This window comes from Elephas maximus, chromosome 4, assembly GCF_024166365.1.
Source record: "Elephas maximus indicus isolate mEleMax1 chromosome 4, mEleMax1 primary haplotype, whole genome shotgun sequence".
NCBI classification, from domain to species: domain Eukaryota; kingdom Metazoa; phylum Chordata; class Mammalia; order Proboscidea; family Elephantidae; genus Elephas; species Elephas maximus.
The window spans coordinates 139,495,097-140,648,529 of record NC_064822.1 but is presented as its reverse complement, the minus strand read 5'-3'; the positions used below and the strand labels follow the sequence as shown (position 1 = coordinate 140,648,529).

At 37.4% G+C, this 1,153,433-nt stretch overlaps 1 protein-coding gene across 13 annotated transcripts; it reads right to left on the bottom strand.

The window, feature by feature from the left end:
* Window positions 1-194,934: 194,934 nt before the first annotated feature.
* On the bottom strand, window positions 194,935-1,132,496 carry NAV3 (neuron navigator 3). Of its 13 annotated transcripts, none has more exons than XM_049883940.1 (39): window positions 1,132,274-1,132,496; window positions 860,046-860,447; window positions 499,665-499,782; window positions 498,984-499,036; window positions 471,978-472,050; window positions 468,591-468,774; window positions 438,359-438,427; window positions 434,921-435,060; window positions 421,641-422,667; window positions 405,763-405,878; window positions 383,043-383,151; window positions 381,941-382,324; window positions 361,541-361,660; window positions 290,368-290,500; window positions 289,177-289,447; window positions 287,275-287,983; window positions 284,633-285,121; window positions 279,502-279,543; window positions 277,902-278,062; window positions 270,604-270,792; window positions 267,554-267,606; window positions 261,996-262,019; window positions 258,590-258,667; window positions 251,482-251,565; window positions 242,265-242,376; window positions 235,496-235,617; window positions 233,659-233,831; window positions 231,991-232,144; window positions 230,467-230,641; window positions 222,117-222,214; window positions 219,730-219,825; window positions 219,282-219,450; window positions 217,893-218,128; window positions 210,577-210,731; window positions 209,451-209,522; window positions 208,692-208,888; window positions 207,419-207,537; window positions 203,335-203,538; window positions 194,935-197,555 (listed from the first exon to the last, which is right to left on the bottom strand). In XM_049883940.1, exons 2-39 carry the CDS (start codon window positions 860,115-860,117, stop codon window positions 197,436-197,438), a joined length of 6,900 nt encoding a protein of 2,299 aa, XP_049739897.1. In that variant the 5' UTR covers window positions 860,118-860,447; window positions 1,132,274-1,132,496; the 3' UTR covers window positions 194,935-197,435. The 13 variants fall into 13 exon arrangements, 12 of the variants coding, with proteins under 12 accessions (XP_049739897.1, XP_049739896.1, XP_049739894.1 ...); XM_049883939.1 differs by lacking the exons at window positions 860,046-860,447; window positions 1,132,274-1,132,496 and adding exons at window positions 826,041-826,099; window positions 827,935-828,224; XM_049883937.1 differs by lacking the exons at window positions 860,046-860,447; window positions 1,132,274-1,132,496 and adding exons at window positions 609,040-609,675; window positions 665,684-665,891.
* Window positions 1,132,497-1,153,433: the final 20,937 nt, after the last annotated feature.

Sequence of the window (1,153,433 nt, the reverse complement as noted above, 5' to 3'; positions counted from 1 at the left end):
TATTTTCTCTGTGTTTTCTGTCCCCCCTCCCTGTTCTGGGACTCCAATCACTCGCGGGTTATCCTTCTTGATAGAGTCCCACATAATTCTTAGGGTTTCTTCATTTTTTTTAATTCTTTTATCTGATTTTTTTTCAGCTATGTTGGTGTCGATTCCCTGGTCCTCCAGATGTCCCAGTCTGCATTCTAATTGCTCGAGTCTGCTCCTCTGACTTCCTAGTGCGTTGTCTAATTCTGTTATTTTATTGTTAATCTTTTGGATTTCTACATGTTGTCTCTCTATGGATTCTTGCAACTTATTAATTTTTCCAGTATGTTCTTGAATAATCTTTTTGAGTTCTTCAACAGTTTTATTGGTGTGTTCCTTGGCTTTTTCTGCAGTTATCCTAATTTCATTTGTGATATCATTAAGCATTCTGTAAATTAGTTTTTTATATTCTGTATCTGATAATTCCAAGATTGTATCTTCATTTGGGAAAGATTTTGATTCTTTTGTTTGGGGGGTTGGAGAAGCTGTCATGGTCTGCTTCTTTAAGTGGTTTGATATGGATTGTTGTCTCCGAGCCATCACTGGGAAACTAGTTTTTCCAGAAAATCCGCTAAAAAAAAAATGCAGTCAGATCCCTATCAGAGTTCTCCCTCTGGCTCAGGCTATTCAGATGTTAATGAAGCCGCCTGGGGAGGGTGGGGGAGGGAACAGAGAGATAGGAGAGTATCACCTCAGAATATAGCCAGAGTTGCTTGTCTTGCTTGGAATGACTATTATATCTGAGATTCCTGCGGGCGCCTCGCCTTTGTGTGCTGGCTGTGTGGAGATTGCCCCCGGGGGGTCTGGCCCGCTGGAGTCACGGTCAGATCCTCCGCTTCCAGCCCCACGGCCAGCGTCAAGGCTCCCCTACTGGGACGGTGCACTCTCGACCTCAAAATCAGTCGCTGCCTCCCGGGGACTTCTCGTCCCTCCAGCCACGTGGCCGTGCCGCTCCCGAGAACCAGTTGGGCCTCCTCCCGGGGTTAGTTCAGATGGGTGGAGCAGCTCCCCGTGCTTGTGCCGTGACCGAGTGTCCCGGCTGGGACGCTGTTCTCCCCACTCCAATACCAGTCTCTGCCTCCTGGGGACTTCTCCTATCGGCTGTGTCCCACGCCGCCCGCGCGACCCGGCTGGTCCCCTTCCCGGGGTTAGTTCAGGGGGGTGGAGCAACTCTCCGTGTTTATGCCGTACCTGCGTCCAGTCCAAATCCTGCGGGATGGTTCCCGGGCTTGGACGCTGCTCTTTCTGCTCCAAGACCAGTCACTGCCTCCCGGGGACTTCTCCTACCGGCTGCGTCCCACGCCGCCCGTGGAACCGGCTGGTCCCCCCCCAGGGTTAGTTCAGGGGGGTGGAGCAGCTCTCTGTGCTTGTGCCGTACGTGACTGGTACGCTGGCTCCAGGCTCTGGAAACAATCCTTGCTTCCCCGTATTAGTTCGTTCTCCGTCTCTAAATCTGTGTTTGTTGTTCAGGGTTCGTAGATTGTTATGTATGTGATCGATTCACTGGTTTTTCCATGTCTTTGTTGTAAGAGGGATCCGAGGTAGCGTCTGCCTAGTCTGCCATCTTGGCTCCGGCCCCCGATATTTCATTCTTTATGCCACAAAATGTTGCCTATGTCTGGCACAACGTAAGTATTCAATAAATATTGTTTTTCTGAAAGTTCAAGTGTGTAAAAATTGTAGGCTGCAAACACTTTATAAACTACAGAGTGACTTTCACTTGCCTTTGTTTTAAGTTTTAGTGACCCAACTTAAAAACAATTGAAGAGCACAACTATCAAAAGCCTATCAGCATATTAATTTACGTGTGTCACTCAACGTTCATATATACTTAGAAATAGTATATGAAAATATATATTACTTGAGGTCATTCATTCTTAAAAACAGAAAAATTCCTTGCATGTGAAAAGGAGAGACAATTAATTAAGAAATTAAATTTTATATCTGGGTGAAGATGTGAAAAAATCGTAAGTTGATCAATTTGCAACCATCTAGAAGGAGTAGAACATTACATACAAATCAGTGTATAAATAATTAAAATACCAGAGTAGTTTATGTTTCTTCATATGATAGAGAGGCAGGTATTGCTGATGAGAAGAAAACCCTCAATTATCTAGTGTTAGGTCTTCAGTTAGACTTTTTTTTTTTAATTGTATGTATTTTTTAGCACAATTCAACATCTTGTTGCAAGGTACTGGGCCATAATGTGGAAGAAACAGAGCACCAGCCAACTTCTAGCATCTTGGTGTCGCCTAGGCCCCGTGAGGTCTCACTGGACGCTGCTGTCACTCCATCAGGTAGGTGGTATAGGATAGCCCAAGGGGGGCTCTTTGTATCCCTCTTCAGTTATATTTTTTGTTTTTAGTTATTCCTTTATAATGGGAATAATATATTTTTATATGTAAATGGGCTTTTCTCTTTCATGTTTAGATGTGTTCAGCCCTCTCCCAAATCAGAATGAAACATGTACTGTATTTATCTATGGGTGATGTGGGCAGGGCAAGGTGGGATACTTACCTCAGGAATATAAAGAGATAAGTGTTAATATTTAGTTTCTGATCACTTTGCCCGCTGCCCTTGGACTAAACTGGAAGGGATCACATTCATCTGTTCATTTATTCATTTATCCAACCAATAAATATTTTCTGAATGTCTGTTGCATTCAAAACACTATTATAGACCCCGGGAATACATTGTTAGCAAATCCTCTGTCCTCACGGAGCTTATATTCTAGTTTATAACTGAAAAGAAGATAGATAATACTTAAAAAAAAAAAAAATTTGCCGTCAAGTTGATTTTGCCTCATACCAAACTGGATAGAACTGCCCCATAGAGTTTCCAAGGAGCGCCTGGTGGATTTGAACTGCCAACCTTTTAGCCAGCAGCCATAGCACTTAACCACTATGCCACCAGGGTTTCCAGGTAATACTTCAGATAGAGATAAATTCTAGGGGAAAACAACATGAAGCAGATTAAGACAAAACAAGGATGTCAAGTCAAGGTGGAGGAAAGTAAAGAGAAGGTGCTATTTTTAAAGGGAAATCAGTGAAGGCCTTGTTGATAAGATGACATTTGAGCAAGTCCTGAAGGAAATGAAAGATTAAACCATGTGAATATCTGTGGAAAGAGAATTCCAGGCAAAGGAAAGAGCAAGACAAAGGTCTTGAGAAGGGAGTATTCTTAGTGCATTCGAAAAACAGTGTATCAAACTAGTATACAGTGGCTAACCCCAGAAAAAAAACACTGGGGTTAGTATACAGTGGCTAGAGGGGAGTAAATGAGAGAAGAGTGGTAGAATATGTGGACCGAAAAGTAACATGGGCCATGTGATTGATATAGATGTCTGTAGGTCATTGGAAGATTTTTGGATTTTCTCTAGGGGATACGAGAAAGCAGTTGGAGAGTTTTGAGCAAAGTAGTGATATCTTATGACTCACATTTTAAAGGATCACTGTGAATGTTGTGCTATTGTGGTAGAACAGGTTGGGGGAAGGGAAGAAAGCATCAATAGGTTTTTGACTTAAGTTTGATATGTCCTTTAGAAATCCATGTAAAGATGTGGAAGGAGTCCTGGTGGTACAGTGGTTAAGAGCTTGGCTACTAACCAAAAGGTCAGCTGTTGGAATCCACCAACCATTCCTTGGATACCCTATGGGGCAGTTCTACTCTGTCCTGTAGGGTCACGATGAGTCAGAGTAAAGTAGGATATATAAAGTAGGACTTAGGCAAGAGATCTGAGCTACAGTTATGGATTTGGAAATCTTTGGTGTATTTAAGATGGTGTTTAAAGCCATAAAACTAGATGAAGTCCATCTAGAGAGTGAGCATAGGTAGAGAAGAGGTAGGATGACCGAGCTCTGAGAGTTCGGGATAATGAAAGAATTCAACACAAGAGACTCAGGATGAGTAGTCAGTGAGAGGAGAGAAGAACCAAAAATAGATTGGAAACTAAACTGAAAAACATATTTTGAGAAGAAAGGAATAACCAACAGTGCCAAATGTGGCTGATAGTTTTAGGAAGATCAGGTTTGTGAATCGACTGGATTTGATCAATTTGGAGGTCTTTGATAACATTGACAAGGTTTGTGTTCATTGAGTGGTACAGGTGAAAGACTAATTGGAGAGGGTTCAGAGAAAATGGGGAGGGAGATATTTGAGACAGAGTATAGACCACCCTTTGGAACAGCTTTGTACATATGAGCACAGAAATGGGAAGCAGTAGGAGATAAATATTAGGTTAAGGAAGTTGTTTCATTTTGTTTTGTTTTTAGGATGGTAGATGTTACCGCATGTTTTTATGCCTGCAGAAATGAGACAGTAAAACGGGAAATAATAAAGATGCTGGATAGAGAGGGAGAAACTAATGGGTAAAAATGTTCTTAAGAAAGGATAAGATGAAGTACAGTGGGAGTGTTTTATGCATAGTAACAACAGAGATTCCAGAGTATAGGGATACAGATGCAGATAGATACAGGTATGTAAAGGTAGGTGCAAAACAATTATTTCCTGATTGCCTTCTGTTTCCCTTAGTGAAACTGGAAGGTGAAATTGGAGAGGGGGGAGTAGATCTTGAATGTTTTCCAGTTCACATACCTGAGGCATATGCCATCTTCCCATCACTGACAAATGATAACTCTCCTAAAGCAGGGTCCCCATTCACCGGGTCATATTTCTGGAGGAGGGCATATCAGAATATGCAATAGCTGCAGGTAGCAGATATAGCTTCAAAAAAAAAAAAAAAACCACCTTGGAGAAGTATCACCCCTCCCCAAAATACTCTCTGCTCCTTAAAAAATATGTTGCTACTGGACTTGTCCTTATTATTTATGTCCAGGCTTTTATGGTTACTAGAAACAGGTTCAGCCTTAGTTCCAAAGGAGAAAGATATTGAGAAGTAAACTGTACAAATATGTAATTACCAATTCAAATAAGTACCATGAAAGGAGGAGGTGAAATTTAGTTGAGTTCTGAAGGATAAGGAGAAATCTGAGTTGAGTTCTGAATGAGAAGTTTTAGAGAAGGGAAAAGCCAAGTAGAAAGAGAAGATAGAGCATGCACAAAGAGCCTGAAGTAGGCAGTGTCAAAACTGAAAAGTGAGGCAGCAGCACAGAAAGTGAAGGGGAGAAAGGCAATGGAGACAGGAAGTGACAAAGTTGGGGAGGTAGGCCAGAGCTCAAGCAGAGCTTTGTAGGTCATTTTATGAGTTTTGACTTACAAGGAAATATGTGGAAATCTGTTACCGGTGTCAGACTTACCATGTTTCACCTGTTTTTCATTTGAATTCTTCATAAAGTTTGATACTGGGTCGGATCTCCGAATCTTATGAATGTGATTTAACAATTCAGCCTGCCTTACTCATCTAGTGCTGCTATAATAGAAATACAAGTGGGTGGCTTTTAACAAGGAGAAATTTATTTCCTCACAGTAAAGTAGGCTAGAAGTCCAAATTCAGGGCATCAGCTTTAGGGGAAGTCTTTCTGTTTCTGTCTGCTCTGGAGAAGGGTCTTCTTATCAATCTTGCCCTGGACTAGGAGCTTCTCCATGCAGGAACCCTGGGTCCAAATGGCACGCTCTGCTCTTGGCACTGCTTTCTTGGTGGTATATAAAGTCCCCATATCTCTCTGCTCACTACTCTCTTTTATATCTCCAAAGAGACTGACTTAAGACAAAATTTAATCTTGTAGATCTCATCAGCATAACTGCCACTAATCCATCTCATTAACATCGTAGTAATAGGATTTATAACACATAGGAAAATAACATCAGCTGACGAAATGATGGACAATCACAAAATACTGGGAATCATGGCTTAGCCAAAGTGATACACATATCTTGGGGGGACACAGTTCAATCCATGACACAGCCCTTAGTGTTATCTCACTGCAACTACTTATATTTTTCATTTTCTAATGAGCAACATAAAACAGTAACTCAAGGAGGAAATAGTTTCAGAAAATGCAAAAAGATCAAGACTTAATGTCTTCTTCCCTCTAACTCTGTATGGGCTCTTCCTAGCAAAATGCCAGACTCTGAGACTAGCCACAGGTAAAGAAATTTTAAACCATGATTTGAGATCCAAAGAGGAAGATTATACTTCCTCCAGAAATTCTGGCTTTTGAGCTGAGTGCCATAAGTGGTTGTCTCCTCTGAGGAGGAGAGGAACATGGTTAAGGCAGAGGGAGAAGTGTGTGCCTGAATATTGAGTGGCTTACGGTACCAAACACCAAACCAAGCCCATTGCCATAAAGTCAATTCCGACTCATAGCAACTGTCTTAGTCATCTAGTGTTGCTATAACAGAAATACCACAAGTGAATAGCTTTAACAAAGAGATATATATTATCTCACAACCCAGTAGGCTACAAGTCCAAATTTAGGGCTCTAGCTCCAGGGAAAGGCTTTCTTTCTCTGAAGGCTCTGGAGGAATGTCCTTGTGATGCATCAGTCTTCCCTTGGTCTGGGAGCATCTCAGCACAGGAACCTCAGGTCCAAAGGAAGCGCTCTGCTTCTGGCACTGCTTTCTTGGTGGTATGATGTCCCCAACTTCCTGCTTGCTTCCCTTTCCTTTGATCTTTTGTAGGCCACACCCCAAGGAAATGCCTTTACACTGGATCAAGGAGGTGACCTGAGTAAGGGTGGTGTTACAATCCCACCCTACTCCCCTTTACATAAAATTACAATCACAAAATGTAGGACAACCACACAGTACTGGGACTCATCGCCTAACCAAGTTGATACACACATTTTTGGGGGTTCATAATTCAATCCACGACAGCAACCCTAGAGGACAGAGTAGAACTACCCTGCAGGGTTTCCAAGGATAGCTGGTGAATTTGAACTGCTAACCTTTTAGTTAGCAGCCAAGCTCTTAACCATTGCACCACCAGAACTCCAACCTACAGTAAAGACTACTATTTGTCCTCTCAAATTCACTCTGTCCTTCTTACATAGTAATATAATTTTTCATTGGGCGCAAAGCTGCCCAACTAAACACATTTTCCAACTTCCCTTGCAGCTTTGTATGACCTTGAGCCTAAATTCTGATCAGTGGACTGTGAATAGGTATATCATGTGCAACTTCCAACACATGGCCATTACAGAATGAAAGGTACTCTCTGTTTTCTGTTTTTATCCTCCTTTCTTCTGACTGGCACAGCCACATTGTACTATGAAATGGAAACTATTTGTTAAAGATGAAAGGGCAACAAAATAGAAGGAGCCTAAAAAAAAAAAAAATTTTTTTTTTTAATATTTAATAATTAGGTGAATTACCATGGTAGCTTGCACCAACTTCTTAGACTTTCAAATAAAAGAGAAATAAAGCCCTTTACTAATCAAGCCACTATTACCTTTGCTCTCTACTATTGATCTGAACTAATATTCAAACTAATATGTTCACCCCCAAAATCAGATGATACTGTATTCTTTCTACATCTATCATACTTGGTTGTTTATATATATTAAGCTTTCATTTATTTTCTTTCTGTTCCCTCTTAAAGTATATACCCAGCTAAAAACGTTATTACTATTCAAGAAAGAGTAGATATAAGGGGACATCTAAGAGTCTCTATCACCCTGGATTATTTTAGTAAATGAACAAAATGCAATTTCAGTAGGTACATTATTTAACAAATGTATTCCTTATTTCTCACCATCCGCAGATTTTCCTCACCTGTTATTTTAAGCGTAGTTAACATTTGCTAGAAGTTCTTAATATAAACTCTTTTTTGCAGCATGCACCTTCCCAAAATAATCAGGTAGTTTTAAACATGTTCCTAGAAAATCATTTTGGTTAGAAGGATGTTAATACTGAAGCTCCTACATTTAAGAACTTTTAAATTAAGACTTTTTTGCAGGTAAACAAAGCTGCACTCCAGTAAAGCACCTTTACTCTCTCCTTTACAAGCATATGGAAAACTGTCACATACGGTCATTTTATTTTTTCACCTGGTTTTTCCTTTTGGCATTTCTTTTACACACTACTGTTTGTAGCTCATTTTGATGTGTTTTTTGTTCACAATCACCTGATAAATTCAAAGCAGTGAGAATGGAAAAAGTGTCTTGAAAAGAAGGAATTAAAATAGTAATAACAAAATAAGGCAATTTGTTTTGTAAGAAAATAACGTTGCGCTTATATAAAGAAATAATGGTAGGAATTGTTATCTTAAAGGACAAGAGTAAATCAGGCAATGTGTGTAAAGAGCTGTGTGCCATAATCATCAGGTGATGAGAAAAATGAGAATAATGGGAACAAACGGGAATACTGGGTCTGTGTGGCTAGATCCATGGTTCTCGAACGTGTCCAGATGTTGGAGGGCTTAAAAATACTGATGTCTGGTTGACTCTTCCCAGACAGTCTAATTAAATTGGTCTGTGATGCAGCATATGGCCTGAATATCTGGATTTTTAGAATTTCTCCAACGGTTAATGAAGGATCCCTGGTAGTGCAGTGGTTAAGCATTCAGCTGCTAACCGGGAAGTCGGTGGTTCGAACTCACCAGCCACTCCACGGGAGGAAGATGTGGCATTCTGCCTCCATAAAGATTACAGCCTTGGAAACCATGTGGGGCAGTTCTACTCTGTCTTACAGGGTAGCCAGGAGTTGGAAATTGACTCAAAAGCAGAGGAGTTTGGGGGTTTGGAATGCCTAATGAATGTGAGTGTTTTTTCGTAAGTTTGTTGGCCGCTTGGATGTCTTCTTTGGTGAAGGTTCTGTCCATGTTCTTTGCCCATTTTATAAGTGGGTTGTTTGTCTTTTTACTGTTGAGTTTTTAAAGTTTTCTATTAATTTTGGAGATTAGACCCTTTTCTGATATGTTATTTCCCAAGATTTTTTCCCAGTTTGTAGGTTCTCTTTTTACTCTTTTAATAACATCTTCTGATGAACAAAAGTATTTAATTTTTATGATATCCCATTTATCTATTTTGTCTTCTTCTATTCGTGCATTTGTTGTAATGTTTGTTGTTTATTTTCATAAAAGATTGAGTTCCATAGTTCTCATGTTTTTCTCCAGAAATTTTATGGTTTCAGGCTTAACATTTAGGTCTTTGATCCATTTTGATTTAGTTTTTGTGTTTGGTGGGAGGTATGGGTCCTGTTTCAATATTCTGCAGGCAGGTATCTAGCTTTGCCAGTACCATTTATTAAAGAGGCTGTCTCTGCCCCACTGAATGGATTTTGATCCCTTGTCGAAAATCAGTTGTCCATAGATGTCTGGGTTTAGTTCTGAGTTCTTAATGTGTCTGTCATTGAACAAGCACCAGGCTGTTTTTGATTAGAGTGGCTGTATAGTATATTTTGATATCAGTGAAGCCTCCTACTTTGTTCTTTTTAATAAACAGAATTTCTGTGATGATAAAAATGCTTTTCCTGAGCTGAGAAGCTCCTAGACCACGGGAAGATCGATAACAAGGACCTTTCCCCAGAGCTGACAGAAAGAGAAAGACTTCCCCTGAAGCCGACTGAATTCAGACTTCTAGCCTTCTAAACTGTGGGAAAATAAATCTCTGTTAAAGTCACTGACTTCTGGTGTCTCTGTTATAGCAGCACTAGATAACTAAGACACTCCTCCTGTCCTCCTGAACTGTGAGAGAATACATTTTCATTGTTTTAAGCTACTCAGTTTGAGGTAATTTTTTATGAAAGCCCTAGGAAACTGATATGATAATCTTGACACTAAAGACTGAAAGGGCGCTTTTTAATTTTCTTCATTTTATAGATGAAGACCTTCTAATGAAGAGAGAGAAAATGACTTGCCTAAAGTCACAAAAAGAAATCTCATTATTTGATATTGCAATGTCTCTTTCTTACTTGGAGTTTTGGAAATGTTTGGGGACTAATTCTATATCATATCACTGAGATGCCCTATTGAATTAACTACTCTTTTTTCGTAAAAAAAAAAAAAAAAAAAACGGCTTTATATGTGCGTAGTTCAATATAAAAAAAAAATTTATATTGAGGACTTGAAATGTAACTAGCGTGACTGAGGAACTGAGTTTCTAATGTTATTCAATTTTAATTAATTTAGTTTTAAATTTATATAGCCACAAAGGAAAAGAAGACAGCACAGATTTAAGATAATATCAGAGAACAACAATTTGGGACACTACCCAATTAAACAGATTTCCAGTGTTGATAAAGCAGGTAATCCGTTTTAGATAAAGATACCAGATGGAGCACATATTTGCAAGGCAAAGAGAGTATGATTTTTTTTTTTTTTTAAACTATGAAGAATATACACTGTCGTAGTCACAGAAGGGACTATAAGCTTAATTTACCCTTTGTAAATCTTGAACTCCTGAACAAATAGAACAAGTTTTCAGATCAAAAATCAGGTTGTAAAGATGAGCTTATGCATTGTTTTCATTTTGACATTAATTTTGTTTGAAGTAACCACTTAATCTATAAATATAAAAGGATGACAGTAGACTTTGTGTCTGAAATAAATTCATAGGAGGACACATAAATAAAAAGATATAACAAAAATCTCTGCAATTAAGATAATCGTGTTATTTTTTTCTATCTTTAATTGTGTGCTTACTGTGGACTACACACTGCGATAACAGCTTTCTAAAGCATTCTTTCCTGTCACCCTCACCATCATCTTACAAAGTAGCTACTATTATCCACATTTTACAGATGACGAAAATGAGATTCACAACAGTTTAATAATTTCTTTTAAATTCACGTAATTCATGAGTGTTAGAGCTGAATGCTGCAGCCTGTGTTTAGAACAAATAGTAATAATTAACACACTTCCTTATAACTAAAAAGGAATATTTAGCAATATTATTTTTATTTCTATTCAGTATTTTAAGATCAACATTGAAATAAATGCTCCATCACCAGGAAATAACTAGTCACTTTCTGGGTAAGGTGTTACCTATAGGTGCACTTGTGAATACGTTTTTACTTTGTTTTGAAACCATTTATATTTCTGTAGGTCTCCAACAATAGTTTGAACAAAGCCAAGTTCTAGAAGCCATGGTAGTAAAAATTCATTACTATTCATAAATTAGAACAATTGATTGCTTTCAGTTGTCTCCTGTAGTTTTGCCAAGGTAGCAAGAAAAAAAGTAGGATAACAATTATCACCCATGTCTTTTATTTTGGAACTACTCATTAAGTAAAGATAATTTAGCCAAAATGGACTTGAAAAAAAAAAAAAACCTGCTGGTTTGCACATTTCTTACAAATACATTCACTAAAAGACAATGGCATTTAAAATCTGAGTTTACAGTAAAGAGATATCAGAGGATTTGAGGCAGCAAAGCCATTTCTAGCAGCTGAAGTACAAGAATGAAGAGACAAAATAATGAGACCTTGGGAACATGTCTAAAAATGTGACACACACACTGAACATCCATCTAAAGCTGTCTCCAAAAAGCTCAATGTGCGCTTAAAATGCACGACACTGCCTCACCAAGGACTTTTTTCAAAATTTTTGTTCTAGACTCCTCTAGAAAGATGTTTGAGCTAACCAAATTACTGTTTCTGAAGCCAGCCACTGAAGTTGTTACAGAGTGACTCTCCAAATACTATGAGCAAAATTTACAAGTGAATAAGGAGGCCTCCTTTTATAGATCAAATTAGCCATTTTCAGGCAATACATTTGAAGATTCACGTTATCATATGCTTCAGTGCTGCTTCCATTTTTGGTAACAGAAATGTATATACTTTAATATTTTAAAATATGGATTTATCTAAGTAAAATACAACTTCCAAAAAAAAAACCAAACCCAGTGCAGTCGAGTCGGTTCCGACTCATAGTGACCCTATAGGGCAGAGTAGAACTGCCCCATAGAGTTTCCAAGGAGCACCTGCAGTATTCGAACTGCGGACCCTTTGGTTAGCAGCTGTGGCACTTAACCACTATGCCACCAGCGTTTCCAAATACAACTTCAGTTACTAATAACACCTACTTTTTTGAGTTTTACTACGTGCCAGGCACTGTGCTTAGCACTTTGTTTTGTCACATTTAATCGTATTTAATCCTCTCAACCATATAAAAAAAAACATTGTTTTCTGTAGTTTACCCACAAGGAAACTAAGGAATAAAGGTAAATAACTTCCTCTACGTAGCACAGGTGGAGCCCTTGTGGTGCAGTGGTTAAGAGCTCAGCTGCTAATAAAAGATTTGCAGTTTGAATCCACCAGCTGCTCCTTGGAAACCCTATAGGGCAGTTCTACTCTCTCCTGTAGGGTCGCTACGAGTCAGAATCGACTTGACCGCAACGGGTTTGATTTTTGGTTTTATATAACACAGGTAGTAGCCTTGCCTAGTAACAAAGTCCATACTCTTAACCACTCTCCTCTATGCCTAGTAGGACTATACGTTGTTATTGAGAAGATCCTGGCTCATGGGAATCCCATGTGCTCCACAGTAGGACTATGTTCCAAGATCCCTTGGTGGTGCAGTACTTAAGAGTTCAGCTGCTAACCTAAAGGCTGGCAGTTCAAATCTACCAGCTGCTCCTTGGAAACCCTATGGGGCACTTCTACTCTGTCCTATAGAGTCACTATGAGTCAGAATTGACTCAACAGCAACAGGTTTGGTTCTTGGATTCTGGTGATCTTTCAGAAGCAGAACACTGGGCCTTTCTTCTGGGCTGCCTCTGGGTGGATTCCAACAGACAACCTTTTGCTCAGTAGCAAACTGCACCACCCAGAAGCTCCCAAGAATATGCCTAGAGGTTATTAAAAGTTTCCTAGTCCTTTCTTATTGCTTATTGGCCCAGTTTCTTCTTCTTCTTATGTTCAGGTGCAACCCATACTGAATGCTGTGGTCTTTGATTTTCATCAGTGAGTGATTCAAGTCCTCTTCATTTTCAGCAAGCAAGGTTGTGACGTCTGTATAATACAGGCTGTAAATAAGTCTTCCTCCAATCCTGATGACCCATTTTTCTTCATATAGTCCAGCTTCTCAGATTATTTGCTCAGCATACAGATTGAATAAGTATGATGAAAGAATACAACCCTAACACACACTTTTCCTGACTTTAAACCACGCAGTATCCTTTTGTTCTGTTGGAAAAACTGCATCTTGATCCATATATAGATTCCTCCTGAGCACAGTTAAGTGTTCCAGAATCCCCATTCTACCCACAGTGTCATGCATAATTTGTTATGATCCACACAGTCGAATGCCTTAGCATAGTCAACAAAACACAGGTAAACAGTTTTCTGGTATTCTCTGCCTTCAGCCAGGATCCATCTGATATCAGCAATGATATCCCTGTTTGCACATCCTCTTCTAAATCCAGCTTGATTTTCTGACAGTTCTCCGTTGATATGCTGCTGCAGCCACTTTTGAATGGCCTTCAGCAAAATTTTACTTGCATGTGGTATTAATGATACTGTTTGATAATTTCCGCATTCTGTTTGATCACCTTCTTGGGAATAGGCATAAATATATATATCTCTTCCAGTTGGTTGGCTAGGTAGCTGTCTTCCAAATTTCTTGGCATAGATGAGTGAGCTCTTCCAGCACTGCATCCATTTGTTGAAACATGTCAATTGGTATTCCGTCAATTCCTGGAGCCTTGTTTTTCACCAATGCCTTCAGTGCAGTTTGGACTTCTTCCTTCAGTGCCATCAGTTCCTGAGGATATGTTACCTCTTGAAATGGTTGAACATCGACCAATTCTTTTTGCTATAATGACTCTGTGTATTCTTTCCATCTTCTCTTCATGTTTCCTGCGCCATTTAATATTTTCCCGGTAGAATCCTTCAGTATTGCACCTTGAAGCCTGAATTTTTCTTCGGTTCTTTCAGCTTGAGGAATGCTGACCATGTTCTTCCCTTTTGGTTTTCTATCTCAGGGTCTTTACACATGTCATCATAATACATTATTTTGTCTTCTCAAGCTGCCCTTTGAAATCTTCTGTTCAGCTCTTTGATTTCATTATTTTTCCTTTGGCTTTAGCTACTCAATGTTCAAAAGCAAGTTTCAGAGTCTCTTCTGACATCCATTTAGGTCTTTTCTTTCTCTCCTATTTTTTAATAACCTCTTGCTTTCTTCATGTACGATATCCTTGATATCATTCCACAACTCATCTGGTCTTCGGTCATTAGTGTTCAATGTATCAAATCTATCCTCAAGATGGTCTCTAAATTCAGGTGGGATATACTCAAGGTCATACTTTGGCTCTTGTAGACTTGTTCTAATATTCTTCAGTTTCAACCTGAACTTGCACATGAGTAATTGATGATCCGATCTGCAACTGGCCCCTGGCCTTGTTCTGACTGATGATATTGAGATTTTCCACAGTCTCTTTCCAAAAATGTAGTCAATTTCATTCCTGTGTATTCAATCTGGTGAGGTCTATGTGTATGGTCACTGTTTATGTTGTTGAAAAAAGGTATTTGCTATGAAGAAGTTGTTGGTCTTGCAAAATTCCGTCATGTGATCTCCAGCATCATTTCTATCACCAACACCGTACTTTCCAACGACCGATCCTTCTTTTTTGTTTCCAGCTTTTGCATTTCAATCACCAGTAATTATCAGTGCATCCTGACTGCATGTTTGATCCATTTCAGACTGCAGAAGTTGGTAAATCTCTTCAGTTTCTTCACCTTTGGCCTTAGTAGTTGGTGCATAAGTTTGAATAATAGTTGTATTAACTGGACTTCCTTGTAGGCATATGGATATTATCCTATCACTGACAGCATTGTACTTCAGGATACATCTGAAATCTTCTTTTTGACGATGAATGCAACACCATTTCTCTTCAAGTTGTTGTTCCCAGCACAGTAGACCATATGATTGTCCAATTCAAAATGATCAATACCAGTCCATTTCAGCTCACTATTGCCTAGGATATCGATCTTTATGCTTTCCATTTCATTTTTGACTATTTTCAATTTTCCTAGATTCATATTTCATACATTCCAGGTTCCAATTATTACTGATGTTTTTTCTCATTTCAAGTCATGCCGCATCAGCAGACGACAGTACTGAAAGCTTGATTCCATCCATATCATTAAAGTTGACTCGACTTTGAAGAGGCAGCTCTTCCCAATCATATTTTGAGTGCCTTCCAACCTAAGGGACTCATCTTCTGGCACTATGTCAGACAATATTTTGCTGCTATTCATAGGTTTTCACCAACTAATTCTTTTAAGAAGTAGACCACCAGGCCCAATAAGCAACATCATGACAAACAGAGAAAAGATTGAGGTTGTCAATGATTTCATTTTACTTGGATCCACAATCAACATCCATGGAAGCAGCAGTCAAGAAATCAAAAGACACATTGCATTGGGCAAACAGGCTGCAAAAGACTTCTTTAAAGTATCGAGAAGCAAAATGTCACCTTGAGGCCTAAGGTGTTCATGACCCAAGCCATGGTGTTTTCAATCACCTCATATGCATGTGAAAGCTGGACAATGACTAAGGAAGACTGAAGAAGAATTGATACCTTTGAATTGTGGTGTTGGCGAAGAATATTGACTATATCATGGACTGCCAAAAGAACGAACAAATCTGTCTTGGAGGAAGTACAGCCAGAATGCTCCTTTGAAGCAAGAATGGTGAGACTATGTCTTACATACTTAGAACATGTTATCAGGAAGGATCAGCCAGTGGAGAAAGACATCATGCTTGGTAAAATAGAGGATCAGTGAAAAAAAGGAAGACCCTCAAGGAGATGGATTGACACAGTGGCTGCAACAATGCGCATACCAACAATTATGAGGATGGCACAGGGCGAGTCAGTGTTTCATTCTGTTGTGTGTAGGGTCTCTCTGAGTCGGAACCAACTCAACAGCACCTAACAATAACAAGAGGTCCTTTCTTGTCTCAAATTGATAGCCATGACTGAAACAAAAAATGGCTACTTTGAAAATAGCATCCTATCTACCCTTACTTTGCTATGAATTGTTTAGAAATGATAAACAAGAAATCATTTCTTTCATTTTTGTAACATGTTAGAGTCTTTCTTCAGTCCTTCGATATTAAGAATAAATTTTAAATTACAAATCTATGAACTTAAATGCATTTTATTTTGGCTATATTCTACATTGTGAACTCACTCCTTGCTTATTGAGGACCCAGAGTCAGAAGGAAAATGTCACATTGTTACAGAATAACAGAAGAGGTGGTAAACTAAGCTAAGAAGGAAAAACAAGACCATTAAAATAGTAGGAAAAAATAGTTACATTTCTTTATAGTCTTGCAGTAGGAAAGGCCTTCCAAGTTATGGCCAAAATTTCTAAAGTTATTAAAAAGATTTATAAATTCAACACATATATAGGTATACACACACATGTATATGCATGTGTTTATATATATACATATATACACACATATGTAAAACTTTTGCATAACTAAAAACATCATAAGCAAAAGCAAATTAAAAATGAAAAACTTCAAATCATATATATCACAGACAGAATATTTAAAAAGCTCCTGTAAATTAAGAATTGAGACCAACTGCCCAATAGAAAAATGAACAAAGAATATAAACCTACTGTTTATGGGTTTAAAAAAATGCAAAAATCCTTAAACATGTGAAAGATAATCAACTTTCCGCAGTATAAAAAAAGTGCAAACTAAAAACTACACTGATATACAATTACCAGATATGGCAAAAATCTAAAACTTACAATCAACCCTGGTAGCAAGTTTGTGAGGAAATAATTCCTCTAATATAGTGGGAGTAAAATTGTACAACTACTGCGAAGGCAACTTGACAATGACCATTAAAACAAAAATACATTTACCATTCAACACATCAGCTGCTACTTCTGAAAATTTATTCTGCCAATTTACACACATGTGTACAATATATGATGTGTATAAGGTTTATTTATTACAACAATTTTTTGTAATAACAAAGGACTTGGGGGGACAACAAACATCTATCAATAGAATATGCTATAATTGATTTAATTCATTTCCTGTAGTTGAATTTTTTTTTTTTCCTATTGTCTTTTTCCCTTCCCCCAAAATATTTTAAGTCCCAACTTGGTCCTGGAAGGGAAATGACATAAACTGGACTGTGACCACATAGCCTTCAGGAGTTAGTGAGACCCAGATGGAGGCACTTTAAACGTTGCCAGAGAAACATAAAAACAAAACTCTCACGACCTCCACAAACTACAGAAATTTGACAGAGCACACTCATCAAGATGGAGTGAAGCAAGCAAACTTGAGTTCAGTTTCAGGTAATAATTAGTGTTCAAGGGAGGTATAACTCTAAGGAAGAGAAATGAGGTCATGGCATTAGATGAAGTAGACAGATGGACGAATCATTTGAACCATGTCCAGGTATTTTGGAGGTGGTGAGAGAGAAGAGAAAGCACTGCCAGCCTCAGATAGGTTTGTTGGCAACAGCAAGGAGAGAAGACTCCGTTTTCTCCAAATGTCAAAGATCTGAGGAGACAAGAAAGATTCCATGCTGTGGTTGGTAAAAGAAATAATAATCAACGCAACCTTCCTTTCAATCCCCAACCTTGCTGGGATAAATTTACTAAGATTCTTCCTGACTTCAGTGAATATTTTTGGTTTAAGGTTTAAAGATTATCTCAGGGGTAGTCTAGTTTCAGAGGTTCACCCAGCCTCCATGGCTCAAGAAAATTCGGAGTCTGTGAGAATTTGAAATTCTTTTCTGCGTTTCACTCCCTTTGATCAGGATTCTTCTATAGAATCTTTGATCAAAATGTTTTGTAATGGTAGCCAGGCACCATCCAGTTCTTCTGGTATCATGGCAAAGAAGACAGGTGTTCATGTTGTTCATTCCATTTCTTCCTCCTATTCCTGACTCTCCTTCTTCCTCTGTTCTCCAGGTGAAATGAGATCAATTGCTGTGCTTTGAATGGCTGTTTACAAGCTTTTAAAAGCCCAGGAACTATTCAAGGAGCTAAGGGGTAGAACATCACTAAACATGTTATTAGGACTATTAACCGTGATGTCCCGTGAAAACCCACCGTCCGTCTGTCAGTTTGTCATACTGAGATGGCTCCCATGTTGCTGTGATACTGGAAGTTTTGTCACTGGTATTTCAAAAACCAGCAACGTCACCCTTGGTGGACAGGTTTCAGTGGAGCTTCCAGACTAAGAAGACTAGGCAGAAAGACCTGATAGTGTACTTCTGAAAAAATTAGTCAGTGGAAACCTTATGAATAGCAGTGGAACATTGTCTGATATAGTGCCAGAAGATGAGCCCCTCAGGTTGGAAGGCACTCAAAATACAACAGGGGAAGAGCTGCCTCCTCAAAGGGAGTTGACCATGATGACATGGATGGAGTCAAGCTTTCGAGAACTTCATTTCCTGAGGTGGCATGAATCAAAATGAAAAGAAACTGCTGCAAACATACATTGACCAATGACTGATTCACTGAAAATACCTTTTTTCTACAACATAAATAACGACTATACACATGGACCTCATGAGATGGAAAACACAAGAATCAAATCTACTACAATCTATGGAAAGAGATGATGGAAAAGCTCAATATCATCTGTCAAAACATGGCCAAAGTCCAACTGTAGAAAAGACCATCAGTTGCTCATATGTAAGTTCAAATTGAAGCTGAAGAAAATTAAAACAAGTCCACAAGAGCTAAAATACAACCTTGAGTATATCCCACCTAAATGTGGAGAACATCATAAGAATACACAAAGTCACTATACCAAAAAGAATGGGTCAATGTTCAACCATCTCAAGGGGTAGCATATGATCAAGAACAGATGATACTGAAGGGGAAGTCCAAGCTGTGCTGAAAGCACTGGTGAAAAACAAGGTTCCGGGAACTGATGAAATACCAACTGAGATGTTTCAAGAAAAGAAAGCAGTGGTGGAGGTGCTCTTTTGTCTATGCAAGAAATCTGGAAGATAGCTACCTGGCCAACTGACTGGAAGAGATCCATATTTATGCCCATTCCAAAGAAAAGGTGATCCGACAGAATGTGGAATTTATCAAACAATATCATTAACATCACACACTAGAAAAATTTTGCTGAAGATCATTCAAAAGAGATTGCAGCAATACATTGACAGGGAACTGCCAGACATTCAAGCTGGTTTTCAGAAGAAGACATGGAATAAGGGATACTGCTGATGTCAGATGGATCTTGGCTAAAAGCAGAGAATACCAGAAAGATGTTTACCTGTGTTTTATTGACTATGCAAAGGCATTCAACTGTGTGAATCATAACAAATTATGGATAACATTGTAAAAAATGGAAATTCCTTAACACTTAATTGTGATCATGCAAAACCTGTACATAGAACAACAGACACTTGTTCCAACAGAGCAAGAGGATACTTCATGGCTTAAAATCAAGAAAGGTACAACTGAAGAAGCTGGACTATATGAAGAAGAATGTGGCGTCAGAATTGGTATAAGACTCATTAACAATCTGAGATATGTAGATGACCCAACCTTGCTTTCGGAAAGTGAAGAGGGCTTGAAGTATTTTCTGGTGAAAATCAAAGACTATAGCTTTCATTACAGATTATACCTCAACATGAAGAAAACAAAAATCTTTCACAACTGGCCCAATAAGCAAATCACGATAAACAGAGAAAAGATTGAAATTGTCAAGGATTTCCTTTTACTTGGATCCACAATCAACAGCCATGGAAGCAGCAGTCAAGAAATCAAATAGCATATTACATTGAGCGAATATGCTGCAAAGGACCTATTTAAAGTGTTAAAAGCAAAGATGTCACTTTAAGGAGTAAGATGCACTTGACCCAAGCCATGATATTTTTTTTTTTTTTTTTTAAGTTTTTTTATTTATTTATTTATTTATTTATTTATTTTTTATAATAACTTTTATTAAGCTTCAAGTGAACGTTTACAAATCCAATCAGTCTGTCACATATAAGTTTACATACATCTCACTCCCTACTCCCACTTACTCTCCCCGTCTTGAGTCAGCCCTTTCAGTCTCTCCTTTCTTGACAATTTTGCCGGCTTCCCTCTCTCTCTATCCTCCCATCCCCCCTCCAGACAAGAGTTGCCAACACAATCTCAAGTGTACACCTGATATAATTAGCTCACTCTTCATCAGCGTCTCTCTCCCACCCGCTGACCAGTCCCTTTCATGTCTGATGAGTTGTCTTCAGGGATGGTTCCTGTCCTGTGTCAACAGAAGGTCTGGAGAGCATGGCCGCCGGGATTCCTCCAGTCTCAGTCAGACCATTAAGTTTGGTCTTCTTATGAGAATTTGGGGTCTGCATCCCACTGCTCTCCTGCTCCCTCAGGGGTCCTCTGCTGAGCTCCCTGTCAGGGCAGTCATCGATTGTGGCCGGGCACCAACTAGTTCTTCTGGTCTCAGGATGATGTAGGTCTCTTGTTCATGTGGCCCTTTCTGTCTCTTGGGCTCTTAGTTGTCATGTGGGCTTGGTGTTCTTCATTTTCCTTTGCTCCAGGTGGGTTGAGACCAATTGCTGCATCTTAGATGGCTGCTTGTTAGCATTTAAGACCCCAGACGCCACATTTCAAAGTGGGATGCAGAATGATTTCATAATAGAATTATTTTGCCAATTGACTTAGAAGTCCCCGCAAACCATGTTCCCCAGACCCCCGCGCTTGCTCCGCTGAGCTTTGAAGCATTCATTTTATCCCGGAAACTTCTTTGCTTTTGGTCCAGTCCAATTGAGCTGACCTTCCCTGTATTGAGTGTTGTCTTTCCCTTCACCTAAAGCAGTTCTTATCTACTGATTAATCAATAAAAAAACCCTCTCCCACCCTCCCTCCCTCCCCCCCTCGTAACCACAAAAGTATGTGTTCTTCTCAGGTTTACTATTTCTCAAGATCTTATAATAATGGTCTTATACAGTATTTGTCCTTTTGCCTCTGACTCATTTTGCTCAGCATAATGCCTTCCAGGTTCCTCCATGTTATGAAATGTTTCAGAGATTCGTCACTGTTCTTTATCGATGCGTAGTATTCCATTGTGTGAATATACCACAATTTATTTACCCATTCATCCGTTGATGGACACCTTGGTTGCTTCCAACTTTTTGCTATTGTAAACAGAGCTGCAATAAACATGGGTGTGCATATATCTGTTTGTATGAAGGCTCTTGTATCTCTAGGGTATATTCCGAGGAGTGGGATTTCTGGGTTGTATGGTAGTTCTATTTCTAACTGTTTAAGATAACGCCAGATAGATTTCCAAAGTGGTTGTACCATTTTACATTCCCACCGGCAGTGTATGAGAGTTCCAATCTCTCCGCAGCCTCTCCAACATTTATTATTTTGTGTTTTTTGGATTAATGCCAGCCTTGCTGGTGTGAGATGGAATCTCATCGTAGTTTTAATTTGCATTTCTCTAATGGCTAATGATCGAGAGCATTTTCTCATGTATCTGTTGGCTGCCTGAATATCTTCTTTAGAGAAATGTGTGTTCATATCCTTTGCCCACTTCTTGATTGGGTTGTTTGTCTTTTTGTGGTTGAGTTTTGACAGAATCATGTAGATTTTAGAGATCAGGCGCTGGTCGGAGATGTCATAGCTGAAAATTCTTTCCCAATCTGTAGGTGGTCTTTTTACTCTTTTGGTGAAGTCTTTAGATGAGCATAGGTGTTTGATTTTTAGGAGCTCCCAGTTATCGGGTTTCTCTTCATCATTTTTGGTAATGTTTTGTATTCTGTTTATACCTTGTATTAGGGCTCCTAGGGTTGTCCCAATTTTTTCTTCCATGATCTTTATCGTTTTAGTCTTTATGTTTAGGTCTTTGATCCACTTGGAGTTAGTTTTTGTGCATGGTGTGAGGTATGGGTCCTGTTTCATTTTTTTGCAAATGGATATCCAGTTATGCCAGCACCATTTGTTAAAAAGGCTGTCTTTTCCCCAGTTAATTGACACTGGTCCTTTGTCAAATATCAGCTGCTCATACGTGGATGGATCTATGTCTGGGTTCTCAATTCTGTTCCATTGGTCTATGTGTCTGTTGTTGTACCAATACCAGGCTGTTTTGACTACTGTGGCTGTATAATAGGTTCTGAAGTCAGGTAAGGTGAGGCCTCCCACTTTCTTCTTCTTTTTCAGTAGTGCTTTGCTTATCCGGGGCTTCTTTCCCTTCCATATGAAATTGGTGATTTGTTTCTCTATCCCCTTAAAATATGACATTGGAATTTGGATCGGAAGTGCGTTAAATGTATAGATGGCTTTTGGTAGAATAGACATTTTTACTATGTTAAGTCTTCCTATCCATGAGCAAGGTATGTTTTTCCACTTAAGTATGTCCTTTTGAATTTCTTGTAGTAGAGCTTTGTAGTTTTCTTTGTATAGGTCTTTTACATCCTTGGTAAGATTTATTCCTAAGTATCTTATCTTCTTGGGGGCTACCGTGAATGGTATTGATTTGGTTATTTCCTCTTCGGTGTTCTTTTTGTTGATGTAGAGGAATCCAAGTGATTTTTGTATGTTTATTTTATAACCTGAGACTCTGCCAAACTCTTCTATTAGTTTCAGTAGTTTTCTGGAGGATTCCTTAGGGTTTTCTGTGTATATAATCATGTCATCTGCAAATAGTGATAACTTTACTTCTTCCTTGCCAATCCGGATACCTTTTATTTCTTTGTCTAGCCTGATTGCCCTGGCTAAGACTTCCAACACGATGTTGAATAAGAGCGGTGATAAAGGGCATCCTTGTCTGGTTCCCGTTCTCAAGGGAAATGCTTTCAGGTTCTCTCCATTTAGAGTGATATTGGCTGTTGGCTTTGCATAGATGCCCTTTATTATGTTGAGGAATTTTCCTTCAATTCCTATTTTGGTAAGAGTTTTTATCATAAATGGGTGTTGGACTTTGTCAAATGCCTTTTCTGCATCAATTGATAAGATCATGTGGTTTTTGTCTTTTGTTTTATTTATGTGATGGATTACATTAATGGTTTTTCTGATATTAAACCAGCCTTGCATACCTGGTATAAATCCCACTTGATCAGGGTGAATTATTTTTTTGATGTGTTGTTGGATTCTATTGGCTAGAATTTTGTTGAGGATTTTTGCATCAATGTTCATGAGGGATATAGGTCTATAATTTTCTTTTTTTGTAATGTCTTTACCTGGTTTTGGTATCAGGGAGATGGTGGCTTCATAGAATGAGTTGGGTAGTATTCCGTCATTTTCTATGCTTTGGAATACCTTTAGTAGTAGTGGTGTTAACTCTTCTCTGAAAATTTGGTAGAACTCTGCAGTGAAGCCGTCCGGGCCAGGACTTTTTTTTGTTGGGAGTTTTTTGATTACCGTTTCAATCTCTTTTTTTGTTATGGGTCTATTTAGTTGTTCTGCTTCTGAATGTGTTAGTTTAGGTAGGTAGTGTTTTTCAAGGAATTCATCCATTTCTTCTAGGTTTTCAAATTTGTTAGAGTACAATTTTTCATAATAATCTGAAATGATTCTTTTAATTTCATTTGGTTCTGTTGTGATGTGGTCCTTCTCATTTCTTATTCGGGTTATTTGTTTCCTTTCCTGTATTTCTTTAGTCAGTCTAGCCAATGGTTTATCAATTTTGTTAATTTTTTCAAAGAACCAGCTTTTGGCTTTGTTAATTCTTTCAATTGTTTTTCTGTTCTCTAATTCATTTAGTTCAGCTCTAATTTTTATTATTTGTTTTCTTCTGGTGCCTGATGGATTCTTTTGTTGCTCACTTTCTATTTGTTCAAGTTGTAGGGACAGTTCTCTGATTTTGGCTCTTTCTTCTTTTTGTATGTGTGCATTTATTGATATAAATTGGCCTCTGAGCACTGCTTTTGCTGTGTCCCAGAGGTTTTGATAGGAAGTATTTTCATTCTCGTTGCTTTCTATGAATTTCCTTATTCCCTCCTTGATGTCTTCTATAACCCAGTCTTTTTTCAGGAGGGTATTGTTCATTTTCCAAGTATTTGATTTCTTTTCCCTCGTTCTTCTGTTATTGATCTCTAGTTTTATTGCCTTGTGGTCTGAGAAGATGCTTTGTAATATTTCGATGTTTTGGACTCTGCAAAGGTTTGTTTTATGACCTAATATGTGGTCTATTCTAGAGAATGTTCCATGTGCGCTAGAAAAAAAAGTATATTTTGCAGCAGTTGGGTGGAGAGTTCTGTATAAGTCAATGAGGTCAAGTTGGTTGATTGTTGTAATTAGATCTTCCGTGTCTCTGTTGAGCTTCTTACTGGATGTCCTGTCCTTCTCCGAAAGGGGTGTGTTGAAGTCTCCTACTATAATTGTGGAGGTATCTATCTCGCTTTTCAGTTCTGTTAAAATTTGATTTATATATCTTGCAGCCCTGTCATTGGGTGCGTAAATATTTAATATGGTTATGTCTTCCTGATCAATTGTCCCTTTTATCATTATATAGTGTCCTTCTTTATCCTTTGTGGTGGATTTAAGTCTAAAGTCTATTTTGTCAGAAATTAATATTGCTACTCCTCTTCTTTTTTGCTTATTGTTTGCTTGATATACTTTTTTCCATCCTTTGAGTTTTAGTTTGTTTGTGTCTCTAAGTCTAAGGTGTGTCTCTTGTAGGCAGCATATAGATGGATCGTGTTTCTTTATCCAGTCTGTGACTCTCTGTCTCTTTATTGGTGCATTTAGTCCATTTACATTCAGGGTAATTATAGATAAATAAGTTTTTAGTGCTGTCATTTTGATGCCTTTTTATGTGTGTTGTTGACAATTTCATTTTTCCACATACTTTTTTGTGCTGAGGCGTTTTTCTTAGTAAATTGTGAGATCCTCACTTTCATAGTGTTTGACTTTATGTTAGTTGAGTCGTTACGTTTTTCTTGGTTTTTGTCTTGAGTTATAGAGTTGTTATACCTTTTTGTGGTTACCTCATTATATACCCCTATTTTTCTAAGTAAAAACCTATCTTGTATTGTTCTATATCGCCTTGTATCACTCTCCATATGGCAGTTCAATGCCTCCTGTATTTAGTCCCTCTTTTTGATTATTGTGATCTTTTACCTATTGACTTCCATGATTCCCTGTTATGTGTATTTTTTTTTTAATTAATCTTAATTTGTTTGTTTTTGTGATTTCCCTATTTGAGTTGATATCAGGACGTTCTGTTTTGTGACCTTGTGTTGTGCTGATATCTGATATTATTGGTTCTCTGACCAAACAATATCCTTTAGTATTTCTTGTAGCTTTGGTTTGGTTTTTGCAAATTCTCTAAACTTGTGTTTGTCTGTAAATATCTTAATTTCGCCTTCATATTTCAGAGAGAGTTTTGCTGGATATATGATCCTTGGTTGGCAGTTCTTCTCCTTCAGTGTTCCGTATATGTCGTCCCATTCCCTTCTTGCCTGCATGGTTTCTGCTGAGTAGTCAGAACATATTCTTATTGATTCTCCCTTGAAGGAAACCTTTCTTTTCTCCCTGGCTGCTTTTAAAATTTTCTGTTTATCTTTGGTTTTGGTGAGTTTGATGATAATATGTCTTGGTGTTTTTCTTTTTGGATCAATCTTAAATGGGGTTCGATGAGCATCTTGGATAGATATCCTTTCGTCTTTCATGATGTCAGGGAAGTTTTCTGTCAGAAGTTCTTCAACTATTTTCTCTGTGTTTTCTGTCCCCCCTCCCTGTTCTGGGACTCCAATCACCCGCAGGTTATCCTTCTTGATAGAGTCCCACATAATTCTTAGGGTTTCTTCATTTTTTTTAATTCTTTTATCTGATTTTTTTTCAGCTATGTTGGTGTTGATTCCCTGGTCCTCCAGATGTCCCAGTCTGCATTCTAATTGCTCGAGTCTGCTCCTCTGACTTCCTAGTGTGTTGTCTAATTCTGTTATTTTATTGTTAATCTTTTGGATTTCTACATGTTGTCTCTCTATGGATTCTTGCAACTTATTAATTTTTCCAGTATGTTCTTGAATAATCTTTTTGAGTTCTTCAACAGTTTTATCAGTGTGTTCCTTGGCTTTTTCTGCAGATATCCTAATTTCATTTGTGATATCATTAAGCATTCTGTAAATTAGTTTTTTATATTCTGTATCTGATAATTCCAAAATTGTATCTTCATTTGGGAAAGATTTTGATTCTTTTGTTTGGGGAGTTGGAGAAGCTGTCACGGTCTGCTTCTTTAAGTGGTTTGATATGGATTGTTGTCTCCGAGCCATCACTGGGAAACTAGTTTTTCCAGAAAATCCGCTAAAAAAAAACTGCAGTCAGATCCCTATCAGAGTTCTCCCTCTGGCTCAGGCTATTCAGATGTTAATGAAGCCGCCTGGGGAGGGTGGGGGAGGGAACAGAGAGATAGGAGAGTAGCACCTCAGAATATAGCCAGAGTTGCTTGTCTTGCTTGGAATGACTCTTATATCTGAGATTCCCGTGGGCGCGTCGCCTATGTGTGCTGTCTGTGTGGAGATTGCCCCCGGGGGGTCTGGCCCGCTGGAGTCACGGTCAGATCCTCCGCTTCCAGCCCCACGCCCAGCGTCAAGGCTCCCCTACTGGGACGGTGCACTCTCGACTCCAAAATCAGTCGCTGCCTCCCGGGGACTTCTCGTCCCTCCAGCCGCGTGGCCGTGCCGCCCCCGTGAACCAGGTGGGCCCCCTCCCGGGGTTAGTTCAGATGGGTGGAGTAGCTCCCCGTGCTTGTGCCGCGACCGAGTGTCCCGGCTGGAACGCTGTTCTCCCCGCTCCAATACCAGTCGCTGCCTCCCGGGGACTTCTCCTACCGGCTGCGTCCCACGCCGCCCGCGCGACCCGGATGGTCACCTTCCCGGGGTTAGTTCAGGGGGTGGAGCAACTCTCCGTGTTTATGGCGTACCTGCGTGCAGTCCAAATCCCTGTGGGACGGTTCCCCGGCTCGGATGCTACTCTTTCTGCTCCAAGATCAGTCACTGCCTCCCGGGGACTTCTCCTAACGGCTGCGTCCCACGCCGCCCGTGGAACTGGCTAGTCCCCCTCCCGGGGTTAGTTCAGGGGGGTGGAGCAGGTCTCTGTGCTTGTGCCGTACCTGACTGGTATGCTGGCTCCAGGCTCTGGAAACAATCGCTGCTTCCCCGTATTAGTTCGTTCTCCGTCTCTAAATCTGTGTTTGTTGTTCAGGGTTCGTAGATTGTTATGTATGTGATCGATTCACTTGTTTTTCCGTGTCTTTGTTGTAAGAGGGATCCGAGGTAGCGTCTGCCTAGTCCGCCATCTTGGCTCCGCCTCCGCCATGATATTTTTTTTTTTTTTTTTTTTTTTTTAGTAATGAAACAGTTCATTTTTATTTTATTTTTATTTTTTTTTTTTTTATAATAACTTTTATTAAGCTTCAAGTGAACGTTTACAAATCCAATCAGTCTGTCACATATAAGTTTACATACATCTCACTCCCTACTCCCACTTACTCTCCCCGTCTTGAGTCAGCCCTTTCAGTCTCTCCTTTCTTGACAATTTTGCCGGCTTCCCTCTCTCTCTATCCTCCCATCCCCCCTCCAGACAAGAGTTGCCAACACAATCTCAAGTGTACACCTGATATAATTAGCTCACTCTTCATCAGCGTCTCTCTCCCACCCGCTGACCAGTCCCTTTCATGTCTGATGAGTTGTCTTCAGGGATGGTTCCTGTCCTGTGTCAACAGAAGGTCTGGAGAGCATGGCCGCCGGAATTCCTCCAGTCTCAGTCAGACCATTAAGTTTGGTCTTCTTATGAGAATTTGGGGTCTGCATCCCACTGCTCTCCTGCTCCCTCAGGGGTCCTCTGCTGAGCTCCCTGTCAGGGCAGTCATCGATTGTGGCCGGGCACCAACTAGTTCTTCTGGTCTCAGGATGATGTAGGTCTCTGGTTCATGTGGCCCTTTCTGTCTCTTGGGCTCTTAGTTGTCATGTGGGCTTGGTGTTCTTCATTTTCCTTTGCTCCAGGTGGGTTGAGACCAATTGCTGCATCTTAGATGGCTGCTTGTTAGCATTTAAGACCCCAGACGCCACATTTCAAAGTGGGATGCAGAATGATTTCATAATAGAATTATTTTGCCAATTGACTTAGAAGTCCCCGCAAACCATGTTCCCCAGACCCCCGCGCTTGCTCCGCTGAGCTTTGAAGCATTCATTTTATCCCGGAAACTTCTTTGCTTTTGGTCCAGTCCAATTGAGCTGACCTTCCCTGTATTGAGTGTTGTCTTTCCCTTCACCTAAAGCAGTTCTTATCTACTGATTAATCAATAAAAAAACCCTCTCCCACCCTCCCTCCCTCCCCCCCTCGTAACCACAAAAGTATGTGTTCTTCTCAGGTTTACTATTTCTCAAGATCTTATAATAGTGGTCTTATACAGTATTTGTCCTTTTGCCTCTGACTCATTTCGCTCAGCATAATGCCTTCCAGGTTCCTCCATGTTATGAAATGTTTCAGAGATTCGTCACTGTTCTTTATCGATGCGTAGTATTCCATTGTGTGAATATACCACAATTTATTTACCCATTCATCCGTTGATGGATACCTTGGTTGCTTCCAACTTTTTGCTATTGTAAACAGAGCTGCAATAAACATGGGTGTGCATATATCTGTTTGTATGAAGGCTCTTGTATCTCTAGGGTATATTCCGAGGAGTGGGATTTCTGGGTTGTATGGTAGTTCTATTTCTAACTGTTTAAGATAACGCCAGATAGATTTCCAAAGTGGTTGTACCATTTTACATTCCCACCAGCAGTGTATGAGAGTTCCAATCTCTCCGCAGCCTCTCCAACATTTATTATTTTGTGTTTTTTGGATTAATGCCAGCCTTGCTGGTGTGAGATGGAATCTCATCGTAGTTTTAATTTGCATTTCTCTAATGGCTAATGATCGAGAGCATTTTCTCATGTATCTGTTGGCTGCCTGAATATCTTCTTTAGAGAAATGTGTGTTCATATCCTTTGCCCACTTCTTGATTGGGTTGTTTGTCTTTTTGTGGTTGAGTTTTGACAGAATCATGTAGATTTTAGAGATCAGGCGCTGGTCGGAGATGTCATAGCTGAAAATTCTTTCCCAATCTGTAGGTGGTCTTTTTACTCTTTTGGTGAAGTCTTTAGATGAGCATAGGTGTTTGATTTTTAGGAGCTCCCAGTTATCGGGTTTCTCTTCATCATTTTTGGTAATGTTTTGTATTCTGTTTATACCTTGTATTAGGGCTCCTAGGGTTGTCCCAATTTTTTCTTCCATGATCTTTATCGTTTTAGTCTTTATGTTTAGGTCTTTGATCCACTTGGAGTTAGTTTTTGTGCATGGTGTGAGGTATGGGTCCTGTTTCATTTTTTGGCAAATGGATATCCAGTTATGCCAGCACCATTTGTTAAAAAGGCTGTCCTTTCCCCAGTTAATTGACACTGGTCCTTTGTCAAATATCAGCTGCTCATACGTGGATGGATCTATGTCTGGGTTCTCAATTCTGTTCCATTGGTCTATGTGTCTGTTGTTGTACCAATACCAGGCTGTTTTGACTACTGTGGCTGTATAATAGGTTCTGAAGTCAGGTAAGGTGAGGCCTCCCACTTTCTTCTTCTTTTTCAGTAGTGCTTTGCTTATCCGGGGCTTTTTTCCCTTCCATATGAAATTGGTGATTTGTTTCTCTATCCCCTTAAAATATGACATTGGAATTTGGATCGGAAGTGCGTTAAATGTATAGATGGCTTTTGGTAGAATAGACATTTTTACTATGTTAAGTCTTCCTATCCATGAGCAGGGTATGTTTTTCCACTTAAGTATGTCCTTTTGAATTTCTTGTAGTAGAGCTTTGTAGTTTTCTTTGTATAGGTCTTTTACATCCTTGGTAAGATTTATTCCTAAGTATCTTATCTTCTTGGGGGCTACTGTGAATGGTATTGATTTGGTTATTTCCTCTTCGGTGTTCTTTTTGTTGATGTAGAGGAATCCAAGTGATTTTTGTATGTTTATTTTATAACCTGAGACTCTGCCAAACTCTTCTATTAGTTTCAGTAGTTTTCTGCAGGATTCCTTAGGGTTTTCTGTGTATATAATCATGTCATCTGCAAATAGTGATAACTTTACTTCTTCCTTGCCAATCCGGATACCTTTTATTTCTTTGTCTAGCCTAATTGCCCTGGCTAGGACTTCCAGCACGATGTTGAATAAGAGCGGTGATAAAGGGCATCCTTGTCTGGTTCCCGTTCTCAAGGGAAATGCTTTCAGGTTCTCTCCATTTAGAGTGATATTGGCTGTTGGCTTTGCATAGATGCCCTTTATTATGTTGAGGAATTTTCCTTCAATTCCTATTTTGGTAAGAGTTTTTATCATAAATGGGTGTTGGACTTTGTCAAATGCCTTTTCTGCATCAATTGATAAGATCATGTGGTTTTTGTCTTTTGTTTTATTTATGTGATGGATTACATTAATGGTTTTTCTGATATTAAACCAGCCTTGCATACCTGGTATAAATCCCACTTGATCAGGGTGAATTATTTTTTTGATGTGTTGTTGGATTCTATTGGCTAGAATTTTGTTGAGGATTTTTGCATCAATGTTCATGAGGGATATAGGTCTATAATTTTCTTTTTTTGTAATGTCTTTACCTGGTTTTGGTATCAGGGAGATGGTGGCTTCATAGAATGAGTTGGGTAGTATTCCGTCATTTTCTATGCTTTGGAATACCTTTAGTAGTAGTGGTGTTAACTCTTCTCTGAAAATTTGGTAGAACTCTGCAGTGAAGCCGTCCGGGCCAGGACTTTTTTTTGTTGGGAGTTTTTTGATTACCGTTTCAATCTCTTTTTTTGTTATGGGTCTATTTAGTTGTTCTGCTTCTGAATGTGTTAGTTTAGGTAGGTAGTGTTTTTCAAGGAATTCATCCATTTCTTCTAGGTTTTCAAATTTGTTAGAGTACAATTTTTCATAATAATCTGAAATGATTCTTTTAATTTCATTTGGTTCTGTTGTGATGTGGTCCTTCTCATTTCTTATTCGGGTTATTTGTTTCCTTTCCTGTATTTCTTTAGTCAGTCTAGCCAATGGTTTATCAATTTTGTTAATTTTTTCAAAGAACCAGCTTTTGGCTTTGTTAATTCTTTCAATTGTTTTTCTGTTCTCTAATTCATTTAGTTCAGCTCTAATTTTTATTATTTGTTTTCTTCTGGTGCCTGATGGATTCTTTTGTTGCTCACTTTCTATTTGTTCAAGTTGTAGGGACAGTTCTCTGATTTTGGCTCTTTCTTCTTTTTGTATGTGTGCATTTATTGATATAAATTGACCTCTGAGCACTGCTTTTGCTGTGTCCCAGAGGTTTTGATAGGAAGTATTTTCATTCTCGTTGCTGTCTATGAATTTCCTTATTCCCTCCTTGATGTCTTCTATAACCCAGTCTTTTTTCAGGAGGGTATTGTTCATTTTCCAAGTATTTGATTTCTTTTCCCTCGTTCTTCTGTTATTGATCTCTAGTTTTATTGCCTTGTGGTCTGAGAAGATGCTTTGTAATATTTCGATGTTTTGGACTCTGCAAAGGTTTGTTTTATGACCTAATATGTGGTCTATTCTAGAGAATGTTCCATGTGCGCTAGAAAAAAAAGTATATTTTGCAGCAGTTGGGTGGAGAGTTCTGTATAAGTCAATGAGGTCAAGTTGGTTGATTGTTGTAATTAGATCTTCCGTGTCTCTGTTGAGCTTCTTACTGGATGTCCTGTCCTTCTCCGAAAGGGGTGTGTTGAAGTCTCCTACTATAATTGTGGAGGTATCTATCTCGCTTTTCAGTTCTGTTAAAATTTGATTTATATATCTTGCAGCCCTGTCATTGGGTGCGTAAATATTTAATATGGTTATGTCTTCCTGATCAATTGTCCCTTTTATCATTATATAGTGTCCTTCTTTATCCTTTGTGGTGGATTTAAGTCTAAAGTCTATTTTGTCAGAAATTAATATTGCTACTCCTCTTCTTTTTTGCTTATTGTTTGCTTGATATACTTTTTTCCATCCTTTGAGTTTTAGTTTGTTTGTGTCTCTAAGTCTAAGGTGTGTCTCTTGTAGGCAGCATATAGATGGATCGTGTTTCTTTATCCAGTCTGTGACTCTCTGTCTCTTTATTGGTGCATTTAGTCCATTTACATTCAGGGTAATTATAGATAAATAAGTTTTTAGTGCTGTCATTTTGATGCCTTTTTATGTGTGTTGTTGACAATTTCATTTTTCCACATACTTTTTTGTGCTGAGGCGTTTTTCTTAGTAAATTGTGAGATCCTCACTTTCATAGTGTTTGACTTTATGTTAGTTGAGTCGTTACGTTTTTCTTGGTTTTTGTCTTGAGTTATAGAGTTGTTATACCTTTTTGTGGTTACCTCATTATATACCCCTATTTTTCTAAGTAAAAACCTATCTTGTATTGTTCTATATCGCCTTGTATCACTCTCCATATGGCAGTTCAATGCCTCCTGTATTTAGTCCCTCTTTTTGATTATTGTGATCTTTTACCTATTGACTTCCATGATTCCCTGTTATGTGTATTTTTTTTTTAATTAATCTTAATTTGTTTGTTTTTGTGATTTCCCTATTTGAGTTGATATCAGGACGTTCTGTTTTGTGACCTTGTGTTGTGCTGATATCTGATATTATTGGTTCTCTGACCAAACAATATCCTTTAGTATTTCTTGTAGCTTTGGTTTGGTTTTTGCAAATTCTCTAAACTTGTGTTTGTCTGTAAATATCTTAATTTCGCCTTCATATTTCAGAGAGAGTTTTGCTGGATATATGATCCTTGGTTGGCAGTTCTTCTCCTTCAGTGTTCCGTATATGTCGTCCCATTCCCTTCTTGCCTGCATGGTTTCTGCTGAGTAGTCAGAACATATTCTTATTGATTCTCCCTTGAAGGAAACCTTTCTTTTCTCCCTGGCTGCTTTTAAAATTTTCTGTTTATCTTTGGTTTTGGTGAGTTTGATGATAATATGTCTTGGTGTTTTTCTTTTTGGATCAATCTTAAATGGGGTTCGATGAGCATCTTGGATAGATATCCTTTCGTCTTTCATGATGTCAGGGAAGTTTTCTGTCAGAAGTTCTTCAACTATTTTCTCTGTGTTTTCTGTCCCCCCTCCCTGTTCTGGGACTCCAATCACCCGCAGGTTATCCTTCTTGATAGAGTCCCACATAATTCTTAGGGTTTCTTCATTTTTTTTAATTCTTTTATCTGATTTTTTTTCAGCTATGTTGGTGTTGATTCCCTGGTCCTCCAGATGTCCCAGTCTGCATTCTAATTGCTCGAGTCTGCTCCTCTGACTTCCTAGTGTGTTGTCTAATTCTGTTATTTTATTGTTAATCTTTTGGATTTCTACATGTTGTCTCTCTATGGATTCTTGCAACTTATTAATTTTTCCAGTATGTTCTTGAATAATCTTTTTGAGTTCTTCAACAGTTTTATCAGTGTGTTCCTTGGCTTTTTCTGCAGATATCCTAATTTCATTTGTGATATCATTAAGCATTCTGTAAATTAGTTTTTTATATTCTGTATCTGATAATTCCAAAATTGTATCTTCATTTGGGAAAGATTTTGATTCTTTTGTTTGGGGAGTTGGAGAAGCTGTCACGGTCTGCTTCTTTAAGTGGTTTGATATGGATTGTTGTCTCCGAGCCATCACTGGGAAACTAGTTTTTCCAGAAAATCCGCTAAAAAAAAACTGCAGTCAGATCCCTATCAGAGTTCTCCCTCTGGCTCAGGCTATTCAGATGTTAACGAAGCCGCCTGGGGAGGGTGGGGGAGGGAACAGAGAGATAGGAGAGTAGCACCTCAGAATATAGCCAGAGTTGCTTGTCTTGCTTGGAATGACTCTTATATCTGAGATTCCCGTGGGCGCGTCGCCTATGTGTGCTGTCTGTGTGGAGATTGCCCCCGGGGGGTCTGGCCCGCTGGAGTCACGGTCAGATCCTCCGCTTCCAGCCCCACGCCCAGCGTCAAGGCTCCCCTACTGGGACGGTGCACTCTCGACTCCAAAATCAGTCGCTGCCTCCCGGGGACTTCTCGTCCCTCCAGCCGCGTGGCCGTGCCGCCCCCGTGAACCAGGTGGGCCCCCTCCCGGGGTTAGTTCAGATGGGTGGAGTAGCTCCCCGTGCTTGTGCCGCGACCGAGTGTCCCGGCTGGAACGCTGTTCTCCCCGCTCCAATACCAGTCGCTGCCTCCCGGGGACTTCTCCTACCGGCTGCGTCCCACGCCGCCCGCGCGACCCGGATGGTCACCTTCCCGGGGTTAGTTCAGGGGGTGGAGCAACTCTCCGTGTTTATGGCGTACCTGCGTGCAGTCCAAATCCCTGTGGGACGGTTCCCCGGCTCGGATGCTACTCTTTCTGCTCCAAGATCAGTCACTGCCTCCCGGGGACTTCTCCTAACGGCTGCGTCCCACGCCGCCCGTGGAACTGGCTAGTCCCCCTCCCGGGGTTAGTTCAGGGGGGTGGAGCAGGTCTCTGTGCTTGTGCCGTACCTGACTGGTATGCTGGCTCCAGGCTCTGGAAACAATCGCTGCTTCCCCGTATTAGTTCGTTCTCCGTCTCTAAATCTGTGTTTGTTGTTCAGGGTTCGTAGATTGTTATGTATGTGATCGATTCACTTGTTTTTCCGTGTCTTTGTTGTAAGAGGGATCCGAGGTAGCGTCTGCCTAGTCCGCCATCTTGGCTCCGCCTCCGCCATGATATTTTTAATTGCTTCATATGTATGCTAAACCTTGTTGTTGTTGTTAGGTGTCGTCGAGTTGGTTCCAACTCATAGCGACCCCATGCACAACAGAACGAAACACCACCCGGTCCTGTGCCATCCTTACAATCGTTGTTATGCTTGAGCTCATTGTTGCAGCCACTGTGTCAATCCATCTCATTGAGGGTCTTCCTCTTTTCCGCTGACCCTGTACTCTGCCAAGCATGATGTCCTTCTCTAGAGACTGATCCCTCCTGACAACATGTCCAAAGTATGTAAGACGCAGTCTCGCCATCCTTGCTTTTAAGGAGCATTCTGGTTGTACCTCTTCCAAGACAGCTTTATTCGTTCTCTGGCAGTCCATGGTATATTCAATATTCTTCACCAACACCACAAATCAAAGGTATCAATTCTTCTTCAGTCTTCCTTATTCACTGTCAAACTTTCACATGCATATGATGTGATTGAAAATACCATAGCTTGGGTCAGGCACACCTTAGTCTTCAAGGTGACATCTTTGCTCTTCAACACTTTGAAGAGGTCCTTTGCAGCAGATTTGCCCAATGCAATGGGTCTTTTGGTTTCTTGACTGCTGCTTCCATGCCTGTTGATTGTGGATCCAAGTAAAATGAAATCCTGGACAACTTCAATCTTTTCTCCGTTTATCATGATGTTGCTTATTGGTCCAGTTGTGAGGATTTTTGTTTTCTTTATGTTGAGGTGTAATCCAGACTGGAGGCTGTGGTCTTTGATCTTCATTAGTAGGTGCTTCAAGTCCTCTTCACTTTCAGCAAGCAAGGTTGTGTCATCTGCATAACACAGGTTGTTAATGAGTCTTCCTCCAATCCTGATGTCCCGTTCTTTTTCATATAGTCCAGCTTCTTGGATTATTTGCTCAGCATACAGATTGAATAGGTATGGTGAAAGGATATGACCCTGGCGCACACCTTTCCTGACTTTAAACCAATCAGCATCCCCTTGTTCTGTCTGAACAACTGCCTCTTGATCTATGTAAAGATTCCTCATGAGCACAATTAAGTGCTCTGGAATTCCCATTCTTCACGATGTTATCCATAATTTGTTATGATCCACACAGTCGAATGCCTTTGCATAGTCAATAAAACACAGGTAAACACCCTTCTAGTTTTCTCTGCTTTCAGCCAGGATCCATTTAACATCAGCAATGATATCCCTGGTTCCACATCCTCTTCTGAAACTGGCCTGAATTTCTGGCAGTTCCCTGTCGATATACTGCTGCAGCCATTTTTGAATGATCTTCAGCAGAATTTTGCTTGCATGTGATATTAATGATATTGTTCTACAATTTCCACATTCAGTTGGATCACCTTTCTTGGGAATAGGCGTAAATATGGATCTCTTCCAGTCAGTTGGCCAGGAAGCTGTCTTCCATATTTCTTGGCATAGACAAGTGAGCACCTCCAGCACTGCATCCGTTTGTTGAAACATCTCAATTGATATTCCATCAGCTCCTGGAGCCTTGTTTTTCTGCAATGCCTTCAAAGCAGCTTGGACTTCTTCCTTCAGTACCATCGTTTCCTGATCATATGCCACCTCTTGAAATGGTTGAACATTGACCTATTCTTTTTGGTATAATGACTCTGTGTATTCCTTCTTTTGATGCTTCCTGCGTCATTTAATATTTTCCCCATAGAATCCTATAATGTTAAACCTGGACAATGAACAAGGAAGACTGAAGAATTGATGACTTTGAATTATGGTGTTGGTGAAGAATATTGGACATACCACCAACTGCCAGAAGAATGAAGATGTACAGACAGAGCACTCCTTCAAAGCAAGGTAGGGGAGATTTCATCTCATAACTTTGGACATATTATCAGGAAGGGCCAGTTCCAGGAGAAGGAGACCATGCTTGGTAAAGTTAAGGATCAGACAGAAAGAGAAAGACCCTCAATGGAATGGATTGACACAGTGGCTGCAACAATAGGCTCAAATAGCAATGATTGTGAGGATGGTGCAGGACTGGCAGTGTTTCACTCTATTGTACATAGTGTCGCTATGAGTTTGAAGTGACTGGACAGCACCTAACAATAATAACAACAACCCATGAAACCATGACCCGAAACTTTCATACCAAGGGACCAAATCCCATGAGTTATTTGGTTGTATACTTTTTTTTTTGCAAGTGTGTTTATCACATAACTTTTAGCAATCCATCTTTTTACAGGTGTACAACTTATTGACAACACTTTCAGTAACTGACTGTGCAATGCTACCTTTAATCGGTTTGATTTTTCCAACACCATACACTGAAATTCAGCGCTCCATAGCAATTTTTTTTTTATAGCAATAATCCCCCCTTTCCACCTCCTTCCAACCCATGTTGTTGTTGTTCGGTGCCGTCGAGTCCATTCCGACTCATAGCGAGCCTATGTACCACAGACCAACACACTTCCCAGTCCTGCACCATCCTTACAACACTTATTATGCTTAAACCCATTGTCCAGCCCCTGGTAACCACTAATAAGCTTTGGTACCTGTACATTTGCCTTTTCTTGTCTTTTTACATAAGTGAGGTCATACAGTATTTGTCCTTTTGTGATGGACTTATTTCACTCAGCATAATGTCTTCCAGGTCCATCCATATTGTAACATGTACCAAGACTTCATATCTTCTACTTGTTGAGTAATATTCCACTAAAATCAAATGATAGTTCAGCTTAACTAGTAAAAAATATCTGCCTTGAGAATTATACTCTTTTAAGAACTATCTATATGGAATCAAACTGACAACAATAACTCAAAAGATTAGAGAGAAACCTTGGGGCACAGTGAGTTTATTTTAATGGGGGAGGAACAACTCAGAAAAGGAAGATGAGAATGGCTGCACAACTTAAAGAATGAAATCTATGTCACTGAATTGTACATGCAGGAAGCTGTCCTGCATCTAAGAAGGGAGGGATGTACTCTCTACCTTGGGAGTGCTTTCCAAACCTCAACTATGTCCTTTCTAATCCTGATCCCAAATTGTTTCTGTTACTTTCAAGTAGATTCTGATCCCAAGTTGTAGCCTGTTACTTTCCTAATAAACCACAAAATTTTGAGTATGGTCTGTGAGTTCTGTGTGGCCATTGCAACAAATTATCGAAACCAGCACAGAAGTAGAGAGTGCTTTGGGGTGGGGGTGGGGGTGGATATTTGGTGTCGGAAATGGTAAAGAAGTTGGAGAATGGTGGTATGTCTGAACTCTACCTCATAGTAACCAGATTTGTGCTGATGCTGATTTTTGTTCCTCAGGAATTTAGGAAATTCCTGACACTAGATTATACCAGACAATTCCCTTTTTATTAGCAACAGTTATAATTTTTTTTATCATTTTCCTGTGTTACCTGACTTTAGAGACTATCTCAAGAATAGATTTGATGCATTGAGCACTAATGACTGAAGACCAGATGAGTTATGGAATGACATCAAGGGCATCATACATGAAGAAAGCAAGAGGTCATTAAAAAGATAGGAAAGAAAGAAAAGACCAAAATGGATGTCAGAAGAGACTCTGAAATTTGCTCTTGAATGTCAAGTAGCTAAAACAAATGGAAGAAATTATGAAGTAAAAGAGCTGAACAGGAGATTAAAAAGGTTAGCTCGGGAAAACAAAGCAAAGTATTATAATGACATGTGCAAAGACCTGGAGTTAGAAAACCAAAAGGGAAGAACACATTCAGCATTTCTCAAGCTAAAAGAACTGAAGAAAAAATTCAAGCCTCGAGTTGCAATAGTGAAGGATTCTACGGGTAAAACACTGAATGGTACAGGAAGCATCAAAAGAAGGTGGAAGGAATACACAGAGTCACTGTACCAAAAAGAATTGGTTGAGGTTCAATCATTTCAGAAGGTATCATATGATCAAAAGCCCATGATACTGAAGTAAGAAGTCTAAGCTGCACTGAAAGTACTGGTAAAAAACAAGGCTCCAGCAATTGATGGAATACCAATTGAGATGTTTCAACAAATGGATGCAATGCTGGAAATGCTTTCTAGATCAAGAAATTTGGAAGACAGCTACCTGGCCCACCAACTGGAAGAGATCCATATTTATGCCTATTCCAAAGAAAGGTGATCCACGTGAATGTGGAAGTTACCAAACAATATCATTAACATTGCACGCAAGTAAGATTTTGCTGGTTATAATTCAAAAGTGGTTGCAGCAGTACATCTACAGGGAACTGACAGAAATTCAAGCAGGGTTCTGAAGAAGAAGTGAAACAAGGGATATCATTGCTAACGTCAGATAGATCTTGGCTGAAAGCAGAGAATACCAGAAAGATATTTACCTGTGTTTTATTGACAATGCAAAGTCATTTGACTGTGTGGATCATTACAAATTATGTACAATATTGCAGAGAAGGGGAATTCCAGAACACTTAAATGTGCTCATGAGGAACATGTACATATACTAAGAGGCAGTCATTGGAACAGAACAAAGGAACACTGAATGGTTTAAAGTCAAGAAAACTGTGCATCAGGGTTGTATCCTTTCACGGTATTTAGTCTGTATATTGAGCAAATAATTAGAGAAGCTGGACTATATTTATTTATATTTATAAATATTTATATTTATTTATATTTACCAGTACAATGGGGACTGGAGGAAGACTCATTAACAACCTACATTATGCAGATGACACAACCTTGCTTGCTGAAGGTGAAGAGGACTTGAAGCACGTATGATGAAGATCAAAGATCACAGCCATCAGTATGGATTACACCTCAACATAAAGAAAACAAAAACTCTCACAACTGATCCAATAAGCAACATTATGATAAATGGAGAAAAGATTGACATTGTGAAGGATTTCATTTTACTTGGATCCACAATCAACACTCATTGAAGCAGCAATCAAGAAATCAAAGGATGCATTGCATTAGGCAAATCTGCTGCAAAAGGCATCTTTAAAGATGTCACTTTGAGGACTAAGGTGCACCTGACCCAAGCCAGGGGGTTCTCAATCACTTCATATGCATGCAAAAGCTGGGCAATGAATAAAGAAGAGGGAAGACACAGTGGCTACAACAATGGCTCCAGCATAACAACAATCATGAGAATGGCACAGGACTGGGTAGTGTTTCCTTCTGTTGTACGTAGAGTCACTATGAATCGGGCCAATTTGACAGCATAATACAACAACAAACAACAACATGTTAACTCTTATTTTGGCAGCTACTCACAGCTTAGAGATGATATTTTCATGAGAGATCTTACATGTCTTCTTGTAGCCCAAATGTGCTAGCTTTTCCACAGTACCACAGGTACAAGAAAGCAGTTACAAATAACATTAACTGTGAAGCCCAGCACTAAAATGCTAATTTTCATTCCAATCATATTGGTATTAATCTAGGCAATTGTCAATCAAAAAAAATGAGAACAAAATTGAATGGCAATCAGATGTTCTTGATATTGAAGTAACAGATCTGAGTAAATTACTTAGAAATTTGTTATAGCTGTATTAAAAGTAAGTAGATAAATTTGAAAGAATCACTTCAGTTGTGCATAAAAGCCCAGTCCACAAAAGACAGGTTGAATTTTTCTGTATGCATAGTTCCAGTTATATCCAGAACATTAAACTTTCTTCTCCTTCATAATTATTTTAAATAGTCTTGCAAGTGCTAAGGCTATAATTTCTGAATATGTAAAGCTTTCTAAAGGCCATATTTTAGACACAGAAATCTGATTGACTAAATTGTTATGTAATATACGATTGGGTTCTTTATACCTTAAAACTATATAAATGACGACTTTTTAAAAAAGAAGTTAGTAGAACTGGGACATTAAGATACACACAGGTGTTAATTAGAAACACAATAAAAATATCTTGACTCAGATGACTTTACCAACTAGTCAATTAGCACAAAAAGCATTCAAACTAAGAATTTACTGGAACTTTTTTGTTTTTTTAAATAATATTACTTAGCTAAATTAACTGGTCATTTCATGCAAAAGAGACTAACTTTCACAGCCTTTATCTCTCCATGTTAGAGACGGAGAAAAAGAATGATAGTAATTCAATCTAATAGATTGACAATGAACAAATAATAAGTATTTGTTAATTTATCTAATATAATAAGTATTTGTGAATTATTTCAAAGAATTTCTGTCTTTATTAAGGTATAGGCAGTCTGCAAAAATTCAACACTTACATTTGATACAGAATGTGATTTATTCTGTCTAACAGCATATCTACTCATGAATAAATTATAAGCAATTTTATTAGAAGACCTTTTGAGAGCCTGGATTTTGGCTTGATTATTTTAATAGTCTTGCCATATATTATAAATTATTTGTTACAATGCTTGTGGAATTTGAACTGTAAAAATTGAAGTAAATTCATTCTGAGTTTGACAAGTTATGAAATCATATGAGACCTTGCCAATAAGCTGGTGATGATATCAAGATTAGATAGGATTATCTAGAAAATACTAATTTAAACAAATTATAAAAATATGTAAATAAAGATTATCCATTGTAACAAGACTTCAATAAAATATGCTTGAGCTTTATTAGATGCTAAAAGAGAACATGGTGATTCAAGTGTTTTGCCTACAAAAATTGAAGAGTGGAATCATAATATTGTTCAGATATTGTCGTTATTAGTTGCTGTTGAGTTGCTTCCAACTCATGGCGACCCCATACATGCAGAGTAGATTTGCTCTATGGGGTTTTCGAGTCTGTGACAAACAGACAGCTGTTCTTCAATGGTTGGGGGGTACCTAATATCAAGCAGATAAAAACAGAGGCTCCAGACCAACTTCAGTCTGTTATCAAATCTCTCACTTACAGAACTTAAGAAATTTTAGGTATTCTCTACATTTTCACAGGTATAAATCCTCATAGGCCAAAAAGATTTTAAAAACAAATTGTTAGAAATGGCCCAAACTACCCCAAACTTTTATACCATTGTACTAGATATTGTATAGACAGGACTATAAAACAAAAATAATTCACGTGAGGAATGTGCTTTTTAGTTTAATCAGGTATAAAAGACCAAATGGGCAGTGCCTGTCCAAAAGCAGGATGAGAAGGCAGGCAAGGACAGGAACTGGTCGAATAGACACAGGGAATCTTTGGGAGAAAGGGGAGTGTGCTGTCACCTTGTGGGGATTGCAACTAATGTCACAAAACAATATGTATATAAATTTTTGTATGAGAAATTAACTTGAGCTGTAAACTTTCACTTAAACCATGATTAAAAAAAAAAAAAACTGAAATTCTTAAGGAAAGAACAATGACTTACTTACCTATCCCAAGGCCTGGCTCATAGTAAGCATTCAAACATACATACTGAATAAGTGGGCAAGAATTCTCTCTGAAGACTTAACAAAACTTTTTTTTTTTTTTCAGTCTACCAGTGTCACACAAAAAATACTTCATATATTTGAGGACAGTAATCATGTCACTCCTCTCCAGTCTAAATGCCAATTCTTTTAACCTTTCCTCGTAAGACTTAATTTTCGGCCCTTTAATCATTACGTCACTGTCACTCTTCTCTTGGTTCTGTTCAGTTTCTCAGCATTTCTTTAGAATGTAATGATCAAATCCATACACAGACAATTCCAGAAGTATCTGACTAATGCAAATTAGAATGGTGGCTTATCTACCAGTCCCTACCTGTGACATTCAGGCAGATTTAATTCAGTAGATTGGTGAGAATGATAAGTTGTTTACCACAGAATCACAATATTTATATGTTTATAGTTAATATGTTTACTTCATGGTCTATAAAAATGACTTACTCTTTCTCGAGATATTTGTCACTGTGAGTTTATTATCTTTGTTATGAATATGTACCTTTTGATAGTTCCCCTTTTGTGTTACATTATGTTTTTGTGGGCTATATCAATTTTATTTTCTATAAATATAGTGATTGGATTTGATTCATTTGATCAGTTCATAGGTAAAAATATCAAATAAGATAGAAAAGTGCACTGCAGATTTTTACCTTAAATATTACCCAGGTTGATCCAGAGCCACTGATAATTATCTTTAAACTGATTTTGGGGGGCGTGTGTTGTATTAATGTGTGACTCACTTAGGAATTGTGCTCGACTCTATATAATAAAACTTGCTTTCATCAAATGGGATTTATTTTTCCTACCTAATCATAAGCCTGGGAAGGGAATAAATCAAGATTGACATAGCCACTCCACAATGCTGGACTCCTATTTTTTCTTTGCCATCCCTTGTGTGGTTCTATGATACTAATGGTTGCAGGGTAGTTGTCATGCACATAGACAAGGTTAAAAGGCACAGACCAGTTTTGTCTACCCCTTTTAAACAGGAAAACAACTATTTTCCCACTAGTGGCACCTAGTAGATGTCTGCTGACATTTCATTGTCCAGGATGGCATCAAATGGCTACCTGTAGCTAAAGGGAATTCTAGGAGGCAAATATTTGAACTGGGCACATTGTTACCTGGTACAAATTTGCAGTATGTTAGTAAAGAAAAAGGGTAAGTTAGCAATGGCAATGGGTAGCTATGGGTAGATAATTTGCCATACCTGCAATGTCTTATACAGGTACAGCTCAGATTATAATTCCTAGATTATAGATGGGGATTGATCATTGGGCAGAATAAAAACTAAAATCAGTAATTTTTTTTTTTTCTTTTAGCATTGACATAACTGTGTTTTTACTATCCATCTTAGTGTACCTAGCACTCATCTAGGTTATGGCATGCTGAATCTTTGATGATTTAATATTTATGTTAAACTGGAATTTCTGGTTTCATATAAAAAAGGCTTCAATATTTCCCCTAAACTAGCTCTTGGGGAGTGTGAGGCTCAAGCTGCTATGGAAAATTGAGAAATAGATAAAATCAATGTTTTTAAACTGTTCAAGTCACCTTCCCTTCCCCCAGTAGGAAAGTTTTGAGAAGAGGAGAGACATGGATTTATTGAGTCTCCAATAAAACCTATTTTAAAAAAACCCTTGCCCTTGAGTTGATTCTGACTCATAGCTACCCTATAGGACAGCGTAGAGCTGCCCCATAGTGTTCCAAAGAGTGGCTGATAGATTCAACCTGCTGACCTTTTGGTTAGCAGGCGTAGCTCTTAACCACTGCACCGCTGGGGTAGGTTAGAACTGCCCGTTATCAAGCATTTTCAGTATATAAAAGTTTTTAGAGGTACATTATTTATATTTGGTTTTTTTTGCAGGTGGTTTACATAACTACACAGTTTTTCTTCAAGAAAGAACAATAAGCTTTTTTGGCGAATATCTTCTATCTTTTGTTGTGGCTGTTTAATCTACTCCTAAAAAGAAAAAAATTTTTTTTTTTTTTAAATCTAGTAGAGCACGAGAGCAATCTCTATATCTGCTGCACATTTTTCATTTAGAAGCCCTTTGACAATTTAACAACCCTTAAGAAGTATCAGAACATTCTTGCCATATAGCAGGTATAGTGGCAAAATGCCCTTGCTTTGAGATTAGACATGCCTGGTCCTGAATTCTCTCTTTCCTGTTATTGGGTGACCTTCATCAAGTCATTTAAACTCTCAGACCCTATTTCCTTCTCTGGAAATTAAGTTTATACTACCTTCTTGAAAGATAGGGATTACAATGATTTCTCTCCTTTATTTTCAAACTTCACATTCTATACCAAAATAATTTGCCAGAACTAGGATTTCATAGCAATTATGCTAACTGCGACAAAACTTTACAGCAAGGAACTCTGTAAAGTGCGTCTTCAGTATGCTTTGCCCTTCTGAAAGTTGACAACCTTTAGGGATGGTACACATAAGGTATTACTATTTTCTACTCTGCTAGTGTCTAAAATGGGTTAGTCTCTAGAATTACAGATCTGTAGGTAAACAGTAGCTTTTGTCATTTTTGAAATTTGTATTGTTTTGCTAAAAATAACACACTAAGTGTTGAAACATTGACAGCTAAAGATATACAAGCGCAGCACCTACTTATTGTGATTCCATTCTGATCTCTTTGTGTCAGCCATGGGTTCCTGTCTTCCACTTTACCTCTTTGTTTATAATGCATTTCAGGTCTTTACCGCCTCCACTTCTGTTATATAAGCTTATAACACTTGGATGTTTTACCTAAGTATACCCATTGAGAGAAGTTATTATTTAAAAATTCTGTAAGGTTTCTATTGTAGGAATAATACAATTCAGTTGTATTACCTAGTGGCTATTTTTGAAAGTTTTTACTTCATATTGTAACACTAAAATTTTGACTCCAAAAACCAAACCTGCTGCCGTTGTGTTGATTCCGACTCATAGTGACCCTATAGGGCAGAGCAGAACTGCCCCATAAGGCTTCCAAGGAGCGCTTGGTGGATTTGAACTGCCAACCTTTTGGTTAGCAGCTGAGTTCTTAACCCCTATGCCACCAGGGTTTTCAAAATTTTGACATCATTATTTTAAAAAAAAAAAAAAAAACTGAAAAAATTTTCTTCAGTTGGAGTAGATCACAAACACTTATGTGCTCAGTTATTTATTTAATATAGTGTGGTACAGAAGTTTATCCTAGGATGCACTTAAATTAGCTCTTTTTTAAAATGAAAAACAAGTTTTAATAATTTATTGCATTATTTTCCTTTTAATTCATATGCAATAATGGAGTAGCAGAGAGGAAAACTTATGATCTTACTAGTGAGAAACACAAGGGCTAGTTCAAAAATCTGTTGGTAGGCTGAACATTGAGGCTGCATCCTGAATATTTCTAGCCATACAAGGAAGCCATAATGAATCCCAGACATGGGGAAATGCAGCTTTCCAGAATGTCTTTGGAAAAGGAATCACTGCCATTCTCCTCTGATATAGTCTCAGGTTTATGTCTGTGCTGGCCAAAGCAAGAAGTAGGAAAGGAAAACTTTCCTCTAAATCTGTCTTCTTGGTAGTTCTCAACTCCCAAATCCCAACAAAGTTTCATTAGTGAAAGAACAAGAAATTTATGTTCCTGGTAACTATTGATGCAAGGGAAAGTAGGGAGTAATTTGTTTCCTCATACACTACAGGAGAGAAGCTCTTTTCCACTTATGGTTTCAGTAGAGGATATCCTTCCAGAGACTTGTAAAAGTGTCTTTTGTTATCCATAGTGAAGATCAGTCAAGCACAGAACAAATATATGTATACAACAAATATTCTTTTAGTGCCACTGCAATGGGCTAATTACTACAGATATAACTATAATTAGATCAGAGTCAATTTGTGCCTTCATGGAGTTTACATTCCAGTATCTCTTAAATATCTGTTAATATCTTGAAGAAGAGGGAAGATAAATATATATATATATATTTTAATTTTGTATAATATGAAAAAGAGACTGAAGGAGTAAGGGTGACTGTAGAATGATTGCTAATGGGACAGGGTTTCTTCCGGGAGTGATAAAAATGTTCTGAAATTAGATTATGGTGATGGTTGCACATCTCTGTAGGAAAAAAAAAACACTGTTTATAAGGGTGAATTTTATAGTATGTGAATTATATCTCAATAAAGCTGTTATTTAAAAAAAAAATACCTAAAAGGATCTCATATCTTTGCCTTCTTTTCATGGATGTTATTGTTTTTCGGTGCCATCTAGTTGGTTCCGACTCATAGCAACCCTACGTGCAACAGACTGAAACACCGCCCAGTCCTGCACCATCCTCACAATCATTGCTATGCTTGAGCCTATTGTTGCAGCCACTGTGTCGATCCAACTTGTTGAGGGTCTTCTTTTTTGTTGAGCCTCTACTTTACCAAGCACGATGTTCTTCTCCAGAGATTGATCCCTCCTGACAACATGTCCAAAGTATGTGAGATGAAAAGTCTCGCCACCCATGTTTCTAAGAAGCATTCTGGTTGTACTTCTTCCAAGACAGGTTTGTTTGTTCTTTTGGCAGTCCACGCTATATTCAATATTCTTCACCAACACCACAATTCAAAGGCATCAATTCTTCTTTAGGTTTCCTTATTCATCATCCAGGTTTTGCATACATATGAGGCAATAGAAAACACAATGGCCTGCGTCAGACACACCTTAGTCTTCAAGGTGTCATCTTTGCTTTTCAACACTTTAAAGAGGTCCTTTGCAGCTGATTTGCCCAATGCAAGGCATATTTTGATTTCTTGACTGGTGCTTGTGTGAGTGTTGATTGTAGATCCAAGTAAAATGAAATCATTGACAACTTCAACCTTTTCTCTGTTTATCATGATGTTGCTTATTGTTCCAGTTGTGTGGATTTTTGAATTCTTTATATGAGGTGTAATTCATACTGAAGGCTGTGGTCTTTGAACTTCATCAGTAAATGCTTCCAGTCCTCTTCACTTTCAGCAAGCAAATTTCTGTCATCTGCATAACACAGGTTGTTAAAGAGTCTTCCTCCAATCCTGATGACCCATTCTTCTTCACATAGTCCAGTTCCTTGGATTCTTTGCTCAGCGTAAGGATTGAACAGTTGTGGTGAAAGGATACAACACTGACGCACACCTTTCATGACTTTAAACCATGCAGTATCCCCTTGTTCTGTTCCAACAACTGCGTCTTGATGTATGTACAGGTTCCTCATGAGCACAATTAAGTGTTCTGAAATTCTCACTCTTCCCAATGTTATCCATACTTTGTTATGATCCACAGTCTAATGCCTTTGCATAGTCATGTCTTTCTGGTATTCTCTGCTTTCAGCCAGGATCCATCGGACATCAGCTATGATATCCCTGGCTCATTGTCCTCTTCTGAATCCAGCTTCAATTTCTGGCAGTTCTCTGCCGATATATTGCTGCAGCCACTTTTGAATGATCTTCAGCAGAATTTTACCTGCGTTTGATCTTAATGATATTGTTTGAAAATTTCTGCATTTGGTTGGACCACCTTTCTTGGGAACAGTCGTAAATATGAATCTCTTCCAGTTGATAGGCCAGGTAGCTATCTTCCAAATTTCTTGGCATAGACAAGTGAGCACTTTCAGTACTGCATCCATTTGTTGAAACATCTCAGTTGGTATTGTGTCAATTCCTGGAGCCTTGTTTTTTTGCGAATGCCCTCAGCACAGCTTGGACTTCTTCCTTCAGTATCATAGGTTTCTGATTATATGCTACCTTCTTAAATTGTTGAAGGCCAACCATTTCTTTTTGGTATGGTGACTGTGCATTCCTTCCACCTTCTTTTGATGCTTTCTGTGTAGTTTAATATTTTCGCCATAGAATCTTTTAACGTTGCAACTCAAGGCTTGAATTTTTTCTTCAGTTCTCTCAATCTGAGCAATACTGAGCATGTTTTTCCGTTTTGGTTTTCTATCTCCAGGTTTTTTCACATGTCATTATAATACTTTGTTTTCTCAAGTCATCCTCTGAAATCTTCTGTTCAGTTCTTTTTCTTCATTATTTCTTTCTTTTGCTTTAGCTACTCAATGTTCATGAGCAGAGTCTCTTCCAACATCCATTTTGGTCTTTTCTTTCCTGCATTTTTAATGACCTCTTGCATTCTTCATGTATGATGTCCTTGATGTCATTCCACAACTTATCTGGTTTTTGGTCATTATTGTTCAATGTGTCAAATCTATTCTTGAGATTGTGTCTAAATCCAGGTGGGATATCTCAAAGTCATACTTTGGATCTTGTGGACTTGTTCTCATTTTCTTCAGTTTCAATTTGGACTTCCATATGAGCAACTGATGGTCTGTTCCGCAGTTGGCCACTTGCCTTGTTCTCACTGATCATATTGAGCTTTTCCATTGTCTCTTTCCTCAGATGTAGTCGATTTGATTCCTGTGTATTCCATTTGATGAGGTCCATGTGTATAGTCACTGTTTATGTTGATTGAAAAAAGATATTTGCAATGAAGAAGCCATTGGTCTTGCAAAATTCTATCATGTAATCTCCGGCATCGTTTCTATCACCAAGCCCATGTTTTCCAACTACTGATCCTTCTTTGTTTCCACCTTTCACCTTCCAATCACCAGTAATTAGCAATGCATCCTGATTGCATGTTTGATCAATTTCAGACTGCAGAAATTGATAAAAATCTTCAATTTCTTCATCTTTTGCCTTAGCGGTTTGTTCATAAATTTGGATAATAGCCGTATTAACTGGTCTTCCTTGTAGGCATATGGATTTTATCATATCACGGACAGCATTGTACTTCAGGATAGATCTTGAAATGTTCTTTTTGTTGATGAATGCAATGTCACTCCTCTGCAAGTTGTCATTCCCAGCATTATGGACCATATGGTTGTCCAATTCAAAATGGCCAATTCCAGTCCATTTCAGCTCACTAACACCTAGGATATTGATATTTATGCATTCCATTTCATTTTGATGGATGGTTAAACATTTCTCGACAACTACTCTAAGAGTTTTCTCTGAATTTCACCTCGCTATTAGTAGAAACTGGGCCCCTGGCGGTGCAGTGGTTAAGAGCTTAGCTGCTAACCAAAAGGTCAGTAGTTTGAATCCACCAGCCACTCCTTAGAAACCTTATGGGACACTTCTACTCTTTTCATAGGGTCACTATGAGTTGGAATCAACTCACCTGCGATGGGTTTGGGTTTTTTATTTGGTTAATAGAAACAGTGAGGATGACTGAAAAGATGCTCTCATTCAAAAAGGGAAGTGATAGGAGGCACGGAACACTCACTGGCTCACAGCATTCATTAACTCCCTCCAAAGTTGGCTTACATTCCTCACTTACACACTCACATTAAAAAAAAAAAAAAAAATCCATTGCCATCTAGTCAATTCCAACTCACAGCGACACTATTGGACAAAATAGAACTGCCCCTAGAGTTTCGAAGGCTGTAATCTTTACAGAAGCAGACTGCTACATCTTTCTCCCATTGAGCAGCTGATGGGCTTGAACCACAGACCTTTTGGTTAGCAGGTGAGCGCTTAACTGCTGCACCAACAGGGCTAGTTTCAGACTCATAACCCATAAACAAAAAAAAAACAAACCACTGCCATCGAGTCAATTCCAACTCATAGCGACCCTATAAAGCACCATTAAAAAAAATGAATAAATAGAAAATGGTTGCCATCAAGTCGATTCTGACTCTTGGCAACCGCATGTGTGTCAGAGTAGAACTATGTTCCACAGGGTTTTCAATGGCTGATTTTTCAGAAGTAGAATGCCAGGTATTTCTTCTGAGGTGCCTCTGCATGGACTCAAACCTCCATCCTTTTGGTTAGGAGCTGAGTCCTTAACTGTTTGTACCACACAGGGATGCCTATACAACACCACAGGCTTGTCTTTATCATAATAACCTTACCATTTGTATGTAATTACGTGTTTTCTTATCTAGCTTTCCCATTAGATGGCAAACGTTTCAAGCAAGACATGTCTTATTCTTCATCATATCCTACTGTCTAGCACTTAATAAATGGTTACTTAGTATTGGTTGATTAAATTAAGGCTAGAAACATGAAGATGTCACTTTCTGCTAATGTGTGACCTTGTATTAGTTACAATTTCTCCATGACTACATTTTCTAATCTGAAAAGTGAACCGTTTGGGCTAGAACAATTAATTAATTTTTTTTTTTTTAAAAAGACACCCATTAATTTCATAATTCTATTCTACCTCTTCCACTTTGACATCCAATGAGCTCCAGCACCGAGATTGTAGTCTTTTTCTTCTTCTCAGATGCTACCACTAATTAGCTTTCATTTCAAAGCCCCCTACTTCCTGATGGGTACTGGTTGATGGATATTAGGAGACTTTGAACAATGTTTTTACAAAGCAATGGGTACTATGGCTCTGATTCACAGATCCACTGGGCAAATGAACAAAGAAAAGCTGAAGACAATCAAACCCAATGTTTGCAATCCCCCTTAGACATCTTACAAATCCATCACAAGGTTAGAGGTCACTCCTCAGGAACACAGTCTAGATAACAATTACCTCAAACACCCCAGCAGTAGTGGTGAGAGTTTTGCCTCTGAGTTCCTCTGCAATGAGTAGCTGAGAAGACAAATGCTCTGAGCGTTGATTGTGTTTCTAGATAATTTCTTACAGTTTTTTTTTATTGTGTTTCTAGATTATTTCTTACAGTTTTTTTTTTTTTTAAGATGGTATTTTTCTATGTTTTTCTTCGCTGTTACATGTTCTTCCCTGGGAAGAGAAATCCTTGAAAATGGATTTTTCGGTTTCTCCCTCCCTCATTCCCTTTATTTAATCTCTTTTTGGTGGCACAGTGGTTAAGAGCAAGGTATGCTACACGTGCTAACCATAAGGTTGACAGTTTGAATCCACCAGCTGCTCCTTGAAACCCCTATGGAGCAGTTCTACTATAGGACTCCATCCTATAGGGTCACTTTGAGTTGGAATTGACTCTAGGGTGATGTGTTTTGTTTGGTGTTGGCAAACTGTAGGAAGGTAGTTTTCAAACTTTTTAACATGCATTAGAATCACCTGGGAGGTGTGTTAAAGCTCAGATTGCTGGGCACCACCAGCAGAGTTTCTGATTCTGGGGACAAGCCTGATAATTTGCATTTCTAACAAGTTCCCAAGTGATGCTGATGCTGCTGGTATGGGACCACACTTTCAGAACCCAGTCCTTTAGAGCATATATCAAAGATCAAGTTTAAAATTACTTGCTTCAGCCTGAAGTATTTTTTTCAAAGGCAAAATATTTCTGCCTTCTAAATAAGGTAACTTTTGCTAACAGCAAAAATTTTTAAGCCTGGAATTTCTTGCTACATATGAAAACAAAACCTATTATTCTAAATTCCTGAATTTCTGAGTTGTACAAATTAATAGAATATATACATGAACTGAGATCAGAAATGGGCCTTGGTGAGGTAAAGTCCTATTCACTTTGGGTTATTCTCCTAGGGACTTTAATCCAAGGGAGGAAAGACAAGAGCTGCTGCTCATCTTTCTGTCTCTGGTAAAGCATATACTCTGTTAGTTCTCTCCACGATAACTCCATCTGAGACACTTATAAATAAAATCATGAAGATAACCAAACTCAGGGCATGGAAGGCCAGTTCTATCAGGTGAAACTGTTCCTAGGATTTCCTATTCATTGATTACCATCAATATAACCTTCAACTACAGTCATGTGGCCAAGCACTTTTTCCCCATAGCAATCCTTAAAATTCTCTTCATTATCCTTTCTTTTTTCCCTCTTCATTCTTCTATCTAAGATTATTTCCATGTTTCATAAAAATAAAAATTAAAACAAAAAGTACAGATAAAGGTGGTCATGCTTCACCATACTTATGTTTTATCTTGGCTTAGAGTATAATTCTTGTAAGTACAGGGACTCTGTTGATTCAATTTTCTTCCAGGCTATTAGCTTTCTAACTTGACTTTAATTCGTTATATGTTTTTTATTTATTAGAGCTTAAATTAGTTGTCACTCCATAAAGTCATCCTCATTTCCTTTGACAACTTGACCAATCCCTTTCTCAGAGTTTATTGAGTTCCTAAATTATTATTGACTTTTTTTTTTTTGAAACTAGGGCATATAATGCTTAACTCACTTTAATTTATATGTTTGTTTTCAGCTCTGGGTTTTTACTCTGGGCTTTTACTAGGAAGTATAATTTTCAGGATTTCCAGGGTTTGGTGTAGGGAAATAAAACACATTTATTGAGCACTTATTATGTGACAGCCATTGTTCTAAGTGTTTTTATGCACAGCCTTTTTTAATCTTCACAACTTACCATCCAATGATAATGTGGAAACTAAGGCACAAATAAATAATAATCCAGATGACACACAGGCAGAGGTTGCAGAGCAAGGATTTGAATCCTGTCTATCCAATTCCAGTGACCAGATTAACCATTACAGAGATTCCTGTTTAAATTTAATGAATAGCCTTGGGCTAATTAATACAATTTCCAACTAGTATGTAAAAGAGCAGTTCCACAAGAACTGCATCTTTGAATGATGTGCACCATGTCTTTTTTAGCACCCTGTGATAGTTAATGTTGTGTGTCAACTTGGCTGGGCCATGATTCCCAAGGTTTTGCAGTTATGACGTAGTTTGGTAGCTATGAAGTGGTGTAATCACCTCCTTAACAAGATACGATATAATGTAATGACCTCTATGATGAGATCTGTTATAAGCAGCCAATCAGTTGAAAGGAAGTTTCCTTGCAAGCGTGGCTTGCATCCAATATAGGTAGGCTTTCTGGCAAAGCTTGCTGACTTTTGCTCACTCTGGATCCTGCAGCTGGCTCCTGCTCATCTGACCTCCAGTTCTTGAACTTGAGCTAGCAGCTTAACTGCCGATCTTGGGATTCATTGGTCCCCACAGCCTGTGAACGAGAGGTCTGCTGTCTGACCTGGCTATCTTGGGATCACCATCACTTGCAGCTACGTGAGTCAGGAGAAGCCACCAGCCTGACCCAAAGACTTGGGACTTTCTAACTTCTACAACCCCATAAGCAATGTCCTTGATATAAATCTCTCTCTCTCTCTCTCTTTATATATACATATATATGTATAATTTATATACATATATACATATACATATATATTTGCTTTTTCTATATATATGCGTGTGTATGTTCATGTATGTATGTGTGTACCTTACTGCTTTTGCTTCTCTAGAGACCCCAGACAAAAACATTTTATACCAAGAGTGATTCTGTTTCTGTTGTTGTTAGGTGTTGTCTAGTTGGTTCCAACTCCTGTGTACAACAGAATGAAACACTACCCAAGCCTGCACCACCCTCATAACTGTTGTTGTTATGCTTGAGCCCATTGTTACAACCACTGTGTCAGTCCATCTCATTGAGGGTCTTCCTCTTTTTTGCTGACCCTCAACTTTATCAAGCCTGATGTCCTTCTCTGGGGAATGGTCCCTCCTGATAACACGTCCAAAGTAAGAGGGACAAAGTCTTACCATCCTTGCTTCTAAAGAACATTCTGGCTGTACTACTTCAAGACAGATTTGTTCATTCTTCTGGCAGTCCATGGTATAGCCAATATTCTTCACCAACACCATAACTGAAAGGCATCAATTCTCTCTGGTCTTCCTTACTCATTGTCCAGCTTTCACATGCATATGGGGTTATTGAAAAAATACCATGGCTTGGGTCAGGTGCACCTTAGTCCTCAAAGTGATATCTTTGCTTTTGAACACTTTAAAGGGGTCTTTTGCAGCAGATTTGCCAAAAGCAACAAGCCTTTTGATTTCTTGACTGCTGCTTACTTGGGTGTTCATTGCAGACTCAAGTAAAATGAAATCCATGACAACTTCGATCATTTCTCAGTTTATCATAATGTCGCTTATTGATCCAGTTTGTAAGGATTTTTGTTTTCTTTATGTTGAGGTGTAATCCATACTGAAGGGTGTAGTCTTTGATCTTCATCAACAAGTCCTTCAAATCCTCTTTACTTTCAGCAAGCAGGTTGTGTCATCTGCATAACACAGGTTGTTAATAAGTCTTCCTGCAATCCTGATGCCCTGTTCTTTATATAGTCCAGCTTCTAGGAATATTTGCTCAGCATACAGATAGAACCCATGAAAGGATACAATCCCGACGCACACCTTTCCTGACTTTAAACCATGCACTATCCCGTAGTTATATTCCAACAACTTCCTCTCGATCCACACAGGTTCCTCGTAAGTACAGTTTAGAGTTCTGGAATCCCATTTTTTGCAACTTTATCCATAATTTGTCATGACCCACAATAAAAAACAGGTAAATATCTTTCTTGTAGTCTCTGCTTTCAGCCAGGATTCATCTGACATCAGCTATGATATCCCTGGTTCCTTGTCCTCTTCGGAATCCAGCTTGAATTTCTGGCAGTTCTCTGTCAATATACTGCTGCAGCTGCTTTTGAATGATCTCCAGCAAAATTTTACTTGCCTCTGATATTATTCCAAAATTTCTGCATTTGGTTGGGTCACCTTTCTTGGGAATAGGCGTAAATATGGAACACTTCCAGTTGGTTGGCCAGGTAACTGTCTTCCAAATTTATTGGCATAGATGAGTGAGCAATTTCAGCACTGCATATGTTTGTTGAAACATCTTGACTGGTATTGCGTCAATTCCTGGAGCCCTGTTTTTCACCAATGTCTTCAATGCAGCTTGGACTTCTTCCTTCAGTAGCATCAGTTCTTGATCATATGCTACCTCCTGAAATGGTTGAATGTTTGCCAGTTCTTTTTGGTATAGTGACTTTATTTATTCCTTCCATCTACTTTTCATGCTTTCTGCCTTGTTCAATACTTTGCCCATAGAATCCTTCAATATTGCAACTCGAGACTTGAATTTTTTCTTCAGCTCTTTCAGTGTGTTCTTCCCTTTTGGTTTTCTAACTCCCTCCAGGTCTTTGCACATTTTATTATTTTACTTTGTCTTCTCAAGCCACCGTTTGCAAACTTCTGCTCAGTTCTTTTACTTCATCATTTCTTCCATTTGCTTTAGATACTCTACATTCAAGAGCAAATTTCAGAGTCTCTTCTGACATCTATTTTGGTCTTTTCTCTCTTTCCTGCCTTTTTAATGATGTCTTGCTTTCTTAATGTACAATGTCCTTGATGTCATTCCACAACTAGTCTCGTGTTCAGTCATTAGTGTTTAATATGTCAAATCTGTTCTTGAGATAGCCTCCAAATTCAGGTGATATATATTCAAGTTCATACTTGGACTCTTGAGGACTTGTTCCAGTTTTCCTCAGCTTCAACTTGAACTTACATATCAGCAATTGATGGTCTATTCAGCAGTTGGGCCCTAGCCTTCTTCTGACAGATGATATTGAGCTTTTCCATTGCCTCTTTCCACAGATTTAATAGATATGATTCCTGTGTATTCCATGGTGAGGTCCATGTGTATAGTCACTGTTTATATTGGTGAAAAAAGGTATTTGTGTTGAAGAAGTCATTGGTCTTGCAAAATTCTATCATGTAATCTCTGGCATCATTTCTATCACCAAGGCAATAGTTTCCAACTACTGATCCTTCTTGTTTCCAACTTTCACATTCCAATTACCAGTAATTATCAATGCATCATGATTACGTGTTTGATCAATTTCAGACTGCAGAAGTTGGTAAAATCTTCAATTTCTTCATCTTTGGCCTTAGTGGTTGGTGTGTAAATTTGAATAACATCGTACTGAATGATCATCCTTGTTGGGGAATGTATATTATTCTATCACAGTGTTGTAAAAAAAAAAAAAAAACTGTAGTTCAGGACAAATCGTGAAATGTTCTTTTTGACAATGAATGCAACACCATTCCTCTTCAATTTGTCATCAGTATCATAGTAGACTATAATAACTCAGTCTAAAACATTTGGTACTATGACTGGTTCTAGAGAAAAAAATTGTAAGGATTAGTTTTCTAAATTAGTTCAAGTCTGGTTAGTGTCAAAGATGTTGATGACTCCACTTCCATTAGTAAGGAGGACACTACTAATCCATGGTGTGAGGCAGCAATAAAAATATGTATAGTATGACCACCAACAGATCAGGAATTGGTGAGAGGCAAGGCTCTAGGTGATCTCATGTCTGATATTTTCTGCAATTTTGTCAGAATGAGAAGTATAAGGAAGCTGGTTGGTTAGGCCTACTTTTTCTAGACAAAGTGGTGAAAGAAAGAGATGATCTCAGGGCTTCGGAGTCTCACCTCAAATGTCACATAAATGACCTCAAACTTTCCATATGTACCTCGAAAGAAAGTCCTATTTCTTGTAGTAACAGAGCCAATATCACCAAAAACCAAACCCAGAGTCTTATCATAAAAAATAAGAGTGGCTGAATTAGAATACCAATTGAATTCCCAACCTTAAATGGTATCTGAAGTTAAAGTAAAGATATTGATTTGGAAGAAATGGGATCCTGAAACTTGGGATGGGGACATGTAGGCAGATAATCAGGAAGCTGAGAACACTGAGCCCCTAAATTCCATTGAATAACTCCTCTCAACAGTACCAGCCCTCTCACTTCCTATTTGAAGAGATTACTCCATCTTTGTCTGCTAAGCCACCCTCCCCAGTAAAATCATTAGCCCGTCTACCCCCACCTGATGAGATTAGCCCAGCTGTGTCCGAAGAGCCTTTGTCTGAATTATCCCTTGGGGAGGCTTCTGGGTTATTATCTGGGGCATCACCTGAGGCAGATGCCTTATAAGACATTGCTGAATGTTCTCAGAGCACAACCCCACCACCGATTTTTTATTCTAGACCTATAAATAAACTTAAATTCAGTGAACCCTAAAAGGTAAAGTGCAAACCATGACCCTGGAGGAGATGTGCTACACTATAAAAAAACTACTTCAGTTTTCTAATATGCACACACAGAAACCTGGGGTATATGTGTGGGAATGGCTATTAAGAATGTGGGATAATGGTGCAAGGAATGTAATGTTGAATCACTTTAAGTTTATTGATATAGATCCACTAAGCACAGATTCTTCATCCAATGTTTCTGCTCAAGACATTAGGAAAGGATCTAATAGTTCATTTGTTTGTTTTGCTGAAGCATGGATTATACATTGGCTTACACTAAATTAGTTAAAATGCCAGAACTGGCTTGGTGTACTGTTGAAGAAGTGAAGATATTTGTGTCTTCTGTGAATTCTCACCAAAAGGTAACCTCAGTAGAGGAGGATTTTAATAGTCAAGTGGCTAGATGACATGTTCTGTGGAAATCAGTCATTCTCTTTCCCCAGCCACTCCCGTCATTGCTCAATGGGCTCATGAATAAAGTGGCCATGGTAGCAGGGATGGAGATTATCCATGGGGCTCAGGCACATGGACTTCCACTCACCAAGGCTGGCTTGGCTACAGCCATTGCTGAGTGCCCAATCTGCCAGTAGCAGAGACCAGCACTGAGTCCCCAATACTGTACCTTTCCTCAAGGTGATCAGCCAGCAAACTGATGTTGGATAGAGTACGCTGGACCACTTCCATCATGGAAAGGGCAGTGTTTTGTTCTTACTGAAATAAGTACATACTCTGGATATGGATTTGCCTTCCCTGCATGCAATGAATGCTTCTGCCAAAACTACCATCCATGGACTCACAGAATGCCTTATCCATCATGATGGTGTCCCACACAGCATTGCCTCAGATCAAGGGGCTTACTTCACAGCAAATAAAATATAACAATGGGCCTATGTTCATGGAATTCACTGGTCTTATCATGTTTCCCAAGATCCTGGAGCAGCTGGCTTGATAGAACAATGGAGTGATCTCCTAAAGACACAATTATGGTATCAGCTAGGTGGCAATACCTTGCAAAGTTGGGGCAACGTATATACAGGAGAATGTATATGCTCTAAACTAGCATCCATATGAGGTGCTATATTTCCCATAGTCAAGATTCATGGGTTCAGGACTGAAGAGGTGGAAATGGGAATGGCACCACTCACTATCAAGCAAAATTTTGTGTGCTGTCCCCAGAACCCTATACTCTGAGGGTCTAGGGGTCTTAGTTCCAAAGGCAGGACTGATCGCACCAGGAGACACAACACTGATTCCACTGAACTGGAAGTTAAGAATGCCACCTGACCACTTCGAGCTCCTCATTCCTCTGGATCAAGAGGCAAGGAAGGGAGTTACTGTATTGGCTGGTGTGATGGATCCTGATTACCAAGAGGAAATAGGATTGATATTATATAATGGAGGTAAGGAAGAGTATGTTTAGAATACAGGGGATCCCTTAGGACATCTCTTAGTACTACCATGCCCTGGAAAACTACAAAAACCCAATCCTGACAGGACTACTAATTGCCCAAAACCTTAGGAATGAAAATTTGGGTCACCTTGCCAGGCAAAGAACCATGACCAGCTGAGGTGCTTGCTGAAGGCAAAGGGAATATGGAATGGGTGGTGGGAGAAAGTAGTTCTAAATACCAGCTATGACCACATGACCATTTGCAGAAATGAGGACTGTAATTGTTGTATTTCTTCTTTGTATGTGTGTATCACTTATAAAATATATGATGTAAATGGGGTTAGTGCATTTCCAGTTCTATGAATGTCAGTTGTATCGTGTTAGGTACAAGTATGACTTTATAATTGTCTTTATTTAGAAATGTGTACAGGTGCCAAGTTGACAAGGAGTGAACTGTGGTGGTTCAGGTTGAGTGTCAGCTTGGCTGGGCTATGATTCTAAGTGGTTTGGCAGTTATGATGTAGTTTGGCAGCTATGTAATGACATAATCTCCTCCATAATGCGATCTGATATAATGTAACCACCTCCATGATGAGATCGGTTATGAACAGCCAATCAGTTGAAACCGAATTTTCGTGGGAGTGTGGCCTGCATCCAGTATAGGTGGACTTTCTGACAAACCCTGCTGGCTTTCGCTTGCTCTGAGTCCTGCAGCTGGCTCCTGTTCATCTGACCTCTGGTTCTTGGGACTTGAGCTAGCAGCCTACCTGCCAATCTTGGGATTTGTTGGTCTCCCCTCTGCAGCATGTGAGCCCGAGGCCTGTTGTCTGATCTGCCAATCTTGGGTTTGCCAGCCCCTGCAGCTACATGAGTCAGGAGAAGCCACCAGCCTGACGCAAGGACTTGGGACTTTACAGCCTCTGCAACCTCTTAAGCCATTTCCTTGATTTAAATCTCTCTTTATATATATTTACACACTTTACTGGTTTTGTTTCTCTAGAGAACATAGCCTAAGACAGATACCCCATGTATGTATATACTGAAACAAATAATTGGTGATGGAAAAAAATTACACATGGTAAAACAATCTTCCCTTATTATAGCTGTAGTTGTTTTAATCTGCATATGCCTTGCCTTTTTGTTCAGTATTAATACCCTCACAGAGTGCCTTCTCTATTTCACATTCATTCCATAACCCTCATCTGCATGCCTCTTTAAAGACAAAGCTAATTTACAAGAACAATTTGCTTCACTGGAAGAAAAAATACAGTGCATATTGATATAGGAAATTTCCACCTCTAACTCTAAGGGTTAAAAATTGCAACAACAACAATACCAAGTAATCATTCATCATTCTCTCTCCTTCCCACTCTCTCTTTCCCCTCCTCCTCTTTCATCTCCTCACTCTCTCCTTCTCGCCCTTTGTGGTTTCCACTCCCCTGGCTCTCTGTTCCCCAGTTCCAAACAGAACCCAGCTGTCAGCATTGTGCTGTCATGCAAAGAGTGTCAAGGACGTTCCACTAAGCAATGAGCAGGACCATTGATCATTGTTTTCCTTCACTGTTTACAGAGAATCTCTTGACAAGAGAAGTGCCTTTGTCAGGAAAAAAGAATCGAGAGTGCTGCAAGGCTTTGGCTTTTTTTGAACAACACGTAAATCTTATTGTTGTTGTTAGGTGCTGTCGAGTCGGTTCCGACTCATAGCGACCCTATGCACTACAGAATGAAATACTGCCCGGTCCTGCGCCATCCTTACAATCATTGTTATCCTTGAGCTCATTGTTGCAGCCACTGTGTCAAGCCACCTCGTTGAGGGTCTTCCTCTTTTCCGCTGACCCTGTACGCTGCCAAGCATGATGTCCTTCGCCAGGGACTGATCCCTCCTGACAACATGTCCAAAGTATGTGAGACACAGTCTCGCCATCCTTGCCTCTAAGGAGCATTAAAGCTTATTAGGTTCTGAATATTCAGTCAGTTAAAATAGCTGTTTGCTTTTCATCTTTATTGCCTTTGATAAAATATATGTGTTTATAGTCAAAAACATAAATCCAGAGGCTCTGCATAGTAAATGTAGGGAAAAAATCTTTACTCCCATAGTTCTATATTGAAGCCATGTAAGTGACAAAACAAAACACTCAGGCTAACCATTTTAGTCTTATAACTGCACAGTTTGGAGGCAAAAGAATAAAACTAAAGAACACTCAAATTACCATTTGTGAAATAACCATGAATTTTTAGCATACGGCCTGAACCATGGAAGCAATACAAGTTGTTCGTTAAAAGCTTTGGATAAGCTTTTAAAATTATGAATCTTCAACACAAACAAATTTAAACCTAAGAAGACATCCTGTTGCCATGACAATATGATACACCAGCTCCTTGTCATGATGGATCGCGGGCTTCAGGAATATGATCGCACAGTCATACTTCAGGGTTCTCTGATAACAATGTGCTGTTTTTAACTCTTATTGGTCCCTTACTCAGAACTTTGATTGGTTTTAGCCTTAAAAAAAGCAAATTTAATGCCACAGACAAATAACCTAACAAAAACAAAAACTATTCAAATATATTCCTTACAAAATGCGTTTTTATCTAATGTTAGTAACAGCTGTGAATTTACCCACAAGACATTTAAATTAGAGTGATAAAGTCTATCGTTCAAAAATAAGAAGTATGCTTGTTTAACAGAATCATCAGTTATTAATGCTTCCATGGAAAAATAAGGTCACTTACCAATCTGAAACCTCAGAAAAACTTATTGCTACATACAATTCATTACACAATAATGTCTACAAATATGCTTTAAAAACAAAATAACAGTGGACTGGTCCCAGCTTGTCACAAACAACATGAGTCAAAAAGGATATCTTTTAAGGTGCAGAACAAACAGGGTAAGAGGTTTCTTTCTGTCAAGGAAGATGGCAGCTTATTATCACCAGTCTCTCACCTTCTTCCTCTTTTCTGAGATTTTCCTTGCCTTCTCTGTGTCTTATTATTCTTGAGGTGAACAGAAATGAAACTACATTACCATTAACACATTCTCTCAGTAAATATGAATTGTGATTTATTATTGTTATTATTTTCTGGTAGGAAAAAGACCAGAGAAGAAAAAGCTCAGCCTTGTGAGGAAGGCAAACATGAGAAAAATAACTATAATGGAATCTTACAGGCTGTAGTTCTAAAATGTAAAGGATTTCTTGAGATCACGAAAAGCTCCTAGGCACCGGTAAGACTCAAATGAGGAAGGAGTTATGTTTGAGGTGAACATTTTCACAGGCAACAAGGGTGAAAAGGAAAAGTAACATTTCAAGTGAAGGACATATACAAAGGCACAGAGATATGATGTAGATCCTGCTCTATTTTGAGAACTTTAACTAGGTCTGTATGCCTGGAGTGAAGTGCATATGGGAAAACAGCATGAAATTTGCTTGCCATAATATGGAGTTTGTACTTTGTCCTGTAAAATACAGGAACCCATCAAAAATTACAAGCCCTGGAAAATAACATCCAAAATTTATTTTAGGAAGGTCACACTAACAGAATGGTAGAGGATGTATTGGTGTTGTGGTGAGATTGACGACAGGGAAATCAAGAAGAGAGAGACTTGAATAAAGACAGTGGCTATAGAGAGATTTGGAACTCTGGTGGTGCAGCGGTTAAGAGCTCAGCTGCTAACTAAAAGATAGCCAGTCCAAATCTATCAGCGCTCTATGGAAACCTTATGGCGCAGTTATACTTTGTCCTATAGGGTTGTTATGAGTTGGAATTGACTTGATGCAATGGGTTTTTTTTAATAGAGCTGACAGAGAAAGCCTTCCTCCGGAACTGACTCCCTGAATTTGGACCTGTAGCCTACTAGACTGAGAGAAAATAAATTTATCTTTGTTAAAGCCATCCACCTGTGGTATTTCTGTTACAGCAGCACTACATGACTAAGAATTTGGTACCAGGAGTGGGGTGCTGCTCTAACAGATACCTAAAATGTGGAAGTGGTTTTGAAACTGAATGGATAGAGGACTCAAAAGGAAGTGAAGAGAACTGTTAACACTGGAGACAATGCAGATGGCCAGAACCAGCACTGGCAGAACCAGGAAGCCAGCACCAGACAGCACTGGAGCCAACTCACAGAGAGAGGGAACTGAGTTCCTTCTGGCTGAAGTTTACTGGTGGAGTGGGGTGCCTCCAGGCACTTGTTGGTGTAGCTACAGAGCTTTGGAACACTTGCCCCAGCAGGGCAGATGTAGGCATGATGCTCGAGGGCTGAGAGGCCAAGGAGCCAGGAAGCAGAAGCTGAAGAGACAAGAAACACAGTAAGCTGAGTTGCCTCAGTCTCAAAAGGTATGGCTAGGACCTCTGGGGTATCAAAGAGTGGAGCCATGGCCTCTGGTACTTCTAAGGGTGGAGCCACCACTCGGATGGACTAGGAGAATGGTGCACCTGAAACCAAGGGAGCAGAGTTGTGTCCCAGTGTGCCTGGAAGGCAGAGCTAAAGCCCAGAGCCTAGGGACCTCCACTCAGAATTCAGACAATGTGACCAATACCTAATGTCTGGATGGCAAGGCCATTGCGTAAATGGTCTCAGAGAACAGAGGATTAATTTCAAAGCCTTGAGGGCTAATGTAATGTGTTCTGCTGACTTGCTTGGTGCCTGTTAGGTCGTCTTTCCCTTCAATTTCTCCCATTTGTAACGGAAATATCTAGTTTGTGCCTGTTGTGTCATTGTGCTTTGGAAGCAGATAACTTGTATTCTAGATTTCACAGATGAAGAGGAATTTTTGGATTTTGGACTTGGAAATGATTTAAGACTTTTGCTATGATAATGGGGTAAATGTGTCTTATATGTAGTGAGGATGTGAATTTGGGGAGGCAAAAGGGTAAAATGTCAGATTGAATTGTATTCCCCCAAAATATATGTCAACTTGGTTAGGCCATGATTCCCAGAATTGTGTGGTTGTCCTCCATTTTGTGATTGTAATTTTATGCTAAAGAGGATTAGGGAGAGATTGTAACACCCTTACTAAGGTCACATCCCTGATCCAATGTAAAGGGAGTTTCCCTGAGGGGTGGCCTTACCACCTTTTATTCTTATAAGAGATAAAAGGAAAGGGAAGCTAGCAGAGTGTGGGGGACCTCATACCACCAAGAAAGCAGTGTCAGGAACAGAGCATGTCCTTTGGACACAGGGTTCCTGCACGGAGAAGCATCTAGTCCAGGGGATGATTGATGACAAGGACCTTCCTCCAGAGCTGACAGAGAAAGCTTTCCCCTGGAGCTGATGCCCTGAGTTTGGACTTCTAGCCTGCTAGACTCTGAGAAAATAAATTTCTCTTTGGTAAGGCCATCCACGTGTGGTATTTCTGTATAGCAGCATTAGATGACTAAGAGAGAGATTTGAGATATCTTTGAGTGGTAAATTTAACAAATCTCAGTGACCTATTGAATGTAGGAGTTAAAGAAGAGGGGATATTTCTGGCATGGATGATTGGGTGAATGCTATTACAATTTTTCACGGTGGAGAACATGATTCTGGAGATGGGTGTAGGCATGAGACATGGGTCAGCAATTTAAGAAAATCCCTTACAACCAGTAAGACTATAAGGAGAGAGAAGAGAAGAAAAACAAGAACAAATACTGGTAACTGCTATATTCAAGAGATATACAGAGGAAGAGGACACAGCAAGAAACAAAAGGGATAACCAGAAATTGGTTACCCTTTCTTCAACAAAAGCATCTCAAAAACAAGAGAGCCTGCCTTATTGAAATGTACACCCACTCCTCACTTATCAACATGGTTAGGTTCCAAAGACCAAGTTGTTATGTGAAAATCAGCATTACGTCAAAATGGAGGACCACATCAGATCACAAAATATTATGTGGGAGAAATATCTCCCTCCAAACCCGAGAGGAAGAAAATGTAATTGGGCACTGTATGTCCCATTGGTCATGAAAGGGCTGCTTCCAGACATACATCATTAATGTGCAAAATAGTTGGATAGCAGATTTTTTACTATTGTTGTAAATGTAAATTGTCAGATAATGAGATAGTTGATAAGTGAGGAGTTGTCAAGTTTGTTCCAACTCATAGCGACACTATGTATAACAGAACAAAACTCTGTCAGGCCCTGCGCCATCCTCATAATCATTACTAAGTGTGAGCCCATTGTTGCGGCCACTGTGTCAAACCATTTCACTGAGGGTCTTCCTGTTTTTTCAGTGATCGTCTATTTTATCAAACATAACATCCTTCTCCAAGGACTGTTCCCTCCTGATGATATGTCCAAAGTATGTGAGATGATGTCTCACCATCCTTTCTTCTAAGAAGCATTCTGCCTGTACTTCTTCCAAGAAGTTCATTCTTCTTGCAGTCCATGGTACATTCAATATTCTGCTCCAACACCATAATCCAAAGACATCAATTCTTCAGTCTTCTTTATTCATTGTCCAGCTTTCACATGCAAATGAGGCAATTGAAAACACTATGGCCTGGATCAGGCCCACCTTAGTCCTTAAAATGACATTTTTGCTTTTTAACACTTTAAAGAGGTCTTTTGCAGCAGATAGCCCAACATGAAAGAAAAGTGAAGAGTAGGTGTATTTATATGATGTTTCTAATTAAGAGCTACAGCTGCTAACCGATAGGTCAGCAGCTCAAACCCACCAGACGCTCCTTGGAAACCTATGGGGGCAATTCTACTCTGTCCTATAGGGTCATTATGAGTCAGAATCGACTCAAAGGCAATGGGTTAACGGGTTAATGTGGTAAAAGTATTCATTGTATATAAAAAAAGTGTATAATATTTAACACTTTATAGTACATCTTTGCACAATAAGCAAACATTGTTTGATCCCCACCACAAATTTGTGTGACCCATATTAGGTATTACTATCCCTCTTCTTGGATCCTTGATGGAGTAATGGTTAAGAGCTCAGCTCCTCACCAAAAAGTTGGCAGTTCAAATCCACTAGCCACTACTTGGAAACGCTACGGGGCAGTTCAACTCTGATTCCATGAGTCGGAATCAACTCAACGGCAATGGGTTTTTTTTTGGTTTATCCCTCTTCTTATTTTATGAAAAGAGGTCAGAGAGTTTTATAATTCCCCCCAGTGTTACACAGCTGGTAGCCCAGGGTTGCTGACTCCATTTTCTCTGTATATATTATTATACAACCTAGTCATGCCTGTACCACATATAGAGATTTATTTTTCATTTAAAATATAGAAGTTTTTTTGTTAATGAAAAGCATTCCACATCTTAAGTACAGAAATGATTTAAATAACTAAACAAATATATGGGGATAAAGGTATTAGATACACCTACAAACTCATTTTTATCCTTAATTTGTGGAACTGAGATGTGATGGTTATGCAGGGGAAAAAAAAGAGTAGAAAAAATATATTAAACATTTTTTGCCAAAGATATTTTTACTCAAGTCAGAGGACCAATGTAATTTTCACTCTCAAGTGAATACTGCCAGCCTCAAGGTGATAATTATTATCTATTACCTGGTTCAGATATTCAAACAGGATACTCGATTTGAGACTTGCCAAGTAAAATGACAACCTCTTAACTGAGCCAAAAAAAATAATCAATAAACAGGATAAAATTATTCCAAAGATTTTCTTTAAAATCATTCAAAAGAGCTCACATAAGTCTTTTGCATTGATACATAAAAGGCAAATGGTAAAATGCTTGGAAAACCTGCCTGGTCCCAGTTAAACTGATGTGAAAAATTAATGAAAACATCCTATTGAGAACTGAAACTAAAGCCACATTGGCACATCTTTCACAACCATGATGGATCCTGTAAGAATCATACAGACATCAGCACATATCTAAAGGACCATCTTCACTTCAGCCTCGTGGATGAGAATATTTCACCCTTATTGATTCTTTACAATAATAAAAGTTGTTGCTTTTGAAACTGAAGTAGCATTTTATGTCACTTTACAGTTTTTTGTTTTAATTTCGTCTAAAAGACTTCTGTGTGATAGGTTGGCATATGTTGTTCTCACTGTTTCAAGACAGAAAAATGGTGGCTAAAGAAGGTTAATGTTTACCCAATTTTATCAGAAGAGGAAGGCAGAAAGCAAGAACTTGAATCTGTGTATTCTGATTTTAAATCCCATATACCAGTCTAGGTCTCTTTGTACAATCCTCTGCTTTACCATTCATGTGATAAAGCTCATGAAATACTGCTTTGCTAGATAGAAGAAATCAAATCATATTGAGATGCCAATTGTCTAACAATAATTATGAGTTATGAGACTACTTTTCTGATACATACATAGACAACTGATTCCTCTATCTTCTCAAAATATAAAGTATATTTCCAAATAGCCAAGGGTGTGTCCTTGGCTGTGTTAAGCCCACTAGTGCATTACTACAGGACTCAAAGACTCTGCATTTTAATTATGTGCAGTGATTTCATAACTCAGCCCCATAGCAAATCATTATAATAAACACTTCAAAAGAAGTCTCATCTCTTTATGCATAATGCAAGTATCAAATACAATGACCTTTCCCATATTTGCACATTAGTAATTTTATTTTAATAACGGTAATAAATTCCTTTGCTTCTCCATTTGATCTTTGTTTCCGTAAAATTTTAATCATCTGGTATTCAGGGCCCTTCTTTATAAGTCAAATTTGAAAGTCTCTTTGCTATAACCAAAAATATAAACATAAAGTTCTCAGATAATAATTATGGACTCCCTAAGCTTCTTAACAGTATTTCAAGTAGGCCAGTTAAAACATGACTGCAAACAGAAAAGAATGTTTACTAAGGTTTTGTTCTTGGGACATTCTCAGGGAGCAAAGCAATTCTGAAAAGGACCTTAGGGTTCTTTAGAGAGCCATATGGATTCGTGCAGTGTTATCAATATTAGGCTTTCAGAGAGAAGCAAGTATTTGAATTATTGGTTAAATTAGGTTTGGGGTTTGTTTGTGGGGTATGTACGTGTGTGTTTCTACCCGTAAGTCTCCCAGAATTAGAGATCTGGTTTTGAACATTGCCAGCAGCTATATTACCCCCAAAAGGAGTACAGATGCACATACCACAATGAACTACTTTTTCATTTATTCTTTTCAATAAAAATTTTAAGCATTTTCTATGTGCCAGTCACTGTGCTACATGCTGGAAAAACAGGAGGAAAGCCATAAGGAAGTAACATCATAAAATGAGTCTACCAGCAACTCATCATTATGGAAAGTATAAAAAATCTTGGATTTACAGAAATTTGGGGTTATGAGAGTGCTTCCACTTGTTTTCATCCTAGTCCTATTGAAAATTAAATGCTGAATTAATTAGCATTTTGGTGGGGGAGAGTCAATCTAGAGCCTTATATGAGAGAACCCTTTCCTGAACATGCTCTTAAATGCAGCGTTAGAACCAACTCTGAGATAAAAGAGAGAGAGAGGGAAAATAAAGGACAATTGCTGGATACGTTGAAGAAAAATATGAAGAGAGGGAGAAAGAGAGAGAGTGAGTAACAGGGGCCACAAAGTGAGCGTGTGAAGAAAAAATATAGATAACTAAAGCTATTAGAGAGTAAAGAGATAATCAAGACTTGTCAGAGACACCACCACCTTGGTTTGTCACATCATTGGTAATCAGTAATTGGTGAGATGGATTGGCTGAACTCTGCTTACACTACATTACTTTTATTTGAAATAAAATCTATGCATACCTAAGAAATGATTAACCCTAAATCATTTCTTGGAAAAATCCAGAAGTAAAAAAGACAGTAACATTTATTGACTACATAGCAGGTATGGTCAACGTGGTATCCTGAATATATTATTTATTCTTTTGCAAAACTCCATGGGATATATGCTACAATTATCCCAGTTTATAGATGAAGAAATTGTAAAACACAGGGCTTAATTCATAATAATATTTCCCTTTTGTCCCTTCCCTGTGTCCAAAAAGCTTTATATAAGTGCTGGGGTCTGAAGGTAGGCTATGGATAGTTAACTGTTCAATTTTGGTTAAGGTGTTTTATTTCTCTAAGCTACAAATCTTCATCTAAAAAAATGGGCATAATAAAATTGAGTTTATAATAAAACAGTATCATTGAGAGAATTAACTAAGATAACTCAGATAACTTTATTGCTGGAGCAAAGTAAGCACTCAAAGTTAAAAAATATTATTATTATTATCATCATCATCTATTTTAGAACGGTTGGTTGGTTATAGAGAGTAATGCTGAACACCAAGATCTGAAGAGTTCCACCCATGGTTAGCTGACAAATATTTCATAATACACCAGGGACTGGTATTGGTTTAAAAATGAAACACTACAGTGCCATATCTGAATATAGATTTCTGAGAAAAATTCTTTAACAGTGTCTGGAATATTAGCCAAGAACAAATAGTACTGTGCTTAATGTAATTAGATGGAAATACATAAGTATGGTTAATATTTGACCTTATTGTAAATGCCATGGGGCCTCTCTACATTGCTGCACTTGCCATTCATGCCCACTGCAAGGTAGACCCACAGACTGTGAAAAGTGTTTTGGTAACATAGTAGTGTCATAACTCCTGCTACGGTATACAGGGGACAGCATATGGTTAAATCTCAAATGTCTATCATGCATTATAAATAAGGGGTAGAATATTTTTGAAATGTTAAATAATTTTCCCCTTGCTGACTCCCTCTTTTGTCCTCTGCTAAGCTCCTGCTCTTTCTTTCCACACTGCTCTCCAGCCTCTATTTATACAACCAGGCTATTCAATACTCACGGAGAGAGTGGAAAACAAAGAAAAAAAGGAGACACTTTTTGATTACAAGGGTCTAGTAGCCATTTTAAGAGAAGGGAGAGAATTTTAAGCATAAAAAAATTTTTTTTTTTTTTTTGAGAGAGAGGTAAGTTGAAGAGAATAGGAATACCCCAGAACTAGGAGTAATAAACAGAAAACAGAGGACTTCAAGACCAGACCTGAGATGGCCAGGTAAATAGGAATGACACATTTTAACAGAAAACTCTGTGGAACAGACAGGATGATGGTCAACTTAGTGACTGCCTGTGTGTTCACGTCATGCAAAACCAAATGCCCTCCCTCTGCTAGGACAGTACGGAAGCTGCCAGAATTTTGTCACAACCCTAGTGAATAGGGGTTAAGTCAAAATTCTTATTTAATTTCTGTCATGTGAGCAGAATGATGACAGATTGGACATTAAATTTTTATATAAAACGCAGTTATTTTCTTACAAACCTGAGTTAATGGTTTCAGGTTTATAGCCACTCTATATACCCTAGCTATATCTATGTGACTTTATAATATGTGTATATTTTAAAATACACACATAGATATTGACATATAAATAGGGTGATGAAATTAAATTATACATTTAACTTCTAGAAAATTCTATATAGTAAATACTATATAACTTTTCCCCTGTTGTGATTCTTAGGTGCCATCAAGTTGGCTACATCTCATAGCAACTATGTACAACAGAATGAAACACTGCCTGGTCCTTCACCATCCTGGCAACCACTGCTATATTTGGGCCCATTGTTGCAGCCACTGTATCAATCCCTTTTGTGGAGAATCTTCCTCTTTTTTTGCTGACCCTTTAACTTTACCAAGCATGATGTTCTTTTCCAGAGACAGGTCTCTCCTAATATGTCCAAAGCACAAGAGATGAAGTCTCACCATCCTCACTTCTAAGGAGTGTTCTGGCTGTATTTTTCTAATGAAATAGGTCATTGGTCTTGCAGAATTCTATCATGCAATCTCCATAGCTATCACCAAGGCCATAACTCCAACTATGTTGCTTCCAACTTTCGCATTCCAATCACCAGTAATTATCAATGCATCTTGATTGCATGTTTGATCAATTTCAGACTGCAGAAGTTGGTAAAAGTCTTCAGTTTCCTCATCTTTGGCATTAGTGGTTGGTGCACCACTTAATAACTTGGTGCACCAGTTAATAACAATAGTTGTTATTAACTGGTCTTCCTTCCTTGTAGGCATATGGATATTATTCTATCATTGAAAACATTGAAGCTTCAGAATAGATCTTAAAATGTTCTTTTTGATGATGAACATAATGCGGTTCTTCAATTTGTCATTTCCAGCATAGTAGATCCTATGTTTGTCTGATTCAAAATGGATAGTATCAGTCCATTTCAGCTCACTAATACCTAGGATATCGATGTTTATGTGTTCCGTTTTTGATGACTTCCAATTTTTCTAGATTCATACTTTGTACATTCCATGTTCCAATTATTAATGGATATTTGCAGCTGTTTCTTCTCATTTGGAGTCATGCCACATCAGCAAATGAAGGTTACAAAAGCTTGACTCCATCCACGTAGTTAAGTTTAAGAGTTCGGCTGCTAGACAGAAGCTTGGCAGTTTGAATCCACCAGCTGATCCTTAGAAACCCTACGGGGCAGCTCTACCCTGTCCTATAGGGTCGTTATGAGTCAGAATCGACTTGACAGCAACAGGATTTTGGCTTTTGGTTTCTACTTTGAGGAGGCAGTTCTTCCCAGTCGTATTTTGAGTGCCTTCCAACCTGAGGAGCTCATCTTCCAGCACTATATCAGACAATGTTCTGCTGCTATTTATAAGGTTTTCACTGGCTAATTCTTTTCAGAAGTAGACTGCAAGGTCCTTCATCCTAGTCTATCTTAGTCTGGAAGCTCCACTGAAACCTGTGCACTATGGGTCACGCTGCTGGTATTTGAAATACTGGTAGCATAGCTTCCAGCATCACAGCAACATGCAAGCCACCACAGTAAGGCAAATTGATAGATGAGTGACATCCCCTAGGAGTCTGTAAATGTCTCAAAGGCAAGAATTCTGTTTTATTTATCTTCTTAGTAGCAGGACCTTGTACAGTTTTAGAAATTAGTAAGTACCGTATAATATCTGTTCAACTATTTAGTAATCATTTAATGTTCCTGTGCAAAAAAAGTGACATGATCAGAAATTGTGCCTTGAAGAACATTAATTTAGAACTGGGAGTAAGATAGTTTGGATACAATAGTTCAGTTAGGAGCCTATTTAAATGCCAAGGGAAAAAGAGTGTGAGGTTCTGAACAAGGTTGGTGACTTTGGGAACAGAAAGGAGGGCATGAATGAGATCACCAAGTGGGTATTGATAGAACTTGGCAATGGTTTCCTTTTTTAAGAACTATAACTCTTGTGGGGCTGAGCCTAGAATGGTTTCTATCCCCTGGCCAAGTGCTTGACGATATAAAGTAAATGTTAGCTGTCAGTGACAATGAAAAATTAGTAGAGACAGCATCTTAGAAAGAATAGTATTCAAGTACCTGGCACATTTTAATTGTCTGCATTTAAATATTCTGTCTAGTGAAAATACAAAATATATCTATTAAGACTTTGAAAATACCATTTTTATGTTCAAAGTCAAATTGTTGATATGGTTCCAAGCACTCATCTTTAAAATAACAATAATAATAGAGAAATTATTATCTATTGTCTGTGAGCAATCACAGTAGAAGATGCATAAGCATTGCAGCTTGCCCTTTAAGAAACATTTCTCTCTCTCTCTCCTTTTCACTTCAAACTGGAATTGGAATTGTTGCCAATTCCACACTTAAAGAAATAGGTTAGTAAGTACTGCAAGGCCTGGGGTCCTTATTATCTTTGAGCTGCAGTGAAATAGAAGCTGTCTTAAAGCAGAAATACAAAGAAGAGATTCATGTCTCCATAGACATAGCAAGGTCAAGGGTAAAAAACATATCATCATGGAGCATAAAGAAATTGCCAATATACCATTTAAATAAAAACATACACAAATACATCCTTAGCATTAGAAATTTAATTATGAGTAAAAGAAAAGCTATCCCAAAATACTTGGAGTGTATATAGTTTTATAAGATTAGATTTGTCTTTAAGTTTTATGCTTTATTTTACAGAACATAATTTAGATGGAATTGGTAGAGAATTACAACTTCTGGTCTTTCTTTTTTGAGTTCCTTTCAAATTTCCTATTTGGTTTTGGTGTTCCTTGATATAAATTTTGAGGGAAACCAATCTCTATTATAAGGAACTTTTTTTTAGAAGGCAGATTTGTACAACCCAGTTTAATACAATCTCAAAATGCATAACTATAATAATGGGGTGGAACATTTTTTGTCATTTTTATATTCTTAATTAAAACATCAATATAAATTCCTCTAATGCACACCAAACAGTATTAGTCACACCGGCAACCAGACGCACTCAAACTCAGACTAAAAGAAGGGCATGAAATCAAAGAAAAATTTGCAATTACAAAAATAGTTGTTTAATAATTAATGAAACTAACTGATAAAAATAAACCACAGTGCCATTTTTAGAAGCCATTAGGCTTTTTGGGAAATTGGCCAGGTCTTAAGGGAGACCAGTGCCAAGAAAGATGTGAATGAAAAGCATTCGATTGAAGAACAGGTTTAAAAACAAATTCAGCTTGAGAGGAAGAGAGAAAGCTACGTGCCTCTTACAGGCTGTTCCTGTCCAGCCCTACCTATCTCCTATGCCCAGAGAGCCCTTCAGCCATGCTGACACAACAGTTTTCCTAGGGATACGTAGTTGCCGTGTTTCCTGTACGCCTATAACAAAACCCCCTTGTGGGCATACCTAGGTCCTTATTCTTAACAAAATTTATAATCATTGCATTATTGCAATATTTCTAGTCTAGAAGGAATGGTTAAGAGTATGCTAAACCAAAAAACCAAATCTACTGAAACAAAAACACAATGCCTGCCATGCCCACAGGCCATTCTGAGGAAAATGGCCATGTCCGCTCTGCCTGAGGGCATTGGTCTAGGTAAATTGTTTCCAGAAGTATAGACCATCATGCCCTCTGCCTTAACTACAGTTGACTACATCTAAGAGACCCCTTCCTTTTCTGACCCAGCTTACTTTTTTGACCCACAGCGTTCCTCTAAAGAGTCTCTGAAATGGGCATGATTCAATTCTGAAATTTCTTTAGCCTCATCATTTTGTTTGGGTACCCCTCAGTATCCAGTTTTCTACCACAAGCATGTTGGCTATGTTCATTGACCTTATCAAGCTATTGGCTGACCACTGGTCTGTTGTTAGGTGTTACTGAGTTGGTTCCAACTCATAGTGACTCTGTGTACAACAGAAAGAAACACAGTGAGGTCCTGTGTTATCCTCACAATCGTTATGCTTGATCCCATTGTTGTAGTCACTGTGTCAAACCATCACATTAAAGGTCTTCCTTTTTTTCACTGACCCTCTACTTTACCGAGCATGATGTTCTTCTCCAGGGACGCATCCCTCCTGATAATATATCCAAAGTACCTAAGACAAACTCTTGCCATCCTTGCTTCCAAGGAACATTCCTGCTGTACTTTCAAGACAGATTTGCTCGTTCTTCTGGCAGTCCATAGTATATACAATATTCTTCACCAACACCATAATTCAAAGTCATAAATTCTTCTTTGATCTTCCTTATTTATTGTTCGGTTTTCACATCCATGTGAGGTGATTGAAAATACAGCGGCTTGAGTCAGGGACACCTTAGTGCTCAAAGTGATATCTTTGCTTCCGAACACTTTAAATAAGTCTTTTGCAGCAGATTTACTCAATTCAGTACATCATTTGATTTCTTAACTGCTGCTTCTATGAGTACTGATTGTGGATCTAAGTAAAATGAAATCCTTGAGAACTTCAATATTTTCTCCATTTATCATGATGTTTCTTGCTGGTCCAGAGTTGGGGTCCACTGTGGTGTAAATGCCCAACAAGTACTCCTTGAGTGAAAGTTCAACTCAGATTGTCTTTCATGATATAGCTATGTTATGCATTGAGATTCTAATGGTAGTTGCAAAAGCCTTGAGAAAGCAGAAGCTACAAAGCACATCATAAGCTAGAGTAGCTGTTGTGTGCCCTTGAGTCAATTCCAACACATAGTGACCCTATAGGGCAGAGTAGAACTGCCTCATTAGGTTTCCTAGGCTGAAATCTTTATGGGAGCAGATCGCTAGATTTTCTCCTGTAGAGCAGCTCATGGGTTCAAACTGTCAATCTTTCAGTTAGCATCTGACTTCTTAACCATTGCACCACCAGGGCTCCTTGTAAGTATGAGAAGAGAAAGAGTAAATATAGTTGCAAGGATCTTAGAGGCAGAAAGAGAACAAAAAATCTCCAAAGAGATATAGCTCCAGAGCACCACGTAAAAATTCCTGCCTCGGAAGAATCAGTGAGTTTTCCTGAACAAACTTCCAGCTTTTGCGTGGCATTCCAGTTGTCCTTAAGGCCTAGATGGAAGGCAATCACTGGTGTTCATAAGTTCTAGCTGCCCTTTTTTTCTGTATATCCTTACAATAAGCTACTATTATATAACTCTTTTCTTTGCAACCTAAAAGAACCAAACACAAAAGAGACACCTAGGTCTCTGAGTGAAAGACAGAGGAAATTCAACAGATTATATAAAAGTTGAACATCTATATCTCTTTCCCCAACTGCCACCTACAAGCCACGTCCCACTGTCAGCCTGCTGGGCAGGAGTGCTGAATCAGCACCATGCTGGTCTGATGGCTGACTGCCTGCATTGCCAAGTGTTTCCATGTCCTTGGGTGTGTAGAACAGGCTTTGGGTGAGTGTTGTTTTCTTCATATTCAGTTCAGTTTTTATTGTTAGAGTGATAGGTACGTGCTGCCATTTAACTGATCAAGGACACTTTTGAGATATTAATAAAAGGAAATGAAGTATTATTTTAGTGTTCTTTTTTTTTTTCTCCCTCACAGAGAAAATGTAACTTGTCTGAGAGGCCCCTTTGTTTCTGACCAACAAAGTGTCTCTCTCCTTGGAGAAACAGGAATAAATTTGTGATATCTTAAGTTGCATCAATTTGAGGAGAGGGAACTCACGGTCCTTTAATACTTACGGTTGTTCATTCAATTGCGCCCCCCACAAAGAAATGTGGAGGTTGTAATACCCGTACTTGTAATATGACCCTGTCTTGAAATAGAGGTTCTCTTTTGTTATGTTAATGAGCTCATATCAGAGAGAAGTAGGGCCTAAACCCAATCACTTCTAAGTGGTGTCTTGTAAAGAGCAGAATAGACACAGACCTGACTTTGAGTTCTTGCCTCTCAATCTCCACAGCATTTTTTTTTTTCTGAAAGTAAGAGTTTAAATTCTAAATGATTACTTTTATAAACCAGCCAAAGAAGACTGGTTTACGTTACTTTTTAGAATGTAGAAGTGTCAGTTGGCAACTTCTACAGAGATGGCAAATATGTTTTTGTGCACCCCTGTGGTGCACATAGCAGTTATCAATAACAGATTTTAGTACTCTGCTGGTTAATGTGGCCCTCAAAGTCCTTTCCATCACAGTTTCAGCAGCCTCTATTAACTAGTAAATGTGGCCATCCTTGTGTAGAATTTTTTTGCAACATAGTTCTAAAAAGATGATCAAATGTATATCTAAGTTCACAAAGATCTGATAAAGGCAAGTAAGGATTTTTGATTCCCATTTAAAGTATACATGATGAGTGGAGAAGCCAGTCTCAAAACAGAAATCCTTCGGATCAAGTCAAAATTTGAGACGGTTCTCACTCCCTGGATTAAGAGTGGGTGATTCAGACCACACATTTATTCTCCCCTCACTGTTAAAATGACTTTTCTCAACACAGAGATTAAAGAGCTTTACTGACCCAAGTCCTGAGGTCAGGAAGTCGAAGTTATGACTTTCTTCAATTTTATTTATGTCCCCCTTTTTCTAGTCCCTGGCATTGATATAATAGACAACATTTGGTAATATACCGTACCATGCCAGTAAGAGATTCTATTTGCTTATATCAAGAATGGGCGCCATCTTCATCACAGGCAACCAAACACCACACGTGAGGATTTGCCGATGTTTCTGCTGGATAGAAGTTTAGAAGTTCTTTCCCAGACTCAAAGATCCAGAGTGAATCAAACTTCAGGAAATCTGAATTACATGAACCAAGGCATTAAATAAACAGATTATCTCCTTTTCTGCACTCATTTCAGACAAAGCAAAGCTAGGATTTTTGTACCCTAAGATCGGGTTTCAGAAAGTGAAAGTAGACTGTATCCTCCGAGATGGAGTTTAGGAATAATTGCTTGGCTATGGAAAACTTCTACCTGTAAAGAAATATAAACTATTTAAACTGCAAATCAAAAACCTTAAAAGAAGTTTTAGCATGGCCTGGTATTGGTTTAAAGCAGAAACTTTTTATCCCTTTCAGGAATTTTTTATTATGAGAATCTAACCACAATAGGAAAATATAATGTGGTCCATGGAAAAACCAAATTCAAATAAAAGAGTGATACCAATATTGCCTTTGAACATTCAAAATGTATGCAATAATCTAAAAGATTCCGGTGGACTACTTCAGATGATGAAATAATCAGAAAAAAAAAAAAACAAGGCAATACATGCAGAAGGTCCTACATGTTCAAATCATAAATATCCGTGACTTACTTTAGCAATGAACTTCCGTGTAAGAAATATTCTATGAAGAGTTTTTAAATTTTTTATCTTAAATGAATTTTTTTATTCAAAATAGTATTATCTTAATCATAAAATTAAAAAAAAAAATCCAAGCCCACTGCAGTCGAGTCGGTTCTGGCTCACAGAGACCCTATAGGGCAGAGTAGAACTGCCGCATAGGCTTTCCAAGGAGCACCTGGTGGATTCTAACGGCCAACCTTTTGTTTAGCAGCCATAGCTCTTAACCACTAGGCCATCGAGGTTTCCAATCATGAAATAGAACACGCTTATTGCAAAAAGTGAAAAAAATATAAAATGCATGAAAACAATGCAAAAGCAAATAGAAATCTAGCAATTTAGAGACAACTGGTAACATTTTAGCTCATATTTTTCAGATAATCCTCCATGCTTGTACACTAATACTACATAAATTTGGTAAAACAACAGATAAGTTCTCCAACTTGTTTATTAATAAGTTCTCCAACTTGTTTATTAAAAATAATAATATGTTATGGCAGCTTCTATATCTATAACTATTGATCAACATAACTATTTAAAGTAATATTCCCTTGTGTGATTACATTGTAATATATTTAATCCTGTCGAATCCCAGTGCCATAGTGGTTAAGAGCTCTGCTGCTAACCAAAAAGGTCAGTAGTTTGAATCCACCACCCGTTCCTTGGAATCTCTATGGGGCAGTTCTACTCTGTCCTATAGGATCACTATGAGCCAGAATCCACTCAAAGGCAACAGTCTTTTTTTGTTTGTTTGTTTGTTTGTTTTTTATACTGATGATCGGGGAGCCTTGGTGATGTAGTGGTTAAGAGCTTGGCTGCTAACCAAAAGGTCAGCAGTTTGAATCTACCAGCTGTTTTTCGGGAACCCTATCGGGCAGTTCTACTCTGTCCTATAGGGTCACTACGAGTTGGAATAGACTCAATGGCAATGGGTTTTTGGTTTATACTGATGAACATACATACTTATTCTAATTTTTGTTACTATAAACTGTTCTGAGTAGAATACCCAGTATGCATCTTTGTGTGTATGTTTGATAGCCTTTTATAATAAATTTCTGGAAGTGACATTTTGGATCAAATATATTCATTTTAAACTTGAATGTCCAATGCTCAACCAGCCAATTTGGTGGCTAGATGTAAGTGTTAAAGGAAAATGCTTAACCATATTTTGTTAGACAGTAAATTTCTCAAACTCAAGATTTGCTACTATCTTAGTTTTTACCCTATTCTTAATGTCAGAAATATGCCTGGCACACAATCAGCACACCATTAATATTAATTCAACAAATTAATATTGATTAATGGGTTTCAGACTCAAATTTGAATCTAATTAGTTTTACATTTAAAACTAAATACAACCTTTCTTAGACCATTCTCTTCAAGATAACCACAAAGAAAATTTTCATTAGGAAATAAGGACAGATTCTCTCTCTCCACACTGCACATAAAATATGTGCCCATTGGGCTCTGCCATTTTCCAGCTTGTATGACCATAGGCTAACTGCTTAATATTTTTGAGTCTCTAATTTTCCATCTATGGGATGAGTATAACAAAAACCCATTCTGCCTGCCCATCAGGATTACTCTGAGATTTAAAAAATATAATGTGAGATAAAAGTGCTTTGTACACAATAAAGTGGTCTACAAATACAAGAGATTAATAACTAAAGGCAGGTTTAATGCTCTGGAATGCATTATACTCAACTCATATTAACCTGGAAAGATTTCTGCAAACATCTTAAAGCTCCAGGCTCAGAGGCTACCATCCATCTCTAATGTCTATCTGTGAATGATGCATAGGAATGGTGATTTCTTGCAAGTTTGAGAAATGGTATTTGTTTTCACTTTTATCTGTTATATTTAGCCAAGCAATGTTTCCTATTGATTTGTGGCATCAAAGTCACTTCGTTTTCCCAAGCATGAGATTTGCTATTATCTCTTCGCAAGCACAGAAATCTTAAGGCAATGACATAAAATATAAAAAATCCACAGCTAAAGTATTGATTAAAAAAAAAAAAAACTTAGTTCGTTAAAAGCACTGCTGGGATTTGAAGCACTTAAAGGTAATCTTTTCTTTACTTCAGCATTAAAAAAATATAGTGATTTATAGGTTTGTGTGGAATGGAGAAAGAGTTAGTTGTTATTTAAATGCACTTTGGAATAAAAAAATATTTTGCGTAGAGTCTAAATTTCTTCTGACTATATTTGATATCTATATATGGTTGTTGCTGCTGTTGTTGAGGTTGTTCCAACTCATAGCAACCTTATGTACAATAGAACGAAACACTGCCAGGTCCTGTACCAGCCTCAATCATTGCTATGCTTGAGCCCATCATTGTAGCCACTGTATCAATCCAACTCAATGAGGATCTTCTTTTCTTTTACTGACCACCTACTTTACCAAACATGATGTCCTTCTCCAAGGACTGGTCCCTCCTGATAACATGTCCAAAGTACGTAAGACGAAGTCTTGCCATCCTTGCTTCTAAGGAGCATTCTGGATATACTTTTTCCTAGACAGATTTGTTCCTTCTTTTGGTAGTCCATGGTATATTCAATATTCTTTGCCAATACCATGATTCATAAGCATCAACTCTTCTTTGATCTTCCTTATTCATTGTCCAGTTTTTGCACTCATATGAAGTGATTAAAAATACCATGGCTTGGGTCAGGTGCACCTTAGTCTTCAAAGTGACATCTTTGCTTCTTAGCACTTGAAAGAAGTCTTTTACAGCAGATTTGCCCAATGCAATTAGATTTCTTGAATGCTGCTTCCAGGGCATTGATTGTAGATCCAAGCAAAATGAAATGGTTGACAACTTCAATGTTTTCTCTGTTTGTCATGATGTTGCTTATTTGTCCAGTTGTGAGAGTTTTTGCTTTATTTACGATGCCATGTAACCCACTCTACAGGGTCTCTATGAGTTAGAATCAACTTGACAACAACAGGTTTGGTTTTCCTTTTTGGAGGGTTTTTTAACCCATACTGAAGACTGTAGCCTTTGATCTTCATCAGTAAGTTCTTCAAGTACTCTTCCCTTTCAGCAAGCAAGGTTTCTTATCTGCATATCATAGGCTGTTAATGAGTCTTCCTTCAATCCTGATGCCCTGTTTTTCTCCATATACTTCAGTTTCTGGGATTATTTGCTCAGAATACCGATTGAATAAGTACGGTGAAAGGATACAACCCTGATGCACACCTTTTCTGATTTTAAGCCACACAGTATCCACTTGTTCTGTTCAAAAGACTGTCTTTTGGTCTATGTACAGATTCCTCATGAGAACAATTAAGTGTCTGGAATTCCCATGCTTTGCAATGTTATCCATACTTTGTTATGATCCACACAGTTGAATGCCCTTGTGCAGTCAATAAAACACAGCTAAACATCTTTCTGGTATTCTCTGCTTTCAGTCAAAATCTATCTGACATCAACAGTGATATCCCTGGTCCCACGTCCTCTTCCAAATCTGGCTTGAATTTTCAGCAGTTCCCTGTCGATGTACTACTGCAACTGCTTTTGAATTATCTTAAGTAAAATTTTATTTGTGTGTGATAGTAATGATATTGTTCAATAATTCCACATTCTGTTTGATCACATTTCTTTGGAATGGGCATAAATATGGGTATCTTTGGAATGGGCATTAAACAAAAGTTGGCCAGGTAGCTGTTTTCCAAATTTATTAGCATAGACGAGTGAAATATCTATATACACAGAAGGTAATTTTTTGTATTAATAAAATAATATTCATATAGCACTTTTTTATTATGAGGTTCTTTCATATAATGTATTCTATAAGTTGGTCTTATTTCAGAATTTCATAATCCTCCTCCAAAAGAGGACAAGGTCAGGGATTTGTTAGAGGTGAGGCTGAGCAGTCACTAGCAGCTGTCTTTAGGGATCTTCCAAGAGAGGGAAAAATCTGTGCTCCTGTCAAAAGGAAATATGTGTCCTGATCTCAAAAGGATGCATTGTGCTCCTCCTTCCAGCCAGGTGTCATCTTGGTTGGAGAGAAGAATGGTGAGTCATAGAAGGGCATTCAACTAACATCCTTTTCTAAACAGGAGAAATAAAAGACACTATGAATTAAAAGGGATTCTTAAACTTACTTAAAACCCTTTGAGACTAAATTCAGTCCACAATTTAGGTATTTAGCTTTCTATCATTTTAAAACTTATTATCATTATCATCATTGGTGAACCCAATCTTCAGTATTAATATACATTCATCACAATTTTTACCATATCCATGTATCAATTATACTATTATGTTCTTGAATAATTTATTTTAAATTGACTAATATTTTTTACTTAAAATATGTCTTAAAGGGAGTTTCAAATCTATCACACTTGAAAAACTATAAATATAAAATATTTATAAATATGTATGAATAAAAACACAGCACAAAGCAATGGTAAAAACTCTACATTGTTATTTTTGCCTGCTAAAGGCTCTTGGGAATTCCAGAACACTTACTTGTAATCACGAGAAACCTTTACATAGATCAAGAAGCAGTTGTTCGGACAGAACAAGGGGATACTGACTGGTTTAAAGTCAGGAAAGGTTTGTGTCAGGGTTGTATTCTTTCACCATACCTATTTAATCTGTATGCTGAGCAAATAATACGAGAAGCTGGACTATATGAAGAAGAACGGGGCATCAGGATTGGAGGAAGACTCATTAATAACCCGCTTTTGCAGAGGAAACAACCTTGCTTGCTGAAAGTGAAGAGGACTTGAAGCACTTACTAATGAAGATCAAAGACCACAGCCTTCAGTATGGATTGCACCTCAACATAAAGAAAACAAAAATCCTCACAACTGGACCAATGAGCAACATCATGATAAACACAGAAAAGATTGACGTTGTCAGGGATTTCATTTTACTTGGATCCACAATCAACAGCCATGGAAGCAGCAGTCAAGAAATCAAAAGACACATTGCATTAGGTGAATCTGCTGCAAAGGACCTCTTTAAAGTGTTGAAGAGCAAAGATGTCACCTTGAAGACTAAGGTGTGCCTGACCCAAGCTATGGTATTTTCAATGGCATCATATGCATGTGAAAGCTGGACAATGAATAAGGAAGACCGAGGAAGAATTGACGCCTTTGAATTGTGGTGCTGGAGAAGAATATTGAATACACCATGGACTGCCAAAAGAATGAACAAATCTGTCTTAGAAGTACAATCAGAATGCTCCTTAGAAGCAAGGATGGCGACACAGTGTCTTACATACTTTGGACATGTTGTCAGGAGGGATCAGTCCCTGGAGAAGGACATCATGCTTGGCAAAGTACAGGTTCAGTGGAAAAGAGGAAGACCCTCAACAAGGTGGATTGACACAGTGGCTGCAACAATGAGCTCAAGCATAACGATTGTAAGGATGGCGCAGGACCGGGCGGTGTTTTGTTCTGTTGTGCATAGGGTCGCTAAGAGTCGGAACCGACTCGACAGCACCTAACAACAACGACACAACTAGTTGCATCCAAACAGTAGCAAAGTCAGTCACCTCACTGAGAATCACAAACTCTAATCTGACTTGTAAATTAGGCAACGATAAGACTCAAACCCTGAGTTTTATGTTACCTGATCAAAGATGCTCTTTAAATTTTGAAGGCTATTGTAAATGGCTATCGGAAGGAACTTCATTAGGACAGAGGATGCAAAAATGAAATAAATAAATCACCCTGGTTCTGAACACCTCCAAACTGCATCTCTGGCTTAGTTCTCTGGCTGATAAGCAATATCAATTAGTTAAGAAAACTGCCTTGTGAAATGCTTAGAGATCAGAGTTTAAAAGTGGTTACCAGTGACAAGGGAGAGAAGGAAAGGGATAATCACTGTTTAAAAAAAAAAAAAAATCACTGTTTAAGAAGCACTAAATTTCTGCTTATGGAGATGAAAACTTTGGCAGTGGATATAGGTGATGTTTGCACAAAATGATTGATGTAATTGGTCTTGTTGAATTGTACACTTGAAAAACATTGAGTTGACAAATATGGTGTTATCTATATTTTTACAACAATAAAAAATAAAAAATATTGCTTTATGAAGATACTTCTAAACTAATTTGAATGAGATAGAAGATTTACCACTCAAGTAATTGAAGCACTTTAAGGGGAAATTTAATTTTTAAAGTTTATCATTACAGTTTAGAATCTTTAAGTTACGTAATATTCCAAGTATAAAGGAAGTCAAATGATAATCAAAAGTCCCCCTATAAGTGATTAAATAGAAAAATAATACTTGTAAGTTAAGCTTAAAATGTTAAGGAAGGACTAGCTTCTTTGAAAAATCAAATATAAATTTTAAAAACCAATATTGACCTCCAAATAATCTTTTATGTATTTAAAACCACTTTTGAAGCTATCAAAAACACACTTAAACATTACAAAGCTTAAAAGTTAATAAAATCTTTTTTTTTCTTAATCACAATTTGCACAATAGGCGACTTATAACAGATATTGCCCTTCATAGTATGGACCTCATTGTGCCTCTGTAGGTGGAAAATTCCCACATGCAATTGATCACCGAGTAATCATTATTGGACGTAGTATGACCTATGAAAAGTGCCCCATGATGCTAATGATAAAAGAACACACTTTCACCAAGATGAAGTAAAGTTACTCAATCTATAACTGGAGATAGGAAACTGCTAATGATGTATTTGTCACCATATTTAAATTTCAGATATTTCATAATAAATAACTAAACTTTTAATCTTTCTATTTGTTGAGATTTGAACTTGAACACAGTGGTTAGGACCAAATGTCTATGAACTACACAACCCTAGACAGTGTCTTTCATATTACATTTATATAAATGGTGCCACCTAAGATTGGCATCATGACCACTCATCTTTCATAGCCATAGTACCCTTTCCAAAAATGGTACATTTTTCAAGAAAAATTTCATACAGTTACTTGTTAAGTGCTCTTTGCTTCCTGTGATTCATCTTAAATGTTAATTTGCCCATCTAGCACATTTTAACTTATGAGCACAATACCTTATTTTTGATCTCCCAATGGCATGCTGTTATAAATAGACAGATTTCTTTTTTTAACAGCAAAGTGAATTTTGGATTATCTAATATTGTTTGGTAATGTTATGAAAGGAATTACAGGCATTGAAGTAATACACATTACTCCCACATCTTTCACCTCACTGTGAAGTCAGCCAAATAATATATTTATTAATTTTGTTAAGCTTGCCTCATGAGTCAAGAGATTGAATAGAGTCCTGTTAATTAACTTTGCTGATGAAATGACTAGAAGCTTGGAGAATAGCTTTGGAATTAAAAATAAGTTTAACCAGCTGGAGGGGATTTATGCACTGAATAAGGATTGGACCAGATGACCTCTGTGATCTTTTTCAACACTGGAATTCTATTAAAAGACTGAGAAATTAATGCAATAAGAATTTATACAAAATCAATTCAATATAACATAAAAGTTATATGGAATGAATTCATTGGAAAAAAAAAACTAGAAATGGATGATTAAGCCTAGATATAGTTTTGGATTCTAATAGAGAGACAATCTAAGCACGTGTTACTAAGATAAAAAAAAAAAGAGATAGGTTTATTTAATTATGATACTCAGTTGCCTTGTTAAAAACTTTTCTACAGAATATTTTTGATTGTGTACAAAGATTGACTAGATGTTCAACCAAATCTGTATTCTCTACTTACTGGCCAATAAACAAGTTTACTTTTTCCTGTAGCCAAATTAAGTTTTGGCCAGTGGAATGTGCATAGAAGAAATGTATGTCACTTAGAAGTCTGCCCCATAAATGCATCCTCATGTAATCCTTCATTCTTTTTGCTTTTTAGTATGGCTAGAGTAGAGTGATCTTCAGGGCAAACTTGGATGCCATGCATTGAAGATAGAGTCATATCTTAACATACATACATATATATATTCATATGTGCATACACATGTACACACACACACATATGTGTCTGTGTATATATACATACATAAATTTTTTCTTATTGTACAATAAAAATGTTAGAAATCCGTAACAAGTATTTTAGAAAAGAAGATATCAAAACATCCAATAACCTAAAGCAATCTACAAATACAATGCAATTTCGATCCAAATACCAACAGCATTCTTTAATGAGATGGAAAAGCTAATAATTAACTTTATATGGAAAGAAAAAAGGCCCTGGATAAGTAAAGCACTATTGAAGAAAAAGAATAAGGTAGGAGGACTCGCACAACCTGACCTCAGAACCTACTGCACAGCTATGGTAGTCAAAACAGCCTGGTATGGTACAACGACAGACACATTAACCAATGGAACAGAAGAGAGAACACAGATGTAAATCCATCCACCTGATATTTGACAAAGGGCTAACCAAACCAAACCAAACCCGGTGCCATCCAGTCGATTCCAACTCATAGCGACCCTTTAGTCCATTAAATGGGGAAAAGACAGTCTTTTTAACAAACGGTGCTAGCAAAACTGGATGTCCCTCTGTAAAAAAATGAAACAGGACTCATACCTCACACCATTCACAGTGGACCAAAGACCTAAATATAAAACCAAAAGCTATTAAGATCAAGAAGAAAAAATTGTGTTAAAACTATAGGCTCTGATAAAAAAAAAAAATACACAGCATAAATAGCATACAAACCATAAACAATACACAAACACCAGAAGATAAGCTAGATAACTGGGATCTTCTAAAAATTAGACATTTATGCTCATCAGAATACTTCACTAAGAGTAAAAAGAGAACCTATAGACTGGGAAAAAAAAAATTGGCTATGACAAATCTGACAAAGTTCGAATCTCTAAAATCTATAGGAAAACCAACACCTCTACAACAAAAAAACAAATAGTCCAACTAAAATATGGGCAAAGGATATGAACACATGAGGAATGCTTGAGATCACTAGCCATTAAAAAATAGAGAAATGCAAATCAAAATTACAATGAGATGCCATCTCACACCAACATTACTGGCACGAATCAAAAAAACAGAAGATAACAAACGTGGGAGAGGCTGCAGGGAGCTTGGAACTCTTATGCACTACTGGTGGGAATACAAAATGGTACAACCACTTTGGAAAATGATATGCACTTCCTTAAAAAGCTAGAACCAAAGGGATGGCATTTCAAATCCGCCAGGCGCTCCTTGGAAACTCTATGGGGCAGTTCTACTCTGTCCTATAGGGTTGCTATGAGTCACGATTGACTCGACGGCACTGGGTTTTGGTAAAAAGCTGGAAATAGAAACACCATACAATCCAGCAATCCTGCTTCTAGGAATACATTCTAGAGAAATAAGAGCCATCACACGAATAGACATATGCCCACCCATGTTCATTGCAGCATTATTCACAATAGCAAAAAGAAGGAAACAACCTAAGTGCCAATCAGTGGATAAATGGATAAACAAATTATGGTACATACACACAATGGAATACTACGTAACAATAAAGAACAATGATGAATCTGCAAAACACCTCACAGCATGGATGAATCTCGAGGGCATTATGTAATAAGTCAATCACAAAAGGACAAATACTGTATAAGACCACTATTATAAAAACGCATGAAAAGGTTTACACACAGAAAGAAATAATCTTTGATAGTTACTAGGGATGGGAGGGGAAGGGAGGGAAAAGCACTAACTAGACTATAGATAAGGGGTAACTTTGGTGAAGGGTAAGACAGCACACAATACAGGGTAAGTCAGCACAACTTGACAAGGAAAAGTTACGGAAGCTTAATAGACACATTCACACTCCCTGAGGGACCAAATTACTAGGTTGACAGCTGGGGACAATAGTCTCGGGGGAAATCTAGTTCAAGTTGCATAACAGCTTATAAAGAAAATGTTCTACATCCTACTTTGGTGAGTAGCATCTAGGGTATTAAAAGTTTGTGAGCAGCCATCTAATATACTCCACTGGGCTCACCCCATCTAGAGCAAGGGAGAATAAATAAAACCAATAACAAGGGGAATTTTAGTCCAAAAGACTAAAGGACCACAACGACCACAGTCTCCACTTAAAAAAAAAAAAAAATTTTTTTTTTTTTTCACTGAGACCAGCAGAACTAGATGGTGCCCAGCTACCACCACCGACTACTCTGACAGGGATCACAATAGAGGGTCCCGGAAAGAGCTGGAGAAAAATGTAGAATAAAATTCTAATTTACAAAAGAAGACCAGACTTACTGGCCTGACAGAGACTGGACAAAACCCTAGAATATGGCTGCCGGAAACCCTTTTAGCTCAGTAATGAAGTCACTCCTGAGGTTCACCCTTCAGCCAAGATTAGACAGGCCCATGAAACATAATGGGACTAAAAGGGCATACCAACCCAGGGGCAAGGACTAGAAGGTAGGAGGTGAAGGAAAGCTGGTAACAGGGAACTCAAGGTCGAGAAGGGAAAGTGTTGACATGTCATGGGGTTGGTAACCAATGTCATAAAACAATATGTGTACTAACTGTTAATTAGAGGCTAGTTTGTTCTGTAAACTTTCATCTAATGTATACTCTTTTAACTCAGTACTGAAGTCCTCCTGAGGTTCACCCTTCAGAGGAAGATTAGACGGGTCCATAAAACAAAACGAGGCTAAATGGACACACCAGCTCAGGGGCATGAATGAAAAGGCAGGAGGGGGCAGGAAAGCTGGTAATGGGGAACCCAAGGTAAAGAGGGGGACTGTATTGATATGTTGTGGGAGTGGCAAACAAAGTCACAAAAGAATGTGTGTGTTGTTGTTCAGTACCATTGAGTTAGTTCCAACTCATAGTGACCCTATGCACAACAGAACAAAACACTGCCCAGTCCTGCGCCATCCTTACAATTGTTGTTATGCTTGAGCTCATTGTTGCAGCCACTGTGTCAATCCACCTTGAAGAGAGTCTTCCTCTTTTCCACTGACTTAGTACTTTGCCAAGCATGATATCTTTCTCCAGGGACTGATCCCTCCTGACAACACGTCCAAAGTATGTAAGACACTGTCTCGCCATCCTTGCATCTAAGGAGGTTTCTGGTTATACTTTTTTCAAGATAGATTTGTTTGTTCTTTCAGCAGTCCATGGTATAGTCAATATTCTTCTCCTACACCACAATTCTTCTTTGGTCTTCCTTATTCATTGTCCAGCTTTCACATGCATAAGGTGCAATTGAAAATACCATGGCTCGGGCCAGGCACACCTTAGTCTTCAAGGTGACATCTTTACTTTTCAACACTTAAAGAGGTCCTTTGCAGTAGATTTGCCCAATGCAATGCATCTTTTGATTTCTTGACTGCTGCTTCCATGGGGGAAACCCTGGTGGTGTAGTGGTTAAGTGCTACAGCTGTGAAACAAAGGGTTGGCAGTACAAATCTGCCAGGTGCCCCTCGGAATCTCTATGGGGCAGTTCTACTCTGTCCTATAGGGTTGCTATGAGTCAGAATCGACTCGACAGCATGGGGTGGGTTGGGTTGGGTTGGTTGCTTCCATGGGTGTTGATTCTGGATCTAAATAAAATGAAATCCTTGACAACTTCAATCTTTTCTCTGTCTATCATGATGTTGCACATTGGTCCAGTTATGAGGATTTTTGTTTTCTTTATATTGAGGTGCAATCCATACTGAAGGCTGTGGTCTTTGATCTTCATTAGTAAGTGCTTCAAGTCCTTTTCCTTTCAGCAAGCAAGGTTGTGTTATCTGCATAACACAAGCTGTATATTAGTCTTCCTCCAATCCTGATGCCCCGTTCTTCTTCATATAGTCCAGCTTCTCAGATTATTTGCTCAGCATACAGGTTGAATAGGTATGGTGAAAGGATACAACCCTGACGCACGCCTTTCCTGACTTTAAACCATGCGGTACTCCCCCCTCCACCCCTTGTTCTGTCCAAACAACTGCCTCTTGATCTATGTAAAGATTCCTCATGAGCACAATTAAGGGTTCTGGAATTCCCATTCCTCACAATATTATCCATAATTATGATCCACACAGTCAAATGCCTTTGCATAGTCAATAGAACACAGGCAAACATCCTTCTGGTATTCTCTGCTTTCAGCCAGGATCCATCTGACATCAGCAATGATAACCCTGGTTCTACGTCCTCTTCTGAATCTGGCCTGAATTTCTGGCAGTTCCCTGTCAATATACTGCTGCAGCTGTTTTTGAATGATCTTTAGCAAAATTTTGCTTGCGTGTGATATTAATGACATTGTTCTATAATTTCTGCATTCAGTTGGATCACCTTTCTTGGGAATAGGCATAAATATGGATCTCTTCCAGTCATTTGGCTAGGAAGCTGTCTTCCAAAATTCTTGGCATAGACGAGTGAAATCTTCCAGCACTGCATCCATTCGTTGAAACATCTCAATTAGCATTCCATCAATTCCTAGAGCCTTGTTTTTCACCAATGCCTTCAGTGCAGCTTCGACCTCTTCCTTCAGTACCGTAGGTTCCCAATCATATGCTACCTCTTGAAATGGTTGAACGTCGACTAATTCTTTTTGGTATAATGACTCCGTGTATTCCTTCCATCTTCTTTTGAACCTTATGATTAGCCCAACCCAGCCTAGTGCCATCGAGTATAGCAGTGGAACAATATGTGTATTAACTGTTTAATGAGCAACTAATTTGCTCTGTAAACATTCAACTAAAGTACAATTTTAAAAAAGGAAAAAGTATATGCAATAAGCATATGGATGGCTACTTGACTTCATTAGTCATCAGGAAAATGCAAGTTGCAACCTCAAGGAGATTTAATTTCACACCTACTAGAATGGCTAAAATTTAAAAAAAATTAAAATTTATAATAATTAATAAGATCATAACATGACAGAAATTGTTACAAAGTAATAATGAAAGTATAAATTGAGAAAGAGTTTGGTGGCACTACTAAAGCTAACCATATACATACATACCTGTGACTCAGCAATTGCACTCCCAGATATTACCCCAACAGAAATACACACATGTTTACCAAATTAACTGTACAGGAATCTTTAAAACAACTGTATTTGTCATTGATGGAATAGAAAAAAACAAACGTCCATTAACAGTAGAATAGAAAAGTAAATTGTGATATATATATATATATATATATATACACGATGGAATAGAACAATAAAAAAAATACTCCTTCATTGAAAGCTGAATAATATAATAGTGAACAAAGAAGCCCAGAAATGCACAAACAAAATAAAATGTAATTTCATTTATTTGAACTTCAAAAATAGGGAAATTAATGCATAATTATAGAAATAAGAACAATAGTTATTTTAAGTATAGAAAGAATATTGAGTTTTAGGGTCTCATGACACTTCTGGAATACTGGAAATGTTGTATATTTTGATTTGGGTTGTTATCACACTGACGTATTTATTTGTAAAATTTTATGAATCTGTAAACCTAGAATTTGTGCATGGTACTGCAATTTAAAGAAGAAAAAAATTACAAAAAGAACGATAGCTTGATGAGTATGGGTTAAATGTCCCAAATACACAACTAAAGAATTAAAACAGGAGAAGTGATGTACAATTTCCTTTCTCAAAGGAGATTCAATGGTTTAAATGCAACCACGTCCAGAGGTAGGCTGAGAGATTAAGTAACTTTTCTGGGTTCCCTTCAGTCCTATGATCCTATGATCTTTCTGACAATGTATTGTTTTTCTTAAAATCCCCCTTAAGTCTATTTCTTCTACCATTGAGTTGTCCAGGACTGAATTTAATACTCTAGGGGTTTTCTCAATAGGGCAACATAAGTAGAAAACCTGTCACCTCCTTAATAGATAATATGATGGAGTTGTATCCAGTGGGAAATCTCAATGGCATTTGTACAGTCCTGCTACAGTTGGATGGATAATGCAAGGTCATATACAATTTTCTCCCTGCTCTCACCTCTGTATATTTTAACATTATTTCTTCACAAGTTTTCCGTCACATTGCATGCTTTGCACTAGATTTATTTTGTTTCCCCCATAGAGGTACTAAATTGACTTCCCCTCTGTCAATTTCAAAATAATTTCTTAAACATTCTGAAACTGTGAATATATGGGATAGAGATATGTGAATATATGGGATAGAGATATGTGAATACATGGGATAGTGATTTCAATAAATTCTGTGGAAAAAAATCAGTGTATTCTTCGTTACTCAATAAGCAAGGAGGCTAATTGATCAAAAACATCTCGTTTTTAACGTATTGGTGTCATGTGGATATAACCAGAGAGATACAGTCTAGAAAATAAATGAAAACATTATAATATAAGATGATTTTGTCATAACTACAAATATTTGAAATTTCATTAATTTTCTTTCATAGGAATTATAAATTTTCTTATTAGTGTTGCTATTAAAACCCTTGATTGACTCAGTTTAAAAATTTTTAAAATGAACCAATATCCACTAAAGAACACTGCCTCTTGAACAAAATTATTACTAATAAAATATTGCAATTTGCAAGTAAAATTTAATACTAATTTCCCTTTAGTTTATGAAAGGTGCTATATAATTTTGCTTTGGCATTGTTGAATATCCAAAAGACAATGAAGAATTAGCTTCCTCTGAACAAAGACATTTTAGGAGCATTTTTAGTTGGAAGATTCACTGGGTATTAGAAGTCTATTATTTCTGGAAGTTCCCCAAACAAAACATTTACTCTGGAGAAGTGCAGACATCTACATTAATTGACACTATAACATTTGTTCCTTGACCTTTAAGGCTCTCTTTTTAAAGGCTACAATTTTAGGACCCCATTCAAACTCTATGCTACAGAATGGTTTGGGGCAACTACAGAAACACAGCATTCCATTGGCACTGCGCATCTGTGTGTACAGCAATCTCTAAATGCAGTTAATGGAATCTCAGCACGGAAGCAGAAAAGATTTTTCCAAACTCATTATAGTTGCAGGTTACTCTAGCTGAAAAATTGATTTTGCACTGGAAAGTGAAGAGCTAACTTCACAATGTAGTCAATCATGGGAGAAAACGTAACTGTTTCTATGCATTGAGACCAGAATGCAAAAACCTATCCACTCATGATTCATAGAAAATCTTTATGTCATTCAAATCCAACGAAAATTTTAATATCATTTGAAAGCAAGCTTATAGAAATGCAAATAGAAAATTAGTTTGATTTGAAAAAAAAATAACTTGATTTTTGTTTTTGTTTATGTTTTTTACATACAGAAGCAATTAGTAGATATTTCAGCTCATGTAAAATTTGTAACATGGTAACTGGAATTATTTTTATTCAAAAAGAATCACCTTTCTCAGACAACTTATGTCAGAGCTAAGAATCCTAAATGATACCCATCATATGGGTATGACTAATTGGCAAATGAGTAGGTTATATTCATTCACTCATACAGTAATTATTTAACAAGCTTAAAAGAAAAATTCAACTGTTTAAAAGGCCTATAAGAGGATAGATTTTTATAAGCCATAATTTTCCTCAGTGGCACTGTATTTATGATTTTTTTTTCCCCCTAATCAAACACATGACCTCACTTCCTAATTTCAGGAGAATTTATAGCTTCATGTTTCTAAACGCAGGAAACCCTAAATGCCTTTCTAAAAACCCCGAGGATTTCACAGACATTTGATTGAAAAACGCTGGGCTAGTGATTAAAGATAAATAATCACATCCTATTTTCTTAAAGGACTTTGTGAATATGAATTCCACAACCAGGTCCAGAACTATACTTCCATCTACCAGTCATATAGTTCTTATATGCCAGAGAAGAATCTTGATTGAAGCCCACTTCATGCATTCGTAAAACTAGCATCTTAGACATATTCTACTTCAAAGTTATATCTAACCTGTGGGAAACAGCCTCCAAGATGGGTGCCAACATCCTACTTCCTGGTACTCACACCCTTGTGTCACTTCCTTTGAGTGTGGGTTAGACTTATTAATCGGCTTCTAAAACAGTACACTAGAATTAATGAAATGTCATTTCTGAGATTAGGTTTTTAAAAACTGGCTTTTGTCTAGGGTGCTCACTTTCTCTTGCCCTAACTCATTTGTTCTAAGGCAAACCAGTTGTTATGTTGGGAGCTGTGCTATGGAGAGGCTTACATGGCAAGGAATTGAGGCCTATGTGGCAAGAAAATGATGCAGGCATTCATCAAGGCATTATACCCTGCCAACCAAAATGAGGAAAGTCTCCTGCCAACAGTCATCTAGGGGCTGAATCTTGTAAGAAATTAAATTTTTCCATAAATCGTGTGAGATTAGAAATGGCCCTTACCCCACTTGAGCCTTCAGATGAGACTGCAAATCTAGTTGACAGCCTGATTACTACATCATAAGATAACTTGAGGCAGAGGTACCCAGCTAAATCATGAGTAGATTTCCAACCTACAGAAATTGCAAGATTGTAAATTTGTTATTTTAAGCCATTAAATTTTGAGATTTTTTTAATAAAGCAACAGATAACTAATATATAACCTAAATTACATAATTTATGCCCCTGGCAAAGTGGTATTACCTTGTCTTATCATATCTAGTGATTAGCTTCTCAATTTAAAAATGTTTTGAATGTGTTGTTAATTGTGGAAGTTGGGTAATAAGTATATTAGTTTGTGATAAAATAAAAAAAATTTTTTTTTTATTTTATCACACCACCCTCTAATTTTGTATGTTTAAAAAATAACACAAACATTTCTTAAGCTGCTTTATATACTGCAAAAGGGAAATTGCATTTTCTTTTTTTATAAGATTAACTGTTGTTTCCTTTTATATTTTCTCACATGAATTATTCTTCATTTTTTTAGTTGGTTTTTCTACATATTTTAGAGCATAGTGATATTACTAGATACCAGTTGCCACTGAGTCGATTTTGACCATGGCAACCCCACAGATTTGCCCAAAAGCAATCTGACATTATACTGTCTTAGAGATTAAAAAAAAAAAAAAGGTACGCTTTTGGCAGAAAGGGGTTTCTAACTGGTAGGTCTGCTTAATGAGGATGGACAAAACTGAGTTCAAAACCATGCATAGATTACACAGATTAGTTAGTCGATGTTACTGACCCTTAATTCTTTTAATCTTTAAAACTAATTTAATAAAATCTGGCTTACTGGGCTGTGATAAAGAGTATGAATATAATACTAATGTTTGACGAGTACTTATTATGTATCTGGAAATTGTTTTTCTAGTTGCATATCATACAGTCTTTAAAAGAGCCCCATGAAGTAGATTCTGTTACTTTTCCTGTTTATCAGTAGGAAACTAGGCACCAAGATATTACAGAACTTTCCCAAGCACAGGTAATAAGTGATGAAGCTGGAATTGAACTGAGATTTTAATCACTAGAATATTCGTTTTCCAGGGCTGCCATAACAACAACAAAAAAAAATTATAAGAACAGAAATTTATTGCCTCACAGTTCTGGAGGCTAGGGGTCTAAACTCGGCATCAGCAGGGCCAGCTCTTTTTGCCCACTCTAGGAGAAGATCCCTTGTCTCCCCTGGCTTCTGGTAGCACCAGGCATTCCTTGGCATTTTTTGGTTTTTAAGTGCATCTTCATATTGGTCCTCTTTACCATGTGTATGTCTCTCTGTGTCTCTTCTCCCTCCTAAGGACACCATTCAGATGAAATCAGAACCCGCTCTACTAGTACTTTGGTTTGATTTCATGTTTACTGATAACATCTTCAAAGACTCTAATTCAAACAAAGTCACATTCACAGTACAGGAGTTAGAATTTCTACACGTTTTTGAGGGAGACACAGTTCAGGGCATAATACATGTCATCACCATTGTTGATGGTTGCTGTAGAGTTGATTCCAACTCACAGCCACATGTGTGTGTAGTAGAACTACCCCATAGGGTATTTAAGGCTGCAACCTTTGGGAAGTAGATTGCCAGGCCTGTTTTCCGAGACACATTGAACAGCCAGCCTTTTGGCTAGTAGCCAAGCATTTAACTGTTTTTTCCACCCAGGGACCCCACTAACACTAAATTACACTATAAATGAGGTAACGTATGTTATAGATTTGAAATGGTATCCGTCACCCATTTAATTCCTTTTTCTTTATCATCCACAGGCAAAGGTGGATTTGAGTGGCAATAACTATCTATATTCATCAGGCATATTGACATAGCACTATATAAAAAACTAGTGCCATACTAGTTTTTTATATACGCCAAAATCTCCACAGCTATAACAATGAGCATTTATTTCATGCTTACAAGTCTACGAGTTGACTGGGAAAGCTCTGCTTCAGGCTGCAGATTAAGTTCAGAATGGCTCTTGTATTTCTCATTCTAGTTTCAGCTACTACCCTGGGAAAACACTTCTCAGGTTTGATGATAGAATATTCAAGAAGGAAGAGCAGAAGCATTTACTTCCTCTTGACGGCTTCAGTTCAGAACTGGCACATTCTCATTGTTTCCACATTTTATGGACCAAAGTAAGTCCCATTGCCAAGCCCAAAGTCAATAGGGCAAGGAATATACCAAAACCACAATAAATCATGGCAAAGTGCAGAAGGACAGAAGAATTATGGCTAAATATAGCCCACCACATCATCTATGGAAATGTTATGAATAAATAGTTGGAATATTTAATCTTATATCTTATATACCGCAATATTCTATGTTTTTAGTATAATAAAAGATTGCTTCCTAACCTTTAAGGCATTCTCAGGTTAAAATGTCTATTAACAAAAGGCATCCTTTTTCAAATAAGAAAAACATAATATCCTTGGTTATCCTCATGAAACTCTTTCTTCCATAATTTCTCAGATTAATTCATAATGGCTCTAAAGTAAAATTTATAACTACAGAGTTACTTCAGAAATTGTGCTCATTCACTGTAAATTTAAATGTATTATATTTTCTAACATCTCTGAGTTAAAACTGTCACAATTTTAGTTTGATTTCTACAAGTGAAGTGAAACTGAGATTTGTTTTAACCAATTCTCCATATCTCAAAAGATTATCCCGTATCTTTTGTACCAGAGAATGGAAGGAACATCAAAAAGCTTTGTGTTTTGATGGCTCTGTGTTAATAGATATTCGTCCTAGACTATCATGGGCATAGAATTGCCTTTCTGACTTTTACCAAGGAATGCCCTTCCTTGGTACTTCCATTTCACTGATGGTTTTCTCTTTCTTTCTTTCTTTCCCTGCTTACAATGAGTTGTTTATATGTCTGTCTCCCTCACAACATTGTGAGTACCCAATAAATGCATTTTAAAAGAGGGTTGGATGAATGCATAGATAACATAATTTATCACTGCATTACCTGTCTCTAAAAATTATAGATTAAATTTCTATTTTGAAATAATATTTTTGACTAATATCCTCGTTAATTCATTTTTCGAAAGATAGTGTAGAACTTGAATTATCACCAAGTAAGATGAAAAATGTCATCATAAATCTATCAGGCAAGACATATTGTGCTCAAAATTATAAATTTAAGGATTTGTATACAATCAGCATGAACCCCCCACCAGCACATAAGGAAGCAACTCTAATCACAGAAAACAAAGACTATACACTGTGTAGAATAACAAGCACCCCTATGACAGCCTGGTGTTCACAGTAGGATTTCTGATCTACAAGAAAAGTGAAATCCTAAGAGGCATTACTAGGGTGATATCATTGTAGAAAAAGCACAGCCAGTATCAAAGGGTGGCAGAGTTTCTGCCACACAGATTCCCAGGTTCACTTTTAATACACCAGAACCCAGTTCTGGTTAGCAAAAAGATCTCATATTAAACTCTACATTAGACAGGGAAAAAGAAAAGAAGGGACAAATACAGTCATGTGTCGCTTAGTGTCCACAATATATTCTGTGAAATAGGACATTATATGATTTGGACATTGATTGAACACCATATTACATACAGGCAGCCCCAAGATTATGAACCCCAGACTTACATACAACCTGTAATTATGAACCAAACCCTGTAAATCCTATTACATTAAAAATTTGAGGTACATACAATTGTTCATAATAACAAATGGGCACTACTTTGCAACACACATCAAAACATCATTATTATTATTACAGTCATGCACCTCATAATCTCCATTCAGACAACTTCCAACCACATATTCGTTTGTGGTCCCATAAGGTTTTTTTTTTTTTTTTCTTTTAAGGGGAAAGCATCTCTCCTTTTGTTTGTTATTCACCCCTAATGGGCACAGGCTCTCAGGCTTTGTCCAGCAGGCAGGTGAGTGGCAGAAATGGCAGGGGCTGTGGGCTCAGGGCTGCTCCTGCTCACCAGGTAGGTGGAACAGCTGGCAGGGCTGGGCACACTCGGCTCCCTTCTCACTCACTTCCTCTTGCTCCGTTCCCGCTCCCACGGCCTCAGCCACCACCATCACTGCCACCCGATCCCCTGGCCTCCACAAGCAGCTCCAGCAGCAGCAGCAAGGAGGATGACCAGAAGCAGGCTTCCATGAGATTTTAATATAATAGGCGTTACAGGGGTTAGCTCATACCTACAGATTGTCGGTAAGTCAAATGTTGGTAAGCCAGGGACTGCCTGTATATAATATGGTGTTCGCACAACATCCAAACCATGTAACGTTGTATTTCACAGAACGTACCGTGGGTGTTAAGTGGCGCATGGCTGCACTGTATTACTGTACTTCAAATTTTTAATATAATAGACTCTATGGGGGTTGGTTCCCAACGACAGGCTGTATGTAAGTGGGACATTCATAACCCAAGAACTGCCTGTATAGCCTTGTGGGGCCATGGACATATATGAAGTCAGATGTTGCCCAGACAGACATTATACAGCACACGACTATATAGCATTACTGAATAGCACATATTTTCTAAGAACTCCACTGGCTGTCTACAGATATGTTTATTCACTCGGTACATACTTACTGGGTGTCTACTTGTGACATGCATTATTCTAGATGCAAAGACTAGAACAAGACAGAAATAGAGACAAGTGTGATGCGCCAGTGAAAGAGATGTAGAATTATACATAAAAATGATAAGACATTTAACTAGCTTGCTCTGTGAGAACATAGAAGAACACCTGACCAGGACATGGGAAAGTGAATTCTAAGCTAATAAGCAGAAGATGAATGATAGTGAGCCAGAAGAAGAAAAGAATTCCAGAGATAGAAAAACATAAACTATTTAATGTGGCTCTCTTTTAAGCCATGCTGTGGAGTTTAAACTGGGAAAATTTAGAGCTACTGTTAATTTTCATGTGTCATTTTGAAAATGCCTTGTATAAACATCCTTCTTTTTGGGAAGAAATTCCAAAAAGAGGAAGACAGTCAGATACTTGCTCTCTTAAGCCCTGGGTAGCTACAATCATTTGAAGTATCAAAGCTCAGACAATCAGAATAGACTATGTCTGTAACATAGTCTTGGCTGCATTTTACCTCTCCTTTGTTCTGCTCATTTGCTGAGTCATTGATTGAATGAGCTCTACGAAATCCTTCAAACAAATTCAATTTATGCTCAAGTTAGCCAGAGGCGGTTTCTCTTATTTGCAACCAAATTTTCTGATAGTTCAGCCTTCAAAGGATTTTAAGCAGAAAAGTAGCACATACAGATTTGCATTCTGGAGCAATTTGTCTAACTTCAGAATTTATAACAGAAAAGGAGTGTAGTCCTGGAGTTCGCAATCAGCCAAACTAGAAATTATGATGAGTTCATGTATAGTGGTGCTACTCAGCAGGGAGAATAGCCAGTGGCTTTGACAGATGTTGAAACGGTAGAATTTACAAAGCCTTATAATATGCTTGATTTAGGGAGAAGGAGAAATGATGATGTATTTCACTACTGTGAAAAATATTTACTGACCAACTTCTGGTTACAAATTTCTGGCATAGGCTAATATGTGAAAACCCCACCAAAGAAGTTGTATAAAGAAAAACAAAGTAAATCTAAAGGAAATAATAAAGATACAATAGTAGTTAGCATTTAGGTAAACAAAAACCTACATCAAAGTGGCTTAAATGGTAAGAAATATTTGGCTCATATATCTGAAACTTTAGAGATAGATGTTTGATCTGTTCTTTTTTTTTTTTTTTTAGTAGAAGTTAAATTTCCCTTAAATATTCTTGCCTCTTCCCTCTTTTGGGGTATGTCTTTTCTCATTAGAATAATAGGAAAAAGTTTACAATAATTTTATGCCCAAAATATGTACTTAAAAAATGCTCAGAGGAAAAGAACATCTCTTCCTGTGTCTTTCTCAAGAACACATTTTCCAGAAGCCTAACAAAACTTCTCTCATTTTATCACTATCATACATCTAGACATGTGTCCATCCCTGAAATAATTATTATGGCTAGAGAATTTCATGTGTGACAGGCTTAGGCCTAAGTTCCTCTGGCAAGACTGATAAAAAAAAATATTGTATAAAAGGAGGCAGGGCCAGGTGGCAGAATAGTCAGACACTTCGTGTTGTCCCTCTTACAGCTAAGATCTGAAAACAAGGGAACTGGATATATATGACCATTTTTTTTTTTTTTTTTTTTATGTACCCTAAGCATCAAAGACAAAGCTGAAGAACCAGACTGAGCAACAGATGGAAGGAAAGACAATTCAAAAACAGCTGAAATAGGGAATTACAGATCACCTGCATCCTACTAGCTGAATCTGCGCAGTGCAGACTTACTGAGGTAAGCAGCAGCATCCCAGGTTGAAACCCACCCCATCGGGTGCAGCTAAGTACAGTGACTCTGCACACATCTCCAAAACCAAACAGAAGCACCAGACCTGCAAAAGTTAAGTGCTCCCAAGCTCCCAACTGGCAATGTGCACCACGCCCCTTCCCCCACCAGAGCTCCACAGCCAAGGAGCATTCCCTTCTCCTCATTTATCCTTCTCCCCCCTCTGGCACCAGCCTGGCAGCATTCAACGCTGCTATGCCCCCCAAGCTGAGAACTCATGGCCTGGTCCAGAGACGACTGCCCCTTCATTCAGCCACTGGTGCAGGGGGTCCATGGAGTTGCAGCACTCTCCATCCTTGCCAACCCCCAGCACCAGTGTCTTGCTGGCCAACCCACCATGGCATACCCTCATTAGGACAAAATGGGCAGGGCTTCCGGTTGAAGCCCATATTCATCTACAGTAGCCAAGTGGAAGCTGCAGATATGTGGCATTTGACACTGCCCCACCCCCTAAGAAGGGGACTCACCCACCCACACCAGGGGCCTGAGGGCTGGCAGTGCCACCCACTCCACCTAGCTGCCCATGACAGGGGCCTAAGAACCAGTGGCACCCTTCAATCCCTCCAGCAAACAGCACCAAGCACCCAAAGACAGGCTGCACTACCTCCCCCCCACTACATGCAGTAACAGACAGGGGCACACCTTCCATCTAAGCACCCAGGGGAAGCCAACAGCTCCCTGCGATGCCCCCCCCCACTGCAACCAGAGAACCGTGCCTATGTCAAACACCCCCACACAGCCCTGACTGCCCAGGACTATAGGTGAGAGTGTCCACACCACACACTCAGTGACTGATGATTCAGGCATCTGCACCCTGACCACAGAACACACAACACACAAACATCCAACCCAAAGACTAGGGAGAACACCCGTGGCCAGGTAACCAGCAGGACAGATTCAGCACCTTACCAAAATGCCACCTACATCTTCAGCAGTACCACAAGAACAGTAAACAGACGCCCAGGATCACACACCAAGTAGCTGCTCTGAACACCTGGAGACAGGAGTTGAGATCTTCAATGAGGCCTGAATAAATGACCAGTGTAGCACACATGCTCAGCCTACTTGGACACATCAAAATGAAACAAAGATTTAGGATGTGGTAAACAAAAATATAATTAATAAATAAATAAATACAATTACTTATTGATGCCTTGGAGACAGCAGTCAATATCAAATCATATAAAGATGCAGGACAAGATGGCACCAGCAAGTGACCAAAATAAAGCTATAGAACACATTCCAGAAGAAGATAATGCAATGGAACTACCTGATAAAGAATTCAAAAGACTAATGTACAGATCTCTCCAAGATATCAAGAAAGGAATCAGGCAAAACACAGACCAAACCGAGAAACATGCCGATAAAGCTATAGAAGAATTCAGGAAAACAATACAAGAACAAAATGACAAAAGAAACAGGCTGCTAGAAACCATACAAAAAAAGCAACTAGAAATCCAAAAGATTAACAATAAAATTTCAGAATTAGACAACTCAATAGAAGGTCATAGGAACAGAATTGAGACAACAGAAGTCAGGATTAGTGAGATTGAAGATAAATTCCTTGACACCAATTTTTTTGAGGGAGAAAAATCAGAAAAAAGAATGAAGAAGGATGAAGAAAGTCTATGTAGGATACTATCAAGAGGAAAAAACTACAAGTGATCAGAGTACCAGAACGGGAGAATAATGGAAAACACAGAATTGTCAAAGATTTGCTGGCAGAAAACTTCCCTAATGTCATGAAAGATAAGATATCTATCCAAGAAGTTCAGTGAATCCCATACAGAATAAGAATGTCAGCAAGGCATATCAAAACCAAACTTCCCAAAACTAATGACGGAGAACAAATCCTGAGAGCAGCTAGGGATAAATGAAAAGTGACCTACAAAGGAGAAGAAATAATACTAAGCTGTGATTACTGAGCAGAAACCATGCAGGCAAGAAGGCAATAGGATGACATATATGAAGTCTTGGAGGAAAAAAAAAAAATTGCCAACCAAGAATTATATACCCAGCCAAATTATCTCTCAAATACAATGGGAAAATTAGGTCATTTCCAGATAAACAGAAATTAAGGGAATATGTAAAAAAACAGAACAAAATTAAAAGAAATATTAAAGGGATTCCTCTGTTTTTTTTTTTTTTTTTTCTGGTTAGAGGTTAACAACATCAGACAACAATCCAAAGCTAGGACACAGGATAGATCAACCAGGTAAACCGAGATAAGGAAGTCACGGAAACAAAACAAAGCTAAAAGACTTAGAACAAGGAACCAGAGATGTCAATATGTAAATGACGACAATATCAAAAGAAAAAAGAGGGAATAACCATGTAGTCATAGAACTACCATATGGAGAGGAAGTCAAGGCAATATCAAGAAATAAAAGACTTGTTTCAATTTTAAAAAGAAAGGTAAATTTCAAGGTAACCATAAAGGAAGCTAACAAACTTATCCATCAAAATAAAAAAAAAAAAGAAGAACAACATAAAGACTCAGCAAAAACAAAATCACCAGTGATGAAAGAGATGAAAAGAAAATCCATAAACAAAGAGAACTCAACACAGAAAATTAAGTGGAACAAAGAAACCATCAATGGGGGGTGGGGTGGGGACAAAATGACAGCAGTTAACGCATACTTATTAATAATTACAATAAAATAAACGGCCTAAATGCACAAGTAAAGAGACAGAGAGCGGGAGGATGGATTAAAAAAAACCATGATCTGTCTATATTGTCATGGATTGAATTATGTCCCCCTCAAAATGTGTGCATCAGTTTGGCTGGGTCATGATTCCCGGTATTGTGTGATTCCTAAATGTTGTAAATCCTGCCCCTATGATGCTAATAAGTGAGAATGGGTGGAAATTGTGTTAGTGAGGCAGGACTCAATCTACAAGATTGGATTATGTTTTAAGATAATCTCTTGCTATATAAGAGAAAAAGGCAACAGAGAGACAGAGGGACCTCATACCACCAAGAAAGCAGTGCTGGGAGCAGAGCATGTCCTTTGGACCCAGGGTCCCTGCACTCAAAATCTCCTAGTCTGGAGGAAAATTGATGAGAAGGCTGATATAGAGAGAAAGTCTTCCCCTGAAGTTGACACCCTGAATTTGAAATTTTAACCTACTTTACTGTGAGGAAATAAACTTCTCTTTGTTAAAGCCATCCACCTGTGGTATTTCTGTTATAGCAGCACTAGATGGCTAAGACATATACACTGTCTACAATCTACAAGAGACACACTTTAGATACAAAGACATAAACAAACTAAAACTCAAAGGATGGAAAAAAAATTATCAAGCAAACAATAACGAAAAATGAGCTGGAGTGGCAATATTAATCACAGATAAAATAGATTTTAAAGCAAAATCCACCGTAAAGGATAAGGAAAGACTCTATATAATAACTAAAAGGTCAATATACCGGGAGGACATAATCATAATAAATATATATGTACCTAACGGCAGGGCTCCAAAATACATAAAACAAACTCTAGCAGCATCGAAAAGAGAAATAGTTTCACAATAACAGTAGGAGACTAGCACACCACTTTCGGTAAAGGACAGAACACCTAGAAAAAAATCTCAATAAAGATACAGAAGATCTAAATGCCACAATCAAACAAGTCGACCTCATAGACATAGACAGAACACTCCACCTGTCATGGATTGAATTGTATCCCCCCAAAATATCTGTCAACTTGGCTGGGCCGTGATTCCCAGTATTGTGTGACTGTCCACCATTTTGTCATCTGACGTGATTTTCCTGTGTTACAAATCCTATCTCTATGATGTTGATTAGGTCGGATTAGTGGCATTTATATTAACAAGGCAGAACTCAATCTACAAGGTTGGATTGTGTCTTGAGCCAATCTCTTTTGAGATATAAAAGAGAGAAGTGAGCAGGGAGACACAGGGACTTCATACCACCAAGAAAGCAGCTCCAGGAGCAAAGCACATTCTTTGAACCTGAGGTTCCTGAGCAGAAGAGCTCCTAGAACAAGGGAAGATTGATGACAATGACCTTCCTCCAGAAGAAACAGAGAGAGAAAGCCTTGCCTTGGAGTTGGTGCCCTGAATTTGGACTTCTAGTCTCTTAGACTGTGAAAGAATAAATTTCTCTTTGTTAAAGCCACCCAACTTGTTGTAGTTTTGTTATAGCAGCACTAGACAACTAAGACACCACCCAACAGTAGACAAGTATACATTCTTTTCCAACGCATATGGAACATTCTCCAGAAAAGACCACATTTTAGGCCACAAAGCAAGGCTCAGCATAATGCCAAAAAAGTAGAAATCAATAAAAAAACAGGAAGGAAAAAAAATCAAATTTGTAGAAACTTAATAACGCCTTGATTAAAAACTGCTGGATAATAAAGAAAATCAATAATGAAATAAAACAATTCATAGCATCAAATGAGAATGACAACACATCTTACCAAAACCTTTGGGACACAGCAAAAGCAGTGCTTAGAGATCAATTTATAGCAACAAATTAACATATCAAAAAAGAAGAAATGGTCAAAATTAAAACATTAACCTACAACTTGAACAAATAAAAAGAGAGCAGCAAAAGGAGTCCTCAGGCACCAGAAGAAAGGAAATAATAAAGATTAGAACAGAAATGAATGAGATAGAGAACAGAAAAACAATAGAATTCATAAGAAGAAAAGTTGGTCCCTTGAAAAGATCAACAAAATTGACAAGCCACTGGACAAACAGATAATTAAAAAAGAAAAAGGCAGAAAGCAAATTATCCAAATAAGAAATGAGAAGGATGATATCAAAACAGACCCAACTAAAATAAAAAGGTTCATAACAGAATACTACGAAAAATTATACTCCAGCAAATTTGAAAACCTAGAGTAAATGGACAAATTTCTAGAAACACACTACCTACCTAAACTAACATAAACTGAGGAAGAAAAACTAAACAAGCCCATGACAAAGGAAGAAGTAATTTAAAAAAAAAAAAAAACTTCCCTTAAAAAAAAAAAAAAAAACTTCCCTTAAAAAAAAAAAGCCTTAGCCCAGGCATCTTCACTGGAGAATTCTACCAAACTTTCAGAGAAGAGCTTATATCTACACTATTCAATAAAAAATCAAGGAAAATTTTAAAATGTTATTAAAGAATACAGCAAATGATTAAGTGAGGAGATATATCATATCCATAATTATGTATAAAGCAAAACTGGAACATGTCAATATTAATTAATTCTGAGTGGTGGGTACATTGGTATTTATTACATATTATCCACTGCACTGTTTTGTATTTTTTAACATTGTAAAACAAAGACAAATCAATAAAAAGGATCATCACGTTTCTGTAGAAAAAAACATTTTTTTAATTTGTGAATCAATGAAATAAATTTTTTATAAATGATTTTTCATAAGGAAAATTTCGCAACAAGCATTCCGTTCCCAGAACCAAGGCAGAAGGTTTCCATGTAGAGTGTCTGACAAATATTTGCTGTTTGAGAGCAAGGAATACCAAAGTCTATTAAAAGTAGATCCATAGTTGGAAAATATGGCTTTGGTGATAGAAATGATGCCCTGGAGATCACATGACTGAATTTTGCAAGACCAATGACTTCCTCATTGCAAATACCTTTTTTTCACCAACATAAATGGTGACTATACACATGGACCTCACAAGACGGAATACACAGGAATCAAATTGACTACATCTGTGGAAAGAGACAATGGAAAATTTCAATATCATCAGTCAAAACAAGGCCAGGGGCTGACTGTGGATCAGACCATCAACTACTCATATGCAAGTTCAGGTAGAAACTGAAGAAAATTAGAACAAGTCCATGTGAGCCAAAATGTGACCTTGAGTATCTCCCACCTGAATTTAGATGCCATCTCAAGAATAGATTTGACACATTGAACACTAATGACAGAAGACCAGACAAGTTGTGGAACGACATCAAGGACATCATACATGAAGAAAGCAAGAAGTCATTAAAAAGACAGGAGAGAAGGAAAAGACCAAAACGACTGTCAGAAGAGACTCTGAAACTTGCTCTTTCACATCAAGTAGCTAAAGCAAAAAGAAAAAATGAGGTAAAAGAGCTGAACAGAAGATTTCTAAGGGCAATCCAAGAAGACAAAGTAAAGTATTATGACGACATGTGCAAAGACCTGGAGATAGAAAACCAAAAGGGAAGAACAGGCTCAGCATTTCTCAAGCTGAAAGAATTGAAGAAAAAAATTCAAGCCTCGAGTTGCAACAGTGAAGAATTCTTGGTGGAAAATATTAAATGACACAGGAAAGATCAAAAGAAGATGAAAGGAATATACAGAGTCACTACACCAAAAAAGTATCGATCAACATTTGGCCATTTAAGGAGGTAACACATGATCAGGAACCAATGTCACTGAAGGAAGAAGTCCAAGCTGTACTGAAGACATTGGTGTAAAACAAAGCTCCCCGAATAGACTGAATACCAATTGAGATGTTCCAACAAATGGATGCAGCACTGGAAGTGCTCACTCATCTATGCCAAGAAATCTAGAAAACAGCTACTGGCCAACTGACTGGAAGAGATCCATAATTATGCCTATTCCCAAGAAAGATGAGCCAACCAAATGTGGAAATTATCAAACAATATCATTAATATCACACATGCGTAAAATTTTTCTGAAGATCATTCAAAAGCAGTTGCAGCAGTACATGAACAGGGAACTGCCAGAAATTCAAACTGTAAGTGAAAAGGACTTAAAGCACTTACTGCCGAAGATCAAAGACCACAGCCTTCAGTATGGATTGCACCTCAACGTAAAGAAACCAAAAATCCTCACAATTGGACCAATAAGCCGCAGCACGATAAATGGGGAAAAGTTTGAGGTTGTCAAGAATTTCATTTTACTTGGATCCACAATCAACACCCATGGAAGCAGTAGTCAAGAAATCAAAAGATGCATTGTTTTGGGCATATCAGCTGCAAAAGACCTCTTTAAAGTGTGGAAAAGCAAAGATGTCACCTTGAGGACTAAGGTGTGCCTAACCAAAACCATGGTGTTTTCAATTGCCTCATATACATGGGAAAGCTGGACAGTGAATGAGGAAGACCCAAAAAGAATTGACGCCTTTGAATTGTGGTGTTGGCGAAGAATATTGAATGTATCATGGACTGCCAAAAGAACGAACAAATCTGTCTTGAAAAAAGTACAATTGAAATGCTCCTTAGAAGCAAGGATGGTGAGACTACATCTCACATGCTTTGGACAAGTCATCAGGAGAGATCAGTCCCTGGAGAAGGACATCGTGCTTAGTAAAGTAGAGGGTCAGCGAAAAAGAGGAAGACCCTCAATGAGATGGATTGACACAACGTCTGCAACAATGGGCTCAAGCATAGCAACAGCTGTGAGGATGGCTCAGGACCAGGAAGTGTTTCCTTCTGTTTGCATAGGATCGCTATGAGTATGAACCTGCTGGACAGCACCTGACAACATTGAAAGTAGATAAAACTGTGCGGTAACATTAAAAGCTTAAATAAAAACTACTAAGATTATTTTCTACTCCTTTTTATTAGCCTATTTATATCAATATATAGTATCAAGATGGGCATATGTTACAACTGTAGCCATTTTTTTTTTACTCTTTGAGAAAGCAATCATATAGAGCTATAAGTTAGCATAACCAAGACATGTTTATGAAACAAAAATGGGTGAGTTTCAAGGATAACGATATTTTTCAATGTATTTTTCTGTAATGGTCCCTGTTTTATTCATATGAGTGCTGCATTCATTTCTGCTAAGTTGAAATATATATTTTCTATCTGAAAACTTTCAGAGTATCCATAAAGTAAGATTTTTTTTGCTCTGAGAATTAGTGAAGTTTTTTTTTTCTCTCATTGTTTTTCAAAGTATTATTAGATACCTGACACTTTGGATGATTTAATTTGCTTTTGATGAGCCTGAGTACAGTTTTATCACACCGTTTCCTTGATCCAAGGAGACAGAAAATTGCATATTAGTTTTATGTTCTCACCAAGATCAGACTAAACTCAAAATATATATATAAATATTTATATATTTTTTTAAATCAAAGAATATGTCTTTCAGGATCAAATATCAACATGTATAAAAAAAAAATGTATGTTGACCTCAAATTTAGTTGTTCTCTGCATAAAATCTAGCAGTTTAGGAATCATTGATGGTGAAACATAGCTTCCACAGGCAGTTTTGTGATGATCATCTGAAAACCTGAATATTTTCCTGTTTAGATATTTATTACTCTGTCTCAACTATCAAAAATCTACGTATGATTAGTGTCCAATTTCAAGTTCACTGTCTCTAAAATGTCTTCCTAATTGATTAAAATTGGATATGATCTCTGCCTACAAGCTGATCTGTCATTTTGTGAGAACCATGCCACCAGGAGGGACCAGTCCCTGGAGAAGGACATCAGGCTTGATAAAGTAGAGGATCAGTGAAAAAGAAGAAGACTCTCAAGGAGATGGATTGACACAGTGGCTGCAAAAATGTGCTCAAACATAACAGATGGTGAGGCTCACCCAGGACTGAGCAGTGTTTTGTTCTGTTGTACAGGGGATCACTGTGAGTTGGAACAGACTCAAGGGCATCTAACAACATGCTTAGAATCATGTGAAGCCCTGGTGGTGCAGCAATTAAGCACTCAGCTGCTAACCAAGAGGTCTGTAGTTTGTACCCACCAGCCACTCCACAAGAGAAAGTTGTTGGCAGTCTGCTTCCTTTAAGATTAGAGCCCTGGAAACCCTATAGGGCAGCTCTACTCTGTCCTATAGGGTCACTATGAGTTGGAATCAAGTTGACAGCAATGCGTTTGGTTTTGGTTTTTTGGTATGCTTAAAATCGTCCATATTACATTTGGTGAGGAACACTCAGATCACCTTGGTCAAGCCTCTTTCCAATAAATAATTGATTTCCTAACTTAACAAGGTTGGCAAATGGCCAGCCTCTGCTTAAACACTGCAAAGTACTTACAAACTTCATGTTACTTATTCAATGTCCAACCAATTCTTCCCTTTCTCCTTACTCCCAAAAACCAGAGACTGAAGCAATACTGTGTATCTGGAGAATGGCCATGTGATACAGTTCTGACTAAGGAGATGTAAGGAGTAAATTGCTTCTATTTTTGTTTTCCTGACCTTAAAAAAAAAAACCTATTTGACTGTTAAACATATTTTTGCAGACTATAAATATGAGGAAGAAAGTCTCAAACGTAAGATGAAAGTTAGAAGAAGCCAGACCACTTTTGGCGTCACAGAGTCAAAGTAAAGGTCTAGACTACCTCAGGCTTCTTTTTGCATAATAAATAAATAGATAAATTGCTGTTGGGTTAAATAACAGAAATCAGATCTCTGTTACTTGCAGTAAAATGAAATCTTAACTGATATGAAAAACAATAATGTATTTTATAATTTTACCAAAAATCAACCTTAAATTATTATTTTTAAGATCTCTAAAATTTCCTTTGAGCTATGCCCCCTAACTGAAAGGTCAGCAGTTCAAATCTACCTTGGAAACCCTATGGGGCAGTTCTACTCTGTCCTGTGGGGTTGCTGTTAGTCAGAATCGACTCAACAGCAACGGGTTTGGTTTTTGTTTTTTCATTCTTGAAAAATTTTCACATTTACACATCTTCAGTCCTGTAGAATTTCATAATTATTTTCAAAGATGAATACTTCTTGATTATCTTAGTTTTTCTATATTTCTTATGGTCCTTATCACGTTTCACGTTTTACTTTAAATTTTTGGCGTGTACATATCTTCTATTAAGCCACGTATATGCATTTAAAGTAAAAAACCAAATGATTGCACATAAAAATACTGTATAATTATAAAGTACAAATAATCGTTAATTAATGTCAGAATACTGCTTTTGTGTTTTGTCAGTGCCTTTTACCTGGTATATACCCCATAAATATTTTTGCATGAGCAATTCAATTTTATTTCTAATTCTGACAAATTATAAACATTGCAAGAACTTGGAAAGCTTTCTCATTTAGTTTTAATGATATTTCAAAACATTACTACTGTGCTAATAACTACATGACAAGAATTAACTAAAGCTATATCTAAATATCTTTCTGAAATTTCTTTTTATAAAGTAGATTGAATTATTTCAATTGCATTAGAGAAATACAATATTTAAAGAAACCCTGCAGTGAAACCTTTTGTAAATATAATAAATCTCTCTTTATTTAACCATAATTTATCTGCTGGGTTTCTGTATTGCTCTAGACAGAATTTGGAAGATACTACTATTCACAATAGCTAATTATATAAGCTTCCATCAGAGTTGAACAACAATTTGAACCATTTTCAGGGAACTGGGAGGAGAGGCAAAGAGTAGCTTTGCAAAAAAAACTAGAACTCTGCCAATCAAGAATTACAGTGAACAAGGTGACTTTATCTAGAAACAGCTTGAGTCTACAGACCAGCTTTATTCCAGGGGTACAAAAAGTAGTCTGGGAGCCACTTTGTGGTCTGTGTAATGCCCATTTCCTATGTAAATCTGCATCTCTGCTGGTCGGTTACGATCCTCATTGAATCTATGAAGGTTTGAATTTTGAATACCACAGATTCCCTTTTCGAAGATCCTTCCTCCCTGTGGATCTTCTACCTGGCAGATAGAAAATCTTGATACTGCCTAAGGTAAGAGTCTTATTGTCTCTATTAGGACAATAAATAGCAAAGACCAGAAAATATATCTTATTGTTGTCATAGTTAAACCAATTCCCTTTGTGGAAATCAAGACAAACCAAAATTGACAATTTTAGTTTTGTTTTCTACTTGGGCCACATTATCCTGATAAAACACCAAAATAAGTTTTAAATATGGTTCTAAATAGATTGATTTATTATGTGTTCAATGAGGAGGAAGGTTAATCCAAAGAAGAAAAGCATTATAATTTTAATGTATACCAAAAATTTGGAAATCCTGGTGGCGTAGTGGTTAAGTGCTACAGCTGCTAACCAAAGTTTGGTCAGCAGTTTGAATCCGCCAGGTCCTCCTTGGAAACTGTATTGGGTGGTTCTACTCTGTCCTACAGGGTTGCTATGAGTCGGAATCGACTCGACGGTGCTGGGTTTTTTTTGGTTTTATACCAAAAAATTGTATCTTTAAAGTATATTGAATTACTATAAAAGGTTAACTCTGCTATTATGCATATTTAGAAATATTATTCACAAAAAGTAGTTTATAAAAAGTAGTTTATAATTACAAAATCAATTATTCATAATTAAATGAATGTTTCCAAATTTCATAAATGTATCCAAAAACATTTTGCATTATATTTTCCTTTAAGACACCTTCTTGGTCATTTACTTCATATAACTCATTTTGTTTAATCATAGAAAGCAAAAGTAAGCTTTGTATCAGGTGCTATGTGAAAGATAATACATTATAAATTAGTAAAATCTAATTTTAAGGTGTCTAATATTGAGTTCCTATCAATAAATTATTCGACCTTTATTTAAAGACCACAAACAATAAAAATTAGTGGTGGTCAAATTTTAAAATATAAAAAGAGTAAGCAAAGCCTTCAAATATAAAACTGTCATGTATCAGAAAAATGCCTGTTATTATCTGAAAGGCATTTAGTTATGGGCACTTTGCTAATATTTGTAAATATTCTCCATCTCAAAGAAGCGGTGTTTCTTAAAAGGGTTTCCAAAGAAAGCACTAGATTTTTTTTCTGTTTTTGTAAACAATACCCATTATATGGAACAAGTTACAGTACAATTCTATTCTGTATTTATAGCAAGGATTTGTAACTATAAGAACTCTACAAAACAGGTTTATATAAAGTTTATTGCCAAGGTCTGCAGATTGAGGAACAAGAGAAAGAAGAATTGTGAACGTGGGTATGTTCAATATTGAACAAGTGATAATAATTCTAACAAATCTGCACTGTTTTTGCAATGTCTACTAGTAATTATTTAAAGAAAGGAAACATTATTGTAGATTTCTGTTTGGTCATTATCTTTTCAAGTCCTTTCAGTTTTTATAACTTTGAGAAAGCTGGATAAATACACTTTTTGCATTGAAAAATTACATCAAGAGACTGGAGAGTTTAAACTTCGCTTTCCTTGAAAGTAGAGGGCATGTCAAGCCAAACTGGTTAGGGTGACTAATGAAAACAGTTCCTGCCTGGGCTGCCTGCCCTCATTTGAGACCTCGGCCGGGCTGTCATTGTCTTGGACTGTCTGTTGGCTCACTGACCCTAGCTTACGTTCAGCTCTTCTACAGCCCTTTAACACTCAATGATTAATGAACGGTAAAATAACAACCAGTCTTTGAGAAAGGTAGGATTTCTTCTCATGAATACTGAAAGGAAATCCAAAGTTTCTTCTCTGCAGTTATCAAGATTTTATGAGAAAAAAAAAAAAATTTCCCTCTAGCTTTAGTAACTGTTTTGTTACCAACCAGTCTAGGAACCTGTTGTCTAACCAGATACTCAAAGATAACTTCTCCCTTCTGTGGTAACTCTAGAGTGCTATTATATGGTTTTCATCCATGAATTCCAAGTTATTCCAACCTCTGTGATTCATGATTAGTAGCTCTTTCAAAATTTCTATCTCAGGGCTGAGCTTTTGGCAGGAGGGGCTATGTGAAAAAGAAACAACTCTGGCAAATATAATTTTAGATCTGAGAGGAAGCTGACATTCTAAAACTTGCATAACTGAATCAGGGATGCTCAATGTGCTTAGCAATGTTTCTTCTGATAAAAAAGACTGCCCCTTTCAAAAAAGGTGCAAATAAAATAAGGCCAAAAGCCGAAGGGAAAAACTGGAAATTCAGGGAAAGAGAAAATAAAACAGAAAATCTAAAGGAAGAAAGATAAGACCTGGTTTCATGTTAGCATATTAATTCTTAGACTTCCCATCCAAATTGCATTTCCCAACAAACCCTTCTTGCTTAAGAATTCCAATTCCAATTGATTTAAGAGATTACCATGGATACCAAGTATGAACAACTAAAAGCTGACTTCAGATCTCGGTAAACTTGGATTTAGCAAACATTTTGTAATTAAGTTCTTTTGTGAATGAAATAAATTTCTTCTTTTGTTTTAAAATCATACCTTTTCAAAATTTATTTCTGTTTCAGAGAATTGGTAAATAATGAAATAATACATAGCATCCAGTTATAAACCCATATAATGAATTGCGTTGCCAACATTATTTCTCATCTTTATCTTTTTTTTATGGCACCTTTTGAAACATATACATTTCTATGTGTTATTTTTGTCATGTTTATTTCAAGGATAAATATTTTAGTGTTCTTTGAATCAAAAATCAAACTTATCACCACTCAAGTAATCTTCATTAAAATTCGTTTATCTTCTTTCCAGTGCACTTTGTTCCTACCACTCTATCTCACACACACGTACACAAATGATTTTTTTTTCTGAGACATGTGGATTCACATCATGACACGAAAAAGATAGCTAAATATTTTGATAGACCTTCATTTAGCACAAATATTATTACTTATTCAATGACCTTTAGTCAATGGCCTTGAGAAATAGTGGTCAAAAAAAAGTGCTAAAAATTTCAGACATCTGAAAATACTGTTTTAAAATTACTACTATTAATGTTTGGTAAAGTAAAGGGCCAGCAAAAATGAGGGAAATCCTCAAGGAGATGGATTGACACAATACAACAATGGCTTAAACACATCAAAGATTATGAAAATGGTGCAGGACCAGGCAACGGTTCATTCTGTTATACATAGGGTCACCAGGAGATGGAGACAACAGCAGCTAACAACGTGTTTCCTAAACATTTGATTTGTTAAAAAAGAAAAATACACATATTTTTGCTCCTTGGTTGTGAGATGTCTTTCCTAATGAAAGTTTAGCTTCAAATGCTTTCTACATATATCTGCAGCACCATAACCCTTGACTTCACTATGATAATGGCTGTGAATTGACTCATTTGGGGTCAGTGTGGCTGTTTGGACTCTTTTAAACAAATAATTATTGTAAAATTAAAAATTACTAACAAAATAGCTGAAAATGCCAGGTTAGTTAGTTTTTGCAAATCCATGCGTTTTCTTCATAGGGATATGGCCTTAATGTCATAGGCAAATGGTTGCTGAAGGTGTATAATCTCAGCTTAAAAGCTTTATAAAGGCACCAACTCTATTCACAAATGCTGTTTCAAGAGGCATAACACCAGAACAAATCTTTAGAAAGCTTAGCAGAAGTTTGTTTGTTTGTAAATTTATTTTTATCTATTCTCTGAAAGCTGTCTCAGAAGAAGGTGCTCTACAGCAAGGGCACAGGATGTCAGGAGTTCTCTGACGAACCAGAGAATATGGCCACTGTGGCAAAAATTCTATTCACTGTTATGTGACATCATATTGAGAAAGTTTTTCCTCTATCCAACCATAGCACATGTATGATAAGAACTACCTATCCCAAAGGAAAGCAAGGCTCTGACAGACAAAAATGGAGAAATCACAAGAAAGTGAGAATAACAGAAATACATTTTTTAACTTTTTGGTTTAATTCAATAACCTTATTTTGAAAACAAAATGAAACATAATTTATTTACCCTTGGGATTCACATTTTTCAAGAGGATATATCAAAAATTGGTTTATTACTACCCCAAATTGCTCAAGGTTTGGGATATATACCTCTTCGTTCTCCAAATAGACAGGGTAACTCATTCATTCATTCATCCAGCAAACATTGATTGAGGGCATGTTGATTCACAGGCATATTTTTGTGTTATGAAAATAAAGGAATACACCAAGAGACAGACATTGTCTGCTGTTGAAGAACTTCCAGGCAGAAAATATATAATTTCATAAATGCTATAAATGAAAATAAGACATGATGATGGGGTTCGGTGTTTAAGAAAGGAGAAAAACTCTGTTAAAGTGTACAGGGAAAGATTTTCTAAGAAAGTGCCATTTGAAGTGCGACACGAATGAGTAGAAGCTAACCATGCAGAAGTTAAAGTAAGATCACTCCATGGAGAAGGCAAAGGCTTGTGACTGAAACAAAATTACTTTGCTCAAGAAACTGAAGGAAGATCAAAATCATGTCTTTTTTCCTCTTTCTTCCAAACATGCCACACTTTAAAAGGACTCAGGGTTCTTAGAGTCTTTGTGAGAGTAAGATCCTAATTTATTGTTTGGTAATAGTAGTTTTTTGTTTTTTGTTTTACATTTCAAAACTGACACATCCCAAGACTTTGAGAATCCCTACATGCACATCTGCCATTATTTTGAAAGTGAATTCTAGGTTCAATCCTTAGCTGAGTGACCTGAACCCAAGCTCACAGTTCACACAGTATTTATCTTAAGTGGTTTTACAGGCATAAGCACATGTGAACCTCAGAAAAAATCCATGAGGTAGAGTTAACTCCATTTAAAATATGTTCTGAAATTATGGGAGTAGTTCTTGAATATTTGAACCTAAGAATGTTAAACCCGCAAACACTAAGGTTCTAGAAAATCTCCCCTTAAAAAAAAAAAATTTCTTCTTTTCCCTATTTCTGTTGCAAAACACTCCTTATTTATTTTTTTCTACAAAATGGCTTGCATCCACCTTTTTCTTTAATCCAGCTATTATTCTGATTATATTCATCATCTCATATTCTTTCCTATTTTTAATGCCTTTCCATCCATCTCATCCTAACCAAATCTTACTTATTTTTCTAAATCCAGCTTAAATGCTCTCTTGACCTTGACGTTCTTCCTGAGATCTAGGCTAGAAGCAATGGCATATTACATGTCTCTTTGGGACATAGCACTTAGGATATCAGCTCCCTTACTGCATGAGATTGCTTTGGGAACAGAGAATTTTAATCTTTTCCCTCTGCATTTTTCACATCATCTAGCAAATTGCCTTCCAAGAACAAATACTTGTTGTGGGGAGGGCAGAGATGGGGGAAGTTGAGACAGTTCTCTTATGCCATAAATTTCATACAGAGAGTCGAGAATATGCATACCCCAAGAGAAAAAAGCACTGTGAAGCATGGAGGCCTCTTTCTCCTTTCCCAAAAACTGGCATATCTGACTGGTTAAATAGGAGGAAAGAGCTGAGTCTGTACATTTCTGCTTCTGTGTTTCTTTCAAACAGCCATGCCTCAACATGCATGCTTTTTCTGCTTTGTGAAAGCAGTTTCTGTACCTGTTGGGGGGGGGGACATGCATATCTGAGTACATGGATATTGTATGAAGGAAAAATATTAGGTAGCCGGACTGTAACTACATACCTGAAACGCATTTATTTCAATTCAGTTCATTAATAATAAAGTAATATTCTGATTATCATCTATATTTTTTTCTATCTTTAAAATTAAAAAAAAAATTAATTACTTGAGGAAAGAATGGAACCAAATAGAGAAAAATAACCCACCCAACTACCTCAGCCTTCTATTTTGAGTTTATTAATAGTACCACTTTTGAACACTTCCAAAATGAAACAAGGCACTAATTATCCTCTGTAGTAGAATTGGCTCAACTGGTAGGCAAGACAGGTCAACGACATGACACAATTATGTTTTTATCAACTTTAAATAATGGAGATCTTCATTTTATATATCTTCTCAACCAACATTAATGAGAACTTATATCAGGGAGAATACTTTAGACATACATATAGAGACAAGTTTCACGCACCACTAATCAGAATTGCACCCACGGGTTCTCATTTTTTTTCAGTACAACTTTGTGTGCTTAGAGACTGTACTTTACACACTAGGGACTTCAAATTCTCAGAAAAATTATATAACCCTACATATTCCGTGATGAAATGATTATTACACAGGAGATTACAGTCCAATATTCTTTGGATATAAACTAGAATAGGCACATGAAAATACTTCCCCACACCCTCATGAGGTTCGTGGAGAAGTCTTTGTTGTACCATACTTTAACCTACTAAGGAGAGCCCATTTGATCTGGAGGGGAAAAAAATTAAAAACAGAACATTTTAACAGCATCAAAATTTAAGTTATTGAGGAAAGGAGATATAATCATTCTCAGTCTCAGTGCAGCTGTTAGGAACAGACAGTCCAAAAAAATTCTCTGCATCCTATCTATGTCTAAGCAGAGTACATTTCTAAATTAAAGACCATGAGTCACACTAAAGAACCAGAGTCCTGAATTCATGAGCAAATTAAGATATAGTAGTTTAAATACAAGTGAAAATTATTATTTTTTTTTAAAAGATGACTTTCAAATGTTTTTCTCTCATTATCTTAAAGATTTAAATGTTTTCAAGTATCTACCTTGTTTTTTTTTTTCTAGAACAGTCACGTTTCTTTCTGTAATAAGCACCAGAAAATATCTGGGAAGCAGGTTGTACTTATCTCATTCTGCTAGAATGCGGCAATTACCTAACAATTTAACTGTCACTGTAAAAATAAAAAAAGTAAATTCACTATACACAGTACAAAACTCTTATTTCCTGTAGAACTTCAATTTCGATTTTAATTCATGTGTTCTACCCTTTAGAACTTTTCCATTTTCTTCTCCGTGAATTTGACATTTAGATTTCTGTTCACTGAAGGGGAATTGAAGCTTAAGCTGCTGTGGCCTGGTGACAGTTATAGTATTAACCACCAGTACACAGACTCACCTATTAATGATTTCCAACAATGCCGAGATTATTTCATTGAAGTCAGGCCTCCTTCAGCTGTGATCTCACCACCTAATCGCATTTTTCACAAGTTAAAAAAGAGACAGTGCTTGTTAGGTGGAAGAAGCACCAAGCTTTTCTGAGTTTAAAACTCTCACAATCAAAGTTAAGAGGCAATTTATAGTCTTTAGCCACTTGCCAGTACATGAATACCAGACTGTACTAAAATATTACCACTCAACCAAGAGTCAATGGTCCTTTCATAAATTTCCGATCACCACATGTTTGTGCACAAATTGTTACCCATTTTCACTCAAGAGCCTGTTAGCTTCCATCTCCTGGTGGGTTCTTGGCCTTACAGAAAAGATATTTTGGCAGCTTTTATGAAAAATTTGGCCTAAAATTTATTGTCACATTTAAATAGATTTTCCTAGGGATGAAAATTCAAAGCTAAGGATATCTCTCCAACTCACCTATTTATGTATAACTTCATATGTTTTTATAGGTTTAGCACTACCTTTGGTACCTCTGAAGAAACCCTGGTGGTGTAGCGATTAAGTGCTACAGCTGCTAACCAAAAGGTCGGCAGTTCAAATCCACCAGGCACCCCCTGGAAACTCTACGGGGCCGTTGTACTGTGTCCCATAGGTTTGCTGAGTCAGAATTGACTTGGGGGCAATGGGTTTAGGGCACTGGGCTTTTAGCACCTCTGTGCACTATGACCTGATTCACGCATGAGTTTTCATATACCATGGATTCCCAGAAGAATGAACAAATCTGTCTTGGAAGAAGTACAGCCAAGAATGTTCCTTAGAAGTAAGGATGATGAAACTTCAATTCACTTAATTTGAACATGTTACCAGGAGAAACCAGTCCGTGGAAAAGGACATCATACTTGGTAAAATAGAAGGTAAGCAAAAAAGAAGAAGACCCTCAATGACATGGATTGACACAGTGGCTGTATCATTGGGCTCAAACATAGAAAGTATTGTGAGGATGGTGCAGTATGAGGCAATGTTTTATTCTGTTATACATAAGGTCACTATGAGTCAGAAACAACTTGATAGCACCTAACAACAACAATGTGATAATAATTCTACTAAAAAAACATTGCCTTATTTAATCTTCAGAACAATCCTATGAGAGGCACTATGATTATTTCCATTCTAACTTAGAAAACCAGCCTGAGCACGTAGACAGAACTCTTTAAAGACTGAAAGCTGGGTTTGTCTGACTGCAAAGTCCACATGCTTTAAAATGATGCTATATTGGCTTCAAATCATGCTTTCCAGAATCATTTGGGAAATAAACTCAGTTTAATTTAACTTATATATACTGACCTATCTCATCAGTGAAGCCCTGATTGCGCTGTGGTTAATAGTTACGGCTGCTAACCAAAAGGTCGGCAGTTCGAATCCACCAGCTGCTCCTTGGAAACCCTATCAGGGAGTTCTAGCCTGTCCTATAGGGTTGCTATGAGTTGGAATTGACTGGATGGCAGTGGGTTTGGGTTCCCATCAATATGCAAAAATTTTTTAGTTATCATTTTATTAAAAACCAGCAGTCTTTAAACAAAAGTGTTAGCTGAGGATTCTTCAGGTTGCAAGGAACAGAGAAACAGAAACATTACTTCAGTTATTGAAGTTCATCCTAAGTATACCTAAAAAAGAAAGAATGAACAGGAAGCAGTCCCAACTGCTGCACAGTCAAACCTCATGGAGAATTGAGACACTGTTCAGTATATAAAAACAGTTCCAAGAGTAGTTATCTTGTTATTGTCTCAACAGCACCTTCATTAATGGAATGATTTCATGCCTTGGTTTAATGGTGACTCAACAGCTCCATTTCTTCTTCTCCCTTCATGTTCATCCTTTCTCTACTCTGGTTTTGTCTGCCTTCACTCTGCTTCATGACTTCTGCTTTCTCAAGATATCAGTTGCTTCATGGCTTTTGTTATAGATGAGCTCAATGTACAACATCTTTGGCTTTCTGGCAGTGCCAAAGTCAAATTGTCATAGGTTGATGGTTTATTGTTTTCATGTTCTTGAGTGGTAGTTTTCAAGCAGTTTTCTTCTTGAAGCAAACACATTTTTCTTTACTCATCCTGAAACTTTTTCCTTTGATGTCTCCCCATGTTTGAATTTACTTATGCCAAAGAAAGATAATACATTTGCTGATAACCTTCTTTGGCTTAAAGGCATATAGATTTGCTTATTTTTTTTAAGACACAGTATGCATCCATTTGATTTAAAACTTTCTACTTCAGTTTGAGAAGTTAGTTTTTTACTTTGTTTCATCACATTTTTAATCACCATTGATGATTTTGGCCAGTTGACTGATGTAGCACGCATCAGTATTATGATCAGCATAATTATATAGTTGTAAATATTTTAATCATTACTACATCATAAATTTGGGATATAGAAGTTGAGCTATCGTTAATCAAAATTGTTTCCTTTTCTCTGTAGACACAATGTTCCCTCGACCACTTCTTCCATTGACACATCCCACTTTCTTGTCCATATGTAGATCTTAGCCATAGTGTCCCTTGCCGCTGACCATAATGAGTGGTCCAGGGATTAATTCGTTATCCAAGCTAGACCAATCAGAGAATTTTCTCAGATTTCTGTGTAACTAGGGCTAGCAGAGAAATGTCTTTTCCCTCTTTAGAAAAACTCTAATGATGTGATTCTGAAGTATACAGTAATTACATTTTTAGTCACATAGAAAAAGCCTGTCTACCATAGAAGAAAATAGAGCCAATCAAAGACAAGCAAAGAGCAATGGAGAGACAAAGAGAAAGGGTTCTTGTTCCTTAAGGCCCTAGGTACTGTCAAAGTTCCGAAGTTGTTCCTTTATTGTGTGAGCTACACATGTATTCTTTCAATAAATTGTCTTTATTGCTTGAGCTAGTTTGAATTAGATTCTATCACTTGTAATTGAAAAAGTCATAATATATAGCATCACTCTCAGTCTATCATGTGTTCCCTAATAAGGAAGATCTCGATTATGTCTTTCAGTCTGTATGAAGTATAAAGTGTCTTCATTTAACAGAGTTTTCATCCAAGGCTACTTGAAAGTATCTACAATTTACCATGTCTAACACAAATTCATTTCTTACCTCTGAATATGTACCCTATGTAACTTCCTACATATATCAGTAATATTATTTTTCTCTAAGTTAAAAAGCTAAAAAATTATCATAGTCTCTTTTTTCTGTTTCATTTCAGTTTCATCCGTTTTCCTCGTTATGCCTTAAGTTTCTCATTTTTTGTCTATTTTCTCTTGAACTTGTGAAAAATAATCAAAACTCACTGAAATCGAACATAAGCTTCATTCTGGGCAGTTATTCTCTATGTTGTTGTTATGTGCTGTCAAATTCGTTCCAACTCATAAAACCCCAAAACCCAGTGCCGTCGAGTTGATTCTGACTCATAGCGACCCTATAGGACAGAGTAGAACTGCCCCATAGAGTTTCCAAGGTGCACCTGGTGGATTTGAACTGCCAACCATTTGGTTAGCAGCTGTAGCACTTAACCACTACGCCACCAGGGTTTCCTCCAACTCATAGCGACCCTATATACAACAGAACAAAACGCTGCCCTGTCCTGAGCAATCTTCACAATCTTTGCTATCCTTAAGCCCATTGTTGCAGCCACTGTGACAATGCATCTCGCTGAGGGTCTTCCTCTATTTTACCAGTCCCTTACTTTACCAAGCATGGTGTTCTTTTCCAGGGACTGGTCCCTCCTGATAACATTTCCAAAGTACGAGAGACAAAGTCTCAGCTTCCTTGTTTCTAAGGAATATTCTGGCTGTACTTCTTCCAAAATAGGTTGGTTTGTTCTTCTGGCAGTTCCTGGTGAATTCAATATTTTGCCAACACCATAATTCAAAGGCATCAGTTCTTCAGTCTTTCGCAAGCATATAAGGCAATTGAAAACACCATGTCTTGGGTCAGGTGCACCTTAGTCCTTAAAGTGACATCTTTGCTTTTTAAAACTGTAAAGAGGTCTTTTGCAATGGATTTTCCCAATGCAATGTCATTTGGTTTCGTGACTGTTGCTTTCACAGGCATTGATTGTGGATCCAAGTAAAATAAAATCCTTGACTACCTCAGTATTTTCTCTATTTATCATGATGTCATTTATTGGTCCAGTTGTGAGGATTTTTACTTTATGTTGAGGCACAATCCATAATGAAGGCTATAGTCTTTAACTGTCATCATTCATCAGTAAGTGCTTTAAGTCCCCTTCATCTTCAGCAAGCAAGGTTGTGTCGTCTGCATATCACAGGCTGTTAATAGTCTTTCTCCAATCCTGACATCATGTTCTTCTTTGTATAGTCCAGCTTCTCAGACTATGTATGTATATAGGGAGGCCATTTTGATTCTAGAAAAAGCAAATGGCTCAATGAAGGCAGGTACAATGGGGCTTATAAAAAGAAGTCCAATTCACTGCCCTCGAGTCCATTGCCACACATAGTGACCTCACAGGGTTCCCAAGGCTATAAACCTCTAAGGAAGCAGACTGCCACATCTTTCTCCCATGTAGCTGCTGGTGGTTTCAAACTGCTGACCTTTCGGTTAGCAGTAGATTGCCTTAACCACTGTGCCACGAGGGCTTTCAATAAAGAGAAGAGGAGGGAGAAATATAAAAGATTCTCCACCAGCTAATCTTAACATGATTGAACCCTGCCTTCTCCCTTTTGTCAATATCAGTTGCTATCAGTTTACCTTTGGCCTGGCTGATAATAATTTGTCCCTCCACCCACCTGCAAGAAGCCCTGGTGTTACAGTGTTTAAGAGCTTGGCTACTAACCAAAAGCTCAGTGGTTCAAACTCACTATGCACTCCAGTCAGCTTCCTTACAGACTACAGCCTTGGAAAACCTATGGATCAGTCCTACTTTATCGTATAGGGTCATAGTCTTGACTATAAGTCAGAATCCATTCAGTGGCAATGGGTTTTTTTTGAGGGGGTGGGCAGCCAAGAGACTTTTTTGAGATTTAAATTAGAAGGTAATGGTTTGTTGACTATTCTTTTCTTTCATTTTACTTGGATCCACAATCAACATCCATGGAAGCAGTAGTCAAGAAATCAAAAGACACATTGCATTGGCCAAATCTGCTGCAAAGGACCTCTTCAAAGTGTTGAAGAGCAAAGACATCACCTTGAAGACTAAGGTCCACGTGACCCAAGCCATGGTATTTTCAATCGCATAATATGCATGTGAAAGCTGGACGATGAATAAGGAAGACCGAAGAATTCATGCCTTTGAGTTGTGGTGTTGGCAAAGAATATTGAATATACCATGGACTGCCAAAAGAATGAATAAATCTGTCTTGGAAAGAGTACAACCAGAATTCTCCTTAGAAGCAAGGATGGCGAGACTGCATATTACATACTTTGGACATGTCAGGAGGGATCAGTCTCTGGAAAAGGACATCATGCTTGGTGAAGTACAGGGTCAGTGGAAAAGAGGAAGACCATCAATGAGGTGGATTGACACAGTGGCTGCAACAATGGGCTCAAGCATTACGATTGTAATGATGGCGCAGGACTGGGCAGTGTTTCGTTCTGTTGTGCATAGGGTTGCTATGAGTCAGAACCGACTCAACAACACCTAACAACAACAACAACAACAGAGCAGTTTCTGGCAGGCTTTTGCTGTTCTTTATGGTTAAGATTTGGTTTTGTGGATAAGAAAAACCTTAAAATCAAAGTAAGACTATTCAAAAAAACTATAGGTTCAGATTTTTATCCAAGCCTGTTATCAGTTTTCCATCTCTTATGTCTTCTATGGAAACCCTTGTGGCATAGTGGTTAAGAGCCATGGCTGCTAACCAAAAGGTTGGCAGTTTGAATACACCAGGCACTCCTTGGAAATCCTATAGGGTAGTTCTACTCTGTCCTATAGGGTCGCTATGAGTTGGAATCGACTCGACCTCAATGGGTTTTTGTTTTTGTTTTTGTTTTTGTTTTTATGTCTTCGATATACCACTTCCAGACTCATCTATGTAAAATATCGTCTTGATAAATATTGTTCAACTTCAAATGGAATACAAAATCTACAAGATTAAATCTAAATTTTCTTATTTGAAACCCAAGGCTGCCTTTGACCTACCATTTCTACCTAAACCCTTACTGTTTTCCTTAGAACTCGAAATGTTACTGGGTGGAAACTCCAGGTTCTTACTCAGCATGACTTGTATTGGCCAATAAACAAGAGACGGAGGTGGGAGAACAGGAAAGGCACCTTTATTTCATTGTACAAGGAAAGCAGTCACTTGGAGTTGCTGCCGCCAAGACTGTTCACCAAGGACAGGCATGCAAGTTACTTTTAAAGGGGTTTACAAGCAGGGAGTTCGTACAAGTTAAGTCAGCAACATTCCTAATCATTCTACCCAGGCCCAATGGTGTTTACATATAACCTCCAAATAAAAGCAGGATTCAAATGCAAACCTGTGGGTAGGGGGAGGTAGAGGGGAGCTCAGCAAAGGAAACAGGGTTTTTAATATAACACTGTGGGGGTTCTCTCTCACCACAATTATCTATACTGTGTTCCCTAGCCACTTATTTATGTTTTTACCCCTACACCATTCATTTTACCTAGAAAGCCTTCCCTATTTTCATCTTATTTGCTCAGATTTGTCAGGCTCAAATACTATCTTCTCCTGCGAGAATGTGTTTGCCTGGAGGCTAGCTAAACTAATCAGGGGAATTGAAACTAAATGATGAGGGAGGAGAAAAACATCCAGATAAATATGTAAATCAATTTACTGTGGAAAACAGTAGCTATAATATTGAAAGAAGGAAAGCATTGTGGGTGGTGCCAGTAAGACATATGAGAAAACAATTGAACTGGGACCAGGGATAATATTTACGACCTCAAATGCAAACGTATCATTGTACAGATCCCAATAAATGTGAATTTTAAATTTTAGAGGAAGAAAGCAATAAAAATGAATGTGTAGACTTGGTGGACTTTCACAAGAGAAGAATACAAAGTTGGAAAGACATATAGACCTATTAAGCAGTAAAGGAAAAATAACATAATGTGACAAGTTTTAAGTCCACATAGAAAGCCAAGATTCTGAAAGGTAAGAATTACCAAAGAATAGCCAGGAGATTTTTTTTTTTTTTTAAAGCAACAAATAACCTAAGAGCTTTTGTTGTGTAGTAAAGACTGAATAGTAGTTAGGAGTTATGGTTAGACTAAGGCTTAAAATTAGGATTAGGTCCACCCAGTGGGAAATGGTATAGTGGTTAACAGCTATGACCTTTAACCAAGAAGTTGGCAATTTGAATCCACCAGGTACTCCTTGGAAATCCTATTGGGTACTTCTACTCTGTCCTATAGAGTCATTATTAATCAGAATCAACTCTTCGGCAACAGCTTTGGGTTTTCTTTTTGGTTAATGGGAAATGAGAAACTTGCTCAGAAGCAAGATATAGTAGTGTGTTGGATGAATCATTTGACGGAAAACAGACTGTCTGACATGCTCTATGTTAGTTTTGTTGAAAACTTAAACTCCCAGAGAGAAGTGGATTAACAAACGGAAATTATTGAAAATTTAATTCTGACCAAGAAGGAGGAATTGGATGGCAAAATGAGTAAGATGCAAAATGTGAGGAAAAAAAAATGTTAATCTAAAAGTAGTTGCTACGGCTGTGTTAATAGAAAGCACAATATTTTTTCAAAGCACAATTGGGGGGGGAAAAAAAAGCAAGCTCTACAAAATGAAAATAATCCTTAACAGGAAAAAATAATAATTTTAATATGACCTATATCTAAGAATGGAAACCCTGGTGGCGTAGTGGTTAAGTGCTATGGCCACTAACCAAAAGGTTGACAGTTTGAATCCACCAGACGCTCCTTTGAAACCCTGTGGGGCAGTTCTACTCTGTCCTATAGGGTTGCTATGAGTTGGAATCCACCTGATAGCAATGGATTTGGTGTTTTTTGGTATATCTAAGAACAAATCTCAGAATATAATTGACAATATTAGCTGGAGAAATTAAAAACTCTATCGTAGTGAGAAATTTTAAAATATCTGCATACTTTTTCCAGTAATTAGTATATTCAGCAGATACATAATCAACATGAATATAAAAGATTTGTACTATCAAAAAGTTTGGTATGATGCATGGATGGATGGTGATTTAAGAAATAACATTGGAATCATTATTCCCTGTTCTTGAACATAGAGAACATGACCCAGCTGGAGCTGGGCTCACGAGGACTCACGAGGACACATCAACTGTGCCCTGAGGTATGAAGACAATAGATAGGCTCATCCTGGAAAATATCTTTCAGGGAACTTTTCGCATAAGCCAGAACACAAAAGACTTTCCACTCTTATCTTTTCTATTAACATTTAGTGAATAGAAATTTGTTGGACCAATGAAGACCCTCCTGACTGTCATTACTGAAACCTGTACCAATGATTGTTGAGAGGAACAATTCAAAATGTAGGGTCACAGTTTCTAGCCAATCTGTGAAAAGGTGAAGCTTTCAATGATTTTGCCCATTTTGTAATTAATGTGTCCTGACAACTCTGTAATATTCTCTGAACTCGGGCAGACATAGTTGTGAGAACATGCTTGTCCGTTTTCCCATTCTTGCCTATTCTGTAACATTCTCTAGACTCGGGCAGACATGGCTCTGGCAGCATCCTTGTCTGTCTTCCCATTCTTGCTTATTCTGTAATATTTCCCTGGACTCAGGCAGACATGGCTCTAACAATATGCTTGCTCACTTCCCACTTTTGTCTTTTTGAATATATGCTGAATAAAACTTTCTTTTTGCTTTACTAAACTCCGTGATTTTTTTTTACCATACAACAATAGTTAGGACAATGCATGCCAACATTAAAGACTATACACACAGAAAAAGCAAGTTCTTTTCTGTTCATACAATACATTTATATAAAACTTATCACTTACCAACGAATAACAAAAGTTTCAAACAAATACCAAAATTACGTAACATATGGAGCATATTCTTGGCCAACAATGCACTTAAGTATGCCTAATTTTTCAATTACTTAATAAAAAACACATACACTTAAAAATTTAAAAAGCACCTCTAAAGAACTCATAAGCCAAAGAAAAAATATAATTTAGAAAAATTTAAAATAGTTTTAAGTGAAAATGCTGCATTTTAATACTTTTAAACCACGTTAAAGCTTTGCAAGTATTCCTCACTATCCAACATGACTCAGTATGTATATTCAATATAATGAATTGCACATTATTGCCCAAATTCACTATCTGGATCACTACCAACACCACCATCACCAGTCGCCATTGAGTCAACTCTCACACATGGCAACCCCACACGTATCAGAGTGCTCATAGGGTTTTCAGTGGCTGGTTTTTCAGAAGTAGCTTACTAGGGCTTTCTTCTGAGACACCGCTGTGTGGACTTGAACATTCAACCTTTCAGTTAGCAGCAGAGCACTTTAACCCTTTGTGCCACCCATGATTTCCATCTGAATAAAGACCCTGTATTAAAAAACTGTACTGGTATACTAGAAAAGATGTTAGCGTTATGCATCACCCTGGCCCATAGGACATAGTATTACCCCAAATATTAACTACATAGTGGAAAAATGTAACAACATATGTGAAAGACATATACACTGAAAACCATGGTCCTAACAAATTAGAGACATAAATGAATGGAGAGATATACCATGTTTATGAAATAGAAGAAAAAATATTGTTAATTTGACTATTCCCAAGTTCAAAATAATCCCACGTTGGTCGAAATTAAAACACTGATTCTAAAATTTATACAGAAATACAAAGGACACATATGAGGATAAAAATCAAATCATGAGTCAAAATCATTACTTTTCACTTCTGTTCAATTCCGGCACCACTTCTTCCTCTGACCCTAGCCACCCAGAGCTAGGTCAGAGTTCACAAGTTAAAGGAACAGTCCTCTAGGCTGCCAAGTAGGCCCAAGACTTCACATACCAGTCACAGATTTGGGAGTCCACATGACACCCTCACTTCTGACCTCCAAAAAACCAAAAAACCAAACCCACTGCTGTCGAGTAGATTCCGACTCACAGCGACTTCTGACCTGCTGGCTACAAATTCAGGGTTCCCTCTATCCCCTCAGGATACCATAAGTAAACTCAGAGGCTCACAGCTCTTCTTACTTCCAACCTACTGGCTCCCACTACTCCTTAAAGTTTAATAATTAGCTGAAACGACTCATAGAACTCATGGAACACACTATACATACAATTACTCAGTGCCGTCGAATTGGTTCCAACTCATAATGAACCTATAGGACAGAGGAGAACTGCCTCATAGGGCTTCCGAGGAGTGGCTGGTGGATTCGCCAAGAAGTCCATGGAGCTTCCCTGTCTGGAGCCTTTTATTGGGGCATAACTGCGTAAGCACGATTGATTGGATCATGCCCCTCACCCCAGGTCAGTTGAAATAAGGCCATGAAGTGGTCTTTCTGGTTAGGCAAGCCCCTACTTCATTAGCACAAATCACCAGGTGGAGTCTGGAGCCTAGATAAACAAAGGTATCCCAATTTTTCAGAAAATTCCATGTTGTGTCTCAGTAAACAAATGCAAAAAACCATATCCTTCCAGTAAGTTTACATTCTAAACCCCAAAACACATAATAGCCAAAACAATGTTAGTATAAGAGCAAAATTAGAGGAATTACAGCACTGAATTTCAAAGCTTACCATAAAGCTACGGAGCCCTGGTGGCACAGTGTTTTGGCCACTGACCAAATTCGTGAGCTGCTCCTTAGAAACCCTATGAGGCAGTTCTACCCTGTCCAATAGAGTCACTAGGAGTCGAAATTGGCTCGATGGCAATGGCTTTCGTTTGTTTTTTTACTATAAATCTATAGCAATCGAGACTGTGATACTATACATGTTCTCTCTCATAGTCATCCTTTTTTTTTTTTTTCCAATCCATCTGAATTTCAGGACTTGCAGAAACAAAGCAATTCTTGATTAGAATAAACGATGACAAAACATTTTCTTACCTCAAAAAGTCCTCTAGTTTTTAGCAAAATTTCGATTTGGCATTCAGTTCCTTATAAATATTTATAAACACAAAAATACTGCCATACATTTGCATAAAGTAAAATAAGATTCTAATGGTAACACTTCAAACTAGTGCTTGCTATGTGCCTTGTATACTTCTAAGGATTCTATATGTACTAATTCATTTAAAACCAAAGGTAAGCCTATGAAGTAGGTACCTTTATCATATCATTTTTAGAGATGAAAAAACTTGAGGCACAGAGAGGTAATTTGCCCAAATTTACATAGCTTACTAAGACTCCTGTATTAGCTTCTTAGTGTTACAAAAACAAATTATCACAAACGTAATGCCTTAAAACAAGAGAAACTAAATCTCTCACAGTTCTGGAAGCCAGAAATCCAAAATCAAGACATCTACACGTCCCTGCTCCCTTCGAAGGCTCTAGGGACAAATCCTTCCTTGGCTCTTCAAGCTGTTGGCTCCAGGTGTTCCTTGGTTCCCCCACCACCCAAGCAGATAATCCAGAATGATATCTTGAAATACATAACTTAATTAGATCTGTAAAAACCCTTTTTCCAAATGAGCTCGCACTTACAGGCTCCCGGTGGACACATCTTCTGGAAAGCCACTGTTCAACTCACTACAACTTCCACACAAGATTTGAACTCAGGCAGTCTGGCTCAAGAGTGCACACTCTTAACCATCCACAATATACAGCTGCTTCAGTTAAATAGCTCAATGTTTTTCAAACTTCAGCAGACATAAGAATCACCTGAAAAAGTTAAAACATGAATTCTGATCCCACCACCACAGATTCAGATTCAGTAGTTGGAGAATTTGCAGTTCTAAAAAACTCTCAGGTGACGCTGATTCTGCTGGTCCTCAGACCATGAACCAGTACAGACCACATTTTGAGGGTAGTTTCGGAAAATCTTCTTGCTAAAGATCTTTAAAACAAGAGACATTTTATCAGCCCAGTAGAGTCAGCTATAATCTCACTTCAGAACAGTAAAATGGAATAAACCCTTTCAAATCCCATGATTCTATGAAACCCTATCCTAAATCAACGTGGTTTAGTACCTACAAACAACCAAAGCATGATTTATGTAATAGTTTTAAAAGCATTTTTGCCTGTCAAAACTCAAAGAAAAAGTGTGCATACTAGAAAGATTTTTCTTATGATCACTCTACAGTGAAAATTAAGGTAGCAACATAGTAAACATCCAAACTCCTGAAATCTGTTTAAGGGCTAAACTGTTTGCCATTACATTGCCGGTACAAACTCAAGTATTAATATTTCCATCGAGACTGAGTTCCGCTCTAGCAACAAGATGAACATTTTATATTAGGAGTTGTACACACACATTTTTCTTTCTAAAAGAGGATGTTAATTTGAGGGACAACATGCAAATCTTAGCTCCAGGGATAGAGTGGGGGAGATTGCTTCGAACAAAGCCTAAGCAGTGCTTTAGTCAGGTTCTTGGAGGCCCAGGCTATCTGCAGAAAGACAGCTGCTTCAATTTAAGCACCAATTAAAGATTTCATAGGCTTTAGTCACTTTCCTCCACAGAACATTCTAGTTGTGTTCTTTGGAAGTTAGCTAACTGAACAGTCTGTTAAAAAAAAAAAAAAAAAAAAAAAGAGTATGCTAAGAGTCTTTAAATTAAACGTAAGAAGCAAATACTGGGGAAAACCATTTTCAAATAAAATGCCAGTGTAAATTGGGTATGAAACCTCTTTACCAACCTGGTGTTTGATGTGCCTTAAAATGACTACATTTGTTAGCATTCCTGCAGTAAAGTGTTCTTGAGAACTTGAAGTTTCATGCCTTAAAGACTTTTTTGAATTGTGGTAAAATATACCAAACATAAAAGAAACCATTTTAAAGCGCATAATTCAGTGGAAACCTTGGTGGCATAGTGGTTAAGTGCTACGGCTGCTAACCAAAGGGTCAGCAGTTCAAATCTGCCAGGTGCTCCTGGGAAACTCCATGGGGCAGTTCTCCTCTGTCCTTAAATCTGACAGGCGCTCCTTGGAAACTCCATGGGGCAGTCCTCCTCTGTCCTTAGGGTCGCTATGAGTCAGAATCACATTTTCTACATTCACAATATTGTGCAACCATCACCTCTATCTAGTTCCAAAATATTCTTATCCCCTCAAAAGAAAAACTCACACCCAGTAAACCGTTAACTCTCTATCCTCCCCTCCCCCAGCCCCTGATAACCACTAATTGGCTTTCTGTCTCTATGGATTTACTCTTCTGCATAGTTCATGTAATTGGAATCATACAGTATGTGGCCTTTTGTGTCTGGCTTCTTTCACTTAAAATAATTTTTTTTAGGTTCATCCACATTGGAAAATAAATCAACATTTCATTCACTTTTATGGCTTTATATTCCTGCTTATGAATTTATCATATTTTGTGTAACCACTCATTAGTTGCTACATTTTGAGTTGTTTCCACCTGTTAGTGATTAAGAATAGTGCTACTATGAATATTTATGCACAAGAACTTGTTTGAATACCTATTTTAAATTCTTTTTAGTATATACATACAGGAGTAAAATTACTGGGTCATATGATAATTCAATGTTTAATTTTTTTGAGGAATTGCGAAACCACTTTCCTAAAGAATTAACTTTATGGTATACTTTGTTTTCTTTTTATTGCACATACTGATTTCTCAGAAGGTAAAATGTTTGTTCGTTATTACTGTGATGTCCATGTTGGAAAGGAACTGCATTGGAGACTCATATTTTCTATAATTTCAGGCACAGTGAAAGACAATATTTTTTGATGCCTCTGCTGGTTAAAAACCAAACAAAAAAAGAGGGAGGTGTTGGGAGAAAAGAGTTCAAGCTTTAATTCATGCCAATTTACTTTACATTTCCAATATGTGTTTACTAACATTTTTTGTTGTTGTTGTTGTTAGCTCTTAATTCTGAGGAATGGGCTATTGCTTTGAGAACCAAAATGTAGTTATATACAAAATGCTCCTAAACTACAATAACTAACGTTGGTTAACGTAAGTGCATGCTTTATAAGAGGCCTATGAAAAAGTTATTGCTAACGGTCAAAGTGCAACACTGAATTACAACACTGTCAATGATAGGATATAATTCATATGCCTACAAGGAAGATCAGTTAATACAACTTTTATTCAAACTTACATACCAACCACTAAGGTCTACGCCAATAAATATGGAAGACAGCTACCTGGCAACCAACTGGAAGAGATCCATTTATATGCCTAACCCCAAAAAAGGTGATCCAACCAAATGCAGAAATTATCGAACAGTATCACTAATATCGTTGGTTTTTGGTTTTGTTGGTATCATTAATATCACATACAAGTAAAATTTTGCTGATGATCATTCGAAAGCAGCTGCAGCAGTATATCAAGAGGGAACTGCCAGAAATTCTGGCCAGATTCAGAAGAGGACATGGAACCAAGGATATCAAGTTCAAGCTAAAACTGAAGAAAATCAGAGCAAGTCCACGAGAGCCAAAATATGACCTTGAGTATATCCCACCTGAATTTAGAGACCATGCCAAGAATAGATTTGACGCATTGAACACTAGTGACCGCAGACCAGACGAGTTGTGGAATGACATCAAGGACATCATCCATGAAGAAAGCAAGAGGTCACTGAAAAGAGAAGAAAGAAAGAAAAGACCAAAATGGATGTCAGAGGAGACTCTGAAACTTGCTTTTGAGCGTCGAGCAGCTAAAGCAAAAGGAAAAATTGATGAAGTAAAAGAACCGAACAGAAGATTTCAAAGGGCCCCTCGAGAAGACAAAGTATTATAATGACATGTTCAAGAGCTGGAGATGGAAAACCAAAAGGGAAGAACATGCTTGGGGTTTCTCGAGCTGAAAGAACTGAAGAAAAAATTCAAGCCTCGAGTTGCAATAGTGAAGGATGCCATGGGGAAAATATTAAATGACACAGGAAGCATCAAAAGAAGATGGAAGGAATACACTGAGTCATTATACCAAAAAGGATTAGTCGATACTCAACCATTTCAAGAGGTGGCATGTGATCAGGAACCAATGGTACTGAAGGAAGAAGTCCAAGCTGCTCTGAAGGCATTGGCGAAAAACAAGGCTCCAGGAATTGATGGAATATCAATTGAGATGTTTCAACGAACAGATGCAGCACTGGAGGTGCTCACATGTCTATGCCAAGAAATATAGAAGACATCTTCCTGGCCAACCGACTGGAAGAGATCCATATTTATGCCTATTCCCAAGAAAGCTGATCCAAATGAATGTGGAAATTATAGAACAATATCATTAATATCACACACAAGCAAAATTTTGCTGAAGATCATTCAAAAATAGCTGCAGCAGTATATCGACAGAAAACTCCCAGAAATCCAGGCCGGTTTCAAAAGAGGACCTGGAACCAGGGATGTCATTGCTGATGTCAGATGGATCCTGGCTGAAAGCAGAGAATACCAGAAGGATGTTTGCCTGTGTTTTGTTGACTGTGCAAAGGCATTCAACTGTGTGGATCATAACAAACTATGGATAACACTGCAAAGAATGGGAATTCCAAAATACTTAATTGTGCTCATGAGGAACCTTTACATGGATCAAGAGCCAGTTGTTCAGACACAGCAAGGGGATAGTGATTGGTTTAAATTTAGGTGTGCATCAGGGTTGTATTCTTTCACCGTACCTATTTAATCTGTATGCTGAACAAATAATCCGAGAAGCTGGACTATATGAAGAAGAATGGGGCATCAGGATTGGAGGAAGACTCATTAACAACCTGCGTTATGCAGATGACACAACCTTGCTTGCTGAAAGTGAAGAGGACTTGAAACACCTACTAATGAAGATCAAAGACCACAGCCTTCAGTATGGATTGCACCTCAGCATAAAGAAAACAAAAATCCTCAGAATTGGACCAATAAGCAGCACCATGATAAAAGGAGAAAAGATTGATATCAAGGATTTCATTTTACTTGTATCCACAATCAATGCCCATGAAAGCAGCAGTTAAAATATCAAAAGATGCATTGCATTGGGCAAATCTGAGGCAAAGAGCCTCTTTAAAGCGTTAAAAAGCAAAGAATCACTTTAAGGACTAAGGTGCACCTGATCCAAGCCATGGTGTTTTGAATCACCTCATATGGGTGTAAAAGCTGGACAATGAATAATGAAGACTGAAGAAGAATTGATGCCTTTGAATTATGGTGTTGTAGAAGAATATTGAATATACTATGGACTGTCAGAAGAATGAACAAACCTGCCTTGGAGGAAATACAGCCAGAATGCCCCTTAGAAATGAGAATGGTGAGACTTTGTCTCTCTTATTTTGGAGGGACCAAACCCTGGAGAAGGACATCACACTTGGTAAAGTAGAGGGTCGGTGAAAAAGGGGAAGACCCTGAACAAGATGAATTGACACAATGGCTGCAACAATATGCTCAAACATATCTATTATTGTGAGGACTGGGCAACATTTTTTTCTGTTATACACGGGGTTGCTGTAAGTCAGAACTGACTTGACAGCACCTAAAAACAACAGCAACAACAGTCAAAGCTACTTAATGCAGCTATATACCTAGAGACTCTCAGTCAAGAGTCTGTTTTCACTTGGCTCCTTAGAAAATTCAGAATGTACCCAAATGCTTCCTTTACATTGCTCTACCAACTCCAGGAGATGCTGTACTTCTACTAAAGAAAATGCCTTTTGATTCATCTCCTATTACTCAGCATGTTAGCACTATCAGGAGAGGAGACAATGCCTATTTAGAAACTATATGTCCATACTACCAAGTCTTAATTGACTTCCAGCTGCTGTGATGGACCTTGCATTTTTAAGTAAATATAATGGTCCATCTTCACATATGAGACTCCACTAAATATTTGATTTGAGGATTCCTGTTATATTAGGAACAACTATTTATGGGAATCCTATAAGCAGAACACTTTGCCCATGGTAGAAAACCCTATAAGTGAGATTTTGAGGGCTCTTTTGCTTATTTGTAGCTATTTTAGATCATAGCAAAAAATACATTAACAAAATAACCACAATCATCTAGCTAATAAACTTCAAAAAAATATTAAAATGCCTATTTCTTGTGATGTGATAGGGAAGAGAATAATAAAATGCCTCCAGTGAGTTGAACTAAGGCCCCTGAACTCTAGAGGCAGGGAAGGAAGGTTTTTTTGAGGAAGTGACTTTTAATCTGGGGCTTCTGGATTTATGGGTCAGCTACTTTTTTTTTTAAGGGAAGCCATAAGTGAAAGGGCAGACAGTGATCAAGTCATAAAGAACATTAGGATTAAAGGCTCTGTTATGGTTAAGATTGTGTGTCAACTTGGCTGGGCCGTGACTCTCAGTGTTTATATGTGATCATTCCCATGACTGAATCTGTTATGAGTAGCCAATTAGTTGAAAGGGAGTTTCCTCGGAGGTGTCGCTTGGAGGCAGACATTCTGGCTTTTTTGCTCACTCTGGATCCTGCAGCTGCCTTCTATTCATCTGACCTCTGGCTCTTGGGACTTCAGTTACCAGCTTATCTGCAGACCTTGGGATTTGTCCATCTTCACAGCCTGAGAGTGGAAGCCCTGCTCTCCAACCTGTGGATCTTGGGTTCGCCAGCCCCTGCAGCTAAGTGAATTGAGAGAAACCTCTATACTAATCCATGGACTTGGGATGTTCCATTCTCTACAATTGCATGAGCCATTTTCTTGGTATAATCTCTCTGTATGTATATGTATGTATATAAGCTTTACTGGTTTGCTTCTCTAGAGGACCCAGCGTAAAACAGGCCCCAAGGAAAGTTGCAGCAGAAAGGGCTTGAGAAAAAGAAGGAAGATCACTATGACTAGAGTGGAGAGAGCAAGGGCAAAGAAAAGCACGGCATAAGGCTGGTGAGGTAGGTAGGGACTAAATAAAACAAAGATTTGTCAGTTGTATTACAGATTTTGGACCACACCCTAAGAGAGGAAGGGGATCACTGAGGTTTTTAACCAGGGAAGTGCTATTGTCATATTCACTTCTTTAAGAAAGCCTCCTTCCATGCCGTATAGAGGTTTGATTGGAAGGATAACAATGGAAGAAGAGTGACCATGCAGTATGATTTTCCTTAGTCCAGGGAGAAGATGATGGCACTATCACCAATGTAGTGGGAGTGAATATAGATAGAAACATTCAGAATATGGAAGAAGGTAATTTCGAAGATGATCTCCAGATTTATGGCATACGAAACTTGGTAAGAGAAACAATAAACTGCACCAAGAGTGAGGTTTATGCATTTATTCAATAAATATTGTTGGAATTCTTGCTGCATGTCAAGCACCATTCTAAATGATGGAGAGAGAGTAGTGAGAAAGACCAGGTGCCTATCCTCAAAGATTTTACCTTGTTACCTTGTGGTAGAGGCCAGTGTTGCTTATAGTGAAACTGGAGGCAGAAGCAGAATTGGACTGAAAGCAGAGCAACTATATCCACAATAGTAGTAATGTCTAAAAGTTGTTGAGTCCTTACTGTGTCCCAGGCGCTACTACAAGTGATACTGTTGCTGTTGTTAGGTGCAGTCGAATTGGCTCTGACTCATAGCAATCCTATGTATAACAGAAAAAACCATTGCCCAGTCCTGTGCCATTCTCACAATAACAGGTATGTCTGAGCATATTGTTGCAGCCAATGTGTCAAGTCATCTTGTTGAAGGTCTTCCTCTTTTTCGCGGGTCCTCTACTTTACCAAGTATGATGTGCTTCTCCAGGGATTGATCCCTTCTAATGACACGTTGAAAACAAGAGAGACAACGTCTCATCATCCTCACTTCAAAGGAGTATTCTGCCAGTATTTCTTCCAAGACAGATTTGTTCATTCTTCTGGCAGTCCATGGTATATTCAATATTCTTCATCAACGCCATAATTCAAATGCATCAATTCTTCTTCAATCTTCCTTTTTTATTGCCCAGCTTTTGCATGTATATGAGGCAACTGAATATACCAAGGCTTGGGTTAGGTACACCTTAGTCCTCAAAGTAGCTTTTTAAGATTTTGAAGAGGTCTTTGGAAGCAGATTTATAAGTGATATATATATATATATATGTATGTATTTTGTAGGTGAGAAAAATAAGGCACAAAAAAATTTAAGAAGTATGCCTAAATCCACACAGTAAATTCAGAACTGGAAGTTAGGCTGACTGGCTCCAGAGTTCATGCTTTTAAACACTACCCTATGCTACAGTAAAGAATGTATCACTGCACAAATAATGGGTTGAGCTGTTACATGTGGCAAATACCAGTCTCTGCTCAAGGTCTAAATCAAGTAGAAAGGGTTGATAAATGTTACAATGACACAAAGTAAGGAGACACACTTGCATAATTTCTGCTAATGGTAGAGGAGTTTCATCAAACACATGTTTAGCTTCTGCCAATTCAAATACATATGATTGATATTAAAAGAGAGAAAAAATGAATTCAACAGTGAGGAAGTCTTCACTTGCTGTTGTAATCAATGGAGTTTATTCCTGGAGTCAGTATAAAGTGGAAAAGGTACATCTGCTGTAAGCTCAATTAGTCTCAGTTTCCATTTGCCTCCCCAAAATGTGCAAGTCTAAATTTGACTATATGAGAGAGACACTTTAAATTCTGCCTTTAGAACCTAACACCTGATAAGATGCAACTCCGGGTGCAGTGAGGGGGTTTCTACTGCCCCTCTTATAGAAGTGTAGTCAAACCTCATAACTGAGGCAATGAACAGATGCCCTGCAGGCAAGGAGATTCAGTCCCAATGAAAACCATTGTTTCTAGCCCACCAAAAACAGCTGTAAATTCTAACATGGGCAGACTCTAGACCCCCAATCTGACCATCAATCCCAGTAATTTTTACTGCCTCCCCCCCCCTTCCATTTCATCCCTATTCATAGGGTTAACAGCTTTAGAAGTTTCACTGTGAAAGCTTTTCTGAAAGAAAGGGAGTTGCAACAATAACAAATACACACACACATACACTTTTCCTTTTCTTTTCCCTGATCTTGGTCTTACGATGAACATCATCCCATCTCTGCTTTCTCGGACAAACCATTGGCTTGCCCCGTTTAGTTACACTGGAAATCTGATTTATGCTTTGGATTTTTCCAGGTGTAGTTAAAGTTTTCTTCATGAAGTACATGCTAATTCACTGTATATGACTTCATAAATTCAAATAACTGCTCCTTGTTTATACAAGAACTGCTGAGTTTTAGCCTTAACATCAACTAACTTCAGCCTTTGTCAGTAATTCAAATTCACACACAAACGCAGACACACATATGAGTAAGCCCATAGGTCATCTCTCATTCAGTATTTCTAAGTGTTTTTTTTTTTTCTGTATTTGATACCTGGCTATCAACCCCAAAGATCTACACAGTAGAAAATGAAGAAGCATTGCCAACATAGATCTGGAGCATAGGCAGAACTCATACCTGGGTATAGGTAAATGATAGAAGTGGCATTAGTGACATCAGTTCTTTCAGATCTGAGGATGCTGGTCCACACCAACTAACCAGGAGTAGCCTAAGATGCAAGATGAGGAGGAAAGAGGGAAGAGACCCTGGAGTTTTCTCCTGATGATATATTGCATACTGTAAAGAGAAGGCTAGTTAAAAAAAAAAAAAAAAAAAAAGGTACCTTGATGGGACTTGAAAACCAACTATCTTCTCAGCCGTTCATTTTTCAAGTACACATAAAGTCACATAAATAACAGTCTTTTAGGTTCCCCCAAAGAAGAAGGGCATGGTAGCTAGAAGTACTAGCATTTTGAAATTAAACTAGATCTAGGAAAATAAACCCAAGTATCATTTTGACTTAAGATCTGACAAGCACCAACCCAGGTTTCTGGGCATTGAATTGAAAAACAGCCTCTTCCCCTTAGCATTCTTCTCAGTCTTTGTAGGCCAATCTTATTCATGAACTATATTTTTTTCCTTAAAATTTAAATACCCTTTTTCCTCCTACCCATTGGATAGAATGCCAAATGCTATTTTCTGATCAGCTATTGATTTTGTACCATCTGTCACCTATGAGGCATGATTTCAAGGAAAGTAATAGTGTGGCATCTCTCAGCTTAAATTGTTCTAGGCAACCACCTCTTCCAAAATGCTAGACCCAATACTCTTTATTCCCTGTCTGCCACCATGATTTGTTTATGATTTTTCATTATTTACAGTTTACGTGTAAATGGATTTATTTCCCAAGTATAATAGAAATTTACATTTGAATTGATAGGTTAAACAGAAGGTTTTTAAAACATTATTTTCTTCAATCAAGAGGTTCTAATGGACATGCCAGTCGTCCAAGTAAGCTTTCCAATAAAACAACATTTCTGATGTGTTTTCTCTACTTCTGGGAATGCTAACCCTTACACTTTTCTCTCTTTGGGGGACTAAAACATCAACAAAGAAAATCTACACCATTCTCCAATTTGAATTTCACAACTTATTAAAAAATTGTGCAGTGCCAAAGGATATTCTTATTCCTAGTTAAAATAGAAGCTTGATATAATATTATCGTATGAATCATAATTACACTCATTTTAAGAACAAGTAGCAATGAAGGAACTTAATCTTTGCTATTATTTCACATGATATAATTTCTACTTTCCTAAATCTTTTACCTTTCCTCTCTCTGTTCAGCTAGCCGTCTATTTTACATATATTCTCTTTTAATTAAGCTTCCTTTGTTTTTGAGGAACTGTGATGTGTTTCAGCTGAATCAAGAAAGAAAAGGTGGAATTATTATTATATTAATAAACCGGAGCATTTCCTGGATACTTAGAAACCAAAGTACCATTATATCTAACTGGGACCATGACAGCAAAGGCAAGGATTAAGACTACTATCTCTCTCAGGTCATAGCGTAGACCATATATATTTATTTAGTAACCTCTATGTTTTTTGTTTTGTTTTGTTTTTTAATGTACCAGGCACTACCTAAGCGCAGAAAATACATGAGAAATTGTCTCTACCCTCTTGGCACTTACAGTTGGGTGAGGAGCACAGATATTACACCAATTACTTAAATATTTCTTTAAAAATAGTAAAATTGTACAAAGTAAATATATTAGGTTCAGAGATCACCTAAGCTGGAGAGAATAAGAACGGCTTTTTAGAAGAAGTGATATTTAGGTTGAAATCGTAAGAAAAAAAACAAAAGGTATCCAGGCAAATGGTACAATGAACGTTTAATTAGTACAACCGTGTGTTGTCTAAAGCCCTTCTTTTGGTGTCTGTGTCATTCTTCTGTCTGTAAAGCTTCTTTTACCTATTTGTAAACTTTTCTACAAACCCGGAATATAAATGACTTCGAGTTTGGAGATTACATAACCACTGGGCTGTAGGCAGACTATGGTCTCTATCATTAAAATGAAGAACCTGATGGGCTTAACCTGGCCTGCGAAAAGGTTTGGCATATATTAGGTGGCTGTTACAGGACCAATCAGCTTAGTGAAGTGGTGGGGAGGTGAAGGAGAGAGAGTCTTGAAGTAAATGGCTGGGGTTGTAATCTGGAAGAATAAACAAGAAGGAAAAGTGGGTGGTAGCAGACAAACCGACTGGCAGGTCTAGGATACAGGTGTTTGTGTACACACACACATATGCAATGCTTCATGGGCAGTGTCATATGGCGTTTCTCATAGATGGTGAGCTGTGCACACCCTCACCCTGCTCCCTGTGTGATTACTGGACAGGATGTGCCTGGAGCTGAGGAATGATGAGAGGCACCAGGCAATTGAGGCCATAAAATAATCTGCCTCCTATGGGACAGGTATTCATGACCCTGGCTTGACTGATTATGGCCCCTAACCCCTTATGAATTACTAATACTGGTATGAAGAGAATTATATTGAGTGCTTTGTAACTTGAATATTCACAATAAAATTACTCTGTTGATGTAAATTATTGGATTATGTAGTCAGACAGATCCCAGTTTGAATCTGAACGCTAGCTGTTCAATCTTATAAAAGTTAACCTAACATTTTTAAGCTGCACAATTCTTCATCAAATTGAGATATAGCAATATTTGTGTATCGGGTAAGAAGTCTGTGTAATAGCACATAACAGACTATCCAAAATAACAGTGGCTCAAATATAAATGATTTATTTTACTTCATAAACAAAGTACAGATTAGGCAGTCCAAAGCTGGTATGGTGGCAACAGGATGTCATCTAGGACCCAGGCTCCTTCCATCTGTTCCGCGATGCTCAGCACTAGCTTCCATTCCCAAGATATCACAGTCCAAGCGGGCTGCTGAATCATTAAGCATCATATCTGCATTCTAGGCAATATAAAGGGCAAAGTAGGGATGGGGGAAGGAATCAAAAGGAAGCACCTCCCGTAAGAGTAAATTCCACACAACCATTTTATTCTGTGTAAATCTCATTGGCCAGTACTCAGGTGCGTCACTACATGAAGCTACAAGGTAGGCTTGGAAATGGAGTCTTTTAGCTGGCATGCAGTCACTATAATTGAAATTTGAGTACTAAATAGGAAGGTATAGGTTGGCAGGCAAGCAGCATATTTGCTACAATGTTTCTCACAGGATTACTGTGAAGATTAAATAAGTGAATGCACGTTAAATTCTTATTATGGTGCCTGAGCCATGTCATCACTCAGAGGCTACCATTATTATTGGTTTTTTATTGCTAGCCAATGGCTAGGAACCTAAGTTTCTATTATTTAAAGCTCATTAAATATACACAATCAGATTTAAAAGGAAATTTTATTTGGAGCTGATTACATTTTAAAGGAAATGAATCCAAAACACCGCAGAAAAAATATGGATTAAAAACAGCTTAAGCCAGTAGATAAAAATCTATAATTTGGAGAGTTTATTAACTAAGATATTCAAGGCATTGAGACTGCAGGAAACCACATGCATAAGGAAGGAAAGTGGTTCCCTTGAATTCTAGAATAACTCTCAGTGAATAACTTAGACAAGATGCTAATGGAATGTGGGCATATCCTCAATCCTTCACAGATTTTTTACACAGTTCAGCACGAGTTCTTATGTGGGCAGAGAAGGGAAAAGCACAGTTCCTGTTCTTCCTCAGACGCTTTTAGTCGTTGCTCTCTCACTTTCCTTTTTCTATTTTCACCAATCTTTCTTTTTTTCTCATTTCCTCTAAGTCTTTACTTTTCTATTTTCTTTCTCCTTCTCTTTACATTTTTCTCTTGGACTGTTCTGCCATGCTACTTGCTATGTTTTTAGGATTTGATCCAAATCATAATCAATGTTTTTGTTGCTTTTTAGAATGGACATCATCATGAAACATTGCTTCCAGGCAGGAGATCGTGCCAGGTTCTCTTAATGCTAATTTGGCTGTCACTAAACTAAGATGGAAATACTGCTGTAAATATGGTAGGGGACTGGGTTTCAGCATCACACAGACTTAGGTGTGTGCCACCTTAGGCAAGTGAATTTTTTATTCTCAGCCTCAGTTTCTTTTTCTCTAAATCTAGCTTAATAATAGCATGTATTACAAGCCCCCAAATCAAAACCCATTCCCATGGAGTCAATTCTGACTCACAAAGACCCCACAGGACAGAGTAGAACTAGGGTTTCCAAGGCTGTAAATCTTTATAGAGGCAAACTGCCACACCTCTCTCCCATGTACCTTTCCATTAGCAGCTGAGCGCTTAACTACTGTACCACCAGGGCTCCTATATATATTACATAAGGATTTTTTAAAAAGATTAAACCTGGCAATTTATGTAAACTTTATAGCACAGTAAGAAACACAGAGCAAATGTTAGCTCTGATGCAAACGATGTTGGTAATGAAATTATGTACAAAAATTTTCCAGTCAACCTGTAGCATCTACAAAATAGTGATTGAATAAATAACATTTTATTGTTAAACAGCAATTATTTTATGATGATATTAAGTCAATGAGAACTTTTCCATGGAGCACAACAAACATTAACGCTATGTTTGATTCATCTATTGTATAAATTCCATGCCTTGATACTGCAAATTGCACAACGTCTTGTCTTTTTCTAGCCCAATAGCCAATGCTACTATGTATTTTATGTGTGATGAAGTATCTTGCTTTATTTTCTGCCTTGCATCATTTGGTCTAACTCAGAAATATATTATTGCTCTGGTTAATATCTTTTTTCTTGTAGCTTGAAGTTATTCCCTCATCATCTATCATTCTCCAGACAGAATGGTCCAGACTTTATCAGGCCATCTATATAATAGTAAATCTCACTGATACACTTTAGACTAATCAGTGTGAATGTGTTTACTTTTTGCCTGACCATCTGAGATAAATGCTCCCACTTGTTCACTGCTTTCCAAAGCACATACGGTGTTTTTCTGTCCAATAGTTCTTTTCCCAAGGCACTGACATATCTTGACAGACTTTCCCTACCTCAATCAAAAGCTGTTTGTTAAACTGTTTGGCTGGTGGACCTTGGGCAAGTGAAAATATTGTTCTCAGCCTCAGTTTCTTTTTCTCTGAAACTAGTATAAAAAAAAAAACAAAACCAAACCCAGTGCCATCGCGTCGGAATATAATAACAGGATATATTACATAAGGATTTTTTAAAGGATTAAATCTGATGAAAGAGATGGACATTATCCCTGAAAAAAAAAATGTACACATACGCATTTATACAAAAATTTTCCACACAAGTTCAGGATATTGGTATCCCAGTATCTATCATTGAATTACTCAGATTCCACACAGAGGAAATTTTTATTTTTTCAGCTAATTTTAACGTATATGATAAAAGCCTTACTAAATGTTAAAACATAAAAGAAACACATGAAAGGATGAAGAAAATGTGGTTTTGTTATAACCCTCAACTCAAATTGACAGTTTAGTTTAACCAATATATTTTTTTTTCCTCCCTCCCACTTCTGATATCACCTTTTATCGTAGGTGATACTTGCTTACACATCTCAACACTTCAGTCTTCACAAGTGATTAACAAATAAATGCTGTGATTATCTTTATCCTATAGAACTAACACAGAAAAAAAAAAGGTGTAAAGTAACTTTCCAAGATTCATACAGTAAATGTCTATCTCATTCTCAGCTCTCATAAAGCAAATCTATTTTTCAATTTCCAATCAAATTCATATATTATCCCATCCATGAAAAGGTCATATAATAGCCTTAAAGCACTTATCGAACTGTGGATAAATCTTCTCTGATAGATTGTGAATTCTAGAGGGGCAAGGATAAAAAGAGCTAATTGTTGCTACCACACTTGCAACTTGAGATTTGCTAGTGTCTGCAATATAGTTTTATTTTAACTTCCCAGAAACTTAGAAAGTTTAAAGGACTCAAGAACCATGCAGTTGTTAAGTGATGGTAAGCCTGGGACCGTAATCCAGGTCTATTTAATTCCAAAGTCCTGGCTCTTTTCACTGTGTGTCTAGCAGAGAATACATTTATATTCTTCTACCTATCTATTCATTCATCCTTTTACCTAATGTTAATTGAATAATTGCTATAGCAGACATATTATGATTTTAGCTAAAAAAAATATATATAGCTGTTCAAAGCTTATGTGCATTAAACTTATGCAAATTTAACTCTATTCCCTTGGAGTAAAAAAGAAAAAGGATAATTTAAATAGTTTAAGCAGCTTATGCTCACCATTCAACTCAGTGAGTAGGGTGGGCCTGAGGTGGCAGATAGGTTCCACAAGTCTTTGCCCCAGCATGCCTCTGATAGCAAGAGCAACAAAACGTAATTTGAATCATTAAAATATGGTATTGCAAATTTATATTCTGTAAGTATATTCTTTTTTATGTACTCTACTGTATGCAACAATATTAACATACAGATACGTTCAAAACCGTTATATTCTGTGAGTTGATTTACAAAGGTTAGGGTTAATTTTGACTATATAATAATTTTTAAATTGTGTCCTGACTTTATATCTTAACCCCCATATCAAATATAATTCTGCTATTCTCACACTGTGTTTCAGATGAAGAAAGGATACACCAATAATAGGAAGATGGTCTACATGGCCATTTGATGGGGTTCCAGAGAGACAAACGTTGAAAGTGGGTCTTCAGCTGTATCTGGGACAGAGGATTCTTTGGCTCATGAACACAAGCATCCAGTTAACTTTGCAGGATCAGAGATTCATTCATCTGCTTATACCTATTTGACAACACAGATTATTGGGATCGTCCAAGCAATCTCTCCTTACTTTGATGTCATAATTCCTATATGCAGTTTTATAACTTAGCTTTTATATAGATTTGTTTATAAGAGATAATGCAGTTTGCTTTGCTTGTGATTGCATTTCTCATTTAATGTAAGTGCTTGAAATTCTGTTTTTTGTTCATTAGTGTTCTATGAGTTTGAATTAAGATTCAAATTAGATATGCGTCTAAAGACATCTAATCACATCTGGGGGTCCTAAAATCTAACTTCTGAATGTTGTAAATAAAGGTAGAACTCTGGGATATGGTAACCTCACAGAAGTACTGTATTTGAGAAAACCTGCGGCATTCCATGTGGCATGGGAGAGGTATAACATAACAGAGAAAGAGTCGGTTATGTTAGGTTCTGAGGAAACTTGAATGTCATGCATTAACTTACAGGCAATAGTGAGTCTTCAGTGGCTTTAAGCAGGAAAGAAACACATCTGGTGAATTTTTTTGTTTGTTTTCATTGGTGGTTGGCGAAGAGGTTGTATGTCCTCGTGTCTTGGTTCTTCACTGTCTTGTAGGAGCCTATGTTCCTCTTTTGCTCCTTTCCCCTTTGTCACACAAATGCCTAACAGTGCTCCTTGCTTCTCTTTTGCCATGCTTTTCTCCTCAGAAGCTATGCCTTTCAAAGAGTGTCTATTCCAGTACCTACTTTTATATTCCCTCCCTGTGGTCCATGCTCTGCAGGATACATTTTTAGTATTTCTAGATGTAAAGTGGCTTCGTCTTCCTGGCAGTGATTTTGGGTTGATTCTAGGCCAGTCCTAGCTCACCTCTTCTCCCTCCCACAGTGGTTCCAGACCTCCTTTGCTCACTGTTAGGCCTTGCTGCAGGAGATGTGGGGTGGCAGTGTGAAAGAATCTGGGCTGGGTTTCACTGTTTGCTTTTGTATCTTAGAGTTAGTATGAAGTTTAACATTCTCTGTATCTAAATTATGCTGAAGTTATGCGTATCTTTCCCTTCTTTGTTTTCTGTACTATATTTGGAAGAAGTATTGGGAGATGAGGACCTAGGCAGCCAACATGTCTTCAGTTACCTGGAATTCCTCAAAGATAATTCTACTGCCAGTGTGGAGGATAAATTAGAAGAGAGGCTACAAGAAGAGTATTACGGATTGAATTGTGTCCCCCCCAAAATGCATTGAGATTCTAATACCTGTAGCTTTAAGTATAGCCCTATTTGGAAATAAGGGTTTTCTTTTGTTATATTAATGAGGTCATATCTGAGTAGGGTGGGTCCTAAACCTAATTACTTTGGAGTTATAAAAAAGAGCAGAATCGACACAGAGACACACAGGAGAAAGACGCCATATGAGGACAAACACATATGGCAGATGAATCTACAAGCCCAGGAACTCCAAGGATTGTGGTCTACTAGAACCTGCAATATATGAAGAAAGGCCTTCTCCTAAAGCCACTACCTGAATTTGGATGCCTAGCCTCCTGAACTATGAGAAAATAAATTTAAAGCCACCCACTGGTGGTATATTTTGTTACAGCAGCACGAGGTAACTAAGATATGGAGAGACTAAATAGTAGGAGGTTATTTTAATAATGTAAATAAAATATTATGAGGGATATAATCAACATTGTAGATGAAGAGAATATGGTGAGTTCAGCTGATATTAAGAAGTTGACAAGTGTGGAGCAGAAGAAGGGTGACCTTTAGGTTTCTGGCTTAATTCACTGAGTACAATTATGACAGAATCATTCTGAGATAAGAAAAACAGGATGTGGGCTGATTTGGAGAGATGAGGAGTATATGTAGAAGGGATTTATATAAATTAAATTTCAGAAATACGAGTTTGTGTTGCACAAGAAATACCCTGGAGTATTTGTTCAGTGCACATTTAGAAATAGAGAACAAAAAATTTTTGGAACTAAAGACAGAAATCTGGGAGTTCATAGCATAAAGCTGATAGTGGAAGCTGTGTTCATGTATGAAGTTTTTCGAGGAAAAGAAGGTAGAAGAGAAAGAAGAGAAGAGGAAAGGATGCCAGGATAAAACTTTGGGAGACAGGGTCATTGAAGGTATATAGGCAGAGGACGAGGAGCCCATAAAGAGGTCTGGAAAAGAGAAGTCAGTGAGGCAGGGGGAGTACTAGAAGGGGCCCATCTTGGAACCCAAGAGAGAAATCAGTTTCTTGATGGAGTTGTTGGTCAATCTTTAAGTACCGAACAGAAAATAAAGGAGTAAATGAAAGGAGATGGTATGAGTATCAAGTTGCTTGAAGATTGAAAATCTTTTTTTTTTTTTTTTTTTTTGAGCATTAGGAGATCATTTGTGAAGTTGTAAAGTTTGCAAAGAGAATTTTCCATAGGTTGGTAAGGGCGACTATCAGATTACTAAGAGGGCTGAGCAATAAGAGGTGAAGAACTAGAGGCAGGAAGTACAGCCCTTTTATTGATAGTGTCTTACAGCTGCTAACCAACAGGTAAGCAGTTCAAATCCACCAGGCGCTCCTTGGAAACTCTATGGGGCAGTTCTAGTCTGTCCTATAGGGTCGCTATGAGTCAGAATCGACTCGACAACAACGGGCTTGGTCTGGGTTTTGGTTTATCTGTTGCAAGTACTGAAGAACAAAATAAGAACCATAGTTAAAGCAATACATACATGTATCAAAAATTCCTATAACGTTTCAATGCACCTGACCTGTGCCACTTTTGACTATATACATATACATTCGTCTGCCTCCCCCCCCCCGCCCTTTTAAATGGAAAGTTTCTTTATGTGAGAATGCGTATTTAAATCATGCAGGTACTGTGTACTTATGAAGAATTCAGCAAGAATCTGTTGGCCAAATGAAAGGTGTAAATAGAGCTAAGACCCCTCTCTGTTCCAAATCCCAGGCATAATGCTTAGTCCCTGCTTCCAACAGCTGCTGCCTGCAAAAATGTTTAGCCTCTGATTTGAAACAATGAAGAGTTGCCAACTCATAGGTTATTTTATGATCTCTGAATGACAGTCCCCAGCATTCACAGCAGAGGGGGTATTAGGATGCTCAGAAGACTGACAACCAGCCGAGGTATGTAAATTGTCCCCCTGACAGCCTTCCTTCAAAAGGGGCTTTCATACTCTCATGTACTTCACCATTTATCTGTCATCTTGCAAGTAAAGAAGCTTTTTTTTTTTTTTCTATGAACTGCCCACAGGCATTTAATTTTATTATCACTGTCTGTGGTGCTGCCAGGCAAATCTCCTTTGAGCCTTTTTTGATTAATAGTATGAGTTGCACTGTTGTTTGATTTTCAAACTCATCTCAAAGTGTGTCTCCAGTGTGGAGCTCCAGATCTTCTACACGTCAGCTCTGTTTTGAAAGGAAGGTTCTGACTGATATGAGTTTCAGAGAACATGCCACTGAGTATGAATACAAAAGCAACAGTGTGTACCAAGAGCCACCAAAAGGAAGAAAAAACAACTTAGGACAAAATATCTGATGCATGATTTAATAATCCTTTTGACTTTTGTCACAGATGTGGCTTCCTGTCTTTCTATATGGCTACGCTTTTTTTCTTTTTGGAAGCTAAGAAGTCAATAGGAATGTTTCCTGTTAGGTTTATAATCCAAACGTCTAACTCTTTGGCATCTTCACTTTCTTCAGTTGGCTATGTGACTGTATCTTTAATATTTGCATGGAATTGGCTTGAATTCTCCAAATTCTTTACACTTATTGGGCAGAAGTATGTTAGACAAGCTTGCATTTCTCCATGTCATCTTTAGCTTAACTCTCAATCTCTACTCCAAGTTACACCTCCTAGGCTCTTGGTCCCTTGTTCTATACCTCGTTGCTCCTCTAAATAGCACCTAGATGCCTTTACCTTTCCAAACTCTGCCAACCCGAAGTTTCATGCAGTTTGTTCAGACTTTACTCAAGAATTTCAAAACACAGAGGGAGAGGTAGGTTTACATAACTGCAAGGAGGACAAACAACATTGATTATTAGATAGCCGTGGCCTTAAAAATCCTCGAACTTCCCCAGGAAATTTGTGCTGGTCACTTTTTCTACTAGGATTTTGGCCTTGCACCATCTTGTTGCCCTACTTTCTGCTCATAACAAGCTCACTCACCCATAGCTCCCACCCAAAATTTCAGATAATTTCTCTGCAGAACCATTTAGCTATCTCTGTGTTTTATCAGAAACCATCTGCTCATGCCCAAAGGGCCTCATCCTCATATTTATAACCAAACATGATTCTTCTCTCCCTGGGAGAAATTTTGTGCCAACCCTTAAAGTAATACATTTTTTCCCTCCCTCTGCTATTTCAAAACAAGGGCTTGTAAGCTTAGGTTTCCCACTATGAGAATTATGCTTTTATGTCATCACATTCTCACCAAAAATTGGAGATATCAGGATTTATTTTACATCTTTTGTTTTTATGCCCAGAGAATTTATCCTAATTTTCCTTTCTTTGGGCTGCCTATCCTCCAGACAATTCCTCCAGAATGCGTAGAGAAGGAAAAGTGGAAACCTTTAGTTTTGAGAAGAGACCCTAGATAGTGCAAATGGTTAACTCACTCAGCTACTACCAAAATGTTGGAGGCTCAGGTTCACACAGAGATGCCTCAGAAGCAGATCTGGAGATCTACTTCCTAAAAATCAGCCATTGGAAACCCTATGGAGCACGGTTCTTCTCTGACATGCATAGTAGCCATGAGCTGGAATCCACTTGATGGTAACTGGTGGGTGGTTAGTTTTGAGCACCACCCCCCCACTCCTCTACCGTCATCTCGGTTCATTATATCCAGGGGCTTAGTCGTATCATTCTCTAGGCAAGGTCTCTCTCTCATTTCGGGATATTCAAGACATCCACACTTTCGGGTTCTTCCTTAGAGTCCGTTATATCCTCCTTAGCTTCCTATGTTATGTTGCTTTTCATTTGCTCACTCCTTGTGCTTAAACCAAAAAATCAAACCCATTGCTGTTGAGTTGATTCTGACTCATACCAACCCTTTAGGACAGAGTAGATACGCCCCAGATGGTTTCTAAGGAGCAGCTGGTGGATTTCAACTGTCCACCATTTGGTTAGCAGCCATAACTCTTAACCACTATGCCGCCAGGGCTCCTTGTGCTAAGGGGTATCTATTTGTTCAACTTAATTTCCTGAATGAGCAACTGCTCTTTCAGAGACACTCTTCAGGTGCTGAGTATAAAGCAGTGAAGAAAACAGACAAAAAAAGTCTACCCATATACAACTTAGGAGCCCTGGTGGCTCAAGTGGTTAAAAATTTGGCTGCTAACCAAAAGGTTGGCAGTTGGAATCCACCAGCTGCTCCTTGGAAACCCTATGGAGCATTTCAACTCTGTACTCTAGGGTTTCTATGAGTTGGAATCAACTCGACAGCAGTGAGTTGTTGCTGTTGTTATACAACATACATTCATTGAAGAAAGAGGAAAACAAATAATGTAATATTTAATATGTTAAAAGGTACCACAGAGAAAATTAAAACAGGGAAATGGGGATGGACAGCCCAGGGGTTGGGGTTGCAATTTCATGTAAATTTGACAGTACCAAGCTCACTGATAAGGTAACATATGAACAAATATTGGTAAGTTAGTTTCCTATTGCTACTATAACAAATTACCACAAACTTAGTGGCATAAAACAACACATATTTATTCTCTTAAAGTTCTGGAAGTCAGAAGTTCAAAATCAGTTTCACTGGGCAGAAATTAATGTGTCGGCAGGACTGTGCTCCCTCCAGCAGCTCTAGAGAAGAAACTCTTCACCTTCTCCGGCTTCTAGCGCTGCATTCCTTGCCTTCCTTCACTCAGAGCCTCTTCCTCCATCTTCAAAACCAGTGCTGTACCATCTTGCTTCAGAGGTCATGTTACCTTTTTCTGTGTCAGATCTCCCTTCCTTACTTGTATAAGGACACTTATGATTACATTTAGGTCACACTCAGATAACCCAGGATAGCGTCCCCATCTCAAGATACTTAAACCAAGCTTGCCAGAATAGTTCATGTCTGCCTTCCCTTGAAAGTATTAAAAAGTCCTTTAATGTAAAAGTCAAAGTTTTACCACTGCTTATTAACTCTTTGGATTTCAAGACTCCCTGCATTTTATTTTGAGCATTTGATTTATAAGGATTCTGGATTTCTGGAAAGGGGGGTAGGAGACAGGAGAAAGGGGGAAGAGGCCTCCAGATGAAGCCATTCGAATAGGTCTTAGCAAAGTCTCCGAGCAGAAGTGGACATCACCTTGACAAGTTCAGGCAGTAGTTGATGGAAAACTCACCTGGCATTGACAAGAACTGCTAATGAGGATCCCCAGAGATGGGAACGCAATGAGCTTGCTCAGTGGCATGGATGGCCTGCACTCATTGGCATGTCTCCCGTGCTGCTCCCTGGTGCAGGAGTCTGACAGTGTTTGGCAGTCTGTTGGTACTGACTATTGTTTCTGATGAGGGCTCAGAAAGCCAATTTGGAAGTCAAAAACAGAACCTCGTCTCTTTCTGTTTGCATTCCTGACACAACAGTCTAATTCACCAAGCAATGTGCATGCCTCTCACCATTTGAGGGAAGGATCATCTTCCAGGAAGTTCAGGTTCAACATTTTAATGTATTATCTCACTGCACAAAGTGTCTGCATTTCCAGGTGCGTACATTCCCCAGTAAACAGTGGACAGGTGAGAAGAGTCAAACTTAAAGACTAGAAAGTTACCGCATAGGCCTTAAGGGGGTCTCTAAAAAGTCAGAGAGGAATAGAAAATCTATAAAGTTTAAATTCCTCAATTTTTGGATATTTTTGCCCTCCTCCTCCCCAAACATGTTTTCTACCCCGCTACATTCTCTTTAGAGATCTCTTTGGGAGGTGTAGGTAAATCTACAGATAATCTTAGATGGGTTTTGCTGCATGGAATGTTTAGGAGAGTTTTCTGTCTGCATAGTAAGTACTCAAAACAACTCAGGTAAACAAATAACAAGCCATTTATCTAGTGATTTCAGTCTAACTCCAAGTTTCCAACAGAGATTTAGTTAACTATTTGGAAGAGAGGGATGTGTCTCCTGGGCATGGACCTAATTGAATGGAAGTAAGGAGAACTGGGTTTAGGGGGAATAGGGAGACTTGAAAGCAGTTTGCCCACTCAGTACACACATCAACCACCACTAAGAGCTAATGGACTGCAATTTTCACCTGTTTTTTTTGGTATCCTGAAGATCAGTTGTTTTGCAGTTTCAATGTGTGCATGAATCATTCCATACTAACTCAACAATTAATTTTGATCAACTACTTTTTTTACTATGGTGGTAGCCTCTGTTCTAGGCTTTGGTGCCCTTATTCCAGTGCTTATGGAGGCACATAATGTCCCCAGGTGGCATAAGCAGTTTGCAATTGGCTACCAACCTAAAGGTTGGCAGTTGGAACTCACACAGCAGCTCCACAGAAGAAAGCCCTGGCGAACTGCTTCTGTAAAGATTACAGCCAACAAAACCCTATGGAACTGTTCTACTCTATGACACACGGGATTGCCATGAGTTGGAATTGACTCAACGACAATGTGTATGCTCACATACACAACTATGCTTTTATGCTGACATTTTTCTTCTGCATTAGCATGAAGGATAACAGATCAGAGTACAGAAAAATTGTTCACTAGGACTGACCAAACATGGATTCTAGTTCATGAACTTCCCTTTAAGCAAGTCTACTCAACGCATAGAGGTGGCACAGAGGTTAAGAGCTCAGCTGCTAACCAAAAGATTGGCAGTTCAAATCCACCATCCACTCCTTGGAAACCCTATGGGGCAGTTCTACTCTGTTCTATAGGGTTGCTATGAGTCAGAATCAACTCAAGGGCAATGGGTTTGGTCTGGTTTTATTCCGTGCATAAAGTCTCAGTTTTCTCATCTGTAAAATGTGAATATTAGTTCAATAGCCTGGCACTTAAGTCCTTGTCAAGATTACAAACAATAATGCATTAAAATGTCCAAAGAAGAATAGAGTCAAATGAAAATTTAATAAGGGGCATTAACAAAAGGCAGAAAAGCAACCAAATGTATAAAAGTGACATAAGAAAGGCAATAAAAATGGTCAGGTCAGAAAGAAAGACAAAGAAGGAATAAAATTCATATTATCAGAGCCCCTGAAGAAGAAAAACAAAACAATGGAACAGAGTTAATATTTACAACAATAATCCTAGAAAACTTTCCAGAAGTAGAAAAAGATCTGAATCTACACACTGAAAGGGCTCAATGATTACCTGGAAAAATTAACCCAGAGCAATCAACTCTGACACATATCCTAATAAAATTATTAGATTTCAAAAGTAAAGATTAAATCCACAAGGCGTTGCAGGCAACAAGATCAAATAATTTTCAAAGGCAAAGGAATTAGTGTGTGACTTTTCAAAACAAATTTAACAAAGCGAGCCAAAATGAGACTTGATTCTTTAAAAACTCAATTAAAGAAAGTGTGAACCAAGGATTTTGTGTCTAATCAAGTCACACTTTAAATAGCAAGGCTGGAAAACAAAACAAACAAGAAATAGCTTTCAATATCAAGAACTTAGGAAATTCTGCACCCATCAGCAGAATTGTTGAGGAGCCTACTAGAGCACTACTTGGCAAACAATGGCTTAAGGGCCTGGTTTGTCAGCTACGCAGCCATGCTCGTTCCTTTATACACTGTTTTTGGCTACTTTTACACTACAATGGCAGCATAAAATAGCTGTGATAGAAATAGTATGTGGTCTCTTGGCTTACAAGACTTAAAATACATATTGTCTGGCCCTCTACAGAAAAAGTTTGCTGACTCCTACTGGCTGGAGAATGAGCTTCATCCAACCAAAAATTAGCTAGCAAAACTTCTGCTAAAGGACTGAGGGTAAGCATTTTAAAACATAAAAAAAAAAAAAAAAATTAAAACATAGGAATGTACAAATAACTATAAAACAAAGGTGGGGTTGACCCTGAGGGAGCAGGAGAGCAGTGGGATGCAGACCCCAAATTCTCATAAAAAGACCAGACTTAATGGTCTGGCTGAGACTAGAAGGACCCCAGACCTTCTGTTGGCCCAAGACAGGAACCATTTCCAAAGCCAACTCTTCAGACAGGGATTGGACTGGACAATGGGTTGGAGAGGGTTGCTGGTGAGGAGTGAGCTTCATGGGTCAGGTGGACATTTGAGACTATGTTGGCATCTCCTCCCTGGAGGGGAGATGTGAGGGTAGAGGGGGTTAGAAGTTGGCGAAATGGACATGAAAAGAGAGAGTGGAGGGAGGGAGTGGGCTGTCCCATTAGGGGGAGAGCAATTGGGAGTATGTTTTTTAGCAAGGAAACCTGGTGGCATAGTGGTTAAGTGCCTTGGCTGCTAACCAAGAGGTCAGCAGTTCAAATCCACCAGGTGCTTCTTGGAAACTCTATGGGGCAGTTCTACTCTGTCCTGTAGACTCACTATGGGTCGGAATCGACTCGACGGCAGTGGGCTTGGTTTTGGTTTGGTTAGCAAGGTGTATAGAAGTTTTTGTGTGAGAGAATGACTTGATTTGTAAACTTTCACTTAAAGCACAATAAAAAATTTAAAAAAAGGTGGGGTTGAGAGTAGAAAGCTAATAACATACAAATGTTATATATTGTGATGAAGTAGAAATGTTCTAAGAATGGGAGAAGAAGGAAGAGAGGAAAATAGAAAAAAAGCTCATTGTTGTATACACAGCACATGAGTTCTAAAGGATCTTGAAAAAAAAAAACAAAACTGACAAACCAGAAGGTAAAAAGTTAAATGCGGCTAACTAAAAGACATCCAAAAGTGTTTAATTTCAAGGTCAAAATACAGAAAGACTAAAAATAAAGATATGTAAAATGCATACCAGGCAGGTGGCAACAAAGAGAGAGCAGAGAATAGTAGACAGAGAAGGCCATGGCCCTGTAACAAAGTAGAATTCAAGACCAAAAGCATTAAATTGTCAAAGAATGAGATTCTTTAACGCTAAAAACCACAACTTACAACGAGGATATAAAATGTATGGATATTTATGTTCCAAATAACACAGCAACCATTAAAAAAAAAAAAAACTAAAAATTTAACAAAACCAGATATAAACACACTAGTAATAAAAGACTTTAACAATACACCACTCTTAGTATAAGAGCAAGTAGACAACAAAAAAGGAGATTGATCTAAACAACACATATAATAGGAAAAGATTATGGATATATATCAAACTAGACTCTCTCGTGGAGCCCTGGTGGCACAGTGGTTAAGAGCTCAGCTGCTAACCAAAAGGCTGGCATTTCAAATCCACCAGCTGCTCCTTGGAAACTCAATGGGGCAGTTCTACTCTCTCCTACAGAGTCACTATAAGCCAGAATCGACTCGATGACAATGGGTTTGGTTTGTTTTTTGGTTCATACTCCCTGGCAATACATTCTTCTCAAGTGTTCACAGCATATTCATAAATATTGATCACTTATTAGCTCACAAAGAAAACATTAATAACTTCTATAAAACAGAAATACAAAATGCATTCTCTGATCACAACGAAATAAAAGTAGAGATTGCTAAGAACAAGAACAAATACAGGAGGGGAGACACAACTGAAATTATAGAATGAAAAAAATGACAACAATGAAGACACCACAGTATCAAAATCTATTGGATGCATTTAAAATAGTTAAAAAAAAAAAAAAACCCACAAAGGAAAATTCATTGCACTAAAGACTTTTCTCAATAAAAATGAAAGAATACGTTCTCAGCTCAGAAAACAAGGAAAAAACCAATAAAGTATACCAAATGAATGCCCAAGGACAGAGATAATAAGAAACAAAAGCAAAAATTAATAAAGAAGAAAATAGAAAAGGATAGATCTAACTAAAAAAGTCAAAGTTGTGGTACATTTGGAAAAAAAATTAAATACACAAACCACCAGCTAACGTGATAGGAGAAAACAAAAATATAAAAATAAGAAATGACAGAAGGGAAATAATCACTGAGGCAGGAGAATTTTTTTTTTTTTAAATCATAAGAGATGCTTTACAGACCTCTGCACATATAGATTTGATACCTAGATGAAACAAATAATTTCCTAGGGAAACACGTGTTAGCAAAATTGACTCCATTTGAGTTAGAAAGCTTAAACAGGTCAATTCAGAAGAAATAGAAAAAGTTATTAAAGAACAAATTAACAAAAAAGCACTAGGGTCAGATATTTTTACTGGAGATTCTACCAAATGTTCAAAGACAAGGTAGTCCTAATGCTCTAAAAATTATTCGAAAGCATTTAAAAGGCAGAAAAAAAAAATCCTAATTCCTTTTCTGAAGCAAGAATAGTTCTGATATTTAAAACCGATAAACAGTACAAAGAAATAAAGTTACAGATCAATAGCACTCTTAAATACTGATGAAAAACCTTTAAATATTAGTAAAACCAACCAAACCAAACCCAACCCACTGCCATCGAGTCAATTCTGACTCATAGTGACCCTGTAGGACAGAGTAGAATTGCCTGGTAGAGTTTCCAAGGAGCACCTGGCGGATTTGAACTGCCAGCCTCTTGGTTAGCAGCTATAGCACTTAACCACTATGCCACCAGGGCAAGCAGAATGCAATACATTGTTAAGAAAATAATACATCCTGAATAAGTATGATTTATTTCAGGAATGTATTGTTGGTTTAACATTAGGAAATGCATTAATATCATATATTATTAAATTTAAGGAAAAAAATCCATGAGTCCATACTAAGTAATCATTTAAATAAATAAATGAGGAAGAATAGGCAGTTCGTCCACACAGTACAATTTCAATTAATAATATAAAAGGAAATCGAAATTTACCGTTAAGACCACAGTAATTGTTGCAAACAAGATCAGTTGGTAGATGTTAAAATTAGTGGGTAAAAGTTTGAAGAGAAAGGTTTGCTTTTCAGCCTCAAGGTAAAAAAAAAAAACTCATTGTGGTGGAGTCAATTCCAACCCAGAGCGACCCTATAGGACAGGGTAGAACTGTCCCACAGTCTCCAAGGAGCGCCTGGTGGATTCAAACTGCAGACCTTTTGGTTAGCAGCTGTAGCTTTTAACCACTATGCCACCAGAGTCTCAAGGTAGCTCCCCCCAAATATTTATTAACTAAAAAGGGAGAGACAGTAACTTTACGATAGAGAAATCTAGCAGAAACCACTTAAGCAAGTGACCAAAAAAAAACATCACCAGTAATAAAACATATTGCCATCATGAACCCTGTGATAGGATGCTTTGAGGAGAAAACAACATTATTTCTGTGGCATTCTTGCCAAAAATGCATAATCTCAATCCAATCATGAGAAAACATCAGACACAAATTGAAGAACGCTGGACAAAATAATCAATACTTTTAAAAAGTTTCAAGATCACAAAAGACAAGGAAGGGCTGAGGAACTGTTGCAAACTGCAGGAGACTTTCGTTTAGTCATGTATATATGGGCACTGGGTATATATATACACACACACATATATATATGCTTAGATAAATGTGAACACATCCTTTAAGATCCCATAATTTAGTAGGAAGACAAATACACAATGTCATAATAGTTTTATGAACCTTCTTTGATTTAAAAAACAACAATCTGAATAAAGTATGGACTTTAGTTAAATAATGACAATAAAAAAGAAATGATATAGACCCAGCACCCCTTAAAATCTTCATTAGCCCAGTTATAATTAGTCTTTTGCCAATCCTCCCACAGGGCTAGTTTTACCTTTCTTATGCTAATTATAGCAGCCTGCTTTGTCAAAACGTATCTTCCAATGTCTGTTTCCCCTAATATTTTAATAGTATTTTAAGGGTGAGGGATATCCTATATATGTCCTTTTATCTCTAGCACCTAGAATGCATCATCTACACTGAGAATTTTTGATTGCCCTTGAATTTCATAACTTTAAAATAAAACCTCATATGGCAAAATAATTTTGGTTGATTTGGGGGAACCTAGTAAAGCAAAACCAAAAGGCTGGAGGTTTCAGTCTATGTAGAGGCTCCTTGGAAGAAAGACTTGGCAATCTGCTTCCAAAGAATCAGCCAATGAAAACCCTACAAACACAGTTCTACACTGACACTTATGGGGTCACCATGAGTTAAAGTCGACTCAATGGTAATCATTTTTTTTCTTTGTTTTTATTTTTTAGTCAAGCAAAAATATTGGGTTCCTATGTTTTTTTTTATGTTTAATTTCCTGGTTTCTCTAAATTATCATATCAAACCTGCATTACTGTTACTACCTACCAACCACCTCCTGCCTTCTTCCCCATCTCAGTTAACAGCAGCTTCATCATTTCAGCTTTGTATAGCCAAACCTATAAAGTCAGGGTTGAGTTCTTTCTTTCTCTCACATTCCTCTTTACCTAGAACCTGGCCATCCCTTGCCCCATCCACTCACTATATCCTCTCCTTGGTGCAAGTCATCACTATGTCCTTCCTGGATTTTTGCAGTAGCCTCCTACCAGCTTTCTCTGTTTCTATCTTTTGCAGACTCCAGGCATGCTCCTCACCTCAGAGCCTTTGCCCTTGATCTTCTCCTGACATGACTGACTGAATCACTTCCTCTGGTCTTAATTCAAAAGTTACCATCTCAGTCAGGCTTTCCTTGGACCTCTTTATTACTTATCACTATACATATCTCGCTTTCCACTTCCCTGCTTTACTTCTTTTCCTACCACTATTTAACCTACCTATTTATTTAAGTATTTATCATCTTTGCTGTTGTTATTAGGTGCTGTTGAGTCAATTTTTGACTCATAGCAACCCCATGCAACAGAGTGGAACTTCCCCATAGGGTTTTCTAGGGGAAAACCTAATCTTCATAGGAGCAGATTGCCAGGTATTTCTTCTGTGGAGTCTCTGGGTAGGTTTCAACCTCCATCCTTTCAGTTATCAGTCAAGTGCTCAACCGTTGCCCTGCCAGAGCTCCTTATTTACTGTCTTTACCCCACTAGAATACAAGCACCACCAGTGTAGGAATTTGATATCTGTGTTTCATTTTTCTTGTTTTTGTTTTGGTTTGTTTTGTTTTTGTTTTTTGTTTCACTTTGTTTGCTTACCACTGTATCTTGGACCCACAAAGCTGCCTGGCACATTATAGGTATTCAATAATATTAGCTTAATGACTAAAATAGCTTATAGGATATAACTATAGTAAAAGGAATTTTTGTCACTTGGGGTGTCAGCTGTATGAGTGTATTAAGGATTTTCAAGAACAATAAAATGCAAAATGGTACAACTGTTGTGGAAAACAGTGCATTGGTTTCTCAAAAATTGAAAAATAAAACTACCATATGACCCAACAATTCCACTACTAGGAATATACCCAAAGGACTTGAAAGCAGAGAGGTGAACAGACATATGTACACCAATTTTCACTGCAGCATTGTTCTCAATAGCCCAAAGGTAGAAACAATCTAAATGCCCATCAATGAATGAATGGATAAACAAAATGTGATACATACATACAATGAAACACTACTCAGGCAATAAGAGAAATGAAGTCTTGATACATGCTTCATCATGGATTGAGCTCGAAGACATTATTCTGAGTGAAATTAAGTCAATCACAAAAGGACAAATATCGTATGACCTCATTTATATAAAAAAATGAGAACAGGAAATGTATAAAGAGCCAAGTTTACTAATGGTTACCAGGACGGAAGTGAGGGAGGAAAAGGGATTATTTATGGAGCACTGAGTTTTATTTTATGATGATGGAAAAATCTCATTAAGGGTAGGATTGAACAGTCAATTAATGTTACTGGTAAGCTGTACACCTGTGAAAAGTTGAATTTGCAAAAGTTGTGATAGATATATTTACAACAACAGCAACAAAAAAGAGTAACTGTTGAGGCTGCTTATGTACAACCAAATACTTCATGGGTTTTGGTTTCTTGTTCTGGAGGTTTATGGTCATGGTTTCATGGGACATCCCAGTTAATTGGCCTAGTATCATGTTTAGTGCTTATGTTCTATCTCCTAGTTAATTGTGTAGTGCCTGGGGTCTTAAAACCTTGCAAGCACCCATCAAAGTTTCAGTAATTGATCTCTATTTGCCTGGAGTAAAGAGAAAAAAGGAAAGTCAAAAATCAGAGGAGCAAATGAAATGTTTGGCTGATTGTCCCCACGAACAATTGCCTCTTTGGGCATGAGATCAGAAGAAGTAGATGGTGCCCAGCCACCATCAGTGAACATTTTGATCAAAGTTACTATAGAAGGATCCTGAGGAAAAGGGAGAAAATGCAGAATGGAATTTTAAATTCCCATGGAATTCATATTCCCTGGAGTCATGGAGGCTGGGTAAACCACTGAAACTATTGCCCTGAGATAATCTTTAAACTTTAAGCCTTAAATCCAAAATATTCCCTGAAGTCTTCTTAAAAACAAACAATAGTTTAGCTTAACTAGTGAAGAAAGTCTGCCTTGAGCATTGTGCTTGTCTAAGATCTATGTATATGGGATAAAATTGACAACAGCAACTCGAAAGATTAGACAGGAAACTTAGGGGGCCGTGAGTTTATGTTAATGGGGGAGTAACAGTTCGGAGAAAGAGGGTGAGAATGGTTGCACGACTTGAAGAACGTAATCAATGTTACTGAATTGTACATGCAGAAACTGTTGAATTGCTGTACTTCTGCTGTGTATATTCTCAACAACAACAACAAATAAAATAAATTATAAAAATAGCACAGTAAGGGACAAAAAGAGTTCAGCTAGACTGAAATGTAAAGTTTAAGGTGGGGCAATTAGTGTGAGATGAATTTGGATTAGCTAGCAGGAGTTGATTGTATAATACCTTATGGGAACTTTATGCTAGATATTGGAGAGTCATTAAAAGACTTTGAGAAGGATCATATTTTCCCTGTTAAAAAAAAAAAAATCATAGACTGCAATTTAGATAATGTACTAAAGAGGGACTAAAAAAAGTAATGGCCTTTCCTAAAAGGATCTTGTCTACAGTAAGATAACTCCCAGGGATGCTGAGTCTTCTTAAAGAAAGAGAGAGCAAAGGACCAACAACATTATAAAAAATGAGAATCTATCCCTTTCATTAAATACAAAAATTATTAGAAAAAATGATGAGATTATAGGTTTCTAAATCTGTGTGGCACTGAAATAAAAACTCATTTTGAAGTAATAAACAAATATAATTATAACAATGATTTGAGTACACATGGGGGCCAAGGAACTCATTATTTCCACTCTCTAAATTTTTTTGAAGTGCTTACTGCTGTTTATCAAGTTTGCAAGATAAATGTTTTAATGCATCACATTTACATAAACCCTCTTGCAGCACCTTCATTATAAGTGCTCTTACAAAATGAATTGGTTTTCTAACTCTTCTTAACTTTTTTTCAGCTAACATAGCTAAATTTGCACTTTATTAAATCCAGATTTTCTTCAGGTAAAGTATCTTATCACCTTACCACAAAAATGTGGATTCCAGAATCAATCAAAATTTGAAAATTTAATTTCTTTTCTTATGAACAGAATTTATCTTTTGTTATTTTTGCATGATGCCTACTGGTTTCATTAAATCAAAACTGGTAACTTTGCCCTCAGTAGGTTTAGCTGCAGAGCCTTAGAAAGAACTGAAAAATTAGATTGCAAGTTGGTACAAAAAACTCAGTATGTTATGAGAAAGATTGAAGAATAAACATATTTTTTCTAAAAAATAAAAATTTCTAGGCATAAATTCTTTTAATGTAAACTGTTCATCCTCTTATTCAGAGCACAGAGCTTAGTAAGTTGATTTGTAAGATTACATTACAATCAAAAAGCTAAATTGTACCCTTCTGAAAAAAAAAAAAACCCGCTGCCATCGAGTAGATTCCAACTCATAGCGACCCTATACGACAGAGTAGAACTGCCCCACAGAGTTTCCAAGGAGCGCCTGGTGGATTCCAACTGCCGACCTCTTGGTTACCAGCCGTAGCACTTAACCACTACCCCATCAGGTAAAATATCAGCATATCGAGTCTTAATACACATTCCTATACTTACTACATTCTTTAGTACCTACTAGAAGACAATGAAGTAGCGTTTGAGCAATGATAGGAAGAAGCAGAAGGATGTAAATTATACCTTTAAGCACATTAAAGAATAGATTAGATCTAAGGCTGGTCTATTACACAAATAGCCCTTAAAAAATAGGCCTTAGGCAACCCCAAAATTAGCCTGGCCAAGAGAATGGTTGCCTCTTTCTATTCCTTTCATTCTTCGTAGGGAGTGTCCTCAGGTTGACTCATTGGATTTCTGTCTTTATTTCTGAGCTTTCTGGGGGCAAAATAAACACAACTCACCCGAGGTCCCAGGAGTGTGGCCATGCCTCTGTTAATCTCCTCTACGGATGGAGACAGCCACAGCCCTGTCTGACCATAAGTTTTAATGGTTAAGCCCAAACAACAGCACAAAACTAGAGGAGAAGCCGTGTGTGTGTATGTGCTGGCTGTGCCAGTTAGGAAACGTCTTTCCCTTGGTGTCAATTTCCCATCAGAGGGAACGCCGAAGGACCAGAACCAGTGGCCACAGAGTTGATTCTTTCTCACGGAGACCCCGTGTGAGTCAGAGAAGAACTGTGCTCCATAGAGTTTTTAGTGGCTGATTGTTCAAAAGCAGATCTCCAGGCCTTTTTCCTGAAGAGTCTCTGGGTGGACTCAAACCGCCAGTCTTTTGATTAGCAGTCAAAAACATTAACTGTTTGTACACCCAGGGACTCAGGAGCAGTGAATTATCTACCTGCTAAACTTGGGAACAACAGACCTTGTTGGTATGTGGCCAGTTTGGCAGAGCAACCTTGAACAAAGTAAGCGTTGTATAAACGTTTGTTAAATTAATTAGTCAAGCAAAAAATAAATAAGTCCCAAACTTAGCTGAGGGACAGGTAGATCATTTTAGTCCCCCTTAAATGTTAAGAGTTTTTCAGGTCACTGATTAAAAAATTAAAGATAACAAATATACAAAATTCAGTTTAAATTATTTAAGGGAATTTAATTAACTAAGTTGCTTAAGGAATTGATTGTTTAAGAGTGTTTAAACCATGAAGCTTGAGCTAATCAAATATTAATTAAAGGATAAGTAAAAGAGTAAAGGTGACTGTTCATTTCAAATAAAAAATATTAGATTTGTAAATGACATAATAGAATTTGTAAAAAGAGATTAAAGGCTTAAGGAAAACATGGTTTTTGAATTTGTAACTCTAATAAAATTGATTGTCAATTTAACTGCAAAAAGGAAAAATATATTCATTGCCAGAAGGCATTCAAAAAACTCATACTAACTATTCAAATACTTTACTAATATATCAAATTTTCCAGAGATTATCCTGAAAAGCATGACCACAGATGTGAATGTCACTAAAAGGTCAATGAAAGGCCTTTGAACATTGACTGTGGGGAAATCTAGCTATACAAACTTCTTTTTTTTTGTTTTTTTAAAGAAACCAGCAATCAAAAGATATAGTCCCTTTAAAATAAACCTTTTATATTCTCAAACATAAAAAAAAAAAAAAATTTGCTAATTTTAATTGGTGTTTATTTTTTTAGCTAGCATATTAGATTTCAATGGGTCATTCATTGCCCAATCACCAAATTGTACACATAGGTAGAATTTTGTTTTAATATTTTAAGAAACATGAGTCACCACTGTTTCAGAAGTAAACATAATACAATCATGCCTGTTTAAAGCACTGGCACTTAATTTTACTATTTTAAATTATTGTAGAGGTAGGAGGCACTGTGCTAAGTGCCTTAATCTAACCTACTGTGAGTGTTTCTATTCTAGTATGAGTGTTGACATCAGCAATGATGTCAGATTGCTGATGTTAGCTGGATCTTAGCTGAAAGTAGAGAATACCAGGAAGATATTTACTTGTATTTTATTGACCACGCAAGGCATTCAACTGTGTGGATCATTGTGAAGAATGGGAATTCCAGAACACTTAATTGTGCTCATGCAGAACTTGTACATAGACCAAGAGGCAGTCATTCAAACACAACAAGGGGATAGTGCATGGTTTAAAATCAGGAAAAGTATGTGTTAGGGTTGTACCCTTTCACCATACTCATTCAATCTGTTTGCTGAACAAATAATTGAAGAATCTGCACTATCTGAAGAAGAACAGGGCATCAGAATTAGAGAAAGACTCACTAACAACCTGCAATATGCAGATAACACAATCTCGCTTGCTGAAAGTAAAGAGAACTTGAAGTACTTACTGATGAAGATCAAAGACTATAGCCTTCAGTATGGATTACATGTCAACATAAAGAAAACAAAAATCCTCCCAAATGGACCAATAAGGAACATCGTGATAAATGGAGAAAAATTTGAAGTTGTCAGGGATTTCATTCAACATCCTTGGAAGCCAGAGTCAAAAAATTAAAGGACATATTGGATTGAACAAATCTGCTGTAAAAGATCTCTTTAAAGTGTTAAAAAGCAAAGATGTCACTTTAAAGATTAAGATGCAGCTGACCTAAGCCATAATATTTTCAATCACTTCATATGCATATAAAAGCTAGACAATGCATAAGGAAGACTGAAGAAGAATTGCCTTTGAATTATGATGTTGGTGAAGAATACTGAATATATCATGGACTGCCAGAAGAATGAACAAATATGTCTTGGAAGAAGTACAGCCAGAATGCTAATTAGAAGCGAGGATGGCTAGACTTTGTCTCACAAACTTTGGACATGTTATCAGGAGGGAAGAGTCCCTGGAGAAGGACATCATGCTTAATAAAGTAGGGGGTTAGCAAAAAAGAGGAAGACCTTCAAGGAGATGGATTGGTACAGTGGTTACAATAATGGGCTCCAACATAGCATCGATTGTGAGGCTGGTGCAGGACCGGGCAGTATTTCATTCCATCATACCTAGAGTTGCTATGAGTCAGAACCAACTCGGTAGCACCTAACAACAACAACAACATGAGTGTTGAGCAGGGCTTAGAACCAGTTTGATCCAGTTCAGTCGTGGCCAACAAAGTGAAAGTGAAACAGAACTGAATATCTGGAACCATAACTGGAATGTATAAAATTATGGGTTGAAGCCCTGGAGTAGGAGACTTGGAAGAAGTGTAGTGAGCCCTTTTAGGAGCCTGTTGGGTGAGATTGGATTATTGCCAGGAGTGGGGAGAGTGACATACAAACAAAGCAGCGCAGTCAGCTGCCATCTTTGAGCAGGCGCCACTGTTTCCACCTTTGCATAAAGCCCAACCAGCAAGAAATTTGGTTACTATGGAACTCACAGAGTCCCCTTGTTTTCTAAGTGGGAGATTAAGTTTCTAGCAGAGCTTTGATCTGTAATTTTTCCCATTCCAGTTATGGCTCTTGTTCACCCAAATTTTAAAAATTCGGGTCTGTTCCAGTGTTGCATCCTCAGCCATGACTGAACTGGGAAGAACTGGTTCAAAGCCCTGGTGTTGAGACAACCACACAAAACACTACTAAAAATAAAAAATAGTATTGAAATCAGATAATAAATAATGTGTTATAAGATTTCATTTCTTGATGAGGTCCCCAAAGGGTTGGATGTATTTGTTGTAATTGTTATAGAATAGGTAGGAACTTGACAGTAGATGAGATAAAATTGTGTTTTATATAAGCAAATGTCCATTGTCAGACATGTTACTTTCCAAGTTATAAAATTTTTCCTATGGAAAATATGATATGCTTCAAGGAGACTGAATTCATTTTATGAGCATCAGGAAATAATTTAGTGAGAAATGGGAACTTCCTTTTATCTGACACATGAAAACAGGCCCTATTTCCTCTTTGAATAAATATATTATAAAGATAACAATAGCTTTTGAAAGGATACCATCATGGGAAGTCAGTAGCATTTAAAAAACAAAAAACTAATTGCAACACTGGAGATACTTCTTAGAAGGCTAACTGAAAAATAGCTACGGGTTAGTGCAATTAAAGAAAGAGACATAAACTAAGCTAGGATAAAGATGCAGAAATGTGGTAAGCCAACAAGGCAGAGTGGAAGATGACAGAAGACTTTTACTAATGGATTAGAGGGAGAAGAGGAAGAAAACAACAAGAAAAAAAAAATTTTTTTTTTTTTTTAAAACAAAAAAGGGCCCTTAAATTCAGGTTGGCAGGCATTAAATGTAGTTTTGCTGCTCTCATCAATTAAAGAAAGAGGTATTTCTCCAAACCACTCTATAGCACAGGGAAAGTAGGCCTTAGAGAAAACAGCATACCCCAAGGCCAAGCTCTTTTATCCAAAAAAGGGTCAACCAACTCTGCAAGCTGTTGGAAAGAGTTGCCTGTACAAAGCTGAGGGGACAATTCAGACCTTCCTATTTTTCATGCAGTTTAAATAAAAAGCAGGCCACAATCAACATAACAAAAGATGTAACAATTACTTAATACAATTCTATTGCATTCATCAAAAGTCTTTAGAAGGCTGTTCCCCACAAGCAGTTTCAGTCCCTCACAGAGCTAATGAAACGCATCATCAAAGAAGCATCTGTGTTCATACGCATTAGCAAAAGTTTAGGCAGGTCCACGTACTGGGTATACTGTGAAGTGCAAGGAGAGGTCCCTCTATCTTAAAATACCTCACTTGTGGGCTTGCTACTGTGCAAGAAATTCCCTCCAGCAGAGTCATCCAGGTTTGGCATTCTTTGAAGCCCTGGGATCAAATGTAAGTCTTTTAACTGAAAGAAAACTGGGTTTTGCAGGCATGACCCTTATCTGTAATGGGTAATAACACCGTAGATGGCAATTTTGGGATATCTACCCAGCTTCCCTTCTTTGAAAAGTATCCTGGATGATAATGTTTTATTTGTGTGTACATGCCATCCTGATCATAGGTGGCTGGACAAGTGGGAACACATGATTCATTCAAGCTGGGACAATCATACTCTTTTTTTTTTTTTTTAATAATTTTTATTGAGCTTTAAGTGAACGTTTACAAACCAAGTCAGTCTGTCACATATAAGCTTATATACACACCTTACTCCATACTCCCACTTACTCTCCCCCCTAATGAGTCAGCCCTTCCAGTCTCTCCTTTCATGACAATTTTGCCAGTTTCCAACCCTCTCTACCCTCCTATCTCCCCTCCAGACAGGAGATGCCAACACAGTCTCAAGTGTCCACCTGATACAAGTATCTCACTCTTCATCAGCATCTCTCTCCAACCCATTGTCCAGTCCCTTCCATGTCTGATGAGTTGTCTTCGGGAATGGTTCCTGTCCTGGGCTAACAGAAGGTTTGGGGACCACAATCATACTCTTTTGCTCAAGAATTTAAACTGAGATAACAGAAGTTAGGAATTGCAAACTGAGGCTAATGACATACCTCTAGGATTTTTTCTTCAAATATGAATTATGTAGGCACTATTTTTAAAGGAGAAAATCATCATAGAATCCCAATATGATCATGCTAATTTATTACAATGTTACTTGGTCATGGATAAGTATACACAATATTTGTGCTTACAACCCATGTACATTTATTTAAAAAAGACAATTAAAATATAAACAAAATCACGTAATTAATAATAGGAAAATCAATAGCATTAATTATTTTGCTTAAAGTAAATCACTGGATGCTTAATGTGTCAGGTGATGAACCAGTCTTCACACAACTTTCACTGATATAGTTGCGCAGTTGAATACATCATATACATTTGAGCGACCACGGTTTATGCTATGATTTTAACTTTATTCATTTATCAATAGCTTTTAACATTTAGAGTAGTATTACCTGGTTCCAACTCCATTATTCCAGGTCTCAAATTCAAGCTCTAAACTCAGTCAGGAGCCCTGGTGTTGCAGTGGTTAAATGCTTGGCTGCTAACTAAAAAGTTTGGTAGTTTGAATCTACCAGTTGCTCCTTGGAAACCCTGTTGGGAAGCTCTATTCTGTCATATAGGGTTGCTATGAGCCAAAATTGATTCGATGGCAATCAGTTTGGGTTTTTTGTATTTCTTTTATTAACTCAAACACTGAAGTCAAGTAGAAATATTTGGTTATAAGATAGTTGTCCAAAAAAAAAAAAAAAAAAACTACATATATATGTATATACTTTCTTTTTTCCCAAAGAATCATTATATTGAGCATAACAAAGATTTGAAACCAGATAAAAATCACAAATTCTCAAATAGGTATCTATGTTTATCTAAGGATTTTCAGGCCCCAATTTGAGCAACATCGCTGTAGAACAGCACTGTCTTGATAGAACTTTCTATGATGATAAAAACGCTTCTATATCTGCAGTATGAAATATGGTAGCTACTAGTCACATGTGACTAATGTGTTCCTTGAAATGTGGCTAATGTGATTTATATACCAGATTTTAAATTTTATTTAATTTTAATTTAAATAGCCAAATGTAGCTAGTGACTACTGTAACAGAGAGCACCTATGCTTTTTCTGAACCCCTGTCAAATGGTGACTCTTCAAAATGTTACTAAAAATTAAACTAACTAAAGGAAAACATGGACAAACTAAAAGAAAGCACAGACAGAGACTTAAAGGAAATAAAAATAATACGTGAACAAAACAAGAGTATAAATAAGGAGATAGACACTATAAGGAGACGCCAAACAAATACCAGAGTTAAAAAACACAATAATGGAAATAAAGAAGAACTCAACAGCAAATTTGAGCTGGTAAAAGAATCAGCAAACTTGAGAATAAGGCAATAGAAATTTTTGAGTTTGAAGAGCAGCAAGAGAAAAAGGTCAAGGCAGCTGAGCAAGGTCTAATGGAACTGTGGGATACCAACAAGTGAACTACATATCCATCATGTGAATCCCAGAAGGAGAAGACAGAAAGGGACAGAAAGAATATTTAAAGAAATAATAGCATAAAGCTTTCCAAATTAAATGAAAAACATGAATCTATAAATCCAAGAAACTCAATGAATTCTAAGTAGGATAAACCCAGTGAGATTTACACTGAGACACATTATAATCGAGCTCTTGAAAACCAAAGATAAAGAGAGAATCCTGAAAGCAGCAAGAGACAAGCAAATTGTCACATACAAAGTATTCTTGGCAAGATTAAGTACTGATTTCTCCTCAGAAATCCTGGAGGACAGAAAGTCATGGGATGGCATACTTAAAGTGCTAAAGAAAGACCACCACGTGTCTGTCAGTTTGTCATACTGCGGTGGCTTGCATGTTGCTGTGATACTGGAAGGTTTACCAGTGGTATTTCAAATACATTGGCAGACAGGTTTCAGTGGAGCTTCAAGACTAAGACAGACTAGGAAAGAAGGACCTGGCAGTCTACTTCTGAAAAAATTGGCCAGCGAAAACCTTATGAATAACAGTGGAACATCATCTGATATAGTGCCAGAAGATGAAACCCTCAGGCTGGAAGGCACTCCACAATGGGCTCAAGCATAACAACGATTGTGAGGATAGCGCAGGACTGGGCAGTGTTTTGTTCTGTTGTACATAGGGTCACTATAAGTAGGAATCGACTCAACGGAACCTAACAACAACAACAAAAGAAGAGAACTGTCAGCCAAGAATTCTGTATCTGGCAAAACTGTCCTCAGGGGTGAAATTAAGACACCCCAGATAAACAAAAGCTGAAGGTGTTCAATAAAACCAGACATATCCTACAAGAAAGCTAAAGAAGGTCCTTCACATGGAAAGGGAAAGACGCTAGACAGTAACTTGTAGTTGTGCATTGAAAAAGGATTTCCGGTAAAGGTAATTTCAGAAGACAGTTTTACGGCATTTTTGGTTGGTAACAATAGTTGTTATGTCCTACATGCTTTATGACAAATGCATAATCAAGTATAAATTTATGTTCCAGGGCACATGATGTACACAAATATAATTGGTGATAACAACATAAATGGGGGGGGCAGTATAGTAATAGAATTTTGTATGTTACTGAGGTTAAATTGGTATTAATTGTTATAAATTTAAGATGTTAAATTTAATCCTCATGATAACCACAAATATCTTTAAAAAATACGTAAAAGAAAAGGAGAAGGTAATCAAAATGTCTCACACACACACACACACAAATCAACTAATGGTATGCAAGCAATATTGCAGGAAATAAGGCATAAAAACACAAAAAAATAGCAGAAGTAAATCCTTACTTATTAGTAATTATTTTAAAACGTAAATGGATTAAAATATCTAAACAAAAGGCAGAGTGTCAGAATGGATAAAAAAGCATAATCCATCTATATGCTGTCTAGAAAAGACTCATTCTAGTCCCAAGGATACAAATAGATTGAATGAAATAATGGGGGAAAATGTTTCATGCAAATACTCGGTGGAGCTGCAGTCATTTGAAAGCTTAGCTGTGGCTGAAGTTCTGGTTCCAAGAAGGCTCACTCACATGGCTGTGGGCAGAAGGTTTTAGTCCTTGCTTTTGGCAGGAAATCTCAATTCCTTGCTAGGTGAGCCTTTCCTTGGAACTGCAAGATGTGTCCTTATAACATGGTAATTGGCTTCCCCCAGAGCAAGTGATCCAAGAGATAGGAAGTAGAAGAGATTTTTATGACCTAGTCTCCTAAGTTACTCACTGTCATTTTGTCTTTATTCTACTTATCATGAGCAAGTCACTTCACACTTAAAAGGAGGCAAAATAGACTCCAATTCTTAAAGGAAATATTAACAAAGAATTTGTGTACATAATTTAAATCCATCACAGAAATGTTATCATCTAAAGCAACAAAACCAATAATTGGAAAATTCTGCACTTGAACTTGCATCAATCTTATTTCAAACCCAATGTTTTAATCACAGCTTTTTACTGCTCAGGGAAACCATACCTTCAAACCCAGGATCTCTTGATGACACATTCAGAAATTAAACACAATACTAGCTTAATTTTTTGTTGGTTTTAAATAGGTATACATTAAAAAAAAAATCTATTTATAACTTCTAAAACACTATTTTCTATTTTCATCTTTTACAAAATCTCCTCCTTCCTAAGTATTTAGATATATATTATGCTTTAGAAAGAAGGTAAAGCAATCAGCAAGGTGTTTGGAATTTTAGGACCCCTTTCTGTACTGGAAAGTGCAGTTAAACTGTTTCTTTCTAGGAAACCTCAGGGTGACAGCCATGCCCAACTTCCTCTTTGAGGCTTTCTTATTTAACCTTATTGAAACCCTGTCCCTAGGAGTATCACAATCAAAGAAGCACAGTCCAAATGATGCATCTAATTTTTACCTGATCTTTCAAAAGACAAGAATGAGAAGTCAGCAAGAATTCCCTGGTCTTCTTCTATTCTCTAATATCATTGAACACTCCAGAGCCTCTCATTGTTGTGACCCATATGAATTATTTTGGTCCTTTATGCCATTTTGTGCCCCGCTTTCTCTTGCTTTCCCACTACTCCCATGCTATGCCCTTCTTTTTTGGAGTCTAATACACCTGAGTATATTAGCTCTTTCTTCATTGTTTTTGTTGAAAAATTTGCCAGTGAGGCCTTTGTTCCTTCTGATTTTTTTATACTCATAGGCTCTTTGTCATCACACTCCAAAGGACCAATGACTTTAAGAATAGAAGAGATAGTAAAATAAAATAGTAACCCCAAATTTTTCTTCACAGGCAGGGAGGAAGGGGAAACATATATGAGTATTTTTTCTCCCACTCCAAACAAAATGACCTGGGCCAGGAATTGGTGTCTCAGCCAAACACAGTCATCTTATAGGTTGGACAAGAATCTAGGAAGTGGCTTGGTAGAAAAACTGCTCAGTCTGAGAGATCCACATTTGATGGTGATTGAAAAACCACCCACATCCTTTATTTTAATAAGCTTAAATGTAAAACACTTAGCAAGGAAACAAGTTAGTAGACTGAGCACAAGTAGACAGATCAAAAGCTATAGGGCAGTAAGCTTAAACACTAGACCTGAGGCAGAAAGAAGGAAAATAGATTTATAATAAAGTCCAATCAATTGAGATTACTCATGTTCCTTACAACCCAGAGAAATCTAATATATCTATTAAAAAGGATAAATGTTTTATTCACTACCTTTCAACACCTTTTATCTGGGGTTAATCATTTACCATTTTTCACTTCAGTATCAATCACAGGCTGCATAGTAATAATGACTGCTAATATTTATTGGATATTTACTATGTGCCAGACACTGTTCTAAATCCTTTGACTATATTAACACAATTCTGCTATTATTCCCATTTTACATGAAGAAATTGAGATAGAGTACCAGAATAACTTGCCCCAGTTTACAAAGCTAGTAAGTAGCAGAGCTGGAATTTGAACCCATACAGTCTGGCTCTAAAAGTTATGCTTCTATCTGCTATACTTTTCTGCTGGTCTAAATGCAATGGTTCTCTGGTCATTACAGAATATTTTTCAGACTTGTTACCCTGATATGCAAGGATCTCCACAGTCTAGCTCATAACAACCTCTCCAGCTTTATCTAATTCAATTACTTCAACCCTGTAAACCTCAGTCTCTCCAGCTACCCCTAACACCCAAAGCATGCTGCCTGAAGGCTTTGCACTTGCCTCTCCTTATACCTTTATCCCTTTTGAAACTGGAAAATCTAACTGAATGAGAATGTGTTCACAGAAAAACTGTTACATGAGAAGCAGGGGGCCTCCCAACTGCCACAGTTTCATAAGTCTGAATTCTGAGGGTGTAGAATCCAACTTTGATGAATCATGTGATCTTTCAGACTGTTTATAAGTGTTTATTTAGGGTCTCAGCCTAAGAACAAGGAAAATGAAATTTAGTGCCGAGCTGTGTGAACAGTGTGACTCTTAGATAATTCATTTTTATGATAGATTCCATTTTCTGCTCCTGGCATGATTACACGAGAATTCATTTGTCCACTGAGAGCACATTTGAGTCTTTTGCATGGGCTAATCCTGGTAGCATTTAATTTGTGTAAAATTATTCACTCATCAGACCAAATGACAGTACATGATCAGAATCACTATTTATTTAAATGTTATTACAAGAATCAGTCTTAAGAAGCAAAAGAAAAATTAGTGCTTAGCTTGAGATTGTCTCATTATCTTCAAAGTGCAGATATCATTGAGATGATTAGTTTCCTGGATACATTTGGGTTTGAAGAGGTGTGAATATGTGCTCTGTCAGAAATGCTGTGTTGCAGCATTGTTATTGTGTAAGGCAGCTGTTGGAAACTGAAATGTGTACAGAGTGATACTAGCTGCATGTAAATTAATAGGGAGTTATAGAATGGTCAACTCTATTAGAGAATACTCATCTAAATGGGCTGTCACCTCTCAGGCTTAGCTAATTGTTACAATGGTGGAATATGGCCCAATGTTTCCAGATGTTCTGATTTTTAAGAAAAACCAGATTTTTGTATATGTATATGAAATATTCTTACGTTTAAATTAAATGTTGGTAAATGTGGAATAAGGAGCCCTGGGGGGCACAGTGGTTAAGCGCTTGGCTGCTAATCGAAAGGTTGGCTGTTCAAACCCTCCAGGTGCTCTGTGGGAGAAAGATGTGGCAGTCTGCTTCTGTAAAGATTGCAGCCTTGGAAATCTTACGAGACAGTTCTACTCTGTCTTATAAGGTCTCTAGGAGTCAGAATCAACTCCACAGCAATGGGTTTGGGAAGTGTGGGATGCAGAATTCTAAGAAGACCCCCAGTGACCCTCTGCTTTGTATAATCTCCTCCTCTTTGAGTGAGGATGGGACATGCCATGACCATGTTACCTTATATGGCAAAAGGGTTATTACCAAATGAACCTAATCTAATCACATGAGTCTGACTGATGTCAGAAGGGAAAACCAGAGAGATTAAAATTACAAGAAGAATATGACAAGACATTACTCGCTTTGAAGATGGAGGAGGTTATATGCAAAGATCTGAGAGCAGCCTCTAGTTACTCAGAGCAGTACCAGGCTAACAGCCGATAAGAAGATGGGGACTTCAGTCCCACAACTGTAAGGGGAACTGAATTCTGCAAACAATCTGAATAAGCTTGGAAGCAGATTCTGCCCCAAACCTTTAAATAAGAGCCCATCTCAGCCAACAACTTGATTTTAGCCTTGTAAAGCCCTGAGCAGAGAACCGAATGGAGTCCTACCTGATTTATGACCTATAGAACTCTGAGGTAATAAATGGGTGTTGCTTTAGGCTGATAAGTGTAAGGGTTTTTGCTACCCAACAATTGAAAACCAATACAATAAACAATGAAAATTATTTTTAAATCTTGAGTAGGCCGATTAGCACATACAGACCACTGAGACATCAGTTTGCAAACTCTCATATAAGATTAGGTGAGAAAGTTCAGGAGAAAGGGGTTTTGAGTATTTCCCTCCATTTTCCAGTGTAACAAACTATGCTATGTGCTTCTGCTAGTTATCTCTTAAAATTACTCTAAAAGAAATAATCTTTTGAAATGCAGATAAAATTATCTACAAAGTGGTGTTGGGTGAAAATATAAGATGATAAAATGCATAGCAGCACTGAAACAAATCATTGGCTTTGTGGGTATTTAGAGGGTCAGCAAAAGAGAGGAAGACCCTCAATGAGATGTGGCTGTGATGATGGGCTCAAGCATAGCAGCAATTGTGAGGATGGCACAGAACCAAGCGGTGTTTATGTTCTGTCATACATAGGGCTGCTAAGAGTTGGAACTGACTCGAGAGCACCTTACAACAATGGTAATTTGAGGTAAATGACATTACTCAAGAAAAAGAATTTTCATATGCATTTTTTTCTTAAAAGTGATTTGAGGATAATTTTTTTTTTTTTAATTATAGTATCCTTCCACAAATCTTTATTCTTGATTGAGGATGTATCTTTAGAACTGATGGCAACTATTTGAATTTCCACAGGTTCCCTAGCTTTAACAACATGCAGTAAATTCAGAGAAAGTTCAGAAATTCCATAAGAGGTAGTTTCCCTTCTGGTAAACAATTTATGGAAGATTATTCAACTCGATGGCACTGGGTTTGGTTTGGTTTTTATTCCCAATGACTTTGGGAGTTAATTTATTCTTAACATTTCACGGCCCCAAATAAGAATAAACGAGTTTTGGTCAGAGTGGTTCTTAAGCATCAAAATGATTAATAGGCAAATACTTTCTCTTGCAGCCCTTCCAAAACTCTCTTTATAAATTCAATATCATTAATTGAACACCTATGATGTTCAAAAGGAGCCTTGGTGGCACAGTGGTTAAGCGCTCAGCTGCTAATTGAAAAGGTCAGTGGTTTAAGTTCACCAGCTGCTCTAGGGGAGAAAGATGTGGCAATCTGCTTCCACAAAGATGAAAGCCCTATGGGGCAGTTCTACTCCGTCCTATAGAGTGGCTATCAGTCAGAATTAACTTGACAGCAACAAGTATTATGTTCAAGGAACTGCGTTATGAACTAATAAAGATAACAAAAAGATACAGTACCTAGCTAGCCTCAAGTACCTTATTATCTTCTTCTCTTTTTCAATCTTTCTGTTACAGTTTGGAAGTGGGCAAGTATGGATTCTATCAAAGATGCTTCTAAGATTTCCTAGATCTGCCATCCCCTCTCTTACCCCCCACCCCAACCTTCCTAACACAAACACCAACGTGAAGACAAAAGTCAGTTGAATCCACTCAGCTGCAGGTGGAGAAGATAAAGAATGGCAACCTGCCCAACATCTGTTGCCACTGCTTGCACAGAATTTACCCAGGAATGCTTATGGCATAAAGACCAGTAAGCTGGATTTCAACTCAAGCAGATTGAAGAGACTATTCTGCCCTGATTGGCACAGAAATGTGGCTTGCTATAGGCCAGGGCCATGGGAACCCTAGCTGAAAATCTGTATGTGGGATTTTTACAAAAGCAACATGTTTGGTCCCTGGTCCCCCCTACCCCCTTTCTGTACTACAGGCTCGTTTATTTGTACAAGCCCTTTCCCACAGGGATGGAGATGGAGAGGGACTCATTCCATGGTCCTTCCTTGGAGAAAATTCTCTTCTCATTGGCACAAGACCAGTTTTTGGGGAAAGGAGAAATGTTTCCCTTTCATTAATGATTTATTATGTCTTTAAAACCAGCCACTTGTTTGCTCAATGGAGTCATAAGATGTTGTATGTTCAATAAATAAAACAAGTCTCTTAATCTTTAGAATCTTTAGTCATAGATCATTATTAAAATCTCTTTGGAAATGATAAAGCTGTATTAAACCAAAACTGTATTTGTTTCTTAGGGCTGCCGTAACAAAGCACCACAAATTGGGGTCTGAAAAACAACAGAAATTTGTTGTCTCTTCCAGGCATTCTTTGGCTTGTGGTAGCACAACTCCAATCTGTACCTCTGTCTTTACATGGTCATCTTCACTCTCTGTGTCACCGTCTTCACATGGTATTCTTGTCTCTGTGTCTCTTCTCTTCTTGTTAAGAGCACCAGTTACATTGGATTTAGGGTCCACCCTACTCCACCTTAACTAATTACATCTGCAGAGACCCTATTTCCAAATAAGATCACATCCTGCTATCCTGTGAAGGACATGGTGGGGAGGATGTCACTACTCAACCCAGCACAATAACTAACATTGTCATTTCCTTTGAAGTTTTCCAATTGGTGGTCCAAATACATTTGATAAAATCAGATGTGCATTTAACTAACTTGTTACCCTTTGATTGCACAGTGGTATTTACTCTGGGGTTCTAGACACTTTCTTTAGCTTAGGTCCCAGGTTGTACATGGAGAGTAACGTAATTTAATAGATATTTTTTGTATATGTTCTAACAATTTGGCACAGTATTTCGTAGACATATTGTTGTGGTACTATTCCACATCATGGCATGCTAGAAGAAGTTACAATTACTTGGCCACAAAATCACTTTTCCGTTTGTTTTCAACTTAACACTTGGGTTGATTTCCCAATGAAAACGTAATGATGTAAAATCTCTTGCAGCAATTTTCCTATGATTATTCTCAAACTGCTATTCCATTCTCGTCTTTCTGACGTTGTTGAGATCTGCAACTTGACCTTTCTTTGAAATTAATGGTCACACAGTAACTGTAGGTCTGCTTGTAGCACTACCAATATTTGCTTGGCTGGAGAAATGTTTTCATCTGTTTGCACACGATCTATTCTCGAGTACTCTAGAGGTCTTGCATATCTTTTGCAATTCATTCTGTCAGAAGGAAATTTCCAGAGCAGACTACAAATCAGTGATACCCTGCTGGAGTAATGTGGGAATTGGCTCCCATGTAGTTAACACACCAGCTGGTCACCCCAAATCTTTCCTCCACTATTGTTCTATTCTAATGGCATTCAGAAACTGTAGTTGCCATTTGACAATTAAGATAACATTAGTACTAATTATAATTCTTTTTATTTAAATCCTAATGCACTGATGTGCTTGGGTTATTAATAATTTCAAATTTCTAAGTGTGCCCCCAGTATGACAGATATCTATTTCTCAAGCAAGTTAATAAACTATTGACTCATGCTGAAAAAGCAAACATTTAAAGGGCATGCTGTAGAAAAAAAAAAAGTCTGATTACCAGGTTGCATTCACTGGGGGGACTACTTACAGAATGTTTCCTACAGTCAGCCTTGTAGCTTATGTGGATGAACTAAATTTTTAGTAGACCTTAAACAAAACATATATAATCAAGAAAATATGGTATTTCTGATCCTGGAAAGAGATAGCTCCTGAATTTCAATATAAAACAAACACAAGCTTTATATTTGAGAAAACTCTTTACAGATTTCTAGGGAGCCAGAATAGTAATTAGAATGGTATTTGGTGGGCAGGGAATGCAGACGGAAGTGCAGATAGCCCTGAAGCATCTTTTATCTTCTTCATATTTAGTGTGCATATTCATTTCTAGTGTATTTATTAATTTTTCTCTCTTTGACTGCTTTTTCCAACTACCTCCAATTTCTTAAAACAATCTCGCTTTATATTTATATATGTTGATACCATTGACAGGTTTGCAGTAAAGTGATGATCTTTCTCAACTTAAAATATTTTTGAGTGGCTACGCTTTATCTGTCCTTTTTGGTTTTTAATCTAGAGAAGATCTTTTCTTGTAATGTAAAAGAGCATTTGAAGAAGGATTCTTTTATATGCAAATGAGGCTGAGTAGGCAACCTTTGTGCTGGTATTATATAGAGAAAGAACTTTTTCTTTTTTAAATCTGCTCTGGAGAATGACTGGACACATTTATTAAGGAGTCCATGGTTTTCCACCTAATGGCTGAAGTTAAGGAAAAATGTTAGGAAAGATCAGAGTGGTCTTTACCAAAGTTTGGGGGCAAAGAAAGTTAAGGGAGTTACTGAATTACAACAAAACCTCAGAACTGGGTGAGAGGAGAAAAATGGTCTGGGTCTGTGAATCAAGTAAGTTGGAAAATCTCCAATTCAAACCTCCAGAGAAAGGAGCCCCGGTGGCCTGTGGTTAAGTGTTTGACTGCTAACTGAAAAGTTGGCGGTTCGAATCCACCAGTCGCTTTGCGGGAGAAAGGTGGGACAGTCTGCTTCTATAAAGATTTTAGCCTTGGAAACCCTACCCTCTGCTATAGGGTTACTATGAGTTGTAAGTGACTTGATGGCAATGGGTTTAGTTGTTCGGTAAACCCCCAGAAAAGCACTTGCATCTGGGAAGCAGCTCTGTATGTAAACTGAGAAGGCTGGTTGCTAAGTGTCTCTCAAGCTGTGCTAGCTAATTAGGTAGCACCCAATAGTCACATGTGGCTGTTCAGTGCCTGATGGCTATGGCAATTTAGGAACTGAATTTTTAACTTTATTTAATGGTAATGCTCTAGGGTAAAATCACCACAAAGTTACAGTAAAGCAAAAAAGAAAGATTTTATTTGGCATATGTTCAAAGAGGCAAAAGTAGGAAACAGACAAGCATGTTGCTAGAGTCACGTCTGTTCAAGTCCAAGGAATTTTACAGAATCATCAGTATATATTAACATTAACATTACAAATGGGTAAAACCACTGAAAGCTTCACCATTTCACGGATTGGCTAAAAACTGCCAAATCACTGTGATTCTACATTTCGAATTGTTTTTCTTAATAATCATCAGAATAGGTTTCAGTATTATAGTCAGGAGGGTCTTCATTGGTCCAACAAATCCTATTGTTCACTAAATGCTCACAGAAAAAGATGAGTAGAAAGTATGTGGGTCTTTTGTGCTGCTTACGATTTGTTTACGTGAAAGGTTCCCTAAAAGATGTTTTCCAAGATTGTCTTAGCTATTGTCTTTATACCTTAGGGGCCAGTTGATGTGTCCTTTTGAGTCCTTGTGAGTCCAGCTCCAGCTGGGTCACATTCTTTATACTCAAGGACAAAGAATAATGGCTCTAATATTCTCTCCTAAATCAGTAATTAACTCTAAGTCGAATTTAAAACTGATACTTGATTTATTTCAGTACGTTCGGAACAACTTGTGTATGTAATTCTACTTTTTCAACTGCAAATTTTATGAAATCTAAATACAAATGTATTTAAATACAGACGTCACTTTGAGGACTAAGGGGAACCTGACCCAAGACCCAAGCAGTGGTATTTTTAATAGCCTCCTATGCATGCAAAGGAAACCCTGGTGGTGTAGTGGTTAAGTGCTGCGGCTGCTAACCAAAGGGTCAGCAGTTCAAATCTGCCAGGCGCTCCTTAGAAACTCTATGGGGCAGTTCTTCTCTGTCCTGTAGCGTCTCTATGAGTCGGAATCGACTCGACGGCACTGGGTTCTGGGTTTGGTTTTATGCTTGCAAAAGCGAGATAATGAATAAGGAAGCCCCTAAGAAGGATTGATACCTTCGAATTATGGTATTGGTGAAGAATCTTGAGTTTACCATGGACTGCCAGACGAACGAACAAATACACTTTGTACATGTTATCAGAAGGGACAAGTCCTTGGAAAAGGACATCATGCTTGGTAGTGTACAGGGTCAGTGAAAAAGAAGAAGACCCTCAATAAGATAGATTGACACAGCAGCTGCAACAATGGGCTCAAGCATACCAAAAATTGTGAGGATGGCGCAGGACTGGGAAGTGTTTTGTTCTATTGTACAGGGGGTTGCTATGAGTTGGAACCGGCTTGTTGGCACCTAGCTATGAGCTGGAACCGGCTTGTTGGCACCTAACAACAACAAATACTGATAAAGTTTTTCTGATGAAGATCCAGATTGAGATGTCCAGATTGAGATGTGCTACACATGAGGTCATCGGGGGGGGTGGCTCCATTACAGCTAACAACAATCAAAACCTGTTGCCCTAGAGTTGATTCCAACTCATAGTGACCCTATAGGGCAGAGTAGAATGTCCTATAGGGTTTCCAAGGGAGTCCTGGTGGTGCTGTGATTAACAACCCAGCTGCTAACTAAAAGGTGGGCAGTTTTAATCCACCAGCTGCTCCTTGGAAACCCTATGAGGCAGTTCTACTCTACTCTATAGTGTCCCTGAGTCCGAATTGACTCCACAGCATTGGGTTTGATTTTTGGTTTAGGAATCTTTGCGGAAGTAGACTGCCGCATCTTTCTCCTACTAAGTGGCTGGTGGGTTCGAACTGCCAAACATTTGTTTAGCAGCCAAGCTCTTAACCACTGTGTCGCCAGGGGCTCCTTTTCTAACAAGAAAAATCATAAAACACAAATAAGATTTCAAAGATTTAGCACCAAAAAAAGTAAAATATGTAAAAGATCTAATTGAAAACTATTTTAGATTGTTTATATGCTAAAATAACAATATTTTGGATATATTAAGATAATAAAATATTTTATTTTTATTAACTTCACCTGTTTCTTTTTACTTTTATTAGTGTGATAACTGGGTAATTTAAAATTTCCTATGTGGCTTACATTATATTTCTACTTACAGGGCTGCTTTAGTCTAAAGAGCATGAAGCCTTGCAAGTGAGCATAGTTCAGGTGAATTTCCCTTCCTTGAGAAGACCACATTGGAAGACTTATCTCCAACCACCAGGAACCTGACTCTGAGTGTTGGTAGTACTTGCTTTCTCCCTCAGAAGTTCAACCACTACCAGGTTACTGGGCAGCACTGCTCCAAACTGTCTGAATCCCTAGCCTCACCAACAACTGGCTACACTCTGTGGCAACACCTCCACACCCCTCGAGAACAAGAGTAAGGGCTAGAGGAGAAAATTTAAAGCACTTACCACTAGACTGACACTCCTGGGTGGTATAAGCAGTTAAAAGCTGTGCTGCTCACCAAGTCCACTCAGAGGTACCTGGGAAAAAAAGCCTGGAGATCTATTTCCAAAATAGCAGCCACTGAAAACCTTATGGAAGACAGTTCTGCTCTGACATGCACGGGGTCACCATAAGTCGAAATTGACTCTAGGCAACTGTTTGTTTGTTTGTTTGGTTTGCCACTAGTCTGGGAACAAGACAGCCAACCCTGAAAAAATTGCTGTTGTTAGGCAAATAACTACTCTAAGATACTTAAAGTGTCTCCTTGGACTTTGCTCCAGCTACTACACCTTGAACACCACCCTACGAAACCAGCTTACACTCAGCTGCCACTACCACAGTCAGCACATCCAGGAGGATCAAACAAGATTAAGTACAATGTGGATACACAAAACACTCAAGTTTTCCTGGATGGGTTATAACTAAACTTCTAGACTTTTTTGCTAATTCTGGGAATACGGTTCCCTGGGAACTGAAAAGTTCATATTATTTGTATCACATAATTTGTATAGAGTCACGCCAGTTACACAGGGTGAATTTTATTATCCATCACCATGTTCAGGGTGTAAATTCTACATGAACACAGGTGATGGATGAATTAATTCTTCCCGGAGAAATCACAAAACATGACTAGGCTACAGTTTTTTTGTTTTGATCCCTAATTCAATAGTTATCCCTTTACCTTATCCTTTCTCCTTAACCTAATGAACTACAGGCAGTCCCCAGATTACATACAAATTCTATTCTTAAATCTATCTTTAAGTCGAATTTGTACATAAGTCAGAACAATTAGGTACAGTTTGTAACTAATGTCAGTCAAATATTTATCTTAGTATATAGTGTTCTTTTCTATGCACAAAATACTATGCATAAAAACCATTAAAGAATAACTTCCAGATACACTAAAATATCTTTAACATAACACAGTAATAATAATGTTTTGATGTCCATTGCAAAGTAGTGCTACATTTGTTATTACAAACCACTGTATGTACCTTGAATTTTTAATATAGGCTTTATGGGGGTTGGTTCATAGCTGTGGGTTAAGGTGGGGACTGCCTGTATGAAGATATTCAACACATGCCTCAAGCTCGATTCTCAATATTCTCTACTTGTTTAAGATTTTTCTTGTAGGAAAATATTCCAAAGTGAAATTCGTATCTTCATTTCTTATTTCTATATTGATGACGCCTATTTTGATCTTTTCTGACCCCATCTATCTTCTAGGCTTTAACCTTATTTTTTCAACTATTTGTGCATGTTCTCTGTTCCTGAAAAATCACACATTTAAATTGCACTGTATATAACTAAAAGGAGACCTGGTGGTACAGTGGGCTAATTGCTGCTTACCAAAAAGGTCAGCACTTCAAACTTACCAGCCGCTCTGCAGGAGAAAGATGTAACGGTCTGCTTCTGCAAAGATTACAGCCTGGGAAACACTATGGGGGTAGTTCTACTCTATCCCATGGTGTCGCTATGAGTTGGAATTAACTCGACAGCAATTTTTTTTTTTTTTTTAGGGTATATAACTAAGACTTCTTATGAAGACTTGAAAAGCAGAAAGAAAAAGACAACTTAATAGAAGTATCTAGCACATTAAATCCAAAGGAAAGAATATCAATGGTGAGGCAGTATTTTGTCTGATCTGGATGACACAGTCTCCAGGCTATCCACTTCTTCCCTGTTCAGAAACAGGATCTTAACCACCCACCTGTCTTTCCAGGAAATTCCAGGCTTGCCAAAGTGGTTCTTCTCAAATTTAATGTTTTTTAAAGACATACATTGAAGTTCAGTTGCTGTCTCCCTGTTCAGAAATATTTTCATTCAATATATATTTATTGACAACGCACTCTGTGCTAGGCCCTGAAATTGCAACTTTGTAAGCTGAGACACAAGAAATATACACGGTTCTATAAAAACAAATAACTCAGATTCCTAATCTGAGGAAACAGAAAGGCTTATCTGAGGAAATAGCATTTCAGAACATGCAAAGTTTGGGGGCAAAAGGAAGCAAATTACTATAAAAGAAATATTGTTTCAAACATTGTTATTCTGGGTCAAAACATTATTGCTTGATATGGTTAATAATCTTCTCTGAATAAATTAGAATTCCGTTGAAATCCTTAGCAATTTTTAGTAATTGTTTAATTACATATGGGACTGACATTTGCCTGGGAAACCAGTCACTCACCCATCTGACAGTCAGGAATCTGGGAATCTTTAAATAAATAATCTCTTCTTTTTTGTATCTAACCTAAATTTTCTCTAAATCTCTCTGTTGTTGTTAGGTACCGTTGAGTTGGTTTTGACTCATAGTGAATCTATGTACACCATAAGGAAACACCGCCTGGCCCTGTGCCATCCTCACAGTCGTTGTTATACTTGAGCCCATTGTGGCAGCCACTGTGTCAGTCGATCTCCTTGAGGGTCTTCCTCTTTTTCTCTGACCCTCTACAAATCACTCTACTGGTACAGAAATCTTTGAATTGACCTACTAGAAGTTTCTTCCCACACAGCAAGATCATAATAAAACTTTGATACAATCTCATAGCTAAATTGTCTGAAAGTTTTTGTTGTTATTTAGCAATTACTTTTAGGTTCTAAAATTAGGCTAGTGTCAGGGACAACAGAAAGCAAAATGGAGGCAGCAGATATGGTGAAAAAAGAAGTCCAGGGGTAATTAGGATGCAGATTGAGTAAGGAATTCTAAGCCTTCCATCCCAGACCCGGCCTTCCATAGTTGAACCATATTCTAAAATAAATAAACAAACAAAATCAATATAAAAATTATGAAGATATTTTACATTCAGTTTTCATACAAAATCTTTGAATCCAGTATATACGTTACACTTACAACCTCGTCACTGTCAAGTCAATTCCAACTCATAGCAACCCCACAGGACAGAATAGAACTGCCCGATAGGGTTTCCAAGGCTGTAAATCTTTCTGGAAGCTGACTGCCATATCTTACTCCCTAAGAGCAACTGGTGGGTTTGAACCATTCACCTTTTTAGGTTAGCAGCTGAGGGCTTAACTACTGTGCCACAGGGGCTCCTTTTTACAATAACAGTGCGTCTCACTTAAGGCTAGCCACATTTCAAGTGCTCAGTAGTCATAATGGACTCCTGGTTACGATGTTGGGTAGCAGGTATCTATAATGTGGAGAAGTGATTGGAGAGGACAGGATTGGTTTGGGGAGACTGTTTTAGTTTCCTAGAAAATAAAGTTAACTGTAAAAAATTACCAAAAACTTGGTGGTTTAAAACAACAGAAATGCATTCTTTCATAATTCTGGAGGTCAGAAGTCAGAAATCAGTATCATTGGGCTGAAATCATGTTTTTAGCAGGGCTGTACTTCTCAGGAAGCTCTAGGAGAGAATCTGTTTCTTGCTTCTTCCAGCTTCTGGTGACTGCAGCATTCTTTGGCTGAGGCAGTGTTCCAGTCTTCAAGGCCAGTATCTTCAAATCTCTCTGCTCTACCTTCACACTGTCTTTTTCTCTGTGCATGACATCTCCTTGTGCTTTTCTCTTATGAGGACACTATGATAGCATTTAGGATTCATCTAGGTAATTCAGGATAATCTTTCCATCTGAAGAACCTTAATCTTATCACATCTACAAAGATCTTTTTTCTAAAGTAAGATAATATTTAAAGGTTTCAGGAATAGGCTCTGAAATTTTGGGGAACCATTATCAACATACTAGAAAGACTATTGCTGTAGATAGGTAAGAGATGATGATGGCTGAGACTAAAAAAGTAGATAGTAGTAATATACAGGAATAAGGGAAAATTTAATCTTTAGGAGGTAAAGTTTTCTGGACTAGAAATGTACTGGGTAAGGGAGAGTAAGGAAGAGGTAGGTGTCAAAGTTACACTTGAATATTTGGCTTGTGCAAGTGGATAGAGATAAATTTAAAAAATGATAAAGAATCCTGAAATGTAATCACACTTTGCAATGTTGGAAGATCATTACTATATATTTTTTAATATGTTGAATTCAAGGTGTTTTTGAAATATCTAGATAGCAACCCAAACCCATTGCCATCAAGTTGATTCTGATTTATAGTGACTCTATTGACAGAGTAGAACCATCCCATAGGGTTTTCAAGTTTGTAAATCTTTATGGAAGCAGACTGCCACATCTTTCCCTCACAGAGTGGCTGGTAGGTTCAAATCACCGACCTCTCAGTTAGCAGCCAAGCATTTAACTGTTGTACCACCAGGGCCCTTTAGATGACAATAAGGGAAGTTAAAAAACCTGTATGTAGTAATTGCAGCAAAAGATGTGGACAAGACTGCCTTAGGAGAACCTAGATTGAGGAGGAGCAGAGAGCTTAGGGCTAAACTGGGAGAATACTCTTGCTTAATGGCTTGGTTGAAGAAGAGCCTACAAAGAAGTTAGAGAAAAAGCTGGAGAGCTGAAAGAACGAAAAAGGAGAGAGAGATAATATGGAAGTTATCAGAGAGTCTTAAAAAGGAGAGCTAGAAGAAAAAGAATAGGAGAGAGCATGATATGGAAGACACCCAAAAGTTTTAAGAAGGAAGGCATAATTAATAGTGGTAAATCCTGTTAAGAAGTCCCGTGAGGTGAAACTGAACAATATGAATTGGATTTTTGTCATTGAGAATCTAGCAAAAGCTATTTTCCTGAGTAATAGCTGAGCTGGGGAGGTTGCAAAAATCAGATTAGAATGAGTATAGGAGCAAATAGGTGAGGACATGGACTCTGGCTTCACTAGGGTTGGTGTCCCAATGTCATAACTCATAGTGTCAACCCCCCTTCTCCCACCCAACCCCCCATCCTCCCACCAACCCCCAACCCCATTCTCCCACCCAACCCCCACACAACCCCTCCCAATTACCCAATTTTAAAGATGAGGGCCTGAAATTATTCAATTTTTAAAGATGAGGAACTGAATGAAAGATATACTTTTAATAAGACTCTACTATTAGACAAAATGGAAACCCTGGTGTCATAGTGGTTAAGAGTTCTACAACTAACCAAAAGGTCAGCAGTTCAAATCCATCAAGCTCTCCTTGGAAACCCTATGGGTCAGTTCTACTCTGTCCTATAGGGTCACTATTCTGAGTTAGAATCCACTCAAAGGCAACGGGTTTGGTTTTGATGGTTTACTAAACTAAATGCAGCCCTGGTGGTGCAGTGGTTAAGAGCTTGGCTGTTAACCAAAAGGTCAACAGTTTGACTCCACCAACAACTCCTTGCAAACCCTATGGGGCAGTTTTACTCCACCCTATAGGGTTGCTATGAGTCAGAATCAACTCGATGGTAATGAGTTATTTGACTAAATATATTTGCATATTGAATCTTAAGAATCTTTGTACATAATAATTTAGTCTAATAGTAGAGTCTTATTAAAGGTATATCTTTCATTCAGTTCCTCATCTTTAAAATGGGATAATTATAGTACCTATTCGGATCATTTGGAAGCCTGAATGTTTTAAAATATGTAAAGGCCTCAGAAAAGTGTCTGACACTTCTTAAGTGCTATGTAAGTATTAGGTAATATTATCATTCAACAAAAGTTTATTATATAACTAACATGTGCCAGGCCAGGAGCCCTGGTGATGCAGTGGTTAAAAAGCTTGGCTGCTAACCAAGAGGTCACAATTTGAATCCGCCAGGTACTCCTTGGAAACACTGTGGGGCAGTTCTACTCTGTCCTATAGAGTCGCTGTATGGTCACTATGAGTCTGAATTGACTTGAAAGGCGATGGGTTTGGTTTGGTTTGGTTTACCGATGTTCTTAATTTATTATAATGGCTGAGTTAATACAGCAGTCAACTGTTATTGAAAGTTTCCTGAGTGCTAGGCAATTTTCTAAGTGCTTTAAAGACCTAATCTCAATCCCCCTAACAGTCCTTCTAGGTAGGTATTATTACTATCCCCATTTTATAGATAAGGAATTTAGATTAAGAGATATATTCTTTAAAGACATCTATTTTAAAATAAGTTGAATTCCTTTATACATTGTTCTCAAGAATGCTTGAAAAGAGAATACAATTTTTTTTTATAATTTTTATTGTGCTTTAAGTGAAAGTATACAAATCAAGTCAGTTTCTCACACAAAAACCTATGTACACCTTGCTACACACTCCCAGTTACTCTCCCCCTAATGAGACAGCCCGCTCTCTCCCTCCACTCTCTCTTTTCATGTCCATTTCATCAGCTTCTAACCCTCTCCACCCTCTCATCTCCCCTCCAGGCAGGATATGCCAACATAGTCTCAAGTGTCCACCTGATCCAAGAAGCTCACTCCTCACCAGTACCCCTCTGCAACAGATTGTCTAGTCCAATCCATGTCTAAAGAGTTGGCTTCAGGAATGGTTCCTGTCCTGGGCCAACAGAAGGTTTGGGGGCCACGACCACCAGGGTCCTTCTAGTCTCAGTCAGACCACTAAGTCTGGTCTTATGAGCATTTGTGGTCTGCATCCCACTGCTCTCCTGCTCCCTCAGGGGTTCTCTGTTGTGTTCCCTGTCAGGGCAGTCATCGGTTGTAGCCGGGCACCATCTAGTTCTTCTGGTCTCAGGATGATGCAGACTCTGGTTCATGTGGCCCTTTCTGTCTCTTGGGCTCATAATCACCTTGTGTCCTTGGTATTCTTCATTCTCCTTTGATTCAGGTGGGTTGAGACCAATTGATGCATCTTAGATGGCTGCTTGCGAGCATTTAAAACCCCAGATGCCACTCTCCAAAGTGGGATGCAGAATGTTTTCTTAATAGATTTTATTATGCCAATTGACTTAGATGTCCTCTGAAACCATGGTCCCCAGACCCCTACCCCTGCTACGCTGGCCTTCGAAGCATTCAATTTATTCAGGAAACTTCCTTGCTTTTGGTTTAGTCCAATTGTGCTCACCTCCCCTGTATTGTGTGCTGTCTTTCCCTTCACCTAAAGTAGTTCTTATCTACTATCTAATTAGTGAATGCCCATTCCCCCCCACCTCATAACCACAAAAGAATGATTACTTCTCAGTTTAAACTATTTCTCAAGTTCTTATAATAGTGGTCGTATACAATATTTGTCCTTTTGCAACTGACTAATTTCACTCAGCATAATGCATTCCAGATTCCTCTATGTTATGAAACGTTTCACAGATTCCTCACTGTTCTTTATCTATGTGTAGTATTCCATTGTGTGAATATACCATAATTTATTTATCCATCCATCCATTGATGGGCACCTTGGCTGCTTCCATCTTTTTGCTATTGTAAAGAGTGCTGCAATAAACATGGCTGTGCATATATCTGTTCGTGTAAAGGCTCTTATTTCTCCAGGATATATTCCAAGGAGTGGAATTGCTGGATCCTATGGTAGTTCTATTTCTAGCTTTTTAAGGAAGCGCCAAATCGAATTCCAAAGTGGCTGTACCATTTGACATTCCCACCAGCAGTGTAGATGTGTTCCAGTCTCTCCACAGCCTCTCCAACATTTATTATTTTGTGTTTTTTGGATTAATGCCAGCCTTGTTGGAGTGAGAGGAAATCTCATTGTAGTTTTGATCTGCATTTCTCTACTGGCTAATGATCGTGAACATTTCCTCATATATCTGTAAGCTACCTGAATGTCTTCTTTAGTGAAGTGTCTATTCATATCTTTTGCCCGTTTTTTAATTGGGTTATTTGTATTTTTGTAGTTGAGTTTTTGCAGTATCATGTAGATTTTAGAGATCAGGCGCTGATCAGAAATGTCATAGCTAGAAGCTTTTTCCCAGTCTGTAGGTAGTCTTTTTACTCTTTTGGTGAAGTCTTTGGATGAGCACAGGTGCTTGATTTTTAGGTGCTCCCAGTTACCTAGTTTTTCTTCTCCATTCTTTATAATGTTTTGTATACTGTTTATGCCATGTATTAGGGCTCCTAATGTTGTCCCTATTTTTTCTTCCATGATCTTTACCATTTTAGATTTGATATTTAGGTCTTTGATCCATTTTGAGTTAGTTTTTGTGCATGGAGTGAGGTATGGGTCTTGTTTCATTTTTTTGCAGATGGATATGCAGTTATGCCAGCACCATTTGTTAAAAAGACTGTCTTTTCCCCGTTTAACTGTTTTGGGGCCTTTGTCAAATATCAACTGCTCATATGTGGATGGATTTATGTGTGGATTCTCAATTCTGTTCCATTGGTCCACGTATATGTTGTTGTACCAGTACCAGGCTGTTTTGACTACTGTGGCAGTATAATAGGTTCTAAAATCAGGTAAAGTAAGGCCTCCCACTTTGTTCCTCTTTTTCAGTAATGCCTTATTTATCTGGGGCCTCTTTCCCTTCCATATGAAGTTTGCAATTTGTTTCTCCAGCTCATTAAAGAATGTCGTTGGGATTTGGATTTGAATTGCATTAAATATATAGATCGTTTTTGGTAGAACAGGCATTTTTATAATGTTAAGCCTTCCTATCCACGAGCAAGGTATGTTCTTCCACTTATGTAAGTCTCTTTTGGTTTCTTGCAGAAGCGTACTGTAGTTTTCTTTGTATAAGTCTTTTACATCTCTGGTAAGATTTATTCCTAAGTATTTTATCTTCTGGGGGCTACTGTAAATGGTATGGATTTGGTGATTTCCTCTTCGATGTTCTTTTTATTGATGTAGGAGAATCGAACTGAATTTTGTATGTTTATCTTGTATCCTGATACTCTGCTGAACTCTTCTGTTAGTTTCAGTAGTTTTCTGGAGAATTCCTAAGGGTTTTCTGTGTATAAGATCATGTCATCTGCAAATAGAGATACTTTTAATTCTTCCTTGCCAATCTGGATGCCCTTTATTTCTTTATCTAGCCTAATTGCTCTGGCTAGGACTTCCAGCACAATGTTGAATAAGGGTGGTGATAAAGGGCATCCTTGTCTGGTTCTCGATCTCAGTGGGAATGTTTTCAGGCTCTCTCCATTTAGGGTGATGTTGGCGGTTGGCTTTGTATAAATTCCCTTTATTATGTTGAGGAATTTTCCTTCTGTTCGTATTTTGCTGAGAGTTTTTATCAAGAATGAGTGTTGAACTTTGTCAAATGCCTTTTCTGCATCAACTGATAAAATCATGTGATTTTTGTCTTTCGTTTTATTTATGTGGTGGATTACATTAATTGTTTTTCTAATGTTGAACCATCCCTGCATACCTGGTATGAATCCCACTTGGTCATGGTGAGTTATTTTTTTGATATGTTGTGAATTCTATTGGCTAGAATTTTGTTGAGGATTTTTGCATCTACATTCATGAGGGATATAGGTCAATAATTTTCTTTTCTTGTGGTGTCTTTACCTGGTTTTGGTACCAGGGATATGGTGGCTTCATAGAATGAGTTTGGTAGTCTTCTGTCCTTTTCTATGCTCTGAAATACCTTTAGTAGTAGTGCCGTTAACTCTTCTCTGAATGCTTGGTAGAACTCTGCAGTGAAGCTGTCCGGACCAGGGCTTTTTGTTGGGAGTTTTTTGATTACCTCTTCAATCTCTTCTTTTGTTGTGGGTCTATTTAGTTGTTCTACCTCTGTTTGTGTTAGTTTTGGTAGGTAGTGTGTTTCTAGGAATTCATTTATTTCTTCTAGGTTTTCAAATTTGTTTGAGTATAGTTTTTCATAGTAGTCTGATATGATTCTTATAATTTCAGTTGGGTCTGTTGTAATATCGCCCCTCTCAGTTCTTATTAGTGTTATTTGCTTCCTCTCCTATTTTTCTTTTGTCAGTTTGGCCAATGGTTTATCAATTTTGTTGATTTTTTTAAAAAAACAGCTTTTGGTCTTGTTAATTCTTTCAATTATTTTTCTGTTCTCTATTTCACTTAGTTCAGCTCTAATTTTCATTATTTGTTTTCTTCTGGTGCCTGTGGGTTTCTTTTGTTGCTCACTTTCTATTTGTTCAGGTTGTAGGGATAATTCTTTGATTTTGGCCCATTCTTCTTTTTGGATGTGTGCATTTATTGATATAAATTGGCCTCTGAGCACCGCTTTTGCTGTGTCCTAAAGGTTCTGATCGGAAGTGTTTTCATTTTCATTGGATTCTATGAATTTCTTTATTCCATCCTTAATGTTTTTATAATCCAGTCTTTTTTGAGCAGGGTATTGTTCAGTTTCCAAGTGTTTGATTTCTTTTCCCTGCTTTTCTGTTATTGATTTCCCCTTTTGTGGCCTTATGGTCAGAGAAGATGCTTTGTAATATTTCAATGTTTTGGATTCTGCTAAGGCTTGCTTTATGACCTAATATGTGGTCTATTCTGGAGAATGTTCCATGTGCACTAGAAAAGAAAGTATACTTGGCTGCTGTTGGTTGGAGCGTTCTGTATATGTCTACGAGGTCAAGTTGGTTGATTGTGGTATTTAGATCTTCCGTGTCTTTATTGAGCTTCTTTCTGGATGTCCTGTCCTTCACCGAAAGTGGTGTGTTGAAGTCTCCTATTATGATTGTAGAGCTATCTCACTTTTCAATGCTGATAGAGTTCGTTTTGTGTATCTTGCAGCCCTGTCACTGGGTGCATAAATATTTAATATGGTTATATCTTCTTGTTGTATTGTCCCTTTAATCATTATATAGTGTCCTTCCTTATCCTTTATGATGAATTTAACTTTAAAGTCTATTTTGTCAGAAATTAATATTGCTACTCCTGCTCTTTTTTGATTGTTGTTTGCTTAATACATTTTTTTCCATCCTTTGAGTTTTAGTTTGTTTGTGTCTCTGAGTCTAAGGTGTGTCTCTTGTAGGCAGCATATAGATGGATCTTGTTTTTTAATCCATTCTGCCACTCTCTGTCTCTTTATTGGTGCATTTAGTCCATTTACATTCAGGGTAATTATGGATAGGTATGAATTTAGTGCTATCATTTTGATGCCTTTTTTTGTGTGTTGACAGTTTCTTTTTCCCACTTGATTTTATGTGCTGAGTAGATTTTCTTTACATATTGTCCTTTCCTCATATTTGTTGTTGTTGCTTTTCTTTCTGGTGAGTCTGTATTTTTCCCTTGTATTTTATTTTGATGAGTAGGATAGTTTGTCTCCTTTGTGGTTACCTTATTATTTACCCCTATTTTTCTAAATTTAAAACTAACTTTTATTTCTTTGTATAGCTGTATCTTCCTCTCCATATGAAAGGTGTATGATTACATTTCTTAGTCCCTCTTTATTATTTTAATGTTGTCTTCTTTTATATAATACCATTGCTCTTACCCTGTTTTGGGCTTTTTTTTAATAATCTTGCTTTGTTTTTTTGGATTTCCCTGTCTGGGTTGACTTCTGGTTGCTCTACCCAGTGTTCTACTCTTGGGTTGATACCTGATATTATTGATTTTCTAACCAAAGAACTCCCTTTAGTATTTCTTGTAGTTTTGGTTTGGTTTTTATGAATTCCCTAAACTCGTGTTTATCTGGAAATATCTTAATTTCACCTTCACATTAAAGAGACAGTTTTGCCGGATATATGATTCCCGGCAGGCAATTTTTTTCCTTTAGTTTTTTAAATATGTCATCCCATTGCCTTCTTGCCTGCATGGTTTCTGCTGAGTAGTCCGAGCTTATTCTTATTGGGTCTGCTTTGTAGGTGACTTTTTGTTTATCCCTCGCTGCTCTTATAATTCTCTCTTTATCTTTGGTTTTGGCAAGTTTGATTATAATATGTCTTGGTGACCTTCTTTTAACATCTACATTACATTGAGTTCGATGAGCATCTTGGATAGATATCTTCTCATCTTTCACCATATCAGGAAAGTTTGCTGCCAACAAATCTTCAACAATTCTCTCTGTATTTTCTGTTATCCCTCCCTGTTTTGGTACTCAAATCACTCGTAGGTTATTTCTCTTGATAGAGTCCCACATGATTCTCAAGGTTTCTCATTTTTCTAAATTTTTTTGTCTGATTTTTCTTCAAATATACTAGTGCCCAGTGATTCATCTTTGAGTTCAGAAATTCTAGCTTCTACTTTCTCAATTCTGCTCTTCTGACTTTCTATTGAGTTGTCTAATTCTGTAATTTTATTGTTAATCTTCTGAATTTCTGATTGCTGTCTGTCTATGGATTTTTCCAGCTTATTAAACTTCTAATTATGTTCCTGAATAATCTAATTTCTTCAGTTGCTTTATCTGTGTGTTCCTTGGCTTGTTCTGCGTATTGCCTTATTTCCTTCCTGATGTCTTGAAGGGTTCTGTATATTAAACTTTGTATTCTGCATCTGGTAATTCTAGGAATGCACTTTCATTTAGCACATACCTGGGTTGTTTTGAGAGCCTGTTGAGGTGATCATGGTCTGTTTCTTTAAGTGACTTGATAATGACTGTTGTCTCAGAGCCATCTATAAGTTACTGTATTAGTTTATGCTTGCTTACTGTGTCGTAGCTGCTTACTTTGTTTTGTTTTGGTATACTCCTATGGGTTGCTTGAGTGAGCTAGCTTATTTTCGCCTTTGGAGCTCTGGTGTCCTGTCCCCAGCTGGCTAGAGCTTTTATCAGGTATATGAGTCTAGGAGTCCATTCAGTTTTCTTGTATGAATTCAGCTCAGGTTTCCAGGTAGCTGATCATCAAGTGTGTGGTACAGGCTCTGTCCTAAAGTCTTAGAGGGGCAGGGGTGATTGGTGTGTATACCAGTATCTGATTGCAGCAGGGGGTCACACTCTGAACAAGGCAGGGGGCTGAGAACCGACCCCCAAGTGTCTCTGAGGAAAACGTGTCACTGTTCCCTAGAGCGTACTGTGGGTGGGTTCTGCAGAGGGACCATGGGTGCCCAGAGTTTTTGGTTGTGAGGACTGGGAGGTACCAGTTATCTTTGGACCCCTGTAGCAGGTGACTGGGTGACCTGAGTGGAGCTAATAGTCCTTAGGTCCCTGATGTGGGTAGGTGAGGACCTTGTTTAATAGGCAAAGCAATGTCAAATGTCAAACACCCACCTCTCCACTGCATAGCTGAAATGGTTGGAGTTTGCCAACAAGGGCCTATTCTCCCGAAATAGGCCCACACAAGTCCATGCAGAAGGGAAAGGTGCTCAAGGTCCACAGACAGTTTATGCCTGGACAGGAGCCGCTTCTGTCCTGAGCTCCCTGGTTAATCAAGCTAGCAAATTATCTTTTCCCCCCCATTGCAAATTTTTTCCTTCCCCAAGGCCGGGAGGATGGTTCTAGGTGCTCAACAGGGTCTATCTCAGGCCCAGGGATTCAGCCACTGAAGCCGGCTTGGGGGTGGGAGGAGGGGCGCAGTAAAATATACGCAAGTGTTTGGCTTTTGCCGAGAGCGCTGTTCTCCTCAGGTTCCAGAGGTTTGAGTAGGCTGTGTGGCTGGCTGCTTCTTCCTGAGGAAACTGCAGCCGAATGCTAGTTGCCGCTGCCACCACCACTGCTCCAGGAATGGTGCCTGAGGGCTCCCCGCGATTCAGGTCCAGTAACTCCTCTCCAATTCTGAACCGTCTCTTCCTTCCCCTGCCACTCAGTTCATTGTCTAAGCTTGCCTTTGATGCTCAGGACTCCCAGCTTGTCACAAATATACTCGTTTCACTTGTCTTTTTGGGTCTTTGTTGTAAAGAGGGCTTGCTGGAAGCGTCTGTCTATTCCTCCATCTTGGCTCCTCCTCAGAATACAATTATTTTTTAATTATTATCTTATAATAAGATGGTGGCTAAAGCAGCTAAATTTTATGGAAGGCTTTGTAAATGCTAGGCACTGTTCAAATCATTTGCATATAATAACTCATTTGATCCTAATAGCAATCTGTGAGAGGTAGGCTCTAGTATTATCAATTTATGGGTGAGGCAGTGAGGCACACAGAGTTTTAGAAAATTGGACAAGGTCACACAGAAAAGAAGTGTGAATTGGGATTCACACTCATGCAACCTGTTACTGCGTGTGTCAGAACTGCACTCAAGTTATGTATTAATTCAAAGTTTACATGGACAAACTAAATTGTGGAAATTGTCTGCATCTTCTAAGCTGTGAATGAAGGAACAAATGCACCAACTTTAACTCATTATTGATAACCAGTCCATTTTAACTAATACACTTTTTGTTTTACAACTGTTTCAATTTCCTGCTGTTAATATTAAAACTTGCTTTTAGTATTAAGACCCTATTTATAGCAACCAAATATACATTCAAGTTACTAGGTTTGAAGAGATGCCCAAGATACTTTGAAAAAAAATCCTAACTCTAAAGGGTGTTCCTTTTTTTTTTTTTTGACTCTCCTCTATGAGAAAACAAACAAAAATAAACAAAACAAACAAAAGAGCGATTCTTCTTTAAAATGCTCTTTAGATCTAAAAGGTCAAAAATGACTTTAAAGAATAAAAACAAAGAAACATTTAATGAGTTGATTCAACTAACCAAATTATCAATGTTTCGATTCTGACTCATAGTGACTCTACAGGATGGAGTAGAACTGCCCCATAGAGTTTCCAGAGAACACCTGGTAGATATGAACTGCTGACCGTTTTTGGTTAGCAGCCGCAGCACTTAACCACTACACCACCAGGGTTTCCATCAACATTTTACTTTATGTTAATTCTTAACTTATAATCAAGCATTTCAGTAGGCTATTCAGATTTTCAAGATATACCTACTGACTTATCATTTGTGAGGATGACACAGGACTGAGCAGTGTTTTGTTCTTTTGTACATTTGGTCACTTGGTGGCACCCAACAACAATAGACTTGAGTTTATTTATTTACTTGAAAGTTATGATACCCTTGTTTATGAAGTATATACAATATAAATTCATATCCCTATTGATATTAATACACACTGCCGTCGAGTGATTTTGACTCATATATTACTAGTAAAAAAAAAAAAATGTTTTAAAGTTTGACACTTCTTGGTATATAATTGCTCATTTTTTCTCCATATATAGACTCCACACCTTGTTGTCAATAAATAATTCCACTTTAATGGTAAAGTAATAATTTAGACAGATACAGGGTGCACATTTGCAAAAAAATATATGCAAGCTGGTTTGCAAGCTAGAGGAACAATAAACCAATAGAAAATACATCATCCAGGTAAGTCCATTGACACCAAGTACTTACTGTTGGGGCTTTACAAAGACTACAAAACTTTTCAGATGATTTATCTCACTGTTTCTGTCTATTTACATGATATGTTACATCAAAAATGTACAAAATATAAAATGTATACAGACAAATGTTTCACAAACTAGTTTAAGTTGTAAACTAGGTGGACCTACTGGGATGTATTGCAGGAGGTTCTGTTTATGCTCATGTTTGGATCATGTTTCTCAAAATGGCAGGGAGAGATTAGCAATTTTTTAGATCACATATCATACAAGGGCAATTAGTCACTCATCCAGCTACATATATCGATGTTTCACAACAGATTTGATCCATGTTTGAGGCTTCAAAGTCAGGTTGACAATTCTATGTGCATAAATTCAGTTCAGCTTTCCCTAGGGCAATAGCACCGTATGAGAACCTATAGACTCAGTGACACTCTGAAAACTGCACAGATGTCTTGTGTTGTTGTTGTTCTATAATAACTGACCCATGATGGTCACAGAGAGTAGCACCAATTACACGTCCTAAAGGTAGCACATTTTCACATGCATAGAACGAGTCTACACCATGGCCTAGCCCTTGGGTTTTATCAGTTTAAAACCTGTCCTCTGTGTGTGGTGGTAACTTCTCCAATGACTCTGATCAGTTTTCATGCACTCTCTTTAAAGCCTGCCATGACAGATGTACTATCAGACAGTTTTACTCTTCCAAAAATGTACTGGCTTCATGTACAGTTTCGAAGCATGCTCACTCTAGCACTGATAGCTCCTGCATAGTCATAACAACTGTAAATACAGGACAAACACACCAGATAATAACAGCTTTGAGGGTTTGCATTCTGTATTTGTTTGCAACGTACAGGAAATCTCAGCAAGTGAAACACCTCATTAACACCAACAGGATAAAATACATTTTTTGTGTGTTTCATTTGATTTGTGCAAGTTTTAAAAAGTATTATTTACAATACCCACCCAGTAGACTGTGCAAATCTAACCTTCTTTTACAGTATAAACGCTTTGTCTTCCACAGCGACTTCACTGCTTCAGTGTTCTTTAATGCTGAATTTCTCATGTACAACAATAGCAATCAAAACAACATGCATCAAAACTATTAAAAAAAAAAAAAAAGAATAGGGAAGGAAAGCCAAATAGTTGTGCTCATGCTGCATCTGGTACTTCCAGCTCGGCTGGATAAGAATTTAAAATCTCTCACCTTCTGAAACTCTCTCACCTAGAACTGGATGGAATTTAGCCACATGTCTCAGCTTGGAAGTGACGATCAAAGTGGGTTTCTGAGTTATCTGAATATTTTGGAGGATAGGCAAAGCAATCTATTCACAAGGTAAAAATACTGATCATTCTCCTATCCATTTCTTCAAAGACAAACAAACAAAAGAAAAAAGATTTACAGAGATGAGGCTACTATGTTAACTGATGTCGCTTGTTTGTAAATGAAAAGACAGTGGAAATTATTGATGGTTTAGGATTTAAAACAACTGTTAAATTGTTGTAGAAATCTGGTTTAAGGCAGTGAGACAGCACCATAGGAAATGTACCTTCTTTCACTGAAAAGGCTCAAACAAATAAAGCCCTAAAAAAGCCTTTTGTCAGTGTTGACTAATAATTGGTATAAAACTCTTGGTAAGGGTGTGGGCAGGTGGTTTAAAAGACCACTGTGGTAAAAACAACCTTATAAAACCTGTGACTCATACACAAAAAGTTTGGTGGAGCACATCGAGTGAACATGGCAGTTAAGAATTAAATTGGCACTTATCCAGCTTGTCACAGTAGTGTTTTCTGGTAGTTGCACAATTCCATTTGTGCTTATGGAGGACGGGCCTCTTGGATTCGTTTTGGAATGGGGGGAGCGCACAACACAAACACTACCGGAGCCCTGTGACCAGCACCATGTGGCACAAAGGAGATTGGGTGGATCAGAAAAATGGACCCTGCATGGGGAGTACAGCCCCTCAGAGGAAACCAAAGGTAGGGACAAAAAATAAAATAAAATAAAAATAAAGGCCTGCATTGTAAACTTTTAAAGAGGAAAAAATAAATTCCAGTTTGGCTATCCCATGTGCAATCTATTCAGTTGCCCTGTCATTAGGATCCTTTCCAGTTGAGTAGTGGAGCCTTATGTCATCCTGTGGATATAAAAATGCCTAGAAATAAAATAAAGGTAAGCTTCCATTTCAATTTAGCATCTTGGTGGTTCGGACTTAGTTCTCCTGCCTCTTTGTAGATCTCAACTCTGAGTCAGGGGCCTTGACAGGGTGCTTTCAGACTGGCAGTGGTTTAGTGAAAATACCTTACTTTTTAAACATTTTATTTTAAAAAGCATTGTCTTTTCCCCTAACGTTTTTCACCCTCTTTTTTTTTAGAGGGTAGATTCAAGAGATGAATCCAAAATGTCTTCATGGTGGCTGGTGCTTTCACTGTCGCAGCTTTGTGTGCCCGAGTAATTGGCTGCTTCTTGGAGTTTCATTAGCATATTCATCTGAAGAAAGAAAAAGAGACATCGATGTAGGCAGTGATGCAGTGAAGCTAGTCCCATAAAAAAACAAGGCCCTGAGCCACACGGAGGAACATCTTATCCCACTGCCCAAGTGAAATGGCAAAACAATTTTAGATATTCACTCATTGCTCCTGGCCCCTAGACTGTTCTTCCCAGACATGATCATGACACCAAACCATAAGCACAAAACAGGGCCTCTAGATAACTCTTTTATTTGGGGTTGTGAATGAATGCTGCTCCAGCAGGGAGACTGGAAAGGAAACTGTAACACAGCTGGACATCTGGGCTCCTTGCTGGAGGGGAGGCAAGCTTCCCAGCTTTTTTGGCTGCTAGGAGCAGAAAGCATGGGGTTTTTTTAGGAGCAGAAAGCACTGAATGACAACTGAAAGCCGTGGATGTTCATACACACACAGACACGTGCACAGGCGCGCATACACACAGCCCCTTGAGAGAAGGAGGGGGTGGAGTGGAATGAAGCCAGCTGCTGCACACAAGCACACCATCTGCTGTTTAGGAGCTGACCTCGAGAGGAGGTGACTGAATGAAGCAGACCATGAGTGTTAGAAGAGGGAAAAGGAAAGAATCACTGTCAACTTTTTGTTGTTGAATTTCAGGCTAAAATATGATTGATCTATCACTGAAAACAAAAACCACCTTCTGGAACAATAGCGGCTGTCTATGTTTCCCAGGCTTCTAGGGGAATGGTAATGTTTGTTCTAGTAAAAGGGACATATGCGGGAAAGCACCTGGGGAGAAAGGCAGCAAGCATTACTATGTATTATTAAATAAAATACAGCCACATTGCTCAGATTTTGATGGATCTTCAGCTTCCCTGTCAGAGATGGAAGTAAAAAAAAAAAAAAAAGATTGTTTAAAAACCGTTGTGGATAAATGGTTCAACAGTTTTTGAAAGCAAAGAAAAATCAGCTTGTATCTACATGACCCTAATAGAGTTGTTTTCTTATAAAGAGTTTCTATAAATTGTAATAACCTATATCATTTAATACCTATTAATTTTATTATTTTATAAAGAAACCCAAGTTGTCTTTTCTTTTCCACCTTAGAGAAATAAAGATTCTGGTTCAATAGAATTGAGAAATCTAAAAAGATTGCTTGGATATATGTTAAGGTATGTATGTTGTGTGCTTGTGTGGATAAAATGGGTGTTTAATAAATGCTTGTGAAATGAATGGTAAACTGCTGAGCACTAGCTTCAGCAAGAATGGTTTTCTGACCAAGGCTATGGTGATAGCCTATTTTAAAGCTATTTTAATATTATTCAGGAGAATATTTTTCAAGAGAAGTTTTGGTCAAAAACTTGGAATTTATTAAATCGGCTAAATGTGGATATGGAAGTGATTGGTAATAAACTCTCAAACCCAGCAAGCCAAATGTCTCCATGGACAACAGTCTCTCTCCTCTCTCTATCTCTGGCTCTCTGTAACACACACATGCACACACACACACACATCCTCCACTGCATTTATATTCCCTCCCGCCTCTCTTTTGTCTATTTCTCCCTCCCTCTTAATAGTTGGCCATGTATTCAAGCACATGGGTGAAGGTGATTTTGAAAAAAAAAAAGCTATGATTTTTAAAACACTCCTGATTTACTAAGAGCAGAAATGGTAAATGAGATCTAAGGATTTAGAATTCCATCTCAGCAACAAATATTTGAAATCACTTGACTGTCAAATGTTATGTTTTGTGGTATAAAAATGTTGCTGGTGTTAGACCATCGAGTTGGTTCCGACTTAGAATGATCTTACGTACAAGAGAATGAAACACTGCCCGGTCCTGTGTCATCCTTACAATCATTTCTGTCGCAGCCCATGTCGCAGCCACTGTGTCAATCCAGTTCCCTGATGGTTTCTTCTTTTCCACTGACCCTCTCCTTTACTACATCCCTCTCCAGGCACTGGTCCCTTCTGATAACATGTCCGAAGTACCTGAGATGAAGTCTCATCATCCACCCTTCTAAGGAACATTCTGGCTGTACTTCTTCCAAGATAAATTTGCTTGTTCTTCCGGCAGTCCATAGTAAATTCAACATTCTTTACCAATACCATAACTCAAAAGCATCAATTCTTCGGTTTTCCTTATTCATTGTAAAGCTTTTGCATCATATGAAGTGATTGAAAATATTATGGCTTGGGTCAGGTGCCCATTGCCATCGAGTCGATTCCAACTCACAGCGACCCTGTAGAGAAGCCCTGGTGAGGCAGTAGTTAAGAGTTACAGCTACTAACCATAAGGACTGTAGTTCAAATCTACCAGCTGCTCCTTAGAAACCCTATGGTGCAGTTCTACTCTGTCCCATAGGGTTGCTATGAGTCAGAATTGACACGACGGCAACGAGTTTTTGTTTTTGTTTTTTTTTGGGGGGGGGTGTCAGGAACACCTTAAAGGTCAAAGTGACACCTTTGCTTTTTAACACTTTAAAGAGGTCTTTTGCTGCAGATTTTCCCAATGCAATACATTCTTTGCCATTTGATTTCTTGACTGTTGCTTCCACTGGTGTTGATTGTAGGTCAAAGTAAAATGAAATCCTTGACAACTTCAATCTTTTCTCCATTTATCATGATGTTGCTTAGTGGTCCAGTTGTGAGGATTTTTGTTTTCTTTATGTTGAGGTGTACTCCATACTGAAGGCTGTGGTCTTTGATCTTCATCATTAAGTGCTTTAAGTCTTCTTCACTTTTAGCAAGCAAGGTTGTGTCATCTGCCTATTGCAGGTTGTTAATGAATCTTCTTCCAATCCTGATGCCACATCCTTCTTCACATAGTCCATTTTCTTGGATTATTTGCTCAGCATACAAATTGAATAAGTATGGTAAAAGTATTCTTTTTTTTAAAATGGTGCCATATTATAGATATGTTTCATTAGAATAAGTTCCAAATCTTAGATTCTTAATAAACCCCCCCATTACCCCGCAAAAAATAAAACAAAAAATCTGTTGCTGTTGTGTTGACTTCTACACATAGATACCCTACAGGACAGAACAGAACTGCCCCGTAGAGTTTCCAAGAAGCTGGTGGATTTGAACTGCCAAACTTTTGCTTAGCAGCTGAGCTCTTAACCATGGTGCCACCAGATTTTTAATAAATACATATAATTGAATACTTTGCTTTCTCACAGTATTGCTTTGTGCCTTTAAGTAAAATGAAAAGACAAGTAAAAAGAGTCAACGTAATAGATAATAATCAACGAAAGTTTTTCCCTTCTCCCTTCTCTCCTGTTTCATCTTCACACCCATATTCATAAATATAATCTGTTTCATCAATTCTAATACTTTAGTGAGCTGCTTATCATTCCTGGTATTTACAAGTCTATTAGTCTCCCAGACTCCATCCTCTGTCTTCCAATTCGTCCAATTGATCTTCATAAATTGCAAATCTAACTAGATAAACCCCCTTCTCAAAAACCTTTGGTGACTCCCATTATCTGTGTGATAAAGTTTTAATGTCCCACAAGGATAAATAAGACTTGGTATGTCTAGCAATTGTCGGATTCTGTAGCTTCAACTCCTCCATCCCTCTGGTTCCAAAATATATAAACTAATCATTTTACAATAGTTTTCCATGATGTTTCACTTCCTGTTTCCTTAAATTTGGATGCTCTCCATCCAATCACAGGATAAACTGCTATTCATCCTTCAAGACCCGACTGAAGCATCACTCACTCTTTGAGGTTTTGTTTTAATCACTTCCACAATTGACTTACAACTTTATCTGGCATGTACCACTATCATTATTTTACTGTAGTTTCTATAGGTACATGTCTCCGTCTGCTACATTACTGTCAGATCAGAAATGTTATCTTATTTACCTCCTGATTGCCAGGTCTTAGCCCTAAGTACATATTTAATAATGTTTGTTGAATAATTAATTTACATGCCATACTTTTTAAATAATGTGAGATGTGCTAAAAACCTGCAATTCTGTTCAGATTAAAAAACAGATTTCTGATATTAAGTACTAAATTGCTTTCCTAAGATTTCTACTTTACATTAGACTACAAATATATATTTTTCCTTATGTCAGTGATTACAGAAGTACTGAGATATAAAAGCAAATAAAGAATATTTTTCAATCAGAATATGCCTAATTCAAAGATTTATTTTTTGATGATAAATCATTTGCCACTTAACATGTTAGATATCATTACCCCTTGTTTCTAAACTGTTTAGTGGAATAGCAGAATAGGAAGCAAGAACTTTTCTATGCAATTCAGCGAGACCCTCGATTTCTTTCCTGTACTAGATGACAAGGGTATTTACAGCCAGGGGAAAGAGTGCTTAGCAGGTTTAGCTGACCTCGGCATGTGGCAATTGGGAAAGCTGAGGGCATCACCCGAGGATCCCATACTCTCTAGAGTTACAAAAATAACTAACCTTATAAACCACTGTCTTTGTCTTAAGTAGACTAGTAGTATATTAACACTTTGCAGGTGTAGAACTGGGACTTATGAAAAATTGAGATGAAATAATCCCTACTTCTGTGCTAAGGCTTGTATTTATTACTTTTTAACCATTCTAATAGCAATAATTCACTGTATGTTCACAATTATGCTGCATTCAAACCTTCACTGTGGATTTCTAACTATGTGCCAGCCATTAAAAAATTGAAGTCCAGACCCTTAACGAGTATACACCCTAGATCAGATGTCCTCAACAGGGAATCTCTGGACTCCAAGGAAGTCTATGTATACTTCAGTGACTTCATGGAACCCTTTGTAATAGTATGCACAGTTTTCTGCTGTGCACATTTTGCTGGGGAAAGGATCTTGAAAATTTATCAGATTTTTCACACGTAATACCTACAATGTCAAGAATGATCAGCTTAGATGATGATGTATGTATGTCAAAGCTGTTGGCATAGGGTGTACCATAAAACATCAAATCATTTTATATCCTTGAGTATAGTCATAGATTGTGACTTTTAATCATCCCTCCCCTCTCCCCACTTTTTGTTTGTTTGTTTGTTTTAAGTAACATAATGGCCATTATTTTGTTATCTTTTCTTTCTGTATTGGTTGTGCAAGTCCAATGATCTCTTTAGTCATAAAATGGTAACCTGACCAATGCATTGCATCTGATACCAATGTATAGAAAGTAATCTATAAATATATAAAATATATTTAAAATCATTAAATATATAAAAAATAAAGCCTATTTCCCCCAATAATACCATATATCTAATATTTTCAGATTATCCAAAACTATTAAAACATACACTCTCGTGAAGGGAGCAAGGCAAGGTATATCCCTTTGATTTCCAAATCATTTTCTCCTTCACTACTGTAAGGAACCAAAGACTACTTCTAAATTTAGTCAGACTGGTTAATATGTGTACAACATTCTTTAGTTCTCAGTGTTCATTAGATTACACTCTTCGTTCTTTGAGTTAAGAACAAAATTCAGTTTTCACTCAATGAATTGAGTCATGCTGTTCTATGAATTTATTTATTGTTTTATACTATTTTCTGAATTATAAGAGAAATTTTCCTATTAGTGTCACCGAATTCCATATGGCTTCAGAGTATTGCTTGACTAGTTTTAAGCATATAAGTTTGGTCTTTTTTCAAACTTTTCACACAATAAAATTAAGCAAAGGTAAAAGATTTAAAACTGAGTACCAATACCAGAACAGTCTCAAATATCACCTAGGGAAGCCAATGTCTTTGATACAAATGATGAAATACTAATGACCACACACTGCAGTCAAGATTATACAGGAAAAATAAACATCAGCTTCTTACCAGGGGATCCCCCTCTGTTTCAGTTTGTGGAATGTGCTTTGAGGTTGTGGCTTCCTTAGTGGATGTGCAGCCCTCATACCCAACATCTTCTGGTCGCAACTGAAGTAATGCTGGGCCCTCCTGAGGCAGCGATGCTGAGCTCCATGGGTATGTGTCAAGCACCCACTTTGAGGGATCTTCCCATGGTGCACGTTTCCCATACATCTAAAAGTTGATCACATATTTAGCACATATAGAATGCATTTATATTCGATAAAAAGGCCACTACTACTTGAGTGGTTTCTTTGCACATTGAGTTTTCACTGGGCTTTCAAGGGAATTAAGTGTCCCTAAACAATTTTCTTTTTTTTAAACAATTTTCCAGACATCCCTGAGTAGTGCAAAAGGTTAAGTACTTGGCTGCTAACCTAAAGGTTGGCAGCTCAATTTCACCCAGAGGCACCTTGGAAAAAGACCTGGAAATCTACTTCTAAAATATCAGCCATTAAAAGTTGTACAGAACACAGTTCTACTCTGAAACACATAGGGTGGCCATGAGTCAGAATCAGCTCGATGGCAACTGATTATTTTGGTAAACAATCTTTGCGATTTTAAACATATTTGTATATGTTGCTCACTTTATCCTCAAAGGCTAGTCAAAGTAAAGATGAACATTTGGGATAGATGATCAGTATTTGGGTGGGTGGGGAGGTTTATTTTAAATAATATAAAGTGACTGCCCACATTTATCTTTATTAATAATTTTACAAACCAAGAGAAAACCCAATGTTGAAGAATAAAAGGTCAGTTATGGAGGACTGAAAAAAGTCATGCTAGACAATAGGTAGGGAGTCCTGGAGGCACAGTGATTAAGCACTCAGCTGCTAACCGAAAGGTTGGTAGTTGGAACTCATGAGCCACTCCATGGGAGAAAGATGTGGCATTCTGCTTCTGTAAGCATTACAGCCTTGGAAACTCTCTGGGGCAGCTCTACTCTGTCCTACAGGGTCACCATGAGTCAGAATCAAGTTGATGACAACAGGTAGATGATAAGTAGAGTTTGCTACTAAAATGCAATTTTGAAAGATGATGAATAAAAGAGACTTCTCTTTTCTCTGTCTGATTAACTCCAAACTTCTTTGAGAATAAGAATACTTTCTCTGATAGCCATTTTTCTTCAGATTAACTTCCTGTTTAAAAAAAAAAAGATTGTATATATCTATATAATCCTATTATTTCCTGTAAAAACTCTTTTTAAATGCTTATGTATAAAAAAAAAAAAAAAGAGAGGAGACAATGCAAAAGTGATGCATAAACTTTGCAAGGATTCATGTGAAGGCAAGAAGCCCAATAAAAAGAGATGATCTAGCTTCATTATAGTCTTGGCAGTGAAGCAGAGGGAAGAAGATGAACCCAAGAAATACTAAAAACTTTTTAAGCTAGAAGTCAAGCTCACTGAGGAGGAAGTGTTTAAGGGGATTTTATAGAAAGGCATAAGGTCACAGATGGTACAGATGGAAAAGTTAAAAGAGGAGGAAGATATCATGGGCCCACTAATCCTTTAACGTACCCCCCTTTTCCCCTGACCACCACTAAAGGCAATGCTGGTTTCCAGGTGCATGTTTGATTCCAGGTGGCCTGCTGTGGAGTGTTCTGTGTGGTTGACATTGGCACCATGATCAGCCTTGGAATGTGTGAGGCTATGGAAACCTTGATTAAAAAAAGGAGTCTGGGTTCTGATACTGCTATCTGTATATTTCCTTAGGAGATGCATAAAATGATCACATGGGTAGCAACCATTAGTTTTTTTTTTTTTTTTTTAAATAGTTCTCTGGTTTAGGAGTGGAAATTTTCTCTCAGTTGAACATCTGCTTTATAGAGGATGCAAAAAATCAAAATTTAAGTTGCCATACAACTTAATCTAATTGAAGGAAATGTGTAATTCTTAAAAAGCTTAACTATGTTTAAAAAAAAAATAAGAATATGATTGCCTAGAATCAAGTGATGGCAGATTTTTAGAGTCATCAAGCACAGCAAAATTGGAGGCAACCAATAAAAACTTAAATATGTCCAATTCTGTATCTCAGGGTAAATATATATTACATAAAAAGAATTAAAGGAAGGGAAATCTAAATATTCTGAGTAAGATGGATTGATTGCGACATTACAAGAAAGAATCACTGCCATAAAAATCAAAATCCATTGCATCATCGGTGTTTTTTCTAACTAGAGCATGTGGCCCAGAGCATTCCCCATATGGTTCTTCACCAAAGCACCAGCCTGCATCTAAAAGGGGATCTTTCTATTCCCCTCAACTCAGATTTTCACTTTAGCTGCCAGGCTTAGCTTCTTCACCTCTTCCTCCAAGATTCTTTGTTACCAGTGGACCCAGTGGGATGGTTCATGACACGAGTGCTTCCTTTTCCTCTTACTCCTCAAAAAAGTACGTAAGGACCACCCCAATGGACTTTTCTGGCCTAGCACATCCTTCAATAGCAAAGAGAACTATCTAGCCACCAAAAGACTTTTTCTTTCCTCACCCATGTACTAGAGTTTCCCCTACAATACTTGACGCAGCTTTCATATTAACCTACTACTAAACCTCTAGAACCACAGCAAGAAACTTGGGACATTTTTATCCCTCTTCAAAAGTAATTTTGATGGATCTCTCAGTTTTAGTTTAGAAAATGGTATTATTATTAGGTGACTATATTCCGCCCAAAGAGAAGCTTTATAGATTATAATTATCAGGATACTATTTTACAAGTGATGATTTAAATATGAAGAACAAATAACTCATGTTTTTTAATGAGTACTGAGAAAGCTAAGCATTCTTGGTATTAGGTTTATGGATTTTTAAAAAGCTTCTTTCTATACATTAGCAAACAAATATGAATTTAGAAGAATTTCATACGAAAAGACTTAGATGACATTATGTTAAAACTGAGACTATCTAGAGAAAAAAATTTCATTTGAATATTAATTTTAAACAAGTTTTACAGAATATTTTCCAGAATATTATGTTTTCTAGAAGTGACAGGAAGAAAACTAGATGATCATTTATTACATACAGTAAAGTAAAAAATTTTAAAATTATAGAAAACATAGACTATATCTTAATTCTAATAGCAGTTGTTATAAACAGAGCTAGAGGTACTTAAGCAAAAACTGATTAAACTTTGGCTGAGTTACTGAAAAGGGGGTTTGAATTCTTCCACAATAACTTGGGTGATTATCCAACACAGATATTAGAGATTCAACTTCAGTTTTGCAATTCCACAATTTATTAAAATTTCAACTTCAATGTAATGAAATAGCAAAATTTATGAAAAAAGGGAAAAGACGTCTTGTTGAAAAAATAGGTTTGTCTCATTAATGATATATTTTGATTTTTTTTAGTTAAGACTAAACAGAAGGGCTTGTTGGAGGGCCTTGTAATGTAAGAGGAATAGCAGAGATGATAATAAACTACCATGTCATAGATAAGAAGGCTAAATGTTTTAGAGCTTAGAGTATTTACTTAAAAATACTAAAGGATCTTGCAAGTGATGTTTAAAAACTTTAAACAATGAAGCATACTAAAAACAGGGAACTTACAAGTAAAAACTACTTGTTGCAAAATATTAGTGTATAAATGGTGAAATTAAAAAAAAAAAAAAAAACCTAAACCCATTGCCATTGAGTTGATTCAGACTCAAATTTAATTACATGCTCCACATCTTAGAAGACAGTCATGATTTACATGGTCCTTGGCCCTTTATCGCTATGAGATAACTCACGTAAATCATGGCTGTCTCCTAACATGTAGAGCTATGCAATTAATTGACTACCAAATAAAGCAGTCCATAAACACCCATGGCAATAAACTTGGTCTTAAATGTGCAGTTGTTGGAATAATGTTGTTTTCTGTTTTTCCTATGCATCTGTTTCCAGAATAGACAAAAGTACTGTATACTAGTTGATATTACTTTAGCACTGTATTTACATAGCTAATGTCATTAGTTTTTTTCCAGACATACTCAGGGAAATGAAATTTTTTACTCTTTGTAAAAATAGTTTTATTTTTTCCATTCTTTAAGGTAGTAAAGACCATTGAAGACTATACCTGAAGACCTTCTCTCACTGCCTCCAGAATATAAGGTATCAAAGAATAGTTCCAGAGATCCATGAACCACACTCTAGAACCTTCTACATCCATGGGACAAGGAAGGAAGAGGCGGGGGCCTGAGAAGAAACAAATAAAACATTTTTGAGAGGCATTATATTTAACAATTTAAACACACATTTAGGCACTATTTTGGGGGACTAAATACAATTCTTGCATGACTTTTAGAAAATTATAATCTTAGCTTGATTATTATGATATATTTTACTAAAGACTCAATATCCCAGCTCCTTCTTTTTTTTTACAATAAAATCTTAATCTGAAGCACAAGGTATTAGAGTTAGGAGAAATCTTAAACATCATAATACAGTCAAACTGCTCTATTTTACAAATGAGGAAACTGTGCTGAAATGAATTGTCAATGTAAAATATGCTATTACTTGCAGAATTGGGACTCAGCCTGGGTCTTCTGACCCCAAATTTAGAATTTTCCCTTCTAATCTACATGATGTCTTTAGTTAGTAAATCTGTATGATACATAATGATGTGAAAGAGAGTTAAACAAGCAATTTAAGAAGGAATACAAAAATAAACACGTTTGTGTCAATTAAAGAAACATAATTTAAACAATTTGGTGTTCCTATAAGAAAGATTGCTATTGTTGTTGTTAGGTGCCATTAGTTAATTTTTGACTTGTAGCAATCCAATGAGACAGAGTAGAACTGCCCCATAGGGTTTTCTAGGCTGTAATATTTATGCCAGGATCTTTTCTCCCGTGGAGCCATTGCGTGGGTTCCAATAGTCAATCGTTTGGTTAGCAGCCCAGTGCTTAAGGGTTCTGCCACAGGACTCTTGAACAAAATATTAAACACCTAAATTATCTCTAAGTAAAATCTGTTCTCACAACTATATTTGATATGAACCATGAGCTAAAATTTGCTTTTTGCATAAAAATAGTACCCTAGACAGATACTGTTTATTTCAAATGGTCATCTGATTTTTTTATTTTTATCTATATTAAACTTACTTGATATCAGTAATTTGAGTAATTTGAGATTTGTGTATGCTATGCATGTTTGATAAAATGAATCTAATTCTAATCAGAGAGACAAAGTCTAAAAGAAAGCAAACTTTCAGAATGCTAAAAAGTAAACTTAAATGTTTAGAAGCTTGACAAACATTAGCCTGCCTTATTTTCTACCATCCAATCTGGCCATCTTTACCAAGTACTCTTTGTTCCTGGAGAATGGCATATTGTAATTTTGGAACTCACCAATGGTAACATCAGAAGAACTATGTGTTTCCAAAAAACTGTTGAGATGATGCCATGTCTTAGGAATCCAGTCTATAATTTTGACTAGATCATTATTGCGTATGTTCCTTTCAATTTCTATCTCTATCAATTTCCTTCGAAGGTATCTACCTAGAAATCCTTTCACCGGTTCTGTGTGGTTTGCACATAGTACCCACCTAGAAAAAAAAAAATCAGATGTTTTACATAAATGACATGTTAAGTCTACAGTGATTCCCCGTTCAATATAAAGTGGCTATGTTCCTATTTCAGTGGATGGTACAGTCTTATAATGAAAGGGGTTAAGAAGTTTATTAGCATCAGAGCTTTAACTTAACAAACTCTTCTTTTTTGAGCTAAAGAGAAGCTCATGTGCGTCAGAGGTGAGTGGGAGGATACACGCTGAGCACTCTTCTGTAGGAGAATCACAAATCCTGAAATAGGAACGCTCTTCACATTCCTCACACTTAGAAGAAAAGTGCCTGTTTCAGAGTGAGCAGGAAAAACCTTTTTTTTTTTTTTTTTTAAAGAAACACTTCTGATTGCAAAGAGGGCATAGATCACAAAATGTCTGCTTGAGAAAGAGTGTCTGAAGAATTTTTTTATTTGCACACCACAGGTTACCACTGTCAGAATCTGCCAACTTACAAATAGAAAAAACAACCAACCAAAATAAACATAAAGGGACAATTTAAAAAATAAACATGCCCACACACATACACATACACAATTTATCTTCACCTGAAATTGTGATGCAGCTCTAGGTTTGGTGATGAAGAAACTCCCTGATTCATTGTTCCAATAATATAGGGACTAGAAGAAAAAGAAAAGAAATTTAGATATATTGAGAATAAAAGATTAATCTATTAAAACAGAAAATAATTTATATAAATATGGATTATTCCATTTTGATATTACGTTTTAAAACAATAATTTTGTAATTTGGGGTTGGAAAATATCAAATATCATTGGGCTGGAAATTCAGATTTGGGGTTCTAATTTCAGCTCTGGCATCCTACACAAGTCATCCCTCTTCTCTGGGGCAGAGTTTATTAACCTAAAAATGAAGAGGTTAAAATAATCACACTGGTCTCATACCACTCTAATATCTTACAATTGATGATTCTAATAAACTTTGTTAATTTTTTCCAGCTTAATACTTTATAGTTATTTTTAAAAGTTCTAACCAACATTAGAGAATTTGTATTCTTTCTTCAACCCTTATTTTATGCTGATTTGTTTTTAAAGGTTCGTATCTATAGCAGAGATTGCTTGATTAGGATATTTGGAAGCATTACAACTAATATCATTTATGTTGATATTCTTATATGTCTTTTCTTTAGAGGGCATGCTACAATCGATCTCTAGTAGATTTTCAGGTTATTATACCCAACTTTAACCTTCTCTTTCATAGTAAATTTTACAAAAAATCAGGCCCATTAATGGAGAGAGTTATATATGAATTTATTAAATGTATCCTTATTTTTTTTATATCCTTATAGGAAGGTTGAATATAAACTTTAATATTGACTGAAAATGTAACCAGAGCTTGAAAGTCTCCTTCCAGTTCTTAGTCTCCCTGATTCAAACTATTCCTTAATATTTACATCCTCCAGACTTTCAGCATTCCTGTAGAAGTTAACATCATTAAGGAAATAATGTTTCCAGCCTCATAAAAGTGCCTGGGACATAGTTATTGAATGAATAGATAAATGTTCTAAGGAATATATGGGGATTCCTTGGAAATAAGCTGTAATATTAATGAGGGTTTCTCAAAGTAATAGCATCCATTGTATAAAAGCATAAAGGCACAAGAATACAAATATGATTTTTCATATTTCATCATTCAAAAATTTGATAAGCATACCATTTGTTATATTTACAGTTGAGAAAACCATTGAAGATATCACTCAAAGAGCCCACATGATGAAGATTATCAAGAATTATTACAACTGGGAGTTCTACACCATTATTATCAGCACTGCACTGTTCGGCCAGGTTAGCTAGATATTGTTGCACTTCCTTTAAAAAAATAAAGAAAATAAGCTCATCAATGATATATTTATATCAGCTGAAAAGCAATTTATATTGTAGGAAGAGCACTGTTTGCCTTCCATCGGTACCTTTCATTAAAAACACATAGGCCATTCCATTGATATAAAATCTTAGCCTATGGAGCAAAGAACATACAATGCTGAGAAGATAATCTTTTATAAAGGACAGAGAGAAAAGAAGAGAAGGGTAGAAGAGCCAGTACAGAATACCTACAGTAAATATAAAACTGTGAACACAAAGGCATATTTCTCAGTTGTCTTCCTTTGAAAAGAGAAATAAAAAGAGTTCTAGCCATGAATTCTTATGAAAAACCACAAATATTAAAACCTCATTCTTATTTTTGGTATTTCAGTGATAAAACTGAATTTGAGCAAACTTCATAATTTCAAAGACAGATTAAATCTAAAATGGCACCCCTAAATTTCCAATGATACTTTGAATATTTTATATCCAATTTGTGAAGATGGGGTACATTTTAAAATGCAGCCCCAGGACTCAGATAAAAGTGTGGTTTCTTACTTGTAATCTGTACGAAATTGCTGTGTATTTAAACAAAGACAACTTCTTAAAAAATTTTTCACTGGATCACTTGATATTAGCATTTAGCAGTTCCTGAGCTTCTCGGTTCTATTACAGGTATTATCCCTGCAAAGTAGCTTAATTTAAATATGATAACCAGTTCACTGATTGACTGCTCTCACAGATGGGTAGGCCAGGAACATAATTAGGTTTCTTGGCATTGTCCTAATCACTAAAAGCATTTCCATAATATTTGCATATTTACAATGACATTTTCAATTTGTAAATCTTGCTAAGGGTTAAAAACAATTCCATGATCCAAATTTTTGGCAGCCAGGTAAATATGTGAACCATTCATCCTAGATGCCACCTCCCCCTGTCTGTAATACAGTAGAAGAGGGTAAAACAGCCATGTTCAGGGTTTTGAGGCATTTATTAATACATTCATTTAAGTTCAAATAGAAAATTAAAGACTAATATACTATTCGTTTTATATTGAGCCAGCCACAGAGAATAACTGTTGTCTCTTTTTTTTAAATCAGAGAATACAAAACAAATAATAAAACTTGCGAATAGTCCACAGAGTTTCATTTCCTTAAAAAGATAAAGCAGAATTTATACAGTTGTATTAAGTAATTCATTATTTATAAAATATTCACTACCTACTATGTTTTTTTTAAAGGAGCCCTGGTTGCACAGTGGTTAAAGGTCAGTGGTTCAAAATCATCGGCAGCTCCGCAGGAGAAAGATGTGGCAATCTGTGTCTGTAGAGATTCACTGCCTCAGAAACCCTACGGGGTCACTATGAGTGGGAACAGACTTGATGGCAGTGGGTGGGACTATGTTTATAGTCCTAGACCAAGCCCTGGGAGTATACAAACATATAAACTACTGTTCTTGCTATTAAGAAGTTCATATTAAGTTTAACATATATTAAAAACTGCATCTGGTACTTTTCTGGGCATGGGAGTTAGGAGGTAATCAGACTACCTTCCCCTGGAGAAGAGTTTCCACATAAGGGGCTGGAATTTAAATATAATAAATAATTTCATTATAATGTCATAAGTATATTAGGAGCTGTGAGAGGTAGGTGGGGGTTAACCTAGCTGGTAGATGTCAAGGAAAGCTTTCTGGAGAAGGTAGCTTTGCAGCATAGTGAGGGTGATAGGCACGTACATAAATCATGAGCTAAGAAAGTGCAATGTGAAACATGTCATGAAAGAAGTTAAAGGAGGAATGTGGCTTACAGCAGGGGAAGGGCTCAATTCCGAGAGGAGAATCCTGACAGACCTCATTGGGAGGTGGCATTTGGGATATATCTTAAAGAATAAGTAGAATTCATACTGACCAGTATGCAGTTATTCATTCTTTCAACACGCATTTAGCAAGCATCTACTCTTTGCCAGGTATTCTGGCACCAAAGATTTCAGAGATAAAGCACAATTCATTAACAGAAAGGCAGGTCAAACAACGAATTTAAATACAGTATGCTAAATGAAATGCACAGACCACTACAGGCTGGCTCAAGTAGGCATCTAACCCAGCCTTGAGGTTAAGAGGACAATGGGGGTACAGTTCGTGGATGACCAGTCACATCTAAGGAATAAAGAGTGAAAGCTGGAATGTATGAGTGTGTGACGCATTTGGGGGAAATAATAGGTGTCCTGCTGTTGCAAGAGAATATGATACACGGCGGTGGTGGTGATGGTGAAGGAGAAAACTGAAGACTTTAAATCCGTGTAGATGAACACAGATTTTACAAAATAAGCAATGGTGAACTGCTGACTTTTATTTTCAGTAGGAGAGAACAATTTATTAATCAAGAGAAATGGAAATGTGAACAATATGGTAATTAATTAGAAATGGAAAAAATGTTCAAGAAGTTTAAAGCCCAGAATAGAAAATTTGGCATGAATATGTATAACTATAATTCACAGCTGAAAATAATATATTACTTCCAAAACAGTATAGACCAAAGGTTTTTATCAGAGCATGCAAAGATTACTTACAGCTTCTGTGGAAGATTTTCTAGTGGAGGTATTATTTGCCATTAACTCTTTATTTTGAAGATTTTGATTCCTAACCTTGGGAGGGGAGTATTCCAGAGAGAGGGAGAAGATACAGCATGTAGTATGTGATTTGTGAAATTAAATAGCGGTGAATAAATTGGAAATGAAGATTTGCATTATTGAATGATTGGTAAGATCACTGGACTTCTCCTATAGGCAATGAAAAAATATTGAATGTTCTGGGAACCTGAAGAGTATAATTAGAACCACAGTTTAACAGTGTAGAAAGTACATTGGAAAAAGAGGAAGAGAAGAAACCAGACTAGAGAATACTGAGATTACTGAAACCAAAAGAGACTACAGAATTTAATAGGGATAGTAGAAGCTTTTTTTTTTTTTTTTTTTTAGTAGAAGTGTGGGAAGATTTTTGATCTAATATAGAAAGCAATGAGACTTTATGCGATCAGATTTTAAATGTAAAAAGATACTCAGCTTGCCATGTGGCAAATCGATAGGATCAGGGAAAGAGAAGAGGGAAATTTAAGGGAGGATGTGGACCAAGCAGTTGGAAAGCTATTGAAAGAGTCCATGTGCCAAAAGGCGTCAGTTTGGGTACAAGGGTGGGAATGGTGGAGATGAATGGAAGAGAATGAATTTATGATATTTTTGTCAAAGCTTAAATTGACATTTCTAAACATGTATTTTAATAGGCTGATAGAAACATATTAGTAAGCTAATAGAAAAATAGGCCTACTATTGGGAGAGTGGACATGCCTAATAGTTTCTTTTTGGAGTGGTAATTGAAGTCATAGGAACCATCCAGATGACAATAAGAGAGAAAAGAACGTTGGGGGATATTTTCATTTAACTAGTACACTATGAAGAAGTGATCAGGGAAACTGACAGAGAAGGAGCTTACTAGGGAGAAGAAAGAAATCAAGGAGAGAATGCAAATCATGAAAGAAGAGTCTCTAGAAAGGGGAGGTCAACTGTAGCAACTTGCTATACATAAGTTAAAAAAGAGAGAGAGAACAGAAGCAGAGGAACTGAATTTAGTAATTAAGAAACCAATGAGTGAATTTTGGAACAAAATGGCCATTAGATCCTAATACGGAATATAGATCTCTCTCTCTCATCTTGGGATAGTAGATCCCTTTCAGGAACCGATGAAATGAAAGTTATGGACCAGTTGGATGTGTATATAGCCATACACATAGATTTTGTCTTATACCTTAAGGGTTTTTCATAGACCCCTTTGACATCAATTCATGATCCGTATTCTTATTTGATTGGGGTAAAATCTTAGATTGAAGTATTGATGCAGGGCCACCCAAAGTTTCAAGTCCAAGGTCTAACAGGCAAAATAAAAAGTTACATCTCCTTGATGGAAATTAATAATAAGATTAATCCCATATTTAGAAAAATACACACAGAACACAGCAGTTACATAAAAACTGTTGACCATTGCTTCCTCTGGTTTTGACTCCAGACATGCTAAAAAATGAATCTGCCAAGTCCAGTTTTCAGATCTTTTCCCACCTAACACTCCAAGAGGCTTCAGCTGGCCATGAATTCTTTACTAAATCCATCTCTAGCCTTCTGGGCCTGCTATATCAAATGTCACAAAGTGTAATTGTTTATGTGTACGGCTCTCAATCAAAATATTCCAGCTGGCAGCTTGAAGGAGGCTTTGGAGAGTAGGGAAGAGGTACAGAATGTAAAATGCAGCAATACCAAAAACATGAAAAGATTTTTTTCATCTGATGGTTTATTGTTTTTTGAATCAGTAAGTGCTTTTTGGCTTTCTCCAGTGCTATCTATGGCATAGTAAACAGCACATCAGAAATTACACAGCTTCATTTCAATATTTTCAGAGAAAGAATTTATTTCATTCCTCATTCACATTTTAGTTTAGGAACGCTGTACCATCAGCAGTTATTCCTAACACAACCTCAGCTTGCCGTCCCCCTTGCCTTTACACCACTCTCACTTTCTCCCATTCCTTCCCTGCAAAAAAAAAAAAAGTGGGTATTCTCCAACAATTTGGCATGAAATGGCCAAATTCTCTGCCAATAACTGTGCATCCAGCATTACTGACAGCCCATTCCTATCTTACAAACATTAAAGAAACAATAAACATTTGTTTAGTTGTATTTTGTGCTTTCTTGGTGCTAAATCCCATGTGATTTCTCCATGGTTTCTTCCTATTACTGCTTCCTAGCACCGTTAGTTCTATTCACAAACACTCTTGGCAATGCTTGACTTTTCATGATTTTGCAATAACAAAAACTGAACTGACTAAATAATGGCACAAATGATTTTCTTCTGAAAAAGCAGAAAATAAGAGTGTTGGAAGCATTTGATCAAAATGTTTAAAAGGATATTCACACAAGATCATTGATTAAAAACATCTCCAAGCATTAAGCATTTTTTTAACTGATATAAAAAGAGAATATAACAGTAGATTTTGGGGGGAGGCAAATATAATAATGTAAATGAACCTACTTTATTTTAGTATGTCAAACTACATCCTTGAAAATGACCATTTAGCTTATCTTTCTTTTTGTTTTTGAAAATGAAGTTCAAAGTCAATTTATTTTATTCAAAAGTAGATTTTAAGTGATCTTAAACTATTAAAATCCCTTGGTCTATGTAATAAGTCTCTTCCACTACCATTTTCTAACCACTTTTTTTTTTCCCATAAAGAAACTTTGAAGAGTTTTGTCATATCAAAATAGAGAAAAAGCCAAAGAGAACATCAAGGATGACTAAGGGGCCTCAAACCTTTCATCTTTTTCAGCTGAAAAGAAAAGAAAAAAAAAAAATTGCACTGAAAGGCTTTCTTATAAAGATACAAGGATACAGAACTCACAGCAGGCATTAAACATGTAGGCTGAACCAAACAAACAATCATGCTCTTCCTACCTCTGCATAGAGAAAAGTCAAATATTTTGCCTCAGGTTCCATGTCTCTCATAGTTGAAATGGCAATGGGTGGGTCAACCACAATTTGAATAGTGCTGAATTCCAAGGAAATATCAGGAATTCATGTGCTATATTTATTTAACTTTAAGAGATCCCATTAGCTGTATGTTCATCATTGCTCTCCTTGAAAAGTACATACAAGAACAAACAGGGGTGTGTGTGTGTGTGTGTGTGTGTGTGTGTGTGAGTGAGTGAGTTATTTGTGTAAGAAAGATTCACTGGCAGCCAAGGGCTATAAACAATAAATGTAGGCAACTCATAAACTATGCTTGCTGCTTGTGCTATTCTGTCTCAATCTCTTTCTTTGTCTCTCTCTCTCACACACACACCCCACACTCATTTAGTCCTTACCACAATCCTACTACAATTTCCATCTTGCAGCTGAGGAAACTGAAGCGCAAACAAATTCAGCGATCTGCCCAAGATCTCACAGCTGATTGGAGTTAAGGACTTAATGAACTACTCCATTAAGAACTTGTTGTTCAATAAGTTAAATGTCTACCTTTTTTCAAGAATCCAACGAGTTTTGGTCACGGTTGGGAATCAGGTTTGTTTCTGAAAATGTTAAGTCTGAGGTTTCTGAAACACTGAGTCGGTTTAAATCACTTAACTAGGTTATCTTTGGAAAAACCATGACCTGGTATCATTTGGATTCCCTCAAGTTATTGCTTATAACAGTTGCAGTTTCCCAAGACAACCTTAGGTTGAATTGATTCAGACTGTAATGAATAATTACAGGTAAAAATAGCCTAGTGTTAGGAATCATACATTTCCTTTTTAGGATTCTGTATTTTACTCAGAATAGATAAAAATACTGGCTCATTTTAGCCGATTTAGTAGCTGAGAGCATTCATGTTGATTATTATGGCAGAATTTAGACCTCAGTGGATGGTAAAATGGAACAGTGCACAGTTTCCTAAGGTTCTTGAGTAAAAATCCTATGCGAATGTGACATAAGCAAACTGCTGCTCCCAGAATTTCTGCCTAGAATATTCTAATTACTCAGAACCTAGTTAACTCCTACTTATCTGTTAAGACCCAGGCCAAGTATTGCCTTTTATGTAAAGCTCTTATTCTTCCAGGAAGTTATTCTTCCCTCTTGCTTCCATAATGGTTTGCACAGACCTCTTCTACTCTAACACTTCGTAAAAGAATGTCTAAGAGAAAGCAAACTACCGTGACCCTGTCATTTTCTTTTGTATAGCTCTAATGCCCGGTGGAGTATCTGATGATGTTGTTGTGTGCTGTGTAGTTGATTCTGACTCGTAGTGACCCTATATAACAGAGTAGAACTGCCCTGTAGGGTTCCTAGGCTGTAATCTTTACAGGAGCAGATCACCAGGTTTCTTCTCCCATGGAGATGCTGGTGGGGTCAAACCACAGACCTTTCAATTAACAGCCAAGTGCTTAACTATTGTACCACCAGGGCTCCTCGAGTACCTGACAGCTGAAATGCTATTGAATGGCAGTCTTCATCTGCCAGATTCTAGTTTGAGACAAAGAAACGGATACTTTTTTCCATGCCCAATATAGCAGTCTCACACAATCCTAATACTTAATTGCTTAAAACACCAGTGGATAAACAACAGCAATTCTCTTCAGATTTTATGACTTACCTTACTTGACTTGTGGTCCACATTAAAAGTGGCGATTGCATCCTCTGTTTTTTTTCTGCCAGATTTGGTTATTACATATTCGGCAAGTTTGTTTGCTAAATAGGTTTTTCCAGTACCACTTGGTCCTGAGAGTATGATTCTGTGATGCTCCATCAACAAGTTAAAGTACCTCTGGGTAATAGGTTTAGGAATTAGCGTATCGAAAACAAAACTGTCCAGGCTGTTTTCTTCTACCCCTGAAGGAGGAAACAAAACGAAGAACATGACTTGACTTATTGTCCTACATGAGCTAGAATTTAAAATATAGTATCAACCGACAATAGAGCTTAGTAGTCCTTGCAAAATACTTTCATAAAGATGTGTTGTCATTTTAAGTCAGGAAACATGTCAATAATAAGGCAGAGTGAACATACAAACAAAAGCAAGCCGTTTCTTTTTGCTCAGGCTTGCTTCTCTTCCATAGTCTATTTTTTTTACTTATATTTCCAGAGACATATTCCATTATTATAAATTCTATTATAAACTCTTGCACCCCTTTGAAGATGATAGTTTTGTTAAGAGTAAATGTGAAGATTATAAATATGTATACACATACACATATGTACCATGTAGGTGTGTGCATATATACGTATACGGTGTATGTGTATTTCTTACTCTTTTCCCCTTCTCTCTATTTCTGTATCTCATTTAACATCCCAGCTGTCCAATCACTTAAGCTTTTGAAGAATACAAATTGTGATGTCTGGCAAGGAATTAGGAAGGAGAGCATAAAATCAAATATTGCCAAATCCCTCTATTAACCCACAGTTTTGTATACAGATGTATTCTGAGTCTTTAATATATAGGAACAAGGAATTACTGAATAGAGTATACTTCAGTTACACCACCAACAACAATAATTTAGCACTTCATCTAAAGCAAAGAAGACAGAATTTCTCATCCCTGGCTCTTAACTTCCATTCTCTATCCCCAAGGGGTATTCACTAAAAAAAAAATTAAAATCAAAGATATAGCAATGAATATGTTGCTTTGGACAACACAATAAAATTTTTGAACCTTCTCTAAATGTAAAATGCTAGCAGAGAAAACCTAGAAGTTGCAAATTGTTTAAATCTCTTTCTTTTTTTTTTTTTTTTGTGAGTCCTGGGGAATCTTCAAAATTACATTCTAAGTTTTATATCTCGGAACTCAAAGAAAATTTCATTTACTAGAATTTTAGTGTTTTAATAGGATTTTAGTGATTTTTTAAAAAGTATGGCTCATTGCATACCAAAACTATTAAAGAGTGATTAACACAACTTTCATATATGAAAATTTGAAGGGAAACTGCAAAAAAGAGAAATGTTAGGAAAAAAAAAACAAAAAAGTTCCTTTTTTTTTTTTTTTTACCTTTCAGGTTCACAGTGATGATATTATTGTCTCCAACAAGATATCCACAAGGCAGCAGTTCAGGCACTTCCAGGCTATGGGACCTAATTAAATCTCCTATACAGTAGCTAGCAATGCAGTCAGAGCTCAGACCAAGGCTAGTGGATGTATCAATTCGGAACACATATTCCTAAAATGATACACACAAAAAGGAAAGTCAAAACAGTGGTTCAACTTATCTACAACAAATAAAAAAAAAAAAAAACTGATGATATGAGACTAGCTGTGAAGAATTTTAAAAAATGGATAATGTAAGAACTGTTGTATTAAACAGCACAAGGAGAGAAAGCTTTCCTTAATATTTGAAACAGAGGAGAGGAAGGGCAGATGTGTCTAAGTTAGGAAAGCCAATGGAAACTACAATGAAATATATTTGAACACTAATATCAGGTCATATTGTACAACTTACCTTAAAGAGACGTCTAATTACACCATCTAAGACATCCCACTTGGTTTTTCCACTAACGCCAATGGACCCTATCAAATATGCCTGAGACTTCTGATCCTAAAGAACAACAAAATCGAACAAGATAAAACCCAACTGTGTATCTAGTTTTATTACTACATTTTCACTAAAACTTACTAATGTAGTTAGTGATTAAGAGTAAAATATTAAGCCTTTGGGCTCTATAGTAAGCACACACATGATTGATTAAATAAAATAAAATACCTCAATTAACCAACCAACCAAAAAACTAACAGCAACAACAATAAGAAAAAAGAGATTAGATAAAGTGGTATATTAAGGAAAATGGATTCAAGAAGCTGATCAGTAGACTGAAAGGGGAAAGGAACAGGAAGGGATGGTTTTTCATTTTAATGCAGTGGGTGCATTTCTGAAGAAAGGCAGGCCGTAGAACGGAAATGGTGACAGAGATGAAGCAGAACTGTATGACATGAGTCCTAGAACTTCAGCCTACTACTCAGTTTTCTCATTTATTAATTTAGATTATTACTAAACTACAATCCAGCTTTAAAAAATAATAAATAATTCGTGGCTGTACAACATTTATGTGTTTATAAAACAGTTCCCATTTTCAATTTATCAGAACAGTCATTGCTAAAAGAACTGACCAAGAAATCCTAAGGACTCATTTGGACAAGCAAAGCATTCATTTACAATAAAAATAATGGCCCCAAATTTAGCTTTTTTTGTAAGATGATATTTTGAGGAGTTTCTACATATATTAGAAAAATAAATAATTCAGGTTTTATAGTCTAACTGGAGCCTCTTTTATGACAGCTGGAAACAGTTACATGGAATAGTGGTCATGAGTTGATTCCGACTAATAGTGACCCTATAAGACAGAGAAAAACTGCCCCATAAGGTTTCCAAGGAACGGCTGGTGGATTCAAATTGCTGACCTTTTGGTTAGCAGCTGAACTCTTAACTACTGTGTCAGCAGGGCTCCTTGATAACATTAGATATAATTAAATAGTTGATATAATACATTCCTGGTTCCAGTCACCACCTACATGGGCTTTAAGGGATGGTAGAATAACCACTGGGTCACATGTTAGAAGATATAGACTCTACAACATACAACCCCCACCGGCTAATTAAGAAGCATGACCTTAGGTAAATCAATTAGCTAACTCAGAATCTCAATTTCTTCTCTATAATATTTAATGCTGTAAGCATAAATTTTATTGCCATCGTTATTTTTACATCACTTGAGTTAGAAGCCAATGTGTTTTTCAGAAAAAGTTGAGAAATTTATAAACCAGTGTGTGTGTTTTAATTATTTTCTTATAAGCTTTATTAGAAAAAAAAAATGTTCAAAGACATTGTCTTTTAAAATTATCCTGAAAGAGAAAATTTGTTTTTTAGTGTGAGTAGAACCCAGTTAAAATGGATGCTTAAACAATACTTTATAAGCAGGTGCTTTTAAAATTAGAGATGGTTTAGGCTTTAGTGAGACTATTACAGTCTCTCACATAAAGACCCACTTGGGAAAAGCAGGCACAAGTCTGCGGCACAGGCAGAAAGTTTATGGCATTAGAATCCTTAGCACATTTGCTCAGTGTAAAAATTCACGAGTGCTATCTCAAGGGGTTTTCAAACCTAAATACTTCAATTACTTTAAAATTCTAAAGAACTTCCTTCGATTTGATAGGAAAAAAAAAAAAAAAAGGACACATAAATTTGTATCCTGGTCACTCAACTAAAAATTCAGCTTAAAGAATCTTTTTAGAAAGGGATAGATTCTATCCCTTTTTAGGAAGGGATAGATTCAGAATGGTATTGCCAATCTGAAGGCAATATTTAATTCCAGAAAAAATAAAATGTTTAAAAATGATACAGAAAAGTAGCCTCACTGGGTATTGTCATGCTGAGTGAGTTCAGTAGAAAAAGTGTCTTCCTGGTGTCTAGAATATTCATATAGCTTACAGTTCTTTCTTTTGTATAAAGACCAGATTGACAACTCTAGTGAAATGTTAATGCAGATTGTAAACACGACGTATAATCTACAAGTAATATCGAGACTACACTAGACAAAATGCTTCTATGAAGAAAGCAATTTTTTTTTTCAAGTTGTGGAAGCTAAGGAGATATGGGTTGACAATCAACATTGTTTTCAGAGAATGAACCACACGGTGCATGTGAGACACATTTCTGCTTATATGATGATGTAATTCCTTTAGTGTCCTTAACTTTCATGCTTGTATAATATATTAAGCTAATGCCAAGGCAAACATCTTTGTTAGTATACACACCAGAACAAATACTCGATACATCTGACTCTAAGTAATTCTCAGCCTCTCACAATAAAGAAATTAAGATTAAAGAGATACCTTTGCTTGACCGTAGCCCTTGCTTATGGAGACTATAATTTTCACACTGCGGCCATCTTTATGTCCAGTTGCATCACCAGCATCATCTAACAAAATATCTACCGAAATTTAAAAGAGAACACACACACACATACATACAATAGAGTAACATAAGATTTTTTTTTTTTACCATCACTGTTTTCTCCTTCAAAGTATAATTTCTTTCAATGGGAATACTTAGCCTCTTTGTTTCCCATTCTAAACTAACTGATTTGAAACCTCAGACTTCTAAGAAGATCAATTATTACAGCTGCACTAAAGTTTCAATGTAAGAATTTATTCCTACTTTCAACCATCTTCATCCAACTGTTAGGCTATTGCCTTTCGATGAAGAAATACGGGCTTTCTTTTTCTATTACACATAGGTCTGAGTAATGCCTAAGTAATAAAAAAAAAAAAAAATAGTCACAGTTATAACCATGACGAACCAAAAAGCAATCTGATTTTTCTATCCAACCTAAAATATCCAAGCTCAATACCCATGTAATTATGAAATGCAAAGATGCTGAGATTGACTGTCAACTCGAATTATTTTCAAGCACTTGGTACACATTCAGCTTACCTTATACCTATAATTATTAGGTTCTGTTATTGAATTTCAACCATAGCATTATACTTTCCTACAGAAATACATTATCACTCACCTGTACCCCTTCTGGAAACCCTGGTGGCGTAGTGGTTAAGTGCTATAGCTGCTAACCAAAAGGTCAGCAGTTCGAATCTGCCAGGTGCTCCTTGGAAACTCTATGGGGCAGTTCTACCCTGCCCTATAGGATCACTATGAGTCGGAATCGACTCAATGGCAGTGGGTTTGGTTTTTGGCTTTTTGGTGCCCAGTATGCTTACAGATGCAAAATCAAAATGGTATTTCTAGTAATCAGCTAAGAATTACAGAAGCATGATAAAGCTAGCTAACTTTTAAAGTACCAGCCTTTAAATATGACTAAAATTAACTTTCAAAATATATTATATCACATGAATGTCCAATTGGGAGAATTATTAAGGTAAAGTATAAAGTATATATATATTTTCCTTTGACAATGATGTTACTGTAAAGTCATGCTTAATACTAAGACAATGTTTTGTGGACAAAGGAAACTCAGTGATAAGCTGGAGAGTACATATACATGGTAATGGAAGGACTGATTTGCTCTGACAAGATCTGTGATTATAACATCACAGAACCCGTTGCTGTTGCCATTGAGTCAATCCCAACTCATAGCCACCCTATAAGACAGAGTAGAACTACCCCACAGGGTTTACCACCACAGTATGGAAACAGATTGCCACATCTTTCTCCCAAGAAGTAGCTGGTGGGTTCGAACTGCTGATCTTTTAGTTAGCAGCTGAGCATTTTCACCACTGTGCCACCAAGGCTGCTTAACATTATGGAAAGAACAATTTAATAGAATGGCTTCTGAAAATGGAATGGTGTCTATTATCTTCATAATTAAAAATATAGAATTTTGAAAAAGTAAAATACTGCTTTACAAATAAAACATTAAAAAAACAGCTTTTAGAGCTTGAGGAGTATGGAGATTTTGGCTAGAAAATTTTTTATCATCAAAGAGGATCACCTTTATTGGAATTTAATCATGTGACCAGGTTAGCATTCTTACAGTGTCCCTCCTTTTTGCCTATCTCACTCAAAAGTAAAGGTCTTCTTTAAATGCCACTTTAACTCTATGACTCTATCCCCCAAACATTTAGAGTGGCTCACCATTGCTGTTCACATCTACACATCCTGTTGTTCACATCTATACATCCTGTAGTTTAGGGCCAAATAACTTCTTGATTGCTTTTGTCAATTTCTATGAATGTTCATAAATATTTAACTAATATTTATTAAACATAATAATAATAAAAAATAATAGATATCAGGAATTGTTCTGGGTATTGAGAATGAATACCAAGGTGATAAGGAAAATGAGTTCCCTGCTTTTCTGGAGTATGCATTCTAAGAAGGCAATTTCAGAATGTGTTAAGTGCTATTCAAGAAATAAACAGGGCAGGGAAATAGAGAGTAAGTAAAGAGAGCCTACTTTAGGTAGGGAAATAGTTCTAAAAGTCTTCCTTGAGGAGGAGTAAGATCAGAAGGCTGAGAAATAACTAGGCATGTGAAGAGCCAGGGAAAGAGAGGTTCAGTCATCAAGACAAGTTCAAAAGCCTTGACGTCGGAGCTCTTTATACTGAAGAAACAGATACAATTCAGGGTATTGAGAGTGTGGAGATCAAAGGGGAAGGGTGTTATGATGTGATGTTGAAGTGGATGAGGGTCAGAGCATATACAGCCTAGTAGTCCACATTAAGGGGTTTAACCTGATTCCTGACCCACATATCTATTTAAGTTTGCCTGGGAACATCCTATTTATTTCATGTCCCTCTTACTCTTGACCCCACATGTTTACCAGTTTGTCACAGTGTGGGGGCTTATGTGTTGCTGTGATGCTGGAAGCTATGTCACTGGTATTCAAAAACCAGCAGGGTCACCCATGGTGGACAGGTTTCAGTTGAGCTTCCAGACTAAGACAGGCTAGGAAGAAGGACCTGGCAGCCTACTTCTGAAAAAAATTAACCAGTGAAAACCTAATGAGTAGCAGTGGAACATTGTCTGATATAGTGCCAGAAGATGAGCCCCTTAGGTTGGAAGGCACTCGAAATACAAGTGGGGACTCCTCGAAGTAGAGTCAACCTTAATGATGTTGATGGAGTCAAGCTTTTAGGATCTTCATGTGCTGATGTGGTACAACTCAAAATGAGGAGAAACAGCTGCAAACATCCATTAATAATCAGAACACGGGATATACGAACTATGAATCTAGGGAAGCCGGAAGCTGTCAAAAATTAAATGGAAAGCATAAAGATCCATATCCTAGGCATTAAAAAAAAAAAAAAATAGTGAGCTGAAATCGACTGGAATTGGCCATTTTGAAGTGGACGATCATATGGTCTACTATACTGGGAATGATAAATTGAAGAGGAAAGCCATTGCATCTATCGTCAAAAAGAACATTTCAAGAGCCAACCTGAAGTACAATGCTGTCAGTGATAGGATAATATCCATATGTCTATAAGGAAGACCAGTTAATAAGACTATTCAAATTTATGCACCAATCACTACGGCCAAAGAGGAAGAAATCAAATATTTTTGCCAACTTCTGCGGTCTGAAATTGATCAAACATGTAATCAAGATGCACTGATAATTACTGGTGACTGGAATGTGAAAGTTGGAGACAAAGAAGAAGGATCAGTAGTTGGAAATATGGCCTTAGTAACAGAAATGATGTCAGAGATCATATGATAGAATTTTGCAAGACCAATGACTTTTTCATTGCAAATACCTTTTTTCAGTAACATAAAATGGCAACTATCATGTGGACCTTGACAGATAGAATACACAGGAATCAAATCAGTACTTTTGTGGAAAGAGACAATGGAAAAGCTTAATATCATCAGCCAGAACAAGGCCAAGGGCCATCTGTGGAACAGACCATAAATTGTTCATACGCAGGTTCAAGTTGAAGCTGAAGAAAATTAGAACAAATCCACGAGAGCCAAAGTACAACCTGGAATATATCTCACCTGAATTTAGAGACAATCTCAAGAATGAACTGATGCATTGAACATCAAGGACCGACGATCAGGTGAGTTGTGGAACGACATCAAGGACATCGCACAAGAAGAAAGCAAGAGGTCATTAAAAAGACAAGAATGAAAGAAAAGACCAAAATGGATGTCAGAAGAGACTCTGAAACTTGCTCTTGAACATCAGGTAGTTAAAGCGAATGGAAGAAATGATGAAGTAAAAGAGCTGAACAGAAGATTTCAAAGAAGACAAAGTAAAGTATTATAATGAAATGTGCAAAGACCTGGAGTTAGAAAACCAAAAGGGAAGAACATGCTCCGCATTTCTCAAGCCAAAAGAACTGAAGAAAAAAATCAAGCCTCGAGTTGTAATACTGAAGGGTTCTATGGGCAAAATGCCGAATGGCTCAGGAAGCATAAAAAGTGGATGGAAGGAATACACAGAGTCACTGTACTAAAAGTAATTGTTCAATTTTCAATCATTTAAGAATGTAGCATATAATCAAGAACCAATGTTACTGAAAGAAGACGTTTAAGCTGCACTGAAGACGCTGGTGAAAAGCAAGGCTCCAGGAATTGATGGGACACAAACTGAGATGCTTCAACAAACAGATGTAGCACTGGAAGTGCTCACTCATCTATGCCAAGAAATTTGGAAGACGGCTACCTGGCCAACTGGCTGGAAGAGATCCATTTTTACACCTATTCCAAAGAAAGGTGATCCAACAGAATCCAGAAATTATTAAACAATTATCATTAATATCACGTGAAAGTAAAATTTTGCTGAAGATCATTCAAAACAGTTGCAGCAGTACATCAACAGGGAACTGCTGGAAATTCAAGCTGGATTCAGAAGAGTGAATTGAACTAGAAATATCATTGCTGATGTCAGATGGACCATGGCTGAAAGCAGGGAATACCAGAAAGATGTTTACCTGTTTTATTGACTATGAAAAGGCATTAGGCTATGCGGATCAACACAAATTACAGATAACATTGCGAAGAATGGGAATCCAGAACACTTAATCGTGCTTATGAGGAACATTTACATAGACCAAGAGGAAGTCGGTCCAACAGAACAAAGGGATAGTGCATGGAGTAAAGTCAGGAAAGGTGCATCAGGGTTGTATCTTTTCACCATACTTATTCAATCTGTATGCTGAGCAAATAATCTGAGAAGCTGGACTATATGAAGAATATATCATGATTGGAGGAAGGCTCACTAACAATCTGTGTTATGCAGATGGCATAACTTTGCTTGCTGAAAGTGAAGAGGACTTGAAGCTTTCTAATGAAGATCAAACACTACAGTCTTCAGTATTGATTACACCTCAACATAAAGAAAACAAAAATCCTCACAACTGGACCAATAAGCAACATCATGATAAACAGAGAAAAGACTGAAGTTTCAAGGATTTCATTTTACCTGGATCCACAATCAACACCCATGGAAGCAGCAGTAAAGAAATCAAAGGATGCACTGCACTGGGCAAATCTCTTTAAAGTGCTCAAAAGCAAAGATACCACTTTGAGGACTGAGGTGCATCTGACCCAAGCCAGGGTATTTTCAATTGCCTCATATACATGTGAAAGCTGGACAATGAATAAGGAAGACTGAAGAATTGATGCCTTTGAATTATGGTGTTGGCAAAGAATATACCACAGACTGCTAAAAGAATGAACAAATCTGTCTTGGAAGAAGTATAGCCAGAATGCTCCTTAGAAACAAGAATGGCGAGCCTTTGCCTCACATACTTTGGACATGCTATCAGGAGGGACCAGTCCCTGGAGAAGTACTTCGCCCTTGGAAAAGCAGAAGGTAAGTAGAAAAGAGGAAGACCATCAATGAAATGGATTGACACAGTGGCTACAACAATGGCTTCAAGCATAAGAACGATTATGAGGATGGCACAGAACCAGGCGATATTTCGTTCTGCTGTGCATAGGGTCACTATACGTCAGAATTGACTCGATGGCACCTAACAGCAACAACTTACTCTTGAAAATTATACTTAAAATAGAAATTTTTCCTCACATAAGTAAATATTTACCAATAAATGAGTGAATGACTACCCTTGGCTTTTATATATGTGGCTACTTTAAGCTAAATTAATATAGTGGATGAAAGGTCATTCACCGATTTATCCAGTCCTGGGTTGAGTACTAGCTCTGCCACTGACTAGTTGGATGATATTGTACAAATCATTATGGTTAGATTCCTAAGTCTTGGTTTTTTCATCCATAAAATGGAGCTAATAGAACACCTCCTTCCTAGGATTATTTTAAAACAGTAAAAGAGGTAATGCTTTTACTTTCTTTAGTTTGCTTAGCTGTTTGGCTCATTACTCCTTTTCTGTGTATTTATATTAACTTCTGCTATTGACAGTGGGAAGGTCACATCATGAATCACTCTGGGCTTCTACCTGTTCACATTATATTGACAGGAGTGATGGTCACCCAAAGAAGCAACTCCAGGGAAAAACAAAAGGTATGAGATGAGGTTTTTTTTAAAAAAAAAAAAAAAAAAAACAGAAAATAAGTTATGGTCTTCTGACAACATTTTAAAGGAAAAATAAAAAGATCTCCATTCGCTTTTCAAAGTTCTATCTTTATTGGATGTATGGAATGTTCTGCTATATTTCAAGAATGGGACATTTGTCAGTTATACTCTCTACCACTTCTTTTCTTTCCTTATTAATCACGAACTCTAGAAAGCTTCCCTGTTAAAAATCCCCAGCTTAAAATATTTCTGACTTACAAAATTTTAACCCACTAAATAAGAGTGAATGAAAACAGTATCCTAGTCATCTGATTTCTTTTTGTTTTCTTAGTTCAGAGATCAGTACTACTGTTGAGATGTAATCAAGGAAATAAAATTACATAGGAATAAACATTAATGATGAAATGGTTACTTTAAAAAGAATATTTTTGAAAAAAAAATTGCCTTTGCCGCTTAAAAACTGGCACAAATTCTAAATCATGGCCATTAGTGGGGTTAAGTCTGGCAAACACAAATATTGTAAAATTAATTTCCTCAGTATGGTATTTATAATTTCTAGTCTTTCCTAATCATTTTAGTTTTGTTTCTATATGTTTGTTCTTTCTGCATTGCTTTAATATCTATCTTGCCTCCCTCAAGCCTTATATTTACCCAGAGAACAAAACAAAATCATGAAGCACAGGCAATGAAATCCTGCATTTTCAAGTGGTGTTTTAAACTATCCTGTAAAGTACGATTGCTGGTCTTTCTTAGGAATCAAGCTGGGGACAGAGACGTGCACTGGTTGCCAGTAGGTATGGAAACTACTTCACCTCTCTGTCAGGCTCATCTCCAAGGAGACAATACTCAGGGTATTTCTCGGAACCCTCAGATTCTATACATCTCAATTTTTTTTTAGTATCTTTTGAGAAGTATGGATAACACTTGACATATAATTTATACAATAAAGCTACTACCATTTATCTCTACAGTCCTTTTTTTTTTATAATCTGTAAGTTCATTTAATTCTGAACTATCTCTCTTCTTTCTTAGCCAATGATATTAGTTTTACTTGATGCTTATTCCCCAAATTTATTTCCTTCTTCAAATCACTCCCCCAAGCCCCACATATGTTTTGTTTTCCTGAATTATATATGGTTAATTCACAATTGCTTTTAAGGCATAAGATGAAGGCAGGTATATATTCGGGTCTTTCATTTCACATTTTGAAGGGAAGATGTAATAGTAGAGTTAAAAAAAAATTTTTTAAATAATTTTGTAAAACCAGATCAATAATTTGAGCATGAAAATTCAGACTTTTTGGAAACGAAAGATGTGACTCAGTGAAAATGTAATCAGTATCAGCATGCTGTGCAATTTTATTCATCTTCTTGTTCTTATTCTTCTATTTCTTCTTTTAGATTTTAGTGTAATTTAAGGCAAGCGGTGAATAGTCTCAATGCTGTAACAGTGTAGTTACCCAGGAACATATATGTTTTTGGTTTCCAGGCGTCATCTGGTGGTTGTGCCTTGTAATTACCACAGGTCCTCATTTAAATTTTTCCTAAACAAATCCTATACACAAGATGATTCAGTGCCATATTTAATTAGATATTAAGATGAAATTATGTCATGTAATTCTATTTGCAATTGAATCAAAACCATGCCCTTGTTCCATCATTAGTACCCTTGAATACAATAACAGAAGCTGCTATGTTCTTTTTATTTGTTTGTAGAAAATTTAATAAAGTTGGGTAATGTAGGTATCTCTGGGGAACATCATGTAGGATCATACAGGCTAATTTAGAAACAGGTCCTGATACACTTATAAATGAACCCTATGCATTTAAAACATTGCATATTGCATGGTTTTTTTTTTTATATTGCATGGGGTTATTATTATTATAGTCATGAGTACTAATGATTATCACTGAGACTACCATTTTTCATCTAAATTAAGGAGGAAGTACATTCCCAAGCACAAGTGATTTTAAGAACACAGTTAGGAAAATTCTCTCTCTTAGACCTTCCTTCACTCTTTCACAGAGAATGTCCTTTAAAAATAACAACTATGTAGGATACATGTATAAGAGAAAAATAGGACTGTTTCTGAGAAATAGGGTGTTAACATTTTTAAGAGGGTGTGGGAGAGAACGGTGGTGGATAAGCTCCTCAAAATTCCAGGCTGTTCTCCCTGTTAAGTCATAGGCATGCTTTGGTTCAGGCAGGAATGTGCACAAAATCACCTGAGGTAACAGACTCTGTGATGTTCAAATTGTTCAGAGAGAGTCCCAATGACTGCCGTGAAGACGAAGAGGAGGTGCTGCTCGAGGATTCCGAGGGGGGCCGCGCAGGCTTAGCTGTGTTGCCAGTTTCTGCCTTCAACCGGTCATTTTCGGCCTTCAGAATTTCAATTTCATTCTGTTGTCAAGGTGGAAAACACGAAAAAAAAATTGAGTGAATTGGTGGAGAGACATGGTACTAACTCGCCAGAATTAATTAGTTTGTTAAATAAAGCATGTGGTAATACATTAAATGAACAAATGTATATTAATAAAACAAGATTTCCTTTGAGAGAAGAAAAAATAACTTTTTCTGTTTCTCACATACATGTATATGTATTCACAAATACAGAAACACTATCCATTATATATTTTTTTATTATTATTTCTTGAATGTATCATATATTTGAGGAGTTTTCCATGACTTGGTCTCATTTGCATTAAGAATAACATAATTGAATAACTCATAACATTTCTCATTTTAAAAGGAAGGTTAAAATCCTGTAGACAAATAATATAATGCCATTTGTAATACCCTGAAGTTCATGAACAGTTGAAAAACAAAGAAAAAACAATATAAATAATCTGATTTAAAATTACTTCAGAACCCTAGGTAACATGTAAAAAAGTTTTTGTTCCTTTAAATAGGGGCACTAAGCTCATAAAAACAACAAAAGCCTTTTGATGAATATACACAGTGGCAGGTCAATCTGCTCAACAATGAGCTTTTCTTATTTCAGTCGTCTGTGGTACCAAGTGATTATTGGTTTACAATAATAAAATGAAAACTTAGGCTGAGTATAGACTGGTTCCCAATTTAGGCTTCAGATGCTTCAGTGAAATACAAAAGCTTTACTTCTACAGATGGCATTCTACATCACTCTTACTTCTATATTCAGAAACCTGTGTTAACTTTTTGTAGTTTCCTCATTACTGTTGTTTCTCAAAAGAAAACAGGTAAAGGTATTTGAAAGTCAGATTTCAAAAGAACAAAAGGGAGCAAACATAAAGGTAAAAATCCATTATTGTTAAGTCGATTCCAACCCATAGGACACAGTAGAACTGCCCCATAGAGTTTCCAAGGAGCAGCTGGTAGATTCAAACTGCTGACCTTTTGGTTAGCAGTCAAGCTCTTAACCACTACGCCACCAGGGCTTCAACATAAAGGTAAACCATGGAAAAGTGATGGAGCAATAATTGTACTAGCTTCTTTAAAAATTTAGCTCTCAATCTGAATCCAATCATAAGTACAAGTGTCTTGAGTGGTCCTATAGTGTAACTGACCAGTTTACACTCCTTCTTGCAGCCCTGGATTTGACAAAATTCTCCACCCGTACTGAGTAAGAAATAAGTTGCAAAGATTTAATGAATAGGGTACATTTCCACAGTAAGTTTAGAAGCGGAAATGTTTCAATAATAGTCTCAAGAAGAAAATAAGCAGCCTTTTTATCTCTCCTGAATTTTCCTTGTAGGTGCTTCAGCACTGACCTGCATGCGGTTCATGGCTTCCCGGATCTGGTCAAGGTGATGGGCAGAGCTGAGGGCCTCCAGACGGATATCTGTTAATTTTAATTCCTTTTCTCTGAGCTCACTCTTCAGCTGCAGAATTATTTCTGCCTCAGCTTCTGTGCATTCACAGATTCTAAAGAAGGAAAAGAACACAAAACCAGCGGTTGGGGAAAGCTAGAATATTATGAAAACAATGTCTCTTTTAAAGGCTGGTCTGTGTTATTATCCAGCAGGTACAGAAATTATTTGCTGCTGGCAAAACCTAGAGACACGGAGAAAGAGTTTTACAAACAGTAACATGTTCGTAGGCTCAAAACTGAAAACAGTAGCTTTTTCTTTCAATCTTCTTATTTTTCAAAGTTTGAAAATACTATTACTGGATATAAAATGACCCTCAAAATTCCCTTATTGCTTATATATATAGGGCTGAAGAATCATAGACTTAGTACATTTCTTTCTATCCTTTTCAATGACCTTAAATATCCATTTGTAACGTATAAGACAGTTTTTTTTTAACCTTATTTTCTTCTTCTGTAAAACTGTGCAAGAAATGACCTTATCTGACTGCCACAACACCTTCTTCCAGATACCATGAAAATCCAATATAAATATTGTGGGAAATAAATTAGAGAGATGAGTTGTGGATATTTAAATAATGGATGAGCGTTATATAATCTTCCTGGTAAGCTCAGCTGATGTAGGAGATCACAGCTAATAAAGTTAAATCGCAGGTTTCAACCCACACAAGCAGGTTAGCTGAAGCTGTTTGAAGGTCATATACATTATATCCTTATTGTTTGTTTTGTAGGAAATGTGTTGAAATGATTTGTTTTATATTAACCAATATCTTTTCCATTTAAAATGTGAGGACTAGGTTGCTGGTCAGGAAATGATAGTGCTATGTTCTTCCATTCTATATCGTGCTAAAATGATGTGTCAAAGCATAGTGGTCCTATTCTATATGGGAGATCTTCCCTAAGCACTGTCATGGGTATACAAGAAAGCCTGAATTAAACAGTATATAAAACAAAGAGAATCATCAGAGCACATGTTTTTACATTCTAAATGTTGTATTCCTTCTGTACTCTGAAATCATGGTCTACCACAAAAATGCTCTGTTAGATTATCGAATAAAAGTAAAGCGGATTGCAGTTTGGTCTTAGGAAACTGAATTTTACTTGAAACAGACAGATAGAAATTTATACTGTTGAAATGCATGCGAGTGATTTTAGAAAAAGCAAAAGCAAACGCCGCTGAGGTTAGATCTATGCAGTTTTCATGCATCACACTCCATTTTACCGGGATCTGTGCTTGTAAGTCACAGGGCCATTTTGCCGTTTCTTTGGTGGCCAGGCAAGAGGTGACCTGCATATATGCACAGTTAGACAGGTGCAAGTGAAAAGAAGCGAAAATAATGATGTAGAGAACTGGAGAACCAGATAAAGAAACACTGGAATTCCAAAACATGAAAAATGAAAGAGAAACAAATGCTGTCCAGCATTCTAAGAAAGGTCTGGAAATGACTCGTACCAGTCAGGTGCTGCAGTTGTGAAAGTACACCCTGATTACATTTAGAACATAAATATGGCCTTGGCTTGATGATGTTTATTAAAAATACTCCAGCATTCTGCAGATGGCGTGACTTACGCTGAGGCGGATTGCGAGGGCTTCATGGATGCCGACCCACAGTCACCAGCGTTATGGGGCAACTTGGGGGATGCCGGAAGGGAGGAATCTGTAAGCTCTTCAATGTCCGAATGTGAGGAAGGAGGCTTGGTGGATTTTTTCTTTCCAAAGGCTTGTTTGAATGAGCTTCTCAGCTGAAAGGAGAGAAATTACCTTTGTCTATTTGCACTTGGGGAGCTTTTGCTTTGAGGAGTTAGTTTGCAGGTGCCATCCTAGCCACTGCCTGGGGTCAGTATATATAAGCAGAGTATTAACAGTTGCAGCACAGTATCTCTAAAACAAATGATACCATGTTTTGTGGTTTTGTTTTATTCTTGGATTAATCCAGCGCAGCGCAAACATGGGAGGCTTTTAAATAGTGCAGGGTCAAGGGCACGGCTGTCAGAGCACTCATTTAAAACTAAGTACCTTGAAGGGATCTCCATTCCCAAGTCTTCTCCCTTCAAGGCAATTTGTTTTAAATGGCCACTTTAGAGCTACAATCATGTCCTGCTGACAGTATAAATGTAAAAGCAAAACGAGAGCAAATTCACCTAACACTTCATTAATTGTGATTTTCTATTCAAATTTTCAATCCCCAGACTATTGAAAACCAGAATTGGTATCCCCTATGGCTCTATTCAGAAGGTGGTTTTACTAGTTCTCTTTAAAATTTGAGACTCAAATGAAAAGACACAAAGAAAAGACATACAAGGTAATCTGTTTTTAAAAGGTATAAAAGCCTACTGCCATAATGAATAGCATTCATGCCAAGGTAGGTTTTTTTTTTAAGTTTTTTATTTTTAAATAGACGCATGCCAAATTGTCCACGGTTTATATTCACCTCACTTCCTCTAGAGTTCACCTTGCAGAAACATGAAAAGAGTGTGGAATTACAAATCAAGGGAATGAAGGCTGGTTAGTATTTAAAATATTACCTGCATAAACATTTTGTTTAAAACAAAAGACAATTCTTTCATTATTTATAGAAAGCACCCCAGCAATATCCTCTGATGGCTTTGTTTTGGGTTTCATAAAGAGTTATCCTTATTTAAAATCTACTTAGTTTGATAGTATTAAAAGCACTCCTTTAACTTCATTGTTTTTAAAGATTTTCCAGTGACAGCATCTTTCCCTCATTAGCATTTAGCAATTGTTTAATATTATCATAAATTATATCTCTAGCAAACCTAAGGCACAGTTCTATTCAAGTACATTTCTAGGTTTCTCCTATATCCCATGGGTTAAAAAAAAAATAGGAAAGAAAAAAAAAACAAGCAGATACTAAAGTAGTTGCTTTCTTATCACTTTGGAAGCCCTGTTGATGGGGATATTTTCAAGGCTTCTTTTTCTTTCTCCAATTCCAATTCTCCACCTCTTCCTCCATTTACTGCCTCCTCTACCACCACCGTTATCACCATCATCATCTTTACTCCCAAAATAAACTCTTGCTCTAAGACATTTATTTATATATATATCACCTTATTTTTTTTTTCAACAACTCTGTAACATCAGTACCAATAGCCTATTTTTACAGATGAACACATTTAGGCCCCCTGAAAAGGTGAAGTAACCTGCCCAAGATCCAAACTGTAAGTGGCAGAGCTGGGATTCAAACCGAAGCTTATTGCCAACTCCAAAATGTATGCTTTTCAACACAATACCACGCTGATCTTGGTGATATGTGAAGAATCTGAGGAGCCAGTAATTTGAATGGGATTCTTTATAAACTTCTGCACATCTCTACAGCCCAAAAGTAAACATCCTGACTCACTGTGCAATAATAAACTTTTGAATTAGATTAATGATGATGGCTTACCCAGTTTTTCTTTTTCTTTTTCTTGGAGTCAGCATCGTTACCACTGCCAATGCTGGAATGACTTGTGGCACTGTTGATACTAGAAACGCTTTCAGAGGAATGCTGTCTTCGGATGCGAAGATCTAGCAACAGGTAGAGAGTATCACATTTGCTCATAAAGACTCTCAGTCTGAACAAATAAGACTTTTAGACTTTCTGAGAACAAGTTCTCCAATAAAGGTCAACAAGGCTTTGTACAGATCATTTAGAGGTGGTTTTTGATTTTATGAGTTCAATAAAGTACAAGACTATTTGCTTTCCTTAACTGAGTTATCTGCATTAATATTCAACGGGAGTCTGCAGCACTGGTATTTAATGAGTTCAGAGTTTTGCCCAAAAAATGAAATGCTATGCTAGTGATTTCTACTGAATACCTGAATCAAACAGTGCTTCCAAAATGATTTATTCCAAATGATTAGTTCCATGGAGTGGATAGAAACTCATAATAGCATAACAATTAATTGTATCTTTTTAATATTTGTTCTTTGAATAAGGTTGCCAAAGCCAAATATATTAATTTTCCATTTCATAGAATCATATCATGTTAGAGCCAAAACAAACCTTAGAAGTCATCTAACCAACGACTTCATTTCACAGATGAGGAAACTGAAGTGTGAAGAAGTTTAGTAACGTAACCAAGGTCAAAGAGCCAAAGAGGGGAGGGTTTTTGAGAGAGAACCTGGTGCGTGAATTAAACAGAGAAAATATTCAAGAGGGTGCTAGTGTTCCATCATAGCTATAGTCCCTGTCTATGATTGGGAATACTAATAACAGCAACAATAGCAACAAATAAGAATCATAGGGCTAACTCTTACTCTGTGCTTACTCTGTCCTGAGAGTATCAAACTTTATTCTTAAAGCAAACCACCAAAATGAGTTTAACTACTAAATGTAATTTGCCCATTGTCACATAGCTGAAAAATACAGAGCCAGTCTCGGAGCTAGGCTGATTCCAACACCTATTGTGCTAACTGCTGTATGATATGACTCCCCCTATAATTTACAAAGCATGCAGTGCTTCTCTAGTTATACACGATATCTTGAAGATGATATTATTCGATGTTTAATAACTTTTTGAAAGTATCTATTCACTCCATATAAACCAGTTATGACTTTTTTCATAGACATTAAAACTTCATTTGAAATTGTATTTACTTACAGTGAACTGTGTTAGTGGAAACACTAGGGGAATTTAAAAGATGATTTCTATGTCAAGTTTGCTTTTCAGTCATTTCTATTACTATATTTAATTGGCATTAATGTCAATTAGGCATGCAAAAAATCAGTCAAACCTGTAAGATGTCACAAATTACTGTATAGTATTCAAAGAGTTCCCACAGAAATAACAGTATAAAATCAAAGCCTTTCCAGTTGACTTATTAATTGTAAAGTGACTCTTGACAATGAAATTGTAACTGGTTACATTCAAACATATAATAAATGAGTTTATGTGTATGTTATTCACACACACATATATATATACGTGTGTGTGTACGTGTGTATATATATATATATATATAATATATATATATATATCTCCTCATAGGAGCACTGGTGGTGCAGTGGTTAAGTGCTCGGCTGCTAACCAAAAGGTCAGCAGTTCAAACTCACCAGCCACTCCATGGCAGAAAGATGTGGTAGTCTGCTTCATTAAAGATTTACAGTCTTAGAAACCCTATAGGGAAATTCTACTTTGTCGTATAGGGTCTCTATGAGTTGGAATTGACTCAGTGACAGTGAGTTTTTTTTTTTATATCCATATATGTATATACATGAATATCTGTCCAACTTACCTTCGAACAATTCTATAGAGAAAAGTTAGGGTTATCTTTTTTAAAAGAAAAACTTCATCATTTTCTTACTTAGGACCGTCTATTAGATTCTCATTTTACTAAGAATAGAAAAATATTCCAATTCCTAAGTAAATCCTAAAAGTCCTTGAGTAATCTGGTCTCTGCTTACCTTTCCAAACTTGTTTGATTTATTTCACCTTTGTTCATTATCTTCCTTTTCTGCCTCAAGGTCTTCCTGGAATGGTCCTTCCTCAATATTTACAATATGACATAATAATTATTTCTTGGGTCTCTCCTTAAATGCTGATATCTCTAGAAGGCCTTTCCCGACTATGCAACTTCCAGTAGGCTCCCTGGTACCCTCTCTATTGTACCTTTTCTTATACATCTTTGGACTGGAAACTCTTGTGCATGCACGCTCAGTTACATCAACAATCAAACAGAATCATTTATTTTCTGCTCTCACCAGACTATAAGATCAACAGAGACAAGGGTCATGTCTATTTGTTTACCATTGTATATCTGGGGCCTTGTACAGAATACAGCATGTTATAGGCAATCAACAAGTACTTATTGAACAAACTTATTCTTTTTTATTGTTCATCCAACCCAGTTGTATTTGCCTAATATTATTTCAAAAACAAATATTTACTGTTGAAAATAAATTAATATATATGCTGCCAAACCATACTTGGTATACTTTCAGGGGGAAAAAAAAAATCCACATTTACACACAGATGTAGTAATTTAAAAAGCACTAGCACCTCTTGAAATCATAAAATTTTCCATTACCGTCATCTTTCAACATTATAATAATTACAATTAACAAAATAGATTTGTTTATCTCACATCTCAGTAGACTGGGGATCCCTTGAGTATAAGAGAGTCTTTTATATCTTTATATTTCAAGATCTAACAGGGTGCCTAGCATATAGCAGGTGCTTAGATGATATTTGTGAATGAATAAATGAATCTGTTCTACTATGGACCTCTATTATTTATCAGGCTTTGTTAACAAAGGTGATACATAAATATAGAGAAAATACACAGATACATAAATTGGAGTCTCTAGGTGATGCAAATGGTTAGTGCACTTGGCTGCTAACTGAAAGGTCAGAAGTTTAAGTTTGCCTAGAGGTGCCTCAAAAGAGAGGCCTGGCTCTCTACTCCAAAGAGAAATCAGCCATTGGAAGCCCTATGGAAAACAATTCTACTATGACACACAGAGGGTTGCCATGAATTGAAATTTACAGCAATTGGTTTTTATTAACAGATTGATAGGTTATTTTGCCAGGGTTTGATTTGACTATAAAAGTGCCTGCTGCTTTGCTTGTAATGTATATTTTAAGATCTTACATTAAAAACTTACCAGACATAAATTTTCAATGGTCCTAAAAACCCAATTTCAATATGATCTTAGAATACAAACATATGGGCTATACAACTACCTTAATAACTGTGGAAAGACAAATAATTAGGCCAACTGACTGGTTATTTTCTCAATGTAATATAAATGATCAGTGAAATAAGAATCACTTTGGGTTCACTGAAATGAATATTTGAGTTTTAACATTATAGAAACACAATCTAAATATCTGTATACATTTAATCCCTTATAGCTAATTTTTTTTATTAGTTTTAAATTTTGGCAAATTATTTTTTAATCTTTCTTGAGAAATTTGAATATTAACTGTTTTTATTTTGCTCATTTTAAGTACCCCCTCCCACATTCTAAGCAAAGGAATTTCTGTTTTTTAATTCCAGTAGATACATTAAGATACCTGTTGCCTAAGATAAAAGAAATCCTTACAGAAAGTTTCATTTCAGTGACTTGTGCTGTATTAAAGAAAGGATTAAGCCTTTTTAAATCCCTTCTGGACCTATTTACCACATGAAGATTTAGAACATAAGCTGCTTTATTATGGCTCTAAGGTAAGACGTACATATGCAGTAATTTTCCACTGCAGCATATAAAACAACTCCCCTGCATTGAAAGTTGCCAAATTCTTAACAAAGTAGCCCCTAGAGAACTAGTTTGTCCTTCAATTTAAGTATACCTCACTTTATATAGTAGTCTTCCCAAAACTTAAATTCAAAAAAATTTTTTAATCGATATATTTTTTCTACAAAATTTTACTAAACTCTTTTTAAGTGTATCATTGTGGGTACTAGAACTAAAGACAATAAACCCTCTGGCCATCAAACAGGAAAGACATAAATGAAGGCAACAACATGTAATACAAATTTTGATAGCGGAGGTGCAGCTATTTCCAGAAATACGTAACAGGGGGATCTCATTCCATTCAGGTGTCAAAAGAACATATTTAAGCAGACTCCTGCAGAATCTACAAAAGGTATTTTTTTTTTTATGCTGAGCCAGCAGGATAGAATGTTCCAAGTAGAATAAACTAAATAACCAGAATATGTGAAGAACTTCCAAAAAATTGAAAGAAGTTCAGGGTAGTTGAAATACGGTATATTGAATATGACAGAAGAGCAACAGTCAAGGTCTAGGACAGTGTCTGGCACATAATTGGTAATCGATATATATTTGTTGAATAAAAAAGGCTGTTGAAGAAAGATTACATCATGGTTTGGAGTTTGTGCTTCATTTTAAATGCAGCAGGATGCCTGCAGATATGTATTTTAGACAATCGGTCTGGTTTCTGTAAGAATAATGATGTATGGTCAGGGAAGATTAATAGCAGGAAGGTAATTTAGGAGGTTGTGGTCATAATAGTTCATGGGAGAGATGAGGGACGGCAATAGTAGGAACAGAGAAAATTGAACAGATCCAGGAGACATTTAAGGGGAAGAATCAAAATAACTTGATGATTTATTGATTCAAGAGAGGGGGAGTTATGAAAGACACCTAGATTTCTGGCTGTATGGAAGGATGGTTATGCCATTTACTGAGAAATGGGACACTAAAGGAGAAGCAGATCTGAAAGGACAGATGCCAAGATCGAGTTTGAAGATGTTGAGTTCAAGACGCCAAACTGACATTCAAAGATACCCAAATGGAGTTCTCTATTTGGCAATTGTATATACAGATCTGTAACTTGAAAGATGAGCCTGGCCTTGAGATGGGATTTGACAGTTATCAGCATATAAATGATAACTATAGATGGAGTACTAGATGAGTTTGTACAGTATTTTAGATAGGATGCATAAACTCATTGCCATTGACTTAATTCTGACTCAAACAACCCCACAGGACAGAGTAGAACTGCCCCATAGAGTTTCCCAGGAGCAGCTGGTGGATTCTAACTGCTGCCCTTTTGGTTATCAGCTGAATGCTTAACCACTGCACCACAAGGGTTCTGATAGGATGTAGAGAACCATAGTATATAGTCACAATGGAAGAAAGCTTAGGAGAGAGTCCTAAGGAATATCAATAATCGATGAATGGATATACAAGGGTGAATGTACAGAAGAAACTTAGAAAGATATTTCAAAGGGGAAGAAGAAAAATGCAGAATATGTGATGTTATGAACATTAGAAGGAAAGAATGTTTCAAGTAGGAGAGACCCTGGGTCTAGTGTCATATAAGTAATTATTGATCCTGGAGAGAGGAGTTTTGATAGAGTTGTGGTAGGAGAAGTCGGACTCCAATGGGATGAAGGGTATTTGGTAGCTAAAGACATTGCAAAATTCCATGAAAAATTTCCAGGATTTACCTGGAAATAGGAAGAGAGCTATTAGGACATTCAGAATTTAGGTAGCAATTTTTAAGCTGGGAAAATTGACCATATTGAATGCTATTGAAAAGAGTCAGGGTATGAATAAATAGAACTTATATAAAGAAAACATGACACGACATTCTTTTGTAAAGAGTATTTCTTGAGTGGTAAACCAAATGTCATGGATTGACCTGTGTCCCCAAAAAACATCTGTCAAATTGGCTAGGTCATGATTCCCTTGTGTGATTGTATGACTGTCTACCATTTTATCGTCTGATACGATTTCTCTACGTGTTGTAAATCCTATTGCTATGATGTAATAAGATGGATTAGTAGCAGTTACACTGATGAGGTCTACAAGATTAGATAGTGTCTTCAGTCAATCTCTTTTGAGACATAAAAGAGAGAAGCAAGCAGAGAGACAGGGGGATCTCATACCACCAAGAAAGCAGTACCGGGAGCAGAGCGTGTCCTTTGGACCTGAGGTTCCTGTGCTGAGATGCTCCCAGACCAAGGCAAGACTGACCTTTCTCCAGAGCCTACAGAGAGAGAGAGCCTTCCCCTGGAGCTGATGCCCTGAATTTGGACTTGTAGCGTACTAGACAGTGAGAGAATAAATTTCTCTTTGTTAACTCCATCCACTTGTGGTATTTCTGTTATAGCAGCACTAGATGATTCAGACACCAAGAGATGGGAGGTAGTGGCAAAGAGAGGAGTATTTTATCATTGTTTAGAATTGCTAGAGTGCCACATTATTTATTTATTTGGTGTGGTAATAAATAGCACACCAACTTTAAGTCACCTATCTTATTGTTTTTAAATTCTCTAATGGAAATGTACCTTTTTTATTGCCCCCACCTAGAATGGGTCGTTCCTCATGCCCACTACTTGCTATATCACGATGCTGATTTTTATTTTTGTACAACACAGATCTGGATTTTCATACTTCTTACTGGATTTGTTTTGCTTGAAGTCAGACATGCTTGTATTAACCAATCTTCCTATTAATACCTTTGCCAAAGCAAGTGGAGAGAAATGCACGTACATATATAAAAGCAAATTCCATAAGCTCAATTTAGAAATTATTTGCTAACCAAAGATACTCTTCTCAAATTCTGGGATTCTGACCACATTAATACCAACTGACCCACGACAAAAAGCGGTATTACTGAGTAAAAGCAGCTTTACTGTAATTAACGAATAAAATAGATACTTATTGTATTGACGAAAAATGACAATATTTCTAAATATACCTTTGGGAGGGTGGTCTGGACCATTCAGTGCTCCCTGAATGGCTGCCTGGGCAGCAGAGTTCTGGGCCTTCAGCATTTCAATGGTTTCTCTTAGTTCTATAAGTTCAGACTCCTGTGGAACAAACACAGTTTGGAAGCTTTAATACCTAGAGAGAAAAATAAATACAATGTCCTTTTTCATAATTCTCTACCAAATTGGTTTGGTTTATATAGTGCCAGCTTCCTGAGAGATCTGGATATTTGGATGATCTCATCAAGTTTTATTAACAACTTCTATCTTTTTTTTCTATCTTAGCTAAAGAAGAACCTCCCCCCGCCCCCGCAACTTCTTGGTTATTCTCTCATAAATGTGATCTGAATTGTCTTTATTCTTTCAAAGGATGTTAAAGCTGACCAGTACTAACTAAAGCAAAATATCACATCTCTTGTTTAGGTATTAACTTATTAATATTGCATATGATTACACTGGAGCCCTGGTGGCATAGTGGTTAAGAGCTACAGCTGCTAATCAAAAGGTCAGCAGTTGGAATCCACCAGGCACTCCCTGGAAACCCTATGGGGCAGTTCCACTCTATCCTTTAGGGTCGCTATGAGCTGGAATCAACTCGAAGGCAATGGGTTTATTTATTTGTTTTTGCTTATGATTACATTGAAGCCCTGGTGGCACAGTGGTTAAGTGCTACAACTGCTAACCAAAAGGCTGGCAATTGAATCCTACAGCCTCTCCTTGGAAACCTTATAGGACAGTTCTACTGTGTCCTACAGGGTCGCCATGAGTCAGAATTGACTTGACGGCAATGGTTTGGTTTTGGTTTTGGTATATGATTATGTTAGATATTCAGCTATCAGTATTGCCCTGTTGCATTACATTTTATTTGCTGTCAACTGCAAACTCTGAGTTTTAGTCAAATGAATGACATCACATTTTGTGTGTTTTGTACTTGGGCAATTGATTCAAGTGTAAAGCAAGGAACATATCATTAACTCGGCTCTATTAAATACCATCTTATTAAATTCAACCTGTTCTCTTGTTTTATCAACATCATATTAGATTCTGATACTTTTCATCCAATAAATATCTTGATTCTACTATAGAGACCCATCTCACCAGGCTGAATCAACACATAAATTAGAAAAAAAAAAATAAGCGAGTAGAAATAAATGTAATATAACTAAACCAAAACCAAATCCATTGCCATTGAGTGGATTCCCACTCACAGCGACCCTATATGACAGTGTAGAACGGCCCTATAGGGTTTCCAAGGCTGTAATCTTTTTGAAAGCAGACTGCTACGTCTTTCTCTGGAGGAACAGCTGGTGGGTTCGAACTGCTGATGGTTTTGGTTCACAGCCGAACACTTTAACCACTGCACAGTCAGGTCTTCTATATGTAATATAAGGTACTTAAGTAGGAGCCTTGGCAGTTTGAATCCACCAGCCACTCATTGGAAACCCTATGGGGCAATTCTACTCTGTCCTATGGGGTCAACTCTACAGCCACAGGTTTTGGTAATTAAATGAGTTAAACTATCAAAACAAAAGTAGTTTATCAGTTCACTTTCTATTAAAAAAAAAAAAATTACATTTTCTTATTGAATTTAGAGTACCTTTAAGACAGGTACTGATGAAACACACTGTATAAAGTTGTTCCTTTACAGTTATTTGTTAAGTGAATTATACCACCAGAAATGAGGCATTATGAGGAAGACAACATAACCTACCCCTCAAAAAAAAAAAAAAATGAAAATGAAAGACAACTGCAACAACCAAAATGGAAATAATGAGAATGTTCACGCATTGTAAAGAATGTAATCAATGTCACTGAACAATTTGTGTAGAAATTGTTGAATGGTAACTTAACTGCTGCATAAGCCTTCACCAAAAACACAATAAAATATAATTTAAATAAACAAAAGGGAATTGGAGATCTGTTTCAGGTTTTATCAGAAGCCCAATAGCAAGGGGTATCCTTAGTGGAGATGCTAATCCTAAAGATTATATCATTTTCAGCATCTTATAGGAAAAACTTCTTGGTAATGTATTTATCATTAATCACTTGCTCTACCATCTTTGGCAGAAAAGCCAAAGAATAAGGCTTCAGTTTTTCACTCCATGAAAATTAGGTTATCCCCACTCAATGCTGTCCAGAATATATGAAAAAGGCAAAAATTACTGACAACTGCTTTTTCAGGAAACTGCTTCAAACATGGAAATGTCCAGCAACTATTTTAACCTCAGATACTTAAAAAAAATAAAAATAAAACATGATTCTAATTGAAATGATATCCAGGTTCAGAGTCAACATCTAGCACTTATACACCTATTTTTATTGGATATCTGGCATATTCCTGATAGGGAACAATTATTTTTTGTTTTTTTTTAACAAACTCTCTGATAGACTTTTAATTGCTTGTAAGTCAAAGAATTTTATTATGAAAAATCAATAGCAACCTTCTGGATTTATAGATGAGTCTTCAAATATACTTGGCTGTAATTCCATTTGCATTTATTTACCATAAAGGTAAAAGATGATAAATTTCCAATGTCTTGGTAAATAAATTTCCAATGTCATGCCACAAAATTCAGACCCAATTCATCATCATTTTTCAATTTCTCCAAGCTCTATTTTCTGTCTTTTGCCCAACTAGTAATAGATAAGTTTATCAAAATTTAAAGTGGTTTTCTATTTAAAATAAGTCAACTAGGAAATAAAATATTTACTGGAAATTAATCCTGCTTTTTCCAGAAATATATCCACAACAATGGTACCTATGGTACATAGTAAATGAATCATATAATTCAAATGTTAATTCTATAACATATATACTAGAATACATGTTAAGTTTTAACTAAAGTCCAATTTTTGTTATTGAATTTAAAATAAAAAAAATGTACTTCGGATTTTGCTTTAAAGGAGAAAATGGAAATGAGAAAGTCTGGAGCAAACGTCTAAAAGAGTTTAAATTAATTTTATGAGTTAGCTGACTTATTTCAGCGTAAACTTTAATCCTTTCTACATAAATCTCTTTTGGAAACAATTATTAAAAAATTAAAAGTAGAATATTCAAGAAATGTTCCTTTTTCAGGTAATTACGTTGCATATGACATAACAGAATGGTTACTTTCTAAAATGAAGTGTAGTTTTATAAACAACAGCTATTAACAAGTTAGCTGTTATTCAGTGTGGTGCAATAAACCCAAAGGAGGAATAGCTAGGTAAGAAATATATTCATTATATAACATGGGAGAATCACGCCTATGAAAAAATTATTTGAACCAAACTCATATTAGCAATTTGAAAGTGTGACTTTATAAGTCTAAGCAAGTATGTATAAAATGTTATAAAAAAAAATGTTGTAATCATCTTTAATTAAAAAGATACTAAATTCTACATTGACATAATCTTTTCAAACCTGAACTAATTATCTCTCCATAGCTGCAAAAATTCCTTATTTCTTGTTTCAGTTAATGAGATCTGCCCTCACCTTGTCACTCAAGCTAGAACCATCTCTTTTCTCTGAGACTTTGCATATGATTTTCCCTTTGCTTTAAATAACCTTTCCATAAAAGCCATACTGAAATGCCTCCATACATGTGAAACCACTTAGTTTTCCCTCCAGGATAAATCAAACGGTCCCTTTTCTTTATGCTTCTAGATGATTTAATGCATTTGGTTTACTTAGTGATTGAAATGTTTTCTGCTGATTTATTATCTCAGTAAATGTTGGGATGATTATGCTGAGATGTTGTGGTCTATGCAAAATAGGCATTTTTCTCCTTCAAATAATAATGTAAAACCTCAACTTTACTACATACATTTTTATTTACAAGAGGGTGTTTGATCATCTAGTAAGTGAGGTGCCCTATAAAATGTCAATAATCATTATAAACAAAAAAAGTCTCAATATGGCTAATCAGTGGAATCTCCTTTGGATGCTAACAAAAGCAGGTGTTCCTTTCCTTCTTTTTCAGTAGTATTATGGAGACGAATACATAGCAGTGTAAAATAAAAACATTGCTGAGATATAGGAATCTAGGAATTGTTTTTCTATAGTTTATTTCTAGTCTTCTTTTTTTCCCTTCGTAGTCATAATTTGTTGTTCACATTTACTATTTTTTTTTAAGCTATAATGAATTGTTACTGAAATGCTGCCTCCAAGCACACAACCATGAATTCCTTTTTAGGGGGAAGGAGAACGGGGTGTGTGGGCAGGGGAGTATAGATTGGGAAGAGTATGGTTAGAAACAATTTCCAGAGTTAATTGAATACAAAGTCATTAGATAATCTGAAATAATATCACACTGTCTCTTTCTTTTAGAAAGTAGCCTAATAGAAGATATTCAATAAGCTTTGAGAATTCCTTTTCAGCCTTTAAAAACATCCCAGAAAAATGTCAGAAGATATGGATTTAAAGTTTACTCTTCCAATTCATTACCTACTTTCCTACTCTCTTTTTTCTTCATTAAATACCAAAGAGAAGATTGGAGCTGGGATAATTCCGCAAAGGGTTTTGGCACTAAAATATTCAGATCATGTTTTTGTTGACACTGCTACTTCTTAAAAATGATATTTTAAAAGTCAAGGACCAAACTGAAGTTTAATTCCTCTCCAATCAGGCATTCAAGGTTATGGTGCTCCAAACGCCTGATAATCATGTAAGACTCTAGTTTTCCATGAAAGAATTTTTTGTGTAAAAGGAGTTAGGTAGGGTTCGTATCTCTTAATTGTTTGTACATGTCTCTGAGGCTAAACAAGCATTTCAGGCTTGGAAAGCTTCAAAATAAAATGAGCAAATACAGAGTTTGAATATCAAACTTCCTAGGCATTCTTTCCAGACTAATTTTCTAATTATATCTGACCTATTTCCAAATTTCTCCTGGGCATAGGCCTGATTGAGAATCCCAGCACTGAAGCTTGGTGACAAATCTCAACAATCAACTTGAACTTCTAGACAAGGCTCTCAAGAAATTCCACTAAATTTGTCTATTGCTTCCTCACACTGACATTCAGTTAATCTTATACTACCCAGTTGTAGTTTCTTTGAACACTCTCCACCCCCTGCTCTCCACTCTGTATTTGCTTTGAAATCTTGTGAATCTTGAACCTGGCAAGCTCTGCTCCATCATCATTCAGATGACCTAAATTCACCAAATCTCAGTACTGTAAGTAATTTGGAAATTATGATATCCCATTATTCTATGCCCTAAAAAGCTAATGGATATATTTCCTAAGACTGTGTTGTTGTTGTTGTTAGGTGCCATCAAGTCAGTTCTGACTGATAGTAACCCTATGTACAACAGAACAAAATACTGCCCAGTCCTGGGCCATCCTCACAATTTTTGCTATGCTTGAGCCCATCGTTGCAGCCACTTTGTCAATCCATCTTGAGAGTCTTACCCTTTTTCGCTGACCCTCCACTTTACCAAAAATGATGTCCTTCTCCAGAGACTAGTCCCTCTTGATAACACGGCAAAAGTACGTGAGATGAAGTCTCATTACCCTTGCTTGCTTTTAAGGAGCATTCTGGCTATACTTCTTCCAAGGCAGACTTGTTGGTTCTCTGGGCAGTCCACGGTATATTTGCTATTCCTCACTAACACCATAATCCAAAGGCACCAATTCTTCTTCAGTCATACTTTTTTTGTTCATTGCTCTATTCCCAGAAGCTAGAACAGTGTCTTGTACATACCAGGCATTCAATATAAACTTAATGAATGACTAAATGGATAAAAGAACCTTGGAACTCCAGGGACAGAGTTCGAAAACCTCTGCTCTATGTTCTCCTAGCCTTTTCCCAGGACTGCTGGATCACTGGAGAGCCATATACCCTTTTATCTCAGGTCCCTGAAGAAATGCCTTTACTGAAATATGATTAAATGTTACGCCCTCAGCTTTTAAAGAAATGTCTATTTGAGCAGCAATTTTATAACTTGTTATCTCATGACCCCAATTTAAGAATACTTATGGTAAATTCCTCCTTGAATTCAGTGCCAAAAAAGTTTGTCTCTTCAATCTAAATTATGCTCTTTAGTCAAAAAATGAGAACTAAACGTGCCAAGCAATTTCCCTTTGTGCATTAGCTTCCTTGAACTGAATTCAGTTCAGTGCTTTGTGGCAGTGATTATCTAGAGTCAAGCATCTTGTTAAAGTCATTCCTCTCCTCTTTTTGTTAGATTCTGTCATTTTTATTTGAATTGTGCCACATTATATTGTGATTTATTCTATAGAAAAAATAAATAAATAAAACAACCTGTTACTATCAAGTCAATTCCAATTCCTAGAGACACTATGTAGGACAGAGTAGACCTGCTCCATAGGGCTTCCAGGACTGTCTATCTTTATGGAAGTAGGCTACCACATCTTTCTCTGGAGGAGCAGCTGATGGGCTCAAACCTCTGACCTTTCGGTTACCAGCCAAAGAACACTTAACCACTACGCCACCAGGGCTCCAGGCAAGTGTTAAATCTCAGATTAATAAAATATTTATCAACAATGTCGTGTGAGTACAGCTTGCAGTTAGAAGGCGAATCATTTTGTTTTCAGGTGAAGGTGGAGCACAGGGGATTTTCAGGGCAGTGAAACTGTTTTATACGATACTGTAATGGTAGATATATGACATTATTCATTTTGCAAAATCCATAGAACTCTACAACACAGTGAACCCTAATGTAAAATATGGACTTTAGTTAGTAATAATTTATCAATATTGATTCATCGATTATGATAAATGTACCATAAATCAAGGCAAAATGTTAATAATTGGGCACACTATGGGTAGACAGTGGGGGAAAGAAGGAAATATGTGAACTCTGTATTTTCTGTGCAATTTTTCTATAAACCTGAACTCCTCTGGAAACCCTGGTGGTGTAGTGGTTAATTGCTATGGCTGCTAACCAAAAGGTTGGCAGTTCAAATCTACCAGGTGCTCCTTGGAAACCCTATGGAGCAGTTCTACTCTGTCCTATAGGGTCACTGTGAGTCAGAACCAACTTGATGGCAATGAGTTAAACTCCTCTACAAAATAAAGGATATTAATTTAAAAAATTGCAAGGGCAATTTCAAATATGATGATATCTTCTGAGAACACTGAATAATTTTGGCAATGCTATTTTAAGGACAGTGAACACAATGATAAAACTCCTTGAATTATGTAGATGTATTTTTAAATATTCAGGCATTATTCTTGGATATAATAAATTACCATACTTGCATATTTTTCCACCTTCCATGACAAAATTTACTTGAAAATATAAAAGAATTGAGGGCAATATTAAAGGGCAAAAAAAAAAAAAAAAAAAAAAAAACCATTAATTCTGTCTTCTTAAAGATATTAAGGCTTAAATATTAACTCTGTTTTCTAGCAATATACTTGGAATATGCCCACTTATGAATTTGGCTTATCTTATATTTTTCAGAGGAAGGAAAGAGAGAAACATGAAGGAAAGTGATAATTTCCTACTGTATGTCACATTATCATAGCATCTCACTTAATCCTTATAATGATCCTAAAAGGTAGCTATTAAAATCTCCATTTACAAAACAATGAATTTGAAGTTCAGAAAAGGTTACATAAACCTGCCCAAGGTTACACAGCTCTTAAGAGACACAGCCAACATTCACCCTCAGGCCTACTGAACCACAACGTTTTTATTCTTTCCTATTCAACTGCCCTAAAAGGCCTTGTAATCCTCTTTGCTGGGTTTTTATGTTACATTGTGAAGTGGCAAACTATAACTACCCCTGCCTCACAAAAGGAAAAAAAAATCTGGATAAAATTTCTGAGTCCAAAAGGAGCTTGTTAGCTGCCCTTCCAGAAGAGGTTTAACAGGGATGGATGGTATTCTCTTTCATAGACAGGAGAAATTTATGCAAAAGAATGGCAGATAAGGGGAAAATGGAATACTGTTTGCTAGTTACACCAGGCAATGATAGGAATCTTGCATTTTCGCTTATGACTTAATTGGATTGTTCATTCAGTTTTTAAGAACTTTTTTTTTTTAATAGCAAATTGACCACATTTGGTAATATACGCTAGTTCTGTAAAGCTAATAATATACCTTATAGAAGTTAAAGACAAAATTAAAGCCATCCTTAATGGATAGGTATAGGAGTTTATTCTGAAAATATCTAACACTTTTTAGATTATGGATCCTTTTGACAATAAGAAGAAAACTGGGGACACTGTTCATATATGCATATATACAGTTTTTATAAAAATGTCCATACGACTTCAGAAGCTTCACCTGTCTCTGACATTCATCCAAGGACCTAGGTTCAAAAAATCAAACCAAACTTCTTGCTATCAAGTCAATTCTGACTCAGCAACTCTACTGGACAGTGTAGAACCGCCCCATAAGGTTTCCAGGGAGCAGCTGGTAGATTAGAACGGCTGAACTTTTTGTTTAGCAGCTGAGCTCTTAACTACTGTTATAGCACCTAAGTTAAGACCACCTAAACTAATAGCAGGGAAGTAAGTTACTAGTCATTATAAGGAAAGTGATCTGATTCTTTTCAGGCAGTCTGGACTTTTGATACATCAGTCTTTGTGAACAAAATGCTTTATTCCTTGTATTTTAGTATTCTATAAAATTCTTATTTTATCTTAAAACTTTTGATTTAACTTAAATAAATTCCCTTCAAAGGCAATATATTCCAGATGCCAACTAGTCTTCATTGACTCCAAAATTATACAGGATTTTCCCTTGTTTCATACACGCTGTCACCTAGAGCCCCTTACTTTGTAGAGAGTTAATATTCATTCCAGGCATCCTCCCTGGGTTTCTCAGCCTATAGCCATGGACTCTTACTGGGCTTATAGACTGTGCATTTGTGAACACTCTTGTCAGGATGCAGTTCTTGTCAACTGCATAACAAATTGCTCCTAGAATATTCTAACTTTTTTCCTATATAGCCATTTTCTTTCTTAACTTTTGGTATTTTTTTAATAGTTCAATCCATCAGAAGTAAAATAATAGACTGTGTAGAAAGAACTGTGTGTGTATGTGTGTGTACTTTCCAATATGGATTAATCTGAATCCCAAATTGTTAAATTAAAATCTGAAGAAAAAAAAAGCTGGTATCTTCTCATTGTTCTAATTTAGTATACAATGACTGCTCTGTAGTATTATGTTTAAGGAGCTGTTCCAAGGTGTTGTGTAAACATCCTATGCAACCTGCTGTCTTCTTTCAAGCCCCAGTGGCAATCCCTGAATTTACCTTCTGTTCAGCTGTCATGGTTAGGCTTTGCAACCGGCCAGTCATATTCCCTAAACTCTTTTCAAAAGCTGCTACAAGGTGAGCCTGTGAAGAAAAGAGAAGAGATATGTTTTAAATGTCAGAACCTTATGTGGATAGCTGAAAACCCTTAATTTCAGGTGTTCCAACTCTTTCAATACTGTGACCATCATCATTAGCTCTCGATGCTGACTATGCTGTAACACAAATCTTCATTTATCATTCCTAAACTTTTGCTTATTAAAATCAGTGTTTCAGTCTCCTGACATTTAATTTGAGCTCAACTGCTGAAAAGGGGATGGTATTTTGCAAATAATAACACCTTCTGATTTGCATATCATGAAGAGATTTGACACTCAAAATACTGAATAAAGTTCTGAGTTGCCATGTCTTCAGGCTTAATGCTCAAGAGAAAGTCACTGAAACAGTCAATAGATAAATGTTCCTCATTTTTATATTCCCATGATGACCTTTGAAGATATTGTTAGCTCCTCTATTGTAATGATACTCTCCTTCAAGTGTCGGACATCTGCTGACAGCTTTGACATTATCTTTTTCCTCTATTTCTACTTAGAAAGAGTAGAATTGAAATGGATTGTCTTCATTTTCCACATTCGTTTCAATAAAAGGACTTTTCTTTCTACTTTATTCATCTCAACTAAGGATGTACAGGTATATATATATAACTCTTGGTAGCTCTAGAAGAGCTGAAAGGCTGAGGCACCTACTATCAAATGGATCACAAGAGTCCTAAGAATTAGAGCACTAGAAGTTTATTCCATTAGAGGTAGCATCTAGAATGTACGAGTTCCTTCCACTAGCATCATGATACAAAGCTATCTTTGTTTTTGTTATTGTTAGGTGCCATTGAGTTGGCTCTGACTCATGGCGACCCTATGTACAACAGAATGAAACACTGCCAAGTCCTGCACCATCCTCGCAGTCGTTGCTATTTTGACCATCATTGCAGCCACTGTCAGTCCGTCTCTTTGAGTGTCTTCCTCTTTTTCGCTGACCTTCTACTTTAACAGTCTTTGTTCTTAGCTCTGAACTTACGTAGAACTGCCTTTCTTTACCTGATGTGGCAATATGGGGAAGCAGTTTGTAATAATTCCGCTAATCTTCAGTCCATCAGTACAACTCCTCTCTCCCTCTCTTTCTGTCTCTCTTTACCATATACATACACAGATACTCTAACTCTCACACACATATATTACCTTAAAAATTATACACCAATGTTTGTTAGCAGATTTAACTAAATAACACCCTAAGAAAAAAAAGAGGATTATTTTATACTTTAAAATTTTCTCAATAAAAAGGAATGTTATTACATCAGACATAGTATCTCCAGAAATTAGCGTAAAGCTATGCCCCTTTCTCTTATATTTTAATTTTTTCAATTGTGACAAAACATATATAAAAGCAAACACAAAATGAACAGCTCACTGATTTTATCACAAAGTGAACATTCATGCACCCACTGGCCAAGTCAAGATCTAAGACATTTCAAGACCCTAGAAGCCCTCCCTTGTCCCTTCAACATCACTGTCTCCTTTTTTCCTCCCCAAAGATAACCACTATCCCTCAACACTATGTTTTAATTTTGTCCAATTTTAAAAATTTTATCTGTGTAATCATATGGCATGACTCTTTTGTGACTTTTTCTTTTGCTTAACACTAAGTTTTTGGTATTCATCTATGTTGTGTGGAGCAGCCAAGCTCTTATGTACAAAATACCTTTCTCTTAAATAAGAGTCGTCACACGAATAGACATATGTGATCGCTGCAGCATTGTTCACAACAGCAAAAAGATGGAAACAACCTAGATGCCCATCAACAGATGAATGGGTAAACAAACTATGGTACATACACACAACGGGAGTATTACACAATGAGAAAGAGCAATGAATCTGCGAAGCCTCTCACAACACGGATGAACCTGGAGGGCATTATGCTGAGTGAAATAAGTCAACAAAAGGACAAACACTATATGACACCACTACAGTAAAAACTCATGAAAAGGTTTACTCACAAAAAGAAACAGTTCTTGATGGTTACAAGGGAAGGGAGGTGTGGGGATGGAAAAACACTAAATAGACAATAGATAAGTGGTAACTTTGGTGAAGGGTAAGACAGTACACAATACTGGGAAAGCCAGCACAACTTGTCCAAGGCGAGGTCATGGAAGCTCCATAGACACATCCAAACTCCCTGAGCACCCGAATTGTTGGGCTGAGGGCTGTAGGGACCATGGTCTCAGGTAACATCAAGCTCAATCAGCATAACATAGTTTATAAAGAAAATGTTCTACCTTCTGCTCTGGAGAGTAGCATATGGGGTCTTAAAAGCCTGTGAGCGGCCATCTAAGTACTCCACTGTTCTCACCCCATCAGGAGCAAGGGAGAATTAAAAAAAAAAAAAAGACACAAGGGAAAGATTAGTCCAAAGGACTAATGGACCACAACTACCACTGCCTTCACCAGACTAAGTCCAGTAAAATGAGATGGTGCCTGGCTACCACCAACTGCTCTCAGAGGGATCATGATAGAGGGTCCCAGACAGAGCTGGAGAAAAATGTAGAATGAAATTCTAACTCACAAAAAAAGACCAGACTGACTGGCCTGACAGAGACTGGTGAAATGCTGAGAGTATGGCCCCTGGACACCTTTTAGCTCAGTAATGAAGTCACTCCTGAGGTTCACCCTTCAGCCAAAGATTAGACAGGCCCATAAAACAAAACGAGACTAAAGCGGCATACCAGTCTAGGGGCAAGGACTAGAAGGCAGGAGGGGATAGGAAAGCTGGTAATAGGGAACCCAAGGTCAAAAAGGGAGAGTGTTGACATGTTGTGGGGTTGGTAAGCAATGTCACAAAATAATACATGTACTGTTTAATGAGAAGCTAGTTTGTTCTGCAAACCTTCATCTGAAGTACAATAAACAACAACAAAAATAGCTTTCTCTTAGAGGAGATACAGAATAATAAGTGTAATAGCCAGATTATATAAAAATATTAAATACAGCAAAAAGTGGAACATCACCCTAAAAGAAATTATACCGGGGAGATTATCAATAAGAAAGTTAATAATTTTATACGCTGAAAGGCAAAAAAAAAGTATCTTTTGTTTTGTTATATAATCAATTCAGTGATGTCTGAAAAATGTTAGCAATAACTATCCTTAGTGACTGTTTCCAAATTATCTAAGAGCTGAGATTTGTGAAGAAGAGGTATTTAAAAACAAATGCATCCCACCTGACTTGGCTGCCTGATGGCGTGGGCGAGAGGCCAGAGTACCTGGCTGATCGTATGGTGTGGCCAAACATCTGTTGTTGCCTTTCTGTGTGGGGCTCTTGTTTTCTGTCTGGTGGTGGGTCTCGATTCAGGGAAGGCTAGGTAATACTGCCTGCCAACATATCCCTTCTTCTTTCTCAAGACATTCTAGGATAGCTTTAAAAACAATCTTCCTGTGCCTTTCTGCCGCTCTTATCAGTTTCCAAAAAAGGAGGGAAGGCTTATGCGTATTCTACTGAGTGAAGGCTACATTCTGCCAGTCAATAGAGAGGTGAGCTGACTAGATATCTTTCTCACTTAAAACTGTCCCATATAACAAAGGAAATATTTTAGCAGACAGCCAATTAAAATTCAAACCTAAAAATTAAAACAGGATTGTAGTGTAGACTCTATAAGAATGTAATCGTAACAGGTCCAAACCTATGATGGATCAACTATAAGAAATATCCCAAATTAAGGAAAATCATTTAAGTCCTGATAGAATTATTCGTACAATGGATAAAAATGAATAACTAGACAGCTAAAAATAAGTATTAAATAAGTTAAATATTTTCCATAAAATCAAACACATTGTAATTAAAAACAAAAAACACTGTAATTAGTCCTTATGAATTATGGATATTACATTTCTATACAACAATCATCATTATATAGATCCCACTCACACTTAAACAAACGGTAGAAAGTACACTTGCAGACTGAACAAACTATAAGTCACATCTCTACTTCTACACAGGAACTATACATTTAAAAAAATCTCAATTTATATTGAATAAATTTTATATAGAAATAATTTTATGCAGTTCCTATAATTTATTTCTCATAGTGACTCATAGCACCCTACAGGGATTGACTCAGTGGCAACGGGTTTGGTTTTGGTTTTATAATTGATTTGATTTATATACATGTAGGTTAAACATATATAGAAATAGATCAACAGGGATTAAACCAGAGGAAATAATCTCTATTTCCTTAACAACACAAATGGACATAACTATACAAGACTCCATCCCTTTTAGCTACAATGCCACTAATAAAAATATTTGAAACGAGATTGGCATTCAAGTAATTTTACATGCATCTGTTTGTATCAGTCCTTCAGTACTGCAATAGTCTTAAAGTAAATTTTAATAAACTGCTCTGTTAACAGAATAAAAGATAACGTGTATCCTCATTACTTGAAGCTTTTTATTTTATCTTTGAAAGTTTCAGCCAATAAATTTACCTGATGGTAAAAAGTTTTAACAAGTCAAGTCACCACCAAATAAAGGAACACTACATAATGGAATAAAGTTGAAACTCCCAGGTAATTAATACTTAGACCTCTTTAAAAAAATAATTGTGGAGGATCTTTGTGGGGATTTTCAATTAACTTTTTATTTTAAAATAGAGACTGAAAAAAATTGCAAAGATACTACAATGTAGCCCCTTAAGCCCAATGGTTACGTCTTATATATTATAGAAAAAAAATATATATAAAACTTGAATTTTAACATTGTTGCACATATGTAGATTCATATACATAGATTCATGTAACCACTACCTCAATCAAGATGTTCCATTACCACAAAGGTCTCCTTCTTGCTACCCCTTTATTGCCACATCCACCACCCTCCACCCACAATCTCTAGCCTCTGATAATCACTAAACTGTTACTTATTTCTATGTTTTTGTCCCACCGCACATCTCTCAGTTTGTAGTACTGCAGTGATTTGCATATTGTTGTGATACTCAAGCTAAGCCACCAGTATTTCAAGTAACAGCAGGGTCACCATGGCAGACAGTTTTCAGCAGAGCTTCAAGGCTAAGACAGACTAGGAAGAAGGACCTGACAGTCTACTTCCGAAAAAACTGGCCATTGAAAACTATGAATGGCAATGGGACACTGTCTGATATAGTGCTGGAAGCTGTTTTCATGGCAGATAAATAAAACCCAGTGGTTTTTTTTTTTTTTTTTTTTTTTTGGCATTTACATTGTTTTATGCCTTCTGAGTATAAATTCAGGAACCTAGAAAATAGTGTTTTACACTACTACACATCTAGCCTATATTATAAGATTTATAGTTGTCTCTAGCTATTTCCTTAAGAGCTTTTCTTAGAAACAAAATACAGCCTAAATTATACTGTCATCTTCCATTGTCATCTAAGCAATTCTCTAAAACCTACTATTATTTTAAAGTATTCTCTAATAACGTCTATAAAAAATACAGTCAATCCAAAATTAACTTTGTTTTCCCAGAAATAGAAAGATAAAATCAACTCAAATCCAGTATTTAAATCAGGGCTTCGAACTGGTTCGGTCATGGCTGATAAAATGAAACCAGAACAGATATGAATTTCTAAAATTTGGGTGTTCTGAAACCATAACTGAAATGGGAAAAATTATGGGTAGAAGCCCTGGAATGGGAGACTCAAAGGAGCCATAATGAGTCCTTTCAGGATCCTGATGCATGAGATTGGATTAGCCAGGACTCAGGAGAGCACCGCACCCGGAAATCGGCTCAGTGGACCGCCATCTTTGAGCGCTGTTTCTGACTGTGTATAAAACCTGAGGAGCAAGAGATTCAGTTGCTATGCAATGCATGTGCTGCGTTTGTTTTCTAAGAGGGAAATTAAGTTTCTAGAAGGACTTCGGCCCATAATTTTCCCCATTTCAGTTATGGTTCCGGTTCACCAAAATTTAAAAAAAAAAATGTTTAAATTTTAAAATTTGATTCTGTTCTGGTGTCATTTCCTCAGCCATGGTAGAACCGGGAAGAACCTGTTCGAAGCCCTGGTTAAATGAATACCTTGTGAGTGAAATGACTTACTTATATCCTGTGGAATTTAAATTACACAATGAAAAGGCAGAAGAAAACAAACTTTTACATTTTGGAATATCTCTTCTTCAAGTTATACCGAGTAGGACTACGTCTACTCACTTCTGATAAGTCATCCTCTGTCTAGGAGACAGGAAAACTCAACGGAGCTGTGAAGAGGTAGGAAGGGTGAGGCAGGGAACAAGTCCAAAACTTCACGGTGAAAATGAGCCGATTAATAAGTAATGAAGGCAGTGAGACATATGGCAAATTAGTGGGAGCTTCTTTACCCCTCACTGTTGCTTCTAACACTAGTGTTCCTTAGGACTAGGCACAATGCCACACATTCTCCTTTATTATTCTACATCTACTGAGTACTCCTTGATACATGGAGAGATATTCAATAAATGTTAATGTAATTGATGGACTCAATTATCATCATTTTTGCAATTCTGAGCTTTTTGGAGTCAGTAAAAATATCCTTTTAAACTGCTATGAAAAGTCTGCCAAGGTTTTACAGAGAACTGTGTCTCATCTACAATTTAGCTAAGCTTTCCAAATTTAGAATTTGTTATTATTTTTTTTAATTAATTGAATGCTCAACAAATTGTTCGGTAAATTGAGCTGATGGATGCAAGGGACGTGAATATTTTATCTCCCAAAGTCAAATGCTATAATCCTCTATTGTATTATTGTTTGAGAGAGATTTATGTCTGAGGAGCGATAAAAAATAAGAAAGAAGCAGTCCTGAAAGTTCTTAATAATGTTTCCAATCTTATGAGAAACAAGAAGCCATTTAACTGCAGTGTAATTCCTCATCAGATGAAGTTTATATTTTATTACTGAATATAAAGAAAAGTTTAACTTTATATGAACGCCACTATTCACTGACTTAAGTCTGTTTTGGGGGGTCATTTAAAGTTTGTAAATCTGTTACTAGAATTACCCAATTTTACCATATAAATATCTGTTCTATTGAAAAAAGAAAAAAAAAGACTTACATTTGCTGAGAGTTGAGATGTAAGGGTGGCCACTTTTTCTTGTGATGCAACCAGCTCTCTCCGCAACTTATGGATTTGCTGAATATAATTTAAAAATAAATAAAAAAAATAGTAACAACAAAAAATCAATTAAATATGCTCATAGATTTTTTTATTTAAAATGAAGAATTCAATCCAAGAAAGCAAACACTGTATTTAGGTCATTCTACCCTGACTGTGCCAGCAACAATTCCTGAAAATAAAGATGTGAATACTAGCTACACAGTAACAATCAAATGCCACTTAATAAAAAAAAAAAAAAAAAATTTATAAGGGGAGGGAAAGTGCCTAAACTCTAAGCTGAGACTTAGATTTACAAATTAAAGGGTGTTAACTTTTTCTGTTTGCCATCCCTGCCTGACTGACGAGGCAGTTTACAATATTTATCCTTCTCTCTCTATAAATTTGTGGTAATAAAACTCAGGTAGGAAAACTTTTCTTTCAAAATGTTAAATATATGTATATGTACTATATATACCTATACATATACCAATGTTATAAGATACATATAAAATACTATGGAGTACCTTTTTGCTAAAACAGACTAAGAATGTATTTATATATATATTTCCTTTTTTTTTTTTCCTGTCTACACATTAATTTTCTGTAGTTTGGTAACTTCTTAGAAGCTGTAGAATATCCTGCAGTTACTGAAAGTTGGGCCTAATTCAACATTTAAGGAGAACTTATTTGAAAATAAATTTACTGGCTGAAGATTTAATGACTACACTCAGAAAAGCCTTCTCGACTGACTCCTTAATGTCATTTTTTCAGCAAGTTTAATTCAGAGTAGAACTGCTTTACAGATTAGCCATAGTTCTAAAATGAGAAAAAAAAAATCAGCAATACTTTACAACTATCTTCATAAATTTGGGAGTCTCTGGGTGCTGCAAACGGTTAATATGCTCAGCTGATAACTGAAAAGTTGGTGGTTTGAGTCCACCTAGATGTTCCTTGAACGAAACGCCTGGCGATCTATTTCTGAAAAATCAGTCTTTGAAAATTTCACAGAGCACAGTTCTACTCTGACATACGTGGGATCGCCATGAGTCAGAATCTACTCGATAGCAACTGTTTTTTACCATGATAAACAAATTAAGTATTCTAAAATGTTTTCCTGTTTGGTGAAGTTCAAACTCCAGTAAAACTAAACAAAAAAGGTGAGGATATATCTTATCATTAAAAAATTTATTTTAAGCACTTTAATTTGCATGTCACTGTCCTGTGAAATCTAAATGGTGATTAATAATGGTATAAGATTTACAACGATCTGAGACTAAACCTTAGAGTTCTACAAGTATATTTCTGATCTCCAGGGATTTTAGTTACAGGATGCCTAATGCTCTACCCGAGGAGCATCGGTGGCGCAGTGGCTAGGTGATTGGCTGCTAACTGAAAGGTTGGCAGTTCAAATCACCCAGCTGCTCTGTGGGAGAAAGATGTGGCAGTCTGCTTCTGTAAAGATTACAGCCTTGGAAACCCAATGGGATAGTTCTACTCTGTCCTCTAGGGCAGCTGTGAGTCAGAATTGACCCAAAAGTAATGGATTTGTTTTGGTTTAATGCTCTACTCTGATGCTTCTTATTTCTACAAGTCCTTTATTGTTGTAGTTAGAATTTTGGAATGTTTTAGTTCAAAAGCATTTTTGACATAGTTCATTAACTGTCTTTTTTTTTTTTTTTTCCTGCACACCTAAATGCACTATGTAGAAAAATTAAAATTTTGGTCTAAATGATTTTTAAAAACAAGTTAGGAAAAGAAATGGTGTCCAAAACTGAAGCTCTAAAAAAGAAGAGATTTCCAGGTTGAAAGCAGAAATAACTGATACTTATATAATTTCAGGAAATGTGACACCATTTTCACTCCTGAATTTTAAAAAAGTGACACATTCTAGTTCAAAACAGTGTTTGGGTTACATTCATATGATGATGAACACAAGCAGTTCCAGAAAGCTGAATTTTTATTTTATTCTTAAACTAATACAATTTCAAAGAGCCTTTTTCCACTTCATAGTCTCTATTATATGATCCCATTCCCCTCAAAATATAATCTGGGAAAATTTACAGTAATGTAAATGATTATCTAAAAACAATGCCCCATTATGGGGCATGAGTGATAAAAGGGGAGATGAATAACTACAGTAAGGCAAATAGATGTGGCATTTCTATACCTCAGAAGCTATATGTTAGAAGCTTTGCCATGTCCATATAATATAAGGTAAAAATAGTTTAAAACCAAACTTGTTGCTGTCGAGTCAATTCCGACTCATAGTGACCCTATAGGACAGAGTAGAATTGCCCCATACAGTTTCCAAGGAGTGCCTGGTGGATTCGAACTGCCAACCTTTTGATTAGCAGTTGTAGTTCTTAAGCACTACACCACCAGGGTTTCCAAATAGTTTGGGTATTTAAAATTCATATGTACTCTTTGGTCTAGCAATTATAAAGATCAAATTGGTATGACCAATACTTTTTTCAGTATTTTAAAAAATAGCACAGATTTTACTTCAAAACGCTAACAAAAAGACTTCAAAGGAAAGAGTTTATCTGCAAAGGCTGGTGCCAGGACATTTATTTTCTCAGTGGTCTGGTGCCTCACTATAAACCAAGCAAACAGTCATTACCTCATCATGAATAAAGTCCTAATCAAAGTCCTCCTGCTGTCTCTGGCCAGGATAACTCTTACGCATAGGGAAAGAAAAAGAATATTCTCTATATGCTGCAATTTGATTAGTACATGATTGCAACAAAGTATGTTTTTGTTAAATACGTGGGATTACAACAACATACCACACTAGATTTATAAAATAGCCATTAAAGGCAATGAGGTCTTGGCACAGAATAGATGAGGTGGGATGCTGGTGTCTTACGTTGTGGGAGCCTGGAGTTTAAAATGCAACAATTCCATTAATCCTACCTACACAGATGGTCTCAAAAACAGTGGGGAAAAGAGACTGTAATAAAATAGAAAGACCACTCATTCACTCATCTCATCAAAGATTTAATGAGTGCCTACTATTAAAGACATTCTATTAGGTGTTAAGACTCTCCTGAAGAATGTGAGAAACGAGTTTGCTCTTAAAACATTCTTTTCCTCTTTCAGGAGAAAATATCCAAGACCGTTTTTCAATTTGCTGGGTCACTTCTGTCAGTGCAGTTATGCTATTGTGTCACAGAGCCCCCTAGTGGTGACAACACTCATTTCACATAAATGTAAAATAAATATTAAAATGCTACAAGGATTGTACATGTATAAATGTTGAACTGGTATATGTTTCTCTGTGCATATTTTCAACATCAACATAAAATAAGTTATTTGAAAAAAGAAATTTAATTACTAGGAAAGAAAATGCCACAAGGCTTTTTACCTCTGAATGAGCCTTTTCTTCAGCCTATAAAAGAGAGAGAAAAAAAGAATGTTACTAGAACAAATTAATGTCCATTTATTTTGCAAGTACAAATGAATACAAATAATTATTTTGCAGGTTTAATCTAAGAATCTACTAAAATACATAGAATTAGTAAATTAAAATAGTATAAACAAGTTTTAGGATTTCAAGGGGATATTTCTTTATATATAAGCCATAATATTTTTAAAATATAGATTATTTGACTCATGGATATATAATATTCCACAAAGGCAAAGGACAGGATTAATGAAATATTACTCTAAGATCCAGACCATAAGCAACAAAAACACAATTGTTTTTAAATGATAGTTCAAAAAAGGATAAAAGGAAAAATGGAATATTGAGTTTGTTTTTAGCTAGTTTATTTTTCCTTACAGATTGCAGGAAATTAACTCTTATGAGCTTATAGAAATCTTTAGCAGAGTCTTCAGAGTCAGAATTTTATTCTTTGATTTACAGATCACAAGGAATATCAAATACAGCTGGGGGAAAAAAAAAGTTGGCCTCACTGATAACCCCAGAAAAATCCAACATATTAATTTTTTTTTTTCTTTTAACTCCCCTAAGTTTTTGAATGAGTACTAGGAGCCCTGGTGACGCCATGGTTAAGTGATACAGCAGCTAACTAAAGGGTTAGCAGTTCAAATCCATTAGCTGCTACTTGGAAACTCTATGGTGCAGTTCTGCCCTCTCCTCTAGGTTTGCTATGGGTTGGAATTGACCTGATGGCAACAGGCTTGGTTTTAGGTTTAATGATTACTAATTAAGCTTATTGGGCTGCAAGTCTGCAAAATGCTAAAACACCCAGTGTTAAGGTGGTGATAAAAGTGGCTGAAAAACATCTTTGGCTATGAAGTTTATGGAGATGAGGACTGCTGAGGGAACCTGCAGGGCGTTTTTGGCCTCAGTTGTAGAAAACTCAGAGCTCTGTTTTTCTTCTTCGTGCTGAGCTGCACAATGCCAGAAAATGAGTTATGTGCTCCGTTAGAACTGGGAAGCTCCTCATTCTGGAAAAAGCTGGGGAATACATAACATGTCTGAAATAGTGCTCATTGCCTTTAGCAGACTCAAAGCTAAAACACAGTCTATTATCTCCCCCCTCTACTTTTGGAACATTTCCTGATTAATTGATGCAAAAGTACCTGAGCTGCTTTTGATCTCTTCGTGTCCTTCAGGAAATATAAAATAAAGCAGAGTAATGTAATCATCAGAATATATCTTATGCATCACCACCTGTTTTAACATGAACTTTTTTTTGTTTACCCTACAGCTTCCCTCAGAACTCTGGTGGCACAGTGGTTAAGAGCTTGGCTGTTAACCAGACGGTAGGCAGTTCAAATCCACCACTCACTCCTTGGAAACCCTATGGGGCAGTTCTACTCTGTCCTATAGGGTCGCTATGAGTCAGAACTGACTCGATGGCACCCAACAACATCAGCAACATATCTTCCCTAATCTTAAACAAATAAATGTATAAGTAGTAATATAGTGGTCAAATAATAGAGTGGTTAATTAGTAAATACTATTAGCCTTTATTAAAAAAAAACTGTACATTTCAAAAAGAAATGCTGGCATAAAGTTTGAATATCTCAATTTTAGCTTTTTAAGTGAAGATTTAAAAAGAAATTCTGATTATTTCAATGTCTTATGTACAGTTTTCTTTTGGGGTCAAAAGTAAGGGATTTTAAGATAAATTTCATAAAATGAAAAGAAAGCTGGAAGTTGTTTGCCTTAAGATGTGGCATAATCAATTATATTTATTAGTTAAATGAATGATTAGGAAATTAAGACTAGGAAGAACTAATTTTTAATCTGTTGGGGTATATTTTTGCATTTCATTCTAGACAAAAATAATACCTGTTGTTAATCTTCATAGTATTGACCGTGTTTTTCACATAAGGACCCTGAGGTTTCACAGAGATTTAGTAACTTGCCCAAGGTCTCCTAGCAGGTAAGTGGCTAAGCTAGGACTAGCCAAGGCTGTCTGGATTCAAAGTCCATTTTCTTTCTCTTATATCCCTCTGACTCCTTATGTATAATCCTTGTCTACACAGCACTCTGAAGTGGTAGTGGTGGTGGTGGTGGTTGTCAGCTGCCTTCAGGTCAGCCCCTGACTTATGGTAACCCCATGCACAAAGTTATCAGACTCTTGTGATCTAGTTTATTCTGCCCAAATCCTGTTTCCAGACTTTCTAGGAATATATAAAACTGAGAGATACTCAACAAATAATTTGTTTAGTCGAGAAAACAATTTATTCTATTTTTTAAAAAATAAGAAAGAGACTCGTCACATTCTTTCATTTAAAAAAGTCCCAAATACGTTATACATACTAGTGGTAAGTATAACCATTATGTATTCTATATACACTATATAAATATATATATACACCTTTCCCATTGCTGATTTCTCGAAACTATAATTTTCTTTTATCCTTTTCTTCTTTCATACTCTGTTGTTATTAATACTGGGTGTTACCATAAAGTTGAAATAATAAGCTAGAATATTAATATTATATTTCTTTCAGTGTCTTTGGTACTAGGATTAATGACATTATGTTAGAGTTTGATTACTTGCCATTTTTAAATGATGTTTTAAAGCAGGCCCAGTGTCCTGAAGAATGCTAAACAATATAAAATACCTTACATAAATAAAAATATATAATCTGACTCTATTTTGTAAGCCACTCACTGGCCATTCATTCATCCATCCATTCTAACTTATTAATTAAAAATATTTCTTTTCTATCAGCTATGTGCTAGGCCAAGTACCAAGGGGATCAATAAGAGCCAAACACAGTCCTTGCTTTGATTAAAACAATACAAATTGGATTCTAAGTAAAAAAAAAAAAAAAAAGTTCAATAAAGTTTTTAATAAGTTCATTCAGCCAATCAAAAAAAAAAATCTATTGCAGAGATAAAAAATTCAAATGCCTAACACACATAAAAGTAAAAAGGATTCTGGGTATTAAAACAGGTACAACACACACACACACAGCCTTTTGGGCTTTTATTTTCCTACTTTTGGTAGAGATACGGGGACTGAGGAATATTTGTGTCCTTTGAAAAAAGCAATAGCACAATGATAAAAACGCAAACTCTGATTCGGTTAGGAAGAAAAGAAGACGTGGTGGAGGCTGTGGCTTGCCTGAAAGCGCCTGCCACCATCTGAAGGGATGGATGCCAGATGATGGCAACCATGGAGGAATTTCATCACAGTGTTCCTGATATTCTAATTTCTTAAAAATTTAGAAATTCAAATTTTTAGGGAAAAGCTCTAGATTTCATAGTGTTGGTTTGGATTAAAACAAACTCTTAGTTTGTCAAAGGTAACATCTTGACAGATCAGATTGGGTCTGTGCTTTGCAGTCAGTTTTCAATCTCCTTGAACCTTTCTGTTCAGAGACTCTATAATGTGATTTACACAACTGTATAATAAGATACTTTGGAAATGTGACCAAATTGTAATTTTTAGAAACTTAAAAAAAATTACATATGAAAAAAGAATGTTCCCCATGGAATTTGTTAGAGTGGTGATTTTACAAGTCAGTGTTCTTTGCCACAAGTTATCTTGGTTAGTTTATATCATAGTATTTTTAAGCAAAATCTATAGTTTTATAAATTGTATAATTTTATAATGGTAGAGTATAATGCTTTATGCTCAAGGTTAATAAGAGCAGTATTTTGATTTTATAGTCTCTAATATTCTTTCTGAAAAAGAACCTTTTTTTTTCTAAGTGCTTTTACTATTTTAGGAATGACGACCTTGTACAGCTGTGTGAGTTGTGTACTATATAGCCTCAGAAAGTGTGTTTCACAAAGATTATGATATACCTGGAGTCCTTGGGTGCTGTAAATGGTTAACAAGCTCACCTGCTAACTGAAAGGTTGGAAGTTCGAGTCTACTGAGAGGCACCTTGGCGAGAAAGGCCTAACAACCTACTTCTGGCAGATCAGCCATTGAAAACCCTATGGAGCACAGTTCTACTCTAACACATATGGGGTTGCTATGAGTTCAAGTCAACTCGAGACTAGTTAAAACTGGTTTGTTCCCTTTAGACCGATACTATTCACTGTAGTAGTCACTAGCTATACGTGGTGCTATTTAAATTTGAATTAATTAAAATAAAAAATTCAGTTCTTCAATCACACCAGACACATTTTGAGTACTCAATAGCCACGTGTGTCTAGTGGCTATGATACTGGACAGCATAAATACAGAATGTATTTATTTATCATAACAAAGTTCCAAGGGACAACACTGATATAGTCTAAGAATGTCTTCTTGAGACATTCTTAGGCTTCGTGAAGGTAATTAATTTTATCCAAATATTGTTTTGTGTTATCTTTAAAAATTGAGTAGAATGATACTGTATCTTTTGATGTTATATAGAGACTTCAACTATAATGGTTTAAGTCAGAGTACATTTCCACAACAAGCAGCAGTACTGGCTGAAATAGGAGCAAAACTAAGTTATAGCATATTCCTCTTGTGTCCTTCCCAATAAACCCCTCATTTCTTTATCCACTTCCCTAAAACAGTAGATTTATCTAAAAATTAATAGTGGTTTCTTCAGTTATAGAATCTACTGGCAATTTATATTATTAAAAAGAGAAATGAGAGGAGAAATATTGCCTGTACGAATGACAGTCTGAGTTTGAGTGGTAACCTAAAGTAGTAAATACTTGAGATGAACTTATAAGGAGAGGGCCATAACATTTGAACTGAACAAAAAATTAGTATCGTCCTTAATGCTGAATTTTTTGAATTGCTCAGTGACAGCCAGGACTATGAACTTTTCAAGAAACTTTCAATACGGGACTAAGGATTATTCGTAGTATTCTAGTCTTTCTTAGATTCAGTAAACTGCTTTTAAATACCCCTCAATTTTGGACAAAAAACTCATCTTGGCACACAATGGGAAAAGATACTGAAATATCGATATTTCTTTCTTTAGAAATAAAATTTTTCTTCTTTTTTAAATCACATTCTATTTCAAAAGATCTATTAAAATCCACCGCTAGTTTCTTTAGTATCCTTTGGCACTATTTAAAAAAAAAAAATATGAACTCGAAAAAATAATATGTGGAAAATATCATAGAATATCAATTACCAACCATGACCCATAGAATCAAACAAAGAAAACTAGCCAATGTTATGAATTATGGTATAGTACTTGGTTTCAGAGACTCTGAATCCAACTCCAATTGTTTTTATGAGGTTCATTGATTATAATAAGTGCACTATAACCTATTCACTGATGATAATGAGTACACTATAACCTATTCGCTGATTATAATGAGTGCACTATAACCTATTTACTGATGATAATGAGTGCACTATAATGAAAGGACATGTAAGTAGGCCACAGAGGGGTTGGTAGAGTGATGCCATTAATGGGCAAGCAGTGCCTAGAGTACACCGTGATTTCACTGTGCAACTTCTATGTAAATATCAATTATTTAATAATCTCTGTACTTCACAAAGGCAAAAACTTTTCTTAAAAACCAATACTTACTGTAGAGTAAAGAGAAGAAGTGCTGGAGACCAGCGATAATGAAGAGCCATGAACTGTAGAAAGCAAAAAGAACAAAAGACATAAAATAATAAAGTCCACTCAGACACCTCAGACCTTTACCAAAAACGTGAAGAACAGGTGGTTAAAGAAATAAAATAACAACGAGCTCTACAAATCTGAGAAAATCTGCTGTCATTTTTTAGAGATCAAAATGTTGAAACGTGAAGTTCCTATAGGTATCCCTCAAAGTACCTGATTCACCATGTTATTGGGAGGGTGACAGGCATGAGACCTATAAGTATGTTTTGTACATATTAGAAGATACAGTAACCTCAAACATAATAGTTTAAAAAAAAACATGGAAACTTAAACTAAAGTGGCTATAAAAAATAACATTTTGTACATCCTTTTTCTTTTCATTTTTATACTACAAAAGTCCATTTCTAGAATTTTTTCCCATATACTCCCAGAGAAATAAGCATTTTATCCAACTTAAAATTTCAACACTATCAGCAATGAGTTGATCATGTTTAAATGTAGGACTATTAGTCCTTTAGTAATTTTAGTAATAAAAAAATACTTTTTAGTTCAAGGTGGTGTCTCGCACAAATTAAAAATGAAAATGGCACTCATATTTTGGCTTTGTGTATCAAAATACCGTCTTTAAACAGTTAATACCCTGCTTTAGCTTTATAATTTTGCACTTCCAATACATTAAAACCCAAAGGTGGATATTATTATGCTTTATAATATTTGTTGAAAAATTCTTCCTCTTTTCATCATGTGATAGTATAGAGCTATATCTGCTTATTTGTTCATTAAACAAATATTAAATATACACAATGTAACAGGTTCCTGCTAGGTTATGACAACAATAATGAATAAGACAACACACTCTAGGAGCTTACAAAGAAGTAGAAAGATATTTAACTAAAAAGTACTTACAGTAGAATGGGTACATTACTTTTGAGTGTTATCAAGAGTCATGCACTAGGTACTCTAAGAGTCCATGGGAGGAGTTCACAACCAGAGCTGGGGAGGGCTGGGGAAGCTGTACTAGGAAAGTGGCAGTGGGAATCAAAAGAAAGGGATGCACTTCAGAAATACACTAAGGACTTCTTTAAAACAGACTGGGTATAGAGATGTGGGTCAAAAGTAGAAGGAAGAACGACTGCCAGATTTCTAGTTTGGGCAAATACTACCACTCTATGAGATGTGCAAAATGTTAGTCTTTGAGTCCATTACCCCATCCCTCCCGCACAAAAAACACAAAAACTACATTCTTTCAACTTCTTAACACTAGCATGAACTAAGAGTGATAGCCTGGTGTACCAGAAGAAGGTGGACAAGAAATCAGGAGAACACTTTTCCATTCTTGTTCTGTTATATATTATTTATAAGTCTTCTACAACCTTATAACTTGTGGCTCAGTCTCCTTATCTGTTAGTGTGAGCATTCAGCAGGTATCACTAAGATACTTTATATCTCTCTAGTTCAATAATTTTTTGATTCCAGATCACACTGAAAGAATTATATCTGTATTTAATGAATGGGCATCAAAAGGCCATCTCACCTACTCAGGTGTATAGCAATTCAGACTTTTCAGTTTTCATACATGGAAGGCCGGAATTTCCCAGCATGTAAACAACGTTCTATTTGTAAATGAAGCACTCTAGAAACCCATTACGGTGCGTAGCAAATTATTTTTACAATATTATAAGAAGCCCGACTGTGAATAGAGCAACAGAACCACTTTAGGACAGTAATGATATTAAATTTCAGACTGGTTATATTTTGTCTATCTGCATTGGCAGCAATCAGCAGACTCTCAGGGTATGAGTCACCCTCTGCTATGCTGAACTCAGTGGCTAGGTTACTATCCCAATGGTAGCGGAAACTGTGGTCAACTGATTGGTGCCAGCATTTTACATGTGGACTGAAGATCTGAAAAATGTAAGTCAATTTTCATAATTGCCTAAACTTTTACTCAGAAGCTTAGAAAATAGACAGAACCGTTCTTTACTCTAATTTCATCCTCATAACAAACCTGTGAAGTTAGAGATGCAGAAACTAGAGCTAATAAAGTTAAAAACATGCCCAAGTTCATACCACAAATAAACGGATGGTCAGAGGCTTAAATCCTAGTCGATTTCAAGATTGGGAGACAATTTCTTATACATAATTAATTATTTAGACTAGGATAATGTGACTGGTGTCATGTCTGGTTTTATTCTCATCAGTTTGAATCTGTTTAGTTTTATTTTATCCTTAGCTGACATACTTTATAATATGTATACCATAGTTTTCCTTTATATTTACTTTAAGAAATCATTTATTATGTCACAAAGGAAAACCTCTCAAATTATTATTAGCAAATTTGACATTTGAGGTTATATAGTTTAGAAAAATATATTTAACATCAATTAAGCTTCCTGAGTTTTTCAAAAAGACTTATAATGAATTCACAGAATTTTGCAATTATACACACATTTATGTTTAGTAAGTGTGGCAACTATATTACAATTGGATAAAGAACTATGATTTATAAAGCAAAAAAGTAGGTACAATACAAGTTTTAAAATCTCATGGTAATAACTTCAACAAACTAACACCAGAGGGAGTTTCTAAGAATGAAAGTAGGCAACATGTGATAGTTTCATAAGAAGGTTTTTCTGATTTATGCATCTTGTTGGTAATTTAACTGAGGTGTTAAATAAAACACTGGGTCTGATATTTGGTACACTGTGTAAAACAGTGTCTAAAACTATGTGTTTCTGTGTAACACTGAATTTGTCCTGGACTGTTCCATAGCCAAGTATTAAATCTCCACTTAATCTTAGTATAATATAGTGGCTCTTAAAATGCATAAAAAAAACAGAAGGTAATGCAGTGAAAAAAAAAAAAAAGCTTTGTCAAGCTTCAGGGCTTCTCTAATGAGAGTTATACTCACTTATTTACTCTCCAGGAATCCTTTGTGATGTGAGTTATGCAATGGTTTTCATCTCAGAGTTAAATAAAGTCATTTCACCTTTATTTCCTCTCACACCTACCTTCCTCCATGCTGTCTCTGAATGAGCCTGAATGACTGATGGCACGTGGTCTTTCCTCTAGAGACGTGGCACTCCCACAAAGCTGGGAGTCATCGTAGAGGTCGAAGGAAGAGTCTTGAGCTGGGATGCTGTTTGAGCGAAGCATGCTGGGACCAGGCAGGTTAAATTGAGACAGATTGGTTGGGCTTACTGAAAAAAAACGCACACACAGTCTATCATTCTGGGGCTTGAATGATGAAAAGGGTGGGCTGATAGAAAGTGAGAATGCGATCCCAATGCTTGTGGAAACATGAATTTATATGGTGCCCTTAATCAAGGTATGTCAAAGGTCTACCTCTGAAATGTTCAATAACAGTTACAGTAGAGTTCCTCCTTTCTTCTAGCACTGTCACAGCAAGCAGCATATCAATTTCTAAAGCAACATTAAACCACCAAATCACATCTACTGTTCATGCTAGAAATTTAATAACATAGTGTTTGTAAGCTGCTTGTTATAAAGAAAAGAGTATCTTTCTAGAGTCTGTAGGCTTTTTAAAAAAGAATACATTACATTAATCAGAAAAGCAAAATTGAAAAGAAGTAAAATAGAAAAAATCTGCTTTCAAGACAAGCCTTTGGGTCCTTCCAGGTATTTATTTCTAGTTCTGAATTTATGTAAGTTCATGGTCAGGGCTTATTGTCATCTCATTGTTATCAGAGTAATATTATAAAAGAGAAAGAGTAAAACAAACATTTTTTAAATGAAATACAATGTAAGGTTCTTGGTATCTGTAGCCCATCATAAAGGTAATCACATACACTTCTTTCTATTGTGTCTGTAACAAGAATATCACTCTAAGACGGTTGAAAGTCATAACATGTTGTGTCTTAAAAGTGGTATATTAAGTCTATAATGCAAAAAAAAAAAAAATCTGCCTTTGCTAAATAGTCCTAATGGCATTTAGCTTTTTAGGTGAACTGCTAATCATCCGCTGAAACAAAGATGCGTTGATTGAGTGTACCATTGCATTGGAAAATAGTCTTAATACCTGAAATAAAGCAGAACAGAAAACAAACTGAGAAATAAATTTATCATGAATTCTTATATTTAAGAAAGGCAAGTTTGTTATAAGTATATGGGGAAGCAGGCAGGAATCTCAGGATATGACAGGGACTACTGAGTACTTTCGAAACCTTGGGTAATTTTAGGTTATTAGCTCAGAACTGATATGTTATCATCTCAAATTTTGCTACCTTTTTCTTTGACCCAAGCACTACATACACTTAATCTTAGTATAATATAGTGGCTCTTAAAGTAATGCAAAATAGGAGTATCTCCTAGAGTAACTGAAGGGGAGTATCTCCTATATGCCATGCACTATGCCAGATACCTTACAGGCATTAATTGAATTAATTCACAGAGCTACCCTCTGATAGAACTAGTTATTGAACAGGATAAAAGAAGAAGAAAAAAAGGAAGGAAACAAGGAGTTAAGAACTGTAACTATGTGCATATATGCAAAATATAATGAAAAAGAAAGAAGCCATGGGTGGGCCAAGTGCAAAATCCATGGAAGAAAGGGAAGCAGGGAGGGAGGGAGGGAGATGGGGGGTGGGGGTGGGGTGGGGGGAAGAAGAGAGGAAGGGAGGGGGAAGAGAGAGAGAGAGATACCCATACTATTTAAGAATGTTCAATTAAGTTAATATCTATGAAGGGTCTCCTTTGTTGGTGCTGCAGGGAATAGAAAAATAAAAAAGACATGGTCCCTAACATTAAAAGGTTAACAATCTAGTGGAGGTGACTGAAAGGCAGAAAAGCAAGTATGTAAAATAGACCAAGAACAGTTATATAATAGAAGACAGTCAAAGAAAATTTCTATAACAGAGTACCAGTTAGTACAAGGCTTCTAGTGGTGGCTTGGCTTTCCATCTGACTGCAGGCAAGTTTCCTAATCTCAATTCTAAGTATCTTCACGAATAACTTAAAAAATGGCAGAATAAATGGCCTCAGAGATCCATTCAAAGCCAGGGAAAGCACCAGCTTTTCTAAACTGGAGAGAGATAGATGTGGTCATCTATTAGGGGAGAGAGGACTATGGACCCTGTCTTAAATTACATTAGCACTGCAAAGCCACTGTTTTTAAGATTATATGTTTACTTGGTGATTTGAGGAGAACGGGAACTGACAGAAATGTGGAGTGAGTTTTTAAATATCTCCAAGTCACTCCCTGACTTTACTATTACATCTGGACATATTAATCATTTTATGACACTGCTTTAAATAAAAAAGAGTTATCGTGTGGAATCTAATTTTAACATATTTTGTGGAATGAGGGAGTAGAAATAGAAAGAATAGGTGAAGATTCAGGAAAACTCTGCTGAATCTTTTAAATGGAGAACTTCAAAAGTGTGCTGTTTCTAGACTTAGGTGATTTCCTTTAACTGGTGGTTTTAAAGCAGAAATGAGAGATGTCATAAAAATTTACATAACCAATAAAATTTAACCGGAATGATTGAATGTAGGCATCTTCCAACTCTAAGATTCTATGAGTATAGGTCTATGAGTATGGAAGAAAGGGGTTAATTCTGAACAGTTTGGGTGGGTGAATATGGAGGAGAGGACTAGAAGGACATTCAAGGTGGAGAGACTCTTAGAAGCAAAAGCATAGAAACTGTTCCCACACAAAGGTGTTTAAACATCATTGTGAATGCAAAGGGGTCCATCAAATATATAGAATTGGGTAGTGACAGGTATTGATGCTTCTCTAAGATTACCTTTGTAACAAAGGAAAAAATGAATTTGAGCAATTGTTATTACTCATGGGAGTACGGCAAGGAGTCATGCCAGATTATAAAACACTGCTCCAGGATTTTGTGACCAATGGTAAATGAAGTTTCATCCAAAGGTCTATTTTGTTTATTTTAAGTTATATTCAGATAAGCTTTTTTGAGTGGAAATGGTTTCTATTACAGTTAACAAGCCAGGAACTATATACTAACCATAGTTTAACTTTTTCAGTAGCTCAGAGTAATCTACTGATGACATAGTTGCAATGATTTTAAATTTCTATTGTTTGTTACACGTGATGTTTCACAGAAACATTTCTAGATGTTTTGTGCATTAATATGTTTTTAATAAGATAGAAGGTCAGAGTAGATAACGAAAACAGGTACTGCAACCTTTGAACGTCAGTACTAATCATGTATGTTACTTATTCAGAAAAGTAATCTGTATTGAAAACAAGTGGTAACTAAAGTAAAATTTGGGACAATGATGGTATCCGTATTAACAAGCTAAACAGTTACATTTTATATATTCAAAACTTAACAGTTAAGTAACTTTTATTGAGGATTGTACTTTAGTAGTACCCGCTTTCTTGCCTTATAAGTATAAGCTCTGGTGAGAGGGGAATAAAATCACAACTTTAAAAATAATTTTCATATTTTTAAAATTAACCATTTTTTTCTCTTGTAAAACACAGCATAGAGATCTCAGAACATCTTATTTGAAATCATATATGCTTATAAAATCTGGGTAAACACATTAGAGCGTTGACATGTATGGGAAGGAAGGTCTTTCTCCATATGTCCCAACTGGCGAAAAAATTGAGAACAATGGGAGTGGAAGCAGTGAGATCAATTAGAAATCTACTGGAATTGCCTAGGTGAGAGGTTAAAAAAAAAAAAAAAAGCTTCAGCAAAGGCAATGACACTGAAAAAGAGGGATGAATATAGGAGATATTTTGGAGATAAAATAACAAGTTTTATGTTCCATGAAAGTGTGGGAAGTGAAGAATCAAGTTAAGACTGTTGGTTATGTCGAGAGTTTACAGAGGAGTGGTTGACAGTGATATATGAAATGATAACAGAAATAGAAAAAATGAACTTAAGGAATAACTTCAGTTTGAGGTGGCTACGTGATCTAGTGTGCTGATGGGATTTTAGTTTTAAAACTCAAACATATGCCAGAGAGAGAAAGAGAGGTTGATTAGAGAATAAAAGCTAAAGATGTGGATGAGAGCATGGCAAATTGTTTTCAGATGAGAAAAACTCTACGGAGAACATCTTGGTGGACACACAAATATGAAGGACAGATGGAGGATGAAGTATGTTGCCCCCCCCCAAAAAAAAACCCAAACCCAGTGCCATCCAGTCAGTTCTGACTCATAGTGACCCTACAGGACAGAGTAGAACTGTCCCATAGAGTTTCCAAGGAGCGCCTGGCAGATTCAAACTGCTGACCTTTTGGTTAGCAGCCGTAGCACTTAAACCACTATGCCACCAGGGTTTTAGGACATCTAATGTCTGGTACAATTATTAATACTGTCCTCTTTCACTCTCAAAAGTAACCTTGTTTGTGTAATAATCAATATAGCTGTGGGAGAATGAAATGGAAAAGCATGGAAAGAGTCTAGAGTGTGGTGTCACTGAAGTCATGGCTGGAAAGTGTTTTGATAGGGGGATTTGGCAGTTTATAGAAGTTATATTATGATAAGCTTTTCTGATGCTGAGAGAGGACCTCTGGTGGGAAGCACAATGCACTAAGCAAGGGAGACCGCTGCCTAGAGAGGTAATCTTGACTTTCAGACTGTCTGAGTCTATAGAAACAAAATATAAGGAATGCATTTGACAAGTGGTTTTCAAATTCAAATCATTAGAATATTAAAGCTCCACAGAAATGTTTTGATATCAGTAATACATATTTGTGTGTGTGTGTTTATATCCATTTTAAGAAATGTAAGTAGTTGTTAGAAATTCATCTTCAAAAGACCTTTTTCCTAAAACTCCTTATTTTGACATTCTGAATCAGTCTAATTAAAGAACACCAGAGATTTCGAGCTGAGCCTTTTTTCTTTTAGTTTCTACTTGGAATAGCTTGTCCATGTGAATTTATATTTTCTCTTTGATGTCTTCCTGGAAAACAAAAGAGAAAAATGAACTGGATCCCAAGAATTGTATAAACCATAATCCTATTCACGATCTCAGATTTCTGTTTGTTAATACAACTAGATTGTTTATATTTGAACTTTATAGTACTATAAACTTGAGTTTAAAATCTGAATTAATAAGTCTTTGATTTAGTTGTTTATACTACTGAGTTTGTTTAAGATTTCATATAAAAAAAACAATTCAAAAAGGTGGAAAATGGAAGGATTAGGTATAGATTCTTCCATTGTAAGTTGTAAGAATAGACAGTGAAAAAAAGATTTAGAATACTACCTTGAGAGTAAAACAGGATCAAGGGAGAAAACAGTCTTAGATAAGGAGAGATTTGAACTTGGTTGTGGGCTAAAGGAGAAGAAATATCATTACCTTGAAGGTAGAAAACCAGAAACCCAAACCTTTTGCCACTGAGTCGATTCCGACTCATAGCGACCCTATAGGACAGAGTAGAACTTGCCCCATAGGGTTTCCAAGGAGTGCCTGATGGATTCAAACTCCCGACCTTTTGATTAGCAGCCATATCTCTTAACCACTACATCACCAGGATTCCCTTGAATGTAGAAGGTGCCTAAAAATATTTATTAAACGTGCTAACGAATGAACAGCAATGAATATAAAGAAGGGTCAAGAGTAAGAGGACACTTCACGATGCCAGGCCCTAAGGGTAATGAGGAAGATGGATTACAACCACAGGTGAAGTGTTCACTTTGGAATTTTCACACCTGCTTTTTTGACATAGATGAGAAGGACTCATGACGCAGAAACTGGTAAGATGAGTATTGAGAGATTCATACTGAGAGGCTCCCATCTTCCTTGAAAATTAGGTGGTGAGGATTTGTTCTTTTTTTCTTCAAAGAAGAACAGAAAAGGAGGGTTTAACCAGAGTAATAACAATGGGAAAATAGGGAAGTAAGGAATGAACTAATGAAATTAATGTCAACTAGTGAAAAAACTGACAGGAGGCATGAGGAGCCTTACCAAATGCCACTTTTGGTGATTTGGATTTATTTTAGATGTTGCATAAAATTAAGATTTTAAATAAGAATCTTAGATCCTTAAAAGAATTTTTTTAGTACACTTTTTTCCCGAGGTTAACAAGTTATGTCTTTTGCTGTGTTTTATAAATATGACTCAAATCATAAAAGCTAGACATCATTTGGCATTATGGAGCAAACAAGTCTCACCACTGTGTAAGTTTAAAAAAAAAATTGGTATTTGATATGAATTCATTAGCTTATATGGAACTATGACTAAAATAATTGTTACCATTGCCATTGAGTCAATTCTGACTCGGAGCAACCCTAGAGGACAGAGTAGAACTGTCTACAGGCTATAATCTTTATGGGAGCAGATCGCCAGGTGTTTCTCCTCTGGAGTGGCTGGTGGGTTCAAACTACCAACCTTTCGGTTAGCAGGCAAGTGCTTAACCACCACACCACCAGTCTGTCTAGAAAAGTTAAAGAGAAAAAAAACAGCTTCGAGTGTTCTGACAGGGCTTAAGGATGGGAAGCCCAAATTATTGAAGAAGCTGACTATTCTGTGAGTCTATTATTAGAAAAAACATTTGAAGTAAAAAGAGACAAAAATGTGATACTATAGAAGAGAAATCTATTTTTAAAAGCACTGAATCTATTAAAAGGTAACTGGCATGTTTAGAATTCTTTCATTATTTTGTCATTCTTCCCTGTATTTTTTATGACATTTATGCAGATGATTTTATACAAATGATGCTATGCATGAAAATAACCTAATGGCTAAGCTAGTTGATAATATATTTTTCATTTCATTTATCTAAAAAATATTCCCAGAGTATTGCATTAACAGATATTCTTAAATGCATTCTAGGGAGAGTTTTAATTTTAGAAATATGGCAAAAGAAGTGACTTGGAGTCATGGAATCACATTTTTTTTTCTTCTTCCTAATTATTTCTATTTGTCTACAAAAAGCTTATGAATTTTGTTATAAAATGTTTTAACATTTTAAAGAAAAAATTAAGAAAATGTTTTACTGTTTTTCAAGAGGATTCAGATAGAACGCAAAAGTTCATAGGCTTGAAGTCAGATGTTCTGGGATCAATTCCCGACTCTGCCCTTTACTAGTGATCAGACTTGTCAAGTCACATGACCTCTCTGAGCCTGAGGATGCTACTGCATAAAACGATGACAATATTACTTAAGTCAAGCAGTTGTCATTAGCACCAAGGACATAATATTTGGAAATTATGCTGTAAGCAGTAAATAACCATACTGGTAAAATATACTGTTAAGGTGTCTTTATCCTCTTTTAATGAACAATTTTTAAGGAGAAGTACCAGGGCTCCTTGAGGTAGGTCCTGAAAGGAACAAAATGGAATGAATGTTTTAGAATATTTTACCCAAGTTGGAAAAGTGGTATTTTCCTGTTGCAGAAGATGACATGGCAGAAGGGGAGACCAGAGGCGACTGGTTGCCAGTATCCTGCAGCCCTCCAGTAGAATGGGAACGCAACCATTCTTTGCCCTCTTCTTGGTTGGCCTGTCGAGATGATGGGGTATATCTGCAAAACATCACAGCTAAGACACTTAAGCACATCCACACAGCAAGGCAATCCCAACCTGGGAAAACAAGTGAGTGGAGCTTACTATTCAGACTGAACAACATTCTCAAACAGATTCAACCTAATTATAATTGCTTAGTTCTTCCAGATGATTTGACACCATCTGTTTGAATCTCACACGAAAAAAAAAATAAATAAATACAGGATTCTTGAGAAGAAAATTATGCTTCTGTGAGATATGAATTTGAAAATCATAAGCAATGAGCAGACAGCCAAGTTAATTGAGAAGGACTCAAAAGCACAGTGTTTGGAAGGATGTGAAAAGGGTGAACACAGATTAAAAATGGTGGACAGTGGTAGTAGGCCAGAAGCCAAGTGAAGTGGAATGATGGTCACAGAAAGGCACTGGAAATGGAACACAAATTGGCAACTATTCAAAAATGAAGAAGGAAAAATATTTTTTTTGGTTAAAAATGTCACTTAACATCATGTCTGGATTAGTAAAAAGGGAAGGGAATATACGTTAACTTTATTAGAAAAGAAATTTCTGGAACAAAATCTTTGGAAATAGAGTAATTTCCAGGTATTTGCTATTGCTAACAAATTGGAAAGGAAAAAGATAATAGGGAAAAGACCTAGTTTGGCCAGTACTTACTGTTTTGCCAGAGTAAGTAAATTCTTAAAGCCAAAGAACACTTAACTTATCATGTTCATACAGAGTTACTCCTCTATATCCCCCTCAGATAAAAGTGTGTAGTGAAAGATGGCCATGGATTAAATTTTTGTTCTCTTTTTTTTATCATGAAATGAATACTTATTTTGTGAATATTATATGATACTCAACTAAGACTAATTCAGATTCACCAGCACCTCTGAAAAATAGAAATTACCCTAAAACTATTTTGAGTTTTTGCCAAAAGGATTCTTTAAAAATCATGCTTTAATTACATTATCTTTCCTCTGATGATGAAAATATGTTTTCTTTGATTCAAATCAGAGCATCCTTCAACCTTTCAACATTACTGGCCACATCTGTAGACTATATGGGTTTTGAGGTTTTGCAAGCATATGCCTGCAAGATGCAAAAGTTAGGGAAGTTAATTTCATTTTAATTTCCAGAAGTGAGTTTTGCATTCCTCCAAAGGTTGCTGCCCGCTGAAAAAATACAATGCCTGGGACATGTCCTTTGAATAGTCTTATTATTTCCAAAAAGTGGTATTTATATTATGTTTAATTTACTGAGTCTGGGCCTCTACCAGTGTCTCTAAGGATTATCTCACTGATTCCTCAGGCTAGAGAAAACATCAGGATTAAAAGTGATTTCATCCTCAACACCAGGTGCTACATGGCAAACAAACAAAGAGAGAGGAAGAGAGACAGCACACAAAGTTTACATTACAACAGAGAAAGGCAGCAATTGTGCTGAGAAAAATATATACCTTAGTCCCTTTTTGGGTAGTGTATTTCTGTCAAGCTGCATGCTGTTAAAACAAAGAAAACCCCTAAGGACATAATGTAAACAAAACTTCCAAAGTACACATCCAACAAAAATGGTTCTCTGTTTGAACCACACAAAATAATTTTTCATAACATATGCTAAAGGCTTAACTCATTAGAAAAGGCTGAGCCAAGGGTGACCAGATGTCCATTTTTGTAACACATATGAATTTCTTTCTAAGTTTGTACCATTCAGTGATAACTTAAGTGATAGAAATGTTAAAAAAAAAAAATAGTTTAAATCATATGTTATCATAATTTCCCTCTGCATTCTATTTATCTAATGCTTCATGTGACTGGCTAGACTTCTACCATGATTGCACATGTAGGTGAATTACAGAGATCAAAATGAGATAGATCACCTCTCAGTTAGAATAAGAGGTTCCAGTGGGCAAAGAAGGTATGAAACACCCTTTAATACTTATATTTTGATGTTTGAAATATTTTTAATAAAAATATTTTTCCCTTATTTACATGTAAGAGAAAAAAATATATATGATGGGCATCTGCTTGAAAGTCAATATTTTGGCATCATCTATTTAAAAATGTTAATGAAATTAAACTATGCCATCTCTTGGAAATTATAAATCTGATATTAAAACAGCTATGCTTATCAGTCTCTATTTTAAGTAATTTTATTTGATCACTGGAAGGGATGAAAGAATGTGTAAAGAGAAAAATGAGAATGGCCTCTCTAAAAAAAGGGGGAAGGGTGTCTATTAACAACTAGAAAACTCTGGCGGTTAACAACTAAGTAGGGCAAACGTAAGAATTTCTATTATAACCTCTGGTGTGTGGATAACTACGGAGTAAAATTCTTTTGGATTTGCAAAATTATAGCTGCCTTCCATTAGAATCTCAAATGATCAAAATTAAATACACAGGAAATGCATAATGGGAATGATATAACATGAATGCAAACACATTGACTTGAAATTTAATCCCTCAAATCAAAGCTAAAATGTTTTCTTCTATTTGTACTCCATTGTTTAGCACGGAAAACAGAACGCATCCAAAGCCATTATATAACTTTTAACTTTACCTATTGGAAATATCTACATAATTTAAAAAATATATTATATAGAGGTCTGCTCCTGTATTATATCTCGACCGTAGAAGTTTTCACAGCAGTGTGGACAAAAAGAGAAAGAAATCATATTAAACAAATATGAAAAATCTCCAGATGGGAACTGTTTTGTACTAAAACATTAATATGGTCATAAGACATTTTAAATATTATCTCTTTCATGTGTCTGCATTTATTAATGTTTAATGCTGCAGAACAAATGGAAAATGGGCATTTTTGCCAATGTTAACCAATTGTTTAAAAAATAATAGGTTTATACGATGTTGAGCAATTTAATGAAAGAAAAATTACAAAAAAAAAAACATTTAAATTTAACCAATTAAAGTCTTAAGTAGAAATAGCCACCGAATCCGGATAATGATGATTCTATAATGTAGACATTTCCCACAAACCCTTGAGTCACAAACACATATGCCTCCAAGGGCCAGGCTTGGATTTAAATGCCAGTGAAAAGGAATGAAGTGGAGATTTGGGCCAACATTCTGAAGAGGGTAGGCATTGTTTGGCTAAAGGAATATGAAATCAGGATTGCCAGATATTCTGACTTTTAAAGAAAGGCACAAACCTGGGTTCTTATAGAAATATCCAGATTCGTAAGGTTTGTGACTACTATACAGTTTTTTAAACTTTGGTTATGCTACCAAAAAAAAAAAAAAAAAAATCAAAAACAAGCGTGTACTGGTTATGGCCCAAGGCCTACCTGTGATCTAGAGTTGCTATAGAGGGAAAGTTGTTAAGGAAGGCATTTATGTACCTATATATTTACTTATTGTTTTATTCATTTTTAATGAACAGGATTTTGAACAGTGTTTCATTCTGTTGTGCATAGGGTCGCTATAAGTCGGAACTGACTTGATGGCACCTAACAACAACAATGACAAATCGATTTAATGGTACTACCTATTGCTGCTGAGTCAATTCCGATTCATAGTGACCCTATAGGACAGAGTAGAGCTGTCCCATAGAGTTTCCAAGGAGCACCTGGTGGATTTGAACTGCCGGCCTTTTGGTTAGCAGCCATAGCTCTTAACCACTAGAAAAATCAATAAACTATTTTAAAATTGTAGATAAACAGGTAAGTCATAGATTTACGCACATCTCTATTACACATGTCTAATTATTTGCCTTAGATATTTATACTTGAACATGCTTTCTCTCAGGCGTGGCTCTCTAGTTTCCTTAGCTTTCCCAACATTCTGCTGACTGCTTAGTTATCATCAAGCCTGGATCACAGATCAGATCTATTTTTTTTTCTTCAACAGTTTATAAGCTTTCTCAAATGTATCTTAAACTTAAAGATGTATATTAAACTAATATTTCTTGGAATTTGTTATCAAGAAAAGATAAAGCACAATATCTAATATCGAAAACTATTTCAATCCAATTTACTGGAAAGACCATCGATAATTATATACTACAGCCCTGAAGATATTAAAATTTACACTTAATATTTACAACTTAATATTCATCAATATATTTCATTAAGAATCAAGGGCAAAACATTAATTTATTCAAAATTATTTTTATTTAAAGTTAATTTTAGAAAAAAAATTTTTTATGCCTATTTCTGTATTAAACCCTGACCCATTGCCATCGAGCCGATTCTGACTCACAGAGACCCTATAAGACAGAGTAGGACTGCCCCATAAGGTTTCCAAGGAGCACCTGGTGGATTCAAACTGTCAACCTTTGGTTAGCAGCTGTAGCTCTTAACCACTACGCCACCCAGAGGTTCCATTTCAATATTAGAACATTCCTTTTATAAAATTGCCCTATTTAAAAATCTGAACAATGTAGAAGACCTCCTTAAAGAAAATAAGTAACTGTACAGTTGCTATTGTATTCCTATAGTATAAATCTATATTAACTTCTGATAAAATATAGATCTGAGTAAAGTATTAAAATTGCAGGTAGGGTTTTTTTTTGTATATCTATAAGACTCATCAAACTGTCCATCTGTTTTTGATTGGAGGGTTGCTTGATTACAAATAGTTATTTGGATATTTTTTTCTAAGGCTTTAATGTCTATGGCCAAATGGTCAATCTGTTACAGTCATCTTTATGATTACAATAATAATAATAATATTTTGGAGATGATTCTGGTTAATAATTGATAACATAATTGTAGTCTGCTTTAGGGTTTGTTTATCAGATTGTTATTTACATTCCTCACATACCAGTAGACAATCTAGAATATATTTACTAAAACTATAGCTTGCTAATAATATATTTTGAAGATAATTTGATTTACTTGTTGCATGTTTTGAAAATAACACGCGAGGATGCCCATTTACCTTGAAATTGTTGAAAATAGACTCTAAAGAGCTATAGGAAGCCTAACTTCTCAGACCAAAAATAAAATAAAACAATACATGCTGGTTGTTCTGTGCACTGTCTATACAGAACCAGAAGGGAAACGGATGCAAATGTCTACATTTTAGTTTCTGTCGCCCAGCTGTTATAATATTTGTCTTGGTCCAGTTTTTTGTTTAAGAAGAAAATGTGTTTTGTAATTAGTAGCCCATCACTCTGGATTTTGCATTTCACAAAGAGCCCTGGTGGCGCAGTGGTTAAGTGCTCAGCTGCTAACCAAAAGGTCGGAGGTTTGAACCCACCAGCCTCTCCGTAGGAGAAAGATGTGGCAGTTGGCTTCCGTAAAGATTCATAGCCTTGCAAACTCTATGGGGCAGTTCTAATCTGTCCCACAGGGTCTTTATGAGTCATAATCGACTCAGCAGCAACTGGTTTGTTTGTTTATTTCTGTATTTCACAAAGGCAAGAGAAACAGGTGAGAGCAGATTGGGGAATCTTAGATTAAGGGACAACTCTCGGTATACGGTGTAGAGAGTCTAGGTAAGGTCTACCAGTAAGGCTGGAAATCTAGAACAGAGGAGATAGGTCCCCATCACTATCGGAGTGAAAAAGAATTAGGGGAAAAGACTAATAACCAGTATGCTTCCACAAATAACACAATGAAGGTGTGTGGGCAAGACAGCTTCTGAAAACTTTAGGTGTGCCAAGAATCGAATAGCATTAAGGTACATAAGGGAGAGAGTGGCAGTTTTATGACAGGGGCTATGAGTCAGTACCAGAATTTCTGAGAAAATATTTTTTTGAGGGAGAATTTAAGTCATTATGCTCATGCTGCTGAGCATATTAGGTAAGGAATACCTTGTTATGTTCTCCACTTTAAATTAAAAAAAAAAAAAACTCATAAAACCAACAGAAAACACCTTATACTAGGATTTATTTTCAAGGGGACTGTTAAAAATGTCACTGGGACTATAGTTTTCTCTAAGAATTCATGGCTGACACTTGATTTCTTTTTCCCATTCTACTAGGATTCCCCAACGATCTGTTCGTTATTTTTCCATAGAAGTGCTAATAATGCATATTAACATTCTGTTCAGAGCATACTAGTTGAATCTTTTAAAATTTGGTCTTTAAAAATGCTGAAATTATTACAGGGAGCTTGTGCTGTTCTGGAAACCCTGGTGGCATAGTGGTTAAGTGCTCAGCTGCTAACCAAAGGGTCTCGGCAGTTCGAATCCGCCAGGCGCTCTTTGGAAAATCTATGGGGCAGTTCTACTCTGTCCTATAGGGTTGCTATGAGTAGGAATCGACTCTACCGCACTGGGTTTGGTTTTTTTTTTTTTTGGTTTGTGTTGTTCTGGAACTAAAGCCAAATCGTTAAAATGTCTCGAGAAGACATCATTCAATATATAAACACATGCTTTGAATTTTATTCAAATTGTCTACTGGATATGTATGTGTGCATTCTTATAAAGAAACTTAATATCCAATCATCCTACACTTTGCATCTTCTGTAAATTTGGCAATAAGAATAAATAAAAGGCCCAGTCTCATCAATCTTATGCCCCTTTGCATGGTGGCACACCCACTGAAATAAAGTAATTAAAGGGGGAGGGGTTGGTCATGGGGAAGGGGTGGATGAGGATTTCATCAATGCCTCCAGGAAATCTCACCTTTCTGAGAGAGTAGATCTCACGCTACCCGTTCTCATGAGCAGGGTCTGAACCTCGTGAGTGCCTGTGGTCAGTCCAGACAGAGAGCCATGATGGCTGAGGGGGAGGTCAATGGACTCAGAGCTCGTATGGAGGCTAGTCATGGACTGGTAACTCGGAGTGTCCTTGCTGCCAGCAGAGGAACTGCTCAGATTGGCAGCCCACACAAGACCACCTGATGTGAAAGAGTGAACCGATGCTGGGCTGGAAGCCAATGAGTGACTTAAGCTTATAACATCTGTAGTTAAGTCTGAGGGTTTATTGAAGAGAGGGCTGCTGCTGCCACTTAGCCCACCAGCACTGCCCATGCTGCCCGTACCAGACGATGGTGATTCCAGACTGCCTTGCCGCGCTAATGTGGTACTAGGACTGGGCATTACTGAGGAGGATTTCACACCCTCAGTATTAGGTGCAGAGGCAGATTTGCCACCTGCCTTGGCACCAAACAACCTAAAAGAAAAACAAATAACAACTTCAGTTGTTCCAAGAAACTAATATCCACATTTAATATTTAGGGTTACAGTCGACAGAGCCAAGTGTGCTTTGGTGTACTGAAGTACCAAGCACTTCCTGTCTCTACGTTAATAGACTTAATACTAATATTAGCTTGGACTTCTTAACGAAGTGCTGAAAATCTCTCACATCACCAGAGGGGTAAGTCAGTACTGGCCTGCTACCCGGGAGGTAGGAGAAGGGGGCAAACCAGAAGCAAATCAAACAAAATCCCTGACTTTCACAATTTTAAGTGCTCATGAGAATCTTTTTGCCAATTTAATAGCTTGACCATACTTATTGTTACCTATTTACAGAGCCATTATAATGAAACAACTTCTACGCATTCGGTATATAACACTTGTAAAAATTTTGTTGTTGTTGTTTTGCTTTTTCTTTCATGTTCAATAGATTATTTAAAATATAAAAGGGATGTGTAGGGCAAAGTTTAGGTGGTTAATGCTGCATAACTAGTGGTCTGAGTGACTGTCAGGGAGTAGGTGGTTAGACATAATACTGGACATTGCTGGCAACATATCAGTTTGTCTGCCATCTCCCCCAGAAAAGGCCAAAGAGTTTATATCAGTTGCCAGTGGTATTCAAATACATATTTTTAAAATATAGTTGGTGCTAAATTGCATGTTGGAGTTTAGTTCAGAAAACATTTTAGTTTTGTAAGTGAAGCAAATGATATAATTGAACTTATGTAAATATGGAAATAAAGTGATATGAAGTAATGGCAGAATGATTACTACTTAATGAAATCCGTATTTCCTGCAGTGAAATATTTTCTGACGAATATGAGAAATTGTTTCATAGGTAATGGGCCACAGAAGGGCACTGTTCACTTCTAAACTTAATAGAAATATGCTCACTCCAAGTCATAATTTAGTTTTTCCAATGAGAATCAACATTTCAAAAACCTTGCTCTTCTGGATTAATATTTCTACCGAAGAATATAACCTCTAGGTTGTTGAAACAATCATGTATCCGAGATTGCTTGAAATGTAAAAGTAAATGTTTCAAGGCCCTATACTTCCAAGGTGTCAAAGTTCTTGGTTGTCAGTACAATAAGAACAAACATTAAAAGATCTTTAACATGTAATGGACGATAGATGATACTCCATCATTCTGCAGATGAGAAACAGACCCAGAGGTTTGACTATTATTCTCAAGTCTTTAATTGTATCTATTTTCTGCCACTTAAAACACGTTGGTATTTAAAAACAGTGATCTCTAGAGCAGAACTCCACACACTCAATACCAAAGACAATTCCAGAATAGAAATCAAGTTTTGTTGCTTACCTGACTCATGGTAAAGAAAGCTGATAAAGAGTTAGCCCACTCTTTAGTTTTTAATCCTGCACTAAATGTCTGAATATTTTAAAATTCTCTCAATCATATCTTTATATTATTTATCAAGATATGGTACTGTTTTCAAATTCTCTCAATCATATCATACCTTGATTTTCTCTACTACGTCAAGATATAAAAAACCCATTGCCGTTGAGTCGATTCTGACTTAGCAATGCTATAGGACAGGGTAGAGCTGCCCCATAGTTTCCAAGGAGCTCCTGGTGGATTCAAACTGCCGACCTTTTGGTTAGCAGCCATAGCTCTTAACCACTATGGCACTAGGGTCAAGATATAGTACTGTGCAAGTATGTCCAATACAGCCTGTTACAAGAAATACAACTGTTTACACTTATGATCATCAACTCATTAATAGCTACCAAGGTAATGAACACCAGAAGGAAATACCAATAGTCATAAAGACCTGTTTGCTTTGTTTGTTAATTGTGGAAGTGAGGGATGGGAAGCTGTGGAAATTTTACAGCTATGTCTTTGTTTTATCACTACCCCTGAATATTGCCATCTGCTTTTAAGTCTCTTTACATGCTGTTTGTGTTGCTAAAATTACATTGATAATGAAACCAAGATGTTTGGCCATTTCTCAAAATAGCATCAATTTTTTGTTAACTATTTACATGATCAGCTTCTTAGAACTCACTGAACTTCAGAAACTAAATAAATAAAACTATATCCACCCATCTATCTTAGAATATATATTTCCTTTTATATTTCCCCAGTGCCATTTTATGCACTCTTACCTTCTAAATGTAGGTGAGGCAATATCAGGATACTTGGATCCTGGCTGCCTGAGGCCTTGTGTCCCACAAGCAGTGGCAGAAGTGGGGCTAGATTTGGGGGAACTTGACAAAGAAACACTCTCTGAATCTGAGACTGCTACTTTTTCCTTTTCCTTGTCTGTTTGGTTGACGGTAACAGGGCTGGAGCGCCCTGATCCAATCTTGGTTGGTTCTCTGAGTTTCGAGGTGGTGGCACCAGCTGACTTGCTGCTGACATTGGAATCAATACTGCTGGTGCTGGATCTGTGGCCACCTCGGCCAGGAATGCCACTGGTGCTGGATTTCGAAGGGCGGGGCAAGCTGCGGTACTGTAGCGTGGTCTTTGAGCTAACGTGCAGCACAACATCATCCTGATTCTGTGAGCCGTCCAAACTGGTTTTTCTCCCTGCATTTGACTTCCCACCAATGGCAGCAGATTTGGGAATTTTACCTAGCGTTGCTGAGCCACTTGTGATGGTTGCTCCGCTGGTAGTGATCATAGTAGATGACCCTACTCCACTTGGCTTCTTAAATCCAAAAGAACCAGTAGCAGTTGATCTTCCAATGCCTGAGGGTGGCTTTTTCCCCTCATCTCCACTGCTTTTCCCTGCATCTGAAGGAGACCTTTGGAGAGAGGATCCTTTCAAGGGTGTTTTCCCTTTCTCAGAAGCTTTGGCATCATCAGTTTTCCCTAATTAATGAGAAATATACAAATACAGGTGTCTGCACATTTTAATACCATGATATTTCTTTAAACCGTGTGTAAAATACGAATGCTTCTTTACATAACTTCAGTTCCTGAATGCTTATTGTTTTAGATCTAAATAGGCATTCACTCTAAAATACTGAGAAAACAATGTAAGTCCACAAAAATATGGCTGTCAGAGGAAATGCTATGAGAGATCAAGGAAATAAAATAAACACATATATTTTTTGATATCTATTAATGTCTTATATCTTGCAAGTCATCCTTTATAAACATAAGTACCTAATCATATAAAGCCAAATGCTGGAAAAAAAATTCATTTCAATATCTGTGAGACGATTATATTTGAAGTGCCTTATTACATCAGTACTTCAGATGGCACTATCTAAAAATTAGACACTATTTGAAAAGTAGTTAGTCTTCAAAAAAAGGATAGTACCATTTAGCAGAATTCTTTCACTCTTTATTTTTTTATAAAGCCTAATTCACAAACAGGGTTTCAAACCTCTAGCATTCCAACACTTTAAATTAGGGTGAGTGCCACTCAGTTTGTAGTAAAACTCAGTGGCATCCTTAACATAAATATTCTAAACTTTCTCCAGGAAGGCAGAATGAAAGCAATCTCGTTATTGACTAAGTAGTCTTTTTTTATTTTCACATGACCAGAAATGACTGTGGCAAAATATGAAGGCACCAAAACCAAAAACCAAACCCACTGCCTTGGAGTCCATTCTGACTTATGGCAACCCTATAGGACAGTGTAGAACTGCAGCTGAGCTCTTAACCACTGTGCAACCAGTAGCCCCAAATTATCTACAGGGGATGCCTAGATTGTTATATTCATGCGGGCTTTTAGAAGAAAGTATGTAAATTTTAGATAGAAAAATCTACATGGACCAAAAAAAAAAAAACCCATTGCCATCAAGTCCGTTCTGACTCATAGCGACCCTATAGAACAGAATAGAACTGCCCCATAAGGCTTCCAAGGAGCAGATCGTGGATTCAAACTGCCGACCTTTTGGTTAGCAGCCAAGCTGTTAACCACTGTGCCACTAGGGTCCCTTACATGGGCAAGAACTTCATTAAAAAAAGGGAGAAATTATTAAATAGAACAAAGACTGAATGAAAACAAGAAACTAAAACACTTTTAAGTAACAGCTGCCAAACCACAAGCTTACCAGGTGTCTTGAGTGCACTAGTTCCAGCTTTCTGCCTGGATGGTGTTCCTCCTTGTGCAGACATGCCCCTTCTCCAAGAACCTGTCTGTGATACTGACAGGGGGGTTTTCTGCCCTGATTTCTCAGAGTCTTCAGGAACTCCCGAAGAAACACCCTTCCATTTGCCACCACCATCCCCGTGGCTGTCAAGGTCCTCTTCTGATTTTTTTAGCTCCTCAGTACTATCCCAGGTCTCGTCTGTTGTGGAACGTTTCTCAGAATCTGTCTTCAGCTATACAGAAAACATTACAGGAAAACTTTATGTAGAAGAATCTATGAAGTGTGAATTAAGGCACTGGAATATACTTTCAGATAACTGGTAAAGAAGCAGCACTAATTTTTATATTTCAAAACAATTCCAAAGATTCCTCTATTTTTACCTATGGCCTTACTTAAGTTTTATTAATTTTAGTCACTTAATTCTAACTTGTACATATTAGAGGATGTCAGAATAAATATGTGCAGAAAACCCCAATTCAATACCCCAGAGGTGAATGGATTTCCTATGTAAAATGGAACAAGGAAAAGTGAGACAAAATAAAACTTAATTATTAATATCTGTTTTGGATTTACCATTCACAAGAGATCCAGTCTTATATTTCAGAGGCCAATATAAAATTAATCAAGAACTGACTCGACGGCACTGGGTTTATGCAAAATTAAACTATTAAAATGCTTAGTAGAGTTTGTTTAAAACCCTATTACAAAGAGATATGGCTGTTCTAGGTGATACTGTAATCAATAGAAAATATCTGATTTAGATGATTCAAAATAAGCTTCAGCGCATGTCATACCTTCTGAGGGTATAGCTCTAGGGGAGCCTATGATAAAGACATTTTAGGGGTAGGGGTGTCCAAGTTGTCCTGCCTTATTCACTGTATACAATTATTTCAAGTGTAGGTGTTGCATTATATTTTAAACTAGTTAGTTAGGTGTTGCTGAGTCAGCTCCAACTCATAGAGACCCTAAGCACAACACAACAAAATCTGCCCAGTCCTGCACCATCCTCACAATCATTGCTATGTTTGAGTGCATTGTTGCAGCCCATGTTAATCCATCTGGTTGGAGGTCTCCCTCTTTTAAACTAATATAACATAATTTGGAGAAAAAACTGGTGGAAGTCCTGGAAAAAAACAATAAAGCAATGCTCACCTGAGTGTTTTTCCTGGAAGGGATGGTGATGTTGGAGTAAGAGCTAACTGAGGATGTGGTGTTCAGGTCGTCAGTGCTGATATTATCGAGGGTGTCACTAAGACCACTGCTCACAGAACTGCTGTCATCCCAGCTAAAGGCAAGACATGCAACCACAATTACTGAAGCTCAGGATGCACAACGCAGGTCACCTACATTTCCACACAACCTTTAACGCACATTAGAAAGACTATTCCTTCCTTTTAATTTATGATGAAAAATTACTCACTTTCCATTTTGGGAAAACCATATTTATAGGAACTGAATATAGATCTGAGAGTAATCTTAGCTGATAGTTCAAAAGAATCAGCATCTAGAGTAGATCCGGGTTCTGAAGGAATATTTGTTGGGATGAATGAAAACACTGCTATAAATATCACATGGTTTCAGGAAAGAATAACACTACGGCTGATTTTTTTTTTTTTCTGAAAAAGTAATCAGGAGTCACAGTGCATACAAGAATTCATTCTTTGTCCTGAAAATAAAAAGAACCAGAAAGTCATTCTTCTTTCTTCAATGTTAGCAACTACTTTCAATCATTCTTGAATACTGAGATTCATTCAATCATATCAAACCTCCTGCCACCCCTTGAAATTTCTAGTTGGTTTAAAGACATCTCTTCAAACTGCTTTAACTCTAAGATCTCCCACTCTGAAATACCACTTTTTGACCACAATCTTCCATACTTTCAGCATGTGAAACTCTGATGATTCCTAATTTTTATGTCCAGAATGGGAAGCTCTTCCCTCTTTTTAACAGCTCTCTTGTGTTTTTTACTGCACTGACTTCTTTACCAAAGGATACATGGTCTAAAGATCTGGAGCCAAAAGAGCACGTCACTGATGGTCTAACCAGGGCTCTATTCTAGTTCTCCTTGCTTCCTATCTCTCCTGACCCTGTTTTAATTAAGACGTGCTTTACTCCATTCTTATTTTGGAAAAAAAAAAAACAAGAAAGTCATGATTCAACACCCAAAGGTTCAAGGTATCCGATCTCAGGTGATTTCTCAGTAGTACTTAGAAATCCTGTTTTATCCAAAAGGAGTTATCTTCAAATTCTCAATGTAAGTTCTTAATTTCTCCCTTCTTCCTCTGGCTACCAAGGTCTTCCTCCTAATACGATTCTGAAATTGCTTTCAGGAAGGTCAATAACGTCCAAGAATTGAGTGTCTACTATGTGTCCTACATTTCTAAGAACTTAATATGTATATCTAATCTTCAAAACAACTCTATGAGGCAGGCATTATTATTACACCCATTTTATAGTAGAGGATAAAGGAAATTTATGCAGATTAAATAACATTTCCAAGATCCCACCACGGTGGAGCTGGGATTTGAACCCAGGGATTATGTCCCCAGAACTTGGTCAGCACTATGCTCCCATGACTCTCATTTTCTCACCCCTTTCTTTTTTTAATACACCATATATAGACTCTTTGCCAGCTTCACCGGTGTCCTCAACATCCTCTCCTTATTCCTCTTCTTTTGGATTCCTTCGGATTCCTCAATATTCAGGACGTAATATTCTTCTGAACTCACTTTAGACATTGTTCTTTGGAGACTATTTAGTCTTCCAAACTTCAATATCGCCTCCATGATTTTGACAGCTGAATTCATATTTCTAATCCAGACTTCTTTCCTACTACTAAATTAATACTTGCTGCATACTGGATAGTTTCTCTAAAGTAACCTGTCAATATCTCAAATTAATTCTGTCTAGTCTATATAATTTCTACTTAGAAATTTTTCCCTTGCAGTTATTGACATTATTCATCAGTTCCTCTGGCTTAAAATATTGGTGTTATTGCCTCGCTCTTCTCCCTCAGCTCCATTCTCAGTCAAGTTGTCTCTAATCCTTTAAAATTCTTCTCATCTACATGTGTCATAGCCACCCTTTTGTTCCACATCCTCACTGCCCATCCCACCCACAAAAACTATTACTGAATATCTCCTCTTATTCCCCGTATGATAAATAAACCATTCCAAATAAACCATAGTTCCTCTCTTTGAGGAACTTAGTGTTCACTGGGAAGGACAACGATATAAACCAATGATTATATTATAAAATGGTAAGTGTTGTCATAGAAGTCAATGTGTGGCAAGGCAGAGCAACTGTGTCTACTCTGAAGAGTTGAAAAATCCCTTTGTGTTTGAGATATTGCAGTAGTGATCACAAAATGAGGTACTATTTCAATCTTTCTGTGGTAGCTTTTATCACCTCTTGAGTTTTCTATCATGATTTTGTGCTGTCTACCTTCTTGGTGGTAATCTGAATTTCTTGAAGTCAGGGACTATGCTTTCTTTATCTTTATAGCTCTAGCACATACTGTGGAATACATGGCTGGTTGATGTCTGTTAAATTAATGAAACGGTTTTACTTTCGAAAAGGCTGCTTCTATCCAATATTATATTCAATTGAATCCAATAATGCGGATTTTTATATAAATTTGCTCAACATATTTCTTTGCTAAGCAATCTTGAAAGAACAAATTTTGATCGATGACAATATTATTTTCCTAACGTTAAAGTTTCATGACTTCCATCTTTGATTTTGCAAATATTAGAATCCTTTCTAGCTAGGATGTAATTAATCCTGTTTATTGTGACACATTTAATTAAGTTTAAAAAGCTTCACGGAATTTTTTTTTTTTACCAAAAGAATTATAATTTACTGCATAATTAGTTCTGAGTTGTAGGTCTCCAATCTCATCAAAATGTTTTCTCTATCTTTATTTTTAATTTCATTAGATATGCTAACAGTGCTTGACAATATTCTTCATAAACGGGCAACTCTGTCTCCTCCAAATTACAGATTTATCACTCCACTGAATTTTTTTCAACAATCTAGGACAGCCCAATAAACTACAAATCTGTATATCTTATCGATATATTTTACATTTAACAGAAAATTTAGGGTCAAATAATCAGCTATTCTACATTTTACATAAGAATTATATAATTTACAAATAGTTCAGAATTATTCAGTTTGTTCCTTTTTATATTTCTGAGCAGCTTTCCATTATATGGGTATACCACAATTTGTTTATCTACCACCTGTTGATAGGCATTTGCGTTGTTTCCAGCTTTCAAATACTATGAATAAAGATTCTAAGAACATTAATGCACGAGTCTGTGGATGGACATTTGTATTTTTCTAGGAATAAATACCTAGGAGTACAATTGCTGGGTCATATGCTGAGTGTATGTAAAAAACTGAAAACTCTTTTTGCAAAGTGGTTAAACAGTTTTGTATTTTTACTACGAATTACGAGAATTCCAGTTGCTCCACATCTTTCATAAAACTTGATCTTTATAATATTAGCCAGCCTAGTAGATATGCAGTGGTACCTTATCGTGAATTCAGTATACACTTCCCTGATCACTAGTGCTGATGAACATCTTTACATGTGTTTATTAGCCATTTGAATATTTTCTTTTAGTGATGTGCAGGTTTAAATCTCTTGTCCACTTTTTTTTATTGTGTTGTTTGGTTTCTTACTGTCGAGTTGTAAGAGTTATTTGCATATATGGTATACAAATTCTTGTCAGATACCTGTTTTGTGGATATTTTCTCTCAGTCATGCTGTAGCTTGGCTTTTTAATTATCTTAATGGTATTTTTCAAAGGGCAGAAGTTTATAATTTTGATAGAGTGAAAAGGATCAATTTTTCAGAGAGTTCATTTTTCTTTTCCTATTAAGAAACCATTGCCTACCCAAGGTTGCAAAGATTTTCCCCATGTTTTCTTCTGGAATTTTATAATACTTTTGATTTTTATTTTTAAGTATATGGTACATTTCTCATTAATTATTGTATTCAATTTACATTATAGATCAAGGTTTATTTTTTATCTATAGATATGGGGTTTTTACAATATCTTTTCTTTAAAAAAAAAATTCTATCCTGCATTTAACTACGTGGACATCTTGTCAAAAATTACTTGATCACATATGTGTGTTTCTATTTCAGGATTCTCTAATCTGTTCCATTGATCTATTTGTGTATCCTTTTGCCAATATCACACTGCCTGGAATACTGCTGCTTTACAGTAAGTCTTGAAACTGGATAAAATCAATCCTACAGCTTTAAAAAAATTTCTCTTAACTATTCTAAATCTTTGCATTTCCATTTCCATTTTATAATTACCTTGTTACTTTCTACAGAAAACCTGCCAGTATTTTGACTGGGATTATATTGGATCTATAGATCAATTTAGGAAATACTGATGTCTTACCGAGTCTTTCAATGCACAAAAAAGAAGTATTTCTCCATATATTTTGGTCTCTAATTCATCTCTGCAATGTTTTGTGATTTTCAGTGTGGAGGATATACATACATATTAAATCTCTAATGAGTCAAAATCAGCTTGATAACAACAGGTTTGGTTTGGTTGGTTTTTAAGTATTTCATGGTTTTTGATGCTTGATGCTATTGTAAATGATATGTTTTAAAATCTATTGTCCAATTTTTTATTGCTAGTATATAAATTACAATTGATTTCTCAATGTGGACTTTGTATGTTATGATGTTAAATTCACTAATTAGTTCTAATAGATTTTGTTATCAATTTATTTGCATTTTTCATACATGTTTACGTCAATAGTGAAAAAAGCCTTTTTAATTTTTTACTTCAAATCTATATGCCCACTCTTTTTTTAATATAATTAAATATTTTAATGCATTAACAAAATGCTAGTGTTTATCTCATATCTAACAGAAAAATACTCTTTCGCCTCTGATGATGACATTGTCCTAATATTTAAGTCCAGAACAGACTCTAGAAATCTATCCTAATAATCAGAGATGTTAACAACTATCAGGCAGTGAAAAAAATCACCCTAGTACACTTTTTACTTTAAAAGGAATAAACTATTAATACATGTAACAACATGGGTGAATTACAAATGCATTATTTTTAGTGACAGAAGGTAGATCCAAAAGGTTATATTCTGTGTGATTTCATTTATGTGACATTTTAGAAAAGACAAAGCCATAAAAATCTAAGTCGGATCAGTGACTGCCAGTGGTTTGGAATGGGGGAGGATTCAACTACGAAGAAACTGTATCAGGGAATGTTTTGGAATGATTGCACTGTCTTGTATCCTGATTGGGTGGCAGTTACATGACTCAATGCATATGCCAAAACTCAAAACTGTACATAGAAAACAAATTGTACTGCATGTAAATAATAATAAAAAAAACTGTAGCCAATTAACCCAATTAGTCACTACTATTTGAATATACACTAGTATTACTAACATTATACTAACAAAACAAGACGAAAATGATTGTTTTGGGCATGCCTTTTAGTTTTCAGATTTTCAATGCTCAATAACTCCACGGGGCCAGAGATCAATTTTATTTATCTGGTAGTGAATTTGTAACTCATACCCCTATGTCCAGCCCTGGATTCACACTAGGAAGGCCTGCTTGAAAACAAATGTGTTATAGGTTCTTTTGTGGTAGAGGTAGTCTGCTTTCTAAACCTTCAAGATCATTTCTGTTTTCTACTTTTTATGATGAAGAATTCTGAAATATTAACTAAATAATTATTAAAGCAACTTTGTAGACTTTAATCTGATTCCAAAGGAAAATGGTAGTCTCGTTTGTAGGTATTTTTGCAACACACTCTGTTTTTTGGTATACGCCCCTTCATATGGCTTCATATGGCAAGTATTCAGTTCAGGCTCTTTGACATTTCATATCTCAAGATCTACTGTTCTACTTATACACGTAAATGTAAAACACAGAGATGTCCATTCAATGAACAACCAATTTCTGTATGTTCGGCATTCAAGAGTGACTTCAGTCTCAACTTGCTAGTTTATTCAGTTTATCCATTAATGAAATAAAGAATACGCTTACTATTGATTGTTTGAGATTTACTCAGCTTCAGCCTTACCACAAAAACAATCATGAGAATGCTATCTACTGACATTGTTTCTGACTTCTATAAGAATACTTTTTCAGCTCTGACCTTTAAACGATATGGCTTTTTGTTTGTTGTATTAAAAGTTAAAATAAGAAATAGCCATATAAATGTTTCTGCAGCTATTTGGAATGTTTCAATTATATATTGTATGGTTATTTGGAAAATATAACTCTGGATATTTAATTTTTGTCAGAATCTGAGTGTTCTTAAGGTTGACGCTATTGGAAAACTATGGAATAAGTACCAGATGTGTGTAACAGAGTTCCAACAGCATAATGTTCTTCCGCTAGTACCAACATGTGTCACTCTTTGTTCATTAAGATCTTTGCCAAAGTATCACGTTCTCTGAGAGGCCTTCCTTAGGCACTGTATCTAAAATTGGTCCTGTTTCCCCACAGGTATACTTCCTATCTTGTAGCCCTATGCTTTCCTCTTATCAATTACTGTTATCTAACATACTACATAATTAATTTATTCTTTTTATTGTCAGACAACTACATGAAAATTCTTGAAAGTAGGAATTTTCTGTATATTTTGTTCACTACTAGATTCCCGGAAACCCTGGTGGTGTAGTGGTTAAGTGCTACGGCTGCTAACCAAGAGATCAGTGGTTCGAATCCATGAGACATTCCTTGGGAACCCTATGGGGCAGTTCTACTCTGTCCTATAGGGTCACTATGAGTGGAATAGAAAAGACTCGATGGCAATGGGTTTGGTTTTTGGTTTGTTTTTATTGGATTCCCAACTTGGAGAATTGTCCCTCATACATAATAGGTACTCGATTAAAACTAATTTATAAATCAGTCATTATGGTCACTTGCCCACCCAATTCTTAATGCTGAGAGTAAATCACCTAATTAGATACTATGTCACCAACCATGAATCAACTATTGTATACTGGGCTTGGATTCCTGAATGCTACTCCCACTTACTTCCAAGGCCTCTAGCCCCCACTTAGATTTATTGGACAGGTTTTAAAACAGGTCCTAATTTTCCACCCCACCCCACCCCTCACTCTAAATTAAAGCTCATATATCCTTGGTTCTACACATAGGAAGTATGAGAAAGAAAAAGGTTAAAAATTGTTCAGCAAATTCAACACTGTTGATATGCAATTTACACATAATTCCAGAGTAAGGCTTGCCTTTGATAAATCAGTGAGATAATATAATTAAAGTCTCCATTTCAGTGTTTGAGATCTGTGGACTTTCAACAAACATATAGGGTGATAGGGTCCATGTATTTAGGCAGGGCCAGACAGTCGAGAAAAGAAATTCTCCTTTATTTCTTAAGTGTATATTTTAAATGGGGGGGGGGGGGGGCGGTTCTCCGGGTCTAAGTGATGTAACAGAAGCACAAAAAATAAAGAGAATGAAAGAAATGGGAGTACAACCTCCTAAAATTTCTCTGGCACACCAGAGGACCAGTGTCAAAAGTCTCATGCACTCGATACACTGAGAAAAAAATCTGTTCTCTTCAACCAGAAATTGGCAAGTAGTATAATTATATATGATACAGTAAAAGTTCTAGGATTATACTAAATATTTCTTTAAAGTAAAAATAATGGCTTCATAAAAAGAAAAAATAAAGTTAACCTTATCTATCTACAAGACTACTTTCTTAAAAACTTCTGGATAAACTTCCTGTTTTCAAGGGGAAAGCAGATTACATTTGCATAACAAAATAAAGGCACTACTTAAGAAAATATCCTATGGCATACTAGAATAGCTTTGTTTTCCACTATTTACATAAATGTAAACAAATATTCATAATTACATGTAGAGTTTGGGGTTTTTATTTTCTTTGTTTTTGCAAAAAGTATATCTATATCTATCTATATGATATAGTATATATAGATAGATACATATACTGAGAATTAACTAATTAACTCTCCAGATGGTGGGTTTGGTAGCAATATGTTAAATCAATGTGAACACAAGACCATTTAGATCTACACCATACCTTGTTTATCAGCAAATACAATATCTACCTGTCAAGTTTGAGCATTGTAATTACGGAAGTGTAAATTCTCTATTACTTCAGGATCACTGATAGAAAGCAATTGCATTGTATTTCAACAAAGATTTATTCAGCATTTCCCTAGAACACTCTCTTTACTACCAAAAAGCAAAGAATGAGTCATTAAAAGAGACTTCTGAATTGAAAAAAAACAAAAACACACACACACAACTAAATAAAAATCAACTTTAATATACTAAAAATGACATTAAATAAATTCATCTCATTCTATAAAATGTTATAAAAGAAAGTTCTTTCTAACTTCAAAGATGTTTCATCCTTCCACCATTCATTAATGGTTTACCCTGGTAGAGTAACTGATTTAGAATCTATTTGAAAGTTTTCCTCTATGAATCCTTCCATGATTTCCAAGGAAACTTCAATTCCTCCACTTCTGTGTTTACTGTTACTCTGCTTCCATTGGCTGTATTTATTTCCTACAGAGCTGTTTCAGCCACAGGATTGTGTGTGAGGGCAAGGACAGTGGCTTCTTTCTCTTGCAGTCTCAGGGCCTAGCTTAGTATTTGGCCCATGACAGGTTTTTAATTTTTGGAAAATAAATAAATAAATGATCTAGTCTTATATAGTCAAATGCTATACCCTTAATCTGTGATTCATTCACTCATTATAACACTAAAATGTGAATAGAATTATAAACTATGGTAAAAATCAGTGGGCTGAAGTGAAAGGGAATCAATGAAAGGGACCTATTAAGTTGGGGTGAAAAAGAACCACCTTTGTGAAAAGGTAAAATAAATAGACATTAAGAAGACAACTGAAAGGTGAAGAGAAGCCATCTGCGAAAGAGTTGAGAGGAAGAGCAATAAAGGATATAGCAAGTGCAAAGACCTGGAAGCAAAGGAACTTGGCATATTTGAGGATCTGAAACGAGGCCAGTGCAACTAGTGAAGAGGAAGGAAAGGGAAAGGAATAAAGTACTGAGACAGAGAAGGTTACCAGGACCAGCTCCTGGAAGATCTTATAGACCAAACTAAACCCAATGCCATCGAGTCAATTCCAACTCTTACAGACAATGGTAAGAAATTGGAGTTTCTTAGAAACACTACAGAAGTTCATCAAATAGCATGAAGTAGTAAAATGTCATGAGAAGATACATGTTTTGAGAGTATTATTCTAGTATTCTGAATATATTAGAGCTGAGTGGAAGTGCTGAACTCAGTGAAAAGGCTTTTTGTGACAGTCATCCATTTATGACTAGGAGGTTTCAAAAGGAGTTTCAAGATATATTTTTGAGGTAGAAATGACAGGATCGGCTGTTGTGAAAGAAAAAAAAAAGAACTCTAGATCTCTCACATGCTGCCCACCAGCAATAGAGGCATGAAAGGAACTTTTGGAAAGCAAAGGGGAAAAAAGCCCATCAGGAGGTCTAAAAACATAATTCCAATCAATTGTACTGGGTTAAAGTCTGCCCCCTAAATATTCATGTCTACCTGGAACTTCAGAATATGACCTTATTTAAAATAGGGTCTTTGCAGATACAATCAGTTAAAATGAGGTCATACTGGATTAGTTGTTGCTAGGTGCCCTCATATCCATTTTTAACTCATAGTAACCCCATTAGAGTAGGCCCTAAGTCCAATGGCTGGTGTCCTAATAAAAAGGATATGTAAAGACAGACAGAGAGACACAGGAAAGAAGACTACGCGACTCCTTGGGCAGAGATCAGAGTGGTGCAGCTACAAGCCAAGGAACGCCAAGGATTGCCAGGAACCAGCAGAACCTAGGAAGAGGCAAGGCGAGATTCTTCCCTAGGACCTTCAGAGGGAACATGGTCTAACTGACACCTTGATTTTAGACTTCTGGCCTCTAGAACTCAGAGAGAATAAATTCCAATTATTTAAAACCACACAGTTTGTAGTACTTTGCTATGGCAGCAATAGAAAACTAATAAAACCCATATTTTATTTGTACTTAGTACTATTATTTTCATAGAAAAGACAGCCTATATGAGTTTACTGCATCATACCTTAACTGTCTGTCTTAATAAACTAGCAATCCATGTAAATATAAGGTTAGAGTCTCTTCATTTTCATTATTTTTAGGATATACAAGATGCTCTGTCGGTCTATGCAATATTTATAGAGACTAACATTAACTCTGTGTGGGTTTTATGTAAGGGAAGCAATCAATAAACTTTATGTGCTGACCTACCATTCCCTTTTCTTTTTTCTAGAAAATAAATAATGAAGATTTACAGTTATTCTATTGTGGCATCAGATAGGCTTAGATAAACAGAAAATGAAAAGCTCTTATTCTTTGTAAAAGAAAGCCCTAGGTAAAAGCCCTAGGTAGACTTGGCTAAATGTAATAAATGATGTTAGCTAAAAATGAATTATAGAGTCAGGCAAATTTTTATGTTTTCAAAGACATGAGAAAGATAAGAAACTTTTTTTTTTTTTATTATATGAGCTGAAATAACAAGACAGATAAAATAATCTTATTAAAAATTATCTTGTTTAAACATATTACTGGAACAATGCTTATGGCAGTTTTGCTAGTTTATTCCAATATTCATTTTTAAGATGCTGCTATGGGTAAAATTCACAATGCACCTGTCAGTTTGTCATACTGTGGTGGATTGTGTGTTGCTGTGCTGTGATACTGGAAGCTTTGGCACTTGTATTTCAAATACCACAAGGGTCACCATTGTGGATAGGGTTAAGCAGATTTTCCAGGCTAAGACAGACTAGGAAAAAGGGCCTGGCAGTCTATCTCTGAAAAACTGGCCTGTGAAAACCTTATGAATAGCAGCAGAACATTGTCTGACACAGTGCCAGAAGATGAGCCCCTCAGGTTGGAAGGCAGTCAAAATACGACTGGGAAAGAACTGCCTCCTCAAGGTAGAGCTGACCTTAATGATGTGGATAGAGTCAAACTTCTGGGATGACTCAAAGTGGGACTCAAACATACATTAATAATCAGAATGTATGAAGTATGAATCTAGAAGATTGGAAGTCATCAAAAATGAAATGGAATGCAAAAACATTGATATCCTTGGCATTAGTGAGCTGAAGAGGACTGGTATTGGCCATTTTGAATCAGACAATCATATGGTCTACTATGCTGGGGATGACAAATTGAAGAGGAATGGCATCGAGATCATCATCAAAAAGAATATTTCAAGATCTATCCTGAAATACTATGCTGTCAGTGATGGGATAATATTTATACACCTACAATGAAGAGCAGTTAATGTGAGTAACATTCAAATTTATGCACCAACCACCAATGCCGAAGATAAGAAAATTGAAGATTTTTACCAACCTCTGCAGTCTGAAATTGATCAAACATACAATTAAGATGTATTGATAATTACTGGTGATTGAAATACAAAAGTTGGAAAAAAAGGAGAGGTAGTTATAAAATATGGCCTTGGGGATAGAAACAATCCTGGAGATCCCATGATAGAATTTTACAAGACCAATGACTTCTTCATTGCAAATACCTTTTTTTCAACAACATAATTGGCAATTATACACGTGGAGGAAACCCTGGTGGTGTAGTGGTTAAGAGCTACGGCTGCTAACCAAAAAGTCATCAGGCAGTTTGAATCTACCAGGCGCTACTTGGAAACTCTATGGCACAGTGCTACTCTGACCTATAGGGTTGCTATAAGTTGGAATTGACCTGATGACAACCGGTTTGGTTTTTTGTTTATACATGTGGATCTCACCAGATGGGAAACACAGGAATTAAATCTACCACATCTGTGGGAAGAGATGATGGATAAGCTCAATATCATCAGAACAAGGCCAGGGGCCAACTGTGGAACACACCATCAACTGCTCCTATGCAAGTTCAAGTTGAAGCTGAAGAAAATTAAAACAAGTCTGTGATAGCCAAAATATGAACTGGAGTATATCCAACCTGACTGAATTTGGAGACCATCTCAAGAATAGATTTGACGCATCGGACACTAATGACCAAAAACCGGAGGAGTTGTGAGATAACTTCAAGGACATCATACATGATGAAAGTAAAAGGTCATTAAAAAGACAGAAAAGAAAGAAAAGACCAAAATGGATGTCAGAAGAGACTCTGAGACTTGCTCTTGAATGTCAAGTAGCTAAAGCAAAAGGAAGAAATGATAAGATAAAAGAGCTGAACAGAAGATTTCAAAGAGCAGCTGGAGAAGAAAAAGCAAAATATTATGATGAAACTTACAAAGACCTGGAGTTAGAAAACCAAAAGGGAAGAACAAGCTCTGCATTTCTCAAGCTGAAAGAACTGAAGCCTTAAGTTTGAATTTTGAAGGATTCTATGGGCAAAACATTGAATGATGCAGGAAGCATCAAAAGAAAATAAAAGGAATACACAGAGTCAATGTACCTAAAACAACTGGTCAACGTTTAACCTTTTTTAGAGGTAGCGTATGATCAGGAACTGATGGCCCTGAAGGGAGAAGTCCAAGCTGCACTGAAAGCATTGGCAAAAAACAAGGCTCCATGAATAGAGATGTTTCAACAAAGGGACACAATGCTGGAGGTGCTCACTTATCTAGGCCAAGAAATTTGGAAGAACTGACTGGAAGAGAACAATATTTGTGCCCATTCCAAAGAAATGTGATTCAACAGAATGCAGAAATTACTGAACAACATCCTTAATGTCACATGCAAGTAAAATTTTCCTGGAGATAATTCAAAGGTGGTTGCAGAAGCACACTGACAGAAAACTGCCAGAAGTTCAAGCCGGATTCAGAAGAGGATGTGGAACACGGAATATCATTGCTGATGTCAGCTGGATCTTGGCTGAAGGCCGGGAATACCAGAAAGATGTTTACCTTTGTTTTATTGACTCTGCAAAGGCATTTGACTATGTGGTCATAACAAATTATGGATAACATTGTGAAGAATGGGAATTCCAGAACACTTAATTGTGCTCATATGGAACTTGTAAATAGACCAAGAGGCCATGACTCAAACACAGCAAGCGGATACTTCATGGTTTAAAATCAGGAATGGTGTGCGTCAGGGTTGAATCATTTCATTATACTTTATTTGATCTGAATGCTAAGCAAATAATGCAAGAAGCTGGACTATATGAAGAATGTGGCATCAGGATTGGTGGAAGGCTCACTAACAACTTGCAATATCCAGATGACACGAACTTGCTTACTGAAAGCAAAGAGGGCTTGAAGCACTTCCTGATGAAGATCAAAGACCACAGCCTTCAGTATGGATTATACCTCAACATAAAGAAAACAAAAATCCTCACAACTAGACCAATGAGCAACATCATGATAAACGGAAAAAAGACTGAAGTTGTCAAGGATTTCATTTTACGTGGATCCACAATCAAAGCCCCTGGAAGCAGTTGTCAGGAAATCAATGAACGCATTGCATTAAGCAAATCTGCTGCAGAGGATCTCTTTAAAGTGTTCAAAAGCAAAGATGTCACTTTGAGGACTAAGGTGTGACTGACCCAAACCATAGTATTTTCAATTGCCCCATATGCATGCGAAAGCACGACAATGGATACGGAAGACAGGAAGAAGAAGTGAGGCATTTGAATCATAGTGTTGTCAAAGAATACTGAATATACCATGGGCTGCCAGAAGAACAAGCCAGTCTGTCTTGGAAGAAGTACAGCCAGAATGCTCCTTAGAAATGAGGAAGGCGAGACTTCATCTCACATACTTTGGACATGTTATCAGGAGGAATCAGTCCCTGGAGAAAGACATCATGCTTGGTAAAGTAGAGAGTCAGAGAAAAAGAGGAAGACTCTCAACGAGATGGATTGACACAGTGACTGCAACAATGGGCTCAAGCATAACAATGATTGTGACGATGGCACAGAACTGGGCCTCGTTTTGTCGTACACAGGGTAGCTATGAGTCGGAACTGACTCGACGGCACCTAACAACAACAACAATGGGTAAAATATGTATGAGTTATTTAAAAATCTTCTATGAGTGGTAAGTGAGAATGGAACATATGATACATGTGAAAATTCATTCAAGTATTCCTGAAGAATGCTTGGTATCTATATAGATATAAAAACTAATACAAGGTCATTGCTTAATCTGCGAAGTTCAGAAGTAGGTAAGAGAGACAAAATTTAAATAATCTGTTATCACACCCAGAAGTAGGCACCATTAGCACATTGCTGAATTTTCTGGATGTATTGCACATATACACACTTATTTACCTCATTAAGATCTTACTGACAATTTTTGTACCTTATCTCATTTACTTTATGTTATAATGGTTTTTAATGTCCTTAAAACTTTTCTCAATCATTATTTGTCATGACTACATATCCTATTGTATTCTATATTTAACCATTTCTGTTTTGAGACATATGTGTTCTCATTCTTCTGACTACTATAAATAATACTTTAATGAATATTTTTGCATATAAATATTTGTGTTGGATGTATGATTATTTTCTTAGGATAAATTCCTAGAAAGAAAATTAGCTACTCACAGTATATAAACATTTGGAACAACTGAAAAACATGTCCATTTTTACTCCTCTCAGTTATATCAGGGTGCCAGTCTCACAAAACCCTGAGTATTTGCAGGAAAAGTGGTTTCCTTTAGTAATCCAAAAAGGTTGACACATGAACACAGTTGCTCATTGTAGTTGTAAGTTGCATCTATCAAATTATAAGTGAGGGTGAGTTTTTATAGGTTTATTAGTTATTTTCATTTTCATAAATTTTCTATGTCCTTTGAGGATTTTTCCAAATGGAGTTAAAATAGTCTATTTGTATTAGCTTTCATATATTAAAAAAAAAAAATGTTTCACAAAATTTCCCAGTCTATCGCTTGGTTTTTACTTTTCTTAGTTTTAGTCATATACTTCTGAAAGTGTGTATGTGTGTTTATGTGTGTGTGCATGAGCATTTTTTTTTTTTTTAACAAACAAGTAGTCAATTTCTTCTGAATCATTTATTGATAACTGTTCCTCTCTGGGAAACCCTGGTGGAGCAGTGGTTAAGTGCTACGGCTGCTAACCAAAAGGACGGTAGTTAGAATCCACCAGGCACTCAACGGAAACTCTATGGGGCTGTGTTACACTATCCTATAGGGGTCGCTATGAGTCAGACTTGGCAATGGGGTTCTTTTTTTTTTTTTTTTTTTTGGTTTTTTATTCCTCTCTGAGTTGTTATTATGATTTTCTTATCAAGTCTTAAGTGATAATATATATATTAGGGTCTTTTTAGTGATTATCAAAAGTGTTTCACTGATCTATCTGCTCAGTTTTATAGCAATATCATGCTGTTCTAACTATTGTAAAGATATGAAAAAGACTTGTTAAGAGGTAGACCACATCTTAAAAATATATACTAAGAATTCAAGCCTTTTAAAAACTTAACAAAGAATAGATATTTAGCTTTTATTCTAAAAAATGATTACTATGCATATTTTATTCATTATTGCATCAAACATTTATTGAGTGCCATCATTATGGCAGACACTGAGAATACTGAAATAAATAAGATATTGTACAGACAATTTTTAGCTTATTTTAGAAAATGGTTAATTCTCACTTTTGAGGGTTCAGACTATCTTTTCTGTATCTGATCATTTAGTTACAGGCATTTTACTTAATAAGTAGCAATCACAGTTAGTAATTCTCTGCTAAATTGTCTCCCCTCTCAAAAACCTTTATCGCTTGAAATACTTTTGGCATTAGCTATCTCTTTCAGAAGAATGGAATTACCCAAATTACTATAATTTCAGAAGTGAGTGAAAAGGGAAACGTTATGTAGAAATAAAAGAGCTTTTAGATAAAGCTCAACAACTTAGCTACAGAGCTAACTGTGAATAAGGCTGAAAGCAGAAATCTGTTGTTTATCTTACTTGAAACAGCATACGTTAAAGTACCAAGAATACAATAAAGTGTTTTTACTTTTAAGAGGGAAATATTATTAACAATGAAGAAATATTTTTGCTTGGAGATATATAAAATGTGTTATGATAAAAAACATTCCAGATTCTTCTATTTTAAAACATTTAGAACAATGCCTTTGTAAAGAACATTCCCTAAAAAAGACACTCCAGTGAGTGAATATCTCTAGCAGGGGGTGAAAGATAGTTCAGAATTAGAGAGACATTTGCCAGGAAATTCACATCCCAGCACTGAGGAACAACAGATGGCAGCAGTAACAATGAACACTTGCAGCAGATCCTGTCTGGCACACTTTCAAAATGGCCATTTAGATATACTAGCACAAACAGCCAGCTGCTGTCTCCTTATATTGTATGTATGAATATAAAAGGGAAGAAAAAAATGCAAGAATGACACATGAAGTCTTAACAGAGGAACAGGATGGAACGTGAAAAGCAGGAGTAGCTGAAGACATGACCCTGGCCAGGTGTAGTTTCCAGAGATCCCTCAAGCAGTCTCCTCTTGCTGATGCTTTGCCCAATCTATCTTTATGTTTACAACATTGGCAGCTGCTCACAGTGCACTGCTTCATTTCCTACCCCCTGATGTCTGTGTTCCTAAGCTCTGTTTAGTAACTTCCATTTGATTTCTGCTTCCCACTAGATGAGTATTTTAGTCCACAGATTTTTGTTGCTGGCCTTGGACCAGAATCCCTCACCCAGGTTTACCTACTTCCATTCCCCCCCCCCCCCCACTGGATGAGTATTTTAGTCCACAGATTTTTTGTTGCTGACCTTGGACCAGAATCCCTCACCCAGGTTTACCTTGTGTCCCACCCAGCAAGAAGCAAGGATTCACAAAAGGTGAGGCTTAAAGATAAGGCAGTGGTTGGTAGATAGGCCATCTCTCACTTCACACAGGCAAACTGGAGTTGGGGCACACCCATAACTAAGGGTCAGGGCAGAGCAGGAGAGAGCAAGAGAGAGGTCACTGAGTTCTGGCGCAGACAGGAATTAGAGGGTTTACAGTAGCTGAAAGGCTCATAACATAAACAAGAGAAGAATGTAAGACTCAGTAACAAAGAAAGACTGATAAATGGAGAGCCCTTTCTCTCAAACAAGGAGCTTTTTATATTATAGCAGAAATCAATACCCCAAGATTTGGTGAGGGCAAATGGAAGGGCCTGCCAGAGAGAATGATACAAACTTGGAGAAAAGCAGCCCCTGTCCAGGAAGTTTGTGACACAAGCTATGGCATCATCCCCTGCTCCTCCAAGACAGGAGAACTAGGTTTTATTCTATAGGCCCTGGGGGAGGTCAGACAATTGGTTGGGGCATATTCTGTGAGGTGCTGATTCATGGCATTGTTCTTGAAGATTGAGTCCTTTTTCCTTATCAAATAGTGAATCTACTATCACCATTTCCTAGCTTTGGGGATAAGATATATTGGATACTGTTCTTGGGTCACTGAGAATTGAAATTTTAGGATCAGAAAATGCATTTTATTGGTAGGATTTATACCAAACCTACTTCAGCTCCTGTATTACATAGAGGTTACTTCTAGGGCTTCGAAGCAAGCACTTTTGTCAGTTCCACGGGTGCATGGCTTGGCAAGCAAAGTAAGGTCTGGATTTCAGACAATCAATTACTCAGCTATGCATATTTGGGTTGTATATCACCAACTTGTGCCCTACTAACTTAATAAGGAAGCACCTACAGGGACAAAAACCTAGATTTTCCCATGCTGCATAACCTCAAATTATATTCAGTTGGTGACCACTTGCATCTCTTCATCCCCATTGCCACTGCATAATTAATGACCTTACCATTTTCCAACAGACTATTGCTATAATATCCTAATTGGTATCTCTGACTCTGGTCTGGGTTTCCAATGTATCCTCCAAAGAGCCAGAATAAATTGCCAATACCCTAAAAAAAATGGTAAAAAGAATATTTAAAGTCTGATGTCTGCCTACCCATTGCTTTCCTACATATAGTCTTGTTGAGCTACTTTGCACATTTTCAAGTCTTCTCTCAGTGTCATGAATTCATACATCCCTTAGTGCATTTTCCATATGAACACTCTTCCAAGACCAAAATGGATGTTTGAAGAGACTCTGAAACTTGCTTTTGAATGTAAAGTAACTAAAGAGAATGGAAGAAATGACGAAGTAAAAGAGCTGAACAGAAGACTTCAAAAGGTGGCTCGTGAAGACAAAGTATTATAACAAAATGTGCAAAGACCTGGAGTTAGAAAATCAAAAGGTAAGCTGAAAGAACTGAAGAAAAAATTCAAGCCTCAAGTTGAAATTTTGAAGGATTCTACAGGGAAAACGTAAAATAACTCAGGAAGTGTCAAAAGAAGATGGAAAGAAAACACAGAGTCACTGTACCAAAAAGAATTAATCAATGTTCAAACATTTCAGGAGGTAGCATATGATCAAGAACCAATGGTACTGAAGGAAGAAGTCCAAGCTGCACTGAAGGCACTGGTGAAAAACAAGGCTCCAGGAATTGACAGATGTGTCAACAAATAGATGCAATTCTGGAAGTGTGCCCTTGTCTATGCCATGAAACTTGGAAGACAGTTCCCTCGCCAAGCAACTCACAGAGATCCATATTCGTGACCATTCCAAAGAAAGGTGATCCAAGAGAATGCAGAAATTATCGAACAACATCACTAATATAACATGCAAGTAAAATTTTACTGAAGATAATTCAAAAATGGTTGCAGCAGTACATCAACAGAGAATGGCCAGAAATTCAAGCTAGATTCAGAAGAGGACACAGAACAAGGGAAATCATTGTTGATGTCAGGGGGATCTTGGCTGAAAGCAGAGAATACCAGAAAGATGTTTACCTGTCAGAGGCATTCAGCCAAGTGAACTGTCAGAAATTATGGATAACATTGCACAGAATGGGAATTTCAGAACACTTAATTGAGCTCATATGGAACCTGTACTAGACAAAGAGGCAGTTGTTTGAACTGAACAAGGGGATACTGTGGTTTAAAATCAATAAAGGTGTGCATCAGGGTTGTTTCCTTTTACCATACTTATGTAATCCATATGCTGAACAAATAATCACAGAAGCTGGACTACATGAAGAAGAACAGGGCATCAGGATTGGGAGAAGACTCATTGATAACCTGTGACACGCAGATGACACAACCTTGTTTGCTAAAAGTGAAGAGGACTTGAAGCACTTACTGATGAAGTTTAAAGGCTACATACAGCCTTCAGTATGGATTACACCTCAACATAAAGAAAACAAAAATCCTCACAACTGGACTAATAAGTAACATCATGTAAATGGAGAAAAGAGTGAAGTTGTCAAGGATTTCATTTTACTTGGATCCACAAAGAATGCCCATGGAAGCAGCAGTCAAGAAATCAAATGTTGTATTTCATTGGGCAAATCTGCTCCAAAAGACCTCTTTAAAGTGTTGTAAAGCAAAGATGTCACTTTGAGGACTAAGGTGTGCCTGACTCAAGTGATGGTATTTTCATTCACCTCATATGCATGTAAAAGTTGTACAATGCATAAGGAGGACTGAAGAAGAACTGACACATTTGAGTTATGGTGTTGCTGAAGAATACTGAATATACCATGGACTGCCATAAGAATGAACAAATATTTCTTGGAAGAAGTACAGCCAGAATGCTCCTTAGAAGTGAGGATGGTGAGATTTCATCTGATGTACTTTGTCCATGATATCAGGAGGAACCAGTCCCTGCAGAAGGACATCATACTTGATAAAGTAAAGGTTCAGCAAAAAAGAGGAAGATGCTGGACAAAGATGGATCGACACAGTGGCTGCAACAATGGGCTCAAACATAGTAACGACTGTGAGGATGGTGCAGGACTGGACAGTGTTTTGTTCTGTTGTTCACAGGATTGCGTTGAGTCAGAATTGACTCAACAGCACCTAAGAACAATGACAACAAAAATAACATTCTTCATAGACTAACTCTTTTTTTTTTTATATAACTTTTATTAAGCTTCAAGTGAACGTTTACAAATCCAATCAGTCTGTCACATATAAGTTTACATACATCTCACTCCCTACTCCCACTTGTTCTCCCCCTCTTGAGTCAGCCCTTTCAGTCTCTCCTTTCGTGACAATTTTGCCAGCTTCCCTCTCTCTCTATCCTCCCATCCCTCCTCCAGACAAGAGTTGCCAACACAATCTCAAGTGTCCACCTGATATAATTAGCTCACTCTTCATCAGCGTCTCTCTTCCACCCGCTGACCAGTCCCTTTCATGTCTGATGAGTTGTCTTCGGGGATGGTTCCTGTCCTGTGCCAACAGAAGGTCTGGGGAGCATGGCCGCCGGGATTCCTCTAGTCTCAGTCAGACCATTAAGTTTGGTCTTTTTATGAGAATTTGGGGTCTGCATCCCACTGATCTCCTGCTCCCTCAGGGGTCCTCTGCTGTGCTCCCTGTCAGGGCAGTCATCGATTGTGGCCGGGCACCAACTAGTTCTTCTGGTCTCAGGATGATGTAGGTCTCTGGTTCATGTGGCCCTTTCTGTCTCTTGGGCTCTTAGTTGTCGTGTGGCCTTGGTGTTCTTCATTTTCCTTTGCTCCAGGTGGGTTGAGACCAATTGATGCATCTTAGATGGCCGCTTGTTAGCATTTAAGACCCCAGACGCCACATTTCAAAGTGGGATGCAGAATGATTTCATAATAGAATTATTTTCCAATTGACTTAGAAGTCCCCGCAAACCATGTTGCCCAGACCCCCGCGCTTGCTCCGCTGACCTTTGAAGCATTCATTTTATCCCGGAAACTTCTTTGCTTTTGGTCCAGTCCAATTGAGCTGACCTTCCATGTATTGAGTGTTGTCTTTCCCTTCACCTAAAGCAGTTCTTATCTACTGAGTAATCAATAAAAAACCCTCTCCCACCCTCCCTCCCTCCCCCCCTCGTAACCACAAAAGTATGTGTTCTTCTCAGGTTTACTATTTCTCAAGATTTTATAATAGTGGTCTTATACAATATTTGTCCTTTTGCCTCTGACTAATTTCGCTCAGCATAATGCCTTCCAGGTTCCTCCATGTTATGAAATGTTTCAGAGATTCGTCACTGTTCTTTATCGATGCGTAGTATTCCATTGTGTGAATATACCACAATTTATTTAACCATTCATCCGTTGATGGACACCTTGGTTGCTTCCAACTTTTTGCTATTGTAAACAGAGCTGCAATAAACATGGGTGTGCATATATCTGTTTGTATGAAGGCTCTTGTATCTCTAGGGTATATTCCCAGGAGTGGGATTTCTGGGTTGTATGGTAGTTCTATTTCTAACTGTTTAAGATAACGCCAGATAGATTTCCAAAGTGGTTGTACCATTTTACATTCCCACCAGCAGTGTATAAGAGTTCCAATCTCTTCGCAGCCTCTACAACATTTATTATTTTGTGTTTTTTGGATTAATGCCAGCCTTGCTGGTGTGAGATGGAATCTCATCGTAGTTTTAATTTGCATTTCTCTAATGGCTAATGATCGAGAGCATTTTCTCATGTATCTGTTGGCTGCCTGAATATCTTCGTTAGTGAAATGTGTGTTCATATCCTTTGCCCACTTCTTGATTGGGTTGTTTGTCTTTTTGTGGTTGAGTTTTGACAGAATCATGTAGATTTTAGAGATCAGGCGCTGGTCTGAGATGTCATAGCTGAAAACTCTTTCCCAATCTGTAGGTGGTCTTTTTACTCTTTGGAGAAGTCTTTAGATGAGCATAGGTGTTTGATTTTTAGGAGCTCCCAGTTATCGGGTTTCTCTTCATCATTTTTGGTAATGTTTTGTATTCTGTTTATACCTTGTATTAGGGCTCCTAGGGTTGTCCCAATTTTTTCTTCCATGATCTTTATCGTTTTAGTCTTTATGTTTAGGTCTTTGATCCACTTGGAGTTAGTTTTTGTGCATGGAGTGAGGTATGGGTCCTGTTTCATTTTTTTGCAAATGGATATCCAGTTATGCCAGCACCATTTGTTAAAAAGGCTATCTTTTCCCCAATTAATTGACACTGGTCCTTTGTCAAATATCAGCTGCTCATACGTGGATGGATCTATGCCTGGGTTCTCAATTCTGTTCCATTGGTCTATGTGCCTGTTGTTGTACCAGTACCAGGGTGTTTTGACTACTGTGCCTGTATAATAGGTTCTGAAGTCAGGTAGAGTGAGGCCTCCCACTTTCTTCTTCTTTTTCAGTAGTGCTTTGCTTATCCAGGGCTTCTTTCCCTTCCATATGAAATTGGTGATTTGTTTCTCTATCCCCTTAAAATATGACATTGGAATTTGGATCGGAAGTGCGTTAAATGTATAGATGGCTTTTGGTAGAATAGACATTTTTACTATGTTAAGTCTTCCTATCCATGAGCAGGGTATGTTTTTCCACTTAAGTATGTCCTTTTGAATTTCTTGTAGTAGAGCTTTGTAGTTTTCTTTGTATAGGTCTTTTACATCCTTGGTAAGATTTATTCCTAAGTATCTTATCTTCTTGGGGGCTACTGTGAATGGTATTGATTTGGTTATATCCTCTTCGGTGTTCTTTTTGTTAATGTAGAGGAATCCAAGTGATTTTTGTATGTTTATTTTATAACCTGAGACTCTGCCAAACTCTTCTATTAGTTTCAGTAGTTTTCTGCAGGATTCCTTAGGGTTTTCTGCGTATATAATCATGTCATCTGCAAATAGTGATAACTTTACTTCTTCCTTGCCAATCCGGATACCTTTTATTTCTTTGTCTAGCCTAATTGCCCTGGCTAAGACTTCCAACACGATGTTGAATAAGAGCGGTGATAAAGGGCATCCTTGTCTGGTTCCCGTTCTCAAGGGAAATGCTTTCAGGTTCTCTCCATTTAGAGTGATATTGGCTGTTGGCTTTGCGTAGATGCCCTTTATTATGTTGAGGAATTTTCCTTCAATTCCTATTTTGGTAAGAGTTTTTATCATGAATGGGTGTTGGACTTTGTCAAATGCCTTTTCTGCATCAATTGATAAGATCATGTGGTTTTTGTCTTTTGTTTTATTTATGTGATGGATTACATTAATGGTTTTTCTGATATTAAACCAGCCTTGCATACCTGGTATAAATCCCACTTGATCAGGGTGAATTATTTTTTTGATGTGTTGTTGGATTCTATTGGCTAGAATTTTGTTGAGGATTTTTGCATCAATGTTCATGAGGGATATAGGTCTGTAATTTTCTTTTTTTGTAATGTCTTTACCTGGTTTTGGTATCAGGGAGATGGTAGCTTCATAGAATGAGTTGGGTAGTATTCCGTCATTTTTCTATGCTTTGGAATACCTTCAGAAGTAGTGGTGTTAACTCTTCTCTGAAAGTTTGGTAGAACTCTGCAGTGAAGCCGTCCGGGCCAGGGCTTTTTTTTGTTGGGAGTTTTTTGATTACCGTTTCAATCTCTTTTTTTGTTATGGGTCTATTTAGTTGTTCTACTTCTGAATGTGTTAGTTTAGGTAGGTAGTGTTTTTCCAGGAATTCATCCATTTCTTCTTTTTAGAGTACAATTTTTCATAATAATCTGAAATGATTCTTTTAATTTCATTTGGTTCTGTTGTGATGTGGTCCTTCTCGTTTCTTATTCGGGTTATTTGTTTCCTTTCCTGTATTTCCTTAGTCAGTCTAGCCAATGGTTTATCAATTTTGTTAATTTTTTCAAAGAACCAGCTTTTGGCTTTGTTAATTCTTTCAATTGTTTTTCTGTTCTCTAATTCATTTACTTCAGCTCTAATTTTTATTATTTGTTTTCTTCTGGAGCGTGATGGATTCTTTTGTTGCTCAATTTCTATTTGTTCAAGTTGTAGGGACAGTTCTCTGATTTTGGCTCTTTCTTCTTTTTGTATGTGTGCATTTATCGATATAAATTGGCCTCTGAGCACTGCTTTTGCTGTGTCCCAGAGGTTTTGATAGGAAGTATTTTCATTCTCGTTGCTTTCTATGAATTTCCTTATTCCCTCCTTGATGTCTTCTATAACCCAGTCTTTTTTCAGGAGGGTATTGTTCATTTTCCAAGTATTTGATTTCTTTTCCCTAGTTTTTCTGTTATTGATCTCTAGTTTTATTGCCTTGTGGTCTGAGAAGATGCTTTGTAATATTTCGATGTTTTGGACTCTGTAAAGGTTTGTTTTATGACCTAATATGTGGTCTATTCTAGAGAATGTTCCATGTGCGCTAGAAAAAAAAGTATATTTTGCAGCAGTTGGGTGGAGAGTTCTGTATAAGTCAATGAGGTCAAGTTGGTTGATTGTTGTAATTAGATCTTCCGTGTCTCTATTGAGCTTCTTACTGGATGTCCTGTCCTTCTCCGAAAGCGGTGTGTTGAAGTCTCCTACTATAATTGTGGAGGTATCTATCTCACTTTTCAATTCTGTTAAAATTTGATTCATGTATCTTGCAGCCCTGTCATTGGGTGCATATATATTTAATATGGTTATGTCTTCCTGATCAATTGTCCCTTTTATCATTATATAGTGTCCTTCTTTATCCTTTGTGGTGGATTTAAGTCTAAAGTCTATTTTGTCAGAAATTAATATTGCTACTCCTCTTCTTTTTTGCTTATTGTTTGCTTGATACACTTTTTTCCATCCTTTGAGTTTTAGTTTGTTTGTGTCTCTAAGTCTAAGGTGTGTCTCTTGTAGGCAGCATATAGATGGATCGTGTTTCTTTATCCAGTCTGTGACTCTCTGTCTCTTTATTGGTGCATTTAGTCCATTTACATTCAGGGTAATTATAGATAAATAAGTTTTTAGTGCTGTCATTTTGATGCCTTTTTATGTGTGTTGTTGACAATTTCATTTTTCCACATACTTTTTTGTGCTGAGGCGTTTTTCTTAGTAAATTGTGAGATCCTCATTTTCATAGTGTTTGACTTTATGTTAGTTGAGTCGTTACGTTTTTCTTGGCTTTTATCTTGAGTTATAGAGTTGTTATACCTTTTTGTGGTTACCTTATTATTTACCCCTATTTTTCTAAGTAAAAACCTAACTTGTATTGTTCTATATCGCCTTGTATCACTCTCCATATGGCAGTTCAATGCCTCCGGTATTTAGTCCCTCTTTTTGATTATTGTGATCTTTTACCTATTGACTTCCATGATTCCCTGTTTTGTGTTTTTTTTTTTTAATTAATCTTAATTTGTTTGTTTTTGTGATTTCCCTATTTGAGTTGATATCAGGACGTTCTGTTTTGTGACCTTGTGTTGTGCTCATTATCTGATATTATTGGTTCTCTGACCAAACAATATCCTTTAGTATTTCTTGTAGCTTTGGTTTGGTTTTTGCAAATTCTCTAAACTTGTGTTTGTCTGTAAATATCTTAATTTCGCCTTCATATTTCAGAGAGAGTTTTGCTGGATATATGATCCTTAGCTGGCAGTTTTTCTCCTTCAGTGTTCTGTATATGTCATCCCATTCCCTTCTTGCCTGCATGGTTTCTGCTGAGTAGTCTGAACTTATTCTTATTGATTCTCCCTTGAAGGAAACCTTTCTTTTCTCCCTGGCTGCTTTTAAAATTTTCTGTTTATCTTTGGTTTTGGTGAGTTTGATGACAATATGTCTTGGTGTTTTTCTTTTTGGATCAATCTTAAATGGGGTTTGATGAGCATCTTGGATAGATATCCTTTCGTTTTTCATGATGTCAGGGAAGTTTTCTGTCAGGAGTTCTTCAACTATTTTCTCTGTGTTTTCTGTCTCCCCTCCCTGTTCTGGGACTCCAATCACCCGCAGGTTATCCTTCTTGATAGAGTCCCACATAATTCTTAGGGTTTCTTCATTTTTTTAAATTCTTTTATCTGATTTTTTTTCAGCTATGTTGGTGTTGATTCCGTGGTCCTCCAGATGTCCCAGTCTGCATTCTAATTGCTCGAGTCTGCTCCTCTGACTTCCTGGTGCGTTGTCTAATTCTGTTATTTTATTGTTAATCTTTTGGATTTCTACATGTTGTCTCTCTATGGATTCTTGCAACTTATTAATTTTTCCACTATGTTCTTGAATAATTTTTTTGAGTTCTTCAACAGTTTTATTGGTGTGTTCCTTGGCTTTTTCTGCAGTTATCCTAATTTCATTTGTGATATCTTTAAGCATTCTGTAAATTAGTTTTTTATATTCTGTATCTGATAATTCCAGGATTGTATCTTCATTTGGGAAAGATTTTGATTCTTTTGTCTGGGGGGTTGGAGAAGCTGTCATGGTCTGCTTCTTTAAGTGGTTTCATATGGATTGTTGTCTCCGAGCCATCACTGGGAAACTAGTTTTTCCAGAAAATCCGCTAAAAAAAAAATGCAGTCAGATCCCTATCAGAGTTCTCCCTCTGGCTCAGGCTATTCGGATGTTAATGAAGCTGCCTGGGGAGGGTGGGGAAGGGAACAGAGAGATAGGAGAGTAGCACCTCAGAATATAGCCAGAGTTGCTTGTCTTGCTTGGAATGACTATTATATCTGAGATTCCCGCAGGCGCGTCGCCTATGTGTGCTGGCTGTGTGGAGATTGCCCCCGGGGGGTCTGGCCCACTGGAGTCACGGTCAGATCCTCCGCTTCCAGCCCTACGTCCAGTGTCAAGGCTCCCCTACTGGGACGGTGCACTCTCGACTCCGAAATCAGTCGCTGCCTCCCGGGGACTCCTCGTCCCTCCAGCCGCGTGGCCGTGCCGCCTCTGAGAACCAGTTGGGCCTCCTCCCGGGGTTAGTTCAGATGGGTGGAGCAGGTCCCCGTGCTTGTGCCGTGACCGAGTGTCCCGGCTGGGACGCTGTTCTCCCCGCTCCAATACCAGTCGCTGCCTCCCGGGGACTTCTCCTACCGGCTGCGTCCGACGCCGCCCGCGCGACCCGGCTGGGCCCCTTCCCGGGGTTAGTTCAGGGGGGTGGAGCAGTTCTCCGTGTTTATGCCGTACCTGCATCCAGTCCAAATCCCGGCGGGACGGTTCTCCGGCTGGGACGCTGGTCTTCCTGCTCCAAGACCAGTCACTGCCTCCCGGGGACTTCTCCTACCGGCTGTGTCCCATGCCGCCCGCGGAACCGTCTGGTCCCCCACCCGGGGTTAGTTCAGGGGGGTGGAGCAGCTCTCTGTGCTTGTGCCATACCTGACTGGTACGCTGGCTCCAGGCTCTGGAAACAATCGCTGCTTCCCCGTATTAGTTCGTTCTCCGTCTCTAAATCTGTGTTTGTTGTTCAGGGTTCGTAGATTGTTATGTATGTGATCGATTCGCTTGTTTTTCCGTGTCTTTGTTGTAAGAGGGATCTGAGGTAGCGTCTGCCTAGTCCGCCATCTTGGCTCCGCCTCCCATAGACTAACTCTTATATGTCCTCATCTAAATTGTCTGTTTCAGTCAAAGACTTTTTTCAAACACCCAGGGCTTTTAGATGACCCACCTCTGTATTCTCTGAATACCCAGTACAAATATTTATAATCCTCATATGGCATTTCTTTCACCAAATGGATATTGTTTATTTTATTTGCCTATTTTGTCATTACAATGTAACCTTCTTGAAGGTAATTATGGACAGATCCCTGATTACAGGAATAGTGAATTTTAAACGTACAGTATCATATGTTCAAATTGACAAATAGATTTATGTGAGATTGGAGGGTTATATTTTTAAAGAGCTTTAACATCAGTATCCATGGAAGTAGCAGTCAAGAAATCAAATGATGTATTTCATTGAGCAAATCTGCTGCAAAGTATCTATTTAAAGTTTTAAAAAGCAAGGTTGTCACTTTGATGACTAAGGTGTGTCTCACCCAAGCCATGGTCTTCTAATTGTCTCATATGCGTGCAAAAGTTGGATCATGAAAAAGGAAGACAGAACTGATGTGTTCAAACTGCAGTGGTGAACAATACTGAATATACCATGAGCTGCCAAAAGAACAAACAAACCAGTCTTAGAAGAAATACAACCAGAATGTTCCTTAAAAGAAAGGATTTTTGAGTCACTTACTTTGGATGTATCATTAGGAAAGACCACTCACTAGACAAAGACATCATGTCTGGCAAAGCAGAGGACCAGCGAAAATGAAGGAAACCCTCAGTGAGATGGATTGACACATAACCTCAACAATGGACTCAAGCATACTAACAGTCATGACAATGTCACAGGACCAGGCACGTTTCATTATATCTAAGGTTGCCTTGTGTTGGAGCCAACTCTATAGCAACTAACAATTATAATCACCCCTTATCTTTTAGATATAATTTTAGAAAAAAATTTAATCAATTTGATAATTTTGTTTTCATCAAACTTAAGCATGCAAAAGAATGGTTTTAGTCCAGAAAGAATTCAAAGGAGGCAAAAGGTGCAGTAATTTTGACACTCCTAAGATAAGTCCTTCCATTAATCTTTTCTTTATCAATACTCCCTAGGTGATCTTATCCAGTCTCAGTAGAACATGTAATTTCTCCAGTTGAGCCCCATTTGAAGAAGCTGACTTATAATGAGGAGCCAAAATATAAATAAGAAACATTTTAAACACTTAAATCATTGGTTACCTCACTTTACTAAAGGCAAGTGGAAACAAAGGGTAAGAGAACAATAAACATAACTCTTCCATCATGTCCTTCCTCTGGGGAATGGGCTCTTTGAGTAGAATGGTGAAATAAAACACTGGGATTACTTCAATTGTGTGTATAGTAATATTCATTCTTATTCTCTCTCTTTCTCACTCTCCCTTCAAGAGTTGAGTTAAAATTTATTGAGGAAATTTACAGAAGTCACTTCTAACAGTTGGAATATTTTCTTATGGTGCCTATATAATTTGTGAGTAAGCCACTCTGGTACTGAGATCTTATATACTATGCTGAGGTAGGGTGCCATGAAACATATCAACATCGATAACAAGAAATATTTTCTTAATATCTTCGATGTGTAAGGCATGGTGCTAGATGTTCTCTGCATCATATTTATAAACTGATAACTAAAAGTAACTTTATCTTTCTTCAATCTTCATCATATTCCTAAGGTTTTTTTAGAATGACTAAAATATTACATATTCATAATTGTGTATTTATAAAGTTTTATAAGTGTGGCCTCCAAAGATTATATATTTTGATGTTAAAAAATAAATCATAATATAGTAGTGTTAACGTCATCCTCAAAGTTTAACTACGAAATCTGCAGTTATTTCACTGATTGCTTGTACTTTATCCATTGTAATTTTTTGTTAGTGGAATTATTTTCTTATTAAAATGTTATACCACTAAATCCACTGAATCATTTCAATTAGAAATAAATACACCTTTACTTAACAGCCTGGACATAATGTTAAGCCTCAGTCATTTCAAATTAATATTTTCTAGATTGCTTTTGGGATAATACACACGGTGACTCCATAGCTACCTCCAAGCCCCAAAACCAAACCCAGTGCCGTCAAGTCGATTCCGACTCATAGCGACCCTATAGGACAGGGTAGAAGTGCCCCATAGAGTTTCCAAGGAGCGCCTGGTGGATTCGAACTGCCAACCATTTGGATAGCAGCCGTAGCACTTAACCACTATGCCACCAGAGTTTCCCACAGCTACCTGCTACAGGGAAATTCCCAACCGACTAAAGACTTAATTTTCTCTGCAGTGTTTCTAGATAAACTCTTAAAAGAAGGGACATATAGCATGACTGTGTATCTAACCCTCAGATTGTGTTCAGTTTGGTAGTTTAGACATTCTCCTGAAGAAAATAAAATAGGAATAAGACAAAATGATTATCATTTTTAAGTCTCATCTCTGTAAACAGTAGACTTTTAAATATGCATTGGAATTAAAACATTTCCTACATTTAAAAGTAAAGGTGATATGAGGTAAGGAACAATGTTCACTGGGAAAGGAAGCAGTTCTAGTTATCTAAAGGTTTGATTTTCTACTTAATGTTCTGCTGAATTTTTTTTTTTTTAAATCCCCAGAGTCTCTTTGTTTTGCCAAATGGAAGCAGAGAGCTACGGCCTCTAGTCTCCAGCTTTTTTACTGCTCTGACAAATCTTGATACAATAGTGATGCATGTTTTATTTCCAAAAATAATATTTGGATTTGTTTGAGTACTTCCATCACTATATACCCTTTGAAATTTAAAAGTACTTCTACTCTGTCCTATAGGGTCACTATTAGTCGGAATTGACTTTGACGGCACTGGGTCTGGGTTTGGATTTCTTCACAACAGCTTAAAATATCCCCTCTGTTCTTTTACTCATTAATTGAGTTAGTAAGTGTCTTTTATAATCCAGAAACTACACTGATTGCTAATTACAATAAGGTGACTAAAAATTAGTTTTTTCCCTCAAAAAGCTTATAGAATGCAGGAAAAGAAAGATGAATATGAATTTTAGCCTATTTTCAGTCAAATAACATAAAAATAAAAATCTACTGTATAAAACCTATACCTAAATTTGCTTGTTTCCACAAAAGACAAATTAACCTTTTAACAGATTAAGCACAACTTGAAAATGTTGCTCACTGAATCATATTCATTCTTTATTGTTGAAACATTATTTTTTCATTCATTTATTCATCCTCCAGGGGTTGCTGGATGCTTACTGGGCTATGAACATGAAAAAAAAACCACAAACCACCCAACCAGGATTTGAACAAATGAATATTATTGTGTGAAGTAGACATGATTTGGTAATTTTCCTGAGGACACTTAACCAACCAACCAACACAATATATGAAAGTTAGGTAAGTACCTTGCTGTCTGCTAAGTAACAGGTAGACACAAAAAATCTACATCTCCTGACCTGAAATGGCCTTAGAATTTGGTTTAAGGGCAGAATAAATATGGACGAAATAGTCTGGAGAATAATTAACACTTTCAAAGGGCGAAATGGATTTCTTTCAGGTGTTAGAAAAATATTGCCATAACCAGTGTGATAAAGTGTTTAAAGACATAGTTATCTCATACACGATAGCCCTGCCTCAATACAAGCCAACTATTTCATATTGGGCTCCACTGATCTCCCCCTGCTCCCCTAAACTCCTCAAAATTTGCACAGGTAGAAATGTGCAATATTACTTAATATTACTATATGCACTTTCTAAGAACTCAAAAAATTCTGCTTAGAACCTATTATACCACCACAGTAGTCAGAACTGCCTGGTACTGGTAAAACAACAGATACACGGACCAATGGAATAGAATTGAGAATCCACACATAAATTCATCCACATATGAGCAGTTGATATTTGACAAAGGCCCCAAAACCATTAAATGGGGAAAAGACAGTTTTTTAACAAATGGTGCTGGCATAACTGCATATCCATTTGCAAAAAAATGAAACAAGACCCATACCTCACTCCGTGCACAAAAACTAACTCAAAATGGATCAAAGACCTAAATATCAAATCTAAAATGATAACGATCATGGAAGAAAAAATAGGGACAACGTTAGGAGCCCTAATACATGGCATAAACAGTATATAAAACATAAAGAATGAAGAAGAAAAACTAGATAACTGGGAGCTCCTAAAAATCAAACACCTATGCTCATCCAAAGACTTCACCAAAAGAGTAAAAAGACTACCTACAGACTGGGAAAAAGTTTCTAGCTATGATATTTCCGATCAGCATCTGATCTCTAAAATCTACATGATACTGCAAAAACTCAACTACAAAAGGATAACCCAATTAAAAAATGAGCAAAAGATATGAATAGACACTTCACTAAAGAAGACATTCAGGTAGCTAACAGATACATGAGGAAATGGTCACAATCATTAGCCATTAGAGAAATGCAGATCAAAACTACAATGAAATTTCATCTCACTCCAACAAGGCTGGCATTAATCCAAAAAAAAAAAAATAATAAATGTGGGAGAGGTTGTGGAGAGACTGGAACACTTCTACACTGCTGGTGGGAATGTCAAATAGTACAACCACTTTGGAAATCGATTTGGCGCTTCCTTAAAAAGCTAGAAATAGAACTACCATAGGATCCAGCAATCCCACTCCTTGGAATATATCCTAGAGAAATAAGAGCCTTTACAAGAACAGATATATGCACACCCATGTTTACTGCAGCATTGTTTACAATAGCAAAAAAATGGAAGCAACCAAGGTGCCCATCAATGGATGAATGGATAAATAGATTATGGTGTATTCACACAATGGAATACTACGCATTGATAAAGAACAGTGAGGAATCTGTGAAACATTTCATAACATGGAGGAACCTGTAAGGCATTATGCTGAGTGAAATTAGCCAGTCGCAAAAGGACAAATATTGTATAAGACCACTATTATAAGAACTTGAGAAATAGTTTAAACTGAGAAGAAAACATTCTTTTGTGGTTATGAGATGGGGGAGGGAGGGTGGGAGAGGGCATTCACTAATTAGATAGTAGATAAGAACTACTTTAGGTGAAGAGAAAGACAGCAAGCACCACAATACAGGGGAGGTCAGCACAATTGGACTAAACCAAAAGCAAAGAAGTTTCCTGAATAAACTGAATGCTTTGAAGGCCAGCGTAGCAGGGGCAGGGGTCTGGGGACCATGGTTTCAGGGGACATCTAAGTCAACTGGCATTACAAAATCTATTAAGAAAACATTCTGCATCCCACTTTGAAGAGTGGCGTCTGGGGTTTTAAATGCTAGCAAGCAGCCATCTAAAAAAAAAAATAAATAAATAATTGGTCTCAACCCACCTGGATCAAAGGGGAATGAAGAACACCAAGGACACAAGGCTATTACGAGCCCAAGAGACAGAAAGGGCCACATGAACCAGAGTCTACATCATCCTGAGACCAGAAGAACTAGATGGTGCCCGGCTAAAACCGATGACTGCCCTGACAGGGAACACAACAGAGAACCCCTGAGGGTGCAGGAGAGCAGTGGGATGCAGACCACAAATGCTCATAAGACCAGACTTAATGGTCTGACTGAGACTAGAAGGACCCTGGTGGTCATGGTCCCCAGACCTTCTGTTGGCCCAGGACAGGAACCATTCCTGAAGCCAACTCTCCAGTCATGGATTGGACTGGACAATGGGTTGGAGAGGGATGCTGGTGAGGAGTGAGCTTCTTGGATCAGGTAGACACTTGAGACTATGTTGGCATCTCCTGCCTAGAGAGGAGATGAGAGGGTGGAGGGGGTTAGAAGCTGGCGAAATGGACACGAAAAGAGAGAGTGGGGGGAGAGAGCGGGCTGTGTCATTGGGGGAGAGTAATTGGGAGTGTGTAGCAAGGTGTACATGGGTTTTTCTGTGAGAGACTAACTTGATTTGTAAACTTAAAGCACAATAAAATTATAAAAAAAAAATTCTGCAAAAAATCTCAGCTATATGGAAACTCTGTTTTGGTTTATCTTGTACACTATTGTACCCTCAGTGTTTTGTATGTGGTAGGTGTGGATATTTGGTGGATAAATTATGAATAAGTGCTGTAGGCAAAAGGATATTAGGAAAATTAAATTACCATTTTCTATTAATGGCAACTTTTTCATTTGTACTGAGTGAATGCTGTTTTGATAACTGACTAAGCATGACAGACCTACTTACATTCTATCTAGGTTTTAAAGTAAAAATATAAAAAATAAAAAAAAAGATACAAGAAATGTAAGCTATTAATATATAAATTATGCAATAGACCTTGATTGCCTTCAGTTAATACTTTGAAATAAGTTTTTGATCAATTAAATTTGCTGACTGATGGAGATTTATTACTGCATGAATTCCTAAATTACTAATTTTCTTAAATTCAAAAACTGTAAGTATTAATCAAAGAGCTATGCATTTTAGCAAGAAAGCGCCAATAATACACATTCAAGGAATCCATCATAATCCTCTCCTGAGGCCAACTTTTGGCTTAAAAAACTAAGGTTATTATTAAATGTTATATCTCCAGCTGTTTTTCAATCTCAAAACATCAGTAAGAACATGTACGTACCGTTTCTAGTATCTTGAATATTTCAACCATATACTTTAAACAGAAGTCTCCATTAATTTGCTATGTTAGTGATGAACTGTATCTCAAAAAGATATTTTCAAATGGAAACAACACACATTGCATTTATATTATGCCCTTTTCTTATGTAATAGTCAAATAAAAAGTTGAAATTTATATCTCTTTGGATATGCTCCCTGACACACACACAGAGCACAGAAATAGTTCTGACACTTTGCAAGATACCATTTATCTCACACTTTTTATTGTTAGGGTTTGGAAATAAAAGGACAGATCTCATGAAAAGACTGTTATGGAATTTTCACATCTTTTTCACTTTTATCTCTGAAATCAGTGCATTTTAAGAAAGATGAAAGTGACTATTATAGGATCTGCAAAATCACTTTAAAGACAGGTCATACGGTTATATGATGTGTCAACCATAGTAGCCTTGGTTCTAGAGAAACTTTAAAAATATATGTGGGGATAATTTTAAGCAGAACCTACAAAAGAGGGTCCCAGAGTTCTCTGTAATAAAGTTCACAATATACTGACAACACAACTATATTTAAGGTTTCAATAATAATACATTCATTCAGAAAATTTCCCAAAAAGCTCATCAGACACACAACATTAATACGATTCAGAGCCACGTAAGGCAAAATACCTGGGGTGCAGACTAACAGATGTCTTCAGGTAGTGAGAGGCTTTAAATTCAGATAAGCTTAAATTATTTTGGACAAATTTCTCGACACCTTTGAGTTTTCTGTTGCTTAATATTACATGATTTACATGCCTTTGCAGTATTAGATCAGACGTATGGGTATAAGAATGCTTGCAATTTAATGCAACTTTCAAAATATTTTGTGGGGGCCTGTATACAAAGCCTGGTACCAATCATTTGATGCAGGGCACAGTGGAGATATAGAAGAAGGAGATACCTAGATAATAATTCTAATTTTTCAAAAAGGTAATAGGTGTGAATTGATAAAAATAAACAAGATGATATAAAAAGTCAGGTAAGTCAGAGTAGAAGATAGCTTAAACCAGGGTTTGAGGGATAGGTCATTTTGAATAAATGTAGAAGGAAGAGCAAAGGCATAGCATAATTCAGTAGATTAGCCAAGCTGGAAGTCAAGGCCTAAATTAAAGAAGATTAGAAGATGAGGTTGGATAGTTACACTGGAGCACTTGAGATATGCTCAAGTGAGCATATGCTCAATAACTGAGATATGCAGTTATTCTTTATTCCATGAGTCAGAAGTAGTGGCTAAGGAAGTATTGTCAAGTAGGACAGCAGTACAGTGTTGATCACAAGGATCAACCTACTCATGGTGAGGAAGTAGAAGGGAATCAACTCCCTCCTAATACACCTAGTATCTCTTCATAACCACAGAGTCCTAATGTCCACTCTAGGCCCTGTCATAAACTGGTACATTTAAACTGGATAAAAATTTTGAAAATCATGCATAGTGGTAAACCTAAAAACCTTCAGCTATATAAGCTAATAAAAATAGCGGGAATGATGTTCTATCTCTTCTTTAAAATAAAGAAAGCAAACTAGACAAAGTATTCCTTTGGAAAGCCAAATACTGTACAGTTCATCTTTGACAAGGCTGGGTATTCAGGGGGTTTGTGGGTTGGTGTCTGACAAATCAGAAACCTCAATATGACTATTTCACCAAGGTGAGTGCCTTGATTCTTTTAATACATTAAAACCGTTTGTTTAATATGTTAATATGCACATATAAAAATCACCAAATCGTTTAGCATTTATCTCTTCCTCATTTGTTTCACCTGTATTAGTTTAATTTCTCAACTTGCACTAAACCTTAAAAAAAAAATTAACCATCAAGTCAATTCCTACTGATAGTCACCCTCTAGGACAGAGTAGAACTGCCTCAAATGATTTCCAAGGAGTGGCTGGATTTGAAATGCCAACCTTTTGGTTAACAGCCATAGCTCTTAACCACTGCACCACCAGGGCATTAAACCTTAGAGGGAAGAAATCTGAGCTTATAAATCGGTTGAATTTTATGTGTTTTCTTTTTGTTGGGGGACAGTTGGGAAGGGAAGAACGCTAAACTGGCTGGCTTTTTGTTGTTATTGTTGGGGTTAGTTGCTGTGGAATGTGGCTAAAGCGCAAAATTAAAAGACCTGAAACACCTTGTTTGCAAAGAGTACAATGCACCAGCATGTATTTTATGCAGATTTCACAATGTATTTCGAGAATAAAATTCAATCATAACCCTAAATTTCTAAGACACTGGTGAGCAGTTACTAACAATGAACTATATAATTCCTTAAGAAAGGTCAAAAACTAAAACTACTTATCCAAATGCTGATAAGAGATGATGTTTGGTGGTTATACATGTAGATGTCTTTTTGAATTCCAGTTTTGCTAGTACAGCACACCTGTCTTTGGTCCCATTATCCAATGATGTGAGAAACACAGGAATTTTCTAGCTCTTGCACTCAGATTTTAGTGAGCCCGTCTCCCATCAAAATCTCTGGGGACCCATGTAAAAGTATGTAATTGCTGTCTAAAAAAAGCAAGGCCTAGAGAGTTGCAACGCTCACAAGAGTTCTTGTGCATAGAGTTCTACACAAGAGGTTTGCTTATTTTAGATGCTTGCTGACCTTCTCCAGAGAACAAAAGGGGAGCAGGATAAAGATTTTTTGATTATGTGATAATACTTGTCAGCAAAGTGCCGAAAGATGAAACTATAAGGACAAGCTGCAAAGCTACCACAATCATCGAGTCTTCTCTATGTGTCCGGCTAGATGAGCTAACACTGTATGCAGAAATAATCCATTCACAATCTATAACAATAATGTCATTCACTGTTGGAAAGAAAAAAAAAATGACTGGATTAATTTTGTATCTTAATCTATTTTGTTTGGAGTCCCTGGGTGGTGCAAACAGCTAATGCCCTGGGCTGTCAATGGATAGGCTGGAGATTTGAATCCGCTCAGAAGTGCCTTGGTTAGTTAGGCCTGGCCATCTACTTCTGAAACAAGCATTCATGGAAAGGAAGCACAGTTCTACTCTGACACACATGGAGTTGCCATGATTTGGAATATATATGTGAATACCAACATAATCTTTAATCCTCCCTGGCTGCTGATTTCCAGCTACAAGTCTGATTTCTACAATTAGATCATACATGTCAAGGTCTGTTACAAAATCTGCTCTCATGAAGATTTACATATCTTGGCAGCTTAGCAAAGAAATCCTTGATTTCTGTGAGATCAATAGAACCATTTTTAGACAATCACTGACAGACCTGAAACTAATTTCCTCCAATTCTACATCTGTAAACCTCCTATGAGAGTCTGTGTTCTAATCAGCCCTGCAGCCTAACAAATGGCTAGCGATGCTTAAAATAAATAAATAAATATACAACAAAATACATTTGACAAGAAAAAAGAGCAATATGGGATACAGGCTGTAGAATATATATTGTTTCACTGACAACTTTTAAGACTTCATAGGCAGTTAAAGATAGAAAAATAGTGTCGGTGTCATAAAAGGAATCCTCACTAAAGATTATTTGATTTTTTTTTTCTTTTTTAAAAGACAGTCAGTGAAGCCAGAGATGATGACATATCTCAGTGAAAAGAAGTAATTGAGAAAAGGACAAAATGTAAAGTGAAGCTGGGCCACAAGTGGGCTGCAGAAAAGCTGACAGCGGGAAATATATATTTTCAAGTTTTTAATTCTTATCAACTTCCTGTGTTTGCCTTTATTTATTACTTTAAGCTAAATGGAATGGTCCCTCAGCGGTGTTTAATTACTTAAAAAAAAATTTCATTACCATCTGACTCCTCATTAAATAGCAGAGGATTAAAAAGTTAAAGGCAAATAGTATCGACATTGTCCAAATAGTGTCTCATAATTTCACTGTGATAAAAATACTGGCAGCAATAAATATTCATGTTGATCAGTCACATTTTTGCAAGAAATGAGATGTGATCATTTGGGTATAATCAATCTATAAATAAATGTTATTACTCAAAGTGTTTTATAATTGAACTTAATATTATTTGCATTTCACATAATTGGCTAATAATATACATCCCAGATATTTTTAAGTTGTCAAAAGATTTTTTTTTAATACTAGTAATAAAGAAAATTTACAAGAAAGATTTCAAATAAAGCAAAGGTGAACAAAGTGAGAGTTAATGCCTTCTTTTATGTAATTCTATTAACAATATTACTGATACTAATTCACTGTTTAAAATAAGCCAGGAGTTTTCTGAACATTTTACAGGTATTCTGTTGCCACCAAACCAATTGCCATCAAGTCGATTCTGACTCATAGCGACCCTATAGGACAGAGCAGAACGGCCCCATAGGGTTTCCAAGGCTGTAAATCTTAACAAAAGCAGATTGCTACATCTTTTTCCCTCGGAGTGGCTGGTGGGTTGGAACCACCGACCTTTCGGTTAGCAGCCAAGCACTTAACCACTGCATCACCAAGGCTCCTTTTTACAGACACAGTCTTATTTAATCTGCTCAACAATCCTACAAAGTAAATGCCATTGTTATTCCTTTCCTGAGAAAGTAATAGTTTTAGAGAAACGAAGTAACTTGCTCAATCTCAAAGAGTTACAAAATAGATGCCTGGGAATATAAACCCAGATTTTGGACTACCTAGCGTGTGTTTTTAACCTTCTTTCTTTTCTTTTTTCATGAGCCATATTGTCTCTCTGTTTAACTCTAAATCTACTCTAAACCCACTGCTGAAAGAGTCCAGATAACTTAATAGTAGTTCCACAATCTACATTTCTATCAGAATGCATTTTACTCAACATTTGAGTTTGAATTTTTGTAATTTGTGAAAAGCTTCTCTGGTTGCTATAGTTGTATCTCTTCAGCATTTTTTGCCAAAATGTAGGTGTTCCCAAATGATCTGTTCTTGGCTTCATTCAAATTCTCCAGCCCTAACCCGTTTTGTAAGTGCCAGTTTTCCATTTCAGGCTGCCTGCCTGACATCTCCTCTTGGATGTTCAGCCCCCACACAATATGTTTCTTATTGAATTCATTTTCTTCCTTCCCAAATTCATCCTGTCTACTGGATTTTCTACTTCTGCCCAGTATTTTCTCTTAGGAGAATAGAAACTGCTTTGAGTCCTCTCTATGGTAAATTGCATTATTGTTCACAAACATCCTATCTCCCTTGCCTTTTTGTGCATTACACATGTATACTCCGTTGACTTTGGACTTGGCCATGAGCAGATATGATATAGGCAACATCCTTAAAGGGACAGTGCAAGAGTCTGCTAGCTCTCTTGCTGTTCCCCTCTGCCTCAAGAACAAATTCCCAGCAGAAGCTGCTCCTTCAGTCTGAGCCTAGGAATGAGAAAACAAGTGAAGCAGAGCCACAGTAACCAACCCATGGCTGCATCATGTACTATGAACAAAGTAAAAATGCCTATTATTTGTTCGGGTTATTTGTTTCTACTGAAACTTTAGCTTTTCTTTTTACCCTCACCTTGACAACTAATCAGTTATCAATTGGCATTAGTTCCACATCTTGAAAGTATCTTCTATCCCTTCCTATTTTCTTTTTGCACCACCACTCCGTAATTGTGTTAATCATTATCCATCATTTTGATGACTGCAATTCCCAACTTACCTTTCTCTATTTTCTCTTCTATCGAGTTCACTATTCCTCAGTGAAATTTGATCATCAGCTCACTCCCCTAATCAAAGACCATCAATGATTCTCCAACGGGGAGAAAGCGTCTCACAGAGACCAAGTAATAAGTTGCATCAAATAGTGCTGGTAGGTCAAGTAAGATGAGGAATGAGAATTGATCACCATATTTAGCAACATGTATGTTACTTTAATAATAACAGTTTTGCAGGAGCAATGGCGTGAAAGCCTGAATGGAGTGGATACATGAAGAATGGGAGGAGAGAAATCGGACATGATGAGAATTAAGAACAAATAAACAAGCAAAAAAAAAAAAATCCTCTTTTCCAAGGTTTTGCTGTAAAGGAAAGAAAAAAAAAAAAAGAGGGTGGTGGGGTTCAAGAGATATACAGAGTTAAGTGGGGTTTTCTTTTGTCTTGCTTTATTTAGTTAATGGTGAGAGAACTTCAACATGTGGGTATGTTGATGGAATGATCTAGTAGAGACAAAAAAAATTGATGATATAGGACAGCTTAGGGATAATTGAAGCTACAACTTTGTGCATGAGAGAAGGGATGGGATCCAGTGCCTAAATAGAGTGTTTGGTCTCAGACAGTAGCTGAGACAGTTTATACACAGTAACAGAAAAACCAGGGGCCGAGTCAATTCCAACTCGGCAACCCCATGTGTGTCAGAGTAGAACTATGTTCCGTAGGTTTTTCAGTGGCCGATTTTTTTAGAAAGTAGATCATTAGGCCTTTCTCCCAAGGTGGCTCTGGGTAAACTTCAACCTCCAACCTTTCAGTCAGAGGCCAAGCATGATAACCATTTGCACCACTCTGGGACTCCACAGTAACAGAAAATAAGGCAAATTTAGGTGTAAGCTCTAAGTAGGAACATACATGCAGTAGGGACAGTTATATATGGATTGCTTCCACTTTCTCAGCGAAATGGGAAACACACTAACTGGGAATCAGGAAGAGAAAGAAAGATTAGGTGTTTGAGGAAAACAGTGTGAATTAGTTGTTGAGTGAGTGGACTAAGGAGCCCACTTAGATTTTCAGTCATGAACTTATCATGAAATCTGTGTACATAATTTTTGATTTTTTCTTCAGTCTCAATCAGCTGGGTAGGTGAGAGTACACAGAATGTTGAATTTAATTCAGGTTTAGGTTTGCTAGCCAAATAGGCAAGGGGAGAAAGGGACAGTGGAGTAGAGGGTATATGCAAGAAAGTCTTTTTTCTTTTTGATGGATCCTGGATATAAATTGTACAAAGAACACGAAGACATGGGAGGGTACAGGATGCTGACAAGTTGAGGATCAACAGATCCTAAGTCCTGGTTAGAGTATACTATTATTGGAGCTGGGATAATGAATGTGAATGAACTAGAAATAGTTATTTGTAAGGTAGATGCTCAAAGCCATTTCAGTAGAGAAGGTGGTGCTTTTACTAATCACAGATTCTAAGGTACAACTATGGGAGGGTATGATTAATGTAGAATGGTAGACAAGATCATTGAAGAATAAGGCGTCAAGATCCTGAAATCTAGGCTACTAGAAGGGGTACCTAGATACTTATTTCATAATCAGAAGTAGTGTTAGAAAGAGTAACACAAAACTGAGAGTTAAAATCTTGAAAAAATGAGGGAAAGTGACTTAAGTTGCTTGGAATAACACCAAGGAAGGGTAGCAGGTGGTCTAGATTGACTGTAAGGGCTTTAAAATTGGATATTTTTAGGGATGGGAACAGTAAAAATGGTTTAAAGGAAGGAAGATATTTAACCCACTTCCAGTCCTAGTAGCAGGAGGTATGTAGGAAAGGGCTGCAGGGAAAGCAAGAGTCCTCAGGGAAGAGGCAGCTTTCAGTGAAAGGAAGATGGGAAGGAGCATGTTTCATGAAGAAATTAACAATAGAGGAGATAATAGCTGACTATGATATTAAATGCTAAGAAACAGCAGAAGAGATTCAGATATTGTAAATATGTGGAAAATGGTGTTAAAAAAGAGAGATTTATACAACTATATGGGTGTGAAGACATGGGAATGAGGGGTAACCTGTTTATAATGACATTAAATATATTGTCTTCAAAGTTTGATGTTTACAAATAAAATATCTTCTGTTGAAAATGCTAACAGTAAGAGAACTATATCACACTGATTTTGTTTAATAACCGATGAACAGACGTCATTGTACAGCACACCTAAACAAAATACCAAAGCATTGAACACATAACTTGTTACCCTCAAGTTAAAATGAGCCCAAAATTAAAAAAAAAAAAAAAAGATTCATCTTAAAACATGCATATAGATATCTTTAAAACAGGTCATTAGCATGATAAAACAATTAAAATAAAATAATTCATCAGTCCATCTATATTTGAAAACGTGCGTGTAGCAGGGAATGAGAAGAATTAAATAGCACCTGGGGGACATCTAATTAATGTTCTTGTCTTTGGCATTTTATAATGAAAAATTACCTTTGTGATGTGATCAGTGGCAGAAATCCACAGTGTGGGTTACAAAGAGAAAGCAACAGGTGAATGTGGAAGGCTCAGCAATGAGGGAAATTATCCTCAATCTGGGAAGAAGTAGCTTAGGCCCTTTTTTTAGGAAAGGGAGAAGATCATCATTTAAACAGGGAAAGAACTGCTTAGTGCCTTAGAAAGTATCTCTTTTACTTCTAGATCTACCCCTAGCAGATTTCCTATGTGGGTAAATAGGTTCTGGTCAGAGTTTTGTTGGTGGGCCAGTAAGACATGGATAAACTTAGTGTAATTCAGATCACAAAGAATTAAGAGAGAAAGTAACAAGAGAGGCAATGAGAATAAATGTTGACAACGAACAAGATACTGTCAGCAAGATAGACAGCTCACCTAAGCTGAGAGGAACATCGATGGCATAGACCATTTCCCCTATTCATCACCTGCCATTCATATCCTTGTGAATGGTTGCAATCATCACCTTGGAGTCCTCAACCTGTGCTGAGCACCAAAATCTGCATCCTGTACTAGGGCTCTCCATGAATCCTGTAGTGCTGAATTAACAAATTAATTCACTGTAGCTATACATGAGGAATCACAAAAGGCATGAGAGTATCTCTTGACTTTGACCAATACAGCTATTCTTTCAAAAAAGAAAGAGATTCCTGAGAGTCTGAAAAATCAACTTCACTCTCTCTTAACATATTACAATGCTATATTAGAGATTTTATAGCAATATAACTGAATTTTCATATATATTAAACAGAGTCATATACCTTGATAAGTTTTGCTTGCAAAGAAAAAAAAATCAAATTTTGACTTTTCTATTTTCTGCTTTATTGCTTTTCCTGTGCATACCAGCTAGCTTTTCACGTGGATACAATCTCTAAAACACACCAGACTCCATTTCTGATTGCTAAATTGCCTGTGGTTTACAAGACTCTGAATTAGCCTATTTGTTATGTGCTCAGCTAAATAAAGTCATAAGACAAACAAGTTTGAGATAATTAGATGGTGCTGATTGTACCTGCAGTATGCACTTGACTTTCATGATTAATTCTGCATTGAAGACTACATAGACTATTGTGTTTTGCAGAACAGAGCAGTAAGAGAAAAAGTCCAGAGTCCCTAGTGACCATCATTATCAACTTGAACACTATTTATCTTACCGTGAATAATTGGTCCAGTATCTTGGAAAAACTCCAAAGCAGCAGCTGATCAAGAGTTACGATCAATTTTAGACAGAGATTAAATTATAACGGGAACACGTGAAATCTAAAAGTCATAATCAATACTGACACCCATTGTGTTAATGAGTTGCTGTCATTACAATACCAATGGAATCAGAATTGTAAGAAAAGTATCTTTCAAAGTAATTAAGCCTTTAGTCTGGAAAGAACATTTATGCAGGTGAAAATTTATTTTTAAAAGCATGTTTCAAGATAGAAAACATTTAAAAGTTAATTTAAGGTTCACTCTATACATCACACAGACAACTTAATTTTACAAAAGGGTTCCTATTGATCTTTAGAAAATGAGAGAAAAAGGCCTGTGCTCCTGTGGCTTGCTTGCCAAGGGGATGTAATACTCTCATTTTCCACCTTCTACTGGGCTTTTGTACCTTTATCCTACAATTCACACCAACTGAGTACCTACTATGTGACGGATATTTTTAATTTAGGAAGATCATCAGGCGCAGTGGTTAAGAGCTTCGCTGCTAACCAAAAGGTTGGCAGTACGAATCCACCACCTGCTCCTTGGAAACCCTACAGAGCAGTTCTACTCTGTCCTACAGTGTAGGTATGAGTTGGAATTGACTCAGTGGCAACAGGCTTGGTTTTTGGAATACCCTTCCCCCAAAATATTCCCATCTGAAATGTAGTTTCAAGAAAATCCGTGTAGTAAGCTCAGTTTGAGATTCTATTGTCAACAGAATAGAAACAAAATTAAAAAAAAGGTTCATAATGTATTAAAATATAAATAAAACACATTTCTTATAGTAAATGCATTAACTCCTCATTTTCAAAGTTCAAGATATAGTCTGTTAATATCTTTGATTATGAATATAAGGCAATTGACATAGTTTAACAAATCTAAGCACCCTTTCCTTTCACTTCTGGATTATGCAGAGAAGGGAATAACCATCGCTTATCAGATATGGACCATCACTTGTCTGTCACTGTGTCATGCTGTGGTGGCTTGTGTATTGCTATGGTGCTGGAAGCTATGCCACTGCTATTTCAAATACTAAGAGGGTCACCCATGGTGGGCAGGCTTCAGTGGAACTTCCATACTAAGAGAAACTAGGAAGAAAGGCCTGATCGTCTACTTCTAAAAATTGGCCATTGAAAACCTCACTTATGACAGAACAATGGCCAACTTGCTTTCTTTGGATAAATTATCTGAAGGGATCAATTGCTAGAGGACATAACATTTAGTGAAGTAGAGGGCCAATGAGGGTAGGAGATACCCTTGGATGGACTGGCACAAGAGCCACCATGATGGACTCAAATATGCTGGCAATTGTGAGGATGGTACAGGATTGAGCAACGTTTTGTTCTACTGTACAAAAGGTCACCATGAGTCACAGTCGACTCGATGGCAGCTAACAACAATTATGGTATGAAATCAGGTATGAAAGCAATGGAAACATTACCTAGTAGTTCCAATCCAGATGTAAAATCAGTGCAGTTGAGTATCTAGTCATTCTTCAACCAATTAAAGAAGTGTCATATTTGTTTTCATATCTCTAAGGAAGAGGGTTTTTTTTTTTTTTTTTTAATTAACTTAATTCTTTCTTCTGTGACCAACCAACCAAGCAGCTGCCCTTGAGTCATTCTGACTCATAGCAACCCCATATGTGTCAAAGCAGAACAGTTCTCTATAGGGCTTTGAATGGCTGATTTTTTGGAAGTAGGCTGCCAGACCTTTCTTCCAAGGTGCCTCTGGGTGAACCTGAACCTCCAACCGTTCAGTTAGCAGCCTACTGCGTTAGCCATTTGCACCACCCAGGGACTTCTTCTGTGAAGAAAACGAAAAGCTAAAATTGTGCCTGGCCTCCTATAAAATATTTTCATATGTTATACATTCTTTGGAAACCCTGGTGGCATAGTGGTTAAGTGCTACAGCTGCTAACCAAAAGGTCGGCAGTTCAAATCCGCCACGTGCTCCTTGGAAACTCTATGGGGCAGTTCTACTCCGTCCTATAGGGTCGCTATGAGTCAGAATCGACTCAACGGCAGTGGGTTTTTATATTCTTTACAATAGTTTTATTAAAACAGGATTGTGATTATAAAATAGATATAAAATACCAAATAACAGATTCCAAAATACTGCCTTCTTTTGCTGATAAAAATAATATCAGTGGAGAAAATAAGGGCTAGCTCAATGGCAGGTTAAATAAAACCTCAAAGAGATAATACAAATACATGCTTTTTTAAAAAGCACATTGCTTTCAAAATGGATGAATACGGACTAATTTTTCCCAAAGACAGCTCAAGTAACCAAGCTACAAATCTAAGTTTTTATATCTAAATTCTTCATCTACCTTGCATTTTTATTAAACAAAACAAAAAGATTCTTTAGAATCCCTGTGCTCACCAGTCCTTGCATTGGATGTAAGACTCAATGGCAGGTAGCCACTGCCTGCTGTGAGTTATAACTACAAAGGCATGGCACTTCCTAACAGCAAGGCACATTCACAGCTGGGGCTTTCAAATGACAGTTTTATTTTAGAGTCAATTGTGAGTGATCTTCGGACACAGGAAGGTGTTATTTGTGTGTGAGACTTTTCTTGATGTATTTAAGGAATCACAGTGTCTAAGGCTGTCAAAAACCAGCAGAGTATTTGTTAGAAATATAGCAAAAACTATATTTTTTCCCATAATTGTCTTTTGTCTAAATTGCTGTTCAATTGGTAAAGTAGTCAGATACTGAGATACATGATGCTACTTCACATTTTCTTCTACGCATTTTGTAGGGTTGGGTAGCATGTCTCAGAGGATCATCTTTCCGCTGTCTCAATGCAGTTCTAATTGCCTGTTATCACACGGCAGGGTTGTTGAGACAGAAGCAGTGGATTTTAACTCAGAAGTATAGGAACAGTGAGATACAACTCTCCCATGTGTTAATCTACCTTCAAATACAGATCAGCTTTGATGTAGTGCAAAGAGGAGAATGAATATCAGGACAAGGTACAACCTATAGCAGGAGTTGGCAAACCCTGGTCTCTGGGTCAAATCTGTAAGCTAAGAATTGCTTTTGTAGACTCCATGAGCTGAAAATATTTTTTACATTTTTAAACTGTTTAAAAAATGTTGGTAATTTGTTTTCTCTCTGTTAGGTAAGTACCTACATAACATCCTTGAATTTGCTTCTTGCCTCACAAAACCTAAATATTTACTGGTCCCTGGCTTAGATCAGAGTCAAACTGAGTTCATTTCTAACTTCAGTATTTAATTATTGGTAGCTCAGTTAATTTCTTTGAGCTCTCATATTTTACTTGTAAAATAGGACTTAATAATAGCTTGTCTGACTTCACATATTTAATGTGAAGGTATAAAAAGAAATGAATGTGGAAATATAATTGCAGTGCTTTTTATAGAAAAAGTAATTTAAAATTATATACACTAAATTTTAAAAATCTATAGTTTCACTTTAAATTTTCTAAATTCAGAGATGAGAACTATGCTGCGTTATTTTTTTTCCTGTTATTGTACTTTAGATGAAGGTTTACAGAACAAAGTAGCTTCTCATTAAACAATTAGTACACATATTGCTTTGTGACATTGGTTACCAACCCCACGACATGTCAAAACTCTTCCTTCTCGACCTTGGGTTCCCTATTACCAGCTTTTCTGTCCTTTCCTGCCCCCAAGTCCTTGCCCATGAGCTGGTGTGCCACTTTAGTCTCGGTTGTTTTATGGGCCTGTCTAATCTTTGGCTGAAGGGTAAACCTCAGGAGTGACTTCATTACTGAGCTAAAAGAGTATCTGGGAGTCGTGCTCTGAGGGTTTCTCCAGTCTCTGCCAAGCCAGGAATTCTGGTCTTTTTTTGTCAGTTAGAATTTTGTTCTACATTTTTCTCCAGCTCTGCCTGGGACCCTCTATTGTGATCCCTGTTAGAGCAGTCGGTGACGGTAGCCAGGCACCATCTAGTTGTGCTGGACTCAGTCTGGTGGAGGCTGTGGTAGTTGTGGTCCATTAGTCCTTTGGACTAGTCTTTCCCTTGTATCTTTGGTTTTCTTCATTCTCTCTTGCTCCCGACAGGGTGAGACCAGTGCAGTATCTTAGACGGCTGCTCACAAGCTTTTAAGACCCCAGACACTACTCACCAAAGTAGAATGTAGAGCAATTTCTTTATAAACCATGTTATGCCAATTGAGCTAGATGTTCCTCAAGACCATGGTCCCCACAGCCCTCAGCCCAGCAAGTCAGTCCCTCAGGAAATTTGGATGTGTCTACAAAGCGTCCATGACCTTGCCTTGGACAAGTTGTGCTGGCTTCCCCAGGATTATGTACTGTCTTACCTTTCACCAAAAGAACTATGCTGCTTTAGATGCAAATCAAAACATATCTGAAGCAGAATTTCTGGATAAAATTGCCACTGGATTATTCTTTCTATTTAAAGCATTGTACATTAAATTTCTGGCTTGGATGTCTTGGTAAAAATATTTTTAAAAAGATCACCAAGTAAAAATCCTTGAATTTCATAAGCAAAGAGAAGCAAATGGCAACATTCCAGATGATATGGCTTTGAGAAAAATTTATACTTAATAAATTCTCTTCCATAGTGTTTTCAAACACTGACATTCTTACCTACATATTTCTTTTAATACTTTTGCTAAAAAAAAAAAAAAAACTCAAAAGACAAAGTATTTCCCATATGCCTTACCACACCCATATAGCATACATTTCTACCTATGTAGCCATTCACATATTTTTTGCTTATTATTGCTGTTATTGGAAAATGTTATAGCATTTACCGTAGTTGTCCTTTATTCTTGCATTCCTCTCAGTGCCATTTTCCTTGGTCAAGTTGTGCTGGCTTTCCCCATATTGTGTATTGCCTTTCCCACCACTAGAATTAACACATGTCTACTATGTTTTTTTTTTTTCCATGTAGTAAGTAATTCACTTTCCCTCCCCCTCCCATCCCTGGTAACCTTCAAAGAACATTGCTTTCTGTGGTATACCTTATCTTGGCTTTTTATAAAAGTGGTATCATTCAATATTTGTCCTTTTGTGTTTGAATTATTTCACTCAGCATAATGTCCTCCAGATTCGTCCACCTTGGGACGAATTCTTTTTTAACAGGCTAACTAATGGGGTGAGACATTCAACTTGGGGGTCATTAAATTGAGGGCTTCTGGCTGGCAGCTGATAAATTCTCCATTTTTCTCACTCTAACTGTACAGAATAGGTGGCATGAACTTATTTATTAGAGTCATATATGCTCTATCTATATTCTCTTTTTCTTTCTTGACAGTTTTTGTTTGAAATGGTTAAATTATTTGCAATAGGTTGAATTTTTAAAAGCATTAGCAGAGCTTCCAAATTTTGTTTTTCTTCAAAATAAATTATAAAGTGAATGTTTATTTTCTAAACTAAATAGTTATTTCGTTATTAAATTTGTTTTCAGGATTATTGAGGAAAATTCACAGAATGCATTAAAGCATTAAGAAGAATCTAGAAATAGTTCATAACCACCCACCCCAAGACAACCAGGGATATTGCTTTGATGTATTTCCCGCCAGTCTTGCCCACCCTCTCTATTTATACAGTTTGGATTATACTTATATACAATTTAGTATTCTGGTTTCTTCACTTAATACTACACAGGGAATATTACCACACAGGATTAAATAGTATTATTTTAAAATATGATGTAATGATTGCATGCTGTTCAATCATATGGAATAAACTATATTTAAGGAGCTGGTGCAATCAACCATTAAATTGAAGACATCTATCAAATTTCTGATTAATTGGCAACGTCATTAGCAGAACTCCCAGTGCTGGTTGTATGGTTATATCTATATATTTTGATTCTAAAAAGAATTTTGAATCTACTACAAGAGAAAGCCTAATGTATAAGCATGTGCATGTTTGTGTGTGTATATACGTGTGTGTGTATACATGTGCATGTGTGTATGGAATTTTATTTTATTTTCCATGGAAATCTCATTCCTTAAGATAAAGTTTTAGATTTTAATTTCAGTTTAGATTTTTTAATTCAAGTATGTGTCTCAAGTTTTGTAAGCTATTATAATTACTAAATTTGTTGTAATCTTAAAATAGCCTGTCAGAAATATTGTATAAGACCACTATTATAAGATCTTGAGAAATAGTATAAACTGAGAAGAACACAGACTTTTGTGGTTATGAGGAGGGAAGGGAGGGAGGGTGGGAAAGGGTTATTTACTGATTAGTTAGTAGATAAGAACTACTTTAGGTGAAGGGAAGGACAATACTCAATACACGGAAGGTCAGCTCAACTGGACTGGACCAAAAGCAAAGAAGTTTCCTGAATAAACTGAATGCTTCGAAGGTCAGCGGAGCAAGGGCGGGGGTTTGGGGACTATGGCTTAAGGGGACTTCTAAGTCAATTGGCAAAATAATTCTATTATGAAAACATTCTGCATCCCACTTTGAAATGTGGTGTCTGGGGTCTTAAATGCTAACAAGCGGCCATCTAAGATGCATCAGTTGGTCTCAACCCACCTGGAGCAAAGGAGAATGAAGAACACCAAGGTCACACGATAACTATGAGCCCAAGAGACAGAAAGGGCCACATGAACTGGAGACTTACAACATCCTGAGACCAGAAGAACTAGATGGTGCCCGGCCACAACCGATGACTGCCCTGACAGGGAGCACAACAGAAAACCCCTGAGGGAGCAGGAGATCAGTGGGATGCAGACCCCAAATTCTCATAAAAAGACCAGACTTAATGGTCTGACTGAGACTAGAGGAATCCCGGTGGTCATGGTCCCCAAACCTTCTGTTGGCCCAGGACAGGAACTATTCCCGAAGGGACTGGACAATGGGTTGGAGAGAGATGCTGATGTATCAGGTGGATACTTGAGACTGTGTTGGCATCTCCTGTCTGGAGGGGAGATAGGAGGGTAGAGAGGGTTAGAAACTGGCAAAATTGTCACGAAAGGAGAGACTGGAAAGGCTGACTCATTAGGGGGAGAGTAAGTGGGAGTATGGAGTAAGGCATATATAAGCTTGTATGTATCAGACTGACCTGATTTGTAAACGTTCACTTAAAGCTCAATAAAAATTATTAAAAAAAAATAGCCTGTCAGGCACGATTTTCTGCTGACAAGATAGATAGTAAGCCCTATTAACTAAAACTATGATACTTTCTCAAGCTTAATAAAATACCCAGAAGTGCTTTATTGCTTACAGAACAAAACCCTCTCATTTGTTTCTCTAGCATTGTATTTTACTCTGTTTCCAGGCCATTTGTACCAGCCAGGCTTATTGAAAGCCCAAATATTTACTAATAAACAGTAAAATAAATTATAATAATCATTTTTTTAAATTGACTACTTGGTGTCAGGTATAGCTTTTAGTACTTTACATACATTAACTACTTTAACCCTCATAACAACCTTCTGAATTTGATACAATAATTATCCCCTTTTTGCAAAAGAGATATCCAAGACACAAAGAGATTAACTTGCTCAAGATCACACCCTTAGTACATTTCAGAACTGGGATTTAAACCCAGGTACTCGATTTTTATTTAAAGTAAAAACAGAAACCCTGGTAGCGTAGTGGTTCAGTGCTATGGCTGCTAACCAAGAGATCAGCAGTTCAAATCTGCCAGGTGCTCCTTGGAAACTCTATGGGGCAGTTCTACTCTGTCCTTTAAGGTCGCTATGAGTTGGAATAAACTCGACGGCAATGGATTTGGTTTTGGTTGGTTTAAAGTAAAAAACAATAAAATAACAATGTCCATATTTCTTTTGGAAACCTTGGTGGTGTAGTGTTCAAGTGCTACGGCTGCTAATCAAAGGGTCAGCAGTTCGAATCTGCCAGGTGCTCCTTGGAAAGTCTATGGGGCAGTTCTACTCTGTCCTATAGAGTCGCTATGAGTCGGAATCTACTCCACGGCACTGTGTTTGGTTTTGGTTTTATATTTCTTTTTGTTTTGAAATAATTTTCAGCTTCAGTTTTGAATAAATTAATTTGATCTCCACCTCCCCAAGTCAGTCTGATTGGCTAGTGACCAGAACCAGTTAATCATAATAAAAACCAATAGAGCCAACTGTTCAAATCCCAGTAAGAGTTGTTTTTCCAGAAGAGTTATTATACTGCCCTGAAGTAAGCCAAGAATGAAAAATGAAAGTAAGTTCATCTAGGGCTGTAGCTCTCAGTAAATGACTGGCATTACCCAGTGGTGAGACTACAAGCTTTTATTAGTTTCATGGTAATAGGACAGAGAGGAAAGGGTAAAATTTCTTCTAGCACCTGTTCCCCTTAGAAGGTCCTCATCCCCGAGTGAGCTGACAGAGAAACTTCTATGCACATATAGCCCCTCGTAGTGTCCTAAGTGAAGGGGACAAAGGGACCTTGGATTTATACATACCTTAGAAGGGAGAAGTTTATGTGCTGGGGTGCATAGGACAAGGCAAAGGGGAGAAAGAGGGAGGTGTCCCTTGATGCAATCTGGGCTCACGGTGTATGATGGTCCTGTGGTCATTGTCCTCAGCCTTGATGGCATCAAAAGAAGAACATTCCCTCCCTTTCTGGAATCTAAGATTAGATCTTGCCAGCATGCAATTATATAGCTAATCATATACCTTACCGCTAAGGCTCTAAGGGAACCTCCAACTAAGGCACTAGGGGAGGGATTCCCCTTCTCCTAGGGTACATTCTTTCAGTACAATTCCAGTGCCAGGGTCATGCAGATATGGGAGACGAAACTGCTTCTGCTGTCTCACATTCTCAAATATTCTATCTGCTCCACTGACTCCAGAAACCCTATACATATATCGTGAAAAAAAAATATTTTTAATCTCCCACAAGGAGATCAGGGAACTGAAGAACAGACAATAGTAACAAAGTTGTGAAAGTGACAAGACAGAGAGAGAGTGACAGCTGATTTAGCAGCACCATTGAGCATTGCGAACACTACAAGAGAAGTCAAGAAGTAACCCGTTTTACATGGTGGGAACCCCAGAGGCTGAGCAATTTTAGGATTGTTAATCTTGGGATGTAGGACAGGAATGAATGTAAAATCCAAACAGGCTTTTTAAGAAGCAGTTACAGTAAAACCTGTGAGAGGTAGAATTCACTGAGACTGGTTTTTCCAGGTCTCGTACATCTTCTGCCTTTGACAGGGTGCAGTCTTACCACTTTTCTGTCACTCATTTTAATGGAAAATATTTGAGTTTTCCTTCCCTGACAGGTTTCCATCTTACACAAGTTTCGGCTTTCACGGGTTTTACTTTATGTCCCAGAGCCCCAACCCTGCATAACTGAGCAACTGCTCCTTTGTTATCTTAGTAAAAGACTGATGAATTATTTTCTGCGGAGGGTAAAAGAAAGAGAATTTGGATGGGAAACGTGGCACAGTTGAGGACTGAGAGTGGGGTAGTTTTTTTGTAATAAACATCGAGATTCCCTGGATTTTTTCCTCTCTTGGATCCTGTAACCCTGGCAGACAGGGGTGACTCTATCTCACCAAGACTCTTATTTACTCTCCACTTATAAAGAAAAAACAACAAAAAAAAAATTTTTTTTTTCTTTTCCTCATATATCTGGAATGTGCTGACTGCAACCTGAAATCACTATAAACAGTTAACATTTGGAGAAACTGCAGCATTGTGAGATAGAATTTAACACAACTGGTTAAGAAAAATGGTTTTGGAGTTTGAATCCCTGGCTTCTGATCCCAGCTAAGGGAATTGCTGTCTGACTCTTATTTGCCTCAATTTCATACTTACGAAACGAAGGAAATGTTAGTAATTACTAGTTACTATAATAAGCCTCTTTTGATTTTGATAGAAAATCATGTTAAAACTGTCTTAAGAGAAAAAAAAAAAAAAAAAAGGAGGGCATGCATTTTTCCCATAACTGAGAAATCCAAGGACAGGTCTGAATTTGGGTATGACTAGATATCACAGCATCCATTTCCATTTCTTTTTGCCTTCACTGGGATATTTTGTATGAGTTGGCTTCAATTTCAGATAGAATCTCTTCTCATTATTGTAGCACACTATCAAACCCATAACCAAACTCACTGCCATCAAGTCGATTCATAGCAACCCTATAGGACAGAGTAAAACTGCCCCATAGAATTTCCAAGGAGTGCCTGGTAGATTCAAACTGCCGACCTCTTGATTATCAGTCAAACCCTTAACCAGGGTTTCCAACATACTACCAGTGCTACATAATTCAAGGTTCAAGTTCAATGCGGGAAAAGCAAGCTCCTGATAGGTTCCTAAGAGATTCTTGGATTGGACAGGTTAGGTCATGTGCCCATTCCTGAACCAATTACCACGGCCAAGAAACATCTTAACTGTCTACATTCTTACTTAAAATCTTAACATGCTTAACTCCTGGAGTTACTATGCACCCTGTCTCTATGCCCTCCTTCTTGTGTTTTAAACCTGAATGTCATGGATTGAATTGTGTACCCCAGAAATATGTGTCAACTTGGCTAGGCCATCATTCCTAGTATTGTGTGGTTGACCTCCATTCTGTGATCTGATGCAATTTTCCCATGTGTTATAAATTGTAATCTCTGCCTGTGGTTAATGAAGCAAGATTAGGTTATGTTAAAGAAGATTAGGGTGGGATGCAACACCTTTACTCAGGTCACAGTCCTGATCTGATGTAAGGGGAGTTTCCCTGGGGTATGATCTGTATCACCTTTTATCTTAGAAGAGATAAAAGTAGAGAGAAGTGAGCAGAGAGATAGGTACCTGATGCCACCAAGAAAGAAGCACCAGGAGTGGAGCGTGTCCTTTGGATCTGGGGTCCTTGCTCTGAGAAGATCTTAGACCAGGGGAAACTTGATGACAAGGACCTCCCCGAGAATCGACAGAAAGAGAAAGCTTTCCCCTGGAGCTGGTGCCCCGAATTTGGACTCCGAGCTTTGTAGCCTGTGGGATAATAAATTTCTGTTTGTTAAAGCCATCCACTTGTGGAATTTCTGTTATAGCAGCATTACATACCTAAGACACTGGGCATTCTGACTTCTGGCTTCTCTTGCCTCACTTACCTTAAAGTTTATTCTTTGACAGCACTGAACTACCTGTGAACTACTTGTTTCTTCCCCCTCCCCACTGTTCCTTGTCTTTCTTTATACGTGGAATACCCATGCTCAACCTGGAATACCCACTCTGTCTTCCTTCATAATTCTCACTCATTCCCCAAGACTCTAGTTCAGGTGTAATCTCCTCTGTGGACTTTCCTCAAAACCTCATAGTAGGTTCAGTATCCCTCCTCTGTGTATATAATTTATCGTATGATTTAGAGATATCTCTTTATGTGTCTGGGTTTCCCAGAAGCCTATGAGATATCAAATGACAGACACTGGGTCCTATTTATCCCTGTGCCCTCAATACCAAATGCAGTTCTTGTCACAAAATGTACATCTGTTGTCTTGAGATCTGAAATCCCATTGAATCATACACATCTTGTATTATAAAACTCTTCATATCATATTTAAAGTATTTACTGAATGTGTTATCTGGCTTTATATCCTTAGCATCCAGCCCAGGGTTTTAAAAAAGGCCAGACTTACTGGACTGGTAGAGACTAGAGGAACCCTTGAGACTATTGCCCTAAGATACTCTTTTAAACATGAAACTGTAGCCACTCCTGCAGGTCACCTTTTAGCCAAATAATAGATTGTCCTATAAAATAAAAAACAACACCCATGAGGAATGTGCTCCTTTAAGCAATCAACTACATGAGACCAAACGGTCAACATTTACCCAAAAGCAAAGATGAGAAGACAAAAAGGGGCAGAGAAACTGGGTGGATGGAAACTGGGCAGGCAGGGTGGAAATGATGAGAATGCTGACAGTTGCGGGGATTGTAACCAATGTCACAGAACAATTTGTGTCTGAATTGTTGGATGGGAATCTAATTTGCTGTATAAACTTTCACTAAAAAAAAAAAAAAAGATTTTACCCTTAGTTCTTGAAAGGGGAAAAAAGAAAGTGTTTCATGTATAGATGCAATTTCTTAAATCAAACTAAACCATTAAATTAGCTGACACAATCTCTCCTCTTCCATTGCTTCTCAAGAAAAACAAATAAATAAATTAAAAAGACCCAAATTGCTTTTCCCTTCGCATTAGGACTGTTTTAGCATTTTTCAGTATATAAACTGAACGTAATTCTCCCTTTTTCATTTTTCTGTTATTTGCTTGAGCCTATTAGAAATAGATATTTCAGCAGACATTAGATTTCAAAATTGTGACAGGATTTTATATAAAAAGAACATATCACTGCTAAACAGGTTTATTGATATAAAGTTAGCTGGCCTTTTAGAGGAAGGTTGCTATGAGCCAGAATCGACTCGATGGCAACAGGTTCAACAGGTTAGCACATAAAAAAAAGCACATAGGGGAGAATATTCTGTCATTTGTGTTTTTAGATCTATTGACAACATGCCATAGAAATGGAATATGATTACATTCTGAAGTAACCTACCAATTTTTATGAAGCTAAAGTTCATGTTTCATAGATATATTTAGGTCAAAAGGGAAAATGAAATAATTTACAAAATCAGAAAGTATCATCCAGGCACAATAAAACCTTTCTTTAAATCAATAATTTTGTAAAAAATAGCAAGAGCCTAGGAACTGGATTCAAATCCTGACACTACCACTTATTAACTAAGTATCTACAGGCAAGTAACTTGATCTAAGAGCTTGTTGCCTCACATATAATGGTATAATAAAGGTCACTGACAGTGCTGTAGCAAAGAGGCAGTAAAATAATATATTTAAGGAATTTGACAATGTTAAATATACATAATAAGTCTTCAACATTGATGCTGTGGTGGTGTTGTTAACAGCTATTGCTGGTTTTATTAACAAACTGGCATCATCATCATCATCACTCTCACCATCAGATTCATTAATAAATTATTTTGGAAGAAGACAGGGTAAAAATCCTTCATAAATAAGAGTACTAGGGACTATCTCTTCCATTTGGAGCTTGAATTCTGTAAGGGTATAGTTTGAATTTTGACACAGTGGCTACAACAATGGGCTCAAACACTGCAACGATTGTGAGGATGGTGCAGGACTGGGTGGGAAGTGTTTCGTTCTGTTGTACATAGCTTCACTATGAGGTGGAAACAACTCGACGGAGCCTAACAACAACACAGTATGGTTTTGGCCAAGTGTACTGTCAGGACCTGTCTTATGAAGAGGTGGTAGAGGTTGTAGCCACCCGTATGTATGTTTTGAAAGGTATCGAAAGATATTCCAACAAAACATGTCGACACCTTGGGCTATTCGTGTTGCTCAAGTATCCTTTGGGTCCCAAAGACTTTGTGGTTTTAACAATTCCCTATGTTGATGCTCTTCTAATATAAGACCCTTCAGGACAGAGTCCCCAGGGTTGAGCACAAAACCTGGCATACATTTTTGTGATGTGGATTATCTCTAGTAGGGAGGGGTATTACCTAAAATCATTGGAAACGTATCAGATTATTCCCAGTAGGGTCAGCTAATTCTAACTACTGGGACGCAGGAGAGAAGCCCAGCACCAGTTCCTAAGCCTGCAATGGTGAGCAGGGTGCCGAACAGAAGTCGAGAGGGTGCCATAGAACACTTTTCCTACTTCCCCATGTTTTGCATTGGTCTCTCTTTACTTAAAGAAAATGAAGGAAAAAAAGGCTGGCCAGTTGATTACAAAATGACATAATTATATTAATTTCCATTGTAGTCTATTAATCTTCTTTGTGTTTGCTTTAAGTTACTATTGAAAGTCAGTAAGGTAATGAAGAAAATACTTAAAGTATGGGAATATAGTGATTCAGTGATTATGCTGGAAAAAAATCAACACAGAACAGAATTAATTATTAGAGTGTACACAGACTAGTGACAAGCCTCATGAATCCTACCCCTGGAGATATTTGCTTGGTGGCTTAGGATGAATCACTGTTGCCTTTAATTTTCCAATATAGAAAAGACATGGAAATAGCAGAGGCCTCCTCCCTCTGCTGAAAACAGCTCTCATTCTGATTTTATGAGAGTTTTCTATGATCCCCTTTGTAGATGAAGTACAATTTTCTGCAGATTCATAACAACTGGAGATTTAGGGATTCAACGTGACTATGTGTTTGGATCTAAGATTCCTTCACTGTATTAGTAGTTATAGCGACTGATAATCTGGGAAGTATGAAAAACCATGACAGCACTGACTGGCCTTTATAAAACCTGTCATTAGCCATGATTTCAGCATCTGGATTGCAGCTTCACAAATTTCACAAGTTGAACAATACAAAAATAGTAATTTCTATAGTGTACTAGGAGCCCTGGTGATGCAGTGGTTAAGAGCTAAGGCTACCTACGGCTACTAACCAAAAGGTCGGCAGTTCGAATCTATCACCCACTCCTTGGATACCCTATGGGGCAATTCTACGCTGGCCTATAGGGTGGCTATGAGTTGGAATCTACTTGATGGCAATGAGTTTATAGTGTACTATGCTTTTATATTTTCAAAAGATCATTACTAAACATACAAAAACTAGTAAAGAAAAGATGGATAGTTAAAATTTATGTCAAAAATCACCAGAATCACCTTGATGGTGACGGTTTGGTTTTCTGGTTTTATAATCACAATTAATAATCACTATAATAACTGATATATTTAGATAATAATATAATAAACAATTCAGAATGGACCTGGAAAAATATCTTTGTTACCATGATATTCAGAATTTTTCCTCATACTCAGTGAAGATCTTGGTACCTTGAGCTTTGTTTTCCTCTTCTTTATCATTCTATTATCATGTTGACTTTAATGACCATCTGGATAAATAATCTAAAGAACAGAATTCTGATCTCTATGACGTTTTTACTTTAGTAACTTAGGCTCTTGCTTGGACTTGGCCCAATCACCCAGGAAATTTCTATATCTCAAATGTTAAACGTCATATGTTAATTTTTATTTTTAGGTAAAACCCTTCTACTAGCCCGTCTCTTTTATTCCTTTCCTTGTAGTAGACATGTTCATGTTCTTCTTCCAAACATCTAGTCTTTTTAGAAATCCCTTTTCTAACAGCCTAACAGCACCCTCAGCTTCACTGACAACTCAACTCAACTTGAACCCCATAGTCAATCATTTAAACCATACTCTAACTTGAGATCAGCCCCTGGAGAAGGACATCATGCTTGGCAGAGTACAGGGTCAGCAGAAAAGAGGAATACCCTCAACTAGGTGGATTGACACAGTGGCTGTGACCATGAGCTCAAGCGTAACAATGATTGTAAAGATGGTTCAGGACCGGGCAGTATTTCATTCAGTTGTGCATAGGGTCACAATGAGTCAGAACCAACTTGATGGCACCTAACAACAACAACAACAACTAGTATGCTTTATTACTTCCAACCTGTCAATTCCGAACTCTGGAACAATGCAGTCATCTACTTTTTCAACTTCTGCACCCGAACTGCTGAGTAAGGCTATCGAAAATGCATACCGATTGGGTACTATAAATTCATTCTTTCAGATTTAAACAAGGTGATCATTAGTTAAATCAGGTAAATTGTTATTAGATAAAATGCCTAAAGCACAATTTATAAAAAAATTGATATTTGGACTCCATCAAAATTTAAAACTTGGTGCTTTATAAGATATCATTAAGAAAATGAAAAGATAAGCTATATAAAAAAAAAAAATACTGGGGAAAATATTTACAAACCATATCTGATAACTTATATCCAAGAATATTAAGCGTTCTTAGTACTGCATAATATGAAGCCAAACAACTCAAAATACACAAAAGATGTGAATAGCTACTTCACCAAAGAAGCTGTATATAATAATAATAATAAAAAAAACACACTAACAGATGAATAAATAAAATGTGATATATACATACAGTGGAATATTATTCGGCCATAAAGGGAAAGGAAGCTTTACCATATGGATGAACCTTCAAAACATCATTCTGAATGAAATAAGTCAGATACAAAAGGACAAATATTATACGACTCCACTTATATGAAATATCTGGAATAGGCAAATGCAGAGAGATCAAAGTTTATTAGTAGTTACCATTCAAAAATTAAAAGGAACCAACCACTGAAACATGGTACAACATTTAAGAACCTAAAAACATTTTGCTAAGTGAAAGCAGTAGGACAAAAAGACCACATATTACATGAATCCATTTTATTAAACGTCCAGAAAGGACAGAAAGCAGCTTAGTGTTTGCCCGGAGCTAGAGGTTGGAGTGGGGATTGACTACAAATAGGCATGAGGGATCTTTTTGGAGGTGATAAGAATGTTCTAAAACTGTATCGGCTGATGGTTGGACAATTCTGTACATTAATGAAAAATCATTGAATTGTACAATTAAAATGAGTCAATTTCATGATATATAAATTATACCTCGATAAAGCTGTTAAAATTTGGGGGGGGGGCTTCAACACTTCTCAATAATGCTTTTATTTTGTCTTAGAAATTTTTACCCATAGTCTGCTGTTATTCCAATTTTTCATAAATGTTTCAATACCCTATCCTGTATATACATTCCTCATTCTCGGCAATGACTTAGCCTCTTATTTTAGAGATAAACCAATATCTAGAATTTATAAGCTCTGGGTATTTTACCAAGTCAATTAATGCTTATGGCCCCCTTTTCTGTTTAAGGAAGACATATGTTTCCTCTAAGCTAACCTCTCTGGGCTTGTACTCTTGGTCCTATCTCTCTTCCTGAAGCCTTCCAATATCATATTTAATAATTATCACTTTTTTTGGTCTAGAAACTCACTTCCTACCCTATCGCAGCTCAAGCTCTCTCATCCTCAGAGCAAAACAGTGTATCATCAACAACTTAATTTTCATCATGTCTCTTGTGTTGGCATCTATCTGACCTTTCTCATTATCTTTACTCCTACTTTCCTGAAGGAAATCTCGGCCTAAATTGTTTCAACCACCAAACCTCCCCTTTTCTCTTCAGTTTTTTATAATCTAGCATGCTCCCTCACTACTTCAAAGAAACTAACTTTGTTAAGCTTACTAATAAGAAACTAGTTGCCAAACTGCCTATCTCCATGGGATTTGATATTGTTGCCCTTCCCTCCTCGCTCCATTTCGAAAACATCCGTTGATTCACTGATTTATCCAACTGCCCCTTCAATAGCTGCTCATTCTTATTACTCTTTAAATTTCAAGGATTCACTCTCAGTGCTTGTTTTCTCACTCTACACTATAAATACAGATGTGTTCTTAGCCTTTACAGAGTTGGTTCTCATAGTGTTTTAAAACAAAGCTCAATTAGTTTCTACCAAAATAGGCCACAGGCAGGCCTGAGGCTCGCTCCTCTGAGGGGTGTTATGGCTAGGAAACTGACCTTAGATCTGCCCTTCTTGCGTTAAAAATGCAGAAGAATGCTTGTATTATTTTTGCTGTGGTTACTTCCACCTGGTAGGTAGACTTCTCATGACTGGTGGCCTTCACAGTCTGTGTAGGTAGTATCATCATCAGCTGTATCTCTGTGGGAAGTTTAAGGGACCTAAGAAGTTTTCATGACCATATGTGAGAATGTTCACTGTCTCCTGCTTTGTAGAAGCTTCTTTGTAACTTCATAGATTATTTACCATTAAAGAAAATTTATATCTTTAACTGTATCTATTGATTTCATCCACCTCCTGTCTTCTGGTTGTCCTACTTTGGTGGCTTGTGTGTTGCTACGATGCTGAAAGCTAAGCCACTGGTATTTCAAATACTAGCAGGGTCACCCATGGTGGCCAGGTTTCAGTGGTGGTTCCAGACTAAGACAGGCTAGGAAGAAAGGCCTGATAATAAACTTCCAAAATACTTCCAAAATTACCATTGAAAACCCTATGGATTGCAACAGAATGTTGTTAACCAAAGCATAGGAAGATGAGCTCCTGAGGTTGGAAGACACTAAAAATACACAGTGGCTGCAACACTGGGCTCAAGCACACCAAAGAACGTGAAGATAGTGGAGGACTGGGTAACATTTTGTTCTGTTGAACATGGGGTCATCATGAGTTAGAGCCAATTCTATGGCAACTAATAGCAAAAAACAATTGATCTCACAGATCTGTTATGACAATTAATAATATTTAAACATTTAAGATTTCTCACAAAAATCCAGACATGACTTCACTTGAAAAACCAAATGGTTTGGCAACCTTTGGCCCTCCTTACCAAGTTTTTGCATTTCCACGAGGTAGTAGCCTCTGAGCGAGGGTAGCTACCCCCTTTATACTGCTCGTGTACAGTTCAGTTCAACATCCTTCATGTGAGCTGCTTGACCTCTTGATTTGAACTTCTTGTATTTATATTAAACACACTCACTACTTTAATTCAGTATTTATATAGTGACTGATCCTGTATCTCCAAGGACATATCCACCAGGGAGTCACACAGAAAAAACTCAAGTTCCTCTAGAAATGGTATCTCCATCTTGACTTTTACAACTGCTTCTTAACCAGTCTCCCTGCCTTTGTGTCATCCTTCCTCAGTATTCCTATCCTGTGGTGGGAGGATTGTTTTGTGATGCAATGATTATAACATGCACTCCTGATTTGAAGTACAAAAATACTAATTAAAAGTAGTAAAATAGCTCCTTATCACCTACAGGTCCAAACACTGCAGATAGCCCTCCAAACGCTTTATCCCTTGCCATCCCTACCCACAACTTCAATGCACAGGCTGAATTCCATTATTAATGGCTCCATAACCCCAGCTATTCCGCACCTCCATGCTTTCACTCCCAAAGTTCCTTTGGATTTTTCCAAGGCTGGTATATGTCAAAAGGAGCCCTGGTGGCATTGTGATCAAGATCTCGGCTGCTAACCAAAAGGTCGGCAAATCCACCAGCTGCTCCTTGGAAACCCTACAGGGCAGTTTTACTCTGTCCCATAGGGTTTCTATGAGTTGGAACCAACTCAACGGCACCTAATAACAACAACAATGTATGTCAAAAAGCCTTATGCTTTCTTTAAATTTCCGTTTAAATAATACCACTTTGTTAGCCCTTTCTTATACTCACAGACTGAAATAATTGTTTCACTTTGGTAATTCCAAGGCATTTTGTATATACATCTATATGACTTGGCCAATTTTATTATCACTTTACTTATTTTTCTTGTTGTTGTTTAAATTTTTTCTTTCTGGCCATTAAACTGAGAGACTTTTCGCATTTATTGTTTTGTTTCATTTAAACTCAAGGTGCTATTATAGTAGTAGGCACTTAGGAGAGAGCTGTATTTGTTAATCAAATGTTTGTCAATGCCAGTATAAAAGCCAGTAAAAGGATAGTCACAGGAGTTAGAAGGGCCAAAACAATACCATCTCTCAGATTTACCTTTTATATAGCCTCCCTCCCAAATTTAACTTTTATATAGCACAACACAATTGTATAATACTATGCAAATTAGGATTGGTCTCATTAAATCAGAGCTTAATGCATAAATACACATCTTTTAACTGTTTGTTATTAATTTACTGGCGAAGTATCCAGAGAGTCTCTAACATGTCTACAAAGATTATAAGTATTGGCTCATTTTTTCTAAGTCAGGTTAATAAGGAAGTGGGGTTGCATATAATTATCAGCACTGGGCTGATATGAAAAGTAAAAGGGCTGTGTCATGGATTGAATTATATCTCCCCCCTCCCCCATAAAAAAAAAATGTGTGTATCAACTTAGGCCACCATTCCCAGTATTCTGTGGTTGTCCTCCATTTTGTGATTGCAATTTTATGTTAAAAAGGATTAAGGTGAGCTCGTAACACCACCCTTACCCAGGTCACATCTCTAATCTACTGTAAAGGGAGTTTTCCTGGGGTGTGGCCTGCACCACCTTTTATATCTCGAGATAAAAAGAAAGGGAAGCAAGCAGAGAGTTGGGGACCTCATACCACCAAGAAAGCAGCACCAGGAGCAGAGCGTGTCCTTTGGACCTGGGGTCCCTGCACCTGAGAAGCTCTTCAGCCAGGGGAAGATTGGGGACAAGGACCTTCCTCCAGTGCCAACAAAGAGAGAAAGACTTCCCCTGGAGCTGACACCCTGAATTTGGACTTATATCCTACTAGACTGTGAGAGACTAAATTTCTCTTTGTTAAAGCCATCCACTTGTGGTATTTCTGTTACGGCAGTACTAGATGACTAAGACAGGCTGCTATATTTTTGATCAATAAAATGCTTAAACTACAGTTGGCCATTGAAAGAATTTCTCTTTCCTTTGGGGCCATTTTAAATCTACTGATAAGAGCAATTTAACTGCTCTCTATTGTTAATTCACATTTCAAAGGGGAACCTATAACCTTCAATATAGCAAGAAAAAACAAATCAAGTCCATTGCTACTCTAGCCAGCTCGCTACTTTGCTGTTATGTAAGTACACTTTTACTTAAAAAGCTTTTATAAAAAAACCTAATATTAAAAAAATAATAAAACTATTGATTTTTTAGGCTTTTAAGACTTCTCATCAATAAACTATTATTACAAGACTTGTCACTTACCAATTTACTAAAATGAATCAATCCACAATATGTTTCATAATACTTAAAAGAACCATTACTTAAGGAAGTTGAGAAATCACAAGGATAGGAGGTAAAAGACCTGACTCCTTGTATATTAGCTACATGATTTTGGGAAATTACTTAATATCTCTGAATTTTAATTGTTATATTCACTAACAGAGAGGGTTAGACTAAATTTGCATTTCTTAAAATGTGAAAAGAACAATTAATAATTATTATGCAGAAAAAAGACAGGGAATCAGTGATGAAAATCTTAAGGAAACTGAATTAAATAAAGTTAAGCAGGTTTTGTTTTGAACTGCAGGACTTCTCAGGACCTTTGTTAAGTTAATATACATTCTGATATGATATTCAGCATTTCTCAAATGTATCAAGTTCCAGAAAACTCACTGTAAACTTGAAATATTAAATATCATTTCGTGGGATAAGAAATATTATTTGGAATCACGAGACTATATGCCACTTGAAATAGTATGGTTAATTTTTTGATGCCTTTGAATTTTTTTAAGCTGACATTTCTGTTTCATAAACTGACATGGTTATTTCACTGATTTACATGACAGATATTTATTGAGGTCCCACGATGTGCCAAGTGCTGGAGACACAAAGGTGATTTAAGGCACTATCCTTACATTCAAGTGTTCCCTATCCTATGAGGGAAATAGACAGATAAACATAATTATAGTTGTGACCATAAAACAAACAAGTGAACTACATGCCGCAGGAGCACAGAGAAGGTATCTTTTGAAAATGAACAGAGAGGATGTTAATAAAGAATTTTTGGCATTTAAAATCTTACCTGCAATGTTGTGTGTGCTTTTATTACTAAAAAAAAAAAAAATTCCCTGACTAGCTATTATGAAGAGCCACAGAACATTGTCTGACATAGTGCTGGAAGATGAGTCCCTCAGGTTAGAAGGCACACAACATGTGACTGGGGAAGAGCTCCCTCATCAAAGCAGAGTCAACCTTAATGATGTGGATGAAGTCAAGCTTTTGGGACCATCATTTGCTGGTGGGGCACGACTCAAAATGAGAAGAAAGAGCTGCAAACATCCATGAATAATTGGAACCTGGAATGTATGAAGTATGAATCTAGGAAAATTGGGAATCATCAAAAATGAAATGGAAAGCATAAATATCAATATCCTAGGCATTAGTGAGCTGAAATGTGCTGGTATTGGTCATTTTGAATCTGACAATCATATATCACGCTTGGAATGACAACTTGAAGAGGAATGGTGCTGCGTTCATCCTCAAAAAGAACATTTCAAGATCTATACTGAAGTACGATGCTGTCAGTGATAGGATAATATCCATACATCTACAAGGAAGACCAGTTAATAAAACTATTATTCAAATTTACACACCAACCACTAAGGCCAAAGATGAAGAAGTTGACGATTTTTTTACCAACTTCTGCAGTCTGAAATTGATAGAACATGCAATCAGGATACACTGATAACTACTGCTAATTGGAATGTGAAAGTTGGAAACAAAGAAGATTGGTAGTTGGAAAATATGGCTTTGGTGATAGAAACAATGTCAGAGATTGCATGATTGCATCATTGCAAATACCTTTTTTCAACAACATAAACGGTGACTATACACATGGTCCTCACCAAATGGAATACACAGGAATCAAATTGACTACATCTGTGGAAAGAGACTATGGAAAAGCTCGATATCATTCATCAGTCAGAACAAGTCCAGGGGCCGACTGTGGATCAGACCATCAATTACTCCCATGCAAGTTCAAATTGAAACTGAAGAAAATTAGAACAAGTCCAAGAGAGACATAGTATGACCTTGAGTATATCCCACCTGAATTTAGATACCGTCTCAAGAACAGATTTGACAAGTTGAACACTAATGACCAAAGACCAGACAAGCTGTAGAATGACATCAAGGGCATCATACATGGAGAAAGCAAAAAGTCATTAAAAAGACAGGAGAGAAAGAAAATACCTAAATAGATGTGAGAAGAGACGCTGAAACTTGCTCTTGAACGTCAAGTAGCTAAAGTAAAAGGAAAAAAATGATGAAGTAAAACGCTGAACAGAAGATTTCCAAGGGCGGTTGGAGAAGACAAAGTATTATGATGACATGTACAAAGGTCTGGAGATAGAAAACCAAAAGAAAAGAACACATTCAGCATTTCTCAAGCTGAAAGAACTGAAAAAAAAAAAAATTCAAGCTTCGAGTTACAACACTGAAGGATTCTAAAGGGAAAATACTAAATGATTCAGGAATCATCAAAAGAAGATGGAAGGAATACTCAGTCTTTATACCAAAAAGAACTCGTTGACATTCAACCATTTCAGGAGGTAACATATGACCAGGAACAGACGGTACTAAAGTAGGAAGTCCAACCTGCACTGAAATCACTGGTGAAGAACAAGGCTCTAGGAATTGTCCGAACACCAGATGAGATGTTTCAGTGAACAGATCCAATGTTGGAAGTGCTCACTTGTCTATGCCAAGAAATTTGGAAGACAGCTACCTGGCCAACCAACTGGAAGAGATCCATATTTATGCCTATTCCCAAGAAAGGTGATCCAATTGAAGGTGGAAATTATTGAAAAATATCATTAATATCACATGCAAGTAAAATTTTGTTGAAGATCATTCAAAAGCGGCTGCAGCAGTATATCAACAGGGAACTGCCAGAAATTCAAGACAGATTTAGAAGAGAACGTGGAACCAGGGATATCATTGCTGATGTCAGATGGATCCTGGCTGAAAGCAGAGAATATTAGAACGATGTTTACCTGTGTTTTATTGACTATGTTAAGGTATTCGACTGTGTAGATCATAACAAATTATGGAAAACATTGTGGATAATAGAATTCCGGAACACTTAATTGTGCTCATGAGGAATCTGTACATGGATCTGTACAGGCAGTCATTTGAACAGAACACGGGGATACTGCATGCATCAAAGTCAGGAAAGGTGTGTGTCAGGGTTGTATCCTTCCACCACACCTATTTAATCCGTATGCTGAGCAAATAATCTGAGAAGCTGGACTATATGAAAAAGACCGGGGCATCAGGACTGGATGAAGACTCATTAACAACCTGCGTTATGCAGATGACACAAACTTGCTTGCTGAAAGTGAAGAGGACTTGAAGCACTTACTGAAGATCAAAGACCACAGCTTTTGATATGGATTACACCTCAACATAAAGAAAACAAAAATCCTCATAACTGGACCAATAAGCAACATCATGATAAACAGAGAAAAGATTGAGGTTGTCAAGGACCTCATTTTACTTGGATCCACAATCAACACCCAAGGAAGCAACAGTCAAGAAATCAAAAGACGCATTGCATTGGGAAAATCAGCTGCAAGAGATCTCTTTAAAGACATCACCTTGAAGACTAAGGTGCACCTGACCCGAGCCATGGTGTTTTCAGTCACCTCATATGCATGGGAAAGCTGGACAATGAATAAGGAAGATCAAAGAAGAATGGACGGCTTTGAATTGTGGTTTGTTGAAGAATATTGAATATGCCATGGACTGCCAAAAGAATGAACAAATCTGTCTTGGAAGAAGTACAACCAGAATGCTCCTCGGAAGCAAGGATGGCAAGACTGCATCTCACATACTTTGGACATATCATCAGCAGGGATCAGTCCTTGGAGAAGGATATCATGCTTGGTAAAGTGAAAAAGAGGAAGACCCTCAACAAGATGGATTGACACAGTGGCCGCAACAATGGGCTCAAGCATAGCAACAATTGTGAGGATGGTGCAGGAGTGGGCAATGTTTCTTTCTGTTTTGCATAGGGTCACTGAGTTAGAACTGACTCCACGACCTAATAACAACAGTCATTTTCTGGAGCCCTGGTGACGCAGTGGTTAAGAGCTCAGCTGCTAACCAAAAGCTCATCAGTTCAAGTCCACCAGTTGCTCCTTGGAAACCACGTGGGGCAGTTCTACTCTGTCCCTTAGGGTCACTATGAGTCAGAATTGACTCGATGGCAATGGGTTTTATCTATTTTCTGCAGGGGTGTTGTGCCTTGTAGGAATTAAGATGTCAGGATTTAAAGGTGAAAGCAAATCAGCAAAGAAGTTTATATCTCAAGGACCCCATTTTCCTTACTTTGCTGAGTAAAAATGAACAAAGAGGTATTACCTTTGTATTACCTTAAGGCTTTTCTTGCCTATCCTACTTGGATGGATATCACAGTTAAGAAAATATATGAAAAAAAAAAAAAAGAATCACATACAAGAAGGTTTTTTGAGTTACAGAGAGACTTAGACAACTTCAATATTTATGACAATGTATTTCAAACTATATAGAAATCTCTTCCTGAATAAACTATTCCTGAATAAAACTATTTTATAATCTCTTCAGACTCTTATCTATAATAAAAGGGAAACTCCTATCTCTCCTGACAGGAGGATTTGCACTCTTATCTTTTTCTTATACTTTGCACATGTTATCAGGAGGGACCAGTCCCTGGAGAAGAACATCATGCTTGGTAAAGTAGAGTGTCAGTGAGAAAGAGGAAGACCCTCAGTGCAATGGATTGACACAGTGGCTGCAACAGTGGGCTCAAACATAGCAATGGCTGTGGGGATGGCACAGGACGGGGCAGTATTTCATCCTGTAGTACCAACTCGAAGGCACCTAACAACAACAACAACATTATCTTTTGTATTCTTTCAATTAGGTAACTCTTTTAAAAACAGTTCATATGTTTCTTAAAAGCTGGATCTACTAAACAAACACAATTTATTTGAGGTGCAACACATCATTATTTGATCTAATTTAAAGATTAGTGACATTGGTATATTTTAACATTTTGCTAGTCTCTTTCCCTTCAGAAACCACAGCTGGCTGTGTCATTTTTATGTTAAATTGTCTATGTTAAAACAGTATTTATGTTTTCCTAGGCCTGCCATCTCTTTGGTTATTTTAAGATAATGATAGCACCTGGAAGACTTGTTAAAGCTCAGATTGCTGGGCCCCATCTCTGGAGTTTCTGATTCAGTAGGTCTTGGATGGAGTTAAGAGTCTGCATTTCTAAACCCTGAGAGTATGGCCCCGGACACCCTTTTAACTCAATATTGATGTCATTCTAGAGGTTCACCCTTCAGACGAAGATGAAACAGGTTCAAAAAACAAAACAAAACAAAAACACACACACACACACAAAAAAAAACAAGGCTAAACAGGCTCACCCAGGGGCAAGAATAAGAAGGCAGGAGGGGACAGGAACACTGGCAATGGGGAACCCAAGTTCAAGAAAGGGAGAATGTTGACATGTAGTGGGATTGGCAACCAATGTCACAAAACAATATGTGTATCAATTGTTTGATGAGAAACTAATTTGCTCTGTAAACCTTCTTCTAAAGTACAATAAAAAAAGAAATCTGCATTTCTGACAAGTTCTCAAATGATGCTGATGCTGTTGGTTCAGGCACCACAGCTTAGAACCAGTGCTTTTGCAGGCGCCAATTTATTAGACCCCTAGGACTTTCTGTCGACCTGAGGTTTCTTAATCTAGAGCCTGAATAGATCAGGAAGTGCTCGTTATCCCAGTCTTCTCCAAATTAAAGTTGCTTCCTAGGTTCTGTTCTCACAACCTCATTTCCTTCTTTTATTGTTTTCCACTGTAAGAATCTGTAAGTCATTAGTTTGCAAAGTAGGGATCACATTTTAGATTTCCTCCTCTCTAGTCACTGTCTCCTAGTTTTTCATGTGATCCATTCCCTCTCTTTCATAATATTCTTAAGGAGCTTTGGCTCTTTTCTTGCCTCATTTGCCTCTGTACCCAATTGGGTCCAATTGCTAGCCATAATCATTCATTTGTTCATTCAGTCCACTAACATTTGTTAAAGAATCAATATATAATAAATATGACAAAATTTTTGCACTCATGAGTTTAAATTGTGATGGGAGATAGAACACTAACATGTAAATAAATTAAAAAGTGTATTCAGGGACTGATACATACAGTGAAGGAAATAATACAAGTAATAGAGGCCCTGGTGGCACAGTGGTTAAGCATTTGTCTGCTAACCAAATGGTTGCCAGTTCAAATCCACCAGCTGCTCCTTGGAAACCCTATTTGGCAGTTCTACTCTGTCCTATAGGGTCACTATGAATCAGAATTGACTAGATGGCAATGCATTTTTTTTCATTTTAATGGGTAAGAAAGTGACTGGAAAGGAAGTATAGCTTAGCTACCCAGAGAGAGAGGGTAACATTAAGCTGAAACCAATGATGAGCTGAAGGCAATAAAGCAATGAACATGAAAACGATGTTCCAGGCAAAGAAAACACCAATTCAAAAGCTCTGAGATGGGAACGAACTTAGATTACTCAAATGGCAGAAAGAAAGAAGTCCAGTGTGTTGAAGTTAGTGAAGGAGGCATGAAAGAAAATGGTTGAAGAAGAGTTGAAGGAGGTGTGGGGTGGGCAAGAGTCCACGAGTCATTTTTAACCACATACTTCACACATTCATTAGTGAAACCCGTGGCGTCGTGGTCAAGAGCTATGATTAATCAAAAGGTCAGCAGTTTGAATTCACCAGGTGCTCCGTGGAAACCCTATACAGCAGTTCTACTCTGCCCTATAGGATTGCTGAGTTGGAATTGACTCAATGGCAATGTTTGTTTGTTTGTTTTCCATACACATAGAGTATACAGATCAGGAAACTAGGATACATACAGAATGAGAGCTGAGACCATTCCTCTGGCCACCATAAGTTAAAATATCAACAGAATTTGAGTAAGAAGAAATTTAAAGACTAATAGCAGAATTCACTGTCTAGCTTTGACATTGGTAGCATTCATATATGCTAATGAACCTACACAGCTATTATTTTGAAATATGGATACAATGAGTTTTAACCTTTGTCCTCTTCATAAATACTGAATTAAAAAGCCAAGAACCACTCTAGGTATTATTGATACATAGTAGTACTGAAAATGGGCAATCTCTTCAATAATTTCAAGATTCTGAGTGAAGAGGGGGAAAAATCAAGTCAGAAACACGTCTTACAATATTATTTTACAAAAGCAATGTTCTCCAATAGCAATGAGTCTGATACAATTGGCAAAACAATTTCCAGCAAAATAATAACTGGTATATGAACACACACACCCCTTTAAGCAATCTGAGACAATAGAGAATTAGAAACGATCCTAAAGCAAGAGTTGTATATTCTCAACAATACCCTTAAGAAAAGCATCAAGACTTTGGTACCTGATAATTTGAAATAATTTGGTATCTTTGATCATTAGCCTCCAGATAAATCTGAGGGTATCTAAGCTGAAAGGAATTTATCAAGCAGGTTCCTTTCAAGTAAGGAAAATAAGTCTAGGTTTACAATATCGGTTTTATAAATATTAAAATTTGTCACTACATAACCTGAAATTTAAAACAATATTCTCACCAACAGCACTTTTTTTTTTTCAGTATTAAAGAGCTAAAAACATTTTGCAAATGGAATCACCTTAGTTTTAAAAATATTTCCAAAATAATTATTATATTAGAACAAAAAATCCTTTTGGTTTATACTTTAAAATTCTTATGATTTCATTTTGAGCCTGTTTTATTCACTCCTCAACATCACATATTTTGGTAACATTACCTGTCTGCATCCACTGTCACATCATGAACCCCTCTTTGGATGACATCTCTGGAAGTTGCTGTGTCTGGTATTCGGTTCAGACTTCTAGTATACAGGTTGAGCCCTCCATCTGTCATGTATCTGAAAATAAAAGTCTAGTTAATCAACAGAAAATTAAATGACTTCATTTTATAATTTAATTTAACAAACTGTTCACAATTTTCAATAATTACTCAAATATGGTCTACTGGAGTTTCTTCTGTATAAATGTTCTACCAGGAAGAATTAAAATATCTTTTAAAGTTTATTTGGATATCAACCTTTATTATTGCAACAAATTCCCAGCCTACTAAAATGTTTTCTTCCCTTTTGTTATCTGTATTTTGAAAAAAGCTTATAGATAATATAACTAACAAAAATAACACCAAGATAATTTCATTTTGTAAATACCATTTGTGTAGAGTTGAAGGTCATAGGAGTAATGAAATATTACTAAACTTAATATTAAAACTTAATATTAGCTTAGCTTATTTATAAGTAAAATTTATGCCACAATTGACCACTATCCTAAATAATAACCAAGATACATTGTTTAACATGTGTCAGGAAATGTCCTAAAAAATTTACACACAATGACATAATTATATCTGCAGTGTAAAGATGAAGAAAATAAGTAAGCACCAAAAGGTTAAACGCTTGCCCAAGATCACTCAATATCCAGACTAGAGGTGAGAGATGAATCTAGGAAGCTAACTCCAGTAACAATGATCTTAACCATCATGCCATGTTGTCTGAGCTAACGCACCACACTGTCCTGCTTCCTGCCTCTGAAAACTACCTAACCTGCCATCCCCTGACCACCCCTATCACACAGGGTTGGTAGACTATGATAGTCATGTGACTATTAAGCAATTTTGCTTCCCTAGCCATGAGCCATGAGGGATTAGATCAGGGTTTTAATCTACTACCTCATGAAAGACTGATTAGGTCTTTTTCCCTTGAGAATTGGAATTAGTCTTTTCATGGGCATAAAGTTGATGATAACGGAAACAGGGGAGGTGAGGGATCTGTTTTCTACCAGGCGCAAAGATTCACAGAAAAATCTCTCAGAATATAAGATGAAGCAGAAGCACAAAGAAAAGCTAAGACAGTTGGCCATGTGGTTTTAGCTTCACAACCTGCCTTTCATTTCTAGAGGACCTCAATATTTCCTTAAAATCGTCTCATATTTATTTAAGCAAACTCAAGTTGATTTAATTTTTTGGGATAAAAAAAATTAATCAAGGTCATCAAGCCTTTAATTCCCATATTTAATTGACTCTTAACCAAGTAGTTTAAAACCAGGGTTAATGAGCAGGACTAGTTATTTACATAATTAGTAGATGTGGTAACTTACTAATTGACAGGCCTTGAACAAGTTTCATGAACTGTGCCTCAATATCCTTCTCTGAAAATAGGAAAAGTAGTATCTACTGTAGGTCAAAACCAAAAACCAAACCCAGTGCCGTCAAGTCGATTCCGACTCATAACAACCCTACAGGACAGAGTGGAACTGCCCCATAGAGTTTCCAAGGAGCACCTGGCAGATTTGAACTGCCGACCCTTTTTATGATAATTAAAGAAGTATTTAAAGCTCTTAACATATTGATATAGTAAAAAAAAAAAAAAATAAGAGTCTATAAATAGTAGCTATTTATATTCATGATGTCTCTCCCACACTTACTGAGAATTTTATGCAAGACTTGTATAGACAAAAGAATAACACTAAATTTTACTGTATTATCCTTAGAAAGTACTCTACATGGTTAATTTTCTTGACACCTGAAGAACTTAAACTCCCCCCACCCCCGAATTTAAAAAACAAAAGGAGGATTTTGGCTCTAAAATATGTTAAACATGGATGTGTTCTTTTAAAGAGGGAATACCAAAAAAAAAAAAAAAACAACTAGATAATAATTTAACTTTTTCTTATGATAAATTCATGGCTATGAGCATCAGTTACTGTACTGTGTATAGGAATACTCAGTGGGATAATTGACAAGTGAAGAGCCAACCATTTGTCCTTCATATTTTTTAATTTTTCAGCAGCTACTTTTTTCTGTTGTCAATGTTTCGATGTTTGTCCTTGCTTCCAATTTCTTATCTTATTTTCCACAGTTATCAGCCAGTGTTCCAGAATGTCTTTATTGCCTCTTTTTTTGAAGGTGGAGCAGTTTTGAAGGTGAAAATTTCTTATAAAGTAAAAAGGTTTAGTGGCAAATATTTTCCTCATTCATTTTTTTGGAATTACGTTTTAAAAAGTCAGAGTGGTAGAAATCTTCTCTCATGATCTTTTTCCCCCCTCTACTTTTTTAAATCCTTAAGCCTAACCTAACTCTGGGAGAAGTTATAACAATGTCTACATTTTGTGTTATATATATTATTTTTTTTTATATTATTAGTCTGAACAAAAGTATTTAGCAAAGTGTTTTTTATATAATTTAGGATCAGTAAGTATATACATTAAATGTTTGTTCAATTGAATTTAGAAGGCTGCCATATTGTAGGAAGAAACAATCATAGAAGGTCTCATCTCATCATCTAAACAAGAGTTAAGAGGGACAATCACAGCTGTTAGAATCAGAAAATCATCTTTCAGCTGTGTACATAAAAGTAAGTTCTATAGACAAAGGCCAACTGCTTTGAAAACCTCATTTTCAGGAGGAAAAAAATCATACATTTAATATTTCAGTGAATTAAAAAATACTGATTTTTCAGAAAGTATATCAAAGCATTTCAAAGTTGAAGTCATCCATTATTTCATTCTACTTGGATAAACAAGCTACATCTATGAAAGCAACAGTCAAGAAACCAAACAACATATCTCACTCAACAAATCTGCTTCAAAAAATGCTGTAAAGTTTTCAAATGCAAAGATGTTATTTGATGACAAAGGTAAGTCTGCCCTAAGCCATGGATTCTTCTTTTTAAATAATATTTTACTGTGTTTTCAATGAAAGTTTACACAGCAAACTAAGATTCTCATTTAACATAGAGAAAGTCTCTATTGACTTAGACGCCCATTTAACAATTTCTACACAATTTTTTCAGTGACATTGGTTAAATTTTTTACAGCGTGTCCATGTTTCATTTCCATTTGGGTAGTTCTATTTCCAGTAATCTAGTTTTCCTGCCCCCTTGCCTTCTCATCTTTGCTTTAGAGTAAATGTCCTTTCAACTGCTTCATATGCATGTGAAAGTTGGATAGTGAAAATGGAAGACAGAAGGATTCCTGCATTCAAACAGTGGTGTAGGTGAAGAATATTACCAGAAAAACAAACAAATCAGTCTTAGAAAAAATACAACCAGAATGCTCCTCAAAAGTGACTCCTGCTCTCTAACTTTAGACGCATTATTAGAGAAGACCAATTGCTGTAAAAGGACATCATGTTTTGTAAAGTAGAGGGCCAAAGGAAATGAGGGAAATCCTCAATGAGATGCACTGACTCAATAGCTTCGACAATGGACTTAAACACACCAATGATTATGAAGATGGCACAGGATCAAGCAACGTCTAATTCGGTTATGCATGAGGTTGCCACGAATCAGAGCAGATTCAAAAGCAACTAAGAATATTTCAAAGAATGTTAACTTTTGTTTGGCTCTCCATTTTTCCAGGTTAAATAAATTTACAATAGCTATTAAATGGGGCAAAAAATCTTAAGTATATCACTCCTTGCTTTACAGATGTGCCCTTATCTGAATGTTGGTATGGCATTTTCATAATAGAGCCATGAGTTTGTTACATGAAAAATAACATACATGTATGTTATGGATTGAATTGTGTCCCTCATATAAATGTGTATTGTAAATCCTAACTTCTATACCTGTGGTTATAATCCCACTTGGGAATGAGTTGTCTCTTATGTTAATGAGGAAGGATTAGTGTAGGGTGTGTTTTAAGTCAATCTCTTTTGAGATATAAAAGAGATTAAACAAGCAAGCAAGGGTAGCAGAGATGGGCTAAGAGAGATGTCAAGCCAAATGGAGATCTCCAAGGAACCAGGAAACAGAAGCTGAAGAGACAAGAAAATTGCCGCAGTGCCAAAAAAGAGAGAACGTCTTCCCCCACAGCCAGGGCCTGAATTTAGACTTCTAGGCTTGTAACTGTGAGAAAATAAATTTCTGTTTGTTAAAGCCACCTATTTATGGTGTTTTTGTTATAGGAGCACTAGATAACTAAGACAGAATTTGGTACCAAAAAATGGGAGTGCTACTCTAACAGAAACCTAAAATGTGGAAGTGTTGGTAAAATTATGGACTTCAAAGGCAATTCTGGTAAGGGCTCAGAAGGAAGTGGGGGAAAGCCACAGAGAAAGTCTCTACTGTCTTAGAGAATACATAGGGAGCCTGAAACAGAATGTTACTAGAAATGTGGATGTTAAACATGCTTCTGGTGAGGCTTTAAAAGGAAATGATGAACATGTGATAGGCAAAAGAAGGGTGATGCTTTTTGTGCAGCAGCAAAGAACGTTTGAATTATGTTCAAAGGTTTGGTGGAAGGTAGAACTTGCAGGTGATGAACTTGGATACTTGGCTGAGGAAATTTCTAAGCAAGATCTTAAAGGAGCTTCATGGTTTCTCCTTGCCACTTACAGTAAAAAAAAGAGGAAAGAGATGGACTTAAAAATGAACTGTGCAAAATAAAAACAGAACTTAAAACAAATTTGGAAAATTCTGTTATACGAACTAAGGCCACATGGCTACACAATCTTTTGTAAAGAGAATAAGCCTGCGACTGATGTATCTAACTGACTAACACAGCAGAAAACCCATCAGCTTAGACTGAAGGGGACACAGAAACAATGAAAGGAAAAAGTGCTGTCTGCCTCTTGGAATTCTATAGGCAGGGAACAGGACAAAGGAGCTACATCTGTTGTCCTCCCAAAAAAGTAAGAGACCATCCCTGGAGCAACTCAGAGATCAGCAGAACTGTTAGAAAGAGCACAGGAAGTAGGGCTTTCTCAGTTTCAAAGGGTGGGGCCAGGGTCTACTGGATCTTAATGGGTGGGGCCACAGCTTCCTAGCTTTCAAAGAGTTATATCTGTGCCAACTTGATTCCGGAGTGTGGGGCTGCCATTAAGGTATGCTAGGGGGATGGTGCTTACACTCAAGGCTGAGGGGACAGGGCTGCCATGCCCAAGGGACAGAAGAATGGGGCCTGCTGGGGCTGAGGAGGTGGAATCACCACTCACATGGATTAGGAGAATGGGGCCACCCAAAGCCAACATTGCAAGATTGCCACCCAAATGGGCTTGGAAGGTGGAGCTAAAGCCCAGGGCTGAGGGGCCTCCACTCAGAATTCAGAGGATGTGACCAACATCCAGGGTCTGGAGGGCAGGGCGACTGCCTAGATGTTCTCATAGAACAGAGGATTATTTTCAAGATTTAGGGGCTAATGTAGTTTGTTCTGCTGGGTTTGGATTTGTGTGGTGCCCATTATTCCTTCCTTCCCTTCAATTTCTCCCATTTATAATGGAAATGTTTACCTTGTGCCTGTTCCATCATTGTACTTTGGAACCTGATAATGTGTATTCTAGATTTCACAGGTTCACAGATGTAGAGGAATTTTGACCCAGGATGAAATATGCCTAACATCTCACCCACATTTGATTTACATGATTGAGAAAATGAGATTTTGAACTTGCAGTTAATCGAAGACTTTTGGGATGCTGGCAAGGGTGAATGTGTTTTGCATGTGTGAAGAACATAAATTTCGGGAGGTCAAAGGGTAGAATATTATGGATTGAACACCCCCCAAAAATATGTGTTGTAAATCGTAACTTCTACACCATGGTTCTTCTCTTCCTTTTGGAACGAGTTGTCTGTTAAGTTAATGAGGCAAGATTAGTGTGGCATGTGTCTTGAGTAAATACCTTTTGAGATATAAAAGAAATCAAACAAGCAAGTGCGAGAAGCAAAGATGGGGTAAGAGAGATTCCAAGCCATATGTAGATTTCCAAGGAACCAAGAAACAGGCCCAACAAAGAAAGAAAGCCTTCCCTTGGAGCTGGTGTGCTGAACTCAGACATTTAGCCTTCTAAACTGTGAGAAAATAAATTTCTGTTTGTTAAAGCCACCCCTATTTGATATTTCTACTACAGCAGCACTAGAAAACTAAGACTTTGTATGATATAAAACACCAAAAAAATAAATAAATAAATAAAACTTGTTACATCAACTCATAAGACAAATTCCTAATTTATTTTTTTCTAGAAAATTCTTCTTTTTGTTCTTTCTCAAAAATTCAAAAGAACACGAATTTCATAATTTCTCTACAAAAATTAAGCTACAGTGTAGGAACTATAAACATTAGGGGATTGTTTTAAAAGAATAATGTAAATTTTCAAAGAAAAGTTTTCCCAATAGTGTTCTATGCTCAGCAATTAATCTGAGAGCTGGATTATATGAAAAAAAATGCAGCATCAGAATTGGAGGAAGACTCATTGACAGACTATGAAATGCAGATGTCACAATTTTGCTTACTAAAAGCGGACTTGAAGCACATGCTGATGAAGATCAAAGACTAAAGCTTTCAGTATGGATTACACCTCAACAAAAAGAAAACAAAAATCCTCAAGACTGGACCAATAAGCAACATCATGACAGAGAAAACACTGATTTGTCAAGTATTTCATTTTACTTGGGTCCACAATCAATGCCCATGGAAGCAGCAGTCATGAAACCAAATGATGTATATTGCATTGGACAAATCTGCTGCAAAGGACCTCTTTAAAGTGTTAAAAAACAAAGGATATCATTTTGAGGACTAAGATGTGCTTGACCCAAGCCATGTGTCTTAGTTATCTAGTACTGCTATAACAGAAATACCACAAATGGATGGCTTTAAAAAAGAGAAATTTATTGTCTCACAGTTCAGTAGGCTAGAAGTCTGAATTCAGGGCACTGGCTCCAGACGAAGGCTTTCTTTCCCTGTTGGTTCTGGGGGAAGGTTCTTGTTATCAATCTTCCCCTGGTCTAGGAGCTTCTCTGTACAGGAACCCTGGGTCCAAAAGACACCCTCTGCTCCAGGGACTGTTTTCTTGGTGGTATGTGGTCCCCATGTCTCTCTGCTCGCTTCTCTTTAATATATCTCAAAAAAGATTGGCTTAAGATATAACCTAATCTTGTAGATTGCATGCTGCCTCGTTAACATAACTGCCCCTAATTCTAACTCATTAACATCACAGAGGTAGGACTTACAACACATAGGATAATAATATCAGATGACAAAATGGTGGACAATCACATAATACTGAGAATCATGGCATAGCCAGATATATTGGGAGGACACAGTTCAATCCATGCCAACATGATATTTTCAATTGCCTCATACACATATGAAAGCTGACCAATGGATAAGGAAGACAGAAGAAGAATTAATGCAATTGAATTATGGTGCTGGCGAAGAATATCGAATATACCATAGATGGCCAGAAAAATGAACAAATCTGTCTTGGAAGTAGAACCAGAATGCTCTTTAGAAGCAATGATGGCGAGATTTTGTCTCAGGTACTTTGGACATGTTATCAGGAAGGATCAGTCCCTGTGGAAGGGTATCATCCTTGGTAGAGTGTTGTCATGGATTGTATTGCATCCCCTAAAAATATCTGTTAACTTGGCTAGGTCATGATTCCCAGAATTGTATGATTGCCTACCATTTTGTCATCAGATGTGATTTCCCTATGCATTGTAAGTCCTATATCTATGATGTAATGAGATAGATTAACGGCAGTTATATTGATGAGATCTACAAGATTAGATAGTGTCTGAAGCCAATCTCTTTTGAGATATAAAAGAAGTAACCAGAGAGATATGGGGACCTCATACCACCAAGAAAGAAGAAAGCAGTGCTGGAAGCAGAGCATGTCCTTTGGACCTGGGATTCCTGCACAGAGAAGCTCCTAGTCCAGGGGAAGATTGATGAGAAGGACCTTCCTCCAGAGCCAACAGAGAGAAAGCCTTCCCTGGAGGTGAAGCCCTGAATTTGAACTTGTAGGCTACTAGACTGTGAGAGAATAAGTTTCCTTTTGTTAAAGCCATCCACTTGTGGTAGTTCTGTTAGAGCAGTACTAGGTAACCAAGACAAGTGTCAATGAAAAAGAGGAAGACCCTCAATGCAATGAATTGACATAGTGGCTGCAACAATGGGCTCAAATATAGTAGCGATTGTGAGGATACTGCAGGAATGGGCAGTGTTTCGTTTTCTTGTACATAGGGTTCGTATGAGTCAGAACAGACTTTTCAGCACCTAACAAAAACAACAATAGTGCTACATCCTAAATTTCAAAACTATCAGCCAATGTGAGTTTGAGAGGAAGTGATATTCACAGAGACGACTGTTAAAAACGAAGTTACAAAGGAAACTTACAGAGGTTATTGATCAAAAAAAATTTTTTTTTAAATATTTTGTTAATAATTTCTTTCATTTTCTTTAATGTTTTACCACATAGGTATGTAACATTCAACATACATTGCTTAGCATCATGTGGTTTTGAACTTTATATACATTGAATCACGGTACATGTATATTTTGGGGACTTTCTGCTTTTATTCAAAATTATATTTTTATAAATCACCTATAATCATGTTTGTAGTTGTATCATTCATTCTGAAGTTGCATTGTTTCATTTTATGAACACATTATATTTTATTAATCTATTTGCCTACTGTGGACTTTTGAGCTGTTTTTAGTCTTTTTGCTGTTACAAAAAATGCTGATATGAACATTTACATCCATGTCTCCTTGTGTTCATAGGCATGACCTTTTATAACATCTGTATTTACAAAGCTAATCACTGGGTCATAAGAGAGACACACATTCAACTTTACTAGGCAATGCCAAATCGTTTTCACAATGGTTATACAAATTTACATTCCCGTACTTCTCTGAATAAAAATTCTCATTATTTCAGAATGCTGTCAATATTTGGTAACGTTACCAAATATTCAGTAGCATTAAACTGATAAACGTGAAACAATCTCTAATTTTGGTTTAATTTACAAGTTCCTGATTACCAAGCTGGAGGACTACATTTTTTTAAAATTTTTTATAGGTCATCTATGCATTATCTGTGAAATGTTTGCTCTTGCTTTTTTCATTTTTCTGTTGGATTCAGTTTGTTTGTTTGTTTTCTTTCCTCACCAATACTCTAATCCTTTGTCAGTTATACATGTTGCATATGTCTGTGGCTTGTATGGGCTGTCATCCCGACACTTTTCTCTTACTCATTTTTGTGTAAAATTAATCCTGACGGATGAGGAATAAGCTTCATTTAGGTAGTTTTTCTAATTTCACACAGCAGCAGCTTCTGTTACTTTTGTGTGGTGTTTATAAACGTGTTAACTTGCTTTCCGAGGTTTTCAGGCTCTCTTCCCCTCTCTTACTTTTATCTGGACCTTCTCTACCTTTGTCTCTCTTGCTGTGATCTTGTTCAATTTTGATCCTACTCCCAGAAGTTTTCTGTCAGTGCAGGGCCTTGTCTCAAAAGACAGCTGTGGCTGGGCAGCTTAATGAGTTCATAGAGGCTACACTGCTTAAGCCCTTTCTGATGAACATAGGTCCCTCACGCTCATTGGCCAGTTGAGTGGTCAAAATCCCTCCTAGCTCTAGCGACTGTTTTTAAATAGATTCAGTATGTTTTCAAGTCAGTTTCTGTGGGCTACTTTGGGATTCTCCTATTCTCAGATGCCCCATTGTTTCCCTCTGTTTCTTCTTACACATAAGCTGATACCACGCAGGTCTTTTGGCTGCTGATTTGTCCCCAGTTGCTTATACTTGGTGTTTGAGAGGATATCTTGTGACTGTATGTTTTGTAAATAACAATCATGGGTTTTTGATTTTGCTACCTAGTTGTTCTATCTGCTTTACATGGGAATTTGGAAAGATTCAAAATTTGTTCCCACTATATCCTTTGTCTTCTTAGAGTTCTTGTTTTTTGTATTCAATATAACATATCAGCTGTTGTATATCCCAAAAGCTAATTTTTAATCATATGCACACATATAGCATCTAAAAGCTGCTTTTTATTCCCCCCTATCAAAGGAACTCAGCCTAGCATCTTCCTTTAGATGAGGACAGAGCTATAATATTGAAAACGGTCCCGTAGGTCAAATGTCCTAGCAAAGAAAACTGCGCCAATAACGAATAACTACTACAAACCACTGCTATGTTTATTTGTAGATAATGAAGCTCCTAGGATTGACACATGTACATATAAACATATAGGTAATATCACAGGGTCTTTATGACACTGTTGTTAAGAATGTAGACTCTGATGCCAGAGTGCTTAAGTTCAAGTTCTAGTGTTGCTACGTAGATGTGTGCACTTGAACAAATCACTTAAATTAGTTCTGCCTCAGTTGCTTTATCTATAAAATGGAGATAGTAAAGATACTTATTAGGATTGTGATGAGGAAAAAAAAAATGAGTTAGTATATGAATATGCTTAGAATTGAGTCCCCAGTTGGTCCAAACAGCACTCAACTGCTAACTAAAAGGTTGGAGGCTTGAGTCCACCCAGAGGTTTGCCTCAGAAGAAAGGCCTGGCCATCTACTTCTGCGAATCAATCATTGAAAACCCTACAGAGCACAATTCTGCTCTGCACACATGGTGTCATCGTGAGTCAGAATTAACTTGATAGCAACAGGTTGGTTGGTTGGTTGGTTGGTTGGTATGCATACAACATTGCCTAGCACATAGTAACTGTTGTATAAATGTTGGCTAGTATTATCAGTAATTTTTCCATCATTCAACATTCACTGAAAATAACTCCCATGACTTGGATACAAAATTAATAGAAGTTCTAATTAAGGACTTGCATATAAAATTAATAAAGTCCTAATTAAGATTAAGACTCTCTGTGATTCACAAGGGAGATCCTTTTTAACCCAGTTCAGACAACTTTGCCTTTTCCTCTATTCAGCATGCTTCAATCACAAAGTTTACTAAAGGAGAATGGAAAGAAGACCATGAAAGCAGCAGGAGTGAAATATTTCCCTTTCTTTTTTCATTTCACTCCTCAAATTTCTTAAATTACTTTGTGTTTAGGTTATGTGGCTTAAAGTAGAATTTTAGGTTACATTCTTGGCTGAACTATTTATCACTGTTACATCTTCAGATAACTTCACATTCTACCCAATTAAAATATATTACTTTCCTCCCAATTTTCAATGGTGTTACTTTTTTTTGGCTTCATAAACAGGTTTTTTCAAAGAGGCTTATTATAAGTAAGAGGCCTTTCTCTGACTAATTCCTAATTACTGACAGATTGACATCCCAGGTGTTTAAAGTAATTTCAAAAAGAGAAAAAACAGATAAGCCATTATATGCTTCAAGAAATTCTGAATCCTTACAGTGCTTATTAACTAATTTTCGAAGTTCTACCTAGAGTGCATAAAAAAAAAAAAAAATGACTTTCCCAATTTATTCCATGACATTCCTTGTGGTTACATAAGAAAAAAAAATCCTAAATTAAACATCTTCTTCCATTAGAATATCTTTTGAGCCTTTTGTCCCTTTAATCAGTAAAAAGGGGGAATAGGAAGTTAACTTCCTGGTTCAATTTTCATAACGTGTAGCACAGACCTTTCTATGCCCTTTTTTTCTTAAAGAAAACATTACAAATTATAATTCTCTAGGGATGCCTCTAGTCCTCTCTTCTTCCCATGTTTTAATCCTAGGCTGAAATATTGGGCTGCCTTCTACCAAACTCTGAGCATTAGTGAGTTGAAATGGACTGGTATTGGCCATTCGGAATCAGACAATTATAAGGTTTACTATGCCAGGAATGGCAAACTGAAGAGGAATTGCACCCCATTCATTGTCAAAAAGAACACTGCAAGATCCATCCTGAAGTACAAAGTTGTCAGTGATAGAATAATATTCATACACCTGCAAGAAAGGCCAGTTATTACGATTATTATTCAAATTTATGCTCCAACCACTAATCCCAAAGATAAGGAAATTGAAGATTTTTATTAACTCCTAGGCACACTGCTACACTGTATCTCCTGGTCTCCTTGACAGCTAGATGTAGCAAAGTGGCTATTTGGAAGAAGAAAATGTGGGCAGAAGCATATACATATATTATGGATTGAATTGTGTCCCCCCAAAATGTGTGTCAACTGGGCTAGGCCATGATTCCTAGTATTGTGTGGTTGACCAACATTTTATGATCTGATGTGATTTTCCTATGCATTATAAATCCTAATCTCTGCCTGTGGTTAATGAGAAAAGGTTAGGTTATGTTAAAGAGGATTAGGGTGGGATACAAAGTGCTTACTAAGGTCACAGCCCTGATCTGATCTTAGTGGAGTTTCCCTGGGGTGTGGCCTGCATCAACTACATCTTACAAGAGATAACAGAAGAGAGAAGCAAGCAGAGAGTTGCAACCTCATGCCACCAAGAAAGAGGTGTCTGTAGCAGACTGTGTCCTTGGGACCCGGTGTCCTTGTGCTGAGAAGCTCCTAGACCAGGGAAAAATTGATGACAAGGATTTTCTGACAGAGAGAGAGAAAGCCTTCCCCTGGAGCTGGAGCCCTGAATTTGGACTTCTAGTCTCCAAGACTGTGAGAGAATACATCTCTGTTTGTTAAAGCCATCCACTTACGGTATTTCTGTTATAGCAGCACTAGACAACAAAGACAGTATACATACAAAACATTCTCACACCATGGTAGTTTCTCTTTTTGCATCTGCCTGTTGAATTTCAATGGCCAAGGTGACATTGGAAACCATGCTGTATAACAGCAGAATCATAACCCACGTTAGTTTCTAGGTGACTAGGTGGTACACTTTTCCCAACTGAAGATCAGAAATACCAACAAGGATCCTATGTGAGTACGAAATACACTTCTTTGTGTTAAGCTACTGAGATTTTTAGATTTGTCTGTTACAGAACTTAACATTAACTAATATAGCTAGATTCCTGGAAAATACAAAATGCTTCTAAGTATATGTCTGCTTGTAATACGTACTATTATACGCAGAACTCGGTTGCTAAAAACATTGCCTTAAAAAAACTCTTTAAATAGAAATCAATAACAGAAAAAGCAGGGAAAAGAAATCAAACACTTGGAAGCCGAACAATACTCTGCTCAAAAAAGACTGGGTTATAGAAGACATTAAGGGTGGAATAAAGAAATTCATAGAATCCAGTGAGAATGAAAACACTTCCTATCAGAAACTTTGGGACATAGTGAAAGCAGTGCACAGTGGCCGATTTAGACCAATAAATACACACATACAAAAGGAAGAAACGGCAAATTCAAAGAAGTATCCCTACAACTTGAACAAATAGAAAGAGAGCAACAAAAGAAACCCACAGGCACCAGAAGAAAGCAAATAATAAAAATTAAAGCAGAATTAAATGAAATAGAGAACAGAAAAACAACTGAAAGAGTTAACAAGACCAAAAGCTGGTTCTTTGAAAAAATTAACAAAATTGATAAAGCATTGGCCAGAATGGCAAAAGAGAACCAGGATAGGAAGCAAATAGCCTGAATAAGAAACAAGATGGGCAATATCACAACAGACCCAACTGAAATTAAATGAATCATATCAGATTACTACGAAAAATTGTACTCTAACAAATCTGAAAACCTAGAAGAAATGGATGAATTTCTAGAAACACACAGCCTAGCTAAAATAACACAAACAGAGGTAGAAAAACTAAATAGACCCATAACAAAAGAAGAGATTGAAAAGGTAATTTAAAAAGCTCCCAACAAAAAAAAAGCCCTGCCCCGATGGCTACAGAGTTCTACCAAACTTTCAGAGAAGAGTTAACACCACTACAACTAAAGGTATTTTAGAGCATAGAAAAGGACGGAACACTCCCAAACTCATTCTAAGAAGCCAGCATATCCCTGATCCCAAAACCAGGTAAACACACCACAAAAAAAGAAAATTACAGACCTATATCCCTCATCAATGTAGATGCAAAAATCCTCAACAAAATTCTAGACAATAGAATTCAACAACATACCAAAAAAATAATTCACCGTGACCAAGTGAGATTCATACCAGGTATGCAGGGATGGTTCAATATTAGAAAAACAATTAATATAATCCATCATATAAATAAAAGACAAGACCACATGATTTTATCAATTGATGCAGAAAAGGCATTTGACAAAGTTCACCACCTATTCATGATAAAAATTCTCAACAAAATAGGAATAGAAGGAAAGTTTCTCAACATAATAAAGAGCATTTATACAAAGCCAACAGCCCACATCATCTGAAATAAAGCGAGAGTCTGAAAGCATTCCCTTTGAGATCAGGAACCAGAAAAGTATGCCCTTTGTCACCACTCCTATTTAACATTGTGCTGGAAGTCCTAGCCAGAGCAATTAGGCCAGATAAAGAAATAAAGGACATCCAGATTGGTAAGAAAGAAGTAAATGTATCTCCATTTACAGATGACATGATCTTATACACAGAAAACCCTAAAAAATCCTCAAGAAAACTACTGAAACTAATAGAAGAGTTCAGCAGAGTATTGGGATACAAGATAAACATACAAAAATCAGTTGGATTCTCCTACACCAACAAAAAGAACATTGAAAAGGAAATCACCAAATCAATACCATTTACAGTAGCCCCCAAGAAGATAAAATACTTAGGAATAAATCTTACCAGAGATGTAAAAGACTTATACAAAGAAAACTACAAGATACTACTGCAAGAAACCAAAAGTGACCTACATAAGTGGAAAAACATACCTTACTCATGGATAGGAAGACTTAACATTGTCAAAATGTCTATTCTACCAAATACCGTCTATAGATTCAATGCAATTCTGATCTAAATTCCAATGACATTTTTTAATGAGATGGAGAAACAAGTCACCAACTTCATATGGAAGGGCAAGAGACCCCTGATAAGTAAAGCATTACTGAAAAAGAAGAACAAAGTGGGAGGCCTCACTCTACCTGATTTTAGAAACTATTATACCACCACAGTAGTCAAAACAGCCTGGTACTGGTACAACAACAGATACATAGACCAATGGAACAGAACTGAGAACCCAGACCTACATCCATCCACATCTGAGCAGCTGATATTTGACAAAGGCCCCAAAACAGTTAAATGGGGAAAAGACAGTCTTTTTAACAAATGGTCCTGTCACAACTAGATATCCATCTGCAAAAAAATGAAACAAGACCCATACCTCACACCATGCACAAAAGCTAACTCAAAATGGCTCAAAGATCTAAACATAAAATCTAAAACGATAAAGATCATGGAAGAAAAAACAGGGACAATGTTAGGAGCCCTAATGCACAACATAAACAGCATACAAAACATTACTAAACATGCAGAAGAGAAACCAGATAACTGGGAGCTCCTAAAAATCAAACACCTATGTTCATCCAAAGACTTCACCAAAAGAATAAAAAGACCACCTACAGACTGGGAAAAAGTTTTTAGCTATGACATTTCCGATCAGCGTCTGATCTCTAAAATCTACATGATACTGTAAAAACTCAACTACAAAAAGACAAATAACCCAATTAAAAAATGGGCAAAGGATATGAACAGACACTTCAATAAAGAAGACATTCAGGCTGCTAACAGATACATGAGGAAATGCTCATGATCAACAGCCATTAGAGAAATGCAAATCAAAACTACAATGAGATTTCACCTCACTCCAACAAGTCTGGCATTAATCCAAGAAACATAAAATAATAAATGTTGGCGAGGTTGTAGAGAGACTGGAACACTTCTACACTGCTGGTGGGAATGTAAAATGATACAGCCACTTTGGAAATCGATTTGGTGCTTCCTTAAAAAACTAGAACTACCGTAAAAAAAAAAAAAACAAAAAAATTGTTTGTTTTTTTTTTTTGAACTACCATATGACCCAGCAATCCCACTCCTTGGAATATATCCTAGAGAAATAAGAGCCTTTACACAAACAGATATATGCACCCACGTTCACTGCAGCACTGCTTACAATAGCAAAAAGTTGGAAGCAAGCAAGGTGCCCATCAAGGATGAATGGATAAATAAATTATGGTATATTCGCAGAATGGAATACCATGCATTTATAAACAACAACGACGAATTCATGAAACATTTCATAACATGGAGAAATCTGGAAGACATTATGCTGAGTGAAATTAGTTGCAAAAGGACAAATATTGTATAAGGCCACTATTATAAGAACTCGAGAAATAGGTTAAACAGAGAAGAAAATATTCTTTGATTGTTACAAGAGTGGGGAGGGAGGTAGGGTGGAAGAGGGTTTTTCACTAATTAGATAGCAGATAAGTTTTCTCTTAGGAGAAGGGAAAGACAACACACAATACAGGAGAGGTCAACACAACTGTACTAAACCAAAAGCAAAGAAGTTTCCTAAATAAACTGAATGCTTCAAAGGCCAGTGTAGCAGGCGCGGGGGTTTAGGGACCATGGTTTCAGGGGACATCTGGGTCAATTGGCATAATAAAATCCATTAAGAAAACATTCTGCATCCCACTTTGGAGAGTAGAGTCTGGAGCAAAGAAGAATGAAAAACACCAAAGACAAGGTAATTATGAGCCTAAGAGACAGAAAGGGCCACATAAACCGGAGACTACATCAGTCTAAGACCAGATGATGCCTAGCCACAACCGACGACTGCCCTGACAGGGAACACAACAAAGAACCCCTGAGGGAGCAGGACAGCAGTGTGATGCAGACCCTAAATTCTCATAAAAAGACCAGACTTAATGGTCAGACTGAGACTAGGAGGATCCCGGAGGTCATGGTCCCCGGACGGTTTGTTAGCCCAAGACAGGAACCATTCCCAAAGCCAACTCTTCAGACAGGGATTGGACTGGAGTATGGGATGGAAAATGATACTGGTGAAGAACAAGCTTCTTGGATCAGGTAGACACATGAGAGTATGTTGGCATCTCCTGTCTGGAGGGGAGATGAGAGGGCAGAGGGGGCCAGAAGCTGCCCAAGTGGACATGAGGAGAGAGAGTGGAGGGAAGGAGTGTGCTGTGTCATTAGGAGGAGAGCAAGCAGGAGCGTATAGCAAGGTGTTTATAAATTTTTGTGTGAGAGACTGGCTCGATTGGTAACTTTCACTTAAAGCACAATAAAAATTAATTTAAAAAAACTAAGAAAATGTGTATATAAATGTACTCTCTTATATACATATGTGTGTGTGTATTACTATTCATTTATTGAGTAAATGAGAACCTACAAAAATAGGAAAACACTAGCATATGAGTCACTTGTGGTTAGGAACCTTATCTATATTGTTCACTGCTGAATACCCAGAGAATGTTCCTGACATACAGGATGAACTCAGAAAATACATCTTGAAAACAAATAAACAAATACACATACATACAGTAAAGCCTGTGGAAGTCAGAACCTTTACAAGGCGGAAACCTGTCAGAGAAGGAAAATTGAAATATTTTCCACTAAAACAATAGAAACGTGGTAAGACTGCACCCTGACAAAGGCAGAAATCTTTCAAGACCTGGAAGAACAAGGCAATCCCATCGAGTTCCAGCTCTCACAGGTTTCACTGTATATACTCCAGCTCATAATCCATTTTCTTTCTACTTTCTTTCCCCAGGAATCCTCATCCTTCCACAGTTTCTGCTATCTCCTTTATGAGATAATCTCTACATTATACTTCTACACTGGGCACTATTTTTGCTTTTTCAAAAAGCAGCCTTCATGTCTCCCTCTCTCCAGCTCTGCATTCCAATATTACACACATGCTTCCTCTCTACTTTCTTACCAAATAAATCAAATCTCTCTCTCTCTGCCAATTGTCTCTAATGGTCTTCTCATTTTCCTGTCTTCTGTCTTTATAATCTAGGCACTTTGTCTGAATACTTTGTCTCCCTTATGTGTTTATGAGCAGTACCTCCTTGTTTCTGTGAATTTTTCCTTTGCAGTGCCTCCCACAGCAATTTTTTCCCCCTCCTTCCATCCCCACCAATGCCATGCCTGTAATTCTGGCCTTATGAGCTTGGGCCTGGATGCTTACAACAGCGCCTGAAATTTACTCCACAGTGTCTTCCCATCTTGTGTGCTTCCCCTAAACTGGTCTTCCTAAAATCATCACTATTATCATTCTCTGCTCTATGAATATTAGGTAATCTTCTTTAAGTTAAAGTGCTTTCCATTGCTTATAGCACACAGTGTAAATTTCTTAGCATAGTGTTATTGAGACCAGTCACATAAAACCTTATCTCTCATATCTTATCTTTAAATCTCGGTTAAGGGGAAACTGAATTAATCTAATCAGATCCTGAAAATTATATTTTAGCCAAGTTTATTCATTGACTTATACCTTCCACAATATTTATAATTTGATTACAAATTTTATCTCTTTTAAAATATTTCCTCTTCTAGCTATCTAAATCAAGGAACATAAATCAAAAACTTCCCTATCTTATTCAGTCCTTTCTATTTAATGCTCAGATTTAGCATTTTCTCTGTATCTGAATTTGTAGCTTAATTTTTATCTATATGAACCTTTTGATATTACACATTGAATTGTGGAGGCTCCTGGACTTCAGATTTAAACTACTCCCTGGATATGCATCTTGTGTGTGTATATAATATATAGATAATTAAATATTCATCCAAATGTCTTTAAATAGTGAATATAAAAATGAATATACATATATGCACACATTTAAAGAGATAGAAAGAAAAGATAGGTGGAGGTAAAGAGGAGAGAGAATGGAGAGAACAGAGAAGAGAGTGAAGAAAACAGAGTTTGTATCTTAGAAACTCCTATGTTGCCATCCTGCTCCCTTAACTGGGTATTATCTCCTGGGCAATGTTAAACACAATGTATTAATAATGATCTCAAACACATACAACATTGATAAGGATAATCAATATGAATCATAAATTATTAGTATAAATGATAATACATGTAATGATAATGATGATGATGATAAATTTATTGAACTCTTAAACTATGCCAGTCTAAGTATAATTTTGCAGATTATTTCCTTCATTCCTGACAACTTCATGAAGATTCTGCAGTTATATCCTTATTACAGATGACAAAAAAGTTTGGGTAAGTTAAGCTCCCAGAGAATTCACAGGTAGGAAACGGTGGAGAGGGATTTAACTCAGACACTCTAACTTCAGGGCAACTCAATTTCCTCCTACCCTAATTAAACTTAATTCACTTCTCGAATTCTAAATCTGTCAAAAAACTCAGGTCCGGTGGATATCAAGAATGGACTGGTGAATATCAGAATATCATACCAGGACTATGGATCTGCTTAAAAGCTATTTTGAACATTTTTTACATCTTGTCACGAAGTCAAGCTTTTCATGAATGAGGTCAGGAAGAGCAACTCATATAGAAGAACAGGTTTTCTACACTGGTCCAACAGATGTATAAGGACAAGAAGTAGGTCAAAGCCTACACTGACATGAAAATTAAAAAGTTAATTGAGAAGTGTTACAAAATTTGGGTTGTGAAGTCAGACAGGTCTGAGTTTTAATGCAAGTGTAGCCTTTCCCTAGCATTTTGTGATTGGGGACATTTAACAGCAGATGCCTTATTTATAAGAGATATAAAAATATCCACTTCATATGGGTTATTAAGGGTGGGGTAGTTATATAAAATAATATCTTTAAAACATTTAACAGGAGTGTAATAGGTAATAGGGAGTGTTCAAAATGGTAATTACAATTATTAACAGAAGTAGTTTTAATAGAATATCTTATTGCTTCCATTGGGACTTGTCCTCTGATTTGATCAAAAGTTCCAAATTGCTAAAACACTCTAAGAGTTTTAGAACCACAATAATTTTGGGGGATGTAACAGGAAACAGAAGGAAAATAGGGCCTAAGATAAAAATATATGATACCACCTAAAAAAAAAATTTTTTTTTTAAGGAGAGTAGAGTAAATAGATTGAAACATACAACTGTAAAATGATTTTTCCTTCAAGTCAAATTGAAGGTGCATAGCTGAAAAATGCTAGAAAGTATTTATTCCTCAAAGCAGCTACAGGCAACTCTGACGAGCCAAATAAGAAAATGCAAACAGCTCAGCAACTCCTTCTGTCTCCTTCCCACATCCTTCCCTACAAAAATCTGTTATCAAAGAAGCCTGTGAAAAATGCTTTAAAATATATAGGCTTGGGGCATTTCTCTGAACTAACTATAGAAAAATGTAATGGCATATAAAGAAAAGAATTTATAGAAACTCTGGATATTCTACTTTTCATGAATGAGCAGAAGAGAAGGCCTGGAATAACCCAAGTAACCTCAGATTTCTCATATTTTCTAACGATTTAGTGAGCCAATCCACATGTTCTTTTCACAGCCAATGCATCCTAGTGGACCACTTCCAACTTTATATGATGCTGTTAGAGCCTAGGGCCACTCACCCACTATTGATGTCATCAGTCCTGAGGCTTTTCCCAAGGATATCACCATCACTCATATATCCACCCACATCAACTTCAGAAGACATGTCCAGGTCACTGCTTGCTTTCTCACTCATATCAATTTGTGACATGTTTCCCAGCCGAGAGACAGCAGCTCGACGGAGAGGCGTCGTATACATGAACCTAGAGGGATCCGTGTGGATGAATCGGCTGGTACTGCTGCGAGGGTAGCCAGCACCCAGGGAGGGTGCATCTCCTGCCTGAAGTCTAGGACAAGCCTGGCCCAACCTCCAGGTCATGGGAGTGGGTCGACTTGTCAAGCTGGGTATGGTCCTTCCATTCACTTCTGTCGTCACAGTGCTGTCAAATGTCGTTTCTAGAGTGCTATCAAATAAAATGGAGAAATTACTGTCCTGTGGTTTACCAGAGGGCACAGACCATGATTGCATAAAGACAGGAGAGGCTAGCGTTGAAAGTCATTTCTCAGAAGTATGTCATTTTCTTGAAAGCCAAATTGTATGTCTATTTCTAGATGCTAATCACCCTTGCAAATCTCAAAATGTGGGAAGGGACAGTCATTCTGTTTGTGTTTTGGTTGTTGGTTTTCGTTTTCAAAAGATAGGTTATCATTAATTTCAGATAAAACAAACTGTTATTTCACATTCTCAAAAAACTCTTAAAACTTAACCTATTGTGACCTTCTCATAAATATTCTAGAAGTTAGCAACAGTTATGTTCAGAAGTCTCCCTACCACCTCTACCAGGGGCATTTCAACTGTAACCTCTGCCAAGTTATCTAGGGAAGACAGAAAAATCTATTTCACTTCATAAAATTGCATACTACCGTGGTAGTTGCAGTGCCTAATTCAGTTTGAATGGGAAATTACATCTCAGAGGAGATGGGTAGGAGAAAAAAATAAAACCCTGAGGATTTCTGGAGAATTTTTAGTGTAAGGATAGTCACCAGTTGATTGCCATGCAAAATTGAAGTGCAAAATTAATAATGATAGAGAAATTCTTTCTCTTTCATTAATAGTCATTAAACTCTTGATTTCATTTTTCTTAATTTATTGGCCCAAAGATATGCAGAATTGAGAACAACCTGTGGCTTATCTGTGTCCCACGAAGACTGGACATAGTCTCTTCTAAATTCTGCCTCAAATCTGCTATGTTTTTAACTGTTCTCATTCTTCTTGTTTCAGGGTCTTCACCTAAAAAAAGCAGTGAATATATACAAATTTATAGGGTAATAAGTTTTTTATTCATAACATTTACTGTCTTCAGAATAATTATTTATATAGATAATATAAACTCCTCTTCTTACAAGTAAAAAGATGGGGGGAAATTCCAAATAACTATTATTACCTGAAAATTAAAATTCTTCTTCCTACAAATAAATGTGGAAGGAATCAAAACTACCACTAGCAATAATTTTGTATTGATTATTATACAATAGTTTATAGGTCTATGATCTTTATTGCTGCATAATTGGAGAGAGTCAATTGGAAATATACTATAGAGTTCTCCATGTTACTGAACTTAATTTAAAAAATCTGAAATTATTTTGATCCTAATTATTTCAATATTTATCCATTTCTAAGTATATTCACAGCAGTTGAGATAAACTCTTCTTTTGTAGCAAATATGTATTTGGACTCTGGGGAGTAAGAAAGTGGCTATTTTCTATAGAAACAATATGTTTCTAAATCTTTTATTTTATTAGACTCATGAATCAAGATTTACAACATCTGATGGCTTTATTTTTTAATAAAATAAAAAATTTATTCTCCACATTCTACAGAGAACCAAAACTCCCACACTGTGACACTAGAGTTCAAGTAAATTCCTAGGCATCTAAAGTTAAGGCTGTGTCTAACAGACATGAAACGAACAGTAGGACAAACGCTGGCCTTACAGAGCCATCACCTATCATTTGGGGACAAAAATGCCACTGAACCATTTTGTTTATGGTCATGTAATGACTCCTTGGCTAGCGGTCAATGGAAGCTGGTGAGGCTGGACAGTAATAAGACCATGGGAGGAGAGCAGAGGAAACACAGATTTTATTCTATTTACCCGGGTCTCAGGAGGATGTCCAATGATTGGAGGTTTTAATAAGAAAGAAAGAACAAAGAAGAAAAAGGAAGGAAGAAACTGGAATGGATGGATTAAGGGGAGGGACAGATAACAAAGAGGAGGGAAAAAATGGTAGGAAAGTGAGGAAAAGGGAAAGAAAAGAAAGGGAGGAAAAGAAAAAGGGAAGGAAAAGTAAAAAGAGAGAAAAAACCCAGCATATATTTAAAACGCTCTGAAAATTGCCACGTATACAAGTCAAGCTACATATCTATAATCTGTTTTGAGAATATAGGTAAATATTCAACCTGTTAATTTTCTTCCTTTGTGTTCATGCCAGATTTTTAATACATACACATGAAAACATTTCTCAGGAGAAGCAACAGTTTGTCTCCCTTTAACTTCTACTCAGAGGCCCTAGTTTTGGCCTCTGAAACCAACTGAACAACTGTGCACCATCCTTACCATGGTAAAAAAAAAAGTAGCCAATCAAATATTGGAAGACAATGACTACTAATTCCTTTATTATCTTTCTCAGCCAAACATTACTGTATTGCTTATTCCTTATCCTGGGTGGTTGCCAAAACAACCAGGTCTGCTGCTGGTCTGTCAACCTCTTCCTATTAACTTACAAACTTATTTGAACAATTAAAATATGCTTAATAATAACATTCTTATTTCAAACATAGAAAATGCTGAGAATTTTACTAAAGTAAATATATTTTTTAGAAATAAAAAAATATATTGTTTGCCTCAACACCCATAGTATAAACTTTTTGTGTGCCAATTCAAGTCATGCAACCGCTATCATTATAGATATTTCTTTAAATCTCTGATTGTTAATAATCCTTGAGACTTTGAACATCTTCTCCCTGGAAATTCTGCTCATCTTTCTCCTCATAAATATAATAAAATGTATTTGAGAAATGGCTAAAAAGAAGTCTGCCTTTCACTTCCATGTAATCTGGTAGAACGCTGAAGATAAAGGAGAGTTTTATAGGGAAAATCTTGAAGGGTAGGTAAAAAAAAAAAAAAAAAACAAGGAATATTATTTAAGTCAAAGGGGAGCAGAGGTGAAATTTTATTTAAACTTGGTCAAAACAACTATCTAGTGAAGAAGGAGATAAAATTGGAGAAGCCCTAAACCTAGGATTTAGTATATGAGAGAGCATATAGAATAGAAGCCTTAGATTCTAAAGGATGCTAAGGAAGAAGTCTTAGAGGGAGGAGCGTTAAGATGACCCTCTTTGGTGGTAGAAGAGACACGAGCCATTGACCTTATACAAGTTCTTAGAATATACCATTACATTTCTCCTACCCCTGATCTCTTGTCCTCTGGGAGAGCTTTTAAATTGTACTCATGCTGTAGCTCAAACCCTTGCCAACTGGCATACTACTGACACTGAATTATTTCCAGTACCTTTCCTTCACATTAACTTTTAAGAACATTGTCTGCATGTTCAGCCATTCGGTTTCGCTAAATATTTTTTCACATCTACTTCATCTCCTTTTAAATCCCTTGTTGCAATCCAATAGATGTCTTTAGATCATTGGATTCTTCCAGTTGAATCCTTTGTTCATACACCTTCCCTCATGTTTTAGAACCATGGCCTACCTCCCTCCTTTAATTTTCTCCTCATAGCATCCACACATGACAGTGCACCACCCATGACAATTAAACAAATGTTCCTTTTCCTCCGAAAACTTGAACAGAACACATTTACTGCTTCATCCATGTCATGAACAATAATAACCAACTAAAAATTTATTACACTAAATGTTTGCAATGAGGTACAAAAGGCAAGGTAAAACTGAATGAGTTTACAAAGATCCTAAGGATTTTACAGTCTGAAATGTCATGTAAATTTATATCCAAATGATATCTAAAGGCTTCTTTTTGGAGGGGAAACACAATTGAAAATGTTAAATATAAAACACAGATAAATTAAATGCCAAGTAACAAATGAAAGTTAGCAGAAGAATGCATCTGAAAATTTTATTTAATCACAAAAATATATCTCCTTTTACTCGTATAATCTCAAAGTCAATTATTATTCCTGTAAGAGGCTCCCTATGTGCCAGACACAATGGTAATAGTTTCCATGCATTTTCCACAACGGTATATGCTGAATTCACTTGAGTTTTTAACATGGTGCAGACTGCTTTCTCATTGCTTGTAAGGTCTCTATTGGTTGAGCACGAAATAACAGGCTCTGTTTGGTTCTTCTACATCATTACTTAGTGACAGATAAACCATTTAATCTGCCTGGTCCTGCTCCTACTTTTTAGGCCTTAGCCATTGTAATTAACATTACGCATTACACACTGTAATTAACACTGCCAGCACTGTCATCTTTTAATAGAAAATTAAATTACATATGTATGAACCTGGTTCACAAGAGAATTATGTCCTCCACACCATCCACATAACAAAAGTGTTATCTAAAGCAGAGCTGTCTGATTTGTTTTGAAAAATAACCCCAGTTTTGTAGAGGATCCCAACTATTTTTGGATGAAACCGTTTATCCAGATATGTGGGGGAACAATAGCAAAAATATGGCCAACAGCTTTTAAGTACTCTCCTAGGTTATATGTTATAGTAAAGCCTCTAGTCTGTCTGCATTATTAGGCTATCTCAGATTAACGAGTTGAACTTAAGGAGCCCTTCCTAAAAACTAACTTGGAAGAGGCCATTTTGAGTCAGAAGCAGAGCTGAGTCAAGCACGTGGCAGGGATCCTGATATTCCTGTGCGCCGTAGGCTTGGATATCTTCCCCAAACTTAACATGCATCATTGTGTTTAGGGAGTTGTGTTGGGATGCTTCATTATCCTGAGCTGTGGTTATTAGTATCAGAGCTATTTAAATAAACTCATCCCCTTCCTTTCTGACTTGCATTTTTAAATTCTGGCTTAAAGAGAGGAAAAAAAAATCCTCTTAAAGTGAATAATCACGTAACTCCAATAAGCAGATACTCAGTTTAAAACCCACGGCATACACAGATTTCAATTGAGAGGCTACCCTCTGACAGTAATGCTCAAGTTATTTATGCACAAAAAGGCATGTGTCATATCTACACCCACCCACAGCATGCTATAATTTAACAGAACAACTGACAAATACTGTCAGGGGACTGCGCTCTGTTCTTATCTTTGAAAATGCTTACATAAGAGGTACTTGGAACAAGATGAATTCCACTATTTTAAAGGCAAAAGATGAATATTATTTGATTCTACAGTTCCAGAGGATCAAGAGGCAAAAAAAAAAAGAAGAAAAAGATTCATAAGGATTAAGAGTCCCTCTCTTGCCTTTGTACCACATACAGCTCTTTAGGCGAAGCAGTTCATCATAGAAATCGCACAATGGTGAAGAAGTAAATCTTCAGTGGCTGAGCACCTGGTGCATTCAGATTCAGACTCACTATTCCAACAACTGTGGCAACATTACTCTTTTAAAGCCAAACTGACATGAAGAATTCAGCAATATCTGCCTCTGCTGTTTCTAAGCTTTCTCCTTCTAAAGCTGGTTCACTAAAAGATTCCAGAAAATCTCATAAGACACCACATAACAGGAGAGTCTACACAGAAAATAAACATTTAGCATCTGTCTTATGAATATGAAACAAAGAGATCCCTGGCCAGGTTTAAATCTTTTGAATTTATGGAGTCCTGTATGGAAATACACATGGACAGAAAATACGCTGTGGTCAATGGTTCAATCGTTACAGATTTTTGAAGAAGGAACTGTATGATGTAAACATGCTTTAGGCAAGTATTCGATTGAGAGATAACAAAATATATTGATTTTACCTACTTAGACAAGTGGTAAGGCTGACATGTAAAGTGTTATTTACAAAGCCACTTACTTCAGACATCTTCAAATCTTGTTCATTAAGACTATATCAGAAGTTACTACTGAGACTCATGTCATCAAAAGCCTAGTGTGTCAAGTAGAAAACAGATCATAGCTATCTCTATATTAGTTTAAATAGTTAAAGCGTACACACTCAAGAGCATTTTTTGTCAAGCATCCTCCTTCCCCCCAAAAAAGTAAGTAAAGCTTGCGGAAGAAGCATCAGCATTTCTAAAAGTGTTACTAGAATGCAGCGTGCTTGTCACTGAGGTACAAAAAAGGGCCATCTATGCCAGTACCACTAATGCTGCAGGAGAAAATAAAAAGTACAGGAAATTCACCCACAAAGCCCTTCATCCTTCATTCCATATTTGTGGTGAGGTCACCTTGAAGGAAGTTGAATAAACAGGCCCCATTAATGACAAGGAAAAAAAAATGGGGTTTAAAAATGTTAATACTTTTAGATAGGTATCTAAAATGTACAGGTCATTAGGCCAATAAAGTCTGTGGAAAACCGCTTCTGTTTACTTTTTCCAAAAAGACTTTGCAACTAGTCTTCATATGAACTAAGCTTTACAAAGAAAATAATTTAAAGAATTAAAAAAAAAATCAGTCTGTACAATGGAAGGTAGTTGGCTAAGGCAAATATGCAGCTTCTTAAAATGCCATACACATTTGAGAAGGAAACCCAACTTACCCAGTAAGTCAGTGTAAAGTGCCTGCTCCAGATCCCCCAACATCGTAAGGATAACATCCTCATCTAGATGAGCAATCCCTTCCCGCAGGCAGCTTTCTCCTTCCTCTTCAGCCCAGCTTCTGCTGATGCTGCTTAGCTTAGAGGATACAGTTTCATCTTCAGACCTGCTCTCTTCATCACTCTCACCTTCCAAGACTTTTCTTGCAGACCAGTCCTCTAAGCCCTCACTGCCTGACTGGTTGCCTCCAGCAGGCAGGAGGTTCCAGGTCCCGGGGCTGCTGGTATGATACAGGGACTGCACAGACCTCGAGAGAAATCTGGACAGAGTGCGCCTGTCTTCATAGTGGGATTCTCTCTGGCTGGCCTTTGCCGCATTTCCAAACCAGTTGGAAATGCGCACAGTGGGTCTCCTCTTGATTTCACTGGTGAGGGTGAGATTAGTCAAAGACTTTTGCTTCTGAAGGCAAGCTCCCTTTCTCCTTACATCTTTGCCCCTAAACACAGAGAGTTCAACAGGGCGCTGCATGTCTCTTCCAGTGGCTTCACCTTTTCAATTGGACATCATCTTGTTGTCTTAGACTGAGATCTCAACTGGCCCTTTGGGTTTTGATTAACACATGCAGTTCAATAAAAGGCCAGGCTCAAACATTCACATAAATTGATTCTGTAGCTTTTGTACATAAAATGACTTGCCCACCCTTTAGCTTGCTACATCATTTCACTAATCAGTGGTACTCACAAACAGTTTGCTTGAATATAGCTGAAGCAGAAAAGAGTTCAGCAAAGATTCTGCTCCAGCTGAAAAGTAACACAGGAAGCCAACTACGTTTTCCCTTCTTCATCCAATCGCATGTCTCAGCACGAGGATGGGTCCACATTTCCCTTTACTGCTTCTGTGTGCCGAAAAGAAAGGTAGTGGAGCTGGAGGGATGGCTCTGGCTTTTTTTTTTTTTTTCCTCCTCTCACCAGCCCTTGACTGATCCAGGTCCACACCCTTTACTCTAGATGAGCTGACACAGTGCAGCAAGTACAGCCTCCGCATCAGAGCCCAGTAAGAGCAGGAATGAAGCCTGGAAGCCCAGCCCTGCCCGAGCCTCTTGCGTTTTAGTATTCCACCTGCATTCTCAGATCTATGGTTCTTTCTTGCTGCTGCAGTAGATGCTGCTGGCTGCCATGGCAGCAAACATCCTGCGAAATTGCGACAGAGCCACGGAAGCAGCTGTCCAGCCCAGAATGCCACAGGTTTCAGAGCCAAGCCTGAATGAGATGCTACACATCAACCCTATGCACATGGAGATCGCTCTCAGCCACCCAGCCTCAGCCGCGGACACACACTCTCACACTCACACACGCTCCCCGATGCTGAGAATGACAGGCTAATTCTCTATAGCTGCAGGCAGCTGAAGCAGGCAGTTCTGCCTTCTGAATGTTGGGATTTGTGCTGTAAAAGCACAAATCAAATTCAAGAGTATAAAGGACCTAAAAAACAGAGCATGACACTCTCTACCTGCTGACAGATAACACTTTAAAGGAAAACACTTCACCTCATCTTTTCCAGAACAAATCCAAGTGTTTTTGATTCTGAAGTTATTTAGCAAAATTCTAATGTAACAATAAAAGTCGAGATTTCCTCCTCCCTTCTTTAAAAAAATAGCAAAAAATGACACAAAATGTTTTTTCCCCAATATGCTTTTGACTCAAAGCATGCAAGTGGAATACGGCCAAGTATGTAGACCATAATGATGTCAACGAAAACATAAAATTCACATGAAGTATTTTGATATTGAGCATTTTTCTAAATCTACTGCATAAACCTATCACAGCATAATTAGTTATCTTCAATATTTTGATAAAACAGAAAACGTATAAGGTAAATTTCTCTTGATTCGCTAAACCACCATCTTGAAATTCTGGTTTGGGGAAAACTTTCAAAACAAATGTCAGGTATGGTAGAGGTTATGTGCTCCACTGACATTAACAAGACAAGTATTAAAGAAAAACTTTGAGGATTTTATGCCTACAAACACCCCTTATTATAAAGGGGAAAGTGGAGGAATGTATAGAAATGTTAAGTTGTGTCATTCGAATTGACATATAAATAAATCCTCATCAATTTCAGAGCTAACACAGTGAAATTAATTCTGATTTTTCATCTCATTTTATTAATTTCCACTACAGGAAATGCCCAACTCTTAACTATATACATTAACATTACAATATGCCTTGCCTATACTTTTACACGGAGCCCTGGTGTCATACTGCTTAAGAGCTCAGCTGCTAACCAAAAGGTGCACAGTTCAAATCTACCTGCTGCTCCTTGGAAACACTATGGGGCAGTTCTACTCTGTCCTATAGAGTTGCTGTGAGTTGGAACAGCCTCCACACCACCTAACAACAACAACATAGCTTTACATACAGTAACAATCTACTTTTAAAGTTAATTATTCCTTAAGCCCCCAAAGTCAAGGCAGACCATATCTAGATCCATTTTACAGATATATAAAAGGAATCAAAGTGATTTACTTAAGAACAGCAATTATTTGTAGCAAAAATTTTCAATAAACAAACCTTTGGGTTATAAATAATTATTCTCAACTCTTTAGTCTTCAAAAATAAATTGCATTATCAAAAATAAAATGAAGGTACTAATGCTGAATCACAGAAACTGACAATCGTACTTCTAAAAACATCATTTTGTAAAGTCATTTTAAAAAGACCAAAATGACCCTCCCCTTGGGATTTTTAAGAAGAACATTTTTATTTTCTTCAGTTTGAATTATTGCAGCCCAGTGAATCACCAGGTAGTGAGAACATAATGAAATTTTTTGAAGCTATGAAACTTCAATTTGTTTGACATCAGTTACACTAATACATGGTTGCATACTCTAAAGCGTTACAAATTCATTAAAAGGGAACACTAATGCTCTAACTTGAAAGGGTTGACCTTATGCATTGGCAAATGAAAGCAATAATTATGCCTTCCCTTTATACATGGGTACTTTGTACACCAGTCAGCTCAGACCAGTGGTTCTCAATTTTTACATGTTCAGAGCTACACGGAGGGTATATCAGAACACAGGTTGCTGGGTCCCATCTCCACGTCTCCTGAGTCAGTAGGTCTGCAAAGAACTTGTAACAGGTGATGCTACTGCAGCTGGCTCTGGGACTGCAGTTTGAGAACCAATAACTACAGACACTCTGGAAACCCTGGTGGCGTAGTGGTTAAGTGCTACAGCTGCTAACCAAGGGGTCGGCAGTTTGAATCTGCCAGGCACTCCTTGGAAACTGTATGGGGCAGTTCTACTCTGTCCCATAGGGTCACTATGAGTCGGAATCGACTGGAGAGCACTGGGTTTGGTTTTTTGGGGTGTAGAGACACTCTGTGTTGTCACAACTGGGAAAAGGGGTGCTACTGACATCTAGTGGTTAGAGGCTAAAAAAAAAAAGGGTGTTCCTAAACACCCTACAAAGTATCAAAAAAAAAAACCCATTGCCATTGAGTTGATTTTGACTCATAGCAATCCTAAGGGACAGAGAACAGCTGCCCTCATAGGGTTTCCAAGGAGCGGCTGGTAGATTCAAACCGGCGACCTTTTGGTTAGCAGCCTGGCTCTTAACCTCGACACCACTAGTTGTTCTTAATTGCCGTCAAGTCAATTCTGACTCATGATGACCCCATGTGGGCAGAGTAGAACTATTCCACAGGGTTTTTAAGTTTGCGACCTTTTGGAAGCAGGTTGCCAGGCCTGTCTTCCAAGGTGCTTCTGGGTTGGTTTGAACCAGGAACCTTTTGGCTAGTAACCATTTGTGCCACCCAGGACTCCCAATGTAAAAAAAAAAAAAAAACCTGTTGCCATCCAGTCAATTCCTACTCATAGCGACGTTATAGGACAGATTAGAACTGTCCCATAGGGTTTCCAAGGAGAGACTAGTTGATTAGAACTGCCAGCCTTTTGGTTAGCAGCCATAGCATGCCGTAGCTCTTAACCACTGTACCATCATGCAACCCACAATGTCAGTAGAGCAACGGTTGATAAAGCCTGGCTGAGACTAAATTATGCGACATTTACAAACAATTTCAAAATGTCAGTGGATTATAAAATCAAACATATACTACAGTATTACTCACATTAATGTCCACTCTGAGCAGGTTGCAGCTCTGATCAGATACTCTTTATTCTATGATCTAGGCAGAAAGAGTAACCCCAGTCTGGGACATGTTGGTCTTATGACAGAGGGAATAGACATGAGAGAGCCAAGCAATGGGTCTTAAAGCTTCTGCTCAGAAATGACCCATGTCATTTTCCACTCACATGCCCCAGCCTGATTCAACATAATCCTCCTGTAGGAATGAGCCCAGGAAGGAGTGTGCCAAGTCCAGTGGAGTCAGTAAGGAGGGGCTGGTAGAGACAGACTGCAAATATTTTGAAGAAATAACCTCACAGAGAAAACATCAAAGAATTTTGTTTGTCTCTTTGCTCAAAGACATTACTGTATTGTCAACTTGTAGTTATAAAAGTTTTGCCCTTGGAACTGTATCAGTCCATAGTTTTATTCTGAACAACAGTATTCAGGAACGCATTCATTGAACCCATTCATTGCCTCTCTAGAGGCAGCTATCCCTGCTTGTGTTGGGTGAGTATCCACACAAGGGTGTACCCACACTTCTGTGTGTTCACAAATATATATGCAATGTTACACAGATGGAGGAAGAGGCTTCAGTACAAAGGAGATAAACAGGCCCAATCAGAACTCAAAATGTGACTCACTCTAATTTTGCCAAAACCTAACATAAAATATAGCTACTATAATGGGATGAGTTGGAATTGACTCGACGGCACTGGGTACTGGGGGTTAATGTTATGAAAAGGAATGTTTTTGAGTTCTTTAATACACTTAATTATAAGATGCCTATTTAAGTAAAAGATCTAAACTGATTGGAATTGCCTGAGTTTCATCTTCTTGATCTTTACAAACTTTTAAGAAAAAAGTCAGTTTACGTGAGCACTTACAAAGGTTTTAAATGCCAGATAATTCTCATTATTTAATACAAAGTCTGGTGAGTAAAACAAAATGAAACACATGTATAAACATTAGCTTAGGCCTCTGATTAATCTAAATCTCACTTTAAAAATTATTTTCTCAATTCATTGTATTATTTTAAAATTATTTTTTTACAAATGAAATGCCAGCTTCGCTGATAGTGAATTAGTATGATACCTATCAACATTCCTCAGTTGAATATAAAATTCTAGCTAAAGGTTAAAAAGCGCATTAAACAAACGTTATACATGTTGGCAGACAGTCTTATGCAAAAAAAAAAAAAATAGGGCAAGTGTCAATCTATGTAAAAGAAAAAATTCTAAAACTTTGTTGAATGATAACAGTGAGGGGAAGGGGCAGGAAGAATAAACTCACTTCACATTTGGCAGAACGTCTTAGCACTTGATGAAGGGAGATGGTCTCTAAGGCCAGATTTCTTTTTGTCTATTAATGTGAGAATAAAACCAAGTTTAAGTAGTAAAATCTGCATCCTCAAAACAGCTAGCCTTGCAATACTGAGATCGTGGCATTAAAAAAAAAAAATTTTTTTTTTTTTTTTTTTTTATCTGAAACGATAGGCTGGAAACAAGAAGCTCACTTTCTTACTGCCACTTGAACTACATAATGAATTATACCTGGCTGTGATAATTACTGGAAGACCACCATCACCACCTCTGGCAAATATCACTAGGTTACCTCCCTAAGAGCATGATGAAAAAGGAGAATCAATTGATGTGCTTACAGATTTCTGAAAATCTCCAAACTGCAAAGGTCTTAAGTTTTTCCCAGGATTCTATTTTACTGAGTGTTTCTGATGCGTATCTTCACACCACAACTTGACTACATTTTTAACTTGCATGACCATTTAGTCACAGAGACATTTTTATAACTTCATGTGAAATACTGCATACTGAAAATTTAAACAACTAAGCTTTCCAACTAAGTGAGCCTCTCTAAACAAAATCTGCTTTGTAGTATGAACCATTCATCTTTGTTCCTTAACAGTGTCTCAAATCTTTAAATGCCATGGATTTTGGAGTTATGTAAGTAGGGGCATTTTTCACATTTGTTCATGTACAAAAAGAGACCCCTCCTTCCCACAGTAATATAACTCAAAAGGACAGAGAGTAGGGAAGGTATAATTTCACACACAGCTTGTTCAGGGGCTCTGACATTTCCTATAATGAACTTGGGGTAAGCCTCTCCTGCTGTAGGCTCTATTTCCTCTGTTTGTTTCACTTGGGGATGAAGATAGCTGCCAGAAGCTCTAAACTTTCTTTTTACTAACTTCAGACCTAGCAGAAAAAGAGAGCTTCATTGTCCAACCATCTCAGGAAAAGTTCCGAGATTGATTCTAAATTGTTCCAGTTGAAATCCATTGAGTCACATGACCATTCCTGAAACAGTCCTGAGGTCAAGGGAATGGGTTGTTATGAGTGGCTGTGCTTAGGTCAATTTTACTTGAACCACATGGACAAAAAATGGTGGGGATGTGGTTCCCCAGAGAAAATCAAGGTTCTATTATCAGCAGACGGGGCAATAGATGCTGGTCAGGCAAAACCACACTAGGACACCAAGGTCAGCTTACTGTGAAGTCAATGGTGCTTAAACTGTGGAAACTCTTACTCGCCTGGGCCCCTTCCAAGGACCGCTACACAATTCTGTATGTTTAATTTGTTTTATTCTTTCTTAAGCAAAGTTACCCTAATTTTATAGGTTTCAAAAATTCACAAACCTGGATCTGCCCTTGCCAGGACTAATATCATCACAGTTCTGTATCATGAAGTTTACTTGGGGAACAGAACGAGGAATTACTCCCCACTGAGGTCCCCATACCAATCATTAGCAATAGGAGTTCAACAGTGTCAACAGCATTTGGAACTGTGAAATTTTGGGTTACAAAAAAACTAGTGAGATCCCAAGATCCCAATGAATTTAGGAAAATTGGCCATTTTCACAAAAAGAAACTAATAAAAATAATAAGGCAAGAAGAATTTTTTTTCAAACTACTTTCACTGAGGTTGTATCTTCCTGGCTTGTTATTCCCTGATTTCTCCATCCATTAGAATGTCACAAATCTTTTGGGACAACATACATATCTGCTCTTTTTTTAAGCCCTTCCCAACTCTTTCCGGCAAACTTAGTTGCTCACAATGTCTATGAGTTTATTTACTTGTAGCATTAAAGTTTATCCATTTGCCTCTCGCTCTTCAATAGGAGGGTTCGTGTCTTAGTCATGTTTGTTTTCCCAACTCTTGAGAAGCCTGGCATGTATAAGGTGCCAGGTGAAAAATACTGAAAGGACGGATGGATGAATAACACCGTATCTCACAACAATCCTGTGATTCACTAGACATCACCATAGTCACCTCAGAGATAAGGAATCTGAGGAATAATTTAACAGATAAATAATGTCAGGGAAGAGGCTATTTTGTCCAATTTCTAGAACATTTTTCTTCCCACATCTCATATTATCTTCAAAGAAATAGTCTATGGGCCAGTCTAAGCTAGTGCTAAGCAATAAATTGAAGCGCTTATGCTTATGTAGTTTGTGGTTTCTCTAGTAGCAGAATGTAGTAGCAATAGCAGAAATGAGAAACAAAAGGAGAGCTGTGGCAGGAAGTTCTGAAAGAGGAAGTAATGGAGACTGAAAGAAAGGGAAGTGATAACTAAAATAGGAAAAATTCTGTAAGCTTTAAGTTTATGACAGATTCATTCTTTTATAGGTTTATACTACGATTATGTGTTCATCCTTACTGTCTTTCTCTCTCTCCCTCTATATATATACACACACACATATGTATGTGTGTATATATACATGTGTATATGTGTGTATATATACAAATATCTGTGTATATATTTGTATGTTATATAGGTATACATATATATATATACACACACATGCAATATATCTTCTAAAATCCCAGCTCATCAGAGAGTATTTCTGAGCCATTATATTGCCTCTTTAAAATGACTAAACATTTTCCTCCTCAAAATTTTTGATTATTCAGTGACAGCACAGACAAAATTAAATTTGTAGATACTCTCTTTTCTTGCTGTAGTTGTTATAGATGCCAACAAGTCATTTCTGACTCACAGCAACACCACATGCAACAGAACGAATGAAACAATGCTTAATCCTGCCTCATCCTCACAATCATTACTATGTTTGAGCCCACTGTTGCAGCCACTGCGTCAGTCCAACTCATTGAAGGTCTTCCTCTTTTTCACTGATCCTCTACTTTACCAAGCACGATGTCCTTCTCCAGGGACTGGTCCCTCCTGATAACATATCCAAAGTATGTGAGACAAAGTCTCGCTATTCTTGCTTCTAAGGAGTGTTCTGGCTGTACTTGTTCCAAGACAGACATGTTCATTCTTCTGGAAGTCCATGGTATATTCAATATTCTTCAACAAAGCCATAATACAAATGCATCAATTCTTCTTTGATCTTCCTTATTCATTGTGCGGCTTTTGCTTGCATGTGAGGTGACTGAAAATACTATGGCTTGGTCAGGCGCATCTTAGTCTTCAAAGTGACATCTTTGCTTTTAAACACTTTAAAGAGGTCTTTTGCAGCAGATTTGCCCAATGCAATGCATCATTTCATTTCTTGACTGCTGCTTCTATGGGCATTGATCTGGAACCAAGGGCAATGAAATCCTTGACAATTTCAATCTTTTCTGTTTATCATGATGTTGCTTATTAGTCTGGTTGTGAGGATTTTTGTTTTATGTTGAAGTGTAATCCATACTGAAGACTTTGATCTTCATTAGTAAGTGCTTCAAGTCCTCTTTGCTTTCATTGAGCAAGGTTTTGTTATCCTGAAATCCTGATGGCATGTTATTCTTCATAAAGTACAGCTTCTCAGATTACTTGTTCAGCATATAGACTGAATAAGTATGGTGAAAGGATACAACCCTGACGCACACCTTTCCTGATTTGAAACCATGCAGTGTCCCCTTGTTCTGTTCAAATGACTGCCTCTTGGTCTATGTACAGGTTCTGCATGAGCACCATTAAGTGTTTTGGAATTCCCATTCTTCACAATATTATCCATAATTTGTTATGATTCACACATTGGAATGACTTTGCATAGTCAATAAAACACCGGTAAACATCTTTCCAGTATTCCCTGCTTTCAGCCATGATTCATCTGACATCAGCAATGATATCCCTCATTCCACATCCTCTTCTGAATCCAGCTTGAATTTCTGGCAGTTCCCTGTTGATGTACTGCTGCAACCACTTTTGGATTATCTTCAGCAAAATTTTACTTGTGTGTGATATTAATGATATTCTTCAATAATTTCTTTATTCTGTTGGATAACCTTTGTTTGGAGTGGGTACAAATATTGATCCCTTCTAGTAGGTTGGCCAGGTAGCAGTCTTCCAAATTTTTTGGCATAGACGCTTGGTGCCCTGCAACGATTTGTTGAAACTTCTAAATGGTATTCTTTCAGTTCCTGGAGGCTTATTTTTCATCAGTGCTTTCGGTGTAGCTTGGAATTCTTCCTTCATTACCATGGGTTCTTGATCATTATGTTATCTCCTGAAATGGCTGAATGTTGACCAATTCTTTTTGGTACAGTGACTCTGCATATTCCTTCCATCTCCCTGCATCGTTTAATATTTTGCCCATGGAATCCTTCAATATTGCAACGAGAAACTTGAGTTTTTTCTTCAGTTCTTTCAGCTTGAGAAATTCTGAGTGTTTTCTTCCCTTTTGGTTTTCTAACTCCAGGTCTTTGCACATTTCATTGTAATACTTTGTCTCCTTGAGCTGTCCTTTAAAATCTTCTGTTCAATTCTTTTACGTGGTCATTTCTTTCATTCGCTTTAGCTACTCTACATTCAAGAGCACGTTTCAGAATCCCTTCTGACATTCATTTTGATCTTTTCTTTCTTTTCCTTTTACTGGCCTCTTGCTTTCTTCATGTATGATGTCGTTGAGGTCATCTCACAACTCCTCTGGTTTTTGGTCATTAGTGTTCAATGCATCAAATTTATACTTGAGAAGGTCTCTAAATTCAGGTTGGATATACTTAAGGTCGTACTTTGGCTTTCGTGGACTTGTTTTCATTTTCCTCAGCTTCAACTTGAACTTGCATATGAGCAAATGATAATCTGTTCAGCAGTCAGCCCCTGGCCTTATTCTGACTGATGATATTGAGCTTCTCCATCATCTGTTTCCACAAATATAGTCAATTTGATTTCTGTGTATTCCATCCCACAAGAGCATAGAGCCTTCATTTATGCTGTTGAAAAATGTATTTGCAAAGAATAACTCATTGGTCTTGCAAAATTCTACCACATGATCTCTGGTGTCATTTTTAACACCATGGCTGTATTTTCCAACTAGTGATCCTTCTTTGTTTCCAGCTTTCACATTGCAATCACCAGTAACTATCAATGAATCTAGATTGCATGTCTGATCAATTTCAGACTGCAGAAGTTAGTAAAAATCTTCAATTTCTTCATCTTTGGCATTAGTGGTTGGTATGCCAATTTGTATAATACTCATATTAACTGGTCTTTCCTATAGGCGTATTGATGCTTTCCTATCACTGACAGCATTGCACTTCAAGATAGGTCTTGGAATGTTCTTCTTGACAATGAATGTGATGCCATTACTCTTCAATTTATCATTCCTAGTATGCTATATCATATGATTATGTTATTCAAAATGGCCCAACACCAGTCCATTTCAGCTCACTAATACCAAGTATATTTATTTTCAAGTGTTCCATTTCTTTTCTGACAACTTACAATTTTCCTAGATTCATATTTCATACAGTCCATGTTTCATTTTTTAATGGATGTTTGCAGCTGTGTCTTTTCATTTTGATCCATGCCACATCAGCAAATGAAGGTCTCAAAAGCTTTACTCCATTCATGTAATTAAGTTCCACTCTACTCTGAGGAGGCATCTCTTCCCAGTCATATTTTGAGTGCCTTCCAACCTAAGGGCTCATCTTTTGCACTGTGTCAGACAATATTCTGCTTTTCTACTCATGTCGATCTCTTCAACTGAGGGTTATTTACTTTTTTACTGTTATTTAATATGCTGTACTTTCCTATAGCCATAAATCACATAGTGTTATTACAGCAAGTGTTGATATCTGTGATATATTTACCTCTGAATGTTATAAAGTCAAGTTCACTGTGATTTATTTCTAAATGGTCTATGCTGTCATATTGCCTTCCAAATTAAAGTTATTATTCTCAAATTTCCTATTTTGTCCACCTGAAAATTATTATGCTCCTTCCCCATTATGTATCTCATTTCTATGACATGTCCATTACATTTACTTCATTTTAGAAATATTTATTGAGCATTTAATATATATCAGCCATATGTTGGGGATATATCAGTTAACAGGACAGAACTGATTGAATTCTGGATATATTTTTAAACTGAAATAATTCCTTGCTACCACAATTTATTTGGTACCTCAGTTATGACAGTGAATTAGGATAAGAGGAATATTGTGTCATCTAAATTTATTTTTTGAGTCAGAAATAATAGCAAGAGTTCAAATAGCAAAAAAAAAAAAAAAAAACCTCAAAAAATTGCTTCAAATATACAACTGTATTCCAGAGCTCACATAGAAAACAATACCCCTGGAGTCAACAGGTTTTCTGGTTGATTGAATATCAGGTATGAGAGTATAGGAGGAGTCAAGAATTATTCTAAGATTTCAGGTCTGAGCAACAGGAGAGAGAGAATTATCATTAACCAGAACAGAGAAAATGCAAAGTGAAGAGTTTTTAAGGATGAAATTTTGAGGAGTAAAATCAGAAGTTCATTTTTAGATATACTGACTTTGGGGTGTCTATGAGATATTCAGGTGGAGATGTTGTATACACAGTTGGAGATATAAGTCTGGGACGCTGGGGTAAGGACTAAGGTAGAGAGAGACATTTGTGAGCCATCAATATACAGATGGAATTTAAAGCCATAAGCAGTATTAAATCACCAAGGGAGCATGTATAGTTCAGGAACTGAGACCAAATCAGTTCAGTTATAAGAGATCAGGGAGAAAAGGAATAACTAGAAAAGGAGACTGAGAAGGAGCAAACATTGAGGTTCAAGGAAAACAAAGGGAATGTGATATCCTGAAAGGCAAGCAAGAAACTTTTCCAGAGGAGGGCATGTGCTGCTGAGAGGTAAAATAACAACTGAGACCTTGGATTTGCCCATATATATATCACTGGTACCTCAGTTAAGAGCTTCAGTGGAGAGATGGGGCTGAAAGCTTAATTGGAGTAGGTTTATTAGAGAGGAGAGAAATTAGTGTCAGTGATTGAAGGCTATTCTTTGTAGGATTGTTCTATAAAGAGGGAAAGATAAATGTGGGTAATACTTGAGCAAATTGGGGTTTCCTGGAAGCTCGGTCTGCCTTTATGGTTTCTATCTAGGCTGCCTAAGCTGAAGCCTTGGGCTCAGAGCATTCTCTGATAAGGAGGCAGGGAATTGGGGCTCACTCTCACTGCCAGTTTATTCTCTTTGTCAGAGAAGGTTTCCTCCCTGTTTTGAGCTCACAGTAACTTTCTATTTCCCCGTGACTACCCATAAATGAAGTCCTGGTGGTGCAGTGGTTAAGAGCTTGGCTGCAAACCAAAAGGTCGGCAGTTCAAATCCACCAGCAGCTCCTTTGAAACCCTATAGGGCAGTTCTACCCTATGCTATAGGGTCGCTGTGAGTCGGAATCAACTCCATGGCAACAGGATTAGATTGGACCCATAACTACTTAATTGTACAGAATTAATCTTGTAGCTAGAGGGGAAGAAATGTTGCATGCTTTGGTCACAGGATGGTCATGCTGTTCACCCCTGAACAAATGCACTCTCCTAGTCACTGGATGGCCATTCTGTTTGCACCTGAGCAGAGACACCTTCCTCTTCCCTTCCTGTTGCTTCCCTGTAGGCCAGCGTGTACACCCCTCTGGTTTCTCTGTATAAGCCCCAGGCCCAAGTTGCTCTGTTCTCTCATGCATGGTTAATTAAGGGGTGCACACAGAAGTGACCTAAAACATTCCACACTTGGACAGGAACCTTTTGGGAGAACCTGGTTCTTGATAAACCCTTACTCCATTTATCAATGTCCTGATTACTATAAGCAAAAAAAGTCTGTGACAATGTCAGTGAGTAGTATAATTATTTGTTCTAATCCAAAAAGCCCTTCACCATTTCATCTGTTTTATTTCACTCAGTACATTGCAGGGTCAAGAAAAGTTGACCTTATAGAGACAGAAGACAGAGTATAAGACAAAAGGAAGAATAAATGGGTATAGATATTGGTGCATGGGCAAATGTGAAGGCAGTAGTTTGTAAAGGTGTTTTCTGACTGTTTTACTTTTTTCAGTGAAGCAGACAGTAAGGTCACCAGTTAACAGGAAGTATGTAAGAGATAGTATTGTAGGTTTGAGAAGAAAAGAAAATGTATATAGTTGTCATCTAAGAAATTGAAAGAGTAAACAGATTAGACAAATATAGAATAATTGTGGGGTAGCTTTGAGTATTCCCTTGAATAATTTAAAGTGAGTCACATGGGTAAGGTGTTTTTCCCCAGGCTCATTTATTGCAGGTGTGGAATAGGTGGAGCATTGAATGGTATCAGGTCAGCAACTTCATTAAATGAGTACAACATGAGAGTTAAGAATATAGGCAAAAGTAAAGTTACACCCAGGACTATAAGAATTCAGCTATCTAAAAAGGGAAGAAAAATATACAGGGTTTGGTGATGAATAATAAAGTGTGGTGGGATCAATGAGTTTGAAATCTTAGTAAAGCCACTGGTGGAGTCAGGGTACAAAGGAAGAGTACAGGAAAGATAGGAGGTGGTAGCCAGTGAGAGAGGGGTATAGGAAATTGAGATTATGGAAAAGTTGGAGCTGCTGGCAATCACCAGATCTACAGTATGACTTTGAGGATAAGTAGCTCAGAAGGGCTGGAGGACAAGACCATTGTGAGAGAGTCCAGGGAGTGGAAGGATCATCTATGAGAATACTGCAAACACCAAAAATTAAAGCAAAAATTGCAATAGAGTACCCTATTTTTACATGAATAACACATGCCTTCTATGTTTGCGAACCACATCCTCCCCCCATGAGGTATTTTCTTAAGTATGCTATGCTAATTTTTTTTACAGCAACATGTAAAAAAAAAAAAAAATGGCATAGCTGCATTTACAAAAATACCTCACAGAGGGGAGGGCATGGTTGGCAAACAAACATAGAAGGTATATGTTATTTGCATAAAAACATGGTAATAGTTATGCAAAGCCTAAAACTGAAAAATTGAGGAGGATATTCAATCTCATCTCTCTATGATATTCATGCTCTCATCACTGTCCTACTGGTACACTCTCATCAAGGTTTCTCTAAATACAGTGTTCAATTTATAGCTTACTAACAGTAAATTAGAGGTTCCTAGATGGCACAAATAATTTGTGCTCAACTACTAACCTAAAGATTGGCAGTTCAAACCCACCCAGCAGCACCATGGAAGAAAGGCCTGGCAATCTGTTTCTGAAATGAAAACCTTTGGAGCAGTTCTACTCTGTAGCACATGGGGTTGCCATGAGTCGGAATTGACTTGATGGTAATGGGTTTTAACAGTAAATAAAAATCACCTTTCTTCCACCCAATCTTAAGTTTACATTGAGGGACATTTACTACCACACTACCAGCTAATTTTGAAAAGAAGATAGTAGGAAAGACACAATCAGATAAGCCTCAGTTCTGAATTTATTTTCTTTCTTTTACTATACCAAAAAACTTCCTATCTAAATCATAGAATCAAGTTTATAATTCTATATATACATTACATTATTACTGCAAAATAATAGTGTCTTCTAATAAATTTAAATTATTATATTACCATCTAGTATTCTATTGATAACATGGGAACACTAAATGGAAATATTAACTGGAACTATGAAAAAATAATCAGATGGTAGATAGGGTCAGACTGTAGAAAACATCAAATATGGATTATTTATATAATCAGAAATAGTGATATATTAATTTCAGAAAAACAATGTTCTTTTTGAAATTCACATAAACATTACACTTCAAACTGTGCCACCACGTGCATTGCTCCTAAAGACTTGAGCTCTAGTATTAAAAAAAAAAAAAAAGTATTGGATAGGCATAATTATGCTAATTGAAGTTATTCATGTGTAAGCAAACATGTGAGGGATATGTTTCCTCAGGCCACACTAGGTTTACAAACTATCTAGTCACAATAAAGGTACACAGCATCGTTCTGGCCATGAGACTATCCGGAGCTATGGGAAAGCCACGTGGAACACTTCTCCCAAGTATTTTGAAGAACCTACAAATACCATCCCATAGCTACATCATGACATTAACCATTTCTTCCCCTTCCCTGTTGTAATCTTCACGTGAAACTTCTGGTGTCTAATGATGCCACTGATGGTAACTCCCAAAGTTACCCTTGGCATGCTGTCATTGTCAATACCCACTGGTGGATACTGCAGTAAAAGCTAACCCTTGCCAAAGCGTGCTTCAGGTCTGATGAAATGGGGGAGTTTCTTCACCCTTAAATTTGTGATATGGTTACTTTCATGAGCTTCAGAGCAACACTTTGAATCCTTGGAGTAATATTTTAATTACATACTTTTTAGTTTTTTGTTTGTTTTTCTTTTCTTTTCCCCTTGGATGTAGCTGTGACTACACATAAACTAGGTAAGAAGTTACTGGAATAACAGACATAATTCTACTCCTACCCATTCTTACTTAAAAACAGATAAAATGTTCTTCCATTCTCTCTCCCTTCATTGTTGTTAGGTGCTGTCGAGTCTGTTCCAACTCACAGTGACCCTATGTACAACAGAAGGAGACACTGCCTGGTCCTGCACCATCCTCACAATCGTTGCTATGCCTGAGCCCATTGTTGCCGCCACTGTATCAATCCATCTTGTTGAGGGTCTTCCTCTCTTTTGCTGACCCTCTCTGTTTTACCAAACATGATGTCCTCCAGGAACTGGTCCCTCCTGTTAATGTTTCCAAAGTATGTGAGATGAAGTCTTGCCATCCCTGTTTCTAAGGAGCATTCTGGTGATACTTCTTCCAAAACAGATTTGTTCATTCTTCTGGCAGTCCATGGTCTATTCAACATTCTTTATCAACACCATAATTCAAAGGCATCAATTATTCTTCAGCCTTCCTTATTCATTGTCCAGCTTTCGCATACATGTGAGAAGATTGAAAATATGGCTTGGATCTGGCATATCTTAGTCTTCAAAGGGATATCTTTGCTTCTGAGCACTTTAAAGAGGTCTTTTGCGGCAGATTTGCTCAGTGCAATACATCATTTTATTTCTTGACTGCTGCTTCTGTGAGCATTGACTGCAGATCCAAGTAACATAAAGTCCTTGAAAACTTCAATATTTTCTCTGTTTATCATGATGTTGCTTACTGGCACAGTTGTGAGGGCAGCATATTTTGCTAAGAGGCTGCTGAGTACCTCATGAAAACAGTCCTATATATAACAACATTCCAATAAAGGCTTTCCATAAAGGCTCAGGCTTATCTGGATCCTAGGAAAAACACTGGGCTCAAGCTAAGAAACCTGTTTTATACACTTAAAAACCTAACAAACCGTGTCTGAGGTATGTCTTATGTGTGTGTGTATATATATACACATTATTTATATGAAATGCAAATATTTTCCTAGTTTTTTTTATAATGCATATTTGGAACCACCATATAGAAATGTTCAATAATAATATACAATTGGAGATAGAGCAGGTTTAGATTTGCGATGGAAAATTTACATTAACACCTGATCTTTAGTATAGTTTCAATTGCCAAATACATCCAAGGGCCGTCTTATTACCAAGAAGTTTCTCTAGTTTTTTTTTTTTCTCCCCGAATATGATCAACTTGACTGAGGGCAATATTGACTACAAATCTCGACTTATGAAAGTACTACTATTTTCTACAAAGCCATAATGAGATCATCCTAAGAAGAACAGCCAAACAGTTCCAATAATCTCTGATGCATAAGATGTATGCAGTCCATTTTTGCATAAGAAAAGACAGCATAGTACAAATATGATTTAATATACAAATTTACAGAGAGATTACAATTCTCAGGTTTGACCTACCCATCAATCAGATGACTTACCAGATATCTCCTCTAGGCACTGCTTAGCTGTCTTACTATATGATAAATCCATTTTAGTAGGACTGGTGCAGGAGTCAGCAGATGGTAAGGAGGTACCTTCATTTTCTGAATGTGCTCTGGAATTAACCGAGACAGAAATAAACAGCAATTACAGTCACCAGTGACTCATCATCAACATGGAAGCTCTCTCATATGAGAAGAAATCAACTTATTAAAAGTTTTTTTTGTTTTTATCAAGGTAAGTAAGCATTTCTTTATGACTGGGACCTTCTAGGACTGTCTATCTATAAGAAAATTTTGTTACTTATTGTATACAAGAAGGAATGAGATATTAAAAACAAATTTCTTAGACTTTTCTACACTTAAAAGCTTGAAACTACTAATAGTTGGTTATATTTTTGGGCAAAAGACTTGAGCAGATCCAACTTTTTATTATTTTTTTATAAAAACTCATGCCAAATTGTGTTCTTGTGAAATAACTAATAAAAGCACTGAAACCTAGAAATCATTTTTCCGTGAAATTCTTATTTTGAATTATTTTTGTTTTTCAGTATTGTTCACAAATACCCTCAGTAATGTGCTTTCCAGAATGAAGAAACAGTAACCACCTGTATTTGTTCAAAATGCTGACCAATTATATTAAGCTTGGACCAATATTGAGCATACGTGAGTTTTAAAACACATTATTAAAAACACAAAGTATGAGGAAAAATAAGTATTAAATTTGTTCAACCACATGAATGTGATTATTATGATGGCTTGACTGTCAAAGATTTCAGAATTATTGAAGTCAATCAAAAACAAATTTTCATTCTTACAACTACCTATTACATGTCATATATTTGCACGTGTATACGCATGCGTGTGTATTTGTGTGTGTGGTTAACATGTGAAGGGTAGGGCACTCAATGAAGGGACTACATAATTTTTGATATTCCAATCTTATTTTATTTATTATTTCTTCCTTTAATACACAGACAACCATTATAAGATATACTTTCTTTCTCTGTGAAGCTTCCAAACCTGCATATATTCAATTCAACTCACCACAGCTTAAAAAATTTCACAGCATGAACCATTAAGACACAGAAGGAGAAAAGCCAATATAGTATGGTATGTTGGACTGTGTTCTTTGCAGACATCTCATTTGCCCTAGAGTCCCAAGTTTCTAGTACTGTGTTTGGTTCAGGGCAATGATCACTGAATATTTCTTAATTAAAAAAAAAGTGGCAAATATTTATATGTGAAAGAAAAATTCAGTATATTTTTTTCTAAATCAACTTCTAATTAATATTTTGCTTTTATTATAAATTCTGCTTTTGTTTTTTGAGAAAATAGAGGATATTAATCATTGATGCCAGAAATATTTGATAGTTATTTGACAGATCTATAAACCCGCACAGCTCATTAGAATTTTAACAATTATAGAAAGCTATAATGCTGTATGCATGGGTCTATGTGCACATATATGAACTGATATAAAAAACAGAGAGCTATACAGGAATTCCTATATGCAGCTGTGCCTTGATCCTATTTCACCCCAACTTAAACTAAATATAAAAATTATAGGAAAATTAAGAAAGAGGATAGGCTACTATTCAAGTGTCAGGACATACCACCAAGGTCAGCAAGAACTTCAGTGTTGCTAAAGTCAGCAAACATTTTTAGTCTTCACCTTTCTTGATATCTTGACAGCATTCAAGACAGGACACTCCTCCCTTCATGAAATTATCCTATATTAGCTTCTATGATAAAATTCTCCAGTTTGCTCCCCATTTTCTTTAAATGCTGCTTTTTATACTTATTTTCTACTCTATAGGGTCGCTATGAGTGGGAATTGACTCAACATCGATGGGCTTTTACCCAGTAACTAAATGTTATAGTTCTGGGTAGTAAATAGAAGAAAAAAGGGGTTGTTAAAGATTAAATTATGTTTCCCCAAAATATGTGCTAGAATCCTGACCCCTATACCTGTGGATGTAATATGGTTTGGGAATAGGGTTTTCTTGTTATTTTAATGAGGCCATTTTACCAGTATATAGTGTGTCACAAACCTAATCACTTCTGAGTTATAAAAAGAGCACATTAGACGCAGGAGCAAGCACAAATAGGGAAAGACGGATGCCACATGAAGATCATCAAGGAACTAAGGAATGCTGGGACAGACAAGGATCTCCCCCTACAGCTGACAGAGACAGAGCCTTTCCCTACAGTCAGTGTCCTGAATTCGGACTTCTAGACTCCTGTGAGAAAATAAATCTCTGCTCTTTAAAGCCACCCACTTGTTGTATTTCTGTTACAGTTGCACTAAGTAACTGACAGAATTTGGTACCAGATGCTTCTTTTTCCTCTTTTGTTCTCCTCTACTCAATAACTAAATGCTATGGTTCTGGGTAGCAAATAGAAGGCATACAGAAGGAAAAATGTTGGGGCTCCTCAAAGCAGGCTCCTAAGCTTCTTGCAGTTTTCATTCTGTTAGATCACCTCTAGATCATCTAAGTCATGTCTTTGCTTTAGCTATTAAGTATTCACATATGAATTCCAAATATATAACTCTAATTCAGAGCTTTCCTCTGAATTCCAGATGTGCACAATAACCGCGAAACTGACATTTCCTCTTGGTTGTCACAAAGATACCACACACCCATTGTTACGGATTGAACCATGCTCCTCCAAAAAGTTATGTTGATGTTCCAGTCCCTGTACCTGTAAATGTGACCCTGTTTGGGAATAGGGTATGAGGTAGCAAAAGCAGTTTTTGCCTCTCCAATTGTACTGAAAGAACATATTCTAAGGGAAGTAGGACCCTCCTCCCCTAGTGCCTTAGTTATAAGTTTTCCTAGTGTTTTAGTGATACGATGTATGATTAACTATATAATTGCATGCTGGCAAGATCTAATCTTAGATCCCAGAAGTAGAGGAAATATTCTTCCTTTGATGCCATCAAGGCTGAGGACAATGACCACAAGACCATCACACACCCTGAGCCTAGACTGCATCAAGGAGCCTCTCTCTTTCTCCCCATCCCCTTTTCCTATGCACATTGATCCCTCTGGTTTAAGGTATATGGAAAACCCAAGGCCCTTTGCTCTTTTGTTTCCTTCACCTCTGATGTTTTGAGGGGCTATGTGGGTATAGAAGAGTTTTCATTTCCAAATTCACCTGGGGCTAAACACTTTTTTAGGGGAACCAATCTGAAATGGAATTTTACCCTTTCCTCTCTGCCCCAATTACTATGTAAGTAATAAACGTTATGAAAACACCACTGGGTGTTTTCATAAATTATTTGCTGACAGCTACAGCACTGAATGAACTTACTTTTGTTTTTCACGCCCAGCAAGGGGTTTTATTTTATGTTAATGAGGTCATACCAGAGTAGGGTGGGTCCTAACCCTAATTCTTTCTGGGTGGTTTCTTATAAAAAAAGAGCAGAATAGGCACAGACACACACACACGGGAAGATGTCATGTGAAGACGGGGCAGATGCCAACTACAAGCCCAGGAACACCAAAGATTGCTGGCACCTACTAGAGATTGAAAGAGACAGGGAAAGATCTTCTAGACTTGATGCCTCTCAAAATTATGAAACAATAAATTTCTGCTCTATAAAGTATTTTGGTATGGCAGCCCTAGGTAATTAAGACATCATCATGCACAGAACTGAACTTAAAATCTTTTCTCAATAAACCTGCTCCTTTTCCACTGTGTCTCTGGGAGAAACCCTTACAGGGGTGATTATGCTTGCATGCTCTGGTCCTTGTCTGCCTCTCCAGCATCATCTTGTACAGGTCTCCCCTCCACTCTCTCTACTGTAGCCACAAAGTCTTCCCCCCACTTTCGGTCTCTGCACTTGATGTTCTCTTTGCCGATAATTTGTTTTCCTCCCGACTTCATTCAAGTGACTCTTTCTTAAAGAATCCTCTCTAATTTCACTGATTAGGTGAAGTCACCAAGTGCTTATAGCCCCCATACCTTCCTTTATAGCACTTAACGCTTCTGTAATTTGACATTTGTGCAATTATTTGATTAGTGTTTATCTCTTAAACTAGACTCTATTCTTCATGTTTAAGCTTGCCATTGTCCCCCAACACCCAGTTGCATGTTTAGCATATAGGCTACACTCAACAAATATTTGATAAAAGAATGAATAAATCATAGTATTACTGATAGTCAAACAGAATTATTGGTGAGAAGATCATATAGAAAGAAACAACAGTAATTACATTGAATATGGATGTAAAACTTGGCTCTATCATTAAAGTTATTAATTCATGTGACCTCAGGCAAGTTATGTAATCTCTGTGAATCTCAGTTTGCTCATTAACTAAAACAAACAAAAATGTGTGCCTTGCAAGATAATTATGAACTCAAATGTGATTATTACTAGAACACTGAAAAGGCATTCTCTTGAGGCATAAGGACTTCTAGTCAATATTAAAACACAGAGAATATATATGACTTTCTGTGAAGCCCATTTCTCTTTTTCCCACTGGACCCAGGCTCTCCCATATCCTCTGTCTACCGACCACCCCATCCCAATGTATTTCTTAAGTTCACTACAGCCTGTTCTTCCACTTGTGCTTGTTTCTCCTGGGCCACTGTACCACTCTGACCTCTTCTTTTGCTTCCTCTCTCCAAACCAAGGGTAATATATCCTCTGATGTTTTCTAAGGATTCATATTTGAGAAACAAGTTTAAATGGAAAGTATATAGTGAGATCAGGGTCCGTAGGGAAGGCTGACCGGCTGCATGCCAAGAAGTCTCACAGAGGCTGGGCGTCTTGGTGAACTGGCTATGCACCAGGGTTAGGTTACGGTCCTGCAGCCTCACTATCCATGGACTCATCTTTTAGAAGCTGAGTCACATTAAGTAGTTCACTGAGACTGCTGTTGAAAGCTGAATGCCAACTGGTTCTTAGTAGAACAAGACTATCGACAGTTACAGGAGCCAGAATGTCTGTGGCAATGTGTTAGTCATATAGATTCATGGCATCTCCCAGCAGAAAAATCTATACAAGACAAAGGAATACTCAGAATGTGCTTTGGAAGTATACTCAAAATAAACAGTATTCTTAAAAGTATACAGAATCAACAAAATTCTTAAAAGTCTTCTTCAGGAGATAGCTATGACAACGTTTGTCAATTTTTTTTTTTTTCCCCACTGCTGTCAAGTCGATTCTGACTCACAGCAGCCCTATGGAGTTTTCAAGTCTGTAAATCTTTATGGAAGCAGACTGCCACATCTTTCTCCTACCAACCTTTTGGTTAGCAGTTAACTGCTTTAACCACTGTGCCACCAGGGCTCCTTTATCAATAGATGAGTTCAATAGTCAATTCCATTGGCTAAGCCCCCACCATCACTTCCATTTGAGATACTTTAATAAAAATGTATTTATATTCTGACAGCTCATTCTTACCTTGGAAGCCTTTATTTTGCATAATTTTTAATGTGGTATTACATGTTTCTGGCTTATTCACTCTCTACTGGCTTTTTAGTTTAAGTCACAAGGGACAATTTAGTTAACCTTATTTTCAAGTTCTCCGGTATATGACCCATGATATTTTCTGTATGAATTACCTGCTTTAGCAATGATCATAAAATGGATGGATTGATCAAGAAAAGGAACACAGAGAAGTTAAACTTCAAAGCATTGTAAAAGGAGTCAGAGCTCCTTGGATAATAACTGATTCCAAAGTTAGGGAAGGGAAAGTACAAGATAAGCCTGGAACACCTTGTGCCAGAAAGAAAAGAGTGATGGAGAATATTAAAAGGACACAGAAACCAGCTTCAAGAGACTCCAGTGGCCAAATCTGGAAAGCATAAAAATAAATACTGACAGCAGTGATTATAACTCATTGAATAAAATAGAAAACCAAAACCAGTTGTCATCTGGTCAATTCCAGCTCATGGCAATTCCATGTCTGATGTGTATCAGAGTAGAACTGTGCTCCATAGAGTTTTCAATGGCTGATTTTTCAGAAGTAGATTGCCAGCCCTTTCTTCTAAGGCAGCTCTGGGTGGGCTTGAACCTCCAACCTTTTAGTTAGCAGCTGAGCACATTAATCATTGGCACCACCCAGAGACTCCCCAGTAGTATGCACAATATAAATTAATAAATAGATAAATAATGAGAAGAGAAACCTCTTTCTTAAAGTAGAATACCAATTAGTAAATCAGAAGGAAAGATACGATTAGAAAGTCATCATTTGTCAGCCATCAGGGTTAAAAATTCAGGCAAGAAAACCTCAATGGATGCTGAAACTTGTATGTGAAAGTAGACTGAAGAATGGCATCTTTACAGTCCCAAATATCTTCCCATAAAATGCATATTAAATACAAATGGTGGCAAAGTAAATTTAGAGTGGATATCATCTTAAGCAAATGATCAAATTTAACACCATCATAAATGGAAAATACTGACTTTCTATTACAACCAGGATGCAATGAGAAGAACAGAGTGTCATTTTTGCGATATTCCACACCAAAAAAAAAAAAAAAGGATAATATGGGTATAATTATGAGGAAACATCAGACAAACCTAAATCAAGAAACATTATATAAGATGTCTGGTCTTCAAAATGCTAATGTCATGAAAGTTAAGGAAAGACTGGATAAGTGTTCTAGACTGGGAAAATTAGAAAGACGTAAAACTGCGTGCAACGTGTCATCCTGGATTACTCAAAGTGATAATTTGGGGACAACTGGTGAGAATTTGGGGGCAACTGGTGAAACATCAGGAGCCCTGGTAGTGCAGTAGTTAAGAGCTCAGCTGCTAACCAAAAGCTTGGCAGTTCGAATGCACCAGCTGCTCCTTGGAAACCCTATGGGGTGGCTCTACTCTGCCCTATAGTGTCGTTATGAGTTGGAATCAACTCAGTGGTTTTTGTTTTGGTTTGGTGAACATGAACAAGGTCTTTGGTTGCTTCAGGTGAAGGATATTTGGGACTCCTCGGTATCCCTCTTGGAAATTTTCTGTAAGTTTAAAATTATTTCCAGTTTTCTAAAAATAAAATATGAAAAAAAGAAACAGCAATGGTGTGACTAAGTAATCTGACAGCAAACCCTGTATATTGAGGATAGAAAATGTAGTTGATAAAACCTCTGTGCTGAGGGAATGTCTGCTCATAGCAGTATTCTACACAACAGTTTCTGCTATGTGAGACAATTTAAACTGCTACACAATGCCCAGATACATATCAAACCTAGTGAAAGACTACCTTGCAAGGCACGAATTCCATAAGCTTTAATTTGTGCTGATGATCAATTATGTGCAGTTGACATAAAGCCACAATTGCAATATAATCTCTAATAGTAGCTGGAGGGCTTACAAAAGCTTTATCTGCATGATGGTTAGAAACACTTCATTTCAATCTGTCGACTCACAGTTCCTCCTACACAATCTGCTGGTTCAACAAACAAACCAAACTTAAAACCATGTGAGTAAGTATTTTCAAAACTAATACGTTGTATTCTTTGCCTTTCTGAATATCATATATTCAAGTGTCGATTTTCCAAACAACTCCCTAGGTAAATCTGAAATTTCACAGAAACCTAGTACAGTACAATAAAAATGTCTTCTGAGGGTCAGTGATGCTGTTGTATAAGATATACCACACTACATAAAAAGAAAGAAAATCATTAAATTAACTCTTATTTGACCTAATTTTATATATCAAGTGTCTCAGTTACCTAGTGCTGCAGTAACAGAAATAACCACATGCAGGTGGCTTTAAAGAACAGAAATTTATTTTCTCAATGTTCTGAAGCCTGAAAGTCCAAATCAAGGTCTCAGTCTTGTTGACTCCTGTGAGCCTCTCTCCTTATTCTGGTGTCTGCCAGCAATCCTTGGTATTCCTTTGCTTGTAGACGTGTCCTGTGTCCTAAGATGTCCTTTGTCCTCCCCCTGTGTGTCACTTTGCCCATTTGCCCTTTTTTTGTAACTCAGAAGTGATAAGGTTTAGGATCTAACCTAATCTGGTATACCTTCATTAACATAACAAAAGAAACCCTCTATTTCGAAACAGGGTCACATTACAAGTACCAAAACAAACCCATTGCCGTCTAGTCCATTCCAACTCATAACGACCCTATAGGACAGAGGAGAGCTGCCCCATAGAGTTTCCAAGGAGCGCCTGGTGGATTCGAACCACCAACATTTTGGTTAGCAGCTGTAGCACTTAACCACCATGCCACCAGGGTTTCCGTTACAAGTATAGTGATAAGGATCTCAACATACATTTGGGGAGAGGGGGCAATTCAATTCACAACATCAAGTGTGTATAGAAGCCCCCCACTTATATTTTAATTAATGGAGTTAAGAAGCATGGTCATTTTATCCTCTTTTTAACAGTGTCTTGCCTTCTCTAAGATTTTTTGTTTTTGTTTTTGTTTTTGAATTGCTCACACTCTTGATTCTTCTTCCTTTTGCCTCTAGGTGTTTGCTTTCTGGCCAAAGCATTCTTGGAATTTAATGAAATTGGTCACAAAATAAGGAAATGAATGTAGGCCTCAAAATAGCAGTTAGTCAATTTTGTTATCAGCTATTTTAAAATTTTCTATAGACCACTCTCTTCTCATTACTTAACCAACTACTTTACCATTTTACTTAACATATCCTTGCAAGGGTGTGGAATAGAGCTCCAGAGTGATTAATAGGAAAGCAATGGAAAGAAAATGACACATGAGAAAGGAAAGGCAATGAAGACCTCACACATATCTCATGGTCCCAGAGAACTAAAGTAGTGATTATTTTTACTCCAGGCAAGGAAAAACAAGTTCTAAAAATACAGCATAAAGAGTAGACACCAAGAAAATGAAAGGGAACCTTTGCTTTTTCTTTTCCATTTTCTTTTGCTTTTTCTTCTTCCTCCTTACCTCCCTCCCTCCCTTCCTTCTATAATCTGACCCTATAAATCCTTTAACTAGCCCATGACAGAGTTGGCCTGCCCGCATGCACAGAATGGCCAGCTGTGATCACTAATTGACCTCAATAGAGGATGCGGCAACAGGTAGAGTGAATCAGAAAGAAAATCATCACAGGGACCTTATTTCCAAAGCAAGAGGTCCTACGAGAACCAGGTCATTTCCTGTTTCCTGGCTGCCTTCTAGAATTTTCCCTCCCCAGTATATATGCACGGCCGCCATCTTGTTGCCCAAATCACATATAAGCCTTGCTTCCCCGTAGCTCTGGGACTCCAATCTGAGGAACTTTCTCGCAGCTCCTTGCTCTATGCATTGCAATAAGGTTACCTTTTCTTTCTTAAAGAGTGGTGTCCAGATCATTGGAAAGTCTGAGCATGCCAGACAAAGACCTACCTTCCTGGGTTTGGTAACACTTTCTTCTTTCCTTCCTCACTCCCTTCCTTTTTTTTTTTTTAACTTTTTTAAACTATGCTGTCCTTTCTTTTCCTTTATTGTTGTTGTTGTTGCTGTCAAGTTGCTTTCAACTTACAAAAAAAGAAAACCAAACCCATTGCTATAGAATCAACATTGACTGATAGCAAATATGTAGGACAGACTAAAACTTCCCCATCGGGTTTCCAAGGGTATGATCTTTACAGGAATAGACTGCCACATCTTTCTCTCCTGAAGCAGCTGGTGGGTTCAAACCTCCAACCTTTTTGTTAGCAGCCAAGTGCTTTAACCACTGCACCACCAGGACTCTTTAAAGACGAAACCCATTGCTGGTGAGTCAATTCCGACTCACAGTAACCCTGTAGGATAGAGTAGAATTGTCCTATAGGGTTTGGTAGGCCTCCATCTTTAAGAGAGCAGGTAGTCAAGTCTTTCCTCCTTGAGAAGCCACTGGGTCAGATCGAAAAGTTGGCCTTTCAGTTAGCAGGCTATTGCTCCTATAATTGAGACGTCTAATTCAAGTCTTAGGAAAGATACCTATGATAGTAAATTTCTCCTACATCTAGTCATTGAACCTAGTTTACCCCCTAATGACCTCTCCCACAACCAACCCATTTTACACATTGAAGACATAGTAATATTCCTGATAATGCTCCCCTCTCTCACACACACACAGTTCAAGTTCCTGACATTCAAGGTTTTTTGCTACAATCTGGCTCCAATCAATTTTAAATACTTTATTTTTGCACTACCCTGTTCATAAGAAAACAAAAATCCTTATAACTGGACCAATAAGCAACATTAAGATAAATGGAGAAAATGACATTCTCAAGGATTTCATTTTACTTGAATTCACAATCAATGCCCATGGAAGCAGCAGTCAAGAAATTGAGCAAATCTGCTGCAAAAGACCGATTTAAAGTGTTAAAAAGAAAAGACATCACCTTGAGGGCTAAGGTGCGCCTGACCCAAGCTAAGGTGCGCCTGCCCCAAGCTAAGGTATTTTCGATTGCCTCGTATGCATGTGAAAGCTGGACAATGAATAAGGAAGACTGAAGAGGAATTGATGCCTTTAAATTATAGTATTGGTGAAGAATACTGAATATACCATGGACTGCCAGAAGAATGAACAAATCTGTGTTGGAAGAAGTACAGCCGAAATACTCCTTAGAAGCGAGGGTAGTGAAATTTCATCTCATATACTTTGGATATATATCATCAGGAGGGACTAATTCCTGGAGAAAAACATCATGCTCGGTAAAGTAGAGGGTCATCAAAAAAAGAGATGAATTGACACAGTAGCTGCAACAATGGGCTCAAATATATCAATGATTGTGAGGATGGTGCAGGACCAGGCAGTGTTTCTGTTGTTCATGGGGTTACTTTGAGTCGGAACCAACTCAAAGGTGCCTAACAACAGCAACAACCCTCATTAGTACAATTTACTCTCAAGGAAAATTGACCTACTTGCTGGCAACCCTACATATCTTACTTAAGTCATTTATATGGTAAGTAAGCTTTACATTTTCCTAATTCCAAATTCCACCTATCTTTCAGAATGCAGCTCATATGCGGCCTTCCCCATCCCAACAACTAGAAGTAATCTCTGACCTTTTTGAAGCCTCACTGGACCAAATCAGTCTCATTTCTAGGAAACTTTGCACTTCCTGCCTAACTATGTAGTTATTTTTGAGTCAGCTTCTTGCCTACTACATTATGGACAATGGGAAGAAAATGGCATATGGAATCACAAAATGGATCGGTGAGATGTTTCACTCTATTCTTGATTCTTCATGCACAATAGACATTTGGTAATATTTACTGAAAGAAAAAAAAGTGAATGACTGTCCTAAAGAAAAGGCATGATTTCATTCCTTAAATATTTTAAGCTGTTACATTTCAGTTGAACTCTCCTACTTATAGGAAGTAAGTAGAACTTTTAAAAGTATGTTAGAACTTTAAAAAAAAAAGTTACATTTTTTGGCAGTTTTCCAATTTTTCTCTAGGAAAGTGAGTCTAACCTAGGATGATGGTGCTTCTGTCCGTAATATTTACTGGGTGTCTGCTGTAGGTTGGCTCTGTCCTTGGCAACTATGCTACTAACCCAAACCCAGTGCCGTCGAGTCGATTCCGACTCAACTACTACTAAATACCAATTCTGACTCACAGCGATCCTATAGGACAGAGTAGAGCTGCCTCTAGGGTTTCCAAGGAGCAGATGGTGGATTTGAACTGTTGACCTTTTGTTTATCAGCCAAACTCTTAACCACTGCTCCACCAGGGCTCCAAATATAAAAGACAAGACTCCATTCTCAAGGAGATTTCATTACAGCAGGAGGGGGCTGAAATCATATTTGTTAATAAGTAAAGAAAAAAAATCATAATAAGCATTATGAAGGAAATACAAGAAGATGATGGGATAAAATGTTGACATGGGGCATGGTAAATGTTCCTTTAGACTACATGGTTGGAAGAGGTAGCATTTAAGCAGCGATCATGATGCCAAGAAGGAGCCTTGCAGTGATCAGACGGGTGGTTTTTATGGGCAGAGGGGACATTTTACGACAAAAGCCCTAGTGCAGGATGACTTTGATTTGTAGAAAAACAGAGTTAGGGCTGGGACTCAGTTCACCAAAGGGAAAGTAGTATGAGTGTGGCTAGAGGGTCAGATTACATAGGGCTTTATAGGTCATGGTAATAAATGCACATTTTATTTTTTTAAGTGTAATGGAATCCAACAGATGGATTCATGAATTGGAATGATGGAAGGACATATATGATTTATGTCTTTAGATCAGAGCACCTGCTCTGTGAAGGATGCTATTGGAAAAGGTCAACAGCTGAAGCTAGAAGGCTCATCTGAAACTAGGTCAAAACTCATGGTGGTGCGGCTTGGTCCAGAGCAAGGAAATGAAAATGGAAAGATATGATCAATTCAGAGTATATGTTAGAAGAAAAGTCAATAGGACTAGCTGAAAATCAGATGTATGAGGGGGAGGTGGTTGAAAGGATATTGAAAGATATGAATTATTTCCATTTTTTCTCTTGGTCTCCCATTCCAATATCATGAACCCTTACATCTAGTCTCTGTATCAATTTTAGCTAACTAACATTTGCATAGGACTTCATAATTTACTAATTACTTTTTCCAACATGCTTGGATGAAAAAATTATAAAATGCTAAATTTGAATAATGGCACAGCAATCTGCCTTCCACCTGGAAAATTCCAGTTCATATTCCAATTCTCACCTTTTGATCTCACTTCCTCTGTAATGCATTCATTGACCTCCACTCCCATGTGAGACTTAGGAAAACTCTTCCTTCTACATCATTTCTGTATGTTGCATATGCTTACATAACAGAAATGACTTTCTATATTTCCTTATATTATCATCATTGTTCCCAATAGATTGAGCTTCTAGAATTTAGTGACTTAAAAAATCTTCGTATCCCTTACTATATAGTATTTGCAGAATGAGTGATGGGTGCATGAATGAAAAAGGTCTTTGGTGATTTCACTTTACTAACTTACGGCAATTGGTAATTCCACCACTTCCTAAACACCCCCAGTGGTCACCTTAACACTTTAATAGGCAGCTGATTCCAATTTCAGATAGATCTGAATGTTGTAAACTTCTTAAATCGAGTTAAAATCTTCCTTCTTACAATTTCCACCTTTTAATCTTTGTCCTATCCACTCACTAAATTAATAAACATAACAACAAATCCAAAACTACTTTTATCACATTATAGTGAATTATAGTTGAATTACAAAAACTTTATATATAATATTCTTGAACTGCATAGAAAGTTAGAATAGTATGAAATCCATTAACTTGCAGAAACAAACATTATATTTACCAGACTCTGAACATTCAATTTGCAAGAATTAATATTATGAATCATATATTAGAGTCCCAAAAGAAATAATTTCAGTTATTTATTTTCAAAAATAATTAGAGGATATCTAATTATTTTTAAATATAAGGGGCCCTGGTGGCATAATGGCTAAGCCCTCAGCTGCTAACCAAAAGGTTGGCCGTTTAAATCTACCCCAGAGGAGCCATGGGAGAAAGACTTGGCGATCTGCTCCCATAAAGATTGTAGCCTAGAAAACCCTATGGGGCAGTTTTACTTTGTCACTCATGGGCATTATGTGTTGAAATGGACTCAACAGCATCTAACAACAACATATACATATATAGTTAATTGCAATTAAGCATTTTCCATTATAAATAAGTTTTTATCAAGAATTTTGAACATCTATTGATATTTTCCAGCCAGATTTTTCCCAGCAACAAGACCACTTATTCATATACATGCCAACAGAACCAACAAGAATGGGAGGGTATATTGTAGATGATTAAAGGGAAAAAAATTGGAGTCAGACAGACTTGGGTTCAAAAGCAAACGCCTACTAGCTCTGTAATCTTAAGAAGTTACTACCACTCTGATTTGAAATCTCTGCTTCTTCATCTCCATAAAATGGGAAAGAACACTGCTTTTTCATGAGTTTGTGATAAAGTTTAAATAAGGAAATGTACATAAAACTCATAACAGAAACTTTCACTACATTAATAACAAATGATAAACCATTATAAGCCAGGAAATTATGAGTAATATTTTATCAAATGATAAACAATTCCAGAACAGTCTGTCAGGGATTTTTTGTGAAAGAGATTCCTGCATAAGTTTGGAGCAGTCAGAGTAAGATAGGGCATTACACATTGCTACTGAGTTGATTCCAACTCATAGCGACCCTATAGGACAGAGTAAAACTGCCCCACACGGTTTCCAAGGAGTAGCTGGTGGATTCGAACTGCTGACTTTTTGGATAGCAGCCAAGCTCTTTAGCCACTGCACCACCAGGGCATTAGGGATCATATAGTCCAAATTGCATGACTCTCTATGTAAACATCTTTCAATGACTGCTGAAAAGTCTTTTAAATTTAACTACTGTATTTTGAGGGGATTTATAAATCATTTAAAAATTATTAATTGATAAAGGAATTTTGCCTCCTATATAGAGTGTGATCTGAAATTTTATTAGATGGTTTTATTTATTTTCAACTACCTTATATTATTGACAATAATAATAATATTTATAAGCCATTTTTCTGAATCTGACTGTGCTAAAAACCTCATGTGGATTGCTTTATTTAATCTGTTAAATAAACCAATGAGGTAATTATTCTTCTCAACCACAGTTTACAGGATTATAAAACTGAAGCTTGAGAAAGTCATATAAAAAAAAAATATGCCCTTATTTATTTAACAAAGTGGTTTAATATGTGGCATATACTGTTTTAAGTCCTCTATAAATATTAACTCATTTAATTTTTAAAATACTCCAAGAGGTCGGCTCTATTTTTATCATCCCCATTTAAGCTTAGGAAATTAAGGCTCAGAGTCTTTAATACGTTCCCTAGGGTTACGCTCCTAGTCAGTGGCAGTTCAGAGTTTCCAATCCAGGCAACCTGGCTCTATGGGTCATCTTCTCAAGCACCATACATCGCTGCTTCTGAATAATGGTTAAGTAAGACAGAGTTTACAGCCCATGTTTTTGGCTTCTCAGCTACATTAGCTCACTTTAATAATCTTCTTAAAGAGGTCAAACAGAATAGTTAGAGAACTTGTCAAGGTCACACTGCTGGTATCTCATGGAGCAGAGACTTAAGCCCAGGCCAAGGACTCTAGAATCCATACTTTCAATCACTAAATTGTTCTGCTTCTTCTTTATAATAGTTAAAAGTTACATTTTCAAAAGAAAACTAAATTTACGTTTGCTGGATATTTTATTGCAAACAAACAAAGAGCCTGTTACTACATACAGAAAGAAGTCTGCTGAGTTGGCAGGTCTGTTATGTCTGCTTGTGATGTTTTCAAATGATTGATGTTTTTCCAGAATATATTTGTGCTGAGTATGACATATTTAAAACATCATGAATTTTTCTTATATTTTTGAAATGTGGATTATGATTTCGACATCTTAAATTCTGCTTTGTCAGATATAGACCCCAGAGTCAGAAAGAGCTGCAGATTTCCATCTGATCCAAGTACAAAGACTTTTAATGAATTTTTGCTTCTAAAGTCAGAATAAAACCAAACCCATTGCCTTCGAGTCGATTTTGACTCATAGCAACCCTATAGGACAGAGTAGAACTTCCCCAAAGGATTTCCAAAGAGCAACTGGTGAATTTGAACTGCCAACCTTTTGGTTAGCAGCCGAACAGTTAACCACTGTACCACCAGGGCAAGACTTAAATGACGTGTAGCAAGAGCTTAAATGTAACATTTTTATTTTGGTGAGGGAGAGAGAGATGGAGAGAGTAAGACTAGATTATAATGGAGGTCTTTTTCTAGACTAAAGCTCCATATTAATTTATAGGCTAATATCTTCAGAATAAAACACTGTTCCAAAATGACTATATAAAACATCACTCCAGCAACCTTTCATATTACACTGTGAGTATGCAGATCTACAAATGTGTTTCCAACTATGAACAAATAGAAGTCACCTTACCTATAAATGAATGGAGCCACTGTGGCAGTATTTGGATGACTATGTTGCTGCTGTTGAGGAAGCTGGACAGCACCATTTCCCGTGTTCTGTCCACTGCTTTGTGCCACTGGCATGGTACAAGAACCAGAGGGAGAAGCTTGGCCAGTTTCCCTTCCTTCCAAAGAAGTAGGGCAGCTGGATGTGCTCGCTTTCTCAGTGGTTATGGGCTTAGGTATGGACTGAGAAGGGCTTCCTTTGGTAGTCCTGAATTTTTCCGACTCTTTGCTTGCTGTGCTGCCAGATGAAACAGTTTGCTTTGCTGTTGGCACCTTTGAGCCTGGTTTTGGAATCCCACTAGAAGATGGGATTAAGCTTTCCTTCTTGGCTGTGGTCGTCTTGCTACCCTTTGGGATCAAGCTTGCAATCTTAGAAGTCTTTTTGGGAGCTGTCTCCATCACCTGATCCTTCTCTTCCTTGACTGGTTTTTCAGTGCAAACTTTATTTTTGTCCCTGTTCTTTTCCTCTTTTTCCTTTGGCTGTAGCAAAGACTTTTTATTGCTGAGATTTTTGCTTCCAGCTTTTGGAGGGGCCAATTTAGGTGATACTTTGGGGCTGCTATTTGTTGAGCCACCACTATTCAGACCACTGTTAAAACCTTCCATTTCACCAGATTCAGAAAAGGCATCCTCATCCTTCCCACCATCACTGGGACCTGAACTGGGAGAGTGTGGGGGGCGTAAAGCAGTCCGGGCATTGACGAGCTTGAATTTTTCAAGCATGGATTTCTGTCCCGAGGGAGCTGTTTTGACCCCTTCTGTGACAGGTGGCTTCAGTCTCTCTGAAGATGGTGTGGGCGAGGTGGCTGGGCTCGACTGCTTTACGGTCAGCATGGTGGAGGTGGCGCTGTGCTTGACATTCATGGACTTGCTGCGCCAGGGCTTGCTGGCACTAGGAGAAGGGATGGCGGAGGCAGGCAGCTGCCCAGCAGCGCTGGGAGGCTGCATGTTGCCATTTACACCTGAAGAGAGTTGAGGTCCTTTGGAGGAATCTGAACAGTATTAGAAAGCAAAGAAGAAAAAGAAAAAAAAGGAAAGGAAGATTAGTTCTGATGATTTATATTGTACATCAAGTATTTCCTAATTATAGAGGCTTGGAAGCATCTCTCCTCTAAACAATAAACAGACATGCTATATGGCATCCATTATTTTGGTGATGTGATTGATTTATGTACCATATATTAAAGATAAAGAATGCTTAAGAGGCACTGATAATTAGGGAAAAAAAAATTTTTTTTAACCCCTAAAATAACTCCTACTTAAATGGACTTTGCTAGCCACAAATACCTAAAGATGAAAAAAATGCTATTCTTCTCCTAAGCAATTCTTTCCGTTTTTTTCCCCAATTGCCACTGGAGCACATACCAGTAACTAGATATTCCATACTGCTTTGTAAAAAAATATGTTTTATAATGAATACTGAGAAATTGCCTCAAATCACAGGAAGTTTAGCTTATGGCTGGATTCCTGATTAAATATGGTTATGAGTCATGATTTACCTTTTTGTTAATTTTTTAAAGAATTATTTGTATAAAAGAATCATTAGAATTTATACTGTATCAAAAAATCTACCAAACACTTTATACACTTATACAAATTAATCCTTACAAATCATTATATAATAAATGTAGAATTAAAATATGTACTAAATTATATATAACATACAGTATATATAATTATTGTATAAATTAATTCTTATTATAAAAGCTGTATGAGGTATGTATTGTATTATCATTCCAATTTTACAGATAAAAAAAAATGAGGCAAAGAAAGGCTAAATAATTTGATCAAGGTCACATAGCCTGGATTTGAACTGATTTCAGAGCCTGCACTCTTAACTAGTACATCTACTGCTTCCTGTACTGATTTGAACAAACTTTAAATTTTAACACAAAATCAAGCTACTTACTAGAGTCAAAGAAAAATAAAATTGTTATATACCTACCTTACAATGCATTAGTGTTTGCTCAATTTCCATTCCAAAGTCACATTATAATATAAATCTTTATATGAATGTTCTAACACTGATTGATGCCTGATTACAAGTCTTACGTTTAAGCAGGAGTAAGTAAATCAAAGGATGGACTTTATAATATTTTATAGAATAAAAAAAGAACTAAACCTGGAGTTAAAAGACTTCAATTTGAATATTAACATTTGGGAACTGTGTAATTTTGGTCATTTAACCTAATCGACAATTTCTTCAACAATAAATGTCTTCTTCTTCCATTCTCTTTTTATTGGACGGAAGATGGTCATTAAGTAAGATAGTTAATATACTGTTCGCATACTTGGTATTGACAGATCGATGCAAGGCTATTTTTGATAAAATACCCAATGGAAATATTTTATAAAGAATATCTTTACTCATAAAATTTATAAATTGGAGCCCCTTAAATTTCATTAAATATTCATTAATGTAAAGCTATAAAACTTTTACAATCTTTTCTTGAAAAAAGTCAAAATGAATAACAATATATAATTAAACCAATTGGTAAGGAATACTAGTCTTACCCATTTTTCATAAGAGGAAATCAAGACCCAAAAAAAGGAAATAACAATGAAGTTAAGAGATAGGAAAAGAAGTTTAATTGTTAGTTCAATGTTGAGTGAGTTAAGCAAGTTTTACTTTTTTGAAAATAATTTTGCATACAGTAATATAGTGACCATGTAACATTCATATGAACTATAATGATACCGTAGACAAATGAATTTTACATGAAATGTTCTTATACAACTTGGTATGCTGATACTGACTTCTTGTTCTCACTACTCTCTAGAACTTCTCATTTCAATTGGCAAAAACTATATGTACTCTAAATTAAAGTGTAAATGTTGTCTGAAAATTTAAAATGCTTATATGGTACTATTTAAGTTTTATAGCACCTGATGATAAATTGATATTTTTTTTCTAGTAGCCATATAAAAAATTGTTTCCATGTACGGGATATCTGTAGAAATTTGTTAGGTTCATACACAAACACTATGGTGTCCTGAAAAACAATAGAGTATGGTCCAATTTAAGAAAAACTAACCCAGCAGGCTGCCAAACCTCCATTTGCTCAAACGCTTGTACTCTCTGTGAATGGATTTCTACCTTTACTTAGTATCTGGGTTCTAAGTATGAATAATTCCAAATTTAGTTCACACACAGATCCTCTTCAGGGAGTGTTAACGCTTCATCAGAATTTGAATGTTTCTCACAATTGACTACATACTGGTAGAAACGCCTACCGAATATTTCTCCTGACTCCTTTCTACTCTGGTCTCATCTCAGTGTTGACCTCACTTCCTCTGAAAAACAAAACAAAAAAGACTTTACCTGGAACCCTATGGCTGACCATCATAACACCAAGTCTGGATTAGGTGGCTTCTCTACATTTTTCCATAGCTCACTACTTCCTGTATTACCACCATTATCACTCTGCTGTAATTGCTTGGAAACCCTGGTGGTGTGCTGGTTAAGCGGTACGGCTGCTAACCAAAAAGGTCGGCAGTTTGAATCCACCAGGAACTCCTTGAAAACTCTATGGGGCAGTTGTACTCTGTCCTAAAGGGTCGCTGTGAGTCGGAATCGACTCGACGGCAACGGGTTTTGGTAATTGATTGTTTCCTTCACTACATTCCTTGAAGGCAAAGACTATGCCTGTATTATTTATAGTTTTATACTTAACATTTAATATAATATCTAACACTGAACAGACTGTTCACATCATATTCCCCATAATCCAGTGCCATCGCGTCGTTTCCAACTCATAGCGATAGAAGCTCTTAAAATTCATAATCTTACCTGGTCACCCAATGGCAGTACCCTTTTCACATAATGATGCCACCAGCAAAAATGTGTTAGGAACAAACAAGAAAGTACATAATGGTCTTGGTGATGGTGATGGACTAAGGAAATGAGTAGGCAGTGGCCTACAACTACTGAAAACATCTAGGTGGACAGCCCAGACCAATGTTTTGGGCTGTATATCACTTGCCTGAAAGTATATTTGCATGTGGTATGCAATTTCCATGCCTGGGACTCAGGGTCCCAACTAGTCAATCGTGACCCTTTGGCTGATCGCAGCACATGGTTTATCCTGTAAAGGAACTTTGATTTGGTTTGTACTTGAGCCTTACTACTGTATTTTCGATACCACAGAAGGAGGCCTGCATTGAAGTGCAAGGTTTTCCTGGGCTACAGTGACGTCATTCATGGGTTCAGAACGCCAGGTACAGAAGCAGTGTATGTTCTCTTCATGTCCCAAATATTCACCACGGAATTTTTCTAAATTTATACAGGTAAAATAAACAGATACATGGGAAATGCACCTTTCTCATAAAATATTTTTCATCAATTTTCTTTGGTTTATCTCACTCCTAAATTCTGTAGTTTATATTTTAACATAAGCTTCTTCTTCCTAGAGAAGGAATATTTGTGTTACTACTATATGCCAGTATTTCACTTCTTAGCCAGTAAAAAACCCACTGCCATTGAGTTGATCCTGATTCACAGCAATCCTATTCTGTGTCAGGGTAGAACTGTGTTACATAGGGTTTTTAATGGCAGGTTTTTCAGAAGTCAATTGCCAGCCCTTTCTTCCTAGGCACCTCTGAGTGGACTTGAACCTCCAACCTTTCGGTTAGCAGCCACACGCATTATCTGTTTGCACCACTCAGGATTCCATACCCTTGGGCAGGGTGACCGTAGTCCACTGTGTAGTAATAAGGTCATAAGCCAGTGTTTACATAGGACCTACTATAAAACAGACACTGAACTAAGTATTTAACTAAATCCTCCCAACAGCTGTATGAAGTTTTTTTTTTAATTTTTTATTACCCCTATTTTACGCATGAAGAAACTGAGGTACAAAGAAGTTAAATAACTTGACCAAGGTTATATAATTTGTAAGTGGCAAAACTGGGAACTGAGCTTAGATTCTAGATTAATTCAGTCAACTAATATACTATTAATCAAACATAGAATGATAAATCAATGTCTGGTTGATTAAAAAAAATATTCCCTGAATACAAAGACACAGAACACAACAAAAATAGTAATTGTCAAATAAATACTTTTCGTAGGACTATATCAAGTGAAATTTATTTCTCAAGTACTCAGATTCAATTAGAAACTAAGAACCCTTCCAAACACAATGATTTCTCCAACTTCAGTAACTATGTGCATGTCCACCTATTTCACCCGGTGAATCAGTGTTCTGCTGGTTTTTGTCCAACACATATGACTCTATTTTTCTACTATACCCAGCAGCATTAATCAATGCTATTTAGTACCTACTCTTAACAGAACTCTATCTAGGCACACGTATTAATATTTACTGAATGGCTACTGTATGCAAGACACTCCAAAATGTTTTATAATCTAGTTTTGGGAGAGGAAAAAAAAACTCATAAAACATAAGTGCCACTATATGGTGGCATATGCTAAACACAGAATTGAGAGGGACGTAGAAAAGAAAGTGGTAGAGAAAAGCAGAGTGATAAGGGGTTACAGAGGTCTGAACAATCTTAAGTAAGATCAAGACAGATGAGCTAAGAGAGATGTGTAAGCATGCAAGGGAGGAGGAACATCTATAGAATTTTTTAAGGAACTAATAAACTACTCTGCTTATTTACAATTCAAAAAATATGTACGTACATATACTGGGATATCCAGGTGGAAAGAAACACGGCACCCCAAATATCAAATACTATTCTGCTTGGGGATGTTGTTAAGAGAGCAAGGTGACATCAATACTGAATTAATGCTGACTCTCCTACATTGATCTCAAAAGTTATCTGCCACATTTCTTATTCTATAATGAACAAAACAATATTAATAATTATAAAAACTGTAATAATGCTGTTGTTTTTGGTTGTTGCTGTTGAATTGATTCCAGCCCATGGCGACCCCATGTGTGCAGAATAAAAAAAAAACTACTCCTTAGGGTTTTCAAGGGTGTGGCCTTTTGGAAGCAGATTGCCAGGCCTGTCTTCTGAGGCCTCTCTGGGAGGGTTTGCACCACTCAGCTTTCAGCCAGTAGTTCAGCACTTAACCTTTGTGCCACCCAGGGACTCCTATAACAATTCTAATTGGTATTTATTGAAGGCTTTTGACCTGCATTATCACACGTTACTTGTCACAACAACCTTTTGAGGTGGGAAGGGCTCATATCAATGATTTACAATTGTGTAAACTGAAGCTTAGAGAGCATAAGCAACTAATGCAAAGCTGCGCAGCTAGTGAGTCGTATGTGGTGGAGCTAGGGTTGAATCCGAAGTAATCTAACTCCAGAACTCTAGAGGCCAAGCTCTATAATTGTCTTAGAATGTCTGACATTCTAAGTGTTTTATGCAGTACTTCTCAAACTTTAATGTCCACATGAGTCACCTGGGGGTTGTATGAAATCAACACTTTGATGCAGCAGGCCTGCAGTGGGTCCTGAGATTGTGCACTCCTCACAAGTTTCCACATGATGTCTACGCTGCTGGTCACAGACCATGTTTTGTGTATGTTTGAACAGACTCACAAATCATGGCAACTTTAGCTTTAAAGGGTTGTTTTTCATAACAGTACCCGAATTGGCTAAATCCTTTAAATGTTCCATAACTGTGCAGCATTAATATTCCCCACTCTGAACTTTCAGAACCTTGGCCAGCTCTGAATTTTCCTGGACACTCGGTAGATTATGGATTCATCAGGTTTTCCACTGTCCTCTTCTCATAACCCTTGCTGCACATGTAATGTCCTTGTAAGCTGTGAATCTGCAACTAGGTTAAGAAGCCAGGGGACTCCTACCCCCTGGTAGCTATGGTAGGGATGAGAGGAAGGGACAGAAAGAAATCAGTCAAGATATTCTTTATGCATAGACTATTGATCACAGAAAGTAAGTGAGGGAGCTCCCTCCTTAGAAAGAGGAAACACACCCAGGACATTAACTAGATTGAATGTTACAGCAGTTCAAGCACAGATGAGGCATTTCAACATCACTTCACCCAGCAACAAGACAAGGGGGACTCTGGATTATGACATCCACATGCAACCCCTAGTTCCAGCAACCCCAGTCACAGTCACAGTCACAGCTGCAAAATGGTTCTCAGATGAGTACACACATACAAGGCACTTCTCTAAGCTCGCCTCTAAATCTGTCCGCAGCTTGTCTCTATACAGCAGCTACGAAGTGTTTAAGGTTTAAAGGGCAAAACATAGTCTGCTGTCCATCAGGAATGCATTGGAAATGTAAAAGTCTCTCTGGACTCCTCACCATAAAGGTTGCAAAACAAAAACAGCCACAATGGCAGCATCTGTAGCATATGCAGAGAGGGTTGGCCACAAATTCTATTCTCTGTGCCATTTATGTATTCAATATAAACTAGCTATTCGTATCTTACTGAATGTTGATAGGAACTCTAGTGGCATAGTGGTTAAGCTTTTGCCTGCTAACCAAAAAATCAGCATTTTGAATCTACCAGCTGCACTTTGGAAACCCTACAGGGCAGTTCTACTCTGTCCTGTAGGGTCTCCATGAGTCAGAATCGGCTCAGCAATGGGTCCGTTTTCTTGTTTTCGAATGTTGATAACCCAGTTCATCATTATGAATTAATTGACATCTGGGTATGGGATAAGAACAGATATGTAATGTACACGTTTAAAAGTATTCCTAAAATGGATTTGCATCTTGCATTTGCAAGGTCTGTCTACGCTACAGCCCTGCCTCTGGTCTCGTGTCCCCAGAGAGCACTTTTCCCCTCCCTCCTCTCCTCCCGCTACTTCCATCTCTTCTATCAGCACCTGCACCACAACCACATAGTGTCACTTCTCACCTATTTACTTTATTCCAAGTGTGTTATAAGCTCTTCATACGTGGTATCTCATTTAAACCCACCCTACTCTGCAATGTGGTTATGATTTCTTTTGTTCAAAATAAGGAAACTGAGGCTCAGAGAGAAAGTAACTTGTTCTAAATCACATATATAGTAAAACTTAGAAAAAAAAAAGAAAAAAATTGAGATTGAAGCTCAGGTTTATCTAACTCCAAAATTTGGGGGCTTTTAACTCTTCTAGCTCTTCTTTCTATATGTTTGCCACATGCCCAGATACTCTCCTGCTATGCTCTCCAGAAAGCCACAGGTTTGTTACAATGGGTGAAGTTACTCAGGCAACTCCTTGAAGCACGTTTTCTTCTTCCTCAGTGAGGGGAAAACATCCAACAAGATACTCCCTACTCAGTAAATTACATGCTATCTTTTCGAACATCCTACTTTAATCAATTCTTCCGAGTTGACTTTAATTCATGCTCAGAAAACATATAAATTCACTGAGTTGATATTTCTGTATCTTATCTTGCCAACTAATGACATTTATGGCTTGGGAACATTGTCAATCTAGCTCCAAATTCATACACTGAGGTAAATGTGGCCACGGCAAAAGGAATATGGGAAGCTTAGGGAGAAACATTTTGCCATGGAATTTAGACTACCCTTTTTTACAGCTTAGTGCCACGTTGCCAACAGTGCTGTCAGTCTGAAAAAGGGAACAACATCCTAATGCTTTTCCTCATTGAGATATGTTTTGCTTAAGTGGGAATAAATCATCTTCCAACTCAGAAATATGCAAAGAGACAATAACAATAATTATAGCAACTTTCTTCATACAGTGCACTGTGTGGCAGACATTGTCTTCAGTGATATGTGTGTATGCACACACACACACACACATACACACACACCTAATATATAGATATATATGTATACACACACACACATATGTAGCCATACTGAATATGGACACATTGAGCATTACAGATCACTGTGGAAGGAAGAAAATAATTAAGAAATGTGACCATTAACCTGTTAAGTAATTAATTCAGACTCTCATTTCAAAATAAAAAAAAAAACAAAATACATTTTGAAAAGCAAAAAAGTTGAAAATATAACATTGTAATACAAGCAAGTCTAATTTTCAAGCGGGCCTTCTTTCACTTCTCCACATGGCCTTCCATAAACGATTACTTGTGAGACGCCTCAGTCATCAATTTTACAATGACTCAGCAGAAACATGGGACGGGATCCCAGGGCTCCAGGGGGGCGGGGAGGGGGGGCTGTCCATTCTGCACAGGCTTATATTCCATCATTTGCAATATTAGAGCGCCACTTTGTGGAGTACTGTGAAATTTAGGGATGCTTTCATTCACCTGGCAGCTTCAGAAAAGTATGTAATTTATACCCAGGTTTTTATGTACACTATATGTACATCTCAATGTGCATGAATATATAAGCAAACAACATATACCGACAGCTGTATTTAACCATTCTGCCTGATATATGTACCTAATTATATTATCACATGAAATCTATAAAATTAATCTGAACTTATGACAGATTGACATTATATTTTAGGCTTGTATAAGTACTGAAGAAATGAGGCAAAAAATCAATGGCAAAATACATAACTAAATCAGCAGTAAAGTAATATAATAAACACACACTTTTTTTCCTTGAAAAAAAAAATGAAAGTGTAGTTCCTCAGCCTTACTGTAATTACAGAGCAATAAAATATAATAAAAATTTAAGAAGCATAAAAAGTGCTGAAGATCTAGATATCTATGTTTTAGGAACAATAATGAGTAGCAACAATTCCGTCATGAATGCAAACTTCACATTAAACCTTACAGTTTTATAAAGTGTAACTAAAATGCTGCTAAATTCTTGGCACCAATCCTACTAATTCTAGGTTAAAAATATAAATTAACATAAAGGCCCCCACACCAGAAGACACTTCATCAGAATCACAAGGCAAAAAAGGAAACCCCTTCTTTGATAGAGGCACCCTTACAGCGTCAGAATCATGTGGGAGAAACAGTAACAAGATGGTAGTATGTTCTCTGGTACTGGGGCATGTTTCTGTGCAACATGGAAAAACACCTCTCCACTAATGAACCCTATCGAGGCACGAGTGTTTACATACATCATGATTCAGAAACCAGATTCCAAATAAAGGTAGGGATATTCACATTCCTAATAATACCAAACCATTTAGCATATTTCAGACTCACTACCTAGATTTTATAAAACAAGTAATTTGTTTAAAAAAATAATTTGCTTCAACAAAATGTATACCCAAGTGAACCAGGGCATGGTTTTCACATGATTCCTGATTTCCAGTGAACAGGTATTTGGTTTTCTTAACAGCATGTATCCATCTAGAGTGCTCTCATAGGGTCTATGGACAAATTGATAAAGGCTGGTGTCAGATCATATTGTCAGTTACTGAAAGGCAAGCCATCGAGCGAAGAAACTGAAGAACTCAAAAGAAATGTTTCTCTACAAGGGTTGCTATCTTCATTTCACCATTTGTTCAGAGTAACTTGCCCCAACATTCCACTTCAATAGAATGGTGGATTGTGTGGCATTCTACTGCAACATTTCTATCACGGCCTGTGTGGTGAGTGATGATCTATGATGATATTCACTGAGATTTTAATTCATTTGGTGAAATGAATACACTACATTTTGAATTGCAATATTATTAAAATGATATTAGATTTATCCTTGAAGTATGGTTTGTCATTCTCTACTGATTTCATTCATTAGCTAAATCCTACAATTTGCAAATAAGGTATTTAAAAGAACACATACATGTGAAAAGTTATTGCACTCACAATAGTATTTTTTAATAGTGAAGTAAAATTGATTTAGTTGTGAATAAAACTTTACTAAATCTATTACAAATTCTAAGAGATCCCTAAATTGATTGATACTGCTCCTTTTCACCTAAGACTTGTAAAGAAAGTAGAAAATATATTTCATTATAAGAATCCAGGGAGCATATTACGGATAAATTGGTTAAACCTTCAAGAACGATTTCTTAATTTATTAAATGAAATGAATGTACTCAAGCTAGTACTTTCTGAATTCTGTGATTTTAATACTGTAAACTTTGAAAATTCTTGTTTAATTTTCAATTGCTCACATCCATGATATATATACAAACTAGATTGTGACAGAGATCAAATTGCCAGAAGATGGAATCTTATATTTTTAAATAAGTGATGCTATAACTATAAATCTTAATGCAAAAAAAAGGTTGAATGAAACAATTTTATCCAAAAAGATTTACTGTTTTGAAATTTAAAATAATAAATTATTTTATATGTAATGTTTATTATTATTTTGTTTGCGCCTATAATTTAAGGTAATATTTCAGAAATATAAAATAAAATGACACAATGGTTGATTTAGAAATATTGAATTTGGATGTATTGACATAAAATTATAATTTCCTGTTTAACAGCAAATTGCATGCTGCATATAAAACAAATTCTAGATGCTGTGTTATATCTTATGATACAATTGAAACTGAAGTTATTGATAGTTTATAGTCATTTAATTTATATATTAAGGTATTTAAAAACGGTTGTGAATGTGAGATCACATACTTAAAATATTTTAGAATTTTAAGTTAGTTGTAATTAAAAGCAATGGCTAAATTGCCACAAAAAATCTTGTTTTTTGGTGTAGATAAGTACCTAAGGAAATCTGCTTTGCATGGTCAGACTCATAATATATGACATCTGTCTCCATCTTGTGGTCACTGTAAATATTGCTCACTTTCTAAACATGCATTGTTTCCTACAAGTATATGACAGATGTTGAATGGCAAATAATACATTCATGGTTGTCTATCTTTGGATTTTTCCTTTTTAAAAACTAGAAATAAAAGTTTAAGTATTTCACATGATAAAAATGCAGATACACTATGATTTCTGAGTATGAGGTTATCTAGGGCATTTCTAGTCTGTCAATAGTATTAATAATTTCTTGCAAAAATATTATACAACTATGGTATCGTGAAGCTAAATTAGACATCTTGCAAGTCCATTGAACACATCGCTATTTCAAAGCATGTTTAGCTTCCCCCAGAATTTCATAGCATAAACAGAAGGTGTTAGCCCGAACCTGTCATACACTTTCTAGGAAAGTCATAAAACTAAACTAAGAAGCGTGGTTTCTGATGGGGAATTGCCATCTTCCTTCTCCCCAGGGAAATTATAATTCTTTAATAATATTTATTAGGATCTTAAATCAGAGACTTTATATTTTAAAGACAAACTCCTAACTTCCAAATACACACTTTTTTTGTTTGTTTTTTATTCAATTTAAGAGCTGGGGCCACTGCAGGGATCAAGACAGACAGTTCCGTTCTCAAGGGGTTTACAACTACTACCTTTGCTTCAATGTAAGGGAAATAAATTTCACAAAAGAGAGTCAATTCATAGTCATTTCAAGTCTGAGTAAGTGAATGTTGTCTAATCAGATCCTCTATATGAAATTATCTAATCTGAGCAAAAAAAAAAAAAAAAAATCCTGCCTCGTTGAATTAGTCAAACCATATTTGCCAGCTCTTCTACTAATAACACATATTTGTGACTTTTTACTTTCATGTCTGGTTCCATGCAGAGTCAAGTCTTGTGAAAAAATTTTTAAGGTTTCAGTGATTTGAAAATACTATCACACTGCTTACAACAATATAAATTAATATAAGTTCTTAAAGAATTTTCCCTTGGTTTATACGTGAACTGCACACACCTTACCCCAGCAATACACATCAAACCAGCCCCTCTTTAAATGTAGACTTTGCACGTTAGAGAGAACCGTGTGGCATGAAGTTGATTTATAATCTGGCTTTACCACAGATTTTCATTAAATGTCCTTTTTTTCCCTAGTGATTTAATATTCCAATTAGGTACCACCATTTCAAGAAAATAAAAAAATATATAAATAACTTCTCTCTTTAGAGAATAACAAGGCCATAGTATCTTTGTGGCCTGCTGCTTTTAAACACCTACCTTTTTTTTTTTTCAGTGTGCCAACCATACCTTCCCAAAACTCTTCTGGCCTTTATGCTTTATTAATTAAAGTTAAGGGTTCAAACAGACTTAATATGGCTTAAGATTTTTTGATAAATTTTCAGAAAATCATGAAAAGACACAAGAAAATGCTATTTTACATGCATCCTAGGAGGAAATGTTTTTGAGTAACTGAATTTATATTTGGGTATGAAAGCAACCACTTTAAATGAGTTTATTTCTTTAAAATGTTCTTCAGATTAGAAAATACTTGAAGAAAGCTAGAATTTAGGAAGGGGCAGTTAGAAAATTCTAAAAACTGTAACACTGATCAAACTTCAGATTCAGCGTGTAATTTAAGACACTGGTATGTTACACTTGAGCTGCAATGATGTAACAGGTGAACGCTTACCTTTTTCATTTCCATTTGCATAATTTGGAGGCTTGTTTTTGTCAATGCTGTTAAAGCTCTGACTTCTCCTATTTAAATTCGAGGCTCCCTGGACTTTGCTGCTGCTGCCTGCAGCTGGCACCCTAGAGGGCCCTGGAAGCCTGAAATAGTATAAGAAAAATTACATCATTATTGTACCTTACAAAAAGATAGTGATCGGGAGGTTCTGAGCAGGGAAGGGTTAATGGCAAAGTGACAGTATATGATGTCATAAAATCTATTGAGCAGAAAATGATTTTTAAGTGACAAATACCTAAACACAATGTTTGAGACTATTAAAAAAAAAATCTCGTTTCAGTTTCCAATAAACATGTCCCCAATGTATATTAATACATAACAATTAGAAGTAATATTTAAATCTAAAAGGTTATACTTACCTCATCCCACAATGAATAATGCTTTGTCTTAAAAGGACCATAAAAATTACATAAAAAATGAGGGGAAAATAACAGTTATCTTTATTATGTTTCCGTGTGGCATTTAAGCAGCTACCTGCAGTCATTGCTAAGATGCTATTTTCAATGTATAGGACACTTATTTTTATCTTTGGGTAGTTGCATTTAAAGTCCACTTGTATATTAATAACAAGAATAAAGATATTAAACAAATTGCAAACAGCGAATGCTTACTGAATACCCAAGCTAGTTAGCTACTGTCATTAAAACATGGTGTGGAGACCAAGGTCACAGGTCAATTTGTATTTGACTGATCTGACTCACAGACTGTCATGCTCTTGCCAAAAATAAGACCCAAACTGCGGCTGATTATCTCACAATGGGGCCAATTGATCACAGAAGCAAAATGACAAGAAAAGATGCAGGTCTTAGAAGAAAATGACTGTTAGCAGAATGACAATTTATACCTACAGTGACAGCAGCTTTAGCCACTCTTTATGTATGAAGGACAGGATATGAGGAAATATATACAGAATATCTTATAATTGGAAGGATTTGACAGATTATGAGTACAGCAATTTTATTATTACTATAACTAAATATCACTTTGGGTCACTCATTTCACTCTAAAGTTTCCTCATTAAAATTTCAAGTATTTTATGGACTGTGCCTAAAATGTGTTAATTGCTATATTTTGCTCTTATACTACTGCTTCATTTTATATGCGTATAATAAACTCCATCTACTTAAGTTAAAAAAAAAATCCAAAATAACAATTAATACAGTGTTTTTTTTTTTGTAAGATCCATTTAGAAACCATCGACAATGAAGGTCGCCAACATCTTTGCTACTATTTGCTGCCACCATGTGACTGTCCCTGTGTACTACTCTGAAAACTCCTATTATAAAAGAAAATTAAACAAAAAACAATACAGAGTCTAGAAATGTGGCACTGTATTTTTACACAACTCTACTTTATAATTTTTTTTAATAAAAGAAATATATATCTGACATATTGGTACCCAAGACATACCAAAATTTTACAACCTTGTTGTTATAATACTCACATTTTTCACTCAACTTCATAATACTGCTTGACTTTATTTTGTCCATACCTTATTAGGAAACTAAGCTCTTAGTTAATGCAAATACTTTTTTTAATAGTAATGGGTATTGCTAAATGGAATGAACATCAGGGAAGCACAAATATCAGCTTAAAAATAGAAGTGCTGATTTCCTGGAATAGTTAATGGTTTCAAAATGTTCACTGTGTTTTGGAGTTTATATACATATGGCTAATTAATATTTCATTTGGCTATTTTGCTAATTAGAGGTTGTGTCATACACAGGATTAGAATCTTTGGCAAATGATTCCAGCGTTTAACTTTTGGTCGAAGGCATCTACAAGAGTCTATAACACGATAACCACAGATGCCAGGAATTTACAGTACTGGTGATTGTACTCTGCAGGAAGAACTTAGCTAATTAATTTGGCAAGTTGTCCCAATAATCATAAATCTGAGAACCATTATTATTGACATAGCCATAGACATAGAAAGTTCATTCCAAACCTACAGGTATAAATAATTTGTGTCACAAAACTCGCCCTGTTTGCAATGAAACTTGACCTGTTTCTAGAGTGCAATTAAAATGCCTTTTTATCTTTACTGTGACCCATGAAGCCGAGTGATCTTCAGGCCTCAGAAGAACAAATTAAAACAAATTAAAAAATCCATTTGTTCTCCTCATTATACTAATTTGACGGGTAGCCAGAACCTCCAAATCATTCATCAAAGTACTAAAAAGACAAATGAGAATGAAGCAAAAAAATGAGAGGATGTTCTATTAAAACAAATTACTTAAAATATATTTTACATGCACAAGTCTCAGAAGTGGTAATAAAAAAAAGCTCACTGTACATGGCAGGTCACTGTTCCTTGCATGTCTAATTTATTTATTCTAAGTTTTAATTAAATACCCTTTTTTATTTTTTCTCTCCAGAATCATTTTAACCACTATGGAAATGAACACAACTTAGAAAACCCAGGTAAGAGGAAAGGCACATACCTCAAGTCAAGGCATCAGAAGCAGTCCTTGTGGTCGAACATTACATAACATGATTTATTAGTGAAGCAATGACTAGTAAACCAGCACCGAGAGGCCTCCCCAGTGAGTGCGATAGTGCATATAAACATATAATAATCAGGGGTGCAAAACACATTTGCTGTGGCTTTACACAGCTGTCCTATGTTATCATCATCCCCTCAGCAACTTAATATTTGAATAACTCTTTTAAAACATTGTTTTATATGCCAGTGCTTTCCAAACAGTACATAACACACTGTAATTTATTATAATAGAACTTTTTCCAATACATACAGCATAAAGGAGAAAAATTAAACTGTTTTAGGTAGAAGAACAGTTTAGGCTACTCTGGTGTGAAATTCTCCCTTGAAATTTGCCAAACTGTCTCAATTCTCCTTTAAAACATGTAATAATCAATGAGCATCCATCTCAAAAACTAATTTTGTTGTATAACTTCCAGATATGTGGCCTGGAAAGAATGAGGCCTTCAAGCTAAAATTTTGTAAAATTTGCTCTAAGACTAGAACACACACTTCAGCCAAGTCTCAGTACTGTGTGTACCTAAACTAAGATTAAAAAAACCTATTGCCATCGACTCAATTCCAACTCACAGTGACCCTATAGGACAGAGTAGAACTGCCCCATATGGTTTCCAAGGAGTGCCTAGTGGATTCGAACTGCCAACCTTTTGGTTAGCAGCTGAACTCTTAACCACTGCACATAGAGAAGCCAAAACCCATCGAATGATCTGCATAAACATGGTCATTTCTGAAAATGTGTTTTGAAATCTGCTACGGAAGAATTCATTTCATCCAGAATTGTGTCATTTGTTTTTGAATTTTAGAGCGTTAGAACAAAATATTACTGGGCATTTACTTGAATATCACTAACAAGCAATAAATTAGAGATATTAACTGACCTAGTAGGCTTTTTTTGACTGGTTGCAATTCCACTGTGATTAGACTGAGTTGCATATCTGGCTGCCAGACTGTATGAGGAGAAACAGAGAAATTGAATTAAAGAGATTCACTGAACATGGAAAGAAAACATAAACTTACAAGAAAACTATAAGTTAATGAAATGCAACTGGAACATGTATAAAGAACAAATTAATTAGAAAATTATGACAATGCAACATATATATAATGACCTTTGTTTATGAACGTACTATGAAATAATGCAGTATACTCCTTGAAATAGAGTGTCATTGCTGACTTTAAAATTATGGCTTCATAATATTATTATTTTTAATAGTATTATTTCCTCTTTAAAAAATTCACCTTTTATAGATGACTGAAAACGTCAGGAAAGCTAAAGTTTGGCTCACTGATAGAAAGATCTAGTTTTCAAATACTGAAGTAAAAAGAAGAGTATGAGATGAATGTAGTTTCTTATTTTTTAAAATCTAATATTATTTTGAAAACCAAGAGTTTTAAAACACCTGGTTTTTATCTAATGAGTTATTGTTGACTCTTAGTACTAGGCAGAATTTTTTTAAGGGAGTGAATAATAAAAACATTTTGTCCAGAGACAGATCTACACCAAAATTGAAGTTAAAGTGGTGTTAAATTCTTCAAAAACAAACATAACTAGTACTTCATATAAATTTCTGAACATGCTTTAACTACATTCCTTAATGATTGTTTAAATTAAAACCTTTGATCAAAGACATACTAGAAGGCAGTATGTAAACCAAGTTATAAGAACAATAAAAATTTCAAAATCTGTGCTTTTAACCAGTGATTTGAAAGAGAGTTTAATGATACACTGATAGAATAGGGTCACATTGTTACACTTCCTTTAAATTGAAGGTCAGTAGCTTATAAAACAAAGTGCAAATTTACATTTTAAGCTAAATTGATCTCTGATTTACTTAAGGGTTCTGAAATTAGTATTCTCAAGTATATAGCGATAATAGTGAGACTGAGGAGACCCTGAGATGGACATGGGTTGATGTCTGAGTGGAGAATCAGTTCTGAGGTGAACTGTGGATGAGTCTACATAAGCCAGATTGTTCCACATGTACAATCTCCAAGTCCTTCAAATATCAGGAGCAACTGTGTTGTTGGAATCAGGGCTAAAAGGGTCATTTGGAGTTGATCTCGTAGTTGATCTACTATCGAACAGAGGGAATTCTAATCAAGATAAGTATTTCTTAAGATGAGGATGAGTCTCTCAAGTTAACTCTTACTCCATTGAGTCAGGTTATGGTGGGTGCATGTGGGTCCTTATAATTGTCTGGCTCCAGGGGGAAGCTGAGGACAACATTCTCACATGGACTGAACTTTACAGGTTCATAGAGCTCTTGTTTTTTACATTTGCTATGTGATAAATTGTTATTTGAATACAATGATTCTGTACTACCTTGGTAACAAAACAGTAATTCAAAAATAAAACCAGCCTATTTCAATACAATAATATCAGATAATAATTTAAGATAAAAACACAGAGTGAAGAAAAATCTTTTGTGAATGTCTTAGTCTACTTTGTCAGTCCAAGAGTAAGATAATCACCCAAAGGTTTATCAATACATCTTATGCTGTAGTCTCCAAAATGAACACTAAGATTAGCAGAAGAGAAAACAATAAAACAACAGATTTTCTTTCAGGGAGTTAAAGTCACCTCATAGATTGTTCCTCCACAATTTTAAAGAAGTGCTATAACTCGTAATAATTCCTAACATAGAACTGGAAACAAAACAAAATAAAATCCAGGGAGGTTAAGTGAATTGGCTAAAATCAATTTGGTTTTGTGGCTTGCATGTGTCTTTTGGCTTATTATTGAAAGACTATTCCATTATTCCATACTTGCTGCCTATATTTTCATACCAAGCCATCACACTTTAGTCCCTTGAAACTTGGCTTCTGTGTGCTTTCTTTACAGTTGTGAAGCTGCTATCCTGTAAAATCCCAAAGTCTTACTTATTTCTCATCCTGCTCTAAAGCCCTTGTGTTTGACCATGTTGGTCCCTCTACATTTTTGAATTTTCTTTCTGATAGACTGCCATACTAATCCACTTACCTGGTTTGTTCACCATCACTCCTGTCCATTTTCTCTTTCTTTCATTGGGTCCTCTTCCATTCCCCATCTCTTAAAGTCAGACTTTTCCCCCGAGGTTATGTTCTCTTTCCTCAAACATTTTTATGCATTATTTCACTTAGCAATTTATTTCTTACCTAAGATTTCAATTACAATTCTACCTCCTAGCACAAACCTCTGCTTCATACTCCCAGCCATCAAATATCAACTGAATTAACAGACTTGTCCATTTGCATGATCTTCAAAACTCATTGCACCAAACTTTCCATTTTCCTTCTTTTATCTCCAAAGTTCTCAGCAGTTGGTCCCTTTAGTTTTTTTTTCTTTAGTCATGTGAGCCTGAAAATTCAATAGCTGACTTATCCTTTTTTCCTTTTAATTATCATAATGGTCAATCAATATCCAATCATGCTGATTCAACTTCTAGAAATTCATTTGCATACATGCCCACCTTCAATTTCCATGTTCATCACACTAACTCAATCCCTTAGCACCTCCAATAATATCTGTGGCCTAGAGGAGATCAAAAGCCATATTGATTATGATTATTTTATTCATTCTCCAGAATATACTTATTCCAAATGGAAAATCAGAGCTAGAAGGAATCACAAAAATTATCTCAGCTGGTCCCCTGATATTATAGGTGAAGGAAGAAAAAACCCAAAGAGATACAGTAAATGTCCTAAAACATGCAGCTAATCAGTGGCAGATTCAAAGCAAATATTGACATTGAAAGACCTTTACAGAATGGTCTTATGTTTCCACCCTCATCACCTTTGTCATCTAACACATTTTCTGGCTAAAAGGAACTTTTACTGTTGCTCAAATATCATTTGTTCTTTTCCCTTTCTCTGCCTTTACTCCTGCTATAATTCATATGGGAATACTTTCTACCTGCGTCTGTCATACCAAATTCTATCCATTTAAAAAAAAAATTATTTATTATTTTTACCTTAAATGACACCAAGTCCATATAACATTTTATTATCTCATACTCACTACCCACTGCCGTCAAGTCAATTCTGACTCATAGCGACACTAGAGAACGGAGTAGAACTACCCCATAGAGTTTCCAAGGAGCACCTGGTTGATTCGAACTGCCGATCTTTTGGTTAGCAGCCATAGCACTTAACCACTATGCCACCAGGGTTTCCTATTATCTCATACCCATATTCAATCTCTATGCTCCCATAGCTATGTTTATACTCCTTTTATGTAATTAACATGTTTAACATTTTACTTTAGTTATTTAGGCTTGTAAACACTGAAAGTCTTTCTCAAGGTAATCACTACAATTTATTATTAGAAAGCATAGAGTAATTTATCAGAACATTTCCTTGAAAGAATTTAAGCACACTCAAAATACTGTGTTCAATTTGACAAAATTAAAACAGACTGAATGCTCTGTTTTCTTTTTAGGAAATTGAATTCTTGATAGTTTCCTCGATTGAGCAAAATGTACCAAGACTATCCTAGATATTGGGAGTTTGCATACTTTCTTATTTTGAGAGAAAATTAATAAATTTTGAAAACATAACATATTATATATCACCAAATCAACAGAGTAACTGTGGTAATAACCCATTGCCATCGAGTCAATTCTGACCCACAGAGACCCTACAGGACGGAGTAGAACTGTCCCATAGAGTTTCCAAGGAGCAGCTAATGGATTTGAACTGCTGACCTTTTGGTTAGGAGTTGTATCACTTAATCACTGTACCACCAGGGCTCCAGTGTAGTAATAGGTGATATATTATTAATATAATTATTGATTGAATAATGGAGACAATTTTTGGTTTTTTTTTAGTGTATAAGCACTTGGCTGCTAACTGAAAGGTCAGTGGTTCAAACCAGCCACTCCATGGAATAAAGATGTGGCAATCTGCTTCCGTAAAGATTACAGCCTTGGAAACCTATGGGGCAGTTTTATTTTGTCCTATAGGGTCACTATGATTTAGAATCAATTTGACGGCAAAGGGTATGGGTGTTCAAGAAATTCAATAATAAAAATTCACACTGTGGTGCATTCAACAAGACAAATCACTCAATTTTTTGAACAAATTGCAAGAAAAAAATTATGGAAACAGACAGAGCCTATAGAGTCTTTCAAAAACTCAAAGACTCTCTTGTAATGTATAGAATCTTATTCAAACAAACAGCTACTAAAATATATGAGAAAACTGGGGAAGTTTTAATAACTGCTTATTTTTTATTGAGTGAGATTAAGTAATTAACACTATTTTTTTTTTCCACAACTGTTTATAACACCTTTATACATAATATCCCCAAACTGGAAAGAACACAGATATCTTCAGTGGGTGAATGGGTAAACAAAATTTGGCACATGCCATAGAATAATTTATTAAAAGAAACAAACTATTAGTACTGGCAACAGTTGGATGAATCTCCAGAGAATTATACTGAGTGAAAAATGCCCATCATAAAAGCTGTCATACTACATAATTTCATTATCTAATATCTTTTTTTTTTTTGAATACTAGAAGAATTTATTTTTGATGTTTTTCAAGTGTCTTAATAATTTCTAATAGTGGTCCCTTACAATTTTATTTTTAATTTTATTTTTATATTACCTCCTTTCACTATTTTATTAAAAAGATATTTACAAGAAAAGAATAAAATAAATTTTTCATAAAAATATTATTCAAAATGCCATTATGCTATTAATTATTGTTCCTGTTAGCTGCTGTTGAGTCAGCTCCAACTCATGGTGTTACCGTGTAAAATAGAATCAAACATTGCCTGGTCCTGCACCATCTTCATTGTTGTTGGTATGTTTGAGTTCACTGTTGTTGTTATTGAATTAATGCTACATTTTTAAAGTGTGGTCATAGTACTGTGAATATCTTTTGGGTATGTATTTTTTAACATTTATGAATAAAATAAAATAAAATAATGCTGAATATTTGATTCAAAATATTCAATTGTGGGAGTAGGAGTTTGGAAAGGTTAGGGAATAAATAAAACAAGATTGGTCGTGAATTGATAATGGTTATATATGTTTGAAATTATCTATAATAAAAAAAAATCATGAGGTGGAGCCAATATGGCACTACACACCGAAGTACCATGGTATTCCCCTGCAGCAAAGACCTGAAAAACTAAGTAAAACAGAAACAAACATCAATCATGGAACACTAAGCATCAAATGAAGGAATAAAGAACGCAAATGAAAGGATAGAGAACTCGATCAAGCACTGAATGGAATAAGAAACTGACAGAGAGCAGAGAGTAAGGAGAGCTAGGGAGTGGATGTCTTCTACCAGCTAACGCAGCACAGATTCGCCTTCTTGGATGACAGCCACCAAGGAACACAGACATGGAGTATGGGAAGGCAACTTCATGGAGCTCCCAACAGGAGACAAAGCACTTAGCAACCAGAGATACATGCTTTCCTGTCCCACGGCCTTCTTTCCTCTACACAGCCTCCACTGCTTTCCAATGGGCTACAGTCGCTCAACCAGAGAGACACCAGCTCACTGCCACCTGGGTCCACCTCTCCTCCACTGGCTGGCAACTTCAGGGCCATTTTTGTTATTCTTGTTGTTTTGGCTTTTATTTTTTGTTCTCTCTTTCTTCCTTCCTTTCACTTCTCCCGCCCAGATAGCTCTGTGTGCCACTCCACCCCTTCTGAACAGCCTGTGTTACACTGCTTGGGGAGAGAGCCACCAGCATATAGCCTCCCCAGGTCCACATCGCCCCCACCAGCAGGCTCCCTCAGTGCCATATTTTTTTAGTTCATTTGCTTTGTTCTTTTTTTTATACCCCCCCATTTCTTCTCTCTCTCTCTCTCTTCCTTCCTTTCCTTTCTCCTGCCCACTTAGCTCTATCCACCACACCTACCCTATCTGGAAGGGCCATGCTGCACCCCCTCAGCTAGAGAGTCACTGGCACATAGCCTCCCCATGTCTGTGCCGCTGTCACTGACTGGGTCCCTCAGGGTCATTTGCTTGTTTGTTTTTGTTCTGGTTTTATTTATTTTGTTGTTGTTTCATCTCTCTCTCTTCCTCCTTCCTTTACTTTCTCCCACCCACCTAGTTTTGTGCACAACCCCCACCCCCACAGACTGTGCTGTATGTACCACTTGGCTAGAGGGCCTCTGGTACATGGCCTTCCTGGGTCTGTGCTGCTCCCACAAGCCGTCTCCCTCAGCCCCATATTTTTTATTTGTTTTTATCTTTTCCCTTCTCCCTTTTCTTTCTCCCTCCCACCTAGACCCAACACTGCCTCTGCCCCCTCAATGCTGCGTGGCCCAGCAAGAGATACATCAGCTCACTGTCATCCTAATTTCGCTCTGCCCCCCAGTGGCCAGCTCCCCCAGCACCATATTTATGTTTGTTTGTTTTGTTTTTTTCTTCTTTCTCTTTCCCTTCCTTTCCTTTCTTCCTCCCACCTAGCCCCATGTGCCATTCTGCCCCTTCTGCATGGCCTGTGTAATACCGCTCAGCCAGAGAGCCACCAGCACACGGCCTCCCCAGGTCCACATCATCCCCACTGGCAGGCTCCCTCAGCATCAAATTTACTTAGTTTGTTTTCTTTGTTCTTTTTTTTTCTGTTTCTTCTCTCTCTCTCTCTTTTCCTTCCTTTCTTTTCCTTTCTCTCACCCACCTAGTCCTGTGTGCCACACTCACCCCTTCTCAAACGGCCATGCTGCACCACTCAGCTAGAGAGCCACCAGCACACAGCCTTGCCGGGTCTGCCCCACCCCCACCTGACAATCCTATCATGTTGCCATTTTATTTACTATTTTTTTTCTTTTTTTGCTTCTGTTTCTCTCTCTTCTTTCTCTCACCCACTTAGCTCCACTTATCATATCTTCTCCCTTCCCTCCTGCCTAACTGCACTGTGTGCTGAGCATTGCACCCCTAAACAGCACCTGCACGAATCCCCGGACCCCACCCTACACTGCCTCCCAGCCTCGCCCTATTGGCTCCAATTTTTGCTACAAATAACCCAACCCCACCCCACCCCACTGGACCTGTCCTGTTGCACCATAGCTAAGCGACCAGCCCTGTCCGCCTGGACAAGGTGGTGAGAAGTATCAGGCCCACAAATGAGTAAGCAACAAAACATGCCCAGCCCACCTGCCTAGACATAACTGAATAAAACAAAAAAAGCAGAACAAAACAAATATCCAAACAATGTAAAAGCAATATATAATCAATAAATGAAGAAAATAATTTCTGAATATACTGGAGATAGCAGAAATACTAAAACATTAAAAAAACAACAACAACAACAACAACAAAAAAAAAACCCACAGGACAGGAGTTCCAGAAAGCAAACAAAATAAAATATCAGGCAGCCTTCCGGTAGAAGAAAAGGCACTGAAACTACCTGATGGGAATTCAAAATGCTAATACTCAGGGTTCTCCAATAAATCAGGAAAAAGATGAAGAAAAACACAGACAAAAATAAAGAAAAAATAGACAAAATCATGGGAAATATAGAAAAATATGGGAAAACACAGACAAAGCAATGGAAGAATTCAGGAAAATAATACAGGAATGAAATGTCAAAATAAGTAAAAAACTAGAAATCATATGAAAACAGCAATTAGAAACCCAAAAGATAAACAGCAAGATTTCAGAAATGGACAGTGTAATAGAAGGTTTTAGGGGCAAATTTGAAACAATGGAAAACAGGATCAGTGAAACTGAAGACAAATCCTTGAATAAAAAAATCATGTTAAAAAAAAAAAAAAAAACCTGTGTTCTTCATGTGACTATGTTTGAATTTGGAATATGCACATACTTTAACTTATAAAACAAAGCTGTTCAATCAGATGATCTCTAACTTATCTTCCAGTGCCTGCATTTTATAATCACATAAAGTTTAATTTGCTTTTTATAATAAACTGATTTTGATTATGACATGCATAAAGGATTCTCTGTAATCTTCGTATGGAATTTAGTATCATAAAAAAAGGAAGAATGAAAACTATTTTTATCTATTATTACTTTTAACCTCTAGGAAGTAATTACTCTGATGAAGGAAAGATGGTATAATTGACACAAATGCTTAGTATTGTTACAAGATTTAATATTCCTTATAGTAGGTTTAAGGAACCCTGTTGGTGCAATGGTTAAGCACTTGGCTGCTAACCAAAAGCTTGGCAGTTTGAAGCTACCCAGAGGCTCTGTAAGATAAATACCTGATGATCTGCTTCCATAAAGACTGCAGCCAACAAAACTGTATGGGGCAGTTCTACTCTGTCACATGGGGTTGCTATGAGTCAGAATCGCTTCAATGGTACCCAACATCAACACAGTAGATTTATTGATGGGGCAGCATCACAATTCCATGAAATAGTTTATTTTCCAGTATAGGTAATAAAGAAAACATTTCAAAAGTCAACCCATGGGTCTCACCTATTCTCACTTTAAAAAAATTTTTTTTTCATAATCTCCAGCTACTTTCAGACCATTTTGTACCAATTTTCATCTCTAATAGTTGCTAGTCAAAACACACTGGCCTTAGACTATGTAAATCTCTACCACTCACAGATGTTTACAGACCAAGAAGCATAGATGCCTTGGAAAAACTATTTTTTGACTCTGTTACTTCCATTTGAAGACCAGTAGATAATGTATCAAGTTGGCATAATATCCAGTATTTCTATAGTATTTTATAAAACTCAAGGCAATGTGTGTGGGTGTGATTTAATTAGAAATTTGTTAACTTCGGTTCCTAATTATAATTTCGCTTTCATGTCCTTGGTAATGTCACTTAGAGCTGTTATCGCTCCCTATTTCTATTTCCTTATTTGAAAAGAAGACAGGAAGACAGTAAGAAAGGCTTAGTTGAACATTTGTAATGAAAATCAAGCTATTACTTCAGCCTTAAAATCCCTAGTAATCTGGAGTGGACAGAAACATCAAGCTCTCAGTCTTAATATTCCTCTCCCTTTCCGATTTAAAAAATTTTTTTTCAAATGCTCATACAATCAATCTCTCCATATCCCACTCATAACTTTATTTGATTGGTGACTCAATATTTTTCTCTTCCTAATGACCTTTATTTTTCTTTACATTTTTATCCTTGCTGCCTCCCCAGGCAATAAAAAAGTGTTTTTTTTAACAGTACTTGCTAACATTATTTCCCAAGTTTCAGGTTTACAGACAGACTAGTTTATTAGTGTAACTGACACATGGGAGATGTAGACACAGCTCTGAGGTAAGTGGGGTCTCTGAGGCAACAAAAACAGAGTAAAAAATCAGTAAACTAAGGAATTTCAGACATTTGGATTGAAGATTATGCTTTTTTTCTGAAATGTCAAATATGACTTTTTCTAGTTTACAGGTAGGCAAAAAAAAAAATGTTAGGAACAAAAGCACAAAAGATGTAAATATTTTGATACTCAGTGTAAGTTCTACTAAAGGAAGTACCTGGTCATCTTTCTGTAAAATGGAATATCAAGACAATGCTTCCTTTCTGTGACCCTCCAACATGGAATGGAAGAGGAGAATAGCTAAATACAGTCAATAATTAAAAGAAATAAACATGCAGAAAAGCTAACAAACAAATAAATAAATAAGGATGGAATTCATCTGGTGTTCCATACACAGCAGGAACCAAACTGCCAGAACTTTCTATCCCAGTTTCAGTGTAAATTCTCATGTAAAAACATAATACCCATTTATTATAAAGAAGAAAAGCTTTTTAAGCAGACAGGTCCTGAATTGCAATTATCCAGTTTGACCAATCACTAAACTCTCATTTTGAAAAGTGTAGCCCACAGTTAAATAACATTGGCATCACCTGAGACTTCTTAGAAATACAAAAATTCCCAGATTCCCTTTGAGACCAATAGAATCAGAATCTACATATTAATAGAATCCTCAGGTGATTTCTTGGCTACCAAAATTAGAGTAGCTAGGCTCTACAGAATATCCACTAATGTGGTTTCCAAAGCCCAATAGCATGATTGAAACACTTCAAGCCATGCCTCTTGTGAGTCCAAATCTTCAGTCATGCTGCCACTTTAGAAACTGACAGTCTCCTTCTGGAAATCTTCATCTCTTGCTTAGCATTTCTGACACAGTTGCTACTGCTCTAGCTACTAGTCCTACTTCTAAAATATGGGAATATTCACTGCCCCTACCTCCAAAGTTGTGTGCTATAACCACGAATATTTTCAAAATCATAAATCTAGATATCGGCTAGTTCACTCTTCCATTCCTTTTCTAGAAAATCTATATTTCAAACTCTAATCTCAATTCTAAACTTTTTTAGGCTAAAGCTTTTTTTCTAAATATCCTTTTTGATATCTCCTAGATATTCCACCTAGACATCTCACCTACATTTCTCTTAGATATTCAAAAATGTTTAAAACCTAACTCATCTTTCTTTACAAACCAGCCTATCTAACTTTGCTAGTTAGACATAATGTCACCAACGCTTTTCCCCAATGTTCAATATGGAAATCTGGGAGGTGTCTTGATATTTTACCTCTCCTTTTTTTTTTTTTTTTGTACCTCCTTGTCATCTTTTCATGAACTCTAGTAACGCCTTTCCTCTAGTTTCCATATTTATCAGTCCCTTATTTTTTCCAGGCAAATCAAATCATTTTTCTCCAACATACTTAACTTTTTCCCATAAAATGGATGTGAATCTCTTTCTTTGAAATTGCTATTGACTCCCCATTGTCAGCAAGATAAACTCCAAGCCCTGTGATTTGGTTTATAGAGCTCTTCCTGTATTTTCTCAACCTAATTTACAGCTTCATCTCCTCTACGCCTCTCCACCCATTTTCTCTGCTGCCACCAACCCCTGCCTCTTGTCTGTGACCTCTTCTATGGATCCATGACTTTCTCATTAGGTTTCCTCTGTGTGAATCATCATTTCTTCCCTTCTCCATATGAAATCTTACTTCTACTTCAAAATCATGATCCCAAGTCACATCTGAGTTTAAACATTTCTCAAGTCTCTAAAGTTAATTGTTTTGTCATCCATTTGTCCACAGCTCTTTTTTCTTCTCTAATTACTACGTTAATAGGGTAATTGATCAGGTGAAATTTCTTCATCTAGAACAGATTGTGCTGTCCTCCTCAGAGATTATTTCAAATTCATTTCTGCATTATCAGTCCCTAGCATGGGGTTGGTATATGCTCAAAAATTAAATGATGACTGATCAATAGTCACTGGATAGGACTGTCAGACTATAGCATGTAATATCTCCACATTTAAAACAAATGAAATTGTTTCAAGAATAGAATTATCAGAAGTATATTAATGGAGGTAACAGAAAGAGACTGGTCTCAGTGTGTCCTTGTTAAGTGACATTGTATATGACTTTTGACAAGTGACATAAAAGTACAACATTCATTTTCTTATTTATTCCTCATCACAGTCCTACAAAGATGATACTATATCCTTACTGACAAATATGAAACTGAAGCTTTTAAACATTAACTCAGTTGTACAAGTTAAACATCTTATAAATAATAATACTGACATTCCAATCTACCACATTTTTACACAAATAACTCACCTTCTACGTTGGTTTTCCATCAGTGCTCTCCCCCCATGAGGTAATTTCGTAAGTGCCGCTATGCCAATTTTTTTACATGTTGCTGTAAAAAAGTTAGCATAATATGCTTACAAAAATACCTTGCAGGGGGATGGCACGATTGGCAAACAAATGTAGAAGGCATGTGTTATTTGTGTTAAAATATGGTAGGTCTGTTAGACTTCATACTCTGTGCACTGTTATATGATATTTTCTTTTTGCAAACTGATCCTAAATTTTAATATTTTAATGTTCCTTTTGTTATTAATTCATTACCCTATGTATTTGTGAAGATTTCTAAGACATTGTGATAATACTTTTATGCTGCTTACAAAGTATCATCTCTGTCAGTCTCTAATAAACCTACTTTCAATAGATCCTCATCAGCATTCACAGATATACACGTGAATTTCATTCAACTGGTCACTTTACCTAAAAACCTGGAATAAATTATTATAATAATTTTAAAGGCTAGGGTACTTTTAGTGCAAGCAGCACTCTTCACACTCTTCCAAGTAAACACTCTTTTAAAGTTTAAGAAAATTTCAGTCAGGGCTAACAAACATGGCATGCATGCTATAATCTGCCATTGCTATACTCATGGCAGACATCACTAATCAATCATAGAACTTTTTTTTTCTGCCAAGCCCTGTGATAGTCTCAAAATCCTCAGCCAAGGTTCAGGTAGCTTTTGTTAATCAAAAGAAATTATCAAGATAGTTAAAACTTATTTGCATTTCTTCTTTATGCCCTCATCAAAACATTGTTAAGGAGATTTGACTGGTTCCATACAGGATTTTTATATAATCTTCTGCTTATGTTGTAAATATTCTAGCAGTCAACTTTTAGTCAAAAATAAACAATATGTGATTTTACTTCTTAGAGATCAACCTCAAAAATCAAATTAGCCCCCAGACATAAAGCATATGTGCACCATTAAAAATCATCAAAACATAATATCTGAACCTCACACAGTACATCAACCTTTATCTCCTTTGGCTACAACCAAGTTTCTTCTATAAAAACCTCAGTTGAGATACTTAATAACTGATTCATCTCAACTTGCATTCAATTACAATGATAATTGCAAACATTAAGAAAAAAAATTTCCTATTCATTCATTCTACAAATATTTGTTGAACTCCTACTCTTTTACCAGATAAGAATCAGGAGAGCATATCAACTTGCTAAGGAATTTAGCCTTTATTCTGACTATAATGGGGACCAACTAAAAGCTTTTAATTATAGAATAAATAATAACTTTTTAGATTAAACAGATCCTTCTCTTATGTAGATGAAGGAGGAATTGAGATAGGAAGGAGGTTGGGAGATTTAGCAAGAATGAAACAGCAGGAAATCACTGTTATACTATAGGCAAGATTTGATGAGGGCCTGATAAAGGCAGAGCCACAGAAAGAGGAGTAAAGGATTAATGAGAGAAGTTATAACGATGGGCATAGGACCTGAAGGAAATAAAGGGATCTAGGATAGCTCCTGGGCCTGTGGCTTCAGTTGCACAGTATAACTTCCTAAGAAACAGACCATAGGAAGGGGAGGTTGAGGATAACAGTGTAGTGTATGAACAGAAAAAATTCAAGTCTCCAACATTCAAGGAGTCCAATATTCAAGAGGTGTAAAAAGTAATAGAAACTACTGGGGGGATGGAATCCTCACCTTCATAGTAGAGATAAAGAACACTGTATATTCTTGTTCTAAAGATTCTATTATAAAGTACAGAAATAATTATAGATGGTGAATTTAATTAATGAATAAAAAATCAACTTCACATTCCTCAGGTTTCTTTCTCCGCCTGCCACTCAGTCTGTTTTTTGACTTTGCCTTTGATGTTCAGGGCTCCTAGCTTGTCATAAATATAATCACTTCACTTGATTTTTCAGGTCTTTGTTGTAAGAGGGATTGCCGGAAGCATCTGGCTATTCCCTCGGCCCCGCCTCCTAAACTCCTAAGGTTTCTTAAGTGGCAAGTTAAACATTAATACTGGAAAGCTCAATTTTGTTCCATGTTGCTCTTATCCCAATAAGCATGTATTAATTTATGCAACTAATTAATCAATCATTATAAAGACTGAGTGAGCACCTTATATATATTAGCAAATTGCTAAAAGTTTTAATTTGCAAAAAATAAGTTTAAGCATGAAGAGACTGCTGTTTTACTATAAGGAGTATAACCCCTAAAGTCATGTATATCACAGCAAATATACTTAATAAAAAAAAACTATAAGAAGGCACTGGGTTTTTTTATGGCTAATATTTAATCTGAACTCACTTCAAACTTGGAAGGAGGAACACAAAAATATTAGGCAGACATGCAAAAAAACCAAACTAAAATATTTGCTTTCTGTGAATTATGAAGTAGGAATGCCAGTAGTAATGAGACAGTATAGGGGTTAATAGTACAGAATCTAGTGCCAGGCTGTCCTTCCTGAATCCTACTCAGCTGCTCTCTGTGCCTACCTCTTGTCTGTTAATTGAGGGAAATAACTACCCACCTCAAGGTTTTCTATAAGCATTCAACTGTGAAGCGCTTAGAAGAATGTCTGGCACAAATAAGCACTGTAACAGTTAAAAAGAAAACGCTATAGAATTCCTATGTACATTTGAGAGTCATTAGATACAGTAGGAAACCCTGGTGGCATAGTGGTTAAGTGTTATGACTGCTAACCAAGAGGTTGGCAGTTTGAATCCTCCAGGCGCTCCTTGGAAACTCCTTGGGGTAGTTCTACTCGTCCTATAGGGTCCCTATGAATTGGAATCGACTGGAAGGCAGCGGGTTTGGTGTTTTTGGTTTTAGATGCAGCATTGGTTTTTTTTTTTTTTTTAACGGCGGTTAAGAGCTAGGGCTCTTCACCAAAAGATCGTAGTTTGAATCCATCAGCCGCTCCTTGGAAATTCTATGGGGCAGTTCTACTCTGCCCTATAAGGTGGCTATGAGTCGGAACTGACTCCAGGGCACTTGACGTCTACTAGATGGCAACTGCTTTTTTTTATGTTTGTTTTTTTGGATACACTAAGTCCAAATATTCTGGTAAATCCAGTACAATATAACAGCCTATATTTCTCCATCACTACAATTACCCCACCCCCCTGTGCTTGGTAGTCTTTCCAACACCACAATCCTTTGGTTCTCATCTATCATTTTTGATGGTACTATATTCTTATTCTAAAGCCCACAAGCATGTACCTCTCAGTAGAGTGGATGAGCTTTCAGTCTTTATTTGAGCCTTTCAATCTGTAAGTTTATAATCACTTTGGAACCATGATTTCCTGGAAGCAAATAAAATCAAGTCTTATTCTCCCTCAAATCACCTTTGGTACTATTTATCCATCTTGTTTCCTGAACTCAAAAATATAAACCCCTGTAGGTCCTAACTCCATAAAGAATCACCAAAAACCATTCCCATAGGAATTTCAAGAATCACTATTTTTGAAACAACATGCACAGGGTAGGCCTTCAAGAACCTACACCTTTAAACCCTGTACCTAATCCACAAAGTGTCTCAAATACATGATTTAAAGATTGTTTTGTTTTGTGACACAGTGATTAGATCAAAATGTGGTTTTGATGTGTTTACAAGATATATAGTGAAACCTGTGAGAGCTGGTATTCGATGGGACTGCCTTGTTTTTCTGGGTCTCACAAGTTTTCCACCTTTGAAAGAGTGCAGTCTTAACACTTTTCTATTGTTCGCTTTAATGGAGTTTTCCTTTTCTGACAGGTTTCCACCTTACACAGGTTCCAGTTATTGCAGGTTTTACAGTAGTAAATTTATTTTAATATTTAAACCAGAATTTTGTGTTATATTTGCATTGTAAATTTCATAAATAATTCGAAAGACAAGGATAAAATGTTTTATAAGATGAGGCATCATTCAATATCAAAACAATTTGCCTTTAAGAAGATAGTTAAAAAATCTGCCATAATTCTGAGTATATTACAAAACAAACAAACAAAAAGAACATTCTCCTTGTTTGTTCATTGTTACATCACTCTAAATGCTTATATTCCCCAGAGTTTTACTCTTGGCCCTCCTTTAAAAACAAAAGCAAAAAAAATTCTAGCTTTATACTCTTTTCCTGAGTTGTTTTTGTTGTGTGATTCTGACTCATAGAGACCCTATAGGACAGAGCAGAACTGCCTCATAGGGTTTCCTAGACTATAGTCTTTATGAGGCTAGACTGCCAGGTCTTTTCTCCCATGAGCAGTTGGTAGGTTTGAAATGCTGACTTTTCAGTTATCAGTCGAGCAATTTTAACCATGGCACCACCAGGGCTCCTTCTTTTTGTGAGTAATCTCCTCCATTTCTATTGTTTCAACCAATAAAACACTACTAACCTAATGATTCCAGGTCTGTATCTTCAGCCCTAACCTCTCTCATGTGCTCCAGGTCCACGTGCTAAACACCACTATGTAGAAAACAAAAACCAAACCCATTTCTATGAGTCCATCCCAACTCATAGCAACCCTACAGGACAGAGTAGAACTGCCTCATAGGGTTTCCAAGGCGTGCCTGGTGGATTCGAACTGCTAACCCTTTGGTTAGCAGCATAGTTCTTAACCACTACGCCACCAGGGTTTCCCACTATCTAGAATTCCCATTGAAATTTCAAACCCAGGAAGGGCAATGCTAAACATTTTTCCCTCCATCTCTTTCCTCTCATCTGAATCCAATATTGTATAATCATTTTTTTATTATTAGAGTGCACCACCATCCAATTAGACAACCAGAATAGCTATGCAATTTCTTTTTTTCAACTGTACCTCCAATCTGTCACCAAATCTGATCAATTTTAACTCAAACATTTTCTTTAATTAGACCCTCATTAAAGGGCCCACTCTCTTGCCACTACGTCTACAGCATCATTCACCACTCCCCTCCCCACAACACATCTTCCTCTACCCTGTCAACCAGGGTCATCTTCCTAAATTGCAAATAACATCATTTTTCCCTAGCTAAAAAGTCCCTAAAGCAATTTTTCTTTACATCCAGGAAATTAGTCTGAACTCCTAAGCAAAGCATTCAGTGCTCCATAAATTGTCCTCTGCCTACTTCTGTAGCCTTATCTCTTATCATACCCCATGGCAATTTAAACACATGTATTATTGTTAGTTGTCATCAAGTCAGGTCTGACTCCTGGTGACCTTATATGTAGGAGAACTAAATGTTGCACAATCCTAAGCCATCATCATTATCGTTGGTATGTTTGAGTCCATAACACATAGCTGTAATAAATTATTTGACACTCTTTCTATTGAGAAGTAGAGTGTTTGTCCTTCACTACCTCCTTTGAACCTCGGTAGACTTATGATAGCTTCAACCAATAGGGTTCAGTGGATATGGTGCCACATAACTAGACGAGGTCATGAGCTTCCACTTGTTTTCTGAAACACTGAATCATCATGTAAGAAGTACAGCATCCTGGAGACCACCATGCTGGAGAGGTCATGTCTAGGCACTGCTCCAGCACCAGGCATATATAAGTGAAGAAGCCATCTTGGAAGTGAATTTTTAGCCATAGATGTTCCAACTACCCCAGTAATGCCATACTTTCCAGTGAAGACCTCAGGCATAGTGAAGCAGAGAGAAGCCATCTCTGTTCTGCCCTGTCTAATGCTCTGGCTTGCAAAAATCCACTAGCATAGTGAAATGGTTATTGTTTTGCAACACTATATTTGGGGGTGGCTTTTAAACAGCAGTAGATACTCAGAACATATTTCTGTTTAAGTTTTCTCATCAACCAAATATTTGCTGTTTCCTGAATGTGAAATTGCTTTTCCTTCTTTATTGCCTTCATATGTGATCTGTCCTTACTAACTGTGGTCACTGAGCAGCTTGTCTTTTGTTAGATCAGTAAACGTACCTTATTGAACTATCTAATTGATGGCTTGTTCTTCAACTATGGCAATTTGAAGATAAAAGGTGTGGTTTTGTTTGTTTATATCTCAACCAAACACCTAGCATAACTCTTGGCACATTCAAAAAACACAAACCCATTGCTACTGAGTCAATTCTGACTCATAGTGACCCTACAGGACAGAGTAGAACTACTCCAGGGTTCCCAAGGAGCAGCTGGTGGATTTAAACTGCTGACCTTTTGGTTAGTAGCCAATTTCTTAACCACTGCACTACCAGGGCTCCTCTTTGCACACAGTGGGGGCTGAATCTTTATCTGTTGAAAGGTCACATTTGAACTTTCAAATAACCAATGAAAAAGAACTCTGGTTTCAAATGTAATATATAAAGGATCACTAGCAATAATACCATCTTTCATTACTCTACATGATGTTCATTTACTATGCCAAACTGGACAGAGATTGGATCATTGGAACATAAACATCAGGGATAAAACAATAATTTTTAAAGTGGAAGTACTTAATAAAAAGTAGTTGAATAAACTATGTTTATTGGAGCAAGGTACAGTGTAGTTTTTCATATCATGTAGGTTTCAGACTATGTAGGTTTTTCACATTTCACATTATGTATGTTTTTATAACTAAAATGGTTAGCACACTTGGCTGCTAATCAAAAGGTTAGAGGTGTGAATCCAACCAAAGTTAACTTGGAAGAAAAGCTGACAAACTACTCCTGAAAAATCAGCCACTGAAAACCTTATAGAGCACAGTTGTACTGTGATACACGTGGCGTTGCCATGAATTGGAGTCAACTAGACAGCAATTTTTTTTCATCTACATTAAGAGATTTTATAGAAAATTATTTTATAATCATCATCATTTCCTCTCTTGTCTAATTACTTCCAGTTTTGGAGACATACAAACTCATCATAAGAAAAAAAAAAAATTCCTATATAGCACCAGTCAAATATTTAGTTGTTGTTGTTAGGTGCCATCGAGTCAATTCCGACTCATAGCGACCCTATGCACAACAGAATGAAACACTGCCTGGTCCTGCGCCATCCTTACAATCATTGTTATGCTTGAGCCCATTGTTGAAGCTACTCTGTCAATCCACCTCGTTGGGGGTCTTCCTCTTTCCCGCTGACCCTGTACTCTGCCAAGCATGATGTCCTTCTCCAGAGACTGATCCCTACTGACAACATGTCCAAAGTATGTAAGACACAGTCTCGCCATCCTTGCTTCTAAGGAGCATTCTGGTTATACTTCTTCCAAAACATATTTATTCATTCCTCTGGCAGTCCATGGCATAGTCAATATTCTTCACCAACACCACAATTCAAAGGCATCAATTCTTCTTCAGTCTTCCTTATTCATTGTCCAGCTTTCACATGCATATGATGCAATTAAAAATACCATGGCTTGGGTCAGGCACACCTTAGTCTTCAAGGTGAAGTCTTTGCTTTTTAACACTTTAAAGAGATCTCTTGCAGCTGATTTTCCCAATGCAATGCGTCTTTTGATTTCTTGACTGTTGCTTCCTTGGGTGTTGATTGTGGATCCAAGTAAAACGAAGTCCTTGACAACCTCAATCTTTTCTCTGTTTATCATGATGTTGCCTATCAGTCCAGTCATGAGGATTTTTGTTTTCTTTATGTTGCGGTGTAATCCATATCAAAAGCTGTGGTCATTGATCTTCCTCAGTAAGTGCTTCAAGTCCTCTTCACTTTCAGCAAGCAAGGTTGTGTCATCTGCATAACGCAGGCTGTTAATGAGTCTTCCTCCAATCTTGATGCTCCGTTCTTCTTCATATAGTCCAGCTTCTTGTATTAGTTGCTCAGCATACAGACTGAATAGGTATGGTGAAAGGACACAACCCTGGCGCACACCTTTCCTGACTTTAAACCAATCAGTATCCCCTTGTTCTGTCTGAACAACAGCCTCTTGATCTATGTAAAGGTTCCTTACGAGCACATTTAAGTGTTCTGGAATTCCCATTCTTCGCAATGGTATCCATAGTTTGTTATGATCCACACAGTTGAATGCCTTTGCGTAGTCAATAAAACACAGGTAAACATCCTTCTGGTATTCTCTGCTTTCAGCCAGGATCCATCTGACATCAGCAATGATATCTCTGGTTCCACGTCCTCTTCTGAAACTGGCCTGAATTTCTGGCAGTTATCTGTCGACATACTGCTGCAGCCGTTTTTGAATGATCTTCAGCAAAATTTTGCTTGCGTGTGATATTAAGCCCCCACAGTAAGACAAACTGACAGACACGTGGGGGAAATATTTAGTACTCTTCTCAAAGAAGAAGAAAAACATAATTAGCCATACCATCACATTTGTCCTTTTAATGGCACTATTCCAAAGGAGAAAAGGTTTAAGTTGTCAAGAATTTCATTTGACTTGGATCCACATCAATGCCCATGGAAGCAGCAGTTAAGAAATCAAGACACATTGCATCAAGCAAATCTGTTGCAAAAGACCTCTTTAAAGTGTTGAAAAGCAAAGATGTCACCATGAAGACTAAGGTGCACCTGGCCCAGGCCATGGTATTTTCAATTGCTTCATATGCATGCAAAAGCTAGACAACGAATAAGGAAGATGAAATAAGAACTGACAATTTTGAATTGTGGTGTTGGAGAAGAATATTGAATATACCATGGACTGCCAAAAGAATGAACAAATCTGTCTTGGAAGAAGTGTGACCAGAATGCTTCTTAGAAGCACAGATGATAAAACTACGTCTCACATACTTTGGGCATGTTATCAGGAGGTACCAGTCCCTGGAGAAGGACATCATGCTTGGTAAAGTAGGTCAATGAAAAAGAGGAAGACCTTCAATGAGGTAGTTTGACACTGTGGCTAAAACAATGGTCTTAAGCATAACAACGATTTTAAGGATGGCACAGGACTAGGCAAGTATTTCGTTCTGTTGTACACAGGGTCACTATGGGTTGGAATGGACTTAAGGGCGTCTAACAATAACAACATTCCCAAGGAACCCAAGAGACAAATCTAAGAACATGAAGTAAAATATTTCTTGGGAGAAATTTTTATCTCCCAATTTTACTTCTCTTTTATAAAATGCTATTATGTTCAAAAGATGGGAGGTATTTCCTTTCAAATTGAAAATGGCTTGGGACAAAATTGGAAATAAATTAGCCAAGATATATTGTAGTTAAATATATCAAAAAAGTCTGAAACTAAGAATTTTTTTGACAATACAACAAACATCGAAGACACTAAAGCACATCTACTAAGGGTTTTTAAGACTAAGATAGATTGAAATATATTGCTTTTATGAGAGAGAGAGAATTCTATGATTGCTCGGGGTAGAAATAAAACCATATTTTCAGAATAAAGATTTAAAGAGCTCCTTAAGCCAAAAATCTCCTTGAGATTAAAGATTTTCCCTTCTTCAAGATCCTTGTGAAATGCTATAAAACAATAACTGACAAGTTTAAGGAAAACATAGATGTTTGGCCACTTCTGCAAATATATCTCTTGTACCTCAAAATCATGTATCTTCATTAAAAATATTTGAGGCTTCTTGAAACAACCGAACTCACAACAGAGTACAAAATAAAAATGCTTTGTCTCTCTACTTAAATTTTGCTGAGAGTTCACTGAAAACTGTATTGCCTAATCCATAAATGAGTCAGAACCTTAACTTTCATCCACATGTGTTTCTTTTTAGTAGCTGGGTGGCTGAAATATCATCCCAATAGCCTTTGAGACAGTTTACCATGATAACTTATCCCATTAGTGAAACATGGTATGAAAATACATTATGACCTCCGTCTTATCTTAAATTTCTACAGTTAATAAGGCCCACTTCATGGTCTGCTTTTGTGAGATCTCAAAACAGTAACTAAATAGGGAGATACCTAAGATATTTGAGTATCAAAGTTTCCTGCTCTTTTAGGCACATAGAACATCAAGATAAGGGAGAACTCAGGAAACCAGGATCATATTTCTCTCACAGTGTTATCGCAAATTAGAGTTTCCACAGTGCTTTTACTTCTATATAGCTCAAAACACTATGCTGCTCCATAGATTTTTTTCCATGTACGGTATTTAGTTTGGAGTAAAATTACTTTGCAACACATCCAAAGCTCCAGTACTATTTTTGTTAATTTAATTTCTATGGTGTTTTAGGTGAAAGTGTACAACACAAAGTTTCTCATTCAAAAATGTATACACAAGTTGTTTTGTGACATTGGTTGCAATCCCCACAAGGTGTCAGCATTCTCCCCCTTTCCACCCCAGGTTCTTCGTGGCCATTTGTACAGTTTTCCTGTCCCTTCTTGCCTTCTCATCTTTGCTTTTGAGCAGGTCTTGCCCATTTGCTCTCATATACTTGATTGAACTAAGAAACATATGCCTCCCATGTGCTATGTTTTACATAGCACATGGGAGGCATATGTTTCTTAGTTTTATAGGCCTGTCTAATCTTTGGCTGAAAGGTGGACATTGGAGTGGCTTCAGTTCTGAGTTAGCAGGGTAGGGTGTTCAGTGGCCATAGTCTTGGGGTTCCTCCTGTCTTTGTCAGACCAGTAAGTATGGTCTTTCCTGTGAATTTGAATTTTATTCTGCATTTTTCCTCTTGTTCCATCCTGGACCCTCTATTGTGTTCCCTGTCAGAGTGTTAGTGGTGGTAGCTGGCACCATCTAGTTCTTTCTGGGCTCAGGCTGATGGAAGCTCTGGTTCATGTGGTTCATTAGTCTAATTGGGCTAATATTTTCCTTGCGTCTTTGGTTTTCTTCATTCTCCTTTGCTCTGGATGAGATGGGACCAATAGATATATTTTAGGTGGCTGCTCACAAGCTTTTAAGACTCCAGACACTATTTACCAAAGCAGGATATAGAACATTTTCTTTATGAACTATGTTATACCAGTTGACCTAGATGTCCCCCGAAACCGTGGTTCCCAATACGAAGCCCCAGTAACTCGGTCCCTCAAGGCATTTGGATGTGTCCATGAAGTTTCTATGGCTTTTCCTTGATCAAGTTGTGCTGACTTCCCCTGTATTGTGTGTTGTCTTTCCCTTCACCAAAGTTAACACTTGTTTATTTCTAATTGGTGATTTCCCTTCTCCCTCATAGCCATCAAAGGTTGTTTTATTCTGTGTTTAAACCTTTTCTTGGGTTTTTGTAATAGTGGTCTCATACAATATTTGTCCATTTGTGATTGACTTACTTCACTCAACATAATACCCTCCAGATTAATCCGTTATGAGCTGTTTTGCAGGTTCATCATGGTTCTTTATCTTTGAGTAGTATGACATTGAGTGTATGTATGTACTATAATTTGTTTATCCATTATTCTGCTGATGGGCACTTAGGTCGTTTCCATCTTTTTGCTATTGTGAATAATGCTGCAATGAACATGGGTGTGCATATCTATTCATGTGACGGCTCTTATTCTCTAGGATATATGCGTAGGAGTGCAATAAATGGATCATGTGGTATTTCTAACTTTTTAAGAAGGTGCTGTATTGTTTTCCATAGTGGTTGTACCGTTTTACATTCCCACCAGCAGTGCATAAGAGTTCCAATCTCCCCGCAACCTCTGTTATTTGTTATTTTCTGTTTTTGATTAGTGCCAGTAATGTCAGGGTGAGATGGCTTTTGTTAATTTTAATTCGACCACCTTAAAAAGATTGGACCTTGAATACTGGTTAGATAAGTCTATTTTGTTAAACTAAGCAATTCAACTAACTTTGGTAAAGACCACCCAGATTAGAGGAAAATCTAGATTATTTACTAATTCTTAGAGACTTAAAGCTTTGTAACAGAATATGTTTACAAACTATTTCTTAGTACATATGTTCATGAAAACTACCTTTACTGTATCTACAGAATGATTATATAAATAAATGTCTATGAAGTATTTGAAGATCTATGAAAAAATCTATTTTATTGAATTTTTATAATTGGGCTACTCCCAATTTACTGCAAATCAATTGTAATCATCAGTACAACCAGTCTCATATTACTGTGAGGTGGCTGGGCTCTCAAACAAACTTTGATGGTGATATTTTGTTCCGAGTCTGACCCACAGCCTTGCAGGGGACGAAGGCTGGTTTTGTTTACACAGTGTATTAAATTGAAAGGCCAATCAAGAAAGGAGGAGGCATTGTGCGTTGGTTAGAAGTGGATGGATAGAAAAGGGAAACAACGCTAAAGGCAAATGTTGACAGTGTACTTTATCAGGAAGAGGGACCCCTGACCACTAGTTAGAGTTTCATTGGCAAGATTATCTCAGTTGTAGAAGTGTGTAGGCAAGTCTCCTAGGTCCAATTCCATGCTTACCCATTCATCCCAATTGTAATTTGGTTTTCCATGTAGTCCTGACAACAGGAAAATAATTCAATTGTCACACTGACATGGTTACTGTAGTTCTCATAACAGTTCCATTTTCCATTATAAATAAATATATTAAAGATTTGAGGTATGGTCTGTAGTGAAAAACTGTTTAATAAATAGTGATTTCATAGAGTAAAAAACAGCAAGTATAACGACCAAATCTATATTATCAGTGTTCTGTTTGAAAAGAAAGTAACCTATAAATACTCAAAATCAAACAGTTGTAGTTAAAAACAAGTGCTACTGCTTGGGGGACAACATATTCATAACGTGTAAACAAGACATCCTGCGGAAAAGTTTTAAAGAAATGAATCACAAATTAGTTATCCTGAGTCACAATTCTTTGTTGATAGCCATCTCACAATTTTTTTTTTTTTTTAAGATTTGGTAGTTATATGGCCAAATCACAGAACACTGACTCACCATTTTTACTATCTAGGCATATTAACACAAAAAGCACAAGTCTTAATTTCAATTTTCTAAATTGGGAATTGGAGCCTTGGTGGCACAGTGGTTAAAAGCTCAGCTGCCAGCTAAAAGGCTGGCAGTTCAAATTCACTAGCTGCTCCTTGGAAACCCTATGGAACAGTTCTACTCCATCCTATAAGGTCGCTATGAGTTGAAATTGACTCGACAGCAACAGGTTTTTTTTTTTTTTTAATTTAAATGAGGAATCAGTCTAATATATTAAAATATATTTACTATTTCCACTTCCTCCCTCCCTTTCTCTAGTGAACAGAGTCCAGTAATTATTATAGATGCCAAACCAAAAAGAAAAAAGAAAACCCCATTGGTGTCTAGTCGATTCTGACCTGATAGCAACCCTACAGGACAAAGTAACACTTTCCCATAGGGTTTCCAAGGAGCATCTGGTAGATTCGAACTGCTGACCTTTTGGTTAGCAGCAGAGCTCTTAACCACTGCCCACCAGGGCTCCATCATGGCCACTACTTCACTGAAATAGCTCTCATCAAGTGCTATAGTCCAAATCCATGGATCAGTTCTCAGTATTCATTCTACCTGAAATTTATCTGAAACATCTAAAGTAATTGAGGTTGCGTAGGAAATAGAAGCACAGACGCTGAAGCCAAATTTTCTGGATTAAACTCACAAATTAGTAGCTGTAAAACTTTGCAATTTAATTGGCCTTTTCATATTCAGTTTCCTTATCTAAAAAGCAAGATTAGTGATAGTACCTATGTCATAGGACTATTGTGAGAATTTAATGTCTGACTATGCATAAAGTGAGGGAGCCCTGGTGGTACAGTGGTTAAGTGCTTGGCTGCTAACCAAAAGGCCAGCAGTTCAAACTCACCAGATACTCTGCAGAAGAAAGATGTGGCAGTCTGCCTCCCTAAAGATTACAGCCTTGGAAACCCTATGAGACAGTTCCACTCTATCCTATAGGGTCACTATGAGCCAGAATCGACTGAGTTTGGTTTTTAGGTTTATGCATAAAGCACTTAAAATAGTGGCTCGAACACAGTAGGGACTACATATAAATTATTACTATTGAGCTCTCCGTCCTCACTGAAACACATTCTTTACTTGCATTCCAGGACACCAAGTTCTCCTAGTTTTCTTCCCACTTTATAGGTTGCCTCTTTTCAGTTTCCTTTACTGGATTTTTATTATGTCCCCAACCTCTAAATATTTGTGTGCTCCTGATCCAGTCTTCAATCTTTTTCTTTTGTTCATCTATACATAAGACTTTTGGTGACTTCATCTAGTCTCATAGCTTTTTATAGACTACACCTCTTCCTTAAACTCCAGTCTCGTAATTCTAATTGCATCAGTATTTCCACTTAGATATATCTAGGGAACATTTAAAAATTAGCTTGTTGAGAATTAAATACCTGACCTTCTCCCTAGGGAATCTGTTCCTTCCCCATACTTTTCTATTTTCAGCTTTGCAATAGCCGATACTAAGAGCAATAGAGTCTCCTCTTTGTTTATCAATACAACTGCAAATCTGTAGGCTGCTGCTATTGATGCTGCTTTCAAAATACATTTGGAATTTAACTTCCTTTTGCACTTTAACTATGGTTGTCCAAACTTTTTACCCTGACTCATTGCTTTCACCCCTTCCACACTACAATGTATTCTCAACACAGCAGCCAGAACGACCCCTTGGTTTATACCCTGCTCTTATCCTTCCTCATGGCACATAGTAGCTTCCCATCTCTCCTGGAATAAAAGTCAAAGTCTTTACAATGGTCACAGGACTATAATAATGTCTCCCTGCTCTTTCTCTTAATTACATCCCAGTCTTCTGCTGCCTCATTTCCCCTGATCCAGCCAAACTGCAATATTTTCTCCTCTTGAAATAAACCAGACAGGCTCCTGACTCAAGGTCTTAGCACTTGTTCTTCCATCAGTCTGAAGCAACCTACCCCAATATGTCCACACAGATAGTTCTCCCACTTCCTTTGTTTTGTTCTGTTGTACATAGGGTCACTATGCATCAGAACTGACTCAACAGCACCTAACAACAACAATGACAGTCAGATGCAATGGAGAGTGGATATGGGCAGAATAAAGTATTAAAAGGCTAGTCACTGAGAAGGTAACATTTAAGCAGTTGACTTAAAGGAGGTGAGATTTAGCCAAGAGGCTCTCTGGGGGAGGAATACTTCAGGCAGAGAAAATAGCCAAAGCAAGTTCCCCAAGGTGGGGGTATATCTGGGCTATTTGAGACCACTGCCAGGTTTTGAGCAGAGGAGGGATATGTGCTAGGTATGTTCAAAGTGCTTTATATGTACTGATTTATTTAACCTCCCAAACAACTGTATGAGATTTGTGCCATTTTTATTCCCTTTTAATAAATCCAGGAACTGAAACACAGGGAGGTGGAGTAAGCTACCCAATGTTACACAATTAGAAGTGGTGGAATATGGACCCAACTTCAGGCAGTCTGACTGCAGAGGACAGCTCTTGATAACAAGAGCTCTAAGTGCCATTTTAATGGGATACCCCCACCCACATGCCTGCATAGATACAAAACACCCATACACACACACAAGGGTAGAGAGGGAGCTGAGAGATCTAGTATATTTAACCTGTTAACCTTTAGATCAAAATTTCTTTTTAAATGAAAGATGTTCAAATTGATGGAAAATATCTAGAATTATTTTTAAAATAGCAAAATCAAATCTTAAAATTCTTCAAATTATCAAATAAATGTTATGGAATCCTATACAGAGTTACATTGATAAGCAAACAAAACAAAACAAAAACACCCTCATTAAACTGAAACAATGTGGTTGGCCCTCAAAATATTTATTATTCTAAAGAGAAAAATATAATTACATTTTCTGGCTAAATATCTACAATAATATAACAGCCAGGCATGTAGGTCATTTACTTGAAAATAACTTTGGAATCAACACGAAGGCTTTGTAAACTATGATTTATGACTCATAACTTGAGCAAATGAAGATAAATGTGTCACTAGGGTTTTTTTTTCTGCATTAGTTGTCTTGGCTCTAATACATAGAGACCATAGTCATTTTCTATGTATATTATCACTTTCGGTTTTGGAAAAATGCTTAAATTGCTAAATGTAAGGTCACATAAATTCTAATTAATAGACTAATTCGGTATATCAAATCTATACAAATCTGAGTAAGTACTGATGTCTGAAATTTTAATATTTTAGAACATAACAACAGATTCTATTATAATTAAAAACAATAATGATTATAAAAATTTTTAATCAAACTTCACAGAATTCTGACATATTTCTTTAGAGTCTTTAGACTTTGAGTTCCTCCATATCAGGGCCCATGTCACTATTATATCCTCAGTAGAGAGTACTGCATTTAGTACAGCAAGTGTTCCATAAACATTCGCTAAATTATTTAATTTGACAAGTAAAGGCAATTATCTAAAAGTCTACTTCAGTCTCAAAGGAAATTTTGAAAAGAATACTGTCCCCAACTTTTCAATGTAAAAGAAGATGCTTCTCCAAAAATAGTGCAAATTACTTTGGCTATTAAATATGATCATATATTTAAAAATATTTGACAGACTCATAACAGTCATGTATACCCAGCAGGAAGAAAAGAAAAGAAATAATATCCCCCTCAAAAGGGTCATCACTATAGAGAAATTCTTGACAAAAATTTCCACTTAGCAGATACAGAAATAGAATGAGGTAAAGCAATGATAAATGATATTTCATATCACTTCCAGAATTGACATGCTTTGCACAAAACCATTTTTTCCTTTGTTTTTTCATCTACCATTCTTGCTTCTTGTCCATTCAAATGGCTTAAACCAAACTCTAGGAATTATTATTTCTGGCATTTTCCAAAATCTAGATTTCTTTCTACCAACTACCCACAAAAAGATATGTTTCTTTTTTTCTCTCCTTTTCTATTCTTTACTAAATTCAAGAAACTTATACTGTACAGTTTTGTTTTCACTTTGACTTCTGCTCGGCTTCACTTGCTATCCCAAAAAACCAATAAAGAGCAAAAATACATCTGCATTATTGAGTGGTGAGAAATATACCCACCATTCCATGTACTTTATAGTATAATACATATATTTTTTAAACTATGATTTTTTATTTAATGGTTTAAGAATTTACTAACGGGTAAAAATTAGCCAAAGTGAATACAGTTTATATCACTCTACAGAGAAAGAAATATTTGCTTAGCATTAAGAGGGAGACAAGATCCACATGAGTGCTGGTTGACAGATAAAAGAGAAGGGGATTATTGAAGAGCTTAACATTTGACAGGAAGTAGGGGGCTGTTTGTGAATGTATTTTTGGATTTTTATTTTAACTTTTGAGTCAATGCTCATTGCCAACAACAGATTCGAAGTACACTATTATCAGGTTTCAGCCTGGCTTCTAAAGTGGAAAAAGTTAAACATTTACATACATTTGATATGTGTATATATTTTTAAAGATGATAAAGAGTATTTTCATCTTGGAAATGCTCCAGTCTTAAGAAAAACAATCACAGTTGTTTATGCAAGAGAGCTACCTACCTGATACTCTAGTCATCAAAAATGAATGAGTATAGCAACTTGACTGTTATTTAAGTCAACTTAATTTCATTCTGTGATTTTATTTTTTTTAATGTCAACTTAACTAAACCAAAGTCCCCAGTTTTTCAAACACTAAACTAGATGTTGTTGAGAAAGTATTTTGTAGATGTAATTGAAGTCGAAAATCAGTTAACTCTAAGTGAAAAAAGATTATCCTAGATTATCTGAGTGTGCCTGATTCAACCAGTTGTTAGGCTTTACAAGCAGGAGTGAGGCTTCCTTGAGAGAAGAAGAAATTCGTCCTGTGTATAGCAATTTCTGAGTTCTTGGCTGGCACAAAAGGTTAAATGTTAGACTACTAGCCTAAAGATTGGCAGTTCAAACATATCCAGAGGCACCTTGGAAGACAGGCCTGGTCATCTGCTTTCCAAAGGTCACAGCCTTGAAAACTCTTTGGAGCAAAGTTCTATTCTACACAGAGGGGTCGCCTTGAGTAAGGATCCTCAGCAACACGGTAGTTTCAGCTCGTGCCCAAGAGTGGCAGCCTGGCCTTGCTGACAGGCTGCCCTTAGGATTTTTGGACTTTCCTAGCCAGCCCCTGCAATCAGGTAAACTAATTCTTAGTCATCATTCTCTTATTATAGGTTTCCTATATGGTCGCCAAGAGTCGGAAACGACTCGATGGCACTAGTTTTTTTTTTTTTAATTGGTTCTGCTTTTCTGATTGAACCCTAATACAAATCCAAATTGGAAAAAAGGAGTAATGGAAAGAATTTGCCATGGTATGAGGGAACTCCAGCCCTGGCTATGTCTACATGCACCAGTGGACTCAAGTCAAACAAACACATATGTATGTATATACTCACACATACACACAATGTCACATCAGAAACTCTATTCCCAGACACTCAAACTGCTGTTTAACAGATTTGAACTTTCTGACACACTTTAAGTGGCACTGGGTCTGGGTAATTAACCAACTACACAACAAAAGACTAAGACTTAAGACCACATTCTAAACACTAAAATACTTTGTAGAAGAAAGTAGCCATGCCAAATTACTGGCACTGAAGTCATTTCACATACTTTGATACAGAACAGTAATCTTTAAATAAAATGATAAATAATAAATATTTCACCTAAACGGAGTTAGATGCTACTTGTCCAACCAAAAGGAAAATGGTCTTAAATTCTATAGCATCATCAAATAATTCCAGCACACTGATAAAACTACAAAAATGCAAGTTTTCAAAAGCACAAACAGTAACTTGTGAAAAAATAAGTTGTATCTAGCCAAACTCATTTGAAAGGACATCCACTGCTTTCCTTCCTTACCTGGACTGCATATCTTGTTGTGTTTTGGCCTGACTGGCTTCTGGCTGAGGGGAAGCGTGACTGACTCGCTGTTGAAGCTCCACCAAGGACTGGTAATACTGTTGTTGATGGTGTTGTTGCTGCTTGTAGCGAGACAAACTGAAAAACAGTCCTAGAATGGCTTTTAAGTTTCCATTTCTTATTTCTGCATAAAATGGAAAATATAAAAACAGCACAATATAAATTGGATTTTTTTTTTTTTTTTGCAAATGAAGTTCTAGATATAATCCCCTTAGGCTTCCTTCAGAGAGGAAGAAATTCCTCTTATGTATAGCAAATTTTGAGTCCTTGCGTGGCACAAAAGGTTAAGCACTGGACTACTAGCTTAAAGGTTGATGGTTCAAACTTATCCAGAGCGTACTTCCATCTATGAAGATAGAAATACAACTGAAGTGCCAGTCACAGATTCAAGCAAACCTGAATTTATGAAACCTGCTACATTTCCACATAACTTAGAATGAAGGAAGAGAATGAAGGAAGGGAAAGGGGGCAAATAAAGCTTACTCAAAAGAGACACTCTTTGCTATCCCTGAACTACAATTTTTCTAGAGTTACCTTCTTCTTAGAAATGGATGGGCTTTCTGTCTTGTGCTAATCATTTGATTTAGCAATCTGCTCTCCTCACAAATATACACAGCTGTTACCAACATAGCAGTGGCTAGGGACTGGAGAAAGCAAGCCACTTAAATGTTGGTTGGCCTGCATTTATAAATACTGATAGAGTGGTGGAACTCAGAATATCAACTGGATTTATGGCAGCCAACATGCCTTCAAAATCACCCAGCAACATATATGTGTGTGTGTGTGTGTGTGTGTGTGTGTGTATTTAGCGAGAGAGAGAAGGAGGGAAAGAATTGAATAAATTTAAGTAGAAATCTTGGTTCTAACGCATGGGGCTCCTGTGTAAGTTTCTCTAGTGAACAAAAAATTAAATATAGAAAGTAGGCTACAACATGGGCCTACTTTTTGCTCCTGCAGTTGTAATTTTTAAAATTTATTAGAAAAAAGAAAACATTAAAGCTTGAAATAAGTCTATATAACTTGTAATCATATTTTAAATAAAACTTGCTATTGGCAATAAAATACATCTGGCTGTGAGGTCCAGGTTTTATGTTTCCATTTGGAGTTTAGAACATTAATAAACTACTTGGGTTGCTTGCTCTCTGATGGTTTATCATGTCACCCAAACTATGCAGTGGAATTGCTCATATAAAATGAGCCTCTGAGTTGTTCATTATTTATCCAGACCTTCCTCACAGTTCCCATTCCTCACAGTTCCCATAATATAGAAGACTTGGCATGATCAATCTGAAGATACAGTGAGAAAAATATTAATAAAGTAAAGCTGAACAGTCTTGTTTAAAGAGGGTTTTTTTTTCTTTAATTTCTTGGTTTTTTATTATGTATGTTTAATTTAGAAAGTCATTTTTGAACATACTTTTTTTTAAGGATAAATAAAAACAAATAGGTTTATATTAGTAAGAGATGTCTTGTGAGAAGAAAGTGGCATAAAACAAATTTCTAGCCTTTCCTTAACCACTTAGAACCACTACTTATGTTTAGAACTAAGCTTTTTGGTAATGAAATGTGTAATTTAATTATGCACTACAACATATAAACAAAATTTTAAATTATTAAAAATTTAAATGTAAAAGAAATATTGAGAAAAGTAAATAGTTCTACAAAATATCCTTTATATTTTAGAAGCTACACAATTTTTTTTCCAATGACAACAAAGTTTTAAAAACTTAGAATCATTTAATATTTCTAATACGTATGGGAAAAAACTTTTCTAAGCTAATTAACTGTAGTAAAAAACTTGGCCAACTTAAATTACCAAAATGTATAATTTATATAAAAGTATCCAGGAGGATTTTTAATATAAAATTAATATTCTAATTAGAATAATTCTTTTTGATGCAGGTCCCAGAGGACTTGGTATTTCATAACTTTTGTCAATTGGTTTTTATTAATAGTACTTGAAAATTTTGGAAATATTCATAAAAATATATTAAAATTCAAGTTTTTCATTTGTTAGGTAAGGCTGTATCCTTAATGGAAACCCTTAATGGAAACCCTGGTGGCGTAGTGGTTAAGTGCTAGGGCTGCTAACCAAAGGGTCGGCAGTTCCAATCCACCAGGTGCTCCTTGGAAACTCTATGGGGCAGTTCTACTCTGTCCTATACGGTCACTATGAGTCGGAATCGACTCGACGGCACTGGGTACTGGGTATCCTTAATCTAAATTACCAAAAAGGTACTTATTACACTTTCATGAATCCGACAGCTAAGATATAGAATGCTGAATAAATACCAAAAACAAAACCGACTGCCATCAAGTCCGCTCTGACTCATAGCAACTCCACAGGACAGCATAGAACTGCACCATAGGGTTTCCAAGGCTGTAAATCTTTACAGAGGCAGACTGCCACATCTCTCTGCTATGGAGCAGCCGGTGGGTTTGAACCGCTGACCATTCAGTTAGCAGTTGAACACTTAACCACTTGTGCTACCAGGGCTCCTTCAATAAATGAGTAGACAGCTGGAAATAAGGAAAGACAATGAATAGAATGACTGATGATGGAGGGAAAGAAAAGGAAACAAAACCAGCAGTTAGTTTTCTGAAGTATGGCACAGTTCATCTTATGAACAGCAAGCTTTTGCAAACTTTTGTCACATTCATATATGGAAGAAAAGAGATTCATAAAAAAAAAAGAAGACAGTTCAGTCTTTCCATTTTGCTATATTTCAACTCTAGTTATGACCTTTCAATTCTTGAATGATTTTAATTCCTTTACATATAACAGTTATTAATATTGTTAGTGCTAATTATTTAATAACTCAGGAGCACTTATTTAAACTTTTGAAATATTTTGACTGGTATATGTTATAGAAATGTTATTACTGATAACATAAAAGTTATGCATTAATTATACTCTCTCTATCTGTATTTATGTGCATCTATTATCCAGCATTTATCTATCCATCCATCTACCCATCCATCCATCTATCCATCCATCCACCCATCTATCTGTCTATGCATCCATTTATCCCTCTACTTAATATTCTAATAACATTATATTTCAGTAACAGCATGACAATAGTTTGTTAATACCCCCTTCCCATATACTCCCTCATGTAAAAAACAACTCTAGAAAACTATGTGGAAAAATAAATAATTAAAGCATACCTTAGTAATCATTACATTTATCTTCATTACATTTTGCAGACTTCACCGGTTTCCATTACTATGTTAAGGAGCTATATATTCCAAACTTTACATTTCTTACATGAGGAAAAATCTTTGTGAAACACAGATGCCATTCACTACAACTGTGCTTTTTCTTACCTTCAGCAGATAGACCTTGAACATTTACTCCTCTGGCTGCTAGAAAACTAAGGCAGACATCAACATTTTCAATCTGCAACATGAAAAGCAGTGGAAAACAACTTAGAAAATGATTTTTAAATAAACAAGCTAGAATGAAACCAGAAAGAAAGGAAAAGAAAAGCAAAAATACTTTACATTCATTGCATACTAGAGATCTTTACCAGAGTTTAACTAGAATTATTTTGGCTAATTGTGGCACGAATATAAAGCTGTCATTGTCTAGTTGGGCACTTACAAACAATTCATAAAGGCCTGAGAAAGAATGGCATTCTGACAAATCAGCAACCCACCTACTTAACATAAAACTGGATGTTGTGCTTTACAAATAGGCCCCAATGAAAGCATCCATACAGGGTGAGACTGTTGCGAGTCTACAGTGTTAGGATGGGGATAATTGAGATCTAACCAGTAATATTTGCAAATATACCAAGAGATAGATGAGATGGAGAAGGGGGTGACATGACATAAATGAAATGATGCTTGTCTTTATCCTAAATCATAGAAAAGCTTTACCTCAAAATTTTTATTTTTCTACAGTTTGTAATCATGTGATTAAATAGGGCATTACTTTTCCTATTGAATAAAGCAGACGCCCATGGCTTTTACATAGCAGATGTTGGTTTCAATATGTTAACCAGCTTGATATCACTGGTGTGAGAGGCAAATGACTGATTCATACTAATTCATAGGTTTTATCAAACTATTGGAGCCCTGGTGGTGTAGTAGTTAAGAGCCTGGCTGCTAACTAAAAGGTCAGCAGTTTGAATCCACCAGCTGCTGATTGGAAACTCTATGGGTCAGTTCTACTTTGCTCTATAGAGTCGCTATGAGTCAGAATCAACTCGAGGGCAAGGGGTTAATGGGATTGAAATATTGGTGATAGTGTTATACAGCTAAGTTACACAGCTAAGACTTTTAAATGCTGTAGGAAACTACAAAGTTCAAGTTCTTTCTGAGTCATCTCCCTGGTTTTTTTGGTATTCCATAAGTCATGAAATCTAAAGAAAATAAGAGATTTAAAGCTAATAACTTGGCAAAGTATTATTTTCTGTCTTATTAAATTCTCATCAAATCCTATGCATGAAGACACACAAAGTTCTGCCAATGGCCTCTCCAGCTGAGCTACTTGGGAAGGTCAAAAACGTCTCTCAAAGAAAATAAAAAGAAAAAATAGATTCAAGAATCTGTCCTTATAAAATTCACAACTGTTTACATTCCTCTTGAAATGTAATTTCGTGCAAAAGTTAAATTTAAGTAATAATATCCAATGAGTTATTCTTTGTTTAAAAATGACCACAGCCAAGGAACACACTTTTTTTTTTTTTTTGAGGGGAGAAAAAAAGAATGATTTTTATATTGATTCACTTCAAAATAAGTTTTACTGGAATTATTCTGTGGAAAAAAGAACAGTGCTGAAGATGCTGAATACAATGTGACCTAATCAATCTTGCTGTTCTTGCCCTCAGCATTTGAATATCCAATGTGGCTATGGTGCTCAAATGTACATCAAATTTTTCCTTCTTACACTATGTCATTCTACTACTAGAAAACTGCCATGATAAGGAAGGAAGGGGAGGGAAGGAAGGAGAAAAGAGGAAGATAAACATTCTCTCGCTCCATTGCAAGGGGTGTTTTCTTTTTTTTTTTACAAAGGAAATCTTGCCAGAATTCTATATGTTTGTTCTTTGTGGAAAACAAATTATTTTTCTACTGCATTAGTTCTGAAAATAAACATGCAAAATTATATTTGTCATTTAAATGATCAAACAATATTTGAGGCTGTTACTTGTGAAGGGAGATTGATGTGCTTAGCAATTTTCCAGGTCTCTAGTTTATCTTTGCTCAAGCTAAAATAAAGACAAGCTTTCTGAACACTTTCAACAGAACCATTTAGTATCCACACTTTATTTTATAATAATTAGTATACCCCAAAACAAGAGTAGCACATAATCCTTAATCTTAGGGATTTATAATCAATCACTTAATTCCTTTAATGAGCAAATCCAAGGTCCTTTGGGCAAAATGTATGTTCCACTGTACCCATGCTCAGTAAATGGCAGCAGGATTTGCAAAGGGATAAACTACAGAGTGTTCTTTGCGATTTATTTTTTTCAGGTCCATTGAAAATAAACGAAAGGAAAAAGACTCAAATAATTATTATGGCCTAATATTAAGAATGCGAATTGGATTGAATATTGAAAGTGTTAGCCATAACACAATTACGAGCCCAAGAGACAGAAAGGGCCACATGAACCAGAGACTACATCATCCTGAGACCAGAAAAACTAGATGGTGCCCAGCTACAACTGATGACTGCCCTGACAGGGAACATAACAGAGAACCCCTGAGGGAGCAGGAGAGCAGTGGGATGCAGACTCCAAATTCTCATAAAAAGACCAGACTTAATGGTCTGACTGAGACTAGAAGGACACCAGTGGTCATAGCCCCCAGACCTTCTGTTGGCCCAGGACAGGAACCATTCCTGAAGCCAACTATTCAGACATGGATTGGACTGGACAATGGGTTGGAGAGGGATGCTGGTGAGGAGTGAGCATCTTGGATCAGGTGGACACTTGAGACTACATTGGCATCTCCTGCCTAGAGGGGAGATGAGAGGGTGGAGGGGGTTAGAAGCTGGTGAAATGGACATGAAAAGAGAGAGTGGGGAGAGAGAGCGGGCTGTCTCATTGGGGGAGAGTAATTGGGAGTATGTAGCAAGGTGTATATAAGTTTTTTGTGTGAGAGATTGACTTGATTTGTAAACTTTCACTTAAAGCACAATAAAAATTAAAAAGAAAAAAGTATTAGCCATAACAGTCCTGGTGCTATTAATTTCATAGCAATTATAAAGTAAGAGGATTCCTGGCCCAAACACAAAATTTACTACAAAATGTTAACAGGCTGTTGTTGCCTAAATTTTAGTTACTTTTATGTATATTAAGAGTATGGTTAACTGGGAGACCCAGAAAAGTTAATAGAGTTTGTGATTAAGTTTGTAGTGTAGCTTTTTTAGGCTATCATTTAACTAGCGTATAAAATAAACTGATTATTATAGGCATACAGATCTCTTAATATCTTCCATAAATTATAAAGGAAAAATACACAGACCTTAATAGAGGAAAGAAGAAAAAATTACTGAAAATCTTCATTTTTTTCATATCTATTGGGAACATTCAATCTTTTGTAAAATTCCTTTAAGCACTCATGAATTATGAGAGTTAAAAATTTGCGATTGTTAATACAGTTCACTGTATTTACTATACTAGCTAACTAATATCAGCAGAATACCAAAAAAGCAAACCTGTTGTTGTTGAGTTGATTCTGACTCATAGCAACCCTGTAGGACAGAATAGAACTGCCCCATAGGGTTTCGAAGGAGTGGCTGGTGGATTCGAATGGCCAGCCCTTTGGTTAGCAAGTAAACGCTTAACCAATGTGCAACCAGGGCTCCAATTAGCAGAATAAGTACCTTAAGACATAGTTTCAATTATGATTATTAAACGGCAATTTATTAAAGTGGTTTATTTATCCAACAAATTTGTTTATTGGACAAAATAAATTTTCCACCAGTGTTACAAGGGAAATATCTTGTCCCTACTTAATTCTAAAGTTCTCCTACAAATCCAGTTATGGTTGTTATCACACCCACTGCTCAGTTACAAAAACCAGGTCATTACGAATATCTGCGTTATATGAAATGGACGACGACCACACCAGATCACAAAAAGAAAGATGACTACGTCATTATACAATTGCCAAATTACATCATTACATAATGGCCAAGTTACATCATTACAAAACTGTCAAATTACATCATTACATAATTGAATCACAAACCACTGAGAATCATGGCCCAGCCAAGCTGACAGATAACCTTAACCATCACAGCCAGCTTTATTCTAACCTTGTATCTTGGCATTCGTTACTGCCAGACGTATGACATTGATGCTCAAAATAGATAGATTTTTTACAATTGTCATAAATGAGAAATGTCAGATAACAAGATAGTTGATAAGTGAGGAGTAGGTGTACTGTGCTACTTTTTTTAGTTAAAAAAATCAAAATCACAGTAAAAAAAATTCAGCTTTGAAAAATCTTTTAAATGCCATTTCTATGGTCAGCTTTGTTACCAGATATACTCTTTAAAACAACCTGAGAACATTTTTTAATTATATAATAATATATAATAATAGACCTTGGTTAATTTGGTTAATTTTTTTTTCCAAAAATTCTAGAGATGAGTTTATCATCATTCCTTTTTTTTTTTTTTTTTTTAAGTAGAATATCTTTAAATATCTCCCAGGTAAATAATCCTATAAACACTATTATAGTTACTCTTTTTTTTTTTTTTTAAACCATATTACACCACAACTCTTCTTTGTACTTAAAACCTCTAAATTTTTGGTAACTGACCAACAGATGAAAGTGATTTTGCCATCAAAAAGGTCCAAGTAGTTGAAGTGAGTTTTTTCCCCTTTAATGCTGAATCAGACATCGAATAAACTATCATGATTCAAATTGCACTTAATAATTTGGGTAAAATTTTAACTAGAGTACTTCATGTACCTCAATACAGTGTTTTCTAAAATTTTGACTGTGATGCATAGCAAGAAACATATCAAACAGCACGATCCAGTGATTCCAACAAAACAAGTTTCATGGAACAATAATTACCCTACTAAATTCAGTTCACTCTGATATTTTCTACTCCATTGCATTGTCTTCTGTTTAATCTATTTAAATGCTGGTTAAAACTCACTAAAGGAGCCCTGGTAGCTCAGTGGTTAAACACTTGGCTGCTAACTAAAAGGTCAGTAGTTCAAACCCATCAGCCACTTCGCAAGAGAAAGGTGTGGCAGTCTGCTTCTGCAAAGCCTTATAGCCTTGGGAATCCTATAGAGCAGTTCTACTCTGTCCTATGGGTTGCTATAAGTCAGAATCAACTCAATAACAACGTGTGAGTAAAACTCACGACATGAATTTCAGAGTCCATTAATTGATTGCAATCCACAACTTGAAAAACACTGCCCTAAAGAATGAACCCACAGCAATGACCAGTTTCCTCTTTTTGGGTGACTGTATTCAGTGGCTATTAACAAAGTGGAAAATCATCCTTAAAAGCAAGGACTCTGCAAAGATTTAACTAAATCAGTTAACCCAGGCAGAGAAAACAATGTTCAAAATACTGGTTATGTAATCGCATAGTTAATACTTAGGGTGCCCTTACAAATTAATATGTATCCCTATGTCTAAACTCTGAAAAACAATTTTACCTCTTCCTTTCAATTCCCTTCAATTTGTCTAGACACACAAATCATTTTGAAAAGGAAAACAACTGAATTGAAATTTGAGGTAACCCTTTATAAGCAACCAGTTATTTGACCAAATTTAAACTATTTCAAAATTACCAAGTTATTTGAAAAGTCAATCTTTTCCTCATCTCTCTTTTTACTGCCTTTATTTGGTTAGTGGGTATACAGAGCTGTTTGTTGGGTTTTCACAGGTATATTTATTTGTTTATTCAGGTATATTCTTTTGATTTTATGAAGACAGAGTGTTTTGTTTTTGTTTTTTTGGGATTTCAAACCCCTGGAAGATAGGAACTGCTTTTTGTTAATTCCAGCAGCTTCAGCAATCTAACAGTGTCTGGTATGTGATAAGTGCTCAATGTATACTTGAGGAAGAACAAAGGAAAGAGGGTCTATTGGCTAATCAGCCTTGCACTTACGGAAGAAAGGAGTACAGGAAAAAAAAAAAAAAAAACCTAGAGATAATTGAATCCATGGGCTGCAATGTTGATGCTCTTTGGGATCTTTTAATTCCCAGTGCTTGACCCATATAATATGAATCAAAAATTCTGAAGGTTGGAGCAAGATATTCGTATGTTTTTAAATTTTAGCCCCTAATATCAGTCTGATAGTCTTTTTATGATTAGGCAACTGAACTCAAGAGCAGGTCTTACATAAAGATAGGCAAAAGAAGTCAGGCAAAAGTTCAAGGCAGAGGTCTGGGGTGGAGATCTATGTGATGCCTAGTTTATGTGAAATTCAAGATGAGCAAAACTAAACCATAAAAACAGAAGTGAGAATAGTGGTGACATTTGGGGGCCACATCCTGGAGAGAGACACGAGGGAAACAGGCATGCTGAAAATGTTCTTTGTTTTGAGCTGAATGGTGATTAAACAAAGGTACACATAAATAAAAATCAGTCAGATGTATACTAAAGATTAGAGCACTTTATGTATATTCTTGAAGAACCAGAGCAGTGCAAACAGCATGGAGAGGAACTCAGAGGTTCCTCAGAAGAGAGGCCTGGAAATCCACTGAAAGAGGGAAATCTCAGTTTCGCTAGCGTTGAGTTTGTGTTTATGGGGATGGAAAATATGGCAATGAATGCTACTGATGGTTGTATAACATGATTGATGTAACTGATTTCACTGAATTGTATAAAACAAAAATGTTGAATTGATAAATGTGTTATCTATATATCTACAACAGTAAGGAAAAAAGCAAGCAAACAAACAAAAACCAATGAAGCACAATTGTACTCTGACCCAAATGGGGTTGCCATGATTTGGAATCAACTCGACAGCAACTGGTTTTTATACACATTCTTTGTATGCTTTGTATCAATTTCATTTAGAGTATTTTATATATTCTTCCATATATGTTTTACTTCAATTTAAAAAAAAAAGAATAAAATGATTGGTCTCTTGCTTTGTTGAAAATAGATTCTAGGCACACTAGGATAAAAATAAAAACAAACAAACCCGTTGCTGTTGAGTCAATTCCAACTCATAGCAACCCTATAGAACAGAGTAGAATTGCCCCAAACCTGTTGCCATTGAGTCAATTCCAACTCATAGCAACCCTGTAGGACAGAGTAGAACTGCCTCATAGAGTTTCCAAGGAGTGACTGGTGGATTTGAACTGCCAACCTTCTGGTTAGCAGCTGAATGCTTAACTACTGCACCACCAGGGCTCCGCATACTAGGGCAGAAGGATGGAAACCTGTTAGGTGACTGTTGCAAGTAATTGAAGTAAAAGTTGATGGTGTTTCAGTTAAGGGTAGTGGTAGTGAAGGTGACAAAAAGTGGTCAATTTCTGGATATATTTTCAATGAATCTCATGGGTTGCTATGGCATATGACAATGAGAGAGAAGTCAAGGATGACTCAAAGATTTTAGGCCTCAGCAACTAGAAGGATGAAGTCACCATCCACTGAGATGGAAAGGGCCATGGATGGAGACAAGAAGGTTATTTTTGGACATGCTGACCAGTCTTTTAGACATCCAATGGGAATTTTGAGTAGGCAGATGAACATACATATTTTGAGTTCAGTTCAGAGGTCCAGGGTAGAGCTCTAAATTTGAGGCCATCCTCCTACAGATGGTCTTTAAAGTCATGTGATTGTATTAAATCACCAAGGGAGTGTAGAGATAAAAGTGAAGAGGAAAAAACACTAAGCCCTAGCAGATTATCATAGATAAAATGAGGAGAATCCAACAGAGGAGACAGAGTGAAAGTAAAAAATGAAGTAGAAGGAAAATCGGGAGAGTACAGGATACTAGAAATCTCATGAAGAAAGTACATCAAAGCCAAGGGAGAGATCAGCTCTGTCAAATGCTGTTGGCAAGTCAAGAAACATGAGAATTGAGGCTTTACTACTACATTTAGAATTAAATGAATGAATTCATGAAAAACTCTCATGATAGCCTCAATCACATTGTAAATACTCATATATATATAATATATATTATTATGTTTCTTCATCTAGCAGAATGCAAACTCCTTCGTGGTTATTTTCTATATTGTCCATGGCTCCATCCTCAGTGTTTACAAAAGTGCCTTAGTCATATAATTGCTGAGGGAATGAAAGAACTATGGTGAAGTTAAGAATTTTTTCATGTTGGAGGCATTCAATTTTTTTAACAAAAATAAACCATCAGGCCATAATTAAAAACACTATTAAAAATTGAATTCAGTGTAGCTACAACAATGGACTCAAACATACCAATGATCATGAAGATGACACAGAACTGGGCAATGTTCTGTTCTGTTATACATAAGGTCACCATGAATTGGAGCTGACTTGACAGAAACTAACAACAACAACAAATGAGTGTTGACACTGTCCACATGATTTAAATTCCTATGGCATCTTACCCTTCTCCTCAATAATGCTCCTTACTCTCATCTCTACTGGTGAGAGCAGGAATCTTGCCTCTCATGTTTACCCTCCTTCTTCCAGCACCTCATACCATGTCTGGCATAAAGTAGACTGTCTTAGGTTGGGTTGTCTAGAGAAGCAAAACTAGTAAAGTTTATAAATATACATAGAGAGAGATTTATATCAAAGGAACAGCTCACACAATTGTAGAGATTGGAATGTCCCAAGTCCGTGGATCACAACAGAGGCCTCTCTCAATTCATGGAGCTGAAGAAGCTAGTGAACCCAAGATAGGCAGGTCAGAGCGCAGGACTCCCACTCACAGGCTGTGAAGGTTGAGGAATCCCAAGGTTGGCAGGCAAGACCACAAAGTTTCTCCTGATTCTGGTAGCTGCAGGGGCTGGTGAACCCAAGATTGGCAGGTTGGGGAGCAGGATTCTTTCACAAAGGCTGTGAAGATCTACGAATCCCAAGATCTACAGGTAAGATGCTAACTCCAGTCCCAAGAACTGGAGGTCAGATGAGGGGCAGCTGCTGGATCCAGAACAAGCCAAAAACCTTGGCAAGGCAAGCAGGAAGGAAGTAGGCAGCAGAGGATGGAGAGATGAAGGCTGAGGGGGTGGTGAGCCTCCACAGGTCCCACCCCTGCTCGTATCCCTCAGCAGATTCCATCATGGGGGTGATCACATAGCAAATTTCAACAGGGAAGTGATTACAACATTATACAACTGCCAAAACATTGAGAATCATGGCCCAGCCAAGTTGACACACAATCTTAACCACCACATAGATGCTTAATGCATTTTTGCTGACCAGATGAATGAATAAATAGAATACTACAGGGCATCAGGTATAAGGTCTAATACCACTTAGCCTTTGACACATCCTAAAACTCAGCTTCTGGGATTTTGCTTCTTTGAGATCAAGAAAGTAAATGGTTCAGAAAAAAACTGAAGACTGCAGGTAATAGGCAAACTAGTGAGAAATAGAAATGTCAAAATATTAGCCAAATTTTAACCTGTTAAGTATACATGTAGACTTATTCTAAAATTATGTGAGACGGAACATACTTATCAGTATATTTTAGGATTAAAGGAAATAAATAGTTCTGAAGAACTTCCGTGACTCTGGGTTCATAGAGATCATCTGATCTCACTCTCTCAATTTAAAAATGAGATGGCATCAAGAGAATGTATGTCATTACTTATGGGGTTTAGTGAAATTCCATGTGTACAGCACTTAGCACAATATACTATAAACAGTAAGAACTCAATACCAATAAACAGAGCCCTGTGGTGCAGGGGTTAAGTGCTTGGCTGCTAACAAAAGGTTGGCCATTTGAACTCACTAGCCACTCTGGAAAAAGACGAGGCAGTCTGCTTCTGTAAAAGATTACAGCCTTGGAAACCCTATGGGGCAGGTCTACTCTGTCTTATACGAGGACACTATGAGTCAGAATAGACTCGATGGCAAGGGGTTTGTTTTGGTATGATCATTATAATCGTCTTTAAAATTTACAGAAAGTAGCTAAGATGTAAAATCTACCACCTATCTGTCAGCTCATTGTACTGTGGTGGCATGCGTGTTGTTGTGATACTGGAAACTATGCCACCGGTACTTCAAATACCGACAGGGTCATCCATGGTGGAAAGGTTTCACTGGAGCTTCCAGACTAGGACAGACTAGCAAGAAAGGCCTAGTGATTTACTTCTGAAAATTAGACAATGAAAACCTTACAGAACACAACAGAATATTGCCTGATATAGTGCTAGAAGATGAGCCTTTTAGATTATAAGGCACTACACAGTAGCTGCAACAAGAGACTTAAACATGCCAACAACCATGGGGAAGGCACAGGGAGGGGCGCTGTTTCATTCTGTTATACATAAAGTCACCATGAGTTGGAGCCAACTTGATGGCAACTAACAATGAAAAGGTATAAAACGGTATCTGTCTTAGTCATCTAGTGTTGCTACAACAGAAATACTACAAGTGGATGGCTTTGACAAAGAGAAGGCTATTCTCTCACAGTCCAGTAGGCTAGAAGTCCAAGTACAAGGCGCCGGCTCCAGGGAAAGGTTTTCTTTCTGTTGGCTCTAGAGGAAGGTCCTTATCTTCAGTCTTCCCTTGGTCTGGGATCATCTCAGCACAGGATCCTCAGGTCCAAAGGACATGCTCTGCTTCCAGCACTGCTTTCTTGGTGGTATGAGGTCCCCATGTCTCTCTGTTTATTTCTCTCTTTTATATCTCAGAAGAGATTGGCTTAAGACACTACCTAATCTTGTAGACCTCATCAATATAATTGCCACTAATTCATCTTATTACATCATAGTAACAGGGTCTACAACATAAAGGAAAATTACATAAAATGGTGGACAATCACACAATACTGAGAATCATGGCCCAGCTAAGTTGACAGATATTTTTGGGGGACACAATCCAATCCATGAGAGCATCTTATCCTCTTTTCCTTAATACAATATAGGAACTTTGTGAGAGCCATCTCTATTGCATTAAATCTGCTTCTCAATTTTTTAATCCATTTGTTCCTAAATTCTCCTACATGTTAGAATCATCTGAACTTTTTAAAAATATAGTGCCCAGTTCGCACCCCTATCAATTAAATCAGAATGTTTGTAGATAGAAGCCAAATAGCAGGTCTTAAAAAAAAAAAAAAAACAGGTGATTCTAAAGTCTGGAAACCAATGCTTTAATCTATGCTCTTCAAAGGAAGTCATTACATGTCATTTCAATTTTCCCTGCGTGGTTACAGGGAGTTTACTAACCAGATTATAGCAATACATTGTCTTCCACTTATTTAGACAATGATTCTACAAAATTCATGAATTTTACACTTTACTCCTGTGATCTTAAAAATATAACAGTATTATGAATTCATTCCGAGTTCTGTGGGCAACACATTTCTTACTTTAGCGCAGGTAACATTCACACCTGAGGCTCATCAGCACTCACTCTCAGTACTTTTACTTGTCTACTATAATATTCTACACACTTTCTTTGGTCCTTCCTTGTATTCGTGGGCATGTGCGTTGCAATTAATTACTTTTGTGTGTAGCCTTTCTAGCCATGGTCTTATAACTCCCACCCCAGTGATTGTGTGATAGGGTAATTGTGACCTACCAAGGGGATTGGTCAGTTTTGCCTTAAAAGAGAGCCAGTTCCAGAGGAGAGGAGGAGCCTACCTCCACCACCAAGGAAGGAGAAACCAGCAGCAAAGACCCTGAAGCAGAGACCCGGCAGTAGGGGACAGCGTGGTGGACTTCCCAGGCCAAGGAGAGAGAAAGCTGAGTGCCTTTAGGCAGAGACTGAAGGCCAGGGAGAGGTGTGCCTGCAAGCACAGCTGGGGAGAGCCTATCCCAATGGAAGAACTGTATCCTGAGTGTTCTTGAGCCTGAATTGTAACTGTTAATTCCCTAATAAACCCCATAATTCTGAATACTGTCTGTGAGTTCTGGGTGGCCACTGCAATAAATTATTGAACCCAGTAGACAGTGCTATGAAAGGGACAGTTGGTGTCAGAATTAGTAAAGATGGCAGAGAGAGGAGGCTTGTCTGGTCTCCACCTCGTGGGAGTCAGCCTTGCGCTGTTGATCTTGGTTCTCTTTCTCCCTTGTGAAGTTAGAGAAGGGCAGACAGTGCACTCAAGCCACTTTTAGACCATGGAACATCTATTTTGCCTCTATGTTTCATGTTAAATTTACACGCTGGATAGCTATAAAAATATTGACTGCATAATGAAAACAAAATGAAAATATCCTCAGAAATTTCAAAACGTATAGGTGCCTTGAGGTTTTTGGATTCAGTCAAAATACTTAATGTTATCACAGTAGTCTAAATGAAAACTCAGTTTTATTAGTCTGAATAAATCTGAAAGAGGATTGCTGTGTATGTTTTCTCTATTGAAGAAACTAAAGAATTCAGTAGAAGTTGGATGATATATTTACACCTGAGTTCCTATTTGTATAATTAATATTACTACCTTGGAGCACTATCATTTAAAAGAATTTATTTCATGTTCTACAAAATAAAATCATTCATTTATTCATTCACTGAATATTTATTAAGCTTACTGTATGCCCGCAATTGTGTTACAGATATAAATGTCAAGATACAGTCACTGTCCTCAAATTTTCTAAAGAGCACTGATATATTTTGAATATTTTCTACTACTTCCATAAAAATTGGAAGCCCACTTTTCAAAACAGAAATGTCTTTGCTTGTCTAATTTCATAGTTGTACATTTTCCCTGACCCTTATGAACTTACTTAAGTATGAGCATGTCTAATTGCTAAATCACAAATTGGGTTTTAAATGAGGGAAGGAAAGGCTTTCATTATCTGTGTTTATGAAAAGAGAGTGATGAGTATGTTTGTGCCTTCAGATTTTTTTAAACCTTGGTCAATGTGTTTTCTCAATAAATCAAACTCCATTAGAGTAGGTTTTGGAAATACTGGTTTTTATTCACTTCGTGTTGAATTAACTAGTCCAAAAACAATGTAGTGCTTTTAATTAGCACAGTTTTTTGTCAAACTCATAAGCTTTAGGTTCCACAATGTAGTGTTTTTAATTAGCACAGTTATTTATCAAATTCACACACGTTAGGATGCATATTTTATGCCAGGCAACCTGTTAGCATTTTCACTACAACACTGGTAGAACTTGTTTGGGATATATAATTAAAGGCATCTATCACAAGACTAAAAAAAAAAAAAAATTTTTTTTTTTTTTATCACAACACTAACAAAGTTATGCCTTGTATATCCACAGGTTAGTTTCCATTTTATTTTTAGATAATAAATGGAAATTACATTTTAGGTACTAAATATCTGGATATGATTAATAACAGCTTCACAGTTTGTGAGTAAGTGTATGTCATGGTGTAAACACTTAACACTGAGTGATTCATTCAGCGACAACTGAATGATTGTTACGGGCACAGAACTCTGCTAGATGGTGAAGGAATATAAAAATAAATTATAAGGTCTTTGCCTTTGTGAGCTTGTAAAATAGCTGAGAAGACAGAAAAGATTCATAAGTCACCATAACACAAGGCATAATATGATAAATTCCAAAAGAGAATTATAAATAACGCTGTATGGCAGTGAAAAAAATAAAAAAAAAAAATTTATTAAGAAAATGGAATTATCCGTTTTTACTACAAGCCTGAGGAAAGCATCACACAAGTGTCATTTAGACTAGAAAGCTAAGTCAAACCTTGATAAGGCTAGACAAGCACGGGAAAGAGTAGTGGGGCACGTCAATCAGAGCAACCAGAAGGAAAATTCCTCAGAAGGATAGTTGAGGATAGATCATACTAGTGCTTATTTCTCTTGATTATGCTCACAGAGTGGACCGTCATTGACTGGGATTGAAAAGGCTCCTTGCCCCTGGAGGCTAAAACTGTTGTGATATAAAAAGTTAAGTGATTGTAAATCAAATGGCAGGCATAATACTTCAAAGACTGGTTTCTCTCTATAGCGGAAATGCTACCTGGTTAGGACATGTCTGAAGCACTAGATACTTTTGTTGTGAATCATACATAGACAATGTCTAGAAGAATATAAATCACTCTTAATTTTGTGCATATTATATAATAGAGTCTTCCTTTATGACTTGTGCTATTTTTGATTAACTGTACTTATTTTTTATGATAACCCTGTATTACTGGTGGCATTATATAAATTAAATAAGTAAAAAATAAATATTATTTTTAAAAAAGATTGCTCAGTTTGAGCAAACTCCCATCTTACCATAGAGCTGAAATTATTATATAGATTTTAACCAAAAAAATTTAACCAGAAATAAATTTGTCTGAAGAATTAAAGTAAAATGTAGTACATTTGCTTTGGTTGAAATCCTTAAGAGGTTTCTTTCATTCATTTACATTCAACAAATACTTGTTCATTCTGACATGTCCCATATCTTTAAAAGATACTTCTAAAGGACAGAGAATTCCAACGTAATGTGATCAGTGTTATAAATGGAGAAGCACAGACTTCTAGAGAAGTATGCAGAAGGATCTATTCCAGATCTAAGGCCTAGGGACTAAAAAAGGAGGAAGTTATTAGCAGCTAAGGTATATTTATTTAGCATAGGGATAAAGATATTTTTTTCTGAAATTGCCATTATTTTACCATTTTGCAATTAGAAAAATGTTACTCAGACAATTAAACTGATTTTATTCAATGTCATGGAAACCCTGGTGGCATAGTGGTGAAGAGCTACAGCTGCTGACCCAAATGTCGGCAGTTCAGATCCACCAGGTGCTTCTTGGAAACCTTATGGAGCAGTTCTACTGTCTCCTATAGGGTCACTATGAGTCAGAATTGACTTGACAGCAGAGGGTTTGGTTTTTTTTTGGTTATTCGATGTCATAGAGAGAGAAAATGTCAAAGTCAGATCCCATGTTCTTAACTCCCACACTTTGTTACTTAAAGGGAACCCTGAGCTGGTCCCTGAAAGCTTAGGATGGGTTACCCAAGTGAGGGATTTGGTGTGATGTGAACCCAAGGAAGGAGCACTTGTGAACTGGCCATGGTTGACATAACAGGTTATGGGACCTGCAATGCATTCAAATAACTGGGGAGGATGATTTAAGTTTTTCTCTATAACTGCCTTGTTTACTAATGAGAAAAACTAGGCACTCCAAAGGCTAGTAGCCTTCAAATCGGTTTGAAGAACCTTAACAGGAGGAAAGATCAGGTAGAGGGAGCTCCAGGAGCAAGAATGCTTAAGACTGGAGACAGTTGGTGGCAGGAAGCAAAGCTACAGAGATAAACAGGGGTTAGATGAGGAACACCCTCCATGTCACACTAAGAGTCCTCTGGGCCTGTTCTTAAAGCTCAGAGAACTAAAGGTGGGATTTAAGCAAAAGAAAGAAAGGGTTGGTGTGGCATTTTTATGTGACACATTTTATACGACCGCATAGTATGTAAATAGTATTGATAAACACTAAAAAGTTTCAGAAACCAATTTTACCCATACCATCTATAACGTACTCTAATTTTTAAACATTCTACTTTAATCTATTTTATAATAAGATGCCAGTTGTAGCCACTAACTTTATAACACACTAGGGGTACATGCTGCAATTTGAGAACTCTGTACTATGTCACGAATGTAAGCAGGAAAAATGGTTTAGAAACTCCTTCTCGAGTTTCTCCTCCATTAGCCAACAACCTACCATTGAAAAGGAGTTCATACAAAGTTTTAAACAATTACACTATTTACTCCAAATGAAAATCCTTTTTCATGTTCACCATAAACCCCAGTGAAGCTGGCATTATTTTTCCTATTCAATAGAATTTCAGAGAGATATCACACTTTTCACAAGTTTAGGAGAGGGACATCATGATTGGTAGAGGGTCAGCGAAGAAGAAGAAGGCCCTCAACGAGATGGATTTACACTGTGATTGCAACAATGGGCTGAAGTATAACAGCGACTCTGAGAACGGCACAGGACCAGGCAGTGTTTTGTTCTGTTGTACATAGGGTCGCTATGAGTCAGAACCGACTCGACAGCACCTAACAACAACAACAGGGAATTAATAAATAGCATAGCCAGAATTCAAACTCAATGCTGTCAGTCTCCCATGCACTTGATCTTTCTACCACACAACAATGCCTACCACTGTAACTTAGGCGTTCTGACTGAGTCATTTCTCCACTCTGCCTTGAGTTCTTTACATGATTGATAGGTAACTAGAATACAGTTCCTGACACAAAATAGGCTCTCAATAAGTATTAACTACTACAGTTCGAATCTGCCAGGCGCTCCTTGGGAAACTCTACGGGGCAGTTCTACTCTGTCCTATAGGGTCGCTATGCATTGGAATCAACTCGACAGCACTGGGTTTTTTGTTTTTTTTTTTCCAATAAATATTTGGTTGAATGATGGGAAAAAATTGTATAGTATAAAGATAAAGAAATAATAAGCAGACTCCATTTGTTCCATACATATTCTAAGCATGCAAAGTTCACTGTTGCTGTTTTTACAAAGTTTAAATGCTTCCAAACTACTTCCTAAATGTCCAGTGTACCTTTTAAATGTGGTAGATTAACATATAGAATGACTAATGCCACCACAAGCCAAAGAATGCAGGCAACTACCAGAGGCTGGAAAGGCAAGGAATGGATTCTCCCCTAGAGACTCTAGAGAGAGTGCAACCCTCTTGGTTTCAGCCCAGTGATACCAATTTCAGACTTTTGCTCTCCAGAACTTTGAGGGAATATATTCCTGTTGTATTAAGTCACCAAAAACCTGTGGTTATTTGTTACTGTAACAACATAAAACTAATACAGATTTTAATACCTAGAAATGGAGTGCTACTATAACAAAGGCCTAAAAATTTAGACAAGACATTGGAATCAGGAAAAGGGTCAAGGCTTGGAAGAATCTTGAGAAGCATGATAGAAAAAGCCTAGATTGCCTTCCAGAGGCTACTGGTAGAAATATGAACATTAAACATTTCCAAGCAAAACGGTGAAGACGTGGTCTATTTTCATCTTGATGCTTATAGTAAAATGCAAGAGGCAAGAGATAAACTGAGGGAAGAACTGTTAAGTGAAAAAGAATCAGTACTTGACGATTTGGGAAATAGTTCAACTAGATTGAAAAAAAAAAAAAAAAAAACACCTAAAATTAGGAGATTCACTGTTAGGAGAGCATGCCCTGGATAGAAAGTAAAGAAGTAGAAGATGTGATCATGGAGGCAGAGTTTCAGTGAGGCAGCACAAGCTGGAAGAGGCAAGGAATGAATTCTCCCTTAGAACTTTCAGATGGAGTGGGCCTCTGGATTTCAGCCGATGATACTCATTTTGGACTTCTGGATTCTAGAGCTGTGAGATAACACATTTCTCTGGTTGTAAGTTACCAAGTCTATAAAAATTTGTCACAGAAGCCACAGGAAACTAATATAATGATCTGGGCAGGAAGACAGTAGATATCAAAATTTTAGCATGCATAAGGGTGAACTGTTAGTCTTGAGAGCATACAGATTTCCTGTCCTTGACCTCTGGTGTTTTCATTTGTTAAGGGTCTTGGTTTTTATTTTTGCTTGGACAGAAGGGAGCCAAAAAGTGCACTGTATTAGGTTCCCCATGTCATTGTAATGCTAAGTTTTGCGTGTTGTCTTTCTCCATCTCTTAAGTTTGTTTCCATTGGAGGGCAAGAAGAGGGGTAGGGATTAATAATTTTGTTTTTTAATGTGTGTGTGTGTTTGGTTGTTTTTTTTGGTTCTATACAAAGGCTAAGCTTATTTATTAAGCACTTTATACTACAGCAATTTAAAAGTTCTGCAGTCAAATACAACTGGATTTGCATCCTAGGATTGCAATTTACACGTTTTAAAAACTTGAGAAAGTTTTTATTCTCCTAAAGTCTCAGCTTTTTCATCTGTAAAATGGGAATGAAAATGGTTCCTACATCAATATATCTGTGAAAATTACTAATGTTTACAAAGAGCTTAACTCCGTGCTTGGAACAAATAAGTACTCCAGTGCTAGAAATAACGATAACGATGATGACTGTTAGTAAAACAGAACTAGACAGATAGATAGATACAAATACAGAGATAGAGATGAACCCTGGTGGCACGGTGGTTGAGAGCTACGGCTGCTAACCAAAAGGTCAGCAGTTTGAATCCACCAGTCACTCCCTGGAAACCCTATGGGGGAGTTCTACTCTGTCCTATTGGGTCACTATGAGTTGTAATTGACTTGATGGCAAGGTTTTGTTTTGTTTTTTTTTAAATAGATATATTGACATGTCAACATATTGTCGTTGGTGTGTGCTGTTGAGTCAATTCCGACTCATAGTGGCCCTGTAGGACAGAGTAGTACTGCTCCATAGGGTTTCCTAGGCTGCAGTCTTTGAGGGAGCAAATCACCAGGTCTTTTCTCCCATGGAGCAGCTGGTGGATTTGAACCACCAATCCTTTGGTTAGCAGCTGAGTGCTTAACCATTGCACCATCAGGGCTCCTACATATACAACAGGATCATATGTATATGTGTGTATACATTTGTATAAATATATGTATTGATACAAATATGGAAAAATTTTTAAATTTAATCAGATAAAAACCCTTTTTTGTTCATAGTTTCACTATTACACTTTAACTGACTTGGTTGCTGAAGAATATTAAAAATTGTTTAATATTTGTTATCAATTTTAGATGAACATTAGATCTTCATTACAAACTATAATTGCCAATATTAAGTATTACAACTACAGAATTATAGAAAACTGTATCAGTATTAATTGACCTGAGGATATATTCTGTGGGCTTTTAAAAATTCCTGCTTTTCAGTTTATTCCAGAAAAAATAAACCCATGAGATCTTACTGTTTTATTATAAAGTCATAAACCTGCTCTAAACTTAAATAATATTCACTTGTCTAGAGAGAGCTCAAAAACCAAAAAAACCAAACCCGGTGCCGTCGAGTCGATTCCAACTCATAGAGACCCTAAAGCTCAAGTTACATACAATCTTTGCCAAATGTGTGATTTCCAACATAAACTCTATAATTATTTATCTCATATGCTCACCCCCTCCCAATCTCATCAGAATCTATAATCTTGCCATAGCTGGAAGAAGCAAGTACAGCATGAAAGAAGAACGCTTATTTATAGTGTTAGGGGGGTATAAGTACTAAAACATTTACTTAATCAAAGACCTGAACTCCAGTTCCTGTTATGTTAAACTTATTTATTACTAAGTTTAAGAGCAATATAACCTAGACACTGGGGGTCAAATAGACATGAATATACATCCTTATTATTCCATCTAATGGGGGAACAGCGGAGTTCCTAGATCATGCAAACAGTTAACAATGGAAAGTTTGGAGGTTCAAGTCTACCCAGAGGTGCCTTAGATGGAAGACCTGGTACTTTACTTCTGAAAAATGAGCCTATGGAGCACATGGGCTCCCCATCACTCAGAGGTGACGATATGGCAACTGTTTTTTTGTTTGTTTTTTCTTTTAATGGGGAAAAGCAACCAACCACAATGTTTCAGTTCCCTTGCAAGTTTGCTGAGATGACAAAATGGATAAAGCAAGTATAACATATAGCACAGCACTGTATATATTATTGCCATTTAATAAGTAACTGAAATCGTGAAGCACTGACAATAGTGCTGAGCTCTCAGATGCATCTCTAAAATTCTATATTTCTGTTTGATAGTTCTTATTTTTGAAGCACAGCTAACACAAAAAAAACCAGGTCGAAAATGTGATTTTTCAAATTTTCACTGGACATGGTCATTTTTTTTTTTTTTTTGTCTATGTCTACCCATATGAGTCAGTTTAACTGAATAGATCATTGAAATCATTTAAACATAAATCCATGAAGCAACTAACTTGGGCTCATCTACCAAATTTCAAACAATATACCTGATCAAAGAAAGTTAAACTTTCAGGTGACTGGATTGTGGCCAAGTGAACAGAGATTACCTCTAATTCATTTCCTTTTTGTTCTTTTACAGAGATAATTTTTTTTTATAGAATTATTTAACCATCACAGATGTTTTAAGCTAAGAGTCTGACAGCACATATTTAAAATGGCCTCATCTTTTTTTGTGTTTTGTTTTCCCAGCTACTGTTTTTTTAATTGTTCTATTATTGCATATTTTACCCTTGATTATTATAAGTCATGTTTTTCTATTAAATTTTAGTGTCTGAGGGATTTGGGAAATATGGGGCAATAAGTTCTCTAAAAACCTAGATTATTGAAGGTTAAAAACACTAAAATTGTGAAAGGATTACTAGAAAGATGTTTTTAATGCTAAGTATGATTTTATTTTATATTTCCTGGTACAATGGCTTATCAGTGGGAAATGACTGATAGCATTTTAAGTAAAAAGTATTAGAATAAAGAGTATACTAAATGTTTAAGAAAGTGGTCCATATTCAAACATATAGTAGAGATAGTAACTACATTTTCTAATGGTTACATGCACGTACACGAAACTTCCTAATTTCCCTTAGAAAATGCCTTATATCTTCTCTCAAAAAAGAATGCAAAAACGAACAAAAAATATATGTGGAATCTAGAATCCACACCAGAAAAGTTACTTTATTCCATTTTCTATGTGTCACACTAATAATACAAAACTAATGTAAATGTTGATAACAAACTTAAGAACAAAATTTAAAATATTTACTCTATAATGTAAAGTTGATGCAACTAAATATTCTTGCATTTTTAATACTTATTTAATTTCTTAAAGGCAGACTAGGGAATTTCCATAAAACAACTAGTTTCTAGTCTGTGGTTTTTCTTTGTAAATTAGATGTAATACATTTTAGGAAATATTTTACTTTATTAGGAAATAGTTTTTAAAATCTATGAAGATTGAAAACTGAAATATATTTCAAAGATAAAACGCTGAAGAGAAATCTTGGTCTTTGGTGTTTTGTTAAAAGAATCCAGTAAATCACAATTCCAATGGATTTTAGAGTTCATCATCTCAATTCCCTCATTACTGAAGTGAATAGAAGCTCTGAGTGTTTCAATAACATTTTTCTCCTTGAGTCACATAATCAGAATTAGAATTCCAGTAACCACTGTCCTTTGAACCTACCACACTTCCTCCCAATGCCTCTGTTATTTCAATTACTTAATTTGAACTTTACATTACTAGAATATAGAGTGCCTTCTGCAGACAAACTCAGTTTTAAAAATCATCAGGTTGTTATTCTAATGCCTTAAATAACAGATTCCTAATACTGGCAGCTTATGCTTATTCTTCCAAAGGTTGAGTTTATATGAAAATTATGAAATCATTAAAAAAAAAAAAAAACTACCAAGTTGAGGTTTCTGTTTAATATTTCTATAGCGATCAGACCTATATTTGTATTAAAGCAGTTGTCTTCATTAAGCTATCTTTTTCTAGCCATTCCAGAAGATAAGCAGTTTCAAAAATGGACTAACTTAGTTAGCAGTATTTCACTCCTCTGATTCACAGTGCTGGAATCCTGCAGGCTGCCATTTATAAGATTTTATTAAACCTTTAAGAGCATTCTAAAATTTAATCTCTTCTCTATTTGGTTAAGAGCCTTATCATCTCAACTTTCCTAAAAAAGTTCCTTTAAAAGAGCAACAATTACTAGCAGTGACCCAAAGAACTAAAATTTTAAAGGACAGCACACTGATAATACTTTCACAATTAAGAGTCATTTCAATTTCCAGATATCAATAAACTATATAAATGGAATTAAAAAAATGCCTGTAAAAATCCACAATGGTGATAGCCACAATTCCATGAGATATGGAACTAGATGGGCAAAGAAGACTGAAGCCTAATTTTTTTTTAAGAAAAAAAAGAATAAGAGGTACGACCATTCCAAAAATCCTCATGTGAGCAAATTTTAAACAACATCTATGATATGATAGAAAATAAGATTGAAGGTTGTGGCTGAAAAACAATCAAGCTTCTAGGGCGAGGTAAAGAGAAAGGACAAGCTGTGAACCACATTTGCCAGATACTTAGCTATTCCATATAATCTAATTCTTGGTTCGCAACTATTTCACATATCACATTCCTTAATCCCTAGAGGCGTCTGTGAAGGTCCTTAAATGTAATGGTCTATTTTAAAATTAAAAAAAAAAAGATGTGTTTTCAAAACAATTTCTCCTCTGCATGTCTTACATGTTTGTCTAAGAACCTTGCACTTGTGCCTCTGTATTTCAAATAAATGTTGGGCATTTTTTCTGCTATTTTTAATCTGCTGGGCATTCTGGACATTCCTGGTATTTATAATTTACTCCTTTATTTCCTCATGTAAGCTCAAGAAGGTTGTGGCATGCCGCATATATTCTGAATCCTGATACCACCCACCTAGGAATTACTCAACAGGTGCCATCCATATTAGTAACTTCATCTTCGGATAAAGTTAAATATAGTGTTTTATAAGCTCCGACAAACCAAGTTTTTCCTTTTTTTTCAGGATGAGTTGAGTGTCAAGCTCATTAATGAAACATAACCATGACTTTGACACTTAAATATGAATCAAAAGTTCTCAATAGTAGTGTTAATAAATTCTGTAAAGGATACATTCATAGTTTATTTCATTATGTGATCTTATTTATATAAATTAATATATTTATTCTTCACATATTATAAGGTAACAATTAGAGAGTCACATTAAATAGGACATTAGTATTACCTAAAATCTGAAGCTACCACATAGATTTTAATTCCTTCAATGTCTGTTTATTTCCACTTCTAAATATCTACATCTCCACTGATCGTATCACTTTATGACGTGACCCAAAGGAAAATGTATTCCCACTCGTTTCCAAGATTAAATCTTGCACATGGGCTTCAAATTTTCCTTTTCTCTCCCTTCATTCAGAACTTGGTATGATCATTTGTTTCCTCATTCCATTAGATCCTCCTTTCTCCCTCATCTTCCTCCTCTTTCTCCTCTTTGCAAAAACTCCTTTCAACCCTGCCTTCCTCCAAAATTGTATGTATTTTCTTCTTTTTTTTGGTATGTATTTCTTTTTTCTTTTGTATGTATTTTCTTTTTCTCTTCAACACCAAACTTTTAGGGATATCTTTCAAGACTCATTGGAGATCTCCACCTCTCAGTTACTCTTTATCATGATACTTTTCCATTGAAAATATTCACATAAATGTCACCAATGCCTGTCTAATTATCAGAACTACAACTTCCTCATTGCAGTACACCAACTTGTGTACAACTAACTATGTAGCATTTGACAGCATTTTCCATACTCTGGTCTTCTCACTTTGCCCTAACTCACTGGATTAGTTCAAGTGCCACAGCTTCAACTATCATATCTACTCTAAAGATAAACAAATCCACATCTGTGATTCATTCACTCTCTCAGTGTTGGTTTCATTCTCTCACCACTCTTTCCCTTTGTAGACTTCTACACCTCTGCCATTGCATAAATATTGATATCACCCACTGTCAGAACCTCAGGTTTTGTGCCCTCTGACTTTATATAGACCTCTGTGAGATTTCATCCTTTTCCATCATTTCAACTATTTCCTATACACTAGGCATATTCTAACCCACACCTTTCTTCTAACCTTCAAAAACACATGTCCAATTGCCTAAAGTCACATCCAGTTTGAAGCTCCAATGTTATCAGCTGCCTTCAAGTTGATTTTGACTCATGGCAACCACATGTGTGCAGAGTAGAGAAGCTCCATAGGGCTTTCAAGGCTATGATCTTTCAGAAGCAGATTGTCAGGCCTGTCCTTCCAGGTAGCTCTGGTTGGGTTTGAATCATTAACACTCTGGCTAGTAATAGAGAACTTAACTGTCTGCATCATGTTCTCATAGATACAACAAACTCTATATGTCAAAATATGATTTCTCATCTTTCCCCTTCTACCCTTTAATCTGTTTTCTCCCTTTATAATAACCATTTTAATAGTAACCACTTACTCATTCACATACAAAAATAGGACTATCTTATGGTCTCTATACTCCTCATCTTCCACACCCAACTGGAGACCAAAACTTACTATCTTATAATCCTCGGGAAGCATCTGGCATGATCTTTTTAATATGTATATCAAATCACGCCACTGTCCTGCTTTAAAAATCTTCCAGAGGCTCCTGGATCAACTTAGTGTAACACATAAATGCCTTACCTTGGCTCTATATGATCGGGCTTCTGTCTTCCCCTCCAAATGCCCCTCACTGTGATCCATCCACAGTGGTCTTCTATCTTACTTCTGGAACACAACTAAGCTCCCTCCCTTCTCAGTCCTTTCGTTCTTGCCTATCCAACACTCTTGCGTTATTTACTTGAATATGTATTTTCTTCTTTTTTTTTGTATGTATTTCTTTTGTATGTATACCTTACTGATCCTCAAATGTACTTCATTCAAGTTCTCTATGTCCAGAACCTTATGTACTCAGTAAATATTGGTTAAACATAAATTACCAGGCTCTTATGGGAATTCATTAATCTATTGTAGATTCAGGGAGCCCTGGTGGTACAGTAGTTAAGTGCTTGGCTGCTAACTGAAAGGTTGGTGGTTCGAGCCCACCAGCTGGTCCACAGTAGAAAGGTGTGGCAGTTTGCTCCGATAAAGATTTATAGCTTCAGAAGTCCTGTGGGTCCATTCTACTCTGTCTTATAGTGTTGTTATGAGTCAGACTCGACTCAGTGGCGATGAGTTTTGGGTATTGTAGATTCATACCATCCAACAAGAACTTCTATTTGTAAATTTTTAAAACCATACAATAAAGGTATCAAATTTTTAATTTAAATAAAGACAATTTGTGACTAAAAATAGTAGCAGACCTACTTTTACCTTTTTTTTAGTTATTAAGCACAAATAGCAACCAAACACCACAAAAGATCAGATATACAGAAAGATGTGGTCAAAGTTGTTCTATGAAGTAGGATAGCACTCTCTATTATTAACACAGTACCTCTCAGTTGTTATGCAATAATGAAAGAGGCAACATCCTGTTTGGAATAGATACATGAAATTCATAAGCCTAGTCATGCTACCATAATTCTCTTTCCTCTACTTTCACGTCTCAGTTAGAGTCTGGAATTTTTATTCATTAATAACATATTGCCAATGCCAATTCATAAGAACAGAGACAAAAAGGGTCCAACCAAAAGAGTTAAATTTATTTCATATGATTAATTCTGAATCAACATATTGAGGGTGTGCCCAATTTCAGGTTCAAAATTCAACCACATCAGAAAACAGCAAGCTTCCAAGTCATTCTTACTCAAAATTCAATGTGATCTCAACTAATACTTTTTGGCTTGAAAAACTACCTTTTTTCATAACATTTGCTTTTCTCAAGCTTTGGTCTATTTTTTATCAGAAGCAGGAAAAAATCAACATAATATGCATCTTATCTGCTGCATGATATTTTGGAGCTAATAAGAGGCAGGAAGTTATTAAAAAAATTAATAGAGTCTGGTACTCATGAGAATATTTTCCTAGATTTGTTGAATCTATAGATGCATATGTTTTGGAAAAATATCTAATGAGTAGATTTCTATCCTAAGGTATGAGCCTTAGAGGGTTGTTTTTTTTTCCCCTATCATCAAAGGAAAAAAAAAAAAAATTCTTCTTTTTTTTTATTATCATCAAGCACAAGCTTGCTTGTTTATCAGATATTCTGTAATCAGAATCAATCTGGAATGATAGCAGAGTAGACAAGCATTTTTACACTAAGATGTTTTACAGTACCAAACAACTCTTCTGGTGGAAATTATAAAAGCAAAACCAACAGTAATGGGTCCAAGAAACGTGATTTTAAGGGATTAAGGACTTTCTAATATAAAGCTCTAAAGATATTTCAAAAGGGGTTATATCCATGAATGTGTTCTTTATAAAATTTATAGCAATTCTATTCTGTATTTGCATATCAGTTTAGTTAATAAGGAAAATTATATACATATATCATGTCACATCCTAACTGGAGTTCATTTTACAGATGAGAAAGCTGGGCTCAAAGAGTTTACAAGTTCTTCTCAACATCACAAAGATGTTATGCATTCTAGTTCAGTTTGCTCAAAGTAAAACTTTAGAAAACATCTATTACTAATCTCCACGGAATTGTGTTAGCGCACAGTGTAATTAGATCAGGACATTTCCTCTAAACAATAAAAAAGTATTTTATAGGGAAACCCTTCCTTTATATTGATTTTTTTCACCACAGCTGTACAGAGTTCATGACATTGGAATAAGGTCCTTAGGGTCCTTATTAAAAAATGAAAAATAACAATAAAAAAAAAACATAGTTAATCACTCTTTAAAAATAAAGTCCTTTTACTACTTTGGATTTCAATTTTCTGGCATCAAGTAAAACAGACCATCAGGTCAAAAAAGTTCATAACTGTTTTTCATTCTTTCTGTTTTTGACAATTAAGAACTCATTAAGATCATTTAAAATGCTTATTCTGAGTTTAAAAGAGTTTTAGGGAAAAGCCTTATCTTGTGGATTTTGGCTGTCATTCCTGCTGTGTGTCTAATGTACCCTCAGTTTAGTACATTTGTATTTCAGGTTGTCCTATAAAATTAAGTTGTAGCTATCTAATTAAGCAAAAAGTAAGTTTTATTTTTTTTAGTCCTAGCAGTTTATCAATCTATGATTTCATTATGAAATTTTAATATAAAATTTTATTATAAGAGGTAAAATCTTGAAGCTTTACTAGTCAGCAAAGATAAGAGAGAGCTGGGGGGAGTGGTGGAAACAGGCCTCCAGATAGACAGCTTTCTGGGAAGACGCTATGAATCATATTTCACAGTCAGTCATTGCTTAGAAAACTTCCAGCTGTATGCTTTTAGAGCTATTTCCAAAAGTGTTGAAGAGCCGATGTGCTTACACTAGGTTTTTTATGAACAACAGCAAAAAATACTATTTATATATTTTTAAAATACACATGGCAAGTTCTGTTCTTCAAACCAGTTGTTCAGACAAAAAGGCTCCACTTGAAATTAAAAATAAGACTTATTGCCATCAAGACCAGAGGTCAATTAAATTACTCACAACACGAGACCAAAACAAGTTAAGGATCTGACAACACACTTGGAGATAATTTCTATAGGAGTCACAATTATTCAACTGTATTGATAATATTCCTTGTTCCTACATTGTACCCATAGAAATACATAGATGATTGCATGAGATCAAACAGTATCTGAAACAAGTGGGAAGACATGCAAAGAAAAAAAATGCCTTTTTCATTTACCAATACAGTTAACTCTGAAATTGAAGATAAGCATTATTTATTGAGAATAATTGTGATTCTTACCATCTGAGACTGACTCCTAGGACATCCATTGATATCTTCAACTTTTTCATTTGCTAAAGCCAAGAAATAAAATAAGAGAAAAAAAGAACAACATGCTTAAGCAATAAAGTGAAATTAGAAAAAAGGAGACTAAAAAAAAAAAAAAAAAATCACCAAGCAAAATGCTGCTTCCACATTTACTCTGTCTCCCAGGCTGTGTACAAGAGGACACACTTGTTAGTTTAGTGGCGGCCAATTCCATATGCACAAACCAGGCAGGAAAAAAAAAAAAACCCGAGTGAGAAGTAAGTTGCTGCTAATTCTTTAGCCTGTGCCAAATGACTGCTGACAGGAAACTTTTCACAATTGTCCCTGCAGGATCAGGATACAGTTTCAAGGAATCTCTGAGTGTACGAGTTGCTCCAGCTAACGAAACGCACACATGGGAGACATATGGTTTTATGAAGCATTCGTTTCTGACAATTCAGTGCATGTAAAGACACAGTTCTAGCCATTTAAAAGTATGGCCAAACTGCCTTATTCCAACAGCCTCACATAAACATTTTTTAATTAAATCAGGAGAAAGCTACATTAATCTCGGAGACACATGGACCAAGTCAGCGTGCATTCAACTAAAACTGTATTCCACCAAAGGGGCGTGGGGTGGGACTTTCATGCTTTCTCTCAGAGGGAAGAGCTTACCAATGATCTGGATGATTTCTGCTAGCAGTACTCCATCTGCAATGTCTTGTTGCAAATCCTTGATCAGCCGCTTGTGGCCTGACTTTGCTAGGTAGTGGTTGGCCCAGTCAGTGTAAATCTGTTGAGCAGAGGGAGGGAAAAAGTGAGATGAGCTGAGGGAAAAGAGAGACAATAAAAATGTTGAAGACAAATGTTGGATTCAAAGGGAAGCTATTCTGGATCGCATTCCAGTTTAAGAAGTCACTGCTCAAAAGGAAATAGTTGTAAAATAATTTTTAAACAGCTCTTTCTCCCACTTATCTCTTGTTTCAAGGGAGGATGATTCACTTTCTTTCAAAATAAGAGGCCAGTCACTTCTGACAAAGCAAAAACTCCCTTCCCGAATGACTACTGAGGAAACTCCTGTTGTCAATCAGTTTGGGTTCTCTTTCACTTGTCCCCAGTTCTATCACTTTGAAAATAATCCTGCTTGTTCTTGTAAAAGGAAGCCACCTGGACTGATTTACACAGGAACCTTACTATAAAAATTTGTTTCTCGGAGAAGACTTTATTGAATTTGTCATATGAGATACTGTACGTGACAATATTTTGGCACAGTTTTATGAAATAATTGCAAATGCCTTCCTGTCTAAGATATCATATTTGGACTGTCATCTCCAATTTAAGCCTTTTGAAATGTGTTCATATGAGAGAAGAGGGGCAGCAAATGCAGTTATTACACAGAAATTACAGTATACAATTGAGGAGTGGATTGCAAGTCACAAGGCTGGCAATTTGACATAGAGTAGATGGCTCTTCAACAATCGACAAATTACAATATAAAGAAAAAATGCAACTGTGAAAAAAGTTTCACAAACATAAAACGTTACTAATTATTTTCAAATGTTATCAGACACCAGGGGTTACCATGAGTCAGAGTCTACAACACCTGGGTTACTAATATAAAGTGCTATTGTAAAGGAAATAAATATGTCGAAACCTTTCAGTTTTTGCAGTGACTGATATGAATACATTAGTAACTTCATTACATGCAGATTATGATATGTGCTGATATAGAAGAATAAAAAATTGGAAATGATATTAAATCCTGTTGCGGTCGAGTTGACTTAACTCATAGTGAACCTATAGGACAGAGTAGAACTGCCCCATAGGGTTTCCATGGCTGCAATTCTTATGGAAGCAGAGTGCCATATCTTTCTCCCATGGAGTGACTGGTAGATTCAAACCACTGACCTTTCAGTTAGCAGCTGAACACTTAAATACTGTACCACCAGGGCTCAGAAATGATAGTAGAAGAGGAGAAATGAATGGAAAACATATACACATAAAAGTGTTACAGAAGCACTGGAGTTAGAACTGCAAATATAATGAAAGTTGGACATAAAAGGTGAAGGGAAAGGGCTTCCCAACAAAGGGTACAACATGCAGAAAGGCAGAGAGGCAAAGAAAACTAAGACAGTTGGAAAAGCTGTTAACTAAGGCACAGTTCCTGGATTTTAGGACAAATTAGGCTAAAAACATATATTATGTCATGGTTTCACATGCAGCACTAAATGCCAGGCAAACATTGCATAAAATATTTTTTAACAAAAGCAATACATATTCTTTTTATTAAAAAAAAATCAAATAAGTCACAAGTGTAGGAACTAAGAGACCACGTACCTACTACTCTTTACTAGAATACAAGTTGAATAAGTATGGTGACACACACCTTTCCTGATTTTAAACCACCCCATGTCCCCTTGTTCTATCTGAATGACTGCCTCCTGATCTAGGTACAGGTTCCTCATGAGCACAATTAAGTGTCCTGGAATTCCCATTCTTCACAATGTTATCCATAATTTGTTGTGATTCACAGAGTCGAATGCTTTTGCAAAGTCAGTAAGATACAGGTAAACATCTTTCTGGTATTTTCTGTTTTCAGCCAAGATCTGTCTGACATCAGCAATAAAAATAACCTGTTGCCGTCGAGTCTATCCTGACTCATAGCAACCGTATAGGACAGAGTAGAAGTGCACCATAGAGTTAGCAAGGAGTGGTTGGTGGATTTGAACTGCTGACCTTTTGATTAGCAGCCTGAGCTCTTAAATACTGCATCACCAGAACATTGGCAATGGTATCCCTCATTCTATGTCCTGTTCTGAATCCAGTTTGAATTTCTGGCTGTTCCCTATTGATGTACTGATGCAACCGTACAAGGTATTTGTTTAAACATATTTCTATTACACCTAATGCTGTAAGGAACACATTTACACATGTATATTTGCACACTCTCATGCTACTGCTTTTATAGGATCAAAACCAGAAGTGCTAAGTTGCTCTGATGGATCCTAGGTGTAAACATTCCAAACTTACAACACAGAAAAAAGAATCAGTATTTATTTTAGAAAACACAATGATCTATTAATGCACATCTATTGTTGTTGTTGTTGTTAGGTGCCATCGAGTCAGTTCCAACTCATAGTGACCCTATAGGACAGAGTAGAACTGCCCCATAGGGTTTCCAAGGAGCACCTGGGGGATTCAAACTGCCAACATTTTGGTTAGCAGCCAGCTTTTAACCACTACGCCACCAGGGCTCCATATGCATATCTAGTGGTGATTAAATTTCCTGAAAGATGTATATTATTGGAGGCATCCAGTTGTAAAAGACAAATATACATGATAGCAATAATTCACTCTTTTTCCATGTCCATGATTCTAAGTTGAAGACAGTAAAGTATGAGAAAACTCACTTGCTTAATTTGAAAATTAACATGTAAATTCTAGACAGACACTGTTTTATTTGGTGATCATTTTCCTCAGTTACAAATTTATCCTACTAGTGTTATTGTAAATTGTCTTTTTAAAGTTATGTATATTGCTTAGACTACCATGCATCTCTCAGTTTGTTGTACTGTGTGGCTTTGCTGCTGGTATTTCAAATGGCAGTAGGGTCACAGTTGGTGGACAGGTTTCAGTGGAACTTCCAGATTAAGAAAGACTAGGAAGAAGGACCTGGTATTACACTTCCAAAAAAACTGGCCAGTGAAAACCTTATGAATAGTGGCAGAACATTGTCTGATATAGTGCCAGAAGATGAGACCCTCAGGTTGGAAGGCATTTGAAATATGACTAGGGAAAAGCTGCCTCCTCAAAGTAGAGTCAACCTTCATGACATGGAAGGAGTCAAGTTTTTCGGTCCTTCAGCTGCTGATGTGGCATGACTCAAAATGAGAAGAAACAGCTGCAAATATCCATTAATAATCAAAACGTGGAATGTATGGAGCATGAATCTAGGAATACTGGAAAATGTCAAAAATGAAATGGAATGCATAAACATCCATATCCTAGTCATTAGTGAGCTGAAATGGACTGGTATTGGCCATATTGAACGAGATAATCATATGGTCTACTATGAAGGGAATGACAAATTGAAGAGGAATGGCATCACATTCAACCTCAAAAAGAACATTTCAAGATCTATCCTGAAGTATAACACTGTCAGTGACAGGATAATATCCATATGTCTGCAAGGAAGACTGGGCCCTGGTGGTGTGGTAGTTAAGAGTTCACTGCTAACCAAAAGCTCAGCAGTTCAAATCCACTAGCAGCTTCTTGGAAACCCTATGAGGCAATTCTACTCTGTCATGTAAGGTCACTATAGGTGGAATCAACTCAATGGCAATGGATTTACCAGGAAGATCACTTAATACTACTTTTCAACATTAAGCACCAACCACTAATGCCAAAGATGAGGAAACTGAAGATTTTAACAACTTCAGCAGACTGAAATTGATCAAATATGCAATCAAGATCCATTGATAATTACTGGTGATTGGAATGCAAAAGTTGGAAATGAAGAAGGAGTAGTAGTTGGAAAACACGGCCTTGGTGATAGAAATGATGCTGGAGAGTACGATAGAATTTTGCAAGACCAATGACCTCTTCATTGCAAATACCTTTTTTCAACAACATAAATGGCAACTATAAACATGGACCTCACTGGATGGAAAACACAGGAATCAAATCTACTACATCTGTGGAAAGAGACAATGGAAAAGCTCAATATCATCAGTCAGAACAAGGCCAGGGCCACCTGCAGAAGAGACAATCAATTTGCTCATATGCAAGTTCAAGGTGAAGCTGAAAAAAGTTAAAAGTTCACAAAAACCAAAATATGACCTTGAGTTATCCCACCTAAGTTTGGCAACCATCTCAAGAATCGATTTGATGCACTGAACACTATGATCAAAGATCAGACGAGTTGTGGAATGATATCAAGGACATCGTACATGAAGAAAGCAAAAGGTTATAAAAAAAAAAAAAACAGGAAAAAAAGAAAAGATCGAAAATGGAGGTCAGAAGAGACTCTGAAACTTGCTCTTGAATGTAGAGTGGCTAAAGTGAATGGAAGAAATGATGAAGTAAAAGAGCTGAACAGAAGATTTCAAAAGGCGGCTCCAAAAGACAAAGTAAAGTATTATAATGACATGTTCAAAGATCTGGAGTTAGAAAACCAAAAGGGAAGAACACGCTTAGCATTTCTCAAGCTGAAAGAACTGAAGAAAAAATTTGAGCCTCAAGCTGCAATTTTGAAGGATTCTATGGGCAAAATACTGAACAGCAGCATCAAAAGAAGATGGAAGTCTCACTCCAACAAGGCTGGCATTAATCCAAAAAACACAAAATAATAAATGCTGGAGAGGCTACAGAGAGATTGGAACTCTTATACACTGCTGGTGGGAATGTAAAATGGTACAACCACTTTGGAAATCTATCTGGCATTATCTTAAACAGTTAGAAATAGAACTACCATACAACCCAGAAATCCCACTTCTCGGAATATACCCTAGAGAAACAAGAGCCTTCACACAAACAGATATATGCACACCCATGTTTATTGCAGCTCTGTTTACAATAGCAAAAAGCTGGAAGCAACCAAGGTGTCCATCAACGGATGAATGGGTAAATAAATTGTGGTATATTCACACAATGGAATACTACGCATCGATAAAGAACAGTGACGAATCTGTGAAACATTTCATAACATGGAGGAACCTGGAAGGCATTATGCTGAGCGAAATGAGTCAGAGGCAAAAGGACAAATATTGTATAAGACCACTATTATAAGATCTTGAGAAATAGTATAAACTGAGAAGAACACATACTTTTGTGGTTACGAGGCGGGGAGGGAGGGAGGGAGGGAGAGGGTTTTTTACCGATTAATTAGTAGATAAGAACTGCTTTAGGTGAAGGGAAGGACAACACTCAATACATGGAAGGTCAGCTCAACTGGACTGGACTGGACCAAAAGCAAAGAAGTTTCTGGGGTAAACTGAATACTTCAAAGGTCACTGGAGCAAGGGCAGGGGTTTGGGAACCATGGTTTAAGGGGATTTCTAAGTCAATTGGCAAAATAATTCTATTATGAAAACATTCTGCATCCTACTTTGAAATGTGGCGTCTGGGGTCTTAAATGCTAACAAATGGCCATCTAAGACGCATCAATTGGTCTCAACCCACATGGAGCAAAGGAGAATAAAGAACACCAAGGTCACACGACAACTATGAGCCCAAGAGACAGAAAGGGCCACATGAACCAGAGACCTACATTATCCTGAGACCAGAAGAACTAGTTGGTGCCCGGCCACAATCGATGACTGCCCTCACAGGGAGCACAATAGAGAACCCCTGAGGGAGCAGGAGAACAGTGGGATGCAGACCCCAAATTCTCATAAAAAGACCATACTTAATGGTCTGACTGTGACTAGAGGAATCCCGGCGGTCATGGTCCCCAAACCTTCTGTTGGCCCAGGACAGGAACCATCCCCGAAGACAATTCATCAGACATGAAAGGGACTGGACAGTGGGTAGGAGAGAGATGCTGATGAAGAGTGAGCTAATTATATCAGGTGGACACTTGAGACTGTGTTGGCATCTCCTGTCTGGAGGGGGGATGGGAGGATAGAGAGAGTTGGAAGCTGGCAAAATTGTCACGAAAGGAGAGACTGGAAGGGCTGACTCATTAGGGGGAGAGCAAGTGGGAGTAAGGAGTAAGATGTATATTAACTTATATGTGACAGACTGACTTGATTTGTAAACGTTCACTTGAAGCTCAATAAAAGTTAATAAAAAAAAAAAAAGAAGATGGAAGGAATACACAGAGTTACTGCACCAAAAAGAACTGTTGACGTTCAACCATTTCAGGAGGTAGCATATGATATAGAAATGACGGTATTGAAGGAAGAAGTCCAAGTTGCACTGAAGGCATTGGCAAAAAACAAGGCTCCAGGAATTGACGGAATACCAACTAAGATGTTTCAACAAACGGATGCAGCTCTGGAGGTGTTCACTCGTCTATGCCAAGAAATCTGGAAGATAGCTACCTGCCAACTGACTGGAAGAGATCCATGTCTGTGCCCATTCAAAAGAAAGGTGATGCAAAAGAATGTGAAAATTACCAAACATTATCATTAATATCATACACAAGTAAAATTCTGGTGAAGATCATTCAAAAGGATATACAGCAATACATGGACAGAGAACTATCAGAAATTCAAGCCAGATTCAGAAGAGGATGTGGAATGAGGGATATCATTGTTAATGTCAGAGGGATCTTAGCTGAAAACAGAGAATACCAGAAAGATATTTACCTGTGTTTTACTGACTATGCAAAGGCATTTGACTGTGTGGATCGTAACAAATTATGGATAACATTGCAAAGGATGGGAACTCCAGAACACTTTGTTGTGCTCATGAGGAACCTGTACATAGACCAAGAGGCAGTTGTTTGAACAGAGCGAGGGGATACTGCATGGTTTAAAATTAAGAAAGGTGTGCATCAGGGTTGCATCCTTTCACCATACTTATTCAATCTGTATGCAGAGCAAATAATCCAAGAAGCTGGAGTATATGAAGGAGAATGTGACATCAGGATTGATGCCATTAACAACCTGCCATATGCAGATGACAGAACCTTGCTTGCTGAAACTGAACAGGACTTAAAGCACTTACTGATGAAGATCAAAGACTACAGTCTTCAGTATGCGTTGTACCTCAACATAAACACAAATCCTCACAACTGGACCAGTAAGGGACATCATGATAGGCAGTGAAAACGTTGAAATTGTCCACCCTCTCAACTCAGAAGTATGTATGTAAGTTTAAGCCTGCTATGTTCTCATCCAAGCCTGCAGTATCTCTATCATGACACCACTTCCATCAAACCCCATGTTGTATAGATTTTGTTTAATGAAAACATTAAATTATGGAAACAACATTTCTTTAAATAACCGAGTGGAATGTATTAAAAATGAAAACAAAAATACTTTCATTCTCCAAATGCATGTCAACAGTGCCTTCCCCTCTCTCCAAATTCCTCCTAAGACTTAGGTGAGAAAAAAGAAGATGGGAAACTAGCTGGTTGGCTTCAAGACCTAGTTGGAAAAGCCTCCGATTTAGCTCACTAATCATTTTTTAATTGGTCCAAGATTTTTTTTCCAGAGGAGTCCAAGCCTCAGTGCTTTTACTCGTCCAGTATCTCTAACATCTGAAGCTTTGCTCAGGCCAGGGTGCTAACTTTAGTTGTACTCACTTAAACCAATTCAGACTATATAAAGGAATTTAAAATAATTCTGCACTAAAAAAAAAGTCCTATTTTTTTTTTTTTGTTCTAATACACATTGTATAACTCCTGTAATTAAAAAATACTTGCAGTCCTTTAAGGAATTCACAGGAAAGGGAAAGCCAGTGCCTTCCAAAAGGATGTTATAATCTCAATGGGGAAATGTAAAGCTATTACAAGGCAACTTATAAACATGTTTTAAAATATTATATATAGATCTGAAGCCCTGATGGTGCAGTGGTTGAGAGCTATGGCTGCTAACCAAACGGTCAGCAGTTGGAATCCATCAGCTGCTTCTGGAAATCCTATGGGGCAATTCTACTCTGTCCTATAGGATCGATACAAATCAGAGTTGACTCAATGGCAACAGGTTTAGTTTTTGGGATAGATAGATTAAAAAAAAAAAAAAAAACCCATTGCCCTCATAGAGACTCTATAATACAGAGTAGAACTGCCCCATAGAGTTTCCAAGGAGCACCTGGTGGATTTGAACTGCCGACCATTTGGTAAGCAGCTGTAGCTCTTAATCACTACGCCACCAGGGTTTTCCTAGATAGAAATATATAAATTTAAATCTATGCCTTTAGGAAATATATATATATATATATGTATATATATATATATGTAAAGTGAGGAAAAAATGAGGTATGTCTTTAATGAGACAGTTTTAAAGTAAAGGATATATGATGTATAAGTTTATTTAAAACTCACCCATAAACTCACTATAATGTTCTGACAAAAGAATGTGCAAACAAATCTTGTCAACTGTCATTTGAATGTGTTTTTCAAATAATCACAACAGAATGGTGAAATTCTGTTCTAACTGGATCTGATCTTCAAAGCTGCTCTTGTTTCCTTACTACAAAAAATCATCACAATATTTAACATCTTAGCCTCAGGTGAATGAGCTACAAAACGTGTGGTAATACATTTTGTAGGATTACTGTATGAATTAGTTATAAATACTTTAGGGAAGAAATGTATATAATTGGGAACAATATCAAATTACCCCACCCATTGCTGTTGAGTCAATTTCGACTCACAGGGACCCTATAGGACAGAGTAGAACTGCCCCACAGAGTTTCCAAGGAGTGCCTGGTGGATCCGAAATGCCAATCTTTTGGTTAGCTGCCATAGCTCTTAACCACTATGCCGCCAGGGTTTCCAATATCAAAGTAATCATACTTAAATGTTTCCTAATTTCTTTAAGACGGTCAGTATTCTGGTCAAGATTCTGGACAAAGCTTCAAATACAATTTACTCTAAACTTCTAAAACTAGTTTTCCTTAAAAGTTTTGGTCAACTACAATGTCATGAACATAAATGTTATCCCATATAATCATTATAGTATAATTGTACGCACAACAACTCATTTACAATAGTTACAAATTATAAAGTTTGAAATTACGGGGCATATTTTATATTTCACATTTATGAGCATAAATTTTAGAGTCTGTTTTGCAATAGCACGTATTCTCTGAGGAACATTCCATACCATTGGAATTTCTGCTTGGCCACTTAAAATCTATGTGGACATTGACTGAAGATTTTTTTTCTCAGTGCCAGAGTTTTCTTATCCCTAAAGTGGCAATAATACTAGGATGGCACTGGGTTCTGGGTACTAATGGGATTATTGGAGCCTTGGTGGCACAGCAGTTAAGTATTTGGCTGCTAACCAAAAGGTCTGCAGCAGTTTGAATCCACCAGCTAGCTGCTACTTGGAAACCCTAGGGGGCAGTTCTACTCTGCCTATAGGGTCACTACGAGTCAAAATCGACTTGACGGCAATGGGTTTGGATATTTTTGGTTTAATGGGATTATTCTGCAGATTGAATGAATTTATACTTTTAAAACATGGCCTTTTTTTGCAGTAAGTGTTCATTAAATGTTAAGTATTATTACAATTCCATTATGAAATATACTTACAGTAATTAAAATTAGGAATTTATTAACTTAATGGGCCATAAAAAAAAAAAACCAAACCCAGTGCCGTCAAGTCAATTCCGACTCATAGCGACCCTATATCATTATTATCAAATCCTTAAATCTTAGCTACCCACCCAAATGTAGTTAACCTAACTAATTAAGAAAAACTGCCACAAGTTGTAATGACCTATTAGCTTAGTCATTTCCTCCTACAATATCTCTTTTGCAGTTCTCATTTTTTCACTATAAAATAGTAGGGTCAAATAGGAGGCATTATACACGGCCCCATATTGCTTTTGTCCAGTGAACGGGTCACAGTAATACAACATCCTAATAAGGTCTACTGTGATTGTCCACAGGGTGTTAAATCTTTGCGATGATTGTTTCTACTACTGACAAACTAGCACATTTCCTACTTGTATCACAACAAGGTGCCCCTGAATTTTTTAACCATTACGTATTTTAGTATTTGAAGAATGTATTATATGTAGCCTAACAGTTATATAAAAATGATTATAACTATTTTTGTTATTGCATACACTATACTGAAGTACACGACTGTTTCAGTGGAATACAATAATTTATTTTTTGGTGAGTATTAAATGATCAAAGGCATGGAGAGAATACAGGCTAAAGGTAAGATTTTATTTGGAAAAAAAAAAAGACAATAAGCTATAGCCTGGTTAGAAAATATTATAAATGCAAACAGACAATTTTTAAGTATTAACTGAGCTGGCTGTAATCCTGCACTTATTTATACACATCACATTTCCCCCAACTTTTAAACAATAGCAATACCTTCCTATAAGCATTTCTGTCTGCTTTATTCAAATCATTGGCGTTGAGAAGCCAAACAGACTCTTCTAAAGCAGACGGGGATCGAGCAAAGATGAACTGCATAAAGTTAAGAGGGTTGTATTAAGATTTTTAGGTAAAAGTCAATTATTGAACATTTTTACATAGGGTATTATGACAACCTTGCTTGTATTTCTAATCTCTAGCTGGGTTACAGCTATGATGAATAATTTACAGTACAGAAAAACTGAATAAAGGAAGGCTACTTAAGAAGATATTGTAACACTTCCACTTTTAAGATGGTGAAGTAAAAACTTCTCAGTCCTGTATTTTCTCGAAAACAGCACTCAAAACAAGAGCAAGAAATCAAAACTCAAGAACTCTATCTTCCAAGACCACAGTATATGAAAATGGAGAGCATATGAAAGAACGGCAAACGATTTAGCAAAGAGGAGCAAAGGAAGATCAAAACCACAGGGGCCGCAAAGGGGGTTATCAAAGTATGTAAACAGATTTACCCACAAAACCCCAGAACAGCTCAGGATAGTGAGGCTTCAGACCAAATGGAAAGTGAGATGAACCAGAATCAAGAGCTATGTGATTAATGTTCCTCACTCCATTAAGATCCAGGAAATACAGGCTCTAGAGAAAATCCAGACTTAGGGTACCAGGCGCACAAGTAGGTGGAGGCATGACAATAAAAACAGAGAGATTAATAAGTGAAATTATGCTTACTGACATTAAGATCCCCGCCCACACACACACAATCAGCCCACTTCCTTTCTAGGCATTAAACCTCAGGAATGTAGGATTATGTTGTCCACCCTCGCTCTAGTCAGAAAATTGAAGGATCCTTCTCTGAGAACAATGATCACCCCTAAGACCAGTAACATTGACCTTCAGGGTACCCAATGACTCGACCAGCTGGCCAGCAGATGGCTCCATAATGAATACCAGAGGACACTAATAAGAACTACAGATGCACATGTACACGCATACCCACATGCACACGCACGTACATATAAGTAGCATCCAATTAGCTTTTTAGTGTCTCACACCTGATACAGAGTTGGCAGTCGCCAAAACCTCAATTTTGGTAGATGAAATCTTCTAAACCAAAACATAGATACCAAAATAGACAGATAAAAAGATGTCAGAATAAAATTACACTCCTGATGATTCTCCTCCCTAAATATGCCACGTCTACATTCCCACAGCTGTAGTCATCTGATATGTCATCTGATTTCTCTACTTCTGCTTCCATGGGTGTTGACTGTGGACCCAAGTAAAATGAAATCCTTGACAACTTCAATCATTTCTCTGTTTATTATGATGTTGTTTATTGGTCCAGTTGTGAGAATTTTTGTTTTCTTTATGTTGAGGTGTAATCCATACTGAAGGCTGTAGTCTTTGTTCTTCATGTAAGTGCTTCAAGTCCTCTTTGCTTTCAGCAAGTAAGGTTGTATTATCTGCACATCGCAGGTTGTTAATGAGTCTTTCTCCAGTCCTTTTACAACACGTATTTTGGGGGAACACAATTCGATTCATAACATTTCACCCTTTGGCCCCCCAAAGTTCATGTCCTTGCCACATGTAGAACACATTCACCCTATCACATCGTCCCAAAAGTCTTAAATCAACTCCAGGTTCAAAATCCCATCTTCTGAATCATCTAAATCAAATATGGGTGAAGCTTTAGGCATATTCCATCCTGGGGCAAAATTCCTCTTCATCTGTGAGCCTGAGTAATCTAGACTACAAATTATCTGTTTCCAAAGTACCATGGTGGAACAGGGACAAACTAGACAGTTCCATTACAAATGGGAAAAATTGGAAAAAAAGAAAACAGGCAACAAGCAAGTCTCAAATCCAGCAAAAAAATTTATGTTTTCTCTCAAGGCCTGAAAATAATCCTCTGTTCTCTGAGGCCATCTTGTCAACGGCCTTGCCCTCCACACTCTGGGTGTTGGCCATGCTCTCTGCATTCTGAGTGGAGGCCCCTAGGCACTGGGCTTCAGCTTTGCCTTGCAAGACCACCAGGACCTCAACTGTGCTCCCTCAGCTTTAGGTCACCCCATTCTCCTAGACCATCTGAGTGGCGACCCCACCCCATCAGCCCCAACAGGCCCTGTTCTTACGCCTCTTGGGTATGTCAGCCCAGCCCCATCTACTTTGGGGGGGAAGCATTCCCCTGGCACACCTTAATGACATCTCCACACTCTAAAACCCAACTGGCAAAGATCTGACCCTTTTACCACACATTAAACATAAAATAATGTCAGTGTCTTATAACTAAAGAAACAAAAGCAGTCCTCTCGTTCTCCAACAGAAGAAACCAATTCCCATTCATTTACAAGTTTCTTATGACATTTATATCTATATTTCCAAGTAATATGCTGTAATTTGTTAATTTATAAATGTTAGAGATTATATATTGATCTTCTATAATGATATATGAGATTTAGTTCCCTTACACTTCCCTTGTTCCCTGGCCCCCACATAAGGGGCTCTCAAAAAAACCTAACAGGCAGTGAAAAAAGTCTGGCTTAGAACCTATGGGCTAATCAACAAGCAATCCATACAAATGATTCCCCAGAGTTATGCAACATGATGCCCTTGAGAGGCTAATACAAGAGAACTTTAAAAAGTCCTTCATTTTGAAGTTTTAAGAAAGCATGAATCCTTACTTAAAAAAAAAAAAAAAAGCCAGATTCAATTTTAGTTGCAAAGAAGGAAACTCCATAATATCAATATATTATAATTCTGGTAAATATCACAGATATTACTAATAATATATTTTATACGACAGGACTGCTAGTCCTTAAAATATATATATACACTTTGTATAAACGTATCAACATCACTTCCTATCGTTACTGTATTTACTTTTTCAAATACATTAATGGTTATTTTACACCTAAGAAAAGAATACACCTATGCAGGCTACTGTATTTACACTGTGCATAAAGCCAGATGGAACAAATAGTCAACACGAATATTCTAAACTGTGATGCCTGACCTTATCCACCCTGGAGACATTTCCTTGGTATGCAGTCATCATCAGATGCATCCTTAACTCAAGTTTCAGGTTTTATTGAAACAGAAATTATATTTATATTTATAACTGCATTTGTCTCTTTAAATTTATAGCCATAAATTCTCAGCTTGGAATGTAATGACATCTACCTATTTTTATATTTAAGGTAGGAAATTTTTAGATGAACAGAAATAGACCTAAACGTAAGCTCACAGGAAAAGAAGAGGTAGGGTTTACCGTGTAACTATACTTTATTCTGTTTTTCACATGCATTGTCTTTATAGAGAAAATAACCGAGGTCATACACAGACTGTGTCCACAATAATCAAATCAACTTCTCCAACATTTATCGAGCAGCACTTTACTGGAAATTAAGGGAGACAACAAAAAAGGTAACACACATACTTTGTCCTTTCAAACACTTACTAAGTATTCTTTGCAATGGTGACTGCCCAGTCTTTCACATCCCATCTTGGTTATCCAGGGGCCAAGTATCATCATGGGTACATTCTAGCTGACAACATCTTTGTCTAAATTATCACTCCCGATAGTCTTATAAGATAGTCTTATAAAGACTCCTAAGCGTACATTTGAGGGCTTATGTTTCACTCTCTAATCCTTCTTGCCACTCCAAATGTACTAAGTACTTTGGCACCTGACTCACGATCTTTTCTGAACTTAAATGTTATAATTATCATCTTTAGCAATTTCAACATCAGTGGGGGCAATCCATCAAACACTAGAGGAGAGATCAAACACATAACACAAAACCATCTTCCGTGTCTTAAAGGCATGGGGACTGATTTAATGATCTTTTCTCCTATAAAGAATGAGAAATTTTCATAAATTTTGTAAAAAGGGGTTAGAGATTAAAATTGTAGGACACAGAGGCAGAGCCAAGATGGCAGAATAGACGGATGCTTCCAGCGAGCCCTCTTTACAACAAAGACCTAAAAAAACAAGTAAAACGAGTATATTTGTGACAAGCTGGGAGCCCTGAGCATCAAAGGCAAGCTTAGACAATGAACTGAAGGGCAGGGGGAGGAAGAGACCGTTCAGAAGTGGAGAGGAGTTACCAGACCTGAATTGCAGGGAGCCCTCTGGCACCATTCCCAGAGCAGCAGCAGCGAGCGGTGGGTGGGCTCCTACTAGCCTTTGGCCGCAGTTTCCTCAGGGAGAAGCAGCCAGCCACACAGCCTACTCATACCTCAGGAACCTGACGAGAATGACGCTCTGGGCAAAAGCTAAGTACTTGTTTATATTTTACTGTGCCCCACCCACAAGCCAGCTTCAGTGGCTGAATCCCTGGGCCTGAGATAGACCCTGGTGAGCACCTAGAGCCATCTTCCCAGCCTTGGGGAAGGAAAAAATTTGCAATTGGGTGGAAAAGATAATTTGCTAGCTCCATTAACTGGAGGAGCTCAGGACAGAAGCGGCTCCTGTCCAGGCATAAACCATCCGTGGACCTTGAGCACCTTTCCCTTCTGCATGGACCTGTGTGGGCCTACTCCGGGAGAATAGGCCCTTGTTGGCAAACTCCAACCATTTCAGCTGTGCGGTGGAGAGGTGGGTATTTGATGTTTGACATTGCTTTGCATATTAAACAAGATCCCCACCTACCCACATCAGGGACCTAAGGACTGGTAGCTCCACTCAGGTCACCCAGCCACCCACAACAGGGGTTCAAAGATAACTGGTACCTCCCAATCCTTACAACCCAAAACTTTGGGTGCCTATGGTCCCTCTGCAGAACCCACCCACCAGCATGCTTTAGGGAACAGAGATGCATTTCCTTCAGAGACACTTGGGGGTCGGTTCTCAGCCCCCTGCCTTGTTCAGAGTGTGACCCCCTGCTGGTATCAGATACCGGTATATACGCCAATCACCCCTGCCCCTCTAAGACTATAGGACAGAGCCTGTACCACACACTTAGATGATCAGCTACCTGGAAACCTGAGCTGAATTCATACAAGAAAACTAAATGGACTCCTAGACTGATATACCTGATAACAGCTCTAGCCAGCTGGGGACAGGACACCAGAGCTCCAAAGGCAAAAATAATCAAGCTAGCTCACTCAAGCAACCCATAGGGTATACCAAAGCAAAACAAAGCAAGCAGCTACGACACAGCAAGCAAGCATAAACTAACACAATAACTTATAGATGGCTCGGAGACAACAGTCAGTATCAAGTCACGTAAACAGACCATGATCACCTCAACAGGCTCTCAAAACAAAGAATCCAGGGATCTTCTAGATGAAAGTGCATTCCTGGAATTACCAATGGAACAGAATTGAGAATCCAGACATAAATCCATCCACATATGAGCAGTTGATATTTGACAAAGGCCCCAAAACAGTTAACTGGGAAAATGACAGACTTTTTAACAAATGGTGCTGGTATAGCTGGATATCCAACTGCAAAAAAATGAAACAAGACTCATACCTCACTCCATGCACAAAAACTAACTCAAAATGGATCAAAGACCTATATATCAAATCTAAAATGATAAAGATCATGGAAGAAAAAATAGGGACAATGTTAGAAGCCCTAATACATGGCATAAACTGTATACAAAACATTATAAAGAATGGAGAAGAAAAACCAAATAACTGGGAGCTCCTAAAAATCAAACAACCTATGCTCATCCAAAGACTTCACCAAAAGAGTAAAAAGACTACCTACAGACTGGGAAAAAGGTTTTAGCTATGACATTTCTGATCAGCACCTAATCTCTAAAATCTACAAGATACTGCAAAAACTCATCTACAGAAAGACAAATAACCCAATTAAAAAATGGGCAAAAGGTATGAATAGACACTTCACAAAAGAAGACACTCAGGTAGCTAACAGATATATGAGGAAATGTTCATGATCATTAGCCATTAGAGAAATGCAGATCAAAACTACAATGAGATTTCATCTCACTCCAACAAGGCTGTAATTAATCCAAAAAACACAAAAAATAATAAATGTTGGAGAGGCTGTGGAGAGATTGGAACACTTCTACACTGCTGGTAGGAATGTCAAATGGCACAACCACTTTGGAAATCAATTTGGTGCTTCCTTAAAAAGCTAGAAATAGAACTACCATACGATCCAGCAATCCCACTCCTTGGAATATATCCTAGAGAAATAAGAGCCTTTACACGAACAGATATATGCACACCCATGTTTACTGCAGCACTGTTTACAATAGCAAAAAAATGGAAGCAACCAAGGTGCCCATCAATGGATGAATGGATAAATAAATTATGGTACATCCACACAAGGGAATACTACGCATTGATAAAGAATAGTGAGGAATCTGTGAAACATTTCATAACATGGAGGAACCTGGAAGGCATTATGCTGAGTGAAATTAGCCAGTCGCAAAAGGACAAATATTGTATAAGACCACTATTATAAGAACCTGAGAAATAGTTTAAACTGAGAAGAAAACATTCTTTTGTGGTTACAAGAGGGGGGAGGTAGGGAGGGTGGGAGAAGGGCATTCACTAATTAGATGGTAGATAAGAACTACTTTAGGTGAAGGGCAAGACAGCACACAATACAGGGGAGGTCAGCACAATTGGACTAGACCAAAAGCAAAGAAGTTTCCTGAATAAACTGAAAGCTTCAAAGGCCACTGTAGCAGGGACAGGGGTCTGGGGACCATGGTTTCAGGGGATATCTAAGTCAATTTGCATAATAAAATCTATTAAGAAAACATTCTGCATCCCACTTTGAAGAGTGGCGTCTGGAGTCTTAAATGCTATCAAACAGCCGTCTAAGATGTATCAATTGGTCTCAATTCACCTGGATCAAAGGAGAATGAAGAACGCCAAGGACACAAGGTGATTATGAGCCCAAGAGACAGAAAGGGCCACAAGAACCAGAGAATACATCATCCTGAGACCAGAAGAACTAGATGGTGCCCAGCTACAACTGATGACTGCCCTGACAGGGAACATGACAGAGAACCCCTGAGGGAGCAGGAGAGCAGTGGGATGCAGGCCCCAAATTCTCATAAAAAGACCAGACTTAATGGTCTGACTGAGACTAGAAGGACCCCAGTGGTCATGGCCCCCTGACCTTCTGTTGGTCCAGGACAGGAATCATTCCCGAAGCCAACTCTTCAGACATGGGTTAGACTTGACAATGGGTTGGAGAGGGATGCTGGTGAGGACTGAGCTTCTTGGATCAGGTAGACACTTGAGACTATGTTGGCATCTCCTGCCTGGAGGGGAGATGAGAGGGTAGAGGGGGTTAGAAGCTGGGAAAATGGACACGAAAAGAGAGAGTGGAGGGAGAGAGCGGGCTGTCTCATTAGGGGGAGAGTAACTGGGAGTGTGTAGCAAGGTGTACATGGGTTTTTGTGTGAGAGACTGACTTGATTTGTAAACTTTCGCATAAAGCACAATAAAAATTATAGAAAAAAAATTGTAGGACACAATTTTAGTACTAACTTAAATTTTATTTCACCGAACTTCCAAAGCATTTCCACTGCTATCAGCAGCATATCAAGAAAGGGCTACATAAAGTTCTGTCTCCAAGATAGAGTGTCTACTAAAAACAGTAGGGAGAATAAGATCCTATTTTCTACACTTTAAATGTTTTAACTCATTCAATCCTCAAAGCTTCCTAAGAGGAAGGTCCCATTATTCCATTTTAAAAATGAGGATCCTGAAGCAGAGAGGCGAAGTATTTTCCCAAGATCCCAACAGTAAGTGTTTAACACACAGAATCTATACTTTTAGCCCATACTGAAAGAAATATTTTGTTTATAAGACTCCCCCAAGTACAATCTCTTACAATTATTTCCAATGAGATGACATTCATCTCAAAATACTCCTGTATTTAAATGCTACAACATCTGGCACTTACAGAGTACTCTATGGGGAATCCAACCTAACAGCTTGCAAAATTCTAACAATGTAGGTGACAACATGAGCTAAAATCTGCATATTAAACTCTACCAAAGAATATCTTACAAAAACAGTTAAGGAAAACTTAAGTTTCCACACTTTTCTAGGGGGGAAGAAAAAAAAAAACAAGCTCAGACCATACCGACTGTAAATCCTCTTTAAATCCTTTAGACTATTGGTGATAAAGGTAACTATCTCAGAGTCTTTTGAAAATAGAAAATCATTTATCTATTTATTTAGACAGAGATGGGCAAGGGATGGTTTATATTTACATGTGCTTAAAAACATAGGACCTAGAGGGTGAGAGAGAACACAGTTCCAGCTGTGCTAAAATGCCACAGTGAAAAGTAATGGAAATAAAAATTCAGGGCCCCAGGGGTACATCCACCCAGATGTTGACAGGCAGCAGTAGCAGAATTTCAGGGAAAAGATGCTTTCAAAGTATTTGTTTTCTTGCCATCTTGCTTTCCTTCTTGCCCCATGACCTCTAAGCCAGCACAGTACCACTGAGAAGATTTTGTGGATGCCTATTAGGGGACATCTTATTTCCAGAAATATAACCTATTTGTATAAGTATTCAAAAATTTTAAAACTAGCACAAATCATTTTGAAACTGTGACATACATATATATGTACATGTATATAGTTTGTGTATGTGTGACTATATATATGTGTGTATATATATATATAAAACATAACACCTGTCTTCTAATTTCTATTTGCTAAGGACACTGATGAATCCAATTTATATTTCAATCATACATATTGGCTTTCTACAGGTGTTTTTTGGTCCAGTGACATGTTATAGCTCCAAATCACCACGGGTAGGGGCTAGATCCACGTAACTGCTAGATCCACATCATAGCAGTCAGCATTTGCTGCTACTGTGCAGCTTTGTCACGCTGCAATGCAACACTCCCATAATAAGACAACCAAGTGACCAGAAAGAGAGTACCAAGTCATCACATTAACAGCAACCTTAAAATTCTCCAAATTTCAACATGAAATCTTTCATTTAAATGTACGTCAAATTGCTAGATTGCTGAGAATTCCATTCAAATTGCCTATAAATTATTGGGCTATGTTAACTAAAAGAGAAAATCAAAATAAAGTGCAAAAAATTAAAAGACAGACTGCTACATGACTTCATACTGTGTTTGTATACAAATGTTGGTAGGTGCTATAGAGTCAGTTCCGACTCATAGCAGCCCTATGTACAACAGAACGAAACACTGCCCGGTCCTGCGCCATACTCACCATCATCCTTATGTTTGAGTCCATTATTGCAACCATTGTGTCAATCCATGCTTTGTATACAATACCTTGTATACAAACATAAGGTAGCAAATAATAATCAAACATCCTAAACCAGCCAGTATTTCAAGCCTCCCAAACCTAATTTCACAGTCTATTCCTGTGGCTGAAGTTGTTCCTCAAGAGATACGTGAACGGTGGTCTAAAAGGTCCATTCAATGTGGAAGATTCAAGAAGCAAAACTTCACACTAGGCTGGGGATGCTGACCTAAATTGATATTGTTGCCATTCCTCCCAAAAAATACAAGTTAAAATTTTTAAGGGTTTCAAAAGTGGAAAGTGTGGAGGTGTGGGGCCTGGAGTCAGAAATTCTGGGCTCTTTTCCCAATTTCACTACTTAGTGGTAGATCTTGAGTTTCTCTTTAATGCAGGGATCATATCTTTCCTTATCTACCCTGCCTATCACACAGGATTATTGTGAGGATTAAATGTAGTTGAAAATATCCGCAAAAGCAAAAGGCGTTATACAATATAAGGCATCATTATTATAATCAATGGAACATGCTAACCATGAGCTACAATGAAAAACATATTCCCCTAAAACAAACATACAGTAATTTCAAAGAACTATTGCTCAATATTACATTCAACTATTTTTTTGCTTGTTTTTTAATCATACTAGCAAAACACAGAAACTAATTTGCACTTATAAAATACCCTTATCTATGGAATTTCTTCTCTGTCCATATCTGATATACTACGTCATCTATCCTAAGGAAGATTATACTTCAGCTATGTATTTTGCAAATGGATTTGGTAGAACAACTCCTTACTTTTTGTGAATAGTTGACTCAGAACACAACCAGAGAGGCACTTCCAGCTGCCTCCTAACTGAAGTGTCCTCTGCTCTCCCATAGTAAGAAACGTACTGCATTTTACCTGCTGTTCACCGAAATTTGTACTCCACTTTCCACAGTGTAGAATTTCCTCGAGCAAGTAGTTTCCCACACTAGGACTTCATTTCCAGCTCTCCTCCCCTTGCATTTAGAGGGGACATGTGGACCTGTTCCCACCAATGGAATGTGAGCTGAACTGATGTGTGCGTACCTCTTCCAAAACTGGCCCCAAAAATACCCTGTTCCCTATTCTTCATTCTTTTTGCCCTTAAGGCAGCAGGAAGTACACACCTAGGTGGAGCAACGTGTAAGTCACATAATGAAAATGGCAGAGCTTTCATCAGTCTGGGTTCCTGAGTGATTCTACAAAACAAATCATCCCAATCCCATAGCCAGCCACCAGAAAACACCTTGAATTATTTACTTGAGTGAGAAATAAATATCTACTGTGCTGAGTCACTGAAATTTGGGATTTTGGTATGCAGCTGGCATTAATTTAAGGACCCTCTCCTTGCAGCCAAAGACTCTTCCAAGAACAACTTCCCTATATCCAAGATTTTAATTGTGACCACAACATAAGTCTAAAGCCCATTACAAATATTCTTATTTCCCTTCCAGGGACCATTGCCTTATACCTCCAATCATTGCCGAGGACATTCTCTCTATTCCTGATTACCTTCATCAGTTAATTTAACAAGCATCTTTTAGATACTTATTATGGACTCTTAATCAGTAGGAATTCCTATCTCTCCTTTCTGAAGCTCTGAGCATAGACCGCAGAAGTTCCATACAATTTATTACTACTGGTCTTGAGGAAGGAGCTCCTGGGTTATGCAAATTGTTAATGAGCTGGGCTGTTAACCAAAAGATTGGCAGTTTGAGTCTACCCAGGGGCACCTCGGAAGAAAGGCCTGGCAACCATCTTCCAAGAAATTAGCCATTGAAAACCTTATGGAGGACAGTTCTACTCTGACACACATGAGGTTGCCATGAGTCAGATTCAACTCAATGGTAACTGGTTTGGTTTGGCCCTGGTGATGGGAAGCAGGTCAATCAAGTTTTCACTGCTTGGATACTTGGAAGTTGATACAACTCCCTTGTTTTCGAGAAACAATGCTGAAAATAGGATTTATTAGATAGATCTGATATCCTAATTTTTCTTTATACTTTATAAATTGATCATCTTATTTGTTCTTCACAATAATCTTTTGAGGTACCTAGAGCAGATACTATCATCATAGTTCTACTTGATAGAGTTACAGAAGAGGTAATACAGGCCTAGGTCACTTATAGTATGTTTCTGTGGCAATGGCAAATGGCACACTAACCCATCTCTAAACCCGCAGATGCCTCTTTCTCTGTTTTATATCTAAAACGTTTTGTTTATACGGTATCTAGAGATACACACAATAGTTTTCAAAATTTAGAATTCTTCACTCTCATAATCTAGTACACCAAGTTCCAAAGGTAGAATTCTAGAGTGATAGAAAAAAGCTTTTTTTTCTTTAAATAGGTTTTAGGCTTGCCATACAACCCTGTGACATTGTTTTATTCACTTTTTAATGTGTGTTTATGTACCAGGGAAATGACACTTGTAATCCTTATTATAATATTTTACCAGGAACACAATAGATGGTCCTGAACAGAATGGGAGAAAAATGCAGAACAAAACTCAAATTCTTAAAAAAAGCCCAGACATATCAGACCAGCAGAGACTAGAGGAATGCCCGAGACTGTTGTCCTGAGATACCCTTTAAACTTTGTACTGAAATCACACCCAAAGTTTACTTTTCAGGTAAATAACAGATTGGCTCATAAAATAAACAATATCACCCAAGATACTATGCTCCTTTAAAAAAATCATCTAATTGAAACCAATGGCAACACTTACCCTAAAGCAAAGAAGAGAAGGTAAGGAGGAACAGGAAAGCTAGATTAATAGAAGCAGAACAACCAGAATGGAAATAATGAGAATGTAGACACATTGTGAAAAACGTAACCAATGTCACTGAACAATACGTATAAAAACTGTTCAATGGGAACCTAATTTGCAAAGTAAACTTTCACCAAAAACACAATAAAATATTACAATAAAAATGCTTAAAAACTGCAACTAAAATAAATAATAATTAAAAACAAAACAAAAAATCCCAAACCCATTGCTGTGGAGTCAATTTCAAATTATTATTATTAATATATGGTCCATTTGCTCTATGAAATAGTAAGAAAAAAAACATGAAAAATAAGAATTATGATACTTGTATAACAAAGTGAAAAGTATGATGCAAAAAAAGGAGAATATAAAAGTCTTGTTGATAAAATGACAAATGTAAAGATGTGTATACAATAAAAATCCCTAGAGGAGAATGCTGAATATAATAGTATTTGTAATGAGGATGATTATATTATATTTTTCTCTATATTTAAAACATTTTCTGTAATGTATCATTTTATAACTAAAATTCATTTCAAAGTATTATCTCACAAGTATTCTAAGAAAATTAGTGAGACTAATTAGTGCGACTAAGAGCATTTTTTTTTAGGTGGGGGTACAGTGAGGATTTAGCATTAAATCAATTATTATCAACACTTATTATTGGTTATTCCAATAGAGAGAACCACAAGTAACAAGAAGGGGTCTTGGACCATACGTAGGTTGAAGGACAGAGGCCAAAAGGCTAAGACTAAAGACAGTGCTATTCAAAGGTGGAAGCCAAAGCCCTAAAGACGAAGGGACCAGACTAGAACCAGTGCGTTCAATAGAAGCTTGGGTGACAAGGAAAGCAACTAGGAAGCCAAAAGCAAAGCACTGAAGTTCAAAAGGGCATGGATCTTAAAAAAAAATTCACTGATTCATAGCTCAAAGATTTTAAAACATAGAGGCAGGGAGCTATCTAGGCTCACTCCCCTAGCATCTTCTGGGAGATCAAGGCAATTGGAACTGAGAGCTGAATTCGGGAGAGTCTTCAGGGCTGAAAGAGGCCGTAGCTTCTGTTAAGTGGATGACCAGAAGCTCTTGCACTCCAAGTTCATTGACACTAAGATTCAGAGACAATTTCCACAAAACCACAAAGGACACACCAATCCAGCACAGCATTTACTCACTACATGCTGCACATTTTACAGATATTATTTCATGATGGACATTGTTCTATTCATTTTATGTATTGGACAGTTGACTAACTTACCCAAAGCCAATAGGCACAAAGTCGCAGAATCAATTTGAAACTGTTTATCTCTCTCCTAGACCAGGGGAAGATTGATGACAAGGACCTTTGTCCAGAGCTGACGGAGAGAGAAAGTCTTCCCCTGGAGCTGGCACCCTGAATTCGGACTTCTAGCCTACTAGACTGTGAGAGAATAAACTTCTGTTTGTTAACTCCATCCACATGTGGTATTTCTGTTGTACCAGCACTAGATAACTAAGACAGGCACTAATCATCTATATTTAAGTAACAATAGTAATAATAACAACAAACTATATTGAGCACTTACCATTTTCCTACACTTTACACAGGTCTAACTAATGCAATTCTCAAAACAACACTTTCATAAAGAAGGTATTTATTATTACTACTCCCATTTTACAGATAAGGATATTAAGGTTTAGAGATACTAAGAAATTTGGCAAAGGTCACACAGTAAATGGCTGTGGTAAATAACTGAGCCTGAATTATTAGCTGGGCCTAGCAAACTCTGGAGCTCTTAACAAACACTATGCTATATTTTAAATGCATTTGATGGATAGCGCTTAAAATGATGGCAAGCTCTAAATCATGCCATATCTACAGTGTCATTTCCAAAACTGAAATACAAATGCTTCTTCAATCCTCTGTAGAAATCATGGGTCTTCACTGTAAATTCTAATCACATAATCTTCACAATGACAAAAGGCCACCAGGCAATCAAAGCTCAATTAGGTTTTAAGTAAAGCTGAATAAACAGTGGCCTTTTGAGAGCCAGGATTCTCTTGATCTAATCGAATATAAAGTAAAGGGAATTTAATTGCCACTGAGAACAGTGTACATACAAACTGTTTCAATGAAGATGTTTATTTTCATAAGAAAACAGATGTTTACGAAATTAATATAATTCATGTTGCCTTGAAAGATATAAAGATGTCCTTCATTGGTTGCTAGGCAATGTATTTTGTTTAACAAATAAGCTAAATTATAGGTTTTATAATATTTTTCTTAATTATATATTTTGGTAAAACATGGGATTAAAAAGTAGGTAAGTACCCAATGCAATGACTTAATTTGACATGATTTCCTACTCACTATTTCTATGTCTACCTGTGCAAAGTTGGACTAGTACTGTGTGAGCACTTGTAGAAATGAAGGTGGATACTCTCCTCCTCTGCCTCCAATACGTCAAGTCTAATTTATGATACACACGTGGGCCTTTGGATATAGAAGTGCTAAATATACCAAGCTTGCTTATTTTGATGTGATGGATGTTTTGATTCATGCCTGGTCAGAATTTAGCATAGGGAAAATATCCACGACCACACTTTGACCCTCACCTCAGACTAATTCAGGATTTAGAGCCTGCTCGCCATTCATCCGTTTCTTTTTGCCCATCAATACTAAATGGTTGTTCAGTTTGTCCTCATATTTCTGAAAATGAAATATCCACTTTCATCCTAAACCTAGGTTCCTCTCTGTAGATCAATTGCTAAATTTTCCAATTTTTCCTCTACTTTTCTATCTTTGAAAATATATTTTCTCCTATGGTTCCTTTAAACTAACTTCCCAGTAGTCCTGTCAACTTGCCTGAGTGAAATACTTGGCTAGTTGTATATATTTTCTGCAGTAGACTGTAGTAATGCTCACAATTGCTCATTCTTCCCATAATGATATGAAGTCTATTTCTCCAACCTTGAATTGGGATTGCCCAATTGGCTGGCTCTGGCCAATATGACCAAGGCAAGCGTGACAAAAGGAGGCCCTTTAAAACCACTTTCACATTGGGTCTTGCCTCCTTGATGCTTGTGGTAGCCTGAGCTGCCATGTGAACAAACCTGGGCTCTTCTGCTAAATGATGAAAGACCATGTGGAGAACAGATTCATTCCAGCTATGTTAGACAAGGCCTTCACAGACCAGCTCACAGAGACCCATTTGACCCTCAAAAACAATCATCTAGTTGATTTGCAGCTGACCACAGACTTAAGCAGTCCAGTGGGACCCAGATAAACTTCCCTAATGAGCTCAGCCCAAACTGCCAACTCAAAAAGTTGTGAGCTAAATAAGTGATTGGTGTTTTAAGCCACATAGTTTTGGGTTGGTTTTGTAGCAAAAGTCATACTACAGATTTTCTAATAATTCAAAGTAAGTGTGAATTTGGTTACATAATCAGTAGCCAAAGGTCTGGTATAACTAGCATAAAAGTTCCCTGCGCTACTGGCTGTAACCATATCCAGTCAAACAGTTTTATTTATGGATTATTGGCCCACAGAATGTAGGTATAATATACAAGTTAATACATTTTCTAAAAGAAAGTATCCCTGATCATGAAGCTTGCCCAAATCTGCAATACCAGGAAAAATTTTTAACTGCCCAAAGGAAGGGTCACTAGTGGTAATTAATTTATTTCATTTAGAAAGAGCTCTAAAAATGACAGCCAGGGGTGATCTCTACATTCCAAAAGGAAGAAAGTACTGTCACAATCAGCTATTCCATAATGGTAGGACAGATACAAGAATTTTCTCTTTAGATATAAACAAATTCAAGAGATAGTGATGAATTTTGATTAGTTCAAACTGGACTTCATAGTTTGTTGACCCTCTTGCTAAAAAACAATGCCGTTGACTGCACAGGTGAATCAAAAGTTTTTTCAAACGCCATTTCAAGCTTTCCATCTCTAAGAATCCAAAAAGCAAACCCACTGCCATAGAGTCGATTCTGACTAATAGTGACACTACAGGACAGAGTAGAGCTGCCCCATAGGGTTTCCAAGGAGCAGCTGGGGGATTTGAACTGTCAATCTTTTGATTAGCAGCCATAGCTCTTAATCACTGTGCCACCAGGGCTCCCTCCAAGAATAGAGACTATCAATTATAAAGATCCATTTTTAAATCACTCCCTTAGGATGAAAAAAGGAGCCTGTATGAATCAGCGAAATAGAGGAAGACCCTTGACAAGATGGATTGACACAGTGGCTCCAACAATGGGCTCAAGCATAACAACAATTATAAGGATGGTGCAGGATCGGGCAGTGTTTTGTTTTGTAGAACATAGTGTCACTATGAGTCAATCGACTCAACGACACCTAACAACAACAACAACAGAGAAGGGTACAATCAGGAAAACAGAAATCACTCTAGGTATTTTAAGTTAAAAAAAAAAAAAAAAATCTGTTGCCGCGGAGTCGATTCTGACCCCTTGCGACCTTACAGGACAGAACAGAACAGAGCTGCCCCCATAGAGTTTCCAAGGAGCGCCTCATGGATTTGAATTGCCAACCCTTTGGTTAGCAGCCGTTAGCACTTAACCGCTACGCCACCAGGGCTTCCGGTATTTTAAATAGAGGTAATTTAATTTGGGGCTATTGATGAAGTGATAGAAGAACCATAAAGATAAACAGGGAGTATTGATGAAGTGATAGAAGAATCATAAAGATAAACAGGGAGTGTTGAAATAAATCAGACTTTAGCAAGAAAAGGAAGCCACTATCATCTCTTCAATGTTGTTATGTGCCCTAGATTCGATTCTGACTCATAGTGACCCTATAGGGCAGAGTAAAACTACGCCATAGGGTTTCCAGGAAGCAGCTGGTGAATTTGAACGCATGACCTTTTGATTAGCAGCCAAGCTCTTAACCACTACACCACACAGGGCTCTAGAGCTGGAGGGAAAAAGAATGTAGTATTTTTGCCAAATCCTAGAATCTAGGATTAAGTGGTGGGGGCTAGAGCTGGCAAGATGTGAGACCACAGAAGAGACACACTCTGCCATAAAATGCCAATCTACTCCTCTAAAATCAGAGAGAAAGAAATGAAGAAACACCCTGGTCTTTGTCTTCTTCCTGCCCTTCAACCTCCCACCACAGCCTTCTATAGCTGCAAGCCACTTGGCAAGCAAGCTTAAAAAACACTTTTCAGGAGAAGGGCAGGGAACAGATCAGAAGATAAACAGGCAATACACAGACATCACAGGTAAGACAATGAAAAAAAAATGCTGTTTAAACACAGAAGGCTTCAGTTATATTAAACTATGTAATCCTAAAGAGGCAAATAACCGTCAGTAATATATTTAAATAATTGAACAAGATGAAGTGATATGAAAGACACATATCTTACCCTTTACTTGCTCTTTCAAATTGTGTTTTTTATGTATTCTGATAAAAGTTATCAGTGGTATCTTAAATTTAAAGTTTAAAATAATGGTGAAGGACACAGGCACTGGAGACAGGTTCCACTTCCTGTTCTGGCACTTAATAATTTTATAATCTTGGGCATGTTGATTACTTACGTCATAGTTTTCTCATATATAAAAATGGGTAATAATAGTATTATTATGAGTCCCTGGAGAAGGACATCACGCTTGGCAGAGTACAGGGTCAATGGAAAAGAGGAAGACCCTCAACAAGGTGGATTGACACAGTGGCTGCAACAATGACCTCAAGCATAACAATGATTGTAAGGATGGCACAGGACCGGGCAGTGTTTCGTTCTGTTGTGCTTAGGGTTGCTATGAGTCGGAACCGACTCGATGGCACCTAACAACAACAACAACAATAATAATAGTATAAATAAGAGAGAGAGAGATAGCTATCATCTAGTCAACTCCGACTCATTATAACCTTTGGTGCAACAGAACAAAACGTTGCCCAGTCCTGCCTTATCCTCAAAATGTTAGAGTCCGTTGTTAGAGGTACTGTGCCAATTCATCTCATTGAGGGTCTTCCTCACCTTTGCTGGTCCTCTACTTCACCAAATGTAATGTCCTCATTTCGCCCTCAATCCCTCTTCGTGACAGGTTCAAAACAATCGAGTCAGATGATGTTCTGTTGTGATCCATAAGGTTTTCAGTGGCTAATTTTCAGAAGTGGATTGCCAGACCAAACTTCCTAGTCTTAGTCTGAAAGCTCGGCTGAAACCTGTCCACCATGGGTGAACTTGCTGGTATTTGAAGCACTAATAGCATAGCTTCCTGTATCACAGCAACACGCAAGCCACCACAGTACAACAAAATGACAGACAGGTGGTAACATTTAGTTAAATGAGGGTTAAAATGATAATGCAAGCAAACTGCCTTCCATAGCATATGGCATAGAATAGACCAGTAATAGATATTAATTAATATTCTTAGCTATTATGTATGGAAATACAAATTAGATGAACTATATAATCTAAACTTTAAACATGTTAGAGAATTTTACTTTTCATTCTGATTTTTATGTAATAATTAATACATATGTTCTAAATATCTTCTTGACTTGTGGCATTAAAAGAGAAGGGATTAAATTCTGTTTTCCATGTCTTCTGGTATTAAATTCTATCTTCCATGTCCTGGTATTTTTTAATATTATCCTTAAAAACTTTCATCACTCTGAGAAGATTATATTTTCTAACATTCATTATAATAACAAACAATGCTGTTCTGGGCATTTTGATGATATCAGCATTCCTATCATTATTTTCAGTTATTCTGCCTGATCATAACGAAAATCAGCATCTGTTATGTTCCAACTCAAAAATCTGATGGAAAGATGTACATTTAATCAAATGTGTCTTGATAAATGCCCTAGCTTTGGATAGTTTAGATAGAATGACATTTATAGATTAAAATACCTTTTAATACAACAGTTAAAAAAAAAAAAAAGGATAGTTGGTAGATTTCGTACTTTTAAGTTTTGTTGAAAATGTGCAGTATAATCTACGGAAAACCATTTTCTGCTTCCTTCCATTTCAACTAATGCCTAATAACCCTTACTCTGTTTCAAATACGTGTCACCTGTTTCTTTCTCAATAGATTTAATCACTCTTTTCTCTCTGCTTCTGTATCTTTTAGCTGAAGGAGCTGGACTCTAAAAGGTGCACCAGAGAGAATCCTTAGTCCTTTCCCTTTGAACTAGCCCTCTGAATTGAAATATTAACCCAGATGTATATTTTTCAATGACTTTCAAATAATAAATAGTCCCATTGTTTTGACATTAAAAAACAAAAGTGCACTCTAACTCTCACATACTTTAGTTCCATTTCAAGACACTGTATTAACTGTTCCCTTTGCTTATAATGCTTTTCCCGCAATATCCAAATGGTTTGCTTATTCATTTCTTTCAGGTCTCTGTTCAAATATCACTATCTCAGAGAAGTCTTCCCTAACTAGTCTCCCCCAACATAACTGCATCTCTGACAATCCCCACATACTGCTTTATTTTCTTCAAGGGCTTATCATCACTCGATACACTACAGATTTGTCTGTTCCCCCACCCCTGCCCCTTTTGAATATAAGTTTCATGTCATTCTATTCTTTGTTTTGTTCACCACTCTATCTCCAGTGCTTTGGACAGGGTGCATACTGATGGCTAAAATGAATGAATAAGGAATGAAGGAGGTCACAGATTAGTTGTAGCAAAGATCTCACCAATTTTATAACTTCCTTATCTCTGCAGTTCTACTGGAGAAGATAAAAATTCATTTAATTCAATTTAATTTCTCAGATAATCCTCATCAAAGATCATAGGAAATTTGCCCTCCCCATCCTGACAAATTTCTGCAGATATAAAATGGCAAAATTACATAAAAAGATCCAAAGAATAAACTATCTAGATAAATGACTTGATTCTGGCTGGAAGACCTTTCCTTTCTTTTAACATGAAGAGACCCAGTGGGAAATCCCTGGCTTCTGTGTCTGTTTTTGTCAAACATTCAACAGTAACTGATAATCTCTACATCTGTTATTTATTTGACAGCTCTCCAGAGGGCTATACAAGTGGAAATTTCAGAGAAACCCTAAACAAACTCCACAGCCCTTTGCAATGCCAGGAAGAATTTTTAACTGTTACATAAATGTTAGGTTGAATATACTCATTCACACAAATCACTATTGATGCATTCTTCTGCATAAAGTGTAGAACGTGAAATTTGTGATTTGTTCACTATTGTAATTAGAAATAAAAATCAATTACACATTGAAATTAAGCCACTTGACTCTGGGAGGAGGCAAAAGTCAAAGAAAATGTGCAGCTGGTTGGGAAGTAAATCCAGGGTGGAGAAATTTTGGCAGAGCTTGGAAAATGAGGAGGATTGTAAAGCATGAAGGAAGATATTTAGGTTTCGTTAGGTTATTTTTGAGGATCTGGCAACTGGAATCAAAAAGATGCAACATATCTTTTAAACATCCATTAGGTAACTAAACAAAAGGATATTTAGAAATTAACGAGCTGCATTTGGCTTTGATTTTCTAAAATTATTTAAATGACTTATTTTGTAAAAACCATGTATGCTGTAACACAGGCACTTGGCATAAAATAGAAAACACCAGGTCATTCAAACAGAGCACTGATGCATTTCTTATCCTGCTAAAGATTTTAGTTTATTGTTTTGAGTTTAGAAAGTCTATTGCGTGAATGAGAACAGGTTTCTGATTTTTTTCTTTTTTTTACAAGCTATTCAATATTAACAGCAAGTTTACTCTACAACAGACTAGTCAAATCCCCATGGATTGTCACTCCATATTCATGCAAGGGAAAAAAATAAATAAAGTGAAGCATACAAGTTAAGTTATCCCACAAGGCATTAGCTAACCCTTTGAGAGAACTTAATCCATGCCTGTGACAATAATTTATTTTAATGGAATCCCAAAACAACGTTACCCTTCAAAGATGATTTTTAAATAAAAGCAAAATCTTTTATTGTGCAATTTCATGACAGGGAAACATCTGCAGTAAAACACTAGAGAGCAGGCCTCACTAAGATATCAAAGTAACTGCTAAACTCAGAGGACAGCTACAGAACAGGCATTCTAAATCATCGGTGTACCTCCCGAAACATCTTACACATCCTCAAATATTTGATCCATTGGCTGTTTGATGAATGAATGAATGGATGAATGGATGGACAGACGGATGGACGGGTAGATGGGTGGATGGGCAGATGAATAGGTGAATGAATGAATGAACAAGATCCTGACAGTGAATCAAAGGAATAATCTTTTTACATACCAATAATACCAATAAGTAGTAGTCTGCAGAGGAGATTATTGGATGATTCTCTTTTAAGGCAGATTAAAAAATTGGCATAGATACAAAATGTAAAAATAATGGGAAGCATTAACTAACTAAACATCTGCTGGAATTTTCATTCAATTAAAAGCAAAGCATCTCATAAAATCCTGACTTGGCTTCCTTAAAATGGCATGGCTCAGAGGCAGAGGGGGACTTCTTCTCTCGGTATGATTAAGGTCCATAAAGAATTTGAAAAAAAAAATTAAAAGCCAACATTCAATGAATACATATTATACACTAGGAACAATCCAGGAAAAAAAAAAAAAAAACTGCATGAGAATTTCCAAGATCCAGATCACACTGCAAAAGCATACGTCCAATCTTCTAATAAACTATGCCCTCTCTATCTGAAATTATCTTAGAAACCTAAATATATAGATCTATCTTGGAAGAAGTATACCCAGAATGCTCCTTAGAAGTAAAGATGGAGAGACTTCATCTCACATACTTTGGACATGTTATCAGGAGGGACAAGTCCCTGGAGAAGGACGTCATGCTTGATAAACTAGAGGTTAGGGAAAAAGAGGAAGACCCTCGAAAAGACAGATTGACACACTGGCTGCAACAATGGGCTCAAACATAGCAGTGATTGCGAGGATGACACAGGACTGGGCAGAGTTTCATTCTGTTGTACATTCAGGGTCGCTACGAGACGGAACCTATTCGATGGCACCTAACAAAAACAATACAACCCAACAATATAAAACTGAGAAAATATAGTATATATAAAACTCCCAGAATACTAAATAAATGTTAGTTTTTTATCAGCCTGATCACCATCATCATCACCATTATTACCATTTTGATTCAAACACATTAATCTTATAGTGGTTTATTTAATGGAGTAAATACTATGGGGACCTCAGTCTCCTGTTCTTTGTCTGTTTGTCTTCCTTACTGGCTTCTATCTTTTCTTTCAGTCCTTAGCTTTCAAGCAAAATGGCTCTGGAGGTACACCACAAGCCTATTGGGACACTTATTTTTCTTTCTGAGCTCTAGGGAAATCTGATCACAGAATGTAGGGCATAGCCTGTGTGTCTTCGGTTCTACACTTCCACCAAAACAACAAAAAATCTGTGGCATTGAAGCTGATTCCGAATCATGGTGACACCATGTGTTACACAGTAGAACTGAGATCCGTAAGGTTTTCTTGGCTGTAATGTTATGGAGGCAGATTGCCAGGCCTTTCTTCTGCAGCACCGCTGGATGAGTTCTGACTGCCAATCTTTTGGTTTGCAGTTGAATGCAAATCATTTGTACCATATCACTGTCACTTATTTTGGGTGCCTGGGCTTTCTATGTTACCAATTTCAGGCACAGAGTCAGTTGTTGGAACTATGGTTTCTCAAGAACCTTAAAATAAAAATAACAGAAACAATGTAAAAATGTCTCAGGGCTTGCAATAGCGAAGACATTTGAAGGACTGTTTAAATATGATGATATAATTTAGTTCTCTAAAGGTATCTATCCCATCTGGAGAGATAAAATATTAAACCCATTTTAGACATTCATTTTAGTGTGTTTAAAGTAAATTGTGATAACTTTAAAATTTATATTGTAACTCTGCTGATAGTTCAATCACTTCAATAGAATCTGTGATAGTCATAAAGATTTAAAAAAAAGTCATAAATAAAATATATTCTGCAGTATATGAAACATGATGAAAGATTATATGGACAAAGAAATAGTGAAGTAAATTCTCTATTTTCATCAAATTATATTAGACAGTAGGAGATGCATTCCAAAGGTGGCTGAACTGCATGCCAGAAGCTTATTTTAAAAGCAGGTTGTGTTTGCCAATGTTGCAATAAAGAACAACTTCTACTTAAAACAGAAATGACTACAAGTACCAGTATGTAGTGTCACAATCTCCTAATATCATATTCTTTTTTTTTTCTTTACAGGTTTTGAGTTTCATATCTCTTGTGCTCCTTCCTCCTTTCCGTATTTACTTGACTAGGGTGAAAAGCCCTGCTGGCGCAGTGGGTTAAAGAGCTCAGTTGCTCCACCAGCATCTCGTTGGGGCAGTTCTACTCCATCCTATAGAGTCGCTATGAGTCAGAACCAACTCAACAGCAATGGGTTTTGGTTAGGGTGAAAAGGAGTCATTATGCAGATATTTTTATGTCAACATATTCAAATCAGGCCTCCCTGAATTCAACTGATGTTTTAGCAGGATCAAGGAAGAAAAATATCCCTGAAAATCTCTCAACTAAATATACTCTGATACAATTACTCATTTTTCTTTGCTGTTTGAAAAAAAGTCACCATTAATTATAATATCATTATAAAATTATCTAGATGTCAGAGGAGACTCTCAAACTTGCTCTCAAATGTCAAGCAGCTAAAGCCAAAGGAAGAAATGATGAAGTAAAAGAACTGAATAGAAGATTTCAGAGGGCGACTTGAGAAGACAAAGTAAAGTATTATAATGACATGTGAAAGAGCTGAAGACAGAAAACTAAATGGGAAGGACACGCTTGGCATTACTCAAGCTGAAAGGACTGAAGAAAAAATTCAAGCCTCGAGTTGCAATAGCGAAGGATTCTATGGGGAAAACATTAAACAACGCAGGAAGCAACAAAAGAAGATGGAAGGAATATACAGAGTCATTTTACCAAAAAGAATTAGTTGATGTTCAACCATTTCAAGAGGTAGTATATGATCAGGAACCGATGGTACTGAAGGAAGAAGTCCAAGCTGCATTGAAGGTATTGGCAAAAAACAAGTCTCCAGGAATTGATAGAATATCAATTGAGATGTTTCAACGAACAGATGCAGTGTTGGAAGTGCTCACTTGTCTATGCCAAGAAATATGGAAGACAGTTTTCTGACCAACCAACTGGAAGAGATCCATATTTATGCCTATTCCCAAGAAAGGTGATCCAATGGAATGCGGAAATTATTGAACAATATCATTAATATCACACACAAGCAAAATTTTGCTGAAGATCATTCAAAAGCGCTGCAGCAGTATACCGACAAGGAACTGCCAGAAATTCAGGCCAGATTCAGAAGAGGACATGGAACCAGGGATACCACTGCTGATGTCAGAGGGATCCTGGCTCAAAGTAGAGACCACCAGAAGGATGTTTGCCTATGTTTTATTGACTATGCAAAGGCATTCAACTGTGTGGATCATAAAAATTATGGATAACGTTGTGAAGAATGGGAATTCTAATTGTGCTCATGAGGAACCATTACACAGATCAAGAGGCAGTTGTTTGGACAGAATAATGGGATACTGAGTGGTTTAAAGACAGGAAAGGTGTGTGTCAGGGTTGTATCCTTTTACCATACCTATTCAACCTGTATGCTGAGCAAATAATCAAAGATGTTGGACTATATGAAGAACAGGGCATCAGGATTACAGGAAGACTCATTAACAACCTGCATTATGCAGATGACACAACCTTGCTTGCTGAAAGTGAAGAGGACTTGTAGCAGGTACTGATGAAAATCAAAGGCCACAGCCTTCAGTATGGATTACACCTCAACATAGAGAAACAAAAATCCTCACAACTGGACCAATAAGCCACATCATGATAAATGGAGAAAAGACTGAAGTTGTCAAGGATTTCTTTTTTACTTGGATCCACAATCAACACTCATGGAGGAAGCAGTCAAGAAATCAAAAGTTGCACTGCATTGAGCAAATCCGCTGCAAAGGACCTCTTTAAAGTGTTGAAAAGAAAAGATGTCACCTTGAAGACTAAGGTGCGTCTGACCCAAGCCATGGTATTTTCAATCGCATCATATGCATGTGAAAGCTGGGCAATGAATAAGGAAGACTGAAGAAGAATTATGTCTTTGAATTGTGGTATCGGCGAAGAATACTGAATTTACCGTGGACTGCCAAAAGAACAAATCTGTCTTAGAAGAAGTACAACCAGGATGCTCCTTAGAAGCAAGGATGGTGAGACTGCGTCTTACATACTTTGGACATGTTGTCAGGAGGGATCAGTCCCTGGAGGAGGACATCATGTTTGGCAAAATACAGGGTCAAGCAGAAAAGAGGAAGACCCCCAATAAGATGGAATGACACAGTTGCTACAACAATGGGCTCAAGCATAACAACAATTTTAAGGATGGTGCAGGACCAGGCAGTGTTTTGTTCTGTTGTGCATAGGGTCGCTATGAGTCAGCACCAACTCGATGGCACCTAACTACAAAACAACATATAATATAAATCTATTTATCATAGTAGCCACATTTATTGAGGACTCGCTACATGCTAGGAACTGTATTAGGAGTTTTATCTCTGGCATCTAATTTAATCATCGCAATAAAACTGCAAGGTTTATTATTATTATCCCCATTTTACAGATAAATTAACTGAGGCTGAAACAAATTAAGTAGCTTGAGCAAGGTCAAACAATAAGTAGATCGGTCATGACTTGAATGCAGTCAACCTATTTCCAAGCCTATGTTCTTTCACTATGGAATTTACAACTTGTTTTTACGCTAAATTTCTTTAAAAAACAAACTCTTCAATCTATTTTTACAGGCAAGGACAAAGCACCACTATTACACAGAAGGAACAATCTGATCCATAAATTACGCAAAAGAGTAAAATCTCTTTGGATGGTATGTTGAATGTTTCTTTGAAATATTGTGGATAAGAAAGCAATGGAAAAATCCATCCATTCATCCATCCATTAATCAGACTTGTATAACTATATCTAAGGCAGTTATCAAAGAAAGTATATGCTTTTATGATACATAGTATTTTCATTTAAAAAAGTAGAAAATTCAATTACCATAAAATTAATAGGATCACCAAAAACAGTTGAGACAGAAGACCTAGAGAGTAGCAAGGACATATTCATTAGTTAGATTTTGCTTTGTCTCTCTTAAAATATTTATATTATTTTTCTTTTCTTCTAACAAACACATTTATACACATTCTGGTTAGTGATGCCCATTTGGAAACCATTTTATATTTCTAAAATAAATAAAGACTTCCAAGCTTTTCAGTGAAGCACAATATATTTAGCATATAAAAGGTCTTAAAACCATATGTCAGTTCCAATAATTTCTTGAGGCATATGCTGTTGGCTTTATATTACATTTACAATAAGATGATTTAATATTTTAGTATATTTTCCAATATGTAATTAGTAGCCTATGTGGAAACAAGCAATTCTGAATATAAGTTGTTTTGGAACATCCTGCTGACAAACATATAATTTGTAAGAAAAAAAAAATTTTTTATGTACATATGAGAGTTAATTATATTTTGAAATTAGAATAAAATATTTAAAAAACTATGCTAAAAATCACTGTTAACCACAATTCTGTAGTTTCTTCATGGGAGTGGTTTATTTCTAGCTTTCCAGAAGATTATGGAAGAATATTATGCGGCAATTGCTATGTTTCCTACACTGGTCACTAGCTTTATTAAGTCACAGTGAAAAAGAAAAATTCAAATGTGTCCATACCTACTAGCTGACACACATTTAGTATTATTGAGTCAAGAAGTACTGCAGTTAGTTAACATTTATTGAGCCTGTCCATCTTCCTAGCATCACGCATATGGCCAATATATTGGAGCACTAGCTATCTCTTAGGTGTTTACAGTCTTATAAGATGGTGCTAGAGTCTTAACATTCTTACTTGAAAAACATGTACAATAATACCTAATATATAGGGTTGTTGTGTGAGATATATGTATATAATCTGTTATATATATCAAATTACCTTTATTTATCTGTTTTATATATATAACAGATAAATAAAATAATTTAATAAAGTATAAAGTATGTGATAGAGGTAACTAGTGACTCATCTTCACAGAAGGGAAGAACCAAGAGGTTTGGAATATATGTGTGAGATGTTTCATAGAAGAGATAGGATCGAGTTGGATTTTGCGAGATGGGAAGGCTACTGTCAACTCTCATCTGGAGGCTAAATTTGTTGGAAACTACCCCAACCAAAGCTCAGTCTGTAGAAAGACAAGGAAGGAGAAAGGTAATTCTACATAGATGAATAAAATTTGCGAAGACACAGACTTGGGAATCAATACATGTTACTTGAATGGGCTGGGATCTCTCCTGACTCCAGGCCCTTGTACATGCTGCTCCTTCTGATTTGAATACAGTTTTGTTCAGTGGGCAAATTTCTATTCATTCTTCAAGTCATATCTTCTCAGGGAAGATTTTCATGTCTAATGGTCCCACCCTCCCCGTACTTCCCTCTAAATTAGATACTCTATTTCTATGATTCCTTAGTAGCTTGTCTATATACATGCCAATAAATTTTGGTGTCCATGCTTTCTCCACCACTCTGGAACTCTATGATGTAAGAGACTGTGCTTGGCCTTTGTTTATTTAGTAGCTAACACATGCCTGGTCACACTAGAAACTCAAAACAAGTTTACTGATGTAAGAGATGGAAGACATGTGCCTGCCTGGGGAAAGAAGGAGAATGAACTGAAGGGGAGACAGCAGAGGGTAACTGAAAATCAGTTTGTGAAAGAGCCATAAAACTACTCCAAGGAGTTCAGATCCGAATTTACATTTCAGATTTTTTGTGAATGAGTCAAAATTAAGATAACTTCTTACAGAGTGGAGATAATGGAGTCTAGGAGGCTTGCTTGATGGTGACTGAAGCCATAAAGACAGACCAAGATGGCGATAGAAGTGAAGAAAAAGGCAACAAGTAATGATGAATTTGGCAACTAAATGGGTAAATATTTCACCAATGTGAAATGTTTATTCTCTTCAAATTTATAGAACATTAGTTGTTTTACTCCTAGTTAATAAGGTGTTATAAAATAATAATAGTTTTAGTACCTAATACTTACATAGATTTAATATGTGTCAGGCATTCATCTTGCTGGTGTTGTTACTGTTACGTGTCATTGAGCTGGTTCTGACTCATAGTGATCCTATGTACAACAGAATGAAACACTGCCTAGTTCTGCTCCATCTTCATAATTGTTGTTAATGCTTGAGTCAATTGTTGCAGCTACTGTGTCAACCCATCTCATTGAGGGTCTTCTTTTTCACTGACCCTCAACTTTACCAAGCATGTTGTCCTTCTCCAGGGACTGATCCCTCCTGACAACATGTCCAAAGTATGTGAGACGAAGTCTCGCCATCCTTGCTTCTAAGGAACATTCTGCTTGTACTTCTTCCAAGACAGAGTTGTTCGTTCTTCTGGCAGTCCATGCTATATTTAATATTCTTCATCAACACCACAATTCAAAGGTGTCAATTTTTCTTCAGTCTTCCTTATTTATCGTCCAGCTTTCGCATGCATATGAGACGACTGAAAACACCATGGCTTGGGTCAGGCACACTTTAGTCTTCAAGGTGACACCTTTGCTTTTTAACACTTTAAAGAAGTTTTGCAGCAGATTTTCCCAATGTGTCATCTTACCCTTGTATATATTTTATTTAATTTTCACAATAACCCTGTGAAGTAGGTACTATTACTATCTCTATTTTATGGGGAAAAGAGGTCAAAAAACTTGGTCAAATCACACAGCAAGTGTGCGGTGGAGCTAGGATTTGAACCCAGGCTCTCTGGTTCAGGGTCAGAGTTTTAACGCTCCATTAGATTGCCTGGAAGAGCCCTGGTGACACAATGGTTAAGCACTCAGCTGCTAACTAAAAGGTCAGTGGTTGGAACCCACCAGCAGCTCCACAGGAGAAAAGATCTGGTAATCTGCTCCCGTAATGATTAAAAGTTAACCCTATATGGCAGCTCTACACTGTCACATTGTGTCTCTATGAGTTGACATTGACTCAGTGGTGATGGCACACGACAACAGACTGTCTGGAGGACACTGCTTAATTTCTTAAACTTACTCTATGTCTATCAGTAATCTTTCTTTCCCTGGCAGTATTAACAAATACTTCAAGTATAAAAATCAGTTGTTTTATGTAGATTGCAAGAAACATACCCTAAACTCAAGCAAAGAAGACTTAGTCAAAAAAGGGTGTTTATTATGAAGATTCAGAAGTGGATATGCCCCAAGGGAAGTCAGTGGAATCTGGGAAAATCATATACACACACCAACTGCTCTCCAGCAGTCTTTCTCCTGGCAACTCCATGTGTATCAGGGTAGAGCTGTGTTCCATAGTAGGGCTTTCAATAGCTGATTTTTAAAATTTCTTCCACTATGCCTCTAAACACCTTCTTTAGGTTAGCAGCCAAGTACATTAACGCTTTTCACCACCAGACACTCCTCAGAAAACAAAAACAAGTAGTTATTAATTGGAAGGCCTTCTGTAATGAAAGCTTTTCTCTTTTTTGTTCTCTCTCTCTTCTCTGTCTCTCCTTCTGTCTCTCTCCTTCTGTCTCTGTTTATCTGTCTGCCTTTGTCTCTATTATCTTTCATGCCCACTTTATTCTGCTTCATTCTTCTCCTTGTCAACAGATTGGCTTTTACAGCCCTGCAGGTCCATGGCAATTTCAGCTCTGATGTTTCTGAGCTAATAGACTCAGTGTCTGCAGCTAAATAACTTACACTCTTAATCCATGAATTCTAGGGAGAAGGGATAGACTTGGCCTAGCTTGGATCACAAATCAACCCTTTATCTAATCACAATTGACGAGATGGGGCAAAGTCTCCTGACATGCTGCCTACTTAGTGGATTGTGGGAACAGGACTCAGAATTGCTGCCAGGCACCAATGACGTGCCTACTCCAGTAGTTATCGGCAATCAAAACTGTTCTATTAGCTCAAAAATTTTCATTGTGATTAACACACAAAAGCACTGTTATTTTTTTATGCTAGTATTTTTATGGGTCTGGTCATACATAATTAATATGGTTTTTAATGGCTTTTATTAAGCAACAAAATAACTACTTTTGTAAAAGAAAGATAATTTCTAGATCCTGACCTACATTATGGTTAATTCCAAAAATGTTCAAGTGCGAGAATGCATTAAATATGGCGCTAAAATCCAGTGGATAACCTACTTTTCCGTTTGAGAAAATATAAATTTAATATATTTGAAAGCAAATGTGAAAAAGAAAAAAAAAAAAAAAGATGCTATGGCACCAAATTTCCATAACCTTGGAAAATCACCCAAATTCTCTAGGTTCTCACCAGTCCTATAATTTGAGGTCATTTGGCTAATTTATTCTGAAAGTCTCTTCTACTTTCAAAATTATATAGCACTCTTTTTTCCTACAAGAATAGTACTTTAGGGGATGATCTAAAATCTAAAAAGAATTATATCCAAACAAAATTATCCAGCGATGATATAAAGAAATGCATGGAAAAGAAACCATTTTTACCACTTTTATACTGCTAGTAACAAACATAAATAGAGATAATATATTTTGTTTTCTTTTTCCCCCAGAGTAATTGCTATAACTTGAAATACATCTACTTATTTTGAATCTGAAATTTTAGGTTGTAGACAGTATTCAAAAAGCACCAAGTACCTAAAGACACGTATAAAACTCTAGTATGTCAAAAGGCAATTTTTAATTAAATAATTTCAGATATATCCAAGGGCACTCAGGGACCATTGGACAACTATAGTGACTTTGCTATCGCTGAGTAGTAAGTATGAGAATAACTTTCTATTCCTTGATTTGTGCATACTTATTTCAGACAGCTTACTTAGCTGTGTTTTTAAATGAGGTCCTTGCTCAAATTAAAGTAACCATATGGCATGACCAGCACAGCAGGAAAACAAACACCAACTCTTGTGCAGATAAAGCGTAGAAGGAAAATTAGAATAAACATAAGTGTACCAAAAAGTCATGAAAACAACCTTTGCTCCTAAGCCCAAAAATAAGTCAGGATAGAATAAAAGAATATCTGGCAGTAGTTCTAAAGTAAATTTAGTAAGTACTGGTATAACTTTCTCTTCTCTATTGGCTTGGTTTTCATGACCACCTGCTTTTTGTAATAATTTTTACTACATTTTTCGTAGGCTCAGTTTCAATATTAGGGTTTGTTCATGGGGTTGTCATGAGTTGGTATCCACTCGATGACAACTGGTAGTGGAACACAACATTTAAAAGAATGGCTCATTCGATCAGATGGCTGGCCAGCCAATCAAACTGGTGGTTTTATGGAACTGATCATTCATAGAGTGAGAACCAATTCACAGTGTCTACAATCCAATCAATTTCCAAGTCAGGAAAGTGGTGTATCAGAGTTGTATACTTTCACTATACCTATTCAATCAGTATGCTGAGCAAATAATCTGAGAAGCTGGACTATATGAAGAAAGAGGCATCAGGATTAAAGGAAGACTCATTAACAATCTGTGACATGCAGATTACACAATCTTGCTTGCTGAAAGTGAAGAGGACATGAAGCACTTACTGATGAAGATCAAAGACTATAGCCTTCAGTATGGATTACACTTCAACATAAAGAAAACAAAAATCCTCACAACTGGACCAATAAGCAATATGATGATAAACAGGGAAAAGACTGAAGTTCTCAAGGATTTCATTTTACTTGGATCCTCAACCAACACCCATGGAAGTGGCAGTCAAGAAATCAAAAGACACATTGCATTGGGGAAATCTGCTGCAAAAGACCTTTTCAAAGTGTTAAAAAGCAAAGATGTCACCTTGAGGACTAAGGTGCATCTGACCCCAAGCCATGGTGTTTTCAAATGCATAATATGCATGTGAAAGCTGAGCAACGAATAAGGAAGACCAAAGAAGAATTGATGCCTTTGAATTGTGGTGTTGGAGAAGAATATTGACTATACCACGTACAGCCAAAAGAATGAACAAATCTGTCTTGGAAGAAGTACAACCAGAATGTTCCTTAGAAGCAAGGATGGTGAGACTAAGTCTCACATACTTTGGACATGTTGTCAGGAGGGATCAGTCCCTAGAGAAGGATCTCATGCTTGGTAAAGTAGAGGGCCAGGGAAAAAGAGGAAGACCCTCAACAAGATGGATTGACACAGCAGCTGCACCAATGGGCTTAAGCATAGCAACAATTGCGAGGATGGCGCAGGACTGGGCAGTGTTTCATTCTGTTGTACATGGGGTCGCTATGAATAGAAACTGACTTGACGGCATCTAACCACAAAAACAACAGAACCCAATTCCAGGTATATTAGCACTCCTAGAGGAAATTAAAGAGGAAGCAATAAGTAGAGACATGATTAAGAGAAGTTCTACTACCACCAACAAAAAACTAGTCAAATAAGGTTTCAAGAGATTATTTGAATACAATGCATACCAACTAAAATATAACACCAGAAATAAAAATTAAAAACATAAATTGCTTGTTTCATAGATAACAATAAAATAAAGACATTTATGATGAAATCATTTACTACTGAACAGATGCTTTAATGGGGCTCTAACATGTTTTTTTTAACATGTAAGAAATTGGATGAGAACCAGGAGTGGAGGTAAAAGGAGCAAAAAGATGGTCAAGATTTTAAAAAGGTAGTCAAAGAAAAGAAAGATAATTAGGAGACAGCAGTGGAAACATTAGAAGTATCAGAAGAAAAAGAAATTAGGGATAAGAAATCAAGTTGATTAAATTATGGGTCTTTGGTAGCTACTGAATGAGAGGTTTATTTTGAAAAAAGTATATAGACTTTTAAATTTTTAGAATTTTATCATCCAGGCTTTAAAGTTTACACTCTGCACCCTGCCGCTAAACTCGCATTATGTATACCTTCAGAAACAATCTATCCCTTCTTTTGCCCCAGTTCCTATCAGTTTCCTCAAGAAGCCCTGAAAAGTTTATATGGCACCTCTCAAAATCTAATCCTCATAAAGCTTTATCTATTGCATTTTCTGAACCTATCTCCAACTCCTCCCCATACACTGCCTTTGTCAAGGTCCACAGTGACTTCCAAGTGTTAAATCTACTCACCAAATTTCAGTTCTTATCCATTGGGCTTATTGGCACTATTTGAGGTAGTCAATTCTTCTTGCCTCTTTGAACCCCCTTTTCACTTGGCTACCACATTCTCCAGCTTACTTCTTTCCTTTCTGGCTGCTCCTTCTTAGTTTCCATTGCAGTTTTCTCCTCCTCTCCCTGATCTCTAAACATTGATTATCCCCAAATCGCAGTAGTTAGACCTCTTCCCTTCTCAGTTCACACTCTCTCCATCAGACATTTCATCAAGTTTCATAGAAAATCCTGCCTATAGTTTATTGACTTCCAAATTACTACCACTAGCTACCATCTCTCTCTGAATACCAGACTCATACCCAACTGCTCACCCAATATCTCCACTTGGCTATCCAAAAGGCAGCTCAAACTTAGTGTTTCTAAAATTGAGTTGCTGATACACACACCACCCAAACCAGCAACTCCTGCCTTCTTCTTCATCACATTTCACAGCAATTCTATCCTTCCAATCGCTCAAGCTAAAATCCCAGTGTCATCTTTGACTCTTCCTCTTATATCTGTCAGCAAATTCTCATAGCTTATGCTTTAACTTATATTTTAACAGGATGACTTTAGCTTATGTTTTGAGAATGGACTGAAGAGAGCAAGCAGAGTGGAGAAACTATTAACACAATCCAAGCCAGAGATGACAGCAGCCTAGATCTGGATGCTAGCAGTAGAAAAAAAAAAATTTTTTTTTTTGAAAAATGGTTAGATTTTGGATATATTTTGAAACTAGTGCCAACAAAATGATTATTTTCTTGGTAATAATAAACTCTCATCTGCTGTCCAAATTTTAGGTGATTATAATGATTTTCACTTGTAGAAAAGGATAACTTTTTTGCATAGAATTAATCTCATCTGTGTTCCTTAATCTACCATATGTCCCATGATGTCAGGGCTCATGTCTGTCATCCTCACCTGTGCACTTCCTGTGCATAAAACAGTGACTGGCTCAGAGAAGACACTTCATAAATAGTTGTTGAATGAATAAGTACACTGCTTATTCTTTAAATTATTTACAGGTAGTCCCTGAAGTGTGACGGTGTTCCATTCCAACAACTGTTAGGCACTGTCAATTTGCTTCCAACTTATAGCAACCGTATGTACCACAGAAGGAAGCACTGTCCAGTCCTGTGCCATCCATGCAGTCATTTGTTATGCTCGAGCCCATTGTTGCAGCCCCTGTGTCAATCCATCTCATTGAGGATCTTCCTTTTTCATTGACCATCTGCTTTACCAAGCATGATGTCCTTCTCCAGGGACTGGTCCCTCCTGATAACATGTCTCAAGTATGCGAGAAGAAGTCTTGCCATAGTCACCTCTACAGAGCATTCTGGCTGTACTTCTTCCAAGACAGATACGTTTGTTCTTTTGGTAGTCTATGGTCCAACAACCACTCCATCATAAATTGGTTCTGACTTAAGTCAAATACCTCTTTTTTTTTTACTTTTCATTTTTATTGCCTTTATTATCAGTATCTTTATAAATCTGACCTTTATTTGTCCTTGGGCGTTGGAAACATTACATCTGAAAATGATAACACCAGCAAATTACACATTGCAACATTGTACATAGTGCATATTACAAATGATAAGATGTACCAAAAAAAAAAAAAAGTGGAGGGCCATAAGTACAGTTTGTCGTAACTCAAATATGTCCTAAGTCAAGGAGCACATAAATCTCCTTGACTTAAATCTGAGTGGTCTATATCTTCAGTTAGTTTATCTAGACTTTCTGGAAAATGTTTAAATACCTTAATTACACTTCAGGAAATTTATATATTTTTTTTCACCAGCTTTATTTCCTCTTTTCTATTACAAACGTAGTAGGATCATGTAACATAGACCACATTTTTACATATTTGAATTTTTTTAGCATGCTGAAGACTATGATGAAAAATAATATTCATCTTAGAGGTAGTTTTATTAGTTTGATGAAATGTGAAATGAAATTAAATGGAAATGTATTATAAGAAGTTTCTTTAGCATGCTTGGGAGAGATACCAGGATGTAATATTTATAATACCCCAGGCCAGAAATCAAGTTAGGTTCAAGCAACTTCTTAGCTAATTTTCATAATCATATTTTCTTGTATAAAATGGGAATTCTAATACATAATCTGTAATGACTGTTATAAGAAACAAATGAAACATAAATTTCAAAAGCAGTGACATGCCAGAGAGATGTAGGTAGCTATAATAAAAATTACCGGTGAGTGAAAGGAGTCCACTGTTAGGTCCCCTGAGATGTGGATCACTTGGAGACAGACATATGAAGAAAAAAGGAGTGTGAGATTGGAGGCTGAGTTCAACAAGAGTAGAAGCCACGGTAAACACATGGATTTCCTCTCTTGATACATTATTAAAATTGTAGCAATTCCCACAGTGCTTGGAATAACATGAATACCAGTGAATATATACATATCCTACATATATACTCTTACACACACTTGCCAAAACTTCCACTCCCCCCACCCCCTACACAATCTGCCAAAATAAAAGAAATAGAAGATAACCTAAGAGCCCAGAATTTCTGATGGAGACCATAGGTACAGCTCATGGAAACAAAGTAGCAGAAGAAAGAGCCACAGCAGCCAGATGAGCACTAAGCCAAGGACAGCCTACGTGCTTGGGATTCAAATTACTGTGACAAAGTAACTTGAAACTGAAGCCAAGGCCTAGCTAGGAAAAGACCCCTCTGTTCATGGTTTTAAGGGATATGAGAGAGTGGAAATGAAGTGAACCGCCAAGAAAGGGCAGTAGAGAATGGGGTCAGTGTTCCAAGATTGCATGGGAATGCCAGTAAATACTCAAACCACCTATGAATTTACAGTAGACATGAGATATGATGCAATGCACTAGTCATTCACAGCAACACTCTGTAGTTAGTGCTGAGATTTACTTTCATGAGAGTTAAGATTAGCTATTGTATGGTACAGGCCAAGCATCAGTGATATAGTTGACAGTAGGGATGGAAACCACTCAAGAAGCAAAAATAAAAAAATAAAAATAAAAAAAGTAAAGGGCCATGAATTCAAAGTCATAGCCTTTAAAGAAAAATCAATTTTTTTTTTTTTTTTTCCTGGATGCCTTAGTAGACCAATGCTTCTCAAACATTTCTGAGCCTACAATTTACCTGGGAGCTAGTTAGATTTCAGATTGTTTCTGTAGGTCTAGGGTAAGGCTTGAGAATTTGCATTTCTAACAAATTCCCTGGGGATGCTAATACCCCTGGTCCATGGACCCACACTTAGAACAGCAAGATTCTAGACTATAAGCAACTTGAGGGCAAGAAATGAGTCTTCTGTGACTACTCATTGGCCTCATGCAAGCCATGGCCTACTGCTTTGCTCTGCTGGACCCATACAATTTAAAGTCTATGCTTAAAAATCAGGAGATTTCACATAAAAATTAGATCTCCTGGATCTGCTAAAAACAGTTAGGGTAGCTGACATTGCTAGGTCTAAAGATTTGTATTGTAATGATCCACTGGATCTGAGTGAAAGTCGTCTCTTTAAACAGGCAAGTTCCCTCCAAATCCCTACAGTCCCCTTAGATCCCTAGTACATCCCTGATAGAGGCCAAACCCATTTGCAATGCATCATGCAATTGGTATACAGATATTGTTTAGTTGTTGTTGTTAGGTGCCGTCGAGTCAGTTCCAACTCATAGCAACCCGATGTACAACAGAACTAAACACTGCCCGGTGCTATGCCATCCTCACAATCGTTGCTATACTTAAGTCCATTGCTGTAGCCACTGTGTCAATTCATCTTATCTCATTGACCCTCTACTTTACCAAGCATGACGTCCTTTGTTTAGTAGAGACATATTTTTCCATGCCCATGTCTATCAAAACTGAGAAAACAAACTTAGATCAAGTCATATCGTGTTCTATACTTTTTCTAATTCAGTCATTTACATTACCTGTCAATATTCAATATGCAACACCCGGACTAATTCATCAATCTATCTCCAGTACCTAAGACAGCTGGCATACAGGAGTGTTGAACTGAATTCCTAATGTAAAACACATTCAAAGAACACAGAGATTCAGGACCGAGAGCCTTCTTTTGGGGTCCTTTAGCAGTGCCCTGTTTTGCAACATTAGTATTTCCACAGTGAAACTGGTTTTATTGCGCAGGCAGGTCCATGAGCTATATTTATACCTACCTACAGTTATTTTTTTTTTTTTTTTACAGTTATTTTAGGGTCACTGTGAGTCGGAATCAACTTCACAGCAACGGGTTCACAGTTAATCCATAGGTAGACGTTCATGGCCAACATTTTACAGAATTTTGTGGCCTGACAATTGAACTACAGGATGGAGCTCTAGTGATCTGCTTTTTGAAAACTATCTTGGTCACTGGTATTAGAAATGGTGATAAAATTAAAATTAATAATGCAACTTTACTATATACTGGTTAATTTGGTAATTTCTAACATTGGCACTGCCTCAGTTCTGTATACAGATTTCCACAACCCTAAAAATAGCTTAAAAAATTTTTTTTTTTTTTGTTTGGATTTTACTGAAAATTGAGATCAAAAGACAAACTAAATAGCCACAAAAGGTCGGAATAAAATGAAATCCCACTTTCAGTGGTTAGAAATCATAATTTATACTTTTATATGATTTCTTCGCACAGAAGTGGGAAACATGACTCCTCTTATCAGATCCTGTGCATTTTTCACACACACAAAAAAAAGAAACAGTTGGGTAAATGTTTCCAGACAGGATTAAGGAAGAAGAAGGTATATATAAGTATATATATACGTGTGTGTGTATGTGTGGTAGCAGAGAGTGGAGTGGCATGGAAAAAAAACAGATTTTAAATAGAATTATGATGCTTGCTTAACTCAGACACTTTTAAATAAGAAAAATAAAACTCAATATAGTTTAACATAGCTCAGGAATAATTTTTTTCTTTCAGAAGAGAACTATTGAAAATATGAACAACAGAAAACCAAAACCAAATTAATAGAAAGGCAGGTTCTAGTCAAAATACTGATTTTTATACTTGGAGAATATTTTTTGAGTTTGATATACTGCTGGTTGCCCAAGTCTCAAAACATGTTCCCTTTCTTGTTTACCATAAAATGGTTGACCAGCATATTTTTAAAATTACACTACCCACAATGTCTCCCTCCTTCCCACAAAATACACATGAATACACACATACCACCATTGCTTTCCTTTTTAAATCTACTTTAAAATCAGAGCAGCCCCAGACAAACACAGCAAGTCTTTTTTGACTTTTTACCTTTCTTTGTTTCTATTATCCCATTCATATTTGACTTCCCTATTCTTTTGTTGGGAAACCCTGGTGGCGTAGTGGTTAAGCGCTATGGCTGCTAACCAAAAGGTTGGCAGTTTGAATCCACCAGACGCTCCTTGGAAACTCCATGGGGCAGCTCTACTCTGTCCTATAGGATCACTATGAGTTGGAATTGACTAGACGGCAATGGGTTGTTTTTTTTTTTTTTTTATTTAATGCTTTTATTGTACCCTTTCACTAGCCACACAAAAGCTCTCCATTGCATGAATCTGTGAAGAATATACCTTTTCCAAGAAACGTCCCATCATTTTCCTATCTCTCTCTCCTCTATCAACACTCCTCATCTCAAAAGTACTCTAACTTGATAATATTACAGTGAATTACTCCTCCAAAGGTGGTCATTACAGTGAGCTGTGGTGGCTTAGTGGTTAAGTGCTCAGCTGCTAACTAGGAGGTTGGAGGTTGGAACCCATCAGCTGCTCCATGAAAGAAAGATGTGGCAGTCTGCTTCCATAAAGATTACAGCCTTGCAAACCCTATGGGTAGCTCTACTCTGTCCTACAGGGTCCCTATGAGTCAGAATCGACTCGACAGCAATGGATTATGGTAAGGTAAGGTGGGAACTACATCTGTGAGGCAATTGGTCAGAGAGCATCAGAGGGGAAAGAATGAATGAACCAATGGCACCCTTAACTGTGGAGCAAAATAAATGGGCAAGGAAACACTAACCCTTAATATGCTCTTTCTCTGGAAGGCAGCAGAGCATGAGAGAAGTACACTAGCCTGGAAAGCAGGATTCCACTGTCATCTCTAGAGCTGCTGGCTTTTGGGATCACGGGTAGGTCCTCAAACTCTGCAAACTTCAGTTTAACTGAACAAGCGTCTGTTAAATAAAGTTAGTTTTCTTTGTGATTTTTATAATATATCACATCATATTAACTCACTTCAACTTAGGTTGTTACAATTTCAAAAAACTCTAACAAGCCACAAGTAATACGGCTAGAAGTTTGTAAAAAAAAAATCTAGATTTAACAAGTAAAAGAAATGAGATAACCACTAAGCCAAATAGATTATATTTATCTGCCAAGGATATAAAAAAAGGAGATGTGAGACAAGAGATGTCATGGTATATTTTGAGTTCAACATAACATAAAAACAATGCTCACCATAAAACATTTACTTAGCAACAAAACAATATTTGGTAGTAAATTCATATTTTATTAAAAACTTTTATTATAACCATAAAAAAATCAAACCAAACCCACTGCCGTTGAGTCAATTCTGACTCATAGTGACCTTATAGGACAGAGTAGAATTGCTACATAGAGTTTCCAAGGAGCGCCTGGTAGATTCAAACTGCCAACCTTTTAGTTAGCAGAAGTAGCTCTTAACCACTATGCTACCAGGGTTTCCAAGAGAGTTGCACTGGCCGGGAAATGAACCTGGGTCAACTGCTTGGAAGGCAGCTATGCTCACCAGTATACAGAGGGCTATACCTAAATCAGTGAAAAATTATTTTGTTATTTTGTTTCACTTACAAATTTTTAAGGCAGCAATACCAAGGAAAAGTTATAATTATTTTGTCATGAACAATAAATTAACAGGGAATACTATGCATGAATAAAGCGGGATAACCTTGCTTAAGAGATGAAAGGGCAGAACGTGTCTGAGTAACCACAGACTGCTTTGGAGATTTATTTTGTGTCTAAATCATTAATTTATCATATTAGAATGCTGGACATCATTCCCTTAACTTTGAACTTATTTCTGAAATGTATAGGCATTTCAAATGTTGATGTGACTAAAAGTTACTTTCAGGAGAAATCAGGCAGCTTTCCTACAGTATTTAAAGTGCTGTTCAAGACACTTCGGGATGTACTCAATGAACACTTGCTGTGGAATACTTTGTGCAAGAAGTCTTCTAGGCACTTAAAATTCCAGCTTTAGAGTTGGTATATTGTGATTTGGGGGATATTTTTGTAAGTCAGAATAGAGCAGGTCATTTACCAAACGAAGCTATTGTTGTTAGGTGCCACCGAGTCGATTTTTCGACTCGTAGTGACTCCATGTGACAGACAGAACTGCCCATTAGGGCCTTCTAGGCTGTAATCTTTAAGACAGCAGATCACCTGGTCTTTCTCCTGCAGAGCCACTGGGGGGGTTCGAACCGCCAGCCTTTCAGTTAGCAGCCGAATACTTAACCATCGCATCACCAGAGCTCCTTACCTTAAAATCATACGAAGTAATATATAAGTATTAAAGTGTAACGAATGTTCTCATTAAATTAAAAAAAAAAAAAAAGACATGTTCTTTAAATACAAGATTTAGCTTAAAACCACTTATATCCAGATAGGATGCAGATAGGAACTAAATCATACAATTGTATTTATCACATTTATTTTAATGTGGCAGTACCCTATTGGTTAATATCATAATTTCCTTAAAATTAAAATAGGCTGCAAATACCAAAGTTTACAAAAAATCTTAGGTGAGAGTTAAGATTTAATGGAATTTGAATGATAATTTGTTAAAATAAGAATTTATAAAACAAAACCTTATAATGAGACTGCGACTTAGAAAATAATATTAGAATCATCATTTCCTGTCCTTGAGCATAGAGAATGTGACCCAGCTGAAGCTGGGCTCACAAGGACTCACGAGACAATACCTAAGACAATCTTTGATATATCTTTTAGGGAGACTTCCACATGGACAAATCATCAAAGAGAACACAAAAGACTTTCCACTCTTAATCTTTTTCTATTAGCATCTAGTGAATAGAAAATTTGTTGGACCAGTGAAGACCTTCCTTACTATCCTTACTGAAACCTGTACCAATGATTGTTAAGAAAGATGATTCAAGATGTAGGATCACAGTTTCTAGCCAATCTATGAAAAGGCAAAGCTTTCAATGGTTTTGTCCATTTGTAATGTTAATATATACTGATGACTCTGTAATGTTCCTTGGACTTGGGCAGACGTGACTGTGGCAGCACGCTTGTCCGTTTTCCCATTCTTGCCTATTCTGTAATTTTTTCCTGGGACTCGGGCAGACGTGGCTGTGGCAGTGTGCTTGTCCGTTTTCCCACTTTTGCTTATTTTGTAGTATTTCCTTGGATTTGGGCAGGCATGGCTCTGGCAGTATGCTTGTCTTATTTCCCTCTTTTGCCTTTTTAAATATATGCTGAATAAAACTTTCCTTTTGCTTTTTTTTTTTTTTTTTGCTTTACTAAACTTTGTGATGTTTTTACCCTACAACAGCTCACTTAAGATATAATTTAGAGATTCAGTTCTAGTCCTTAGGTTTTCCCTTATTCTTTGCACCTACTGGGTATAACTTCAGTTCTGAATGGTTACCCAAACCAGCCTTCTGATAGCAACAGAACAAGAGTGGCAACTATTGCATGTATTTATACAGAGACCAAATTTACAATAGCTGTTCTTTATATATGCCGGAGAAGAAATCAAATGGATACATTTCCTTATGCTCATATAAAGACTAGTACCTTCTTTCACCCTAAAAACCCCAAAGTTATTGGTAAACATATATTTCTAAGAACAACTCTGTTTCAACTATTCAACAGCCATAAATTCTAAATCGTTAACTAATAGTGGTGAAGATGTATGATAAGGTGCTTTGTTTGAGTTCGATATAACATGATGTATTTTTTTATTTAGTTCAGCATAAAATGCACCAGTGTTGACAAGAGTTATTTACTACATTACTGTTGAAATAATTTAGGCTAGTTAAAATGGTTGTGAATTTGAATTGAATTGAATTGTCCATCATTTAAATATCAATCCCAGATAGAGTCACCCAAAAGAGTAGCCCTTAATATACCCTGGTGGGCCCAATCAGATACAGGGTTAATGGGGACCAAAGTCAATCTAAAGTTAAAGTACTCATTAAGCTAGACCTCTCCTAAATTTTAAAAAAGAAATCATCTTGTCCATATCATGTAATACAAGATCATGTTCCCTCTGAGTGTTCCCTCTGCTAAGTGCTTGAGCAGGAAAACATGGCCCTATCCTCAAGCACACACCTACGACCCACCTCTTTGAGGACTCAAAGATTAAAAGGCTTGAAACTCTGCAACACTAAGCCACGCATGCCAATTTTAAGCCCCGTGTCCATCACGCCTAATGCATACAGAGTATTCGCTGTCAGATACTTCTTTGGGTCTTCAGACACTTATCCCATAATCCAGTCAGGAACTGAATGCTCACCAAAGGCTTACCTGGGACATTTAATATGTGAAAGTCACAACTTAATAAGGCTATTACCTTGGGCTTCTTTTAGGTACTCTATTTGTCTATTTGTGTGTGTGTGTGCGTGTGTGTGTGTGTTTTAAGATAAAGTATCTCAAAACAAAACCATAACAATTGGGCTAGCTACAGAAATCTACTGAATGAATTTATTAAAAATCATTAGGGCTTACAGAGACTGAGCATAAAATGCATATTTAATAACATTCCTGAATCTTTTGTGAAGTCATGGTTGAAAAAAAAAAAAAATAAGCTATCCCATATTCTTCATTAAAGGATCCATGACCAGAAAGCACTTCAGGAATTTATTACCAGGAAAAAATAACACAACAACCATTGAATCTTTAGATATGTTTTAGTGTTTAATTTAATAGAAAATAGAAACTAAAAGATACAAAAGGTTTCTATTGTCCTCCATCCATTTAGGCACCTGGAAACTGAGGTAATTACCCATGCAATTATAAAACAACTTTTACTTTAGAAAGTTTCCAATAACATCAATTTTAGTGCTTTCTTGGACTGTGTTTCTGTACCTTAAAAAAAAAAAAAAAAAAACTTGCTGTAATCACCAATTTTTGAGCTGAAATGAGATGTTTCATTTATTTTAACTAACGTTTACTTTTTATTTGAAATTAAATTGTTTATATATGTTGAAATAATCTAAAACTCTAAAAAGATGATTCCTTAGTTACAGAAAAAAAAAAGTGAATTCAAAATTAAAGACTATAAAAGCATTGGAAATAACAAGCCTACCAAATTCTTTTCCTCAAAGATTAACATGTACTAACTCCATTCATCCATCCCAGACATATCCACTGAGGGTCTACTAAGTGTCAAGCATTTTGATAAATGTTAGTGATACGGATCTGAACAAAATTGATCTTTTTTTTTTTTTTTTTTTTTTGTTATCATGGAGCTTATAATCTAGTGGAGAAGGTCACCCCGTTGCCATCAAGTCGATTCCAACTCATAGTGACCCTATAGGACAGAGTAGAACCACCTCCTAGAGTTTCCAAGGAGCGCCTGGTGGATTCGAACTACCGAACTTGTGGTTAGCAGCTGTAGCTCTTAACCACTACGCCACCATGGTTCACATAATCTAACAAATAAATACAAATTTTAATAAAATTTAGAAGATCAGGGAAGGCTCTATGAGGAAGTAACACACTAAAGGTAAAAATTCCTGTACTATAATCTTTAACACACTGAGTCACAATCTTTTTCTGTGTATTAGTTCTAAAGTCACCACATAAGGCAAAAATTATTCATACTCCAACTTGTCCTTGAAAATTCTTAAATTTTCCATGAAGTAGAAGACACATTATTTTAAGTCTACATCCCTGTATATTTGTGTAGAAATTGAAACTAACTGAAGGATTCAACCCTTCCATCTCAGGATCACCCAAGGGCATTAAAAAAAAAAAAAAGGGCATAGCTGAATAAAATAGGGAGCAGATCAAACCACAGCATGTAAATTGCTTTCTTTATCTCTACCCTCATTCTCTTCTTCTCTTTCCAAGTTATATTACTGATTTCCTAAATTAAATTCCCCTCTGATGGGACTTCACTAAATGGGGTGCCTCCCTGTTTCTCTAGAATGAAATTTTCCCTAGGGCAAGGTCTATATTTGTATTACGTGCATCTAACTTTATACCTGAGACCTAAAAAAAATAAGAAAAAAGTCTGTTCAATGAGCATGGAAAGCTGTTGCCAAAACTCCATTAGCCTAGGAAAGAATGTTGTTTTTTTTTGGAATCCAAGGTATGCTAACTGAAAACAATTGAAGAAAGTTACACATTAAAAGGCATTTTAAGTTGACTGTGGTGACTAAGAATACCCTGGTGGTGTACTAGGTAAGTGCTATGGCTGCTAACCAAGAGGTTGGCAGTTCAAATCCGCCAAGTGCTCCTTGGAAACTCTATCGGGCAGTTCTACTCTGTCCCATGTGGTCGCTATGAGTCGGAATCAACTCAACGGCAGTGGATTTGGCTTTTTTTTTTTTGGTTTTTGATATTGACTAAAGTCAAGTGGTAGAATTATAAATTATGGCAAAAGGCAACACCAGACTGGAACCGCAATTAAAACACTCATTTCAGATCAATGATTATTTTATGTGGGCCAGCCATGTGTTAGGCACTATTCTAGACATTTATTTAAAAAGCAATGACGAAATAGTATTTCGAAGTCCAGAGAAGTGAAGGAAATAACATTAAATGTGTATAAAATTTAGCTACTTTTATTGAGCAAGCCAGGACAATAAAAAAGATAACAAACATTATGAAATGTATCCATGTCTTTAAAAAGTGAAGAGTTCAGCAAGGGATGGAAACAACAAAATGTTTAAATGACACCCAAGACCTATATGAATAAAGCATGGTTCCTGTCCTTGAGGGACCTACAGTCTAATGGACTAAGAGGCCATAGAGACTGTCTCTTGATGGACTAAGAGACAAGTACGTTCAGTATAATATCTAAAGACAAGTCTAAGATAAAGACATGCATTTTGTGGCACGGTAGCGGGGAAAGGCAAGGGAGTTTAAAGGAGCTAGGGGAAAAAAAACACGAGACTGCCTAACAGCAGGCTCTTTGAGAAGCCATTCAGTGTTACTAGAGCAGAGAAATGAGGCTATACACTTACACACGGACCAGATCATGCCCCTTCTGTATGCCATGCTGTGGAGATGAAACTTCTCCCTGTGGCCCTAGGGCACTCACAAGGCTGTAGTGTGGTCAGATTTGCATTTTCAGGCAGCCATTCAAAGACTGGTCGGAAGGCATTAGGATTGCATCGGGACAATCAACGAGGTGCCTTAAGAGAGTTAAGATGAGAGATGGTAATGATTTAAGCAAATGCAGTGATAACAGACATAGGAGGAAGAAATGAAGAAAGGAGTTAAGACATAAAATTAAGCAGGACTTGGTGACTTGATGGAGCCCTGGTGACACAGTGGTTAAGAGCTTGGCGGCTAACCAGAAGTAGTTCGAATCTACCAGCCCCTCCTTGAAAACCCTATGGGGCAGTTCTACTCTTTACTATAGAGTCTCTATGAGTCAGAATCCACTAGATGGCAATGGGCTTGTTTTTGTTTGTTTATTTGTTTTATTTTTTTGTGATTGATGAAATGTCAGGAATGAGAAATGGATTTCTAGCTTAAATACACAAATGGCATTGCCTTTAATTAAAAGGACGAATTGCCAAAAATTTTTTGTTTAAATAAAACTGTTCTTTAAAGAAAATATTTAGTTGCTCCCATTGTCATGAAAGGAGAGAAAGATCTTAGGACCAGAGTTATGTCACAATTTGAATTAAAATCAGTCTTTAAAGGCAGGACAGTTAGGGAATGACTCACATTGCAAATTAGTTTGCTTTAGCAATGTTCTGTTATGAATGTGGCCCCTCCATTGTATATAAGTATATGCTGACAGAGTATTAACTACTCAGTAGAGAAACTGAGGGAAGGAGATGAACACAGGTAGAGAAATCTAGAATGAGAAATAGAAGTTGTTTCCAACTGAAGATCAGAACATTTTCTTAAAAATAGTGATTCAAAAAAATATGTCTCTCACACATATAAAATATAAAAGAAGCAAGAAGCCTCCGTATATGACCAACACGACTTTTATTTTTTGTGGGTTTTTATTTAGGTGCTTACTGTACGACATGCCAACAAGCACTTTTTGAACACCTATTCTCCACAAAGTACGGTCATGAGCTGTGATCCTTTTATTCTTCTGAAAATAAAGACACACATACAGATACGTACGTATTTCCAAAAAAAAAAAAAAAAAAGTTACAGTATATCCTTTGGCAAATTACTTAATTTGTATAATTTGACCACTGAATTATAAGGCCTTTTACAACTCTGACATAAATGTGGGAACCTGATCACACTTCAGTATAATAAAACACCTACTAACTCCTAGAAAGCTTAATATTTTAATTATTTATTCCTAGTCTATAAAACACAGGTAGAGAAATCTAGAATGAGAAATAGAAGTTGTTTCCAACTGAAGATCAGAACATTTTCTTAAAAATAGTGATTCAAAAAAATATGTCTCTCACACATATAAAATATAAAAGAAGCAAGAAGCCTCCGTATATGACCAACACGACTTTTATTTTTTGTGGGTTTTTATTTAGGTGCTTACTGTACGACATGCCAACAAGCACTTTTTGAACACCTATTCTCCACAAAGTACGGTCATGAGCTGTGATCCTTTTATTCTTCTGAAAATAAAGACACACATACAGATACGTACGTATTTCCAAAAAAAAAAAAAAAAAGTTACAGTATATCCTTTGGCAAATTACTTAATTTGTATAATTTGACCACTGAATTATAAGGCCTTTTACAACTCTGACATAAATGTGGGAACCTGATCACACTTCAGTATAATAAAACACCTACTAACTCCTAGAAAGCTTAATATTTTAATTATTTATTCCTAGTCTATAAAATATGGATAATCTTATATTTCCATAAAAGACGATGAGATAAATAGATGGTTGGACTCCTTTATCTTAAAGTAAATGTCACAAAATTTTATAATGTGATGTACTATAGCCATCATAGATGTTGCGTTCCATGAATTGGATTTTTCCAACAATAAAGATGAGATTCCAGAGATTCTCTACCCATCATCACCCTTATCACAATATTTATGTGGAGATACACATTTTGCATTTTTAACATTTCTGCAAATGGGGTGTATCTCATAATAAATTGATATTGTTAATGTTTCTTTTTCTCTATCTGTGTAATAAAATTTATAGTGAATCTGAGAATTGTGGAAATAAAATCAGAGCTATCAGTTATTGAGAATTAATGCTGCTTCTAGAAACCATGCTAAAGGGAACCTAGTTATTAAACAAACCTTAGAAGCCAGGTCCACATTCTTTATTTGAATGACCTGTGTAAACTCCTAGCGAGATTATTGTTGTCTTTATTTTAAATTACAAGATAATATGAAAAAAACAGTTCAGGTGACTACACATTGTTTTGTGACTCCTTTCTAAAATAATGGCAGGAAAGAATAGTCAGTCTTTGCAGGAAAGACTGCCATCTGGACATGTGATTTCCAGTTTTCCTGTAGTAAACTAAAAGAGAAACAAAATAAGCTGAGTAACTACAGGTCATAGCAAATACCCAAATCCAGCAGAGACCATCTTTGAGAGAAAGGAAACTGAAAAACACTCTTTATTGTGAAGTTATGACACCCAGGAGCACACTTTCACTCTCTCACTTTCTTGTTCTCCTGCTCTCTCTCTCTTAATAAAAATTTAAGAGCACAAGAGGTTTTTAACCAAGTATAGTATCAAGTGATATTGCTGACCAGTGAGAAAGCTGTAAAAGACTGACCGCCATTTTCTATGAACGCTGATGGATGGATTAAATCCCATCCTGATACACACACACTTTATGGAGGAGTTTAGCTGAGTTACTAATCATACACAAACATTGTAGTCACTTAATTTCATCTCCAAATACAGTGCAGCCAAGTGTTGGAGGAGGTAGGAAGAGAAATATATTTTGAAGCCGGCTCCTGAAGTAAAAACCATTATAATAAAAATTTCTTTAGGAAAATGTTATACTCATAATAAATTTACAATATTCAAGTTTAAGACCCACTAAGTTAGCCCTAGTGGTATCATGGTTAAGTGCTCAGCAGCTAACCAGTAGGTCAGTGGTTCGAACCCAGCAGCTGCTCGGTGAGAGAAAGATGTGACAGTCTGCTTCCATAAAGATTTCTTCCTTGGAAACCCTAGGGCAGCTCTACTCTGTCATATAGGGTCACTAAGAGTCAGAATCAACCTGACGGCAATGGGTTTCAGTTTGTTTTTTAAGTTAGCCTGAAGGAAAGATGAAAGTAGAGATACACGGGCATTTTGCCTTTAAGATAATTCTGAAATCTCTGTCATTATGTGGCAGGATAGAAGAAGGCAGCATCAAGGCACGTCACAACTCAAGAAGTGCCATTCATGTGGCTACCTATGTAGACAGTATCTACCAACGCTGTCCAGTGCTTATTTTTAGCAATGCTACACTGAGGCTCTAGATTAAGAATTTTAAAGTATTCCTGCTTGTTTGCACGGTATATGCCCCATCTACTTAATCTAGAGCTCCTATAAAGTACCTGCTTGCTAACAGAGCTGCCCATTTTCCCGAGAATTAGGGAGAATCAAATACTGTATGATGTGACTCCACTAGGACACATAAACTAGGTACCAAAGAAAGATTTCCTCCCTCAGGCTTCCTGTGGATACCTTCCCAGATGATGAAATAAAATGGGAGCAATAGAATTGTGCCACTTGTTACCTTTTATTACTAGCAAATGGAGGCTCAGATACATTTTTATGAAATACCATTAGGAGAAGACATGGGCTCCTATTTGCCATGAGCTATTGATGATTCCCAGAAGGAAAACTAAATATTAATAATGACCAGCATTTATTAAACACTTAATCTGGTCACACATTTACAAATATGATCACATTAACAACACATTTGTAAGGCAGAGATTATCAACATCATGTGTCAATGAGAAAAATGAAGTTAGAGAACTTAAGTCATTTATCCAAGATCCTGACTCATATGTAGGTAGGAAGGCCAGCATTTGAATCCACCTTAGTGGAACAAGATATTCTTGCATGCTTTGTATTACGAAATTATTGAAAAGATGACTTTGGCTTAACATGAGAAAGTACTTTTTAAACAGTTATAGTTAACTGACACAAACGCCAGCTTGTGAGGCAGTGAACTCCAATAACTCCAAGTGATAATTATATATTTCCAACTGCAATTATAGTTGTAAAATAATTTTCACATACTTAACTTATTCAACCTATATATTCCTATGGGTCAAACATTATTTTAATTCCTATTTAATAAGAATTATGTGAACATGAATCTTACACAATGTAGAAAACTGGTTTAGTTATCTGCTAAGAGAATTTCCCACTCTAAAATCCTATGGTTCCCTGAAGGTGTGGAGGAGACATTTTTGAGCCAGTCGTCTTTCCAGGGTTACTTGCTTTATGTGGATGATGCTGCAACTCATACTCAGTAACTGATAAATAGTTCTTCTGGAATCAGCTAAATATGGTGCCACAGAGCTACCCACCTCAGAGTACTATCATGTTCCTCATATTTAGAGCTGCTTCCCCCGCAGGGGTGGGTAAAAATAAAGCAGCAGCTGTCTGGGACAAAGTGTGTGTAGGCAGCAGACAAGAATATGCTCAACTAGGAACTGAAAATCTACAAATTCAGGTCTCCCTCCTATAAATATCTTATTACACTCTGTCATGGTGACATCAAGATTAATTCCTGCTCAACCATCCTTAAGACACCATTGAGATCAGAATTTTATGTCCAAAGGCTATTGCTAGGAAAAAGAGTAGATAGAAGGAGAACTCTAAAAATCATAAAATTAAAACAAAGCAGATGTAATCTACATGTCCAGGACCCACATTGCCAGAGACCTCACAATCAGATCACATTAACTATTTTTTAAAAAAGACTTTATACTTTTGATTTACAGAAAAAAAATTGATAAGAGAGTTCCCATATACCCTACACCCAGTTTCCCCTATTATTAATACCTTACTTTAGTATGTCACTTTGAGGGCTATGGTGTGCCTGATTCAAGCCATGGTATGTTCAATTGCCTCATACGCATCCAAAAGCTGGACAATGAATAAGGAAGATCAAAGAAAAACTGATGCCTTTGAAGTATGGGGTTGTTGAAGAATGTTGAATACACTATGGACTACCAAAGGAACGAACAAATCTGTCTTGGAAGAAGTACAACCAAAATGCTCCTTAAAGGCAAGGATGGCGAGACTATGTCTCACATACTTTGGGCATGTTATCAGGAGGGATCAGTCCCTGGAGAAGGACATCATGCTTGGTAAAGTAGAGGGTCAGCAAAAAAAGAGGAAGACCCTCAAGGAGACTGACTGACACAGTGGCTGCAACAATGGGCTCAAGCATAACAACAATTGTTAGGGTGGCAAAGGACCAGGCAGTACTTTGTTCTGTTGTACTTAGGGTCGCTGTGAGTTGGAACCGGCTCGATGGCACCTAACAACAACTTTAGTATGGTATATTTGTTAAAACTAGTGAACCAATGTTAATACATTATTATTAACTGAAGTCCATCCTTCCTTCAGATTTCCTTAGTTTTTCACTAATGTCCTTTTTCTCTTCCAGAATGACATGCAAGTTTCACATTACATTTCAGTTGTCATATCTCTTTTAGGCTATTAACTATTTCTCAGACTTTCCTTTTTTTTTTTTTTTTAAAAAGACCTTGAGAGTTTGCAGGAGCATTGGTCAGGTATTTTGGAGGATGCTCCTGTATTGGAATTTGTCTGATTATTTTCTTACGATTGTACTGTGGTTATGGCTTTTGGGACTCATATATGACTCATAAGGCTATATAGCTTCAATAAGATCATGTATGAATTCGATGTTCATCACATCATATCAAAGGTGCATACTGTTGACATGATTCAACACTACGGATATTGCCCTTGACAACCTGACTGAGAAAGTGTTTGTCAGGTTTCTCCACTGTGAAGTTATTCTCTCCCCAGCCACATTGGAAAGCAGTTACTATTTGCAGCCCACACTTACAGAGTGTGGAGTGAGGAGTTATAATCTACTCCCTTAGGGTGGCATATCTACATAAATTATTTGAAATTCTTCTGCACAGGAGATTTGTCTATTCTCCAGTTATTTAGACCTGCATGGACTCATGGATTTTATACTTTGGGCTATAACCCAATACCATTTTTTTTTGCTCATATTTTTCCAGCTTTGGCCATTAAGAGCTCTTTCAGTTCTTATCTGTATTGTGATGACATATACCCATCAATGTTTTCATTTTGGGGGGCATTTCCTTTTTTGGCAGTATAAGATGCTCCAGGAACATGGTACATATTTCTTGCCCAGTTTTAAAATCAGCCATTTTTCCAAAGAACCGTAGTTCCTCTGACTGATGAATGGTATGAAAAACCAAGATCTGGGTGCTAGGTATACTCCTTGCTACGGGGGTGTTCCAGCTTTTAGCCTCTCTCAGCTTATGCTACTGTTGTTGTGTGCTATTCAGTTAATTCCAACTCATAGCGACCCTTTAGGACAGAATAAAACTGTCCCATAGGGTTTCTAAGGCTATTATCTTTACAAAGGCAGACTGCTACATCTTTTTCCTGAGGAGCAGCTGGTGGGTTCAAATCACTGACCTTTCAGTTAGCAGCTGAGCACTTAACCACTGCACCACCAGGGCTCCTTAGCTGATGCACAAGGAAATAATGTGTATGTGTGATGACACAGGGTCGGGGGATACTACCCTGTGTATCCACATATATTTATAAATATTTCTATGTTTAATCATCTTTTTCTATATAAAGCTCATACACAATATATTAGGGAAAACTCCACACAGCTTTGTGGGAGTACTTCTAATATTATGTCAATTAAAATAAAATAGCATTGCACGCATATAGTATGACAACAATGAAAAGAAACATGAAGGATATGTAGAATATCTTAAATATTTCTGGAAAGAAAAATTGGATTATCTACAAAGAATAAGGAAACTGGCTGGCATCAGACTTCTCATCAGCAAGTTGCATATATGAAGATGATGGAGCAGTGCTGTCAAAGTTCTGAGAGAAAAGTCTATAAACCTACAGTTTTATATCTAGTCAAACTACCAATCACATATGATGCCAACTTAAATTATTTTAAGACATATAAGGACTCATTACATACTGCCACCAAACCATATTAAAAATAATTATTAGAGAATTTATTCCCAGATTTTAAAAATGGATCTAATAAAATATATTTAAAAGCACAATTGAAAAAAACAACGGAAATGAAGTTTAAAACATTTATTTTAAAAAATTAATTACAACTGGAATGAAAATCCAAAATAATAATATCATCTTTGAGATGGAATCAGCAGGAGAGGGAAAAAGTAAAAGAATAATGTTCTCACTTTCCTTTTTTTGTGTATTGATTTTCTTACAGCATAAGGTATTCTGGCATTCTTTGTGAAACTTAAAATACAAAAAAAAAATCGACATTTTTAAGAAGTAACTTTAAAATATTACCTAAAATTTCTTGGTGAGTTTTCTTTATACCTTGGTGGAAGGGACATAAACATTAATAGAAAATAAATGTTTCGTGGTATGCTTCTTAAATTTAAAATTAAGACAACTCTTAAGTACTGACATTAAGAATACAAATGTACATTTCTTCTCTTTCAAAATGTGTAGTGAGAATGCATACTCATTTTGATGGAGGACTGAAGAAGGAAATATGACTTTTCACTAGAAACACTCACAATGGAAAACATTTTAAGTGGGCAACCAAAACTTTCATGTTATGAAAACTTTGACAAACTGATTAGCATGATTAACTTTCACAGTACACTGAGTCAAAAATGGCTTATGAATCACCAATATTTCCTATGCTTTCCCATGGAAAATACAATTGAAACATTATTTTAAACTGTCAGGGTGTATGATTTTTCTATTGTCTTTTAAAGTTTCTTTTAACAGATAAACCATCTTCCTCTTTATATTTAAATCATGTCTAGAAATACATTCATCATCCTTAGTGACAAAGATGTGCCAATTAAACTGAACACATATGTGTGTGCATTATTGAACAATATGAGAAACTCACTATTTCAAATCTGTTTAAGGAACATTAAGAGAAAAGTAAGAACTCATTCATCAAGGAACAGGCTGTTCACTTCACCTCCTTCATCAACAAGCTCAAGTTATTATTGCGGTTCATCCACTCTCCCATCTTCCAGCTCTAAGTGCTCTTGGTGCTTTGATGTTTCCAAAAATTAGAGCTATATAGATTATTTATTTATTAGATTTTTCTCATGCTACCAGAGTTCAAGGAAGTGGAAGGGCAACGGTCCTAGACCAGTTCATATAATCATAAACTATGTAGGAACATCCACTTCACAGTTGGTGATCTAGTATAAATTTCATGTCCAAAACCATTGAATAGGAAACCATTCTAAGTAGACATGGTATGATATAAAGGCATGATGTACAAAGTTGTGGCTATAAAAAAACTGATAGAAATATAAATCAATTATTCTTCCAAATTTTCATAACTACATAAATTTTTGAGGATTTTAGTGGAAATGAGGTCAAAACAGATGTCACATGCCCTTCTTACTCTAACTGATGCTATGGAAAAGACAAAGAACCTGAAATGCTAAGTCACTTCCCCAATATACCATATTTTTCTCAGAAGACTACAGGGGCAAAGAGAAATAATTAGAGTTTTCTATACGTATTGCCTATTGATAGAGAAACACGAGAATGGAGATTAGTAGGTACACTAAAGACTATGATTTAATGATGTATTGGAAAAGTATTATCTGGTATTCCATCTACAAAGAGTCTAAATATTTGCAGTCAATAAAATATATAACTCATATGAGTAGGAACATAATCAAAATGCTGTCTGTGATGGTTAAGGTTCTGTGTCAACTTGCCTGGGCCATGATTCTTAGTGGTTTGACAATTATGTAATGATGTAGTTTGGCAGTTATGAAATGATGTACTTATTCTCCATGAGGTGATCTGATATGATCAGCCAATCGATTATAAGGAGAGTTTTCTCAGGGGTGTAGCTTGCATCCAATACATCTATGTGTATGTATGTATATATGTACATATATATATACATGTACATATGGACATTCTGGCAAAGCTCATTTGCTTGCTCTGGATCCTGCAACTAACTGGCTCATCACCACCTAACCTCTGGTTCTTGGGACTTCAGCCAACGTCCTGCTGTATTGCCTGCTGATCTTGGGATTCATTAGTAGAGACTACCATTTTACCTGCCTATCTTGGATTCATCAGCCTCTGCAGCTACGTGAGTCAGAGAAGCCTCCAGCCTGATGATTGAGCATGGTCTTGGGACTTGCCAGCCTCTACTACTGTGTGATCTATTTCCTTGAGATAAATCTCTCTCTCTCTGTGTATATATATAAAAAACCAAATCTGCTTCCACTGAGTTGATTCTGACTCACGGTGGCCCCATAAGGCAGAGTAGAATGGCCTCACAGGGTTTCCAAGGAGTGCCTGGTGGAATCGAAATGCCAAACTTTATATGTACGTGTGTGTGTGTGTATACATATATGTGTATGTGTGTGTATACATACACACACTGGAAACCCTGGTGGCATGATGGTTAAGTGTTGGGCTGCTAACCAAAAGGTCGGCAGCTCAAATCCACCAGGTGCTCCTTGGAAACCCTATGGGGCAGTTTTACTCTGTCCTATAGGGTTGTCATCAGTCAAAATTGACTTGATGGCAATGGGTTTGGTTTTGGTTTCATGTACATAGATATACATATAGATTTTTATAGATATAGATATAAATATACTTCACTGGTTTTGCTTCTCTATACAACCCAACCTAAGATGTGTTTTTTTTTTTTAATTAACTTTTATTGAGCTTCAAGTGAACGTTTACAAATCAAGTCAGACTGTCGCATATAAGTTTATATACACCTTACTCCGTACTCCCACTTGCTCTCCCCCTAATGAGTCAGCCCTTCCAGTCTCTCCTTTCGTGACAATTTTGCCAGCTTCCAACTCTCTCTATCTTCCCATTCCCCCCTCCAGACAGGAGATGCCAACACAGTCTCAAGTGTCCACCTGATATAATTAGCTCACTCTTCATCAGCATCTCTCTCCTACCCACTGTCCAGTCCCTTTCACGTCTGATGAGTTGTCTTCGGGGATGGTTCCTGTCCTGTGCCAACAGAAGGTTTGGGGACCATGACCACTGGGATTACTCTAGTCTCAGTCAGACCATTAAGTATGGTCTTTTTATGAGAATTTGGGGTCTGCATCCCATTGATCTCCTGCTCCCTCAGGGATTCTCTGTTGTGCTCCCTGTCAGGGCAGTCATCGATTGTGGCCGGGCACCCACTAGTTCTTCCGGTCTCAGGATGATGTAGGTCTCTGGTTCATGTGGCCCTTTCTGTCTCTTAGGCTCTTAGTTATCGTGTGGCCTTGGTGTTCTTCATTTTCCTTTGCTCCAGGTGGGTTGAGACCAATTGATGCATCTTAGATGGCCGCTTGTTAGCATTTAAGACCCCAGATGCCACATTTCAAAGTGGGATGCAGAATGTTTTCATAACAGAATTATTTTGCCAATTGACTTAGAAGTCCCCTTAAACCATGGTCCCCAAACCCCTACCCTTGCTCCGCTGACCTTTGAAGCATTCAGTTTATCCCAGAAACTTCTTTGCTTTTGGTCCAGTCCAGTTGAGCTGACCTTCCATGTATTGAGTATTGTCCTTCCCTTCACCTAAAGCAGTTCTTATCTACTAACTAATCAATAAAAAACCCTCTCCCACCCTCCCTCCCTCCCCCCCTCGTAACCTCAAAAGTATGTGTTCTTCTCAGGTTATACTATTTCTCAAGATCTTATAATAGTGGTCTTATACAATATTTGTCCTTTTGCCTCTGACTCATTTCGCCCAGCATAATGCCTTCCAGGTTCCTCCATGTTATGAAATGTTTCACAGATTCGTCACTGTTCTTTATCAATGCGTAGTATTCCATTGTGTGAATATACCACAATTTATTTAACCATTCACCCGTTGACGGACACCTTGGTTGCTTCCAGCTTTTTGCTATTGTAAACAGAGCTGCAATAAACATGGGTGTGTATATATCTGTTTGTGTGAAGGCTCTTGTATCTCTCGGGTATATTCCGAGGAGTGGGATTTCTGGGTTGTATGGTAGTTCTATTTCTAACTGTTTAAGATAACGCCAGATAGATTTCCAAAGTGGTTGTACCATTTTACATTCACACCAGCAGTGTATGAGTTTCAATCTCTCCGCAGCCTAAGACATGTGTTTTTAGATAATCAAATTTTAACTGATTTTTATCATTTATCATTTTTGTCATTAATCATGCTTTCCTCCTGATTAATAAAAAAGTCTCAATTTATTCATTCATAAATTCATTCATTTAACAAATATTTATTGCATATTTTCTATATGTCAAGCAATGTTTTAGGAATTGGAAACACAACAGTGAATGAAACAAAGCTTTTGCTCTCATATAGCTAACATTCTAATTGGAAAATTAATCAATAATTATCACACATTGATAAGTACTCTAAGACTAATAAAAGAAGATAATGAGATATGGAGTGATGGGGTGCTTTTTTAGGAAGTGTGGTCAAGAAAATAATTTTGATGAGGTGATATGTGATCAGAAAACTGTATAAAATACACCCATGAACCTTGTGAATAGCTAGGGGAAAGGCATTTTAGGCAGAGACACATTCCGTGGAAAGGTGCTGAAGCAGGACCACATGTGGAGTGGTTCAGGAATGGCAATTTAAATGTTTTTAGCCTGTTGGCAGTTTGAAGGTAATGGTTTCTCAAAAACGTTTTTGAAGAAAAAAAAATTTTTAAACGTGTTCCTTTATATAAAAACAAATGACAAAAAGACCTTCCTCTGGAATCCTTGAGTACTACAAACAGGCTCTCAACTACTAAGCAAAAAGTTAGCAGTTTGAACACACTCAGAGGAACCTTGGAAGAAAGGCCTGGCAATCTACTTCTGAAAAGTCACAGCCTTGAAAAACTGATGAAGTACAGCTCTACTCTGCTACACAGAGGGTTGCCATCAACTTAGCAGCAACTGGTTTGGCTTTTTTTGTTGTTTCACCCCACTAGTGGTAATAGAAGTATTATGAGAAATTCAACAAAATAAAAGATGATATGACATGCAATAATATGCCATATCTTTTAAAATGTTGATACCATTTACTAGAAATTTACCCTAAGAAAAAAGCAGTTATGGTTTTTTGCTAAGCCATTATAAAAATTACCAACAAAAATTACACATAACAAAAATGTTAAATACTAGAAACTTATTCAAATATATCATAACAGATCTATGGAAAAGAATGCTTTCAATCATCAAAAATCAAATACTTCAAAATATTTACACACATAGAAATATTAATCAGTTAAAAAGGATATTACCAGATATGTACAAAATTTCACATACATCAAAATTGGGAGTGCATATATTGTTTTTGTGTACATCGATTCCAACTCATAGCAACCCTATAGGACAGAGTAGAACTGCCCCATAGGGTTTCCTAGGATTTAATCTTTACTCAGGAGCAGATCACCAGGTCTTTTCTCCTGCAGCGCTGATGGTAAGTTTGACCTTTCTGTTAGCAGCCTTGGAGTGCATATACCAACATATTAAAAAGGATAATATCTGGGAAATGGGATTAGAGATTTTTTTTTAACTTGTCTGTTTTCCAAATTGTCTGAAATGAGCATAATCAAAAAAATCCCAAACCCATTGCCGTTGAAATGATTCTGACTCATAGCAACCCTACAGAACAGAATAAAACTGCCCCATAAAGTTTCCCAGGAGCTGTTGGTGGGTTCGAACTGCCGACCTTTTGGTTAGCAGCCATAGCTCTTAAGCACTGTGACGCCACCAGGGTTTCCAAAATGAGCATATATTATATTTATTCAACACAATAAAAAAAGAAAAATACTGAAAGAAGAAAAAAAAAAAAAAAACCACCAACAACAATAGCTCCACACTGGTTAGAACCAGACCCATAATCACAGACTTAAATGGTTCCGAAATTACAAGGGCCACAAAGGCATTTACATTAAAATCTTGGCAAACATAATTTATGTAAAATGATGCAGTGGCCAAAGTTCTCATCTAGAAAGTTTTAATCCACTTTTCTCAGTACTTGTGCCTTTACAGGACCCCTAGTGGCACAGTGGTTAAGACCTTGGCTGCTAACCAAAAGGTTGCAGTTTGAATCCACTAGCCATTCCTTGGAAACCCTATGGGGCAGTTCTACTCTGTCCTATAGAGTTACTATGAGTCAGAATTCGCTAGATGGCAATGGGCTTGGTTTTGATTTTGCACCTTTATCGTACATTTCTTTTGATTCCTTAGATTGTCACCAGCCAATGGGTCTGTCCTAGAACTAGGCCTTGGCCCTAGAATCTCTAACTATAGCTTCCATGAGCCAGAGTCTCTTCTCTAAAACCGAAGTCTTATCCAAAACAACAGCACACAGAAGTTCACCCTCATTTCTAACTCTGGCATGTGGCTTCCTTTAACTGCTACCTTCATTGGTCCCTTCTTTCTCTGAACTCTTTTCTGTTTAGAAGTTTAGCATTTAAAATGCAGTTACAGCATATGTCAACACATGCAAATTCAACTATACTTAGGCTGCAGTATCTATGAGTTTTTTTTTTTTTTTCATATAAACTGGTCTTTAACATAAAAAAAAATTTATAGGTCTACTTTATTTTACGTTCAATGAATGAAATAGCAATCTCTACCAAAGCGGGGTTTGGGGGGTAATGACCAATAAGTCTAAAACTAACACAGTTGTCTTAGTCATTTAGTGCTGCTATAACAGAAATACCACAAGTGGATGGCTTCAACAAAGAGAAATTTATTTCCTCACAGTAAAGTAGGCTAGAAGTCCAAACTTAGGGCACCAGCTCCAGGGGAAGGCTTTCCCTCTCTGTCGGCTCTGAAGGAAGATCCTTGTCATCAATCTTCCCCTGGACTAGGAGCTTCTCTGCCCAGGAACCCCAAGTCCAAAGCATGTGCTTTGCTCCCAGTGCTGCTTTCTTGGTGGTATGAGGTACTCACTCTCTGCTTGCTTCCCTTTCCTTTTATCTCTCGTAAGATAAAAGGTGGTACAGGCCACACCCCAGGGGAACTCCCCTTACATTGGATCAGGGATGCAATCTGAACAAGGGTTTTACATTCCACCCTAATCCTCCTTTAACATAATCTAATCTTGCCTAATTAACCACATGCAGAGATTAGGATTTACAACACATAGGAAAATTATATCAATTACAAAATGGAAGACAACTACACAATACTGGGAATCATGGCCTAACCAAGTCGACACATATTTTTAGGGGACACAATTCAATCCATGCCAACAGTACACACAAAAAATCATGTGCACTTGTCTTCAATTAATGAAAGTTTCAAGGGAATTTTACTTGAATGTTATTTTCTATTTATATGCTGACTTACAGAAGTTATTTCTGACGTAAGAGTCTTTCCATAAAGATCTATATTGAAATGTATTCCACACATATTCTGTCTCCTTAAATTGACTACAAGCTACTAGAGAATAAAGTTGGGCATGCTTTTTCATACCCCTGCAAGTGCTTAGGTTCAAGAGCTAAAACCAACATGAATGTAACTTGCGTGCATTCTTTATGCTATTTGTTTTCAGGAAACTTTAAGGATAGAATAGAATCTTTGATAATAAAATAAAGCAATGTGTACTTTGGTTTTTACCTTGATTTTATGTTATAGATTATGGATATCCCTGAATTTTATTAAAAAAATAACTGGTATACTTCAGAATTCAACTTAAAACCTTACTCTCTCTGTTTATAAGATCCTCACAGATGAGTCTCCTTGCCAGGTCCCCCACTGTCTTTCTTCCTCTTTCTAATTCTCCTTATGCACCGGTTATTTTTTTCCACTCCTGCTTACTTCTTTCCTTTCCTCAGTGTGTGGTAGACTCCCTGTCCACACACTCCTCAGCAGCTGTTACAGCAGTACCATGACTAACTCACTCTCTATCTCACTTTCAGAGTCAGTATTTCTTCTGGATCCTGATTCCTAAATATCTCACTAATAAAATGAAAAAAAAAAAATTTCAATTTCCTAGGCTTTAAATTCTGGCTGCTAACTAAACCTCTTAAAACACATCAGTTTGATCCTATATAGATATTCTTGCCTAAAATTATAGAGATGCAACAATCATTAGATATTTTATACACACTATTTCTATATAAAGTTTCAGCGGTGCAATGGTTAAAGTACTCAACTGATATCCAAAGGTTGGCAGTTTGAACCTACCAGTAGCTCCACAGGAGAAAAGAGGTGGTGGTCTACTCCTGTAAAGATTATAGCCTAGGAAACCCAATGGGGCAGTTCTACTCAGACCTATCAGGTCGCTATGAGTCGGAATCAACTTCACAGCACACACAAGATTTCTATATATTTTCTATAGTGCAGTAATGTATTTAGACATTTTCATAGTAAATTTTTATAGATATAAAACTTGAGTTGGGTAATACTAAAAGAGTATTTATGTACTTTTTCCTATTCCAATGCAAAAATGATTGGCAGAACTGAATTGAACACATTTATTCTAACATTAATTAATTCATTTAACACAAAGTTATTGCCTTTGTATGTGTTAGATACTAGGAATACAATGGAGGAACAATCTCACAGTCTTTGCCCCCATGAAGATTATGGGTGGCCTAGCAGGAAAGAAAGATATTCAACAAATAATTATAATAGTGGATATATTATTCTAATTGATATAAGGGCTCTGAATGAAAGGCACATAGTTTTAGGAAAAGACATAAAGGAAAGGAGACCAATCTTGATTTGCTGGTGAGGTGGAGGTCATGGAAGTCTGCTCTGGGGCAATAAAGTTTATACTAAAATCTAAAGATGAATAAGTTAGCCAGTTTAAGAACAAGGAAAGATAGCTCCAAACAGAAAAAAAGTACTTGCTAAAACCCTGAGGTTGGAGGAGGCATGTCATAATGCCATACTCAAAAATGGGTGACATGATCAGAATCACATCCATTAAGGTAAATAATCATTATTTAATAGATGACCGTAGGCATAATATGCCATTGCATTGGATAATTTTATATATATTTATTTATCATTGTTAATAAAACACATTTTTCAATTCAAAACTGTTTTTACTTGATACTTATTCAATCTTCAAAAATATTGCTCCAAATATGATATTCATTGACTATATGCCAAGGACCTTATACCATTATTTAACGGAATCATCACAACAGCTGGGTAATTGATGTCTAATTAGTATAGGCAATTTGCTCAAGATCACAAGGCTGGTAAGGGGAAACCTAAAAACTGAACTGGCCCTGCCCAAAGCCCAATGTTTTTCCTCGTAACCTCATTCCCCCCATATTAATTAGAGGAAATCCTCAACTAGTAGAGCAGAGCACTCTTGCTTTCTCTTCTTAACTGATAATTTTAGATAGCTTGTATTGTTTTGCAAGGGTAGTTTTCACATGGTGATATTTAAAGCATACACAATTCCTTAAATCAATCAGGTTGCAAGGAGAAGTTGAGATTTGGTATGGATATGGAACTAGCAGAGGGTTTTGGTTTAGAGACCCAGAAATGATAGAGAACTTCTCTGAAAACTATCCTGAGAAATGGTCAAATGTATAATCATTCAGAAATTTCTGCTGAAGATGGTATGTGAAGTAGAGACGATGTGGCAAAGTGGGAAGAGATTCTTATTTTTACTCTAGGACTTCAATCTCCAACTTAGGCATTTCTGTGCTTAAGATGCCATCACCACCAGCACCAAAAGCACAAGAAGTTGAAGCACACTCTCATTTTCGTAGGCAAATGTGAAATTTTAACAACACTGAGGAGTCACTCAAAAAGAAAGCAGAGTGGTTTTTGTCCCTAAGAGCATACCCCCGGGTTCTGTTTCTCGCCCTACTCTCATTCAGTGATCCCAGCATGTTATTTCTGTATTCTTCTAAAATTCTTCCTAAATTTTAATAACTGAGTTAAAGCCATTAATAAAAACCAGACTGCACAAAAATGACTCAAACTTGTTTTACAATAGAACCACTTTGTTTTCCAATCGAACCAGCAAATCTGCAGTGCAAAAAGTGTGCCTGAGATGTAGGACAAAATCTGGTGCGAGTCGACTCCACTCTTTAGTCCTGCCTTTTTTTTGTGACTTACATAAAGCCATTGCCATCATGTCAATTTCGACTCCTAGCAATGCTATAACAGAGTAGAACTGCCCTATAGGGTTTCCAAGGAGCAGCTGGTAGATTCAAACTGCTGACCTTTTGATTAGCAGCTGAGCTCTTAACAACTGGGCCATCAGGACTCCATGACTTACACAGAAACACAAAATTGAGTAGCCTAGGCAGCCTGCTTTGAATGAACAACCTACTAGGTCACTGCAGTATGGAAGTGGAGGCTGCCTACTATTTACACTGTTTTGGGCCTGAGGGGTGGCGTCACAACAGAATCCTAGGTCTACTCTATTATCATAAAAGGAAATTTTGCTATACTATAAATGCTCAAACTAACTACTTTAGCATTTTAGTTTTTATTACATCATTGGGTCTACTCAAGGGTTTAGTGTAACCCTTCTAGTCATGGCCTGCCCACCATGCTTGGAACCTTTCACATTTTATCCTAAAACTTTAGAAACCTCTATATATCCGATCCTGTTTAAATATTATCTATTCTACCCCTTTCCTCACAGTCATCTCTTTATTACGTTCAAGGGCCATTCAACACTCATTTCCTTGAACCATCTGGTCAGCTATATGTTAATTTCACTTACTTTAAACAACATCCTTTTAGGACTTTATAATACTACACTACATTTTAACTGCCAAGAAATGTGCAAGACAGCTAGCTACCTGGTCAATAGACTGCAAGAGATCCATATTTGTGCCCATTCCAAAGAAAGGCGATCTAACAGAATGTAGAAATTATAGAACAATATCATTAATATTGCACACAATAAAATTTTGCTGAAGATCATTCAAAAGTGGTGACAGCAGTACATCAACAGGGAACTGATTCAAATTCAAGACAGATTCAGGACTTGGAACAAGCATGTCAGATAGATCTTGGCTGAAAGCAGAGAATACCAGAAGGATGTTTACCTGTTTTATGGCCTATGCAAAGGCATTCAACTGTGTGAATCATAACAAATTATGGATAACATTGCAAAGAATAGGAATTCGAGAACATTTAATTGAACCTGTACTTAGACCAAGAGGCAGTCTTGTGAACAGAATAAGAGGATACTCCATGTTGAAGTCAGGAAAGGTGTGTCTCAGGATTGTATTGTTTCACCATACTTATCCAATTTGTGCACGGAGCAAATAATCCAAGAAGCTGGACTAGATGAAGAAGAACGGAGCATCAGGATTAGAGGAAGACTCATCAACAACCTGCAATATGCAGATGACACAACTTGGCTTGCTGAAAGCGAAGAGGACCTGAAGCACTTACTAATGAATCCTTCAATATGGATTACATCTCAACATAAAGAAAACAAAATCCTCACAACTGGACCAATAAGGAACATCATGATAAATGGAGAAAAGATTGAAATTGTCAAAGATTTCATTTTACTTGGATCCACAATCAAAGCCCATGGAAGCAGCAGTCAAGAAATCAAAAGACACATTGTGTTGGGCAAATCTGCTGCAAAAAATCTCTCTGAAGTGTTAAAAAGCAAACACGTCACTTTGAGGAGTAAGGTGTCCCTGACTGAAGCCATGGTGTTTTCAATAACCTTATATCACATATGCATGTGAAAGCTGCACAATGAATAAGGAAGACCAAAGAAGAATCAACACCTTTGAACCATGGTGTTGGCGAGGAATATTGAATATACCACGGACTTCCAGAAGAATAAACAAATCTGTCTTCGAAGAAGTATAGTCAGAATGTTCCTTAGAAGCATGGGGAGTCTTCATCTCACATACTTCAGACATGTTATCATAGGGGATCAATCCCTGGAGAAGGACATTGTGCTTGGTAAACTGGAGGGTCAGCAAAAAAGAGGAAGATCCTCAACAAGATGGACTGACACAGTGGCTGCAACAATGGGCTCAAGCATAACAACAATTGTGAGGGTGGCGCAGGATCGGGCATCATTCAGCTCTTTTGTACCTTGGGTCGTTATGAGTTAGAACTGACTTGACAGCACCTGACAATAACAACATATTTTAATAGCAACTCCTACAATTTTTAAAAAAGTACATAAACCCTATATATTCATTTCAGTTTAGAAACCTCCAAACATACAAGATTTTAAATCTTAAACAAAAGGCACACTTTTTCTAATCGACAAAATAAATTTGTCCCAAGTCACTTCTCAAAATTTTTATGTGATTGTAATTAAACTGTGCAAATTCTTAGTTATTGGTCTTGACGTAGCATAGATGAAAATGCTTGGTTTGGCATCCTGTGGTTGCTGGGTTATCAACTTCTCCTATCCCAAAATTTGCCTCTGTGACTACACAGACCAGAAGGCCTGTGGAGTTTTTATTTTATGAGTCAGTAGCAACTCAAGCTAACTTGTATTACGAGATTTATTGAAAACTGCTTTCTTGTATCCAGTATCATTGTTTGAACCCTCAAAACCATTCTAACTACACTTTAAGCACTGTATATTCAATCTCCATTCTCTAAAATAATGTGGACAGAAAATATTCTAACATCCACATAAACCACTACTCATATTTGATCTAAGTTTACTATCCAATATTAATATAATTATGTGTTATGGATTGAATTGTGTCCCCCCAAAAATGTGTGTCAGCTTGGCTAGTCCATGATTGTCCACCATTTTGTCATCCAATGTGATTTTCCTATGTGTTGTAAATCCTACCTCTATGATGTTGATGAGGCAGGATTAAAGGCAGCTATGTTAATTTTTTTTATGTTAATAGGAAGGACTCAATCTACAAGATTAGGTTGTGCCTTGAGTCTTCTGACTTTATTTGGGTTGTGTTTTTTGAGATACAAAAGAAAGAATCAAGTGAGACACATGGGGACCTCATACCAGCAAGAAGGTAGTGCCAGGAGCAGAGTGTGTCCTTTGGACCCAGGGACCCTGCATTAAGAAGCTCCCAGACCAGGGAAAGGCTGATGACAAGGACCTTCCTCCAGAGCTGACAGAGACAGAAAGCCTTCCCCTGGAGTTGGCATCCTGAGACTGTGAAAGAATAAACTTCTGTTTGATAAAACCATCCACTTACAGTATTTCTGTTATAGCAGCACTAGATAACTAAGACACCATGTTCAAGAATTATTTTTCTCTTGTGCATTTGAGCTTTTGATCTTTGTAATGGCAAAATACTTTCTGCTGTCAAACCATATGCTAGAATATTTATTAATTACTCTTTACAAAATGTATTTGGTAAAACAAGTAATGGAAAAATGTTATTACGTGTTGTTCTGCTGTCAGGCTGATGAGCTCCTACAACACAAGGTCAAAGGGCATTCCTAAGAGCACCAGTAAAATGATTTACCCTATTATTTATTTCAGGAAACATATCTGAAATATTTAGTTATGAAGAATTCAAACAGCTGTCTATCATAATGACTATAAAGAAGAAAATAAATGATCAAAAATACCTGCGTGGTCCTGTAAAGGCTCCACTAATAATCTAACTGAGCTAGAAGACTAAAAGTCTAATCTTCCCAACATATCTCCTGACATCTGCTGAAAATAATTGAACTTCTATGACTTTAAATAGGGATAATTCATTTCAACAATCCCTAGATAAATAAGGAAAAAGTTAACCTTGTCATACAAGTGTGTATTCTGATTTGCATACCGTTAGCAAAATTGCTGTTTGTTTACACTTTACGTTTTATTTCTCTACTATTTGGACAGTTGGCACACCCAACCTTTCCATTTTAAATATAAACCTGTTGTATTTGGTATGAGCAGCTGCAAATGATTTAACAAAGGTTTTCAAGATGGTAATTCCTTAAGTATATGCCTACAATTTATCAAGGCACTGGCAAAAGTTTTCATTAACAAAGAAGAAAGGAAATCCAGAACGGTAACATGCAGGGCTTAATATGGTAGAAATAAAAAAATGGAATGCTTTATTCTGGTTTTTTTAAGATGAGTAAAAGAAAAATGAACGGTTCATGACCATCTAAAATTGAGTGTGACAGAATCTTCCTTCATCATGTCCCCACTCAAGTCCTAAAATATAAATACTTGCTTCATCCAAGAACTTCTGCCTAATTATTATGGAAACATTATATACGTTATTGTTTAAGCAAAATAATGTTAAAAACTAGTCAGATATCATCACCAATGAAACAATATTTTCCCTTTGGGCTTCCATTTATCGGTGAATTAAATTAAGAGAATAATGATACTGTTTTTTTTTTAAGAATGTTTTACAGTCATTTGTTTGGTATACTCATTGGGCACTTCCAGAAAGTATTATAGGTAGAATTATTAATTTAACAAATATTTTCTCTTTTCATTCCATTTCAAAACAGAACATCAAGCCAAAATAAAAACCAAACCAAACCTGTTGCCATCGAGTCGATTTCAACTCATAGAGACCCTATAGGACAGAGTAGAACTGCCCCACCAGGTTTCCAAGGAGCACCTGGTGGATTTGAACTGCTGATCTTCTGGTTAGCAGCTGTAGCTCTTAACCACTATGCCACCAGGGTTTCCAAGCCAAGATAAGTACTCTTGAATTATTCAGTAGACTTGGCAAACTAGCCACAGTAGATTTAGCAAAAGTTATAGATGATCTTCCAGTTCTCTCTTCACCTTCCCCAAAACTTCATTACCATTACAGAACTGAAACTAAATCCATCTAACAAAACAAACACAACTGATTCAAGGCATGCAAGGTATCTCATTATCTTTGTCATTAAATTTAGATAATTAAAATATCACAGCAAATTTTTCTTTGGACAAAAGGTTCTTCTATACATGTAACTGAAAAAAAAATTTTTTTTTACTTTAATGATATAAAAGGAAAAATTAGTAGACTGTTACCTTATTTAGTACTCTTCCAAAGACCCATGAACATAAATAAAATTAATTTTAATATGGGTCCCATATCTGGAGACACTTCAAAAGAGTTGCATTTGCCTATTATTTAAAATGACAATCATAATTTTATTTATTGGAAAAATTAGAAAACATGTCAGAAGTGAGACAGCAGGATAGTATGTAATTTTGTGTGTGGAATTCCTTCTTGACTTGGTGTAGTATTTATTTTAAAGGTATTTTTTTAGACAAACAAAAAAATGATTGGTTTATTCACACTGATATTAGCCTGGGAGAGGGAACTATTTTTCTAATGGCTCAAAACAATGAATTTTATTTTTACTATCACTAAATATAGTATATGATAGAATATAGAACAGTGAATAACCTTCAGGAAAATTACTTAAGATCTCAGGAAGTTTCTTTACAGCCTCCTTTAAGATTTCTGCTTTTTCCATAATCTTCCCCCCACCCCCCATGAGCCCCAATAATTTAAAACCAAATTGGCTTCCATGAATGTCTGGTCAGAAGGTAATAGAAACTTCCAGTTATGCATTCTATTGCTTATATAGCAGGTTGAAAATGTCCAGGGGATTCAGCAGCCCATATTTCATTTGTTATTTAACTGTCTCTGTTTTATACTTTCACAACACAACATGGAACTCTACTTGCAATGTTGAGGCATCTCTTAAATAATGTGTTCTTAAGACAGGAACACAAGCCAGTTTCATTAGATCACCGTTCCATATTTCTTTGCATTTGACAGAAAGTAAATGGCATCAATTTAGCCCATTAAATGTTATCCACTCTAATCATAAGACACCATATGATAATAGAAAGGCTGGTCAAAAAAGTCACAATACTTCTGCTCGTGCTTGGTTTAGTAAGAGGCTTTCATGCACATGGATGCATATAATCTTATGCACAAATAGAAGAAAAATAAAGAAGATGCTCATTTCCTCTTTTTAAACTAGGAAGAATTTTAATCAGCTACGACCCTGTAAATACCACAGGGCTCTATTGTTTTACAACCACTTGCTAATTTTATCTGTACTACATGGGAGATAACTATGCTTATGGTTTCAAGCCGAACTCTCTGGCTGAAGCAGAGGAATACCCAGGACAATCGTCTTCATGATAGAGAAAGGAATTAGTAACGGCATTTTCCAATGCTGTTCTTTTAAATGACTCTTTTGCATTTCTTCACAAACATCAAATGAATACTGTAGAGTCAAAGAATTCAAACTACAATGTTCAAGTACACCCACTCTGTGAAGGATAGTTTTAATTCTCAATTCTTCTATTTCCCTTTTATAGGTCAATTAAAACAGCTTGACTAAGAATTACTGAATAACTAAGTTCATTGCCATTCAAAATCCTGTGAGACACTGCCAACAACCCTCCCATATGGTTTTAAACCCATATGGGGTTCTATTTAAAAATTTAAACCTGATTTTAAGCATTCACATCTGCATCTAATATTTTGACACTAAAAACAAACTTCATTCTATTTGAATGTCAAATACAGACTTAGGAGTACTGTATTTTATTCAAACAGAATAGTGCCACTATATTCCCATCTCAAAGTAATAAAGCTTTATTTAATAATGGCAATGTGTGCCCTACATCCTGAAAACTTTTAACAAAACAGAAGTATTGTCTAGAAACTAGAAAAATAAATAAGAACATTTCTTGTTCAGATATTAATAATTGTCTGCTTTGGTATAGCACTGCTTTAAACCCAGTATCCAGTGCCGTCGAGTCAAAGATGGCTAATTCTAAATCAAGTATGAAAAAGTTATAATCATCATTTAACTCTCATCAATATTTTAGTAGAGGTTCTCCAATTTTTTAATAATTTACATAACACGTTTAAACAATACAAAATATATGTTTGCGCGTGTATATTTATATATACGTTACTTTTATAAATAAATAAACATACATATACACACATATATATATATATATATTTGGGGGTAGTGGTGGTAGAGTGGTTAAGAGCTTACCTGCTAAACCAAAACGTTGGCAGTTTGAATCCACCAGCCACTCTGGCAACTCTACGGGGCAGTTCCACTCCGTCCTATAGGATTGGTGTGAGTCAGAATCAACTTGACAGCAACAGGTTTTTTTTTTTTTTTTGGCTTTGTTGGTTCAGTGGTAGAATTCATACCTTTCATGTGGGAGACCCAGGTTCAATTCCCTGCCAATGCAGCTCATGTGCAGCCACCGCCTGTCAGTGTAGGTGTCGGTGTTACTATGACGCAGGTTTCATTGGACTTCCCAGGCTAAGACAGTCTAGGAAGAAAGGCCTGGTGACCTACCTCTGAAAATCAGCCACTGAGAACCCTATGGATGACAACAGTCTGATCCACAACTGATCATGGGGATGGCACAGGACCTGGCAGCATCTCATTTCATAGCCGCTAACAAGAACAACATATATTATAAAAGTAAAGTAAGCCCACCTGGCTTTTCCATTTCCTTTTGCTCTGTGGAGGCAATAGCTGTACCATTATCTTACGTCCCTTTCATAACTGGTTTATGCATAAATAAGTACATATGTGTCACACATTCAAATATATATTTTGTATGTTTGATTACAAAAATGGTAGCATACTACCCATAATATTCTTCTGTACTCTGCCTTTTGCATTTAAGATGCCTCGAGGCTGATTCATTGTCAGCACATGCAGATCTACAGCATTCCTTTTAAATTACAGGGAAATATTTTAAATGTGCTTCACTTATTAGCAGAGGCCGATTCAACTTTTATGATAAAATAGAATTAAGTGCAAAAGGATAATAAAATGGTGACAGTGTGGGCAAGAGAAGGAAAAGAGATATACAAGAATTACGAGGTGTGTCAGGGTTCAGATTCAGGGCAAAGTTACCATTTTAAATATTTTCATGAAATGTAGAAGAGTATGACAAAAAGGTTATCAATTTAGCCTTTCCTATCACCCAAAAAACTGTTCTTCTAAGTGAGCCACATCTGATTTTGCTTAAGCCTGTAAAATTACTCTCTCTGTCGTAAAACCTTTGCCCTGGGGCCCAAGAGCCATATCTCAAGGGACTATATATTTCTTAGACAAAACTAAATGATTTTAAGATAGGAGTCATATGTCAGATTGTTTTTGAGGCACATTTGCAATTATAGTTTCATGGGCCTTACAATATAACATCTACGGTGGCAACTTAGAAATATAACTGAATCCCAAAGAAAGTTTATGAGTATGATAAAATATGCTATGAGTTTCATTAATTAAAAAAAAAAAATCCACAAAGTGAAATTTTACTTTCCTAAAAGACTGAAGGGAAATTTCAACCAGTTTGAAACGAACTTCTACTTGTCATTCTTTTGTGGGGTGACTGAAATTATTTTATTGTGACTGATATACTCTTATTCATTTAAAAATAAGGAAGAGTCTACCCTTCCTATAATTGTAGGGAAAATAAATTAGAAGAAATACCTGCCCAAGTGTAATGTCAGCCAATCAGCATAAAAGATTTAACGAGCTTAGGTTGGGGTAAAGATTTTTGCATATCCCTTCTTTTAAAACCATAAGGGAATTATCTAGGGCAACTTCTCTTCTGCTAAGCACTGAACATGTAGTTCCGTGTAATTCATGAGATTTTGTTAGATTTTACTGGCTTGGTTTGAGATTTGGTAGCACAGCTATTAAGACAGATAAACATGCTTATAGAGCAGCATTTTCCTTTTAAATCTTTTTCCTGTGACTTAACACAAACAAAATTTAATTTGTGAGCGTTTACTTTCTCTGAAGAAAAGTGGTCAGTCTAAAATGAAAGTGGAGAAGCTCCTTAGTTCTGGAAGTTGAATTCCCACAGTGTGAAAAACCACAATGAGATAAAAAAAAAAAAAAAAAAAATAGTGGTCATAAAATACGGCTGTGCGTTCCCAATTTGTCTTCAACAAACCTATTTTCTCACCAATTCTTCTGGTAAATCTCTATTAAAATGTAAACAGCTGTGGTCTTAGATATTATCTTTAACACAGTGGTTCTATAAAATATACATTCTGAGAACCTGAGGTATTGTGGAACCTTTGGAAATCTTAATTAACCATCACAGTCTTACCAAACATTTCCTGGAACACATGCATTTTGAGTCAAATTCTTCATCCACATGGAACCCAATCCCCCCTAAGCTTCCTGCCTCCCATTTTCATTTTCTTTTCATGTTTTCCACTTCTCATGAACAGTGAATTTTTCAAGCCATACACCAGAGTTGAAAGTACTGCAATGTACTTTACAATGTGGATGATGAATAACTTTTTGAAATATTATAAGCTATTGTGCTTTAGTTCAGAATCCACTGCCAAATGTAAAAATCACAGGCCAGATTCCTAACTCCCTTGGACCTCTTCTATACACATGACCCCTTGAAATCCCTGGGCCCATGAAATAAATGTAGATTGTATTTTATCTCAAATGCACGAAGTGTTTTTCTTCTTAGAAAATTGCATGTTTAGCATTTGGTGTCTAATGAGAATTTCCTTTGTACTCATATAATCTCTGTTCACAAAAAAGATATTAAAAACAAAACAACAACAACAAAACTCATCAACCTCATGTCATAAAAATGTCAACTGCATGCACTGAAAATATAAGGTTGTGTGTGAGGGAGCGCATTCTACAGTGAGTAATTCTTTTGAGGAAAAGGTTCCTCAAGGCAGACTCAATCTCAAGATTGCTTTTTCTTGTTCTCCATAGAATCTAAGATGCCATATATAACTAAAGATAATGCTTTACAATTCAGAAAAAGGGAATTGTTAGGAACCAAACTCAGGATATTTTAACATTTAACATTATGAGTACTCCTAAATATTTGCAAGAAATAGAATTGACAACGTTTTTATTTTAGTTACTGAATTAATGAGACTTTTAATATTTTAAAAATGTTTCAAACTTGGCTGTTTCCTACAGCCATCACAACTAAAGAAACAGAAAATACAATTGTCTTAGAATTCAAAGAAAATCAAAAATAAACTCTTGGAGTATATGACAATAATAAAGCTAACACTTACTAAGGGCTCAGAGGCCCAGCACTGTGAAAAGATATATCACTCTTACAAAAATCCTGTGTAGGGCATATTATTAATCAATTTAATGACAACGGGTTTGATTTGCATTAGATTTTTAGAGCTAAAGGATCTGGAGCTGAAAGAGGTTAAGTAACCTTCAAGATCACACCGTTAATAAATGGCAAGGTTAAAATTTGTACAGACATAAAACACTCTGGCTACAACTCCAATGCTTGAATTCTTCCCAAAATTTATCAGAAATATGTAGGTTTGAATTTCTCTTGAATGGCAACTCATTCATCAGATTATCAAATGAGTATATCTGATGAAAGAAGCTAAGGATTTTATTCAATACAAAAACAGAAAAGTAGTTTGAAATATTTGATAAAGGTAAGTGAATTCTGGAAACCCTAGTGGCACAGTGGTTAAGTGCTATAGCTGCTAACCAAAAGGCTGGCAGTTTGAATTCACCAGGCACTCCCTGGAAACTCTATGGGGTAGTTCCACTCTGTCCTATAGGACTGCTATGAGTCAGAATCAACTCGACAGCGATGGTTTTCTTTTTCTTTTTTTTTTTTTTGGTGGGGGGAGGGTAAGTGAAGTTTAAACAATTAGGATTTAATAATCCTTATCTTTTCTTTGTCCAAAGTAAATAAAAATATTTAGAAACATTCACCATCACAGTCTTCACCAAAGCTTATTTTCAGAATATATGACTTGTTATTTTCAATTCAAGCCATTCAAATGCAAAAGGGCATCCATAATGTCAGAGTATCTGGGTGAAATTAAAAAAAAAAAAAAAGCAATTCTTGAATCTTCAAATATTTAACGTTATTTAGAAAAGAGATATGAATAATTAACTGTATTTTTCTTCCTTTCAACTTAACATTGTTTTATGATGTACTACCACAGTAAACTATTTTAGTAGTAAGAATTTTATTTTTATTATTTTACTTTTCATTATATTAATTAAAAACTCCTTGGCATTCTTTCCATTAGAAAATATTCCAACAGACAATATTTTTGTATCTTTTTGGAGTTAAAAATTGTGTTTGAAAATGAGTTAAGCCAATATATTCTTAAATCAAATAAGCAGAAAATGCCAATGTCCATCCGTCCACATTAGAACAAAGGCAAAAAATCCTGGGTAGACTTTCTACATGATAAAATAATTCTCAGGGCTCACAAGATATCAACAGTTAATATGCAGAATTTATGAGCAACTGATCAGTATTTCCTCCTGATTTTCACCCTGTCATTATCATTTCCTACAGTATAATTCATACTCAGACTCACAGAACTACATGTTACAAGAACAAAGAAGAAGCATATTCTAGTACATAGAAAATCAAGACTTGAAAGCCCAATTTTTTTCCTGAAAGAGGGCAAACATCAGGGATTTTAACATTCTTAAAATATCCTTTCACCATACTTATTCAATCTGTATGATGAGCAAATAATCCCAGAAGCTGGACTATATATAGAAGAACGAGGCATCAAGATTCGAGGAAGACTTATTAACAACCTGTGATATGCAGATGACACAACCTTACTTGCTGAAAGTGAAGAGGACTTGAAGCATTTATGATAAAGATCAAAGACCACAGCCTTCAGTATGGATTACACCTCAATGTAAAGAAAACAAAATCCTCACAATTTGACCAATAAGCAACATCATGATAAACAGAAAAAAGACTGAAGTTGTCAAGGATTTCATTTTACTTGGATCCACAATCAACGCCCATGGAAGCAACAGTTAAGAAATCAAATGACATATTGCATTGGGCAAATGTGCTGCAAAAGATCTCTTTGAATTGTTAAAAAGCAAAGATGTCACTTTAAGGACTAAGGTACACCTGACCCAAGCCATGGTGTTTTCAGTCATCTCATATGCATGTGAAAGCCGGACAATGAATAAGGAAGACCAAAGGAGAATTGATGCCTTTGAATTATGGTTTTGGTGACGAATATTGAATATACCATGGACTGCCAGAAGAACAGACAAATCTGTCTTGGATGAAGTACACCCAGAATGCTCAGTAGAAGTAAGAATGGCAAGATTTCATCTCACATACTTGGGACATGTTACCAGGAGGGATCAGTCCCTGGAGAAGGACATCATGCTTAGTAGAAGGTCATGGAAAAAGAGGAAGACCCTCAGCAAGACAGACTGACACAGTGGCTGCAACAAAGGGCTCAAGTGTAACCACGATTGTGAGGATGGCACAGGACCAGGTAGTGTTTAGTTCTGTTGTACCTAGGGTCACTATGAGTCAAAACCAATTGGAGGGCACTTAACAACAGCAACATTATTTCTGGTGAACTACACACTTACGATATGTGCATAATTTTAGTATATATTTCAATAAAAATTTTTAAAAGTTTAAAAAATGTTTTCTAGCAAGCTAAATATTTTGCTAAATACTTTTCCCAAACCTACAGAATATGTTGTTATGCTTCTCAAAAATAGTAGAAATTTTGGGAATTTGAAGTAGAATTTTGAAGATCAGTTGTTACACTGTTAAATATAAATATGTGATAAGCAGGTTGCATCTAACCATACTTCAAATAACAATATTTTCTGTAGAACATCATTTGCATTCTACCATCACGCTGATCTCCTAGATGAAGTTTTGCTCAATTCCTGCTATTCTAGCAATAGCTATGACCCTTTCAAACTAAATCCATGGCAATTACATGAGAGGTTGTGTCATCTTGCTCATGTTATTTAGCCCTTTCATGGCTTGGGTTCCTTATCTGTAAAGTGGAAATAATAGTAGTACAGATAAAGACTCAATGAGAATTCATTTAAAGCACCTCTAACAGTACCTTGCAAGTATTACTTAATAAATGACATCCATTATTATTAGTGATCTTTTATAATGTCACTGTAATGTGACTTTGAGGTCAGTATTAGAAAATGCTTACAACAATCTAGGAAAAAAAACATTAAGTTGTGAATATCACCAAATCAAGATGTATATATTCATTATATTTATGTAGGAGAGTATTTTTGAGATATTAAAGCAATATAAACATATTCACAATTTATTCCTATTTCTTTGTTGACCTATGGCTCCTCCCTCCATTGATAAAATGATACTTACTACCTTAAGAATCTAGCCTATAACAGATAAGTCATTGCTCAACTTTATTTCAAATTTCTTCTAAGTCCATGTGATAAAATAGTCTTGAAAGTCAGGATTTGCTGAGCGAGAAAAGTGTTTCCTAAATTCCAAAAGCCTTGTTTACCTGTCAAATGAAAAACCTTGGGGATTAGAGCATAGAGTTTTACCATAATACACGATGCCACACAGAGAACGCAGGATATATTTCAGAGACACTAACTGTGGCAAGAAGAATAAATAAAAGTCCATACAGCACGAAGAAAGCAAGGAGATTCAGAAGGGATATAAATAGAGATAGGAAGGACACTACTAGAATTCCTGAGAAGAAATCTGGTACCTGGAGGACAGACTGTTGGAAAAAGAATTCCTAGATGGGTTGAAAGCTGAGGGGTGTTGTGTCCCACTTCCCATTTGTTAGCTGGGAGGATCATAACACAGAGTGCACCAGATGAATATGGGAGAGCCATCATAAAAGGAAATGGCAACAGAGCACAGTTAGGCTTGAGATAACATTCCTTATATGCATGAATAAAGATGACCCTGCGCATCCAGGTAGGGGTATGCAGAAATGCTGCAAAAGCAATTGTACCCGAAGAGACTTGGCATCTGACCAATGCAGGTGCAGAGTATGAGCAATGATTACCAGAAATGAGTGTCCATACAATACCCAAAGCCCAAGTTTCAGCAGAGAGTAGCATGCCACGCCCAAGGACCAGGCTGTATGGGGACCATCTCAGCAGGGAACAGTAAGGATCCAGATCCTAGCAAGAAAACTGTAGACCTTTATTCACTCCACCCTCCATTACCCTGAGGACACATAAACTTCCCTAAAGACACTGCATCCATCCATCTAAAGATGCCATTTTTTAATGAAAAGGGAGAAGATTTTCTTACAGAAAGGAAAAAAGAAAAAAAAACCCACTGGAAAAAAGTTTGACTTTCCAATTGACTAAATGTTTATTCAAATGAGGCTGTTTTAAACCAGAAAAAAGGAGTTTAATTTAGGTTTCTCCCATCCTCATCAAACTCATCTCCTACTACCATTAGCAGGAGTGGAGGTTTGAGAGCAGAAAGAGATATGTTATAGAAAAATGTAGAAAATACAGAGAAAAGTATAGAAAGTTATATTTTTGAATACCTGAGAAGCAGTGTGTAAACTTTTAGCCTTAGATAGATTGATAGATATAGTCTTAAATCCTGTTAAGTAAAACATATAAGTTGAAATGGAGCTGGCTGAATTTACTACACTATAATGGACTTATAACTTAGAGGAAGGTCCAGGTCATCCATCACCCTAGACAAGGAAAACTCTATTAACATCCATAAACTTACCCTGGCAGTAGAGCATGGACATTGTTACTCAATAGAGTGAGAAAGAAAAAGAATTGATGCTTTTGAATTACGGTGTTGGCAAAGAATATTGAACATACCATGGACTGCTGAAAGAACAGATCAGTCTTAGAAGACTTAGAAGAAATACAACCAGAATGTTCCTTAGAAGTGAAGATGGGGAGACTGAATGCCTTACTATGTACATATCATCAGGAAAGACCAATTGCTAGAAAAGTACATTATTTTTGGCAAAGTAGAGGGCCCACAAAAATAAGGGAAAACTTCAATGAGATGAATTAACACAATAGTAGCAACAATGAGCTCAAATATACCAACATTTGAACTCAGTCATGAAGATGACAAGACCGACCCATCAACGTTTTATTCCGTTATACATAAGGTCACAATAAGCGGGAGCCAACTCGACGGTAACTTACAACAGAATGATCTCACTAGTCAATTTCTAACTGATAAGTACAATTACTTTTACTGTTGGACAATGACCTTGAACATGTTCCTTCTCCTTAGTAATTCTCTAGCATAAGGCTATAGCTGTAATTCTATAGTGGTGAAATGGTTAAGGCTCCTCAAAGGTCAGAGGTTCAAATCAGTCAGGGGCCCCATGGGAGAAAAGACCTAGAGATCTGCTCCCATAAAGATTACAGCCTAGGAAACCCTATGGGACAATTCTACTCTGTCCTATATGCTTGCTATGGGTCAGAATCCATGTAATGGCACACAACAACATGAGTCTTAAATTTTATGTTAAAGTCATATTCATTTTCTTAAGCAGGTTTTTTAGAGTAACCTGGGTAATAGTAGGTGGTAGGTAATAGTAATCAACAAAGGGGACACTCAGGACATGGGCAAATAATTTTATATTTACTTTAAAAAATGGTACAGCTTTCAGATAGTCCATTTCAATTTAATGGATCTTAATTTTTCCCACCTACAAAACAGGTACACTTGAATTAGAAGATCCTCCACTTTCCCTTTCACTTCTAACATTCTATACTTGAGGAGATAGGTTTGGAGATATGAGAGATTACTGGATTGGAGTATTTTTGAGCAAATTGGAACAAAGAAACAATTAGGAATTATACTTAGGCCCACGATGAAAACTTTGATTTCAGATCATGGATATCCAGAATTGTAGTTGTTGTTAGGTGCTGTCCAGTTGGTTCTGACTCATAGGTACTCTATGTGTCACAGAAGGAAACACTGCCTGATCCTGCACTATGCTCACAGTTGTTGTCATGCTCAAGCCCACTGTTGCAGTCACTGTGTCAATCCCTCTCATTAAGGGTCTTCCTTAGAACCAGCAGAGCCAATATTTATTTTTAAGCAATCACAAATAGGGTCTCGGACAGCTAGTTTTAAAACACAGGTACGAGGTAAGACATGAGTTAAAGGAATAAATTTACAAAATTTATTTTTCATCCATTTATCCAACAAATAATTTTCAATCTCTACTACATGCAAGCATTATGTTAGTAATATAAAATGATGCAAATATGAGGCCTTTCCTTAAAGTAAGAGTTTAAATGAGAAAACTAAGTTTCAATTTGAATGACTGCCAAGATCATAGGTATGTTCAGGAAGATTAATTGGAAATAGTTTCCAAGGCTGTAATCTTTACAGAAGCAGACTGCGTCTTCTTTCCCCCAATGAGCCACTGGGTGGGTTTGAACTGCTAACCTTTCAGTGAGAAGCTGAGCACTTAACCCCTGTGCCATCAGGGCTCCAGTGTCTAGGAAGGGCTGTTGTTACTGTTCTTAGGTGCCATGGGATCGGTTCTGACTCAGAGCAACCCTATGTTCAATAGAATGAGACACTACCCTGGTCTCGTGCCATGCCCACAATCGTTGCTGTTTGAACCCATTGTTGCAGTCACTATGTCAATACATATCATTGAGGTTCTTCCTCTTTTTTGCTGACCCTCTACTTTACCAAGCATGATGTCCTCCTCTAGGGACTGGTCCCTCCCGATAGTACGTCCAAAGTGCGTGATACAAAGTCTCACCATCCTCGCTTCTAACAAGCATTCTGGCTGTACTTCTTCCAAGACAGACTTGTTTGTTCTTCTGGCAGTCCACAGTATATTCAATATTCTTCACCAACACCATAATTCAAAGGCATCAATTCTTCTTTCGTCTTCCTTATTTATTGTTCAGCTTTCAAGTGCACATGACGCGATTGAAAATACCATGGCTTGGGTCAGGCACAACTTAGTCCTCAAAGTGACGTCTTTGCTTTTCAATATTTGAAAGAGGTCTTTTGCAGCAGATTTGCCCAATGCAATACGTCAGTTCATTTCTTCACTGCTGCTTCCATGGGTGTTAATTGTGGATCCAAGTAAGATGAAATCCTTGGTAACTTCGATCTTTTCTCCGTTTATCATAATGCTGATTATTAGTCCAAATGTGAGCGTTTTTGTTTATGTTGAGGTGTAATCCATACTGAAGGAAGGACTAGCATCACTTTTATAGCCACAAAAATTAAAGAACATGTTACTATTATAGGATCATCCCTGAGAGATTCAAAACCTATGATCTGTAAACCTCAACTAACTGGTAAACATAACACCATCTCTCTTTTGAAGTATATATAGAAATTGAATGGAGTCATGCTCATAAGACCGATTTTGTGATCTTTCTTAAAGAGACTCTTCTCCATTTACTCACATTCTGCCCTCCAAAATAAAGAGTAGTAATGGAATTTACATCACCTACTGTTCCAGAGCATATGGGAAATGTACCATACGTTGTATTCAATAGATAATAAGGTAGGTACCTCTTTACCCTTTATGCCACTACCAGGATAAATTGTTCTAAATGTTCAGTAAATTATGTGCTGTATTAAAAATGGCATGAGCTCATTATTCAATATTTGTAGTGGAGCACAAAGTTCCTGCGTGTCTCCAATTTAATCTATTTCCAGCAGAGAAAGGGTTTTCAGTGATTTGCATTAAAACACTTGCAGCACAACGAAAGAAGGGTCAGACCTTCACACTGCTTTTTCCCACTAAGCATTTTTGAGCAAACCTGAGTAATTACTCCACAAGATAGATCTTACGTTCATTTAGTCACCAAGCTTTATACCTAGTAGCAGAGTTCACCAACTTAACTCAGAGCAGTCTTCTTATTTTAACATAGCTGTTTCTATTTATAAAGTTACACACTCCACTTGGTTCCTTCTTCCTCCCTGTCTGAGACAGTTTACAAAAAGAAACCCCAATCATTACATAAATGTGTTGCCAGGAAATCCAAGTGTTGCTTTTTGGTGTAGAGTAAAAGTCCGGCACCTTGGCTTAAGTCTTACTCATCCTAAATCACATCTGCTCTTTGTGGCACTTTCTCCTGGCTAAAGAATGCGCTCTGAAGTTTTACCATATTCATTAAAAGGCTGCCTTTGCTATTCTAACTATTCATGTTGTGGGTTCACAGATGTCCGGAAAATCAAAGCCTGCTGCACAACAGGAAGTATCCACTGCCAAGTCCTTTGGAGAGTAGCAACACATCCACAAGAGGATCCAGGTGGTAAGAAATTTGAAAAAGAGATATATATAACAGCCATTTGAAAAGAAGAAAGCCAAAGACAAGGCAGACATTGAGACTCTAACTCTCCTTTCAACTTAATGGCAGCTGCAGCAACTGGACATGGTCATACAACCAACATTGTGATGTGGGGTGCAAATTTGGAAACTTTCTTATGAAAGAGAAAAGAAACTACTTACAAAGCAGAATGAACATGGGGATAAGATGTCTTACAATTCCTTAAAATGTTAAATTTAATTAAAATTCAATTAGTATTCGATCAAGTCTGCAGAAGACAAAGGGAAATATTGTGGTGTAGTGGTTAAGTGCTACGGCTGCTAACCATAAGGGTCGGCAGTTCGAATACGCCAGGTGCTCCTTGGAAACTCTATGGGGCAGTTCTACTCCATCCTACAGGGTCGCTATGAGTTGGAACTGACTTGACGGCACTGGGTTTGTTTTTTTGTTTTTTATAATAGCCATATTATATGTAGCATTTTTTCTCATTATCTTGTGGAAAATGAATTGTAGACAAAGTACCTGGACCACTCTCCATCCATCCTGCCTAAAAGGACTTCTTGCCTGTTGGATTCTCTGCAGTGTTACTCTTCAGATGGATTTTATCTTCTCACCTTTTAATTAATTCTCTCAGCTGGATTCAACACAGACCATACATAAAAGTTAACCAAAATGTATATAATGCCTGAGTGATTGGCCATCTCTGAAAAGAACTGAGGTTAAACTCTGCCCCCAATTCTAGTTTTGCACTGTGTCTTGTAATAAGGTGGGTCTTTTGAAACTATTTTAGCTTGTTTTGGGTGAAGCTGACCTCTGTTGGTAAGGTGCTGAATAAAAAAAGCTCTGAAGAAAAAAACTATTAGTTATCTGCCTGGGATAACTAGACAAAATGTGTTGCAATTCCTTCCCTGAATTTGAAATGCTTTGTTATCTTAAAGGCAATTTTCCCCATCCAATAAAAACAGAAAAGGAAAATGAGTGACCTTAAAAAACATTTTGAAAATCTTAAGATTCTCACACACACAAATGCTTCTGATGATTTCGAGTGTAGACAGATGCTTTCTTCCTTTTTGTACTTCCCAAACATTGTCAGTGGTCTATTGTTAAAGTGTGGACCTTCTCCCAGACCACATCCTGTCTGTCTTATGGAAGAGAAGTATGCTCCTGAAGTAAAAGGAAAGTCCTGATCTTTGTGGAGGTCGTGGAAGGAAAATGCAGAAAAAAATAAATTAACTGCCATATCTCAACATGACACTACATTCAACTCTGGGCCCATAAAACTTATGATAGAAATTACTTGATGAACTCAGGGAACTAAGCTGTGTTCATTTTATTGACAACTTCAAATTTTTCTTACAAAAGGAGAAACAAGTATATTCAGTGTCAACAATAGTTAAGATATAATGATATAAGGAAAGAGGAGGAGATGTAAATGCTTGAAACTCATTTTTAAAAAATTCTTCTTTTAATTTGAATAATTATTGTTAAGGAACAAACATTTTCCATTAAATCTGAACTAGAGAACTGAGCATTTATCAATGAATCTTCTATTAAATAAAGCAAATAATATATTTCAAAATTGATATATATAAGTGTATTTTAAACTACCGTAATATATACAAAAATTAGAATTGATAGACAACTAGAAAAAATAGGATAAAATAAAGAGCAAAATCAAGAAAACTTGATTCATAATTAGTGACTAATCATCTCAGTTTGCCCAGAACTGAAGAATTCCCAGGACAAGCAAACTTTCAGCACTAAAACCAGTATAATTCAGAGAAAATCAGGATGTTCAGTCATCCTATGTAACAATTACTTTCCTCATCCAACATTTTTATGATTTCTCCTTTCTCATTTATCCTTATTAAAACTGGGAGATTTTTCTATTAGAATTACCTTCCAGTATGTAACATCTTCACTAATTCTAAATCTCTTAGGCTAATTCATTACGCAAAGGTAAAATGGATGAAATTCTAAGGAATGAGCTTCTTGACAATGGAATTTCAGAGAGTTCACAAATTAAGCTGTAAACACAAAATTTGAATCTTAACTAAAAGTTTTTAATGCAGGAAGATCTTCTGTTAGAGAAACCCCCTGCCATTTTGTATTAGATGTGTTTGGGGTGCTTGTCTCCTTTTAAGTGAATTCATGTTCTTAACTACTCCTCCCTCTTTGCTCAAGGTTGATTCAGCCAGACCTGGGGACTTGGCTCAAAGGTCAATAATCTAATATTCTTTGTGGAGTACACCAAATTTTCAAAGTTAACATTTTGGTGCACTTTAATTTTTTTTAAAGAAATAGCCTTGTCAAACTTAACCATGAAATAAATAAATAACTCCTTTAAAGGATATCAACTAATATTCAAAAACTTCAACGGACAAGGAAGTTTCTATGTATTTGTAAAAATCATCAAGTAGTAGAAACAGTGTTGTCAAAGCATGTCTAACTTCACGAGGGATAATGACCAGGATCAGCCCAAAGCTGATTCCCATGAGGTGGAGGTCAGAAATACCTCCACTCTCCAACCTTTTTTTAACAATTCTGACAGCAGCCATCCCTCCCATGGCACTATCTACTTCTTTTCTGGTTCGATAATCTACTGCAATGGCCACAGAGAACTCACAGGTCATACTTACAGTTAAGTGGTTTATTAACAACCCTCTCAGGACCAGCAGCATATAAAGCTACTACTTACTTTTTGGGGTTCATTTGGAAGCTACTGTCCCACTGACAGTACGTGCTGTCAGGAGGCAGGGCCCTGTGTAACAGTTTAAAAAGAAAGAAACAGGAGTGTGCCACAAACTACTGTTTTTACAGGGTATTGTGTGAGGTGGTGCTGAATCATTGAATTTTTGGTTGAAAAAACATGATTTTGAAAATGTTTATTTGGTACACTTATGTACCTCTGAACTCTGGGGGTAGGCTGTGTGTTCACAAGGGGTACACATATGTACTTCTAGACTTCAAGGGTATGATTTGTGGAATGAGGCATAAAACAAAAGCCATATTACCTACCAAAAATTCAGACATACTTAATGATTCAGCAAGTCCTCCATTACTGAAAACATAGTATCAGAAGTAAATTAAAAGGAAAAAATAATTGGGTCAAAAAAGAGTTACAGAAGGTAACAGGGTACAACTTGGAATCAGGATCAACAGTCTATATAACTAAGGATCAGGATCAGGAAGCATGTAGGCAAAGTATCCCTTCTTCAGAACAGGACAGCTCTCTCAGGTCTTCTCAGCCTCCTGAGGACAGGTTCCACTAGCACCCCGCCCCCCAGGGTAAGCTCTTCTTGGCCCTGCTGTACATCACCACCCACTCTGCCACTGGGCCCCTTCTAGGCCTTTTGATGTTGACTCTAATGCTGGGCCCCTTCTGGGCCTCTCACTGTCTTCAGTCTTACAGCCCTTGACTCATGTTACAGCTCTTTTAGGAGGTTCCTTGCCTCTTCTCTCTCTTTGCTTCTCTTTTCTTTCTTCCTTCTGCTTCTTTCTGCTGCTTCTCTTCCTGCTTCTTTCTGTCTGAAAAACCTTTGGGGTTCGCTACATATATACACAATTCCTTGTTAATTTCAAGGCATGGCCCCTCCAAGCAGGGCCACATAATGACCAATCCCCTCTTGGTACACCACAGACACTTCATTTGCATAGTAGGCTATAGTCACCTCATATGTATAGTCCATAGTCACTTCATTTGCATAGTATATTGACCAATCCCTGCAAGATGAATACCAATCTCAAGGCAGATTGCAGCCCAGGTCCAGACAAAAAGTACCAAACCACAAATTGTTTACAGCTTACCTAGGAAACGTCAATCAACCTGGACAAATTAACAAACCCTCTAGGACAGAAAACTAGGGCAAAGGGATTAGGGAAAAATCTCTTAAACTGTTTTTCCAAAGAACCAAGGCAAAAGGCCACATAAAAGAATTCATCTCACCACAGTATTCCATAGACCCTTTTTGTTACTGTTGACTGATCTACTTAAATGTAGGGTGCAAAATCATTTACCAGTGGTAAAGTAAAAATGTGATTTGTGGATATGCTTCTTTCAGGGAGTACACAAGTTCAGCTGTTAAAGTGCTTGGGTCCTTTTAAGTGTTATACCAAAATCTGAAACAAAGCCAGTCAGGATTAGGATGATACAGGCTGTTAGCCAAAGTCCAAGGGCACACGGTGCTCTCTTCTAGAGATAGTTCCAGACTGCACTGAGCACTAATCTTGGCACAAACAAACCTGAGCCCTAGCCAGGGGCAGATTAACCAGTAAGCAAGGCAGGCAAAGGTTTACTTTTAGCAAGGTATGCATGGGTTTACTTGTGTTTACTCACATCTTTGATGTGGTAAAAAACAGGTGAAATTGTGTACTACAGATTAGTAAGTACACCTATGCGCACCTTGCTTATTGGGTACTCTGTCCCTTATTCCTAGCCAGTAAACCACTATGGAGATTATTTGTATTCAAAACGAGATTACTTGACATTTCATTTGTATTCCACTAATTATTTCTTTAAAGTAGATGGAACCAGGAAATTTTGAATAACACAAATAGATTACTGTATTTATATAACACTGTATGTAAATTTTTCTTGGATCTACTATTACTAATATTCTAAACATGAATAGCTTTGTGCTAAGACTTACCTGTTCTGTTTAAAATTTCTCTCTTTCTTCCAAAAATATGAAAGTGGCTTAACATTAAGTGGTATAAAATTATATTTAATAGTTTTTACATGGAGAGCATATTTAATGAACACTTCTGATAACTGGCCATTGGAAACCTTAGGGATCACAAAAGAACACCGTCTGACTCACTTGCTTTGGACAAGTCTTTAGGAGGGATCAATCACTGGAGAAGAACATCATGTTTGATGACGTAGAGGGCCAGCAAGGGTGTGGGAACTCTTGATGATATGGATTGGCACAATAGCAGCAATGCTAGATTCACACATGCTGGCGATGGTGAGGATGACACAGGATTGGGAAACGTTTAGTTCTGTTTTATGTAAGGTCGCCATGAGGCAAAGTAAACCTGAAGGTGACTAACAATACCACCATGCTTTTAATAATAACCACAAGTGTGTGAAGTTGATATTCTTACCCTAATCTTAAAGTTGAGAAAACAGTGATACACCTGCAAGATCACACAGATGGTGAGCAACTACGCCAAAACCACTTCTGTCCACCAGGCCTTCTGACTTCAATGTAGCACCTTTCCATTATACTGCTGTTACCCTACTGCAGGATTGACACAGTGGCTGCAACAATGAGCTCAAAGGTAGCAACAATTGTGAGGATGGAGCAGGACCTGGCAGTGTTGCATTCTGTTGTTGACAGGGTTGCTATGAGTAAGGACCAACTCGACAGCACCTAGCAATAATAATCCTATTGCAGTAGGCATATATGCTCTGCATATTTACATTATAGGATCAAGCTGGTCTTTTCTTTTTATAATCCCAATTTTCTCTACATATCATGTACGTTGCATATATTTTTTAATTTCACTAAATCCTTCTTTGGAGCCCTGGTAGCACAGTGGTTAAGAGCTCAGGCTGCTAACTGAAATGTCAGCAGTTTGGATCCACCAGCCGCTCCTTGGAAACTCTATGGGGCAGTTTTACTCTGTCCTATAGGGTCACTAGGAGTCAGAATCGACTCAATGGCAACAGATTTTAAATCCTTCTTTAAAACAAGGGAGGATCTAAATAAATGGTTCTCAGGCAGGAATGATTTTGCTTCCCAGGGAACATTTGGCAACATCCAGAGACAGTTTTTGGTTGTTACAACAGGAAGGGGCATCTAGTAGGCAGAGGCCAGGAATGCTGTTAAACACTCTACAATAAAAGGACAGCCCCTCAACAAACAATTATCTGGTCCAAAAATGTTGCTACTGACAATCTTGAGAAAACCAGCCTAAATACACTCAAACCTATACTAAAACTATAACTATTGTAAACTTGCATTATCATTGTTTCTGGTATTCCCAAACCAAAATCAAACCATTGCTGTCCAACTCATAGCATCCCTGTAGGACAGACTGAAACTGCCCCATTGGATTTCCAAGGAGCAGCTGGTGGATTCAAACTGCTGACCTTTTGGTTGGCAATCAAGCTCTTAACCACTGTACCACCAGGGCTGGTATTCCTGAGTAATGTTAAATAGGAATTTAATGTTGCCAAAAAGAATGAATATACATTTCCTTAGTGTCCCAGTTATTGTGAAATACTCCCCATAAAGTCTATAATGTTAAGATAAGTTATTTTACTTACACACACACACACATTGCCTTGTATATGGCAGGTATGCCATAAATTGTGGCAGACTGACTGACTAGACGAATGATTTACAAGACAAGAAAAGTCACTTAGAATCCATGACATAGACTGAGAAGTGGTAAATGGAAGGAGTTACGTTTCTGAAACAGCAGCGTTGCTTTGGCATATAAACCCCCCGTCCCAAATAAACCAAGCCCATTGCCATCAAGTTGATTTTGATTCATAGGGACCCTATAGGACAAAGTAGAGCTGTCTCACAGGGTTTTCGAGGAGTGGCTGGTGGATTCATCTGCCGACCTTTTGGTCCGCAGCCGAACTCTTAACCACTACGCCACCAGGGTTTCCTGGAATATAATAAGTCTAGCCAAAATTAGAGGAAAATAGCTGAGAGAACATATTGTTGGAGATAAAGATAAACCTATGTTCAATGGAAGAAGGCAACACAAGAGTGTGGATATTAAAAAGCCAGCCAAAGGAGGGAAGAAACAGCTATAAAAAGCAGATGGTTTGAAATAAATGAAATGTGGAACAGAATCCAAAAAATATGTGGGTCAGCAGAAAAAAAATATATATATAATATATATATATATATGTCAAAATGGATCCCTGGTGGCACAGTGGTTAAGAGCCCAGCTGCTAACCCAAAACCTGGCAGTTCGAATCCACCAGCCGCTCCTAGGAAACCCTGTGGTGCAGTTCTACTCTGTCCTATTGGGACGCTATAAGTAGGAATCTACTCAACAGCAATGTGTTGTTTTGTGTTTATGGGTCAAAATAATAATAACAGTATCTAAAAGTTCTGGCAAAAATATCACACTATTTAGAAATTTTTTTTTCAAAAAAAGTCACAGCAGGATTTTATTAGAAATATAAGCATTCAAAGGAAATAAAAAATATATAATCTGTATATTTTTGAAGTCTAAAAACTTAGCAATTAAAATTGATCCAAACTAAAGGTAAGTAGTAAACACCATGAAAGAGAAGTAGAAAACTAGGTAGAGATAGTCCCATAACTAAATCAAACAACAAAGTCCAACATCTTTTAAAAATTCACCTTAGATTTGTTTTTTTTTTTTTTTTTTCTCCTATGAGCTACTCTTAACTACCTACCATGGTTTGCAAGAATTTTGATAGGATTAGCTTCTTTCAATACTAGCACGAATTTTTCAAGGGCCCATTCACACATTCCCACTCTGTCCCCCTTGGAACCAATTTGCAGTGTGCTGACAGGAGCTACCCGGTGTCTCCAGGCCAAGAGAACCAACACTCCCTCACACGCTATGCAGCCACCCATCTGGCAGCATATATGAGGCAGCAAATGCCTTCTTCCTGCTGTGATGCCTTGCTCCACCCTGATTCTTTTGCTTAACTTCTAGAATTCAAGTTTGACACTGTTTTGGCCTTGTTGGTCTGGCTCTGATGAAGAGTATCCAGAACTGGTAAAAGAAGAATGCTAAAAGACAGTGCTAATCAGTGGGGCCTGAAGCAAACAGAAAAAAGAACATAGAGTCAAAAGAGAGTTACTTTCTCGGATGTGAGTTTACATAAGCAACTTTGAACAGGAGAAATTGAAGGTTGTTAGCAAAATCATATGGTGAGGACAAGTCATAAGACCATCATGAGGATTTTATATACTTTTGTACAGCTAAAAGTTAATCTTGGATTAACTGCAAAATTTTTATTTTCTTTCTGCATGACTTGAGTATAATCATGGTCCTTTTCATATTCAGTGTTCTGCTTTTAGAGACACATCCCTATAATTCAGGACAACCGATGTTTATCAACAATCTGGAAAACACTTCTTGGCACCTTATGGTGTTTTTAATATACACATTTTTGCTTAATCTTGGATATCTGAGTATATTTCCTAGTTTCTTTTGCAATTAGATACAGTCATAGGACCAAGTCCTGACCAGTGGAACTGGGTAGAAGTGATATCTGTAATTTCCAAGCTTCCTCTGCCATTTTTAATTTTCCCTCCTTCACTGACAACTGACTGAGATACCAAGTACAAGACCAATGAAAGTTTCTGGGTTTCTGAGTTATCATACACAAGTCTCAGTAAATTTTTTGTGTAAAGGACCGAAGAGTAAACATTTTAGGTGCTGCGGGTCATACAGTCTCTGTTGCGATTACTCTACTCTGCCATTATTGCAAAAAAGCAACCATAGATAACATACAACCAAACAGTCATGTCTGTATTCCATTAAAACTTTACTTGTAAAATCAGGCAGTGGGTCAGATTTGGCCTGCAGGCCGCAGTGTGTCAACTTTTACTAAATGGACTGGTTGAAGTTGTGAAAAATATACTCTTACTGTGCTAAGAAACTGAGATTTAGGATTTATCTGTTAAGGAAACTAGCATACCTTAACTAACACAATGTCGTTTTGATTCTTTATAAAGTTTATTCCAACACATTCCACTAGAGAAAATTGTGAACCTGTCCATCCCAGTTTCAGTTTTATAAAAGTCCATTTTCAACATCAAACTATGGCAAAAAGAGATGTCCTTTGTTTTGTCTGTTTATTTTTGTGCATTTTTTTTCTTTTATGGAGACTGAATCACATTACTGTATTGGATAAATGATGAGTTTTTGGCACCACACTCTACTTTCTCATCTGGTAACTTCTTCTTCAGACACAATTGCAATACTTTTTTTTTTTTAAACAAATGATTCAATTTCCTGGGAGCATGGGGATGTCTTGCCACATGCCAATTAATGAACTATCTCACAGATACTGAGCTCTTCTATTGGCCTCAGTGAATAGGAATCCAAAGAAAAGCACTTCTTGAAGCAAAAATTGAGCAACAGTAGGGGCTGGAGGGCGGGTAGAGCTCAAGTGAAATTTGTCAAAGACTAACTTAGCATTCATGGGAAGAAGCCATGATTTTTTTTTTTTTTTCCTATTATGTGACTCAGTACCCACAAAGAAAAGAATGGCATTGATTATGACTGTGGCTTACACACTGTTGTCAGGGAGAGACAGAGAAGAAGATGAGAGAGTAAGGGCTTAGGATTCAAAACCCATTCCCATCAAGTCAATTCTGACTCATAGTGACCCTATAGGACAGAGTAGAACTGCCCATAGAGTTTCCAAGGAGCACCTGGTAGATTTGAACTGCTGACCTTTTGGTTACCAGCTGTAGCACTTAACCACTATGCCACCAGGGTTTCTAGACCTGAAATGGAATTTTAGCTCCACCCTCACATCTCTCTGAGCTGTTTCTACATTTGTTTAATTTAAATAATAAGAAATTAGGCAAAACATCTATCACATAGTAGTTATTCAAAATGTGTTAGTAACTATCATTAGTTTTAGATGTTACTTGCTGCTGAGATCACAAATTATTGTTTCCTACACAACCATAAATCTCTGTATGAAGAAAAATTATATTTATCCTTCAATACTTCAAGAGTTCTGTGGGTTGTTAATAAATAATAAGTTAATCCAAATGGCTACAGGCTTTAGTTCTAGGCTTGACCTTCTTCCATTGGTCTGATTCTTGGTATTTCAGCCAAAGTTTTGCTCTATCACACTCTCTACCTCACCTTCATTTTTGAACTATTCCTTCTTTACTGGATCTTTCTATCCTATACTTCATTATCATCTTTCTAAAATACAGACGTATCAGATTGCTATGATACTCAGCATCCCTCCCTCCATCTGCTACAGAATAAGTCCAAACTCTTTAGTGTAGCATTTAATACCCATCTTCCCACTGCTGCAACTCAGTCTCACTTCTCTTGCCCTCTCATCTGGTGATTTTCTTTTTTTCCCTCCAGACAGAATTGCAGGAAAATATATGCTAGCTTATGATTGCATTCTGCATTCTAGAAACAATAAAAAATCTGTAGTTTCCTAAACATAGTACTGTATTTCATGTCCTGGTAAATGCTGTTCTATCCAAAATGTTATTTTTCCCATTATTTGCTTGGATAAATCAAACTTATTCTTCATACATGGGGAATGAACCACTGCCTCCTCTATTGCACTACTGATCCTTAATATAATTAACTTTCGTATTAAACTATTAGATGTACTTACAACATAATACTAATATTTTTTAATGTTGACCACCAGCTATGTACTTGACATCATTAATATGCAATATCTTATACAATCTTTAGTACAATCTTACAAGGTAGCTTATATTATTATCCTCATTTCACAAATGCATAAACTGAGACTTCAGTATTAATTGACTTGCCAGGGTCAGTTTACTAGTAATTATTGGAAAGTTCCAAAAATAGAATTGTGGTCAGCACGTATCAAATACTACAAATGAGGACAAGAGGTAAAATGCCAACCAAGAAGAAATGTCTTTTCAGAAGCCATTAGTGATCTCTAAGAAAGGAGAATAAAATCATAGATCAAGAGAGTTAGAACAAATGAAAAGCTTAGAATAGTGGCAATGAGCACAAATTACTCTTTCAAAAGATGTATATGAAAAGTCTGAAAGATGGAGTGATAGCCTGAAGTAGAATGAAGGAAATGGTGATTATTAAAAATAATAAGAGACTTGAGCATTTTTGGAAATTGAGTTGATAGCGGTGGTTCTCAACTGAGGGCAATTCTTTCCTGGGGGACATTTAGCAGTGTCTGGAGACATTTTTGGTTGTCACAACTGGGAGGGTACTACCAGCATCTAGTAGGTGTAAGCAGGGAAGCTGCTACACATCCTATAATACATGGAACAGCCCCCCCCCCCCAATACAGAATTAATTGGTCCAAAATGTCCCTAGTGCCTAGGTTGAAATACCCTAGAAGAAAAGAGTCCTTGGAAAAGAAGAGATGGGAAATCCAAGAGAAATATGATAATTTATGGGACAAAGTCCTGAGGAAAGAGAAAGGGAGTAGATAATTTCTAAGGTTACCCTTAGAAAGTTTTACGAAGTTACTATTATCCTTGTTTCATTTTTTACAGATATAGAGATTGAAGTCCAGAGAACTTAATGACTTTTCCCTTAAAAATATAGAAGTTGAACTCAAATCTTTGATCTCACAGTCATATTATTTTCCCTATCCTGCCTAATACTTTAAAATCCAAGATTGGCTAAGGGTTTTGTTGGAGACATGCTATCAACCATATAGTTATTTGCTTAAAAATTAAGGACATGTCTATTAGTTTTATGTTTCAGTAAACAATATAGTCAATGTCTTCTTTTTATTAAGGAAAAGAAAGGTGTTTATGATACCAGTCAGCAAGACTCTAGGAAAAATGTATTTGGCAAATCATCAGAAATATACACATAATAAAGGCACAAAAAAAAACAATAAAAAGGTTATACTAGATTTCCAATAATATTTAATCACATAGAACTGACATCCAGATTTTTAATAGTTTCATAGCTAAACCAGGAACCTAGTCATAGTAAAAAGCATGAGATACAATTCTTAAAAGACTTTCTAAAAACACTCACTAAAGTAACAGGAAATAATATTATATTGTCACACTTCTACAAATTCCTTTTCAAAGGGCAATAAATGTACAGTATTAAAAAGCAAAGCTTCCAGTAAAAAGTCAAGCATCATCACAGCATTATTCATACTATAGCTACCACAAAGGCAAAAACAGTAAAAGTGACCATAATATCTTAATGGTGAAACTTGAAATATGAACTACAAAGAGAAAAAAGAAATAACGATGTTTCTTTAAATACAAATAACTGAATATGCACACAAAGCAGAAACAGGAAAGGAAGACGGTATCATCCAGGGACCTGTGAGCTGACCTATGCAGCTGTAGGCCTGGCCAGCTCTGGAAGCACTACCATGTGAGCAAGCCAACAGGAGTGTCAAAAGTCCTCAGCAATCAGGCGTCTTCTCCAAGAAGGAAACAGCTGGAAGCCAGAGCAAGTGATCTACTCTATTGACATCTGCTGCTATACTTCTATTGTGGACTTCCTTTTGTTTATTTCTATTATTCAAACCATTCAGCAGAGACCATGTGTCAACTTAATTGTCTTCTAATAATTCAAGGTTCTTGAGTACAACCAATGATTTATGTTCAATTCACTGGCAATACATATTTAATATTTAAAACAAATCTTACTATTCTATACAGAAATAAAGTAAATCAATAACCCTCCTCCTCCTCCCTCCCCACTATTCCCTACCTTAAGAGAAGTTGTAGTTTACAGGAAATTTTTCTGTAAATGGGACAGCTTTAGTTTGAATGCCTCTCCATTGAGATATTGGCAAGTAATTCAATCTCTCTAAGCCTGTTTCCTCATCTGTAGAATGGGGATAATAGAGTATTTATACCATAAGTCTATTTTGGAGATTCAATGAGATACTTCATATACAGTGTTTGGCCCAGTACTCAATATAAAGCAAGTGTTCTACAAATATAGTCAGTATCTGATCCTCTCTGATATGATTTTTCCAAAATACCATTGTCAGAGTAATTTTGTCTCATTCTTACATAAGAGCCTTCCAAACTATCTGCCTAATGAAGTCTGCCTCCATTTATAATCTGACCCAAAATCTTTCTTTAAACAATCTGCTCCAACTATAATGGTTTACTCACTGGACATGCTTGTATGTAAACCTTTCCTTAAAAGAATGCTTTTCCTTCTCTATATCTGAGTTCTATCAGCCCATTAAATTCCAACTACTTGATGGAATTTTTCCTGAATGCTCTATCCAAATAAGGGTTCCCTAAAATCCTACATAAAGCATTGCCCTCTTTAGCACTTATATAGGATTGCTCTGAGTCAGAATCAACTAGACAGCGACGGGAACCCACGCAATATATTTGCTTGTCTATATCACTCTTTAAGTTTCCTATATATTCAAGCTAACTAGTGCTTTTGAGTATCTTCTGCTTTCAGATGATAGTGCCAACACTGTGTGAACAAAACAGTAGGAAATAGTCCCTACCTTGGAGTAGGAAAATTAAATGACCACACGGCAATGTATATAAATGCCACCACTTTAAGAAGTTTCTTTAGATCTCCCCAACTGGTTGTAAACTCTCCTTTTAACCTCCACGGCAATTTGTTCATATTTTCCTTTGACTCTTGAAATAAGTCTTAAAGAATGGCCGAGCTTTGGAGGATAAGGTAAATCTAGAAAAAAATATCATGCATTATTTCATTAAGAGATTATAATGTAATAGAGAAAAAAGGCTTTGTAGGAATAGACTGAATTCAAATTCTGGATTTCTGATTTACTTTCCTGATCTTGGGACTATCTCCTACTCTCTCCAAGCCTCAGTTTATTTCTCTGTAAAAGACAGATAATAACACCTTCTCTGAAATGCTATGAGAATAAAATTACAAATGTCCTATAAACTATAAGGGAAAGAATAAGTACTCAAAAAAATAATTGTTTTACATAATAATGTAAAAAAAAAAATTGAGTTTTCATAGGCAATTCAAGGGAGAAAGAGTGAGTGGGCCCAAGGCTAGAAAGAAGTTGGAAATGGGAGTAGGTATATAAGAGAGGTGGTGGCAGACCATGCCGGAAGGAGGCTGGAAATTGAAAAGTGACGGCTAGTGAGGACTTCTCAGAGGTAGATATAGCCAAGGAATTTTCAAGAATAGGAAAGTCTAATGCTTAATTGTATGTTATTTGCTGAGCTGGGATAAAATAGAACCTTCTTTCTCAACCTGTTACCTCCATATACTTTTTGTGTTTGTTTGTTTGTTTTTGGTGTGGGGGGCAAGTTAGTATTCAATCACTTTCAAGTAATTGATAGTTAAAACTGAATTCTAAATCTAAAAAAAATTAATACCATGTTCACATTTCTTTTAAAATAATTTTTTATCCCACAAAAAAGCTCTTTAGTCAAGGTACCCTTTCACAAAGATGATAGAAAACATTAAATTATGCATAAAATAAAAATATACTTAACATATTAATTTTCCTTTTATTTCTGATTATGACAGATTTAGAAATATATATTGAGGCTAAAGAAAAAAGAACATTTTCCTTCTGCAGAGCACTATGTTATCTCTATTTGCTGCTAATACAGGTCTGGTATGATCCACCAGGCGCTCCTTGGAAACTCTATCGGGCAGTTCTACTCTGTCCGATAGGGTAACTATGAGTTGGAATCGACTCGAAGGCAGCACATATGATTCCCTAAAAACCAAAACCAAACCCATTGCTGTTGAGTTGATTCCGACTCATAGCCTAGAGGTCTAAAAAGCACGCACTTAGAAAGCTGGCTCCCCTATCCTTACACATTCCCCTAAGCCATGGTAAGGACCATTAGTATCACTAATAATTTGAGGTTAAAAAAAAAAAAAAAGAAGGATAAAGTACAAAAAGTCCTAAAGTTAAAAAGAATACAGTAATCATGTTTTTCCCTGGCTTTTCTGTTTTTAATTTTAAACAATTTTTTAAAATAATATTTTATTGTGTTTTCAGTGAATGTTTACACGGCAGATTAGGTTCTCATTCAACAACTCCACAACAAATTACTCACTGACACTAGTTACATTCTTCATGACGCATGAGCATTCTTATTATTTCTGTCCTGGTGGTTCTGTTTCCAGTAATCTAGTTTCCCTGCCCCCTTACCTTCTCATCTTTGTTTTAAAGTAATTGTTGACTGTTTGCTTACATATAGACGATTTTTTTTTAAGGAGCACAGTACTCTCAGGTGATATTCTTTATTTTGTGAGCCAATCTGTTATTTATGTGACCTCAGGGGATAGTTTACGTTCAAGGTTTAAACAGTATCTCAGAGCAGTAGTCTCTGAGAGTCCTCAAGTCACAACCAGTCCAGTAAGTCTGGATTTCTTAAGAATTTGAGGTTCTGTTCCACATTTTTCTCCCACTCTATCAGGATCCATCTATTGTGGCCCTGATCAGAATGATGGTTAGTGGTAACCTGGCACCACTAGTTCTTCTAGTCTCAGGGTAGATGAGGTTGTGGTTCCTGAGACAGTTAGTCCTGTAGACTAGCTTCTTCTCTGAGTCTTGGGTTTCCTTCTTTTTCTTTTGTTTCAGATGAGAGGAGATCAATGGTTGTATCTCTACCTCCAGATTCTTAAGTAAAGGTTCTAAGGCAAAATGATTCTGCCCCTCATTTGGGAGAATTCTCAGGTAGAATGGAAAAACATAACCATAACTGTATCAGAATAGACATTAGAAAATTCAAGAAGAGTAAGAAATCTGATAAGAGATAGCTAGGGAAAACTAAAGCTCTTAAGATATTGTGATGGAGTTTCCATATGTTTGTGATGTGGAGTCTGGAACTACTGCTATGTGTCTATTAAACGGCAATGTGACTCAGCAGTCTGGAGAATTTGGATGCTCCGGCAGATGACATCTGGGCTATAGTAGCTATACAGAGCTATGATGGAGGATGAAGAGGATGTAGAGGAGAGAAAAAAGAAAAAAAAAGAAGAAGAGATGACAATGATTGAGTGCCTAGAAGATCTAGACAAAGAATTTGTAAGCCATGAAAACTTACCAAAATTTTTTGAACTAGCAGGATGTTGAATGTGTTGGATAGATGATGGTAGAAAGACACAGGAGAAAAGGAGGCTAATTTGGAATTATTGCAGTAATTCACAAATAACATAAAAAGTACCAAAATATGGGTGTTAGTAATGGGAAGGTACCAAAGGGGATAAATCCAAGATATAACACAAGTGAAATCTCCAATTTCTGGCAAATTATGGGATGTTAAAAAGGTATGTATATCACAAGATATTACCATAGGAATTTAAGATTGGATGACTGGAATAATGGTATTTAATGAAGTAAAAACAGGAATAGGAGAAGGATATGCTGGACTGAGAATATACTTGGGACCCTGACATATATCAGTTCATTCTCTTTAACCAGACTGTAAGGCTGTATAGTTCAGGGACTACCACAGGACTCCACATAAGCCATTCTAATGACAGTCATCTATTGTGGGCATTCTCTATTCATTCTTCCTCCTTAGAAACAGAATCCACAATTTTTAACTAAGAACATTGCTACCTAGAAATTAACACCACATTTTCCAGTCTCCACTTTACCTAGGTAAGGCCTTAGGACTATATACAGACCAATAGTATGCAGAAGAATCTTAATAAACAAGGTGTGTCTAAGTCACTCCTTCTTGCTGAATGGAGCTCAATTACCCACTCAGTATTGAGGTGGAAGACTCAAACGGGTGAAACAAAGACAGCCTGGTTCCCTGACAACTTCCTGAAGTCACCGTATCAGCCACAAACTGCTTATCTCCAGATTTCCTCTACGTGAAAAAGAAATACATTCATATCTTGTTTATGTTATTATTATTTTGAATTGTCTACTACTTGAAGCCAAGCCTAATTTTCTCTAATATAATTAGCTTAATTATTTTTGCTATTTTCTTCAGTTTTGTTTTTTTAAAAGTTTACAAAACTCACAAAATATACTCTTTTTAACATTTTGAAATAGTCTCAAATGCTAACCAGGTGTTCTTTACATTTGTTTGAAAAAAGCTTTTAATGTGATAAGCGACATTCCTATAAGTACAACATTGCTTACCACAGGGTCTTATTGGAATATCATATGTTTGATTAATATGTGTGCTAACCAAGGAGATCATCCAAAATTCTATCGCAAACAGTACTCATGGATGGTAAGTCTTGGGCCAAGCCATTTAGCAAAGTTAAGCTTGACTAAACCTACAAATACAATAGCCATGGTCATTAAAGAAAATGAGTTTATCTATTTACAGCTAATACAAACATGCCATTGTGAGTACACAGAATATTAAATAAGAACTTGACGACACTAATTTTTAATTATTTGCATGAAGTTAATATTTAGGTCTTTTTCTTGATAATTCACCACTTTCCCATTTTTACTCTGGATTGTCACGATAGACTTTGAACTATAAGCTTGTAATTAAATATTTTATTTTAATTGAGTTTTCTTGCTTAGACAATGCTTTCCTAAAACCTAAAAGAAAGAATACAGCTTAATCATCTATTCCAAACCTCTTGTGTTATAGACGAAATGATCCAAGCAGATCTACTAACTTAACTAAATGTTTCTCAGGATAATTGCTTATTCACTCATGATTTGTTTGTCTAAATATTGATTCATTCAATTGCTACTAAATCATGATATGCATAAAGAATTGGGCTGGGGCAAAGCACAGAATTATATACGGGCCTTGCCATCAATAAATTTCCAATTTAGTAGGGAAAGAAAGAATAGTTATTCAGCTATTTAAAATATACAATAATAAATAAAGATGCTCTAAGTATTTCTGCAAACGAGGAATCACAGGAAAGGAAAGGTGGGAGTGGGTGGCTAGCAAAGGCTTTATGCAGGAATTTGCATTGGGGCTGCACCTTAAAGGCTTTGAACAGGTAAAGATCGATGAAATAGACATTTCAGACAAAAGGACTGGCTTCTTTTTTATTTACAGTGTTGATTTCCAAATGAAGTTTGCATGTATGATTGTCATTTTATATATGTGTGTGTGTGTATATATATATATATATATATATATATATACACTTTTGAATTATATTTGGGTAGAAAAATAAAAACATTTTCTGTGAAGCCAGAGGTGAGCATGGTAACTTTAGAAAGCTTAATGTCATACTTAATACTATACTAAACAGTGATGTTCATCAAGGTACAAATAAATTCCCATGAAGTTCATCAACTGCAGGGCCATGCTAATACTTAGCATCTAGAAAAAACGATTCTAGTATGGTTTAGGAACCAAGATCTTTGAGTTAAATGCTCACAAAATATCATAAATTAAATGACTGAAAAAGATGTCAGTAGTAAGTAAAACAGTAGGGTTTCAATTTATAAGTGAAAATCCAGACAAATGTGCAGTATTAAGAAAAATAATATTTAATTTTCCTTCAAATAGCAATGAATTAAGTCATCTAGGGTATAAATATTTAAACTGTAAGATTGTTTAAAGTACAAACGACATTCAGGGGAAAGTAGTGGTATCTATGTGGGTTATTAAAAACAAACCTTTATTCACATTGTAATATATATGAAAAATATGTTCCCCTTTTTTCACATCTGTGATTAGTTATGCTTATCAGGGAGAGAATGATGCTTAGGAATAACTAAGCACTTCATCAATAAATAGCACCAAGTCATTACAAAATATGCATATTCAAAGGATTTTGTTCACAACTTTTGCAACAACTTTAAACTATAAAATTTTTACACAGGCTAAACAGTCATCTTTTCAGCTATTCAAGTTACTTACTTTTTTACACTGGTGTGCCTCTACTAATCCCCATTTCACAGCATGCTTTATATTTCATCTAAAAAGAAATTTGCATTATAGCTATATAAGTCTGCAGGTAACCTTCAACCACTAACCTTACTGTCTTCTGTCTCCTTGGCTTTTCCTTGGAGGGATTTCTTCTCTCCAAATTCACAGGTTGATTTTAATGTGAGCTGACAAGAAAGCATTGAGCTCTCTGTTCCAGTAAGTTCCAAAGGTCTTGAAGAACAGTGCTGTGACCCAGTAGTGCCAAGATTTGGTATCGGAGGAGCAGTATGAACAGGCTTTGACCCAACAGCTGGCTGCCTCAATTTTGAGGCAACCCCAAGTACAGGCATGGCTTCTATAAAAGTATCTTCTTGCTGCCAAAGAAAATGCTTCTAACCTCAGTCTGGTAGACTCCAACTTTAGTATTTCCAGAACAAATACTTTAAACAAAACTAGCAGTCAACTTGATTTTTTTTTTTTTTTAACTAATAATATTACTTACAGGAAAGGCAAAATTTTCTTTCATCTTTAGTTAAGTATCTCTCTCTCTTTATTTCTTGCTGGGTCGGATTCTCGTTCTCTCTCTCTCTCTCCCCCTCTCATGAGTCAGTGTCTATGTAATACTACATATTCCTTCGGGGAGTAACTTTTCTTGAAGGGAATTGCTACAAAGCTCCTTCTCTGGGATTAGGGCGCTCCTAGTTTTGCTTTTTCTTCTCTCTACAGCAGCCTGAGTCTGAGCACTAGGAGTGAAGAAAAAAAAAAAAAAAAAAACGAGTGAAGAAGAGAGGAGAAAAACAAAAGGAAAAGCCCTTCAGTCCAACTGTCAAAGCAGCCGAAAGACCACAATAGTGAAACGACAAGAGTTCTTCCTGATTCCGAAATAACCAGCCTGGATTCTCTTTTTAAAGAAAGTCCCATCTCCCCACAGCCTTTAAAAAAAAAAAAGAAAGAAAAGAGAAAGGAGTGGACACGATTAATGGCCAAAACAAACAGCTGTTCTGGGGTTTTAGCCCGGAAACAATCTCAGCAACGAAGCTGTTTGTCTGATTTCCAGCTATCTTTCATTAATGACAGCCATGAGCCATGGTGTTCACTTTTTGTTTCATCCCATGAAATCAGGTTATGTTCATGCAATAGTGCAACTAGCTAAAGCTGCTAAACCATTCAGCAGTCCGTGCCTGCCTAGGATATGAAAACATAGGAAATGCGGAGAGCAGGGCACTAGGCAGGTAGTAATCAGTGTTTCTACATTTCATAACGATAAAGATAATAAAAACAGTCACAACTAACACTTATGCAGAAAGCACTACATAGCAGTTACTGGGCTAAGTACTTCACATGCATTGTAGTATTTAACCCTTGGAACGACTCAGTAAAAAAACAAAATGAAAACCAAACCCACTGCCATCGAGTCAATCCTGCCTCACAGCTGCCCCATAGGATTTCCAAGGCTGTAAATCTCTATGGAAGCAGACTGCTACATCTTTCTCCCGTGGAGCAGCTGGTGGTTTCAAACTGCTGACATTTCAGTTAGCGGTCAATTGCTTTAACCACTGAGTCATCAGGGCTCCTTGACTCAAAGGAGAATTTATTTTCCCTATTTTATAGGAAGGATAACAAAGACTCAGGTACCTTGGGTAATTTGACCACAGCCATGCAGCTAGAAAGTAGAGGAACTTGTACTAATCAAAGTAACTTTAAAAAAATCTTTAAAAACAGTTTAAAATAACATCGTTATTCAAGCTCATGAAGTCCACCTTAAAATTCTAAACTTCACAAAAACATCCAAAGATATACTCAAGAACTATGAACCATGTTGCTTTTATTCATAAAATTATTATAATCATATCAAATTCTGCTTCTGGTGAAAGCGTGCAGGAACCTACGGCAAAAGCAAAAGGTAGGTTTTTAAGAAAACCTCTAACATACATGTATACTTATCCTTAAGATAGCGGCCCTTAGATAATGTTTACAGAAGGAAATTCCCCCATCATTTTCTGTGGCAGTGTTGAGGTTCCAAAATCAATTTCCAACCACATAATAAGAATTAATTCAATTTCACCTCTCTTGCATTTCTGTTGAAGAATTCTGTAAGGCACAGATAGACTGACTCCTGTTTATTTTTCTTTATTTTGTTTAGAAAATACGTATTATAGTCATAAAATACTGTAAGAATTAGCAATAATGCAAGTGAAGAAAAAGTGGTCACTTAGTACAGACTCAATAAATGGTGATAATTATCAGCATCATAACCATTATTATAGAAAATGTCTCTCTATAGTAAAGAAATTATTTTCTTTGGCTACTCTGGCCAGCTATATAAATTACTGTGCACTTTTAGTGAAGAAGGACTAAATTAGAGATATAAAAATATAAGAGCCAATAAATAAAGTCAAATTTATATATTGTTGCTGATACAGCAAGTTAGAAATCTACAGGCTTTTGAAAAAAATAAACCAAATGGGTTTTGCACAACAGGATAATAAGGAGCAAATGCAATACTAGTAGTGATAAAAAAACAGCCTGATTTCTCTGAGGAAGTATGCTAATTACTTTACGATTTAAAAACCATTCAGCACACTACAGTCCCTTCTAGACTATAAGGTATTGCAGAGCTGGAGGTATTCATGTTCCTAATATGAGGTTTAATCTACATGACAAGAGATATGCTTCCTGTAATCCTCATATGAGTCCCTGGATAGTGGGTCAACAGTTAATTCTGTAGGTTGGTAACCAAAAGGTTGGAGGTTGGAGTCCACCCAGAGATACCTTGGAAGGAAGGTCTAGCAATTTACTTCCAAAAATCAGCCATTGTAAAGCAGACCCTGTAGAACACAGTTCTACTCTGACACACATGGACTGTCATGAGGTCGAATCACCGCAACAGCAACTGGGTTTAATCCTCACATTGCAAACAAAATGGCAGACCTAATAGGACTTGTGAGAAAAGTAGGATTGGGGCAGGCCATTCAAGACCTATGCAACTTTGGGACCAGATCACAAATACGAATAATAATTGGTACCTCAGAAGATGATTCAGACCACCCGAGTAAGACAATCAGCCCAGAATGCATTAAAAGAAAAAAAAAAAGGGTAGAAATGCTAGCAATTCTTTAATTAGCGTTGGTAGAGAAAATCCAGAGGAAAGGTAAATTCGGAGCCAACATGTTGGCCATTAAGAATGGCACAGGGAGTAGTGAAACCTGCAGATGTTTAAGAGCTGCTCAAAGTAAGGATGTGCCCGTTTGATGAGGGAGCCCAAGATACATACACCCATTTTTTTTAATTTTCTTAAAAAGGAGCTGAAAGCATTCCTGTTGACTGTATTGCATCCATGCTGAGGGCCTCTTCTTTTCCCACCAAAGGTTACAATGTTACTCTGACAATTCTGAGCCTCTTTGCCTAGAATAAATCACATATAAAGCTCCACAGCTTCCACATTATATGAACATAATTCCCCTACTTAATGATTGCAAATGAGCTAGTTATCATTTTAGAACCATATGGTGAGGCAGAACATACTGTAATGCATGTTACAAATTGGAAAAAAAAAAAGAGTTCACATTCAATAAGATGTCCTTTCACTCTGAAACATCTTTTGTGTGTGTGTGGGTATATATATATATATATATATATATATATATATATATATAGTTGGTTGTTGTTGTTGTTAGCTGCCGTTTAGTTGGCCCTGACTCATGGTGACCTCATGTACAACCGGTTCAAACCACTGTGATCCATAGTGTTTTCATGGCTGATTTTTGGAAGTAGATTGCTAGCCCTTTCTTCCTATTCTATCTTAGTCTTGTAAGCTCTGGTCAGCATCCCAGCAACAAGCACGCCTCCAATGACAGACAGAAGAGGTGTGTTGGCCAGGAGTCAAACCGAGATCTCCCTCATGGGAGGCAAGAATCCTACCACTGAACCACCACTGCCCACAAAAGTCAATTCTGATTCATGGCAACCCCACGCGTTTAGAACTGTCCTCCATAGGGTTTCAGTGGCTGTGACCTTTCGGAACTACATTTCCATATTAGATAATATCATTTCACTATGACTGGAATTATAGGATTGAAAATAGTAGTCACTGTTGACTGAGCCTATGAAATAACATTTACCAGCAAGGCAACAAAAACAAATTGATTTATTAAAGAAGAATTTATTGTTTTAAGCCAGGAGCTGTCATCTCATTTTATCCTAAAAGAGCTTATCTCCATTTTGAGGGTGAGAAGACAAAGGCATTGAGAAGTTAATTAGCTGAAGGTCACAGTAAGTATAATAACTACGAAGTTCAAAGTGGGTTTCTCAAACTGAGGTCAACGAACTACTACCTGGTTGTTGTTAGATGCCACTGAGCTGGTTTCAAGTCACAGCAACTCCATGTGACAGAGTAGACCTTCCCCATGGAGTTATCTGGGCTGTAATCTTTACAGAAGCAGATCACTAGATCCTTCTCCTGCAGAAGGGCTGGGTGGGATCAAACTGTCAGCCAACCTTCTGGCAGCAGCTGAGCGCCTAATGGTTTGTACCACCAGGGCTCCTTCTGCCACCTGGAGTACTTGGTAAAATATAGATTCCTGTATCCACCCCAAACCCAATGAGTAAGAATCAGGAGGAAGAGGGAGAAGTCTGAGTATCTCATTTTAAATAAGCAAATTTTCCTGCACTCTAGAATTTTATATCTGTATTTTTTTTTTTTTTTTATCACGAGGGATTTGCAGTTTGATAGTTTAGGGATAATTGCAAACATGCAAAGGGGAAGATGAAGGTAATGCTCTATTTTTCTCCACTCTATCCTAAGAACTTATTAGGTGTTATTAGTTTTGCATTAGATCTAAAGAATCCCGATTTTTTGTTGTTATTGTTGTTACTCTCCTTCATCTACCTTAGAACTGTCCGTAGAGAAAAAATCATTTGCAAAATGTTTGATTGATTGAGTTAGGTTGTCTTCCAGATCTAATGTGAAACTTTAAATATTAGAAAACCGTATAAGATAAAGTGAATCTGGAGTTAAAATTATTGTATAAACCTGGCTTAAAACATTTAAAACACTTCAGTCTGTTTTAACTCTTTCTTGCCAGAATCCCCACTGGCATCATTTTTTCCAGCTATCTGGAAAAAAAATTGATTCCTAGAGAAGTATTAGCCATACAGTAGATTTGAGAGGGGCAATAAGCCAAGATGTGTGTTTATTGTGGTTTTGAAGCAGGAGAAAGGAAGGTAAACCAGCTGGCTAAAACATAAAGACAGGTGGTGAGTACAGAGGAGGCAATGACAAAACATTTAATGGATTTTTAGAAATGCACACGATGGCCCCTAAAATGAGGACCATCGCAGGAGAGTCGGAAACTGGTTATACTTGATCTATGGCATGCATTTGCCATCTTACACAATTCCTTACAATATGCTACTGATGTAGTTAATTGAGCAAATAAAATTCATCAAATTCAGAAGGCCTCTTTCCCATAAAACATAATGAAATTCAAATGCAGTAAGCTTTGAAATGGCATCTATACTCTCCCTTGAGGACATCTGCCCCCAGAGTCATCTGGAAAAGGGACAGATATTTTATTAAAAAAGAAACCACTTGGATAGCCTTGCCAGATAAATTTCAGTACTCCAATAATATAATAGACCTTGCAAATCTAAACAAATACACAAAAAGAACATTAGAAACTTTCAAAACATTTATACTTGAAAGAATATTTCTGTCACCATACACGCGCATAAACGCACTTTGTTATAAAGAAAAAGTGCCTTAAGCCAAGTCACGAGAGTTTCATTCTAGGAAATAGAGCCAAATAATTTTAGCCACAATAATACATAAAAACACGATTTTATAAGAATATTTCTTCTACTATTTTTATCCTGCCGATTTTATTATTTCCAGACATTTTTGTGTATCATATGCAAAAAAAAAAAACCATTGCCACTGAGTCAATTCTGACTCATAGCAAACCTATAGGATAGAGTAGAACTTCCCCATAAGGTTTCCAAGGAGTGGTTGGAGGATTTGAACGGCTGACCTTTTGGTTAGCAGCTGAGCTCTCAACCACTGTGCCACCAGGGCTTCAATATGCAAATAAGCATTGCCTAAATGAAAGAGCAGCAACAGATACAGCAAAACATAAAACTGGAGAAAGGACATAGCTATTTAAAAGAAACCAATAAAAATGTCGTCCGAAAGGTTACATAACCTCTAGTGGTGAAGGATTTGTAGGAAACCCACTTGGAATAATATCCATCCTTACATTTCAAGCACCCTCAACCATGGCATCTTAATAGTTGCTCTTACACGTTCAGAGTCCAAGTGCTAACTATCCCCCCTTGTTCTGTCTCAGATATACTGAGAGCTTTAGGTTTCTTTCAGGAATTGAGAAGAAATAAGTTCTATAGTCCTCTCTTTAAACTTTTTCTTTTTTCACGTTTAACACAAGTTAACAAAATAATCAATTTATCATTTTAATTCAAAAAAGAATGAAAATAAATAGCTGCCTGTGATCGGGGACAAATATTTCTTGTAGTTCCAGCAAAAGACCTATGTTTCACATAGAGCTATCTTTCAGCTCCATTCTAGGAGACCACCCAGGAAAGCCACCCAAATCAATAGCTTCACAAAGGTGGTCTATCAGGTCATACAACATTTTACTAGGAACTCTGGGGAACGTTTCAAAACAGCTATACATGAATATACGGGGGGTGTGTATTGGTAATAATAAGCTTAGGCAACATAGCTTATTTTTCAACCCACACAAAAATAAGAATAGGGCATTAGTATGATAATGAAAACCATCGGGTCTGATTACTAGTCTCTTACTTTTCTGAGGGAGCCCCGGTGGGGTGGCGCAGTGATTAAGAGTTCAGGCTACTAACCAAAATAAAGTCTGCGTTCCAATCCACCAGCTGCTCCTTGGAAACCATATGGGGCAGTTCTACTCTGTCCTATTGCGTTGCTATGAATCGGAATTTACTCAACAGCAGTGGGTACTATTCTGAGTACTTATTTTATTCAGCTGCTGGTCTAATATTAAGTATAAATAAAATATAATTAGAACACTAAGGAAATATTGTGGCAGCATTTAAATAAGAAGCTATTTAAACAACAGAAACATTATGAGCATTCATTTATTCCCCTGAAGAAAGATAGTGGCCCAAGGCCACCACTTGTAGTGCCTTACACATCTAGAGTTGTGCAGTGCACAAATTCCCCAGATGTATACAATGGCCCTGTACTCAACAGTCTGGATATACAATTAGTCAGTGTTACTAAAACAGGATTTTCCTTTAAGTACAGAAATAAAACGAGAGCAATAATTATAAAATGATGTTTCTCACTTCATCAGTGCACCTATCCATTAGATTCAGAAATATATAGATAACATACCATAAAAGATGCAAGCTTCAAATAAGCTCTTTAGAAAATGTGAGTAAACACTTCAAAGTTTTCCCTTTCCTTTTTATCTATTTCTCATGGGAAGAGTTTTCTTTATATATTTCATTTTACTAACATTACATTCACCTATGACCTTATCATCCACTTTTTTTGGCCAATCAGATTCCCTACTAAAATGCTGATGTCCAAAAACATATTCTCTTTGCTTCCATATTTTCTGAGTCTCAAGTGTTCCTTTTCTTGGAATTTTGGAATAGAAAAATGATTTCTGAGAGCAACAGAAACTGTTGGCCACTCTTTTTTATATGTCCTTTGGTTATTGGTTTTACGACCCACATACATGTTGCCTTAAAATGTCTTTCTATTTCCTGTTTCAATGCTTGGAAATGGACAAACATAATATCGAAAAAAAAATATGATAGATTTCTGAAAAGATGGCTTTTCAAAAAACTTCATACCATTATCAACATAATATAAGATATATATGACTGACCTCTGATTCTTAACAAAGTTGAAAGTTTAGGCTAAGACTAAGCTATCTTGTTTTGATTTCTTCATTATTATCCTTGCACCCATATTCTCTTGCTAAATATTTTTACAAAGCAGTCTTTTTTTCTCCCCTTACAATGCTTCCATAACATATTTATAAATAAAAATTTATAAATATAAAATTTATAAATAAAAAATTATAAATATTTAAAAGTTTAGGAAGGCAGGATGAGGGTGAGCTTTTTAAAATGCTTTTTAAAATTGCAGTTTTTTAAAAAAGAATTGGAAAGAATCCACAAATTTAAAAAATATAAAAATAAAGAGAAATTTGCTTCTAATCTGCTGTCAATTAGCAGGTAATACACTAGATTTTCATCTAATGAGGAAGAAGTTTGACCTTAGGAGGCTTGGCTTAAAACTCTCATTAACAGTTAACTTTTGTACTTTAAGGATGAGTACCATATTTATAAAACAGTTACATTAGTATTCATTTCAGACACGAAGGATTAAGTATGGAGAGTGAGGGGGAACAACCAAATATCTTTATAAGTTTCCCACTGGTATTATAAAGAATTTCCAGAAACTTCTACAACAGCAGCCATGAGCCCTCTCTTTGCCAAATTCTACTACAGCAACAAGAAGCTTTGAAATCAATCACTTGTTCTATCATTGACAAATATTTCCTCAGTCATTGGAAATGCCTGCAACGGATTTTAATGATGTGAAGGAAATTTACGCAGCCAAAATAAAAGGAAATGAAGTACCAGGAGATTTGCTGAAAATGGGATGGGCTGAAATCTGTCAACAACTGGTACAATGCATATTACATGTGAACCTGGATTACAGAATCAGAGAAATGAGTTATTCACTGACTTTCCATTAATTAAACTTGGTTTGCTAGTAAATATATTGTTTTTCATGTTCTTTATCATAATTAAAATAATATCCCTCACATGTATTTCCGGAATTGATTTAACAAAAATTTCTTCTCTTAAACGCAGGCAAAATAAAAGACAAAATGATAAAAATGAAAAGGTAATGAATAATTTTCCTCCTACTCTATATATTTTCTGATGAAGACCATCAAATATTAACCTGGATTTCAGTAAATGTACTGCTTTACTCCAGATTTTCCTAACAAAAGTGTTAACTTTTAAATGAAGTAGTTGAAAATAAAGGGCTTTAGAACCCACACACTCTTAGTCCCTGGAATAACATTGCCAACTTCCCACGCGTTCTGACAAAAAAAAAAAAAAAAGACAAACAAACAAAATACTTTGAAGAACCATAACATGGAAAGTTTCATAATTCTAATGGGATGGGATGGACTCTTCTCCCATAAAGCCAATTTTCCGGTTTCCAATTAAACATTAAAATGCTTATTAGAAGCTATATCATTTTCATAGAACAGTTTCAAAAATCATGTCTGAAAGCATGCGCATTCCAGAGGTTTTATTTCGGCAATTCCCTCTGCCACGACGGCGTATTGGCATTTTCTACTGTCCATATCCCCAGAGTCCTCACGAAGCAAGATAGTTGGGATTTCTCTGAGAATAACATTAGGAAAAGCAAATTTGATTGTTTAGCTTCCTTAGAGTTATTTAAATTATTAAACTCCCACTTTCCCTGAAATTGTTTGTGTTTATATTCATCAGGAAAAAGTCCTTACACACACAAAAAGCCCAACACACACAAAAAGCCTAGCTTCTACACCTATGTGTTTCACTACACCTCTGTTTCTAATTCTTCTGATTATTAGCTCTTAAATCAAATGTACTATCTGAATCTCCGAAAACTACTGATAATGAGATCAGCTCCCATAAATGTAGGCTTCTTACTTCCAGCTGCTAGATGACCTAACAAAAATATTACCTGACATCTTCGAGATGCACAGAAACACATTTGTGAAGCTAAATTTACCTTTAAGGATTAAGATGAGATAAACTGGAGGCCAGTGGTGATTTGTTTTTCCCCATCAGCTTGGGTTTTAAGACCAGTCTTACATAGCAAACACACGGAGACCGTAACTGCCACAGTGTACATAAATGAGAAAAATAATCAAAATAATATGCCATGAACACTATAATAAAGGTGAAGTGACCATTTAATTGCACACCTGGCAATGCCAAGAACCAAAAAAGAATGAATGCTCCGCCAAAGAAATCTCAGGAGAAGTTAACATTAGCCTTTTCTGTAAAACTACAGTGTGGTCTTGACAAAAATCACTAGTAGAACTTTACAAAGCATTTTAATCAACAAGAAATCCATCAAAGAAACTTTAACAGGAAAGGAAAGAAACTTTTTTATATGAAGTAAACTCAGCAGCTTTTCCTCTTGGACTTTTCTCTGGAGGATTCGATTTAAACAAAACACCTCTGGCAAAGAATAGGCCTTATTATTCCTCCACAGAGAACATTCAATAAAAGTGTAAAATTACTAGTGAATCTTAAAGAAGGTGCAGCAATTCCAGGTAAACTTAAAATATTCTGTTCCATTTAGATAAGCTTAAAAGTGCTTTCTCTCCTGCACTCACTTGCTCTCTCTCTCCATTTACATTTTATAACGGTCATTCTTTCTTTAGTACCTCAGCCCTTAATTATCACTAAAGTATATGTAGTAAATTAGGACTGTTGTTTTAAGTTGCCATCGAAGGTCAAAAAATAGCCAATACAAAAGATATAAAGAGCATAACAGATCGGGCAGGAGAATAGAAAAAAATAAATGGAAAGGAGCAACCATAGTTTGACAGTAAGAGATAAAAATAAAATTAAAAAAGAAAAAAAAAATCCTTCACCCAAGTCAGTTTGTCAGTCAGCAAGAATTCATGAAATTATTAACATATATATATGACACATACGTATGACACTTTACTACTCTCTCTGAACTGTTAGCTTCAAATGTTCACTGGAAAGCTCCTCTCTCCATAGCTCAGGGATCATAAAGATCTAATAGAGGTGAGCTGAAATATAAGGTCCTAAATTCACTTCTTTTAAATAACTCTTTTGGGTATTTTCCTATTGATATAACATTTCTATTTTTTTCACATTTCTGGCATGGGGAATAGGGTGGAAGGGTAGAAGAGAATATATAGAAGCAAAACTGGAAGCAAATGTAACAAGGTATTGTGCCCACAGGTGATATTCAAGGCCTACTAGGCATAGACAAGTGCAGTGAACAGCTAAGCATGAAGAGTCCACACCTGGACACCAGGAAAGGGGAATGAAAATGACAGTCCTGGTGGCTTGACCTGCCATTTTTCTAGTAGCATGTACACGCATTGGCTAAAGTACTTCTGGATACCCCTAAATGACAGACTCAAAGGAAAATGAGCAAAGGGAAATAAATGCCTGTCAGAAAATAAGGGTGTAATTTTATCCAGAAAGTGAAAATAGTGTTTTCCCATTGTATCCATTTTGCAACAGGTTGTCAAATCCTTCCCTCACTAAAAATGCACTTTTTCTTACTGAGCTAAAACACTAAATACATAATATTGGTCATGTAATAGAGGATGGCCAAGGAGTCTGAAAATACAGATGAATATATCAGATGATGTATTGATATTACAGTACAACACACGATATAATAAGTCTATGATTCTAGACTTTTTGCCTTTGGCATTTTTAACAGTTTTCATTCTTAACTCCTGTCCATGAAGATTACCTTCAACTCCTCCTAAAACATGCCTTGCATGCATCTGTGAATCAACACTAACTCATTCTTAATTATCCTCCCATCAGGCATCTTCCTGCCTTTGAAATTCTATCATATTTCTCAATACTCCTGCTTTTACTTCCTGTCCTCAAAAATACTTGATATATGAGACCCGCTTGACACATAACATGTTGTTGTTATTAGGTGCCATTGAGTCAGTTCCAACTTATAGTGACCCTATGTAAAACAGAATGACATACTGCCTGATCTCATGCCATTCTCACAACCCTTGCTATGTTTGAGCCCACTGTTGCAGCCACAATGTCAGTCCATCTTGTTGAGGGTCTTCCTCTTTTTCACTGACCCTCAACCTTACCAAGCATGATTTCCTTCTCCAGGGACTGGTTCCTCCTGATAATATGCCCAAAGTATGTGAATCAAAGTCTCGCCACCCTTACTTCCAATGAGCACTGTACTTCTTCCAAGACAGACTTGTTTATTCTTCTGGCAGTTCATGATATATTCAATATTCTTACCAACACCATAATTCGAAGGTATCAATTCTTCTTCCCTATTCCTTATTCATTGTCCATCTTTTTTTCATGTATATGAGGTGATGGAAAATACCATAGCTTGGGTCAGGCACACCTTAGTCCTCAAAGTGGTATCTTTGCTTTTTAACACTTTTGTAGCAGACTTGCCCAAAGCATATGTCGTTTGATTTCTTGACTGCTGCTTCCATAGGTATTGTGGATCCAAGGAAAATGAAATCCTTGACAAATTCAATATTTTCTGTTTATCATTATGTTGCTTATTGATCCAGTTGTGAGGGTTTTTGTTTTCTTTATGTTGAGGTTTAACCCATACTGAAAGTTGTAGTCTTTGATCTTCGTCAGTAAATGTTTCAAGTCCTCTCCACTTTCAGCAAGCAAGGCTGTGTCATCTGCATATTGCAGGTTGTTAACGAATCTTCCTCTAATCCTGATGTCCCGTTCTTCTTCATATAGCCCAGCTTCTCAGTTATTTCCTCATCATACAGGCTGAATAAGTAGGGCGAAAGGATACAACCCTGATGCACACCTTTCCTGATTTAACTCACATAGTACCTCTTTGTTCTGTTGAAATAGCTGCCTCTTGGTCTATGTACAGGTTCTGCACGAGTACAATTAAGTGTTCTTGAATTCCCACTCTTCGCAATGTTATCCATAATTTGTTATGATACACAGAGTAGAAAGCCTTTGCATAGTCAATAAAACACAAGTAAACATCTTTCTAATATTCTCTGTTTTCAGCCAAGATCCATCTGATGTCAGCAATGATACCCCTTGTTCCACATCTTCTTCTGAGTCTGGATTGAATTTCTGAAGTTCCCTATCAATATACTGCTGTAACTGTTTTTGAATTATCTTCAGCAACATTGTACTTGCATGTGATATAAATTATATTATTTGACAATTTATGCATTCTGTCAGATCACCTTTCTTTGGAATGGGCACAAATATGGATCTTATCCAGTTGTTTGGCCAGGTAGCTATCTTCCAAATTTCTTGGCATAAATGAGTGAGCGCCTCTAGCACTGCATCTGTTCATTGAAACATTTCAATCGGTATGCTGTCAATTCCTGGAGCCTTGTTTTTCAACAGTGCCGTCAGTGCAGCTTGGACTTCTTCCTTCAATACCATCAATCCTTGATCATATGCTACCTCCTGAAATGGATGAACATTGACCAGCTCTTTTTGGTACAGTGACTCTGTGTCCACAAGAACTAAAATACAAACTTGAGTATATCACACCCGAATTTGGAGACCATCTCAAGAACAGATTTGATGAACTGGACACTAATGACCAAAGATAAGACAAGTTGTGGAATTACACCAAGGACATCACACAGGAAGAAAGCAAAAGGTCATTAAAAACACAGGAAAGAAAGAAAAGACCAAAATGAATGTCAGAAGAGACCCCGAAACTTGCTCTTGAATGTAGAGTAGCTAAAGCTAATGGAAGAAATGATGAAGTGAAAGAGCTGAACAGAAGATTTCAAAGGATGGCTTGAGAAGACAAAGTAGAGTATTATAATGAAATATGCAAAGATTTGGAGTTAGAAAACCAAAAGGGAAGAACACACTTGGCATTTCTCAAGTTGAAAGAACTGAAGAAAAAATTCAAGCCTCGAGTTGCAATTTTGACAGATTCTATGAGCAAGATACTGAACGATGCAGGAAGCATCAAAAGAAGATGGAAGGAATACACAGAGTCACTGTACCAAAAAGAATTGGTTGGCACATAAAATAATGCACTTCAATTTCTCAGTTCCCCTGGTACACACTCATCTATGAAGAGGTTCCAAAATGCCATAAAATATTAATGAAAAATTATCCAGTTTCCCTTAAATATTAGATTAGTATTTTATTGGTACATCTAAAAATGTTAAGTACCACACCCAAGTTCTAGTTCTGACAGATCATACTTGGCACGCTAAAAATTACACTGTATAGTTCAGAGAGGATGTGGAGATGAGATGGAGTGGAAAAAAGATTTGATTAATTATGATATTTTAGTGAGCCATGACCACACTTTATATTAGAACTAAAATGTTATATGAGACTACAATGTAATTTTAAAAGCTGCAACTTACTGGAGAAGATATACTGGTTAATCTGGAAAGCCATATATCAAGGAAGATACTTCAGGATTTTTTCATGCATTATATTTAATCTATTTAACCACAGTAGAGACTTTTAGCTTATCCAAATTTTTAAAAGGGAAGGTCAATATTTACTATATGCTGTAATTCTTGTAATTAGAAAATAGTAGTATCGTAGCATAGCAGTATCTTTACAGTACAAGATATTCAAAGTTCACCACTTGGATTTTTAATGTAATTGCATCACTATCCACTCCAGTATTTTCCTGATCAAGCAGACCCTCATTCGCATCAATATAAACAATACAAGTAATGGTAATCTCATAATTAAAAGATTGTACTAAGTTAAATAGTAAGTTATGATTAAAATTTCATTCTGGAAATAATTTGCTTTTGTGCTATTTATTTATTCACACTAAAATTTGACTTTGAAATAATGAAGAATGTCTGGTAGTAAATAGAGCCAAAGCTAAAATTCAGAAACGTAACCAGTACTGCATCCGGACTCTCAATCTATCCTTACTGCTATCCTTACTTTGATAGACAGGACAGTCCCCTTTCCTGACAGTTTTCAGGGACTTCTCCATTAACAGTGCAAGTTACAATGACAGTGTCTTAGTTATCTAGTGCTGCTATAACAGAAATACCACAAGTGGATGGCTTTAACAAACAAATTTATTTCGTCACAGTAAAGTAAGCTAAAAGTCCAAATTCAGGGTTTCAGCTCCAGGGGAAGGCTTTCTCTCTCTGTTGGCCTTCTCTTCAATCTTCCCCCAGACTAGGAACCTCTCTGCGCAGGGACCCTGGCACTGCTTTCTTGGTGGTATGAGGGCCCCAACTCTCTGCTTGCTTCTCTTTCCTTTTATCTCTTGTAAGATAAAAGGTGGTTCAGGCCACACTCCAGGGAAACTCCCTTTACATTGGATCAGGGATGGGACCTTAGGAGGGTAAAACAATCCCACCCTAATCCTCTTTAACATAAAATTATTTTCACAAAACAGAGAACAACCACACAATACTGGGAATCACGGCCTAGCCAAGTTGACACATATTTTGGGGGGACACAATTCAATCCATGAAAGATAGCAAATCCAGCACCTCTAGCTGCATACATCTCAACACTTTAGGAAACTAAAAAAAACTCCCTCCCCTCAAATTGGGGATTTCCACTTAAAAAGATCTTAACAAAGTTGGTGACCTCATTGCTTAGCACAGCAGGAGCAACAGTGCGGCAGCATTCTAACCAACATTTAAAGCCATGAACAAGGTGCTTGGCTTAGAAACACTTTAAACTTTTTTTTAAAACTTGTACATCCACTATTTTACTGCTTTGCTCTTGTTGGTTTTTAATCACATGTGAGTCGCCCTAATGGGCAATTCCAATCTGATTAAGGAAGAAAGTAGGCCTGTGCTATTAAGGACTTCTTTTCTCAGTTTATAAACTGCTTCTCCACAATCCTTTCCATGGGATCGGTTTTTTCCTTCCTTCTAACTGCCTTTGCTTATCACACATCAGCTGTTTTTATTGGCTCCTCCAGTCATTCCCCTTTGAATTCAATGCCCTCTTCTTGTTGTTCTCTGGGTATAGCATTTCAAATAAAGATTTCCATTTTTTTAGTGTTGCTTTATTTATTTCTCTCTTCATTTGCATGGCGTAGAGGGAGAAGTGTTTGGTGGTAGGGTTCAATTCCCTTCCATGACAGAGAAAGCAGAATTCTGATTTGGAGACTGCTTCTTCCCATAGGAGTGGATTCACATGGACTTTTGATAAATTGGGTCACAGGACAGGAGGTATTAGAAGACGTTGGGGTATTCTCTCAATAAGAGTTTTGTCCCTCAACATAAGAAGGACCATGACACTTATATTACCTCCTCTAGAAAACTGGTTTTGACTATCTATTAACCTCTGGGAAAGTCTACTGTGAAATACCTCTTTAAAGGTTTAAAAAAGCAAAGATGTCACTTTAATGACTAAAGTGCAGTTGACTCAAGCCATGGTCTTTTCAACAGCCTTATATGCATGTCAAAGCTGGACAATGAAAAAGGAAGACAGAAGAATTGATGCAAATTGTGGTGTTGGGTAAGGAATATAGATTATACCATGGGCTGCCAGAAGGAGGATCAAATCGGTCTTAGAAGAAATACAACAAGAATGACCTTAGAAGCAAGGATGGCACCACTTTGGCTCACTTACAGTGCACACATCAACAGGAAAGACCAACCACTAGAAAAGGACATCATGTTTGTTAGTAGAGAGTCAGTGAAAACAAGGGAAACCCTCAAGGAGATGGAGAGACACAATAGCCACAACAATGGCCTCAAATATACCAGTGATCATGAAGATGGGACAGGACTAGACAATATTTCATTCTGTTATACATAAGGTTGCCATTAGTTACAGCTGAATGGATGGCAACAAACAACAACATGCTTTTGTTAGATATTTAATCTCTTTTGTTCATGAAGACCTCCCCTCCATGACTGCTGGTAACCAGGGGTCTCTAATAACAGGCAGACTTGCTTACCATACATATCCTTCCTATGACAACTGTGAATTTTCCCAAATTTCTTGGCTCAGCGATACGTATTTGAATGTAATTTCTTTCCTTTGATTTATTCTCTCCTCTCGGGATACAAGTGCTTTAAAAATACAACCCACATCTCAAACACAGGTATCTAGAGTCTCTTTCATACTGCAACTGTAGTTCATGGACCTTGGCCCGGTTCATACAACCAGAGCCATATGTAACTCCTGCACTATGGACTACAACTTTCTCTCTACTCTTCCATTCATCTGATTCCCGGATGGTTTTGTTTCTTGCCTTAGCTATCCTTAAAAAAACAATATAATTGCCCATTGCAGGCAGATAATAACAACAAAATTATATTAATTGTAATTCTAGAAGGCCATCAGCTTTTCTTTGATAAGCACTTTTTACTTCTTTTCCCATCCTGGCTATGCCACATCAGTGGCTTTACTTCTTCAAGATAGGCAAACACCTACGTTTGGAAAAAATACAAAGTAAATACAGAATAAAATGTTTTAAAAATAATGAAAACTCTAGAGTTAATGAAACTGAGTGTTAATTAAAACTAATGAAATTAAAAACAATGTGAAAGTGACTATGAAAATGAAAGATAAGCACTTAAAATCAAGTTAAAAATAACAGAAGGTATGCACTATGGGTTTTCAAACATATAGGCAAGCATAGATTTTGCCTATCCCTTTCTTTCCCCCTTGAAATTCTAATGCTTGTGGCAAATGCAGAACACATGTACTCAAGGTCATTTCCAACTGCCCTTTGCCTGCATAAAAATGGTATTCTAAGCCTACCTACTCATCTTCATTTCTCTTATTCTCCAATAGGATTATCATCTTTAATTAGGCCAGTGTTTTCAAGGTAAAGTATGTATTTTCTTACTCCTTGCTTATTTTATTATACTTATTTTATTATACTCCCAAATACTGGCTACATCTCTTCCTTACTTCTACCTTTCCTTTCTTCTAGAGGCAATTCAGTTGTCATTTACTCACCAAAACCTTCCCTGACAATTTCACTCCCAAGTTAACTTTTCCTTTTTCATATTGGATTTCATATTAATTCGGTTACTCAGTCACCAAACACTTACCATGTGTTCAGAGCACACTGTTAGGTGCTGGAAAAGTTATGGTGAGCAAAAATAGACATAGTCTTTCTGAAAACTGGGGAAGAATTACATAATTATATAATAAAACTAAAGAATGCCTAGTAGCAATCTTAGAAAAGCGATTTGTTAAAAAGAAATTTTCTTTAAGAACTACAGAATTTGAGACATGGGGATGGTGGCGGTTAGGAAAGACTTCTCTTAATATATACTTTATCACATACTCTCCTAATCACTAACACCTATTATTAGTTTTTTTTTTTTTCCAATTAGATTATAAAGTCCTGGAGGACAGGAGCTTTTATATCCTAAACAACATGGCCAGATACCATGAAAATTATTCTGCTCTCAAGTGATACTAAAATAATGGAAAAGGGACGGATAAATGATGAGATGATATTAATGGACAATAAGATTAGATGCTCCAGAACTGAATGCAGAGGAATTGGTACCAAATAACTCAAAAAAAATAACTACATACTAACAAATACTGGTTTGAAGATGGCACAAGGCTAGGCAATGTTTCATTTGCTGTATATAAGGTCACCAAGAGTCAGAATTAACTCAACAGCAGCTAAAAATAAACATTTTTATTCTTGAAGCTTTAAAAATCAATTTATTTTGTATGTTTAACATGTCATTTTGAGAGAAACATATTCAATTTAAAGGTTAAAGATTTTTCATTTAAGAAATTTAATTGCCTTGAATATTTGTTATCAGTAGTCAGTTCAGGGAGACTGATTAAAAAGCTGTTGGTCTTATTTTGATCACTCTTTAAACATGTGTTAAAATGAGCAAGTATTTTAAATTAGAATAAAAACAAACTGATGACAAAAAGAAAACTTTTAGGCATCAGCTTGTAAAAAACAACTTAATTTGAATATTTTGCCTACTTTGTTCACAGTAGGTATGCATATGCAAATATTTGTTAAAAGAATAAAAAAAAGTTATTGAATGGAGAGACTTAGTAAGGGACAGTATTGCTAGCATGTTAACTAAGATTTCTTAGTTTCATTCTAATTAGCATTTCCAAAAATATTTACTCCTGGAAAGAAAAGTCTACCTAACCCTTGTTGGAGAAGTGAAATTGCAGCAGGTAAGGAATGAGGATAGTGACGACTCCATGGCAGTGGGTTAGTGGGTCTTGTGCTAACGAGTCGATTCTAATTTATGGGAATCGTGTGACAGAGAAGAACTACTCCATAGGATTTTCTTGGCAATTATCCTTATGGAAACCCTGTTGGCTTAGTGGTTAGGTGTTATGGCTGCTAACCAAAAGGTCAGTAGTTTGAACGCACCAGGTGCTCCTTGGAAACTCTATGGGGCAGTTCTACTCTGTCCTAAAGGGTCGCTATGAGTAAAAATCGACTCGATGGCGACAGGTATTATCTTTACAGAAGCAGTTTGCCAGGTCTTTTCCTACGTGGTGCCATATGGGTTCGAACCACTAACATTTCAGAGCACAAACCACTAACATTTGCACCACCCAGTATCTAACTCCTGTTGGACTGCAAGGTTTTCCTAAGTTTTAAAATATTTTCTGATTCTAAAACAGTTATCAGTCTACTAATAGAATTGTGTAGTGTCATTTAAACTAATCGATTATTTACCACATAATTAAAAAAAAAACTATTAACATAAACATGTATGAGACTTGTTCAAAAAAATAACAAAGAAGTTCAGAAAACTGACCAGCAGAATTTGAAACTAAACTGAAAAAGAAGGCAAAACCTGGATCAACCCTGAGCAGAACAGTTTGAACAGTCAGGCATTTAAGAATCTGTTTTTCATAGATCTTTGATTTAATGTTTTTATAACAGCAAAGGTGACAAGCCAGTAAAAATATTTGGCAATTCAATTTTTTGCTGCCCTGGAACAACCAGGAACCCAACCAAGAACAGATATGATACACTGACCAAGTACATATCTGTCAAACATTAAAGCCAAACTGATTTGTAATTCACTGTGGAAAAAACCACACAGCAGTGGTTTTGCTATAAAATGGAAACTGGTATTTTAACCCAACGTAAAGGACAGAGTTCAAATATAAAGAATAAACAACACGTCACAACAGAGTATTTTTCTGAATTTTTTCATAACTAAAAAAATAAGAAAAGACAGTAATTCATTTCTAGACTTACTGGCTAAAATGAACAATTACAGCAAGACTACAAGCTAAACTACATACAGTGTGATTTTTGTTGTTAAACATTTCGAGTATAGGGTGCCATGTAATAAATGTACTCAGTGAGATTTCAATACACTAGCTGTACAAAAAGTATTGCTTTTTAAAATTGTTTTAGGCTTCATTAATGTAGTTTACTTAAAAATACATTCACATTACTCTAATATCCATTTCTAGAAAGTTAATTAATTCAAATCTTTTGGAGAGTAACAGTAAGTTCATTTTTTTCTTTTTCTGTCTTTCCCTCCTAAAAACTGCAGCTAACCCTGATTGAGTTTTGAATGGAAACTACACGATTAATTTACTATGAAATTCAGGATAAAACCAACTTCTCAAATCCCTTTATGCTTGGTTTTCTTGTAAGTCAATTTTGTTGTGGTAGAATTAATTGTACTTGCTATAGAAAGTTATTAATGTCTTTTTAACTCATTCCTGTACAGTAACCCCTGGACAACAAGGCTAAGTTGTGAAAAGGCAGAATGCCAGAAAAAGATGATGTAGGTAGTATCAGCTTTCTGGGCTAGAATCGTTTTTTATATTCTGCATTTATGCAAATACTTTAAGGCCGAAGTCTCCTGCTGTAATAGGGCTTCCTCTAAATACTGAATTAGCCTACTTTTAAATCCATAGGTATAATTCAAATATGCTCAAAATGGGGTCCCTGAGAGACTAAACGATCATCCATTCATTCCTTCATCAAATATTTAGTCAGCAGCAACTATAGGCAAAAATATACAGAGAGATGGAAGACATGGTATCTCTCACTAGGCAGCTTACTAATTGAAGACGAAGTTAAGGCAAGGACTATTTCTTTTAGAAATAACCAAAGAGTAAAGCTGAATGTCTTTAATGTGCTAAGGAAATTACATGCAAAGAGCTCGGGAATGGGGTAGTTAAGATATCAGGGGCAAGTCTCAGTTTTACTGGGCAGTAAATTGCAGTATTGGAGGTCAAGTTATAGCAAGCATTCCAGATTGTGGTATCAGTAAGAACAAGACCCAGGAAAGAAAAATGTAAGCTTTATATACTAAGTTTTCCAATTTGGATGGAGAACACTACCTTTCTAGGGCCTTAATGTAATAAAATATCCCAAGTTCTTTTTTTTATTCACCAAAGTAAGAAAAAAGAACAAGGCATATTATTACTTTCTAAGTCTCTGAAAAAAATTTTAGTGCTCTGGTGGCACAGTGCTTAAGAGCTCGGGCTGCTAAACAAAAGGTCTGCAGTTTGAATTCACCAGCCGGTCCTTGGAAACTAGCACTGTAAGTATACACTGTCACAAACAGAAATTTCTAGATATCCTGAAAAAATGTTTCCAGATATTCTGGAAAAAGCAAACATCCCTCTCTCCTGGATGTGAGTACGTGAGAGATCAATGCCAATAAGTGGTGAGGATGTAAGTTTTAAAAAACAGGACAGGGAATTAAATTCATATATGTATATATTTAATTCATTACCTATCTAAAACCACTTTCAGTTTAGGGTTAGTTTTACTCATAAATAGACATGGTTAATATACACTATGTAATGTAAGTGAGGGAAGAGAACTAACACTTACTGAGCAATGTCTATGTGCCAACCACTCCGCCAGGTTACTTTCAATGACCTAGCTCATTGAATCCTCGCAAGCGCACTTTGAGGTAGGTTATCATATAATATTTTTTTTTTTTTTGGTGTGGCAACTAAGACTCTATGATATTAAGTATTGTTCCTAAGGTCAATCTAGATTAGAATCTGAAATAGTAAATAATTCTTTCAGACTCTAATGCTCAGACAGGAAAAGCAAAGGAAGAGATATTAGTTGTGGTGAGAAAAGATGATGATATTTTTCTCCGATTGTCTCTTTAGGAAAATCATAGAAACCTCTCTGAATGACTGAATGTTCTGAAAAGTGATGGCGCACATCCTATATGAATAAAAGGACTTGAGAATAAAGAAAAATCTAATACCTTCTAGCATCTAACTTTCATACATAACATAAGGAGAAAGGAACAGTTTTCTGTGATGTGTTATACCTCGCAAATTTGTATCCACTAAACAGCATGTCTCAAAAACCTTGCCTCACTAATTCTTCACAATTCATTCTGGAATGAACTCAGATACATAGGTCAATTCCACAAATGCCAAAGTGTGTTGCAACTTCAAATTCAAATGTTACAGTCACATAATCATTGCTAAACAAAACAATAAATGATTTACAGACCATAGTAACTCCTTTTATGCTTAACAACCACAAAAATGCCTATTTCCTTACTTTATTTGTTTGTAAATCTTTGAACACTAAGGCTAAAATTCAGTGATTTTTGTGGGGCAAAAGCAGCAGTAATAGAACTATTTAGTAACCATTAAGTTTTTCACATTCCTTCAAGAACACGAGCCCTGAGAACATCAAACTATTGTACAATCTCTAGGACCCATTTGCCTTATACCACAGGAGAAAGCACTTCCCTACAGCAGCCAAACTGAAATTGGTGTGATTTATAGATCTGAATAACTCATTTTATTAACTTTAAGAGTTGATTCCATGTTCCATTTCTGCACCGGGCACAGTTTCATTACTAAAGCCCACCCACAAATACATCTGGTCCCTTCCTCTTACACTCTTCTCCTTCTTGGCCTTCACCCATGCTTAGCAAGCCAAATTGAATCTCCATAGTGACTTCCAAGTTCAAAGCCTTGACAGTCATTTCATGACGCTACCACAGATGTTCTACAAGAGTAAAAGTCTACTGTTGTTAAGCTAATATTCACCCATATTTGACATGTTTAACTCAGCTATGCCTCTTAGCAGCCAAACAGATATTACGGTAAGAATGGTGCCTATTAGGACATTAGCCTACTTGTGTCATTAATTTTTGTGACATTTATGCCCAGTATCCCTTAACATTACTGTTGAGACCCTGAGAGGATTCAAAGGTACAACGGTATAACAAGTACAGATAATATAAAACCTTGAAATTGCATGTACCCATTTAATATTTAAGGTATATACATATGTATGTATTAAGATATATACATACACATTTATAAACTTAGAGTCGGAATCGACTCAATGGTAGCGGGTTTTTGGAACATCAGTGATACTGTATAATACTGAGGTCAAAATGAATGTTTTGATGTCAGGCCAACTGATGTCAATTATCAGTTCCACCACTTGGGAAGTTCACTATCCTCTCAGCACTTCACTTTCCTGTTTGATTTAAAAAAAAAAAAAAGGAATTATATTACTCCCTACCTTAAAGAGCTATGGTAAGGATAAACGATGATAATGCATGTAAAGAATTTAGCACAGTGTGTGACATGCATCAAGGACTCGCTTAATGACAGGTATTATCACCATCATTAGCATCATCATGACCGTCACCTAAAAAAAAAAAAACCCTCAAAAAAAAAAAATTTTTTTTTTTTTTTTTTTTTGAGGAACAAATCTTACTATTTATTCTCGTTAACAGCTACTAAAATTTGGCCCAGCCACATTTTGACATCAAAGTTAAAATTAGACAATAATTCTTAATATGGGATCATATTGAATTTGAGACCTTTAAAATCAAAATCAATGGTATATACATCTTACTTCATGAACATGACAATTAATCAAAGCAATTAACATAATGTAAGAATACAATAAAGTCTATGATTGTTAAGCTAAAAGGTTCAAAATTTATATTTGTGGCAGATTATTATAATAATGACCCCCACACCCTGGTATCCACAACCTGATTTTGTTGCTTCCCACATTGACCATGGACTTGGTCATGTGATTGGCACTGGCCAAAGGGAAATTAGCAAACACTGCACAAAAGAGGCCTTTACAGCACTTGCACAATTGGGTGTGCTCACTCTCTTGATGCTCAGAGCCAAGCTAGTCTGAAAGAGGTATATGGCCCAGCCAAGAGCCAGAACCGATTACCAGAAACAAGCCAGCTGACTGCAAATGCATGACTGCAGTCAAAACACCTGGAGCAGAAAAAAAAGCCATCCCAGCTGAGAAACAGAACTATTACTGTATTTTTCATAAATAATGCACCCACGTGTATAGTGCGCACAGCGAGCCTAGGAAAATAACGTGTAAAGGTGTTGCACGGGTGGCAAAAAAAAAAGTATAACACACATGTTATTTGCATAAAATATACCAGTTAATAAATGGTGGTTTGGGAGTGTTTTGTTATGTAGCAAAAGGTAACTGATATAGTATTACTCCTCTAACGAATCAATTTCTAAACTGTTCATTTGGATGTAAAAGCAGTTCCATTTCATTAATTCATTGATTGACACATTTATGGCACATCAACATTGACTGACAAAATGTGTCAGAAACAAAGACTGATACTATGTGAATCTCACCCTTAAGAACACAGTTTATTAAGGGAATTTAGTTAAAATTCCTATGGAAAAATGAGGTCAGAAAAAAGGAGTCCCTTCCAACAATAATGCTAGCAATTCTTTTATTTTAGATGAAATAATGATAAAATAAAACTAGTATTTACATACTCAGGCACCATACCAAGCTCTCCACATATATTTTCTCATTTAATCCTACCAAACCCACTGCTGTCGAGTTGATTCTGACTCATAACGGCCTTATAGGACAGAGTAGAACTGCCCCATAGGATTTCCAAGACTGTAAATCTTTACAGCAACAGACTGCCACATCTTTCTCCCATGGCTGATGGGTTTGAACTGCCAAACTTTCGGTTAGCAGCTGAGCGCTTTAGCCACTGCATCATCAGGGCTCCTACGATAATGCGTAAACCCAAAACCAAACCTGTTGCCGTCAAGTTGATTCCAAGTCATAGTGACCCCACACGACAAAGTAGAACTGCCCCACAGGGTTTCCAAGGTGCAGCTGGTAGACTTGAAGTGCAGACCTTTTGGTTAGCAGCCAAGCTCTTAACCACTGCACCACTAGGGTTCCCAACAGCTCATAAAAGAGTGTTTTTTCTTATTCACATTCTCCAGATGAAAAAGTGATATTAAATAACTCGTCTGTCACACAGTTATTAAATGGAATAACTTTCCATCACTTCAACAATAGTTTTTACAACTATATTTTCATTAAAGTTATGCATATAACTATAATTTTAAGATTAACTTACAGTCAATGGTAAATTTATTCATATAACACAAAAATGCTGGTTTTACTAAAGGGAATAATCAATAGGAATGCTTAATTTCCAGTTGCCTCTACCAAAGTGAATTTAGTCAAACCTCTGGTTTGTGTTATTTAGCCATTCTAAGATTAGTTTTCTCCTCACGCATCAAATGAAGATATTTGAATAAGTAATGTTTAAGCTACTTCCTGTTTTTTAAAAGTCACTGGGCCTACTGAGAGGACCCTTTAGTAATAACCCCATAGAATGGAGGTAAACATCCAGGATCACTGAGTCCCATAGAGGATGCTGCAGAACCGCAAAGACCAGCAAGCTTCAATCTAAAGTCAGCAAAGCTGAGAAATGGCCTGGCCAACCAGTGAGCAAAGGTGGGCCCAACCAGAGCCAGATTGCAAATTCACTAGCAGCTGACCTCAGCTGCAAAGACTTGCAGCCAGGTGGCCAAGAGTCATCATTCCAGAGACAAGAGGAAACAAAAGTGACTATACCCAAGAACCCCAACTCTTTACCCACAAGCTTATACAAATCACTTACTTCCCAACAAGTTGTAGCAAGACCAGTCTTGGAAAGAATGCTAAGAGGAGGCAGAAGGATGTTACGCATCACCTTAAGTACCAGAGTTTAACATACCACGTGTCTTTTTTTTTTTCTTTTGAAGCAGAGGATGTGTCTTGTGAAGGAGACCAGCTCAGTTTAAGAAAATATGTGTCCTCTTTACATCTCAGCTGTAGTATAAGTGAATTTGCCATCCAGTTTTATGATTATTAATATTATGACAGTGGGGGTACCAAAGAGAGGCTTGTTACTGGTGGGACGGACTGGTGGGGTGGTAAGAGAAGTCTTTAGAAAGTAAAAAACAGAGATTTGTTTGAGTCTTGAAAGTTAGTGGATGCTCATTTGGCAGACCCAGGACAAATAAGGAAAAGAAAGGCATTCTAGACAGTGGGAGTAGGAGAATAACGCTAAGCAGCAGGTATCAGCAAAGGGTACTGGGGAAAAGAAGTAGTTCAGCAATAGCTGAAGAGTAGAGGGTCGGGGGAAAAGGGCTGCTGACTGATGAGCCCTGTGACCTAGACAGGAGGCAGTCATTAGTGAGATGCTTATACCATGATAAGAAAGCTGAATCATTTAGCAAGATAAAGAAGATAGAGACATGATAATCAGACATATGTCCCATAAAATCTCACTCTGGCAGAGAAGTGGATAATTTATCAGAGACATTTACTATATGGGTAAAGGAAACAGGTTAGTAGACAGGTAGAAGAATCTAAGCAAGTAATGATTAGAAGCTGAAATAAGGCAGTGGCAATGGGAATGGAAAGGAGAGGATGAACTATTAGATATGTTAAGTAGATATCTTAGTCAAGATTTTTGTTACTGAATTTCTTTGAATGGGGTAAGGGGGTAAGAGGGACAAACCTGTAATTGCTTCTAAAGGGGAAGGTGGGCTAGAAAGTGATGCTGGGAAAGGATGGAAGAAACAAGTTTGGGAGCTAGGGAATGGAAAAGATAATAAGGTCAGTTAGGAGACAAAATTAAGTTCTGGCTTTTTGTTTTGTGTTATCCTACTTTAAGAATTGAATCTCTTAGAATTTCAATTACTGTGTCTTAGAAATGGAAATCCTATTATTTACTCACCCTGAAAAAAGTAGTGAGGCCTGGAATCTCTACAAATGCGACATAATAGAAGGAAGACAGAGAAAGAGGGGGGAGGAAGGAGGAGGAGGAAACACCTGAAAAAGTATTTGTAAAAAAAGAAGAAAAAAAAAAGCTAAATACTTTCAAGAGCATTCCATGTGCAAAACTCATTAAGTCCAAGTATATTGACAGATTCACATACTTTAAGAACTGAACGACACTTTAGAGATCGTGTAATCCAAGTTAACATTTTTATAAATGAGGCAAGAGGGGCATAAACAAAACTAAAAAACTTGGCCAAGATCACACAAGTAAGACCACGTGATTCTTCTTCCCAGTGTGTATGCTCCTGCTCCTGCTGGCTACACTCAGTGCAGACTTAAAGGAAAAATTACTGCAGACCAAGAATTGAATGTAGCACATTTCTTTCTAACATTCATGATTTCTAGTTTTATTCTGAACATTTCAACAGTATTCTGAGTAATCTCTCATAAGAAAGAAGAAATGCAAATAATACATGTAACATAGCCATAAAATACCCAGTAAAGTATTTACGTTTAGTTATACTCACTACAATCCATATAGTCCATATTTTATACATGTGGATACCAAGGCTTGCTGTTATTCTGCTGTCCAGTCGATTACAACTCATAACAACTCCATGTGAGAGAGTAGAACTGCCTCATAGGATTTCTTGGCTTTTTTTTTTTTTTTTAATCTCTACAGAAGCTGATCACCAACTCTTTCTCCCAGGGAGTTGCTGGATGGGTTCGAACCGACAACCTTTCTGTTAGCAGTCGAGCATGTAAAACTACTTATCTTGCCCAAGGTCACAGAGCTAATAACTTGTGGAATTAGGACTTGAATACTGAACTTCTAGCTCCAAAACTTAAATTCTTGACCACTATAATAGACTGCCTCTGAATCATCATCATTTTTTTCTTATCTTCAAATAACAGGAGTAATAAAACATTGTGATAATGCTGCAAATATTTTCAAGCATGTTAACATTTAAATCCAGAACTAAGCATTATCAAAGTAAGCATATGAATAATTATGAAATGTGTATATTTTCAGAATTATAAAATAGTACTCCCCATGTTAACTTTACGATTAATCTCAAAACAAGCAAACAAAATGATTGTTTACAAAACATTTTCAAAAAATAAAGTTTTCAATTAAAATCACTAAATCACAAAGGAGACTGTTTCTAAAAGCTACTTAACTTAGCCCAAAGAATTGGTATTCAGTGGACCTAGTGAATCAGATCTATTAGAAAATGAATACATCGTAAGGTAAGCAATGCTAGTAAAATACGCTGGTCACATCAACATTTATGTCCAAATTGTACTCTGAATATTCAAGCAAAGTACTGCTGGTCTTCAAGGATTGGTAAGACAGATGAGCCACATAAATCAACAAACATTAGCTTCTCTGCTTCTTTCTCCCCTGTTGTCACTAGCATTCATCAGCGATTCACCTGTAGGCTGTCACTATTCAGACAGATGGAAGAGCAAAGGGAGTAGGTTTCGATCAGCTTAAAGTGATAAGTAGTTCTTAAACATCAAAGCCCTTCTTCTTGAATATTGTTAAGTAATAGGAAATAATGGAAAGGGTTAAGCAAAGGCATAGCATGAAAGAACCAGCAATAACTGTGCAGAGAGTCTGAATGCTAAGACATCCTTTAGAAACTCAATGTGATACTCCAACACCTTCACTCAGACATGACGGTGGGACTGGAAAGGAGACACCTTGAGCATCTAGAAATGATAAAAACTGATGAGGAACTGGACGTGGGGATGGGAAGAGGGAAGCATTAAAAATTCAGGGAGTTCTTCCATATAAACCTTCAATCTGTAATAGTAACCCCAACTCTTAACAGTAATTTTAACATGACTTTTTTCAAGGGTCCTTTTAGAATATGTCTCTTTGAGCTTATATGCTGTCATCATCAAAACTGCTTTGAAAAGTGAAAAAAATATTAGGCTTATTGTTTGAACTATGTATATGGTTGTTGACATGCTGCCCAAATGAACAAAAATATTTTATTTAGCCCACTTACAATGAAATAGAATGATTTTTCAAAAACATTCCCTTTAAAATATTCCAGGGTTACAAAGACAAAAAGTCACTTCAGTTATATGTTATATATGATATGGAGAACAGTCACCATTTGGAAATGACAGTGGGCAAAGAAACGTTTGATGAACAATTCAAAAATATAAAGCTTTAACTCAGGAAAAAAAAAAAAACCCAAATAAAATAATACTGTTCTCTTATTTCAGCATAATAACATTATCTTGTTCTCTACCACACTTCTCAAAAAGAAATAAATAGTACCACAGAGCAGTTAGGAACAAATCAAAATAGACATTTTTATTAATATTTTTGAGAAATGATTTTCTATTATTTTTGAGAAATGACTTAAATAGAGACTTAAAAAAAAAAAAGAGAGAGGCACTATTTGGCAAAAATATCAACTGACATGATTTTTACTGGAAAGACTTCATGAGCTCCCACAGTTTAGGTGGGAGAAATTGATCCCAAACTCTAAGCCAAAATTTTTATAAATACACACTCATCAAATAAGACCACTTAGCTCCTGCTGAGCCTTCGTTGTTTAAGGTTTAATACGACAAACGTCTCCTCATCCCAGTGTACATAGGCCCTGTTACTAAACACATTTAATCGTTACCAAAGAATGCATACCAGGAGCAGAATGGGAGGGAGGATGATAACAGGTTTCCTGCATTTCCAAACTATATCCTTCACCAATTTCCCCTGATAAAAGGTATCATGATGCTAATATAGCAGCCTACCATTTCCCTTTACTGTCATGCACCAAGTTACTGTTATTGTTGTTTGGTGCCCTCGAGTTGGTTTCAACTCATAGTGACCCTATGTACAACAGAACAAAAGACTGTCTGGTCCTGCACCATCCCTCTAATTGTTATTAGGCTTCAGCCCGTTGTTGCAGTCACTGTGTCAATCCATCTTGTCGAGTGCCTTCCTCTTTTTCGCTGACCCTCTACTTTACCAAGCATTACATCCTTCTCCAGGGACTGGTCCCTCCTGATAACATGCCCAAAGTATGTGAGACAAAGTCTCGCCACCCTTACTTCTAAGGAACGTCCCGGCTGTACTTCTTCTAAGACAGATTTGTTGGTTTTTCTGGCAGTCTATGATATATTCAACATTCTTTGCCAACACCATAATTCAAAGTTGTCAATTCTTCTAAGGTTTTCCTTATTCATTGTGCAACTTTTGCAAGCATATGAGGCAATTGAATATATCATGGCTTGGGTCAGGCACACCTTAGCTCTCAAAGTGATAGTTTTGCTTTTTAACACTTTAAAGAGTTCTTTTGCAGCAGATTTGCCCAATCCAATGAGTCATTTGATTTGACTGTAAACCGAAGTAAAATGAAATCCTTGACAACTTCGATATTTTCTCTGTTTATAATCATGTTGCTTATTGGTCCAATTGTGAGGATTTCTGTTTTCTTTATGATGAGGTGTAATTCATACTGAAGGCTGTAGTCATTGACCTCAAACAGTAAGTGCTTCAAGTCTTCACTTTCAGCAAGCAAGGCTGTATCAATCTGTGTAACACAGATTGTTAATGAGTCTTCCTCTAATCCTGATGCCCTGTTCTTCTTCATATAGTCCAGTTTCTCACATTATTTGCTCAGCATACAGACTGAATAAGTATGGTGAAAAGATACCACCCTTGTTCTGTCGGAACAACTGCCTCTTGGTCTATCTATGTACAGGTTCCTCATGAGCACAATTAAGTGTTCTGAAATTTGCATTCTTTGTAATTTTATCCATAATTTGTTATGATTCACACAGTCTAATGCCCTTGCATGGTCAATAAAACACAGATAAATAACTTTTTGGTATTCTCTGCTTTCAGCCAAGATCCATCTGACATCAGCAATGATATCCCTCATCTCACATCCTCTTCTGAATCCGGCTTGAACTTCCAGCAGTTCCCTGTTGATGTACAGCTGCAACTGCTTTGAATGATCTTCAGCAGAACTTTACTTGTGTGTGATATTAATGGAACAAGTAGCCCACACATATACCCAGCATAACAAACAAGGTAGCAATTTTCATGAGGCTTTGTGCTTCTACTTATACTGGCCCTGCTATCTGGAATGTCTTAGTGACCCTTCAAGGATCAACGTAGTTCCCACCTTCTCCCTGAACCCATCCGCAATACAACATACTTCTTATTATTACTAAGATTTGTCTCACAGAAGCTTTCTTTCTTTCTTAGTGCCTTTATCTTTTATTGTTGCTCTTCTTCTTCTACTTCCTCATCTCAGTGCCTCCTGGGAAGACATCTGTATAACTGCCAAACCCTTTACCAGTTAGCATTCCCGTTTCCATTTAGGGACCTCCCCCCATAGCACATTGTCTTAGAAAACAGTGACTGCCTCTCATGAAGGATGTCAAAGGGGTAATTTCCTCAATTCCCTGACCAGGATAGACAGAGGCCAGACATGGACAAAGGCCAGATCAATCTGAGGCTCTCTAAGGTCCTCAAACAATGAGCTCATGATACCATGATTGATGTTGGGACAACTGGAGGTCAGAGTGGTGGCATGAGAACCACATGCCCTTCACTGTGGCTCCTGCTGATCAGCTCTTTGGTATGCCCATGGTTCCTATCCATTTTCCAAGACGCAATTCCCACTGGTTCACTGAACTTGCATTATTCTCATACTTTTCCATTTTGCTTCTGTGAGTTGGCTCCTGTGGCTGATATACCTCTCAATGTCAATTGCACCAAAACCCATCCCTCTCATTTATTGTCCCTCTAGCCATATAATAACCATAGAAAATACAAGATGCTAGTTCAAGAAAGTACTTCAGTAACCAAACTGCCTGAATCCTGACATGGACTGAATTCTGCTGCTGACTGTCATCTATACCTCTAATCCTGACACACCCTGTTATGGACTAAACTGTGTCACCCAAAAAGAAATGCAGAAATTCTAATTCCTGTACCTAGAAATATGACCTCATTTGGAAATAGGGATTGTCCTTTTCTTATGTTAATGATGCCACACTAGAGTGGGGTGACTCCTAAACCTAATCACTTCGGAGTGGTGTCTTATAAAAAGAGCAGGAGACATAGAGACAAATACACAGAGGGAAGACAGATGCCATGTGAGCAGCAGTCTATAAGCAAAGAATTGCTGGAGACATCAGAAACTAGGAGAGAGGCCCACAGAAGGAATCAACAAGGCTGAGACCCTGACTTGGACTTTTTTTAGCCTCCAGAACTGTGAGAAAATAAATTTCTGTTATTTAAAATCATCCACTTGCGGTATTTTTTGTTAGAGCATCATTAGGTGACTAAGACACACCCTTATTAGGTAACTTCCTACTTTGGGTGACTGGATGTTACTTACATTGTTCTTCATTTAGGCAAAATGTTCTTCTAGTTTTGTGGTCCCTCCATGGTCTAACTTCTGATAACTGTATCTGCCCACGTATCAACCCTTCGGAACCATGACTAATCAATATACAGTTTGAGCCGCTAAATCAGGTTGTACACCTTAATATGTTTACCAGCTCTTCAATCTTCTGTTCCTGTTACTCAGAGTGAGTCACAGATTTATAGAAAGGATACAGAACTATTATTCCCCTCGTCCAGATAATTAAAGCGCCATAATAGGTTCCTCCTTGCCCGACCCAGAGCTGCATGCTCCCAGAAATCTCTCCCAGCCTTGTCACCCCAGGAAACTCATTTTAGACTCATCTCCACATGCTTTCTCTCTCCTTTAGTTTTCCTGTTGCCTTTTGTTGCCTTCTACCAGGGTTCTCCCTCTCTTCATTGATAATTCTGTTGCACATTCTATATAACTTTGGTTTGAGTTTCTCTCCAAGAGATCACTGGACTCCATGCTCAGTCCAGTGTTCTAATCAATCTGGAAAAAAGCTAGGTCCAGCAAGGACAGCTTCTACTTATCTGTGAGAGGAGATGGCACATCCACAATTTAAGAGTCGCTCTGTTCAAGTCAAAGGGCACTTCCGTCTTTCTCTTTACCATGACCTCAGCTACTGCTCTCTGAGTGTTGTTACTAGTGGCAAGTATTAGCCTAAACCATGTATGCACATAATCTAATTTAATGCTCAGAATGTTCCTATAAAAGATAGGCATTATTGCTCCTCATTTATTGATGGGGAAACTGAAGGTCAGAGGTGTTGTGTCTTATATAAGGTCACATAGCTGGTATGTGGCAGAGCTAGGATGGAAACCCAAGTTTCTCTGATCCGAAAGTACATGCTTTTAATCATTATATTATACCCCTCTACACGCACACACATACACACAATTATGAAAAAGTCAAAACCTCTTATCTTACAAATTCAACTATCCATGATCCGCCTCTATCTGCATTATCGCTCCCTTTGTCTCTACCCTTTCCAGCAACATGGAATCTGAAGTCCAGGCAAATTAAACTGTAGCTATCTACAAGTACACTTAGATGGTCATCATTTTATTAATGCAGTTTTTCTCTAATGTATTCTCACCCTTCTAACCTCCATTTTCAGTCCTATTCATTCCGTAACACCCAGATCAAATGCTCCCTACTTTAAGAAGCCTGCCCATTCCTCCATTTGGAAATAAGTGACCTTTATTTTAATCCCCATATCACTTTATTTAACCCCATCTCAGTCCTTACTTCTCTTCTGCCTTGTATAAATATCAGCCCTCTACTTAATCTATCCAACCACCCTGCCCCACTAGATGTTGAGTTCCTTGGAGGTTCGTACTGGAGTCTTCTCTGCTCACATGCCCTCTGTGCACCAGATCCTTCGATGGTAGGTTCAACTGCTGAATTCACTTAACTGTCCTTCTGCACAGTTATCAGCACATCCTGAGTAAAAGAAATATGGCTGCCAGACGCTGACAATCAGAGACCATCTGGATCTGCAGTTGCTTCCCCTCCTTCACAATCACAGACTTCATGTGCTCCATCTGCCGAGGTTCCCCCACTAGGCTTGGAAAGGTCACGTGCTTACACTTTACAATTACAAAGGAGAAGTTAGGGTCCAGCAGGTCTAATAAGTAAAATATTAAGCATCAGCTGCAATCTATAGTCAAAACACCTGTTGATAGGGCACCTTTTAAAATGGTATTCTTAACATTACAAGTTGAAAAATAAAGACATTAGATAGATAGATGAGTCACTGATACAAAAATATATATAAAAAATACGTTCCAAGGATGGCTTAAGATGGACTGCCTAACAATATAATGAGAAAAACAATTGCTAAGGAATTATTTCTTCCTGTACTCACTGCAACTCCCACCTCACCTCCACGAATCTGCAAACACAGGCTGGAATATTAAGTCAGCATATGTTTCACTTTTCACACTAAGAAGATGAGAAATATAACTTTGCACATAAAAAGAGAAAAAAAAGTAAACTTTCAAATATAGAAAGCTCAAATAAGTAATAAATATTCTAGGACAATAAGATTTTTTTTTTTTTTTTTTGTTATTTGGTCCCTTCTCATTCAGGCACTACTTTAAGCTCCACTAATGAGCCCTGGTGGTACAGTGGTTAAAGCAATCGGCTGCTAACCCCAAAAGGTCAGCAGTTCAAAACCACCAGCAGCTCTGGGGGAGAAAGATGTAACAGTGTGCTTCCATAGAAATTTATAGCCTTGGAAACCCTCTGGGGTGGCAATGAGTTGGAATCAACTTGATGGCAATGAGTATTAAGCTCCACTAGATTTTCTCAGACTTTCTCACTACAAGTGAGATGATCCCTCTGGAGAAGTTATAGCTATAAAAGACAAAAAAGATATGCACAAGATAAAAACTATGTGGAAAAGTTAGATTGAATGTGCTGTCTATGTGCCTCACAAAAGTAGGCCACCAGCTTACAAGCTGTTTGCACAGGATAAGAAATCTTTGATTAAGTTCTCCTTAGGATAAGTCAAATTATAACTTTGACTGGTCAAATACATGAAGCTAAAATTTAGTTTATGAAGCAAGTTTTAATTTTAAGTTTTATTTGAATCATTGGCTTTTCTAACTAAAAGTGATCATACTTTTTATCTGGTCTAATCTTTTTTTTATTAATTTTTTAGGAAATGGCTGACACCTTGATTGTAAAATCCTGAGCAGACGACCCAGTGAAGGAATGCCTAGACACCTGACTTATAGAAACTGTGAGATAATAAACATGTGTCGTTTTAAGCCACTAAATTTGTGGTAATTGTTACTTAACATAGAAAACCAACACCCCAAAAGCTTATGCGAGCCAAAGCCAAGCATAAAACTTACTTCTCATAGTTAGAATTCTCTACCCTCGTGCTGCTACTCAGGAAAATGAATGCAATAGTCAAAATTATGAGATTTTGATTTATAAGAAGATTATAAATACTGGAGCTCTTCAGCAGAAGGGTTCACTGAGTGGAAAGGTAATGGCTCGTTCCAAACTTGTGGGGACTCTACAAAGAGGGAGGCAAAAATTTCTCCCTATGCTTAGGAAAACCGGCTTTGATGATGGCCAGAAAGAGTGCCATAAGAAAACCATGACTCAAACATAGGGGGCTAGGTTTGCCCAATTCCAGGGGCTAAATTTACACTTTACTCACACTGAACTTCATAGAGTTTTACAACATGGTGGCCCAGCTGTACATATTAGTTCTTAGCAACTAGCAGTTTTGAAAAGTTGCAAGTTCTCTTCTTCAGCAGTCCTAGATGATCCAAGGATACACAAGTTTTAAAGAACTCAGTTTGAGAATAAAAAAAAATATGTCCATTTTATTGGAACAGTTGGTTCAATATCCCTTGAGATGTTATTTTAGTGTTGGTTTCACCCAATTCATGGGAAGAAGCCATACATTTAATTCCTACCCTCTGGGTGAGATTTTTCAGAGTTGTGACATAATTTCAACCCCAAGCCACAAATTTCAGTGGTTTCATGACATCTATCCAAAGCCAACACTTGTAGTGGAAACAAGTAATGTGACCAATTGCCACAAAAGTATCATTACAAAAACAAAATTTAAGTATGGACTCTAAAAATTTAAGCATACATTTATAAAGTGGCATAAGACTTGTACCTGAGGGACATTTCTGAAATTTTACATTTTCAGAGCCTATTAATAGAATGTGTCTTTTTTAATAATTTGAGAAAATTATAAATTCCAAGTGCCAACCCACAATTATATATCACAATTTAATGTAGTCATTGAGGCATTCAATTTCAATAATCACTAAACAAACTGCATCTGTTTCTCTTTGCTCCCAAAAAACAGTCCATGTTATATACTATATACACATTATTGAGGATTGAGAACTAACAATTTTCTATTTCACTAATACATACAATTTTTCTCCAGCAAGCTACTTTCTATATTTGCTAAATAAAGTGTTTTTTTTCCCTGCTTATAATGTAAAGGATACATGTTCATTGTAAGAATCTCGAAAATAAACAGTATGAAAAAGAGAAGAAAATAACTCACACTTTCACCAAAGAGAATTACTAATATTTTTGGTATAGTACCTTCTAGTCATTTTACTGTGAAAGTTTTTTTTTTTTTTAACATAAATTGCAATCACATTGATTCAACTCTTCTGTATTCTGTATATTATTATAACAGCAGCACTAAGCATTTGTCCTAGGTGATTACTAATTCTTTGCAAACATTCTTTTAAATGGCTATAAAATACTTCATTGAATAAACACAAATTATGGTTTACTTAATCCTGGGTTTCTTGTTAAACATTTACAGTTACGCATCAGAATATGTTCAGTAGAATCTGAACTACTGGGCAGATAGAAAAGAAAAACACATTTATTCCCATTAATCATTGCTTGAGTAGTGTAAAACTCTCTGCTCTTGTTAAGACTTGTTCAAAAACCATGTTTATCAGTGCAACGATCACAGAGCCAGTGATTGGTGCTTTCTGTGGTGTTGTACCTTGATAAGGAGATCATCTTTATCCATCTATTTAACAAACTGATGAATGAATGAATGAGTTCTCTATAATCAATAGTTGGCATCTGCCACCTGAAATCTGATAACTTGTAGAAATTCTATAAGAAATATTGTCTGTTTATGGCTTTGCCTGTTTTCCTATCATTGATGTTGTCAGATCCCTAAGAGGTCTGGGACCTACCAAAAAGTATTTGGCTTTTAAAACAGAAATAATACAGACCTGGTGGCATAGTGGTTAAGAGTTACGACTGCTAACCAAAAGGTCAGCAGTTCAAATCTACCAGGTGCTCCTTGGAAATCCTATTCGGTAGTTTTACTTTGTCCTATAGGGTCAGTATGAACCGAAATCAACTCGACAGCAGTGGGTTTATCAAGAGAAAAATAGTTTGTTATATAACAAATATACATTATGGCACATATACATCTCATTGTTTTATCTTTCTTTTCTGTGAGATTAGATCTGCCTGTATTTGTTAACATGATTTCCCAAAAGGTCGTCAACCTGGAATTTACCCCATCAGCTATCAATCTTTTTTTCTTTGGTCAGACTCATGTGGCAGGGGAAATTCACATGTGACACACCAGTAAAGCTGCTGTAAATGGTGAATCAAATTGTGCCTTTGCCAGTAATTTCCGACCTGGGGGAGATGGGGCTTGCAATTCAAGTCATTCTCTGAGGACAAAGCCATGGGTCCTGACCTGGGACTATATCTTCTAAGAGAATGGGACATGTTAATCACATAAAAATACCGCATGAGCAGTCATGTATACTCACATATATTAGACGTAAAATTTACCTTTTATCTCACTCAAGAAAGTGAACAAGAGTCTCATTTAAGGTTTTATTGTAAAGATCACCTAGTTACCTTTGACTCATAAAAAAACGTAACTGCGTTGCTATCATTACTGATGCTTGGTAACAAACAGATGGGCATTTGTGACCTACCTCATAATACACTAATATGTAATTCCATTTTGAGAAGAATGATACATACAACTACCAATTTATTTGACTATTTATAGCCATTAATTCATTTATTTTTAATCTCACTTGTTCCCCAAAAGTTCTAAAGTTATATACCATAAAACATGATAAAATGGAATTTAAAATAGTGAAGAAATTGGTCAAAGGGAAAATGAGAATAAGAAAGATAAAATGAAGTCAAGAATGAAGTTAATAGGCAAAATATATATTGTAAGAGGCAGTCCATTGGCTAGAGCTTGGTCTTGAATCTAGATTAAGTTTTGTAAGAGACAGCCCAAAAGAGACAAATAAAGAAATCTTTTCAAGTGGAATATCCATGTCTAAAGCTACTAGCTCCTGGTATAAAAAAAGATAGCTTATTTTATCCATAAGATAAAATAAACCATTTGCTCAGTAGAAGCACAACTGAATCCTCGTACTAAGGCCAGACAGAAGTTTCTCCCAGGAGTCCTTAGAGAAAAGTAGTGTGATATATAAATATAGTAACAAAAGCACATGCTTCATAAATCTTTGTCTTTTAACTTCCTCAATGTAGACTCTTGCATTCACAATACGTTACAATCAGAAAACTATATTTTAACAGAGATAAGAATAGTGTAGTTTGGGTTTATACTCTTTTGCCAGCCTAGCTTAATCAGAGGAAGGCTTTACTGTACCTAAGTTTCGAGTTGCAAAGTGGTCACCTGACCTGTAGGGCTTCTCTAGTTCTATGAGTTTGTAAACCTCAACCTAGAGGACCAGATGATCTATATTAATGTTACGGATTGCTTGTATCCCTTCAAAATATGAATTGGAATCCTAATCTATACCTGTGGGTGTGATCCTGTTGGAAAGAGATCTTCTTTATTACCTTAATGAGGTCATCCCAGTGTAGGGTGTGTCTTAAATCCAATCACCTCTGAGGTATAAAAAGAGCAGGTTAGACACAGAAGTATACACATACGAGGGAAGGCAGATGTCATGTGAAGATCACCAAGAAATGCCAGGGACTACCATCAAGGAAGGAATTAACATGGCTGAGACCCTGATTTGAACTTTTAGAATCTAGAATACTGAAAAAAATAAATTCTGTTCTTTAGTGCCACCCACTTGTGATATTACGTCTTGTTACACCAGCACTAGCTAACTAAGATAGTCAACGTCAATGAATCCTCCACAAATACCATTTGTCTCAATTCAGCTTTTGATAAGCATTTTGGAGCTGTAACTTCAAATCACATCCTCGGAGAGGTGACTGGAATAAAGCTATTAAATGTTGCTGATTGAGTAGTTATTATGCAGAAAGGTAAACAGGAACTAGGATCAGCATCATCCTGTGAAAATTAATAATCCATCCTACCTCTGCATGGAAGTGGATTAGGGAAATGGCAATGATCAGATAATGGAAGGAGATTCTTATTAGGCCTTCCCTACTTCGTGACAGTGTAACCATCTGAGTAGAAGATAACGTGGTTACTCTTTCTAGTCTCCATAGCTGGGAACCTATGCATATGAGAAATCTGAGAGTGAAATCACAACAGGAAATTCCTACTAATCTTCAAGAGAACCATTTTTTACACATTGATTCGGTTAAATTAATATAGAATTTCTGTGTGAATTCAAGCAGTTTTTAGCCCATGACCAATTTCTGACCATGAGTTCAACAGTCAAAGTAAGAATAAAAAAAGGTAAAAAAAATTTTTGGGGGGAAGCATAATAAAAAGCATAGTAGTGATCAGTAGTGGAATACGTATTGCATTGCCTAGTCCATGTGTCTAATGCTCACGAGCCCCTGATATAGAAGGGTGGCCTGCAATCTACAAAATGATATTGATTTTTCATTAATTAACATAACACCAGGGATTGGCTGACAGAAATAAAAAATAGAACATAATGTATTTACATAACTAAATCAATGATTATACCAAAGCCATATATTGTATATGGAGCCCTGATGGCATAGTGGTTAAGCATTTGGCTGCTAACCAAAAGGTCAGCAGTATGAATCCAGCAGCCACTCTTTGGAAACCCTAGGCTAGTTCTACTCTGTCCTATAAGGTCTCTCTGAGATAGAATTGACTTGACAGCAACAGGTATATATTGCATACACTGCTCAAAATTACATATAAAGTTGCCAAACTATAAACTAAGGGTTTAATTTATGAGAATTATTCTATTAAAACTACAACCCTACACATCCCCAACAGTATTTCCTATTTACCTTTTGTATATTATTTTCTCTCCATAGTTCTTCCCATCTAGCATATGTGCATTTTACTCATTTATCTTGCATATTGTCTGACTCCTTCACTATATGTTATACTCTATTAGGACAAGGATTATCTTTTCTCTTCATTAGCAGGGATTGCACAACTCCAGCTTCACTATATTTTATACTCTATTAGGACAAGGATTGTCTTTCCTCTTCATTAGCAGGGATTGCACAGTGTATACAGATGTTCTTAGCACTTTTTTAACTACTCAAATAAATATCTGTGAATAAACAAAGACAATTATTTGTAGATGATTTTCCTTAAAATGTATAATAAACTTTGCAAAAAGCAAAGTCAAATAATAGAGGCACCAAACATAGCTTTTCTGATGGAATATATTGCTCTTCTTTTGAGATCTTGATATAAAAATCACAGCCTTTTTGCTTTTGTCTGTAATTTCACCAAATTTTGGTCTCTGAGAATAACCACTAAAAAAAGCAATAAAAAAACTGATAATCTTGACAAAGAGAGTTTTGACTAGAGAATACAGTAAATAATCAACACTTTGAGGACAAAAAGAAATCTCTGATTGTTTACTAGCAAAAGGCATGCCAAATAGATAAATACCACACAATGATGTCATATCTATGCCATGGGATACCTTTGTAGCCAGTGGGAGCACTCATCTGTTTCTGCCATATAAAAACTTTTCTGCCATATAGGATAATTAAAATATCTAGATTATCGATAGAGTCTTAGAAACAAATCTCTTTTTTTTAACTATGACTATTCCTACATAAAATATATCTCCTACTGAAATGTCTAGATTGATCTGTTGTACATGAAAAGCCATAATGCAAACAATGAAAGGAGACAGGAACAGCTGGTAGGAAAGACAGGCAGTCTGTTTAGTGCATTAAGTCAGGTCTGGGTGATATCATGTAACATGTGTGTCCCAAAAGCACATTTTGGCCATCAACAGTCATCCTAAACCTCAGTAAGAATTCAACATAGATTCCAACTGCTTGAACAATCAAGGATTTTCCCTTTAAAACAGCTTCTCATGTGACTGTGAGCTTATCCACTGAAATTGGACCCCTCAAAGCAACGAGAATTGAAATTTAAGATAAAAAAATAACCAAACAAAAACTCAGTTCGGCTTTCAAGTCACAGGAAAATCCTTACTTGCTAGCATCTCCTTACTAACTTTATTCAGTGAAGTCATTGTCCGTGTTAACACTGTTTTTCACCAGCCTCAGAAAGGATTTGGCTCTGACGTTTCCTCACAGAAAGACAGATATTCATACAGTGAGTCACAAACAGAGTTGAAGTCTAAATTTATGATTAAAATATTTAATTTGATAAGTCATTTCTTTTCCCTAATTAACTAAAAGTTTTCAAAATAAAGTGATCCCTTCCTTGTTTTCCTTTTGAAAATTTCTTTATGTTTTAATATCTGTTGCTCAAAGAGTATGAAACATACGAACTCTTGCTAGTCCTTGACAGAATTAGTATAACTTAGATATAAGAAAGACCTAAGTTTGAATACTTGTTTTGGCCTGCATTAGCACCGTCACCTTGACCAAGTTAGACAGCCTCTGTGAACCCCAGTATCCTCACTTCTAAATGGAGCTTAATGATATTATCAAATTCAGGATTGCTTTGAGGCCTAAATATCACCAAGTTAAGTCTTTGACACAGTATCTGATATACCATATAAGAATAATAAATATTAGCTATTATTAGTAGTAGACACCAATGTTGAATATATATTATTTATTTTTCATAGTTGGTCACATTTTGGGCTAACCTAAATCCAAATGGTGAAGCCTGAGAATTCAGATAAAAGCAAGGAATGGCTGCATAAACTCAAGAAGCTGTGGAGTAGGTGTCATTGCTAAAAAATCATTAATGTTCTTATCTAAAGCTCAAGACAACTGTTGAGGCAAACTGCCTCTAAGTTAAATTCAACTTACTAGATCTATTTCTCAAGAACTCTGGAGCAGTTCAGACTAATGTCCCTCCTAAACACTTTCCTGGTTACTTGGAATGTGAATTTATCGATTGGCCTGGTTTCATGACATGAATGCCACTGACATCCACTTCCAAGGCTACCTCAGCAGCAAACCTCTGGGAGTTCTCTAACTCAGACTCACCTTCATTTGGAAGTACTTCACCTTCAAGACTGCAAATGGACAATCTACTCTCCTCCCCCATTCACCGTCTATGAACGTTCTCCGTGGTGTCAGTATTCTTTCTCATCAACTAGAGAGAGGTTCCCGCTACAGTCTCTTAATAGCTCCAATGCCCAAAACAAACAAATTTCCATCTCTAGCTCGAACATTCTCTTGAGTTTATGCTTTCTTATGCCTACTGGCATCTTTTAAGTACAACATACCCAAATTGAAACTCATCGTTTTCTCTAAAGACAACTTCTTTTTCTTTATTCCCAAACTTTGTAAATAGAAATGTCTCTCCCATAAATTTAGTGTTCCTTTTTTGCATATGAAAAAAGCAACCCACATATGCTCATTACTGGACATTCATTTCACTAGACTAACTTACTGGCATCAAGTAACTGTCTGATAAAGAGAACTAACAGTAATTAACCGATAATAACTGAGAGTAACTACTAAAAACTGATTGTAAGTTTGTTACCTTTTTTTAATTAACATGATTCACTGCCCAATTAAACAAAAGGAAAAAAAAAAAAGAAAAGTCAGGGTATACTTAATTAATATCTAATAATAATGATTGTAACTGCCTTGAGCATCACTTCCTTGTTAAAAATTCTGACTTTTCATATAGACAGTATATTTTGAACTTTGGCATCCAAGATGTTCATTTAAATATAAAACTAAAGCATTTACTGAAATTACTACTAAACGATTATTTCAGTGATTCAAATTTTACTTCATTGATTTATAAGAATATAATAACCTGGTGTTTAGTAGCCCATGATCAGAACCACCTCTTCAAATGTCCCTGTGACTTTTCTTTGATAGATTTACTGTCTAGTCTTCCAAGACAAGGAAATGCATAGATAAATCTTCAGATGTCAAGGTATTTGTCTGGCTAGCTGTACAAAAGAGATTGACATTCCTCTTTTCAAATACAGTAACTATGGCATTATCAGAAAATGCTTCTGACAGATCGCATGACCACTCAGAGCAGTGTTTTTCTGTTTATTATTACTGCTAAACCGGGCATTTTACATACATTCGAAGTTACATGGAAATTATATTTGAAAGCTTGGAAGGAATATATAGCTGAGATTTATAACAAATGTAATTTATATCAAACACAGCATCCAACTAAGAATTAACTCATAAGTAGATGGCAACTATAGTAGCTGAAAGCATAGGCTCTGGAGGTGACCTGCCTGGATTTGTATTTGGCATCAGCTATTTTTTTTTTTTTATTATTTACCATGAGTTGAAATTACCTTGTGCAAATTATTTAACCTCTCTGTGCCTAAGTTTCGCCAGATCTCAAATGCCAATAAATTTGGAGCCAGTGTTTTTATGGGGATTAAATAAATTAAAACAATGCCTGGCTCATAGTAAATGTACAAAAAATGTCTGTTATTATTCTTTTTTGAGGAAAAGCAATGAACATCAATGACCAAAGTGAATTTAAGGAAGAAGAGAGTCACAAATCCTTAGTAGGTATCTACTGTGTGCCAGGTTGGTGCTGGCTATTTTACCCAAATCATCTCATCTCGTTCTTACAACAGTCTTGCAAGAAATTATAATCACATCCATTATGGAGAGGCCAAAATTGAGACTCAATGAATTCAAGTAACTTAGGTAAAGACTCAAAACTATGATAAAAGAAACTAAGTTGAAAACTAGCTCTCCAACTCCTTAACTTTCCACTTTACATCTTACTAGCAATTTTCACTTTTTAGTAAAATTTTTAATTTATCTAATTTTATAATAATAGATCTTTTAAACTGGAGAACACCTTATGTCTTAGTCTCCTAGTACTGCCACACCAAAATATACCATATGTGGTGGCTTTAAATTAATTTATTGCTTCAGAGTTCTGGAGGCCAGGACATCAAAATCAGAGCATTGATTCTAGAGGAGGGTCCTTCTTTGCCTCTTTAAGCTTCTAGTAACTGCTGGCAATCCTTGGGGTTTCTGGGCTTGTAGATGAATCTGCCTTGCATGGCTTCTTCCCCCTATGTGTGTCTGCCTCGCTGTGTCTGTACTCACCTTTATAAGACACCACTCAGAAGGGATTAGTTTAGGACCCATTTCACACTGGTATGATCTCATTAACAAAAGAAAATCTCTATTTCCAAACAGGATCACATGCACAGCTACGATTTTGGGGAGACACAATTCAATTCACAAGAACTCAGATGACTCAAAATTATCATTTAAAAAAGGACACAAACTCAGAGAGTTTAAGTGAATTCCCTGAGGCCATGTGGCTATCTTTTTTTTTTTTTTCTTCAGTTATAAGTATGCTTTTTATTTTGAAATCATCCTCTATGAATGTTAAAAACATCCTCCTGGCCACCATCCCTATTAGGCAGCAACTTGATGAACATACATTTAGGCCATGATAATGGGAAATGGAATGGCCAGTCACTACAGCAGTATGAGTCAAGTTCTGAGCCTGAGATAAAAAGAACAGTTTTGCTGGTAAATTACAGTTGTGTCAAAGGCAGAGTTAAATTCTACTTGGAGAGAAAATGAAGAGAGAGAAAAAGGTGGGTGTTGATATTTGACAGGAACAAACAGGTTTTCCACACCTCCTTTAAAAGTAATTATAATCTCTTTTTTTTCCTGAATCTTCATCTTCCTCCCTTCCTATGCCTCCTTCTTTTAGGTTGGCTGATAAATATGATGTAAATTTTTCTAGCTAGGGGAGAAACAAAAAATAGCTTCTCTGGATATATCTTCAGTGGTCTCCTCCTTTCAAGAAATTTGACTACTCAAAATCTCCTCTTTCTCACATCCCTTAAATATCTCTACCTACAGCACTTTCAACAAATGGATGCAGCACTGGAAGTGCTCACTTGTCTATGTCAAGAAATTTGGAAGACAGCTACTTGGAAGAAATTCGTATTTATGCCTATTCCAAAGAAAGGTGATCCAACTGAAAGCGGAAATTATCAAATAATAATCTAATATCACATGCAAGTAAAATTTTGCTAAAGATCATTCAAAATCAGCTGCAGCAGTACAGCAACAAGAAACTACTAGAAATTTAAGCTGGAGTCAGAAGACCTGGAACAAGGAATATCATTGCTGTTGCCTGATTGATCCTGGCTAAAAGCAGAGAATACCAGAAAGATGTTTACCTATGTTTCATTGACTATGCAAAGGCATTTGACTGTGTGGATCATAACAAATTATGGATAACATTGTGAAGAATGGGAATTTCAGAACACTTAATCGCACCCATGAGGCAACTGTAGATAGGTCAAGAGGCAGTTGTTCGAACAGAACAAGGGGATACTGAGTGGTTTGAAATCAGGGAAGACGGGCATCAGGGTTGTATCCTTTCACCATACTTATTCAATCTGTATGCTCAGTATATTATTTGAGAAGCTGGACTATATGAAGAAGAATGCAGCATCAGGATTGGAGGAAGAGTTGTTAACGACCTGCGATATGCAGATGACACTACCTTGCTTGCTGAAAGTGAAAAGAACTTGAAGCACTTACTGATGAAGACCAAAGACTACACCTTCAGTATGGATTACACCCCAACATAAAGAAAACAAAAATCCTTAACACTGGACCAATGAGCAACATCATGATAAATGGAGAAAAGATTGAAGTTGTCAAGGATTTTATTTTACTTGGATCCACAATCAACAACCATGGAAGCAGCAGTCAAGAAATCAAATGACACACTGCACTGGGCAAATCTGCTTCAAAAGATCTCTTTAAAGTGTTAAAAGCAAAGATGTCACTTTCAGGACTAGGGTGTGCCTAACCGAAGCCATGGTGTTTTCAATGACCTCATATGCATGTGAAAGCTGCGCAATGAATAAGGAAGAGTGAAGAACTGATGCCTCTGAATCATGGTGTTGGTGAAGAATATTGAATATACCACGGACTGACAGAAGAATGAACAAATCTGTCTTGGAAGAAGTACAGCCAGAATGCTCCTTAGAAGTGAAGATAGTGAGACTTCATCTCACATACTTTGGACATGTTATCATGAGGGACCAGTCCCTGGAGAAGGACATCAAGCTTGGTAAAGTAGAGGGTCAGCAAAAAAGAGGAAGACCCTCATCGAGATGGATTGACACAATGGCTGCAACAATGGGATCAAGCATAACAACCAACAATTGTGATGATGGCACAGGACCCAGTAGTTTTTCCTTCTGTTGTATACAGGGTCACTATGAGTCAGAATTGACTGGACTGCACCTAACACCAACAACAGCACTTTCTCTTTCCACAGGTTGCCACTGAAGCAGATCTTGCTGTCAAAGTCAACAATCAATTCACATTTCTCATTTAATTTCACGCCCCTCCTGCAAATTTCCGCATCGGCTCCTTCTTCCTTCATTATATTATCTCCTCCTTGTTTCTGTGCTATAACTTTCTCTGGCTTATTCTTCTCTTACTTTATAATTTTAGTATCTTCCTATCTAGTCAGTTTCCTCAAGGTTTTATCATCTGCCTTCTACTCTCTGTCTACATGATCCTGTGAGTAATCTCTCGTATTTCCTTTTCTTCCACTGTATCTTTTACCTTCCCAGCTTCAGTTTTCCTATCTCCCATGTGAACTTTGGAAACCCTGGTGGCACAGTAGTTAAGTGCTACAGCTGCTAACCAAAAGTTCAGCAGTTCAAACCTATCAGATACTCCTTGGAAGCTCTAGGGGACAGTTCTACTCTGCCCTATGGGGCCACTATGAGTCAGATCAGCTCGACGACAATGAGTTTGTTTGTGGTTTTTTTTTTCGTACATGAACTCTAGCCACACTGTTCTTCCAATACTCATACTACTCTTTTCATTTGAATGGCCCATTTGTCCTTTGGTTACCTGGCCTTAATTAAACTATAACCTAACTGAATGCTTGAAATGTAATCAGCTGCTGTTGCTGCTTCTGTGTTCTCATGAGTCGCTGTAGCACTTATCACATTGTTTTATAATTGGGTTGTCTCTTCTAGTAAAATGTACTCTTCGAAAGCACTTCCTTGAAACAGATCATCTTTGCAGCCTAAGTAAATGGCATGGTACCTAGAATTCAGTGGACTGTCTCACGATTACTGTTTGATCAGGGAACAAATTTGGAGTGCTGAGGCAAGTAGCCGACACTGTTACTCAAAGAAGCAATAGAGCACAGAGCTGAGGCCAAAGTGGTGGGAAAAGGGATTTGTGGTTGAAGGTCTCAAAGAGGTCAGAGAATTTGGTACATGAAGAATTTAGTTCTAGTGTGACTTTTGTCAGAAGTCTCCCTTCAACCCAGGATATGAAAATACTATTCTCTTCCAACAAGATTTGAATAGAGAAGGGAGCTTAAAAGGTTAGGATTTCTAGGGATTTCCACTTTTCGAATGCCATTTTCTGATTTAATAGCCTTCATAATGTTTTAGGTTTATGAAACCTTTCAAGTAGGATTCTTAGCCTAACATAACTGATAACACACCATTAAGGGATTTTACAAGAGGGCACAGGGAGAACTGGCTTCTGATACATACCAAATATTTCCTGGATGAAATATATGTTACATGAAGTTTCCAAGACGATGACCCAGACATGCTGTCACAAATGTCACCTATATACCAACTCGAGTAAAGAAATGTATGTATCTCCGGTAAATGAGAGGTCCTTTAGCTAATTCAGAGTTATAGACCACCTACAAGAGAGTAAAACACATAACGAAGAAAAAAATGCAGTGATGGTAACAACAATGAAACATTTTATTGGGTTTAAAAACACAGTCGAATCAATTTAACAAACACGTCTCTCTCTTTTCCACCCTATGAAAAAAATTAAAAAAAAAAAATCAATCCATGTTCAAATCAATAAAATATCAACTTAAAGTTGAATTCTATTTTGGAACTTGATTAAAGTGTCCTGAAATATTTCAAAATTAAATTTGTCTTTAAATCCTTGAATCAAAATTCTTCAAACCTAGTTCATTTTCGTCTTCCTTTCAAAATCACCAACAACTGGTACCAATTACCAGATGGCCCGGGTCCTACGCTTGAGCCTTAAACATGCACTAAAATGCCTGATTGCATGTGTGGTAAGTTTTGCATTTGACTTGTGACAAGTGGGGTGATTTTATTGATTTTGAATAGATTCTATTACTCAGTATATGTATGCCAAACAGATATATAAACAACACAGATGATATAATGTACAACATAATTAGAAAAGACATTGCCTATGGACAGATGGTCATACATATAAAAGACCAGCATCTAAAATGTTGCTACACTTCGGAAGTCATCCATCCACTTTTGGGAATAGTTAAAGAAACCAAGGAGGATAAGTTTGGAGAAGAAAAAAAACACAGGGCAGAGAGGAGAACTATTTTCACGTAATTAAAGAGCTATGGTAGGCAGTGCCAACTTTAGAACTGAGCAAATGAGGCCCCTGCCCTGGGCCCCCGGCCTCAGGTACTGTAATGCTTTGGGATGCGTCTCTTGAAATTTTATAACTCCCTCTCTGGTACCTGGAATCTGCCAAGGCCACAGTGCTATCTGGGTGAGGTATCCCCAGCCTAGACAAGGACCACGTGGAACCCATTCCTGTTTCGTTCATTTGGGATGTTCTCCAATGCTTTACCTAAAGTATGGGGTAAACCAGATGCTCTGAGTTGCTTAAGGACTGGCACCTATCCTAGGGCTTGGTGTCTAGGTCCTGGGTCCAGAAAGGTGGCCTGGGCAGGGATCCCTCCCACTGGTCAGTGTATTATTTGTTTCATGGAACTGCACAAGATTAGGCCACAAAAGTGTGCAGACACATTGACTTGGGGTGATATTTTTTAAGGATTGAATTGTGTCTCCATAAAATATTACGCTAGAATTGTAACCCCTATACCTGCGGTTGTAATCCTGTTTGGAAACAAGATTTTCTTTATTATTTTAATTGAATTGCACTAAATTAGGGTGAGTCATAAATATCACTTCTGAGTTATAAAAAGAGCAAAATGGACACAGAGACATACACAGGGAGAAGAGGAAGACAGGCAATGGGATAGATGGATTGCCGGCAGCTACCAGTAGCTGAAATATTTAAAGAAGAACCTCCCCTAGAGCCACACCGTGAATTAAAACCTCTAGTCTCCTGAACTGTGAGAAAATAAATTTCTGTTCTTTAAATCTACCCACTTGTGGTATTTGTGTTATGGTAGCACTAGGTAACAAAAACAATGTTCCTTCATGTTTCATAGAGGATGAATTCAGAGCCCTGGACAACCAATGGTTTACCATTCGCCTTAGGTATACAGTTTTGTGTATGGGCCCAGATATCAGTTCTCACTTGGCCGTGTTTCAACTATGGTGATACCACTTGTCTACAGCACCTGAGGGTAGTGGCAGACATTCTTTATCCTGTGCATCCTTTGCCACTAGCACCCAGGCCTATCACCCTTGCCCCTTTAAAGGCTCTATAGTATGTATCAGGGAGTCTTCCAGGGTGGCCACACTTATCTCTTCCTCCTAGGGCTTTCAAGACCACTGTTCCCTAATGCCAATAAACTCCTGTGATCATTGTCCTCTTTTGTCTCCTACTTCTATGATGATGTCATGCTTCCCTGAGCTGGTCCTAACCCATGAGGTCAAGGGACAGATATTCCTTGCATCCTTCTTCTTCTCATTCTACCCAAGGGCCTCTCACCTATACTCCCCATTGGCGGAAGAGCATGGAAATCAGAGGTATGGTCTATGTTGAAAGTGATTGTATTCTAGAAATGTAGTGATTATGGCCTACAGTTTTCAAGAGAAGGCACAGACAGAAGATATGTTCTATTTTCATGCTCTAAAATTTTGAATGGTAAATTTAACCTTATGAGAAAGCAAATTAAGGTTCATATTTTCCAGCATACTCTGAATAAAACTTTCATTTGTGGTTTCTGTTGTACACAGTAAGGACTTCTGAGAGAGCCACCAGGAGCACGTATTCACAGGAGGCACAATGGAAGACGCAGTGTCATCAGTAATGATGTGAGCAGCACTAAGAAAATGGTATTAGGGAACCTCAGAGGCACAGAGGTCTTTATTGCTTCAACATAAACAGGTTCTGAAGAGTCATGGCATTGTAAGTAATAACAGTTTTGGTACCTTTTTTCATGGTGAGAAATACATAATTAGCAGAAACAGTGCATTTAATAATAAAGAACATAGAGATGGGTGAAATTTTAAGGATACAGAGTTCAGTTCACCAAAAAAATCTATTCATACATGGAATAGACATCTTTTTGAAGTAATGCCTTTGCTGTGATAGACTTCCTGAGCACAAATGGCTAATGTTCTCAGATGCTAAGCAAAATTTAGAGGTTTAAGTCTATCCAGACACACCTTGGACAAAATGGCTTGACATTTACTTCCAAAAAATCAGTCACTGAAAACATCATGGAGCACAGTTTTACTCTGAAACACATGGGGTTGCCAGGAATTGGAGTGGTCTCGACAGCAAGTGTGCTTTCTTTCCTTTTCTATGATAAGACAGTTCAAGTAACGCTGATGAACTTTGGTTAGCAGCCGCAGCTCTTAACCACTACACCACCAGGGCTTCCAGCAGGAATGCTGGGCGATAACAGCTGCTGCATGTTGTAGACTGAAACAGATGATCTTTAAGGTTCTGCTGAATTATAACGCCCTTTAGATCGCACCCTCTTTGCTGAGAGACAGTAAAGTTCCCAAAGTGGCTTCCAACCTGTTTTCTATTTAACTCCAAGTTTCTACAAGGCATAACTTAGGGATTTCTCAAAAGAAAACATTAAAGCTGATAGAATTTTATGAATTAAATATGTTAATATATCAGCTGGTAATTTGGGGCAAAAAAAAAAATCCTCTTTAAACAGAATCTTGAAGACTTGAAAGAGAGTTTTCTTCTATTATTCTGTTACACTGCCTAAACCATGTGGCTTTGTGCAGTGACAGAGTATTCCTCCGGCAGTAACACGAAAAACTGCACAGTATACAGAATCCTTGCTTTGTTCTATTTCCTTCCCTCTTTCATCAGAACTGTCCAGTTCTATATAAATCATCACCTTAATGCAATTAAAACACTTTACAGGTAGAAATGTAAGTATTTTGGACAAAATTAAAATAACAACTAGAGGTATAAGAGATTCTCAAACACTATTTCTGTTTTCTTTTATGTTGGACTTCTAAGTGAATTTGAATGGGATTATTAAAAGTAACGGGTAAGTATTATTTTCTTAACATGCAACAACCTAGCAAACAACATTATAGTAAAAGAGAAGGTTGAAATGTGGATGTTTCAGGCATTGTACCAACATAATCTTTGAGCAGCTTTTTTTAAATGGTAAAAAATTTTTCTTCTTCACGTTATCTTTAGAACCTATGTTACGGAGTGATCTGTAGACATGCCTGCTGTATCTACAGGACAAGTACAGAGCCCACGTAGCATTTATGCCCATAGTAACCATTAACTGCAGAGTCCACTGTTACCTCTGACTTGCAGGGTTGTGCCTGGGTCAATCCTGGCCCAGGTTACCAGCACGTTAGCAGTACCCTACTACGGAGCTTAGAGTTAAGTCTCATGATCTACTTCCAGGATATGGCACTGCTCTTTATTAGTCAGAGCTCTGAATGGCCCAATATTTTCTTTTCTAACCAATATCCATTCTTTGGGAGATATTTCTCCTGAAGCTCCCTATTGCCACCTGGACACAAAGCTAGGCCCCATTTCAACTCACCTTTCCCTGATTCATTATCATCTCTAAGAGTATGGACCCTTCAGAGACATCCAATTACAGAGCCCAGAAACTCCACCTACTTTATGTGAAGTGCTTTTTGTAGAATCATTCCTTCCTCTTCATATACTCCCCATCGCCACCCTACTGTGCTGTTGTTAGATGTCATCGAATCGGTTCCGACTCATAGCAACCCTATGCACAACAGAACAAAGCACTGCCCAGTCCTGCGCCATCCTCACAATAGTTGTTATGTTTGAGCCCATTGTTGCAGCCACTGTGTCAATTCATCTTGTTAGGAGTCTTCCTCTTTTTCGCCGACCCTCTACTTTACTAAGCATGATGTCCTTCTCCAGGCACTGGTCCCTCCTGATAACATGTCTAAAGTATGTGAAAGAAGTCTTGCCATTCTTGCTTCTGAGGAGCATTCTGGCTGTACTTCTTCCACAGCAGATTTGTTCGTTCTTCTGGCAGTCCACGATATGTTCAATATTCTTCACCAACATCATAATCCAAATGCATCAGTTCTCCTTTGGTCTTCCTTATTTACATACCAAAACCCATTGCCATCGAGTGGATCCTGACTCATAGCTATCCTCCAGGACACAGTAGAGCTGCCCATAGGATTTCCAAGGAGGGCCTGGCGGATTTGAACTGCCAACCTTTTGGTTAGCAGCTGTAGCTCTTAACCACTACGCCGCCAGGGTTTCCATTTACATGCTAAACACCTGTACTTCCCGCTGATGTGCTCAATTAGGAAAACTGGACCTCTTGCAGAGGTGTAGCTAACACTCCGCAGAAGCAGTAGGGAGAAGGTTGTCCCCTCTAGCCTGAGGTTTCTAGTTTCTTCCATCTCTGCCAGTTCCAGGAAAGCTGACCTGAAGCCTGGGGTTAGTTTAAGACCTCAGTTACAAAGACAGTAGTAGCAGGATTGGTTGTCTTTTGCTTTCTAAGTGATCAGGGCTGAAAATAATTTTGTTTTCTCAAAATCTAGTTCCCTAAACCAAGCCGGAAACCCTGGTGGTATAGTTGTTAAGAGCTATGGCTGCTAACCAAAAGGTCAGCAGTTCAAATCCACCAAGCACTCCTTGCAAACCATATGGGGCAGCTCTACTGTGTCCTGTAGGGTCACTATGAATCGGAATCGACTCCACAGCAACAGGTTTGGTTCGGTTAAACCAAGCCCTACCTCTCACACCTAATTAAGTCCCTGCCTCCTCCTGCTTGCTGTTCTTAGTTGCCATCAAGTTGATTCCAACTTATGGTGATCCCATGTGTGCTGAATAGCATTGTGCTCTGTAGGGTGTTCAAAACTATAACTTTTTAGAAGGAGATCACCAAGCCTCACTTCCAAGGTGTCTCTGTGTGTGTTTGAACCACCAACCTTTTGGTTAGTAGTCTAGTGCTCAACCATTTGCACCACCCAGGGATGCCTGTCCTTGCCTCTTAGTAATCAAATTTTCTGAATCACCTGGAATATGCAAAAAGTTTTGGCCATTATGCCATGAGCTACTCTGCAAGTGGATTATTTACCCCCATCTCCATTCCTCCCAAGATTTCCTGGGGCCTAGTGACCCAGGGCTATGATCTTCTGCCCTCCTCTCTCCTTGCATGTTCTGTGTTGTCCTGGACTTGCACTGAAGCCTGCCTACAAAGTCAACACTGAAAATAGCCACATAATAAACCATTCATGATTGATAATATTTCTTTTGCTTTATACCGAGAATTTCATCTAAAATGGAATTCATTTTCAGTGTAACTTCTTCATAATGATGGCTTTGAAGCTCTGCTTACTGACAGCTAGACTAATATTAAGAACAAGGCTAGAGAGGCCTTTTCAAACTCTCCAACTGCTGATAGTACAAGTGACACTAAACAATAGCCAAAATCAACAGTAAAAGCTTAGAGATGCTAATGCAGGTTAACATTTGACTTTGAAATTCACATGTATGGCAAGAAATCCTGGCTCCAAAGCAAACTTGCATGCTGCTTTGTGGTTCCCCAGAACTCCATCTTCCCACTCCTTCTCCATTTAAGACAGTGGGACCAAGGCCAAGATATTTCCCCAGCCTAAAACTGATCCCCACCTGAATGTGTAACTAAAATCCTGACAAAAGGAAAGTTATTTTGGAGTAAGATTCAAAAGTTTTTTTACATGGCTTCTCAGTGACTTAAAAGACACAGCTTTTCTCATGCACATAGATATTTCCTGCCATGTCTGGATTTAATATTGGTTTTAAATGGGATTCAAAATGTTAAGCATATTCTACACCAAAGACATTCTGATTGCAACAATGTTCAAAAGTCTAGAATGTTTGAATCACCATCAGAAGGCCTCCAGCTTCCTCAGATTTATAATTGATCTTGAAAGCAAGCCCATAGACATTGATACGTATAAACAAAAGATGGTACTTTCAATTCACTCCTTAGAGACCTGCTGCAAGTAGAAACTTGCTGCTTACTGAAACATAATCTCAAGCAGAAGATAGCAGCAGAGGTCCAAAATCCAGAAAAACAACAGCAATGGGCAGACCAAACTACCTTTATTAGAAAAAAGTAGTAGGTTCCTCTGGAATCAAAATAGGGAATAACTCAGAAATTAAAAAAAAAAAAAACAGACTGTCTCTATCAATGAGCAATTTTAAGTCTCACATTTGTTAGCGCACTGCTAAATGCTCACTACTCACTCCGTGGTTGTTGCGGATTGAATTGAGTCCCCCAAAAATATATGTCAATTTGGCTAGGCTATATGATTCCCTGTATTGTGTGGTTGTCTGCTGTTTTGTGATCTTATGTGACTGTCCTATGTGTTGTAAATCCTAACCTCTATGATGTTAATGAGCCAGGTTTAGAGGCAGCTATGTTAATGAGGCGGGACTCAACCTACAGGATTAGGTTGTATTTTGAGTCAATCTCTTTTGAGATATAAAAGACAGAATCAAGCAGAGAAGATGGGGACCTCCTATCACCAAGAATGAAGAACCAGGAGGGGAGCGCATCCTTTGGACCAGAGGTCCCTGCACTGAGAAACTCCTAGGCCAGGGGACTTTCTCCCCAAAACCCACAGAGAAAGAAACCTTCCCCTGGGGCTAGCACGCTGAATTCAGATTTCTAGCCTCCTGGACTGTGAGAGAATAAATTTCTGTTTGTTAAAGCCATCCACTTGTGGTTTTTCTGTTATAGCAACACTAGATAACTAAGAGAGTGGTTAATAAATTTTTGGTCATTTAAACAAAGAGCAGATAACCAAAATAATGAAATTTAATTTACTTAGCAGTTAAGCACTTCGCTGGTAACTGAAACGTCAGTGGTTTGAACCTACCAGCCACTCAGCGGGAGAAAGATGTGGCAGTCTGCTTCCCTAAAGATTTGCAGCCTTGAAAACCCTGTGGGGCAGTTCTACTCTGTCCTATAGCATCGTTATGAGCACTGGGAGTCAGAATCAACTCAACGGCAACCAGTTTGTTTTGGTTTGGGTTTTACGAGCACCTAGCTATACCATTCTAGGAGTCGAGGTGTGCAATGAACAAAACACTCCCTGTTCTAGAGGTAGGGCAAATCACACAGTAACAAACACACAAATATATATGTCAATTGAAAAAAATCACACAGCTAGTAAATTACACAGTAGAAATCTAGTCATATCTCTCTTATTTAAAAAGTCCAAGTCATTTCAAGTTTGGCATCACAAATACTGAGGATGAACAAATTTTCAAGGACAGCATTGTGAAAAGTATTCAACGCGTATAGAAATACCAAGAGGATAAGAGCTAAAATATCAATAGATTTCTTTCAGTTTATACACCCTGATATTAAAGCTTCATAATTGCTAATTACTAAGCATATATAATAGCAGATGTCCAATATATGTACAGGAAAGTAATAAATATTTTAGAATTACAGAAAGAAAGGCATGTTTCAATATGTGAAGACACCAACATTAAGGAAGTGTATATTATTGTTTAAATATTCTAGGCCCTTCTCTACCAAATCCATCACTGCAGGAGGATTATACTTTCCAACATACTATCTTCAGGCTTAGCCACATGTCTTGCTTTGGCTAATAAAGTGTGATACATGGGACTCTACTGTGCAGAAGCTATAAGAGCCAGCATAGAGTCCTACAACCTTCTTTATCTGCCATGGTCTGGCATGCCACGGATCAGGTTGCTCCTCAGCTTGAGTCTCAGAACGAAGAGGACACGGAAGAGAATCTCAGACAACAGGAACAAAAAATAAAGCTTTGACCTCATGGGGTTGTTTGTCACTGCAGTATAATCTAGTAAAAGCCACATAATGGCAGTAAAGGATGAAAGTTGAGTAAGTTGAAACTGGAAGTCTTCCACTTATGGAAGTGGTAACTAAAATCTTATGCTAAGATTAAAGTTAGAGCTTTCTGGCAGTGCAATGGCTTATAAGAGTCCTTTCAGGAATGAGATATATCTACTAAATATAATTTCTTTAATTGCCCGGAAACAATAAATAATCCAATTATAGTGTGCCAACTAAATGTAGATTTTGGGCATCTGTGAATATTGTTAGGGACCCCTGATGATGCAGTAGTTAAGGCACTTAACTGCTAACTGAAAAATCCGTGGTTCAGAACCACCAGCGGCTCCTCCGGAGTCATATGTGGCAGTCTGCTTCCATAGAGATTTAAAGCCTCAGAAACCCTGGGTCGCTGTGAGTCGGCATCGACTCAATGGCAGTGGGTTTGTTTTGGGGGGTATTTTTGGTGAATATTGTGCATCTTCAAGGCTCCCAAAGTACATACATATTTTAGTTATTATAAACTTTTTACTTTCAAACAAGAAAATAAGAATAATTCAGAATAAAAATTTTAAACCGTTACTAAAACACTAAAAAGAAAATGCAACTAATAATGTTTATATAGCTCTCAGCCATAAACCTAAAGAGTTATGGCTATTTCTGTTTCACTTGCAATCCCAGACTTATAAACTACACACCTCCTGAAGGAGCTTGTCTTACTGACATCAGTGAATATAAAAAGAGAGTGACCAAAATAGTTTAGACATTTCCAAGCACTCTTTTATTCTCATGTTCAGAATAACGAGCAGGGCAACATACTGGGTACAGAAACAAAAGTACATGTTCCCTGGAAATAGAAAAGGAAATTGAAATTTTAAAAATAAATTTGACAGTTAAATCAGCATGATACACATAAAATTCAAAAATCATTTTGAGCCAACACTCTGCAAGACTCTCCTGCCCTAGGACTTCCTAAATTTTCATAACTCTATTTTATTTCCATAAACTCTTGTTTTTAATAATTTTAATAACAACAATAATAGAAGGCACAGTGCATTAAGAACTTACTTGGTGGCAGCCTCTGCATTTTCTTTCTCTTAATTCTCATCTATATGAAGATGATACTCTTACTACCTCTATTTTAGAGGGACGGAAGTGAGAGCTCAGAAACACAAGTATAATTTGTGCCTGGAAATAACCATGGCAGCATTCAAAAGTTGATATTTCTATTGCAAAACCCATAATACACTAGTATTTTGGATTTTCTCTTATGTTTTCCTGTTTTTTTTTTTTTACTGTAGCATAGTAAGGTATTTAAAATAATATTATTTTCAAATATATACATGTATTTTTAGTTATTTCTAAATTGATTTATTATTTCTCAAAAAGAGAGGCTGTAATCCCCACCAGATACAAGCAGAGTGTGCACCCACTGCATCCCCAGCACATAGTTGGTACATGATAGCTATGAATGAGCAAAGAGTTCAAAATATCTGGAAAAAAAGAAAATGAAACCCAGTGCCTTAGGGGCCTATGTTAATTCAAGGTAGGTGGTGGTTTACTGGTAGAACTCTTGTCTTCCATGCAGGAGGCCTAAATTAGATTCCAGGCCAATTCGCCTCATGCACAGCCACCACCCATCCATTAGTGGATGCTGGCGTGTTGTTATGATGCTGAACAGGTCTCAGCAGAGCTTCCAGACTAAGATGGACTAAGAAGAAAGGCCTGGCCATCTACTTCTGACACCCTATATATCACAATGGTCCAATCTGCAACTGATCCTGGGGATGGCACAGGACTAGGCAGCAATTCCTTCTGTTGTACATGGGGTCACCATGAGTTGGGGGTCAACTCAATGGCAGCTAACAACACATTAAATCAAAGCCATGCATTTCATTTACTTCTTAGGCAAAAGAGTACTACTAGGAAAACATAATCTGGAAATTATTAATTGGGATATAAGAGATCTGGGTCAATTTCAGAAACAGTTCATTTTGGGGGGAGGTTCTGCAACTATAAGAGGTTTCAGGAAAAAAGGAAGATATTTAAAAATATCAAGCCTCTTGAGGTTCACGTTTATATGAAAATGTTTACTTGTGGGCTTAGCAACATAGTTAACTGAGAAACAAGAAAAAATTATTAGTTTTTTTAAATTTTGTGAAAGAAATTTTCCCTGCCACCGATAAAAATCATTCAGAATATCATATTTAAATATTTGATAAAAGATTATCTATTCATGCTGACAATAAGTTTATTTTGTTTTTCCACTAACCTTTACTTGACTATGTTTTTATTTTTGCTGCAAAATCAGGAGTAAAACAACTGTATTATAAAGAACATGACTCTGGCAACACTTCTGTCTCAGGCAGGGGGTGGGGGGAAAACCTCTTAGAGCCGCTAGTCTCATGAGAAATTCAGGCAGTTTCACGGAAACGGCTAATCCATTAGAAGCACAGCCAAAAGGAACATTAACATTTTCTTGGGATTTTCACAAGGTCTCACAAATACTGGTCAATAGGGTTGCCATCCTGCCTGTTTTAGTGGCAGCAAGAAACACAAAATTGTGATTACAAAACTCACTTTTTATGGCTTTCCAAGTTCTAGTGGGTAAGAAAGAGCAACTCAATTAAACTGAAAGTCTGAGCTATGTAGAAATAAAGAACTATGATTCTGCGCTATGAATTGAGAACTTGGAAGAGAAAGACTAAGTAAAGTCACCCTTTAGGAGCAATGAAAGCCAGTATAATAACTCAATGTGAAGAAATGGTAATAGTCATACCTAGATTTAGAGCAAAGTTTTAAAAGTCCTTTCACATGTATTGTTATCTCTTTCCCATGTGAGCATACACTGGAAATTAAGCCAACTGAGAGTTTAATTTGTTTTGTTGACATTGGTTCCCTGCAACTAGGAGATTTTAGTACTCCGGTACAGTGGTTAAGTACTATGGCTGCTAACCAAAAAGGATGGCAGTTCAAATCCACCAGGTGCTCCGTGGAAACTCTATGGGGCAGTTCTACTCTGTTCTATAGGGTTTCTATGAGTTGGAATTGACTTGATGGCAACAGGTTTGGTTTTGGTTTTTTAATCCTATGTCTGGGGCACTGGTGGCTTAGTGGTTAAGAGATCAGTTGCTAGCCAAAAGGTCTGCAGTTCAAATCCACTAGCTACCCCTTGGAAACTCTATGGGGCAGTTCTACTCTGTCCTATAGGGTTACTATGAGTTGGAAATGATTCGACAACAACACTCCTATGTCTACATTAGCTGGAGGAACATTGATGATCTGAGAGTAAATGACCAAAATAGGAGCTCTAACTGGATGAGTTTGGCAGTAATGTATGGTGACATGGAATGATTAAACCCACCCACTGCCGTCAAGCCGATTCCGACTCACAGAGGCCCTATAGGACAGAGAACTGCCCCCATAGAGTTTCCAAGGAGTGCCTGGTGGATTTGAACTGCCGACCTCTTGGTTAGCACCTGTAGCACTTAATCACTAGACCACCAGGGTTTCCATGGAATGATTAGATGCCTGTAACTTATCTGGAGAAACACATTTTGAAATATTTATAAAATAATTACTGGTAAATCTAAAATTATTGATGTTTCTAGAAACAAACTTAGGTGTATCCGACAAAGTTTTTCTGTATGTCAAGACTCAAAATCATAGTCAGAATTCTGTGGCATTTAATGTTAAAACATTCAGATTAACTTGAAGAAATTTGGATCACTGTTATGTAACCACAAGTAGAATGACAAAACATCTTTCATTAAATCCCTCCCTGAATACAATTTCATGCATTACTACCTCCATGGCACTAATTATCTTCATCTGTAAACAATCCCATTTTAGACCAGAATCGTTATGTATTTTATACAACTTTTGTGCTAGTTCTTAAAAAGTTATCAGTTCAGGACAGGAGAACAATAGCAATAGACCTTCCCCCCTTCAACCTCTCCTTTTCTACCAATCTGTGGCAAAGAATTAAAAAAAAAAAATACAATACATCATTTTTAATACTATCATTCTCAATATGACCTAACCAGTAAAAACTGCAAAATCAGCAGTGGACTCAGACCTAGGGATTGTCTTTAAAAAGAGGGAAAAGAAACAGACATGTGCTTCATCCAAGAAGCTGTCATTAGACTTAGGGATGAAGTTTGCTTTTGGCTACCGCTAAACTCAGCAACTGCTACTGCTCCACTTCTGACTGGTTATCGACTTTAAAGAGAAGAGATCTAGAGAATATTTTAACAGGAACGCTCCTTGTGAAAAGCTTAGTCATAAAATTCAACCGAACAAAATTTTATTAGGTGCCTATAATGTGCGCAAGGCAGGGTGTTCATGAGAATGGTAAGTCATTTTATCTACCACATACGTTCTAGGCACTCAGTAAATAAAATAAATGGATTGATTTGATAGGTAAAAGTTGGTAGAGTTTCTTTTTTTTACTATTTATATGTGTTTTCAATTTCCACCTTCATACAGTTCCTAGAGAAGATAATCAGTAAAACTTCCAAAATATGGATGAGTTGAACTAGCAAGACATAAATTATTTATAAAATATGACTGAAAGGTTCACGTTCTAAAAGTGCATTAGTACCTTTGAGTTACAGGGTTATCATCAGTTTGCTATATAATAAGACTTTGTCATTGCCTTAGTGAGTTAGAGCAAAGTGAGTGGTAATGAGGTCAGAATGTCCAAAACCATCTCTAGAAAGACCCTAATCCTACAGTCTCACCAGAAAGGAATCTAACTTTTGAATTCAATTTTGAGAGAAGGTGATGAAGATGAAGATGGTAGTCTGGGTCAGTCACTGTACTGAGTCGCTTACTTTATTTTATACTTACAAGAGCTCTATGAGGTCAAAACCTTTAACATCTTCACTTTACAGTCAGGAAACAAAGGCTCAGAGAAGCTAATAACTTGCCTAGGATCCTACAGTATATTAGTGGTAGACTTAGGATTCAAACTCTGTAGTCTGGATCTAAATCCTATAGAATTGAGTCAGTTTTTTTTATAGGACTGCAGCAGTGGAAAGCCATTGGGTGTCAGAGTAGTATCTGTCCTGGATGGCTCTGCTTCCAATTAAACTGAGATATTTTGATATGTCTTTATTTTTACCTATAAACTAAGTAAAATAGACTCTTATCAGAATTTTTTTAAATAATATTTTATTGAGTTTTTGGTTAAAGTTTTCATGGTAAATTAGGTTCCCATTTGACAATTTCCACACCGATTATTCAGTGTCATCAGTTACATTTATTACAATGTCTTTCTCTTCAGTTGTGTTTTGTTCCCTTTCCACTTCTCTATTTTCCCTGCCCCCTTACCTTTTCGTCTTTGCTTTTGAGTAATTGTTGACATTTTGGTCTCATACTGATGGTTTTTTTAACTAGAACACCAATCTTATGGGTAATATCCTTTATTGTGTGTGCCACTCTGCTATTTTGCTAAAAGGTGATTTGAGGGGATAGGCCCAGCTCTAGGTTTAAAGAGTGTTTCAGGGTGATAGTCTCAGGAAGTCCTCTGTCCCTACTATTCTAGCTTGTCTTACTTATTTATTTTTTAAATAAGAATTTGTGTTCTGCTCTAAATTTTTCTCCCATTCTACCTGGGACCAACTATTGTGACCCGGGTCCAAACAGCCAGTGATAGTAGCAGGGCACCAGCTAGTTCTTCTGATCTCAGGGTAAATAGTGTGGTAACTCGTATAGACTTGTTTCTTCTCTGCGCTTTTGTTTATCTTATTACTGTTTTGCTCCTGGTGAGTAGAGACCCATAGTTTGTATCTTAGATGGCCACTTACAAGCTTTGAAGACCCTAGACACTACTTCCTTCACTAGAATGCAGATCATGATTTTTGCGAACTATGTTATGCCAGTCGACAGAGTTGTCCTGTGAGACTATGGTCTTAAGCCTTCACACCCAGAAAACCAATGTTGGAAGGTGTTTGGTTATATATGAGCAGCTGGATTTTTTTTTTTTTTAATTTTTTTTTTTTTAATAGCAGTGCTAACCCTGAATTTGTGGGTACTGGCACATTGAGGTAATATTTCTGTCCCTACAAGGGCAACACAAACATCCTGTCTATATATTCCTTTAGAGAATGTCAAGCAAATAATTTCCTCCCCTGCTTCCATGTTAAAATGGAGTGTGTTTCATGTTTTACACCAAAGAGAGAATCTGTGCCAAGTTTAAATTAAGAACAAAAGTTGAAGTAATGGTGCATTAGTTGTGGGTTTGGCTATGGCAAGAAAAGATAGCCTCAAAGAAAACTCATACCTTTTATGAAAACCAAATATTGACCACAATTGGCATGCAGAAAACTGCACAGACAAACAAAACTGCTGGATAAACAAATCAAAATTACATAGGAAGCTGAGACCTATTCTTTACAGTGGAAAACCAAAGATAAAAATGAGTCACAAATTTTATATTCTTGGAAAGGATAAATGTTCACCCATCTGGTATTATGTTTTTAAAAAATATTTCCCTGAAGATGTCTAATATTTCCAATATTTTCTTAAATAACAAACTAAGAATAACTTCAATGTGTTAATGTCACAGAACTGACTATAAACTCAGTTGTGAAAGGAAAAAAAAACTTCAATTAAACAATGCATTATTTGTACAGTGTGAGTTAAGAATGCAAAATGTACTCTCAGATTCATATAATGATCTAGATTATAAAAGAAAAGTAGGTGTATATTTCTCTGTGTGTCTGGACAGGGCGGAGATTGTGTTTGAGTGGGAAAAAATGGTTCTTTCCAGTATAGCTCTATGTAAGGCTGGCTTTTTTAAAGTAGAAAGGCTTATAAGGGTGTGGCTATTAGTCAACCTTTTTCGTCTCTTTTGCTATCCAATGTCTGTTATTCACTGAACCACACCAAACCAAACTTTCATATGCCTAACAGATTCTAAAGAAATAATAGGATCTTTTGTTTTTTAATTTAAGATTTATAATATTCCTGAGAAACAGAAACCCATCTCCACCAAAACAAAGGAAAAAGAAAAGTCTCTAAGTCAGAGATTGGAAGCATCAGTAAACAAGAATGAAGGGCAGGTTATGAAGTCATTTTCAATTCTAAGTGAGCTATAGTTAAAAAGGAAATATAATCTCATTAAAAAAAAAAATCTCATTAGGCTATTAAAAAGACAGGAAAGAAAGAAAAGACCAAAATAGATGTCAGAAGAGGCTCTGAAACTTGCTCTTGAATATAGACCAACTAAAGTGAATGGAAGAAATGATGAAGTAAAGAAGCTTAACAGAAAATTTCAAAGGGTGGCTTGAGAAGACAAAGTAAAGTATTATAATGAAATGTGCAAACCTGGAGACAGAAAACCAAAAGGGAAGAACACACTCAGCATTTCTCAAGCTGAAAGAACTGGAGAAAAAATGTCCATTCCAAAGAAAGGTGATGCAACAGAATGCAGAATTATTGAACAATATCATTAATATCACATACAAGTACAATTTTGCTGAAACATAACTCAAAAACAATGCAACAGTACATTGACAGGGAACTGTAAGAAATTCAAGCCAGATTCAGAAGAGGGCTTGGGAAGAGAGATATCATTGTTAATGTCAGATGAATCTTGGCTAAAAGCAGAGAATACCAGAAAGATAGTTAACTGTGTTTCATTGACTATGCAAAGGCATTAGACTGTGTGGATCAAAACGAATTACAGATTACATTTTGGAGAAAGGGAATTTCAGGACACTTAACTGTGCTACTTCAGAACCTGTGCATAGACCAAGAGGCAGTTGTTTGAACAGACCAAGGGCATACTGTGTGGTTTAAAATCAGGAAAGGTATGCATCAGGGTTGTATCCTTTCACCCTACTTATTCAATCTATACGTTGAGCAAATAATCTGAGAAGCTAGACTATATGAAGAAGAATGTGGCATCAGAATTAGAGGAAGGCTCATTAATAACCTACAATATGCAGGTGTCACAACTTTGCTTGCTGAAAGTGAAGAGGATTTGAAGCACTTAGAGATGAAGATCAAAGGCTACAGCCTTCAGTATGGATTGCACCTCAACATAAAGAAAACAAAAATCCTCACAACTGGACCAATAAGCAACATCATGATAAAAGAAAAAAAAAATATTGAAGTTGTCAAGGAGTTCATTTTACTTGTTTCTACAATCAACTTCCACGGAAACAGCAGTCAAGAAATCAAACAACATATTGCATTGGGCAAATCTGCTGCAAAAGACGTCTTTAAAGTGTTAAAAAGCAAAATGTCACCTTGTGCCTGACCAAAGCCATGGTGTTTTCAATTGCCTCAGATGCATTCAAAAGCTGGACAATGAATAAGAAAGACAAAGAAGAACTGATCCCTTTGAATTATGGGGTTAGTGAAGAATATTGAACAGACCACGGACTACCAGAGAATGAACAAATCTGTCTTGGAAGAAATACAGTCAGAATGCTCCTTAGAAGCAAGAATTCTGAGACTTCGTCTCAAGTACTTTAGATGTGTTTTCAGGAGGCACAAGTCCTGGAGAAGGACATTACACTAGGTAAAACAGAGGGTCAGTGAAAAAGAGCAAGACACTCAACAAGATGGAATGACACGCTGGCTGCAACAACAGAGTCAAACATAGCAATGACTGTGAAGACAGTTCAGGACTAGCACTGTTTCATTCTGTTGTACACAGGGTCACTATGAATCAGAACTGACTGGGCAGCACCTAACAACAACACTCTCATTAGTTCATGAAAACCTTCAAAGTGTGTATACTATCAATTCTGAATTTTGTGTTGTTAGACCTGCTTTTCTTTTTTTTTTTTTTTTTGACCTGATTGGGGATAAAATAAAAGTTAAACTACTTATGACCTGCTCTTTTTCGGGCCTTGTGAGATGCTATTATGCCACTTTTCAATGTATATATCAGTTACTTAAGCCTACTCATTCCATTCAATGGAACCATGAGCTCCACACAACATGCTTTTACAACGCACAGAAAGCCCATCAAGAAGGATTGCCCCATCTCAGTACTTGCCCAGATTATTTTTTTAACCTTCTCAAGATTTATTCATATATAGTAAGGTAATCATGTCATCTTAGATTTTTATGGAAAAAGAGAAGTTATTCTGTTCGATCTCTACCAAACCAAATCCCCTTTATCTAATCTCTCTGACTGGCCACGCCACAGCAGCAGCTATTTCATAGAGAAGTCAAGTCAGCTTCTTGAAGCTTTCACTTGAAAGAAAATAGTTCTAGCGTCTGTTCCATTGGCAATTCAAGTAGTTGAAGAAATCTGGTCAGCCTCACTTGAACACACTCTGATATATCAAGTACTATCTTAAAACACGGCCCTGGGAAGGTAGTATGGCTCTCCAGATATAGTGTAAACATCAAAGAAAGCAGCAGAGCCATGACTTCTTTTGATCTTTACTACCTTTCCATCAAGCCTAAGGTTTTCGTTTTTAATTTTAGCAGCCATTTCATATTACTGGCTCATATTAACCTTATACCAAAAAAAAAAAAAACCCAAGCCTATTGTCACCTAGTTGATTCAACTCATGATGACCTTATAGGACACAGCAGAACTGCCCATAGGGTTTCCAAGGATTTGAACTGCCAACCTGAAGGTGGACAGCCAAGCTCTTAACCACCAGGGCTCCATTAACCTTATAATCATATATAAAGTCTCACATATAAAGGAGGTGCTGGTGGATTACAACTGCCAGCCTTTTGGTTAGCAGCCATAGCTCTTAACCACTGCACCACCAGGACCTATATATATAATTTAAAAGATTAGGCTGGGACTATGCATATATATGTATATACATACACTTTTATATATATATGTATGTGCATATATATAAAACTTGTTATTAAGCAGTGTCTCCTTCATCTTAAAAGTATTCAAATTGAATTTTTAAAATATTTACGTTTAAATATTTACATTTAAAATGAATCCCATAATTCTGATGTAATCCATCATCTCAGTCTATTAATGTGCACTGATTCTCACATCCATCATATTAATGCTGCCTCCCATATTCTATCATCTACAAAAGTTCATGACAAATTTTTTATTAGTTCATCTAAGAGTTAATATTTTTCAATTTTTTTTTTTTTTTTTTAATGTTAGGCCCAGTCTCAGGGGTGAGCCACAAAGAACAATTTCTTTGATAAGGATCAGCACAAACCTGGTTCTTAGGAGGAGGTGGTGAAAGATGTCCCAAATGTCCAACTTTTCCAAGCTGCTGTACCACTCCATCATCTCTAACATGAATTATTCTCTCTTCCCTCAGCACCCTCCCTCCCATCTTGGGTTTCCTAATTCGCTGCAACACAGAACTCATGAACCCTATAAAGGAAATGGCTCATGAGGCTGTGGAGGCTGGCAAGTCCCAAATTTGTGGGTCAGGCGTAGACTTCTCCCTGGTCCTCAGTCTCTGCCCACAGGCACTCAGCTTTCTTGCTCAGTGGGTGGGGAAGCCCACTGCGCCATCTCCTGTGGATCTCTCCTTCACTGGTGGCGGTGGGCTCTTCTCTCTCCTCTGGAATTGGCTCTCTTCTAAGGCAAAACTAACCAATCCCCTTGGAGAGCCACAATTACCTTATTCACACAGCCCCACCCAACCACTTGGATGGGAGTTACAAGACCATGGCAGGAAAGGCCGTATTAAGTCATTCATCACACCACAAGCCCATGGGGTCTGCTCCTTTGATGTCCCTGAAAATAACAGAATTGTGAGAAATAAGACAGCCCCTTCCATTTATAACCATATCCCCTGCTTTGTTCATCCAGTGTCCATCAGTGCAGCCTAGTTAGCAATTGCTCTCTTAAAAAAATAGAGTTCATATCAAGTTCTCCTTCATTGTACATTTCATTGTCAAAAAATAATATCTCTTTTCAGAAGTTTTGGGTAAAACTATGGTGGGAGAATCTTTCCCACTTGACTTTGTGATACAGAGAGTTCACTGTCAACAATGTGGAATGGTTTCTTAGCACAGGTTTACACATTACATTTATCTTATCCTAAAATCCCCATTTGAACCTTACCCACAATCTTGAAAGCTCAATATACAAGATTTTTTTTTCTTGTATAACATCTATAACATTAGAATCTTGGATTTGACAGTGAATAAAACAAAATAGGAGCCCTTGTGAGACAATGGTTAAGCATCCAGCTGCTAAAGGTTAGTGGTTCAAACCCACCAGCCACTCCATGGCAGAAAGATGTGACAGTTTGTTTCCATAAAGATTACAGCCTTGGAAGTCCTATGGGGCAGTTCTACTCTGTCCTACAGCATCTCTATGAGTCAAAATCAACTCGATTGCAATGAGTTTTTTTTTGTTTGTTTTTTTTTTTTTTTTTTTTGGTTTACAGCAAAACATACAAGGCAATAGTGCTTCAGCAGTAAAATTGTTACCTTCCATGTGGGAGACCTGAGTTCAATTTCCAGGCAATGTACCTCATGTGCAGCCACCGCCCATCTATCAATAAAGACTTGTATGTTGCTATGATGCTGAAAAGGTTTCAGCAGAGCTTCCAGAACAAGATGGACTAAGAAGAAAGGCCGGATGATCTACTTCTGAAAATAAGCCAGTGAAAACTGTATGTATCAAAACGGTCCAATCTGAAACCGATCATGGGAATGGTGCAGGATCAGGCAGCATTCAGTTCCATTCTGCATGGAGTCACCATGAGTTGGAAGCCATCTTGACAGCAGCTACCAACAATAACAACAATATTGCAAAACACAAATGAAACACACTCACTAAATGCAGCAACGAATTGCTCAAGCAGTTTTATAGATACACCGCCATGACAACAAATGACAGATACTATAGTTTTCCATCTAGAATCACAGGCTGTGTTTAATTGTAAAAGCACTAACAGGAGGGTGATAGCTCTAGGCACTTCCAACATATGATATAAAAATGAAGCAAACTCACACTACTATTGGTTTTGTACATGCTGCTTTCTAATTACATTCAAAATAGTTTTATTAATTTTAAGGTCTTGTTTTAATTTGGCAAACAATAAATAGCTTTTCTTAGGTAAATCTTCACAAGACATAAACAACAGACTTGAAACTCTATTGTCACATAAGTGCATGTTATGGTACAATAATTTTTTTTTTTTTTTCGTTAAAAGAAGAAAAAAAATGTCTATATCAAAAATAGTAAGACACTACTTCCAAGACATCAAACATTTTGAGAGACCATTAACATACCTGTCAAAGTGTGACTGAGTCTGAAAAGTGTCCACTTATTTTTTAGATTTTCTCCACTTACAAATAACGCTGTTCAGATTATGTGACACTTATCAGAACTAAGCGGTAGAAATAACAATCGTGAAAAACGTGCCACTGTTTCATCTTTCTAAAGCATGAGAGTAACTGAAGTGCTGTATGTGAGATAAGAGTTCCCAGTTGGCTACTGCTTTGAATCTTGAGTCCAGAGACAGAGAAACCTTCCTGCTCAGCGTATAGGCATTCTGTACCCAGAGTCATTAAATCACATTTTAGCAGTAATTCACTGTCCAAATACATCACATATTTTCTAATTATTTCTATCCCACCATTGTTCCTTTCCCCACTTCCTTTTCCAAATAGACTGGCATTTCTTAGAAGACAGAGATTATTTCTTTAAGTTGTATATATTACCCGTAGGGCCTAACACAATGTCATGTATGAGAGCACATACACACACACACACACATTTATAAACATAATGAAAAAAGCTCTTTAACAACCCAGTAGGCCAGAAAGCCTATTTTTACAAGGCCCTCATCACCGCTTATAACACACTCAGGTGCAGCTCCACTGTCTGTGTTGACTTCTTATAGGGCTATTGCACTAGTGTTTCTAGGCAACCACCTGTGGTTTTCGTGTAAATGCATTTGCCTATCATCTAAGGCTGCTTTCATACTAGGACAGCAGGGTTGAGTAGATGTAATAAAGAGACCACACGGCCTGCAAAGCCAAAACTATTTACTCTGCTGCTCTGCAGTTTGCAAACCCTTGATATATGTTGCACAGCACTGAGTCCAAAAAAACCCAGTGCCGTTAATAAATGGCAGTAAACGTAGAAGCCATACTACTACTGGAAACCCTGGTGGTGTAGTGGTTAAGAGCTGTGGTTGCTAACCAAAAGGCTGACAGTTCGAATTAACCAGGCGCTCCTTGGAAACTCCACTGGGCAGTTCTACTCTGTCCTATAGGGTCACTATGAGTCAGAATCGGCTTGACGGCAGTAGGTTTGGTTTTCTGGTTTGGGTGCTACTAGTATAAGTAACGGTTTTTCTTTTGACTGTTATCTTACTGTTATTATTACATATTTGCCGATTAGGTATCAGGTTACCACCCTTCACTAATGGATCCTAGGATGTGTTCCTATATTTTGACCCTAAGCCACCTGCTATTCTTGTGGGTCTGTCAGGCCTTTCTTTGTTCAGATCTTTTTTGATCCTGGTCTACTTCTATCAGGTATGACATAGATTACCTCCCAGAGAGTAAGGGTAAAGGTCAGACCTCTCTTTGGGCCAAATTCTTTACTAGACATCTGTTCCTTGAAGGAGTTGAGGGCACAGAGGGAGGAAAGGAAGGCTGAGGAGGTTTGATGACAATATGAAGGCTGGACTCATTTGGGGTAGAAAAAGCAAGAAATAGTCAATTAGGACTGAACGAAAGTTTACTGAGCCATAGTGAGGTTCCAGCGGGGTCACATGTGCATTCTGAGTCAATCAGGCCAACATTAACCACAAACTTAACCGCTCCGCTCTTCTGCTTCTAATTTCACATTTTTCCAAGTAATTTATTGAGGCATAATTTACATTGAGAAAATGCATAAATGTTAAGTGTACAGCTCAATAAAATTTGGCAAATGTATATTCCTGTGTAACCATCAATCAAATCAAAATGTGCACGTGTGTGTGAATGCGTGTGTGTGTGTGTTTGAGTGTGGTGTGTGCTTCTGTGTTTGTTAATTTGTTAATATATTACTATTTATTTATCAAAGCTAATTAAAGTTTAGTAAATGGAAGATGTCATTAGGAAGTTTGTTGTACTGTGGGGGCTTGCATATCACTGTGATGCCGGAAGCTATGCCAGCAAGGTCACTCATGGTGGACAGGTTTTAGCTGAGCTTCCAGACAAAGACAGACTAGCAAGAAGAGCCCTGAAGTCTACTTCTGAAAAGAATTAGCCAGTAAAAACCTTACGAATAGCAGCAGAACATTGTCTGATATGTGCGGGAAGATGAGCCCCTCAGGTTGGAAGGCAAAGCATAACAACAATTGTGAGTGCGGCACAGAACTGGGCAGTGTTCCATTTTGTTGTACATAGGGTCTCTATGAGTTGGAACCACCTCGGTGGCACCTAACTATAACCATAACGACAATAATATTTATTGAACACTTGCTAAGTGGCCTTTTCTAGTTTTACATATAGTTCCTCATATTACCCTCTTAATGACCCCATGAGGTAGATGCTGCAATTGTCCCCATCTTACAAATGAGAACCTGAAGCACCAAGGAGGTAAAAAGGAAGCAGCAAGGCCTTGGCATTTGCACTTTATTAACTAATCAGTTAAATTTGTTAGGTCAAAAATAAATGACAAGGAAGATGGATGTTAGGAGAGATTTCAAGAGCCCAAGAAAGAATTCTGTAATTATCAGTTTAACCTTGGTTTTCCATAGGAATTCAGTTATACCTGGATGGCTGCATAGGAACAAACAGAAAGAAGTTAGAATTAAAGTAAAAATCTACTCACCTCCCAAGGCCCCAAGAAGGAAGAATGAGTGGAAGTCTGGTGCATCCAGTTTAAACATGCTCATATTAGCGATAGGTAGGGAAATCAAAGAAGAAAGAGTTAGCAAAGGAAAATCTGCAGAATTGCGGAGAGGTAGTGAAATTTTTTTAGTGAAATTATTTGATTTTCACCAAAAAGGGACCTAGAGAAACACAGGAAAATAAATTTGAACCTTTCCAGGGTATGAGCAGATTCAGTCACAAGATCAATGTGAAACAGTGGATGCACTTATATCTCTAAAAAAACACTGGCTGTTGAATTCTTAGATGACAGAGCAATAGCAGTTACTAGACAGCCCAATGAATGTCTATAAGTCCTTCTAAAAAATTGCATATATAAAATTTATCTTTTAATTTTTGGTGGGTAATAATTTTTTGTTGTGGTAGCTGCCATGTGTATACTACATTATCAGGTTTGGCCTTGCTCCTTTGACTTTTGTTTCCCTGGACTGAATCCTCACTCTTCTTCCTTTATCACTTTCCTTCAGTGTTTCTCAATCCTGAATGTTCATCAGAATCTCCAAGAGTGCTTCTAAAACAGCAGAAATGCCCACAACCCCTGGGAAGAGGAAGGCATGTAATATAAACGCCTGAAAGCTTTTTCACAATATACATGCCTCTTTACCCACTTATGCGATGTTGAGGGCAAGGCAGAGAATTGGAATGTAGAGTTTGCAAACATACCTTATCAGACTCTGATAATTCCACCCCTTTCTTAAGAAACACTGTTACATACTTCTTGAGTGAGCTTAACTAATAAAGGCTTAAAATACCATCTGCACATTAATGACTTCCAAGTCTTTATCCTAGATACCTCTCTGGTCCTAAACTCATATAACCATTTGACTATTATACATTTTTACATGTATACCCCATGAAACATCAAGCTCAATACAGCTTTTTCAAAAAAATGTTTCTCCAGCCTCCCTCTCATAAATAAATAGCATTACCACCCACAGAATCATACTAAATTTCTCCTTCACCCTGTATCTTTGTTTCTTTACCCTTTTTCTTGTGCTTGAAGGAGGCCAAAGGAAACCTTAGGAGAAAAAAAAAAAAAAAAAAAGGCTCAAAATCACTTCTCACCTGAATGATTGCACTACTTCTAAATTGGTCTCATTGCCAGCCTTGTTCCCCTGAAATCCATCTTCCACACTGTTACCCAAGAGACTTTACAGACCATTTCACTCACTTTTCTAAATCCATGCAATGTGTTCATCCAGCCTCTAAGGTAAAAACCAAAATTCTTATGGTAGCATACAATGCCCCCTAAGAGCAGTGAGAATTCACACACATCTTAAATTTAGGATCTTTCTAAGAGTATTGCTTTGGTGGCTCCCAATGAGCCACAACTTCCAATATTCATGCTGTTATGTAGTCCTCTCCCTGTGAATCTGTTTCACTTTAGTCACAGCCAGTTCCAGTCCTAAATCTTTACACTCTGGTGCACATGTAAGAAGTATATCTATTCCCCTCTAGAGGGACCACATGATAAGAAAAGGCCTTGAGAATACATGAGCGAGAAAAGCTATGCTGTCCCCCAGCCCAGTTGACCCCAGCCTCCTATCAATCTGTCAACTGAATGTATCCACAAGAGTTAACACCAGGAAAAACAGCAAAATAACCACTCAGCTGAGCCAAGTCCAGATTGCAGAATCAGGAGCAAATAAAATGATTGTTATTTAAAGCCACTAAATTTGGTATATTTACTATGAAGCAATAGAAAACTGAAATTGTTTGCTTCTGGCTCCAGGAAGGATTTTCGTATGTATCCCTCATATAGATGTATATACATGTTGATCTTCACTAGGATAAAACTGAATTAATAGAACTTAGCTGAGTTATGATAAAACTGAACAAATATGGTGATTTGTTTTTTAAAACTTCTAATCCAGATGACCTAAATGGTATTTACTTAGATATATCATATAAAGAGCGTAATACCAAAAAAACTCATTGCCGTTGAGTTGATTCTGATTCACTGTGACCCTACAGAACAGAAGAGAACTACCCTACTGAGTTTCCAAGGAGTGGCTGGTGGATTTGAACTGCTGACCTTTTGGTTAGCAGCCAGTTCTTAACCACTACGCCACCAGGGTTCTGAGAGTATAATACAAAAAAAAAAAAAAGACAAAAACAAATCTGTTGCCATTGAGTCGATTCCAAGAGTATAAAAGTGGTCAACAATTACAGATTTTTCTGAGAGTTTTTGCAAAATATAGTGAAGATACACTGGAAGAAGACATAAATTAGCTGAATAGCAAACAAGGTTAGCTTAGAATCTGTCTTTGGGTAACAGATGGGAAGATGCAGGCATACTAATTGAACCTGTGAATGGCGGTGTTAAAAAAATGTTCTTTTGTGGTTTTGATACTTCTTTTTAAAGAATATTTTATTTTTAAGCTCAAGGAGTGGTATGAACTCATTTATTGCATATGACCATTCATTTTATGAAAGGCTGTGTTTGGAGTGCTATAACAAGATTAAAAAGGCAGGTATTCTATGCATCAGGGGAATGGCTCTTAAACCAGAAAAAATTGAAACCTGAAAAGTAAAATCCTACATAAGGAGTTTTTTATAACTTGTTTTTCCAAAATCAAAATACGTAATTATTATCTGGTTATAATGATACAATAATATCTAATAATTCAGAAAATTGAAGGAATATTAAAAAGTCTAAAGGAAAAAATTTTTTTCACCCAAAATGCTAAGAAGGTCTTGGAATCAAGCTAAAAGAAAAAAAGAGGTGGCAGGGCCATCTTCTTGACAGGTGGGTTTATTATTTTTTCCCTCTTTGTATCTTTCAAATTCAGCTAACCATTGATGAGCTCCTACAGTGAGCAGTATCCCACACGCCTCTTTATGTTAATTCATGTATTAATAACATTTGCACACGCTTCACTTGTATTTAAATTCAAATCCTACTGAAGCCTAATTAAACCAAGTGTTTATATTCAAAAGTAAAGATCAATTTCTAGGACTTTACTTATAAAAATTATACTACATACTTTAAATGATTAGTATCTGCACTTCCAATAAAGACTTCTAAACATTTACATCATAATTTTACCATCTTTTTCTTTACCATGTCATCTTTATCCTGCTGTCTGTAAATATTTGCACGATAATGTGAATATCATGTTCTTGATATCTGTGCAGAGAAAGGCTCACAAGTACTATTCAGATGCCTGTATACAGCGTATTCACTGACATCTATATACCAATTTGCATATTATTAGCTCTTTCAGAGAGAAAATGCTTTGACTTAAGCTTGTCCTTGGTAGAATGAATTATATCTGCCTCTTCTTGTAAAACATCAAGGCTATCAAGGAAGAAAAAATAGAAAAGAACAAGACAGATTTTCAAAGGCATATGAAGGAGGTAACCTTGCTACTGTCCTTCAGTAGTGATTCTCTTGTTTTTGCTTCCTAATGTTTCCTTTCAGTTAAAGGAACTGGTCAAGGTTGACACATTAGGCAGTCCTGCCTAGCAGAGAATATTTTTTAATAGCAATTTGCTGGAGGCAATGGCTTTGGGTTATGCAGTGTCCCTGGAACTACAGTCTAAAATCCCAGATAGGCTGACTCATCCCTTCCACATTTGGAGGTTAAAAAAAAAATAAGACGCATCTTACAATTTAATGCATGCAGATCTTTGAGGCCAGGTTGTAGATCATCTGCACAGGCTGTAAAATTATATCCAAATACGCAATTCTAAAACCTCAAACTCTCAGTCCCCATGATTCCATCTGACTTCTATAAAGGTCATCAGCCAGTGCTTCAAAACTCAGTTTCATTCTAGGCCAGGTATTAGTCATGTTTAGATCAAGCTATCAGCAAGATTTCCTTTAAAGATTATTATGTGGCTTTGCAGAAGGAATCCGAGGAATTAAACAAACATGGACATTGACTTTGATTTCACAGTCAGTGTGGAGATAGAGTTTATGCAAATGAAAAACACCAAAAATACAACACAAATTCAGAGAAAGGAGAGATGACTGATTATGGAAGACAAGATTTAACAAAAGTGGAAGCTATCATGTTGATGGATTTCTGGACTTTCTACATCAACTCTCACTTTCATCCTTATAGCTTCAGTGGACAAATACATCCCTACTGCTATCCAAGTCAAATGGTCCCTTCTGTGTTCTGGATACCTTCCCTTCTCATCTCCAGTAAAATATTCCTCCACTATTTCTTCCTTCAATAGTGTCTTCGAATCCAGTCTCTCTTTTCTGATTGTTTCTCTTAAGTATATAAAAATATTTGAGTCTCTCCTATCTTAAAAAAAAAAAAAAAGAAAAAGGAAATCTCTTGACTCTTATTTTTCCACATTTTGTCTCCCAACTTCTAGTCTGTGCCAATTGGGTCTACTCTCACCTTTCATTTACACCCACATGGTTAGGTTGACATGGTTGACATGGTTAGGTTCCAAAGGCCAGATAATTGTACGAAAATTGGCATTATGCGAGAATGGAAGATGACCACATCAGATCACAAAATGGAGGATGAATGCACAGTTACATAACTGCCAAATTTTATCATTACAAAACTGTCAAATTACTTCATTATATGTATGTAGCTGCCAAAACCCTGAGAATCATGGCCCAGACAAGTTGACATACAACCTTAGCCACCACAGCCAGCATTTCTGTCACCTCACGCTTTAGCCAATACCAGTCCATTTCAGCTCACTAATGCTTAGGATATTGATGTTTATGCATTCCACTTCATTTTTGATGATTTCCATTTTTCCTAGATTCATACTTCTTACATTCCAGGTTCCGATTATTAATGGATGTTTGCTGCTATTCTCATTTTGAATCATGCCACATCAGCAAATGAAGGTCCTGAAAGCTTTACTCCATCCATGTCATTAAGGTTGACTCTACTTTGAGGAGGCAGCTCTTCTCCACTCATCTTTTGAGTGCCTTCCAACCCGGGGGGCTCATCTTCCAGCACTATATCAGACAATGTTCCGCTGCTATTCATAAGGTTTTCACTGGCTAATGCTTTTCAGAAGTAGCCTGCCAGGTCCTTCTTCCTAGTCTTCTTAGTCTGGAAGCTCAACTGAAACCTGTCTTCCATGGGTGGCCCTGCTGGTATCCAAATACTGGTTGCATAGCTTCCAGAATCACAGCAACACACAAGCCCCCACAATACGAAAAACCGACAGACACATGGGGGCAATCATATAGTCTGCTATGCTGGGAATGACAACTTGAAGAGGAATGGTATTGCATTCATCATCAAAAGAACATTTCAAGATCTATCCTGAAGTACAAAGCTGCCAATGATAGGATAATATCAATACACCTACAAGGAAGACCAGTTAATACGACTATTATTCAAATTTATGCACCAACCACTAAGGCCAAAGATGAAGAAAGAGAAGATCTTTATCAGCTGCTGCAGTCTGAAATTGACTGAACGTGCAATCAGGATGCACTGATAATTACTGGTGATTGGAACGTGAAAGTTGGAAACAAGAAGGATCAGTAGTTGGAAAATATGGCCTTGGTGACAGAAACAATGCCAGAGATTGAATGATAGAATTTTGCAAGACTAACAACTTCTCCATTGCAAATATCTTCTTTCACCAACATAAATGGCAACTATGCACATGGGCCTCACCAGATGGAACACACAGGAATCAAATGGACTACATCTGTAGAAAGAGACGATGGAAAAGCTCAATATCAACAGTCAGAACAAGGCCAGGGGCTGACTGTGGAACAGACCATCAATTGCTCATATGCAAGTTCAAGCTGAAATTGAAGAAAATCAGAGCAAGTCCACGAGAGCCAAACTATGACCTTGAATATAACCCACCTGAATTTAGAGACCATCTCAAGAATAGATTTGATGCATTGAACACTAGTGACCAAAGAACAGACGAGATGTGGAATGACATCAAGAGCATCATGCATGAAGAAAGCAAGAGGTCACTGAAAAGACAGGAAAAAAACAAAAGACCAAGATGGATGTCAGAGGAGACTCTGAAACTTGTTCACAGACGTCGAGCACCTAAAGCAAAAGGAAGAAATGATGATGTAAAATAACTGAACAGAAGATTTCAAAGGGTGGCTCAAGAAGACAAAGCGAAGTATAATGACAAGTGCAAAGAGCTGGAGATAGAAAAACCGAAAGGGAATAACATGCTCGGCGTTTCTCAAGCTTCAGAACGGAGTTAAAAATTCAAGCCTTGAGTTGCAATAGTGAAGGATTCCATGGGGACAATATTAAATGATGCAGGAAGCTTCAAAAGAAGATGGAAGGAATACACAGAATCATTATACCAAAAAGAATTAGTCGATGCTCAACCAGTTCAAGAGGTGGCATATGATCAGGAACCGATGGTACTAAAGGAAGAAATCCAAGCTGCTCTGAAGGGATTGGCAAAAAACAAAGCTTTGGGAATTGATGGAGTATAAATTGAGATGCTTCAACAAACAGATGCAGCACTGGAGGTGCTCACTCATCTATGCCAAGAAATGTGGAAGACAGCTTCCTGACCAACTGACTGGAAGAGATCCATATTTATGCCTATTCCCAAGAAAGGTGATCCAACCGAATGTGGAAATTATAGAATATTGATCACATGCAAGCAAAATTTTGTCAAAGATCATTCAGAAATAGCTGCAGCAGTATATCAACAGGGAACTGCCAGAAATTCAGGCTGGTTTCAGAAGAGGACGTGGAACCCGGGATATCATTGCTGGTGTCAGATGGATCTGGGCTGAAAGCAGAAAATACCAGAAGGATGTTTACCTGTGTTTTATTGACTATGCAAAGGCATTCGACTGTGTGGATCATAACAAATTATGGATAACGTTGTGAAGAATGGGAATTCCAGAACACTTAATTGTGCTCATGAGAAGCCCTTACATAGATCAAGAGGCAGTTGTCCGGACAGAACAAGGGGATACTGATTGGTTTAAAGTCAGGAAAGGTGTGCGTCGGGGTTGTATTCTTTCACCATACCTATTCAATCTGTATGCTGAGCAAATAATCCGAGAAGATGGACTACATGAAGAAGAATGGGGCATCAGGATTGGAGGAAGACTCACTAACAACCTGCATTATGCAGACACAACCTTGCTTGCTGAAAGTAAAAAGGACTTGAAGCACTTACTAATGAAGACCAAAGACCACAGCCTTCAGTATGGATTGCACCTCAACATAAAGAAAACAAAAATCCTCACAACTGGACCAATAAGGAACACCATGATAAATGGAAAAAAGATTGAAGTTGTCAGGTATTTCATTTTACTTGGATCCACAATCAACAGGCATGGAAGCAGCAGTCAAGAAATCAAACGATGCATTGCTTTGGGTAAATTTGCTGCAAAGGACCTCTTTAAAGTGTTAAAGAAAAGCAAAGATGTCACCTTGAACACCAAGGTGCACCTGACCCAAGCCATGGTATTTTCAATCACATCATATGCTAGACAATGAATTAGGAAGACCGAGGAAGAATTGACACTTCTGAATTGTGGTGTTGGCAAAGAACATTGAATATACCATGGACTGCCAAAAGAACGAATAAATCTGTCTTGGAAGAAGTACAACCAGAATGCTCCTTAGAAGCAAGGGTGGCGAGACTGCATCTTATGTACTTTGGACATGTTGTCAGGAGGAACCAGTCCCTGGAGAAGGACATCATGATTGGTAAAGTACAGGGTCAGTGGAAAAGAGGAAGACTCTCAACGAGGTGGATTGACACAGTGGCTACAACAATAAGCTCAAGCATAACAACCATTGTAAGGATGGCACAGGACCAGGCAGTGTTTCGTTCTGTTGTGCATGGGGTTGCTATGAGTTGGAACCAACTCTACAGCACCTAACAACAACAACACACTTTAGCATTTATTCTTGCCAGACATATGTCATTAATGCAAAAAATAATCAGATAATAGACTTTTTACTATTGTCGTAAATGCTAAATGTCAGATAATGAGATAATTGGTAAGTGAGGAATGGATGTATTTATAAACTGAAAACAAGCTGTTAACTCAACCTCTACAATAAATCTAATCTAAATCAAGTCACCAATTACTCACCAATTGTCAAAAACCTTTTAGTGCGCAACAGTAAGATAATAAGTTTGTGCTGTTTTAAGAAGCCAAGATTGTTGTACTCTGTTACAGCACCGATTGGAAATCAATAGAATACATGACTGCAGGAGATTTTACCTGTTTCTCTTTTTTCCTTTTCATGTTTTGTATGATTTTGCATTAGCAGGTAAGCTCTTTTCAGCTACATCTTTCCCTACTTTCATCCTATTTTACCAGCATAATTTGCAACACCATGCCTAAGATCACTTTATTTCTACTGAGCACACAGAAATTAAAAAAAAAAAAAAAAATCTGGAAACTTTATTTCTACTGAGCACGTAGAAATTAAAAAAAAAAAAAAAAAGCTATTTGGCTCACAAATGCAAGTTTTTTTTTCAAAGACATGTTAAGTGGAAAAGAAAATGGCAAATATCCAGAGTAATATTCAGAGAAATTTCATATTTTTCCCTGTTAAAATGATGGATGAATCAATTTTCATCAGTTATATTAAGATTACAAAAAGACTTTAGAAAAAAATGCATATATAGCTTGATGTCTTTTAGCATTAAAAGACAGAAATTGTTCCCAGGGTAAAATTATTATCTTTTACTATTTTATCCTCCTCTTGTATTTTTAGGTATTTTTATAGCAGTAATAAAATAAGCACTGAATTTTGAAATCTGGGAAGCAAGTTGTAGTTCCTGAATGGGGAATAAAAGGTAAACCCTCATGGAAAAAATATTAATACTGGCATCTCCTAGATACTTAAATTATCTTGAAACAAATTATCAGAATAAATTATATATGGACACCTAATAGTACATTCAAAAAAGTTGAAGGAGAGCAAGCTCCTTCCGTTTAGTGAGTTTATTCACAAGATTAAAAAATGCACTCAGTCCAGAATTATGCCCTCAACAATATTGTGCTCAGTTTCATTCAACTTTGAAAGATCTGAAACTTAAGTTAGCAGAGAAGATAAGCTTACTCTATAAAATTGACTTAAGTGAGGTATTTTCAAGTATAAAATATGTACCTTCAATCGCGTGAATAGCATGTTCTCAAAGCATACGAATTTACTTCTAAATTGTCTTCTAGCTTCTTAAAAATAAACAGATTAAAAATTTGCCTTTGTTTTTATACATCAACAAATCTCTAAAATTCATAGTTATTGAAACCATATGACAATCTGCCACTGAGTAGAGGAAATTATCTAATAAATACATTGAAGGAGAAGATATTACCAATAGCGAATGGGAAAAAAAAAAAAACCTACTATAAAAAAAAAAAATTATAAAGCATTCAGAAAAGATCCCAGGTGGCACAGTGGTTAAAGCACTTGGCTACTAACTGAAAGGTTAGTGGTTCGAACCCAATAGCCACTGTGTAGGAGAAAGATGTGGCAGTTTGTTTTTGTAAAGATATATAGTCTTGGAAATCCTATAGGGTAGTTCTACTCTGTCTTAGAGGGTTGTTCACTGGAAGGCAGTAGATTTGGGTTTTTGTTTTGTTTGCTTTTTTTTGTTGTTATAAAGCATTCATACATGCCTGGTTTTATTTCCCTCTAGCACCTTCTGGTGTCAAACATATGTATTGCTGAATTCTACAGCACTGACTGGAAGAATTTACTGCAAAGGTTACTTAACGATTAAGGAATTATTTAATATTTTGGTTTCACTCCAAAACAGCCTAAATAAATTTCTAATTGTTTTCTGTGCCTCCATTCAGATCAAAAAACATAATTTATAAGATTTCTTTCAGAACTGAACATCTTTAATTTATTTGCAGGCACTGAAAGTTTTTTCAATCTCTGTTCTCAGAAGAAAATGGAAAAGGTAAGATTAATTAATAGGATTTCAGACAAGTATTTTTTTTTTATACAAGTGCTCACATACGTGGTCACAGCTCAGATTACATCAGAAAGAATCAATTTTAAGAGAAATAATGCCAAATGTTGCCTAATTAGCCTCTGTGACCTTACATGTGTACCTGGAATAATGTTAAAATACATTTATATATATTATCTCATTTAGTTGCACAATAAGCTAATAAGATAGGTATTGCTATCCCCATTTAACAAATACAAAAAGTTTATTTTATCTGGCATATTTTCAAATAACAAACAGAAAAATTCAATACGCAAAGACTAAAGTGTACCCTCATACTCAAAGACTAAACGAATATATCTATGTATTCATGTCTTAAAGTGACATACATAGAAGACTCATTATGTGCCAAACATCGAGAATTCAACATGAAAAAGGCTTATTCTTCTATTGAAGGCACTGACTGTATGAGTTGTATAAGGTAGAAATTAAACAATTAAAATCACATGGAAATTGTTGTCATACTGGTATGCGTAAAAGATGTCAGGAATACCAAGAAGAAAAGTGCCCAATTCTGTGTGGAGAATCACAAAGGGCATCAGCTGGCTTGTCATCAGTATCTTCCAATTAATCCTCCTTTATTTTTATGTTCCCTCAGCATCCAACAAATTGTAACTTGGCTTCATATCTACATTTCCTGCAGAGAGATGTGTGTGCCAGAAGAGTTAAGCCCTATATAACATCTGCTATAATTTGAAATTATACATTATTTGAATAAGTGGGCCATGACCATGTCTGTTTTGTTTACCATGGAACTCCCAATAGCCAACACAGTGCTGGGCACATAGCATAACTTGATAAATATATGCTTAGTAAATCTGCAAAACTGAAAGGTGGCTAAGACACCTAAGGCTACTCCTCAGTTTATCTCACTGATAGCTATTTCAATCAGAGGCAGGGCTAAGTAAAGCAAAGGGGACTAAATAAAGGATCTGTTTGGTGTATCACAAAAACTCCCAATAGGGTAGAGTACAGACTGTGCTTTTGTTACTACTGAACCCTAGAACCCAGCACAGTGCTTGGCACAGAGTGGGAAGACAATGAAGTATTCATTGAAGATGGAACATAACATTTAGATAGACAGACAGACAGACAGATAGACAGATAGACAGATAAAAGCTGGACAATGAATAAGGAAAACCGAGGAAGAATTGATACCTTTGAATTGTGGTACTGGCAAAGAATATTGAACACACCATGGATGCCAAAAGAAGGAACAAATTTGTATTGGAAGAAATACAGCCAGAATGCTCCTTAGAAGTGAGGATGCCGAGACTATGTCTCACATACTTTGGACATGTCATCAGGTGGGATCAGGCCCTGGAGAAGGACATCATGCTTGGTAAAGTAGAAAAAAAAAAAAAGTGGAAGACCCTCAATGAGATGGACTGACACAATGGCAGCACCAATGGGCTCAATCATAACAACAATTTTGAGGATGGTGCAGACTGGACAGTGTTTTGTTCTGTTGTACATCAGGTCGCTATGAGTCAGAACCAACTCCACAGTACCCAACAACAACAACATATGTGAATATATCTTAGAGAGTTAAAGTTAGATAATAATTCTTAGGATCTGAAAAACAAAATCAATCTATCAATCACTATAGCTGATTACACAAAAGCTACAACCATTCTCCTCTACATAGTCAGAAAGACACTCTGGATACATTCACCTTGACCTAGCCTCACTGAGATTTATGCCAAATATGCAAGACAATGGAGAAAAGAGAGTAATCATTTCCAAAGTGGGAGAGCTGAATTTAATGAGTAAGATTTTGGCTAGAAAGCTGCTATTCCTGTAAACATTGCATGATTTCCAAAGAACAAGACAAAATTTCTATCAATAATGCCATAAGATAAATATTTGGCTTAATTCAAAGAATAGTTCAGATCATTTTTTTATTTAAACCATTTCTCTCTATATAAATAAAGCATGGAAACACTCTGGACATTCTTCAAAAGACTCTAAAGAACCCAACGACCCATGTAATAATAGCATTTAACAAAATTTCTCCCAGACTATAGCAGAGTATGTTTCTTTTTCTTCCATTACTGCAATTTATGTGTAATCTGAGTACTGCCTATTAAAAAAGTCCCATTGCCTATAGTAATGAAAAGTTATTGCTAAGCAGCATTAGCATCATAATGTTTCGTAGAAGCAAATGTTTAAGCATCAAAAAGCTGAAAGCCATCCTACGTCATATCAACAAAACTACCTGGTGCTTTAACATATAAATTCATGGCATGTACTTTTCTTGAAAAGGTACAAGTATATTAATTACAGGAAGTCTTGAATCTCCTTTTTCCTGAACAAAGGGTGGTCAAATTCCTATCAAATGAAGTGTGTCAGTCATAGCCCAGTACACAGTGCAGAAAACCACTACCAAACACTACTGAACTCATTTCTTTGTCTTGCTTTGTCTCTAGAAATCCCACTCTTACAACCAAACAAGAGGATAAACAAAAATGTACACCATGTTGAAAGGGTTCTTTGTGGGCTTTGTTGTTGCCTTTTTCAATGCAAGCATTTGTCCAGAAGAAAACTGATTGGGCTTTCAGTTCCATTTAAACACCCAGTTGATGGCAACTGTTGGCTCAGTTAGAAACATAATTCTTCCAGGTGTGATATTCTTGAATTTTCTGCAAACAGAAAACTGAAGCAGTGCAGTAGTTTCCAAGGCATAGTTAGTTAGGCTTCACTCTCCTGAATCAAAAAAGCCTATGATGCCCATTTTCCTTCACAGGCTTTAGGATTTTAAACAAAGCATTTTGTAGCTGCAGTGCTGGCAAATGTATTTTACCTCACATGGATCAAATAATAATGGCCATGAACTGCCTGGAATTCACTGGGAAAATATGCTATGCAAATTACTACATTCGGAGAGACCACTTTCCAAAAATGGGTGTTCAGGTGCTGATAATGGTTTTCAGCATTTCAGATTTTGAATGCTATGTCTTAATTATTTCCATATAAAAGGATTGCTTACTTAGAAAGGAAAAATAAACAGCTAAAATCTACTTTCTTCACCTTTTGACTCCATGCTTCGTACCTTTCTACCCATGTTCCTTACTTATAAACCCCAAAAAACCAAACCCACTGCCATCGAGTCGATTCCAACTCATAGCAACCCTATAGGACAATAGGACTGCCCCATAGAGTTTCCAAGGAGCACCTGGTGGATCTGAATTGCCGACCTTTTGGTTAGTAGCCATAGCACTTAACCATTATGCCACCAGGGTTTCCTTCCTTACTTATAACTAGCAATAAATTAAATGTAAGACCTAACTAAGTAGTAGACTTTTTTTGGAGTGGATACAGATATATTCACATATTTTACGCAGGGATGAAGCTTAATATAAGGAAGAGATACAGCAACATTTTAATTATCTAGGATTTTCAGTGGGCTTGAATTTCTTTCCTATGTTTGTTATGCTAAGAAAAAAGTAGAAACTGTCAAAATGAGCCAATTATAAGAAGGCTAGAAACAAATAACATCCAGGTCTCTATCTATTAGTCAAATTGTAGTCATTACACACGATAAATTACATTAGCTTAGTGCTTTACAGATTGACAATACATATAAGAAAACATCGGTGGATATTTGACAAATACTACATTTTACAAATGAAATAATATAGTTTCAGAGAGGTTAAATGACTGGTCCTAGTTCACAACGTGCTCAGTCAGGGAACAGAGGGTCCACTGTTTCTGGGGGTGGGCCGTGGCCCTCATACTCTAAAGCACATACTACTACTTGTTGTTATGTGCCATTGAGTCAGTTCCAACTCACAGCGACCCTATAGGACAGAGTAGAACTGCCCCATAGGGTTTCCAAGGAGCGGCTTATGGATTCGAACTGCTGACCTTTTGGTTTACACCTGTAGCTGTTAACCACTATGTCACCAGTACTTCAAATACTACTCCTACTACCTAAAAAAAAAAAAAAAAATCTGCCTCTAAAATTACACACTGCTGAGCTTAGTCCTATGGCCCTAAAAAATAAAAACAAATATGAAAAATATCTGTGTTGATTAACACCTTGAAGAACCATAAACCCAAATCCCGAACCATAAAGAGACACTTAATAATTCTCACACATATGCTCAACACGCACACACACGCACTCATGCGCACACTTATGTCTAATCTTCAGTAAGCCTCAAAGCAGTTGCTTTTCTCTTTTTACCACAATGCTCTCCTATAATAAAGGTGACGGACACATTCCATAAAGCCACGTTCTATAGGATGTCTGCTGTCAACACAAAGTGACTAAGTTGCTTCCCAGGTGGAGTTCCTTCATCCACATCTCATTTATTACTCATGACAACCAGGTGAGGTGGGAATTGTGTTCTCCTTTTTAAAGGTAAGAAAATTGAGGCATAGAAATATTGAAAAGAGAGAACAAATGGCATGGCTTGGATTGAAATTAGATACATCTCATTCCAGAATCTAGGATTCTATGCGTGATTTTAATCTAAGAGAAGAATTGAGAACTTAGGAGTCATTTGCATCTGAGTTACTATGAGACCTTGGGCAAAGATAATTTCCTTTTCACTTGTATGTTACCATTCCATAAAATGTGAATAATATTACAGATAAATAGTTATATGCAGACTAGAATACAAATATTTTTATGAAAATAAACTGAATCTTTGGAACAATTACAGAAACACAAGGAATCAACGATTTTTATTTCTGCACAATGCACTGTGTGCAAAAACCTATACCAATTATATCACTTGGTATGTAACCATTTCTCCATCACTAAACCTTGAATTCCTTAAGAACAAACACCATTCTTCATACATTCTTTTTATCTCTAGCACACATACAGTGCTACCCATAATTCTGATGTAATTTTTAAATAAACATATTATAAAATGTACACGCCTTACTGGAATATTTATACACTGCTGGTAGGAATGTAAAGTGGTACAGCCACTTTGGAAATTGATTTGGCGCTTTCTTAAAAAGCTAGAAATAGAACTGCCATATGATCCAGCAATCCCACTCCTTGGAATATATCCTAGAGAAAAAAGAATCTTTACACGAACAGATATATACACACCCATGTTCACTGCAGCACTGTTTACAATAGCAAAAAGATGGAAGCAACCAAGGTACCCAAAAACGGATGAGTGGATAAATAAATTACAGTATATTCACACAATGGAATACTACCCATCAGTAAAGAACAGTGACGAATCTGTGAAACATTTCATAACATGGAGGAATCTGGAAGGCATTATGCTGAGTGAAGTTAGTTGCAAAAGGACAAATATTGTATAAGACCACTATTATAAGAACTCAAGACATAGTTTAACAGAGAAGGGAGGGAGGGAGGGAGAGGGGCATTCATTAATTAGACAATAGATAAGAATTACTTTACATGAAGGGAAAGACAACACACAGTACAGGTGAAGTCAGCACAATTGGACTAAACCAAAAGCAAAGAAGTTTCCTGAACAAACTGAATGCTTTGAAGGCCAGTGTAGTGGGGGGGGGGGGGCAGTTGGGTACCATGGTTTCAGGGGACATCTAAGTCAATTGGCATAATAAAATCTATTAAGAAAACATTCTGCATCCCACTTTGGAGAGTGGCATCTGGGGTCTTAAACACTAGCAAGCGGACATCTAAGATGCATCAGCTGGTCTCAATCCACCTGGAGCAAAGGAGAATGAAGAACGCCAAGGACACAAGGTAATTACGAGCCCAAGAGACAGAAAGGGTCACATAAACCAGAGACTACATCAGCCTGAAACCAGAAGAGCTAGATGGTGCGTCGCTACAACCGATGACTGCCCTGACAGGCAACACAACAGAGGACCCCTGAGGGACCAGGAGAGCAGTGGGATGCAGACCCCAAATTCTCGTAAAAAGACCAGACTTAATGGTCTGACTGAGACTAGAAGGACCCCGATGGTCATGGCTCCCAGACCTTCTGTTAGGCCAGGACAGGAACCATTCCTGAAGCCAACTTTTTAGACAGGGATTGGACTGGACAATGGGATAGAAAAAGATACTGGTGAAGAATGAGCTTCTTGGATCAAGTAGACACTTGAGATTATGTTGGCATCTCCTATCTGGAGGGGAGATGAGAGGGCAGAGGGGGTTAGAATCTGGTGGAATGGACACGAAAAGAGAGAGTGGAGGACAGTAGTGGGCTGTCTCATTAGGGGGAGAGCAAATAGGAGTACATAGCAAGTTGTATGTAAATTTTTGTATGAGAGACTGACGTGTAAACTTTCACTTAAAGCACAATAAAAAAAGAAAAAAAATGTACACACCTTTACAAAGCACAGTGCACAGGCTAATTTAAAATTTCCTTGTCATATAGTTGAAAAAGACATGCATCATTTTCCCACTTAAACCCAGTACACATGAATCTCTCACTCTTTATTCCTAGTAATTTGTATATGATAAATTATTTCAGATGCCTAAATAAGTAAATGTTGGAGCTGGGATTCAGATCCAGAGTGTCTGACTATAAAATCCATTCCCTTAGGCACCAGATGATATTATATACGTCTATTTTATTTCTAATTTCAGTTTTCTCATTTCCATAATTAATCCTAGACTGCAGAGAGATAAAAACCAAGGATGTGAAAGAGGAAATAAAGACATCAAAAGGTTATGCATAAAAGATCCAAAGAGCATAAAAGGGAACTTAAAAACATGACAAAAAAGTAAATTAGGATAAAAAAAAAAAAAATTTTTTTTTTTTTTTTTAATTAGGATAGGCAGGAGTATTTCCACTCAACCTTTTAATGAACTTAATATGTTTTATAGATTTCACCAAATGCCATTTCTACTTCTGTGTTCATTCATTTTCACTTATATGTTTAATTAATAATGGGCATATTGTTAAAATTAAGTTTTAGAAAAGTATTTCACAACGTGAAAAATGTTTACTCGGTAAGTTAAAAATGGATATAAAACTGACTATCCATTATAAACTGAAATTATGAAACTCTACCTCTGAAGGAATTGATAGATACAGAATATCATAGATCATTTCTGCACATACTATATTTTTTGTCAGTAAAGATATATTATTCCTATAATTAGAGAAAAAAACAAATACTTAAAAAATCAGAAACAAGCATTCAAACAACTACCTCTCCCATTAATAGGATCCATTTGTTGTTGTCTTTCAGTCCTAAATTAATGTACAAACACAGAGAGCTGGCACGTATGCGAGTGACACTTAAGTCAAGTGTAATCCACTGAAAAGACCATTCCTTGGTCCTAGCGCTGTCTGTTGGAAGAAGCTAAGCCGTGCTGGCTGCAGAGGCTGGGCCTGTGTGAGCTTCCAAGGTGACCCTGGCACCAGAGGTTGGTCAACAGCTGAACTGCAGGCAGCTGGGGCCAAGACCAAAAAGTGGCTGTGAGTGCTGGCACCGTCACAGAGACACTCACAGAAAGACTAAGTCACTTCCTCATTTTATAGAGAAAACTAGCTATTAAACATAGAGCGTGATTTGTGAAATTTAACCATATGTAATTCTGTTAAGCGATTTCTATCAACTTGCTTGCCAGCTTATCAATATGAACAATTTGCCAGTATGAGTTTGTTTTGTGTCTGTGCAAACTCTGGTTCACAGGACTCTAGGGCAGTAGTTACTGTTTGAGAGAACTGTGAATTATATGGCATTTTACATAAGTTAAAACGAATCCCATTTGAAAAGAAATGTCAACAGTTGGGAACTTATTACAACCACCATCAGTTTAATAAGAATCCAACAGATTGCAAGTTTCTTTGGTGGGTCACCATAAGCATGCTCTGGTCTAGGACATCAGGTTAATACGTATCTTATTGGAGTATTAATTCTAATGAGAGGTGGCATTTCATTGAAAAAATTAACTTTTAGGAAGCCAAAATATGTTGGTCCCTAATTCATTAGGGACTGGCCTCTTCCTGTTTCAAAAGCTTTGATTTAAGGATGGGGCTTTCAATATATGTGACCTTGGACGGAAACTGTGTGCATTTGAACTGGTGCTTCCTGGAACTGGTGGGTATTCTTACAAGCAGAACTAATTCCTGAGGGAAAAATATTATATGATAAACATAAAATGATATCGTCCCACTACTTAAACTGCAACATCTTTTATTGGTTCAGCAACTTTTTTTTTTTTTTCCTTCTTGGCTTCCTCGTAGTCATTGCTGCTTATTTTCACAAAAATATATCTCTTCTCTCTGAAAAGGAGACTGTGGCTTAAGGGGAGGACCAAAGTTAGCCATGATAAAGTACAATGATGGAAAATAATATAGGACAGCTAAAACTAGTGTTTGTTTTTAACATGCTCAAGTTACAGATGGTTTAAATGACTTGGGAGTTTGAAGGATAGATGCAGACAGACTTAATTCAAAAGACCTAAAATCTTTTTAATGGAGTTGTGGGTTTCAAAAAAAAAAAAAAAGAAAGAAGGGAGAATGAGTTCATTGGAAATAGAAGGGCTACAGAAACAGCCCACTAGAGAAATGATAAAACCAAGGGCAGGAGGCAATGAACAGGAAACAGGAAGAGCAAGCCAAGGAAGAAAAAATCTCAACTCTATTGGTTGACAGAGACAGAGTAGCGGGAAGACTAAACAGAAAATTTTCTAAAAGCAATTTTAGTGGGTTGGTTGGCTAGTGAGATACCAGATTTCATGTCAAGCTAAAAAGGGATACCGAAGGTCGAAAATGAAGACCTTTCTTCTTCAAAAACCGAGGGCAGGGAAAGTTTTTAGTCTAACTAAAAGGCTGGCAGTTCAAATCCACCCAGAGTCACCTCAGAAGTAAGGTCTTACAATCTGCTTCTGAAAGGTCAAAGCCTTGAAAACCCTATGTAGCAGTTCTACTCTGCACCCTTGGGGTTGCCATGAGTTGGAATGGACTCAGTGTCAACTAAGAACAACTAACAACATTGTAGGAAGTGTGCGGGGAGCAGATGCTCAAGAATGTAGACCTAGAGCTGATGAAAGGGGAATAATAGCCACTTCCCTAAAGAGGCTGTGAAAGATTTCATGCCCGCATCTAACAAAATATAACCCAGCAGCTACATATAACCTTCTACAAGCTATTATAATTTTCACTCTGAAATTTTCTCATGCTGTGAGCAGAAGGGTCTAGGTACTTAATGAACAGTACTGTAACCCTAGGAGGGAGAGCTAGAAAGAGAAGCACTAGATAGGAGGCAAGAAGTTGGAAAGACACCTGTCCTCTTTTGGCTCCCAGGTGAAGGTAAAAAAATATATATATATATGTGTATATATATATATACACATATATATATACACATACAGAGAGAGAAAGAGGTTCACAGCCATGAGGATTCCAGCTGAGAGCTTTCAGTCTAGGTGCCCCCTAGCCTCGGAGATCCCCTGCTCAGGACCAGAGAAATAAGACCTATAGGCTATCAGGTGTGCCTGCCCTTCAGCTGCCCCTGCCCCACACTCCATAATCCAATCAGAAAAGGATAAGATCCTATTTGTTATTTCCTCTGGTTTTCAAGCTATAGCTTTGAGATCAGATCAAAGTTCTTATCCCTTCACACAGAGAGGTCACAAGTAAGAAGATGAAAAAAGAAAATGAGCACAATATTCTAGCTTTGGCCTTTCCCCCAAAGTCAGAAAAAGAAAATCAAATAACCAAGAAAGTCTAAGAATTTCCCATGGGACCAGTGGTGCAGGGCAGAGGCCATAAGCAAAAAAGCCTCCACTTCAACCCAGAAGCATGGGGTTAAGCCACATTACAACAGTGACAACCACAGGAGTCTCTGAGGCTGACAGTGGTAATTCTAAGGCAAAGTAACAAAAGGGCTGCAGAGCACTGGGAGGTTCTAAGTGTGTTGGAAGCTTTCCACAAATGCAAAGCACTCAAATAATTGTGTCGTGTACCAAATAGATTCAATCAGCAATTATTTCCAAAATACACAATTTCCAGTTACTTGATTTCTTTGAGACATGCAAAGTGACATAGTATTTGAAGAGTGTTTTAATTCAGTTTGTTTTATAAGGTCATTGGTTTGGGATGGGATCAAGAAATATTATGGTACAAAAGTTCTGACCAACAAAAATTGAATAACTTTAAATTTTTAGAAACAATTTTTAAAAACTATGTTTGAAGGTAGATGCCAACAAAGAAGAAAAAAAAAAAGCAAAAGCTCTAACTCAAAGAAATTTTGCCAAACAGATTAGTTCATTTAACCCACTGCCAAAAGCTATAAGAAAAAAAAAAAAAAACTTCATATTGTTTCTAGAAATACAAGTAACAAAGTATTTTGTTTTGTTTTGTTTTTTTAATAAGTCAGTAGAATTCTATAAATGTCAAGCAAGCACAAAGAACCCAAGACCTTGTCTGTGCACATGTTTCAGATACTCTTCCAGGACTTTGAGTTCTAAAAATTATAGAGTAATATTTCTATTAATTTGCTCATTATATAGCAGTTGTCAAGTATATTGTGTTTCTAAACACTTGTAAGTAATTTCTACTGGCATCTATGGGGGAAAGAAGATATAAATCATCTTAACATTCATTTTCCAGATGAAGAAATTGGTACAAATAGGACAAGTAAGTTTCAACATCGCATAGAACATTGGCAGATTCAAACTTGAACTGGGTTTTCCACTTCTGCTTTTAATTCACTGAGTTAAATTTCAGGGCATCCAAAATGGTAATTATTTGACAAAAGCTCTAAACAGGTAACAGTTGTCCAGAATCAAGTCCAGGAAAACTCAACAGTTTTAGATTCACAAGTTAAGTCTATGTCCTGATTACTAATTTTGCTTCACAATTGAGAGTCTGCACAAAAGCAGTTCATTTCCAAAATTATCTTGTGTTACAGAAAGAGTTGAATCTTCCAGTGGTTTGAAATATATTATATTTGGGATGCATTAAACTAAAAAAAGCCAAACTCATTACCGTCGAGTTAATTCATAGCAACCCTAAAGGACAAAATAGAACTGTCCCCATAGGGTTTCCAAGGCTGAAATCTTCATGAAAGAAACCCCCATCTTTCTCCCACAGAGCCGCTGGTGGGTTCATACTGCCAACCATTCAGCTGATAGCCAAAAAGAAATCCACCCCCTAATAAGAATAATCATCGCCTGAATTTTTTAATTTAGAGTCTATTAAAAAACTACAGATTTTCAAAATGAGGTTTTCTATAACTAAGATGTAGCTTGCCATAACCTTAAAAAGTAATGTAATGTGACTTTTAGCTCTGCTGATGCTCATATAAGACCAATATTAGAATATCTCACGATTTCTTCTGGGTTCAGGTTGTGTAACTGGGTCTACAGGGTTTGCCCTGTATTCAATATTGATTGACTAAATAGAGATAGCTTAAAAAGTAGCTTCTATACGGAAGGAAAAATAAAACTTTTAATTAAACATCTACTGAGTATCTATTCCATGCTAGGCACAATGCTAATTGCTGCAAATACAAAATTAACATTGAGAAGGTTGTAATTTTGTAGGGGAGATGGATGGGTGCAGTAGAAAAAGTGTTTGAATTCAAAAGCCCCTTGTCAATGATGAACATGTTACTTAATTTCTAAGTAGTTTTAAAAATGTCAAATGGGGATACAACTAATTCAATTTTTTTAATAAGCAGAGATTTTTATATTTAAAAGACCCTTTGTACTTTAAAACGCTATGTACATGCTGGGGCCTGGGGAACAGTGGTGCCCCTCATCTGCCCAGCCACCCACACCAGGGACCTGTGAACTGGTGGCGACCCCTCCCCTGTGCTAAATGCTTGTGGACTGGGGGCACGCCCTCCAAGCTGTGTCCCGCAGACTGGTGGCATCTCTCTGCCCCACCCCATGCATGACCAGGCAACCAGCAGGAGCATCCACTGTGCCCACCTCAGGGCAACCAACGGGACGACTCCACATACCCCTACCCAGTGACAGGTGGACATGTCCCTGCCCAGGGACACGCAGTCAGGTGGCTCACCATCCATTCCCATGCCCCTAACTCTCTTGTCCAAAGACCAGCAGGTATGATTCCCCTACACCTACACTGAGACCCTTGATCTCCCCGTGCCTATCGAGATGCTAATTTGAGCCTGTAGAGAGGGCCTCCTCCATCCATTTGGGTAGCACCACCTCCATGTGGCTATGAAGGAGTACCTGCCTAGATCTTCAGTGGACATGCTAACTGATAGCACCAATCAGAAGGAGCACATTATCCCACAAGAGCTATGGAGGGGCCCTGAGCAACCAACAATTTCTGCCTCACATCAGGGAAGAGATATATCCATGTACCTTCACTCAATTCTGTAAGGGAGGGCATAAAAGCCCATAAATAAATAAAATAATAATGCCTTGGAGATAGTGGGCAATAACTAACCACGTGAAAAAACAGGGTAGTATGGCTCAAACAAGTGAGCAAGATAAAGGGATGGAAAATATTTTGGAGGAAAAACTGATAATAGAACTACCTGACAAGGAACATAAAGACTTATTAAGGCTTCTCAAAGAGATCAATGAAACCACAGAAAAAACCCAGAAGAATTCAGGAAAACAATACAAAAACAAAATGACAAACTCAATAGACAAATAGAAACCATACAAAAACAACAACTAGAAATTCAGAAGCTTAACAATAAAATGTCAGAAATAGATAACTCAATGGAACGACACAGAAGTAGAGCTGAATCAATGGAAGAAACAAACAGTGAAATACAAGACAAATCCCTTGACACTAATTTGTTGGAGAAAAAAGACAGAAGAAAAGCCAACTTCAGACCAAAAGGTGGAATTAATGATATAGTCATAGAACTTCCATAGGGAGAGAAAGTCAATGTGATTTCAAGATATAACAAACTGTCGTAAATGTAGGAGAAAAAAGGTAACCTTCAGGGTAACTACAAAGAATATTAATAAATCTACTCATCAAAATAAAGAAGAAAACAAAAAAGAGTCAGTAAACACAAATACAATACTAATACATGACATGAAAAGATGATTCATACACAAAAAGAACTTAGCACAGAATTTAAGGAAGATCAAAGAAATTGTTAACAACACACACAAAATATAACAAAATGGCAGCAATGAATTCATGTTGTTGTTGTTAGGTGCTGTTGAGTCAGTTCCGACTCACAGCGACCCTATGCACAACAGAACGAAACACTGCCCAGTCCTGTGCCATCCTTACAATCGTTGTTATGCTTGAGCTCCTTGTTGCAGCCACTGAGTCAATCCACCTCGTTGAGGGTCTTCCTCTTTTCCGCTGACCCTGTACTCTGCCAAGCATGATGTCCTTCTCCAGGGACTGATCCCTCCTGACAACATGTCCAAAGTATGTAAGACGCAGTGTTGCCATCCTTGCCTCTAAGGAGCTTTCTGGCCGCACTTCTTCCAAGACAGATTTGTTCGTTCTTTTGGCACTCCATGGTATATCCAATATTCTTTGCCAACACCACAATTCAAAGGCATTGATTCTTCTTCAGTCTTCCTTATTCATTGTCCAGCTTTCACATGCATATAATGCGATTGAAAATGCCATGGCTTGGGTCAGTCCTTATGCAGATGACACAACCTTCCTTGCTGAAAGTGAAGAGGACTTGAAGCACTTACTAATGAAGATAAAAGACCACAGCCTTCAGTATGGATTACACCAACATAAAGAAAACGAAAATCCTCACAACTGGACCAATGAGCAACATCATGATAAATGGAGAAAAGATTGAAGTTGTCAAGGATTTCATTTTACTTGGATCCACAATCAACAGCCATGGAAGCAGCAGTCAAGAAATCAAAAGACGCATTGCTTTGGGCAAATCTGCTGCAAAGGACCTCTTCAAAGTGTTGAAGAGCAAAGATGTCACCCTGAAGGCTAAGGTGCGCCTGACCCAAGCCAATGAATTCACAACTATTGATAATCACACTGAACGTAAATCAATTAAATGTACCAGTCAAGAGGAAGAGAGTGGCAGAACGGATTAAAAGAAAACTTGGCCCATTAACATGTTGTCTACAAGAGGCACATCTTGGACACAAAGACACATACAGGTTAAAAACAAAAGGATGGAAGAAAATATATACCAAGTAAACAGTAACCAAAAAAGAGTAAGAGTGGCAATATTAATTTCTGACAAAATAAGTTTTAAGTTAAAATCCATGATAAGAGACAAAGAAGGCCATTATATAATGATTAAAGTGTCATTTAAACAAGAAGACATAAAAATAATAAATATTTATGCATTGTCTTAGTTATCTAGCACTGTTATAACAGAAATATCACAAGTAGATCGCATTAACAGAGAGCAACGGCAACTTTGCTCCCTAGGATTTGGGGGGTCCTGTTCTCTCAATCCAACTGAATGGTGACCTTCACTGCCTCGTCCTTGGCAGGCCCCATTCTTCTGCCCCTTGGGCATGGTAGCCCTACCCCCTCAACTTTGGGCAGCAGCTCTTGCCCCATTCCCCTGGCACTTGTGAACAGCAGCTCCATGCTCTGGAAGTGAGCTTAAAACCTAGGAGGCCATGGCCCCACCCTTTGAGACCTAGTAGGCTATGATTCCACACTTTGAGAGCCCAGAGGTCATAGCCCTATACTTTGAGATTGAGGCAGCTCTCTTCCTGTGCTCCTTGTCTCTTCAGCTTCTGCTTCCTGGTTCCTTCGCCTTTAAGCCCCTCAGCCCCTCAGGCCTCTTGGGCAGGCCAGGCCCAGTCCCTGCCCCACTCGAACAAACGTTATAATGCTCTTTAGTGCCCCAGATGAATGCCCAGAGACATCCTAATCTACCAGTAAACCTTGGCCAGGAGGCACTCATCTCTCTCACTCCACGGATTGGAAAGCCTAGCTCCATCAATAAGTGCCCGGAGGCACCTCACTCCATCAGGAAACCTCCTGCCTGAAGACATTCAGCTCTTTTGCTCCATGGGTTGGCTCCCACACCATCTGGCACCAGTTTCCCAGTTCTGCTGCTGCCATATCTCTGCTGCTGCTTCTCTTGATCTACACCATCTCTGGTGTTACAGCTCTCCTCACTCCTTCTGACCCCTCACCAGAATTGTCTTTGATGTCTATAATTCCACCAACAGTCTCTTCAAGGCAATCTAGGCTTTTACTGTTAGGCACTTTAAAACTCTTCCAGCCTCAACCCATTACTAAATTCCAAAAGTGCTTCCACATTGTAGGTGTCTGTTAGAGCAACACTCTACTCCCTGCACTAAATTCTGCCTTAGTTATCTAACACTGCTATAACAGAAATACCACAAGTGGATGGCTTTAATAAAGAGAATTTTATTTTCTCACAGTTCAGGAGGCTAGAAGTCCGAATTCAGGGTGCCAGCACTAGGCGAAGGCTTTCTCACTCTGTCAGCTCTGGGGAAACATCCTTTCAACAATCTGCCCCTAGCCTAGGAGTTTCTCAGCACAAGGACCCAGGATTCAAAGGATGCACTCTGTTCCTGGCTATTCTTTATTGGTGATAGGAGGTCCCTCTTCTCTCTGCTTGATTCTTTCTTTGATATCTCAAAAGAGATTGACTCAAGATATAATCTAATTCTGTAGATTGTGTCCTGCCTCATTAACATAACTCCCTCTAATCCTGCCTCAATAATATCACAGAGGTTGGGATTTACAACACATGATTACATCAGATCACTAAGTGGAGGACAACCACATAATACTGGGAATCACAGCTTAACCAAGTTGACACACACTTCTGGGGTACACAATTCAACCTGTAACACACACCCAATGCCAGTGCTCCAAAATTTATAAAACAAACTCAAATCAAAATTGAAGAGAGAAATAGACTGTTCTACAATAATGATAGGATAACTTCAACACACCACTTTCAATGATGGAACAGAACTAGAAAGAAAATCAACAAAGATACAGAAGATCTAAACAACACTATTAATCAGCTCAATCTCAAAGACATATATAGGACACACGACCCAACAGGAGCACAATACACATTCTTTTCCAATGCATATGGAATATCTTCCAGAACAGACCATATTTTAGGCCACAAAATAAGCCTCAATAAATTTAAAAAGGTTGAAATTATACAAAGTATCTTCTTTGACTATAACAGTTTAAAACTAGAAATTAATAACAGGAAGATCAAGGAAGATAAATTAAATACTTGGAAACTAAATAACACACTACTAAAAATTATTGGGTCATAGAAGAAAACAAAAGTAAAATTAAAAAAATACTTATAATCAAGTGAGAATGAAAATACAACATACCAAAATCTTTGGGATACAGAAAAGCAGTGCTCAAAGGAAAATTTATAGCAATAAATACATACATTAAAAAAGAAGAAAGATCCAAAATCAACAAATTAACCTGACAACTTGAACAAATAGGAAAGGAAGAGCAAAAGAAGACTAAAGCTACCAGAAGAAAGAAAATAATAAAGATCAGAGCAGAAATAAATGAAATACAGAACAGAAAAACAAAAGAAAGAATCAGTAAGACTAGAAGTTGGTTCTTTGAAACAATCAATAAAATTGACAAACCACTGGCCAATTGGACAAAGTGGGAAAATGAGAAGCAAATAACCAAAACAACAGATGAAACTGGAGACAATATAACAGATCCAACTGAGATAAATAGGATTATAATACTATAAAAAAAACATGCTCCAACAAATTTGAAAACATAGAAGAAATGGACAAACTTCTAGAAACACATTAAAAAAAAAAAAAAAAAAAAACTAGAAACACATTACCTACCTAAATTAACAGTACAGTAATAATAGTGTTTTGATACATGTGGCCTGTTTGTTATTTTGAACCACTGTATGTACTTCAAATTTTTAATATAATAGGTTTTACAAGGGTTAGTTCATAATTACAAATTGTAGTAAATTGGATGTTTATAACCCAGGACTGACTGTACAGGAAAAACTATAAAACACTACTGCAAGAAACTCATTGTGAAAATGTCAACACTACCCAAAGTGATCTATAGATATAATGCAATCCTCATCCAAATCCCAACAAGGATCTTTAATGAAATGGAAAAACTAATCACCAATTTTCTATGGAAAGGAAAGAGGCCCCAAATAGCCAAAGCAATACTGAAGAAGAAGAAGAACGAAGTAGGAGGCGTCACACTTCCTAAAATCTCAAAACTTACTATAAAGCCACCCACAGTATCTTAGTTTATCCAGTGCTGCTATAACAGAAAAACCCTAAATGTATGGATTTAACAATCAGAAATTTACTCTCTCACAGTCTCGTAGGCTAGAAGTCTGAATTCAGAGTGTCAGCTCCAGAGGAAGGCTTTCTCACTCTGTCAACTCTGGGGGAAGGTCCTTGTCATCAATCCTCCCCTGGTCTAGGAACTTAGTAAAGGGACCCTGGGTCCAAGGGACATGCCCTGCTCCCGGCACTACTTTCTTGGTCGTATGAGGTCCCCATGTCTCTCTGCTCTTTTCTCTCTTTTATAGCTCAAAGAGATTGGCTTAAGACACAATCTAAACTTGTAGGCTAAGTCTTGCCTCATTAACATAACTGCACCTAATCCCACCTCATTAACATGATAGCGGAAGAATTTACAACACATAGGAAAATCACATCAGATGACAAAATGCAGACAATCACACAAACTGGGAATCATGGCCTAGCCAAGATGACACCCACATATTTGAGGACACAATTCAATCCATAAAACAGAGTAATCAAAACTTCCTGGTACTGGTTCAATGACAGACACATACACAAATAGAACAGAATCAAGAACACAGAAGTAAATCTATCTATGAGCAGCTGATCTTTGACAAAGTGTCAAAATCCATTCAATGAGGAACAAACAGCGTCTTTAACAAATGGTGCAGACAAAACTGAATATCCATTTTCAGAAAAATGAAACAGGATCCATACCTTACATTATACATAAAAACCAACTCAAAATGGATCAAAGACCTAAATGTTAAAGCTAAAACTATAAAATTCCTGGAAGATAACATAGAGACAAAACTAGGGGACCTAATTTTTGGCATATGTGGTCTATCAAACACAACTCAAATGCACGAACAACAGAAGACAAATTAGATAACTGGGACCTCCTAAAAATTAAATACTTATGCTCATCAGAAGACTTTACATAAAGAGTAAAAAGAGAACCTAGAGACAGGAAAAAATCTTTGGCAATGGCATTTCTGATAAGGGTCTAATCTCTAAAATATATAGAAAACGTGAACAACTCAACAACAAAAAGACAAACAATCCAATCAAAAAATGGCAAAGGATATGAACAGATACTTCACCAAAGAGGACATTTAGGTGGCTAACAAACACATGAAAACATGCTGGCAATATTAGCCATCAGAGAAATACAAACCAGAACTACAATGTGGTTCCATCTCACCCCTTCAAAAATGGCATTAGTCAAAACAAATAAACAAAAAAACAGAAAATGACAAACGCTGATGAGGTTGTGGGGGGACTAGAACTCTTATATACTGCTGGTGGGACTGTAAAATTATATAAGCACTATGGAAAATGGTATGGCACTTCCTCAAAAAGCTAGAAATAGAAATAGCTTATGATCCAGTAATTCCACTACTAGGTATATATCCTAGAGATCTAATAGCAGTGACATGAATAGACACATGCGCACCTACGTTCACTGCAGTATTAATCACAATAGCAAAAAACGGAAACAACACAAGTGTCCATCAATAGATAAACAAATTGTGGTACACATATACAATGGAATACTATGCATCTATAAAGAATAATGATAAGTCTGTGAAATATAACAGGGTGAGTGAAACATGTCAACCACAAAGGACAAATATTGTATGGCCCCACTATTGCAAAAAGTTAAGAATAGGTATACACACAGAAAGCTGCTTATCAGGGAGAAGGGGGGAAGAGAGGAGGAGTCACTTTCTACATAGCAAAAAAAAAAAATATAGGCACTTGTTATTTCTGGTGATGGGAAGGTCAATACCCAATAAAGGTGAAGTCTGTACAACCTGTCCAAGGTAAATGAAGACACTAAGAAGTATGCAAGAATAAAGGACAATTTTGGTAAATGACATAACATATAATTTTTCAACAACAATAATAACCAAAAAAATATGTGTATGGTTACATAGGTAGATATGTATGCATCTATGTGTATTGGAAGGCACATGTGAGTGTATGGATATGCAGGTATAGGTATATCTGTAGGCATATGTACCATATTTTTAGTCAAATAACATGCACTTCTACATTTATTTCCCAAAGCTTTCTCCCCCCACGAGGTATTCTCATAAGCACTGTTATGCCACTTACAAAACTAGCTCACAGAGGGAGGGAGTGGTTAGCAAACAAATGTAGAAGGCATGTGTTATCCGCACAAAAATACAGTATGTACATGTTTGTGTGCTCTGTATATATATTCAGGTATATAATAAATGACAAAAAGGGCAGTTATGGATATATCCTAGACATAACCAAATATCTATCTCACAGGATTGGTTTTCTGGGTTTGAAGGCTTGGGACCATGGTCTCATAGGACAACTCTCAACTGGCATAACAAAGTTCAAAAAGATAATGTTCTACATCCTTGTTTCGTGAGTAGCAACTGGGGTCTTAAAAGCTCGCAAGCGGCCATCTAAGCCACAACTATTGGTCTCCACTCATCTAGAACTAAAGAAAATGAAGGAAACCAAAGACTCAAAGAAAAAACTAGTCCATAGGACTAACAGCCCACATGAACCACAGCCTCACCTAGCCTGAGAAGAACTAGATGGTGCTTGGTTACCACTATTCTGATCAGGGACACAATAGAAGCTTTCAGAGACGAGGCACAAAAATATAGAATGAAATGCAAATTTCTAATAAAGGCCAGACATCCTGGACCAATAGAGACTAGAGGAACCCCTGAGACTACCTAAGATATCCTTTGAACTTGGAATGAAGCCACTCCCGGTTGTCACCTTTCATCCAAATAATAGGCTTATAAAATAAACAATATCACCCATAAATAATCAACTCCCTTAAATAACCAACTATTTGAGACCAAATAGTCAACATTAACCCTAAAACAAAATGAGAACCTAAGGAGGAGCAGGGAAGCTAGATTAATGGAAATGGAAGGAACAGATTGGAATTAATGAGAACACTGACACATTGTGAAAAATATAACCAATGCCATGGAACAATCTGTATAAAAATTATTAAATAGGAAGCTAATATGCTGTGTAAACTTTCACCTAAAACACAATAAAATATTTTTAAAAAACTGTATATGATATGATCCCTTACTGTACTTAGCAAATAGTTTGTTGTTAGCTGCTGTCAAGTTGGTCCCTGACTCAATGCAACCCTACACACAAGAGGATCAGACCATTGCAGTCCATAGGGTTCTCACTGGCTGATTTTTAGAAGTAGATCATCAAGTCCTTCCTAGCCTATCTTAGTTTGAAAGCTCGATGAAACCTATTCAGCATCAAAGCAGCATGTAAGCCTCTACTGACAGCTGGTGGCTGTGCTTCAAGCATACTAGATGGGAATCAAACCTCAGTCTCCTGCGTGGAAGGCTAGAATTCTACCATCGATCCACCACTGGCCTCAGCAAGTAGTTTAATGCCATCTGAAATACTTCATTAGATTTATATACATGCTGTCCTCCTTCAACTCTACTACTGCATGTCTCTTAAAAGTAGAGGATGTTCCACTTTGAAATCTGGCATCTGGGGTCTTAAATGCTAACAAGTGGCCATCTAAGATGCATCAATTGGTCTCAACCCACCTGGATCAAAGGAGAATGAAGAACACCAAGGTCACACGATTACTATGAGCTCAAGAGACAGAAAGGGCCATATGAACCAAAGACTTACATCATCCTGAGACCAGAAGAACTAGATGGTGCCCAGCCACAACTGATGACTGCCCTGACAGGGAGCACAACAGAGAACCCCTGAGGGAGCAGGACAACAGTGGGATACAGACCCCAAATTCTCATAAAAAGACCAGACTTAATGGTCTGGCTGAGACTAGAGGAATCCCGGTGGTCATGGTCCCCAAACCTTCTGTTGGCCCAGGACAGGAACCATTCCTGAAGACAACTCATCAGACATGGAAGGGACTGAATGATAGGTTGGAGAGAGATGCTGACAAAGAGTGAGCTACTTGTATCAGGTGGACACTTGAGACTGTGTTGGCATCTCCTGTCTGGAGGGGAGATGGGAGGGTAGAGAGGGTTAGAAACTGGCAAAATCGTCACGAAAGGAGAGAGTGGAAGGAGGGAGCGGGCTGACTCATTAGGGGGAGAGTAAGTGGGAGTATGGAGTAAGGTGTATATAAGCTTATATGTGACAGACTGACTTGATTTGTAAACTTTCACTTAAAGCACAATAAAAATTATTTTTAAAAAAGTATAATCTGAACTATAAACAGCAATTACTTCTGAAGGAAATTTTTATGACACATTTGTGATTTTTTTATATAATGAGCTTTTGCAATTAAATATTTTTCTTAAAAGACTAAAAGAAAGAAAAGTAGAGGATGTTTATCAACTCAATGTCTTGTATAGGACCAAAAAAAAAAAAAACCAAACCCAGTGCCATCGAGTCAATTCCGACTCATAGTGACCCTATAGCGACCCTATAGGACAGAGCAGGACTGCCCCATAGAGTTTCCAAGGAGCACCTGGCAGATTCGAACGGCCAAACCTTTGGTTAGCAGCCATAACACTTAACCACTACACCACCAGGGTTTCCTCTTGTACAGTAAAAAAAAATTTTTTTTTTTTTTTTTTAGTACAGTAGGGACCCAATTTTTAAATGAAGATGCTTTGAAACATAGAGGAGACAAAAATTAAAACCATTGAGTAGTAATTCAAGCTGGACCCTGAAAGAGGGAACAAAAGAAAGAACAAACATAAACAAATGAAATAAAGGCCCCCCAAGCTGGGGGAACATCCATGGCATTAAAAAAAAAAAAAAAAATCATTGTGCATAGAGTACAAAGGAGCCCTGGTGGTGCAGTGGTTAAGCTCTCGGCTACTAACCAAAACATCAGCAATCAGAACTCACCAGCCGCTATGCAGGAGAAAGATGTGGCAGTCTGCTTCTGTAAAGATTTATGGCCTTGGAAACCCTATGGGGGCAATTATACTCATTCTACACGGTTGCTGTGAGGCGGAATTGACTCCATGGCAGTGGGTTTGGGTTTTGGATGGAGCACAAAGTGGCATATATAAAAATTAAAACAAAAACTGGTGATAAGCCTAGAAGTATGGTCTGGGACTAGGCTGTAAAAGGTCCTTTATATTGTGCTAAGGAGGTTGTAATTTATTTCACCCAGACTGAGAAGTCATCAACAGCTTTAAGCCATGGATGACTTGAACAAACTTGTTTTGAAGAATGCTAACTCAGGTAAGAGTGGATTGAGTAACAGGTTGGGGGTAGGAAATAGTGATAAAGAGATAGCGGGTAGAGGTGAAATACTTCTTAGAAGATTGTGGAAAGATCTACAGATGGTAAAAATTTTTAAGGTTTATGTTTTAAAAAATCGACGTTGGCTCAGTCATTTCAAAAGGACCGCGTATCTGATTGGAATATAAAGAAACTGTTAATGTAGAATTAGTGGATTACATTTTTTTAAAAAGCTGGCTTCTCCCTTCTGCTCCGCTAGAATTTTCTGAGTATTGCTTAGAAAAGCTGTGCAAGACTGAGAGAATATTTCATTTCCATGGAAATCAAAGAAAATATGTCAGCTTTCTGGGACCTGCTTACTATCAGTATGCATAGAGAACACACTTTTTTTTCCCAGATATTTTAATTCTGGGTCTTCTGTATCTCTTCATTTTCCATGTGGGAGGATTGATCGGCCAACTAAGATAATTGCAATAATTTACCATTTGTCAAGTGTTAGAGGGTGCACGCTAAAAGAGTTTCATAGTAGGCCTCAATAGTGGACTGAAGGTATAATGTATTGAATAGGCCCCTAACGGGAGAAAGTGTTTTTAGGCAGGAAAGAAAAAACTATCACATAGTCTTTGAACAACTATTGAGAAACGTCATATTCACTCCTAGAAGTTTAATTCACTCATTAAAGCTACAGCATTTTTTTCAGCATTCATAACAGAGATCTGTTAATGTTAATTAAGGTCCCAAAAATAATTATCTAGGATCTCTGGAGTAGTTTGCACAGTGATAAGTCTACCTGATACTTAATTAACTTTTTATTAATTCATACCTCTTAGCTATATGACAGGATAATCTTTGATTTGAACTATGAATCATAAAAGCTAGTTGTTTAGTAATAACTTTCTTCTCTTTAAAATATATTGCATTTCTTCAATTACAGATATCATTGCCTGTGTAAGACCACTGGCAATTTTTATTAGCTTTGTAGGGGGAACTGCAATCAAAATGGATAAATACATCAAAGGTAAAATTCACCCTATTTCAGAAAGAAATACATGTGAAAAAAGTATGAAATCTGTAATCAGAACTAGGATTATATGGTTACCGTAAAATATCTGGAAAAAATCATATAAAGTAAAGAAAAAATATCAACTGTAATCCCACCATATGAAATTTCCATTATTAATAGTACACAGCTCTAGGTAGGACATAAACTGTCCGATGGCATAAACTTGGACTGTTTGTTACCAGTACTTAGAACAGTACTCGTGATTTAGGAAGGGCTGAATCAAACTCTGGCCCCAGGGGTGAACACATCACCCAGAAGAAATCAAGAAATGTGCCCCAGCCAGCTGAAGCTACAGATCCCATAGGACCTCCTTGTTTTTGAGAAACACGCCTGAGAATGGAGTCCCATAGAGAAAAGCGGTGATTAGTGATAGAGAAACAGTATCCTAATAGTATAATTTTAGGGACTGGGCCTAAAACCATTGCATAATTTTAAATCTATCAGTTTAGTTAGTTAATAAACTCCCTTTTAAACTCAAACTAGTTTGAAATAGTTTCTCTTATTTCTCTCACAGTCATGGAAGAAAAGTCCTGATTTATACAGTGCAAAAAAAAAAATTTTTTTTTTTTGCACTGTATAAATCTGAAAAAGACACATTCGTCTTTGGGCTAACCTAGAAATAGGTTTAGTGCAATTTCAAGGCAAAAATAAGATCCCTCTACGCTGGTTCTTCCTGTCTCTTGTACCTTAAAAAATGGTTTACATAGTTTTCCTATAACATTTCTAAAATAATATTGTAAAGTCACTTATTTCACAAATATAAACTAAATTTAAAATTCAAATATCCTAAGAAGTAATGCCATTCCAGAAACTCCACACTGAAGTGGCAAATTACTAGATACACTTAGGGTTTCTGATCTGATAAGACAGGAAGGAGAGAACATAGAGGTAAATGGATCTTTGAAATGTGGGAAGTAAACAAATTTCTTACAGATCTTCTTTCATCCATTTAGATGATCTTTTTGTAGTTCATCTGTAATTACTGTAGTTTACTAATATCTAGCTTCTTACAGTTGACCCCATTTTAGCAAATATTGAGGGTTGACTTATATTTATTTTTTTAATCCTAGAGGAATTAATGACTATGAAAAAAACTGCTGACTCATTAACAGGAAGTTTCACTAGAAAAAGATAATAAGTTTTGGTATATTTGAGGCAATTTTCAAGGAATGGAATAAAATTTAAAGGGTTTAAGAGCAACAATTGCTGGATTATCATGGGATTTTCAGAGCAGGTCCTATTTGGAAATAAAGCAAATAGGATTTGGGGTTGCCTGAAATGAGTATTATTTGGGATATAATAGCACTCATTTGTGCTTCAAAGTGTAAACTCAGCTAACAATATCTTACAAAACCTCAGATTGACATTACTGATATTAATCCAATCTATATGAATCACTTGACAATTATTGTTAAGCACTACACACACACACGTCTATAACCTTAATGTTATTTAATAGCCTTAAATGTTACTAAAATTAACAGAGAAAAAGTTTTTCATCCAATTTAAAAATTACAATGAACAAGAGGCATGACAATAGAACTGTAAGGGCCTTCAGCGGCACATCCATTTATTTGTTCATTCAAGACATTTTTAATTGATATTCTATGGCTCAGATTAATTACATAAGCTCAAAATGGCAGCAACCTCATCAAGAGCATGCGTGCTATTACCATAGCATTACACATGAGAAAAATATTACGTGAAAAAGTCAAATGTAGTGTATAAGGTCGCAAATGATTACTGGCAAGGCCAGGTATAATATTAAAATCAAGCTCGTGGTCCAACAGTTGTATAGTGTTTTAAGTGGTTTATGTTGTAGGAAACACTGTGTTTACATCTGCTCAGCAGCCATTCTTCTATGGACAGGGCCTTAACCTTCCGTTGGAAAAGTATTGCCTTTTCACTGAAATTAAATTTTTACAATTGACAAAAAGGAATTCTGCTCTCTCCTGACCAAGGTGTGGGCAGATAGCTGAAACTAGGCCAAATGGACTTTTTCTCCCAGGCACTGGAATCCTCATATTTTCCTTGTGGAAGTAAAAAGTAATACAGAAAGTAATACAGATATTTAGGAAAAAAACTGGTAGAGTCTTATAAAGTTGAACAGACCTTACCAATAAGCTCACTCCTAGATATTTACCGAGGGAATTGTAAATATGTGTCTACAAAATAACCTATATGCAAATGATCATAGAAGCTTTATTCATAGTAGTAAAAACTAGAAACAACGCTAATGTTTCGCAACTGCTGAATAGATAAATAAATTGTGGTAAATCCATACAATGCAATATGATTCAATAGTAAAAGTAAATGGACTACCTATACACGCTATAACATGGATGAATTTTTTAAAAATACTATGCTAAATGAGACGGACACACAATTTAATATATTTTATGATTCCATTTATCTAACACTGTGGAATAGGGTAAATTTTAGGGACAGAAATCAGATCAGTTGTTGTCAGAGCCTGGGGAGAGGAAAGAGAATTGACTTCAAAATATATGAGGAAACTCTTTGGGATAAAGGAAGGTTCTATACGTAGTTTGTTGTAGTAGATACAGGGTTGCATATATTGATCAAAACTTATCAAAGTATATAAAGGGTAACTTTTCTGTATGTATCTTATAACACAATACATCTGTCATTTTTAAAAAGTTAAACAAAAAAGAAGGTAAAATAAAAACATTTTTTGGATAAACAAAACTGGAGGCGATCAATGACCAGCTATCATAGACTGAATTGTGTCCCCCGCAAAATATGCTGCAGTCCTAAACCCTGCACCAGTGAATGTGACCCTATTTGGGGAAACAGAGTTTTTCTTTGTGTATAGTATCTGTTAACAAGTCAGGCCTGAAGGAGGGTGTGTCCTAATACTAATTCCCTCTGAGTGGTGTCTTATGAAAGAAAACAGAAATAAAAACCAACTCACTTACAGGGGGAAGACAGACCCCACATGATGACAAAGGCAGATTCTGTAAGCAGCAACGGAATGCCAGAAATAGACTGCAGCCACCAGAAACTAGGCAAGAGGCTTGAAACAGTAAGACCTCTTTCAAAGACCCCAGAAGAAAGCAACATGGCCAAGATCCAATTTGGACTCCTAACCAACAGAACTGTGAGAAGATACATTTATGTTCTTTAAGGCCTCCTATTTTGTAGTATTTTTTATGGCAGCCCCGGAAAACTAAGACACCAGCAAACCATTCCACAATAAGAAATGTTAAAGAAAGCTCTTCAGGTTCAAGTAAAATTATACCAGATGGAAAATCAGATTTAAATGAAGGAATAAAGAGAAACAGAAAATTCTGACATACAGATAATATAAAATACAATCCATTTTTTCTTCAAATAACTCCATTAAATGAAATTGTCTTTTTAAAGCAAAAATAATATTGTACGATGGGTTTTGTAATGTATGTACAACTAAAATATAAGACAACAGCAGCACAAAGAACAGGGGTAAATAAAAATATACTTTTATATGGTTATTGGGTGCCTGGGTGACGCAAATGGTTTGCTGTCAGCTACTAGCCAAAACGTTGTCAGTTCAAACTCATTCAGTGACACAGCAACAGAAAGGCTTAGCTACCTGCTTCCATAATGATTACACCCAGTAAGCCCTATTAAGCAATTCTACTCTACATAGGATCACTACGAGTTGGAATTGACTTGGTGGCAGTGAGGTTGCTTTTTTTTCTTACATGTGAAGTGATACAATACTAACTGTAAGTAGACTGATAAATGAGGGATAAGCACTGCAATCCCTAAAATAACTCCTAAAAAAAAATTCATAAAGTTATAATCATAAAGCCAACTAAGGAATTATAATATCCAGCCCAACAAACCCAGTGCTGTCGAGTCTATTCTGACTCATAGAGACCAGGATAGTATAAAAAATTGACGTTTTATTACAGTAAAAAAAAAAAAAAAAGCATCAAAGAAAGAACAGAGGGACAAAAAATACAATTGACAAACAGCTAATGGTGAGATGGTAAACTTAGTCCCACCTATAAGAATAAATGCAATAAATATAAATATACTAAATACTCCAGTCCAAAGGCAGAAACTGTCTACTGAATGAAAAGGCAAGACTCAGCTATATCTGCTGGAAGAGATACACTTTAAGTAGAAAAACTCAGAGAGTCAGGGAGTAAAACAAAATCAAACCACACAAGCAGAAAAAGTTAAACTATGCAAAGAGTAGTCATAAGAAATCAGGTGTGACTACATTAATGTCAGAAAAAGTGAATTTTAAGTGAGGAAATATTACCAGAGTTAAAGAAGATCATTTCTGAACAATAAATATGTCAAATAACCAGAAGGACAGAAAAACCCTAAATCTGTTTGCACCTGATGACAGAACTTCAAAAAGCATAAAACAGTAACTGACAACTAGAGACAGAAATTAAGGACATAAGCAAAATGAACAACTTTATCAACCAATTTGACTTTAATTAGTGTTTAAAGAAGCTAGGCTCAATAACTCAAGAATAGGTATTTTGTTCTAGGTATACAGGTACCAAGGTAAACCATACAATGGCCCTTAAAATGTTTTAGCAAATTTCAAAAAAGAACTTAATCTGTTCCCTGATTAAAAAAAAAAAAAATTTAGAGAGCAATCACAATAAAATATATAGCAAAGCCCCCATGTTTGGAAATTAAACAAAACATTACTAAATAAAAAAAGTATCAAAGAAGAAATCACAATGGAAACTAGAAAATAATTTTATTTCAAACATAATAAAAATGCAAGACAGCAAAATTTGTGGGATAATTCTCAGGTAGGAACATTTATAACTTAAAGAAGATAGAAAAAAAGAGCAACATAAACTAAAAGTAAATCGCAGGGAAAAATAATAATAAAACAGAATTAGCAGTCAAAAGTTATTTATTTGAAAAGATTAATACAACATATTAATTTTTAGCAAGACTGATCAAAAGAAAAACAAATTACCATTACTAGGAAGTAAAGAAGGTATACCACCAAAGATCGTACAGATTTTTGTAGGATCCTACAGGGAACGTTATTTGACAATTAGAATAATTGAACAAAATAATTGGAAAAAAAAAACTAGCAAAACTGACACAAAATGAACAGAAAATTCAAATAGCCTTATTTTAAAGAAACTGAATTTATACTCAAACTTTCTACAGAGGAAATCCCAGGCCCAGATGGCTTCAATGGTGAACTTCATCAAAATTTTGGGGAGAAATAATACCAGTTTTACACAAAATTTCATTTAGAAGTAAGGAATGAGGAAACGCTCCCAACTCATTTTAACAGCCGAGTATAACCCAAAACTCACAAGTAAAATAAGTCACAAGAAAAGAAAATTTCACAGTGAACCTTCTTATTATTAATGTAAAGTTCCTAAACAAAGTATTAGCAAACTAACTCCAGCAATAAAAAAAAAAAAAAAAACGATAATATGACTAAGTGAGGTTTATTGCAGGAATGCAAGGTTAGTTCAACATTTGAAAAAAGTCAATGCCATTTATTATGTTAGTAGAATAAAGAAGAAAAAACATATCATCATAGCATGTAACAAAATTTAACATGCATTCACAATAAAAACTCTCAATTAACTAGGAATAGAAGGGAACTTTTTCAATTTGTTAAAATTCATTCATAAAAAAAAAAAAACTACAGTTACCATAATACTTAATTATAGAAAATGAAACACTTTTCACCTAGTATCAAGAATATGACAAGAATGTCTGTTCTCACTATTTCTATTCAACATTGTATACTAGTCAGTACAGTAATAAAAGAAAAAAAAATTTTAAAAAAACAAGCATTGGAAAGGAATAATTAAAACTGTATTTACATGCAAAAATTCTTGTCAAAAATTCTAAGAAAACACATATATACACACTGTCAGAAGTGTTTTTATTTTCTCCTTATCAAGCTAATGATCTGTCTCTCCAAACTGCCCACAAACTTCCATTTCTCCTCCCATTTCCACTTAACATTGACATCTCTAATTTTGTTAACATAGCTCATGATGCCTGGCCCCAATAACTCCAAGTAATTTCAAGAATTAGATTTTTATATAATGCTCCCATTCTTTTTGAAAATCATACTCAGCTCTCTTATTCCCTTTCCTCAAAGTTCAAAGGAAGTGTTAATAATTTCAACAACTGTATTGAACTTAGACAGGAACTAAGGTCTGACCTCATTAGGTTAATATAAAAAGTTCAGAGGTTAAGTCCCAGATTTCAGTGGGAGAGAAAAAAAGGTATCCAAATAATGTGACAATATCCAGGAGGTCCCTGGGTGGCACAAACGGTTTGCGCTCGACTACTAACCTAAAGGTTGGCAGTTAGATCCCACCCAGCAGCACCAGAGAAAAAAGGTTTGGTGATCTGTTTCTGAAAACAATTACAACCAAGAAAACACTATGGAACAGAACTACTCTGAAATGCATGGGGTCTCCATGAGTTAGAATCGACTAGACGACAATGAGTTTGATTTGGTTTTTGGTATATACCCAGAAACTGGCCTGTAGGCATGTGCCAAAACAGAACCAGCCAGGTCAGAATTTCCATGAGCTCTCATTCCACCTGAGTCAATTTTTAAAACGTGGCCAGAAATTTTTTAACATTGATTCAATCTAGATTGAAGTCTGTATCCATTCCTCTTGAATGGGGGCAGGCTTATGACTCTTAACCAATAGAATATTAAAGAAGTGGCACTATCTGATTTAGAGGCTTGGTCATAAAAAGCCATGCAGCTTAAATGTTGTTCACTGAACACTCATTCTTGGTGCTTTGAGCATCACGTAAGAAGCCCAAATACCTTGAGATCACCAAGCTATGATGAAGTCTGTGATGGTTAATGCTATGTGTCAACTTTCAAGTCCATGATTCTCAGCGGTTTGGCAGTTTTTATGTAATCATCTTCCATTTTACCATCTGATACGAGTAGTCAATCAGTTGGAAGGGGAAATGTTCTTGGAGGTATGGCCTACATCCAATATATATGGATGTTCTGGGAAAGCTCTCTCCCTCTCTCTCTCTCTCTCGATCCTGGATCTTGGTTCGTCAGCCCCTGCAACCACGTAAGTGAGGAGAAGACTCCAGCTTGCTGCCTGCCATGGATTTGGAACTTTTCAGACTCCACAATGGTGTTAGCCATTTCCTAGAAATAAATCTATATATTTATATATGTGCTTCACTGGTTTTTCTCCTCTAGAGAACTGAGCCACAAGAAAAGCCACATGTAAGTGCGCTGGTTGAGTACTAGCTGAGCTCAGCCTTCATGTTACTCCCGATCTGTGTTCCTTACATGAATAAACACATGCCAGATGATTCCAGTCTCCTGCAATTCAAATAACCTCTTGTTTTTTGAGTCTTCTCAGCTGAGGTCCCAGACATCGCTGAGCAGTCAAGACATCCCTGCTATGCTCTACCCAAATTTCTGGTCACAGAATCCATGAGAATAATAAAATTATCATTGTTTCACTTTGCCAAATTATGTAGTAGTTTTTACACATCAATCTATATTAGAACACTGGCCAACAACAAGGCGTTACAGTGCATCATATTAGAAAACCACAATATCCATAGGCAGCTAAGAGAGCCAGGGTACAGAGAATAATACACAAAAAATATCTGCCCCCCATTTAAGATAAAAAATACCCAGGATAGGGATATAAGTGAAAGGCCAGATAATCCTGACAGTCATCCCCTTTGGATTGAATTGTGTCACCCAAAAATGTATGTAAATTTTTCTAGGCCATGATTCCCAGTATTATGTGGTTGTCATTCATTTTGTGATCTGATGTAATTTTCCTATATGTTATAAATCCTAATTTCTGCCAGTGGTTAACAAGGAAAGATTAGGTTATGTTAAAGAGGATTAAGGTGGGATGTAACACCCTTACTCAGGGCACAGCCCCAATCCAATGTAAATGGAGTTTCCCTGGGGTGTGGCCTGCATCACCTTTTATGTTATAAGAGATAAAAGGAGATAGAGGCAAGCAGAGAGACAGGGACCTTATTACCACCAAGCAAGAAGTGCTAGGAGTGGAGAATGTCCTTTGGGCTTGGGGTCCCTGCACTGAGAAGCCCCTAGACCAGGGAAAAATTGATGACAAGGACCTTCCCCCAGAGCAAGCAGAGAGAGAAAGCCTTCCTGTGGAGCTGGCACCCTGAATTCAGGCTTCTAGCCTCCTAGGCTGTGAGAAAATAAATCTGTTTGTTAAAGCCATCCACTTGAAGTATTTCTGTTATAGTAGCACTAGATGACAACCAATATGTAATTCCTTTGCTTCATATGCTGAAAGATCCCTATATTGAGAATAAATAATTCTCTTTGTGTTCCATGCCAGGTGAATCTATCAAATGAAAGTGGATAAAACTTTAAATAAAGTTATAGTGCAACCTCTAAGAACTATCCATGTACTATGTACCCAGAGTATGCATGGGTCCTATTTAGTGAGATTTACCATTCAAGTTAGGATAGGCTGACTACATAGGGATGAACCACGGAGCACTCAGAAGAAACTGTTTAGAAACATACTAGACCAACACTAAAAAATAAGAAACAGAAACTCTACCATTCCATCCTTCTTAGATAGGGCTGATGGATACATGAATCATTTTATAATTATTTACCAGCGTATATAAATTCTAACTATTAGGACTTGAATATCAATACTCATGCCACTCGGGAAGATAGTTTTTCACTAGCCTTCAGGAGGATATTTCCATTGGACTGTCATCCCTTAAATATTGGTGATCTTGAGAGTTTTGTCTTCAACTCTTCAATCTTCTTATTTCCTAAACACAGTGGTGACCACATCTATTCGTACAGCTTCAACTACTAACATTCCCACTTTGAATCTACAAATCTCTCATCAACTGGTGGCTTTTATGTTTAATTGCTTAGTTTACAAATTCATTTAGATATCTCACGGACCCTACCCTCACATTCAACATATTCAAAATCTTATGTTCCATCCACACCCTCCTTCAGCCCCCAATCTATTCCATCTGTAGTCTCTATCTGCATTAATAATTCTGCTTCCAATGACAGATGAAATAATTAGCATAGTTGGGTCAATAAAAATAAATAAATGGAGAGATGACTTTAAGGTAAGCAGCTGACCAAAAAATATACACACCAAGCCCCTCAAAGTCAAAAGAGGTACCTAACATGTTAAGAGTGCATTGGCTACAGTAGAAAAATGGAACAGAGTCAGAGGTGCTAACAAGCAGCTGAAAGGAAAATAAATAAAGAACCCATCCTCTATTTCTCTATCACCTTCACTCATCACATTCTCATTCTAATCTCATGCCACCTTAGGGTTTTACTATCACCTCCATCCCCTTCCTGCATTTAAAAAAAAAAAAAATTCTTGTACTGACTCTTGCCATGTTCTTGCATGAAAGAAATGCTGTGCATTTCACAAATGCTAAGTTGGGTTTAAGTTCTCTAACAAGCCTATAATAATGATTCTTAACTTGTAAACGCCTGCTCTTTCAAGTCCCAGTTCAATTGTCACCTCCTTTGAGAAGCTCTGAATTCCTAGGTAATTGTTCCCAACTCTTCTTAAGATCTTGGCATACACTTGAGCTCTTAACACATGGCATTGTATGTAATTCTCATCCTTTCATTCTAGGCTGTAAGTACAGTGAAGGCAGGAATAATATCTCACTAATCTATTTATCCATGGTATTTGTCCTAGGATTTGCCACATAATAGCCATTCACTGAATATTTAGTTAATGTATACATGATTAAGGGAATGAGTCAGAGTAAAACATGGAGCCAGAAGTCCAGATGACTCTAAAACAGTGAAAATGTAAAATGAAAGGGAGATTTCTGCCAGTTTAATATGAGGAATGAAGACTTGCGGCAAAAATAAAAAATACATAAAGCATTATCATCTTCATTTTACAAATGAGGATACTGTAAAGACAAAATGTAAATTGAGAGAGGTTAAGCAACTTACTCATGATTATAAAAAACCAAACCTGTTGCCATTGAGTTGATTTCAACTCATAGACACCCTAGAAGACAGAGTACAACTGGCCCCCATAGGGTTTCCAAGAAGCGGCTGATAGATTTGAACTGCCAACCTTTTGGTTAGCAGCAGAACTCTTAACCACAGTGCCACCAGGGCTGTACTCATAATTATAAAAAAAATAGTCAGGATTTAAATCTAGGACTCTAACTCCAATGTTCCTGCTTTTAGCCACTATGTTGAGTGAGCTAGTTGATGCCAGTTTAACCTGACCATCACTTCTGGAACTGCCCTGAGACTAGCCTGAGGACAGCTGTGGGGTAAACCAAGAGGAGTAGAGAATGACACAGTGACAGTGCACGTAGAGGCTCGGGAGTGCTAAGAGAGTAATGGGCTCAAGGAAGCCTGACGAGAGAGGTGACTGGAAGGTAGCAAGGCTAAGGGAGTTAATTACATATCCCAGGCTTCTCCAGGCCAGGAGATTGGCATAAGATGTCAAGATGTGCTGACTCCTCTGGGAAAAGGAAACTGGGTCAGAAGTACAGAAATGCATCTCTGTAATAAGGTAAACTATCTAGCTGACAGAGGGAGGACACTAGCAAGAAAAGGTTCCCAACTGTATCACCAAAGATGAAGCTAATGAGTTAAATACATGCTGCTATGGGTAAGCTTAAGATTTTGAACTGGTAGTGCATGGAAATAATTAGGGAATGTATATGAGCCAAAATCTATATCCAAACAAGTGTTTGTGATAAAGCACAATCACTTCTAGTGTGTTTGTATTCAAGCAGTATAAGATTATAAATAGTTGAACATATGAGTATAGGAAGTCTATGCACATATCACTTCATATCTTTATTTACTCATTCAGCAAATATATTCTACCTATCATATCGCAGGCATGCTGGTAGATACCAGGGATAAAGGGATAAAAGGTTCGTGTGAGCTTGTACCAGTCTAAGCACTTTATAACTTTAATAGTCACTTCTGCTAAATTTTTCTGCTAAATACATCACATAATTTAGTATCCTTGTATATTAGATATTATTTTATATTCTGTTTACAATAATCAGGCCCCTGCGTGGTGCAAACCAATTAAGCTTAACTACTAACTGAATTTTTTTTTTTTTTTTTTTACTAACTGAAAGGTAGGCAGTTTGAATCCACTAAGTAGCACTGTGGAAGAAAGGCCTGGTGATTTACTTCTGTAGGATTACAGCCATTGAAAACCCTAGTGAGCACAGTTCTACTCCGAAATACACAAGGTCACCATGAGTTGGCATCAACTCAATAGCAACAAGTATACAGTAACCTGTCCATGGTCATATAATAAATGGTGGGTACATATTTTTGCACCCTAATTTTTCTGATTCCAAAGTCTATAATCTTAACCACACTTAGTTCAGAGAGCCAACATGTTGCAAAGACAAGAATATGAACAGGAATATACATAGGACCAACGTCCTAGACACAAAGCCTGGTGGTGTAGTGGTTAAGCACAATGGCTGCTAATCAAAAGGCTGGCAGTTCAAATCAACCAGGTGCTCCTTGGAAGCTCTACGGGGCAGTTCTACTCTGTCCTACAGGGTCGCTATGAGTCAGAATCGACTTGACAGCATTGGGTAATGTCCTAGACATTAAGTATCTACAAGGGCTAGGAAAACTGGAGATATCTGAAGGAGAGACCACTCATGGTAAGGGTAGCCCAGCAGTAGGCTTTCATTGGTTAATGTATAGTCTGTACACTAAAATAGGTACTGAAGACTTCTGCTAAGTTTGTGGGCATGATAGGTTATAACTTCAAAGGGAGAAGGGATCCCTTTTACAGCCTTCCCTGGGTAGAAAATAGGCCATGATGACATATGATCACAAAATTCTATTGCATGTATTAAGATTATAGAAGAGAAACTAGGGATCTATAAGAGTTAGAAATCATAGGCACTATAAAGCTTGGTATTCAGGATAAAGTCGAGGATTACACTGCTGTAGCAAATCCCCAGGGACCTGTAAGGTGTCCCAGTTATTCTGCTGATAAGAGGCATAGCATCCTAAGTATTGCTTATATATCTCACTGGAACACTTTGTCAGTTAGGATTAAAGATCGTAAGCAGAGGAAGATGTCCTTATATTTGAAGGATATCAAAAAGGGCACACAGTAAAAAAAAAAAAATATGAACTGAGTTCTATGGTCAAAAAAATCATGGGGCACGATAACTTTGGGGGGAGAAGAGTAAAAGCACAGAGCAGGAGAAAAAAGTGGATCATTTTTGTAAGCATATCTACCAAGACAAGAAGCCTGGGATCCTGGGCTGCCCAGAGCCAATCAGCGATTGGTAGGTGTAGGGAATATCTGTGCTTTCCAGTCCAGTCTTCTTATGCTCAGCTGTAGTAGGTGATAACAGGTGTTGCTTCGTATCAGAATAGGCAGTGGAAGAATTTGTTCAGCCCCAAGATTACACTAAAAGAATATGAAGGTTGAGCTGTAATAGGAGTTCCCAGAGTCACCAGCAGATAACTAGAAAACCAAAAATCAAACCCAGTGCCGTCAAGTCGATTCTGACTCATAGCGACCCTATAGGACACAGTAGAACTGCCCCATAGAGTTTCCAAGGAGCGCCTGGCAGATTTGAACTGCCAACCCTTTGGTTAGCAGCCATAGCACTTAACCACTACGCCACCAGGGTTTCCAGGTAACTACAAGCCACAGTAACTAAGTAACAGGTTATCACTAAAGGAGCCTCCATCTAGGATTGATTCTATGACTGGCATAGATAGCTGCACAAAGGATAATGAAGTTGGTATGAATGGTTTCTAGACTATAGATTGCATTGCAAGGTACAGCGGTTTGTGAAAGATTACAAAATCTTCTTATGGTCTGATATTTGCGATACTGGGTTGGGACGTTGGTGTGGTGGTACCTGATCATGGTACGGAGATCATATAGCAGTCAAACTACAGGATTCTGGTCCCTGACTACTGCTCTTTGCCCTCTCCTTCTCTGGGCTCTGAACGTTCTGTTTTCTGTCTTCTGGGGACCTTTGTACATGTACTCCTCTAAGGAGAATGCTCCCCATCTTTCCCCCATCGTATTTTCTTGGTTAACTCCTAGTCTTCCCTCAAGTTTCAGCTGAGAATTAACTTTCTCAGGGAAGTTCTATCTAACCTCCCAGATAAAATCGGTTCTCTCTGTTCTAAATTCTTATAATGATATGCTTCTCCTCCATAGCCCTTAAATAGTATATTTTTTTGTGATTCTATGGTTAATACCTGTCTCTTCATGTAGACTATTAAGTTCTAAAAGGTAGAGATATGTTCTTTTCTTAATTTTATACTTTTGGTATACCATTGTATCTCTAGCACCATAACAGCACTCAACAACAACAATAAAATGAAGGGCTGATTGAATCCATGAGGTATAATTACTATACATCTAATGGTGGCGCAAATGGTTAACATGCTTGGCCGCAAACTGAAAGGTTGGATGTTGAACTCCACTCAGAGTCTCCTTGGAAGAAAGGCCTGATGACCTAGTTCCAAAAAACCAGCCACTGAAAACCCTATGAAGCACAGTTTTACACTGACACACGTGGAGTTGCCATGAGTCAGCACTGACTCGATGATAACTGTTGTTTCTTTTAATTCCAACAACTAAATAAACAATCTTCTTTGTTCTAAGCATTGATGGTAGCTCAGAACCATCACTAAATGCTCATGCTGGATATTGATGGGATGGGGTTTTTGGACCTACCGTGAGTAGTACAGGAGCCTGGTGGTGCATTGGTTAAGCACTTGGCTGCTAACCAAAAGGTTGATGGTTTGAACCCACCAGCCACTCGGTGGGAGAAAGCTGTGGCAGTCAGCTTCCATAAAGATTACAGCCTTGGAAGTCCTATGGGGCAGTCCTACTCTGTCCTACAGGATGTCTATGAGTTGGAATCAACTTGAGGGCAACGGGTTTATGAGCAGTACAAAGTAACAGATTCAAAGTGTATAGCACTACTTGTTCAATAAAGTGCTCTGTCAAATTTATTTGATCCTTAATGCAGTCTTAGAAGGACTGGTAATATCATTTACATATTACAGATTGGCACACTGAGGATTAGAAAGCAAATGATTTGTTTTAATGCAATAAAGCTGTTAAATGGTAGAGTAGCACCTCTAACCTAACTTGTTTGAGTCCTAACCCATTTCCCCTTCAAAACAGTAGTATTTATAAAATAAGTCTTCATGTAATAAGACCATAAATATAAAAGATTTCATTACATATTTTTCATGTAAATTAAAATATACTCACTCCATGCCTATATAATACCCTCACTCTATAAACAGATAAATTTCATACTTAAAAACCCATTGCCATCGAGTCATACTTGGTATGCTCAATACTCCTTATGATTGTCTTTTATTTATATATTCCAGTGTTGACTGAGATACAATCTTGAGCACTGTAATTTCAAAACTAGGTTGTATACCAGAATCACTGAAGGGAGCTTTATACAAATGTAGGGTAGCCCATCGGTTAGCACTTGGAATCACTGCTAAAGGTAACACTAGGATGAAATAGATATGGTCCTTATCTTCAATGAACTTAAAATTGTGTTTTTTTGTTTGTTTGCTTTTGCTTTGTTTTGTTTTTTTATTGTGGTAAAATACATATAACAAACCATTCGCCATTTCAATCATTTTACGTGTACAATTCAGTGACATTAATCACATTTACCATGTTGTGCAACCATCACCACCATCTATTTCCGATATCAATTCCAATTTGTCATCGCCTTTCACAGAAACTCAGTGTACCTTTAGCAATAATTTTCTCTTTCCCCCCTCACCCACTCCTGCTAATCACTAATAAACTTTGGTCCCTATGCATTTTCTTATTTCAGGTTTCTCATATGCAGGATAATACAATATGTGTCCTTTTGTAACTGACTTATTTCACTCAGCATAATGTTTTCCAAGTTCATCCATGTCTTAACATCATGAGAATTTCATCTGTCTTTATGGCTGAATAACATTCCATTGTATGTATACAGCACGTTTTGTTTATCCATTCATCTATTGATGGACATTTAGTTTGTTTCTACAAACTTAAGAGTTTAATAAGGGAAATATGAACACCTCTATTCATATAAACAACTTTGACAGAAAAACGACATGGGTAAGAAACTAGGCTTTGGATTTTGACTAACATGCATTCAAATCCCAGCTCTTCCATTTACTAGCTCTGTGACATGTAGCAAGTTATTTTTCTGAGCCTCAATGAACTCATATATAAATGATAATAATAGTGACTCCAAACTTACAGAATATCCACCAGAAAGCAATCACTCGAAACTTAAAACAATACTAGTAACATATACCTTAATAAATGTGCAACATTATATGAAAATTCAAAGCAGAAAAATTACTTTTGTCATAAAGGGTTTTGGACATTAAAGCCTACTCACTCGGATCATGTTGTACTCTTCACATGTGACTATGATATGAGGTTCATGTCTTTCCTTAATTATGAGGAGATAGCATAAGAATAATTATAATAATGATTCCTTACAAGAAATGGTAAGGAAAAAAGAAGCCACCCTCTTATGAGCATTTTTATTATGAGTCTGGGCAGTAAACTGAGACCTTAACACTTAATACATCACCTATCATTAAAAAAAATAAAATTTGTTTATGAAAAGAAAAAAGAATAAGGGGATATAGAGAGATGACAGATATATCCAACTTTTCCAGACTGCAAAATTTCATATAAAAATTTGATAACAGATAAAGTCCCAGCATAAAATGTACAAACAAATTAGAACAAATAACAGACATCTGGTGGGAATGTAAAATGGTACAACCACTTTGGAAAACGATATGGCACTTCCTTAAAAAGTTAGAAATAGAAATACCATACAATCCAGCAATCTCACTACTTAGAATATAACCTAGAGAAATAAGATCTGTCACACAAATAGGCATATATACAAACAGATATATCCACACCCATGTTGATTGTGGAAACGCTGGAGGTGTAGTTATTAAGTGCTACAGCTGCTAACCAAAAGGTCAGCAGTTTGAATGCACCAGGCACTCCTTGGAAATCCTATGGGGCAGCTCTATTCTGTCTTATAAGGTCACTATGAGTCAGAATCAGCTCGATGGCAATTGATTTTTTTGTTGTTGTTGTTGTTCATTCCATCATTATTCACGATAGCAAAAAGGTGGAAACAACCTAAATGCCCATCAACAGATGAATGGACAAGCAAATTATGGTACATACACAAAATGGAATACTATGCAACAATAAAGAACAATGGTGAATCTGAGAAACATCTCACAACATGGATGAATATGGTGGACATTACACTCAATGAAGTCAGTCAGTCACAAAAGGACAAATATTGTATGAGACCAGTGTTACAAGAACTCAGGAAAAGGTTTACACAGAGAAAAAAAATTCTTTGATGGTTAGGAGGGGGGTGAGAATCACCAACTAGATAGTAGACACATGTCAACTTTAGTGACGGGAAGGACAACACACAGTATAGGGGAAGTAGCACAACTGGACCAAAGCAAAAGCATAGATGTTTCCTAGACACATCCAAACACTTTGAGGGACTGATTAGCTGGGGTTGAAGGCTGGGGACCAGAGTCTTGGGGGACATCTACTTCAATTGGCATAACACAATTCATAAAGAAAATGTTCTACATTCCACTTTCGTGAGCAGCATCTGGGTTCTTAAAAGCTTACGAGTGGCCATCTAAGATACATCTATTGGTCTCATCACATCCAGAGCAAAGGCGAACAGAGAAAACCAAAGACAGAAGGAAAATAGTAGCTCAGAGGACTGAAGGACCACATGAACCAGAGACTCCACCAGCTTGAGGCCAGAACTAGATGGTGCCCGGCGACCACCACCGACATCTCTGACAGTGATCACAACAGAGAGTCCTGGGGAGAACAGGAGAAAAATGTACAACACGATTCAAATTCAAGAAAAAAGACCAGACTTATTGGTCTGACAGAGACTGGAGGAATCCCCGAGACTCCAGCACCTGGACAGTCCGCTAACCCAGAACTGAAACGATTCTCGAAGCCCACTTTTCAGAGAAAGACTAGAAAGGCCTATAAAACAAAAAATTACACATGTGAGGAATGTGTTTCTTAGTTCAATCAAATATACAAGATCAAATGGGCAACTCCTGTCCTAAAAAGAAGACTAGAACGCAGGAAGGGACAGGAACTGGACAAATGGATACAGGGAACCCAGGGTAGAAAGGGGGAGCATGCTGTCACATTGTGGGGATTGCAAACCATGTTACAAAACAATACGTGTATAAATTTTTGAATGAAAAATTAACTTGATCTATAAACTTTCACCTAAAGCACATTAAAACTTAAAAAAGATTTTTGATTAAAATTGTAAGATGCAATAAAATTGGTTTGTTTATTTATTTCTTTTGAGGATTCACTTCCAGTTCCAGAATGATGACCTAAATATTTCATTTTACTTTTTTTGTAGGTACTTCCACTTGGAAAATAGCAATATCCCACCTCTTATTCAGGTGATGTCAGATCCTACTATCTGAGTCGCCATTGTGACGCTTTCACTACTAAAGATGGAGGTTCACATAAACTAGGCAGAAATAGAGGATGCCATTTAAAAGGAAATGTCATACACTAATTGAATTGTAAAGCCATGACTCATGACAATAATTGAGTTGTTAATGGCTCTAAAAGAACTTGCCCTGGAATGATCAAGTCCCTTCTGACCAGCTCTGCCACCTGCTCCCCCTTCACACAATTTCTAATTATTGAGTTTCTTCTGCTATTGTTTTATTTATTTTTACTTCAAAATTGAAATTTTACATTTTAAGCGCTATTTTACAAGTCCATTAAAAAAATAAACACAGAGGAAAGATATTTATTTATATAATCTTTGTTAGGATAACATTACTGGCTTTCTATTAGTATATCCATGACGACAGCCACCTTTCTACTCTATTAAATTAAGGCGTCTAATTAATCTGATTAAATTTTTCATACAAAAGTTTCATTGAATACTCACTTCAATCACATACCCATACCCAGCAATGTCATAGGTGCTAGGAAAACAAAGAATAAGGGATTGATTCTATCTTAAAATCCTGAAATTCTGCTTGCTTGTTTGTTTTGTCTGTTTCTAAGACAATAGTGAGTCACTGATTTTTTTTCTGATATTTTACTCAGACTATTTCTTTTAAGAATCGCATTATCAGTATAAAGAGAATATTGTTTTAATTGGTTTAGTACTGGAAGATTAATGTAAGACAAGTAATGGATATAATATAAATACATAAAAAAGAAAACAATTATAGACCATAACCTAGAACCCCATTTACTGCCCATCCTTAGTTGTGGTTTAAGACTTCAGTTTTATTTTTAGCAGCGTGAACTACTAAATCACAAACCCAGAAAATTGTTAAAACTGAATAAGTGCTCCTTTTAAAATGAGGAATGGAGGAAAAAAGAGAAAAGTTTTTGTGAATATTACACTAGGCAACATACATGTATTTTATTATTCATAACTACCCAAGGCTGTTTTTTTTTTTTTTTTTACCCAAGGCTGTAGTTGCCATAATCCCTATTTTGGCAAAGAGAAAAACTGAGACTCTAGAAAGTGAAATACCTTGCCTAATATCCTAATATAAAATGACAAGGCTGAGATTGGAATGCACAGCTGTATAGCTGCAAGACCTCAGCTTTTCCCGTTCCACTATATTGTCCCATAGACAGCAGAAATGAGCTACAAGTGCCTTTGACAGCAGAAAGAAATAAAAATGTAAGTTTTAGAAATTTAAAGCATATTTATATTAGAACGATGTTTACAAAGTACCAAACATTTTCAATAATCTATTGAATTTTAATCACCTCCTTAGTTAATGACAACTAAAAAAAAAAAAGTATCCTTTTTAAACAATGCTTTCCAGAAAATTCTAGTAGTGCCTTTATGTTCCAACCCTCACATAATCAACAGTAAATTTATCTGTCTCCTGTGGAGTCTCATGTGTCAATGTGACCCAAGCTTTCCCTGGAGTTTCAAGCTGAGTCAGTTTGTTTCTCAAATGTGTGGAGGAACCATCTGCATCAGAGTAAATATGAAACTCTGACAAGTACTCAGCACTATTGAACTGGAATTTTTGAGAAAGGGACCTGAGAGTCTGCATTTTAGCAATTACCAGCAATTTTTCTGAGACAGATGGCCCCTGAAGAACCTGTTGAAGCTGAATTTTAATACACACTAAAGTGTAAGAACCACTTATCAAAGAGAGGGGAAACATAGCTCAATGGTGGTGATTAAAACTACTTAAAATCACTTTGATTTTTGATATGATCGTCAGTCTTAGAGATAGGGACTACAACTAATATTTAACATTCCAAAACCCAATGGCTGATTTTATGAGTCCTAAAAAAAAAAAAAAAAAATTTTTTTTTTTTAATAAGCTAATATAATTTCTGGAAACATTACAGTATTCATTTTTATCTTAACATTCTAGTAGTATAAAATACATGCATCTTTGCACATGTAGGAATTATAAAATATGTTGAGTCTTCATTTTAATTATTGCCTTAGGTAAAAAATAGTTACAAATGAAACTTCACTTTAGCAAAGGTCTTTTAAGGATCTAACCCTTACGATGAACCCTTGTCTCAGTCGAGATTCCTTTTCATTTCTCCTTTTTACTCTGTCTGAACACCAAGACAGTTTTTCTACAATCAGCTCTCAGAGAAAAACATCTAAGTATAGTGCACTGGTACAGTTGCTAAGGTAACCACCATCTGCTAGTCTGTTAAAAGTTTTGAGTTCACAGGCATCTTAAACCACCTTCCTGAAACATCCAGCATAAAAGGCACTGCCGGAGAAATTTGGGCTCTCTTGTATTGGTTTTACATCTCAGACTAGAGAGTGTATGACATCAAAAATGGCTGATATTTTTAGTTTACAATTTTCATTGTGCTTCAACCACTGGTAGAAGACTAGATGTGTTCTAAAATGGAACTGTGGATGAGCTCATCTTGATTCATTCAGTGATTTTAGCCCCCCTTTGACTTGGATACTGGTATATAACATTGCACTTCGAGATTTTTTTTTTTTCCCCTAGCAGCAGATGTTCAAAACATGAGAATAACATATTTTTTTTTGGAAAAGAAGCAGCAGTTTCAGCCGGCAATGTTATCTTTTTTTACACGTGGTAAAGCTGGAAAACTCAGTGAATCCTGTGAGAGCTGGAACTCGATAGGACTGCCTTGTTTTACCGGGTCTCCCAAGTTTCCACCTTTGACAGGTAAGAGTCTTATCACTTTTCTATCTCTCCTTTTAATGGAAAATATTTGTGTTTTCCTTCTGTGACATGTTTTGGCCTTACACAGGTTCCAGCTTTCGCAGGTTTTAATGTAGTATGTCGAGAGTGTTGAGATCTACGTTCAATTCTGTTGATGATGAAGTCTTTGATAATGTTCTCAACCTCACTGCTTCCTTAAATCTTCTGTTAGTCCAGTCCTAAATCCACGATCACCCTTAGTATTCACTTTCTATTATTCTGGTTTCAGTTGAGCACTTTCAGAGAAAGTTATGGAACCCTGTAAATTTGGCCCACTGCTAATTCAGGTTTATTAATCTCAGTTTCAGTTCCACCACCAGTCTGTCAGTTTGTCACACTGTGGTGGCTTGCATGTTGCTGTGATGATGGAAGCTATGCAACCAATATTTCAAACACCTGTAGGGTCATACAAGGTACAAACGTTTCAACGGAGTTCTAGACTAACACAGACTAGGAAGAAGGACCTGGCAGTCTAATTCTGAAAAAAATGGCCAGTAAAAACTTTATGAATAGCAGTGGAACACTGTCTGATACACTGCTGGAAGATGAGTCCCTCAGGTTGGAAGGCACTCAAAATACAACTGAGTTGACCTTGATGTGGATGGAGTCAAGCTTTCTGGACCTTAGTTTGCTGAGGTGGCATGACTCAAAAAAGAGAAGAAACAGCTGCAAACACCCAATAATAATAGGATTGTGGGATGTACAAAATATGAATCTAGGAAAATTGGAAGTCATCAAAAGTGAAAAGGAACACATAAACATTGATATTCTAGGCATTAGTGAGCTGAAATGGAATGGTACTGGCCATTTTGAATCAGACAGTCATATGGTCTACTATGCTGGGAATGAAAAACTGAAGAGGAATGGTGTCACATTCATCATCAAAAAGAATATTTCTTTTTTTTATTTTTTGATATGTTTAAGATGAAGGTTTACGTAGCAAATTAGTTCCTCACTAAATAATACATACACATATTGCTTTGTGACATTGGTTGTCAACTCCACAACTTGTCAACACTCTCCCCTTCTTGACCTTGAGTTCCCCATTTTCATTCATCTACCTTTCTTGTTCACTCCTTCCTTCTTGTCCTTGCCCCTGGGATAGTGTACCCATTTAATCTCTTATACATGGTTGAGCTGCACATATTACTGTTTGTTTTATGGGCCTGTCTGATCTTTGGCTGAAGGGTGAACCTCAGGAGTGACTTCAACACTGAGTTAAAAGGGTGTCTAGGACCATACTCTTGGGGTTTCTCCAGTCCCTGTCAGACCAGTAAGTCCAGTCTTTGTGAGTTTGAATTTTTCCTACATTTTTCTCCAGCTCTTTCCAGGACCTCTATTGTGATCCCTGTCAGAGCAGTCAGTGGTGGTAGCCAGGCACCATCTAGTTGTACTGGACTCAGGCTGGTGGAGGCTGTGGTAGTTGTGATCCATTAGTCCTTTGGACTAATCTTTCCATGGTATCTTTGATTTTCTTCATTTTCCCTTGATCCAGACAGGATGGGAACAGTGGAGTATCTTAGATGGCTGTTCACAAGCTAGTAAGACCCCACACAGCAGTCACCATGGTAGGATGTAGAACTTTTTTTTTTTTTTTTTTTTTTTTAGTAAACTAGCCTATGCCAGTTGAGCTAGATACCTCCCGAGACCATGGCCCCTAGCCCTCAGCCCAGTAATTTGGTTCCTCAAAAAAGAACAATTCAAAATCTATCCTGAAGTACAATGCTGCTAGTGCTAGCATAATATCATACAAGGAAGACCAGTAAATACAACTATGATTCAAATTCCCTCACCAACCACTAATGCCAAAGATGGAAATTGAAGATTTTAACCAACTTCTGCAGTCTGAAATTGATCAAACATGCAATCAAGAAGCATTGATAAATACTGGGAATTGGAATGTGAAGTTGGAAATAAAGAAGTATTAGTAGTTGACGGCACTGGGTCTGGTGGGAGAAGTTGGAAAATATGCTTTGATGATGGAAATGATTCCAGACATCACATGATTAAATTTTGCAAGTCCAGGGGCTTAGTCATTGCAAATACCTTTTTTCAACAACTTAAATGTCAGTTATACACATGGACCTTGCCAGATGGAATACACAGGAATTAAATTGATTACATCTGTGGAAAGAGACAATGGAAAAGCTCAATATCATCAGTAAGAACAAGCCCCAGGCTGACTGTGGAACAGACCATCAGTTGTTCCTATGCAAGTTCAAGTTGAAGCTGAAGAAAATTAGAACCAGTCCACAAGAGCTAAAATACGACCTTGAGTATATCCCACCTGAATTTACAGACCATCTCAAGAATAGATTTGATGCTTGAACACTAATGACTGAAGACCAGGTGAGTTGTGGAATAACACTAAGGACATCATAAAAGAAGAAAGCAAAAGATCAAAAAAAGAAAAGACCAAAATGGATGTCAGAAGAGACTCTGAAACTTGCTCTTGAACATCGGGTAGCTAAAGCAAATGGAAGAAGTGATAGAGTAAAAGAACTGAACAGAAGATTTCAAAGGGAGGCTTGAAAAGACAAAGTATAATGACGTGTGCAAAGACCTGGAGTCAGAAAACCAAAAGGAAAGAACATGCTCTGCATTTCTCAAGCTGAAAGGACTGAAGAAAAAATTCAAGCCTTGAGTTGCAATGTTGAAAGATTCTATGGGAAAAATAACAAACGGCACAGGAAGCATCAAAAGAAGGTGAAAGGAACACACAGAATCACTATACTAAAAAGAATTAGTTGACGTTCAACCATTTCAAGAGATGCATATGATCAAGAATTGATGATACTGAAGGAAGAAGTCAAAGCTGTACTGAAGGCATTGGGAAAAAACAAGGCTCCAGGAATTAAATGAATACCGACTGAGATATTTTAACAAATAGATGCAGTGCTGGAGGTGCTCAGTTGTCTATGCCAAGAAATTTAGAGAACAGCAGCCTAGTCATTTTACTGGAAGAGATACATATTAATGTCCATTCCAAAGAAAGATGATCCCACAATATCATTAATATTACACACAAGTAAAATTTTGCTGAAGATCATGCAAAAGCACTTGCAGCAGTACCCTGACAGGAAGCTTCCAGAAATTCAAGCCAGATTCAGAAGAGGATGTGCAACAAGAGATACCACTGCTGACGTCAGATGGATCTTGGCTGAAAGCAAAGAATACCAGAAAGATGTTTACCTGTGTTTTATTGACTCTGCAAATACATTTGACTGTGTAGATCATAACAAATTATGGATAACATTGCAAAGAACAGCAATTCCAGAACACTTATCGTGTTCATGAGAAACCTGTACATGGACCAAGAGGCAGTCCTTTGAACATAACAAGAGGATACAGTGTGGTTTAAATTCAGGAAAGATATGTGTCAGGGTTGTATCCTTTCATCATGCTTATTCAATCTGTATGCTGAGAAAATAATCCAAAAAAGTGGATTATATGAAGAAGAAAGCAGCATGAGGACAGGAAGAAGACTCATTAATATCCTGTATTATGCAGATGACACAACCTTGCTTGCTGAAAGTGAAGAGGACTTGAAGCACTTACTGATGAAGAACAAGGACTATAGCCTTCAGTATGGATTACATCTCAACATGAAAACAAAAATCCTCACATTAAGCAACATCATGATAAGCACAAAAAAGACTGTAGTTGTGAAGGATTTCATTTTACTTGCATCTACAATCAATGCCCATGGAAGCAGCAATCAAGAAATCAAAGCATAGAATTGGGCAAATCTGCTGCAGAAGGCCTTTTAAAATGTTAAAAAGCAAAGATGTCACTTTGAGGACTAAGGTACACCTGACCCAATCCATGGTGTTTTCAATTGCCTCATATGCATGCAAAAGCTTGGCAGTGAATAAGGAAGACTGAAGAACTAATGCCTTTGAGTGATGATGTTGAAGGAGAATACTGAATATACCACGGACTCTCAAAAGAACAAATTTGTCTTAGAAGAAGTATAGCCAGAGTACTCCTTAGAAGCAAGGATGGAAAGACTTTGTCTCATGTACTTTGGACATGTTATCAGTAGAAATCAGTCCCTGAAGAAGGACACCACGCTTGGTACAGTAGAGACTCAGTGAAAAAGAGGAAAACCCTCAGTGAGATGGACTGACACAGTGGCTACAACAATGGGTTCAAGCTAACAATTGTGAAGACGGGGAAGGACCTGGCAATGTTTTGTTCTGTTATACACAGGGAAATTATGAGTCAAAACTGACTTAATGGAACCCAACAATAACAACAATTTCAGTTGGGTTCTTCCCATTTCTTAGTAATCCTTTCATTCACCTTTTATTGATCATGTAGCACTACTGCTCAGAGCAATTAGTCTAACCAGCCCCCCAACTTCACACTACAAATCCATTACTTTCTCTTTCTTCCATTGTTTCTCCTTGTTCAATACCCATAAGGCTTTAATCCTAACTTCCATTAATTCTGTTCTACTGAAACTTCACTCCAAAATGATATGCTCATCACAAAACACAATTGAAATAAATTATTTCTGCTTTATTTGACCATTAGTTTTTATGTCTCTGTTGACTCTTAAATTTGTCTCCTTTACTTTTATTTACTGATTCCTCAATGAAATACAATTGAACAAATAAGCATTATGACTCTACTACTATCCTGTCCTTATACTAGGCCCTGGAGATGAAATAATAAATATGCTTGATAAAGCCCTTACCCTCATGGCATCTACAATCTAGTAAGGAAGGCATACAATTAAAAATTACTCACAATATTAAAAAATTAGTAGTGCAGGGTACAATGAATACATACAATAAGTGGATCTAATCTAATCTAGGTACCAGGGATCGTCTTCATAAGGAAGTGTCTATAGCCTCCTTAAACATCATTCACACCATCTTGTCACCATTATCATTAAAAGATGTTTCCAAAAATTTTTTAGCAATGATAAAAATTTAAAATATATTTATGGTGTTTTGAACCTTTGTACACTGATAATAATTGTGTATGACTGAAAGAAATAAAAAAAAAAAAAGTGTGATCAATAAAAGACTTCCAAGTGTAAACTGTTCTTTATATTAAGATAAAATTGTGTGAGGAAAGTGGCCTGCAAGGAAAATTTCAAGAAGAATACAGAAAATTTTAAAATTTCCTCATTTAAATTGGGCTTGTACATATATTTTTAAATGGAAGTCAGTGGGTTTCAATTTATATTCCATCTATTACATTTAAAAGAGTGATGTAACAGTTTTATGTAAAATCAATACTTAGAATATGCTGAAAATGTCCTTATGTAAGATATAATGAAAAATCAAGATGTGAATTAGATCACAATATTTACCAAGAATCCTAGGTCAAAAATCTTATAGCATGCATTTAAAAGTTTATTTAAAAGTTGTGATTAAGCAGTTCGATAAGCAGTTATATAAGACTCTGCCCTGATCCTCAAGTTGCTTGTAATCTAGAAAGGCATTACAATGTCTTTGTACAAAGAGTTAACGGAGTCTATCTAAAGTCTCAACACTGTTCAGTGGTGGAATCTAAGAACCAGGTTGCATGGTGTATTTTCTTTTTACTCTACTAGAATGCTTCCATACTCTATTCTTCTTTGCTCAAAATATGACCTGTTGTTGAGCAACTTAATAGTCCACTTAGAACTGGCAGATACAAGCTTGATGAATTAAGTCTCTTCCATTATCTCCAGGCATTTCCTGGGTCCACTTCCAAACTCTGGATTGGCCACAGATTCAGGCATTTGAATTGTTTTTATATCTTGGATTGTCAGAAATGAATTGGAATGGCCCCAGAAGTCTAAGCGTAAAGTGTACACTTAATGGCTCACTCATTAAAATGGACTCTGACACAGTTTTCTTCTATGTGTTCACCAACACACACACACACACGCACAGAAACATATATGTGAAAATATAAGTAGTCACTAAACTCAACACCAAACCCACTGCCAAAGAGTAGATTCCAAATCATGGTGACCCTATAGGACAGAGTAGAACTGCCCCCTAGGGTTTCCAAGGCTGTACATTGTTATAGAAGCCGACTGCCACATCTTTCTCCCACAGAGCGGCTGGTGTGTTTGAACCACTGAACTTTCAGTTGACAGCACAGTGCTTAATCCCTGCGCCACCAGGGCTCCTTAAGTAGTGGCCACTATGCCCCCAAAATGAAAGAACATCCCTAATAAAATATCAGACCAAAGATAATAAAATGCACCATGCCTCTTTTTTCTGTTTTGTAACTGATTATCTGTCAGAGAGAAAAAAAAAAAAAAAAGAGGGGGAACATTGCACATCAGCTGCTCACAATCTTTCTGCCTGGAATAGTAGTAAACAGAACTGACCAGAGATAAAAACCAAAAAAAAAAAAAAAAAAAAACCCAGGACCAGAGATAAGGCATTAGGAAATGTTAGTATGAAAAATCAAATTCTGTAAGCAGACCAGAAGCTGCATATGCTAATACCTGCAGGATATTACTGATATTGTTAGTATAAGACACACAAAGGAAAACAAGATAGTGAAGATGCAAAGAATGTTATGGACGCAAAATCCCACTGAGAGGCAGCCTTGAGTCATCGACATGCATAGGCTTAGTTTTCTTTTTTCCCCATTTTTTTTATATGCTCATGTACTACAATGTAATTCTTAATTAGAAAAGGGGATTTGTGATTTGAAAACTTTATCAAAGTTTTTAAACAGAAAACCATTTTTAAGATAGAGAAATAGGCAGCGGCGTAGTATTAAGAGTTCGTACCATGAAATCAGACGGACCTGGTAAAATCCTGACCTCACTCACTCACTAATGATCTGGGATAAGTTACTTTAGCCATTTAAGCTCAGTTTTCTCACCTGTAAGTGGGGATAATAATAAACTGAAATCATACACACAAAGTAATTAGCACTTATCACTGATATTGAGGCTTAAAACATCCTAACAAATCAAAGTCTGATAATTTAAATTCTACGTGTATAGAAAAGGCATAAAACAAATTTGTTAAAAAAGATACAAACTGCAACCAACTTTAAAAAGAAGTCTCTGATTTTAATGAAAAAAACAGCCCTTAACAATCACTTTGGTTAGGCTCCAGATATTTGCATCAGGACACTTAAAATTAGGCCTGATGGAAAAAGAGGGATTCCATATCTAAATAGTGGAATCAATCAATTTCTCTCCAATTAAACATTGACTTTCAAAATCTAGACATTTGTGTCCAGTAGGCAGCGCTAGAAAAGCATCACCACACTGGTTAGCAATAACAGGCCACAGCTATTATTACATGTAATAATACAGTATACATGTTCAAAACGTTCTCAAGTTTCTTAGCACTCCAAATAGCAAGAGTAGAAGACAGGCAAACTATACTCAGTGTTTTTAATTTTTTTCTATTTCTACTCTGTTAGGTATAACAACAATTCTAAAAGTTGTTAATGGATCCTACTCCCCATTAGGCTTAGAGACCACACAGAGCAGTTTAATAAACACTGAACCTAATTATCTTACTAATGAGGTTTCAAACAGATTGGCAACGACCTGACAAAAAGCTACGCTTACAGTTCTCAGAGGCTTACTCGAGGGGAGATCTGAAACTTCAGAGCCATTCCAAAAGGCTCTCGGGAAGACAAAAATATTAAACTTGATAATTAGGTAGGAAGGGTAAAAGTGGGTAGGAAATAAAGATATAAAAGAAATAAACAATGGTGTGTGTGTGTGTGTGTGTGTGTGTGTGTGTGTTAGGAGGAGTATCTTAAAGATACAGCTGGGGAATGTATCGCTGAAGACAGTAAATGAACAAAGGGAAGAAACGAAGTTGAGTTCACCACCACACAATGCAGTTGGAAAGATCGATCGGCAGATGGCACACATGCCAGGAAACCTGTTTCACTGCACAAAAGAATTGCTCTAAGACACTTTACAAATTTCATGGCATGTCACCCGCTGCTTATAGGAAGCACAGATAAAAGATTTATACATAATTAACATGTTTGATTTTTTTCAGTAACCCATTCACAAAATAGTCATTTTTCAATGAGAACACAGCAAGAATATTATGCTCCATGTAAGTACAAAGTAGTTTTAATTAAAAACACTAACTTTAGAATCTTGAAAAGGAAAAACAAAATTGGAGGATTGATATTACCTGATTTTAAAACTTACTATAAAGCTAAAATAATGAAGACAACTGTAGTTCTCGTATGAGGACAAACAGATCAACATAACAGAGTAGAGAGGCCATAAATAACCCAAATGATTTTTGACAAAAGTGTCAATGGAATTCACTGGAGAAAGAAAATTCTTTCAACAAATTGTGCTGGATTTGAACTTTGATTCAGACCTCAGGCCATATGCAAAACTCAAGGTGGATTAGAGACCTAAATGTAAAAACTAAGCTAAAAAGCTCTTAGAAGAAAACATAGAAAAATATCTTGGTGATCAGTTAGGAAAAGATTTCCTAGGCAGAACACACAAAAAATTAACCATAAAAGAAAAATTACAACAAACCTGACTTTATCAAAATTTAAAACTTCTGCTCATCAAAAGACATTGAGAAAATGAAAACACAGCCCATAAAATAAGAAAATACTCGCTATACATATTGCATACTTGTATCCAGATTATCAAAAGAATACCTATGAACAATAACTAAACAAGTCAGTTTAAAATAATCTAGCAACTTGGACAGATACTTCATGGAAGAGTGTATATGAATGCCAATAAACCATGAACACATGGTCATCATCGTCATAAGGGAAATGAAAATTAAAACCACCGTTAGATATCACTTTACGCCCACTAGAATGTCTAAAATTAAAAATACTAATACCACCAAATATTGGAGAAGATGCAGAGCAATGGGATTGCTCAGACACTGCTGGTGGAAGTGTAAAATGAATATCTGTGGAAAACCATTTGGCAGTTTCTTTTAAAGTTAGTCATATACATACCTTATGATCCACCAATTCCATGCCTAGGCGTTTACACAAAAGAAATAAGACTATATGTCTCCAAGTATTATACACATCATTAATACTCATCAACAGGAGAAAAGATATACAGTTGTTACATGTTGACACAAAGGAATACTATTCAGCAATAAAAAAGGAACAAACTACTGATAAACACTAGATGGATGAATCTGAAAACATTATGCTCAACAGAAGCCAGAGATAGAAACATAACTACTGCATAACCCCCTGCTGCAATGTTCAAGGACAAACAAAACCATACTATAAAGATAGAAATCAGAGGAATGGCTGTCTCTGAGAGAAGGGTGGGGTAGATTGGAAAGACAGAGGTGATCTGTATCCTGATGGGGTACGGGTCACATGTGTGTATACACGCATCAAAATTCACTGAACTTTACACTTAAGATCTGTGAATGTGTCTGTTTGAAATTAAAACAGAAAGCCTGTGTCAGAAACCTATCTAGGGGGAAAAAGCTGATGATTTAACGTTACATTTTGTTCTTACCTCCTGTCAACTGCAAAAGTTACTCACATGCAGGTGTTTAAAACCAGGTGAGACAACATGAAGAATGTAATCAATGCCCCTGAATTATACATGTGGAAACTGTTGAACTATTTTAAAAAATAGTGAGATTGCCTTTCCAATTACATTAATAAAACAGAAAAACCTATTTATTTCTGTGACAAAGTCAGACCTCACCATACTGAAGACTCATACCAGCTATTGTCCTTATGGTTGGTACTCTTTTCCATGAATTCACAGGACACAAAAGGAATACCAAAGGCTTCCTGGGACAGAATTGCTATTCAAAACAGGTTCAACATATTTGACATCACTAACATAAACAACTGTGACCTATCTGCCTCGCAGGTGCCCTAGTGGCACAATTAAGCACTCAGCTGCTAACCCAAAGGTTGGCAGTTTGAACCCACCCAGCAACTCTGTGGGAGAAAAGATCTGGCAATCTGCTCCCATAAAGAGTACAGCCTAGAAAACTCCATGGGGCAGTTCTACTCCATCGCACGAGGTTGCAACAGCACCTACCAACAACAGCAATATCTACCTTGCACCAAAAAGACATCTAAACCATGTTTATTGGTTTGAATGTTATTCTTAACTGAGTTTTAAATTTCATTGTTCAGAAGGGAGATGAAGTGAGCTGGCGAACCATACGACTCTACATTGAAATATTCCCCAAGCTGAAAGATGTATAGGGTGAAGACCTCATAGGAAAAGTGATTAAGCCAATCTTGGAGCTAAAAACAGTAAAGGAAGAAATGCAAGGGATATTTAGATATGCACCAACAACTTCAGAGAACATTAAAGGACAGATATAATCCCAGGTCCATGTGACAAAGAACGTGACTCAGAAAAAAAAGAAGAAATTCTGATCTCATAATCACAGTCAAGTACATTCTCCCACCTCTCTCCCCCACAAACACACACATTGACATAAAATTATCTATTCTGAAATTTCATCAGAAGCAAATCCAGACACTTGAAGCTCTAGATCCTGTTATTTCCTCTCTCCCTCCATCAATTAACAACTCCCTTTCTCCTGTTCCTTTTTTTTCCCCTTTCATTATAACAGCATGTAATTTCTATTGTTAAAAAGCTGTCCTATCATCTGTGCATCCCTTATATCTATAAAGCCTCTCCTTCCCTTCTCAGTTCAGCTATTGAAAGGAGAATGTGTGATGTTCACCTTCACACAGCCCATTTACTTCTGTATCCACTGTAATTAAACCTTCCTCCCACTAATCCAATGGCAGTACTACATCAAAAGTCAGCAACTATCTCTGAATTATCAGGCTTAGGGGTATATATATCACTGCTGATCCTATTTGACCCCACTGATATTTGGCAACATTGAATACTTCTTTCTCAAATCCATCTCTTCACTGGCTTCTCTGACACTGTCTTCTGTCTCCCTTCCTACCTCCCAGGTTACTTTATCCCAATCTTCTCAGCCTTCACTGGTTGGTCAGCCTCAGTGTTCCATCTCTAGTTTTCTCTTTTCATGCTATACATCCTCCTGAGAAATCTTTTTCACCACCCTGGAGTAAGCCAGAAACCCTGGTGGCATAGATGTTAAGAGCTACGGTTGCTAGCCAAAAGGTTGGCAGTTCAAAATCCACCAGGTGCTCCTTGGAAATCATATGGGGCAGTTCTACTCTGTCCTATAGGATTGCTATGAGTTGGAATTGACTCGACGGCAACAGGTTTGGTCTTTTGGGTTTTTTTTTTGGAGTGAGCCACCACTTAAAAATGGGTAGCCCTTCATTTTATTACTTTCCTTTGAGCCTCTCTCCCGAGCTTGACTTATGTACTTCCTTACCCAAAGTGAAGCAAACTCAACGTGACCAGGATGGAACTCATCTTCCCTTTCACCACCTTCTATGTGTTTTCTTAGTGAATGGTATCAAACTCTACCCATTCACTTGTAACATCTCCTAGGATTCAACCTCTCATTCATCTCATCACATTCAGTCAACAGCAAGTCTTATCAATACCTCCTTCATACTTTCCCCATAATCTCCCTGAGTACCCTCATAGAGGCCTTATCATCTCTCAGCTGGACCATTATAATATTTAAACGTATTACCTCAGAAATATTTCAATTTCATAGAGCTAAATATAAAGTCCTGAAATTGGATTAAAAACAAAGAAAAAGAGCCAGATTTATCAGATTGTAAATTCAAAATGAGTTCTCACTGACTAGTAACTGGTTAGAAGTCTAATCCACCACCTGTCTAGTTTGTCATACTGCGGCGGCTTGTATTTTTTACTATGATGTTGGAAACTATGCCACAAGTACTTCAAATACCAGCAGGGTCGCCCATGGTAGACAGGTTTCAACAGAACTTCCAGACTAAGACAGGCTAGGAAGACAGGTCTGGTGACGTACTTCTGAAAATTAGCCAACGAAAACCTTATGGATCACAACAAAATATTGCCTGATACTGTGTTTGAAGATGAGCTCCCTAGATTAGAAGGCATTCAAAATACACAGTGGCTGCTAAAAGGCCTAGAGTATACCAATGATCATGAAGATGGTGGAGGACCAGGCAGTGTTTTATTCTATTACACACAAGGTTGTCATTAGTCAGAGACAACTAGATATCAACTAACAACAAGTGTAATATAAACCAAAATCAAAACAAACCCAGTGCCGTCGAGTCAGTTCCGACTCATAGAGACCCTATGGGACAGAGTAGAACTGCCCCATAGAGCTTCCAAGGAGCGCCTGGCGGATTCGAACTGCCAGTGCTTCGGTTAGCAGCTGTAGCACTTAGCCACTACACCACCAGGGTTTCCAAGTGTAAAATAGACAATCATATTTAAGATGCTTTTGATTTCAAGTAAGTATGTCAATTTGAACTAGATGTTTTAAAACGTTTGGAATAATTTAAGTAATAATGGGATGTTTAAAGGCTAACAAATCAAAACTTCACAAGGCTCTAGAACCAGAAGTAGGAAAGCCTTCAGGAGCCTGGGTACCCTCTCTTCATCTCTTCTCTTTTTCTCTGTTTTTGTTTGTTTGTTTCCTTCTGATCTCTCTCGGACCAGATCTGTCTACTTCTTAGGGTACCATATGATAGAAGATGGCAGATACATTTCACCTGAGTTTTTATATATCTCTTAATTCTATTCACAAAAACAGACTGATTGGAATCAAATATATATAGAATTATGAGAAAGAGGGAAGCAGTGTCATTGAAAACACAAGCTGTGTAAATGAACTAGACAAATAAACACTAGCTAGAATTCTTAAGGGATTTGGCATAATTCCTTCAGCGGAGTATGGAATTCTTATGTCCCATTGTAGTCCCCAAAGAGAAAACCATATTAAGGCATGATATTCACAGTGATGACCTTGAGTGAGCAATAAAAGGTTAAACAATGTTTGTTGTCGTTGTCAGACCCTGACTCATGGCAACCCCATGTCTTAGAATTGAGATCCACAGAGTTTTCTTGGTGGTAATCTTTACGAAAGCAGATTGCCAAGCCTTTCTTCTGTGGTGCTGATAGGTGGGTTCCAACCACCAAGCTTTCAGTTGGTAGCCAAGTGCAAACTGTTTACACCACCCAGGGATCTCTAAACAATGCTTCTTTTCGCTGTTGTTGTGTGCCATGGAGTTGATTCCGACTCAAAGCGACCCTGTGGGACAGGGTGGAACTGTCTCATAGGGTTTCCTAGGCTGTAACCTTTTCGAGAGCAGACTGTCAGGTCTTTTCTCCCTTGAAGCAGCTGGTAGGTTAGAACCTCTAACCCTATGATTAGCAACCAAGCGCTTAACCATTGCGCCACCAGGGCTCCTTAAACAATACTTAGTACATTCTATTTCCTGAGTTAAATGTCTATGATACTTAAGATTTTCAGAGAAACAAAGAATTTCTATTAAAAATATCTTGATACAACCACTACATATTTAAATGCTTAAGTTTCAAAAGTTCCTTTATCCATCAGCCTGTGATGCTGAATGGATAAAGTATTCTGCCTCTGATCTTTTCTCAAATCAGGTAGGTTATACATTTTTTAAATGTAACATTATTATTACATCAAGACTATTGTAATATACCTATTCTCCTTTTCCTGCTGCAAAAGACCTCTTTAAAAGTGTTAAAAAGTAAAGATGTCACTTTGAGGACCAAGGTGCACCTGACTCAAGCCATGATATTTTCAATTGCCTCATTCACATGCAAAAGCTGGGTAATGAATAAGGAAGACTGAAGAAGAATTGATGCATTTGAATTATGGTATTGGCAAAGAATACTGAATATACCATGGGCTGCTAGAAGAATAAACACATCTGTCTTGGAAGAAGTACAATCAGAATGTTCCTTAGAAGCGAGGATGGACAGACTTCATCTTCTGTCCTTTGGACATGTTATCAGGAGGCACCAGTCCCTGGAGAAGGACACCATGCTTCGTAAAATAGAGGATCAGTGGAATAGAGGCAAGCACTCAACGAGATGGACTGACACAGTGGCTGCAACAATGGGCTTAAACATAGCCACGGTTGTGAACATGGTTCAGGACTGAGCAGGGTTTCATTTTGTTTTACACAGGACTGCTGTGAGTCAAAACTAACTTGACACCACCTAACGACAATCTACCCTTTCCATTTGGCCACCAGCCCGATCCTATTTCATGTATTGGAGTTTGAGTATTTATTTATAAATAGAGATCAAATATTAACTCCTTAAAATAGAACCTAAATTGTCAAACTCCTAAGAGCAAGCTGATGTTAATGAGGCCAAAATAACTCACTTTTAGAAAATCATGCTATTCAGCATTTTTGAAGTTATAAAAAAATATTGTAAATTTAAATTAAATTTGAGTGAGCAATAAAAGGTTAAACGATGTTTGTTGTCGTTGTCAGACCCTGACTCACAGCAACCCATGTCTTAGAATTGAGATCCACAGAGTTTTCTTGGTGGTAATCTTTACGAAAGTAGATTGCCAAGCCTTTCTTCTGTGGTGCTGATAGATGGGTTCTAACCACCAAGCTTTCAGTTGGTAGCCAAGTGCAAACTGTTTATACCACCCAGGGATCTCTAAACAATGCTTCTTGTTGTTGCTGTTATTGTGTGCCATGGAATTGATTCTGACTCAAAGCAACCCTGTGAGACAGGGTAGAACTGTCCCATAGGGTTTCCTAGAAAAACTCATCCATTTACTATAAGAAAACTATCCATGACTAATAAATAAAGAGGTTGGTGCCTTAGGGCAACACCTTGGAATTTCTTAACGTCTTTATATTGTTCTTATTTTTAAACAGTGAAATTTATTTGCAACATCGGTAGGTTGTTCAGACCTAAAAAAGAGTATGATTCCCACATTCATTTAATTGGTGGTAACAATAGTAGCAGTTGCCAACATTTACTGTGTGCTTGCTAATTGCCAAGCACTGTGTTAATCACTTCACTTACATGTCTCATTTTATCTTCTCCACCATCCATGTAGACACAAACACATCTCCGTTTTACAGATAAAGAAAAAATGTTTAGAAAAGTTACGTAATATGCCTAAAAGCTAGCAAGTGAAGCCACGACTAGAAGGCAAATCTCTCCGCCAAAGGCCAGCTACATAATTTGCAGGGCGCAGCGCAAAATGAAAACATGGAGGCTCTTTCTCAAAAACTACTAAGATTGGCAAGACAGCAACAGCAGAGCATCAAGCCAAGGGCTGAGTGGGTCCTTCTAAGCACAGTCCCAAAGCCAGCCCTGTCACTGGTTCATCAGGTTGTGAAGTGTGTGAAATTCTTTCTATTCTATCTACATTATCATCTTTTAGGAACAAGTCTTTCTAATAGCTAATTGGAAACCCTGGTGGCATAGCGGTTAAGAGCTACGGCTCTGGCAGCTAACCAAAAGGTCAGCAGTTTGAGTCCACCAGGCGTTCCTTGGAAACTCTATCGGGCAGTTCTCCTCTGTCCTATAGGGTCGCCATGAGCCAGAATCGGCTTGAAGGCAACGAGATTTTTTTTTTTTTAATAGCTAATTAGCCAACTGTATAAACTGAGGCTCAGGCTTCATGTTACACACTGTGCTTTAGATACACTCAAAATATACGTGTTGAATAAATGAACTCACTCCTTGGCCTCAAACTGAACCCCTCTCTTCAATAACTTATGCTGAAAATGCTTCTGGTTAGCTGTAGGGGTGGGTTAAGAAAAGATAAATGGATCAGCAGGAATCCATTGGCACCACTGGTAGAAGTGTTTCATGTTCCATTTGTGCTGGTTTAGGGGTTTTCATGACTGTGAGAAGCCATTTTGAAACCTAATGATCATTTCTTTCTAGAGCTGACATTTAAATTCTGGGGCTCTAAGTAAAGCTTTCGAAATGCACTGCTCTCTACACCAACCCTCGCCACATCCCTAAGCCCTTAACCTTCCCCAGTAAACTGTTTACCAGCAAAGGAAAAAGAAAATCTTGTTTTCTCTTCAATCCATACTCAGTGAAAGACATGATCAATATTTACACTGTGCCTTTCAAAAAACAAAGTGTTAGGCCATACAGAAAGAGGTCTATAAAAGGAAAAGAAAGCCCATTCCATTCTGACCCTGGAGCGTTATGGAAAGGAAAAATAAAATTCATAGCCAATATAAGACATGCATCTTTGCTATGGTGGGGAAGCACTCATCAACTGGGTATCATCTGTCTGAAAGAGATCAGGGGAAGATGCCCCTTGCAGGCTACCCTGTGCCAAGCTGTGAAGCAGCTTCGCCTAGGTGGTGTAGTCCTGTCAAGCAGAGGGCGACCTTAAAGTTAGTCTTCTGAAGCTGCTTCCCATGTGAAGCGGAGGCTAGGTTGAGATCCAGTGGGCTTGCCAAGAAGCGAGTCCTCCATGGCAAGGGAGGACCTGGAAAAACTCCCAGGTCACAGAACCAAATGGAGGATAAATCAGAGGTCTACATTACTGACCAATGAGAGAAGGCCGGAAGTATTGGCCAGGACCAAAGTATCGGGCAGATGGGCACGTATCAGCCAAGCATATCAAGGTCAGGACCCTGGAAGTCACAGACATCAGCTGGTGCCCGCCTGAGGACCTCTGTGGAGGCCCTACACCCCTCCAGTGACTTGAGGTCTTGCAAGGCACAAGCTTCCCAGAACACTCTACACTGACACTTGGATGCACTCATAGGACAGAAAGCAGATTAAGAGAGAGGTGGTCTGAATAGCACATTTTTATAGGGTCTCTATGAGTCGGAATCGACTCGACGGCACTGGGTTTGGTTTTGGTTTTTTGATATCTAAATAAGAGGCTGAGGTTTACCTTAAAAGGGCTGTTTGAATTGGACAAATTTAAATTTTATTGGTGAGATGGTCAGTTTCACATGTCACTTGGCAAGGCTACAATCCCCAGTTATCCAATCAAACGCTAATCTAGGTGTTGCTGTAAAGGCATTTCGAAGATGTGGTTCAAGTCCATAATTAGCTGACTTTAATATTCTAGATCATCTGGATGGGACTGATTCAATCAACTGAAAGGCCTTAAGTGCAGAGCTGAGGCTTCCCTGAGGAAGACGACATTCTGTCTATGGACAGCAGCTTTGGATCACGCTCAAGAGTTCCAGCCTGCTCTTTCTGACCACCTGTCCTACTGATTTTGGACTTGCCTAGCCAGCCGTCACAATCAAGCAAGCCAATTTCTCACAATACATCTCTTAATATATATCCCCTACTGGTTCTGTTTCTCGGGTTGAGCCCTGACTGATACAACTGATTGGATATTTACAAAGAAAACCAAATTAATGATGAATTAGTTAATTGTCACAACTTCTCTTCACATCTAAGTTGTAGTGTGAGTTATTTGGCATTTGTACATAAATCTTGCATACCTCAAAAACTTCATAAACGCCCCCTCCCTCTGCACAGGATACACTTACACAATTTTCTGTCCTTTCAGTCCTGACCTAAAGATCCACATCCTGAGGAATGCTTTCTTAACCACTTAGCCTTTAGTTCAGGTTCTGCTGTTAGTTACGCTCCTGACTCCCGTTCTCTTGTAGTACTTACTGCAGTCATAGCGAATGTTCAATTATTTGACACACATCTGTCCTCTCCTCTAGAATGTGAGCTTCATGAAGACAGAGGCTTTATCTGACTTGGTCACAAATATATCCTCACTATCAAGGATACTGCCTGCAGCACATAGCAGGTGCTCAGTAAATATTAATTGAATGAATGTGAGATATAAGGAAAAAAAAAAACTTGATTTAAAACCATGCCAAAATGGAGCGTAATTTGAAAATATCTGCCTTTGTAGCTGGCCCTCAGCTACATCTCCCAAAGAGCAATTTTGTAGGATCCCAATAAAAAAAAAAAACTGCTGCTGTCAAGTCGATTCTGACTCATAGCTACCCCCTAGGGTTTCCAGGGCTATGAATTTTTACAGAAGCAGACTGCCATATCTTTCTCCTCTGGGGCATTTGGTTAGCAGCTGAGTGCTTTAACCACTGTGCCACTAAGGCTCCTCATTGTAGGATCCCGAATGCACAATTTAGAGGTTAAGAAATACAAGTGTGTTAGAGTTGTCTGGGTTGGAAGTCCACCGAACATCACAAACTCCTCTTTAACTCACGTGACCCAAATCACATGGGCTAAGAGTGGCCCGAAGCCAGTGTGGCATGAAGACATCCTCATAAAGCTGTTTGCCAGGTTTACATCGATGCAGAAATATACATTTTATGGTTCTCTGAGACATCTTGGGTTCTGAGACATCGAAATGGCACAATATTCTATGACATTATTAATAGTGTTTAAGATCCCTTTGGAAATAATGACTCATCTTAGGACTTGGAATATTAATTTGGAAGTTAAAATTAAATAACAAATGAGAATACAGGGAGTTGTAAATATTTTTAATAAGAACATACATTCAGATTCTAAAGGGAAACCAAATTCTTGTTCTTTTAGTAAAATAAAGTTGAATCTAAACACCAGTTACCACCTTAAAAAGCACGATTGCATTGTGCATTTACATAACAAAATAGTAGGAAAAAATACATATGAGAGAGAACCTGCTTGTAGTTCTAAGTATTTCACAGGTGAAAAAATGAAATATGTCTTGTTGAAAAGCCTTCCCATGAGAGAATGATATTTTACTGTTCCTCACATTTCCTTTTTTAAGTCGATAAATTTTAGGAAAGGTTGAAATCAAACACACCATAAAAAATTCAGGAGTAAATATTTCCTTCAAATGAATTAGATGCCATTTGTGCATCAGACTACTCGGATGAGTGTCCAACAAATTATTGCGTCATTCGTATTCACCAAAATAAATACCTGCGTTGGCGTGCAAGAAAGATCTCAGGCTGAAAAATACACTTAGAAACTTGAAAATATATGTTAAAATTTGTAATATTTTTTTAAAAATCTTCTTAAAGCTTATCACTAGTGTTAATTAATGCTACCCCTTTCAATTAAACATAAGAGATTTCCAACATTGCGATTAAGCTGTGTTGAATCATTCATAAGATGTATCAAATATAAATCTCTTGTAACCTGCAATCTTATTTTAAAAGGATAAATTTTAAATTCAATGCACACATAAACAGCAAAACCAAAATGCAATGTCAATGAAGTTTTTTTTATCGAAATGAGAGAAACATGGCTCAACACAAAAGATGAGTGAAAAAAATGATATCTCAGAAGTTTTATCTGGTTTCATCTTAGGTGTGAAGTAAAAACAAAATAGAATGTATATAAAAATATACCTGGTTACTACTAAACATGAACAGATACAGTAATAGCTACTAATTTCTATTTTGTTTTTAAGAGTCATGAAAGAAGCCCCAATGGCACAGTTAAGTGTTCAGCTGTTGAGAGGCTGGCAGTTTGAATCCACCTACGGACTTCTTCCAGCTCAGTGGGGGAAAGACCTAGAGATGTGCTTACATAAATTTACATTCGAAAAAAAAACCTTATGAGGCAGTTCTATTCTGTTATATAGGGTTGCTATGAGTTGAAAATTGATTCAAGAGCACCTAACAATAAAAGTCACGAACGTAAAAATACATAAAAGCAGAGAAAAAGTATGGAAAAGAATAGGAAAAAGAACAAAGAGCAAGCATGTTTTATTTAGAAGCCTTTAGGTATTTTTTTTTCTTTCTTTCTCTTATTACTTTTCAAATTAGCCACAGGATTTTAAAATTTTCACAGTGCCTAAAATTAATAGTTCCTTTCCCATAAAATTCCTTGCTTTCGTATTCCACATTCTCCACAATTAGCAATGCATTTTTAGGATTTGGACACTGGACTTATATTCTTAAAAAAAAATTTTTTTCCTGTATTTTGAAAATCAATCATTAAGCTATTATTTCTGAGTAATTCAATAGTGCTCACAGACTCTTTTTTAGTTCTTACTATGGTGCTCAACAAACTCTTCATTTGTAAAATAGCTTTATTTTAAGGTAACTGTTGAATTTATATGGTTTCTCTTTGAAATTAAATATAAACCACACAAAAAAACAAGCCTACTCCCAAAAGAAACCACTGTTACCCAACATGATAACCAGCATACAGGAAACACTCAATTGAAGTATGACAAATCAAATCAACCTTACAGGAAGAATTTCTTTCAAAAAAAAAATTCTATCCTCATATCTGATGGGCATATCAAAACAGACTTCTAAATCAAATAAAAATTCTTAATCCAGGTAGACTAAACCTCAAAGAAGCAAAAGACAACCCTTTAAGAGGATTTAATTCATAATTCAATTTAATACCTTTAGCATAATATTTAGACTTACTGAGCAGAAGCCAATTGCTCCACAATCTTTGAATTCATTCTCAGAATGCATTAAATCAAAGATCATTTTCCCATAGGGTATTTTTTTTCCCCCTAATAGACGAAAGTTGGAACATATGGCTTCTTATTTAAAACATCAGATTATACTACAGTGTCCCTTCATTTAATTTAAGTAATCTAATAATTTTTGTAGTCTAGGTCATTCACTTAGTGTACAAGTATTTCTCGCTTATCCACTCTTACGAGGAATTTGAATTAACGTGAGAAGTTACTGAAATACATAAACCAAGAGCTACTATTTGGTTGCCAGTAGTTAAAAAAAGGTTGTTAATGGGTGTGTTGAGAGACTCAATAACGAAGTTTAATTACATAACATCTGTAAACATGTAGTTGAGTGGATCCACCTAAGGCTGGATACATCTAATTGACTATACCTAAAAAAGCTGTTTAATTTGGAATTTTGTGAAAACAGAGATTATACAAAAACAACCTATACATATAAATTATGATTAATAGACAATACAACAATTTCAATCCCAATTTCAAGATTCTTCAGTTTCTTCATCTTTAAAATTGGGATAAAACAGTTCATCATAAGGACTAGATAAATATCGAATAAATGAATTGAAATAGATTTTTTGTGATGTCATATGATGTGCATTTCTTTTCAAATCTGAGAAGTAATCAAAGGAACATTTCCTGTGTGACTCCAGGAAAACTGTATTTTAGCTTGCAGTGGAATGGTTACTATGAGAGGCTCTAAAGTCAGACCAATTGGTAAGGATCCCAGTCTGTTCTCCGTAAGTAATTGAGTGACTGCTGACTGAGTAATCCTGGGAAAGTTACTTCTCTTAGCCTCGGTTATTTCAACTGTAAAACAGGAATAACCATGCATACTTCTATTGCTTTTAATGAGGATGAGTGAAATAATGCGGATAATGTACCAAGCATAAGTCATGCACACAGCAGATGTTCAATAATTAGTATGTATTTTATAATAAGTCATATTCAGCATATCAAAGATTATAAAGATATATGAGCTCTAACTTTAGAAACTATTACATCATGCTTACACAGTCTTTATCTCCCCAAGATAGGGGGATATTTTATCAATAGTGGAGACTTCCTCACAACTTTCTTACAGAAGAATCATCTTCATATAGGAAAACATGATTCAGAAAGATTGCTCAATTTTTTTCAGACTAACATATAACTTCTTTTTATTGTGCTTCAAGTGAAAGTTTAGAAATCAAATCAGTCTCTCATGCAAAAGTTATACACACCTTGCTATCTGTGTACACACCTAGCTGTTCTCCCCCTAATGTGGCAGCACACTCCTCCTCTCCACCCTGTATTCCCCAAATCCATTCAACCAGCTCCTGTGCCCCTCTGCCTTCTCATCTCACCTCCAGACAGAAGCTGCCCACATAGTCTCATGTGTCTACTTGAGCCAAGAAGCTCACTCCTCACCAGTATCATTTTCTATCTTATGGTTCAGTCTAATCTCTATCTAAAGTAATATATAACTTTAAAAAAAAAAAATTTAAATCCTCACACAAAAAATGTAATAAGAAAGATGGCCACAGGCCCATAATGCTTTTGCACCATAGTATTGGAAATGCAAAACAAAAAATATAATAAGATGTTTGTGATGTTGAATAAAGAAGCAAGAATTATACTACGGGCTATGCCCTTAGTTGGAGCCCTGGTGGCCCAGTAGTTAAAAGCCATGGCTGCTAACCAAAAGGTCTGCAGTTCAAATCCACCAGCTGCTCCTTGGAAACCCTATGTGACAGTTCTACTCTGTCCTCTAGGATTGCTAGGAGTAGAATCTACCCGAATGCGATGGTTTGGTTTTCAGTTTTTATGTCCTTAATTGAAATTTAGGGGAACCAATAACCCAGTATAACTGTAAGCAAACTTTTATTTGCATATGTTTCTACATGCATTTTTCAGGGGAAGGGGGCCAGAGCTTTCATAGATTCTCAAAAGGGTCCACGAACCACAAAAGATCATGAATCCCCACACCAAAAAAATTGACATAAATTACAACCTTTTAGTACACTAGAGCAGTACAAGCTTGTTTACAGGAATGATGTCTCAATTGAATTATCCTCAATATCTTTACTGAATAAAGATTTGTGTTGTGAGAGGAGAACATATCCAGATTAACAAGTGTTCCCGCCTTGGGTCATCTTTTGTTTTGTTTTGTTTAATCTGAGCAAATCTAAGCAAACGGAGGGACAAAGATACCACAACTTAACTGATAAAGATGTAGGAATGAACAAAGAGTCATAGAATAATATAGCCCTTTTCTTTCTGAAGTTGAATAAAATTAATGACTTAAGAATTATAAACAGTACTGTAACTGAGAACATTACCATCTATCTCTTTTGCAAAGAATACAACTAAAATAATATATTTTCACTAGGTTATATTGGTCATTATTAATGATACTATCAAAATTATCTATTACTTTAATATAATTACAATTGCATATTGAAAGTGTCAAAAAGAAAAAGTCCTTAAAAACATCCTCAGGCATTTCAAGGAAGCATTGGATACCAGTCTATTGAACATTTGGTCAACTAGTCCCGAAAAATTAAACTAAGAATATGTTAAATAGAAATTTATTCTTCAATGAATATCACAATTATTTGGTGATAGGCTGGAAAATTGTTCTGAAATGTGTTAAACAGGATAATGTCCATGGTTATTTCAAAGAATTTACAGCTCTTATTTTGCTAAAATAATTTGGAGACAAATATCTCCATTAAGTACTAGCTTTTATTATTTTTTTTTCATGTATTATAACATTGACACATGCCAAATAACTGGATACTTCATAATTTCTCAATTTGATTAATTTTATCTTTCTCATCATATTTACTTCTGAACCATGCTAAATGGTCAATATTAAGAAATGGTTTACATGCCATCCCCTCTGAGAAACAGTATACCTGTGCTTTTCAGATTTAATGATAATAGCTAAAATGTATTATACAATTTAACTAATTAGTTAAATTTTATATATTTATTATACACTAGGCACAGTTGTTCAAAACTATACAAATTCACACACACACATACATACACACATATGTACATACACAGAAACATTTCTGCCTGTGTATATGTATGCATGAACATGCTTACATATATGCACATACAAACACACATGTATACATAGGGTGAAAGTGATAAATATATACCCATCCTCATAACAATCCAGGGAAGTAGGTACTACTAATATATCCATTTTGCAGATTGCAAGCATGGCATCAGATAGGGTCAATAATGTGCCCATAGTAAGTTAATAAGCTAATAAGTGACCGAGCCAAAATGTGAACCTAGGTAATGTGGTTCAGAGTCCTTGCTCTTACCCATGGCTTTTAGGTGTCTCTGGGAGTAGTGGGGACAAACAGGTTAAGAGTGATGGTTGAGGTGGGATAGGGTGTTTGGGGAGAAGTGGTAACATGAAAGGATACTATTTGGTAAAATTTCTTGAGTTAACACGGTACATGTGATTGAACATGGTTGCAAATATAGACCAAGGCACTCATGGATTCACTCCCACACACTGAAAAGAAATACTACTTTACCTCAGTATAATCCTTACTTATAGGTGAAAAAAGGTAGCTTTATATACTGCATCTTTTTTGTTTTGTAGCTTTGTGTGTGTGTGTCTTTAATTTCCAAACTCATGTATTCAGTTTCAGAATCATCAAATTGAAAACTGCATAAACCTGTCTTTGGCTTGAAAAGTGACATATATTTTGACACATCTCAACTAGTACTCAGAGTATGATGTATGTTTAGCATTATACCAGTTAACACTGTATGGAAACCAGGTGTCTGCGTTTTAAGTAGTTAAAAAACTTGACTCAAAATTATTTTAAGAAAAAATGTTCCTTCTTGTAAAATGTAAGATATCTAAAATGACTCAGATGGTTAGTTTTAGAAAAACTGAAGGAAATAAAAAAAGATTTCCACTAAATGTATTCTTAAAGAGTATAATTTACAACATTTAAGGGGAAATTAAATAGATGAATTGTTGCTGTAAATTGCAAATTATGCAATAAAAACATGAAAAGGCATAGGCATTCTTCTTTAATGAAATCAAAGCATGGCTGTAAAGAAAGCATAATAATGAATTTAGTATTGTTCACAAATTCACTTAAAATCCTCATCCTTTTGAGAAAAACAAAAAAGTGACTTGCATTACGAGTATGCTCCTGAATAAAAAGAAAATATATTTTATTGGCATTTTTTTCCCTTTTTTACATTGTTTATAGCCAACAAATGGAGTCTAAAGAATACAACCTTTGCAGTTTTAGTCTGCAGAAAATGTAAATATGTAAACATGAAACCTATGTGGAACATCTCATTTTTACAAAGTTAAAATACTCATTAAGGATAGTTAGAAAAGCATAACACTTTGGAGAAATATATGTAAAAATCCATTCCATCATTCAACAAGCATTTATTAAGGACCCACTAAGTTTTTTAAGTGGTAGGCACAGGTTTCTGTTCTTAAGAAGCTTATAGTCTATTTCTAGGAGGTACTCAGAAGGGGATATTGTATTAATTTCCTAGGGCTGCCACAACAAAGTACCATAAAATAAAATTTATAAGAACAGAAATTTATGGTCTCACGGTTCTAGAGGCTAGTAGTCTGAATTCAGGGTGTCGGGAGGTCCTGTTCTCTCTGAAGGCTCTAGGGGGAAGATCCTTTCTTGTTTCTCTCAGCTTCTTATAGCCCCAGACAACCTTGGCTTGCAACTGCAGAATAAATTGGTCATCATATGGCCATATTCCCTCTATCTCTCTGTGTTTCTTCTCTTCTTTCATAGGATACCTCTCAGATTAGATTTGGACCCACTGCCCTCTTGTATAACCTCAAGTTAATTTAACTGAGAACATCTTCAAAGACCTTGTTTCCAAACAAGGTTAGGTTTAGAGGTACCAGGGGTTAGGACTTCTACATAAATTTTGAAGGGACACAATTTAATCTGTAACAGATACCTTTTAAAAAGTCCTAATTATTCTACAATAAATCTACTAGATCTCATTAGTGAATTTAGCAAGGACATAAAGCAAGAAGTACAGCCAGAGTGCTCCTTAGAAGAGAGGACGGTGAGACTGTCTCACTTACTTTGGACATGTTATCAGGAGGGACCAATCCCTAGAGGACATTATGCTTGATAATGTAGAGGGTCAGCAAAAAGAAGAAAATCCTCAAAGAGATGGATTGAAAAAGAAGAAGCAGGGACAGGAAACTGGATAAATGGAAATGGGGAGCTCAAGGTCCAGAAGGGGAGAGTGTTTACACATCACAGGGCTAGAAATCAATGTCACAAAACAATACGTGTATTAATTGTTTAATGAGAAACTAAATTGCTCTATAAACCTTCATCTAAAGCACAATAAAAAATTAATTTACATGTGAAACAATAAAAAAAAGGAATCTTTTTAAGGCCTATTGAACAAAATATTAAAAAGAAAAAAAATTATAATGCCTGCTGCTGCCAATAATCTACTCCAATCATTCATATAAGCACCATGAAATATTAAAAAAAAGAAAAGGCATGGGAAAATATTTTGGGAGTAACAAACTGAATCACCAGCAAAGCACGGAAAACACAGGGATGGATCAGTCAGTATAAATCTGATGGGATTATGGGATCACAGCCATAGCAGTTGAAATTTTGCTTCAATATTTTTAAAGTCAGTATAAACATGGTGGGAATTCCCTTGGATTTTAATGCTCAAACACTTGAAGGCATTGACAAAAAAGTTATGCTTGCCAAATAGGTAATTAGGCAAGCATCCAAGCAGAAGAGTAGAAAAGTTTTACAATTATTTCGCTCAGGGAGATAGTGTAGCCTCAGGTATTCTTCATAAAAATACATATATAATATACAAATATATATTTATATATAAATATATATGAAAACATAGTTTTGTGAAGAATATATATTTATGTGCAATATATTTGTAGTCTGCTCAGCCTAAAGTGCTGACTAGCTAGTTTTAATAATGACTTGGGTTATCTGGATGAATTGCTTCTAGATTTAAAAGAGCTACTAAACACATACTGGGAATTGTATTTCGGTTCCACAAGGCTTGGTCAATCAGGTTAAAACACTTGAAAACAACTGGCGAGTTTTGAAGATTTTAATGCCACTACCAGATTCTTCCTTTTGATTCTTAATCCCATTGCTAACTTAAAAATAGGTGTTATAAAGACGATCTCTAAGATCTTCACTGGCATGCTTCTTTTAGTTACAAAATACCATAAGTGGGAAGTCTAAGTCATTCATCTTAACATGTCATGTTTACCACACAACTAATGTCAGGTTCTAAGGGCATTTCCAGGTACACAAGCTCCACAAAACAAAACACCCTTCTATGAAGGTGAATTATAATTTACATAATTCCTTCATTTATGTAATAAACCACATTAAATTCTCCAAGTCAAGGACACATACAAATATTACAATGGTTCATAATACATGATAAAATGTTTCCTCCATCAGACTTTTGCACTTAAAACCAGCTTTCTCTCTTCAAATCACGCATTAGATTAATTCAGCAAACCTAATAGCAAGGCAATAAGTAGAAATATATCTCCTGTCATCAGAGAAGTGGCAACCAGAGATGATGCTCATTGGGTTCTTTGTTTGCTTCAGCCAAAATTAAATCTTTCAGGACTTACTTTCTTGTCCCTCTCCCAACACCATATACGGTGCATTAAGTCCCTCTATTGTTGTTGATGTCAGCTGTCACTGAGTGGGCCCATGACTCATGGTGACCTCATACACAATGGAACATAACACGACCCGGTCCTACATCATCTCCATGATCAGTTGCAGACCGAACTGTTGTGATTCACTGGGTTTTTATTGGCTGATTTTTAGAAGTAGGTCACCAGACTTTTATTCCTAATCTGTCTTAGTCTGGAAGCTTCATTCAAATTTCTTCAGCATCATAGCAACACACGAGCCTCCGCTGACAGACAGGTGGTGGCTGCATGTGGTGGCAATTCGCGCTGGCTATGAATCCAATCCAGGTCTTCCACATGGAAAGCAAGAATTCACCGCTGCCCTCAGGGTTCTCCCTATTACATCTTCTCAAAACCCTCCATGCTTCTCCTTCAAAGAGCCTAAGACAAGAATATTAAATTACCATAGTGATTATTTGTTTAAGGAATATTTTTATTGTAAGACCCATTAGGGCAGGTAACAGGTGACTGGTTGCTACATCTCTGCATCTCGCACCTAGAGACTAGCACAGAGCCTGTGCTGAGGAAGCACTTGGGAAATATCTGAAAACGGAGAGAGAGGCAGCCAGTTTGATAAGATCAGCTTAGACAAAGAGGAGGTAGGGTGAAGTGACATTAGGTACATATCACTGGAATTAAACAATATCTCTCATTATAGCTGAATAACAAGATCTTTACTTGAGTACACTCTGGTCAAAATGCTTCATGAAGGAGCCCAAACTGAAATAAATCAGAGAACTCAAGGTTTTCTTGGTAAACAAAGTATAACTACTGCAAAAGGGAAACAAGAGTGGAGACAACGATTTTTATAAGAATGAGTCATTATAATACAGTCTTTTTTAAAAAGCATATGTCAAAATATTTGGTCATACAAAATACAGCAGAGAAGAGGTGATAGAGACAAAATCATGTTATATAGTGAAACCTGTGAGAGCTGGAACCCAGGGCAATGGGTTTGGTTTGGGTTTTTGGTTAGTATGTTGAATCGTATGGTAAATCAAAGATAATCTAAGAACTCAGCTATATAATCAATGTAAACAATATGATGTGTTAATGTGTACTTTTTAATTAAACAGCATAAAATTAAAACGTCAAGTAAGTACCAATGAAACAAAGAAACAATTTGTTACTATATGGGATTACATTTACCCAATTATCTCTATCTCTTATTACTGATAGCTAAAATAGAAATAAGAATATATAACCACTGTCAGGCTATGAATAAAATATCTAAGGTCAATTAGCAACCTACACTTTAGTCACTAAATTGCCCTAGGTGCTTAGTGGAATATCCGCTAGCAGGTGCTCAATAAACATTTGTTGATTGAGGGAATGGGTGAATGAATTTCCAATCTAAGTTCATTGGTTTCTTTGCTGAGTGGATGGGTTTAAACAAGGTACAGCCCAAACTATAGTCTGAAAATTGTTTAGACAATCCGGGTCAGAACAGCTTTGAGAAAGCCTAGACATTAGAGATAATCTATGATTACAACAGACCCTCTGAGCCTGATCTTATCTGGATCACCTCCTTGGTACTTTACTAGTTTCCAAATGACTCACTCTATGACTTGCTAAACGGGTTAATGATGTCAAACCAAAATGTGCCACAATTAGAGGTTTCTAGTCAACTCTGGAATAAAAGCCATATCTTAACAGCAGACACACTTAAATAAAAAATGCAATCTGATAGCAGAAGTACGAAGTTTGAAATCACAGACATTAGAGCTGAAAGGGACTTTAAAAGGATTTGTCAAGTCTATCCTTTATGCACCAGACAAAATCGAGACAATGATTAAAAACAAATGAAATAAACTGTCACCAAAATTTTCACGATGACAGATATCAGAGGTCCCACTGGTCCACAGATGTCTTCCTAGTTTCTCCATAACTGGATGAACAACAGCAGAATCAGGATACTGCCTCCACTGAGTGCTGAGCTCATAATCACGAAGCAGAAGAGCTTGCATAATCAGATTGGCCCTGATTCCACTATTACCATTTAATAACCAGTCAGTAATATATTCTAAGGCTCTGTAATTTGTGAGATATAAATACCGCTATTAAATTACATGTCTGCAATGTTCAGCACCTTTGATGTTTTTGACTTAAAATACCATAGATGACTTAAAGTCTCCAACCAAGAGCCCTATTCATTAAATAAAATTAGGACTCTGTGTATGTGTATGTGTGTGTGTGTGTTTCTGACATGATAATAAAGATCAAGTTTCTAACTACAGATGAATTATAGCACAATTCAGGATCAAACCCTGTTTGATAATAAATTCCAGCCACTTCATGGATTTTATATTCCCTCAAAGAAACTCCTTTGAAACTAGCCTTTTTTACTTTTACCGGACAAAGCTGAAACACTCACTTTTATTTTTTATGCTTTTCAAATAGGCCTGAGTTTTCAAATAGGCCAAAAATCTCTGTTTGGCCAATGATTGAGGCACCAACATCAGGGAAAAATCAGGATCTGTTTTCATCTCTTTGTTATGTCATTATTTTTGAGCTGCTGCCAGGTTCTTCTCCTGGTCTTACAGGCCCAGAATGTGATATTATTGCATTTCCCCATCTGTTTTAGGAGAAGTTGAGATGTACACTGTAAATTAAGGCACAGAAAACCACATATTTCTTTTATATGGTATAGGAATGGTAGAGCCACGTGTTTAAATCAAGCAATTTCCTGAGTGGCAGGCTTTATTTTTCTGCAGTAGTGAAACACATACAGCAGAAAATCAGTAGGAAGAGTGGTGCATCTATATCACATTGTGCCAGCCCTGAGAGAGAGCTGGCAGAGTATAACAGCAGTCCTGGCTGTAAAATGTTCATAAATCACTTTATTTTATAACCAAGTATCATAGGATCAGAAATAACACTAAATAAGCAGTGACTCAATTTTGGTTGTATACCTTTTAAAGTGTTTCTAGAAGGATGTAAGGATGGATAAAATGGAGATAATATCTCAAATCCCAAGCTTTTTCAAATTTCTGGAATTAAAAAAAAAAAAAAAAAGCCTATTCAGTTCCAGCAAAGACAAACATGTTACAATCTGCAGCTGGTTGTAGCACAGAGCATTTTCAAAAGACTAATGACTTCAGCTTATTGTGATTTTAGCTGATGCAGGAACACAGAATAAGATATAATTTAGGCTACCATTTAAGGCAGTAAAAGCCTTTTTAATGCATAGGGGACCTCCTCTGCCTTCACCAAGAAATTGGCAACCGGTCTTACTATTATTATTTTTTTTACTATAAAGAAGTCACATGCTTAGCTTTTAACGTTTCATTGTATGAATATGCCACAGTTTATTTATCCATTCTCTTCTTGATGGCTTTAGACTATTTCCAGTGTTTGCTATAATTGCATTTCTTGCATATTACTCAGCTGAAGGGCTTGAACAAAGTACAGCCCCAAACTGTATTCGTGTGCGTGTGTGTGTGTTAAATCATGTGAAATGGCCATTTTTATACATCAAGTATCAGCAATTTCATATGGTTCAACTTAATACTTAGGAGTGGAATTGCTGGGTCAATTCAGATTTACTGGATTTTATCAAATTTCTCTCATAAAATAGCTTTGTAATTTATATATATACACACAAACATATATATATATTTTTTAACCAAGGGTATTTTAAAGAAAGTTTCACTTCAATCCAGCCCTCCTGCAAAACTGATTATGCAACCCTCCACTGAGGAATAATTTACTCCTGAGAGTTGCAATACAACTCCCTTTCTTTCTGCTCTGTGTCTCTGTGATGAGCTTTCTAAATCCATCATTTCTTTTGTACAGTACACTTGGCTATTACTCGTACTTTTCTGGAGAATCTGAAAACCATAAAACTTAAAGGGAACAAACAAAAGTATAATGGTACAACCGGGAAGATGCCTGATGTAAGACTGACCAGCAAGCTTTAGTTACCAAGATCTGGACTAAGAATTCAGATGATGGTCAGGCAGATTCTATACATGTTAACTGTCTTTGCCTGGGCTGTTCCCTCAGCCACACAGGTTATTCTCAACTCTTCTCCACAACCAATGTGCCTGTTTTGAAAGCTCAGGTCAAATTTCTTCTTGTCAAGGTCATTTTCATTCCTCCAGGCTACTGATGATCATGAAGATGGTACAGAACTGGGCAACATTTTGTTCTGTTATATGTAAGGTCACAGTGAGTCAGAGCCGACTCAGGGCAGCTAACAACAACAAAGTCAGACTTTAATCTCTGCTTGCTCCAGCAGTCAGAGCAACATATGCATGTGGTATGTTTCTGTGTTACAGCTGCACCTGTCTCTGGGGGATGCACAGGTGAGAAGATTAACACTAAGATCCCAGAGTCCTGGGTTTTAAGGCTGGCTTGCTTTGGTCTGTCAGACATCATTTCCTCCAGGAAGCCATTCTTCACCTGTGAAGTCTGGGATAATTATCCCTCCTTTGTGCTTCCCAGGCACCTGATGTCTAACTGTCCTATAGGGAGCAAACCCTCTGTCAGTAGATGGCTTGTTCACATGTCTGCTTTCCTACTCCCTGTGGTTCCTATTCATTTTTCTACTTCTGGCACTGAGTGCCTTCACACTTACTAGATGATTAAGAAATGTGTGTCCTCTTTGGTGAGTGGCATCTGGGTTCTTAAAAGCTTGCAAATGGCTGTCTAAGGTGCATCAAGTGGTCTCATCCCACTTGGAACAAAGGAAATGAAGAAAACCAAAGATACAAGGAAAATATTAGCCCAAGAGACTAAAGGACAACATAAGCCGGAGACTTCACCAGCCTGAGACCAGAAGAACTAGATGGTGCCCAGCTACCACCAATAACCACCCTGACAGGGAACACAACAGAGAGTCCCAAATGGAGTGGGGGAAAAATGTGGAGCAGAATTCAAATTCATATAAAAAGACCAGACTTGAGGGTCTGACTAAGGCTAGAGGAACCTCCAAAACTACGGCCCCTGGATGCCCTGTTAACCCAGAACTAAAACCATTCCCGAAGCCCACTCTTCAGACAAACCTTAGACAGGACTATACAACAAAAAATAGTACATGTTAGGAGTGTGCCTCTTAGTTCAGTCAGATACAGGAGATCAAATGGGCGGCTACTGTCTAGAGGCAGGATGAGAAGGCAGGAAGGGACAGGAATTGGTTGAATGGACACAGGAAACTCAGGGTGGAAAGGGGAAATGTGCTGTCACATTGTGAGGATTGCAACTAATGTCACAAAACAATATACATATAAATTTTTGTATGAGAAATTAACTTGAGCTGTAAACTTTCATCTAAAACACAATTAAATTTTTTTTTTTTTTTTTAAGAAGGAATGTGTGTCCCTTAATTTTCTTCTGCAACACTGGCTGCATATCATGAGTCAGGCACAGCTCTAGTACTGAAATTTCAACAATGAACAAGGTAGACAAATCCTGTCCTCATGGAATTTACATTCTGGTTAAGGGAGACAGATAATAAACAAATAGTCCAGTAAACATATAATGTGGACAATAATAAAGTGTGCTGAATAAGCGATGAACTGAATCATTAAATTTCTTATTCACCATTCCTCTATAGACTATAAACTGAATTAAGAGCAGAGAGTGGGTCTATGTTATTTATTTATGAATCATTTGTACCTAGATAAGTGTCTAGCACCTGTTGTTTTTAGCTGCCGTGCAGCAGGCTCTGACTCATGGCAAAGCCATTCACAACAGGATTGGACCATTGTGATTCATAGGATTTTCATTGGCTGATTCTTGCAAGTAGATTATCAGGCTTTCTTCCTAATCTGACTTAGTCTAGAAGCTCCACTGAAACCTGTTCAGCATCATAGCAACACTGAAGCCTCCACTGACAGACAAGAGGCATCTGAGCTTGAGGAGCATTGGCCAGAAATTTATCCCGGTCTCTGTATGAAAGGTGAGAATTCTACCACTGAAGCACTTGCCCTCTGCATGGTGTCTAAACCAAAACAAACAAACAAACAAACCCATTGACATCGAGTCAATTCCAACACATAGCAACCCTATACGACAGAGTAGAGCTGCCCCATAGAATTTCCAAGGAGGGGCTGGTGGATTTGAACTGCCGACCTCTTGGTTAGCAGCCATACCATTTACCCACTATGTCACCAGGGGCATTTGATAACTATTTACTGACTGACTGACTGACTGACTTACAGAGTGAATGAAAGAAGGGATCTCACATAGTGCTTTATAAACATAAGACAAGAGTAAACAAAGGATTGTTTGCAGATCATAGATCTTAGAAATCCAAATTCAAATGGAGATGGCCCAAACTTTATTTCAAGGAACCTTTTGCCTACATCTAATTCAGTTGTTCTAAAATAGTGTGCAATTGCCACACAGGTGTATCTGAAACCCTTTACCAATTGCTTTTCAATGCGTAAAATTTATTTTTACTGAATATTCATACTTTTAACCCAATGCCCATTAGGTAGAACTTTGAGTGTGCTATGTGAAATAGAATGGAGGTTACAAGCACAGCATGGGTTCAAATAAATACTGTATTCTTCCTAGAGTATGTTTAAACTTTGCTTCATAGCTACATTAGAAATCAGGTTCAAGATAATAAATAATTCTACTGAAAGAGAGAATGTAAAGGATAAACAAATTCATACGATACCCATGACCTGGCCATTGTAGACAATGCTATTGCTATAGTGATGGCACCATAATTCTTACTAACTTTACTGTTTTTTTTTTTTATTATTATTGTTGTCTGGAGAGCAGTAATCCATTCGAGTGTGATGCTAAAACTTTTAGTATATAAAAATGCCAAAAATTCAAAAAATATTACAAGAATCCGAGCTCTTAAGTTGCCCTATTCACCAATTAATATTTTCAGAGTATTGGGAAGGTGCTTAGTAAAATAGACTCGTGGGTGGTGTAAATGGTTAAACTGCTCGACTGCTAACTAAAAGGTTGAAAGCTCAAGTCCACCCAGAGGCACCTCCAAAGAAAGTCCTGGCAATCTACTTTGGAAAAATCAGTTATGGGAAATCCTATTGAGTTAAATTCTATTCTGACACACATGGGGTAACCATGAGTTGGAACTGACTCAATGGCAACTAGTGGTGATGGTGGCTAAGTACATTAGAGAACTGCAGCTTGTGCCATTACGGCTTCTAGATTCCTTTGGAAGGCTGTACATATCCATTGCAGACAAGAAACCATGACTTCTCATAGTAAGCAGATGGCCACACTGGATGGGGCAGCATAAGAGAGAAGATCAGAAAAATACAAGAGGTATAAGGTAGTGGTAAACTGACAAAAACAAGCACACTGAATGGATTTTGGTCTTTAAAGAGAATAATGATGAAGTAGAACAAAAACTCATCCTTTCTTGGGGCTGAGAAGATAGTAAAGAGAAATTCAAAACTTTGTCTTTTTCTTTTAATAATGTGTAAACATTATTCCTGGAATAATACCCCATGATTTCTAGAATGTGGCTCCATTATTAAGTTTAGTAATTCATAAAAATCATTCAAAGATTCTATTTTTTGAACAAATGCATTTAACTGGAAGGAGACATTAATTTCGCTCATAAAATTTAGCTACACTGTTTTTCAATTAATGATCAATTGCTACAGAAATCTCTATAGACAAGAAACATTATGTTCTATGCTCTGGTGCACACATAAGATGACAAATGGCATCAAAGCACATCACAAAGGTTGCTTTATGATGGGTAAAATTGTGTCTGTGGAGAACCTTTGACTTGTTAATTAAAATGTCAATTATCCCAGAAATTCTCTACGATAGTAGTCAAGTAAGGAAATAAGGAAACACACTTTATGGCACTATTTTTCCACATCACCGCATAATTAGGAAAATAATCATGTTCTTTGGAATTATGGCTGACATACATCAGTTTCTTAATACAATATAAAACATCTTGAAGTATATGCAATATATTTAAAATAAGAACACTGACTGAACTGCTGAATTAGGTATTTGGAAGATATTTGTGAAGGATGGCATTGAGTATAGACTCTGGAATTAGGCAGCTTAGATTTAAATCCACTGGCCAAACTTACTAGCTATGTAAATTTGAGCAAATTTCCATGTGTCCTTTTCTCTTCTATTAAATGGGAATAATAATACAGTCTACCTCATGGGGTGATTATGAGGACTGAATAAATTAGTATTACATCAAGTACTCAGAACAGTCCCTTACACATAGCAGCTGCTACATACCTGTATGATAAAGTAACAAAAATACATCTTTGAAAAATTTAGTTTTGATCGATAGTGGAAATCACTTCCAGTCTGGCCATAAACAATTAAAAATTGTAAAATTTGGCAATTTTCCTGATCATAGGGATTTTTTTTTCCCCTAGCATTCTAATGAATATATAATCTTCACCATTGCAAGTAAAGTGTTATAAATAATTTTTAAAAATCGGTGATGATTTAAATGTAAATTTTTGGCCAAATTTTTGGTCACAAACCTTAATAATCTCCCAAGTCAAGCATTTATACAGTTGATTTATTTTGCATATTAAAGTCACTAAGTCATCCCTAGATGCTTATAAACTGATATTATTTTATAGAAAAATTAATTATGTCACTTTCTGTTATAATAAAGTAGTAGACCATAGCGGGTAAGAGGATGACTTTGGAGTTAAAATAAGGTTCAAGTATTGTTCTAGCTTCATATTAATTCTGTAACTTTGAGAAGTTTATTTTTAATCTCTTAGAGCTTCAATTTCCTCATCTTCAAAACAGGAATAATTGTGCCCACCTCAGAGTGTTTTTGTTGAGATAATTTAATGAGGTATTTGAACAACAGTGTTTCTCTCAGAGAAATGCTCAAAAAAATATTAGCTAATATCATGATCTTTTATAATAAAATGTTCTTTAATCAGTTTTCAAGATGTCTCTTCAGTAAATTTGAGAAATTAGTGCTTAATCAGTCCCATCTAGGAGGTCTTAAGGAAAATAATTGTTATGAAGGCTTAGAACACCTGAAAACATCTTCTGTATTTCATTTTTTAATCAACTACTTATTTTATAACAAAATGTATGCTACATTTCTTAAACTGGCATATAAACATTTCAGGACAAAATTGTATCTAGGTATATTTTTCAAATTTAAATTACATTTTATGTCTTAAATAAGTATTCCCTTCATTTAAAAGGCAAAAATGTCCTTAAAATAATATTTGCAAAGTTATAATTTGAAGATCAACACTGACAATTATTTGGATACAAATATTTCATTTTCTCATTTTTTCTTAAACTTCATTTTTTATTGTCTTTGTAAATTTCATCAGTCAAGGTGTTTTTTAATTACTGCTAGAATCTTAGAATACAAAAGAACAGAACACAAAATTTCCATAAATTAATACACACAGAATATTTTTAACGCAATTCTAAAACGGGAAAACGGTGATGCCTACACCATGTGTTTCTTGTTTTACATGTTAAAAAGTATTTATTTTTGTGATTGAGGATGCAAAACTTGTCATACTAAAGTCAAAGATATTGAAAGGAAAAGAGCATCTCCTTTTCAACATTTTTCATAACCATCTTGCTTACATTAGCTGTACTTTCAAATCAAGATTAACTTGTAAGGCTGTTTCTGTACAGTAATATTTACAGTATGACAATGTATGGGACAAAGACATTATTTGCCAATTCTGCTTCAAAAATTATCAAAAATCAGCTTCTATATAAAAGCAACTAGCATTAAATAGCAGATGCTCAATAAATGCTATTTAAAAATTAAAGTGAATTGATCAAATCGTCAAAACACCAACGCATGAAATTAACACTGGAGAGGGTGCTCTGTAGATGAGAACCATGCAGTCTGAAAGGGGAACCACAGGTTCTTAAAATAGTCACTGTTTACTGAGTACTGTCTATATTTACTGATGCACCCTTTAAGCCCCTAACAGCATATCTTATTTTATTTCTGTCAAAGGCCCAAGTGACTATTGTAAAACAATCCAGATTAATAAAAGGGTTTACCAAGGTGACTGGAAACAAGATTAAAACACATAAAAAGAATCCAGGAGCAGAAACAAAAAGTGCTACTAATTTATATTAGCAATAAATCTATTAAATACCTAGAAATAAATTTAACAATACAGACCAGGATTATATGAAGAACACAACAAAATATTCTTGAAGGATATAAAACAAAATCTAAGTAATTAGAAACTTATTCTATATTCTAGGCTGGAAAGGCTTACCAAAATGAAAAAAGTACTTCTTCCAAAATACATACACAAACTTCAAGCAATCCTAATTAGAATTCCAACATTATTTTTAAAATATTATAAAATGATTGTAATTTAATGTATTTTTAAAATATTATAAAATGATTGTAATTTAATGTCCTTACTCAAAAGAAGTAAAGTTAAAGTGGCAAATGGAAAAAGGGATCTTGCAAACTCTTCTATCAATAATACAATGGTATAAAATTGAAATTTTTCTTGATTTTCTACTTCATATTAATAAGAACTATCTAGCACTTTTAAAACAACTGTTACATACTAACAGTTACTATTTGCTATTACCACCTTTAATACTAACAAAAAAATATTTTTAGATTTAAACTGGTTTAGATTCTCCTTTCATTTTTTGAAATTAACTATTTAATACTTGGAAAATGTTTTAAAATCTTTTAGATTTTATTTGACATGAGTGTCAGAAACAATACATAGTTTTCTTTGATGAACATCTTTACACATCTAACGAGAATTCTGAATTTTATGGGAAAATGCCTATTTTAACCATTTCCTTCATCTCTTCATCAAGAGCAAGATTCAATATGCAACAATTCTAGATCAGCTTCATGAAAAGAAATGTAATTTTATATTAAGCATATATTTGGCTTTAACAACGAGTATTAAGAAAACAAGGGTCTAGACTCTTTAAGAGTCTAATGACTATAATGGTGATTAATCTTTAGAATCTTTTATTCTTAAGTGTATATTATAGTCAAATATTTACAGATTCATAAGAGTATTGTAATTATATTCTAAACTTAAGATACTAAGTGGAGATAATAATAGAAGATAAAGAAGGGAGATTCTGAGGGGAATACAATGTGATAATACTTGCATTTAATATATCCCCAGCATACCCCAACTCATTGCTGTCAAATCAATTTGGACTCATAGCAACCCTATAGGACACAGTAGGATCGCCCCATAGGGTTTCCAAGGCTCTTCAAAGGCAGACTGCCCCATCTTTTTCCCTCAGAGCTGCTGATGGGTTCACACTGCTGACCTTTCAGTTAGCAGCCAAGAGCTTAACCACTGCACCACCAGGGCTCCTTTAGCATATTATAAAAAGAATCAATAAAATTCACTGTTTACTGTTGACTTCATTTTGATAGAAAGCATTTTTTTACTTCTCTCTGAATGTGACATTCTAAATCAAAATTGCAAATATCTATAAAAATAATTTTGTTCATATTAATATCATTATATGAAAAAAAAAATACCAGTTGTAATGACAGCTAACATTTCTGAGTGCTTAGCAAACATTACTGCTGTTGTTGTTAAACCCACTGCCGTCGAGTCGATTCCGACTTACAGCGACGCTGTTGTTGTTAGTTGCCCTGAATTTGATTCAGACTCATGGCGACCCCATGTGCACAGAGTAGGGTTTTCAAGGTTGTGACCTATCAGAAGGAGATCAGGCCTGTCTTTCGAGGCACCTCTGGGTGAGTCTGAACCACAATCTTTCAGGTAGCAGTCGAGCACTTAACTGTTTGTGCCTCCCAAGGAGTCTTTAACATTATTAAAGATTTAAAATTAGACACCTACATGACTTCTCTGTACCTCAGTGACCCCCATTTATAAGGCTGAATTATATGAAATTACTATTTCAAGGTCAAAAATTGTCAAATGACAACAATTTAATAAAGTTCCACCAAATAAAATAGAGGAGTGATAGAGTTTATCTCATATGATTACTGTTCATCTGATATAGCCCATGCAAGGGAATGGCATAGAGTATCAGCCACTCAATGTCACTTATTACTACCTTTACAAGAGAAGAAACTGGTGTTTCTAGTCTCAGCTTAAGTTTACAGTGACTCCAGAATTTGAAGTCAGATCTCTAACTCCAAAGTCACTGTTGTCTCCCCTATAACATTCTGCCAACCAGGATTTCTGAAACTCTGCTGATAATATCTAAGCTTCTCTCTTCAGAAAAAGTAACATAATGCCAATCCTGCTTTCTGGGGACATTTTATAAATTAAAGCAACACCGATTTAATCTGTATTAAATAGGCTTTGTTTCTTTTTTTGTCTTTTCCATGATGGATTAGTTCCCTGGAGTTACTATCTGCCAAATGGTACCCAAGTGTCCTTAAAGAGTTAAGGCAGCTTGTGCATTTGCATAATTTACAACCAGGGAGTAGCTGAGGGACTGGGAGAATCTGATTCAGTAGGCCATTTAGAAATTCATTTGCTCCTTATGCTTTCCCTGGTTATGGCCAGAACCTGAAAACATCAAAAATGTGTTTTCAAAAGTAAAGTAGAAAATAAGGTAGAACTGATGTGCTTACGTCTCCAAATGTAAACTCTTTAAATCACCCCATTGTTTGGGGGCTTTTTCCTTAGACATAGAAATTTATTCATACATTCACATTAGGCAGTTAATTGAACAGAATAGAGGTTGCTATGGAAACCATGTGGTATGCCCTAGTACTTAGTGAGGAAATGAACACTACTAATTATCACCAAATGTATGATATTTCTGCCTTTGTACTCTATAGTTTTTAATGTACAATCTGTTTAATGAACAGCAAGTTGTTCACCCAGCGTGCAGAGGGTGGAAAAGGCCTAAAAATAGATGATTAAATCCTCAGGTGTGAATCCGTGAATTTTATTGAAATAAGGCAATGAAAGTCTTGTTTTTCTCCCATAGATCTTAGCAAGGCTGGGAGGCTTATTGAAGCTTAAAATCTTAAATTTAAGCGGTTAAAACAATAAGAAAATGTTGCCAAGAAAAAAAATATCCTGTTCTTCCCTCCTTTCATTTAAGTATTTCACACATCCAATTCACCCTGAAAGGCATTTACGGAATGCTTACTATGGGCAAGGTATTGAGGAAAGGAAGAAGTGGTCAGAGGTCCATGATTTATACTCTGCTACAAAGCCAATTCTATTTAGGCTCCATAAAAGAGTTACAAAAAAGCGTGCAATTGTGAGCATAGAAGGTATGGAAATTAAGCCTAGCCCAGGAGGCTGAAGGAGGCATAGTCCTCCCTGAACTGAACTAGTAAGATGTATGGACACTATGCTACAATCTCCTTCACCCTGAGGGAGTAGAATCTGAAAATGTGTGGCCTGCTGTTCACACGCCTTACTCCCCAGGGCATCTGAAAGAGAATCTGGCTATAGCTTCCTTAACTAATCTTGATCCTGGTCAGTTGAGTCCTGGAGTCCACTGTATAGTTCCTGATTGGTGTTTTTCTCTCCATCTTGCTTCCAGAATCCCTTGTGCTAAATCTATGGAACCTCTTTCAGTAGCTACTCCTGCAACTATTGTTGCAGTAACACGGTTCCAGCTCAGGCTCCCTTAAAAAGATCTTGGTTACGCCAGAAGGGAAATTTTGAGACTATTGGATTTGGCAGGTAGCATTGTTTGCAACTGGGAGCCCTGATGGTACAGTGGCTGTTAAGAGCTCAGGATGCTAACCACAAGGTCAGCAGTTTGGACCCACCAGCTGCTCCTTGGAAACTGTATGTTGCAGTTCTACTCTGTCCTATAGGGTCACCATGAGTAGGAATCCACTTGATGGCAATGGGTTTGATTATTTGGGTTTATTGTTTGCAACACCCTGTCAAAGACCCACCTTCTATACTAGTTAGTTCCTCTTGTCTTCTCCCAAGCCTGCTTTGTTCCTACATTCAATATGCTATATGCTCTCAGTGCACCTAAAAGGCAGACATATGAATTAGAATGAGAGGGCAGTTTTAACTAATACACAAAAGGTAATATGGCCTGTATTTCAGAAATAGAGTATATCATAACAGTAACATAGGATGTATGCAGAAGAAATTTGGAAGACCGCTACGTGGACAACTGACTGGAAGAGCTCCATATTTATGCCTATTCCCAAGAAACGTGACCCAACCAAATGTGGAAATTATGGAACAATATCATCAATATTACATGCAAATAAAATTTTACTGAAGATCACTCCAAAGTGGCTGCAGCAGTATATTGACAGGGAACTGCCAGAAATTCAGGCTGGATTTAGAAGAGGACATGGAACCAGAGATATCATTGCTGATGTCAAATGGATCCTTGCTGAAAGCAGAAAATACCAGAAAGATGTTTACCTGTGTTTTATTGACTATACTAAGGTATTCAACTTCATGGATCATAAAAAATTATGGATAACATTGGGAAGAATGGGAATTCCAGGACACTGCTCATGAGAAATCCGTACATGGATCAAGAAGCAGTTGTTTGAACAGAACAAGGGGATACTGCATGGTTTAAAGTCAGGAAAGGTGTGCATCCGGGTTGTATAATGTCACCATGCTTATTCAATCTGTATGCTGAGCAAATAATCTGAAAAGCTGGACTACATGAAGAAGAATTGGAGGAAGACTCACTAACAACCTGCATTATGCAGATGACACAACCTTGCTTGCTGAACGTGAAAAGGACTTGAAGCCCTTGCTGATGAAGATCAAAGACTACAGCCATCAGTATGGATTACACTTCAACATAAAGGAAACAAAATCCTCAAGAATGGACCGATAAGCAGCATCATGACAAATGGAGAAAAGATTGAGGTTGTCAAGTATTTCACTTTACTTGGATCCACAATCAACACACATGGAAACACCAGTCAAGAGATCAAAAGACTCGTTGCAATGGGCAAATCGGCTGCAAGAGATCTCTTTAAAGTGTTAAAAAAACGAAACAAAACAAAGACATCACCTTGAGGACTACGGTGCACCTGACCCACGGCATGTTGTTCTCAATCACCTTATATGCATGTGAAAACTGGACAATAAATAAGGAAGACTGAAAAAAACTGACACCTTTGAATAACCGTGATGGTGAAGAATACTGAATATACCATGGCCTGCCAGAAGAACAAACAAATCTGTCTTGGAAGAAGCACAACCAAAATGTTCTTTGGAAGCAAAGATGGTGAGACTGCATCTCACATACTTTGGACATGTTGTCAGGAGGGATCAGTCCCTCAAAAAGGACATTACGCTTGGTAAAGTAGAGGGTCAGCAAAAAGGAAGAAGACCCTCAGAAAGATGGATTGACACAGTGGCTGCAACAATTGGCTCAAGCATAGCAATAATTGTGAGGATGACGCAGGACTGGGCAGTATTTTGTTCTGTCGTGCATAGGGTCGCTGTGAGTCAGAACTGACTCCACAGCACCTAACAACAACAACACCACCATAAAGTGTTATTCTTGGAAAGGTAGGTTGACACCACAATGTAGAGGATGCTTAATGCTTTGTACTTTATTTCAGGGAAAAAAATAAGAGTAAAAGAAGGTATTTCAATAGTTCAAGCAAAAGATAGAGAACCAGACAGAGAAGAACCATACTTACATATAACTTTACAAATGAAGTTCCCAAGCTCCAATCACAATGCATATTATATAATGGGCACTGGGTAAATATTACAAGGATACCTGGTGGCTCAGTGGTTGAGAGCTTTGGCAAGCTACAGCTGCTAGCTAAACAAAAGGTCGGCGGTTCAAATCTATCAGCTACTCCTTGGAAACCCTATGCAGCAGTTCTGCTCTGTCTTATAGGGTCACTATGAGTTAGAATTGACTTTATGGCACCGAGTCTTGGATTTTTGAATAAATATTTGTGGATAATCTTGACATTGTCAGGTCAGCTTCAAAATGTCAAACTAAAGACTACTTAACACAGTTACACTTTGAAAGTCACGTTATTTTCTGCTCTGTGATTAATACAGCACTCTCAGAATTTCTCTCTCATTTCATTTAGTATATAAAACTTATAATTAGACATTAATCAAGCTGCAAATATTTATTGAATGCTTATGGCCAAGCCATTTGGAATCCTGTTACTACTCTCTAAAGACAGTATTTATGGGCTTGAAAATAAATCAGCCCTCAATTTTTGACAAGTGTATTATTTGCCCTCCAGGATAAAATTGTTATGAAGTATTATAGATATCCACCAACATCTGAAAAACTGTTTTAGGCATTCTTAAGAACTTTTTTCAATATGATGAAATTATTTTTGAACATATGAGTAACTCAGATTTACCTCCTATGCACATTCAATTTAGTATCCTCAATGTATTTGGGAATTCTATTAAGAAATTTCAAGGTATGAAAAATACAGAAAAATCATTTAGGTTTTGGATTCCTAGAAGTAAATTGCAAATAGGAAAAAAAAAAAAAAAACAACAACAAATGGGTAACTGTTATGGATTGAATTGTGTCCCCCAACAAATCAAAATTCTGACCCCTACACCTGTGGATATAATTCCGTTTGGAAATAGGGTTTTCTCTGCTTTGTCAGTGAGGCCATATCAGTGTAGAGTGTGTCCTAAACCTAATCTCTTCTGCGTAATATAAAAAGTAGCCTAGAACAGGACCCATACCTCACGCCATGCACAAAAACTAACTCCAAGTGGATCAAAGACCTAAACATGAAGACTAAAACGATAAAGATCGTGGAAGAAAAAATAGGGACAACCCTAGGAGCCCTAATACAGGGCATAAACAGAATACAAAACATTACCAAAAATGATGAAGAGAAACCAGATAACTGGGAGCTCCTAAAAATCAAACACCTATGCTCATCTAAAGACTTCTCCAAAAGAGTAAAAAGACCACCTACAGACTGGGAAAGAATTTTCAGCTATGACATCTCCGACCAGCGCCTGATCTCTAAAATCTACATGATTCTGTCAAAACTCAACCACAAAAAGACAAACAACCCAATCAAGAAGTGGGCAAAGGATATGAACACACATTTCACTAAAGAAGATATTCAGGCAGCCAACAGACACATGAGAAAATGCTCCCGATCATTAGCCATTAGAGAAATGCAAATTAAAACTACGATGAGATTCCATCTCACACCAATTAGACTGGCATTAACCCAAAAAACACAAAATAATAAATGTTGGAGAGGCTGCGGAGAGATTGGAACTCTCATACACTGCTGGTGGGAATGTAAAATGGTACAACCACTTTGGAAATCCATCTGGCGTTATCTTAAACAGTTAGAAGTTGAACTACCATACAACCCAGAAATCCCACTCCTTGGAATATACCCTAGAGATACAAGAGCCTTCACACAAACAGATATATGCACACCCATGTTTATTGCAGCTCTGTTTACAATAGCAAAAAGCTGGAAGCAACCAAGGTGTCCGTCAATGGATGAATGGATAAATAAATTGTGGTATATTCACACAATGGAATACTATGCATCAATAAAGAACAGTGACGAATCTCTGAAACATTTCATAACGTGGAGGAACCTGGAAGGCATTATGCTGAGCGAAATGAGTCAGAGGCAAAAGGACAAATATTGTATAAGACCACTATTATAAGATCTTGAGAAATAGTAAAAACTGAGAAGAACACATACTTTTGTGGTTACGAGGAGGGGGAGGGAGGGAGGGAGGGAGGGAGAGGGTTTCTTATTGATTAATCAGTAGATAAGAACTGCTTTGGGTGAAGGGAAAGACAACACTCAATACATGGAAGGTCAGCTCAACTGGACTGGACCAAAAGCAAAGAAGTTTCCGGGATAAAATGAATGCTTCAAAGGTCAGCGGAGCAGGGGCGGGGGTCTGGGGAACATGGTTTGAGGGGACTTCTAAGTCAATTGGCAAAATAATTCTATTATGAAATCATTCTGCATCCCACTTTGAAAAGTGGTGTCTGGGGTCTTAAATGCTAACAAGCGGCCATCTAAGATGCATCAATTAGTCTCAATCCACCTGGAGCAAAGGAAAATGAAGAATACCAAGGTCACACGACAACTAAGAGCCCAAGAGACAGAAAGGGCCACATGAACCAGAGACCTACATCATCCTGAGACCAGAAGAACTAGTTGGTGCCCGGCCACAATCGATGACTGCCCTGACAGGGAGCACAACAGAGAACTCCTGAGGGAGCAGGAGATCAGTGGGATACAGACCCCAAATTCTCATAAAAAGACCATACTTAATGGTCTGACTGAGACTAGAGGAATCCCGGCGGCAATGCTCCCCAGACCTTCTGTTGGCACAGGACAGGAACCATCCCCGAAGACAACTCATCAGACATGAAAGGGACTGGTCAGTGGAGGGGAGAGAGATGCTGATGAAGAGTGAGCTAATTAAATCAAGTGGACACTTGAGAGTGTGTTGGCAACTCTTGTCTGGAGGGGGGATTGGAGGATAGAGAGAGAGGGAAGCTGGCAAAATTGTCAGGAAAGGAGAGACTGAAAGGGCTGACTCAATAGGGGGAGAGCAAGTGGGAGTAGGGAGTAAGATGTATGTAAACTTATATGTGACAGACTGATTGGATTTGTAAACGTTCACTTGAAGCTTAATAAAAGTTAATTAAAAAAAAAAAAGTAGCCTAGATACAAAGAAGAGTCCCTGGGTGGCATAAAGGTTAGGCGCTTGACTACTAGCCGAAGGGTTGGTGGTTCAAACTCAGTCAGAGGCTCCATGGAAGACAGCCCTGATGATCTGCTTCCAAAAGGTCACAGCCTTAAAAGCCCTATGTAGCAGCTCTACTCTGCACACATGGAGTTGCCATGAGTTGGAATCAACTGGATGGCAACTAATAGCAACCACAAACCTGAAATAGAGAAGGACCTTCCCCTAGAGCCACACTCTGAATTTGGACTTCTAGCCTCCTGACCTGTGGAAAATAAATTTCTGTTCTCTAAAGCCACTCATTTGTAGTGTTTCTGTTATAGCAGCACTAGGAACTAAAACAGTAACATAATAATAGCTTAATAATACAAATAATAGTTGAAAATTGAAAAAAAAATGTGTTTCTTGCCTATAACTGTGTTTCTTCTTGAGGTTACAAATCAAAAATATGTTGTTAGGTAGGAAAAATGAGATATAATTTTTATCTTTTTACATATGAATTTATCTACTGAGTTTTGCTTCTTTTATTAATTTTATGTAGAGCTAATTTTCAGTTATTCATTTTGACTTGTTCAGTTTATGGATAATTCAGGTCTTTCATTTTGTAGCAAATTTTAAAATTCAAATCATTATATATCTGTTCTTATTAGCAATGGAATTAATAGATAATAAAAATCATTAACACTTATTAAGAGCTTACTATGTGCCAGACATTCGTCAGAGCATTTTATAAGAATGAAATCATTAAATCCTCAAAAGGAGCCTCTAACGTAAGCATTTTTAGTGCTTACCAAAAGGGTGGCAGTTCGAATCCACCAGGTGCTCCTTGGAAACCCTATGGGGCAGTTCTACTCTATGCTATAGGGTCGCTATGAGTTGGAATCAACTCAACAGCAACGGGTTCAGTTTGATTTTTGGTTAACTTACTTAAAGTTGCAGGGCTCATTAGTAGTGGTGCCAGCATTTAAACCTAGGCAGTTTGCTTCCAAAATTCACACTATTAACAACTTTACTACTAATTATACTTCACTTCTCCACAAAGTATTCCTATGCACATTTTTAACCCTCATTCTATGGGTCAACTACAAAGCTATCCTACAGGTTACTACGAAGTTATAAAAAGGCAAAATCAAAGGTTGGAAAAATCTATAAACTAGAATAAGCCACTGAAACACCTAGAATTACGGGATGACTGCCTAGAAGTATACTGCAATATTTGAGGGGGCATGAAGAGGTAGGAAATGATATTTAAATAATGTTATGGATAGAACGGTATCCTCCAAAAGTTACGTTGAGGTCCTAACACTTGTACTTTTCTTTTTTATGTTAATGAGCCTATACCAAAGTAAAGTGGATCTTAAATGTTCTCTCCTCTGAACGGTGTCTTATAAAAAGAGCAGAACAGAAACAGACAACCAGGGGAAGACACCACAGATGCATCTACAAGCAGCAAAGGAACCCCGAGGATTGCTGTCAGTCACCAGAAACCAGGCGAGAGATGCACAGCAGGAATCAACATGGCCAAGACTCTGATGTGGAACTTTAGCCTCAAGGACTATGAAAAAGTAAGTGTCTTTATTTAAAGCTATCCACTTATGGTATTTTTTGTTATGGCAGCATGCAGTTACCAAGTTAGATAATGTCAATTTTAATTTTTGCACCAAAATGGGAATTATTCAAATGAATTGTTCCACAAATTGAGAATAATTCATAAACCTTGGACTCATTCTTGACTCCTCTCTTTCTCTCCCAACCTATATTCATTTATCAGCATTATCTTGTAATCTCTACCTTCAAAATATAGACCTCCAACAGCCACTTCTCATCTCCTGGTCCATATTAACCGTTATCTTTATAGATCAGTGTACTAGGCTTCTTGCTCCACTCTTGTCCTACACCTCAGGCTTTTCTTCATAGAGTGCAAAGTGATCCTTTTGAAACATAAGTCAGGTCATATCACTTTAAACGCAAGATCTTCAAGCGTCTCCTGAGCTCACTCCCAATAAAAGCTGTTCCATGGGCTACCACAGAGCTTCTACATGTTTGGTGATTGGCTGCCTCTCAACATTATTTCTTACTACTTTTCCCTTGCTTTCTGGTCTCCTACTGTTCCTTAACATGACCAGTCCTGCTCAGACCTTTGTTACTTGCTGATCACCGTGCTGAACTGCTTCTCCTTCTCTCTCAGATATTCACATTTTTTATTCTGTCCTTCATTTATTTTCTACTCAAAATATATCTTTCTCAGTAAGTCCTTTCCAGCCCAGCCTATCCTAAAATATCACCCTCTGTCATTTTCTATCCTCTCATCCTGCTGTTCCAGTGCTTATGGCACTAAAAAAAAAAAAAGATGGTATTATTTGTTTTCAGTCTTCCTCATTATTATGTATGTTTTATTAACATCGTTGTATGCTTGATTCCTAGAGCAGAGCCTGATATACAACAGATCCTCAAAAAAAAAAAAAAAAAAATTAGAGAAAGAATAGTTGAATTTAAATACAAGATTTCTTTTTGTAATCATTTTACTAGCGTAGTAGGGAATGGATCTAGCTCTTTGTAATTTTATTTTCTGTAAGGAGATTGATTCTTAAACTCATACTGTGAGTTTAAGTTAGATACTTTCTACTACAGATACTTTTATCTGTAATGTCCCCTGGGAAATGTTGTCAATAATTTAAAGGTTGAAATGTTTGTGTTTATATTACTAATAAGAACTACTTTTCTGACCACGTTTCAACAGAAAACTCAAGGAAAATCCTTGCATTTCAGTGTTCTTTGAGGCAAGAATGGCAAGTGCATAAAGACACCTCACATGCAAAAGCAGGACAATGAAAAAGAAGACAGGAGAAGAATTGATACATTCGAATTTTGGTTGGGCAAAGACTATTGTATATACTGTGAACTTCCAGAAGAATGAATAAATCAGTCTTGGAAGAAATACAACCAGAATGCTTCTTAGAAGCAAGATGACAAGACCTCTACTCACTTACTTTGGACATGTCATCAGGAAAGACTAATTGCTAGAAAAGAACATCATGTTTGGTAATATAGAGGGTCAGAGAAAACAATGGAAACTCTCAGTGAGATAGACTGACACAATAGCTCCAACACAGACTCAAATATACCAATGATTATGAAGATGACACAGGCCTGGGCAGCATTTCATTCTATTACACATAAGGTTGCCATAAGTTGCAGCTGACTAGATGACAACTAACAACAATCGTCCCTAAAGAACATGCTAGACACTAATGATGGTAATAAAGAGTAAAACTAATTTATTCTAGGTTTCTTATCCCTAATTATGTTGTTTCTTGGCTAATATCCCTCCAAACTCTCACTAATTCTGTTGCACTATTCATATAGGGCTGTGCTGGCACTTTGGATGGGAAATTCTCTCTGTGCAGGCTATCTCTCACAATATAGCATGTTTCACTTTCCTCACTCTAACCAACTCAATGCCACAGGCATCCTCCAGGCATTATACAAACTAAAAATGTCTCCAAACATTTCCACACCCCATGCAGAACTTGTGATATGACTATAAACCCTTGAGGTTCATTCTTGGTCTTCTACAATATTCTCCTTCTCAGTCTCTCTCCCTTAATTCTCTGTTTCCTTCTAATCTGCTAAATATATTATTGTCAGATTAACCTCCCTGAGGCATATCTCTAATAAAGATGTTCCCATGGTTCTGTGGTGCCTATGACGCACTGGGCAAGGACACGTTTTTATTATCTTTTTACTTATTTTCATTTATCATTTTATTTTTGGTCTTACAGAATTTTAATATAAGAACCAATCTATTTCCAGTAACAGAAAAATACTATATTTTAATTTGAAAAGAATGTATTCATGCCCATACAGATGTGTGCTGACCTCAAGACCATCCTGTACCAAGACGCCCACAGCAAATGCTTTGATGAATGACTCCTCTCCTTGCCCTAATGATTGCCAAGTCACACTCCGTCAGCATGGCTTGGTATCCATCAATTTCTATCATGACATCATCTAACATAAAATTGTATTACCAATATCACCAACTGAAAATCATTATATGAATACCAAATTCTCAGGGCACATAAAAATATGTACCTTATATACCTATCTAAATAGAATTGCTACCTCTATATCTAAACATAGGTATTTTTCTAGACATCAGATAATGTGGTGGAAGACAAATTTTTCTAAAATTTTTTCTAAAAAATAAATATCTATATTTCAGCCAATTTATGATTCATAAATTCTCTACATCAAAATTCATTAGTATACAGAACAAAATTAACGTGATTAACACAATGTGCCAAGGAAGGAATAAAACACGAGGCCTTCGTTGCTTTTCTAAATATATTAGAACGACTACCATCAGATTGTGCATCATGTTTTCCTGATGCCTGCATAATCATTTCTCCTGAAATTTCTAACAAAAATTCATATGGATGAACACTATGAAGAGCACAATGAACCTTGGTCAATGTGGTGTGGTAGGAAAACATTAAGACCTGGTGTCAGATGTTATGCATTTCTTGCCTCCTCTATTTAATTTCCTCACCTAAATAATTAAATAATAATAATGACTGAGATAAGTGTTGTGTTAGAAAGTTGAGATAAGACAGTCAGGGCATTCTTGTCAGGACTTTAAAGTTGAATGTGTCTACTGCCTCCACCTACCCAAATCAGAGATGCCTACATGCTGTACTTACACAAATCTTATTCTTCCTACAGAGTGAGGAAATGAAATGAAAAGTAGTGAAAGGTAAATTGGGTAATAATCCTTTGAGGATTATTTTCCTTTGCCAGGATATGCAACAGAGTTTTGTGGTTGATAGCTAGGAGTTCAGTCCAATTGTGATAGCTTCTGTCTTTATCCTCACTGTGTAAACACAGTGATTGCTGAATTTCACCCAGAAAGCTACAGCAGCTTGTTTCTCAGATTTGATGTGCTGTTGGATTAGGGACTTTGCTGGGTAGGACAGCATTGATCAGGCATGCCAGTGTCCAGAATCACAGCAACAAAATAGAACCACACAATTGTAAGGAGGGCTTCTAATGCTAGCCATCTCCTGGTATAGTGATTGATCCAGAAAATACAAGTGAAATCATTTTTTTAAATGAAAAACTTGTTTATAAAATCATTTGATTATCACCTCTGATACATCTCACAAAAAGAATGGGTTTCAGAATAAACTCAAACACGTAAAATTCCAATACTTCTTCAAAAGTAGCCAATGCGTTAAAATTTTGACCCACTTGCTTTTCTTCTCTTCAGTTTCTCCAACTTCTCTACTTCTTGCCACATCCACTCCTGGTTCAAACTTTACCATGATATCACCTCAGCTAATGTTTCTCAACTATTTGAACTGAACCAAAATATTTATACCTATTGGTTTTCACACATTTGTTAAATTTTCACCTTTTCATTCAATTATTTTATATAAATATCCAAAATGTTTTCTTTTTGTAGTCCTTCAGCAGCCAGCTATCTTGGCTCCTTTTCATAATAGCACTAAAATGGATGTTCAAAATCAGAAATGTTAATTTGAATACTGGGCATAAGGAATTCTTTGCATGAATGGGATTCCGTTAAAGTATCTGCATTTTTTTGACTCAGCAAGGTCTGGAAACATAATAATGATTAACATATATGACTACCATACTAAGCACTACTATGTACAAAGTAATATATGATAAGCAAATGTCACCATCTATAATCCTCACAAACCACCCATTATGAAGATAAGAAAGCTGAGGCTCAGAAGGATAAATAATTTGTCCAAGGTTTCATAGATAGTGAATGGCGATGTTGGAGACAGGAGGAAGGAAGGGAAGGCTGGATCTTAGGTATGTAACTGGGACATCTGTAGTCTTTCCAAAAATTACTCTTATTTTTATGATATGTTCTAAAAGGTACTCTCCAACTGAAAAGTCTCCTTAATTTTAGAGTGAAGAAAATTTGCCTGTTTGCATTTTAGCAACAGAAGTAAATTCAGAATTCTCTTTCACATCCTTTTGACACAACCTTTCTCCAACCAGGGTGCTTATTCAGACATTTCAAAACTTCCAAGCCAGAGGCGTCTGTGTGTATGCATGCGTGTGTGTGTGCGCGTTCATGTCTGAGAGTGATAGAGACAGAGGGAAAGAGAGAAGAGAGAGATTGGGACAATTTTTGTTATTCAACTGTTATAATACATTTAATTCATATATTTTATATATGTGTGTGTGTGTATATGTCTATACACATAAATATGTGCGTGTGTCTATGAGTCTGAGTTGAGTCAACAACAGGTTTTTTTTTTTTATACATAGGGTCACTATGAGTTGGAACTGACTCAACAGCAATGGGTTTTATACATAATTGCAATCCTTCCCCTCCCCAGATAAAATCTTCCACCCCAAATTAATTTTGAAATGGATTGCCTTCTCATGTTCCTTTAAAAAAAGAGAGATACACAAAAAAAGTAGTGATTTAAAGAAAGTAATTCACAACATGACAACTCTGCTTATTCATTTTTCTTTCCCACATGTCCCCTGTGATAGCAAAAGTATTTATCTCTTCAGCAGTCCACAAGCAATTAATGCTATACATCATGTGTAAATCTGACTGACAGGACACACCATCTGTAGCAGCCATGGAAGGTCTATTTAGAAGGCCACGCACACTTGCAATCAAAGCTCAAAGACCAGAAAATATGCTAAGATTCACAGCTACATTTTTAATACCTACTTCTGTTTACTTTATCAATAGAGGAAATGGACAGAGTAAGGGAAAATAATGGAATAGCACTGGTCTGGTCAAAACAAAGGGCCAGAAGAAAAGACACAGCAAGTCTGATTTCTGTATCTGTCTGAGGCGGTTTATAGCCTTAATCATCAGAAGCCTGTGGAATCTAAAAACTATTATTCACGCATATGTATTCTTTTTAAATATTTTAGGAAGCATGTGGCTTCTGGTAGCAAGCATAGACTTAAGGGGGGATGAAGGAGAGAGCTCAATTGTCTGAGGACAAAGAATCACAGCGATCTTTATGTTATGCCAATACATTAAACAACCTTTTCAAAAGATAGGCAAAGCATAATAAAATTATTTTATGAATGAATGAAAAGTACTATGTTAAGAGTTCAATATACTACTAACCTGATTTATAAAACATTATTTGCAACAATTATGAAAACAAGACTCCAAATTTGTGAGTGAATCTAAGACAACCCTTGTGTCTCTGAGATTTTAAAGCTTTAGCTCTTGGTTACATAACACAAAGCTTATCCTGACAATATAATAACAACAACGGCAAAAACATAAGCCTCTTGAATTCTAGCGGTAGCCTCTTGAATTCTAGTGGGAACCTCAATTAGGTTACTGATAATTAGTTTATTCAGACTTCGATTGCTTTCAATTCTTGATTTGTAGACCAGGACTAATAATATTTACTGCCTTATCTCCCTTCTCTTCTTCTTCTTTGGGTCTCTATTTCTGTGCAGTGTTACAATAATCAATGAATAAATTTTATGAAATATTGACATAAAAGAAATATTTAAGGATTACTTTCATTTTATATTAGAGGATAACCTCTTCAGCTATTTTCTTAATATTATGAGAAATCACTAAAATATGTCAACACTAGAGCTGTTTAGTAATTAATTTTAAATTGAATAGTTTAATTGTTTAACACTCTGATTTTATAAATCTTCCCCACATATTTCATTTATTTTAAATTTAAAATCCTAAAATACAAAAAATATCAAAAAACCTACAATTGTTCCAAAGGAGTACTCTATTACTGTATTTTTATGAAAATAACACACACCTTCTACATTTATTTGCCAACTGCGCCCTCCTCCCATGAGGTATTTTCATAAGCACGCTATGTTAATCTTTCTACAGCAACATGTAAAAAAAAATTGGCATAGTGGTGTTTATGAAAATAACCTTGCTGGCGGAGGGCATGGTTGACAAACATAAAAAATGTGCGCTATTTGCATAAAAATATTGTAGTTAACTATTGCTAAGCATAACAGATTACTACAAAATTTAGCAGTTTAAACAAACAAAAAAAAAACAGCTGCCCTCCAGTAGATTCTGACTTGTGGCAACATCATATGTTTCAGAGTAGAACTGTGTTTCATAGGATTTTCATGGCTCTGATCTTTCGAAAGAAGACTGGTAGGCCTCTCTTCTGAGGCACTTCTGGGTGAGTCTGAACCACAAACCTTTCAGTTAGCATTCCAGCACTTAATTGTTTGTGCCAACCAAGGTCTCATTTATTTCACAGTTTCTGTGGATCAGAAATTTGGCAACAACTAACATAGGTAACTCTGGCTCAGAATCTCTCATGAAATTGCAGTCAAGATGTTGGCTTGCCATCATCCAAAGGCTTGACTGGTACTGGAGGGTCTATTTCCAAGAAGTCTCACTCACATGGCTGTTGACAGGAAACCTCAATTCCTTGGCATTGGGACCTCTCTATAAAGCTGCTTAAATGTCCTGATACAGCTGTCTTCCCCCCAGAACAAGTGATTCAAAAGAGCGAGGAGGAAGCCACAATGAGTTTTATGATCTACACTTGGAAGTCACACTTTGTCCTTTCTGCAGCATCCTGTTGGGTACACACGCCAACCCTATTCATTGTGGAAGGAGCTATTCAAGGGCACGAATACCACCAGGTGTGGATTGTTGAGGACAATTTACTGGCTGGCACTACAACTGTTTATCTTGTAAGATGATCAAAATTTAAGAATTACCTAACCCACCCTAACAAAACACAGTATTCAGTTGTTCAAAGGGCTTCTAATACGTGTGACAAAAGCTATGAAATGTGTCAAGGAGACACTTACAAAGATGTCCTCAGGAACCTTACAAGTGATTACTTAGTATCATGTGAGTGTTAAAATGAATTCTACTGTGCTCATCTTGAATTATTAAAAAATGAGACTAGTGACAGGTCAAAATAACTAATAGTCCAAATCTTGGCAATACCTTAGATTATATCTAAGAAATGCCAAAGAGGCCTGACATTTTTCTGCAGAATATGATCCCACCTATGCATCTAACAAGATTTCTTTGAAAAGAAGGTGTATAACTGTAGGGGGCATATTATACTTAATACAGGTACAGGTAGTGGAAATAGTAGGCTTTGGAGTCAGGAAGTCCTGGATTCCCTGCCCAGTTTTGATATTTACTAAGTCAACTTAGGCAAGTAACTTAACATTTCTGAGCCCAGTTTCCTTATCCTTAAACGTCCTACCTAACCCCTGGGTTATTTTGTGGCTCACAGAAGCCTATGCACATGTCGGTGATACCATCATGCCATATACACGTTAGAAAGGTGGACAGTTTGTTTTTTAATACTGCACTTGAGTTACAGGGCAGCAGAGCATTCATCAGTATCTGCCCAAGATTTGTTAGATCTCTACTCTCCTACAAGTAGGTAACAAGGAAATGAAGGACAGAAAAACCTACAGTAGATAAAACTTATGTTTACATTATTTGTAAAGAGGCAAAAGGAAGTAGAAAATAACCAGACTTTCCTAGGTCTGTGACCAGAAGGAATCCTAAAATTAGATAAAACCAGCATGCAGTTCTCAAGACCAAATAAAGGGTTCAACTCAAGGAGATGCTTCATTAAAAAGCTGTAAAAAATAGCAAAATAAACTTATAAAGTATAAAGTTTTATAGCCTGAGAAACACAAGCTGAATAAATAAAATTGATCCCATTTTTAAATATTTCAAAGAAACAAATATTACTCTTTATCTCAGATGACAAATGCAAAGAAAAGGTAATACTTCAGTTGAAATGTCTTTCCCCTGCTTCTTTACCTAGCTCTCTCTTAGCTGGCCTTGCCCTCCAGGACTCAGCTGAGGCCTCATCTTTTCCAGAAGCCTTGTCAGAGGCTCCTGATTATCACCACTGCCACTTCACTCAGGATTAGGTGCTAATCTCCTAAAGGAGCCCAGGACACTTTTTAGGATAAAGCAGTTGATGAAGGTAACTACCAAAACTAACATTCTTTAAGCACTTACTATACACCAAACAATGTATTAAGTGCTTCATATATATTACTTTTTTGTTACTTAATTTAATCCTAACAACAAGTGTGTGAAAGGACACTTGTTGTTGTTGTTAGTAGTCACTGGGTTAGGTCTGCCAGATACATTGCCAGATCCTGCACCACCATTATGGTCATTGGTATGTTTGAGTCCATCGATACAGCTATTATGTAGTCTCTTCCAACCTAGGGGGTTCATCTTCCAGCACAATATTCTGTTGTGATCCATATGGCTTTTTTTTTGGGGGGGGGAGCTAAATTTTAGAAGAGATTGCCAGGCCTTTCTTCCTAGTCTATCTAAGTCTGGAAGCTTCCCTGAAACCTGTCTACCATGGGAGATCTTGCTGGTATTTGAAATACTGGTGGTATAGCTGCCAGCATCACAGGAACACACAAGCCACCAAAGTACAACAAACTGGCAGACACTTATATTACTACTATTTTATATATGATGAAATATATATATACATATATATATATACACATACATATATATATATATATACACATACATATATATATATAAAATATACTGACATACCTATGGGTGAAGATGGCACAGACAGAAATGCAAGCACCAGGCTTGGAACTCAGTCTGACTCCACAACTCATACTCTACACCCTAAGTGAACACTGCCTTATCTTATTTATTTGTATATAACTGCATAGCACACTGCCTGATCCACATAGGTGCTCAATTCCATTTTTGAATGAATAAATTATTGACAAATAAAAATATGCTGTAATCTAGCAACAAATATGTTTAAATATTAATAAGTTTCTTCTCATTAGCACAGTCAGACTGAGGGCAAGAGTCCCATAAGGTACAGGGTTCCTAATGTCCACAATGAAAGAATGACATTCACATTATAAAATGATGCACGATAGAAGTATCTATGCCCAGACATCCTTTCCCCATTAATAATGGTTCTCAGCTGGGGAAATTTTGCTTCCTAGGGGACATATGGAAATGTCTGGATACCTTTTTGTTAGTCACCACTGAGTACAATGGCATCTAGGGGATAGACGCCAGGGATGCTGCTAAACATCCCACAATGCACAGGACAGTCCTCCACAATAAGGAATTACCTGGGCTATAATGTCAATAGTCCTACAGATCAAGCTAGGTTTTACTACATATTTCCTCCTAAACTTTAATGCATTTAATAATATTTGAGGACTCTCTATTAACCTCCAAATTTCACGTTTTTTATATCCTAAGTAGGAGGAAAAAATGTGGTTTCAAAAGGCAAAAGAGAGTCTCCTGTGTTTTATAAAACTACTATGCCTTTTGGCAAGATAAAAACTGCCCTTAGAAAACATTAGAATGTTAAAAGCAAAAGGGAGTGGAAAAGAGATTTTTTACTGAATATAACCACTTTGTGCAGGCCATAGGCTAGACACCTAGAATCATTCCAACACCCTATGAGGTTTCAGGCAAAAAGGAACCGAGGCTTAGAAAGGCAACGTGGCTTTCTTAGAGTCACAGATTCAGTGAGGAGGCAAGACTCAGACCCCATTATCTGCCTGCTTCGAAGCCAAGTACTCCCCTCCCTTTACAAGATCACAAACATAACGTTACATAGGGAAAGCCCAGGAGAAGGAAGAAAAAAACAGGTTCATCTTCACATGTATCAAATCAATAAGTACTGCCAGGTAAATGTGGTTTGTAGCTAAACAAATGGTTCCTTTGGAAAAAAAACTGTGAAGTTCCTGAAGAGACAAAAAAGATAAACTCACAGAGAAGTAACAAAACCCAGTAAATTGCCATACGAGACATAAAAAGAGTCGACAGTATGTGGGGGTTTATACTATGAAAAGGCTATTTATTCTCCATATACTACTCTTCTAGCCTCCCCCTCAAACACTAAGAACAGCCTTTTCTAGCTCACAGGCACAAGTACTGGAAGAGCACCAGCTGCCTGGAATACCAAGAAATTTCCCCTGCTATAAAACAAATACTAAATAATGGAAAGATAGAAAGAATAGTGGGAAAATGAGAATGAGATGGCATACTTCACGGACAGAGGACATCCAGATGCCCAGAGTCTCAGAATCACAATTTTCATGTAAAAACTTTGTTTGCCTCTCCCTGAGAATAAGACTGCTAACGTCATTTCCTAGAATTCTCTCTTTACTACACTGTTCCCAATGCCCCTCAAATACTCACCAATATAAGGACCTTTCTTAAACACCAGAAACACTGGTAAAGACAAATAAAAGTTGTAAAAAAAAAAAAAAGAACATATTAATATAGTAGAGGAATCATATGTATATAAAATTCATTTTCTGAACTGTTTAGAATTCTATTCTGAGGAAAGTATGCAAATGACTGGCCAATAAACAAGTAAAAAAAAATCCAGTTAATTCTTCTCCCATGGCAAGATCAGTCTAAAGGTCAATGAGAGATTGATGGTTGCTGCCAGCCTAGACTACTTTCAAACTGCAGGGGTGGCATTTTAAGAACAAGAGAGAAAACAAGTCATCAAACTACTCTGGCAAACTGTAATTGTATAAAATAACAAAGCAGCATTAGAAAAAAATTTCTCCTTGCTCAAAAATTTGTTTGGGTGCCTTTAAGTCCACAAGAAGGAGAGATGAGTTTAGATAAACACGTACCTTCATTAAGCCATAATGACTGAAGACCAGATGAGCTGTGGGTTAGCGTCAAGGATGTCATACATGAAGAAAGCAAAAGGTCATTAAAAAAAACAGGAAAAACAGACCAAAATGGATGTCAGAAGAGACTCTGAAACTTGCTCTTAAATGTAGAGTAGCAAAGCAAAATGGAAAAAATAATCATGTAAAAGATCTAAACAGAAGATTTCAAAGGGCAGCTCAAGAAGTCAAAGTAAAGTATTATAATGAAATGTGCAAAGATCTGGAGTTAGAAAACCAAAAGAGAAGAACATGCTCAGCATTTCCAAGCTGAAAGAACTGAAGAAAAAATTCAAACCTTAAGTTGCAATTTTTAAGAATTCTGTGGGCAAAATATTGAATGATGCAGGAAGCATCAAAAGAAGATGGAAGGAATACACAGAAATCGGTCAAGGTTCAGCAATTTCAAGAGGTAGCAGATGATGAAGAATCAATGGTACTGAAGGAAGAAGTTCAAGCTGCACTGAAGGCATTGGCAAAAAACTAGGCTCCAGGAACTGACTGAATATCAACTGAGATGTTTCAACAAACGGATGCAACACTGGAAGCACTCATTTGTCTAACACCTAGTAATCTGGGAGACAGTTACCGGGCTGACTGACAGGAAGAGATTCATACATGTGCTCATTTCAAAGAAAGGTGATTCAACAGAATGCAGAAATTATCAAACAATATCATTAATATCACATGCAAGTATAATTTTGCTGAAGATAATTTAAAAGTGGTTGCAGCAATACATCAACAGGGAACTGCCAGAAATTCAAGCTAGATTTAGAAGAGGACAGGAAATAAGGGATATCATTGCTGATGTCAGATGGATCATGGCTGAAAGCAGAGAATACCAGAAAGATGTTTACCTGTGTTTTACTGACTATGCAAAGGCATTCAACTATGTGGATCATAACAAATTATAGATAACATTGTGAAGAATGGGAATTCCAAAAGACTTAATTGTGCTCATTAGGAAACTACATAGTTCATAAGGCACTCATTCCAACAGAACAAGGTGATACTGAGAGATTTAAAATCAGAAAAGGTATGCATCAAGGTTGTATCCTTTCACCATACTTATTCAATCCGTATTCTGAGCTAATAATCTGAGAAGCCGGACTACTTTAAAGTGTTAAAAAGCAAAGATGTCACCTTGAAGACTAAGGTGCACCTGATTCAAGCCACGGTATTTTCCAGTTGTCTCATATGTAGGTGAAAGCTGGACAATGAACAAGGAAGACCGAAGAACTGACACCTTTGAATTATGGTGTTGGCGAAAAATATTGGATATACCATGGACTGCCAGAAGAACAAACAAATTTGTCTTGGAAGAAGTATAGCCAGAATGCTCCTTGGAAGCAAGGATCGTACAACTTTGTCTCACATACTTTGGATGTGTTATCAGGAGGAGCCAGTCCCTGGAGAAGGACATCATGTTTGGTATAAAGTCAGCGAAAAAGAGGAAACCCTCAATGAGATGGATTGCCACAAAAGCGGCAATAATGGGCTCAACACAGCAATGATTATGAAGATGGTGCAGCACTGGGCACTGTTTCTTTCTGCTGCATACGTAGGGTCGCTATGAGTGAAACAAGACTCAACGACACCTAACAACGACAACAAAGACCATCAAAAATGTCTGACACAGCAAGATGGCGGACTAGGCAGACGCTACCTCGGATCCCTCTTACAACAAAGACACGGAAAAACAAGTGAATCGATCATATACATAACAATCTACGAACCCTGAACAACAAACACAGATTTAGAGACGGAGAACGAACTAATACGGGGAAGCAGCGATTGTTTCCAGAGCCTGGGGCCAGCGTACCAGTCAGGTACGGCACAAGCACAGAGAGCTGCGCCACCCCCCTGAACTAACCCCGGGAGGGGGACCAGCCGTTTCCGCGGGCGGCGTGAGACGCAGCCGGTAGGAGAAGTCCCCGGGAGGCAGTGACTGGTCTTGGAGCAGAAAGAACAGCATCCCAGCTGGGGAACTGTCCCGCTGGGATTTGGACTGGACGCAGCGGATTTCCTGGAAAAACTAGTTTCCTAGTGATGGCTCAGAGACAACAATCCATATCAAACCACTTAAAGAAGCAGACCATGACAGCTTCTCCAACCCCCCAAACGAAAGAATCAAAATCTTTCCCAAATGAAGATACAATCCTGGAATTATCAGATACAGAATATAAAAAACTAATTTACAGAATGCTTAATGATATCACAAATGAAATTAGGATAACTGCAGAAAAAGCCAAGGAACACACCGATAAAACTGTTGAAGAACTCAAAAAGATTATTCAAGAACATACTGGAAAAATTAATAAGTTGCAAGAATCCATAGAGAGACAACATGTAGAAATCCAAAAGATTAACAATAAAATAACAGAATTAGACAACGCAATAGGAAGTCAGAGGAGCAGACTCGAGCAATTAGAATGCAGACTGGGACATCTGGAAGACCAGGGAATCAACACCAACATAGCTGGAAAAAAATCAGATAAAAGAATTAAAAAAAATGAAGAAACCCTAAAAATTATGTGGGACTCTATCAAGAAGGATAACCTGCGGGTGATTGGAGTCCCAGAACAGGGAGGGGGGACAGAAAACACAGAGAAAATAGTTGAAGAACTCCTGACAGAAAACTTCCCTGACATCATGAAAGACGAAAGGATATCTATCCAACCCCATTTAAGATTGATCCAAAAAGAAAAACACCAAGACATTATCATCAAACTCACCAAAACCAAAGATAAACAGAAAATTTTAAAAGCAGCCAGGGAGAAAAGAAAGGATTCCTTCAAGGGAGAATCAAAAAGAATAAGTTCAGACTACTCAGCAGAAACCATGCAGGCAAGAAGGGAATGGGACGACATATACAGAACACTGAAGGAGAAAAACTGCCAGCCAAGGATCATATATCCAGCAAAACTCTCTCTGAAATGTGAAGGCGAAATTAAGATATTTACAGACAAACACAAGTTTAGAGAATTTGCAAAAACCAAACCAAAGCTACAAGAAATACTAAAGGATATTGTTTGGTCAGAGAACCAATAATATCAGATATCAGCACAACACAAGGTCACAAAACAGAACGTCCTGATATCAACTCAAATAGGGAAATCACAAAAACAAACAAATTAAGATTAATTAAAAAAAAAATACACATAACAGGGAATCATGGAAGTCAATAGGTAAAAGATCACAATAATCAAAAAGAGGGACTAAATACAGGAGGCATTAAACTGCCATATGGAGAGTGATACAAGGCGATATAGAACAATACAAGTTAGGTTTTTACTTAGAAAAATAGGGGTAAATAATAAGGTAACCACAAAAAGGTATAACAACTCTATAACTCAAGATAAAACCCAAGAAAAACGTAACGACTCAACTAACATAAAGTCAAACACTGTGAAAATGAGGATCTCACAATTTACTAAGAAAAACGCCTCAGCACAAAAAAGTATGTGGAAAAATGAAATTGTCAACAACACACACAAAAAGGCATCAAAATGACAGCACTAAAAACTTATTTATCTATAATTACCCTGAATGTAAATGGACTAAATGCACCAATAAAGAGACAGGGAGTCACAGACTGGATAAAGAAACACGATCCATCTATATGCTGCCTACAAGAGACACACCTTAGACTTAGAGACACAAACAAACTAAAACTCAAAGGATGGAAAAAAGTATATCAAGCAAACAATAAGCAAAAAAGAAGAGGAGTGGCAATATTAATTTCTCACAAAATAGACTTTAGACTTAAATCCACCACAAAGGATAAAGAAGGACACTATATAATGATAAAAGGGACAATTGATCAGGAAGACATAACCATATTAAATATTTATGCACCCAATGACAGGGCTGCAAGATACATAAATCAAATTTTAACAGAATTGAAAAGCGAGATAGATACCTCCACAATTATAGTAGAAGACTTCAACACACCACTTTCGGAGAAGGACAGGACATCCAGTAAGAAGCTCAATAGAGACACAGAAGATCTAATTACAACAATCAACCAACTTGACCTCATTGACTTATACAGAACTCTCCACCCAACTGCTGCAAAATATACTTTTTTTTCTAGCGCACATGGAACATTCTCTAGAATAGACCACATATTAGGTCATAAAACAAACCTTTACAGAGTCCAAAACATCGAAATATTACAAAGCATCTTCTCAGACCACAAGGCAATAAAACTAGAGATCAATAACAGAAAAACTAGGGAAAAGAAATCAAATACTTGGAAAATGAACAATACCCTCCTGAAAAAAGACTGGGTTATAGAAGACATCAAGGAGGGAATAAGGAAATTCATAGAAAGCAACGAGAATGAAAATACTTCCTACCAAAACCTCTGGGACACAGCAAAAGCAGTCCTCAGAGGCCAATTTATATCAATAAATGCACACATACAAAAAGAAGAAACAGACAAAATCAGAGAACTGTCCCTACAACTTGAACAAATAGAAACTGAGCAACAAAAGAATCCATCAGGCACCAGAAGAAAACAAATAATAAAAATTAGAGCTGAACTAAATGAATTAGACAACAGAAAAACAATTGAAAGAATTAACAAAGCCAAAAGCTGGTTCTTCAAAAAAATTAACAAAATTGATAAACCATTGGCTAGACTGACTAAAGAAATACAGGAAAGGAAACAAATAACCCGAATAAGAAATGAGAAGGACCACATCACAACAGAACCAAATGAAATTAAAAGAATCATTTCAGATTATTATGAAAAATTGTACTCTAACAAATTTGAAAACCTAGAAGAAATGGATGAATTCCTGGAAAAACACTACCTATTTTTTTTTATACCTAAACTAACACATTCAGAAGTAGAACAACTAAATAGACTCGTAACAAAAAAAGAGATTGAAACGGTAATCAAAAAACTCCCAACAAAAAAAAAGCCCTGGCCCGGACGGCTTCACTGCAGAGTTCTACCAAACTTTCAGAGAAGAGTTAACACCACTACTACTAAAGGTATTCCAAAGCATAGAAAAAGACAGAATACTACCCAACTCATTCTATGAAGCCACCATCTCCCTGATACCAAAACCAGGTAAAGACATTACAAAAAAAGAAAATTATAGACCTATATCCCTCATGAACATTGATGCAAAAATCCTCAACAAAATTCTAGCCAATAGAATCCAACAACACATCAAAAAAATAATTCACCATGATCAAGTGGGATTTATACCAGGTATGCAAGGCTGGTTTAATATCAGAAAAACCATTAATGTAATCCATCACATAAATAAAACAAAAGACAAAAACCACATGATCTTATCAATTGATACAGAGAAGGCATTTGACAAAGTCCAACACCCATTCATGATAAAAACTCTTACCAAAATAGGAATTGAAGGAAAATTCCTCAACATAATAAAGGGCATCTATGCAAAGCCAACAGCCAATATCACTCTAAATGGAGAGAACCTGAAAGCATTTCCCTTGAGAACGGGAACCAGACAAGGATGCCCTTTATCACCCCTCTTATTCAACATCGTGTTGGAAGTCTTAGCCAGGGCAATTAGGCTAGACAAAGAAATAAAAGGTATCCGGATTGGCAAGGAAGAAGTAAAGTTATCACTATTTGCAGATGACATGATTATAAGGAATCCTCCAGAAAACTACTGAAACCAATAGAAGAGTTTGGCAGAGTCTCAGGTTATAAAATAAACATACAAAAATCACTTGGATTCCTCTACATCAACAAAAAGAACACCGAAGAGGAAATAACCAAATCAATACCATTCACAGTAGCCCCCAAGAAGATAAGATACTTAGGAATAAATCTTACCAAGGATGTAAAAGACCTATACAAAGAAAACTACAAAGCTCTACTACAAGAAATTCAAAAGGACATACTTAACTGGAAAAACATACCCTGCTCATGGATAGGAAGACTTAACATAGTAAAAATGTCTATTCTACCAAAAGCCATCTATACATTTAACGCACTTCCGATCCAAATTCCAATGTCATATTTTAAGGGGATAGAGAAACAAATCACCAATTTCATATGGAAGGGAAAGAAGCCCCGGATAAGCAAAGCACTACTGAAAAAGAAGAAGAAAGTGGGAGGCCTCACCTTACCTGACTTCAGAACCTATTATACAGCCACAGTAGTCAAAACAGTCTGGTACTGGTACAACAACAGGCACATAGACCAATGGAACAGAATTGAGAACCCAGACATAGATCCATCCACGTATGAGCAGCTGATATTTGACAAAGGACCAGTGTCAATTAACTGGGGAAAAGATAGCCTTTTTAACAAATGGTGCTGGCATAACTGGATAGCCATTTGCAAAAAAATGAAACAGGACCCATACCTCACACCATACACAAAAACTAACTCCAAGTAGATCAAAGACCTAAACATAAAGACTAAAACGATAAAGATCATGGAAGAAAAAATTGGGACAACCCTAGGAGCCCTAATACAAGGTATAAACAGAATACAAAACATTACCAAAAATGATGAAGAGAAACCCGATAACTGGGAGCTCCTAAAAATCAAACACCTATGCTCATCTAAAGACTTCTCCAAAAGAGTAAAAAGACCACCTACAGATTGGGAAAGAATTTTCAGCTATGACATCTCCAACCAGCGCCTGATCTCTAAAATCTACATGATTCTGTCAAAACTCAACCACAAAAAGACAAACAACCCAATCAAGAAGTGGGCAAAGGATATGAACACACATTTCACTAAAGAAGATATTCAGGCAGCCAACAGATACATGAGAAAATGCTCTCGATCATTAGCCATTAGAGAAATGCAAATTAAAACTACGATGAGATTCCATCTCACACCAGCAAGGCTGGCATCAATCCAAAAAACACAAAATAATAAATGTTGGAGAGGCTGCGGAGAGATTGGAACTCTTATACACTGCTGGTGGGAATGTAAAATGGTACAACCACTTTGGAAATCTATCTGGCGTTATCTTAAACAGTTAGAAATAGAACTACCATACAACCCAGAAATCCCACTCCTGGGAATATACCCTAGAGATACAAGAGCCTTCACACAAACAGATATATGCACACCCATGTTTATTGCAGCTCTGTTTACAATAGCAAAAAGTTGGAAGCAACCAAGGTGTCCATCAACGGATGAATGGGTAAATAAATTGTGGTATATTCACACAATGGAATACTACGCATTGATAAAGAACAGTGACGAATCTCTGAAACATTTCATAACATGGAGGAACCTGGAAGGCATTATGCTGAGCGAAATCAGTCAGAGGCAAAAGGACAAATATTGTATAAGACCACTATTATAAGATCTTGAGAAACAGTAATCCTGAGAAGAACACATACTTTTGTGGTTACGAGGGGGGGAGGGAGGGAGGGTGGGAGAGGGTTTTTTATTGATTAATCAGGAGATAAGAACTGCTTTAGGTGAAGGGAAAGACAACACTCAATACATGGAAGGTCAGCTCAATTGGACTGGACCAAAAGCAAAGAAGTTTCCGGGATAAAATGAATGCTTCAAAGGTCAGCGGAGCAAGGGCGGGGGTCTGGGGAACATGGTTTAAGGGGACTTCTAAGTCAATTGGCAAAATAATTCTATTATGAAATCATTCTGCATCCCACTTTGAAATGTGGCGTCTGGGGTCTTAAATGCTAACAAGCGGCCATCTAAGATGCATCAATTGGTCTCAACCCACCTCAAGCAAAGGAAAATGAAGAACACCAAGGCCACACGACAACTAAGAGCCCAAGAGACAGAAAGGGCCACATGAACCAGAGACCTACATCATCCTGAGACCAGAAGAACTAGTTGGTACCTGGCCACAATCGATGACTGCCCTGACAGGGAGCACAGCAGAGGACCCCTGAGGGAGCAGGAGATCAGTGGGATACAGACCCCAAATTCTCATAAAAAGACCAAACTTAATGGTCTGACTGAGACTGGAGGAATCCCGGCGGCAATGCTCCCCAGACCTTCTGTTGGCACAGGACAGGAACCATCCCCGAAGACAACTCATCAGACATGAAAGGGAATGTTCAGCGGGTGGGAGAGAGATGCTGATGAAGAGTGAGCTAATTATATCAGGTGGACGCTTGAGATTGTGTTGGCAACTCTTGTCTGGAGGGGGGATGGGAGGATAGAGAGAGAGGGAAGCCGGCAAAATTGTCAAGAAAGGAGAGACTGAAAGGGCTGACTCAAGAGGGGGAGAACAAGTGGGAGTAGGGAGTGAGATGTATGTAAACTTATATGTGACAGACTGATTGGATTTTTAAACGTTCACTTGAAGCTTAATAAAAGTTATTAAAAAAAAAAAAAATGTCTGACACAATGTCTCCCGAATCATTTTCTCCTTAGCTCATCAACAGCATTGACAGGATAAGAAACACGATGAGCAGTAGCAAACATCTTTGAGCATATGAAAACCGGCTTCTTGAACCAACATAGTAAAACATGAAAAGAAGTGTGTTCCCTTTTCTCCCAATGGGTAGAGTACTATTAATCTGTTTAAAGGAGTATACTTGATAAGCTATCCTCAATTATTTATTTCTCCTTTGTTTTTATTATATTAGTTTTCTTTCATCATGTATTTTAAGTATGTACGTTTTTTTAAAAAAGTTCTCTACAATACGTACGGTGTGATTCAATTTGTGATACATAGAAAGGATGCACAAAAATCTGTTAACAATGGTCTGGGGAGTGAAAGTGGAGATTGAGAAAGAATTTCTGAATGACTTTTCACTTTCTACTTTTTTATGCATTTGAATTTTCCACTATGTGTACATATTTAGTTTAAAGTTTTTTAAAGTAAGAATATAATGTTTTACAGAAGAATAGCCAGTATTTACAAGTAGACTTTTATTCTTTTGCCTATTCTCACTAGACTCAACAGAAATTCTAATTCTTTGTTCCCAGAAAGTAACAACATAAAAATCTAGGCTTTGCAACTAATTTTCTCCAACTCAAGGAAAAAGCTTTCTGACAGGAGGTAAAGATAAACAAAATGGAGGATTAAAATAAATGGAAAATTAGAAAACAAAATTGCTTGTCACGACAGAAATTTCACCTGGGATGTGCTGCCTTGCAGGGTGCCCTAGTTAAAGCACTTTTATTTTCACTCTCTGATGTGCATTATTGGATATAAACACTAAAATCTTCTCTTCTCACACTGGCATTTAAAAGGAAAAAAAATTGAAAAAATTCAAAACTAGAAAATATCATTATTACTATTAAGCAGAGCTAAAGAGTTTTTTTTTTTTTTTTTTAAAATAGGGCTTTTTAAAAGTATGGAAACCGTGGTGGTTAAGAGCTACGGCTGCTAACCGAAAGGCTGCCAGTTTGAATCCGCCAGGCGCTCCTTGGAAACTCAATGGGGCAGTTCTACTCTGTTCTACAGGGTTGCTATGAGTTGGAGTCAACTCGATGGCAACGGGTTTTTTGTTTCTAAAAGCATAAAAATTGGACATCTTGCATCCTCAAAGTTTAGCTCTTGATTCTCTTTTACTCTATATTTTTGTGTATCTAATTTCTAAAGGAAACCCTGGTGGCATATTGGTTAAAAGCTACTGCAGCTAACCAAAAGGTCAGCAGTTCGAATCTGCCAGGCGCTCCTTGGAAACCCTATGGGACAGTTCTACTCAGTCTTATAGGGTCGCTATGAGTCACAATTGACTTGATGGCAATGGGTTTTTTTCTTTTGGTTTTATTTCTAAAAGTTCAGAGATCACACACATATTGATCAAATACACATTTTTGTTGTTATGTGCCGTCGAGTCGGTTCAGACTCGTAGGAACCCTATGCACAACAGAACGAAACACTGCCTGGTCCTGAGCCATCCTTACAATCGTTGTTATGCTTGAGCTCATTGCTGCAGCCACTGTGTCAGTCCATCTCGTTGAAGGTCTTCCTCTTTTCCGCTGACCCTGTACTCTGCCAAGCATGATGTCCTTCTCCAGGGACTGATCCCTCCTGACAACATGTCCAAAGAATGTAAGACGCAGTCTCGCCATCCTTGCCTCTAAGGAGCATTCTGCTGTACTTCTTCTGAGACAGGTTTGTTTGTTCTTTTGGCAGTCCATGGTATATTCAATATTCTTCGTCAACGCCCCAATTCAAAGACGTCAATTCTTCTTCAGTCTTCCTTATTCATTGTCCAGCTTTCACATGCATATGATGCGATTGAAAATACCATGGCTTGGGTCAAGGATACTTTAGTCTTCAAGGTGACATCTTTGCTTTTCAACACTTTAAAGAGGTCCTTTGCAGCAGATTTACCCAATGCAATGTGTCTTTTGATTTCTTGACTGCTGCTTCCATGGCTGTTGATTATGGATCCAAGTAAAACGAAATCCTTGACAACTTCAATCTTTTCTCCGTTTATCATGATGTTGCTCATTGGTCCAGTTGTGAGGATTTCTGTTTTCTTTATGTTGAGGTGCAATGCATACTGAAGGCCGTTGTCTCTGATCTTCATTAGTAAGTGCTTCAAGTCCTCTTCACTTTCAGCAAGCAAGGTTGTGTCATCTGCATAACGCAGGCTGTTAATGAGTCTTCCTCCAATCCTGATGTACTGTTCTTCACACAGTCCAACTTCTCGTATTATTTGCTCAGCATACAGATTGAATAGGTATAGTGAAAGAATACAACCCTAACGCACACCTTTCCTGACTTTAAACCAATCAGTATCCCCTTGTTCTGTCCGAACAACTGCCTCTTGATCTATGTAAAGGTTCCTCATGAGCACAATTAAGTGTTCTGGAATTCCCATTCTTCGCAATGTTATCCATAGTTTGTTATGGTCCACACAGTCGAATGCCCTTGCATAGTCAATAAAACACAGGTGAACATCCTTCTGGTATTCTCTGCTTTCAGCCAGCATCCATCTGACATCAGCAACAATATCGCTGGTTCCACGTCCTCTTCTGAAACCGGCCTGAATTTCTGGCAGTTCCCTGTCGATATACTGCTGCAACCATTTTTTAATGATCTTCAGCAAAATTTTGCTTGAGTGTCATATTAATGATATTGTTCTATAATTTCCACATTCAGTCGGATCGCCTTTCTTGGGAATAGGCATAAATATGGATCTCTTCCAGTCAGTTGGCCATGGAGCTGTCTTCCATATTTCTTGGCATACACAAGTGAGCGCCTAACAAATACACACAGATTCTTAAAATACCCCCACTTTCCAAATAAAAAGGCAAAAAAGAGGTTCTTTGCTGCTTTCTGTATATATGGAAATTCAGCTCACATTTTCAGGACTTTCAGCAGAACTCGACTCCTTTAATGTCTGGAACAGGAAGTTCTACAGTTCTAAGCACATATGAGGTGTTCTTTGAAATTCTCTTCTGAGTCTCAATAAATGCAGTCAAACTGACACTGACAGAGAGTTCTAGGTTGAGATCTCAACTACAGAGTTACAGCTCTGTCACCAGTTCCATCTGCAACCACTGCAACTCTTTCATTATAACTGGACCTCAGTCTCTTTACCTATCAATGTGAAAGGAGATGCACTACATAAACTGTTAGGTCACTTCCAAAACTAGGATTCTAGTTCTAAATGAAGTATATCCATGGCGGCTATTTTCTATTTATTTGTCCATTGGCAAACAAGTTAAACAGAATACCATATATCACCAAAGACGCTTCTTTACACATATACCTAACACAGAGGATGTGGAGATCAATGAAAAGTGTAGTTACGAAGAAAGCAATATTGGGAGCTTAGCATGACAATACCGTCAGACAAATTGTTTTCTAGGATAGTAGCACTGCTTGAGGTTAATTAAATGAGAGTAAGGGAAGGACTTTTTTTTATTTTAAATAACATTAGCAAGTATTATGCCTTAAAAAACCAATAATCCAGTATCATAGTTTATCCTCCTGAAAACAGTACTCACCAGAGCCTTTTTTAAAACAGAGTATTTCTTACAAGTTTTTATTACTGAAAAATGCCTTGTGAGATTAAAAAAGCAAATTGAAAGGAGAAATTTAAAGCTGCAAGTAAAAAGAAGAAAAATATTATGAAAGAAGAAATTTTCAAGTGGTTGATATTCATTAAAAAATATATACTGACTCTACACCAACAAAGAACTTCAAAGAGGAAATCACCAAATCAATACCATTTACAACAGCCCACAAAAAGATAAAATACTTAGGAATAAATCTAACCAGGCATATAAAAGACCTACACAGAGAAAACTATAAGATACTACTGAAAGAAACCAAAAGAAAGCTACATAAATGGAAAAACATACCTTGCTCAGGGATAGGAAGACTCAATGTTGTGAAAATGTAAATTCTACCCAAAGCGATCTACAGGTAACAATGCAATCCCAATCCAAATTCAAATGGCATTTTTTAATGATATGGAGAAACAAATCACCAACTTCATATGGAAAGAGAAGAGGCCTCGGATAAGCAAAGCATTATTGAAGAAGAACAAAGTAGGAGGCCTTATACTACCTGATTTTAGAACCTATTATACTGCCATAGTAGTCAAAACAGCCTAGTGCTGGTACAATAACATTTACATAGACCAATAGAAAAGAACTGAGAATTCAGATATAAATTCATCCACCTATGAACAGTTGATACTTGACAAAGGCCCAAAGTCCATTAAATGGGGAAAAGACAGTCTCTTTAACAAACAAATTGTGAAGCATAGCTGGATATCCACCTGCAAAACAATGAAACAAGACCCATACTTCACACCATGCACAAAAACTAACTCAAAATGGATCAAAGACCTAAATATAAAATCTAAAAAGACAAAGATCATGGAAGAAAAAATAGGGACAACGCTAGGAGATCTAATACACGACATAAACAGAATACAAAACATAACAATGCACGGACACCAGAAGAGAAACTAGATAACTGGGAGCTCCTACAAATCAAACATTTATGCTCATCCAAAGACTTCACCAAAAGAATAAAAAGACAACCTACAAACTGGGAAAAACATTCTGGCTACAACATATACCATCAGGGTCTAATCTCTAAAATCTACAAAATACTGCAAAACCTCACAACAAAAAGGCAAATAACCCGATTAAAAAATGGGCAAAGGATATGAACAGACATTTGACTAAAGAAGAATTCAGGTGGCTAAGATACATTTTTTTTTAACGAGGAAATGCTCACGACCATTAGCCATTAGAGAAATGCAAACCCAAACTACCAAGAGTTATCATCTCACCCCAACAAGGATAGCATTAACCCAAAAAATACAAAATAATAAATGTTAGAGAGGTTGTGGAGAGAGTAGAACACTTATACACTCCTGGTGGGAATGTAAAATGGTACAACCACTTTGGAAACTGGTTTGGCGCTTCCTTAAAAAGCTAGACATAGAAGTACCATAAGGTCCAACATTCCCATTCCTTAGAATATGTCCTAGAGAAATAAAAGCCATCGCACAAATAGATATATGTACACCCACCCATGTCCACTGCAGCACTGTTCACAATAGCAAAAAGATGGAAACAACCTAGGTGCCCATCAATGGATGAATGGATAAGTAAATTATGGTATATTCACACAATGAAATACTATGCAACAATAAAGAATAATGATGAATCCAAGAAACATCTCACAACATGGATGAATCTGGAAGGCATTGTGCTGAGTGAAATCAGTCACAAAAGGGCAAATATTATATGAGATCACTATTATAAGGACTCAAGAAAAGGTTTAAACACAGAAGAAAACATTCTTTGATGGTTACGAGGGTAGAGAGGGAGGGAGAGTGGAATTCACTAGCTAGATAATAGACAAGATTTATTGAAGTGAAGGACAACACATAATACAGGGGAAATCAGCCCAACTAGACTAAACCAAAAGCTAAGAAGCTCCCGGGATACAACCAAACACTTCATGGGACAGAGTAGCAGGGGCGGAGGTCTGGGGACAATGGTTTCTGGGGTTATCTAGGTCAATTGGAATAACAAAGTCTATTAAGAAAATGTTCTGCATATCACTTTGGTGAGTGGCATCTGGGGTCTTAAAAGCTGGCAAGCAGCCATTTAAGATTTATCAATTTGTCTCAACCCACCTGAAGCAAAGGAGCGTGAACACCAAAGACACAGGGAAAATATTAGTTCAAGAGACAAAAGGGCCACATAAACCAGAAACTCCATCAGCCCGAGACCAGAATTAGATGGTACTCAGCTACCACCAATGACCATCCTGACAGAGAACACAACACAGAGTCCTGACGGAGCAGGAGAAAAGTAGAGTGCAGAACTCAAATTCATGTAAGAAGACCAGACTTAATGGTCTGGCTGAGGCTAGAGGAACACTAAAAGACATGGACCCCGGACTCTCTGTTAACCCAGAACTTAAGCCATTCCCAAAGCCAACACTTCAGACAAAGATTAGACTGGACTATAAAACATAAAATAATACTTGTGAAGATTGTGCTTCTTATTTCAAGTGGACACCAAAACCAAAACCGATGAGCCTAAATGGGCAGCTCCTGTCCAGAAGTGGGATGAGAAGGCAGAAAGGGATAGGAGCTGGTAGAATAGACACAGGAAACTGGGGTGGAAAGGGAAAGTGTGCTGTCACATTGCAGGGATAGCAACTAGGGTCACATTGCAATATGTGTAGAAATTTTCGTATGAGAAACTAGTTTGAGCGATAAACTTTTACCTAAAGTAAAATATATATACATATGTATATACACACACACATATATATAGTGAATTTTCTTCTCTTATATAAATCACTGAACCATGAAATATATGGATACAATGTGGTATAGGAATGAGATGAGGTCTCAAGGAGCTTACAGTCTAATTTTGATTAAAGTGTACAATAATGTAAAAAGGGAGACAGAAATAAAGTATTGGCCAGAATGCTGAGGAAAGGAATCCCTTCCATCTGGGACTTTGGGGATCGTTCTCTAAGAAGGCAGTACCTGAATGATGGTTAACATGTCAGTAAGTGAGAAGGCTGGAAAGTGTCATTCCAGGACAAGGTACCAGCATAAACCAGTGATTCCCAAACTGTGGTTCTTGCATCAGCAGCAGCAGCATCACCTAGGAAGTTGTTAGAAATGCAAATTCCCAGGGCTCACCCCAAACTTAGTGAATCAGAAATGATGCGGGTGAGCCCCACAATCTGAGTTTTAATAAGCCCTCCAGATGAGTCCAATGCGGATGGATGTTTTTAGAATCACTGCCATAAGTAAAGGTGCAGTGAGACAGATATTGTTTTCCAAACACTTCACAGAGGAGAAGCAGCATCAGAATTAACTAGAAAGGAAAAAATAGGAGTGCGTGTGTGGGTGGGGGGGGGCAGCTTTGAGTTCCACATTTAAGTTTATCAGTCTATAGAGAAAATTCTCCAGGTTACATTGCTGTGTGGCCAGGTTTGGGAAAGTACTGGAGTAGAGGAAGCTTAAATGGAAATTTTATTTGGGGTCATATTGTTGAGAAACCTTAAATACAAATTTGAGAAGTCAGACTTCAGAGCAAGGTCACTGTCTTAGCCAGCTAGCGCTACTATGACAGAAATACCACAAATGGATGGCTTTAACAAACAGAAATTCATTCTCTTACAATCTAGGAAGCTGCAAGTCTGAATTCAGGGTGCCAGCTCCAGGGAAAGATTTTCTCTCTCTCTCGGCTCTGGGAAAAGGTCCTTGTCATCAGTCTTCCCTGGTCAAGGAGCTTCTCAGCAAAGGCCCCAGGTCCAAAGGACATGCTATTCTCCTGGCTCTTGTTTCTTGGTGGTATGAGGTCCCCATGTCTCTCTGCTGGCTTCTCTTTTTTATATTTCAAGAGATTGACTTAAAATACAACCTAATCTTGTAGATTGAGCCCTCCCTCATTAACATAACTGCCTCTAATTCCACCTCATTAACATCATAGAAGTAGGATCTACAACACATAAGAAAATCACATCAAAATGGTAGACAATCACACAATACTGGGAATCATGGACTAGCCAAGTTGACACACATTTTTAGCGGTGGACACAATTCAATCCATAACAGTCCCAAAGCCATTTAAGTTTTGGGTTTTTTTTTTTTTAATTTAAATATAACACCTGTGCATAGAAAAGCACACAAGTCATACACGTAAAGCTCAATGAATTATCACAAAGTAAACAGTATTTCAGGTTTTGTGAGCAGATAATTAAGGCAATGCTTCAGAAAGATTTATATAGCAGTGGCCAGCAGTCCTGACTTTAGAAGGCAGAGTCACCCAGATAAAAGGTTATTATCTACCTCCAGGTGTGATATCTCCAAAAGGATAGGCAGAGTGGTGACAGCGAATAACAGAGTTTGAGTTGGGAGAATCTTAACTGACGTTAAGGAATGCTGGGTGACTTGACTGAGGTCATGCACATAGAAAAACTAAAGTCAGATCTTCTGACTCCCAGTCTGAGATATTTCTCCTATCTTGAAATGATGTCAGAAAAAGATACAGACAGCATTTCAAAGGGAAGATGGATGGGACTTGACAAAAGATTAGATGAGGAGAATGAAATCAATAATTCCCAATTCATTCTGGAACCCTTGGGTCTATGTAACCGAGGAAATATTGCTACCACCCTGGACAAATTAGGACATAGACCCGCAACATACTATTGCTGCACAGAAAGGGTGTGGACTCAGCTGCTCAGTATTTTGAGCCTCAGCAAGGCCAAACAATTCTCTTTCTCTTATTAGCATCTTGTTATGGCCCAACTCCATATCTAAAACAAGGAAAATATTTTGCACATAGGATATAACAGTCTGTTTAAATTACATGGAAAGGATAAAACTGTCTCAACTGACACTTGTGATTAATTCTAATAAGGGCTTTCTTTAAAAGGCTTTTGGCAGAACATTATAGGCTGACAGTTCACAAAAGACAAGAACTTCACTGTTTACGACAACAAATATGGGAACTATATTGCACCCTCTCTCCTCATTTCCCCGTATCTGTTAAAGAAGAAGGAATGTTTGAATAACACTATGCTGTGTCCATATCTTGACATTTTTATAAATTTTATGGAAGTAATATACATGCAGTGACACACCCATAAAATTTCTTCCTTTATCATCTATTTGTTTGAAAGTCATTAGAAACCTGGCAATGGAAAAGCAATGGAAACAATTTCAAATGGTCCCATTCCCTTTGAAAGGCTTTCAACAGCCTCCTTTCTTATTGGATCTATTTCTTTGCATGTTAATGTTTAAATTTCAATATGAGTTTCTCACTGAAAAAAAAAATGTTAGGCACATATTTTCATGGCATGTGGTCAACCACCTTTGCCTAAATCACCTTGAAATACATCATTTGATTCACTTTTCACAAGTATTTACCCAGTTACCAACTAGATACTGAACAGCTCTATGACATGCTGGGGGGAATTCCAAACAAGGACCAGCCAGAGTTTTTGCTCTCAGAATGTATAGATTCTCTTTAGGGAGAGAAGACGTGCAAATGAACACAGCCAAGTTATACAGCAAGGCGGTATTGGATTGTGGTATAAAGCCAGGTCAGGGAAATCTCAGCTTCTCTCCCTGGTTAGTTTAGACCCCAGCTGCCAGTGCAACCATTTCTCTCCCATCCCCATTCAGGGGTTAGGTCAGCGGGCACCAGCTCCTCCTCTTTCTTGTTGTTGTTATTGTTGTTGTTAGGTGCTGTCGAGTTGGTTCTGACTCATAGCGACCCTATGCACAACAGAACAAAACAGTGCCTGGTCCTGAGCCATCCTTACAATAGTTGTTATGCTTGAGCTCACTGTTGTAGCCACTGTGTCAATCCACCTCATTGAGGGTCTTCCTCTTTTCCGCTGACCCTGTACTCTGCCAAGCATGATGTCCTGCTCCAGGGATTGATCCCTCCTGACAACACGTCCAAAGTATGTAATACGCAGTCTCGCCATCCTTGCCTCTAAGGGGCATTCTGGTTGTACTTCTTCTATGACAGATTTGTTCGTTCTTTTGGCAGTCCATGGTATATTCAATATTCTTCACCAACACAATTCAAAGGCGTCAATTCTTCTTCGGTCTTACTTATCATTATTAAGCTTTCACATGCATATGATGGGATTAAAAATACCATGGCTTGGGTCAGGTGCACCTTAGCCTTCAAGGTGACATCTTTGCTCTTCAACACTTTAAAGAGGTCCTTTGCAGCAGATTTACCCAATGCAATGCACCTTTTGATTTCTTGACTGCTGCTTCCATGGCTGTTGATTGTGGATCCAGGTAAAATGAAATCCTTGACAACTTCAATCTTTTCTGTTTATCATGATGTTGCTCACTGGTCCAGTTGTGAGGATTTCTGTTTTCTTTATGTTGAGGTGCAATCCATACCAGAGGCTGTGTGGTCTTTGATCTTCATTAGTAAGTGCTTGAAGTCCTCTTCACTTTCAGCAAGCAAGGTTGTGTCATCTGCCTAACGCAGGTTGTTAATAAGTCTTCCTCCAATCCTGATGCCCTGTTCTTCTTCATACAGTCCAGCTTCTCGTATTATTTGCTCAGCATACAGATTGAATAGGTATGGTGAAAGAATACAACCCTGACGCACACCTTTCCTGACTTTAAACCAATCATTATCCCCTTGTTCTGTCCTCTTTCTTAGATCCCATAATTTCTTGAAATGACTCATGAACTACAGGAAAGGGCTATCTTTAATCTAGAAAGATAAAAGATGCAAACACAAAAGGGAAGTCCAGGAGGGGTACTGACACAAAGCTTCCATGCTCCCAGAGTATGACCCTTCTTTCCAACCCAGAAGGCCCAGTGAACCTCTGCCTTCCAAGGCCTTTTATGGGCCTCAGGATGTGGCCATGATAGATGACATCGTGCCTTCTAAGGCTTAGTCAATATTGGGCCCCCAGGTGGTCCCTTTTGGTAGAGTTGGCCTCCACTCATGGCCCTTAGGTATGGTTCTGCTGCCAAAAAAACCATTGCCGTTGAGTTGATTCCGACTTACAGCGACCCTATAGGACAGAGTAGAACTGCCACATAGAGTTTCCAAGGAGCGCCTGGTGGATTTGAACTGCTGACCTTTGGGTTAGCAGCCATAGCACTTAACCAATACACCACCAGGGTTTCCAAGAGTCCTATAAGTGGGCACATTTCTCCTTACAGGGCTGTAGAGCTGTGAGGAACCAAAAAACAAAACCTGTTGCTGTCTAGCCGATTCTGACTCATAGTGACCTTATAGAACAGAGTGGAACTGTCCCATAGGATTTCCAAGGAGTAGCTGGTGGATTTGAACTGCCAACCTTTTAGTTAACAGCTGAACTATTAACCACTGTACCACAAGGGCTCTCAGGAACCAAAACTAAAGGTCAAATTTTTTACTTGCAAAGGGTTCCACACCTCACACAAATTAAGAGACAAAAGAATCAGGCAAAGGGATTTGTTTGGATTGGGACAGAAGAAAGTGGAACTGCCATGGAAATGAATACTTGAAAGGCAAATCACATATCCAACAAGAAAATGAATTAAGTTTTTACACAGTCAGCATGACTTCACCATATTGGCTCTGGTTTTCTGGCCACAATCCTCCCTCTCAGGCATTTTATTCATTCATCCATCTCTTTTCAAAATAGAAGTGCTTACATGAAATCAAGTTTTTAAGAAGTCAGAAACATCAGGAATAGTGTTAGGAAAAATTTGGAGTCTATAAAATGTGGTTCCTCCATTTTCCGTTTTTCATGTTTGCTCTTTTTCATCCAGCTATTCAGCTATTTTCACCTTATCAAATGACTAAAATTCTTCATTTACTTAAGGGGTTAGGCTGGTGGGAACAGGGCTGGTAGAAGATGCTTCCTAAATTGCAGCATGAAGATAACTGCCTACTATCATTTTTCCTGGAGTCCCTGGATAGTGCAAATGGTTAACCTGCTGGGCTATTAACAGAAAGGTTTGGAGGTTCAAGTCCGCCCAGAGTTCCTCAGAAGAAAGGCTTGGCACTTCCAAAAATACCAGCTATTTACCCGGTGGCGTAGTAATTAAGTGCTACGGCTGCTAACCAAAGGGTCGGAATGGAGCACAGTTCTACTCTGACAGACATGGGGTCACCATGAGTCAGAGTTGACCCACAGTAACTGGGGTCATTTTGCTAACGTGAGTCTTAGATTTTAACTAATTGTGTGAAGCTAGAGTGATTCCTGATTTAAACATGCTTGCATAAATGTGTGTAAAACTATTTCCGAACTATTAGCTTATTAAAGAACATTTTTCAAATTTCTTAGAAAAAAAGAACTTTCAGAAAATCTTGTCTCATTTCCCCGCACTTTATTAAAATGCCCTAAAAAAAAAAAAAAAAAACCAGACCCAGTGCCGTTGAGTCAATTCTGACTCATAGCAACCCTATAGGACAGAGTAGAACTGCCCCATGGAGTTTCCAAAGAGAACCTGGCAGATTCGAACTGCCAACCCTTTGGTTAGCAGCCGTGGCACTTAACCACTATGCCACCAGAGTTTCCAAAAATGCCCTAGAGTCTTGGAATTCCATTGATTAATTGTAGTGCACATCTGTTTCTTACTTCCATTTATTGTCTCCTGACTCTAATCAGGTTTCATGGGTACAACACACAATCCCAACAAATCTAATCCGAGTATTTTATGTCCTCACCACAGTTATCGGTTCAGAGATACCATATGACCTAAAACAGTTAAATCAGAGCAAATTTCAGGACTTTTACTAGCAGTATGGGGCACAGACCCTCTCTCTTCCTAAATGTGTAAGGGTATATGTTGTAGTCATTTTGCTTCCTTAAGGGAAGCCAGCATAAGAGTGAAGTCTTGACATGGAGGTATAAAGGGGTAAAAAATGCAGAGTGATGTGGTGGTAAACTTGTTTAAATCTAACCTAAATTAATAAGTCAAATTCCTTTATTTTTCAAGGAATTTTTAGTGAGATTTTCCTATAACTGAATATATGTATATATATTAACTCTTTAATTCAGTAAATATTTATGAAGTACATACTATGTGCTAGGCGCTAAAACTACAGAAAGAATGAGACATAGTTCCTGCCTTGAAGTTGCTCAGAATCTAGCAGAAAAATAAATAAATAGACTAAACAATGTGACAGTGAACTGAGAACGAAAAATAGAGAATGCCGAAATATTATAAAAGGGGGGCCCTAACCCAGCACTAGTCTAATAAACATAGGTTTAAAAAAGGTAACATTAAAAAGTCAGATTAACCCCATCATTATTTTATATATATAACTACCAGCCAGTTAACAGTGGGGCTAATTTCTTTGCATTCTGTTGAAATGCCTGTGGTTTAAGTGCCTAATACTTACCACACTTTCACGCAACGCTGATCCCCTTGAAATCACCAACTCATTCCTGAAACAAATTTTCATTTATTGTGTGGCACAATAAAGACATTCCAGTGGACGAAATGCAAATATTAACTCTCAAGCAGCTAGCAGGTAACTCATTTTACCTGTGGAGTTTTCCAGAAGGATCTCTGGAGACCTGAAAATCAACAAGGTCAGGAAGGCAAAAATTAACTGTTATTTCAAAAAGCCAAGGTGATAAAATATTGGTTGGATGTTAAAACATATTCTGGTACAAGCAAAATGCTCTCTGTGGAATCACCCACATGCAATCAAGGATATGAAAGCAAGTTAAAGATTATAAAGCACTCAAGACAAACGTCGCTTACTGCCATTCATCTGAAGTGTACACTTTTACTATAATTAGAGATGCAGGAAGTGTGATTATTTCATGCACTTACCTCTAAAAAAAGATTATACCTTTAATCTTAGAGAGCAAAATGAACAGGTTAAAAAAGTTCTAATACAAATCAATGGGCTAAAATAAGAAGCTGTTATTCCACTCTTCTTACAAGATTTTATATAAATATGAATGAATGGTCTGGGGCTCTGTGCCCTGACTTTCTGTCATAGAGAACTGAATATAATGAGAATCAATTAATTGACTATCTGAATCTTATAGAGGGAAGTGGGCAATGCAACCTTTATTTAAAGGTATTTATTGTAGGGAGCCTCTGGGTGGTGCAAATGGTAAAGGCTCTTGGCTGCTAACCAAAAGGTTGGCAGTTTGGGTCCACCCAGAAGCACCTTGGAAGAAAAGCCTGTGATCTACTTCTGAAAAATAAGCCATTGAAAACCCAGTTCTACTCTAATACACATGGGGTCACCGTGAATTGGAGTTGCCTTGATGACAACTGGCTTTTGTTTTGTTTTGTCTTGTTTTACTGTAGGGCAAGTGCTACTGATTTTATTCCATAACTATCTTGTTGGGATGATTATTCCCATTTTATAGATGAGGAAACAGATTTTGAAAGCTTCAAGACTAGACTGAATTATTGTAAGGCATTTGCTAGGCATGATTTTAATTTGTATTAAAATCATATTATTTAAAATTACCAAAATTATTTGGAATATTCATTTGAAATTATTAGAATTTACTGGGAATTTATTTGCAATTATTGGAGCCCTGGTGGTGCACTCGTTAAGAGCTCGGCTGCAACCAAAAGGTCAGCAGTTCAAATCCACCGGCCGTTCCTTGGAAACCCTATGGCACAGTTCCATTCTGCCCTATAGGGTCACTCTGAGTCAGAATCAAGTCAACAGCAATGAGTTAAGGAACATTTTATAGAATAGAAGATTGAACTGCTTTTAAAATGATTCATCATTAGTCATGTTACAATCCTTTCCCTCCTGTCCCGTTTGTATTAAATCCTCAGTCCACTCCTCAAAATTTAAGTCATAGCTTAATTTAATTATTAGGCTCTCCATAAGTACTGAATGAAAGGCAACAGGTCAAGTCCTAAAGCTAACAACCATTTCACAGTATTACTTTTGTTATTTTTTAAAAGCATACCATCTGATACACTGTTAAATAAGTCTTTATTTAAAGAATAAATTTTTATTTCTGCACACAGTGCAGTGTTAATACAAGACTCCAGTTCTGTGACAGACAGTGAATAAATCCTCTTAATAAGCTACCTAAACAACCCCAAGCAAGTTGTAATTTTACCAACAAGCATTGTTTATATACAAAGTTTAAACCTGTTTCTATCTAAATAATGGCAGAAAAAATAGAAATGAACTAAGGACTATACCAGCACAAATTAAACAGCCTAGGAGATACTGAAAGAGAAGAAAATGTCATGAAAGGAAAAGCAATACATAATCCAATGCCCAGTTTGTAACTCAACTGAATTCTAGAAAGCTATTTTTCCCCCAATAGCGAAAAACTACATAAGCAAAAAATTATGATTCCTAAAGGAAAAATAATTTGGCACTTATTTTTTTAAAATACCCATTCTAGGCTCTGTATCAGCACTTCTATAAGGTATTTATCAGTTTGTATGGTTTTCAGTGTGTTTTTAGAAAGGAGCCTTGGTGGCACAAATGGTTAAGCACTTAGCTGCTTGCTAACCAGAAGGTTGGGGGTTGGAAACCACCAGTGGCTTCACACAAGAAAGACCGATTCTGCTTCCAAAAATATTACCACCAAGAGAACCCTATGGTGCAGCTGTACTCTGTCCCATGTGGCTGCTGTGAGTTGGAATCAACTCCATGGCACCCAACAACAACAAAGTGTTCTTTTACATTTTTACATTTACTTTTACATTTTTATTCCAAATTGTTCTTACTTTCCAGGCCAGCCTGGAACCTCTGCTCAATTTTTCCAGCTAGTCTCCTCAAATTCCATCTCTAAACTTATCTAATACAGACTCTTTTCTTAAATCCTTTGCTCATATCTTTCTTATAAAGGACATTCCTATAAGGTCACTATGAGCCAGAATCAACTCGATGGCAATGGATTTGGTTAATGGGTTAAACACTTCCCTTTTCTACTTTAAGGATATCCCTTTCCACTGGCTTCTTCCCAGCCTAGAAACATATTTAAACCTTCCACATGGAAGAAAGAAAGGGAAGGAGACAAAGTCGATGACTGCTCACAAAGTTTCATTTAATGGATAGGGATGGAGGAATGAGGAACATAACTCAGATTCACCAGCAATTCAAGGTACTATCCTTTCTCTCTTTTCCCTTCATCATGATCATCGGCTTCTGCTCATCAGTAAAATCTTTGAAAGCATAATGTACATTTTCTGCCTTCACTTGTGCAATTTTCATTACTCCATAGCTCAGTGTGAATTACTACCCTACAATTCACGATCCACTGGTTTCTACTAACACCAATGTACTAAAATGCCTTTTGCTAAAATTACCAAGGAGTTGATTAATGTCCTAGCCCATGCACTATTTTTAGTTTTCACTTTAATTAACCTCTCTTCAGCACTTGCTGCTTCTCAACACTAACTCTCTCCTTGGTTTCCAGACAGCAATGAGCATGAATTGTTGGGCTTAAAGATGAACCGGAGGGCCAGCACCTGAGTCAGTTCTAAAATCTACCAGCCTTGAAAGTCAACTTGTACAGCATCAGAAGGTCCAGGAAGCCCATAGCATTGTTCCAACCATTTCCTTAATAATAATATAAAAAGAATAACAAAAGATAATATCAAAATAGCAAAGGTTGGCTCTGTTTAGAGAGGATGGATGGGGAATTATAACAAAAAAGTAAGGAACACAGAACACTTGAGTAGTATTCGATTCAAGTCTTTCAACTGAGGGGCAAAAGAATCAAAGTTTCTTGGAATCCCCTGTCATGTATGTCTTTATATCCTATAAATAAAGTGGGCAGTAGATTGCACACATGTTTGAAGACCCCTTAGGAAATTTGGACATCGTTTTCTGTTAAGTAGAAGGCAGCAGAGTGAATTCACTTTGATGGACATGGTAATCAATGCAATGATTTGGAAATGGCTTCACAGAAGCATGAAATGAGATTTACAACTTAGTAGAGACTCATAACCTCATTCTTCCCTATCTCTCTGTCCATCTCCCCCTCTACTATATGTAATATTTCTGACTAGCTTCTGTTTCTTTTTATTCCTCCTGCTGTTGTTGTTCTTTAGATTCTGTTCTTAGCCTTCAAAATCTTTACTATTAATGCCCTCCCCAGTTCATCTGACATGGGTTCACATTGCCAATGCTTGTCAAATCTCTCTGTCACTGAGTCCTTTATTTCAAGCTATATACTAAACGTAGCTATCAAATGGTCTCACAGAAACCTAAATCTTAATACAGCCCAAATAGTTACTCATTATCTCTCCATGTCTCCCCAAATCTGTTCTACCTCCTCCATTTAGATCTATATTAGTGATCAGCATTGTCCACTCTGTAGCAGAGACCACTAATCATACCTCAATCTCCATTCTCCCTCTTTTCGCTTAATAGTAGAATCCCCATGTTTTAGCTGGTACATAGTCACCCAGAATAAAGACAATATTCCCAGTCTTTTTTACTTTTAGCAATGGCTCTGTGACTATGTTGTAGCCATAGGATGTGAGTAGACTTCCAGGTCATGCTTCTCCCTCCTTTTCTGCCCCTCTAATTGTTGGACTGTGGAACAGTCTTTCTTGATAATGAGACCTCTTCAACTATGTGGATAAGGTTATCATCCTAAAGGAAAGTAGAGCAACAAGGAAACTATGTATGGATTGGCAATGCCATAGTGCCCCATATTCTAGGCTGCTCAGCTTGGATTATTTGGCTGAAAGAGAAATAAAATTCTATCTTGTTAAGCTACTATTATTTAATTGGATCTTTGTTACAGCAGCCAAACCAGGATCCTAAATAATACATAACTCATCTCATAAGCTAGAAACCTCAAAGGCATCTGTCCTTGTTATAACTCATTCTCTATTTTCAATGAAATCTTGCTGAATCTCCCTCAGAAAAATCTCTCAAATTCAACTCCTTTTCTCCAATTGCACAGATACTGCTTGAGCTCTAGCCATCAAAGTCTCTGGCTGAGACTTTTCAAAGACTCAAAACTGATGCCCCTTACACTATGGCCTATTCCCCAGTAGCCTACGGCATAATCTTCCTATCAAATAAATCTTTTACTGTCACTCTTCTGCATCAAAACTTCCGAAGGCTTCCCAGTATACAAGAGCTTAGCTTGGAATCCACAGTTCTTTGAAACCTTTCTCTTTTCTTACAGGCCTCACTATGTACCATGTGCTCCAAGTCACACAGAATACTCCATTATTTCCCAATGGATCTCAGCCTTTTCATGGCACTATGCCTTTGCTCACATTGCATCTTCTGATAAAATAACATTTCCCTCTTCTTGGAGAAAAACACTTACTTAACACCCTAAGTCCCAGCATAAATGTCATATACTAAAAAAAAAAAAAAAAAATTAGGAAGCTCTCAGTAGAGATTATTGCTCTATTATCTGTGCTTTATTATATGAGGTTGTTTACAATTTTTAATAGCAGTAATCATATTTTAATTTACCAGTTTACATGTCTGACTCACTCTAGATAGAAACCATTCCTTATTCATCAGGGTGTTTATCACTTGGGCATGTATTAAACAGTAGTAAATGTTTGTTGAAAGACTGAATCCTTCAAAAGTTCAAGCTGGTGACAGCTCACAAAGTTTGATTTAATGCATATACAGTAGTATCCTACCAGTATGAAAATACACTCTGGTAACTGCTTCCCTTCTAATCAGCCTGGAACCTCCCCATCATAATCACTCTTTTTGGTTAAAAAAGGGAAAGGCATTAGTTGAGCAGTGACATAGCAGTGGTAAATACATGGGCTTTGAGGCCACAGTGCCTGATTTCAAGTTCTGACTCTGGTAGTCACCACTTACATAACCCTGGACAAGTCATTTAACCTTTCTGTGCTTCAGTTTCCTTATCTATAAAATGCAGATAATAATTACTCCTACCTCATAGGATTTTTTTGAGGATAAAATGAATTAATTAAACTGCCACAAACAAAACAAAACAAAAACCTGTTGCTGTCAAGTTGATTCTGACTCATGGTAACCACATGTGTCACAGTAGAATTTCTCCATAGGGTTTTCTTGGCTGTAATCCTTATAAAAGCAGATCACCACACCTTTCTGAAAGTACCTCTGGGTGGGTTCAAACCAAAAACCTCCAGATTAGTAGCCAAGAACAAACCTCTTACACCTCTCAGAGACCTTCGGACTGCCATACTAAGCACTAAAAAGGGGTTAGCCATTATTACAATTTCAAAAAGAAAATGGTACAAGGAAGGCTAAGGAAAGCTATGGAATATTTTAGCAAACAGCGAGGACAGCTGATTATTTACATCTTTTCTCATCATTACCTAACCAAAACCAAATCAAACCCATTGCCATCTAGTCGAGTTCTACTCAAAACAATCCTATAGGACAGAGTAGAACTGCCCCACTAGGTTTCCAAGGAGCAGGTGGTGGATACAAACTCCCAACCTCTGGTTAGCAGACAAGCTCTTAATGACTACACCAACACGGTTCCACATCATAACCTAGTAGGGACAAACTTCTAAAACTAGCTAATTGTACCCAGAGTCTACTGAGTTTCAGGAATTATGGGATGCCTGGCAAAAGTCTGCCATGTAAGGTTCAGCACACCTAAAGATACTGAAGGTCAGAACGTAACGTCTACTAGATTGTTTCTGAACTAGACTTTCACCTCTGTCTAAAGAATATCCATTGCCACTCATCCTGGGCCAATTCCTACTTCTTTCTCTGACAAATTTCCTGTATATTTCTCTCCAGCTCTGCAAACCAATTGATGCTTTTCTTTTTGCTCCCGATTCACTCACTCATCACCTGATTTATGGTGTGCTTGCGTTGGCTTAGTTTTTTTCCCCATCTGAGATAATGCACTTGCTTGTTTGTGTTATAGATAACCTCTCCTGGTCTCATCTTAAGACCATATTATATGTTGTGAGTTCTACCCATAGCCAGAGCAGCTCATAACTCATCGTCCTATCCAATTCCTGCATAAGAGGTTGGATTTAAGACTTAGGGAAGGCTAGACACTGGGAATGATTGGGCTGCAGAGAAGAGTCAGTCAATGTGGGCAAATGAGCCTGGGCTGGAAACTTTAGTAAAAGACAAAATTGAGATGTATCAGGGCAAAGGTCAGTACTAATAGGGCTAGGTCTAGTATATCAATGATCCTGTACAGAAAGTAGCTAAAAAGAGCTGAGGATACCAAAGATATACTGTAACAATTCAGCCTAGAGCTCGCCTAGGTACTAAATATTTAAGTACAAACATCAAAACTAGTTTCGCATTCCCTAGGGTAAGCTTACATTTATGCTGCATTATTTGACTGCACATATTACACATTTGCTTAAGTATCAATGTTTCTAAATGTATTCTGACAGTAAGCACTGCTACAAAGGAGAAGAAAATCTGTGATGTTGTGTAGTTTCACAAAGATCTAACAGGCTTCCTTAATAATTAAGAAGCTGCTGTGTTGGCCTAATGGCAAAATACTTCCACAAATTGACTTTATATTCACAGTGTGAGAGGATTGGACCCAAAACTGGATAATCATTTATCTGTCTTTCTGCTCTAAATTTCTAAATTGTAAATTAAGGCAGATTAAAAAATTTCAGATCTCCCAAACGTAACTTACAATATTTTACTGCAGAAAGAAACCTGATTTTAAATCTTCTTTTAAACAAATAAGAAAACCTGAGGACAGTAGTGGGACTTTGTAAATTATAAAAACTTATGATAAAATGATTATTTGAAAATTCTTGAACAAATATATATCACTGGTACCAAAAAAATTAAACACCATTAAATATTCTATCTTTAAATGACTTTCAACCTACTGAATTTTGTCTCATATTTGACTAGTGAGAAATTCACTGTACACAGATTATTTTAATAAACAGATAGCATTACTCTCATAAGTCACATCACTGGTAAGTACACTAGATGAAAGGTCCTAGAGTAGACCATTAAAAAGTCACACTTAAAATCATTACAAAAAAAAACTTCTGGAGGGCAATTAAGCAGTGCTGCAAAAAGCTTTAAATAGATGTGTGTACTGTCATCTAACAAGTCCACTTCTATAAACTTATCCTAAAAATTCTAGGGTATGTGTTTAGTTATTAAGAATAACTAAATGTTTAGTTATTAAGAATATCAATGATGTGATGTATTATTGTTAAAAATAAAAATGGAAACAATTTAATTCCTAGCAATAATAAAACAGCTAATAGATTAGAATACATCCATACGAAGAAAACCACTGTGCCGTTTAAAATGATGTTGTGGGTTAATACTTATATACAGGGAAACCCTGGTGGTGTAGTGGTTAAGTGCTATGGCTGCTAACCAAAGGGTTGGCAGTTCGAATCCACCAGATGCTCCTTGGAAGCTCTATGGGGCAGTTCTACTCTGTCCTATAGGGTCGCTATGAGTCAGAATCGACTCAGTGGCACTGGATTTGTTTTTTTTGGTTTATTTTTAAAATGGCTACTGTATTATGAAATAGAAATTTCTAGAAACAAAATAGTAGGCATAATACAATCACAATTTGCTGAAAATGTACATATTAAAATATATGAAGAAAATATTCTGGAAAGAATGGTCTAACTTTCCACAATAATTATATATTGTTCTTTAATTAAAAAAAAAAAAAAAGATTAAGCTAGGTTTAAAGGAAGGTGGCACAGATTTTTATACAACAGAACACCAGAGTTTACCAGGCATACATTTCTTCAATGCCAGCATCTCCTTTACAAACTTACTCCATCTGCACCTATCTTGTTTCCTCTTCTCCCACCTGGTCAGAGAGGTAAGAGGCTTTCCTGCTCCTTTCGTTTCTAACTCTGCCATAAAACTCCTGAGCCATTCCATGAATGCTCACCTGACAATATCCTGTTACACCTCCTCTGCCAAAGTTTTCTGATGATCTCAAGCAGACTTGAGTGCTGCTTCATCTGACTGCACTGGGTTCACATTCCTGTTTTTACTGTATTTCAATTGTTTGCATGTATCAGAGGACAAAAATTGGAAGCTATCTGAGATTAGAAACCATGTGTTTTCATGGTTCTAGCCCCAGCATCCAGTATATACTTCATGTATTTGTTCAATGAATTCTGAATAAAAGGTTTTTAAAAATTCTCCATGAAAATACAATTGAATAACTCAGAATCCTCTAAAATTTAATCATACACATAATTAATATGCTAACCAAAATCATATTTAATTGATTTTAAAAAAGTGATTATTTTTTCTTAATGTCACTGAAAATTCCTCAGCCTAGGAGATAAAGAATTTGAACAGTGTTTGAGTGCCCATTCTGAGCACTGGGGACAGCAAGGCTTCAAGGATGGTGGAGACAGGCACAGAAACAAGTCATTTCATATCCTCTAAGTAGTAAGAGGCCTGAGCAACATGCTTTGGGGATACAGAGAGTGAACAACAACATACCTTCTTGGTGGTTCCAAGCTTATGCTGACAAAGAGTAAACAGACTGGAAAAAGAAGTTGTTACTTTAGGCCCTGTTGTATTGTTGTTGTGAGTTGCTGTGGAGTCAGTTCCGACTCACTGAGATCCTCCCGTATGTGCAGGGCAGAACTGTTGCATAAGCATTTCAAAGCTGTGACTTATCAGAAGCAGATCACAAGGTCTTACTTCTTAGGCACCTCTGGGTGAGTCTGAACCACCAACCTTTTAGTTAGTAGTCTAGCACTTAACTACTGTGCCACCCAGGGGCTCCCTTTAGGCCCTAAATATCATTTAATTATTACTGTCACCTTGAAAGAGTTCTCCAGGGTTCTCACATTGCATGTTGTGATCATTAAGGTTATGTGCTAACTTGGCTGTGCCGTGGTTCTCAGTTGTTTGGCAGTTATGATGTAGCTTGGCAGTTGTATAATGATGCAGTCACTTTCATGATGAGATCTGATATAATGTGATCATCTCAATGATAGCTTCTGCTGTGAGTACCTAATCAGTTGAAAGAGAGTTTCCTTGGAGGTGTGGCCTACATCCAATAGACTTTCTGGCAAGGTTCGTGGGTTTTCACTCACTCTGGATCCTGCAACTGGCTCCTATTCGTCGGACCTCCTCTAGTTCATGGGACTTGAGCTAGCAGCTTACCTGACGATGTTGGGATTCATCATCCTCTTTAGTCTGTGAGCCAGCAGCCTGCCAGCTACCTACTGATCTTGGGATTTGTCAGCCTCTGCAGCCTGTGAGCCAGACCCCATTGGCTGACCTGCTGATCTTGGGTTCACCAGCCCCTGCAGCTTCATGAGTCAGGAGGAGCCTCCAGCCTGACCCACAGACTTGGGACTTTCCAGCCTCTATAACCGTGTTAGCCATTTCCTTGATATAAACCTTTCTCTCACTCTCGCTCTCTCTCTCTAAATATATACATACATATACTGGAAACCCTGGTGGCATAGTAGTTAAGTGCTACGGCTGCTAACCAAAGGGTTGGCAGTTCGAATTCACCAGGTGCTCCTTGGAAACTCTAGAGAGCAGTTCTACTCTGTCCTATAGGGTCGCTATGAGTCAGAATCGACTCGAGGTACTGGGTTTGGTTTTGTTTTTTTTTTTTTGGTACATACATACACACACACACACAAACCCATTGCTGTCAAGTTGATTCCAAATCATAGCGACTCTATAGGACAGACTAGAACTGCACCATAGAGTTTCCAAGGAGTGCCTCATGGATTCAAACTGCTGACCTTTTGGTTAGCAGCCATAGAACTTAACCACTATGCCACCAGGGTTTCCAAAACCAAACCCATTGCTGTCAAGCCGATTCTGACTCCTAACAGATTCTTCACTGGTTTTGCTTCTCTAAAGAACCCAACCTAAGACATACGTTAAACACTCTCATATGCCTTCCGCCCAGCAAAGGTTCAACAATATCAGAATAATAACGGACACAGATCCCCATCAGCATATTGCTCTCTGAGCTAGTTATCATGATTCCCTTCTGTTGAACTGGCAAAGAATAGACTCATTGGATGCACAGAAGAACACCTCTCTTGACTATTAGTCCCTTTATGATCTCACTTCTACAACTTTATCTCACCTCTCTCTATCCAGTTATCAACTTTACCCTCTGGCAAAGCCAAAATGCATGTAGACACGCAAACACACCAACCTAGTTCAGATCTCTGAATCTTCAAACACAACCATGACTTTGTTTCCCACTGGAAGCCACTCAAGTCCACCCTCTCAATATTTATCATTACTTCAACTATGCTACCTCTGTATATTACACAAGTTTCTCTTGTTTTCATGGATTGCTCTGTTTTATGTATTTAAAATGTCTTTTCTGGCTGTGGGGACCATGGTCTTAGGGAACATCTAGCTCAACTGGTATAACATAGTTTATAAAGAAAACGTTTTACACTCTACTTTGGTGAGTAGCGTCTGGGGTCTTAAAAGCCTTGAGCAGCCACGAAAGATACTCCGCTGGTCTCACCTCCTTCAGGAGCAAGGAAAAATGAAGAAAACTAAAGATACAAGGGTAAGATTAGTCCAAAGGACTAATGGACCACAATTACCACAGCCTCCACCAGACTGAGTCCAGTACAACTAGATGGTGCCCGGCTACCACCACTGACTATTCTGACAGGGATCGCAATAGAAGGTCCTGGACAGAGTTGGAAAAAAATGTAGCATGAACTTCTAACTCATAAAAAAAAGACCAGACTTACTGGTCTGACAGAAACTGGAGAAACCCTAAGTGTATGACCCCTGGACACCCTTTTAGGTCAGTAATAAAGTCACTCTGAAGGCTTACCTTTCAGCCTAAGATTAAACAGACCCATAGGATGAAACGAGACTGAAGGGGCATACCAGCCCAGGGGCAAGGACTAGAAGGCAGGAGTGAACAGGAAAGCTGGTAATACGGTACTCAAGGTCTAGAAGGGAGAGTATTGACTTGTCATGGAGTTGTTAACCAATGTCATAAAACAATATATGTACCAACTATTTAATAAAAAGCTAGTTTGTCCTGTAAATCTTCATCTAAAGTACAATAAAAAATAAATAAGTAAAATAAAGTGTCTCTTTTACACTCTAAGTACCTTGAAAGCTGAGAAAGTGCCATTTATATCTCCTATTTTCAGCACCTAGCACAGCATCTGGAAATAAATTATTGCTGCATGAACTGACTGGTTAAATAATCTTTAATTTGAAAATCAGAAAATGTGCTAAAATATTGTGATTGACCCTGTAAAATCTGTAAAATTGGCTTAACAATTATCAGAAACCGATCTGAGAGTAAAATTCTATGGAATTTTATTTGATAACTAAGAAATCTACACTGTGATTAATATACCCTGGTAATATCACACTTAAAATTCTATCTCACTATTATATAAAGAGTAGTTATATTCCAATATATCAATTAACAAATATTAAGATGGATTTGATAAAAGGCTAAACTTTGATCAAATCTAGGCTCTACAAAATAAAACTCATCAATTTAATCTGCTCAATCAAGCAAAAACTGCCTTTTTTTGAGTTCCTAGCATGCATTAAGCACTGGCGGCACAGTGGTTAAACACTTGGTTGCTAACTGAAAGGTCAGCAGTTCGAACCCACCAGCCACTCCATAGGAGAAAAATGTGGCAATCTGCTTCCATAAAAATTATAGGAAACCCTGGTGGTGTACTGGTTAAGTGCTATGGCTGCTAACCAAAGGGTCAGCAGTTCAGATCTGCCAGGTGCTCCTTGCAAACTCTATGGGGCAGTTCTACTCTGTCCTATAGGGTCGCTACGAGTCGGAATCGACTCGATGGCACTGGGTGCTGGGGACCATGCATTAATCACTTCCTAAAGGCTTTACAATAAATATATCACCACATTTATCTTGCCAGCAACTGAACTGTGGATATTAATGGGATCCTCATCAAGCACAAAATATTCAGAGATCAAGCCTCTTGTCCAAGGTCAAACAGCCAGATATGTGGTTGGGATTTGGCCCCAGGTTTGCTTGGCCCCAGAATTCAATTCCTCAATCACTACTAGTTATCTGACTGAAAAGACATGATGCTCAGAGGTTATTAGAATACACCAGACAACTGAATAAAAACTGTAAATCTAGTGACTTTCAAGTGGACTTAAGGTGAGTCATCTTCTACCTGAGACATATAATTTTAAAATTTAGTGCATTGCTTTTCTCTTCCATAGTATTTGTCTGTACAGACAAATGTTATAATATGTAAATATGGCAAATATTCAAGTTTTAAACATGTACATGGCAAAGCAAGCACACTTCACATTTGTACATGATGGTTTCTTTTTTTTCTACAAACTTGTTCAATACTATGAAGGATGTACCAAAAACTGGTATAAATTATGGAGGGAATTTTTTTTTTGACAAGTATTCAGTTAATATTTACTACATGCCAGGAGCTGGGCTAGAAAACAAAAATCAGTGGGATATAGTCTTACCTGCACTGCTCTCTCAGTCAATTGGGAAGTCCAATTTAGCAGGTACAACGAATCAGTGGCTACAATTTGAGGAATACAAATGAGGAAATTATGTCAACATACCCTACCATTCATGTTTACTGCTTACTGCAACTGACCATTTCTTTGGAAAACTTTTTTTTGTGAATGTCCTATAAGAAAATATATGCCACCACGAGATCCTCAGAATTAAATAAACATCAAAAATATCCACAGAAACATTTATATTTGCAAGCCCAATCTATAACTTACAACCCACTTAGAGAAATCAGTTGGGGTGAGCGAGAACACATTATAAACTTATAATTGTTGTTAAAATTACCCATTTATGAGAGCAACAATGAAACCACCAAACATACAGATGCACATGCCAACCAGACATGTTAGACAAAAAACAAGCCAAATGACAGTATTTATTATAATCAGCACTGCATTCTAATCAGCAGGATCTTTTACCACTGAAGCACTTTAGCAAGTATTATATCTTGGTAATGAATCCTTTTCTTTTTATAATGGGGTTTTACTTACTGGCATTTATTAAAGCAAAACTCCATCTAAGAAACAGAATAGCTAATTACAAACCATATGAAATAAAACAATCATCTTCCTGCATATTGTCTGGTTTCCATTTTGAACTCCAAAAAGGAAGTTCTAGAAAAAAATGGCCTCCAAACTCCAGTCCATCTGTGAAAAGTCTCATCTCTTCCTCATTTTCTTTTATTGACTCACTTGCCTGTTACCATCTATGTGTTTTACGCCCAGGGCAGCCTAAACTGGAGCTTTAGTACCCTAAAACCCAACAGCGATCTTACTGTGGCTGGGGACATCCTTTCCAAGTAAATATCTAGGCTGTTCTGCCAGCTGTTCAACTAACAAAATCAATTACTGTACAGTATTTTTATTTCTGTACAGTCCTGCTATTGGCAAACCATTATCATACACAATGATTTTGACAAGTCAGTGGAAACTGTTTAAAATAATTGGGCACATTTATTTAAACACTAGAAGAAGGGCAAAACTGTTACTATTTTTTTCCTTAGCACAGATAGATGATTATAGAATTCTAAGAGTAGCTTTTTTGTTTCTTTGCTTCTTTTTCAAAACTCCATGACAATACATTCAACGTGGTAGACCAACTAATTCTTCCCAGCTTCACCTCCCCCACGGATGACAGGAATGATTAAAATGCCGGCAATTATAAATGTGAGATAATACTCATAACTCCTCTGCTAAAGACATAAATTTATTAGATAGCAGCTTTTTATATTGTTGTTTGAACAAGCAGGGAAACGTGGTAAGATTGTCCTTTTATTGTTTGGTTAATCATGGACATTATTTAGACCTGCTAAAAGTAAGAATATAAATTACGTCAAGATTTGTTCAGAAATTACCAACTAAACACTGTGTGTCAGGAGCTGTGCCAGTGTACAAGCTTCATATGTTTGAGATTACAGAGGCAGAAGAAAATGTGACATTAGAGAACAAGGGAAAGACTAATAAAAGCGTATTAAGACATCTGACAATTTAAAAAAGTCTAAACATCAAATTTCACTTCCTTCCACAAAAACACCTCCCCTGCCCCAAACAAAAAAGATTACAAAGAAAACCATCACTTTGGCTGTTTAGGAGAAAGAGAGGGGTAGGGTGACAGATTGATGGATAGACAGAGAGAGAGAAAGAAAGAGAAAGGGGAAGTTAAATGTGTTAGAACAAGATGCAATCAGCTGCATTGTTTAAAAACTAAGGGAGAAAATACACACACACACCATAGAGTTAATGAATGTTAATACTGTTAATATAACAATGGTATTCCTTTTCATCAGATCCATTATTTTTTACAGCTATGATCATTACTAGACACCCAAGGGCGACTGACTGGCGTTTCTCTTTTCTCTGAGAGGCCCAATCTTGTCTGAAAGCTGGCTTCCGCCCTTGTTGCAGGCTGAAAAAAAGCAGGGTTTTTGCATGGCACAGCACCAAGCCCTTTAACTCAGAGACTCTTGCCATTTAGAAGCTCAGTTTTTACCACCTCCATCTGCTGCCCAAGAAATATGAGATCCCAATTGTCTAGGCCACTGAGAAACGATATTTGTAGAATTCCTCTGACATTCCCTGAGGCCTCTGGCCTTTCCACTCAAATGTCAGCATTTTTTTTTTCATTCAATAGGCTTTGCTAAACAAAAAAGATGACACTGTATGAAATGGTTTGACAAAAGTAGGGCAAGTTCAGAATACCCAGTATAGGAACAACCTGGGTAATCAACTGCCAGAAAAAAAAAAAAGAACAATTCAGCCAAAACACTTAGAGGAATTTAGGAGAGTTTAGCAATTTAGCATATGTGAACAGGCACAACATATGTAGCAGCACCAAACAAGATATTAGACCAAATAAATAGTAACAAATGTTAGGCTGTAGGGCATAATCTGATTATCTTCATTAAAAGAAGTAACAAAATAAACCCCCCCTTGAGGCTTTACTACGCTAAAAAAAAGGATAGGGTGACCATGATTGGAATGCTATAAATGGCAGGGAGCTATTTTGATTAAAGCCTCAGAGTGACATAAAGGGAGTCCTTCCATTCAGCCATGATAAGGTTTAGACGAGACCGAAGAATGCCCAATTCTCTCATTCCAAGCTTTGTCCACATAGTCCTCAGATATGATACATATACACAAAAATATAACATTCTGAAACCAGTAGATTGTCTCTCTGGGGCTGCTTCAGAACAAGAATATTATTCGGCAAGTTCTAAGCAGCATTAGCAAAGTGCCTTTCTAGGTGATTCTTTCGCCAGAGTGCAGACATTACCCCCTCAGCCCTAAGCCAGTTTCCAGGGCCATGTTGACTCTCACTAAGTTTCCTAATGACAGGCAGCAGCTGGCCTTCAATTTTCTGATCAGGAAGCCTGGGAGGGAAGCCCAAAGAGCTAGGCAGGATCCAAAGCTGGTTTCAGAGCCAGACACTGTGCAAAACACTCACAGTGTCTGCCCATCAAGTGGCCCAGAATTTCTCGTTTTTAACAACAGTGCAGCAACCTACCATTGAATTCTATTCCATATGTAAGTAATATGTTGCTTCAACAGACTGAAAGGTGTATTTCACAATTCAAAAACCACCTCAGAAATTTATAACATTATTTTTATTTTACTTAAAATCAGATGGAATTTCCTATTAATAAATATATAAATATAAATAAAACATGAAAAATGTACTTAAACATATATGTATACACTGGGATACATACACATATATACATAAAAAAATATATACATACATGGATAAAAAACAAAATTTTTTTTCTTTTATTTATTTATTTAGATATACACAAATACAGATACCAACACACACACATAAATTTAAGCTTATATAAATATAAATGTGCAGATATATCTTTATATTGAATTGCCTCCTGGTACCTTCATTTTTAGATACGTAAATCTAAAGTAAGTTGCTATATGTTTAAACGGTTCTGAGATCACCTGACACCCCTGAATATGGCTGCTCAAATCCTTACCTATAAGGCTCCCTTATCACTCATCTACATTGACTGGTTCTACAGACTTAAGAAATTAGTCATTCTCCAAGAACTAGCTTCTTCCATCTGTGGATAATTGATACTGTTGACTTGATATATTTTCCAGAAATATCTTCAACTTCAGAGTTTGTACAAAATACTTAAATTAGCAACATCCCAGGTATTTCCCATGCTGTTAGGTCTCCCTACAAGAAATAATCCTAAAAATCCACACAAAGTAAATCTGGCTGATGTGATTCACCCCATTATCCAAGAGTAAACAATTATCTTTCAACGAATTTGGGATGGACGGGAGTGATTAATCTTTTTACATCACTAGTTTCTATTCAAGACATAACATTTTCAAATTGAAAATGATTCACTGAGGGATTTTATTAGGAAGACACCATTATCAATGAATCTACATAAAATAACATGAGGGAAAAGGTATTAATCTCACCTGCTTTCTGCCTTCTCCCCAAAATTTCCAGTTGAATGACTATTAGCAGCATTAAGGGGACCAGTGCCTGTCTGATCACAGTATTTCCTTCTCCTCCTCTATTTCATGAGCCACTGTTACACCACAGTCATTGTACAATGGGATTTACGTGGTTTATCACCTTTAGTCATCACAACTACCTAATGAAGTGGGTATTATTATCTCTATCTTCCAGATGAATAAACTGAAGCTGGAAAGGCTATGATTGCACAGAAAAGAAGGTGTAATCTTGGCACTCAAATCCAGTTCTGTACGTCTTTTGCCAACCATTCTCTTAATCACTATATGCTTCTATGTCTATTCACATATTCTATATAATCTTCCATCTATCAATTCTTTATTATCAGTCTGTACAAAGGAGTATACTGCTGTGAATACTAAAAATCAGAAGTGTGGAATTTAAAAGGAGTCCTCTTGGTGCAGTGGTTGAGCACTCAGCTACTAACAGGAAGGTCAGTGGTTGGAACCTACCCACCGATGGGGCAGTTCACTTCTCTAAAAATTTACAGCCTTGGAAACCATATGGGGCAGTTCTACTCTGTCCTATAAGGTTACTATGAGTTGGAATCAACTCAGTGACAACAAGTAGGATTTAAACTGCTAGTGAATCTGCTGTTGAGATGTCTCATCTGAATCATGGAGGGCTTGAGCAAAAGATATGCTTTGAGCTTAACCCATCATTGATGAACCATCTACAGTCCTGTCCACAACCACCCACATTCTGTCATGGTCCTGACCTAAAGTGCCACATGCAGATTTGGGTGTACAACCTCTAATGGGAATTTTTTGTTTACCCTGTGGAATGATGAGTCTATACATAAACAACTTTTTTTCCCTTTAGAGATTTAAGTTTGTGTTTGTTTTGTAGCATCAGAAATTATTGTAGCCAATAAATCCAACTTATAAAATGCTTACTCTCTTCCTAGCTTACATAAATTTTCTCCCTTAATGCTCTCAACAAACCTATTAAACAAACCTATCATTGGAGCCCTGGTGGTACAGTGGTTAAAAGCTTGGCTGCTAATCAAAAGTCAGCAGCTTGACGTCACCAGCCGCTCCTTGTAAACACTGTGGGGGGTTCTACTCTGCCCTATAGGGTTCCTATGAATTGGAATCGACTCGACACCACCTAACAAAAAGAACAAGGTAGGGAGCTTCCAGCTACTCCATGTAAACAAAAATGAGAAAAAAAAAAACAGTTCAAATATTAATTTGTTAATCATTCTAACTGACCTCTAAGATCTTTTCAAACACTCAATTCTACTAAATGTATGGCAGGAGAGGAGGTTATTATCACAAAAACACAAAAGAAAATTCTAGCCAATAGAATCCAACAACACATCAAAAAAATAATTCACCATGATCAAGTGGGATTTATACCAGGTATGCAAGGCTGGTTTAATATCAGAAAAACCATTAATGTAATCCATCACATAAATACAACAAAAGATAAAAACCACATGATCTTATCAATTGATGCAGAAAAGGCATTTGACAAAGTCCAACACCCATTCATGATAAAAACTCTTACCAAAATAGGAATCGAAGGAAAATTCCTCAACATAATAAAGGGCATCTATGCAAAGCCAACAGCCAATATCACTCTAAATGGAGAGAACCTGAAAGCATTTCCCTTGAGAATGGGAACCAGACAAGGATGCCCTTTATCACTGCTCTTATTCAACATCGTACTTGAAGTCCTAGCCAGGGCAATTAGGCTAGACAAAGAAATAAAGGGTATCCGGATTGGCAAGGAAGAAGTAAAGTTATCACGATTTGCAGATGACATGATCTTATACACAGAAAACCCTAAGGAATCCTGCAGAAAACTACTGAAACTAATAGAAGAGTTTGGCAGAGTCTCAGGTTATAAAATAAACATACAAAAATCACTTGGATTCCTCTACATCAACAAAAAGAACACCGAAGAGGAAATAACCAAATCAATACCATTCACAGTAGCCCCCAAGAAGATAAGATACTTAGGAATAAATCTTACCAAGGATGTAAAAGCCCTATACAAAGAAAACTACAAAGCTCTACTACAAGAAATTCAAAAGGACATACTTAAGTGGAAAAACATACCTTGCTCATGGATAGGAAGACTTAATATAGTAAAAATGTCTATTCTACCAAAAGCCATCTGTACGTATAATGCACTTCCGATCCAAATTCCAATGTCATATTTTAAGGGGATAGAGAAACAAATCACCAAATTCATATGGAAGGGAAAGAAGCCCCGGATAAGCAAAGCATTACTGAAAAAGAAGAAGTGGGAGGCCTCACTCTACCTGATTTCAGAACCTATTATACAGCCACAGTAGTCAAAACAGCCTGGTACTGGTACAACAACAGGCACATAGACCAATGGAACAGAATTGAGAACCCAGATATAAATCCATCCACGTATGAGCAGCTGATATTTGACAAAGGACCAGTGTCAGTTAATTGGGGAAAAGATGGTCTTCTTAACAAATGGTGCTGGCATAACTGGATATCCATTTGCAAAAGAATGAAACAGGACCCATACCTCACACCATGCACAAAACTAACTCCAAGTGGATCAAAGATCTAAACATAAAGACTAAAACGATAAAGATCATGGAAGAAAAAATTGGGACAACCGTAGAAGCCCTAATACAAGGCATAAACAGAATACAAAAAATTACCAAAAATGATGAAGAGAAACCCGATAACTGGGAGCTCCTAAAAATCAAACACCTATGCTCATCTAAAGACTTCACCAAAAGAGTAAAAAGACCACCTACAGACTGAGAAAGAATTTTCAGCTATGACATCTCCAACCAGCGCCTGATCTCTAAAATCTACATGATTCTGTCAAAACTCAACCACAAAAAGACAAACAACCCAATCAAGAAGTGGGCAAAGGATATGAACACACATTTCACTAAAGAAGATATTCAGGCAGCCAACAGATACATGAGAAAATGCTCTCGATCATTAGCCATTAGAGAAATGCAAATTAAAACTACGATGAGATTCCATCTCACACCAACAAGGCTGGCATTAATCCAAAAAACACAAAATAATAAATGTTGGAGAGGCTGCGGAGAGGTTGGAACTCTTATACACTGCTGGTGGGAATGTAAAATGGTACAACCACTTTGGAAATCTATCTGGCATTATCTTAAACAGTTAGAAGTTGAACTACCATACAACCCAGAAATCCCACTCCTCGGAATATACCCTAGAGATACAAGAGCCTTCACACAAACAGATACATGCACACCCATGTTTATTGCAGCTCTGTTTACAATAGCAAAAAGCTGGAAGCAACCAAGGTGTCCATCAACGGATGAATGGGTAAATAAATTGTGGTATATTCACACAATGGAATACTACGCATCGATAAAGAACAGTGACGAATCTGTGAAACATTTCATAACATGGAGGAACCTGGAAGGCATTATGCTGAGCGAAATTAGCCAGAGGCAAAAGGACAAATATTGTATAAGACCACTACTATAAGATCTTGAGAAATAGTAAACCTGAGAAGAACACATACTTTTGTGGTTACAAAGGGGGGAGGAAGGGAGGGAGGGAGGGAGAGGGTTTTTTATTGATTAATCAGTAGATAAGAACTGCTTTGGGTGAAGAGAAAGACAACACTCAATACATGGAGGGTCGGCTCAATTGGACTGGACCAAAAGCAAAGAAGTTTCCAGGATAAAATGAATGCTTCAAAGGTCAGCGGAGCAGGGGCGGGGGTCTGGGGAACATGGTTTGAGGGGACTTCTAAGTCAATTGGCAAAATAATTCTATTATGAAAACATTCTGCATCCCACTTTGAGATGTGGCATCTGGGGTCTTAAATGCTAACAAGCGGCCATCTAAGATGCATCAATTGGTCTCAACCCACCTCAAGCAAAGGAAAATGAAGAACACCAAGGTCACACGACAACTAAGGGCCCAAGAGACAGAAAGGGCCACATGAACCAGAGACCTACATCATCCTGAGACCAGAAGAACTAGTTGGTGCCTGGCCACAATCGATGACTGCCCTGACAGGGAGCACAACAGAGAACTCCTGAGGGAACAGGAGATCAGTGGGATACAGACCCCAAATTCTCATAAAAAGACCATACTTAATGGTCTGACTGAGACTAGAGGAATCCCAGCGGCCATGCTCCCCAGACCTTCTGTCGGCACAGGACAGGAACCATCCCCGAAGACAACTCATCAGACATGAAAGGGACTGGTCAGCGGGTGGGAGAGAGATGCTGATGAAGAGTGAGCTAATTATATCAGGTGGACACTTGAGACTGTGTTGGCAGCTCTTGCCTGGAGGGGGGATGGGAGGATAGAGAGAGAGGGAAGCTGGCAAAATTGTCACGAAAGGAGAGACTGAAAGGGCTGACTCAATGGGGGAAAAGCAAGTGGGAGTACGGAGAAAGATGTATGTAAACTTATATGTGACAGACTGATTGGATTTGTAAACGTTCACTTGAAGCTTAATAAAAGTTAATAAAAAAAAAAAACACAAAACAGTGATGGCCTCCCATCCCAATTTTGTGCACTAAAAAGATTGCAAAATGTCTTTCATGTCTGTTCTTGTTCCTCTGACATTCATTAGTTTGACGCTGCCTCTGATCCTCCTAATTTCCCACGCTACATTGCATTCTAACCAGGACAAGGTTTCACTTGCACTGTCCACTAGAACTTCTGCAATGATGGAAATCTTATATATTTGTGCTGTCCAATACGGTACCCATTAGTCATATGTGATGACTGAGCACTTGAAATACGGCTAGTGTAACTGAAGAAATGAATTTTTAATTTGATTTCAATTAATGTAAATTTAAACAGCTGTATGTGACTAGTGGCGACTGTATCAGCACAGATAGAGCAATTAAATACTTTCTAATCTCTGGCTTCTGTTTTGCAAATGTTAGTTGCTCTATCATTGTTTTCTTTTGGAAATAATCCCAAATTTCTAAAAACGCTCTACAACTTTAAGGAAAAATTAAAAAACACTTCAGTTGATCAACACTCTATTAGAATTAAGTTCCTCTCTACAAAAGCCAATTTTTAATTCCATAATCACTACGAATCAACTCTGTAGCAAAGTGTTCGTTTTTTGGTAAATAAGCGTATGAAAAGCCTATCTTTGAAAAAAGACAAAACAATAGTGTGTCACTGAGTCAGAATCAACTCAACGGCAATGGGCTTTTAGGTTTTTTTTGGTTTGATGGACCCCTAGTCTTTCTGAATATTAGGAAAAATCTACTCATATAAAGCAATCATATAAAGAACTGATTAGAATTTTCATCTTCATATCTGGGAAAGCACCAAAAATGAAGTCTTCCTTCCAGGGCAGAATCTTAATAGTTTTGGTGAGTTGGTATTACAGATTAGAGAGTCTTTATGGAATAAAGTTCATGTACAAGAAGCTGGTAGTCAGAATAAATTATAATATCATGGCAAGTTTTTGAGAATGGACACATATTTTAGAGGTAAGAAAATTAACAAAACCATTGACATCATGTACTTCATATACTAGACTGCGTCATCAGATAATAATTTTGTTTTTACTTTTGTGTTTTCTCTTCCCTATTTCTTTCCCTGAGAGTTGCTGGAAAATTACATTTGAGTCATGGAAATAGACTCTGTTTTAAGGTCCTACAAAATTTTACTAGAAGCCTCCTACCAGTTAAAGGGAATATAATCAAGCACTTTGTGTTTGATAGTAAAAAAAAAAAAAAAAGGAGAAGAAAAGAAAAAAGGTAGCTGACATATAGGGGTGAATAAGTGGAGAGGGAAGGCCAATTTCTATGCAGTATCCTAGGACCAGCTAATGTCAGGGAAATGGTGATATATGTGACCTGAAAAGAACATTAAACATTCCAACCATAGTTGCCTAAGCACAGTCCAGCTTAGCCCTAGGAACCAGGATCATCTTCTCGTAGAGAACATCCTGGACCAGCAGCGGACCAGCACCACCAGGCAGACTCTTCAGAAACACCTGTCAGTGCCATCTGGCAGCAAGAAACACCGGCACAGGCTGAGGAGAATGGAGTTTATCTGTATGTGAATGTGTAGAACAGGCCTGACCCCATCTCTTTTAACTGTACCTTTCCCAGAATTTTTGAATAAGCTTCAAGAGGTAGATGCTAGAGTCAGGGGTAATGTGGTAGGTGAGGCACTCAAAATTATTTCAAAAACATAAACAAAATTTGACCATCCTTTGAAAATCAATCAAATCCTATCTTTAATTTTTGATGCAGCCTGTTCATAGATTCAGAGTCTAAATATTACATAAATGTCTATATCCGAGTGAAAAAATCTTAAATCTTACATATGCCATCACTTCCGCCCATAAAATATCATGAATGGGTTCATAAAATAAACAGCTAAATAATTTGTAATTGGAACTGTAAAATGTTTAAAGCTGTTATTGCTCTCACTTCGGAGCCAGTGGACAATGCAGGAGGCTGCGTCAATGAAAGTTTCACTTTCCACTTACAGAAGAAAAGAAGGACCAAGGGTATGAACAGACAGAGGATACATGTGAGCATTTCTTTACACAGGATCTTGTCCTGAGTTAAGGTTTCCCTATTTTCTAATTAAACAGTATACTAATCTGTAAGGTCACCATGTTTCGAAGCTGATTCTACAGCAACTAACAACAACAAAAGATATGCTTCCGGGAAAGATCATTATTTCCTTGTTTGGTTTTTATCAACGGTTGCATCCCAATTTGGTAAGTACTGATTACACAGTTGCTGAATGAGTCACTGTTTACGGGCCCACATAATCTTTTCTTCTTTGTTGCATAGCAAAGTTTGAATCCTATGCAAGGTATTCAATACAATGGGAACAAGACAGGTAGTGTCCCCGACCTAGTAGAGGCAGACTGTAAACAAGCAGGCAACTACACAGGTAATATACAAACTGAAATGATTGTTAAGAAGGGAACCAACCTGGGGTTATGATGGAGTGAGCAGGGAACACCTTCTCTAAGGAAATTACATTAATACCAGGTAACTGAACGGAGAGAAGCCAGCTATGCAAAAAAGTAGAGCAATGAATATTCCAGGAAGAGGGAGCAGCCAGTGCAACAGCCTTAAGGTGAGAAGGTATGTGAATGGTTCACAGAACTTAGTGAGAGATCATCAATATGGTCAGAGAAGAATGAGTGATGTAAAGTATGGCAGGAGATGAGGCTAGGGGGAAGATGGGGTGAGATTATGAAGGGCCTCACAGTTTCAGGGGACATCTAGGTCAACTGGCATAATAAAATCTATTAAGAAAACATTCTGCATCCCCCTTTGGAGAGCGGCGTCTCAGGTCTGAAACGCTAGTAAGCGGCCATCTAAGATGCATCAATTGGTCTCAACCCACCTGGAACAAAGGAGAATGAAAAACACCAAAGACACAAGGTAATTATGAGCCCAAGAGATAGAAAGGGCCTCAAAAACCAGAGACTACATCAGCCTGAGACCAGAAGAACTAGATGGTGCTTGGCTACAACCTATGACTGCCCTGACAGGGAACACAACAGAGAACCCCTGAAGGAGCAGGAGAGCAGTGGTAAGCAGACATCAAATTCTCATAAAAAGACCAGACTTAATGGTCCTACTGAGACTAGAAGGACCCCAGAGGTCACGGTCCCCAGACCTTTTGTTAGCCCAAGACAGGAACCATTCCCAGAGCCAACTCTTCAAACAGGGATTGGACTGGACTATGGGATAGAAAATGATACTGATGAGGAGTGAGATTAAGTGAAGGAGTTTGGACTGTTCTCTAAATGCATTGAAAAGTCATCTATGGGTTTTAGGAAGGTGAGTGATAAAACTGGATGTACTGTACATTTTAAAAGATCATTGTTATACTCCTGTATACTTTTTGTAGCATATAGTTAGCTGGACCACTAATTTACTACCCTTTGATGGAGATGAAAGAGTTTTGTAAAATGGCAAATGCTACAGAAATGTTAAGGCTCATTTTTATTTATTATGAGTTTGTTTTTCCCCCAAAGCAATGTTGGAATCACTATATCGGTTCACAATTATATAAAAATACTTTACAGAGCAAAGCTGACTAAAACATTAATTATGAAGTTCACATTGTTTTTAAACTCTAACCCTAACTCCTTTCCCAATGTTTTTTAGAAAATAGCATGTACGTATAAGGTGCTGTTTATCAGTTATTTGCAAACCCTACAAATTGTCAATACCAGCAACTGTTAAGAGATAGAAGCCCTTCTTACTAAAATAGTATAAGGCTAAACTACCACGTTGTACCTAAAAATGCCGTTGAGTCAAGGAGCCAGAAAGAGTTTAAAAAGAAAACATCTAATTTTAACAGAAAATATAAAATTAACTACCACCAGCAAAATGTGAAAAGCAGGCAGGAGAATCTGGGGTCTCGGTCACATTCTTCAGAAGAGAAAGCCTTGCCTCAGAACTGAATGTGCACGTTTTGATGAGTACAATGCCACTGTAAGCATGTGTGAAAACAAACAATGGGAAATTGTGATGCTTTAAAATACATATATCAAAGCAGAACACCGATAGGGCTATTTATATGCATCATTTCATTCTGCATCAAGCCAATCAAGTACATAGTAAACCAGGACTAAAGGTGGGCACGCCTCTATTTTATTTTCTTTATAATCCCTCAAAAATGGGAAAGGTCTTGAAATGGCTAGCAATCCCATCCCATCCACTTTCTATTCGTTTCCAGCATGGTAAGCAATGCTGCATATGAATGAGGTCCAACAGAACATTCTGCCTCACTACAGGAGAGCACCATGGCTCACATGCATGTGTACACTCACATGTGTCACTGGCAAGGCCAAAACACCAGGTAGCCAAGCTCTGTGGGTTCTCTGGTGGCTGACGGGTGGCAAAACTGAGAAGATGAGATTCAGTGTGGTCTTACCTGTGTGGACTGACAATGATCTTTCTTTGTGCTGCCTATCACACTCAGTTGTAACCCACATGCCTTACAAAAGATTTTGCTAACAATTAAATGAAGCTTCTTAATGTCACTTTATGGAATCAGTCACCTTTAATAAGATAGATGGGGAACCTCTAGTCTAAGTTTCCAAATATGACAAGCGTAATAAGATCAAACCATGTCTAATGCCAACAGAGAACTGAGTTTCTCAAACATAGGCTCTCGTTTTTCACTCTTTTTCAAAAGACAGTTTTAGAGTCAGTGTAGCTCTTGAAAAGCATTTGCTCAAGAAAAGTAAACCACACTCAGACTCATGCAATATAAATGCTTAATAAAAAAACTTCTATAGACTTATATACTTCAAACTCATTTTTACAGTGTAGTAAGAAATTAGATGTTTTTCAGAAAGAAATGATTTGATACGTAATTTTCACGCACACAGGAAGTGTCCTAAACACAGGAGGATAAAAACTGAAAATAAAATCATATACCACTAAGTAAAATAAAAAAAGATACAAACTGGTGAGCTTTGTGACCTTGGGCAAGTCCTCGTCCCTGTAATGGGCATGAACACTATCTGACCTACAGCTTCACAGGTTGTTGTGAGGATGGAAGAAAATGTAAGAAAAAGTGTTTTATGAGCTGCAGGCTGCTATTCAATTATCGGAAACCCCAATGGCGTAATAGTTAAGAGCTACAGCTGCTAACTAAAAGGTCGCAGTTTGAATCCACCAGGTGCTCCTTGGAAACTCTATGTGGCAGAGTTATACCTTGTGCTATAGGGTCGCTACAAGTCAGAACTGACTCGACAGCAATGGGTTTGGTTTATTTTTTTAATTAAATTATTAGTGAGGCGGAGCCAAGACGGCGGAACAGACAGACACTTCCAGTAAGCCCTCTTTACGACAAAGACCTGAAAAACCAAGTGAAATGAGTATGTTTGTGACAAGCTGGGAGCCCTAAGCATCAAAGGCAAGCTTAGACAACGAGCTGAGGGGCAAGGGAAGAAAGAGACGTTCAGAAGTGGAGAGGAGTAACCGGACCTTAATTGTGGGGAGCCCTCAGGCACCATTCCTGGAGCAGCAGCGGCGGAGGGCTAGTACTAGTGTTCGGCCACAGTTTCCTCAGGGAGAAGCAGCCAGCCGCAAAGCCTACTCACACCTCCAGAACCTGAGGAGAACGGCGCTCTCGGCAAAAGCTAAGTACTTGCGTATATTTTACCACACCCCCCCACCACCCCCAAGCCGGTTTCAGCGGCTGAATCCCTGGGCTTGAGATGGGGCCTGTTAAGCACCTAGAGCCATCCTCCCAACTTTGGGGAAGGAAAGAATTTGCAATTGGGGGGAAAAGATAAAGTGCTAGCTCCATTAATTGGGGGAGCTCAGGACAGAAGCGGCTCCTGTCCAGGCATAAACCGTCTGTGGTCCTTGAGCACCTTTCCCTTCTGCATGGACCGGTGTGGGCCTATTTCAGGAGAATAGGCCCTTGTTGGCAAACTCCAAGCATTTCAGCTGTGCAGTGGAGAGGTGGGTGCTTGACGTTTGACATTGCTTTGCCTATTAAACAAGGTCCTCACCTACCCACATCAGGGACTTAAGGGCTGGGAGCTCCACTCAGGTCACCCAGCCACCTGCGACAGGGGTCCAAAGATGACTGGTACATCCCAATCCTTACAACCAAAAGCTTTGGGTGTCCATGGTCCGTCTGCAGAACCTACCCACCACCAGCATGCTTTAGGGAACAGGGACGCGTTTTCCTCAGAGATACTCGGGGGTCAGTTCTCAGCCCCCTGCCTTGTTCAGAGCATGACCCCTGCTGCAATAAGATACCAGTATATACGCCAATCACCCCTGCTCCTCTAAGACTGTAGGACAGAGCCTGTACCACACACTTGATGATCAGCTACCTGGAAACCTGAGCTGAATTCATGCAAGAAAACTGAATGGACTCCTAGACTGATATACCTGATAACAGCTCTAGCCAGCTGAGGACAGGGCACAAGAGCTCCAAAGGTGAAAATAATCAAGCTAGCTCACTCAAGCAACCCATAGGGGTATATCAAAACAAAACAAAGCAAGAAGCTACGACACAGTAAGCAAGCATAAACTAATACAGTAACTTATAGATAGCTCGGGGACAACAGTCAATATCAAGTCACATAAAGAAACAGACCATAATCACCTCAACAGACTCTCAAAACAAAGAATACAGGGATCTTCTAGATGAAAGTGCATTCCTGGATTTACCGGATGCAGAATACAAAAGTTTAATATACAGAACCCTTCAAGACATCAGGAAGGAAATGAGGCAATACACAGAACAAGCCAAGGAACACACAGATAAAGCAACTGAAGAAATTAGAAAGATTATTCAGGAACATAATTAGAAGTTTAATAAGCTGGAAAAATCCATAGACAGACAGCAATCAGAAACTCAGAAGACTAACAACAAAATTACAGAATTAGACAACTCAGTAGAAAGTCAGAGGAGCAGAATTGAGCAAGTAGAAGCCAGAATTTCTGAACTCGAAGATGAATCACTTGGTGATAATATATTTAAAGAAAAATCAGATAAAAGAATTAAAAAAAATGAAGAAACCTTAAGAATCATGTGGGACTCTATCAAGAGAAATAACCTGTGAGTGATTGGAGTACCAGAACCAGGGATAACAGAAAATAAAGAGACAATTGTGGAAGATTTGTTGGCAGAAAACTTCCCTGATATTATGAAAGATGAGAAGATATCTACCCAGGATGCTCATTGAACTCCACATAAGATAGATCTGAAAAGAAAGTCACCAAGAGATATTATAATCAAACTTGCCCAAACCAAAGATAAACAGAGAATTATAAGAGCAGCGAGGGATAAATGAAAAGTCACCCACAAAGGAGACCCAATAAGAATAAGCTTGGACTACTCACAGAAATCATGCAGGCAAGAAGGCAATGGGATGACATATTTTAAAAATTGAAGGAAAAAAAATGCCTGCCAAGAATCATATATCTAGCAAAACTGTCTCAAATATGAAGGTGAAATTAAGACATTTCCAGATAAACACAAGTTGAGGGAATTCATAAAAACCAAACCAAAACTTCAAGAAATACTAAAGGGAGTTCTTTGGTTAGAATAAAAGAAATACTAAAGGGAGTTCTTTGGTTCGATAATATCAGGTATCAACCCAAGACTAGAACACTGGGCAGAGCAACCAGAAGTCAACTCAGACAGGGAAATCCAAAAAAGAAAAGCAAGTTTATTAAAAAAAAAAAAAAAGCCCCAAACAGGTTAACAGCGATGTTATTATATAAAAGAAGACAACATTAAAATAATAAAGAGGGACTAAAAAAATGTAAGCATACACTTTCCATATGGAGAGGAAGATATGACGATACAAAGAAATAAAGTTAGTTTTAAATTTAGAAAAATAAGGGTAAATAATAAGGCAACCACAAAGGAGACAAACTATCCTCCTCATCAAAATAAAATACAAGGGAAAAATACAGACTCAGCAGAAACAAAATCAACAACAACAAATATGAGGAAAGGACAATATATAAAGAAAATCTACTCAGCACGTAAAATTAAGTGGAAAAAAGAAACTATCAACAACACACAAAAAAAGACATCAAAATGATAGCACTAAATTATCCATAATTACCCTGAATGGAAATGGACTAAATGCACCAATAAAGAGACAGAGAGTGGCAGAATGGATTAAAAAACAAGATCCTCTATATGCTGTCTACAAGTGACACACCTTAGACTTAGAGACACAAGCAAACTAAAACTCAAAGGATGGAAAAAAATATATCAAGCAAACAACAATCAAAAAAGAGCAGGAGTGGCAATACTACTTTCTGACAAAATAGACTTTAAAGTTAAATCCATTAGAAAGGATAAGGAAGGACACTATATAATGATTATAGGGACAATACACCAAGAAGACATACCCATATTAAATATTTATGTACCCAATGACAGGGCTGCAAGATATACAAAACAAACTCTATCAGCACTGAAAAGTGAGATAGACACCTCCACAATAATAGTAGGAGACTTCAACACACCACTTTCAGTGAAGGACAGGACATTCACAGAAAGAAGCTCAGTAAAGAAACGGAAGATCTAAATGCCACAATCAACCAACTTGACCTCGTAGGCATATACAGAACATTCTACCCAACAGGAACCAAGTATACTTCCTTTTCTAGTGCACATGGAACATTCTCTAGAATAGACCACATATTAGGTCATAAAACAAGCCTTAGCAGAACCCAAAACATTGAAATATTACAAAGCATCTTCTCTGACCATAAGGCCATAAAAGTGCAAATCAGTAACAGGAAAAGCAGGAAAAAGAAATCAAACACTTGGAAACTGAACAATACTCTGCTTAAAAAAGACTGGATTATAGAAGGCATTAAGGATGGAATAATGAAACTCAGAGAATCCAATGAGAATAAAAACAATTCGTATCAGAACCTCTGGGGCACAGCAAAAGCGGTGCTCAAAGGCCAGTTTATATCAATAAATGCACACATCCAAAAAGAAGAAAGGGCCAAAATCAAAGAATTATCCCTACAACTTGAACAAATAGAGAGCAACAAAAGAAACCCACAGTCACCAGAAGAAAACAAATTATAAACATTAGAGCTGAACTAAATGAAATAGAAAACAGAAAAACAATTGAAAGAATTAACAAGACCAAAAGCTGGTTTTTTGAAAAAATCAACAAAATTGATAAACCACTGGCCAAACTGACAAAAGAAAAACAGGAGAGGAAGCAAATAACACAAATAAAAAATAAGAGGGGTGATATTACAACAGACCCAACTGAAATTAAAAGAATCATATCAGGTTACTATGAAAAATTATATTCAAATTTGAAAACATAAAAGAAATCGATGAATTCCTAGAAACACACTACCTACCTAAACTAACACAAACAGAGATAGAACAACTAAACGGACCCATAACAAAAGAAGAGATTGAAAAGGTAATCAAAAAGCTCCCAACAAAAAAAAAGCCCTGGTCCGGATGGCTTCACTGCAGAGCTCTACCAAACATTCAGAGAAGAGTTAACACCACTACTACTAAAGGTATTTCAGAGCATAGAAAAGGATGGAAGACTACAAAACTCAGTCTATGACGCCACCATATCCCTGATACCAAAACCAGGTAAAGATACCACAAGAAAAGAAAATTATAGACCTATATCCCTCATGAACGTAGATGCAAAAATCCTCAACAAAATTCTAGCCAATAGAATTCAACAACAAATCAAAAACATAATTCATCATGACTGAGTGGGATTCATACCAGGTATGCAGGGATGGTTCACCACTAGAAAAACAATTAATGTAATCTACCACATAAATAAAACAGAAGACAAGAATCACATGATTTTATCAATTGATGCAGAAAAGGCATCTGACAAAGTTCAACACCCATTCATGATAAAAACTCTCAGCAAAAATAGGAATAGAAGGAAAACTCCTCAACATAAAAAAGGGCATTTATACAAAGCCAACAGCCAACATCATCCTAAATGCGGAAAGCCTGAAAGCATTCCCACTGAGATCCAGAACCAGACAAGGAGGCCCTTTATCACCACTCTTATTCAACATTGTGTTGGAGGTCCTAGCCAGACCAATTAGGCTAGATGAAGAAATAAAGGGCATCCAGATTGGCAAGGAAGAAGTCAAAGTATCTCTATTTGTAGATGACATGATCTTATACACAGAAAACCCTAAGGAATCCTCAAGAAAACTACTGAAACTAATAGAAGAGTTCAGCAGAGTATTGGGATACAAGATAAACATACAAAAATCAGTTGGATTCCTCTACACCAACAAAAAGAACATAGAAGACGAAATCACCAAATCAATGCCATTTACAGTAGCCCCCAAGAAGATAAAATACTTAGGAATAAATCTTACCAGAGATGTAAAAGACTTATACAAAGAAAACTACAGCACACTTGTACAAGAAACCAAAAGAGACTTACGTAAGTGGAAGAACATACTTTGCTTGTGGATAGGAAGACTTAACATTATAAAAATGTCTATTCTATCAAAAGCAATCTATACATTTAATGCAATTCCGATCCAAATACCAAAGACATTCTTTAATGAGATGGAGAAACAAATCACCAACTTCATATGGAAGGCAAAGAGGCCCTAGATAAATAAGGCATTACTGAAAAAGAACAAAGTGGGAGGCCTTACTTGACCTGATTTTAGAACCTATTATACCGCCACAGTACTCAAAACAGCCTGGTACTGGTACAACAACAGATACATGGACCGATGGAACAGAATTGAGAATCCACACAGAAATCCATCCACATATGAGCAGTTGATATTTGACAAAGGCCCCAAAACAGTTAAATGGGGAAAAGACAGTCTTTTTAGCAAATGGTGCTGGCATAACTGGATATTCATCTGCAAAAAAATGAAACAAGACCCATACCTCACTCCACGCACAAAAACTAACTCAAAATGGATCAAAGACCTAAATATAAAATCTAAAATGATAAAGATCATGGAAGAAAAAATAGGGACAATGTTAGGAGCCCTAAAAGATGGCATAAAGAGTATACAAAACATTATTAAGAATGCAGAAGAAAAATTAGATAACTGGGAGCTCCTAAAAATCAAACACCTATGCTCATCCAAAGACTTCACCAAAAGAATAAAAAGACTACCTACAGACTGGGAAAAAGTTTTTAGCTATGACATTTCTGATCAGCACCTGATCTCTAAAATCTACATGATACTGCAAAAACTCAACTACAAAAAGACAAATAACCCAATTAAAAAATCAGCAAAAGATATGAATAGACACTTCACTAAAGAAGACATTCAGGTAGCCAACAGATATATGAGGAAATGTTCATGAACATTAGCCATTAGAGAAATGAAAATCAAAACTACAATAAGATTTCATCTCACTCCAACAAGGCTGGCATTAATCCAAAAAACACAAAATAATAAATGTTGGAGAGGCTGTGGAGAGATTGGAACACTTACACACTGTTGGTGGTGGGAATGTCAAATGGTACAACCACTTTGGAAATCGATTTGGTGCTTCCTTAAAAAGCTAGAAATAGAACTACCATACGACCCAGCAACCCCATTCCTTGGAATACATCCTAGAGAAATAAGAGCCTTTACACAAATAGATATGTGTACGCTCATGTTCACTGCAGCACTGTTTATGACAGCAAAAAGATGGAAGCAACCAAGATGCCCATCAACAGATGAATGGATAAATAAATTATGGTATATTCACACAATGGAATACTACGCATTGATAAAGAACAGTGATGAATCAGTGAAACATTTCATAACATGGAGGAACCTGGAAGGCATTATGCTGAGTGAAATCAGTCAGTTGCAAAACGACAAATGTTGTATAAGACCACTATTATTAGAACTTGAGAAAAAGTTTAACATGAGAAGAAAACATTCTTTTGTGGGGGGAGGTAGGGAGGGTGGGAGAGGGGCATTCACTAATTAGATACTAGATAGTAGAGAGTAGATAAGAACTGCTTTAGGTGAAGGGAAAGATAACACACAATACAGCAGAGGTCAGCACAACTGGACTAAAGCAAAAGCAAAGCAGTTTCCTGAATAAACTGAATGCTTCGAAGGCCAGCATAGCAGGGGCAGGGGTCTGGGGACCATGGTTTCAGGGGACATCTAAGTCAATCGGCATAATAAAATCTATTATGAAAATATTCCGCATCCCACTTTGAAGAGTGGCGTCTGGGGTCTTAAATGCCAGCAAGCAGCCATCTAAGTTGCATCAATTGGTCTCAACCCATCTGGATCAAAGAAGAATGAAGAAGACCAAGGACACAAGGCGATTATGAGCCCAAGAGACAGAAAGGGCCACATGAACCAGAGACTACATCAGCCTGAGACCAAAAGAACTAGATGGTACCCGGCTACAACCGATGACTGCCCTGACAGGGAACACAACAGAGAACCCCTGAGGGAGCAGGAGAGCAGTGGGATGCAGACCCCAAATTCTCATAAGACCAGACTTAATGGTCTGACTGAGACTGGAAGGACCCCGGTGGTCACGGCCCCCAGACCTTCTATTGGCCCAGGTCAGGAACCATTCCTCAAGCCAACTCTTCAGACATGGATTGAACTGGACAATGGGTTGGAGAGGGATGCTGGTGAGGAGTGAACTTCTTGGATCAGGTGGACCTTGAGACTGTGTTGGCATCTCCTGCCTGGCGGGGAGATGAAAGGGTGGAGGGGGTTAGAAGCTGGTGAAATGGACACGAAAAGAGAGAGTGGAGGGAGAGAGCAGGCTCTCATTAGGGGGAGAGTAATTGGGAGTGTGTAGCAAAGGTGTATATGGGTTTTTGTGTGAGAGACTGACTTGATTTGTAAATTTTCCCTTAAAGCACAATAAAATTTTTTTTTAAGTTATTATTTAGGAGCCTAGCCCACTTTGTGAAGCAAGGGGGAGGTGATTGGTGTAAATGAACAACCCATTGGTATTACAGTTAACAGAGTCCCTGGGAGGCAAAAATAGTTAACTCACTAGCCTGCTAACCAAAAGGTTGGCAGTTCATGTCCATCCACAGATACCTCAGAAGAAAGGCCTGATGATCTACTTCTGAAAAATCAGCCATTAAAAACCCTACGGAGCATGGTTGTACTTTGACAGACATGTGGTTAGCATGAATTGGATGCAGTTAACACTCAAACCAAAACCCACCACTGTCAAGTCGATTCTGACTCCTAGTGACTCTACAGGACAGAGTAGAACTGCCCTATAGGGTTTCCAAGGTTGCAAATCTTTACAGAAGCAGACTGCCACAACTTTCTCTGGAGCCAGTTAACACAGTAAAGTATTATTAATGTTAGCATCCATGAAGCGCCAATAGACACTCCATAAATACACAAATATACAATGAATTCAACTAAAATAGTCTATTGTTTAAATATGGTTTCTATTCCTTCTAAAAACAAAATACTATGTTAAAATTCAATATATAAAACACATAAAAGCAGAATTACTCACTTGGGTGAGTCAAAATTTCATCCCTATCTCTGAAACAATGACTTATCTAAACATGGCTAGTTTACTGGAATATAGTAAGCAATATCTAGAACCTCGTGGATGTACTATAGAATATCCTTAGACAACAGCTATACCCACTGGACACCAAGGAACTGCTTTGTTATTATCCTAAAATGTACATAAGAAATTGACTCTAAACATACAGTGTAGCATCACTAATCTTTAAATGTGGTATTGTATCCATATTTAAGGTGAGATGTACTGAGCACCAACTCTCTTTCTCTGAAGAAGCTCTCCTCCAGGAAATTGGCAGGCTGAACCATGGCGTAGGATGAGGCACTACATCCAATATAATCCTGGAAAGAAACTCCATCCACCCTGGGGCTACAGTAAAGAATACAGAGGGTTGGTTTACTAGTTCTACTTCCACTTTTTTTTCCCTTTTTCCCTCACTCCCAAATAAAGAAGCCCTTTACCTTTTGGGGAGCATGCTGTTATGAGTGCTTTAACTGTTTATTAAATGCAGATGGGAGAGAGGAATCTAAAATGGGCTGCTATGAATTGAGTCAACCAGAAGTCACTCGACACTTGTGCTTCCGGGCCTCACAATAAATCAGGTGATGGGAAGGGAGTAATACTCTGCTCCTCGACTCACATTCTGGCCTCTACCCACAGAGGAGTGCCTACGTCCAACTATTTAGCCCACCCTCCACCCAGCAGCTACAAGCTATTGAGTGTTTCCTAAGTTAACGCATTGCTCCAAATGCCTTACATAATTTTCAATACTCCCAGTAATTTTATGAAATAATTCAGAAAAGGAAACTAAGGGAAGAGAGAGGCTGTGTAATTTTACAAAGTGCCAGAGCGAAGAATCAAACTTAGTCTTATTCTGGAGCCTCTGCTCTTAACTATCTGTTACGCTACTCTTTATAAGACTGTAGTGAAATAAGTTCCATTATGTGCCCTTTTGCTTTGATTCTTTGGAAAAACAGCCTGAGGGATTTTTTACCTTAGCCCTGAGGAGCTACCTTTACCCTAGTTTTCTATCCTAGAGGATTTGTTACTTTTGTCCAGATTGATTGGCATTTCCTGGGTAAACTGCAAAGAATGACACTTTCTGCCAGGCCCTGGGCTGCAGCCTGCCCTGTGATTGGTATGCACCTTGTAGGGCTTGGTCAATTATATTACGCAAATGAAGTGACTATGCAAATGAGGTACCTGTGGCCTGCCAAGAGGGGATTGGTCAGTTCATGGCCCTGGTGGGAGTGGCAAGCCTTGAAATTGACAAAGAATTTGTATATTTAAGCAGCCAGCCTCACAGGGGTTTTTAGAGACAGAAGTAGGAAGAGAAGCAAAAGGAAGAAGAGGAAGAAGAAGAGAGAGAAGGAAGGCAAGGAACCTGTTAAAAGAGCTGTAACATGATCAAGGGCTGTAACACTGAAGACAGCAACAGGCTGAGAAGGAGCCCAGTGGCAAAGCTGGCTGTGACAGATGGCATGACCAAGAGGAGCCTGTGCTGAGGGAGCTGAGAGGAGCCTCTGCTGACAGGGCAGAGAGAAGCCCGTCTTGAGGGGACTGAGAGGAGCCTGCCCTGACAGGGCCGAGACGGACCATTCCTAAGGGGGCTGAGAGGAGCCCGTCCTCAGGGGGTCAAGAGGAGCCCGTCCTAAGGCCAAAAAGAGGCCTGTTCTGAGGGAGACCTGCACCGCTGAGAGAGCTGTCCTGCACTGAAGAAAAGAAACTTTGCCTGCATGCTTCCTAATCCTGATCCCAAGCTATACCCTGTTGCTTCCTCAATAAATCCCTTAACTGTTTAAGTATGGTCTGTGAGTTCTGAGTGCCATTCCAACAGATTATCAAACCCAGGAGTGACATAGAGAGTGCCATGGGAGGAATGGTTAGTGTCAGAATCGGTAAAAAGTTTGGAGAGTGGAGGTATGTCTGACCCCCACCTCACAGGGATCAGCCTCAGGCTGATCTTGATTCACATTATCCCCACGGAAGTTAGACAAGTTCTGACGATATTACCAACCTCCCCCCGCCCCCCCCGCCCCAACACCATTTTACAAAGATCCTCCCAAAGACATAGTTGCTAGTCTGATTGATCAGGTCATGAGTGATATAGCGGATTGTGTTTTATTAGTGGGCAGGGTTGCTTTCCACTAAAGACAGGGTCGTGGGCACGATCATTTCTTTTCCATTATATTGTTCATTTGTAACAAGCTCAGCTAAGAGGATCCTCTTCTTTGGGCAGGCTCAGAGCAGGTTCTCTCTGTCCATCATTATCCACATAACTAACCTGGCCAGTACTTTCAGGCCTGCTCGATGGAGTGACACTTCCAGCTTTATGGAACTAGAAAACCTAGATTTGGCTTCTTCTGGGCCTATACTTCTTCTGGATCATCTCAAAGATGATCTGCTTTAGAAGAGTTTGGGGACACTTGCACACATACTCCGTTTATAAAGTTAGTCTCTGCTCTCACTTGGCCAATGTTTTGTGTCTACATAGGTCTGGAAGAGGTGAGGAATGAACAGGGGGATTCTGAAAGAAACCCATCCCAGATTCCACACACCAGACCTGATTCAACAAATGTCTCATAGTGTATTTTGTCTGTTTTTTCATGAATTAGATGAAGGTAGGAGATCGAAAGAGGTGCTGGCAATTCTTTCAACAACTTGGGACAATGCTAGCTGCAGAGGCCCTCAACAGTAGGGAGGTAGGTAGTGGGTGGTAGCAGCAGCTATTCCTATGTATGGGTCACCCATCAATTGAGTGCTTATATGTTAGGACCAGTCATACTGAGCAAGTGTTGAAATTACCATTCTCCTGGGCATGCACTTTGGATATCCAAAAATTAAATAGGAATGAGTAAAAAGAAGAGAAAAATTCTTGAAAACTCTAAATTCCAAGCAACTGCGCTAACAAGAGTCCAAAAGCTGACTGAAACAAACACATTGTATGCTACCAGACCTCAGTGACTAGGAACTCAGCTGCTAACCAAAAGGTCAGCAGTTGGAATCCACCAGCCACTCCTTGGAAACCCTATAAGGCCATTCTACTCTATATTATAGGGTCGCTTTATGAGTTGGAATCAACTCAATGGCAATGGCTTTGTTTGGCTTTTAGATACAGAATGTCTTACTTTAGTTTTCCACAGAGAAGACCCTAAAACAAAGATTCCAGTGCAAGTAGTTTATTTGGCTGAGGATTCTAGAAAATATTGGGAGGGAGGTCAGGCAGGGAGACAGGAACTAAAAAAAAAAAAAAAAAAAACTTAGAAGACAGAAAATAAAGGATGCCTTACCAAGCACGTTACCATGGTGGGTAACTAAAGCTCAGCACTGCTAGACAGCACTCAAAAATGTTCTCTACGGCAGCGCTTTTCAAATAACAGGCACTAGAATCCCCTGGGGATTTTGCTCAAATGCAGATTCTGTTTGTAAGTCTACGGTGGGGCCTGAGACTGCATTTCTTATAAGCTTCCAGATGATACTGATGCTGCTGGTCCTTAAAACACACTTTCAGGGTCAAAGATTTAGACGGTTTTTCTGTTTATTTTCTTTTTCATTCAAATTTTCCAAATTTGCATGCAGAAGAGACTAAGTTCCTTATGTCCACTGCTTTTGAAACATATCATTAAATCTGCTTAGTTTCATATAACTCTTATCCTGGGCATTTCAACAAGCTTTGAATATTTAACTCTCTACCAAAAAAAAAAAAAATTTTTATTGTTTTTTACCCCAAGTACTTTCATTGAGTTGCCATCTCCTTGCCCCAGAAGCTTTCTAAACTTGTTAACAGATCCTTCTCAGCCCTCAATCTAAGTCCTTTTGAAGCAGTCATGCTCTTAAAAAAAAAAATTTTTTTTTTTTAAAGAATATATCATCAGTCCAAATTATGTATTTACTGAATAACACCAGTCTTAGAGACATTTGGTCAGTCCCACTGTAAGGAAACCACGTAAAATTCTGTCCACCCTGCCCTAGTGCTATTAAATCAAATGGCCCTGCTCACCAGCATGCAGTCTGATGCTCACAAAAACAAACTGGACATGTCAGCCTACTCCCAGCTTGTTTCTGACTCTTTTCCTCTGCTAATACCCTTGTTTTTTGGTTTTTGTTTTGTTTTGTTTTTTTAATTGTATTTCTGGTGAAAATTTACACAGTAAATTAAGTTCCCATTTAATAATTTCTATACATATCATTTAGTGTCACTGGTTACATTTTTTAAGAATGTGTCAGCGTTCTCATTGCTTCCATTCTGGTTGTTCTGTTTCCATTAATCGAACTTCCCTGCCCCTACTTACCTTCTTTGCTTTAGGGTAAATATTGAGTGTTTGGATTCACATAGATGATTATCTAAAAGGAACACAGTTCTCACGGGTGAAACTGTTTCTGACAATCAGCACTCCTGTGGTTCTTGCACACATGGGTCCTTCCCCACCTGGCTACCTCACAGCAAGCTTTCTGGAATTGCAGTCCTCCTGGTTATTCTTACCTGAAGCCTCAAGAGAGGCAAACAGACATCACTGAATTATTGTTTTAATTTTTGTGTTATTCAGAAGAACTGTCTGCTGGCTGGCTACCATTACTGAACATTTTGACCAAAGATTCTATAGAAGAATTCTGATCAAAGTGGGGAAAACGCACAACAGAATTTTAAATTCTCCTGGAATCCAGATTTTCTGGAGCCATGGAGGCTAGAGGAACCCCTGAAACTATTTCCCTGAGATAACTTTAAACCTTAAACCAAAGACATCTCCTTATGCCTTCTTAAAAGCATACAATAACTTAGCTTAATAAAGAATGTCTTCCTTGAGCATGGTGCTCTTTTAAAATCTCTTTTTATGGGATCAAATGGACAACAACAACTCAAAAGATTAGATAGGAAACTTAGGGGCAGTGAGTTTATGTTAATTCATGAAGAACAACACGAAAAAGGAGGGTGAGGATGGTTGCACAATGCAAAGAATGTATTCAGCGTCACTGAATTGTACATGTAGGAATTGTTGAACTGGTGTACGTTCTGTCATATATATTCTCAACAACAACAAAAATAAATTATTTTTACAAAAGTATTATTCTGAACAAAGTAAAAAAAATGTGGTTGTGTTATATCCATATATATATATATATATAGTCATAGTCAAATGAAGAATATTCCCAGCTCCTTTTATAAGCAGCTTAAAAGAAAAGCTGACAGTGAAATAATTGGAAATTCAAAGAAGGCCACAAAATACACACTATTTTCTTTAGAAAACTATGTATAATAGAGCCCTAGTGGCACACTGTTTAAGCATTTAACAGTTAACAAAAAGGTTGGCAGTTCGAATCCACCAGCTACTCCCTAAAAACCCTATGGGGCAGCTCTACTCTCTCCTATAGGGTTGCTATGAATCAGAACCCACTTGACAGCAATTGGTTTATACATACAATAAAGATGTAAAAATCCAATGATATATGTGTCGAGTTGTAAAAGCAAATTGGTGCATTAGCATATTCTGTCTTTTAAATTTCCTGCATTGAGTATACATACAGTTTTTCAATGTTATCTTAGAAGAAATAAGTTATCTAATTATTACATTATGAAATGAAAAGAGCAAGAACTAGGCATTAAAATAAAGACAAGAGAAAGTGACTTGAGAAGAAACAAGAATTAAAGCTTACTAAGCTTATATGAATTATGGTGTTGGCAAAGAATACTGAATATATCATGGACTGCCAGAAGAAAAAACAAATCTGTCTTAGAAGAAGTACAGCCAGAATGCTCCTTAGAAGCGAGGATGGCAAGACTTGTCTCACGTAATTTGGACATGTTATCAGGAGGGGCCAGTCCTTGGAGAAGGAAATCATGTTTGGTAAAGTAGAGGATCATCGAAAAAGAGGATGACCATCAAAAAGATGGACTGACACAGTGGCTGCAACAACCGGCTCAGGCATAACAATGATCGTGAGGATGGCGCAGGACTGGGCAGTGTTTCGTTCTGCTGTACATAGGATCTCTATGAGTCAGAACTGACTTGATGGCATCTAACGACAACAACAAGCTTATATGGAAAGGGCATTGGTGATCCTGTAGTAAAGCGATTGGCTGCTAACTGAAAGGTTGGTGGTTCAAACCCACCATTCGCTATGCAGGAGAAATATGTGGCAGTTTGCTTCTGTAAAAGATTTCAGCCTAGGAAACCCTATGGAGCAGTTCTACTCCGTGCTATAGAGTTGCTTTGAGTTGGAATCGACTCAAAGCCACACAGCAACAACAAGCCTATATGTAGATTATTATAATTTACATCATAATTAATGACAATTAATCATCATAACAACTTACTATTTATTTTCCCTTCCAGATGTTCAAAACTGTATCATATATCTTCAGTCTGTTTATTTTGCCTATTTATGTATGTATATATAAGGTCATTATATATGGTCAAAGACATATGGTCACTATATGTGTTGACATCTTAAATCCGCTAATCAAGGTACAGTGCATGGTTTGGCTTAGAACAAAGGGGTAGAACCATGAAGCATGCTTTTACAGCATACACTTTTAACTATTTCCTGTTCTTTCTGCTATCCCAAATTTGTTTACATCAAAAATGTGTGCTGCCAGGAACAAAAATGACAATGGTCATATAAACCTTCAGAGTCTATTTGAAGACTATATAAGGTATGACAAAGAGGATTCCAACTTCAGATCTAAGAAATTTCTAGAATTACTTCATCACCTCTGTGAAGAAAAGAGCCCACTTTTAGACAGTTGTTTGCAGCATCACATCATAAAAGATGATGAAGCAAGGAAAAAAGTAGCTGCAGTGTTAATTGGTATCACTGTTTAGTATGCCACAATTCCACTACTAGTTTCTTTGGGAACTTGACACTCATATTTGTGCCTGTACATTAATTACAGATTTGTATAATAATATTGGCAGACTAGCCGCTTAGTGTAGCTCAAAATTAAAAATTTGGAGAGGGAGTAAACAGATAATGACTAATCATTTTTGTTGAAACCCCTAGTACAATCCATTCATATTAGCAATCATACCTCAGAATCTTATGATTAATAAAAGATGTGGTTTTGCTTCAGAAATCTCATCCTTCTCCATGGTTCCTTTAATCTATCTCATGCACACTAACAAAAAAAAAGTCAAGCAGATTTATACAAATAGAGTACTACTAATGAGACGATCCTTCAGAAGGATTAAAGAACAAGAGGACTAGCTCTACCCCGGCTAAGCCCTCTCTTCTTTGGTAACCTTTCTTCATATTTTCTCTTAAGAAGACAGATCTTTAATCACTTTCCAACATAAACAACTTCAAGTAGTTCTCAGCACCTGTGAGAATAATCACTACACTTCTTGCCTCTGAAATAATATTATTTTACCATTAAGGCAAGAAAAAGCAACAACAGTCTAAATTAAAAGAATCAATACACTAAAAAAAATAAATAGGAAAATAAGTATCAGGCTAGCCATAAATTGACAAATTAGTTTTACTCTGTGGAGCACTGGCAATCACAAGTGGGTGAAGTTTTCAGTAAATGTATTAAAGTGGCCTATCACAGCTGTATGCAGATGTGTGCACCTGGCCCACACTTCTGATAGATGTCAATTGAGAGAGAACGAACAAAAAATGGTCTATGTGGATAGACACTGATGGAGTGTTCACTGTAACTTGCAGATGATGCTTTCCCTAACCCCCATTTAAACTTGACTTTAAGTCTAACATATCACATGGGCAGCCCTTAATGGGCTTTTTCCATACCAGTATTTCCCTTCTTTATCAATTAATGCAATCATTTCTCTTATTTTACATAACTCTCCACAACCCCAACACTCTCCTTCACTATACCTGAAGTGTGTACCTTCTGAAATAACTGCCATCTCTTATAAAGAAAGACACGATGTACTGAAATGTACCTTGAATATTTTGCATGACAGGGTAAAAATAATGCTGACTAACTGAATATATAAGAGACATGATTTTAAGAAGTGAAAAACTGGGATGGTGTCGATGTTAGACATTTCTATAAAAGTAAAGACCTCTGAATGTATGCAATAAAATCACATGTCTCCGTTTGGTTTAGAGAACAGAGTAACAAAATAATTCTAACGAGACACCAATAGTTATTAGCATTTCTATACAAACAACCCATTGTCATGATTTCAAAATGTGTATGCATCCTGCTACCTTTTTAGCAGTACCTAGTAAATTGTTGACTATGACAAATGCTTTGGTTTAATACACAAAATAATGATGGGGCAATAAGACAGTGTCCCAGGGCTATATGAAGTGGAAACTGCCGCAATTAGACTGGCAGTAAAACCTACTGAGCTCTGCTTTTCAGTTCAAGGTAACAATTAATTACATACCAGTGACATTTATACCTTTCAGTATTCCAGGAGCTTCTGCAGAAATAATTCCACAGAGTAGCAAAATTAGTAGAAAGCAATATACCAACCTCATTGGCACCAAAATGAGAACAAGGGTCAAAAGGTCACGTTTTTAAAAGTAAAATAGCTCATTATGTGCATTCAGGAGTTTTGAGGCACCATAATATTTCCCCATCTGGGACATTTCAGAAGCTGAATGCCAAGAGCAGGATTGTGGGTCAATACTAACTAAAAGTGATAAAAATCACAGGGATCAAAAAGGCAATTGAATTCCACCTAGCCCTGCACTAATCCAAGTTGATTTGAGATGTTTAGAAGTATTCTCTTCAGCTCCTATACGATCCACATCTCTGGTTTATCCATAATGTCAGATAGAACTTGTGAATACCATTTAACTTTCAGGCATATTTTCCTCTGTTCAGATTTAGCAAGGTGATAAGGGATTACTTAAATGAGCCCAAAAAGTCACACACACTTTTGAACTCTTTAATTTCAATTATTAGCATGTATATTCTTGAGGAACTGATAATTATTTCTGTAGGACCAAAACTCTTTGGAAGTGGCAGTAGCTTCCATCTTTGTCGGAAGAAATATTTTCTTAATAAACTGGAAGGGACCAAGCACATGCCTGGGCTATAGTGAAACTGTTCCATAAATGACCTGTCCCCTAACATTCACTTATTCATGTCACTAGAACTGATACAAACTCATATGCTCAGTGTTCTAACAGTTTCTACATAAAAGTAAAAAACAGCATAATAACTATATATACGCATATTTTAAATTAACAACAAAACCTAGTGAATTATTTGTAGACTGAACAAGAGATCAGTTGTAGAGTGGTTGAAAAAATAGGTGCCTACATTCAATCCAGTTTGATGCATCTTGCTTTGAATGTCTAAACACTGTGAAAAGCATGCATTTTCAGTAAAACCAAAAAAAAAAAAGCTTCACCTCTGCATTAAGTCATGAGTTAGGATAAATGCAGTCTATTTCACTGATATGGAACACTGTGCCTGTTAAATTAATTCATTATGAAGGACTACAAGCACTTGAGGTAATTACATGGATGATCTTATCATCTGTACTGGCAATTGTGTGTTGGTAGGGCTGTGCCCAGAGCTTGGTCTACAAAGATTTTATGATGCTATATTTCATTGTTCTCCTTAATTACAAACTCGCAAAAGTGGCATTGAAACTAGGTGTTCCTGCTAACATTCAGCAAATTCAAATCTTAAGAATATATATGTAAGTTTCTGATTCGCTTTCAGCCCTTACATATTAATGCTTCTCTGGGAATAGTCACCCCAGTTGGCCCATTAGAACACTCCATTTTCCTCTTTGATACCGCTCATTAAACGTGTTCACTCCTCCCCCGTCTCTCCACCAAACAGAATGTGAGGCTATAGTGAGATGGAGATCCTCTGGTCCCATACCACCAAGCCATTCTTTTCCATTTACCCCCAGAATTATGGCTCTCCATGGTTTTGTCTAAACTCTATTATTATTAGTACATTCCTATGATCTGACCAGTCCTTGGCGAATTGGTCCTGGAAACTAAGAATCATTACAGACCACTACTTAAAGTCTCACACAAGGAAATTGCAGAATGACTTTTAGAAATCATTCCACTCTTCAGATTGCAATCCCTTTTGTGTTTGAAGAAAATATCACTTATTCAGAAAATGGAACGATTGTACCTACAGAGGTACTTTTATTTCCTGTCAGAGCAGCAGACCCTCCAGCCCACATTAAAAAAAAAAAAAAACCCAAAACTGGTTGTCATCCAGGCGATTTCCACTCATAGTAACCCAACAGGACAGAGTAGAACTGCCCTGTAGGGTTTCTGAGGCTGTAAATCTTTACAGCAACAGACTGCCACATCTTTCTCCCTCAGAGTAGCTGGTAGGTTTCAACTGCCAACCTTTCAATTAGCAGCCGAGCGCTTAACCACTGCACCACCAGGGCTCCTAATCAAGATTAAAACAAAAAACCAAACCCATTGCCATCAAGTCAATTCCAACTCATAGTGACCCTATAGAACAGAGTAGACCTGCCCCACAGGGCTTCCAAGCAGCAGCTGGTGGACTCGAACTGTTGACCTTTTGGTTAGCAGCCAAAGACAACCACTGTGTCACCAGGGCTCACTACAACTCTGTAATACCAACTGCTAACCTATTACTCACCTCCCTCTTCACCCAACCAATAAAAAAAATAGGCAAATTACCATTACATTTAATGACATTTTTAAAATGTAGATGCAGGAAAATGAGTAACAGCTTCTTAGTAATTAAAAAATTCCAGAGCCTGTATTACATTGAAACTTATCCTGCCATCTCTCCTGAATTAACACCCTTTGTGCCAGCAGGGGAAAAAAATAACTAGACATTTGTAACACCAACATCATTCTGGGTAACACACTTACTTGTGCAGAAATTTATATCCACATTGAAGTGAAAATTGATACCAGGCACCTTGGATATTATGGTACTTTGTATTTTCTGAGATTTTCTGCCTCAATTTGTGGCACAGGGATTACTGTAGCCCCCACTCAAGTGACATTGATCATAGTGGCAGAACAAAAATAATAAGCTATCGACTCTGTATAGTTTCTTCTAAGCGTTTTCAAAACCATGAAAGAGCTAGTTGTATTATGGGGCACACAAAGTGACTAGCAATTTTTAAGATAGATAGAAAAACAAACCTTAATCGAGCCCCTTAGGTCCAGGTCTAACTAAAAATCTCCTTTCCATTATCTCATTATTCCTTGCTTTTGTGCCTTAGCCACTAGGTCCCCACACACCTCTCTGTACTAACAGAGTCAATAAAAGCACCGTAAAAGATAATATATTTCATTATGAGTGGGGCTTTCTCTCCTGGGCACTATCTCTGACCCTTCTGATAAGTGCTCTCTAGATGGTTCTCACTACAGCACAGCAGTTTAGCAGGTACGAGTTTCTAAGAAGGTAAAAAATGAAGTTTAAGGGCAACCCTCAGTATTCAATTCCCGTCTTACTCAGATACTCTCTAAATCTGTTTTTTTCTTTTATTCTGTTCTTTTAATGTTAACACAGTTCTTTCTTGGTATTGTCAATTAGTTCCTTCAAAATCACACACGAAGAGTGAAACCAAAGCTTATCGTTGCTCCAAGCTCTCTTTCCAAGCCAGCTGTAAAAGTGATAAGGTCTATGTTATGCCCCAATGATATGAAATTGGCTACCTAACCCTTCTAATGGCAGCAAGGCAGGTGCTCTTTTTTCAGAGAGCTCCAACTTGCTCCATTATACCAGAGATGACCTATGACTCAGCATCATCCTGGATCACAGAGAACTGCTCACCTGAGGTCAAGCCAGCAGGTCACTAGCACAAAGCCAACAGTAACAGAAAACAGTGGAATCACTGATCATTCCATTGGATGGGCAAATTCAAAAGACAACAGAAACAAAGTTACCAACTAGTAATGAAACCCAAACCCACAGCAACACTTAGCTATACGGCAGGTTTTTTCCCACAAAACAGTGATATTTTATGTCATAAAGACCAATTCATTTTTAATTTACGAAATTCTTCCTAAGCATAAACAAAAAGGAACAAGCAAAAGGAAATTTATTTCTATTACCTTCTTCTGATCTTCTAGCTTGTGACTCACTATATTCTTCCCATGTCTGTTCATTTCTGAAGATAAATCCATCACATTCAGTTCTTCAAAATGGAATCTCTTCAAAAAAGCAGCAAACTAATCCAAGATGCAATCGCTAGGAAAACACCGGCATGCCACATTTCCCATCACACACCGTCTCTGAACTTCATCGACTCCAAGGAATGAATGAAAAATCCATTGATTGAATGGAAAAAATAAATTTTGTAATTTACTCCCGGGACCTTCCAAATAAGCATATCGTTCTTAAACGCTGACTTCTCAAAAAGAGAAATGTTTATCCAGGAATTTTAATTCCAACTGCTATCTTTTTCTTTCTTCACAGTTTTCCATTTTAATAAAAATTACGGAGTTTCTGTAAACCTACAATTAAAACAAAAATAAGAACACAGTTAACTCCTCCCTACCATCATTTATAGTAAAATTAATGAAAATAAATTCTTATTTGAAGTTTTGTCTTTAGGAAAAAATCAGTAATATATTTTACTTAAAAATAAAACATCATTTTTTACCCCAATGGCATTTAAAATATCAATTATACACCCAGATCAACCCAATCCAATGCCAGTAAGTCAATTCTCACTCACAGTGACCCTACAGTACAGAGTAGAACTGCCCCATAGGGTTTCCAAGGCTGTAAATCTTGACAGAAGCAGGCTGCCATATCTTTCTCTCTAGGAGGAGCTGACAGGTTCATACCACATGCCTTTCAGTTAGCAGCCAAGTGCTTTAACAACTGTGCCACAAAGGCTTCTTATGTAAACCAGAGTATGAAAAACAGGCATCCACAACACATTAAAGTAAGTTAAAAAGCAATGGGGAATACCCATATACTCATTAAACATGTATATATGTGCCACTGTTTCACTCATCAATTTCAGCCACCTATAGATACACAGAATTTTAAAGAGCCCAATACGACCAGATATCCTGCTAGACACCTTGATGCTTTTCATAAATAATTTTATTTAAATTTTAAAGTGAGGAGGGCGGAGCCAAGATGGCGGACTAGGCAGACGCTACCTCGGATCCCTCTTACAACAAAGACACGGAAAAACAAGTGAATCGATCACATACATAACAATCTACGAACCCTGAACAACAAACACAGATTTAGAGACGGAGAACGAACTAATACGGGGAAGCAGCGATTGTTTCCAGAGCCTGGAGCCAGCGTACCAGTCAGGTACGGCACAAGCACAGAGACCTGCTCCACCCCCTTGAACTAACCCCGGGAGGGGGACCAGCTGGTTCCACGGGCGGCGTGGGACGCAGCCGGTAGGAGAAGTCCCCGGGAGGCAGTGACTGATCTTGGAGCAGAAAGAGCAGCATCCGAGCCGGGGAACCGTCCCGCAGGGATTAGGACTGCACGCAGGTACGCCATAAACACGGAGAGTTGCTCCACCCCCTGAACTAACCCCGGGAAGGGGACCAGCCGGGTCGCGCGGGCGGCGTGGGACGCAGCCGGTAGGAGAAGTCCCCGGGAGGCAGCGACTGGTATTGGAGTGGGGAGAACAGCGTTCCAGCCAGGACACTCGGTCGCGGCACAAGCACAGGGAGCTACTCCACCCATCTGAACTAACCCCGGGAGGGGGCCCACCTAGTTCACGGGGGCGGCACGGCCACGCGGCTGGAGAGACGAGAAGTCCCCGGGAGGCAGCGACTGATTTTGGAGTTGAGAGTGCACCGTCCCAGTAGGGGAGCCTTGACGCTGGGCGTGGGGCTGGAAGCGGAGGATCTGACCGTGACTCCAGCGGGCCAGACCCCCCGGGGGCAATCTCCACACAGCCAGCACACATAGGCGACGCGCCCGCGGGAATCTCAGATATAACAGTCATTCCAAGCAAGACAAGCAACTCTGGCTATATTCTGAGGTGCTACTCTCCTATCTCTCTGTTCCCTCCCCCACCCTTCCCAGGCGGCTTCATTAACATCTGAATAGCCTGAGCCAAAGGGAGAACTCTGATAGGGATCTGACTGCAGTTTTTTTTTTAGCGGATTTTCTGGAAAAACTAGTTTCCCAGTGATGGCTCGGAGACAACAATCCATATCAAACCACTTAAAGAAGCAGACCGGGACAGCTTCTCCAACCCCCCAAACAAAAGAATCAAAATCTTTCCCAAATGAAGATACAATTTTGGAATTATCAGATACAGAATATAAAAAACTAATTTACAGAATGCTTAATGATATCACAAATGAAATTAGGATATCTGCAGAAAAAGCCAAGGAACACACTGATAAAACTGTTGAAGAACTCAAAAAGATTATTCAAGAACATACTGGAAAAATTAATAAGTTGCAAGAATCCATAGAGAGACAACATGTAGAAATCCAAAAGATTAACAATAAAATAACAGAATTAGACAACGTAATAGGAAGTCAGAGGAGCAGACTCGAGCAATTAGAATGCAGACTGGGACATCTGGAGGACCAGGGAATTAACACCAACATAGCTGAAAAAAAATCAGATAAAAGAATTAAAAAAAATGAAGAAACCCTAAGAATTATGTGGGACTCTATCAAGAAGGATAACCTGCGGGTGATTGGAGTCCCAGAACAGGGAGGAGGGACAGAAAACACAGAGAAAATAGTTGAAGAACTTCTGACAGAAAACTTCCCTGACATCATGAAAGACGAAAGGATATCTATCCAAGATGCTCATCGAACCCCATTTAAGATTGATCCAAAAAGAAAAACACCAAGACATATTATCATCAAACTCACCAAAACCAAAGATAAACAGAAAATTTTAAAAGCAGCCAGGGAGAAAAGAAAGGTTTCCTTCAAGGGAGAATCAATAAGAATATGTTCTGACTACTCAGCAGAAACCATGCAGGCAAGAAGGGAATGGGACGACATATACAGAACACTGAAGGAGAAAAACTGCCAGCCAAGGATCATATATCCAGCAAAACTCTCTCTGAAATATGAAGGCGAAATTAAGATATTTACAGACAAACACAAGTTTAGAGAATTTGCAAAAACCAAACCAAAGCTACAAGAAATACTAAAGGATATTGTTTGGTCAGAGAACCAATAATATCAGATATCAGCACAACACAAGGTCACAAAACAGAACGTCCTGATATCAACTCAAATAGGGAAATCACAAAAACAAACAAATTAAGATTAATTAAAAAAAAAAAAAACACATAACAGGGAATCATGGAAGTCAATAGGTAAAAGATCACAATAATCAAAAAGAGGGACTAAATACAGGAGGCATTGAACTGCCATATGGAGAGTGATACAAGGCGATATAGAACAATACAAGTTAGGTTTTTACTTAGAAAAATAGGGGTATATAATGAGGTAACCACAAAAAGGTATAACAACTCTATAACTCAAGACAAAAACCAAGAAAAACGTAACGACTCAACTAACATAAAGTCAAACACTATGAAAATGAGGATCTCACAATTTACTAAGAAAAACGCCTCAGCACAAAAAAGTATGTGGAAAAATGAAATTGTCAACAACACACATAAAAAGGCATCAAAATGACAGCACTAAAAACTTATTTATCTATAATTACCCTGAATGTAAATGGACTAAATGCACCAATAAAGAGACAGAGAGTCACAGACTGGATAAAGAAACACGATCCATCTATATGCTGCCTACAAGAGACACACCTTAGACTTAGAGACTCAAATAAACTAAAACTCAAAGGATGGAAAAAAGTATATCAAGCAAACAATAAGCAAAAAAGAAGAGGAGTAGCAATATTAATTTCTGACAAAATAGACTTTAGACTTAAATCCACCACAAAGGATAAAGAAGGACACTATATAATGATAAAAGGGACAATTGATCAGGAAGACATAACCATATTAAATATTTACGCACCCAATGACAGGGCTGCAAGATACATAAATCAAATTTTAACAGAACTGAAAAGCGAGATAGATACCTCCACAATTATAGTAGGAGACTTCAACACACCACTTTCGGAGAAGGACAGGACATCCAGCAAGAAGCTCAACAGAGACACGGAAGATCTAATTACAACAATCAACCAACTTGACCTCATTGACTTATACAGAACTCTCCACCCAACTGCTGCAAAATATACTTTTTTTTCCAGCGCACATGGAACATTCTCTAGAATAGACCACATATTAGGACATAAAACAAACCTTTGCAGAGTCCAAAACATCGAAATATTACAAAGCATCTTCTCAGATCACAAGGCAATAAAACTAGAGATCAATAACAGAAAAACGAGGGAAAAGAAATCAAATACTTGGAAAATGAACAATACCCTCCTGAAAAAAGACTGGGTTATAGAAGACATCAAGGAGGGAATAAGGAAATTCATAGAAAGCAACGAGAATGAAAATACTTCCTATCAAAACCTCTGGGACACAGCAAAAGCAGTGCTCAGAGGCCAATTTATATCGGTAAATGCACACATACAAAAAGAAGAAAGAGCCAAAATCAGAGAACTGTCCCTACAACTTGAACAAATAGAAAGTGAGCAACAAAAGAATCCATCAGGCACCAGAAGAAAACAAATAATAAAAATTAGAGCTGAACTAAATGAATTAGAGAACAGAAAAACAATTGAAAGAATTAACAAAGCCAAAAGCTGGTTCTTTGAAAAAATTAACAAAATTGATAAACCATTGGCTAGACTGACTAAAGAAATACAGGAAAGGAAACAAATAACCCGAATAAGAACTGAGAAGGACCACATCACAACAGAACCAAATGAAATTAAAAGAATCATTTCAGATTATTATGAAAAATTGTACTCTAACAAATTTGAAAACCTAGAAGAAATGGATGAATTCCTGGAAAAACACTACCTACCTAAACTAACACATTCAGAAGTAGAACAACTAAATAGACCCATAACAAAAAAAGAGATTGAAACGGTAATCAAAAAACTCCCAACAAAAAAAAGTCCCGGCCCGGACGGCTTCACTGCAGAGTTCTACCAAATTTTCAGAGAAGAGTTAACACCACTACTACTAAAGGTATTCCAAAGCATAGAAAATGACGGAATACTACCCAACTCATTCTATGAAGCCACCATCTCCCTGATACCAAAACCAGGTAAAGACATTACAAAAAAAGAAAATTATAGACCTATATCCCTCATGAACATTGATGCAAAAATCCTCAACAAAATTCTAGCCAATAGAATCCAACAACACATCAAAAAAATAATTCACCCCGATCAAGTGGGATTTATACCAGGTATGCAAGGCTGGTTTAATATCAGAAAAACCATTAATGTAATCCATCACATAAATAAAACAAAAGACAAAAACCACATGATCTTATCAATTGATGCAGAAAAGGCATTTGACAAAGTCCAACACCCATTCATGATAAAAACTCTTACCAAAATAGGAATTGAAGGAAAATTCCTCAACATAATAAAGGGCATCTATGCAAAGCCAACAGCCAATGTCACTCTAAATGGAGAGAACCTGAAAGCATTTCCCTTGAGAACGGGAACCAGACAAGGATGCCCTTTATCACCGCTCTTATTCAACATCGTGTTGGAAGTCTTAGCCAGGGCAATCAGGCTAGACAAAGAAATAAAAGGTATCCGGATTGGCAAGGAGGAAGTAAAGTTATCACTATTTGCAGATGACATGATTATATACACAGAAAACCCTAAGGAATCCTCCAGAAAACTACTGAAACTAATAGAAGAGTTTGGCAGAGTCTCAGGTTATAAAATAAACATACAAAAATCACTTGGATTCCTCTACATCAACAAAAAGAACACCGAAGAGGAAATAACCAAATCAATACCATTCACAATAGCCCCCAAGAAGATAAGATACTTAGGAATAAATCTTACCAAGGATGTAAAAGACCTATACAAAGAAAACTACAAAGCTCTACTACAAGAAATTCAAAAGGACATACTTAAGTGGAAAAACATACCTTGCTCATGGATAGGAAGACTTAACATAGTAAAAATGTCTATTCTACCAAAAGCCATCTATACATTTAACGCACTTCCGATCCAAATTCCAATGTCATATTTTAAGGGGATAGAGAAACAAATCACCAATTTCATATGGAACGGAAAGAAGCCCCGGATAAGCAAAGCACTACTGAAAAAGAAGAAGAAAGTGGGAGGCCTCACCTTACCTGACTTCAGAAACTATTATACAGCCACAGTAGTCAAAACAGCCTGGTATTGGTACAACAACAGACACATAGACCAATGGAACAGAATTGAGAACCCAGACATAGATCCATCCACGTATGAGCAGCTGATATTTGACAAAGGACCAGTGTCAATTAACTGGGGAAAAGATAGCCTTTTTAACAAATGGTGCTGGCATAACTGGATATCCATTTGCAAAAAAATGAAACAGGACCCATACCTCACACCATGCACAAAAACTAACTCCAAGTGGATCAAAGACCTAAACATAAAGACTAAAACGATAAAGATCATGGAAGAAAAAATTGGGACAACCCTAGGAGCCCTAATACAAGGTATAAACAGAATACAAAACATTACCAAAAATGATGAAGAGAAACCCGATAACTGGGAGCTCCTAAAAATCAAACACCTATGCTCATCTAAAGACTTCACCAAAAGAGTAAAAAGACCACCTACAGATTGGGAAAGAATTTTCAGCTATGACATCTCCGACCAGCGCCTGATCTCTAAAATCTACATGATTCTGTCAAAACTCAACCACAAAAAGACAAACAACCCAATCAAGAAGTGGGCAAAGGATATGAACACACATTTCACTAAAGAAGATATTCAGGCAGCCAACAGATACATGAGAAAATGCTCTCGATCATTAGCCATTAGAGAAATGCAAATTAAAACTACGATGAGATTCCATCTCACACCAGCAAGGCTGGCATTAATCCAAAAAACACAAAATAATAAATGTTGGAGAGGCTGCGGAGAGATTGGAACTCTCATACACTGCTGGTGGGAATGTAAAATGGTACAACCACTTTGGAAATCTATCTGGCGTTATCTTAAACAGTTAGAAATAGAACTACCATACAACCCAGAAATCCCACTCCTAGGAATATACCCTAGAGATACAAGAGCCTTCATACAAACAGATATATGCACACCCATGTTTATTGCAGCTCTGTTTACAATAGCAAAAAGTTGGAAGCAACCAAGGTGTCCATCAACGGATGAATGGGTAAATAAATTGTGGTATATTCACACAATGGAATACTACGCATCGATAAAGAACAGTGACGAATCTCTGAAACATTTCATAACATGGAGGAACCTGGAAGGCATTATGCTGAGCAAAATTAGTCAGAGGCAAAAGGACAAATATTGTATAAGACCACTATTATAAGATCTTGAGAAATAGTAAACCTGAGAAGAACACATACTTTTGTGGTTACGAGGGGGGGAGGGAGGGAGGGTGGGAGAGGGTTTTTTATTGATTAATCAGTAGATAAGAACTGCTTTAGGTGAAGGGAAAGACAACACTCAATACATGGAAGGTCAGCTCAATTGGACTGGACCAAAAGCAAAGAAGTTTCCGGGATAAAATGAATGCTTCAAAGGTCAGCGGAGCAAGCGCGGAGGTCTGGGGAACATGGTTTGCGGGGACTTCTAAGTCAATTGGCAAAATAATTCTATTATGAAATCATTCTGCATCCCACTTCGAAATGTGGCGTCTGGGGTCTTAAATGCTAACAAGCAGCCATCTAAGATGCAGCAATTGGTCTCAACCCACCTGGAGCAAAGGAAAATGAAGAACACCAAGCCCACATGACAACTAAGAGCCCAAGAGACAGAAAGGGCCACATGAACCAGAGACCTACATCATCCTGAGACCAGAAGAACTAGTTGGTGCCCGGCCACAATCGATGACTGCCCTGACAGGGAGCTCAGCAGAGGACCCCTGAGGGAGCAGGAGATCAGTGGGATGCAGACCCCAAATTCTCATAACAAGACCAAACTTAATGGTCTGACTGAGACTGGAGGAATCCCGGCGGCCATGCTCCCCAGACCTTCAGCTGACACAGGACAGGAACCATCCCCGAAGACAACTCATCAGAAATGAAAGGGACTGGTCAGCGGGTGGGAGAGAGATGCTGATGAAGAGTGAGCTAATTATATCAGGTGGACACTTGAGATTGTGTTGGCAACTCTTGCCTGGAGGGGGGATGGGAGGATAGAGAGAGAGGGAAGCCGGCAAAATTGTCAAGAAAGGAGAGACTGAAAGGGCTGACTCAAGACGGGGAGAGTAAGTGGGAGTAGGGAGTGAGATGTATGTAAACTTATATGTGACAGACTGATTGGATTTGTAAACGTTCATTTGAAGCTTAATAAAAGTTATTATAAAAAAAAAAAAAAAATTTTAAAGTGAATCTGTAACATGGTTGTTATATTGCTCCATATTAAGATAAAGAAAGTGAGGTTCAGAAATTATGTAAATTTGTTTAAGACTAGTACATACGTGAGGATGGCAAGACTTCATCTCATGTACTTTGTACATGTTATTAGGAGAGGCCAGTCGCTGGAGAAGGACATCATGCTTGGTAAAATAGAGGGTCAGTGAAAAAGAGGAAGACCTTCTACGAGATGGACTGACACAGTCACTACAATAACGGGCTCAAATGTAACAACTATTGTGAGGATGGTGCAGGACTCGGCAGTGTTTTGTTGTACACAGGGTCGCTATGAGTCAGTGCCAACTCGATGGAACCTAACAACAACAGTAAGTAAGTAGCTAGTAATTAACAGAATTAGATCTCTGTGCCTCCAAAACTTTTTTTTTTTGCCCTAAATATACTCTCCCCGACTTATATCACATATTTTGTCCACAATGACGCCACAAATGAGTCAAGTCCCTGGCTGAATTAAAGATGCATAAGGCTTTCTCTTTAAAAGGGGTCATCTAATCCAACTGTCTCCAAACCCAGGTTAAAAAAAGGAATCACCTGGGAGTCATCTTAAACATATAGGTTTTACCCCAATCCTATAGGACACTGCTTGAAAATCTGTATTCTTTCAATCTCTTCTACACACTTCTGATGCAGAAATACCACTGAGGAGTTGAAAGCCCACCCCCACCACCCCCCAACCCAATGCAGAGCTTCTCAATCTTGTCTGCACACTGGAATCAGTGGGAAAGCTTAAAAATACCAATTCTTGTGTTCCATTACCAGAGACTGTCATTTAATTGGTCTGGTTATGGCTAGGCTTTGGAACCACTGCCCCAATGTATAAATTCCATTTATATAAGTGACCAACCACTGCTTCAGTACATTACATGAGAAGAAATTTATTGTCTCAGGAGGCAACCCATTCCACTTTGAGCCAGTTTTAGTCATTAGTTCTTCCTAATTTGGAGATGAAGTCTGCATCCCTATATTTCTGCCCATTTGTAATTATTTATATCCTTTGTAGTCATGAATGTGCACAACATATTTTTAAGTTCCCATTTTATATGGTATTTCTTGAAGTATCACCTTAGCCAGTTAACCATCCCTAGTATCTTCAACAATTCCTCACAACTTGGTTACTTTCTTTGGAAGTTGCACTTTATATATGGCCCATAAACTGTGCTATCCAGAACTGAGTAGAAAGGTTGTGACTTGCTACCTTTAAGATTCAGGTCCAGGTCTTACAATACATGTTAGGCCAAGCATAAAAATAGATGATAAAGTAGACAAATAATGTTTGAAAAATTAGTTCCTGAACTGCCTTTTTTACCTCCCCAATACATTGTTTCCTCTCTGGCCATCCTTTTGCCAACCCTTGTCCTTCAACCCCTCGCCTGCTCTGCCACACTGGTCCTTTCGTTTGTGCATTATTGTAAGTGTTCTCAACAAAGGAAATAGCATGAGCAAGGCCTTGAATATAAGAGAGTACACGGCCAATTTGGGAGCTGAAAGAAATTCAATAGAGAGCCACTGAAAGGTTTTATGAAGGCAAGCAGAGTAATAGAATTTGTGGTATTAAAAGTTCATCCTAGCTGCAATGTGGAAAATAGACAGGAAGGAGCAAAACTTGTGGCAAAAAAACCGTATAGGCATTATTGGAGCAATCCAAGAATAAAAGATTAGTTTAACATTTGAAAATCAGTGTAACTCACCACATTAACAAAATAAGGAAGAAAAATATGTTCATCTATATGGTACAGAAATATTATTTGTTAAATATTGATAAAAAAAAAACTCTTGGCAAATGAAGACTAAAAGGAGACTTTTATAATCTTTGTTAATCTCATAAATCATATCTATAAAAAATCTACAGAGACATCAGACTTATCGGTGAAGTTAAAAGTGTTCCATTTGAGATCAGGAACAACACACAAATATCTGATAACATGACTTCTATTCACTGTTTTACTTAATGACCTAGCCATGCAGGAAGGCAAGAAAATATTAGGAAGAAAGGAGGGCAGGAAGGAGGGAAGGAGGGAAAAAGCCAAGCAGGCAGACAAGAAGTGTAAGTATTGGATAAGAAGGAATAAAACTGGTTTTATTTGTACATGTTATGATGTTTATAGAAAATATTAAATAACTAAAAGATAAATTACTAAAATTAACAAGTGATTTTAGAAAACCAATATAAAAATTGTTTATATTTCTTTAAAATAATAAACATCAAAAAATGAAACTTTAAAAATATACCATTTACAGTAGCATTAAAAATATCAAATACCTAGGAACAAATCTCACAAGACAGTCAAAACTTTTGATAAAGCAATAAAACGAAATCGAAATAAAGATCTTAATAGAGAGCTATGACATATTCACACACTGAAAAATTCAATATTGCAAAGATGCCAATTCATGCTAAAAGATTTACAGGTTCAGTGCATTACTGATCAATATACCCGAAGTCCTTTTTTCTTTTAATAATTTGAAAAGATGCCTCTAAAATCTATAGGGAAATACAAAATACCAAGAAAATTCAAAACACTCATAAAGAAGAACAATTTGTAATAATTTGCTTTATGAAATGTTAAAACAAATTATGAACCAACAGTAAATAAAATGGTATTTAATTGCCACACACCAAATGGTGCAACACCAACTGGTTGTTTCATTGGTGAAACTAATGGAACACATGGAGTCCAGACCCCAGAAACAGATTCTTACACATATGGTCACTTGATTTATGAAAAAAAATGGCACTGCAAAACTGTGAGTAAAAAGTCTCTTTCTCTGTTATTTAAATTCTGTATAATATGTATTTGTATTATATTTATTCCATATAATATGTACTCATTTATTTCTTCTTCCTTTGAACATTATACCTTTTAGATTTTTCTGAGTTGCTGCAAGTAGCAGTAATTCATTCTTTTATTGATATACTGACTTATCCTTTGAGAGGCTTAAATTTAAACTCTATGTATAGAAGGAGGAGGGTTGTGGTCATATGTCTCAATAAATGTTTAAATGATCAAAATAAAGCTCAGTTCAACATTGAGATCTTTAATAATTCTGAACTCCATATCCTAATTCAGGCTTTCTGGACTCTTCATGTTTACAAATGAAGAAAACAAAGACGTTCTCTTTACTTCACATATTTTTCCCAGGCCCTATGACCTCTCTTCACGTCAAGAGAATGTAAATGATCTAACAGTTCCCGTGGCCAGGATGTTGACACAGCGACAAATCACAGATCCAGAAACCATTAAAAAATGACTGGAGATTTCTTTAAGAATTTTAACTATTAAGCAGAGGTGAACTGGTCATTTTTACACTTTGAACTTTGACACTGAGTTGTCAAATCATCTCTATACGCTTAAATTAGTACTCCTAAGATGAAAGCAAGAAGCCAAACCCAAATGGAAAGGATTAAGAAGTTGCTCCAGTAGAAGAGGGCCTTGGGGTGACAAATTCCACTCACCCTCCCACCAATGCATCCCAGATCCAAGACACTGATGTTATATATAATACAGGATTCTACAGCTGTAAAATTTTTTTATTTTAACTACTGGAATAATACAACTGTTCCAAATGCTTTTGAAAAGCATTTGATAAATTCCAATGCCCATTCATGGTTTAAATATAAAAAAAGAAAATTTTAAATATAGGAATAGGAATGGAAGGAAGCCAAATAGCTTATAGCAGAAAATATCACATTTAATGGTAAACTATCAAAAGAATATATAATGTATGATACTATTTTAAATAAAAAACAAAACAAAACCCATTGCCATCAAGCTGATTCTGAGTAGAACTGCTCACAGGGTTTCCAAGGAGTGTCTTTTGGATGTGAACTGCCAACCTTTTGGTTAGCAGCCAAGCTCTTAATCACTGTGCCTCCAGGGCTCTATTATTAAGTAAAGATTAAAAACATGTAAATGATTGCTAAATATTATTATAAATGTAGAAAAATATAGTAAAAGTATTAAATATGTATGAAATGATAAATCCCTCAGAAGTCAGGAGCAACATGAAGATAACTGCTATTGCTATTTTAATAAAACATCATACTGTAGGTCCTCATCACCATGCTAACACAAAAATATAAATAAGAAATGTAAGTGCAGTGCAGTTGATTACTTTTGTGTGGCCTTTCTAGTCATAGTCTTGTAACATGCACCCAGGTGACTGGGTGGGATTGTCTCATAGGGAAATGGTAGCTCACCAAGGGGATTGGTCAGGTTTGCCTGAAAAGAGAGCCAGTTACAGAGCAGAGAGGAGGATCCTACCACCACCAACGAAGAATAGCCAGGAGCGCAGACCTGGGATCCCTGTGCTGAGAAGCTCCTGGAGTGGGAGTCAGAGAGAGCAAACTGTAACCCTGAAGACAGTGAGAAGAGGTGGCAGGAGAGACAGCACAGGGGCAGCAGGAGACAGCACAGTGGGCTTCCCAGCCCACAGAGAGAGAAAGCTGAATGCCTTTGGGCAGAGACTGAGGGCCATGGAGATGATACCTGCAAGCACATCTGGGAAGAGGCTATCATGATGGAAGAACTCTATATTGAGTGCTCTTAAGCCTGAGTTGTAACTGCTACTTCCCTAATAAATCCCAAAATTGTGAGTATTGTCTCTGAGTTCTGTGCAGCCATTGCAATGAATTATCAAGCCCAGCAGCAAAGCAGAGAATGCTGTGGGAGGAATGGTTGGTGTTCGAATTGCAAAACTGTGAGGAAAAGGTGGTGGACAGAAGAGGCATGTCTGGCCCCCACCCTCATAGGAATCTGCTTGGGCTGTTAGTCTTGGTTCTCCTTGTGAAGTTAGAGGAGGTCAGACACTGTACCCATGCCATTGTTACAGTAAGGATAGGAAAAGCAGAAAGATATTATTTGCACATAATATTATTAGCTCTACAGAAAATTTATGCAATTGTTTAGAAGTAATAAGCAAGGCTATAATTCTGGGTTATAATGTACAATATACCAGAAAAATGTACCTTTATACAAGAAAGAAAGCAAGGAAGGAAGGGAGGAAGGGAATGTAATTTCAAAAGAGGTTCCATTAGTAAAAGAAACAATATAATGTTCTTTGGGAAAAAATTACAACCAGTGTTCCTTAGAAATGAGTATGGTGAAACTTCGGTTCATTTATTTTGGAGATGTAATCAAGAAAGACCAATTGCTAGAAAAGGACATCATAAAGACTAATTGCTAGAAAAGGACATCATGGCTGGTAAAGTATAAGGTCAGCAAAAATGAGGGAAACCCTCAGTGAGATGGAATGACACAACAGCCAAAACAATGAACTCAAACATAGCAATGATCATGAAGATGGCGCATGGCCGGGCAACATTTTGTTCTGTTATCCATAAGGTTGTTGTAAGTTGTAGCCAACTTGACAGCACCTAACAACAACAACAACGTATCCACCAAAACAGAATTCTTACAAAGCAATTAAAAACAATTAAGACAATAACCTTGTAGAAAAATGAACAAAGTATATGAACAGGCAATTCATACAAGAGGAAACACAGATAGCAAATAAGCATATGACAAGCAGTAATTGAGTAAATACAAATTTATAAAAAGATACTATGTCCCACCTAAGAGAATGCTAAAAAATTTAAAATGTGATAATACTAGATAATACTAGAATTTTATGTCATAAACTGCTGATGCGAGTGTAACAAGTACACCCACTATCATGAATAATTTGGCAAAATCTAGTAAAGTTAAATGTCAACTGACCCTCTGAGCCAGTAATTCAATTCCTAGGAGCAATGCATACACTAAGAGACACCAGAATGCCCATTATGGCACCCTGTGCATTGGTAAAAAGTTAGAAATATTGTAAACACCAATCATCAAAAGTTTACATAATTGTATTGCATTATGTGTTTGTACAGTGGCATGGTTCATGGCATTTAAAATGAATGAAATAGACCTCCACTTATCCACATTGACAAATCACAGTAACATAATCATGCCTCAAATAATCAAGTTGCACAAGAACATGCAGAGTACGATACCTTTTAACCAAAGCTTAAAAACACGTAAAACAATACAGATATCATTTAGATATACATATAGTAAAAGTATAAAAATGTGTGTGGAAAAAATCAATAAATTATGGATAGCAGTTATTTCTGGGGTTAGAATATGGAAATAAGCTCAGGGAAGAGTACAAAGGGGACTTTATAAGGATGTAATATTCCATTTCTTTCCAAAATTTTCTGAAGCAAAACGTTAAAATGTGACAAAGCTAGACGTGCACACAGAAGTTAATCATTATTATTCACTCTGTTTTTCTTAACAACTAAAATGGTTCCCAATAAAAGTAAAAAAAAAAAAATTAGAAGTTATAAAATGTAAAATTTGTACAATAGGTAAATCAATAAACCAAATAATCAACTATTGGACAAGAGCAAACGGTTTTGTACAAACCTCCCTTTAGATTACATTTAGCAATGTCTTGGGGGTCCCATTAACCGGAGAGCACTGCTGTAATTTATTGGAGGGGATGGGGATGTTAAATGTCCTAAAGTGCACAACGCCATTCAAGCAGAAAGAAAAATTGTCAATGGGTTGTCCACTGGCAGACTCAGACACCATGCCAAGCTGGGCTGGAACAGTACCTAACTTGATCATAATGTTAGCTCAAGACCTTCACCATGAGAAGACAGTCACTTCCATGGGATCATTCCTTTAATAACATTTTTTTTCCCCAGAACCTTTTCTGTATCAGAGATTGCTCTACAAGGTGAAGAAAAGACGAATAAGGCTCAGCCCCACCTCCCCCTCCCCAATCTGAATTCCCTGCTCATCCTCTCAGCCAAGGAGAAAGGCTCCATCAAGTTAACCCCAGGAAATCTTTATGCTCCACCTGATTCTGCCACACAAAATTAGAGCCTGGTTCTATTGGTTTTCCCATAAATGCCCCCCAAACACACACACACACACACAAATGTATCCATTTTTGCGGCTTCACAGAGAGTTTTGTGATTTGCCAGACAGAAAGTCAACATTAATGTAACACAATTTTGTTGGTTAGTTTTCAGAAAATCACACCACCGATATTTAAAAAGAAAACAAGCTTTTCTCTGGTATACCAAGTACTCAGGAAAAGTATTAAAAATATTGCCTTGTATTGTGCTTCACAACTAAGTGCTTGGAAAATTCCAGCTTTCCCACTTGTGATCCACAGGAGAAATAAAAACAGCAGGGGAAAACATTACGTTCCTGTCAACATGGCTGTTCTGCTTCATTTCTGTAGACTGGAAATGGTAGGTTATTTGCCTTTATCAGATAAACTGGCTCTGCAGCCCACATGTAAAAGAACATACCCTGGTTTTCAGCAGGAAGTTTGAACTTGATTAGTTCAAGATAAAAGGACGCAAGGAAGGTTGACTATCATTCTGAGCTAATAACTGTATGTGTAATGGAGACGCAACAGTATAAAACATTCATATTCTTAGGTACTAACAATAAATAGAAAAAAGCTTGCATCTTTCAGCTAAATTTGTTTATTGCCTGAAAACTCAATGCAGCAATTCAAGGCCAAGTGGCAGGAAGTTACGATTTCCTGGCTGACATCAATTCAATCTTCAGTAATAGTTCTGAAATGGAGTTTCTGAGCTCTGAAGACGGAAAACACATACAATATTTCCAATAAGTCAGGTCACAACCCAGATGGTATGGCACAGATTATGTGGATAAAATATGATGCATGCGTATAAGCATGTAGTGCCTTATTATGTAATTTTAATCAAACCTTTTATTTGATCAGGTTCTTACATTTAGTCTGTACATGACTTGCTTATTTAGAGAAATTGGCTCTCATAAGGGAGATGTGAAACACATGGCTGTTTCTTGGTACAACAACAGACAATCATTTTGTCTGGGTAATTATAAAAATAATTATAATGAGAATTAGTGGCCTAAGAAAAGTTTTTAAGAATTGAGTTAAAAAAAAAAATTGACTTCTAATCTTGTGGCCTTGAAAGGAGTATTATCTACACAGTTCCCCCTTGGGGAAGGGAGTATGTCTCACCTTCTCTACCCATGCTCATTTCCCCCATCATATGTATACTTAGTTCAAACTGTCCTGAGAGCAGAGACTGCTAAACGTCATGCAGCATCTATTCTCTACTTATCTTCAAGGAGTTAGCTGTGCATAAGGCCTCAAAAGAAGACACTTCACTTCCCAGGTGCCATGGGGCAAGGTTTGGTCATTTGACTATGCTGTGGCTGATGGAAGGCAAGCAGAAATGACATGCTACCTTCAGATCATATAATTTCCAAAGGAGATTGCTCTCATGTTACTTCCTCTGTTTTCCCCTTTTCATAGGTTAGGATGAAATGCTGGACTGGTAAGACTGCTTCAACCACATTGCAAGGACAATACCCTAGGGAATTAAAGAATAAGATTTAAGGAACCTGAGTCCCTGGGGAAGAACCTTCCACCTTCACTGGAACATCAACTTACCTCTAAATGTTCTCTTACGAAAGAGAAAACTAAACTTCGATCTTGACATAATTATAGTACATTTTTTTTTTTTTTACAGAAGATTACCCTGTATCCTAAAGAACGTAGAAATCATGGCCCTCTAGAGAGCATAATAGACTGCTTTGTTTTCAGTAAATATTCTTCCCCCTCCCCGTGCCCCACTGACTTACAGCTTGTCCCTGAGATTTGTTTTGCCCAAAAACACATGAGTGGATTGATGTAAGCAGAGGTTTTAAACTGGCCTTGCCTCTTGCTCTCCTGTGATCCTCCATGAGAAAAGCATACCCTGGGTAGCCACTGGTCCATGAAGAAAGAAATATATAAAGATGACCTAAACCCAATCCACAGTATAATGCCAAGTCTAGCCATTCCCAGCTGACGTAGAGCTGAGTCATGAACAAAAAATCAATGCTCTCCAACTAAATTTGGATGGTGGAGAAGAGGTTAAATAACATTATTGAAGAAATGAATGATAAATACAAATATAGGGAATAAAGGAGATCTGATGATATAATGGAAATAATTCGGACTTTGTAAATTCAGAATTGAAAGTTTTGAAAACTTTAATGTGTAGCTCATACAGTTTCAATTTAATTTCCTGATCTTCAATATAAACGGCTGAAATATTCAATCTCTAAGAATCCTTACAATGTTAATATTCTAAAATTTTATAAATTATCTCCTGATTTCTTTTGCCATGATTCTTTAGTCTTGATCAGTGCATTACAACTTACAGATATTCTGAATAGAAGCACATTCTCCTGGTTAAAAAAAGATATTCTCAGCCTTTTTATCTCAAATCATCACAACCATTTTACAGTCCAGTGGTCTTTCTATTCTATTCAACCTCTGAAAACTAGCCCAATACAAACTACAGAGTAAATGCTATCTGTTGAATATCAAAAACTCTACATTAAGTAGAGAATCAGAAGTCTGGTCAGCATCTAAAAGAGTGGAAATTTTCTACTAGAGGTATTGGTGGTATATTTTAAGAAAGAAATCAACGAGAAAATAGCACTCAATGGAGAGTCATTCCTTTATAATAAAATTTGAAAAAGGATGGAAAGAGAGGAAGCCATTTAGGGAAAAGTGAAAGTGAGTAGTATTTTATGGCAAGCACAAATCCTGCTTTGTAAATTTTTTTTTTCTTAATACAACAGAGTATTTATCTTTCACTATTCACAGTTGTGGAAGACTACGCTGTACGTTACCTATACCATTTTATCTTGCTGGGTATACACGAAGATCGAATTTCCAGCTATAGGTTTGAGCTGCATTTCTTACTCCTCGCCAATAGCAGAAGTGAGGTGTCACCTCCAGAAGGAGACAGTTAAATACTTCAGTTCCTGGCACTCTCTCCCATCCATGCAACTGGAAGGAAAACTGCCCAAATTCCTCAGCTACTGTCAAAAGACAGTCACCAAAGAGAGCTGTCTGACCCACATCAAACTATGATATGAGTGAGAAACAATCCTGCTAGATTAACCCACTGACATTTGAAACATTTTGTCTCCACAGTATTACTGCAGTTATCTAGACCAATGCAACAGAGATACCTTGGCCCTATCTCCAATAGAATTGCACTGCAACTCTCATGGACTCTTGTTGGAATGTTACCATCACACATTAAAAAACCTTTTCTCTTATTTCCTTACAGTAGCAATGAAATTTAGTTGAATCAGTAAGTCTGAATAAAGAAAACAAAACAAAAATTTGAAGAGTTTCCACTTTTGTTGGCATATAAAACGTGCCATTGTACAAGGGTGCTCAGCAAAATTTAGGTTATGTATTATGCAATTGATCAATTTACAGACTAGACATATTATACTGAATCCTATTCTCATTATGGAGAAGTTTCCTATAAATACTAAAAATTTGTCTTAATATGCTTATAAATTTAGGTCTCAAGGCTTAAAAATGAAATACAAAGTTATGTTCTGTTATGTACACATATTCATGTTAAGTTTAGTACAGACATCTTCAGAAATATAACCCCATACCCCATTGCTGGAAACGTTGGTGGCATAGTGGTTAAGTGCTGCAGCTAACCAAAAGGTTGGCAGTTCAAATCTGCCAGGCGCTCCTTGGAAACTCTACGGGGCAGTTCTACTCTGTCCCATAGGGTCGCTATGAGTCGGAATCCACTTGACGGCAGTGGGTTTTTTGGTTTACCCCATTGCTGTCCACTCGATTCCAACTCATAGTGACCCTACAGGACAGAGTAGAACTGCCCCACAGAGTTTCCAAGAAGCACTTGGTGGATTCGAACTGCCTACCTCTTGGTTAGCAGCCATAGTTCTTAACCACTACAACATCAGGGTTTCCTCAGAAATATAAAATATAGTCAAATAAGTTATATTCACACGCATTCTAGTACCCCTCTAGATAATGAGTTAAGTGCGTGGATAAGACTGTCTGTTTTTATTCTTCCACTGTAAGTTATCTTACTACACAGTTTTATAAATGATTGTGGGAATAAGAAAAAAAAAAAAAAGGCAGGGGATTGGGGAAGAAAAGGAGGAATACATTAGCCAACCTGAAGAATTTGACAGTCAATCATTTATAAAGGGCATAATAATTCTATGTTTTTCTTTCTGAAAATCTAGATCTAATAGGTAAAGTAACAGAAAAGACTGTTCCATAAATGCAAAGTACAGCATTTTAAGATATTTGAATCACCATTAATTCACCTATGAGTGGGAACCAACTCAAAGGCAATGGATTTTGGGGGAGAGTTTTCACTAATCCACAATTTATATTTCAGAAATTAGATTTATAATGAACTTAATTTTTATTTAACATTATTTTTGAAAAAGTTTTCTAAGCAAATCAATAGTGTAAATAGGATTTCAACTCAAGCTAGCTGTTTCAAAGCGCTTCAGCTACATATAATTTGTTTACAAGTGGTAAATGTGTTAATTAGAAATGGCTCTTAACTATTCATAAAAGCAAGTCAGTTTCATTCAATGAATATGCATTGAGGGCCTACTAAATGACAAGCATTAACTCTACTTTGCATTACAAGGCACAATAAAATGACATTTCTTCAAACATATTCTAGAACAGAGACTTTTGAAAATGGCAACCTAATCCTGATCAAATCACCTAGTGAAATTTTAGTAAAATTGGTATAGTTAAATTTTTGAGGTGCATTTTCATAAGGGAAAGGGCCATGGGAAAGTATTCATGAAAAATGGTAGGTCTTCAGCTTGATCTTGGAGACAAAAAAGACATAACAGGACTCACAAAATGATACCCTATCTGACCAGGAATTTATTTATGCATTCAGGGGAGAAGTGTCAGGAAGGGTGTTATAGTTCTCTTTTCTTCCTCTTGTTTGTTTTGATTGTTCCTAGGAAAATATGCAGTCTCAATTTGCCACAGGCCTCACCACTTGCTATTGTTTCACAACTAGTTGTTTCACACACTTACAGAACAACAACAACAAAAAACCAGTTGCTTTCAAGTTGACTCTAACTCATGGTGACACCTTATGTGTCAGAGTAGAACTGTGCTCCACAAGGGTTTCAATGGCTAATTGTTTTGGAAGTAGATCACCTTTCTTCCTAGATGCCTCTGGGTAAACTCTAAATTCCAACTTTTGGGTTAGTAGCTAAACAGGCTAATGGTTTGCACCACTCATACATTACAGTAACTGTTCTCTGAACATGATTGATGCATCTGAGATTGTAGCCCAACTCAGAAGCATAAACAAGAACTTTCCAATAGAGGGAACAGGGGGAGGAAGGGACGTCCAGGTTTGTTTGGGGAGCAGAGTGGACCATATTAATTTGTGCACTGGTTTACATCATTCATAAAGAATGAAGCCATCATTTTCTTTCTTAAATAATACAGCTTTAACCTTGACAGTCAAGTTATAGACAGCAGCTAGCTCAATACAATTAAAATACAAAACAAAGAATAAAAAAAACATAGGCTACCTTGATGCTATTTTCAGGAAGAAAATACCGGTTCAATGGACAACATATTCTATTGTCTTTAACTACAAGCAAGAAACACTGTGGAAATATCTTTACCTACTTCTGCCATAAAATGTAAATACATACTCTATTTAAATAAATGATTTCAGCAACATTAGTTCACACAGTAGACTACTGTTTGTGATTAACAAAAAATGGCTACATTACTTTAAGCTACAACATGTATTTTCTTTTAATGGCCTCTCATAGAGGTAATTTCTTACTCGATTTACTCAGTAATAATACAGAAAAACTCCTTAGCATCTCAATAAAGGTACTAATTCCTTGGTATGCTTGTAAGGATTAGTGTTCCTCCCGGATCTAAAAACATGTAGTGAAGTTGATTTAAACTCTATTTTAATGGTGATCATGTAAAAGTATTTGTATTGTTGCTGTCGGTGATGGAGAGTTAATATTTGACCTGAGAATCTTTTTTTACATGGACTACAGATTATAACAAGGGTTTACTTTTTTTTTTTTTACATATATAGCACTTTATATAAACCAGGTACTGTGCTAAGTGCTTTATGTGTATCATCTTATTGTCTCCTCACCAAAAACCTGAGTTTGAAACTTTTATTCTCCCCATTTTACAAATGAGGACATGAAGGCATAGAAAGGTGAAATGACCTACTGAAAGTTATATAGGTAGTAAATGGTGGTGCCAGTGGCCTGATTTTCAGTTAAGAGTGTGCTTATTTTAATCATTTTGCTCTCCACCTAGAACCAACTGCGAGCTCATGAAATATTTGTTCAATGAGAGAAAGTAATAATTACATCTACTTCACAGATGTGGCAGAATTTTTTTTTTTAATTATGAATCACTTTTATATGGTACGCTATTTCGTTTCACTGAATTGCTTAATATGGTCCTTCTAGCCATAGTCTTTGTGACTCACACAAAATGACTGAGTGGGACCATGCAAATAAGGTATATGGAACGCTAATGAAGGGATTGGTCAGTTTTGCCATCCCACTAGGTTTAAAATGAGCCACCCCATGATGGAGCGAGAAAGCTGAGTAATTCAGGCAGGAGGCTTGCTGGCAGAGTAGGGTGTCTCCAGGCTATGTTTGCCAACCCATGGAGCTACAGCTGAGCGCATTCAGGTAGGCTGAGGCTTACTGGTGAAGTAGGGTGCCTCAGGGCACTTATTGGCATAGTTGAAAGAGCTATGTAACACTTGTCAGAGCTTCAGGCTCTTCCTTTATAAATAAGAAACCTAAAGAACATATACATTTCTATGATTCTCTAACTCAAAATGGTTTGTTCATAGCCACTCACTCCTTCCAGGGAAAAGGCATGTTTTTAATTACGAATTTAAGTCTTTCCTATGTAAAATGCAGTCTCTTAGCCACACATCTTCCCTCAAACTCTAGCTTCCTATAAAGTTCTGGGCCGTTCCATTACAGCTATTGCTCCGTTGTCGTTATTCTTCTTTCTTTCCCTCTTATGCACCCAGGGACCCACCTCTTACCCTTTAATGTACCTTACACTCAACATTTTGCTGCTATTTCATTTCTTTTAGGGGCAGATTAATCAGATAAACTGAAGATATGACACCCATGGAACAAGTTGCCCTTCTCTTTTACGCAAATGCTTTAACTATGTCGCTGAAATTGCACAGACCTTTAGAAAGGTCTTAGTGGGCTTCCTGATGAGTAAGTAAGGCATTCTGACAAGCTGTTTGGAAGAATTTTTTGGTCTTTTTGTTGTTGTTACAGGAATCAATTAAAGACCCCACATTTCATCTACTTGTCACATCTCCTCCAATCTGTGACAATTTGTCAGTCTCCCTTGCCTTTTATAACTCTGGCACTTTTGAAGAGCACTGGTCAGTTATTTCATAAAATGTCTCTCTATTTGGGATTGTCTGAGCTTTTCCCATGATGAAATTGAGGTTATATACATTTGGGGCAAGAAAAATGTCACAGAAGTGATGTTCTGAGCGTCTCAGTAAATCATATACCAAACCCACTGCTGTCGAGTCGATTCTGACTCATAGTGTCCCTATAAGGCAGAGTAAAAGTGTTGCATAGGGTTTCCAAGGCTATTAATCTTTAAGGAAGCAGATCGCCATATCTTTCTCCCACGGAGTAGCTGATTCGTTCAAACTGCTGACCTTTTGGCTAGCAGCCGAGCACTTTAACCACTGCACCACCAGGGCTCCTTATAAATCTTATAGAGAATACATAATGTCAATATGTACCAGGCAATGTTTCATTGTTATACATAAGGTTGCCATGAGTTGGAGGTCACGCAACAGCAACTAAGACAACGTCAATATGTTTTATAACTGCTGATGTTAACCTTCATCATGTCATCTGCCATGTTTCTCCACTGTGAAGTTACTATTTTTTCATTTGGAAATAATAAACACCTTGTGGAGAGATAGAATGAGAATATATCCTATGTCTCTTCATTCTTTTGTCCATTAATTTTAGAATCCATCGTAAGTTTTACCCGCAGTAATTGTTACTTTGGTGTTTGTCCTATATGGATCTTTTATTTCCCTGATTCCTTCTACATTTACTAATTGAAATTATTTGATAAGGAAGAGCTGTTCCATCTCCACCCCTTATGTATTTGATTATTTATCAAATGTCAGCATGGATTCATGGAAATTTTATTCCATGAGTTAAAATCACATTATTTTCTTTCTCAAATTCTTCCAAGTTTGGCCATTAGAAGCTCCTCTGAGTTGGTTCCTATGTCCTTTCAACATCCTCCCTCACTTCTGAAGTGCTTACTTCTTGACAGCCAAGATGTTCCAGGCTCATCTTGCATTTCTCCTGTCCCAATCTTGAAATGACTGTTTTCCCAAGGAGCCATAGTGCCTTATATTGAAGAACTGTATTTAGAAACCAAGAGCTGATTTTTAGGTATACGCACTGCTACTTGTCCCTTTGTTGATCATTTTTTCTAGGCCCTTGCAACCGGACAGAGCTGGGAAACAGATGTATACTAACACATGCATGCATACACATCTATGTATGTGCTTGTATGTATTCAAATGTTTATATATTAAAACCCATGAGAACATACTGATAGTTCTAAATCTAATCCAAAACCATGGCTTCACTCCAGCCCTCTCTTCTCCTTTCCCTTACTGGTAAATTCTGACAGTGAGAAACCTGACTCTCATTATCCACAACCTATTTACTTATGTGTTCAGTCCCAGTATGCACATAAAATAGTTCAGAATTCCTAACCAATAACCCTATGAGAAATAACTTTACTAACCACAGTATTTGTATAAAGTTCATTTTTGTCCTTAATCTTACAATATACAGGCAAAATACTGTTTTCCAAGGATACTGATGTTAACTCCACTGTTCTATCTCCACTCTCTTTAATGTGGTTGTCATCGCAATACAGTTATGTTCATTTGCTACTGTTTGTATTCCATTACCCCCCATTCGGATTCACTTTAATTATTTATTTTTGGGGTATGTAACAGATTATCATGATTTTAAGACCCAGAGATAACTAAAAGTTATACTCAGAGAAGTGTCACTCTCATCTCAGTAGTTTCTGATTTATCCTTCTCACATTTCTGTTGGACAAATGATCAGATACATTATATTTTCCTACATCTGTTATTTCATACATGAAGGGAAGCATACTACAGACACTCTTTTGCATTTTTCTTGTTTTATTTAACATATCACAGAAATTACTCAGGTGGTTTGAACCTACCAGTCACTCCACAGGAGAAAGATGTGGCAGTCTGCTTCCATAAAGATTACAACCTTGGGCCCTGTGGTGCAGTTCTACTCTGTCCTATAGGGCCACTATGAGTCAAAATCAATTTGACAGCAAATTTTTTTTTTTTTTTAGAAATCACTCCATATCAGTTTATGGAGAGCTCCCTAATTCTTTTCTACAGCTGTATAGTATTTCATTGCATGGATATACCATAGTGTTTATACAATCATTCTCCTACATATGAGCATTCAGGTCATTTCCAATATTCTGTGATTCTAATTAAAGCCACAATTAATAATACCAGATATGTATTTTCACATTGTTGGAGGCATATCTTCAAGGAAGATTCCTAAAAGTGCAGTTGCTGCTACAAAGGTAATAAATGGGAGTATGTAGTTTTGTTAGGTATTTCAGATTCCTATCTAGAAGGATTTTACCAGTTCATATTCCCACTAGCAAGATTTGATAGTCCCCAATTCCTCAAAGCCTCTTCTATTGAATGTGTCCTCATGCTATTTTAATTTTCACCAATCTGATAGCTGAGAAATGGCATCTCAGTAATCGAGTGAATCTTAATATTTTTTCATATACCCAAGGGCCATTTTATATATATTTTTTGTTAATATAAATTGTCAGTCTATGTCTTTTTTCATTTTTCTTTTGGAGTTTTAGTCTTTTGTCTTTCAGTGTTTCAAGAATTATTTATATATGAAGGATATTAGCCTTTTGTTTGTGTTACATGTGGCAAATATTTTCTGCCAATTCATTAGATTTTGGTTTGTAACCCATGCAGTTCTGCATGTGTGTGTGTAGTCAAAATGATTTTTCTTTTATTGCCTATGAATTTTGAGTTATAGTTAGATAAACAAGGTAAAAGAGGAAAGCATTCATTTTTCTTCTAGTACATATGGTTTCCTTTTTTTTAACATAATACATGTTTATACTAATCAAATCACTTATACGATATTAACTTGTAGACAGAAGGCAATATTCTTAGTTTCTTCAAATGGAAAGGGTCTGTTTATGTTAAAAGGTAAGAGTCAAAAGCATCCATTTCAACTCTGCTTTATGTTTCAGAGTTTCGCCTATATTTTTTTCTTTTGTTCGTAGGCCTTCCAGTAAGATTTGAAATAAAAGTACAGCAGAAATTTCAGGAAAAGTCCCTAAGTCTCCACAAATCTTTCATACCCTGGGAAAATTAGGCTCTAGATCCAAAAGGAAAAATTAAAGGGGCCTTGAAGGTTTTCCAAAATGAAAATAAAATCAGATTGTCTGAGAACCTTTCACTGCTCTGGGTATAAAAAATGTTCCTTTCTTTAATAGCTAGCATGATAGAAATAAACTGTTTTTTTTAATAACTCAGTTCTTGTCCACAAGAAGCTCAGAGTTCAGTGAGTAAGTCAAACTATAGGCAAATATAAGGTAATAATTGATACAGTACTAGAAGAGAAAGATGGAAGGTATGAACTGCAATAAACGGTAGACTTGAGGTTAGAACTAGGTTTGTATTCCACCCTTCCATGGACCTCAGGCTCAGTGTTCTCAGCTCCAAAGTGGGTGGTAAATGTCATCTACCCTTCATAGCAAGAGGATTAAACGATACAATGTTTATGAAAGCACCTACCTCTCATAGTGTCAAGCATAACAGATGCTCAAAACAGTATTATTTAAAATGAATCAGCTGCAGTCAACAATTATAGAGATCATAAACTGTGTACTACAAATATCATGTCTATAAAAATACACTGTATTTGTACCAGAGACAGTATGGAATACTTTCCCTTGCTTACTATAATTAGGGCAAATTATGTTTAGAGTTTTTCTATAAATCATCTTATCTGTTAAAGCCCATTGACATTGAGTCGATTTCGACTCATGCCAAAGGGCCAATTGACATTGAGTCGATTTCAACTCATAGTGACCCTAAAAGACAGAGTAGAACTGCCCCATAGGGTTTCCAAGGAGTGCCTGGTGGATTTGAACTGCAAACCTTTTGGTTAGCAGGCGTAGCTCTTAACCACTATGCCACCAGGGTTTCCCTGTATATGTTTTCTAATGATTCTATAGTTTACTAGCATAACAGAATAAAATTAACTAAGTTCTTTACGTTTAAAGATTTATAGGATATATTTCCAAATAAGGTAATTTGGCTTGTACTCCCTAACTAGACATTTCTCTCTGTTATAACGTCACAGCATATAAGTATATGTAAATACATATATATACACACACACGTGCACACATATACACGAGTTAAGATTTTATATGTAGTACATATATACATGCTTTACCATATGTTTGAAGGCAGAAAGACATCTGGATACCACAAAGTCAATTTGTTACATAGACTACATTATTTCCAGCATTTTATACTGTTTACTGAGGTACTACTAGAAGTCATTATTGAAAACAAAAATGAATCCATGCAATATAATTTAAGGATGCTATCTCTACATTGTGAAATTCTGACAAATTCTGAAATTTACTTTGTATGCACAATAGTCATATGCGGTACAAAAATAAAAAGGATTATGTGAACCTGTTATTTGAGGAATGATTTCACAGTTACTGGCATTAAAAATATTTAGGCTACATTTAGATGTGTAGTTTAGGTTACATTCACATTTGGACAGATAATGCTATACTTTTCATAACTCATTATATATTTTAGTTTTTTACAGGCTTCAGAGAGAAAATATGTATGAGTTTTGTCTCAGGTCACAAATTCCAAAGATTGAGGACAAGTCCAGTGTAAAACTAGAAAATAAAAATCCTAAAACAAATATCATGATTTAAGAAATTTAAGCCCTTGTCACCTTTTCTTCCCCTTAATCAGTACTTCTCATTTCTTCATTCACTAATTATCTTTTAGTCACAAAATATAGGCCAGGAAATGTGTTGTGCTTCAGGGATATAAAAATGAATATTAAGCAGCACCGATCCTCAAGAAATTCACAAACTATTGTGGGTGACTGCCTTTGCTGTTATCCTAGCTCTATACCAATTCTTTAAGATGATATTTGGTTACTTTCAGGAACACAGCCCTTCACTTGTCCATTATAGCAGGTCGTAAAATGATATTACTCAGATCCAATGAGTATCAGAATCAGTACCTCGGGCTGATACAAGACACTGTTGGGTTGAAACGCCTGATTCCTCTGGCAGAGCCCACTGGCTTTTCATGAATATAAATCACTCTCCTCTTTCTTTAATAGTGGGGATTGCAAATTAAATATTGTAAATGAAATAGGCAAACAACTGTCTTGCCAGAGATACTTCCCAGCCTCACTTATAGCTTGGAGTGACCATATGACACATATCTCACTAATGGAACCTAGATAGAACTCATATGTGCCACAACACTTAGAAGAAATGGATAGATGCTAGCCATACCTTTCTTCTTCCCACTGGCTGAAGTATGGATATGATAGTGACAGCTAGAGCAGCCACCTTGGGTCATGACATGAAAGTTGCATGGTGACAATGACAGCAGTGAGAGAGAATGAGCCTGATGACTTTGTGAGCAGTGACACAGTACCAGCCCTGTCTGACCACTTTGGACTGTCGTGTAAGAATGAAGCACACATATGTGCATACACACACATACACACACAAAGTAAAAAAACAAATAAGCTAAAATCCGTTTCCCTTATTTAAGGTACATGGTGGGGGGCGAGAGGATCAACTTGTAACTGCAACTCGGGCTTTACCTTAACTGGAACCCGTCCTTCCTTATTCTGTGCGACATCACTCTGAGAGTGTCTGATGACTCTCCTGCCCTATTCAGGATTTAGGTCTCTAATCCTACCAGCCCCCAGTTCCAGAACGGTTTAACCACATTCCTCTTTCCCAGTTTTGCTTGGATTAATCTGTCGGCATGATTCGACTTAGAACTGATTTGGCCTTATATGCTGTCCTATTCTCCTGGACCATGCTGGCTGGGTACGTCCTTTAGCCAATCAACAATGTCACAATCTGAATATGGTTGTAAAGCTCTCACATCCTTCCTCAAGAGAAGCAGTTTGTCTCATTTTCTAGGTTTTTATGTTTCCACATATTTGCCCTAGCCTCCTCTCCTCTGAAGCCCCTTCCTAAGAACAGATATAAGCAAAAAGATTACAATCAAAAAAGACAGCTGCTACATTAAAATAAGGGAGATTCTTGGCAGCCTAATGCTTTAAAATTTGTAGTTTCAACATTGGACTTCAACCCTTTGCAGTGATCTTAAAGGAACAAGGCATTTGATAATCTGCATTTTTTGCATTAAAATGGTCACTGCTATTTTGGAATTCCAAATTCTAGGGGACAAGGTATAGGAAGAGGTAGAGAGAGGTAGAGGGGGTATAGGCAGAATGAGGAAAAGCAGAACAGATTAACAGAGGAGAAATAAGAGAGGGAGAAAAAAAAGGAGAAAAGAAAGCAAGGAGCTGAAAAGACTAAGAAAATAGAGCGATGGGATGGAAGAGAGGCCAGAGAAGACTGCCGGAGATGGCAGCCCTCAGTCAAGGGCCTTTGTAGCTTTAGGGCTTAGAGAAGAAATCTAACTAGAAGTAGAGGATATGTTAAGAGGGCAGGTAAACAGTTAAATGGATCTGTACTTCTGCTGCCAGGGCCAGAGAGGGAAGTAACTCAAATAGTGCACAAATTCCTACCTTCCCAAGGAAACTGTTAAGTAAGTTTAAGAAACAAATGCTGTACCTTTCACACCTCAGAAAAATAACCTTTTACCAGCACTTATACTGAGAAAAAAAAAAGAGAGGTGACTTGAAGCTAATTCTTCTGTTAAGTGAGAGTGCCCAATTTCCTATAAAAGCAACAAAATGCTTTATTGATCCAAAGGCTAGAAAATAAGAGTTCTCTGGGTCAAGCTGAAGGCATCAAAGGGCTTATTCCTTTATCATTCTGGTTTCCAGACTAGCCTTTAATTCTGGAATAAAATGATATTTCCCTGGTTAAAGGAAAATCAAACTCAGAAAACTGGCACATTTTGAAAGGAAACTGGATCTAAGAAATGAGGCCCATAGAAATCAAACACATGATCCTGAAAAGATGTTTTTGAGTTTGACTTTGATTAAAAGTCAACCCGTTGAAATAATGGGAAGTCCTTATTTCCAAAGAGTAATTCAATCAAATGTTTTCTTTTAACGAGGCTACCAATTTAATGTTGGGAGTGGTCTAGATCTGTTGACCTGATAGGAATTCGCTAGAAATAGTGGCTCACTGTAGTTTGGCAATATTTCCCAAAAAAAGTATTGCTTTTTTTATACGGGGGTATAGGAATCAGTGAAAATTTCCATAAAAAAATTTACTTGTTAAATAACACCTGAAAATTCAAAGTACATAATCTTGCTAATTTCTTACAGAGTCTGAGTTCCAGAATTAAAATGCAAGTAATTAAAACATAATGTTAAGTAACACTTGCAGAAAATATTAAGAGTTTTACTAAATGTTAATATATCTTCTGGTATCTGAAACACACAAAACTGTAGCAAAAGTTAAAATATGATATAACCAAAGCAAAAAAAAAAAAAAAAAACCATTGCTGTTGAGTCGATTTTGACTCAGCAATCCTATAGTACACAGCAGAATTGCCCCACAGAGTTTCTAAGGAGCAGCTGGTAGACCTGAACTGATAGCCTTTCGGTTAGTAGCCATAGTTTTCGGTAGCTCTTACCCACTATGCCACCAGAGCAAATGTTAATATAAAAATATGATATACAAATACTAAAAACTATTTCATTCTTAGTTGTAGTCAACTACATACAGGTTTTCCAATAGATGTTAAAGAAAAAGACCATTATCACAAATAAAGTATACCTAGTGATAAAGTTTAATATCCTATATGAACAAAACCAAATAGACAACTAACCAGAAAGTGTAACACATAATAAATCTAAAATTTAAAACACAGGACTTTTAAAAGACCTAGATTAGGTTTTAAAACATTCTTCTATTACTTAAAATATTCTAAGCTCCTGCCCTATATCCATGAGAGCACATGGGTCACTGAATTTGCTAAGGATATATACAAATCTGTTTGTTCCCAAAATCTATGCTACAATTCACTGATGTTTTTGCAGGGTAGACTATTTTTGCTTAACATCATATTTCCCTTTTCTCCCGTCTTACCACCAAAGCTCAGTGCCAAAAACTACTTTGCAAGTGCTCTATCAAGTTTATTATTACTATAGCGTAGGAAGAAAAACGAGCACTTAATAAGGAGTAAGTGTTTTTAAAAAATAGGCAAGGAGCGAGTTATGGTATATGGAAAGATACACCTTCAGTGCTGAAAACTTCATATTTGCCTAATGCACTAAGAAAGGATAGTTTTGGGGAAATGGGTCGGCCCAAGAAAAAGCTTTAAAAATGATATAGCCGATTGCTTCATGAATCTAAATAAATTTGTAATAGTCAATGTAATTCTTTCCCCACACATGAACCTATAACTTCCTCTAGGTTCTGAAAGTTAATATAGAAGTGATGAGTCAACTCTACCAGGAATGCTTCTCACACACTCCTAGGGAATAAAACCATTCATACAAAGTGGAATCGTGATTTTCTGCAAAGACCTAAGTTAAAATTAGATACTTTAAAGATGTTTAAATAAAAGATATAAAATTGAATGTTTGTGTAGGAATTATTATTCTAGTAGGCTTAGGATTATTCTGAAGATCCCTTGAGTCATGTTGCCTAAGGATCGATTCTGGTATTTTTTTTCCTAGAAAAATATTTTTTTAATCAGCCTGGGGTATAGAAAGAAATGTGTACATATGAAATTTGCATATCCTTGGGCATGCGGACATGAGTATCTGGAGGGGCTAGAGGAAAAGGAAGCACAGGCAGTCTATTTCGTTCATTCCTCCCTCTCTGAGAAAAAACAACCTGAGGTTCTGTTCAGTTTTCCCACATTTCTTCCTTCAGAGGAAGGGAAAGTAAACACGGCAAAGGAAGGGAGAATGAAAATGAGGTAGCTCACTGGTTTTCTATTTTTCACACATTGTATCCTACAGAAGACACTCAACACGTGTCTAAACACAATTCCAAATGCAAGTGAATTCTAAGTTTTAACCAGAGGTTAATGAAAAAAAAAATTTTTTTTTTTTAATGTCAATACCCCGAAAGTGGGCCATGTGATTGGCTTCATCTATTTACCAAATCCTACCTCGAGGGCACTGGTCTGGGTACCACCCAATGCAGCATCAACAAACTTCAAACTCACTCTCTGGTAAAAAGCCTGCTAAGGGCTATTTAGAAGAGCAAACTGAGTCCCCGCTAACAAATTGAGGCAGTTCAATTTTGTTTATATAAAAGCTATGGACATATATGTTTTGTGCATGTGTATATATAGAGAAAAAGAAATAATTATGTCTTACAAGTGGGACTACATGTTTCTGTTGTTTGTTTTTAGTTGTTTTGTTTGTTTTAGTTTTACCTATAGAAATTTTCAAAAGTATACAAAAGTAAAGAGAAGAGAATAATGAACCTCTGCGTGCCCATTACCCACTTTGAATATTTATCATGGCCAGTATCATTTCATCTAAGTGCCCACCTACCTCTCTTCACCCTAGATTATTCTGAAGCAAACCCCATGATATATCAGTTAATTACAAATGCTTTTCATTAATTTCTTTGTCACTGTGGATATTTCTCAACCTTTTAAATATGAGTATTTACTTTTTGTATTGGGAAAAAAAAAATTCCACCAAATAAACTTAGGGAATCCAAGGAAGGACCAACAGACCATTAAGGGTTAAACAGAAATTGTAAACCAATATTAATAAAGAATATAGCTCATTGACTTAGCATTGGAGACCTCCTATTAAATTTTATTTCTATTACCTTTTTACCTCTTAAATTGTCACAGTCTGGGAGGATATACAGAGGTGTGGATTGTTGGTGAATAACACAGGAAATACAGACGGATATTCATAGCAAGGATAATGATTTATTTCTCAGTACCATGTATGTCTATTTTCCTTCTGCCCTGTCTGCTTCATGTTCCCAGTCCTTGCATGTTTTAGCACCTATTTACACATTTCTTGTGCCACCTAAAAAGAATCCAAATGTTGAAGGAGTTATGACCTATGGTATTTACATATTTAAAACCTAATAAGAAGTATCCACAATTCACTATATAACTGCAAAATATATGTCCTGGTCAAAAGTACTCTTTGGGGATTGAAACACTATTGTTCAAAAGGGCCATGGCCCCTTTTCAAATCGTGTTAAATTTGACATTTGAAGTAGGAAGTAAAGTAAAATGAGCTTTTTCTAAATCAACTACTTTCATCCAACACTGGCTACCTGTTGGAAAGCAAAAGGTGATTTGTAATAAGTAGGTTAGCAGAAAGGTCTCTCACTACAAATGTATCATTGAAAAGATACGCATTCCCACTCTTAAGCCCATTCTTCCATTTTGGGTAAAAGGTGTTTTAGGGGTCAAGTACAGCATAAAGTACACTGAGTTCTTATAAAAACCAACAGGAAAGGATCAAGTATAGATACTAAAAATGAAAATGAGCATATTCTTTCCAAAGTGTTGACAGATGACCAAAATCAACCTCTAGTATAACACAGTCAATGCAATGCAAATCACGTCCTCTTCCCAAAATCAATGTGCCTTACCTTAACAAAGCACAAATCTGAGGGACTGTAAGAGCTGCAAGGGAGCAAGGCATAATCCTTCCCATTTAAATTCATTTCCATCTAGGTAATTCCATTTTAGATCAGAGCAGTTTCACAGAGGAATGGACTTCAAATAACTAAACAAATAACTAAAGAATATTCTGATTTAATCCTCATGAGTTCAATTAAACACCCATAGAGATCCTACTATGTGCCACTTGAAAACTGTATCCTCTGGCTTCTTTTTTAGGCCTACTTGTACAATCTAAAAGTGATGCAGTTAGTATTTCTAATTAAAGCCAAAAAAAAAAAAAAAACATTCAATAAAGATATAAGTAAGTCCCCTCAGGAAAAACCTCCGTCTTGTCATTTGTTTTCTTGATTATGAAAATGTGCTTTGTGTCACAGCCACGCTCCCTGCTGAATCAGACCATGAAATGAGTGTCTGACTCGCAATATTGCTTTTATTTCTGGCTGTTGTCAGCCTCACAAGCCCAGCTACTGATCATCCTTCAGTGGTAGATTCAATTTATCATTTACCAGGCACACACAAAAGGCAGGGGTCAGCCATCATTATCACAGGGTCTCCCAGGGACAATACGAGGTACACAGATCCATAACATGGCAAAGGGTAAGGAGCACTTGGATGGCAATCTCAGACTACTATTGATATCACAACTCAAATTCATACCACATAAAACAATTAGGAAGCCCTGATCCATACATCTGATATAAAAAGCAACAGAGAAAGCAGAACAGTGTGTCGTGGAAACATCTGGCTTATTTTTGGGCCAAACAATTTCTTGGGTGGCAACATGTGGAAGAAAGAATGTATTATTTATTAAACACTCATACTACAATACAGCAAAAGGGCAAAATGATGTCTTAAATGAAATAACAAATCAATAAAAATTCACTCCATCCTACTTCAAAAAAGAATCTCAGAGGATTGCTCCCTGATTCTGTAATAAAAAAGGTGTATCACTCTGTAGTGGAGTGTGCAATAATATTTCATTGCCTATACTTCTTGCTATTCCAGTAAAAGGCAACGAATTCTTAACACTTTAAAGTGAACATGATTCATGTGATGTTGCAGCTAGCAATGTAAACAGCATGCTCACATTGCAGTTCATACATCTCAATATTTTAATAATAATTTATAATGGTATTAGTCAGATCTTGCTATTCCTTTGCAGGTTTCATTATTCTTCCAATCTTAAACCCTACATTCAGTTTTACAATCACATAAAATTTCTAGAATGTTCTAAAAAACAGACATAAAACATTCTGAATAATATGTATTACTGTACCCACTATGATTTGTTTTTAATGAATTGATATCTTTGGTTTAAAAAAAAACCTACAACCTACAAATTTATTTTTGCTAAAGATACTTACAGGCTCATAGAGTAAGGTTTACCACAAACAATGCTTTGGAGGTAGGGGTTGGTTATCCTTTCCCCAGGAATATACCAGTCCCCTGACAGGAATTTTAATGTTCCTTTAGGAATATCTAATGTTCTAATCTCAGAATGCTGTGACTGAGAATGCCATATATCCCAGATGGTGGTTGCAAGGAAGTGGGACTCCATCAGCTTGGATCACTGAATGGCTATGTGGAGCAAAGCATTTCATCATCTTAAGTCGACTGTAGCTTGAGAAGAAATATACTTTGGCTTCATTGAGCTACAAAGATTTCAAGGCATAGGCTATTCCATTTTAGTGAGTACAAATGCTAACATGGCAAAATAATATACTAAGGGGGAGGTATGAAAAAATGACCAACAATTTAAAAATACCTGGTGAAATTTAAAACCACATTACAGATGGTAAACAATGATATAAAAATAAGATCAGTAATTGAAGGTCAAATTGATTTGTTTACAACAAATCAAAAGGAAAATATAAGAGCTGACTACAACCAAATAGTTGATAAAATTGATTTTCAACATGAAAAACGGGTATTCTTGATTAAGAGACCAAGGCAAATAAATAAAACATAATACCCAACTTTTTTTTTTAAACGTAGAGCTAAATAAAGGCCTGAATGAGCAAGTAAAAACACTTAGCATATACTAAGACAAAATTAATAAAAGACTTATTGGGTTCAATTGCATTAAAGAGGCTTTCCAATATGGATACAGACAAAAATCAAACGAACCAACCAAAAAGTCAAGGAGGCCTCAGATATTTGCTCTGAAATAATAGATAATAAATAAATAAATAAATAAATAAATAAAAAGGATATCAAGCATAACTTTGTAGCTCAAATTTTAAACACTGAGTGAAATAATATTCACAACACATTTGCATAAAAATGAAAATATTCACAGGTATTCATAAGAAATAAAAAAAATTTTTTTTTTATTCATAAGAAAGCAAGAATTTCATCTCTTTCCCATTTTAAATGAATGTTTTTTGGTCAAAAACTTAAAAAAACCACAAGCTACAGTGGCATTCCACACACCCCTGTAAAAATGTAAACAAAAAAAAGAGCATTTTAAAGGAAAAACGATTGCAAAACCTAAGAGAACATAGAAAGACTCCAGAGTCTTTAAATACGAAATCACACTTGCTATGTATGTATAAGCTCATGTGTATATGACCACCAGCTGTCAACATTTCTTCTCAACTAAGGAAACTGAAGAAATTATCACACATCTCATCTTCTTCATGCTACAGTGCAATATTTACTTGATGTTACAGTAAAATATTTTTTCAGCTGGCAAGGAATTTCAAAATTGCCATCAGCAATAGAAAACATTTAAGTGAGAGAAATCTGATTGGTTTGGAATTATTGATAAGGTTTGATTGTGTTTTATTTCAGAAAGCTCAGTCTGTTGCAGTAATGCGAAAATAATTACTGAGTAAAAAAAAAAAACTGAGTAAAGCTTTTATAAATAAACCCTTTATTCATTTATCAGTCCTCTGCCTTTAGTTGTTATATAACAAAAATTATGAATGTAGTAATTTCCCGATTGTTTCTTTTACACATAAATGATGAGAATAGGAATAATTCCCAGTGCATCTAACCAGGGGTACGTGTTTGCGGTTTTCACTTTCCGTAATGTCTTGCTAACATCCACATTTACATTTTATGTTACATACATTCTAATTGGTCAAACACTATATTGAATCAACACAATCAGACATCTTAACAAAATATACAGAAGGAATGGATGTTAAAGTACTTTCAAGTGCTTAAGTAAAAAGGTAATAAGGACAAACCTAAAACAAATATATGAAAATACAAACAAACCCCCACATAATTCAAAATTAATGTACCAAACCTGTTGCCATCAAGTCGATACTGACTCGTAGTGACCCTGGAGGACGAAGTAGAACTGCCCCATAGGGTTTCCAAGGAGTGTCTTGTGGGTTTGAACTGTCAACCTTTGGTTAGCAGTTGTGGCTCTTAACCATCATGTCACCAGGGTTTCCAAAACTGATATAGTGGCGTGGCAATATATGTTAAAGTGTCAAAGAGAAAGTTAATCATTTTAAAAATGACAGAATTAGGAGGCCTTCAAGGAAGAAGACCCTGTAGGGTTGCTATGAGTCAGAATCAACCTGATGGCAACAGGTTTGGTTTGTTTGGTTTTCAAGGAAGAATGGAAAAGGTATGCATAAACACATACATATTTTATGTTGAAATGCATTCGAGGTATTTCCAAAACATAACATTAAGGAATAAAAGAACTAACAATACATAATGTATCACTTTGCCGTGCATAAAATTGTTTATCTTCCTATCCTAGAGATACTATTGGGTTGAGGAGAGAAAGGTCCGCAGGCATCATTCAATTTATGGCCATCACAGTGACTGGCACCACCAACTGGCCAGTCATCCCAGGCCCCCTTTCCAAACTACCACATTCACTTAATCACAAAGCCCTGTAGATGGAATCTCTTAAATTTCTCTTCAATCTGATAATTTCTTGGTAGCTCTACTAGCTCAGCCTGCCTTCAGGCCTCCTCCATTCCTCACCTGGATCACCCTAATAACTTCTCAAATGGTTTACGTTCCCCTTGCCTTGTGCTTCTGCAATCCACTATATACACAGAAGAGTCACCCTTTATAAGTTCGTATTCCATAATGGTACTTCCCTCCTTAAATAATATTCATTCTCCCTCTTCCCCCCAGGATCCTGTCCTGAACTGTGCAGCATGACTTACAAAGGCCCTTAAGGCTGTCTCTGCTCTCTCTCCATTCTTATCACTGGCTACCCTCCACCCACTTCACTACCTCTGGTTCAACCATGCTGAAATGCTGAACACCAGATTCCTTTGGCCAAGTCATGTTCTTTCTTGCCTATAGTCTTCAGATATAACTTTGTTTTTCTGGAAACACTCTCTATCACTCCTTTTTACCTAATTTCTGCTCAAAGGCTGAGCCTCAGTTTAGATGTTACTTCCTGCAGAACTTTCTTGACACTGCCCTCCGAGTCTTGGTTAGGTGTTCCTTCTAATCCAGCTTCCACAGCACCCTGTGGTTATTGCTATAGCAGCATTTACCACCTTATATTATATTATATTATATTATATTATATTATATTATATTATATTATATTATATTATATTATATTATATTATATTATATTATATTATATTATATTATATTATATTATATTATATTATATTATATTATATTATATTATATTATATTATATTATATTATATTATATTATATTATATTATATTATATTATATTATATTATATTATATTATATTATATTATATTATATTATATTATATTATATTATATTATATTATATTAATCACCTGCATACATTTCTGAGTCCCTAGCTGGAATTCATGCTTCACAGGTGAAAAGACTTGTTTATCTGGGCTCTACACCATATTCTTAGCACCAACATGGTCTCTGACATAAACAGCGTTAGTCAATAATGAGACAAACTGGAAACAGCAAGTTGAAAGTGACATGAATGTGATACAGTTAATTAAATTTCCTCCTAGAACCCCCATGAAATATGATTATAAAAATCCCTCTTTGTTGCTTTCATATATATTGAAACACTTTAAGGTTTAGAGTTTACAGTGTTATCCCAGAATAAGGTTCCAGGCCTTAGTCTAGACAGAGATAAATAATAAAATTTTGTAGAAAAGAGATAACTACAATTTTTATAACTGTACTCAAAAATTAAATTCAGGATAATTCTTCCTTTTCTTAAAAAGGCATTATTGCTTTCAAATTCCACAACATTTACTCCAACCTTGCCCACTGAAAAGCAGCAAGGCAGATCATGGATTTGACCTCAGCTCCAATGATAAGAAATAATTATTCTATATCAATCATGGTAATTCTATTTCCTCTGCTAGTAATTATTTTACAGGTAGAACTGTGATCCAATTCGGGTCAATGAGATAGAAAGATTCAGGGCAGTTTAAGGAAAAGTAATAGGAAGTGACTGCTGAATATGAATGAGGAACACAAAGTTCCAACAGCCTTGCACCCTTCTCGCTGGCATGCAGGAAGACAATATAATACATGCCACACAAGGAAAAAAGAACTCAGTGACCAAAGAGAATCAGGGCTGCGGCCCTAACTGAACCAGACCTGATGCACACCTTACCTCTGGACTTCCTCTTATATGATCCAGTAACATTTCTTATTCTTTAATACAGTGTGAGCTGGGTTTTTGTTACCTATACCCTTTTCAATTGAGTCACTAACTCTTCCTGAGTCACAGTCTAATCATCTGTTAAATAAGTGCTTGAACCAGACAAACCCTAACGTGTTTTTTTTCAAAAGCAGTCCAATAATCCTATGCATCAAAAGCACCTGGAGCACTTTTAATACATACAGACTTAGCAGGTTGAGTGCTTTTAAGATTTCTATAAATTTATGACTTACGTGGCAAAACCACTTCTCTCAAAATAATTAATAAGTGGGTATGAACATACATGCAAAACGAATGGATTTTCTGAGGAAATTGTAAACTTAATAATTCTGATAAAGCAGCAGTCGAGCTTACAAAAGGGCCTTGTGAAATTACTATTATGAGGTTAGCAACATAAACATGTAAAACTGGCATTCTCCCCTTGCCAAACATCTATGACAAGAGATCATTTTAGCCCTGAGTGTCACCAGCTGGCCAGGGTTGGTCTAGGGTTGCTCTGGCAGGATTCAAGCCAGACAGAAAGACTACCTACACCTGACTCATACTTTTTTGTTTTCTGTTTTGTTTTTCACACCTCCTTGAATAAACAAATATAACATGGTATAATGTTAATAGGAAAGATGTATTAGGTTATTAAGTAATCAAGTTGTGCAAGGAATTTTGCTTAAAAAAATGTATATGTGCACACATACAACACACACACGTGAAATAGAATATAGAAAAGTAGATTGCTATGGTACGGAAGCAGAACAATAGGGCTTTTGATTTTAAAACAACTTTTTATTGCTATTCTGTCACTGCAAAAAAAAAATAGTAAAAAATAAAAAGATCTATACATTGAATTGGTCTTCAACCAAGCTGCACTTTTTGATTTTTGGTATTGATAGTCTCTTTCTCTCCACCACATAAGTGATAGAATCAAGACTAATTACATCTCTGGCAATAAGAGAAGGAGGGAGAGACACACGTACAACCCCTAACAGTCCCATTTTGTATGTAACATGTATGGAAAACTACTTGATGTCAAATACCAGCATTTCAAGATATTTGGAAGTGCCATCCTTATTTCCTTCTCTCTTTTGTATCTGTCCCTTCACCAAATCCATGTACCAAAAAAAAAAAAAAAGAAGGAAAAATGTTGGAAATAAAAGGTCTTTGTATTATACTAGAAACTGGTAACCATTTTTAAACCCTCAAAATGTCATATTCAGCTTGGTTCAATGTTTTCTTAATTTAAAGCTGTTATTGGATTTCTTCTCTTTGGTGCCTGCCTAGACAATTCCTACGAAATACACAGAAGAAATTCATCTTCGCATCTTTTTTTTTTTTTTTTTTTTTTTGAGGAAAGCCAAACTAAGTGCCATCATATGTTCTGGAGAAGAGCTTGTGAAATGTATTATCAGCTAAAGTACACAAAATTCTCTCTTTTTAAAACTGCAAATACAAAGCCAATTTTTATTCTATGAAATTGAACCTAGAGATATGTTTTTGTATTCCTAAAACTGTAATAATTGCTTGGGTTTCTTAATAACAACAGTGTTCTTTGCTCCTTCCACTGACCATTGCTCAGTATTTTCTCAGATCTTTCAAAATGCAGAAGAAATGGGATTCTGTTCAACATAATTTTTTGGCACTCACAGTAATAACCTACACATCAGGGCTATTACTTGAATAATCCAGATGATTTGTTTAAGAAACAGCTTTCAACATGGATTTCATAGGTAATTTGGCCTCAACAACTGTTTAATTCAGTTTACACATGCGAACACTTTCAGCTTGTGACAGACGAACTGATATCAATGTTTTATAAAGGGTGCAGAAATTCTATCTACTTTCAATCAGTCGTTCATACCACTATTGGGAAACAACGTCCCATGAATATTTTCATGTTTCTGCACAATCAGGGGTACTGTCTACCCAGTAGAAACAAACCCACAGTATTAACTTTCTACCCATGGTAACCAAGCCCTGGAAATTAGAGATGATGAATCTCTCTCCAGAGAAATTTAAAGGCTTATCTCCCTCAGAATTATTTGTTTACATTCTAAAGGTAAAAAACATCTAGAGCTCTTTCCCTCCTCTCCCCAGAAACAAAATGTCTCTTGGGAGGGAAGACAAGCAGGTGTACCAGCTGCACTATAGAAGATCTGAGCTTATTAATTTTGGGGTCCCTCTTCTTTTTTTCTTCTTTGATGCAGTGCCTGCATGTGCAGCTATACCTGGCCCTCATTTCACTGTCCCATGGGGAACTGAAACATGACAAATCAGAGTTGCTAAGGTGCCCTGTGCATAAATGGTCTTTCTCTGATCCAGAGGCTGCATGTTTCTGTTAGTATACACACACACAAACACACACATCTCTCCTATTCCCTTTCTCAGGCTCGCTCTCTCTGTGTGTGTGTGAGCGTACTCATACACATATAAACCTGTGGTAGGCTAGATTTTAACTTGCAAGTTGGGTGACATCTCAAATCCGTACAATTTCAAACTCAACTACTTCTTGCCAATAGTTTTTATTCAGATTCATGAATTTTCATTTGTACTATCGCCGTAGCCTATCTTTCCTCCAGTCCTTTGCTCCATTAATAGTGACATAATATCTTCCTAAAACACAGATCTCACCAGTATCAGAAGGCATTAAAGTATTCTATAGTTTAAGAGCAGAAGCACTGGAATCTGACACTGAATGGCTTCAAATCCAGCTCTGCCAGTCATTTGCTTTGTGACCTTACTTAACCTTGGTAAGCCTGTTTCCTTGTCTACAAAATGGTGCCTATTACCATCATCATCATTATTACAGTTTCTTAATGCCCTAAGAATAAAGTCTAAACTTACAGGATTTCCCATCAGAGGACACTAAAACCTGGCTCCAGTCATTTTCGCCTACACACCTTAAAATGCAGACACACTGTACCTCACATCATTCTCAAGGCACGCTCTACTTTCTCAACTGTGGAGCTATACTTCTGATCTCTCTTTTGCCTAGAGGCACTTATTCTTCTCCACCATGGAAGTGACTACTTACCCTTTAAATCCCAGCTCCTCTATGAAGACTCCTTTGTCTGCCTTGGCAGACTTAGTCAATCCATCCCCTGTGCTCCAGCAGTACTTCTCTTTCTGAGATCTCCTTATTCTCGTTGTAATCACTAAATTTGTTTAAACATCTGTCTCCCACACTACAGAGTGTGTTATACAAGACAGGGTCAGTGTGGAATTCTTCCTGTCTGTTCACAGACATCAAATCTTGAGTGTATGGCTGGCATTTTAGTAGCATAATGTTGAGTAATCAGAAATTTTACAATATCTACATTTTTAGCTAAATTTATTATGATAATTTGTATAGACACATATTGAGTCATAATGTAATAAGACTTTTCTTTTCACCATGCAGTGAAATAAATCACATTGTGGCTTGATTTTCTTATCAATAATCTTCCAATTTCTAGATAGAGCAAATAAAAAGATATGGCTATATCAGGCTTTTTATTTTATTTTATTTTTAATTAGGTGTCATTGAACAGAAATGTTGCTGAACATAGCTAGTTTAGCTAAACTAAAATTTTTGGATTATACTAAACATTGTATCAAAAATCATAATAAGTTTTTCAAGATATATTAAACCTATAGCCACACAACTCTGAAATACATATTTAACAGCAAAATATCTGTTTTGTCAGTTTGTTTCTCTCTCTTTCTCTCTGCTTCTCCCCTCCCTTGCTCATATACATGCATACTGATGTTGAAAAATATTAAACATACTTTTGATCATCACTATAAAAATCATCTTGTGATATATTTTATTGCTATGATAAGAATCAAAGAAATTGATATTTAATACACAAACCTAAACATCTAGAATGGCATTTGCATCCTTCTCAAAATGGTCAGATATATCATTATTCAAAATGCTCTTTGAATAGAATATCAAGCATGCTGCCTCTGATACTGCCTCTAATAAGCTGACCTTTCAGATAATACCATTAAGAAGTGTGACAAGGAAATGCCACAAATGTGAAATGTGAAAGAGAAAAAGAAAAAAAATTTTAAGTGTGTTTTTGCCATGTAATAAACATGTAATACTTAACACATTATCTAGAACTGGTAATGGGTTATATAAGCATTTCATATTTTCTGCAAATTAAGAAGCTCTGGATTCTCAATATACAACAAAAAGTCATATAGCATGGATGGTGAAATTATATCGAAAGGTCTTCCTTCTATCATTCTCACCAGGTAACCTCTAAAGGACCTCATGCCTCATTATAAAGATGAAAATACAATAAATGTCATATTAATATTAAAAAAAAAAAAAAAACCTTTTGCCATCGAGTCGATTCCAACTCATAGCAACTCAATACACGGAGTAGAACTGCCCCACAGGGCTTCCAAGGAGTGGCTGGTGGATTCAAACACCAGATCTTTTGGTTAAGCAACAGAGATCTTAACCACTGCACCACAAGGGCTGCAATCTTTATGAAAGCAGACTGCCACATCTTTCTCCCATGGAGTGACTGCTGGGATCAAACCACCAACTTTTCAGTTAGCAGCTGACCACTTTAACCACTGCACCACTAGGGTCCACTAAAAATGGCATCTTTGGGCATAATTATATTTTTGGTCAACCAAAATATTAAGATAAATAAAACAGTGTATAGTCACTGTCATGGATTGAATTGTGTCCCCCCAAAATATCTGTGAAATTTGCTAGGTCATGATTCCCAGTATCGTATGATCATCTATCATTTTGTCACCTGATGTGGCTTCCCTATGAATTGTGAATCCTGTCACTATGATTTTAATGAAATGGATTAGTGGCAGTTATATTGATTAGATAGTGTCTTAAGCCAATCTCTTCTGAGACATAAAAGAGAGAAGCAAGCAGAGAGACTTGGGGACCTCATACCACCAAGAAAGCAGCACTGGGAGCAGAGCACATCCTTTGGACCTAACGTTCCTGTGCTGAGATGCTCCCAGACCAAGGGGAGATTGATGACAAAGACCTTCCTTCAGAGCCGACAGAGAGAGAAAGCTTTCCCCTGGAGCTGATGCCCTGAATTTAGACTTATAGACTACTAGACTGTGAGAGAATAAATTTCTCTTTGCTAAAGCCATCTACTTGTGGTCTTTCTGTTATAGCAGCACTAGATGACTGAGACAGTCACCTTGAAAGGAGCACTGGTGGCACAGCGGTTTAGAGCTTGGCTTGTAACCAAAAGGTCTGCGATTTGAACCCACCAGCTGTGGGAGGAAGACATGGCAATCTGTCTCTGTAAAGACTACAGCCTTGGAAATACTACGAGGTGGTTCTACTCTGTACTACAGGATTGCTATGAGTTGGAATCAACCCTACTGCACACAACAACAGTCACCTTAAAGTATGGTTTATTTGCAAAAAATGATCAATTACATCTTTTGGAAATACAATAAGACTTGCAACTATAATTAAGTAATTTACTTACCCTGGGTTTTCAAGTACTATCACTGCTTACACGTAATGTAACTCACTGTAAGTAAAAACTATATGCATTAAACACACATATATGGTGGCTTTCATAAATATACATTTAAAAGACGATACTTAATTTTTTACCTTTACCAAAAAGTGTATTGAACAGCAAAGATTCATAAAATTCAAAGCTACCAAATTCCATTAGCATAAATATTAACTGAAAGCAACTAAAGACATGAAAATATATCAAACTGACCTCCCAAACCTGTGCTTTTACATTTATCTTAACTCAATCTTCCTATTTTGTCACTGCTTGCTATAATGTCCTTTCTTGACAACTTTGAATACCTGTATCAAAATAACTCAAATCTCATTCTTCCACCATTCATCTGTCAGTTTGTCCTACTGTGATGGCTTGCACATTGCTATGATGCTGGAAGCTACGCAACCAGTATTTCAGATAGCAGCAGAGTCACCCCTGGTTAACTGGTTTCAGTAGAGCTTTCAGACCAAGACAGACTAGGAAGATGGAACTGTCAGTCTACCTCTGAAAAAGATTGGCCAGTGAAATCATCATGAATAGCAGTGGAATACTGCCTGATACTGCTGGAAGATAAGGTCCTCAGATTGGAAGGCACTCAAAATACAACTGGTGGGGGTGTTGCCTCCTCAAAGTAGAAAACAAAAAAAAAAACAAACCTGTTGTTGAAGTCGATTCCAACTCACAGCAACCCTACAGAAAGAGTAGAACTGCCCCATTGGGTTTCCAAGGAGTAGCTATTGGATTCGAAATGCCAAGACCAATGACTTATCACTACAAATACCTTTTTTCAACAACATAAAGGGTGACTATACACATGGATCTTGGTAAGACTGTGTCTTACATACTTCGGACATGTTGCCAGGAGGGATCAGTCCCTGGAAAAGGACATCATGCTTGGCAAAGTACAAGGTCAGTGGAAAAGAGGAAGACCCTCAACAAGGTGGATTGACACAGTGGCTACAATAATGAGCTCAAGCATAACAACAATAGTGGGGATGGCGCGGGACCGGGCAGAAATCGACTTGACGGCACCTAACAACAATGAATCTCCAAAAGATTCCACATTATTCAATTCAACCATGATATAAACACTTATGTACTTGAATTCATCAAATGCCTATTATATGTCAAACAATGAGACCAGTGATGAGCAAGATATATATGTATACACACACACACACACAAACATCACACGGTGGTTTTAAAATATGGTTACATATTCTTTGTCACACTTGCCATCAAGAAGTAGGGTTTATATCCCCTCACTTTTTCTAGTGAGGGTGAGAATCAGTCTTGGCCTCCCATCTCTTGTGCAGATTTGATCTCTATGTGAATGAGGACTTCATGTTCATGTGTGAGAGGGCTTTTTGTCCAGTGTCTGATCTACAGTCCTTGTTGTCAAAATCTGAGTCTCAATCACCTTCAATCTGGGTGGGACTGACTGAAATGGCCCCCAAAGATATCCACATTTAGTTGCTAGAACTTGTGAATATCTTACACGGCAAAAGGCAATTAAGTTTGCAGACAGAATTACATTTGCTAATCAATTGACCTAGAAATGAGGAGGTTATCCTAGATTATCTAGGTGGGAAAATGTAATCTTTAAAAGTAAAAAAGGGAAGCTGGAGAATAATACGAACTGAAGATTATAGCTTGATGGCTTTGAATATGGAAGAAGGGGCTATGAACCAAGGAATGCATACAGCCTCTAGAAGGTGGAAAAGGAAAGGAAATAGATCCTTCCCTGGAGGCTCCAAAAGGAACACAATCCTGCTGACAGCTTGATTTTAGTCAAAAGACATTCATTCCAGACTTTTGATCTCCAGAACTGTAAGATAATAAATTTGTATTGTTTTAAGCCACCAAATATATGGTAATTTTGTTATGGCAGTGATAAGAAACAAATACAACTACTTTGACCAATAGAGTATAGTGGAAGTGGTGCTATGTGACTTCCCATGTTGGGCCATAAAAGGCCATGCAACTTCCACTTTCTTGTTATTTGTTCTTGGACTCCTGAGCTGCCATGTAAGCTTTCTAGCCCTTTTGTGGCGCAGTGGTTAAGCATTTGACTGATAAGAAAATGTCAGCAGTTCACAAGAATCATTCTCAAAACCAGCTCTTCAGACAGGGATTGGACTGAAATATAAGACAGAAAATGATGCTGGTGAGGAGTGAGCTTCTTGGATCAAGTAGACAAATAAGACTATGTGGGCAGCTCCTGTCTGGAGGGGAGATGAGAGGGCAGAGGGGAAAAGAAGCTGGCTGAATGGACACGGAAATTGAGGGTGGAAAGAAGGAGTGTACTATCTCATTAGGTGGAGAGCAACTAGGAGTATAATAGCAAAGTGTATATAAATTTTTGTACAAGAGGCTGATTTGGTTTGTAAACTTTCACTTAAAGCACAATAAAAATTAAAAAAAAAGGTTGGCAGTTCGAATCCACCAGCCACTCCCTGGAAACCCTATGTGGCAGTTCTACTCTGCCCTATAGGGTCACTACGAGTTCGAATCAACTCAACAGCAGTGTTTGTTTTTTGGGTATACTATGAAGAAGCCCAGGCCACATGGAAAGGCACATGTAGGCACTCTGGTTAACAGCCACAGATGAGCCAGGCCTTTAAGTGATCCCAGCCCAGGCACCTGACATGGGTGTGAAGAAGCATCCAGATCATTCTAGTCTCTAGCCATTAAAGTAGACCCTGTCCTTCTAGTCTTCCTGGTTAAGGTTTCAGTCACCAAGCAACAGAGATAAACCATCCCATATCTGAACTGTGCCCTGACCAAATTTCTGACTCATACAATCCATGAGCATACAAAATGATGATTGTTTTATACCACTAAGTTCTGAGGTCGTCTGTTGAACAACAATGGGAATAGATTGTGGTAGCTGGTAGTGGCGTGCTGCCATGACAAAACCTGAAACGTGGCAATAGATTACTAGAACAACAGAATTTACAGTCTATTAGGAGGTACTGACAGGCACATTGGCAACAACAATGAAGTACAAAAAGTGCCATGATACTGGTGATACGGCTGCATTGGGTGCATGTAGCACCTAACTTCACCAGGGATGCTTCGGGAAGATTTCTTTTGCATTATTATTGTTAGTTGCCATTAAGTCAGCTCCTACTCATGGTGATCTTATGTATAAGGGAACAAAACACTACTTAGTCCTGCACCATTCTCACAATCATTGGTATGTTTGAGTTCATCATTGCAGCCACCACGTCAATCATTATGGACACTTTCTCTCATTTTCATGGACCCTCCACTTGACCAAACATGATATCCTTTTCTAGCAATTGGTCTTTCCTAATAACATATCCAAAGCAGGCAAGACAAAATCTCGCCATCCTCACTTCTAAGAAGCATTCTGGCTGTACTTCCTCCAACACTGATTTTCTTTGGGCGGTAACATCTAAACTGAGAGTGAAAGGTAGGGAGAGTGTGTTCTAAGCCAAAGGAAGATGGGGGGCCACACAGACATGTAACCTTTAAGAATATAAATTAAGGTTCTATATATTTCAATCATGAAGCCTTGCTGGCAAAGTGATTAAGAGCTTGGCTGCTAACTGAAATGTTGACAGTTAGAACCTACCAGACACTCTGCAGGAAAATGGTGTGGCAGTCTGCTTCCATAAAGAATACAGCCTTGGAAACTGTAGTGGGCAGTCCTACTCTGTCCTATAGGGTCACTATGAGTTGCAATCAACTTGACATCAACAAATATACATCAATCATAGAATGTGAGGGAATAAAAGGTTGAGTCTGAAGCTGAGGAAATACAGGAGGTGACCAGGTCTTAAAATTACATGCCATGTTAGGTAATTTGTTTCTTATCCTAAAGGCCAGACTATTGGTGTTTTTCGGCAGGGTGATGGTATAATTATATTTTACGTTTAGAAACATCGTTTTAGGTACAGTAGGAAGAATGGGTTGAAAGGCGGTGGCATGAAGGCCACTGCAATAATCCTGGGCAGAGAAATAGTGGCTGGAATAAAGTCGTGGCTGTGGAGATGGGGAGTACTGTAGAGACTGTAGAATGAGTTAAATGATAAGAATGAGAAATGCAGGAGTCAAGAATGAAACCTAGTTTTCCAGATTGAGCAAGTGATTGAATGGTGGCACCAGGCCCTGAGAAAGAGAACCCAGAAAGAGAACAGCTTGTGGGAGAAGATGGTAAGTCATAATAAAATGTTTGCTCTTTCTAAATATAACAGGGGGAAAAAAAGTTATAAACATGATAAATTGACAGAGTTCTCATATATGAGAATATTTTCTTCAGGGATGTTTTTAAAAACAGATGCTTAAAGAAAAAAATACAGTAAGAATCAAATATATTTATGCATTAAAGATTAAAGCATTTAAAAAATTCATAACATAGAAAAAGGTTAAGCCCCCCAGAAAAATCAATGGTTGCTATTTCCAGCTTTAATATTCAATACATAAATATTCCAATCAGAAGAAAAAGACTGCGTCTTCAAAAAGAAAAGCTACCCAGATCCAGCTCTAGTTTTTCAGGAAATGGGAAATCGATGAGACTGTTCAGTCTGGTGTGTTTGAAATTACTTAAAAAGCCATCACGTGGCCAGTCAGCCAAATTATCTCTCATATCACAACACAATACCCCTATACTGAGAGGTCAGATTAGCTCATTGACTAAGAATAAACACTTCCTTCCTTGCCACAATTTCGCTTTTAACTCAGCTGAGTAAAACAACACAAGATTTGATTGACAGAATACTTTCAGATCTAATTATAGTTTCTACCAGTTTCTGAACATGTTATGTTTTCAATATGAATTCCAACACAACTGGATGAATCCCACATCAATATGAATCTAGGGCACTGGTGATAAAAAACGTCTGCATTGTTGTTGCACATGCGGATGATAAATTGGCAGAATCAAAGTTTATTTTGTCACAGAATAATGTTAATAAGGCCAAGGTCCAAAATTTAGTCCCTTTTCAGGAAATTCTGAATTTTTTCTTTTTTTTTTTTACCCTAGAACATGGGTCAATATGTTCATAAACTCACACCACTGATTACAAGGGTATCCTGGTGTCAAGATTACATTATAAAAAGTCCATTGACACAGAAAATCAAAGTTTACACTTGGGTGACTGAGCATCAGTGGCATCTACCCTTGGCTATGGCTATTAAGCCCTTCAGTCAGCCCACACACAGTTCAGTTCAGTTAGCACCACATAAAAAGGGTGTTTTAGCATTTTTCAGTCTTACTGTTGAAACTTTTGCCTTAATCCATTTCTTCCATACTTCATTATCTCCTAATTCTGTTGTGGTTGGTTGTTAATTGTCATGAAGTTGATTTGAGTTCATGGTGACCTTATGTATAACAGGACAAAAGGTTGCCTGGTTCTGTACCATCTTCATGATCATTGGTATGCTCAAGTCCATTGTTACTGCTACTACGTATTTTGAGTGCCTTCTAACCTAGGAGGATCATCTTCCAGCATTACACTGGACAGTACTCTATTGTGATCCATAAGATTTTCAATGGCTAATTTTGGAAGTAGAACGCCAGGCCTTTCTTCCTAGTCTGGAAGTTTCCTCCCTGAAACCTGTCTACCATGAGTGATCCTGCTGGTATTTGAAATACTGGTGGTATAGATTTCAGCATCATAGCAACATGCCAGCCACCGCAGCAGGACAAACTCACAGATGGGTAGTGGCCTAATTTTGTAGGCGTGTCATTTTTTTCTGATTTGTACCTGACAATAAGCACCATTTCTCCAGCTGCAACACAATGCCTCCTACTCAAGCAAGATTCAGATCTATCCTCTCACCACATGGCCTAGGCTACCATGACTCTATATTCAGAAACCCAGCTTGATAACTGGGCTACTTACCTTGGTTCAGGCCCTCATCACATCCCCTACAGCTCCTTAAGCAAAGCCCAGCCAAGAGTCTCTCCAACCTTTAGGGCTGCAACGCAAATGGCCTATTTAATATTGCTTCCATTTAATAACGTCTCCCACACATCTTAAACTTAATACTGAATTTGGGCCCTAACTCTCACTTTCCCACCCATCTTAATAAATGATTCCTTCTTCCTTTGGCCGCTTATACCAGAAATATAAGACACATCCTTAGCACATCCCTAGCCCTCACCCCACATCAAACCCTGCCTATCATTTCTACTTCCAAAGCCCAGTAAAAGCACTCTTAATTATCCTACGGTTACCTGACTGCTGGATTAACACTCTCCATTTCCTGTACAAAAGACACTGCCTCCTGATCATAACACACTAAATGCTTACAGCTAATACAAAGTTAATTTCTAGTATCTTCCTACTTCTTTACTTACTCCTGTTAAATGATATCCTTGCCAGAAGTCTGTTGTATTTGTTTCCAAACCTGTGTATACCAGTTGTAGTTGTTATTGAAGTTATATATTTCAACGAAATATTGCATAAGCTGCTAAAATGTGAATTGAAGAAAAAGTTTGTTTCTATAAAACCTAGGTAGAATGTTTTGGAAAAACTCTAAGAAAAATTTTTAAGTACATTGCTTTTATATCACATATGGGCAATACTGGAAAAATGAACAAAATAGAGTACTTTCTGCTCTCAGGTTGCTTCACAGATTTCCTTAAATTCTTGCTTCACTTTAAGGGAACTAAACCTGGAAATCATAGAGGATGTAACTATGAGAGTGGTTCATGCAAAAGCAAACTAAACAAAATCAATTCTAAACTCCAATTCACAGGTTTCACATTCAACAAATAAATGGTCCCAAGACTGCATCAAAAAATTGGCAAATGAATGTTTATATGTTTTAAATTAAAATCAAATATTGAAGATGTATATTATTTAGTATCCCTTTCTTTTTTTTTTCAACTAGAACAGATTCTGTTGGATGATATAAATAATAACAATAATAGCTAACATTTACTGACATTAACCCTGTACCAAACATAACAATTAACCCCATTTTACAGATAATGAAACTGAGGACTCGTTCTGGACATCTCCAGTCTGTACACTTCTGTCCATTGCCACCTGCACTACCCTTACCTGTAGTATGTCAATAGGCCCTTAGCTGGACTCAACACTTTGACTCTCAGACTCTCACTCCTCCAACTTTCATTAATCAATGAATGTATAACAAAGAAGAAAATATATTTTAAAACAGAGTATCTAATCCTCTACTTAAAACTCTTCAATGTGTTTAAACTTAGAAAAAAATTCAAATCCTTACAATGGACTCCAAAGCCCGTCATGGTCCGCTATTTATACCTCTTTTCATCTTTATCTCACAACACATTCCTTCCTCACTGCATTCCGGTTCCTCTGGCCTTCTACTACTTCTTGCAATGTGCCAAGCTTGTTCCCATCTCAAAGAATTCTCCCCTGCTGCTTACTCTGTTAGGAGGGTTCTTTTCTCTATTCTTCTAATTTCTCTTTACCCTTCAGATCTCAACTTGAGCAACCTTTCCTCAGAGAATTCCTCTCTAAATTCGCAGTTTAAATTATCTCCTCTTGCTCAAAATTTCTCACAGATTCAGTACTTTCCTTTCACAAGACTTATCACAACTAACAAATATATATTTATTTGTGCGATTATTTGTTTACACCCATCTTTTCAGGGGGAAGGACAACGTTTGTTTTCTTCACCTCCCCAATACCTTTCACAGTGCCTTCCACATAGTACATCTCCTCACAAATATTTGAATGAGTCAATCCATCCATGTTGATAGCTGAAGGAAAGAACAGGGGCAGAGCCCAGGAGTCTTCAAGTGGTCACCTGGCCTATACCATCACTCCCATAAAAGAGTGGCCCAAAGATATTCTTCAGTTATGCTATTAAATATCTCCACACAGGGGGACTTTTCCATGACCTGCATCCTATTCCATTCCTACTTAAATCATCGTTATGTTTTTTGTTTTTGTCAGATGCTGTAGAGTCAGCCCCTGACTCATGGAGATCCCAAGCACAACAGAACAGAACGCTGTCCAGACCTGCACCACCCTAATAATTAGTTGTGGATGAGACCACTGTGACACATAGGGTTCTCATGGGCTGATTTTCAGAAGTAGGCTGCCAGGCCTTTCTGCCTAGTTTGTCTTAGTCTACAGCTCCACTGAATCCTGTCCATCGTCATATCAACACCCATGCCTCCACTGGCAGACTGGTAGTGGTTATGTATGAGGTGCACCAGCTGAGAACTGTACCTGAGTCTCCCAAATGGAAAGTGAGAATTCTACCAGTAAACCACGAATACCCCCCTCACCACCACCATTGTATTTAAGATGTCTAATTTATGAATTGGGATTCTATTTCTCCTTTTCACAGTTTTAGTAAATCTGTCCAATAATGTTTGTATAGCATGAGTGCTCATACTTAAGTTCTTCATTTAGGCAATTACAAAGAATATTAAATACATAGATCATTTAATTGCATATTAGCATTTAAAAAAAAAGTTGCTGTTGAGTTGATTCTGACTCCTGGTGACCCTATATGTGTCAGAATAGAAAAGTGTTCCATAAGATTTTCAGTGACTGATTTTTCAGAAGTGTTTTGCCAGCCCTTTCTTCTGAGGTGTCTCTGAGTGGATTTTAACCCCTCACCTTTCAGTTAGCAGCACAGAGTATTAACCATCTACACCATCCCGTGTCTCTATATATTCGAATATTGCTGTTGTCATTAGGTGCTGTTGAGTCAGCTCCAGTTCAGCTCTATGTATTACAGAATGAAATGTTGCCTAGTCCTGTGCCATCTTCACAATCACGGCTGTGATTGAGCCCATTGTTGCAGTCACTGTGTCAATCCATCTCATTAAGGGTCTTCCTCCTTTTCATTGACCCTCTACTTTACCAAGTATGATGTCCTTCTCCCTGAATTGGTCCCTCCTGATAAAATGTCCAAAGTGAGTGAGATGAAGTCTCATCAATCCCACTTCTAAGGAGCATTCTGGCTATACTTCTGCAAAGAGAAATTTGTTCATTCTTCTGGGAGCCCATGGTGTATCTGATACTTTTCACCAACACCGTAATTTAAATGTGTCAATTTTTCTTTTGTCTTTGTTTTTCATTGTCTAGCTTTTGCATGCACATGAGGCAATTGAAAATACCATGGTTTGGGTCAGCTGCACGTTATGCATAAAAGTGAACAAGAGGATATTAGCATAGTCTATCAGAAATTAAAAGTATTTCCTACAACAGAGCTCTCCAAGAGAGCCTGTGGCCCACCTATATACACTAACATCTCCCTTATCCCATGAACTGCACTTGAGGAGAAACCATCAAGTTCTCACTAATGCTCTACTTTAGAGTTATTTTTAGAGACAATTCCAGCAAGCATGGCTTGCACTTAGAATCGGCAAATAAAAATAAGTAGCATTTAGGAAGTAGGCACACTGCCAGTGATGAGGAATAAGAGCAGACATAAGAATTCAAAAAACACAGCTGCCTGGATCCATTTAGTGCATGGCCAAGTAGGGCTACATATTTTAATACACCCTGAGGACAGTGTTGTGTCACTGGACAGTGTAATAAAAAAAAATTCCTAATGATAGCCCTGCATTAGGAAGAGAAGTTTGTTATAATCACTGTGCACTACTTCAGAAGACAAGGATTATGGTAAAATATCATAGAGAAAAAACTCATCTGAAAAATGCAATTATATGGAATACATCAATTCCTGACAATGTCAGAAAATCAAGGTATTACCATATCTTGGAGCTTTGCATTCCATGCCTTATTAAAATAAAAATAAAAAAGTTTGGAACTTAAAACTTAGTTTCACAGTTTTCCCCTAAAGGATAGGTAAAAATTCAAAAATATAACTTACCACAATGAAAAACTCCTTGTTCTACATAGGTGATTTTATAATTGTGAAATACCCATTTATTGAGAACAGGTCTTAGATTAATAAAGAACATAATATTACAGCATACGGTTTTAACAAGACATTCCAAAAGAATAAACACTTTAACTTGACAAAATTCTAAACAGATGAAATAGGTTCAAATAGGATAAGATTTCAAATTAACACAATAATGTTAAATGATCACCAGTAAATATATATTTTGATTCCCGTATACAATATCTTTGAGTTCTCCCAAAATGTTTTCTATAAATTGCTAAAATAAGGGCTCAAAATAAATATAGTAAATGAAAACCTGCATGATCAAGAATCAGGTAGACAGATTCAAATAACATGATTACTAGAAATGTAATTCCCAATCAAAACTATAAAATCAAATTTCAAAGGCAGAAATTATAATAGAAATAATGTTCACTCTGTAGCAGACATTGTTCTGCATAAACACTTTATCAGAAGGATCTCGCCAAATCCTTAGAACAAGGCTTAGGGTAGCTACTGTCATACTCTCCATTTAAAGTTAAAAAAACTATGGCACAAAAAGTTATATGAGTTGTTAAAATCACACAGCTAATAAATGATAAAGTTAGAACATTTCAATATCTACCCTGAAGTACTATGCTGTCAGTGACAGGACAGAATCCATATGCCTACCAAGGAAGACCAGTTAATATGACTATTACTCAAATTTATGCCCCAACCACTAAGGCCAAAAATGAGGATACTGAAGATTTTTACCAACTTCTACAGTCTGAAATTGATCAGACATACAATCGCCATGCACTGATAATTACTGGTGACTGGAATGTGAAAGTTGGAAATGAATAAGGATCAGTAGTTAAAAAATATGGCCTTAGTGACAGAAACAATGCTGAAGATCATATGACAGAATTTTGCAAGACAAACTACTTCTTCATTGCAAATAACTTTTTCAAGAATGTAAACAGCGACTATATACTGGACCTCAGTGGACAGAATACATAGGAATCAAATCATCTACATCTATGGAAAGGCATGAAGGAAGAGCTCAATATCCATCAGAACAAAGCCAGGGGCTGACCGCAGAACAGACTATCAACTGCTCATATGCAAGTTCAAGTTAAAGCTGAAGAAAATTAGAACAAGTCCACGAAAGCCAAAGTACCACCTTAAGTATATCCCACCTGAATTTAGAAACCATCTCAAGAACAGATTTGACAATGGAACACTAATAACCAAAGACCAGACAAGTTATGGAACATTATACATACATCAGCGACATCATACATGTAGAAAGCAAGAGATCATTAAAAAGACAGGGAAAAAAAAACAAAATGGATGTCAGAAGAGACTCTGAAAGTTGCTCTTGAATGCAGAATAGCTAAAGCAAAAAGAAGAAATGATACAATAAAAGAGCTGAAGAGAAGACTTAAAAGGGCGGCTCAAGGAGACAAAGTATTAAAATGCATGTACAAAGACCCAGAGTTAGAAATCCAAAAGGGAAGAACACACTCAGTACTTCTCAAGCTGAAAGAACTGAAGAAAAAATCCAGTACTGAGTTGCAATACTGAAGGATTCTATGGGCAAAATACTGAACAACACAGGAAGCATCAAAAGAAGAACTACAGAGTCACTGTATCACAAAGAACTGGTCAATGTTCAATCATTTCAGGAGGTAGCATATGATCACAAGCCATTGGTCCTGAAAGAAGAACTCCAAGCTGCACTGAAGACGTTGGCAAAAAACAAGCCTCCAGGAATTGATGGAATACCAACTGAGATGTTTCAACAAATGCATGCAGCACTGGAAGTGCTCACTCACCTATGTCAAGAAATTTAGAAGACCACTACCTGGCCAATCAACCAAAAGAGATCCATATTTATGCCTATTCTGAAGAAAGGTGATCCAACCAAATGCAGAAATTATTGAACAATGTCATTAATATCACACACAAGTAAAATTTTGCTGAAGATCATTCAAAAGTGTCTGAAACAGTACATGGACAGAGAACTGCCAGAAATTCAAGGTGGATTCAGAAGAAGACATGAAACCAGGGATATCACTGTTGATGTCAGATGGATCCTGGCTGAAAGCGGAGAATACCAGAAAGATATTTACCTGTGTTTAATTGACTATGCTAAGGCATTCGACCGTGTGGATCATAACAAATTATGGATAACATTGCAAAGAATGCAAATTCCAGAACACTTAATTGTGTTCATGAGGATCCTGTACATAGACCAAGAGGCAGTCGTTCAAACAGAACAAGGGGATACTGCGGGGTTTAAAGTCAGGAAAGGTGTGTGTCAGGGTTGTATCCTTTCACCTTTTTATCTGATCTGTATGCAAATAGTCCAGGAAGCTGGACTATATCTTAAGAAGAATAGGACATCTGCTATATGCAGATGACACAACCTTGCTTGCTGAAAGTGAAGAGGACTTGAAGCACTTACTGGTGAAAATCAAAGACTACAGCCTTCAGTATGGATTATACCTCAACATAAAGAAAACAAAAATCCTCACAACTGGACCAATAAGCAACATCATGATAAATGGAGGAAATATTGAAATTGTCAAGGATTTCATTTTATTTGGATCTACAATCAACATTAATGGAAGCAGCAGTCAAGAAATCAATAGAGACATTGCACTGGGCAAATCTGGTACAAAAGATCTCTTTAAAATGTTAAAAAGCAAAGATGTCACTTTGAGGACTAAGGTGCACCTGACCAAAGACATGGTGTTTTCAATGGCCTCATATGCATGCAAAACCTGGACAATGAATAAGGAAGACTGAAGAAGAATTGACACCTTTAAGCCTTGGTATTTGTGAAGAATATTGAATATATCATGGACTGCCAAAAGTATGGATTAATCTGTCTTGGAAGAAGTACAGCCAGAATGAGCCTTAGAAGCAAGGATAATGAGACTTAGTTTCTATACTTTGGACGTGTTATCAGAAGGCATCAGTCCTTGGAGAAGAACACCATACTTGGTAGAGGATCGGCGAAAAAGAGGAAGACCCTCAATGAGATGGACTGACACAGTGGCTGCAACAAAGGGCTCAAGGGTAACAATGATCATGAGAATGGTGCAGGACTGGCCAGTGTTCCATTCTGTTGTAAATAGGGTCGTTATGCATCAGAGCTGTCTCAATGGCACCTAACAACAGAATACTACTCATGGAAGCCCATCTTCAGAGCCCACTTCAATTACTACCAAAACACCATTAATCACATCTTCAGCTATGTCCAAAAAAGAAATAGTTTTATTTCATTTTTATAAAATTATTAAGTTGAATAGGCACAAATGTGGTATTATAATCCTTGGAAACCCTTTTCATGGAAATCTAAGCATTTGTTATTATATATGTGAAGAAAAATACAAAGGGAAGTACCAATGATTTAATACAAAAGAAGATATATTCAAAGATTTGCAAACAAACCTATTTCAGCAAGCTAAAGATACTTTACTGTCTTAAACAAGAAGTTATAGAAAGAAAAGCAGTATGCTCTTCTTCAGATTGCCTCACGTACCAGAAGCCAGTGCTCTATAAACAGTGTGCTGGTGTATAAATTAAAATCTAACAGAGAATCATACCCAGTGTTTTAGAATCTGCACAGTCCAAAGTCATGCATTAGAAATGCAGATGACTATCAGCTCAATTTAATCTGCTCTCAGAATCTCAGATAATTTTATGTAAAGACAAATATTACTTACAACAGACATATTCTGCCTAGCAACTAAAATACTGTATTTCCAGCTAAATAACCATAACTCTATAACAAATAAGTGGCAATATAAGATAAAACTTGTTAGCACTCAAACTCTCTTTAGCTTGAAATTTTGTAAAAAATTCTGAAATATACATAAGCCTGCCATTTGCTGAAAAGATCATTTAAAAACACTCTGAGGCATGTTGCCCGTATTTTAATTCATCTAGGTATCTAATATCTTAATCAAATTTTGAAACCCAAACATACTTATTAAACTTACAGATGATTTATCGCCTTTTCCCTTCTTCTCCCTACTCCCTTGCCAATTTCCCTACTGATCAGCAATTTCCAGTGAGAAAGCAGAGGAAATGAAAGGGGCAGAAATTTAAGTTAGCCAAGTGTGGCAGTGAACACATTCTCTTTGCCTGAAATATCCTTCCCCCATACCTGCCTGTCTCAGAAGTCTGTCTTTTTCCTGACCTGCTTCATTAGGGACCCTCCCCCGCCAATCCCATCATCTTCCTGGGCTTGAAATTAAATAGGTTACTCTTCCTAGAAATTGATTGTTTTGATTTGAGTTCTCCAGGTTTAGAAAGTTTACCAGACTCTGGACCAGAAAAAGTACAGAGCAGAATCACCTAAGAACAGTATATTTGGAACCTAAACTCACAAGGCCTGAAGAATGGTATTGGCTCTTCACAAAATGATCATTCATTCAGATGCCCTCCCCTCCTACGCCAAATCCTTGATGACAAAAAGCTCCTGAATCCCTTAGGAACAAGCTCTCACGCCTTACAGAGAAGTAAGTTTATAGGTCTGCAAGTACTCTAGGAGGCTGGTCTCCATAGTATGTGAGTATATATAGGAACCTGAAGCCATATTGACATTGGTTTTTTCTGACCTCCAGATGCTTTAGATCAAACCCATCTTCTCCCCAATGGCAAGCACACTCCTATTATTCTGACAGACATAATAACACCTGATAGGCAAGGTAGCCTTGAGATGGCTGGGTAATAAATATAAGTACATTTGATAGAGTCAAGGCAGTTCATTCATTCATCCACTCACTCTTTTATTATTTCACCCATCCACCTACTCCCCACCCTGCAAAAGTGGACACATTTCTGTATGTATATTTCTGCGTATACATTTCTGGAGCTATATACACTTGAGCTCAAATTTTACTCTACCAATCATTTTTTTTTTTAATCATTAGTTGGAGTCCTGGTGGTGCAGTGGTTAAGAACTTGGCTACTAACCAAAAGCTTGGCAGTTTGAATCTATCAGCTGTTCCTCGGAAACCCTAGAGGGCAGTTCTACTCTGTCCTGTAGGGTCAGAGTTGGAATTGACTCAATGACAATGGGTGTTTTTTGCTGTTGTTTTTTTTTAATTATTAGTTAGGTTCTCAGCGTAGTGCAAATGGTTACACATCTGACTACTAGCTGAAAGGCTGGTGGTATGAACCCACCCAGAGGCCTTGGAAGACAGGGCTGGTGACCTGCTTCTGAAAAGTCACAGCCTTTAAAATCTTAGATAGCAGTTCTACTCTGTACACATGGGGTCACCATGAGTCAGAATCAACTTGGTGGTAACGAGAAACAATGACAATTGTTAGTAAAATGGCCTTGTACAAGTTACTTAATTGTAGCTTCAATTTCTCCATCTTTAGAAGGGAAATAATGATAGAGCTGTTCAGGGTTGTTCTGAGAAGAACAATTCATTAATTTAATAAAAATGTGTTAACTGCCAAAGGCTAAGGATATAGCAGTGAATAAGAGAGGTAAGGTCACTGACCTGGAAATTTTTGCATAATGCCTGGATGACTTCATAAGCTACATTTCAGGGGCTCAATAAAGGGTTGCTGTGACCATTAACTGTTATTAATATCATCTTATTAGTATTATTTTGGGCCCAGGTAAATGCTGACAACATTGAGCTGAGAGCTAGGCATTTCTCTGCAATAGGAATGTACTATATCAATACACTCTACAATGTGTCTTGAAATAAAAGAAGCTTAAAGGAGGGTACAATTATGATAGGTAAATGGGAGGTCAACACTGATCAGACACCCTCAAGCATGGATATAACTCTACTGTGAAAAGCCCCCTGGCCTGAAAAAAAAGGTGCAGAAGTCTCCTTTTATGGAGTGTGATTTGGGGATAGAAAACGATTTAATACATTAAGGTTTAACCAGTGAAAGACCCTCTTCTATTGCTTACAAACCCTTCTCATCATGCTGTTTGCTTTTCTCTTTCTCTGGCCTGTCTTCCTTGACCTCCACTAAATGCCCAGGGAATAGGACCACTCCTTCATTTTTAACTTTACATGCCTTTAGTTTGGGTGGTCAGTTGATTTGTCTCAGGAAAGAAAAGAAGTAGCTTATTATGGGAGAGGTATCCTATTTATGGTCTAATTTTCTATTGCTCAGAACAAGTACAAACTCGGCTTTGGGGACCAAGTGTGCAGAGTAGAAGGGGGCACAATGGTTGGAAAAAAGATCATGAGCTGAGCAAAAAGGCCCCAATCCATTCATCACAATTATCCATGGGAGAACTAAGTAAAAACAGACAACAAAAACTATACGCATTGTCTATACCAGATATTCCTGCTCCATTCAAATGTATGAGAAGGTACCACACAGAAATTAAAGGGAAAAAATCATTAGTTACAATAAATAAAACAAATTAAGAAAGCATAATTATTATGAAAGGTATATTTTATATATACCAATATTTCAGTGAATGTTCAAAATTCTTTCAATATTCAATCAACTGATATTTATTAAATAAACTGTATGACAGCTACTACCAAACTCTGGTAGGTGGATGAGTTCATTTGTTTTGAAAATCGTTGAACGCTGGTAATACGGACAAAACAGTTTCCACAAGAGATAAGGGTAGAAGTCAGAACAAAAACAGGGTAAGAGAGGATGATATATAAGAAGTAGAAGAGGTGAATGTAACCTCTTCTTTCACGAGGAGAAGGGTAAGAAATTTAAGCACAAAAAGAAAGAAAAAGGGAAGAAAGAAGAGGAGAGAGAGAACAAGTGTCAGACAGACAGAGTGACAAACAGACCATGAGCCCTTGAGCCTAAAGATGCTTGTGTTTGTTTGCCTGAGAGTGCAAGAATGCATGTGTTTTGTGTGTGTGTGTATGTGTACACATCCATACATATTTATGAGCACCTCTGCACACAAGTTTATTTTAAAACAGCCATGCATCTACTCCTCACTTATCAACTATCTCATTACTCAACGTTTTGCATTTACTATCTGACTGTTTTGCACATCACAATGTACGTCTGGCAGTAACGAACACTAAGATGTGAGGTGAGAGTAACACTGGATGTGATAGTTAAGGTTATGTGGCAACTTCGTTGGGCCATGATTCTCCACCATTTGGCAGTTACATAATGATGTAATTTGGCAGTTATGTAATGATGAAATTTGGCACTCAAGTAACGATGTAATCTGGCAACTATGAAATGATGTAGTCATCCTCCATTTTGTGATGTGATGTGGTCATCCTCCATTTTATCATAATGTCGATTTTTGCATAATGACCTGGTTTTTGGAACCTAACCATGTCGATAAGCGAAGAGTGAGTGTACTAGCTTTTTTCTAGCATTGCCCATAATGAGGGAGAGATTGAAAATTTTTTAAAAAAAGAGGAACTAATTGTAGAACTAGCTTTTAGAGAAGGAGGAAAATAGATCAAGAGAAATCAGCCTTGGGTAGGAGAAGCCTTAGAGGTTATTAAAGCAAAGGCTTCAGAGGAAAAAAATATAATTTTTGATGTAAAAATAAACTATAAAGTAAATGGAGTGAATAAAAATGACATATTCTTATTTCTAAGAATAAATAATAAATAAAACTCCATAAATGGAAAGATAAAACACATGAAAAGTACAGAACATATCTTCCAAGTCACAACACAAAAAGCCATTTAAGGTATAGTATTTTGCCTTTATGTTTTATACAAAGTAACACTCATAAAAGAGATTTTTTTATTGAACTGAACTGAAAACATGTTCTCTTTGGTATGAGAAATTTCGTATAATAATAATATATTCACTGTCACTAGTAAAATGCTACCTAGCGTGTAGTGGAATCTTTGGTCTGTTATGAAAAGCATAATAATTTGTCATTGGGATGTTTTAATGAACCATGAAAAGAACCTCCCTATTGCACAGAGTCAAAGATGTATTGGGACTTAAATAAAAGAGAAAAAATAAAATGTAATTTTGTCACATCAAGCTTACATTCCTCACTTATAAAGAATATGGAAAGGGAAAAATATTAACTTTTCAGTGGAAAAATTTAATGAAAACTACCTTAAATAAGTGGTCAAGGTTCACACCACCAGGAATAAGTCATTTGATTGCGTGAATCCCCTAATTAAAACCTGATCTGAGAACTTCCCCTCTGTGTTATTCTTTCCCAAACCCTATTAATTCTGGTATAATCATGAGACAGACATCAAACAAACAATAAATTAAAGGATATTCTAAAAAATTTGCAAATACTACTCAAAAAACTGTCAATGTCATGCAAAAAAAAAACAAGGAGAGACTCTAACGTTGTCACAGACTAGAGGAAACTAAGATTGTACTGTGATGTAATGCAGTGTGGTATCCTGGAAGGGATCCCTGAAAAGAAAAAAAGGACATCAATGGAAAAATTAGTGAAATCTGAATATAGTCTGGAGTTTAGTTAATAGTAATATACTAATATTAGTTTTCTAGTTTTGAAAAATATATCACAGTAATATAAGATGTTAACCTTAAGGGAATTTAGTGAGGAGCATATGGAAAATTTCTACTCTTTGCAACTTTTCTGTAAGTCTAAATTATTCCAAAACAAAAAGTGTATTTAAAAGGAAAAAAATATATATTTTAAAAAAGAAAAGAAAACCCTGGTATCTATTTCTTAATCACCTCAAACTGCACTGAACCAGAAGCAGTCATTTCCCCAGCTAAATTACAAGGATAAAATAAATGGTTAATTTTGAAGTATAGTTATAAAGATCTTGAATCAGAATTAGTAACATGAAATCAACTGCCTACATTGCAAAATCTATTCAGTTTATAGTTCCTTTCCTTCTGTTCCAAAGCTATTTTTGCCATTTTATTAAATTTAGTTTTAGAGCATATTTTTGAAAATAACATTTTTTATTAATTGAATATATTCTCATGGACTCTAATATTTGTCACTGCTGTCTTAAAACACATATTTCTAATATCTAAAATATCTTTTCAGCTCTCCTCTTCCACGCGAAACTCCTATGTAGCCAATTAACTCTACAAAACAAATTTTAAATAAAATATACTGAATCCCTAATCTATCTTCAATCCTATTATTTTCAAAGTGTTTAACTTTATTCCCCTCAGACCTAATCATTATCCTTCATTGTTTCATTAGTAATCACTTAATATTACTTTTCAAAATATAAATTACCATGAAAGTGATTCTTAGCAAAGTAATTAATGTGACATTTATTTATATGTATGATGGAACCAAAATTATTAATTTAGGTATATTCACAGACATCACGCTTTCCCCAACCCATGAAAGATAATTGTGTATTTCGGAGTTCTAATTGCTAGCCATGACCCATGAGTGGGTCATAAAATCAACTTAATGGGTCATATTCAGAATTTTCCTACCACTTATCTGTCAGTTTGTCATACTGTGGTGGCTTGAATATGGCTGTGATGATGGAAGCTATCCCAACGGTATTTCAAATACCAGCAAGGTCACCTATAATGGACAGGTTTCAGCAGAGCTTTCCAATTCACACTAGAAAAAAGGAACTGGCAGTCTACTTCTGAAAAATTGGCCAGTGAAAACCTCATGAACAGCAGTGGGACACTGTCTGATATAGTACCAGAAGATAAGCCCCTCAGGTTAGAAGGCACTCAAAACATGAGTAGGGAACAACTGCCTCCTCAGAGTAGAGTTGACCTTAATGACATGGATGGAGTAAAGCTTTTGAGATATTCATTTCCTGATATGGCATAACTCAAAATGAGAAGAAATATCTCCAAACATCCATTAATAATTGGAATATAGAATGTAACAAGTATGTATCTAGGAAAATTGAGTCACCAAAAATGAAATGGAACACATAAAGATCAATATCATAGGCATTGGAGAGCTAAAATGGACTGGAATTGGCCATTCTGAACCAGACAGTCATGTGGTCTACTATGTCATTAATGACAAAGAGGAATGGTGTCGCATTCATCGATAGAAGGGCATTTAAGGTCTATCCTGGAATACAACATCGTCAGTGATAGGATAATATCCATATACCTGCAAGGAAGACAAGTTAATATGACTATTATTCATTTTACACACCAACCAGGAAGGCCAGAGATGAAGAAACTGAAGATTTTTACCAACTTCTGCAGTCTGAAACTGATCAAACATGGAATCAAGATGCACTGATAACTGCTGGTGACTGGAATGCAAAAGTTGGAAACAAAGAAGAAGGATCAGTTCTTGGAAAATATGGCTTTGCTGATAGAAACAACACCAGAGACAGCATGACAGAATTTTGCAAGACAAGCAACTTCTTTTTTGCAAATACCTTTTTTCAACAACATAAACGGTGACTATACCTGTGGATCTCACCAACAAAATACACAAGAATTAAATCAGCTACATCTGTGGAAACAGAAGAAGGGGACACTCAATATCAATGAAAACAAGGCCGGGGCTGACTGCAAAATAGATCATCAATTGTCTGTATGCAAGTTCAAGTTGAAGCTGAGGAAAATTATGCCCACAAGAACTAAAGTATGACCTTGAGTATATCCCACCTGAATTTAGAGACCATCTCAAGAACAGATCTGACACATCAAACATTAATGACCTAAGACCAGACAACTTGTGAAATGACATCAAGGATATTATACATGAAGAAAGTAAAAGGTCATTAAAAAGACAGGAAAAAAAGAAAAGACCAAAATGGATGTCAAAAGAGACTCCAAAACTTGCTCTTGAACGTAGAGTAGCTAAAGTGAATTGTCAGAGATTGAATTGTGTGCCCCCAAAATGTGTGTCAGCTAGGCTGGGCCATGATTCCCAGTATTGTGTGATCATCCACCATTTTGTCATCTGATGTGATTTTCCTATGTGTTGTAAATTCGACCTCTATGAAGTTAATGAGGTAGGATTAGTGGCAATTATGTTAATGAGGCAGGACTCAATCTAGAAGATTAGGTATATCTTAAGTCAACCTCTTTTGAGATATAAAAGAGAGAGGCGAGCAGAGAAGCATGGGGACCTCATACTACCAAGAAACAAGAGCCAAGAGAATAGTCTGTCCTTTCGACCTGGGGTATCTGCGCTGAGAAGCTCCTAGACGAGGGGAAGATTGAGGACAAGGACCTTCCTCCAGAGCCCAGAGAAAGAGAAAGCCCTCCCCTGGAGCTGGCACCCTGAATTCAGACTTTTAGCCTACTAGACTATGAGAGAACAAATTTCTGTTTGTTAAAGCCATCCACTTGTGTTATCTCTGTTATAGCAGCACTAGGTAACTAAGGCATGGATAAAAGAAATGATGAGATAAAAAAGCTGAACAGATTTCAAAGGGCGGCTCAAGAAGACAAAGTATTATAATGAAAGGTGAAAAGATCTGAAGTTAGAAAACCAAAAGGGAAGGGTACACTCAGCATTTCTTAAGCTAAAACAGCTGAAGAAAAAAATTAAACTTTGAGTTACAATACTGAAGGATTCTATGGGCAAAATGGAAACTGGGTGGCATAGTGGTTAAGTGCTACAGCTGCTAATGGAAGGGTTGGCAGTTTGAATCCACCAGGCGCTCCTTGGAAACTCTATGGGGCAGTTCTACTCTAATCAACTCGATGGCACAGGGCTTGTTTTTTTTTTTTTTTTTTTTTTGGTTTATGGGCAAAATATTGAAAGACACAGAAAATATCAAAAGAAGATGGAATACACAGGGTCACTACACCAAAAACAGCTGGCTGACATTCAACCATTTCAGGAGGTAGCATGTAACTAAGAACTGGTGGTACTGAGCAAAGAAGTCCAAGCCACACTGAAGGCATTGGTGAAAAACAAGACTCCAGGAATTGACAGAATACCGGTTGAGATGTTTGAACAGGTGGATTCAACACTGGAAATGCTCACTCGTCTATGCCAAGAAATTTGGAAAAGAGCTACCTGGCCAACCAACTGGAAGATATCCATATATATGTCCATTTCTAAGAAAGGTGATCCCACAGAACACAAAAATTATTGAACACAAGTAAAATTTTGCTGAAGATAATTCAGAAGTAGTTGCAACAGTACGTAGACAAGGAACAGTCATAAATTCTAGACAGTTTCAGAAGAGGACTTGGACCAAGGCATATTATTGCTGACATCAGATGGATCTTGGCTGAAAGGACAGAATACCAGGAAGAGGGTTACCTGTGTTTTATTGACTATTCAAAGGCATTCGACTGTGTGGATCATAACAAATTATGGATAACACTGACAAGAATGGGAATTCTAGAGCACTTGATTTTGCTTATAAGGAACCTATACACAGACTAAGAGGCAGTTGTTCAAACAGAACAAGGGGATACTGTGTGGTTTAAAATCAAGAAAGCTGTGAATCAGGGTTATATCCTTTCATTACACTTATTCAATCCAAATGCTGAGTAAATAATTCAATAAGCTGGATTATATATGAAGAAGAATGCAGCATCAAGACTGGAGAAGACTCATTAACAGCCTGTGATATACAAATGATACAACCTTGCTTGCTGAGAGCTAAGACAATTTGAAGCACTTAAAACTGATGAAGATCAAAGACTATAGCCTTCGGTGTGGATTACACCTTAACATAAACAAAAATTCTCACAACTGAACCAATAATCAACATCATGATAAACAGAGAAAATACTGAAGTTGTCAGGAATATCATTTTACTTTGATCCATAATCAACGTCCATAGAAACAGCAGTCAAGAAATCAAATGTATTGCATTGGGCAAATCTGCTGCAAAAAACCTCTTTAAAGTGTGAAAAAGCAAAGATGTCACCTTGAGGACTAAGGTGCACCTGACCCTAGCCATGGTATTTTCAATCACCTCCTATGCGTGCAAAAACTGGACAAGGAATAAGGAAGGCCAAAGAAGTATTCATGCCTTTGAATTATGGTGTTGGTGAAGAATAGTGAATATACCACGAATGATTAAGACTGTCCTGGAGGAAGCATAGTCAGAATGCTCCTTAGAAGCAAGGATGGCGAGACTTCGTCTCACATACTTTGGACATGTTATCAAAAGGGATCAGTCCCTGGAGAAGGACATGATGCTTGGTAAAGTAGGGGGCCAGTGAAAAAGAGGAAGGCTCTCAACAAGATGGACTGAAAGAGTGGCTGCAATAATGAACTCAAACATAGTAACAATTGTGAGGATTGCACAGGACCAGGCAGTGTTTCATTAAATTGTACACAGGGTCACTATGAATTGGAACTGGCTCAATGGCACCTAACAACAACAATGACCAGATTTTTAAAATAAAACAGAAGAAAAGGAGAGAGAGCAAAATATACAATGTAATGAAATGGACTAGAAATCTTAGACTGTGTTGTATTATCTTGTAATTCTCCTCACTCATCATGTGTGCTTTGAATTGAGAAGTATAATGTATTCCTGTAGATGGTGATCAAGGAAGTTTGAAAGCCACGACTGAAATTAGAAATTTGAATTTCCCTTAACTCTTTCCTAAATTGAGAAAATTGACAGTGACAAAGTGTGATTTTTTTAAAAGGCAGGATGTGAAAAAAGGAATCTGAGTCATTAATTTGAAGAGAGGAGAGCAATGAGTTGGAGAGAAAAGGGAATTTAATAAATGCTGATTGTGAGCTACATTTTTTAGGGTGTTTTAATACCTGTTGAAGATCATAGCAAGTAAAGAATAGGCTATGTTTCTAATTGTTAGGCTATTAAACCTAGCCTCTTATATGCCACACTTATCTAATGCTAAGCAAAGGGTTTCTGAGTTGTTAAGAGCTACATATATATATGTGCTCACTTATGTAAACAAGCATTTATTTAAAAAAAAAAACATCGCACTCAAGTCGATTCTGACTCATAGCAACCTTATAGGATACGGTAGAACTGCCCCATAGGGTTTCCAAGGAGCAACTGGTGGATTTGAACTGCCAATTTTTTGGTTATCAGCCAAACATTTAACCCCTGCACCACCAGGCTCCAATATGTGGCTCTTATATGCCACACCGATGTAATACTAAGTAAAGGATTTCTAGATTGTTAAGAGCTACACATACGCGTAGACCAGCAATACGTGCCCACTTATGTAAACAAGCATTTATAAGGATTTGAAAATATGACTTAATATTTCCCTATGAAAGGATATTTGGTCTTTTTCAGAGATGACAATAAGCTTAGAGTTAAGAACATAAACTTTAGGGTCAAGCAGACTTCAGTTAATACCAGCTTTACTTCTAAAGATATGCGGTACACTGAACAAATTACTCAACCTATGCGGGACTCAGTATTTTTCTGGAACTCATTAGGATGCTTTAGAAATTCAATGATGTAGATATACTAAAGAACTGAGTACAGTGTCCTAGGACCCAGGACACAGTACATGATCAATAAAGGAATCTATTAAAATAAACTAAAAAAATCATTAAAAAATTAAGACAGATAGCCCAAAGATATAGACAATCTTAAACAAGAGAAATGAATAAATATAGAAGAACATGTTGCTGGTGTAAGCAATCAAAGACCAGCAACATTGGGCAACTTTATCATCACTGCCAGTTCATGCACCTACCATATTGTGGCGTAATTAACTACTTTTGTGTGTGGCCTTTCTAGCCATGGCCTTGTGACTCCCACTCAGGTGATTGGGTTGGGCTGTGCAAATAGGGTAATCGTGGCCTACCAAGGAGATTGGTCAGTTTTGCCATAAAAGACAGCCAGTCCCAGAGCAGAGGGGAAGAGCCCACCACCAAGGAAGAAGAGACCAGGAGAGACCCAGCAGCAGAGGCCTGGCAGCAGTGGACGGCATGGTAGGCTTTTTGGCCCAAGGAGAGAGGAAGCTGAGTGCCTTTGGGCAAAGACTGAGGACCAGGGATAGGTATGCCTGCGAGCATGGCTGGGAAGAGGCTATCCTGAGGGAAGAACTGTATCTTGGGTGTTCCCAAGCTGGAATTGTAACTGTTATTTCCCTAAGAAACCCCATAATTGTGATATGGTCTGTGAGTTCTGTGTGGTCATTGCAATGAAATATCAAACCCAGTGGAGAGTGCTGTGGGAGGGATGGTTGGTATCAGAATTAGTAAGGATGGGGAAGGGAGGTCGTTTTTCTGGCCTCCACCTCATGGCAGTCAGCCTTGCACTGTTGATCTTGATTCTTCTTTCCCCTTTTGGGATTGTAGGAGGTCAGACACTGCCCCCAAGCCATTTTTACATATATTAATAAAATTTGTTTAAACTGGCACATGAGAAGTAGAAAAGCTAAATTTTTCCTTGTGCCCCAATTTCCAACAATGAAAGGTAATTTAAGCTGCAGTCAACTATCTAACAGTACACTGACAGCCCAGGAAAACTCCAAGTGTGTGTTAGCTACATAAAATTACACAGCACCAAGATATATATAGGAATAGGTTATTTGTGATCATTAGGGTTGTGTGTCAACTTGGCAGGGCCATGATTTTCCGTGGTTTGGCAGTTATGATGTAGTTTGGCAGTTGTATGATGGCGCGATCACTTCCATGACGAGATTTGATATAATGGAATCACTTCCATGATGTGATCTGCTGTGAGAAGCCAATCAGTTGAAAGGGAGTCTCCTTGGGCATGTGGCCTGCATCAAATATAAGTGAACATTCTAGCAAGGCTCATAGGTTTTGCTCGCTCTGGATCTTGCATCTGGCTCCTGTTTATCTGCCCTCCGGCTCTTGAGACTTGAGCTAGCTGCTTACTTGCTGTCTTGCCTGCCAATCTTGGGATTCGTTATCTTTGTGGCCTGTGAGCAAGAGCCCTGCTGTCTGACCTGCCAATCTTGGGTTCTCTAGCCCCTCTGGCTACCTGAATCAGGAGAAGCCTCTATCCTGACTCACGAACTTGGATGTTCTAGCCTCTACAATTGTGTGAGCCATTTCCTTGATATAAACCCATTGCCGTCAAGTCGATTCGAACCCATAGTGACCTTACAGGACAGATTAGAACTGCCCCATAGAGTTTCTAAGGAGCGCCTGGTGGATTCAAACTGCTGACCTTTTGGTTAGCAGCCACAGCACTTAACCATTATGCCACCAGGGCTTCCCTCCTTGATATAAATCCATACATGTACAGATATAAACATACATATAGATATATAGATCTAGATAGATATATATCTATATATATTTATACACTTTACTGGTTTTGCTTCTCTAGAGAACCCAGCCTAGAACAACACTGAAAATTCAATTCTAATAAATGCATTTTATGTAACACTCTCTGAGTTACACCATACCTCTGAAAGATAAGTAGACTGATACAAACACTGGTGCAGTGGTTAAAGCACTCAAATGCTAACTGAAAGCCAATCGGTTTAAAAGATATGGCAGTTTGATTCCATAAAGATTTACAGCCTTGGAAATACTATGGGGGAGTTCTACTCTGTCCTATAGGGTTGCTGTGAGTCAGAATCAACTCAACTGAAGTGGGTTTGGTTTTCTTGTTTGCTTTTTGATTAAATGTTAAGCAATCTGGATAACTGAGGTTTGAAAAATCTGATGAAAAAAATCCAGGAAATCAACTGCAAAACCAAAATCAAAATAACTACTTTAAATGCATGGTCCTATTTTAGCTTTGCTAATTCATTTGTAATCGGCTCATCTAGAAACTGGCACTTTCCAAGGGCCTCTAAGTCTTGCTCACATAAGGGAATTGCATTCATATTAAAGAGGCTCCATGGTGATCAATGATCTTATCTACATCTTCTGTAAAGGTGAATTTCTGAGGCCACTTTAAATTATCTAGTAAGTTGCATGTTTCAGTGGTGTCCAAATCTAAATATCTCATAGATACTAAGACTAAAAGGAAATCTCTGAGTTCCAATGTCTATCCTGGTGTTTGGTACAAGTAGGTACCAATAAGTGTTGTTGAAGGGAAGCAGGAAAGGAGGCATAATAAGAGCTACTCTCTTAAGTAAAAATAACTATGTCACTTCATTCTCTATTAAAATTTCTTCAAATTCAAAAACAGATCGTTCTTAATCATCAGATAAAACTACAAACATATATTGCCTATGTACAAGGTTCTGTACTGAATATTAAACCCTCTTGTATTTAAAAGAGGTAACAGGCATAATAACACTTGGGGAAGGGGAGAAGAAGAAGGACACAGAGAAAATAAAATAAAACTAATTGGATAACACAGGAGAAACCTAAGTCACCAACTTATTTCTCTGAGAATTAACGATTAAAGAAAAAAAATTAAAATTTATGCTGCCATTCCTTTTTGAACTGTATTTCACAGTAATCATAAGAGAAAATTCTACATACAGGAATTTCACCTAATAAATGCAGACAGAATGAAAAAATTAGGTTGTCACAATTTTTTCAGGAGCTAATAAAATAATTGATTCAAGCAACAGTCATCACTGAGTGATAAACCCATTAGGAGTAAAGTTTGAGAGAAACTTTACAATAAAGAGATACCAGCTGTTACTACCTGAACTCAGTCTAAGCATCTCTAAACCTAAAACAGAAATATCATTTACCAGTGAAATGGTGCAATGTGATGTACACAACATGAGTTATGGATTATTACTGCATAAAAATATTGTACACAAATCTAATTCTTTAAATCTGGTGGCACAGTGGTTGAGAGCTTGGATGCTAACCAAAAGGTTGGCAGTTCGAATCCACCAGCCACTCTTCAGAAATCCTATGTGACAATTCTACTCTGTCCTGTAGGGCTGCTATAAGTTGGAATTGACTTGATGGCATTGGGTTTGGTTTGGGATTTTGGTATCTCACTTCCAGTCTACAGGAAACATGGGGAATAGAGGAACAAGTTAAACATATCCACAAAGGAGTAATCAACCAAATAAAAAATGTGGGACTTTTCTACAGGACAACTGACAATTGCTTCTACAAGTCAAAGGAATGGGAAAGAAGAAAGGAGAGAAGGGTGGACGAATGGAGGAAAATTGGTAAGGGAAGGAGGAAGGAAGAATGAAAAGGTTAGAGGGAGCAAGGAATGAAAGAAGTCAGTATTAAGATTAAAAGAAACTAAGAGACTTAAAGGACATAGCCAAATATAATGAATGGGTTTTATTTGAAACCAGATTTGAGAAAAAAAAAAATGATTTTTTTAAAACACATACATTTCTTAGACAAATAAATTTGTACTTGAATACGAACAGAGAATATACGACATGAAGAAAGTGCTGCATATTTTATTAGACATGATAATTGCATTGTGATTATGTGTGTTTAGTGGTCTAGCAGTGAAGGAAGTGACAGCTCTAAGCACTCAAGAGGGAAAGCCTAACTGTACTAGATGAAGATGGGAAACTCCAAGAATGCTAGGACCATGGTCATTTTATTCACTGATATATCCTCACTACCTAGCACACTGCCCACGCACTGTGCTAAATATTTATGAAATTACTATTTATAGGACAGTCTGAGAGAACATGAGAATTTTAAGAAGCAAACAACAGGGAATTCTATTTATGTATGGATAGAAAATAAAATTTTGAGAAATTGAAAATTTTTAAAATGTTTGAAATTCCATGCCTATATGGAGGAAGGTCAAGAAACAAAGCTGAAATGGAGGAGGCAAACCATGATGCACTTCAAATGCTTTGCTAAGCACTTTGGATTTACCTTGTTAGCAGAAGGCAGTCACTGAAGGGGTCTGACGAGACATAAATTAGAATTAAGTTTTAGAAAGTTTTCGCTAGGACAGGGTTTTCCAACTATTGGCACTATTGACATTTTTGCCAGATAATTCTTTGTTGTAGGGGGCTGTCCTGTGCAGTGTAGGATGTTTAACAGCATCCCTTTTTTCTACCCACTAAATGCTAGTAGCAGTCCCCCAAGTTGTGACAATCAAAAATATTTTCAGAAAGTAACACATATTTCCTTTTATATTTGCCCCCAGTTAAGAATCACTTCTCTAGAAGTTTTATGAATCAGAGTAGGGTGCAACTCGAGGCAGGCAGATGGATTAGAATGCTACATCAAAAAGAGAAGTGATAAGCACCTGAACTAACATAATGGCTTTGAAGACAGAAACAAAAACACAAATTTGATTGACATTTAAGAGGTGAATATAATCTGACCAAATATGGGTGGTGACTGAGGTTGAACAAGGGATCAGAGATGATGCCCAGATGCCTGAGCTATTGGACGGTGGCTTATCACCCAAAAAAAGGACCACAGATGAGGATCTGTTGTTGTTAGGTGCCATAGAGTCAGTTCTGACTCATAGCGACACTATGCACAACAGAACGAAACACTGCCCAGTCCTGCGCCATCCTTACAATCGTTGTTATGCTTGAGCCCATTGTTGCAGCCACTCTGTCAATTCACCTCATGGAGGGTCTTCTTCTTTTCCACTGACCCTGTGCTTTACCGAGCACGATGTCCTTCGCCAGGGACTGATCCCTCCTGACATGTCCAAAGAATGTAATATGCAGTGTCATCATCCTTGCTTCTAAGGAGCATTCTGGTTGTACTTCTTCTAAGACAGACCTGTTCATTCCTTTGGCAGTCCATGGTACATTCAGTATTCGTCGCCAACACCACAATTCAAAGGCATCAATTCTTCAGTCTTTCTTACTCGTTTGTCCAGCTTTCACACGCATATGATGCGATTGAAAATACCATGGTTTGGGTCAGGCGTACCTTGGTCTTCAAGGTGACATCTTTGCTCTTCAACACTTTAAAGAGGTCCTTTGCAGCAGATTTACCCAATGCAATACGTCTTTTGATTTCTTGATTGCTGCTTCCATGGCCGTTGATTGTGGGTCCAAATAAAATGAAATCCTTGACAACTTCAATCTTTTCTCCATTTACCACAATGTTAATTATTGGTCTAGTCGTGAGGATTTTTGTTTCCTTTATGTTGAAGTGTAATTCATATTGAAGGCCGTGGTCCTTGATCTTCATCTGTAAGTACTTCAAGTCCTCTTCAGTTTCAGTAAGCAAGGTTGTGTCATCCACATAACGCAGGTTGTTAATGAGTCTTCCTCCAATCCTGATGCCCTGTTCTTCTTCATATAGTCCAGCTTCTAGGATTCTCAGATGCGGAGTAGGTTCGTTTATTCATTCCTCCAGTTCTTACCAAGTACCTAAGTCTCTCTAAGTGCTAATGTGGTAAACAAATAATACCCCTATTCTCGCTGAATTTACATTCTAACATGGAGAAACAAAAAAACCAAAAACCAAACCCAGTGCCGTCAAGTTGATTCCATCTCATAGTGACCCTGTAGGACAGAGTAGAAGTGCCCCGTAGAGTTTCCAAGGAGCACCTGGCAGATTCAAACTGCTGACCTTTTAGTTAGCAGCCGTAGCACTTAACCACTATGCCACCAGGGCTTCCATGGAGAAACAAATACAGGAATAATAATTTCTGAGAGTGATAACTGCTATGATAAAATGATGCTTTTGGATACATTTAAGGGATTTAAGGCTGGAGACAGAAAAAGACAGTAGTAGTAGTATTAGTTAAATACAGTAGTATTGTCATTTAGACTTTAGAGTTAGAAAACCTGATTTAGGATGCTAATTCTGCTACTAATTGGGTGAGTTGCTGTTAGGTGTCCTAGAGTCACTTCTGACTCATACCAACCCTATGTATAACAGAATAAAACATTGCCCGTTCCTGTACTGTTTTCACAATCATTTCTATGTTTGAACCCACTGTTGAGGCCACTATATCAATCCATGTCATTGAGGGTCTCCCTCTTTTTTGCTGATCCTCTACTTTACCAAACATGATATCCTTCTCCAGAGATTGGTCCATCCTGATAACATGTCCAAAATAAGTGAGATGAAGTCTCACCATTCTCACTTCTGAGGAGCACTCTGGCTGTACTACCTCCAAGACAAATGTGTTCATTCTGACAAAAAAAAAAAAAACAGTCCATAGTATATTTGATATTCTTCGCCAACACCATAATTCAAATGCATCAATTTTTCTTTCGTCTTCATTTTTCATTGTCCAGCATGCGTATACACATGAAATGACTCAAAATACCATGGCTTGGGTCAGGCACACCTTAGTTATCAAAGTGATATTTTTGTTTGTTTTAACACTTTAAAGAGGTCTTTTTGCAGCAGATTTGCCCAATAAAACACATAGTTTGATTTCCTGACTGCTGCTTTCATGGCGTTGATTGTGAATCCAAGTAAAAAGAAATCCTTGAAGGACCCCAGACCTTCTGTTGGCCCAGGACAGGAACTATTCCCGAAGCCAACTCTTCAGACATGATTGGACTGGATAATGGGTTGGAGACGGATGCTGGTGAGAAGTGAACTTCTTGGATCAGGTGGACACTTGAGGCTATGCTGGCATCTCCTGCCTGGAGGGGAGATGAGAGGGTGGAGGGGGTTAGAAGCTGGCGGAATGGACACGAGAAGAGAGAGTGGAGAGAGTGGGCTGTCTCATTAGGCGGAGAGTAACTGGGAGTATGTAGCAAGATGTATATGGGTTTTTATGTGAGAGACTGACTTGGTTTGTAAACTTTCACTTAAAGCACAATAAAAATTATTTTAAAAAGTTTAAATAAAAAAAAAAAAGAAATCCTTGACAACTTCAATATTTTCTCCATTTATTGTGATGTTGCTTATCAGTCCAGTTGTGAAGGTTTTTGTTTTACGTTGAGGTGTAATCCATATTGAAGGCTGCAGTTTTTGATCTTTGTCAGTAAGTACTTCAAGTCCTCTTTGCTTTCAGCAAGCAAGGTCGTAGCATCTGTATATTGCAGGTTGTTATAAGTCTTCTTCCAATCCTGATGCTACATTCTTCTCAGGTTATTTGCTCAGCATACAGACTGAATAAGTATGGCGACAGAATAAAACCTTGACAGACACCTTTTTTTAATTTTAAACCTGTCAGTAATCCCTTGTTCTGTTCAAATGACTGCCTCTTCACAGGTTGATGCTTCTTGTATTATCTAACCCTCAGTTTCTCCAATTATGACACAAGGACAATAATAGTGCACCTACTCCTCAATTACCAACTATCTATCTGATATTCTGCTCTTACGACAATAGAAAAAAACCTACTATCCGACTATTTTGCACATTAACAGTAATGAATGCTGGCAGTAACAAACACTAAGGCAAGAGCAACACTGGCTGTGATGGTTGAGGTTTTGTGTCAACCTGGCTCAGCCATGATTCTCAGTAGTTTGGTAGTTATGTGATGATGTAATTTGGCAGCTAGGTGAATTGACTCAACCAGCGGGTTGGGTGGGTAATGATGTAATTTGACAGTTACATAACAATGTAGTCATCCTCTATTTTGTGATCTGATGTGGCCATCCTCCATTTTCACATAAAGCCAATTTTCACATAATAACCTGGTCTTTGGAACGTAACTACGTCAATAAGTGAGGAGTGGGTGTACTTAATAACATCATTATGAGGTTTAAACAAGGATTATATGTGTTTGTGTGTGTGTGTGTGTGTGTGTAATCCTAGTACAATGCCTGGCACATATAAGCATTCTATTAATTGTAACAATTACTATGAAATCATTAAATGGTATGGGAGGCTAGTGTTTAAAAGCCCACCTGCAGTCAGTAAGCACTTATGTTTTTCATGCCTCTTTATTCCTTCATTCAACAAATTTTCATCTTGTGCCCACACTGTGGTTGATACAGTTCTAGGAGCCAGGGATCCAACAGTGAATAAGACAGACAAGGTTCCAGGCTTCACCACTAAAGCTGTTACTGGCAGCCTTATGATCCTCAGCAGCTGGGTCTCTTCATTTCACAGCCTGTCTGGGTGGTTCCTTGATGTAAAATTAGTAAAATTCCCAACATGTCTTTGTATCGGTCCATTTGAAGGGCAACATATAATAGCTAAAACCTTCACTGGGGTCTGAGGGTATAGAGAAATTTAGACAGCTATTTCACCCTTGCCAATCTAACAGTGAAAGTAAATTTAAAGCCGTTTGAGAGAAAAATGGCTTGGCTCTATAGAAAGCAATCCCAGTCAACAATGGCAGCCAAGCTGGAATATTGCTAAAACTGCATCACGGGGCCAGTTGGGCTCTAAGTAACGGTGCTAACATCTCCTAGTGGCAGCCATGGAAGAAAAGCTGAGAGCAGAGAACAGAATAATGCTGCAGGCATTTTGGAATCAATTGTTCCAGTAAACGAAGGAATGGCTAATTGCCATTCCACCTCCACTTCTGAAAGATGACTGCAACAGAATGAGTCAGTATTTCTCAACTATGGGCATTCATAAGAGTCAATGGAGCATGTTTTCAAAATAGGCATACTTGGGCCCCATTACCCAGAAATGCTGATTTAACTGTTGTGGGATGGGGCCTTAGGTATCAGGGCTTTTAGAAAGTTCCCCAAATAATTCTAAAGTTTTGTGACCTTTTTGTGAACCATTGATCTAAGTAAAGGTAATCAAGGGTAATTTAAACTGCAATGTTTGGGACAAAAGGAAGTTATGAGAGAGTCAGATAAATTAAAGAGAATAAAAGGTATGTTTTAGCCACTCTTCCCTGAGTCTTTTTCAAATAATTTTCTTCTTTTAATTCCAACTCTCCACAGAAGAATATTGATTGTACTAATAAATTAAGTAATGATACTTTACAACAAACAAATAACTTCTTTTTAAAAAGCTGCCTTTTTTAGGTATATGGTGTAAATAAACCAAATGAAAAACAGAAATCCTTTTTTAAAAATTCTCGAAAATAACTTTAGCCCTCAAAATTTACATTTTCTTGCTCTCTATCATCTTTCTGCCAAACTTCCTGTTAAACTGGATGCCCTGCTAAAATTTACTATACAACAACCAAATTAAAAGCAAAGTTCTTTTATCTATACTTTTAAATGAACCAAAAAGGAATCAAGTATAAATTTTAGCAGCATTGTTTTTCTGGAAAAAAAATACATGAAAAAATTAAAGGACATTGCTGGCTTCGCTTCTGGTTCACTTATAAGGCAGGTCATTTCATTTTCCCATGATTCACATTATGGTTATGTTATATTTTAGTGGGTGACTGCCCATCACAGAAACTGATGTCAGACGAACAGACAGATGCCAGCATTAAACATAAGGGGTGTTTGAATGGAGGCTATTTTTTTCAGGAGAATATCAGTAAGCATCTTCATGTTATGACAATTTTTGTTCTCTATCACCTTTATGAATGGTGTATTACTGTGTATTACTCAAAATTATTATCATAAAGCAGAATAAGCTGATTGGTTCATTGAAACCATAAATGATCAAATTAATAAATTACTTAAACAACCACAACTGAAAGGTGGTATACAAAATAGTCACAAGTCCTGACAGCAACAAGTGATATTAAGGTCCAGTGTTATTATGAAATCTATTACTGATCTTAGAGTAGAATATACATGAGATATGAAGGATTTTATCTAATCTAGAAATGTACTACAGTTCCAACGCATCCCAAACACTATTAAATAATTATAAGATAATACTGTAATGTTTTATATAGTGTTTTGCAGTCTACATAACAAGGAGATACTATTATCCCACTTTACAGACATGGAAATTGAGGCTCAGAAGTGCTAAGCGATTTACCCAAGGATGTCTGACTAGTAAAACGTAGAAACGAGATTTAAAGGCAGATCTAGATCTGCCCAACACCACATACAAAAGTTTTGCTTTCTAAACTAGATCGCCAAACAAAAAAACTAAACCCATTGCCATTGAGTCAATTTCAACTTATAGCCACCCTATAGGACAGAGTAGAACTGCCCCATAGGGTTTCCAAGGAGCACTGGTAGATTTGAACTGCCAATCTTTTGGTTAGCAGCTGAGCTCTTAACCACTGCACCACCAGGGCTCCAACTATATCACATACACACACAAAAAAAAAAACAAAAAAGCAAACCCATTGCCATCAAGTAGATTCTGATTCATAGTGACCCTATGAGACAGAGTAGAACTGCCCCATAGGGTTTCCAAGGAGCACTGGTAGATTTGAACTGCCGACCTTTTGGTTAGCAGCCAAGCTCTTAACCACTATGCCACCAGAGCTCCAGACTATACCACAGTTACTTTTTAAAGAATATTTTTAGGAAAAAGACCAGAGAAATGTCTTTCGTTATGACTTCTGTGGGATGGGGGCATTTCTCCATAACTTATGGAACCAGAAAGACAACTTTATTTTTATTATAGTCTCTAGAAGGGGAAAGTGGGCAAATATGTCATAAAAATGACAGGATTTTCTAAGAATTGCTATTTTTAAGCAATTTCCATCATCCTTCAGTCATGTCTGTCCATTTACATTAACACCACAAGGAGTAAACTCTTCAAAAACACTTGAAGGAAGTTCTTTATCATCAAATCTGTATTTTAGCTTCCCTCTAAAGTTAGCCAGAGGCTTTTAATTATTCAGGCCACTCTAAAACCCCCAAAACTACTCAAGCAAGTAATAACCTTGAGACTTCATCCACAGTGGAAAGTATTATCTACTGACTTAAATTATCTCATTCCTGGCATATAGTAGGTATTTGTATCTCTTTATTAATCTTTATTGAACTAAGCTGTTGTTCTTATCCCTTTATGTCCAAATTGTAAATTCACATTTGTCTGATCATTTGATGGTCTAGCCTCTCCTTTATACTTTAAACTCATGAAGGCAGCCCTGGATCTTTTCCTATCAGCATTTATATCCTCAGAACATAGAATGCTGCCTGACAAATAGCAGCCCTTATTCTGTTACAAAGATTTAATATCAAGTTCTTAGAATAGGGTCAGACATACAGTAAGCACCCTAACCATTTACTATTGTTGTTGCTTGTTGAATAAATGAATAAGTTATTAGCAACCTCACCACAACCTAATATAGAAGACAAGGCAACTTGTGTAGTCTATATTTTTCAAAAGACTTTTTTAAGAACTGAGGCTTAGAGAAATGAGGTAAGTTGACCAAAAATACTCGGTAAGGATGTATTCTGAAATGCCAGACCATACTGATTAAATGAGTTAGAGTAAGATATGATTCAGAGAAGGGAGACATATATCACCCTGACAGCATCTAAAATACAAATGAAACCAGAAACTAGGGACTATAAGGAGCATACAAACCAGCATCCTCAGCATATCCCAATCATAACTAGCATCCAATTCCTTGATTCAGTATGGCAGACTGTGTTTTGAAAACATGGTGGCAACGATATCTTTCTTCTCACATGGTCTTCTGCAATATGACTTCACACTCCCAAAACAAACCACGAGTTGTTGCTGCTAGGTGCCATCAAGTCGGTTCCAACTCATAGCAACCCTACATACAACAGAACCAAACACTACCCAATCCTGCGCCATCCTCACAATCTCTGTTATGCTTGAGCCCACTGTTGCAGCCACTCTGTCAATTCATCTTCTTGAGGGTCTTCTTCTTTTTCACTGACCCTCTACTTTACCAAGAATGACGTCCTTCTCCGGGGACTGGTCCTTCCTAATAACACTTCCGAAGTATGTGAGACACAGTCTCGCCATCCTTGCTTCTAAGAAGAATTCTGGCTGTGCTTCTTCCAAGACATATTTGTTTGTTCTTTTGGCAATCCATGGTATATTTAACATTCTTCACCAATACCATAATTAAAGGCATCAATTCTTTTCAAATCAAGACGTGAAGTCTAATTCCCTTCCCCTTGAATCTGAGCCGTCCATAATGAGTGACCACTAGAATACGGCAGAAGTGAAGTTTGGATATACAAGGCTAGGTCATGAGATGCCTAGTAGCTCCCATCTATGCTTCTTGAAATTACCCATCTGAGGCAATCAACTCACAGAACCATGAGAGAGAATTTAAATGGCTGACTTAAGTCACAAATTTTGGGGATGGTTTGTTACACAGCAACAGATAACTCATATTTCAGGAAAAATGTATGTCATTCCTATTATATGAAGGTACTATTTTAGCTTTTTACTATGTGTTATAAAACTTTTGGGGGTAAGGATGAGAATTAGAGTTACTGTTAAGTATTAACTAAAAATGTGTGATGCCCCAGGCTATCATAATCCTCTTGTTCTGTCCTCTGGAACCTAACAGATGTGTTGCTTACTTTCATGTATTCTACAACCTATCTGCACTCTCTCTGGAATGGTCAGTCTTCCTACCTCACTCATTTCAGCTGACCATTACTCAGTTTCAGATTGGGTTAGTTCTCCTATTTTATACTCTCATAATACCCTGTACATCTCCATTGCAGTACTTATCACAATTACAATGAATGAATGATTTGTGTATTATTAGCTTAACATCAATTTTCATAATAAACAATGAACTTTATGAAAAACGAGACCATGTGTTTGTTTATTACCGTATCCGTAAGCTATGACACAGTACTCTGCATATAGTAAGAATTTTTCTTTGTCAAATGAATGAATAAATAAATAAGATGTCATAGCTGAAGGCCACTGGATAAAAGAAAGGGGACTTCTCTCAAACCCCAGGCTTCCTAACTTTGCTTTCATCAGAAATGACAACTGTGGTTTCCAATGAGCTGTGAACGTTATAGGAAGGTGACTGCATTGGCTCTAGTTTGGAAGTCAAGGTAAAGTTTGATAACAGATCAGTAATACAGTAGCCAGCACCTTCAACTTCCAAGTGCCCTCATGGTAAGCGGCCCCTGAGGATCTCCATTATCTAGCTCAGCTGCAGCCACATTAGCCAAGGGGTAGTGAAATGAAAAGTGCACAGACTTTGGAATCAGACAGAGCTACAGTCTCTTACTAGTTCTGCAAATTAGAGTTGTGTCATATGGGGCAATTTATTTCTCTGAATATCATTTTCCTCAAATACAAAAGAACAGAGATAATAATACTTTTTCATAAAGTTAATATGAAATGAAATAAAACAATGCATGGGCAATTCTTGATATGTAGTAGGTTACTCAACAAAGTTAGTTGTCCCTCTTTTGACATGTGTAGACACCACTCCATGTTTCCTAACGGGTGTTGTTAGGTGCCATTGAGTCAGTGGTGACTCATAGCAACCCTGTGCACAACAGAATGAAACACACCCCTGTCCTGCACCATTCTTACAATCATTGTTATGCTTGAGCCCATTGCTGTAGCCACTGTCAATCCATCTTGTTGAGGGTCTTCCCCTCTTCCGCTGACCCTGTAGTTTACCGAGCATGATGTCCTTCTCCAGGGACTGATCCCTCCTGACAACATGTCCAAACCATGTGATATGCTGTGTCTCCATCCTTGCTTCTAAGGAGCATTCTGGTTGTACTTCTTCCAAGACAGATTTCTTCATTCTTTTGGCAGTCCATGGTATATTCAATATTCTTCACCAACACCTAATGGATATCACACTGCAATTCATCATTAAGATAAACGTAAAAATTTGCATCAGCTTCTCTTAAGAACATACAGCACCATTTCCTGAAATTTGAATGATTTAACTGTAAGTTACTGATTAAATGTTTCTAAAGCTATGTTTAAACATATGCATGCAGGTGAGATAACACCAGGCTAGCTAGAGGCTCCCTTCTGCAGTATTCCAAAGATACATTAATTTTTGCCTATGCATTTTCAGTCTATACCCAGGATCACTTTCCATGTTTGAAACTGCAAATTTGAGAAGAAGCTTACATGCCAGAGAAGAAAGAAATAATACTTCATACTTCACACTGACTTCAAATCTGAGGAAAATGAATGAGAGCCTCAATGTCAGTGTCACAGAACCTGGAGTTGACAACATATACCAAAAAGTTAAAGTCACCCTCATCTTCATTCTATTACTACCAGTTGGCATGATCACATGAGAAAAAAACTGCAAATCAGACAGATACAGAAGGTGTCAGGGAAATAAAGGCATATAACTTTGATTTGAGTATTACTGCTTCCAAATGATAAAGCTCTACAAACTCATCAGATGTTTTTCTACACAGAGTTCTTATCACTCACTATCTAGGGTGTTTGTCTATTTACAATTTGTAACCATCCTAATGCTTAAAGATTTGAAAAGTTTTACAATAAAAGCACTAAAAACAGAGTAAGAGTAATTAAAATAAATTTTTTCCCAAACAGAGATTAGAAGCCTTTTAGAGAAGGGAAGAGAGATCCTGGGATAATGGGGTGGAACAGTTGTAAAATTTAAGACCAAATTTAGCACTCAGCTAAATTTTTTAATGGATTTTATTGTTCCCTTTGCAAGCAAGTTCGTCTGAGAGGCAGACTTTGCTGGCAATAAATTCTAAGAAAAATGTATTTTTTGGATCTTTATGTAGAAAACCCATTGCAATCAAGTCAATTCTGACTCATGGCGACCCTATATGACAGAGTAGAACTACCCCACAGGGTTTCCAAGGAGTGGCTGGTGGATTCAAACTTCTGATCGTTTGGTTAGCAGCTGAGCTCTTAATCACTGGACCACCAGGGCTCCTTATATGCAAAGGGGATGCTAAAATGGGACAGAAAATATTTCCAGCTCTGGCTTTGTAGATGATGGCAAAACTATCTTCTCGCGGTCATTTTTTCTAACAACGTTTGATGAAAACTAAAAACATAACACTTTCAGTTCCATATATAATGTTGCTTCCTGAAGATGTCACCTGATCAGCAATTTAGAAAAAGCTGTGAAATAGATTCTCATTAGGTACCTTAGACTTACAGTTCCACAGCTTTAGGAACTTCTAATGAGTAAAATTGGGGGAGTGGGGAAGAAAATGAGAACACAAGAACAAAAGATTGCCAAGTGTTACTTTTGTCAGGCAAGGATATTTTACATCCACCACCACGGTCAGATGTAAAGAAAAGCTATTCTGAACAGCAAAAAAGGTAGGACAATTATTTTAAATGAAATGGTTACTCCTTTCGTAAATTTTATGAAAGTATGAGAAGTTCACTACATAATTCTAAACTTTTTTTTTTTTTCTATTTTACCACAACTAATTAAAGCTTTGTAACTGAATAAATCAAGAGCATAGATATGTGGGAATCAGGGCTGGCTTCATGGGCAAACAACCAGCTGTACAGGTCCCTGCTCTCAGAAGCACCCCACACTTGGGCTTTAATGCTCTGTGGCCATCATCTTGAATGTTTAATAATTTCTGAGCCCAGAATTTCCTTTTTTTTTTTTTTTACTGAGCCCCACAAATCCCATAGCCAATCCTGCCTAAAATATTGTGGGCACATGTATGTTTCGTAGTAACCTCACTAGCAGTTAGTTCAGGGTTTAGTTACTAGTAAGTCCCAGAGTAGAAAATCAGGCTGCAAACTGAGAGGAGAATGAAAGCCTTCAGAAAAAAAAAGAAAGGCAAATGGCGGACAAACATTTCACAAGGAAAACTGAGGCATCTGATTCCACTGAGACGGAAGGCAATTCCAGCTCTCAACAGAGTGAAGATACGCCTGATAAAAGGCCAAATTTTTCTAAGGGAATAAAACTTAGATGCATTCGAGTAATGAGACCAGTACTAAGCTGAGACTGCATAGTTCTGTATCAGAAAACACACAAAAAAGTTGATTTGGACCAGAAAAATGTTAATATTCTTTATTATCACTCCTCTAGCACACAATACCATCTCTTGAAGGATCTGCCAGAAGGAATTAGCCCCGAAAGCTACACTCCAGTTGTCTTCCCAGCTGCACTGCTGAAAAGAATCATTTAATCTCATCCATGTGAATTTGGATAATTTGTGCCAAAATCAGTAAGCTACATTCAGAATATTGGAAGTAAAAATGTTTTTCCTGACAATAATTAGCCAAAGTGTGGTATGGATTTGGAACCAAACCAATATGGAATTAAGCCTAGCTGACTTTGACACTTGCAAGCCGCATGACTCAGAATATGTTACCCCATCTCTTGAAACCTCAGTTTCCTCTATCTGTAAAATGGGTATAGTATTGTTACAGTGACTAGATAGACAGTTTAATATAATGGTTAAGAGCAGTACTCTACAGCCAGGAGCCTGGGTCATAATCCTAGCTCTGCCACTTACTCTCTTGGGCAAGTTTGTTTATCTCTGTGTCTTAGGGCTACCTACTCAGTCGTTTTGAAACCAAGAAGACCGAGTAGGTAGATAACCCATTATAATCCTTGCTTGCTATCCCCCATAGTACTGGGAATATGTCCCAACATTTTCCAAGTTTACAGGCCCCCTGGCTGACCTAGGCTCTTTATTGTTAGCCCTTCTGCAGATGTCAAATAACATACATGTACCTGTTCCCTCCAAGTACCGGTTCTCCACAGCCCAAAAAGCAGGATATCCCTTGAGACACTCAAGTTGAACAAATTACTTGGCCCTACATACATCCACTTCAATCAGTCCTCTGATAAAATGGGGTGTCCTGACTGGGCTAGAGCTGAGACTCAATGTGTCTAGCATGTGACCTCCTTTCCTGGATTAATATTCTTGTGAGACTTAGATAATGTTTAACCAAAATTATCTGTGCATCTCCCACACTAGAGTGCAAATTCCTTGAGAACAATAGCAGTGGCTTGTTCATTATCCTTGTTCCACCAGTGCTCATCCTACATGACACCTACTTCACATGGACTGTAATGAAGATGAAATGAAACATCTAAAAAGTATATCATAAGTGCATAGCAAAAGTAAACCCTCAATAGCTATTAAAACCCCTTGCCATCCAGTTGGTTCTGACTGATAGCAACCCTATAGGTCAGAGCAGAACTGCCCCATAGGGTTTCCAAGGAGTGGCTGGTAGATTTGAACTGCAGTTTGGTTAGCAGACAAATGCTTAACCACTGAACCACCAGGGCCCTGGCTCAACAGCTGTTAGTGCCCTTCAAACTATACCTTCCTTTATTTTCTACCAAGTAGGGCTGGGCTAAGATGACAGTCCTTCATTTTTGTGTCAAGTATTTTACTTGATTCTTATTCCTTGTACTTTGGTAAGCCATGTACGATATATATGGGGATAATTCAGTTCTTCTGTATTTTTTTTTTTCCAGTTCTACCCCAATGGCTGCCACTAGCACAATGCTTTCCAAATACTGGTTGCTTGATAAATATTTGATGAATGAATAAATGAAAAGAATGGGGACTTTTCCATGTGCTCTAACATTTCTTTTCCCAGCAATTGTGGATGTGGCTAATAATGTATAGCAAACTACGCACTGCCAAGTTGATTCTGACTCATAGCTACCCTACAGGATGGAGTAGAGCTGCTCGCATAGGGTTCCAAGACTAAATTTTTATGGAAGCAACCTGACTCATCTTTCTTCCACAGAGCAGCTGGTGGGTTCAAACCACTGACCTTTTGGTTAGCAGTGGAGTGCTTTAGCCACTATGCCACCAGAGCTCCCCTTAAAGCAAACTAATGGTCCCAAATTTACAAATGACCAGAGGAGAGGCATACTTAACTCCAATTCTTGTTCAAAAACCCACTCTTGGAGGAAAGCAAGAATATTTGAGAGCAACCAGTCTAGAGAATTTCTCCAGGGCTTAAGCAACTTAAAAGATTTAGCATCTAAGGTGCAGTTACAGGGGGAATTTCTGAACAGCAACATAGCGTTAAAAAGTCTCTGCCATTACATCATCTTCATTTAAAAGCTCAGCTGAACATATCTTCTCTTCATTCAATATATTTTCAACTATCATGATTAAGAGCACAAGCTTTGGGGCCAAATAGTTTAGAATTACAGTTTCCCAAATGTATTTAATATTTGGCCTATTAGTTGTGGTCCATCTTCCCTTGAATAACGTTTCCATATTTGGGGATACTCTCATGTAATGAGTAACAGCTACCCAATGTTGAAGACAAATTGCAGCCAGAGCCCAGACAAGTGACCTCTGCGACACTAATCAGATGCACCTACTGAGCCACCCATACAGAAGTGAGCAATGTGTGGAAACAAGATGTGGCTTCCATTTCACTGGAAAAAGGAATGGCAGTCATCTGGTTTCCTGAGGCAGCAGTGGTTGCAAGGCCGAGTTCCTGATGCTCTGGAGGCATAGGTGTAACACTCAGATTTCTGGTATTTATTGCTTGGTACTGTAACTTCCTTAACTGTCCAGATGAGCAGCATGGCCTTTGTAACTATTCCAGGAATTTTTGCCTCGAGTTCTGTTTTCAGATACTCAAATGTTCTATGGGTGACCTATAATAAATTCTGCCAGAATGGATTCTGAGGTTTACACCTAAGAACTCTGACCAATAACACTTACGTTTGGGTACTGCAACCTTGACCTGATAAATGTCTTCAGCACCTCAACTTCTTTTTCTGTAAAATGAAGAGTCTACAAAATGGGAAATGGTTCAAAAAATTCTGTTAAATAGCATGTGCTAACACAAATACGTGTGTATTGATTTTCTGGAATGTATTTTTAACCTCAAATGTACTTTGCTCTGTCCGAAAGCTCCAACTTCATAATACTTAATAATCTAATAAAATATAGTAACAAGGGTTATTTTTATCAAATAATATTCCTTTTAACTAACATTGAGATAGCTAGAAAAATAAACTTATATTGGAATATTTATTCCTGTCATTTCTTCTTTTCCTCCACTTGGAACTGGATAGTACTCTTAAATTAAATATTCACTATTCAAAATGAAAAACAGTAAGTTGCCTGGAAGAAACAGAAAAGAGTATTGGAGGTGATGGTCCCAGCATATGGGCTTCCCCCAGGGTACGCATAAGAGAGAGGAAGAGAAACCAAAATGTGTTTCTGCTTTTTCCACAGCCCCAAGAATACCTCCTGGCAAAGCTGTCACATCTAATCTCATCTTACATTCCTGGGTGCAGTTTACTAACCTCTTATTTGTTTTTCAGCGGACAAGCTGAAGAGCACATTGCAGTTTCTAGTTTTGATTGCAATTTTCTTTTAACCTCCAGTCCTCAGTTCAGACTCTGTTTTCAGATATTCAGATAGTCTCCCTACCTAAATTCATTTGACTGATGCAGAGTGTAAAGTAGCAACCTGGATCAAGCATTCACCCCCAGCCCCTTGCCCTCCTTTTCCATCACACTCTAAGTTCCCAGAGGCCATCAAGGTTTTAATCAAGAACCTGAGACACAGAACCAAACTAGTACAGGACTGTATTTTAAGAAAACTGAAGGTGGAAGAGGTTTTGTAAATTTGCCCAAGATCACACACCTAGCAAGTATTGGAAAGAGGACCGGACCTCAGGTCTCCCTGATTCTAATAGTACTTGCTCCTGACCATTTTGGAATACCCTATCTTTAAATATACATGAAATAGTAATTACATATATCCTGTAAACTTCTGGAAAGCCTAACTTCTTAATAAGCAAAATTGTTGTTTTAGAATACAGTAAGTATTTACACAAGCAGAGGTCACCTGATTATCTATTAGAGTTCCTGCTTTGATGAGAGACTGGTGTCTTGGTCCCAGTTTTTTTTTTTTTTTTTTTTTAAATCCTACTTTGAGGCAAATCTTATACATTAAGGCTTTAATCCACCACCCATCTGTTAGTTTGTAGTACTGTGGTCTCTGGCATGTTGCTATGATGCTGGAAGCTATGCCACCAATATTTCAAAACCCTGTCACCCATGGTGGACAGGTTTCAGCTGAGCTTCCAGACTAAGACAGACTAGGAAAAAAGGCCTGGTGATCTATTTCTGAAGATTATCCAATTAAAAACCTTGTGGATCACAGAATATTGTCCAATATAGTGCTTAAAGAAGATGGTGCAGTTTTCTGGTATACATAAGGTCACCATGAGGCAGAGCCCATGCAATAGCAACTAACAATGCAATTCCAAGGCGGCAAGAATGAGAAAGAAAAATGAAAACGCAAAAAGGGGAAGAAAATACAAGGTCATTATGAAGCTTCACAAGAACATAGAGTCAATTGCTCAGGTACCTTAAGACAATCAGTTGGAAGAATTTAACTACAGGCTTCTTCAGTCACTTCTTTCTCACTAGGCATAGTCAGGTCCCTGGAGTGGTAACCTCCTAACACTTTCTGTTTGTATTATCCTCTTGTCTATGCAACTTCTGGGAAAGAACCCAGACCCTACGCTCTGTGCAGGCAGCATGTCTTCTAAAGAGGAGCCTCTGTGAGTCTTGTCAGTTTGGATTTAGAGGTTGGACCTGGATGTCTGAGCCCCTCTAGCCAGGCCTCATCCCAGCAGAGGATGTTTTACATTAATGGGACCCTGTTTGGAAATAAGGTCTTAGAAAACGTTGTCAGTTAGGTTAACATTAGGTCATACTAGAGTAATGTGGGTCCTAATCCTTGAAGACCAATGTCCTTATAAATGAGAAGATACACAAAGACAGGGAAACCAAGGAAGGACGCCACGTGGCCCTGCAGCAGCAAGCCAAGGAACACCTGGAGCTACCAGAAGCTAGGAGACAGACATGGAACAGATTCTATTACAAAGCTTCAGAAAACATCAAGGTGGCCAACACCCTGATCTTGAACTCTCAGTGTCCAAAATTGTGAGACAATAAATTTCAGTTATTTAAAGCCACCCACTTTCTGTTATTTTTGTTATGACACTCCCAGAAAACTAATATACTGTCCGAGAATCCTTTTGCGTCCAGAGTTCTTTAAACCAGAGGTAGTAAAAAGATATCACCAAATATTTACAGGGTCCAGACAGATACCACAAAATAATAGCGCCAGTTATTTGCATATAAAATCTCAACAAAGCACACTCCCATTTTTCTTGAAACACGTGGTCCTTTGGTCCATCCTTCATGTTTCTGATTTTTATAGAGCAAATAATGGAGAAATATTTTGTCACCATAAGAAAAATAGCATGAGCACAATGACAAATGAAAACTGCCAGTGGTCTGGTGGGATCAGCCCATACTGATTGTGTGCATCTCTTCCCTACTCCGTGTTCGGTGCAACCTGAAATTGGTCATAGTGGGAAATCAGCAAATACCACAAGTCAGGACTTTTTAGTTTCTGGAGAGCCAGGTATTAAACATCAACCAGTACACCACCGCACATTTCCTCAATTTTAGAGAGAAAACAGGAAATCATGGTATCTGGGCAAACCAGAGAGAACATACCCCCTTTAAAGGGTATAGTGTGACTGACCCCTAGAAAAGGACTGCTATGTCACAATGCAGACTCAGCATTGCTGAACTTCCATGGAAGTCAGAAGTCCATGTACAAGTAGTCCCCGACTTACAAAGGGGTTTCATTCCAACGACTCCATCATAAATTGGTTCTGACATAAGTGGAATTTTTTTTTTTTAGCTTTAATAATTATTGTCTTTTATTACCAGTATCTTAATAAATTCGATCTTTATTTGTCTTTGGAGGTTAGAAACATTACATACAAACTTACAGGTATATTTTAATATATACGTATATACATAGAAAATACACAAATCAAAAAATTTACTCCAGTGAAGAAGAGTTGGACAACACAGGCATTTTGTCAGTTGCAGTAATAACTCAATTCGTGGAAGGTTCTGGTTCATCTGGATTATCCCTGGGAATGGGGATGGGATTTCTAGTCAGAAAATTAGGGAGAGTTGTCTGTATGGTCCTTTTTTTTTTTTCCATATATTTTGCAGTAACATCTCACTGCTTCCCAAATCTGCCTATGGACTTTAGCAAGGTGACTGGCATCTGGGCCCATGTTTTCAAGCAACGGAAGCCCCTGTTTCAGTTTAGAAAAAAAGTTTCAGCTAATTCTTTCCTCGTAAAAATTTTTGACAACCTCTCTCCTTCCTCTTCCTCATTCTTCCTTTCTTCTACAGCATTTCTTTCCTCTTCAAAATCCATTAAGTCCTGATCTGTCAATTCCACTTCTTTGTGATCTATGAGCTGTTCCGTATCAATGATATCAAGTTCTAAATCCAGCGTTCTTGCCATATGGTAGCTTTTTCCACCAAGCTCTTACATCATATTGTCCTGATCAAATGCCTGGAGCATGTTCACATAACTTAGCAATTGTTTTCCATATTCCGTGCACGCATTTTACCTTAACCTCCTCCCAGGAAGATGCAATGTTGCACGTACAATGAAACCCAAAACCAAACCCACTGCCGTCAGGAAGAATAATTCTTCTAGAAATTGCATAATGTTACCATATCTCCATCTGTTGCAGTTATTGCCTGAGCAAATGTAGTCTGTAGATAGCATGCCTTGAGAATGGCAATTGCACCTAGATCCATAAGCTGAATCACAGCTGTTGTATTGGGAGGTAGACACATCACATTCACTTTTAATTTAGATCATCTGTGAGAGGGATATCCTGGGGCATTATCAGGTAGCATCAGAATCTTGAAAGGAATGCAAATTACTTGCTACAACACTGCATGTACTACATATTACTAATGATAAGATGTAAAAAAAAAAAAAAACTGAGGGTCATAAATGCGGTTCTGGGTGGGGAGGAGAGGCCTATCCCTGAAGTTTACTCCATACAAGACAGCCCTTTACTTAACACAGCGGAAGCATCATTCAACATTTATGTGGCTTCCAGAGTTGCATTCACTCAACTAGGAGGACTGTGGGACTAATGGCTAGTGTTCCCTCTTCCAAATTCCTTTACAAAGTTCAGTTGACTTCTGGGCTGCTGATTTCAAAATTAATGTCTATTTGAGTAAGGGCCCCATTGGGATAACTGGCAACGTATAAAAATATTTTTAATTCTGCTTGAAAAATAGCTAATAATGACGATAGATGGAAAACACAGGGAAAAAAAGACCTTGTTTCTAAATTCTAAGTTATATTCTGTTAGAAGGTATGCCATTACTTTCTACTTGCAAGAATGCAGTGAGGTCCAAGAATCTCCTATATGATCAATAGATTAATCAACACAATAGACACACGAGGGTGTTTCCTTTCTTTGTGGCTAGGGCTACAATTTGCATAGTTTCCCATTGCTTGAAACTTTATAGACTCCTAGGTAGCGTAGTGGCTAAGTGCTATGGCTGCTAACCAAAGGGTCAGCAGTTCGAATCCACCAGGCGCTCCTTGGAAACTCTATGGGGCAGTTCTACTTCGCCCTATAGGGTCGCTATGAGTCAGAATCGACTCGAGGGCACTGGGTTAGTTAGTGAACTTAAAGCTTTGGCACAAAGCTTCAGAAAGCCTGATGGGGGCACTTTTCCTTTCATTCTCAGTGTGTTATTTTCCTGAATTCTTGCTGTTTCTACAAAACCTACCTGGTTGGATGTCTTGCTGTCAGGCATGCTATGTACACACCTAGATCAGTGGAGCTTCATTTGTAAGCACAGCCACAGACTATGGAAGAATCCCATCATGGGGAGAGACATAGTGCTGAATAGAACACACAAGAAACATGGATGCAACTGTCTGAGCACTTGGATGCAGGAGAATCAAGCCTCCAAGATTCTATTCGATTTCATAAAGCTTTGGTTTAGTCTAAATCTTAATGCACTCTGACACCACATCCTGTCTGTCAGTCCACAGAGTCTTTGGAGCTAATTTTTAAAAAATTGTATTAACAATTCTTATGCTAGCTAAGGAAATCCTGGTGGCGTAGTGGTTAAGTGTTACGGCTCTTAACCAAAGGGTCAGCAGTTCGAATCCGCCAGGTGCTCCTCAGAAACTCTATAGGGCAGTTCTACTCTGTCCTATAGGGTCACTATGAGTCGGAATCAACTTGACGGCACTGGGTTTGGTTTTGGTTTTGGTTTTGGTTATGCTATCTAAATAGGAGAATTGGGTTCTATCTTCCAACTTTACAGTATCAAGCAACATAGCTGTCTACATGTCCAAGGGGTCTGGCAAGACAGGTAATATAGGAAAAACATTTTTAAATGGTTTATTAGTTACATTTTAAAATATATTATGTCCAGCTCCTTTTAGCTGAACTCTAGAAACGATTTTGGATAAAGAAACCTCTAAATTTAAAGTAATGGATTCAATTGTTGAAACACTGCAGAGTGTCCAGAAAATCTAGACACAGGAAAACGCGAGTATATTATTTTTTTGTTTTTTTTCCTGATTAACAATTGTTCAGACCTTGAGTTATTCAAAATGTCCTTCCCTTATTCAGCAAAAGGAAGATTCTGTAAATGATTACATACTTGCACGCCTCAACCAGAAGGAAAATAACACTATCCAAATTTAAAATCCTTTTCAGTCCTCTCTCAACAATTCTGCATGTATGAAAATATGTGTAAAGCAGAGTGGGAGTCGTTACAAAATGGACACAAATCCAACTGGCTTGAGAAGACCATATCCAAGACCATTATTATTTTGTTCGGAGCCTGTGAATAACCAGACATGGACAATAAATAAAACAAATGGGCTATTTCTCAACTGCAAATATTCTGACTCAAGTTGAAAGATTATACTGTTTATAGACACACAATATTTTAAAATTTCAAAACCAATATTCTCTTTTAAAAATCTACCACTTGCTGAGTGGAAAATATGTAATCTATTGCAGTATTGAGCAGAAAATCTTTTCCCACAGCACAGAAGAATATTAATAAATATTACTTTGACAAAATTACTGGAAAGAAAATTTTCATTTGGTAAACCTTATTATCCAGAGTAGGACCATTGATTACCAACTTTCACAAATCTTATTTATTAAGATTACTTTATATTCTACTCAGGCTCTCTTTATCACGTAAAAAGGACAAAACAAATTCCCACTGCTTTGACTAAATAATCAGTATCTTAGACATTAAAGATGGCATGCATAGATTCTGCATTTTACAGTTTAGACTGCCAGTTAAAGATTATGGACATTACTTGGTGACATTAGGCTTTGTGACCAGGGAAAATAACAGCCTTTCTGCTGCTATGTCAGATGTCAGTCACATCTGTGTACCAGAAAATCTGAACTGGTTTACCTTTGTTATTATTAACAGAAACTTACTTTGTTATAATGTTCTTAAAATTCAGACTTTATCCACACGTTTCCTTCTTCGAATACTAGATAGTAAGTAAAAATAAAACATAGCTCTATCATCCATTCCTAGGTATGTATGCTGAAATACATAAACGGTGGATAGGGTGATTGACATGTCTATACAATATTAGGCAACTCCACAAGCCTCCATCTTCTAGAATATGCTAAGAGTCTACACCCTAAAAAGACCTGCAATTAGAAGAAACATAAAACAAAGGAATGAAACAAATGGCCAAAGAAGTAACCCCAAATGCACTGATGGACTACTATGATATTCAGTGGATACAGATGTCTCTAGGAACTTCTGGATATGAGAAATTGGATCTTCTACTACCTAGATATAAGAGCTGGGTCAAGTAGTGCCAAAGAGACTTTTAATAGGTTACCTGCATGTCTGGCCTCTTGAGACCTTATTGTTGAGAGCTGGGAGGTGCTGTGAGCTGGAAAAGAACTCTGAGTCCCTAGTAGGGAGGGAGAAGCTGATCAAGGTTTTGCTGAGAACCTTCAGAACAGAATCTCCTCAGATTCTTGATGGATTCTTACATCAACAAAAGCAAGCCAGTGTTAAAGGATTAGGGAAAAGGCTAGCACAAAGCTACAAGACCTATTGGCAGCAATCTTCCCTTCTGCCTGTCCTGAGTAGAAAGCGCCAATTTATGACAGCTCCTGCAGGAACTGCCTAGAGTCAGAATTCTCTGGCTGTAAGTCTAACAGATCAATATTTTTTATAAAAATATTAGTGCCCAACCTGTTAAACTTCTCCTAATAAATCAACACTCGGCCAGACTGTCCTTCTGCCAGTCTAAGTGTTGGTTTATTTCACCCGTCCCCGTTTCCAAGCCATTTACTCTACACAGACAGAGAGACAGACAGACAGACAGAGAGGGAGAGGAAGAGTCAGCAGCGGATAAACTGTAATGTCAATAGTGTTTAAACTATTAACCAAACCCATCTCCTTGATAATAATTCTGACCACCTTACAGCTAAACTCCTATCCACGCCCCATGTTCCACAGAACAGTTCATATGGTATAGGACAGGCCCTGCCACAGCAGATTCTTGGACTCCGTCCGTTTGTCAGATGCAGTCACAGCAGCACTGCAGAGACAATGGGCATTTCAAACCCATGTAACCCCAGAAGATCTCAGCCCTTGTGCACATAAGTAGGTGTGTGTGAGTTTCCTCCAAGTACATTTAACGCCTTGAATAGAATTACAAAGGAGAAAAATAACAATTACTACTCCAAATCCATTTCTTATGATCACAGCTGTGACTTCAGTTTCTGTCCCTCGGAGGAAGTATGAAGTGTGAAGACATCTGCCATTTGAAGACAGTTCGCGATAGCTCCCTGCTTCCAGAAAGCCAGCTTTGCTAGGGTGAAGTTCTTACCTCCAGTTTCTTAAATTTTCTCTCCCTTTATTCCATGTCATTTCCTTCTTTTTATTCTCTATTGCAATTAACTTTACTACATTCTAATCCTTTCCAAGTAGCTTTGTATGAGACTTGACTTCTCACCCTTTGATCCACTAACTAGCTTTTCACTATGCTCTGTCGCCTTTGCAGCCTGTTTAAACAACCTGGACCTCTCTCTTCCCCACGCCACCCACTCTTCACACTCATGTTACCACTCCTTTGTGTTTGGATTTTCATCTTCCCTTGCATGTGAGATTATCTCTTTTTATTTTCCCTGAAAACTTTGTTCTCTTTTTGTATTTCCTAGAGGAAATGCCACCTCCAGGCTTATTTTCAGCCCTTCATGTATCTCGTATTTTCTTTCATAATTAATTTATGGTAATGCTGGGATTTATTACAGTTGTCTCCAGCCAAGTCACTAGGGTATTTGTATAATATAAAGATAATCAATTAATGATCACAAATTGTTTTTAAATGTGTTTCCAGTCTCTGCAATTCAAATGCACTTATAAATGGAGACTAATTTTGACAAGGAAAATACTGCTTCATCACCTAATTTTTCTTGTACACAAATAATGGAGTATAGATTTCTCATAAGCCCAAAATACATCAAGGTGGGATGACTGTTATAATTTCAATTTCTTTAAATAAATGCCTCTTTGAAACAAAATAGCATAGATTTTAGAGTGTAGATTACAGAACTAGAGAATTTTCCCCCCAGAGAAGTTAGATTGAAAGTTTATAGTGTATAGTATAAGTATAGTATATGCCAAATCAGAGAATAAGAATCATGGATGGACTGAAGTTATTTTCATCACACTCTTTGAAAACAGTCTTTCCAGAAATATGTCATTAAAGACCAAAAATGTGGAGACCTCAGATGGGTTACATTGTATGTCATTTGCAAGTTAAGTAAATACCTCATCAAAACTGCAAAGGATTAAACAATTATTTGTCATATTTTCATAATGAATACAATATTGAAGATTCTCATAATTCAATTCATCGGTGCATCAGACACACAGATTCCTAATCATATATTTGCAATAACGTGTTTTAAGTCATCATGGCAGGCTTTTCAGCCCAGTTTAACTACAACAATGATTTTCATTTCACCAATTTTATTTAAATTTAATATTTGGGCTCTTTACATAAAGGAATAAACACTGGTAAAAGTTTTTAATTTCTTTCTATTTCTGGATGGTGGGACAGAGTGAATTATAATCCCTCTGAGACTCAGATACAAGGCACAGACTCCCTTCCCAGAGAAGCATATGGGCACAGGTGTATGTACATACCATATACCCACTAAAAAAAAAAAAAAAAAAAAAAACACAAAATTTACTTGCAATTTCAGGGATTTCTCAGAGCTCTTAATTATTAATGGTTAGGGTAAGAACCATAAGGCCAAGTATGACCTTAATAACACTGGGACTATTTCATTAAAATCAAATTGTTATTTGATTATATGTTAAAATGATAATATTTTAGATAAGGTAAAATAAACTATACAACCAATTAATTTCACCTGTTTCTTTTTACTCCTTTAATGTAGCTACTAGAAAATCTAAAATTGTACATGCAGCTTATATTATGTTCCTATTGGACAGCACTGACCTTGACAATGTAAATCAATACTCATTATATACCTAATCCCACATTAGGATTTGATTGTCAAACTCTTCCACCTAAAGGAAATAATTACATACCTGACTTACAGTGCATTATTGATCTGTGGAGCTGAAAAACTGGTGTTGCTCACTGCCTGCTTCCTTCCTCTATCATTACTAGCACTAATGCTGATCCTTCAACCTTCTTTTATCTCTACCACCTTCACTTTTCCCATTACTGTCTGCTCCTGACACTGCCACCACTGTCAGCACTCATTTTGCCATCGAGTCGATTCTGACTCATAGCAACCCTATAAGACAAAATAGGAATTCCCCCATAGGGTTTCCAAGGAGCAGCTAGGGGATGCTAACTGCCGACCTTTTGGTTAGCAGCCAAATGTCTAACCATTGTGCTACCAGGGCTCCACTGTCAGCACTAGAAAATTGAAATGTCCTCTATTCTCCTCTGCCCTCAAGGCCCCTTTACGCTCTAATTATGTGGCCTCCTAACACTGCTGGACTTAGAATTTTTCTTTCTTTTTTCTTAGTATGACACAATCTGTATTATGGAGCATTAGCCCCAGAACAGATGATAATTGTGGTGACCTTCTATGCTCCCTGCCCTGACAAAGTTTGTGATCACATATGAGACATTCAATCATAAAACAAGAAAACAGAACTTAAAATAGGAATGTAATCAGGTGTGGATTTATACAGAATGGACCATAACCACAGCTCACAAAGATTTCTTTAAAACAAAAAGCATAAATCACTGCCTAATGATTTTAAATTTCACAGATAGGCCCACAGAGTCACAAGGCTATGCATATACTAATACTATTGCAAACTAATTGATTAAAATGTGAAAATTTGGAGAAAATGTCAATTGATAGGAAAAAAAATTTGACTGAGTTCAACATTTTGATGACTGTAAGCAATGACTTGGATATTTCCTCAGATGTCATTCTCACATCCAAGGTCAAGTTTTGTTTCTGTTATTTGTGTGTTTGTTTGCTTTTGTTAAACTGCTTACAAGCAAATGAGATATTTATATATGAAGAATTCAGGTTCCCACAAACTGAAAGAAAAGAAATCTGAGAAAGCTTCAAAGCAGGAAACTAAAAAATTGTAACTTGAAATTTAGAAGCCTATAAGGCAGAGTTTCAATTACTATTGACCTAAGTGGATGAAAGACTATTTTCCAGTATCTTGTTTGGTACATCTTAAAATTGATCAAGTATGCAGGTTCACAAGCTTTTGTCAATGATGTGTACTCATCACCAACTAGGTAATTTCCTGGGTGATGATTTTTCAACTATCAAGTTTATAATTGGAAGCACAGCACTGAACACTGAGGTACTGCCTGTTACAATGTATTTTTAATCTTGGTCAAATAACTATGTGGCACCTAACAGGTCCAAGTTCACAATCTCCCTGAATCTTAGATCTCTGATCTGTCTGAAAAATCCATACGTCATATAATAATCCAAATGCAATCCACCTTCCAGCTTAACCTTGGCCTTTGCTGCCATTATTAAAAGGCCTGGATAATAGCAGTAATTTTGTTTTTCCTGCTCATGTGGCAGGGCAGTTGATCCTGCTGCAGCATTTCACACACTATCTCCTAGTCGCTATTTTCATTTTGGACAAAAGTCTGCATAGAGTTCATATCTGTGTACTCAGGAATTTAATGCTAGTTGTTAAGAGATAATCATACAGAAGAAACTGAAAAAAAAGAAAAAAAAACTATACATACTGCAAAAACTAGGCAAGTAAAAAGTAGAGTACAGGATAAATTATTTCCAGTACTGAGAATCTGTAAGTGTGAGATTTTTACATCAATCATAACAATATCCTACACATATGAGAAAACTGTTGTTGAACAAGAAAATGTTAGAGTACCACATTACTTAATTGCTGCTAGCCACACAAAGATCATCTAATTCCTGTGTATTTTCTGTATCGAAACACACGTGAAAGTATGTTTAATATGTTGAATGCAAATTAAATCTAGAATGGACATGCTGAAATGAATTTCAAGCAATTTGTTCAGTGGCCACCCTATATAACGTGATTTCACCTACGTGACGCCTGAACAAACAGGTACTCAACAATGGTTTGCTGAATGAACTAACGAATGTTGAAAAAACACCAAAGTACAGAATCCTGGATTTTTCTTCAAATACTGTTTATTGAAAAATTACCAATCAAATTGCGTTATAAGCGATTCTAATTGGTTCCTTTCCCCTTACACACAGAGGTGCAGAAATTTTCAAAGACATTCCCTTAACTGAAGTTCTTTAAGTCTGAAAAGGGGTGGAGGATGATATTCAATATTCTTCACCAACACAATAATTCAAAGGCATCAATTTTTCTTCGGTTTTCATAGTCATTGTCCAGCTTTCACATACATACAAGGCAATTGAAAATATCATGGCTTCGTTCGGGTGCACCTTAGTCTTCAAGGTGACATCTTTGCTTTTTAACACTTTAAAGAGGTCTTTTGCAGCAAATTTGCCCAATGTACTGTATCCTTAAATTTCTTGACTGCTGCTTCCATGGACATTGACTGTAGATCCAAATAAAATGAAATCCTTGACAACTTCAATCTTTTCTCTGTTTACTATGATGTTACTTTTTGGTTGAGTAGTGAGGATTTTGTTCTTAATGTTCAGGTGTAATCCATACTGAAGAGTATGGTCTTTAATCTTCATCAGTAAGTGCTTCCTCTTCAGTTTTAGCAAGCAAGGTTGTGTCATCCGCACGATGCAAGTTGTTAACGAATCTTCCTCCCATCTTGATGCCACGTTCTTCTTCATATAGTCCAGATTCTCGGACTTGTTCAGCATACAAATTGAGTAAGTATGGCGAAAGGATACAACCCTGATGCACACCTTTCCTGACTTTAAACCACTCAGTATCCCTTTGTCCCATTCGAAGACCACCTCTTGATCTATGCACAGGTTCCCCAGGAGCACAATTAAGTGTTCTGAAATTCCCATTCTTCGCAATGTTATCCATAATTTGTTATGATCCACACAGCTGAATGCCTTTGCATAGTCAGTAAAACACAGGTAAACATCTTTCTGGTATTCTCTGCTTTCGGCCATAATTTAACTCATATCAGCAATGATATCCCTCCTTCCATATCCTCTCCTGAATCCAGTTGGAATTTCTGGCAATTCCCTGTCTATGTACTGCTGCAGTCGCTTTTGAATGATCTTCAGCAAAATTTTATTTGTGTGTGATATTAATGATATTGTTTGATAATTTCCACATTCAGTTGAATTACCTTTCTTTGGAATAGGCATAAATGAGAATCTCTTCCAGTCGATTAGTTAGGTAGCTGTCATCCAAATTTCTTGGCATAGATGAGTGAGCACTTCCAGCGCTGCATCCGTTTGTTGAAACATCTCAGTTGGTATTCTGTCAAATCCTGGAGCCCTGTTTTTCCCCAATGTCTCCAGTATAGCTTAGACTTCTTCCTTCAGTACCGTCAGCTCTTGATCATATGCTACTTCCTGAAATGACTGGACGTTTACCAATTCTTTTTGGTGCGGTGACGCTGCATATTCCTTCCATCTTCTTTTGATGCTTTCTGTGTCATTCAATATTTTCCTCATAAAATCCTTTAATATTGCAACTGGAGGCTTGAATTTTTTCTTCACTTCTTTCAGCATGAGAAATGCTGAGTGTGTTTCTCCCTTTTGGTTTTCTAACTTCAGGTCTTTGCATGGGATTATAGTACTTTCCTTTGTCTTCTTGAACCACCCTTTGAAATCTTCCTTTCAGCTCTTGGATGTAATCGTGTCTTCCTTTTGCTTTAGCTACTCAACGTTATAAGAGCAAGTTTCAGAGTCTCTTCTGACATCCATTTTGGTCCGTTCTTTCTCTCTTGTCTTTTTAATGACCTCTTGCTTTCTGCATGTATGATGCCCTTGATGTCATTCCACAACTCGTCTGGTCTTCGGTCACCAGTGTTCCATGTGTCAAATCTATTCTTGAGATGGTCTGTAAACTCAGGTGGGATATATTCAAGGTGGTACTTTGGCACTCGTGGACTTGTTCTCATTTTCTTCAGCTTCAACTTGAACTTGCATATCAGCAATTGACGGTCTGTTCCACAGTTGGTCCCTGGCCTTCCTCTGACAGATGATATTGAGCTTTTCCATCATCTCTTCCCCCAAATGTATTCGATTTGATTCCTGTGTATTTCATCTGGCAAGGTCTACGTGTATAGCTGCGATGTATGCTGGTGAAAAAAGGTAGTTGCAATGAATATTTCACTGGTCTTGCAAAATTCTATGATGCAATCTCTGGCATTGTTTCTATCACCAAGGCCGTATTTTCCAACTACCAATCCTTCTTTATTTCCAACTTTCGCACTCCAACCAACAGTAATTATCAGTGCATCCTGATTGCATTTTTGATCAATATCAGACTGCAAACGTTGGTAAAATCTTCAATTTCTTCATCTTTCGCCTTAGTGGTTGATGCGTAAATTAGAATAATAGTTGTATCAACTGGTCTTCCTTATAGGCTTATGGGTATGATCCTATCACTGACAGCATTGTGCTTCAGGATAGATCTTGAAATGTTCTTTTTGATGATGAATGCAACACCATTCTTCTTCAAGTTGTCATTCCCAGAAGAGTGGGCCATATGATTACCCAATTCAAAATGGCCAATACCAGTCCATTTCAGTTTACTAATGCCTAGTATATCAATGTTTATGTGTTCAGTTTCATTTTTGATGATTTCCCATTTTCCTGGATTCATACGTCATGCATTCCATGTTCCAATTATTAATGGATGTTTGCAACTGTTTCTTCTCATTTTGTGTCACGTCACATCAGCAAATGAAGGTCCCAAAAGCTTGACTCCATCCACGTCATTAAGGTTGACTCTTTGAGGAGGCAGCTCTTCCCCAATTACCTTTTGAGTGCCTTCCAACCTGAGGGGTTCGCCTTCTGGCACTATATCAGGCAATATTCACTGCTATTCATAAGGTTTTCACCAGATAATTCCTTTCATAAATAGACCACCAGGTCTTTCTTCCTCATCTGTCTTAGTTTGGAAGCTCAACTGAAACCTGTCTGCCATGGGTGACCCTGCTGGTATTTGAACAGCATTGGCATAGCTTCTAGCATCACAGCCACACACAAGTCCCCACAGTATGACAAACTGACAGACACATCAGGGTTAGTCATATAATAAATCTCTTTCCAATAATGGGTATGGCTCTGTTGTTGTTAGGTGCCATAGAGTCATTTCTGACTCATAGCGACCCTACGTACAATAGGATGAAACATTGCCCAACCCTGTGCCATTCACTCAATCGTTGATATGCTTGAGCCCATCATCGCAGCCACTGTGTCAACCCATCTCATTGAGGGTCTTCTTTTTTGCTGACCCTTCACTTTATCAATCATGATGTCCTTCTCCAGGGACTAGTCCCTCCTGATTACATGTCCAAAGTATGTGAGCTGAAGTTTCACCATTCTTGCTTCTAAGGATCATTCTGGCTGTACTCTTTCAAAGACAGATTTGCTCATTCTTCTGGCACTCCATGGTATATTCGACATTCTTCACCAACACTATAACTCAAAGGCTTCTTCTTCAGTCTTCTTTATTCGTTGTCCAACTTTCCCATGCATATGAGGCAACTGAAAATACCATGGCTTGGGTCAGGTGCACCTTAGTCTTCAAGGTGACATCTTTGCTTTTTAACACCTGAAAGAGGTCTTTTGCAGCAGATTTGCCCAATGCAACCTGTCATTTGATTTCTTGACTTCTATTTCCATGGTTGCTGATTGTGGATCCAAGTAAAATGAAATCCTTGACAACTTCTGAGTCTGAGGAGGTATTAACCGCAATTTCACTTAATCAACTGTGGCATTAAAAATTTAAGAATGTGTCTACAAATATCTAATAGATAAGATAGGAAAAATATTTCTGAAAAGTGTATTCATAATTCACCAAGTTAATTTCTTCCAAAAACTTGGGTAATGAAATATGTGACAATTCTTTCCAAGTACTCTTTTCTCTTCAGATATTCATAACAAAATTACTTTCCAAAGCTTCCCCGATTTTCTGCCCTAGCAGAAAAATGGGCTATTACTGTTTATTATAACATGGTCACCTCAAATGACTTCCCCTGTGCTTAATCATTGACAGAAAAGGTGTTCTGTTTAACCTCTGCTTTAGAAAATTAAAATGAATAATTGAAGAAATTATTATATAATTGAAACCCATAGCATGTATACTGGTAGCTCAACACCAGATAATTTTACCTTTCATCAACATCTCACAAACTCTCTAATATATATTACCATTAAATGAATCAAGTGAAAAAGACACATGGCTTCAGACACCCAATGGCAGCACTAAGCACTTTCCAGTGTGCAGAACAGAATTCACAAGGGAATAATTTGATTAAAATATATGAATGGCCGAATTTCTACTTTTTCAATTGCTTTGCTCTGGTGAAAATTTTATACAGGAAACTAGACCTTAATTTTTTCACTTTTATTTGGTCATCAGCAGGTAAACTGGACAGGAAACTACCTGAAAATGTTCAGCAGGATAGCTCTAGCCTTTAAGTGGACATTAATCAAGGTTACCCAAGAACAAGCACTTGTGAGAATCTGCTTTTTCACTCTTTCTTTTTGTTATGAAACAAATAAGATTTACTGGCAATATCATATCATGTTGCCTTTTACCACTTCATTTACGATTACTCTTCACATTTTTCCTGCATATTAACGTATTCTGTCCTGTCCAAAGAAAGCAGAGATTGAGCACTGGGTCATCAAGATGAATGATTATTCAAGCAATACAGTTTAACAAATTAATACTCATAATCAAGCATAAAGGAAGCAGAAGGGAGGGACCACAACCATTTTTAGCTACAGGGAGGCAACAGGCTGGAAGGCAGGAGGCTGCTGGTGGTGTGGCCCATGGTATGGGCAGTGGTGTCCACAGTCTAAGGCTGGTCTCAGTGCATTTCCCAGGCGTGGCTCTAATGTCACTTCACCAAGTACTATTGTCAGAAGTAGTCACAACTGTGGTGAGTAGTAGCATCTGGGGTCTTAAAAGCCTGCAAGCAGTCATCTAAAATACATCTACTGGTCCCATGCTGGCTGGAGCAAAGGAGAATCAAGAAGACCGAAGATACGAGGGAAAGATTAGTCCAAAGGACTAACAGACCATACTACCACAACCTCCACCAGACTAAGCCCAGAACAACTAGATGGTGCCCAGTTACCACCACTGACTTCTCTGGCAGGGATCACAACAGAAGGTCCCAGACAGAGCTGGCAAAAAATGTAGAAAAAATTTCAGATTCGCAAGAAAAAAAAAAAAAGACCTGGCTTGGCTGGTCTGACAGAGACTGAAGAAACCCCAAGGGTATAGCCCCCAGACACCGCTTTAACTCAGTACTGAAGTCATTACTGAGGTTTGCCCTTCAGCCAAAGACTAGACAGGTCTATAAGGTCACTAGAGTTGGAATCAACTTGATGGCAACGGGTTTGTTTTTGTTTTGTTTTTTATAGGTCCAAGAATAACACACATGAGGAACGTGCTTTGTAGGTAAATTCATACATAGGAGACTAATTGACACACCAGCCCAAAAGCAAAGATGGGAAGGCAGGAAGGGACAGGAAGCAGGGAACCCAGGGCAGAGAGAGAATGTTGATACATTGCAGGTTGGCAACCAATGTCCCAAAACAATTTGCATATTAACTATTTAATGAGAAACTAATTTGCTCTGTTAACTTTCGCCTAAAGCACAATTTAAAAAAAAGAGAGAGAAAGTAGAGTCATAGGCTGAAGGCCTTATCAGGATTTTGTCAAGAATCTAAATGTAAAGGATATTTCTGGGTTAATAACAACAGCAACAACTTATTGGGATCACATAATATAACAGGCACTTCATATTCATTAACTCAAAGGGGCAGTTCTACTCTGCCATATAGGGTTGCTAGGAGTCAAAATCAACTTGACGGCAACAGGTTTAGCTCTTTGGTTTTTCATATTCATTGGATCAGTTAATCCTAGCTACAATCCTACAAGGTACATACAATTTTCATTTATTTCATAGACTAGCAAACTGAGGCTCAGAGAGGTTAAGTAACTTCCTCAAAATCACATAACTTATAAGTAGTATAAACAATCAAAGCCATCGCTTACTCAGTAAATGCATGATAGACCATCAAACGCTAAGCTTATACCTCTAAAATAATAGCTTGAGAAGATTTCAGAAGGCAGCCTCAGGAGTGAGAGCCCCATATGTAATAAAATTATTCTTTCTACACACTTCCAACATTTCCCATGTAAGAACCAGCTGTGGAGATAGAGTTAGTCCTTGCTCAGGCAAATGCAGTTTTCCCATTCAAAAAAGTGATGAGAATGCATGCTGAGCACTATACACACACTCCTAAGGATCTGGAGCCCTGCTGGAGCAGTGGCTAAGAGCTTGGCTGCTAACCAAAAGGTTGGCAATTCAAATCCACCAGCTGCTCCTTGCAAACCCTATGAGGCAGTTCTACTCCATCCTTTACGGTTCCTATGACTTGGAATCAACTTGATGGCAATGGGTTTGGTTTTTTGGTTTTCCTAAGAATTTGCTTAACAGGGTCTCCAATCAAAAAACCAAATTCAAATTTCTCAGAAATGGAAAGAAACTACATGTGGCACAGTATTTCAACAGGAATGCAAAAGAAAGTAAGAGTTTCAGTTAGAAAAAAACATACAGTTGTGTCAATATGGAGTAACAACCTGCTTTAGGGCCACCTTGATAAAGTAGTTTCAGGTGTTTTGTAATAACAACAACAGCAAAAGTTAACATTTGGCTTTAGCAGTGATTACAAGCTAAGAAGACTCGGAAGGAAAGCCTGGCAATCTACCTCCAAAAATTAGCCAATGAAAACGTTATGGATTACAACAGAACATTGTATGACTGACTCCTTTGCTTTGGATATGTCATCAGGAAGAATCAATTGCTAGAGAAGGACACCATGTTTGATAAAGCAGAGAGCCACGAACGCAAGGCAGAGCCTTGGTGAGATGGACTGGCCAACAGCCACAATGGACTCAAACACACCAGTGATCATGAACATGGCACAGGACCAGGCAACACTTCACTCTATAGTGCATGGGGTTGCCATGAGTCTATTTACCATGCCCCAGGCATTACTCTAAGTTTTTAGTAAAATTAAATCATTTAATCCTCACAAAAACTCTATGAGGTAGGTATTAATATCAATCCTGTTTTTTTAGTAATAAAACTGAGACACACAGTCACACAGCCAGCAAGTGGTTGGGGCAAGGATTAAAACCTACGCAGCCTGGTTCCATGCACGGGCACCCTGGGACCTTTCCGAATTTACCGTGAAAATCTGGACTCTGAATAAAATAAGAACATAAGAGGCATACAACAAAAAACAACAGAGAGCAGACGTGAGGAGGGGAAGGAGCAGAAAGTTATTTGCAAAATTGAAGAAAAGCCAAAGAAGGTTGGCATTTTTGAAAAAAAGGATACTCTGTTGCATGTGCTGTTTTCAGGTACAGACCACAGAGCCTTAAACCTTAATAATCTATACCTTCCATCGTTCACTGAAAGCTGTTTAAAGGAACCAAATGAACCTCTTAGTTTCTAGTGAGTGCTATTCATCCAAAGTCAGTATCGATGTGTTACCGAAGGCTTCTCATAGTGAGCATTTGGATTATTTCTTGCAGGGGACCAGCAAGAAGCAGAGTATCTGAAAGTGTGCCCATGAAGTAAAAAAGGCAAAGTTCACAAGGAAGGGAATCTAGGGTTGAGGCATGCAAAAGAGAATTTAGGAATATTTCTACTGTTTTTGCCTTGCCATCTCTCCAAATAACCCTAAAAGCACTTTTTATGTACAATTTCATATAGTCTTCAAAATTTTTAAGACCAGAAATAAAAGGATATACGCTTAACTACATAATCACCCTTAATGAGAAAGTAATTTTGCAAATGTAGAAATTACATCAAAATTAATTTTAAGAAATAGTGCTTAGCTAGAATGCTGTTTGAATAACTTTAAGCTGTGCCCTTAACCTCATCCTTCAAGTTTTTTAAAAAACTAAAATGAGAAGGAATCTACATGTACCCCATACCCAGGAAAATAAAATAAAACAATTGAAATCTCTTAAGACAGAGTTTAGAACTCTTATCACAAAGCCACTATGGGAAAAGAATAATGAAGCACCTTCCTCCCACAAGGCTTTAACATTTCAACTTCATTATGTTTAACATTTTTCTACCCCAGATCACAGCTATGAATCTTACCACTGATCCTGACTCAACATCCTCACAGCAGTTCTTTGCTAGTCAGGTTTGCACCTGCTTTCTGACTGCCTGCACCCATTTCCTAGTTGAAATCAATGAAACCTATTAGCATGTTCTCTACTTGGCACTTCAATTTTGAATTGTAATTTATTATTAATGTAATCATCTCGACAAGCCTGGTTCAACATCAGAAGTAAAACTGAAGGGTTCATGATAGAAAATTTAATAAGAATACTTATGAAATTGTATTGAAATCTAAATAATTGAATGCATATTTGATGCAAATTTTAAATTGAAATGGATCACAGCAAAGTAGAAGGCCATCAATGGAGAACAGACATTCTTTGTATCTTTGAAAGGCAAAACATGATTCCAAATATGTACCATTGAATCCATGGCATAAAACCCATATCATTTATTCCTACACCTGAAGATAACTGCTCCTTTTTTAATGTTTTGTGCTGAGTATTTACTACGGAAAAAAAAAATCCTCTTCCAAGTCAGGTAAATACAGTGTGTCAGGAAGCCCTGGTGGTGCAGTGGTTAAGCACTTGGCTGCTAACTGAAACATCCATAATTCAAACCCACCAGTGGCTCTGTGAGAAAGATGTGACAGTCTGTTTCCACAAAGATTACAAGCCTTGGAAACCCTATGGGGCCTATCTGCCTATAGGGTCTTTACGAGTCGCAATCAAGTGGAAGGCAATGGTTTTGGTTTTGTTATATCTCTGATGTTTAGAGTTCACTGAAGTTTCAACTACTAGATAACACTGATAGTAAAATGTAAAGAGGCTCGAGGAAAAATTATTGAAGGCGTTGAACTCATGTGTTACCAAGGAAGAAGGAAATTTTAGTGTAGCAAAATTAACAATTAAAGAAGATAATGTGGTTAATTTGTTGTCTCATCAAGAGCCTTCTACTATTTGAAGATTAATGTTCAATTTCCTTAGAGCTTACCCTAATAAATATTAATAGGAGAACATGATCACTATACTCAAAGTAAATTTATTGATTTCCAACATGTAAATTCCCTTTCTATACTCTAGGTGCTTATAATCTAACAGTCACCAAAACAGACACCATAGACCTGTAGCAACAAAGGGTATTAAGACATCTACATAAGCAGCTGCCTACTTACTATGAATGTGTTAAAGTGGATACCCAAGTAAGAGAAATAACTGAAAAATTCTTTAAATGAGAGATTAAACCACAGATTTGAGATTTTTTTTCAGTCTTTCACCCATGACCTCCTGACCACTTTTACCCCACGTAATTTTTCTACCGTTCTTTTTCCTTTACTTAGTTTTTAGTGTTCCTAAAACATAAAGCAAAATAAAATCTGCAGTGCCTGTGAAGCTGTAAATACAGCCTTACATCATGCTATTCCTTTGCTATATTTAGTCTCAGAATGAAGCTACATGGTGTCTTTGTATAATTTAGAAGTCCAGCGAGGCATAGGAATCTACAGATTTTTGATGAAGGCTTTTCGGGCTTCACATAATAGAATGAATGAAAATTTTAAAATGAAGATTCTTTGCAGTTTCAAAAATAAAGCTTTCATTTATAGTGGCCCTCTACCATATGGGACCACCTTGCTGCTTACAGCAAAATCCTATCACCATGACTACTGAGCTCAAACTTTCCATCTTCGAGATTTCTGATGGTATACTTTTTCCTACAAAGCCTAATTTTCTCTACCCAAAAATAAACTGTTAAAGCTATATTGCACAATAAACTATCCCTATGTCAAAACAGAAAAAGCAATTATCAGCTTGCCCTTCAATGAACTGGCAGAGTAATGAACATACAGAACAAATACTCTCTACGAAGCTCTGTCAGCTGAATCAGAATGGCTAGGAGTTCCGTGAAACTGCAACAATATTCAACCATCCCAAAGAGGGGAGTAAAACAGCCAATATCGCAACGCACTTTAGAGTGGATTCAAAATAATACATAAATCAGCCTTACTCTGGACTTGTCATCAGGAGGGACCAATTGCTAAAGAAAAACATTATGCTTGGTAAAGTGGAGAGTCAGCGAAAAAGAGGGGAAGACCCTCAATGAGATGCAACAATGGGCTCAAACACAGCAATGATCGTGAGGATGGCGCAGGACCAGGTAACATTTTGTTCTGTTGTATATAAGGTCACTATGATTAGAAGCCAACTTAATAGAACTTAACAACAACAAAAACATTTGGACTTCAAACAACACTAGGAGGTAGGAATCATTTTCCTTATTTTATAAATGAGGAAACGATGGTTGGAGAAGTAAATTATTTGCCCTAGTCATGCACCAAGGTGAATTTGAGATTTCTGACATCATTTCTCATCTTCTTAGAATCACAAGCTTCAATTAGCCAGAGAGGGAGCCAGAAGACAGAATGGAAAAGAAGCTACTGCCTCATTCATTCATCTATTCAACTACCAGGCACTATGCATGGGATTCCAATGAATAGGCTAGATCTACTTTTGCGTAAAGAATTGTATCAATACACATGTCTTTTTAGCTACATGCAAAACGATGCAGATTAATAGCAGGAGTATTCTTCAACCCCAAGAATGGGCAATTGTCTCATTTTTAAAAATCCATGGTAAACAACTGAGCCACATTTGTGTTTATCCTATTCTCCACACATACTAGGAGTACGTGTGTTTTCCAGTTTGTAGGTTTTCTTACTCTCCCTTTTAAAACAACCATTTGGTCTTCAAAATGTTGCAGCTCATTAACACAGAATTTCAGAAATCCCAAGAGAATAATTAACTGGAATAGGATCCTTAACTATCTTATATACATTTTTAATTTGAAATTCAGTGAAGAGTAAAATTATTATAGCCCCCACCAGTTAAGACATGCAATACCTACGTAAGCTTAACCAAGAAAAACATATCAAAGTCAGTGCATTGAGTAAACGACAATATTCAGTCATCAGAAAACGCCCCAGATCAAAGCAAAATTAATTCTATTATCATGTGCTTTTTCAAAGTGAAATTAAAAATAAGGCTTAAATAACAGCTGAAGTAAGGCAAGAGAATTTCACAAGTAAACAATGTGAATGATACTTATTCTTATCCAAACACCAAACACATCTGAAAACATTTAGAATGATAATAACAAGAAAGAAAAGGGAAAAAATGTTTCTGTAATGAATTGTGCAGGAACACCAACAGAAACACCTCTTTCTGAGTCTTATTCATATATATTTACCTACAGCCAGCTTGTTTGTGGTGTTCTGATGGGCACACATTTATAAGGCTTGCCTTTATACCTGTTTTGCTCTTCCAAAAAAGGCTATTCCTGAGGAGGCCAGAAGGTGTGCTGTGGGATCTCCTCCTACCTCCAATCCGGACACTCTGGGATATGTATCAGTGTGCTCTATGATTTGGGAATCCCTGGGTGGTGCAAACAGTTCATTTTCTCAGCTGCTAAGCAAAAGGTCACAGGTTGGAGTCCACGCAGAGGCACTTCAGAAGAAAGGGCTGATGATCTACTTCCGAAAAATCAGCCTTTGAAAACTCCATGGAGCACAGTTCTATTGTGACACACATTGGGTTGCCATGAGTTGGAGTTGACTAGAGGGCAGCTGATTGTTGTTGTTTGTTTGTTTTGGTTCTACAATTCAGTATTAACGAAGAATGTTAACTACTTTGCATTCCTTCTTTGAGATCCTTAGTTGTCTGCTCATTCATGGACGGGAGGATTGGCCAAAACAATGTGGGAACATAGAGGGCTCTCTGGTAAAAATATCTGCTTCCTCTGTGCATTCTGTCTGTTTGTTTGCCTTTCAGTGCTATCCAATATAATAACTTTTCTCACAATAAGGATAGGGCTCTGATGACAACATTTTTCAACAGATTCCAACCCTACCCCTAAGAATTTCTGATGAACAGTTTAATAGCCTCCAATCAAAATAGCACCTATACCCTTACCCTCAAAATGGCTATTTGGTTCTATAAAGTAGGTTGACATAAATCAGGCTGCTTCCTAAGATTTATTTTCTAAAGGGTGCTCACTTTTCTGTGATAAAACAATCTGTTGAAATATTAAATTGTCCTCTTTTGTAATTTCTTATTTTGGGGCCCACGGATGAGATCCAGAGAGGAAGGGAAAGGGAAAAGTAATTTGAGAAGTCCTAAGGCTGGGAATGAAGATTTTCTGAGACTAGGAAGGTAGAGGCCTGGGATATCCATGAGTACTGGGGACTAGCGCTCTGCTCAATGTCAGGAAGGTGGCAGGGCCTAGTAGGGGGGCTGCTGCTTGATACACCCAGTGAGAGCCACGGCTTCTGGACCCTCAACCTTGCTTATGATTCCTGAGTTCAAATTATAGCATGGAATTAATGAAGTGAAGACCCAAAGGGACCATTTGGTCCAAAAATGTAGCTATCCCTCACCACACACACTGATGACCAATGACAAAAGGGCCCTGTACCATTTTTTTTTTTTTTTTTTACTGGGAATATATAACCCTGGAACCTCTGCACAACCCAGGAGAAAGAAGAGCACACACAATAAAAAATGAGGTTGAATTTCTCACCACGCCACTAGTATCTTCAAACTGGAACACAGTCGTTTACAGGAAATGAAGATACGAAGTATTTTCAGTACACATAAGCTTGTGGACTAAGATTCAGACTAACAACTTACTTTAGTATTTTTCTGAAAGTCTGTCAAAATCAAATACTGGTCACCTTAAGGTCTCTCACCACCCTAGCTTCACAGAAAATGAGGACATTAAGTGATTCTATGGGTCAATTGAAGGTGTGTTTTTCACTTCACATTATCACTCAAATGGATTCACTCACTACCCTAGGGCACTGTTGACATAAACATGGCAAAAATCCCAGCATTGAGATTTGAGGGATTTCTAACATGTTACCTGTGATTTGGTTACATGTGGAAATCAGAAGTAAACTCCTCCTAAATACCCTGGCTGAATTAAATCTGACAGCTATAACAACTGAAGTTTCTAGTCAATGAGGCAACACTACACCATGCCTCAAAAATTAAAGAATGCCATCAATCCATAAAAAACCAGGGAAGAACCTTAATTGCATATTGCTAAATGAAAGAGGCCAGTCTGAAAAGGTTACTAACTGTATGATTCCAACTATATTCTGGAAAAGGCAAAACTATCAAGATAGTAAAAAAGATCACCAGGGGGAGGCAGAGAGCGGTTTGGAGGGCAAGAGAGAGGAATGAGTAGATGGCACACAGGTGCTATTTAGGGCAATGATACCTTTCTGTATGAATGCTGTGATGGTAGACACATGACATTATGTATCAGTCAAAACCCATAGAACTGTACAAGAAGACTGAGCCCTAAAGTAATATACAGATTTTAGTTAATAATAGTGTAGCAATATTAGCTGTAGCAAATGTACCATGTGAATACAAGATATTAATAATAGGAGAAACTGTGTGTAGGGGTAGGGTAAAAAATGAGCATGTGAGAACTTTCTGGACTTCGTGTTCAATTTTTCTATAAACCTAAAACTGTTCTTAAAAATAAAGTCTATTAAAAAAAATTAAGAGTATCTTCTTATATAAACAATTGATGTATGTAAGCAGAAAAGTTTTGCAAAAAGACAACAGACTGTAGGACATTTGTGTTTCATAATCTGCCCTAAACACTTAACAATTATCATTTACACAGTGTGGGCAAAAGGTTAAAAATGTGGAATGTAGAGTCTATGGGAAAAAGAGCCACTTCACAGACTGTGTCACTCAATTTGACTCAGAATGGAATTCCGAAACTATCATAGCAGATCACACTGCCAAGCATCCAGTATTCTTAATTATTCATATGGAAGCAAAGCTCAGAAACTGTGTCATCTTCCAGAGAAAAATGGCTCAGGATTTGAAATACACAGCAAATTAGAAAGTAGCAGTGTGGTATAATAGTTGGCTGCAAAGACTTTATAATCACATTTGTGTTTTAACCCTAACTTAGCCACCTACCAGCTATGTAAGCTTTGCCAAGTAACCTAAACCTTCCTGAATCTCAGTTTCTCTACTATAAAATGGGAAAAATAATAGTATCTAGCTTTTAAGATTATTTTGAGGACATGAGCAAAGCCCTGTGCAAAGGCATTGTGCCTGGTACACAGCACTCAAAATACATTAGTGTTGTGTTACTACTGTTCTTACTCATAAAGAGCTGTAAATAAAAATCATGAGTCTGACGTTTTCTGTATATTCACAAATTAATTAAAAAATATTGTTTTAAGTGCCTAGTATCTATATAGGGAAATTCCCTGGGTAGTGTACCACGTGAATACAAGATATTAACCGAAAGGTGAGTGGTTAAAAGCTACCCAGCAGCACCACAAAAGAAAGACCTAGTGATCTGCTTCCATAAAGATTACAGCCAAGTAAACCCTATTGGGTTGTCATAAGTCGGAACCAACTCAAAGGCAATGGGTTTGGTTTGGGGATCTATATAGGGGGTGTGAGGAGCCCTGGTAGTGTAATGGTTAAGCACTCAGCTGCTAACTGAAATTTAGTGGTTTGAACCCACTCAGGAGCTCTGTGGGAGAAAAGACCTGGCAGTCTGCTCCCATAAAGACTACAGCCTACGAACCCTACAGGGCAGTTCTATTCTGTCCTACATGGTCTCCAGGAGTGGAAACTGACTCGACAGCACCCAACAACAACAATATAGAGGATGCACCACCAATTATGCAATCAAACTCCCTCCTTCTCCGGTTCTTTCATTTTAGTGGTGGAACGGGGAAAGATAGATAACAGATAAGCAATAAACAAAGCGATAGTTCCTATGCTAAAACCGAGTGAAACGATGGAGAGTGATTGGGGGTGCTACTTTAGTTTGGGAGTTAGGAAATGAGACTCTGAGAAGTCGGTATTTGAGCTGCTCTCCAAACAATGTAAAGGCAATCTGCCTGGGGAAGATGTGGGTCAAGAGCTTCTGGGGAGGAGAATATTAAATTCTGAGGCCCTGAGGCAGAAAGCAGCCTCAGGGCTTTGGATGATTTCTCTCCCAGAATTATCATAACAGGAGAGTAGGTACAAATAGAAACTGTTTTGTTAATATGCAGCATGAGTCTTCAGGGAGCCATTTCTGCTTCCTGTGGCTGTGTGTAGAACCAGAAGGCTAGGTCAAGAACCTACATCAATTAGCACATCATTCTTTATTGCAGTGGGGTATGCAAAATGGGCCAATGTGTTTATTCTGTCTCAAACCTCTGTAACAATCTCTCCTCCCCAATAGCTGACATGTGCTTTCTGATCATGGGCACTTACCATATTTAAGATTAGGAAATTGGTGAACTGGGACTTTATCCAAGCAAATAATGGGGTGGAGACTATTAAGGTTTCCCCCGAAGTTGATTGTTAGAGGGATTTATCAGGAAAGCTTCTGAGGTCAACAGCAGAAGTCAACCTTGTTAAACTACTTGTAAGGTATTCTCCATACAGTTTTTATTTTTTTTTAAGTAAAACTAATAAAAACAGATTTGACTCTGTATCTACTCCTTGATCATTTTTAACCGTACAAAGCTCTGACCACCAGAAGGTCCCTATCACTAAAGGGTCACAATGAGCCACTGGTAAACTAAAGACATTCTTTCCAGAGCGAATGCCAAGAAGTAAATCTATTAGATGCAGAACCTCAAGGGTCATCTGGCACTGCGTCTTTAACATCTCAGCAGAACTGCAAAGGTAGAAAAACAATATTCTCTTTGGCACCGGCAAATAAAAAGTAGAATCAACTGGGATTCCTCACACACAAATCACTGAACACAGAAAGTCACAAAAGGAGACATTTTGCTTCTAAGTAAGGGAAGGAGGTATTACATGCTAGGAAAAAATATATATATATATATTTAACATCAGCATTTTCTGTTTGTCCTTTTGTATTCCTGTAATTGTTTGCTAAAATAATTTTTAAGGAGATTCACTTTGCATAAGGTAGGGATAGACTGAACGGCAATATTTCCAGTCCTTTCTTTTGAGATGTTTGTACAGTTTTTGTTTTTGTTTTTTACTCTTTCTCTTCATATCCTTTCTACCCTTGCCATCTGAATATATGATAGTGACCTCCCCACCGTCCACATGTTCTTGTTATTATTAATAAAGAGATTCAACCTGCAGCATGGAATCAAATGATCAATATTCCTTCCTTCCTTCTGACTTTTCTCTTGCAATTAGCAATGTAAGTATTATGGTTCCAAAGGCCCAAAAAAGGTTGAAAAAAAATTAGCAGTCATTATACAAGAGATGAGGCCCTGGTGGCACAGTGGTTAAGTGTTTGGCTGCTAACCAAAGGTTTTGTTTTGTTTTTGGTATATAAGAGATTAAGTAAAAAAGCAAATTTAGTTTTAAAAATATTCCGCTAAGTAATTAGCCAAATAAATTTAAAGTGAATTTCGAGAGTATTAGATTTTTCAGCAAAAAAACGCAGATATGGGAAATGATTATTAGATGTATTCTTATTAAATGGTTTTTTGTTTCAAATTAGACCAACAACAAAGATAAATGTTACCATGTGATTACAGAGAACTGGACAAAACCTTAATTTCATTATGGTTGCTGCATATTTGAAAACAAAGTCAGTTAAATTACACGGTCAAGGTTCCATTTCCAGGCCTTGAAATAACTAGACATGTTACAGTGACAAGAGCATCATAAAACATGAAGTTTTCAAAACATGTTATCACCTCTCCTTTTGAAAACCAAAATAGAGGAATTTAACAGCAGTAGAGTATTAGAAGTGTGGAATTCAACTGTGTTCTTCCAAATATTGAGGTGACTTTAAAAAACCACTCCCTAGTCAAATACAATTTTCATACCACAGTGCTCTAATGGGCCTCAGTGTTAGAAGAAACACTCATGCAAACTACATTTAGGCACATCCCCACATAAAAACCAAACCAAACCCATTGGTATCAAGTCGATTCTGACTCATAGCAGCCCTATAGGACAGAGTAGAACTCCCCTATAGGTTTTCCAAGGAGCAACTGGTGGACTCAAGCTGCTGACCGTTTGGTTAGCAGCCAAGCTCTTAACCACTACGCTACCAGGGTTCCAGCAGCAGTCAAATCTGACATAAAAAGTCACTGCCCTCATGAATGACCAAATTCCCAGGAATCCACAAGTTAAGAATGATACTTCTCCCCCAAAACAAGCAAAAAAAAAAAAAAGCAATACCCTTGATCACATGGATGAAATGGATGGTGTTAAAAATAAAATATGCACATACATACGTCCATACATATACATTTATAACTATCTCCAGTAATGATAAATAAGGCTTTAAAACGTCAATTAAAAATGTTAGAGTCACTCCCCTAGGAAGATTATATATAGTAGAAAAAATACATTTACTATATTAACTATTGGCTGTATACTGTAATAATATTAATTGAGCACATGTTTAATGAAAGACTCTATCACATACAAAATATCACTTAATATTTATCACATTCCTATTATTTAGTACTGTTGTTATTCTCATTCTCAAATTGAGGCATCTGAGGTCAGAGAGTTCCAGTAATTTTTCTCAATTTCATCATCTATAAAATGGAGATAATAATAATACCTGCAGAATGGAGTTAGGGGTTGTTGTGGGTTGAATTGTGTCACGCCCAAAAGATATGTTGAATTCCTAATCTCCAATACTTGTGAATATGACCTTATTTGGAAATAGGGTCTTTGCAAATGTAATTAATTTAAAATTAGGTCACACTGAATTCGAGAGGTCATACTAGATTAAATCGGGTCCTAATCCAATATGACTGGTGTTCTTATAAAAAGAAGAGAAGAGGACAAGAGACACAGACCAAGAGAGAAAATGGCCATGTGAAGAGAGAGGCAAAGATAGGAGCTATACAGCCACAAGCCAAGGAACATTTTGAGATACTAGCTGAAAGAGACAAGGAAGGATACTCCCCTAGGGGCTTCAAATGGAGCATCGATTTTAGCCTCCCAAACAACAAAAGAATACATTTCTGTTGTTTTATGACACCTAGGTTGTGGCAAATCTGCTGCAAAAGACCTCTTGAAAGTGTTAAAAAATCAAAGATGTCACTTTGAGGACTAAGGTATGCCTGACCCAAGTCATGGTATTTTCAATTGCCTCAATGAATAAGGAAGACTGAAGAAACGATGCATTTCAATTACAGTGTTGGTAAAGAATATTGAATATACCATGGACTTCCAGAAAAATGAACAAATCTGTCTTGGAAGAAGTAGAGCCAGAATGCTCCTTAGAAGCAAGGATGGCAAGGCTTTGCCTCACAGGCTTTGGACATGTTATCAGGAAGGACGAGTCCTGGAGAAGAACATCATGCTTGGTAAAGTAGAGGGTCAGTGGAAAAGAAGAAGACCCTCAATAAGATGTCAATGGGCTCAGACACAGCAACAATTGTGAGGATGGCACAGGGCTGGGCGGTGTTTTGTTCTGTTGTACATAGGGTTGCTATGGGTCCGAACCAACTCAATGGCACCTAACAACAACAGGTTGTCGTTCTTTGTTATGGCAACCCTAGAAAACTAATGTCATTGTTGCTGTTTGCCGCTGAGTAGATTCCAACTCATAGTGACCCTATGTGACAGAGCAGAACTGGTAGCGCAATGGTTAAGCACTCAGCTACTAATCAAAAGACCATCGGTTCAAACCCACCAACTGTTCCACAGGAGAAAAGAGTTGGTAACCTTCTCCTGTAAAATTACAGTTTAGGAAACTAATACAAAGGTGACAATTGACAAACTTAATAGTTGTTAAAATTTACAATAGTACCTGACATATAGTAGTGCTATGTTAAGTGTTATTATTATTAACAATACTATTGGTAGCAATAAGTTAACACTCCATAGTTACTATGTGGCAGAACTGAAGTTTGAACCACAGTCTTAAAAAGCCTGGCTCCTAACCACTACTCATACTGCCTCTCATTATGAAGAAGAATGACAGGGGACAGGATGACCTCGTCAAATAAAATATTTGCAGAACTATTTTACATATGACACAAGAATGACGGGCAATGGTTAATTGTGGCGACGGTATAAAAAGAAGGTAACTTCTGAGGTGAACAAGACCCAGGTTATTTAGGGCTTGTTCAGACCATAACCAGCTTCCTGAATTGCACTTGAAAGCAAATTGGCAGCCAGAGCCAAGTAAATGAAGAGCCTCCGTAAAATGTACTCCCTGTGGCTCCCTCATTTAGCACTTTATACTACCAGAATTTGTTCTATTTGCTTAATTTAGAAGTTAATAAAACTGTACACAGAGCTGCTAAGCACACATAAAATAAATAAATAAAACACGTCTAGAATGCATAGATCAAAGAAAAAAACACTGTCATTCTTTCCCCAAATCCACAGGTTATGGTCAAGGTCCAGAAAGGTCCCACTAACAAAAATACACCCTTGACAACTTACTGGATAGTAAAAGTTTCATGCTGATAAATCCCTTTAAGACTTTCCTAGTTACACATTGTGGGTTAAAACAGCTCCTAGATGTGGTCACTAAATACAGCTGAATAAAACATCACTTGGAAACCATGGATAGAAAAGTTAGAATACTCGAGCTTCAACTTTAGCCATTTCTCAGGAGGAGTTCCTGGGACACATGATATGAAAGAATATGGCTTAGGGGGAAATGTATTCAATCATATGAGTCTTTAATCCTAATATTATGAACCCTAAACTCAGAACACCCATGAGGCAGATTCTAATTTTGCTACCTAGATTTCAAAATTAAGAAGGATAAGCCTTAAGGCTCTATACCAAACTCTTCTTCGTTCCAAATTACATTTATTTTGTTGTTTTTAACATATACAGCAAAATATACACCAATTCAGCAGTTTCTACATTTACTATTTAGTGACACTGATTACGTTCTTCGAGCTGTACATTCCCACCCTTCTTTTCTGAGTTGTTCCTTTCTCATTAACATAAACTAACTGCCCCCTAAGGTTCCTATCTAACCTTTGGGGTTGCAGTTGTCAATTTGATCCCATATAGATAGTTCTTGAAAAAGCAAAATGATCAAGGCAGGCCCTTTTTACTAGTTAAGCTAAACTATTGTTCAGTTTTAAGATAACTTCAGGAGATACGTTTGGCTCAAGATCTAAAGATTATCTCAGGGCAATAGTTTCAGCGGCTCATCCAGTCTCAATGGCTCCACACTACCTGGAGTCCCTAAGAATTGGAAATTTTGTTCTATATTTTCCACCTTCTGATCACGATTCTTCTACGGAATCTTTCTTCAAAATGTTCAGTAAAGGAAGTGGGGCACCATCAAGTTCTTCTGGGCTTTTGGCAAAGGAGGCAGTTGTTCAGGGAGGCAATTAGCCACACATTCCATTTCCTCCTTCTATTCCTGACTCTCCTTCTTCTTCTGTTGCTCCAGGTGAAGAGAGACCAATTGTGTAACTTCAATGGCTGCTTGCAAGCTTTCAAAACCTCAGGCACTAACAAACTAGGACGTAGAACAGAAACACTGAACACGTTATTAAGCCAATAAACTGAGATGTTCCATGAAACCATGATCCTAAACCTCCAAACCAAGAAACCAAATCCCCTGAGGTGTTTGGTTGTACATAAGCAGCCTCAGCAGCTATTCTTTTTTGTTTTTTTGGTTCTGGCATTGTTTCTGTACCAAACTCTGTGCCTCTTGCCCCCAGAGAAGTCTTGCAAGCAGGGAGTAGTATTCACAAAAGTATATGCCCTCAAGGAGTAGTATTAACAGAACCTTTTGACTCAGATTGAAACCCTGGTGACATAGTGGTTAAGAGCTACTGCTGCTAACCAAAAGGTCAGCAGTTCAAATATACCAGGCACTCCTTAGGAACCCTATGGGGCAGTTCTGCCCTGCCCTATAGGGTTGCTATGAGATCACTATGAGTTGCAACAGACTCGACGGTAAAAGGTTTGGTTTGGTTTTTTTCTTTTTTTTGGTCTGACTCAGATCTAGTTTCCCACATATAACTCTAACCATCTTATCATACAGTCAAATCTCATTACTCATAAATTCTACATTTGCAAATTTGCCTACTTGCTAAAATATGTTACCCCAAAATCAATACTCACAGTGCTTTTGTGGTCATTCACAGACATGTGCAGAGCAGTGAAAAACTTGAGTCTCCTGACATGCATGGTCCCAGCTAAGGTGCAGAGCAGTGAAAAACTTGAGTCTCCTGACATGCACAGTCCCAGCTAAGGTAGAAAAAGTTAACACTGCCTTTTTTGTTTCAGCTCTCACACTATAAACAAGCATCTTTTTTGTGGTCTATTTAATGCCATATATTTTGCTTTTCTGTGTTTTTTGTTGATGATTTTGTTGCTTAAAATGGCCCCTAAGGGTAGTGCTGAAGTGCTGTCTAGTGTTTCCACATTCAAGAAGGCTGTGTCGTGCCTTAACGAGTTAGATAAGCTATGTTTAAGCATGAGTTATAGTACTGCTGGTTGTGAGTTCAATGTTAAAGAATCGACAATGTATAGCAAATAAGGTGTCTTTAAACATAAACACACATAAAAAAAGGTTATGTATTGATTAGTTGATGAAACTGTTGTGACAAAAAACTGGCAAGAACCTAACCCTTTATCTTCCCCTGGAAGCAATGGATCAGTGTTCCCTAACTCAGCATTCCCAGCAACTTTATAGAACACTTGTTGTTTGTTGTTATCAAGTGGATTCTGACTTATGCTGTCCTGTGTTCAGAGTAGAACTGCTCCATAGGGCTTTAAAGGCTGTGGTCTTTTAGAAGCAGACTGTCAGGCCTGTCTTCCAAGGCACATCTGCGTGAATTCAAACCGCCAACCTTTTGATTAGTGGTACAACACCTAACGGTCTAAGCCACCCAGGGACTCCTTGTAGAACATAACCACTGAGAATGAGAATCCACTGTACTTTTGATGATATCCAAGAAAAGCACTGATAAGACTCAACAAACTGGTCACTCACTACAAATAGCTTAACAGAGTCTTAAGTGATTGCCGAGGTAAGGGTGTAAGGCTAGAGTTTTAGTTCCATTCTGACTCAGTCTAATCTCCTACTTTTCAGTGTTTAGAAAGGAAACGTCCTACTTATGCTGTGACTGTCCCAGTTGTTTCATACCTTTTTATGATTTGAAGTGTGCAAGTTATTAAATTGCCCTGAGCTTAATGGAGTGGTAATGCGTCTGATAATCCCTGAGGTTTAAAAGCAATAAGGAGGACACTCAGCCACGTTTTTTTTTTTTTTTCCCCTTAGCTTAGGAATCTAAAATCTTCTGCAGCATAAATAAATAAATAAATAAGAATATAGAAAATAATGACTAAAAATAATGCCAAAGAACTAGTCAAACCGACATGGTCAATTGCCTTAGCATAAGAATTAAGCACCTCCATTTGGTAGAACAGTGATAATTTCTGACCTGTGGAGCAGGAGTCTCTTGAGAAATACCTGCTAAAACCTTATCACATAGCTAACAAAGAAGATGTACTCTATAAATATCTCCCCCAGAAAGAGCTTTAGGTTAACTAAAAACTCAAAGTGTGATGCTGCTGGAGCTTATTAACATCTACAATGGGATCTATTTAAATGTACAATTAAATCAAAGGAGAGTTTAATGAGAAATCAATGGGTATCATAAAGAAATATCTCTGCAGTTCTCATGGTTTGGAAGACATAAAACCGCTTCAACAACTTCATGGTGTGTGTTAGGAGACAGGCCCTTGTTTTTGCCATCTTTCCCACTGTTCTTCCAGCTGTCAAGTTTAATCTACTCATAGGCAGGACATGTCCATACCAGGCAACTTTTAAAAACAAACATAATAAAAATAACAATAATAAATACAATGCAGTGAAAATGACATTATCTCAAGCTGATCATGATATTTGCTACTTATTAATAAAATCTCTTGCAACAGAGACAACGCAATGAGTTCATCATCCATATCGCTGTGAAGCCTGGTCCCTAAAACCACCTGTTCCATCTTAGATAGTACTCATTCTTACTTCACTCGTTGGGCAGCTAGATGGGCAGAATGCAGCTGAGAATTTCAAGGAGGCTCTATGGCACAGACAGAGCCACAAGATATAAGGGTCCTGGATCTGAGTTACCACTTGATGGAGAATAGCCCAAGTGAGCAACTACTGGTGATCATCCATACTGACATACCTGTTATTCTTCCAATTCTTACCAAAACATAAGAAGTATATATTACATCCCTAAAAATGAAAACTAACATTCACCAGACACTAAATACGTACCAGGCACTTAAGTTCTTCCTAGGCATTATGTCACACAAATCCTCTGAGTCTCATTCCTACAACAAATCTGAAGCTTAAAAGAGATTCAGTAAACTGCCATGGTTACACAGCAAGAAGAGGAAGAGCTTGGTTGAAACTAAGCAGTCTCTCTCCAGCACCCATACAACAAATCTTCATGAAGTTCCTACTGAGTATGTCTCAGACACTCTACTAGGCAATTGTGATACAGAAAATAAGGTAGAGTACATGACTTTGAGCAACTCACAGACAAGTGGAGAATGGCTGAAAGAAAACACATATTGAATACTTAGTGAACTACCGTAATAAAGGACTAAAACAAAGTGCAAGTAAAATAAACAGAAATCTGAGGTAAATTCGTAGAGGCAGCTTCATCTGAACACCCTCAATATTCTCCATTTGACTGAACTGACCCAACTCAGAAACAATACCCTAAGGCCTTTCCCACCCTGAACTCCATGAGAAACCAACTGAGGAATCAAATCATCTTACCCATTTCCTGCACCTTGGCTCTTTGAAAACAAAACAAAACAAACAAAAAAACAACCCATTGCTGTTGAGTCCATCCCAACTCACAGCAGCCCTACAGGACAGAGTAGAACTGCCCCACTGGGTTTCCGAGGCTGTAGTCTTTACTGAGGCAGATTGCCACATCTTTCTCCCACATAGCAACTGGTGAGTTCAAACTGCCGACCTTTTGATTAGCAGCCAAGCTTAACCACTGAGCAACCAGGGCTCCTTTGGCTCTTTGAAAGACCTCTCAATTAAGTCTTCGAAGCAGCCTGGGGTTTAATTACAAATTAAGTCACCTCCTGATTGTTGCCTGTGCACATGGTGAACTGCTGCTCTGATTTCAAGTGAGCAAATGCTATAACCCTTAGCTCAAGGTATATTTTCCAGAGAGCTTCATGAGTTTTATTGGTCTACCTTACTTGCTGTTTTCTTTGCTAATCACACCATGTTTGGTCTGCTGTCTTATTACTAGATCTTATTTCCAGGTCAAATAAGTATGGTCAATTATTTTGAGCCTACTTCTCATGCACGGGGAATGACTGCCTTAGGGTTTGATACTGATGTCCTTTCCAGACACTTAATTTAAAATACATTAACATATTAATTCATTTACCAAGTATTTACTGAATACACAAACTTGCCAGGCATTGTGCTCAGTGCAGTGAATAAAAAGATCAGCAACAAGGAATGGAGTCCTGGCCATCACAGAGCAAACAGTCTAGCACTGGACAGACACCGGTGAAATAACTCCAACAAATGTAAACTAAAATTACGATTAAGTGCTATGAAGCTGTAAGTGATGCCTTAAAAGTATAGGATATGCTGCAATAGGATAGAGAGAACAGGATAGGCTAGACACAGCAGAAGGGTGAGTGGAAGTTAATTAGGCTGAGACTGTTCAGGAAAGCATTTTATATTGAGGACCCAGGTTCTGCAAAGGCTGTGTAATAGGAGAGGGCATGGTAGACATAAATGCTTACAGAATGCAAAGATCAAGAAGAAGCCTGAGGCAAGATAAAGCTGCAAGGTGCGCCAAGGCCAGATCACACAGGGCCTTGTAGGTTATGTTAAATCCACAAGGATTCTAAGACCACGAGTACTTAACAGAAACATCACCAGTAGATCACGTAGCCTTCAGACAACTTCAGAGATCTCTCTAAAATGTCATTGCTGTTAGTTGCTGTCAAGTCAGGCCCATCCCATGGTGACCCCATTACACAATGGACTGAAATGTTGCTTGGTACCGTGTCATTCCCATGATAGGTTTTAATTGTGGATCAGATCACTGTGATTCCACAGGGTTTTTGCTGAGTGAAGCAGATTGCCAGGCCATTCCTTCCTGGTCCATCTCATCTGGAAACTCAGCTGAAATCTGCTCAACATCCCAGCAACATACAAGCCTCCACTGACAGATGAGTCATAGCTGTGTATAAGGTGAATTGGCCAGGAACACAAACAGAATCTTCCTCATGGTAGGCGAGAATTCTACCACTGAACCACCGATGCCTCATACTCTAAAATGAGGCTGGTCCTATTGCTTGGGGAAGTTCCCCAGAGGGATAACTGACTAGTCATTTATGTACACCTTGTGGGAGGTTGTCCCAACAATAGGGGTCATCAATTTAGAAAATGTGGTATGAAATTTGTCCCTGATTTTTGCTGAAGTGATCAATGACACCACTTTGATTCTGGAAGGCATTAAGATCAGCCTAAACTCACTGACCAAGGCTGTTATGAGTGACAGAATTGCCCCAGACTTCCTCCTTATGGGCGAAGACAGAGTGTAAAATCACTAATACGTCCTGTGCATGGATTAATATCTCAGGACAAGTGGAAAAATCAATATAGACATTTAAGGAGAAAGCCACAAGGTTTTCTAAGATAGACCCTAGTGTTTTATGGGATTTGTTCAGCTGGCTAGGTTTGAGAACCAAGGAAGCACGGTTGAAGTCAATACTACAGATTTGTCTCGTTCTGCTATTTGGAACAGTGTTAATAGTACCCTTAATTAAATGCTATATGAGACAAATTAAACAGATGGCCAATAGAGTGGCATATTTATGGTAAAATTCTGCAGAAGCCAAGATGATGTAGAAATGAGGGGTGCCTATTGTAGGGAGACAGTTTTCCATGGGTCCCTTGCATTCATGCACATCTTGCAAGCAAAGGCACTGACAGTCTTTGTTCCAGATTACCTTTTCAAGGATATTTGTGTAGAAAATAGTCTTGGAATACCAAAAAGGTGTCTCCCTCTGGAGCAAAGGGCAGATCTGTTTACTGTTCAAAATAAAAAAAGATAATAAGCCCATCCAAGACCAAAATTAGGCATGTTTCCATAGAGTCTATCACAAAAGATTCAGTTTCCCTAATCTCGATAGGACTACTTAATGCTACCCACTGCCTGTTCAGACATCACGTGGCCCTCTTTGCACTGCACTATGGAATAGGGCCTCATGGAACTGGTGTAAACGCTGATGCTTCGCTAGTGCAACTGCTGTGAGTAATAAAATCCTTTGTCTCTGAACAAAAGACAACATTTGCTGTCTTCTGCCAACAAAACATGAAATTGTAGCGTGCTTTAGCATTAGCTTTCATGTAGGGTAAAATCTCAGATTCTTCACATTTCTTGACACACATAACCCTGTGAGGTAGACATTGTGGTGATGTCTATTTTTTAGATTAGAAAACAAGTATAGTTTGGTGTCTTAAACTATTCATTTACTTTTTTAATCACCCAAGTTATATCTAAATGTTATGAGTACAGATAAGCTGAACGGGGAATACCCACACCCCTGGGCTTGACCTTAAATATTCTGTCCTGATAGTCATTTTTAAATGGACTACATTTATTTGTTTATTCAAAGGTGATTGTTTTATTGATGAGCACTAACCCTGTGCAGTGTGACTGATTACAATTGTGTGTCCTTTCTAGCCATGGTCTTGTAACTCCCACCCAGATGACTTGGCAGGACTGGGAGACAGGGTAATCATGGACCCGGGGGGATTGGTCGGTTTTGCCTTAAAATAGAGCCAGTTCCAGAGCAAAGAGAAGAGGGGACTACCACCACGAAAGGAAGGAGAGGCCAGCAGGGGAGGCCCAGCAGCAGAAGACTGTGCAGTGAGCTTCCTGGCCCACAGAGAGAGAAAGCTGAGTGCCTCTGAGCAGAGACTGAGGGCCAAGGAGAGGCGTGTCTGCGAGCACGGCTGGGAAGAGTCTATCCTGATGGAAGAACTATATCTTGAGTGTTCCTGAGCCTGAATTGTAACTTTTACTTCCCTAATAAACCCCATGCTCAGGAGTATGATCTGTGAGTTTTGTGGGCCATTGCAATGAATTATCAAACCCAGTAGCAGTGCTGTGCGGGAGATGGTTGGAGTTAGAATTAGTAAAGATGGTAGAGAGAGGAAGCTTGTCTGGCCTAGAGTTCACGGGAGTCAGCCTTGTGCTATTGATCTTGGTTCTCCTTTCCCCTTGTGTGGCGGAAGGAGGTCAGACACTACCCCTAAACCATTTTTACGCGCTGTTTTAAGACAATCAACATATGGCACTCCACTAGCCACAGGCATTGGCATATGATCTAAGTTGTCCCAAGCAAATTAAAGCCCAACACCCTTGTTCTAGGGTTAAGAAGTACTACTCTCCATTCTGGAAATTGTGATACAGGGTGCAAGGCCTAGAACTGGGGCAGACATTTTCCTATGAGGAAAAGAAAAGTCAATTCAATAGAAGGTCAAGGCCAAGATAATCACAGATAATGATGCTGGAGTCTAGTCCAAACTGTAAGTGAAAAGCATATTGCTGGGCCTTTTGGTTACACAACCAAACCTGTTGTTGTCGGGTCAATTCTGACTCATAGTGACACTACAGGACAGGGTAGAACTGCCCCATAAGGTTTGCACAGAGCACCTAGTAAATGTGATCTGCTGACCTTTTGGTTAGCAGCCATAGCTCTTAACCACTATGCCACCAGGGTTTCCTTGGTTACATAAATCAAAAAAAAAAAAAAAAATGCCCTTAATTTAAGCCAATTTGCAATGCATTTTTCTGGCACTTGCTACCATAAAGCTGTTGACTGATACAATCCATCTGGCATTAGAACCCATCTTCATAACCACTATACGATGCTACACTGGCTCTTATTTATCACAAAAATCTCAAAAGCTATGACCTGTGGGACACTACAAGGAATCAAGACATCAGATGAAAAATAAAAAGCACTGAGCAGCAAACTATCAAGGTTTTTATATGTTACAGGAGAAACAGAAGCTTCCTTCATCCAGGTCTGCTGGCATGAGAGCTATTCAAAGTTGATACATAGAAAAGTAACTATTAAGAGCAAAGGAAGAGAAAATAAAATCACTAAAAGCCATCTGAGGCATTTGGAAAAGGCATGAAAAGTCTTCTACCTCCTAATATGGTTATGAGACATCAAGAAATAGATGTCAGGACCCTATAGCCAGAATCTCAAAGTTAGCTTCAACTCATAAAAGCTAGTATATTTGAAGAATTTCAAGTATTATAATGTTTACATAGATTATAGCAGTGGAAGATTAAGCTGGAGGGGTAGGTGCCTAGGGGTCAGACCATAAAGGGCGTCATGATTTCATGTATGGGATAAGCAATTTCATTTTTATTCTGCAAGTCATATATTTTAATATAGGAGATACAGACAATACATGCGGTCTACAAACACTCTGAGAATATCATTATATTGAGTGTGGTGTGTGTATGTGTGTGTACAGACTAGAAAAGAAGCTATAGCTGTATTTAGATTTTGTCAGGGGTCCATGACTAATTAAAGGTTATGAACTCTGTTGGGAGCATGCGCAGAAGGATGGCTTTCTCAAGGCGTTCTTGGGAAGGATGACTGGCTGCAGGACACTATATGGATTGGGAAGAGAATACAGGATACTGAAGGAAGGGAAATAAGGTAAGAACTTAAGGAATTTCCCAGGCTAGAGATTACACAGTCAGGACTTAAGTCAGGCAACTCAGGAGTACAGTTCCTGCTGAGTAAAGCCAAGAGGCAACAAGGGTCTTGATATAACCATAATGGGTCTAAGGCTGTGTGTGTGTGTGTGTGTGTGTGTGTGTATTTTTTTTTTTAATCACTAAGAATACACCTCCAAAGAGTAGCATTATATAAACAAGCAGTTCTCTGGTAACTGTCTGGATTAATTTTAATTAACATTAAATTTGAGATTGGTCTTATTTTACATTTTGATAAATGTCTTGCAGTTCACAGAAGACGCTAAGTATTTCTGGCTACTAAAATGTCAGTCTCAAAAATAAGCTGCATGAAGATCCCACAAGGCTATGTGAGTGGGAAGAAATGTGACCAAATGTTCTTAACCAAAATAAGCCAAACTATACTTGGATGATAATAATGATTTATAATGTAAGAGAATCCATAAACACAAACAGGCAATATACAAATGAAAAGACGCTCAACATTACTAACATTCAGGAAAACATAAAACCATTTTACACCTTAAAATGACAAAAGTATTAAAGTCAGATAATAACAAGTGCTGGAAAAGAAGTGGATTAGCTCTTGCGCTACTAGTGAACGAATAACTTTGTGGAGAGTGTAGTTTCCTAGAGCTGCTGTAACAAGGCACCACAAAGTAGATGGCTTTAAACGAAAGTATATTGTCTCACAGCTCAAGAAGATGGGAGTCTGAAATCAACGTGTTGGCCATGTTGATTCCTTCTGAGGATTTGAGGGAGAATCTGTTCCATGCCTCTCTCTTAGCTTCTGATGGCTCCATGCCTTCCTTGGCTTGTAGCTGCAGGATCACATGGTATCCTTTCTCTGTCTCCCCTTCTCCGTGTATCTTCTCCTCTTTCTTAAGGACATCAGTCATACAGGCTTAGGATCCACCCTATTCCAGTCATGTTAACTTAACTGATAACATCTTTAAAGACCTTATTTCCAAACAGGTAGAGATTAAGACTTCAACAGATCTTTTGGGGGAAAACAATTCAATCCATAATAGACTGCCAAGTATCAACATCTAGTAAAACTGAAGATACTTGTATCTGTGGTAGGCAGTACAATGCCCAACCAAACATATCCACCTCCTAATCACTGAAATGTCACTGAAATGTATTACTATGTTACCTTACATGTCACAAGAGACCTCAAAAATGTAATTAGGTTAATGCTGTTGAGATGAAAGATTACCTTAATGGGCCCAATGTAATCCTTAGAAGAGGGATCAGGAGAATCAGAGCAGAGAAAAATTTGAGATGCTATGTGGATGGCTTTGAAGACGGAAAAAGGCCTCTAGAAACTAGGTGAGGAAGGTAATGGGTTCTCTCCTAGAGCTTTCAGACGGAACGGGGTCCTGGTGATACCACAATTTTAGCTCAAGAAGACTCATTTAGGATTTTGAGCTCCAGAACTGTAAGATAATAAATATGTGTTGTTTGTAGTAATTTGTTACAGCAGCAATTGGGAACTAATACAATATCCTTTACTGAGAAATTCCACACTTAGGCATAAAGCCTAGAAAAACCCTCACACATGTACACATGAAAACTTGTATAAAAATGCTTATTGCAGCATTATTTATAAAAGCATAGAAATACAAACTACCTAAATTTCCATCATCAGACAAAAGAATACCCTGAGATATGATCATAGAGTACTAGGCAACAATGAAAATCAATAAACTAGAGCTTCATATGTCAACATGAATATATCTCAAAAATCACAACATTAAGCAAAACAAATTATAAATTAGGATTTAAAACATTCCAAAATGTTATATGCTCTGTGTATGTGCAGCAGAAAGTGAATAAATTATATATAAAATGATAAACACCAAATTCAGGATATGACTCCCTCTGGGAGCAAGAAGGCATCCTGGCTTGAAGGAAGTTGGAAGCAAATACGGCAAAATGTTAAGTTTTGGTAAAGCTAGGAGAATGAGTTCATCATTTTCTTTACTTACTGTTGAATTCAGGAATTTCAGACCTAATATTCTGCTTTCCAGGCCTAAGTGCCATCTCCCAAACCAGCCAAACGTCCCGAAAGATATATCAGAAAAACAATACTGTTTTCTCTTTTAAGTAACAGAAACTAAATAAAAAATATGTAAAAAGTTTATTATACTATATTTTAAAGTTTAGGCTTTCCATTCCCATAAATTTTTAGTACCCATCAGAAGTGAAAATGTGATCTAACAGAAAAAAAATATTTATTTTTCCTTTTTACCTATTATTTACCTCCTATGAAAGAGAACAGTCAATCAAGAAAAGGAAAATCAGAATACCAAATTACATGAAATGCAGTTAAAGGATTTTATGACAAATTTGAAATAGACGTATTTTAGGCAATAATCATTTACCACAGCAGGAATATTTTAAATATTCAGTTAGATATCTAAATAAGGTTATTTCAGTTCCAAAAATCAGTCAACAATAGCATATTAAAAACAATAGCTACAACAACAGCAACATTTACACTCTTTGGTACTTTGATGAATACCAAAAACCAAAAACCAACCCTTGTGTCAATTCTGACTTATAGCGACCCTATAGGACAGAGCAGAATCACCCCACGGAGTTTAAAAGGAATGGCTGGTAGATCCAGGCTGCCAACCTTTTGGTTAGCAGCCGTAGCTCTTAACCACTGCACCACCAGCGTTCAGGGAGAACCACAGCAAAGAACAATAATCATGGAAACCATAAAAAAAAAAAAACTACAAGTACATTGCCCATTTTCATTCTCTTAAAATACACCTCAGGATACTGAAGCAACATTCTCCGGGCCAGATACTGAATTTGAAAGCGAGCCATAGGTTTATTTTTGAATAAGCTTTCTTTAGCTTTTTAAATTCAAGTGCAGTTAACCAGATGAAGTGTTAGCACTAGCCAAATTCAAGATGAAAGAATAAGCTAAAGAAAAGTATTATTTTTAGCATTGTAAATTAAACAAATTAATAAATTAGCGAGGCTGCTAGATATACACCATAAATTTTCCCATCACAATTTGTATCTAGCATGGGAGAACTCCAGTGTATCTTATGGGAATCCACCAGGATTAGAATAATCCCCCAACTTTCACATTCATGTGTTGCTATCAACACTGTAAATTTAAATTCTGGAACAATGCCCAGAATTTTTTGTTAACTGAAAACCAAGCATATCCCTGAAAGAAAAAGTCTCCTCTTTTCATGGTTAATGCACACTGTTTTTCCCCATAGTTTTGCAACACTATTCTTGGAGTCTGTTTTTCTCTGGCCTGGCTCTGTAACATGAGGTAATGTGTGTTAATAGCACAATGGGTGAGCAGTTTTTTGTTTTTTTTTTGAAGTACTTTAAACATAAAGTCAAATATGGTTCATTTTAATTTTAAACAAATAGTTGACATATAGAACCTGAAAGAAGAAAACAAGGACACAAAACCATAAGGCATACTGCAAGAAAGAAGGGCTACGGCACCCAGGAAACAGTCATTATCCAAAATCACTGAGGTCAGGCTGTTTCAGAACTCAGAATTTTTTGGATTTTAGAAAAGAATATGGTGCATACAGCATATATTATACAACTTTGCCTAAGAGGTGTAGAGAATGATTCTACAATCAAACACATTTATATTTCTGAAGTGAAATATACAACATATATTACCTGGAGTAAATAAAAACTCTAAAAACCCTTGTGGAGCCCTGGAGGCACAGCGGTTAAGAGTTGGGCTGCTAACCAAAAGATCAGCAACTCGAATCCAGGAGCTACTCCTTGGAAGCCCTTTGGGGCAGTTCTACTTTGGCCTAATGGGCTTGCTATGAGTTGGAATCAACTTGACAACAATGGGTTTGGTTGTGGTGGTTGTTGTTGTTTTAAATACCCTTATACCAGTTGGAGTCAGGTATTGCAATTAAATTAGATATGAAGAAAAAAAAATTATTACCAGTCAACATACCCTTTTTCTACATACACTGCAGAAAAAAAAGAGAACAAAGAGAAATGAGATACAAAAATGGATATAATGGAGAAATTAAAAAGGTTTGAGAGAGACAGAAATTACAGGTAGGTTCAGGCTTTCATGCTGTAAACAGCCAGAAGAAACTTCTCAGATTTCACAATCCAACATATGAAATCAGCGAACAGGAAGATCAAGGTCACCCAACCGGTTAGCTGGGGAAACTAAAGAGGACTTGGCTAGTTCTTTGGGTTTTGTTGTTGTTGTTGTTGTTTTGTCAGTTGTGGTAGGCAGAATGGCCCTCCAAAGGCATCCACACTAATCTCTGGAACCTGTGAATATGTTATGCAATGGGGACTTTGCAGATGTGATTAAGATTACAAACCTTAAAAAAGGAAGATTAGACAAACAGGCCAAATCTAATTAAATGAGCCCTTAAAGATAGAGAACTCTTTCTAGCTGAAGTCAGAGAGATAAGGCAGGTTAAAAAAAAAAAAAAAAGAAAGATTCACTGGAAATGTGAGAGGGAGTCACTGTTGCTGGGGGAGACAGGAACAATAGAAAGCCTGAAAAGGAATGCAGGCAGTCTCTATCAGCAAAAGCCACTGACTGACAGCTAGCAAGGAATCAGGGAGCTCCGCTCCACAACCAAACCAAGCACCATTAAGTCCACTCCAACTCTCAGTTGTATGTCAGAGCAGAACTGTGCTCCATAGAGTTTTCAATGGCTGTTTTTTGTTTTTTTTTTTTTAAGTAGGTCACCAGGCCTTTCTTCCCAGATAAAGGTTTGCACCGCCCAGAGATTAGACCCCAGGACTGCAAGGAATTGAATTCAGCCAACGGCAAGAATGAACTTGGAAGTGCATTCATCCCTAGAGCCTACAGAAAGGAAAGCAGCCCAGCTAACACTGTGATTTCAGCCTTGTGAGACTAAGCAGGGAACACAGGTGAGCCACACTGTACCCAAACTTCTGACTACAGAACTGTGAGATAATAAACGGGTACTGTTTTAAGGCATTAAATCTGTACTAATTTGTTATGGCAGCAAAAGAAAACTAATACAGCCATTCCTATGAAGAGTGATATTGGCCAACTCCAGCAGGTGTTTGGTTGTAGGAAGAGGGGCATTACTAGTATGGGCTCTGAATGAAAGTAAGCCAAAAAAAAAAAAAAGCAACAATGAAGATGAAATTTGGCTTCATCAAGGTGCAATAAAAAATACCAAAATATTTGTTATTGTATATCTACTAGGCACTGGCAGAGTGAGTTGAAATTTATATAACCAAGTATTTTTATTATTCATGACCAAAGCTCTACTTTCTAATATCTATGGCATTACCATCAATAAGAATTATAACTTCTTTTACATAAGCAGGTTTATAAAGCTGAACACATGGGTGAGAAAATAACCTCCTCTCTTGGTGACAAATACTGAGTAAGCACCAAAAACAAACCGATTTAGTCTAGAGGTAAAGCTTTGCACCATTCAGACTGACTTAGCAAGTGATAGATATGAAAGCCCATTCTTTATGAAAGGCAGAATGTTATTTAAATATGAGAACTTGACAATTAATTTGGATTTTAATGTAAAAATGACTAAATTATTATGTCTCAACTGACAGGAGAATGTGAATTGCCTAAATTTTGTTTTCATTTGATGAATCTTAGAAGACATATAGACTACTCTGTGTAGATAATAAAGTTATCCAAGCACCATGGATCGACTTACTATAGTATAACCCACACAGTTACATCAACATAGTTTAAAAATGGTTATCTCTACCATGATTTCAGATCATAGAACTCAAAACCAAAGTCAAAAGGAATAATGTATTTACTATTTTGGCTAACCGCATTTCTAAAAAACGACCTGCAGGGCTAAATTAAGCAAGTTGAATACTACTTTATAATTAGAGACTGCATTCAAGTTCAAAGTTCAAAATGTCTAACTTTTATGAAAATGACCATAAATACTATATTTAATCATTTTTGGTGCTGTATGGCATAACAATTTCCAAAGTTTATAGAAATCAAGGAATCCAGAAACCAATCACATTAAACTTAATATGACCTGAGTGATCTCTATAAGATTCTTCTATTGTTTTCTCATTCTACCTAATGCCATAAAATTCAGAAAGGACTCTTTAGCAATATTTTGATAAATATCATCAAAATGACTCCAGGCCTCTTGATAATTTTTAAGATTTTTTTCCAGGCACGTTTTACTTTCTTTTTGTGATAAATTTCCTGAGAACAAACCTACAACTTTCCAAATCAAGATGTGGCTTTTTCAACCACATTCAAAGTAGGGATCAGTTTCTCAAAGCTGGCTATGCACATTAAATCCCTTTTTAAGTCTGCCAAGTAATTATATGCCTATAAATTTCTAACTGGTTACATTTGCTTTTTATCTAACCCAATAACTTATATTTACTGAATGAGAAAATTAGAAAATAAAAATAGCAAACAAAATAAAATTCAAACCTAACCATAAAAATTCTGTGTGTGTGTATTAATAAATATTAGTATATTTCAGAATGAGGGACATGTCATGGCCGTACTATTAAGAAAATCATCCAGATAGCAATCTACATTAACATTTAAGGATATTTAGTAACTAGAGCTGTATGTTCATTAAGAAAGGAAAGTAACTGATAAAATTCAGGAAGCATCATCATTCTAATAGTGAATTTTAGGTTAAACTCTGCATTATCACATAGTTAATGTTTGGTATTTACAATATACTTCTTCCAAGTTGATGCAGCAAGACAACATTATGAGTTATTCACCACACTCCTTGCTTTCCTAAGTCACTTTATAACAGCATTTGCGGTTTATTTTTTCAACCTAACCCCCCCCCCCCCCCAGAAAAAAAACAAACCTGTTGCCGTCAGGTCAATTCTGACTTACATCGACCCTATAAGGCAAGGTAGAACTGCACCATAGAGTTTCGTAGGCTGTAATCTTTACTGATGTGGCAATCTGCTTCTGTAAAGATCACAGCCTTGGAAATCCCATAGGGCAGTTCTACTACGTCCTATACCAAAAAAAAAAAAAAAAGGCAAAAAAACTAAACCCATTGCCGTCGAGTCATTTCCAATTCACAGCGACCCTATAGGACAGAGTAGAACTGCCCCATGGGGTTTCCAAGGAATGGCTGGTGTATTCGAACTGTTGACCTTTTGGTTAGCAGCTTTAATCTCTACACCACCAGGGTTTTCACTGTGCCCTATAGGGTTGCTGTAAGTTGAAATTGACTGGACAGCAAACATTTTTTGTTTTGTTTTATTTTGGAATCTTTCTCCCACAGAGCAGCTGGTGGGTTCGAACCAGCAACCTTTCAGTTAGCAGCCAAGCATGTAACCACCACGCCACCAGGGCTCCTTAGCTTCAACCTAAAAGGTTTAAAATATCTTCCTGATTAATAGTCACATTCTTTTCCTTTGACTCTGGTTAAATGAAACAATCTAAAAAGTTTCCCATCCCACCTTTCTCCACCAACAAGCCTTGGTCCTGAGGGTGGGTCTGAAGTGAGCTAGACCAGACCTGAAACAGAGTGGTAGAACACCAAGGATGGTAATAGAAGATGCTGATCTCCCTCGCCCTGCAGCTAAGGCATAAGCCTCAGGACACAGACATACTCTGTCATATGATGTTGAAAAATAAAAAACAAAATAAAATCCTTTTTCCAAGATGGAGTTAGTTGGAAGCAATCTGTAAGATTTCACATTTTCTTGGCCTTCAAGGTAGTTTATAGCTATAGCAACTGTAGTAAATGATAGCCTGCCCCAGATTACTGAAAACCTACAGGTTTTTGAATGGATGATGTTTTCATCACATTAATCATATTCTTTCTCCCAGATAGAAGACTCAAATAGGCATTGCTTAGGTACAGCAACTCATTCATTAATCCTGGTGTTGAGCGCATCATAGAATGATAGCTTGGCATTTATCTCTCATTAAAGAAACAGGCACCTTACATTGTTAATGTATAATTTTTGTCACATGAGAATGTCTTACTAAGCAATACATGTAATGGAACAGAGTAACTGGTTTCTTATCACATGAATCTCAACAGGAGAATGAAAACAAGCATTATGTAGGTGCGAAGTCAAAAGCTAGAAAACCACTGCAAGATGATTACAAAAGTAATAGATGTGTGACTCTAAATTACATCATGCGCAGCTCATAAACTTGAAATTTCACGCAGCTGCATGTTAAAAATGGGGGTTAGGGGTTGTGCAACTCTCGCTTGGTGGAGCTATTCGGAATTGAGGGTAGTCTGATAAATCCCAGGTTCTCATGACCCCTGGCAGCACTTACATCTCATCACGGTGATGAATGTCCCGTTGATGCTCGGGAGAGCATCGATCACAGCAGCACAGGCTGCCCTTGCTGTAAACCATCTTGGTGATTTATAGGCTCTGGCAGCCTGATTGTGCCCTTTCAGCTTTGCTGGGTGCAACAGGAAGCCTCCCAAGTCATTTAAGTGAAAGAAACTTTCATTTGCTGTTCAATTCCATCTTTCAGGGAACTGACTTCTCATTATCTCACAGACCTAGCAATGATCTGCCTGTGAGGTTTCAGTATCATTCAGGTCCCAGTTCTTTCCTGAAAGGAGCTCCTGAAAACTTGTATACCAAAAAGTGATTTGTAGTTTCTAACACACATAAGTTGGCAGTTTGGAGTTTTATTTCTGACAAGGAACTTGGAAAACCAAACATATTTTGTAGATTACCACCTCTGACCTATTTCCATAGGGTGTGGCCACTCCCTGCTTCAAAAAAAAAAAAAAAAAAAAATCATTGGCTCCCTGGTGCACACAGGGTTAAGTTCTAATTCTTTCGCTGGACAGTCTTTTTTTATAATCTAGCCCAGAGCCCTGGTGGAGCAGTGGTTAAGAGCTGTAGCTGCTAATCAAACAGTTGGCATTTTCACTCTACCAGCTGCTCCTTGGAAACCTTATGGGGCAGTTCTACTCTGTCCTGTAAGTTTGCTATGAGTAAAAATCAGCTTGACCAAGAATAAGTTTCTCTTTTTTTTTTAAATAATATATCCCAGGGTTTTCCAACCACAGCATTATTGACATTTGGGGCCAGATAATCCTTTGTTGTGGGGGACTGTTTTGTGCATTATAGAATGGTTAGCATCCTCCCGGCCCCTACCCACTAGAGGCCAGTAGCACCACCTCACACCTGATAGTACTGACAACCAGAAATGTCTCCAGACATTGCCAAATGGGATCTGGGAGGGCAAAACTGCCCCCAGTTGAAAATTACTGATCTAACCCCAAATGACCTTTCCAGGTGTCTTCTGACAACATGCTCCCACAAACAACTTCTGATCAAGAGAAACAGAGTTGCTCAATTGTCATCTAGAACATTGCTTGCACTTTCTCGCTTTCATTTATTTTTCTAGTATGCCCTTCCTGAATCTTCTTCAGGATCCAGTTTATATTCTAAAACCTACCAATTGTTTTTTTGTTTTTTGCTATCTCAGTTTGAATCATTGGGTTGATTTTTTTAAGGATATTGATTTTACCCCGACCCTACATCTTTTTTTTCTACATTTAGTAACTACAACCTCATTCAAATCTCCTAATCTCTCACTTATTTCTCATTATTTAGTGGTGATAATAATTTGTAGTCTTTGTATCTGGTTTTTATGAGAAGTAAATAAGATGATGTACATGGAAGTGTTTTGAAAAATGTAAAATAATTTAAATGTAAAGAACTGTCAACAAATCACGAAATGCCACCTCATATTTCTGTCACCATTTTATTTTATTTAGCTCTTGTACTGTGATTTACATGTTCCAAAACCCGTTGCAACCAAGTCAGTTCTGACTCATAGCAGCCCTACAGAAAAAAGGAGAACTGTCCCACAGGGTTTCCAAGGAGTGGCTGGCGGATTCGAACTGCTGACCTTTTGGTAAGCAGCCATAGCTCTTAACCACTGCACCACCAGGGCTCCTTACATGTTCACGTCTCCATAAAATCCTTGATTGCATTATATAAAGAAAAGATGTTTCCCAGTACCATGAGAGTTTTCAACAGTAACTAGGACAATTTGGCATTTAATAAATATTAATTAAAAGATTTTTAAAAATCAGCACCTCTTTAGTCATACAGCCATAGCAGGAAAAGATCGTTTAACTTTCGGGCCCATAACTTCTTACAGTCATCAATTCCTCACACCTAAGAAAGTTCCAAATGGTACAAAAACTATTTTGACTGCTGCTCATCATCCCTCAAAGCTGGAATTTCTTTAGGAGACCTGAGACCAATCTCTAGGAATTTAATAAACATCATTTAGACATACTTGAAGGAATGAAAGTGACAATAATCAAGAGTAGGTTGAAAAAGTAAATGTCAACACATCCTCCCTTCTGTCACCCTCTCTGGCAAACAGCCTTCTTTTTAACATTTTTGCCTCCTTTTGCACTGGAAAAGCTACTTATATTTATAAAAGCTCCCAAAGCCAGCAATAAGAATGATTCTAAAGCTGAGCTATCTTACAATCTGCATCACAGTTGCATAAATATCTTCATTTTTTGAAGATAGATTTCATTTTTGGTTACAGTCAAGAAATTCAGAACAAAGGCTAGTCAATGAAATTGACAATCAGTCTGGGTAACTCTGCCCTTGGTAAAAAACCTAATTAACTTTACAAAGTTAACCAGTATAGCTCATACTCTATGCAATTCCAAAACAGAACTGACAAAATGTTTGGGATAGCTGCAACATTTATTGAAGTAAGTGTATAACCTCCCATATGGTGATTATATGAAAACAATACTCATTTTTATGTTTAAGTACTTACAGTTCATTATAAAAATATTAGTATAAAGCCAAAGCTCACATGGGAAAAAGCAATTAGTTTGACCATCATCTTCGAAATAGGAATATAATGACATAGAATCCATCTAGTGGTGTTCCGCATTTTATGTGATAAATTTGTTCCTGAATAAATATTTACTTAAATTCCTATGAATCTGACTGATCAATGCTTCTGAAGGAGTTTTTAATGCAACTTCTATCAGAACACAGGATCTCCTTTTTTTTAATTTAGACTACGAGTAATCTAAGATTCTCACAGAGATGACTTACTCAAAATGAACCAATACAGATTTTTGTAAGTAACCAAAAAGAGTTTATTTAAAGTCCTTTACAGTCTCTAATGTTAAAATGCATCTTTGAAAAAACACAAGGCACATTCTGAATGTGGTGTTGTCTATATTTTCTGCTTGCATTAAGCAATGAATACCCACGGGTGGTCTATTTAAAAGACAGGCCATAGTTCACTTCAAATTATATTCCAGCATCACACTGGCAAAAGCTGGAGGTACCATCTGAGTTACAGATCAAGTCTGTACATAAATATACAGAGATACTCTTGTGGTTTATAAGTTCTATCTAAGATAAGAGCCTTTTTAAAAAATCAATATGTTCCCTAGTTGATCCACTAAAAGTTTCATTTTGAGAGTGAGGACTAGAGTCAGAAATAGTATCTGGTTGATTTAATTCAGCACTTTCCAACAGTGGACCATGATTCAGATGTGGTTAGGAAAAAAAAATCTATTGAGATTTAGAGTTTGATTTTAGAGGTTATTTGATTTCTAATGCAGCAAACTTGACAGCTAATTGATAACTTGGAGTTGTAGATGAACTGTAAAGGGCCAATTTCCCTGGAGTTAAAGAGAGAAGCCTTACAAACCCTCATCCTCATAATGGATCTGAATGAATACATTTCAAAAATATCAGGATGTGAGAATAAGTCATTAAACCTGTGTAGATCCAATGGGGGGGGAAGTTATCTTTCAACCCATGAGATCAATTTTTAAAACATTCAACAAATATTTTAAAATATTTTAATAAATACTGTAGATGCTTATAAGGTAGTGTCTAATGGATCTTTATAGTGATTGCTTCAATAACACCTCAATAGTTGTAACACCTCAATATTGAAAATTAAGATAGCACAGTCTAAAAGTGTTTACTGAACAAGGAAAACAGAAAATTACAGCATTCTTCTCATAAAAATAAATTGCATTATCGATAAAGAAAAACCTCAAACTCCCTTTTCATGAAAAAAAAATCTTAAAGGATAAATTGGTTACACATCTGCATTATCAAGGATCATATGAACTCATTAGAGACTACCTTTACTGAACATCACATTGAGAAAACCTGATGAAACTGAGGAATATTCTGTCTGTGATTTGGCCTGACTCCTCTCAACATAAAGATTATTGTCTTTTCTGGGAGTAAAATCTCCAAGGAAGAAAGCTTATGATGAAGAAAGGAGACCAAGGTTACGGAAAAGACACCCAGTGAAAAAGGTTTCAGCTACTCTAATAAAATAAGCAGTTGCATTTCCAGAAAGCTTGTCAATTCCAAATGTTTCCATAATTTATGAAAGTAAAAGACTTAAAAGGCCATTAATAGGAGGCGAGGCCAAGATGGCAGAGTAGTCAGATGCTTCCAGTGATGCCTCTTACAACAAAGACCTGAAAAAACAAGTGAAACAATTATATTTATGACAAGCTAGGAGCCCTGAACATCAAAGGCATTTAGAAAACAGACTGATCAGCACGGGGAGGGAGAGATGGTTCAGAAGCAGAAAGGAGTTGCTGGACCTGAATCGCCAGGAACCCTTAGGCACCATTCCCAGGAGCAACTTCACTGGGCTGTTGGTACCGTTCAGCCACAGTTTCTTCAGGGAGAAACAGCCAGCCGCACAGCCTACTCACACCTCCGAAACCAGAGAAGAACAGCGCTCTAGGCAAAAGCTAAGTCCTTGCGAATATTTTACTGCACCCCCAGCCCCAAAGCCAGCTTTAGGGGCTGTCTATTTCCCTGGGCCCGAGACAAGCCCTGCTGAGCAACCTAAGCCATTCTCCCAGCCTTGGAGAAGGAATAAGCTCACAATTAGGGGAAAAGATAATCTGCCAGCTCCACTAACCTGAAGAGCTCAGGACAGAAGCAGCTCCTGTCCAGGCATAAATGATCCATCGACTTTGAATACCTTCCCCCCCTTGCAAGGAGCTGTGTGGGCTCATTTCAAGAGAACAAGCCCTTACTGACAGACTGCAACTGTTTCAGCTGTGCAGTGAAGAGGTGGGTGTTTGATGTTTATACACTGCTTTGCCTATTAAACAGGGTCCTCACCTACCCACATCAAAGGCCTAAGGACCAGTAGCTCCACTCACGTCACCCAGCCTCCTATGACAGGGGTCCAAGAATAACTTGCACCTCCCAGTCCTTACAATTAAAAGCATTGGGTGCCCGTGGTCCACCTGCAGAACCAACCCACCTGTGCATTCTAGGGAACAGGGACACGCTTTCCTCACAGACACTTGGGGGATGACTGTCAGCCCCCTGACTTGCTCAGAGAGTGACCCTCTGCTGCAACCAGATACCTGCACCTACACCAATCACCCCTGCCCCTCTAAGACTGTAGGACAGAGCCAGTACCACACACTTGATGACCAACTACCTGGACACCTGAGCTGAATCCATACAATAAAAGTAAATGGACTCCTAGGCTCATATACCTGAAAACAGCTCTAGTCATCTGGTGACAGACATTAGAGCTTCAAAGGCAAAAATAATCAAGCTAGCTCACTCAAGCAACCTATCTGGGCATATCAAAACAAAACAAAGCAAGAAGGTTAGGATACACTAAGCAAACATAAAATAAACTAATACAATAACTTATAGATGGCTCAGAGACAAAAATCAGTATCAAATCACATAAAGAAGCAGACCATGATTGCTTCAACAAACTCTCAAAACAAAGAATCAAGGGATCTTCCAGATGAAGGTGTATTCCTGGAATTACCAGATGCAGAATACAAAATATTAATATACAGAACTCTTCAAGACATCAGGAACCAGATCAGAGAGGAGCTCAGGCAATACGCAGAACAAGCCAAGGAACACACAGATAAAGCAGGAGAAGAAATTAAAAAGGTTTTTCAAGAACATAATGAAAAATTTAATAAGCTGCAAGAATCCATAGAGAGACTGCAATCAGAAATTCAGAAGATTAACAATAAAACTACAGAATTAAGCAACTCAATAGACAGTCAGAGGAGCAAAATTGTGGAAGTGGAAGGCAGACTTTGTGAGACTGAAGATAAAACACTTGGCACCAATATATTTGAAGAAAAATCAGATAAGAGAATTTTAAAAAATGAAGAAACCCTAAGAATCATGGGTTTCTCCATACACTAACAGTTAAACCAAAAAAACCAAACCCATTGTCATCAAGTCGATTCTGACTCATAGCGACCCTATAGGACAGAGTAGAACTGCCCCATAGAGTTTCCAAGGAGCAGCTGGTGGATTCAAACTGCCAACCTTTTGGTTAGCAGCTTTAGCACTTAACCACTATGCCATCAGGGTTTCTCAGGCGCTGTTAGGACTTCCAAAATCACACAACTAAGTATGCAGCAGAAGCAGGATGAGCCAATGTTCTCAACCACTAATGTACAACCGTAACAAAAGGATACAGTCCAATCCTTTCTAAATTAGAAAAGACTAGTAATCACAAGAAAACATTTACCTGCAAACAACAGATGCACATAGGAACCCCATTTACCATGGGAGACTTAGCGAAATAATCATTTTGGGGGTATTAAATCTATGGTAACAGTTACCCCTACTCCCCTACAGAAAAGTAGGAAAGTGTAACTGACTAATTAACAAGTATTTATTGAATATCTACTAAGTGCCCAGCACTGCTATGTGTTGTGAGGAATAAAAAAGAAGTCAAAGGCATGTTACTTGCCCCACGGGACACTAACAAGGTTGATTCTAAATGTTTCCTTGGATGCAGGAAGAAACAAGGCCAGAAGCAATTAAGGAATAAGATCATAGGTACCAAAACCAACCAAACCCACTGCCATCAAGTCGATTCCGACTCATAGTGACCCTATAGGACAGAGCAGAACTGCCCCATAGAGTTTCCAAGGAGCGCCTGGCAGATTCAAACTGCTGACCTCTTGGTTAGCAGCCACAGTACTTAACCACCACGCCACCAGGGTTTCCGATCACAGGTAATGAAGTGCAAATAAATGCGGTGCAAAGAGTAACCCCTCTAAAAATTCTTTTTACTTTATAGGAATATTGCAAAGAGTTTCAAAGTTTACGTTGGCCTCTCCGCATTTTATACGTTCCCACACTTGCTGCACTAAGATATCAAAAAATCTACTTGAAACAATTGTTCATATTCTATCACAGAGACTTTTCACTGCAAGAATAAATAGGGAAAAAATCCTAAATTTACTTTATATGTGCATCAGTGCAAAGATTTCAGCTAATTTAATAATGGTTGTTTTCATAGACTTCCCTGGCTTTTCTCACCTCCTCCACCCAAAGCGTGCAGGTGGGGAGCGTAAAGGATAAACGTAATTTTAATGTGCTCCTTGTTTCTATAAGGAGTCTACAAGGCTCTGGAGGAAGTGGTGAAAATAGAGCTCCTATTTTTTTCTGTCATGCAGACCTCTCAGATTTTTTTCTACAGAAGAACCAGAGAAAAATTAACTTCTGTCTGAAATGTTTTACTTCCCCCATTGAATACACAAGCCAGAAAACTCCTACTTATTCTCTATTTCTATCTTATTTAACAGCACACCACCTCTTCCCTCCCGAGCCCAGAGAGAAGCAGACTCATGGATCCCTCTCACCCAAAGTAAATGTCAAATCTAGAGTTCCTAATCACACCAAGCTACAGGGCATTGCAGAGGCACAAGGGCAAATATAGCAATACAGAAGGCTGAGGAGTTTGCAGAAATGTGTAATGGCTATTGACAGTCTTCGGGGGTAGAGCTAATTGTACTCCCTTTTCATTATCTTAACATCGCAAACCCAAAATTTTGTAGGAAAATGAAATAACTGAATTCAGATATACTGATAGGAGTAATAGACTTGTAAACTTTAAGCAGTGTTTACCAAGTAAAACAGCGAACATCTGCAAAATTTTATAATGGCTAACTACTTTCTAGATCTACTTTCAGTTCTTTGTAATGACACCAACGCTCTGTGCCAGTGTGGAACAACTAATATAACAGTGCCCCAAAAGGTGTGTGGAGTGGAAACCTTTACATTAATTCTTCATTCATTCATTATCAAAACAAATATAGAATGTTTGCTATCTAATGCTAACTTCTGAAAAGCTAATCATGATAAAAAAAGAGAAATAAAAATTAAAGACACGTTTCCATTGAGTCGATTCCAACTCATAGCAACCCTAAAAATAGGACAAGGTAGAACTGTCCCATAGGGTTTCCAAGGAGCAGCTGGTGGATTTGAACTGCCAACCTTTCGTTACCAGCCTGAGTTCATAACTACTGTGTCACTAGAGAAGATGCAATTTATTATTAGAGTATTCAGAGGACTTCTACAAGTAGGTCTTCCTTGAATGTCATGGATCTGAATGCTCCCACAGAGACAAAATCCTGACCTCACAACATGAAGAGATTTAAACTCCATCATGAATAAGTGGGCTTGCTAAATGTAAGCTCCTTCTCAAGGACTGCACAGAGATTGATTTCTTGCCAAAAAGACTCTTGAGTTTGAGAAGTTTGGAAAGAAATTATTTTCTATTATACAACTACTTGTATTATTTACATTTTTCAAGTATTGAAGAATCCAGGATATTCTCAATGAGAATAATGTTAATGATAAAGGCTAACAATCATACCGCACTTAATACATGAGTGCCAGGCATTGTTCTAAGCATGTTTCATACTTTGTTGTTGTTGGGTGGCACTGAATTGATTCTGACTCACAGCGACCCCAAGTGACAGAGTAGAACTACCTCATAGAGTTTTCTAGGCTGTAATCTTTACAGGAGCAGATCACCAGGATCTTTCTCCCATGGAGCCTCTGGGTGGGTTTGTACTGCCAACCTTTCAGTCAGCAGCCAAGTGCTTAACCATTGCACCACCGGGACTTCACCACAACCATTTAAGTAGGTGCCATTATTATTCCCATTTTATAGCTGAAGAGACTGAGGCACAGAGATGTACAGGCAAGGAAATGGCTGAGCTAGGATTCAATCTCAGGTAACATGGGTCTAGAGACTATGTACCTTAATCCCAGACTGCCTCTCAACCCCATCCTAAATGCCATCCCTCTGCCACCTAAATTTACTTGTCTGATGAAACAAGAATATACCACAGTACTGACTTTTAAAGTTTCTTTATAACTACAATTTTTTACCATTTATTTCTCAACATCTTTCCTGAAAATATATCTTCCACAAGCCTATTTAGTGACATTTCTATGATAAAGTCAAAGCTTAAATAAGGTACCACAGGAAAATGTCTTTTATTGTATTACAGCATAATCAAAAAATTCTTTAGCAGCTTCTTTATGTACTGAACTTGTAGCAGTGAAGCATGCATTTCACACACAGCTTTAGTTTTACCTCCTCCTGGTGAGCGATAATACATTCAACAAACAGCTATGTTCAAAACACTTGGTGATGAAAGCAGTCTCTCTGCTTTTACGTAAAATCTAAACTCATGTCAACAACAATGTTACAGTAAACATCCAGTCTGAGTTTATAAACTTTCATGCAATACTTACATTCTACAAAACTACTTTGGTGATGACCATGGCCCAACAGAAGCTTTTCCTTGACAGAAGCTAAAAATTAGTTATCCAACTTCAACTGTTAGAATTCTAGCACCCTTTTATAGGGTATCTTTTTATGGAACCTAGGGCCAACCATTTTGGAAGGGATTAACTGGTCATGACAATAATTGGTCAATCATATTACACACAGAATAGACAGAAAAAGTGAATACAACTTCCTAACCTCAAGGACCAAATACTACATACAGTATATAAAGTTATATTGTCTCAAGAAAGTCTAATAAGTGAGAAATAGGACAAAAGAAATGCTGAGTTTTTAATGAGATGCTAACAGGAACAAGGACTTCAGGAAACTCATCTGGAGACTTCTCTTTAGAACCACACAGTCAATGAGGCAGACAGATGGGAACAGAGATGGGCTGGCAAGGGCACAACTTGACTAAAGGTATCCAGACTTGAAGTTTTTGTTTTTTATTTTGTTTGCTAAAAAAAAAAAGATCTCTACAAACTGAGCTCAGTTCACGTGGGTGTCAATTCCTAACCTCTGTTTCAAGTATTAATCTAATCACATAGATCCCCACCAAGGACCTCATATTTGGTTCTTCCCTCCTCAGTTCCTGTATTTTGAGAAAATCTGTTATAATTTCAGCCCAAACAAAAGAACACATTAATTTATGCATCAATAACACCTATAAAAATATTGTTTCTCTTGGAATTTTTGAGGAAACCCTGGTGGCATAATGGGTACGTGATACGGCTGCCAACTAAAGGGTTGGCAGTTCAAATCTGCCAGGCACTCCTTGGAAACTCTATGGGGCAGTTCTACTCTGTCCTGTAGGGTCACTATGAGTCGGAATTGACTCGACGGCACTGGGTTTGGTTTTTTGGGTTGAGTTTTTGAAAGACTTAAAATAATTTACAGTTGCAACTAGAGAATGGTTAAGTGCAGGCTCTGTGGCCAGAACGATCTCGGTATGAATCTCATTTCAGTCACTGATTGGATATATGACCTTGGGCAAATTACTTAAACTCTCTGTATCTCAGTTTGTCTGTAAAATGGCAATGATAGCAGCACCTACTTTATGAATACTTGATGAAACCCGTACCTAGAAAAGTTCTCCATAAAAGTGAGCTACTGCAATTACTGTTTTGGAACACAAGACATTCCTAGAGGTCTCTAGGCTGACCACAAAAAAAAAAAGTTCCTGAACAAAATATTAGATTAGACATCCTTCTCTTAGTTTATTATGAAACAAAGCACTTCCATGGAATGATGTATTAACAACGGGCAAACCCCTGCAGATGAGAGTTCATTTATGATAAACGGGCTAAAGAGAACTTTGCTACAATTCTGACAGATGCTACTTATGTTGACATTGAGTTTTAATCCTCCATTTGCAGTTTTCACTGCTTCTTCTTCATTACCTCATTATGGCAACATATGTTTTCAAAGTGTTATACTACATCTTATACTACTTTTATTACTTTCTGCCTCCGTGTGAAAGAGCCTTGAGTATCTTCTAAGATGCAACATGGGTAACTTGTACTCTCAAATTTCCCGGCTCTATCTACCCAGCCAGACCTAAATTCACTGCTGCTATTTCACTTCTTGAGACCAGTGTGATTTATCAAGTGGAAAAAATTGACAAATTTGGGTTTGAATTGTAGTTAACAGCTAATTTATGGGGTAATTGCCATACACCCAGCCCTATGGTAAACATTTCACATGCACTGATTTTCACAAAAATCCTGTAAGGTCGATATGACTATTATCCACCTAATGCCAGAGAGAAACTGAAGCACAGAGTTACATAACCTGCCTAAAGCCACATAGCTAGAAAGTGGCAAGGCTTGGATTCAAACATAGGTATCTTGTTCCAGAGCCCATGTTCTTACACAGTACATACAGTACCTCGTACCTGTACTATGTAACTTCAGTTGGACACAATACTTATCCCCTATGTCTTTAACTCATCATATAGATATATCAACAACTCACTGTCTGTTACAAAGTCTATAGATAATACATATGAAATATTCTAGGATAATAAATATAGAGTTATCATTAAATAAAAGGTATCTGTTATACATTCTGTTATATTCCAAGAAATTCAGAAAACAGTTTTCTGGCCAACTGACTGGAAAAGATCTATATTTATGCCTATTCCCAAGAAAGGTGATCCAACCAAATGTGGAAATTATAGAACAATATCATTAATATCACATGCAAGCAAAATTCTGCTGAAGATCATTCAAAAACGGCTGCACCAGTGTATCTACAGGGAACTGCCAGAAATTCAGGCCAGTTTCAGAAGAGGACGTGGAACCAGGGATATCATTGCTGATGTCAGATGGATCCTGGCTGAAAGCAGAGAATACCAGAAGGATGTTTACCTGTGTTTTACTGACTATGCAAAGGCATTCGACTGTGTGGATCATAACAAATTATGGATAACATGGCCAAGAATGGGAATTCCAGGACACTTAATTGTGCTCATGAGGAACCTTTACATAGATCAAGAGGCAGTTATTCGGACAGAACGAGGGAATACTGATTGGTTTAAAGTCAGGAAAGGTATGCGTCAGGGCTGTATTCTTTTACCATACCTATTCAATCTGTATGCTGAGCAAATAATACGAGAAGCTGGACTCTATGAAGAAGAACGGGGCATCAGGATTGGAGGAAGACCAATTAACAGCCCATGTTATGCAGATGACACAATCTTGCTTGCTGAAAGTGAAGAGGACTTGAAGCACTTACTAAGGAAGATCAAAGACCACAGCCTTCAATATGGATTGCACCTCAACACAGAGAAAACAAAAATCCTCAGAAATGGACCAATGAGCAACATTATGACAAAGGGAGAAAAGATTGAAGTTGTCAAGGATTTCATTTTACTTGGATCCACAATCAACAGCCATGGAAGGAGCAATCAAGAAATCAAAAGACACATTGCATTAGGTAAATCTGCTGCAAAGGACCTCTTTAAAGTATTGAAGAGCAAAGATGTCACCTTGAAGACTAAGGTGTGCCTGACCCAAGCCATGGTATTTTCAATTGCATCATATGCATGTGAAAGCTGGACAATGAATAAGGAAAACCAAAGAACTGACGCCTTTGAATTGTGGTGCTGGCGAAGAATATTGAATATACCACGGACTGCCAAAAGAACGAACAAATCTGTCTGAGAAGAAGTACAACCAGAATGCTTCTTAGAGGCAAGGATGGCGAGACTGCTTCTTATATACTTTGGACACGTTGTCAGGAGGGATCAGTCCCTAGAGAAGGACATCATGCTTGACAGAGTACAAGGTCAGCGGAAAAGAGGAAGACCCTCAATGAGGTGGATTGACACAGTGGCTGCAACAATGAGCTGAAGCATAACAACGACTGTGAGGATGGCTCAGGACCGGGAAGTGTTTTGTTCTGTTGTGCATAGGGTCGCTATGAGCCGGAACCATCTCGACAGCACCTAACAACAATGACGTTATATGTGTGTTTATGCATGCGTGTGTTAGTGGGTATCCATATGTGATTTTTGACTAACATAAAAAAATTGATAAATGCAGATCCCCTTGTCTCTGGTATAAGTCTGGAAACCAAGTGTAGAGGTTAGAAGTGGGTTGTGATGGATTGGATTGCTGTTCACCCATTTTCTACAGCACCTTCTCTGTTACTCCTTGTAGGAAAATTATACTTCCCATTCGGTTCTGGGCATCAGGTTTGGTAAAGTACAGGGTCAGCGGAAGAGAGGAAGACCCTCATGGAGGTCGACTGACACAGTGGCTGCAACAATGGGCTCAAGCGTAACAACGACTGTAACGATGGCACAGGACCGGGCAGTGTTTCATTTCGTTGTGCATAGGGTTGCTGTAAGTCGGAACCAACTCAACGGCACCTAACAACAACGACTCGGTTGAACTCAGCCATTGCTACATGACTTTATTTGACCAAGGAAATGCGGGCAGAAGTGATGAATGCCATTTCTGTCTTTAAGAACCAGGGCCTTGTTCATAATCTCTTTTCTCTATACCACAAGACCAGCCATATTCTACTGCCTATCACTCTAGTAATTAATTGAAGAAAACGTGGAATAGAGTTGCAGCCGAATCACAAAAGTAATGTTTCACTAATGAGAAATAATCTTTTGTTTTTGTAAGCTGCTAATATTTTGGGGTTGTTTGTTACCACAGCATACCCTAGCTTATGCTGATTGGTATTAAGAAGCTTCCATCAGAGTTTATTGTTTGGAGGTTAATAAGTATACTATTATCCCTTTCTCCTGCCATCTTCTTTCACTGGCACACATGTTCTACCCCCATAATCCTGTAGCAAAACAGCATGATTCCCTGCCTCTTTTATCTACCCTTAGGAATTTTTTTTAATTTAATCTTCTTAAGTTTTTTTTAATCTTATTATATGAAGAAGGAAGGACAAAAAAAGATAAACCATATCAAAATTTCATACCTAAAAGCTTGAAGCCTTCAAATATTTAGGTCCTATATTTTGGTTAAAAGTATGATCTCAACTTAAAATTCTAGGATCCATTATTCTAAGTATGAAAAATGAATAAATAATCACATAAACATTTTACTGTACATATATATATTTTTTTTTATAGTGAAAGGAGGCCTTGATTTGGAGTCAAATGACCTGGATATGAATTCTAGTCCTGTTCTGTGGCAGCTATATTTTGAGATGTCAGTCCTATCTACACTCTTTGATTTGGAAGTGACTCCAACTTACCTTCCCTACTAAAGTTCAGCTATGTTTGTGACAGGTGAATGGTTTATCTTTATACCAAATGACTTCAGAAAACCAGTTCCCAGTCTTCAAGGCAGGGTACCATACATCCAAAGTGGAATTCCTTTCCAAGCCCTCAATGTCTATGAGATTGCCTTATAATAAATATCTCCTTACTTATGCTACATACAGAGGACTTTTTTTTTGGGGGGGGGGGGCGGCCTCAAAAGTATAGTGATCAAGACATGTGTGCCTAAAAAGAAAAAATATATATATTTTTTTGTGTGTGTGCCTAGAAGTGAATTATTCTCTGAGTCTGAGTTTCCTCAGCTGTAAAATGGGAGCACAGGAAGTCCCCAACTCATGATATATCTGAGTTACGACAAACTACACTTACGAATATCTTTTTTTGTACATTTTATCATTAGTAGTATGTACTACACAGTTCTGCAGTGTCTAATTTGCTGATGTTATCATTCTCAGATGTTCACTTGCAGATGTTCAATTTTATGACTTACTGTTCAAAATTTTACAGTGAAAGGACTAGCTGAAGTTTTTTCTAAACTAAATCGGGAGCTTCAGGTACTTCAAAACAGGGACCCAAACACTGATCACATTGCTAAACTTGATAAGCAGATTCAGGAAGCAGTAACATGTTAACCCAAAACATATGAAGAAAAAAAGAAAAAGGCCATACAGATAACTCTCACTAATTTTCTGACTAGAAACACCACTTCCATTGCCAACGTTAATCCACATGACTCAGAACCTTCTACAAGTAGAGTTATTACCACAACTAACAAAATGCCAATGTTGTCCAACTCTTCTTCATTGTCAGAGTAAATTTTTATGATTTGTGTATTTTTTATGTATATATATATATGAAAATATATCTGCAAGTTTTTAACATAATATTTCTGACCCCTGAAGACAAAGATCTGATTAATAAAGATACTGATAATAAAAGGCAATAATAATGAAAACGTAAAAAAAAAATTAGGTATTCGACTTATGATGTCAAAACCAACTTAGAGTCTTTGGAACAGAGCCCTATGTAGGTCAGGGACTACCTGTATTACAATGTTCTCGCTTGGTTGTTATGAGATTCCCGTAATGTTAATATGCACAAATACCTCGGGATGATCAATTTTAAAAGAAATTTCCAGTGAGCAATTCAAATCGTTCCTAAAGTTAACACTCTTCTAAATTTTCAGGCGAGAAAATTACTAATAATCTAATACATATTATAGCAGCCATGCCTGCTGTATTTATTTTAAATACGTTAAATTTTGAGAGTAGAATATTTGAGTATAATGTAAAATGTATTGAACCTCCCTATAAAATTAGCAGAGATATATTTTTTTGTTCAGTGTGTAAGATTTAAAACATAATTTCGGTATTTTAGAGGATGATGGGGATTTTAGCTACACCTCTTAATGTTAAACATTTTTTGTCACAACCATCTAAACCTTGTTTAGAAATATAACACCCTTTGAAAGTCTATCTCCTTTGGAACTGCTTGTAGTAAAATCTAATACTAATAGAAACTCACATTTGGGGGAAGGGGTAGGGGCGTGTTGGATTTAAGCACATTTAGTGGGATTAGATGCCCAGAAACCCTGGTGGCACAGTGGTGAAGAGGTAGGCAGTTCAAATCCACCAGGCATGCCTTGGAAATCCTATGGGGCAGTTCTACTCTGTCCTATAGGGTCACTATGAGTTGGAATCAACTCAACAGAAATGGGTTTCTGTTTTTTTATTAGGTGCCTGGGAAATTTTTGTTTATTTCTCTTCCTGTAAACAGATAACAATACTCATTGGAGGAAGCATCATTTGGAGTACCTACTCAACCTCACTAATATGATATTTCATAAGTACTATCTCTATGCTGGTGGTGTTTTCTTTGCAGGAAAACATTGACATTTTCCTCCAAAGTGACTTTAATACATTTAGGGAATATTCCTGGGGAAAATATTTAAATATATTAGATGGGTTTGAAATCATTTATGGCTCTGCTTCTAAAAGCAAGACAGGAATATTAACTGCTCAACAGACCATGATCCACATTTTAGAGGCAATCTTGTTAGTTCACTAATACTTTTTAATTCAAGTCCCAGAAGGTTGTACTTTCATGTATCTCAAATGTTGCTGAATTGCTGTAACAGAGATGATTTTCAACATAGGAAAGTATTTTTCTCTCCTAGATCATTTTTTGGTGACTCCCAATTTGTAGCGTTATGGTTTGCTCCATAAAGGCTATTCTTAATAAATTACATTAATCTTAAAAATATTTTCAAGTTTCTTCTTTCTTCTATGTGTCCGCAAATTGCTTGATAGTGTAAAAATTGCTTAAATGTCTCCTCCTGAAAGGACACTTAATATAGTGGCATCAGCATGTTAAAGTCTAACGACTAAAGTAGCAGTGATTCCGGCTTGAGCTTGATTTAGTTCAATCTCAGCTACACAGGGACAAATAGAGAGAAACCACTTTTCAGTCATTTTTGGCAACATTTTGTTTTATCTTAAATGTTATTTATTGCAAAGTTTCCTAAGTTCTCTTTTCACGTCAAGATGCTTAGCTTATTGGAATTTTCTGGGGAATCAACCTAAGACAATTTAACCAACACAATTACTGACCAAATGGAGGAAGCTGACTATATGGGATCATTCAGAAGAAATTATTAAAATCTTGGGCAAAAGTATAAAAATACAAATATTATCAAGGCAAAATTCAGTACTAAAAATGCAATACGAAAGGCTTCCTGTTTGTGTAAACACCCCAGAAAATAATTCTAATTGCAAATATAGCAGGCAGTTATATAACTCATTAGAATAATGTTAAATCAAAATAAAAGTATTTGTAGCATTGCCAAGGCATTTGACGCTCTAAAGCGGTGATTAACAAAGTATGTTCAGTGGCTCATTAGTTACCCATGGGCACCCACCAGGCGGTGTTTAAACAGACATTATACCATTCATCTTTTGAGTAATAATAGTGTAATAAGTTGTTTATTATAATTGCTTTTGATGAGACATTAAGAAAGAACTTTGTCCATCACCCTCACTTATAATATATCACAAACTCCCTCTCTCCTGTCCTTTTCTCAATTACAAGCAGGAATATATGACACCCTAGGATTTTTTCTGGAGCGCTACATATTAAAAATAGTAAATAAAAAACTTAATCAGAAGTTTTCTTCAACGGAAGAATACTCCATCTTGGGGTACCACCTCTAAAACAAAACCCACTGCCATCAAGTCGATTCCGGCTCGTAGCGTGAAAGAGCTGATCCTTCTGGCCAGTGGAGGAGACTTTAAAGTGAGCCTGGAAGCCATAAAACAAAGACATTTACTGAAAAGAAGTACACGGTCCCTAGTTGGGTAGTTGTTAAAATTTTGAGCTCTAAAATGAAGCAGTGGCTCAAGCATAACAAGGATTATGAAGATGGTACAGGACCAGGCAGTGTTTCATTCTGTTGTACACAGGATCGCCATGGGTCGAAACTGATTCAACAGCACCTAACGACAACAACAAAATGAAATTAGATTCAAACTCTGGCTATGTAACCTATCACTGGATGACCCTGTTCAACTTATTTAATATCTCTAAGGATTGCAGAGCATTGCACAATTGGTGCAATAGTAAAACATGTACAGCAGCAGATAACAGTTAATGAAGACAAGTGTTTAAATTTTAAGCAATTTCAGAAAAAGAAACAAAAATAAGTTCTAACACGTTGGTGTTAGGTACCATGGAGTCTACTTCAAGTCACAGCAACCCGTGCCACAGAGAAGAACTGCCCCATTGGGTTTTATCTTTAAGGGAGCAGATCACCAGTTCTTTCTCCCCCAGAGCCGCTGGGTAGATTCAAACCACCAACCTTTAGGTTAGTACCTGAGCGTTTAACCATTGTATCACCAGGGCTCCTTAATTCTGACATAAAGACACAATTTGCCTAAGCCAATGCTGTCAAATAGAACTTTCTGCCATGATGAGAAGGTTCTTTTCTGTCCTGCCCAATACAGTAACCAACAGCCCCACATGGGTACTGAGAACTTGAAATGTGGCTGGAGCAACTAAGGACCTGATTTTTTAATTTTAATTAATTCAAATAGCCACACATGGCTGGTGGCTACCATACTAAACAGCAAAAGTCTAGGAAACCTCAAGATGGAATGTGGGATAGTATGGTACAGAGAAGAGAACCAGTGAGGAACAGAAAAGCAGGTGAATAAGGGAAGAAAAGCATCTAGAACAGATGAATCCAAATAGCGCTGGGGCCTCATCTGTCCCCTAGGGAAAGGAAGGAGTTTAATCTACATCGAAATGGAACTATGTTTTTATTATAATTTTCTAAGTATGTTTTTACATTTAAGCTATTTAGCATACTTCCTTACCATTCCATACGAAATGTAAGCTTAATTATCTTAGCCATTTTTATAAATGAGATAAGAGAAAACACAACAGTAGCACAATTCCTTGTATAATATGGATAGTCAAAAAATGTGGACTCTCTCCTCATTATTAAAGTATCATTAAGGTGTTTAGATATTGTTAAGGAAAACTACCCAAGCCAGATACAGCCAAGTAGAAATTATAACTGAGATTCTGTGTCTCCATTGTGCAGACCAGGTAAGTGAAATCTCAACCCCCTCATACACTGGAATTTGTACAAGGTTTGTTCCTCCTTAGGTAGACAAATGACATGTTATATTAACTTTAATACTTAAGACTTAAATATACATGAAGGTCAAACAAATTGGGAATATTTTTTACCAAATAAAGTGGCTTAGTTGTCATGGATTGAATTGTGTCCCCCCAAAATATGTGTCAACTTGGCTAGGCCATGATTCCCAGTATTGTGTAGCTGTCCTAAATTTTGTGATCTGATGTGATTATCCTCCATTTTGTGATATGTTGTAAATCCTAACCTCTAAATGTTAACCTCAACATAAAGAAAAAAAAATCCTTACAACTAGACCAAGCAGCAACATCATGATAAATGGAGAAAATGTTGAAGTTGTCAAGGATTTCAGTTTACTTTGATCCACAATCAAAGCCCATCAAAGTGGTAATCGAGAAATTAAACAAGGCAAAGACATCACAAAAAAAAGAAAGCTGCAGACCAGTATCTCTCATGAATATAGATGCAAAAATTCTCAATAAAATTCTAACCATAGAATTCAGCATCATATCAAAAAATAATACACCACGACCAAGTAGGATTCATACCAGGTGTGCAAGGATGGTTCAACATTAGAAAATCAATCAACATAATCAACCACATAATAAAATAAAATAATCACATGATCATCTCAATTAACTCAGATAAGGCATTCAACAAAGTCCAACACCCATTTCTGGTAAAAATTCTCAATAAAATAGGGATAGAAGGAACATATCTCAACATAATAAAGTGCATCTATGCAAAACCAACAGCCAACATCATTCTTAAGGGAGAGTGGCTGAAAACATTTCCCTTGAGAACGGGGGCAAGACAAGAATAGCCTTTATTACCACTGTGCTGGAAATCCTAGCTACAGCAATAAGGCAAGAAAAAGAATGGGCATCCAAATTGGTAATGAAGGAATTAAACTGTCCCTATTCGTGGATAATATGATACTGTACATAGAAAACCCAAAAGACTCCACAAGAAAACTACTGAAACTAATAGAAAGATTTAGCAGAGTAGCCGGGTACGAGATAAACATATAAAAATCAGTTGGATTTCTATATACCGATAAAGAGAATGATGAAAAGGAAATCAGGAAAACAATGTCATTTATAATAGCTCCTGAAAAAATAAAATACTTAGGAATAAATGTAACCAGCGATGTAAAAGACCTATACAAAGAAAACTACAAAATACTACTGCAAGAAACCAAAAGAGATCTACATAAACGGAAAAACATACCATGCACGTGGGTAGGTACATTCAACTTTGTGAAAATGACAATTCTACCCAAAGCAATTTACAAATACAATGCAATCCCTATCCAAATGTCAATAACATTCTTTAAAGAGATGGAAAAACTAATCATCAGCTTTATGTGGAAAGGGAAGAAGCCCAGGATAAGTAAGGCACTATTGAAGAAGAACAACAAAGAAGGAGGATTCGCACTACCTGACCTCAGAACCTACTACATAGCTATGGTAGTCAACACAGCCAGGTACGGGTACAATGACAGATACATTGGCTAATGGAACAGAATTGAGAATCCAGATGTAAATCCATCCACCTAGAGTCGCCTGATCTTCGACAAGAGTTGAAAGTCCATCGAATCGGGAAAAGACGGTCTTTTTAACAAATGGTGCTGGCAAAACTGGACGCCCATTTGCAAAAAAAAAAATGAAACAGGGCCCATACCTCACACCATATACAAAAAACTAATTCAAAATAGATCAAAGACCTAAATATAAAACCAAAAACTAAAAAGATCATAGAAGAAAAAATAGGATCAATGCTGCAGGCCCCAACACATGGCATTAACAGGCTACAAACCATAACTAACAATACACAAACTCCAGAAGATAAGCTAGATAACTGGTATCTTCTAAAAATTAAACACTTATGCTCATCAAAAGACCTTACCAAAGAATAAAAACAGAACCTACAGACTGGGAAAAAATTTTGGGCCATTACAAATCCAACAAAGGTCTAATCTCTAAAATCTACAGGAAAATCCAACACCTCTAAAACAAAAAGACAATCCAATTAAAAAATGGGCAAGGAAATAACAAATGTTGGAAAGGCTGTGGGGAGATTGGAACTCTTATGCACTGCTGATGGGAATGCAAAATTATACAACATTTTGGAGAAGGATATGGCACTTCCTTAGAAAGCTAGAAATAGAAATACCACATGATCCAGCAATCCCACTCCTAGGAATATATCCTAGAGAAATAAGAGCCGTCACACGAATAGACATATGCACACCCATGTTCACTGCAGCATTGTTCAAAATAGCAAAAAGATGGAAACAACCTAGATGCCCACCAACAGACGAATGGGTAATCAAACTGTGGTACACACACACAATGGAGTATTATGCAATGATAAAGAACAATGATGAATCTGTGAAGCATCTCATAACATGGATGAATCTGGAGGACATAATGTTGAGTTAAATAAGTCAATCACAAAAGGACAAATATTGTATGAGACCATTACTGTAAAAACTCATGAGATGGTTTATACACAAAAAGAAACAATCTTTGATGGCCACGAGGGAGGGGAGAGGTGGGGATGGAAAAACACTGAATAGACAATAGATAACTGGTAACCCTGGTGAAGGCTAAGACAGTACACAATACTGGGGAAGCCAGCACAGCTTGTACAAGGCAAGGTCATGGAAGCTCCGTAGACACATCCAAACTCCCTGAGGGACCAAATTGTTGGGATGAGGGCTGTGGGGACCATGGTCTCAGGGAACATCTAGCTCAGTTGATATAACATAGTTTATAATGTTCTACATTCTACTTTGGTGAGTAGCATCTGGGGTCTTAAAAGCCCGTAAGCAGCCATTTAAGATACTCCACTGGTCTCAACCCTTTGGGAGGAAGGGACAATGAAGAAAACCAAAGACACAAGGAAAAGATTAGTCCAAAGAACTAATGGGCCACAACTACCATGGCCTCCACCAGACTGAGTCCAGCAAAACTAAATAGTGCCTGTCCACCACCACAGACTGCTCTGACAGGGATCACAATAGATGGTCCTGGGCAGAGCTGGAGAAAAACGTAGAACAAAATGCTAACTCACAAAAAAAGACCAGACTTACCGGCCTGACAGAGACTGGAGAAACCCTGAGAGTATGGCCCTGGGATACCCTTTTAGTTCAGCAACGAAGTCTCTCCTGAGGTTCACCCTTCATTCAAAACTTAGGCCGGCCCATAAAACAAAATGAGACTAAAGGGCCACACTAGTCCAAGGGTAACGCAGGAAGGGACAGGAAGCTGGTAATAGAGAACCCAAGGTCGAGAGAGAGAGTATTGACATGTCGTGGTATTGTTAACCAATGTCATAAAACAATATGTGTACTAACTCTTTAATGAGAACCTAGTTTGTTCTGAAAACCTTCATCTAAAGTACAATAAAAAAAAAAAAAAAGAAAGAAGAAATCAAACGACATACTACATTGGGCAAATCTGCTCTAAAAGGCCTCTTTAAAATGTTCAAAAGCAAAGATGTCACTTTGAGGACCACAGTGCACCTGGCTCAAGCCATGGTGTTTTCAATCGTCTCCTATGCATGTAAAAGCGGAACAAAGAATAAGGAAAACTAAAGAAGAATGGATGCCTTTGAATTATGGTGTTGGTGAAGAATATCGAATATACCGTGGACTGCCAGAAGAACGCACAAGTCTGTCTTGGAAGTACAGCCAGTGTGCTGCTTGGTAGCAAGGATGGTGAAACTTTGCCTCACATACTTTGACATGTTTTCAGGAGGGACTAGTACCTGGAGAAGGGCATCATGCTTGGTAAGGTAGATGGTCAGCAAAAAAGAGTAAGACCCTCAATGAGGTGGATTGACACAGGGATTTCAACAATGGACTCAAACATAGCAATGACTGTGTGGATGGCTCAGGACTGGGCAATGTTTCTACTGTATATAGGGTTGCTATGAGTCACAACTGACTCAAAAGGCACCTAACAAGGACAACATATATTAAAAGGCAGGATTAGTGTAGGGTATATCTTGAGTTACCACTCTTACTCAAGTCACCACCCTTACTAAAGTCACATCCTTTCTTCAGTCATACCTATCATCTTGCAAGAGATAAAAGGAGAGACAAGTGAGCAGAGAGGAGAGGAACCTGGCTATTACCAAGAAAGAAGTGCCAGAGCAGAGTGCATCGTTTGCACCCGGGGTCCCTGTGCTAAGGGCCTCCTCAGCTGAGGGGAAGATTGATGCCAAGACACACGATCTCCAAGGTACGCCAGGCCCACAGATGTTGAAATGAGACAAAGAGAACTGACAGAGAGAAAGGCCTTCCCCTAAAAGCTGTGACCCTGAATTCAGACTTCTAACCTTCTAAACTGTGAGAGAATAAATTTCTATTTGTTAAAGCCATATACTTGTGATATTTCTGTTATAGTAGCACTAGATAACTTAGACAGTTATCAAGATATCTTAGCAGTATTTTTAATGGTAGATGTAAAAACTAATCAAATGCCTTACAATATTATATAAGAGGCAATAATTCAAAAGGAGTGATCCTTATTTCTATTAGCAAGGATGAATCTGCATTTGAGCTCGGAAATTTAGGTGTGTAATTACAAGGGAAAAACATATGCTGGAGAGAAATTAAGGATTTTAGGCAAAAGAGAACTCAGAAGAGAGTCATTTTATCTTACAGTTTCCTACGCTTTTAGTGAAATTAGTCTAAAAGACACAGAAAAAGTAATCCATTGAATGGATGTTAATAAATAAATTACTAGCTTTAACATTAAACAATACATATACATTAAGACAGAAATTATTCACTTCATATCTAGAGTAACTAATGATGTTTGAACTTTGACTATTACAATAGAATAGAATTTTAACTTGATTTTGTGTTAAAGCTGCAAGATCTTAGCACCTTTTAATAATGAGTTGGGAGACAGAGTTTCATGTTTAGGCTTAAAAATGCTGCATACTGAATGTCAGAAAAGTAACAATTTATTTCAAAGAAAGTGCAAACCCAAGTCTTGACTTTTTTGACCTTGAAGTTTCAAAGATGCTTTTGGAATATGAGAATTTCTTGGATCTCAGAACATCCCACAGGTTTTACAGAAGATTCAGATCACAAACAACCTACAGCCCAGATTCATACTAGGTCTTCTTTGCCTCTAATCTTTTTAGCGATTTTAAAGGAATTAAAAAGAAGAAAAGTAAGTATCTTCAGAAAACATAAACATGAGTTATGTGGAACACTATGGGGGGGGGCGTACATTTTTTTTTTCACACTTAAGTTGCACTGCAGTGGCCTGCCAATTTGTTCCAGTTTCAGTGTGACTGTTTCCTTCTCATACTTCTATATCTAAGAGCTCTTTGAATCAAAGACTCTAGAAATAACAACAATAACAGCAATCTCTTATAAAGCACCTACTATACACTAAGCCTGGAAACCCTGGTGGCGTAGCGGTTAAGTGCTACGCCTGCTAACCAAAGGGTCAGCAGTTCAAATCCACCAGGCACTCCCTGGAAACTCTATGGGGCAGTTCTACTCTGTCCTATAGGGTCACTATGAGTCGGAATTAACTCGACGGCAGTGCATTTTGTTGACACACTAAGCACAATTTTAGGTGATTTTTGTACATTTTCTCTCCTCCTTAACACAACCGTGTACTAGTAGGTACTGATATGCCATTTTACAAGCCATGAAATTGTAGGCTTAACAAGGTCTAGTAGACTGTCCAAGGTCATTCAGCTAGCAACTGGCAAAGCTAAAATTCAAATCAAGTTTGGCTCAAAGCCTTTACCCAAAACCAAAGGTCAGACAAGTTGTGATATGGGCATTGTAGAAGGAATATGGGACAAGACACAATGAGAGAACAGGCATTTTCTCTTCTCTGTACTAGCCTCTTTGTTAAAGCTAAGATCTCTTCATTGGCAGCAATATCTGCAGCCCAATGTACAGCATACATATTTAGCATGACTGCTACAGGCCATCAATCCTGAAACCAGAGTGGCTGTGAACAATAAGAGAAGTAAAACCTACATAATGGTGGTACTCTGAATAAGAAATGCAAGAAGTGAGCTTAAATCAAAATATATTAAACTCTGCTTTTGAAAAGAAGCATCGAGGATCATTAATATCGTTTTCTTTTTTATTCTTAAATAACTAAGGAAACAATACAAAGCCTAAAGACATTTGAAAACAGACTTCTCATGAATACAGTTTTACCAGAACACTCTATGCAAGGTGTTACGCACAATATTTTTTCTCTTTACAGAACCGAGCTTATGTTTGTTAGAGCTAGAGCATAGCATGTTAATGTCTTAAGTGACTTAGTATAATAGATTTTTCCCCAGAAGGATTTTATCATTTGTCTCCTACAAGATAATGTTAATATAATGACTCAGTCATTACAAGAAGACAAGATAGTACTTGGCCATCACGACTACTACGTTGCAGAAAAGAACTGTACTCCATAGGGTTTTCAAGGCTGTGACCTTTTGGAAGCAGATCACTAGGTCTTTCTTCTGAGGAGTCTCTAGGTGAGTTCAAATCACCAGCTTTACGGTTAGTAATTGGTAGCTGAGCGGTTAACCATTTGTGCCGCCCAAGGACTCCTCAACTGTTCACAGATGTCCACTAATCCTAGGTGCTCACACAGAGACCACACTCATTCAATTTAACCACCAGACAAGGTTCTTCCTTCCTTCCCATAATATTTTCTATAAAGAAAATTTCTTCCAAAACATATTTATTATACTTCATTTTCCAATTGTCTAAACAGAAGTTAGTAGGGATGTGAATCCAAAGAACTGTAATAACAGTACTACTTAACAATGCAGATTATAAAAGTAAAAATCATAAAATGAAAAAAAAATTGATAAACTAGGCTTATTTAAAGCTAAATACTTCCGCACTTCAAAAGAAATTATTAAAAAAATTAAGACAAGCCACAGGCTTCAAGAAAATATTTGAAGATAATATATCTTATAAAGGACTTGCGTCCAGAATATATAAAGAACTCTTACAACTCAATAATACAAGCCAAGTAAAAGTAGGCAAAACAATTCAATAGGTATTTTACCAGAGAAGATATAAAGATGGTTAATACCCACATGAAAAGGTAATTAACATCATCAGTAATTAGAGAAATTCAAATAAAATCCACAATGAGATACTACTACACACCTACCACTCCCATTGCCCTTGCCATTCAGTCGATTCCGACTCATAATGACCCTATAGGACACAGTAGAATTGTCCTATAGAGTTTCCAAGGCTGTAAATCTTTACGGAAGCACACTGCCACATCTTTCTCTCCTGCAGTGGCTGGTGGGTTCCAACTACTGATCTTTCAGTTAGCAGCCATGCACTTAACCATTGTGCCACCACGGATCCTTCATCTACCACTACCCATTGCTGTCAAGTTGATTCCGACTCATACCGACCATACAGGACAGAGTAGAACTGCTCCATAGGGTTTCCAAGGAGTAGCTGGTAGATCCAAACTGCCAAATCTTTTGGTTAGCAGCCAAGCTCTCAAACACTGTACCACCAGGGCTCCACTAGAAGAACTAAATCAAAGACAGACAATAACAAGTATTGGCGAGAATGTGGAGAAGCGGGAATCCCCAGACATTTCTGGTAAGAATGAAAAATGGTGGAGTCATTCTGGAAAACAGCTGGGAAGTTTCTTAAAAATTTAAACATAAACTTGCCATACCCAAAAAAAACAGTGCCGTCAACTTGCCATACGACCCAGTAATTTCACTCCTAGGAATCTAACCAAGAGGAATTAAAACATGTTCACACAAAAACTTGTATGTAAATGTTCATGGCAGTATTCATCATTCATAACAACAGAAAATGTGAAGCAATCTTAATATTCATAAACAAGTATACGAATAAACAAAATTTGTGGTTTTTCCATCCAATGAAGATTATTCAGCAATAAGAATAAACGAACTACGACTCTGCCATAAAGAAAAATTAAGTCCTGATACATGCTAAAACATGGTTGAACCTGGAAAACATGCTGAGTGAACTAAATCAATCACAAAAGGACAAATATTGTACGATCCCACTTACATGAAATATCTACAATAGGCAAATAGAGACCAAGTCTATTAGTGGTTAACAGGGTTAGGAAGGAGGAAGAAAGAGGGAGTCATTGCCTGCAGGTCAAATGGGCTCATAGAAATTTGGAGGATAATGGAAATTTTCTAGAATCACATTGTGATAATGGTGGCGCAACTCCATAAAAATCATTGAATTATACACTTGTAAAATGAGTGAATATAGGGGTATGTACAATATGAAATTATTTTTTTTTTTTACAATATGAAAGGTCAGAGCCTTGAAAGCCCTAAGGAGCAGTTCTACTCTGCACACAAGGGGTCACCATGAGTCGGAATTAACGACAATTAACAACAACAACAACATAGTATATCTAAATAAAGCTTAAAAACAAATAATGCCCTACACAGCCATACTTTTAAGTCCATAAAGGTACAAAGAGACATCGTGTGTTTACTAGCCAGAGTTAAGAAATGCTGGCATGCTTTATATTTTTCCAAGTGTTTTCATAGGTACTGTAGCTCATATATTTCAATTCTGTAACAGTTATCATCTAAACATTTGCGAAAGGAGGCAGAAAAAACAAGAGAATTGACTAAATTCAAATATAATTAAAAGTTGAATTGCTAAAATTAGAACATTGTTTCTATAAAATTCTAATTTGGTGCCTTTTCATTTTCTAAGTTTTAGCACATTTAAAATTGACAACCCAAAAAAAATTGATCTCCTCCCATAATTCACAGATAATTCCAAAGAATTAAAGCCTGTCAGAAACTCTATTCTTTTTGACTAAATGAGTGATGTCAGTCAGAATCCTGTATTCCACTTCTAGTTATACACCATTTGCAGCTTTGAGAATCTGATGTACCCTTTTGGACCTGTTTCTTTCCTCTTATAAAAAAAGAAAAGCAAAATATGTCTTTCCTCCATCACAGGATTGTGACAGGCATCAAAGACAAAGTATATTCATACTTTGTAAATCTGTGACTTAGGTTTTAACGTTATAGTAAATCAGGTGTACAACCTTACTTCACTGATTACTGAAAAAGTGCCTCAAAATTACTAAGAACTTTGTTCAAGCTGAACTACACAATCAAAGTACTGGGCCAGCGACAGAGATGCTGGCTGATAAGAGGCGTCCCTATCCTCAAGAAACTCAGAGCCTTGAAGTGAAAACAACTCATTTCAATGTAGTACAGGCAGCTCCTTTTCTCTATTTCACTTAATACATTTATAGGTAAAAGTTTCTGAATGTACAAATGGTTTCAGTAGTACCACACAAAAGCAATACATCACTTAATCTGGTATGACTTAGATTGTTTCCCCTCCCCATGGAAGTGATTTTAGAATGTTTCAAGACATACCGGATTGGACAGCAGACGTATCAACTCATCCACAATAAGCATCCTAATTGGTTGTCCAAAGAAACAGTATACAGTTGCCTGAGTACAACTGCCTTGGGTGACAATAAGTTATATCTACAAAAGTCTGGCAACTTTGAAAATCATAGTTTACTTATTTGTGTTTGAAATTGCAAGTCCTGATTCAACGGAAAAGCAGCAATTCCAGCCCTCAATGGGATTTCTAATGAAAAGTTTGCTCTGAGCTTGGATGAATAAATACATTTCCACAGCTGCTCCAATTAAACAAGGATAACTTAAGTAAACAAAAGCTTTTGCGTATGAGCTCAATAAAAAACAACAGTGTCTTGTGGATTCATGCTTGAGACCGAATCAACTCTTGGTCTGTCTTCCAGAAACTGAAAGCACACTATGGTGGTATTCTTTAACATATCCTCAAGTCTGCCTTCTTTTCCACTTCCAAAATGTCAGGAAATGCCTGTAATCTGTAAAAATGTTCTACCCAGACACTAGTGCTTGAACACTGGTCAACAATGTGCAGTTTTTAAATGATGAGCTGTATTTCCATTTCTATCAGCCAGATATTAAGAACATCTGTTGGTTGAGCTCAGTCAAGGAGAAACATTGGTTGGCCACTGCAGAGGGAAGTTTGCACCCATGACAAAGACGACCCTGCTGTCCAACGCTCTGCTTTTTCTTAGTAAATTTAAATGAATAGAAAGTTCTTGGCTTTCTCACCTTACAAGGAGTAGCCTCAAGTAAGATTATAATCATTAACAATAATACAATGTTTTACATTTCTAGATTGCTGCTAATCTGAAGAGATTACGAAGTCTTTAAAGCAGTTTCTACATCCATTTCTGAAATTGAGCCATTATTGAGGCAGAATAGAGTAACTCCTTAGATCATCTGGATTTACTCTGCAGGCAAAGCAAAGCACAGCACAGGCTGGATGGCTCAACAGAGGCTTCAAGAAGGGAACAGAGAGCCATCACCTTGCACTGTGGGTTTCAATTTCTGAAAAACCCTATGACCTTTTAAATGTTCTTGGGCTCCATGAAGCCCTCATTAGCTTTCCTATGCATCTATACTTCAGGGTGTTTTCGTTCAATTCAACAATAGTTGTGCCAGGCACGTACAATGTGTTGGACATTATACTGTAAACTGCAAACAAACATCAAGGAGAGCTGATCATTATTGTGTTTGTTTTTTAATAGCAACAACATTCATAAAACTCAAAACAGATACATTTAATCAGATATTTGAGTCTAGAAGTTTGGAAAAATCATTATTCTAGGTACTTAGAGGCCAAAATAATTCATGTTTAGTCCTGCCCAGTTATTTGGCCCATAACTGTTAGACAGAAGACATGCCATCCTCTTTCAGGAAACCACTGATGTGAATTGGCACCACTAAACTCTACCCATAAGTATGAAACACTGAAGAACTAGGAGGAGGGTCATAAAATTAAGATTACGAAACATATGCAGGGCAATTTAATGCTTGTTGGGAGATTCTGTCATTGGAAAGTTTAGGAAATTTTGACTTCCATCCTCATATTTTGGAACATTAAATGGGTCTAAATGGGTCTCTGCAGTTTTGCAGATTGAGGATAACAGCATGAGACCAAATGGATTTCTTCAAGGTAGGGCAAGGGATCTTAATAAAACAATTCCTCTCTGTTGATTTTCCCTGTAGATCCTTCCTGCAGATCTAGAACTTTCCCAATCCTATATCCCATCAGTTAGGTGGGTCAGGCTATTCATTTGAACATCTCCCAACTTATCTGCAGCTCATACAGCTATCAAGACTGCCACTCAACCACCACAATCTGCAGAATTCTCATAGTAAAGATGGGTTCAGCTATCGTGCCAGCTCTAAATCGCTAATGGAAGTGTTTTATTCCCTAGTATAAGATTTTCCTAGTATAATTTGATACATGACTTCCAGTTTCCTCAGGTTGATATACAATCATTACTGTGGTGTTGTCTCAAAAACATACAGGATATATATGCTTTCAAGGCCCAAAATAATATCTGCATATCCCAATTTCCAAACCACAGCCAGATAGGGTAGAAAAATTCCCCAGGGGATTTCAGGCAGAGTTTAACACTGGTTGCTTAAAACGCTTACTGTGTATCAAATATGGCAATTAACAGTGCTAACAGAATTTAGGCAAATATGCTACTTTACTTGGTTTCAAGAGCAGATTACTTGTTCTTACTATATCTTAAAGTAAATCAAATTTGCCATATGAGACCTAGAACTCAGCCCACTAATTACTGTTTTCATGCATCCATCATAAAAGATAACCTTTAAAGAAACCTGCACTGTCTTGAGAAGGATTAGCTATAGCTACACGAGAGTTTTACAGATTTCTAAAAACCTCCAGTACAGTCCCAACGGACATGAATTATCTTAGCAACCACTATATTACTTCAACTGTGCAGTGACTTTTAAAATAAGATTACATGATTTAATACTTGTTGCGGATTGAATTGTGTCCCCAAAAAATATGTATCAATTTGGCTAGGCCATGATTCCCAGTATTGTGTAATTTTCCACCATGTTGTTATCTGAAGTGATTTGCCTATGAGGTGTAACTCCTACCTCTATGATGTTAATGAGATGGGATTAGTGGCAGTTATGTTAATGAGGCAGGACTCAATCTACAAGATTAGATTGTGTTTTAAACCAATTTGTGTTGAGATATAAAAGAGAGAAGTGAGCAGGGAGACATGGGGACCTCATACCACCACGAAAGCAACACCAGGAGCAAAGCGCTTCCTTTGGATTGAAGGTTCCTGCGCTGAGAAGCTCCAAGGCCACAGGAAGACTAACGACAAGGACTTGCCTCCAAAACCGATGGAGAGAGAAAGCCTTCCCCTGAAAGTGGTGCCCTGAATTTGGACTTCTAGTCTATTAGACTGTGAGAGAATAAATTTCTGATTGTTAAAGCCATCTACTTGTGAAATTTCTGTTATAGCAGCACTAGATAACTGAGACAACACTAAAATATCAGATTCTAGGGTTTTCTAAGGAGCCCTGGTCATGCACTGGTTAATCACTGGGCTGCTAACTGAAAAGTCGGAGGTTCCAATCCACCTGCGATTTTGCAGGAGAAAAAACCTGGACATTTGATCCCGTAAAGATTACAGCCTAGGAAACCCTATGGGGCAATTCTATCTCTAGGGCCACTATGAGTTGGAATCAACCCAAAGGCAAGCAACAACAGGGTTTTCCTAGGAAAATAGTTCCTTGGGATGATACACAGAGAAGAGTTGCGCAGTTACATAAATTCGGGAAACACTGTAGCCTCCTGATGGATATTTTCAAAGCCCAATAGTATATTCAAGACTCTGAGAAGTCCTACAGTAAAGAACCCTATTTGATTATGTAACCAAGCATTTCCCATATTTATGAGCCACAGAAAGCTTTTCTCATGTGATGCTTTTTCTCATAAAATTTATAGTCTATGGCACTGGTGTCCCAAAACACACACTTCTCTAACTGTATAGTTGCTTTAATCCATTAGATTTGTCTATATTATTTAAATGATTGAATAGATAACAAATAATGATAAAAACTGTTAAGAGGTTTGTTTGCAACTACCTGGCTTATTTGTCTACTCCAGGTCCTAGGGGAAAAGGATGACGTCTTCTTCACTGTTACATTCTCAGTATCTAGTAGGTCTTTAATAAACTTTTCTAATGGAAGGAATGAATAAACATGCTCCACATTTTCAGCATCAGACAGAATATGTGCTAACGCATCTATTTTAAATATGTTTTTAGCTGTTGGCTTGATAGAATGAACTAGGTCAGTAATAAATTATTTTCTTTAAGAAAGTCTTCATAGTGGGTTCATTTAGTTATTATTTTTATAAGTTGAATTTTAGGCTTTATTCAGCAAATCTGCATCCTTTGGAGAAAACCTAGACTCAAACAAAAATCATGCTCAAAGGAAAAAAAAAAAATCATTGTCTGATAAGCCATTACTCTGGAATAAAGAACTCCACACAGAGAATCTCACATTTTCATTGCATTCACTGTGCATGATACTTTTTGTCCATATCTGGAAATTTTATGTACAGTAATTTTCTTACCAGATACTGGAAAGTAGACATTTCAGAAAAATACAGCTTTGAGAATGTTGTTACAACTGCCCTTTTCTAGGTCAAGAACAGCGTGTTTTAAATCAAATTGATATAGTCACAAGGGCAACGCAATTTATATATTGGAAGTTTACATATTGCATGTCGATTGAGTTATTTTCACCTTCTTAATGCACACACACAGTGAAATTCCTCAGAGGAAGAACTAAGGGCTAGGGTCATTCAGGAGCCAGCAAAGGTTAGTAATATCTGATGGGTCTGTGCATCTAGGCAGAGAAGTTGAGCTGGAATTCAGAATTTTAAAAAGCCCATAAAGAAGAAAGTACTTCCTGAATTGGTTTAGCTTTCCATGTATTCAGGTACTGTCAACAATGGCAACATTCATCTTACTAGCTTTCCCTGGGAAGTAGTAACCTCCAATCTTAGGGAAGACATCAGGTATCAGGGGTGAATGGAAAGGAATCAGAGCCCACTGATAAAGCACACATCTGCCTGAGGAATATAGAGAGTAGTTTTCTCTTACACTCTCAGAAACATGTGCGAGGTAAGAAACATTGTACAAATATCTGAATTCAATATTTACCGACAAGTTAGAGAGGGGATTAATTTCTTCTAGTAATTCAGGAAAATAATTTTTCAACTAATATCTATCCCCTAATACCTTTAATGGAAACTCTGGTGGCTTAGTGATAAAGACTTTGGCTGCTAACCAAAAGGTCAGCAGTTCAAATCCACCAGGCGCTCCTTGGAAACCCTATGGGGCAGTTCTACCCTGTCCTACAGGGTCGCTATGAGTTGGAATTGACTTGACGGCAACAGGTTAATACCTTTAAATTATATTTGCTAATATAAAAATTTCATAATAATAATTATTGTCTGAAGGCACTATACATACATACATATGTCTTAGTCATCTAGTGCTGCTATAACAGAAATACTACAAGTAGATGGCTTTAACAAAGGGAAACTTATTTTCTCACAGTCTAGTAGGCTACAAGTCCAAATTCAGGGCATGGGCTCCAAGAGAAGGCTTTATCTCTGTCGGCTCTGGAGGAAGGTCTTTCTTGTCAATCTTCCCCTGGCCTAGGAGCTTCTCTGCGCAGGAACCCTGGGTCTAAAAGATGTGCTCTGGTTCCGGTGTTTCTTTCTTGGTGGTATGAGGTCCCCAACTCTCTGCTTGCTTCTCTTTCATCTCTTAAAGGATAAAAGGTGGTGCAGGCCACACCCCAGGGAAACTCCCTTTACATTGGATCAGGGAGGTGACCTGAGTAGGGGTGGTATTACAATCCCACCCTAATCCTCTTAACATAAAATTACAAAAACAAAATGGAGGACAACCACACAATAGTGGGAATCATGGCCTAACCAAGTTGATACACACATTTTTGGGGGACATAATTCAAACCATGACAACATATTTATCATCTTATTATGATATATTATACTACATAATTAAAATCTCACAACAAACTATGTGATCCTTGTAAAGTACACAAACTTCTTTGGGCAATATTTAAAATTAAGTTTCTAAGTAGGCTTAACCAACCAAAGAGCACAGAGAAACAAATGCAGATACTTAAGGAATAATTATTTCTAATTCAGTGGTTCAAACTGATAAACTTAGCATTTATCAATAAGAAACGACAGTAAAGAAGTATATGTTAAATTGCCGATTGGTTAAGATTATCTTACTGCTTGCTCCATATCTTCATATTGAGTGAATAGAAAAAGAGTGTCTCTATTAATGCAGTTGCATCTACCCTAAAAAGAATATATACTTTAGCATCCACGTTTGGACTCACGTCCATACGTCAGGGAGTATCCTTCTTTTTTAAGTAGAACTTATCAGTCTAAACCCATAGGGACTGTCGATGGTTTAACCTTAATAAGACAGTGTCTTTGTTATCTAGTGATGCTATAACAGAAATACCATAAGTGAATGGCTTTAACAAACAGAAATTTATTCTCTCACAGATTAAGAGACTAGAAGTCTGAAGTCAGTATGCGAGTTCCAGGAGAAGGCTTTCTCTCTCTGCTGGCTCTGGGGGAAGGTTATTGTCATCTGTCTTCCCCTGGTCTAGGACTCAGCCCAAGGACCCCAAGTATAAAGGAGGCATTCCATTCCTGGTTCTTCTTGCTTGGTGGTAACAAGGTTCTTCTCCTCCCTGCTTGCTTCTCTCTTTTATATCTCAAAAGAAATTGACTCAAAATACAACCTAATCTTGTAGCTTTTGTCCTGCTTCATTAACATAATTGCCTCTAATCCTGCCTCATTAACATCATAGAGGTCAGGATTTACAACACATAGGATAAATACATCAGATCACAAAATGAGGACAACCACACAACATTGGGAATCATGGCCTAGCCAAGTTGACAGGCATTTTGGGGGGATACAATTCAATTCATAACAGATCAGAATTGCTTATTTAGAAACTATTTGCAAATAATCCACTATATCAGCTATTTCCTGATGTACTCTGGCCGGCCACAGCATATACTGAAAAATACTACACACTGAAGAATAAAACTTCAATACTCTAGACTCAGTATCTCATTACTTACTAATTAAGGATGCAAATCTAATGTCTCAGCACACTGAAAATGCACTAATGTTAACCAAACAAATACTACAGATTATAAATGGTAGATATTTAAAATCTAGTTCTGGAAAGTGATACAGTTCAGTCATCAGCATTGGAATGCCCTTTTAACCTTGGGCTTAAAAAATAGATCTTGAAATATTTCACTTTGTTTAAAAGCGAAGAAATCCAAATCTATTTCTCTAATATCACTGTATTTGAAAATAATACAAGAAATGGAAAGTGCCAAAATAATTTAAATTCCATGCTGCTATTGGCTCTTCGTGTTATTACCACTTCAGACAAAATGAGAAATGTCTGAGTGCAGAAAAAGCCAAGCAATCTTTGATGTTCTGTATCAGACAGGGAAATGCTACAGACTGTCTCCACTGCAAGCATCAAGCTGCAAGCCCTGGAACAATGCCAAGGAGAAACAGGCATTAACGACTTATTTTCTATTGTTACTCATTGTATGGCAGTGCCTTATATAAACCACTGAAGGGACAATTTAAAATTTAATCAGGATTAGGAAAAATCCTTACATTACAGCATTTTTTATAAGCCACTCTTGTTTTAGTATCAATTTAGCTAAACTCATTTGGAATAGGCCCCTCCTATAATCAATCAATTTGAATTTATTTTGACTTTCATGTTTCTTTTATGCAATGCAAATAAAGTGAGTTAGAAACTGACCTCCCTTTAAAAGATTAAGTCAGACCTAATTAGTTTTTATTAAATTAGTGGGTAGAGAGAAACCGAATCCATGTGACTTTTTTAAGACTATATTTTTCGGATCCACTTTAGTCATTTGAATCCTTGCAAAATATCAAATTAAGTTGTTATGAACATGTTTGAATCCAAAAGCAGAACACTAAATTGTTTAACACGAAAGTCCTTGAACAATCGTTTCTAGACCAAACTTGACATGCTGAATGAAGTTCAACAGAGTATGCAGGCTTTTGAATTGACTTTGTATGTGCCTGGCAAAACTCCAAAATTATTACACTATAAGATGTTGATCCCTCCCCTCCAAATTGGCTTTTCCCTCCAAAAATTAGACTATATAACTGGGAGGCAATGCATTCTGTATTATAAACATCAATATAAGTACGTTAGAAAAGTAATGCCTACTCATAAAAAAATTTCACATAGTATAAAAAAATTTCAGATAGTATAGATAGGCGAAAAATGAAGTAGACCTCACTTCTACTCCTCAGAAATGACCTATTTAATAATTCGTCACATATTCTTTTATAAATCTGCTATACACACACAAAGAAGAGAATCCTGTATTTTCTTCCACTTAATAGCTTTTGGACATCTTCCTAAGTAAATCTATGTCATGCTTTGTAATGACTGTACATTTCACCTTATGGATTTACCATAATTTAGTCAGTTCCTAATTTATGAGCATTTCAGTTGTCTGTAGTTTGGAATTTTACAAAACAATGAAACCATAAGCATCCTCGTTTATATATCTTCAAAATGAATCCTTTTCGCTGCACACGTACCTCATGGTAGAACTGCTGTGACAAACTGCCCTGCATATAGGCTTTTCCCAGCTAATGCTTCTACAAACCATTGTTATGTGGAAATTTCCATTTGCCCACACTCTCATCACTCAAGGAGTAGGGTGGATAACTAGCACCTGTTGGGCCAACCTTACGCCAAGCATCTTAAGATATACTGTTCCATTTACTTTTCTCAACGCGGTCCTATGAGTTTCGCTATTACCCTCACGTTAACGGATCATGAAACTGAGGTTAGGAAAGTCTGACTGAGGCAAAACCAAAATTAAAATCCTGGTGTACCCAGTTCCTATGTTCATACGTTTTCCAGCTCACTATGTTCCCATGTGAGTCAACATGCTGTGGGTTCTTAATTAAAATTCCAGAACTTGCTTCACCACCTGTCTTGGGAGGTTTCGTTTTTCAAGGCAAGCAGTAGATGATTGTAAAGCAACAACAGTTTCAGAATTTCTCTTTAGAAAGTACCTAGAATCAATATTCTCATTTCTTTAGCCTTAAAAATGTGAATAGAAGTAGCGGGGACTAACTTAGGAGATAGTATTGTTGTGGCTAGTACTGTTGTTAGGCGCCATCAAGTCGATTTCAACTCATAATAACCCCATGTGACAGAAAGCAGAACTGCCTCATTGGGTTTTCTAGGCTGTGATCTTTACAGAAGCAGGTCACCAGGTCTTTGTCCTACAGAATGGGTAGGTAGGTGCGAACTACCAACTTTTCAGCTAGCAGCTGAGCACTTAACCGTTGCACCACCAGGGCTTAAAATAAAAATATTTCATGTAGGAGGTGGTACAAGAAGTATTATTTTCAGTCTTGATTCTTTCAAACATCAAAAACCCAATCACGCTTAGGAGAAAATTACTTCCGTGAACTTGTCTGTTATACTCCTGTGCTATGAGACCGTCCCAGTGACCATCTTCATTCAACCTATGATAATGAAGCCTGTCAGTACAGCATTACTTCAGCATACCGAGGTTTTGTTTTGTTTTGTTTTGTTGTCCTGAGATAACAAGGTTGGGGATCTCCAGGATAACCAGGATCAACAATATTGTAAATCAAATTGGTCTCAAATCACATAGCAAAGTGCTATTTGTAAGCTGTTCATTTGACCCATTGCTTTCATTTTTCTAATCCTTCTTCCACCAAATATGGAAACAGAATTTCTAGAATGTCTTAGTTCATATCTAACCAATTTCCTCAGAGGGTTAAGTTCCAACTTACAACAAGTGAAAAAGAAGAATAGTCAGAGAAATACAAGGGAGGCAAAGAAACAATAAAAATTCTGTCTTATTTATCTATTTACAATTGAACTTTTTCTAGAAAGTATTTAAGGTTTGGTAATTCATATAAACCTGTTTTGGTGGGTTTATATGAATTACCAGAGCCCTGGTGGCACAGTGGTTAAGAGCTTGGCTGCCAACCAAAAAGGCAGACAGCCTACATCTACCAGCTGCTCCTTGGAAACCCTATGGGGCAGCTCTACTCTGTTCTACAGGGTCGTTATGAGTTGGAACCAACTAGACAGCAACAGGTTTTTGGGGTTTTTTTTTTAATGAATATCAGAGAAAGTAGGTTCTTAAAGAGGTTAATAAAAGACCGAACAAGAGGATACTGATTGGTTTAAAGTTAGGAAAGGTGTATGTCAGGGTTGTATCTTTCAGCGTACCTACTTCTACTCAATCTGTATGCTGAGCAAATAATCCAAGAAGCTGGACTATATGAAGAAAGGGGTATCAGGATTGGAGGAAGACTCATTAACAACCTGTGTTATACAGATGTCACAACCTTGCTTGCTGAAAGTGAAAAAGACTTGAAGCACTTACTAATGAAGACCAAAGACCACAGCCTTCAGTATGGATTGCACCTCAACGTAAAGAAAACAAAAATCCTCACATTTGGACCAATAAGCAACATCACGAGAAATGGAGAAAAGTGTGAATTTCAACACCCACGGAAGCAGCAGTCAAGAAATTAAAAGACGCGCTGCATCGGGTAAAACCTCTGCAAAAACCTCTTTAAAGCGTTGAAGAGCAAAGATGTCACCCTGAAGACTAAGGTGCGCCTGACCCAAGCCATGGTATTTTCAATCGCATCATATGCGTGGGAAAGCTGGACAATGAATAAGGAAGACCGAAGAAGAATTGATGCCTCTGAATTGTGGTGTTGGAGAAGAATATTGAATATACCATGGACTGCCAAAAGAACGAACAGATCTGTCTCGAAAGAAGTACAACCAGAATGCTCCTTAGAAGCAAGGATGGCAAGACTGCATCTTACATACTTTGGACATGTTGTTAGGAGGGACCAGTCCCTGGAGAAGGACATCAAGCTTGGCAAAGCACAGAGTCAGCAGAAAAGAGGAAGACCCTCAAAGAGGTAGACTTACACAGTGGCTGAAACAATGAGCTCAAGCATAACAATGATTATAAGGATGGCACAGGACCAGACAGTGTTTCATTCTGTTGTGCACAGGGTTGCTATGAGTCAGAACCAACTCAACGGCACCTAACAATAACAACAAAAATAAAAGAATTCTACTCAAAGAGATTTATAAAAAATAAAAATAGAAAAGTAGTAAAGCAGTAAAAAGAACATCGACCAACCCTCATAATTTTAACTGGATGGCAGAAGCTCTAAGTCACAAACTCCATTTTCATCACCATCAACCTCAACATCAACAAACGGCATCCATTAAATAACAGTACGGCTGTGATGGCCACTATAAACGACATTAAAAACCTAACACTTCCTTCAAGAAACCAACTGTATATAAATATTATAAAACAAGGATTTATCCTTAAACACACCAAAAAACCAATCCAAACCCACTGCCATCGAGTCGCTCAGACCCACAGTGACCGTACAGGACAGAGTAAAATTGCCCCATAGGGTTTCTAAGGATGTAATCTTTACAGAAGCAGATAATTACGTATTTCTTCCGCACAGCAACTGGAGGATTCAGAGTGCTACCTTTCTGTTAGCAGGCGAGCACTTGAACACTGCAGTTTAACAGGAGGTAAAAATCTCAGACCTCAATACAAAGGAGAAATAACAAAATGTGAAACTAAGAATGTAGAGGAATGAGTTCTATTAAGTAAAATTCAGGTTTGTAATTTTGTGCCAATGGGAGTATTAACATAATATTACAATGAGAAATCACTCATTTATCTCACTCAGAAGATATCATGTTCTATGTAATGTCTGAAGGAGTAAGGATGAGGTGCTTGGGGAGAAAAGGCACTCGATTCTGTATTTTCTGAGGTAGACGGGATCCACATTACCACGCATGGGTAACGTTCTTAACAAAGAATATTCAAGGATATTCCCAATAAACATCATTATAAATTAGAACATGGAAAAAAAAATTTTTAATCACATACTTAAGTCAATGGGCAACATCAATTCTAGCACAATAAAGAGAACATTCAACAGGAAGAGGCTCATCAAAAAAAATTTCAGGACCATCAAAATTTTAAGGCATAAATATACATAAAAGATTTTGAGCTGATTCATGTCAATGGATATGATAGCTCTTTAGGGTATGATAACACAAATTTCTGTCTATTCAGAAGTCTGTTTATTGGTCTCCACTGTACCTAATGTCAGTCATCTTTCAGCAGAGTTAACATTAGCTTCTTTTTTTTCCCAACTTTTTTTTTTTTTATTTAAAGTTACTGGCAAGCAACTATAAGAACTTGCTAACAGTTCCAGGCTAGCTCACCAAACCCACTGCTGTTGAGTCAATTCTGACTCATAGGCGCCCAAAGGACAGAGCAGAACTGCCCTGCAGGGTTTCCAAGGAGTAGACGATAGATTTGAACTGCCAACCTTTTGGTTAGCATCCAAGCTCTTAACCACTGGGCCACCAAATTTAACCATGGGCTGATTAGGAGGCCACAAATGACTTTTAAGGGAAGAGTCTGAGGGGAATGTGATGAGGGATTAGAAACTAGGATTCAACGAGACCTTCTTGGTAGAAAGGCAGAATAAAAAGAGGAGGGAGGCAGGACTTTGTTTTTTTGTTGTTGTTGCTTAAGCCTAACTGTCTTTTTCTACAAAATCCACACCTCTGCCCATGGGAGACTATATTCACCCCTATAAGAACAGTACCTACGACCTGCAGAGGCTCAGTCAGCGTAAGACCCGCGTATGTGGGGGCCCTTGTATAACCGTGATAACCTGCAGGAGATACAATAATGGCTGATTTCAAAAATTTGGGAAAAAATATGAAGGAGTGGGAATGTCAGGGAAATGATCTGCTGAAGTTCTCTTGCAAGTAAATATTCCAAGTGCCACGAAAGATTAATTTAAATACTGCGTTTTCATTTAAACAGGAAATATAACTTCCACAATGACAAGGAAATTCTTCAAGCATTCTCTAAGATATATAACATATGTTTACTTATTTTTCTTTCACTATAATTGGGATCTTATTTTAAAAAAAAAAATTGGATTACTTCTCTATTTTGGTAGAAATTTCCAGCCATATGGTTGTAATCAAAGGTCAAATTGCTAATGACACCAAAATCAATGAGAGCCTGAAATTAAAGGGCCAGGTCCACTTGACTTCCACACCCACATTAACTCCTTTTCAGGTTAAAAAAAAAAGGCTTTAAGCACTCTTGCTCCTTAGGCAATTTATTTAGAACTACCATTGCATGTGCCCCCCATTCCATTTATATTTTCCTCCACCTTCACCTCTACCCCTCTCCATCCCGCCTGTCACACATACAAACACACACACACACACACACAAAAATGAGTATTTTCTGATCTCATAATCTAGAAATTTAAGGAGATATAAATTGTTAGGTTTAAGATAAAAAAGTGGCAATTTCATATAGATAAAACTAACTGTATAAACTTTTGTTTTCATAAAAAAAGAAATCAATCTATATGTTGCATTAAATTTAATAGAGATTAATTGACTAAATTTGGATTTTACATTGTTATGAAATTGTTTTTTAGTATCTTCCCTTATAATACTTAGTGGAACAAAAAAAATTTTTTTTTGAGGAAAAGTTTAAACCAAATAATTTTGACATCTGATTATGACAGAAACTAGATAACAAAGTCTGCTAGTTGCACAAAGTTTAAAGGTTTGCTTTGAGATTAAGTTTTATCTTGGATACATATTTTTCTTAAAAATAAAAGGGTATTTAATTTGGTTATTTTGCTACAGCCTCTTTTTTACTTTCCAGCTTTATCACCATCAGAAATACCACCCAGAAACTAGTAGAAGACCATCGTTTTAACCACAACCTTTATTCTCCTTTAAAAAAAAAAACCAACCCAGCCCATAAATACTGAACACCTCCTCTGTGTCAGGCCCCATTCTGAACACGAGAGGTACTGAACAGACTAAAAGAGACAAACATCTGTGCCCACACATTATTATCATTTTTTGGACTAAATGTTGACTGAAAAGTGACTGTATCCCAGACACTGAACTACACATCTATACAACTTTATATGTAACAAGTAAAAACACATTCACACCCTCAAGAAGCTTCGATTTACTTGCTTTTTCCTGTTTTGTTTTATTATTTATTTTGTTTCATTTTGTTTTACTTCCATAGAAAGTGAATCCTAGAGTCCTTAGACCCAAGTTAGCCTGCCTAATGAAATATCATAATGGATAATCATTTAAGTACCAAATATCAAGAAATTTCGTGCCCTTTTTTTTTTTTAAGTGTTCATACCTCATTACTGTAAATACAAGTTCAAAGGTATCTAAAACTAAATGATAATGCTGATAATTTTGACTCCGCTTAGGGCAGTTAATTTCTAAGGGACTCAGCTGAATCTTCAAACCATTTTTGTCAACACCTCCTCCTATCTACCCTCCCTCCACAGCACTCATGTACTATCAATGTTGTTGCTGTTAGCTGGAATTGAATCAGCTCCAACTCATGGCAACCTTACAGATAACAGAATGAAACACTGCCAATTATTGATACGCTTGAGTCCACTGTTGTGGCTATTACGTCCATCCATTTCATGGAGGGTTTCCCTTGTTTTTGATGACCCTCTCTTTTACCAAACAACATGTCCTTTACAAGCTACCGGTATTTTCTGTTATCCGTTCAAAGTCTCACCATCCTTGCCCAAATATTGTGACAAGGAAAATAAATGAATGTGGGTCATATATCTTGTAAAAAGCTTGCACTATCAATAGGCTGCACCTTTTTCATATTCCCATATTTCAATTAGGTACTACCTTGAGTTGGTTTCCCCACAAAGGCTCCAAAGAAGGCACATTAAAAGATAAGCCTCAGTTAAAGAATCAAAATTATTCCAAAAAAGGATTTTATTCAATTACATTTTTTAGTGCAAAAAAAAAAAGAAGTTGTATTTAGCATGATGAGATAAAAAAAAGGCTCTAAACAAAGTTAGAAAGGTTTTACTATGTGTTAAGTCCCTCTCTTTTACTAGCACATAATTTGAACATGCAAAAAGATCTTACATGCAAAGCAGAAAAATAAAAACATTTACCTGAATGTGTTGTATAAGTAAAGAAAAAGTAAACAAGATGAAACGATGCTGGTATTAATGCTGCTATTATCTTGATGTTCATACCATAAGACATAAAAACAATAAAAAAAAAATCTGAAGAAAATAGCAAAGTTTCTCCCTAAAATTTTGACTAAACAAGAGTAGAGAAGCCCTTTACATTTTACGTGGTACAAGGGAAAGAAATTTAGCACACACTTGTAGTTTTGTTACACTGGAATATCACAATATATAATCACCCAAACAAACCCAGTGCTTTAGCCCTATTATAAAAGCAGATTATATATATACAGAAATGTATGTGCATTTTTTTAAATCACAAATACCTACCTTTCCATCAAAATTGTGAGAGTTTGAGATGCTAGATTTGAATCCACAAAAAAAAAAAAAATTTGATTGCAAACAGACTACCCAAGAAGCCCAAACAATGGACAATCATGACACAATGATCTTAGTTCGCAGATGTGAACATGTATTCATCAAAAGGGTTACTCCTCAAGACGGGTGCATCAACACCAATTACTCTCCATGCCTGAACCTCTACATGCACAATGAGGGGATCAGGGCTTGAAACACTGCCATGGTGTAAAAGGGAAATGACAGAGGAGAAGAAATGGGCTTTGGATTAATGAGCTGGCATACACACCACGGCCTTAATAGGCAGCAGTGAAAGGGTTCAATTATAGCAGAATGTGCAGCCTCATTACTGCCAGTGACTGTCACTTAGGACACTGGTACAGAGGAGAATCTAACTGACTGCAAACAGACAAAGGAAAAGGGGGAACACATGAAAACAAAAGCATCTTCAGGAGCAGGACCCTACACATACACACACACACACACAAACATACATGCACACACATATGCAAATGTACACACACACACATACACACACACCCCACATGTGCTCCTCTGCACCACTTATAAACCAGCACACACACGAGCTCTTTGTATTTACTCAGGGTGAAGCTTCCTCCAGCTTGGCTTGCTAATTGATGATTGCACGTAGGACTTTTAGGCAAAATATAATCCAACTAAAAGATACTGACAATTTCAAAAAACTGAGACCTTAAGTCCTATTCATCCTTTAAAAAAAAAAAAAAAAACTCGCACTAAAATTGTTACTCTGAGTCGGGTTTGGTTGTTTTTGTTTTACTGGACACAGACGCCTTCTATTTCCATTACTCCACATTGCCTGACTAACAATTATATCCTTTACCACATAATTTTTATTAGAGTCAAGAAAATAAATTTTAAAGGAAGTATTTTGATTCTCTATATGTAAATTCCCTAGGCTATTTAAATCCTCCTCATGTGCTGGTGTTTAAATGGAGGGGCGAAATGTGCTAGATGGAAATTTGAGAAGTCCTGACTAATAAAAGTTTCAATAATGTGTGGGATAAAGTCTTGCCACAGAAAGTCCATTTCCAATGTATTCCATGAATTCACTTACAAAAGACAAAAGCTGATTCTTTTCTCACAAAAAAATCCCCTTCTGCCCCAATAAAAACAAACATGCATTTAACTAACTGGTTGAAAAACACTGGGTTGACATGAACAACAACAATTAAAACATCAGAGGTATTAACATAAAACGATTGTCTGAAATTTTAACATACAGCATATATGCTTAACATTATTCAACATTCAGTATAATCTTAAAATACTGACTTGAACAGCAAATGATAATGTTGATGTTTTCTATAAGAAAAGCATCTTCAGGTAAATCATAAAAACCCATCTTTAAATAATAATTAACTTACTTTTCAATTATATATGACCATTCAGAAACAAAATCACTCTCAGTGGAGGTAATTCAGGAAATGCTTTAGTGGTTTTTAAAAAGAAAGAAACAATAGAAAACACTCATGATTACTGAGAGGATAATTTCCAACTCCCCTTCCTGAACCCATGATAAATGTACACAGTGCCAATTGATTTAAATTTGAGAGTACATCATCCAAATCAGAAGAATAATCCAAAAATGCACAGAGCACAGATTACTGGGGTCAAATGAAGCTAACATAACAAGAAACATACAAGGGAAAAAAATCTCTCAAATAAATGGACATTTTCTGTAGCTTCTACAAGAGATTCAAATTAAGACCTTTCCTAGTATAGGTGGATACCAAAAACAAGACATAATTATGATTCTGAGTGGGAAATACAATGGAAACAAGCAAAAGATGAATTTTTCCATTTGTTTTTGTATTATTGTACGTATTCTCATTCTAATACTTAAAATCAGGCTAAGATTAACTCATTTAAACAAAGCACGCTTTTACCAGGGATGGTTACTCATTACTATCAAATCAATTCTGAACCATGGCAACCCCGTATGTGTCAGAGTAGCAATGTGCTCCACAGGGTTTTCAATGGTTCATTTTTTCATAAGTAGATTGCCAGGCCTTTCTCCTGAGGTGTCTCTGAGTGGACTCAAACCTCCAACCTTTTGGTTAGCAGTCAAGCGTGTAAACTGTTTGCAGCACGCAGGGACTCCAGGATGGTTACACTCTGGTGGTAACTTCCGATTTGAAATAATGTCTTTGACCAAAAATCTCCTAGCCATCCTAGCTGATGACAGTCCAGGAGCTCCTGCTGCCATTTTTTACTCCCTGTTATCTGGTGGCACCACAAGTAGTAAGGACCAAGGAGGTCAGACCATCATCTCCCTGCCCATGAATGGCATAAGTGACGTTTTCCTATGTCTTGCTGGAGTTCACCCACACCATCCTCTTACCCTGCCACATTTACCTTTCAGTCTAGACTCACCACTCTAGTCAAATGAAAGACATCTGTAGTTTCTCACTAACTAAAATGTCAAGAGTTCTGCCATTATCAGCCAATAAAATACCAATGACTGGTTTAGAATGGTGAGAATGGTTGCATAACTTGAAGAAGGTAATCAACGTCACTACATGGTACATGCAGAAATTGTTGAACTGATGCATGTTTTGCTGTGTATTTCTCAACTACAGGAGTAATAAAGCACTAAAAAATACCAATGAATATAAGAATTTATCACGTAATACCCTCTGTATACCAAGAGGAGCCAGAAATTATTGCTTTGGAGGGCTCCAAATAGCATTGATCAGTCCCAGGAATAAGGGCAAATCACTTAGTCCTACAAGTTTATAGTTGGAGAAGTTAAGGCAACCCTTATAGAGTTTTAATAGTATATAGATACTGAAATGTTGAAATGTATGTGAAGCATCTATGTGCAAAGAGCTTGACTACTGGAAAATGTTGACTTTCCCTCTCCCCACCCTTTACCGTAATGCATGACTTCATTATGTCCTAAGACCCATAGCACTTTGTGGCTTACATCCCATCTCAGATCTGCCAAGCTAAACCACAAGAGTGTAGAATGAGGACTGCCACAGCTTAAGTGCTGTGCAACCACTAAAAATATATTTTATATATACCTCTGATCTCACTGACATAATTGGCACAGACCAAAATATACTGCAACCCATCTCATCATTTCCTGCCTACTCTGCTAGTAGTTCAAAGAAAGATCTTATCTTTTGGTCCTTATTACAGTCTTAAAAAGCCCTGTGCAATTTTTATTGAGAATATTTGTTGTTACTAAAATACTCTTTTCTCTTCTGAAAATTCATATGCTGTCATGAGTAAGATTATTTTTTCTTTCTAAGGTTTGGAAGGCTACATACCAAGCCATAAGTATGGCTATCCATGGGGAGGGTAAAAAAAAAAAAAAGTCAAATTAGAAGGAAGTATATATAAAGGGGTATAATCTACTAAATATTTTTACTCTATACTGTAGATTATTTTACTTTTTTACTGTATATTCTCTTAACTCTTACAAGAGTTTTTTGTTTTATTTTACCATGCAAGCATTTCTTTTTTAAAGGAAAAATAAAAGGTTAACCAAAAAAAAAAAAAAAAATTGGCATTTCTCCAACTGAGAGATGGGTAGCTTCCTGCTTATTTCTAGAAGAATTTGTGTTTAACTGCTTCCCATATCTCAACTCAGCAAAGTCTGATTCTGTTTTACCAGTATCTCCATCTTGGGGGCTGCTCTCATAGTTCAGGATTACGGACATCTCTAGAGAACACTAGCACACAGGAGATCCTCATTTGCCCTGGAAAATGGACACGGCTAAGCCAGGCTCAGCAAGCTTTCCATCAATAAAATGCCTTTTTCTCTTGGGAACAAGATTTGATTGATTTTCCATCCCCAGGAAACTGACTCACCTTCAACCAACAACGTCCATTCCCCAAGACTTGGCTTGGCTTCTGAGTCTTGCACCCTCACCAGACTTCTAGCCTCTAATCTATACTGACATTTAATAACTACCAGGTTCCATAGTCTGCCAACGTCTGTCCCACCCCTACCCTTAAGCCAGGCCATCTCAAGCATACTCCATATAAGCAAATTCCAAGCAACAAGGATAGTTCTAACTATAGCAATCACTCAAGATGCCAATCATCCTTCCCCTTACCCTACCCTTCCATCACTAAAACTAACAAACACAAAACCCATATACCCTCCTTTGGTCCTGACTCTCTTGATTTCCTTGAGCTTCCCAGGGTCAAGATCCCTTTCTTTGTGTATCCCAATTTCAAGAATATGTCTGACCTCATTCCATTTGGTGGACTCTGTAGATCAGAGCACCTCATCTTTAACGTGCATACCAACAGCCTCAGAAGCTTGTCAAAGTGCAGATTCTGATTCAGCAGGTCTGGGGAGGAGCCTGAGATTATGCATTTCTAACAAACTCCTATGCGGCTGTCATGGATTGAATTTTGTCCCCCAAAAATATCTGTCAACTTGGCTAGGTCATGATTCCCTTGTATGACTGTATGATTGTCTACCATTTTATCATCTGACAAGATTTCCCTATGTGTTGTAAATCCTATCACTATGATGTAATAAGATGATTAGTAGTAGTTTTATTAATGAGGTCAACAAGATTAGATAGTGTCTTAAGCTGATTTCTTTTCAGATATAAAAGAGAAGTGAGCAGAGAGACATTGGGACCTCATACCACCCAGAAAGCAGTGCCGGGAGCAGAGCATGTCCTTGGGACCTGAGGTTCCTGCTCTGCAACTCTCCCAGACCACGGGAAGACTGATGACAAGGAACTTCTTCCAGAGCCAACAGAGACAAAGCTTTCCTCTGGAGCTCGCGCCCTGAATTCAAACTTCTAGCCTACTGAACTGTGAGAGAATACACTTCTCTTTGTTAGAGCTATCCACTTGTGGTATTTCTATTATAGCAACACTAAATCACTAAGACAATGATGCTTAGGCTGCTTGTTTTGCTAATTTGAGCAGCATATCTCTAAAGGTCCCTCTTAGTTTCCTGGACCTTAACATTCCTAATGCTTAGGCCTCGCTTGCTCTTCTAACATGAACAGTCCTCTTGCTAAGTGTGAGGTGTCCCAGTCCCTTCCCACATAGTTATCAACAACATCCTAGTACATACATAAGGCTGAGATTATGCAATACCAAGATAGCTATCCTCCATGGGAAAAGTCCATTGAGTTATTGTAGGTCATGAAGTTCCATAAAGAATCATCATAATCATCATCTATAGTTGGGCTATGAAAAATACCAAATTCCACAGCCATTTAAACTAAAAGAAGTTCTAGATTTGCAAATTGAGAGATAGAATTCATTCTTCTATAATGTTTCCATTTATGCCATAATACCCTGTCACACATTTATATTATCAAAATCTATAGCCATGATTGAGGTTTTCTGTAGATTTCTTGGGATGTATAAGACCTGAACTCCACTCTGCCAGAAAGATTGTTGTTGTTGTGTGTCGTCCAGTCAATTCTGCCTCAGAGCTACCCTATAGGACAGAATAGGATTACGCTGCGGTAGGGTTTCCTAGGCTGTGATCTTTATAGGAGCAGATCGCCAAGTCTTTTCTGCCATCGGTGGGTTCAAACCACCGACCTTTCAGTTAGCAGCCTAACACTTAACCATTGTGCCACCAGGCTCCTCTGCAGGAAACAGATCAGTATTACTTTACCCTAAGGCTGCTTCTTCCTCTAACAATTGCACAGGTTACATAGTAATAAAATAATCCAGTATTCCGGCAAAACACATGCCTCCTTCACAATCCTCTAAGGACTCTTCTGCATGAACATAAAAAATCAGCTCTTCTCAAAGGATTTACGGGAGGGGAGTGTCAAGCAATGTTTAACACTGCAGTTAGCAGCTCAAACTACTCCAAACCCTCTAAGCACACATAAATCAAGCTAGATTTCATTATGGGCCTGACAGTATTGTGTAAGCCCTAAGTATTTTTTATTTTATTTCAATTCCAGACAAAAGCAAAAAAAGAGGAGCTTATGAAGTAAAAGGACGCATCATAAAATATCACTCTAAGAAATAAAGAAACAGGGAGAAAGAATACCACTGAATCAAGAAATGCCTTCAATATCTTTACGAACACTTTCTCAAAAATAGATGAAAACTATATCTAACACATCTCTCCTTACATTTTACTTTTAGCTCCTAATTTGGGCCATACTTTCGACACTGGAAGTAGGATTACCAAAATCAACGTACATTTTCCAATGATATATTTTAAATCAATGAGTTTTCTCTGCTTATAACCCCTCTACGTTAAATCCTGACTTCCTTATCACATACTTCCACCTCCCATAATACCATTAGTGACTTCTAAAGAACACCTCCTGAATACTCAGTAGAGAACCCAGTGTGGTCTCTCAATTTTGGAATTTGTATTGTAAAACAACCAATTCCATGTCCCTCAGATCTGCCTCCAAGAAAGCCAGACCTTCATCACACCTCTGAAGAACAGTGAATGCACGTGACACAACTTAAGAATATGGGTACATATTTATACTTCACTGATAAGAACTGAAAAAAGAATGTGCAATGGATGCTGGAAATAAGTTTGTCTAGAGCTCTAAATCCTGGTACTTCACAGGTAACTACCCTTCTTCTAGGGCACAACCCCTCTGGGCCACTCCTCTAAGCATTCATCTTTTTTTGTAACACAAATTCTTCCTGCTGTTACATATGACCTTCTTAGTATTAATATTTAGAAGAATGGATGACATTTAACTGTCCTTCCAATTGCTCCTCATGAATTTACAATCTGTGTTTAAATCACCATTTATTTATCTACATATGAAACAATTTTCAATTGCTGTTAACTTTTACTGATAGGCCCTATTTCCCAAACCATTAGTTATGTTCCAGGTGTTTCCAGTAAAGAATATTACAGAAGGTTTACCTTGTGATTACAGTATGCTACATTCTTGTTTAAACATCCCTACCTCCAATTTCATAGTCTGAGGAAGATAAAAAAAATGAAACTGGCATCATTTTACTTGAGTACTCTGAGAAGTAAAACAGTTTAATCAGGATATAGAGATGTGCTCTCAGGAATGGAATCAGCTACATTAAGTCCGGGGAAACTACCATTTTTAAATACCAATAAATGCTTGGAATTTTGATTGCAAGTTAAAAAAAAGGAAGAAGGCAAAGAAGAATCAAAATTCCAACATTTATATCTGCATGAAGAGAGAAGAATAAATGCAAATCACCTAGTTGTAATTGGTTCCTGTGAGTCCTGTAATTGTAACTTTTTCAAGAGTGTTTGGCCCAAGAGAAAATTCCCACATTTCTAATCTAGGATTTAAAAATATTTTTAATTAATCACTGTTCTAGAAACTCACGTTACCATAAATAAATCATTCATGACCCCTCTAAGTACAAGAAACTGTGGTATTTTCATTCTAAAACTGATTGCATTGCATTTATTTTTAAAATAAGAGGTTTTCATTGTTAGATGACATCAAGTCAATTTAGACTCATGGTGACTCCATGTGTGCAGAGGACAACTGCTCCAAAGGATTTTCAAGGCTGTGACCTTTCAGAAGCAGATCACCAGTCCTGTCTTCTGAGGCAGCTGTGGGTGGGTTCAAACCGCCAAACTAACACTAGAGCACTTAACCGTTTGTGCCACCCAGGGACTCAAATCAGAGGTAAAGGGAAAAAAATCTTTACTGAAAGAAGTTATAAAATTGGATGTAACTCAACAAAAATGACAGAGTAGATGGGGCAACACACTCCCTTCATGATTTTGTTCTTGCTTTATAAATCAAAATCTTGGATTTAAGTGTCATTTTTAGGCACATTCTACCTGGGAACTGAAAATACAGCTCTATTCTTCCTGCTTATAATACTGCCACAATAACAGAAGTTCTGCAATCATAATTTACATCACTGACAGCTTTGGAGAGAATACAAGACTAAGATTCTAGCCCTTTCTTTGGAGTTGGATTGCTTCTTTGATACTAACAGCAATGTGTACTTATCTTTTATTTTTCCTATAAAAGAGGTAGGTATGAATCAAGCACTGTGATGACAAATTCAGACAGAATGTGCCATTTATACATAATCATCTTTCTGGGCATTATCATGCTTTAATCTAAAACTGGTTTTGCATTTTCTGAAGTTGGATACCATCCCTCATTTTTACTCTTTCATTACCACACAGAAATAACATCTCTTGGAAGTTGCCCATCGTATCTCCAACTGGGGAGTATGCGTCTTATCTTGGTCGCATTTTCTTAAAGGCTGTAGCAAGAATGACAAGAAAAAGAACATAGTAATAAATGGCAGCCAGAGACTTGGAGACCCCATCCCTGCGTCTGCTCAAGCAGCAATGATAATCAATTCTTTCCCATTTCATTGCTGCTGTTCCCTTATGATCCTAAAGGTAAACTGTAGGATCGATCTTGGTCATTGCAGTAGGACTAAATGGGGTATCTCACTTGGAAGAGGGAGTGTCGGTGCTCCCTGAACATCTACCTTCCATAATGCAAAGAAATGAGAATTTTATGAGCAAAGTTCAGTTAATTAGAGCCCCACAAGGCAGCTTCAGAACCAATTCTACTCTTCCCAAAAAGAAACTTAAAACAGAAATAGCAAGAAGACATACAATTAGAGAGCATTTCTGCTCTAATAAACTTTAGAAATTACCTAGCCTGTTCTCTTAATTCACAGGTGTGAAAAGGAAGTCTCAGAGAGGAAATGTGACTTGCCCAAAGTCACAAAGGGAGTGACTTTTGCAGTAAGCCAGAGGTAAAACTCAATCTCTTGACTACCAGTTAGGCACCTTACTTTTTAGGATTTGATTACATCAAAACACCATTAACAATCTAACTTTCCTGTCCCATACCTCTCCTCCAACCTACGGACATTTATTATGGGCCCCAGAACTTCCCTGGAGAAGATTTAGGAGGGCAAGTTTCAGTCTGCAGAACCCGCACAAACAAAGGCACAGAAGTGAACCAGTTGTAGGCAGGAAGGTCCTCCATAAAAACAAAGTCTGTCCCAAATTTCAATCTGTTCTGTGTACAAACCCAAATTACATGAAAGAACCAAGAACTTCATACCTACAGAGATACGAAGTCACATCTGCACTTCCTAGATGTGACCTGAGCCCAGAACCAATCTCCCAAAAAAGCTTAAATAGGCCAAGTACTCCAAGAATCTGTCCAGAACAATATAAAATAAATCCAGAGCCATTCTAAGCCACTCCCCCTCATCATGGTACCATTTCCTAAAGCTGTGGAAGTTCTGCTGTTCACCCAGTAACTTCCTCTACATCTGACCTCATGTGGAATGATGTCCAGATCAAAGGGACCTCACATGCCATTTGTATTCCAAACTGTGGGTCTCTAGTATTATGTACTGGCTCCATTCTAATCACCATGCTTTAGTAAACTGATAAAAGCAAATTATAGTTTGGAAAAGGTTGCCGTTGTGTTTGCTTGTTTGTTCCTTTTTATCTGTTTATTCATTTTACAGTCCCAACACATAACACAATGCCTCACACATTGTAGGCACTTAACAAAAGCTTGTTCAATAATTATTTTTTGAAAAAAAAAATGTAATGTTCTATTTGTGATTACAGACCCTCTTTTGACTACATCTGTACTGATTCTGTTGACATGTTCCTAAAGATTACCCTAGACAAATTTTGGAAATTTGGTACTTCTGTCAGGTCTAGAAAAAAGACAAGACCTGAGATTCACAATGAATTTGTGAAAATATTTTAAATGATGAATTCATGTGTTGAATCTAACTCAGATGCTTGTAGGTCATAAGTCTATGAACAAAGCATATACTCAAGCATTAAAGAAGACAAAGAAATATGCCCAAGTCATGTCCCGCTTTGTATAAAGTTGCTCTCATGCTCTCTGCAGTTGTTTCTTTCTGTTACATGATGTTCACTGTAATGAGGTAAGAGAGGAGAGTCCTTCTATTGCCTTTTTGGTATTATATAGCAAACATTGCTGCCTTTCCAGTTTCTCAAGAATGTCATCTAGTAATAACAGAGTATTAAACTTGGAAGGGAGCAAGCCAATACTGTCATTTTACAGATCATAAATAAAGCTTCATAGCTCTATTATTTGCAAGGCTTCAAATGCTTTTCTACAGTCTCTTTAATCTTTCCCCAAATCTTCCTCTTTCTAATGTTATCTCTGCCACATATACATTTTATTCCAGCTGCCCTTCTCCTATCTAGTTTTTTAATCTTCAGAATAAGTTAACTCTCTTCTACAAAGGGAATGATAACAGCACCCTCTTCAAAGGCCTTCCCAATAATTCACACACACACACAAAATTTTAAATGTAGTTTTTATTTAGACTGACCAGTGTTTCATTCTGTTACACATATAGTCACCATGAGTTGGTGCTAACTGGATGGCAACTAACAACAACAACAACAGCAGCTTGTATCAATGCACAACTTACCCCTTTACTCAATTTTTCTCTTTATGCAACTTCTTTATCCATTCCCAGGCAACTAATACGGAAAAAAAAAATTCATCAACAACACAAAATGAGTCTAATTTGAAACTATATCCAGCAGGGCAGAACTCCGGGTGACTGCAAGAAGGTGCAGACGCCTGTATTTAAAAACTCATAAAATGATCTATAACCGATGACTGCCCTGACAGGGAACACAACAGAGAATCCCTGCAGGAGCAGGACAGCAGTGGGATGCAGAACCCAAATTCTTGTAAAAAGACCAGACTTAAAGGTCTGACTGAGACTAGAAGGACCCTGGTTGTCATGGTCCCCAGACCTTCTGTTAGCCCAAGACAGGAACCATTCCCAAAGCCAACTCTTCAGACAGGGATAGGAATGGACAATGGGATAGAAAATGATACTGGTGAAGAATGAGCTTCTTGGATCAAGTAGACACATGAGACTGCTGGCATCTCCTGTCTGGAGGGGAGATGAAAGGGCAGAGGGGGTCAGAAGCTGGCCAAATGGACACGAAAAGAGAGGGCGGAGGGAAGGACTGTGCTGTCTCATTAGAGGGAGAGCAATTAGGAGTGTATAGCAAGGTATAATTGGGTTATTTTTTAGCAAGGTGTAAATAAATTTTTGCACGAGAAACTGACTTGATTTGTAAACTTTCACTTAAAGCACAACAAAAATTTTAAAAAAAACTCTTAAAATGGGATGTTGGTTGTCAGTATATAGAGAAATGGTTGTCTGGAAGACACGACATATGACGTGCAAGGAAGGCTCTTGGGCCTAAAGCTATCTCCCCCATGCACCTAAAATTCATTTCACTTTGGCACAGTCCTTGACACTTATTATGTAGGAAAGTTTTACTTTTAGCAAAACATACATTTTAAGAGGAATGATACCTTGAATCCTATCCATTATTCCAAATTTCATAAAAATTAATCACCTGGCTCTCCTAATGCTTAGCTGAGTTCTAATACATATGGGACTCCTCATGATGTGGGAACTGGAAAGAAGAATATTTTGTATTACAGAAGGTCAATAAGTAATAGGTTTGAAGTTTTGAAAAGGAAACACCTCAGGAGATAAGCAGAAGTAAAAGAAGAGAGAGCAGAAGGAAGACAAATGTCACTTGCCTCACAATTCTGACAAAACCCAAGCCTTCTTTTAGCATGACAAAACCAGTTGAGGTTGAGTCAGTTCTGACTCATGGCAACCCCATGTGTTTCAGAGTAGAACTGCAACCCAGAGAGTTTTCAATGGCTGTGATCTTTTGGAATTAGATCACCAAGCATTTCTTCTGAAGCTCCTCTAGGAAGATTTGAACTGCCAACCTTTTGGTTAGCAGCTGAGCACCCAGGGCAACTTCAGAATGCTAAAGAAGAGCAAAAATACATAGTACTTTGCCTTTCTAAAGATTTTTGTGGCCCTTGAGATTTTTGTAATCATTGTGCACTTTTAAATTAAATAGCTTTGATTCTAAGCCTTCACTCTCACATAAAGCAGTTTGGTAATTACTTCAACCTAAGCAAATTGTGCTCTGAGTGCAAGAGAGAAGAGGAGTGAGCTGAAAGGATGAATGACAGAGAGAAAGGAAGAAATAAATGAGAAGTGCCAATCATTAGTCGAAAAGAGGCAGTATCCATCAGAGAAAAAAAACATGCTAAGGTTTAGACCAGTGACTCTCAACTAAGGGTCATTTTGTTGCTCAGCTGACATTTGGAAAATCTGGAGCCATTTCTGGTTGCTGCAGCCTGGGAGTGAGCAAGAGAATGCTACTGGTCGGGATGCTGCTAAACATCCTACAACGAATAGGACAATCATCCACAACAAAGAATTATTCAACCCAGACTGTCAGAAGTTTTGAGGTTTGGGAAATCTTGGTTGAGGTTCATGTAAAACTTGGAAATTTATTGCCAGAATAATCAAGAAAGGGTCTTTTACCAGTACAAAAAAGCTCTCCAGAGAACATTTCACTTCACGTGTACTGATCTGCACAGCCAAGAACAAGGGCTATCTTTCCTCCAAATATCTGTTAATTATAGATATTAGTGTAAAAGGGTCCAGTTGGTGTCTGGGACTTCAACTCCAACTGAACACCAAAGAATATGAGCAGAAGTCAGTGTGCAAGTCTATTTGGTAAGATAAAGAGTTCTGGGTTGGAGAAGTATCAAGAATCCTAAGAAATCCATCCAGATTTAGAGTTGAAAGAAAAGCAAGCATTATAACTTTAGAATTTTTAGTCTATTCTATGAAAAGTCTGAAAGTCAAATAAATCCCAGTAATGATGGTGGCAATGATGATGAAAACATCTAGCATGATTCAAAACTTCCTGTGTGCCAGATACTGTGCTAAGTTCCTTACATGCACAAAATCGTCTGCTCATAGTTAACTATACATTTAACGGTTAAGAAAACTGAGGCTCAGAGAGATAAGTAAATAATCACTGTTGCTAGGTGCCATCGAGCCAGTTCTGACTCATAGCGACCCTACATACACCAAACGAAACATTGCCTGGTCCTATGCCATCCTCACAATCATTCTTATGCTTGAGTCCACTGTGTCAATCCATCTTGTTGAGAGTCTTCCCCTTTTTCGCTGACCCTCTACATTACCAAGCATGGTGTCCTTCTCCAGAGACTGGTCCCTCCTGATAGTATGTCTAAAGTACATGAGTGGAAGTCTTGCCACCCTCTCTTCTAAGAAGCATTCTGGCTTCTTCCAAGACAGATTCGTTCATTCTGCTAGCAGTCCATGGTATATTCAATACTCTTCACCGACCCCATAATCCAAATGCATCAATTCTTCTGTCTTTCTTATTCACTGTCCAGCTTTCACATGTATATGAGGCATGGAAATACTATGGCTTGGGTCAGGTGCACCTAAGTCCTGAAAGTGATATCTTTGCTTTTTAATACTTTAAAGAGATCTTTTGCAGCAGATTTGCCCAATGCAATGCATCGTTTGATTTCCTGACTGCTGCTTCCACGGGAATTGATAAATAATTAGGAAGGGCCAAATTTAATATACTTGCTTGCTAAAAGTGAAGAGGACTTCAAGCCCTTACTGATGAAGATCAAAGACCACAACCTTCAGTATGGATTACACCTCAACACAAAGAAAACAAAACTTCTCACAACTGGACCAATAAGAAACATCATGATAAACAGGGAAAAGACTGAAGTTGTCAAGGGTTTCATTTTACTTGGATTCACAATCAACACCCATGGAAGCAGTAGTCAAGAAATCAAAACATGCATTGCATTGGGCAAATCTGCTGCAAAAGACCTCTTTAAAGTATTGAAAGGCAAAGAGGTCGCCCTGAAAACTAGGGTGTGCCTGACCCCAGCCATGGTGTTTTCAATCGCCTCCTATGCATGTGAAAGCTGGACGATGAATAAAGAAGACCAAAGAAGAACTGATGCCTTTGAATTGTGGTGTTGGCGAAGAATATTGAATATACCATGAACTGCCAAAAGAACAAACAAATCTGTCTTGGAAGAAGTACAACCAGCATGCTCCCTAAAAGCAAGGATGGCAAGACTACTTCTCACATACTTTGGACATGTTGTCATGAAGCAGTCCCTGGAGAAGGACATCATGCTTGGTAAAGTAGAGGGTCAGCAAAAAGAGGAAGAACCCCAATGAGATGGATTGACGCAGTGGCCGCAACAATGGGCTTAAGCATAACAACAATTGTGAGGATGGCACAGGAACAGGCAGTGTTTCATTCTATTGTACATAGGGTGGCTATGAGTTGGAACGAACTTGATGGCACCGAGAAACAACGAATTTAATATTCATACTTAGAGATGTCTAATTTCAGACTACTGTATCATGTTAACCTCTCAATGATCCAAGTGGAGCCCTGGTGGCACAATGGTTAAGCAGTAGGCTGCTAACTGAAAGGCCAGCAGTTCAAACTCAGCAGCCGCTCTGAGGGAGAAAAGGCCTGGCAATCTGCTCCTGTAAAGATTACAGCCTAGGAAACTCCATAGGAACAGTTCTACTCTGTCCTATAGACTCTATGAGTCAGAATCCACTTGAAGGCACACAACAACAAGAATGATCCGGAGTATTTAATTCAAGAGAAAGAAAAAAAAAATTCATTCATTTATATCCCCCAATTACTTCAGCAGTTCATATGTGCTAAGGACACAACAATGAAGAAGTAAGGGAAGCGTCTTGATCTCAGAGCACTAACACATTAATGGGGATAGATAATCTCTAGAGTGAGAATCCATTGGAAGACTTCAATCAACCCCTTAAGTCCACAAGGCGAAAGCAGAAACAGGAGCTTTCTATCTGTTCAAGAGATTCTGACTCTTTGACTAGGCCCAATAGTTTAATCATGTGCTGAGTCCTCTGCTCTGTTAACAGACAAAATTAAAATGTCTCTCCTACTTTCACACTAAGATCTTTCTTCTAAAGACCATCTGACGGCAAATTGCAAGCAAAGATTCTATATAAGGACTTGCCACTTCCTACCCATCGACTCTAGGGAATACAGGTTTAGGGCCTTCTTGACAGGAATTCGAAGTCCTCAGATCTCAGACCTCTAATCACACAGAGAATGATGAGAGACATCATTATACTATAAAATAATAAAAGAAAGAGCCTGCAGAAGCAGTTACCCGATGAAACAGCTGCTACCCATACATGAAACAATTTCATACCTTATGGAGAACGTAGTAGAACAGAAAAATCCCCTGGATCAGGACACAAAAGATTGTTATTCAAGTCACAGCTTTATCACTTACTGACTGTGACCCTGGGCAAGTCAATTAACCCTCTCAGAATCTCCATTTTCTCACCTATTACATGAGAATAATAGTTTTCCTGCCTACCTCACAGAACTGCAATAAATAAAATAGTACATACGAAAGGGCATTGCAAACTGTCAAGATTACCCATTATGCTTGAGATCCAATTTCATCCATCTGTAATTGTTAAAGGTCAAATGTTTCATTAGAAACATGGGTGCACAGCAGAAACACACACAACACCCCCTCCATGTCATAACGACCTGACTCCACAAGCCACCAACAGAGGGAACTGAAGGGGAAGAACACGACTGCAGTAAACTCTCCACAAGGTGGCGCTGGAGCGTTCTTGTATTCAGTTTCCATCTTTACTAATTTTCTTACGGTCATGGAACCAAATAACTGGCTTATTTACACTTAGGTACTTTTACATTTCACATTTTAGAATATTTCTCACAGCTACATTGCACATATGCCCCAGCCTCACCTCACCAGCTATATTGGTACTTTACACTCTGATATAAGAAGGATTCTATAACCTGGTAACAGCGAAGGGGTGATATTTTTCCTCTTCCCATCAGTGCTACCACTACAAGATAGTTTAGATAACAACCAAAAACACTAACAAAACAGTGGGAGGAAAATTTAGTTGAAAGGAATTCATGTACTTTTAAAATATTCTGAATGAATACTCAAACATAAAATGTGATGAATAATACACCTAAGAACACTTACTTGTGCTCACGTGGAACCTGTACATAGACCAAGAGGCAGTCATTCAAACAAAACAAGGATATACTGCCTGTTTAAAAATTGGAAAAGTTGTGCATCAGGGTGTATCCTTTCACCATACATATTCAATGTGTATGCTGAGCAAATAATCTGAGAAGCTGGACTATACGAAGAAGAACAGGGCATCAGGACTGGAGGAAGGCTCATCAACAACCTTCGCTATGCAGATGACACAATCTTGCTACTGACAGTGAAGAGGACTTGAAGCACTTACTGATGAAGGTCAAAGACCACAGCCTTCAGTCTGGATTACACCTCAACATAAAGAAAATAAAAATCCTCACAACAGAACCAATAAGCAACATCATGATAAACAGAAAAAATACTGAACTTGTCAAGGATTTCATTTTATTGGGATCAACAATCAACACCCATGGAAGCAGCAGTCAAGAAGTCAAAAGATGCGTTGCATTTGGCAAATTGGCTGCAAAAGACCTCTTCAAAGCTTTCAAAAGCAAACATGTCATCTTGAAGACTAATGTGTGCCTGACCCAAGCGATGGTATTTTGAATCGCCTCATATGCATGCAAAAGCTGGACAATGAATCAGGAATACCAAAAAAGAATTGATGCATTTGAATCATGGTGGTGGGAAAGAATATTGAAAATACCATGAACTTGCAGATGAATGAACAAATCTGTCTTGGCAGGAGTACAGCCAGAACACCTCTTAGAAGCGAGGATGGCAAGACTTCATCTGACCTACTTCAGACATGTTATCAGGGGGGACCAGTCCCTGGAGAAGGACATCATGCTTGCTAAAGTAGAGGGTCAGCAAAAAGGTGGAAGACCCTCAATGAAACGGACTGACACAGTGGTTGCAACAAAGGGCTCAAATATGGCAATGATTTTGAGGATGGTGCAAGATCATTCTGTTGTACATAAGGTCATTATGACTCACAACCAACTCAATGGCACCTAACAACAACAACAAATCTCATTTGAAAACTGTCCAAATGTCACAGTCCTTCATCTTGACACGTGCCTTCTTCCCAATTCATGCTCAGGATGCCTATAATACTGCCTGAAAGAAACTATTTCAATTATGTAGCAATGGTTAAAAGTGTGGCTCTGAACCAAACTACCAAGGTTCATATGGATGCTCAATCAAGTGACGTTGAACAGGTTTCCATCTGACCTTGGACAAGTCACTTGATTTTCTGAGCTTCAGTTGCCCTAGGTATAAAATGAAGATAGTAACAGTACCTACTTCTTAGGGTCACAGTGAGGACAAAAAGAGACAAACCAGGTAATGTAGCACAGTACTGAACATCACACTAAATTCTGAGGAAATGTTAGCAACTACTTACTAAATGATGATCAACTGAGAGAGATTTAAGGTCTTATTTTTCTAATGGGCAAGTGGCCAAAAGAACTCCTAATTTCCCTCAAATCCACTTTAATTTTAATTGCTAAGCACAGATTTGAACAGCAAGCACCTGAAAGATAAATTTTCAGAAAGAATGACCACCTACACTAAACATACCAGCATCAACATATTAAGTAAGAGTAACCAATTTGCTTAGAAACCAAACTACAGCAGCACCCAAGGTAAAGCACAGTTTGGATAGCAGTTGTAAGAAATAATCTGAATTCTTAGCAGTTCCTGCATTAATGCAGAAGAGTCTTGGCAGGAGACAATGAGAAGTCAAAGGAATAGGCCAGGCTATAGACAGAAAAGGGAGCAATTCTCAGGATCAAACAAGGGTCATAAATAGACATTACAGTCATGGAGAAAATCCTCAATGGGGTACAAGGAGGAATACTGAAAAAAACAAACGACAGGAAAACCAGAATGGTTATAAATGATCAAATGATGTAGGTTTAAAAAAATCATAACGACTGTGTATGTGTGAGTATATATGTGTGTGTGTTAAAAATGTATATGACATGAAACAAGACCCATACCTCCCTCCATGCACAAAAACGAGCTCAAAATAGATCAAAGACCTAAATATCAAATCTAAAACGAAAAAGATCATGGAAGAAAAAATAGGGACAATGTTAAGAGCCCTAATACATGGCATAAACAGTATACAAAACATTACTAACAATGCAGAAGAAAAACTAGATAACTAACTAGGAACTCCTAAAAATCGAACACCTATGCTCATCCAAAGACTTCAACAAAAGAGTAAAAAGACTACCTACAGACTGGGAAAAAGTTTTTAGCTATGACATTTCCGATCAGCGCCTGATCTCTAAAATCTACATGATACTGCAAAAACTCAACTGCAAAAAGACAAATACCCCAATTAAAAAATGGGCAAAAGATATGAACAGACACTTCACTAAAGAAGACATTCAGGTAGCTAACAGATACATGAGGAAATGCTCACGATCATCAGCCATTAGAGAAATGAAAATCAAAACTACAATGAGATTCCATCTCACTCCAACAAGGCTAGAATTAATCCAAAAAACACAAAATAATAAATGCTGGAGAGGCTGTGAAGAGACTGGAACACTTATACACTGCTGGTGGAAATGTCAAATGGTACAACCACTTTGGAAATCAATTTGGTGCTTCCTCAAAAAGCTAGAAATACAACTATCATACGACCCAGCAACCCCACTCCTTGGAATATATCCTAGAGAAATAAGAGCCTTTACACGAACAGATATATGCATACCCATGTTCATTGCAGCACTGTTTATAATAGCAAAAAGATGGAGGCAACCAAGGTGCCCATCAACAGATGAATGGAAAATACATTATGGTATATTCACACAATGGAATACTACACATCGATAAAGAACAATGAGGAATCTGTGAAACATTTCATAACTTGGAGGAATCTGGAAGGCATTATGCTGAGTGAAATGAGTCAGTTGCAAAAGGGCAAATATTGTATAAGACCACTATTATAAGAACTCAAGAAATAGTTTAAAAAGAGAAGAAAATATTCTTTGATGGTTACGAGAGGGGGGAGGGAGGGAGAAGAGGAGAGGAGCATTCACTAATTAGATAGTAGATAAGAACTACTTTAGGTGACAAGAGAGACAACACACAATACAGGGGAGGTCAGCACAACTGAACTAAACCAAAAGCAAAGAAGTTTCTGGAATAAACTGAATGCTTCAAAGGTCAGTGTAGCAGGGGTGGAGGTTTGGGGACCATGGTTTCAGGGGACATCTAAGTCAATTTAAAAAATATATATAAAATCTATTAAGAAAATATTCTGCATCCCACCTTGGAGAGAGGCGTCTGGGGTCTTAAACGCTAGCAAGTGGCCATCTAAGATGCATCAGTTGGTCTCAACCCGCCTGGATCAAAGGAGAACAAAGAACACCAAGGACACACAGTAATTACGAGCCCAAGAGACAGAAAGGGCCACATAAACCAGAGACTACATCAGCCTGAGACCAGAAGAGCTAGATGGTGCCCAGCTACAACCAATGCCTGCCCTGACAGGGAACACAACAGAAAACCCCTGAGGCAGCAGGACAGCAGTAGGATGCAGACCCCAAATTCTCATAAAAAGGCCAGGCTTAATGGTCTGACTGAGTGTAGAAAGACATTGGTGGTCATGGCCCCCAGACCTTCTGTTAGCCCAAGCCTGGAACCATTCCGAAAGCCAACTCTTCAGACAGAGATTGGCCTGGGCAATGGGATGGAGAAGGATCCTGGTGAGGAGTTAGCTTCTTGGATCAGGTGGACACTTCAGACTATGTTGGCATCTCCTGCCTGGAGGGGAGATGCGAGGGTAGAGGGGGTTAGAAGCTGGCAAAATGGACATGAAAAGAGAGAGTGGAGGGAGGGTGTGGGTTGTCTCATTAGGGGGAGAGCAGTTGAGAGTAGTAGCAAGGTATATATAAGTTTTTGTGTGAGAGACTAACTTGATTTGTAAACTTTCACTTAGAGCACAATAAAAAATTTTTAAAAATGTATATGACAAAATATTTGCCAATTCATTTTTACATGTACAAGTCAGTGACATTAATCACATTCCTTATCTTCTGCAACCTTCACCACTATCCTTTTCCAAATTATTCCACCACAGCATAATGACTTTTGAAAATGGCAAAGTATTTACAAGATATTGGCGATGGGAATGGAAGGTCCTATCCAAGACCATGCCCTAACTCATTTCCCACTTCCTACCTCTCTTGTAACTTTCCAACAGTACAAGACACTGTCAGTTCTGCCACAGCACATATTTAGAAAACGTGAATTTGTTTCAACACAACTGAAATATTAGGAAACGATCTGAGCACAGCCAAATTTCACATTTTTTTTTTATGCATGATTTCATCTCTGAGAAATACTAGATGACCAAGAAAAACAGCAGCCAGTGGAACCAAGCCATGTAAGAACATGAAAACTGTGCACACGCACACACCTCAACATCTACCAGCTACACCCATCCACGTGAACTGTTACAACTTTCACTCCCATTTCGGATAATCCTCCTTCCACAGCTAGACAAAAACATACAAGCTGCAACTCTTCCAACACCAACTGCCACAAGCAAACTTCAGGTCTCTTTCAATGTAATGTGTAATATTTACTGTAGCATTTACATATGTCTTAACCATTTAACTGTACGATAGTGGTTAAGACCCTGGCTGGTAGCCAAAAGGTCAGCAGTTCGAACCCACCAGGCACTCCTTGGAAAGTATAGGGCAGTTCTACTCTGTCCTATAGGGTTGCTATGAGTCAGAACCGGCTTGACGGCAACGGGTTTGATTTTATATTTTTTACATAGTTTTTATTAGGGTTCTACCCTTTTTTTTATGTGTCACTGACAATGTTTTTGAGTGTTGTTCCCAACCCCATGTTTTCCAAACACCCTGTGGTTTTATTGTGCCATTTTGCATAGCACAGTGATTTTTAGGAACACGAATTGGAATCAACTCGCCAGCAACTAATAACAACAATAATATGTTGTATTTTGGCAGAACTGACTGACCCATACACAATCTGCTCTTTTACATAATCATGTAAAATTGATCCCATTGGCTAAAGTTCTGCCTGCCTCTTAGGCCCATGCCCACCCCACCTCTTCCAGCTAAATCCTATTCACTCTCAGGATTTAGCTCAGGTGGCCCATGGCCCAGAATTCTTCTCTGGCTGGTCAGCCTGGCTACCTGCCCTTGCTCTGCGCTCTTACAGCACCCCCTACGCATGCCTCCATCATTACAGTTGCCTCGACGTCTAGAAATTAAACCTTTAAAAGTAGCACCACCACCATTAAGAACCTCAAAAACAGGGCCCCATCTTATGTACATGTGTATCTTCAACAAGGCACAAAACAGGCACTTAACAAATGTCTGCTAAGGTAAACAGAACAGCAGAACAAAATAATATCAAGCTTAACAACACTATTTGGTATTCCATGACTCAGCAACAATATCTATAGTCCACATAGTCGCAGGCAGGAAGGAAAGAAAAAAACTGGAGGAACCGAGGACCATTCAAAACAAGTCGAGTGCTTCAAAGCTGCTGGATCAATAAAAGAGGTAGAAAATTAAGGGGACTCAATAGAAAAGGTCCATACAAAAGGAGACATAGAAGAACATACTATTTACATTTCAGGGGAAGTATCTGAAAACATGTGAAGAGAATGTATTTATAAATAAATTCTGGGTGTCACGGATAGGGAAAGAATGAGGCTGTTTTTTGCCTACATAGTGATACCTTGCTAAAATTTTCAGAAAAAGTGCTGTGTAGTATTTCTCCATTACTAGGCTGCCTTTGATCTTTTAAGTAAAAGTTTCCACATACACTGTGGGAAAGACATTATAGGGAAGGCTTACTAACTTTGTGACACGAGGTTTGTTTATGCCAACCACGGAGCTTATTCCACAGAACGAAGGTTAAGGAACACATAATAAAAAATTGCTTTTTACTTAGACAACTTGTGGAATGAGACAGTCTGACTTTAAAACTTTTATCATAGGTTCAGAACTCAAATACGTAACAAAGCACTTGGCGAAGAAATTAATGAAAATTATCCTTCGTGCTGCTTTTAAACCTCACGCCATAAGCAATGCAACAACTGACCTGGAGCCTCAGATTCACGCATTGTTTGTACGCAAAAACAAGTAAGGGTGATAGCTGAACAACACGGTGAATATAATTAATGTCGCTTACCTTACATGTGAAGATTATCGAAATGTCAGATGTTTTCTTACATGTATATTTACTACAATAAGAAAAAAGAATATCACAATGTAGATGCTAAATTATTTTTAAAGCCTTACGTATTATTGCTTAAAAAAAAAAAAGTTATCCACCAATTGGTTAAGAATGTGAAAAAGAAAAAAAAAGACAAAAAGCAGCACAGAGAAACGCTGTCAACAAAGGGAGAACCTCAATTCACAACACACAGTTAAGTTCGAGCAAAAATGGAAAGACACTCCAAAGAAATAGCATAAAGTAAGTAAATAAACAGCCCGAAGGAAAGTGCAAACAAACCAAGACTTGGCTAAGCAAGCCTTATTTATAAAACCTGTTTAAGAGGAGACTCTTTCAAAAAAGGGTGCCACGGCAACTGCTGGACCGTAAATCTCAGTGGTGATTTAAATTAACTTATATGATTGCTGACCCTGACACAGGAATGAGGTAGTTGAGAGGGGACAAAGTGCTCCCTTGGATGCAGAGCAGGAAGGTACAGATGAAAAACTGGATGAAAGCAGTGGACACAAAAAAGCAATCCTCAGAGACTATGTGAGCTTTTGTCAAAAAAACCTAATCATATAAACATCCATCATTCTCTTTGATTTCATGAAATTCAGATTGACTGATTTTTAATGGTTTCTAACAATAATGGAGCCCTAGTGGCACACTGGTTAAGGGTTTGGCTGCTAACCAAAAAAGACTGGCAGTTCGAAACCACCAGTTGCTCCCTGGAAACCCTATGGGGCAGTTCTACTCTGTCATATAGGCTCACTATGAGCCAAAATTGACACAATCACCATGGGTTATTGAGGGGTTTAATAATACTAATAGTACTACAGTCTTTAGTATGGATTACACCCCAACATAAAGAAAACAGAAATCCTAAAATTGGACCAGTAAGCAACCTTATGACAAACAGAGAAAATAGTGAACTTGTCAAGGATTTCATCTTACTGGGATCCACAATCAACACCCATGGAAGCAGCAGTCAAGAAATCAAACAACATACTGCACTGGGCAAATCTGCTGCAAAAAACCTCTTTGAAGTGTTAAAAAGCAAAGATGTCACCTTGAGGAATAAGGTGCGCCTGACCCAAGCCAAGTCACGGTATCTTCAATCGCCTTATACCTGTGCGAAAGCTAGACAATGAATAAGGAAGACCAAAGAAAAATTGATGCTTTTGAATTGTGATGTTGGCAAAGAATAGTGAATATACCACAGACTGCCAGAAGAAAGAACATATGTCTATCTTGGAAGAAGCACAGCCAGAATGCTCCTTAGAAGCAAGGATGGTGAGACTTCATCTCAAATACTGTGGACAAGTTATGAGAAGGGACCAGTCCCTGGAGAAGGACATCATGCTTGGTAGAGGGTCAGCGAAAAAGAGGAAGGCCCTCAATGAGATGGACTGACACAGTGGCTGCAACAATGGACTCAAACACAGCAATGATTGTGAGGATGGCACAGGACTGGGCAGTGTTTTGTTCTGTTGTACGCAGGGTCATTCAACGGCACCTAACAACAACTATAGTACCTGAGCACTTTACTCTTGTCAGGTACTGTTCTGAGTGCTTTACACATATTAGCTCGCTTAATTCTTACGGTAAGTGGTTACTGTTACTGTTGTTGTTAGTTGCCACCGGGTCAATTCTGACTCATGGCGACCCCATGTGTGCAGAGTATAGCTGCTCCATAGGGTTTTCAAGGCTCTGACCTTTCAGAAGCAGATTGTCAGGCCTGTCTTCTGAGGCGCCTATGGGTGGGTTCGAACCTCCAAACTTTTGGCTAGTATTCGACGGCTTAACTGTTTACGCCTCCAGGGACTACAAGTGATTAGCAGCTATGGCTCTTAACCACAACACCACCAGGGTTTCCAAGGGATTACTATTGTCCCCAGTTTGCAGATAAGGAAACTGAGGCACAGAGAGGTTAAGAGACTTACATAAGGTTTCACAGAGCCATAATTTGAGCTCAACAATCTGAATCTAAAGTCTATGTGCTATCACTGACTATATCAAGCAATAAACCCATATATGATTTTTTAAAACCTACCCTTAAAAATTCTCCTTTAAGAATATGTTTTAGAAATGATGTACAAACCAACAGACTATTTTGTTTATTTCATGACGTGATCTCCTATTGTACTTGCATGATTCAAGGGGAGAGTGTGTAGCCAACATGGAATTTGCAGTAACTCAGCTATAACCATGGGACTGGATCCAACCAGCTCACCCCTACTTTGCTGGAGTGCTCCAGAGTTGCAGAGCATCATTCACCCAGAAAGGAAGATACGCAAAATGTACACAGCTACTAGGACCAGCTCCAAAGTGGGAAAGCAGCATGCTTTCAATTATAATTTCTCTAGAGACAACACTTTTTCCTCTATTCCAAACTGCTGACAAAAGTTCCCTCTTTTGCCCCTCAGTAATTTAAACTATGATTTGTCAAACCCAACAGCCACATGACTTCATCCCAACAACAGTCCTCCTACATTACTCCTTCTAGAAATTGCATACAGGGAGAGAGGGAATAAAGCCAAGTGCCCATGTATAAATATGCCTTATGGATTTCATCACAAATTCCAAGAATAGTATTTGGACCCTCTGTGATGTTAAAGATGCAATGTCAAAAAGAGAAGGACAGGTTTTTAGAGAAATCCCCAGCTTCAGAGTAGTAAGTATATACTTGGAAACCCAGAGCTGAGAGCTAAAATACTCATATTCAAAAGCACAGGAGGATTTTAATATCCCAAAGTATATCTCAGTAGTATCAACAGCTTAGGTTCTAACTGCTTCCAGGAAATCATCCCTGACCAACCAAAGCTAGTCTAGGTATACTCAGTGTATTTTTCATTCACCTTTATCGTGGCACTTTTTACATTAGAGGGAGACTGGTAATTGCCTGTTGACTTGGTTTTTTATCACTGGGCTCCTTCCCACGTAAGCTCTCTAAGAGCAGATACTGTGTGTTGTTCACCATGTATCTTCCACCACCCCCATAGACCCTCAATAAATGATTTTTTGAATGAATGAACAATATAGGCCGAACCAACTAGAAAATGCTAAACCCAAACTTACCTTGTGATCCAAGTATATCAAAAGCTTGAGTCAGATCCTAAGGAACCAAAGACCACCTAAATGCAAGTCTAAGCTTCCACAAATATTTTTAAAAATGTGAGAAGAAAAAGCTGGACATTTTCTCCATGATGGCACTTCTGGAAGGATGGTTATGAGTAGAGAAAAGTGAAAAAGAATGCCAGAAAAAAGGTGGATACTGAAGATAACAGTTCTGACTTACAACTTTTGGTCCATACTAACAGGTTAACATACAAACAGGTAACTGGATAATCAGGGTGAGATTCTGCCTCATTTTATGTGTACTTTATATGCTGCTGTATTTACTGGCTAATATTTTATTTTGTGGTCTGTTTACCTTGAACTGCATACCTAGCTGGAAATCTTTAAAAATCTCTATTTACCTGAGGTTGGGTGTTTTTCTTATTTTTCCTCCTAGTGGCTTAGGGGTAGAGAGAAAAAAAAAAAAAACAGAAAGCATCAGCAAGGTTTTTACAGCTGAACAATTTTATTGCCTCAAGTGCCCTTCCTCAAATGACCACTTAAACATTTTATCAATTCTAATCTGTTTTTTCACTTTACAAAAGTGAGGCCGTAGGGTTCTCAAGAGTTCTTTAACTGACCAGTAGTAAAATAGTTTCAGTCATACATTTTGAAGTTTTCATAAGCACAAAATGCAGAGCTCGAAAGGGTAGAAAATTGAAAGAAAAAAACAGTCTAGAAAATAGAGAAAATTTAAAACACATTTCTACCATGGCACATAACATCAGTTAACACAAAAGACACAAATATTTGTGTTCTGTTGTCACATTCCACAGCCAGAAATAAGTGCTCGTGCCACATCTCTCTACATGTGTTTTAACCCCGTGGATGAAAAGTCCTGTTCATGATGTAGCAGTGGGCACCAAGGAGCTGTCCGCGTATTGCTGACCACCTATCACCATAACAGAAACACTTTTGGGAAACAAGCAGCAAAAAAAATGAGATATTCCTCTAAGCCACTAAAAGCCACTAGCACATTAAAAATGAGCAGAAGCAAGGACATTTCAAAGGTATTCATTCATGCATGCATGCAATCACTCAATTAATCAGTGTTTCTTAAATTCCTACCATGTACCAGGATTGTGTTGGGTTCTGTGGATATAAAAATAAAACCTTTCTAGTTTGTAGTGTTCACAGTCTACTGAAAGAGGAAAACAGGCAGAAAATTTCAATACAGCTAAAACAAACGCATGCATTACTGTGATGCATACAGGCTCGGTGGTGCAAGTGGTTTGCCACCAGCTGCCAACTTAAAGGCTAATGGTTTGAACCCACCCAGTGGCTCCATGGAAAAAGGGGCTGGAAAACCACTTCCATTAAGATTACAGCCAAGAAAATCTATGGAGCAGTTCTACTCTGCAACACATGTGGTCTCTATGATTTGGAATTGACTTGGTGGCAACAGGTTTGGTTTTCTCGTTTGGTGGTAGGTGTTATAATGGGTTTGTTCAGGAAAGAATGCCCTGAGGAAAGAAGTGACACCTTAGCTAAGTCATAAAAGATATAGGAGTTCACAAGTGTGTGTCTGTGGCTGTTTGTGTAAGATGGGAATTAGGTAGCAGGGGTGAGGGGAGGGAGGGAGATAGGAGGACATGGGAAGAAAGAACAATCCAGCTACAAGGAACAACATGAATAAAGATATGAAGGTGAGAAATAGCATGGTACAAACAGTTTAGCATGACTAAAGCTGACAGAGTAAGGAAAAAGTGCTAAGAAATGGGGCAGCACAAATAGAAAAAGTTGAGAGTGAAGGGCCTTGTATTGCATGTTAAACTCGAAACTTGACTTTTTTCCCATAGGCAGTGGAGGGCATTGTGTTGTTGTTGTTAGGTGTCATCGAGTTGGTTCTGACTCGATGACCCTATGTGCCACAGAACGAAACACTGTGTGGTCATTTGCCATCCGTACAATCATTGCTATGCTTGAGCCCATTGTTGCAGCCACTGTGTCAATCCATCTCATTGAGGGTCTTCCCCTTTTCTTCTGACGCTGTACTTTAACAAACATGATGTCCTTCTCCAGGGACGTGGAGGGCATTAGAGAGGTTTTAAACAGGGAAGTGAGGCAGTCATAGTTGTGCTTGCCTAGATAGATTTGACTAGCTCAAATAGTTCAGCTTTGGCACAAGTCATTTTAGCACTAGGTCCTGGTCCACGTGTGACCTGATCTGAGACAGAAGGTGAGAGACAGCCTAAAGCTTGTAAGGCACAGCAAGTAACTGTTCAGAATTGGGAATATCCATAGTGTTCTTGGTAGTGAGAAGAGTTCTGATTAGGGCCCACAGGGTTCAGGGGAATGGACAGAGCCCTGATTAGGATAAATCCAGCCAAACCAAACCTATTACCATCGAGTCGATTCCGACTCATAGCTAAAAGATGTGTAGAACAACCTCTACTGCCACCAGTTAGGCACTATTCCCCAACACCCATCCGTTAGTTTGTCAGACTGTGATGGCTTGCATATTGCTATGATGCTGGGAGCTATGCCACTGGTATTTTAAATACTAGCAGGGTCACTCATGCTGGACAGGTTTCAGCAGAGCTTTCAGACTAAGACAAACTGGGAAGAAAGACCTGGTGATCTACTTGCACAAATCAGCCAAAAGAAACTTTCTGGACCACAAAAGAGCACTGTCCAACTCATTTGCTTTGTACACATCATCAGAAAGGATCAATCGCTAGGGAAGGACATCATGTTTGGTAAAGGAAAGGGCCAGCAAGGGCAAGAGAGACCCTTGGTGAGATAGGCTGGCAAAGCAGCCGCAATGATTGACTTGAACATCCTGGTTATTGTGATGGTAACACAGGACCAGGCAATGTTTCATTCTGTCGTTGTATGTCCGGTCACCATGAGTTGGCACTGGCTCGATGGCAACTAACAACAACAACAGGTACTATTCCACCACCAGTGGGATAGTATGTTGGTAAGATGATGGTATGATACAATTGAGAACTATACAACAAATCCCTTAAAACACTCATAACCTTTGGCTTGGTAATTACATATATGGAAAAAAATAGCCTAAGGAATAATCTAAATTTTTTTAAATGTTTATACACAAAGATGTTAATAACAATTTTATGGTAACAATTGAAAAAAATTCAATAATAGGGGAATACATAAACTATATTTACTCAATGAACTGTTACATACTCATTATAAACTCATTGTAAACATCATTTTAATAAGACCAAGAAAGCTTCCTTTCTAATAAGTGAAAAAAGCAAGATACGAAATTATACATAATATGATAATATGCCATCCTAACAAAACATAAACATTTTAAAAGAATTTAAACCAAGGCTTATTACACAGCTATAGTAATCGAGAGAGTACAGTATTAACAAAGGATAGACACACAGATCAATGGAACAGAACAGAGAGTCAAAAATAAAATCACACAAATATGGTCAATTTTTGCGAAGGATGCAAAGGTAATCCAATGGAAAACAAAGAGTCTTTTCAACAACTGGTGCTGGAACACTGAATATTCATATGCAAAAAAATGAACCTTGACACATACTTGACACTTTACACAAAAAACATATGAAAATTGATCAAAGACCTAGATGTAACTCAAAAAATCATAAAAGTTTTATAAGAAGACATGTAAGAAAAATGTTTGACTTCGGGTTAGGCAAATAGCTCTTATATACAGCACCAACAGCATGATCTAAAAATGGAAAATATAAACTGAACTTTAAATTTAAAGCTTTTTGTTCCGCAAAAAAATCCTTACATTAAAAGAATCGAAAAAGTACAAATTGAGAAAAAATATTTGCAAATCACAAAGTTGACAGAAGACTTATATCCAGAATATATAAGGAACTCTCAAACTCAACAATAAAACAAATAACTGCGTTTAAAAACAAATACGCAAAAGATTTTAACAGACACTCTAAAGAAGATAATACAGATAGATGAGCATATGAAAAAATGCTCATTAGCAAAGTAAGGAGCCCTGATGGCACAGTGGTTAAGTGCTCACCTGCTAAAAATTTAAACCCACCAACCACTCTACAGGAGAAAGATGTGGCAGTCTGCTTCCATAAAGACATACAGCCTTAGAAACCCTACGGGACAGTTCTACTCTGTCCTATAGGGTTGTAAGGATCAGAATTCGACTCGACAGCAGTGGGTTAGGTTTTGGGTTTGGACCGGCAAAATGCAAATTAAAACTACAACGAAGTAGCATCACAAACCTATGAGAATGGCTAAATTTTTTTTTTAAAAAACACTGCAAATGCTAAGTGCTGGCAAGAGGCAGAGCAATTAAAACTCTCATACTTCGCTTGTGGGAGGGGTTCAAAATATTACAGCCACTTTGAAAAACAGTTTGGCAGTTTCTTATGAAGTTAAGTTCACACTTACCATATGATCCAAAAATCATACTCCTAGGTATATACCCACGTGAAATAAATACTTACCTTTACAGAAAAACCTATATGAAATGTTTACCACAGCCCTATTCATAATTGCCAAAACTTGGAAACTTTTCCAATGTCTTTCAACTAGTAAATGGGTGAGCAAACTACGGTACACTCATCCAAAAAAACCAAACCAAACCCAGTGCCATCGAGTCGATTCCGATTGATAGCAACCCTGTAGGACACAGCAGAACTGCCCCATAGAGTTTCCAAGGAGCGCCTGGCGGATTCAAACTGCCCACCCTTTGGTTAGCAACCATAGCACTTAACCACTATGCCACCAGGGTTTCCATGGTACACCCATAAAACGGAATATTACTCAGCAATAAAAAAAAAACTATGATACACACACAAGGGCTTAAATGAATCTCAGATGTATTATGCTAAGTGAAAGAAGCCCAAACTCAAAAGGTTACATACTGTATAATTCTATTTATACTATATTCTGAAAAAGATAAAATTATAGAGCAGAAGAGATCAGTGGTTGTTAGGGGTTGCAAGGGAGGAAGATTTGACTACAAAGGGACAGCATGAGGGAATTTCTAGGGTTGAAAATGTTTTGATTGGGTTGGTGGTTATGCTACTTCATGTAATCTGTCATACAACTCGGGATTATACATCAAAAAGTGACTTTTAGTGTACGTAAATTTTAAAAATAAATAACTTTTACACCCTCAGGAAGTCTCTTGTTGCCTTGCATTCAGCTACAGTTCTCTCAAATCCTATAAGTATCTGCAGAAATCACTTTTAGAAAAACAAGCACATTCACACATACACACAGCAAAAAACCAAAACCAAACCCGTTGCTGTCGAGTCAATTCCGACTCATTGGAACCCTACAGAAAGAGCAGAACTGCCCCACAGGGTTTCCAAAGAGCACCTGGTGTTCGAACTGCTGACCTTTTGGTTAGCAGGCAAATTCTTCACCATTACACCACCACTGTTTTTACACACACACACATACACACACACACACACAAATTAAGCACTTAATCATAAAATTCCCTGGTTCATCAATTATGCATTTTTCCGTTTCAACTTCTTAGAAAGTAGTGAAGCAAAATATATGTGTCAGTATAACCAGGATTAAGGCGACTAAATATAAACCAAAAAAACCAAACTCACTGCCGTCGAGTTGATTCCGACTCATAGCAACCCTATATAAAAAAAAAAAGCCCTGCTTTAATCTTACACTGGCTCTGCAAACAGTAACACTTATTTGTTTACCATTGGAAAGGCAAAGCCAAGATAAATAAAACATGTCAGTAAAAGGGTGAGTTTTCATCTAACAGAAACAAGAACTTCCAGCTACTGCTGTTTTAAAGAATTGAGTAGGTATGACAGAGGTAAAGTCAATGTCATCGAATTTCTACCAAAACATGTCTTACCATGGCAGTTCTGCTTTAAGGATTACCTGAGATAACAAAATCTACAGAGCTTTATCTACTTTCTACACACATCCCTAAGAATTTGAAATAAAAAGTGCACACACACACACAAAGAAACTCACAGTCAACACAGCCAACTCACAACCTTGGAAAAGCATGTTATAAAAAAATTGAAACCTTTTTCATATTTTTTTAAACTATTATGAAAAGGATCCTTCTGTTAATTAAATAATTGCCACCATTTCAAAAGAATGTTAATCACTCTGGCTCCAACATGAAGTCACAATTGAGAGACCTTAGTGTAGTGGCTCTTGGCAGTATGCCAGTCACCTCTCCATACCAGCACTCAAGAGAGCTGAGCCTTTATTTACAGTCTGTAGGGTGGTACTGGGACTGTAGAATCAGGAACCTATCATTTAAAAGGGCCAACCTTAAAATAAGGAACCAGATAAAATGAAGCAATTGTCTGCCCTTAGGTAGCAAGATTTACACCACACTGTGTTGTTGTTGTGTGCCACTCAGTCGATTCTGACTCACAGTAATCCTATGGGACAGCGGAGACCATCCCCATAGGATTTTCTAGGCTGAAACCCTTATGGGAACAGATCATCAGGTCTTTTCTCCCACGGAGTGGCTGGTGGATTCAAACTACAGACCTTTCAGTTAGCAGCCAAGCACTTAACAATTATACCACCTAGGCTCCTCACATCTCTGTCAAAAAACCAAACCCATTGTCGTCCAGTCGATTCCAACTCATAGCGACCCTACAGGACAGAACAGAACTGCCTCACAGGGTTTCCAAGGAGCAGCTGGTAGATTCAAACTGCTGACCTTTTGGTTAGCAGCCGTAACTCTTAACCACTGTGCCACCAGGGCGCCTCACACCACTGTAGGAGGAGATAAAAAGCATAAATCATAGGATGTTGCCCTTAATAGTGAGAGTGACAGGAAAACAAAGGCAGACAGATCAACAACAATGGACAGGGAGGTAAAACCTGATTCCTGGAGAAGCGCCAGGGGTTAGCACATTAGCATTTGCCTTCCCAATTCTAATCACCTGATTCTCTTCTGCAGACTTGAGGGTCAGTGGTGGAAGACCTTGAGGACTCCACTGCAGACTCAGGTTTGGGGATAATTGTTGTTGTTAGGTGCCATCGGGTCGGTTCCGACTCATAGCAGCCCTATGTACAACAGAACACGGCACTGCCCCTTCCTGCACCATCCTCACCATTGTTCTTATGCTTGAGCTCATTGCTGCAGCCACTGTGTCAATCCATCTGGTTGAGGGTCTTCTTCTTTTTCACTGACCCTCTACTTTACCAAGCATGATGTCTTCCAGGGACTGGTCACTCCTGATAACATGTCCAAAGTATTGATACAAAGTCGTGTCATCCTTGCTTCCAAGGAGCAATCTGGCTGTACTTCCTCCAAGAAAGACGTGTTCATTCTTCCAGCAGTCCATGGTATATTCAATATTCTTCCCCAACACCATAATTTAAAGGTATCAATTCTTCCTTCATCAAAATTCATTGTCCTAATTCATTGCCCAGCTTTCTCATCCATACGAGGCAATTGAAAATATCATGGCCTGGGTCAAGCACACATTAGTCCTTAAAGTGACGTCTTTGCTTTTTAACACTTTAAAGGGGTCTTCTGCAGCATATTTGCCCAATCCAATGCGTTTTTTGATTTCTCGCCTGCTGCTTCCATAGGTATTGATTGTGGATCCAAGTAAAATGAAATTCTTGACAACTTCAATCTTTTCTCTGTTTCTCTGTTTATGATGATGTTGCTTTATTGGTCCAGTTGTGAGGATTTTTGTGTTCTTTATGGTAAGGTGTAATCCATACTGAAGGCTGTGGTCTTTGATCTTTATCAATAAGGGCTTCGAGTCCTCTTCACTTTCACCAAGCACGGTTGTGTCATCTGCATATTGTAGGCTTTTAATGAGCCTTCCTCCAATCCTGGTGCTGTGTTCATCATAAAGTTCAGATTCTCAGATTATTTACTTGGTATACAGATTGAATAAGTATGGTGAAAGAATCCAACCCCAAAGCACACCTTTCCTGATTTTAAACCACGCGGTATCCCCTTGTTCTGTTTGAACGACTGCCTCTTGGTCTACGTATAGGTTCCACATGAGCACAAATAAGTGTACTAGAACTCCCATTCTTCATAATGTTATCCATAATTTGTTATGATCCACACAGTAGAATTCCTTTGCATAGTCAATAAAACACAAGTAAACATCTTTCTGGTATTCCACTTTTAGCCAAGATCCATCTGACACCAGCAATGATACCCTTCATTCCATATTCTCTTCCAAATCTGGCTCGAATTTCTGGCAGTTCCTGTTGATGCACTGCTTCAACCACTTTTGCATGATCTTCAGTAAAATTTTACTTGTGTGTGATACTAATATTGCTCAATAATTTCCACATTCTGTGGGGTCACCTTTCTTTGGAATGGGCACAAATATGAATCTCTTCCAGTCATTTGGCCAGGTAGCTGTCTTCCAAATTTCTTGGCATGGAAGAGTGCTTCCAGCACTGCATCCCTTTGTTGAAATATCTTAATTGATACCTGGTGGCGTCGTGGTTAAGTGCTATAGCTGCTAACCAAAAGGCTGGCGGTTCGAATCCGCCAGGCGCTCCTTGGAAACTCTATGGGGCAGTTCTACTCTGTCTTACAGGGTCGCTATGAGTCGGAATCAACTCGATGGCAGTGGGTGGGTGGGTCAATTCCTGGAGCCTTGTTTTTTGCCAATGTCTTCAGTACAGTTTGTACTTTTTCCTTTAGTCCCATCATTTCTTGATCATATGCTCCTGAAATGGCTGAAGGTCAATCAATTAATTTTGGTAGAGTGACTCTCTGTATTCCTTCCATCTTCTTTTGATGCTCCTGTGTCGTTTCTTTCCACATAGAATCTTTCAGTGTTTCAACTCAAGTCTTGAATTTTTTCTTCAGTTCTTTCACCTTGAGAAATGCTGAGTATATTCTTCCCTTTTGGTTTTCTAACTCCAGGTTTTTGCACATTTCATTACAATACTTTACTTCGTCTTCTTGAGCCACTCTTTGAAATCTTCTGTTCAGCTCTTTTACTTCATTTCCTTTCACTTTAGCTACTCTACATTCAAGAGCAAGTTTCAGAGTCTTTTCTGACATCCATTTTGGTCTTTTTTTTTTCCCCCTGTCTTTTTAATGACATCTTGCTTTCTTCCTTTATGATGTCATTCTACCACTTGTCTGGTCTTCAGTCATTAGCATTTAATAAGTCAAATCTATTTTTGAGATTGTCTCTAAATTAAGGTGAATATACTCAGGGTCATACTTTAACTCTCGTGGACTTGTTCTAATTTTCCTCAGCTTCACTTTGAATCTGCATATGAGTAGCTGATGGTCTGTTCCACAGTCAGCCCCTGGCCTTCTTCTGACTGATGATATTGAGTTTTTCCATCATCTCTTTCCACAGATGTAGTCGGTCTGATTCCTGCGTATTCCATCCAGTGAGGTCAACATGTATAGGCACCATTTATGTTGTTGAAAAAAGGTTATTTCCAATGAATAAGTCATTCGTCTTGCAAAATTCTATCATGTGATCTCCAGCATTGTTTCTATCACCAAGGCCTTATTTTCTACTACTGTTCTTTCTTGTTTCCAACTTTCACATTTCAATCACGGTAATTATCAATGCACCTGGATTACATGTTTGATAAATTTCAGACTGCAGAAGTTGGTAAAAATCTTCAACTTCCTCATCTTTGACCTTAGTGTCTGGTGTGTAAATTTGAATAATAGTCATATTAACTGGTCTTCCTTGTGGGAGTATGGATATTATCCTATCATTGACAGCGTTGTATTTCAGGATTGATCTTAAAATGTTCCTTTTGATGATGAATGCAGTGCCATTCCTCTTGAAGCTGTCATTCCCAGCATAATTTGGCATATGATTATTCAACTCAGAATGCCCAATACCAGTCCATTTCAGCTCACTAATGCCTAGTATACTGATGTTTATGCATTTCGTTTCACTTTTGACAATTTCCAATTTTCCTAGATTCACACTTCGTACATTCCACATTCCTATTATTACTGGACATTTGTAGCTGTTTTTTCTCATTTTGACTCATGTCACATCAGCAAATGAAGTTCCCAAAATCTTGACTCTATCCATGTGATTAAGGTCAACTCTACTTTGAGGAGGCAGGTCTTTCCCAGTTGTATTTTAAGTGACTTCCAACGGAGGGGCTCATCTTTTGGCACTATATCAGACAATGTTCTGCTGCTATTCGAGTTTTCACTAGCTAATTCTTTTCACAAGTAGACTATTAGGTGTTTCTTCCTAGTCTCAGTCTGGAAGCTCAGCTGAAACTTGTCCACCATAGGTGATCCTGCCAGTGTTTGAAATACCATTGGCATAGCTTTCAGCATCATAGCAACATGTAAGCCACCAGAGTACAACAAACAGACAAATGTGGGGTTGGGAAGAACAGCACCTCTCATTTTCACTTCCATATTTATCTCCAGTGGTCAAGATAATTGCACAATTTTAAACATAGAAATGAAGATAAAAGTTAATCTCTAATAAGAAATAAGAGCTGTGAGAGCTGGACAATGAATAAGGAAGACTGAAGGAGAATTGATACATTTGAATTATGTTGTGAAAAATACTGAATATACCATGGATTGCCAGAAGAACATACAAATCTGTCTTGGAAAAAGTACAACCAGAATTCTCCTTAGAAGTGAAGATAGAAGTGAAGACTTCATCACCTACTTTGGATATGTTAGCAGGAGGGACCAGTCCCTAGAGAAGGACATCATGCTTGGTAAACCAGAGGGTTACTGAAAACGAGGAAGACCCTCAGTGAGATGGACTGACACAGTGGCTACATGGGCTTCCACATAACAATAATTGTAAGGATGGCATAGAACCAGGCAGTGTTTTGTTCTGCTGTACATACGGTTGCTATGAGTTGGAACTGACTCAACGGCACCTAACAACAACAAGAGATAAGAAGACATAAATATAATACCACTAACGCACATAAATATATATTATATACAATGGAGTTAAATAAAAATAAATACTGACCGAGACCCAAAGTTTCTGACTGGCTCTAACCTAAACCTTTAGCTATTTTTTAACTGGAACTGCCAGCAAGTTAGACTGGAGATGAGCTATACCTACTCCATACCAGGTTCTTCACATCCATTAGCTCATGTGATCCCCATTACAAGATGGTGAGGTAGAGATGAAGTTCAGTGGCAGAATTCTCATCTTCCATGCAGGAGACCAGTGTTCAATTTCCAGCTGATGCTACCATGCACCACTACCACCAGTCTGTCAGTGGAGGCTTGCGTCTTGTGTTCCTATGATCCTAAACAGGTTTCAGCAGAGCTTCCAGACTAAGGTGGACTACAGAGAAAGGCCTGGAGATCTACTTCTGAAAATTTGTCAATGAAAACTCCATTAATCACAATTACAACAATCCGATCTGCAAGCAATCATGGCGGTGGCCCAGACTGGGCAGATTGTTGTTCTGTTGTACATGGGGTCGCCATGAGTCAGGGGCGAACTCCACAGTAGTTAACCCACAGATGAAGAAACACATCCAGAGATGGAGTACAGGATGAAGCCTGAAAGCAAGCTCCAAATACCATGCCCAGTTAGGTTTTCTTACCCCAATCTGCCTACACTATAGCTAAGGATATTGATTCCTGTCCCTCTAAGGATATCAGTGAACAGGAACCATTCCAGGTGCAGACCTGCCTATGCCTACTTATCTTGATAGTGACACCAAATGGAATTCCAAAGGGCTGAATTCTAATGGATTTTTCTGGCACCAGGCACAATGTCTGGCACACAGCCAGCACTGAAGAAGTGTTTTTTAAATCAAATACAATTCTGAGTGATGAACTACATGGTAGGAACATCCAAAACACACAATAAAAGTGGAAGACATTTCTTGAACACTCATGTAAACAGCATAGAAAGGAATGGAAGGAGCACAGAATTTGGAGTCAGAAAGAACTGGATTGAGAACCCAGCTCAGCTATTTTCTAAGTGTTTAAATCTTTCTGAGGCTCAGCCGCCTTATCAGTAAAATAGGAATTACAACACTTACTTCCGAGGATTACTCTCAGGATTAAAGTAAGAATGTATGTAAATACCTAACGGAGTATCTTCCACTCAACAAGTGAACAATTAAGTATCCATCCCCTTCCTTTTCAGTATATGATTTTCCTGAACTTTTTTTCAAAATTTAAACCAATGTTAGAACAAGTATCTCTGAACAAGGATCTAATGTAATAAGGATAACGGAAAATGAGATTAGGAAAGATAACTGAGTGAAGATAACAAGCAAGATACAACTTCTGCCTTAATAAACACTTTCAGACAGAGCCTCAGAAGCTAGCAGAAGGGCCCTCAAGTCTTTCCTCTCCTGCTGCTGCTTTTAACTCTAGCCCATACATGGTACAAAGTAGCTCCATAACTGACAGCCCCTCGGCATCCCACGTGAAACAGTGGTGCTCAAAATCCAGTTCAGACTCTACTGTGCAGGCCGTATCACTCAGTTCCACTACGTTTCAGCAGCAACAGGCTTCTACCGCAGGCTGCCATTCAAATAAAAAGGATCGCAGGGAGAAACCTTCTTTTGCAAACCACTACGTATTTGCTATTCCTCTTCTCCTCCGGAGTCCCTAAATGCACTGATTCAAAACTCAAGCAGTGTGCACAAAAGGATTAGAAAATGCTTGAGGGCTCATACACCCTTCTCTCTGTCCATTTCTTCCTGGCTTACAACATATTGTTGGACTTGATGTCTTTAAGAATTTAATGATGGATGTTTGTTTAATACTGCAAGGTTGGATCTTTTATTTTTTTTTAAGAGGGAAGGAAAGAGAAGGTGAGAAAATTCAAACTCTCATGAGGAATATGGAAGTGACTGCCCTAATACGGTCTTACGAGGAATGTGGAAGTGACTGCCCTATTACGATCTTAATGAGTTTTAATCTCTCTCACAACAGGATTACCATAGTTACTTCCATTAACATTCGGTAATGTCCTTTCAGTCCACGGGAGGAAAGAGGTTAAAATGCAATAATAATAATAATAATAATTTTCTTATAATAATAAATGTGGGCTTTTCCTCTTCTGCTGAGTAGTTCTGAATATATGTGCTGTAATAAAATACTAAACAAATGTATATTAAAAGTGTTTGGGGGAACACCTTCTATTAAGGGTAAATGTAATTGAAAATACTTAACTACATTCATATAAAACGTACTGAGTATATATGAACCTTAATCTTATGAAACGTATGTCTTTACTTACCTAAAGTTGTGATTACCATCCTGAGAATGCAGTTTGTTCTTATAACCAAAATATTACCTGTCATAATCTTGGCCTTATATTCTAATTATTTCATAAAAAATTCATCAAAAAATTTACCAAGATGCTACTTATATCTAAATCTAAATGTCATGTTTCAAAATTTCAAAACCAAATTATGTGCAGTAAAGGCAAGAGAAAGCATGATCTCAAGTCCCCATACTTCTATTGATGGAAATAATGCATAAAGAAATAGTTTTAAATAGGTGTTGAATATCAAATATTGTAATAGCTAAAATATTAGAATTAAATGACTTTAATTAATATGGATACATAATTAGATATGTCTACATGTACAATTTAACATAAAAAGTCTCATTAGAAAATATATTTAGTTTCACAGGGCTGAAAAACTAGGTTTTACCTTTAAAATGAAAAACTACACGCTTTTGTAAAATAGTCTTCTAAATTTAGCAATTTATGCCAATTCACAGTGGCAACAAGCTCAAGTCCAGGATCATAAAAAGTCCCCTTAAGTATGATATTGCTTTTCCCCCAAATGGGGTCTGAGAGCAGTCCCTTTCAATTCACAAAGACAATAATATGATCATATCAAATCTACAGTGTCAACAGGTTTATGATCACAGACACCTGATGAGCTGATCATTGTACCTACCCTTCAATAATGCTTGCAGTGTGACAGGGCCTGACGGTTACCATAGTGATCATGTGGCAGCTTCTGATTTATTACCTTGTTTGCCAGGACCGTGATGGCTCTTTGGCTATACCTTCAGCAGCTATTTCAGATTTGAGAGCTACACTATGATAAATGTCCACTGTCTGAAAGATCTACTCAATAGAATGTAACCTCGGAGAGCAATGCTTTAAATGCAAATTGCCAGCTATTCCTTTCTTTAAGAATATGAAAGAGTGATTCCAAAGCCATGAAAACGGGAGACCTCTGCCCTCTGACACACTGATTCTTCTCCTTGGGGATTGTCATTTTCAGGGACACCACCCAGTGAATATTTAAGCCGTCTGAAATAGAAAATGAGGCAATAAATTATGTTGAGGCTAGCCCAAGTAGTGCATTGATTACAAAAGCAGGCATGTGTCTGAACAATTAGTGAGGCATTCAGTTATGTGGCACCAAATGTTCAATGTATTTAGAAAGTTATCACTACCGGTCAATAAATTATGTCAATCCATCTCAACTAATTGACACAGCTAACGCTTCCACACAGAACCCTGAAAAGAGCATTTCAGAGAATTAATCTTACAGCCGGGTGTCCATTTGCCAATGCTCCCTAGTTAAACATGCCAAAGGATGATGAGTTCCCATAAAAACTGTCAGGTTTTATTTGATACTTGCTTTTGCGAAAACACACCACACACGATACCAGGGATTTGTCACAGAAGTTTGCCACACAACTAGGTGGTACATAAATGTCACAGTTGCCAGTGTACATGTGAATTCTCACCCTCAAAAGATTATGATATATATATCGGTTTATTCTATTGTGTTGTTTCTGTCTGCTATTTCGTTTGACTGCATGGCAATTCAACACTGACAGAATATGGCCTTTCAAGCTTATCAAGCTCATAAGCTCCACACACTAATTTGTGTATTAGCCAGTCCCACATGGATAGCAAGTTATTGATGCCGCCATCTAAATCCCTTGCTTTGACAGGAAGGATATTGCTTTTAGGATAAATAAAACAACTCCCACAATCATTTACGTTCAGTTCTTAGAGCTTTGAAGAAACCTTTTCTGAGAACAAACATGCACACAGTATTTTCACAGCATAAAAGACCAGCACAAATGAAGACCAGTTTACCTCTCCTTCTGCATGACTGATATTAAAGCACAGTATCGCCAAGAATGGGCTCTTTCTGACTCATAGAACGCAGAGGTGGAAATGTATTTCCCATTTGCTGCTTTGTCGATTCATCAAATCTGTACAATTCCTGTCTATATAGTATGTTAATGATCTCCCCATAAATCATTGCTGACTTAACCAAAGACATACTTGATACTAAGTCTTACTTTGTTTTATTGGTGGATGAAGTAGAGGAGAGATCAAGTAAGTCAAAAAGTCATTTTCAAATAATTTCAGACATATTTGCAGAATAGTTTCAGGAATTTTTTTCAAATTACAAATCATATATCCAACTCAGGCTTTTGTTATTGTTATTTTGGTTTGGATTTCACGGCGGGGGGGGGGGGGGCTGGGGAGGGTGGTAGGGACAGAAATTGATTGTTTTGAATTAGCTATTTGATTTTGTACTGGGAAAAGACAACCCAATAGATTACAGACAAATCTCCACCCACTCACCTACTATGCCTCCCAGCTCTCTGTAGAAAATGGTTACACTTCAGTAAGCAGAGCAAGCCACATAATTGAATCTGTTCAGTCTGTTCCCACAACTGAGAATTCACAGGTACCTCACATGGTACCAGTTTGGGATTAATATCTTCTGACTTCAAATCAGATATAAAAGAAGGAGAATTCATATATGATAGATATTAAAAAGTCACAAGATATCAGCATCTAGAAGAGCATATTTCATAATTTAAAAAAAACATATCCATGTATTTGGTATTAAGAAGTCCCAAAATTTGAGAGGAATTTTTTAAATGTCATATAGCAACTCTATTGTGCTGAGGAACAAATCAGGAAAATACAAGATTAGCTAGGTTGGCTTGGCCTTCATTATGCAAACAGTAAACCAGTATTTTCATATTGGTCTCCACTCTGCTAACGTTCTTGAATCTGGCATCAGCACCAAAATTCCCAGAACCCAGTCTTCCAAACCCTCTTTCCAGGTCCCAATCCTCATTAGTAATATAGCTTTTCCACCCTACCCCATTCCACTCCACCCACCCAGAGTCCTTTCTATCAGGACAGAACAAGAAGAATGCAACTGGTTTTTATGCCATTTCATTATCCTGTTCTGTTTCCTCCTGACCCTACTAAGCCTCCAAGTATAGTGAAAACAGGTGATTGAAAATAAAAAAACAAAATGTAAATCTACCAACCCCTTCCCCATCATTTAATTCTGAAGGAACCAGAATCCCACCCATCCAGATCCAGTGCTAGAGAACAAAAAAAAAGTGTTGACGAGAGGTCCCCAATCTACAATACCTTCTGTTTCAGCAGCTCCTGAAAATTCTATCACTTCACTCTTCTCACCTATATAGCCCACTAGGAGTTAACAGCTGTCAGCCAGGCAAAAGTCATTCTGACCCAGAGGTCAGCAATCTTATTAAATCCCTATGCCACCATTGGGACTAAGTAATGCCCACACTGCTCAGTGCAAGGCAGGGGGGGGAATGACTGAAGAGAAAGAATTAGAAAAGCCAGAGGGGAAATGAAAAAAGAACAGGAACTTGATAAGAGCAAGCAGTAGAAAGAAAACCACCAAATACATTCACAGATAGACTGCCTCTACTTTCTTCTTGGTATTCTTCACTGATCAAGAAGGCATTTGATGTAATTAAATAACCACTGTAGCTAGGAAACTTCCCTCTCTAAGACACAGCACAATTTTACATTTTGTAATAGATGTTATTCTACTGTGAATACACTGCCCACACCCAGAAGTACTGGTGTAGTCATCTTTTGGCATTTTGCAGACAAGTGCTAAATTTCTGCAAGTATGAAACATATTGACATTTATTTTTATAATGGCAATGCTCCAAGATAGAATGCACCATCTTCTCATTTTAATGAAACAAGAATTGGGCTGGAGCAAATGCACGTGATATACCTTCTCATTTTTAATCTAATTTATATATGCTAAATACATTATTAAACAATCTTTCTAGCGTTAAGTCTCAGCTATGCAATTACAGGTTTATGTCCCTTCTGTTTGCAAATCTTTATTTTTGCAGAAGAACCAATGATCACTGAGCTGGTTTTAAGATCATAATATTAGATACAGAGGCCTAATGCCTAATTTCAAAAACACTATAGAAAAGTGATGTTTGCTTTATTTATCAAAATAAAACTGTTACTTCACATTGCACAAAGATTAACTTATTTCAAGAAAAAGCCTCTATGATTACATTCAAGAATATAACTTAGCCTGTGCTCACATTGTCCAGAATTGTTAAACATGGCATGTAAGGAAAGAGATACAACTAACCTAAAGATAGCAGGATGGTGGGGGGATACACCCACGTTATGTGAGGAGCAGTTAAGGTCTGCAGTTATTTAACCTGGAGAAGCAGACTCAACCTGAGAAGGGCTATGTATTATGAGGGGGATTAGGTGTGCTCTTGATGGCACCAGGTGATCAAACTAGTAACAATGGGTAGGAAATGTAGACAAACAGATGCCAAATTAATATAAAAGAAAAAAAATTAAACATCGGCTGGAAATTGGAACGAGCTTTTAAGCTACTGCATAAGTATTATCTACAAAGGACACCTGAAAGGAAGCTTATAGAGAAAATTCAAGCATGGGAAAAACACCTCTATGACATTTCATGTCCTTTTGGACAAGATGGTCTACAATATTAAATTACTGGAAATGTTAACCGGATATAGAATAATGGTATACTCAATTTTTTTCTTAAATTGTGGTTAAGTATTATATAATGTTTGCCATTTCAACACGTCTTACATGTACAGCTCTGTGACATTAATTACACTGATGACATTGTGCAACCATCACCACTACCCATTTCCAAATTTTTCCATCACCCTTAACAGAAGCTCTGCCTTGAAATACTCTAAGGACTAATTAGCTACCCAATTACTTACCGCCAATGCCAACTGGTCAACTACAAAATTTAAGTTAATAACAATAATTTACTTTTTCTAAAACTATGATTTTAACCTCCAGCAATGCACCAAGAACATACTCTAAACATTTAATATAGCACCCAACACAACTCAAACACTTAAATTCCCTTCCTTTCTCCTAATCCCAAGGTCATTATCAGCTGGCAGAGAAGATGGAACAGAAACAGACTGAATAAACACAACAGCAAGATTGGTTCTGATCTCTCAAATCAACAGGTCACTTTTGTGTCCCTTTTGCTGACATCGCAACTCACTTTAAAATAATGTTATTTCTGCAGTTCCCATATAAACAATCCTTGAAGTGTTGGGCTTAGAGGGTAAGTGCTTGAGGAAGCAGTCTTTTCTCACTGATGTTTCACAGTCATATGCTTCCTTTTACAATCTCTGAGCTGATATCCTACTTACTGATATTTAGATGACACTCAAATTGTTAGCTGTTCTATGATAGAAAAGCTAGACTAGATCACTTTAAGTTCTGGCAAACCTAATGGTCTATAACCTAACATAACTTGGAAAATCAAAACTGAATCAAACTGCACGCAATATACCAAATCTGAAGAATTTTGAAATACTGATTTTTTTCCTTCTCCCAAGAAGGCAGAGAGTGTTATCATTATTCATTCACTCAATATTTATGGTATGAGGCATTGTTGCAGGTGCTGGGCACGTAGCAGTAAACTAAAAAAAGGCCCCGCCCAAGAGTTCTCAATTTCAGTGACATATTTAAACAATTCTGAAATGCTTAATAAAAAATAAAAAAATAAAAACTCAAACCATTTTAAACATTCATTTATATAGAAAGGCTATATAATGTATATATGTATAGTTCATACATAAGTCACATAAAATATGATTCCAGAAGTTGAAGAAACATAACAAAATTCTATGGAAATTTAATAGATAAATTATATACTAGATGAATCAGATAGGTATGTAACCAAATACAAAAGATTTAGCTTTTGTAACCAAAAGAACATTCTTCTAAAGTCCAAGCACATGGAACCATCAGGCACAGATTACATGATTAGGAAGCACTTCTGTGCATGCTTTTTTTCTTTTTTAAAAGCCTTGAATCATCAGGTAAACATTAGGTTCCTAACAGGCATTGATTTTATCATCCATTCTACCTTTAAGCACTTACTATGTGCTATGTGCAAGCTATGAGTGGATAAAAAGATAAAAGACATGGTCCCATAGTCAAAGGGCTCAGAGTATACTAGCCAAAATTAGACAAATAACAAACACTGAAATCATATAGTATAATATAATAATAATAAAACACCAAAATATGGAAGTCTGAGAGTAGTGGATAGTGCAAAGTTGTTGAAAAGAAAAATTAGAGGCAGATTTTGAAGGGACTTGAACGCCAGGCTAAGGCTGAACAAGGTAGGGTACATGGTATAGCCTCTGATGTCTGAATCAAACTCCAGGGCAGAGAGAACTGAGACCAGAAACAGGATCCAGACCCCATCTGGCAGGAAGCAGAGTCAGGTGATACCAGCAGGGCTCACACTAGGGAATTCCTCAAAGAAAGAACATGGTTCCAAGTGTCTAAGATCGGATCACAGTCTAAATACAGGACCTAGTCAGGGAATATCAAGGCAGGCTGGAGCTGAGTCCTGGAAGACCTGGGAAAGGAACCATGAGAGAGCCTTGGACATGATGGGATAATACTCAGAGACTCATCTAATAATGGCTAGGTTCAAGGTTTGTTTAGAAGGGAAGAATGTAGTGAACAGAACCCAGACATTGTAAAGACCAGGTTGAGAATCATGGCTTATTTTATGCTAAATCAATCAAGATATTGCTTGGGCTTCTGAAATTCCCTCTAAGAAAAAGATCCCCATTGGAAATCAGGATGTAAGCAAGGGCAAAGGAGCCCCAGCTATGGAATTCAGAAGAATGGAATGAGAGCACACCAGGAATCCAGGTGTGTCATTTTAGCTGTCCTGAAAGAGCTTTCTACCTTCTAATCAGTAGAGGGACAAAACCATTGTACTCCATATGAATCAGCAGCAAACACTAGAAAATAGTTTCCCTCAACATTGTATAATTTAAGTTTACATAAAAATTAGATCAAGTCTCATCAATATTTTTCTCTAAAATATTCAGTCTTAGAGAATTAATATAAGATTTGCAGCCCAAGCCTGCTAAGAAAAAATTATGTTTTTATTTCATGGAAAAATTTAACTAATTTAAGCTAATGAAAGGAAAAATGACCTCGAATAAGTCACTTAGTATCTCCAAATCTAATGTTTCCCCTTCTATAAACTGAACATGATAACAGTGTCATTGTGAACATTAAATGAGATAATGTAAGCATAGCTACTATTACTATATTCCATTGACTCTTCAGTGCCACCAATTGTAACATATACTATTATGTTATAATAAAACCCAGTGCTGTCGAGTTGATTCCGCCTCACAGCAACCCTATAGGACATAGTATATAAAGAAATAAAAAAAAAAAAGGACTGACAATTAACGAAGATGCAACATTGATTATAAGATGCATCCTGATGTCCAGAAATTTTTAAATGTGTAAAAATGTGTGTCTTAATGTCAAAGAAAAATGATAGTAAGTAAAAGTAAAAAATTAACAACTCCCTTTAAATACAGTGGAGCCCTGGTAGCGCAGTGGTGAAGAGCTCAGCTGCTTACCAAAAGGCTGGCAGTTCAAATCCACCAGCCAATCCTTGGAAACCCTATGGGGCAGTTCTACTCTGTCCTATAGGATCACTATGAGGCAAAATCAACTCAATGGCAATGAGTTTGTTTTTTCTGGTTTTAAATATAGGACCACACCTGAGAGAAAATTATCCATGCTTTCAGTGAAGATTAACTCATCATTAACTCAATCAATTGCAGGAATATACCATGACGCCATGTCAATTCCAGCAGCACATAAAGTAAGAGATTGGTCCAGGAAAGCACTTTGGAAAGCATCCTCCTTACCCAGTCCCTCATTTTATACCTTTCCTGACTTTCCCATCCCTGCAGGTCACAGCCTTGAAAACACTATGGAGCAGTTCTACTCTGCAACACCTGGGATAACCTTGAGTCAAAATCCCTCAAAGGCAATTGTTTTGGTTTGGTTTTTGGTTAAGAGACAACAAGGTGTCCCTGGGTGGTGCAAACTGTTGACTCACTCAGCTGCTAACTGAAAGTTTGGAGGTTTGAGTCTACCCAGAGACATCTCAGAAGAAAGGCCTGTAGGTCTAATTTCAAAAAATCAGACACTGAAAACCCTATATAGAACAGTTCTACTCTCTCACACATGGGATCACCATGAGCTGGAACCGACTCAACAGAAACTGATACTGGTACTAGCAAGAGGCAACAGCTCACATAATAATCTGCAAACATGTTTGTTTGTTTGTTTGTTTGTTTTCCTGCCAGTTAGGCTACTACATACATACTTTATAAGGTTTTGAGGGCTAAAAATATCTTTGTTAATTTTGAATTCCAGCCCAGTGCCCGTTTGATGAATAGATGAATGAATGACTTCCCAAAATACCTGAAATAACCAACAGAATTGGCTTAAAACAATGATCAAGATTGGCCTATAAATGGCAAAATGTAAAAATAGGGCATAAAAGTGGCAAATACCCTAATATACATTTCTCAACCTGTTTTACACCAAGCACATCTTACAAAAAAACTTTTTCCTGTTACTACCAGGAGAGTCATGAAGAATCTGATCTCCTAATTTACAAGGTTAGAAGAAACACTGTAGACTGAAACAAAGATTAAATTAAACTCTAAGGCTACAGAATGAAAGGAAATACTTGTAGAATAAAATCCTAGACAACTAATCAAATGTCAACTGGAGGTTGGGCCATTCTCCCTTAATAATACCATAAAGGTAAACAGATGTGGTCAACATGTAAGCTATGTTTAAAATGTGTCAGGTTATTGGGCAAGGGCATGTAAAAATTAAGATGCTGTAATAACTATAAATAATTCAAATCCCTACCAGGCTATCGTATAAGGAGATCACAAGATGGCCACAGTCTTCCTAACAAGCAGAAAATCTAAAAGTTTATGAAATCTGCTAGTATATGTATACTAGCAGATTTCATACACTTGTATGTGTCTCCACGTGTCTGTCAATTTGTCATACTGTGGTGGCTTGCTTGTTGCTGTGATACCAGAAGGTATGCCACTGGTACTCAAATACCAGCAGGGTGACCCATGGCAGACAGATTTCAGCTGAGCTTCCAGGCTAAGAAAGACTAAGGAGAAGGACCTGGCAGTCTACTTCTGAAAAAAATTAGCCAGTGAAAATCTTATGAATAGCAGCAGAGCATCGTCTAATATAGTTGTGGAAAATGAGCCCCTCAGGTTAGAAGGCACACACAACACGACTTGGGAAGAGCAGCCTCCTCAAAGTAGAGTTGACCTTAATGATGTAGATAGAGTCAAGCTTTTAGGGCCTTCGTTTGCTGACACGGCATTACTCAAAATGAGAAGAAACTGCTGCAAACATCCATTAATAATTGGAAAGTGGAATGTTCAAATTATGAATCAAGAAAAATTAGAAATCATCAAAAATGACATGGAGAGGGGGGGCCAAGATGGCGGACTAGGTGGACGCTCCCGCGGATCCCTCTTGCAACAAAGACTCGGAAAAACAAGGGAATCGATCACATACATAACAATCTATGAACTCTGAACAACAAGCACAGACTTAGAGACGGAGGACGAACAAATACGGGCAGACAGCGACTGTTTTCAGAACTAGGAGCCAGCGCACCAGGCAGGTGACCTTCGGAGCTCGATCTGGGGCAGAGCCCAGGGGGGCAGACCGCACAGAAAGGGGGCCCACCCCTTCCCCCCCGAACCCATCCCGGGAGGAAGCCTAGTAGGTTAGCGCGGGCGGCGTAGGGGCGCAGCCGGAGGGAGAAACTGATCTGAGAGGGGGGAGAACAGCCTCCCAGCTGGGGTGCCGTCCCGCCGGGAGTTAGGCGAGAAGCCGACGGGGCGCACGCGCGCGGGGGGGTCAGCTGTGTTTCCCTGGAGTGACCCCAGGGCGGGGCCCACGCGTTCGTGCGGGAGGACGCGCACCCAGTCCGCGCGTGTGGCACGGCACACCAGAGGGAGAAATCCACGGAGGTGTCTGGTCTCAAAACAGGGAAAGCAGCATCCCAGACGGGGAGCCATTCCGCTGCGATCTGGGCACGCGCGCGCGCGCGCGCGCGCGGGCGGGGCATGAGCGCGGGGTCCATTTTTATTACCCTGAATTGACCCAGGGGGCGGGACCACCTGGTCGTGCGAGTGACGCCCTCCCAGTTTGCGCGAGAGGTGTGGCACACCGGAAGGAGAAGTCCCCGGGAGGAACTAATTGGTCCCAAAGCGCAGAAAGTAGCGTCCCAGACAGGGTGCCGTCTTGCCGGGGCTTGGGCGCGCGCACGAGCGGGGCGTGAGCGCGGAGTCCATTTTTATTGCCCTGAATTGACCCAGGGGGCAGGCCCACCTGGCCATGCGGAGGAACTGATTGGTCCCGAAGCGCAGAAAGTAGCGTCTCAGACGGGGTGCCGCCCTGCTGAGGCTTGGGCGTGCGCACGAGCGGGGCGTGAGCGCGGAGTCCATTTTTATTGCCCTGAATTGACCCAGGGGGCGGGCCCACCTGGCCGTGCGGAGGAACTGATTGGTCCCGAAGCGCAGAAAGTAGCGTCCCAGATTGGGTGCCGTCCTGCCGGGGCTTGGGCGCGCGCACGAGCGGGGCGTGAGCACGGAGTCCATTTTTATTGCCCTGAATTGACCCAGGGGGCGGGCCCACCTGGCCGTGCAGGTGACGCCAACCCAGTTCGCGCGAGAGGTGTGGCGCTCCGGAAGGAGAAGTCCCGGGGAGGAAGTGACTGGTTCCCGAACAGGGAAAGCAGCGTCTCAACCCGGAAGTCATCCCGCTGGGAATTGGGCGCGCGCACAGGCGGGGCGTGACCGCGGGATCTAATTATAATCGCCTGAGTAGACCCTGGGGGCGAGCCCACCCGTTCGTGCGGGAAACGCCCACCCAGTGCCCACGAGCGGTGCCGCGCACCGGAGGAAGTCCCCAGGAGGAAGGGACTGGTTTCCGAGCAAGGAAAGCAGTGTCCTAGCCAGGGACCCGTCCAGCCCGGATTTTGGCGAACGGGGGCGGAGCGTGAACGTGGTGTTCAGCTCTATATTCTGTGGTGCTACACTCCTAGCTCTCAGATCCCTCCCCCACCCTCCCCAGGCGACCCCATTAACATCCGAATACCCGGAGCCAGAGACAGAATTCAGATAGGGATCTGACTGCATTTTTTTTAGCTGACTACTTGGAAAATCTAGTTTCCCAGTGATGGCTCGGAGACAGCAGTCCATATCAAACCACATAAAGAAACAGACCATGACAGCTTCTCCAACCCCCCAAACAAAAGAGTCAAAATCTTTCCCAAATGAAGATACAATCCTGGAATTATCAGATACAGAATATAAAAAACTAATTTACAGAATGCTTAAAGATATCACAAATGAAATTAGGATAAATGCAGAAAAAGCCAAGGAACACACTGATAAAACTGTTGAAGAACTCAAAAAGATTATTCAAGAACATAGTGGAAAAATTAACAAGTTGCAAGAATCCATAGAGAGACAGCATGTAGAAATCCAAAAGATTAACAATAAAATTACAGAATTTGACAACGCAATAGAAAGTCAGAGGAGCAGACTCGAGCAACTAGAATGTAGACTGGGACTTCTGGAGGACCAGGGAAACAACACCAACATAGCTGGAAAAAAATCAGATAAAAGAATTAAAAAAAATGAAGAAACCCTAAGAATCATGTGGGACTCTATCAAGAAGGATAACTTACGAGTAATTGGAGTCCCAGAACAGGGAGGGGGGACAGAAAACACAGAGAAAATAGTTGAAGAACTCCTGACACAAAACTTCCCTGACATCATGAAAGACGAAAGGATATCTATCCAAGATGCTCATCGAACCCCATTGAAGATTGATCCAAAAAGAAAAACACCAAGACATATCATCATCAAACTTGCCAAAACCAAAGACAAACAGAAAATTTTAAAAGCAGCCAGGGAGAAAAGAAAGGTTTCCTTCAAGGGAGAATCAATAAGAATAAGTTCAGACTACTCAGCAGAAACCATGCAGGCAAGAAGGGAATGGGACGACGTATACAGAGCACTGAACGAGAAAAACTGCCAACCAAGGATCATATATCCAGCAAAACTCTCTCTGAAATATGAAGGAGAAATTAAGATATTTACAGATAAACACAAGTTTAGAGAATTTGCAAAAACTAAACCAAGACTGCAAGAAATGCTAAAGGAGATTGTTTGGCCTGATGACCAATAATATCAGGTTCCAGCACAATACAAGGTCACAAAACAGAACGTCCTGATATCAACGCAACTAAAACAGGGAAAGCACAAAAACAAACAAATTAAGACTAATTCTAAAAAATAAATAAATAAACAAAATAATACACACAACAGGAAATCATGGAAATCAATAGATAAACGATCAAAATAATCAAAAAGAGGGACTAAATATAGGAGGCATTGAACTGCCAGATGGAGAGTGATACAAGGCGAAATAGAAGGATACAAGTTAGGTTTTTACTTAGAAAAATAGGGGTAAATAAAAAGGTAACCACAAAAAGGAATATCAATTCCATAACTCAAGAAAAAAGCCAAGAAAAACGTAACGACTCAATAAACACAAAGTTAAACATTATGAAAATGAGGATCTCACAAGCTACTAAGAAAAACGTCTCAGCACAAAAAAGCATGTGGAAAAATGAAATGGCCAACAACCCACATGAAAAGGCATCAAAATGACAGCACTAAAAACTTACTTATCTATAATTACGCTGAATGTAAATGGACTAAATGCACCAATAAAGAGACAGAGAGTCACGGACTGGATAAAAAAACACGATCCATCTATATGCTGCCTACAAGAGACACACCTTAGACTTAGAGACACAAACAAACTAAAACTCAAAGGATGGAAAAAAATATATCAAGCAAACAATAAGCAAAAAAGAAGAGGAGTAGCAATATTAATTTCTGACAAAATAGACTTTAGACTTAAATCCACCACAAAGGATAAAGAAGGACACTATATAATGATAAAAGGGACAATTGATCAGGAAGACATAACCATATTAAATATTTACGCACCTAATGACAGGGCTGCAAGATACATAAATCAAATTTTAACAGAATTGAAAAGTGAGATAGACACCTCCACATATATAGTAGGAGACTTCAACACACCACTTTCGGAGAAGGACAGGACATCCAGTAAGAAGCTCAATAGAGACACGGAAGACCTACTCACAACAATCAACCAACTTGACCTCATTGACTTATACAGAACTCTCCACCCAACTGCTGCAAAATATACTTTTTTTTCTAGCGCACATGGAACATTCTCTAGAATAGACCACATATTAGGGCATAAAACAAATCTTTGCAGAATCCAAAACATCGAAATATTACAAAGCATCTTCTCAGACCACAAGGCAATGAAACTAGAAATCAATAACAGAAAAACTAGGGAAAAGAAATCAAATACTTGGAAAATGAACAATACCCTCCTGAAAAAAGACTGGGTTATAGAAGACATCAAGGAGGGAATAAGGAAATTCTTAGAAAGCAACGAGAATGAAAATACTTCCTATCAAAACCTCTGGGACACAGCAAAAGCAGTGCTCAGAGGCCAATTTATATCGATAAATGCACACATACAAAAAGAAGAAAGAGCCAAAATCAGAGAACTGTCCCGACAACTTGAGCAAATAGAAAGTGAGCAACAAAAGAATCCATCAGGCACCCGAAGAAAACAAATAATAAAAATTAGAGCTGAACTAAATGAATTAGAGAACAGAAAAACAATTGAAAGAATTAACAAAGCCAAAAGCTGGTTCTTTGAAAAAATTAACAAAATTGATAAACCATTGGCTAGACTGACTAAAGAAAAACAGGAAAGGAAACAAATAACCCGAATAAGAAACGAGAAGGACCACATCACAACAGAACCAAATGAAATCAAAAGAATCATATCAGATTACTACATAAAATTGTACTCTAACAAATTTGAAAACCTAGAAGAAATGGATAAATTCTTGGAACAACACTACTTACCTAAACTAACACATTCAGAAGTAGAACAACTAAATAGACCCATAACAAAAAAAGAGATTGAAACGGTAATCAAAAAACTTCCAACAAAAAAAAGTCCTGGCCCAGATGGCTTCACTGCAGAGTTCTACCAAACCTTCAGAGAAGACTTAACACCATTACTATTGAAGGTATTTCAAAGTATAGAAAAAGACGGAATACTACCCAACTCATTCTATGAAGCTACCATCTCCCTGATACCAAAACCAGGTAAAGACATTACAAAAAAAGAAAATTTTAGACCTATATCCCTCATGAACATAGATGCAAAAATCCTTAATAAAATTCTAGCCAATAGAATCCAACAACACATCAAAAAAATAATTCACCCTGATCAAGTGGGATTTATACCAGGTATGCAAGGCTGGTTTAATATCAGAAAAACCATTAATGTAATCCATCACATAAATAAAACAAAAGACAAAAACCACATGATCTTATCAATTGATGCAGAAAAGGCATTTGACAAAGTCCAACACCCATTTATGATAAAAACTCTCACCAAAATAGGAATTGAAGGAAAATTCCTCAACATAATAAAGGGCATATATGCAAAGCCAACGGCCAATATCACTCTAAATGGAGAGAACCTGAAAGCATTTCCCTTGAGAACGGGAACCAGACAAGGATGCCCTTTATCACTGCTCTTATTCAACATCGTACTTGAAGTCCTAGCCAGGGCAATTAGGCTAGACAAAGAAATAAAGGGTATCCAGATTGGTAAGGAGGAAGTAAAGCTATCACTATTTGCAGATGACATGATCGTATACATGGAAAACCCGAAGAAATCCTCCAGAAAACTACTGAAACTAATAGAAGAGTTTGGAAGAGTCTCAGGATATAAAATAAACATACAAAAATCACTTGGATTCCTCTACATCAACAAAAAGAACACCGAAGAGGAAATAACCAAATCAATACCATTCACAGTAGCCCCCAAGAAGATAAAATACTTAGGAATAAATCTTACCAAGGATGTAAAAGACCTATACAAAGAAAACTATAAAACTCTGCTACAAGAAATTCAAAAGGACACGCTTAAATGGAAAAACATACCCTGCTCATGGATAGGAAGACTCAACATAGTAAAAATGTCTATTCTACCAAAAGCCATTTATACATACAACGCACTTCCAATCCAAATACCAATGTCATACTTTAAGGGAATAGAGAAACAAATCACTAATTTCATATGGAAAGGAAAGAACCCCCGGATAAGCAAAACATTACTGAAAAAGAAGAAGAAAGTGGGAGGCCTCACCCTACCTGATTTCAGAACCTATTATATAGCTACAGTAGTCAAAACAGCCTGGTACTGGTACAACAACAGGCACATAGACCAATGGAACAGAATTGAGAATCCAGATATAAATCCATCCACGTATGAGCAGCTGATATTTGACAAAGGACCAGTGTCAGTCAATTGGGGAAATAATAGTCTTTTTAACAAATGGTGCTGGCATACCTGGATATCCATTTGCAAAAGAATGAAACAGGACCCATACCTCACACCATGCACAAAAACTAACTCCAAGTGGATCAAAGACCTAAACATAAAGACTAAAACGATAAAAATCTTGGAAGAAAAAATAGGATCTACCCTAGGAGCCCTAATACAGGGCATAAACAGAATACAAAACATTACCAAAAATGATGAAGAGAAACCCGATAACTGGGAGCTCCTAAAAATCAAACACCTATGCTCATCTAAAGACTTCACCAAAAGAGTAAAAAGACCACCTACAGACTGGGAAAGAATATTCAGCTATGACATCTCAGACCAGCGCCTGATCTCTAAAATCTACATGATTCTGTCAAAACTCAACCACAAAAAGACAAACAACCCAATCAAGAAGTGGGCAAAGGATATGAACACACATTTCACTAAGGAAGATATTCAGGCCGCCAACAGATACATGAGAAAATGCTCTCGATCATTAGTCATTAGAGAAATGCAAATTAAAACTACGATGAGATTCCATCTCACACCAACTAGACTGGCATTAATTCAAAAAACACAAAATAATAAATGTTGGAGAGGCTGCGGAGAGACTGGAACTCTCATACACTGCTGGTGGGATTGTAAAATGGTACAACCACTTTGGAAATCCATCTGGCGTTATCTTAAACAGTTAGAAATAGAACTACCATACAACCCAGAAATCCCACTCCTCGGAATATACCCTAAAAATACAAGACCCTTCACACAAACAGATATATGCACACCCATGTTTATTGCAGCTCTGTTTACAATAGCAAAAAGCTGGAAGCAACCAAGATGTCCATCAACGGACGAATGGGTAAATAAATTGTGGTATATTCACACAATGGAATACTACGCATCGATAAAGAACAGTGACGAATCTCTGAAACATTTCATAACATGGAGGAATCTGGAAGGCACTATGCTGAGCGAAATGAGTCAGTTGCAAAAGGACAAATATTGTATAAGACCACTATTATAAGATCTTGAGAAATAGAAAAAACGGAAAAGAACACATACTTTTGTGGTTACAAAGGGGGGAGGGAGGGAGGGAGGGAGGGAGGGAGAGGGCTTTTTATTGATCAATCTGTAGATGGGAACTGCTTTGGGTGAAGGGAAAGACAACACTCAAAACAAGGAAGGTCAGCCTAATTGGACAGGATTAAAAGTAAAGAGGTTTCCGAGATAAAATGAAAGCTTCAAAGGATAGCGAAGCAGGGGCTGGGGTCTGGGGAACTTGGTTTGAGAGGACTTCTAAATCAATGGGCAAAACAATTCTATTATGAAAACACTCTGCATCCCACTTTGAATTGTGGCACCTGGGGTCCTAAATGCCAACAAGCAGCCATCTAAAATACATTAATTGGTCTCAACCCACCGGGAGCAAAGACAAAGGAAGAACACCAAGGTCACACGACAACTAAGAACCCAAGAGACAGAAAGGGCCACTTGAACCAGAGACCTACAATATCCTGAGACCAGAAGAACAAGTTGGTGCCCGGCCACAATCGATGTCTGCCCTGTCAGGGAACACAACAGACAACTCCTGAGGGAGCGGGAGACCAATGGGATGCAGACCCCAAATTCTCATTAAAAGACCACACCTAATGGTATGATTGCGACTAGAGGAATCCCAGAGACAATGCTCCCCAGAACTTCTGATGGCACAGGACAGGAACCATCCCCGAAGACAAATCATCAGGCATGAAAAGGACTGGTCAGTGGGGGGGAGAGAGATACTGATGAAGAGTGAGCTAATTAAATCAGGTGGACACTGGAGAGTGTGTTGGCAACTCTTGACTGGAGGGGGGATGGGAAGATAGAGAGAGAGGGAAGAAGGTAAAATTGGCACGAAACGAGAGACTGTAAGGGCTGACTCAATAGGGGGAGAGCAAGTGGGAGAAGGGAGTAAGATGTATGTAAACCTACATGTGACAGACTGATTGGAATGGTAAATGTTCACTTGAAGCTTAATAAAAATTTAAAAAAAAAGACAAAAAAAAAAAAAAAAAAAATGACATGGAATGCATAAACACCCATATCCTTGGCATTAGTGAGCTGAAATGGACTGGTACTGGCCATTCTGAATTGGACAATCACAAAATCTACTATGCCAGAAATGACGAATTGAAGAGAAACGGCACTGTATTCATCATAAAAAGAACATATCCTGAAGTGCAATGCTGCCAGTGAAAGGATAATATCCATGGGCCTATAAAGAAGACCGGTTAATATGTTTATTATTCAAATTTACATACCAACCACTAAATTGAAGATTTTTACCAACTTTTGCAGTCTAAAATTGATCAAACATGCAATCAAGAAGCATTGATAATTACTGGCAATTGGAATGTGAAAGTTGGAAATGAAGAAGGATCAGTAGTTAGAAAATATGGCCTTAGTGACAGAATTGATGCTAGAGATCACATGATAGAATTTTGCAAAATCAATGACTTCTTCATTGCAAATAACTTTTTTTCAACAACATATATGGTGACTATATATGTGGATCTCACCAGATGGAATACACAGGAATCGAACTGACTATATCTGTGGGAAGAGACAATGGAAAATCTCAGTATCATTAGTCAGAACAAGGCCAGGGGTCAAATACGGAACAGACCATCAATTGATCACATGCAGTTCAAGTTGAAGCTGAAGAAATATAGAACAAGTACACAAGCGCCAAAGTATGAACGTGAATATATTCCACCTGAATGAAGAGACTACATCAAGAATAGATTTGACACATGAACACTAATGACCAAAGACCAGACAACTTGTGGAATGACATCAAGGATATCATACATGAAAAAAGCACGAGGTCATTAAAAACACAGGAAAGAAAGAAAAGACCACAATAGAGAAAAGACCCTGAAACTTGCTCTTGTGGAGTAGCTAAAGTGAAAGGAAGAAATGATGACGGAAAAGAGCTGAACAGAAGATTTCAAAGGGTGGCTCAAGAAGACAAAGTATTATAATGAAATGTGCGAATACCTAGAGTTAGAAAACCAAAAGGGAAGAACACGCTCAGCATTTCTCAAGCTAAAGGAACTGAAGAGAAAATTCAAGCCTCAAGTTGCAATTTTGAAGCATTCTACAGGCAAAATACTGAATGACACAGGAAGCATCAAAAGAGGATGGGAGGAATACACAAAGTCACTGTACCAAAAAGAATAAGTTGACATTCAACCACTTCAGGAGATAGCATATGATCAAGAACTGATGGTACTGAAGGAAGAAATCCAAGCTGCACTGAAGACACTGTAAAAAATAAGACTCCAGGAATTGACAGAATACCAATGAAGATGTTTCACCAAATGGATGCTATGCTGGAAGCACTTACTCTTCTATGCCAAGAAATCTGGAGGTCAGATACCTGGTCAACCAACTGGGAGCGATTCATATTTATGCCTACTCCAAAGAACGGTGATCCAAAAGAATGCAGAAATTATTGCACAATATCATACACAGGTAAAATTTTGCTGAAGAGCATTCAAAAGGGTTTGCAGTGGTACTTCGATATGGAACTGCCAAAACTTCAAGCTGGATTCAGAAGAGGATATGAAATGAGGGATATTATTGCTAATGTCAGATGGATCTTGGCTGAAAGCACAAAATAACAAAAAGATGTTTATTGATTACGCAAAGGCATTTGACTAGGTGGATCATAACAAATTATGATTAACATTGTGAAGAATGGGAATTCCAGAACACTTAATTGTGCTCATGTGGAACCTTTATATAGACCAAGAGGCAGTCATTCGAACAGAACAAGGGGATACTGCTGGGGTATATAAAGAAGAATGGAGGAAGACTCAACAACAACCTGCATTATGCAGATGAAACAGCCTTGCTTGCTGAAGTGAAGAGGAACTGAAGCACTTACTGATGAAAACCAAAGACTACAGCCTTCAGTATGGATTACGCCTCAACAGAAAGAAAACAAAAGCCTCACAATCGAACCAGTAAGTAACATCATGATAAATGGAGAAAAGATTGAAGTTGTCAAGGATTTCATTTTACTTGGATCCACAATAAATGTACATGGAAGCAGCAGTCAAGAAATCAAATGGCACGTTGCATTACGCAAATCTGCTGCAAAAGATCTTTTTAAAGTGTTTTAAAAAAAAAAGCAAAGATGTCACTTTAAGGACTAAGGTGAGCCTGACCCAAGCCATGGTGTTTTCAATTGCCTCATGTGCATGCAAAATCTGGACCATGAATAAGGAAGACTGATGAAGAATCGATGCCTTTGAGTTATGGTGTTGGCGAAGAATATTGAATTTACCCCAGAATTCCAGAAGAACAAACGCATCTTTATTGGAAGAAGTACAGCCAGAATGCTCCTTAGAAGCAAGGATGGTGAGACTCCATCTCATATACTTTGGGCATGTTATCAGGGGGTGCCAATCCCTGTAGAAGGACATCATGCTTGGTAAAGTAGAGGGTCAGTGAAAAAATGGAAGACCCTCAATGAGATGGATTGACACAGTGGCTGCAACAATGAGTTCAAACATTGTGAGGATGATGCAGGACCGGGCAGTATTTTCTTCTGTTGTACAGACGGTCACTATGAGTCAGAACCGACTCGAAGGCACCTAACCCAAGAGTGTATGTGTATTTGGAGATGGGGCTGTACAGAGGTGAGGCTGTGAGTTCATGATGTAACAAACAGGAATCTCCAAGGTGTTTCTTACTGTCAAGGTGAGTAAAATAAAACTAAAGATTCCCGTTTCCTCTGTGCTGCTATGTGCCAGGTACTGAGATAAGCATTTAAAATGTATTACCTCATTGAATTCTAACTGCAATCCTTCACGCTTCATTTCTAATATGTTAACAAGTCTTGAGTATTATAGCACCTAAATTTCTTTGCTCATTCCCTTTTCTTCATCCTCCTGCCACTACATCCACTTATACCCTCATCCCCTTTGACATAAACTACTGAATGTATTTCCTTACTAAACTCCAACTCTCAAGTCTCAGCCCTCTTCCAAACCATCCCCATGTTGCTGGAGGAGTCGTATTTATAAAATGAAAGCCTATTACTTTACCTCCATTGCCAAGGGTAATGGGTTCTGGGTCCTGTCTATCGTTTGTCCTCATGATTTCCCCTTCCCGCCCTGCACTCTAGGTTCCAGCCATGCAGCACTTCTAGCATACTTTTACTATCCTAGACAGGCCATTGATTATCTGTCAGTTTGTGGCACTGTGGTGGCTGTATGTTATTATGATGCTGGAAGCCACGCCACTGGTGTATCAAATACCAGCAGGGCCACCCATGGTGGACAGGTTTCAGTGGAGCTTCCAGACTAAGACAGACTAGGAAGAAAGGCCTGATGGTCTACTTCCAAAAATTAGGCAATGAAAACCCTATGAATCACAACAGAATATTGTCTGATAGAGTGCTGAAAGATGAGCCCCTAGGTTGGCAGGTACTCCAAATACAGTGGCCACAAGTGCCAGGGTCAGATTATCAAATAAGCAAGGTACATGCAGGCCCAAGGTGCCTTCCTACCAATCTGCAGTGCACAATTTCACCTGTCCCCTACCACGTCAAAGACGTGGCAAAACCCATGTGAAACTGCTCACCACAGATTAACAATACAATTAAGACCGGGCATACCTTGCTGCTTGATCAATGCAAACCGGTGCACCCTGTGCTTATGGGTTAATCCCACCCTGCCGGGCCACAACAATACACTCGAGGACACCAACACTCATGAAGATGGCACAGGATCAAGCAACACTGTTGTACGTGGGGTTGCCATGAGTCAACGCGGACTCGAAGGCAACTAGCAACAAGACATGCCATGCTGCTTCATATTCCCATGCCTCCCGCAAACTCTTACAAGTCTCAAGTATCTTTCTCTGTGAAGACTTCTGTGACACAAACCTTTCCCCCAGAAACCACCACCCTCCAAGAAGTGGCAACCGAAAAGTAGGCACTTCCTCTTCACATTCCTATAGTACATGGTTGACTGGGGAGCTTACTAGGGAGGGTGCAGTGTTGAGCAGGAAAACTGATGCCCACCCAGAGGGCATGCTTTGAACTCAGTGAATTTCACTACAACCCAGAGTATGATCCTCATAAAGTACAATTCCATCAGTGATGCAGAGCTGACCAGATTGGAGAAGCTCACTCATACCTACCAACCAACTGGAAGGAGCCCTGGTGGCATGATGGCTAAACACTCGGCTGCTAACGGAAGGTCTGTGGCTTGAACACACCAGCCACTCCTTGGGAGAAAAGACCTGTTGATCTGCTCCTATAAAGATTACAGCCTAGGAAACTCTATGGGCCAGTTCTTCTCTGTCCAATAGGGCCACTATGAGTCAGATCCACTCAAAGGTACACAGTAACAACACCAACCAACAGAAGACAAAACGATATAAAGAGTCTTTAGCCCAACAGCTAATCAGAACAGCAAAAAAGCACGTGAATGACAGTGTCAGCAAATTTCTTCTTGTCTTTATTTTATCTAACTGACTCTTACTGAGTTCTGATCCTATTCATGTCCACAGCATGTCTTATTTTTTTTTTAACTTTTATTAAGCTTCAAGTGAACGTTTACAAATCCAATCAGTCTGTCACATATAAGTTTACATACATCTCACTCCCTACTCCCACTTGCTCTCCCCCTCTTGAGTCAGCCCTTTCAGTCTCTCCTTTCGTGACAATTTTGCCGGCTTCTCTCTCTCTCTATCCTCCCATCCCCCCTCCAGACAAGAGCTGCCAACACAATCTCAAGTGTCCACCTGATATAATTAGCTCACTCTTCATCAGCATCTCTCTCCCACCCGCTGACCAGTCCCTTTCATGTCTGATGAGTTGTCTTCGGGGATGGTTCCTGTCCTGTGCCAACAGAAGGCCTGGGGACCATGGCTGCCGGGATTCCTCTAGTCTCAGTCAGACCATTAAGTTTGGTCTTTTTATGAGAATTTGGGGTCTGTATCCCACTGATCTCCTGCTCCCTAAGGGGTCCTCTGCTGTGCTCCCTGTCAGGGCAGTCATCGATTGTGGCTGGGCACCAACTAGTTCTTCTGGTCTCAGGATGATGTAGGTCTCTGGTTCATGTGGCCCTTTCTGTCTCTTGGGCTCTTAGTTGTCGTGTGGCCTTGGTGTTCTTCATTTTCCTTTGCTCCAGGTGGGTTGAGACCAATTGATGCATGTTAGATGGCCGCTTGTTAGCATTTATGACCCCAGACGCCACATTTCAAAGTGGGATGCAGAATGATTTCATAATAGAATTATTTTGCCAATTGACTTAGAAGTCCCCGCAAACCATGTTCCCTAGACCCCCGCGCTTGCTCCGCTGACCTTTGAAGCATTCATTTTATCCTGGAAACTTCTTTGCTTTTGGTCCAGTCCAATTGAGCTGACCTTCCATGTATTGAGTGTTGTCTTTCCCTTCACCTAAAGCATTTTTTATCTACTGATTAATCAATAAAAAACCCTCTCCCACCCTCCCTCCCTCCCCCCCTCGTAACCACAAAAGTATGTGTTCTTCTCAGGTTTACTATTTCTCAAGATCTTATAATAGTGGTCTTATACAATATTTGTCCTTTTGCCTCTGACTAATTTTGCTCAGCATAATGCCTTCCAGGTTCCTCCATGTTATGAAATGTTTCACAGATTCGTCACTGTTCTTTATCGATGCGTAGTATTCCATTGTGTGAATATACCACAATTTATTTACCCATTCATCCGTTGATGGACACCTTGGTTGCTTCCAACTTTTTGCTATTGTAAACAGAGCTGCAATAAACATAGGTGTGCATATATCTGTTTGTATGAAGGCTCTTGTATCTCTAGGGTATATTCCCAGGAGTGGGATTTCTGGGTTGTATGGTAGTTCTATTTCTAACTGCTTAAGATAACACCAGATAGATTTCCAAAGTGGTTGTACCATTTTACATTCCCACCAGCAGTGTATAAGAGTTCCAATCTCTCCGCAGCCTCTTCAACATTTATTATTTTGTGTTTTTTGGATTAATGCCAGCCTTGCTGGTGTGAGATGGAATCTCATCGTAGTTTTAATTTGCATTTCTCTAATGGCTAATGATCGTGAGCATTTTCTCATGTATCTGTTGGCTGCCTGAATATCTTCTTTAGTGAAATGTGTGTTCATAGCATGTCTTATTTTTATAGCTTCATTGAAGCAACCTAGATGATTTATATATTTGTCTTCCCCGCCTTGGGAGATAATTTTCAAAAAGCCCCATTCTTATATCTCCTTTCCTTTTCGTTTTAATCACAATAAAAGCATATTTTCACCACATCAAGCCAGGAAATGAGTAATCATGGTAACAGCACCTAAGAAAATATGCAAACTAGTAACATTTCTGAAGCCAAAAAGAATTTTTAACACATTGTCTTTATCTTATTTCCCTCCTAAAAATAAAAATTGAGTGAGAGTGTATCAAGATGCATATTTTTAATGTGTAAATGTCTTCTGTTACACTTTACCCCAGCTCTTCCTAATTATTTCTTCCTAGAAATTACATACTCACATGAAACTAGTTATTATGTTTATTGAAAATAAACACAAAGTCAGCATTTCAGCAGTCACAGACATGAGCAGCTATTTCTTTTTTCCTCATCTGTGTATGATATCCAAATATTTTAAACATCTTATACCACTCTGGGTTTTTATCTGCTGATTGCCACTAGCTCAACGTTTTATATCACCAAGAGAGAAAACTGCTAAAATTTTTAAATTAAAGTATATACTTGGGTGCTTTGTCATCTAGTTATCCTAGCATACAATTCTTTTGGCTAACAATACAGACAGTGCTGGATGAATCTAACCCTTTGCTTAGGACAACATCCATTTTACTAACCAGAGTGGAAATGCTAAAAGCTATTACCTCAAAAATTCAGACAAATGCTTTTGTCACAAAAATAAATAAATAAATAAAACAAAAGAGAGAGCAAGAAGAAGAAAAGCACATTAAATTATAACAAATGGGAAGTGGGGAGGCTTCCTCAGACAGAGATTAACAATTGCCTCAAAAATCTTCAAGTGGCATTGTTATTTGGATAATGCTAACCATGAGTAGACAACACAACAAAGCACACAAAGGCTGTTCTAAATTAAAAAAGCTACTGACTCTGCTAAATTACATACAATACACTGACCACCAGCACTCAAGGGATTGTGGTTGAATATCCAGCAAGCCAGCTGGGCCAGGAATGGATCTCAGAACATCTATGAAATAAACAGTAGTCAATGGCTTGGTTCCTGTCTACCCAGTTACTTAACTGTGCTTTTCTTCCAGTTCTTTTGGATTGGAAGAAAATAATTTATCACTGGGTAATGTCTTGGATGGAGATTTGCACAAAGAATCATCCTAAAATTTCCATTCCTTAACAAGAGATCTGTATTTAAGTAAACAAGCAAAGCTTTAGAGAGGCAATGGCAGTAAGGACATAGATCTTTCCATCTTGCTTCTTAAAGGGGTGCCGTCAATGGGGTTTTAATATCACGTTCCTAATTATTTTTGCTTACTTTAATTTCTTTGGATTACCAATAACGAAACCAGGAAATGCATTCTTAGGGAGTCAGGAGATCCCAGTTACAGTCAATTTACTCATTTGGTGACCTCGGGCAACTCATTTCTTTTGACGTAAGTTTCTTCATCATTAAAATAATAGATGTATAACTAGCTTATTTCTAGGTGTCTCTCCAATGTAGACAAAGAGCTAAGAGTTTCCTTTATTACTAAGCACTATACTTACACATTTTTAAATGAAATAATTAGGATTAAAAAATTATACAGATTCCAATGTATGTATTATCAATTTTCTGGAAGATTGAACCCTAGCCATTCCATAAAATGGTGGTCACTCTTTTCTTTAGAATCCTCCAAAGGAGGCTCATAACCTGCCTTAGCAATACTTTCACATGTTTAGAAAAACATAGGAAAGAGGCTGAATAGAATGTTGTACAAATTATTCAAATCAATAAATAGATGGAATCCTGAGGGGCACAAACCATAAGAAATGGCCTTTTAATATACCTAAGGGGAGAAAATTAATCAGTTCTCAATAAAAAATAAAAGTATTGAGTCTGTCCAGAGCTGAATCACTGCAATGTAGGCTAGGAAGGTGAAATTCTATCCTATTCATCATTATTGCTCTAAAACACCATTTTCCAAAGAGTGTTTTATGAAATGTTCACAGATGTTGTCCTGGAAAGGGGACTCGATGGTCAAATGCTGAGTGAAACAGTTAATTAAATAGGTTTCTCTGCTGCTGGACTTTTCAGAGCTTTGGAATGTGAACAGACTTTTCAGAGCTTTGGAATGTGAACACAGATTCTGCATCTCCCAGAAGCAAATACAGAATGCATCATTACCCTCCTCTTCCCTTCCTCCAAGGAATACCTATTAACCCTTCCAGAAACAGAGAAGAATAGTCTCCATCTTACTAGAATACAAAATAAAATCCTGATATGTTTTCACTCAAATTCCCATCAGTCTATCTCACTGTTTCCCCACATGCAAAATTTCAGTACTATGACAGGTTATTTTTCAAGGAAATATTAGACATTAACATGGTTTCATACATATAGAATGCTTCAATGAAAGAAAGAGATCTCTCTTTGCTTGTATTGCCCACACCCTTTTCAGGGATAAATTCACTGCCTAAGGAAGGAGATTTAATTCAACATTATTTCGAGTGTTCTTTTTTTTTTAATTTTTATTTTTTGGCAGATGACAGAAATACGCTCCCCATGATACACGATGACAACGGGTTTGGTTTTTTTTTTGTTGTTGTTTTGTTTGGGTTTGGTTTTGGTTTATGATACCATGATATTCTGCTCTACTCAACCCTCTACCCCTTCCTCTTCTCTCTGGCCCCCTGCCCTCTTCCCTCCCAACACACGCACATACACACATAATTTCCCGATAAAATAGCTCAGGAACAGAAAGCAGCACAATCACAGTGTTACTCTGGCAGCTTCTCTTTGTACAACCTGCAGCTTAAGGGAAGGTCAGCAGAATAAAAAAAAAGTGATGACTTTGAAATGTGTGTCATGAAAGGGAGCTATTTATCAATATGCCTGACAAGAACAAGGTGAGAGCCCATTTCAGCTGGCCAGAATGGCCGCTGCACATCATACTCTGAGGCAGCAAGCCAAAACAGAATGAGTATTACCACGTTGTTATGGTAACTAAATTGTGGCTGGTACCAGAAAACATTAGGTTTCCATCCCAAGGACTGTGTTTAAAATTCAAAGTGAATCAGGGCCTCTACACTAAGAAATAGTGGTCACCTCAACATACCATAAGCCACAGCAAGAATCATCTCCCCTTGAGACAGAGCACAGCAGCAGCCACAAACCAGGAAGGCTCAGCTACTCCCGGCCAAGGGCCTTCACCCTTTAACTCCCAACCCCGTGGCATCACAACTGAAGTGACAACATTATCCTGTTGACTTCGCTGGTAAATAAGCACCATTTAAACAAACCAAATAAACAAAACAAAGATCATGGAGACCACAGGAGAAAGCAAAAACCACAAGTAGAACAGGAGTCTGATATCATAAGCCCATGCAGAACAGTATTTAAGACTGAGGTTTAGAGTCAAAGAGATTCATTTTGGATACAGGTAGTTCCTGACTTATGATGTATTTGAGTTACAACGAAATGCCCTTACAACCGTCTATTTTTTTTGTTTTTTACATCCTATCATTAGTAATATGTACTGCATATATGTTAAAATACGTCCATAAGTTTATACGTAATGTTTCCAACCCTCAAGGATAAAGATCAGATTTATAAAGACGCTGCTAATAAAAGACAATTTAATAATGAAAACTAAAAAAAAAAAAAAAAAAAAAGAGGTATTCGACTTACGTCAGAACTGACTTACTACAGAGTTGTTGGAATGGACCCCCTTTTTAAGTTCGACCTACCTGTACTGACCTCATTATTGATTATCCATGTGACCAGGAAAAAGCATTTTTTTTCACTTAAGTCTATCTATACTAAGGTGGTAACGAACGTGTAATTGTGTAGTGGCTAAGAACATACGCACTGGAATTAAAAGGCCTGGATTTTAATCTTTCTTCTGCAGCCCACTAGCTATGTGACTTTACACAAGTCACTTAACCTCTCTAAGCCTCAGTTCCTTCAACTGTAAAATGAGGATAATACCATCTACCCACTACAGTAAGGAGCCCTGGTGGTTCAATGGCTACATGCTCAGCTGCTAACTGAAAGGTCAGCAGTTCAAACCCACCAGTGGCTCTGTGGGACAGAAGATCCGGCAATCTGCTCCTGTAAAGATTACAGCCTAGGAAATTCTATGGGGTAGTTTCACTCTGTTATATAGGATCACTATGAGTTGGAATCAACCAGCTATAGACAGATATCATCCCCTAACCATTTATACTCAGGTAATTACACCTGAAATAGTCCAGATAACCTAATGAGCCAGACAGGGAGGTACCATCCAACCAAGAACCAGCTAAATTCCCAAAATGAGCAAACCTAGACAGGAATATCATTAGCCCAAGGCAGTCTCATAACTCAAAGCAGAAAAAACCTTATTGCTTTGAAAAGAAATAACAAAAAGCAAATCTACTTGCCTCAGGTGAGGTCTAAGACCACTGAGCCTAAAAAATCTGATGACATCCATGATATAGAGCCTCCAGGTGATCTCTGAGGTGGACTGAGACACAAAAATTCAAGAGCCTGCCCCAGTCAATAACGACGAAAAACACAAATACAGGAGCCATCCTACGAGATGAGATGGTTCCCCTCCCGTCCTGCTCCAGCTAATGCCCAGTGTGGATGGAGTATTACAATTTCTCTCGGCAGCATGTCTGGCAGTACATCAGTGACATGGTGGGGGTGGGGGGGTGTTGAGTTCATTCCACTCCCTCTGAAAGGAGCTTGGCTTCCTGCTGCCTGGATGTGACAGACCTAGAGAAGAGGCGGCTTCAAATGAGAGAACTACACAGGCACATGGTTAGTGTGATGTTAGGGACAACACTACCAAATAGTCTGCAGAAAGATGGATAGGACATGTGCAATCAAGACACCAGGACAGGGAAAGGATACAGCATGGAAATAAGGAGACAGAGAACAAAGGATAGAATTAACTGATTGTTCACACTGGGGAAATTCATAAGCAGGTCTGAGCTGCTTCTCTCTGTATCAATGTATCTTCCTAAAAATGGTCTTTATCTTCACACTGTATATGACCTAGTGTCTCAGCACTGGGGTGTTCACCTTGATGACTGTGGAAATCCAGGAACCAGTCCTTCACCTAAGCACACAAAAGAATTTCCAATTGGATGTTTGCTTTTAAAAGCAGTACGACACATACAACCTTTGTTTCTACCACTAAAATTACATTCTGCAGGTTCAAGTCTTTCAAACAGGAGACAGTAACAAGATCTGAAGAAATAAGGGACACCCCAAACTTACCTTCCAGAAAAAACCAGCAAACCCATCCCGGTCAAGTCAATTACAACTCATAGCAACCCTATAGGACAGAGAAGAACTGTCCCATAGGGTTTCCAAGGTGGAAAGACAAAATATGAGTTAAAACAGGAATGGCAAAAACAACAGGATACAGACCAAAAGGAATACCCTACTGCCTTAGATGAGATTACACCCTTTTTCTTCTGCTAGGATTTGCAACTGGAGCCCTGGTGGCAGAATGGTTAAGAGCTGGGCTGTTAACCAAAAGGTCGGCAGTTCAAATCCACCAGCTGCTCCTTGGAAACAGTATGGGGCATTTATTTGTACGCTGCCCTATATGGTCGCTATGAGTTGGAACTGAATCACAGCAATGGATTTGCATGGAATGTCAGCATCAAGGCAAGCCGAAGAGATCAGCTGGTTAACAGTGGTTTTCAAACTATGTGCAGGGATCCCTCAGGGTGTTCGGATGGGATGTGCATGGAAGGGTGGATGGGGAACCAGAATCCTGCCCCCTTCCATACTTCCAACAGAACTTGTCTTTTATTTGTTTTACATGTTGGGCTTCATGGAAAAAAAAAAATGTTTGAAAACATCTAATCTAATCCAACCTTCTCATTTCACCAATAAACACAGAGAACTGAAAATAGGGTGAGAAGTCTGCCCGACAACCCACTGTAATTTCATAGTATCTCCACAAACAGATAATGAATTAGATAATCATCCAAGCTAGAGAGGTTACAGATCTGCCCTAGGTCCCTCACTTTTTGTGGCTCAGCCAGTACCAGAATGTGTCTCCTAAGACTCTTCTCACTATACAGTATTTTCCTTTATCAGATAGAACGATTTTTGCTTCTTTGCTTTTTGTTTTTATCACTAGAGGAAAGTTTCCATTATAACCTAATAACGGACATGGAAAAAAAATATAAATTGTCACTGGATATTTTTCCTTACTTTATACCATACTGATTTTTTTTACCTTGGATATTAGTCAAATACACGTAGTCTGATTGTATAATCCTTTTGAACAGTCATATTAGACCATTTAGTAGAGCTATAATTCTTAAGAAGGAGCCCCGGCGGTAAAATGGTTAAGCACTCGGCTGCTAACTAAAAAGGTTTTTAGTTTAAACCCACCCAGCAGGTCTGCAGAAGAAAAGACCTGGAAATCTGCTCCCATAAAGATTACAGCCTAGAAAACCCTGTCAGGCAGTTCTACTTTATCACATGAGGGCTCTGTGAGTCAAGAAATTGACTCAATCACAACTAACAACAACGTAATTCTTAAACTGAGGCACAAGAACTCTCTAGGGTCTCTAGGAATGACTCAGAAGTAACAGGGGGTAAGGGAATTCCCAGTATAGACACAGGTCCTGTTTCTGGAGTTTCAATTTTACTTATTTTTGAGTAATTTAAAAAATAACACAAAAATTATGAAGTTTAGTGCAAAGCCTGAATTCATTTTTTAGTACGAAACGTGAGATTTTGGAGCCATTTTCCACTTGTTTTCATAACCAGCCTCTTGAGCCTGAGCACATGTATTTCCACGTCTTCCATTTTTAGGGGTAATGCAAGTTGATAAGCGTTACAACAGGATCTACGACAACTCTTTATGGCTGACATTCCTGGTCTGCCACAGACGTTACTATCACTGCCTTTCAGAACATGCTTCCTCTGTTTATAGAACATTTTCCATTTTTTGTCTCCCAGAAAAGGGTTCTGTCTTTTCCTCTAGCCCTTTGGGTCAAGTCTGATTTCGGCTATTAACATCCAGTAGAACTTCTAGCTAAGTTGTGAAAAGAGAGACTCCTGAACCTCATTCAAGATGAGACTGTGCATGGCTCCTCAAATGCTGACACAGCCACAAACACTTCAGTCCAGCCAAGCTGCCCCCACATCTAGGATATGAGGATGCAGAGAGAAAAGAATAAGCATTATGCCAAGCCCCTCAGCAGTACATTCCCAATATTGTATGTTCCCAGGTTCCCAGCAACATGCTAAGTTGCTGACATTGACCTGAGAAAACCTTGTCAACCTCTGCTATTTCCCTACTGCTCTGATTAAGTCCTACTGGTGGCAGAAGAAAAACTAAATAGCGGAAATAGGCCATAAGCAATGGAACCCTGTGGTGGGAAAAGCTATAGAACATCTTCCAATAATTCCTGGATTGGAACAATATGTTATTTCCTCAATTCTTGCACCTTTAAAAAAAATTATGTGTTGCGTGTGCTCAGAGTAATAGAGCCCTAACTGAAATGTGACTTCTTATTGCAACTGAGACTGCCTTGGATATAGGAAGATGAATAATAGATTGCTTCACTTCAGCAACTGTGTTACTTTTGAATTTCTTAGTTGAAATTCAAAGATCTGGAAGGAAACAGACTTTCATTCCTGTCTCTGTTCCAACACTAACTGGCTTGTACAAATTGCTTAACCTCACAGTGTCTCAAAGAGGTTCTAATACTTCTAATTTTGTTGGATTACGTAAATGAAAGCCTTTTAAAAATACCTGAAACTATACGCAGACTCAAAGGAGTATTAGTCTTTAAAGAAAGACCAGAGGAAGATTAAATACTCTTCTGTGAGGGCGAGGGAACTGTCCTTATGCCAAACTGATGGTGTCACTGAGGAGACAAGCTGTGCTCTTGGTGTTCCTTCTCAGAACCTTTAGACACCTGTAAGACTTGGTGAGTAAAGGTTAATCCAGAGAGAGAAGTATGGAGATCAGTAAATTTATTGGCAGGGACAGTGGGGAGGTAATGATGAACTAACTTTCTTTCCTAAATATGCTCCAATGTCCCCATAGTCTTCCCAAGATAATCAGCAACTATTTCAAATTTTTAAACAAAACCAACAAGTGACATTGTGAAACATGTGCTCCACACAGACATAACTTCCAATTGAGGTCTAGGATCAAACCAAGAAACAGGCCAAGAGATATACAACTTTAACCTTGCTAGCATGGTTTTCTCAAAGGACTATTTTGTTAGCGGAGGGTAGGGGACATTCAGGGCTGTACACTCATGGAGTTATTCCTCCCCAGTCATTTGTTTGGGAGGAAAACCTTATCTGCTTTATGTAATTAGCTGATTAAAAGTGGTGTTGACTGAACCTCAGCTATACAAAGTGATCTTGAGTTGATTGAAGGACACATTCAAATCCTTCGATCAACAATGTTTGTGTTTGGGATAATATATCTTTACTCAAAAAGAGGATAAACATTTTATTTACACTAAATTTCAACACCAATAACAACAGGTTTTTTTCATTCCAGACGCAGGTTTATTTGCCCATATCTAGAATTAAAAAAATGATGATACTTTAAATCATACACTCTTGAGAAAAATGAGCAAATTATCCACTATGATCATTTACAGTGAGAATGGAAACAGAAATTACCATACTTGATCCATTTATGATATAGAGAAGAAAGACACTGCATCATGTAGCTATTAATGCATTAATGAATCTGCAGAAGTCTACAGCCTAGAAACCCTACAGAGCAGTTCTACTCTGTCACGTGGGATCGCTATGAGTCGAAATGGACTCTACGGCGCTTAACAACAAGAGCATTTCACAGATGAGATACACTGACCACAAGACACAAGCAGGAAAGAAATGTTTTGCATAAGGAGAGTTCCATCCATCCAAGCCTTCCTAATAAAGCAAGTGTACCATTTTTTTTTTCTTCAACTGGTTTACTGATCTTAAAATATTTACAGGATTCCCCAGTGCAGTAGAGGCATAACTAAAGTCCTAACAGGTTGAGGATGCACCAGAAGTGAAAAGAGTAATAGAATCCCTGTCCCACTGCATTTGCAACTATGTGCCTTTCTTACTCCTAGATGTCAGTTCAGGAACTGAGGAATCTAAGTTCTAATTCCACTTCACCATTAATCAGTTTTGTGAATTCAAATAAATCACTACCCTTACTCCAAGTCTTTTATTTATTTAATTTATTTAAATTGGCAGCAAATATGTGTATTATGTACCTTCCAAACATGAAACTATCATCTGCTGAAAGATTTCAGAAAAGTCAAAAGAACTACATAAATACAAGATCAGTATTTCCTATTAACATTAAATTGCCATAGGAAGAGTAAAGCATCCATCTCTAGTCCTCTTAGACGCTTTCTCTAAATCTATATTGTAAATGCCACCATTTTTTTAGGTTATTTTTAACTAGAGTACAAAATAGAATTTTAGCACTTGTAGTCACCAGGCCTTGGGGACTCCTGTGTTACCTCTCTGATATGGTCTGACCATGGCCATAGGCTCTTTTGATTTATCCCTTTTCCTCCTTGTCACAGCCAACTATCAAAGAAAAGTCAGTCTTTGGTCAAATGAACTGGGCTCTCATGCAAAAAACAACATTTTGAACAGGCAGTGAAAAAATCTGGTTTACGAATCAGATTAAAAAAAAAACTGGCTGGAATAACATGTAATTGCACCCTCTTATACATAAAGCTAGAACCCTGGATGGTACAAACAGTTTACACTCAACTACTAACCTAAAGGATGATGGTCTGAACCCATCCAGCGGCACCAAAAAAGAAAGGCTCGACAATCTGCTTCCATAAAAATTGCAACCAAGAAAACCCTAAGGAGCACAGTTCTACTCCGCACACTGAGGGTTCCATAAGCTGGAATCAATTCAACGGCAACAGGTTGGCTGGTTGGTTGGGTTTTTTATACACGTTATGTTAGGTGCCATCAAGTCAATTCTAACTCATAGTGACCCTACAGTACAGAGCAGAACAGCCCCATAGGGTTTCCAAGGTTGTAATCTTTATGGAAGCAGACTGCCAAATCTTTCTCCCATGGAGTGGCTGGTGGGTTCGAACTACCAACCTTTCAGTTAGCAGCTAAGTGCTTAACCACTGTACTACCAGAGTTGCTTTCTTAATATACATAAAACTAATCAATTAGCAGTAAATTATTAAATTATACAGTAGCTTTACCATCTGGCTTGATCATTTAGAGGATCCAAGTCCTTCCTCTCTAACATTCAGCATTTCCACTAGAAGCAGAAACTGGGGGCTAAATCTCCTCCCGTTAACCCGATGTGCTGTTGAGCCGATTTCAACTCAGCAGCCCTGCAGGGCAGGGTAGAACTGCCCCATAGGGTTTCCAAAGAGCGGCTGGTGGATTCGAACTACTGACCTTTTGGTTAGCAGTCGTAGCTCTTAACCACTGTGCCACCAGGGCTCCTAAATCTCTTCATCCCCCTCTATTCTATCCTCTCTCAGTCCAGCAAAGCTTTAATACCTGCCCAAAATACCAGACTTTACACTACTTGGTTCCACACACAAGAAATAAAAATCCACGTAACTAAGATTCTGCCCGTAAAACCATTTGCTCACATAGCATTCCCATCATGCTCAAATAAAGATGCAAGCATGTTTGGAGGCTAAAATAGGAAAAGGATTATTTATTTGCTGAGCATGACAGGAGGAAAAATAAAATGTAATACTACAATCCTCACAATTAGAACTCAGCCAATGTATTGTCCACCACCTGGATGCTGAATTTCAATCTATTCTTTTGATATAACTCTCTCTCTCTCTCTCTCACACACACACACACACACACACACACACACACACAAAAGGTCTGAATATCAGGCATATAACAAAAATTCTAATACACTGAAAGCAGGGAAGACATATAATGAAATCTTTTTCTGTCTATAAGGTCATCCTTCTAATTCATGGAATTCATTTAATCCTGTGGTCCAATTCAGTGTGTGCTTCTTTACAAATAAATCTATACAGATTCCTAAGTACAGCCCTAACAGTGGACTCAGAATGCAAATGAGGAAACCAACCATAACACAGCCACTGGTAAATTGCTCCTTTTGGGGCAAGCAACACAAAGGGAGCATTTTTCTAATTTAAATATCTTTTAGAGGGCAATAAACTGCTTTATCAAAAAATTAAACAGTAACTGTAGGCAAAAAAAAATGAAACTAATAACATGTGCCAGAGGTTAATTTTCAACAGTTTCAATATACAATTTACCTCCCACTTCTTTTTCATTAACAGCACCAACTGATCGTTTAAAAACTTCTCTAGACTGCTCCATCCTTTGGTTCAAAGGACTGGGAGACTGGCAATCACTCATCATTCAGTCTTTAAGTAACTGTTCACCAAAAAGGATCAGGGTCTCACTCCTGCTTTATACTATATTTGCAAGATTATATGAGAAGTTGCACACTTTGAAATTCAAACCTGTAAATGTCCCGCTGTTTAGATTTACCTGATGAAAAGACTGTTTCGATCTTAATTGAAAGTCAGTGAAATAAAACCACTCCCCCACAAAAAAAAAAAAAAAAAATCACCATGGTTATTACCTTGGAAGTTTGCTAAACTAACGGGGAGATATTTAAAATACTTTTTAAAACAGCAAAGATAGCATAACTATCAATTAGCAAAACCATATGTATGCTAGGGAGTATCAAACTCTCCATCTTATAAAAATACTTTGAATTTTTACTACAGAAAGACTAATAACATGGATGATAATATGCCTTGACATGCAAGAGCTATTACAATATTAGAATGTTCACAGAAGCTTTATTTATGAAATGCTTTATATCCCCCAATACATACATTTTAATTAAGCATTGAATGTATATATTCCAATTGAAGCATTAACGTCTAATTCTTCTCTGAAAATTTTTGATTAAATATACATTTAAGTGGTTACTATCAGCTAAACCATGATATCTAACTAACTACAGTATGTAACAGATTTCCAAGAGGACATTGAAACACACTGTTTCATGGTATCCACATTTCACCAACAATTAGTTAGCCCTGAAAGGCTAGTAGAAGCCATGGTAAGCCCTTTACACCATGTGCCCCAGGCTTCAGCTCACATCACTCTGGACCAACTGAGTGACAGCAGTGAGGCTCTTTCAATTTCACACATTCTGTTTTTTTTATGGACTGTCTCATGTGATGAGTCTTCCTTCGCTGATATCTGGATACGAGAATAGTAACATGGGGTGGGGTTTCAATAACTTCCCCCAAATTTGGCTAATCCCAGTCAGGGTCATGTACTCTGCCGTACTACCAATTCATTTTGAATTTCTACCACATCTCATTTTCATATTACCCTTCCTCAGGTAGGTACACACAACAATCTCAGATTTCATGAACTATTTAAAATTCAGCTTACACTTTTGAGTCTTTATCAGTAGGTTGATAATACACACTACAATTGACCTGGAAGGGTCCTTTCAGTTCCACATTGCCAACTTGTTGTTAGACACCTCGTTGATATTGTTAGTAAGATATTAAAACACATAATACTTGTACACTTACATACGGTACACTTGCCATATAGGTGAATTCTTTAATAACAACATCACATCTAATTCTTGGGTCAATTCTGAAACTAGTGCTATTTATCCTCCCCACTTTGCAGATGAAGAAACAGGTTTAGAGAAGTTAAATAACCACATTCATACAGCCTACAAGAAAAGTGTCAGGTTGTGACGACTCAGTTCTAAGCTGACACACGGCTTTGCTTCTCCTTTGAACAAGTTTATATTAAGAGTCTATAATTCTGGTATCTGCTCTTAAAGGGAATTATATCTATGTCATTCCTGTCTGACATTCTTCAATGACCAATGCTACTTCCAGGATAAAGTATAAACTCCTTGGCCTAGAATTTATACACTTCATGGTCTGCCTATTCTTCTGGCTTCATTATGTGGCACCTGCCCCATGCACAAATTTGTGTTCCTGGGGACTGACTGATTGTTCCCAAACATCTCATGTTCCTTTACACCTCTGCACACTTACACAAGCAGTGGCCACATCCTGAAACTTCCTCCTCCACTGTGTCCATGTGGCAGGTTCCCACTCATCTTTCATGACTCAGTTCAAGCACCTCCTCTCTGGGCATTCTACCCCAACACCCTGCCACCAGGCAAAACGGTCATGCCTACCTCTTTTCTCATGAACCTTTTTCATACACCTAGTATGACCACAAAATCTTCACATCAAGGCTCTCTGTCAGTCTCTCACCAGCAGTGGGCTCATGAGAGCAACTATATACTGTCTTTCATCCCTGTCTCTTCAGTACTGAGCAGAACAAACACGCACCAAGAATAAACAAAGGAATGAATGTATAATCGGAGTCAAGCAACAGATGTCCCTGAATACATGTTCTGGAGTTCTAGGACTCTGTGGCTGGCAAGAATGGACAACTATGATGATGTGATTTACAGAGAGCAATTTCTATTTCTTAAAATGAGTTAAATAAAACTCAACATGGAAATCTCATTGTACAGGAACTATATTAGTACAGAAAATACACCTATTAATAGGGGTCTCAAATGGAAACAACATGACACTTGTAGGGCACTAAAAATAGCTCAGTGTAGCTGGAACATGTGCAAAGATAGCTGGATGCAAGAGGCAGCAGGGCCAAATCCCAGAGGTCCGTATGCCATGCAACAGTTTGACTTTGGCTTGAATACTTTACTACCTTCTTTCCCAGTAAGAATGTCCTTCTGTCTCTCCGTGTCCAAACCCTATCCTTCATGGTTCAGATGTCACTTCCTCCATAAAGCATTCTGCATTTTTTCAATCCAAAAGGAGCCTTTCCTTTATTTTTTCCTCCGTTACAGCACTTGCCACCTTTTCCTTTGTACAAGTCTCATCTTACCTGCTAGACATAAAGTCATTCAGTGCAAGGTCTACATCCTTTTATCACTACCCACTTTCCACACCTAGCCCAAAGCCTAACATGTAGTAGGATGAATAATAAGGTACTGTCTAGGTTCTGAAACCATTTTAAATACATATCATTCACTAAAACCCAGTAGAGTCAACAAGCATCAAAAAAAAAAAATTACTATGCATCATAATCATAAATGTGTATTCTGGGATAAATTTCATGTAAGAGAAATTCTTTCCAGCGTTCTCAATATGCTAGATTTTACATTTGGGCCCAGAAGTTATTTAAAACTTTGCATAAATAGCTTTCTTATTACTGATTACATAGAGATTAGGTCTCAAAACAGTCACTTGTCTACAGCAATTTATAAAGTTGAATTTTAATCACAACCACTTTTGTCAAAAGCTAAGGAAAAATTTCAAATGTAATAGATTGAACTGAGTCCCCCAACTTGGCTAGGCTATGATTCCCAAAATTGTGTCCTCCATTTTGTGATCTGCTATAACTGTCCTCCGTTTTGTGGTATTGTGTAGTTATGTATTGTAAATCCTAAACCTCTATATGTTAATGAGACAGAATTTAAAAAAAAAAAAACCCCATTGCCATCGAGTCGATTCCAACTCATAGTGACTCAACAGGACAGAGCAGAACTGCCCCATAGGGTTTCTAAGGAGCAGCTGGTTGATTCAAACTGCTGACCTTTCGGTTAGCAACTGTAGTTCTTAACCACTATGCCACCAGGGTTTTCAAAGCAGGATCTTGAGTCACACCCTTATTCAAGTCACACCTTACTCAAGTCATACCTTTTATCTTACAAGAGGTAAAACTAAACCCATTGCCATCAAATCAATTCCAGCTCATAGCAACCCTACAGGATACAGTAGAACTGCCCCAGAGGGCTTCCAAAGAGTGGCTGGTGGATATGAACTGCCGACCTTTTGGTTAGTAGCCAAGCCTGTAATCACTGCTCCAAAAAGGAGAATTGAGAAGAGAGGGGAGGGACCTCAATACCACCAAGAAAGAAGAGCAGGACACAGAGCACATCCCTTGGACCCGGGGTTCCTGTGCTGAGAACTTTCTAGGCTTAAGAGAAGATTGATGCCAAGACACATGGAGATCTCCAAGGAGCACCAGGCCCACAGATGTCAAAAGGAGACAAGGAACTTCCCCCAGAGCCGACAGAGAGAGAAACCCTTCTCCTAGAACTGGCACCCTGAATTCAGACTTCTAGCCTCCTAAACTGTGAGACAATGAGTTTCTGTTTTATTTTGTTTTTTTACTTTAACAAAGATTTCAAATGTGCCGTACTGAAATTGCTGATATAAAAAAGCATTGCATTGGGGATGGGAAAAGCATGAGTACTGGGGCAAAGAGGAGCTGTAAGTCTTTAATGATGACAATAGTTTGAACTCACATATTTGATCATAAACTGAAGCTTAAAACCTACCAATATTCTATAAAACTAAGGAAAAAAAATCATACACCCACACACAGTTGCCAGGCAGAATAAGACTCATTCATTCTCCTAAGACTTGGACATCAAAAGAATCAATAGGACAGCTGATGTTCCTAAAGATTCAGCTACAGATCAAGGACAGTGGAAGGTGCATACTCGAAGTTGGCATTTTAATTTTAATCAGGGCTAGTATCATCATTCTGAAATATTTCATCAAAAATATAACCTTCAAACATGAAGCACACAATGACAACCATTTATTTTCATAGTAATGCCATGTACTACAATGGCACAGCATCACAAGGAAAACAAATACATTTCAGTGTGAACTGCTGCCCCATATTCTATAACATGCCTTATACTTTATGCCTTTTGGGGGATTTTCTGGGCACCAATTTCCATATGCAGACTTTGGCTCTGGGTACCGTCAAGAGAAGGATCAGAATATGCATAATATTTCTTCCTCACTTAAAACCTTAATGTAATTAAGCGGTTGGCAATGAGGTACACGGATGAGCCCAAAGGAATCCAGCCTTTCTACGGTAAGGCCTTTATTCCAGTTGTCACCTCCCTTGAAGCCACATACACTGTTCAGAGAAAACCAAACCTGATGCCATTGAGTGGATTCCTACTCATAGCGACCCTACAGGACAAAGCTGAACTGCCCCACAGAGTTTTCAAGGAGCAGCTGGTGGATTCAAACTGCCGACCTTTTGGTTACCAGCCAAGCTTTTAATACTGTGTCACCAGGGATCCTTAAACACACTGTAGAGAGGGAGGATTTCTGGTAGCCAGAAGAAAGAGGCAGTACTGCTGCCACATTCACCACCTCCCCATGCAGTACTTCCTTCCCTCAAACCCCCAATCGCCAGAGAAGGACCAACAGAAAGCAGCTATTCAGTCATAAATACAATCAATAAAAACCAAGTGCATTTGTATAGTACTTTAGAATTTGAGTACCTTCACATTTATCATCTCAATCTGATTAAAGTCAGCCCAGGTCTAGAGGCAAGCAGATTGACCACAGCCGTCCTCAATCAGTGTAAGATCCCGAAGCTCAATGGAAAGGAATAAAAAGAAATTGTCAAAGGCTCAAAGGACTAGGACTACCACCACTAAAAGGCTTTCTTCTAAGAATATCTTCCTCCCATGATTAAAAATTCAAACACAATAAGGTTATCCAGCTGAAACATCAAGATTTCCGATTCCTTCTACAGGTCTACAATCCCTAACTGTAATTCAAAACCCAAATGCTTTGAAAATCAAAACGTTTTTCAAAATCTGATCTGAAGTAACGTAAGGCTGTAGTCTTTATTCCACTGTATTAGTTTTCTATTGCTGCAGTAACAACTTACCAAAAACTTAGTGGTCTTACACTAATTTATTGTCTTATAGTTGTGGAGGTCAGAAGTCTGACACAGGTCTCACTGGGCTAAAGTCAAAATGTCAGCAGGGCTGCAGTCCTGTCAACTCTAGCAAAGGATCCTTTTACAACTTTTAGGGGCTACCTGCATTCCTTGGTTCATGACTCCCTCCAATTTTGTAAGAAACGAGGTAGTATCACTCTGACCGTGTTTCCATCATCACATTTCTCCCTAGGACCACAGGCCAAGAAAGGTTCACTGTTAAGAACCCATGTCACCTATCACACCTATTTATTGTGAATATTCATACTTTTCTTGCAGAAATAGCAATGTGTTTGATCAAGGGGTGCTGTTCCAAACCACGCCAAGGTTGTTACATGATATACAATATATACACCCTATTACCTTTCTCAAATCTGAAAAAGTCTAAATTCTTAAATATTTCTAATCCCTGGCATTTTAGATAAGAGATCGTGACCTGTACCGTAATTTATCCATACTATCGCACCTCTTCCTTATCACCAGGGCCATCTCTGCCCACCTTCTTCAAAGGAGGCGTTGTTCTTCTAATAGGTTAAATCCTAAAACACTGCCTGGATCACAATTATTAGTGGACACACAAAGTCACTATGCTTTAAAGGCAACAGAGTCAAGGTCTGTTCCCACTCTCTTACTTTTGACTTATGTGGCCAGGCAGTTAAATTGAAATTAAGACCCTCTTGGGGCATGACCATTTTTTACCCTCTTTGACTTCCTTCCAAAACTGACCAGACCGAAGTAATCAAGACTAAAAATACATACTCAAGTGGAAGTAGAAGGCCCTGCTTCGGCTTCAAGGCCTAAGGTATGTGCTCCAAACCACCAATTTCTAAAGAGCCCTACATTAATAATAACTGGCACCATCTCAAGCTATTAATAATGTGATATTCAGATTATCATTTGGCTGCTATTCCCTGCCTTTATCTTCCCTGGGGATGCTGTCCATGCACAGAGGTAACTGGCAGGGCAGACTCAAATATTCCTGGGACCCTAGCCATGCTACTATCAAAATTCCACAGCAATTCTCAAAATACACAATTAGCAAGTACTAACATCAAGAAGTTTATGAGAGAGTTCATGAGATACTTTTCCACTCTGGTAGAAAAAAATTCCAAAGAACTACCCTGCAGCATAACACAATAGGACAAATGTCTGCATTATACTGAGGAATACCCTGAATAGATACCATTAGTTCACAGAAAGAAAAAAGCTATAGGTAATGGCATAATTTCTAATGCAACTTCCTGTGACATTACTGAGAGGTTATCTGCTGTAGGCAGAAAAGCCTTTGTGGTTACTGAACCCATATACAGAAGACCTTCAAAAGAGCATTAGCATTCATTAACAGTGTAGAAGTCAGAGTATCTCTCAATTATGGTAACATAATCCAAGCCAATCTTGTGTTGAGCACAGCCTGACCATAATAAATTGTAGTGTCTAGCTATAAATAAGCACCTAAACACTCCGAAAAAAAAAAAAAATTAAAGTTGAACATCTTCCAATTTCCTCAAGGGCAAAGGCATTTTCTTACTCATTCCTATACCTCTGTTACACTCATCACAGTGCCAAAGGCATTAATATATATCTAGAAACTTTGTTTTTTTAAACATGTTTACTTCATGGGGTAAATTAATCCAATGCTAAATGTGCAAAGCACCACAAAACAAGGGCACAGATAGAACCCATTATCCAACCAAAACACAAAAACACACTTATTAGAAGATGTCTAAAAAAAAAACACTTCCAGCCTCCATACATGTCTGCCATATATCCCTTCATTTCTACATATTTCACAAAACACAGCAGAAAAACCAGATTTGTGCTATTTATCCTCAATTCTAAAAGGATTTCTTGCTGTACATTGTGCTCAAACATCAAAATATCAATAAGAACCGATGACTTCATTAACTTTATCCTGAGGCTTATGATGCAACTCATTTGTGGTGCCCTAGAAACTAATTTCTGAATTTCTCCTTATTGGTTTTACTGAGTGCTCCCAGGTAACGCTTGTTACAAGAGCAAATGTATATGCCTGGGACAAAAAAAAAAAAAAAATCAATTTTAATTCCCAGAGAATATGGTATTGGTATAGGTCACTGAACATCATCATCGTTTTATACCAATATAACTGTGGACCTGAAAAAACTCTCGGGGGCAAAAATCCTATAAGCTTCCCTACCTAAACAATTAAACAGGAAAAGAACAAAAACCTTATGCTCCAAGCCAAAACAGGATTGACAGTTCATTTATGAAAATGACAATATTCACATCAATCTAAGGAGTCAAAAACTTACCTCTTAGTATTCACCAAGGATCCTACAACCCACTTACATATGTTAAATATTCAGCCCCCTTTTAAGACTTTATAGGATGGTGATGTTGTTGTTGCCATTGCTGTTAGGTGCTGTCAAGTCTGTTCCTACTCAGAGCGACCCTATAAGACAGAGTAGAACTGCCCTAAAGGGTTTCCAAGTGGATAGTGGATTTGAACTGTTGGCCTTTCGGTTAGGAGCTGAGCTCTTAACCACTATGCCACCAGGGGTCCAGTAATTTATTTAGATAAAGTTAAACAGGTTCATGATATCAAAAATGAAGTTTTTTTTTTTTTTTTTTTTTGTATTCTTTGATCCATACCACACCATTGTATCTGCAAAAAATATAACAAAACTTTGTACCTCCACAGAATCTATTCTGGCCTCTAGTAATATGAAATTTTTAGACTTCCTTGGCCTCATAATATAATGAGAAAAAGTGATTCAAACATACAAACCAGAACATATACAAGGAAGGACAAACTGCAAAATTGCAAAGAATGGCTACAATAGGCAACGTGTTACCACGGCCTCATTTAGGGCATATAATATTTTGAGCACTTTAATCTTACTTAGGAGCCCTAGTGACATAGTGGTTATGCACTTGGCTGCTAACTGAAAGATCGGCAGTTCAAAGCCACCAGCCACTCCACTGGAGAAAGATGTGGGAGCAGACCATTAAGATTACTACCTTGGAAACCCTATAGGCTTTCTACTTCATCCAATACTGTCACTATGAGTCAGAATTGGCTTGACGGCCATGTGTTGTTATTATTATTATTATTTGTAATCTTACTTAGTTCAGAAGGTAACAGAAAAATGGTTCTATGACAACCAAATTTCAAGCCATAAAGGCCTTTTTGTATGCTTGAAACTCTTTGAGGGTATCCTCCAGTTAAACTATAATAATATCTCAAATTTTACCAAGTGTCAGCTAAAGTATGTCGCAGTCCTCAAGCCCCTCCCCTGCCCTGCCCTGGCTTTCTTTCAAAATTCCACACAGCTGAAATTGTTGACAGATACATTGCCAAAAAGAAGAGCCAGAATGGTGTTTCAGGTTAGCAACTAATGAAAGAACAGACACTGTGCTTTCTGCCCACATTCAATTATGGATAATGTCCACAGAAGATTCAGACCCATGAGTTAAAAGTAGAAAAAAAGGCTAGGATGCCAGTAATTCACTGTGGTAACTACAGATTTAAACAGCAATCTGTGGACTAGAACTCTATTAACTGTCACTTCTATGTATTTACAGTGACAATCCTGAGGCAATTTAAGGTTTTTGTATTATTTATCTATTGTTGCATAACAAATTACTCCGAAATTTAGCAGCTTAAAGCAATTAAGTATTTAATAACTTCTGGAGTTTCTGTGAGTTCAGCAATTCAGGAGCAGCTCAGCTGGGTGGTTCTGGCTGAGGGTCTCTCAAGGGATTGCAGTCAAGAAGTTACCAAGGACCATAGGCACTTGGAGAATTTAGCAGGGACAGAGTTCCCTCTTCCCAGGTAGTTCATTCACTTGGTTGGTAAGGCGGTGCTGGCTGTTAACAGAAGGTGTCAATTCCTTGCCACATGAATCTCTATGGATTGCTTGAGAGTTCTCACAATATGGCAGCTGGATTCCCCCCGAGCTGCTGATCTAAGGAGGAAGGCGCTAGTGGCAATGTCTTTTACGATTTAGCCTCAGAAGTTATACACCATCACTTCCTCCATGTTCTATTGATCAGACATAACAACCTACCTAGTGTGGGGGGGATTTAACAAAGGCATGTATACCAGTAGGCAAGAAGCACTGGCAACCATCTTAGAGGCTGATTGCTGCATTCATGACATAAGCTGCCAAATAAAAGATTAACGTTCAAGATAGTTTTAGACCTATTCATTCTAACCCAGATTCTCGAAAATTATTAAGTATAATAATATGGCATTAAGCAAGCTATTGGATGACATAAACTATTTGAGGGAAGCATTTAATATCTATTAAATCAAACTAGTCCTACGTTTTTTAAACCTGACTTACTGCTTTGGCTCAGTTCCAACACATTTTTCATGTATCATTTTGTGTGTTATTTTATTGACTGGGCATTAAATGTTCAGTGTTATAATTCAGTAACTACATCATTTTAGTGTCAATATTAGTGACACTGATATCAATATTATTCTAAAAGCAGGTATTTCAGATTCTTAAAACCAGAGTGAATAGGAATTTCCCTGGTCAGAAAATCACAGAATCACAGAACTGGAAAATATCTTTGAAAAAAAAGTTGCCATCAAGTCAATTTCAACTCATGGTAACATAACACCCAAAAACGTGTTTCAGAGTAGAACTGTGCTCCACAGAGTTTTCAGTGGCTGCATATTTCAAAAGTAGATTGCCAGCCCTTTCTTCTGAGGGATCTCTGGGTGACTCTGAACCGCCAGCCTTTCGGTTAGCAGCATAGGACTTAACCATTTGTACCTTCCAGAGAGCCACTGGAAAGAATCTTAACAATTATCTAATTTGTTGAAGCTGGATGACGGTACTTGGGAATCCATTATACCATTCTTTCCATTTTTGTGTTTGTTCAACTTTCCATAATTAAAAAAGAAAAAAAAATGAAGAGGTATCCTAATTTAACACACACATTTTGCCAATGAGGACACTCCTTAAGATGTAAAGAAAGTTACCTATGCAATGAAGTTCTTAACATGGGAACTCATAAAGCAAAAACGAAATAAGCATGAAACGTCACATCTTTTACCAAATATCACCTTGTCATCAATGAGACTTCTCAAGTGGCCTCACAAAAAAATGACTCAGCAAAACTGCTTTAGCAAAGCTGGCGGTTTAAGAATTACATTAGGGTTTTAGTAAACAGTTGTAGCTTGTGAAGAAACAGCAATGTAATAGAAAATCTAAAAGTTTTAGATTTGTCAGGTTTCTTTTTTTAACTGAGGTATTACTACTGTAGCTAATCCTGATTTAGATGTTCAATTGTTGAATAAAATAAATCCACGGATAATCTTGATACTGCACATAAAAAAAGTTAAGATAAGCTTTTCTGGAAACTAGGAGAGTGGAGCCCCTCCCCACACCAAAGTTTTCTTATCTCTCAGGGACCTGGTTGTTATTTTCAGCTTGAGGGAAAACTAAGGGGATGGGGCTGGGGTAGGGGCAGCACAGCTCCCAGGTACACAGGTACTATGGTTCACATTCAGGTTTGAAAGAAAAAAATAATTCAAAATGGAAAAATAACTGTGGCCTTTGTCTACATTCAACAGCAGCGACAGCAATAACAGTAATAGTTTTTTAAAAACCCAAATCTGTTGCCGTTGAGTTGATTCCAACTCATAGCGAGCAACGCTATACAACAGAGTAGAAATGACCCATAAGATTTCCAGGGAATGGCTGATGGATGTGAACTGCTGGCCTTTTGGTTAGCAACCGTAGCTCTCAAACCACTACACCACCAGGGCTCCAACAATAATAATAGCAGCCAGCAATAATAATAGTAGCTAAGATTTTATGGGAGCCCTTTTTTTTTTTTTTTTCTGGTGGCAGTTTTACTCTGTCCTATGAGTCAGAATCAACTTGACAGTACTTAACAACAGTAACAACAATATTTTATGAGTACTTGCTACATGTCATGAGCTCTCCTTAATTGTTTATTAATACAATCCCTGATATAATATTCAAAAAATACTTCCCAACAGCTATTTTACAGATAAGGAAATTGAAACTCAGATTAAGAAATTTAAGCAAGAGAGTTGGGATTCAAACTCACGTAGTCTGACTACAAATGCTACATCTTTAATCGTGTTATACTTCCTTACAATGGATCAAGATAATCAAGCAACCATGGTGTCTGATCCCATTTTAATACGGTAGGGTAAGAAGGTGCCCAGTAAAGTAATTGGTCAGATTTTTTTTTTTAAATTGGGGTTAAAAAATTCCTCCCAAGGGGTATGCCATAATCTGTCTGTCAGTTTGTCATACTGCGGTGGCTTGCATATTGCTGCCATGCTGGAAGCTATGCCACTGGTATTTCAAATACCAGCAGGGTCATACATGGCAGACTGGTTTTAGCTAAACTTCCAGACTAAGACATACTAGGAAGAAAGACCTGGCACTGTACTTCTAAAAAACTGGCTACTGACGAGCTTATGAATAGCAGCAGAATATTGTCTGATACAGTGCCAGAAGATGAGCCCCTAAGGTTGAAAGGCACTCAAAATATGAATGGGAAAGAGCTGCCTCTTCAAAGTAGAGTCAACCTTAATGACGTGGATGAAGTCAAGCTTTCAGAACCTTCATTTGCTGATGCAGCATGACTCAAAATGAGAAAGAATAGCTGAAACATCCATTTATACTCAGAACACGGAATGTGCAAAGAATGAATCTAGGAAAATTAGAGTAGTCAAAAATAAAATGGAATGCATAACAAGAGACATCCTAGGCATTATGGAGCTCAAATGGATTGGTATTGGCCATTTTGAATCAGACAATCATATGGTCTGCTATGCTGGAAATGACAAATTGAAGAAGAATGGTGTCATATTAATCAACAAAAAGAACATTTCAACATCTATCCTGAAGTACAATGCTGTCAGTGACAGGATAATATCCATATGCCTACAAGGAAGACCAGTTAATATGACTATTATTCAAATTTACACACCAAACACTGATGCCAAAGATGAAAACGTTAAAGATTTTTACCAACCTCTGCAGTCTGAAATTGATCAAACATGCAATCAACATGCACTTGTATTGAAATACTAAAGAAAGATCGGTAACAAAGAAGAAAAGAAGAAAGATGGGTAGCTAGAAAACATGGTCTTGGATAGACTGGACACTGGAAATCACATGACAGAATTCTGTAAGAACAAAGACCTGTACATTGGAAATACCTTTTCTCAACAACATAAACGGTAATACATGTGGACCTCGCCAGATGGAATACACAGGAATCAAATCAACTAAATCTCTGGGAAGAGGCAATGGAGAAGCTCAATACCATCAGTCAGAACAAGGCCAGGGGCCAACTTTGGAACAGACCATCAATTGCTCATAATGCAAGTTCAAGGTGAAGCTGAAGAAAGTTAGAACAAGTCCACGTGAGCCAAAGTAAAACCTCGAGTACATCCCACCTGAATTGATTTGACAAGAATAGACTTGACACACGGAACACTAACGACCGAAGACCAGACAAGTAGTGAGACGAAATCAAAATCATACATGAAGAAACCAAAGCGACATTTAAAAGATAGGAAAGACAGAAAAGACCAAGATTGACGTCAGAAGAGACTCTGAAATCTGCTCTTAAACAAAGAAAAGCTAAAGCAAAAGGAAGAAATGATGAGGAAAAAAAGCTGAACAGAAGATGTCAAAGGGTGGCTCGAGAAGACCAAGCACTATAATGAAATGTGCAAAGATCTAGAGTTAGAAAGCCAAAAGGGAAGAATACACTCAGCATTTCTTAAGCTTGAAAGAACTGAAGAAAAAAATTCAACCCTTGAGTTGTAATACTGAAGGATTCCACGGCTAAAATATTGAATGACACAGGAAGCATCAAAAGCAGATGGAAAGAATACAGACACCTTACCAAAAAGAACTGGTCATTCAACCATTTCAGGAGGTAACATACGATCAAGAACCAATGGTATACTGAAAGAAGTCCAAGCAGCACTGAAAGCGTTATAGAAAAACAAGGCTCCAGGAATTGACAGACTACCAATTGAGATGTTTCAACAAACAGATGCAATGCTGGACACATTCACTCCTCTATACCAAGAAATTTGGAAGACAACTACGTCGCCAACAAACTGGAAGAGATCCATATTTGTGCCCATCCCAAAGAAAAGTGATCCAACAGAATGCAGAAATTATCAAGCAGTATCATTAATATCACACATAAGTAAGATTTTGCTGAAGATAACTCAAAAACAGTTGCAGCAGTACATCAACAGGAAACTTCTAGAAATCAAGCTAGATTCAGAAAGGACATGGAACAAGGGATATCATTGCTGATATCAGATGGATCTTGGCTGAAGGTAGAGAATACCAGAAAGATGTTTACTGTTTTATTGACTAAGCAACAACATTTGACTGTGTGGATCAAGACAAATTATGGATAACATTATGAAGAATGGGAATTCCAGAACACTTAATTGTTCTCATGAGGAACCTGTACGTAGACCAAGAGGCAGTTGTTTAAACAGAACAAGGGGTCACTGCATAATTTAAAGTCAGGAAGGGTGTGTGTTATGGTTGTATCCGTTCACCATACTTATTCACTCTGTATGCTGAGAGAATAATCTGAGAAGCTGGACTATACAAAGAAGAACAGGGCATCGGGATGGGTGGAAGACTCATTAACAACCTGCGATACACAGATGCACAACCTTACTTACTGAAAGCGAAGAGACCTTGAAGCACTTACTGATGAAGATCAGAAACTACAGCCTTCACTATGGATTACACCTCAACATAAAGAAAATAAAATTCCTCACACCGGAACCAATAAGCAACATCATGATAAACAGAGAAAATATTAAAGTTGTCAAAGATTTAATTTTACTTAGATCCATAATTAAGGCCCATGGAAACAGCATCAAGAAATCAAATGATGTATTGCATTGGGCAAATCTGCTGCAAAAGACCTCTTTAAAATGTTAAAAAGATGTCACTTTGCAGACTGAGGTGCACTTGACTGAAGCCATGGTATTCTCAATAGCCTTTTTTATGGATGTGACACCTGGACAATGAATAAGGAAGACCAAAGAAGAATTTTGTTGTTGTTGTTAGGTGCCGTCAAGTCAGTTCTGACTCACAATGACCCTGTGTACAACAGAATGAAACACTGCCCGATCCTGCACCATCCTCAGAACTGTTGTTATGCTTGAGCCCACTGTTGGAGCCACTGTGTCAACCCATCTCATTGAGGGTCTTCCTCTTTTTCACAGACACTATTACTTTACCAAACATGATGTCCTTCATGAAGAATGATGCCACTGAACTATGATATTGGCAAAGGATATTGAATATGCCAGGTCCTGCCAGAACAATGAACAAATCTGTCTTGGAAAAAGTGCAGCCAGAAATGCTCCTTAGAAGTGAGAATGGTGAGACTTTGTCTCCCATACTTTGGACATGTTATCAGGAGGGACCAGTCTCTAGCAGAGGGTTAGCAAAAAAGAGGAAGACCCTCAATGAGATGGACTGACACAGTGTCTGCAAAAATGGGCTCAAACATAGCAATGACTGTGAGGACAACACAGGACTGGGCAGTGTTTCATTCTGTTGTATATGGAGCCACTGTGAGTCAAACAGTCTCCATGGGATCTAACAAAAACACAACAATGCCACTGTAATGCTTGTCTTGAGACTTCATCTGGGAGAGAGAAAGATGATGACCTATGGAAACATCACTACCAAAGGCACGTATCAGATATTACTATTGACAGTCACAGACATAGAAAGAAAAACGAAGTCTGAGTAGAAAAGATAGCTCTGGGAGTTTTTCCTACCCTGAGGTCCACTTAATCTTATAAAAAATTAGTTTTCCTTACAAAATGAGGAGTAGAGAGATCTTAACTGGTTAAAAAAAAAAAAAGTGGGGGAAATACATTCCTCTCTTGCATTCATGTAAGTAAAAGGGAAACACCTGTTAGGATTATTCAGTTTGACACCTTATGTGATGTGATTAGTTACTGAGCATTCACTGCCTATACCCATAGAACACAGTAGTTGCCCCTGTTTGGAAGGAAAAAAATCACCACTACCCTCCCACCATTGGTACTAGGGAAGATGTCCTTTCTCTTCAGAAGTCTTTTCTGTACTTCTGAATGTGTGTGTGTGTCTTTTAATATCCACCACTGCTACATACATAAAAAAACATATATACACCTCTGTATATAGGATTATGTCTATTGTTTAAGAAGTCAAAAACAGGAAAAAGATTATTTTGTCCATTTTTCTTCTGGGGAAAATGCAGCTAAGTGACATCTGTGAATAAAGAGGGAGCTGTAAGAAGAAATATGGGATGCAGTAATAAGTAGGAATACAGCCTTGGTCGCTTGGTTCCCACTTCCATACACAGCTCCCTGGTTCCCAACATTTCTGAAGTTGGTGCAGCCTCTCATGTTTGATTTGGTGACAGTCTCACTCTGCTTATCCCAGCTACACACAAAGTCAAATGCACATGAACACTTCTCTATAAATTCTTCACTGTCTAAAACTTAAGGAGCCCTGGTGGTGCAGCAATTAAGTGCTCAGCTGCCAGACCAAAATACAGGTGGGTGGTTCAAACCCACCAGCCACTCCGTGGAAGAAAGATGTGGCAGTCTGCTTCTGTAAAGATTACACCCTTGGAAACCCTATGGGGCAGTTCTGTTCTGTCCTATAACATCGCTATGAGTTGCAATCGACTGAACAGCAATGGGTATATAAAAATTAACATTAAACTATGAGTTTTCTTAGAATTTTATAATCCTCCCCAAGTAAATGAGGAGCTAAGAGGCACTGCGAAACTAGGCTTGGGAACTGTTATTCTGACCAAAGTCAAAAAGTTGACCTAGGTCTATGCAAACAATGTAAGATCTTTTTTTTCTCGTATCAAGTCCCTGAATGATCAGGAAGTGCAGAAAGATCCACACTACAGCTTGCACCCAGGACAGCTGTTTCCTGTTGCCATGGGTTACCAGGAAGATTTACTTGGAGCCCTCCAGATAACTTGAGAGATATATCTATTTCAGAATTAACAATATATTCTTGGTAATCAGCAGTGTTCAGCAATGCAATCTGTTAAAGTATCAGATAAAAAACATTAGCTAATCCCACTACACGAAAATAGGGAAAAAGTAAATTGGAGGGAAGTTTTTCCTATTAGAAAATAGAGCTCATCACTGCCAACCTTTTATTACATGATCCATATATAGATGTGATCACAGGGGAAAGAAAACTGTTTCAGAATCAATGTACTATAAATAAGAGTAATTTATGGTTTGTCACTAATACGATATACCTTTTAACCTCAGATCACACAAGGCTTACTCAGAACAGACTTTATGTTAAATCTTTCACATATACACGTGCAAAAAGGAGCAGTTACACCAAAATATTAAATGACCAAGACGGCATGAAGATCCTGAAACTAAGAACAAGAAAAAAAAGAAATGAACATTTTATTGCACCAACAATTAATTGTACATTCAAGTTCCACTCGGCCTACCAGGACCACCCCCACCCACTCGGGAAACAACAAAATTAGAAATCCAGGTAGAAAGAGTAATGTAGGACCATTACTACAGTCACTGTTCACTAAAAGAAGAAGAGAATGTTAAAAGTATGCCTTTAGGATTTCACTGGCAAGAGAATTGTAAATCCTTGTAAATATTCCTCTAGACTAGATAAATACGACCTACAGTGTCCTGGTGGTGCAGTGGTTAAGAGCTCAGCTGCTAACCAGAAGGTCGGCAGTTTGAATCTACCAACTGCTCCTTGGAAACCCTATGGGTCAGTTCTACTCTGTTCTATAGGGTCACTATGCATTGGAATCACCTCAACGCTAACACTTGGTTTTTGGTTTTGTTATGAAAATTATTGGGTATAGAATTCAGGAGATGAAAAGACCTTAAATTGTACAGTTTCTTAGTTGCCTATAAACAAAGACAACAGTGTGGAATGGAAAGGCAGTGGTTATTTTTTGTCTTGGTTTGGGTATACTTTTCATTACGTCAGTAGTTTCTCTTCTTCCTGATCCATTCTCTGCTCCAAGATCCTTTATCCTATATTAGTGGTTGGATTTAAAAACAAATGTGCAGACAAAGGAACGGAGGCAAAAGGAGCTCTCTAAAACTGAGACCTTCTTTCAAACATCAACTATGTATACCACTGAAATAGAGTGGAGGAAAATCACAGATTAGTATCATTTCTACCCATGAACTACTTTGTCCTCAGGAAAACTTGTGAGCATTAATGACTAGATTTTTGAGAAACAAACAAAAAAATCCATATAAATTCTGTTTCTGTTTAAAGAGAAGTCTTCCTTTTTCCCCTTTGTTTTCAAAGGATACAGGCATCTTGTGTTTGAAAGAAAAATAAAACCATACTGAGGAAGTACTTCAACATAAACAAGGCAGAATGAATTTTATACTAGAGTCCATCCCTTTTTAAATAATAAGTACTAACATATACCTACCTAGCATAGTTAGGCACATGCTTAAAAACTACCGAAAACAAAAGGCTTGGTTGTATTGGGTTTTCATGTTTTCAGTATGAAGTCTGAGTCTGGTTATTTGATGCAGGAGTTGTTATAACTATTCTATTCTTTGACAAGGTCTATCTGCTCCCTGGTTCTCTTAGCCCCTTCTACCACAGACTGCCACCTCAGCCAGCCAGGACTTCAGGAAGCAAACCTCTGAACCTTAATTATGATGCACTCATTCCAGGGACTCAGAAGCACAAATGTGAATAAGGATCAAAGAGGAGAGCGTTAAGGTAACAGAAGTTGCATGCTCCCCACAAACTGGAGAAAGGGGGAAAAAAGCTGTCACCCAAGTCCCCTAAAATTAAATGTCAAAGAGGAGAAAGAGTTTATTGATAATTTAAGAGGGAAGTTTCTCTAGAATGCCTAGATTTTTTTTTTAAGGTATTTCTCTATGTGCCTGGCTTATTTAGATTTAAAACATATGCAGCCCTTACAATACATGTGGTACTGGGAGCAGGGAAGCGATCTGCACAACTCTGATTCTGCCATATAGACACCCAGCTTAGAATGCATTTCTGCAGAACTGAGCGGAGATCAACAGACTCAGGAAACAAATATGTTGATGGATGAGGACAGGTCTGAAAACGACCTGGTTTAGGTGGCCACGCTGCAGGTTTCACTGCTCTTCCCATGTTGTCAGAACGAACGGGTTACGAACGGTTCCTCATTATTTTATGTTAAGGGGAAAGGGAAATAAGGGATTGAGGGGAGAGAAAAGGGAGAAAGGAGAGACTAGAAGGGAGCGGATGATGAAGAAAGGAAGAAAGAAATGTGGGAAAGAGAAAGGGAGAAACCCGAAGAGGGGCGGGGGAGTCGGAAGGAAAGCTATGATGTATTGACGCTCGCCAGCCACCCAGCAGAGCCATCACCCTCGAGCCTGCATCTCTCGCTTAATCATCTAAGAGATGTGGGGCTCCCGGGTTCCGCCGCCCTCGTACTGACAGCCCTCCCCGCAACCCCTGCGCCACGCAGGCGACGCCAAGATGCCCAAAGTAGCCCACTGCAGCCAGCCTCTCCGAACCCGCCACTCCCTGGACCGCGCTCACCACCCCGCCCCCGACTTCTGCCCGCGCCCCCATCTCCAGTCTCAGGGAAAAAGCAGAGAAGCGCGCAGCGAGGAGAAAAATTCAAAGGGGAGGAGAGGGCCAACCAAAACAGAAAAAAAAAAAATAATAATTAAAAATAATCTGATAGTGGGTCCTGGGGGAGCAGCAGGGGAGGGAACCGGTCGCAGGCACCTGGAAAGGAACATGCTGTTGCAAACACCCCGGGCTGCGTTGGGCTCGCCGATTTTCCACAAAAGGAACTTTGGAGGGAGCGCAGCGGTTTGCAATGGAAGAGAATGAGATTGCAGCGTTACCTGGCCGAGGTCATGCCGACGGGCCGCGGAAATCCTCAGGTTTGCGATACTGAGCCACTTAACCAGGTTACTATAGAAATCGTCTTAAAAAAGGAGGGGAGGGAAAAAATCCAGGCACATCCTCGTCACGCCGAAGGGAACTGCTCGGGTCGCGGAGCGGGCGCGGGACCGGGCGCGGCGCCTCTCCAGCCCGGCTCGCTCTTTCTTCCCTCCTCGGCCGGGCCGCGCCTCCCCGCCCCGCGCCGCCGCCGAGCCGCCGCCGCCGAGCCGCCCGCGGGCCGAGCCGAGCCCTCCGCGGCGCGCAGCCGGGAGCGAAAGCGCGAGCTCGCTCGCAGCCGTCTGCCGGCTCGGGCGGCGAGTGGCGCTGTTTCCCAGCGGCGCAGCTGGAATTTAAAGAGACAGACGCGTGGCAGGGTCTGGGCCGTTGCCCGGGAGAGGAGCCCGCAGGACACCCACCGTCTCCGCCCGACCTGCAGGAACAGAGCGGGCCTTGCGAGAAAAGTTTCCTGCGGGGACGGCGGGAGGAGCGCGTGCAGACCAGCCTCAGCCTCCTCACCCGAATGCAGAGCACAGGCTCGGAGGAGCGAGTAAGAGGAGGGATTTTTTTTTTCCTCCCTTTGAGACTACTAGGGAAATGATTTGTATGCTCAACAAGTCATGCACCTATTTTCAGCCGCTCGCGTTTCCGTCCTTGTGCACCGACTTTTCATTGAAAACACATGGAGACGAATGGGGGTTCACTCCTCGTTTTATGACAGACTCTAAGCCGAGACGCATGGGTTTGAGGGGAAGGTGATTGTGGGAAGATAGAGCTGTCAAATATCTGAGGAAAAGCACGTTTTTTGTCTTCCTCTCTCAGCCAACGAAGCTTCTCCTTGTCTCTCCCTCCCACGCCTGGAGAACAGGCTTAAAGGTATATTCCAACCTCTACTTCAACATCACCCAACGGGTCACCTTCCCGCCCACAGCTTTTCTCTACAGATATGAATGCAATTACCTGCTTCTGTTGCTGAGAATAAGCGAGAGTGTAGCATAAGCAAGAATCTAGTCTCAGTGGGCAGTTCTCTCATTGTTACACGTAAGACTCAGATTTGTGCTATTCCCAATATACAGTCCAAGCAGAATGAGTTAATAAATACACATGGTTTGATGTCACCACATAATTATTTGGGGAACCAGAGAGATTCTGATCCAAATTTATTTTGCTACTCTACCCATCACCCCTCACTGCTTTATATACTGAACAGTCTCTTCTTGGTGCCAGTTCAACCCCAATCTTCCTTGGAGGGGACAGTCATTAAAGGACTCTCCTTGTGGTCTTGTCTAGATCAACAGAAGTGACTACACAAAATCACTCCTGTAGATGCTTGATGAATATGGATGCTACTCCATTGGGTTGATAGCAGATATCGGAAGGAATGAATCTACCTTGTGAGCAAGCGCCATATTTATTATTCCTTTGTATTTTTTTCTAGACCTTGTGTATTTTTGTGAGCATTGCACATAGCAAGAATGCTACATTCTAACCCAAGTGTCTCAAATTTCTTCCTTCTCTACCGGCTTCTCTCCAGTACTCATGCTCCTCCATATATCCTTCTTCCTCCTTTACCTTGCTGCCAGAGTAAGCTTTCAAAAATAATAATACCTGTCTTATCTAAAACCCTTCTTTGGTTCTCAGTTTCCTTCAGGGTGATGGCCAGATTTCTTATTACAATATAGAACAATGCTTCTGAAATGTTAGCATGGATCAAAATCACCTGGAGGGGCTGTTAAAGGCAAGATTTCTAGGTCCCATGCCCAACTTTTCTCATTTACTAGGTCCAGGGTGGGAAATGAAAGTTTGTATTTCTAAAAAGTTCCCAAGTGATGCTGTTGGTCCAGGGACCACACTTTGAGAACCACTGGAATAGATCTTTTATGATCTGGCCCCTCCTTACCCTTCCTGCCTCATCCCTCCCACCTGCCCCACAGCCCCCAAGCAGGACAACCTTACTAACTTATGCCATGCTTTCTCATACAACACCCACTCATACCCCACACCCCCCCACACACACCTGTGTATGTTCTGTTCTCTGCCCGGTTCTATAACACCCCATCTGGGTGAATACTGCTTAACCCCTAAGACTAAGCTTTAGGATGCCTCCCCACCACTTCCCAGGTCCACATCTGAGTTCAAGTGCCACTCCCCTGTGCCACCTCTGTATCCAGTTTTTACACCTTAGGTATAACAACTGCATGTTTATATGTCTGTTTCTTCACTAGACTAAGGGCATGGATGGCAGCTAATTTATCTGTGTATCCTCAAGTGCCTAGCACATTGGTTGAGATGTAGCAGCTCAATTAATATTGAGAAAGGAGGGGGGAGGGAAAAGAAAATATTTCTGCATTGTAGTAATGACAATGACCCACATAGCCAAAGGAGTGAGTGACATAAAAAAAAAAAAAAAAAAAAAAAACCAAACCCACTGCCATCGAGTCAATTTCAACTCATAGCAACCCTATAGGACAGAGTAGAACTCCCCCATAGGGTTTCCAAGTAGTGCCTGGTGGATTCGAACTGCTGACTTTCTGGTTAGCAGCCATAGCTCTTAACCACTACATCACCAGGGTTTCCAGAGTAACATAAAGGCACCTAGTAAATACCCCTTTTAATTAATATTAGAAAGGACAGAGGAGGGAAAAAAGGGGAATTGATATTTCTGAACTCCTGATATGTATCATGTACTGGGTTAAATGATTTGCATGTTACCTCATCTATTCCTCAAAATCACCCTGCAAGATAAATATTACCAAAAAAAGGAAAAAAAAAAACCCATTGCCATTAATTGCAACTTATAGTGACCCTATATGACACAGTAGAACTGCCACATGGAGTTTCCAAAGTTATAATCTTTACAGAAGCAGATGCTACATCTTTCTCCGGAGAAGCAGCTGGTGGGCTCGAACCACTGACCTCATGAGAAATCTAAGGCATCGAAAATAACTTACTGAACATCACACAGCTGTTTGGTGGCTGCTGTAAGGCTAAGAGGAATTCAGAGGGAGGACACGCTTTGCTGTAAGCCCCACAAAGGCAGTTTTCCACTGGCATAAATAAATTTAATATGTATCCTGTTAATATTCAGAAACATTTTGCTACTTTGATAAGTTATCACTTGAGCTCTCATTGCGCTCCTTCCAGAAGGGGGTGTCCTTCACAGACCAGGGTAGGGACCTCTAATACTTTATCACATTTCCCTGATTCTATAGTCTACGGATGTGCAGGCTCTTCAGGCTGATGTGAGAAGGGGTTTTCTGGCTGCTGAGCATGGTTACTGTGCGGTCTTACTGTACCCACTTACTGTATCCTGACTGCTATGGAGATTTGTAACTCGATCAACCAAACCAGACAGGTAAACATTTGTTAAAGTGACAGAGCCAGAGTCATTTACTTGTCTATATCCTTTCCACTATACTACAGTTTACCTATAATAGAAACAAACATTAACTGGCAAGAAAATATGTGACTAAATTAATAGTATGATAAATGAAATTACTTATGCTCCCTTTGGATATTTACCTAAGCAGAAATATATGTGTTTTGAACAAGAGTTTGTTTGAAAGAAACAGATTTCATGGCTAGAATAAGGCTTTAGTTCAAATTTTAACTGATTTGCTATAAATAAACTAGCATAGCTAAATATCAGTTCAGTATAAACTTGGAAACATGACAATGAATATGGAATAAATTCGTACTTTTCTCTATAGGAGTGTTTGTTTCCTTGAATGTTGTATCCTTTACACAGGATCATACTAAAGCTGTGAACTTCTTAGAGGCTGGGAGGAAGGTATATTTCGGGCAATGGTTTTTAACTTTAACTGCATATTAGAATCACTTGAGGAGCTCTCAAAACTTCCAATGCCCAGGTTGCACCTCAAACCAATTATATCAGAATCTACAATTAGAATCTAGGCATCAATGTTTTTAAAGCTCCCCCACTCCTTTAGAGATGATTGTCAGTGGAATTTAAACCTGGCTGCCCATTAGAATCACCGGAAAATTTTAAAGGCCTAGGAGCTCTGGTGGTGTAGTAGGTAAAAGCCCGCTGCTAACCAAAAGGTTAGCAGTTCAAATCCACCAGCCACTCCTTGGAAACCCTGTGAGGCAGTTCTACTCTGCCCGGTGGGGTCACTATGAGTCAGAATCAACTCGACGTCAACAGGTTTGGCTTTGGGTTTTATGCCTAGGCCCACCTACACAGATTCTGATTTATTTGGTCTGGCATGTGGCCCAGGCCCCTCTCCCAAGTGACTCTGATGTTCAGCTAGGGTTGAGAAACATAGCCTTAGGCCAGTGGTTCTCAAAGTGGGGTCCTCAGACCATAAGTGTCAACATCACCTGGGACTTTGTTAGAAATACAAATTCTCATACCTTACCCCAGACCTACTGAATGAGAATATTGGGGATGGGGTCAGTATTTTAAGCAGCCCTCCCAATAATTCTGATGCACACTAAAGTATGAGAACTAATGCCTTTTAACATGGTATCAGGGCATTATTCACTTTCAGCATTAAGAAATTAGCATTATTTCCAACAAACATCTGTTGAGCAACTACTATGATGATTCAAACAAGCGTTTCTAACACGTTTCAGGTGATACAGATGCTCAGGAATCCTCATTTGAGAACCACTGCCTTTTACATACCAGGCCCTATGAATACATACAGCAAAACTTGGGAGAGCCAGAACAGGTGCAAGGCAGAAACCTGTCACAGAAGAAAAACTCCAATATTTTCAACTAGTAGTGAGGGTAGAGAAGTCGTAAGACTGTACCCTGTCAAAGGTTGAAAACTTTCGAGACCCAGAAAAAAAAAAAAGGCACTCCTGTCAAGTTTAGGCTCTCACATGTTTCATTGTATTAAGAATCTTGAAGGGTTTTTTTTTTTTTTTTTTTTGGTTTTCAATAAAACCAATGTTTTATGGCTCTATCAAGAAAGCTTATAAAATGAAAATTCGACTCATAGCGACCCTACGGGACAGAGTAGAACTGCCCCATAGGGTTTCCAAGGAGCGCCTGGTGGATTTGAACTGCTGACCTTTTGGTTAGCAGCCTTAACGCTTAACCATTGCACCACCAGGGCTCCACTTTTGGTTTGGTTTTTAACTTCCTGAAATAAAAAGTTACAGGAGGATAATGTATGTGATATATTCTTTGACCCACTCTGACTTACTTGGTCAGAAAAACATTGGCATTGAGAAAATAAATAAATAAAATAAAAAGCTATAAAGGCAATAAAAAGCTAGGGGCACTTCAGTTATGGATGTAGTTATAAAGAGTTCCTTTACTGCACTTAATTTCAGGGAAACTTCACGGAAAAAAAAAAAAGATTATCCCTTCTCTACTCCAAACCACCAGATCCAAGGCATAGAAAAGAGATGATCAAAAGTGTACCCACTCTGGCTACACAAATGAGCCTGATTTGCCTTCCAAAGACACTACCCTTCTTTCTGCAGTTGCTTTAAGAAGAAAGAGAAAGCTGATCATTCACAATTCACATCATTCTTGGTGCCTGGTGTGAATGTAGCTATGTAAACCCTGTCCATCCTAACCTACAAATGTTAAAGAGGTACCTCGTTCTCACAGCCTGGGCTTCCTTCCAGTGGAACAAGTATAGATACCCAAATCACTGAAAGCAAGCACTATGTCTCTAATCCTTGCCTCCAGTCAGGCAGTCAAAGAAAACCCCCAACCAGAGCACTCAAAAGAAGACACCCCAGACCATGAAATCTCCCTTCATGCTTTTAGCTGCCTGAATTGATTTCAGGCTACTAACCTGGATCCTTGAGGGAGGATCTTTCTGGGATAAGCTTTTTATAGTATGAGACCCTGCCTCTATTTGGCAATTGCTTTTGAAAAGTTCTGAAATAGACTACTAAACTGCATTTTCTTTCTAAGACTTCTTTGTGATCAATAGCATTTCTCTGCTTTTCCAGATGAGAGCTCCAGGGAGATTCTAAAAGGGCTCTGAGTGCCCAGCCAAAGCATCAGGTGCTAAGTTGCTGACAAGAGAAAAGGCTTTGTAAGAGTGATTTACCAGCATGTGTTTTGCCTGTGCTTTTTCAGATAACCACAATGTTAATTACTACATCAGCTACTGAACTACTTACTCTATAAAAAAAAAGTTTGAATGAAATCTCCTCCTACCAAGGCTGGAGGAAATAATAGTCACCACCACACTGCAGAATGTCATCAAGACTTCTTTTTGGAGGCATATATACTTAAAAAAGCAATGCAGCTCTCAGAAATGTAATTAAATTACTTAGGTGAACAGAGAACTGCAGTAAGTGGCCTTTAAAAATATCAATTGTGATGAAAAAATGTAAAAGGAACAAAAGATAAGTAAAGATGATGAAAACAGCCTGAGTAAAAGGTATGAAATAATAATTGAGAAGGCGGCTTCTGGAAGTGGCAACATGGCCTTTATTTTGAGAGTGTCAGTTATAGACAGACATATGGGGCTGTTTCATTACAGAGTTGATCTCCCTAGAAAATTTAATAAAAAGTAAAACCTTCAAATCAGAGGATTCTGAAGATTACTACCTGATTTGGAAAATTGCCATGAGGTTATGTGAGAATGTCCTTGTTATTAGGAGATTTCAGCTGAATTTACACTGAAATGGCTACAAAAAAAAAAAAAAAGAATTACACTTACTTCTCACTTACCGACTGTCTCATTATTCAACATTTAACATTTAATGGGCTAGTAAAAAATCTACTTTCTGGCTATTTGGTGCATAAACAACATACATCTGGCAGTAACAAATGCCAAGGTGCGGGGCAAGAGGAATGCTGGCTGTGATGGTTAAGCTTATGTGTCAACCTAGCTAGGCCATGATTTTCAGTGGTTTGGTAATTATGTGATGATGTAATTTAGCATTTATGTAATAATGTAATTTGGCAGTTATGTAATGATGTAGCCATCCATCATTTTGTGATATGTTGTGGTCATTGCTATGAGTCAGCATTGACTCAATGACAATGGGTTTGGTTTGGTTTTCATATATATATATATACACCAAAAACCAAACCCATTGCCATCGAGTCAATTCCAATTCATAGAGACCCTATAGGACAGAGTAGAACTGCCCCATAGGGTTTCCAAGGAGCGCCTTGTGGATTTGAACTACCAACTTTTTGGTTACCAGCTATAGCTCTTATGCCACCAGGGTTTCCATACATATATATAAAAAAACACCAAAAAAAAAAAAAAACCAAACCCACTACCGTCGAGTGGATTCCGACTCAAAGCGACCCTATAGGACAGAGTAGAACTGCCCCATAGAGTTTCCAAGGAGAGCCTGGCAGATTTGAACTGCCAACCTTTTGGTTAAAAAAAAAAAATTTTTTTTTTTTTTTTTGTTAGCAGCCATAAAAAAAATAAATATATATATATATACACACACACATACATACATACACCCACTCCTCACTTATTGACATGGTTATGTTCCAAAGGCTAGGTCATTATACAAATATCACTGTTATGTGAAAATGGAGGATGACCACATCAGATCACAAAATGAAGGATGAGTACATCATTACATAACTGCCAAATCACTGAGATTCATGGCCCAGCCAAGCTGACACATAACCTTAACCATCACAACCAGCATTCCTCTTGCCTGGCACCTCAGAGTTTGTTACTGCCAGACGTATCTTAATGCACAAAATAGTTGGAGAGTAGATTTTTTACTATTGTTGTAAATACGAAATGTCAGATAATGAGATAGTCAATAAGTGAGGAGTAGGTGTAAAGCATTTCAGCACATCATATATTCCAAGTAATGCTATGAACTACACTGTACTGTGGTGACCTTTTTAATATCTGCAAATTGATTCCCAGACCATTCTTGTTCCCACTTGTTTATAGCCATGGTAACCTAGAAGAAAATGAGCAAGACTGGCCAGCTGCGAGTCTTGCTTTTTCATGTTCATCAGTGCCCACAAACACATTTCTCTTTCTCCCAAAGGCCTCATGACAACACTTAATGTTGCTCTAGAGAACAGCAGCACCAAGAACCTCCTGTAAGAACAAATTTAAGAGCTATCCACAGTTCTGTGAACCCCTCACAGGTAGTCTGGTGAATGCCTGTAGCAGCAGATTTGTACTTTTCAGTATGGTGAACTATGACAGTAGAATTATAAATCTCTAGAAAATGTAAATCTCATGCAACCTTTAAAACCACAATATATCCAAATTATTAATACAATTTTCTATTACAAAATCACCTTTGCCTATTGTCTTCATGGATTTTTGATCCATAAAAATGTCCTTCCTTATGGTAAATTTACATTCATGTTGATCACACTGACTCACTAATGTTTCCTCTAAAAATTTCTGCAACAATTACTTCTGATTTCACACCTAGATCATCAGATAAGAAGAAGCTGGCACCTGCCTGAAGCCTTATGATTTAGAATTCTTCTGTAGACATACATTCTTACAAATACCCAGCAAAAATGCAATCAAAACAAGCTAAGTATACTCAAATATTTTTAAGTCAAATGCCCAATTTCTGTTGTAACGATCTGGATTTTCTAAGTGGTGGGAAGGAAAAAAGAAAAAGAATTTGATTTAGGGTATTTGGTCAACATTTGCACAGAATTTTTATCTTTGGGGAAAAACAAGCAAAAATGGAAAAATTAGCATGAAAATAAAATGGAACAGAGTCGGATTTTTTTTCACATGCCTGAGGATACAGAGAAAAGATAAAGTAAGAAAAAGTTAATCACTCCTTGCTACACATTTACAATGCAAATCAAAATTCTATAGGTTCTTGCCAGGTAGAGATACCAAAAGAAAAGCTTCTTCTTTCAGGAATAAAGAATTACGCAGGACAACTTCTATTTGAGTACCTCGATATATATAGAAAGAAATTACACACTGAATTGTCCTTATCAGTGAATACAGAGCCACAATGTCACGGGACACGCAATAAATATAAGTCATAAATGGAAAGCTATTGTCACCCCTTAGTTATTCAGCCCTATAAACCCACCCACTGCCGTCGAGTCGATTCCAACTCATAGTGACCCTATAGGACAGAGTAGAACTGCACCGTAGAGTTTTCAAGGAGCGTCTGGCAGATTCGAACTTCCGACCTTTTGGTTAGCAGCCATAGCACTTAACCACTATGCCACCAGGGTTTCCTTCAGCCCTATAGGGAGTCTAATTGAAAATGTAAGATCAGAAACATGAGAGTTTGCTCTTCAAATCAATACATCCCTGTAGAATTTATCTCCTCTAAAGGGAATCCTGTTTATTTCTATATATTCGAAGTTAGAGAACATGGGAACAGCAAAGGAAGGGAACCGTTCTGAACTCTTGTAGTAACTGAGAATGGGTAGAGATCAGTGGCATTTTACTCATTTTTATTCCATCAAGCACAGTGACAAGAGTCTTTTTTTTTTTTTCTCATACAACATTGGCTAGGACCAGTCTGGGGAGGAATTTCATTAGTTTTCTTCTACGGGTTATTGGTTTCTTCTAATGCTTTTGGCAAAGTACTTTAAGGAATTAAAAAGACAGCATAGACCAGCTCATCGACTTACTTATTCTACACACAGAAGGCCCCCTTAACTGTTGGGATATCCAAACATAGCAAAGTTAACTTATTACAAATAACATGGATAATGGACAGATAGCAGAACTAGTCAAAAATAGCACCGGAAAAACTTTTTTCCATAATTTCACCTAGTCCAAACCTATTTATCACTCCATGCAATCCCAAAATGCTTGAAGCTATATACTGCATTTTATGTAACATATGTATTGTTGTCAGGTGCCTTCAAGTCGGTTCCGACTCATAGCGTCCATATGCACAGCAGAACGAAACACTGCCCGGTCCTGAGCCATCCTTACAATTGTTGTTATGCTTGAGCCCATTGTTGCAGCCACTGTGTCAATCCACCTCGTTGAGGGTCTTCCTCTTTTCCGCTGACACTGTACTTTGCCAAGCATGATGCCTTTCTCCAGGGATTGATCCCTCCTGACAACATGTCCAAAGTATGTAAGACGCAGTCTCGCCATCCTTGCTTCTAAGGAGCATTATGGTTGTATTTCTTCCAAGACAGATTTGTTCGTTCTTTTGGCAATCCATGGTATATTCAATATTCTTCGCCAACATCACAATTCAAAGGCACCAATTCTTTTTCGGTCTCTCTTATTCATTGTCCAGCTTTCACATGCATATGATGCAATTGAAAATACCATGGCTTGGGTCAGGTGCTCCTTAGTCTTCAAGGTGACATCTTTGCTCTTTAACACTTTAAAGAGGTCCTTTGCCGCAAATTTACCCAATGCAATGCGTCTTTTGATTTCTTGACTGCTGTTTCCATGGCTGTTGATTGTGGATCCAAGTAAAATGAAATCCTTGACAACTTCAATCTTTTCTCCCTTTGTCATTATGTTGCTCATTGGACCAGTTGTGAGGATTTTTGTTTTCTTTATGTTGAGGTGCAATCCATATTGAAGGCTGTGGTCTTTGATCTTCCTTAGTAAGTGCTTCAAGTCCTCTTCACTTTCAGCAAGCAAGGTTGTGTCATCTGCATAACACAGGTTGTTAATGAGTCTTCCTGCAATTCTGATGCCCCATTCTTCTTCATATAGTCCAGCTTCTCGGATTATTTGTTCAGCATACTGATTAAACAGGTATGGTGAAAGAATACAACCCTGATGCACACCTTTCCTGACTTTAAACCCATCAGTATCCCCTTGTTCTGTCCGGACAACTGCCTCTTGATCTATGTAAAGCTTCCTCATGAGCACAATTAAGCGTTCTGTAATTCCCATTCTTCGCAATATTATCCATAATTTCTTACGATCCACATAGTTGAATGCCTTTGCACAGTCAATGAAACACAGGTAAACATCCTTCTGGTATTCTCTGCTTTCAGCCAGGATCCACCTGACATCAGCAATGATATCTCTGGTTCCAGGTCCTCTTCTGAAACGGGCCTGAATTTCTGGCAGTTCCCTGTTGAAATACTGCTGCAGCTGTTTCTGAATGATCTTCAGCAAAATTTTGCTTGTGTGTGATATTAATGATATTGTTCTATAATTTCCACATTCGGTTGGATCACCTCTCTTGGGAATAGGCATAAAATGGATCTCTTCCAGTCAGTTGGCCAGGAAGCTGTCTTCCATATTTCTTGGCGTAGACGAGTGAGCACCTCCACTGCTGCATCCGTTTGTTGAAACATCTCAATTGATATTCCATCAATTCCTGGAGCCTTGTTTTTCACCAATGGCTTCAGAGCAGCTTGGACTTCTTCCTTCAGTACCATCAGTTCCTGATCATATGCTACCTCTTAAAATGGTTGAACATCGACTAATTCTTTTTGGTATAATGACTCTGTGTATTCCTTCCATCTTCTTCTGATGCTTCCTGCGTCATTTAATATTTTCCCCATAAAATCCTTTGCTATTGCAACTTGAGGCTTGAATTTTTTCTTCAGTTCTTTCAGCTTGAGAAACCCCAAGCATGTTCTTCCCTTTTGGTTTTCCATTTCCAGCTCTTTGCACATGTCATTATAATACTTTGTCTTCTCGAGCCGCCCTTTGAAATCTTTTGTTCAGTTCTTTTACTTCATCAATTCTTCCTTTTGCTTTAGCTGCTTGACATTCGAGAGCAAGTTTCAGAGTCTCCTCTGACATCCGTCTTGGTCTTTTCTTTCTTTCTTGTCTTTTCAATGACCTCTTGCCTTCTTCATGGATGATATCCTTGATGTCATTCCACAACTCGTCTGGTCTTCGGTCACCAGTGTTCAATGCATCAAATCTATTCTTAAGATGGTCTCTAAATTCAGGTGGGATATACTCAAGGTCATATTTTGGCACTTGTGGACTTGTTCTGATTTTCCTCAGTTTCAGCTTGAACTTGCATATGAGCAATTGATGGTCTGTTCCACAGTCGGCCCCTAGCCTTCTTCTGACTGATGATATTGAGCTTTTCCATCGTCTCTTTCCACAGATGTAGTCAATTTGATTTCTGTGTGTTCCATCTGGCGAGGTCCATATGTATAGTCACCGTTTAAGTTGGTGAAAGAAGGTATTTGCAATGAAGAAGTCGTTGGTCTTACAAAATTCTATCATTTGATCTCCGGCATTGTTTCTATCACCAAGGCCATATTTTCCAACTACTGATCCTTCTTCGTTTCCAACTTTCACATTCCAATCGCCAATAATTACTAATGCATCTTGATTGCATGTTCGATCAATTTCAGACTGCAGCAGCTGATAAAAATCTTCTATTTCTTCATCTTTGGCCCTAGTGGTTGGTGCGTAAATTTGAATAATAGTCGTATTAACTGGTCTTCCTTGTAGGTGTATGGATATTATCCTATCACTGACAGCATTGTACTTCAGGATAGATTTTGAAACGTTCTTTTTGACGATGAATGCAACACCATTCCTCTTCGAGTTGTCACTCCCAGCATAGTAGACTATATGACTGTCCGATTCAAAATGGCCAATACCAGTCCATTTCAGCTCACTAATGCCTAGGATATTGATGTTTATGTGTTCCATTTCATTTTTGACAATTTCCAATTTTCCTAGATTCATACTTCATACATTCCAGGTTCTGATTATTAATGGATGTTTGCAGCTGTTTCTTCTCCTTTTGAGTCGTGCCACATCAGCAAATGAAGGTCCAGAAAGCTTTACTCCATCCACATCATTAAGGTCGACTCTACTTTGAGGAAGCAGCTCTTCCCCAGTCATCTTTTGAGTGCCTTCCAACGTGGGAGACTCATCTTCCAGCACTGTATCAGACAACGTTCCGCTGCTATTCTTAAGGTTTTCACTGGCTAATGCTTTTCAGAAGTAGACTCCAGCGTCCTTCTTCCTAGTCTGTCTTAGTCTGGAAGCTCCGATGAAACCTGTCCTCCATGGGTGACCCTGCTGGTATCTGAATACCGGTGGCATAGCTTCCAGCATCCCAGCAACACACAAGCCCCCACAGTACGACAAACTGACAGACACGTGGGGGGTAGCATATGTATTAAATAAAAAAATTAAAAAAACCATTGATCAAGTCAATTCCAGCTCATGGCAACTCCTTGTGTTACGGAGTAGAACTTCTCCATAGGATGTTCTTGGCTGTAATCTTTACAGAAGCAGACTGCCAGCCCTTTCTTCTGTGGTGCCACTGGAAGGGTTCAAACTGCGAAGCTTTAGGTCAGTGTTGTTGTTATGCGCCCAGTCAGTTTCGACTCATAGTGAGAACGTAACTCCTCCATAGGGTTTTCTGGGCTGTAATCTCTATGGGAGCAGATCTACAGGTCTTTCTCCCATGGAGCCACTTAAAACCAAAAAAACACTTTGCCATGGAGTAGAGTTCAACTCATAGCAACCGGATAGGACAGAGTAGAACTGCCGCATAGGGTTTCTAAGGAGTGGCTGGTGGATTCAAACTGCCAACCCTTTTGGTTAGCAGCCTCAGCTCTTAACCACTACTCCACCAGGGCTGCATGGAGCCACTAGGTGGATTCGAACCACCAACTTTTCGATTAGCAGCCAAGCAAGAACAAATCATTTGCACAACCCAGGGACCAAAATAACAATAATAATTCTATGTATATATATATTTTTATATATATATATAAACCTGTTGCCGTCAAGTAGATTCTGACTCATAGTGACCCTATAAGACAGAATAGAACTGCCCCCATAGGATTTCCAAGGAGCACCTGGTAGATTCAAACTGCAGACCTTTTGGTTAGCAGCTGAGCTCTTAACCACTACGCCACCAGGGATAGATTAAATTAGATTAGATTGGATTGGATCAGATCGGATCAGATCAGATTAGGTAGATGGATGGATGGATGGATGGATGGATGGATGGGTGGATGGGTGGGTGGGTGGATGGATGGATGGATGGATAGATAGGTAGATAGATATAGATAAACATGCACTATAATTCTAATTTATTGCATGAAATCTGCACTATAAATCTGATTTATTACATTTAAAACATTTAAACTTCAGAGTTTCTAATATGTTGAAATATACAAGAGTTTATATGTTTGATAAAAATGACCTGTGTATTTCCAATCTATATCTGTCTCATGAAAATCCACTATTTAAATGCTTTCTTACTGGCATTTAAAGAGTATCAAAACTGTGTGTATGTGTGTGTGCGCACACACGTGGGTTTTAATTTGATTTCCTATTCTCAAAAACACCTGACATTTTCTGTTTCTTTAAAGGAGTAACTTAAGAAGGACTTCAACCCTGTTTATGACAAATAGAGATACTTCATTTTAAGACCCCTAACATGCTACTCCCTATATAAGTTTTCTTGCATAAGCATGCAGTTGAAGCTACAATCCAAAATACTGAAAGGATGGATAGGGACCAAGTCATGTGATAAAAAATGCAGACTCATATCTCTCTTCCTGTAATAACTGTCATAGGAAAACAGATGTGAAATACTATGTCTGGCTCCTTGATGTTTTGCAGACTGGTCAAGTTTCTCACTATAAATTTAGTAATTTATAAACTTGTCAAAGTCACAAGCACTTATGAAGCCTTCCTAGAATCACCAAGAATCTTACGTTGATAAGAAGGACACTCTTTACTTCTATCAAACTACTGTGTTTGGTCTGGGTTAATACCAATTAGAATTAATCTGACTGAAAATCAAAGCTTACTTAAACTCCCATCCTTTGTTGTACACTGTCTGCAAAGAACTCATAGCATCCAGTTCTAGCAATGACTGCTGGTGCCCAGTAACGATAAATGATTATATCCTTTACAAGAAAATTGTGAGAATATCTCTAAAAACATCCAGATAAAGACCATTTCTTTCTTACCAATGCTACCAGATAGCATATGAATGGAGAAATATAAACTGAATACCAGCCATAAGAACACATGCCCAAGGAATATATCATTAACTTAAAATGAAGCAAAACTGAACAAAAACCTCATAGTGGATGATGTATATAGAGATGATAAAACATATGGTCCATCCAAAGTCTTTTTTGAACTATGAGATCCTGAAGAAGCTATGAGATTTTCATGAGGAAAAGGTTAAAGTTATTGCAGACATGTATCTGTTTCATGGAAGGCCAAGTGCAAACCCTTGGCAAAGCACATGTTTTAAAACATATATATCCATAAAAATTACTCAGGAGCATCTGACTTCCTTTGCGAGTTATAAGAGATGACTCAATCAATATATTCACTGGAAAACTGAGATCCAAAGTCTTAGTCAAGATTTATGACCATTTTATTTTCTTCAAAGTTTTCCCCAGCCTTTCTACAGGCTGTTACATCCTGATGTCTGTGGGAGGTTTCCAACTCTGTTTTGAAGTTCTAGAATGAAGAGAATTTAGAGTGTTAGTTACGTACACTGGCTAACTTTTAAAATCCTTCAAAACTCTTTAATAGGAATTCTCCTATAGTAAGGATGTATTCTACCCCTATGAGTTGATTGTATTTGTGTCCAAGAAAAGAATTTTATATAAATAAGTTTGGAAATAATTGTCAGGATTAGAACCAACACATGTACAGCAATAAGAGCATAATATGTATTTTTCTCTAACCTGGTTCATAAAACCTATTCAGATTTACAATTTCTTTAATATAACAAAGAATTTACTTCTTCCTTAAGCATTGTATTTTAATAATTCAAATATAGCATGTTCTTCAGATTGTTCAAATTTCCTCACTTTGAATGTATTTTATAATTTTGCTTAAAATATTCACTTGGTGCCAAACCGTAAACATAAATGTGTCTCAGGAGTTCTCAGGTGATAAAACAATAAGAAGGCATCTCTTAAGAATAATTAATCAGCATATTTATTGTGCACCGACTACATTCAAGGCAGTGGAATCCCACTATAAACCGAACCCCGTCTGCCATTGTGTTGATTCTGACTCATAGAGACTCAATAGGGCAGAGTAGAACTGCCCCGTAAAGTTTCCAAGGCTATAATCTTTATTATAGATTGCCACATCTTCCTTCCACAGAGCGGCTGATGGGTTTGAACTGCTGACTTTTTGGTTAGCAAGTGAACGCTTAACCACTGCACCGCTAGAACTCCTTAACCTCACTAGAGAAGATTGCAAACATTATAGAGAGCCGTGCCCGCACTAAAGAAGTTTTCTGTCTACCTGAGTTGACAGCATATGAGAATGAAACAGTTCAATGGTAATGGTATAAAATATGTGCTTTGAAGTGAGTTGTTCACCTTTAAAAAAAGCTGAAACCAATTTTAGATGTTCTGAGGACATGGGGTTCAACTGAACTAGAGATTTTTAATGAAGCCTCATACAGTTTTGAAACTCAGAATGTCATCTAAGGACCAGGAGAAGATGTGTCATCTGGGAGCTGGATAAAAACACAGAATCTCAGAATCTTCATTTTCACAGGATTCCAAGGTCATTTATATGCCCATTAAATTTGAGACTGTACTGTTATGAAGGAAGTAATCCTTGATCCTTGATCTGGGCCTTGAAGAACAAAAAGGTAAGACTGAAGTCTTAGAGTCCAGACAGTGAAAGACCTTGAAAGTTCAACTGAATTCATTTTTGTGTTTGCAGAGATCCAGTGTAGGATCTTTTAGAGAAGAGATATTTGGGGAGCAAAGACATTGACTAAGAAGCCATATCCTGGAGAAGACACATCTAGTATTTTGGGCATTGTCCAAACAAGATCATTTCTTCTATATGGAAAAAGAGCTAAAGGCAACATTCCTATATGCACCCAAAGGAGAGGGAAACTAATCCAACTGGTCAGAGCTTGAGATTCACTGAGCTGTATCTTGCTAATAAGCCTGGTTTCTGTATCTTAAAAGCACTAATTAGTCTGGTTGATCCTTCACTAAAGAACTGTCCTGTACTTCTTGTTCCTGGTCAATACGCACACCAGAGTAGGGTTTGCACACACCATACACCTGGAGGATTAAAAGGGAGTGGAGGAAGCCTGTATCCTCTTTTTCTGCTTTTCATGAAAAGAGACATGTGAGAGGGCCTTGTGGTTCTTATTGGGAATTTTATTGATTAAGTAGATTCAGAATATGCAGGCTTTTTTTCTGAGGACCAAAAACCCAAGATCTAGATTTAGTATAGGAGGTGAGAAGTTCCTCCTCATTCAGCCCAAGATCCCTGGATTGGGGGTTTATAGGAAGAGTGACCATATCATATATGATCTAAAGTAGGACACTTTAGGTAACAAGTGTTAACTGGGACTAACCTGAGCAAACCAAGCTACCCTCTAAATTATAGGTGCCTGTACAGGAAACTGATATGAAGTGCCCTAAAAACTCAGAATCCAAATATTATCAAATCTCTCTCACTTTCCCAAGTAATACTTGAGCTCCTACTTTCTTTATTACCAGGCAGTCATGTGTCTTCTTCTTTAGAACTCTTGCTCCACAGACCAAAACCTCCACGGTTCACAGAGTACAGCTTGCACATCCAAACACTCAGAACACTAGAGTCTCGCACAGTGCTGTTATGTGGTTGTCACTATCGAAGCTGGGTTCTACAAAATTCAAGAGTCAGATCCAATACACTGCTGCAATGATGCCTTGATAATCTGGATATAGGCACAGGGCACTGTGGTTCTTCAAGGAGCGTACTCCCTCAGTGCTAAACTAGGGCAAGAGTGCCCCTTGCTTGAGCTCCCTAGGCTGTAGCTCTTAACTCCCAGCTCTGGATTGGTAGAATGTCAGTCCCAGGAGACCACTTTTCCTTTCCTACCTAGAGTGTTAGACAACCTTCCTTTTATATTCTCTAAACATAAGGTTGTTACTCATTCTTCTATAGAATGTTGTTGTTGTCACTGATAGGTGCCGTCAAGTTGGTTCTGACTCATAATGACCCTATGTACAACAGAAAAAACACTGCCCAGTCCTGCGCCATTTTCACAATCGTTGATACAGAAGGTAATCATCAGTAAATAAAAGATAGTTTTACCTTCTGTGGAAGAACATCTATATCTTGGAGGGCATGACGAAGGTTGGTAATACCTTTCACGTTTCTAAGATGAATTTCTGGCACCTGTTTTGTGAGAAAGTAAAAAGAAAACAGAAACAAACAAAATAAAAAACAACCAAAAATGTAAACTCTGATGGGATATTCTCCCACTGACAGATTAATAAAATTGAAACTTGTCCCCTATTTGCCATGTGGGTATTATTGAGGCTTTCTACTAAAGCATATTAACTTTGGTATCAGATATAAAAATGAAAGAATATCAGCTGGAGCCTTTCTCAAGAAAAACATTATTGAACCTAGGGACAGTTTGAGCTCCTTGATAGAAATGAAAAGAACAAGTAAAGAAGTCAAGGGTGACACAAACATTTGGGACTGAATGGAAAAGATAATATTGATGCCATGAGCTAAGGAAATGCAGAAAGTTTGGGATAAAAGATAATTTAATTTGAGAAATAGTGATTTTCAGCTAACAGTAAGACATTCAAGTGGAAATATCTAACGGGCAATTTGAAATAAAAACTAGACTGTGGTGAGGAGATTAGAGGTTACAATACAGGGTTGGGAGTTTTTCACTTCTTAGAGAATGGCTGCAGCCTCATGGATGAGCTTACTGGGAGAAAGAGTAGAATGAAAAAATGAGTCATCAGAGAGGTAGAAGTATGGCCAAAGAGATAGTGGTGTCATGTGTGACTTGGAAATGAAAATGAATGCTAGTGTAACACAGAAATCTGAAAAGAGATGACATGGAAAACCTGAAGAGAGAAATTCAATTGAATGTAAGTCAATAGTTTTAAACCATATGGGGAGATCAGAGGAATAAGATTGAAAGCAAACTCTTGGAACTTTTAAAAAGGAAAGAGGTACAAATAGTTGAGTGTCAATGTGCTAGATATTTTTCCTTTTGTTAAGTATTTTAACAAGAAAGAGGTCAGCAGACCTTTGGATGTGGAGACCAGAAAGAGGATTTTGGCAAGGAGAGGAATAAGTAGTTCAAAGAAAGTGGTGCTTCAAGTGAACAGTAGGGTCAAGCTAGAATGTTTGTTTTATTCTCTTGTATCAAGATGGAGCAGACTCTACTTGTTTGTAAAGATTACAGTTGTTAAGGGAGGGATTATGATAGAAATTAAGTGATTGCAATGGTAACTGTTGAAAAGCTGAACTTTCAGCATTAATTAGCAATTTTGTATTATCTGTCAAAGAGTTATTTTCCTTTATTTTGCATGCATGGAATGAATCAGTCTGTGTCTCTCCATCAACTGTCCTTGTCTCCCTGCCCTTTGCTCTTTTGGCTTTGTACTATTTTCATTTCATTACACCCTTGTGAACACTTAACTAATTTTATAATGAATATAAACTTTGAGCTGTTGTTGTTGATGTAAGACCCAAATTGTTGACCCAATTGTACATTTATAAATTTGTGAATTATTAAAAAAAAAAAAAAAGCCACCAGAGAATTTCAAGTCTTCCCTAAAAAACTGGATGTCATTCACATAATATATTATAATAAATTTCAAAAAAAAAAAAAGCTTTGTCTCATAGAGGTAATACTCCTACTTCCCCTAAATCCTTTTGCCACATAGGACATTCACGTAGTTTAAAAATTGTTCATGTATCTGTGAAGTGGAATGACTACCAAAAAGTAATTTCCTCATTTCTTCAGTTACTGAGCTATTTCAAATGTCAAGTTTATATAACACAATATTCTAACCTGGCAGTTTATTTCCTGTATCAGAGTAAAATGTTGCTTATCTAAATGGAAAGAAAGTACCCTCCAGTCTCTCTTCATTTCTCTAAGCACCAGCAGCCCAATTCTCTAGGAGTGAGAACCAGTCTCAGCTGCATCAGCTGCTCCCTTGACATCTCTTGGCTAACCTCCCGTGCCTAAATGTCCCTTGGGCAAGATGAAATTTCAGCGTGATAGGATATCATTTTCTCTTTCAATTAATCCTATCCTAGACATGCAGATACAATAACAACTTCATCTCTGCCCAGTAGCAAGGCACTTTTGGGTGATGATTACTAAGTAGAGAGTTACTTCCTCAGAAACAAAAAGCAGAAGCTGTCAAGTGAATCATGCATGGATATTTGATTTCCCCATTGTACTCACAAAGGAGGCAAGAAGGCTGAAAAGGAAAGCAGCAGCAGCTCTTGATTTCTTTGCCACATAAAATATAAAGCAGAGCAAAATTCAGTCAACAACAAAAACAATCTGGTCTTGGTTGAACGTAGAAGTAGTACTAAAAATAACTGAAAATAATAAGATTATAGAGCCAGTGTCAATTAATATTTATTAAATTTAAATAAATTTAAACTGACTTTTCTGACTTGAAAAAGGACAAAAATACAAATGAACTAACAATTATAAAAGTATTTCAGAAGAAACACCCTAGAGCTATTTCAAAGTGTGTTGAAAGAACTTCTTCAGCTATTGATGTATGTGAACCTACTTTAAAAGTCATAAAGTGTTATTCTTATTAGAAAATCCAAGGTATTACTATTAAAACAGCTGTTACTATTAGCCACAATTATTATTTAGAGCCTGCTCTAAATAAATATTACAGTGTTTTGAGGTGCTTGCATTGGTATCCATAAGGTTTATTTCTATCATAAATTACAGAAATCTGGTTATTAATGCTAACAGATAAACAAATGTCAACTGTGGTCTATTATTATATAAAAACTGATAGCAAATCTGAAAATTTTCTAGGAATCTAATGTTCAGGGCTAAATATACCTTCTTGTCATTGCAAAATTACTCACCAAATGTGATGTAACATGCTAAAAAAAAAAAAAAATCCTTTGTTACAATCCACCTATTGTGTCTCTCATGAAGTCGTGAAGTATTAATGTCAAATAATTATAAGGTTCTCCTGTACTCTTCTTCAGTGAAACAAATTATAGGCAAAGACTTCAAAACAGTCTAAAGAAGTACTTCTCAAATTGAATGTGCATACAAAACACCTGGAAATCCTGTCAAAGTGCAGATTGTGATTCAGTAAGTCTGGGATGGGGCTGATTTCTGCATTTGTGATAAGCTCCCAAGGACCACACTTGAGTAGCAGGAGTCTAAAAATAATTAGCAGGGTTGCTTGCTGTTGCTTCCCTACCACATATGTTCTTTATTCCAGTCGTATTAATAATCTAGTTAAAATAATTTTGGAGAATTGAC

What these genes read in the sequence shown, in the direction of transcription:
- NAV3 (XM_049883937.1), bottom strand. Translation starts at nt 609,282, where the DNA reads ATGCCTGTACTTGGGGTTGCCTCAAAATTGAGGCAGCCAGCTGTTGGG. An exon ending in AACTGTAAATATAACAAATG is followed by an intron (nt 209,523 to 210,576) that starts GTATGCTTATCA and finishes TTTTTCTTCTAG; the next exon opens with TCCCTATATTATTGGAACAA. An exon ending in TTCTTCTGATGTTACCATTG is followed by an intron (nt 207,538 to 208,691) that starts GTGAGTTCCAAA and finishes GTTTCTTCTCAG; the next exon opens with GCCCCCGCCTCTTCCTTCCT.